This window comes from Lepidochelys kempii, chromosome 4 (genome assembly GCF_965140285.1).
Source record: "Lepidochelys kempii isolate rLepKem1 chromosome 4, rLepKem1.hap1, whole genome shotgun sequence".
Lineage (NCBI taxonomy): Eukaryota > Metazoa > Chordata > Testudines > Cheloniidae > Lepidochelys > Lepidochelys kempii.
Window position 1 is genome coordinate 68,705,354 of NC_136383.1, and position 1,153,433 is coordinate 69,858,786.

At 41.7% G+C, this 1,153,433-nt stretch overlaps 6 protein-coding genes and 3 long non-coding RNA genes across 58 annotated transcripts; 3 read left to right on the forward strand and 6 right to left on the reverse strand.

Moving 5' to 3' along the window:
* Positions 1–33,451: 33,451 nt before the first annotated feature.
* On the reverse strand, positions 33,452–194,329 carry SH3RF1 (SH3 domain containing ring finger 1). Of its 2 annotated transcripts, none has more exons than XM_073341607.2 (12): positions 193,907–194,327; positions 191,183–191,669; positions 110,032–110,307; positions 108,446–108,541; positions 95,842–96,144; positions 94,753–94,863; positions 78,860–79,014; positions 74,760–74,930; positions 74,314–74,573; positions 63,492–63,844; positions 60,192–60,532; positions 33,452–35,639 (listed from the first exon to the last, which is right to left on the reverse strand). In XM_073341607.2, exons 2-12 carry the CDS (start codon positions 191,567–191,569, stop codon positions 35,471–35,473), a joined length of 2,622 nt encoding a protein of 873 aa, XP_073197708.1. In that variant the 5' UTR covers positions 191,570–191,669; positions 193,907–194,327; the 3' UTR covers positions 33,452–35,470. The 2 variants fall into 2 exon arrangements, with proteins under 2 accessions (XP_073197708.1, XP_073197709.1); XM_073341608.2 differs by lacking the exon at positions 33,452–35,639 and adding an exon at positions 35,675–36,246 and having other exon boundaries at positions 193,907–194,329.
* Positions 136,979–139,837, reverse strand: LOC140910522 (uncharacterized). Its single transcript, XR_012158628.1, has 3 exons — positions 139,742–139,837; positions 137,105–137,190; positions 136,979–136,998 (listed from the first exon to the last, which is right to left on the reverse strand). It is a non-coding gene; the product is annotated as an uncharacterized LOC140910522 (long non-coding RNA).
* Positions 194,063–215,587, forward strand: LOC140910521 (uncharacterized). The gene is made up of 4 exons (XR_012158627.2): positions 194,063–194,342; positions 203,277–203,372; positions 210,205–212,190; positions 212,835–215,587. It is a non-coding gene; the product is annotated as an uncharacterized LOC140910521 (long non-coding RNA).
* Positions 215,588–221,718: 6,131 nt separating this feature from the next.
* NEK1 (NIMA related kinase 1) lies at positions 221,719–411,089 on the reverse strand. 24 transcript variants are annotated; one of them, XM_073341591.1, is made up of 36 exons: positions 411,013–411,089; positions 404,031–404,121; positions 364,756–364,904; positions 364,559–364,655; positions 360,076–360,173; positions 358,526–358,609; positions 357,000–357,067; positions 356,780–356,866; positions 355,372–355,426; positions 353,613–353,813; positions 351,620–351,680; positions 330,354–330,511; positions 327,854–327,913; positions 327,548–327,607; positions 327,382–327,417; positions 327,206–327,280; positions 310,598–310,776; positions 310,386–310,517; positions 295,503–295,605; positions 290,304–290,387; positions 287,653–287,736; positions 285,642–285,719; positions 284,068–284,163; positions 282,206–282,379; positions 277,752–277,817; positions 277,433–277,655; positions 271,401–271,553; positions 268,600–268,782; positions 267,990–268,116; positions 266,542–266,645; positions 263,406–263,623; positions 255,645–255,799; positions 245,068–245,279; positions 241,418–241,551; positions 241,016–241,148; positions 221,719–233,042 (listed from the first exon to the last, which is right to left on the reverse strand). In XM_073341591.1, the coding sequence occupies exons 3-36, from the start codon at positions 364,870–364,872 to the stop codon at positions 233,029–233,031; spliced, it is 3,909 nt and encodes a 1,302-aa protein (XP_073197692.1). In that variant the 5' UTR covers positions 364,873–364,904; positions 404,031–404,121; positions 411,013–411,089; the 3' UTR covers positions 221,719–233,028. The 24 variants fall into 24 exon arrangements, 20 of the variants coding, with proteins under 20 accessions (XP_073197692.1, XP_078708631.1, XP_073197693.1 ...); XM_078852505.1 differs by lacking the exons at positions 404,031–404,121; positions 411,013–411,089 and adding exons at positions 379,592–379,719; positions 380,976–381,214; XM_073341592.1 differs by lacking the exon at positions 404,031–404,121 and having other exon boundaries at positions 411,013–411,058.
* CLCN3 (chloride voltage-gated channel 3) lies at positions 381,569–515,553 on the forward strand. Of its 6 annotated transcripts, none has more exons than XR_012158626.2 (14): positions 381,569–381,715; positions 424,765–424,940; positions 472,906–473,063; positions 475,668–475,767; positions 478,621–478,808; positions 483,726–483,848; positions 485,264–485,470; positions 488,146–488,226; positions 490,341–490,886; positions 496,215–496,401; positions 500,175–500,573; positions 504,400–504,616; positions 508,074–508,176; positions 509,896–509,919. XR_012158626.2 is itself a non-coding variant. In XM_073341609.2 (14 exons), the coding sequence occupies exons 2-14, from the start codon at positions 424,781–424,783 to the stop codon at positions 510,052–510,054; spliced, it is 2,601 nt and encodes an 866-aa protein (XP_073197710.1). In that variant the 5' UTR covers positions 381,572–381,715; positions 424,765–424,780; the 3' UTR covers positions 510,055–515,553. The 6 variants fall into 6 exon arrangements, 5 of the variants coding, with proteins under 5 accessions (XP_073197714.1, XP_073197710.1, XP_073197715.1 ...); XM_073341609.2 differs by having other exon boundaries at positions 381,572–381,715; positions 508,101–508,176; positions 509,896–515,553; XM_073341613.2 differs by lacking the exon at positions 508,074–508,176 and having other exon boundaries at positions 381,571–381,715; positions 509,896–515,553.
* On the reverse strand, positions 513,880–535,278 carry HPF1 (histone PARylation factor 1). 3 transcript variants are annotated; one of them, XM_073341618.2, is made up of 9 exons: positions 535,182–535,278; positions 534,299–534,458; positions 533,242–533,428; positions 532,306–532,404; positions 528,500–528,650; positions 525,230–525,283; positions 523,188–523,275; positions 522,326–522,498; positions 513,880–518,692 (listed from the first exon to the last, which is right to left on the reverse strand). In XM_073341618.2, the coding sequence occupies exons 1-9, from the start codon at positions 535,221–535,223 to the stop codon at positions 518,561–518,563; spliced, it is 1,086 nt and encodes a 361-aa protein (XP_073197719.1). In that variant the 5' UTR covers positions 535,224–535,278; the 3' UTR covers positions 513,880–518,560. The 3 variants fall into 3 exon arrangements, with proteins under 3 accessions (XP_073197719.1, XP_073197721.1, XP_073197720.1); XM_073341620.2 differs by lacking the exon at positions 535,182–535,278 and adding an exon at positions 534,604–535,033; XM_073341619.2 differs by lacking the exon at positions 525,230–525,283 and having other exon boundaries at positions 535,182–535,277.
* Positions 534,657–590,436, forward strand: LOC144930498 (uncharacterized). Of its 2 annotated transcripts, none has more exons than XR_013635709.1 (5): positions 534,657–535,472; positions 546,243–546,374; positions 557,664–557,729; positions 588,627–588,698; positions 589,140–590,436. It is a non-coding gene; the product is annotated as an uncharacterized LOC144930498 (long non-coding RNA). The 2 variants fall into 2 exon arrangements; XR_013635710.1 differs by having other exon boundaries at positions 546,243–546,330.
* A 39,186-nt stretch (positions 590,437–629,622) lies between these two features.
* Positions 629,623–664,773, reverse strand: MFAP3L (microfibril associated protein 3 like). Of its 3 annotated transcripts, none has more exons than XM_073341615.2 (3): positions 664,231–664,773; positions 646,368–646,789; positions 629,623–633,878 (listed from the first exon to the last, which is right to left on the reverse strand). In XM_073341615.2, exons 2-3 carry the CDS (start codon positions 646,657–646,659, stop codon positions 633,016–633,018), a joined length of 1,155 nt encoding a protein of 384 aa, XP_073197716.1. In that variant the 5' UTR covers positions 646,660–646,789; positions 664,231–664,773; the 3' UTR covers positions 629,623–633,015. The 3 variants fall into 3 exon arrangements, with proteins under 3 accessions (XP_073197716.1, XP_073197718.1, XP_073197717.1); XM_073341617.2 differs by having other exon boundaries at positions 646,368–646,493; positions 664,231–664,287; XM_073341616.2 differs by lacking the exons at positions 646,368–646,789; positions 664,231–664,773 and adding an exon at positions 636,498–636,805.
* A 14,560-nt stretch (positions 664,774–679,333) lies between these two features.
* LOC140910523 (kynurenine/alpha-aminoadipate aminotransferase, mitochondrial) lies at positions 679,334–705,919 on the reverse strand. Of its 16 annotated transcripts, none has more exons than XM_073341624.2 (16): positions 705,518–705,919; positions 704,725–704,787; positions 701,920–702,021; positions 700,547–700,712; positions 699,360–699,492; positions 697,493–697,567; positions 695,294–695,503; positions 694,877–694,942; positions 693,787–693,869; positions 692,884–692,980; positions 692,082–692,143; positions 691,013–691,077; positions 685,625–685,731; positions 683,489–683,590; positions 682,775–682,857; positions 679,334–681,383 (listed from the first exon to the last, which is right to left on the reverse strand). In XM_073341624.2, the coding sequence occupies exons 3-15, from the start codon at positions 701,984–701,986 to the stop codon at positions 682,789–682,791; spliced, it is 1,302 nt and encodes a 433-aa protein (XP_073197725.1). In that variant the 5' UTR covers positions 701,987–702,021; positions 704,725–704,787; positions 705,518–705,919; the 3' UTR covers positions 679,334–681,383; positions 682,775–682,788. The 16 variants fall into 16 exon arrangements, 11 of the variants coding, with proteins under 11 accessions (XP_073197725.1, XP_073197724.1, XP_073197729.1 ...); XM_073341623.2 differs by lacking the exon at positions 705,518–705,919 and adding an exon at positions 704,907–704,955; XR_013635711.1 differs by lacking the exon at positions 705,518–705,919 and adding an exon at positions 683,177–683,198 and having other exon boundaries at positions 681,367–681,383; positions 704,725–704,891.
* Positions 705,920–1,153,433: the final 447,514 nt, after the last annotated feature.

Below are 1,153,433 nucleotides of genomic sequence, written 5' to 3' on the forward strand. Positions count from 1 at the left end.
TAGATGCTGCCTCACCTCAGCCGCTCTTCCCCACCAGACAACATGCCCCTTGCCCCAGCCACTGCCCCCGCTGCCATCCCACAATCCAGGCTTGGTCAGTTTTATCAGGTGGCGATAAAGCCCCGGTTCCTGGAGTCACAGCAGGTGGTTCTAGGGGGTTACACCTTGAATACGAGTCAATACTGTGATGCAGCTGTGAAAACAGCAGTTATTCTGGGCTCTCAATGGCCCCTCAAGCCCTACATTTCTACGATTATTGCGTGAGACTCTCTCTCATTTTAAACAAAAAGTAGTAATGCTAACCTCAAGCAATGTATCAGTCAGGCCCCTCAAAGGCATGAGTGATTTTTAAAAACAATTTTTGTTACTACTACATTTTAGGTGATTTTTATTTGTCTTCTGGTTACTGAGCCTTTTGGGTGCACTCATGTCATGTTCTCAGGCTTTTCTCTACAACTGTGAGGACCAGAAATTCATTTTTAAACAAAAGCTGAGTTTCTCCCCTAGTCCATTGCTTCCAGGAGCCAAGCCTCTAAGAAAAAACACCACATATCATGAAATGGTGAAATCACAACAGTTACCAACATTGAGTAAATTCTAGTCTTCACAGTTGCTAAAAACACACACGCAATAAATGAATCAATTTTTTAAAATTAATAATTTTTGAATGCTTTCCTTTGACAATGCTACAGGCACACCTTCCTGTCACCCCTGCATGCCCTGTCCCCAGACATGCAGCTATTACTTAGGTGCCATGCAGCATATACCTTTCTCTCATCCTCCACAACCAGACAATCTTGCTTTCTATCTTAGTTCATAGGTTTTAGGACTTTGAACTGAAATCTCAGTTTTACACATTGAAGCAGTAATTTACAATGAACCTATCAACTATTTTAACACTGCACTTTTTAACCTAACCCTGCTCCTGTCCCGAAGAATCTGTTGTCAGAAATGATTTGGAGTGTAAGTATACTGAGAACTTATCTTACATCACATCACCTTTACATTGAAAATGGCTGCACTCTATTTTCTTTTTAGCATACCCCTATTGTATACCTAAGAATCTTTTTTTGCCCTTTTCTCCTTTTTCTTCTTCATAGTATATTTCCCCTTTCTCCATGGATCTATCAGCTTGTGTCTACACTTACACTGTAACTATGCTGGCGTAATTAAAATGGTATTCTGTCCACCTCAGTGTACACAAGGATAAGGTATTTATACCAGTATAGCTGCATCTAGATGAGGGCTTTTACTAGCATAATTATATATATTAAAAAAAAACACACACCCCATATACTTCTGACATGTTATGCCAATAAGTGTAGAAGACCAGCCCTTTATCATACATGATATAATACTGAGTGGGACAACACAGCTCATCAGCCATTCAGTAGTCAGTTGGAGGATCTTTTGAGTGATTCCAGGTCTCCTTTCCTCTACAGAGAGAATGTCTACACTGCAGCTGCTACACAGGCACAGCTATGGTGCTGCAGCTGTGCCACTGTAGTACAGACGATTCCTGCATCAACAGAAGAGATCTCCGCCCGCAACCCCAATCAACGTAGTTAATCCTCTCCAAGAGGTGATAGATCAACAGAAGAATTCTTCCGGCAGCCTAGCCACATATACACCGAGGGTTAGGTCAACCTAACTATGATGTGTGCAGATGTGGTCTCCCCATCTCAAAAAAGAGATACTGGAATTGGAAAAGGTTCAGAAAAGGGAACCAAAAATGATTAGGGGTAAGGAATGGCTTCCATATGAGGAGAGATTAATAAGACTGGAAAAGAGCTTGGAAAAGAGATGGCTAAGAGGAGATATGATTGAGGTCTATAAAATCATGACTGGTGTAGAGAAAGTAGATAAGGAAGTGTATTATGAGAAGTAGTAAACAAGAACTAGGGGTCACCAAAAGAAATTAATAGGCTGCAGGTTTAAAACAAAAGGAAGCATTTCTTCACACAATGTGGAGTCAACCTGGGAACTCCTTGCCAGAGGATGTTGTGAAGGCCAAGACCATAACAGGGTTTAAAAAAGACTAGATAAATTCATGGAGGATAGGTCCATCATTGACTATTAGCCAAGATGGGTAGACATGGTGTACCTAGCCTCTGTTTGCCAGAAGCTGGGAATGAGCAACAGGGATGGATCGCTTGATGATTACCTGTTCTGTTCATTCCGTCTGGGGCACCTGGCACTAGCCCTTGTCAGAAGCCAGGATACTGGGCTAGATGGACCTTTGGTCTGACCCAGTAGGGTTATTCTTATGTTCTTATGATGCTCAGGGCATGAAATTTTTCACAGCCCTGAGTGACATAGCTAGGTCAAGCTAATTTATAAGTGTAGACCAGACCTGATTAATTTGGCAGTGATACATTGAAATTTGTGTACATAATAGACAAGGAATTAAACCAGAGTCTCCCCTATGATGGGGGAGAATGCAAGTGTGCCTGGATTTGATGGTTTTGTGACTATGTTACCATTGTAAGACTTTATTTGTTTAGCTCTACTTCAGGGGTGGGCAAACTACAGCCCAAGGGCCACATCCAGACATTCAGATGTTTTAATCTGGCCCTCGAGCTCCTGCCAGGGAGTGGGGCTGGGGCTTGCCCTGCTCCGGCACTCCAGCTGGGGGCTTGTCCCACTCCACATGTGCTGTGGCTCCGTGCGGCTCCCGGAAGCAGCAGCAGCATGTCCTTCCCTCCAGCTCCTACGCATAGGGTCAGCTATCAGGCTCCACAGCTCCCATTGGCCAGGAACCATGGCCAACAGGAGCTGCAGAGGCAGCGCCTGTGGACAAGGCAGCATGCTGAGTCACCTGGCTACACCTCCACAGAGGAGCTGGAGGGGGGACATGCCGCTGCTTCCGGGAGCTGCTTGAGGTAAGCGCCACCTGGAGCCTGCACTCCTGACCCCCTCCCACACCCCAACCCCCTGCCCTGATCCCCCTCCCAACCCCTTGATCCCAGCCCAGAGCACCCTCCTGCACTCCCAACCCCTCATCCCCAGCCCCACCCCAGAGCCTGTACCCCCAGCCAGAGTCCTCACACCCCCTCTGCACCCCTGCCCCAGACCAGAGTCCCCTCCTGCACCCTGAACTCCTAATTTCTGGCCCCACCCCAGAGTCCCCAACCCCCAATTTAATGAGCATTCATGGCCCGCCATACAATTTCCATACCCAGATGTGGCCCTCAAGCCAAAAAGTTTGCCCACCTTTGCTCTACTACATAGTTTTGTTTTCTTTTATGTTTTAGTCTCAAATTAAGGTTGCCAATTTTAGTTGGATTTTTCCTGGAGCTTCCATTGCATGAGAATCTTTAATTAAAGATTAATCTTTAATTCCTGGAGACTCCAAGACAATCTTGGAGGTTTGGCAACCCTATCCGAAATGTGGCTTAATTTAAAGTTTAGAGATTAGTATCAGTTTATGTGCAGGACACTTTTCATAATTGTTTGGGCTAATAAAAATTATTCAGAAGAGTTATCAGCTCAGGGGAAATGTGCTATGTGAGGTTCTGACCTTCTGCTGTAAATCTCAGTAATCAGGATTTCAGACGGTTTCTCAGAGCTCCAGGATTAGAGTTGAGAGTGAAGTTATCAATTTTAACATAAATAATTTTCAATGGGCCAATCTTTATATATGATAGGGAAAGATGTATTTGGGGTTCCAGACACACCATTAACCAGCTATAACTTATAACTAGAGAGTTGACATTTGGTCTCAAAATAGTCTTTAGCACAGACTCTCTTTTGTATTACAGAAGTGAGAGTTCACAAAGGGGAAAATGTGGACATTTTGTTCAGGTTAAATAGACAGCAGCAAAATGGCACTGGGGGTCGGGAGTGGGGGGAAGAGAATCAATCAATCATTCTCCAATGAAAAGGGATATAGCTAATTAGCTAAAGCTGGTGGACCAAAGACACAATAATTCCAGGTTCCATGACATGATATGGGTAGAGCAACAGACCAGAATTCATGTGACATAATAAACTAGGGCTTAATAATAGTCTGATGCTCCCTCATCAAGAAAGGCAGCATAACATAATGCTTTAAGAAAGTAATAAAAAGTTGGTCTTCCCTGTACACATTGGAACTCTGACACAAAAGTAGGAAATTCTCTGCATTTTTTAAACATTTTAAACTGCATCATGTAGTGAACAAAGTGACAATGCAAAACATTCTTTCCCATGGTTCAGACAAGATTGTGTTCAGCTCTTGTCTAGTAAATGCTTATTTAAAACTTAGATGTGTAATCAGAGATCACTTATTAGCCACAGAACCACCAGATGTTTGCAAAAGTTATGTTAACCTTTCTCTCAATGATTTATTTTTACATGTTTTAAGCACATGGCCAAAAGCATACACAAGCAATGAATCTGAGTGAGTTTACCCCTAGTTATTTCCTAATTTTGTAAAGGATGAGCTGACTGTGTTGAAGTGAAGAATCAGTTTAATATTTGATACAACTTCTCCCTGTGGGACTGTGTCCTACTCTGACTGATATATGAACTCGATCTAATAGATCTTTTCCATCCCTAATGGATAAAACTGTAGCAACTATTACAACATTGGCTGTTTCTATGTCTGGTTTACTAGGACTGCAGAATTACGAGCAAATTAATCACATATGGTTCTCTATATAATGGTGTATAGACACATTTGGGACTTGTTGACAATTTACAAGATAAAAGTAAAATTATCTAATTGTCTCTACTCAAACCTACTGCATACAGGCACTCCAAACAGTCTGTGCTAGAAACTGCAGTTTTTTTAACAATTTCAGCCCATTATATGAAAGAGTCATTGTTTTTGAGAAAAAGCTATTTAAGTTTATAGAAAAAATGATTAAGCATACTGCAACTCACCAAAGCAGTTGAAGGTATTTAATGTACTGAAAAGCATCAAATGCAAATCAGAACAAAGTAATATAACCTTTAAATCATTAGTTATGGGCCACTAGTATTGGAATACCTAAAGTCCCTCAGATCAGATACTTCAGATCTCCTGTGGTAGTCTAATGACTTAATTCTTCTTTTCTCACTTTGGGCAACTGTTGCTGTGAAGTATGTAATAATGATTTAAAAAAGTAGTAGTATTTTGCAATCTGGCTAACTTTCCTCAGCCACACTGATTCAGATACTTAGGTGACCAAACTACCATCCTATTGTTCTTCACTGGTCTATTGTGTTTCCCTTGGCTGTCCAAATCTGTATTACTTTCCATTGAATATGGTATTCACAATTATAAACACAACTATAACCATATAACTGTACACCAGTTTTTTTTCTACTTGTCACTCTACAATAAAATGTATTTTTAACAAGTGTGTAAATCAACACATTCATGATTTTATAGAACAGCTTCCAGGAGAGGCCTTTTACACCAAAGAAACAAAGCAAGTGGGGGCCTGTGTCAAATATAATAGGTTCCATCTACTTCTTTCCACACTACAACTGGCATTAACTCACAACCTCAGCAGAGTGGCCTAAACGTGACTGAGTATGGAGACCACACAAATTTGTCCACTCAGTGGGAGGTAAGGTGTACTGGTAAAGGTGAAATGAAGCTTGCACTGTTGCTGCCTCATCTGTGACAAATAAGAGGATTTCAGTTTCCAGTGCTTCACTTGGCAATTTCATGGACATTTTAAAACAATACCAAATTAGCCACAAAAAAAGCTTAAAGTTATATAAATTCCCCTAACTCCCACAAGTCAGGAAGTTCAGGTTCTATCTGAAACTCCAATTTTAATATGTATTTTGTTCTGCCTACTAATTATGGGAGTGGAACACAAGCAGTGAACAATCTCACATATTTTATCCTGTAGTATTCAGACATACAGAAAGGAGAATTAAGAATGTGTTTTCAGTCTTGGAATTTCTGTGCTTCCACTGATCTATCAAACCCTCTATTTGAGCACTATGCTGCTATACAAAGATGTGAGAGTTCAGCTGTGTGTTCATGCCTGAGCCAGCAGGGACTGAGAACACTGAGGATGCAGCACTATCAGCCTTTAGGGAGGCAACACCTTGTATTATTGAGGAGGACACCTCCCGATATACACATGAGCAGCCTCTATGAACAGCAGAAGGAGCCACATGCAGTCATCTGTCTCCAGGTCAACTACCAGGGAGATTTTGAAGAAGGGTAAAATGGACAGGACTCACCTTTCTCCTGGGACCCACTATATATTTTTCTTATTATTAATGCACAAGGCTATCATCTTAGGTGTGTAGAATATTTTGTAAGTGATAAGCATATCCCATAAATGTTTTGGTACCACTAAATTCTAGAACTCTACAGAAGCATTTTGCAGGTATGCCTTTTTAAAATATATGAATATTGCAACTAGGGAGACTTCTGCTTTCCAATTATGTAGTTTGTAAATTGGCTTTCAAATACCTTCCTCTTTTCAAGGCAGCTATAGCTACTAGAAAGCAAGGGGCAGATTGGAATACTGGAGACTTCAAGCTGTACCAGATGTACCTTGTTATTTTGGGGTATGCTCATTTATTAGGGTTACTCTTCTGGGGAGGGGAGTTCTGTAATTCTATTAATGTACTGCTTGTTTCAATTGTGTGTTCATATAGAGCTCTACTTCTCCCTTCTGCAAGTCCCTCCCAATGGAGCTATTCTGCAGGACCTAGGTTTCCCAGGGCTGGTTTCCTCCACTCCAGAACCAGATGAACATGCGCGCACTCACACAGCAAGTCTGAGTGGGCCAGGTCAATCAGCATTTTCAAGCTGACCCCCTTATGTGCCCCTGGTCTCAATAGGCTGGGCCAAGCAGCACTTTCAGCTGTCACACTTATATGCCACAGGTTCAGCATGTCCCTATCCTCACTTTCATATTACAATTATATTGGTAGTAACCCACTTGATGAGCAAACCCCACAGTATTTTTGGGCGCTACAGGGATCTTTAGCTTAGGTAAAAGAAGTGTTGCTGCAGAGTAAATGGGAAAGTTAAAAACACAAAAGAGTAAAGTTCAGGAGAGAGAGAGAGGTGCAACCAGCTTAACCATAAAAGTTATTTATTAAATAATCGCAATAACTACACAAGGACAGCTAAACAAACATAACAGTTACATTACTAAAGGTTAATACCTGAGATAGAAAAGAAAACAGAGAGAGATCTAACCCGCTCCATGGAGCTTGAACTGGTCAGGGTTCCCAGGTGATGGTGGTAGCTCAGGGTCCTGAGTGCTGGAGACAGGCAGAGCCCTCAGCACGATCAGTCAGGAGATGGACTCCCAGTGGGACTCATGCAGAGTTTGAGTCCATGCATCAGAACACTTACTTGGGCATAGGTAGAGAAAATACAATGGTTCAAGGGAGAACACTAGATTTGTTTATGGGTAAACTGATGACTCAAGGGTTTTCTTTAGGCTAGACAATAGGAGCTGATCTCTATGGGTGGTGGGTTCTTTCAGGGAGCTCACAATGCAACTAGGCTGAGTCAGTATTTTGGTTATCAATCAAGGATTTATTACTAGAATTGGTCTGATAACTGCTGAGCTGGGTGTGTGCAGGCGTAGGTTCATTAACATCTGGAGCAGAGATCCCCCATGATGCTGTGCTTCCCTGCTTTTCCGGTCCCAGAGTTGAGTGCGGTTCTCTGTTCTCCATTCTGTGTGCAAACAGACTCTCTGTCCCATCTTTCATGCAGATGAGGCTAGGGGAGTGGTCTCTGTCCTTCATTCTGTATGCTAATGGAGATGTCTTAATCTTGTCACGAGGGGTCTAGGTGTATCTCCCAACACCCTTCACTGCTCTCTGCAAGCCTTTTCTCTGATCAGTTTTGGTTCAAGCAGAGACGGGGGGTGTTTTTCATGAGTCAGACAGGCTGATACTCTGCCTTGGTTCCCAAGAACACAGAGCTGACTGGTATCAGAAGGCAGCTTTACAAAGGCTGAGGACTTTTTAAAAAACACTTGGTTATTTTTGCTCAGGTTATTAAAGATAAATCATGGCTTTAGTTATCAGAAGGTACTTTACTGCCATCACTAAGAGGACAGTTTGAGTAATCATGGAAGAACAGCTTATTATTATTCTCCTGGATGTGAACAGATACATTTTAAGATCTAGGATGTGCTCACAGTAGAGAAGATTACCAGCCTCAATAACACTCAGAAAATAGTCAGCTACCTATTCATCACATACCTAGAAAGAACTCATGTAGCCCAAAGATCTGCAGCATATTTGAACTACTAGATATTTATAAAATAATTCTGTCCACCTGGCTTTTACAGCTTCAGTTCATGTATCATTGCAATCCAAACTATAACTGAGGGGTCCAATCCTGCCATCTACACTCTCACACACAGTCCCACTGATTATACGTGAAGAAGTGTTGCAAGATCAGGCCTATAGAAAGTGACTCCAAGGATAATTTAGCCCATTGTATTTATGTTTGATACTATTAAGATAAAATCTAATACAGATTTTTTTTCAAATAGAGTTTCACAATACAGCAGAAAACTTTACAAGATTATATTGTTGCTTTGTGCTAAGCGTTAGTATAGAAAGTACAGTTCTCTTAGTATTTAGATATAGCCTAACATTAGTCCCATCTCCTTCCTTCCTGTTCTAAAGTGCTGACAGCAAGTGTCAGCAGACTACTAGCTTATTATGTCACTAATCTCAGTTTTAAACACCGGATCTTCACAGATGCTATAGACATCTCTAGAGAGTTGCTCTCTATATGCCCTATGACCCAGCCTACTGGAGATTTACACCTTCTAGTGCAAAACTGTATTTTTAATCAATCAGCCAAGTAGATTATTGAGACGAGAATTGGCATGGCTTAGCATACTCACTCACCACTTTGATGTGCAGCTGTTAACACCGCAACGCTTTTTACTTCAGTCAGGACTAGTTGTGACTTTATACACAAATGCTTTTTTAAAAAAACAAAAAAACAAACAAAAAAATACATACTAAACTATGGGCTATTGCCTGCTTAAAGCACATTAATTCAGCACAATTAATCATGTCTATCATAAGGAAAATAAAAATAATCTTGCCCTTAATTTGATGTTCTTTCCTGCAGTGGTCAGATTAGCAGAATTTAGTTTTATGAACTATGAATATATTCTTAATCTTAATATTCTTAATAAAAAGGAAAAATATATTACAGTAATGGCACAAAACGATACTAATTTTAACCTTTGACCTGAACTAGGAAGGATAATATCCAGTATTATGTCTAATTCGTTTTTCAATGCAAACCCTCCAGTGAAACATAGTAGGAGAATTTATGTTTAACAATATGCATGGGCCTGATCCTGCATCTCCTACTCATGTGAGCAGCCCTGTGGACTCATGTGAGCAAGGGCTGAGTCTCATAAATGTGGTGGTCAGCCCGCAGGAAATGCAGTAGATTTAAATTAAAGTATGTGGAAAAATAGTGTTGTATATTTATTTCCCTCTATTATTTAGTCTAAACATGGTTGGATATCAAATAAATGAACAAAGAAAAGAGCAAAGGAATTATTAAAACAGCTTAAGGGGAGGAAGAGAAATTATAAGGCCCTGATCCCACAAACTCATCCTACTTGTCTCATTGACTTCAGCAGAACTGCTCTTGTAAGGACTACTCAATTAAGTATTTGCAAGATTGGGCCCTAACTTGTATAGGGACCTGTTGAGCACTTTTTTACTCTGGCAAAATGTCAGTGGGTGATTTGCCTGAGTAATAAGAGCTGAATAGAGTCTACAGTAAAGAGTAACTGTGGCAGGGGTAATAGTGACATTCACACATCTCACAGACCACTCACCTCCCTTATCTTTACCAGTGCTATAGGAAATGTCAAAGGCAATTTTTTTTAAAGCAGCTGCTATCCATTTTGCAGTCTGAGTAGCGCACAATAACACTTGGACGACGTTCAGGAAACTCAATTTCCAAGATTCAGTTTTCTCTATCAGATTGTCTCAAACATATCTAGTTTTATATCTCGTCTCCTAACAGCAGCAGAAATACTTGGCTGTCATTTTCACTCTGCTGTTTATGTAACTGAGCAACTGAGGTCTTCATCTCTCTGTAAGAAACAGAAGCCTTTATTGTTGTTTTTCTCTTAATGATTGAGCAATAGTGCAGTAAATAATGATGATAGTGGTCTAAAAATATCCAGTCAACTGGCTTAAAGTAAGAAGTAGGTTGTTAAAAATGAGAAGTGACATTTGAAGAAGATTGCTTGGATTAGTTTTTAAATGCACCTACCAGTGAGTACTCTCCCTTCAGGGACTTATCAAAAGTGATAACACTTTCAGATTAACATCTTTGAAAATAATCTAGACAGTGCAATAGTTTAAGACATAATTGATTATATACAAACATCTTACATTGGTGGAAATTTCAACAATAGTCCAAATTAATTCCTGTTCTACACCCACTGTGGTCAAATGAATTGCATCATGCCTGAATATTAATATCCTAAATATTAAATTAATCTGATTTCTGGCAGAGTGGGGGTATTTTACTTTTTAAATGCTAACTACCACTTTACCAAGAAGTCAGATCTGTTTTTCTAGTTCCCATAAAAGGTTTTGAATTTCCCTGATACACAACTTGACTGATTTAAGTGACACCAAAGGAGTGAGACATGCTCCAAGTTTGGAAAAACAGGCATAAAACAGTTCCTCAGAGACAAAAGCCAAACTGATGCCTCAGCCAGGTGTCAACAAAATCAAAATGGACTACCTCCTGGCTAAAGGGCCATTCTTTGGCAGGAAGAAGGGTGCGAGTTAGAAATTTACATCTTGGCAAAGGGTCTCAACAGCTGGAGATGATTCTCAAAGAGGAGGAAAAATATAAAAATGAGGAATGGATCTCTCAAGTCATCTCTACTCACTAAGATTTGAAAGACAAAGGAACCATCCTTGAACTGGGGGAGTGGTCCTGGCTGAAGGAATCCAGCCAGACTGCTGTAAGCATATAGTGAGAGAAACCTTTTGCTTTAAATTCACTCAGCTTTTTAAATTAGGTATTAGTTTCCGTTTTACCTTCATTTCTTTTTCTGACTTTTTTGCATCATTACTTGTAATCACTTAAAAAATTATCTTTCTGTAGTTGTTAAAGTTGTTTTATATAGTTTTATCTAAGCCAGTATGATTTAAGAGTTTGGCAAACTCCATTTAAGACAATAGGATTTTTGCATATCATTTTCTACTAATGAGTTTGTATTTTCCAGAAGAAAAAAGATGGACACACATTTCCAGGGACAAGTCTGGGACTGGGAATTTGCTGGTGTACTCTGCAATACAACTTAGGAATGGTTGGCTAGAAGCATAACTCAGCTGAGAGTAATTTACATGCTAGAGGCGGTGTGAGAGCAAGGCCAAGAGTGGTAGGTCTCACAGCGAAGCAGTGTAATAGGCACCCCACATAGAGAACAGAGGGGACATAGCAGTTGAGAAATCCAGATTGTACCCTGGGTAATGTCAGTCACAGTCACATATACGTCCCTTTATTCATTTTATTTAAGTGAGATATTTAAACGTGCTCCCTCAAAAATGACAAGTTTAGAGCATCATACTGGCACATATGTGATGCCATGTACAGTACTAAAATCCCACCAGTTTCTTTGGTACTTTCATAGTCAATTGTGGTAAAGGGATAGCTGGAAAACAAGAATTCCATTTTGCAAACAAATTATTGAAACTAATATTTCTGCAAAAAGTTTTGACAAATCAATATTTTCCAACGAAAACATGTTTTGTAAAAAAAAAAAAAAATCTTACAGTTTTACTGAAAGTTAGATTTAAAGTCACATGACTCATCCAGTGTACATGCACTCCAGGAGAAGCAGCGTCCTATGGAACATCAAGTAGAACCAATAGACTGTTGCTCAGGGTGTTGCATGTCTGGCAGCACACTGCATCTTCCTGTTTTGAGGCTGCTTCCCCAAGGATACAGATATGAGTTAATATATGTACTGTAACATGCGGTTTCCTTTTTTATTCACCTGTCCGTGTAGAACACTAGTTGCTAAAGGCTTTACATCATTTGTATTCTACAATATTTTCTAATCATCATCATACTTTAGATTTTTCTGTTTTTGCTTTTCTTGTGAATTTTAGCACATATGCAAATGCCAGATGGAGAGCACTGGAGATTGACGCTCTTTATTAAGTCACAGCACAGGCATGGAATGAAAAGCAACAGTGCAAGATTTCCCCACCCTGCTCTGCCTTTGTGCCTCAACCCTGACCCAAAGGGGCCATCAATATGGATAAGAGGGTAGTTTAGTCTTCAGGGTCTCTTTCAGTGTTAGAACTGGTACCTGAGATTGCAAATTTACAAGTTACCATTTGTGGAGATACATGAAGGCCTGTCCATCAGGAACCAGAATGAGGCCACCAGATTCATTTCAGATAGGCCTCTGAAATGACATCAGATGGCAATGAATTCCTGCTCTCCACCATCCAGGCCTATGGTTGTACTGGCAAACTAAATCTACTTCTCGTCTCTTGAGCCAGCCATTGCCCTAGCTTTTTCTGTAACTCTGTTCACACACTGAAGGGCATCCCTGAACACCTGCAACCGCTTTCAGTGAGCACTACAGCATCACATACGCTATGCATACAGCTCCAGCCAACTCCTACAGGACTTGTTGACCATCTCCACTATGCCTATGGGATGTGCAGTGTTTATGTATACAAAACTCATTCTTGTTTGCTTGATCAAATCGGTATTCAGAGTTACAGGCACTCTTTCATAAAGAACTATTCTGCTCTAATGGAAACAAGCAATGCGTTTGCTTTATAGTCACCTGGACAAGGAGCTCCTACAGCGTGAGACAGCTGTCTGTCACAAACTTTAAAATGTTTTGAAAAAAAATATGGCATGCCATCTGGATCCCAAACTCTCATTAGATCTATCGAAACATACCAAGGGTTAATGGGCTAACAGCACTTCTCTATAAATAAATTTCATTTTTAAAAATATGAGGATACAGACAAGAGGAAATATTTAGTGCTTACAATTAGAATATTTTTATTAATAGCATTTCATTTCTACTGCCAAAAGTGCAGACAGAGAAAGACACAGGCCCTACTCCCAAGAGTTTACATTTTCTATGTGACATGAGTGAGGATGAGAAAGCAGTAGGCAGGAAACAGGAGGAGGAAGGTCAATGGTAGAGCACTAGAATATGAAGAGAACTAATTGATGGGTAGCCTTGTGGTTAAGACCAGGGACTAAGGAGGTCTGAGTTCAATCCCTATCTTTGCCAGAGATGTCCTGTGTAACTTGACAAGTCACAAACTCTCTGAACCTCAGTTTTCCATCTTTAATTGGGGATAATACTTCTTTTGTTTCTCTTGTCCACTGATCCCTCACTTCACTGTCTGTGTGGTTTCACTGCTATGACCCCATAGCACCCCACTGAAGTCATGGGGACTCTGTAAGGGTGCAGGAGTTCTCTCACATAATGGAAATTGCAGATCAGGCCCCTAAACAGTAAGAACTTTTGGGCATGAACTGTCTTTTACTATTAGAACTGGTCAAAAAGTACCAAAAATATTTTTCATGGGCTCTTCAGGGAAAATGGGGTTTTGCCATTTGTATTTAAGTTTCTTGTGGAAAGTTCCCCATCTCTGCCCCCAAACCAAACCAAAAAAACGCAAACAAACAAACAAAAAAACCCCAAACACTAAAACCAAAGATCATTCCATGTCCAAACAGGTTTTGGTAAAAATTTTAGGTTGTTTGTAATAATTTTCAGAAACCAAAACCAAATTTTTTAACCAAAACATGAATATTTTTACTAAAAAATTTCAGTTTCCATTTTTCATAGAAAAACAGAAAAGCTTGACAAAAATGAATGTTTTCTAAAATAATTTGCATTTAGGTAAAAAACAACACATTCTCAAAAAACATTTGACAAAAAAACATATCAACCAACTCTACTTACTGTGTGTCTGTACAGTAGTGCTACCCTAGTATAAATATTAAGAGTATGAATTGCAAGTATACAGAAACCAGGCCCCAAGAATAACATAGTACAGTAAATAAGTTAAAGCAAACAGATAAACGACCCAGGTTGGGGAAGAATCATATTAAAGTCCAAGTTCAGCTCCCATTAAGTCAATAGCAGGACTACCATTCTTACTAAGGTTCTGGGCATGGAGGAGTGAATATTCCCCTTTGTGATAATGATGGGGTGGGGGTGGGGGAGGGAGAGTTCTTTTACTAAACTAAACTAATCTTTTACTTACAAGAGTCCAGCCCCCATCTGTTTCCCTCAAACTGACTGTGTAGCTAACTTATTTAGATCCCATTTGCACTGTAATGCTTACATCCAGAAGCAGCATCCTCTAGAGTTCCGGCCAGTTAGGTTCTTTATGTTTGTTAGGGAGGGGAAGAAAAAAAAAAAAAGATGATGATGATGATGATCCTGCCTTTGACATAAATAAGGCACTAAATGCAGCTATTTAGGCATTCAAAGGAAGCCTTTCTATTCTAAGCCTTCAGTATCTGGAACATGCATATACAATGATTAAAAAAGACAAACCAGCCAATAAGGGGGGTTTGGAAACAAATATAAATGCAACAGTGCCCTCGTCTTTTGACATCTGGAACTTGGAATTCCAAAACAAGATCCTTATGAGTTTACAAATCTGTTACACTGACAAGAGGGTCATTCCATTTCTGATAAAAGAGACTACTCCCTGGAGGAAGAGAACCTGTGGACATGAAGTCATTGTGCACTGTCTGGTTCAAATAAACGTGCCAGCATAGAGACAAGTTATTGCTGGGTAATTGTTCTTAATGAACATCAGTTGCATTTAAAAGGCAGACATGTAAAGATTCATTTGATGATAAAAATCAATAAGTTATAAAGAGCAGGATGTAGTACATAGTTCACCAACTGGTAATTCAAAAAGAATCAAATCTAAACATTCTTCTGTAAAGGACAGAAACTATTGCTATGTATTGTACCAAACTGGCAAGTAAATTGATAATTCATCTGTTCTGTCAAAAGCAAACATCCAAGATAATTTTCTCTTTATTGGTCTTAACACTTTTGACACTGGTCCACAAGTCTGCTTAAGTGTGTAACTAAAGAATGTTATGATATCAAAGTTCAATTCCACTATTAGATTGAATAAAAAACATTCATAGTAATATTCCCACTTATGCTTGTCTTTATCCTTTACGGAGCTTTAATAAAGATAATTATGTTCCCTACAAATCTTTCATGATGATTTAGAAAATAAACAAATAGAACAGCAAACTGCATGACAAGGCAGCATCATGAAAAAACAAAGACAAGACAAGACACTCAGAAAACTAATACCTATAAACCTGGGCCACTTTCAGATATAGTTGTATTTTCTTTAATGCCACTATAACAGGGTGGCTTGTACCTAAGGGCTGGAAGGCCTGGGCTCAAACTCACTCAGCCTGTGGAGTCCTGGGGCTGAGGCCAGAGTCAGATGGAGGTGTGTAGACACCAAATGGTGGCTTGGGATCCAGCCTGAGTCTGAGCCCCTGGCTTACACTGCAGTGTAGCAATAACCTAAGGAGACACACCTGAGGGAAATAAGGTTACAAGAGCAACAGATCAAGTAGTTGTGGCAGAGGCCGAGGAAAAGCTCCCAAGACCTGAGGCTTTTCCCCAGTTAGGTAGGGAGTCTCCAGCCCTCTTAAGAGGAGAAAAACACCAAAAGGTAGTTTGGGGGCCAGATTGCATAGGGACTAAATAAAGCGGACCCCAGGAGGAGAATGTTTTAAATCACCTTTGGACCGGCAGCGTGCAGTTCTTAAGATGACCCGAGGATGGGGAAACACAGGCAGGACACATCAGAGGCAGCTGCCCTGTTACAGTAACCAATCAATTCAGCCCACAAGTTAGATGACCTAATGGAACAATCTATTGTAATAGAAGGCTGTTAGTACAAGGCAATGTCAGCTATACCAATGCAAGTAAACTGAAGGATAAAAATATTGGTATGTAAACAGAGTCAGGATGAGCTCCACTCTGACATCTGGTGGTGAGTTGTGACAAGTTGTGGAAAAGAACTTCAGGGACTGATCTCATTTGCATAGGCACACCCACCCCACCTACCATGAGCCCATAGCTGCCCAAATGGTCACTTTGGCTGCTGTGGGATCCCCAGTTTCTCTGTTATTGGGGCAGGAAGAATATGTTGTTAGTATCCTGATTATGTGAATCAAGGACAGTGGAACTGTACTTGGCCTTTCGTTATGATGGAGGGACTCGCCAACAACTAAGTAGCACTTGCTAAGGAAGGGACATGGGTTCCAAAACTCAGTGAATTGAGAGAGACTGAGGATAGGTATTAATACCTGGTGAGGGCCTTACATGCTAATTGCACTTCCTCCACTGTGGAATATCAGAGCTAATTTTGATTCCATTAGGAGTCTAGGCTGCTGAGCTGAATTCACTTTGGGCCGATGGTGCACCAGCACTGAGGCTCCCCTACTACAGGCTGAAATCACAAAAGAGCTAAACTTACTAAGAGCTGAAATCACTGAATGTTGTGTTTAGTGGGGGAGCCTGAAGATCTATTGTGGAGCAGTTTGCAGGACAGCTGGCAGAGCAGAGTGGCTCTTGGAGCAGAGCGGTTCGTGGGATGGCTGGAGCAGCTCATGGGGGCGGCTGGCAGAGCAGAGCAGAGCCCCATGGAGAGGTTGGGGCAATTAGCTTTGGACCACGTAAGGTGCCCCTTAACCCTCCCCACCCCCCTCACATATCCACCCAGGTTGGGAACTCTGCAGATAAACTTTCAAACTCTGGTGCTGTACTGACCAGGGACAAAGACTTTGGGTTGTTGGACTCAAGAACCAAAGGGAAAGGTCACGCCCCAATTTGCTTGGGGTAGGATTTTTTTGTTCATGGGTTGTATTATGAATCCTGTTGGTGGTGTTTCCCCAACGTAATGCCACATTGTTTCTCTCTGTTATTAAAAGGCTTTTGCTACACTCAGACTCTGTGCTTGCGACAGGGAAAGTATTGCCTCTTGGAGGCGCCCAGCGGGGGTGGTATATATTTGTCCCAGGTCACTGGGTGAAGGCTTGAGCCGGTTTTGCATTGTGTTATTGGAATGAAACCCCTAGATAGCGAACCCGGCCCTTGTTGCTGCCAACTCTGACGGGCAGAAGGGTTACAAGTATTTCATTGGAATGCAAACATTCTTTTGCCTCATAATTTTTGGCACAATCAAAAGCAATAGGAACTCCAGTCTGGAACACTTATCTGTATATTACAAGAAAACACATTCAATATGTTTTATTGAGGCAGAGATGGCTATGGATGGGCCTATCCCTGGAAAGAGAACAGTGCACGTGGACCCATGTGCTCTCACAGAGCCTTGTTGAAACAGATGACTCATGCCTTCCCATACTGAGTAGACACAATCTAAACGGGAGGACACATGACCACCCCATGTGTCTCCTTTGCTCAGCAACAACCCCCAGCCCAGGGCCACTGCACTCTTCTCTGCCCATGTTACCTGCAGGGCCAGGGGCTCTGTCCTTTACACACTGCACCTGTCCCCCAGCACACTCAGCTGCTCTCCCCGGCAGCAGGGCCCTGGCAGGGAGCAGGACAAAGCTGCTTAGCCCAGCTGAAGTGGCCATTTTGGGTACAGCAGCTGCCTGAGAAAGGCTGGCTGGAGAGGCGGTAGTGGCCTGCTTCCTGCCTGGGCTTGGCTGCTGATGACAGGGGCTGAGCATGCGGAGAGGGGTTCAGGCTCACCTGGCCCCTGTCCAGGGCAGGGCGTGGCCTGCCACCTCCCCAGCCAGGCTCTCTAAGGCAGCTGCAAGGAGCAGCGACCCAGCAGCCAGTGAGAGAAGTGTCTGGTCCTGACCCTTCCGCTCCCTGCCTGGCTCAACTTCCAGGAATGCGGGCCAAGCATGCTGGGGCCAGGAGCAGCAGGAGGATAGACATCCTCTCCCTTCCCCCCCACAGCAAGCGAATCTGAAGGCGGGGGGCACCTGACCCCTTGTGCCCCTCTTATGCATTGCCTCTGCTTATTGAAGTCAGTGGCTGCAGGGGTTTGTCCATATAGTTCTCTTTGCAGGATCAGGGCCTAAAATTCCATATGGTCTCAATTTTTGTTTATAGCCTTATTTCATAGGTTTTGGACATTAGCAAATCTAGTTTAGATTTAGGCCTTCTTCGTCATCACATCTCTAGCACTGTCCAAGAAACTCTGTTTTGTTTGACATTTTTGGAGTCCATGCAATTTCAGGGGAGACAGAGCCCACTGATGCACTTGTACTAGATAAGTAAATAAATATCTGACCAAGCAAATTCACTCAAATTATTTCCAGTTGTCTAATCTGATGATGATGATCTAGGACAGTGATACTTGGACCTCAGTGGTTAAGGAGCCAAATTAGCAATCAACATTACCCAAAAGAGCCACAGGGTGTGAATTCATATTATATTTAGTTATATAATTATTGTATTCTTACAGCAAAAAAGTTAACTTAGTGCGAGTTGGTAACTCAGTTAATAACATAGTAAAAGCATCCTGATTGGTTAATACTTAAAATCACACAGTGTTTTAATATGTGCTACAAGGAGCCACAACAGACACATTAAGGAGCAACTTGTGGCTCACGAGCCTCAATCTGAGTATCACTGATCTAGAACTTCATCAGCCCTGTATCTATTCCAATCTTAGGTTAGGCTGAGTGAGAAGAGTGCTGATGTACTCCTAGCTCTTTCATGCATGCAACCTCCCTCTGCAGTCCCATCCCCTCACAAAACCACTGTGAGCAGAGAGAGGAACATACACCCCTGACCACCCCAAATTCTGCCCCACTTCTTTCTGAGAAGGGAAGAGAAGAGGAGCAACTCTCCTGAAGGCCAACCACCCTTCTTTGTCCTCCAGCAGGAAAGGATGAAGAGGAATACACTCTTCAGTGCACCCACTCTGATCACTTTGGTAAGGGCAGAGAAACCACACGCATGTGCACATACATATCCCAGAGCACCACATGTATTCAGGAGCCCCAGGAGGGGAAGCAGGAAGATAGGAACATGTGGATCTGTGGTCCCCCACACCAGCCCCTTGGGAAAGATATTTACCAACTTATGTTCCCACATAGTTGCTTCCTTTGGCTGGCCTTCCTAAAACCCTTCTTGACAACAGCTATTCTACTCCAGTGCTTGGATGATTTACACTGGAGATCCATTATTTCAAATAGAAGTATATGAAAGCCTTCAGGTTTTGGCACTGTGGTCTAAATTTTATTTGTACCATATTCCTTTTGGGGACCTAGCTGTTTTTTCTGCAGACATGGCTTTCTTGATATGTACTTTGGAGGATGGCAACAAATTGTTATTTCAGCCCAGGGTACCTAAAATGATCAATTTATCCAACGTTGCCGGTACGGACATATGTGGGTCTGACAGCCTTAAGCTTAATTTAGGAAAGGAAATCACAGTCACAGAAAAACACCTTAAGGATTCCCTGAACCTGAACCCAAATCCTAATCCTCCCGCACAAACTCCTCTCAACACACTATGGCAAGTCCTAAGATATGGGTAAATCCCAGTCAATATAAATTTATACTTCATTTAGCCTGGAATAAGAGCCTTATGAATCTGAGACAGAGCTTTGCCCACCTCTCAAGCTAGGTAACTGGATGACAACAGTTCTATCAGTTCCCGTAGGAGTTCTCACCAGAAACCAACCCTATATGCCTATCCTACATATATCTGATAATCAGCCAAAATGAGACCTCTGGACTCTATTCTTCTGTTAAACTATATGTTGTGGTCCTTCATCCTCTCTCTGAGAGGCCTAGTGTGCTCACACATTATTAGGTCAGATTTGCTGTTGCAACATCCAGCTTACGCCCAATGCAGTATAGTTCCTTTCCCCACACTGCTAGCAGCTGCTGGGTTTTTCCTCAATTTTCACCATCCATGTCTATAAATTTCTCACCACAGTCTGTAGCAGATTTCCAGCCCTAGTGACATGAGCCTCCACATGATTAATGCCAGACAGGCATATGCTGATCAAAGTGTTGCCAGATTTCCTGGAACCGGTCACATTTAGTATTCATCTCACTGCCTATGCTGAGCTACCCAGCCATGCTACAGTAAACAAAAGGGTTTGGCTGAGTCAGACGTTCTGCTCTCACTGTTTGCATCAGCAAACAGTGTTTTAAAAGTCCTACAGAAGCCCCTATTTTTGCTCTCTCTCAGTCAGAGCACTTAGTACATCAGTGGAACTTAAACATGTATTAAAGCACTTGCTGGAGCCAGGCAATCATGGGGTTCTCTACTCACCACTGGGGTGCCTCCTTGCAGTTACATCTGGGGAAAAACTCTGCCCAGACTGACACCCACTTTGGTCTCTTCCTTGTGCTGCAGCCCCTCACATGCTGCGGCAGTTGCAGTGCTTTGTCTTTGTGAGTTGAGAGACTCCTTTTTCATTGCTTGGCTCTCTAGGGTTTCTCCCTTCCAGAGTTTCAAAGTCTCACCAGACTGACTGTCCAGGTAGCATTCCTAGAAGTCTTCTAAGGCAAAGCTATGCTACTTCCCTCTGGGGCTAGTAGGCGAACTCAGGCCCAACCACTACTCTGCGTTCCAGCCCAAAGACCCTACAATCAACAACCAAGCTCTGCTCCATCCCAAACCTTGCTGTTATTTCCCTGGACTGCTTCCTAATCCATCTTAATCTGGCTTCTTGGTAAACCATTCTTCTGGGCCAGGATCCCAGAACTTCTACTACCTTCCTAGGCTTCCTGCTTTCACCCAGCTAAGCCTAGAGTGTAACTGTAAGTTTCCACACTACAACCCCCTTTCTTCTTAACCTTACACTAAACTACACCAGCCCAACCCACTCCTGCTCAGCTGGTGCTGCAGCCTCCATTAGGGATTGCTTATGAAATCTAATTCTCCCTCAGCTGTGGCCTATCAGGTTAGTTTACCCTTTCTGGGCCACATTAACCTTTCCAGACTATTGTGAGGTGAACACCCCCTCACAAAGGGCCTCGATGATGAACATACATATTTTAATTTTGTTTAGGTGAGTTCAGTGAGCCACCACCATTAACACTAAAGCTAGAAAATGGAAAATATTTGCTGAGCTCCCCAATGCACGTCACCTCCTCTCACTTCCATAGCCAGATCACAGCCTCAGCTAAATAGATTTGAAACACCTCTTGCTATGTGTTAATAATATTTTGTTTGTATAGCACCTTTCATCCCCAAACTAGGGACAGCATCTGTTAAACAACCCACTGTCTGACAACCATTTACATGTTATCTCCAGAGTTTTTAGTACAATGTTGCTTGGCCTCTATTTAAAAATCACTTCTACAGGATGACTGATTTTTAAGGACCACTCAAGTTGTAACTTAAGACAGTTTTCACTGTACATACACACAGCTCTACTGATTTGGTATCCATCTCTGGGATTGAGAGTGGTAACCAATCAGCAGCACAACATTGAAATGGCACTGAATAGCAAAGGGGTACTGTTTTATAAATAGGGACAGAAATTTTAGTTCAGGGTTTGTTTGGCTTTTGAGTTCAGATTGAAAAGCTGGTGAAAACATGTAAACGCAACCCAGGGACATGGCATGTGAAATGTAAAACTTACTGTTTTTGTTTAATTAGAGAAAAAGTGGAATTAATTTTTGCATTTAATATACGTATACTGATTGCTGGAACTAGCTGATGCATATAAGTAGTTGCATTTTCAGTGCATGTTTCTTCATGTGGCTTTGTTCTAAGGACAGGTCCATTGACTTCAATAGGAATGAAGGCTCTGACTTAGCAAAGCACTTAAGCATATGCTTAGCTTTCTAAACATGTTTAAGTTCATCCCTATTCACTTAACACTTAAGAACATGTTCAAGGATTTTGCTGAATCGGAGCATAAGCACATTCAGTTTCTTGCAGTATCAAGGCCTAAAAGATTCACATTTGTGGGCAGAGAGAACTGATGACGTTTTATCAGACTCAGTCTGACACATGCTTCCACTAACATTCAAAGTAAAGCAACTGAATATTAAATACATTGGTTAGAGACTCCTTTTATTTATGGGCTCACTATGAAAGCATATATAGTTCACCTTTTCTTCCAGAAATATTCTATGGTATTATTAAATAAAATGAGAAAATTAGTACAGTGGCAGTTAAAGCTACAAGCTGTTGGAAGTCTTGTAAATGGTATAATGTAAAACACTTTTAGCCTGAGAGTCTTTGGGGGCAGGGGCTGTTTTTAAATTTGAGTCTTGTATAGCATATTGGTGGCACCAAATGGTGAATAAATAATAAAACAATTAGAGGTGCTTGGAAATTTTCCATTGGAAAATGTGGATTCATCAAAATGAAATGTTTCATGGGAACATATCAGTTTTGACAACATTTTGTTTTGAAACAAATGCAGTGGATTATTCTGATAAGGTCAAAACACACTCAAATAGCGATTTCCTCTCTCACATACAGAAGCAGATTTTCTATCTGCAAACCTCTGCCAGCATTAACTAATGATAACAAACAGTAGGTGTGCAAGATCAAGAGTGCAGGATTGGTCGAAGTGCTCTTTCAAGTGCCTCTTGTGCTTGGCACATCAAGATCTCAGAACCGTTTTAAAAGTAGGTTTGGCTCTTATTCAAGAAAAATTGAAGCTGTATCAATGATATACCAGTATATTTCAAACTGTTAATTGTAGGAGCATGCCATTCTGCATTCAAAAACTGAATCTGATGCAGTCTTTACTGGAAGAAGGGAAAGGTAGCCTGGAAAATTCCAACTTCATCAATGCTAGTCAGTAATACACTAGGACTCAGGAATAAGCCTGGAAGTTTGTCATGGAGGTCATAGCAGCCCCTGGGCCAGTCGCATGGCCACTGCTGGGGCAGTCTTGGGCCATCACACCACCCTTCCCCAGCAGGAACATGAGTTTGGGAGGGGGCAGGGCATTGGGGCACAGGACGGGGTGATGGCTCTGGGTGGTGCTTATTGTGAGGCGGCTCCCCAGAAGCAGCAACATCCCCCTACCTCAGCTCCTAGGCAGAGGTGTGGCCAGGCAACTCTGTGCACTGTCTCCGCCTGCAGGCACCCACTCCCACATCTCCCATTGGCTGTAGTCCCTGGCCAATGGGAGCTGTGGAGCCAAAGCTCTTGGCGGAGGCAGCCACAGATCTGCCTGGCCACACCTCTGCCTAGGTCCTAAGTGCTGAGAGAGGGAGATTTCACTGCTTCCGGAGAGATGCGGAGCCTGCCAGCCCCACCAACCCTCCCCTCCAGCACCAAACACAACACCCCCAGCCACCTCCCCTGAGCACCCGTGGCATCCCCGCCCCCCCCCCCCACAGTTTAGTAGGGAGAATATAGTATTAGTCATGGACAGGTCATGGGCCATGAATTTTTGATGGCCCATGACCTATCCATGACTTTTACTAAAATACCCGCCACTAAAACATAGCCTTACTCATGAACGCTTACTTAGTAGGTTCTTCTTTAGCCCCCTCACCAAAATATTTGGAGTGCTTCACTATCGCTAGTGAATTTATCCTCACATGACTCCTGTGAGGTACGGAACGGGAAGAGCTATTATCCCCATTTTACGGATGGGGTACTAAGGCCGGAGCTTGGGCTCTGAAGCCTGGGGGTGGGGAAAGTTTCATAGCCCAAGCTTCAGCCTGAGTAGGAATGTCTACACACCTATTTGAGAGGTGCGTGCTGTGTGCGAGCCTGTGTCTATAGACCCTGGCTCTGAGACTTGCTGCTTGTGGATTTTAGACATACCCTTAGGCACAAACACCATCCCCCAGTCTCTAGGGCACCAGGTGGTTAGCTAGGGTGTTCATGCCTCTCCTTTTTGTCAAGCTTTTAAATTATGTATCTTTTTGTGCATTGGAAAAAGGCTCTCACGAAGGGCTGGTCTCAAAATAGTCTGAAGAAAGACTTTACTTATATTGTCTCACTGAAGACGACTTACTTATGCCATCCTTATAAGGAAGTTACACTGCATGTTGCCTATGGGACTCTAGTGATTCATGAATTATTGAAGTCAGATGCTTTGAATGACCTATAGGGAGTAGAGGTTCTCTATGTTCCACAGTTTTAGAAACTAAAAACTGGATATAGCCACAAAGAACCACTTTTGATAAGGAGTAATAAATTGCCAGCTTTTCCTGATCCCATTATATTTAAGAGAGAGCAAGACTGCCTGGTACCAAATGGGGGAGTAGGGCAAAAACCTTTAAACTTTTATTTATATTTAAACATTTTAGAGTTCGAGTTCTTCAGTTTTTATGAAAATCTCATCCAGCTGGAATAAGAAATCTGACCTAGGGCATGTCCCTCATTGTGGAATACATAGAAGGTCACCACTTTAAAGTGATTCAGCTGCTGACTCATCTCCTCTCCCATGTGTCCACAGATATACCATGAGAAAATCGTGCAGTAACTAACCACAAGACAGCTGTGGGTTAGCAGCAGCTAGCAAACCAGATGCCACTCTGCAATTTTGGACTTGCACATACATGGTTTTGATTGAAACATGACCAAGTCTCCCATGTGTCACTGGGTACTGCTAAATGCCCTTACCTTTGATCTACAGCCTTCCCCATGCTAGTAGGAAAAATATGATCCTCAAGAAAAGGATAACACAGCCCTAACTAATGCTTTTATTTTTCCAATTATATGAAAAGTTATCAGGTCTTTTTTCAGATGTCTAGGAAATGTTTGTTGAACTATGGTTAAGCTTGGATGCTTATTACCTTAGCGATTCCTCTAGTTTAAGGATGACACACAGTAGTGGAATAGGGCAGGGAAGCCTGAACTGTCCCTGTGTATGCTGCCATTGCTCTACTTAAGTTAGAACAGCAGCTCATGCAGACCAATCAAACCCAGTTTAAACCATCTGAGGTGCATCCATGCTGAATCATAGTTCAACAGACTTTTCCTAGACATTTTTTTTTTTTTACAGTGGCTTAAAACTGACAGTGATCGTGTAAAGGAGGAGGTGCAGGCTGGTCATCTCACTCTCAATCCCAGTGAACAGTCAGGGCTCAGGGTTAACATTATTGCAACTTGTTAGCATAGTTTGATGACTTAATGATTCTGAAGGCTGGACCAAGACAAAACATTTTTAGAAAGTATTTATACAGCTCAAGGTGGCTAATGAGAATTTTTAAAATGTTTACTATGCTCCAGTCTCAGAAAGCATTTGTGGGCTTCTGAGCCACTCACGCTACTGAAGTCCATGGATGCTAATGCTGTAGCAAGAGAATGATGCTGAAGGAAGATCTTATATAAGTGGACTCCCAGACTCCTATGCCCTCATCTGTGAATTCCCACATGCAATGAATAGGCTGGGAAGAACCTTTGATTCTACTTCTCAGAGGTTGTTTTTAGAAATATATCCAATAAATAAAATAAAAGTAATAAAGAAGAGATGTGAGCAGATGGAGAGGTAGATTTGAGACTCATGAACAGAGAGGTACTAATGGACTATAAGAACAGATGAGGTCACCTGGTGAGGAAAGAGTGCTCTTATGTGATCTTGGAACACATTGGGTTGGGCAAAATATGGAACAGTGGCTCCTAGGTGGCTATGGAACCCTGCAGCAGATAGGGAAGAAAAGCTTTCTCGCTGTATGAGGAACAGCGGTGGGTGTTATTTACTGTAGGCTGAGCCCAAAGATAGACAGTCCATCATCCATAGTCCATGATTATGCCATAAATAACCACTATAATCGCTACAGTCACTTATTTTAAAATCCTCATGAAAGCTGACAGGAAATTAACCATAACAAAATCACATTCACAAGTAATGCTAAGGGTTTAATTAACCACAAAAACTGGAAAACTCAGTGCTGAGATTTTCATTCCATCTTCAATCTGACATGTTGTGTTTAAGTAGTACAGGAAGTTCTCCAAATAGCATGTGATCTTCTCTTAATCAAGTGCTGCATTGCCATGACTATGAAAGAAAACTAGAACAGCTACCTTATTTCTGACTTTCCTGACTTTAGGGAGATCATTGAATGTACATTAAATAAGAAAACTAAATTCATCTGTAAAACTTGGTCTGTTATACTAGGATAGTTATGTAAAGTTTCACCCTCTCCTGACATCCTTAAATGCCATCTACAAAGGAAATAATTTTAAGGCTTGTGTTTTTATTTGCACAAAAAATGAAGTTAGAGATTTATTAAGCACTAGTGAGCCAAATATGTTCCTAATTCAATATTACACAGCAAGGGCTTGCTTTTGCTTCAGCTTCAACAGAAAAGAAAAACTTAACATGTATTTTACATCCACTCTAAGGCCTAATTCCATATTCTTTGCCCTGGTCTACACTAGGAGTTGAGGTCGAATTTAGCAGCGTTAAATCGATTTAACCCTACACCCGTCCACACAACGAAGCTCTTTTTTTCGACTTAAAGGGCTCTTAAAATCAATTTCCTTACTCCACCCCTGACAAGGGGATTAGCGCTGAAATTGGCCTTGCTGGGTCGAATTTGGGGTACTGTGGACACAATTAGACGGTATTAGCCCCCGGGAGCTATCCCAGAGTGCTCCATTGTGACCGCTCTGGACAGCACTCTCATCTCAGATGCACTGGCCAGGTAGACAGGAAAAGGTCCGCGAACTTTTGAATTTCAATTTCCTGTTTGGCCAGCGGGGCAAGCTGCAGGTGACCATGCAGAGCTCATCAGCAGAGGTGACCATGATGGAGTCCCAGAATCGCAAAAGAGCTCCAGCATGGACTGAATGGGAGGTACGGGATCTGATCGCTGTATGGGGAGAGGAATCAGGGCTATCAGAACTACGTTCCAGTTTTCAAAATGCCAAAACATTTGTCAAACTCTCCCAGGGCATGAAGGACAGAGGCCATAACAGGGACCCAAAGCAGTGCCGTGTGAAACTTAAGGAACTGAGGCAAGCCTACCAGAAAACCAGAGGGGCAAACGGCCGCTCCGGGTCAGAGCCCTAAACATGCCGCTTCTATGATGAGCTGCATGCCATTTTAGGGGGTTCAGCCACGACTACCCTAGCCGTGTTGTTTGACTCCTTCAAGGGAGATGGAGGCAATACGGAAGCAGGTTTTGGGGACGAGGAAGATGATGATGATGAGGTTGTAGATAGCTCACAGCAAGCAAGCAGAGAAACCGGTTTTCCCGACAGCCAGGAACTGTTTCTCATCCTGGACCTGGAGCCAGTATCCCCTGAACCCACCCAAGGCTGCCTCCCAGACCCGGAGAAGGGACCTCTGGTGAGTGTATCTTTTAAAATACTATACATGGTTTAAAAGCAAGCATGTTTAATGATTAATTTGCCCTGGCATTCGCGGCTCTCCTGGATGTCCCAAAGCCTTTGCAAAAGGTTTCTCGGGAGGGCAGCCTTATTCCATCCACCATGGTAGGACACTTTACCACTCCAGGACAGTAGCACGTACTCGGGCATCACTGTAGAACAAAGTATTGAAGTGTATGTTTGCTGGCGTTCAAACAACATCCGTTCTTTATCTCTCTGTGTTATCCTCAGGAGAGCGATATCATTAACGGTCACCTGGTTGAAACAGGGTGCTTTTCTTAAGAGGACATTAAGAGGTGCCCGTTCCTGCTGGGCTGTTTGCCTGTGGCTGAACAGAAATGTTCCCCGCTGCTAGCCACGGGGAGGTTGGAGGGGCTAGCCACGTGCTGAGGGAGGCAAAATGCGACGTGGAACGAAAGCACATGTGCTATGTATGTAATGTTAACAGCAAGGTTTACCGTGAAAAAGTGTACCCATTGTTCTATAAAATGTGTCTTTTTAAATACCGTCCCTTTTTTTTCTCCACCAGCTGCATGTGTTTCAAGGACCACAGGATCTTCTCCTTCCCAGAGGCTAGTGAACATCAGAAGGCGAAAAAAACACACTCGCGATGAAATGTTCTCTGAGCTCATGCTGTCCTCCCACACTGACAGAGCACAGATGAATGCGTGGAGGCAGACAATGTCAGAGTGCAGGAAAGCACAAAATGACCGGGAGGAGAGGTGGCGGCCTGAAGAGAGGGCTGAAGCTGAAAGGTGGCGGCAGCGTGATGAGGGGAGGCAGGACTCAATGCTGAGGCTGCTGGAGGATCAAACTAATATGCTCCAGTGTATGGATGAGCTGCAGGAAAGGCTGCAGGAGCACAGACCGCCGCTACAGCCCCTGTGTAACCAACCGCCTTCCTCCCCAAGTTCCATAGCCTCCTCACCCAGATGCCCAAGAACACGGTGGGAGGGGCCTCCAGCCACCCAGCCACTCCACCCCACCCCAGAGGATTGCCCAAGCAACAGAAGGCTGGCATTCAATAAGTTTTAAAGTTTTAAACTTTTAAAGTGCTATGTGGCCTTGTCCTTCCCTCCTCCACCACCCCTCCTGGTGCTTCTCTCCTCTACCACCCCTCTTGGGCTACCTTGGTAGTTATCCCCCTAATTGTGTGATAAATTAATAAAAAATGCATGAATGTGAAGCAACAATGACTTTATTGCTTCTGCAAGCTGTGATCGAAGAGAGGAGGGGAGGGTGGGTAGCTTACAGGGAAGTAGAGTGAACCAAGGGGCGGGGGGGTTTCATCAAGGAGAAACAAACAGAACTTTCACACCGTAGCCTGGCCAGTCATGAAACTGGTTTTCAAAGCTTCTCTGATGCGCACCGTGCCCTCCTGTGCTCTTCTAACCGCCCTGGTGTCTGGCTGTGTGTAACCAGCAGCCAGGCGATTTGCCTCAACCTCCCACCCCACCATAAACGTCTCCCCCTTACTCTCACAGATATTGTGGAGCACACAGCAAGCAGTAATAACAGTGGGAATATTGGTTTCGCTGAGGTCTAAGCAAGTCAGTAAACTGCGCCAGCGTGCTTTTAAACGTCCAAATGCATATTCTACCACCATTCTGCACTTGCTCAGCCTGTAGCTGAACAGCTCCTGACTACTGTCCAGGATGCCTGTATATGGCTTCATAAGCCATGGCATTAAGGGGTAGGCTGGGTCCCCAAGGATAACTATAGGCATTTCAACATCCCCAACGGTTATTTTCTGGCCTGGGAATAAAATCCCTTCCTGCAGCTTTTGAAACAGACCAGAGTTCCTGAAGATGCCAGTATCATGTACCTTTCCCAGCCATCCCATGTTGATGCTGGTGAAACGTCCCTTGTGATCCACCAGTGCTTGCAGCACTATTGAAAAGTACCCCTTGCGGTTTATGTACTCGCCGGCTTGGTGCTCCGGTGCCAAGATAGGGATATGGGTTCCGTCTATAGCCCCACCACAGTTAGGGAATCCCACTGCAGCAAAGCCATCCACTATGACCTGCACATTTTCCAGGGTCACTACCCTTGATATCAGCAGATCTTTGATTGCGCTGGCTACTTGCATCACAGCAGCCCCCACAGTAGATTTGCCCACTCCAAATTGATTCCCGACTGACCGGTAGCTGTCTGGCGTTGCAAGCTTCCACAGGGCTATTGCCACTCGCTTCTCAACTGTGAGGGCTGCTCTCATCTTGGTATTATTGCGCCTCAGGGCAGAGGAAAGCAAGTCACAAAGTTCCATGAAAGTGCCCTTATGCATGCAAAAGTTTCGCAGCCACTGGGAATCATCCCAGACCTGCAACACTATGCAGTCCCACCAGTCTGTGCTTGTTTCCCGAGCCCAGAATCGGCGTTCCACCACATGAACCTGCCCCATTAGCACCATGATGCCCACATTGCCAGGGCCCATGCTTTGAGAGAAGTCTGTGTCCATGTCCTCATCACTCTCGTCACCGCGCTGATGTCGCCTACTTGCCCAGTTTCGCTTTGCCAGGTTCTAGTGTTGCATATACTGCTGGATAATGCACGTGGTGTTTAATGTGCTCCTAATTGCCAAAGTTATCTGAGTGGGCTCCATGCTTGCCGTGGTATGGCGTCTGCACAGAAAAAAGGCGCGGAACGACTGTCTGCCATTACCCTGATGGAAGGAGGGGCGACTGATGACATGGCTTACAGGGAATTAAAATCAACAAAGGGAGTGGCTTTGCGAGAAACTGAATGGCCCCCCTCAAGGACAGAACTCAAAACCTCAAGGATAGAACTCTAAACTGGGTTTAGCGGGCTGTTGATTTCACAGAGTGAGGGAGGAGAAAATGAATACAAAACAGATCTGGTCTATTTCTTGTTTTGAGCCACTTCATCTATCTTTATACATCTTGCTGGCAGCAGACTGTGCAGTACGACCGCTAGCCATCGTCATCTCCTGGGTGCTCGGCAGAAGATGGTGCAGTATGACTACTAGCCATCGTCTTCTGCTGACTGCTGATTAAAAGACAGTGCACTGCCGGTAGGACTCAATCGCCATGAGACGAAACTTAAAAGGGAAATGACCTGGCTGAGTCACTCCCATGTTTGCTCAGGCGCCCCTGATCTCATCGAGGTCGGTTAAAAGAGCACCCAGGACTACGTCGACGACGGCTACCAGTCATACTGCACTGTCTGCTGCCAAAAGGCAATAAACTGCTGCTGTGTAGCAATGCAGTACCGCGTCTGCCAGCATGCAGGAGACATACGGTGACAGTTAGCTAAGCGGGCTCCATGCTTGCCGTGGTATGGCGTCTGCACAGGTAACTCAAGAAAAAAGGTGCAAAACGATTGTCTGCCCTTGCTTTCATGGAAGGAGGGAGGGAAGGAGGGCCTGATGATATGTACCCAGAACCACCTGCGACAATGTTTTAGCCCCATCAGGCACTGGGATTTCTACCCAGAATTCAAATGGGCGGCGGAGACTGTAGGAACTGTGGGATAGCTACCGACTGTTGCCTCGGTACTGCGGACACACTCCGCCAACTACATGCACTTAGAGCATTTGTGTGGGGACACACAAAATTGACTGTATAAAAACGCTTTCTACAAAACCGACTTCTATAAATTCAACCTAATTTTGTAGTGTAGACATACCCTTTTTGGTGATATAAATTGAGGACTTTTTTCTTTATTAAAAAAATAGAGGCCATGGCTGGAGTTGATTACAACACACAAACCAAACACAAACCCTAGTCTGTGCCCACTTATTGCATGCCCCAATTTGTTTGGTTTATTTATCGTTTGAACTAATGTGGTATAATTTGCCTCTCATGTTCAAATTATGCAAATATGGTGGGGATCCACAGTAACTTATCAAACGCACCAGGGAGAAAGGAACTTGTTTTTCTAAGACTAATCAATATATAATAAAAAGAATAGACAATATCTCAATTTGGTTCCAATGCAAAGAAATCAAACAGAAAGACAGTACCCTATGTAGTACAGCTCCCATATGGATCATGGTACTTACATGGGAAGCAATATCCAAATATCTCAGAACAGCACTCTGAAACCCTCAAAGGTAAAAAGGAGCACTCATCATGAGTGAAGTCAAAGTGAACTGTTTGACATTAGGCAAGGCAATTTGGTCATCCTGAGACTACTCTGCATAAAAGAAAAGGAAAACAAAAAATGCTTATACAAAAGCATCAGACCATTGTAGATTATGATACAGTTATTGCTGCAGTCAAAGGTAGGGCAGGCATATTGTTATTCTGTGGCATCGAGAGAAGACATCTCAGTGTAAAGCTTCGTGCTACATCACAGCCAGACAGTGGGTTTGTATTGCACTTTGTTCAAGGAAATGCATACCATAAAATAGGATCTCCCCTTCCCTTTACCTTCTTGTCCTTCAAGCCATCCCTAAAACTGGGGTCCCCATCTCATGTTCTCTTCTAGCCCCTTCCCATTTGTGGCAAAACCATCCCATCTTGCCTCTCTTCCCTCTTCTCTACTCATTCCTTCTCTCCCTTTTCTCAACCAGTCTCTTGCCATTTTACATTAAAACATATTCCTTTCCTGTCTACCCTGAATATAAAACAATCCCTCTCCATCGGCCTAAAGTGTATATTACATTTTAAGAGTTGTATGGCTATTGAGTCATGTAAGCAGAATTAGCAGTAACTATTAAATATGGGTTGAAATTCCATCCCATGTTTGTAATTATCCGTACATTTTCAATGTCAAAAGGGCAGAACAGCATGCAAGGTAAACATTTGTCAAGTTGGGTGGGGGGATATTTACAGACAAAATTAGAAAGTGAGTGTATAAGGTCAGATTAAGACACTCAGAGCTGAATAGACTACTGGTGAAGAGTGTGCATTGATTTCACTGAGTTGCACCTATTTACACCAGTGATTAATATTGCCCTGACTGTAAACAACATTCACTTCTCTGTAATAACATTGTGGTGATAAATTCATAACAAAGCAGATAAATTACGTTATTTTGTCAGTATGATTTGGGTACATAATTTCTTCAAATGCTTCTAAAAATGGAGAGATATGCTGGTCTGACCTCCCTCATTCACACATACACAAAACAATGTTAACTTCCTCTTTTCTTGTGGTTTTAGACACTGAATTTTGCAATAAAGTCCAAAAGAATTCCTGCTGTTGTAATCTGAAAATAACTATCCAAATGTACCAGACACTTATCCTTCCAGGGAAACACTTTATTATTCATATGTACCTGATGATACTCTGCCAGTCCTAAACCGATGTAATTAGACATGTTCAGCTTGGCATGGAAATCTTTTTGTGGTAAGATTGCTCACAGAATCTTTGATATGGAAAAGATCAGTCAGGTCATCTAGTCCTCCCTGCTGCTACTACATTATATTTTTCTGACCTTCCCCTTGAAATGCATCTTATGGTATTTGAATATTTTTTTTCTTTATAAACACACACATCCTCCTGTGAATTCTGAAATTAAGTTTTGTTAGTTTTATTTGTAAACTTGTTATAAGTAATTTCTATTAATATTTGCATACGCTTTCTGCTTAAAGATGTTTGCTAAGAAAATATTTATTAGGAATAGGAGCTTAACACAATAAATCAATACTTAACATTTCCTGGACCACAAAGATAGACATAAAATATTTTACAAAAATTCTTTATGGAATTACATAAAACAAATGCACAGGGTTTGTCTGTTTTTACACTGACTTAATCCCAAAAAAACAAAAACCAACCCTACAAAGATCACAAGAAAGGCATGATAAACTGCATTTTAAATTGTTGTTGCACTGCTGTGTAACAAGCCCTTGTTACAAAACATTAATTTAGTGTCTTTAAAAAGTCAATAGAAAATGTATTTAATCTAACAGAACTATTAACAGCTGATATTTTAACTGACTTTACACCTTGAAACCTTATGAATAGAGGTACTTTAGTCACAAAGTATGGAGAGTAGAGAGCTAGAAAAAAATGTTTTTTTTAAACCTTTAGTAGTCTTTTTTTAAAATATAAAATGCACTAATTTCCCAAAATAAGAATATTTTGACACATTAGTGTCAATTTATGCTGATGAAAGCTGATGACAGCTTCTTTCTAACTAAAGTTCATTTCACAAAACCTTAATATATTACATGAATATTCAAGTAAATTATTTAAAAATATTTTAAAAGCAGAAGAACTGAATTGTACAGTGTTTCATACAGATGGTTAGCTTAGGAATGATGTCATTTCCAGCTATATATATTTATAGATATTTATTTTTAAGACCATCATGACACTACCTGATATTGCAAGAAATCCTTATGGTTAATGTTTATTATTCTTCTATTTGTAATTCTTAAAATTAAATTTTCAGTTGCATTTTAATCAGAAGTTATGCCAATGACTTAATTCATCACCAGCTAGTATATTCCTCTTTCTGTGTGTTGCACAACATTACAATCATACTACTGGCCCCATTTTGTGAGATGCTGAACATCCTCAACTTCCATTGACTTTTATGGGAATTGATGGTGCTTAGTACCTTGCAAGTGAAAGCAATGGAATCATTATAATTAAGCAACGTAAAAAAGACAAGCTCGGCTGGATGCTGTGGGTTCCCCAGCATCAAACCTCTCACAAAACCCGCAAAGAGTAAAAGTAGTGTTCTTCTTGCAGGATGTCTTCTTTACACCTATCACCTGGAGTGATTTAAAAATGTTTTATTACTGACTCAAACACTGGATACTTACTGTGTTGAGAGTGAGTCACTCACTAGTCTTGGTCAGTGGATTTTGGACTACAACAGAATTCTGGTTTACTTAATATCCCCTGCAATGGGCAAATTCCAGAGCAAAATAACCCACAACAGGAAATTGGAATGAAAAATACAAACCATGCACAGTTTACATTACTATGAGATTTCAGTAATACATGCAAGACAATGAAAAAGTCAGAATGTATCAAAGTAGCAACGGTTAAAAATTTAGCGAAGTTTTCACAGTGTCTCTTCACAACTTTTTACTTTAACACAAGTGCATCACTTACCATCACTATTGCTCAAACATTTTAAAACGTCTCCTGGCCATGCAAATCACTTTGAAAAGAAAACAAAGCAAATTAAATTTCTTAGGCATTTTTAGACATTGAATACAACTTGAATTTTACTCAAGTTTTCAACCCTAGGAAATAAGTTGCTGTTATCAAACTAGAAGTTTCAGAGTAGCAGCTGTGTTAGTCTGTATTCGCAAAAAGAAAAGGAGTACTTGTGGCACTTTAGAGACTAACAAATTTATTTGAGCATAAGCTTTCAATTTGTTCTACTGTTGTGCTTTAACATTCTTTTTATCTCAGTTATATCCTGAGAGTACTAAATGCTCAAAGAACTAGCCAAATATGCAAAGTTAAACTTTGTTCAGCTATCCAAATTCTTGAACAAACAGAAGCTACAGGGAATTTCTTATTGGCATCCTCTCAATTTCTTCTTTCCCATCCTTCAGACTATTGAGGTTTATTCAGTTGCACTGTTATGCCTTTGCCTTCCAGAAATGTTACACTGCTTGGGCAGTTATTAAGAAGCAGAATTAGACTCAAGAACAACTGATATATTCTGTCCTAAGGAAAAAAACCACACAATTCCATTTTTTCCCAGTTTGCAATTTCAGTTTGACATCACATCATCACCACAACTCAACATTAACCCATAAAACAAAGACTAATTCCACTGTCATACACAGTGGGGGAAAAAGTCAGGAGGAAAAATGGGAGGCTCTATGTTAGAGATAATCACTCACTCAAAAGGAGAGAATCCAGCTTCCCCTTAGCTAACATTTCATAAATTAATAATTTGTTAAAATCATAAATCACAAGAATTTAGCTATTACACAAAATTCAAGTTTTAAAGAAAGAATAAATTAGTTACAGCCTTGTAAACAATTGTTCATTTGTGTAACATCTTTGAAGGAAAAAGAGTTCCCCTGTATAATAAATGAGACAGTACAAGGCACGCATTACACTTAAGAATCCAATGTGATAAAAATAGCAGATGCCTTCATCATCTTTGTTTGCTTTCAATTGTGCTATAGAACACTGGAGAAATATATATTTTTTTATATTACTGTCATTTGAAAGACTTCCATGACTGCACTCTTTTTGCTAATATATTTGTGCTATTTTATAGTGTAGTGTGATTTGCATCTGTTGAAAAGGATCTTCTCAGATGTTTTCTACAAAGCTGCCAGGGAAAAGGCCAGTTTTTCCATTTCGTTGCAGTGTGCCTTTGAACCAACCATCCTCACGTTTTTTGTGTACAAAAACAATGTCCCCTTCCTTAAGTTCAAGTTCTGCTTCACTCTGAGGGGGATAGGAGACCACGACCCTGTATCTGTACAATAAAAAGGCATTTTAGTTCAGAATTTTTACAGAATGTTGTACTGTTTACAAAAAAGTTCCCATACATGTTATTAGAACGGGAAGCTCCCTGGAACTAGTTACAGAGCTCATAAGAACTGAAAAATAAATGTATCCTGGACAGAAAATAACAGAAGGAATGTTAATATAAGGAATCCAAGTCAAATGTATATAAAATACCTCTTATGGTCTTTCATTAAGATTCCTGTAAAAATATATGATGGTTATGGCACACAATGGGAAAGAAATGTAAACACATTTTTGGATATATATGTGCTGTCTTCTTCCAGCTACAGTGACTTAACAATAATCAGACTTCAAGATTGCACAGCAGTAACTGTACTTCATTTCCCAATTGCATGATTATATGGTGGCATATTTTAAAAGAGTAACTAACAAGACATGTACTTGCTTGCATGTTTATTATTTTTGTCTTTCTAGATTATAAGATCTTCAGAGTAAGAAGCGTGGTACCTTATTTGTTTAGACAGTGCCTAGCATGTTTTGGGGCTACTGTAACACAAATAATAAATAATTACTGTACATAACGTGTAGATCAGCATTTTCCTTTGGCATCTGGACTGTTGAAGAAAAAAAACATTTTCTTTAAATACCATAAGAAAAAGCTCTTTCCAGTTATCTCACTGTAATATAAAATTAATCCTCTTACACTCACAAGTTACATACCAAAATTAAACACAGTTCCTAAAACTCACTTTCTCCCAAATCTGTTTTAAGCACATATAGGTCCATTCAGTCATCTTGGGCTATGTCTATACTACGCATCACTGACAGCGGCATGCAGCATACGTAAGGTGACCATATTTCCTAAAATAAAAACGGGACACCCCCCCAAGTGTCACAATGTAACTGTCCCCCCCCCATGGGGATCCCTGGGTAAGCAGTTTAGCATTGTATGTTGCTAGCGCTTGTATATGTGGTAAAATGTATTGTGGGAAGGGTTGCAGGTGTGAGTGTGGAGTGAAAGGTTCCTTTGCAGGTTACAAGAGGCTGTAGAGGGAGGAAAGGAGAAGGGAATGGGTTAACTTGACGCTCCAGCTAGGTCCCAAGATAAGATGCTGACTCCAGCCCAAGGCCACAGCACACAACTGACTCTCGGCTGCCTGCCAAGAAAGACGGGGGCCTGGATTCCAACCCTGACCAGCCGTGAGAAAGGAGGATTCAGCTGAACAGAACTGCACGAGCTGCGAAAACTAGTGAGACAGTGAAGGCCAGCAAGGAGGAAAACCACAGTGTTGCGTCCCTGAAGCTGGTGTGTTTTGGGAAAGCTCAGGAAGCCACGGAAGGCTGGTTTAGACTGGTACAAAGAGTACAGGTGACAGAGATCCCTAAACGGAATGCCCCCAAAAGACTCCAGGACTTAAAACCCTCCTGAGAGCTGAAGCAAACTGGAGCTCAACAACAGACCCTGGACGGCCTGTGCACAGGACAGAACTCTCGTCCACCCTTCCCCCTATTCTTTTGATGTTACACCCAGGCTTGGCCAGTCTCAGGTAGGGCATGTGAGAGTATGAAAGTGGGTTAGGGCGCAGGCAATAACGCTTTCTTTCTTCCCCTGAGTGACATGGGGAGCCCCAGCACTCACCACTGTTATTTTATTAATAAAACTTAGTCACTTGGTGTGCTCCTTCATCTCTTCCCCTAACGATCCTGTGGCCTCAGCCTGATCACCTGACGCCCCAGGCAGATTGGTAACATAAATCTGTCACATTTTTGGTGGAGAATGGTGCGCGGTGGGGGCAGGAGCTATGGAGCTCACAAACTGGTCTGCCCTTGGTATTTCATGTTTGCTCTGGCCCGGCACGGTTGGTATTTCATGTTGAGGATTTTAGGATTAAAGGTGTGCCCCACCCTCAGTCATAGCATGACTGAGAAATGGAGGGCAGTTCAGCATTCCTCTCTCCACCCCGGTCAGCAGGGGAAGGGTGCAGGTGGGTCTACTACCCCTGGCCGTAGACATGCTGGGCAATAGGAGGGGGGTTTAGAGACCCTCGCTCGAAGAGCAAGGAAAAAACCTCGGTGCATACACCCTCAGTCGTAGCATGACTGAGCATAAGAGGAGAATTTAGGGTTTCTCGCTCTGCCCAAGAAGGGTTTTGGATTTGGTGTATGGGCCCTCGGCGGTAGAGGACCGAGTAATACGGAGGGAGGCTTAGCGTCTCTCCCTCCAGCCCAGGGGGGTGAACATTGTAAATCCCGGTGTTGGCGTGGGCAACGTGAAATTTCAAGTGACTAGAAAAACCTTAAGAGCTGTACTAACGGATTGTAACAAAAGAGTTACAAAGGTAAAAGAGATTCATAAAGAAATATGTTCTGGCAGTATTTTCTATATGAGACCCAACTCTGAAGGATATAGGAGTGTGGGCAAATAGTGGTAGCACCTGTGTACAAAATGTTTAAAAGGAAGCAATCCAAAGATGATACTTTGTTCAACAGATTACTCCTTTTAAACAGATCTTTCTCTGTTAAACCAAACTCGGAAGGATATAGGAGTTTGGGCTGTGTAGTATTTCTTGTGAGTGATATTGTGGTGATTTCACAATTTTGAAAGAAATGTTTAAGGAAAAGGACCAGGAGGGGTAGGAGCTAATTAAGGAGCCCACCCTCCTTGCTAAATTAGTAGTGGAACAAACCTTGTGCCCAAGGAAAGGGACGGCGCAGTGAGAAAAACAGGATCGGGCCCAGACAAGCAGGCAGGCAACAGATAAAAAAATTGGAAAACAGGTTGGAAGCCCTGAGGGCATAGTGAAAGGAGTAAGTGCAAACATGGGGAATTCAGATTCCTGAAACAGTACTTGGAATGGTGAAATCTGAGTTGATGGACATGTCATTTTGGGAGATAAGCAAGTGATTTAAGGAAAGAGAGTGAGAAGTTAACTCTGCAGAGGCTGGAGGGAATTAAGCAATTGAATGTTGTAACAGTGTTAAAAAGGAAAAGTGTTACAGAAAGAAAATTCTTGGTTTCTTTGCAACCACTCTGAAGGTAAAATGGGCCTCTTCCAAAGGAATGTCTGTAAATAATCCAGACAAAAAAATTGTCTAATTGAAATCATTTGACTATGGACAATTTAGTCAAATTTGCTAAAAGAATATAAGGGGGTTCTATTGGAACTTAACTGCCCCAAATGTATAAAGGGATTGTAATCTCCTTCCCCCCCTCCCAGGCTCCATGTCCCATGCTACCCGCGGCTGGGGCTGCCCACCCCCAAGCTCCACGCCACCTGTGGCTGGGGCTGAGCCCTATGCTGCCTGGGGCTGGAGCTCACTCCTGAGCCCTACTGCCACTTTGCATCACCGCCCCCCCACCCAACGTTCCTCTGTGCCCCTCCAGGGGGGCGTGCCCAACTTTCTTGGTAAACTGGGCATTTGTTTGTTTGTTCTTGTCAACTGATAGGTTGGGAAGAGCAAACGGGATGCCCATTTGTGTCAAAAAAGAGTCAGGATGGCCAGGACAGAGCTTAAAAATGGGACTGTCCCGGCCGAAATGGGACGTATGGCCACCCTAAGCATACTTGTAGCTACACGCTGCAGTGAAAGGCAGGGTACATCCATATTGCAGAGTGCAGCTACGTAAGTCAGTGAAAGGCTCTGGCAGAAAGCAGACAGCAGGGGAGGGCTCCCGCAGGGTGTGGGGGCAGGCAACAGGACACTACACTGCTAAAAACAGCAGTGTAGACAAGGAGGTATGGCTTGGGCAAGTAGAGAATCAATCATGTAGGGTATGTTATCAGTTACTTACCCATAACCTTCTTACTATACTTGCCTAAAAAATACCACAGGTTTATGCATTACCTTTCACTTCTGTCAACTTGGGTTCAAATCCTGGCTTATGACACTGTAACCCAGGAACCCTCTTGCTGCCAACTGGCAGAGAGCACAGGGAAGCGTAGAGTTTTACTGGCATCCCCTGGTTTGGATATATGCATAATAATTCACTAAAGGGTGGCATGTGAGGTCTTTACTGAGAGCCAGCAGCCTATTGGTCATGATAATAATTGCAAAATGTACGTAGAGATAATATTTAAGCAGTTGTGTCTATATTGAAAATTATGTTCTTAAGGCAGGTAATCAGATTATCTCCCTGTCTGGCCATTGTGTATTGTGTCCCCCAGTGCATACCCTACTTGCACTCTGAGACAAATGCTGACTAAGAAATTGCAAAATCTACAAGAAAGGAATATACCGGGGGAAAAAACAACCTACAGGGGGCGTCCAGCTTCTGAACAACAACAATGGATTGTTTGTAAATATATACGGTGCAAACAGGAACCCTGGATTAGGGCTGTCAGTTAACTCATGCGATTAACTAAAAAAAAATTAATCGCGATAAAAAATTAATTGCCATTACTCACAGTTTAAATTGCACTATTAAACAATAGAATACCAATTAAAATTTATTAAATATTTTGGATGTTTTTCTACATTATGTATTCTGTGTTGTAACTGAAATCAAAGTGTATATTATTCTTGATTACATATATTTGCATTGTAAAAGATAAACAAAACAAATAGTATTTTTCAATTCACCTCATACAAGTATTGTTGTGCAATCTTTGTGTGGTGAAAGTACAACTTACAAATGTAGATTTTTGTTGTTGTTACATTTACAGGAGATAATACTGCACTCTTCTTATTTACAATATCACCAGAAAGTGAGAACAGGCATTTGCATGGCACTTTTGTAGCCAGCATTGCAAGGTATTTACATGCCAGATACGCTAAACATTCGTATGCCCCTTCATGCTTCGGCCACCATTCCAGAGGACATGCTTCCATTCTGATGATGCTCGTTAAAAAAAAATAACGTGTTAATTAAATTTGTGACCGAACTCCTTGGGGGGAGAATTCTATGTCCCCTGCTCTGTTTTACCCACATTCTGTCATATATTTCCTGTTATAGCAGTCTCGGATGATGACCCAGCACATGTTGTTCATTTTAAGAACACTTTCACTGCAGATTTGACAAAACGCAAAGAAGGTACTAATCTGAGATAGCTACAGTACTTGACCGAAGGTTTAAGAATCTGGAGTGCCTTCCAAAATCTGAGAGTGATGAGGTGTGATGCTTGCTTTCAAAAATATTAAAAGAGCAACACTCCGATGAGGAAACTACAGAACCCAAACCACCAAAAAAGAAAATCAACCTTCTGCTGGTAGCATCTAACTGAGATGATGAAAATGCACATGCATCGATCTGCACTGCTTTGGACTGTTATCGAGCAGAACCCGTCATCAGCATGGATGCATGTCCCCTAGAATGGTGGTTGAAGCATGAAGGGATATAGGAATCTTTAGTGCATCTGGAACGTAATTATCTTGCGATGCTGCTACAATGGTGCCATGAGAATGCCTGTTCTCAATTTCAGGTGACATTGTAAACAAGAAGTGGGCAGCATTATCTCCTGCAAATGTAAACAAACTTGTTTGTCTGAGAGATTGGCTGAACAAGGAGGAGGACTGAGTGGACTTGCAGGCTCTAAAGCTTCACACTGTTTTATTTTTGAATGTAGTTATTTATTGTACATAATTCTACATTTGTAAGTTCAACTTTCATGATAAAGAGATTGCACTACAGTACTTGTATTAGGTGAATTGAAAAATACTATTTATTTTGTTTTTTTACAGTGTAAGTACTTGTAATAAAAAATAAAGTGAGCACTGTACACTTTGTATTCTGTGTTGTAATTGAAACGAATATATTTGAAAATGTAAAAAACATCCAAAAATATTTAAATAAATGGTATTCTATTATTAACAGTATGATTAATCACAATTAATTTTTTTAATCGCTTGACAGCCGTACCCTGGATCTTTCACCAAGAAGGCAAACTGAGAGTGTGACTTGTCCCATGAACAGAAGATCACAGCCAAGCCTGGCTGTAAAATGCTGGAAAGACTTTGGGTGTGCATTGCCCTGTAAGACAAGAAAGTATCTAGTTAAGTAACTCTAGGTTCTAGAATGTGTGTTATGATTCTATTTTACATGTAATCATTTTTTCCAATACATCTACGTGTTATCACTTGAATCTCTATATCTATAACTTTTATTTGTTTTCACCATGAACGTATCTAAGTGTTGTGAGTTAGACTGTGGTGTGAGGTGTAACTGGTATGCTGGGGTGCATTGCTTCTTGGAAGCAGCAAATCTGTAACTACTATAAGGCTTAGTCTACACTAGCAACTTATGTCAGTAGAACTATGTCGCTCAGAACTGTAGAAAATCCACATCCCTGAGCGACACAGTTATACCAACTTAACTCCTGGTGTAGACAGCGTTATGCTGATGGGAGGGCTTCTCCCATTGACATAGCTACCACCTCTTGGGGTCGTGGAATTTCTATGCCAACAGGAGAAGCCCTCCTGTTGGTGTATGTAGCGTTTACAGCTCTTTAAGTGTAGACAAGCCATGAGTGTCAACAGGGGCTGAACACTCTGGGGTGTCAAGACACTCAGAGGGCTCAGGGGTTGGAATGTTCCTAGTACTAATCTGTATAGAGACAGGGGGGCCTGTGTAGGCCTAGAGGGGTGGGCTTGTTGTCGTCTGTGGCCAGTGACACTAGGGAGCTGACCCTCACCAGGCAATCAAGGACACCTCATGCTAAGGGCAGGTGGTCGTGAGGTATTTCACAACCCTGGGTACTCTTAGGAAGCGTCACAGACATAACAAGAGAACATTTGTTTATGGACACATTTCAAATTAAATATTTAATTGCCTATGAAATACTTGTTATCTTTTAAGACTTCTTTATGTCCAACTACACTGTGTCAGCTGGTTCACCCCATCAGTTCATTGTCAATTCCTTGAAAAAATTAATTACATTTGTCAAGCATGATCACCCCTTTGGAAAAGTATGTCTAATTTAAAGTGTTTGAACCTTTCCAAGTGTTACCCTAATGCCTGTCCCTGTTCAGTAACTCTAAAATCTTTCCCAGTCTGAAAGCCAGAGTTACAGGTGTGGAAGTGGAAAAAGGGATAAAGGGATTTGGACGCAGACATCTTAGTTTTCTTAGGAAAAGAGCAAGAGTCAGGCTACTCTATCTCTAATAAAGCAAGACTTTAAGGCAGGGCCTGGGCAAGTGGGAAAAACTGTAAGAGATGCTGCTTTGACCTTGTGTTAGATAAGAAAGGAACACAGACTGTAGCAGGAACTGCTGAGAAAAGTAAGATATCAGGAAGGAACATGTATATTCAAGACGTGGCTGTTGATCATTATTGTATGCAACAAAAGGTATGAATGCTTGCCCTAATTATTTATCTGGCGAAGATCTGCCTAAAGATGGGGGACCCCCACTCCGACAGCAGTCTTCCCTTGCAATTGCTCGTAATAAAAGTGTCTCTGACTTGTTGCTGACAAATGCAGAGTGAGGACTTGCCTTCTTCCACACAGGTCTATGGTACCCTAGGTCTCCATTGATCCCTTTTTAAATTATGGCTGTTATATTAGTTTGCGTTCAGCCTGTGAGTATCTCTTCTGATGTGAATGAAGGGTCTGATGTGTTTTAGTTTGTTCTCTACTATCATTAGAATTTTGGAATATGAGCAATCTGGTCCTGGGACCTGACTTAATTTGCTCTTTAAACACTGTCCCCTGCTTCCCTTCCCAACCCATTTCTTTGTTAAATTTCCCTAAGCGGGTCGGGGAAAAAAAAAGGAAAGGAAATGTATCTGTTTCTGGAATGTCGTCTTCATTCTCTTAATTAGGCAATAATGAAAAATCTTTTAAACTTCCCAGAAATATGCAACCTGCAACACATTTCCCCTCAAAGTCCTTAAAAGGGCTTGTTCCATTTCACAGTCTTTATGGCACTTTGTATTTGTGAAATATTTTTGTGTCTTCAGTTTTTTCTATCCTCTTTTCATCTGCAATATTGACATTCCTGATCTTTTCTAAATCTCTAAGGCCAGCATCAAGAAAAATAGATATATTTCTTGTATCTTTTCTCTCTACCGCCCAATTTATTGCTATGTTTCATTAGCCATAAAACACGAGTCTACGTCCAAGATAACTGTACCAGATTTTTTGGCAATATTATCTGTACTCCTCTGTTTTCTGAATCAGTAATCTTATATCCAAATAGATAAAGGTCCCACCCTCTCACATGCAGGAAAACAGAAGGACAAAGATGATATTGCTATTAGAAGTTAACGTCATGCAAATTTATTAAGCTTTATTTTCAATTCCCACCAACTGAGGCCAAAATCTTGGTTCTGCTAATTATTTGACACCCCTTCATGGCTCACCCCTGCAGCACTGTCTCGAATAACTTTCTCCCAATCAGTCCTCAAATGGGGTTCTTGACTCCCTCTATGGATATCAATTCCCCTCAGGAGCTGACTAATTCCTCAACTGTTTTCTAAATTGTCAGACCTGCTCTTACATCCCCAGTGAAAACTGTTGCCAGCTAAGGTCACTTTGTATGTTCAGGAAGTTGATGTCACACCAGTCATTTTGCAGTACACTGATGCCAGCCATGACTGAAGAGGTCGAAGTCTGAGTGGCATGCTGCACTATGTTGGTACAAGCTGCCATGTATCCCAGAAGCTTCAGGCAGCTTCTTGCTATGGTGGTGGGAAACTGTCTGAGGCCTTGAATTAAACCTCACTTAACAGGCATGCCCTGGCCTGGGTCAAGTCCAATACTGCCCCTATAGACTCTATCCTCTGGATAGGGGGACAGAGTGGACTTTGCTTTGTTTAAAAGGAGACCCAGGTTGACGAAGGTGGCCGAGAGGCCGAACGGGAGGACTGTGAATTGGTAGTGGGTGTTGTTCACCATGAACCTGAGGTACTTCCTGAGGGGCTGAGTGATCACAATATGAAAGTATGCGTCCTACAAGTTGCGGGCGGCATACCAGTCTGCTGGATCCAATGAGGGAATGATGGAAGCCAGAGAGACCATGTGGAAGTCGAGTCTCTTAAAAAAACTTGTTGAGTTCCTGCAGGTCCAGGATGGGCCAGAAGCCGCCTTTGGCTTTCGGTATTAGGAAATACTGGGATTAAAAACCATCCCCCCTGTGCTCCTGAGGAACCTCCTCCACTGCCTCTAGAGAGAGGAGCGACTGCACCTCCTGCAAAAGGAGTTGCTAGTGAGAAGAATCCCTGAGAAGGGAAGGGGGAGAGGGATGGAAGGGCGGGAGGACACAGAATTGGATGGAGTATCCCCTCTCTACCCCGCGGAGCACCCATCAGTCTGAGGTAATAAGGAACCATGCACGGTAGAAAGGGGATAGTTGGGATGAGAAGGTAAGGTGGGGTGGATCCATTTCCAGTTGTGGTACACCGTCCTCAACTATGCCTTCAAAAGGCTGGCTTAGGTCCCAAAGATGGCTTCGGTTGTCCCGAGATCTGGCCAGAAGGTTGGCGTGGCTTTCTCCTGCCGCTTCTGTTCCACCTTCTGGAGCCATCTTGGCAGTTCTGCTGACCGAATCTCTGAGTGGGTTGCGGACGGAAGTGTTTCCGCTGAGTGGAAGGTGTGTAGAGTCCCAAGGACCTGAGGGTGGCTCTAGAGTTCTACAGGCTGTTTAGCTTTTTATCTGTCTTTTCCGAAAACAGTCTCACCTTTGTAAGGCAGTCATGTATGGTCTGTTTTACCTCAAAGGGGAGACCTGAGACCTGGAGCCACGATCCCCTTCTCATGGCTACACGCCTGGCCATGACTCTAGTGGAAGCGTCTGCCCCATCAAGCGCTGCTTGCAGAGATGCCCTGGAGATAAATCTCCCCTCCTCAACCAAAGCAGAGAGTTCATCCTAGGAATCTGAGGGAAGTAACTCCGTAAACTTAGCCATTGCTGAGCAGGTGTGGTAGGTGTACCTGCTGACAATGGCCTGTTGGTTGGAAAGAGACTACTCACCTTGTGCAGTAACTGAGGTTCTTAGAGATGTGTCCCCATGTGGGTGCTCTACTTTAGGTGTTTGTGTGCCCCTGCACTTGTAGTCGGAGACTTTTAGTAGCAGTGCCCGGTTGGGTCACACATGCGTGGTCCTTGCCTCGCACTGGTGCAGGCAGTTAACCGACACTGTGCGACCAACCCCCACTCAGTTCCTTCTCTATTGTAGAAACTAATAAGGAAAAAAATGGTTACTTACTTTCTTGTAACTGTTGTTTTTTGAGATGTGTTGTTCACGTCCATTCCGCATTAGGTGTGCGCGCGCTGCGTGCACGAGCGTTGGAAACTTTTTCCCTTAGTGGCTCCTGTCGGGCTGGCGGGCCCCCCCGAGTGGTGCCACTGCGCCCCGCATATATACCCCCGGTGGCCCGACCCCCTCTAGTTCCTTCTTGCCGGCAACTCCGACAGAGGGGTGAGAGTGGGGGGTGGAATGGACGTGAACAACACATCTCGAAGAAAACCAGTTATGAGAAAGTAAGTAACTGTTTTTTCTTCTTTGAGTGCTTGTTCATGTCCATTGCACATTAGGTGAATTACAAGCTTACTTCTGGAGGAGGGTAGGAGTCATGGAACAACTGCTCAGAGGACCGCTCTGCCAACTGCTGCGTCCTCTCTGGCCTGCTGCCTGACCGCATAGTGGGTCGTGAAGGTGTGCACCGAGGACCAGGTAGCTGCTCTGCAGATCTCCTGGATCGGGACCTGTACCAGGAACGCCATGAAAGTCGCCTGCACCCTGGTCGAGTGGGCTGTGACCGCTGGGGCCAGAACACCTGCAAGCTCATAGCACGCCCGGATGCAGCTTGTAATCCAAGACGAAATCTGCTGCGCTGACACTGGGAGGCCTTTTAACCTCTCGGCCATAGCCACAAACAGCTGTGCGGATTTGCGAAAGGGCCTGGGGCGCTCCAAATAGAATGACAGCGCTCGATGTGCACCCAGGGTGTGCAAGATGCGGTGACTTGGGTCCGTATGGGGTTTCGGGAAGAACACCGACCGACAAATGTCCTGGCCCAGATGGAATTGGGACACCACCTTAGGGAGGAACTTGGGGTGCGGCCGGAGCTGCACCTTGTCCTTGTGAAATACTGTGTATGGTGGCTCAGAGGTGAGGGCCCTCAGCTCGGACACCCTTCTGGCCTAGGTAATGGCAACCAGAAATGCCACCTTCCAGGAAAGGTGGAGGAGAGAACAGGTAGCGAGGGGCTCGAAAGGGGGTCCCATGAGTTTAGAAAGGACCAGGTTAAGGTTCCATGGAGGGACTGGAGGGCGGGAGTATGGGAACACCCTCTCCAACCCTTTAAGGAACCACCCCACCATTGGGTGGGAAAACACCGAGCCCCCCGAGAACCCCAGATGGAAGGTGGAGATGGCCGCCAGGTGCACTCTGAGTGAGGACGGGGCTAGCCCTTGCTGCTTGAGGTGCAGGAAGTACTCCAGAATGGCCTGCACTGGGGTCTGCCCGGCCGCACCTGTCAGGGTTCACACCAACACGAGAACCTTTTCCACTTGGCCATATAGGCCGCACTGGTAGAGGGCTTTCTACTGCCAAGCAGAATCTGCTGTACAGGCAGGAAGCACTGGCTCTCCAGGGTGATTAGCCACAGAGCCTCCACGCTGTCAGGTGCAGTGACTGCAGGTCGGGGTGGAGAAGCTGCCTACCGTCTTGTGTAATGAGGTCCTGGTGTAGGGGCAGGACTACTGGGGCATCCACCGACAGCTCTAGGAGTGATGTGTACCAGTGTTGGCGGGCTCAGGGTAGGGCGATGAGGATCACCACTGCCCTGTCCCTGCGCACCTTGAGCAGGACCTTGTGCACCAAGGGGAGCTTGGGGAAGGCATACATCAAGCCCCCTCTCCACAGGATCACAAACACGTCCGCGACAGAGCCCGGGCTGCGGCCCTGGAATGAGCAGAACCGCGGGCACTGGGCGTTGGCCCTGGTGGCAAACAGATCTACCCGGGGAAACCCCCACCTGTGGAAGAGCAAAAGCACAACGTCCGTCCTGAGTGTCCACTCGTGCATGCGGTACGACCTGCTGCGGGAGTCCGCCAGCTCGTTCCGCATCCCCGGGAGATAGGACGCCTCGAGGTGAATCTCATAGGCTATGCAAAGATCCCAGAGGATAGCCAGTATATTTTGTACCTCCTCTGAACCATGCTCTGAGATGGAGTTTCTGTGGATGCAGGACACGGTCTGAGTCCTGGGACAGCAGGTGAGACAGAAGTGGGAGTACGATTCATGGATGCATGGTCATGCTGAGGGGGTAAGGATACCATGGTTTGGTGAGACCATGATAGTAGAATTACTGTGGCCCACCCAGCTTGATCTTGTGGATGACTCGGTTCAAGAGAAGAATAGGAGGGAAGGCATAGAGAAAGGGAACATTCCACTAGAGGAGGAATGCATCGCCTAACGACTGCACACTGAGACCTGCACTGGAACAAAAATGAGGGTGTTTGGTATTTTGTACAGTTAATAAAAGGACTACTGTGGGGAACCCCCAGTGTTGAAATACATGCAGGAGTACTGTGTTGTCGAGCTCCTTTCGCAGTCCTGAGAAATTTGTCTGATGAGGCTACCTGCTGTGGTGGTGTGGATACTGTGTCTAATGCACCATCATCAGGGTTTTATGGCTTGCAGGCAGAGGTACTGTGAGTGTGCTCCCCCTTGTCTGTATATATAATACACACAAGCTAAGGCTTCAAATAGCCTTGTCTTTGATGAGTGGCAGGAATTGGAAGCAAGCGTTGAGGACAGCTTGAAGTTCCAATAGGTTTATATGTTGAAGGGATTCTGCAGGGGACCAGTGGTCCTATATAGAATGTGGGTGCAGATGTGCTCCACATCCCAGGAATAAGGCATTTGTTGTCTGAATGAAGGGTGCCCCCGTGCATACATTGGTCGGTTTTGCCCACCAGAGAAGGGAGTCCTTTATTTTTCCTGATATCGTGGGGTGCTTGTTAATGCTGTGCCTGTGAGGAACAAAGTTGATACGTAGCCTTCCTTGTAGGCAATGGATGTTTAATCTGGTGTGTCTGACGCAAATGTCGTGGCTGCCATGTGGTCAAGGAGTTGGGGGTAAATCCTGGCAGATACCTGTGGGCTATTTCATGCAGTGGGTATGAGGCTGGTGAGAGTGAGAGAACGTTGTCTCGGTAGCGAGGCTATAGCCTCGATCGAGTTGAGGTGGGCCCCAATGAAGTCCAGCTCTTGCACTGTTGTTAGAGTGGGCTGGTCGGTATTTATTAGGAAGCCCAGACATGTGAAGAGGGTTACCACCTCTTTGGTGCCCTGCAGTGATGTCTGCTGGGTTGACGCTTTTAGCAGGCAGTCGCTTATAGCATGTAGTGTGACCATCATGAATCGTTGTGTTTCTGATTAACTTGTTGAATTATCGGAGGTCGAGCATTGGTCTCCATCCACCGGAGTTCTGGTTAGGGGAAGTTGATGGTTGGCATGCAGCAACTTGAGAAGTAGATTGTTGTCCCCTCAGGGCCTGTGTCTGCGATCGTATGAGTCAAATCCTGTGAGTCAAAAAGTGCAAGCTGGTCTCCATACTGGAAGAGAAGATTGAAGGTCTGGAGCAACAGATAACGACCCTGCGTTGCATACGAGAAACGGAGGATTTTCTGGACAAAAGTCAGGATATGCTTCTACGGGCACAAAGCTCTAAAGATTTAGAGCAGGTTGCACAGCGGAGCCAAGAGGCCAGTGAAGAAGCTTGGCAACATGTGACCTCCAGAAGAAGGGGGAATGTCCGGGTTCCAGCAACGCGGACACAGGTAACTAACCGCTTTCATGTTCTCTCCACAGGTACCGTTGCGGAGAGTGGACCAGATGATATGTCTGGGGGGAGAAAACAGAAGGAAACTCCGCTGGTTGGAAGGCATGAGATGCGCTGTCCTGAGATGGGGGGTTCCACGACCACCACTCCCAAGAGAAGGAGGCGGGTGGTGGTGGTCGGGGACTCTCTACTCCGGGGGACTGAGTCATCTATCTGCCGCCCTGACCGGGAAAACTGAGAAGTCTGCTGCTTGCCGGGGGCTAAGATTCACGATGTGACAGAGAGACTGTCGAGACTCATCAAGCCCTCGGATCGCTACCCCTTCCTGCTTCTCCACGTGGGCACCAATGATACTGCCAAGAATGACCTTGAGCGGATCACTGCGGACTATGTGGCTCTGGGAAGAAGGATAAAGGAGTCTGAGGCGCAGGTGGTGTTCTCGTCCATCCTCCCCATGGAAGGAAAAGGCCTGGGTAGGGACCGTCGAATAATGGAAGTCAACGAATGGCTACGCAGGTGGTGTCGGAGAGAAGGCTTTGGATTCTTTGACCATGGGATGGTGTTCCATGAAGGAGGAGTGCTGGGCAGAGACGGGCTCCACCTTACAAAGAGAGGGAAGAGCATCTTTGCGAGCAGGCTGGCTAACCTAGTGAGGAGGGCTTTAAACTAGGTTCACCGGGGGAAGGAGACCAAAGCCCAGAGGTAAGTGGGAAAGCGGGATACCGGGAGGAAGCACAGGTAGGAATGTCTGTGAGGGTAGGGCTCCTGCCTCATACTGAGAATGAGGGGCGATCAGCAGGTTATCTCAAGTGCTTATATACGAATGCACAAAGCCTTGGAAACAAGCAGGGAGAACTGGAGGTCCTGGTGATGTCAAGGAATTATGACGTGATTGGAATAACAGAGACTTGGTGGGATAACTCACATGACTCAAGTACTGTCATGGATGGTTATAAACTGTTCAGGAAGGACAGGCAGGGCAGAAAAGGTGGGGGAGTAGCACTGTATGTAAGGGAGCAGTATGACTGCTCAGAGCTCCGGTACGATACTGCAGAAAAACCTGAGTGTCTCTGGATTAAGTTTAGAAGTGTGAGCAACAAGAGTGATGTAGTGGTGGGAGTCTGCTATAGACCACCGGACCAGGGGGATGAGGTGGATGAGGCTTTCTTCCGGCAGCTCGCGCAAGCTACTAGATCGCATGCCCTGGTTCTCATGGGTGACTTTAATTTTCCTGATATCTGCTGGGAGAGCAGTACAGCGGTGCATAGACAATCCAGGAAGTTTTTGGAAAGCGTAGGGGACAATTTCCTGGTGCAAGTGCTAGAGGAGCCAACTAGGGGGGGAGCTTTTCTTGACCTGCTGCTCACAAACCAGGAAGAATTAGTAGGGGAAGCAAAAGTGGATGGGAATCTGGGAGGCAGTGACCATGAGTTGGTTGAGTTCAGGATCCTGACACAGGGAAGAAAGGTAAGCAGCAGGATACGGACCCTGGACTTCAGGAAAGCAGACTTCGACTCCCTCAGGGAATGGATGGGTAGGATCCTGGGGGACTAACATGAAGGGGAAAGGAGTCCAGGAGAGCTGGCTGTATTTCAAGGAATCCCTGTTGAGGTTACAGGGACAGACCATCCCGATGTGTCGAAAGAATAGTAAGTATGGCAGGCAACCAGCTTGGCTCAACGGTGAAATCCTAGCAGATCTTAAGCATAAAAAAGAAGCTTACAAGGAGTGGAAGGTTGGACATATGACCAGGGAAGAGTATAAAAATATTGCTCGGGCATGTAGGAGAGAAATTAGGAGGGCCAAATCGCACCTGGAGCTGCAGCTAGCGAGAGATGTTAAGAGTAACAAGAAGGGTTTCTTCAGGTATGTTGGCAACAAGAAGAAAGCCAAGGAAAGTGTGGGCCCCTTAATGAATGAGGGAGGCAACCTAGTGACGGAGGATGTGGAAAAAGCTAATGTACTCAATGCTTTTTTTGCCTCTGTCTTCACAAACAAGGTCAGCTCCCAGACTGCTGTGCTGGGCATCACAACATAGGGAATAGATGGCCAGCCCTCTGTGGAGAAAGAGGTGGTTAGGGACTATTTAGAAAAACTGGACGTGCACAAGTCCATGGGGCCGGATGAGTTGCATCCGAGAGTGCTAAAGGAACTGGCGGCTGTGATTGCAGAGCCATTGGCCATTATCTTTGAAAACTCGTGGCGAACGGGGGAAGTCCCGGATGACTGGGAAAAGGCTAATGTAGTGCCAATCTTTAAAAAAGGGAAGAAGGAGGATCCTGGGAACTACAGGCCAGTAAGCCTCACTTCAGTCCCCGGAAAAATCATGGAGCAGGTCCTCAAAGAATCAATCCTGAAGCACTTACATGAGAGGAAAAGTGATCAGGAACAGTCAGCATGGATTCACCAAGGGAAGGTCATGCCTGACTAATCTAATCGCCTTCTATGATGAGATTACTGGTTCTGTGGATGAAGGGAAAGCAGTGGATGTATTGTATCTTGACTTTAGCAAAGCTTTTGACACAGTCTCCCACAGTATCCTTGTCAGCAAGTTAAGGAAGTATGGGCTGGATGAATGCACTATAAAGGTGGGTAGAAAGTTGGCTAGATTGTCGGGCTCAACGGGTAGTGATCAATGGCTCCATGTCTAGTTGGCAGCCGGTGTCAAGTGGAGTGCCCCAAGGGTCGGTCCTGGGGCCGGTTTTGTTCAATATCTTCATAAATGATCTGGAGGATGGTGTGGATTGCACTCTCAGCAAATTTGCGGATGATACTAAACTGGGAGGAGTGGTAGATATGCTGGAGGGCAGGGATAGGATACAGAAGGACCTAGACAAATTGGAGGATTGGGCCAAAAGAAATCTGATGAGGTTCAATAAGGATAAGTGCAGGGTCCTGCACTTAGGATGGAAGAACCCAATGCACAGCTACAGACTAGGGACCGAATGTCTAGGCAGCAGTTCTGCGGAAAAGGACCTAGGGGTGACAGTGGACGAGAGGCTGGATATGAGCCAGCAGTGTGCCCTTGTTGCCAAGAAGGCCAATGGCATTTTGGGATGTATAAGTAGGGGCATAGCGAGCAGATCGAGGGACCCACACTACAAGAAGGATGTGGATAAATTGGAGAGAGTCCAGCGAAGGGCAACAAGAATGATTAGGGGTCTGGAACACATGAGTTATGAGGAGAGACTGAGGGAACTGGGATTGTTTAGTCTGCAGAAGAGAAGAATGAGGGGGGATTTGATAGCTGCTTTCAACTACCTGAGAGGTAGTTCCAGAGAGGATGGTTCTAGACTATTCTCAGTGGTGGAAGAGGACAGGACAAGGAGTAATGGTCTCGAGTTGCAGTGGGGGAGATTTAGGTTGGATATTAGGAAAAACTTTTTCACTAGGAGGGTGGTGAAACACTGGAATGCGTTGCCTAGGGAGGTGGTGGAATCTCCTTCCTTAGAAGTTTTTAAGGTCAGGCTTGACAGAGCCCTGGCTGGGATGATTTAATTGGGGATGGGTCCTGCTTTTGAGCAGGGGGTTGGACTAGATGACCTCCTGAGGTCCCTTCCAACCCTGATATTCTATGATTCTATGATTCTAAATCACCACTATTGTTGTGAATACATTGGCTGGTGCTATCATTGGGATGTAAAGTAATTCCTCTGTTTCCTCTTCAGTTTGGGGTTTTAGGTTCCCAAGGATTGGAGAGTCGCTCATGCATCCGTCAGCGCGTGGAGTGAGTCATCTGTCTTTTTGGTGAATAATTTGGGCTGAAAAGTTTTCCATCATGAATTGCATCTCGTCGGGGAAGCCAGAGAGATAGAGCCATGAGGCCCTTCTCATTACAACCACCATCGACACAGATGTTGCAGCCCTGTCCTCAGGATCAAGTGCTGCGAATTGTTCTCCCTTGTCCTTGGCAATAAAATTAATCAATTTGGACATTTTTGTGTAGTTTGTATAGTTGTATTTTGTTAGTAATGTTGCATAGTTGGCTATGTGGAGGTGAAGGGTAGCCAAGGAGTAAGCCTTATTGCCAAAACTGATCAAGTCTTTTCCCAGTCCTTATCATGAGTTGTGTTTCAGGGCTGTTGTTGCATGGCCCATCGCTGGACTGCATCTATCACTAAGAAATTAGGCACTGGATGCAAAGTCCACGCCCTTTGTTGGTACACACCTCTTGTCAGACCTCCCGTTGGCTGGAGGGGCAGCCGCAGGGGTCCACAGAATGACCCTTACAGGGTCCATCAGTGCCTCATTCATGTGAAGGGCAATTTTTTTTTAAACGAAGTGGATTTATGCAAAAAGTCCACTAGCCCATGCTGTGTCATGGGGACCTCCTCAAGGGAGAGGTCCAGAGAGGACCACCCTCTCAAATAAGCCATGGAACAGTTTGAAATCATCCCCTATATTAGGGGGAGCAGTCATAAAGGTGTCCTCTGTGGATAATGATGGCGAGTGGGTAGGTGATGTCCCCTGCAGGGGTGGAGGTTCTTCCTCCTCTTCCCCTGGTACCACTGAGGGTGCAGATACAGAAGCTGTGGCGGGCAGTCCTCCCCTTGTGTGAGGCATATGACCCACGGAGTCCAGTCTGCCCATTGGAGTGGGAGCCACATCGGGGGTCCCCATACCACTGTAGTTACCTGGGGACAGCATAATATGCCCCAGGAGAGACTCCTGGGTTGACTAACTCCTGATGGATAGGAGCCAATGTGGGAATAGCTCCCTGTTCTTCCTTATCTTCCTCCGTCAAATAAGGAGCGAGACAGTGAGTGATGCTGGGAATGCAGGGAGACTTGGTGCCGAGGGTATCATTCTTGTAATGGTACCGCGAATAGGGGGATCGGGGCAGAGCTGAATACCAGAACCCTCTGTCTGAGGAACTGCTAATGTGCTGGTTTGATTGGTCCCTGGGGCTGCCTCCTTGTCAGTGCCAGGGCCGCGGAGGAGAAGGTGGTGCTGCTGGCTGCGCCTCTGTGCGTGTTGGGTGCGCCTTTGAAGAAGCCGCCTTTTGTAGTGGCACCACGCCACCGTTTGTAGATCGCAGTGTGGAGGCACAGGGTTTTGGTTTCCCCTTAGTGCCTGTGTTGGAGCCAGCTCTTGTAGAGTCTCTGGCTCTAGCAGTGCCAGGGGTGCTGGGATTTTCCACTACTTTGACTCCCGGTGCTGACAGCACAGCCGGTGCCGGTATTGGATGCCTGCCCGCGGAATGAACATACATTGCGGTGCAGAGGCACAGGGTTTTGATTTCCCCTCAGTACCTGCATCGGAGCCTGCTCCTGTAGAATCTCTGGCTCTAGCGGTGCCGTCGGTGCCACGGTTTTCCACCACCTCAGCTCCCGGTGCTGACAGCACAGCCGGTGCCGGTATTGGATGCCTGCCCACGGAGTGGCTGTAGATTGTGGCGTGGAGTCACGGGCTCCAACCTCCCTTCGGTGCCTGCGCCAGAGCTGTTCCCCAAAGTCTGTCTGCAGCAGTGCCGGAGCTTTCAGCCACCCGAGCCCCCGGCGCTGACAGCACAGCTGGTGCTATTATTATCCGTGGGACAGCTGTGTTTTTTTTTGTTTGTTTTTCGTTTATTCCTGCAGTGGGGACCCAGGTGCTTCCTCGAGTGATGCCCGGCGGGGCACTCCGATGTGGGGTTGGAGAAAGTACTCCTGTCCGAAGCTGTGACTGGCGAAGTGGTGGGCGAGGGGGGTCCCAAGCCTCATGCCCCGATGCAGGTCTGAGAGACCTCTCCACTCCCTGCCTTTCTGTGAGCCTGAGGCAATGCAGCACTTGGTTAGTGCCTGCATTGAAGGCACTAACACACAGGCAGCAAACACACTGACCGCGGCTGTCAGGGGCAGGCACTCCGAGCCTGGAGGCAAGGCACTGAGAGCCCGGTAAACTGGGCATTCCCGTTGCGGGGGGGCTTTCGCCCTCAAAAAGGCTGTTTTTCTGAAGTTCCTGGCTGTGAGGGTTTTTTTTTTTTTTTTTTTTTTTTAAAACGAAGGAGAAAAGAAAGGGGAAACAAACTAAGTAGCGGCTAACAAGGAAACTAAGTAATTGACTGTAACTAATTAACTACAGAGTAGCAACCTGCTGCTGATTTCTCAGACTCCATAGCCAAGAGAGGCAGAGAAGGAACTGAGTGGGTGTTGGTTGCACAGCACCAGTTAACTGCCTGCAGCCGCACGAGGCAGGGACCACGCATGTGCGACCCAAACTAGCACTGCTACTAGAAGTCTCCAACTGCGATCGCAGAAATGCACGAACACCTAAAGTGGAGCACCCACAGGGATAGCGCTTGAAGAAGAATGTGGAGTTGCAGTCCCCCCGGGGCGTATACCTTCCACCCAAATAGGTCCAGTGTTTTTGCTTCCCTATTCTTGGGGGAGGGGCCCTGGAAACGCTGCCTCTCTTGCTGGTTAGCAGAGTCCACCAACAGAGAGTCAGGTTGTGGGTGAGTGTATAGATGTTTGTAACCCTCGGAGTGCACAAAGTACCACTGTTCATTGTGCTTGGCAGCAGGCGGCAGAGAGGCGGAGGTCTGCCACAGGGTCTTGGTCATGTCTGTGACAGTTTTGATTAGTGGTAAGGCGATACCGGAAGGGCCTGAAGTGGCCACAATGTCCACCATAGGGTCTGCATCATCTACAGCTTCCTTCGCCTTAACACCCAGATCTGTGCGACCCAGCGCAGCAACTGCTGCAACACACTCGAGTCTTCCAGAGCTCGGACAATGGCAGTGCCTGCAAGCACCTCATCTGGGGAAGATAATGAGGAGGAGGCCACCAAAGGAGGTGGTTGCTCCCTTCCATCCCCGCCAGAGATATCACTTGAGATGGTGGGAACAGTGGTGGGATGGTCCGGTCTTGGTGCCGTGAAAGGTGCAGACACGGGCGTCAATGCCGGCCCCCATACCAGTGCCGGCGGCACTGTCTAATGGTGTGTCTGCACCGTGGTGGTAATCGACGTCAGTGCAGGCAGTGTCAATGATGGTGCCGGTGCCGTAGTTAGTTCCAAGGTGCGGCTGGCACCATAACCTGAGCCGCTGACACCTCCGGAGTGGACGACGTTATCAAAGACGGCGCCACAGTTGATGCAGTGGTTGCTGGCATTGACGCTGGAGGTAACTGCTCAGCTGCTGAACGTGGTGGGACAAAGGTTGCAGATGCGACTGAAGCAGCACTCGAGCGAGATCCTTGGCTCAGGATCCTTGGGCAGGAGTCCTTACTGGAAAACCTGGGAGGTGGGTGGGCATAAGCCCGCCCACTTCTAAAGGCCCCTCCCCCAGCCTAGCGGGAGGGACCACTGGACCAAGGAACCAAACGAATATGGGGGGGGACAACTAATGAAAAACAGGGATTGGAGTGATGGTCACAGGTTCAAAACAGGGGGCGGGTGCTGCCCCCTGAGTCTCGGAGCCGTGGCCTGACTGTGGTGCCACTGATGGCTGGTCTCTGGATCTAGGCAAAGGGGATCGGCCCCTTTTGATCCCCTTCTTCTTCTGCACTGGTGATTGGGACTGGTTCTGAAGGCTGGAGCGTCCCCAAGACACTCCATGACAGTGCCTAAAGTCCTTGGCTGCATCTTTCTTTGGTGCCTGGTCTCTCGAAGAGGGCACCGGCACCCTCAGCACCGAAGATGATGTGCTGGTGGTGGGATCCCTGGCACTGGGGTCTGACTGCAGTAAAAGAGCTGCCTCCAGGAGGAGGATTTTAAACCGCTGCTCTCTCTCTTTCAGGGTTCTTGGTTGGAATTCACAACAGATTTTACAGCGGTCTTTTTGGTGACCCTCACCCAGACACCATAAACAGGAGGTGTGTGTGGGGGGAGGGGCTGTCATTTTTTGGCATGTGCTTCGCGCTGCCCTTGCAGGTCTTGAAGCCCGGGGATTGCGGCATGCCCCGGTTGCAACAAATAAGGGGGGGGAACCCCCACAAATGAAACTTACAACTGACATCTGACTAACTATACTAAACTAGGTTTCAGAGTAACAGCCGTGTTAGTCTGTATTCGCAAAAAGAAAAAGAGTACTTGTGGCACCTTAGAGACTAACCAATTTATTTGAGCATAAGCTTTCGTGAGCTACAGCTCACTTCATCATAGCTCACGAAAGCTTATGCTCAAATAAATTGGTTAGTCTCTAAGGTGCCACAAGTACTCCTTTTCTTTGTACTAAACTACACCATCTGAATAAACAAAGTGAGTACAACAGGAATTGAACTGCTAAGTCACTTGCTAGAACAAGAGCAAGGGAAGTTCCAGCTACTGTCACTGGTGGTAAGAAGGAACTGAGGGGGTGGCGGGTCGGCAGGACTCTATATTGGGTGCCATGAAGGCGCGATTCCAGGTGGCACCCAGGCTGACCCTACGGTTGCTGCTAGGGGAAAAATCTTCTGGCTACTGTGCACATGCGCATTCACACACCTAATTGGAATCAATGTGAACAAACACTCGAAGAAGTAATCTCATTTCTGTCACTTCCTTCCCAGGGACAGCTAGGGATGCCAAAGCAAGAAGGGTTGTCTGCAAACCCTCACCATGTATGTTTGATTTGGTTTGATGCCAAGTGAGCTGATCCACTTACTCTTTATGAATACAATCTGTAATTTCTCTCTCTAATTGTACAGTTGGGTTTTTTTTTTTTAATTATTTCTTTCTGTAGGGTAGATGGGAAAAGTTTCCTGGCGTAATGAAAGTGTATAGTCTTAGTGTATGAGAAAGCTATGGGCGTACCTGGGAATTTATTACTGTGCCTTTAAGCAAAGCACGTCTATTGGGAAATCTGATTAAAACATAAATAGTAACATTTTCAAAAAGGAGTCTAAGTCCCATTTATCATAAGTGACTATGGCTATATCTACACTCGACATGTTACCACAGCACAACTACGTCACCGTAGACACTTGCTACGGCAATGGAAGGGGTTTGTCCAGCGGTGTAGTTAATCACCCCCTCAAGAGGCAGTAGTTAAATTGACAGAAACATTCTTCCATTGACCTAGAGGAGTCTACATTAGGCTTTGCAATGGCTTAACTATGTCTCTCGAGTGTGAATTTTTCATACCTCTGAGCTATGTAGATATGTTGACCTAAGTTTTAGGCATAGACCTGGTCTGAGGCACTTAGGAGCATAACTTCGTAATGCAAACCAGGCCTGAGTCTCACTGAAAGTCTTGGGCACTTCTGATAATTTTACCCCAAAGCCTGGGTCAGAGCAGGAAGAATTTTGTTTCTTTTTAAAACACCTTGGCACCTGGGACTGGAACTGTAAACCAGAAGGAAGTATGATCTTGCTGGATATTTCACTGGGTATTTTGGTTTTGTTTGTTTTATCTTCAAGAATACATTTTCTTCCTTCTTTGTGAAACATGTTATTGCTTCAACAATTTAGTTCTCTCCAGTCATCCAGTTCTCCTCACAAGACAGCAATTTACCTACTTCATGGAGGGTTTAGGAAGTTTAATTAAAGCTTGTCATATACTCTGAAGACTTCAAGTGCAATGTAAGTGATGAATTCTTATGAAATAGCGAACAAGTACCTGGCCTATAGCAATGGAAATATCTGACTAGAGCAGCCACAGAAAGGGAGGAATTAACCCTTCGAAAGAAGGGACAATGAGAAACCAGTGTAAAGGTTCGCAGAAAGAAAAGGAGTACTTGTGGCACCTTAGAGACTAACCAATTTATTTGAGGATAAGCTTTCGTGAGCTATAGCTCACTTCATCGGATGAAACTTCATTTAAAGTACATTTGATGAAAGATAAATGTATGATTGGTTGGGGCATGGGTTTGGGATAGCAGTTTAGTCTGGTACCAATTATAGAATGAGAGTACATAAGATTAGAAAGGATCTTTCTAAAATGCATTATTATGCCTGCATGTAGTGAATTACAGGATCAGGTCAAAGCTTAAAACTATACACAGACAGTGAAGCATCTACTAGCAAACATGAATTATTTCCCCCAATATTGGCTAATACCACTGGAGTTTGCATTAAGACAAGTGTTCATTTCTAGAACTATTAATCAAATAGTGCAAAGGAGAAGATACCCTATGTCACTGGTGCAATATTAGCACAAATAGTGTGGGGAAAATAAAAATGGACAGTATTCTAGCACTGGAATAGCCTCTACTCACTTCATAGCCATTGGGTAATATTGCGACCCCAGAAGTGTGAAGCTATGGGGGTACATTGTGGTAAAGTGGTGAGCATCAATTAAGAATGACAGGGATTCAGAGTAACTAGCAAGGATTTTCAGAATCTAGATAGTTTTGTGCATTTTTGGAGCTACTGCCCAGAGGAAGAGATTCAGAGTAGTAGGACATTAGGGCAATGTTGCAATACCTTGCAACAGCTTATTAACAAGTTTCCAGTTTAAGTCTATTCACAAGCAAGGACCTGAAACCGCAAAGACTTATACTGAACTTGATGCACTATTAATAATGGGACTATTCATGGTGATAAAGTTAACCATATACATAAGTTATCTGTCAAGGTTTTTATACTTTGCCCTCCACTATAGTATCTGAGTGCTTACAGGTCCCAGAATCTTTAAATAATGTAAAGGAAGTAAATATATATATAAGTATGAGAGCTGGTTGATAAACTGAGAAAAAAATATCAAGAATTTTTTTTTAAAAAACATCATTGGAATTTTTTAAAAAAATCAAAACATTATGAGTGGCTTTATAGTTCATTAAAAATCCAGAAAAAAAATCATGAAAACTGTCAAATCTTTTTGTTAAAAATTTTCAAAATGTAATCAAAATTTTGAATAATTTCTGCCAGCTCTAATAAATATTGTTGAATGATGCCGGTTTGTCTCAGTTTAGCCACATGCAATGATTTACCTTTCACAAACAACAGGCCTGGATTCATTCTGGACAGGGCCCAATGAGGAACATGGCTGCCGAGGGGGAGGTGCTATAGGAATACTGGAATCCAAAGAACTTGTTTTCCGATGCAGAGTCTCCTGTGCTGGTGCTGCTGCAGAGACTTCATTGTCCACAGGACAGGATCCAGCTCTGCCATGGCTGACAGCAGATGGAACCTCAGGCCCTACTGCGCCCTGCAGGGCCATCTCTGCAGCTGCTTGCTCAACCTCCAGAGTTGGTGATGATGGAGGTGACACTCGGGGCTTGCGTTTGGTAGATGCTCCAGAAAGCAACTTGAGCAAACCTTTTTTTTCTTTCTGTTAAGCAAAAATAAAGAGTGTAAATTAAAGTCATTTTAAAACAAGAGATATTTGGCAGACAATGAAGAGCTGAAATACATTTTTTTAAAATACATGGTCACTTTGATCTCAGAGGACTGCGTTAACAAGGACAGATACTTTGAGACCTCCACAAAGTAATCATTTTGATTAAGTCTAGCAAACTAAGTAGTGTTATAAATTATTTCCATTAAATAAATGCCCTTGGCTGCAAAAGTTACTAGAGAAAGAAATGTCTTTTTCTAATTTCTGCTGTAAGAATACAGAACTGTTTTTTTAGTAACCAAAAAAGAAAAACACTTCTGCTGCAAAGGAATGTATGCACCTTCCTTCACTCAAGCAGGACCACCAATGGGCTAAACTCCTTCACTTATCTGAGAAAATGAACCCAGCCAAGTGATTGCCTTAAACGCCAACCACTATGCTTCAAAAGAGAGTTTACAGGGTGGAGAAGTCAGCTGAGGGCTCTTTAAGAGATAGCCATTAGAGGCTGAGAGTTTTGGTCATAGGGGAGGATCCTGGGAAAGAGGAGACATTCCTCTGATACTGAGCAGGGAGGATAATCTGCACCACAGCCTGTGGTTTGGACGAGTGCCTCCAATTTTTCCTCCCTTATTCCCCACAAAGGAGATCTTGAATGGTTAGCAGAATTTTGCCAGGAGGGGAATTGTTTGTGTTTTGTGTCCTTGTTACAAGGGAGAATTGTAACCATTCTTTTTACCTGCTCAGACAGAAACCCCCGAAGACTACAGAATCATAGAAATGTAGGGCTAGAAAGGACCTCAAGAAGTCATCAAGTGCAGCTTCTTGCACTGAGGCAGGGCCAAATAAACCTAGACCATCCCTGACAGGTGTTTGTCCAATCGGTTCTTACAGAATCTCCAATTATGGGGAGTCCACAACCTCCCTTGGCAGTCTATTCTAGATCTTAACTACCCTTAGAGTTAGAAAGTTTTCCTAAAATCTAACCTAAATCTCTCTTGCTGTAGATTAAGACCATTACTTCAGGTCCTATGTTCAATGGACATGGAAAACAATTGATTACTATCCTCTTTATAACAACCCTTAATATATCTGAAGACTAACAGGTCCCCCCTCAGTCTTTTTTTTTAACAAAAATAAACATGTCCCTTTTTTTAAACTTTCTTGATTGGTCAGGTTTTCTAAACCTTTTCTCATATTGTTGCTCTCCTCTGGACTCTCTCCAATTTGTCCACATCTTTCCTAAGTGTGCCACTCAGAACTGGACACAGTACTCCAGCTGAGGTTTACCAGGGCCAAGCAAAGTGAGACAATTACCTCCCATGTCTTAAATACGACACTCCGGTTACTGGACCAACTTCTGTTGGTGAGAGAGACAAGTTTTTGAGCTTACACAGAGCTCTTCTTTAGGTCTGGGACACTAAGTCAAAATGTCATTGCTAAATATAAGGTTTGAACAGACTGTTTAGCATTTGTAATAAACACAACATGGCAACAACAACACTTTATACAGTACTCTTGTTAATACACACCAGAACGAAGTTAGCCATTTTTGCAACTACATGGCATTGTAGACTCGTTCAATTTGTGATCCACTATAACCCCCAGAGCCTTTTCAGCACTGATTTGTTCAAACCGCTTTTGCATTTCTTCCTTTTTTAAAGAGTCTGGCAGTGATCTTCTTACATAAACCCTTTGACTGAATAAGTTTAGGTATGTATGAGAGAACTCCCAAAACAGTAGATGCTCAATAAAACTTCAGTCTAAAAGACATTTCAGCCTAATCTCAGTTTGCTGCAAATGAAGTAATAACATGAATGCACAGTACCGGGTACCTCAATTTAAAGGTGAACAACAAAAATGATTAAGAGTAGCAGAGATTAGCCTGTAGGGAAATATTACAATAACTACTTATGTATAGCTTGACAAAGCAGTGACTGTGAGGGAAAAGTTACAAGACAAATGTCTACAAGTGTTTAACCTAGGAGTTAAAGAAAGTGGTCAAAAGGGGTATAAACTACAAATAATATACTACAGTTAAAAACCAAAGGAAAATGTAATATATTTTTCCTCAAATGCAGCCTAATAGCAAGATCAAATAAGCAGGAAGAACCACTCCATGGAGAAAGGTGAAAGCTTGAGTTTAAAATTGAAAGTGGTACTGGAGAACACTGCAAGGAGCAAATTGTGCACGGGGAAGAAAATGGATTAATTGAGACTCTACTAAACACAGAATCTGGAAGAGAGCCATGCTTCTACAACTGACATTTTAGTTCACGATCTTTTTCTTGTTCAACAGAAATATCCTGAAATTAAACTTTTCATAAATGTCAATTTTCTCATTTAAGGTATTAACATAATGAGGGAAATGATCTTTATTTTTTTTTGCCATAAAATATTAAACTCTTTCTGACTTATTTTTTTAAGGAAATTGTACACACTAAATACATATTGATTTTCATTAAATATTAACTTTATTTTATTAGACTAAATAATTTATGTTCTCATAAATTTGTGTTTACAGGCTCACCTATCAACTTACAGAGGCCCACTGATTAGAGCTGCTGACCATGCAAGAGTCCCCTGAAGCATCCAGGAATCAGGTTACAGCTCCAGAAAGAAACACATGAAATATAAAGAATTCCAACAACAGAGCAACTGATCCCTCTGACCTGCAGCAATTCTCTTTCCTAATCCTGCTGGACTCTGTATCCTACTCTTTATCCCATCATACCTCTGCTCCAATATGCACCCACCACCCTAAATTATTCTCACAAGTATGGACTTGCCCTAACATACAATTATTCAAATGAATGACCAACTTGCTCAATCTTCCATAAAAGCCCACTGTATGTTACTGTTAAATCATACGAAGACATGAATGTAAGTCTATTTAAAAAGTTCACGTGATAGAAGTGAGACACTGCCTGGGATGCAAATATAATGCCATGCCCACCTTGTTATCCTTGTCTGGTTTACTGACTGCAGTATTCCCACCAGCTGCTAAAGCATTTTCAGGAGAAGCAGGAGCCCCAAGGTGAACACTCACAGCTCTCCCACTCATGTCTCCATCTAAAGATGCAGAGGTGATGCTGGAAGAGTTTAAAGAAGCTGCTGCACAAGCTAGTGGAACATTTGATCGGCTGATATTCACAGGAGTGACGTAAGCAGCAGCATTTGAAAGCTGAGGCTGGAGCTGCTGGGAAGCAACAGAATGGTGGGGAATGATCACAGCTGCAGGAATGAGGCATGCTGAACTCTGAGCCTGTATCGGCATCACTGCTGCTGTAGGTCTTTCTTGGCTGTGTACTGCAACGAAGATACGGGGAGGAAATGTGAAAGGAAGTATCATTATCAAAGACATATACACACTGAGACATTAGTCACAGTGATATAACAACTTATTAAAAAAAAAGCTTCCCTCCCACCATCACCCCTCCAGTCATGAAAACTGTAATAGTATATGTGGGTGTTATGACACAGCATCTCAACATTAGATTTACCAAACCAGAAGAGAGAAAAAAAATTACCTGTACTGAGACTGTTGTTCTTAAAGACGTGGGTGCAGATATATATTCCACTCACGTGTGTATGGGCCCAGCATATCAAAGCCTGAGAGCTTTGCCTAGAAGTAATCGTCAGGGCAGCACACGTGCCTTCTGGTGCCTCTTGGCACCTCCCATCGCTATTTAAGGTCAGCGCCACCCTGACCTCCTCAGTTCCTTTGCACCAAAATCCCAGACACAAGATTCCAACACAGAAGGGAGAGAGAGTGGGTCATGGAATACGTTTGCACCCACATCTCAAAGAACAACAGTTATAGTACAGGTAAGTAAGTGCTTTTTCTTCTTCAAGTGGTTGATGATGTGTATTCCACTCAGGTGACTCTCAAGCAGAAACACCAGGAGGTTGGGTTTGGAGTATACTTAAAAATGACTGTAGAACTGCTTTTCCAAACCTTGTACCTGATCTAGACGCAGTTATAATAGCAGAGTGTGTGATGAAAGTATGAAGTGAAGACCAGGTGGCAGCCCTGAAAATGTCCAATACAGATGTGTCATTGAGAAATGCAACTGAAGTTGCTTTGGCCCTGCTCGAATGAGCCACAAGTCTCTGTGATGGTGTGGCCTGAGCTACCCCATAGGCCACTGTAAATGCAAGAAATAATCCACCTGGAGATCATCTGTGCAGAAATCACTTAACCTCTCATCCAATCCACACAGGACACAAAAAGATGAGGTGATGGACTGAATGGTTTAGTCCTCTACACATAGAACTCCAAGGATCATCTCACATCCAGCAAATGAAGATGCTGTTCATCTGCATTTGAATGAGGCTTAGGAAAAAAATATAGGTAAGTATATTTGCTTAAGGTAAAAGAGTGAAACCACTTTAGACAAAAATTTGGGTTGTGGTCTTAAGGCTAACTTGTCTTTGAAAAACTGTGTATAGGGCAGCCCTGCCGTTAGGGTCTGCAGTTCACTTACTCTCCTTGTGGATGTTATGGCAATAAGAAATCTGCCTTTTGACAAAGGAAGGAGAGAGAACAAGTTGCTAAAGGCTCAGATGGAGGTCCCATGAGCGAAGCCAGCACAGTGTTAAGCTCCCACAAAGGAACCATTTCTTTACAGGTGGGAAAAGATAGACAACTCCTTTTAGAAATCTAACTACCAGGGAAAGAGAAAAAATTGAATTCCCTTGGATTGGAGGGTGGAATGCAAAACCACCGCTAAGTGGACCTTCACTGAGCTGACAGACAGACTTGAGGACTTAAGATGTAACAAGTAATTCAAAATGAATGTGGGCTAGCATCGTCTGGACTCCTTGAGCTAGTGCTCAAACTGAAAATGCTTCCGCTTGGAAAACAGGTAGATCTAGTAGAGGGTTTTCTATTATTAAGTAGGACTCATTGAACTGGGTCTGAACATCTTCCTTCCTTCTCATCTAACCATATAGCATCCAAGAGGATGCATCAGTAAGTCAGAAAGAAGGGGAAGAGACCTGGGAGACTGAACGGATAGACTTTTAAGGTCAGAAAACCAACATTGTCTTGGCCAAGCTGGTGCAACAAGAATCAGGTTGGTATGATCTAGCTTCAGTCTGAGAATTACTTGAGAGATGAGAGGGACTGGGAGGGAAGCATACATCAGGGCTGATCTCCAATTCCAATCACAGATGTCAGTTAAAGATCTTGGATTGAGACTTGATCTGGAACAAAACTGATGGCACTTCTTGTTGTCCCTTGTAGCAAACAGATCAGGCAGACAGAAAGTCCCATTCTCTGAAGATGCAGCTCTTCAGAGACCACTTATGATTCTGGGAGAAATTCCTGCTGAGGGGATCAGCCAACTGATTCTGAGCCCCCAGTAAGTGTGTGGCTGGATAAGTGATGTCTTCTTTGATGCAAAAGAGTCAAAACTATATTGCTTCCTAACAGTGCTGGTTGAAGCAGGCTCCTCCCTGCTTGTTCACATAATACATTGTGGTGGTATTGTCCATAAGCAGGTGAACCACTGTGCCCTTGATCTGAGCTCGAAAGGTCCAGCATGCATTGTAAATTGCTCAAACTCCAGGATGTTTATATGAAGGGAGCTTCCTATTTTGTCCACAAACCCTAACCTTTCAAAGTCTCTCGATGTGCTCCCCAACCTATTGTGGAGCCATAAGTAACTATAGTCCTGGTCAGTGCAGGCTGGGCAAATGAAACACCTTCATATGCATTGCTGTGATGTGCTCACCACTCTAGGGACTCAACGAGCACCAGTGGCACTCAGACAGGCTTGTCCAACGACTGACAACATGGGAAACAGACCAACTTGAGCAAGTATTGAAGAGAATGAAGATGCAATCTCACATGTTGTACTACTGCAGCCATACGATCTAGTAACAACAGACAAACACGAACAGTAGTTGAAGCATGAGACCGGAGGGACAGACATAGGTGACAAATTGTCTGAAAACAATAGTTTGGTAGAAAAGTCCTTAAACTCAGAGTCCAGTAGGGTCCCAGTGATTATCGATTATTTCTGCTGGAATTAATACTGACTTCCTTTTGTTCAAAATCAACCCCAGTAAATCAAAGAGATGAAGTGTGAACTGGGCAGGAATGAGGACTAATGCAGTGTTCCAGGCTTCAGCTAAGCTATGCCTACTGTGAGGAGAGGCAGAGGCAAACCTTAAATTTTTAAACTTTACGAAGGAAAACCCAGAAATTCATTAAGAACATAAATAATATGAAGTAACATCAAATACTTACTTATGAGAATAATAAACTGTAAATTACCAACACAATAAAATAAATTTGTCAATACCATGCTGCATCCCCTGAGAAGGAATCGTCTACTTCTCTCCCTGGCTGCAAAGTCTGAATTCACCTCTCATGTCCCAACTTCACCTCTCTCCAGCCTGGCAATGCTTCTTCATTTGACACTACAAAGAGCCAGACCACTTTCCAACAGGCTTACCTGTGAATGAGAGTTCTTCACCTGGACCTACCCATTGACCTACTGCACCCAAACTGCATTCCCTCTGTTAGCGTCCCAGTGGTCAATCTCACTGTTCATACACCCTGGTCCCCTTGTCGCCCGGCTCCTTGGTCCTGGCCCTTCCAGGTCCTGCTTCCTCTAACACAGCTTCCTCTGGCAAATTCCCTTTTTACCCAGCGCTGCTCTCTTTTAGCCTCCTTCTTCTTTAATTGTCTTTCAGCTGCTTCTATGGCACTTCCTGAGCCTCCCCCCAGCTTGAGCTGCCATCTCATTGGCTGTCTCTCTTGCCAGAATAGAATTCTGTGCTGCTGCATCATAGCTGCAGGCCCTAATACTACCCATCTTGGTTGAAACTGGAGCAGGTGCTAGTGCTAGGGCCAGGGTTACTACACTTGCGCTTCAGACTTGTGCCTCAGTAACCAATCATCCAGGTGAGGAAAGACATGAATTCTCATCCTGCTGAGAGAGGCTGCCACTACTGTCATGCATTTGATGAACACACGTGGGGCTGATGATAGGCCAAAGGGAAGAACTGTGTATTGATAATATTGACATGCTACTACAAATCTCAGAAACTTCCTGTTGCTTGGGAAAACTGCCACAAGAAAGTAGGCATCCTAAAGACTGATGGCAGCAAACCAGTCATATGCTAATGGGGGGACAATTATAGCCAAGGTTTGAATCTGATATCTGATGTATGTGTTGAGGCCTTGAAGATCCAGAATGGGTCTCACCTCTCCCTTTGATTTAGGGATCTAGAAGTAATGAGAATAGAAGCCCTTTCCCTGATTCTGAAGGGGAACTTCCTCTATAGCTTGTGAAACAAAGAGTCTGGATCTGCAGGAGCAGTGACTTATGAGAGGGGTCTCTGAAAAAAAGATGGGGTAGGGTGGTGGGAGGTGGGGATAGACAAAAATTGGATGGCATAACCCAATCCAAAGTGTTTAAGACCCACTTGTACATGGTTATTGGTTCCCAAGCACTGTAGGAGTGGGAGAGCCTGCCCCCAAATGGAGGAAATATCATGGGGTAATCACAACAGGAATGCTGTCCTCAACAGGAGAGTCAAGTTGATTGCATGCCCAAAGCTGATGGAGAATGGGCAGGCAGATTGAAATTTGAATCAGAAGACCTTCTCGTTTGTGAGTTATTTCTCTTCCTAGAGAAGTCCTGCTGTCTAGCCAGATAAGCTGACTGCCAGAAATACTGCTGCTATTGTTGCTGATCTCCATACTGGCATGTCTGACACTGGGTATAAACTCCCATTGAACATAAAGTAGCCTGAGTGTCTCTGAAAGAATGTAATGTATGCAGGTTACTTACCTGTAACTGGAAGGTCTTTGAGATGTGTGGTCCTTATCTGTATTCCACATGTGGGTATGCATGTGTACCATATACCCAAATCCAAAAAATTCTAACAAGCAGTGTCCGTTGGCCTACAAATGCACAGTAGATTTCGTGTTCCCAACCAAGGGCACAAGAGGTAGTGTGAGCCATTGTCTCTCCAGTTCTTCTTATGACCATAAATCCAATGGGATCCGAAACAGAGGGGATAGAGGGAAGGTAATGGAACACAGACAGGGACCGTAAATCTCAAAGAAGTTCCAGCTACAGATAAATAACCTCCATTACTTCTTCGAGTGTTGGTGCCTATGTGTATTCCACACATGGGTGATTGACAAGCAATGCTCAGACTGAAGGGCCATGTGAGGAAGCTTGCAGTACTGCAGTTCCCACTGGTGCATCCTCAATATGCACATAATGTCTAGCAAATGTGTGGATGGCACTTCAAGTAGCTGGTCTGCATATATCTACTATGGTACATCCTGCAGGGATGCTATAGAGATGGCATGTGTCCTCCTGTGTTAGGAGAAGGTATATGGGCTCATCTGTATCACTTTATGATACACCCACTTAGAGATTCTCTGAGAGGATATTGCTTGACTTTGCAGCCTTTCTGCTACGGTGAGAAAGTCTTGATTTTCTGATAGGTTTGGTCGTTGGCAGATAGAAAACCAGGGCATATCTGAGGTTGAGGGAAGAAAGTATTTTCTCTTCAGCAGAAATGTGGGATTTTGGGAAAAGGACAGATTAATGGATACTTTGGTTAGCATGGAATTCAGAAATAACCTTGGGCAAGAATTTAGGACAGAGATGAAGCGATATCTTTTCCTTGTGGAAAAAGTGTGCCAGGAGGGTCTGCCATGAGGGTTCCCAAATCACTCACTCTCCTGGATGAAGTGATAGCAACTAAAAATGCAACTTTCATGGACAGCTGGGAGATGGAGCATGTCACCGATCGTTCACACAATGTTCTGGTGAGTGTTGACAGGATGAAATTGAAGTCCCACTGAGATGTAGGTTTGAACACTGGTGGAAAGGTCCTGAGTAGGCCCTTCATGAATCTTACTGTTTTTGGGGTGTGTCTGTGTGAAGACAGAACATCCATCCACTGGAGGGAGGAAGGCACTAATCGCTGTGAGATTGACCCACAGTGAGCTAATGGAAAAGCCTGAGTTTTTAAGAGACAGGAGATCATCTAAAATGACCAGAATATTTGCAATGCCTGGAGAAGGCTCATTACGCTGCATCTAGATAGAGAAACATCTCCATTAAGTTAGATAGTAGGTCCTAGTTGAACCTTTCCTACTTTGGGAAAGGATAGCTTGAATGGGTGTCAAACAAGAGCATTCTACTTCTGATGCACAACCAAACACCAGGCCATGAGATAGAGCGAATCCAGATTGGGGTGTCTGATTCTCCCTCAACCTCCCTGAGATTTGAGAAGGGGCAACTCCTGACTGGGGTGGTGGTGACATTTTCATGGAAATAGGTACCAGGGGTCCCTAGGGAAGTCACAGCTGGAGGGGTAGCATCCAGATCTCATTGACTTCCTGTTAGAGCTTGGTTCTCTCCAAGGAGATGGAGGAGTGGCCAGAAATTCTGACTCATCCAAGCCCGAAAACTGCTCCCCTTCCAATGGTGGGGCCATTGGCACCAGAGCATGCCTGCCCAATGGTTGGAGATGAGATAGTTCCTGAGACATCGAAGTAGTATTATCTTCTCATCTCGTAATGTCCCTTAGGAGGGCCGGGCTGGAAAGGATGGGAGACTGCACTGCACATAAGGCAGGAAGATATCCTTTGGTGTAGTATATGTCTCTGTATGTCCCAGTGTCTGGAGTGGGGTTGGGGGGTTCCGATGGTCAGAACCAATGGTTCCAGCATGTCTTGAGAGCTAGTGTGGTCCTTAGATGAGCGAGCCAGTACTGACAAGTCCAGACCTTCACTCTTAAACAGAACTGGCAAATGATGGTCCTTGTATTATGTAGCTGGCATCACCAACAGAATCAGAGTTTTCTTTTTGCATGCTGTACCCTCCAATTTAGAGGTTTTCAGCAGTGCTGGTCCCTTAGGAACCACACACAAAGGCTCACCTGACTTTGATGGGCTCATGAAGGGATTGTGTTTCTTGTGGACAGTACAGGACAGGGTTCTGTCCTTGTGACCATGAGAGTGTACTGTACTCTCATGGGAAGCCTTAGGTAAAGAGTCCTTGTGCTTAGGAGCTACAGACTCTGCTCCTAAGCTCATGCTTGGAGGGTACAGCATGTCTATTGGGTCCTATGTATGGGGTGGGTGGTTTTCCTTGCCCAGTTCAGAGTGGGGCCTCAGCCTTCTTCATAAGGTGTTTCCTTAGACAAAGCTCACAACCTTTGTGTGTTCTTGGTGGAAACAAGACACAAATACTGCACTTACTAGAGATATGCGTCTCATCCATGCCACAGAAGTAACATTGGTGATTGTTGCTCTCAGAGAAGAAGTGAGGGCAAGAGATACAATTCTTCAACCCCAGGACTCTGGGCATAGTCCAGTGGACACAGAGATTTTGACTCAGGACATCTGGCAGTAAGAAGGAACTGGCGAGGCATCGGACCGCATTGCCTCTTATGTCCTTGGTAGGGAGCATGAGGAGATCTACTGAATTTCTGGACGTGGGCGCATGGCACAGATGCGTATGTATATGTGGAATAAACACAGAGACCAGGGCTCTGAGAACTCATTGGTTTTCTCATAAAACAAAAAACTGATCTTCAAAGGGTAAGTCCTCTATGCTTTGTTGGACCTCAGGAACTTTGCCAAAGCTCTTCTCATTGTTGTAGCTGAGGCCATAATCCTAGAAGTGGCACACACCACATCCAGTGCTGACTGTAGTGACATCTTTGCCACTAGATGGCCTTCTGCAATGAAAGCTTTAAACAATTTCCTGGAGGATTTCTAGCAGCTTATCCATAATTTTGGATATAGCCTCCTAATTACAAAATTATATTTTGATAATAGCACTTGCTGATTAGAAATGTGCATTTGTAAAGACACGGTTGAATTAATTTTCCTTCCCATTAAATCTAACCTCTTTGTCTTTAGGCATGGACTTATACCTCCCCTGTCACAGCCTCTCACTTGATGCTGTAATGACAAGAGAGGTAGGGACTGAATGTGAGTGAAAGCACTTGAAACCCTGCAGAGGGACATAATACCTCTCATCAGTACACTTCGTTGTGGGCAGCAAGGGAGTTAGGGTATGCCAAAAAGTCTTTGTACGTTCCAAAAGTACTTCATTTACAGCGAGAGAGCTACCCTCCCTGTAACAGACAGCTGGAGAAGGTCCACCAACTTATGGATGTTCTCCTGAACAAACTCAGCCTGAATGCCCTAGGCTGTAACCATTCGCCTCAGGAGATCTTGAATGACTTAAAATCCTCTGGCACGGGAGAAGATGAATCCAGCATTGTGGAATCACTCTATGAGGCGAAAAAGGAAGAGAAGATAATCAGATCTCCGGCAGCAACACCTGCCCCTGTAAAATTGGTTCAGGCTGAACTAGTTCAGAGGGAGCAACCTCAGTCTCTCTGCAGAGTAGGCGGAGAGGGAGACTCAAGAAGGGAGACTACCAAAGGGACTGGTGACCTTATCCTGGACTTCGCAGATGATCAGGACTTCGCAGATTGAGGAACATCCCAAGGGTTCCAAAGAGGCTACTGAGGATAAGGATATGGCATTGGTGGCCAGTAGGAATTGAGCCAAGAGCCCCTTTCCCTACTGCTGGAATAGTGCCGATCTCAGTACCGATGGTGATCCCCAGGAAGTCTCAAAGCTTTTTGAGAATGGTACTTGGAAGGGAAAGGAGAGGTGGAAAATGTCTCCAAGCTCAATCTCGAAGAACCTTCCAAGTAGCCTGGTGGCAATGGAGGAGCCACTTCAGGCGGAGCAAGCAAACATCCAGCCTCTTCTGAAGCTCAATATGCAGGCCACATTGGTGCCAACATTAAGGTACCTGGCATCTTAGATACCGGTTGAGGCATTGCACTTATGCTTGGCAATGGAATGGACTTTGGTACTGAAGTTGAGGCTGGTACCAATACGTCAGGCGTGGTCTACACCGAAAACATAGTCAGTACTGAAGACAGTATCTGCCTCGATGAGCTCCTAGGTACCAAAGAAAAGGCTGAACTCAGCTCTGCATGCTGAGTTTTAAATGGTACTGAAACAGTGCTGGCACAGGGAATACTCTGCAACCAATCCAGCCAGTGCTGAGTGTACAAAAGAAACCACCACAGCTAAGTCCCCCTGAATTAATGGAGAGTCTGGAACAGAAAGGCAGAGTGAGTCTGATGCTGCCAGATATGCCAGTGGAACGGAAACAGTCAGTGCTGACATCACCAGATTCAATGGATGTCCCACAGACGATGCCGGAATCAACAATACAGTGTCCAGTCATCTTGGTACCAGAGAGCAGGTAGATAGCCCAACTCTGTCCTGTATTCTGAAGGAATCCCTGTGCCAGCCTCTACTCCTTTTAGTAGATGAGAAGGAATCTCTCCAAGCTCTGGAGTGGCTCTGATCTGTTTTGAGAGTCCTTCTACTCAGAGGACCAGAGAAAGAACAATTTCTCTTTCTCCTCAGAGAGGAATCAGAATCTGGCCATGGAACAACAACCTGTGCCGGTTCCAAAGTTCTCTGAGGGGCTGGACAATCAGTGGATGCACCCTGCTCCAAAACAGGCCTCATGCCTGGCTCCATAAGGTGTTGCTTAAGTGCAAGTCTCTAGCCTGCATTCTCTTTCTGAATGACTTACAAATGGGGCACTTTTCTTTAATGTGCCCTTCTGCAAGACACAAACACAGAGTGTGGGGTCACTATTAGGGGTAGCCACCCCACATAATGGGCAGTGTTTCAAACCTGGTAAGGGCATCAAACCAGGCTAAATCCTACTTAACTAAGGAACTGAGAGGAGTCAAGGTGGCACTGCCCTTAAATAGCCACGGGAGGGGCTACAAGGGGCCGGAAGGCATGCATGCTGCCCCTAAGGGTACTGCTAGGCAAAGTTCTCTGGCCTTGGCATGCTAGAGATTTGCACACCTGAGTGGAATACACATCTGCAACCACTTGAAGAAGAACTAATCCAAGCCTGGTACTTTGCCACTCGCATTGGCCAACATCTGAAACTTCATAGGAAGACTAATAACTCTGCACCTAGCAAAGCTCTACATGAAATAATCACATATAGATTGAACAAACCTAGCCACAGTGCAGTCCTCCTAGTGGAGCGTGGCTTCCTTCCCTCAGTGTTCTGGACCTTGATGTTCAGATGGACTTTTGAGGTTGGTTCACTTTCTCCTCAAATACCAATCTGCTCTAGTATTTCTGCTACTAGTGACATTTTTAGGTTGCTTATTGGGACCTCTTTGCAACACCATGGAACCACAGCCTCTAGTACTTGATTCCCCTGTTCCCCACTTCTCGCAATTTGGGCAGACTGAGTCAACACTGTAGAAATTCGCTCTTACCTGGCTAAGACAGACATGATTCACAAATCTGATACAGCTCTCCAAACACAGAAGAGCACCTAGGGTAGGAGCCAGATGTCTTTTCTCTCACTTAGGAAAGGAAGAGTCACTAAATTATATGTACACTTTAATAGACCATCTTTGCCTCCCTACCCCCCGATATCTACTGGAGTACCATGAAAGCTTCAACAAGGAAGTTTAGGAGAGACAGGGCCTGGCCTGGACTTTGCAGCATCAAAAATATTTTTATTACATTGGATAGCTTTTTCTGCCTTGCATTCAGATGAGAAAAATGAGTGACTCAGCAATTTCAGAAAGGTGTATTAGAGTTTAGGAAATTATCTGTCTCTTAAAAAAAAAATCAATACACATTATCTGACTGATCTCTTGCATCAATGAATTTCACAGACTGACTATGTTCGGTGTGAAGCACAAGTTCTTTTTACCTGTTCTAACAGCACTGCGAGCCTGGTTGACTGTCATTTGCCCCGACATGTGCATAAGAACCTTGGTTTGTGGACTAGTTTGGATATGTGCCGCAGAAACCACAGCGGTTGGGACCACATTGGAATGGACGGTCAGGCCATTCCCCTGAAGTTTCTGTGATGTTCCACCAGCAGTGGAAGGGCTGACCATGGTCATCACTCGTCCTGTCTGGCCAGCAGTAGACATGGGGACTTTTGCTTGCAAAGCACTTGTCACCGTCCTGCCAAAATTAAAAAGTCCTTTGATTCAGTTATTTTTTAAAAACCCAAAACATAAGTAGTTACTAAAAGGCAATGCTCTTCATATCATTAGCTGGTTTTAGGGCTAAGTATAACAAACAAATCAATGTGAACAACTAGAAAAAAAGTAAACTATTCAGATATTTGCTTAAAAGAAAAAATCATACCTTGTGACTGGTGCCACATAATTGCCAGGGAAAACACCAATCTTGCTTGTATACATGGAGGTTCCTTTGAACCAGCCATCTTGACAACGTTCAAACACTAAAAACATCTCCCCCTTTCGCAGTTCCAGTTCATCCTCTTTTCGAGGACTGTATGGATATATGGCAATATACCTAGAAGAAAGGAAAGCACATGAATCTGTTTATCTAATGTTTAAACTAAGGCTGTCAATTAATCAAAGTTAACTGAAGCAATTAACTTAAAACAAATTAACTCAATTAAAAAAATTAATTGTGATTAATTGCAGTTTTAATCGCACTGTTAAACAATAATAGAATATCGACTGAAATTTATTATAAATATTTTGGATGTTTTTCTACATTTTCAAAAATATTTATTTCAATTACAACCCAGAATATAAAGTGTACATTGCTCACTTTTTTTAAAATCAATATTTGCACTGTATAAAACAAAAGAAATAATATTTCTGTGCAACTTACAAATGTAGATTTTTGTTGTTACATAACCACATTCAAAAACAAAACAGTGTAAAACTTCAGAGCCTACAAGTCCACTCAGTCCTACTTCTTCAGCCAATCGCTTAGACAAACAAGTTTGTTTACCTTTATAGGAGATAATGCTGCCCGCTTCTTATTTACAATGTCACCTGAAAGTGAGAACGGGCATTCGTTCGCCTGGCACTTTTGTAGTTGGTGTTGCATGGTATTTACGGGCCAAATATGCTAAACATTCATATGCCCCTTCATGCTTCGGCCACCATTCCAGATTGTTGGGCCACACATAGAACTTAGTCTTGACATGCTTGTACATATGCCAAGTCCCATACCAGTCTATGGCTCATCCGGGCACATTAAAGTAGAACCAGAGGTCCTTGTTGCTAGGCTGGCTGAAGTACCCAAGGCTTATGGGCAGGATCTTACATTTGTGACTGAACTCCTTGTGGGAGAATTGTATGTGTATGTGGGGAGAATGTTCTGTGGTTGTATCTGCATTCTTCCATATATTTTGTGTTATGGCAGTCTCGGATGACGACCCAGCACATGTTCATTTTAAGAACACTTTCACTGCAGATTTGACATAACACAAGGAAAGAACCAATGTGAGATTTCTAAAGATAGCTATAGCACTTGACCCAAGATTTAAGAATTTGAAGTGCCTTCCAAAATCTGAGAGGGGCGAGGTATGGAAAATGCTTTCAGAAGTCTTAACAGAGCAATACTCCGATGCAGAAACTCCAGAATCCGAACCACCAAAAAAGAAAATCAACCTTCTGTTGGTGGCATCTGACCCAGATGACGAAAATGGATGTGCGTCAGTCCACACTGCTTTGGATCATTATCGAGCGGAACATGAAATATATGGCAGTATGTGGATAAAACAGAGCAGGACACATACAATTCTCCCCCCAAGGAGCTCAGTCACAAATTTAATTAATGCATTATTTTTTTAACAAGCATCATCAGCATGGAAGCACTTTGGAATGGTGGTCGAAGCATAAAGAGGGATACAAATGTTTAGCATATCTGAAATGTAAATACCTTGCAACACCAACTACAAAAGTGCCATGTGAATGCCAGTTTTCACTTTCAGGTGACACTGTAAACAAGAAGTGGGCAGCATTCTCACCCATAAATGTAAACAAACTTGTTTGTCTGAGCAATTGGCTGAAAAGTAGGACTGAGTGGACTTGTAGGCTCTAAAGTTTTACACTGTTTTGTTTTTCAATGCAATTATGTAACAACAAAAACATACATTTGTAAGTTGCATTTCCATGATAAAGAGATTGCACTACAGTACTTGTATGAGGTGAATTGAAAAATACTATTTCTTTTATCTTTTTTACAGCGCAAATATTTGTAATACAAATAATAATACAAAGTGAGCATTGTAGACTTTGTATTCTGTATTGTAATTGAAATAAATACATTGGAAAATGTAGAAAATACCCCAACATATTTAAATAAATGCTACTGTATTATTATTTAACAGTGTGATTAAAGCTGTGATTTCTATGTTTTTTTAATCTCACAATTAATGTTTTTAATTGTTTCACAGCCTTAGTTTAAACATAAAAAGGTACACAATCACTTTCTTCTACTTTCCTGACTGGGTAAGAGTTCAAAGTGAAGGGCAACAATTAAAGACTACAGCATGACAGGTGCTGGGATATCATAACCCCAAGAAGTGCTCAGGCCATCTAATGACACACCACCAGCATCTTGTAGCAACTATAAAAAACAGCGCTATTAAGGGAAAAATATTATGTTAAATTTTTAATCAGTTATTGTGTGTTCCTTGTTAGTGTATGTTATTAAAATTACTGTACATTAGAAATTAACTGAAAATACTAACTGTAAATTTTGTTATTTACTGTAGTTTCTTTTTCTGGGTTTCCCTAGCCATTAAATCCTTCTCCATGCCTTCCCCCACCACTTCTTTTCCTTTCCATGAGTATTTATACTTGGGAATGAAAGACCAGATTCAGAAATAAACAAAATACTTCTGATTCAACTTTTTCTTTTTAAATCAGAGAACTGGGTCCCTACAGTGCAACTGAAGTGCTGGAGGGAGATGTGCTATGTTGCTGGAAACTGATGCCTACAAACAGAGTAGCTGCTGTTTCACTTTTAAAACCCACTTGTTTTCCTCCTAAGAAGCTACAGCTTAATGTAGTAACTCTGGAATCATGACTGGGGGAAGAAGTAAGGAGGAGTATCAGTTTTGTCCTCTCCTGTTCTGTTTCTTTTTTAAAAGATATATTTAACAACTTCCAAACTTAGCTTTTCAAAAATAAAAATAAAACAGATACTTCTACAGTTCTGTACTAGATATTATTAGGGACATTTCCCAGTAGTGTAGGATTTCTAATTGCCACTTTAGAGTGGGAGAAACCGTCTGCTCACCACCTTTCTTCTACACTCTGCACCAGGATAAAATGAAGAGCAAGCTTTTTTGTTTTTGTTTTTTACTTTAAAATATATGTGTTTATATCAGACCCCTGGGAAATAACATCTACAAATAAGTTATAGCATTTTTCAAAAATACAAAAGCCCCCTTTTGAAAAAGGGCCCATCACTACATACACTGGCTGGGAAGTCAACAAATCTTTCCACTCTCATTCTCAGGGGTAGGAAAAAGAGGGGAAGGAGAAAAAGAGGCTTTACAAAATGTTGTCAGTGTGGGCAAAATTGGTCCTAGGTGCACTGATTAAAGGAAGCGGGTATTTTTGTCCCCTTCCCTCCTATATCAAACATTTACTGCTTCCACCTGTCCAGCAATTTGTGCAGTCCCCCACCTACATAATCTACTTTCCCAGATTGCTCATACAATGTAATTTTCAGGAAGAGAAATGCTGTCAGGACCACAGGTTATATATTAAATATTTTTCACCTGGCAATATTACTCCCATTTGCTTGTATTACAAGAGTGAGGACATAACACTAGCTAACAGCTTTCTGTCTTCATTCCAAACTGCCATCCACTAATTAACTTAACTGTAGAATCCTCAGTCGAACTGCACTTGCAACCTGCACAGGCAGCCTGACAATGAGATGCTAATATAACATGCCAAACAAGATACAACGCTTTCTGTGTCCTAGCATAAATTATTCTACATGGGGATGGTCTTTTGATTCCTTTTATAGTAGATGACACTGAAGGAACTCACTCAGGACATTGCCACTTGTTAATTAGATAGTCCTCATCCCTAACTCAAGGAAAAGAAAAGTACATTCCCTCTCTACATGATGAATATTCCATATATTTGTACTTTATTCACATAATATAATGCAGCAGCATGCTATTATATTTACCTATGCTATAAATAGGTTTCAGCATGAAGACTGTTAGGGGAGATCACGTATCAACTCCACTGTGTTGCTTTTGTTTTCTAATTATAAGCACTGCTTTCTGGGAATTTTAGCAGGACTCAGGCCAGCTGGTGAGTCATGAACATGTACCAATTTATATCTGACATGACCTGTCTTACTGTATTTTCTTCTCCTCTTTCCCCTTCCCTTCACACCTCCCTTCTGCCCACTTCCCAAACTGACAACTGGTAACACATTTCAATTTCACTTACACACTTGGTCGAGACTGTGGCCGTAAATGTGCTGTTTGGTCAGTTGATCCTGATGCAGGCCTTTGTATTACTCCTGGAGAAGGCAGCCCTGAAGATGTTGAAGCAATGATTGTGGCAGACAAAAGAGGTGGTGGCGGAAGGGGGGGATTCATATTCTAGTATTAAAAGAATAAAAAGAGCAAGAGAAAATACAGTGTGTTAAGATACTGAAAAAAAATCTTTAACAGTAAATTAGTTGAGCACAGCATTCTACCATCGGTTGATAAGACATAACTAGACAACTAGGTTTGTCTCTCTTTTTCCAGTTTAAGATTTTGAATTCACTAGAGCCAGTTTAGGAAACACACAAGTAATTTCCCAGCACAGGGGAAGCTGAAAGTGTTGTTTCTAATTATAACAAACAACATTTTCATGAGAATTCTTAACAAGAATCCAAAGAAGCCTTCCAAGAGGTAGGTTTTACATCCTACTGTTGAATAGACTTCAATCCCTGGTTGTTTTTGTAGCCTGAAGCTGAAACGCAATATACAATTCAGCTGCAGTGCACCCAAAACCACTCCTAGTAGAAAATTCCCTTTGATGTGTGGTCTACAAAAAGCAAGAACAATAGCAGACCACAGTCACTGTGCTATTGTTGCCATTTTCATTTATTCTTTTATTTAGAAGTGCCAGCTTTTGAAATTCAGTATTATCAAGACTGGTAATCTTTAACAAGCACACCAGTGAAAAGCTGCAGTTCCCTTACAGGCAGATCCTAACGGGGGTTCTGCCTACAGGATTCCATTCCTTTTGAAAATCAATAGAGTAATTGTTACCTTCTGATCTATAAAACCTCAGATAATTCTTTAGGAGCCTGTGTACTGACACTCCTGGGAAAACAGGCTCACAATGGGGGACTGCCCCCCCCCAAACCCTCTTTGAACCATCCCATGTAAGAACTGAATACAACCCCCCCAGTATGTGATACAGAAAGCATAAACTATTTTCACTTATCAACTCTACTGTAAAGCAATCCCTTAATTTCTAAACAAATTTCTGAACCATTTCATTGTTCATTCAGCTTTGAAGACCCCAAATTAAAAATATACACTGACAAAATGTATTGTATACCTGTCTGTTCCAATACATCAGCACATAAATATAAATTGCGACCATAACATTCAGAATTCAAATTACATTCAAGCAGATTTTTTGTCTGAACACTGATTTGTTAAGTTTTTTCTTTCACATGTTTCTAAGTAAATATTCATACAAGATGCTGTAGCAACACACACAGTGAGATTACCACCATACTGCATTCAATGTATTAATAAAAGACAGCTTCATAAAATGCAATCTTGCACTTTCAGTATTCAGTAATGAACTATATGTTCATGGTTTTCAAAACCTAGCAGAAATGGTCACACATCAACCAGCCTTATAAGCACAATATAATGAAAATGTATTCCTCAAAAATGCTTAATAATGGTGTGATCAATAAGGTAAGATGGGAAACAGCTATACCTTATTTTCATTTAAATCTTCTTCTGATTATAGATACAGCCTTGTGATTTCAAAATAAATCAACTGTACCCAATACAGAACGTACATGACCTCCCAGAAGAATGTAACGTGCTATGCTAGTAACAGCTATATACATTGGCCAGATAATATCCATTTAGGATTCTAGACCAGTGAAACAAAAAAAAACCCCCAAGGTTTTAAAAAATGTTTGGCATTGGATAACAACACTATCAAAACTACTTTATATTATTTTTGTTGACAACGTTATTTATAGTCCAATTATATAAAGGACAGGAGATCATTTGGAATTTACAAATTCAGTTACTTTCTTAACACTTGAACTGTAACATCCACAGATGTTACAATACCACTGTATGGAATTGTATGGTGAGATCTCTCTTGTACTTTATTGGTTCTGTTAATACACTTGATTGTACACCAGTAGCATAGTACAGGATCTCTGCTTTGTTTGTTTTTTTAAATAAAAACAGACCATGGAAAGTATTTTGCTGAAGAAGGTTAATGAAATTAAACTAATGGAGTTCAACACCTTAAGTAACTATCATTATGTTTGCCTACCAAAAATTTGACAACAGTTAGACTGCTGGCATATTGACACAACTGCCTATGATGCTGACCAATACTGTCTCAGACCTGATCTACACTACTAAGTTATGCTGACATAGCTACATCACAAGGATTGCAGGGGTGGGTGGCACAGGGAAATCACACCCTCCAGTCAACATTGCTATGCTGAAAAAGCCCAGGTGTAGACACAACTATGCTGAAAGAAGAGCGCTTCTGTCAGCATAGCTAATGTTATTTGGGGAGGTGGTATTACCATACTGATAGAAAAACTTCTGTCAGCAGACAAGTATCTACAATACAGGGTTACGCCGGCATAGGCTCTGGAGTGTGGATATGGCCTCATTGTTTCCTTGTACCCCCTTTGTCTCCATCTGCTGTTTCTTGCCTTATACAAGGGGTGGGCAAACTTTCTGGCCTGAGCGCCACATCGGGGTTGCGAAACTGTATGGAGGGCCGGGAAGGGAAGGCTGTGCCTCCCCAAACAGCCTGGCCCCCACCCCCTCCCACTTCCTGACTGCCCCCCTCAGAACCCCCAACCCATCCAACCCCCCTGCTCCTTGTCCCCTGACTGCCCCCTCCCAGGACCCCTGCCCCTAACCACCCCCTGGGACCCCACCCCCATCCAACCCCTCCTGCTCCCTGTCCCCTGATTGCCCCGACCCCATCAACACCCCCGCCCCCTGATAGGTCACCCGGGTCTCCACCCCCTACTCCCTGTCCCCTGGGACTCCACCCCCTACTCCCTGTCCCCTGGGACTCCACCCCCTATCCAAACCCCCCCCCCCCGTTCCCCATCCCCTGACCGCCCTGTCCAACTGTCCCCTGACTGCCCCCCGGAACCTCCTGCCCCTTATCCAACCCCTCCCCCCCCGCCCCCTGCCCCCTTACCATGCCGCTCAGAGCAGCAGGAGCTTGCAGCCATGCCGCCACTCTCCCTGGCAGGAGCTGTGGGCCACAGTGCTGGCGGTGCACGGAGCTGAGGCTGCGGGGGAGGGAGGACAGCAGGGGAGGGGCTGGGGGCTAGCTGTCCTGACTGGGAGCTCAAGGGCCAGGCAGAACAGTCCTGCGGGCCGGATGTAGCCAGCGGGCCGTAGTTTGCCCACTTCTGCCTTATACTGAAGGTAACTCTAGACTTATGATGGAGTGTAGAGTACAGACATTGCATGTCCACCTTGCATGGGTATAAATAACAGTATAGATGCTGGGGCATGGCTTAGAATAGATAAGTAGAGTGCCCTACATGTGTAAGGGGACTGTTGACCACTTACTAACATTCAGTGGGGGCGTTTTGGTTGGCTAGTTCCCAGTACTAAAAGGGGAAGGGTCTATGGGAAATCAGGACCCTGAGACTGATAGTCCCCAGGAACAATGGGGAGAGGCCAATGCTCCAGGTCAGCCTGAATGACACGACGGGCAGGCTAATCAGAGAGTCAGGAGGCCAGGGAGGTCCCATCCTCCAAGTGAGCTGGATTTGCCTGGGTCAGACAGAGTGGGGCCGAACTAAGGAGAAAGCAGGGGCCCAGGCTAAGCTGGGGAGCAGAGCTGTGCCAGATCCAGAGGGACCAGAAAAGCAGCCCAGAGAGAGCAGACCTTGTCCTGGGAGCAGAGCTGCAGCAACCAGAGCCAGAGGGGCCAGAAAAGCAGCCCAGGAAGCAGGTCAGTGCTAGGAGCAGACTCACAGAAGCAGCCTGCAGAGCAGACCTGTCCTGGGAGCAGAGCTGCAGCAACCAGAGCCAGAGGGGCCAGAGTGGTGGAGCTGGGGCTGGAGCAGTCCAGAGCTGGGTGCAGTGAGCAGCAGAGGAGAGCGAGGGGGACCCTGGGCAGTGGGCCCAGCACAGGCAGACGCCTCAGCCAAGAGGCTCTGCAGGCCAGGCTTGGATCGTAACCCTGACAGGGCGGGGGCGACACTGGGAAGAAGGGTCCTACCACTTAGAGCCTGAGAGAGTGTGGCCACCACCAGAGCAAGTGTCCAACCCACAGCATCCCTACAGCACAGCCAGGGCCTGAGAAGAAGGCCTGGGACTTACAAGGAACAGACTGTGAACTGCCCTGACATTCCAGAGACACTGTTTGTGATGTTCCCTGCCACAGAGCGGGTTGATGTGTTTCCTTTAACCTTTCCCATTTTTCCTTATTCTTTTTAAAATTAATTGTTGATTAAATAACTTGCATTTGCTTTAACTTGTATGGAATGGTCAGTGGGTCCGAGAAGTGACCAGTGCAGAGAGAGTACCCCGGAGTGGGGACACCCTAGCCCCTGTCCTAGGTGACCACAGCAGGGTTGGAGGTCGAGCTCCCAGGAATCCTGGGCCCAGCCTTGTTGGGGTTCTGAGGACTCTGCCAGACAGGAGAGTGGAAGGGGAGTCCTCCAGGGCAGGGAGGCCACTGGGTAAAGGAAGTGGGAGCGAGGACTCTGATCCTTTCGCTAGCCCACTTCACCGGGGTAGTGCAGAAGCCAGGAAAGTTCCCCACAAGAGCGAGACTATTCCCCCGCTTACACATGCTTGAACCTTAGGCAATATACCCTACACAGGTCTCTACAAGCCTAAGTAGTACCTCAAACATGTACACATATTTTTAGCAATGTAATCTCCCACCACCTCCCCACTGCCGGAGCCTTTCCCTGCCACTTTGAAAGGCTCTGGCAGCAAGGAAAGGCTCTGGCAGTGGGGAGGCAGTGGAGAAAGGCTCCTGCAGCAGGGAAAGGTTCTGGCAGCTCCTGTACTCTCTGCTACACTCTCTACTAGCAGCTTTCTACTACACTCTGCTGTAAACGTAGACAGCCTATGGGGCTATGCTCGCATTAGCTCTGGAGTGTATACATGGCCTCTTTGTTTCCTTGTACTCCCCCTTCTGTCTCCATTTGTTGTTTCTTGTCTTATACTGAGATGGCACGCCCTGTGGGGCAGGGACTAACTCTTTGTTCTGTGTTTATGCAGTGCCTAGCCAATGAAGTCCTGCTCCAGGACTGGGGCCCCTAAGTGCTATGGTAATACAAATATAATAATAATAGTAATAGTAACAGTAACAATACTAATAATGTAAACTACTATTCAAAACAACCAACAAAAGCACAGGATCCTCTTATGTCTATCCTTTATGAAAGAGGTCAATTAGAAGTCCTTGGAAACTAATTCTGACAATATGCAGCAAATATTTACACACAATATGCAGGCACCACCAGTTTACACTTTGATTATCTTCTAAAATGTGTATCCTTCTTGGAGATGTACTTTACTTTTATGAATACATGCCATAAAGAGAGTTCTTATTTTTTTTTTAAAGTCCAATCCCTCACAACATTCTATTCTATTCAGGTTCTTATGCTGTCCTCGCCATTGTCTAATCCTACCCTATAGGGATAAAACCTGCAGCGAGCTGCACCCCAATTAAACTTCAGAAGACTTGGCAAGTACTTAGAAATCTAAACAAAATACCTGATTGACTGTAGACAAAAAAATGCTCCACAAATTGCTCTGCTCCAACTTAATAAACTAGATCCAAATGCTTTAGCCAAATTTTCAGAAATTCTGGCATTCAGCCATCTCTTAGAAATACTGAGAGACAAATCTGCCTCTAGTTCAAGCCAAGTCTGACAGTTCCTATATTCAATATTTCACACAAAAAAAGCACAAATATAAGTGAGGGAGTAAAACCTTTTACGCTGGTTAAAAAGGAATTTTTTGCCTAATGAAATTCAAAGAGGAAAAAAATAGAGCTCACTGTGATTGCATAATCACTTTCCAGCCACAGAATGCACTTGACTGTAGAAAACAGCATTTTTCAAAAGTCTTCACCATAAATGGAAGGGTTTTGAATTTTAAAAAGTACCACACACTGCATTCTGTTGCAAAATAGCTAAAATGATGTGCTACTTTATTTACTTCAGGTTAAAATTCCATATAGGCATCCCTCCTATGTTCTAGGCACTCATAAATAATATCAAAAATCAGATGTAAAAAATCCGATTCTCTACCTCTATCAACTAAAGATCAATAGTCATCTTAAACATCAAAATATTACAAAAAAGACATAATAGCAAAGTAACAATAATATGTCCTATCATCCCTCTGATCATCACCTGCCAAAACGTCTGGAAAAACATGTGCCTTGCACCATGCCCAGAAGGTTAATTAATTCAGGTTCAGGTCTAACAAAATTCCTAAACTATGACCTGAACTACTTACAAAAGCCACACTGATATAATCCCTCATGACTTCTGGTTGTTTCCCCCAGCCTACCGAAATTATCTTCCTTTTATAAAGACTAACCATCAGACAGCTAGCCTCTTATTCATGCCCCCTCCTGCAGAGTTATTTGTACCATTGAATCGGATGGTTTGACATGAAGGAGATATAGAGCAAAGTGTCATTAGCACTCTAAAGCATGACAGTCCATGCCTCCTTATCAGACAGCTTCATATTCAATCACACACACACACAAATTGTGTGTGTGACCAGGACAGAATCCTGTAGTTCCCCCTTTAGGGTAACAAATAACCCCTAATTTCCCTCAGAGTCCTCCAAAGTAAAACAATGTGCTACTAGGTTTCAGAGTAGCAGCCGTGTTAGTCTGTATTCGCAAAAAGAAAAGGAGTACTTGTGGCACCTTAGCGACTAACAAATTTATTTGAGCATAAACTTATGCCACAAGTACTCCTTTTCTTCAATATGCTACTATTTACTGCAAACTTGTCAACACCACTTCATGTTCAGCAGTATCAAAAGGCAGCAGCATGGACACTGCTGGATAGGAGATCATTGCCCAAACCCAGCAATGTAGTTTCAGTTTCATACCAGAATCTAAAGGCAGAATGATCATGAGGCAATCAATATGATGGTGTCACGTTACATTTCTCTTCCTCTGCTACTTCTGAATGGAATTCTCTCACTCTACTAGGGCAAATTACCTCCTTTCTCCTCCTTCAAAACACCTGTTAACGATCTGCATTTTTCAGTGAAAACCATGGCAAGTATCTTTCTACTATTAGAAGTTATACCATACAAATTATACCTAAATTATTATTTTGTTGCTGTTAGTGTAGAGAGAACTCCTGCTGAATTATCATCCCAGGTACAACTTCTTTAGAACCATATTCTGAATTTCTTTCAGAAACAGTGAAATTATAGATCTTGTAAATATAAAATTAAATTTTGCCCATGCAGTACAAGTAGTTTACAATGCATGTAGCTATTACTCCAATTTGAAAATTGTCCCATTCCTAATGCTTATCTCTAAGGATTTTAGTCCAAAGTCATAAATTTCACATCTCATAGAACTTTTGGCTTTGGTCAAAACAGCATCCACAACTGTAGTATTCCAAAGGGAATAAGAATAGCAGTCTTGACATTCTTTGGACCATATATGTGTATCACTTTCAAGACAGGAGAGTGCAACCACTCAATCATAGCAGGGCCTTAAACATGAGCACAGCTACAAGACCCACAGAGTCCTTAGCTCCAGGAACTCTCTCAGATTTGTCCTGGAGCCATTTGCTCTCCAGTTCAACCTAGAGGGCTTGTCATACCCTCCCTAGAAAATAAGCGTGCCTCTTATCCTATAGGGGATGGAACAAGACAGTAACTTTTTCTCCATTAGGCCCCACAGATATATGATAGATACATTTTTTCAGAGATTATTTAAAGATGGACACTTGTTACTTAGAGGAGTTGGTTGGGACTTCCTGTTCTGACTCTTCAGTTCCTCCTCCTTTTTCTTCTCAGCTTAGTTTGTTGTAACATAAAAGGAGCTGTATTACGTGAACTAAACCTTGTGCCATCTTTGGGTTAGTCCATAGTTAAAACAATAGCCACCACCCTTAAGTAAAATATCACAGGTACAGAAACACGAGCCTGAAATTACTGGGTTGTTTATGGTCATCACATATAATAGCCAGAAACACTAATCAAAGTATAGCAAAAGTTTGGGGATTAAAGACTCCCTGTTGCATTCAGATTCCCAAGCAATTTCCACAGTATTCCAGAATCAAAGAGGAAAGTTAAAGGGAGAGCCTTAAAAATCAGTAACTAAAAATCCGTGAGCTAGTTCCCACTTCTAAATAAAAAAAAAAAAAGAAATTAAGCCAGCAATGGTTAACAGGTTATGAATGTCAAGAACCAACTGCACCTATCACTGATACTAATACTATCCAAGATACCAAGGAGGTATCAGTCTCAGAGTCCAGGGATGCATAAACATCATTTACAGATACAAAATCTACCTTACACAACTCCAAAACAGCCATCTGGAACTCTTAGGATCTGTCTAGCACACTATTACAAATAAGACAAGAGGTTATGAAACAGGAGAGAAAGGGGAATTTTAAAAGAACTATAGTGCATTCTGTGACCATAGGTTGCTTCATCTGAAGACGTGTCTAACATTATTTACAGTAGAAGAATACAAGGCCACAAGACTGCAGCTTGTATACATAGAAAGAATAAAGCTGCCAGCGCACAGTTTCTTCTTACTGAAAATAAGGTAATAAGAAAAAGAACATTAAGAGTCAACAGACTTCCGTACATAAAGCCCAGGACTTCAAGCAGACAGCAGAGAATAAATTCAGATTCCCCATAGGAATTACATGCCTTGCCTAATCAGAGGCCTAACACGGAACCTGGTCAAAAAGAAAGCACCACTAGAGGATGTGAACCAATGATGTCTCTCCCGCTCTGGGTTACACTTACTGCTGTGGTTTAACTCTTAAGGGTATTAATGCCACAGCCTTTGTCAGGCATTTTTGAAGAAACTCCAATGCAACTAAAGGAACCTGATAGTTTTAATGACTTTCACTAACAGCAAAATAAAGTGACTTGCATGTTTGGCAACAAACATGGAGCTACTGGATCTCATAGAATAAAGAAGAGTACTAGTTATGACAGAGGAAAAAACCTTAAGACAGAACTCTTACAAGTTTCTTGAAATCACGATGTTGAATCACACATGTCTTTTTGAGACCTGAGCCAGAAACAAGACCTACTAGTGGACATCTGCAACTTCTCATCTTGCATGGCACAGATGATTATGGTACTGACTTTGTCTGCCAGTTCTTACAGGTACCCTCATGAAGGCGAGACAGGGAAGAATAAAAAGGCCAAAAATTACAAAGGCATGTTCTGAAGTAGTTTACAGAGAGTGGCAGTAGGTGCAATAGTAGGGCAGCATGGAATTCAAAAAAGATACTATCATATCTAAGAAGAGGCACCTATATCTGGATCTGGATTTTTCTCCTGGGAGAACTGCTCTGCAGTACTGACTGCACAGTGACTTAAATTCTCTGTGAAATGTTTTGTCTCAGAAGATACATTTTTTTCAGTCAGTAAGAGAAAGCTGGATCCAAACCAGAAAACACACACTAAGTGCCCTTTATCTCAGCTAGGCAACTACTGTTGTGTTGTCTGTACTCACTAGCACTGTCTTCCATATCAAGATGTCTCTAACAGATGAAAGAACCTTCCTCAGAGTACAGGACATGGATTAGAGACAAAACTACTAATGTTAGACATATTTACATAGCAGGACAGGATAACTTGCATCCAAGAGTTCTAAAAGAGCTGGCCAATAAACTCTGTGGACTGTTATAGTTGATTTTTAATAAGTCTTGGAACACTGGGGAAGTTCCAGAGGACTGGAAGAAAGCTAATGTTGTATCAATATTTTAAAAAGATAATCAGGATGATCTCACTTAATTATAGACTTGTCAGCCTGACTTCAATTTCAGGGAAAACAATGAAACAGCTGATATGGAACTTGGTTAATAAAGAATTAAAGGATGGTAATATAACTCATGTCAACCAATGTATGTTTAAGGAAAATAAATCTCGTCAAATTAAATTTGATATAATTTTAGATTAGACTATTTACTTTGGTTGATAATGATAATAGTGTTGAAGTAGTGTACTTAAAACTTCTGTTAGGCATTTGATTTGGTAACACAATATTTTGATTAAGAAACTGGAATGATTCAAAATCAACAAGGCACATATGAAACAGATTTAAAAACTGGCTAACTGTTAGCTCTTAAAATGTATTTGTAAATGGGGAGTCAACACTGAGTTGGTGTGTTTCTAGTAGGGTCCCACAGGGATTAGTAATATCATCATCAATGACCTGTCTCAACCTGTGCAAGACAGAGCTTAATGCTTGTGGGCTGAGTGAAGAGTTCACAGCCACAGTGCAGTCTCCTTTGGTTGAGCCACAATCAAAAAATTCAGCGTGTAGCTCAGGAGTGCTCTTGGATTAAAGTGAACTAATTCTAAGATCTCACCTAATAGCATTTCTACCATATCCAGTTGGCTAGAAGACTTATTTCCATCCTGCCAAATGATGATGTGGCCTCAGTTATTCGCACCTTTGTTGCCTCTCAGCTGAACTAAAGCAATGGGGGTCTGGCATCTTCACAACTGAGGAAACTCCAACTGCTAGAGAATGCTGCAGTCTCCTCTCAGCAACACTAGCTACTGTGAACACATCAAATTTGTCCTCCACTCCTCACACTGGTTTCCCATAGAATAATTAAGCATGTTCAAAACCACAGTCCTTATCTTCAAGACACTTTATGGCGTGGTCACAGGGTGCCTAAAAGATCGACTAAAGCTCTAGGATGAAGATCATGGTTGACAACTACGCTCCTCTGGCAAAACTGAACTTTCAACTGTAATGTGTAAAGATTGTCTGTGAAGGAGACTGAGCTATTTTGGAGGCTGGCCCAAAACTATGGAATTAACCACCCCAGGAATGAAGGGCCATTACAAACTTCATCACTGTCCACATGTCTTTGACCTCGCCTTCTAAATTAATTTGATTTTAAAAAATGCGTTTAATCGGCGTTTTAATCACACTGTTAAACAATAATAGAATACCATTTATTTAAATATATTCTGACATTTTCTACTTTTTCAAATACATTGATTTCAATTACAACAGACTATAAAGTGTACAGTGCTCACTTTATATTATTTTTTATTATATTTTTACAGTGCAAATATTTGTAAACAAAAGAAATAGTCTTTTTCAACTCACTTCATACATGTACTGTAGTACAATCATGAAAATGCAACTTACAAATGTAGAATTATTATTATTATTTTACATAGTGTCTTCTGGAATGGTGGCTGAAACATGAAGGGGCATATGACTGTTTAGCATATCTGGCACCCGGCAACACCAGCTATGGCTAAAAATGCCATTCAAATGCTTGTTCTCAATTTTAGGTGGCATTGTAAATAAGAAGCTAGCAGCATTGTCTCAAACAAACTTGTTTGTCTTAGCAATTGGCTTCACAAGAAGTTTAACATTCTTTTGGTTTTTGTTTTGTTTTTGAGTGCAGTTATGTAACAAAAAAAATCTACATTTGTTAGGTGCATTCCATTTTCAATAAAGAAATTGCACTACAGTACTTGTATGAGATGAACTGAAAAATATCTTTTCTTTACATACAAAATGGGAAATGACTGCCTATGAAGGAGTACTGCGGAAAGGGATATGGAGGTCATAGTGGACCACAAGCTAAATATGAGTCAACAGTGTAACGCTGTTGCAAAAAAACCTGAACATTATTCTGGGGTGCATTAGCAGACATGTTGTAATCAAGGCACGAGAAGTAATTCTTCGACTCTACTCCGCGCTGATTAGGCCTCAATTTGAGTACTGTGTCCAGTTCTGGGTGCCACATTTCAGGAAAGATGTGGAGAAATTGGAGAGAGTCAAGAGAAGAGCAACAAAAATAATTAAAGGTCTAGAAAACATGATCTATGAGGGAAGATTGAAAAAATTGGATTTGTTTAGTCTGGAAAAGAAGAGACTGAGAGGGTACATAACAGTTTTCAAGTACGTAAAAAGTTGTTACAAAGAGGACGGAGAAAAATTGTTCTTAACCTCTGAGGATACGACAAGAAGCAATGGGCTTAAATTGCAGCAAGGGAGGTTTAGGCTGTACATTAGGAAAAACTGTTTAGTTGCTTCTGAAAATTTGTCAGAGATAAGCTGTAGGCCGCTTTCACTATGACTATGTCAGGGTGGTTAAGCACTGGAATAAATTGCCTAGGAAGGTAGTGGAACCTCCATCATTGGAGATTTTTAAGAGCAGGTTAGACAAACTCCTGTCAGGGATGGTCTAGATAATACTCAGTCCTGCCATGAGTGCAGGGGACTGGACTAGATGGCCTCTCGAGGTCCCTTCCAGTCCTATGATTCTATTATTTATCTTTTTTTACAGTGCAAATATTTGTAATACAAATAATATAAAGTGAGTACTGTACACATTGTATTCTGTGTTGTAATTGAAATCAATACATTTGAAAATGTAGAAAACATGAAAAATACTTAAATAAATGGTATTCTAATATTGTTTAACAGTGCGACTAAAACTGTGACTAATCGGGATTAATTTTTTTAATCCAGCTAATTTGTTTTGGGTTCATTGCTTGAGATAACTGTGACTGACAGCCCATATATCTATATCTATCTATCTATTATAATTTTATAATATTATAGAATATAAAAATATTCACAAAACAAAAACCCTTCTCCCTCCGGGGAGTAGATGAGAGAACAAAAGCATGACATATATTAATCAAGTAACTTTATGCACTACTGGAAAGTGCTCAGATATTACAGTGATGAGAGTGGTGTAAGAATCTTCATAGAATAGAACAGAAGAAATTAAAAGAATATCATTACTGATAAAATTTGCAAATGATAAAAAGATTGGGGACTGGTAAGTAATGAAGAGGACAGGAACTGTTCAACATGGTCTGGATCTCAACAATCAGCAATATGTGTTTCAATATGGCCAAATGTAAGATCTTACCTTTAGGAACAAAGAATGAAGACCATACTTACAGAATGGGGGATGTTATCATGGGAAGCAGTAACTTTAAAAGACTTGAGGATCATGGTGGATAATATTGAGGATCATGGTGGATAATAAACTGAACATGAGCTCTCAGTGCAACACTATGGCCAAAAGATCTAATGAGGTCTTTGGATGTACAAACAAAGAAATATCAGATAAGAATAGGGAGGTTATATTACCTCTGTATTTGGCACAGGTGCACCTACCATTGGAATACTGTGTCCAGTTCTGGTGTCCACAATTCAAGGATGTTGAAAAACTGGAGAGGATTCAGAGAAGAGCCATGAGAATAAGTAAAGGACTGGAAAACATACCTTTTAATGAGAGATGCAAGGAGCTGAATTTATTTAGCTTGTATGATGGAATATACCCTGTATTCACACCCATCATGCTACTGTAATAATCTTTGTACAAAGTATGCCTGTAGGTATCTTTTGAAAACTCAAAATCTGCTGGTCAGTATTGTCCTGGTAAAATATGTGTGGCAACACTGTACGTGAAGTTAAAAGATTCCAGTGTGTGGTGTTAACAATACGTGTGGTGTTAACAATACATGTTCCAAACCCCAGAGCCCTGCCCAAACAGAAGCTGGCAAACCGGTCTGTCCTAAACAAAGAAATGTGTGCTTGCCTTAATTTACATTTAAGCAGTAAACAGAGTCATCAAGCAGGAAGGGAAGACAAAGGAAGTTCAAACAGGTGAAAAAACCAGGAGGGAACGAGACTCCTGGATCTCAGGTGGAAATTTTTTCAAGAGGGGGACTGAAACTATAAAAAGGAGGCACAAACATTCCAATGCACCTCTTTTTCTCTCCCTGCCCATCGCATTCACTGTACCTGAGGAGACAAAGAAAGCAGCCACTGGACTCTGTGGGAGAGGTCCTGACCTAAAGACTTTGGTCAGTAAGACTGCTGAAAGCATGTGGTGAGAAAACTTTGCTTTGAATCTATATAGTTTCTTAAGTTAGGCACCAGTAAGTGTTTTATCTTTATTTTTCTTGTAACTATTTCTCACTTTTATGCCTCATTACTTACACTTAAAATCTCTCTCTTTTTAGTTAATAAACTTTTTTTATTGTTTTATCTAATCCAGTGTGCTCAAACTGAAGTACTGGGTAATGTCATTTGGAGTAACAAATTGTGAGCATATAATTCCCTTAAAGAAATAATGGACTTACTATATTTGTACGGTCCAGGAGCAGCGGGGCAGAACAGGACTATCATGGGGTGTATGTGCCACATGCTAGCCCAGCAACCAAATGGGTAATACAGGCACTGCTGGCCACAGCTGATCTGCATTTTCACAGCAGCTGGGAGAATAAAAGGGCTGGGAAGCAGAAGAGGGGGGAGGCTAACAGGAAAGTGAGCAGACTGGAAAAAGGAACGTCTGTGCTAGAGAGACGCCCGGGGACAAACACCCCAGAAAAGCAGCAAACAGGCCAACAGATTGAAGAGCCTACAAAGGCCTGAGGGAAGGTAGAAAGGAGCTCAGGGCACTGTCAGAATCGACGAATCCTTATTCTACTTGTCTAGCCTGAGGGCCCTGAACTGGTATCCAGAGGAGTGCGTTGGCCTAAGTTCCACTCACTGGCAGACCTGAGAACAAAGAGTTTCCAGATTCCTGGACACCAAGAATGGACTGACCACCCTGCTGAGCTGCGTGATCCAGAGCCACACCCGTCTGTTTGTCCAGGGGGGCACTGTTGCATGGACACTGCCTCACAAGGCCTTATGTTTCTGGGGAAAAATATGGGACTGGGATTGTGTTCGGATCACCCTGTAATAATTTTTAAGGCTAGTAAGAGCCAAGGTATGGCTGGCTGGCTGGCTGCACAACACTCACAGACATAGCTGGGAGTGACTTACATGCTGGAGGCTGTTTGTGAACAGTCTAGGTTGGGGGCCACAGCAGCAAAACATTGTAAAGGGCACCACAGGTTATAGGGCAGGGGTGACACAGCTACTCAGTCTGGATTGTACCCTGGTATGTCACAGCTTGTTCAAGAGAAGGTTAAGGGATAACTTAATCACAGTCTACAAGTGCCTACATAGGGAACAGAAATTTTAAAATAGAGGCCTCTTCAATCTGTCAGACAAAGGTATAAAAAAGCTCAATGGTTGGAAGTTGAAGATATACAAACTGAGACTAGAAATAATGTGCAAATTTTTAACAGAGAGGGTAATTAACCATTGGAGCAACTTACAGGGGCTGTTATGGATTCTCCACCACTGGAAATTTTAAAATCAAGATTGGATGTTCTTCTAACAGATATGCTCTAGTTCAACCACAGCTATTGGATTTGCAAAAGGAATTAATTCAGGAAAGGTCTATAGCCTGTTTTATGTGGAGGTCAGACTAAATTATAAGAATGGTCCCTTTTGGCCTTAAAAACTGAATCTATGAAAACAGAAGAGCTAACAGACTTTGCTGCAAATGCGACTATAGTATTTGATATTCAGAGAGATCAGACAGGATAATCAAAATAGGCTCATCTGATTTAGAAATGGAAGACCCAGGTACAGCAGATGATTCAGGGATTGTTCCATGATAGTTCTGGGTACTGAATGCAGGAGGGACAAAGATCCAGAAGTTGAGGATTCAAGCAAGTTGCTCTTCATAAGACATTTCTTTCCCCTTTTTTTTAATTTGCTTTCTGACTCATGTTGAGTAAAAGTGTTGTTCTCTTGGGAAGGGGCAAGAGTATGCTTCTCATACTTACTCCACAGCAAGGCAGAGCAAGACTGCGGAATGAAAGGCATAGGATGCTGTCCAGGATCTTTAGTGCAAAACTTTTGCCATAGTTCAATGTGTGCTACCACCTATCACAGATGTAATCACATCAAACAACACAAAAGTTTCTAACCAGTTTACCAGAACTGCAGAAAGGAGAATGACAATGGAGACAAAAGATGCACAAGGAGCCTCAGTTTTGTCAAATGCTACTTACGCCAAGAGCAGCTTGGTAGGTGACCTCAGATGGGAAGGTAAATGAAGGCCCAGTTGTAACCGGGCTGCTAGGGGGTGGGGTCACAATTAGTCCTGTGGTACTGATATGAACCTGTCAAAAAAAAAAAAAAAAGATTGATGTCAGTTTTAGGTAGTTCCTAAAACAATATCTTGTCATGGTAGATTGGTACGCTTTTTGATTAATGTACTACCAGCACTCTTCTGTGAATACCACCATCAGCAACTTTAGCTTGTTACTTTGACTTTCTGGTAGTAATTTACATAGAATATTTGTATTAGATGACACTGCTAATTTTTCAGGCTCTATATAAGACAGAAATGATCTTTCAGAAAAACTGGGAGATATACATGCAACTAACTGGGTGAAAAACACTATATGTTTATTTTTCTCTTAATAGCAGAGAGCAAATGAATTTAAATATAAAACATTTAATTAGTTTGTAAGCTTTATGTGAAATCCTCTTAGCATTTTATAGCTTTCTTTAATATATTCTCCCCACAACTGTCAACTTTACAAGTACTGTACTACAGAAGATTGTTCATCAAAGACAGTAACGTGTAATCAAGACATTAGAAGAACACTCAAGGTTTTTTAAAAATAGAATCAGATATAATCTAATACTCTCCCTTATCAGTATCAGAAATAACATCAGAGATTGTTCAAAGTCCAAGAGTGTCTGAAATCAAATTTATCTTTTACCATGTATGCTCTTTGTTAATTTTCAGTATTTTATTCAATTTGGACAAAATTCAACTGAGTAGTCCAGTTTCTTGTTCCCATATATTATAATAAATCTGCTGATGGTTTTCTTTTATTTACAGCACTTGAACAAAATGCTTAAACTGAAAAACCTTTCTATTCACATTACAATAGGCTTTGCACAAAAAAAAAAAAATCCCCCAAAACCCCTAAATTTGGAGCCTAAACTAGTAGAAAACATCCCTTTACATATAATTTATTACATATGTTTAGTTTGAAAAGGATTTGAAGCCTTTATTATGACAAAAATGCTTTAGAATATTCATTAAAATGTATTAAATGTTTTGTATTTAATTTCAGGTAGCTTACCTGAGAAGGAGCACTGCAGGAGAGGCCTGTCAGTTCACTTATTCGGGCAGCCGCTGTGGGGTTACTGGAGCTGATGAGGACAGGAGGACTTATTTCCATTGAGTGACGGTTTTGAGAAGACTGCGAGGACTTGTTGGACATGGTAAGGGAGGTAAAGGAATGCCGTTTTTTGGTGTTCTTCTTTGTATCAGTGTGCTTTTGGACTGAATTGTTGTGGGATGCCCCAGAGGTACCTTCTCCAGAGTCAACAACAGAACCTGAGGGCTTATCCAACTCTATCAGCTGCTTGGCTGCCGTATTAAACTGCAAAACAACCAACACATTAAGAAATGATTTTAGAAATCTTTAAGAAAATTAAAGAAATAGTTGACTAGACAGAGGAAACACTTCTAGACCTTACTTTTATTCATAAATAAGAATCAAACTGAAAACTATAGAATTCAGAACTCTTTATGATGTACTGACTCACTCTACATCTAGATGCCCTACAGGTACAAGTCTTTCACTATAACCTACTTAAGTGAAGTTTGACATGGTCATTCCACACTAAGTCTTTTGAGCTTTTCCAAAGAGATACAACACAAGCCTGAAGACCTAATGCTTTTGTGGTCACTTCTGTTAATGGATTTCACAACTCTTGCATGTTTGATTAGCAGAAGCAGTAATAAAAGCAACAGACTTTTGGTTTTAATTTATCCATTAATATCTTGTCCATTATGATAAATTACACTATATTAAGTAGGCAACTAAATCCTGTCTCTGTAATAAAGAAATAAAGGATCTTGGGCATTTTAATCTTCTGACCGTCAGAAGATTAACACTAGATAAAATAAAATAAAATTGAGAAGGGTAAGAGTTTATTCTTCATAAAACCATGTTATTAACTGCCAGGAATTTCTATGTATAGCTTAAAACTGTTGTAAGAAGCAGTATAGGGAGACACATTCATTCACGAACTAAAGCACATCAATACAAGTAGACTGCAAGTGTTTCTTAAAACATATTAATCCTCATTAAAAATAATGCCAATTTTTAGTGTGAATAACCTCTATTTGGAAAATTCGTTTGTATTTTGCCAGGGGGTGGGGGGCAGGGAGGCATATTTTTTCATGAAGAACCAAGTAAGAACAATCAAGAGGAAAGTATAGGATTATTTACTATGGAGTCACTGTTTTTTCACGTCAGCATAGTCTATTCTTTATTTACCTTAGCCATTTTCCTGGGAGCCACAAGACTTCTGCAATGTTCAGGGGAAGTTTAAAAAAATGCTTTATTTTACCAAAACCTCACTATATAATTATTGTATTATTTGTATTCTGGCAGCCCCCACACTGAGCTAGGTGCTGTCCACACAAAGGAAGCCAGCCTATGCCCTGAACAGCTTACAATCTAAGAAGGTAAGTACTATACAAAAGGTGGGAGATAGGGATAAAATATACTATCAAAATAGTGTGTGCTTGTACATGTGTGTACAAATATGCCCACATGCATACATATACAGACTTTATTAAAAATATTAACTATCCCCAACTGACTTCTACTTCAGCCAGTATTAGTTGGCAAATTTCATGTAGACTTCATAATACAAATGGGTCTTTAACTGGGATCTGAAGGATCTGTTCAGGGAAGAAATTCAATGCCAGTGGGAGTGTGTAGAAAAAAACACATGTGGGAGAAACAGATAAATGGGGGTAAAGGCTGGAATTGCCAGAGTAGTGGAGGATCAACATTAAAACAGACAAAAGCAGGTAAGTAGGAAAGGGCAGAGCTGTGGAATGCCTGGAAGGCAAGGACAAAAGGTTTGAACTTAGTGTCATGGAAAGGGGGAGTCAGTGGAGGCATTCAAAGGGTGGGATGACATGGTCAGAGCAATAATACTGAAGATGATCTTACTGTTTTGAATGGAGTAGAGAAGAGCAATAGGAATTTCACAGAAGACACAGGATTAAACAACATGGTGGTAAACATTTCCAAGACCTGTGTATACTATGACTTCCCCTGTTGCTACCATTGGTGGTGAATTATATCTTTCAAAGACTGTTAGTGCAGGCAAGGCCACAGATAACTTAGGGTAGTCCTGTTCCATTGTAGAAAGACCCTAACCATAATGATTATACACACAGCTCTGCCAATGAATTTGCAAAACCATGCTCCTTATTTAGTATTGAGATTCAACATTTTATAAAAAGACTAAAAACATGTTTTTAAGAAGCTTAGGGAAACATTTTATGCTAATTTATTACAGTGCTTTAAATTGATTAAATTCCAGATACGTGGGTTGGAGGACACAAAGCAAGAAAAAAAAATGTTAACAAGAAGCTGAAGAAAATTGCTCTGCCACTTGAATTTTCATGGTTCTATCCTGCAGACTGGATAAGTAGCTAGGCACTGTGAGGATTAGACATACTGCAGATTTTGTACTCATATCCATTTTATTCTTCCATCTCAGATTAAAATTCTTCATATCATTCACAAGAATATGCACATCCTAACTTCTAGCAAAACATGTTTTAAACAATGGCAATGACAGTTTAAATTCCCATCCATTTCTATTCTGTCTGCAATGTATGTAATGAAGATTTTGTTCCCAGATGACCCAGAATTACAGAAAGAAAACCAATACTTCATTTATAAAGCAAGAATCACCTATTGGGGAAGAGCAATTAAATGAGTGAAAGGGCTTACCCAAGGGTCTCAAAAACCACTGCTAAAAGCTTCCTCAGGTAACTGTTCCACTTAATTATGTTTGTTTGCTTTCTGAAACTAATAATGCCTGCAGGATCTGTTTCCTCTATTTAGAGGGAACCCCAAATTAGAGAAAGATTTTTGGCATGTTTATGGGATTAATCCAAGATTAGTCAAGCGTAAGGAATCTGCTGAACTCTCTTAGGCAGGGAAACAAACACAAAAGAGCAGCACATAGGCTAAACCTACGTGGAATGCACTGGCTATTGGCCTTTCCTTAAAATAATATGGAGACTGTAACAGTTACAGAGTATAGCTGCTTGCTTCTTCCTTGGGATAGGAAAGGGAGAGCTCATCCAGTCTGCTCTCGTGTGCCTGAGCTGCAGACACATCAGAGGATCAGTGAAGCATACATCCCCACCCCTAACTACAAAGCACAAGGAAATAAGCCACACCACATTTATGTTCCATTTATTAGTTCCCTCTTCTCAACCTCAACCACCTGTCATCTACCACCCACAGCCCACCTTCAACCTGAATACCAATGGGCACACTTGAACTCTGACTAGAATTTACTAATTATATATTCATGTGTTTTCATGATCAATATAGAATTGGTATGGCTTTCATAAGTTACATTGTAGGTAGTACTGTAAGGGATTTAGTATAGGTGTGCGTATATAAATAAATCTGGTGTCCAATTGCAAATGGTGAGTGCAAGACTGGTTTTCGATAGTGCTTAAGAAAGCTTGTATGAATTGGTTATATATGTTTTTAGTGATTGTTCTAAAGTTTGTGTTCATGATAATGTAGAAATTACAGAACTGAAGACCTTCACCATATAGGCTACAATGAATGTATTGCCCTTTAGCCTTTTCTGGTACGAACAGTTAGCTAAGTTTCATCTCAGCACTTTCATTCAGCATTAGGCTGGGGCTAAGTCTCTCTCAGTCAAGGATCCTTGATTGTGAAATTCCCAAACAGACTACTTTTTGGGCACACTTCGAGACCCATTTATTTCCTTTGGCTTATCTATTTTGAGGACCCTTTTCAATGTGAATGTAAAGGTTATTTACAATGAATACTTCTCTTTAAATAAATTTGACATGTACCAGAACATGATTTTTCCATTAAGAACATGAAGTACTCTTTTTGAAAGCAATGAAAAACATTGACTTTTGAATAATTTTTCCATTGTACATTCCAGGCTGACAAGACAAGTGAAGGCAAGTTTATATAAAACGTTTAATTCGACTGTTCTTGATTTAATATTACCAGAAGAGACTAATTTTTTCCCCAACACTATAATTAAGACTACTTTGTCTAATGGTGATCAACAGCGAGTCTAGCCTAATAAATGCAAGATTTTAAAAGTACTGAGTCAGGAATTCAACCTCCCTAAAAGGAATGGAGATAATTAAAAAATAAAACATGTTAAACTACTTTTTTGATGGGTTGGGGCTAGGGCAGGAAGAAGAGGGCTAGTAAGGAACACGACTAATTTGGTAGGTAAATCTTGAGTTCTCAGTGACTAAACTCACAAACTAAGGGATGGATGCATTAGACATTATACTATCTTCTTAAAATTCTACCAAAATGAACATTTCACTTGTATTGTTAATACTTGTATGTTTTGTGCATTTGGCATAGATTCACTTTTTTAAAGACTACAGGTGGATTATTGTAAGAGTGCCTCCCATTCATTCCACTGCAGTTTCAACAAGTTACTTCACATTTCAGAAATCTGAAAATAATATTTTCCTTTCTATATGCCCTATAACTGAAAAGCGTTTCCCAAAAAACTTTTTACTCCATTATATGTACCACTTTACTTTCTAGCTGTTACTGGAGACTTAAAAAATCTTTATATTTGGAGGAACGCCTATGTGGATTTCATTTCTTGTTGAAGAAAGAAAGAAGGATAAAATGTGGTGTTTATTTAAGAATGTACATTGTACTCAGCACTATAGACTATGCATACCGTGATACAGCATGGCCAGAAGGCAGCAGGAGAGTGATACAGGAAAGATATGTAAGTCCCATGATGAGGAGAAGCCTTATTCCATGTAGAGGGAAGAAAGGTTTCTATAGATTAATTAAAAGCACCTGAAGCCAATTAGAGCACCTAAAGCCAGTCACCTGATAAAACCCCCTGCTTCAATCAGCCAGGTGAAGGAGTTGGAGCAGAGTGGTTTGGAGTTGGAGCAGAGAGCAGTTTGAAGGAATTAAAGCAGAGGAGAATTTGGAGAAGAACAAGACCCTAGGTAAAGAGACACGTGGCTTGTGCAGAGAGAGGGCAGGAACCCACAAGCTGAAGAGCAGGAGAGGGAAGTAGCCCAGGGGAAGGAAGCACTAGTTCAAGTGGTTTGCCACTATCCCTAGGGCCTCTGGGCTGGGACCTGGAGTAGAGGGCGGGTTACTAGTGTGACAGTAGATACCCTAGTTCAGGGGCAGGAAACTGCGCCCTGAACACCCCCCCACACACAAGAAGAGGAAGTGCAGGACCCATCATAATTGTGCTAGCAATTTGCCACAATACTGATTGGTCTTGACTGGATAACTCTGGTACTCCTGGCGCTCAATATAGAGGCCTGTCGACCTGCCACCCCCTCAGTTCCCTCTTGCTGGCTACTCCGACAGTGGGGTAGGAGGGTGGGTATTGGAATGGACATGAACAACACATCTCAAAGAACAAGAGTTACGAGAAGGTCAGTAACTGTTTTTTTTCTTCTTTGCGTGCTTGTTCATCTCGATTCCAATCAGGTGACTCACAAGCCCAAGTTTAGGTGGTGGGATTGGAGTCGTCCACTGATTGGAGCACTGCTCGTCCAAAGCCTGCATCATCTCTGGTCTGCTGGATAATCATACAGTGCGTGGCGAGAGTATGGATGGAGACCATATTGCTGCTCTGTGGATTTCCTGAGTGGGAACCTGAGCCAGGAACGCTGTTGATGAAGCTGCGCACTGGTGGAGTGCACAGTGATCGGCGATGCAGGAACCCTGCCAGGTTGTAGCACTCATGAATACAGGACGCTATCCATGATGAGATGTGTTGTGACAATTCCGGCAGAACGTTCATTCTGTCCACCACTGCCATGAATAACTGGACTGATTTTTCTGAATGGTTTTGTTCTCTCGATGTAAAAGGCGAGCACCCTGTGGACATCCAGAGCATGTAGTCTCTGCTCCCTGCTGCTGGAATGAGGCTTAGGGTAGAACATCGGGAGAAAGATGTCCTGGTTGATATGAAACTGCGACACAACCTTCGGGAGGAAAGCAGGATGAGGTCTGAGCTGAACTCTGTCGTTATAGAACACGGTGTAGGGAGGCTCTGACGTTAGGGACCTGAGCTCAGACACCCTCCTGACCGAGGTTATTGCTACCAGGAACACCACCTTGTAAGAGAGGTAGAGCAGGGAGCATGTTGCCAACAGTTCGAAGGGTGGTCCCATGAGCCTAGAGAGGACCAGGCTGAGGTCCCAGGCTAGGACAGGCTGTCGGACATGAGGGTACAGTCTGTCAAGTCCTTTTAAAAATCAGCTGACCATAGGGTTCGCAAACACCGAGCGGCCCCCTGCACCCGGATGGAAGGCCGATATGGCAACTAAGGGCACTCTTATTGAAGACAACGAAAGCCCCTGCTGCTTCAGATGGAGGAGGTAGTCCAAAATGAGCAGCACTGAGGCTAGTATCAGGGGTGAATGGCACTGCGCCAACCAAATTGAAAATCTCTTCCACTTGGCAAGGTAGGTGGCTCTCGTAGAGGATTTCCTGCTGCCAAGGAGGACTTTTCTGACCTGGTCTGAACAGGAAAGCTCCATCGGGTTCAACCATGGAGCTTCCATACTGTAAGGTGAAGCAAGTCGAGGTTCGGATGTTGAAGACAACTGTGATATTGTGTCAGAAAGTCCGGGAAGAGTGGAAGGGTGACCGGGGCTTCCACAGACATGTCTAGGAGAGATGTGTACCAGTGCTGTCGGGGCCGGCCTGGTGTTATCAATATGACCTGAACCCCTTCTCTTCAGGTCTCGAGGAGTACCTTGTGAATGAGCAGTATGGATGGAAAGGCATAAAAGAGATGCCCTCCCCATGGAACGCTTTCGCTCTGGAGCCCAAGCCGTGATTCTGGAAGGAGCAGAACTGCTGACATTTCCTGTTGTATCACGTGGCAAATAGGTCTATCTGGGGAAAGCCCCATCTCTGGAAGATTGAGACCACGACGTTCAGGCAAAGGGACCATTGATAGGCATGAAACAACCTGCTGAGGTGGTCTGCCAGTTTGTTCTGTACCCTGGGGAGGTACAACACTTGCAGGGGTATTGAATGTTTCACACAGAAGTTCCACAGCATGACGGCTTCCTGGCACAGGGAAGAGGAGCGTGCACCCCCCATTTGTTGATATAAAACATTGTTGTTGTATTGTCCTTCATAACTGATACACAATTAAGTGTTCACAGAAGGTCTGGCATGCAAGATGCATTGCTCTCAGCTTTCTGACTTTGATGTGGAGAGCCAGGTCTGCTTGAGACCAAAGACCTTGGGTCCTGTGGTCTCCCAGATGAGCTCCCCAGCCCAAGTCTGATGCGTCCGTCACTTGCAACAGAGATGGCTGCGGAGTGGCGAAGGGAATCCCTGAGCACACCTCCTGAGGGTCGAGCTACCACAGGAGGGAGTCGATGACTGGGCGAGGCAAGATCACGATCCTGTCCAAGCTGTACCGGCCTGGGCAATACACTGACGTGAGCCACGACTGAAGAGGTCGAAGCCTATGTCTGGCATGCTCCACCACGTAGGTACAGACAGCCATGCGTCTGAGAAGCTTCAGGCAGTTTCTTGCTGTGGTGGTGGGAAACTGTCTGGTGCCTCGAATGATATCTATCAGGGCCTGAAACCTTGCTCGTGGCAGGTATGCCCTGACTTAGGTCAAGTCCAGTACTGCCCCTACAAACTCTATCCTCTGGATGGGGGACAGAGTTGATTTTGCTTCGTTCAGAAGGAGACCCAGGTTGTCGAAGGTGGCTCTGATGAATCTGACCTGAGCCTCCACTTGGGTCTTGGAGAGGCCCTTGATCAGACAGTTGTCAAGGTATGGAAACACCTGTACCTGGTGCTTGCGCAAGAATGCAGAGATGACTGCTATGCACTTGGTGAAAACTCGAGGTGCTGCTGACAGGCCAAATGGAAAGACTGTAAACTGGTAGTGGGTACCATTCACCACACACCTTAGGTACTTTCTGTGGGGCTAGGTGATTATGATATAGAAATATGCATCCTTTGAGTCAAGGGGAGCATACAAGTCTGCTGGATCCAGTCATGATTGAGGCCAAAGAGACCATGCAGAACTTGAGTTTCTTCATGAACTTGTTGAGTTCTCACAGGTCCAAGATGGGCCTGAGGCTGCCTTTGGTTTTCAGTATAAGGAAATACTGGGAATAAAACCCTCACCCCAAGTGCTCCTGAGGAATCTCCTCTAGTGCCCCTAGAGATAGGAGCAACCGCACTTCCTGGACAAGGAGCTGCTTGTGAGAAGGGTCCCTGAAGAGGGACAGGGAAGGGGGATGGAAGGGTGCGAGGGCACAGAATTGGATGGAATATCCCCTCTCTAATGTGTGGAGCACCCAACAGTCCGAGGTGATACGGGACCATGCACGGTTGAAAGGGGATAGTAGAGATGAGAAGGTAAGGCGGGGTGGATCCAGTTGGGGATCTGGTGCGCCGTTCTCGTCTGCACCTTCAAAAGGACTGTTTTGGCCCAGAGGGTGGTTTAGATTGGTCAGAGTTCTGACCTGAGGACGGGTGCAGTCGCCTTCTGCCGGTCCTGTTCCTCCTCCATGAGCCGTCCTGACGATTCTGCAGCTGGTAGAACCGTGGAGGAGGTTGTGGCCTAAAATGTTTACGCTGTCTAGCCAGAGAATGGAGGCCCAACGATTTGAGAGTGGCTCTTGAATCCTTCAGGCTCTGCAGCCTTTTATCCGTCTTTTCAGAAAATAGAGCCGGACCCTCGAAGGGGAGGTCCTGAATCATTTGTTGGAGCTCATATGGCAAGCCTGAGACTTGGAGCCCCTCCTCACAGCTATGCCTGTGGCCATTACAGGAGTAACTGCATCCGCTGCATCCAGTGCAGCTTGTAGCGAAGCCCTGGAAATGAGCTTCCTTTCCTCCACAGGAGCTGAAAATCGGCGCAGGAGTCCTACAGCAAAAGCTCCACAAAACTAGCCATTGCCCTGCATGTGTTGAAGCAGTACCTGCTGACAATGGCCTGCTGATTTGAAATGCGGAGCTGTAGGCCTCCAGTGGAGTAGACCTTTCTCCCATAAAGGTCAAGCCTTTTCGCCTCCTAATTCTTCGGGGAGGGTCCCTGGAAGCCCTGATGCTCACGTTGGTTGGCAGCTTTGACCACGAGAGAGTCAGGTGTGGGATGTGTGTATAAGTGCTCGTAACGCTTGGATGGCATAAAAAGTAGTGTCTTTCATTGTGGTTAGCTGTAGGGGGCAAAAAGGTCTGCCACAGAGGTTTTGTGGTGTCAGAGATCATAGAATCATAGAATAACAGAGTTGGAAGGGACCTCTGGAGGCCATCTAGTCCAACCCCCTGCCCAGAGCAGGACCAATCCCAACTAAATCATCCCAGCCAGGGCTTTGTCAAGCCTTACCGTAAAAACTTCTAAGGAAGGGGATTCCACCACCTCTCTAGGTAACGCATTTCAGTACTTCACCACCCTCCTAGTGAAAAAGTTTTTCCTAATATCCAACCTAAACCTCCCCCACTGCAACTTGAGACCATTACTCCTTGTCCTGTCATCTGCTATCACTGAGAATAGTCTAGATCCATCCTCTTTGGATCCACCTTTCAGGTAGTTAAAAGCAGCTATGAAATCCCCCCCCCCCCATTCTTCTCTTCCATAGACTAAACAATCCCAGTTCCCTCAGCCTCTCCTCATAACTCATGTGTTCCAGTCCCCTAATAATTTTTGTTGCCCTTCGCTGGAGGGCAATGCGAGCAGGTCTGGAGGGGGGGAGGTCGTCCATCATTGGATCTGCATCTCCACTACCTCCTCTGCCTGAATGCCCAGGCCCTGGGAAACCCTTCGCAACAATTGCTGCAGAACCCTGTTGTCCTCTAAGGCTGGGGCTGTCGCCGTGCCCGCCAATGCCTCATCTGGCGAGGACGAGGAAGAGACCCCCATGAGGGGTGACTGATCCCTTTCTTCTGCACCCAAGGGGTCCCGCAGCACCCGGGTTTCTTGGCCCAGTGCCAACACAGATGGTGTCGCACCCCTCAGTGTAGGGGCTGCATATATTGACACAGGCACCTGGGCCCAGTTGCACCAGAGGCATCAAAATGATAGTGCAGGGTAGTAATGGGCCTACCCACGACCCTGCCAGTGCTGGCGGTGCTGGCAGGGGTACAAATGAGGCTGAGGCCACTGACGTCTCCCTGGAATGAAACCCTTGGCTTTGATGAAAAGCCCAAGGAGTCCAAAAGGGCCATTGCGCTGAGGTCTGCCATTGGGGTGGGCCACGGTACCAGGACATGGACTGTCTGCCCCTATTCCTCCAGGACCAATAGGAGTCTGACTCAGACTCTGAGGTGTCTGAAAACAATGACTTTGGGGGAGCAGCACTTCTAGACACCAAGCTTTCGTGCTGAGGGCTCGGGGATCAGTATGGCTACTGAATGTGCTCTGGTGCCAGGAGTGGCACACCGGGGTCGGAGATTGGTGGTCCATCATAGCGGGCTTTCCCCTTGAAGGAGCCTGGGGAATGACTGGTGCTGATGACCTGTCCCATCTGGGAGGAGAGAGAATAGTGCTGAAAGGTGAAGCAGTTCTTGGGCAGCCTCAAACACCTCAGGTGTCGAAGGAAGGTGCAGCTCATGGCTCGGCGAGTGAGGAGGGTCCGGACTCAACCACCCTTCCACGTGGGCAGGACTTGGCGCGATCATCACTGGTGGAGCAGCACTAGTGTGGCCCGACACGATTCTCACAGCAGCAGGCTCCTTAGGCCTAGTAGGGAGAGAGCCACCCCGCTCCGGCCTCTTCTTTTGCAGCACCAACGATTGCGAACAGTGACTGCATGCGGCATGTGAGCCGTGAGTGGAGCCAGGATGGTGCCATGAGTCTTTATCCTTACCCAGCACCGGTGCTCATGCTGACGATGCTGAAGTGCTCTGCACTGAGGAGGAGGTACTCAGTGCAGGGTCCATCGACCCAGGGTCGGACATGGGGAAGAGTGCTGCCTCCATCAACAGGACCTTCAGGTGCTGCTCTCTATCTTTTAAAGTCCTGGGCCAAAAGGTCTTACAAATGGCACGACAATCCTTCTGATGGTCCTCTCCTAAACACTTTAGGCATGAGGTGAGGATTGCTTCTGGACATACACTTGCCGCAGGCTTTGAAGCCCAGAGACCCTGGCATGCCCCGGCGTCGGGAGAGCAGAGAAGCGGATCCCCCCCCACCCCCAAGGAAACTTATCTAACACTAACAAAATACTAAATACTATCTATTAACAAACAATGGAAAACTAATGGAGAACAGTGTAAGAAACTGCTAAATGCGCCTGTTGAGACAAGAGCACAGGGAAGTTCCAGCTGTCACTGGCTGTAAGAAGGAACTGATAGGTTGGCGGGTCAACAGGACTCTATATTGAGCACCATGAAGGCAAGAATCCAAGGGGCGCCCAGGCCAACCTGACAGATGCTGCTAGGGGAAAAATCTTCTGACTACTGTGCATGTGTGCACGCACACACCTGATTGGAATCAACATGAACAAGCACTCGAACAAGAACTAGGAGTGACATGGTGCTGCCACATTCTGTGTAACTTTATGCGAATTACTTAACCTATACCTCAGTTTCCCTGTCTGTAAAATGGAGATAATACTCACAGGGGTACTGAGAAGCTAAGTTCTTGAACGAATGTGCACTGCTCAGATACTACAGTGGTGAGTAACATAGAAAAGCTAATGTATAAATAAATGAAATTAAGCAGTGACCTGGGCCCAATTCCCAGCTGAGTCACAGACTTCCTCTGTGTACTTGGGCACAGCACTTAGCCTCTCTCATTTCTGCATCTGTAATATGGGGATAACACTTATTTTTGCCCATGCTCTGTCTTGTCTATGTAGACTGTAAGGTCTTCACAGCAAGGAGTATGTTTTACCATGTGTTTACACCGGCTTAGCACAATGGGACCTTAATGTCAGTTGAGATCTCCAAGCACTTCTACAATACAAACAATAATTATTACACCAGTGCTCCATAGCCTGTACTGGTTGCATTACGATTTTTGGATGGAATTTCAGGTGTTGACTTTCTCCTATGAAGTCCTAACTGATTTGGGCCTATATACCCAAGAAACCACCTCTCTTCCTGTTTAAACTTACCATATTTGCACTCTCCACTCCCAGGTCTAAAAGAGAGGTTTCAGGCTGTTTTACATAAAGGGTCCTCAACTTTGAAATTCACTCCCTTGTTTGGTCCACAATAGCCTAGATTTGCTGACCTTCAATGACGCTCATTTACTTTGGTGTGGTGGGCATTAGGGAGAAATGGAAGCGTATTGTATACCTGATTCATTCATTTTTTTCTATTTTGTGAGTAAGTGTTGGTTGGGAAGGACCAGGCGCCTCGCAGGACACACAAGAAGGCAAAGTCCCTGCCTCAAAGGGTTTACAATATAATATTAAATGTGATATAATGAACAAAGGCAACAAACAGTAAGGAGAGAAAAGGGTGAGGATGCACATTCACTGCATCAGCAAGTTTATGAGGTTACTCAGTTTACTCATGTACATATATTGGATTAATATTATATGTTTTAGAATTATAGTCAGCATTTATAGTTTTAGAAAGACATATTTCTATTTATTTAAAGTACTTTTCTCATACGACCAGTATACAATGGCACAACTTTACTCACCTCAACATACGAAATGGGAAATATCCCTATCTTGTCAGCCAGCATTCCTTCAGCCCAGTTTTCATCTACTCGGCGAATCACAGTCAGCACATCATCCTGTACAAACATGAAGTAATTATGTCTCCCAGCTCAAATTAAGCTATTCATTTAATTTCTCTCCAAAACACAAGCATCATCAGACAAAGGGGTACATGAAGAAGAATTCCATAGCAGGAGCTTCATTTTCACAATAGGAACCTGCAGTTTTTGGAATTAAAATGATTTCCAGTAGAGCTTCCTCATCTTGGTCAAGTCCTGCACAGCAGCCCAAGAACTAATCTCAGTCAGTTATTTGGGTTTCTCCTGAGCAACAGACTGCCTGCTGTGCCAACTGTAGTGTATCCCATCAATCCCTAATTGAGTCTCAAACTCTCCTTACTTATAAGCTAGCTTGTTCCCCTGTGTTCCCAGCTGTTGCTTTTCTCCTCATGTAAGAACATTAGCAAACTTAGAAAGCATAACTGATATCATCTCCTTTGAAATACAGAATTTTAGTTTTAAGCATGCTTGCAAAGAAGCTATTATTTGCTCAATAAATTTATTTTGCCCTAGAATCATCATTAACTTTTATTTCATTGAAAAACTCAGAAATGCTAAGAAACACTTGCACTGATATAAAATTGAAGATTACAAACAATGCATACATTGCACACACTACTTAAAAATCAAAGCTGCAATGCAATATAATAACTAGGCTGATTATCCTTAGGAGCACTAACATTTTGTTCAGTAAAAGTTATTTTCTGTTCACATGTAGTTGTACCGGTCTCGTAAGAGGGAGAACTGAATATTTAAGGCCTCCCTCTTGTATAATTTCAGGTGACCTTTCCATTTTTAATAGCTGAGGGCTGTAAAGACATCTAACTAGTTCACATGTCTGATCTTGTAACATTTTTTGTGCAGTCTGGAAAAATTAACGTACTATAAATTTGTAGGCAACTGAAAAAAAACAGCCCCAAGCTATGGTTAAGTATCTTTTAAGATTACTCTTCATAATCTTAGTACTCCTATTAAAACTTCACGTTGTTTCATGCCTTCTAAGACAGAAAAATAACTCAAATAGGAACAAAACAAAAGGAATTGACTCTTTTCCAAAAGGCAATTTTTATTCTTATATAGTGACACAAAGCTCACAGTTAGTATTAAAAATGCCCTGGATTAAATGAAAACTTGACAATTAGTATGAACTCTGACAACTAAAAATAAGTGAAAGTTCCCTCTGGACTGGGAATGCTTTAAATTCACAATTCAGACTCTCTCAAATTCAGAATGCATATAAAAGCAGTTAAAAAAACTGCACTCTCAATTTCAGTGGTGAAATCCTCAGAGGAGAACAGTGTCTGTGGTTTAAGGGAGGAAAAGAAGTGGTATATATTGAAGAAATGCCCTGTGAACTTACATATCCTTGGCTTCTTAACATATCAGAGCTAGGGAGAATGTATAGGCAAGACTTTTAGAACAGAAACAATGTAAAATATTCTAAGTCAATGAATAATTATTCAAAGAAAATCCTTTCTTTTTTAAAAGTCGTTTCTACATGTTTTTACCTTTGAAAATGGCAAACAGTCTTTGTCTGCTTCCTTGTCTTTCACTTCAAAGTCATAAAGTGCTTTGCACTGAGGCGGAGGTTGAGGTAAAGGTTTAATAATCTGAACGAAGTTGGTAGGAAAAAAGCCATGGACACCACTGACTTCTCCGTGGTACCAATTTTCATCCACTTGCCGACGTAAAATGATGATGTCACCCTTATTGAATTTAAGATCTCCAGGTTCTTTTCCCTCATAGGTATATAATGCTTTGGCACACGGTAACTGAGGTATAGCCTAAAAAAGAAAAATACTAAAATTAGTATTTTATCTGTAAATAGGTGTGATAATGCTGTCCAAACCTTTGAAAAGTGTTTTGAGATTGATAGATAAAAAGAATTATATAATAAAGCACAATTTATTATCTACAATAAAACCAGGGCCAATTTTTACACTACTGATTCTAACAGAATTTCAATATGCTAAGTTAAAGTGTTAAATGTTCTAGTATAATGAGTTTGAGGGAAAAATACAACATATCCCTCACCAAAAAGCGTAGTTAATACACAAATAATTTTTTTTGCAAGAATTCAGCACTAAAGCAGTTTGTAGTGAATCAGAGTCATTAACAGCCAGTACTCTGAAGATTAGAAATAATAATGAGGTTTCAAAGACTACAAGAAACATAATTTGGCCAGAATTTTACGAAAATAAATAAAGCAAGTATTTTTGTTTGCAGGCAACTAATGTGGATCTGTCCAGCACTAAAGCAGAACATTAGATTTTTTACCGTGCAGCTGGATTTTCTTCCTCTTCTCTTGGATGAACTCACACAGCAATTACGAGTTTGATATGTATTCATTCTATATATTAAGAGTTTTTAAAAGTATTATTTTGTAACAGGACACTTTTTTCAGGGCAAAATCCATTTGAACAGACAAAATCACAAATTCACCCACATGCATAGTATAATAAAGGATGATATTTCAGACTTTGCTGTATTTCAGCATAATTGGGTTAATGCAAAAAAATGTGGAAAGCCTGCATGCACTTATCTGAAAACTCTGTCACTAACCTGATGATAATCTTCCCCACTTAAGCCACTCCAAAATCTTTTTGAATTTAATAGAATCATAGAAATGAAGGGCTGCAAGGGGCCTTGAAAGGTCATCTAATTCTTTCCACTGCACTGAGGGAGGACCCCGCAGACCTAGACCTGACAGGTGTTTGTTAACCTGTTCTTAAAAACCTCCAATGATGGGGATACCACAACTTCCCTTGATAACCCAGGCCAGAGCTTAACTACTCTTCTAGTTAGAAATCTTTTTCTAATATCTAACCTATATCTCCCTTGCTGTAGACTAAGTCCATTACTTCTTGTTCTATCATCAGTGAACCTGATAACAATTAATCACCATCCTCTTTATAACAGCCCTTAACATACCTGAAGACTTATCAGGTTCCCACCCAGTCTTCTTTTCTCAAGACTAAACATGCCCAGTTTTTTTTACCTTTCCTCATAGGTCAGGTTTTTTCCAACTTTTCCATTGTTGTTGCTCTCCTCTGGACCCTCTCTGACCTGTCCACATCCTTCTTAAAGTATGGAGCCCAAAACTGAACACAGTACTTCAGCCGAGGCCTGACCAATGCTGAGTAGATGCAAGAATGACCTTCCCATGTCTTAGATATGGCACTTTAATACACTCCAGAATTATATTAGCCTTTTTCACATTGTTGACTCCTACTCAGTTTGTGATTCAGTATAATCCCCAAATCCGTTTTTAGAGCTTTGGACCTCTTCTCACTATAAGTATGTGAACTTGGGGGATGAAATTACATATTTAGCTTTTGTTTTCAGCTCTCTCCCATTTTTTTACATCAGTTTTCCCTCTCTTACTGAGAAACTCTTAAGACAGGTGACCACTCTGTCACTATTCGTTGGATGATTTATGTAACATTACCTCACCTATTACCTCAGCCATCCATTGATACACTGTGCACAGAAGAAATATTGTCACTTAACAGAGGCATTCCCTGATATAACATACAGCTTCATAACATCAATCAGAATTCGTAAGTTGCACATGGACAACTGCCCCAAATCATTATAACCACCATATTACAATTAAACAGAAACACAAAACCAAAAACACCACCACACCCACCGTGTCCAAAATACACCCCAAATAAATTCACTGAGATGCAATATTTAGAAACTCAGAAGAAAGCATTCTTGTATAGATCTTTCAAGAAATCTGTACATACCTAAACTGCAAAAAAAGTTAATTTATGATAAATTAATTTACTATATTAAGGTTAATGCATATTCTTTGTACTCAGGTGGTTTGATCCAAGTATTAGTTTTCTCACTACTAGTAATCACTGAAGAGTGTTTCTAAAATTCAAGTGGCAAATACTCCTCTCCTCCCCTATCTCTCCCCCCTCTGCCCTCCCACTCAACAGTGATTGTGATGAAATTGTGTCTTGGTAATTGCAACTGACTCATTAATTTAACATTATTTAATTGATTGCTCAGGATATTGGAACTACAAATCATATACTACAGAGTGTATCATAAAGGCTAATGCAAATTAATCTGCAATCAAACATCTGGCTGTGTTTTTGTATGATGTTCCTTTTCAATGAAACTCAAAGACTTAGTGTGCCAGTTTGTATGTCAAGTTTCTCAAAAGGAGATTTCCCACATTGGATAAAATGGATTCTACTCTATAATTTCAAAAAGAACAAAGTTCAATGAACTAAGTTCTTGTTCTCACTTAGACAGCCAATGATTAAGGATAAATGGTTAAACGACTCGGAAGAGTAATAAAGCAAATGCCTTTTCCTTCTGTTACATCTGAAGGATAAAGTCAGAACAATTGGTTTTGATTGCACAGCACTATTCCTTTGAGTGTAATATATCAACGGCCCACCAGGGCACTGTCTCCACATTCCTCTCATCTGGATGATCTGAGACCCAAGTCACGGCTGAAGCCTTTTTGGCCTTTGCCTTTAACAACCTTTACCAACTGCTGCCTTCCCTCTAAACTCTCAGAGGTTGTTCATCAAGCTACAGAGCTCTGAAGATCTGCTGAGCCAGAGTTTACATTTCACTCTGAGTCTTTCACTTGACTAAACATGAAAGGAGGGCTAAAGAAGAAAAATCTCTGCCATCTACCCGTATGTTTTCAGCTGCCATTTACTCCGACCAGCTACAACAATGAAAATAGTTTTAAATGCATTTTAATTTTTTTTTAAAAGATACTGTACCTAATACAGGTTTCTTACGGTTATTGCCTCAGGTTTTTTTTTTAAATAACAATATCTGAATTTCTATGCTATAGTTTATATTATACAAACTATTTTAATTATTTTAACCAAGACAGTAAAATGGACATTACATGTACCCAAGCCCTTAAAGCAAAGGAAAAAAAATGTAATTAAGGCAATACATAACAAATACAAACAGCAACTTTACAACATCATAAAAAGACTTCTATCATATGCTATTTGCATTTGTTATGTATTGTCAGAGAGAGAGAGAGATTTAAGTATAAAATCTTGAATAGTAAAACCTCTCTGGCAGAGGTTCCCTCTCCAACCTCATCTATTTTGTCTATAGAAACGACAGGTTCACAAATTTTCCACTTTTATATTTTTCCCCATCTTTCGTAAGTCACCTTATCTTTACCTTTATTCTTAGCTACCATTTTAAAATTGATAACTGGCAATTTTATGTTCCTTTCATAACCTTAAAGCAGGCTATACTCAAAACTTTGTCAATACAATAATGTCAATTAGAGGTGTGATTTTTATGGCATTTCTGTATGGGCAAAATCCCCAGTGTAGGTACAGTTATAACAATATAAAACTGGTTTTGCCAGTATAGATTGTTTCACTTGGGGAAGCTGAGTAAGCTGTACTGGCAAAAGCAGTATTTTTCTGGTATAAGCTATGTCTCCAGTAGGTTTTGCCAGTATTGCTATACCAGTAGAGCTATGCCAGCAAACCTTTTCTAGCATAGACCTGGCCTTAGTGACTCCTTCCTATCCACACTATCTTGCTCAGGTAAACCTGAAACTTTGCCTCTAGCTCCTTCAACCAAATGCCTGACAAACAGTAGTGCTTTTCTTGAGCATCCTTACTACATCAGTCTTCTTTATCTACTTCTGTTCTTGACTCAGATCTTCCACTTGCCTCCTCTTTCCATAACCTTGGACTGATAATTGACTTTAAAACTTTTTGCTTCCCCATTTCCTGTATGTGCAAGTGTGCCTATCACTATCTCAGCAACTTAATACATTATTAATCAACACCTCCGATAACTGACCGACGTAAGGTACCCTTCTCTGTGACTATTGTATATCCTTTCTCTCTGATCACCTCAAGTTCCCACAATTAATTCAGCAGCATATACAAAATATTGTTGTTTGCTTTTCACATATACAAAATTTGACCACTCCACCCACAACCTTAGACAACTGCACTGGTTTCCCATTTTATGATCTGGTTCAACATTTCCATCTTAATATTTAAGTCTCTCCATAAATTTCCTTTATCACCTCATTTCTCACTATATTCCTTGCACTTATCTGGCCTAGCCTCTGCCCTTTTCTAGACTGTTCACTCTGCATGAAGAGACTTCTCTTTTTTAGTTCTAGCCCTTTGGAACAGCTATCATGTATCTCTTTACCTCAGCTCTAGCATCTCATTTCCAATCTCAGCTTAAAACCGAGCTGATCTCCCAAATTTATAGCTCAGTTTCTCTGTCTCCATTATTGCTCTTTCTGTAACTGTATTTAGCTCAAGTATTTTGTGATTCAGAGATATGAAAACATTAGAAAAATAGGGACTTTTTAAAAGGAAGTTATCCACATTTATACATAGCATCACTGAGTTTAGGCTAGAAAGGACCATCAGGTTATCTAGTCTGACCTCCTGTATATCACAGGCCACCAATACCCACACACTGAAACCAACAACTAAAATGAGACTAAAATATTACAGCCCACAGGAGACTAGATTAGTATGTGCCACAGACAGAGAATAGGAGAGAGTGAGATGCACCAGTGCCCACGGTCCCCACAATGGCAGGGAAATGATTAAGGAAGATATGCCCTAAGGACCCTAGCAAGTGACCTGCACCCACACGACGCACACGAAGGCAAAAAAACAAACAAACAAACCCCCCACCCCCGCAAGGTCACTGACAATCTCATCTGGGGGAAATTTCTTCCTGACTCCAAATATGGCGATCACAGTTAGACCCTGAGCATGTTAGTAAGAACAAGCCAGGCAATCAACTGAGACACAATGCTCTGTACCACCTCAGCGTCCTGGCCCTCCCAGTTCAATGTCCCATCTGCAGCCATGGCTATCCCTAATGCTTCAAAGGAAATAGATTAAAAAATACGCAAATGTATTGCCCTTTCTGAAAGTGTCTTACTATTCTAAACAATACATACAGCACTGTCAGCTTGATGTATTGTATTCAAACTGTCTTACAGAACCCACAGAGCACAGAATCTGAATTCCTAAGGTCTCTGTGTGATACTTTCTCGAGGCTTCCAGAGCTATAAGTCACCTTGTTACTCTTCTGCCTCAGCAAGAGAGAGATTTGCTGCTACTAAACTATGTATCAGCTCCCCGACCTTCCAGTCTGTTAGGCAGCCCAACAAACTCATAGACTCATAGAATATCAGGGTTGGAAGGGACTTTAGGAGATCATCTCGCCCAACCCCCTGCTCAAAGCGGACCAATCCCCAGTTTTTGCCCCAGATCCCTAAATGGCCCCCTCAAAGATTGAACTCACAAGAAACTCCTCAGGACTCTGCTAGCCCTTCCTTTGCCTTGCAGGTAACTCTAGGTGGCCTGGTTCCTGAACCCCCAAGACGAGTTTTCCTCTGCAGTATTATGGCCCCCATCACTGCACACTAACAGACATGTTCAGTCTGCTGTCTCCAAAGAAACAAAATAGACACGGCCTGATGGCTCAGCTGGAGATGCACAGCTCACTTTAATATAACCGCACTGATATTAATTTATCATAAAACAAGAGTAAATTTATTAATAAAGAACAGAAACAATAGAAACACAAAATGGTTCCAAATAAAACAAAAGTATAATCATGCTTTCTAGTGACTTAACAAGCTACAATCCTTCTCTAAAGATAAGTTTCCTACCTAAAGCTAATTCTCAGTGTCACTAAGCCACATAGTAGGGAATCCACCTTCCACAGATCAAAGAGCACTGAACTCTTTGTTCCTTCAATATGGATAAAAAGATGCCCTTTTGCTTCTCCTTGTTTCCCCCAAAGTTCATTGTCTTTGTCTCAAGAGTTAGGATAACCCTTGGTGTTCAGACTGTTGGTATTCTCTGCTATGTTGCGCCATGCAGTTTCCTCATTCTCCTGACAACTGATGCAAATGAACTGCTCATTGCCTGTATCTATAATATATATTGAGCATGGGGATGCCAGAGACAAATAGGCAAATCAACAGTCCTTTGTCTAGGACAAACTTATCAAGTCTGCCCCTAAAACATAAACATATTTCCAGCACACATATATAACTCTTTACACACCACTTGTACATACATAACATAATGATATTAGTGACTGATGTGTCACCAGCTTTCATTTTGATACTACACATGACACTCTTCACACGTAAATACTATAACAGCAATGTGTTACTTGTTGTGGGTGTGTCAGGCTTGATAGGGTTACAGAACAGTGTGCCCTCTGTCAGGTGGCATTGAGGGTTCTTAGGATTACACTCCATTCCTTCCTCAGAATTCCAGGATGCAAATGATCCCAGAAACTCACTGATATGAAAGTTGGCTTTCTAAATTTAGCTTTCTTCATGTAGGAAATAATTCAAAGAAATATTGCTTAACTGGGGCAATATTTACTTCAGCTAGCACTCAATTCTTACCTAAATCAACTTTATGTATTTACCTGTAGTAACAGAACCTTTCTGGATGGCTGTGGAGGTAATTAGGAGCCCACAGAGAGGGAGTTTGAGTACAGATTTCTTGGTAAAGGGATAAAGAGGCATCTGTTATATAAAGATAAATGTATTTAGGGCTAGATCCTTATTGGTGTAACTTCCAGTAGCTCTACTGACTTCCATGAAGCACTGATGAATAACATTAGCTGAGAATGGGCCTTTACAAAGGTGGTATAGGAGATAAACTCTCTCATCAAAATTAAAATTATTTCTAGGGGTAAATGAGAAATGCTCACTGTCCTTGGTACAGCTGGTCACAACATTTCTGTCCAAAAAAAATTTGGCAAAGGGTGGGGGAAAGTCATGAAAGGTTTGTGAATATTTTCCCCATCATTTTAACCAGTTTTACAGAAATGTGTAGGAGTCTTAATGAATGCAAATTTCTTTGGACACTACTTTGATTACAGTTACTGTGTTTAACAGAAGTAACTCTATTAGCAAGTACAGAAAAAAAGGACTAGAAAATGGAGCCTACTTGCCTTAATGAAAAAATAACTGTAAATCAGGCTCGGTTTGAAACTAGGTTAATTTAGTCAAAACTCATATCTGTATGGCTATTTAAATTTTCAAATGGTGCACAGCAATCAGTCATTTCTGGGAAGCCTAGTTTAGAAAAAAGTAGGAGGCAGCATAAGAAATAAACAAATAAAAACCAACCCCATTGGCCAGTTTTTTAAAGGAGCTGAGCACCTGCAGCTCCAATCAATGAGAACTGTAGCTGACTGCTATCTTTGAAAATCAGGCAAAGTGTTTATTATTAGTCAGTTCAGATAAAGAAAAGTCTTAGTGAATGCTGTGTAGGGCTGATGGGCTTCTTAGTTCCACCTAACCTGATTCTTCAAGGTAAATTATAAAATTTCTCTATGCTTGTGTTTCTGTATATCACTGCATTTGACAATTTATACCACTAACTTTAAATGTAATGTGGATGTGACACACAGAAATGCTATTTCTTGGCCACCATCACCTGACATGGCACAGGGTTACAAAAGTTAATTTCTCTCATCACATGACAGGCGTCAGCATCCATGGATTCCTGTGGCTTGATGACATTACAGATCTGATTGCCACACACAGTATTATCAGTTAACTTCACTCCTGATAGCATCAGAGAAACTCCATGACATAGGACATCTAGGGGTTCCCTGAGTGTAACACAAGGATAGACTTTCTCTCTGCAGATAAAAGGAACTGATTTCACTGCGTCAGGGATGCACTTTAAGGGGGGAAATCATGGTCTGAAGTTGTGAGGTCAATTCTCCCTGTCCTGACTTACAGATGTGATATCTGCAGTGTAGCTAGGATATCCGTTTGCCAAAGCCTTGTGCTGTTCTGTTTGCCTCTGCTGCATCTGGTATGCATGGAAAAGTCTTGCTACCATTTCTCCCTCGCTGGACTCAGAAAAGGAATATTAGTTTACACTACTGACTTTGCCTGGTGTAGCAATGTCAGTTAGGGGGTGTGAAGAGGTATGATCCCATGCCAACGTAGCTTTGTTGGCAGAAGCAGTTATACCACCATTACTGAGTTTTTACTGTTTTTCTCATAGGAGGAGATTTAATATACTGGTACAAAGCATAGCTCTGCCAGAATAACTGTGCCACACTAGGAGTGTTTTGCTGATATAGCACACCGGTAATGTGCACCTGTAAACATAGCCAAAGTTTGCCAAATACAACTATGAAAAAACCTGTGGCCCAAAGGTGTTTTGGAAGTAAAAGGTTTCAGAGTAGCAGCCGTGTTAGTCTGTATCCGCAAAAAGAAAAGGAGGACTTGTGGCACCTTAGAGACTAACAAATTTATTTGAGCATAAGCTTTCGTGAGCTACAGCATCCAAATGCATCCGATGAAGTGAGCTGTAGCTCACGAAAGCTTATGCTCAAATAAATTTGTTAGGGCCTAAGGTGCCATAAGTCCTCCTTTTCTTTTTTTGGAAGTAAAAGTTAGGCATTAAGGATATGAAGGCATCTGAAGGCACTTCAGAATTTGCTACATGAAGGCTTAAGAATCAAACCTCCTTTTTCACTAGGAGGGTGGAAAAGCACTGGAATGGGTTACCTAAGGAGGTGGTGGAATCTCCATCCTTGGAGGTTTTTAAGGCCCGGCTTGACAAAGCCCTGGCTGGGATAATTTAGTTGGGGTTGGTCCTACTTTGAGCAGGAGGTTGGACTGGATGACCTCCTGAGGTCTCTTCCAACCCTAATCTTCTATGATTCTATGAAACTGAGGTTATGGCTACTCGTCAAGCTGGAGGGGTAATTTCCAGGTCAGGTAGATGTATGCACTCTAGCTTTGATTGAGATAGTGCATTAAAAATAAAAGTGTATCCGTGGTGGCGTAGGCAGCAGGACAGGCAACATGCCCCAAGTAAAATCCCACCAGGGAACCTAGCTACTTATTTGGGCAGCTAGCCTATCTCACTACCTTTGCCACCATGGCTATGCTTCTGTTTTTAGCATGCTACTTGAAGCAAAGTTATCATGTGTACATCTCCCGAGCTGGAAATTCCTGCTTGAAGTGTAGCTGTACCCTGAATGTCATGGCAGTTTAGATGAATGCTCATTTATAAAAAAGCCTTTTACACTGTGGCCAGCTCAACAGCTTTCCACACTATACCTACATTTTTGTTTATTTAAGAACAAATAAATGAGCTTCCACAGAAGGCCAGCCTCACTGATTAGCCCACCAGAGAGCCAGAATTCTCAACTATTTAAAGGATTCTGCAGTTTTGAGAAGCACAGAAAATTTTGGATACTTTCTACTAAAATGAGCCTCACAACCCACACCATACAAAGCAGAAAGATTGGGGAGAGGAAGTAGAAAGGAAGTAAGTTACATATCTCTTGTAATATTTTATTTCATTACTTTCACTTCTGCTAAATAAAATTACTATGGTCACTGTCTAGAAACTGGATTTGCCCTTTAAAAGAAGACCACCACTGGATCAAAAAAAAAACAAACACATTTTACACATAGTAAGGACTGAGCAGGAAATTTTCAAAGGCACAAAGGGGAGTTAGGTGCCTAACTCCCACTGATGTTTCAGTGGGGAAGCCAATAGGTTAGGATGCCTAACTCCAATTTGTTACTTTGAAAAACTCCCCAAATCACCACTTACTACAACATCCTTTTGCTTTGAAATACAATCCTTCACAAGAATATAAAAGCAACCCTAAAGCTTATTGTGAGTTGAGCTAAGGTCCTGATACACAGTAACTCTTTTCAACAGCAAAGTATATTTGCTTTGAAAGTCTGTGACAGTGAAAGTCATAACTTGAGCCTATCAGTGTCCAAAGATGGCCACTGCTGTTCTGTCCAGTTGTCACATGGGTAGGAGTAAAACTTGACCATAGCCTGATATACCGCCTCACCTGGAACACCTGAAAATGAAGATCTCTTCCTGTACTGCCTTGATATGAAAACTATCAGGGAACCTCCTGGGGAGCAGCCACTTCGGTCCTTTGTTCATTTGTACTGGCCCTGGTGTTTTCTCCAGTTGATACTTCTCTATGATCTGGGGGCACAGCCACCACACACAGCTTGATGACACCATGTTGAATTTAGTATCAAAAACGGCTGTCTGAACTATACACCAACCTCCGGTCTGTATGTGATAGCACACATGGCTCTGCCAGACCTTTGACAAGATGCCATTACTGTTACATCTGCTTGGACAGTGGCAACAGATGAAACCAACCTATTGCATCTACAGTTAATTGATGCCCCATTCTCAGACAGAAAACAAGCTGCCCCAACTCAAAGGGCTGCTCATATTCTGGGGAGGAATCTCACTCTTGTTGTTACACCACAACTGATCACTCAATACCCCTTTGCTATGGCAGTTAACTCATTCTTGGGCAAGAGTGCTACAGGCCCTTTACCATGCATGGATGATCAGTATCTGTCATGATCAGGATGTGGGCAGTCTGTCCTAGCAGTCGGAGCAGGGGTCTGGAGTCAGGTTGGATCAGATACCAGGGGGTCAGAGTCTGAGACAGGCCAGAGGGCAAACCAGGAGTCAGGTGTCAGGAGGCAGGCAGGGTCAGGTTACCAGGAGGTCAGCACCAGGCAGTAGGAGCAGTTATTGCAAGGGGATTCAGTCCTAAGCAGGAAGAACCCAGTTGCATGAACAAATTCCTGCTCATGTGCTGAGTTTAAATAAGAGATGTGGACCATTCAGGACACCCAGTGAGTGTTCCACCAATCAGCTCAAAGGACTGGCTCATCTGTCAGAATCCAGCTCCTACTGTGACAACAGTTAGTAGGTCATTGGGTGGCAGGTTGGAATGTACTAGCTTTGTGGACATTATTACATTGTCACTGGCCAGCTGTGTGACCTCTAGTATGTCACCTAACCTCTCTGGGTTGGTCTCTGCAGTGTTGGTCTAACTCTGCATCCAAAGGAATTAGTGGTAAAACTCCTACTGATGTCTGTTTTGAAAATCTCATCCTCTCTCACTTTCCCCATCTACAAAATGGGAATCCACATATAAAAAAAATTGAAATAATACAAACTTACATCTCCGGAGAGGTGTGAAAACTAAATCATTAATGTTAGCAAAGGGCTTTGAGTTGGATGGGTGCTTGGCAAAGCTATGAGAAAAAGCTATTGTGCTGCTTGCACAACCAGAAAGACAGGGCTTCACCTGTTTTTCATTTTGCCTGCCCAGTGTGATCTATCTTACAACCAAAAGGGCCAGAAACAATTTTTGAAAGAAGTAGATCCAAGGAAGATTTGAACGTGGAGATGGAAATGGTTGTATATAGAAGCACAAAAATTGTTGTTATATAAAATGAATACATCTAAATTAACAGTCTCTCAATGAACTGGAAGATCTAAAATTGACACGTACCAAGTGATTTGCCAATGTATCACTGGACTTGATTTATGTAACTACTGGATCATTCCAACACCCACGATATGACCAATGACCAGAGGCTCTTTTTCCATTTTGCACATACAAACATTTTCAAAGACATGCAGTCGCACTGCAATAACCCTGCAAGTGCTACTAACAACTGTTTCTTCCACCACAAAGCTTCGGCAGGGAGTTAAATGCATCATTACTAATTTCCTGAGGATGATAAATGCTACCGTACATGTATCTAAGCATCATTCAATTTTTCTGGACAATTTTTACCTCCATACTAGAACTGCAAACTTCAAAGAAACCTGACCACAGAAAGCGTACAAAGAATTTGAAATAATTAACAAAGACCTATAGGGAGGCCATATTAGATTGTTCTATTGTTTCCCGAAACCACTTCTTCCCTGTCCATTCCATAGCCTTCCTATTCATTTGTACATTTTTATTTTAGTTGCCACATGAACTAAAGATAATACATGCTCTATATTTGGTGCGAAGATCCCCTTCTACTACTGCCACAGCTCTCAGTTACTCTAATATGTATTTCTGGCACTCGGTCTCCCTGCCAAAACCATCCATGCTAGCTTACAAACAGCTAAACAACTACTGCATATATGGGATGCAAGCTACTCTCTCCCTAAAATCCAGATATGACTATATCTTGAATGTTAGTCTTCACAAAGAGACCTAAGAGTAATATTGCTGTGCCCCTTATACATTTCTTTGTGATAAACCCTTCTGCTCTTGTCAGCTTTAGAATGTCAACTCCTTGAGGTAGCGGCAGGGACCTCTGCTGAATGTAAAGCCCAATGTCAGTGATCAATAAATGAGTCAAATGTTCAGTGTATTCTATGACATAACTCTGCTAAGTGTGTAAGTTGTATTAGGAAGACTTAACATAATTTTTTTCCATTTAAAAAACAACAGAACAGCTTTACTGCCTGACACAAAGATTGGGTTTCAGACAGGCAGCTTTAAACGGGTCTTGGGAAAATGAAATGTCACTTTCTTAAACATGAACCCTTATTGCTGACTGCACCCACTAGTCAGTATAAGACCAGTGGGGGGCATCTGATGCTCTACGTTCACACTTGTTTCTTGCCACTGCTACAGTATGACACCTTGTCATGCACCATGCTGATTAGATCTCATTTATCATGGGACTGCTGCTGGAGTACAGAACCACGCTATAAGGGCTTTGCAAGCTCCCTTTTATTCCCGCCTTCTAATGTTAGCCTTTGTGGTATTTAAAAAAAAAAAGAAAAAAAGCAGAAGAATTAAAGAGAGAGAGGAAATAAAGGGGAATTTATCTGTCCTCTGTATGATGGCTCCTTGCTCTAGCAGTTGATGTGATCCAGCCACTACATATGTTGCAGAGATTCTCACCTGCTGTCACCTGAAATTGAAGTCTGTGATGCTGAGTATATGGATTACAGCAGTATGGTGTTTTGTGAATGTCCTGTTGAATGAATATTTTTTCTTCACTAGGACTTTGCTAAAGGTTATAATAAAGTCCATCTGTGCAGATGGTAACTATTGAGGCCACTGTTCAGTTCATAGGGCAGATGGGCTGATAATATCCATAAACAAAGCACAGATTTATTTAATTCTATCTATACTGGGAGGGTCAGTGGGATAGAGTGGTGTCTTGCCTATTTTGCCAAGGTACTCATTGGACCACGGGTTCTGTGGCTTAAAGAAGGATGGCTGATGAGAGAGAAGATGGTGTTTCTGCAGCATATTTTTCTTTGGCAGATTACCACTGATAAACTTCATAAAAATGCATTTTGTAAGAGGTGATTTGAAAGAGCTAGACTTTGCTCAATGCATGAAAGGAGACAGAGGAAGTTCCAGGTGTAAGGAAATGTATGGAAAAAGGGCCAAGATGAGAGTTGCAGAAGAACTCAGGAGAAGCAACAGCTGGGGAGCTGGAAGCCTAAGAGTGGGTGCCCTTGCTGGATCACTGAGGGAAAATACAGGTGCAGTTGCCCTTAGCTGTGACAGATATCACTCACAAGATCACTGATCTTGGGGGTAAGGGAGAATACGTAAATTCTTTGCCAGGCTGCCAGGTTAAGAGGGGATTAACTAGAAAAAAATAGAAGGAAAACTCCTGCCAATTCAAGTTTGGGATCCAGGAACATGTCTTTTTCTGGGACCCATGCCTGAGATTGGGAGTTACAGGACCTTGGTAGTGATAGTCAGGGAAGTCCCAGTCTTTCCAAACAAGACATTTGCATGGAGACATGGCTGTGGGGTGGGACTGTCTTCATTCCCTTGGAGTCCTCTTGGAACAAAGTTAACATTACAGTGATGTACAGAGCTAGAAAAACCCACTTGCCTATTGTGGAGAGGAAAAGTTGCAAATTTTGGCTCTCACTACTTTATACATAAATGTACATACTCTACGTGCACAGAATAAATGACACGCTCCATTTGATATTTATTATTTCTTGTTCTTTGAACTCCCTATGCTCCAAAGTGAGACACTGATTGAAATAAAATTTTGTTTGAACACATTTTATGGTATTCTACTTCAAGCAGCTGGTTGGCCTTTTGAAAAGGCAACTAATTCTAACTGAATTACATATTTTCCCTCAAATATACATTCCTGTGCACTCATCATAACAAAAGACTAGGTGAACACAGAAGACTGTTATATTGACATTTTTTCCTTGTAGAGAAAAGTTCAAATTTGCACCTTACATGAAGGTCAGCCAGGCTGTAAAACCATTACTCCATTTCCAGGCTAAGATAATCCTTCTGTGGGAAGCTGCTAAAGCAGACTCAGATCTGGTAATGTATACTGAAACAGTGTACTACATTCCAGTCATTGTAATAAATCTTTCTTGCGCTACTCAAAAGGGTATAATTGAGCCTGGGAATATTAGTGTGCGAGAACACAACTTAACTGTATGGGGCTAAAAGCATGTCATGGGCTCCTTATGTCTGTAATGATGATGTGATGACGACACAGCCATCACTACCCTGTAACACTTTCAAAACATACCTCAACTTGTAGTAACTTGCATCTGTTCACCATTCTCTCAGTAAAGTAATACTTCCTTTGAACCAGATTCTGCTCATCTTATGTTGATTAGTACCTTACTCCATGAACAGTTCCAGTGATTTCAACGTACCACTCAACCTCATTAAGGCTGGCAGAAGCTGGCTTTTATATTTTTCTTAAATATGTTGCCTATTTCTGGTCTGTCCAATAGTCTCAACTGGACCATGATGCTTATGTTTTACCATAACAGTTAGTTTAAATACTTCAGTCATGTCACTTAATTTTTCTCATCCTTGTAATGCTATAGCACAGGTCTGAGCAGGAGAGATGTCCCCAGTGGGTAGATAAAGCAATGGTAGGTACTGCAGAATACATCTGAACGATGGTGTTATTAAACTTTTCCTACTTCCTTTTAAATTTTACTCGTTTCCAAACAAGTTTTTCAGTGTCACATCTGAACAAGGGTAAAAAGTGATGTGAAAAAGGAAGCTTACATTCAAGAGAAAGGCTTGTTGTTTGTTCCTGCTATAGAAAAATTACAAAAGCTTAGTTCCAGAGACAGCCTGCTCAATTTGCACTGCTTACATAAATACTGATCCTACAGTTCATTTCAATTGCTGACATTTTTTGTAACTGGCTAATTACGTAAACAGAACAGATCCACACTGCCACCAAAACTAGAAGCTATTTTAACAACTTAAAAAAATAGTTATTCACCAGCTATGTTTGTAGTACTCCTGAAAGAAACTGAATTTTTAAAAAGAACAAACAATTAGTATGCAGTTCTAACACTGATTAAATTTCTCTGTTTAGAGATAATTTCATCTGGGATTTTCTTCTTTGGTCAGACAGCCTTATACTGCACTTAAATAGCCTCAAAATAGAAGGCATTAATTATAATATGGTATTTTAGTCTTTCAACATCATCTGGACAAGTGCTTCCTCCTTTACACAAATAAGTTCTCTCACTGCATAAGGCAGTTCTTGTCATCTCTAGCATTATGTCAGACAAGTTCTCCTAAAGGTTTTCCTTTTTTCCCCACCCTGTGCCAGCAAACAGTTTGGTGTTCTCTTCATAAAATAAATTAAATCTGAAATATAGGTCACTCTTGCATTCAGAAGCTCCAAAATTATATTTACCAATCTGTACACTCCGTTCAAGAAATATTTAATACATTTTTATTCTCAAACTGTACACAGGAATAAGGATGAAGGGGGCAACACTCCTCTTCTTGGCTGTGACCAAGGCACAAATGAGACATTGGGTCTCTAATATAGTTCAAATAAAAGCGTCATTTTTCCTGTTGCAATAGGCAGTTAAAAATATGATCCATCACGTTTAATTTGTATTAACTTGTTCACAAAGCCAGATGTACTGATATTTTTCTTGTACTTTTTCATACAACAGAAAAAAGTTTATAGCCCCAACAAATGACGCTTGAGTGCTATAGGTTCTGGTCAAGCACAGCATGATGAAATGGTTTAATCAACAGTCTGTTTTTTCTTGGAAAAGGTTATTACAGCTTGTGCGTAACTATGAAACAAAGAGAGAAACAGGTTACTCACCCTAATGGAGTCTTTTTACCATTTCAGAGGTGTTCCTTTAGCACTGAATGTCCTCTTAAGATGAAACATGATTGAACATACTTCGGGTACATACTCTGGTAGCCAGGATGGTTTGGTCAAACAAGAACTTGTAGTGCGATTTAGACGGACCCTCCTCAGCACTGGAGACTGATACATCTAGGAGAGATGTTGACTGAGGAGTCAGGAAGTACACTGTCAATTACAAGGGGGACATTCTGGAGCATTCAAATATTACTTATGATTGCCCAGATTTGTTTCTTTTGAATGGTGTGCATTTCTGTATATTGGTTACAGTATTTAACTTACTTATATTATTTGGTTCCAGTAATAGCAGAAGGCTCTTTGTGTGTGGTGGGATGTCAACCAAACAGCTCCTGGTGAATGCTGACTTTGAAGAATAGAAATTTAATTGGCTGTTTAAGTTTGGACAGAAGGTAGAGAGAGGTACTTCTCTCTCAGAATTGTGGGATTCAGTGTAGAGTGCGGATTGAAAGACTCACTAGCAGAGATGGCCTGGAGTCTATCTTGATGCCAATGGAATACGGCTTGTGGTTCAAACTGTACATCATTCCCTGGGTGGCTAGACAGCATCGCTATCTGGATAGTCTTTTGACATGGGCGTCTGCCAATCAGAACAGATTGTGGCTCACGATAAGGTGGAGCAGCTACAGTCACAATTTTCTGCAAAAACTCTTTCCCACCTTCATTTATTTACATTCTTGTTTTTTATTTATTAAAGTTATGGCCTTTGTGCCATAAGCTATTTCTAACTTGCGAGGATGTTGTTTGTTTTTCTGTTTGTTTTGAGGTTTTTTGGGCAGGGAATAGAATTCCCTGGGCCATATAAACAGATACCACTCCCTTCCCTCTGCTCCCAGTTTGCTTGCTGAAAGTCCTAAAAATGTTAATATTTCAGGACGCATAGAGCATACTCTATATGATTATGTTTATATGGCTCCATTATTAAACCTTTACTCATTGATGGCTTGAGATTAATCTCAAAATGTAGTGACAATATGACAATTTTAAGAAAAAATGGAACTGTGAAGTTTCAATATTACAAAGAACTTGTAACATCTAAAATGGTAAATTAAGCCCCTCATCTTTTCCATCCACATGGTGGCTAATTAAAATGTCTTGTAAAATGTCTGAAAAATGGAATACCCCAGGGCTCTCAACACTTTCTGTGAAGTAATAAAATGTTTCTCACTGCAGTAACTGAACTCTGAAACTTTAAGAAACGTTACCACCACTGTATTCAGACCGGTTCTAAAACCTGTTCTCACCAGATAATGAAATTGCTTGAATAAAATGACTTATGACTAGAATGGACTAAGTACTAGAAAATTTTCTGAAGGAAACAATCTGGCCCTGCACTGGAAGGAAGATGCCCGAACAGATTTTGTGCACCTTTAATTTTTCTAACTACTCTTCATAAGTGTCTATAAATTCTCATTGACAAATTCTAGCATTTGCACCTCTTGCCTTTGAATTTTCTAGGAAGCGGAGTATTATTTATCGTTCTAACATTAATAGGGAGTGGACAGAACAGCTAGACGCTGAGAATTTATTTGAGAAAACCACTTATTTGAAGTACTTATTTCTAATTTGAAAAAAGAGAGTATTTAATTCTACTCCCCAACTGTGATGCATGACAACGAAAGACTGAAGCTAAAACAAGTTAAGGACTAAAAGTTGAAGGCTCTTTATCCCTTTCTCTGAACTACTGATTCTACCAAAGTTGCTGGGATCTTCCTCAAAAATAGAACTGAGCTGTGTTACCTTAAACTCCTCTAACTTTAAGATTTACCCATGTGTTGTGCCAATTCCAGCATGGACATTAACTGTACCTCATGAGAGAGTACCCCTTGGTCCATGCCTGTGACCAGGACTCCTAAATAGGCTTAAGGCTCCACACCCTATTTTAGTACCTCTCTTCAGAGCAAGAAAGCTTATTTATTTCTGGGTTAGCTGTGTGAATTTCCTCAAAATTGTAAAAGATCAAAAGGATTTTAATTAAAACCAAGATTTATTAGAAAAAAGAAAATTATATTAAAATAAAAATAGATAAGATGAATTGGGTAACAGCTTTATCTAAAAACACAAATTTATAAAACAGTACTTTAATCAAGTATGCACTTACATCTAAGAATGCACATGGTAATCTAAGTCCCTAAGATGCTTTTGCTATCTCTCTTGAACACTGCAGCCTCTCAGAAGCCCAGCTCTATGGTCAACGGCTCACTTTTCCCTTTTGCAGTTTCTCCCCTCCTTGTTTTACTTTGAGCATATTTCAAGTCAAAGGTGTGACTTTGCCCATTAGCATTCCAGGGGTAAAAAATATCCTTTATAATTAGCATACTGACAAAGGTATTTACACAGGTATTTACACTATTTTGGAAGGGGATATAATCCACTTATCCATAACTATGGTCGGTTCTAATATTATTCAGTATTATATAAAAATTTTCTTGAGTGAATCAGATGTTGTCAATATCCTGTATACTTTATAGAGTTTAAGGCAAGGAAGGACCATTAGCTCATCTAATCTGTATAGGACAACCATTAAATTTCACACAGTTACCCCCCGTTCTGAATTCAGTAACTTGCATTTGGCTATAGAGTATCTTCCAGAAAGACATCCAGTCTTGATATGAAGACTCCACCACTTCCCTTTGCAGTTTGAGTCAATGATTAAAGAGCCTCACTGTTAAAAATGTGCTTTATTTCTGAATTGAATTTGTCTGGCTTTACTTTCCAGCTATTGGTTCTGGTCGCACATTTCTCTGCTAAAATGGAGAGACCGTTACAATCCAGTATTTACACTCAATGAAGGTACTAATTCATTGTAAGCGAGTCACCCCTCAGTCTTATTTTTGATAGGATTAACAAGTTGAGTTCTTTATATCTTCGACTGTAAGGCATTTTCTCCAGCTCTTAAAAATTTTTTGGGGCTCTTCTGTGCGCCCTCTCCAGTTTTTCAACATCCCTTTTAAAATGTGAACACCAGAACTAGATGCAGTATTCCAGCCTGTGTCTTACCAATGCCATGAACAGAGGTAATATTAACTCCCTGCTCCTACTCACAACTCCTCCATTTATACATCCAAGATCACATTAGCCCTTTTTGCCACAGCATCACAAGGAAAACTCATTTTCAGTTGTTTGTCCACTCTGACCCCTAAAATCCTTTTAAGAGTCTCTTCTCTCCAGAATACAGTCCCCCATTCTATAGATATAGCCTGTATTTCTTGTTCCTATATGCAAAACTTTGCATTTGGCTGTATTAAACCACTTTCTGTCTGAAAGAGCCCAGATTACCACGTGATCCAGATTACTCTGTAGACCTGCCCTGTCCTTACCATTATTTAACATTCTACCAGTCTGTGTCATTCGCAAATTTTATCACCAGTTATTTTATATTTTCTTCCAGGTCACTATGGAACATGTTGAATAGCATCAGACTTAACACCCATCCCTGCAGAACCCTACCAGAAACATCTCATGTGATGATTCCCTACTGATGACTATTTTCTTACTTTTTGAGATCCATTTATTGCGTGCTTTATTGATAGTGTACAGTGCTAATTATTAGTCATTGGGTACTAGGTCAAATATCTTACAAAAGTCTAAGTATATTACATCTATGCAGTTACCTTTATCAAACTTGTAAACTCATCAAAGAATGAAGTCAGGTTTGTTTGACAAGATCTATTTTCCATTAAATCATACTGTATGGCATTAATTATATTCTTATCCTTTAATTCATTATTAATTGAATACCATATCGACTTTTCCTTTATTTTGTCTGGGATCAATGTCAGGCTAACTGGTCTATAGTTACCCAAATCATCCTGCTTCCCCTTTTTGATTAGCAGCACCACATTAGCTTTCCTCCAATCTTCTGGAATTTCAACAGGATTGCAAGATTTATTAAAAATCAACATTGGTGAGCCAGAGAACTCCTCAGCCAGCTTCCTTAGAAATCTTGGGTGAAACTTATTTGGTCCTCCAGATTTAAAAATATTTATTCCTAAATATATGTTGTTTAGCATCCTCCTTGGTTACTACCAACTTGGAAAGTGCTTCATCATCCTCATATACTAAGTAAGTACATTCTTTTCAAATATACAACACTTCTGCATTCCAGCATTGTCATTATTAACAGTTTTACCATCTCCATTTAGTAAGAGGCCTAAACCATTGCTAAGATATCTTTGTTCCTAAATACATTCATATTATTGTCCTTAGCCCTGCTGGCCATGGATTTTCCCCGATGTCTTAAATTCACCTTATCAATTTTCTACCCCTCATAACTTCTAATTGATTTTGTTTACTATGTTTCCCCCTTTTTTCCCCAATTGTTATATATTCAATTATTTAACACATGTTCCAGAATCAGCATTTCACTTGTCTGTAAATTACAGCAAGAACTAAAGATTATACCTGCCTATGCAGGATGAGACTAAAATTATTTCTAAAGCAGGGGTAGGCAACCTATGGCGCACATGCCAAAGGCAGCATGCAAGCTGATTTTCAGTGGCATTCACACTGCCCGGGTCCTGGCCACTGGTCTGGGGGGCTCTGCATTTTAATTTAATTTTAAATGAAGCTTCTTAAACATTTTAAAAACTGTATTTACTTTACATACAACAATAGTTTAGTTATATATTCTAGACTTCTAGAAAGAGACCTTTTAAAAACGTTAAAATGTATTACTGGCACATGAAACCTTAAATTAGAGTGAATAAATGAAGACTCGGCACACCACTTCTGAAAGGTTGCCGACCCCTGATCTAAAGTATGCATCCACGTCACAGTTTCTTCAGGGACCTCAAAAATTATGAAGTTGCTATTGGTATATTATTAAGACACATTCTTGATATCCTATCTCAATACTGGTCAGGCACTAGTGTACTTATCTTGCCTTTATACTATAAATACAAATCTAAACTACAAAAATGCAGAGTATTACAATACAACAGTCTTCCTTCTCAAACCACCCATGCATACAATTCCATCCTTCTCATTAATCATCTACAAATTGCAGCTTTAATTGTACACATACATCAGATTACCTGAAAGAAATCACACACTGTCCGAAATTTAAAGTTTTAGACATTAATTTAACAAATTAAACTTACTTTAAATTTCCACAGATGATTATTAAATGACTAGCTTTGTGTAGAAGAAGCCAGACTTGACAAGATGATTTCTTCAATGCTCCTTGCATCTATATTTTTTTGTGTGCTTCAAGCTTTCATCTGGGATTATTAAGCACATGCTCTTTTCTTGCCTAGTTTTTTGGTGCCTGTGTCACTAAGGAAATAGTTTAACAACATATCACTTGTAGCTGACTTTTTCAATGGAATTATTTAGGCACACTGACATTTTAACAGCTCAGATACTGTAGTACAATGCGCCCCTCCTCCCAAAATGGAGAGAGAACATTGTGAGAACGCAATTAAGCTGTCTTGTGCTAGTAAAAATAACTTAGGTTTAAATTGCTTTTCTGAACAGAGCATTAACCATTTAGAATAAAAGCTTTTCCAGATGTGTATGATGAAGCATATTTTGGTTTTCATAATTCTGTTTACAGCCAATGCAAGCTTCAAGTGCCTCTGTATAAATGTTACTTGAACCCAACAATTCGAGACATTCTTCCAGATAATTCAATCTCCTTTTATAACAGTTATCTGCAATTAGTCAAATATGTGTACTAAAACCACCAGCACCTAATGCTGACAGACTACCAGTGTACCCAATCACATAAAACTCTTCCATTTCATAATGGAAAGACCAGACATGAATCTTAACTAAAACTACTGTACAGAACAAAAACATCCATCATAATAAAATACACTTATGAACCTAAACGCTCTACATTAGCTCAGAATTTCCTTGCTTTTGTCTTTTTAAATCAGAATATTAACTTTACTTTAACATAATAAAGTTATAATAATAATAAATTAAAAACGTTTAGAAAGTGATTCAAAAGTATCCAATTCTTTTAGTTTATAAGTATCATTATAAGAGTTCAAGCACACACTAATAGTTAACATTTCTGAATGGTCTGGATGATAACCCCCCTGTTCATCATGACTTTCAGAAAAAAAATCCCATTTTGGATGAAAGCTTCTAATCCTTGGTATTTGGTCAAAGGGAAATTTTTTTCTTTGCTGACTGAATTCTGCAAGAGAGAAGAAAACATTTTCCCCATTTAAAAAAAGTATGAATGTTTTACACACAGATCATTCAATAAACATCTCAGCTTTGTAATCAGATGTGTAACTACTCCTCATTGAAGAGTACAATTGATCTCAGAGCCTCCTCAGGTTGGAAGGCAGATCTAGATAGATCTTAGACCTGCAAGGTGCTGAGGGCCTGTCAACCAACATTTCTACTGCTCACTAAACCTGTAAATAAAAATAAGAATTAAAAAATGAGAGACCCTTAACTATAGTGGCAGATATGACTGCATAATTAATGGGTAACAATACATCTTCCAATATCTAATCCTTTGAAATCACACTAATAAAATGTACTTTAAAGAAAAAATAAGATTAAATGTAACATTTTACAACATCCTTATTGAGCTTGCAAGAACAAATCATCCCGATGTGTAGAAAGAATAGTAAATATGGTAGGCGACCAGTTTGGCTTAACAGTGAAAACCTTGCTGATCTTAAACACAAAAAAGAAGCTTACAAGACGTGGAAGATTGGACAAATGACCAGGAAGGAGTATAAAAATATTGTTCAGGCATGCAGGAGTAAAATAAGGAAGGCCAAATCACACTTGGAGTCGCAGCTAGCAAGGGATGTTAAGAGTAAAAAGAAGAGTTTCTTCAGGTATGTTAGGAACAAGAAGGTGGTCATGGAAAATGTGGGCCCCTTACTGTATGGGGGAGGCAATCTAGTGACAGAGGATGTGGAGAAAGCTAATGTACTCCATGCTTTTTTTGCCTCTGTCTTCACAAACAAAGTCAGCTCCCAGAAGACTGCACTAAGCAGCACAGTATGGGGAGGAGGTGATCAGCCCTCTGTGGAGAAAGAAGTGGTTCAGGACTATTTAGAAAAGCTGGACGAGCACAAGTCCATAGGGCTGGATGCGCTGCATCCCAGGGTGCTAAATGAGTTGGCGGATGTGTTTGCAGAACCATTGGCCATTATCTTTGAAAACTCATGGCTATCGCCGGAGGTCCCGGATGACTGGAAAAAGGCTAATGTAGTGCCCATCTTTAAAAAAGGGAAGGAGGAGGATCCGGGGAACTACAGGCCAGTCAGCCTCACCTCAGTCCATGGAAAAATCATGGAGCATGTCATCAAGGAATCAATTTTGAAGCACTTCGAGCAGAGGAAAGTGATCAGAACAGTCAGCATGGATTCACCAAGAGCAAGTCATGCCTGACTAACGTAACTGCCTTCTATGATGATATAACTGGCTCTGTGGATGAGGGGAAAGCAGTGGACTTGTTATTCCTTGACTTTAGCAAAGCTTTTGATATGGTCTCCCACAGTATTCTTGACAGCAAGTTGACGTATGGGCTGGATGAATGGACTATAAGGTGGATAGAAAGCTGGCTAGATCGTTGGGGTCAACGGGTAGTGATCAATGGCTCCATGTCTAGTTGGCAGCCAGTATCAAATGGAGTGCCCCAAGGGTCGGTCCTGGGGCCGGTTTTGTTCAATATCTTCATTAATGATCTGTAGGATTGCATGGATTGCACCCTGAGCAAGTTTGCAGATGACACTAAACTGGGAGGAGTGGTAGATATGCTGGAAGGTAGGGATAGGGTACAGAGGGACCTAGACAAATTAGAGGATTGGGCCAAAAGAAATCTGATGAGGCTCAACAAGGACAAGTGCAGAGTCCTGCACTTAGGATGGAAGAATCCCATGCACTACTATAGACTAGGGACCAAGTGGCTAGGCAGAAGTTCTGCAGAAAAGGACCTAGGAGTTACAGTGGATGAGAAGCTGGATATGAGTCAATAGTGTGCCCTTGTTGCCAAGAAGACTAACGGCATTTTGAGCTGTATAAGTAGGAGCATTGCCAGCAGATCGACAGACGAGATCATTCCCCTCTATTTGGCATTGGTGAGGCCCCATCTGGAGTACTGTGTCCAGGTTTGGGCCTCACACTACAACAGGGGTCAGCAACCTTTCAGAAGTGGTGTGCCGAGTCTTCATTTATTCACTCTAACTTAAGGTTTCGCATACCAGTAATACATTTTAATATTTTTAGAAGGTCTCTTTCTAGAAGTCTAGAATATATAACTGAACTATTGTTGCATATGAAGTAAATACAGTTTATAAAATGTTTAAGAAGCTTCATTTAAAATTAAATTAAAACGCAGAGCCCCCTGGACCAGTGGCCAGGACCCGGGCAGTGTGAGTGCCACTGAAAATCAGCTCGCGTGCCACCTTTGGCACACATTCCATAGGTTGCCTACCCCTGCACTACAAGAAGAATGCGGAAAAACTGGAAAGAGTCCAGCGGAGGGCAACAAAAATGTTTAGGGGGCTGGAGCACATGATTTATGAGGAGAGGCTGAGGGGACTGGGATTATTTAGTCTGTAGAAGAGAAAAATGAGGGGGGATTTGATAGCTGCTTTCAACTTCCTGAAAGGGGTTCCAAAAAGGATGGATCTAGGCTGTTCTCAGTGGTAGCAGATGACAGAACAAGGAGTAATGGTCTCAAGTTGCAGTGAGGGATGTTTAGGTTGGATATTAGGAAAAACTTTTTTACTAGAAGGGTGGTGAAGCCCTGGAATGGGTTATCTAGGGAGGTGGTGGAATCTCCTTCCTCAGAGTTTTTAAGGTCAGGCTTGACAAAGCCCTGGCTGGGATGATTTAGTTGGGGATTGGTCCTGCTTTGAGCAGGGGGTTGGACTAGATGACCTCCTGAGGTCCCTTCCAACCCTGATATTCTATGATTTTGACATAGGACTCTTATTTGGCTGTGAAAAAAAGACAGCAGAACTATTAAGTTTTATCCTCCCACAGCCAAAGTAAATCAACATGTTGCCTTTAATCTAATTTTCTACTTCTTATAATTTATTCATATGTATATAGTCACATAACTAGATCTACTTGCAAACTTCAACAAGGCAATTTAAAAACTGAACTTTGTCCTTTGAAGTGAAGGAAAAAAAATTCTTATCTCTGTGTCTTTTTAAAAAAAATATAAAGGTCTACAATGACATTATTTCAATAATAAGGATTTTACCTTCTGCAGATATTGGATATATGCTCAACTACAAGAAAATTGAACTACAATATAAATGTGTATTAGATCCTAATGAATAGAGACACAAATGAGTCAATATCTCTCATTTCTTTTCTATAAACAGTTATCTTTCATAGTCAAGATAACTACAGATTATACTAGTGGTTTCCAAGATCTTCATAACTCAGTTTCCTCTTAAATTACTGGCATAATTAGTATCAACATCCTTTAATAGCACTAACACCTTCTAATCTCTCTTTACACATCTTTCTGACTCAGTTTACAGATGGACAATAGAAAAAATACTTTAATTTCTAAAAATGCTAGTTTAATCCTCAAAAGCTGGCGTTTTCTGCACTGTCTACTAAACAGATGCTTCATGAAGATATGTATATGTTCAGTAGTTAATTCATTCCAACAAGAGGCAAAGATAATTCTGCACTGGTCTGTCTCATTACTGTCCCTTTACAAATATTATCTGGTATTTGTTCAAAATTATAGTTTATTTCACTCTCTGGAAATCACTTCTACATGACTAGGTAGATTTAATCTTCATTAAGGAAATTAAATTATCCTGAAAAGGCAAACATAACCACAACAAACAGTATTTCATGTCCAGTACATGAATTTCATTTAAAGTGAATGACAAATCAAATTTTTGGTGATTTCAACACAAAATTATCCTTATAAAACAACTGTTAGAAATCAATATGTTCAGTTTATAAATTGATTCCTTCCAAATGCTATCCAAAACCTGGTGTCTCTGTCCTAGTTTCTTGCTCTCAGAGACGATGGGGTAGGATGCTGCTGAGACACAGCAATCTGCCCTGTGGGTAGAGAGATATTTTGTGTCAATCAACAGCAACCCCTCAGGCTGATCAAAGTGCAGCACGGACAGAAAGGCCCACCAGAAAGTGAGCAGATAGCACCTGAGCAAACCAGGGAGGTGGAGGAGAATGTAATCAGGGAAATTTAAGAATCTGACAGGATTACTGAAGATCTGACTTGGGGGATGGAAAGAGGATAGAGGATATATATACACTCAGGAGAAGGGCTGGTGATAAGATGCATTGTAACAAAAAATATCAAAAGACATTCAGTTATCTTTAGTTCTCTGCAACCTGAGAAAAAGAGGCATTAGTAAGAGTTATCAAGCCAGTATACTAACCCAGATCAGAAATTTGACTGCAGAATCAAACATAGATCACATAGTAATTTGTTCTACTAACTGAAATGAGTTGGACTGACAAGTTTCCGGATCTGTTCTTTAGACTGGATAACCTTTTATACAAAGAAACAAAAAAAACCCAATAACCAAGAAATAAATCCTTAATGTAACTTCACATCACTCAGATACAACAGTTGACTAATAGCATGAGAAGCTCACTGTTTGGGGAGCAGAGAAAAAAGGTACTATAGTAGGGTTGGTTCTTCACCCTATTGGGGGTGTTATCGGATCTGAAGTGCAGAATTCTATAGGAAAGGAAGAAAAAAAATCAGAAAAGCTAGCCTGCAACTTAACTAGCAAGACAAATTTAAATCTAACAAAACAGGAAACAGTTTTTCACTCCTTTTTCATGTCCAGGTCTTTCCCTCAAGTAAGTTACATATCTCACTCACTCTCACATACACACTAAGATTGCAAAGTCAAGCACTTCAAATTAGGAAATGCCAGAATTAAGGTTGTCTGCAACCTTAATTCAGCCCCCTTGGCTATATGCTTTATGATACAGTTTTTAACTACATAATCACATACTATTTTTTCCAAAAGGCCCCTGAATCATTCAGTGCACAGAATGGACTCTCTCATTTAACAAGCAGTTATTTAATTCAAAAGGGTTAATGAGATCCTTGAATGTATAAACAAGGCAATACTGAGGAAAAGTAGGCAAGTTATACCTCTGTATTTGATACTAGTGTGACAGCTACTGGAATATTGTGTCCAGTTTTGAAGTCTACAATCAAGAATGTTGAAAAATTGGAGATGGTTCAGAGAAGAGCCACAAGAATAACTAAAGGACTGGGGAAAATGCCCTATCGTAAAAGACTCAAGCATCTCAATCTATTTCATTTAACAAAGAGAAAGTTGTGAGGTGACTTGACCACAGTTTATAAGTACCTATATGGAGAACAAGCCCCACCCCATAACAAAACATACAACACACAACACAACACAAAATAAAATGATGATGATGACGACAGTCTCTCTGCTCTCAGTTCCAGTGCCTGGATCTGGAGCGCAGGCAGTCCATAACAGCCCAGAGCTGCAATTACAGGCAAAGTCCTGCTCAACTCTGGGCTAGAGCCCAGAGACAGAATCTTTGGGGAATTTGGGGAATTTAGCTGATAAAATCTAAGAAAGTCTCTATTGAGCATATCAGAATTGCGGTTTTTAAAAAAATGTATAGCTTGGCCAAATCTGAGTGGATTTTCATTCCCTCATGGAAATGCTAATCCACTACAAAATTGCAAGTCCCTGCGACAAAGCATAGGGGACCCAGAGCAATTCAAAGAAAAGGTCACCAGATTTTTTTTAAATAGGCAAAACCACCTATTTTTTCTTAGCCCATTCTCGGGAATAACTCAGTTGTGTTGGCTGAAGTTTATGGCTAAAGCATGGACAATTAAAGGCAAGTGAAAGGGGTCTTATAATAGAAACCATGAGACAGCCTAAATAATACATTGTGCTACCAGTTCCACCTATTATAAAGGCTGACTGCTGCAAGGTATTATCATTCCAGCTTGCTTTTTGTAAGCTGTCATTCCTGTTTTGTAAGCTGTTGCTTCTTTAATATGTTTGCTTTTTCCAGAATGGCTGATGAAATGTTTTAGTTTACTACTAATGAGATCTACTTCATTAAGGAAAAGGAAGGGATATTTTGAAACAAACACACAAAATATAAAAATATGTTCATCATTATATTAGATATAACTTTAACCCTGAATTAAATGAAGGCCATAATTCTGAAGAGATTCTAACTCCATATTTTCAACACCTCAGTAAAAGTAATAAAAGGAAGTGCAGGTGTAAAGCCCTTTAAAAAAATCAGACCATTTTAATACAATTGCCTATATTAAAGGCTACCTGAAATTAAAGTTAAAAATTTCTCAAGAGAATAAGTGATTTAGGAGCCAAAGCCCCATTTTTAAATGTGACTTAGATACTTAGAACCTAAGTTTCATTTAAAGACAATGGTACATAAATGCTTAAGTCTCTTTTGAAAATGGGCCTTAAGTTCTTTTGGAAACTTTGGGCGGGGGAGGGAGGGAGGGAGGGAGGACATATATTAACATGAAACAATACTTGGGATCACAAGACACCGGCCTGTAGGAAGGGCACATTCGGCACTGCTGTCAGCTTCACCCATACACTTATGTTTGTAAATAGATAAGACTGAAAAATTCTGTTTTGCAAATTTATTTTCTTGTGTTGGATGCCCAACAGTGATCATGATAACAAGTATTAAAACATAATAAAAGGACATTGTCACACTAAATGGACCATAGAGATCCATTAGATCCAATATCTTCAAAATCTGACAGACTGTTTTGACTTCTGACTATTACCAAGGATTACAGTATTCCTGAAGTTGGCAACTTTAACTGGGACAGCTAATGCCGGTCAGCCTAGCTACTTTATGCATACTGTTTATATATTACATTTCAAAGGATTTATTAATTAGAAATCAAAATCACCACCAGATGTATAACTCACAGAAGCAACTGTGCCCATTATTTGAAAACTGTCAGATTTCTGCCACCAAATCTAAGAAAAACGGATAGGTGCTTTGATAAAACACTTAATGTGATAGTAAATGCATAACTTACGATCACTTGAAAACAACTATTTTAAATAGGGTTGCCAACTTTCTACTCACAGAAAGCCGAACACCCTTGCCCCGCCCCTCCTCCAAAGCCCTGCCCAGGCCCTGCCCCTTCTCCAAGGCTCCACCCCCCCACTCTCTCCATCCCCCCTCCCTCTGTCGCTCGCTCTCCCCACCCTCACTCACTCACTCATTTTCACCTGGAAGGCTCAGGGGGCTGGGGTGCAGGAGGAGGTGAGTGCTCCAGCTGGGGGTGAGGGCTCTGGAGTGAGGCCAGGGTCCACTACTAATGCTGGGAGGTGGGGTGGACGAAATAATCTGTTAAAGCCATATGGGAAGAATGGTAAAAAATGGGGTTAAGGTCGTGGCATATAGTACCTCTTTCCTTTGCCATGATCACCAGTACAAGAGCAGTTAAGAGGTTAATAAGAACATTTGCAAATATCAAGATTCGTATAGTATCTCAAACTGCAATCTTCATAATTTAAAAGTTATAAAAAGCATAACATGCGAACATATTGACTCTGAACTCTTTTAAGTGCATGTGCACTTAAGTATTTAAAAATGAACATTTGGCATCTCCCTACCTACCAAAAAAATAAAAAGAAATTCTTACGACAAAAGCATCAAAGCTGCACAAAATATATTATCAGCTAGACAATGCCGTCCAGATAGCTAGATTTTACATACTGTCACGAGAATATAAGCACAAGATTGGTCAACCAAACAAGATGGAATTTTAAAATCACTACAGGAAAAACTTGTTTCTTGAGGATATGGATCAGGAGCCATTAAAGGGACAGTCAAGAGTGCATTTGTTTTTGTGAAGCAGTGTCCCTTGAAGCAACAATATTTCCTCCCTCCTTCCTTTACTTAACCAGATACTTCCCCCAGTGTTTCATGGTAGCAAGTAAATTCTTTGTATTCCTTTTCCTCCTATTTCCCTGCCTACAAAAGCCTGTTATTTCATGTTTCACTGCTGAAAATTGTCAGCAAAAACATTAAATATTACTATTATCTTGTATGGGTTTTCTCACACACACTTATCTTATTCAGTGAAGTTATTTCCACACCCTTCAAAGCTCCATGTTGCGGAAAACTGGTGTCCTTCCTTTCGGACTCTTCAAAAATATTTTAAGAGCATATGGTAGGTTGACAGTTGTGTTTGTTTCTTCTTTATCCTTTTTCTTTTCCGCTTCCTTCAATCTTGTGTAATAGGCAAAGTACCAGTCACCGCAGGCTTTGACTACTCAACTAGTTCAGTCTCAAATAACCTTTCAAGTGGGTTCCTGCTGTTAAGAAACTAAGATAGTTTTCACCAGTGGATTTTCTGATCAGATCATAATGGTTTTTGGTTTTTTTTTAAAAATAAGGACAAAGATGAACTCAGGTAATCATTTAACATTTTGAAGAGTGGTATTTATCCTACTCATCTTTTCTGCAGCTGAAGTGTCTTCAATAGAGAAACTGCTGTTCTACATCCAAGTCTTCCTTCTGGAAAACTGTTGCAGCATTTTAGTACTATGATATTAAATGTAATCCACTCTCTTTGAAGCTATTATTCAGTTTCTGAGACTAACAGGCACATTAAAATATCTTTAAATTATAGTAATAAGTTTTACATTGTAAACTTTATATTAAAATTTCAAGTTTTACCATAGACACATATCTGTGAGCTAATCAAGCATAAACTGTGTGTGAGCTGCATCTCCCCTTGCAACTAACAGTAAAGTATTACTGGCTAGCCAGAATAAAGCTTAAATCCTTCAGGCATGAAGATCAAGAAAAAGTGCACTCCTTTTGAATAATATTACATTTCACAAACTCTGTTACCAATTATATGCTAAGGCTGTCTTCTGCCAGAAATGAATTATGTTTCACCTCCTCCTCCAGAAAATAATTTCTTTCCTCTGGTATTTATTTTTCACAAAATTAAAGGTGGAGAGGGACTGCACAATCCCAAGCAGCAACCCACTGTCTGTCATTCTAAAATTCAGAAATTCATACCAAACAAATAATTAGAAGTTATCACTAGTATTTGCCCTCACTACCTTCCCACTTACTTTATTAGATTACAAAATCTGCAAGCAATTAACGTCTGTTTTACCATCAATAAGCTATTCAAGGCAAGGACCGTGCCTACCATAATGATGTCTAACAATAGAGGGCGTTTGGGTACTACTGAAATACAAATGAAAAAACAAACAATACAACTAAAACACAGCATTTCTACATATGAAGAAATTGGGCTATGAAACTGACTTCAGTTTGCCTTATTCACGTACTGAAGTTGGTTTCTTTTTTGGAGAAAGACACTGTTCTGCTGGGCATATGAATAAATATAAATGTATTGTGTCATCCCAAACAATTCTACTATAGTTAAATGTTTAAAATTTGAATCTGGAAAAGATTAACTAACTTCAGTCATGCCTACTAATTGTTCCTGATAACGAGTGAACAAATTGAACAAGACAAGTAAGCAGGCGGGCTACAAGAAAGTGTTAGGAGGGCTATAAATTGCAAAATGTATATTTTATTATTTTTATGTTTTAAATCCTGCCCTTCACTCTTGATTTACTTTATGATTTTAACTGATAGGGAGTTCTTAATTTTCTGATCCTTGAAGTTCACTAAATTAAAAAAAAAACCACTGGTTTCAGATAGGATACAGTTTTTATATTTTGGGGAGGAGGTTTGTTTTGTTTTTTGTACCTCAGTTTGCAGGAAAGTTTAAATACAACTTGATTTTAAACAAAATCAGAGTTGCTAATTAGATGTTGACACTCACAGTTTACATTTTCTGTAGCAAATTTTGCCTGAATCAACTCAAAGCTTTGCTCTTTTCCCTATATATTCATAATTCCTAATAAGATTAATATGAGAAGATAACAATTAGACCTCATCAGATTACTCAAAGCTTTATAAATGTTAGCACTATCATATGATTAACAGCAGAGACAGGGGAGGACATTTCCTGTGTTTGGCTTTTTCTGACAGGCTTTGTGGACAGAACTCAGAATAGCATCTCAAAGCACCACATCTGAATAGCAAAACAAATGTCTAAGACAAAACATGCTAGACAATCAACCTGCTGTTCTTTCATAATGCAGTCACGGATTTGGAACCACTTTCAAGATCTGGTTTCCACAGCAACAAAATCAGAAAATTCTCACAACTACTGCTTTCTATCTCCAATCAAAAAAATGCAGCATTAAACTGTATGTTAAATAGACTGTTAACCAAAATTTTGTCCTGCTATAATTCAATTGTATAAGCATTTCCACATTTAACTCCACATTCTCTGTTGCTTTCACCTTTTGCCTGGCTTTCTTCTAGTCATGCTCTCAGCATAAAGGTTTCATTTTGTTAATTTGCTTTGATTTTTTGTGGGGTGTTGTGGGAGTTTTGTTTGTTTTTTGTCAGAGCAAACATACTTTGGCTGGCATTAAGTGTGGAAAAGAAATACTTTCCCTATTATAAAAATAAATCTTGGTTTATTATGTTGTAAAACACTCTTAGTATCTAAACAACTGGGGCCAAACATTGCAATAATCCTCACTGAAGGGAAGTGCATTTGAGTATTCTGAGGAATTGGGTTTGATTTGAGTCATGAGCCATTTAAACAAATCACACTCAGCACACACAGTATGTTTTGCAAGGAATTCTCACTAAGCTCATAAAATGCTCAGCTGAGAAAGGTCACACAGCTAATTTTAATAAATACTAACAAAAGGCAAACAGTCAATAAGGGAAGGGGATTGCCAGCTGTTCTTGCAAAGTAAAAATGCTAAGCTCTTGAAGTTTGCAGGCAAATTATTCTCTCCTGAAGACTTGGTGAAGTATATACGGGCTTCATCCTGCAGATTTTGAAAGTGCATGAGGCAGTTTTAAAGTGGTGCTCACCAAATATTTCCACGTTTGGATTTTTCCTATTTTTTTTTTATCTTAAACATACTGTGTAACTGAGGAAATGCCATCCCAAATTAAATGAAGAAAATGTTAAAATTGTATAGCTAAACACTGAAAAGTCAGAAAATGAAATTATGGCTGCGTACACAAACTTACCTGTCCCAAAATGTAATAGTATGTGATCACATTATTTTTCAAACAATAGTAGAAATGGCTACTTACTGTAACTGTGGTTCTTCAAAATGTGATGCAGACATGTATTCCACTTAGGTGCATGCGTGCTCAGTGCATCAGAGCTGAGCTGAAGAATTTTGTCTAGCAGTACCCATAGAGAGGTGCTGCTTGTGCCTCGCGGCCATAGCCCCATCCTTGGTTAAATGAGGATGGTCAACCCCAACCCCCCACCCCTCGGTTCCTGCGCACTAAACGCCCATAGACAAGACTCTGATGCAAACGGGACAGAGGGTGGGTAGTGGAATACACATCTGCATCACATCTTGAAGAACCATAGTTACAGTAAGTAACCATTTCTTCTTCTTGGAGTAGATGCAGCTGTTTATTCCACTTAGAAGACTCACAAGCAGTACCCATTGGAGGTGGGGTTGGGAATCTATTTAAACAAGCACTTCCTAAAAATCTGTGTCAGCGCTGGATGCTGCAGTAATGGTACAGTGGTTTGTAAAAGTATGTTTTGACAACCATGTGACAACCCTAGAAATATCCAATATTGAGATGTCACTTAAGAACGCTATTGAAGGAGCTTGTGCTATCATAGAATGAGCTCACACCAGCTGTTTTGCATACAGTCTGGATGCAGAAAGTTATCCACTTAGAGATCTTCTGAGAGAAGACTGCCAGTCCTTTCATATGGTCTGCATTAGACACAAACAGATGAACTGAAGCCCGAAAGGGTTTAATCCTGTCTAGATAAAAGGCCAGATATCATCTGACTTCTAATGTGTGAAGACACTGCTCCTCCAGAGATGAATGCGGCTTAGGGAAAAAACACAGGCAAATATACCACCTGGTTTAAATGAAACAGAGATGACTTTAGACACAGATTTCGGGTGTAGCCACAATGTCACTTTGTCTTTGGAGAATTACATGCATGGAGACTCTGTCATTAAAACCTGCAACTCTCATACTCTCCTCACAGACGCGATCACCACAAGGAATGCAGTTTTTTGACATGAGAGAGGCTCAAACAGAGGTCTCATCAGTGCCACTAACCATGTTAAGGTTCCACAAGGGAACCAGTTTTCACACCAGTGGATGGAGACGAAGGATTCCCTTTAAAAATCTCGCCTCCATGATACTCGAAAATACCAATTTTCCATGAATGGGTGGATAAAAACCTGAGATCACCACTAGATGCACCCTCAATGAGCTAAGCACAAGGCCTGACAACGGAAGATGCAGCAACTACTCCAAGATGTCTTGGATACTGGGGAGCTTAAGAGTGCGACCTCTGTGACCGAGGAACATCCCAAAGATTCCATGGAGACCACGAGGCATAAGGATAGGGCATTGGTGGCCAGTAGGCACTAGGCCAGGGGGCCCTGTCCCAACTGCAAAACGAGTGTCAATCCTGGTGCTCAGAGTACTCTTTAAATGGCCCCTGATGTGGGTCAGGAGATGGAGAGCAGGAGGAGGAAGATTCTGACCTCAGCACCATGGAGCCTTGGGTTTCCAGGGATAAAGGTAGAGCCAGTCCCTAGGGGGTGAGTAACTGGTTTGACTCATCCGTCACCCAAAATAAAGAAGGGACTGGTAGTGATGGTGGAAATGGTACCACCGCACCAAATACGCCTACATTGACCTTGAAAGTCAGCAAAGGCACCAAAGTAGCTGACAGTGCAGAAGTGGAGGGTGGTGAGAGACACCATGGTAACATCAATGGTGCTGAATGCAACAGTACTGAGGAGTTTCCTGGAGACAGAGATGGTCCCTTGGTCTGATCAGAGCAACAGCCCTGTTTCCACAGGCTGCAGAAGGGGAACACTGGGGTGCAGTCCCAATGGACCCAAAGGTTCAGCAGCCCATCCAGCCAACAGTACACTGATGTAGCCCTGGCAGTCTTGGATCAAGGGAGAGGTCGGGACAAAAAGGCAGAGACATAGCCAGCTGGTAAACCACTGGTGCGGAAACAGTCAGTGCAGGCATCTTCCTCATCGGAACCAGACTCAACGGATGCCGCGGGGCCAGAACCAGAGTTGCTGGTACTTCTGTTATTCACTCCCTTCCTTATAATTAGTCACTTAAGTTTTATGTTTTATAGCTAAACCCAATTTACTGATCTGTTGTTATACATATTTTAACAGTATAATTACCCTTGCTTCATATAAAAGTAGTTCACGTTAAAGACCTGTTTCCAGTACTTTATTCACTGTATTGATTTTCTGGTTAAACTTTCACCCTGTGAAGCACATTTCACAGTTAATAAGTGAAAGATAAGTGAATCTGGTAAGCCCTTTCTAGAATATTATATCCTTCATGGAATCTATTTTTCTTTACCTAAACCTAAATTCATCATTTATATTGCAGTGGCACTAGAGATGCCATCATAGAATCATATAAGTGTAGGACTGGAAAGGACCCCAATAGGTCATCTAGTCCAGTTCACTGCATTCAATGCAGTACTACGTAATAACTAGAGCATTCTTGATAGTTGTTTGCCTAACCTGTTCTTAAAAACCTCCGATGATGGAGATTGGACAAACTCTCTAGGCAATTTGTTCCAGTGCTTAACTACTCTGACAGTTAGGAAGTTTTTCTTAATGCCCAACCTAAACGTCCCTTGCTGCAATTTTAGCCCATTGCTTCTTGTCCTATCCTCAGACATTAAGGTAGCTGGCCTGCAGATCTCTTGGATTGTGGCATCTGTGCGAGGAAGGCCGCTGATGATGCCGTCAAGTGTGCCGTTACGCTCGCCGGTGGATGCACCTCCACCAGCTCATAGCAGTATCGGATGCAGGCCGTAATCCATGACAAAATCCTCTGAATAGACACTAGACGACCTTTCATCCTTTCTGCCACCGCAACAAACAACTGTGCTGACTTACAGAATGGCTTTGGTCTCTTCAAATAGAAGGCCAGCGCCCTCCTGATGTCCAGGGTGTGCAGTATGCATTCCTCATCCGATGCATGAGGCTTTGGAAAGAAGATGGGTAAGTATATGTCCTGACCAATATGAAACTGGGAAACGACCTTGGGCAGAAATGTCAGGTGCAGACGTAGCTGGACCTTGTCTTTGTAGAAGACTGTAGAGAGTGGCTCCGAAGTAAGCGCCCTGATCTCAGACACCCTGCAGGCCGACATTATCACAACCAGGAATGAAACCTTCCAGGAGAGAAGCAGTAGAGAGCATGAAGCCAGAGGCTCAAAGGGAGACACCATGAGCCTCGACAGCACAAGATTCAGGTCCCAGGAGGGACCAGATACCACACGTACGAATAGTGACACTCCAGACCTTTTAAAAACCATGACATGGGTGAAGATCAACCTGCCTCGGAACAGAGGCTGGAAAGCCAAAATGGCAGACAAGCGGACCTTGATCAATGAGAGGGACAAATCCTAGAGTTTAAGGTGCAACCATAGGATGTCCTGCAGCAGGGCCTGCTCGGCCCAAATATGCCATTCTGAGGCCCAGCATGAACCTTTTCCATTTGGCCAGGTAGGTTGCCCTAGTGGAGGGTTTCCTGCTGCCCAGCAAAACCTGCTGAACATGGGTTGAGCATGCCCGTTTGTCCACGCTAAGCCATCCAGTAGCTAAGCCATCAGGTGCAGTGCCACCAGGTTCAGCTGCGAAAAGCTGCCTTGGTTCTGGGACAGCAGATCTGTCTGAAGAGGCAATTGCAGTGAGGCGGCTTTCAAAAGGCTAGCAACATGCTGAACCAGTTCTGGTGAGGCCACGCGGGGACTATTAGGATAATCCTCGCCCTGTCTTGCTTGACCATCACAAGGACTCTGAGAGTCAACGGCACTGGCGAGAAGGTCCTGCTGAGGTGATCCGTCAAGACATTCTTGGTTCCTGGTAGGTGTGCGACTATCAGCTGAATGGCATGCCGCACACAAAAGTCCCAAAGTCGGATAGCTTCTTGACAAAGAATCGAGGACCTGGCACCACCCTGCCTGTTCATGTAATACATCGCAGGGGTATTGTCCATCAGGACCTGCACCACCTTTCCCTTTGAGTGAGAAAAGAAAGGCCAAGCAAACCACTCTGAGCTCCCTGACATTGATACGGAGGGCCAGATTGTCCCACAGCCAGTGGCCCTAGGTGCTCAGCTTGCCCAGGTGGGCTCCCCAGCCCAGGTCCCGAGGCGTCAGAGACCAGGGTCAGCAACCGGGACAGGGTCGCAAAGGGGACTCCCTTCAACACCAACCACAAGTTCAACCACCAATCCAGGGACGACATAACGCGGTCTGAAATTTGCCCTTGATGAACCAGTAGTTGAGATATGGGAACACCTAGACCCCTCAGCATTTCAGGTAGGCCACCACCAGTGCCATACATTTTGTGAACACCATTGGGGCCGATAAGAGGGCAAAGGGCAGTGCCATGAATTGAAAATGGCGTCCACCCGCTATGAAACAGAGGAAGCACCTGTGACCGGGAATATGGAAATAAGCATCTTAAGTCGAGGGCAGCATACCCGTCTCCCAGATCCAGGGAGGGGATGATGGAAGCCAGGGAGACCATGCAAACTTCAACTTCTTGAGAGACTTGTTGAGGTGATGCAAGTCCAAGATGGATCTGAGGCCCCCTTTTGCCTTTGGGATTAGGAAGTAACAGGAGTAGAACCCCTTTCCTTCCATGTCCTGAGAAACCTTTTTCTCTACCCCCAGGTGCAGGAGATTTTCAACCTCCTACACAAGGAGTTGCTTGTGAGAAGGGTCAATAAAGAGGGACGGGGAAGAAAGGGGGGTGGAGGGAGGGATGTCCGAAAACTGCAGGGAATAGCGCCAAGATACTATGTCCAGTACCCAGCGATTCAAGGTGACCCACGACCAGGCCGAATGGTAGGGCCGAAGATGGTCAAGGAAAGAATAAGGTGGATGTGGGGAATTGACTGGGGCATCGCTCTCGAGCACACCGTCAAAATGAGTGCTTCTGGCCCACGGGATGCTTTGCTGAGCCGGGCTGCATGGGAAAGTGGCAGGAGGAAGGGCGGAGATGACTAAAACTCGTGTCTCTGTCCCTCCTCCACGAAGACCTTTGATGTGGTTGCCAAGAACTTAGTGAGGGGGACGGCTGGAACTGCTTGCACACTGCCTGTGGCATATGCATGCCCAGCAAGCGAAGGTGGGTCCTGGTGTCCGTTAGCCCTTTTTGAGGTGGGAGAGAAGGAGGAAGGAGTTTGCCATAGGGTCTTGGCAATCTTGAGGACCCCATCATGCACTGCTAGTGCGACATGGGTTGGGGTAGAGGCTGACAGGATATTAAACAAAAAGTGTCCTCCTGCTCAGCCATCTCCTCCACCTCCAGGACCAAGTTCTTGGCAATCTGAAGAAGCATGGCCTGGTGATCCTTAAAATCGTCTGGCAGGATGGCCCTCATGGGTCCCTCGACTGTCCCGTCAGGGGATGAATACGAGGACTGTACCACTGGGGGAGGCCTTGGTCCTCTTCCCTCAAAGGGGGTGGCAGGCTGAGGAGTGGGCAAAGCCTCCTCCACCTCAGCCTCCGGGGGTGCCTCTCTCGAGCCCTGTGTTGCCAGCTGCTGCTCCGAGGCAGCGGCAGACGAATGGTGCGAAGGGGGCATCGCCATGACCCCACGCATTCCAATAAGGTCACTGCGCCAGCCCTTGGTCGGGCTGCCACTGCGCTGACAATGTTGATGCAGCCTCAGGTGCCCATTCCTGCTGATGGAGTCTAGGTGACGGGTCGAACTGTCCTTCTGCACAAAAGGAATCCCCTTCCAGTGACCATGGTGGGGCGATAGACACCTGTATGTGTTTGCTGGCTGTCACTGTCTGAGACAGTGCCTGATCGAGGGGACCGGTATCATGGAGACTGGTGTCGGTGCTAGGGGAACCGGAGACAGGATGGAAAGCACTCCCATAGGTTAGGCGACTGGGACCAGTGTCGAGAAGATGACCAGTGCGAGGACGAGCGGTGTTGGTAGTTTGGAGACTGGTGCCTCCTTTTAGGCTATCTGTGTTGAGATGGCGGGGACCGCGATCGTGGTGCTGGTGACCGAGGGCAACCCCCAGAGGATCTGCACGGCGACTCCGGTGACCTGCACCACGGAGGTGGAGAGCATGCCGTCATCTTCCAGGAGCAGCGGTGCTCCACTGCTCCCTGAGGAGTCTTGGTGGCTGGCTTGCCCTCTGGGGGAACCTTTGCCGAAAACTGCAGCACATGCTGTGTCGGCGGCGCGGACAGAAGCCTTTGCTCTCTCAACACCGGGGGAGCTTGCAAAGGTTTCAGTGCAGTCAGGGGTTTAGGTACTATGCCACTCCCAGGAGTTGAAGGAGGACCTTTAAAGGGGTTAACTGCCCCAACTGGAGAAGTGCAAATGCGTGGCTCCAGAGTGGCTGGGCGGCCTGACTCAGGTCCTTTGCCCGAAGACCCCTGGCTCTTCTTTCCAAGTGCCGGGGAGCTGTGCTTTCTCGCCTTCTTCTTGGGTGCCAGTGACAGGGACCGGTGTCAGGCGGGGCCTGAGGTGCACTGCACATGGGTGCCAAAGTACTCGGCGAATCCTGATGGGATGGCTTGGAAGTCAGACGGAGGGCGGACTCCATGAGGAGAGCCCATACACAAATATCCAGCTCTTTCTGCATGCAGGGCCAAAAGTTCTTACAAATATGGCACTTGTCTTTCATGTGCAACTCCCCCAAGCACTTGAGACAGATGCTATGGGGGTTACTTAAGTCATAGGCCTGTTACAGACAGTGCAGGGTTTAAACCCTGAAAACAGGGGCATGTCCCACCTGGGGCGAAGTCTCAGCTGGGACTAACTACTAGCTACACTTGACGAGAACTACTGAAAACAAACCATGAACAAGGTCCTAAGGCTTGAAGTCAGTAGAGATGAAAAACCGCTAGCCCTTGTTATGCAAGGAAAGGCACACCATGGGTGGTAAGAAGAAACTGAGCAGCCGCAGGGCCGGCAGCACCGGATATACCGACGCATGAGTGTGGCACTCAAGGGGGTGCCAAAGCCGGCCCTTGAGTGCCATGGATACCGCCAAGGCAAAAAATCTGATGACTGCGCATGCACACCTAGAATGGAATCAACATGAGCAAGCACTCAAAGAAGAATGTGGTGCCCAGAACTGGAGACAATACTCCCTGCTAAGGCCTCAGCTGGAGTAGCGCGGAAGAATTACTTCTCGTGTCTTGCTTACAATACCCATGCTAATACATCCCAGAATGATGTTAGCCTGTTTTGCAACAGTGTTACACTGTTGATTCATATTTAGCTTGTGATTCTCTATAACCCCAGATCCCTTTCCAGAGTACTCCTTCCTAGGCATTCATTTCCCATTTTGTGTGCGTGCCGCTAATTATTCCTTCCTAAGTGGAGTACTTTGCATTTGTCCCTATTGAATTTCATCCTGTTTACTTCAGGCCATTTCTCCAGTTTGTCCAGGTCATTGCCAAAGCACTGGCAACCCCTCCCAGCTTGGAATTGTCCGCAAACTTTATAAGTGTACTCTCTATGCCATTATCTAAATCATTGATAAAGATATTGAACAGAACTGGACCCAGGACCGATCCCTGTGGGACCCCACATGATATGCCTTTCTAGCTTGACTGTGAACCACTGATAACTACTCTTTGGGGACAGTTTTCCAACCAGCTTTGTACCTACTTTATAGTAGCTCCATCTAGGCTATAGATCCCCAATTTGTTTATGAGAAGATTATGTGAGACAGTATCAAAAGCCTTCCTAAAGTCAAGATATACCATATCTACCACTTCTCCCCTATCCACATACTACATGCTGTACATATGTATATTAAAAGAGAATCCCTGCCCCAAAGAGCTCACATTCAAAATAGACAAGATGGACAAGCGAGCATGGTAGCAAAAGGGGGAAGGAGGTATAATTCCTGTTTTACAGATGGGGAACTAAGACTCAGAAATTGAGTGATTTGCCTGAGGCCACATGGGGAGCCTGTGGCAGAGCTGGTAACTGAACCAGGATCCAAATCCTATTTATAACCACAAGACCTTTCTCTCAAATAAACTGAATTTAAGTAGATAGGAATAACATTTCTAAGCACATCCTATAGATACCAGAGGGTTGTTTTTTTTTTTTTTTTTTTAAGAAGTACACCTGTATCCCGATATAACGCAGTCCTCGGGAGACAAAAAAATCTCACAGCATTATAGGTGAGATCACATTATATCGAACCTGCTTTGGCCCCCTGTCATAAATATAAAGGGAAGGGTAAACCCCTTTGAAATCCCTCCTGGCCAGGGGAAAGCTCCTCTCACCTGTAAAGGGTTAAGAAGCTAAAGGTAACCTCGCTGGCACCTGACCAAAATGACCAATGAGGAGACAAGATACTTTCAAAAGCTGGGAGGAGGGAGAGAAACAAAGGGTCTGTGTGTCTGTCTATATGCTGGTTTTCTGCCGGGGATAGACCAGGAATGGAGTCTTAGAACTTTTAGTAAGTAATCTAGCTAGGTATGTGTTAGATTATGATTTCTTTAAATGGCTGAGAAAAGAATTGTGCTGAATAGAATAACTATTTCTGTCTGTGTATCTTTTTTGTAACTTAAGGTTTTGCCTAGAGGGGTTTTCTATGTTTTTGAATCTAATTACCCTGTAAGATATCTGCCATCCTGATTTTACAGGGGGGATTTCTTTATTTCTATTTACTTCTATTTTTATTAAAAGTCTTCTTGTAAGAAACTGAATGCTTTTTCATTGTTCTTAGACCCAAGGGTTTGGGTCTGTGGTCACCTATGCAAATTGGTGAGGCTTTTTATCCAACATTTCCCAGGAAAGGGGGGGGGTGCAAGTGTTGGGAGGATTGTTCATTGTTCTTAAGATCCAAGGGTCTGGGTCTGTAGTCACCTAGGCAAATTGGTGAGGCTTTTTACCAAACCTTGTCCAGGAAGTGGGGTGCAAGGTTTTGGGAAGTATTTTGGGGGGAAAGACGTGTCCAAACAGCTCTTCCCCAGTAACCAGTATTAGTTTGGTGGTGGTAGCGGCCAATCCAAGGACGACGGGTGGAATATTTTGTACCTTGGGGAAGTTTTGACCTAAGCTGGTAAAGATAAGCTTAGGAGGTTTTTCATGCAGGTCCCCACATCTGTACCCTAGAGTTCAGAGTGGGGGAGGAACCTTGACACCCCCCATTCCTTGTTCCCTGACCACCCCCTCCAGAGACCCCGTCCCTAATCACCCCCAGAACCTCACCCCCTACCCAACCCCCCTGTCCCGACTGTTCCGACCCCTATCCACATACCCCGCCCCCTGAGAGGGACTCACCAGCAGCAGCGGGAAGCAGAGCAACGCAGCCCCAGCCCGCTCCACTCCGCCACCTCCCAGCCTGGGCGCTCTGCTTCCCGCCGCTGGTGAGTACAGGGAGGTTGGGAAAAGGACGCCCTCCGTACTCACCTGTGGCGGGAAGCGGAGCGACGTGGCCCCAGCCTGCTCCACTTGCCTTACCCTGGCCCCAGCCGTGTCGCTGGTGGGGGGTGGGGGTTGGGGAAAGGTCCTGCACTCACCTGCAGCGGGAAGTGGAGTGCTGCAGCTGTGAGCTGGCGGAGTGGAGCGGGCTGGGGCCAGGCTGCTCTGCTTCCGCCACTGCCGGTGAGCACGGGGGGATCCCTTTCCCCAAGGCCCCTCCCCCAAGCGACATGGCTGGGGCCGGGGTGAGGGAAGCGGAGCAGGCTGCCCCTGGTCCCCACTAATCCCCCGGGCCACTCTGGGACTGCGGGGTCTCCAAAAGTGCCCCCCCACATCTCCTGCCTCCCAGACCCAAGGGGGGGAGCCCCGACCGCCCCCAAGACCTTCTGCCCCTTTTCCAACCGCCCGGCCCGGCACCCTTAACACGCTGCTCAGAGCAGCGTGTTGGAGCTTTACCACGTTGTATGCGAACCCACATTATATTGGGTCGCGTTATACTGGGGTAGAGGTGTATGTTTTGTTTTTACCTTATTTTCTCTAATGTTACGTAATTTTCTATTGTTTCTTTTCAGGATACAATGACTCAACAGTTTATCTAGAATACTCCATGTTGGCAGGCTAGGTACGATGTGTACAATCTAGGTTTGGGAGTGACCTTGAGCCTCCTCAAAGACCTTGAGCCAACTGAAATTGAACTGAGATTATGCTCTTAGATTCATCTTGAAGAGGGTTTCAGAGTAACAGCTATGTTAGTCTGTATTCGCAAAAAGAAAAGGAGTACTTGTGGCACCTTAGAGACTAACCAATTTATTTGAGCATAAGCTTTCGTGAGCTACAGCTCACTTCATCGGATGCGTACTGTGGAAAATGCATCCGATGAAGTGAGCTGTAGCTCACAAAAGCTTATGCTCAAATAAATTGGTTAGTCTCTAAAGTGCCACAAGTACTCCTTTTCATCTTGAAGAGGGGTTGCAAGATGAACTATTGTTAAACAGATCCTGTTAGATTTAATGACTTTCTCCAAGAAATATGTAATATGTTTGCTCATCCTTTCTCCCAAAAGACACTGTTCTATCGGCAATTATAAAAAATAAAAAAAAAGTGAGGGATGGCAAACAGTAAAAAAAGAATTTCAGGAGAGTGCCAGACTAGGAAACAAGATTTGATAGAAAACCAGAGATATTCTTAGTCCTAAATCAATTCTCTAAAATACAGTACCTCCACAAGACAGTTTGCAATAGCCAGCAGTTTGGCACTAATGCTGTTAAAGTGCTCTGAATACAGATTAATTTTGCTCAGTATTTCTCATTTTACCTGCCTTAAAAATTAAAACTGCAATCATTTTGATAAATGGTCTGAAACACTGTCTAATTTCACTGCAGCTTCTGAATTACCATATTTCTCTGATGACATGCTATTTTGTAAGTTATTACAGAAATAAACTCCATTTAATCAAATATATCTTTGGGCTTCCTTACAGCAACAGTATGTGGGGGTGAGGATTTATTCTTCGCCTCTCCTTGGTCAAGGAGTGAAAAAACATTAAAAAACAGAAGTATTCTCTGTCTCCACTGATACCAACAGACCCTGACCAGAATGTGTGGTGCTGGAAAGGGGGCCAGGCATACATAATCCAGGCATGGAAGAAAATTGCCTATTGTTAGGAAAAAATGGATTTGGGACAGATTTTTGTATAATCTATGCTTTCTATACTACAAGGTCTTTATATGTAAAAACATGTTATTGTACTAATACAGTACCTGCATGCACATTCATACACTTTAATGGAAGTAACTTTCCAATACAATTTAATATTTGTCTCAAAGGGAATAACAGATGTGAATCATTAATTGTGAAAACATGTTATTTTCAGTTTCAGTGTTACTGCTACTGATAGTAAGAACAAATACATGGGCAAGAAAGCCTTCACAGGAAGTCAGAGATCATCTTACAAGGTTTATGCAAAATAACTATTTTCATGTATTTGATTTAAGGCCACTCACTTGTGGTTCCATTCTATTTCACCACTTCAGAATTATGGACCTGATACAATGCCCATTGGGGTCAAGCCATATGTGGTAAATGAAAACTCATTAAAAAGTATAATTCTGCTTTTCAGAATTTTGGATTGTCCATTTTATGCAATTATTTCTGCATCATAATACAATCATCCCTGAGCGGCAAAAATTTGCTGTATTAAGGGAAATTCTGTGAAGAAGAAAAGTATAATGATTTAATGCAGATGAGTAGAGTAATCTAACAAAGAAAAATATGTAAGGGAATTTTATTGTGAAGGCAGCCAACAGAATTCATACACATGCTTAAAAAAAAATATCACTACCACCACTACTCTTCCAACAGGAATATCACTGTCAGCAAATGCGTTAGCATAGTAAGACAGAATTTATTTCTACTATTGTACAGACTATTGCAGAATACTGAATTCTCATTATTTGAGAACTCTCTAAAGATCTACATTATTTAACCAAACATTAAACCGAAATGGTCTTCAGGATGTTTAGCACAGGGGTCAGCAACCTTTGAGAAGTGGTGTGCCAAGTCTTCATTTATTTATTATAATTTAAGGTTTTGCGTGCCAGTAATACATTTTATATTTACAGTGGCCGGCGGATGGAACCCCAGACTAGCAGCAGGCTGAGCGGGGCCAGCAGCAGAGACCCCGGCTGGCAGGGGCTGGCGGATGGAACCCCAGACCGGGATGGACCCCGGCAGCGGGGGCAGCAGATGGAACCCCAGACCGGCAGCAGGCTGAGCGGCTCAGCCTGCTGCCAGTCTGGCGTTCCGTCTGCCGGCCCCTGCCAGGAGGTGTTCTGGCTGCCAACCTGCTCAGCCCGCTGCTGGCCCGTGGTTCCGTCCATCCAGGCTGGCAGCGGGCTGAGCGGGGCCGGCGGCCGGAACCCCAGACTGGCAGTGGGCTGAGCAGCTCAGCCCGCTGCTGGTCTGGGGTTCTGTCCGCCGGATCCTACCAGGCCGGGTCCCGGCCCTGCTCAGCCCTCTGCCGGCCCAGGGTTCCGTCCATTCAGGCATAGATGACTGCTTTTTTCCCATTGCACCCCTTTTATTTTAAATGTTATTTCTGTGAGAAAAGAGGACTCCATAATCTATTTTAAAGAATAAAATTAGAAATTATCTAGTGCTGAATTCAAGCAATGGATCTAGAAGATCCAGGTTATTTGCCCAGAAGAATATACTTGTTGTAGTAAAAAAGCAGCCATTCTTATCCACTCAGTCAGAATATTGGCACCCTAACTCCCTCCTTTGCTTCCCCAACCAGTTAACCAAATTTACTAGCTTTCATCTGTAAAATCTGCATTAATATATTAAATATCCTCATTCAAAAAGTGTAGTGATTAATTTGATAACTTGCTCTTTGAAATAATATGCTTATGAAAGACATTCAATGTGGTTTTAAAAGCAGAAAATGTCTTTACACACAACAAAAGAGGATTTAACCTCCTCATCACATAATTGGGCACATAAGTGGTTTGATGACTACAGAATTGCAATATAGTGCTCAATCTAAAGAAGGTCATGAAGAGTTAGTTCTAATTATGGGCTGTTTTCCTCTGTCCAAGATGACCTTACACTTGCTCTTTGACTACCTTAAATCCATCTTAACTGCACAGTATCTAGTATGATGCATGTCATCAGCCGGATAAATTTTTATATTCAGAGAGTTTGTGGTTAAAATACTTGTAACAAGTAAAAATCCATAATTGTGATAATGCCTTTAAAATTAACAACATTAATTAAAAACCATCCTCATGATGATCCAGAGAAAAGTTACGGAAAATTGGGCTGATCTCAACTAGTAATTTTGGTATTTACACACACTTGTACAGAATTACTTTCTTCTTCCTTCTAGTACCATGCAGATGCTATAAGTTTTTTGTTCTGGAAAGTAAACATCTACATTTAGTTCTCTCTCCCTCATCAAGAATTCCTGCACAAATCACAGGTAGGTGTTCAGTTTTTAAATTAACCAGTTTATTATTACACATACCCGCAAAGGTACTACTGTTTATTCATTAACAGTTCCTTCATCTTATCTCAGCAACATTTTAGATTACCCGACAGAATAAGATTACCACATTCTTTTGAAACAATACAACCTGATGATATTTACAAGTGGTATGGACTTTTGTTTTTGAATTAGTCTTATGTTATTGCATTTAGAAAAAGAGCCTAGTAAACTTTGGATACAGTTCTGTATTCAAAATGAAAGGTTCCTTGCATTACTACAAAAAGTCCTTGGAATTTCTCTGTATTTTCCTGAGCCCCATTCTGTGATGTATTGTTAGCTACATTTTACATACAAAATGCAGTAGGAAAGGCAATCCAATATTTTACATGTACCAACCCAATTAAAGCAAAATTACAGAATTGTGTTCTAAATAGTCAATCACAATGGATTTTTAACCTTTTTTTAGAAAAAGGATTTGGAATTTCTTTAAAAAAAAATTAAAAATTCAATAAGATAAAAGTTGACTTTGGCTATATTTTTGAATTTAGGGCATGTTTTAGGAATACAGTTGATGTACTTTTTTCCCCCCCATTATTGTCTTTGTTTCAGATTTTTTAAAAGACATCCTCTGAAATGCCTCTTAATTATTATGTCTTTCCTTTTGGTTGAATCAACCGCTATTCTTCCCAAGAAACAGAATGACAACCATTCTTTACAGACACTGTCTGGAACTGGAATTGTATTATGATGAAGCTTAGAGGCTAATGACAGTTGATTACAAAAATTGTATTTTTTTGTATTTTCACTGGGCATTGTGTGTGTATGTACATATACATGCACACACTGAGTTCAACAACAATTTAGCGTTAATTACAGTTCTTTGTAGTCTTTATACAGTTTCTGGATTTTTCATAACAACCAATTTTGTTTCTACATTTCCAATCTCCATCCCACTCTTGAGACATATCATTGAGACATATTATGGTCTCAAGTTGCAGTGGGGGAGGTTTAGATTGGATATTAGGAAAAACTTTTTCACTAAGAGGGTGGTGAAACACTGGAATGCATTACCTAGGGAGGTGGTAGAATCTCCTTCCTTAGAGGTTTTTAAGGTCAGGCTTGACAAAGCCCTGGCTGGGATGATTTAACTGGGAATTGGTCCTGCTTTGAGCAGGGGGTTGGACTAGATGACCTTCTGGGGTCCCTTCCAACCCTGATATTCTATGATTCTATGATTCTATGATTGTGCAGACAGCACAGTTAGGAGAACATCTTGATTGGTATATGGGCTGTCCTCTTACCGCTGCCCAGCTAATGTTTGCTTTTGATCAACACTATGGACAAGGCAAAAGAAGCCCCATGACTGAAAGCCACATTCTGTGTTCCATGGAACCACACACAGCAAGTTGATGCAGGTCTGAAAACTTGCTGCAGTTGCCTTATTACAAGATGAAGTCCTGACAGGGAATCTAAGCTGTTAGCTGTGAGGACAGGGGAAAGCATCCTAATGAGCAACTACACTAGGAAAAAATTAAATCAAAATAAATACATTAAAAAAGGCACCTACCCAAGGGTCTAGGTGCACGAGTACTTCATTAATACAATTAAACGTCCACAACATTAAATGATTAGTTCAACAGGAACTCAACCTGCCAGACACTTTCTACCCCTTCATCATCTGGAGGGACACCCTCAGCCTTTTCCAAAAACCCAGTCAAACAGATGACTTTCGCAGTGTGCCTGGAAGGACATAAAGGGCTAGTCTACACTGGCAACGCTAAAGCGCTGCTGCAGCAGCGCTTTAACATGGCTCGTGTAGTCGCAGCAGAGCCCTGGGAGAGAGCTCTGCCTGCGCTCTACAAAAACCACCTCCATGAGGGGCGTAGCTCCCGGTGCACTGTCTACGTTGGCACTTTACAGTGCTGAAACTTGCTGCGCTCAGGGGTGTGTTTTTACACCCCCGAGCAAGGAAGTTGTAGCGCTCTAAATTGCCTGTGTAGACAAGCCCAAAATGTTGGCTATTTCTGACCTGTATTGCAACTCCACCAGTACTAGCAATGGAGGGAGTATTATGATAGACCAGATGCCAATATTTTTTAACACGGTGTCATCTAGACCTGCTCTGATCAGTGTTGGGTAACACGGTGGTAAAAATGCCAGTGGCTAGCCTACAGCACTGCTCTGCTTCCACCATTGTTAGCCCGGCTATGACAATGGTGGGAGAATTATCAGAGTAAATAAAGCCTTGCTGGAAATTGCTGCAATAACCATACTAATTATTCTAGAGTAGATAACATCCTAGGGAGTTCAAGCCAACCCATCAGCCTTTTTTGTGTGTGCTCTACTTATTTACAATTCAAAAATCCAAACACTTAAATATGGCAATAAAATAGTTGCCAACCACAAAGCAAACTGCGAAAAAACCATGAGTTTAGAAACCACTGTGGCAAAGAATACACAAATATCATCCCCAGCTTTTTAGGAAGCAGAAGGTTTTACAAAAACAAGCAGCACACAAGGAGTCATTTGTAGAACAGTTACAGTTCAACAGAATCATAATTCTGACTTTTGACCTTGATTTTGAATTCTCAACACTAAAGCATTTGTGTAGCTTTAATTTTTAATTTTCTTGGGTGTTAGGGACTTTTTTTTTTTAAATAAACAAAAACTAGCATTTGACTGTGCACGGCCACTACATTTCAATGCAAGTTCTAGTCTCAAATTCAAACTGTTTGCCCTCTGCATGCATTGCAATCTAGAGGATTCAAAATTTAATATTCTATTTCTGGAATCCCAGCTGGAAGGATATACTTCACGTTGGGCTGCTTCAGGTGACATCTTTAAAGCAGGAAAAGTAGAAATCTGAGTTGGAGAAAATGGCGGAGTAGGAAAACGTTGTCAGGATGCAGGAAAGACCAAGAGATGAGTATGGCTACAGAGAGACACTTACACTACTCCTGTGCACGTAAGCACCTATAATCTGTGTGCTAATTATAATTGCTAATAAGAGGATAATATAGCCACCATATTAATTTTCGCTCATTCATCACTTTTTTAAATAAAACTTTTTTTTCAAACTTAGCAAAAGATCATGGGTTATAAACATGGCAAGCCTGAAGTTTTAAATCCAAAGTTACTGAGCTAAAAAAAAAAAAAATTTAATGGAAGTGCTTTAGCTAGTGAAAAGTCATCATTTATTCATGTGCTGATAAAAACAACTAAATGACTGGAATAATTTACCATGGGTCATACTGGAGTCTCCATCACTGACCAATCTTAAAATCAAGAATAGATGCTATACTCTATTTTTGGGGAGAAGTTCTCTGGCCAGTGTCATATAGGAAGTAAGACTAGATGATCACAATGGTCCCTTCTGGCTTTGGAATCTGAATTCTCTTCAAACTCCAACAAAAAAAAAATCCACCAGAAAATGTTCATCCCAAAAGATGGTTCATCCCAAAAGATGAATTCACCAAGGGAAGGTCATGCCTGACTAATCTAATCGCCTTTTATGATGAGATTACTGGTTCTGTGGATGAAGGGAAAGCAGTGGATGTATTGTTTCTTGACTTTAGCAAAGCTTTTGACACTGTCTCCCACAGTATTCTTGTCAGCAAGTTAAGGAAGTATGGGCTGGATGAATGCACTATAAGGTGGGTAGAAAGCTGGCTAGATTGTCGGGCTCAACGGGTAGTGATCAATGGCTCCATGTCTAGTTGGCAGCCGGTATCAAGTGGAGTGCCCCAAGGGTCGGTCCTGGGGCCGGTTTTGTTCAATATCTTCATAAATGATCTGGAGGATGGTGTGGATTGCACTCTCAGCAAATTTGCGGATGATACTAAACTGGGAGGAGTAGTAGATACGCTGGAGGGGAGGGATAGGATACAGAAGGACCTAGACAAATTGGAGGATTGGGCCAAAAGAAATCTGATGAGGTTCAATAAGGATAAGTGCAGGGTCCTGCACGTAGGACGGAAGAACCCAATGCACAGCTACAGACTAGGGACCGAATGGCTAGGCAGCAGTTCTGCGGAAAAGGACCTAGGGGTGACAGTGGACGAGAAGCTGGATATGAGTCAGCAGTGTGCCCTTGTTGCCAAGAAGGCCAATGACATTTTGGGATGTATAAGTAGGGGCATAGCGAGCAGATCGAGGGACGTGATTGTTCCCCTCTATTCGACATTGGTGAGGCCTCATCTGGAGTACTGTGTCCAGTTTTGGGCCCCACATTTCAAGAAGGATGTGGATAAATTGGAGAGAGTCCAACGAAGGGCAACAAAAATATTAGGGGACTGGAACACATGAGTTATGAGGAGAGGCTGAGGGAGCTGGGATTGTTTAGCCTGCAGAAGAGAAGAATGAGGGGGGATTTGATAGCTGCTTTCAACTACCTGAAAGGGGGTTCCAAAGAGGATGGCTCTAGACTGTTCTCAATGGTAGCAGATGACAGAACGAGGAGTAATGGTCTCAAGTTGCAGTGGGGGAGGTTTAGATTGGATATTAGGAAAAACTTTTTCACTAAGAGGGTGGTGAAACACTGGAATGCGTTACCTAGGGAGGTGGTAGAATCTCCTTCCTTAGAGGTTTTTAAGGTCAGGCTTGACAAAACCCTGGCTGGGATGATTTAACTGGGAATTGGTCCTGCTTTGAGCAGGGGGTTGGACTAGATGACCTTCTGGGGTCCCTTCCAACCCTGATATTCTATGATTCTATGATTCAAGAATACCAAATCACAAACTGAAATCTTTCCATTAAAAACTCCTTCACAAACATGACCCAAATTTCAAACATTTTAAGTATCCAGAACCACACATGTACAAATATTATTTTCTCATGCATTTCTTTTTAAGTAAAAAAAATTAGATATCTTCATTTACTAAGTATTCAATACTATGCTCACATTGGATGTGAACCTTTACCAAAAAAAAAAAAAAAAAAAAAGATCATGACACTGGCTTACAGAGATTTATTCGCGCACGCGCGCGCGCACACACCCCCCCCCCCTTCACATTTAGCCATCATTATCATCTCCATTTTCCTTGTTACGTTTATCACCAGGCTTGACGTTTCCACGTGTGTTCTCCAGAGTAGGTACTGTGACACACTACATCCCAAGTGACACCCTGTCATAAATATAAAGGGAAGGATAAACACCTTTAAAATCCCCCCTGGCCAGAGGAAAAATCCTTTCACCTGTAAAGGGTTAAGAAGCTAGGACGTAACATAACACCTTAATTAAACCAGTGCAACTTTCTCATGTAAACAAGCCCTCAAATATTTACTCCGATACAGGCATCCCATATTATAATCTTTATTGATAAACTGCAAAGTAATGTGCACATATCTATCTTGATTCTGGGGATCATTTCAAGTCAGTGGTCTGAGAGAGTTAGATGTTCAGGAAAAAGACACATGCTATAGACAATTTATGGCATACATGACGTAAAAGTTTCCTTGGCCTGGAATGAGGCATATGAAAAATACTCAGGAAAGAACGATATGATGTCCTTGGTGGGGTATGTGAATTGATGTGATTTGCTTAATTCATGCAATGTTATCTCATTATGATGGGATGTATAAACCCCACACTGGGCCCAAAGGGGTTAAAGGACAGTACTGGGCTCAGGTAGCTGTGTCCCTACAGACCATGTTCCAGTTGGATAGCAAGCTTAAAAGAGAGCAACTCAGCTTAGAAGAGGCTGTGGAGAAGACAGACCTACCTTGAGGGCTCCTGAACAAGGGTATTGAAGAAGCCTCCTTGTGAGGAGGAAGACTACCTTTTGAACTGACAATTGGCTGAAGGTTTAGTTGTCTTTTGTTTTTTTGTTGTCTTGTATTGGACTAGGAGCCATGATGAGAGATGGATAGTAGGAAGTGACCTGGGGAGTAACTCCAAGGGCACTATAGGGTGCTGGTCATTGTTGGCTCTCATTGGGCCCTGGGCTGAGCCCAGTGGAGTGGGAGGGCTCAGCTCCCCTTCCAACTGCCTTTGCTGCAGAGGGACATAAGCCCCATTCTCCCTCTAGTAGCAAACGGACAAGGACATAGAAAACCATGAGGTAAAACTAAGCCCCATACAAGGGTTAGGAACGGGACTGAACTGGGTGCATTACCCACTAGGTCATCTGGCCTCTGAGGACTCTGTTACATCATTCCATCCCCATAATATGTTTTATTAGACAGGCTGTATGCACTAGTTTATTGTAGTTCCTTACAAAGTTACTGCTACTAACCAGGGTTATTTTTCCTTTCCTCCCCATGATCCTGGTATATGTGCACTAGTTTTAACCCAAGGAAAAGTTATGGCTTCAAGTATGTTGATCCCAGTTATATATAAACATAGAAGAGCCTTCAGGGGTGGTACAGTGAAGGGGTCATATAATTTACAGTGGATTCTTGAATCCACAAAAATGTCTTGTGAAATACCAGACTGGGTAGGAAGACATCAGCTGTTGTTCTTAGTTTAGTAGAAAACTCTTCACAACTATCAGAAAGGTTGTACATAATCAACCAAGCTCATTTGTTATGGAGGTGTTTCCAGATTTTTAAAAATTAAATCAATGGGTACCAGCCTGGCACCCCAGAAATATGCCTCTTACACTGCTCAAGACCCCCTTGATGAGAGTAAGCTCATTAATTAGTTCATCGTTTCATCAGAGGAAATGATCAGGCCACAGCCTTTGTCAATCTGAGTAGAGATTTTCAAGATACTCCAACCAAAACACACTGTTATAGATAAAACATTAAAACAAGTTTAACAACTAGAGAAAGATAGATTTTAAGTGATTATAATTGATAAAGGCATAAAAGTCAGAATTTGGTTACAAAAGGGAAGAAAAATAAAATTGCAATCTACTTCCTGAATTTTTCCAGGACTAATAGTTCTAAAAGCAAAAGTGGTTGTCTCATCATAAGCTGTGATACTGTCTCCTTTCAGTCCAGGACCAGCCCTCCCATAGTTCAGTTCTCTTTATTTTCCAAACAGTCCTGCTTCCATGTGTCGAGATGGGGGAGGAGAGGTAATGGGGAAGCCATTGTCTCTTATTTTTGTACCTTCCCTCCTCTTCTTGAGGAATACCCTCTGCTGGGTGCAGACAATTAGTCTGTGGGAGGCGTGAGATTTGAGGGGTCTTTCAGGTGAATTGTAAATTTCTTGCTTGCAACGTTTGTGTATGTGACATTTGAAGCATCTTCAGGGATGACATTCAAGGCCTTTGTTTACAGTACTTTTGTTATCTTTAACGACCTAGTCTGTGAGTGTTCCCTGGACTCACAGCATGTCCCAATAACAAACATATAGTAAAATTTCATAACTCCATATACAATGATGATACACACATGTTAACAGGACACAAGGCATGCTTTGTACAAACGTATCATAACCATACAAAAAGTGGTGAACGTGGGGTACACGTGGGGAACGCGGATCAGGCTGCGTCAAGGTTCCTTCTCCACTCTGAACTCTAGGGTACAGATGTGGGGACGTGCATGAAAACCTCCTAAACTTACTTTTACCAGCTTAGGTTAAAACTTCCCCAAGGTACAAACTATTTTACCCTTTGCCCTTGGACTTCCACTGCCACCACCAAACGTTTGTCTGGGTTTATTTTTGTTAGGAAAGCGTTGTTTGGAAACGTCTTTCCCCCCAAAATCCTCCCAACCCTTGCACCCCACTTGCTGGGGAAGGTTTGGTAAAAATCCTCACCAATTTGCGTAGTTGACCACAGACCCAAACCCTTGGATCTTAAGAACAATGAAAAAGCATTCAGTTTCTGAAAAGAAGGATTTTAATAGAAGTAAAAAGTAAAAAAGAATCACCTCTGTAAAATCAGGGTGGTAAATACCTTACAGAGTAATTAGATTCAAAACATAGAGAATCCCTCTAGGCAAAACCTTAAGTTACAAAAAGACACACAGACAGGAATCGCAAAAAGAAAAGGAGTACTTGTGGCACCTTAGAGACTAACCAATTTATTTGAGCATAAGCTTTCGTGAGCTTCATCCGATGAAGTGAGCTGTAGCTCACGAAAGCTTATGCTCAAATAAATTGGTTAGTCTCTAAGGTGCCACAAGTACTCCTTTTCTTTTTGCGAATACAGACTAACACGGCTGTTACTCTGAAACAGACAGGAATATTCATTCTATTCAGCACAGCTTAATTTCTCAGCCATTTAAAGAAATAATAATCTAACGCATATCTAGCTAGATTACTTACTAAATTCTAAGACTCCATTCCTGTTCTGTCCCCGGCAAAAGCATCACACAGACAGACACAGACTCTTTGTTTTTCTCCCTCCTCCCAGCTTCTGAAAGTATCTTGTCTCCTCATTGGTCATTTTGATCAGGTGCCAGCGAGGTTATCCTAGCTTCAATTTAAATTCAACTAGAGCAACTCTCTCTTGTAGACAAAGCTGGATAGTTCTGTTCTAAGAACATAACTTAGTTTTGAGAGGATTGTATATTAAAATATTCACAGAATCACAGGACTGGAAGGGACCTTGAGAGGTCATCTAGTCCAGTCCCCTCCACTCATGGCAGGTCTAAGTATTACCTAGAAAATCCTTGACAGGTGTTTGTCTAACCTGCTCTTAAAAATTTCCAATGATGGAGATTTCACAACCTCCCTAGGCAATTCATTCCAGTGCTTAACCACCCTGACACTTAGGAAGTTTTTCCTAATGTCCAACCTAAACCTCCCTTGCTGCAATTTAAGCCCATTGTTTCTTGTCCTGTCCTAAGAAGTGAAGAAAAACAATTTTTCTTCCTCCCCTTGTAACAACCTTTTACGTACTTAAAAACTGTTATCATGTCCCCTCTCAGTCTTCTCTTTTCCAGACTAAACAAACCCAGTTTTTTTCAGTCTTCCCTCATAGGTCATGTTTTCTAGACCTTTAATCATTTTTGTTGCTCTTCTCTGGATTCTCTCCAATTTGTCCACATCCTTCCTGAAATGTGGCACACAGAACTGAACACAATAGTCCAGTTGAAGCCTAATCAGCGCAGAGTAGAGCAGAAGAATTACTTCTTGTGTCTTGCTTACAACACTCATGCTAATACAGCCCAAAATGAGAATCGATTTATTTGCAACAGCGTTACACTGTTGACTCATATTTAGCTTGTGGTACACGATGACCCCCAGATCCCTTTCTACAGTTCTCCTTCCTAGGCAGTCATTTCCCATTTTGTATGTGTGCAACTGATTGTTCCTTCCTAAGTGGAGTACTTTGCATTTGTCCTTATAGAATTTTATCCTATTTACTTCAGACCATTTCTCCAGTTCATCCAGATCATTTTGAATTTTAATCCTATCCTCCAAAGCACTTGCAACCCTGTCTTTCTGTAAAGAAAAAGTAATAAATACTAATTATTATTATTATTGCCATGAAGGATGTTTAAGAAAAGTAACTCATTTTAAAACCTGTACTAAATTATCAAGATATACGAAAGAGGCAAAGTCTACTGCTTGAATCAATTTGTACTAAATACAAGGAAACAGATGGCCAACAGGTATTTAAAATAAGATATGGAACCTCAAACATCTCTCTCACTCTTTATTAGCATCACTCTGACATCTTTTGAAAGCACTTAATTCAAAGAAAGGGGAAGGAAAAAAAAAAAAAGCATAGGTCTCAGTACAACCCAGAGTACTGCTGTCCCTTGGTGTGAGAAGTCACCCAATATTCAGGGCCTTGCCATGTTGTTTCCATTACAAGGAGGAATTATTTATATAGGTCAAGTATATTCTTTGGTGCAATCTTATTTACAGAGGATGTATACAAAGTCCTGTTTCCCTGAACACAAAAGGAACAAACAAGGAGGCGGCAATTTCCTTGCTCACAATTTCTAAGCCTGCCTTGCCAGCAAATCTTTGCCCAAAGGACCTCTGGTTTTGCTCCCTCTCAGGGCTATGCTCACAACTTCTTCTCCCACTGTCCGCTGTCCCTTTTCTTTCTCTTTTTCCTGCTGGTACATGGACACAGGTGCAACTAATCAATGCCCTGCATTTTCAGTGACTCACTAAGGGAAACCCCTCAGTTCACATAGCTTGGCTTAGCTTCTGCTCAGGTTCCTGCCATTTTTGCCATTGACTTGGGCAGTGGCTCCTATTGTTCCAACTATTGCTACAAAAAGGGACATTTAACTGTCCTTCCTTTACCCTAAATGAAGGGTGCTTAGTACACCCATAGACTTTAACAAGGTCTGTGATTGCTGGAAATCATTAACATCTCTAGCTTAACAGTATCATAACTTCCACAGTATACTTTGACAATGAATTGCAAAACTGCATTTCTACTTCTAATGCTTTAAGACCTTTATGAAGAAATATAAATGCAATTGGTATTATTTAAGACCCCCTTGGATGGATTGCTTCCAGTAAAATCTAACATAGAAAAATTAGTGAAATTATATTTTAAACAAAATTCAGTATACTTCAAATGCCAAGTTCATTCATTTAGTACTGCTACTGAAATATTCATATTCATTTACCTGTATAAAACTCAACTGTCATAGCTGAAAAGAAAACCATGACTTCGGCAGCAGTTGAACACACAACTTAAACAGCAGTGGTTGAGAGTGCACCTAAAACTACTGTATCACAATGCTACTGATGACACTTCCACTTGAACTCCTTGAACTTTGCAATTGCAGCTTGATGGTCTGTCATTCTTATGATACAATGCGTTTTTACTAAATGAGAAATATATATTTTACCAATAGTTTTATAACCTTGACTCTAGCATTTATCTATCTACACCTTTTTCACAAAATTAAAAATGGGGAAGGAACACTGAGCTAATATTTTTAAGCAAACCCATTTATGCTCAAAATGTTGGAAAATTAGTAGAGCCAGTTTGCTTTGAGCGGACAGTAGGAATCCAATAATAGGATCCAAATTTTCAGCAAATGGAGCCCAATATTATTTGTTCCCAACTGCACCCAGTAACATTTAAAGTAGATGATGTTTAAAGGGAAGAATCCATGGCATTTTTAAATGAGATTGCAGCAAATATGCAAGCCCAGGGGGCATAGTTAGCTGTTTAAGCATGAAACGGCTTTTTCAACACAGATTAGATACCTAACTGCTTCCCCAAACAGAATCAATACATTTGCTAAAACAATTCATTAGGATTTGTTTTAAAAGCATGATTTGTACTATTTGGTTCTCCATTTTCTATGGCTAAAATTGCCAAAGGCAGACTTATTACCAAATGTTCTTTTTAGCAAATGTTTTTCAAAGTTAAAGAAGGCCAGAAAATACTTCTATGTGGAAATATTTTAGAAGTATAAGGTATGCCTAACAGTTATAATATCCATATTAGTATTAGTAGGGCCCTACCAAGTTCACAGCCATGAAAAACACAAACCTTCGACTGTGAAACCAGGTCTTTTGTGTGCTTTTACCCTATACTACACAGATTTCACAGGTGAAACCAGTGTTTCTCAAATTGGGGGTCCCCCCCAAAAGGGTGTTGCAGGAGGGTCATAGGGTTATTTTAGGGGGGGGGTCACGGTATTGCCACCTTTACCTCAGCACTGCCTTCAGAGCTGGGTGGCTGGAGAGCGGCAGCTGTTGGCCAAGAGCTCAGCTCTGAACGCAGCACCACTCCAGCAGTAGCATAGAAATAAGGGTGGCAATACCATACCATGCCACCCTTACTTCTGCACTGTTGTTGGTAGCGGCTTTACCTTCAAAGCTGGGCTCCCAGCCAGCAGCCGCCACTCTCCAGCTGCCCAGTTCTGAAGGCAGCACCACCACCACCACCAGTGCAAAAGTAAGGCAGAGCCGCAACCCCCACCCCACAAACACACAACTCCTTTTTGAGTCAGGACCCCTACAATTGCAACGCCATGAAATTTCAGATTTAAATAGCTGATATGATGAAATCTAGGATTTTAAAATCCTATGACAGTGAAATTGACCAAAATGGACCGTGAATTTGGTGGCGTCCTAATTATTAGTCCTGCTTGAGCCACTAATATTTATTAATATAACCAAACTTAGGTTCCAGTTCTCCAAGCTGTTCCTACTGCACTTATGTGCAGTCACACTGAAATCAACAGTGCTCCATACAGATGCAGGGGTCAGATCTTCCTATGTAGATTAATTCACAGAATTGAGCCTTCGAGTGCCACAAATTCAAATTCTCTCTCCTAATGCAAGTGTAAAAATGGTGCTAAAATTATTTTTATTTCTTTTTTAATTATTATTATTAAGTGTTGCCTATCGCAGCTCCACCACCGTTAGCAACAGTAGTGTCCAAAGCCTGGATAAAAGAGGAGGGTTCTGAAGTTGGGTTTGCAACCCACTCAGATAAAACCTTACTGCAACAGACAGTACAGTTAAACCAAAACTTGAAGATAGTAGATGTAAATGGGGCTCCAAACCATATATGACAGTGAAAGCCAAAAGGAAGCTGAGGTCTCTAAACATTGAATCCTGAAGATCAAACCTGTAACAAGAATAGGCATGCGGAATGTAAATATTTATATGGTACAGGAAAGTTGGCACAGACTACATAAGAAATGAAAAAATTATTATCTAAATGTACTTGGTATCAGTGAGACAGATGAACAGGGAGTGGCAAGATGATGCTACAATCTTATAACCAGGAGGAACAATGCACAAAAGAGGTATAGGAATTATACTAGATAATATCACACAGCGAAGATTCTGTTGGCTTGGGAGCCAAAGAACAACAGAACATTATCACCCAGGATGCAAACAATACATGTCAAATGCTACAATAATCCAAGCATATGCACCACCAAATGCAACATGCAACAATGAAAAGCATACATTCTACAAGCAAGTGTAGCAAGTATTGGATGATGAGCCCAACCACAATATCAAGCTGATGATAGGTGAGTTCAATGCCATGTTACAACTTAAACTCAAAAAGATCATGATTATCAGACAAAAAGAGTGTTATAGCAATAGAGAAGTTGAAGAACAAAGAAAAGAAATGCAAATCAGACTGCTGATTGCACTTAGCAATCGTTCGAGTGTTTTATAGGACCAAGCTGATGAAAGTCTGGAAGAAAGATGGTCAATGTTAGTCGAGACAGCAGAGGAAAAAGTGGACCACTGAAGAGGGGAAAAGATTCATGGATTGCATCTGAAACATGGTCAGCAACTGATGAGTGGAAAGACAAAAAAGGAAGAGTGCAAGACAGGCACTTAGAGGCAGATGTAAGATACAAAGAAAAGGACAAAAATAAAAAATAGATGCAGGCAAGATAGAAATGTCTGGTTCAGTTGAAGGCTGCAAAGTTAGAAGCATCAACACAGAAGGGAAATTTGAAGCAGTTATAGTGAAAGACCTCACAGAAAGAAGAAGACACAGCTGATGCCCATCAGGAACTCTCATGGACAGATGCTGAAAATGCATGAAAAGCCAGATGATGGAAAGAACATTTCCATTCCATATTAAATTGTCTAGAGCCAATGATCATGTGCCGGTTCTAGAGAAATTCCAGTACTAAGTTAATTAAAGAAGACATCAAAAGTCTCAAACAGCAGAAATCTCCTGGGGTTGACAGAATTCAAGCAGACATACTAAAGGCTGTAGGTGAAATTCTGGTTGAGCAGCTAACAAATGTCTGCAGTAAAATATGGGTGAAAGAACAAATGCTATAGGACTGGAAAGGTGGCACTGCCAAAAAAGAGTGATCTCAGTGTTTGTCTTCACTACCGGGGTAAGTCAATCTAAATTACGCTACTCCAGCTACGTGAATAATGTAGCTGGAGTCGACGTAGCTTAGGTCGACTTACCCCCATAACTTCACTGCTCTGCGTCAACGGGAGACGCTCTCCGGTCGACTTACCTTACTCTTCTCAGAGAGGTGGAGTACTGGGGTCAACCGAAGAGCACTCTACCATCTATTTATCAGGTCTTCACTAGACCCACTAAATCGACACCCACTGCATCGATTGCAGCAGCATCGTTCTCCCCAGTAGTGAAGACAAGCCCTTAAGTGCCCTAACTGAAGAGGTATTGTACAGCTATCGATCCTGGATAAAGTACTGTCTACCATTATGCGGAACAGAACGAAGAAGGTGGTGGATGAAATATTACCAGAACAAGCCTGGATTCTATCCAGGTATATAACATTGTTTCCTATTTAAATACATAGGACATAATTATTTAATGTTTTAATAATTTAAATAAAAAATACTGGTTGTATAAGAAAAAATGTGCATGGTAACTCTGTTTTTTTCCCTAACCAGCTAAAATTAACTTGGGTCTAGTTTCCCCCCTTCCCTCTCTCTTTTTTGTTTTAGCTAGGGGTATGCATCATGATGCAATCACTGAGCTGTGATTTTTTTTCATTTTTGCCATAAAAACAACCAGCTTTAATCGTACGTTATGCATAAAAATGAGAGAGAAGGTTTATTTACCTCACTAAATAAAAAGATATTTACCATGAGCCATAATTAAAAATAAGTTTGCAACTAGGGCTCTTCTTTCTGAGTGTAGAGACAGCAGTATGGAAAAAGAAAAACATTGCTTAAAAACAGGTATGTATAATGGAAGTAAAGGACAGATAGCAGGAGCATGCGTGTTTCAAAACACAAAATGTTGATAAATGTGCAGTTTGTGTAACAGACCTCCCTGAACCTTTTGTAAGCTTTAATTTTCATGTAAAATTTTGAGCTATTTTGAAACCCATGCACAATCCTATGTTCAGTGAGATGTACAATTCTGCGTACAAATGCCAAAGACACTCTTCCAATTGTACTAGTCACTCGAGTGGTTCGTAGGAAAATATTGCCATTTATTTGTAAAGTGTATTAGGGATGGAAAATGTTAACCAGTAAGCATTTGGCCCCCAGACCCGCTGGCTGGCTGACCCACCCCAGCCCCTCTCCCTTTAATTGGTTAACCGTTTAAACGATTACAATTCTATCATTTAAACAAGTTTCAGAGTAGCAGCCATGTTAGTCTGTATTCGCAAAAAGAAAAGGAGTACTTGTGGCACCTTAGAGAACAAATTTATTTGAGCATAAGCTTTCGTGAGCTACAGCTCACTTCATCGGATGCCTTCAGTGGAAAATACAGTGGGGAGATTTATATACATAGGGAACATGAAACAATGTGTGTTACCATACACACTGTAATGAGAGTGATCACTTAAGGTGAGCTATTACCAGCAGGAGAGTGGAGGGGAAAAAACCTTTTGTAGGGATAACCAGGGTGGGCCATTTCCAACAGTTGACAAGAACTTCTGAGGAACAGTGGGGGGTGGGAGTGGGAATAAACATGGGGAAATAGTTTTACTTTGTGTAATGACCCATCCACTCCCAGTCTTTATTCAAGCCTAAGTTAATTGTATCCAGTTTGCAAAATTAATTCCAATTCAGCAGTCTCTCCTTGGAATCTGTTAAAGTTTTTTTGTTGAAGAATTGCAACTTTTAGGTCTGTAACTGAGTGACCAAAGAGATTGAAGTGTTCTCTGACTGGTTTTTGAGTGTTATAATTCTTGACGTCTGATTTGTGTCCATTTATTCTTTTACGTAGAGACTGTCCAGTTTGACCAATGTACATGGCAGAGGGCACATATTACATTGGTAGATGTGCAGGTGAATGAGCCTCTGATAGTGTGGCTGATGTGATTACGCCCTATGATGGTGGCCCCTGAATACATATGTGGACACAACCGGCAATGGGCTTTATTGCAAGGATAGGTTCCTGGGTTAGTGGTTCTGTTGTGTGGTTACTGGTGAGTATTTGCTTCAGGTTGGGGGGCTGTCTTGTAAACAAGGACTGTCTCCCAAGATCTGTGAGAGTGATGGGTCGTCCTTCAGGATAGGTTGTAGATCCTTGATGATGCGTTGGAGAGGTTTCAGTTGGGGGCTGAAGGTGATGGCTAATGGTGTTTTGTTATTATCTTTGTTGGGCCTGTCCTGTAGTAGGTGACTTCTGGGTACTCTTCTGGCTCTGTCAATCTGTTTCTTCACTTCAGCAGGTGGATACTGTAGTTTTAAGAATGCTTGATAGAAATCTTATAGGTGTTTGTCTCTGTCTGAGGGGTTGGACCAAATGTGGTTGTATCGTAGAGCTTGGCTGTAGACAATGGATAGTGTGATGTGGTCTGGATGAAAAATGGAGGCATGTAAGTAGGAACAGCGGTCAGTAAGTTTCCGGTACAGGGTGGCGTTTATGTGACCATCGCTTATTAGCACTGTAGTGTCCAGGAAGTGGATCTCTTGTGTGGACTGGTCCAGGCTGAGGTTGATGGTGGGATGGAAATTGTTGAAATCATGGTGGAATTCCTCAAGGGCTTCTTTTCCATGGGTCCACATGATGAAGATGTCATCAATGTAGCGCAAGTAGAGTAGGGGCATTAGGGGACGAGAGCTGAGGAAGTGTTGTTCTAAGTTAGCTATAAAAATGTTGGCATACTGTGGGGCCATGCGGGTACCCATAGCAGTGCTGCTGATTTGAAGGTATACATTGTCCCAAATGTGAAATAGTTATGGGTGAGGACAAAGTCACAAAGTTCAGCCACCAGGTTTGCTGTGACATTATCGGGGATACTGTTCCTGACGGCTTGTAGTCCATCTTTGTGTGGAATGTTGATGTAGAAGGCTTCTACATCCATAGTGGCCAGGATGGTGTTTTCAGGAAGATCACCGACGGATTGTAGTTTCCTCAGGAAGTCAGTGGTGTCTCAAAGACAACTGGGAGCACTGGTAGCGTGGGGCCTGAGAAGGGAGTCTACATAGCCAGACAATCCTGCTGTCAGGGTGCCAATGCCTGAGATTATGGGGCATCCAGGATTTCCAGGTTTATGGATCTTGGGTAGCAGACAGACTCATTACTCATTACACAAAGTAAAACCCCAGGTTGGAGTTCCAGGGGTGTGTCTGTGCGGATTTGTTCTTGTGCTTTTTCAGGGAGTTTCTTGAGCAAACGCTGTAGTTTCTTTTGGTAACCCTCAGTGGGACTAGAGGGTAATGGCTTGTAGAAAGTGGTGTTGGAGAGCTGCCTAGAAGCCTCTTGTTCATATTCCGACCTATTCATGATGACGACAGCACCTCCTTTGTCAGCGTTTTTGATTATGATGTCAGAGTTGTTTCTGAGGCTGTGGATGGCATTGTGGAAAAGCAGCATCACTTGCCCCATAACCTCAGCCGTGCAGAACACAATTTCAGCCCGTCCAAGTTGGCGGAAGCACTCTATGTAGAAGTCCAGTCTGTTGTTTCAACCTTCAGGAGGAGTCCACCCAGAATCCTTCTTTTTGTAGTCTTGGTAGGAAGGTCTCTGTGGTTTAGTATGTTGTTCAGAGGTGTGTTGGAAATATTCCTTGAGTCGGAGACGTCGAAAATAGGATTCTAGGTCATCACAGAACTGTATCATGTTCGTGGAGGTCGAGGAGCAGAAGGAGAGGCCACGAGATAGGACAGATTCTTCTGCTGAGCTGAGAGTATAGTTGGATAGATTAACAATATTGCTGGGTGGGTTAAGGGAACCACTGTTGTGGCCCCTTGTGGCATGTAGTAGTTTAGTGTCCTTTTTCTTTTGTAGAGAAGCAAAGTGTGTGTTGTAAATGGCTTGCCTAGTTTTTGTAAAGTCCAGCCATGAGGAAGTTTGTGTAGAAGGTTAGTTTTTTATGAGAATATCCAGTTTTGAGAGCTCATTCTTAATCTTTCCCTGTTTGCTGTAGAGGATGTTGATCAGGTGGTTCCGCAGTTTCTTTGAGAGCATGTGGCACAAGCTGTCAGCATACTCTGTGTGTTATGTAGAATCAAATGGATTTTTTACCTTCAGTCCTTTTGGTATGATGTCCATCTGTATGCATTTGGAAAGGAAGATGATGTCAGTATTTGTACGAGTTTTTTCATGAAGTTGATAGATTTCCACTCCATACGGCTAAATTCAGTGCCTTGCATAATGACAGGTTTCAGAGTAGCAGCCGTGTTAGTCTGTATTCGCAAAAAGAAAAGGAGTACTTGTGGCACCTTAGAGACTAACAAATTTATTTGAGCATAAGCTTTCGTGAGCTACAGCTCACTTCATCGGATGCATGCAGTGGAAAATACAGTGGGGAATTAATTTGCAAACTGGATACAATTAACTTAGGCTTGAATAAAGACTGGGAGTGGATGGGTCATTACACAAAGTAAAACTATTTCCCCATGTTTATTCCTCCACCCCTCCCCCACCCACCACTGTTCATCAGATATTCTTGTCAACTGCTGGAAATGGCCCACCTTGATTATCACTACAAAAGGTTTCCCCCCCCCCCCTGCTCTCCTGCTGGTAATAGCTCACCTTAAGTGACCACTCTCGTTACAGTGTGTATGGTAATACCCATTGTTTCATGTTCTCTATGTATATAAATCTCCCCACTGTATTTTCCACTGAATGCATCCGATAAAGTGAGCTGTAGCTCACGAAAGCTTATGCTCAAATACATTTGTTAGTCTCTAAGGTACCACAAGTACTCCTTATCATTTAAGCAGTTAACTTTTTAAACGATATTTACATCCCTAAAGTGTATGGAGTTGTACAAAACACATTCCTGGGAAATTTAATCCTTGAAAGACAGCTCCCCCACACAGTGTTTCATAGAAAGTTGAGCTGCAGTGAGCTAAACTGGAAATGCAGTGAAAATACTCCTGCAAGTATGCTTAGAGAACCTAGGCCACAACCTCCATTTTATTTTTATGTAGGACTAGATTCAAATGTACATTCTCTAAAGTTGTGACTCTCTCCAGTAAGCCATTAGGAATGTTTCCATCTTTGTATGGCCACTGCAGAGTGCAAAGTGACCTGAAAGAAAGAAAGACTGATTCAAGATAATGTGGAAGGATGCTAGAAAATGCTACAAAGCTAGGGTCATCATTCAATGCACGTTTTCCTCACTTCTTTGGGTATCCTTTTCATAATAATAAAATCCAAGTTAATGCAAGCAACACCAAGGTGCCTAGAAGTACATTGTATTGTGTCTTCAGTCTATACATTAAACAAAGTACATTTGAGCTGCTTTTTAGAGGAAATCTAACTAGAACATAGCCTATGGCTTCTGTAAGAGTTATAAAAATGTTTTTGAATAGTAGTTTACATTTTCGTAACACCTTTCAGCAAAGAATTTCAAAGCACTTTAGAGAATTAAATAAATTAATCCGTATACACCTGCATAAAGAAGTCTTCACCTTCCTCTGAAGTGAAATGCAGAGGTTTAAAAGTACACTGAATAGTATACAATATTTTAAAACAGGAAGAATACTGCACATAATTAAACATACAGGTGGAATCTAGCTAGTCATTTGAGTATAAATTAACTAGAGTTAACACATATTGTTGTAATCTACCATCCACCTAACTCTGCCCCTTCAGCCTTCCTATAAGATTTTGATTCCTGGCTCTCTTCTTCTTGCAGTCGCCTACACTAATCCTTGGTGACCTCACCTCCATGTTGATGATGCATCCAGCCCCTTAGCTGCCAGATTCCTTGCCCTCACCTCTTCACTTAACCTGCAGCCCTGGTTCAATACTTCCAATCACCACAAAGTTCATTTGACTTGATCTTCACCAAGCATTTCGCCCTCTTTCTCTCTGATTTCTCTGTTGCTGAGTTCTCCCTCTCCAACTGTAACCAGATCATTTTCAGCATTGCTCATCAGCCCCTCCACCTCCCCTGCAGTAACTCTACCTTTCCAAGACTGATAACCCACCAGCACTGATAACTTTGTTTGCTCTCAGCCCTCTCCTCCATTTCTTCCACCAATATGGTTGTTGATTCTCTTCATGCTTCACTCTTCTGAGCCCTTAACTCTTTTCTCTCCCATCACAAGGTCCATCCTACCAACACTTAGCCTTGGCTCACTCCCAACATAGGCTTCCTCCATTCCTGCTTTCACTCTGCAAGAGCATCTCTGGTGAAAATCCCCTGACCAGGCTGACTTCCTCCACTACAAATTAATTCTCTCATACTTCAGTTCTGCAGTATACCTACCTAAATAACTAACTCAACTGAATCCCATCCCCACAGTCCCACCACCTTTTAACTCCACTTTTCCACCACATCTTTACTCACTCCTCCAATGCTCCTCTGCCCTGCCTGCGCAGGATCCTACCAGTTTCTGCCAAGAGAAAATTGTCAAAATAAAACGTGACCTTCCCCCTCTACCTCCTACAACTCTCTCGTTCTCCTGTCTTGTCATAGATGCAGAAGTTTCTTGATTGCTCTCCTCTTCTAACCCCGCCAATTGCCCCAGTGATCCCATCCTATCCCCTGATCTCTCTCATGTGCACACTTATCCTTTTCCTTAACCTCTTACTTTCCTCTGATACTACACAAACATGTTTTCATCTCTTCCATATTAAAAATACCCATCCTTCACCGCACTTGCCTTTTCAACTACCACCCATCTCCTTTCTCCCTGTCATCTTTAAGCTCATTGAATGTGTTGTTTACAGTTGCTGTCTGCAGTTCTTCTCTAATTGCATCCTAGACCTTCTCCAATCCAGCTTCTGCTCCTTGCACTACCTTGAAACCATTTTCACCAAAGTCTTTAATGACCTATTCTAGCCAGATCTCTGAACCAGTTCTCCATCTTCTTCCTCCTTCACCAGTTGGCCACCTTTGACCCTGCCGAAGATGCTCTCTTCATGAAATCTTGTCCTTCCTTGGCTTCCATGACACTGTCTTCTGATTCTCCTCTTCCCTCTCTGTAACTGCTCCATTAGCATGCCATTTGGAGGACCCTCCTCAAACCCTGCCCCCAACTTTCTGTGGAGGTTCTACAGGGCTCTGTCCTTGGTCCCCTTCTCTCCCCCAACTACACATGATCTCTTGGTAATCTAATCCATAAATACAAATTCAACCATGTTTGACTGAAAATACCCACCCACAATTGGTCAATTCAGTCCATAGTCCAGGAGTAACCTTAGATTTCTTGCAGATGCTGACCTCCCACATAGCAATATGCACAAGTAACTCTTTTTACCAGCTCTGGTTGGCTAGGAGACTCCATTCCTTATTTTGAATAATGTTTTCACTATTAGGTTTTGCAAAATTTTATTTCTAAAGAACCTACATTTTGGACAAAATCTGATCTGAGTGTGCCCCTTTGGCGAGCACAATTGATCAGATCTGTAGCCATGCACATAAATATACATGTATATATATGCAAGGCTACAGATCTGACCAATTACGATCACTAAAGGGATAATTAGATTAGATTAGAGTAAGAAAAGTGATGTAAGTGACAAATAGCAGGCCAAAAGCAAGTATGATAGGTTGCTTAGCTTAACTAAGTCCTAGTTTGACATGAGTAGCTTGATATAAAGAACAGGTGAGTGACAGCAAGTCACAAGATTAATCCCATTCATAGGAAAGTTGATTGGTATGAAGGGTGAAACCACAAATAAAGATTACTGATATTTTAGGATAAATTTAGGGAATAAGTATAACCAAAATTATAGATATTAACCACACAAATACCAGGGCAATTATTTGATGTAAATGCTAATAAATTGGATGTAAATACTTAATTAACCTACAGACATTGGGGGAGCTCAACAAAAGCAGAGTGTGGAAGTTCAGATAAGGAGAAAGGGTCTGAAAGCCTCATTAATATGTATAAGATACAGGGGGCATCAGTGTAACACATTATAAAAGATGTTACCCAGCCTGTGTGCAGTGAGACACACCACAATGATGATCACCTACTAACATTTGAGACTTCATCAACCTCCTACTTCGGAGTTTCCCCAAGGGATGATCTGAGTAATCCAAGTACCGGACATTCTATATTCTCTCTCTCTCTCTCTCTCTGATTTGCTATATTGCAGTGTGCATGGTTGTGTTTGTCTTGTTAACAAAATGCTAAATTATAGTTAAAGTTAACTTATTAGTCTTGTAAATGAAACTGCTAATAAAAGCACTGAATTGTTTCTTGTGTGCTACTCAAGGTCCACATTTTAATGACAACCTTATATTGTAGCCGATCTGGGGCTGAACATTCTCAGATCACTGCATACTAAATAAAAGTTAACCTTAAAACTACAGATTAGGCTACAGATCCTCGGTTTCAGGTCTTTCATCTTTCTGTAGCACAATAATCCTTAACAACATGCTGAGTTAATGGTCAGGTACTAACCTTAACCCCTCATCTACACTAACCTTTTCATTAACATTTTCCCCTATTCCAGCACCATGAGAAGTAGCTCTGGTGGGAGCTGTAGTGTGGAAAAGGTACTAGTGACTGCCAGCATTTGTACCCATTGTGTCATCTAGACTTCCTCTGAAGAGGATTAAACACTACAGTGATACAAAACCACTGATACCTTGTCTATCCCACAACTTCCACCATTGCTATCACTGTTAAAATGATAAATTTTAAGAAAAATATCACCATAAGGACTTCCAGAAGGCAGTCTACAGAGTGAACATTTTTTCCTATAGCACAACATTGTAGCATGGCTAAAGGCTTGTTAACTTAATAAGGTTATGCATTTAAAACTTGCTTTAAGTTAAAAAGGGTTTTTTTAAATGGCTTAACTGTGCTAGTATGGATAGGGATTCACAGATTCCTCTAAAGACCTATCACCCGATTGTTTGTAAGTGGAAAGAAAAGAAAAAGAAGGGCATGCAATAGTATGAAGTTTTTATTTAAATGTTGAAAGAGAGAGAGAGAGGTGCCCACCAGATGAAATTGATTTTATTTTATTATTCGTAAATTCAAAGATCAAGCTACATCTACTTCAAAACCAAATTACCATATCCTAACTGTGTTTATTTAAAATAAGCTTCTAGAACAGATATGACCTACTTATGCCAAGTTAGATACTCATCTGATATTCTCTGAATACCTTTTATCCTTCAGCTGTATCTTTCACTCCATGCAACTGAAGAAGTGAGGTTTTACCCATGAAAGCTTATGCTCAAATAAATCTGTTAGTCTTTAAGGTGCCACTGGACTCCTTGTTGTTTTTGTGGATACAGACTAACACGGCTACCCCCTCACACTTTTATCCTTAGACTTCCTTGATTAAAAAAAAATCTAAAACTGTCAACTTTTCAGTTTTTCTACACCAGATATAAATAGGACAATGTATCTTATAATGTGCGTACTTAAACAATCAAGTTAGTATATTGGTGAGGAATAACTGGGAGCTGTTGTTTCAAATTATTCAATATTTATTTCTTACATCTATGCTCAAACAAGAAGACCAGTCTCCTTTCCTTTATTTAAACAATTTGGAAGTCTTGTAGTATTGAATAGGGTTTTTTTTGCCCGAAACAGAGAATTTCTGTGAATTTATGGTTCACAGAATCTGCAAAAAAATGCCTTTAATTATTGAAAAAGCTTTTAATGCACATTTTAAACTTCTTTTGGGGACTGTGAGAAATGGAATGTGAAGGGTGCAGCATCTATTTCCCTTTTATAAAAAGGAACAACATACCCAGAGCAAAGTGACCTCACCTGTAAGAAATGAGTCAGTGACATGGAACAAAGGTGGTTTATCTTACAAAAGAACACCATCTGTACAGAAAACTGCTCCATTGCTCTTGAATGCTTCAGGTATATGCAGTCCAGTGGAAATTTTTACTGTTTTAGGCTTGGTTTGTTTTTCTTTTTAGCAGCAGATTAAAAATGTAGGTGACTTCAAAGAGAGAAAGGCACACCTATTTAGTTCTACATATTCTTCAAATTATGATCTTTTATCAAAATGTATTTATGCATAACAAAAATTTCTGTATTGGAGATTATAAAACTGCACTTCGCATATCTACATGAGTAATGAATGTGGTATGTTGTATGAACTCTCTAAACTTTAGAGTCTAAAGAATCACGCACATTTATAAGGTGCAAAGGGCAGACAAACACACACCAAGTAAGAGCTCATATCAAAATAAACCCATTTTCATATTTTAAAGTCATATTCAACTTTTCAGCTGATTAGATATAGTCAGAGCACCCTTTCAAACATTAGCAATGTATCATGTGAAAGAAGTCTTATGGCCATTTTGGAAGCACTTGCAAAATGTATTCTGTTGCAATTTTCAGACTACACAAATGTCTGTTTTTTGCAGATATAAACAGTTGATCTAAAGCTAAGAACCTGTGACTTAAACAAGAATCGGTTTTCTTTAGTACTGCTAAAAGTATGAACATACATTTCCACAATAATTTAACTTCTGATAATAGAAAACTATGTGTGCTGCAGTCACAAGTTGCTTGAGGTAGATGGGTGAGTGGCCATTGTATTTTTCACACTCTACAATAATCAGATGTTCACCCTCTAGAGCTTAGTATATTCTGATAATTGGACTGGATAATTCCAAAGCTCCTAGAAACCTCCTAAGAAAAGTTAACCAATAACTATTTTGAGACATTCACATCTTGTCACACAGGATAGGTTTCCCCATGAAGAGTAAGTCAGGCATAAAAAAAAATGGCTTTGAACAGGATGAAGAAACAAAATATGCAATACAGACAAAAATATTAAATAACGTTAACTCTATACAGTGCTTTTCATCATACAACAGTTGACACCACCCTATAAATTTTACTGGGAGGCTCCCATATCCATCTACTGAAACTCCAAGAAACAAAAACATATTCTGCTTATTTTATTAATATTAATAATGTTTACTGTACTAGTGCATAAGGACCAAACAAAAATGGGTCCCCATTGTATTAGGATCTGTACAAACACAGATGAGCAAACAGTAACTTTCCAAAGAGCTTACAGTCTGAATAGACTGGAAACACAAGGTAGAAAAAAAGAACATATAACAGAATGAACAACATGATGGCAGCAACCTTCATGTTATTTCTATGATTTTTTAAATCTATTTATTTTGGTCGGTTTAGTTAGGAGGGGATAAAACTAAATGAAAAGTGAAGAGAGAGGGGACACTGAAAGGAAGGGGATGAAGGGGACAGGGCAGGGAAGAAAAGTGTAAGGGGGGCAAGTTAAGAATAAAACTAAAGTGAATACAATAAAGAGTTAATACAAACAGCCAATCAGCACAGGGCAGAGAAAGTTCAGTCAAAACTGTAGAAAGTTTTCTGAATGTCTGAAGTTCTCTGCTTTGGCTGCTTCTGCAGCTTCTCTTAAAGAGGTGGAGTTTCTGGATAGTTCCTCTCTGCAGTTTTTTTCCCAAGGCCACATGGGGGTAAGGGTTGAGGGACCACCCAGGACTCAGAGTGTGTTTGTTGGAGTTGGGGGTCTCTCTTGCACAACTCTGGGTGTGGTGGCATAGATGGCATTGGGTTGGCTCCGTTTTTCTCCCTCATCCCCAATGCAGCAGTCCCTGCTTTGGCTGCTTCTGCCACTGCTCCTACAGCTATACACATTTAGAAATAAGGGGTACCAAACAAAAGCTACACACCACACATAAAATAACTCACTCAATTACATGACTAACTGGTATTTTACCAGTCTCTTGTCAATCCAGGTATTTTAATTCTATGGTAATAAGCAAAAAAACAGTTTATTTTTTACAAATGTCTCTTTCATGGATATGTTTAAAGTATAACTTTTAAATCTTTTTGATAGTGACACTTTTTCTGAATAATCAAAACTTTTTGAACAGAGCAGTAACCACACTTGCCAATTTATTGCACCTGCTTTTACCAAAAATACTATTTCATGTCATGTCTATTTCCTGTTTCACAGAAGCTCTTGATAGAGTCTTGAGAGATAGAGAAATACTAAGACAATGAATAAGACAGTCAGTGAGATATGCTTGTTCAGGCAACAGTCTTTCCAATGATATCCAGAAAAACAATTTATCAACAACAAAGGAGATGTAATGTTTTTGAATATCACGTACATAGCATGTTATTTTCAAACAAAATAACCCACATTGTGAAGTTATGCTAAAAAATTACTTCAAAACTTAACTGTCTTCTAAATGATTGAGTAACACTAATTATTCTGTTTGAACAAGAAAGTACTAATTAAGACTAGCAGGCAGTTAAAGTTTGCTATCAAGAGTCAAAATATATGAATAAAACCTTTCTGTATTAGCAGTAGCATTCATAATATATATTTTTTCTTTATTCATTTACCAAAAAAAAAAAATCTATCACACTAGGTATTGCAGTCACACACAAATTTCTCAAGCCAAAAAATATAGTAGCTTTTAAAGATTAAAAAAAAAAATGTCTGCCTCTCCCTTGCTGAGCTATTTATCTAATTTAATATTAATTGTCCAAAACCAATGTGAAATCCCTCCAATGATTTAACACAAGCCACAGGACAATCCTTGGCACTGAAAATGTACTGTGAACATCTTTCTGAAGCAATCTGTAAATTACACTGAAATTTAATCTGAACACTGAAAGTGTGAACTGTGTTTACTAACCTAGTGCCTGGTGGCCCCAATCTGGAAAGTAAGACACAATCCCTGCCCCACATAGCAGACCAAGCTAAACAATGAGTCAGACAATAGAACCATTATCATTCCTATTTACAAATGAGAAAAAGAGACACAAAGAAACCTGAGTGCAAGGTTATAAAGGAAGTATGTGGCAGACCAAGGAATTTAATCTAGAAGTTCTGAATGCCAGTCCACTGGCATAGTTTAAAGAGCATTTCCTCCTTTGCTTAGTTATTTAGAAAACACACAGTGACAACACAAGAGACAGTTCATTTGCCTGCTACAGATACCATTGTCACTAAAGTATAATCAAATAAAACATGACAAAGAATTGCTACATAGAAACAGTTAAAATGTTACCTCGCTCAATTTCAGAATTCATAAATACCTAACAAGCAACCTTAAGAGAAATATACTGGTTTTACTCTTTGTAAGACCATGTGAGAAAGAAAAGTAAGCATACATTGGTCAACATAATCTTGTCAAATGTTGTGTATTTTTCATTTCTGAATGTTTATGTGCATCTGTCTAAGCCTCCTTTAAACTGTAAGTTGGGACACACTGCAACTTTGTCCCTAACCCCATCACACACCCCACACACTCTAACACACACACACTTTAAACACCCCAATTATTTAGGCTGAAAACTCACACACTCAAAAGTTAGGAAATACCAAATTTATGGTTGCCTGTGTAACCTAAACTCTGTCCCCTTGTGGGACCAAAATCTGTACTGAATGAGGCAAGTGTCCTGTGGAAAAATTGTATATGATCTTGCAATTGAAGATTATCATAATGCATGTGTGCTGGGGGGGGGGGGGAGGAGGGGCAAGGGGATTAATGTTGCATGAACGACCAAAAATCTGGCATTTCCTAAATTTCAAGCACTTTGCCACCTAAATAACATTCTTTTAATGTGATTTCCTAGGACATTCTGTTTAAAAGAAAAAGGCAAAAACAAATTATATTATTGTGATACAGCATGGCCAGAGGGCAGCAGGAGAGTGTTAGAAGGGAGCCTTATTCCCTGTAGAGGGAAGAAAGTTTGCTATAGTTTAATTAATTAAAGCACTGGAAGCCAGTCAACTGATAAAAAACCCCTGCTTCGATCAGACAAGAGGAGGAGTTGAAGCAGAGTGGATTGGTGTTGGAGCAGAGAGCAGTTTGGAGGGAAGCAGAGGAGAGTTTGGAGAAGTGCTGCGGTCAGCTAAGAAGACCAAGACCTTAGGTAAAGGGACACCTGGTTTGTGTAGAGGGAGAGCAGGAAGCCCCACAGGAGAGGGAGGAGAGGGAAGTAGCCCGGGAAAGGAACCACTAGTTCAAGTGATTTACCGCTATCCCTAGGGCCCCTGGGCTGGGACTTGGAGTAGAGGGTGGGCCTGGGTCCCTTCCTCTCCACTCCCCTCCTCTAGGACACTAGTGGGGCAGTTAATACCCCAGTTCAGGGGCAAGAAACGGTGCCCTGAACCCCCCCAAGAAGAGAGAGCGCGAGACCTATCATAGTAGTGCCAGCAATTTGCCACAATTATGTACAATGCAATCTCCCCTCCTCCCTGCAAACTTGTTTCATTATCAGAGTTTGACGCCTGGGAATTCAGAATAGACATCTACCACAGGACCAGGGTGGATAAAAATCAATGATTTTAAAAAAAAAATATTAAAAAAAAATCAGATTTTCTTTTGCTTGAAAAAATGCCTTTTGAGGAAAAAACCAATCTAAAGATAGTTTTAATTAAGATACATTATAGCTCAGATATCTCATCATGCAATAGGGATTATAAATTCTAATTCTACAGTATGAGACAATATATTCATGTAATGTTTAAGAAAAGTTTTGTAAATGAGTTCCAATAGTTCATGGACTACAGACCCAATCTTATGAGGTTCCAGGGGCTTCTGTATAGATTATTTAGGTTTATCTTTCTACCTACCCAGTGGGACTCAGTGCTCAGTATAGAAGATACCATCAGAGATGCTTAGTTTTGCAGTTCTCAGACTGTGGATTTGTGTCTCCAGAGATAACATTTTTGCTAAGCATGTTATTAAATAATTAAATAAATAATATACAGAGGTGAGAAATAACAGACCTCAACCCTATTGTCCTTTTACAAATTTGTGTACACAGAGTCAATCCCTTACCTCTCTCTAAAAGTGCAAAGTTTCAAAAAGTTCAATGAATAGAAGATTGCTGGGGGCTGAATAGATCTGGACAAGGAGAAGTAGTCTGGGATAAATGTGAGAGGAGAGGGACACACAGTAGAAACAAAGTGAAACTGTTTGAGCTGCATATTCCAGAAATCTTGAGGTCTTTCTGAGTGTAGCCTTCATTGATTTGAGATCTACCATACCATTCTCTCACTGGAATGGAAAACCTATAATGGCAGCAGGCCGTAAGAGAGACTCAGTTTGGGAATAAGCACCATTCAAGAAATATATGTTTGCTGGTGATGCTTTAAGAACGTCACACCAGTGAACTGGTAGAAGTCACTTAAGCACTTGGATTTAGAGACAGTTGAAGTGATAATCTCACTTTTAACAGCAGTAGCTTCTTCTGCCAGTGTAGAAAGAATATTTTTTTCCTTTGGACTAATTCATTCCAAATTGAGAAATCGTTTGGGACCTGAAAAAGCAGGGAAGATTGTTTTTCTTTTCCAGATTATGAACAAACAGAAAAATGAAGATCAAAATAACTAAGTAGGCTGCAGAAGCCAATATTTTTAAGTTTCTCATGTTGACCTGGCTGACACAGTCGATTTAATTTTGTTTTTGTTTTTTAATATTTCATTTAACTATTTTAGTTAAAAACAATTTTAACAAAAACAAACCTGATTCTAAAAAACTTGAATGTTTACCTAAATTCAAAAATTCATATGCTCATTTTATTAAAATATTGTGTTTGCTGTTGAAGAAAAAATCCAGAATACACAACGTTGTTGTTTTAATTTAAATTTAAATGTTTGTTTGGTGATGTTCTCCTCCTAATACAGCATGGAAAGAAAATCCTCCAAATATTAATGATTAACCTGTTGAATTGGAGATTGTTCACCTCCCAATGACATCATAAATATCCACTTCAATTACCTTTGGTAAATGAAATAACCAAACAATCATTCATTCTCTGATATAGCTGTAAAACTAATCTGAAAAGTTTTCAAAATAAATTACTTTAAAAATGTCTAGTCTCTACCTTCTAAAAATGAAACCTACATCTATCTCTGAGTTGTGAAGAATATGTATTAAGGTCATAACAACCACCAAGAATGCACTTTTATGTAGAAATTAATGATTAAATCAAGTCTTCCTGACTAGTGATTTAAATCAATTTGACTTAAATCAAATCCACCCTGCACAGGACTAATTATATTAGCTGGCGGAATAAGGAAGCTGTTATCCAGGAAGGAGGGGTGTTTGGTTTGATGGTGTCATATACTGCTTGCAACTAGCTGTCAGGGAAGCCCAGACTCGTCCACCCACCCTGAGACTTTCCTCCCGACCTCCCAGAAAGTGAAGGGCTCCCTCACTATGTGATGCCCCCAGAGGGTGAAATGGGGATGCGGGGTAGCGTGCCATTCCCAGAGAGTGTGGTTGGGAAGGAGATCCTTTCCGCACTCTCCTCCCTCCCTTGCAGCTCCAAGGCATTCTCAGTGTAGCATGTGCTGCTGCTGCTTTGACAACGGTCTGGGCCCAGCTCTTCAGAATGTTTGTGTTCATTATTATTTTAGCTTGCTACCAAAATTTTCCTGAAGAACACAAGAGAATGGAAATGATAGGGTTTAATACTTTATAGCTCAGCTAAATCTGAATGAAACTGAATGGGACAAACACAGGTACTTCTGCATCTAAGAGCTTTACTGCTGGTGAAATTCAAAGAGCTGCTGCAAATAACTGTGACGTCAGACATGTAAAAAAAAAAAATCCCTAAGAACAGAACACTACAGGCAACTAAATATAGGAGATCACTACCAGATCTCCAAACAGCAGCAACATTTTCATTTCCTACTAGTTTTCAGAATGTTCTGTGTCCCACAATACGGAGAATACAAAGACCAGTGTTTCCAGACTGCCATGCACATGCCCATCCATTTTCAAATAAACACTACCTTTTATGTTGGCTACAGGGTAAATGTTACTCACAGGCATGTGATATGATATAGCGGAAAAACAACAACAAACTTTAGCTAAGGCTATAGTCTCTACCAGGAAAATGGCAGAAATAGAAATACCTTGGAAAATGAAGAAAAAGGAGTGTGTATACATATGTATTATGCATACAAAAATTCAAGGAAGAATTTTAAAATTATACAAAGTGAAAAAATGTTTTTAAAGGGTTTATATTCCCTGAAACACCTCCAGTCCTTCCCAACTGCTGCTATAAAAGCCAGTTTCAGATTCTTGTAAATGAAAACTAACTTCAACTGCTGATAGACTTAACAATCTACACCTGTTCTCAAAATTATGTTCATATCCTGAATCTTGTAGAAGCTCAGTACATTTTTTTTGCATATTGCACAATGTGTCCATACACACAGAAAGAACGCAGTACACAGCACTGTGTAATAAAAGGGCTAGCAATTCCACAGCTACTGACACAGTTCAGGAATTAATGCAACAGTGCATGATGTATTAACCTTTTCTGAAAAATAAAACATCTTCCGAAAAGGGCATGTATTGGTTTAATATTTCCTTCAGGTGCAAGCAGAATATTTGACCCTCACCTACATTCACTTCATTTAATTTAAGAGCAACATTTGTTTATTAGTTCCCCTTTAGAAAAATTTAATAGCTCAACAAATCTACTGATTCTGCCACTCATCTTGAAAGTCTCTTCTACACCCAATTCCAGTAAAGAAGCCTTCTGATACATTTGTAGCGCAGCCACCCCTATTCTACAGTTCTTAACACAACTGTTGCATTCAGCTTAACACTGAAGCAACATAAATTACCATTTCCTATTTTTGTTGATAGATTTTCTGAGCTTTCTCACTCTACTTTTGTTCATTCTTTTGATAAAGAAGTTAGATAGCTGCTCCCTTCACAAAACAACCACCTGATTTTCATGTTTCTCCCCTCCACCAAAGAGTCTCAACAGGCCAGAATGGGTGAATGGTTGTGGGTCACCCTTCCCCACCCCCACGCCAAAGATAAAACAGAAATGTCTATATTATGTCAAGCAGGCAACCTTAGCTTCCTGGAAAAAGATGTGTACAGCATATTGTAAATGTTCAAGTCTGCTGTTAATGTTCATTCAATGTCAGTTAACTACATGAGGGAAGCACATGGCCACAATTCTAGTGGCACAAGGTATCACATAACTAATAAACTGATGCAACATTCCCTATGTTATCAGTTTCTGCTCTGCACAACATGGAAACACAAATGTTGCACATCAGGATACTGTAGGTTTCAGAGTAGCAGCCGTGTTAGTCTGTATTCGCAAAAAGAAAAGAAGTATTTGTGACAGCTTAGAGACTAACAAATTTATTTGAGTATAAGCTTTTGTGAGCTACAGCTCACTTCATCGGATGCATCCGATGAAGTGAACTGTAGCTCACAAAAGCTTATGCTCAAATAAATTTGTTAGTCTCTAAGGTGCCACAAGAACTCCTTTTCTTTTTTCAGGATACTGTAGTACATTTAAACCTAGAGAAGAATTCAAAAGGGAATTCCCATAAACCTGAGAAGTTACGGAGAGCACTTGAATAAGTTCACAGCATATTGATGAAATATAAATCTCTTACATTTTTAAAAAGGTAATAATTTTTATAAAGTATGTGTTTAGAAAGGTCTAAAGGGTAAGACGTACTGAAATTATTACTGGTATTTTGTATTTTTGCAATTGAATATTTTTGGTAGCTGCTGCTGTTAATGTGAAATTGCTTTGGGGTTCTGGGAGAGATTGAGGGCCTTTTTGTAACTGCTATTGTTTCTCCACAAAGTTCAGTTTTTAAACACAAAAATTGTTGTACCCTTTTGGATTCTTTACCCTATCAATATCTACACTTATTACTGACATACTCCATCCAAGTCATGAGACAATTTACAGAAAATAGCATGACAAATTACTTTTTTAAATTTCTAAAGAAAATCGTAAAGTGAATATTAGAATATAAAGGCCAAAATATAAAACCTGGTGGAAGAATCCATACATTTTATATTCTCAACACAGTTTGACGTACGTGAGGTACCTAAGTGGCATCTGAGAAATATAAGTAATTCAGGAAAGCAGTAATTATTTAAGTTATTCAGTGCAAGTCATTGATTCCTTAACCTCAAAAAACCCTAAATATATAGATGATTTACTTGAGGTAAAAAATAGCCCTCTAAAACTAATACTTACATCCCTTTCTTCAACTTCATCAGGCCATTTCTCAAAATACAATGCATTCTTCAAACAGGTAAAGCACTTAAATCATTAAGCCAATTTTAATTCATACCCAGAAGCTCTACATGTATAAGTTTCATTAAATGTGCAGCAAAACCTTTTAAAAGAAGCTAATCTGGTCTGTCATCAGATAAAACAAAGATGGGTCAAGTCAGCTCAGAAAATGATCTCAATTTCTGATTCTAGAAGAAATCATAATAAATCAAGCTACTGAAGTTTTGAGTACAAGGCATGAAAGATTCTACAAGTTGAATGAATCCCAAGAAGAAACAGAAGCAGAGGTACGAGCCAATAAGCTCAATTCTCAGTGCCTGGGTTTCATACATACAAAACGAGTTCAAATATCAACATCATACACAGATATTAAATACAATAATCAAGAGAATTTTCCATGTATTCATTGGTAATACAACACTTCCTAATAACTGAACTTTAGCTAATCTATCTACTTTATTGAAAACTAAACAGAAAACTTGCATGAATATATATGATCCTTATGCTACTAATCAAAAGTAAAAAAATGAAAGAAAAAAATCAAAAGGAATTAGCCAACCCATTATGTGATGGAACAATTTATGAAAGATGGTTATAAAATGTGCCCTTTTAAAAACAAAAAGTGAAAAAGTAGAGAGAAATTATCAAACACCACCAATTCTAGGGATCTTAAATAGAGGTGAAATTCTAGCTCCACTAAAGTCAATGGCAAAATCCCCATTGACTTCAATGAGGCAAGAATTTCCCCGAAAGTGCTTAACAACCATTATGGGAAATTTATGGAAATCTGATTGCAATACTTGTTCTTACAGAAAAATCAATAGAACATAGAACAACCTAGAATAAAATCAATTTCTAGTGTTAGAGTTAACAAGTGGCAAACAATTTAAAAAATATTCTTAGCAAGACTGAATAATTGTTCATTATACAACCAATCAATTCATACCAACTGTCTTGTTCAAGGTATTTAGCTTCCTCTTTAGTGTCAATGGGAACATTAAGGTCCTGTGCTGGTTTTCTTCCCCCGAACTATTTTAAATTCAACAATTAAAAGTTTTAAACAGAAAAATGCATCCTACCTTTTGGTTACAAACATTTCCCCCAGCAGTCAGTAACTACCAATACAAATACAGCCAAGGGTATATAATATAAGAAAGTGATAAATATTGACATTTTCCCTGGAAATGTTCTAGCAACAGTAGCTCAAAGCTTTTGTTATACAGAAAAATTGGTTTAAATCGTAACTGGGAATGAACAGATACTATTTTGCTTTTGCAAATGACACTTTTGATTGCCCTTCTTTAACCCCTGAAGCAACAAATGTTATTATTCAAATGTTCTGAAACAGTCTAGAAAGAGATGTAATTGCAATAACAACAAAACAAACTGCTACCTGTAGGTATGGCTTATCATTTATAGTGGATACTTACCCTAACAGGGGGACTCCGTGCTTGTACTCTTTGCTGCTGTCCACCTTGTGAGCTCTGTGGGTCTTTTGAACCACAGCTAGCGACAGTGCTGCTCTGGGCTCTTAATGCATTTGTGCAACTAGTCCCACCACCAGTCCCAGGTTTCCAGGGCCTTTGCTTGATGCCATCCAGTAGTCTAACCAGTAGAATATTGCTGGGAAGTTCATCAACACTGCAATCAACTAAAGTCCTACATTCTGGGCAACGAAGCTCATTTCGAGAACTCACAATGCCCAGCAAACAACGTTTGCAAAATGTATGTTGGCAAGGCAAGACTTTTGCAGAAGCATCAAGACGTTCTAAGCAAACAGGACACTCCAACAGATCCAACAAAGCCGATTCATCCATTTTTATTTAATTTACCAAAAAATAAACTTTCGCAAAATTCATATCTATTCTGAGTACGTAAAGGGACTCATGTTACATCCATGCCTCTTCAGACTTTGCTCTGAAATTGTTTAGAAAACAAAGAAAAAGAACAAACCATTAATAATCTGCAAAAAACAATTAGCTTTTTAAAAATGAGTCCACATAAGTATTTCCTCTGACAAGATTCCTTCACTAAGCAACATCAAAAATTAAAAGATCTCCAGTCTAATTTAAGACAAATCACTACAGATACTCATTTTGTAGATAAATGTTTAATAACAATTTAAAACATATAGCTAAAGGTTTTCTGTAAATATGAACAATTTATGAAAGGCAATAACAACAGAGAATTATCACTGGTCGTCCTAATGGCAATCTTATCTGCATTAGCGAGCTACTTAGCTCAAACATGCTGATCAAGAGTAACAATTAAGATTTTAAACTGCAGTTCTGTCTGCTTTTAACTGCTAACTATCTTCAATATTCTTAAACCATTTTAGAGTTTAATAAGTTTGTCCTTGTAGGATAGATCAATAAATGACTGTGGAAAACACAATTAATAGACAAATTGATATTTCTTACAATTTGTTTCATATTAGACAGGCCTGTCCTTTCCATAATTAAAACAAACAAGAGAGAATAAAAATAAGACCCTGAATTTGCAAGCTGTTCTATAGGACTAAAGGGTCCACTATCAGAGAGAGTCACTAGCAGGGTCAGATGTAAGTCCAGAATGAGCTAAAAAAAAATCTAATTTGTCAAGTTTTTGAGAAGAAAAAGACGAAGGTGTTTTTGTTTGTTTGTTTTAACACATCCGTTTTGAAAACAGACACACTAATTCACAAGCTTTTAAGTTTACTGAAGAAGTTGACAAAATGATAGATTGCAGTGCTGGTATTATATTTAAGTAGTACCACAAAACTATTACCAAAATCATTTTATAGTGTATTGAGTGCTGGAATACTGGTAGTAGAACATGAGTGCAATGTAGCCAGTAACAGGAAGCTGCTGGGAAGTCACATCAAGGACACTCAACAAGAAAAGCACTTATTTCACTCATAATCCTTCACCACTACATACATATACACACTCTCTCTCTCTCTCCCTCCCTTCCCCGCAGACGTTTTGAGTGGCTAGCTGGCCACAGAAAGCTTCCAGTACCTGATGCTAAGAAACACAGCTGTTTGGTGTAACACTACTAGACACATAATATAGATTTTTATTATGTACATGGGGCTTCTCTAGAGTTCACTGTGAGGCTAGAGGGAGAAAGAGACACAAAACGGACACACACAATCTGTCTCAGAAACAGAGTTAAAAATTACTTTCAAAATTTATTTCAGGCCTGGAGAACATTCACTTTTCATAAGACATATGGGTGTAGGATATATTACATACATCTGCACATACAACATTAATAACTTATTCTCTGGATTTTGTTATTAAACTTATAGTTACTGAGATATTTACAGAGATAAAACATATTTTATTACACAGATATATGTGGCACGAGCACTATATATTTGGCACATATTTGTGCATGTGTACTTCCGTTCCATATATGGGGGAGGACACACAGTGGGGAGCAGAGGTGACATACCCTGTGCGGGTGGTGGGGGGGGGGAGAGACACTCTTGGCAGGTGACATGCTTTCTGTGAAGGAAGGACACACTTGGGGGAACAATATATCGCTGCCTGCAGATGGGGGGTACACCGTCTCCTGTCTCTGAGGGCGTGGGGCTGTGGCGATGTATCACAGTTGTGGGGGGAGGTGATACCTTCTTTCAGGAGGAGTGATATTGTATCCATGTATGGGGGGGTGCATGAGTGGCACCATATCACTGTCTAGGGTATATGGGTGTGACAGGGCTGGTGGGGGACATAGTGTCCCTATGGGAGGGAAATGACACCATCTCTGGGGGAGGCACCGTATCCCTGTCTAGGAAGGAGGTGACACGGTCCTAGTGGGATGAAACTGTACTCACACCTGGAAAGGGGGGGGGCACACGGTCCCTAAGAGACAGTACTCCACCAGGGTCTGGGGAAGGGGGCGGTGTGACACGGACTCGGGGGGGACGCACCGCACCCTGTCTGGGGAGGGGGTGACACGGACTCTGGGGGGGGGGGGGTGACGGTCCCTGGGGCCGCTGTCACAGAGGGAGAGGCTGTCACACCACCTGGGGGCTCCGCAGGGCCTTCTCCGCCCCCTCTTGGGAGCCCTGCAGGGAGCTGGGCTCGGCTGCGCCGCCGCCAGCCGGGCCCCTCCGATCCGGACCCTCTTGCCGCGGCGAGCGGGACAGAGGCGCCGTCACTCACCATTTCGCTGCCGCGCTCCCCTCTTTGTTCCCGGAGGAGCCGCCGCCGCCGCCGCGCTCTCCCCGCTTGTCTCTCTCCCGACGCGGCACCAAGGAGCCTCCTCCTCACCCCCTCGCCGAGCGGGGCTGACGCGGGGGGCGGCACCGCAACGCCCCGCAGAGAAAGCCGGGCTCGGGCTGGAGGGGGCGGCCCTGGAGGTGGAGCCCGCCCCGCCCGGCGAGCTGGCGGAGCCGGCTCCGCCAGGCACCCCGGGGGAGGAGGAGTAAGAGCAACGAGAAGGGGAACGAGGCACCAGACCCCGGCCCCAAAGCCCCCTGCCCTTCACACCGGCGCAGCCCCGCTCCCGCCAAGCCAGGTGCCGCCTGGGGAAACCAACCGCCGCCTACAGCCAGCGTAGAGCCTGGGCAGCGAGCGCCCCCGGCCCTGCGCCCCGCAGGTAAAACTCCCGCCTCGCCCCGCCGCACAGCTCGGGCGGCCTCCCACCCCGGGAGCGAGCCTTGGGACGAGGGGAAGGTGGGAGAGGCTCGGTGCTACAACCGCGCTCCGTGCCGGAAGGGAGGCACTTTCCGCTCCAGTGACCAAGCGGGCGGCAGACACGGCCTCGGGGAATGAGCAATGAAAAGCCTTTTCCCGCTAACGTAGTGAAGAAAGCTGCCTAATCTTAGTAAAGGGGTGCAAAACAGAGACAATATTGGGGTGGGTACTAACTTGCCACTCAGGCAGAAAAGGACAATAGCAAAGGGACTCACGGTCCAAAACCCCAACCCATGAAAGAAGCCAGGCAGCATGTAGCAGCAGCCTGTTCGTGCGAGATGTTGGACACACTACCTAACCTAGGAGCACTGTGAAAGCTGGCCTGGGCAATTCCCTTAAGGACCCTGCTGTCTTCAGACTTTTACCTGTGATGAATTTATTACAGGTAGAACTGGTGTGATAGTTGGGACTCAGACTGAACTGCTGATAGGAATGGGAGGATTGGGGTGATACTTGAGAAACTAGGATGAGGTTACAGAGTAGCAGCTGTGTTAGTCTGTATCCACAAAAAAGCCAGGAGTCCTTGTGGCACCTTAGAGACTAACAAATTTATTAGAGCATAAGCTTTCGGGGGCTACAGCCCACTTCAGCAGATGGGAGGCGTTCGAGCCTGAGGGAAGGTTTATGGCACCAGCCTCTGAAACAAGATACTGTCTCCTCTTTACCGCTCTGCATCAATCTGGATAATAAAGACAAGTGTATTACAAAGAGTTAAACCGCTGTGTGTGTGTGTGTGTGTCTGGAAGAAAAAAGAAAAGGGAAGTTTTTAAATTAATGTTTTTCAGTTAAATAATCTGAGAAACCCTCTCCATTTTGTATATTTTCTCCAACACACAACTCACAATCAGGATGCTCAGTGGTTCTCTCACAGGAAGCTTGCCTGTAAAATATTTCTAAACAATTAACTATAACCAAAATAAAAAAGGAAAAAAAGTTTGAGGCTGGTGTAAAATCAGATATCACGTGAAAACAGAAAAGCACTGATATTTTTTAAACCAAAATGAGAACATGAAGATTGTGATATAAAGGAGGACATTCCTAGTTTTAAATTACTTTGATTGCTGTGGTGCAATAAGGAACCCACCCGCCAAAGAGGGACTTGTGTCTAGGTTTGGAAGATATAACTTTACATTTTTTGTTAGTTTTTATTGGCTTCTGGTGCAACCTTAGCATTATTTAAATGTATTTTTGCAAGTCAGTTTCATAGGGTCCCCCCCCCCCCACAAAAATCACATCCCACCATTCCTAGGACTTTTTAAATTGCCTTTTACACCATAAAATATTTAGTTATCCAATACTCAAATGACAGGAAACAATGATTACTGTATTATTTTTGAATACACACAATAATACTGAATAGCACACATTTAATTGTTATTATAAATGCTAAACACCATGTACACTATTAATTAGAAAACACCTATTCCATGTTATTGTGCTAACCTAGATCAAACAGTGGGGCCTGATCCATACCTGGGGCTCCTAGGCACAACTGTAATAAAAATAAAAAATAATAATATAGAAGAATAGAACAAACACCACATTTAAGAATATTCTCTCTCACCATTGTTTCTCCTCCTTTCCACGACCATAACAAAAAAGGAAGATCATCAGCAGATTAAAATATTGACTCCTATTATATCTGCTATAATGCAATCCACCCCACAATCAGACTTCTTTATCAACCATAACTTTCTCAAAAGATCCTCTTCAAGGTACAGTGTTGAATAGTACCATCTTACTGAGCTTTCTTAGCATTTAATAGTTTGTAGGCAACATAGCTGCAGCTTTGTTAACAGTTTGTTATTGCAGTAAGGACATTGATGTTCAGGAAGATATGCTAGTGAAGTGAGGTGGAAGTTCAGAGAAGCAGGAAGGAGGATCTCGTATTTATATTTTTGTATGAGGAATGTTGCTCCAATCACATTCTAAGTAAAGTATCTAAAATATTAACACATCTTGATATATTAGCTAAAATTATAAAGAGCCTCACACAGAAGAGCTGCCATACATAAAGACAATACAATAATTCATGAGCAGGAGTTATGCAAGAGATAATTTTCAAACAAATGTACGGAATAAACTGTCTAGTGTATGTACCACTGCCCTCTGTTGGACAAACTGCACAATTCAGACCTGCTTGTGTCAACAGAAGCACTCCAGGTTGATAACCAAGTATAGATGAAAGTGGCATTTGGCTCATTGTATTTATGCATTATACAGTCTGTATAATTCCCACCTTCTGTCCCAAGCAGTCAACCACTCTCCTTTCTTTCTGTCCTTTCTTCTCTGATAGATGAACAGGCTGCTTATTGTGTAACAACTCTGTTTTGGGAGCACTTGGGCATGTGAATGTGAGAAGTATTACAGAGATTGTAAGGGGACATTGTAAGTTATTAGTATTATTGCCTGTGTGAGTAGTAGCAGATTTTGGAGTATGGCAGGTCAATTTTACATTTGGAACAGAAATCAGTGACGAAGCATCAAGTATGTTAGTGTAATTTATGTATTGACAAAATGTACGCAAGTCTTGTTTCCTCAAACAGAGATGGGAATAAACTATACCCAGACATCTCCCCTTCACAGAAACCTCACATAAGGCACCACTACCCTGTTCCATGGAGAGCAGCCTCTGTCTCTCTCCAGAATTCTCAAACAAATCAAAACAAATCCAACTGCTTAAACACATTCTTTGTCCCTTTTCTTCGCTCAGCCGAGACAAGAGATTCTTGTCAGCAAGTTAAAGAAGTATAGGCTGGATGAATGCACTATAAGGTGGGTAGAAAGTTGGCTAGATTGTCGGGCTCAACGGGTAGTGATCAATGGCTCCATGTCTAGTTGGCAGCCCTTGTCAAGTGGAGTGCCCCAAGAGTCGGTCCTGGGGCCGGTTTTGTTCAATATCTTCATAAATGATCTGGAGGATGGTGTGGATTGCACTCTCAGCAAAATTTCGGATGATACTAAACTGGGAGGAGTGGTAGATACGCTGGAGGGCAGGGATAGGATACAGAGGGACCTAGACAAATTGGAGGATTGGGCCAAAAGAAATCTGATGAGGTTCAATAAGGATAAGTGCAGGGTCCTGCACTTAGGACGGAAGAACCCAATGCACAGCTACAGACTACGGACAGAATGGCTAGGCAGCAGTTCTGTGGAAAAGGACCTGGGGTGATAGTGGACGAGAAGCTGGATATGAGTCAGCAGTGTGCCCTGGTTGCCAAGAAGGCCAATGGCATTTTGGATGTATAAGTAGGGGCATAGCGAGCAGATCGAGGGACGTGATCGTCCCCCTCTATTCGACATTGGTGAGGCCTCATCTGGAGTACTGTGTCCAGTTTTGGGCCCCACACTACAGGAAGGATGTGGATAAATTGGAAAGAGTCCAGCGAAGGGCAACAAAAATGATTAGGGGTCTGGAACACGACTTATGAGGAGAGGCTGAGGGAACTGGGATTGTTTAGTCTGCAGAAGAGAAGAATGAGGGGGGATTTGATAGCTGCTTTCAACTACCTGAGAGGTGGTTCCAGAGAGGATGGTTCTAGACTATTCTCAGTGGGAGAAGAGGACAGGACAAGGAGTAATGGTCTCAAGTTGCAGTGGGGGAGGTTTAGGTTGGATATTAGGAAAAACTTTTTCACTAAGAGGGTGGTGAAACACTGGAATGCGTTACCTAGGGAGGTGGTAGAATCTCCTTCCTTAGAAGTTTTTAAGGTCAGGCTTGACAAAGCCCTGGCTGGGATGATTTAATTGGGGATTGGTCCTGCTTTGAGCAGGGGGTTGGACTAGATGACCTCCTGAGGTCCCTTTCCTACCCTGATATTCTATGATTCTATTCTTTCCCTCTGCTTCTAAGCTGTGGATATAGTTCCCACTGAGTACTGTTGTAATAATTGGGCCTACAAATTTACTGTAATTGTGACCTCAACAGTAAAAAGTAAGTGAAAGTTCCTAAGACCTATAACAACAAATATTGATGGTAAAGGGTATGAAAGGGAGACCGACTTAATTAGTCCAAACAAAAAGGCCTACTGATATAACTCAAGGACTGATAATGCCATGCATGGTAAACAAGAAAAGGGGAACCAGACATCAGTGAACCAAATTTCATGTATCAGAAATTATGCCTAATTGGTGGACAAAATAATGAAGGGATGGGCTATTCTGCCCACCATTCCCATTGTGAGTATTTAAAGGAAGACTTTGTGGGGGGGGGAATTGGGTTCTGGAGCGAGTTTCACCATCGTGGCTCCTACCCCATCATCTCCTGGGATCTTGTCATCCTTATCCTAAAAGATGTCCTGACCAGACAGGGCCAAAGAGAGTGACCCATATGACATCACCACCTATACCAGCTCCAGCTGAATCCCAGCCACCACCTGGCACAAAAGAGGATTGGACTTTAACAACACCACCTCTAGCCCATCTAAACTAGTTTCTTCTCTTTTCCCCAAAAGGACAGGTTTTGCCATCTTCCATACCATTTAAGAGACTGTCAAACAAAGGGGCGGGAAAGTTCCTTGTAAAAAGCTCTCTCCAGCTAAAAGGAAATGGAACAAGGGATGTTGTTAAAATGAAAGCCTTAGTTTACACTTTATATTGCAAATGTTAAGTTTTTCCCTCCTTTCTTTATCTTTACTAAAAGGTTAAAAAGATGTTTAACGGTGTTTGCCAGAATACTGAGCAGGTTGAGGTCTCTATTCCAAACCCCACACCTTATTTAACACTATTTAATCTTGGATAGTGACTGGGTTATATTAACACATTTGACCCATATATTCCATTAAGTCAATACATCAATGGAAAGGAAGCAAATTTTACTCCAAGTACACTTTCTGGTTGCCAAAAAGAAGGGTAGGTGGAGGCCAATTCTTGATCTCAGAATGCTGATTACCTTCATCATGGTGCAGAAATTCAAGATGGCAACATTCACAGATACTATTCTATTCCTGAATCTGGGACACTATTTTGAGACCTGTGACCTTCAAGAAGCATACTTACATGTCATGCTACATCTCTCACAAGAGATTCCTATGCTTTGTCATTGGTCAGGTGTTGGACCACTATCAGTATTAAATCCTCCTTTTTGACTCTCTACCACCCCTACAATGTTTACAAAAGTTATCATGGTAGTTGTTATACAGCTTTACTAATGGGGAGTGCTCATTTTCTCCTATCTCAACAATTGGCATTCCTAAGTCAAAGTTCCAACAGCAGTAAAGAATGCTATGTCTCTCTTTCACATGCTCAGCCTTCAGCTCAATGCTGCAAAGTCCTCCCTCTTACCTCTGCAATGGATAGAGTTTATAGGGGCCACTCTCTATGCCATGACATCCAGAGAAGACAGATTTCATCCTGTCTATGAGAGGACAGATTTCTCATTCGAACACAGTTAATCGCACAAGTTCATGTGAGCCCACAGGTCACTGCCAGATGGTGCCTTTACGACAGCATTTACCTTCACATTACATGCCCACTTTTACCCACACTGCTTCCAAGCCTGGCTCAGAACAGTTTATACTCCCAACAAAGACAGCCTGAAAAAGTTACTCTCTGCTCCCAGCCTCATGTTAGTCTCTCTTGACTGGTGGAAGAATCTGGACAAGGTGTGCTCAGGAATTCCCTTCAGCTATTCCATTTCAGACTCATCTCTCCTAGGATGGGGAGCATATTAACAGTACAGTGCTATCCAGGAGACATGGTCCACCAGGAGATACGCTTGCCACCATATCCGATCTTGTGAGGGAAAGTCAACCCACTTGCATAATGAGAGACAACAGGGCCAGTATGTACTGCATAAACTGACAAGGCTAAGCGAGAACCCCTTCCTCTGCCCAAATGCAATCAGGTTATAGAATTGGTGCATAGCCCATTGAATCCTTATTATTTGCCTGGGCTCTAAAATACTATAACTGATGACCTCAGCAGTCACTTCACTCAAGATCACAAGTGGATATTTGACAGATCCATTCTCAGGCAAATACTGCTTACTTGGTCTTTTCCAAACGTACACCTCACCAGCACTATAATCCAGAAATGTCCAAAATTCTTGTCAAGAGGATGTGTCTTGGTCACTGTTCCGGGGAGGAGGGGGGGGGAGGGTTGACTTTATCCTATCTTGATTAAGAAGTCTCCTAGATCCCTCCAACGCTGCTAATCCTCATGGTTCTAAACAAAATTAGACAGGACAAAGCCTTGGTAATCTTAATCACACCAATATGGCTAAAACAAGTGTAGTTGGCTTACCTACTTTACCTTTTTTTCCCAGCCAGCCATCAATCTCCTGCTGATTCCCAGTTTCTTCACTCAGGATTCGGGGAATGTTTGTGACCCCACCCAACCTGAACACACTATGACCCAGAGCTTGGATGGCTCTCAGGGTTATGACTCTCCTGTTCCAGAGAATTCAAGAAGTCCTGTTGAACAGGAAGAGAATCCACCAGGAAAACTTACCTTCAGAAATGGAAAAGATTTTACCACTGGTGTAGTCACCGTTCCTATTTCCTTTCAACTCTCCTACCTTGGACGTTCTAGAACAGCGGTTATCAACCTTTCCAGACTACTGTACTCCTTTGGAGGAGTCTGATTTGTCTTGTGTACCAACTTTCACCTCACTTAAAAACTACTTGCTTTCAAAATCAGACGAAAATACAAAAAAGTGTCATGGCACACCATTACTGAAAAATTGCTTACTTTCTCATTTTACCATATAATTATAAAATAAATCAATTGGAATATAAATATTGTATTTACATTTCAGTGAATAGTATATAAAGCAGCATAAACAGGTCACTGCCTGTATGAAATTTTAGTTTGTACAGACTTCGCTAGTACTTTTTCTGTAGTCTGTTATAAAACTGTTCAGATGGCAACACTTGTGTGACTTGTCCTGCCGGGCTGAGGACTGGAGCCCCGTCTCTCAGTAGGAAGGGTATGACCAGGGCGCCGCAAAGCCTGCTGACCGCACAGTATGTCCCAGCCCTGCCCTGGAGGGAGACCACCTCTGGCGGGGGAGAGGGGTCTAGATGAATTGATGTACCCCCTGGAAGACCTCTGCATACCCCTAAGGGTATGTGTACCCCTGGTTGAGAACCACTGTTCTAGAATATCTTTTCACTCTTAAGCAAGGAGTCTCTCTTTGATCTCCACTGAAGTTCACCCAGTAGCCTTCACAGCATTTCATTCTCCTGTAGAAAGTTTCTTGCTATTTGCTCACCCTACAACTTCTAGATTCATCAAATGGTCATTGAATCTCTTCCTGAATGTCAGAGAACCCACCGCAACTTGGGACTTGAACTTAGTTCTTAATTTCCGATGCACCCTCCCTTTGAGCACTAGCTACTTGTACCCTTTTAAACCTTTTAATGAAAACTCCCTTTTTAGTGGCAATTACCTCTGCTTAAAGAGTTGAGGGATGACCCCCCTTTCCATAGTCTTCAAGGATGAGGGATCCCTTGAATCACACCTTTGGTTCTTACGTAGAGTTGTCTTGGACTTTCATATTAATCGGACAATTTCATCTGATAGTTTTCCACCCTAAACTTCATCAAACTAGGGTGGATGCTGCCTTTCACAACCTAAATGTTACTAGAGTGCTAAAATATTATTGGGACAGAACTAAATTTAAAAAAAAAAAAAAAAGAACAGGAATACTTGTGGCCCCTTAGAGACTAACAAATTTATTTGAGCATAAGCTTTCGTGGCCTACAGCCCACTTCATCAGATGCATAGAATGGAACATATAATAAGAAGATATATATACACATACAGACAACATGAAAAGGTGGAAGTTGCCATACCAACTCTAAGAGGCTAATTAATTAATATGAGCTATTATCAGCAGGAAGAAAAAAACACTTTTGTAGCGATAATCAAGATGGCCCATTTCAGACAGTTGTCAAGGTGGTGTGAGGATACTTAACATGGGGAAATAGATTCAATTTGTGTAATGACCCAACCGCTCCCAGTCTCTATTCAAGCCCAAGTTAATGGTATCTAGTTTGCAAATTAATTCCAGTTCAGCAGTTTCTCGTTGGAGTCTGTTTTTGAAGCTTTTCTGTTACAAAATTGCCACCTTTAAGTCTGTTACTGAGTGACCAGAGAGGTTGAAGTGTTCTCGTACTGGTTTTTGAGTGTTATGATTCCTGATGTCAGATTTTTGTCCATTTATTCTTTTCTCCAAGGCTATTTGTGTCCATCGCAAGCAGGGTTAAAAGGATACCAATATCCACCCAGAGACTTTCTAAGTGGGTGTTTGGCTGCATCCTCTCCTGCTATGCAGCTGGTAAACTGCCATGCCCTTCTAGGATCATAGTCCATACTACCAGAGCTCAGTTGACCTCTGTTGCCATTTTGAAATCTGCAAAACTGCCACATGGGCTTCAGTTCACGCCTTCTTGAGCACTAGGCCTTAGTGCACATCTCTGGAGTTGACGTGACCTTTAGTTCTGCAAACACTTCTAGATCCATCTCCTTCAGAGCAAACTGCTCAGGGGTCACCACAAGCGGCGCACCCATAGGGACTCAAAGAAGAAGGGATTATTCACCTTGGCAGTAACTGGAGTTCTTTGAGATGTATCACCCTATGGGAGCTCCACTACCCACCCTCCTTCGGAGTCTCATCTCCATCAGACTGTGCCATAGAGAAGGAACTGCATCCATTGCAGCCCTATATACCTTCATTGCAAGGCATGAGGATAGCTAGAGCACATGCATGGGCCAAATGAGCTCTGCTACCGAAAACCTCTGATCAAAGGTGCATCTCAAAGAACTCCAGTTACTCCATGAGGTGAGTAAGCCCTCCTTCCTATTTATCATTGTTTACTTATGTGTTATGCAGTGAGCTATTTGGATGTATAGGGTGACACAGTCTATGCCCTGAAGACCTTGAAAATCTATGAAGACAGCGGGTAGCAGAATGGGATACAGAATACAAGTAAGTGGACAGGGTGGTGACTGTCATATTGGGCTAATTCTGCTTTAAAATATATATATCTCCCCAGCTGCCATTAATTCCTTTTTTGTTCTGTTAACTGCCACTATTTTTGTTAGTTTAAAAAGAATAGACTGTTCCCTTTACATTTTTAGTCATTTAAAAAAAATATTCCCTGTTTAAGCTTAAGTCAATCATTATTTCCTTAATAAAGAAGCTAGGAAATTCAGTTTCAAGATTTCAAAGGAACTCTTCAGTCAAGGAAAAAATGCACGTAGCTCACATCATTATGCCTCCTGTGGAAGGAGTTTTATTTTATTATTATGTCTGTTGGGACATATTTGTATATTTAATTTACTGTTGGACCAGATTGAAGAATCTATTAAGATAGTTACTGTGATAATTAAATTAGATAAGGGTCCCCAGAGCATGGAAAGGGCATGTAAATTTCACAAATGTAAAATAAAAAATAAGAGAATCCCACAATACTAGATGCTGCTCCAAACCAGTAGGAAAATAGTTAGAAACTGTGGCAGGTGCTAGCAAATAAAACAAATATTGTATTAATCGAAACACTCACTCAGTAATCAGCCATCCCAGCAATCACATGACAAAACAAGAGTAAACTTCCAGGCTATAATTTCCTTTTAGTACCTTAATTTCTTATTTTCACAAGAGATTTGAACAGGCAGACACCTGTTTTGACCATAGAGTTACACAGCATTGAACAAGGTAATTGTAGCCAGAACACCACGTCTTCTGGGACACTAAAAAAGGGACAGGCCATAACTTACTTTTGGTACTTTCATTTTTCATTTCCAAAAGGTTTTTGCTAGGCTATGAGGTGTTCTGAAAATGTATTAGAAATCCTTTGATATAGATCCATTTGTGCTGCTGCAATGACTGTCCAGAAGGGGCTTAGCATGTTATGGGTGCTGAGGGAGTCTTAACTCAAACTTTCCATGACTTTTGTGTGTTCAAGACAGAAACAATGCTATTTTAATGTAGTTTTGTGTATTTATTTGGCAAATGCCCATGTCAATTTAATAATATTTAAAAGCACAAAATGTGCTTCCCATGGGATGTGTCAAGAGGTGATATTTTTCTGAGCAAGGAAGGGAGAGGGGTTGAAACTGTGGCCTCCCCACATGCTGCTTTTAATGTTTTTCTTCATGTGACTACTGCTGAGCCAGTCACTGTTTCCCTAGCTTGCATTAGAAAGGGAGAGAATGAGAACGTGAAAGTGACACAGTAAGGGATGGGAGTCAGAGATGGAGAGTTGGCCTCCCTGCTGTTCCATTTAATGTTCCTTTTTTTCCCCTGGTTGACATTCTATGCCCAATAAATAGTAAAGCTTGAGTCACAGAAAGTGTGTTCATTAGAAAAATCTATTCTCCAACTAAAAAACTAAGGATCAAACATTTTCCTAGTACACCTGAAATCCCACATTCTTCTTATTAAAAAAAAATAATTTGCACTTCTGCAATGTTTTCTGTCCAAAGATCAGAAAGCACTTTACAAACATTGGTGTGCATAGCTTTCCAACAACACACTGAGCATTTCCCCCATTTTATAAAAGGGGAGGAGAGGCAACCAGAGTTTAATAGCCTAATATTCAAAGGTTCTGTGCACCTGAACCTTCCATTGACATCAGTGGGATTTATTTAAAAAATAAATAAATCTGACAGTAGGTGTCAGGGCTGATTCCCCACTCTGGCACTTCGAGTGCAGAAAGTGGGGGCCCGCAAGGATTCTAAAAATTAATGCTGACCACTCCAGGCTTGTATTAAACTCCCAAGGTTACAGCTTCTCTTTGACGTTGGATGGATAGATGCTGCCATCACCCAGGTGCAAAAAAACCCTTTTGGAACCCAGGAAGTTGTACTTGGGAATTCCTTCCTGTGGTGTACCCTCAAGCCCTTTCACACCCCCTCTGGGAAAGAGCTGAGAAAGAAAACAGGAAATTAGCTTTTGCCACCGGCTAATTAAACAACATATGCACAAACCTCTTAGGACACAAAAATCCAATCCTATTCTTAAAAAAGGTAAATTTTATTAAAAAAAGAAAATACATTTGGAATTTAGGCTTTTTGCTAGATTTAAAAAAAAAACAATTACAAGGATTAAGCATCAAGATAGCTCTCTTGAGGTCCATCTTAAAGGTGACAAACAAAACAAATGCACCTGGGCTTAGCACAGAGAACTCCACAAGCCATAAAGAAATAAAAGATAAAGCTAATTGCATCTTCCTAGACATTTCCTGATCTACTTACATAAATGGGGTTTCAAATGAGTAGTTTCTAGGTATGATCTGGTGATTTTCATACCTGGCCCACAGCTTTTTACAGCATACCTCCAGCCCTGTCTCTGCTCTGTCCTCTCTCTCCAGAGAACAGACAGACAGACAAAAGGAAAGTTTTTCCCCAATTTTAAAAGTTCTAGCCTTCCCATTGGCTCTTTTGGTCAGGTGCCCACTCCCTTCCTTTTACCTATGAACTTTTTAGCCCTTTATAGGAAAAGCAAGTAGAGAACAGCTATTAACAGTAGCTGGCTGGGTGTCCATAAAAGGGAGCTACCTCCCTCCCTACATTTATCACACGCCCCCCAAATCACAGACGGTGCTGGCCAGCCTAGTTCAGGTCAGGTCCACACCAGCTCGGATTTCTTCCTGGAGGTTTAGGAAACAGAGTTAATAATATACATGCACCTTTAATTTTACTACTAATTACAAGAAGAACTAAACAGTATTTTTCACATTTTAAGGACTACAATGACTTAGAATATAGGGACATTTTACCCAGCTGATTCTGGGAAACCCTCCCGGGAGAGTGCATCAGCCCCTTTGTTAGAGGCTTCTGAAATGTGTTGTATTTCAAAATAAAAGTCTTGAAGAGCTAAACTCCACCAAAGAAGTTTTTTGTTAGTCTCTTTGACTGTGTGAAACCACGACAGTGCAGCATGGTCAGTCTGCAGGTGGAACTGCCATCCCCAAATGTACGGGCTTAGCTTCTCCAGAGCATACACAATGGCGTAACATTCTTTTTCTGAGACTGACCAGTGGCTTTCCCTCTCAGAAAGCTTTTTGCTGAGAAACATGACAGGATGGAATAGTTGATCTGATCCTTCCTGTATTAAAACTGCTCCTACACCACGCTTGGACGCATCTGTGGTTATGACGAAAGGTTGGTTGTAGTCCGGGGCCCTTCGTACAGGGTCAGATGTAAGGGCCGCCTTAAACTGGTTAAAGGCTTTCTGACACTTCTCAACCACTGAACTGCATTTGGTTGTTATAGGTAAAGCAAGTGGAGAACAGCTACTAACTGGGATTTTTTAGCTAACTGGATGGCTAGGTGTCCATAAAAGGGAGCTCCCCCGCCCCGTTTATCACAGTTGGTGATTTGGCAGCGACCACACAGGAAGTCTGTGGAAATGACATCTCCTTTATCCCAGTACTGTGTCTTAACCACATGCCCAGCCTTCTAAACTTTATCTGAAAATGCCAGAGTTGGTCAGAATATCTAAAACACTCTTAATTAAAATGAGTGACTGTAGAAAGACTTAATTTTTTTCATATTCCAGGTAGCAATCAGTGTGAAATATCACCATTTGTAAAACACAGTAGTGATGATGACTGATGTAATTTTACTGGGATTTGTGTGTATTTAACTGCTTCTAAGCCAGAATACATTTGCCAACTGATGAAAGTTAGAATAAACTGCCACAGTGATTTTTTAAGAAAATACGTTAAGGCCCATTCTATGCTAGAGGAATTTACCACACTGACTGCTGTTTGACATATACCACAAAAACAGATGGTCACACTTTATTTGAATTATGCTTCCTTTGAGTAAAGCCATTGACTGTGTGGTTCTCCACTGTGCTAATTCTCCACCAGTGCACTGCCAATGTGGGTAAGTATCAGTGTCAATGGTAGAAACAGTCCTTCCCCTACCCTTCCACAGGGCACTGGTTAGCTGCTTGACAGAGGTCAAATTTGCCAGAAGCCACTTATCTGTACAAATAGGACTGCCCACATTGTAGATCTGTTGTGTGTCTTTTTGCCATCATCATCATAGTCTTCTCAAGCACCTTGAACATGAAGCCAGCTGGACAGAAATGTGCAGGCACTTGTGACCATCAGGAATGATGATGAAAACTAGCCACAGTAGAAACTAGCTTATTCAAAACACTTGTCCATGCCTGGGTGACAAGCAGGACATCACTAAGCTTGACAAAAGATTTAATTGGCAAAAAAACAAACAAAACCAACAACAAATCTTGTGATAGGCTAGGAATCAGACCACTGATGTGGAAACATTTTGTAAATTGAAGTATGTCGTTACTAACACCTCGTGGGTGTCTAAGTGTATGTGCTCTACTAATGTGCAGGCATTTGGAAGCCACTAATTACAAAGTTTCTTCCAAATGAGAAGGCAGAAAAGAATTTCTGTTCAGTGTAAATCCAAAAAACATACTTTATTGAAAAGCTCTAATTTCAAGACAATCTCTTTTCACCTGTTGATTTTATAGATTCTGAGGCCAGAAGGGACCATTGGGATCATCTGATCTGACTTCCTATATAACACAGGCCATAGCACTTCCCCAAAATAATTCCTAGAGCATAGCTTTTAGGGGAAAAAAAATCCAGTCTTGATTAAAAACTGGTCAGTGATGGAGAATCCACTACACTCCTTAGTAAATTGTTCCAATGATTAATTACTTTCACTATTCAAAATGTATGCCTTATTTCCAGTCTGAATTTGTCTAGCTTCAGTTTCCTCTCAAGCGAGCATGGTCAGGTGGGCAAGACTGTAAAACAATGCAGACTAATGGTCAGCCATTTTGGATTCAGTAGAATATATGATTCTTGTTGCAAGCTAGGGTGACCAGGTGTCCAGTTTTCGACCAGAATACCTGGTTGAAAAGGGACCCTGGTGGCTCCGGTTGGCGGTGCTAAAGCAGGCTAGTCTATCTGTCCTGGGGCACTGTGCTGCGCCCCAGAAGCGACCAGCAGGTCCGGCTCCTAGGCAGGGGGGCCACAGGGCTCCGCTTGCTGCCCTGCCCCGAGCACTGGCTCCGCATGGGAGCTGCAGGGGGGCAGTGCCTGCAGGCGAGAGCAGCATGCATGGAGCCTCTTGCACCGCCCCCGCCTACTAGTGCCAGACCTGCTGTCTGCTACCAGTGTGCACACAGCGCCAACACAGACAGGCAGCCTGCCTTAGCCCTCCCGCTGCGCCACTGACTGGGAGCCATCCGAGGTAAGCCCACACCCCAACCCCTGCCCCAGTCCCACCCTCCAGCCTAGAGCCCCGCTCCTGTACCCCAAACCCCTCAACCCCAGCCCCACCCCAGAGCCCGCATCCCCAGATGGAGCCCTCACCCCCTCCTGCACCCCAAGTCCAGTGAAAGTGAGTGAGGGTGGGGGAGAACGAGCCACCAAGGAAGGGGAATGTAATGGGTGGGGCTTTAGGAAGGGCGGGGCAGGCACCTCAGGGAAGGGGTGCAGGTGGGGTGTTCAGTTTTGTGCTATTAGAAAATTGGAACCCTATTGCAAACAGAGTCCCTTCCCCTCCTTTCTTTTTAAGAGTTGTTAATGGCTTCAGTAACATCAATTGAATGTTTACAAAACATAAAATGTTAGAAAGGAACTATGCTAATTGATCAAGCATGCTACAATAAAAGTAATACACCAAACAAACCACATGTCAGCTCTTACTGTCTTTGACATCTTTATCAGTAGTTGCTATGGCCCAAATATACGTACAGAACAGAGTTCACAGATATAACAAGACGACATGAGCTACTCTGATTTACCCAAATTGAGAATCTGGCTGTTTAGCAGAAGGCAAATTAATATGGATTCACATTAAAAAGAGGATACAGCTAGTTATTATGAGACTCTACAAATTTCTTCAACCTTCTCTGCTCTCCCATTTCAATCATTGCCTTTTCAATATCACTTGTTTCCAAGGCTGCTATTTATCCAAATATCAATTCCATATACTGTTAACACTTCCACTTAAATAAAACAGTACTAGCTATAACAAAAATCAAACTGCAATGTAACTACTTGCTTACTGATGAGAGATGTGGGGAAGGAATACCCTCCCTAAACAAAGCCAGCATGAGATTTCACATTACATTAAGATGGAGATAGAGTTGAAGACATTTTGTTTGAAATTTCAAACCAGGGATCAACTTCCATTATATACTCAAATGTGCCTCCTCTGTCCCTCCCACCCCCCAGAGAAAAGATTATGGCCTGGAATTTCTGCTGGATGCTGCAGAGACATAAGGGATCAGCTTACTGCACCCTTATTCTCAGAGCACATTTGCACCAGCTTGAGCCCCAGTGCAATTTAGAGCAGCATGGGAACCACGTTCATTTCCCCAAAATGGCTATAATCCCTAAGGGAGTATGTGTCATCTGAGCATAGGTGGAGCACATCATGTTCCAGCTGCACATCTGACACACTGCCTACTTTGGAGCTGAGTGGAGAATAGCTACACCTGCTCTGTGCCAGCGGATTGTTCCTCCACCCTGGTGGAACCCTCCGCTGGGCAATCTGGTAATGCAAGAAGGCCAGAATACAACCAAGCACCTGGCCTGTGAGTTTTAAACTGTCAAGTTGACTAGGTATTTGATGTAGTTAATGAATTAATCTAAAGTAACTGTTCCTCATTTTTCTTTAAAAGACCTTGGGAATAAAGTCTATACAAATTAACAAATTCAGCATCCACATTGTTGGCCTCAAGCACCTCTGGAAAAAATGGTTACCTACCTTTCATAACTGTTATTCTTTGAGATGTGTTGCTCATGTCCATTCCATTTTAGGTGTGCATGTGCCTGCGAGCACAGTTGTCAGAGATTTTTGCTCTCCTGACGTCCAGAGTGCACAATCTACGCTCCTCTTCAGATCTGAGGCTTTGGGAAGAACACTGGCAAGAATATGTCCTGGCTCACTTGAAACAACCTTGGGCAGGAAAGCTGGGTGCAGCCGCAGGTGGACTTTGTCCTTGAAAAACACTGTATAGAGTGGCTCCGAGGTAAGGACCCTAATCTCAGAGACCTTAAGGGCAGACGTTATCGCCACCAGGAATGACACCTTCCAGGAGAGAAGAAGAGAACAGGAAGCCAGTGGCTCGAATAGGGCACCCATGAGCTATGCCAGCACTAGATTCAGGTCCCAAGGAAGGATGGGGTCCTGGACATGGGGATAGAGTCACTTGAAACCCTTCAAGAAGCAGACCGTCATGTCGTGAGTGAAGACTGAGCTGCCCTGAACTGGAGGGTGAAAGGCTGATATAGTGGCCAAGTGGGTCTTAATTGATGAAAGGGACAAGCCCTGGAGCTTAAGATGTAGCAGGTAGTCCAGGATCGACTGCAGTGAAGCCTGCTCAGGCCTAATACCCTGGTCCAAGGCCCAGCACGTGAAACGTTTCCATTTGGCCAAGTAGGCTGCCCTGGTAGAGGGCTTCCTGCTGCCTGACAGTACCTGATAGACATGGGCCAAGCACTTCTGCTCTTCCACATTTAACCCTGCGGCAGCCAAGCCGTCGGATGCAGCACTGCCACGTTCAGGTGCAGAAGACTGCTGTGGTTCTGGGACAACAAATCTGGCCAGAGAAGCAGCTGCCATAGGGCCACCACCAAGAGATCCAGCAATGTGCTGGCAAGGCCAAGCCGGGACTATTAGGATTACCTTTTCCCTGTCCCATTTGATCTTCATGAGGACTCTGTGGATTATCGGCACCAGCGGGAAGGCGTACATCAGAGCCCCCGACCATAGGAATAAGAAGGCATCTGACAGGCCTCTGTTGATCCCCCAAATCAAGCAAAACGCGTGAGATTTCCTGTTCTGACAAATTGCAAACAAGTCCACCTGGGAAGTTCCCCACCTTTGGAAGATCACACTGACCACATCGGGATAGAGTGACCATTCATGGTGAGACGAGAAGGTCCTGCTGAGGTGATCTGCTAGTATGTTTCTGGTCACCGGGAGGTGCACGGCCACGAGATGAATGGCATGCTGCACACAGAAGTCCCAGAGTTAGAGAGCTTCCTGGCAAAAGGCTGTCAACCTGGCTCCACCCTGCTTGTTGATATAAAACATTGCGGTAGTGTTGTCCATCAGGACTTGTACCACTTTGCCCTTCAAGTGGGACCAGAAAGTGCGGCAGGCCAAACCAACTGCTCTGCGCTCCCTGACATTTATGTGGAGGGAGCGGTTGTCCCGCAACCAGCGACTTTGCATGCTGAGCTCAGCCAGGTGGACTCCTCTAGCCCAGGCCTGAGGCATCAGAAACCAGGGTCAACAATGGGGCCGTGGCCGTGAAGGGAACCCCCTCCAACAGCGATTCGGGGTCCAACTACCATTCCAGTGACAACTGGATGTGTTCCGGCATCCTGACTACCAGGTCTAGATCACTCCTGTTGGGTGTGTAGACCTGATGTCAACTACGCTTGCAGCGGCCAGAGATGGAGCCAGGCACGATGGACCACATAAGTACAAGCTGCCATGTGGTCTAACAACCTCAGGCAGGAGCGGGCGGTGGTGAGTGGGTGGCCCCTTATATGGGAGATCTAGTCCAACATGACTTGGAAATGGGCCTCCAGAAGGAAGGCTCTGGCCTGCGTGGATTTGAGGACTGCCCCTATGAACTCTATCCCTTGCACCAGTTTCTTTTAGTTTACTAATAGGCCCAGGTCGTGACAGGTAGAACACACCAGATTGAGACTTCTCTGCACTTAATCCTGTGATCTGCCCTTGATGAGCCAATCGTCGAGATAAGGATAGACCTCGACCCCTCAACATCCCAGGTAAGTGGCTACCAGGTCCATGTATTTTGCGGCCAACAAGAGACCAAAGGGCAGCGCCATAAATTGGAAATGATGCTAGCCCACCATAAAAGGGAGAAATGTCTGTGTCCTTGGAAGATGGAATTATGAAAACAAGTGTCTTTCAAGCCGAGAGCAGTATACCAGTCTCCCAGATCCGGGGAGGGAATGATGGAGACCATGCGGAACTTCAGCTTTTTGAAATATTTGTTGAGTTGCCACAGGTCCAGAATGGGTCGTAGGCCCTCTTTTGCTTTTGGGATTAGAAAATAGCAGGAGAAGAGCCTTTCCCCCTTATTTCCCAAGGGTCCTCCTCTACTCCCACAACTGCAGGAGGTTGTTGACCTCCTGAATGAGAATGGTCCCTGAAGAGGAACAGGGAGGGGGGATGGGGTTGGGGTGGGGGGTGGCCATGAATTGTAGAGTGTAGCCCAGAAATACAATTTCTAGCACGCAGGTCTGAGGTGACCCGTGACCAGGCCAAACGGTAGGGACGAAGATGGTTGAGAAAAGAATGAGGCGCTTCTGGCCCCTGTGATGTTTTGCTGGGCCGAGTTGTGTATGTTAGTGGGAGGAGGAAGGCCATTGCCAACTAAAATTAATGTCCCTATCCCTTCTCCTTGCAGACCCCTGTTGAGGTTGCCAAGGCCTTGGGGATGAGAGTGGCCAGAACTGCTTCCTTGTCGACTGAGGTGTATGGAAACCCAGCAAGTGGAAGGTGGCCTGTGTGTCCTTTAGCCCATACAGCCTCACATCTGTCCAACCCCATCGAACAGGAGGTCCTAGATTTAGGACTGCATCTCCCAGGACAGGCCCCCAACCAAGAACTGCACCTCATGACCACCGCTGAAGCGACCACCCTGGCCACCGAATCAGCTACGTCCCACACCATTTGGAGGGACCCACTGTAATACCACTGTATTACCCTCCTCAATAAGGGTAATAAGGGCCCTGAATTCTTGGGCTGAGTCTTGGGGTAGGGAGTCCCATAAGTTAAAGTTATATGTCCCCAAAAGAGCCTGGTGGTTTGTGACCCTGAACTGAACACTGGCCGAGGAATAAATTTTCCTTCAAAAAAATCCTCTTGGCCTCTTTGTTTTTGGGGGTACACTGGATTGCCCATCTGTCTTTCTCGTGGGCTGCAGAAATGACCAACGACCCCAGGGGAGAGTGGTTGTACAAGTATTCGAACCCATTGGCTGGGACAAAATACTTCTTTTCAGCCTTCTTGGAGGTGGGAGAGATTGCGGATGGGGTTTGCCAGAGGGCTTTGGCAATCTTTAGGATCCCATCATACACTGGAAACATGATGCGTGCGGGGGTTGATGCAGAAAGCACATTAAACAAGGTGTCCAATTGCTCCGCCGTCTTCTCCACCTCTAGGCCTACATTCGTGGCCACCTTTCAGAGGAGGGCTTGGTGCTTCTTAAAATAGTCTGGTGAGCTAGCGTGAGAGGGCCCCGCAACAGCCTCATCTAGAGAGGATTAGGACTTCTGGACCATTGGGGGAGAGCCCGGGGCTTCATACCCCATGGGGGATGAAGGTTTTGGGGTTGGCACTCACTCCTCCATCCGGCATCTGATTGCACTTCATGCACCAATCCCAGTGCTGTCTGTCGCTTTTCTGAAGCGGTTACCGACGATTGATACAAAGGAGTCATCGGCATAACTAGCACAGCCCAGGTCCTTCAGGATGGCCAATAGCCAGCTACTGGCTCTGCTGCCAGGACTGCATCGCACAGGTGGACACAGCCTCAGATGCCCAGTCGTGCTGGTGCTTCCTCGGTGAGGGGCTGAACTCCCTCTCCATGCCGAAGGAATCCCCTTCCAGTGACCACGGTCGGACCATTGACACCTGAGTCTGGTGGCTAAGTGTCACCATGGGTGAACAGTGCCTTGAATAAGCGGATCAGTGCCAGGAGTGGGAGGGATCGGTACCGCGTTAGGGAACATTCCCATGGTCCAGTTGTCAGCGACCTACATCGGGGAGACGGTTGGCGGGAGGATGACCTAAACCAGCCATACAGTAACCAGCATGTCTCTCTCTGGGTGAACCTCCTCAAGAGGGTGGTTTCTGGGAGCACAGTGCCAGTGATCTAAAGTGGTGAACTGGCTTGATGTGGAGATCTAGGGCGTGGTGATTGAGTGCACTGCCTTGGCTCTGGGGTCCAGCAGTGTTCACTCTCCCTCTAGGAGGATACTATGGCTGGCTTGCCCTCACAGGAAGCCTTTGCCAGAGCCATTGCAACATGCAATGCCAGCTGCGCTAGGAGTGTCCTTTGCTCTCTAGGCACCGGGAAGGCCTGGGAAAGCAGCAGCTCCGCCAAGAGTCTGGGACCCCTACCATACCCTGGAGACAGTGGCAGATCCCTTGGGGGGCTATAAGCCTCCAAATGGGGGACACTCTGATGTGGTTCCAGGGTGGTCAGGCAGCCCAAACAGGGTTCTTTACCCCATGCCCCTTGATTTTTCTTGCTCAGTGCCAGGTCACGCTTCTTCAATTTCTTCTCAGGCACCAGCGAAGGGGAGCTGTGCTGGGTAGAACCGGCTGCCGGGGGTGCACTACGCAGCGATGCCAAAGGGCTGGGAGTCTAATCTGGCCTTGTGCTCCTTCTGTGTTCTGTGACGAAAGTTCTTACAGATGCGACACTTTTTACATGTGATTCCCCCAAGCACTTCAGGCAGCTGCTGTGGGAGTCACTAACAGGCATAGGCCTGTTACAGTCAGTGCAGGGCTTAAAACCCTGCAACCAGGGGAAAGAACTGAGAGAGCATAGGGCTGCTGGCGCCTAATATACCAACACATGAGCAAGACACTCCAGAGGGTGCCACAGCTGACCCTACAGATACCGCTAAGGTGTACGCACATCTAGAATGGAATCCACATGAGCAAGAACTTGAAGAAGAATGTATATTATGAATAGACTATATGATGCTTGCAGTCCCTTCTAACCCTACGGTTCTATGATCACAAACAACTTTATATTATGTTTACTTAATGATAGATTCAACTGTTGATCAAATGTTTTTAAGGTTTAAAGATCCCCTTTCACAAGCCAGCTGTTTAAAGGGATGCTATTTGAATTGACAATCATCAGCTCAATTGAACTGCAAAACATATTTTGACTTACAGATGTGTTTGTAAAATGTGGCACTAGAAACAAATTTTAAATTACAGGAAGAATGTCTTTATAGCTCTTAAGAGTAATATTTACAATTCTGTAAGCTGCTCCATCTCAAAATACATGAAAAGTCGCAAAAGCAAGTACACAGTATAAATGATAGCTAACTTAATTACACTTTATGCTAAGCTTTTACCTATATAGAATATTTACTGTACAACACATTATTATACAATACTTTTGAAAGTCAATCATTGTTATATGAAAAAATTTTGTTCTGCAAAACAGATATAAAAATTCAAACATCAATAAAAGTTAGACAAATAAGGAGAGTTTTAAGCTAAGACTGAAAGAGTGGAAGGTATTTTGAGCAGGTTGAAGCAGGACAGATTTTAAGACATGATGGGATAGCATCCAGTGTAAATCAAAGTGTCTCATTGTATCTTACTAGCTAAGGGGAAATCTTGCTTGGTTAGGACCTTGATGAGAGACAGCTAAAAGGTACGTTTATACAGCCAAAAAAAACCCATGGCAGCAAATATCAGACCTGGTCAACTGACTCAGGCTCCCAAGGTTTGCACTACAGGACTAAAATAGCTGGAGCTTGGACTTTGAGACATTTCCCTCTTGCTGAGTTTCAGAACCCTGGCTCCAGCCTGAGCCCAAATGTCTACAGTGCTATTTTCAGCCCTACAGTGTGAGCTCAAAGACTCACCACCAAAGGTCTTTTGTTTTGTTTTTTTCTGTCTGTGTAGACATGCCCTAAATACTGGAGAAAGTCAAACTGGTAATTCAGTTCATGGCATGTATCTTTTTCTGAGTCATTGTTGAACTTAACAACTCACCATGTTGTTGGGGAGGACTGTTCTGGGAAAAGATGCCAAAGATACATATTGATGCCCTAGGTATTTGGGGTGAAATTAAATATTCCATGACACTTTTTCAAGGATATGGGTGGTGTTAGACATAGTATCCCACGTAAATTTAAAATTGAGTAATTACACTGAATCTGACTGAATATTCTTGTACAGTTGAGTAATGTATTCTTTCCTGGTCTTAAAACAGCTATGCCGTATCATTGGTGCAGTTACGGTTACAGCATTGCTCTCAAATAGTGACTGCATTTTGTTGGTTGATGAAGTGAAAGTTTTGCATATATGAGGTGTCTTTAGAATATGGTATCATGATAAAAATGTGTAAAATTATAGGTATTGCCATACTGGATCAGATCCAAGGGGCATCTAGTCCAGTATCTTGTCTCCAACGGTGGCTAGCACCAGGCACTTCATAGGAAAGTGCAAGAAACCTTTCAATAGGCAGATGTGGGATAATCTGTCCTCTAGTTAGTAGTCAGAGATTAGCATAAACCCTGAAACATGGGGGTTTATATCCCTTTCCAAAATGATAACATAACTATGTATATAAAATTGACATCACAGCAGCATAACATAACTGTAGCATGTTAGTATTTAACATTGACACAGTGTCATGGGGATGGATGGCACTGCTCATAGATAAACTAAATACCGCTGTGGAGTCCCTGCCCCAACAAGTTTACTATCGAAGAGTAATGTATTCTTGGTATTTCCTGTTATTGTGTTCCTCCAGTACAGTTTTCAAGTTTATGCTGCCACCCTGTGGCTGGACAAAGAAATTAACACTATTGTTAGTGAACTACTGACGTTGATATTACAAAATTCCAAGCACAGCAGTAGGGACAATAGCTGCTTTACTTTCTTCACTCACCAACTTCAGACACCACAATATATACAGGTAGTTTATGATTCTGATGTTTCCAAAACATGATCTGCAAGCCAAGTAACTGCTGGAGAGTGCAGGGAGGGAATACAGATGTAGCCAAGTCTGAGGAGAGCATAAGAACTGTCATATTTAGGGCCCCACCAAATTCACAAACATGGAAAACACATAACGGACCGTGAAATCTGGTCTCTTGTGTGCTTTTACCCTACACTATACAAATTTCACAGGGGAGACCAGCATTTCTCAAATTGGGGGTCCTGACTCAAAAAGGAGTTGCCAGGCATTGCAGGTTCTTTTAGGGGGGTCGCGGTATTGCCACCTTTACTTCTACACTGCCTTCGGAGCTGAGTGCCCAGAGAGCAGTGGCTGTTGGCCAGGCACCCAGCTCTGCAGGCAACAGCGCAGAAGTAAGGTGGCAATACCATACCATGCCATCCTTACTTCTGCATTGCTGCTGGCAGTGACTCTGCCTTCAGAGCTAGGCTTCTAGCCAGCAGCCACACTGCCCAGCTCTGAAGGCAGGGCTGCTGCCAGCAGCAGCGCAAAAGTAAGGGCAGCAGTACTGCAACCCCCACCTACAGTAACCTTGTGACCACCCCAAAACTCCTTTTTGGGCCTACAATTATAACTCCATGAAATTTCAGATTTAAATAGGTGAAATCATGAAATTTACCATTTTTAAATTCCTATGACAGTGAAATTGACCAAGCTGAAGAGTCCCCGTCTTTTTAATCCCTGTTCAATACCCCTAATCATTTTATTGCCTTTCTCTGCACCTTTTCCAATTCCAATATACCCTTCTAGAGATGGGGCAACCAGATATGCACGCAGTATTCAAGAGATGGGCGTATCATGGATTTATATAAAGGCATTATGATATTTTCTGTCTTGTTCTCTATCCCTTTCAGCAGCTGAATATAAACCAAAAAGATAGGATGCAGCATACCCAGAGACTTGAGAAGTAGGAAGGTAATTTTGAAACTAATTCAGAACAGGTGATTGTAGGATGTGTGTGTCATTTGAATATGGTTTACATTAGGAACACATGTTTACAGCATCTTATTCCTTGGAGGAAAAACAACAAACGTTTATAGCTTATCTTATGGTATTTATATTATCATATCTAAGTGCATCACAGTTGTCAGTGTATAGAAATAATATTCCATACTACACATGGAATGTATTATCCCCATTTACAGATGGGGAACTGAGACACAAAGATTAAGCCTCAGATTTTAAAGCTATTTAGGTGTTACTGTGTTTAGCATCACAAAATCCAACTGATTTAGAAGCCCAAATCTCATTTAGGAGTGGGGATTTTGGTACTTAGGATTCTAAATTCCATCATCAAAACAGTTGTTATACCATTATATAAATGGGTAAACATTATGGCAAAGAGGTTGATTGAGCAATGTAAGCTAGCATAACAATGAGTGAATGATAGAGCAAGAAATGGACCCATTATCCACAAATTGAACTATTTTCAGGTTTATTGTACAGGAGAAGGTTGTATGTGCTTGCAATGCTGTCTAAACAGGTTACCAGCTCTGTGACGCAGACAGACCAGCTCAAATCAGAGCAACAGGGCAATTCACTTATGTATGTATATCAAACAAAAGCTAAAAGGTCATAATAAGTTCAAGCCAATTCACTTGTTAGAATAGAACAAAGGGGGGGGTGTTATCGAATTACAATTTACTTGGCAGGTGCCTGGTAATTACATTTGCTTAAATGCATGAAAGCTAGTGAAATGGTAATGTTATTGTCTACACCAATCTGTTTCCTGTGATTGCTATCTTGTACTTAATTAGATTTAAATTGAAATATGTCTTAGTGTTTAGATGTAAATGTACTTGATGTGTAACACTGCATGAAAACTAATGAATTGTTTCTGGCTATCACATTGTGTCTACATTATGTTTATCCATACAAGATTGGAGAGTTGGAAATTTAAATGAAGAAGGCTGCTGACTTCAAAGCAAGAGCCATTGTTTTATTCAATGGGGTTCACAGCCCCAGGCTGCATTTCCTAATCTTCATCAGCAAAGGAAGCACCCATGTGGGTCAAGAGGCTTGTCAGCTTTCCTTATGTGAGGCTGATGTATAAATACTGATTCAATGGAATGATTCTGCATCTCTGGACTGATGAATTCTGACAGGGTGGAATTCGGAGTGGTTGGACCGAGATTGCTAGATCCATTCTAGGTAACCCTGAGAGACTATTGGAAACCAGCAAATTACTGCCCCTCTGCCATCATATTGGATCTACAAACTTTGATTCATCTGTAATGTATTTTACCTGCTTTAACTTTTAAATAACTCATTTCTTTTTCTTAACTAATAAATCTTTAGTTTAGTTTAATAAAGGAATTGGCTTCCGCATTGTCTTTGGGGAGATCTGAAGTATACCTTGACCTGGGGTAAGTGACTGGCTCTCTTGGGCTGGGAGTAACCAAATGTGTGATGATTTCTTGTTTTAATAACCTTTCATAATTAAGTCCAGTTTGCCTGAATGGTAATATAGGCTGACATGTCTGGGGACTGACTGTGGCTGCATGGTAAGCTAGTATAACGATCCAGGTGCACACAGTTGTTGCTGGTTTGATTAAATCTATTTATAGAACATACCTCCATTTTGGGGACATCTAGCCTGTTTTCTGACAGTCTGACCTGAGACTGTCTCAGCTGTGACCCGTTCTGGACACCGTGACAGTATTAAATAAGTTTTAAGTTGCATGCTATTTTTGCACACGTGGGTGGTGGGTTAGGTGCATATTTTTCTGATACAAAATGCATCTTTGCTTTCCTTTCAGTGCTCAGCCCATGGCCCATCTTTGTGTTGCTTAAACACATGGTAGCAGTGGAGGTGGAGACTGGCACTTTTCAATACAATAGCAGGGGTGTAAGGTGACAAGCAGGACTGCAAGTAAGCGACTGCTTTTCCCTCCTGACCTATGGTGTGGTTCAGAATTATATAAGGTTGTACCTGATCACACAGCAAGGGTCTGTATCCATTGATTCCATGGGTACTGTTCCATGGGAACTACAGCTACTGCTATTTAGTGGCACACGTGAACACTTCTGCTGGAGTGTTGAATACCGTAGGCAGGACTTTAACTTCCTTTTCTGTGACCCAGCTGTTTAACAGAGACAAGCAAGTTTTAGTTTTTGTTAGCATTTTATTCCCATGAATGATCAACTATGCTACTTCTAAGAATATACTGGAAATGAACAACTGGCCTTTGACTTGGATCCCAGCCATAAGGGCATAGCTAGTTTAGCAGGAAATGACATCAATTTAATAGTTGGATTCATTTTAAATGCCTTGGAGGCACATTATTTAGTATGAGAGATGAGGGTGTTTAAAAGTGTCTGAGGAACAACTAAGTAGGATGCTTTGTGTCCTCTCTAATCACTAAATACTTTAGACACTTCTGCTGCTCCCTCAAATGCAGAACATTCCTCTGTGTTAGTCTTGACCTCTGACACTAACTGTCTGCTAACCAAAGAGCATTTATGAAGAAAGCCTGTGGCAACTATCTATACTGGTCCCAGTGTTTCAATTCCATCCTTAAAAAGACAAGAAAATGCATTTCTAACATGACAGTGGGGAAGGATCTAAAAGCAAGAATGGCTGTCTTGTTAAACATTTTCATGAGACGTGATTTAAGCTAATGTTTTAAGCCACAAATCACCTACAATTAAATAATCTAGTTTATAAAAATTATAGTAATTTTATTAAGGCTATTTCATTTACTAGATGTGTTTTTTGATTCTTGGAAATCGTGACTTAAATTCAATTCAGCAATTATGATTTAGTGGTCTTACCCCCATCCTTGTATGAATATTTTAGGTTCTGCTTTAATGACTTCGACAGTTAAGAGTAGTAGTATTTCCCCCTACTTTCCTCTTCCCTTGTTCATACATATTTGCATGATCTCCATGCAGCATCCCATAGTTCCATGATATATGGGGGCAGAAGAGCATTCTGTTTATATATGCTGTCCCTATCTTAGAGTTGCCCAATTCGGAAGAACTGCATCAAATACAGGATTGTGTTTATTGGCACCCAGATGGTGTAAGAGAAGTTAAAATGCATACCAGTAAGCTAAGCATTGCATGTTTCTAGAAGCATGTTTAATATAAGTCAAACTGAATAATGTAGTGGCTTATAACAGGTTTCTTGGCCACTGCAAAATGTGTTTTCTCTTCTGTTTTACAGCCTTAATGGAGTATATTTTAAAAAATTACAATGAAGTGTACCAAAGTACAGTATATTGCATGCTTAATTTAAAGCAAGTATTAGGAATACTTTAATTACAAAACTAACCAATGGCAAAGGGTATCATCTGAGCACAGTGACAGGAGCTTTAACAGCTCAATTCCAGTTAAAGTTCCTCTAAAACAGTGGTTCTTAACATGGGGTACATGCACCCCCTGGGGGTGCGAGATACCCTTTCTGGGGGTGCAAAACGTGCCAGATTTTTTTTAGAAGGTAAATCATCAAAAACACAAATTAAGCACAGGCACATAAGTACAACTACTTTGTTTCATCAAACTTATGTATTTATTAACATTATACTTTAACGATTACTGTAATATACAAACAAAAATATATCTAGGTTTAAAGAACTGACCTACTTCAATGATTTTTGATAAGGGGTGCGAGAATATATTTTGAGAACCAAAGGGGTGCAGGCTGCAGTAAAAGTTAAGAAACACTGCTCTAGAAGATTTTTAATATAGTGGATCATTTCTCTTGCAAAGAAACATGGAAAACACCCTTGCCAGAAGTTTGACAATGATCACAAATTTCCATCACCAGTGTCCAAGGTTTGTTTCTAAATTTTAGAAGGAAGGCAGTTGAGAACATGCATAAAGAGCAAACATACAATATTCAGGTAGAGTAAGGAGCAAGCCAGCCAAAAGGGGCATGAGAAGCTAGAACATGAATTATTGACAAATGGTGTTATCCACAACAGGAATACAAAACCTTGTCAAGAATACTGTAAACTTGATGTGTGGATTTTGTTTTCATTAACGGACTTCTAATCATAAAAGCTCTGTAACTCTGACTGGCTACTTTGAATCTGATCAGATTATCTGACAACATGTATCACTTGTATGTACATATGCGTGTATATTATATAGAATCTTGCCTTTCAAAGTACATTTTAAATTTTAATTCTAAATTATTAGAATACCACCTAGAGGCTCCAAACAAGATCAGGGGTCCCAATGTGCTGTGCTTAGATATAGTAAGAGACAGTGTCAAGGTTCCTCCCCCACTCTGAACTCTAGGGTACAGATGTGGGGACCTGCATGAAAACCTCCTAAGCTTACTTTTACCAGCTTAGGTTAAAACTTCCCCAAGGTACAAATTAATTTTATCCTTTGCCCTTGGAATATCCACTGCCACCACCAAACTCTAACTGGGTTTGCTGGGAAACGTAGTTTGGACACGTCTTTCCCCCCAAAATCCTCCCAACCCTTGCACCCCACTTCCTGGGAAAGGTTTGGTAAAAATCCTCACCAATTTGCATAGGTGACCACAGACACAAACCCTTGGATCTGAGAACAATGAAAAAGCATTCAGTTTTCTTACAAGAAGACTTTTAATAGAAATAGAAGTAAATAGAAATAAAGGAATCACCTCTGTAAAATCAGGATGGTACATACCTTACAGGGTAATTAGATTCAAAACATAGAGAATCCCTCTAGGCAAAACCTTAAGTTACAAAAAAGACACACAGACAGGAATAGTCATTCTATTCAGCACAGTTCTTTTCTCAGCCATTTAAAGAAATCATAATCTAACACATACCTAGCTAGATTACTTACTAAAACTTCTACGACTCCATTCCTGTTCTATCCCCGGCCAAAGCAGCATACCGACAGACACAGACCCTTTGTTTCTCTCCCTCCTCCCAGCTTCTGAAAGTATCTTGTCTCCTCATTGGTCATTTTGGTCAGGTGCCAGCGAGGTTACCTTTAGCTTCTTAACCCTTTACAGGTGAGAGGATTTTTCCTCTGGCCAGGAGGGATTTTAAAGGGGTTTACCCTTCCCTTTATATTTATGACAGACAGTCTCCACAAACTGAGCAGGAATGGAAAGTTTCTTACCTGATAATTTTCTTTCTGCTAGCAACACCTCCCACAATTCTGATACATATGGGCTATTCCTTTCCTGTCCGCAGTTTCTGGAGGTGACTCAAAGTTGCAGCACAGCCTATGCTATCTATGACCCCTTCTGCTGCTTGCTGCCAGATGATGCATTCCAAAGCAGTGAAAAAAAGAAAACTTAGAAAATTATTAGCAACAATAATACTAACTACGTACAGTAGGCCACTGCCTATGTGATACAAATAAAATGCTGCCCCTTGGCTGTGAAGCCATTCAGGATGGGTACAATTGTGAGAGATGCTCCTAGCAGAAAGGAAATTAGCTGGTAAGAAATTTTTCATTCTGCAGCCCAGTGTCTCTCCCACAATTCTGGTGCATATGGGAAGTAGCGAGCAGTGAACAAGTGTAGGGAGGGATAAAAAAGTGAACATAAGATCTGGAAAAAATGAACAGTAAGGTGGCAAAATCTGTAGACAATACAAAATTACTCAAGATAGTTAAGTCAAAAACTGACTGTAAAGAGTCACGAAGGGATCTCACTAAACTGGGTGACTGGTTGACAAAATGGCAGAGGAAGATCAATGTTCGTAAGTATAAAGTAAAGCACATTGAAAAGAAGATTCCCAAATATACGTACAAAATGATGGGGTCTAAATTAGCTGTTATCACTCAAGATAGGGATCTTGGTGTCATCATGGATAGTTCTCTGAAAACATTTGCTCAATGTGTAATGGCAGTCAACAAAAACTAACGTTAGGAACCATTAGGAAAGGGATAGATAATAAGACAGAAAATATCTTTACACCACTATATAAATCCATGGTACACCCACACTTTGAATACTATGTTCAGTTTTGGTCACTATCTCGAAAATATTTATTAGAATTGGAAAAGGTACAGACAATGTCAACAAAAATTGGGGGTATGGAACACCTTCCATATGAAGAGAGATCGAAAATGAATAGTCCCATTCTTTTTAAAGAGAGTCAACTAAGGATGGGTATGATAGAGGTCTATAAAATCATGAATGGTATGGGAAAAGTATATAGGGAAATGTTATTTACCTCTTCACATAACACAAGAACTAGGGGCCACTTGATTAAGTTAACAGGCAGCAGATTTAAAACAAACATAAGGAAGTACTTCTTCACACCATGCACCGTCAACTTGTGGAACTCATTGCCAGGGGGTGTTGTGAAGGCCAAAAGTATAACTGGGGTCAAAAAATAATTAGATAAGTTCATGGAGGATAGGTCCATCAGTGGTTCTTAGCCAAGATGGTCAGGTATACAACCCCTTGTTCTAGATGTTCCTAAACCTCCACTTGCCAGAAGCTGGGAATGGACAACAGAGGATGGATCACTTGAAATTGTCCTGTCTTGTTCATTTCCTCTGACAAATCTGGCACTGGCCACTGTCAGAAGACAGGATACTAGATTAGATGGACCACTGGAATGTTCCCGTACAGCCGTTCTTATTTTCTTAAGATATCAGGAAGGCACAAACACCCCTTTTGAACTGCTGCAGTGGCAAAAAGTTATATTACCACCTGCAGCACCTTCCTAGCAAGGAGGCCTTGGTGGAAACAAGTCTTAAAAGGTATGACAGCAGTGTTAGCCAAATGACCATGCAGCTGCTCTGCAGATTTCTGCAGTGAAAGCGCACACTCTTTTGGCCCATGAGATTGCCAGGGATCATGCACCTTGATTCCTTCTTGAATAGGTGCACTGGATGGCTTGTATGCCTCAAAAGTGCATAGTCTGTTTCATCTAGAAAGGGATAGCTTGGACACTAAGCCCTTAGCACTTCAAGATGAAAAAAAATGAATAGGAAGCCCAATCTCTTTTTGAATTCTGTATGCTTGTTATAAGTTTTTAGTGCTCTTCTGACATCTAGAGTGTGCCACTGCTTCTTGGTTGGAAGCTCTGGTGCTGGACAGAATGAAGGCAGTCAGAAGCTCAAGGGGATGGTTGGTTAAGGCTTTCAACTCAGTAGTAGGTCCCACTTAGGGAAGATCTGTCCGACCGCTGGACTGGCAAGTCTGATTGCTCTGAGAAATCTGGATACCTGAGCATTCTGACAAGGATCCTGCAAATAGTACACTTCTGAGGGCGGATACTGGGCATGCTACAGTGCTGGGCTGAAGGCCCTTATCCGCACCTTCCTGAAGGAAGTCTGGAGTGGCCAGAATCCCAGGAGCCCTTGAATCTGTGATGCATGCTTTGCACAACAAACTGAACTTGGTCCCCATGGAGGAGTAGGTTTTTTGCATGGAAATTCTCCTGGATGAGAGCAGAGTCCTGATCACATTGAAAGATAGGCCACATGTAGCTAGTGCTTCCCTGTCAGTATCCAGGCTGTTACTTGAAGACTATCTGCATCTGACTGAGGAATAGGCCTTGGGAAAATGATGTCTGGTCTTGTCAGAAATTGCAATTGTGGTTCCAGATTCAGTTTTATCAGATCAGAAAACCATTCTCTCCTTGGTTGGTATGGAATTACCACGGTCACCCTTGCTTCTTCTCACATTATCTTTTGGACCATCTTTTCTAGGAAAGGGAAGGATGGGGATGCATAAAGCAGGACTTTTGGTTATCTGTGCAATAGAGCATCTGTCCTTATGGACTTGGGGTCTGCTTCCCAGATGAAGAATTTTGACTGTTTTTCATTCTTGTGATTGGCGAAGAGGTCGACTGAGGGGAGACCGAATGTCTGTAAGACCAGAATGAAGACTTCCTGGTTCAGGCATAATTTTGAATAGTTGACTTTGCATCTGCAGAGCCAGCCTGCCATTTGGATCAGCTCTCTTTTCACATGTATTGCTTTTAGGGAAGTGGGAGTCTTGTCTGCCCATTCCATTGTCTCCATCACTTCTGCATGCAGAGCTACCCTCCTTGTATCCACTTTTTGGTTGTTTAAGTATGCAATGAAGGGGCCATGCTGTCTGGCTGGACCAAGATGTAGTTGCCTTCTAGGGAGCTCTGGAATCTCAGTAGTGATAGTTTGATAATTGTGAGCTCCAAGAGCTTGATGCTGTGGTTCTTGCCCTGGAGCTCCAGCTACCTTACATCATTCCAAGTCCCAAGAAGGGCTCACCCTTCCTTCAGACTGTTGTCTGTTGTGAGAACTTGCAGGACTAGAAGTCATATCAGAAGACCCCTGCTGACATTCTCTGGGACCGTCCATCATCTTGGGGAATTCAGCACATAGTTGGGAACCAGTACCTGGTCTTGCATTTGCTCCAGGGAATGGTCCCATACTCTCAGAATAGAGGCCGAAGACACCTGATATGCAACCTCTCCCATGTGCATCCCTCCTGATTTCGCTAGGATCTTGCTGATGAGCAGAATCGGAGGGAATGCATACATCAAGCTTCCTGCCCACAATAGGAGGAAGGCATTGGAGAGGGAGCCCTTGCCCAGACCCTGTCTGGAGCAGAACCTGTGGCACTTCCTGTTCTGCATGGTGGCGAACAAATCCACTTGTGGAATTCCCTACCTCTGGAAGATCGTGACCGCCACCTCCGGGTGGCACGCCCACTCGTGGTGAGAGAAGTCCCTGCTTCGGTGATCTGCTAGCGTATTCCTGGCATCCAGAAGGTGACCCGCTTCTGGATGGATTCCGTGTCCGATGCAGAAGTCCCAGAGACAGAGTGCTTCTTGGCAGAGGGCCAAGGATCATGCTCTGCCTGTTGTGTTCAACATCCGATGAAGTGAGCTGTAGCTTACGAAAGCTTATGCTCAAATAAATTGGTTAGTCTCTAAGGTGCCACAAGTACTCCTTTTCTTTTTATAAAGGTATTTGTGACCCTTGAATGGCACAAAGTACTTGCACTCTGCCTTCTTGGAGACCAGAGGCAAGGAGGAGGGGGTTTTCCAGAGAAGGCACTTGTAATTTTTGCGACCCCCTCACATAGGGGCAAAGCTACCCTGGCCGGGGCTACGGGGCAGAGAACATCAAAGAGGGAGTCCGCCTGGAAGCCCAGCTTGGCGACAACCCTCTAACACTCCTGATGTGCCTTAGCATCATCCTGGGGAACCAGTGGAAGGACCCCCACTACACCCACATCTGGCAACAACGAGGAGAAAGCCAGTACCAAGAGGTTCTCCACAAGCAGAGGTGGTCCGGCGGCTTGCTCGCCCACTTCCTCCTGTGCCTGTAGGGTGCCTGCAGCCAAGGTCTCTTGAACTGGAAAGGGGGTGGGAGAGGGAGGTAGTCAGTCTCTCTGAAGCTCCGGATACCAAGCAGGAGGCCTGGGAGGGCTGAGTGAATCCCCATGGGTTCCATGGATACCACTGTGCCGGCCACGGAGCCTGAGACCATGGGGCCGGCTGCGGTGCCATCGACGTAGGTATTGGAGCTTGTCCTGCAGCTAGGGAACCTCACTCCGAACGTGAGCTAGATCCCGAGGGGTCGCTCCCCTACAACCAAGACCAAGCTGAGTGGTGGCTTTGCTCCGATCGGTACCAGCCGCTCCTCCCCAAGTTGGATCTGGCTGACCTCAACAAGCGCATGGATCAGGGTGTCGGTGACCAGCAGATCCACGACAGCTCCCAGCCGGTGATCTACGCCTCACACTTAACAAGCGATACCAGGATGTGGAGCAGGACTGGGAACCAGAGTGGGTTTGGCATCATGAAATTGCAGCCACATGCAGTGATGCCACCCTGGGGGATTGGCGACAGTCCAGGGAACAGTACCGTTGTCCCTCGACCTGTCCCTGGAGCAGTATCGGTGCTGCGGAGATTCTGGTGCCAACTCCAAAACTCCTGCTGGGGGGGGGCATGTGCCTCCAGAGGTCTGCACCTGGTTACTGGCAAGCTGCACCTCGAGACTCTCTGCCCTTGTCCGAGGTCCAGAGACTGGATGGGGATCTTTGCCATATATGTGGAGACTGTGGTGGTCCAAACGCAGGTTTACACCAGGACCCTGCAGGGGCCAGAGTGGGTGTCACCGGGAGGGACATAATCTCTTGCGCCGCTTTCAGGGCCTCCGGGGTGGACGGCACCCAGAGCTGACAAGGACCTCCGTCACTATCCAGGGTAGCCGGCGGTGAGTGGACTGGGCTACACTGCTCAACCTGAGCTGGGGCCCGAGATCCCGAAGGGGGTGAAGAGGGGCCCCAGACAGGGCCTTGGTCCACCTCAGACTTGTCTTTTCCCTTGCGGGAAACTGGAGACCTTCCTCACCCCGTCTTCCTAGGCTTCTTGGCTGGAGCCATGGAAGGGGACCAGTGCTGCGCAGACGGTATCAGTGGGGCGCTGCGCACAGAGGTCATGGTGCTCGGCGCCAAATCAGAGCGCCGCTCTGGCATCAGGGTAAGGACAGACTCCATAAGGAACGCTTTCAAGTGAATGTCATGCTCCTTCTTTGTCCTGGGCTTGAAGGACTTGCAGATTCTTCACTTATTCCTAATGTGACCTTTGCCCAAGCACTGTAAACAACTGTTATGTGGATCACTAATGGGCATGGGCCTTTTACAGCGATCACAGGGCTTAAAGCCTGGTGACCGGGGCATGCCCTATCCCAAGGTGAAGTCCCTAACTAACTAAGTCTCTAACAAATAGGGAAACTAAAACTAGGGGAACTATATACAATAATATACAAGAGGTAAATAGGTTTGAGTGAATGAGAAGCAACAGCGCTAGCTGAAGCAGCAACAGTTCCATGCACCGTCACTGGTAGCAAGAAGGAACTGAGGGCGGAGGAGGCCGGCGGCACCCTATATGCCGTGGCATATGTGCGCCACTCCATGGGGTGCCAGAGCCGGTCCCCTACATATACTGCTGAGGGGAAAACATCTGGCACCGGTGCATGTTGCGAGCACACACGCCACAGTTGAATGGACATGAGCTATCACTCAAAGAAGAACAATTGTGCCATACCTGTATGGAAAACAACATTTTTACTAAGAGGTTAAGTATAAATGTTCTATATCTACATCTCATTTCACTGTGTTAGCTACATACATGGTTCCTGAAGAGGTGATTGCATAGACAACTGGAGAACTTGCTTTGGATGGATCAGAATGAGGCAGAGATCATTCAAGGGAAACCACATAAAAATCTTCCATTCTGAATCCCCAGTCCAAGAACATAAGGATGCTTTTGCAGAGGGATAAAGGTCAAGTCTGTAGCTCTTAATATAAAAAAGGTATCAAAGGATAACCAGGTGGCAACTTCACAGATGTCTGAAATTTTCTTGAATTAAATCAGTTGGGATTAAGTCTAGTGTGGAGGTGGGGAGGAATCTCTCTCCAGCCTCTCTGGCTTGAATTTTACATTATCCAAAACCAATGGTTCCTTTTCCTTGATGGAGGAGTGAGAGCTTTGTAAGGGATTAAGATCTAGGCATGTTTGGTGGGGATTTTTTTTTTTTTTATTTTTTTACTTTTGTGGGGGTAGAGGGTTGGTCATTTGGGGAAAAAGTGTTGTCATACCCACTTTGGGTCATTAGCTATTATTGTCTAATATCTTTTGAATCTTAATCCATGTAAGGAGTCCTGAACCCTCATCAATTAAAACATAATTGGAGAGCAAGTGCAAGGGAATATCCCTAAGAGACCCACATCTTCCCCTCTGAAGAAAGGGAGGCAGAAAGACGCCAGATTTCTTCCTGACTGATTATTACACAACTGGGATGCGACCCTGGGGCTTTTTTCCCTTTCAAGGTGTGGGCAAGTTTTTTTTATTTACTCCTGAAATGCCTTTTTTGCAGAGGACAATCCGGTTTACTGAGTCCTGAGAGCTGATTCAAGAAGAGGACAAACCCATCCTGGTGGAGGCATCTCTGATGGAATCTGTTGATGTGGCAGGGACCAGAGGCTCTGACAATATGTCCTGAATCAGAACGCCTTTGCCTGGCAGATTGATTGTCCCCATGCTGGAAGCGGTCGTGGAGAAATATCTATCTTTTTGCAGCTCTTAAGTCTCTTTGCATACCAAGCACCTCCTAGTTTTCAGCTTGCTCAGTTTGGTCTGATGGGGGGAAGGAGTGAAGAAATCGAGAAAAGAAGCTCAAAACTCAATTTGCAGTAAACAGGAATTTCAAATGCACAGGGCTTAAGGATCAGACCCACAGTGGGCCAATTTTTAGTATTTAGTTTTTTTCTACAATAGAAAGTCATTGCAAAATTAGATTCTCAACAAGTGATCTCTTTCCTTAAATAATTTTAAGGCCCAGTTAGCTCTGAGCCTAAAGAGCATTTCTTTAAATAAACTGCCATAACTTACACTCAAGATACTACACACGTTATGGACAACCTCCTCTTATAATTGGCTGGGGTTTTGTGTTAATTCCCAACCAAGTATTTAAACAATTGACATAAAAAAATAATTCTCCTACATAGATTGAAATCTGCAAACATTTGTCTTGATCCTCTTATAGTGTACATTTAGACAGATTAATATTTTTTAAAATGTGGAGAGATTAATTTTTCCACACTCGAATAATATTCTTATTTACTATTTCATGCAGCCTTAAATTAGCTCGAGGGATTTAGGAGAACTCAGAATTGATTGGAAGGCCTTAAGATTATTCTCTTTTTTAAATGTGAAAAATATGCATGGATTCTGCATAAACAGTTAACTGGCAAAAGTACTCCCATCATCTTAAAAGCTTGTAGTCCACTCAGTATGGCCAAACTTACTTCCTACTCTTATAGGAAGCAAGCCGTGCCTAGCGTAGGTAATGTGTTAGAAGTAACGCACATTTAAGTGAAATCCTGGTCCCAATGAAGTCAATAGCAAAATTTCCATTGACATCACTGGGCTTGGATTTCATCTCAGGAATTTTGTGGAAGTTTAAGATTTTAGAACAAAAGCATCCAACACCTAGTTTGATGTATATTTGTGGTCTGAATGGCATATTCAGATCCTGCAGAATCTGGGATTTTTTTTTGTTTCTAAACAATTACAAAGATAACATTGAAAATATGAACTAAAACCAGTGTCAAAGGGTGCATCTGAGTCTGTAGACAGCTTGAAACAAAGAATTTTAAAAGGTGTGATCTCCCCATTCCCAATTAATTTTTTTGTATAGTTATCTCTATAGACACTTGAAATGTCAGGCTTAACTACTTTACTACTGATAATTTTAGTGGATAAAATGGGGAAAGAGGAAGAGAATAAAGCCTGGAGGGAAGAACAGAGTTGTTGCAGAAAATGAAATGCAGACATGTAGTAAAGACAAAGAGAAATAGAGAAAAGATGGGGAAAGAAGAGAAACACAAGATAGGAAGAGGATGGGTCGTAAAGGTGAAGTTAATTTTTCTACTGAATGAGACAATACTAAGGTACTCAATAAATAACAACTGAAAGTTTAGGTAATACATCATTGCCATTTACCTCTGATCTTTGTACAATCTCCCACTGACATCAGTGGGAATCTCACTGTGGATTCCTAAATTGATAATCCAGCCAAGAGAACAAAGGATTTTGACCCTCTTCCTCCAATTAATTTTACACTCTGGTTCTAAAACATGTAAAGAAAAACAATTCCACAGAAGCAAAAAGAATTTAACATTGTTTTGCCCCCCTGCAATGGGCAAGAGAGGAATTTTTAATAGTAATACCATAAAAATAAAGAGTTATACAAAAATCAAGTATTTATTTATGAAGATTAGAAATAATGTACATATTAACTTTCACTTAGTGCTAAAATAATTTAATTTTTAAATTTTTCCACCTGAGCTTGTTATTACTCAGGGGTTGGAAATCCATCTCTCTCCAATAGGGTAACTGAAAATTATAAGTTTCATTTGATCTGTAATACCTGACCTGTTATACACACAGACTAGTAACACTTTCTAGCCATTGTCTCTGGGGAAAAAAAACACACCGTATTTTGCCAATATGGTGCTCTCTCTGACAGTGGAGCAGAGTTCGGGGAAAATCTAGGTATATATTGTCCAGGGAGATCACACAACAAATCATCAGTGTCAAAATGACAATAATAACAGTACTTAAGGTTATTCCATTTTGTTTGCGTGTGTGTGGCAGGAGTGGGGGGGGGGGGAGAGCAGCCTTAACTTTTGCACAGTTTTATAGTTAGAGAAGATAGCAAAATTCAAAATATGAATGTGTCTGCTAGAAAGATTATGGTACAAACTCTCCAGTTACAAAGGAATTCCATTATCCCTTTGAAAAAAAATTAACTTTTTCAATGATGTGTTAAAGACCAGTTTGCCTTAATTTGCAAAAACTATTAAGATAGTTCAGGTGACACTGGTTAAAAAGTGACAAATGGAAACTTCAACATGCTACCAGTTTTATTCTAAAAATGTGAAATATTCAAACTTGGGCCACTGACACAATGTGATTATTTAAATACAGTCTAACTGGTCAACTGAAAATGAAATACAATCTTTAGTAGGGATAAATAGAATTATTTTTAGTGTGTAAGTGAAGAGCTAGAAGCAGGTATTTTCAAAACACGGTAATCCTTTTAACTGCTTACACCTAACAGCCAACAATTAATATGGCAAGGCCTCTAATACATGATAAATCTATCTTGATTTAAAAAAACAAAAACCATCTTCTGGGCCATCCTCCGTATACTTTGGTTGAAATTTTTAAGATAAAGTGTAATTTCTGCAGCAGGTAACTTTAAAAATGAGGAAACATAAAAGGAAATACATAAACATCTCATCTGAAATATAGGTATGTTTTTCCATCTTCATCATGCAATCAGCATGCTTTTCTTAGGTCTCCCACTTTCTTGCTCCTTATTCAGTTATTATTACATTTTCCACTGTAACTCGCAATTCTGCTGTACAGAATCCAGACACCTACATATCGCATTTCCTGAGGCAGGTTTATTCATCATTATCTGTAGAGAGGGGGAAAAAAGACAAATTTAGCAGATTCAGTAAAACTTAATAAGATAAATAGTTAAGTAAGCAACCATATATGATAAAAATTCTATTACAAAATAAGACTGAAATGAACAACTTTAAAAAAATTGTTAACAGACTTCAAAACAGCACTATGCATACAAGCCTGTAAAGCAAAGAATAGCATTACATCTTTACTGGACTAATAAACTTCTTAAGATTGCTGCACTCTATATGGCCTGCTCAACTTAAATCATATACAACAAAGCTGTTATCACAATGAAATCCTTTCACTACTAAGAAAGAGAGAGATTACTCGGCCTATGTAGTAACTGGAGTTTTTCAAAATGGATGTCCATATGGGTGTTGCACTTCAAATGCACGCATGCCCTTGTGCCTTTGATCGGAGATTTTTGGTAATAGTGCCCATTCAGCCAATACATGTGCCCCCACATGGAGGATATAAAGCATTGTGTGGGCAAACTGGTCTCAGTTCCTTCTCTATCGTAAAGCTCCACAAGGGGAAGGAGGAGGGGTAGTGGAGCACATTAGGTAGACATCTCGAAAAACTCTAGTTACTGCACGAGGTAAGTAATCGCTCCTTCTTTGATTACATCCTTAGGGGTGCTCCACTTCAGGTGACTCCAGTACAGTACCTCCCTAAGGAGGAGGGAGCTTTGGGGCAGAGTTCAGTACTGAAGAGACAACTGCATTGCCTCCTGCAACATCTGATCTAGCAGCATTAACCAAAACCATAATGGTTGGAGAAAGTAGGTGCACATGTCCAGGTTTCAACCCTGCAGATTTCAGCAACTTGAACATATTTGAGAAGCTACAGATGTAGACTGTCATCTTGTAGAATGAGCTATCACTCTCGGGGAAGGCTGATCAGCAGCCAACTCATTCCAGGCAATATAATATAACCAGAGATCCATCTTGAGAGTCTCTGCATAGAGACTGGGGATCACTGAAATCTGTTTGCAATTGACACAAAAAAGCCTAGAAGATTTTTCTAAAGGGTCTGGTTCTATCCAGGTAAAAGAATAACAGCCTCCTCACATTTACGGTATGGAAAGAAGTTTCTTATCTAGTCTGATGTGGCTTTGGGAAAGTAACTGGAAGGTGAATCGTCTGATTAATATGAAATTCAGAAAAAACCTTTGATAAAATGTGTTTGGATGGGGTCAAAGTAACACCTTTTTGTAGAGAACACTGAATAGAGGGTCTTCCATTAGAGCCCCCAGTTCCCTGACCCTAAGGGCAGAGATGATGGCCACCAAGAAGGCAGTCTTCACAGATAGATGTAAGAAGGAGCACATAGCTAGTAACTTGAAAGGATGTTTCATGAGGCAATTAAGAACAAGGATCTCTGGTTGGTGGGATGAGATTCACTCGACCTCTCAGAAATCTCACTATGATAGAATGGATGAAGATCAAAAAACCTTCTAATGGAGAGTGAAAAGCTGGAATTGCTTCTAAGTGAACCCTGACAAAACTCAAAAAAAATCCCAATCTTATCAATTCTAACAAGTAATCCAAGACTCTGGAAAGAGAAGAATGAGCAGGTGAAAGCTTTCACCTATTACACCAAAGATATGTCCATTTCTGGAGATAATTATGTCTTATAGATTCTTTTCTACTATTCATTAATACCTGTTGCACTTCTAAGGAACAGGAAATCTCTAACCTTGAGAACCACTGAGGAGCCATGCAAGGAGCCGCAGAACCTCCAGGTTGGGGTGAAGCGTCTGACCAGCATTCTGAGACAATAGATGGGTAAGAGGCAAATTGGATGAGATAAGGATACCAAACCTGTCTTAGCCAAGGTGGAGCAATCAAAATGATTACTGTGCGGTCTTGCTTGATCTTGTTGAGAACCTTTAGAAGCAATGGTGGGGGTGGATGTGCATAAAAAGAGGGCTCCCTGTTCATGAAATGAGACCAGCATCTCCTAGAGAGTAAGGCTCAAAACCTGTCCTGGAACAGAATTTGTTGCACTTCATATTGGCTGCTGGGGCAAAAAAATTGACCTCTGGGAATCCCCAAGCTAAGAATAGTCTGTTGAGGACTTAGGTGTTTAGCTCCTATTTGTAATTTATGGAGAAATGTCTGCGGAGGTTATCTGTCCTGGTGTTTTTACACCAGGCAGTTCAGCTGAGATGACGGTATTACTGGCTGTGCACCAATTCCAGAGTTTTATCATTTTGGTGCAGAGAGAGGGGAATGTGTCTCCCCCGACAACAGATATAATACACGCAGGCCATGCTGTCTGTCATTATCTTGTTTGAATTGGCTCAGATTAGAAGGAGAAAATGAAAATGAATATTTCTGACTGCTCTCAACTCCAGAAAGTTGATGCAGAAGAGCTGTGCTTGCAGTGACCATTTGCCCTGAATTGTGTGGGGTACCAGCTGTGTCCCCTATCTCAAGAATAATGCATCTGATGTTATCATGACAGTAGAGGGATTTTGGATAAATGTGGCTCTGGCACCGATATTCACAGGGTCTTCCATCAGTTGAGTGACTTCAGAACCCACTGGGGAACAGATATAAGCTTGTCCAGACTGTGCTTGTGTAGTCTGTAGCCCATCCGAAGCCATCACTGGAGACACCAAAGATGTAACCTGGCATGCTATGTGCCCCAGCAGTTGAAGACAGTTTCTCACTGCCAACTGGGGAATGCACTGAATTCTTGAGATGAAATTCTGGAAGGTGAGAAATCTGTTGGAAGGGATAGAAGCCCTGCCTGCCAGCACATCCAGAAAACCTTCTATACAATTTAGACGCTGAAGTGGTATCAAAATGGACTACTTGAGATTGAGCTGGAGGCCTAGGCTGCAGAATAGGGATTGTATCACCTGTACCGCTGATAATACTTTCTGATAAGGGCCGCCCTGAACAACTAATTGCCTAGATAAGAGAAGATGATTACACCTCCATGATGAAGGTGTGTGGCTAACTGCTATAACCTTTGAGAATATCCTTGTAGCCAAGGACAGGCCAAAAAGGAGCACCTGGTACTGGTAATGGTCCTAATTGAACAGGAATAGAAGAAACCTCTTGTAAGAAGGTTGGAATACCACATGAAAATGTGTTCTTGTAGGCTGAAAGTCAAACCAACCTCCAGAATCTAGAGAGGAAATTGTGCGTGCAAGGGTCACGATCCTGAATTATTTTGTTTCACATATGTGTTCAGATGTTTGAGGTCTATGATTGGCCTCCATCTTCTGTTTTTTGGAAACCAGAACATACTTTGAGTAGAATCCCTTTCCCTTGTGCTATACAGGAACTGGTTCTATGGCTCCTAAACACAGAAGAGAGGCAATCTCTTGTGTCAGCAATTGAGCATGAGACAGGTAGCTGAAAAGGGATGGGGTAGTGGACAAGGGATGGAATTGAAATGAAATGGTGTAACTAGATGTTATGGTTTCCAACATCTATTTGTCCGACGTTATGTTCTCTCATGCAGCTTGAAATTGAGAGAGAGATGGTATTCAAAAGGGGGATTGACCATAGGATGGTATAACAGTAAGATCTGTCAACTAAACGGTTGAGACTCCTGTCCAAGCCATCAAAACTGGTGCTTAGAAGATGTGAATGGTGGGACAAAGTAGCTGTGGCAGAAGCTGGCTTCTTTGAATATCTAGGTCTCTTGGTTGGTAACTCAGGTGGCCTATGGAAGTTAGAAAAACGGTGTAGAAGAGACTGCTGTGAAATCTTGAGACCTGCTAAACCTTCTTTTGTTCACAGGTGTATAGATCCCGAGGGATTTGAGCATGGTCCTTGAGTCCCTCAGAGGGTGATGAAAGTCAGTGGTAGACTTAGCAAATGGTTTGGTGGCTGTCAAAAGGAAGGTCAACAGTACTCTGAACCTCACTAGGGAAACCCAGCAGCTGCCGCCAACATTCTCGTCACATCACGCTCATGGTGGTTATGGACTGTGCTGCAGTGTAGGTTGCATTTAAAGGAGGCATGTCTGTAATGATATTTTTGCCAAAAGTTGACCTTTCTGATGCTCAGCTGGTAAGTTTTGAATAAGAGAATTAAACTTGTAGTTTAAATAACCATATTTTGACATAGGCACCTGGTGGTTCGCAACTTGAAACTGTAATGTGGCCGAGGAGTAGGACTTACAACCAAAGAGGTCAAGTCTCTTGTGATCTTTGGAGAAAAGGGCAGACTTAGAATTGCACTGCCTACCTTATCCATTGATGGCCTCCACTACTAAAGAGGTATAGGGTGAGAAAATAAAAGCTCAGAATCCTTGACTGGGACATAGTACGTTTTAGCTGCATATTTGCAAGTAGGTGCGGTGGTAACTGGAGTCTGACAGATAATCTTAGCAGGCTCCGGCAAAGTTCATTGACAGGGATGGCTACGCATACAGGCTGAGCTGTGCAAAACGTTCAGGAGTTTATGGTTAGAATTCTGGACCTCCTCCAATGGAGTTTGAAGCATACTGGCAATATGCTTCATCAGCTCCTGAAACATCCTGAAGTCATCCGCCACGGAAGGTAGTGAAGGCATGATGGCTTCATCAGGCAATGGCGACAACATATTAACAAACAGGTGTCACCTCTTTGTCAGCCCTTGCCTCCTGCTCCTCCAAAGTCTCCCCTCCTCTGTTTGGGAGGATGAGAGAGGAGGTTGAGAAGAATGACACTGTGTATGCTCCCTTTGGGAGTGAGTAGATACTGACCTAAACTGGAACAGGTAAATAGCCAGAGGATCCCAACAAGCCCACTGGGGGAGGGTCCAAAGGGCACAGGAAAGACATCAACCACTGGTCATACTCAGTGGGTGGGAGTTGAGGTCTTGTTTCTTCCATAGTGTCAGTACATGTGGGCAAATGATGCCTCCTAGAATATACAGGAGAACCCTTTACTAAAATTTGTGAGTCAGAGTCCTCTTCAACATATTCAGGGGGAGGTGAAAACAGGTGGGTGGGTGTGAGAGAATGGTTTGCCCTGGATGACTGAAGTTGGTGAGTAAAATGGCCTCAATGACAGATGTGGAGTTGGTGACCCAGCAGACTGCAAGATGACCGGTATGGTTTAGTAACAGAGATCCGGGCTTAGTGGAGACATGGTCTTTAGCATATCTAAACTCTTTTGGAACCATGGTATATAGGTGAGAATTAGATGATTTCCTGTGAAAGCCAGCTTCACTATCGATAGTACAGAACCCATATGCCTGATAGGAAGATCTGGGTCAAACTCCATTGGTACCAATGCAGAAGTACAGGATGATGGTATAGGTATCAAAGGGATAACAGAGTCTGAATACACAGATCTCTTTCAGGCAGAACCTCTAGTAACCTGGGTACGACTGTCCAAAATTTAAGATATCCTTGGTACCAAATCCTGTTTTAAGGTCTGGCTCTTACAATATGCTTTAGAAGACTTCACAATATTGGAGCCACTTGGAACCTCACAGGAACTCTCCCTTTTGGACCCAATGTCTCAGGGCCTTCTTGTGGAACAGTGTTCAAGATTTCATAGGAGAACTAGTGCGCCTACTCTTTTTATCAGTGGTCTGAGACTTAATGAATACCCCAGGCTTGGAAGACAGTCCTCAGCACACTGTTCTTAAGGAACCCATTCATGACACTGGGAGAACCTCTTGTTGAGGGGGACAGCCAACTGATTCTGGGAGCCCAGTAAATGAGCAGCAATGGGAGAAATATCTTCCTTGATAAAAAAAAAAAGTCCCAGAGATTCATAGCTTCCTGGCATAGCTGATCAGACTGTGCCCTGACCTGCCAGTTTAGTATCTTGTGGTTGCATTGTTGGTCTGTACCTAAACCAAGAAGCCTTTGATGTGAGGGGAAAAAGCATGGTAAAGCCTTGTAAATTGCTCAAAGTGCAAGGACACATGACAAGCAGCTTCTCACTCTACCTTTAATGTGTGGGTTCACAATACCCTTAGGTGCGAATCCCACCCTATGAGACAATCATTGGTAATGACTGTCTTGGTTGGGAGGGGGCAGGAAAAAGGTACACACACCCCCTATATTATATATTTTCCTATTTAACCACCGTTCTAGGGAATGTAGGACTGCAGGAGGAATCCACACCAATTTGTCTAGAGCAGTGGTGGACAACCTGCGGCCCATCAGGGTAATCTGATTGCAGGCCACGAGACATTTTGCTGACATTGACTATCCGCAGGCACGGCCTCCCACAGCTCCCAGTGGCCTCAGTTCGCCAATGGGAGCTGTGTCCAAGGTAGGGTCTCTTCTGAATCTTAAGTTCAAGGAAAACAGGACTGCTACTTTGCTTCCTTTGCTGTTGGTTCCCTCGTTTGCTATACTGAGTAGCCAAGAGGGTCACTCTGATTTGGAAGAGACTTTCGATTACAGAGGCTGGATGACAAGCAGTGTGTGTGATGGTTTTGTTTACTGTGAGTACTGTGTCCAGTTTTGGGCCCCACACTTCAAGAAGGATGTGGATAAATTGGAGAGAGTCCAGCGAAGGGCAACAAAAATGATTAGGGGACTGGAACACATGAGTTATGAGGAGAGGCTGAGGGAGCTGGGATTGTTTAGCCTGCAGAAGAGAAGAATGAGGGGGGATTTGATAGCTGCTTTCAACTACCTGAAAGGGGGTTCCAAAGAGGATGGCTCTAGACTGTTCTCAATGGTAGCAGATGACAGAACGAGGAGTAATGGTCTCAAGTTGCAGTGGGGGAGATTGGATATTAGGAAAAACTTTTTTTTTAGATTGGATATTAGGAAAAACTTTTTCACTAAGAGGGTGGTGAAACACTGGAATGCGTTACCTAGGGAGGTGGTAGAATCTCCTTCCTTAGAGGTTTTTAAGGTCAGGCTTGACAAAGCCCTGGCTGGGATGATTTAACTGGGAATTGGTCCTGCTTCGAGCAGGGGGTTGGACTAGATGACCTTCTGGGGTCCCTTCCAACCCTGATATTCTATGATTCTATGATTCAAACCTTGCATCCATCAGCAACAGCTTTAACTTCTCAACAGTTTGCTGTCTTGACCACGGGTGTCATGGAAGTAGGCGAGTGCAGTAGCACTGGCACGTTCTGCCTATGCTTGAGGATTTTCCTAGGGAATTTGTCTTCTTGTGTTCTCTCTCCCTATACCAATATCTATTCAGATTTGAAGTAGAAGTAGTACTTCAGTTAATTATCCTGAATGTTATAATTTCAGCCCAGTCCTAGAATTTGGCAATGCTTTTTTCATCAGAATCATGAATGTTGGCTTGGTTTCTGAAAAGGTGCAGCTAGTCCAAGTGTGCCAGTGTACTGCGATAGTAGGAGCATGATGGACAGCATTTTTTGACACTTTTTTGAGAAAGGGAAGAGTAACCTGTGCAGTAGTGAATAGGAGCTGCAGATAACCTGGTTCAGCTACCATTGCAACTCACTGAAGGAAAAGCACTAATGAATTTGTAACAATCACTGCTTTTCAGCAAAATCATTTTAGTTTTGAAAGCTTTACTATTTATTATATTCCTTCTTTATTGCCCTCATTCATATATGCTCCAGAGCTAAATAACCAACTTCACCTTTAGGAGCACATCTGTGATTAGCTACAGAAGGAATGTAAGGTAAGGCTTGACAAAGCCCTGGCTGGGAGGATTTAGTTGGGGATTGGTCCTGCTTTGAGCAGGGGGTTGGACTAGATGACCTCCTGAGGTCCCTTCCAACCCTGATATTCTATGATTCTATGAATGTGCACAGTACTAATAAAAAATGTTCAATGTGAGAAATTTGATAAATTTCCTTAACTACTATTTGCTGTAAGGATTATTTTTTTTCCAATATCCTTTGTGAATTTCTGATAGTTTTTAATCCAAGTAATTAATGTAATAATGAGTTTAAAACTGTTTGTTTTAGAAAAAATATTATTTATGTCAGAAACTATCGCAAATGAGATTATCTAGGGTAGGAGAATATAATACAGAAATAGTACGCAATTGCAATAAAGTATTAAGAACATTACCCTCCTGATAGGCTCCATCTGCCATCACTAAATGAAGAATCTTGGCATACAGATGTTTATATTCATTTCCCAGAATATTCTGAACTATTGTTGAACAAACATCAATATTCTCATCTTCATCTTCATGTATTGCCTATAAAAGAGTAGACAATGTAAGTGGTCCAATTTAAAATTTGAAATGAACATAAAGTAAAACAATTTACAAATTTATAAAAAGAATCATGGATTAATACAAACATTTATCTTTTAGGTCACACAATGAAATTTTCTGTATTAGCATTAGTATGCAGAACAGAATACGAAGTTACAGGAATGTTCATAAATTCTAGTCATATAACACTATGCAGCAATGAGCAACTCAAGGTAGATTGATCTATTTTTCACTTAGAGCACTCCACAAACCTTTATTTTATCATAAACTTCAATGAATTTATCAAAGCCTATTTCCCGCTCCAGATTATATCTCAATTCTTCCAAATGGCTGAAGACACTGTCATATGCTTCACATTCACTGGCAATATCCCCATCACTGTTGTCTAGGAAAGGAAAATACAACAGGAGAAACAATTCAAAAAGTTTAATCCCACTTCAGTTCTGAATATATTGCTTCCATGTCCCTGAACTTTTGAAGTCCACCCAGACCTGTGAACCAAATTGAAGGCAGTTCACCTCAAGAATGTGCCACATGCTACCACACATTCACAGCAGCACTGAGTCACTAATTAAAAGCAGTAACAGACCCTTTCTCCTTTGGATGATCTGAAGAAATTGTGAGGAAAGAAGGTGCGTGAATGTGGCTCTGTGGAACCAATACAGTCGGAGTGTCCCTGGTGCTGGAATGTTACGTAGCTGTCTTCTCCATACACCCCACTCTGTAGATTAACCAGCAGTAACAATTCACATAAAAGAATAAAACAGCTGTCCCAAAACAGACATCTGACTTAAGCTTCGCACTGAAACAGAATTGTCGGGTAAAGTTCCATGTAACCACTCCACAAGTCTCAAAAATGGGTCTAACACACCATGGCAGGTTGCAAAAGCCTACAAAATGAGTCCGTAATCTGGCATCTAATCTTCCATCTGCAGATAAAGATTTGAATATAAAGAATCATCTGTTTGGATTCCTTCTGTGCTAAGGTACATCCTTCTCCAACCACAATAAATCTAGGTGACTTCTGGGAAGACCCAGTCATAATTTAGGTTTCAGAGTATCATCCGTATTAGTCTGTATCCACAAAAAGAAAAGGAGGACTAAGGCGCCACAAGTCCTCCTTTTTTTTAAGTCATAATTTAGTTAACTCCCAAGTTCTCACTTCACATCCTGATTTGGTAGCAAAACTAGCCTATATGTGCCCTAGTGTGTAGGGAAGAAAAACAGCTGGACTTTGCACATAGTGAAGACAAGACATGTTTTTAAATTTGTTAGCTGGACATGGTCAACACATGTGGGAGCTTAGAGTGAACCATAACCAGCTAAAATATTTTTTATAAATTGTTATTTGCCTGGTCTGCACAAGATAGAAATTCTTATTTTAAACCCTGTTAGCCAACACTTTTTAAAAACACAATTTATTTTTTGAGTCGAGACATGATCTAAGAGAATTAGTGTAAGAGAGATGAGCTATTAAGGCTTGGAGCTCACTCGTATTTATTAAGGAATTTCTTTACATTAAGGACACCAAGATAATACCTCATCTACGGAAAACCACATGCTATCTGGTCAGAAACCAACAATTCAGAGACCTTTCAACGGGAGTAGGAAACAGGAACAGCAAATGTTTCTTCAGTTTCTCTATTGCTTTGTACATGTTAAGCAGCATTTTTATATACAGTAGAACCTCAGAGTTATGAACACCACAGGAATGAAGGTTGTTCGTAACTCTGAACAAAAATGTTATGGTTGTTTTCATAAGTTTACAGCTGAACATTGACTTAATACAGCTTTGAAACTTTACTATATAGAAGAAAAATGCTGCTTCCAATCATCTTAATTTAAATGAAACAAGCACAGAAACAGTTTCCTTCCCTTGTCAAATCTTTTTTAAACTTTCTTTTTTTAGTAGTTTATGTTTAACACAGTACTGTACTATATTTGCCTTTTTTTGGGGGGGAGAGAAGGGGGGGTGTGTCTCTGCTGCTGCCTGATTGCATACTTCCGGTTCCAAATGAGGTCTGTGGTTGACCAGTCAGTTCGTAACTCTGGCGTTCGTAACATTGAGGTACTACTCTAACAGCTTAATAAAATGCGCCCATCCACTAATTTAGGCAGAACATATACAATCTTTATCATTAAGGGATGATTTTCAAAGGTGAATACCTAACAGTCCTAAATCTCACCCTAAAACAATACGCATGCACACAACCCTTGGGTTCACTTCTGACAACAGCTCAGAGATCTGTATAACATGGTGCATGGACTTTGAGAGGAGATTTGCGTTTCCAATTTAACATAGGGAGCACATACCTATTACTGTGCATTTTTTTAAACTGCCAATAGAAACCCAGAAGTACTGTCATAAAGTTTACATTAACAAATTTTGCAAAGTAGGTAGCATTGTCTAGTAGTTAAACCCCAGAAATCTCAAATTCCAGTTCCAAATTCTAATAGCCGGTTCTACCACTAACGCTCTCCAAGACTGTGGCAAGTTACAGACTTGACCAAATTACAAGCTTAATCTAGTACTGCCAACCTAAAGTGTTAAAAAATCATAAGCTTATCTTTAAATCATGACATCTTTAAAGCACTATATTATAGGGGGAGAGGTTGCCCTCTGGATTTTGAGCCTGTAGGAGTTGTGTTTTCAAGCTTTACTCTGTACCATAAGGTCTAAAATACTTTATTAAAAATGAAAGCTAAGATTCTCATGAAATAATGCCCCAGCTCCTGGAGTCACGTTAAGACGACACCAATAGTGAGAGACTTCTGATAAAAATTCACAAGTGAACAACACTTTTAATTACCTGTAAAATGGGGACACCTACAGAGACAAGTGGGAATTAGGAGGAGAAAAGCAGTAGTAATTTATGAGGCTTGTTTAATTTCTATAAAAGTCTTTGAGATCTCTCATAAAAAAGTAAAGTATTATACTACAAGGACATCACATATCTTTGGTTTGTTGAGACGTACCCTACATCAATCCAAGAATGATAGGGATATCTATACAACCTTATTTCTTGAATATTGTTACACTTTTACACTTGCATAAATTATACTATATTCTCACACAACGTAGAACTCATTAAAATTCCTTCATTTATCCTGACCACTTCCTAAATTTTCACATTTGCCTTTTTTAAGCAGTACTAAAATATTCTACTTTTAACTAGAATTTTAGAACCTGAAATGTAAGATTAAGACTTTAGTACAGCATTTTATGCTGCTAACATCACATCCTAAAAGCAGCAAGGTAATGGGATTTTCTGAAACGAACTAAATCATATTTTCAGTTCCATCGCATTAATAGATATTTCTAGTTTCACAGTAACAGCCGTGTTAGTCTGTATTCGCAAAAAGAAAAGGAGTACTTGTGGCACCTTAGAGACTAAATAAATTTGTTAGTCTCTAAGGTGCCACAAGTACTCCTTTTCTTTTTTAGATATTTCTAGTAATGGCAAGGTTGAAAAACCTCGTGTCCTTTGTATGCTTTATCCTAATGCAGCTTCTCATTTACTCCAGTCACACCAGTTTATATTCCCTGTTCACATTTATGTGACACAATCATGCACTGTAGGTGGGAAAAGATGTGCAGCAGTGCATAGTCTTAGACTTTTCCTGAAGGTAACAGTTCCAGATAACAAAGTTACTTCATACTAATTTGTAATCTTTGTCCACTGAAGACTAAACATTTCCCTTCAACACTGGTTATATGTTATAACCCTAAATAAGATCTACTTATAATTTGACTTTTCCAAGTTTTGTAATAAAATGAAGCTTAATTCTGTATAATGTCTTTTATAGAGACTATGCTAAAACCCTTTATAGAACTGTTACTGAATTCTGTATTTATATCACTAACATCAGTAAGAGAAATTGCAAGTAACAAAGTTTATACCTGATTGCCATTCTTCATTAAGTACACTTTCACTGCTGGGGTTGTTGTCATCCTCATCATCCAACTCGGTACCATTTGTTATGCGTGCTGCAGTATCTGCCTTTAAGGTAGACAACTCCTCTTCACTAAATTCCTCACTAGGCTGCTCCCTAAGTAACTGTTCCATCGAGGCCTGAAGAGCCCGCAAGTCTGTATCTGCCTCACCAAACATACTTGGAGAAGAAAAATATACACAAATAACATAAAGGTAACACCATCCAGACAGTTCTAAAATTTCCTCTAAATCTGAACCAAAATGTTTAGGGATATTCTTGGAAAGAGGGTGATATTTCCCCTCCTTATCTTAGGTAGAAAGGTCATTCCAAACCTTATACTTGTGTGGCAGTTAAGACTATGACACTGGCAAATGATACATTACCATTTTTTCAGGTTTCAGAGTAGCAGCAGTGTTAGTCTGTATCCGCAAAAAGAAAAGGAGGACTTGTGGCACCTTAGAGACTAACAAATTTATTTGAGCATAAGCTTTCGTGAGCTACATGAAGTGAGCTGTAGCTCACGAAAGCTTATGCTCAAATAAATTTGTTAGTCTCTAAGGTGCCACAAGTCCTCCTTTTCTTATTACCATTTTTTGTTAAAGAAAACATCTTGCATTCGCTTAGACTGATGGCTCTTTCTCCTTTACAGCTTGAATACAATGAATGGCAACTGGGAGCAGTCATGGCAGAACTCTCATTCTGTGACACCTGAGAGGATCATCTTGCATTGCTAGGTCTGTCCCACCACAATGAAGTGTGTGGGAGAAGGGAAATAGCTCAGCATTAGTTTTGTCTCTGAATAAAGCCCTTAAGTTTTGGTCCGCTAAGCAAAAGGAGAGGGGGGGGGAAGGTTTCACTCGCTGCTTCCCCCAAATTAAGATAGCAGTGGATAAAGCAGGATTGCTGTACCCCTGCTCTCTTTGTTTTGCTGGAGTGAGAAACTGGGGTAAGGATGGAAGGTAAGCAAACAAGTCCTAGAGCCCTGTGGGGAAGTATGAATTGCCTCTGACATTTTCAGAAACAGAAGGGCAAACCAGCTATCTCTCACCGAGGAAGAAGCCAGGATACAGAGTTACACTTATCCTGAATGAATCTTCACTGTAATAGTGCAACTTAATTTGTGAAACATGATAAGCCATGATGGTAAGGTACTTGATAAGCAGTGACAGTACCACATCTGTTTTCTATACCTATATAATACAGTACAAAACACCCAGTCTTGCAAGAATACATTTACACTGTAAAATACACAAGTATTTAAATTTAGCAGCAGCTAATGACAGTAACTTACTGAACCATTTTTAAATTGTAAGACTTAGCAGAATATTTTCCACAAGTCTTCAGCCTCTGGTGGTATTTTATGCTTTGCCACATTCACTTCTGTTCAAACTGAAGTTTCATTGAAACAATTTGATACATTTGGTTTGCTTGAAGACAGTGTTCCCCACAGGTAAAAGGCCAGCACATTAGTTTCTCCAGCATTCCCCTGCTGTCCCCAATTAGAAATGTAGCTTGGTTATGTTTATTCTATTACTATTTGTACCTTAGTCACAGGACCCCACTGTGCTAGGCACTGTACACACAGAACAGAAAGATGGCCCCTGCCCACAAAGAATTTACACTCTCAGTATAAAACAAGTGTGACGCTCTGTACCTCGGGGCAACACCCTACACCCCCCATGTTCATCCTTGTAAAATGATTGTGGGGTATCCAATGAAAAGTTTGTCATGTCGAGTGTCTTTGGAAGGCTCATGATGCACTGAGCATTGTTGTTACAGTAATATTATAGGTTATAATTTCATGTATGTAATTATGAGGCTGAAAATGTATCCTCATGGCTTAAAGTAAGCCCAGGCAAAAACTCTCCAAGAGCAGAGAGGCAGTTCACACCTCATCAGGCCAGGTATGGGACAAACCGAGCCCAGCCTCACAGGAACAAAGGGCACTGGCCTAGGCAACAACAAAAGAATCGGTTAGATTCTTGAGGGAGTCACCCCCCCCTTCCTTTGGTCAGTCTGGAACTGTGATGAAGTAATCCTCACCTGACTCTGAAGGGGGGGGGGGGGGGCAAAGCCAAGAGGGAAGAAAGGACATGATAAAAGGAAGAGACATTTGCCATGCTCTCTCTCTTTCTTCCACCTACATCTGCAGACACCACACCAAGTGACTGAAGCGCTGATCAAAGGGGAGAGCCTGGCTAAAGAGCAACCAGTCAGCCTGTGGTGAGAAGCATCTAAGTTTGTAAGGGCACTGAAATTGTTAAGATCAGTTTAGAATGCGTTTTGCCTTTATTTCATTGATCAAATCTGACTTGTTATGCTTTGACTTACAAACACTTAAAATCTATCTTTATAGTTATTAAATCTGTTGTTTATTCTACCTGAAGCAGTTCGTTTGGTTTGAAGCATGATAAGAGACTCCCCTTGGGATAACAACCTGGTGCATATCAATTTCTTTGTTAAATTGACAAACTCAAATAAGCTTGCAGCGTCCAGTGGGCATAACTGGACACTGCAAGACAGAGGTTCCTAGGGCTGTGTCTGGGACCGGACATATTGGCTAGTCTCATTCGGTTGCACAATCCAAGGAGCAGCTTACATGCCAGAGGCTGTGTGTGAACATCCCGGGAGCAGGGGTTCTCACAGCAGAGCAGGGTAAGGCTGGCTCCCAGAGTCAAGGGTTGGACTGACCTAGCAGATCACCAGTCCAGATAACACCAGAGGGAACGTCACAGCAAGACGCAACAGATAGAGAGTACAAGGAAACAACACTGGTCATCATGATAGGCAGTGGTCTCAGCACACCAACATCCTAACTGTTAAGTTTTTTGTAGGAGTCACAGCAAAGCAGGATTCTGAGGTAACTTTGCAGATGTTTACATCCAAGCATGGAGAGGCTGCATGGGAGAAAGCACAAAGGTGCTTATTTGAAAATTTAACAAGTGGACCAATCGGAGGCAGGAGTCAACATCTTGATATTGAATGAAAAATGATAGGCAGAGTGGAAATATGCTGTGAAGGGCCTTGTAAGTGAAGACAAACCCTGTGTAACTGATCAGGTGGTTAGAGACAAAAAGGCATCCTTTAAAAATTGGAAGTCAAATGCTACTGAGAAAAATAGAAAGGAACAAACTCTGGCAAGTCAAATATAAAAGTATAATTAGACAAGCCAAAAAAAAGAATTTGAAGAGCACTAGCAAAGAAAAAAAAATTTGCTGTTAGTTTTTGTAAGTACATCAGAAGCAGGAAGAATACCAAACAATAAGTGGAGCCATTAAAGGAGCACACAAGGAAGACAAGGCCATTGTACAGAAGCTAAATTAATTCTTTGCATCAGTCTTCACTTCCAATATCTGAGCCATTCTTTTTAGGTGACTAATCTGAGCAACTGTTGCAGATTGAGTTGTTGATAGAGGTGGTTTTGGAACAAACTGATAAAATGAAACAGAAATAAGTCACCAGGACCATATGGTATTCACCTAAGAATTGTGAAGGAACTCAAATATGATATCGCAGAGCTACTTACTATGGTACGTAACCTACTACTTAACTCAGCCTCTGTACCAGATGTCTGAAAGATACTTAATGTCTACTTTTTAAGAAAGGCTCCAGATGTGACCCTGGCAATTACAGACCAGTAAGCCTAATTTCAGTATCAGGCAAATTGGTTTAAACTATCAAACAAATTATCAGACAAATGGCTGAACATGATTGTTGGTACTCCTGGAGAAATTCTGCACCACTGTGGTGCAGCAGAAAAATGCCCCCACCCCACAGATTCCCTTTGCTTCCTTGCAGAAAATGGTTTCTGTGGGGAAGCAAAGAGAAACTGCACCAGTACTCACTCACCCCTCCTCAGCAGCTCAGACTAGGGTTGCCAGGTGTCCGGTTTTCAACTGGAACACCCGGAAAAGGGACCCTGACAGCTCCTGTCAACACCGCTGACTGGGCCATTAAAAATCCAGTTGCAGTGCAGGGATGGTCCCTATCTGGCTCCATGCCACTCCCGGAAGTGGCAACATATCCCTCTGACTCCTAGACGCAGGGGAAGCCAGCGAGGCTCCACGCACTGCCCACACCCCACCCCGAGCACCGGCTCCGTAGCTCCCATTGGCTGAGAATGCGGCCAATGGGAGCCGCAGTGGCTGCGTCTGTGGCCAGAGGCAGTGCGCAGAGCCCTTTGGTCACCCCTGCACTTAGGAGCCGAAGGGACATGTCACCACTTCTAGGAGCTTCCTGAGGTGAGCACCACGGGGAGCCCAACCCCCCTGCCTAGACACCTCCTGCACCCAAGCTCTCTCCCAGATCCCACACCCCAACACGTTGCCCCACCCCAGAGCCCTCACCCCCTCCCACAACCCAACCCCCTGCCTAATGAGAAGGAGTGAGTGATCAAGGGTGGGAGAGAGCGAGCGAGGATGGAGTGAGCAATGGGCAGGGTGTCCAAGAGCGGGCGGGGCCTTGGGGAAGGGGCGGGGCCTCAGAGAAGGGGCATGGCTGGAATGTTCAGTTTTCTGCAAATAGAAAGTTGGCATCCCTAGCTCAGACATGTCTGTTTGGGCAGCCGGGGGGGGGAGCAGAGGTAAATCACGGGGGTGGGGGAGAGGGGTCTGGGGATGCCTGGGCTGTCCAGGGACATTACCAGTTTGGGGGCAGGAGGGGGAAGAAGAGAGAGATGGAAACTGACTTCCCCCCTCTCTCTCCCCCTTCCCTGCATGGAACAGATGGTGCTGGGTCAGATCATGCCCCAGAAACTTCCCCACCACGGGGGGAGGAAGAGGAGGAGGAGAAGGCGGTGGCTCAGCATAGGGATCTGAGTGCAGGGGCGGGGGGAGCAGCTCCCTGTACAGTGACTCCTCCCCCTCCTGTGCATCCAGAACCCCTCCCCTCAAGCCCCCTCCACATGTCAGAACCCCCTCAAGTCCCCTCTGCATCCGGAGCCCCCCGCACCCAGAATCCCCCTACCCGCTCCCCAAATCCTCACCCCACGAGCCTCAGCCCCTGCATCAGGAGCTCCCCATACCCAGACCCCACCACTGAGCCCCAACCGTGACCCCCCCACCCCGCTGAGCCCTAACCACCTTCACCTGGACTCCCCAGTAGAGTCCTATCCCCCCTCCACCCAGACCCCGCACCCAGATTGTGCAACACAGAACCCTGGTACTCTTGAGAGAATTCTGCATAAAAAAACCCAAACAATTTAAAATTCTGCATATTTTAATTGTCGAAATAACAAACGCAGCAATATAATCACATCATTTTCAATTATTTTGGTAATTTATTTCAAAATACTTCTCAGCAAATAATTGAAAATGGTGTGATTACATTGTGTTATTTTGACAGATAAAATATGCAGAATTTTAAAATATTTTTGTGGAAGAATTTTTAATATTTTGGTGCAGAATTCCCTCAGGAGTATTGTTGGGGAACAGTCAACATGGCTTTTGTAAAGGGAAATCATGCCTCATCAATCTGTTAGAATTCTTTGAGGAGGTCAACAAACATGTGGACAAGGGTAATTCAGTGGTTACAGAGTACCTGGACTTTCTGAAAGTCCTTGACATGGTCCTTCACCAAAGGCTCTTGAGCAAAGTAAGAAGTCATGGGATAAGAAAGAAGGTCATCTCATGGATCAGTAATTGGTTACAAGACAGGAAACAGTAGGAATAAATGGTCAGTTTTCATAGAGGAGAGAGGTAAACAGTGGGGTTCCCCTCAAGGATCTGGACTGGGACCAGTGCTGTTCAGCATATTCGGAAATGATCTGGAAAAAGGGGTAAACAGGTGGCAAAATTCGCAGATGTTACTAACTTACTTAAGATAGTTATGTCCAAAGCAGACTGTGAAGAATTACAAAGGGATCTCACAAAACTGGGTGACTGGGCAAGAAAATAGTAGATGTGCAAAGTAATGCACACTGGAAAACATAATCCCAGTTATACATACAAAGTGATGGGGTCTAAATTAGCTGTTACCACTCAAGAAAGATCTTGGGAGTCATTGTGGATAGTTCTCTGAAAACATCTGCTCAATGTGCAGCAGGAGTGAAAAAAGCTAACAATGTTAGGAACCATTAGGAAATGAATAGATACTAAAAGAGAAAATATGCCATAATCAATGGTATACCCACACCTTGACTACTGCATGCAGTTTTGGTCACCCCAACTCAAAAAAGATTATGGGTATGGAACAGCTTCCATATAGGGAGAAATAGAAGACTGGGACTGTTCAACTTGGAAAGGAGATGACTGGGGGGGGGGCGCTATTATAGAGATGTATAAAATCATGATATGATGTTGAGAAAGTAAATAAGGAAGTTTCAGAGTAGCAGCCGTGTTAGTCTCTATCTGTAAAAAGAAAAGGAGGACTTGTGTCACCTTAGAGACTAACAAATGTATTAGAGCATAAGCTTTCGTGAGCTACAGCTCACTTCATCAGATGCATACAGTGGAAAATATAGTGGGGAGATTTTATATACACAGAGAACATGAAACAATGGGTGCTACCATACAGACTCTAACAAGAGTGATCAGGTAAGGTGAGCTATTACCAGCAGGAGAGCAGGGCTGGGAGAGGAACCTTTCGTAGTGATAATCAAGGTGGGCCATTTCCAGCAAGTTCACAAGAACAGTAGGAGGGGAAATAAACAAGGGGAAATAGTTTTACTTTGTGTAATGACCCATCCACTCCCAATCTTTACTCAAGCCTAAGTTAATTGTATCCAGTTTGCAAATTAATTCCAATTCAGCAGTCTCTCGTTGGAGTCTGGTTTGGAAGTTTTTTTGTTGAAGAATTGCCACTTTTAGGTCTGTAATCAAGTGACCAAAGAGATTGAAGTGTTCTCCGACTGGTTTTTGAATGTTATAATTCTTGACGTCTGATTTGTGTCCATTTATTCTCTTACGTAGAGACTGTCCAGTTTGGCCAATGTACGTGGCAGAGGGGCATCGCTGGCACATGATGGCATGTATCACATTGGTAGATGTGCAGGTGAACGAGCCTCTGATAGTGTGGCTGATGTGATTAAGCCCTATGATGGTGTCCCCTGAATAGATATGTGGACACAGTTGTCAACGGGCTTTGTTGCAAGAATATGTTCCTGGGTTAGTGTTTTTGTTGTGTGGTTGCTGGTGAGTATTTGCTTCAGGTTGGGGGGCTGTCTGTAAGCAAGGACTGGCCTGTCTCCCAAGATCTGTGAGAGTGATGGGTCCTCCTTCAGGATAGGTTGTAGATCCTTGATGATGCATTGGAAAGATTTTAGTTGGGGGCTGAAGGTGATGGCGAGTGGCGTTCTGTTATTTTCTTTGTTGGGCCTGTCCTGTAGTAGGTAACTTCTGGTACTCTCAACCCCTCAGACAGAGGCAAACACCTACAAGATCTCGAGCAAGCGTTCTTACAACTACAGTACCCATCTGCTGAAGTGAAGGAACAGATTGACAGAACCAGAAGAGTACCCAGAAGTTACCTACTACAGGACAGGCGCAACCAAGAAAATAACAGAACGCCACTAGCCATAGTAAAACTATTTTCCCTTGTTTATTTCCCCTCCTACTGTTCTTGTCAACTGCTGGAAATGGCCCACCTTGATTATCACTACGAAAGGTTCCTCTCCCAGCCCCTGCTCTCCTGCTGGTAATAGCTCACCTTTCCTGATCACTGTTACAGTCTGTATGGTAACACCCACTGTTTCATGTTCTCTGTGTATATAAAATCTCCCCACTATATTTTCCATTGTATGCATCCAATGAAGTGAGCTGTAGCTCACGAAAGCTTATGCTCTAATAAATTTGTTAGTCTCTAAGGTGCCACAAGTACTCTTTCTTTTTATGAATAAGGAAGTGTTATTTATCCCTTCACATAAGACAAAAATCATGGTTTACTCAATGAAATTAATACGCAGCGAGTTTAAAAGAAAAAAAGGAATGACTTATTTACACAACACACAGTCAACCTGTGGAACTCGTTGCCAGGAGATGTTGTAAAAGTCGAAAGTATTACTGGGTTAAAAAAAGAATTAGATAATTTCATGGAAGATAAGTCCATCAATGGCTATTAGCCAAGATGGTCAGGGACAACTCCATGCTGTGTGTGTCCCTAAGCATCTGACTACCAGACACTGGGAGTGGCAACAGGATAGATCACTTGATTGCACTGTTCCACTCATTCCCTCTAAAGCATCTAGCATTGGGCTAGATGGACCATTAGTCTGATACAGTATGGCCGGTCTTATGCAACAGAGAAGCGGGAGAGACAAGGTAGCGACGCAAAGAGAAGGCATGACACAGTAGAAGCAATGAGGAAGGATAACAATCTTTGCAGCAGCATTCTGGATGCATATGAGTGGGGCAAGATTGCATTTGTCGAGACCACAGTAAACGATGTTGCAGTAATCAAAACATAAGATGAGGAGGAACCTAAATGAGATTTTTGGCTCTGTAGGCGGAGAAAAAAGGCTGTAGGTTATGCAGAAAGAATCAGCAAGATTTAGACGTAGTGTGAGAGGACCTATGTCAAGGCTCCTTCTCCACTCTGAACTCTAGGGTACAGATGTGGGGACCTGCATGAAAACCTCCTAAGCTTACTTTCACCAGCTTAGGTTAAAATTTCCCCAACGTACAAATTATTTTACCCTTTGCCCTTGGATTTCCATTGCCACCACCAAACTTTATCTGGGTTCCTGAAAAAATGGAGTTTGGACACATCTTTCCCTCCAAAATCCTCCCAACCCTTGCACCCCACTTCCTGGGAAAGGTTTCGTAAAAATCCTCACCAATTTGCATAGGTGACCACAGACCCAAACCCTTGGATCTGAGAACAATGAAAAAGCATTCAGTTTTCTTACAAGATGACTTTTAATAGAAATAGAAGTAAATAGAAGTAAAGGAATCACCTCTGTAAAATCAGGATGGTAGATATCTTACAAGGTAATTAGATTTAAAACATAGAGAATCCCTCTAGGAAAAACCTTAAGTTACAAAAAAGACACACAGACAGGAATAGTCATTCTATTCAGCACAGCTATTTTCTTAGCCATTTAAAGAAATCATAATCTAACACATACATAGCTAGATTACTTACTAAGTTCTAAGACTCCATTCCTGGTCTATCCCCGGCAAAGACCAGCATATAGACAGACACAGACCCTTTGTTTCTCTCCCTCCTCCCAGCTTTTGAAAGTATCTTGTCTCCTCACTGGTCATTTTGGTCAGGTGCCAGGAGGTTACCTTTAGCTTCTTAACCCTTTACGGGTGAGAGGTTTTTTCCTCTGGCCAGGAGGGATTTTAAAGGGGTTTACCCTTCCCTTTATATTTATGATAACCTACAAAGAGATCCACATCAAAGATGACACCTAGGTTATCGACCTGATTGATAGACAGGCAACTGGTGTTGTCCACAGTGATCAAGAAAGGAGGTCGCAGATAGAATTGCGGTGGGGGGTTGGGAGAAGAAGAGTAAAAACTTTGTTTCAGCCATGTTCTGTTTGAGCTGAAAACTAGACATCCACTAGGAGAGGTCAGAGAGACAGGCAAAGATTATAGTTTGGACAAAACTATAGAGTGGTAGATCTATGAATCTTCCACATAGAAATGGTAATTGAATTCGTGTTTGAAGATTACCCAGAGATAAGGTATAGAGGGAGAAGAGGAGACAACAAGGACAGAGCTGTATAGGAGATCCTTCAAAAGGACAAGCTAAAGGAGCAATTAGAGAGGTAGGGGAAGAACAAGGAGAGGACAGAGCCATGAAAAATCAATGGAGGACAAGATTTCAAGAAGAGCATGGTCAGTGATGGTGGCTGGCCAGGTCAAAGAGAACAAGGATGGAGTATTGGGTTTTGAACTTTAACTAGAAAAGAGTCATTAGTGTCAACAAGAGTTTGGTTTTAGTGGCATGCAAGGGGCTTGAAGAGCATCTAGGAATAAACTAGAGGAGATGAACTCCAGACAACAGTTGCTGACAACAGTGCATTCAATGAGCTTAGAGATGGAAGGAAGAAAGATAGAGTGGTAGCTGGAGAAGCGAGAGGTGTTAAGGTAGGGTTTTGATTTTTGTTTAAGATGGGAGAGAGTAAAACATACCTCTGTGTGGTATGCATTGTTGTTGTAGCCGTGTTAGTCCCAGGATATTTGAGATACAAGGTGTGTGAGGTTATATCTTTTATTGGACCAATTTCTGATAAGGTTTCAAGCTACACAGAGCTCTTCCTCACACTAGGAAGTCTAGGTAAGTTATTAAGCTGTGACACTCTGGGTTCAAGGCTGAACAGATAAAATATGTGCTAACTACTTATGCTAAACTATCTGTTCCACGTGGTACTTAGGCGTGACACTCTGAGTACCTTTTCCAGACCAAAGGAAGAGCTCTGTGTAGCTCGAAACCGTCTCTCTTTCACCAACAGAAGTTGGTCCAATAAAAGAGATAAAGTAGAAGTATACGTGGATGAGGTTAATAGTTATTTTCTAGTGTATTTCAGTTAAATTAAGAGGCCTTTATTATCTCTATTTTTTTTTTTGCAAGAGTTGATAAATAAATTATGCTTACATGTCTTCAGAATCAGAATGCCCTTCTTTGACATGCTCATCTTCCATATCCTCTATTTCAAGATTGTCTTGATGTTGTACATCTGCTACAATGGGAACGTCAACTAGTGTTCTGTACAACTTGGAAAGATCTGGGAGTGAACATGTTCTTAACATCTGAAAAGGTCACAAAAAACTTCAGATTAGGATATTCAGTAACAAACAAGAAACAGAACTGGAAATTAAAGATCAAATCAAAGTAGGAATACCTATTTAAAATATTATATAAAAAAATCTCTACACAATTAGCAAACTAAGTATGGAACACATGAGACTGCATGTTTTGCCTTTCCACTAAAATGGGAAAATGTTCCTTTTACTTTAAGTGTTGAGGGGGTCTGAGAAACTCAGAACACATGTAAACTGATTTATATTCTTTTTACATAAGAGACTGTTCATTCTCTTGCTAGTTATCTTTTTAAAAAATAAGAACTTTACGGAGATAAAAACGAATTACATCGGACAAATGATATATACATATATATTAGTTCAAGAACAGACATTTCCTAAAAGTCATCATCAGATCACTACCATCTTAAACCACCTCTACAAAACAAATCTCAATTAACTTATTAAAATCACCTTCTATAATTAAAATTGAAATAATTTTTTAAATGTCAGTTTATTTTGCACTATTTATAGTGTTTGTTTAAGCTGAGAGATGAAAAGGAAATGAACACAAGTCAATTCAGTTTTTTTCATAGTACATTTCAAGTCAGTTTCATTTACAAGTTCTCATCCACAGCAGTGTTCTGGAATGTTAGTGGTAAACAAAGAATATTTATTTGTTTTAAAAACAAAACAAAACACCCTCTGATTCTACCTCAACAGAAATTTTTAAAAAAATAGAACAAAGTAATTGTTTGCTCTGTGCTCAAACAAGGATACGGTTCTGATCATTAGGATTCTAGAAACCATACTGTACATTATACACATTCTTGGTGAAAAACAACACTAAGACCTGGCCTACACTTTGAAGTTTACCAGAAAAACAGCATCTCTGAGCTTTGAAATATATTAACACAATTTTGAATCCTCCTGACAAAACCCTGAACTTTTGCTGGTGAAGTTAAACCAGTTCCCCAAGGGACTTAAGTACTGTTCTATCAGCACAATGCCAGTGTGAATGCTGAAGTAGACAGCAGTACAGTACTCTAGCAACAAGCCCACAATTTAACTGTTTCCACAGAAGCAACCACTCTGATCAAAGAACTCTGCTGCCCTGGAGTCATAATGACCAGAAGCATATGCCCTTGTAGGCCTGAAAGCTGTTCAACACTTCCCACACCCCTTACCCACAATATTAAACCAGCCTTGGGTGAAACTTGGAGTTCACCACTACAATTGAAAAAAGGAATGTTCTGCAGCTAATAAAGCACCCTCCCCCCCACCTCAGGAATGTTCCTAACAAGAGTTATAACCACCGAGGCTGGGAAATTAGGGAGGATACAGAAAGACTCAACAAATGGTAAAATAAGCTCTGACCAGCGTTTTATGCTGACCATCTGGACAAATAGAGACGGTCACAACTAAGTTACAATTTGGGCATGAAAGATAAAATGTAAATAACTTGGGCAGGAAGGAGGACACATAGGTGCCAGGGCATAATTGGTGTAAAAAAAAAAAAAAAAAATACGTTATTGAGGAGCATGGGATAATGTGATAGGTTTAAGTAGCAGAGAGACCTGTGGCACCTTATAGACTAACAGACGTACTGGAGCAAAAGCTTTCGCAGGTGAATACCCGCTTCTTCAGCACAGGACTCTTTGCCGCTTTTTACAGATCCAGATTAACATGGCTACCCCTCTGATACGTGATAGGTTTAATAAATTTGAAGGAGGGAGCTAGTTTTACCTATATAATGTAAATGAAAAACAAAAGCTTTTTGGGAACCATTTCCCAATTGCAGTGCAACATCAAGCTGCTAGAACTCCGACCCCCTCTGCACGACTGTGCCGTGCAGAGGCATCGCCGGGAACCCCCAGATGAATGAATCTTGACTGGCCATCAGGTGAAATTTGTCTGTATATTGGGAGTGGTGAGCATAAGAGAATTGCTTGGTATATGTATTCTGTGTGTGTTGCTAATAAATAGATGTTTAGAGCACAACTGTGTAAGGCTCTTCCGCTGTGAAAAGGTTCCACGGACCCGTAGAGCCCTGAGCCCCGAGGGAAAGGGCAGGTGCTTAAATTGACCAGTTTTCTTCCTGAACGCTGTGGGTAAGGATAGGTGCCTTATACCCTGAGCCCTCAAAAATGAAAGGGTGGGGGTGCCTAAATTGATTGGGTCACGCCTTGAGCCCTCGGTATGATATAGGCAGGGTGCATTAAATTGAGCAGGTAACACCCTATCATTTAAAATTCCCATTGTATTTGGAAACACTTTTTCTGCTACCTCATCTTTGCAAGTATGTAAGCATGGCTCTGGTTAAACTCCAACTAAAGCGTGAGTGACTACCAGGTCCAGGAAAGAGGTCCTAGATTTCCTCAGTCTCTAGGGAGAAGCAGTTGTGCAGGCACAGCTGCAGAATTCCCACAGGAATAAAGAGGTACATGCTGATATTACAAAGGAGACACGGAAGCTAGGTGCAACAGGGACAAGTTTCAATGCCAGGAAAATGGGAAGGAGCTACAGCAGGCTTACCAGGACACAAAGGAGAGCAACAAAAAGTCTGGCATTGCTCCCAAGAGTTGCTGTTATTATGTGGAGCTCAATGCCATCCTATTATTGACAGACACTCATGAGCTCCAGAGGAAGGCACCTCAGAACTGCAGAATAAAAAGGAGCTCACTGAGGAGAGGGACATGGATGATGCAGGGGGGACATGGACAGTATGCAGCCAACGGAGAGCCAGACGCTCTGACACCCAGAGAGCAAACTAATCATGGAGTAAGAGGACTCAGGAAGGCAACATTTATTATTCCCATTTATGCGGCTCTTTAAAAACAAGCCATCCAACCAATGAACCACTTTCTCAAGACCACCATACATTTCACCACCCCCTCAAATGGTAGCTGACTGCATGCAGGCAGGTAACAAAGGAATTATATTTTAAAGTAACCAGTTTATTTTAAGAGCATGAACTGGCAGTACTGGGCAAAACCAACAGAATGAAAATGGGCGGGCGGGGGAGGAGAGAAACCAAAAAGCATTCCCAAATAAATACCTTTGCAAATAGCCCTGATGATCTTGAAATACATTCCTTCACAGGCAATGTAACCAAATAAAATTAAACACACTGCAAACAGGAGAAAAAAATTCCAGCAATTGTAAGCTACACACAAACCAATACCTGAGCATTCAAAGTACATATTGGGACAATGCCTACCTGCTTACAAATAAAATAGAATACATACAATTAAAACAGAAAATAGTACTTGCAAGCAAACCAATAATTGGGATTTCAGACTACATGATTTTGCAAAACATACATTGTAACTGACTGGTTTAAAAATCCAAAACACATGATTTGCACGCTGTGGAAAGAGACAAAAACAGTGTGTGGTTAGCTCAGAGGGGACTTGGTTTGGCCAACATACCCAGCAATCAAAACCCTCCACTACTTGCAAGGTTGTTGGTTTATTTTGGCCTGTGCAGCTTTTTGGTCCTCTTGGGCAATCTCACTGAAGATTTCAAGAAAGTTTTAATTGATCTTTTCCCCAGACATTTCTAGGCACAGCAGCCTTGTTTCTCCAGCCAAGGTAGAACACTTTCCCACTCTCCAAGGATCCCTGGAGGGAGAGAGGCCATCACTGTGAAGAAGCCAACAGCATACAGTCCAGGCAACTGTAAGACTTCTTGAATGGCTGCCTTTGCTGGACTTTTGGCAGCTTCATGAGCTATGTATCTGGCAGGATCACCACTGCCGGTGGAAAAAATGTCCCTGCTTCCAGTTTGTCATGAAGTACTGTTGTGATATTTTGGGGAACCTGTCTGTGTAATTTGTGGATTCTGGGTGAGATTATGAATTCTCTGTATGTTTCTTCATCAGGCTGCCAACTTCATTTGAATGTGCAGCTCTTTGCCTTTTCTGTTATCTTTTTAGCTCCATGTTGAGCTGACATTCTGAAGGATATGCATTGCAATTGTAGCCATGTTGGTCCCAGGATATTAGAGAGACAAGGTGGGTGAGGTAATATCTTTTATTGGACCAGTTTCTGTTGGTGAAAAAATTTTCAAGCCACAAAGTTCTTCTTCAGGTCTGGGAAAGGTACTCCAAGCGTCACAGCTAAATGCAAGGTGGAACAGATTGCTAACTACAGTACTTATGCTAAACACATATTCTAAGGGACCATTTGAGACAATGAACAACTCTCAAATATCCACCCCAAACACTTTGCCAAACTCATCCATTTCATCCCCAAAACAATTTTACATTCAAACAAACATTTTGTCCAAACCATAAAAATTGCCATGGGTGCTAGGATGGGTCCCCAATATGCCAATCTCTTTATGGACCACCTTGGAAAAGAATTTCTGAACAAACGAACCACAAAACCAATGACATACCAAAGACACGATATTTTCCTACTCTGGACAGACTGAGTAAATGCCTTCATAGAGTTCCACCACATCTTCAACAATCACCAGCTATCCATTAAACTCTCTCTGGAACACTCCCAAACTAGCACAAACTTCCTGGACAACACCATCAGCTTCAATAATGGAATCCTACAGACAACCATATGCAAGAAACCCACAGATCACCACATCTACCTTCACAGATCCAGTAACCACCCCATATCCTCCCAAGAAATCAGTTATCTACAGCCAGGCACTCAGATACCACAGAATATGCTCTGAGGAGAACCTCCGGGATATATACCTTAACTTACTCAAAACCACCTTCGCCAAACAAGAAGACTCCACCAGAAAAGTAGACTGCATCATGGAACAGGCCACCCAAATACCGCAAAAGAACCAGCTTCCATAAAGAAATAAAACCCTCTCCAATCACAGACCCCCTAGTTGACACCTACCACCCCACACTGGAACCCATATGGAGTACCAAACAAACAACTATAAGACATACTCAACTCCATCCTGAAATAAATGTTTCCTGAACCCCCACTACTGGCCTTCAAACAACTCCCCTGCCCCCAACCGAAGCAAGCTCCCCACAGACCAACTCAAAGATGCACCAGACCCTGACAGAAAAACAGACGCAAAACCTGCAGCCATATCTCCACTGCTACAATGACCAACACCCCCCGTAACACACCTTTCAAAATCCATGGATCCTACTCATGCCTATCACAACATGTGGTATACCTCATCCAGTGCCCTAAATGTCTCAACTATGTGGGTGAAACCAGACAATCACTAAGCTCTTGAATGAACTCACAGAAGAAAACGATAAAAGACAAAAGACACCCTATCACCTGTGGGCGAACACTTTCCACAAAGCAATCACTCTATATCTGGACCTATCAGTACTCCTCCTCAAAGGAAACTGGAACAACACTTTCAGAAGATGAGCCTGGGAGCTGAAATTCATAACTCTGCTAGACACCAAAAATCATTGACTGAACAGACACACTGGATTTAGGGTTTATTACAACAATCTGCAACCCACTAACCCCCTCTTTTTCCCTATGACCGCAGAGGTGTTAACAGGACACTCTACCTTGAATGGTCCCTTAGAATATGTGATAACTACTTATGCTAAACAATCTGTTCCACCTTGCATTTAGCTGTGATGCTCTAAATATCTTTCCCAGATCTGAAGAAGAGCTCTCTGTGGCTCAAAAGCTTGTCTCTCTCGCCAACAAAAGTTGGGTGGGTCTAATAAAAAAAATATTACCTCACCCATCTCGTCATTCCAAAGGGCAGTGATGTAGCGCTGACAATAGAGGATCATTAAATCAGGACCTCCTCAATTCAAATAAAAACATCCTAGACCACAGGCTGGCTCCCACCCACAACCACCATTTGTCAGTGAAGAGGTTACCCTGTAAGGGTTTGATCACCTGAGGAAGCTGATCAAGGAGTCACCTAACTGAGGGGACTGGAAGATATGAAAGAACAGGGGCTGTTCCACTTAGGGATCTTTGACCATTTTTCACCAGCTCAAGCTCAGGGAAACTGCTGCAGGAGCCTGATGAGGCAGGGGAGAACTCTACCTACCTGAACTCAGATGGCTCCCCCATAGAAAAGATAAGCTACAGTGAGGGACATATATTCAGGGTTTTTTTGTTTTCTAAATGATACGTATTTTCTTGTGCTTTCTCTCAATAAAAAGCAATGGTGTTTTAGAATCCTATATATGGATATGCGCACATGTGTGTGTTATGTGCTAAACCTACCTCAGGCCCCTGAAGAGTTAACCTATGAATCCAGGATGCCTATAAGGGTGAAATTCTGCAAAGGGGTGTCTAAAAAGGATGCAAAAAGTATGGGGAAGTCAGCACTGGGTCCAGGGGCTAGGTGTTTGGACCATGAAACCTCAGCTCTCAGGAGGGGTATGTGTGAAGGAACTGCTAAGACTGTTACCACCACCAGGAGTGGAACCTTTGGAGGGGTTGGTCAGAGTGACAGCTGGAGAGTGGATTTCAAGAGAGGGCAATCTGGGAATTGTAACAGGGCAGTCACAGGGAACTGGGAGTCAGAGGGCCAGACAGAAGGTCTGGCTAGATTTACCTGAGAAGTGGGCTAACTAAAGAGAAGTTAGACCTCTGAGGAGGGAACCTGAAGAGAGCTCAGCTTGGTGTCCCTATCCCCAGACACTTCCCACAAAGGCAGATCATGGTGGGCTTTGGAGGGGAGATACTCTTAAGAGAAGGTGAAGGATTCCTGAAGTCATCCCAGTAACTCAACAAGATTTGGTACTGAGAGGTGACATCAGACAAGTCATGGCACACTATGTATGTATATTTGTAAATAAATTAAAAGCTCAAGATAGACCTACACAGACAGGGTAAGATGAGCAGTTTGTGAATATAAAATTATTTTTAATGCTTCCAGTTCCATGTTATATTATTTGTTCTTACTTAATAAATAAAGATAATTTATTTTCACAAAATCTAAGGCTCAGCCTGATATGTTGTATTAATACGAAACTGATTTCTCACTATTAACAGCAATCTAAGGTTACAAGCTTCCAGAGAATGATTGCCACCTACTTCTCCACTGCCGGCGCAGCTCTTGTTTTGGTGCGTCTGCCCTGCAGGGCTGGGAGCTGTTTACCAAGTTCACCCAAGAACCTGGCCTTCCACAACCAAATGTTCTGCAGCCACTACTGGTCATCCCCAGTTTGCACCGTGATTCGATCCCACCACTCAGTGCTCGTTTCACAGGGCCACAACCACTGAACCACCATGTACACCTGGAAAGTAATACCTGCAGCTTCTGCGAGTGACATAGGTGAGAGACTGAAAATCCAGTGTGAAGAAGCAGATTTTGGGATGGACAAGAGGGCATTTGAACATTAACTCCCACAATTCCCTGAGAAAATTACACTGAAGAAATTTCCCAAAAGGTGGTGCACTGGCCAATGGTGTGGGGGACACTAGAATGCACTGTACTACAACCAGCTGATGTAACCTGGTGCTGTGAGGACAGACTGCACCAGCTATGGCAGCCAAATATGAATGCTCTCTTCTCAAATAGCTATGTCTGTAGCTATATACTGGCAAAACTTTTCCCAGTAAAACTTTCTAGTGTAGACAAGCTCTGGAAAAGATAAGATTGATTTTAATAAAAGGTAACATTACTGTGTACTCGCCTTTGGATTGTTTGCATCAAACAGGCCAGTAGAGAGCCCAATCAATAATGAACTTTTGCCTTTACTTTTTGCTGGTGATACAGAGCGTGAACGAGGTGGAAAAGGCTCTTCCAGTGAAGACTGAGCTGACAGAACTGGTGAGGCTGCTGGTACGGCTTGTGGCTGTGCCACCTTCTGGAAAAAGGGTTCAGGTTGCATAGAGTCACTGAGACAAGTGTCTGGGGTGGAGAGAGAAATGTTACAAATCCATGTAGACAAAAATTCCAAACCCCTAAGCAAATGGCAACAAAGGTTGAATTAGGATAGTCCAATTATATCATAAAGAGAGGCATATCAACTAATCTCTATAGATTCACTTGCTTTAATATATTGTTTTATTTGTTTTAATATAAATGGTCAAAAATGTTTATGCTAGGAAATTCAATTCAGGTTCCTCCCCTCCTTTATTTACCAAGGCCTCTAAAAAAATAGATGCAAAATATTACAAAGTTGCAGTATGAATATTTTTATTAATCAATATTCAGCTTTTGAAACTTGTGTGTAAGTTGTCAACTACTACTTTGTATATGGCCAACATATACTCTGCTGTCATATTTTTACTTGGTTTCACACTGTTTAACTGTATCTTACAAAACTAAGGTGGTTCATTTTCATTAGTGTAAGGTACATTTGTGCAGGGTATATTGCTTGTAGTTTATTACAGAGAAGCTCCCATAAGGAATTACTGCAAGAAAGTTTTGACTAGCCACATTTCATTTGTAAATTACTATATAAAATCTTGTACATTATGTTAAAAACCTATAGCACAAAAAGTCAAATATATATAGTCTGATGAAATTTAGAAATGTAATTAGTTGACAGAGTATTTTCTCACAATACAAATCTTAATATAGAAACAATCATGTAAAATACTGTACATGTTCTGAAGTATTCATTTTATGTCAGGGATACTGAATCATCCCTAAAATGTGTCGATCGTGGGAACATATTTGTTTAATAATATTAACTGTTGCAGCACAGTCCAGTCATTCTGATATAGTTTTATTTCTACTTTGTCCTGTTTTAGTCTTGCATGCAATATATTGTAGGACAAATACCCATTATGGGAAATTTGGAACTAGTATTAAAAATACAGTATTTTGTATGTATGTGCGCACCATATAAATTGGAGCCCTAAATTTCATAGGAGCAAAAAATTTCTTTAAAGCTTCCTCTATCCTGGATCTACAAAGGTTTTTTATTTATTATTAATTATTATTATTATTACTATTTATTATTTTATAGTGGTTTAAGTGTACTTGTGCTTCACAGAAGACACTAAAAAGACAGGCCAATTCCCTGAGCAGCTTACTAGATGAAGAAATACAAGCAAAATATTTCCAAATCTACTTGCTCTACCTCCACTAAAAAAGACCCTAAATACTTTTTGGGTTTGTTGTTTGTTTTTTTGAAAAATGCAACAGAAACCTCCACTTCCCCTAAGAGTTTACCAGTTTCTGCTGAAATAACCCAGGACAGAGGATTCTGCTTTCAGCAGAATGCTAAAGCACAGTGGAAGAAGATACATACACACCACCTTAACACTAGAAATCCAGATCTAGACAGTCATGCTCCAAGAATGGATGGCATTAGCCATGTAGGGGATGGCTTAAGAGCATCCAAGTGATGCACTGGATAGCCTCCAGTAATGTAACTTGTGAAGCCTTGTCTGCACATTCAACATGTTCTCCCTGATGGATGCCCTGGAGCAGGAAACTGATATAAGTATAGAGTGCCCAAAATCCCCCTGTAGTACTGCTGCCTCTGCACAGCTCCACCTCAGATCAGCATGGATGAACTGAGTGCACAAGGTCAAACTTCATTTGATGGAGGGAAAGAAACAAAGAAGCAACTCGGACATAAGGGAAGACAAATTAACTCTGTAATTCTCAAAAGGCCCAATCCTCAGTCTTAATCCTTGCTTATGCTAAACTCCCACTGAAGTCAATGGAAGTTGACTCCTAAATTTGTGAGATTTTTAACAGAGCATATTAGAAATAAGCCCATGGCTGTAAAGAAGCTCTATATCACTGCAGACCTCTGAATTGCATAATACCCTTTGTGTATCTTTCAGCCAAGGGATAGGTTTCTATGCATCAATCAGGCACTGCAGTTTCCCCTCAACATTTTTCAAAATGGGAACAACTGCTTCAGATAAAGGTCTTAAAGTGATCATCTTCTCTGTGGCTACTCTTTTGTTTGCTTATATGAAAAAATATTAGGAAAATTAAGAAGAGCAGGTATAAAAACCTGCTTTAATGCTACAGGCATAGCTGATTGTTAACATTCCCCTTTCACCCACCCATTTATTTCTTCCTCTTTGTTTGGATTTAGTCTTTACATTTCATGATACTGAATATCCCGTAGTTGTCTATACATCCCTCCTGCACCAATTTCTTTAAGTCACTATGCAGTTGAAGTCTTTTGTCCTGTTTATTTGCTACTCTTCCAATTTTGGTGTCATCCGCAAAATTGATTTACAGCAACACCACCACCTAACAAAAGACGACCTGCAGCAAATCCCAAGGAGAAAGAAAGGTGCTTGAGATTTTCAAACTAGTTGGACAAAGGCAATGCAAACCCCAAGAGAGTCCTGGACTGCATTACAGTTAACAGGGCTGTCATTCTCATAGACGGACAGCCACTTCAACATGAAAGAAAGTCCGTGGATCACCCGGAAGTACTCCATAGACCACCGGTGAACCCTTGTAGAAGAAATTCTTCTAGCAACTACAGAGAAGGAAGGTTATAATCAGCTAGCAATACTTGAAATTATTAGTAGTTATCCAAGCTAGAGAGAAATATATATTTCTAACTTCAGGTTAACAGTGCTTTTACTAATACCTAATGTACAGTGATCAAATCACTGAAAAGAAAAACGGCACTTTTTTGGGAAGAAAAAGTTTGATTGGGAAGTCCAAGATTTGGGTTTCTTAATCTATCAGCAAAATGCCTTTACGAACTTTCTAGAACTACAGAGTGAAAGTGGCAATAGGACAGAACAGATTTGCCTTTTGTAGTTAAAAGGTAATACCCATAAACTGTCTAACCAAGGCAACTATTTAAAAAAAAAAAAAAAAGGAGTCTGCTCACTGACCAGCAGAAACTTCATTACGCGGTTGCACATTCTGCGGCATTTCCTTCTCCAAAGCTGCTTCTTCACCACCACCATCTTTCTGACAGGCAGTATCTTCCAGGGGCCTGCAATTTAAAATCACTATTAATGCAATTCATCTACAGAGAATGTCAGCCAGCCATCAAGGGTAGGTCTACACAGGGCAGGGTGGATAAAAATCAATTTTTTTAATTTAAATTCGATTTTTTTGATAAAATGCTTTTTGAGGAAAAAACCAATCTAAAGATACTTTTAATGAAGATACATGATAGCTCAAAGATCTCTCATCATGGAATAGGGATTATAAATTCTAATTCTATAGTATGAGACAATATATTCATGTAATGTTTAAGAAGAGTTTTGTAAATGAGTTCCAATAGTTCATGGATTAGGGACCCAATCGTATGGTGTTCCAGGGGCTTCTGTATAGATTGTTTAGGTTAATCTTTCTATCTACCCAATGGGACTCAGTGCTCAGCCTAGAAGATACCATCAGAGATGCTTAGTTTTGCAGTTCTCGAACAGTCGAGTTGTGTCTCCAGAGATAACATGCTTGTTAACAGCAAAAACATTTTTAAACGAATAAATAAAATAAATAAATAGAGGTGAGAAATAGTTAAATAAAACAATTTAAATGTCTGTCTGGTGATGTTTTCCTCCTAATACAGCATGGAAAGAAAACTCTCCAAATATTAATGATTAACCTGTTGAACTGGAGATCCTTCACCTCCCAATGACTTCATAAATTGCTGCTTCAATTACCTTTGGTAAATGAAATAACCAAACAATCATTCATTGTCTGATATAGCTGTAAAACTAATCTGAAAAGTTTTCAAAATAAATCACTTAAAAAAAGTATATAGTGTGTGCCTTCTAAAAATGGAACCTATATCTATCTCTGAGTTGTGAAGAATATGTATTAAGGTTATAACCACCAACAAGAATGCACTTTTATGTAGAAATCCATGATTAAATTGATTCTTCCTGACTAGTGATTTAAATCACTGATTTAAATCCAATCCATTCTGACACAGGGACAAAAGCCCCATGACATGACAGCAGCTTAGCCAGATCAGCTGATTCGGGCTCACATGCTAAAAATTGCTTGTGAATGTTCGAGCTCCGGCTCTGGAACCCTCCACCCTCACAAGCTCCCAGAGCATAGACTCCAGCCCAAGCCCAAATGTCCACACAGCAATTTTTGAGCCCCAGAGCCAGAGTCAGCTGATCCAGGCCAGCGATGGGTTTTTTTATCCAAGAGTAGATATACCCCACGTTAACAAGACAATTAGAAGCATCAGAGCTAAAGCCAAGTAGAACATTTTAATTCAGTGACATATCTAAAGTACTAGTCTGTCAAAAGCTAGCTATTGTTTCGAATGGCTGTACAGACAGTGCCCAAGAAAAAAAAAGTGAAAATTGTTACTTACTCATTCTCCGTTATTGTTTCCCTTTCTTTAACCCACACATCATGAACAGTGATGAGAAGTTGGTCACTTTTGCACTTTTTATTTTTTTCAGTTTCTTCCAACATTTCTGCTTCCAAATCATCCAGCTCTAAAGTAAATAAAAGAAAGATCACAACTACAGAGTATCACAGTCAGATGCTCAAATGAAAAAAAAAAACACCTCACAAAAGTGTTTCTTGTCTGAAAAGGTTACATTTACATTCTTGGAGGTTCAGTGACTTTAGGACTTTAACAGAAGGCACTTTTGCAGACCCAAAAGGCACTGCTTTCTAGTAGGTTCCCAAAGCGCAGCAGTGCCAGGGTGCCCAACCCACAATTGGGAATATGGAGAGGCCACCTCCAAGGAAAACTCAGCATTTCCTTAATTCTATCCCCAGTATCTCAATGTAACATCGTCTACAAGTTTTTGGCATTTAATATACTAGAACTGTAATATGACATACTAACGTATTAGTATACATCAAAGTTCTGGCAATTTTTTATTTAAAAAAGTAACAAATCAATTACATTATTTTTAATTCCCTACTGATTAAGAAAATGTTTATTTTAGAATTAGTAATGAAAATCATACCATGTAGCACAACAGGCCTGGACAGCACTTGGGTGGCATCAAATGTTTGTGACTCCTCTGGTATTGTCCTTTCAGATTCTATGATACCAACAACTGGAGATGAAGATTTCTCTCCAATACAAGCAATTTCTACTTCACTGTTCTCTTTCACGGTTAAGGGCTGAGAACCTTCTTCAGGAAGATCTATAGTATCAAATAATACAAACTTATTCTACAATTTTAAAAAGTGAGCGTTATCTGTTTTGGTAATGATAAAGGGTAAACTGTAGAGTTGATAAGCCTTTTAAATATAAGCAACTACACATACTAAGAGTAAGGAAAACATGTTTACAAACTTTTAAAAAAAATCATGAAGAGGAAAAGTGAATCTACTATGCTTTAAAAATAGTAACAGGTTTATTTATTTATTATTATTTTCATAATTGCAGGGAAATAAAAAATAAAATAATAAAAATAACTGTCTTGCTCTTTTAAGTCTGTATGCTTCAGACTAATATAAAATATTCTTTTGCAGTATTACAAGTTTTACCAAAGGAATCTTTTTACCTAATCTATGAAAATGTAAGTGTACAAAGGTTGGAAACATACATGAGTTCACATATCCCTGAAAGGATGAAAAGAGATCACAAAAGACACAAAACTGACATTATTACAAATGACTTATGTAAGATGATATGATTTATGTGCCTTAACATTATGCTGAATGAATTTCCTGTTTACTTGATTAGGTGAGAATAACTATTGGTATTTAATGATCTACCCAGCACAACTGCAAAAGACAGACAGTTAATTATTGTCAAATCCTAATTCTTAAGATTTTTTTAAACTTTTACTACCTTAGTACACCAATGTACCATTCCAAAAAGTTAGACATACTCAGTTTGTTTTAGAGCATGGGATTATGTTTAAGAGTTGAAAATCCCAGTGCAATTACACTGGTTTGTCTCTCTCTGCCAGGACAGCATGGTCCACTGTCTCAGTGGAGAATCACAAGGAAAGAAACTAACATGAGATGTTGAAACACTAACAGCATCTGGCATTTAAACACCAGAAGCATGGGGCGGGGGGAGGAGGGGGAGGAAATAAAATAAAGAGAGGCCAAAGAACACAGGGGAAAGATATTAATCCTATCAGAGATAGCTGCTTTGAAAGTGCCAGGATTGATAGGTGAGGAGCTCAATATGTTTATCTAATATCAGACCACAAGTGTGCCAAGACACTGGTTTTAAAGAATGACTCCTATTTTTTTGTCCAAACGATTCCACTTTGCCAGATGTCTAATCCTGAATTAACACAGACAAGAAGATTATGGAGCTAAATAATAAATTTATTTGTCCAGTGGAAGCTATTCATTGAAACAAACAACAAAACCCACAGGTCCAGATATTCTAATATTATTTTGAAGCAACTTCAAATTTGCTTCAATAAAATTAAATTTCCTGCCTTTCACAGTCCTTTTTAGCATCCTGTTTCTTTATCAAGTTTAATTTTGTTTCTTTGTATTTATCACAATTGATATATGAGAGTGGGAATGAGGAAGAAGAGGAGGAAGGAACAAACAGGAACAGAATAAGTTCCTATTGCTAGGAAGGAGTCCTCAGCACAAAAGCAAGTGAGCAACAGCTGCTGAAAAGAATTCTGCTGAATAGCGGACTTACTGTCTTGTTAATTAAGATCCTACCTGAAAAATTAGTGACAGTTACTTACCTGTAACTGGAAGTTCTTAGATTTGTGTGTTCCTTGTCTGCATTCCACTGAGGGTTATGCATGCACACCATGCACCTGGAGTCAGAGAATTTGAAACTAGTGTCTGTTCATCCACATCTTATGGGGGTGCCAGAGATGGCAATGAATCATCAGTACCGCCTGGAACCACTGGATCTCATCGTTTATGGGTCTTTTTCTCGTGCCTGAGAGATTCAGAAAGTACTCCATCCCCTTGGGCTGAGCTAATGGATGGAGTGTCCATCTTCTTTGAGTTGGAGGAAGACTTAATCCCATGCTTCCTTATCTCCCAGCTAGGTCCCACCCTGAGGTCTCGGGGGTGGTTACACCAGCACTGGGGTCAGCCATAGTAGCCGGAAGCATGCTCCTTGCTGAATCAGACCAATGTATTGGGGGCGGGTTCCTCTGGCTTAGCTCTGAATGTGCTCTCATGGCGAGCTCCATGAGATGCTTCTGGAGGCTAAGTGCCCAGCCTTCTCAGGCACAACTGAGCAAGGACTAGCAAATACTGCACCTGGAGACGGATATGATCTTCTCCCAGGCAGTAGAGACAGCACTGGTGGTCACCGCTGACCAAGAAGGATCATGGACAGGAGGAATAGAATCTGAAGCCCAAAGTTTATCTAAAACAGTAACTAAAACTATTAACTCTTAAAACTACAAAGAAAACAAAACTGCTATATATATATATATATATAAAAAAAAAATCACTAAAACTATTGACAACCATCTTTTACAAGTATGTCAGAGACAAGCACACAAACTTTTGACCCAGACCATGCACTGCGGAGAAGGAACTGTAGATTAAGTCAATCTGCCCCACCCTTTATTGCCCTGGACAGAAGCACAAGGTGATCCAGGCATATGTGCAGATCAAGACACTTTTCAAATTCTCTGATTCCAGGTGCATGCGAACCCTCAGCGTAATACAGTAGGGACCATCACTTGAAGAACTAGCCAAATCATGATATTATATTGTGATAAGAAGTTCAACAGGAAAAAACATTACTCTCATAAGCTCTACGCAAGGTAATTTTCTAACCCTGCAGTTCAGACAACCCCCAATTCCTGCTTACCATTTGTGATAATTATTTCCTCCAGTAATTCAGTTTGAAGCTGTAGCTCTGCTTCCCCCAGTATCTTCAAAACTGAATCAGTAGGGCTTTTGCCCCAAACTTTTCTCTGGGGCTCACCAACATCTAGTTTAATTACCTCCCCCATGGTCTGCCCTGTTGGGAATCATGAAGAACAAATCTGTTTATCATCGTTGTTCACAATCCTATAAAATCAAGGAACGACTATGTCTATTGCTTTTTATTTTGAACACACAAGCCTGCAAAGATAGATCCCTGATTAAATCTAAAAAGTCAGAAAACTCTCTGGGCACCAGCTTCAGAAGTTTCCCCTGTAATTTCCACTTAATCATAACAGCAGCAGACCCACCAATATGTTTTAGTGAGAAGGAGGTGGTGCGTCTTTTTTGTTTGTTAGTTTTTAGTACCTGAGGCAATGTGGGTAAGCCACACAAAGAGGGGAATTTTCCCCAGCCTTTTCAACAGGCTTGTGCAGACCTGACTTCATACCAAGAACTTCACCTTTGCATCAAAGAACTTGTCTTTTGGGGAAGGAAGGGACAATAGCAACATTTCTTACCCTTATTTTGCTGACTGTGTCTGCCATTTCAGAAGGAAGGATTGGGAGGGAAAGGGCGGGCAAAGGAAGGTGCTGCCTCAGAAGCCCTCAAAACTCTCCAAAAATATATATATTTGAAAATAATTCTGAGAAATGCACCCAACAGAATAAAGAAAACTAGATAAACTCAGTTTAAATTTTTAAAAATTCCTTTGAAAGGTTCTGCTGCAAAGGGAGACTTTGAGCTTCCCATTTTATGCATGCTTAAAAGCAGAGGGTTTTGCAACATCCTTCCTGAACAGCAGTCCTGCATTTTAGTTTAGAGCCAAAAGATCAGTTGCTAGGGAGAAGGGGAACTCCCACTTTTTAAGACTATCAGACGTGGAGAAGACAAAATTTCAGAGTATTAAGCTTGAACAACAATATCAAGAATTCTATCAAGCTTAAACTGAGAAAGGGTCCAACATAAACTAAAATAAAAGTAATAAATCTAAATTGAAAAATCTCTTCCATTATATCTTCTAGTACTTTTGAGATGGCATACACCCATCAGAAGAAATAATGGTTACTAATCTTTCATAACTATTGTTCTTCAAGATGTGTTGCTCATGTCCATTCCATGCTAGGTATGTGTGTGCCGCGTGCACAGTTGCCAGAGATTTTCCCCTTAGTGGTATCCCTCAGACGGGCTCTAGCACCCCCTGAACCCGTGCACATATGCACCGGTATAAGGAGCACCGCCGGCTCTGCACCATCTCAGTTCCTTCTCCCTGATAACTCCAACAGAGCGATAGGAGGGTGGGTCATGGAATGGGTAAGAGCAACACATCTCGAAGAACAACAGTTACGAAAGATAAGTAACTGTTTCTTTTCCTTTGAGTGCTTGCTCATGTCCATTCCATGATAGGTGACTCAAGCAGTACTCCTTGGAGGTCGGCTCAGAGTTTATGGATGTGCTCACTGCAACACCACTCTTCCAAAACTGGCATCGTCAGGGGCCTGCTGGGTGATGGTGTAGTGGGATGCAAAGGTATGGACCGACGACCATATTGTAGCTCTGCAGACGTCATGGACTGGTACATGTGACAGGAATGCTGCTGATGAAGCCTAAGCTCTTGTGGAATGAGCAGTCACGATGGCTGGAGGAGGAGCCTTCGCCTGCTTGTAACAAGCCCAGATACAGGTGGATATCCAGGACAAGATTCTTTTGGATGACATCAGCAGCCCTCTCATCCTTTCTGCTACTGCTATAAAGAGTTGTGTAGATTTGCAGAAGGGCTTAGTCCTCTCGACATAGAAGACTAGGGCCTGCTAAATGTCTAGTGTATGGAACCAGCGCTCCTCGGTGGTCTTGTGAGGTTTCAGAAAGATGACCGGAAGAAAAATGTCCTGGTTGTTGTGGAATTGGACACCACCTTTGGTAGGAAGGCTGGATGGGGGAGCAGCTGGACCTTGTCCTTGAAGACCACCACATAAAGGGGTTCTGACAACAGGGCTTTGATTTCAGAGACCTTCTGGCTGAGGTGATCACCACAAGGAAGGCAACCTTCCAAGAGAGAAGCAGTATGGAACAAGATGCTAACAGCTCAAAGTGAGGTCCCGTGAGCTTTAACAGGACCAGGTTTAAGTCCCATTGTGGAAATCAGTTCATGAACCTGAGGGTATAGTCTTTCCAGGCCCTTGAGAAACCTGACTGTCATCTCATGGGAGAACACTGATCTGCCCTGCACTGGAGGGTGGAAGGCAGAAATGATTGCCAAGTGAACCTTACTACATGAGAGAGCCAGACCTTGATGTTTTAGGTGAAGCAGATAGTCCAAGACAGACTGCAGAGAAGACTGGGATGGAGAAAGATTCCATTTGGAGGCCCAACAAGTAGCCAAGTAGGTGGCCCTGGTGGCAGGCTTTCTGCTACCCAGCAAGACTCGTCATAACCCTGTTCCAAGCAGGCCTGCTCTTCAGGTTTCAGCCACGAAGGACCCATGCTGTCAGGTGCAGGGAGGTGAGGTTCGGGTGAAGCTGTTTCTTATGCTGCTTCTTTGGCACCACGGATGGAGAATGGTGCCAGGAGGAGCACGGAACCAATGGAGCGCTTCACACAGAAGCTGAACTGCTTGGCGCCGATTCGGAGCGGCTCAGCTCTGAGGCTGGTTTGAAGGCTGCCTCCATGAGGAAGGCCTTCAGACAAATGTTTCTATCTTTTTGAAAGCGTGTTTGAAGCACATGCATATCTGGCACTTCTCTTTAACATGAGTTTTCCTGAGGCACTTTAGACAGCTAGAGTGTGGGTCACTCACAGGCATGGGCTTGCTGGAGCCAGTACACAGCTTGAAGTCTGGGGACTGGGACATGCCCAGCCCTAGGGGCGAAAGTCCCTCAACGACAGGGACCACTATCCATACTAGCAGTAGTAAGAACTATCTACAATAACTATATAATATATGACAAAAGTCCAAACCACTGAGAAGGAAGCCTTGCCAGAGCAGGAAGGATCACTCCAAGCAACCATCATGGGCGGTAAAAAGGAACTGAGCGGGGGCAGAGCCCCTTATACTGGTGCATGTGCGTGCAGCTCCAAGGAGTGCTAGAGCCAGTCCTACAGATAGCACTAAGGGAAAAAATGTCCAGCAACTCTGCACGCAGTGCACACGCACACGCCTAGCATGGAATGGATATGAGAAAACACTCAAAGAAGAATGATAGTTTACTTCTGTGGAGACTGATACTCTTGGCTAGAATTTTAGCTGGTCCAAAGAGGTGGAACTAAAAAGGTAACAAAGAGGCCATAGTGATCAGTATATAAATGGTTTTATAAAAATGATCACAGATTAGAGTCAAATGATATAAACTAAAATCTATAATGAGGAAACATTGAGTAAAGTCGAAGCATGCTATAGAAACAGGGCCAATATGATATTAAAGTGAAAATAAGTGCCTGTACATGAGACCACCAGATGATCAGTTTTAATGGAATGAAATTGGGTTTTTTGGGTGTATTTGGTAGCTTATTTGAGAAGGAACAACGGGAGGAAATATACTTCACCATCATATACTGGGACCCAGGAATTTGCCATTACACTGTTCTCCTGATCCTGAAAGATATTCTAAACACACTGAAGAAGGAAGCCAGATGACATCACCAGCTTCACCGGGTTAAATACTAAACAACTGAACATCTGGGATACAAACTGAAGGTTTCTGCTAATATATGCCTCACCCCCCTCCAAAAACAAAAATGTGATCAAGGAGACAAATTAAAAATAATGCTTTAGCCAGATACGTAAAAAAGCAAGAGTTTTGCCTGAAAATTTTCCAGCAGCTGAAATGCAAGTGAAAAAGACAGTAACTGTATCTCTGTCGTATCTTTGATATTGTTTCTTTCCTTCTGTAATTTTTTTGTCTTGTCCTCAAAAGAAACCGGTTCAGATCTCAGCAACAAGTCATCCTATGACTGATTCTTTTTCCTAACAAAGGCTTTTAATACCATCTAAAATGGAAAGGGTACCATGGACATTTTAATGGTGAGGTTTTGTTTCACTTTTTAAATTTTAAATGCCTTAACTGCTTTACCTTCTTATGTGTGATTAATAAATGTGTAAAAAGATTCTTGTAGTGATAATCTGGAATGGGAGTTAGTCAGCATAACTTTATACAAACACTCAAGCTCAGTTAACTATTTGTTCTAGCAGTAGAACTTAACCCCTTTGAGGCCAGCTCAGTAAAACTAGTTAATCCCTTGACTCGTACATCAATTCTTAACCAAAATAGAACACAGTAGGGATGTTAATTGTGTGGGTTAACCACGATTAATCACTGTTAAACAATAGAATACTAATTGAAATTTATTAAATATTTTTGGATGTTTTTCTACATTTTCCAATATATTGATTTCTATTACAACCACAGAACACAAAAAGTGTACAGTGCTCACTTTATATTATTTTTAATTACTAATATTTGCACTGTAAAAATGATAAAGGAAATAGTATGAGGTGAATTGAAAAATACAAGTACTGTAGTGCAATCATAAAAGTGTAACTTACAAATGTAGATTTTTATTTTTTATTTTTTTAAACATAACTGCACTTATAAACAAAACAATGGAAAACTTTAAAGCCTACAAGTCCATGCAGTCCTACTTCTTATTCAGTCAATAGCTAAGACAAACAAATTTGTTTACATATATGGGAGATATTGCTGCCTGCTTCTTGTTTACAACATCACCAGAAAATGAGAACAGGTGCTCGCATGGCACTGTTGTAGCTGGCGTCGCAAGATATTTACCTGCCAGATGCACTAAAGATTCATATGCCTGTTCATGCTTCAGCCATTGTTCCAGAGGACATGCTTCCATGCTGATGACACTCATTTAAAAAAAAAATAATGCATTAATTAAATTTGTGAATGAACTCCTTGGGGGAGAATTGTATACATCTCCTGTTCTGTTTTACTCGCATTCTGCCATATATTTCATGTTATAGCAGTCTCAGATGATGACCCAGCGTATGTTATTTCTACACAGATTTAGACAAAATGCAAAGAAGGTACCAATCTGAGATGTCTAAAAATAGCTACAGCACTTGACCCAAAGTTTAAGAATCTGAAGTGCCATCCAAAATTTGAGAGGGACAAGGTGTGGAGCATGCTTTCGGAAGCCTTAAAAGAGCAACACTCTGATGCAGAAACTACAAAACCTGAACCACCAAAAAAGAAAATCAACCTTCTGCTGGAGGCATCTGACTCAGATGATGAAAATGAACATGCATTAGTCTGCTCTGGATTGTTAGCGAGCAGAACCCAGCATTTGGCACGTAAATATCTTGCAACACCAGCTACAACAGTGCCATGTGAATGCCTGTTCTCACTTTCAGGTGACATTGTAAACAAGAAGCAGGCAGCATTATCTCTTGCAAATCCTAACCCAACTTGTTTGTCTGAGCGATTGGTTGAGCAAGAAGTAGACTTGTAGGCTCTAAAGTTTTACATTGTTTTATTTTTGAAGGAACGTTTTTTGTACATAATTCTACATTTGTAAGTTCAACTTTAATGATAAAGAGATTGCACTACTGAACTTGTATTAGGTGAATTGAAAAATACTATTTATTCTCTTTTTTACAGTGCAAATGTTTGTAATCAAAAATAAATATAAAGCGAGCACTGTATACTTTATACTGTGTTGTAATTGAAATCAATATATTTTAAAAAGTAGAAAACATCCAAAAATATTTAAATAAATGGTATTCTATTGTTGTTTAACAGCACAATTAATTGCGCGATTTAAATCACTTGACAGCCCTAGAACATAGTCATCTTGAAGACTTTGAAGAACTTGGACAGAGGCAGAGTAACCATTTAGATAGTGAAAGGGTTAAGATTAGGAGAATTGATCTAGTGAATTGATACCATACACAACAGATTGGCACCTAGGTATCAATGATGGAAATGCTCAGGTAGGCAAAGCAGAAAGCTTGCTTACTCTCTGTCCCCAAAAATGATTCTTCCATAGTTAGCTGTACAAGAGGAACCACCAACTCAGCTGCTGCCACCTCCCATTTCTTGCGATCTACTAGAAGTGGATATTCTTCTTTACTCTCTTCAGCCATAGCTGCCTCACAGGTGTCTTTAGGCTCCTTTATTCCTTTTACATCGTCCTGTGTTTTAAGATTTTGATTCAATCTTCTTAGTATTTCTCTTTTATTCTGAAAAAGGACAAAAGTATACCGGTTAAATTATTCTAAATTCTGAAGAGAAAGGAACAGGAAAAATCAAATAAAACCAAATATAATTTGATTTACTTGCACAGCAAGATCTGCCTTCTTTGTTTCTTCTGTGGTTTCCTGGGTAGCAGTTGTATTTTCATCCTGTAGATCCAGGAAGCATGAAATTCAATGCAAGAATGCAAGCCAGAAAAATATCTTTAGAATATTTATAATCTGTACTAGGTGAAGGAAGAAGAAAATCTTTCTAAAAATCTCTCCATTGATAACTGTTCACTCTTTTCATTTTTGTACAATATTTTTATTATGTAGCTTCACTCAGAGAATTTCTAGGACCAATTTTGTCTTTGAAACATTCAGTACCTGGAAGTTAAAAGTTAAAAAGCTAAGAGTCTGCATAAGCAGACAGTAAAAAGAAGGATCAGAACATAAACCAGGGGAGATAAAGTAGGGCACTATGAACACTCACATTTATGCCTGAAGTTAAGACTGAGTAACTCTTGAAAGAACAGAAAATGGGCAAGGAAAGAGTTAAGATACGCCTACACAAAAAGGAAAAGGGAAGGGAAGACATAAAATCTTCATTACAAATAAAAATTGAGTGGCTAGAGTGGTTGGATTTAAGTAGGGAGAAGAATGAGAGAAACATCATCTTCTCAATATTTGAGCACAAAGTAATCAGTAGTATCAAAAGTAGTCATCCAGATCGAGGAGGAGGAGAAAAAATGGATCCACAATTTTTTCAAAAAAGTATAAATGCTATTATGTTGGCAACTATGTAACACCAGTTTATGGTGGCCCCTTATTTATGGCTACATTGAGATTTTTATCAAGTATTTTTGAACTTTTATGTCACACAGAAACATATAGGAGCTTAAACATTCGAAAGGTTTTGGCATTAGAAACATTACACACTAATTTCAATCTACGAAATCAAAATTTTTTAGAATAAACTGAAAGGCAAGTGATAACATCAAAGTTCAGCTTATGGCAACAAGGAAGAAGAAAATTACACAGCTTTCTAAAGGGGAAAAAAGAGTGGGTGGAAAAAGGCGACTGCTATTGGGTAGAATCAGCGGCCAATGAATGTTGAAGAGAGACGAATGAATGGTACTGTGTACCACTAAGGAGTATGGTTTGCTAGAATACAGAAAATCCTGGAATGTAAGTGAGATATGTGATAATAAGGTTCTATATAAACTCAGGAAGCTTATTTTTCAGAATTCAGAGTACTGATTTCACTAAATGATTGTTTCTTGCTATCGTAAATGTGACAACTATTCATTAATATTGCAAGTGAGTGATAAGCATTACCAAACATCACTGCATGAATTTATCTGACTTAACATGTTTAAAAGTTGAGAGACGTGGAAGGAAATAAGCAACTGAATGATGTAATGAAAACAGAATTCTTGTAAGGTAAAATGTAAGTCCTGCCAACAGTTACTAAGCAACAAGAGAAAAGATTTAGGGTTATCACAAAAAAATTGGATATTAAATTAGGGTGTTTTTTGGGAGGATATTTTTGAGGATCAAATGTGCCACTGAATAAAATTATCTATTGACGTGGAAGAGCAAATCATTGTCAAGTTTGATGAGACCGTTTTTTAAGCTACTACAATGACTGAAATATAGGCACAATAATAATTTAAATTAGGACTGTCAATTAATCGCATTTAACTCACACTATTAACAAAAAATGAACTGACATTAAAAAATTAATTGCGCACTGTTGAATAGAATACCAATTGAAATGTATTAAATATTTTTTATGTTTTTCTACATTTTCAAATATATCTATTTCAATTACAACACAGAATACGAAGTGTACAATGCTCACTTTATATTATTTTTTATCACAAATATTTGCACTGTAAAATGATAAAAGAAATAGTATTTTTCAATTCACCTCATATAAGTACTGTAGAGCAATCTCTTTATCATAAAAGTACAACTTACAAATGTAGGGATTTTGTTACATAACTGCACTCAAAAAACAAAACCAAGTAAAACTTTAGCGCCAAGTAAAACTTTAGCACCTACCAGTCCACGCAGTCCTACTTCTTGTTCAGCCAATCGCTAAGAGAAACAAGTTGGTTTACACTTACAGGAGATAATGCTGTGCACGTCTTAATTATGTCACCTGAAAGTGAAAACAGACATTTGCATGGCACTGTTGTAGCTGCCGTCGAAAGATATTTACATGCCAGATGCGCTAAAGATTCATATGCCTCTTCATTCTTCAACCATCGTTCCAGAGGACATGCTTCCATGCTGATGATGCTCATTAAAAAAAATAATGCGCTAATTAAATTTGTGACTGAAATCCTTGGGGGAGAATTGTATGTCTCTTACTCTGTTTTACCCGCATTCTGCCATGTATTTAATGTTATAGCAGTCTCAGATGATGACCCAGCACATGTTGTTCATTTTAAGAACACTTTCACTGCAAATTTGACAAAATGCAAAGAAGATATTAATGTGAAATCTCTAAAAACAGCTACACTACTCGACCCAGGATTTAAGAATCTGAAGTGCCTTCCAAAATCTGAGAGGGATGAGGTGTGGAACATGCTTTCAGAAGTCTTAGAACAGCCATACACTGATGTGGAAGCTACAGAACCCGAACCACCAAAAAAGAAAAATCAACCTTTTGATTTTGATGTTGGTGGCATCGGACTCAGATGATGAAAACGAATATGCGTTGGTCTGTGCTGCTTTGGATCATTATCTAGTGGAATCCGTCATCAGCATAGATGCATGTAATGGTGGTTGAAGCATGAAGGGACACATGAATCTTTAGCACATCTGGCATGTAAATATCTTGTGACACTGGCTACAACAGTGCCATGCAAACACCTGTTCTTACTTTCAGGTGACATTGTAAACAAGAAGCAGGCAGCAGTATCTCCTTTAAAATGATAAAAACTTGTTTCTCTTAGTGATTGGCTGAACAAAAGTACGACTGAGTGGACTTGTAGGCTCTGAAATTTTACACTGTTTTGTTTTTGAGTGCAGGCATTTAACAAAAAACCCCCCTGCATTTGTAAGTTGCACTTTCATGATAAAGAGATTGCACAACAGTACTTGTATGAGGTGAATTGAAAAATACTATTTCTTTTGTTTATCATTTTTACAGTGCAAATATTTGTAATAAAAATAAAAATAAAGTGAGCACTGTACTTTGTATTCTGTGTTGTAATTGAAATCAAAATATTTGAAAACGTAGAAAACATCCACAAATATTTAAATAAATGGCATTCTACTGCTTAGTGCAATTAATTTTTTTAATCTCACGATTAATCGCAATTAATATTTTTTAATCGCTTGTCAGCCCTAATTTAAATATTTCTTCCAGACCTTCCACCAGCAACTCAATCTGAGCTTCATTTTAGGAAGTATGTCTGTTCATCTTCAACACCTAAACATGGCAGAGATCCATATCACTGATCAGACTATAAAAACAACTGCAAGTCAGAGACTTGGAACTTGCTAAAAAAGTTACAGTTTTTAACGTAGCACAAAGTGAACAATTTAAAGAAATATAAACAACTGAGTTTAAATTTGTTTAGATGAGTAGACCCAAGAAAGCTCTATAACTAGATGTTTCAAGTGAAAAAAAGGAAAAAAAAAATCAAAGGAAGATTTAAAAGAATCAACAATGACATTAATGCAAGACGGATGGCTGAATATAGGAGGAGACATGATGAGAACTATCCATATTGAGGAAAAATGTATTCTTACATATTTCCATTGATTGTATGACTGAAAAAAAATCCTGTAAGATATTGTGTCCCAATCATTAAAGATACTATCCAAAGCCCCCATTCTACAAACACACACGTCCATAATTTTGCTCCTGCATTAGTCCACTGAAATTAAATGGGACGCTCGCAATAATAAAGTTAAACTCATATATAAGTGTTTGCAGGATCAAGGCCCCGAAATAAAGAAAAAAAAAGAAGAAACTCTTTGCTATTGTCTCAGACAACAAAAATAATAGTGACAACAGTTACAATCTTCTCAAACATCTCACATAGTAAGCTAATTTAAAACTCTGAGAAAGGAGTAACACAAAACAGTCATAAGTTCAAAAATTGTTTTGCAACTACCTTGTCTGTGGGCGGGAGGAGGGGGAAAGAACTGAAGCTCCAGCTTCCCAATGACCTCCCTGGAAGTTTCCAGACTGTGGGCAAAATCCTGGCCTCATTGGACTTCAATATGTATTAGATCAAGTGGTGATATTCTGGATTTTTAGTGTTTGCATTGATAGTAAATGAAGTTGACCAATCTAAATTATAAATTGATGATCTCTGTGGAGGTTAACTTGATAGATCTGTAATTTATACCAATACTAATTCCATCAATTTCTAAGGTATCCAGTTCTCATTAAAAACACATAGTGTTCTTAAACTAAGTTTATAAAATCTGAACAGTCTTGGATAAATATATCTTCTAAAATCTTGTGCCAGTTCAGCAGATTTTTTTTCATTTTTTATTTTTGTTCATTTTAGATTTTAGCAGATACCTACCACACCCACTTCCTTCAAAGCTGAAGTCATAGAGATAAGTGGTGTACTGGGCTTCAATGGAAGTTGTGGTTTGGCAGGAGGTCCTCCAGGTTCTTGTTGCCCAGGGACAGGATTAACCCCAGCTGCTGACACATTAAAAGGCACCATAGGATTCTTTACCCCTTTTGCTGTCAACTGTGTTTATAAAAAAAAAAAAGCTATTCTATTTTAACATGAACCAACAAAAATAGCACAAAGTTATCAATGTACCATGAATCTACTTAAATCTAAAGTGAGATTGCCAGTTTCACTTAATCCTATGACAGAAAAAGACTTTCTCCTTGAACTGTCAAGTGTTATTACATTTATTTCCTCAAAAACAAAATTAAGTGGTAAATATCTTCGCTCTGTAAAGACAGGTGTTAAATATTTTGTAGATTCTTAATTTATTATGAAAGACCAACACTTTACACTAAAGACTCAACTCATGTAAAATAAAGCAGCAATATAGTAGAGAGGCACTCTCTAAACTTAGCAAAACCCAAAAAGAAAGGGGTATTAGAATGGAGAAATAAAAAGGTTCTGCATGTAAGCGCTAACAGGGGGTAATAATTTAAAAAAAAAAAAGGTTAAACAATTAGAAATATGGGAAATTAGCCAGATTGATGTGAAGACAGCTAGATTTCAGCACCCAAAGAGTTACCATAGTAAAGGCATGATAAACTGCTGATCTAAAGTTTGATGGTAGAACCCCTTGAAGAGAAAGTAGTTTCAGAATATAGACATGCCTCAGTGACATCTGAAGTACTCACAGGTAGGTTTTTTTAAAATTACATGATTTAATTTGACAGGACATCTTTAAAAACAGTTTATGAGAACTATTTTTAGAAGACCCTGTATATGCCCATGAAATATTAAAAAGACTTGTTGTAGGGGGTGGGTGGGAAATCACGCCACAAGGCTGAAAGCTTCTCCACTTACTGCTGGGGAACAACAAGACAGTAAATATTATTTGTATTTTTCTTCCTTGAATTTTTGCCCAAAATAAATTTTTTTTTGCTTGAGTATTTTAAAAAGGAGTAGAGTTCGTGGGTGTTAGATTTTATGAAAACCTGTTTTTAGCATTTTCAGGTAAATTTCATTATTTAATTTAGTTTTAAATTCACAACAGCACTGCCACCAAGTGAAAGACTGAAAATAGCACTGTAGCCTGTCAAATGTTGAAAACAAGTATAAATTATAACATTAATTCTTGCCACTGTTGCAATTCATTGCATCAATAGAAACCAGTTAAAATTCATTATAAATCACCATTTGTTCATTCATTAAAGATTTTCTGAGTTGAGCACAGCTTATCAACAAGCTCCTATGTACTATGAAAAGGGACAAATAGTTCACACATCATTTCATGCTGCCTAAAAAGATCACCAACTGTACTCTTTCACTATTTCCTATTTACAAGCATCAAAACATTCTTCTTTTATGCTGCTATTTTACCAATCTGATTTTTCACTCCAAAGTTTTTATGACTAAAAGAACAGTTATGTGGATTTCAACAACACATGAACAATAGTAAATATTTCAACATGATCCTAATGATTTTTTTTTTTTTTTTTTTAAAGTTCAGTGTACTTTTCGAACTTAAGCCAAGATTTTCATACCTGGTGCCTGAAGTTAAGATCATAAATAAGAGTGCCCTCAGAGAGGGACACCTCAGTTTTAGCAGCCAAAACTACAGTTACAGAGATCTGAAAATCTTAACATTTTTTTCATATGACTAAAATATAAGGCCAACACTGTACTCTTTGGCTGAGAGACCAAGTCTGGGGAGTGGTCATGCCAAACAAAACCAACAGTGTGTAAGAAAGCTCTTTTTTTCTTACATGTTCTTCCCAAGCTTTCTTCTCCCTTTCATATGCCTCCTTCCTCTTTCGCTCTAGTTGCTCTTTCAGAACTGCAGCTCGCGCGTTTGCTTGAGCCTACAAATAAGAAAAAAAATAGGCTTCAATCCAATGTCATAAACAGTAGTTCTCCAACTTCTTCATTCTGCAGACCACTTCAGATGAAACATCCCAGATCCTCAGTTCTTCAATTGTCAACATGTGACACTTTGCATGTCAAATATGAGAACTAACGTCATACTCAGAAAACACCCAATAATACAAAATAGTTCCACACAGAATTTACTTAATGTAGTTCACTAACTTTTAAGTCTTTTCACAACAATCCATCCTGCCCCAAATAAATTTTTTAAAAGAAGATTCTAATGTCAAAATGTCCTTGTACACTTTTTATACAAACAAAATGGAAATAAAAACCTTGAACTAAAGCAGCATTAAGATGAAATTTTCAATACAGAAGTTCAAGGTCATGGTTTCTGTCATTAAATAAAACATTTTGCATTTCTGTATATAATACATATACAGAAAAGACCAAAATTAGTTACTTTAATCATAATATTACAGTCAAATTTGTTTTCACATTGCCCATTTTCCCCATCAACTTTAAAGGACACATACTTGGTATTAGTGTGATGTAGACAGTTATTGTTACAAGAGACCATGGAGCAGAATTCAGACTAAAAGCTCTGAACTCTGTAGACCTCCTGTGGAACAGAAAGCTAAAAACTTTGCTAGAGAAATATAATTTTGAAATTAAGCCATGAAGCTTTATTCACAACTGTATTTGTTTACACTATGGCCTGAAGACCAGGCCTGAACACAAAGCATGCAAGAGCATCTGGAAAGTCTTTTCTTGCCAGTGTTTAATTAACTCAACCCCTTCCTCCTCCCCCAAAAAACGACAGATTATTCATGGTGCACTCAGTCTTCCTCCAGCATTTCCATCATGCCCACACCAAACTGTCTTCAGAACCAAGCCTAACAGTGAGAAAAGCTTCACTCAAAATGTAGCTTGCTTTTTTTTTTAAAATGAACATGTCATAGTGTAAGTGACCAAAAATAAACTTTAGTATTGAAGTAACCTGTCAACTTAATAGTTTTGTTACTGCAATACAATTCAAAGTATTTATAATTCTATCTTTCAAAAAAGTGTAAACAAACCTATGTGTTGGAAGAAATAAGTTAAATTAGTTCAAACTCAGACTAAAAACTTACTTTTACATGTCCACCAGACTTCTCCACAGCAACCTGAAGCTAAATGAAGAATGGTGCACAGTGCATACTTCTAGAGAATGTATGTTTTGCTACAGAAAAATACAACTCCTCTTCATATATACAGAGGGTGTCATTAAAACACAGATTCACGCATTACAGTATTTAATGTTTACAATGAGAAATACCAAATATTTAGTAATGTAGTGTAGCTACTGCAAATAACAAATAAACAATTTTAAAACTGTACAACTGTATTCCTAGTCTACTGCCTGATTCAATGCAGATAGAAGAATATTAAGTGGATTTTAAAGAATTTACTCTAAACCTCTTTTTTCAATTACCTTTAGTGCTTCAATTTTTTTGCGTCTCAATTCTGCTTCTTCACTTGCTTCTTGTCCATCAGAACCATCAGCTTCATTCTACAAAGTAAAAGTTCTTAAAAGTGAGCAAGTCATAGTTAGCTCACAGTTTACAGATTTGAAGTCCAGAAGGGAACACAGATCAGCTTGTCTAATTCCCTGCATAACACAGGCCATAAAATTTCACTCAGTAATTCCTGCATCAAGGTCAGTAACCTGTGGTTTAACTGGAACACATCTTTTATGAACAAATCCAGTCTTTAAATTGAAAGTTTGAAATTTTTACAAACCAACAGAAAACAATTATTTTAAAAGTGTACCACATTTAAAATACCTTTAATCCAGTTAGTGTAAATACATACAAGAATGTGTTTCTATTAAGAGCAATAACCACATTAACACAATATTAAGGTTGCAAGGCTTAGCACTCACAAAATCAGAAAGTTAAGCATGAATGCAAAACTTTAACCCTGCCTGTATACATTACAAAGCCATCTCTAATTCTGCCATCACATATTATTAGACTGTATTTAACATAAAAGTATTTATGAAAAAGGCAGCAGATGGGGCAAGGTCTGAGATACTGTATGCCCTTTGCCTAAGTACAACAAGCACCAGAGTGCCCACTATTAAATGGCACACAAGCATTACAGGAGAGGCAGATATTAAACCTCAGGAATTTAGCTCCTAACATCGTAGCTAAAGTCTTGGTAACAGGGGTGGGCTCCAGGCCTACTAACTAGGAGAAAAACTCTATGCGCCACTGGGCGACTAAAAGACTAGCTAACTAATAGAGAACTAAATACTACTAGAGTGGCAGAAAAGTATGAATACACCATGAGAATTCTGTTTCAGTGATACAGAGAATAAGAAGGAACTGAGGCCTCCTTTGCCCTTTATGCCTTAGGAGGAAAAAGAGGCGTGAGGAAATCCAGGGTGCAGCTGTGGCCCCAAAACACTCCTGGTCAAAAGAATCAGATCTCATATGCGTGAGGCACAAGCACACCAGAAGTAGAAGCCATATGAACAATTACTTGAAGAAGCCATGTTAGCATAAGTGAAGACAGTATTCTAATGTATACACACAAGGGATCAGAGTTCAGATTGAGCATTCAATCTTAACTTTTAAATTTTTTGACTTGAGTGCTAAACTGTACAACCTTAACACAGCATTGGCAGGTTCTTTCACATCGCATTTCTAAGGAGTTTTAAAAGTTCCAAGTATTTTTAAAGGAAAGAGTCCCCAGTTCTAATAGGCAACAAGCAACAAATGTAAATAGTGCTTTATCAACATAATTGGTAAGCTTCATACTTGTAGCTTTAACATTCACTAGTTAGTAAAAGATTGATTAGAAAAATCAAACATTTTCATACCTACATAAATATACAACCTTAAGAGCAGTTTAAAAATTCTTAAGATGTAATCTGCCCCTCTTGGCCCTGGGGATTCCCCCAGGTTCCTTGGTTGTAACCCTGTATCATGGCAGTTTTTTGGCCATTTAAACTGATCCAAAGTCAATTTCCATTTTAAACCTGTTGATGGCATTTCAATGCCTTAGACTGGATTAAATAACAAAATACATAAATTAAGGATACAGCAAGAAGGCAAAGCCAGACTAGAATGAAAAGTAAGTACTAGTACTCAAAGAGCACCTCAGCTGTATTGTTTCAAACTTCAGCAGTTTTTTGTACAATCTTCTTTAAAAGATTATGGTTCCAGGGTTGTTTTTTCTTTCCATTTCTTTTCAAGAATAAAAAAGTTTCACATATTTACTCCACAAGGGCTATATGGAGCTGCTCATACTTAATGAAAAAAGATTCACCTTTAGATAAAGCCTCAACATGGAAAATGTCAGCCTAAAAGATGTACATTTAAAAAAAAAAGGGGGGGGGAGTGGGGAGAATTACATCTGCATAAAAAGATCTCATGAGCAATATTCTAGAGCCTTTCACTACTAGCTCCTCAAAGCCTTTAGAGTTATTTTCGTCCAACCTTTTCTCCACGAAGTTTAGCTTTAATCTGCTGGCGTTCATTGAAGTTTTGAAGTCGGATCTGTCTTAATCTTGCCAAATATTCCTATACGGAAAAGGAAGTAAAGTTTCAAATAAAAGGCAACAATGAGTTTTGCATTTTGTATCTAAATTCATATGGTTCCACAAAAAGGTCAAACAAAGGAAAAACTACTGCTAAATTAACATTTATTAATTTCTAAAAAAATTCAGCTGATTTCTTCTCTAATGAAATGAATGAAAACCATAACTAGTGTTCCACAATATTAAACTTGATAAGCTTACAGTTATTAAGATTGCTAAGATCTGGGGAACTAGGAGTAGTTGTATTTATTACAAAAAGAATAGAGGTGGCTTTGGGATTTTGTTTTTGTCTGGGGTGTGTGTGTTTATTTAAAAAGAAAAGAAATGATTTTTTTTTTGAAAGATGACTGAAGTAGACAGCTATTACTAAGAATATTGAGCAACAAACTCTAGGACTATATGCATTAATGTTTCCTGATGTGTAGAAAGAATAGTAAATATGGCAGGCGACCAGTTTGACTTAACAGTGAAATCCTTGCTGACCTTAAACACAAAAAAGAAGCTTACAAGAAGTGGAAGACTGGACAAATGACCAGGGAAGAGGATAAAAATATTGCTCGGGCATGCAGGAGTGAAATCAGGAAGGCCAAATCACACCTGGAATTGCAGCTAGCAAGAGATGTTAAGAGTAACAAGAAGGGTTTCTTCAGGTATGTTAGCAACAAGAAGAAAATCAAGGAAAGCGTGGGCCCCTTACTGAATGAGGGAGGCAACCTAGTGACAGAGGATGTGGAAAAAGCTAATGTACTCAATGTTTTTTTTGCCTCTGTCTTCACGAACAAGGTCAGCTTCCAGACTACTGCACTGGGCAGCACAGCATGGGGAGGAGGGGACCAGCGCTCTGTGGAGAAAAGTGGCTTGGGACTATTTAGAAAAGCTGGACGAGCACAAGTCCACGGGGCTGGATGCGCTGCATCCGAGAGTGCTAAAGGAGCTGGCGGATGCGATTGCAGAACTATTGGCCATTATCTTTGAAAACTCATGGCGATCAGGGGGAAGTCCCGGACGACTGGAAAAAGGCTAATGTAGTACCCATCTTTAAAAAAGGGAAGGAGGATGATCCTGGGAACTACAGGCCAGTCAGCCTCACCTCAGTCCATGGAAAAAATCATAGAGCAGGTCCTCAAGGAATCAATTCTGAAGCATTTAGACGAGAGGAAAATGATCAGGAACAGTCAGCATGGATTCACCGAGGGCAAGTCATGCCTGACTAACCTAATTGCCTTCTATGATGATATAACTGGCTCTGTGGATGAGGGGAAAGCAGTGGACTTGTTATTCCTTAACTTTAGCAAAGCTTTTGATACGGTCTCCCACAGCATTCTTCACAGCAAGTTAAAGAAGTATGGGCTAGATGAATGGACGAAAAGGTGGATAGAAAGCTGGCTAGATTGTCAGGCTCAACGGGTAGTGATCCATGACTCCATGTCTAGTTGGCAGCCAGCATCAAGTGGAGTGCCCCAACGGCCGGTCCTGGGGCCGGTTTTGTTCAGTATCTTCATAAATGATCTGGAGGATGGTGTGGATTGCACCCTCAGCAAGTTTGCGGATGACACTAAACTGGGAGGAGAGGTAGATACACTGGAGGGTAGGGATAGGATACAGAGGGACGTAGACAAATTAGAGAATTGGGCCAAAAGAAATCTGATGAGGTTCAACAAGGACAAGTGCAGAGTCCTGCACTTTGGACGGAAGAATCCCATGCACCGCTACAGACTAGGGACCGAATGGCTCGGCAGCAGTTCTGCAGAGAAGGACCTAGGGGTTACAGTGGACGAGAAGCTGGATATGAGTCAACAGTGTGCCCTTGTTGCCAAAAAGGCCAATGGCATTTTGGGATGTATATGTAGGGGCATTGCCAGCAGATCGAGGGATGTGATCGTTCCCCTCTATTCGACATTGGTGAGGCCTCATCTGGAGTACTGTGTCCAGTTTTGGGCCCCACACTACAAGAAGGATGTGGAAAAATTGGAAAGAGTCCAGCGGAGGGCAACAAAAATGATTAGGGGACTGGAACACATGACTTATGAGGAGAGGCTGAGGGAACTGGGATTGTTTAGTCTGCGGAAGAGAAGAAAGAGGGGGGATTTGATAGCTGCTTTCAACTACCTGAAAGGGGGTTCCAAAGAAGATGGTTCTAGACTGTTCTCAGTGGTAGCAGATGACAGAACAAGGAGTAATGGTCTCAAGTTGCAGTGGGGGAGGTTTAGGTTGGATATTAGGAAAAACTTTTTCACTAGGAGGGTAGTGAAACACTGGAATGCGTTACCTAGGGAGGTGGTGGAATCTCCTTCCTTAGATATTTTTAAGGTCAGGCTTGACAAAGCCCTGGCTGGGACGATTTAGTTGGGGATTGGTCCTGCTTTGAGCAGGGGGTTGGACTAGATGACCTCCTGAGGTCCCTTCCAACCCTGATATTCTATAATACTTTGGGATCTATGAAGTTCTTGTATTTATTATAAATTATAAACCATGCAGGAAAACAAGGCAGAGGCGAAGTCAAAGTGATGCTATTTTGTGATGAAGGTGGCAAACATGCGGGTAGCATACCTCTTCCTCCTTGTTTCTGGATTTCCTTCCTCTTGCAGAAATGGGCCTGCCTCCATAGATAGCTGCCAGGTTTTGCAGTGTACCCTGTTCACCATTTAATGTATCAAGTTTAAGAATGGCTAGGGCCAGAACATTATCTACCTTATCCAACAATAACTGTATTAAATTTCTTATGGGAAACAGATGATTTTCAGCTCTTATGAGTTTCCCTGACAAGTCTTATTTACAAGAAACATTTGATAGTAATAATCAAAAACACTGAGTAATCAAAGAGAAAGCCTCAGAGCAGTCTAATAAATTAGATTTTTATACATATTTAGCTCCCTCTTCTGATCTCCATATGTGTCTAGTTTTTTCTAGCTAAATCTTTTATACTATAAATTCTCTGGGGTATGGGCTTTCTTTTTACTTGTCTTTTGCACCATTCGCAGCACACAGCGGACAATAATAATGCATTCCTCAGCTAAGCCTAGTATATCTAATCATTTTTATTCTAGTTTTAAATGTAAAATATTAACAATAGCTCATGGAAATTTTATTCATATCCAAAGTTAGATTAGTGTATATATAAACAGTTTAAGTACTTATCACAGCATTTACTAGATTTAAAAATAAATAAATAGAGTTGTATTGTAAATTGGCGACTAGAAACATTTTGCTTTTCCCTGCACTTCCGAAGTGTTTTCATACCAGAAAAATAAATAAAAATAAGAAAGGTATTTCTGGTTAAAAAAACATCATTTCTAATCTAATTAAAATGTTTGGTTTCATGACATTTGTTAAACAAAACCAAAGAGCATAAATGAACACTGGTTTTTCCACCAATCCTACCAGTATCAATGCTGGTTACAGCAAACATGAAGTCCTATTTTAAATCAGAGAAGAGTCACAATTGTGAAAGAGAAAGTAAATGTTTTGAACTGTAAACATGACAAATACAGTAAAATTGCCAAGACTGCACAGATAAATCCAGGGAACATATTGCCTAACTGTTCCCATCAAAAGTTAAAAATGCCTTAATATAATTACCAGTTCTTATGGAACTGCAGCCCCAAACTAGTGACCTTTTATTGACACCACACCAAAATCAGACTACTTGTGCGAGAAAGGGTTTCATGATAGTAAATTTTGCAAACACACACACACACACACACACACACACCACAAAAACTAAGGAAGCCAATAATTAAAAACATAAGGGAGTTCGCAACATAATTAAGCTCAAAACAACTGCAAGAAAACTTTAAAAGTTCACATTTTTCAACAGTGAAGTGGCAGTCATTTCTACTTCTGCTTGAAATTTGAAAAAACCTGAATAATAATTCTAATTTGCACAGACAGCCAATTCACTCAAGACTGTCCCATTAGTCAAAACAAAAATTTAAAATAAAATGGAGGTGCATGTAATGAGATGCTCCTGGGCGGGTCATCAGCAAGGGGAATCTGGATCTAAAAGCACAAGTCTCTACAGCTTGAGCTAAAAAAATCCATATCTGTTAACTAAAAGTCAGTAACTGACTTGTAAATCTCTATGTGGTCCAGCCAATAGAAAGGAATATAGCACCACACTGGGTACAAGTTACATGCTCCCACTGGCTGAGGAAACTTTAGAGGTCCACCCAGCTCAAATTCCAATTGCGGTCACTACTTGTAATGTGATTTTGCAGGTAGGTTTTTGATGGGCGGGGAAGATCATATCTGAGACATTTGGATTCAAGTAGTTCGAAGACTGCAGCAGACTTATAAACGTCAGTGATCCAACTACTACAGGAGGACTGCACAGCACAAGAAGTAAGCCTGGGTTACATAAGATCTGGAGATCTGCCATGAGCAGATGAAATTCTGATCTCAATTTATGATTGATAGAGTCCCTCAAAATAGGATAGAAATGTTTCTAACTGTTAACCCTTTCAATCTACAATAGCTGAGCTGAATGGAGAGTTTTCCAAATATTATCACAATGGGGAAAGGGGAAGAGTGGAAGAGAGAAGGGATTTAAATTTCCAGCTCTTATAAAGCTGTGTAATACATGGTACCTATCAGCTTTACAAAAATGCTCACTGTCACCTCAATTTTCTTAAGTCTACTTTTTATGTTTATATTTAAATTAGCTTAAAATTATTTCTGGCAGCTTTGGAGCCATGGTATTTTAGAACAGAAGTTGTCTCTAAGTGAGAAAGAAATTGGAAGTAAAAGCTTTAAGAATTTAGGTATCTAGTTAGACACACTCAATAATACTTCATTCACTGTTTCATAGTTGAGTTCCTCTCAGAATATGAATATTAGAATCTTGTATTGCAAGGATTTGGATTTTATAATTCGAGACAGCAATGCAAATTCATTAATAGTTTAGGCCAGAAACACATTACTCACAGTAAGGATGGTTGAGGGGTCTGTCAATTCAGTTACTGAGCCTCGAGACTTCTAGCTAAAATGTAATCTAGGTCTACTACATTTATCTGAAGTCTGGTTTGGTATCTTATGTGAAGCCATTTGAGAGTCATAGTCCAACTCTTAAAAAGCCAGTGTTCGCATTTATGGCTGACTTAGTACAACACTTCCTCAGCTCTCGTCCCCTAACGCCCCTACTCTACTTCCTCCACATTGATGACATCTTCATCATCTGGACCCATGGAAAAGAAGCCCTTGAGGAATACCACCATGATTTCAACCATTTCCATCCCACCATCAACCTCAGCCTAGACCAGTCCACACAAGACGTCCGCTTCCTAGACACTACAGTGCTAATAAGCGATGATCACATAACCACCACCCTATACCGGAAACCTACTGACTGCTATACTTACCTATATGCCTCCAGTTTTCATCCAGACCACACCACACAATTCATTGTCTACAGCCAGGCTCTAAGATACAACCACATTTGCTCCAATCCCTCAGACAGAGACAAACATCTACAGGATCTCTGTCAAGCATTCTTAAAACTACAATACCCACCTGCTGAAGTGAAGAAACAGATTGACAGAGCCAGAAGGGTACCCAGAAGTCACCTACTACAAGACAGGCCCAACAAAGAAAGTAACAGAAAGCCACTAGCCGTCACCTACAGCCCCCAACTAAAACCTCTCCAGCGCATCATCAAGGATCTACAACCTATCCTGAAGTACGATCCCTCACTCTCACAGACCTTGGAAGACAGGCCAGTCCTCGCTGACAGACAGCCCCACAACCTAAAGCAAACACTCACCAGCAACAAAAACACCAACCCAGGAATCAAACCCTGCAACAAACCCCAGTGCCAACTCTGTCCACATATCTATTCAAGGGACACCATCATAGGAACTAACCACATCAGCCACACCATCAAGGGCTCATTCACCTGCACATCTACCAATGTGATATATGCCATCATGTGCCAGCAATGCCCCTCTGCCATGTACACTGGACAACTGGACAGTCTCTACGCTAAAGAATAAATGGACACAAATCTGACATCAGGAATGACAACATTCCAAAACCAGTAGGAGAACACTTCAATCTCCCTGGTCACTAAATAACAGACCTAAAAGTGGCAATTCTTCAAAAACAGACTCCAGTGTGAAACTGCAGAACTGAAATTAATTTGAAAACTGGACACCATCACATTAGGCCTGAATAAAGACTGGGAGTGGTTGGGTCATTACAAAACCTAAACCTCATTTCCCCCTACTGTTACTCACACCTTCTAGTCAACTTTTTGAAATGGGCCACTCATTTCCACTGCAAAAGTTATTTTTCCTCCCTTGGTATCCTACTGTTAATTGAATTGTCTCATTAGCACTGACCCCCCCCCCCCCACTTGGTAAGGCAAATCCCATCTTTTCATATTCTGTGTATTTATACCTCCCTACTGTATGTTCCACTCCAAGCATCTGATGAAGTGAGTTTTAGCCCACAAAAGCTCATGCCCAAACAAATGTGTTAGTCTCTAAGGTGCCACAAGGACTCCTCGTTGTTTTTACACATTAATTAGGCAATCTTAGTGATTTCTTCTCTATTATACTACATTAATTGCAACCAAGGCCAAGGACTGAATGGATATCAAACACTGAACTCATCCCTGAACAGTGAGCCTTTTCCTAAACTGATGTAGACCATGTGTGTCATGAAGGCCACTTGTTGATTTGAGTTATGGTTTTGAAAGGTGTAATCTGTCTTCATGCCACCTTAAGACAAAGACACTGACAGAAGCCTCTTAAGGATGCTTCACTACCTTACATATCAGCAAAGGGGAGTGCAGTAATCATCAAAATTGAAACAGAGAAAATATATAAGGAATTTGTCCACTGGCACCAAAATTAGCCCTGAAATGAAGAAGTGGCCGGTAAAACAGTACTCTAAGATTCAGTAATAACGGAGTAAGGGGACTCATTTACAACTTCGTTGTCCCTTTGACCCAACTGCAACAAGACCGCAACCAGCTCCACCTGGGTCTAAAGGACAACAATATTGTAACAGGATCCCTGACTTGGCTGTATTTGTGGTGTGGACTGGTGTTAGAAAACACAAATCTCTTTGCCTATTCAAAAAACAAACAAACATCGTTCAACTGAACAATGGAACTATTCTAAGCAAATAAGTTATTTAATGAAGCTGCAGTATTGTGAAAAACTTTCCAAAGTAGTATTACATTTATAATTGAAACAACTAGTTGGACACAAAAAGATAACTCATCTACATGTTATACCAATGTTCAAAAGTTTTAACCTCCATTAAAGGTTAAAACTATTTGTTGATTTTAACTTTGATGTTGAGTGTTTATAATATGTTTAAAGTAAAAATTATTTTAATGTACTTAATTTAAAAATAACTTAATATGCATATAGGTTATTGTAAATCAAGGGAATGTAGCTGAGACACAGCGGATAAACTACCGTAAACTGCAAGCTGCTGAACAATGCACAAAGTTCACATAATTAATTTTAAATGTACTTATCAATGTAAAAATTGTTTTCCAGTTCTTATCTACTTAAATTTATAATTTCAAAATAAAATTTTTAAAACTCCACCAATGCACTGTTACTAATAAGATAATCAGCAAAAGTTAAGTACATTTTTAAACATGTCAACTATTAATCATAAAACCAGAACGTAAAATGTTTGACAAAATGAAACACTATGTCTCACTTTTCAAAAGGATGTATATTCATAACTGACAATTATTAATAGTAATATAAATATGAAGACCAAATCCCATACCATATGTCCTTCAGCACGAGCTTTGTTTTGCATAGCTTCCCTCTTTCGTTGCCAGAATTCTTCAACTTGTTTTGCTCTTTCTGCTGCTACCCATCCTCTTTGCCTGAGTAATTGGAACATATGCCAATTAAAAGTTTCTGAATGCCACATTCAAAATGAATGTATTTACATACAATAACAGGAGAACAAAGAAGTCAGCATTCTGTGAAGGCACCATCTAATAGCACCTTTTACCAGCCAAAAACAAAACACAGACATTTCACAAAAGGAAGTTGACAGGAAGCTCACTTGGTTTGTCCCCACTTTTGAAAAAGCAGTTACAACCCCCAATGTTTTCCATCCACACAGTGGGGTCTTACAACTTGGCTAGTGAGGTTATTTTTACTAAAGCATGAAGTTATTCCAGAGGTTCTCAAATTGTGGTGTGTGAATCACTATCAGTCCATAGAACACTTGAAGATGGTCTGCAGACAGCTGGCTGATCACTTGGCACTGACTGTTCCTTATTTCCAGATGCTAAACTTCATTAAAAGACAGCCAAAGATACAATACTTTAATGTGTAAGCACAATTGCTGTAGTTGCCAAGGGGTGTTATGCAACTGCAAATGGGAGGTGGTGCATGCAAGTCCAACTGGGAAAGGAAAGGGTGTATGAGAATCTCGGGATTAAGATGTGGTCTATCCTGTGGTAAAGTTTGATAACTACTGTTCACTTCAGATTAACTGATTTGTGAGATAAAGAAATTCTGCCTCAATGCTATATCACTCAATCATGTCAGCTTATATTACAATTTTGCAGCACAGGTGTTTTCCCAAACAGGAAACTACTTTTCCAAAGACTAAAAATAAGACAACATGGTTGTGATGGCAAAGGCAGCAGCCAGAAACTAAGATATAGAAAATAACAAAATTTTTTAAAAGAAAAAAGTACAAATTTAGACAAAAATGACAAAATGTACAATGTGTACAGTATCAACCTGGTGATTTATCACACATTAGAAATGTTAAAAAGGTGAATGAAATAATGTTGTAATGCAAAGATATTTCGGTTTTATTCCTGAGGATTTTACAAGTGAATCAATTATGGTTGCACCATGTTTTCCAGTTGGGTTTCCATTTCTCCCTCATTCCTCTAAGCTATCTAAGGCTGTAATATCAAACTGCAAAATGTCAGGTTCCATCACCCCTCTGTAACACTGTTTTCTCTGTTGGCAGACCAGCTTGAAATTATGCCACTGGAAACAATAGTGTTAGTATAAGTCCCAAATTTCATTATTGTTTGATGCAAGACTAAGTAATTTCATGCCTAGAAAACTGTCAAGTAAACTGAATATAAATTCCATAATCAAAGTACATATCTAGTGTCCAATAGCACCGTGTACAGCCAAATAAGTGATCAACATACAATACCAGAGAAAAAAATAAACCTTGTTCCACTACAAAAGTAACCATCTTTAACTCCAAAAACCATGTGGTATAGTTCAGGCTTTTTGAAGTTTTAGTGCACATAAAGATTACTTAATGTATGCTGTAAGCATGATGAAAGAACTAACTAAAAATAAACGTCCTTTTTGTGAGGCTCTAGAACTACATGTAGCCAACCAGAAGAAGCTCTCAGAGTAGCACCCGTGTTAGTCTGTATCCGCAAAAAGAACAGAACAGGAGTACTTGTGGCACCTTAGAGATTAATAAATTTATTAGAGCATAAGCTTTCATGGGCTACAGTCCACTTCATCAGATGCACAGAATGGAACATATAGTAAGATGACTATATATATATATACACATATACATATACACATATACATATACACATATACATATACATATACATATATATATATATATATACACACACACACACACACCTACATATACACACATACACAGATAAGTTAGAAGTTTCCATACAAACTGTGAGAGGCTAACTAGTTAAGATGAGCTATTATCAGCAGGAGAAAAAAAAACTTTTGTAGTGATAATCAAGATGGCCCATTTAGACAGTTGACAAGAAGGTGTGAGGATACTTCACATGTGGAAGTAGATTCAATACGTGTAATGACCCAGCCACTCCCAGTCTCTATTCAAACCCAAGTGAATGGTATCTAGTTTGCATATTAATTCAAGCTCAGCAGTTTCTCCTTGGAGTCTGTTTTTGAAACTTTTCTGTTGCAGAATTGCCACCCTTAAATTTTTTACTGAGTGGCCAGAGAAGTTGAAGTGTTCTCCTACCGGTTTTTGAATGTTAGGATTCCTGATGTCAGATTTGTATCCATTTATTCTTTAGCGTACAGACTGTCCAGTTTGGCCAATGTACATGGCAGAGGGGCATTGCTGGCACACGATGGCATATATCACATGGGTAGATGTGCAGATGAATGACCCCCTGATGGCGTGGCTAATATGATTAGGTCCTATGATGGTGTCACTTGAATAAATATGTGGACAGAGGAGGCATTTGGGCTTTGTTGCAAGGATAGGTTCCTAGGTTAGTGTTTTTGTTGTGTGGTTGCTGGTGAGTATTTGCTTCAGGTTGGGGGGCTGTCTGTAGGCAAAGGACTGGCCTGTCTCCCAAGATTTGTGAGAGTGATGGGTCGTCCTTCAGGATAGGTTGTAGATCCTTGATGATGCGTTGGACAGGTTTTAGTTGGGGGCTGAAGGTGACAGCTAGTGGCATTCTGTTATTTTTTTTTGTTGGGCCTATCCTGTAGTAGGTGACTTTTGGGTACTCTTCTGGCTCTGTCAATCTGTTTCTGCACTTCAGCAGGTGGGTGTTGTAGTTTTAAGAATGCTTGATAGAGATCTTGTGTTTGTTTCTGTCTGAGGGATTGGAGCAAATGCGGCTGTATCGTAGAGCTTGGTTGTAGACAATGGATCGTGTGGTGTGTCCTGGATGGAGGCTGGAGGCATGTAGGTAAGTATAGCGGTCAGTACGTTTCCGGTACAGGGTGGTGTTTATGTGACCATCGCTTATTAGCACAGTAGTGTCCAGGAAATGGACTGCTTGTGTGTACTGGTCTAGGCTGAGGTTGATGGTGGGATGGATATTGTTGAAATCATGGTGGAATTCCTCAAGGGCTTCTTTTCCCATGGGTCCACATGATGAAGATGTCATCAATGTAGCGCAAGTAGAGTAGGGGCATTAGGGGACGAGAGCTAAGGAAGCTTTGTTATAAGTCCTCCATAAAAGTGTTAGCATACTGTGGGACCATGCGGGTACTCATAGCAGTGCCGCTGACTTGAAGGTATATATTGCCCCCAAATGTGAAATCGTTGTGGGTGAGGACAAAGCCGCAAAGGTCAGCCACCAGGTTTGCTGTGACATCATCGGGGATACTGCTCCTGATAGCTTGTAGTCCATCTTTGTGTGGAATGTTGGTGTAGAGGGCTTCTACATCCAGTGGCCAGGAGGGTGTTTTCTGGAAGATCACCGATGGATTGTAGTTTCCTCAGGAACTCAGTGGTGTCTTGAAGACAGCTGGGAGTGCTGGTAGCATAGGGCCTGAGGAGAGAATCCACATAGCCAGACAATCCTGCTGTCAGGGTGCCAATGCCTGAGATGATGGGGTGTCTAGGATTCCCAGGTTTATGGATCTTGGGAAGCAGAGAGAGTACCCCTGGTCGGGATTCTTGGCATGTGTCTGCATAGATCTGTTCCTGTGCCTTTTGAGGGAGTTTCTTGAGCAGTGGTATAGTTTCTTTTGGTAATCCTCATTGGGATCAGAGGATTATGGCCTGTAGAATGTGGAGTTAGAGAGCTGCCTAGCAGCCTCTTGTTCATATTCCAACTTATTCATGATGATGACAGCATCTCCTTTGTCAGCCTTTTTGATTATGATGTCAGAGTTGTTCCTGAGGCTGTTGATGGCGTTGTGTTCAGCACGGCTGGGATTATGGGGCAAGTGATGCTGCATCCAATGAAGTGAGCTGCAGCTCATGAAAGCTTATGCTCAAATAAATTGGTTAGTCTCTAAAGGTGCCACTAGTACTCCTTTTCTTTTTGCTTTTCCACAATTTCAGCCCGTGCATGTCAACGGAAGCAATCTATGTAGAAGTCCAGTCTGTTGTTTCGACCTTCAGGAGGAGTCCACACAGAATCCTTCTTTTTGTAGTGTTGATAGGAAGGATTCTGTGGGTTAGTATGTTGTTCAGAGGTGTGTTGGAAATATTCTTTGAGTCAGAGACATCGAAAGTAGGATTCTAGGTCACCACAGAACTGTATCATGTTCGTGGGCCTGGAGGGACAAAAGGAGAGGCCCTGAGATAGGACAGACTTTTCTGCCAGACTAAGAGTACAGCTGGAAAGATTAACAATATTGTTGGATGGGTTAAGGGAACCAATGTTGTGGCTCCTTGTGGCATGTAGTAGTTTAGTATCCTTTCTCCTTTGTAGAGAAGCAAAGTTTGTTATAAATGGCTTGTCTAGTTTTTGTAAAGTCCAGCCACAAGGAAGTTTGTGTGGAAGGTTGGTTTTTTATGAGAGTATCCAGTTTTGAGAGCTCATTCTTAATCTTTCCCTGTTTGCTGTAGAGGATGTTGATCAGGTGGTTCCGCAGTTTCTTTGAGAGCGTGTGGCACAATCTCTCAGCATAGTCTGTGTGATAAATAGATGTTAATGGATTTTTTACCTTTAGTCCTTTTCGTATGATGTCCATCTGTTTGGAAAGGAAGATGATGTCTGTCTGTATCTGTACGAGTTTTTTCATGAAGTTGATGGATTTCCGTTCCATACAGCTAAATTCAGCGCCTTTCATAATGACAGGTTTGAGAGTAGCAGCTGTGTTAGTCTGTATCCACAAAAAGAACAGGAGTACTTGTGGCACCTTAGAGACTAACCAATTTATTAGAGCATAAGCTTTTGTGGGCTACAGTCCACTTCATCGGATGCATAGAATGGAACATATAGTAAGCACGCGCACACACACGCGCACACACACACACAAAAGTTACCATACAAACTGTGAGAGGCTAATTAGTTGAGCTATTATCAGCAGGAGAAAAAAAACTTTTGTAGTCTGAAAGCCATGCAGACACTTGACAAAAAGGTGTGAGAATACTTAAGGAAATAGATTCAATTTGCAACAGAAAAGCTTCAAAAACAGACTCCAAGGAGAAACTGCTGAGCTTGAATTAATATGCAAACTAGATACCATTAACTTGGGTTTGAATAGAGACTGGGAGTGGCTAGGTCATTACACATATTGAATCTGTTTCCTTAAGTTAAGTATCCTCACACCTTCTTGTCAACTAAGTGGTTTCAGACGACAAAAGTTTTTTTCTCCTGCTGATAATAGCTCATCTTAACTAATTAGCCTCTCACAGTTTGTATGGTAACTTCCAACGTGTGTGTGTGTGTGTTCCATTCTATGTATCCAATGAAGTGGACTATAGCCCACGAAAGCTTATGCTCTAATAAACTTGTTAGTCTCTAAGGGGCCACAAGTACTCCTGTTCTTTTTGCAGAACAAGCTTGTTTATAATCATATATTGCATACAATATTTGACAAGCAGAAAGGTTCACTCAAATATCACTAGTAATATGAATTTGTAATCATTTACATCCACAGTGTGTGGTACAGGAATGGAATACATGATACAAAGACAACAGTTTTAAGATCTAGTGAAAGGCTCTGTTAAACTACATAAGGTTTTTCAGTCACTCTGATACGTGTATGAACTAATTTAAAAATAAATACAACTGAACTGTTTTTTTTAGCTAGTTTCTTGCTTTAACCAACCATCCTACTCTCATACCCTTGCAGTTCACCTTTAGTTGAAACCATCACACACAAGGGAACTATTACTAAGTTAATTAGTGTAATGCTTATAGGTAATACACTGAGTATTTCACACATTTCTGACGATAATATCATGGTTTAAGTCCAAAGATGATCCAATTTATAAATGAAAAACACTCTGAAAAGGTGAGATCTAGAAGAAATCATATTCAACCCTATTCTTTCCCCACCCTGGTTGGTCTTAATTTCTTTAAATCTTTATGGCTCAAACTAGACTTGAAAAATAGGTAATGTTTGAAATATTAGTTAACATGCGATGTTTAATGGATATGTTTTTAAGCACGAGTGTAGACAGGGTTTAAACCTTTAAAATATTTTGGCTGGTCATATTCACACTAGTGTTTAAAAATGCTGGTTAAAATATGTTAGCTAACATGTTTTAACCAGCATTTTTAAAAATACAATCCATTTTCCTAGCCTAGACATTGCCTGGGGAGAGGGAGGGAGGGAGGGAAATGGGGAGGGGGAATTCGAAGAAATTAAGTCCGAAGGTGGCAGATGTAGCTGACTAGATGCCCACTTATTGGGTGCAGCAGGAAAAACGTTAACTACATCACAAAGGCTCAAGTTACTGCATAGGAAACAGTAACCAAAACAGTGAATGTCATTACCATCATCATCATGGCAAATCCCAAAAGGAAATGGCCTCTTTCCAGATCAAGCACCACCCAGTTCAATCTCTGGCAAAAGTGCAGTAGGTGATCTTGGCAGTACATTGGAAAGCTTACTGTGACACCGAAACTCCTGATGCCCAACATGGTTGCTGGCCATGTAGTGGCACTCTGATACATATGCTTTGAAATTCAGCTGTGTTGCACTATCTAATAAAACGTCCATACAAGAAAGCTGCTGGAACCAAACCAGTGCTAGTGGAGGAAGTTGTTGGGTTCGGCTTTATTTTTGATCTTCTCCTGCCACTTGATACAAAGCAGCTGATGCAAACAAGAAGAACTGCAAACATCAATCTGGTGTTCTTCAGCCTTGCTCAATGCCCATGTTTCACTTCGATTCTAACACCTGAATACACTCTACATTAACTCTCCTTTGATCTAGAGTTATTTAATTAAATGTAGAAATAATTTAACAGCAAAAACTACATGATATAGGCAGATGAAAACAATATAATCAACGTCTCCTTTCATTTCTATTAACATACGAATGCATTAGTTTGAATGCACACTAACACTTAACACTTCTTTGATGTTCACATACACGTGAATTGTCCCGAGACTCTGACATGCGCTGGCACCTGGCCTGTCAGCCTCAAAGAAGGTTCCCTTGAGATGTGGACTGTGCCCTGGTGGAGTGGGCATGCAGCTTGTCAGGTGACTGCTAGTCCACTGGTTGGTAACATGATCTAATGCACTGGACAATCCAACTAAATATTCTCCACATAGAAATGGCTTGTCCTTTGACACTCCCCGTGTAAGAATGAACGAGCTTGGGTGACTTCCAGAAACATTTTGTTCTGTCCTGGTATAATAAAATGGCTCTACATACATCTAGAGTACACAATCTTTGCTCTGCTCTACCAGCATGACACCTGGGAAAGAATACAAGTAACTGGATGATTTCATTAGTGTGGAATTCAGACACCAACTTTGGGAAGAAATCTGGGATGTGGTCTCAGAGACTGTCATTATGAATGATAGTATAAGATTTATAGTATAAAATGGCTCTGCTATCTGGGTTTGCATTCTCCAACTTCTAGCAGACGTGACTGTCAATAGGAAGGCCAATTTCATAGAAAGAAAGGGTAAAGAGCATGTAACCACAGGCTGGAAGGGGACATCCACCAGCTTCAAAAGGAAAAAGTTAAGATCCCAAGTTGGGGCTGGATTTCTGACAAGTGAGAATAGCCTCAAGATGCTCTTCAGTAAACTGTTTGCCAGAGGATGAAAGAAAATTGGTCACAGGTGAGTAAATTGCAGAGATGGCCACCAAGTGAATCTGTAGCGAGCTTAGCAAGTGACCAGAGTTCAAGTGCAGGAAATAGTCCAGAATCTATTGTATTCCAGTATGCAGAGGGGAAGACTGATGCTGTAAAGCTCCATTTGTAAATCTGAAGAAGTACATGGACCTAGTGGAAGTTCTCCTGCTATTAATAGGGATTTTCTAAATGTCCTGTGAGCAGACCAACTCCACTAGTGTCAGCCAGCCAGCATCCATGCTACCAGGTGGAGAGCACTCATGTTTGGGTGCAAAAGGTCATTTGCCTCAGCCACAACGAGGCTATAAGGATTACCCTGGTTTTCTCTTGCTTGATCTTCTGCAGAACACTGGGAAGCAGGGGGATGGGAGGGAACGTATTTAGGCCCTCTATTCAAGAGAGGAGAAAGGCATCCAAAAAAAAGCTGGGACACTTGTTCTGGTTTCCCAAAGAGGTCCTTGTGGGGGAATCCCCCAGAAGGTTAAAAGTGTCCTGAAGGACCCTCGGGTGGCATCACTACTTGTGGTTGTCACAGAAATGCCTGCTCTGGCCATCTGCCCTCATGTTGTCCACTCCTGGGAGATGGCTGACAAAGTAATGTGTGACAAAAACCCAGAGTTAAATGACCTCTTGGCATAAGTAAGACAGCTGCCATGTTGTCAGACATCACCAATACAGATCGGCACCAAATGTCCAGAAAGAAGGCAGTGCATGCTGTGGGTATAGTCATGAGTTCTAGAACACCAATGTGCAGGGCCCTTTCTGTATGGACCACAGGCCCTGAGTTTTGAAGTTCCCCATTTGAGTCCCGCATCCAAGCAAGGAGGCAACAGTTATGATAGTCCTTGAGGGTGAAATGGTGCTGTAAAGAAAACTTTTGCAAATGTTGCACTAGTCCTTTCCCCAGTCCAGTGACTGAAGGACTGACAAGCGGAGATGCTGTGACAAATATCTTGAATAAACCTTGCTGAATTTAAGTATTTTAGGAATTCATTGTATTAAAAATGATAAGTGTTTATGTACTATTGAGGGACTGTACATATTTCCAGGGGGAGAGGGACTACAGCCCTCCAGGAACTAATAAAGGTGGGTGTGGTTAGGCAAATTCAATCGATTTTAATACCTCCAGAGGGCTACCACCATTTGTAGAGAGGGTCGCATATGCTAGTTTAAACTGGATTCTTCATGGGCCAGCAGACAATGAAAAGACTGTTGGTTCAATACCCTGAATTAAAACTGACCCAGGGTCTTCTTTCTGATCCAGCACATGGACAGGACCTCTGATCCAAGGGAGGCATCAATCAGGGAAGGGATAGATCTTTGGCCCATTTGGGTGCTTGTTTTGAGCTGAATCTGTGATGAACTTGTAGCTACAGAAAAAAAAAATATCTCAGTGAGGTTTGAAGGACTAACCACAAAACAAAGTCCTGGTTGTAGTTGGGGGAGGGGGGTGATTTCTGGTAAGCTTATTAGCATGCATGCAAGTTCTTTTATTGTTTTTAATACGTTTTCTCTGTAATTATTTTATCTTAAGAGGACAAGTGCTTGCATAGAAAGAACTGTGTGGTAACTTAACTGTTGGCATTACATAGTTTACCATCTCCGACAGAAGCAAATCAGGCCTACTTAGACAGTCTATCATTTGGAGAACAACAGCGTAGTCAGGGAACTGTTCAATCTGGAAATACCCCCGTCACAAAGGAGGAAGATGCAGGACTCTGCCCAACAGAGGTGATGGCTGGATGACCCGGGGGAATAGACTTTCAGTTGCTCTGAACTAGGATAACCTTGACTGGATGGCATCTTCTTGGCCAGAAAGCCAAGGATAGTCGTGCTGCAAGTGGCCAGAAGCAGAGTCCAGTGTATGGGATAACAAATACACATGCTGCCACTGGACCAAAAGCCTGAGGCTTTTGTGAGGGGGTGGGGACTGCAGGTGGGAGCAGATATAGTATTTTATATGAAATCTGTCATGTTGCAGGTTGGCAGTCACAAGACCTGTGTTGAATACAGTCCCAGTGAATTCTATTTATCAAGCAGGATTTAAATATAACCTTCATTTTGTTCCCAAAGAGGTCTAGACAAGTGAACAAGTGTAGGATGGACACGATGTATGTCCAAACTTGAGACTGCATGTGGCCCCTGACGAGCCACTCAACCAAGTATGGGAACATCTGAATGCCCACCCTTTTCAAGTGAGCTGCAACCACTGCAAGGCACTTCGTGAAAACACAAGGTGCTGTTAAAAGCATGAAGGGCAGATCCCAGTATTGGTAATGTTTGTTGTTCAACACATACCTTAGAAAACACTTATGTACTGGGGGAATCACGATGTCAAGAGAAACTACTTGCCCTTCTGGACCAGAAAGGGAATGATGGATCCAAGGGAGACCAACTTGAGCTTCATAAAAGTATTGAAAGCTCTGACATCTAGAGTCAGACAGAACACCCTGACTTCTTGGGAGTAAAGAAATACCTTGACTAGAACGCCCTTCCCCTGCAGTGAGGGGGAACTTCTATCACACCCAGACCCAGAAGGGACTGTGCTTCATGTTGAAGCAGAGTCCTGTGGGAGGGTTCCCTGAAGAGAGTCAGGAAGGAACTGGATAGCACAGCCTTTCTGGACCACATCCAAAACACAACCATCTGGAGGAGATGTTGGATCAGGCCTGTTGAAAGCAAGACAGACAGTTGCCAAAAGGAAGAGAGGGTAAAGAACATAGAATAACTGATATGCTGCCCCCAAGCACCAAGTCAAATATGCTACCTGGTCAGTGTCATTCTGGGAGTTTTAATAAAGAGGTTGCCCCCTCTCCCCCGCAGATTTCTTTCTCAAGGGCCGCTGTCTGCATCCCTGGGCTTTGAGTGTTGTGTACTGGAAGAAGGGCTCATGTCGACCGGTAGAGACTTTTCCATAGGGGTTGGCACCAATAGTCCTGGTATGAGGCTAGATCAGTACTGGGTTTTGGCAACAGCCATAGATTCACCAAGAAAAACAAGATCAGTTCAACTGATACTGCAGAGCCCCAACACCTGCCTGGAGAGGATTGGCAACTTCCCTGTAAATCAAAAGACAAGAGGGAACCACTTCTTGAAAAAGGGGGTGCTCCTCCCATAGTCATAGGGGGCACTTGGCCCAAAGATGGGGGCAACAAGGTTACTGAATCCAGGAACCTTAGTGGAATCAGAGGAGGGTACAGTTCTAAAAGGTATAGTGGTGCCAGACCTAGTAAAGTAGTCTTAGGTGAGGATACGCCTGGTTGGTACCAGAGTAGAGCTTCTGCCCAGTACCATGGTGGCCACTCCGATGCCTTGGTACCAAAGACACTAAAATGACCACGGACGCAGCTGCCAGAGCTTCTAGTATGTGTGGTTCTGTTCTGCTAGTACAAGCTCCAATGTTCAAGGAACATTTTTTAAGTTTTGAAACACATTTAATGACCAACAGGCTGGTGGTCTGAGGCCTTGCAGTCACATCTGGAGAGGGTAATTTTCACCTCTTCTCCTTAGAAGACATACAACTTGTCTCTATGCTTTCTGGATGAAGAAGGCATCAGCTTGGGAAAGTCTTAGGCAGATGCCAGGGCAGAAGTTGAAGCCCTCTGGACTTCAAAAGCCTGGACACTTGGAGTCCAGGGTCATCACTGCTCCATAATGAACACCCTCTGGTGTGCCTCTCTTGAGTACTGGGTCTGCTTTGAGAAGGACCTACAAATTTCACAGCGATCTGCAGCATGCCCCTCACCAAGGCAGAACAGAAACCTCACAGGATGAGCAGTTCTTAAATCCCAGGGATTTTCCATGGTCAGCCATAGTAGGCAACATCACCAGCGACCAAAGAAGAGGGCTCTTCTTCCTCTAAGGCATCCTGAAGAGGTAACTAACTACTGCAAAAATCGCTGTAGGAAAAAAATTGTTGGAGGGAGTAGTTCCAACAAATACCACCGGTGGTAGAGAATGAACTGCCTCTCACAGGAAAGTTCCACCCTTTACACCTTCACAAAGTGTACAAGGAAGGGAAGGGCACATGCATCATCCCATTAGATACAGCTGACTAGAAATTTCTTCTATGTGCTTGCACTGGATATACATTCAACTAATATGGATATGGACTAGCTCTCAAAGAAGAACCACATCTGGCTTTCAAGCACGCTCCAGCACCTGCAATGATGCTGCCCAAATATCTGACACTTGCTACATACTTGATGTCCTATCTGGGCAGGTTAATACAGAACTGGGTGTAAACTGGAGCTGGAGGCTGCTTGCTAGTGGGGAGGAGGAGCTGGAGGGTTCCCAGAAGCTGCAGTTCTCAGCATCCCCTGAAGGAAGGAGGCAGCGTGCAGGAAACTCCACAAAAGTCCAGGATGCAGCATCAGGCTGCTTCTCCCTCTGGATCCTTGGGCTTTGGAGGTTAGGGGGTGCGGGTGTCCGGCCTTGGGGAGGCCCCCTTGACTGGGCATTGGGTGGGGGGCATGGCTGGCCTTTGGTGGGGAGAGGATGCAAGGGTCTGGGCTGGGTGGGGGCCCACAGCTGAACTCTGGGGTATAAGGGGTGCATGTGAGTGTCTGGGCAGGGGAGATGACTCTGCAGCTGGGCTTTAGGGGGTAAGGGTATCTGGGCTGGAGGGAACCCACAGTTGGGCTCTGGAGAGGGAGGGATATGGTGTCAGGCCCCTCTGCTGGTCTGAGGCGGAGGGGGTGGGGCAGAGAAACTGGTTTCTTTACCTCTACTGCTGGGGAAAATTTTTTGTATCTGTATTGTTACAGACACAGTTGCTGAGAGGTATTTTGAAATAAATGACAAAAATAATTGAAACTGGCCTGATTATATAGTGTTATTTTGACAAAATAAAAAATGTGGAATTTTGAAGAATTTAAGAATACCGTGTCTAGAACTTTTAGTTTTTTGGCACGGAACTGCCCCAGGAGTATATCAGTCACTGCAGATATTAAACGATGGTGACAGAACGCAGGCTTGCCAGACTCCAGTGGAGATAAAAAACCATGCCACCTATCTGCTACTGACTCAAAGGCAGATTTCCATTCCCTTATAGGCTTCTTCCCTCAATGGCACGATCTTACAAGGGACACCAAGTCACCTCATCACATCCCACAAACTTGCTCAATGCAATGAATCAAAGGTCTGACTGAAGTCTATAAAAAGTGTTGCACAGAATTTATTAAATTCAACCATCTTCTCAAAGCACTGCATCAAAGTAAAGATCTGGTCAACAAAGGAACACCCAGATCTAAAGCTGCACTGAGTATCCCAGCACTTGCTATGAAGTGCATTGTTGATTTGAGACATTAAGACAGAAGTAAAGTTGGTCCCAGGGAAGGTAAACAGCATAATCTCTCTCTAGTTCAGTAGTTCTCAAACTGTTTACTGGTGACCCCTTTCACATAGCAAGCCTCTGAGTGCGACCCCCCCTTATAAATTAAAAACACATTTATATATATTTAACACCATTATAAATACTGGAGGCAAAGAGGGGTTTGGGGTGGAGGCTGAGAGCTCATGACACCCCACGTAATAGCCTTATGACCACCAAGGGGTCCCGACCCCCGTTTGAGAACACCTGCTGTAGTTGCTCTTTTCAGCCTTATTATTCTTTTTGAACAGATGCAGAATAGCACCCTTCTTCCAGTCATCAAGGATGAAGATAGTGTGCCAGATGGCCTGGAAGAACATATGCAGTCACGGTACAACAATAGTCTTGACTGTCTTCCACAATTCAGAGATAGTGATTATGTGCTAATACACAAAATGGTAAATGACTTCATTAAACAGAGATTTTATAATATGATATTAATGTTACAAATTTTAGGACTGAAAAGCCAGAAAGGCAAAGTTAAGACTGCATGTGCAAGCTTAACTTTGTCCCCTTAGACATATGGATGATGATAGTTTGAGTTAGGTAATCACATATTTTTCAATACAATACAGTAAAATTAGTTATCTAAAGATTGCGCTGGAGAACGAGTCAATCTTTGCCCTGGTATTCCTCCTATCCCCACCTGTTGCTACCCCTCAGTTTTATCTCTGGACGGGAATTAGGTTCTTTGGGACATATTTTTCAGCCCTTCCTCCCTGCAGCAGCTGTTTAGGTAAAGACGTGGGAGAGGATTTCGCCCTGTCTGCTTTGGCAAGGGAAACTAGGTTAATGAACTGTGCCTGAGCACTGTTCTTGTTAAAAAGACACTGTCACAACTGAGTGGTATAGACATAGCCTTTGAGGTCATACCACGCAGATCATACCTAGGAAAAAGAAGGGTAGCATAAAAGAAGCTCAACTTGGGAGTGGGCATTTGTTTTAAAAATGTTTACACTTATTGAAGAAACCCCCTCTTCCCCCCCACAATTTTAGTAGTAATGACAGCACTCTTCCACAGTTCAACGACATTGTTACCATACAATGACATACCCTCTTTTTAGCTATATTACCCGGTCTTCCCATTTCTGGTCAGCAGTGTTGGAAAGCTACTCTCATCCCCAGCCTGCTCCGCCAAAGTCTCCTCCTGAGCAACATGCTTTAAGCAGAGCAACTGGAAATACAGTAGTGGAAGCAGGCTAGTGGTGAGTTTTGTAAGACTTCCACACGAGAGAATCAAACAGGTCAGGTAACAGGAAGAGTTGGGAAAAGGAGGGAATGCCCCAGGACAGCTGGTAGAGAACTATGGACTATAAAAAAAAAAAAAAAAAAAAAAAAGAGGCTTATGGGTTAGTCCAGGCTGTCATTTCATTAGTAGTTTATATTTTGGGTCTTTAAACCAAAAGCACAGCACTCTTAAAGGCTGCTCGTAATTAGTTACCAGACTAATTTTTTAACAACCATTAACAACTTGAGTTTACCAGAACAAGTTGTCAGCATATATAGTAGCTAGATTTACTAATGATTTCATCCATAAGCACTGGAAGAAACGGTAGAATCGGCTGCAAGATAAGATACATAAACCCACTGGCCATCTTCAGTGGGAACTAAGGCACCAATGGTTCTAAAAGGGTTATACATTCTGTGAGAAACCAACACATGAACAGACAAAACAGCTTCAGTGAATAAAGATGGTTTTTAAAAATGTCTAGGATTAAGCTAAACACAACATAGGACAAAAATCTAACACGTAGGGATGCATTCACAGATTATCACAGTCCAACCTGTTTGCATTGGCTTGTTTAGACACCTCCTTCAATCTTTTGATTTTTTTCCTAATTGCATCAGCATCTGGTAAATGGTGATGACCATCAGGCCCATTAGGAAATCCTGGACGTACTCCAGGTGGAACTCCTCTGTAGATAAATATGTACAGTAACTTTCATTACTTTCATCAAAACAGAGCACATGCAACTCTAATGGAAGGTAGTCATACCTTTCAACAGCTTCCCGACTTCGTATTTCTGCTCTCCAGCTGGTTTCTCTCTCCTCACCTACTTTAATATTTTCCTTTTGCTGTTGCATCTGGTCAAAGATAGCATGGTAGTGTTCATACTGTCCTCTGGCAGGCAAAGGGGAAGGCCCAACACCTCCTCCACCGCCAAAAAACGGTGCCTGGGAATTAAAGAAATAACTCTCATACCCTTGTCCTAATAAACCCTGGCAATGTCCACTACTCTTAATAAAACAACAACAAATCAGTATTACTTCCTGAAGTTTAATATGCCCAAAATGTACCTGTTTTAACACAGAGTAGGAGGATTTAAACTTACACTCAAGTAACATTAATATTTTATTTATTATCCTCTGTCAGTAGTTAAATTATATGTGCTATATCTATCACATAACAGTACGGCTGACCCTCTGATATAAAAGGAAATCATCCCATTTCAAAATCGATAAACTACACCAAAGACTAAGTCATTTACCACAGTGAAGGAACTGAATCATCAAGGAAAGAGGGACAGTGCTATCATTATAAAAGTAAAAGAATGGTAAAAATTAGTGCCTCTCATATGTCTTTTTCTTAAAATAAACCCTGTTTTTCATTACAGTCTTCAGTTTTGGTTTAACCGTGTGCATATTCTGAAAGTTTGGTGTCTGTGACACGCAACAGTCATTTTATTGTGGATAAAGTAACTGGAATCACTGGAATCCCAGAATGACATGAATTCTTTCCTGCAGTTATTAGACAAAAAGGGTCCACTTATATTACAATTAATATGCCAGTTATAAAGACATCTTTGGAGTTCTTGCTACAAAGAATACACATGAGTAGCTTTAAAGTTGCAGGTCATGTGTGAAACTGGCAGCAGTTTTCAATATTTCTTGGCAATACATGGGGATATCTCCCTAATGAAAAACATCACACCAATAAAATTTCTACAGTGAATTTCTACTGACAGATCTATAAAACACTAGTATTTCACTGACGAAATTATCAGTTTCTAAATTATTTAAAAGATTTGTGCTCTAGAGCCAATGTAGAAAATTACTGCTGTCAGTGGCATGTGATACTATTACTACTAATCCTCGCTCCTCATAGCTTGCGTTGCTTTTCCCTCCTACAAATCTCACCTCCTTCTCCCATCACAGATGCCTAAGTTAATCATCCCATCTCCTTCATACCCCACATTTTTCCCAATCCTTACTCTCCTCCTTAACCTCCTATTCTCTTCTGGCTCTTCCCCCTCAAAATACAAGCATGCTTTAGTCTCTCCAATCCTAAAAAAGCCCACCCTTGACCCCACTTGCCTCTCCAAATACTGCTCCATCTTTCCTCTCCCTTTCATCTCTAAGATCACTGAACATGCTGCTTACAATCAGTCAGGAGTTCCTCTCCTCCAATTTCATCCTAGACACTTTCCAATATGGCTTCTGTCCCTTGCACTCCACTGAAACCGTTCTTGCCAAAGTCTCTAATGACCTCTACCTAGTTAAAGGCCAGAACCAGTACTCCATCCTCATCCTTGGCCTGTCAAGCCACTTCTGATAGTTGATTATACTCTTCTTAAAATCGTCTCCCTTGGCTTCTGTGACTGTCCTCTGCCGGTTCTCCTCTTACTTCTCCAACTGGTCCTTCAGTGTTTCTTTCTGATTATAACCCTCATCCGGTCACAACTTTTGGGGGGGGGGGTTTCAGGGGGGAAAGAGGAGGAAGAGGGGAGAAGGGGGGTGGTTCAACAAGGCTCTCTCCTCGGTTCCCTTTTCTCCTCCATTTACACCTTATCTCTTGGCAATCTCATCTGCGAACAAAAATTCCAACTATCCTCTCTATGGATCACTCTCTCTACTCTAGAACTGTCTCCTGGACAAATTAAAATCTAAATTAATCCAAAATCTTGTTAATGTCTAGCAATCAGCTCAAACTCAACATGACTTAAATAGAGCTGCTAATCTCCCCTCCCCCTCCAAGGCTTCCCCACTAACTCCTTTTTCAATCACTGCGGACACCACCACCACCACCTTCTTGCCGAGAGGTGGGGAAACTATGGATCATAGGCCACGGCAGGCCTGCGGGACCATCCTGCCCGGCCCCTGAGCTCCTGGCCCAGGAGGCTAGTCCACGGCCCCTCCCCCGCTGTTCCTCCTCCCCCACAGCCATGCGGCCGCGTAGACAACAGGGCTGCGAGCTCCTGCCACTCTGAGCGGCATGGTAAGGGGGCAGTGGCAGACTGCAGCAGTGAGAGGGGGTTGGGTGGCGAGGAGGTTCTGGGGCAGTCAGCTGAGTCCCAGTGGGACTGTTGGGGGCAGGGGTGTGGATAGGGGGTGGGATCCCGGGGCGGGGGTTCTGAGGAGGATAGTCGGGGGTGGGAAGTAGGAGGGGGTGAATAGGGGGCAGGGGCCAAGCTGTTTGGGGGGCACAGCCTTCCCTACCCAGCCCTCCATACAGTTTCGCACCCCGATCTGGCCCTCGGACAAAAAAAGTTTGCCCACCCCTGTTCTTGCCTATCACCTGTGCTGTATCTTTGACACAAAAAACTCTTTAGGTCCTCTCACCTAGGCTGTGTCTAAATCTTTCCGATTCTTTCTGCATTACATCTCTAAAATATAGCCTTTCCTATCCATCTTCACAACTAAAATGCTCATCCCACCTCTAATCTCATGTTTGGACTACAGCAACTACCTTTACTTTGTTTTTGACAAATGCAATCTTGCCCCTCTATATCCATTCAGAATATCATTCGAAAGACCATTTTCCTAGCCCATCATTTTGAACACATCACCTCTCTCTCTGTATCTCTCCACTGTCTCCCTCCAAGACCCTCAACCATCATATCAAATCTGATGCCGCTGTGTCTATCCTGATTGGAATATTACCAAAGAGCATGATGGAGCTGACAGTCTTCTTGGATATCCTAATATGTTCTTGCATTGGTCAGAAGAGCTCTGTTGATACAAATATAAGGAATATGCAGTGATCTTATATCTGGAGAAAGAAAGAGGAGGAAGAAATTGCTTCCTTTTAAAAGTGGGTGTATATCTCCATAGTGATCTGAATGAACATTGAGTCTTTCAATGAATAAAGAGACTCATCCATTTTAGCACTGAACAGATTTTGTCTATCAAATCGATAATCTTCAGTAACTGACTGAACTTCCTTAGGTAAGCAACTCTGATGCTGACAACCATGATGCACATCTCAGAACAATAGCTGTAGCCACTGAATGGACATTGGTATCAGCTGCATCCAGTGCAGCCTGAAAGGTTTCAACAATTAGTAAACCTTCACACATAGAATTTAGGGATAAGGCTAGATCAAAGGGCAGTTTTTTCCTAAAATTAGCAGACTGCCCCATTGAAGGGGGACAGACTTAACAACTTTTTCTTCCAAAGATATCTAGTCTCACTGGTTCTCTCTTTCTTCAGGAGTTCACTTTCCTATTTGTTTCAGTTTTTCTTTGGCAACACAGACAAGTGAAGATGGAGTCAGATGAGTGTAAAAATACTCAAAACCTATGGTGGGCAGTTGATTTCTACCAACAGCATGTTCTGAAGTAGTTGCAACCAAGCCAGCAGTACCCCAAAAGTCTTTGCCAAAATTCCTGCAAAAATCCCAAAATTCCTGCATCTGTAGGAAGAGCAACTCTACTGTTATATGCCAGTTGTAAAATATATATATAAAAAAACAGTTTATATGTCTTCTCCTGTACCATTTTCAATGGGATTCGCAGCATGTGTGGTATATGTTTCAATACTTTTTGAAAGGTTTTTAAATCGTCCATTGCCATAAGTACAGAAGATGAAACAGCATCAATCAGGTGAAGGAGGAGAAACATGTGGAACTCCAGATGAATCTTCTTGAAGAACCAGAGTTTTCTCACCACTAGAGTTTTGATGTTCTTCTGTTTCCATAACCAAATTATGAGAATTATGAGACACTTGGAGTAAGTGATTTAAAAATGATTCCCCACACACTAGGGGGAAAACTTGTCCTGAATACTGTGCATATTGAGGTCATGGTGGCCAAAACGGCCAAATCTGTAGACCAAATGGATAAGACATTCACTCATTTCAGAGGAAACCAAGAATAATGAGGTTCATTTATACTGTCTTGTCTGGTTTTATTTTATTTGTTTGCTGACCTGGTTTCTTCTTACGTGAAGGACTCCTGATGGACTCCAAGGAGGAGCTGGACTCAGAAGACAAAAGCCCCTCCATTGATCGGGTAACAATTGGAGATTTGAATATCTGGGTAAGGCTTCTGTTCTCATTCTCGCCGTCACATTGCTGGAGATAAACTTTCAGTACAGGTACCTGAGATCTTTCTCAAAGAGATTTTGGTGGCACAGAAATAGGAGAAGTCTCTTATAATGGAAACGCATACTCTGAGGTGATCTTAAGATCCAAAAAAGACGAACAATCCTTTCAGAGCTGTGAAACCCCTCTTTAAGGGTATCTGTGCTGAGGGATCTGGAGCCTCCTCTAATTGCTTTGAAAGTGCTACTGAAGATGAAACTGACAACGCCAAAAGCAAAGATTCCAAGCAAGATGGTGCTGGAACAGACAGTGATTGATGTACCACTGCCAACACAGCCAGTGATAGTAACTACCATGTCATAGGCTTAGCATAGTTATCTTTCCAGTCTCTTTGTAGATGTGGCACTCAAGCTCAGGCACTGAGTGCCGTCAGTTACGCCTTTAGAACATAAAAACATAACACCACAGTGGGTCAGACCAATGATCCATCCAGCCCAGTATCCTGTCTTTTGATAATGGCTGCTGCCAAATCTTTCAGAGGGAATGAACAGAACAGAACAACTTCACGTGATCCATCCACTGTCATCCCGTCCCAACTTCTGGCTTTTGGAGGTTTAGGGATATTTATAGCATGGCGTTGAATCCCTGACCATGTTGGCTAATAGCCATTGATGGGACCTATCCTCCATGAACTTATTGAATGCTTTTTTTAACCCCATTATAGTTTTGGCCTTCACAACATTCCCTGGCAATGAGTCCACAGACTGTGTGTAGTGTGAAGTCCTATTACCTTTTGTTTGTTTTAAACCTGCCACCTATTAATTTCATCAGGTGACCTCTAGTTCTTTTACTACGTTAAGAGTTAGATAACACTTTACTATTCACTTTTATACTATTCATAATTTTAGAGGCATCTATCACATCCAAGTTGAACAGTCCCTGTCTTTCTAATCTCTCTTCATATGGAAGCTGTTCCATACTTCTAATCATTCTTGTTGCCCTTCTCTGAGCCTTTTTCAAATTCGAATATATATTTTTGACACCAAGCATCCAGAACTGCATGCACTACTGCAGGTGTAATTGGATCATGGATTTGTATAATGGCATTATGATAATTTTCTCTTTTCCTATCTGCCCCTTTCTTAATGGCTCCTAAAATTGCTAGCTTTTTTGCCTGCTGCTGCACATTAAGCAGATGTTTTCAGTTAACTATCCATAGGGACTTCAAGATCTCCTGTTTGAGTGGAAAGAACTATTTCAGACCCCATCATTTTGGACATATAGTTTGGATTATGTTTTCCAGAGTACATTAATTTGCACTTCACAACATGGAATTTCATCTGCCATTTTGTCACCCAGTTTTGTGGGATCCCTTTGTAACTTTTCACAGTTAGCTTTGGACTTAACTATATTTAGTGATTTTGTATCATCTGCAAATTTTGCCACCTCACTGTTCACCCCTTTTTCCAGATGATTTATGAATATGTTGAAGAGCACTGGTCCCACCTCAGATCTTTGGTGGACTGTAGCAGGGCTAATACACCCATCCCCCTTTTGGGGGTAGGGGTGGGGTGCTTTACAGTCCGGCGGTTTCATCTGTAGGATTGCCCTCGGTCTGAGGGCTGTGTGGTCCTGTGGCCTTAGTCAGATGACCCTTGTGATCAGGGCAGTGCAGCCTAGCAGCCAGAGTCAATAATATGGCCCCTGCTCTCAGGGCAGTGCGGTCTAGTGGCCAGAGCCAGTAATACTGTTGAGCTAGGCCACCACCCTGGGGTGGGCGGTGGCCAGGATAGGGGGACCTAGGCCCGCCCTCTCCACAAGGTCCCAACCCAGGGCCCTGTTGGTGGCGGCGTTGCCCATCACCAGCTCGGCAAGGACCCTACTGAAACACACAGCCTGTCTATGGTTCTACAACAGCTTCCCCACAAAGTTTCCCTTGGTGGCTTCCTAACCGATTCTCTGTAGTTTGCGGTCTCTGGGCCTCCACTGTCTCTTCCCCTTTCTGCGACATCCCGAGAGTGTGTGGGGGGATCCGTCTCAGTCTGGCTGGCCTCTGCGTCCTGGAGTGTAGGCAGTCCTCCGCTGGAAGTCAGCAGCACACCTCCTTCCTCTCCAGCAGTCAGCCCAGACTGAGATGCTCTGCTGGCTTTTATATCCTGCTTCCAACTGGAGCATGGCCAGCAGAGCCAAGGGGGCGTGGCCTCCTTAGCTAAGAGAGAAGGGTTAACCCCTGCTGCACCAGTGCAGGGCTGATACACCCCATCACATCCCCTCTCACCTCTTAAGGTGGTGTCTGGGGACTGTCTTCCTTCCCCTTCTTCTCCTTCCGCCCAGGAGAAGTCGTCTGTGTTCGCATGGGCCGTCCCTGGCTGGTGCAGCACGTGGAAGGCATAAGGTTGGAGGGAGAGGTATCAGCACATGATTCATGCATTGGTATCCTTCATACTATGGATTCATCAGAGGATCAGTGACCAAGAGATAGGGGTTCCCTAAAATGTAACACCTTAAGGCATCGACAACCCACTGAACAGCAAGGGCCTCTCGTTCTATCATGGAGTAGCAGGTCTCTCAGGAGAACAACTTGCGGCTGAGGTAGAAGATTGCATGCTCCTCCCCCTCTGGTTCTTGTGACAGCACCACTCCCAGTCCTACCTCCAAAGCATCCACTTGGAGGAAGAAAGGTTTTGTGAAGGCCAGCGTAGAAAACACCGGCTCTCAGGTCAACTGTTCTCATAGGGTCTGGACAGTGACCTGACAGTCCTCTGACCGTTGGACTTTCCGAGGTTGGGAATTTTTTGTCAAGTCTGTCAGTGAGATGGCAAGCATGGAGAAGTTAGGTACAAAACAGAGGTAGTATGCAGCCAGCCCCAAGAATTGCCACACTTGTCTCTGTCATGGGAGTGGGGAGTCACACAAGGCCTGCACCTTGTCTATTAAGGGACGTAGCTTTCCCTTACCCACAGTGTAGCCCAGGCACATCACCTCCCGCTGTCATAAGTGACAATTGGCTGGGTTTGCGGCGAGGCCCACATCCCACAGGGCCCGCAGCACGCTGGTGAGGTGTTGGAGTTGTTCCTTCTAGCCTGCGCTAGAGACAACATTGTGAATGTATGCAGCACCGTATGAATTATGGGGGAAATCAGTATTTGGTTCATAAGCCATTGGTAGCTGGCTACACCCCCATGCAAGCCAAAAGGCATCTTGGTGAACTGATATAGGCCAAAAGGCATAGGAAAAGCCATCTTCTCTCGGGAGGCTGGTGTCAGAAGGATTTGACAGTATCCCTTGGTTAGGTCTAACAGAGATCAATTTTGCGTTGCCCAGCCACTTGAGCAGTTCATCCTCCCTTGGCATGGGGTATGTATCAAACCAAGAGACAGCATTCACCCTCCTGAAGTCAATGCAGAATCCGACCGCTCTGTCAGGCTTAGGGACCAGGACTATGGGGCTCCGCCGCTCACTTCTGGACTCCTCAACCACTCCTAGAGCTCGCATCATTTCTACTTCCTTCTGCACAACCCCCCACTTCTTCTTGCAGAGTGGACGGTGGTTCTCTCTCACCTTCTGGCCAGGGATAGTGGCAACGTGATTGCTCTTCACATTCGTCCTCCCTGGCCAGGCTGTCAGGACAATGGGGAAGGCTGATACTAGCCATTGTACCTGCTTCTACTGTTCGACATTGAGCTCCTGGCCAATTGCTACTGGCCTCAGTTCAGTTGGTTCATCAGCCAGTGGCCCCAGCTCAGGTTCCGGGGGGTACAGGGTAATCATCAGGCCTTCCCGTTCCTTCCAGGACTTGAGGAGATTCACATGGTAGGCCCGCATGTTTCTCCAGCGTCCCAGTAGCTGTATCTCGTAGTCGACAGGCCCTACCAGTCTGGTTACTTCAAAGGGGCCATGCCACTTAGCCAGAAGCTTAGATTCTGAGGAGAGTAGTAACTAACAACAGGACCCGGTCTCTGGGATCAAAGGTCCTCATCTTTGTCCCTCTGTTGTACTGGTTCTCCTGAGCATGTCGGGCTCGCAATAGATTCTCCTAAGCCAAAGTACCTAGATCCTTCCGCAACCGTAGTATGTACTGGACAGATCCTCTGACCTGGGTTTCCTGTTCCTCCCAGATCTCCCTCAGTAGATCCAGGATTCCCCGGGGCTGTCTTCCATAGAGAAGTTCAAAGGGGGAAAAACCAGTGGACACCTGTGGGACCTCTCGTACGGTAAAGAGTAGTGCTTGCAGCAACTTATCCCAGGGCCGCGGATAATCCTCCATGAACTTCCTCAGCATTGATTTCAGGGTCCCGTTAAATCGCTCCCCTAACCCACCCATCTGGGGGTGGCAGACTGAGGTTTTGAGGGCATAGATATTTAGCAGGCGGGGTAGCCATCAACCTTGATGTTACATTAGTTCCCCAGCCTGTTAGTATCTCATGTGGTAGCTCAACTCTGGTGAAGAACTGCATGAATTCGTTAGCAATAGCGGGAGCTGTGGTGCACCGCAAAGGGACAGCCTCGGGGTACCGCTTTGCGTAGTCACTACAACAAGAATATACCTGTGCTGCTCTTTTCCACAGACCCTACCAAGTCTAGGCCAATATGGTTGAAGGGATTCTGACCACAGGTAAGGGCACCATGGTGGCCCTCGGTACCTTTGGGCCAGCCTTTTGGCACTCAGGGCAGTAGTCCCGCACTTCTTGGTGTATACCAGGCCATAAAAATCTTCGGGCCACCCTCTGAAGCATTTTCTCCTTCCCCAGATGCCCAGCCCAAGGCACAGAATGGGCCAGGCGCAGCAAGTCTCGCTAGAACAACCGTGGGACCAGCAGTTGGCACAGGACTTCCTTTATCTGCAGGTCTTGGACCAGCCAGTAGAGAAGACTGTGGTGGATCTCAAACTGGGATCCTTGGGGAAAGCACTGGAGTTAGCCCTCCTCCTGGGTAGGGCCTGTCGCTTGTTCCCAGGACTGGTTGAGGGTTGGGTCTTCCCTTTGTTCTTCTAGGAGGTCCCTGTCAATGTCTAGCCACCCTTCCCCTTCCCTGTGTGGGGCTTCAGGTGGGGGGAGGTTGGTCTCTGGTGTCCCAAGGTTCCCCGAGGGTCCTTCTTTGGGGTTGTCCAGACCCAACAATGCCCCCCATGCGGGGCATGCCCCGCTAACTCCTGAAGGGTGTACCCTCCACCCATGCAGGAGCTCAGTGAAGCCCTGCCATTCACGCCTTAAGATCACCAGGTAGGCTAGCTTTGGGGCCACCCCAACCAAGCATAGGCCTTCCTGATGAACGGCCTCAAGTCACTCCCTGGGTGGTCGGGTATGGTCTCACATCTCTGTGGATGTCCTGAAGATGTATGGGTGCTCTGGCCGAGCCTGTGATCTTCACCAGGCTGGTCCGAATGAGCTTTTGGCTGCACCCTGAATCAACCAGGGCCGTTGTTAGCAACCCGTTCACCCGAACAAATCAAGATCTTACCTGGGTCCCTCTTCCAGGCACCATGACCGACTACCCATTCATGCTTTTAGTTACAATCCATGTAGGGCATTCTCTACAGAAATGCCCCCCTTGTCCACACTTGCAATATCGGACACGATTCCTCCCTGTAGGTAGAGTGGCCTGGGGTGTGCTCCGTCCACCTGGTGGGTCCTCTCTTCCCAGGCAGGGGTTGCCCCAATTGGGTCCCTTGTGCTGAGCATCCTTGTCGGCACCGGCGACCTGGAATAAAGGTGAGGATTCCCCGCTTCAGTCTTGCGGGGTCCCCAGCCTGCCGGTCAGTCTTGATCTCCTGGGCTCCCCCGTTTATGGGCCAATCACTCCGATCCCTCAGCAGCCATGTAGTCTTCTGCCAGCGAGGGTCGTCGGGTGACACTGTTGCACCCACTACTTCCACCCCCAGCAGGCAAGATCTGGATAAACTGTTCCGGGCCACAGCTTCGGCCACTTGGAGCCCAGTCCAATGTTCCGGTTCCAGCCACTGCCAACATGGAGTCGCTGTGCCACCACTCTGGGTCTGACCCGTGGTGGGTACCGCTCACAGCGGAGTCGCTGGTGGTATGTTTCGGCGTTGACGTCTGTTTGGTCCAGGATGGCTACCTTGACCCTTAAGTATTCTAATGCCTCCTGCAGCTTGAGGTTCCTGTATGCAGTCAGTGCTGGGCCAGTCAGGTAGGGGTCCAGTGCTTGGGTAGCCACTGGGTGGCAGTGTCATGAGGAACACTTCTGGATCGTCACTGGGCCCCATCTTTGTCTGGCATATCGGTATTTCCATCAGACCGCCCAGTCTGCTCCTGCCGCGCTAGGGAAAGGGTTTGGGGAGGTCCACAACAGCCATGCCATTCATGGGACTAGACGTTCCTGCTGCGCCTGTTGTTGGGTGGCTAACTCCCGCATGAGCTGGTGCTGCTGTTCCTGCGCCATCAGAAACTGTTGCTGGGAGGTGAGCTGCTGAAGCAGCTGTGTCTGCTGCTGCTGCGCAGCCTTCTGCTACTGGTTTTCTAATAGCCATTTCAGATGTTGCTTGGCTTCCATTGGTCTGGTTTGGGTCCTTGTAGCAGGTCCCGATCGCTGCTCGCATTCTCGACCAGTTGTCGCAGGGCTGATACACCCGTCACCCTACAGCCCCGCGGTTGCATCTGTAGGGTTCCCCTCAGTCTCGGGGCTGCGTGGCCTTAGTCAGATGACCCTCGCAATCAGGGCAGTGCAGCCTCATGGTTGGAGTCAATAACACAGCCCCTGGTCTCGGGAAAGTGCTTACTAGTGGCCCAAGTCAATAATACATCCCTTGCTCTTGGAGCAGTGTGGCCTAGCGCCAGAGTCAGTAACACTGGTGAGCTGGGCCATCACCCCGGGGTGCTCAGCCCAAACTGAGCTGCTCTGCTGGCTTTTATATCCTGCTTCCAGCTGGAGCATACCCAGCAGAGTCGATGGGGTGTGGTCTCCTCGGACAAGACAGAACAGTTAACACCTGCTGCACCAGTTCGGGGCTGATAGGGTCCCTGCCATAGGGACCTTGTTAGTTACCTCTTCCCATTGTGAAAACTGATCATTTATTCCTACCCTTTGTTTCTTAGCTTTCAACAAGTAACCGTTATCCTATGATTGCTTAGTTTGCTTAAGAGCCTTTGGTGAGGGACCTTGTCAAAGGCTTTCTAAAAATCCATGCACACTATATCCACTGGATCAACCTTGTCCAAATGCTTATTGACGTCCTCAAAGAATTCTAACAGATTAATAAGACGTAATTTCTGTTTACAAAAGTCATGCTGACTCTTTCCAAACATCACGTTTATCTATGTGCCTGAAAATTTTATTCTCTATTATAGCTTCAACAATTTGCTGGGTCCTAAAGTTAGGCTTACTAGCCTATAATTACCAGGATTGCCTCAGGAGCCTTTTTAATTTTTTTTCTCCTTTTGGGGGTAATTCTTCCATCAACCTAGTTGCATCTATTTTTGGGGGGGGTGGAAGGGGTAGGGAACGGACAGGTTAGCATAGCTTCAGCACTCAGAAGTGTGAATTTCATACCCCTGGGCATCATAGCTATGTCGACCTACTTTCCAGTACAGACCAGAATAAAGTAACCAAGTGACATTAGGGTTGTTTCAACTGTTCTACTTAAGGTGGTCTGAAGGAACTAAGTGGGTCACCATGTTCTTTATGTTGCAGAGGGGGGAGGGAGCACAAGAGCATGAAGAGCACATGTGCAACTTCTGCTGTACACTGCTAGTGAAAATATTCCAAATTGCAGTGCTGGGGTGTCCACAAATCATGAGTAGGATGTATATTTGCAGTACGCAAAAACCAAAAAGTGTTATTTGGATTTAATTACAAGTGGATGGAGAAAGACTTAAAATGAAGATTGGTCAGAGATTTGCAGTTTCTGCAATTTCACAGCATTATCACAGACTACTTAAACAACTGAAGTTGCAGAAAACCTCAGTGCTAGTAAAAGCCATACACAGTGGAAATCCTGCTCAACTGGCTGTTATCAGGGCTGGCCTTAGGGAAAATGGCACCCTGGGCAAACTTGCATTTTGGTGCCCCTGGTCCCTGTGAGGGTGACACCCCTGCCCCCATTGCCCGTGGCCCCCCCATGGGCTCCTCACCCTCCCTTCCCACCTAATCCCTGCACTGTGCCCCCTTCGCCCCAAATGCCTCCTCCACCTCTTCCATCCCTAATCCCTAGACCCCCTTCACTCCCAACCTCTGCCCCCTCCTGTGCATCCAACCCCTGCACTGTGCCCCCTTCACCCCAACCCCTGCACTCCTCTTGTGCCCCAATTCCTACCCTCCTACCCCCTGCACCTCCCTCCTAAGCCCCTAACCTGTGCACGCCTCCTCACCCCAACCCCTGCCCCTAAGCCCTGCACTGTGCATGCCCCCTTCACCTCACGCATCCCAACACCTGCCCCCCTCTTGTGCCCCTAACCCCTGCACTGTGCCCCCTTTGCCCCTAACCTTGCATCCTCCTCCTGCATCCACATGGGGAAACTGACCTGGATGCACAAAGCAGCTGGCATTGCTGCTCACTCCCCCATTGGACTGCTGCTCCTCTGCCCCACGGGGGCCTAGGGGGCTGTGAGGGGGAGGAGGAGCAAGGAGCAATGTCAGGGCTTCCTGCATCCAGGTCACTTTCCCTGCAGGCTGTGTAAGGGGAGGGCAGGAAAGCAGCAGCTCCTGATGCCTCAGCACAGCCCAAGTGGGGAAGTGACTTGGATGCAGGGAGCCCTGGTGTGTGTATTGGGGGGAAGGTGTTGAGGGGAATGTGTGTGTGCCTGTGTTGAGGGGAAGTGTGTATTTCAGGCTCCTGACCATGAGTGATTTCTTAAAGAGAAAGCGCACTCACTCACTCAGGCACACACGTTCAGACAACCATCTGCCAGCAGCTCCAGGCCTAGAGAGGCAGCAGCACACACAGATTCCCCCTGTCCTATCATCCCAATTTAGAGGAAATTGGGTACACGGGTGGGATGGAGGGGGAGACCCCGCCATCAGCCGCACCTCCCCCCGCAGAGCAGACAGGAGGACGCTCCCAGTCTGCAGTGGCCCGGGACAACTCCAGGGAGGAACACGGGGGTGGGAGGACAGGAACAGCAGCAGTTGCACACGTGGAGCAGGGCGGAGGAGGGGCACTGCTACTTCCGAGGAGTCACCTAGCTCTGACGGCTGGTCGTCCAACTGCGCCCTGCAGCTCGGGTCTCTTTCCCCCTCCCTCACACTGCTGCTTGCCTGCCTACCCTGCTGCCTCCGTCAGTCCAGCTGGCCTCTTGGCAGCAGGTCAGGTGGGAATCCAAACCCTGCGCACAGCACCCCCTTGGGCAGGCTGCCCTGGGCAGGGGCCCATACAGCCCACTCCAAAGGCCAGCCTTGGCTGTTATTAAAGAAAAGCTACTGTAACTTATGTGAACCTCAATGATATAAAGAGGGGATCATGTACTATTTGGCAGAGAATGGCTGAGATTTAGCTAGACTAGCAAAGCATAACATTCTTGCATGTTCAACCAACCAGACTCCAGCACAAATCAAAAATCAGCTGAACTTTTGGAGAAGGCAGCTGATATCCTTCAGGATGGTTTCAGAACTTTAAAACATAAGAAAACAAAAACAAAGCTTTTAAAAGGGAGTAATTTCTAAATTTTTCAAAGCACAGCCAGTACCTTTTGTGATACAGCCAAAAGTAGAAGCAGAACTACAGCACTTATAGCTCTCTAGAATTTTATCCAAGAGTAAGGAGTTAATGGAGCACCTCTGTAGTGCCAGTAATGAAGAAAAACAGGATAGTCGGTAGCTGTGATTACTTCAAACTACCCACACATTTGCATCCCTAGCTGGTGGTAAGACATTGCCCCAACCCTACCTACAACAAATGGAAACTGAAGACAGTGAAAGAAGCACCTCACAATTAGCACATGTAAAGGGATTACTTCAATTCACATTTTTGGTTTATCCAAATACTCAAGCAAGTGATACATGCGATGGCTCTGGATAATACTGTACCAGTTTACAACATACAACTGCAAATCTTCTCTTGGCTTCTAGAAAGGAAATGCATGCTACTACAAATCAGATACCAGCATTGTAGAATATCATCTGAGGTTTCATCTGGATTCATTAAACTCAATCTACAGAGAGAGGTTCTTAAGAAACAATGATCAAAAGCCAAATTGTGCACACCCAGATGCAAGGTTTTCATGTGGAAAAGTGTCTTATGAAGAGACTACTCAGATAATTCACTGAAACCCAGAGTGATTACATCACAGACTGTCTTATTGGATAGAAGTGCCACCAAACACGTCAACCAGCTTTCAGGATGTCCTACACCAGTGATGCTGATTGCAAGCACCAAGCCTACAATACAACTGTAGACCGTGACTTGTGATGCTACCAGTGAGGCTCATGTCCCTGTTTCTACTACAGGTGACAAAGCAGGAAGATGTTTCCGATTCAGTTACACCACCAAGTCCAGACACTGATATAATGTCCATGAGAGGTTGTAGACCACCTCTCAGACATATTTTGTAGCATGTCTGTATATTTAACAGTATTTTAAGGATATTTGATTTGTAACTTTATGTCCTTTTACATTTAAGGGGGGAGGAATATGTAGTGTAAAGGAAAACAGCAGTATTTCTTTAAATAGTTTGTAAGCCCTCTAGCGGTGCTCACCCTTTTTTAGGTTTTTTAGGTTGGAAAGAGATCAGCAATGAGAGTACCAGCATCTATATAGCTAGGCCTTGTATGTTTGCGTAGAGTGAGTAAACAGTCATGTGGGACACAGATGTGCCCGTGCAGTTTCCTCACATTCTTGTTCTGTAAAAAGCAAAAACACATAAAACCTGATCACTGTGATCCACATGTGTCTCATATCTAGTAGTGAAGCCTCCGTGTCCTGAACAAGCTATAACTAGTAGAAAATACATCCCTTCATTTGTTTAGCAATATAAGTTACCATGAACACCTCTCCACTACTTTGATCTATGCACTGAGACACACAGTCACAGTATGTGTCTGGCTTCCCACAACAATAATGTTCTCAGGTAACTATCACTCAGTAGGAGAGCCCACAAGCATTCAAAAACAGAACTTTCTCCAGATCTAGCCTACATAAGTCACTCTTGCAAGAGTGAAGAACTTTCCAAAAATTAATCAACTAAAATTAGTGCATCAAAAACTTACCCTAATTAATTGACAAAATAATGAGGAAATGAGCTATTCCACCATCACCTCTTTTTTAAAAAAGTAAAATAAATAAATAAATAAAATACCAGGTGCTAACGCAAGCATCATGGCTGCCTCCTCCATCATTTCCTAAAACCCCAAACCTTCATCCTACTCCAAAAAAGTGTCCTAAGCAAACCAGGCAAAAAAAATAAAAAAATCCCAACAACGTGGCCACTCTACCAGCTCCTAATCATCACCTAATGTCTGATTTTGTTTTATTTTAACCACAGCAACAACAGCAGCTCCAGTTCATCTCAACCAACTTCTTCTCTTTTATACCAAAAACCCCCAAACAAAACTTCTAAAACTCCAGTATCAAAAAATTAAAATAAAAGGCCTACTAAATACTTGACATTTCAAATGCTTTACTTTTTCTCTCTTTTCTATATCTTTAATAAAAAGTTAAAAGAATTTTTAATACTGTATTTGCCATAATAGGAAGCAAGCTACAGCCTCTGCATACCAAACCCCAAACTCTGTTCAATGTTAAACAGTAACTGAATTTATTTAGCATCTTTAATTCCTTATATTCCATCTAAATTAATACAACAGACCTTACCTCTTTCAGAATTAATGCAAAACTTCTCTTCAACCGCAACTTTCTCTCAGCAAGTTATTCACACAAACACTTGCTACTGATAAATTAGGCAAGCTATTTTTTCTATGGACTCGAAAAGCAGAAAGGAACAACTCAAAATCTCTCATAGGGGAGGAGCTCAGATGCTACATTGTTGGGGGCCATAAAAATACCTAGACAGAAAATTGTGAGGCATTTGAATGAGGAGAAGAAGGTTGTTCCACGCACAGGTTCAGTATAGAAAAAGGACAAGAGGGAGGAATGGGAGAAGGAAGGAAACAAATGTGGTGTATGAAGGATGAAATTATTGGCAGAATGAAGGAAGATGAAAAAATTTGATGGAACATGTTAGAAATCAGAGAAGTGTACTCAAACACCAAGAAGTTGGGTACATGAAGGGGGCCATTAATCAGTATCTCTAAGACGGTTCATAGATTAGTACTGGGGGTAGCTCCACATGTAGATAGGCATCTTTCTGTTCTGGAGAAAAGAACGTGCCATGGAAGATAAATAAAAGGGAGAAAAAAGATTGTGCTATATATTTCAGCATCTGCTGCCAACCTTAACTTCACCACTTCCACCTGAACTAAGCACATTTCTCCAGCCTTGTTCCCTGGCTCTGTTTATCCGTTCCATCTGGAGAAGACAAAAAATAAAAGGAAATAGAAGTTCAAGGATTCAATTTTCTATTAAAAATTCAATTTCAATGTTGAAAATAAAATTCAAACGTATTTTACCCTTTCCTTTTCCAGTCTTCTCATCTGCTCAGCCTTCTGAAAGTTTGAACAGTGGGAATATTAAACTATATATTCTGAGGTACTTTATGACGAACTACACAAGGGAAGATTTTATTACTTAAAGCATCATTGTAAATAGAAAAAAAAGCCAAAGTATTAGGTCTACCTGGTCTCTTTGTCGTTTTTCCTTCTCAAGTAATTCAAATCTTCTCTTTTTTGCAGCTTCCTGAAAAATAAGTATATATTTAGAATTTATTAATGAACACTACTTTTAGCAAATTTAGATCATGGTAGTTAGTACTCCAATGGCAGAGGCACGCCCAGAAAGGTAAAAATTAAGAAGTTAAAGGGTCTTTGGAGGAAAGAAATAAGGAGGAAAGGTTTGGAGGTTTTATTTTGCATTTTAAAAATCGTTTTATTCTGGTTTTGGTTTTGATGTAGCTTGAAAACAGGTAGATGGGTGTCTTTATACCTCAAACATTTTCCTCCTTTCTTCTCCTGGATTCATTTTCTTCATTGGAGTTGGATGGGCCTAGATAAAAGGTAAAACTACAAATTAGATAGCTCAGTGCATGGTACTTTCTAGATCCCAAAATAATAGGAAAGTGAAGTCAGGAAGTGAGAGAGCAGTAATTTAAAATGTAACACTATTTTACAACACAGCTTCATTTATTATTCAGAAGTCTGCCTGAAAAAAAAAAAAGATACTGTTAAGATCTAAGGCAAGTTCTGTTGTAATTCTTCATTTGCTCTTGACCATGGGTTCTATCTAGTCAAAACAAATGAGAAAATACTTTTGAAAGCTCAATTTTAATCTTTCCTATTAATTTCCCTTCTCTGAGAATATCAATGCACACTGATCCTCTATGCCCTTCTTAACAAGTTGAAGGTCCCTGGAGATGCCAATCACAGTGCTCACTGGGAAAACAAGTTGGCCTTGAAATTTCCAACTACAGAGTTTGTTCAAACTATAGTGAATACTTTATTCTTATGTAATAACACTGCTAACTGGTATTTACGTTCAGTAAAACCTCAGAGTGACAAACAACAGAGTTACAGACTGACCGGTCAACCACAAACTGCTTTGAAACCGGAAGTACACAATCAGGCAGAAGCAGAGACAAAAAAAAGCAAACACAAACACAGTACGGTACTGTGTTAAACTATTAAAAAATAAAGAGTTTTAAAAAAAGATTTGACAAGGTAAGGAAACTGTTTCTGTGCTTGTTTCATTTAAATTAAGATGGTTAAAAGCAGCATTCTTCTTCTGCATAGTACAGTTTCAAAGCTGTATGAAGTCAATGTTCAGTTGCAAACTTTTGAAAGAACAACCATAATGTTTTCTTCAGAGTTACAAACATTTCAGAATTACCAACAACCTCAATTCCTGAGATCTTCGTAACTCAGATTCTATTGTATTTAGAGACATGTACTCTTCTGTTTGTTGGAAAAGGGCCATAGTTTTGTGGTATAATCTTGTTCCCTTAGCTCCCTCTGTTCAGTCAGGCAGATATTTAAAACATATACTTTGCCTGTCACCTTATACAAGGTCACAGTCAATCACTGAAAGAAGCAGGGACAATATGGTAGAATTACACTTCCTGCAGGCACCACTGTTTTGAATTTCTTCACTTTTGTATACACAGTGTAGTGGTTTTATTTTAAAGTGAAACTTGAATAGATTGAGTCTTGGTATAAGGTTATTTAACAGCACTTATAAATGTCCACCTTCAAGGACAACGTGAAGACCAAACAGCATGGCTTTGTCAGATGTATCTGTACCAGTCTGGCCCCATTCCACATCCTATTGCCAGTTTTCTTCTCCAAACACATTTTCATGCTCCCTCTACTTTTAAAATCCATTATTAAGATCACAAATTCCATTAAAATTTTAAACACAGAATTTGGTTTTGTCCACCAGAGTCCAGTGGTACCTGCTTCGAAACACACGGAATCTTTTAAAGAATAATCCATTGAAAGGACAGCATAACTAGCTACCTAATTTTGTTTTGCCAGGATTTTGTTACACCCCTCCATAGAAATGCAGTTGCTTTAGAAGAGGATCTACTCATTTAGAGGTACCGTCCTCCTCAGTCTAGTTCAACTTCTGCTTTCTCTGAAGAGTCCAGTATATTATGGAGCATGTATTGCATATTAACAGACAATTCACTTAGATGTGCCATCTGTTTGCCAGAAGCTGGGAATGAGCGACAGGAAATGGCTCACTCGATGTTTTGTTCATTCCCTCTGGGGCACCTGGCATGGGCCACTGTCAGAAGACAGGATACTGGGCTAGATGGACCTTTGGTCTGACCCGGTATGGCCATCCTTATCTACTGATCACACTGTATATTTAAGTTTGAAGGTGCTGAATATGGAACAAGTACACTTACTAATAGAAAAAAATAGATCTGAACATCGAATAGATTAACAAAAAAAAATATCTAATACCACCAAGGTCTTATATAGTGCTTTTCCATCAATGGATCTCAAAAGGCCTTACAAAAGGAGATCAGTATCATTATCCCCATTTTACAGATGAAGAAATAGTCACAGAGAATACTCTGAATAGTGACTATTAAAAATAGTTCCAGGGGTTCTGCAAACTTCAGTTGTAAAATTACTGTATTCCTAAAACTGACTGCCACAAAATGAGGTTACTGAAGCCATTCAAGCTGCAGCCAACTTAAGTAGCATTCCAAACCAGACTGATAGTAGTCTCCCAGCTCAGCAATATCTTCTTACAAAATAAGAAAAACAAAACAAAACAAGGCATATAATTGGTTTACCTAAATGCAACTATTTCCTGTGTAGATGTATGTCAATACAACAGATGTAAATGAAAAGCAACAATAATAGGATATTAGTGGACTAGTATTTTAAGTAGTTTAAGTAAGGTAAATCAAATTAGTTAATGAAAACAAAACTTCTGGAAATATATACCTTCCTTATTACCACTCCTGTGCCCTCACCTGTCTAAACTTAGCTAATGGCTTCTTCTCATGAAATTTTTTAGATGCATCGCCAGATTTCTTGATCATTAAAGGCACTCCATATTTTGCAGCAGGTTTGGTAATTTTCTGAGCTGGCACAGCTGAAGCACAGATTTGTCCTTGAGCTGGTCGTTTTACTAAACAAGAAAGGAAGAAATATGAATGGTTTGTCTCATAGTTAAACTTACATAGCTAGTCTTCTTTGGATATTGTTGCATTGCTCTGTCTCAAGTTACCTGACCGGTTATCAAGACAAAAAAGTCTCAGACTAGATTCAGAGTATTCATTTGAGAAAGGGGCACAACTTCTCTCCAAGCCTTTCCCACTTTTATTAGACAACTATCAAAATGGCATCTTCTTCCCAGTTGAGATACTTCCCCTCCAAAAAGTGAAAATCATCTCCTCTCCCCACAGAAGCAGAGCAAGAGAAATTTCAAATACCCAAGACCCCCAGACTAGGACACAAATGTACTCCAGTAGTTTTCTGGAAGTCTTCCTCTCCTCATCCAGTAATTTAAGTTGTTTGAATAAACTAGATGCAACTGTATGAAGCCCATAGGATAATCACTTACACTGCTATCTACAGCAGTTGGGCTTGCATGCAGTACCAATACTAGAATATATTTTAGAACATGTACTATTTTGCCATCAGTCAAAATATGCTTTGGTTGAGATATAATTTCTTTCAACATTTATTGAAACACTGTATAAAAGTCATTAAAAAAAACAACAGAGTTGAGTCTGAAGAGGTCCACATATCTCTTTTTCCTGCCAAACACATAGTTTGAGAGGGCTGTGTTGGCTATGCGTTTGGCAGGAAAAAAAAAAAGAGATGATCTTCTCTAGATCTCTTCAGACTCAAAAGTGCCCCTTAAACTCTACCAAGTTTAGAAACTTTGACTACAGGACATTTCGAGCAGAAAGAATTTTTTTTCCTGCAGTTTCTCTCCACATTCATAACAAATGGGTAATGCTTCTCATCTATGGAATTCCTATCATTGTATTCCTGTCATTTATCAGATTATTAGGGTGGTCTAAAACAAGGAGAGAGACTACTAACAGAATGAAAATCATCAAGTACGAAAATTCTCATTCTGGTTTACAGCTTCTCCCCTCAAATTGTAACAAATGTCAAGTAGCAGATGTGATTCATAGAAGTTGGGAGGGAAGGAAAAAGCAAAATTGTAATTATTACATTAGAAAAATAAGGAGAGATAGAAGTTTTCCCATATAAAGCAAAAGTCTCATAATTTAAGGAATTAACTTAGGAACTCAGTAGCCTTACTACCAAGTGATAACTTGACAGAGAAGCAGACACCTACTTTGCAAGTCTTCCTTGGATGACTCTCTAGCCACAATACTATTAGAAGCACGTGGAAGGGCCTTAATTCCCTCTATGAATGGTCACCCAGCTACCTGATATGCCAACTAGTGCAGTATTTTAACATCTTGCCTACAGCAACTTTGAAAGCTTAAGCCACTGGTATTTTGGATGGAACAGCATGAACAGGATACAAATGGTGTGTGTTTACTTGAGATATCTTTAGAGCTGCAGGAATGACAATTGTGTAACCTTCCCAAAGGAGTAGGTAAGACTGGAACCAAATAATGGAAGAACTATTTCTCAAGAATTATGTAAAGAAAAACTTACCTTGTGCAGAAAGGTTTCTGGAGCTAGAAAAACAACAACCTTATCATCATGACAACTACAGTGTTAATACATAGATAAAGAAACTAATTCCAAACCGTCTTTTGGAGATAATGGTGACTAGATAAATCTACACCTGGCTTTCCTAATCTGGCTAGTCTGATGAATTTTGACATCTGATGATACTCAGATACAGAATCCAATGTACCTGTATAAAAAGCCACTGGGCTGGGTATTTGGTTTTTTAGGGTGATTGGATGTATGACTCTAATCAGCCATACTGGAGCAACTAGTGTAGCGAAGATCACCAGAACTTTAATTTTAATTAATTAGTAGAAGTAGTAATAATTACAGGCCAGGGCCACAGTGTTGAGCACTGTACAGACTTAACAGATAGTAAGCACTTTGGGGCATAGACTGTTTCCCTTCAAATGAAAAATAAAATTAGACTAGCTCAATGAATGAAATTTCCTGGTTGAGTTCTGTCTCATTACCAAAGTATATTAATGAGAACAGAGTCCCTGCTGAACTACACTTCACTTTTAAAGCCCAGGCTGTTAATCATAGGTGGTCCAGGTGCAAATGAAGGAGTCTCTGCTTCAAGAAGTAACTTATCTTTCTGCAGATGCAGCAGAGGTTCCTTGGCTGTCTATCAAGTACAAAAAGCTGGCCTTCTGTGCCTGTGAAGGATGATTTAACCTCTTCCTTTATGTGGACTGCCTTGAAAGGCAGCAGATTCTTCTTTGTCTGGCACATAATTTTCATTGCCTCAGAGGAACTCTGACCTCCACTTACTCACTGGTTTTGGGAGGGATACAAATATTCATAATTCAGAGCGTAAGCCAGCTTCTAACTAACAAGATGCAGAAACAAACTTCCACTGTGACACACTGCTCCATAATTGTCGCTAATGTGTTTCTTGCACCTTCCTCTGAAGCAGCTGGTAATATCAGTGACAACAGTGAATTCAGTGCACTACTGGTGTGATTCTGTGTGGCCATCCTTGTTTTCTTGCAGCACAGGACTGACAGAATTGTAAAAGTGAACTAAAAGGATGTGTATTTTGAGATTTTGGAAGATTGTGCTGCACAAAGTGTGAAGTTCAGAGATCTGGATGTTTTCCTTTTCCTAAGGTGAGGGACCATAACCCTTAGGTTATGCTGTGTTCCAAGTACAGTCCCATCCTGCAAGGCTTGCTTCTGAAAGAGAGCACGCAAGGTCTAGAGTAAAAGTTGACCTGGTTATCAACATATTGCTTGAACTAACCTGCCCACAACAGGACATTTAGATATGATCTGCAAATGACACCTAATATTGCATTGCATCCAATAAGCTGTTCCATGTACTCAGAAGTAATTTCTAGGAAGCATATAGTGTGACATTTAATTGCGGGAGGATACCAATGCAACACCAGCAAACTAGTTGCTGGAGACAACTGGCTCTAGATGACCACTACCAGGAAATGACTGACATGAAGACATTCTGGATCTATGCAAATCTTTACCATGGTGCAAAAATTATGGCCGAAGCTGTATTTTGACCTCTGGGTAAAGAATTTTCTGTGCTGAAATACTTTTGATTTTGAAAAACCTACAATTTTAAATCCTTTCCATCAGCTAGCAAGTTATGAGTAGATCTGTTTCTCTGGACAGGGCACAATTTGTGGTGATGTACATAAATGGGTATAAACAGAATTTAGGACCTGAACCTTGCTGTAATTGCTACTATGCATTTAAGACTCTGGGAGCAGAGCGTAGATTTAAAAAGTTTTATACAGCAACTGTAAACTCTCATACACAAGTGTTCATTTTGTCTGAGCATGCTCATTTTGAGGATTGTTAGTTGTGGGTGGGGAATCTATTTAGGTCTTCCTTGAGAGCTTCTGCTCCAGATTTTTTCTCTCTGCTAAGCAAACTGTCCTATCTTAAATACCCTAACTGTTGATAGTGAACAACAAATTTCTATGCTGGATTCAAAACTGAAGTTTAAACTTCTCTGCATCTCCAGCTTCTAATTTCTCTAACGTTTTCCCAAACAGCCTCACCCTGTAAATTTGGATGTGCAAGTTTTGCAATGATTGCTTCCCATTCATGGATGTAAACATATCTTTCTTGTACTCACTGATTTAGGAATCATTGCTCGTCACAAATCAGACTGAGATCCAGGAAAGACTGCCAAGAAAGCTTTTTTGCACACTGCACCAAGGATGGGACCAGAAAATGAATCCAAGACCTCTTTACTCCCGGGGAAATTCTGCACCACTGCATGCACACAGAAAACAATGTCCCCCTGCAGATTTCTTTGCTTCTCTGCAAAAAGTGACAGGGAAACAAAGGAAAGCTATGCTAGGGAGTCGGGGGCTGAGGACACCCATGGGCGTAGTTTGAGGGGGACATTACCCTCCAACCGGAGGAAAGGAGGGGCACATGGGGTCCTAGACCACTGCCCTCTCACCCCATATCTGTGAGCACAGAGCTGCCCCGCTAAAGGAGGGAACTGCTCAGCCCTGCTGACACTGCAGCTGGACACCGCCTCCTGGGACCTAGTGCTGTTTGTGCTCCCCTTGTGTGTGCTGAGAACCATCCTGTTTTCTGCACAACAGTGAGTGCCCATAGTGGGACAAGGTAATGGGGGCGGGGTGGGATGCGGGGCACGGGGCAGAGCCCAGGATGCAGCATCCCCTTGGCAGCAACTGCAGCTGGGACTCCCCCATTACACAGGACCATCAAACCTCCCCCCCACACACACCCCAAACCTCACTCCCTCAGCACCCGGACCCCCCACTGAGCCCCCCACACCCAGACTCCCCCTGCTGAGCCCCCCACACCCAGTCCGAGCCCCCCACCACTGAGCCCCAGCCACCTTGCCCCTAAACCCCACTCCCAAGTCCCTGTGCATCCAGATCCCCCACTGAGCCAACCTGCACCCAGAAAGTCCCAGAGAGAACCCTCTTACCCCACACCTGTATCCACACACACACACACACACACACACCCCTTTACACTTGGATCCTGCTGGGCTGAGCCTGCCAGCCCACACCTGATGTGCCTAGAACAGACGGGCAGGGCTCCAGGATGTTTCTGAGACAGGCCTGGCCCCTAGGCTGTGTCAGGATCAGGAGCAGCCCCACCGCCAAATCCCTGTCCCAGGGAATGGCTGCAGGGTGATCTCTCACCTCCATGCAGCCAGTGGCCTGTGCTTCCCCCATGCCATGCTGGAGCCTCCACATTTATTTCGGGGTGGATAAAAATCGGATTTTTTTGATAAAATGCTTTTTGAGAGGGAAAAAAAAATCTTATCTAAAGATAAAGGTATCTTTGAGCTCAAAGATCTCTCATCATGGAATAGGGATTATAAATTCTAATTCCATAGTATGGGACAATATATTCATGTATATTCATATTTAAGGAAAGTTTTGTAAATGAGTTCCAATTGTTCATGGATTAGGAACCCAATCATATAGATTATTTAAGTTAATCTTTCTAACTACCCAATAGGACTCAGTGCTCAGTATAGAAGATACCATCAGAGATACTCAGTTTTGCAGTTCTTAAACTGTGGATTTGTGTCTCCAGAGATAACATGCTTGTTAACAGCAAAAATGTTTTGAAATAAAATAAAATAAAAAATTAAATTAAATATATAGAGGTGAGAAATAACAGACCTCAACCCTATTGTCCCTCTGCAAATTTGTGTACACAGAGTCAATCCTTTACCTCTCTCTAAAAGTGCAAAGTTTCAAAAAGTTCAGTGCTGGGGGCGGAATAAATCTGGACAAGGAGAAGAAGTCTGGAGATAACTGTGAGACGGGGGGGACAGGCAGGAGAAACAAAAGTGAAACTGTTTAAGCAGCATATTCCAGAAGTCTTAAGTTCTTTCTGAGTGTAGCCTTTATTGATCTGAGATCTATCATACCATTCTCTCACCAGATGGGAAAACATATAGTGGCAGCAGGCTATAACAGAGACCCAGTTTGGGAATATTTTAATGAAATTCCTCTACCTGGGGGTAAGACAGGCATGCCTGCAAAATGCAAACAGTGCAACAAAGAAATGCAAAGCCTGGTTGCCTCAATGAAACAACATCATGAGATGCGTTCCTTCTCAGGAGGAAGCTGTGTTGAAGATGATGAAAAGAACATGTCTGAACATGCAGGATCAGGTTGATAAACTTTTTTATTTCATACTTCTTTCTTAAGGACTGCCTGTCTTCCTTCTGGACTATTCTTGAATTCTCATGTTTGAGCAAAAAAATATAGTTGTTACCCTATGGTACTAGCATTTTAGATGCAGTTGTGATAAAAAATAAATAGCTGAAAGAGGCAGATCTTCCTTTTATAATTTCACCTTTAAAGTAGTACTGAGTGTCCGTGAATGCAATGAGCAATACTAAATGAGCAGTATGGTAATAATAATTAAATAACTGCATTGACTTTTTGTTTAGGAGAATCCATCTTCAACATACAGGATTCTGAAGACTATCCACCTTCAAGATCACCATAATTTTTTATAGTTTCAGAGTTATCTACATAGTGTTTCAGTAACATCATGTATGTCACACATAGCCACAGTATATCACCTGTAGCAAAAAGAAAACAAAAAAATCTCCATCATCCAGAAACAACCATAGATAAATTTGTGATAAGAATCAGCAGATTACAAAAAGAGGTAATTGATGAAAAAATTGCCCCGTTTATGCAACAAACTTTCCTTTCCATATGATTGAGAAATCACACTTCATTACACAGTCCAGTCATTAAGACCAGGACACAGTCCACCCAACAGAGCAGATGTTGAAGGCAAATTGCTGGATAAAGTGTATGTGTCATAAATATAAAGGGAAGGGTAAACCCCTTTGAAATCCCTCCTGGCCAGGGGAAAGCTCCTCCCACCTGTAAAGGGTTAAGAAGCTAAAGGTAACCTCGCTGGCACCTGACCAAAATGACCAATGAGGAGACAAGATACTTTCAAAAGCTGGGAGGAGGGAGAGAAACAAAGGGTCTGTGTCTGTCTGTAGTCGTCTTGGCCGGGGATAGACCAGGAATGGAGTCTTAGAACTTTTAGTAAGTAATCTAGCTAGGTATGTGTTAGATTATGATTTCTTTAAATGGCTGAGAAAAGAATTGTGCTGAATAGAATAAATATTTCTGTCTGTGTATCTTTTTTGTAACTTAAGGTTTTGCCTAGAGGGGTTCTCTATGTTTTTGAATCTAATTACCCTGTAAGATATCTACCATCCTGATTTTACAGGGGGGATTTCTTCATTTCTATTTACTTCTATTTTTTATTAAAAGTCTTCTTGTAAAACACTGAATGCTTTTTCATTGTTCTCAGATCCAAGGGTTTGGGTCTGTGGTCACCTATGCAAATTGGTGAGGCTTTTTATCCAACATTTCCCAGGAAAGGGGGGGTGCAAGTGTTGGGAGGATTGTTCATTGTTCTTAAGATCCAAGGGTCTGGATCTGTAGTCACCTAAGCAAATTGGTGAGGCTTTTTACCAAACCTTGTCCAGGAAGTGGGGTGCAAGGTTTTGGGAAGTATTTTGGGGGGAAGGACGCGTCCAAACAGCTCTTCCCCAGTAACCAGTATTAGTTTGGTGGTGGTAGCGGCCAGTCCAAGGATAACGGGTGTAATATTTTGTACCTTGGGGAAGTTTTGACTTAAGCTGGTAAAGATAAGCTTAGGAGGTTTTTCATGCAGGTCCCCACATCTGTACCCTAGAGTTCAGAGTGGGGGAGGAACCTTGACAGTATGAAACAGAAATTGAGCAGTGTACAAAAAGTCTAGAAGGTAAAATTGTTAATCCAAGTCTTGATGGGTGGAGCAATGTCCACAATGATCCTCTTGTATGTGCTTGTGTGACAACAGAAGAACGGAATGTCTTCCGTACAGAAACAATTGATACAGCAAAATACTTACAAGAAGTAGCAGTAAAAAAGCTATAACAAACTGTGGGAAAAAACTCAAATGTCTAGTATACAGCTTGGTCATAGACAATACTGCAAATGTATCCAAGATGAGAAGAAATTATTTAGAAAACAAAAGAGTCCCAAGCTAACATACAGTTGCAGTGCTCATTTGATGCACCTTCTAGCCAAAAAGACTTCAGTGTTCCAGAACTAAAGGCTAATGTTGTTGAAATTGCAAAATAATTCCATAACAGCCACTTTGCAGCAGCGGCTCTGAAAGAAGTGGGAGGAACCAAGCTAACTCTCCCACAAGAGATGTGATGGAACGTAGTATTGGACTGTTTTGAGCACTGTATCAAGAACTGGCCTAACCTGAAGACAGTTTGTGAACAAAATCGTGAAAAAACAGATCGCATTGTCACAGACAGAGTTCTCAACGTTGGGCTTAAGAGAAATGTTGAACACATGCTGAGTACCCTGAAGCCTATTTCTGTAGCCTTGAACAAAATGCAGGGAAATAGCTGTTTTATTGCTAATGCTGTTGAAATTTGGAAGGCACTGAGTGAGATCTTAAAAAGAGAAATATGCAATGACAGAGTTAAATTACAAGCATTAAAAAAAAATGAATGGGACAAGCATTATCTCCAGCTCATTTTCTTGCAAATATTTGCAATACTTGGTACCAGGGTCAAACCTTAACTGTTGAAGAAGAGTTGTCTATGACATGGACATCCAGCAATCATCCCTCCATAATGCCAACTATAATAAACTTCAGAACTAAGGGTCAACCATTCAAGAACTATATGTTTGCTGATGATGTTTTAAAGAAAGTCACACCAGTGAACTGGTGGAAATCACTTAAGCACTTGGATTCAGAGACAGTTGAAGTGATAATCTCACTTTTAACAGCAGTAGCTTCTTCTGCTAGTGTAAAGAACATTTTCTTCCTTTAGACTAATTCATTCCAAACTGAGAAATTGTTTGGGACCAGAAAGAGCAGGAAAGCTTGATTTTCTTTTCCAGATTATGAACAAACAGGAAAATGAAGGTGAAGACTACTGAGTTAGCTGCAGAAGCCAATATTTTAAGTTTCTCATGTTGACCTGGCTGACATAGTCTATTTAATTTTTTTAAATATTTCATTTAACTATTTTAAACAATTTTGACAAAAACAAACCTGATTTTAAAAAACTTGGTTTACCTAAATTCAAAAATTCATATGCTTGTTTTGTTAAAATATTATGTTTGCTGTTGAAGAAAAAAATCCAGAATACATAACAGTGTTTTAGTTAAATAAAACAATTTAAATGTCTGTCTGGTGATGTTCTCCTCCTAATACAGCATGGCAAGAAAATCCTCCAAGTATTAATGATTAATCTGTTGAATTGGAGATCGTTCTCCCAGTGACTTCATAAATTGCTGCTTCAATTACCTTTGGTTAATGAAATAACCAAACAATCATTTATTTTCTGATATAGCTGTAAAACTATGATTTATTTTGAAAACTTTTCAGATTAAACAACGTATAGCATGTAGCTTCTAAAAATGAAACCTACATCTCTGAGTTGTGAAGAATATATATTCAGGTTATAATAAGAATGCACTTTTATGTAGAAATCCATGATTAAATAGAGTCTGACTAGTGATTTAAATCATGATTTAAAATCAATTTGATTTTAATCCAATCCACCCTGATTTATTTACTCTCAAAAATTTGTAGAATTTTAAAAATAATGTGCAGAATTTTTATTTTTTTGGCACAGAACTCCGTTAGGATTACCTCTTGCACTCAAAACAAGGATCATACCCCTAGACAATGAGCCATTTGCTTGCCACCAATTAGGTTTTCCTAAATAAGAACAGGGAACATTTTTGGTCTAAAAATAGCCAGAGTCAAGGTGTAGCAAGTTCTATGTAGTGTCTTCACTCTTATCTATGGGATCTTTTAGAAAGAAGTCTGAAGGTGTGACTTCTGAATGTTAGACTACATCAATGGTGGGTCTATTGCTGAATCAAACTTAGGATCCCAGAACTTGTTAAATTTCCTTATTTTATAGAACATTTTAGCTTAAGATTTAGTTTTAAACATAAATCCCCAGTCTGGTCTTAAGATATCCTCAAAGCAGGAGTATAGGAAACTCTGGCTCTATATTTGTTTGAAGACTTTTTTATTATTATTATTAATTATAATTATTGAGTTTTGTGAACCACTGGCTCCATGTCCTGGGAGACTCATGCATTTTGGATCTTCATCTGTGCTTTGTTTTTGGTGGTATGTGGTACTTCCCTTGGTTGTTTACAAGAGGGTGATAAGCATATTATTCATCCTGGTCTGTGGACCTCTTAAGTAAGATGGGGTACTGGGACAAATACCTTGATTGGGGAAACAGCCCATTAGATGGCCCAAGGAACATGAAAGGATGCCTGTCTTCTCCTCCAGGCTGGATAACCACAATTTAAGTACTTTAGGAGAGACCTAGTACCACTCAGGGCTTTATTTAGAAATCCCTTCTGATGTTCATAATGGCTTGTGATTTACTAACTTCCCCGTCATCCATGATGGAGCTACTATCTGAGGAATGGAGTGCTTATGTAACTCTATTTTGGGAACAGACTGCCTAAGGAGCTCCTGATGCTTTAATGTGGGACCAGTCTATTAAAAGGGAGGGACAAAAAGAAAGATCCCTTCTCACCTTTCAGACTCTGCCAGGGAAAGAGGCTTAGAGTGAGGTTCCCTGGTCTGAAAAACTAGACAGGCACAATTTCTATTACACTGCACTGGGAGGCAGTGACCATGAGTTGGTTGAGTTCAGGATCCTGACGCAGGGAAGAAAGGTAAGCAGCAGGATACGGACCCTGGACTTCAGGAAAGCAGACTTCGACTCCCTCAGGGAACGGATGGCCAGGATCCCCTGGGGGACTAACTTGAAGGGGAAAGGAGTCCAGGAGAGCTGGCTGTATTTCAAGGAATCCCTGTTGAGGTTACAGGGACAAACCATCCCGATGAGTCGAAAGAATAGTAAATATGGCAGGCGACCAGCTTGGCTTAAAGGTGAAATCCTAGCGGATCTTAAACATAAAAAAGAAGCTTACAAGAAGTGGAAGGTTGGACATATGACCAGGGAAGAGTATAAAAATATTGCTCGGGCATGTAGGAATGATATCAGGAGGGCCAAATCGCACCTGGAGCTGCAGCTAGCCAGAGATGTCAAGAGTAACAAGAAGGGTTTCTTCAGGTATGTTGGCAACAAGAAGAAAGCCAAGGAATGTGTGGGCCCCTTACTGAATGAGGGAGGCAACCTAGTGACAGAGGATGTGGAAAAAGCCAATGTACTCAACGCTTTTTTTGCCTCTGTTTTCACTAACAAGGTCAGCTCCCAGACTGCTGCGCTGGGCATCACAAAATGGGGAAGAGATGGCCATCCCTCTGTGGAGATAGAGGTGGTTAGGGACTATTTAGAAAAGCTGGATGTGCACAAGTCCATGGGGCCGGACGAGTTGCATCTGAGAGTGCTGAAGGAATTGGCGGCTGTGATTGCAGAGTCATTGGCCATTATCTTTGAAAACTCGTGGCGAACCGGGGAAGTCCCGGATGACTGGAAAAAGGCTAATGTAGTGCCAATCTTTAAAAAAGGGAAGAAGGAGGATCCTGGGAACTACAGGCCAGTCAGCCTCACCTCAGTCCCTGGAAAAATCATGGAGCAGGTCCTCAAAGAATCAATCCTGAAGCACTTGCATGAGAGGAAAGTGATCAGGAACAGCCAGCATGGATTCACCAAGGGAAGGTCATGCCTGACTAATCTAATCGCCTTTTATGATGAGATTACTGGTTCTGTGGATGAAGGGAAAGCAGTGGATGTATTGTTTCTTGACTTTAGCAAAGCTTTTGACACGGTCTCCCATAGTATTCTTGTCAGCAAGTTAAGGAAGTATGGGCTGGATGAATGCACTATAAGGTGGGTAGAAAGCTGGCTAGATTGTCGGGATCAACGGGTAGTGATCAATGGCTCCATGTCTAGTTGGCAGCCGGTATCAAGTGGAGTGCCCCAAGAGTCGGTCCTGGGGCCGGTTTTGTTCAATATCTTCATAAATGATCTGGAGGATGGTGTGGATTGCACTCTCAGCAAATTTGCAGATGATACTAAACTGGGAAGAGTGGTAGATACGCTGGAGGGGAGGGATAGGATACAGAAGGACCTAGACAAATTGGAGGATTGGGCCAAAAGGAATCTGATGAGGTTCAATAAGGATAAGTGCAGCGTCCTGCACTTAGGACGGAAGAACCCAATGCACAGCTACAGACTAGGGACCGAATGGCTAGGCAGCAGTTCTGCGGAAAAGGACCTAGGGGTGACAGTGGACGAGAAGCTGGATATGAGTCAGCAGTGTGCCCTTGTTGCCAAGAAGGCCAATGGCATTTTGGGATGTATAAGTAGGGGCATAGCAAGCAGATCGAGGCATGTGATCGTTCCCCTCTATTCGACATTGGTGAGGCCTCATCTGGAGTACTGTGTCCAGTTTTGGGCCCCGCACTTCAAGAAGGATGTGGATAAGTTGGAGAGAGTCCAGCGGAGGGCAACAAAAATGATTAGGGGACTGGAACACATGAGTTATGAGGAGAGGCTGGGGGAGCTGGGATTGTTTAGCCTGCAGAAGAGAAGAATGAGGGGGGATTTGATAGCTGCTTTCAACTACCTGAAAGGGGGTTCCAAAGAGGATGGCTCTAGACTGTTCTCAATGGTAGCAAATGACAGAACGAGGAGTAATGGTCTCAAGTTGCAGTGGGGGAGGTTTAGATTGGATATTAGGAAAAACTTTTTCACTAAGAGGGTGGTGAAACACTGGAATGCGTTACCTAGGGAGGTGGTAGAATCTCCTTCCTTAGGAGTTTTTAAGGTCAGGCTTGACAAAGCCCTGGCTGGGATGATTTAACTGGGAATTGGTCCTGCTTTGAGCAAGGGGTTGGACTAGATGACCTTCTGGGGTCCCTTCCAACCTTGATATTCTATGATTCTATGCTGCTTCAAATGGGGATTCACAGGAGTAATAGGATTCTCTTTATGCCCAGACATGCTACAGTGTGGGAGAGTGGCAGTGAGTCCAATACAGATCACCATAAGTGATCCCTTATACAGGAAAAGGGCCTCAGCAAACAAGCATTCTCTGAGGTGGGAAGGCAAAGGCAAAAATATTTAAATTTGAATTTTATATCACTTGCTCATCAACTATATGAATTACTTCCTGATGAAGGAGACACTCACTTCTGTCTATCTGGGAGCTGGAGCCTTAGAGTTTGCAAAACTTGCCCCCTAAGTAAGCTACAAGTGGTTCTCAGCTCCTTGGGAAGCCTCATGTTCCTCGTCAAGCCTTTCCACAGCACGATCATGACTGTGAATGGGGGAGATGAGATCCCAGCATGCTGATTTGACTTTAAATTCTCATGCCCTGGCAGATCAAGGGTTGGCTGTTTGCCGCAGCAAGGCATAGCTTGCCCTCCGAGTCTTCTGAAAAGCTGCCTATCGCATATCTTGGACGTGGCTTGATGCTTCCTGGTGCTTCTCTACCTCGTTAGAAGGGGGAGCAGAGGAGCCCACTCAAGTGGCGCTGTTGCGACAGTCCTGGAACTGACATGACCTGTAGCCATTTTGTGTATGGATTTAGCATAATCTGCAGCCATCTTGTATGCAGAGCCACCGTAAATTGGTAACAGAAACCATAGTTGGGGAAATTTAGCCTTGGCTTTAGCAGATAGAAGAAAATACTGCAGCATTGCTAACAGGGATAGATACAGTAAAATCACAGATTCATGGGAACAGAAGGAAATATGGACAAGCTAACCTTGTTTCGGCAAGTTTCTTTACTGGGTGTCTGATTTTTTTTGTTAAAAGTTGCTTTTGTCGATAAATAGAAATTATAAAGTTTTTGCTGTTCCGAGGGAAAGTGTTTTAGACCATTAGACAATATTTTAAGAAATTAGAGAGTGTATTGTGCAGGAGATGGGAGTCATGTTCTGCTGCTGATTAACCATTCCTACCCTGAGTGTGTATCCCACCTCCAAGTCATAAAAATAAGCAGACCTTGAGATGTTTTAACAAATTTTGAAAAAACACAAAAGCATGAGTAAGCAAGCACTAGACATGGGAACTCCCTATATAGTTATGTAAAATGAGTGGTTAGAATTATTATATAGTTGTGTTTTGAGTAAAATAATTGGTTATGGTATAGATAAGAAGAGGAGACTGTTACTCACCCTGTGCAGTAACTGAGGTTCTTCGAGATGGTTGTCCCTGTGAGTGTTCCACTTTAGGTAAATCTGCATCCCTGCGCCTGTGATCAGAGAATTCAGTAGTAGTGCCTGATTGAGTCATATATGCGCTGTCCCTATCTCGCGGCACCTCTGAATGTTACGTAGCACTGTGCGACAAACCTCCCTCAGTTCCTTCTCTATCACAGAGTCTCTACCATGAAACTCTGAAATTGACGGGAGGAAGGAATGTAGCGGAGCACCCACAGGGATAACCATCGGGAAGAACCTCAGTTACTGCACAGGGTGAGTAACCGTCTCTTCTCTAAGGAGCGACCCTGTAGGTGCTCCATTTTAGATGACTACAGAGCAGTGCTCCTCAGGGGAAGGAAGGGGCTTTGGAGGTGCAGTGGCAACAAATAAGGCTGTGAGTCCAAACAGAGCATCCAGTGACGAGTTTTGCCCTATTGCGTAGTGCTCTGTGAATGTATGGGATGATGCCCATGTTGCTATTTGCAGATGTTTATGATAGGTACATTGTTGAGGAAGGGTATTAATAAAGAATGCAATCTAGTGGAGTGTGTGCGGGTCCCTGGGGGCAGGGGGATGTTGTAGTTTTTGCTGGCAGTAGCAAAAAGGTCAATGCAGCCAGAGTTCCATGTCTCCGTGATGGGGAGAAATAACTTTGACAGGACTAAATCTTTCAGAAATTTGCAAATGTAAAATGCTAGCACCCTTCTGCCATCCCAGGTACGGAACATCGTTTCTTGTTTGTTCCCAAAAAGTTTTGGAAAGAACAATGGGAGATGGATGGGCTGGTTCAAGTGGAATGAGGCAACTATTTTACATAAAAGTTTTGGATGTGGTCTTAGAGTAACTTAATTTTAAAGAATATTGTGTATAGACGGTGTGCCATGAAAGCCCCAAGTTTTCCAACTCATCGTGTGGCTGTTATAGCAACAAGAGGTCACCTTCATTGAGAGCTGGAGAAGTGAATATTTTGCTAAGGGTTCAAATGCAGACCCAGTAAGGCATCGTAGCACTAGATTAAGGTCCTATGAGGATGTAGGGGCTCGTATTTCAGGGTAAAGGAGAAATCGTTTAGTGGTAGGGTGCGTGAAAACTGAGAACTTGTCAACTTTGTGGTGGAAAGCCATGATTGCCTCAAGGTGTACTCTGAGCGACCCAATTTCTTAAGTTCCAGTATGTAATCAAATATTGATAAAGGAGAGGTAGTCACCACTGTTTATCTATTCTGGTACCATATGTGGAATCTCTTCCATTTGTGTAGGCAAGTATATCGGGCAGTAGACTGTCTGCTGTTTAACAGTATGGCTCTTACTTCCTCTGAACAGGTAATTTCCGCTGCTTTGGAATCATGGAGTAGCCATGCTTTCAGGTGGAGTATTGCCAAGTTCAGGTGGTGGACCTTGCTCACATCCTGAGACAAGGTATGTGGAAGAAGGGAAAGAGTACACAGTGGGCACATGGCCATCTTCAGCAGGGAACCATGTCTGTCTGGACCACGTGGGGGCTATCAAGATAACTCTGGATTTGTCAGTCCTTCTTATGTATGACCCTGGATAGGATAGGGGTTAGGGGAAATGCACACAGTAGAGGTGCATCCCATTTGAGGAGAAAAGCAACACCCAGAGCAGCAGTTCTCAATCTTTTTCTTTCTGAGCCCCATCCCCTGCCCCAACATGCTATGAAAACTCCCCAGCCCAGCCACAACTGTTTTTCTGCATATAAAAGCTAGGGCCAGCATTAAGGGATAGCAAGTAGGACAACTGTCAGGGACCCCACACCACAGGGGGCCCCACAAAGCTAAGTTGCTCAGGCTTCGGCTTCACACCTGGGTGGTGGGGCTCAGGGCCCCAGGCTGCAGTCCTGCACGGTGGGGCTTCGGCTTTCTTCCCTGGTCCTTAGTGAGTAATGCCAACCATGCTTGGAGGACCACCTGAAACCTGCTCACGGCCCCAGATCCCTTGTTGAGATCCACTAGAGATCAGGGTTCCAATCCTGCTCTCAAGCAGAAATGTGGGCATTTGGCATTCTGGGTTGCTGCAAAGTGTATGGCTGGGAACCCCCAGCATTTGAATACCTGTTATAGTCCCCACTCACAGTCCTGGGAGAATTTTCTGCTCAACATGTCCGCAGTGGTGTTTTGGCATCCTGGTAGGTAGGAGGCTGAGATGTCAATGTTGTGGTGGATGCACCAGTTCCATAATTGTATCACTTTTGTGCATAGCAAGTGTAACCATGCCCCCCTTCTCGGTTTATATAAAACATAAAAGCAACATTGTCCATCAATACCTTTATGGTCTCGTTCCTGATCATGAGTAGGAAATGTGAGCATGCACTGTAGACTACTCGAAATTCCAATAGCTTTATGTGCAATGTTGATTCCAAGGGGGACCACCTGCCCTGGCTTGTGTGGTTGTACCAGTGCACCCCCACAACATAGCAGAGAAGCGTCCTTTGTGAATATTATTGATGGGTCTGTCAAAGGGAACTCCTACACAAACACTGTGTGGTCGAGTCCACCAGTGCAGAGAAGCCAGTCTTGAAAGTAGCACATGTAATCTGGCATGTTTCAGGATAAATATTGTTGCTGACATATGGCCTAATAGTTGGAGACAGGTTCTGGCTGATGTCTATGGGCTGGTTTGTGTTGTAGTAATCAGATGGACGAGAATGACAAATCTGTGTGGGGGCAGTTAGGCCATAGCTTCCAATGAACTAAGGTACACCCTGATTAACTCTAGTCTCTGCACAGGCATGAGCATTGATTTTCGCTAGTTATTTGTAAGCTTGGTTGTGAACAGACCCATTTTCTTTTGGGTAGCTCCTAGGGCCTTTTCTTGTGTGGAGGCTTTGAGTAAGCAATAGTTCAGCTAGGGGAATATTATGACCTCGTCTGCAGGGGGGAGCCACCACCAATGCCAGTACTTTCGAAAATCCGATGGAACCACAGACAGGCCAAAAGGGAGTACCTCGTAGTGGTAATGATCTTTTCCCAGAACAAATCTGAGAAACCTCCTGTGTGAAAGATGCATCGTTATGTGGAAATATGCATACCGGAAATCAAGAGTCGAGAACCAGTCCCCTTGTTCTAGTGCTGGAATTATCGTTGTGAGCATGACTACCCTGAACCGTTGGGTCTTCACAAATTTGTTGAGTTTCCTTAGGTCAAGAATGGGCCTACATCCGCTGTTTTTTTTCCTGGGTTAAGGAATGATAGGAGTAGAAACCATTCCCTCTGTACTTTGTTGGTATTAACTCTATGGCACCTAGGCGTAGGAGATGGTTTACTTCCTGTTGCAGTAGGTGTTCATGAGAAGGGTCCTTGAAAAGGAAGGAGGTAAACTGGATTCAAAGCCATTCTTGATAATTTCTAGTACCCATTTGTCTGATGTGATGGTCTTCCATGCTGGGTGGAATGGAATCAGACGGTCTCTGAAAGAATGGACAGCTGTGGATGGTTCCAGCACTTGAAAATGTGGGAGGTATCTCAGGTCTTTGACCAAACCCTCAAAACTGCTGTTTAGTGTGGAGTTTCTGGGATTTTCATAGTTGAGATGGGAGTGGTCTCCACCTGGTAGGGGTCTGCCTATGTTTTTGTGGGTCTTATTGCCTCTGTTTGTGTGTATGGCGCAGATCTTGCTCTTTGTGCCGAGTAACATTTCCCATTTTTTTCTTTGTGTAAGTGTGTTGATGCTTAAGGATCGAAGAGTTGCTCTGGAATCCTTTAGTGTGTGAAGTGACTCATCTGTTTTATCTGAGAATAGCTTTGGGCCCTTGAACGGGAGATCCTCGACAGTGGATTGTACCTCCCTGGGAAACCCAGAGAGGTAGAGGCATGAAGCTCGCCACATGACTACAGTCGTGGTGATGGAACGTGCCAGTGTCTGCCAAGTCCATTGAGGCTTGCATGACTGTTCAAGATAGGAGCTGGCCCTTAGAGATAACTGCTTTAAATTTCTTTTTCTTGCTCTCAGGGAGATAAATCAATAAAGTCAGCCATCTCTGAATAATTGGAGTGGTTGCATTTGGCCATTAACACCTCATAGTTTGTGATCCTGAACTGTAGGGTCACTGATGACTAGGCCTGACACTCAAAAAGATAATCATTCCCAGTCACTATGGTATGGATTGGATCTGGAATGTCGTCTGCCCCACACATTCATGGTTTCTATCACCAGATAATTTGGTGTAGGTTGTGAAAACAAAAATTCCATTCCCTTGGAAGAGATGTAATATTTTTTGTCCACTCTATTACAGGTAAGTGGAATTGCTGCTGGATTCTGTCAGATGGCCTTGGTCAGGTCAATGGATACCTCATTCATCCGGAGAGCAATCATGGATGAAGATGATGTCTGGAGGATGTCCAACAGCTTATGTTGTGACTCCACAACTTCTTCCACTGGTATCTCCAGAGAGTCTGCAATCCTCTTAAACAGCTCTTGTGACTGTTTGAAGTCTGGATGTAAGGCTACAATTTTGTCACAGAAACTGACTTCCAGAGACCTCTCTGACTTCAGCCACCGCGGGGATCCTGGAACTCTGAGCTGCCATGGGTAGTGGGGGACCCCAGAGCTCTGAGCCATCGGTGGCGCCCCCCTCTCCCCCGAGAGCTCCAAGCTGGGGCCCCTGCAGCTGCCTAGCCACGGCAAGCAGTGTGGGGACCCTGCAGCTGCCCCACTGCTGCAGACAGTAGGGGACCCCAGAAGCAATGCATGCTGGACCCTTCACCGTACCCATTTTGTCAGATATTTTTAGTAAAAGTCAAAGGCAGGTCACAGGCTTCCATGAATTTTTGATTATTGCCTGTGACCTGTCTTTACTTTTACTAAAAATATCTGTGACAAAAGTTTAGTCTTAATCATCCATTATGGGTACTGGGGGCACAACCGCTTTGTCCAGAGAGGAGAAGGAAAAATTAGCAGCTGGGGTGACCTCCTGATCCTAAGTCTCTTAGAGTCCCTCAGGTGTCTCTTCCAGGGATTTACAGGGTCCAGGCATTGAGGATAATAGGGAATGCCTTGACCTCTCTGTGTGTGCTGGGAGGCTTACAGTGTAGTGACAGTACACTGCCCATGGGTCCCAGTAGGACCACCGTGGTGGGGATGGCATTAATGGAGATATCCAGGGATGTCTGTACCACCCATGAGCTTTGGGTCCGGGGTGGTGTTGAGGTTGTTCTGGTGGACCTGGTCTGGCGGTTGTCCGGATAGGAGAGGAGTGACACGAAGAGAGGTTTTCCTGTTCTTCATCATCATTCTTGTCGCTGGAGAAAGGAGGAGCTGACCTGGATGGTGGTGTAAGCTGGTACAGTACTGACCATGATGGAGTAATATCAGTACCCAGGAGGAGAGATTCCAGTGCTGAAAATACTAAGAGGTTTTTTGTGCCGGAGAAATTGCTGCGGTACTAACAGCACTGGTACCGAGGAGGGTGTTGTCGGCAGTACCAATGCAATTACGCTGATTATCAATGTTGAGGATTGTACACTATGGAGGCAGAAGGTGGCACCACACACTACAGTGCTGCTGAGCTACTCGGTGTCACACGTTTGAGCGGTTCCAGCAGTACTGAGGAAGGGATGGTTAAGTTTCTCATTGCTGCTTCTCTCCTAGCCTGCCCACTTAGGGTCCTTGGCTTGCACGGTACCTGAAGTACCAGAGGGTCCTGCCACCTCAGAGGTAATCTGTCTCGGTGCAGTTGGTACCGATGGTGTCTGAGGAGTTGGGGATCACCTCTTTTTGGCAGATTTCCAGGAAGGGGAGGCTGTAGCTGGAGTGCTCTCTCTTTTGAGAGGGTACTGCAGAATGCCTGTCAGATGCCACCGCTCGAGACCAGTGCCCAGGAGAGGTCCATGATCCTGGATCGGATGCTGGGCACAGAGACTTCCCCATCAAGAGGGCTTTTAACTGAAGATTCCTCGCTTTCCTGGCTCGGGTCTTCAGATTACAGCAATGGGAACACTTTTGTGGTACGTGTGAATCACCGAGACCACAGACACACAGTGAGTGTCTGTCAGAGACCAGGACTGACAACTGGCAAGTGAAGCAGCACTTAAAACCTGGAAGCTGGGCATGCCCCTCAGAATATGGTATTTACACTATGCTAGAAGGTATAATAATTTAAAGAACAAAAAAACCCCACACTTTCTCATGAGGAAAAAAAAACAGGGAAGAAAAAGAGTAAATAAAGACTTAACTAGCTAAACTAGGTTCTAAAATTCCTAATCTAGACTAATTCTTAAGATAAAGGTAAACTCAGAGGCACTGCCATTGCTCCATCTCAAGCCAAGGGCAGTAGAGAAGGAACTGAGGGAGGGTTGGTCACACAGCCCTATGTAACAGCCAGAGAGAGTACAAGATGTGGACAACGCATGTGCGAACCAACTAGACACTGCTACTGAAATCCTCTGATTGGAGGGATGTAGATTCACCTGAAGTGGAGCACCCACAAGGACACTCCTCGAAGAAAAACTCCCATTTTAAACTATATAATGAGAGTCAAAAGAGAAGTTTGTTGGACCCTAACGCTGGGATGCAGCCTAAGATCAAAGCTGCTAGATCTCGGAGACCCTGCACGACCATACTGTGCAGAAGCTGGAACCCCAGACGATCCAATCCTGACTGGCCACTGGGAGAAGCCTGTTTTATGGGGAGCGATGAGCATCAGATCCTTTGCATGTGTACTCTGTTCATTAATTGCTAATAAATATAGCTTCAGGGTATTACTGTGTGAAGGCTCTTTCACTGGGAAAAGGTCCCGCTAACCGATGGAGGGCCACCGGACCCATAGAATGGGGGAGATGCCCTAAACTGTTGTGTTGTACCAGAGAAACTAGAAGGTAGACCCTCAAAGCTGCAGTGATTCCTCTCATCTCATCAATGCTGCAAGATGAAGTCAAGTTGCATAAAAACAAATAAAAATTGAAGTTGTAAGACAAAAAGCAGTCGGGAGAAATTGAACCAGCAATTTGTTCTGCTATCAGAGGCAGAAACTCTCGTGTCCTGAGTTGAAAGGCTCAGACGTGGAGCCTCCAGCAACAACACTGGACCACCACCAAAATTCAAAAATGAAAATTACAGTATTACCAATTTGCTATGAAGAGGAGAGAACCTGTGCAGCAGAAATACTGATTAATCCCTTGACTGATGTTCAGTATTAGCAATCTGCTTACTTTTGAAAATAATGTGGCAAGAGTAAAATGTAACTTTAAAAGTTAGAGGCTCATTTATAGTTTAAACGCGTAGGTTACACATACATGCTTTCCTAAAAATATCAATAAAATAATAAATAAATAATAAAATATTTATATTTATTCCCAGGTTGTTTTTTTTAATATCTGGTCAAAATAAATTCCGTATCTGAACACAATCTATCCTACTGCAACTGAAGGTAACTGCAGAGCACTCGTGTACATTTACCTGGTGCAACATGGGCGTCAAACTTGTGGAACACTTTGTGACTGAATTCGTCTGCAATAAGCTAAACAAAAGGCAAAGTTATTTTACTAGCTACAACTTTTATTCATGCACCTGCAAAAGACTCAAGTGTTTCAGAAGTCTTCACTTTCCTTACATAAAATTACGTGAAAGTAAAGCTTGTAATTCAACTTTATCTGCAAACTTTAGCCTTAACTCTGTTAAAACTTACATACATGCCTAACATTATACACTGTGAGATGGAATCAGGCAGCAGCAGAAAAAAAAGGAAAAAAAAGCAAATACAGTACAGTACTGTGTTAAACGTAAACTACTAAAAAAATAAAGGGCAAGTTTAAAAAAAGCTTTGACAAGTTAAGGAAACTGTTTCTGTGCTTGTTTAATTTAAATTAAGATGGTTAAAAGCAGCATTCTTCTCTGCATAGTAAAATTTCAAAAGCTGTATTAAGTCAATGTTCAGTTGTAAGCTTTCGAAAGAACAACCATAAAGTTTTGTTCAGAGTTGCGAACATTTCAGGATTACCAACTACCTCCATTCCTGAGGTGTTTGTAACTCTGAAGTTTCGCTGTACTTTTAAATGGAAGGAATTTTTTAATTCTTATTTCTTTAAAAACATTATGGGGATCTGTCTGCTTCCTTGTGGTTTATACAGGTCTTGTCTTTTCAAGAAGGAAAAAACCCGACTACACATGGGAAAACAGCAAAACTGATTACGCTAAGTGCTGTCAAATGCACAAATATACTTACAAACTGAGAAAATTTATGCATTCAGATCTTTAGATATTAATAGTTACTAGTGTTGGTACAAGTTTTTCAGATACTTTTTACTTTTTTTTTTTTTTTTTTTAAATTCGCCGTCCCTTCAATTGATTTGCTCAAGTCCCAGTGAAAAAGAGTCCCATCATCCAGTGCCCTCACTGGACCCAGAAGGAAATACTGCCTTTAGACTATGGTAAGTTACTGCTAATTAACTCATGGCTATTCAGACCCCATTGAAAATTCTAAACCTATGCTGGCCTCAGGAAGCAAAGTCAGATCACAGGAGCAAACAGGTTAACTCTTAGGACAGTGTTAACATTGGACAGCTAAGCCCCTAAACAGTTCTTTAAAAAAAAAACTAATTTACAATATTTGCTCCCACTGGGGATCTACTCCCTATTTTAGCTCTAAAAGAAATTCCAAGAGAATTTTCAACTCCTGTAAGAATGCAAGTTTAAAGTTCATTTGGAATTTCAATTCATATATGAATTAGATTTACACATCTCCAAAAATATATAAATAAATGAAATCAGTATTGTTTGCCCTCTGCTATTCTTGCTCACCTTTATATTGTCATTTTAATGTAATACTATCATCAGAACTGATCATGGAATTCCACATGGGCAGAAGCATGTTGAACAATTTCCTTAGACTTACTCCTATGTCCATTTAAACATTCCTGGTTGCTTTAAAAAAAAAACAAAAAAAAACACCCCACCCCCACTCTTAAATATTCCCAAAGCATTTGGAACTGTTTGCAAATTTAAGAAAAAGTACTAAGGAAATGGTACTAGTAGCTTACTGAATTCATTGTCAGTCCTATGTTATGGATAGCCACCTGTTCAGATATATCAAAGACTAACTAAACATTTAACTGTACAAGCACACAGGACATGATGCACTTAAATTAAATAACTGAATTACTGAAATTCAGGAATAGAAACAATATTTCAACAACCTGAAATGAAATTTGTTGGCAGTTCATTTTACTGGTATAATAAGTGTGACTGTTTCCTAAATATAGTAGTAACTATTTTTCCTCAAAATAGATACAAGTTCTTTACTTTCTATTGTAATATTTTTGGAAGTAATTTCTCATGAGTATCTTATATTCTAAATTTGCATCTTACTATAATAAAAAGTGCAGATGGTTGAACATAGCACAATAAATAAAAGAGGCAGAATTCTAAAGCTATTTTAAAATCATTTCCATACCTGTGGTGTAAGAAATTTTTCCACCCGTTTGGCTATAAAGATTTTCTCCAATATGGAGTTGACTGATGGTCTATCCCTAGGATTCCTTTTAAATAACTGTGAAAGCAGATTACGTAGATCGTAGGAATAATGCAGAGAAACAGGAGGAAAAGATCCAGAGATTATCTTCAGTACCAGGTTTTTCATGTTACCAGCTTCAAACTATAATTACCAGAAAGAGAGAAATTTGCATACATTAATATGTATACTGTAATGCTGGCACAGCCATAAAGAACCTAATTTACATAAACATACCAAAATAAAAAATAAAAAAATTACTTCTCTTTAAATATTTGAAGGGCCATTATCAAAAGATCTTTTAGATCTCAAATGTGCTCTGTATCTAGTAATCCGATACTAAATACTTTAATTTTATACAACTCTGCCACACTAAACAATAAGACTAATTTTTGGATTCTGAAAGTGTTTTGTGCTTTTTGTTAGCTCTGTATCTACAGTTAACCAATAAAAATTGTTCCCAAAGCTGGCCAACAGTCAATGGTAATGCAAAACAATGTTTTGGAGTAAAATGCATATAGGTTGCTAGCCTTCTTCCCTTTTAGTCCACCAGATTGTCAATCCTTTTATGAAAACGCCACCTCTAGAAACAAAAAGGATAGTAAAAGGTCTGTGTTCATTTAGGGCCAAATCCTGAGAAGTGTTGTTGAAATTTCAACATGAGCTGTAGGTACTCTGGCACCTCTCTGGAATTCACTCTAATCCTTTAATCAACAATACTGATTAGGCCCTGGGGTTGGAAGCAAACTATGATCAACAGCTAAAAAGGGACATCACTTGAAATCCAGTCTATTAAATTATATATAAATACTTTCCAGTACCACATCTGCCTCTGAAGCCCCTTTCCAAATTTTGTCATTTAACAATTATATTTTCCTATTTTTAAAAATGTTTTTCTCCCCACTGTTGCCATGTCAGTGACCCACCAAGCAGGGAAAACTGACTGACTAGACATGGGAAACAGTGATGGATTACACAAGATAACTGAAAAATATTTTTCCTCTAATCTTTCTGTTACAGTCATTTTAGATAAACAGTTTCAGACAAGTGTGATATTTTTTAATGACAATACATTTAAACAAAATCAAACACTAATTTCAATTTTATTTCTAAAATAAGGGGGTAAAATGGCATGGGAACGTAAGGAAGAGAGCAAAATATACTAATAGGAAAAGGATAGTCTCCAAAATGATACTCTTAAAGCCTCTAAAGAGCAGTAAGGTATATTTTAAAAAAAAAAAAAAAAACTAGAAAACAGAAGACATTTGCCATTTGTGCATGCTACAAAGGAAGCTCATTAGTGCTACTGCACCAAAGATACATTCAATTAGTTATTGGTGAATTCAGTCTGTAAAGTTCACAATATTGCTAGGAAAGGAATGCTACACTTTGCTTAATGCACTTTTGCTATCATACTTGCTACTTTTGTTGCTAAAACACAGTTTAGTGAAGGAGGCTTAAAAAAAAATGTGTTGCTAAATATACTGCACACATGTGCAGGATAGGCGGCAAACAAAAAAGTGAGGGGAAGAGATGGCTACAACAGTAAAGTTAATTTAAAAAACAAGCACATACCATGAAAAGCCCTGCATCAGCTCAGATATAATATATCAGTCTGAAATTTGACAATGGACAAAATAATGAAAGAGGTATGTTTGTAAAATAGAGTAATAATTCCAAAGTATTTTAAATTTTTACTTACTGCATGTTTAAGTGTGCACATTTCATAGAGAACACAACCAAGAGCCCATATGTCACTAAACAAAGAGAACAGACCTGAAAAATTAGTTTTTACTCCAAAAATACAGAATTATCTAAAACAGCGATCCTCAGACTGTGGTGCGTGAAAAACAAATGGCTCTCTAATGCATTTCCAGCAACTCTTTGTAGCACAATATATAAAAACATTGTGTGATTATTAACCAAATCAGAATATTTTTACTATGTTATTAACCAATCAAGTTATCAACTTGTACTAAGTTATTAACTTACTTGCCGTGAGAATACATACATACATTATATAAATAAAACTAAATATCAATAGTACTATAATAAGTGAAACAATGAATTCACGTTACTGTGGCTTTTCTGGGGGTAATGTTGATCCTGAATTTGGCTCCTGAACCACTGAGGTCTGAGTATCGCTGCTCTAGAAGCATGTTCTTGAAACCAAGTGATAGAAATTAAGCATTTGTGCATTTTGCAAGATGTACTAGCTTCCTATCTATTTAAAAAACAAACATATGCCTCTTCCGAACAAAGACAGCACCAGATATTTCGGCTCCAGACTCTTTTTATGTAGGAATCAATACCACACTTATCACCGTATCTGATTTAGATAAATTGGATAAGTGAATGGTGGAAGAAATCTCTTTTTAAGAGATGCAAGTACCCTGGATTTTATGTCCTACATGACTTGGAAATTTCTAAAGCATTTAAAAGTGTTGTGGGCTTTTTTTAAAAAAAATCAGTTATTTAGACAGTTTTATTACTGATTAACCCTGTACTCACTTCCTGTGGATGGCAGATTCTGGCTGGGACATGACTGATTATGTCTGAGGCTGGAGTGACGCTGCTGTACATAGTTCTGATCAGAACTAACTCCCAGTTGTAATGCTGGGAGTATTCTATGGGGGGATGTGGGGGAGAAACCCAGGCATACTGCTCCTCCCAAAAACCAATGAGGATTAATAGATAAATTCCTCCACCACCACACCTGCCTATGAAGCTTTGGATTGGCATTGATTCCAACTGAGAGAGAGTCTGGCTAATACACACAAGAGGAGGTTGGAGAAGATGGACCAGCTACTGCTTCTAACCGTCGTGGCATGAGAAAATGGCCTCTGTGGAATAAGATAGCACTACATGAGACTCAATCTGGTAACTAGCAGTGAGCTACGGCACAGACCCTCATATGTTTAATGAAGTCAGTTATTGTGCTTGCGCATTCACTCAATAGATTTATCCAACCCATGTAGTAAAGTGCACAGCACTGGAGATCAATAAAGACTGAACTCTTTATTATTGCATCAACAGAATAGCTCTAAATTTCTAAACGAAATAAATCAAAATGAAAAAAGACAACTCTTAAGTCAAATGTTTTACAGTACCTTTTATTGTTGTAAGGTTTGTTCCGACAGATTTCAGGTGACAAATAGTACGGTGTTCCTATGCAAGTGCGAGCCAGCTCTACAGTACTAGAATAAAAAAAAGAAAACTAAAAATGAATGTTAACGAACTTATATAAGTTACATAATCATGTAGCATCCATTTTTACTAGATTGATCTGCTCATATTAATGTATATAGAGCAGCGCTGAATGAGTGTTACCTGTTAAGAACTCTAGCTATTCCAAAGTCTCCCAGTTGTATTGTTCCATCTTTGGTTAAAAATATATTCTAAATACAGGAGGAGGAAAAAAAGTCAGTTACAACTCAAGTGCAAGAACAAAAATTATTTAACTGTACAAAAAAGCAACAAATGGAAACACAAACTTTACACTGTTCCAGTGGTTTGCAATCCATTAGGGTAGACTATAAATAATAAAAACAAACAAGAAAAACAACCCACCACTACACCATTGACATCTTTGTATAAATGCCTATTACTTGACTTGGGGGGTAGCTGGTTTGCAGTGTTGCCTAATATTAAGCATCTGCCTCACTGTATCACCAGAGAGAGTCAGGACATTTCAGTTCTATCGACTGTACTCTCTAAATACCACCAAGTCAGGGGATAAGCAAATGTCTTTTAGACCTTGTCTACAAAAACATGCTAAATCGGCGCCACTGCAATCAATGAAGAGGCGTCAGTTTAGCAGGTCTGGTGAAGAAGTGGTAGGTTGATGGCAGAGCGCTCTCTTGTTGACTTCAGCACTCCACCTCCCCAAGAGGCAGAAACTAAGTCAGTGGGAAAGCATAGCACAGACACTGCGGTGATTTTTTCCATATCCCTGAGCAATATAAATTACATTGACTTAAGTGGCAGTGTAGACCAGGCCTCAGTCTTTTCATGACCGATGTTTTCATCCTTGTGCTGCTTTCCTTTCTCTGCCTGCTCTGTTCCTGTAAGCAGGCAGGGCTAGAAATATACAGGTATCCTGCTCTGAAAGATTCAGAAAGCAGGAAACTGATAAAATTTTAGTATTTACCAGCATAAACTGGAAGGGAACAGGGAGAAAAAATAAAACATGCATGGATACTGTGTTGGTGGTGGTTTCGTAACCCACAGTACACTAGACTTTAAAGATGTTTCCTTCTTCATTTTGTAGAGCCTATGTACCTAACATTTATGAAACTATACTAAGGTCCTGTCTCTGCAAATAGAAGCCATGTAGTAACAGTGTCCCATTGCAGCTGCATTGGTAGAGCAGAAGAACCCAAACAACCCAAGCATGAAAAAGTCTTTCTTGATTGTAAAAAACAAGGTCATAAATAACTCAAAGCTAAAATCCAGTACAAAAATCTTCATTGAACGGGTGCTATTGGTTGTTATCTTAGTATTTAATGTAAAATTCCAAAATGAAACTCTTTTTTTTAAAAAGTTATGTAACCAGGGATTTAGCCAAACTACCACAGGAATGTTTTATATATTTATTTTTAAAAATAGATGGTACACAGGCAGCCTGTGTCCCATCTAGGTGGCATTCTGTTTGTGTTCACTTGTGCAGCACATCTTGGGCAGCAGACAGCAGGGTCTGATTCAAGGCCCACTGTAGTCAATGGGAGTTGGGTAGTTTTACCTAAGACCAGGTTATTTCCCTTCCCCAGTTGGGAGATAACAAATCAATCAAATCAAATAAAAATAAAGTATCATCACTCTACTGTAATTCAACTTGAAGATACCATCCAGCATACCTGTGACTTTATATCTCGATGCAAAATTTTTCTGTCATGTACATGTTTTAGTGCTAAACAAATTTGTACAAACCAATCCATTATCTAGAATGGAAAGAGAAAGATAGACTTAGTGTCCTATTTTTATTTATACATCCACACACAGTTTTAAAGTCTATTAAAAATAAAACAAGGATTAACCTTATTCAAGTTTTACTGATCTAGACAGTTTACTATCTTTAAAAGTTATGATAAAGCTGTATATGCACATATAATTGAGTTATAAACTTTTTAGAACGTGGCCTTGCATCCTTTAAATTCTACTTTTTTGGGGGAAATACCCCTCAGTTACAACAACACAGCATCTCAACGGCAGATCAAGACAAAGTGTCTTCTTATAGTCCATTAAGAAATTAAACATAAAAAAATGTTAAAGCTCTCCTACTAGCATCTATACTGTTATCAATTATGCTATTCTTCACACTTTTATTAAAAAAAATCTGATCTTAATTACAGAAGTGACAAAGTGGCATAAAATTAGGAGACTGATTCCGAGCAAGCCAAAATGAGTTTGCTAGTTCTCATTTCATGGCTTTTCCAAGTTTACAAAAAAAAAGTTTTTCCATCCTTAAAAAAAAAAATTAAAAGTACTGTAGTTAAGCTCTTCATCTTTTCAAATTACCAATATATATAGACTTCAGTATTGTACTTTAGTTCTACTATAACTTTCACCTCTACATTTAGCATCTCTCCTAGTAGTAGTTCCTAATTAACTGGTAACGATTTAGAAGAGAAGTATTTTTCTCACATGCAATTTTTTTCATCTCTGCCTCTCTCTATATACTGCCAGCAAAAGCCCAATGTATTCCCAACCCGTGCCAACCAAGAATATTGCCAGATTCTCCTCTCTGCATATTTTTAGCATGAAGACAAAATCCTCAGAGACTTCACAACTCCTCGACTAACGAACGTCCAAGCGTATGACTACATGAAGAAAAAGATCCCGTTTACACATTTCCAAGACTGAAATTTTTCATTTTGAAGAACTTTTGAGTTAATGGATTTAATACAATGTAAACCTTAAAGCCTGGTTTTGTATCCTTGATTTCATTAAAGTAACAAAATGCGTATCAGAAGCCCAACAAGTTACCTTAACATAATACCAGCCCAAAAAAAAAAAAAATCAAAATATGCAAGAAAAAAATCTTGAGCCATAAAATCCAACAGAATTAATGTTTGGTTCACCTAGAATGTCTCCTTTATTGTATGGTTTCAGAGGAAAACAACGAGGAATCCTTGTGGCACCTTAGAGACTAACAAATTTATTTGGGCGTAAGCTTCCGTGGGCTATAACCCACTTCGTCAGATGCATCTTTTATTGTAGTTCCATTAATAATTTTGGTCTATGTTCCAAGTAGTATGAAGTTCTTAGCACTCTATAGCTATACCAATCAGGCTTTCATCTAGATTAAAATAACCATATTCATCAATCTGATCCAAAGCTACTCAATTTAAGTGTTCTTGTGCTCAGAAACTGTATAATGTAAATTACAGCCCACAATTCCCACTACCTGATCCTCTGAGAACAAGATGCCTTTCTGAGCATTTATTCGTCTAAACAGGTCCCCTCCTTCACAGTAATCCATCACTATATAGAGAGAGCCATTTTCTGTAAAAACAAGAGATATTTCAATGTTTCATGACAAATATAGATGTAAAAGCTTTCTGAAAATCTTAACATATGAAATTTCTTTTTGTATATGCCACAGCAAAGACACAGTAAATGAAAAGACTAAATCTACAAGTGAAGAAATAAATAGTTATCAATTATTTATTTGCCAAGCTTCTGGCAAACTGCTTATATTGCAGTTTCCATATTTGGCATTGATGATTCAGGAGGAGGCATTCTTCCCTCCATATCACGTACACCAACACTTCAATATGTCAGGGGCCACTGGGCCATCCCAGTGTGTCATTCCATTTCAATGACGGGTAGAAGAACAAAAATTAAAAAAAAAATCATGTATGGAGATAATTCTTCAAGAAGCTTGAGACCTATGAAATGCAATGCTTTACATACATTCACACACTGTACAACTACAGAATTAAGACATACAATAAAATGTCATGATTCTGACCCTGATGCAGTATTTAAGTTACTGTACAATAAAAAAAGATTAAAGCAGCAGGAAGTTATTAGGCCAGAAATTACGAGCATATTCAAAAACTTTCTAATACTTCATGAGTACTTAGCGAAATGTGCTATTAAAGTTGTGTATTCAACTAACAACGATACCCACAAATTTGGCACAAAACATCAGAGTATTGCAAGCACATACACACAATCCAATACTGCTCAGGTCAAGCATTCTAGAATTTCCACTTTCCCTTTACAAAATCATGTTTCACCATACTTCTTCAAAAAAAGGTTAAACGAATATAGGTTAGCAATTATTTCCCTGTATAGATTACCAAATGGTTTTTAAAACATTCCAAGATGGAAGTAGTTTAAGCAATACTGGATTTCATTTAAATTTGTTTGAAGTTCATTTGAATTTAGGCACCTATCCCAAGCGGTAGGCTCAATATAAACTATTATAATCAATTAGGGTCTCATCCTGAAAAGAAATTGGAGTTACCACCACTGTGCAGAGTGGTCCCTTAAATAAACTGTTTGATTCCCTCAAATCATTTCAATATGTGTAATCAAGAGGTTTCAACTAGAAAGATGTAGCACAGTGTCTTGTTACTGTGGATTAAATAATTATTTCATGGATGACCAGTCTGTTTTCTTAGTACTGCTATAAAAGACCATAAAATAACATTTCTGCAAACAGAGTACCTCAAGTTATCTTCCTAAATGAGAGTCAATAAAGACAAGTGGAAAGTACTACGCTTAGGAAAGAAAAATCAAATGCACAACTACAAAATGGTAAATAACTCAGTAGGCAGTCGTACTGCAGGAAAGGATCTGGGGTTACAGAAAATCACAATTTGAGCCAACAATGTGATTGCAAAAAAGACTAATATTCTGGAGTGCAGTAACACAAAGTCCCCTTGGCAAAGGGTCCCCTGTTCTTTGCAAACAGCTCTCGCCTCAGACCTGATAACTCACTACAACACATGTGTTGCTTACAGGGTATCTGTCCATAAAGGGAAACACGTACGGTTTCTATTGAAAACTGGCAATAAAAACTGTTCATAATCATGGTGTGATGTGTATACAGGTAATATTTATGCACTTATGATCTTAACATTAAAAGGAGTCACCAGGGAGTTATATTATTTGGTGACAACCTATTCATGCAGGAGACAGTTGTCACTCCTCCTTGGTCAAGCTGGCGATGTAATGCAGTTTTCTACCACTGCCTCAAACACAACTGCAAAGAATTATAACAGACAGGGGATCACCCTGCCTATGAATAAAGACAGACTATTGCTTCAATATAACACAGGGTGGGAAAAGGCACTCAATCTATTCACATGAGGAGTCATCTTGTTGAGCAAAATGTTTGCATGAAAAGTTGGATTGTGGCTCCTATAAAGCCAGCCACCTCAGCAACAGACTGAAATTTGAAGGGGAAAACCTACTTTATTAAATAGGAAAGTTAACTATTAATAAATGTAGGCACTAGTTTACATTTTTTATGATTTTCCTTTGTATTGTAACCATCACTCTCTTGTTATTAGTGGAATATCTATTCTTTCTTCAATAAACCTGATTTTGTTCTACTGTAAATGTTCATAAGGCTATGTTTCAATCATGGGTATTTTTAGTAAAAAAAGTCATGGACAGGTCACAGGCAGTAAACAAAAATTCACAGCCTGTAACCTGTCCATGACTTGTACCAGATACCTCTGACTAAATCTTGCATGCTTTTATGGGAGTGGGCAGCCCAGTACCCCCACTATTGTTGGGGAATGTGCGGGGCTTGGCAGGGCTGGCAGGCTCCCTACCTGGCTCTGCACAGCTCCTTGGTAGCAGTGACATGTCCCTTGGCTCCTAGGCGGAGGCACGGCCAGGGGGCTCCATGCGATGCCACCACCCCGAGCACAGGCTCCGCAACTCCCACTGGCCAGGAACTGTGGCCAAAGGGAGTTGTGGGGGCGGCGCCTGTGGGCGAAGGCTGCGCACAGAGCTGCCCAGCCGCACCTCCGCCTAGGAACTGAGGGAGGGACATGTCACTGCTTCTGGGGAGCCCCCCGAGGTAAGTGCTGCCCAGAGCCCTCACCCCTCCCGCACCCCAACCCCCTGCCGAGCCTTGAGCACCCTCCCACACCCAAACTCCTGCTGCTGCTGGTGGGGTGGGAGGTTTGGTGGCTCAAGACTGCCCCAGCAGCAGCAGGTGTGGCTAGTCCAGGGGCTGCCCGAGCTACTTAGGTAAACTAGGTTACGCTGTTCCTCTGGGAGCAGGGGATCTGGGATTTCTGTGCATAGCCAGTGTTGAGCATGACATAACAGGGGAATGCTTCCAGCAGACTCAGGTGCTGTTCTTGTCAAGCTGCAGGGCAAAGAAAGGGCTGGTATAGCCAGGAGGACTGTGCTTGAGTAACTGACAGGATGGTTGTGTTAGCAGGCCAACACCACCCACCACAGGCAATACCCCCTCTTGCTAGGGTGTAACCTGGAGATCTCTCAAAGCTGTATTAAGAGGAGGGTCGTGCATAAGAAATGGGAGGTAATTGTCCCACTCTACTCGGCCCTGCTGAGGCCTTATCTGCAGTATTATATCTAGCTCCAGGCACTACACTTTAAGAAGGATGTGCACACACTGGAGCGTGTCCAGAGAAGAGCAATAAAAGTGACAAGAGGTTTAGAAAAACTGACCTGAGGAAGAGTTAAACTGGGCATGTTTAGTCTTGAGAAATTAAGACTGAGGAGAGGACCTGTTAATACAGTCTTCAAATATGACAAGGGCTGTTACAATGAAGACAGTGATCAATTGTTCTCCATGTCCACTGAAGGTAGGACAAGAAGCAATCACCTTAAATCTGCACAAAGGGAGATTTAGGTCAAATATTATGAAAAACATTGTAACTATAAGGACAGTTAAGCACTAGAATAGACTTCCAAGGGAGGTTGTGGAATTCCCATCACTGGAGGCTTTTAAGAACAGGTTAGAACATCTGCCGGGGATGGTGTAGGTATACTTGGCCCTGTCACAGCACAGGGGGCTGGACTAGATGACCTCTCAAGGTCCCTTCCAGCCCTACGTTTCAATGAAGTTATTGTTGCATGGAAATGTACTTTTACAGTTACAAAATAAATGAACATACAAAGCAAACAATCACAAGGAATGTCTGATTATTCTGTTTAAATCACGGGGAACCCCAGCTGTGCACATAGGTTATGTTCATATTCTCAGCTGCTTTCAAACACTGTTTCACAAATAGCATGTTTGGCTCCTTAACTGGTCTGCTTATTCCTGTGATACCCATTGTGGCAGTGCTCTAAAATAGCTAATCACCAACCCCTTCCATCTTTCCAAGCCAGCTGATATTCACGTCTTCCATGAGGATCCTTGGTTTTGAAAGTCGTTCCCAAATCAATCAAAATCCATCAGGGCAAGCTACATGCTTCATGCATCTTTCAAGCTTTGTGGTGATGGTATGGGGTAGCTTACTGTCCTATGCCTACAAGAAATCCATTCGCAGGTCAGTCAGCTGGGTCAGTCATATTTGACTTTAGTTTGAGTACAAGAATGTAGAGCTTAGGATAGACATATATATTGGAAGAAAAAAATCTGGTTGGACCTTCCGAGCAGGAACAAGAACTCATGAACTTTTCACTTACATTAAACCTTATCCAAAAAGGGGAAGGAGCTGAAACAAACGTGTGGTGGTGTTTTGGTTTGGTTATTTCTGTGAAGCGGTGGATTACAAAATTACAGACCAGAAGGAACTGAGATAAGGAGATGAGGGGAAAATATTGGGAAGATTTATTTTTCATATCATGTACAAGTTTTAAAAAAAAAATACATGGACCATCACTTGTATTTTAATATTACTGTACATCCACTAGTTCAGGTTCCATTATGTAGTTTTGAATCTTACCTTCAAATGATTCCCGATACAGGACAATATTTGGATGTTTCATGTTTGCCAATACAGCAACTTCTCTCCTTGATTCTTCTCTCTCTTTATTGGACATCTTAAAAAAGAAAAAGGAAAAAAGAATAGACACTGTTTTCGAGAGGAGGACTACAAAAAAAACAAAACAAAACACACAGTTACTTAATAAAACCACTCACCTTAGAAATGTTTATCTCCTTAACAACATACTGTCTGCTATTTTCTTTAGCTTTGACCAGAATTGCTTTTCCAAAGGATCCTTCGCCAATCTTCTGCACTTTAATATATTTCTCCATGGTTCTTTTTCTAAGGCATCCTTACACAAGGGCTGGGCAAAAAACAGAGCATACTCTGTTAACTGAATAATAAAGTTTAGTGTCTGCCAGATCAAATTATGCATTTCACTTTCGTTTCTAATTCATTTGTCTCTTCAATTCCATAAGAAACTTCATTTCTCCTCTGCAAGTCAGTGAATCCAAATCTCAATTTCTCACCGACACCGCTTGAATGGTATAAAAATAAGGGGGCTATATTGCCATACACAGTTCAGCTCTTTCATCTTGATGGAATGAATGCAGGTAGACAGTCAGAAAATACCAAATAAAGTGAGTGCATTCAGTCTCCAAGTAGAGTCAGTATTCAGTGCCATGTTTTCTGCTTCAGCTAGCAGGTGAGAATAACTTAGATCTAAAGCACTTAGCTTCCTTTTCCTCTCCCTTAATATGATTGGGGAAGACCACTTCAGGAAGAGAGTGGGAATACTTAAATACACTTTATTAAAAAGCACCAGAATGCCTATGCTGGAAATCAGGCAAAATTATATAGCTAAAAACTGACACCAGGGCTTGAAGTTTAGTCTGTCTTCACTTCCACCAAAACCTTCCAGAAGACTTGTGTGAAGTTATCCTCCTTAACCACTTATCCTCCTTAAAAAGACATGTGACATTTATATACTTTTCAAATCTTCACCACTTTGTTATAGGTTCATCTTATGGTCTCCTTGTGTAATATATGTTTGCACTGCATTGTCTATTTGGACAGTAAACTCCTTTGAGACCGTGACTGAATTTTCCTCCATCAACACTCAGACAAAAAAATGTTAAACATTTTTTTAATGTGTACTTTTGTACATGTGGAAAAGTGAAGCCCTCAAAGAAGTTTGGAAGTAGAAAAGTTAAGACTGTCTACAAATTCTCAACTCTGCTTCCTATGAATACATGCATTACAACATACTCTATTATTATATTGAAAAGAGAACTCTCCCTGGTATAAGCTGTGTGCCATTCAACATATGAAGCAACTGTTCAATATTATTTTCAGTGTTTGCAAAATGTAGCTCTGCTTCATTCACTAAACACTCCTATCTCACTACCCTTATTGTCCACTCTGTGGAGGACTCAACTGTGCACTTAGTAACATCACAGTAAACGCAAACTGATTTCAGCCAAAATTAAGGCACACATCCACAAGACCCAGGTCTAATTCACTATGTAGCCCTATCTTACTCACTGTGCAAATCAAACAGTCAATGACAAGTGTCTTCTATTATTACCAGTGTATTGAAAAAATTCTAAACACAAGTTTCTTATATATATTTATTGTTTCATCAATAAAATGTAGTAACGTTACATTTTTTTTATTTCAAGACTGAAGGTGAAATCCTGACTCCACTGACGTCAATGGTAGTTTTGTTTTTACTTCAGAGCAAGGACTTCACCAAAAACCTCCATTATGACTAAACCTTTGAGAAAAAAGAAATGTAAGTCCTACCCTAAGTCTTGTACAAGTTCTAGGTGACCTTGGTAAATTAACAATATTCAAGACAAAGAGTGAAACGTTGGTGTTAGAATCCATGTTTTTTTAAATCAAAATAGTACTTATCACTGTTCATCAGCAGATCTTAAAATGCTTTACAAAAAAATTTAATTAGATAACTTCTTGACAAATCTCTCCTCCCATCTTTAAAAAGGTAAATAACTAACCCAAGATCAAAAAGCAAGTTAGTATTGGAGCTAGGAACAGAACCCAGGCTACCTAGACTCCAAGTCCTATGCCCTACCTAACGGAACATACTACCTCACAAAAGTTAAGATCAAATATCAGAACAAGCAAATCTCACTTTTTTCTGTCACTCTTCAGAACTGCAGTACATTTTAAAAAAAAGGCTTAAGTTTATTGTCTCTTGGTAACTCCATATCAAATTTGCACAGTTCACACGTAAAGAAATAATCTACTAACTGCCAGGCCTGCACTCAAGTTTAGGCTGCAACAGTCAGTTCTTGTTTTCTCTCCCATATAATCACCAGTAATAAAGATTTTGCAGGCCAAATTACATATTTACAAAAACCTCCTGAGTGCTGTAAGCATGACTTGGCTTGTAGACTCTTCACTTACCATTATATATAAAGAGAAGGAGAACCCAGTTTGAAAGACTATCTTAGGCTGGAAATGGAGACGGAAAGAAGACAGATCGGGGTGGGCAAACTACGGCCTGTGGGCCAAATCCTGGAAGCTGCGACATGGCCCCGCTCCAGCTCCTACACGCTCTAATGGGAGCTGCAGGGGTGGTGCCTGCAGATGAGGCAGCGTGCAGAGATGCCTGGCCACGCCTCCACATAGGAGCCAGAGCAGGGACATGCCACTGCTTCCGGGAACCGCTTGAGGTAAGTGCTGCTCGGAGCCTGCACCCCCTGAGTCTCTCCCTATGCCCCAACCCCTGCCCCGCTCTCCAAACCCCTCAATCCCAGCCTGAAGCATCCTCCTGCACCCCAAACCTCTCATCCCCAGAGCCCACACCCCTAGCCGGAACCTGCACCCCTTCCTCAGCCATGGTCCCCCTCCTGCCCTCCAAACCCCCCAGCCCCACCCCAGAGGCCACACCCCAACCCCAATTTTGTGAGCATTCATGGCCCGCCATACAATTTCTATTCCCTGATATGGCCCTTCGGCCAAAAAGTTTGCCCACCCCTGAGATAGACTAAAATAACTCAGAAGGCTAGGAAGAACATTTGATCAACCTCAAGCAGTCAGACAAACTAGCCAGAGTTACCAAAGAGAGGTAACTGAGATCTACCAACTAAACGTTGTCAGATTAAGAGAAAGGAGACCCACCTAGGGCTGGGCAAGAGAAAAAAGTACAAAAGAACGAGGAACCAGTTCAAACTCAGAATTGTCTTCTTAGGTACTACTTGCAGCAAAGAGTCTTTCTACCAACCCAGCATAGTACAGAGGTGATCTTCAACTGCACTATGAAGTTTTCCATTTATTACTTTCTGTAGTTCATCATCTAAGTTTAATAAACTTTGTTTTTAGTCAAGCTAATTTGGAGCTTTTAGCTATACTTAGAGGTTATTGCTGGGAGCTATCCCAAGAGGAGGTAAACTACCCTTTAGCAACTAAAAAGCCTTTGGGAGGAGAAAAGCTGAGGCTAAGCACAGTCCAACCAAAGACAAGAACCACAGTTTGCTCCTAATTAGACGCTTAGTTTCTTGTAGACATCATGGTAAACGGGTGTCTTAAGAAGGGATCTGAAGAGGGGAGGGTGATGGCTTTGTCGATCTGTGCAGGAAAGACATTGAGGTGCACAAAAGGCATCACGGAAGCCAACGCTGAGGGACAAAGATATTTATGGGCGAGAGGGCGGCACCACGGCTAGGTGGAGGGCAAGTTGAGATGGAAACAGGCACATGAGTAGGGAGGGGCCAGGCTACGCCAAACAGCGCTGCTCCCCCAAGGGGCCCTCATAGGTCAGCGGCTGCAGGCCTAAGACCCAGGAGACAGACCCAGACTCCGGTGCCCGCGGGTTACACTTGTGCCCAGCAGCCCCACGGGCAGCCGATGGGAGGAGCCGGCCGCAGGGCGAGGGCAGCGGTGACCTGCGGACGAAGGGTCGCCACCCCCCAAAGGACAGGGAGCCGCAGAACCACCCCCTCCCCCAGGACTACGGATAAACCGCCCGCCCCGACCGGCTCCCGCGGTACCAGCCCAGCCTCACCCCCAGCCTCGATCGGCAGCGCCCACAGCTGCACCAGAGAGACCGGAGACCCCCAACGGCGGACAGGCGCTGCCCCGGCCAAGCCCCCGCGCCGCCTCCTTGGCGGGGAAGACGAGCTGCTCCCCAGCAGCCGGACCCAGCAACCGCCGCGCCGCGCCGCGCCCCCTCCCCAACGCCCCTGCCCCTGCCGCAGCAGCCACCGCTCAACCCACCTTCGCCACAGACCCAGCTCTCGCACCATAATGGGTGAGCGCGTCCCAACGCCGGCTCCCATTGGATGATGCGAGCCAAGCAAGTACGGCTGCGCCTCCCAGCTAGCGGGGCAGCGATTGTGGCTTCACCCTGGTAACGCGGCGCAAAGAAACACGTGACAGCAAAGAGCGGAGAGAGGCAAGTTCCACGCGCGCAGCGGCGGGGCGGGGCTCAGGGGTGATTGACGGAGGAGGGTATTTGCGAATTTGTGCTGCATCAATGTCTATGAATGAACGTGCGACTCCATCCATCTCTTTACGGTTGCCAACCCTCCAGGATTGGCCTGGAGTCTTTCGGAATCTGCATCGATCTCCCAGTGACTACTGAAAGCAATCTGGGAGATTTTAATAGGAGATTTTAAGAAATGACATTACTTCATGGACGAAAAAAAAAATCTTCCTGAATAGCTTCACAGTTCGCAACCCTACCTAGTGTATGCATACCTGTGCCTCAGAGTATGTGGGTGCATGGACACATCTCTGTGTGTATCTGTTCACATGTGTTCATGAATGAGCATGCGTCTGCATCCATTTCCATACACGCATGGACTTGAATGGACATCTGTGCATGGTGTCTGTCTACATGCATATAAGGGCATAAGGCTATCTGTCTCTGTGCATATAGCTATGCCTACGTGACCATATATATCCATGTCTCTTTCCATACTTGTTTCTGAGTGGCCAGCCATGTTTTTGTGCTTGTGCATAAATTTTCATGTGTGACATGGCTGTGCATGTGTGTCTGTAATTCTATTCATGTGAATCCCCAGGTGTTGGATGCCTTTAAGTATAGGGATTGGTGCATGTATATGTATGTTCCCGTATATGTATGCAGATCACTGCTTGCTGTGTTATATTATTGTCAGAATATAAACAGGTTTTTTGTATATGGGCATATGCATGTAAGTGTGTGTGTTCATGCATCTGAGTATAAATGGGGATGCATGATAAGTTGTACTTATGTGTGTGCGCATGAGCTTCTGAGCAGTACTGAATGTAGTATTAATAAGTTTTATCTTACACTAAGCTTATCCAGCGATCTAAAAGACAGAGCAAGATACACTGTGGATTTTACATGTGGATGTGTATCTGGTACTATAGGTATGAATGTTAACCCCAACATCAAAGAACATTTGTACCTATTGATAAAATAGATGAGGCAATAGCAAACTACGGCCTAATGGGAATAAAATAATTATTTATGTTTAAGGAAAAAGACAATCTTCAAAAACTGTCATTAAGAGTTTATATTTTACAAGACAAAAAGCCTGGCAGTTGATGTTATCTCAAGCTGCTGACAGGTCTCTTTCCAGACTCTGACAGACTAGCTCTTTTCCCTGTATAGCACTCACAATGGTCCAAATAAAGTCTCAGCAAAACTCCCACAGTTTCCCAACCTGGCCATAAAAACATTTGAGATGGAGCTCATTCTATTCCTTTGTGCCTGCTGGAGAGATGATTTAGGAGAAGGATGGGGTTTGGGTTACTTACATTTTTAATCTACTAACTAATCTACTAATTGTTAACATATAAAAGACAACTGCTTTAATATTATGTCCTTTTATTTTTCATGGAATCTTATTCTATTCTTTTAGTTGAATCTCCAGCTAACTTGTTCAGACCTCTACTTTTAAGGTACTTGTGTAGTGATATACTGACAGGTCTCATTATCCCTTTTTCCATCATTTAGAGTCACTCCCAATAAATCTACAAACTTATTTGCTCTCATCTGCTTTTGTATTTTTCCCTTTCTCCTTAAACTGCTCTTCAGCTTAATTGTCACCAGATGTCCCTTCCTCTCTGTCAGTCTTACTCTTCCCATTTCTTTAAATGAACTGCTTCAGGAATGGAGTGGAGTTTTCAAAGTTCAAGATGACAAGCCCTGACATGGTCACTGGGAGAAGGTATACAAACCCCACAGTAGCCAGGAAAAGGTTGAGTTACTGTGGGCTCAGTCAGCCCCACCCTGCTATACCTGCAGTAGATGTCAGGCTTGGGGGGACGGGGGGAGAAGGGTAGAGTGCAGGTCAATTGGGAGGTGGCTAGGGCGAAAAGAAGTTACTCACCTTGTGCAGTAATGATGGTTCTTCAAGATGTGTCCCCCTATGGGTGCTCCACTGTTGGTGTATATGCGACCCTGCGCTTCTGATCGGAGATCTTTGGTAGCAGTGTCTGTTCGGCCTGCACATGTGCTTTCCCCTCCTCATGCTCTGCCTCAAGGCTAATTAGTGCTGCACAGGCAAACTGCCTTCAGTGCATTCTCCACCTCAAAAAGAAAAGGAGTACTTGTGGCACCTTCGAGACTAACCAATTTATTTGAGCACAAGCTTTCGTGAGCTACAGCTCACTTCATCGGATGCATACTGTGGAAAATACAGAAGATGTTTTTATACACACAAACCATGAAAAAATGGGTGTTTATCACTACAAAAGGTTTTCTCTCCCCTCACCCTACTCTCCCGCTGGTAATAGCTTATCTAAAGTGATCACTCTCCTTACAATGTGTATGATAATCAAGGTGGGCCATTTCCAGCACAAATCCAGGGTTTAACAAGAACGTCTGAGAAACGGGGGGGGAGGGGGGATTAAACAATGGGAAATAGGTTACTTTTTATAATGACTCAACCCTTCCCAGTCTCTATTCAAGCCTAAGTTAATTGTATCCAATTTGCAAATTAATTCCAATTCAGCAGTCCTCGTTGGAGTCTGTTTTCAAAGTTTTTTTGTTGAAGGATAGTCACTTTGAGATCAGAAATCGAGTGACCAGAGAGATTGAAGTGTTCTCCGACTCGTTTTTGAATGTTATAATTCTTGACATCTGATTTGTGTCCATTTAGTCTTTTACGTAGAGACTGTCCAGTCTGCCCAATGTACATGGCAGAGGGGCATTGCTGGCACATGATGGCATATATCACATTGGTGGATGTGCAGGTGAACGAGCCTTTAATAGTGTGGCTGATGTTGTTAGGCCCTGTGATGGGGAGGGTGGGGGGAGAGAAAACCTTTTGTAGTGATAAACACCCATTATTTCAAAGTTTGTGTGTATAAAAACATCTTCTGTATTTTCCACAGTATGCATCCGATGAAGTGAGCTGTAGCTCACGAAAGCTTATGCGCAAATAAATTGGTTAGTCTCTAAGGTGCCACAAGTACTCCTTTTCTTTTTGTGAATACAGACTAACACGGCTGTTACTCTGAAACTTCTCTACCTCAGAGTCCCTATCAAGAACTCCTGTCACAACAGTCTCTCGTGAGAAGGGGCGCTGGAGGAGGACAAGGGGGAGGGAGAGAGGTGAAGTGGATCGAACACCCACTGAAGATAATCTCCAAAACCCATCTGTCAGATGTTATGAGTTTCCAGTTATGGCAGAACAAAGCAAGGCGGCATCCAAAGGAATGCAATGGGTTGGGAAGTGGCAGCTGATGTCAAAGGGAGTGGTCTCTCGGGGCCTCAACCAGGATGTCAAAACTGATGTTCTGAAGTGGCAGACTGTGATGATGAAAATTGAGGACCTAATGGTTTGTGGCTCTAGAATTTGGATTTCTTTCTCTGTGGCTCATAGTAGCATTGTGGTGGGAACTGTGGTGTATGCAGTCTGTGAGAAGATTAAGGACTAAATTTTCTTTTTTGTCTGGGTGTACAGATCCACAGTGACCAAAGTGTGGCTCTGGAGTCCTTAAATGTGTGGCGTGACATGTTGGTCTTCTCAGAAAACAATGCAGAGCCTTAGAAGGGGAGGTCTTTGAAAGTTAGTTGCACCTCCTTTGGGAAGCCTGAAAGATGCAACCACGAAGCTCACCATATCACAACCGCTGTTGAGATGGACCAAGCCACTATGTCATCTGGAGTACTGTTTTTGCCACCAATCGCCCTTCGTTGATAGTGGCTCAAAATTGTTCCCGTTGCGATCCCAGGAGATGGTCAATAAAGATGTTAAGTTTGGTATAGTTCATGTAATCATATTTTGCTTTTAAGGCCTGGTAGTTGGCAATTCTAAATTGCAGAGTAGCAGAAGAATAGGCCTTTTGTCCAGTAAGTCAAGGCACTTCCAATCCCTATCATAAGGGATGGACTTAGAATGATGTTGCTGGCCACAGGAGTTCACTGCATTTGTCACAGTGGAATTAGGCAGAGGGTGTGAAAAAAGAAATTCTATATCCCAAGGAGGTAAATATGATTTTTTATTGGCCCGTTTGCATGTTGGTGTGGCTGATGCTGGCAACTGCCATATAAGCTTAGCTATGTCCAAAAGTACCTCATTGATGGGGAGCACTATCCTGGAGGAGGAGGATGGACTACATATGGACTATCCTTGGACTATAAGGTGGATAGAAAGCTGGCTAGATTGTCGGGCTCAACGGGTAGTGATCAATGGCTCCATCTCTAGTTGGCAGCCGGTATCAAGTGTCGGTCCTGGGGCCGGGTTTGTTCAATATCTTCATAAATGATCTGGAGGATGGTGTGGATTGCACCCTCAGCAAGTTTGCAGATGACACTAAACTGGGAGGAGAGGTAGATACGCTGGAGGGTAGGGATAGGCTACAGAGGGCCCTAGACAAATTGGAGCATTGGGCCAAAAGAAATCTGATGAGGTTCAACAAGGACAAGTGCAGAGTCCTGCACTTAGGACGGAAGAATCCAATGCACCGCTACAGACTAGGGACCGAATGGCTCGGCAGCAGTTCTGCAGAAAAGGACCTAGGGGTTACAGTGGATGAGAAGCTGGATTATGAGTCAACAGTGTGTCCTTGTTGCCAAGAAGGCCAATGGCATTTTGGGATGTATATGTAGGGGCATTGCCAGCAGATCGAGGGACATGATCGTTCCCCTCTATTCGACACTGGTGAGGCCTCATCTGGAGTACTGTGTCCAGTTTTGGGCTCCACACTACAAGAAGGATGTGGAAAAATTGGAAAGAGTCCAGCGGAGGGCAACAAAAATGATTAAGGGACTGGAACACATGAGTTATGAGGAGAGGCTGGGGGAACTGGGGATGGTTAGTCTACGGAAGAAAAGAATGAGGGGGGATTTGATAGCTGCTTTCAACTACCTGAAAGGGGGTTCCAAAGAAGATGGCTCTAGAGTGTTCTCAGTGGTAGCAGATGACAGAACAAGGAGTAATGATCTCAAGTTGCAGTGGGGGAGATTTAGATTGGATATTAGGAAAAACTTTTTCACTAGGAGAGTGGTGAAACACTGGAATGAGTTATCTAGGGAGGTGGTGGAATCTCCTTCCTTTGAAGTTTTTAAGGTCAGGTTTGACAAAGCCCTGGCTGGGATGATTTAATTGGGGATCGGTCCTGCTTTGAGCAGGGGGTTGCACGAGATGACCTCCTGAGGTCCCTTCCAACCCTGATATTCTAAGATTCTGTGATTCTATGTGTGTAGAATATCCAACAGCTTATGGTGTCTTCTACCTCCTTGAGAGGTATTTGTAAGGTATGTGCCACCCTCTTAGTCAGGTCTTGGAAGAGTTTAAAATCGCCTGCCATAACGGTAGAGGGGGCATTACTGCCTCATCTAGAGAGGAGGAAGAGATGTTGGTATGTGGTGTAACCTCCTACTCTAGTCCAACCTTCTGCTCCTTCCAGGATCTCCTCAGGAGGTTCTGAGGCTCTAAAGACAGTGGCTGAGGGGGTATGCCTTGCAGTCTCTGGGTGCGTAATGCTAGACATCCAGCAGGCATGTGCCTATAAGCTGCCCATGGATCCCAATAGGGTCACTGGGGTGGTGCAAAAGCCCATAATTAGTCATACCACAGGAGTTGAGGTCCAGACCTATCGTGAAGGGATACCTGGGAAGGCCCGGGTTGGTAGCGGGAGGAAGCATAGTGAGATGGATGGGAGAAGACCTCCTGGTCACTATCCATCTCTCCACTGGGACATGGTGGAGCTGATGCAGAGATTGGAGGTGCATGGCTCAGTGCCAGTGCTGATCCGGTGCTCAAGATGTGCCTGGTACCAAATAGGGAGACTCCAGTACCTCAGATACCATGAGGTCTTTAGAGAATCTAAATTCCTGAGGTGCTGCAGTAATCAGTTCCATCAGTTGTTGCCAGTAATAAATCGGCAGTACAGAGAGAGCTGGCGATGTTGGCCGCACTGAGCAGTCTGATGATAGTTGCCTTGCAGTCATCAGTACCAAGGGCATCCATACCAATGTCGTCTTCCCAGAAGTGACACGGTCTCCACTCCTCTCCCTGTCTGATGGTACTGCTGCTTCAGTGTCTATGCCCATGGGGTCTTTAGGCAAGCCATCAGTATCTGTCACACCAGACCCATGAGATCTGTGGGTACCATGCTTGGGTGCCATCGATACCAAGGAGACCAAACATGCTGAGGATCTCCTCTGGCTGGTTCAGGGCTCACTGTGAGGGCTCAAAGCTCTCTTTTTGGAGGTATTACATGGGGAGTCCGAGGATTTCTTCCTCGATTCACTGGCCTTGGTGATGGAAATCCGTGGACAAGACTGATATTGCCTGGGAGACACTGGGCACGGGTCAGATGCAGGTGAAAAGCTCCATCCATGAGGAGCAATTTTAGTTTCAATTACTGTTTTTTTCAGGGTCTGGTCTTTAGCTACTAACAGAAGGTACACTTGTTCTGAATATGGCCCTCTCAGAGGCAACAGACACAGTGGGAATGTTCATCCATTACTGGAATGGACTCCTTGCAGGAGAGGCACTTGGGGGTAGAAGTCATTAGCTGAGGCTGTCCAGCTGATGGAGAATTATATGGTTGCCTTACGGGCATATAGTGAAAGACTGCTTGAAACAAAGGGGTCAACTTTGGCAGAGGAAAGCCCTGGGAAGTCAGGGCTGAGGGGCTGGCAGGTTCTGGTAGGGAAGCCTGGATAACGTAGGGCAGAATCTGGGAAGAAGAGCACGAGCCACCTGCTGTTCCTGAGAAAGGAAAACCAGGGTGCTGGTTCTGGCTTGTTTTATTGTTTAAGATCTGCCCAAGGGTCTGGGCCAGGTTCTGATCTTGCCCCCACCCAGGGCCAGTAGCCTGCTTTCATGAGGGTGTCCACGTAGCATGAGCTGAAGCTGCCCATACATGGAGTGCAGCTATGTGCAGGCAGGCAAGAAAGCTGGACAGGCAAACTAAGCCTGGCCAAGCTGACCATCCCCATCTATGTGGATGGGGCTGAGGTGACAGGTCTGTTTGACTTAGGGTGTGATCAAATCCTCTCCAGGACCACTTGGTAGAGGACACAGGGCCCCATGGGGAGACCATTTACCTACAAAATGTTCATAGCAGTGTTAAGCTATCCAGGTATGCAGGCCAAACGAACCATAAGGGAACGCACTGGGTCCCTACCAGTGGGTATGGTCTGTAAATCACTTATAGGAATTCTTGTAAATTTTAGATTGGAGAAAAAAATATGTCAGAAGTGATTTTTACCTACCTATATTAAAGAATTAGAAATTAAAATGTTTGTGCATGATAAATACCTTTATTTACCTCTTACACGCCTGCTCATCTTAATAATTCTACAAAAAAATCTGTTCTAATTGGCAGCTTTCACATCTCTTGGATGGTCCCTCACACAGACTTAAGCCACACCACATAGAGAATTGAACCGTTTCAAGACTGAAGTTTGCTGCTGAAATGGTTACATATATCCACACTGATCAGCCTATTTTCTTTAACTTAGCGCATTACTGCATTTATGCCAAAACTCCATTGTCCAGCCCTCTAGAGCATGTACACAGTAGGTACTGTAGTTTCCATTGTATCAGTGACAGCTGGTAGTGCCACCTATACTTATAGTTGCCTGACACTAGCTGTCACAAATGATAGATCCAAAATTAGTGGATACTTTTTTATTTTAATCTCTATGTCTCAGTTCTCCATCTGTAAAATGGGGATAATACTACCCCCTTTGTTTTCAGGAGCGTAGTGAAATGTAATGAACATTTGGAAAGCACTAAGATGCTATAGTAATGAATGCTATAGGAAAACCCTTGAGGAAATTAATTATTCTGCATTGAGAATGGAGTTTGAATATCTTGCAGGAAATAATGGGAAGGTGGGCATGTGTGACATTATTGACATAAATTGTGACTATATAGATCATTGTTGCAACCACTGTTGTATATTTGCAGCAAATATTGTACAAACGTTGTCATGTGAGGTGTCTATAAAAAGGTTATGATTTGCTGGTTATGATTATGCTATCTGTATGCATGTATCATTTTTGTAGTTGAAATTATGAATATTGGCTATGTACTTGTATCTCAATGTGTTTGATTCTAAATAGCCTCAATGAAGTATTTGGTCAGCTTCTTGAGAAGGGACTATTCTCAGTAAGTGCCCGATCAAGAAACACTTAATTGACAATGGACTTTGGGAGATGTGAATCTACATCTGAGCTTTCCTGGGAACGTTCAAACTAACATGTAAACAATGGCATCAGCCTGCAAACTGAGTCATGCATGGACATGTGACTTACCCATGTGACTCCAAGCTCCATCTTGCTGTTGTGATTTTCCATAGTAAGAACAAAGAGGGGGTCCTTCCATGGGAAGAGAATATAAAAGGCCCTGAAAACCCCTCCTTCTTGTCTTCAATCCTGCTTCTTACTTCTTGAGGAACCTTGCTACAAACTGAAGCTCTGAACTAAGGACTGAATGACCCATCCCAGTTATGGATGTACTCTGAGACTTGATTTGAACCTGCATTTTATTATATCATGGCTGCAAGCCTAAACCAAGAACTTTGCCAGTACTGTATGTAATTGATTCCATTTAACCAATTTTAGCTCTCATCTATATATTTTTTCCTTTTATGAATAAACCTTTATTTTAGATTCTAAAGGATTGGCAACAGCATGATTTGTGGGTAAGATCTGATTTATATATTGACCTGGGTCTGGGGCTTGGTCTTTTGGGATTGGGAGAACTTTTTTTCTTTTACTGGAGTATTGGTTTTCATAACCATTCATTCCCATAACTAGTGGCACTGGTGGGGAAACTGGAGTGTCTAAGGGAATTGCTTGTATGACTTGTGGTTAGCCACTGGGGTAAACCCAAAGTCCTCTCTGTCTGGCTGGTTTGGTGTGCCTAAAAAGTGGAGAAACCCCAGCCTTAAGCTGTAAGTACCCTGCTATAAGCAATTTGCCCTGAATTGATACTCTCAGAAGTGTCCCACCAAGGACAGCATCGTTACAGCATAGCACACATTAAACAACAAGGATAAAACATAATATTAACTAGCTACTTATTAAATAAGCATTGTTCATTCTCTGCAGTGAATGAGGAAGGGGTTCGGGGGGGGGGGGAGGGAATAGTTTATCATTGTGATACAGGTGTGCCAGAGAGCAGTGGGAGAGGGAAAATATATAAGCCATAGGCTAATTAAGGCATGGTTCCCTGTAGACTAGGGAGGGTAGCTACAGGTTAATTAGAGCACCTGCAGTCAATTAAGGCCCTGTCAGGAACCTAATAAAACCCCCTGCTTCAGGCAGAAGGAGAGAGGACTAGAGCTTGGAGGTATGCTGTGTGATTTGAAAGATGGGTGAACTGAAGTAAGGGAGACCGTCCCAGTGTCTAAGGTCTGCAGGTATCTTCCCACCCCCACCCCACCCCCAGGAGGAAAATGGTAAAAACCTGCAGGGGTTGAGAGGGGCTGGGGCCCAGAGTGAGGAGCAAACTCAGACACCTCTCCTGCTTCCCTCCTTTATCACCTTCCTGGGCCACAAGTGGGGCCCTTGGTACCCCAAGAGCAGGAGTAAGGTGTGGAATCTTAGCCCCCAGCCAAGAAAAGTGCAGGACCCACCATACTAACATTGGCTATCTTGTCACACCATGTAATGTAAAGACTACATGATACATACAGCAGGGGCTGAATTAAGGTTGTGCAGGCAACTTTAATTCAGATATTTTCCCAATATCTGAATGCTAGACTCTGCAGCCTTAATCTTGTTTTAATGCATTTTAAAAAAATCTAATTATATAGACACTGCCATGCTCAGGCTCGAAAGGCTGAGGACTATTTTACAGTCTCCCTCACTCCAGAGAGAAGAAAACATTTAATAGGGGATCTCACTGACTGATTCAAAGGGCTGAAAGGACCTTACAAAAGTGGTTCAGAACATTTGACTGGAGGTCCCCTTTCAGTGGATTGGCAGTTTGGCTGCTCCTGTGTTTCTCCTACTAGAGATGTAAGTCTATGGAGACCCCACCAAGCACTTGAGAGCTTAAACCTAACATTTGAAGTGCGTACAGTGCTTGTACCCTGACCTAATAACTGTAATATTTTAGTTAGTTTTCAACATTTTCTTTACAATGAGGAAAGCTAGATTCTAGGACTCAATTCTGTAGCAAGTTCTGTGGATTACATTTGGCCTTAGATTAATCTTACCTGAATTTACATATTGGTGCTTTATATTTGGTTAATAACAAGACTGGTTTTATGTCTATTTTCTATGTTAGAAGATATGGGAGATTTGTTTTGTGTTAATTCATTTTAGAAGGTGGAAGAACACTAATCTAGGAAACAGTCCCTAGACTCTCAACTGAATAAAAATAGTTCTTGTGTGGCTGTCACATAGCAAGTTTTAAAAACTGAAAAGATGCATGCGACAACTGAATTGTAGAAGAAAGAGACAAGTTGGAGAACATGAAAAAGGAAAATATCTAATCTGTGAAAGCATCATTATTTAATAATTCTGCACCATCTGTGGTACTCTACAAAACGAGCTCACAATTAACAGCATGCTGAGCTTGTGGTATTCATTGCAGGACTGGGGCCTAGGCTACAACCAACCTGTGTTGTCACACCCCCAGCTGGGAAGTGAAAATTACACAACTGTGTGGTCCTCAATCCAGTGCTGGTACCAGCTAGCAGGGATTTTCTTGTAGCTCAGACAGGAGGGTCTCATGCTTTCAGAGCAACTAAGTTAAAGGCAGAAAAATGCTAGGCATAAGCAGACTAAGCAATTGCTTGGGGGCCCCTATTAATTATTAGCCTATGGGGGAGAAGAGGATGATTCCTGCTGTGGGGGGCAATGGGCTAGCAGCAGTATTGGTTATAGCTAGGCCCTACCAAATTCTTGGCCACGGAAAAACACATCATGGACCCTGGAATCTGATCTTTTGTGTGATTTTTTTTTTTACCCTAGACAATACATATTTCACAGGGGAGATGAGTATTTCTCAAATGGGGGGGGTCCTGACCCAAAAGGGAGTTCCAAGGTTATTTTAGGGGAGGGGTCACAGTATTGTCACCCTTACTTCTGCAATGCCTTCAAAGCTGTGTGGCTGGAGCGTGACGGCTGTTGGCCAGGCGCCCAGCTTTGAAGGCAGTGCCCCATCATCATTAGCGCAGAAGTAAGGGTGGCAAAACCATATGATGCCACCCTTTCGTCTTCCTTCAGAGCTGGAGAGCCAGAGTAGTGGCTGCTGACTGAGGGACCAGCTCTGCAGGCAGTAGTGCAGAAGTAAGGCTGGCAATATTATACTATTCCATACACAGGTGCCAACAGCTGGAGCACTCATGGGGAAAAATTAGCAGGTGCTCTGCACCCACTGGCAGCCAAGCTCCCTCTGTTCCCACCTTGCCACCCCCACGGCCTCCTCCTCCCTGTCCCAAGTATGCTGCATCCCTGCTCTTCCCCCACCCTCCCTCCCAGTGCTTCCTGACCCCACTGCCTAACAGCTGTTTAGCAGTGCTTAGGATTTTCGAGGAGGGAGGGGGAGAAGTGGAGACAGCGCATTCAGGAAAGGCGGTGGGGCAGGGACTTGGGGCTAGGGTGGGAAGAGGCAGGCCAGGGAGAGGTTGAGCACCCCCAGGCGAAGGGGAAGTCAGCATCTATGATGCCATCCTTACTTCTGCACTGCTGCTGGCAGTGGCTCTGCCTTCAGAGCTGGGCTCCTGGCCAGCAGCTGCCACTCGCCAGCTGCCCATTTCTGAAGGCAGAAGGGCAGCAGTACTGCAATTTCTCTCTTCTTCCCCCTCCCCCAACAACAACCTTGCAACACCCCCCACAACTCCTTTGTGTACAATTACAGAACTGTGAAATTTCATAGTTAAATATCTGAAATCATGGAATTAATTATTTTTAAAACCCTATGACCATGAAATTGACTAAAATGGACCCTGAATTTAGTAGGGCCCTAATTTTAGTCCTGCTGTTGCTGTGAAGGCTCACCTTTCCGCATTAGCTGAGGTATAACTCCAGTCTTACCCCTCACCCAACTTCCATCCACGCCCAAATGTCTCCAGCTCGGGCCAGGTGGGGTTTTAAAGGTGAGCTAGCCAGGAGGCGGCGGGGGCTCTAGGGGCGATGCGGGAGCGAGGACGTAGCCCGGCTCACAGCTGCGGTGAGGACACCCCGCCGGGGCCAGCGCCAGGGCTCCGTGTAGCTGCGATGCTGTCACAGGGAGGGAGGGAGGGAGGGAGGGAGGTCGCCGCCGCACTACAGGCGGGGGAGTGGCCCCAGCGGGCGGGGCGGGGCAGGGCAGCGACTGTGCTGAGCCCCACCCAGCCCAGGAGCCGGGGCTTAGTCGCCCGGCGCTGCTGCCTGCCCCGGGGCCAAGCTTTGCGGGGCGCCCCCTTAGAGTGAGGGGCGCCGGCTTCCGCGCGGGAGCTGCCAGGAGCAGGGCCGGGCCCTGCGGGGAGAGACAGCGTGGGATACCCCAGCCGCGGACAGTACCGGAAGTGAGCCACGGCGTGGCGGAAGTGGCGTGGCTGCTGTGCGCATGGGCGGGAGGAAGCCCCGCCCACGCGCGGAGTGGGGTGGGGTGGGGTGGGGTGGGGCCGGCTGAGCGAGCGCCTGCGAGAGGAAGTGGGACCCCGCCCCGCGCAAGCGTCTGGGCCCTGCCCATGACTCGGAGCAGGAGGGTGCGCGAGCGCCTCCCTCGGGAGCAGCAGGCGGCGCTACGCGGCCAGGTACGGCGGAGGGACACCGGACGGGGCAGGCTCGCCCGGGCGCTACGTGACGGTAGCTGCCGCCCGGGCCCTGGGACTGCGAGGATGGGGAGCGTCTGGTCTGGAGTCAGCGCTGGGGGGGGGCGCGGTAGTTCTTGTGCTGGGGGGGGAGGGGTGTCAGTATCCCCCGAGCCTGGGGGCTGTGGCGCCTGTGGGCGCTGCCGGTGCCCGTAGTGGTGCTGTGCCTGTTTCCACGCTCTCCTGGCCTGCCAGGGGCTATGGGCTTCTCTGCGCCTGTCTCCTGGGGCGCTGTGCGGCGGCGAGCGGGTCATGTGCAGGTGTTACTCCCCGCCGAGCCCCTAGTGCGTGCCTGGGGCAAGTTGGCTGCGGTCTCTGTGCAGTGGGTTGAAGCTGGGGGTCCATGTTGCTCTGTAGTCCTGCCATGGTAATTGCCACGGTGACGGTTTCTGCCTGAGAGATTTCAGAGTAGCAGCCGTGTTAGTCTGTATTTGCAAAAAGAAAAGGCGTACTAGTGGCACCTGAGAGAGTGTTTATAAGGGAGATGGCATACACAGCATTGGTGGCTGCCTAAGAACATATGAGTAAGGTAGCTGAATTCCTGATTTTTTTTTTTTTTTGTTGCTTCTAAAGCTTTAACCTCAAGAAATGACAGTGCTGTTTGCTGGCATCTCTACAGGCATAGGACAAGGTCTTTCTCCTTAGAAACTCCCCATCTTGAATATTATTGTATAATCAGCTGCAATATTTATTCCTTTGATGCACATGCTCCCTGTTTTTAGCAATGAATAACTCCATCTGCTTTTGTTTCCTCACCTGACATCACCTTGGCTGGTAAAATGGCTCTAACACAAGGAAGATGGATTATGAGACACTCATGTTGGAGCATGCCAGTTTGCCCCTTAAATAGCTAGAGAAGATATTGGAAGAGATTAGTAACATGAATTGATGTAGAATTGTAGGACTGAGAGGTCGTCTAGTCCAGTCCCCTGCACTCAAGAAAGGACCAAGCCTTATCTAGAACATCCCTGACAGATGTTTGTCTAATCTACTCTTAAAAATCTCCAGTGATGGAGATTCCACAACCTCCCTAGGCAAGTTATTCCAATACTTAAACACCGTGACACAGTTTTTTCTAATGTCCAACCTAAACCGCCCTTGCTGCAATTTGAGACTGTTGCTTCTTGTCCTCTCCTCAGAGGTTAAGAACAGTTTTTCTCATTCCTCCTTTTATGTACTCAAAAACTGTTATGTCCCCTCTGTCTTCTCCAGACTAAACAAACCCAATTTTTTCATTATTTCCTCAGAGGTCATGTTTTCTAGACCTTTTATCGTTTTTGTTGGCCTCCTCTGGACTTTGTCCAATTTGTCCATATCTTTCCTGAAATGTGGCGCCCAGAACTGGACCCAATATTCCAGCTGAAGCCTGATCAGCATGGAGTAGAACGGAATAATTACTTACAGCACTCCTGCTAATACGTCCCAGAACGTTCTTTTTTTGCAACAGTGTTGTACTGTTCACTCATGTTTAGCTTGTGCTCCATTATGTCCCCCAGATCCCTTTCCTGCAGTACTCCTTCCTAGGCAGTCATTTCCCATTTTGTCTGTGTGCAACTGCTTGTTCCTTCCTAAGTGGAGTACTTTGCATTTGTCCTTATTGAATTTCATCCTATTTATTTCAGACCATTTCTCCAGTTTGTCCAGATCATTTTGAATTTTAATCCTGTCCTTCAAAGCACTTGCAGCCCCTATCAGCTTGATATTGTCTGCAGACTTTGTGTACTCTATGCTGTTGTCTAAATCACTGTTGAGGATATTGAACAGAACTGGACCCAGAACTGATCCTGTGGAACCCACTTGATATGCCCTTCCAGCTTGACTGTAAACAACTGATAACTATTCTCTGGGAACCATTTTCCAACCAGTTATGCACTCACTTTATAGTAGCTCCATCTAGGTTTTATATCCCTAGTTTGTTTATGAAAGTCATGTGAGACTGTACCAAAAGCCTTACTAAAGTCAAGATATACTACATCTACCGCTTTCCCCGCCATTCACAAGGCTTGTTACCTGTCAAAGAAAGCTGTTAAGTTGGTTTCGCACAGTTTGTTCTTGACAAATCCATGCTGATTGTTACTTATCACCTTATTATCTTTTAGATGTTTGCAAATTGATTGCTTAATAGTTTGCCCCTATTATCTATCTGGGTACTGAATTTAAGCTGACTGGTCTGTAATTCCCTGGGTTGTCCTTATTTCCCTTTTGGCACTATATTTGCCCTTTTCCAGTCCCCTGGAATCTCTCCCCTGACTTTTTGAAGAGAATTGCTAATGGCTCAGATATCTCCTCAGTCAGCTCCTTGAGTATTCTAGGATGAATTTCATCAGGCCCTGGTGACTTGTAAAACATCTAACTTGTCTAAAGCTATGTCTACACTACAGAGTTTTGTTGATGCAAATTATGCTGATGTATGCACCAGCCTCTGCCTCAGGATTGGTTGCTTCCGGCTGCTGACTGAACAAGTGTTCAGGCTGGTGAATGTTCTACTTAGAGACAGCATGCCAACATACTCTCCCCCAACACACACACTCCCTATCACACACTTTTCCCCCATACTTCTGTGGGCTTCTTGTGTTAGTGTTCAGCAATGTCAGTTTGGTCATATTTGAGTCTGAAAAGTTACACATTTTAAATCACTTTTGAAAATAGCACTCAAATATGACCAAACTGACATTGAACACTAACACAAGAAGCCCACAGAAGTGTGGAGGAAAGCGTGTGACAGGGAGTGTGTGTGTGTGTTGGGGGGAGAGTGAGTATGTTGGCATGCTGTCTCTTTAAGTATAGCATTCACCAGTCTGAACACTTGTTCGGGCAGCAGCTGGAAGCAACCAATCCTGAGGCAGAGGCTGGTGCATAAACAGCTGGTGTCCCCCTGTCCTCTCACCCCAACTCAGCGGAGACTGCTACACAGAAGAGAGGAGAGGGACACTCCGACATCAGCCTCCACCTCCCTCCCTGGCTCTGCACAGCCCATCAGGAGTCTTCCTTCCACCCCTCCCCAACAGCAGCCTACACTGCCTGCCACTGTGATCCTAGTGCTGGGGAAAGCAGGATTCTGTGATAGTGTTTTGATTCCATCTGAGTTCTCCCACAGACCAAGGGGATCCACTTCCTCCCCTGTAGTCCAGGGAGGAGTGTGTTTGCTGCCAGGAGCCGGCATGCTCAGCTGGGCAGTAGCTCTCCATGCTGAGCAATTTCAAAACTTCCTGGTGCTTTGAATTGGAATGGGCACGTGCCTGTGTAGCTGGATGTGGGGTAGCAGAGTTCAAAACGGTGAGCTGAGCAGTCACGGTGAGCATTGTGGCCTCCTAGAGGCCAATTATGGTGACATAATGAATGCAGTGTCTACACTGACTTTTTGTCGATTTAACTTTGCTGCAAAAAGCTCTACACCTTGTCAAGGTGGTTATATTTTGTCAGCAAAGCAGGAGAGTTTTGGTGGTGGGAGGAGCATTGTAACGTGTGCACCTCTGCTGCCTTTTGCCAACAAAACTGTGTAGTGTAGACAAGGCCTATGTAATTTTTAACTTGTTCTTTCCGTATTTTAGCCTTTTATCCTACCTCATTTTCATTGGCATTCACTGTTAGACATCCAATTACTACTAACCTTTTTGGTGAAAAGTGAAACAAAAAAGTCATTTAGCACTTCTGCATTTCCACATTTTCTGTTATTTTTCCCACCTCATTGAGTAACAGGCCTACCTTGTCCTTGGTCTCTCTCTTCCTTCTAATGTATGTATAGAATGTTTTCTTGTTACACTTTGTCTCTAGCTAGTTTAATCTCGTTTTGCGGCTTGGGCTTTCTAATTTTGTACCGGCATATTTGTGTTTGTTTTCTTCCTTTGTGATTTGACTTAGTTTCACTTTTTGTAGAACTCCTTTTTGAGTTTCAGATCATTGAAGATCTCCTGGTTAAGATGGGGTGATCTCGTTATACTTATCTTTTTGTACTCAGCGGGATTGTTTGCTTTTGTGCCCTTAATCATGTCTTTCTGAAAAACTGCCAACTCTCTTGAACTGTTTTTCCCCTTAGACTTGTTTCCCAGGAGATCTTACCTACCAACTCCCTGAGTTTGCTAAAGTCTGCCTTCTTGAAATCCATTATCTTTATTGTGCTGTTATCGCTTAGACAACTGTAGTACCGGTGGCAGGGAGAGTCTCTGGCACATTTCAAACCAAACACCCTGCTTCAGGTAGAATAAACAAATTTATTAACTACAAAAAATAGATTAAGTAACTATAAATCAAAGCACAAGAAGTCAGATTTGAGCAAATGAAATAAAAGCAAAACACATTCTAAGCTGATCTTAACACTTTCAGTACCCTTAAGAACTTAGATACTTCTCACCAGAGGCTGGCTGGTTGCCCTTCAGCCAGGCTCTCCCCTTTGATCAGTGCTTCAGCCACTTGGTGGTGGTTTCTGTAGAGGGAGGTGGAAGAGAGAGCATGGCTAATGTCTCTCCCTTTTATCATGTTTTCTTTCCTCTTGGCTGGGTTTGTCCTATACGTGCCCTGATGAGGTATGAACTGCCCCTCCGCTCCTGGAGAGTTTTGCCTGGGCTTGTTTTAAGCCACGAGGACACATTTTCAGCCTCATACCTATATACATGAAATTATAACCTATAACATTATTATAACAATGCTCAGTGCATCATGAGCTTTCTGAAGACACCCGACATGACAAACTTTGCATTGGATACCACACAATCAAGGTACAGAGCATCACAGTTTTCAATTGCATTGTGGTGCCCAACCTTACTACACAGGAGGGCCAATAACCCTAAACGCAACCTTGTGAGGGCCAAACAGGCTGTTTCTATGTACAGTATTGTTTATTTAAAAACAAAGTAAAGTAATCAGTGCATAAAACATATCAGAATTATAGAAAATGGGGAAAACATATGACACATAACTAATTAACATGATGACAAAATGCTAGTATATGGTGTTAACGAAGGCCACAGACCTCATGGTTGACCATATATGGCCTGCGGACCATAGGTTGGGCTCCTGTGCATTAGAGCTAATACTTCTCTCTCCTTTAGCAGATGTAACCTATGGCAACATGAAGGATTCAGTATAGACACTGATTTTAATGGAATGGTCAATTCATTTTAAGACTTGAAATTCAGAAATGGTATTGATATTGTATCTGTTTTCTAGGAATGTCACTGGTGTTATACCGTAAAGATTAAAAACTGCATTTTCATGTAATAGTGGGAATTATATCTAGAGTTTCAAATATAAAATTCCCAAATCTCCCTCTCCCCCAATTTTTTTTTAAACAAACTACAGCTATTAGTTAATTGAAAACATTTCTATATTACATAGAAATCTAAAAAATACTGGAGTTAAGGTTTGCAAACCACCTTAACTCTGATGCTTCATGTTTTAGATTGTAAGATCTTGGGACAAGAAGGTGCCCCTTTCTACGTCTGTGCAGCATCTAGCACAATGGAGCCCAATCTGGTTTACCAGTAGGCGTGACCACAATATAAAGATTAATATATTTCTATCTAATGGGGATTAGGCACACATCATGTGTATTGCAACAGCTTGAAACTTCATTTCATTTTCACTTGTAGTCAGTTACATGAACTTCTTATCTTGCCAGACCTTCCTGAATATTCCTATTCTCTGTCGCTGTTAACTGATCGGGATTGATGATATATTGTTATACCCAGCCCATAACCCTGGAGTCATCTTTAGCTATGTCTTCACTGCCAAAAACCAGGCATATATGTATAGTGAAATAACCGATTCAAGTCAGCTATCACTGTAAAAGCCTAGTGGAGGGATTTGAGTGCTCTTGTCTCCATTTGACCCCTTCAGTTTTTCCCATATCAAGTTCAAATTTATTGTCCGTGCTATTTAAGCCATTTAGAACTTTTGTTTCTCTGAACTCTTCCCTTGACCTGTTGTATTGCCCTCTGTTAGGGGGCTTATTCCTTCACCTGCTTACTTCCCTGGTCCTTCTCGCATGAACAGAGAGCAACAATACCTGAAGTCCAAAGGTGCAAACAATTCAATGGTTATTGGGGTGAACTTCCAGCAAGCATTATGCCAGTTTCCTTCCTTAGTGTCCCCCTTCCCAGCTCTGACACCACAGAGCCTTACCTGTGTCCTTGTTCCCATTACCCCCCCCCCCCTTAGGGAAACATGATTCCAATTTCCCCCCTGCTTCTTGATTGACTGCAGACTATGTAGTGAAACTTGAGTTCTGCTTAGCTATACCTTAACCAACCATTTTACTGAAATTTAACTAACCAATCCTAACATATTGTAACATGATTTAACCAATTATATCCCACCACCTTAGTTTACACCCAGCAAAATTAATTATATGGCAGACAGAAACAATCACAGAACCAGAAAACTATACAGACAAACAATAGGGAAATGGGGACTGCAATGATAGAACAACACAGAAATGAGGATTTCACATCCCAGCTATTGATAAGTGAGTTTTTGCCAGACAGGATGCTATCAAACTAAGTTTCCCTTTACATTTTCTAGGCACTTCCCTTTCTCTGGAGATGATAGGCACTATCAGTACAGAATTGTATTCCTAACAGCCCAATAGCACCTTTTCCATGTGACTAGTTTGGAATGTGAGGATGTGATTGTTTGCTTCCCAGCTTATGGCTGCCTCTGCTGCTTAGCCAAAGGCGTTAGCCTAAGAACAGGGCCTCAGACTGTCACAGTAAGAGAAGGCCCTGACACCAGCAGACAGTGATTTTTATTCTTTTTATATCTCTGTAACTAGCTAAGTGATAAGAATACACCTAAATTCTTAGCGTATAGGCCTTTACAGACAGGCCTGAATATCTATATCCTAACACCCTCAATCCCATCTATTCTTTCATTGGTTGCCTACATTTTTGACTTTCATCTACAATCATTTTGCACTTTAGCCTGTGCTGCTTTCTTTGCATAGAACGTTCTGCTTGAAACGTTGCCCTCAGTGCCTACAAGAGATTGGCCAATGGATAATCTATCGCATTGTTACCCGGGGTTCTTTCAACCCAAAGCTTTTGGTAACTTTTACTCTGTGCGAGGTGGTGTCAAGAAATAAATCAGGGGAGATATGGCCGTCGGACCGATAGATGGTTGGCACAAGCAGGACAGCACCAGAGTGCTTTCATTTAAAGCTAAACTTTACTTATTCTCAAGCACTTACACACGTCCACAACAGATTAGTAAAAACACCCCAACCCTCGATAATTACCAAAGCTGAGTGTGGCTCTCGAGTGGCACAGCAGCAGCCCGTCTGCTGATGGGGAACACAAGATGCATCCAGAGGGAGAGTCCCTGAAGAGCCCCTTCTGAGAAATCCAGCTACCTCAAACTCCCCCCACTTATTTATACATTAGTAATACAGTGATATATCCCTTAAAGAAAACTTGCAAAGCAAGCAGTTTTTAAAGGTCAAGCAAGAGGTTTCCTTATGATCATCAATTAACAGGTTCCTTTTTTTTCTCCAGTGTCCATGCCTTGCGACCCTGACAGACACATTCCTCAGGGTACATTATAGACAAGCTTCCTGTTTTTCTAAAATACATATATCGGCAATTTCAACATTCTTAGCAGGAAGGCCTGCCTTGGGGTCAAGCTGCCTTGTCTGTGGCACCCAAAACCCCCTCCCCTCCTGCCTTGGTTATGCTAAGGCTGCTGCATGACCAATCTACAGCCTGCTGACTTGACTAATTTTAGCAATAAGCAATAGTGGTGTCAGGCACTTTACTGGTTTGCCAAAGTCTCCCCGTACAGCATAATCAGTTGTAACTGATGTATATTCCTCTAACTAAAATCCAGTTTATATAATGTACATATTCTGATTGTAATTTTCTACCATGCTTCATGTATTGTCTTAGGCTCTGATCCTTCAAATATTTACTACTTTCTTTAAGCCTGTGGTTAGTCTCACTGGTGTGTTTGCAGGATTGGGGCCTTAGACTGTAAACTCACTAGAGCTGGGACTGGCTTCATGTGCATGTGTGTTGACAGTGCCGGGATGTTGTAGGCACTATCGTACTACAAATAATAAGGAATGCAAGTAATATGTTTAGATGATTTTGCAGATGTAATTGTACCAGCCAACTTCCATATAGTGAGTGGGTGCACGTGAAGCCTGTTCCTGTAGGCTAGGATCTTCTAAGCCTATGGCAATAGAGGCAATGTCAATTTAATCTTTATATAAAGTGGATGAATTAGATTTGGATTCTCTCTGTTGTAGTGGAATAATACAGGGGAGAGAGTAGTGTGTCTGGACTGCATATGGATAGGAGGTGAGGCTGTAATGTTTGTGTGAACTAGAGGAGAGCCTTCAGTTGATAAAAGGTGGTTCTTAATGGTTAAGGGAAGGTTTGGGAATAAAGAGATTTGTGGTGAATAGGGTGTGTGTTACAGGGTTGGGGTTAAATTTGTTTGTGGAACAAGCTTCCTATCTTTCAAACTTTCCATTTTCAAAACATTGTTATAGAGTTGTAAATTGACAACTCTTTTTAAGATATAAATATTTATTTAGACTGCTTTGGAACTTTCTCAAATATTTTAAAATATTGATGTGGGTACTTAATGTAAAGGAGTTTTTTCTTTCATGAGTTCTTTGAACTTGGCTTTGGTAATAGAGAATGTAAACTGACTGGTTGATCGAAAGGGTCGTAGGTAGTTGGCTGGGGTATATATTCTGGCACTAATAAGATTACGTTGTCAAGGTAATAGGAGGCGATGTTTGCACTTGGGCACTGACAGGTTGAGACCTCTTAAGGACTAAAAGAGGAAAGTGTGTTGGAGGATTGCAATTGTAATGTGGTTGGAGTCCCTAAGTGCAATCAGAGTCCCATTCTGCTATGCATGATACACACATAGTAAATATAGCCCTCTATTTTCTGTCTAGTATGTCATCTGACAGACACCTGGAAATGAATGGAAAGAAAGGAGGTGGAATTGTGAGTTGTACCATTCTGTTTTTCTCTAGATCTTAGATTGTTTGAAGATTACCACCCTTATCTGTCCTTCCAGTTATCTTTTTTCCCCTTGAATTTTCTAGTTGCTTGGCCTGCCTTTACTTCTCATTCAGCTTCCCCAAACCTTTGCAGCTTGTGAGCTCTTCCTTAGAGGAAATTGAGGCTTAGCTGATTGTAGGCTCTTCTGCCACCAGCTGCCATACATCCTTTCATACATGACTGAGAGAATTAAGATTGTCATAGGGCTTATGGCATTCATAGATTTCTTTATTTTCCTTTTTTAGACCTAGGACTTTATTTTTTTATTTAAATTCTGACAAATTAATTGTCATAGTCATGGGGGGATGCTGCATTGCAGATGTGTATTCTTCTGCCTAAGAAGCTTAGCTGATTTTACTTCTACTAACTAGAAAGTAATACTGACCCAGGGATTGACTGTTTTTCCTAGTGGAGCTGCTGAATTCAAGAGCAGAGGTAGAGAATAAAGACACATCACCAGTCCTTGCTAGTGGGAGGGATGTACATACCAAAATGTCCATGGCCAGTGCAGAAACTGGAGTGCTGTTAGATAGCAACTGTTCAAGGAAGTCAAGAGGAGAGAACACAGCTTTGGGATTAGGGTGGGATAGCAGAGGATCCTCCACCCCCTTACCTCCAAGGTTTTAATTAAACTTTCTAAATCTACTTAACCTTAAAACATTAGGTGGTGCAATGCTGTGTGTTGCAAAGCCTAAATCCCTTTGTCAGTCTAGCCCTTAGTGCTTGTGAAAGAGCTAAGACTGAAATCCATTCATCTGTAGATACAAATGGTATGTATCTATAGAAAAATGCGCCCTCATACGCAGCCATGCCAGTATGTCTCAATCCTGTATTGAAGAGTGCAAGAGGGTGGTATCCATGCCCATTCACTTATATTGAGTGTTGTGCATGGTAGGTTATACTACCTCTGTATTTGGCACTGGTGCAACTGCTTCTGGAACACTGTCCAAGTCTCCTGTCAATCCAAGAGGGAGCTTGAAAACTTGGGGAGAGTCAGAGCCACAAGAATGACTGAAGGATTGCAAAACATCCTATAATGAGACACACAAGGAGCTCAATCTATTTAATCAAGACCAAGCTATTTTTGAGAATATGGTATTCTGGGAAATGTTCTAACTCCTGTCTCTGAAGATAGTTTCAGATTAAACTAAATTTGTCACATTTTCTCTAGACAGAAGAGAATTTATATGAAACTTCAGATAGGAAGCAGCATATTTTTTTTAGCAAGTTAGGGGTCAAAAGGAAAGATCAAATGCAGAATTAAAATGAAAAGCTGTTTACTTAGGGTTGTAGGTATGAAATAATTTTCTTTGGGTTCATAGTGGTTCTGGGTACTGTATAATGTATTTAACTACTTTTTAAAAATGTGTCCACACTTGCCCATACTTTCACCTTTCAATGGCCTGAATAAAGTAGCAAGATTAAAAAAAAATTAATTCCACAGTTGTCTGAGACATTAGTCTACTTGTCCTGTTGGCCTTGGTACACAATCGTTCTCTAAGTGTTGTTGCTCGTGAAGAAAAGTGGTGTTTGTGTCCTAGCAGATTAATGCTGGCAGAGGATCACAGCAGTAAGAATTAAATGTTTTTTAAATGGTTTGTTTTTCCCTTAGGTCAGAGCTGGGAGCAATTGAGCAAGAGCCATTGAGGATTGATAAAGAGATTTGGATTGGGTCTGAGAGAATCAGATCAAAGTGATGACCCAAGAGGGTGGTGGAAAGTAGTTAAGGATTATATTGAGTTCTCCGGATCTTGTTTGCAAAAGGGTCCCAAACTCTAATTCCTCATTTAAACTAGTGTCAAATCCAGTGGATTGTATACTTCCTTCTGTCGTTTTTATTAAGATAGGGAGTTGTCTTTTTTTATTAAGCTTCCAGTCTAATACCCTATTAATGAAAAACTTCTTAATTGTTGTTAAATGGAATTAAGTCTTGGCTCTGGAGTGTACCAAAGAGCAAAACCTTTAGGAAGATAATTAAAGTATACTTACAGTATAAAATATATAAATCCTCTTGTGTCTCAATGTGAGATTTTAAAACTATATTTTAGCAATCTAGCTTTTAATTGTTTATGTAGTTTATTTATATGGACAATGAAACTAGACTGATCAGTTTCATTTTCTGATTTTCATGCACTCACAAAATGGTAATAGCGTGTTAGTTCATGGCCCTCCTAGGGAACCCTTAACTTTAAGCAAAATTAGTTTTAAAAAAAAAAATCACTGGAACTATTTTACTTTTGGGATTTGTTAAATTGGAACCTAAATGTTGGGCTTAATCCATGTGGACAGTGACTGCTCAATTATGTGATTCAGCTGAAATTATGTAAACTTTTGTATAGAATCTGTCTATTTTGAAGTTAAACTTCCTTGCCACACTCTATGGTTGTACACATGCATTGCAAGCCAACCTTTTGTAGTAGATTTAATGTTCTTGATTGCAAACCTTTTGTTTGTTACACATTCATTTGACTTCAATTATGTTACTTTCCTGAATATATATTAATTATGTAAATCACTGAAAAGATACTTGTACTGTATTTTAAATTATGTAACATCTTAACTTCATGAACTAAGCTATGAAACCCATGTATAAGGGCAATATTCTGACAAATCCTTTGAGATTTTCTTCTATAAATGTATCACAAATTTATGTACAAGCAAAATGTAGATTGAGAATTTTTTGTGTTGAACATTAATACTTGGTCTCAGTTTTTTATGAAAGATGACATTTTTAATTTGGTCTGACATTCTAGATTGGACAAGATGCATAGTAGTGCTTACAAGGAAAGATTAGTGGCATAATGTCTTTGACTTGATCACAAACTACTGAAGTGGGTACTTTCGTGTAGAAGATTTGAGAAGAAGGTGGGAATATGCTAGTGGGAAAAGCATTGTTGCCTTTAATTCTAGTGATAGTGTTGCCCAGCAATGTGGATTTTTCATACCCTGGAGTGATATAGCTGGTTTGATCTTATTTTAGTGTAGACCACTCCTTAGTGAATCAAACTTAATTTACAGTAAATAAATCTTGAACTGTAAGTGACTTGTAAAATATAACTGCTGGTTAGTTGTGTTATACATTCTGTTGTGACTAGTTGAGCTTTGTCACAAGACTGAAATAAATCAGCTGGTGGAAAAAGTTCCCTTTCCAAGAGTTATGTGGACATTTCTTTGTAGTTCCCCTTTGGTTTGATCCTGTAGTAAAGTTGTAATGCTGAATTTGTTGAAGTGCATTTCTGTGGTCTAATGTAGTAGTGTTAATGCCATTTATGACGAGTAATCTTTTTTTAAATAAAAGAAAACTAGCAAGTATGGCAAAAATGAATAAAAATGTGAAATATAAATGGTTTCATGCTTCAATGTTAGTTATGCATTACTGTCTACCTGATGTCTTGATATAATTTCTAAAATAGTTTAAAAATGTAAGTGATCTGTTGTAGTTTGAGATTTATATTTTAAAATGGGGGTAGTATAAATGTAAGCCGGGGAATGGTTCTGCTTTGTGGGGAACTTTCGCTAGCCCACTTCACCAGGATCGTGCAGAAGCCAGGAAAGGATCTGAGTCCTTGCTCCCACTTCCTTTTCCCAGAGGACTCCCCTTCCACTCTCCTGTCTGGCAGGGTCCTTGTAACCCCGACAAGGCTGGGTCCAGGATTCGTGGAGGGCTCAACCCCCCCAACCCTGCTGTGGTCACCTAGGACAGGGGCTAGGGTGTCCCCACTGTAGGGTACTCTCTCCGCACTGGGCACTTCCCTGACCATTACATACAATTTAAAACAAATACAAGTTGTTTAATCAACAATTTTTTTTTTTTAAATTAAGGAAAACATCATCCCGCTCTGTGGTGGGGAACATTACAAACAGTGTCTCTGGAATATCAGGGTAGTTCAGTCTGTTCCTTGTAGGTCTCTGGCCCTGGCTGTACTACAGGGATGCTGTGGGTTGGATACTTGCAGTGGTGGTGGCCACATACCTCTGTGCTTTGGGTGGTGGGACCCTTCTTCCCAGTGTCAGCCCCCATCAGGTTAAGATTCCCCTCCCAGTCTGGCCTGCAAGGACCCTTGTCTGGGGGTGTCTTTCTGTGCTGGACCCTTTGCCCAGGGTCCCCCCTTGGCTGGCCCCAGTTGCTCAGCACACCTGGCTCTGTGGCTGCAGCTCTGCTCCCAACTCTGACCTGCTTCCTAGGCTGCTTTTTGGGCACCTCTGGCTGGCCCAGCTCTGCTTTGGCCCCTACTTTCTCCTTAGCTCTGCCTCAGGCAATTCCAGCTCACATGGAGGACAGGACCCATACTGACTCCCCGATTAGCTTGCCTGCCCTGTCAATCAGGCTGACCTAGAGCGTTGGCCTCTCCCCATTGCCCCTGGGGACTGTCAGAGGGTCAATGGGAAATCAGGACCCTGAGACTCTTAGTACTGGGAGCTAGCCAACCAAAACATCCTCACTGAATGTTAGTAAGGGGGCAACATTCCCACTTGCTAAAATTCTGCCAGAGCCACAATATTCACACCAATACATCCTGGCCCCATCGTAACAACATATCCACGTCATATCAAAAATTCATTAACAATTATCAAAAGAATGTTTAACATTCCACATCCACTTCATACTATACATGACCATATTCATTAAAACACTACATAGAGATGATTATTGGTTCTAAGTCTAACAGGAAGTACATCCTTATGAGTCCTCTGGGACCTTCTTAAGATGGGTGGTTTGTTACCCACAGTTTCTATTTCCCTGTCCTCAGGTAATACTGGGTCAGTTTGAGGGATCTGGCTATTCTTGTTAGGGTTTGCCCCACTCTGTTCCCCTCTGTATTCGGTTTATGGGACTAGAACCATCCCCCAATTGGTTTCAGTCTCCTCAGGGCATACTGATCTACATCTTCTATGGTCCATGACTGGACTAAGAGTGCAATGTTTCAACTGGTCCCTATGTACTACACTCTCAGGACCTCCTCGTTCAGGCCGGATAGTGTAAACTGGTAGCTTGGGATTGTAGTGAGCAACTATAATGTGGGGATTTGACTCCCACTTGTCCTGTATTTTATTATGCCCTCGGTGTCTATGGTTACAAGCCAGTACATGGTCACCAGGCCTGATGAGAGCCCCACTGGACTTGTGATCCTAAGTCCTTTTCCTAGTTTTCAGTTGTAGTGAGAGCAACTTCACAGGCTATCTTCAGCCTGTCATGGTGACCTTTGACCCAGTCATCCAAATTGGTCACCTCATCCTCCTCAGGGCCCTCTGTCCAGAATATTCAATGGCACCCTGGGATCCCTCCTAAACATGAGATAAAAAGGAACGTAACCTGTCAACGAACAGACATGGCTGTTGTAGGCCAACACCAGCTCGGGGAGATGTTCCTGGCAGGCTCGCTTCTTTTCAGGTGGGAGTGTTCTTAGATGTCATGCATTGTCCGGTTAAATCTCTTGTACTGAGCGTTTCCTTGCAGGTGATAGGAGGGCGTTAGGCATTTGGCTATGCCATACAGTTTACACAATTCAGATATCACCTCTGATTCAAAATTCTCCCCTGATCTGAGTGTAACAATGCTGGACAACCATAGCACACAAACCAGTGTTTTATGAGGGTTACAGCCGTTGTCCTTGCTGTCTGGTTTCTAGTTGGAACTGCAACAGTGAATCATGAACACATCTGTGAGAACGAGTATGTTCTCATACCCCTCTGAAGACCTCTCTAGCCATGTGTAATCTCTAGGACCATCTCTAGGACCTCCATTGGGTCAGTCACATTAGTATAGGCAAAGCGGCCCAGTTGGGAGGAAACGCATCCTTGGCTAGGGTGCACAGATTGCACTGACTGATCCATGATTGCACGTCACTACCCACTGTGGGCCAGTAATAGTTTCTCTTCATCACCTCGAGTGCTCCTGTCTCCAAAATGCCCCCCATGAGCATGCCTGGCTTCATAAACTTGATGGTGTAGTGACACAGGCACCACTAACTACCACACTTCACTATCTTGGGGTGGATTGATTACACCGTGGAGTGCTGTTCTGGGTAACATAAGTCATTCCCACTGTCTGGCTAGCTTCTTAGACTGGGGGTATCTGGCCCCAATCTCCAGTCTGGCCTTGTTCGGCTCATGACTGCCACTAAGACAGGTCCAATGTCACCTTCTCATTGCAGAGTTTGAATCTCCTCCTATGAGTACCCTGAGATTATCGCACTCTCCCCTTTTACCAGATTTTGTACTGCATCCTTTACCGTCACTTCATCCTCGGGCTTTGGATTCTCTAGCCACAAACACGTCTGCACAACATCTGCAGGAATGACTCAGAAGTCTTTCTCCAGATCCTCGCCTTCTTCTGATGCCTCCTCCAGAGGCAATCTAGACAGGGTGTCAGTATTGATGTTCTACATTCCAGGTTTATACTGTACTTCAAGAGTGAACTCAGTGAGTTAGGCCACCCAGCGGTGTTGGCTAACTTTGGTGCAATTTGTTGCCAGGTATTGGAGTGGATTGTGGTCTGAGATTACTGAATTTAGAGTACACTAAATAATCCTTAAATTTTTCAGTGATAGCCCACTTCAAGTTTAAAAGCACTGTAGTTTTTGTCATTTCTTTCCGACCTTCTCAGCTTGTATGTGTGACCACATGCTCGGCTCCCTCTTGCTTCGGGCTGAGCACGGCACCTTGGCCATGCAGTAGAGACCATTTTAAGCCTCATTTAAATTATCCAACAAAGTATAGCACCTTTAAATAAATTACCTCAGTCTGATTGGCTGACTTTGGCTTCTTGTTCACAGCAGAGCCATATTTGAAAAAATTGCTTAATAATTTAAAATTTCTGGAAAGCTGTTTAACATGTGTTGACTTCCAAATTTCAGGTGGATGTGTAATAAAATGACAAACCTATGCTTATTTGAAAACTTACTTTTCTGTGGAAGAAATACTTGAAGAAATGAATACTACTTTAATCCATTTTTATGGTTGACACCTTAGTCACAAGTCAGGAAATTCATTTTGTATATGCAGCATCTGTAAAATGTTATTTCTTGGACAATAACAGGTTGAATGGGTAATGTCTAAAACTTACTTGTCCTTTAGTTGTTAATCTAAAAACCCCCAATATGCTACAGTAGCTGTCAAAATTGCATAATTTAAAGTCACTTCTCTATCTTAGTTTTGGACAGTTTCTGCCTCCTTAATAGTATGGAAAAGTACTAATCATATGGTGATTGCGGTGTTCAAATGTCTTGACATACCACCAGTTAAAATTTGTATTTCAAATACCCATTCTCCTTAAAAGATCCTATCATACCCAGGTTCTTTTCCTGTAAGTTCCTCTCAAAATCTTTATTCTCAGTGGATTTTTCTGTTGGTCTCGACATTAACTTCATTCATTCAATAAAAGATCTTCTCTTAGCACTCTTTATTTTTACTATAACACTTCTGAGGTTCTCTTTTATCAGCTGTCACTTTTGTAAATGTCAAATGACTTCCTTTTGTTTCCCACTAACTTTGCAGAACCAGTGAGTGAAAATGAATTAACAAATCTAGGTTCTTTCTAGAAGTCTCCATTTCTGATTTTTTTTTCCTGTCTTAAATTTATTTCTTCTGCTGCTGCTTTCTTTGCAGAAGGCCTCTTACCATTTTGGATATAAACTTTAAGAATGAGTAAATGTACTGAATTTTTACCATCAGAAAATCAAATTGAAATGAATAGAATATTTAATAATTTTTCCCCGCAGACTTTTCGGTTGAGTTGTCTTCCATAATGGGGAGTAGTTTGATGTACACTTTTCTCTGTCCTCAGACATAGCAAATTCTGGATATTATGTGAAACAATAACTTTGCAAAATTGTTATGGAAACTTGCCAATACATGGACAGTTTTTTTTCCCCCACCATGATTGATGACAATTAAAAACAATCTCAGTATTTTTTCTCTTACCAAAAAAAATGAACGTGTGTTCTACAGGCATGTGGGTAAGTTAAATTTTTCAATTGTTGTGTTAATACCAAGAGACCAAGAACTTGACAAACTAATTTTTTGTGCATATGTTTAAAGAATGCCTTCAGGGAAGTAGTCTCTCAAAAACCTTTTAATTGATCATTTCCAACAACATTCCATTGAATTCCATTCCATGATCTCTCTGGGCTGCTCTCATTCTGTCCCTTTAAAATATCCATTTTACCTCTTGGATAGCAACGCCTGAAGTTCTGCTCTTTAAAAGATGGTCATCCCCAGGCCTTCTGCCACATTCTCCCTTTCCATTTTTAGAGGTCCCCTATGTATCCACAAGATGTATGAAGACAATACTTGCCATCTACCTGATTCAGCCTTATATGGGGAAAGCAAAATGCCTCTTGAACAGGAAGTTGCCTCAGTCATAAGTCACGCATGTTTACAATTTCTGAATTCATACCTCTTTAACACTAAGGGTGAAAGGTCTGGGTTTAGTTTCCAATTTTTTTTTGAAAGCTGGCTGAATCACCTATTGTTGCTTTCAAAAATCACTAAACATTTATCATTACAAATGTGTCTAGCAGTTAACTTCCGTTTACATGAATTTAGCTGTTACTTTTTACGTCAGGATTTGTGGGTGGGGTGCTTGTTCTTTAATATAATTTTTTAAAAAGGCATGTTACATTGTATAATTATCTGGTGGGAATTCAATTACTTAAAAAAAGTTACATTTCACTATCAAAATATATATAGTTTCTAAATAGCCACTGTTAATTTCATTGCTGCATAGGCATCCAGCTGCCAAGAGGGAGTACAAATTAACCAATTAACCTTATTCTCAGATTTTTCACCATCATTAATGGTACTTGTGAAACTAAGAAAGTAAAAAGGATAAGTGCTGTTGGTTTATATGCCATTTCTTAAACAGAAATTGATCAATTAAAACATTGATCTGTCTGTTTCTTAAAGCTGACACTGAATAAAGATGTCCAGCTAGCTGATGCAGAGGGTTTTTTGAGTTTCTAGATGGGTCTTACACAGTATATTAAACTTACAAGGGTTTTTTCCCCCACTTGGTAGTACACCCTTTAAGATTCATTTCAAGCCATAGGGATTATGCCTTGTGTGTATCTCTAATCTGATTTAGCCAGAGGAACTGTTGCTTTGTGGATTTTACCCATATCCTACTGTTAAAGAGCATAAAACCTAAACACATTTGATTAGTGAGATTTCATGCATATTTATTTATTAAGGATTCAAAGGAACTTAAAAAATTAAGTTAGAGTTTTGTGGGGTTGTGAGGGAATCTTCTCTCCCCTCCCCCTTTACTGGATTTAAATAGCCAAGTAGGTGGAAACTTTGTTTACAAATTTCCAAGATGAGAATGTGTGTGCTGGAGTTTTAACCACATTTATTTTGACCCTGCAAAGCTACTGACTCCCATATCAGATAGGTAAGAGAAGGTAGAATTTCCAAAGGAGCCTATCGATTGGTGTAAACATATTTTTGTGTTGGTATTATCACTCATGTGAATGCAGTTATAATGGTATAGGTATCTTATACCAGTATGGCTAATTCCTCTTCCTGTACAGCAGGGGTTCCCAAATTTGGTTTGCAGCCTGTTCAGGGTAGGTGCTGCAGCTCCCATTGGCTGGGAACAGCGAACCACGGCCACTGGGAGCTGTGAGCGGCCGTACCTGTGGATGCTCAGGTAAACAAAGTGTCTCAGCTCACCAGGGGCTTACCCTGAACAAGCCACGAACCAAGTTTGGGAACCCCGGCTGTACAGGAATTCAGTATATAGGTATAAGCACTCTTACGCTGAGATGATTATCTGTGCTAATTGGGTCGTGCTCCTTAACTAAACTAATATAGTTAAAGTAGTACAATTTGTGTATGTAAACAAGACCAAGTTCTATTGACTTTCAGTGAGATTTACAATCCCAAATGCTGAAGTCAGTTTTGAAAGTGGGCCTTTGGCTCGTAAGTAACTTTAGCACTTCTGAAAATTTTCAAAGTGTAACTTCTCCTTAACTATAATGGCACTACAGTTCTACTAACTTTAGGAGTCATATGATTTGGAGCACAAGTAGGCTAGTGGCTTTTTCAGAATTTTAAATGCTGAGTGAGTGCATAAAAAGTACCCTCAGAGTATTTAGTGGTAACTGCTTTCAAGAGGACAAGAAAGTTCAATATAGAGGTAAAATTCCAATTCAATATTGGTATGTACCATTCAGTATTTTTCACTATTCTGTGCCCTTTAGCCTTTTTTAACTCAAGTTCAGTATGTTTCATGTCTGAGAGAAATGTAGTCTTAAGAGAATGCAATATGGAATCTATAATTTAGGTCTGTGTACTAGCTTCTGCTTAAAGTTATAACATGTGAAAAATACCAGATTGCATTTCATGTTTTGTGGATATTTAATTGTGTGCATTATACCACAAAGGTAAACTTTTTTCTTTTACTTATTTATTTCTGAACTTCCCTGTATAATTTTCCAATCTAGAGTATGTACTTAGATGCTGTCTTATTGCACATCCTTTTTTTCTGCAGGACGCTCTCATTTCTTTTAAGTAGAACTTAATGGATCTGTAATGATTTTTTTTAATTTACTTTTAAATTAACAGTATTTTGTCTCCTCTTCTATACTGAAAGTTGCCTGATATTTTCCATAATGTTACGTGTTGCTGTGTGTGTTTTAGAACAAGTCAGGTCAAATTATATGGGGAACACAGCTGTATTCCCCCTTTACTAAATGGTGTAAATGGTATGAAAAGTTGTCTTGATGTTTTTTGTCATCAAGTGCAAATGACAGGTGGCAATTTCCTGTTACTAGTGGCAGTCGTTAACAAGGTGGATAAACATTTTTTCAAAAAAAAGTGATTTAAATTGGACTTCATTTTGTTACTTAAATTCTAACATTTCTTTTAAAAATAAACCTGTTTTGTATTGATTTAGGTTTAATTTGATGTGTCAAGGCTTAAAATTATAATCTCTTAAAACATTTAAACAATAAATTTACTGTTGTGTTTAATTCAATATTGTTACAGCTATTGTCCTTTCCTTACTGGATGTTGTACATAAGTGATGTGTTTTCTTATGATGTTACACTATGTACCACTCATATCTACTTGATCTTTTGAGCAACTTGGCATAGGAGTTCTCAGTGGCTCATGTCTGGAGAAGGCTTTTCAGGATAACGTTTTTTCCCTCTTCGTCTGAGCTATAAAAAGTGTCCATGCACAAACTTAGTGCCCTACCAATTATTTAAAACTATAAAACAAAATACAAAATTTCAGTCAACTCACCCCTTGAAGAAACAGAAGCTGTGAATGCAAATAACTCCAACATACAAGGGAGTACGCTAGCCTCCCTTAACTCTTCTCAAATGTCAGGCAAAACACATGGGCTCTGCCATGTATCCTGAAAGTTGTGCTCCAAATCATATGACTCCTAACATTATAGTAGCACAGCATTACCACTGTATGCCAGATCATTTACTTGTTTTAATCAGACTGAGTCTGACATTCTTCATGTCTGACTCAGATAAATACAAATGCAATTCTGCCACCCTTTTTACATTTAGTAGAACCTAACTTTGCAATCAGTTCTGCTGAAATCGCTGATGCTGCTCAGCGTGAGTAAAGGAAGCAGAGTCAAGCCTTAAAGAGCATTTTCTTGGTATCTGGTAAGAGCTGGGGGAACAGTAAATGTTCCTGCGTCGCCTGACTGGAATAATGATGCAGCTGGCTGTGTTGGTAAGGGGAAAGGAGGATGCTTTGTTTACCTCCCATGTATGATGTTGACTACTCCACTTTTTCCCATTGACACTGACTATCTTGGGTGAGGTACTAAACTATTACAGCTCTTTATACGGTTCCCTTCTGTGTTTAATACAGTGGAAAGGATGTCTGTTTAATCCAGACAGCTCCTTGATTGGATAAGTAGAACTGGTTGGGAATTCTGTCTAGATGTTTTTTTATGGAAAATTGTTTGTTTACTGTTGCAAAGTTATGTCGTCAGATCCCAGGGTCATAACTGAAATTGCTTGACCACATCAATTAGTGCATTTGTTATCAAGCAAATATGGTGTTAAGAACATTCATTTTAACTGGTAAGAATCTTAACTTTTAAGATATGTCTGCACAGTTATGGGAGGTTTGACTGCATTCCAAGCTAACTAGATTAAAGCTAGTATGGGAATCAATAACAGCGAAGGCACCAAAGCATGGATTTCAGGGTGAAGAAAGAATGTGATTATATACGCAGGATCTTTATACAGCCCAGATTGAGGCCTATGCTGCCGTGGCTTCACTGCTATTGATACCTGAACTAAATAGATTAAAACTAGCTTTAATCTGTGTCTACATATGCTGCAGTTGCACCTCCAATTGCAGTGTAGACATTCCCTTAGAATCCTGGTATTTTCCAGATTTTCAGCAAATATCTATAATTCATCTTTTACTGAAGTGTGTGTACACAATTAAAATTAAAATGTTCATGTTTATATCGGAGATATTCTAAACATTGTCTGTTTTAGCCTTCTTTCATCTGAAAGTTTCAGAGGGAGGTCTCTTATAGGCTTTGGAGGGAATGTGCACTGCAATGAGGGGAAAGAGGTCTGCATCATAGCTGCCACTCTTAACTTTCAGTAGTTTTTAAGCTGTAATACTAAGTTTGTTGTATTCAGTTGTGCTGACTAGTTACTGCCTTTGCCAAGTTTTGCATTTTTGATGGCTTGGGGAATAAGCTGCCATTTTATTCAGCTGTGCTGAGCTCTATTATTAAAGTTTGTAGATAGGCTGCACAGAGGCAAAAACACAAAATACAGAGCTGAAATTGTCAAAGACCTGAGTGAATATTAATTTGAGCACTGCTGTGCAATTTGTGAACTTCTTGTTTTGTAAAAGATTTATTTTCCAAGAAAGGGCCAGTTTCCCTGTATCAGTTTGGCTTTCTTTCTGCTGTATACCCTTATATGGAGGACACAGGTATTGAGCAATCCTGGGAACCTTTGCTATGGAGTTCATAGGAATGGATGTTGGCATAAGCAGGACTCATTCTCCCGAGGCTGGTGTAGTCCACATCACTCTGTAGAGAGACCTATTAGCTAACTCAGATAATCAGTAAATCTTTGCTGCTGCCTGACCTCTCTTTTCTAAATTGTTGCCATTCTTATTCAAAACCTACAGATGAAAGATGCCTTTAGTCCTGTGCTTTACAGAAGTCAGCAATCGAAGACTTTCTAGTGGAAACTGAATGCATAACCTAGTTATCTCTAGGGAGACAAGGTGGGGTGAGGCAATACCTTTTATTGAATCAACTTCTGTTGTGAAAGAGCCAAGCTTCTGAGCTTACACAGAGCTCTTCTTCAGGTCTAGATATGCCTGATCTTCTCCCTGTAGGTACAAAACAAGTAAGGGCTGCGCTAATCAGTAACTAAACGTCCTTATGTGTGTTGTTTGTGGTCTCTTCTCCTGCCCCTCACCTCTCATTAGAATATTCAGGAAAAATTGGTGTAGCCTGAGTCCCTCATTCTTTTATTCTGATTTTGATAGTTTGTGTCAGAGGCTTATATCTTACCCTCCCGAGAATAGTGCTTCCTGGAATATCTACCCTTTAACTTCTGCCTTCTGCCTCCATTTTGGGGATCTACTGTTTCTGTGTGTATAGGTGGCTGAGTGAACTCTGCAAATCCTGTACAACATGTGCCTCAGGAAAAATGGCTGTGTAACTCTCTCAGCATGTGGAGGGAGGTGTCAAATATAAAGGGAAGGGTAAACACCTTTAAATCCCTCCTGGCCAGAGGAAAAACCCTTTCACCTGTAAAGGGTTAAGAAGCTAGGATAACCTCGCTGGCACCTGACCAAAATGACCAATGAGGAGACAAGATACTTTCAAAGCTGGAGGAGGGAGAAACAAAGGTGCTCTGACTGTGTGATGCTTTTGCCAGGGACAGAAAAGGAATGGAGTCTTAGAACTTAGTAAGTAATCTAGCTAGATATGTGTTAGATTCTGTTTTGTTTAAATGGCTGATAAAAAGCTGTGCTGAAGGGAATGTATATTCCTGTTTGTGTCTTTTTGTAACTTAAGGTTTTACCTAGAGGGATTCTCTATGTTTTGAATCTGATTACCCTGTAAGGTATTTACCATCCTGATTTTACAGAGGTGATTCTTTTACTTCTATTAAAATTCTTCTTTTAAGAACCTGATTGCTTTTTCACTGTTCTTAAGATCCAAGGATTTGGGTCTGTGTTCACCTATGCAAATTGGTGAGGATTTTTTTCAAGCCTTCCCCAGGAAAGGGGGTGTAGGGTTTGGGAGGAAAGAAGTTTCCAAGTGGGCTCTTTCCCGATTATGTATTTGTTAGATGCTTGGTGGTGGCAGCAGTAAAGTCCAAGGACAAAAAAGGTAAAATAGTTTTTACCTTGGGGAAGTTTTAACCTAAGCTGGTAAAAATAAGCTTAGGGTTTTTTTCATGCAGGTCCCCACATCTGTACCCTAGAGTTCAGTGTGGGGAAGGAACCTTGACAAGCAGAAACACAGTTAACTCTATAAACTTGTGCATGGTTCTGGAGGGGCATCCAACACTTCATTATTGGATGCCCAGTCCATCCAATAATGTTCTAGTGCTATGGCCTGGTCTGGTAGATGTAACACCACTTCTTCCCACTGTTCCTAGGGTCCTTCTGAGGTGGTCTCTTTCCTGATGAGATTGGTAAAACCATTCTGGGGTGAGCAACCTGTCTTTCATATATGGGGGGGGGGGAGCACATAGGTGCCTCCCTTATGCTTCTTAGAATCAAACTTGCTAGCCACATATTCATCAGCCTCCAATGGTCTCCTGGCAGCTTATCCATTAATCTTGTTTTAAGGTCATGTAAACACAAATTGTAAAACTTTCCCAACCAAACCATTTCATAGAACCTGTCTAAGGTAATTATTCTGACTTTTGGCCCTTTTGAGGAGGTAATCCCCCAGATGAGTCACCACTTTTGTATAAATCATCTCCTTATTCTGTATCTCCTGAAACCTTTTTCTATAAGAAGTGGAGAAAGGCCATGTGTAGCCCTTTTTTAAAAATAATTTCTGCCTTGAGTAATTTGTACACAAGAGTATTTTAAAAAAACCCTTTGCAGAGCAGCTTTGTCAACTATTGTTTATTTTAAACATCTTGAAACACTGAGGAAATTCCAGAAGAGTAGGAGGGAAAAAGTTAATTTTCCCAATATTTAAAAAGAGTAAATGGAATGACCTGGGTAACTATAGATCTTAGCTGACATCAGTTCTACATAAAGTAATGGGAAGGCTAATATGTGAATCAGTGGAAAAATTAAAGAATGGAAGCATAATTAATGCCATTCAGCATGGTTTAATGGATCATTAATAGACATCAAACTTGATGTAGCTTTTTGATCAGATCTCAAGGTTGGTTGTTAAATGTAACTGACATAATATACGTATTCCTGTATGGCATTAAAAAAAAGTGCTCTACAAAAATCAGTGAAGTCCATATTGAATGGATTAGAAACAGGTTATCTGATACAGCACAAGTAATAATTGTGAATTGTCATCTGATGGGAGTATTTTTAATGGGATCCTATGGCAATCTGTCTTGGCCCAATGCTGTTCAATATCTTTATCAATGATCTGGAAAAAATATAAAATCAGTGTTGGAAAAATTTGCAGATGATACAAATTGTTAGAGAAGTAAATAATGATGGGGGCAAGTTACTTGTACAGGCAATCTAGATCACTTGGTAAGGTGGGCTGATTTGAGCAACATGCATGATCTTGTATTTGGCTCTAATAAAAAACCCATGAGGGAACAAAGAATGTAGGTCACAGGGAGTATCCTAGAATGCACTGACACTGGAAAGGATTGAGTCACGGTAGCTAGCCAATTGAAAATGAGCTCCAGTGCAATGCAGTAGCTAAGAGGGTTAATATAATCCTTGGCTGTATAAGCAGGGGAATATTAACTAGGGTTAGGGTGGTGGTATTACCTTTCTATACAAGATCATTACTATATCTGGTTCTGGTGTCCATACATCAAAAAGAACGTAGAAAAATTTGAATGGGTTCAGAACAAATACAGAAGAATGAGGTCCGGAGAACATGCCATACAGTGAGACTTAAGAAGCTCAATCTGTTCAGTTCATCCAAGAGAATGTTAAGAGAACTTGATCATGGTGTCTGCGTACCTCTGTGGGGAGGAGATTTCTGAAAGTAGATGGTTCTTTATCTAACAGAGAAATAGGCATAATGAGTAATTGATGGTAGGGTCTTCTGTAACAGGCAAAGGTATGACAAGATCCATGGTTGGAAGTTGAAGTTAGACTTTCAGAGTGGAAATAAGGTAAACCTTTAACGGAAATAAAAGTTTAACTTTTTAATGGTGAGGGTAATTAACCAGTGGAACAATTTAACAAAGGCTGTGATAGGTTCTTTCACCAGGAATTTTTAAATCAAAATTGGATGCTTTTCAAGAGAGATGCTATAGTTGTAACAGGATTTATGTTTGGGAAGTTCTATGCCCTGTACTATATAGGAGATCAGAGTAAATGATTACAGTGATCCCTTCTCACAATGGAATCTATTAAGCTGAGAGTTGATAAACTCAGGACTAAAAATAAGGTACACATTTGAAACAAATATACCTAGAGGTGTGGTAGATTCTCCATCGCTTGCAGTACTTAGATCAAGACAGGATCTCTCAAAAATATGCAATAATTGGAAAAGAAATCAGGAGCTTGATGCAGAAGTTACAGGTAAGATTCACTAGGCTGTGCAAAGCAAAAGGTCAGGCTAACTGAGCCTAGTGACAGGGTGGATTTGATTCAAATTGATTTAAGTCACTAGTCAGACTTGGTTTAATCAGGAATTTTCTACATAAAAGTGCATTCTTGTTGGTTGTTATAACCTTAATACATATTCTTCACAACTCAGATGTAGGTTTCATTTTTAGAAGGTACACTATACATTTTCAAACAGCGATTTATTTTGAAAACTTTTCAGTTTTAAAGCTATATCAGAAAAATGATTGTTTGGTTATTTCATTGACCAAAGGTAATTGAAGCAGCTATTTATGAAGTCCTTGGGAGGTGAAAGATCTCCAGATCAAAGGTTAATCATTAATATTTGGAGGATTTTCTTTCCATGCTGTATTTGGAGAACATCACCAGACAGACATTTAAATGGTATTGTTTTAGTTAAATAAAACAATACCATTATGTATTCTGCATTTTTTTCCTTCAGTAGCAAATACATAATTTAACAAAACAAGCACATGTCCCTTTCTTCTCACATTTATCGCCAGGTTTCTTCTCCTTGTCCAGATCTATTCTGCCCCCAACAATCTTCTAGTCATTGAACTTTTTGAAACTTTACACTTTTAGAGAGGTAAAGGATTGACTGTGTACACAAATTTGCAGAGGGACAATAGAGTTGGTCTGTTATTTCTCACCTCTATATTTATAAACAATTTTGCTGTTAACAAGCATGTTACCTCTGGAACACAAGTCCACGGTTTGAGAACTGCAAACTAAGCATCTCTGATTGTATCTTCTAGACTGAGTCCCATTGGGTAGATGGAAAGATTAACCTAAATAATCTATACAGAAGCCCCTGGAACGCCGTAAGATTAGGTCCCTAATCCATGAACTATTGAAACTCATTTACAAAATGTTTCTTAAACATTACATGAATATATTGTCTCATACTATAGAATTAATAATCCCTATTCCATGATGAGATAGTTTTAATTAAGATACATTATAGCTCAAAGATATCTTTAGATTGGTTTTGTCCTCAAAAAGATTAAAAAACCTGATTTTAAATAAAGAGTTTAAAAAAAATCACTGATTTTTATCCACCCTGCATAGCAATCCCTTCTGATCTTAAAATCTGATTCACTGTGTGATAAAATAAGGTATCTGGCCTCTTATTTTCCCTCTCTGTAAAATGGGGATATTTAACCACTTTGAAATATGATGAAACGCGTTATATGCAAATTATTCATGTATGCTGCATATATGCATAATTTTTTATCCCCAAAATGACTGGACTGAAAAATTTCTCGACTGGTTTCTGTAAGGGATGAGAATTAGATAAAGTATTCTATTGTAGGAGTTACTCCTTTGGTCATTCTTATAATTGGAATAAATAGCCTCATTCTGTTGAAGTGACATTCATATCCTGAACTGAATTATCACATTAATCTTCCCTTACATTGTCTCCTGATACAGCAAGATCTGAGCCTCTGCAAAATGGAATTTTGCTTCATATCTTAGAGTGAAAAGAAAAGTGATTGTATATTAAGGGAAGAAAAACATAGCACTAGATTCTAGGAGGTGGTGAGCTTGGTTCACTTTGGTCTCCTGATTGCCAGGACTAAATTAGGAGTCAGTTTCCATCCTTTAGTATCCATACGTTTTGTTTAAATGTGACAAGTAGTCCTCTTCTCTTCCTTATCAATCCTGGTGTTGCATGGAGAGACTATGGGAACAGAGAGGCGCAGACCCATTTTTCCACATGAAGAAAGGGAGTACAGAGCTAACCTGAGCTGCTTGGCTCTTTCTGCTTCATCCTCTCCCCTCCCACCTTCTGCAGATAGTACTGGGTGCTCAGTTTTCTCTCACCTCCTCCCCACCCAAAAACTTTGGTCAATCCCTGAGGGGTAGTGGAGAGCTCTGCTTGTTTCCTGTAATAGCGGTGATTGGCTATACTTCAAGAAGAAACTTCTTCAGGAGCTAAGAGCTATCATATGCCTCACTGCCTTTGGCTCCAAGCTGCAGGCATGTTTCTATGACCTGGCTGTTACGTTTGTGTCAGAAGCATGTGTGTATGAATAGCTCCCCGTGTGGGGTGGGGACCCCAAACCACCACTGCACAGTGTAAGTAATTCTTCCCTGGGAGGAGGATGACTGAGGACTAACATCTGTCATAGATGGCTTATGTTGCTTAATGTAGTACTGGAAGAAAGTCATACCACAGTGAAGAGGGCAAAATAAGAACTTATATAGAATAGGCAAAAGTGGAGAAGCAGCCTTAAGAGGGTTTTTCACTTTGGTGAGTCTGAAATTGTGTAACACTAGAGCCATTTGTTTAAACCCCACACTGCCTGCCTCTGGGCCAAAATTGCCATAATAAATTCATGAGTTGGCAACACTAGAAATAAAAATTCATAATTAAAAGTAGTTCAAACACTAGCTGTTCCTCCATGGGTCTAAGGTAAATACACATTGTCCTCTATCATGAAAGTGGTGTTGAACTTTCCCAAAAACAAGTGTGCATGTCAATAAAAAGTTTGTGCATAACATGTGTTCTGAGTGAGATGACTAGAAACCCAAGAAATTCAAATGTATTGTAAAAGTATCTGCTGTATCTGAGAGGTAGAATGTTGAACTAGTCATTACAAAAGAGCTTCTGTTGGTTAACAGTTGAAGGAAATTTCCTGCCTGTTCTTGTGAATGGAGCTGAGGTGCCACATGCAGCTGCTATTGCAATGGATACAGGAAAAAGGCACTAGATGGAGACAGACTTCAGTCTTTTTTCCAGCTCAATATGTTAGGAAAGCCCTTCTTAAGGCAGATGGTCAAAGTCAATTGATAAACTGGGGCACAGAATAATGATGCAATAAATAAGTAATGCTCAACAGCTTATAAAGGTATGCAAGGGAAACACACTAGTACAGTCATAAAATCAGGGTTAGAAGGGACCTCAGGAGGTTATCTAGTCCAGCCCCCTGCTCAAAGCAGGGCCAATCCCCAACTAAATCATCCCAGCCAGGGCTTTGTCAAGCCTGACCTTGAGAACCTCTAAGGAAGGAGATTCCACCACCTGCCTAGGTAATCCATTCCAGGGCTTCACCACCCTCCTAGTGAAAGAGTTTTTCCTAATATCCAACCTAAATCTCCCCCACTGCAACTTGAGACCATTATTCCTTGTTCTGTCATCTGCTACCACTGAGAACAGTCTAGAGCCATCCTCTTTGGAACCCCCTTTCAGGTAGTTGAAAACAGCTATCAAATCCCCCCTCATTCTTCCCTTCCATAGACTAACCATCCCCAGTTCCCTCAGCCTCTCCTCATAACTCATGTGTTCCAGCCCCCTAATAGTTTTTGTTGCACTAGGGGAGGGTGGAATACAACAGCATTGGGGGCAGGTAGCAGCAAAAAAGGGGTTCAGACTAAAATGGAGAGAGGCACAAGCACATGAGAGGGAGCATGGGCACACTGAGCAAGGGCTAATCCCCACAGCTCTCCTACTTTTCTCTTTTTCATTCTTACCTGAGGGTTCCCTTATTGATAGCTTGAGGATGTCTTCATTACTCAGCCTTTCAACCACACTTCCTCTCCCTTAGCTCCTTTCAGTCTGAATGCAGTGAGCCCTTTTATAGTATCAGAAGGGCCTTAATTAGAGTCAGGTGTTCACATTAACTTAATGGCCTCACCTGACTCTTTGCAGGTTAATTGGCATCAGGTGTTCTCATTAGCCTGGAGCAGCCCCTGCCCTGGTCAGTCAGGGAACAGAAAACTACTAAGCCAGTGGCTAGTATAATTGCTACTCTGCTGTACCTAACTGGCCTAGAGGGAGACAGCTGCTCCCTTGGCTGGGCCAGACCGTCCCTGGCTACCTGGTTCCTGGCTAACTGTAGGACCCCCCTGGTTACTGCTACTCTAGCAACAGCCCCTTGGAGGGGCCTGTTGGCCCACTCCCCAGAGGAAGGGAGTGAGGGACCTCAGCCCTGGCAGTTGCTGCTGCGGACACCACCATCACCTGTGAGGGGTCATTTCTGCCTGCCTGGCCACCAGACTGCTACTGGAGCTGCTGCTGTGTTTGCTGATGAGGAGCTGCTGGAACCCAGAGGAGGAGGAGAAGAGAACCATCTGCTGCTGTGGGAGCGCATAGGGACTCTGCAGACCACTGTGGAGGGGGCCTTAAGACTGAGTAACTTTTGAACTGTGCTCTTGTGGTGGGGGTTTTAACTGTGTTTGTGGGGACACGGGGTGTGGTGTGGAGTCTGCCCCCAGTCCATCTGTGTGTCCCCCCCCTTACCTCCAACACCACCACCATCGCTGCCCCCTCCACCACCCCCAGTGGACACTTACCATCTGCTTTCAGCTCCTGCCTCTGGGACTCAGCTGCTCACCTGGCTTGCCATGCCCTTTCACCACCATTTGGGCCAGAAGCAGCAGTCAGCTGCTTTTGTGCAAGCGCACGTGGATGCATATGCCCTGCCCTTGGACTGACCCCCACACGCACAGCTTTGCCCCTTCCTAACTGCCCCATTTGCCCCTTGCAGCCTTTTGCCCCCCCTTTGCCCCAGCTCCCCCTTACTAGCTTCAGTTTGTTTGCCTGCCCTGCCCTTTCTCTCTTCAGCTTTTGTTTGTTTTCCCTGCCCCAGCCTCTGAAGCTACCTCCTTCCCTGAACTACCTCCAGCCTAGTTTTCCCCCCCGCCCCGTGGTCCCCCTGCCCTGGTTAGCCCCTTGCTCAGTGCAGCCATGCTCCCTCCCATGTGCTTGTGCCTCTCCCCATTTTAGTTTGAACCCCTTTTTTGCTGCACCCCCCCCATGCTGTTGTATTCCTCCCTCCCCTAGTGCAGCTAGAGGAGCCGGACTCCCACCCCGTGTCGGTGACTGACCCTTAGCCCTTGATTGCCCCCACCCCTTTTGGAACCCTCCTCCCCTGCCTGCAGCCTAGCAGGGAGGAGTGGTCAACCTGCTTCCTCTTCCCCTCCTCTCTCTGGTATTTTTCCCCCTCCCTTCCTGCTTCTTATGGCAGGAGACACGGTGAGTGGAGCCCCTTCGGCAGACCCCACTACCTCTCCCCCACCTGCTGCCCCATCACCCACCCACCCCCCCGAGCCTCTACCTCCACTGCCGCAGCCAAACCACTTGCTACTGCCACCGCTGTGGCACCGGCGGACACTGGGATGACCTCCGCTGCTGCCACGTCCCTTGCCCCCTCCGACTCTGGGGAAGCCCCCTCAGCCGGTGGGATGAGTCAGGGTAAAAAGAAGGGTAAGGGCCCCGCTAAAAAGACCAAGCCCTCCATGGCCGGGGCTGCCCCCACTGCCACAGCCCCACCACCGGCCACAGTGTCCCTCCCCGCTGTTCCCTCCACCAGCTCTGCAGGTGCCCCTCCATTGGCCCCCAGGACGTACACCCAGGTGGTGGCAGCTCCCCGCCTGTCACTACATCATTTCTCCCACCCATCGCCTCCGCTACCATCTATAGCGGCCGGGGCCCCTTCCCCACCTTGATCAGGAAGCATGGTGTCCTCCTAGTGCCTGCCTCGCCCCATGTGGAGACCTATGTGCGGGCGTTGATGAGGGTGGTGGGGCCCATGGCCATTGTGGTGACCTCCAAAATGTACGGAAAGGTTGTGTTCTTAGCATCAGAGGCTGCCGCCCAGGAAGGCGGTGTGTGTGGGGGGGTGTTCGTCGTCCCGCCGCCGCCCAGTAGGCACCGGAAGAAGGCTGGTGGGGGTGGAAGACCTGGGCGTCCGACTGGAAGACCTGGGCGTCCGACTGGTCCTGACCTCCGTCCCTTCCTTCCTTCCCAATGCCGCACTATTACCTGTCCTCTCTACCCTGGGGAAACCCATTTCTGTTGTGAGCCCTCTCCCACTTGGCTGCAAAGACCCCGATCCCTGTCATATTCTCTCGTTCTGCTGGCAAGTGCAGCTTCAATTGCCGCCGGCAGTGCATGATGGAGAGGTGCTCAAGGGGTCATTCTTGGTCCCCTACTGGGTGCATTATTCTATGAGGGAGGCCCGGTGCTACCTCTGCCGGGCAATGGAGCATGTCCAGAGGGACTGCCTCCTGGCCCAGCAAAGAGGGGCAGCTGGGACCCCAAAGCCCCGGCAGGGTGCCAGCCCCATCATTGCTGTCGCTCCCAGTGCCAGGAGCTGCCCTTCCTCCTTCCTGGCCCACCACCACTCCCGCTTGGGCCCACGGGGCACCTTCCCCCAGCATGCCCAGATGAGCGGGAGAGCCCCGCCTCCTCTGCTTGCAATCTGGCGGGGCCTGTGGAGGAGGGTGCGGTGGGGATATTGCCGGGCATAGGAGAGGGCCTGTCTCAGGGAGAATCTTCCCTCCCTTGTGCTGCCCCACCATTACCTCCCCTAGTCCCTGAGCCATCGCCCCTGCCCCCCGACCCGACCCCTGCTAGCCAGCCCCCAGATGATGCCAAGGAGGGCTGGGCACTAGTACAGGGGAAGCGGGGCAAGTGGAAGGCTCGAGCTCCGCTCTTCCCATCCGATGCGGAGGCTCCCCGGAAGAAAAGGAAGGGGGGCACTAATGCTGAGCCTTCCGCTTTGCCCACGGGTGCGTTCCATCCACTGGTTCTGGCTGGGGAAGATGTGGCAGCACCGGAGGGCAGTACCGACCTTCCACCGGAGTCCCTTCCCTCCAAGGCCCCTGATGGAGCCCCTCCTACCCCATTACCATCTGAAGCCTCTGTGAGCCCTGAGGTGACCGTCGCTTCGGGTGCTGGCGGGGAAAACCCCGGGGTGGTGGAAGACCATCTCCCCTCCATTTATGAGGAGATTGAGGCCCTGGGTCTGACTCCGGTCTCCCAGGGGGAGGATGACCCTCTGCCAGCGGGCCTCGATCTAAGTGATCTCACCCCAGCCCCCCTATCCCCGTGCTTCCTCCCCCTGACTGCTGCTTCTGCTCCCACCTCGGAGGGTCCCCTGGGCTCCTCCATCTGTTTGACCGCAGGTGGCACCTGGCTGTCGGCTGCTAAGCCTACTGAGGTGACGGCCAGTGCCATGCGGCCGGGACCCGAGCCTCATGGGGTATCCCTTGTAGGTGTGGAGCGACCGACCTCCTTCCCAGGTGGGGACCCCACTGAAGACTCTCCACCTCCCGATGCTGTGGCTACTACACCGGCCATAGAGCCTGAACCCGGCATCATTGGGGGTCCCCTTCCCACCTCCCCAGATCCCTGAGCCCGACCGAAAGGGGCCACCTCCCAGTCTCCTAGCTACTGGGACCTAGGCCCCGCTTCTGACCCCTGCCCTGCCCCTACTCTTGATCCCTGCCCTGCCCCTGATGCCAACCCCATCCTTATCCCCTCCACCTCCCGTGATGCCATTGCTGCCCCTGAAGCCGTCACCTCCTCAATCTCAGAGGATAGCCCCAGAGAGCGGCCTCTGTATTTCCCTGTCCCAACCCACCAGGGGCTGCTATTTTCCCTCCGCCGCCCCCAATTGAGCGGGGGTTTGAGGCGGGCCACGTGGCACCGGCCCATCGGGCACCACGTCGGGGGTCCACCCCTTGCCTGCCCATCTCGGTAGGCCGTAGGGCTGTGTCAGAGGCCCCTCCAGAGGATAGCCGGGGGCCAGTGAGCCCGGCCTCCCAGACGCTGCAAGAAGAGCTGCGGGAGTTCCTCGAAGACGTCCGTGTCTCCCGTAATAAGGTGCAGCTCACTCTTCAGCGATGGGGGGATTTCCATCAAATCATCTGGGCCGCGAGGGCCCTCAGGGGGGAGGGTAAAAGGACCGGGAAGCAGGCCGCCGCAGCCTACCAGCGGGTCTGCCTCTTCCGTGACTCCTTACTCACCTACGGGGTAGGTCACGGTTTGTTGCGTGGCCTGATGGGTGCCGCGAGCAACCCTGCCGGCGAGGATCCCACCCAGCCCCCCTCATGGCACCTATCATCATCGCAACACTGAACACCCAAGGCTGAAGGATGGGTCTCATCAGGTGCCAGGTGCTCTCCTTCCTTTTGGGGGGGGGGGTACTCTATGGTTTTCTTGCAGGAGACCCATATGGATCTGGCTGCCAAAGACAGCTGGCGGTTGGAATGGGGGGACAAGGTCTACTTTAGCCATCTCACAGTACGTATGGCTGGAGTGGTGACCCTGTTCTCCCCCGACCCAGGGCCTGAGGTGCTGGGGGTCGTCGAGGTTGTGCCAGGTCGCCTGCTGCACCTCCGGGCCCGCATGGAGGGGCTCATGGTTAATCTCATCAATGTCTATGCCCCGACATTGGGCCCGAAGCAGCTGCATTTCTATCAGCAGGCGTCCGCCTTCCTTGGCAGCTTGGATCCTTGCAAGTGCCTGGTCCTAGGCGGGGACCTTTAACAACACCCTTGAGGAGCGGGACCGCTCAGGGACCGAGCAGTGCCCGGCCACCGCGGACGTCCTCCAGGAGATAGCTGAACATCACTCCCTGCTGGACGTCTGGCGCAACCACCACCCGGACGACATCTCGATGTTCACCTTTGTCCGGGTGGAGGCCCATTGGTTGCGCCACTCCCGGTTGGACCGCATCTATTTATCACGTTTCCACCTTTCTCGGGCCCACTCCTCCAGCATCCGGCCGGCCCCGTTCTCTGATCATCATTTAGCCACCGTGACAGCCTCTCTCTGTGCAGAGAGGCCGGGGATGGCCTATTGGCATTTCAACAACAGCTTGTTGGAGAATGTGGGCTTCGTGGCGTCCTTCTGGGAGTTCTGGCTAGCTTGGCGAGGGCAGCGGCATGCCTTTCTCTTGGTGCGGCTGTGGTGGGACCTGGGGAAGGTGCGCGCCTGGCTCTTCTACCATGACTACACCCGGGGCGCCAGCCAATGGAGGGATGTGGCGATAGAGCAGTTGGAACGGGAGATCTTAGAGCTGGAGAGGCGTCTGGCCACCAGCCCCAAGGATCCATCCCTCTGCGGAGCATGCCGGGCAAAGCGGGAGGAGCTCCGGTCCCTCGAAGACCATCAGGCCTGGGGGGCCTTTGTTCGATCCCACATCCGTTCCCTTCAGGATTTGGATCACGGCTCCCGCTTCTTCTACGCCCTGGAGAAAAGGAGGGGGGTCAAGAAGCGCGTCACCTGCCTTCTGGCAGAGGATGGCACCCCCCTCATGGATCTGGCTGACATGTGCGGGAGAGCCAGGGCCTTCTACGCAAGTGTTTTCTCCCCGGATCCGACCGATCCTAACGCTTGCAGAGTGCTCTGGGACGAACTCCCTATGCTCGGGCGACCGAGACTGGCTAGAGCTGCCTTTCACTCTGGCTGAGTTCTCAGAAGCCCTCTGCCGCATGCCCACCAATAAATCTCCGGGCATGGATGGGCTGACTGTGGAGTTCTACAATGTGTTCTGGGATGTCTTCGGCCTAGACCTACTCACCGTCTGGGCCGAGTCTTTGCAGAGCGGGGTCCTCCTTCGGCAATAAGGCGGGCATGGCTCACCTGCATGAAAGAGGGAGGGGAACCTCCGTGATTTACAAAATTGGCGTCCCGTCTTTCTCCTCAGCGTGGACTACAAAGTCGAAGCGAAAGGCATCTCGCTACGGCTAGGGTCTGTGCTGGCGGAGGTGGTCCGACCAGACGTACACCATCCTGGGCTGCACCATCTTTGACAACCTGTATCTGGTCCGGGATCTCTTCAAACTTGGGTGTAGGGATGGTCTGCCGTTTGCCCTCCTGTCCCTGCATCAGGAGAAGGCGTTTGACAGGGTAGACCACAGGTATTTCCTGAGCACTCTGCGAGCATTTGGCTTCGGACCCCAGTTTGTGGGTTTTCTTCAGGTGCTGTATGCCTCCGCAGAGTATGTGGTCAGGCTCACCTGGACCCTGACTGAACTGGTCAGCTTCGGGCCAGGAGTACGGCAGGGGTGCCCCCTCTTGGGCCAGCTGAATGCTCTGGCGATCAAGCCCTTCCTCTGTCTCCTCCGTAGGAGGTTGACAGGGTTGGTGCTCCAAGAGCTGGAGCTGCGGCTGGTCCTGTTGGTGTACGCTGATGTGCTCCTCATGGTCCAGGACCCGGGCGACTTGGCGCAGGTGGAGGCTTGTCAGGCCATCTGTTCGGCAGCCTTCTCTGCCCTGGTCAGCTGGGTCAAGAGCTCTGACCTGGTGGTCGGGGATGGGTGGCAGGCGAGCTCCCTCCCACCCGCACTTCAGGCCATCCAGTGGAGCGCGGATCCGCTGCTCTATCTCGGTGTTTACCTTTCTGCCACGCATCCGTCTCCGCCGGAAAACTGGCACAATTTAGAGGGCGGGGGTGATAGAACGGGTCCGGAAATGGACAGGACTACTCCAGTGCCTCTCCCTTCGAGGGAGAACGCTGGTGCTTAATCAGCTAGTCCTGTCCATGCTCTGGTACCGGCTCAACACCAGCCCCAGGTTTCCTGGCCACCCTTGGGACATGGATTCTGGAGTTCTTTTGGTCAGGACTGCACTGGTCCCTGCAGGGGTTCTCCATCTACCCCTGGAGGAGGGAGGTCAGGGCCTGAAATGTCTGCACACTCAGGTCCATGTCTTCCGCCTCCAGGCCCTGCAGAGGCTCCTTTATGGTGCAGGTAGTCCAGCGTGGAGCATACTGGCGCACGCCTTCCTGTGCTGTTTCCAAGGGCTCCGACACGACCAGCAGCTCCTTTATCTCCATCCGAGAGGTCTTCCTCTTAGGACCCGATCTTCTACCAGGACCTTCTCTGGACCTGGAAGCTGTTCTCAGTGACCAGGTCTGTGGTGGCCACCATGGGGGCAGATCTTCTCGCGGAGCCCCTGCTACACAACCCCCAGCTCTGTGTTCAGGTGGTGGAGTCCCCCTTGGTGCGCCAGAGTTTGGTCCTGGCAGACGTCACCAGAGTCGGAGACCTCCTGGACTACGACCGGGAAGACTGGCTGGATCCCCTGATGCTCGCTCAGCGCATGGGGCTCTCCAGGCCTCGTACTCCCTGGCGCGTACTTCAGGAGGTGAGGGCCACTTTGCCACCCACCGCTCGGGTTTACCTCGACCAGGTCCTAAGAGAGGGTATGCCCCGCCTACCCTCCACCCCAGGCTCTCCAGACCTTTTCATCGGGCCCCTGCCCTGTGGACCTGACCGACCCCCGCGCCCCTTCACCGTGAACTGGCTGCACAATCTGCAGCCAGTCCGCTTCCAGACCGTGCCAAGGAAACATCTATACATGCTCGTGCTCCACACCCTTCACATCCTCACCCTCGTGTCCCGCCCCAACACAAAGTGGTGGGACCTTCTGCCACCTCTAGAGGGTGAGGAGTCCCGGTGGGCCAGCCTATACTCCACCTTGGTCCCGAGGCCCACCGGGGATATCAGTTGGCTGCTCCTTCATGGGGCTGTGAGCACGGGCATGTACTTGGCACGCTTCACCCCATCCCAGGCACCTGCCCCTTTTGCGGCATGAGGGAGACCCTGGCGCACATTTACCTGGGGTGCGCCAGGTTGTAGCCCTTATTCTAGCTCCTCACGAATATTTTGTTACGTTTTTGGTTGCGTTTTTCCCTTCACCTCCTTATCTATGCACTCTCGATCCGTGGCCTCATAAAGTCACAGGACCTCCTGGTCAACCTTCTCCTAGCCTTGGCTAAAGTGGCCATCTATAAAACCAGGGTGAGGTGGTTGGCCGATGGAATCTCCTGTGACTGTGGGGCCTATTTCCGATTCTCCGTCCATTCATGTATCTGGGCAGAGTTCCTCTGGGTGCTGTCCACTGACTCCCTTGATGCCTTCGAGGAGCAGTGGGCACTGTCCGGGGTTCTCTGTTCGGTGTCCCTGTCTGGTTCCCTTCTTTTGACGCTTTGACCGCACTCCTGTCGCTGTTATTTCATTAGTTGTCCCCCGTAATTATTTGGTTTCCAGGTCCTGTGGACCCCCCTCTTGGGGGGCTGGGGGGGGGGAATCTTTAGCAGTGGATCAGTAGGGCTACTCTGTTGTACCTAGTTGGCCTGGGTCTATCACTCACTCACACACACTCTCACACGCTGTTTCAGTTTCACCAGCTTTTAAAACCCAGTTCTCTTACACTGTGGCAGTGCCAACAAGCCATTAAGCAGATATATTTTTGTTGTTTATTTGCTATGATAGATTTGTATGCTGCATTAACCTTTGGCATACAAAAATATACATCCCTCCTTTTGAGCACAACCATTGAATATAAAGCATGTCAGAGTACAGTTACCATAGTAATCTCTGATGGTGAGCTATGCTGTGTGCTATGTGATCTAGTAAGATAGCTGGGACTAATGCAAATATGTATCCTCCTTCAAATGTTTCCACATGTCTATTCCAATGTAGGCGTGTGTGTGCTCTGAGCACAGTTGCCGGAATTGTTTCCCCTAGTGGTATCCGTTGGGTCGACTCCAGCACTCTCTGGTTCTCCCCACTCATACCACTGATATAAAGGGCGCTGCTGACCCGATCCCCTTCAGTTCCTTCTTACCATCCATGATGTCTGCTGGAATTCCTCATTGCTCAGGCAGTTTTCTCCTAGTGACTTTTCTACTACTTTAGTGTAAATAACAGGTTTCAGAGTAGCAGCCATGTTAGTCTGTATTCGCAAAAAGAAAAGGAGTACTTGTGGCACTTTAGAGACTAACCAATTTATTTGAGCATAAGCTTTCGTGAGCTACAGCTCACTTCATCTGTAGCTCACGAAAGCTTATGCTCAAATAAATTGGTTAGTCTCTAAGGTGCCACAAGTACTCCTTTTCTTTTTAGTGTAAATAGTTATTGTAGTTGGTAATCTTTGGTAGTTTTTGGGTGCCTTCACGCTTAGTTAGCAGGGTCATCCACATCCCAGGGCTGGGGCATGCCTCTGTTACCAGGCCCTGCGTTTCCTGTGGTAAGTCTATGCCTTTGAGTGACTCGCAGTCGATTTATCTGAAGTGCATGGGGGAATCTCATAGGAAAGACCATTGATAACGCTGCAGGGACTTCAAACCCTACACCAAAAAGGACCAAGCAGCAAAACTGAAGGTCCTCCTCATGGAGGCAATCTTAAGACCTGCCTTGGAGCCACACTTGGACTTGGCACTAAGCACTTCAGCCGTAGTGTGAAGTGCTCCTCCCACAGGTCAGGAATCCTAGCACCGATCTTCTTCTCCAGTGCCTAAGAAGAACCATAAACGCCAAGAGAAGAGCCAATCCCCGGTGCCAAAGGCAAGCAGACGGGGACCATGATAGAGCAAGGCTTGCGTTGGGCCAGCACTACAGCATCAGGTGTCATCAACTCTGGTGTGGCTGCAAGCCCTACTGACACCGGTACGGGCGCCACCTCCTGTGGGCGAACCGTGCACCAGCCAGTTTGCAGTGCAGTCTACTCTTATCCCAGGCCAAAGGTTATAGTTCATTGGTGTAGTTCTCGACTCCATGTGAGAGTTCTACTTCCAGGCGATAGCTTTTGTTTGATTACGTCCCTGATATGGTCCCTCCAGCCTCATCCGATCACAACTGTATGACAATCTAAGCCTTCTGTGCCACATGGCTTCATGGACCTACATAGTGAATCAAGCAAGGCTACATCTCAGACCTTTCCAAACCTGATTAGCCATGGTATACTTCTCCTCACATCATCACTTAGACTCAGTGCTCATGATGCCTGGTCAGGTCCTTGACTTACTGACGTGGTGGCTGACCCACCACACGGTATATGCAGGGGTACCCTTCTCAAGGCCTTAACTCCTGATGTCTCTAGTATCCAAAGCAACAGCCCTCGGCTGGGGAGCCCCCTAGAGTCCCTCAGGACCTCTGGTTTCAAGAAGAACTTTCCCTCCATATAAACATCAGGGAGCTCAGGGCAGTCTGCCTAGCCTGCCAAGTGTTTCTACCCCACATTCTGAACAGAACTGTATCGGTTCTCATAGATAATACAATGGCCATGTTCTACATAAACAGGGCAGTGCGCTTTCTTCCCCTCTGTGTCAAGAAGCAATCCGACTATTGGAGCTCATCAGTGTAGAAGTGTCCTACCTTCTGAAAACGCAGAACCAGCTAGCATATCACCTCAGGAGGTCTTTCTCCTCTCACCATGAGTAAGGCTACATTTGTCACAGGTATTTTTAGTAAAAGTCATGGACAGTTTCACAGGCCGTAAACAAAAATTCACGGCCCGTGACCTGTCCATGACTTTTACTAAAAATACCCACCCTGACTAAAATTTTGGCTGGGGCAGTGGGTACTCTGGAGGGGGGGGGGTCCTGGGGCACTGCGGGTGCTGGGGGATGTGGCCCGGGACCTCTGCTGGTACTGGGGGAGGAAGGTTGGCAGGGCTTCCTACCCGGCTCCTCATCCCTGTGGCTCCTAGGCGGCAGAGGCAGGGGCCATGGCGGGGACTCTGCCGCTCCCGCCACGAGCGCCAGCTGCCGCAGCTCTCATTGACCAGGAATCGCAGCCAATAGGAGCCAGGGGTGAGGGCTGTGGATGCGGGCAGTGTGTGGCTCAGAGACCCCCGCTGGCTCCTCCACCGCCTAGGAAGTGCAGGGGGGCCCCTCACCCTGAGGTAAGCCTCTCTCCGCACTCTCCAACTCCCTGCCCATAGCCCTGAGCTCCCTCCCACACACCCAAACTGCTGCTGCTGGTGGCCCAGGGGCTGTGCGGCTTGGGTAGCCCCTGAGCCAGCACCAGCTGTTGCAAAAGTCACAGAGGTCACAGAAAGTCACGGATTCCGTGACAGACTAGTATCCTTAACCACGGGACCGGATATCTTCTCTCCCCCCCCCCCCCCCCACCAGTGTGGGACTCCCCATATAGACCTGTTCACTACCCGCAACAACAGAAAATGCCATCAGTTCTCCTCTCTGTGAGGCCACAGCCCGGGTCACAGATATGTTCCTGTTATGGACAAAGTACCTGTATTATGCATTTTCTCCTACCCTGCTGATTCACAAGGTTCTGATGAAAATCAAGTGGGACCAAGCATAGGTCATTCTCATAGCCCCTGTGTGGCCCAGGCAACATTGGTTCAATACTCTCTTAAGGCTTTCAGTGGCAGCCCCACTATGGCTTCTGCTGCACCCGGACTTTATCTCCTGAGACGACAGTTGGCTGCTCCACCCATATCTCAGGTCTCTTCATCTGACGGCCTGGAAGCTCCATGAGGAGCAGTCTTGCTCAGAGGAGGTCAGTAGAAAGCCTTCCACCAGGGTCACCTACTTCGCCAAATGGGAGTGGTTCTCCATCTGGTGCTCCCAAGGGGGAATGCCATCTACACAGTCTCATCTTGGAGTACCTTCTGCTGCTGAAACAACAAGGGCTGGCCCTCTCTTCAGTCCGGGGTCACCTAGTGGCCATCTCAGTCTTTCATACCAAGGTTCACAATCAATCCATTTTTTCATTCGACCTGGGGATCCATTTTCTCAAAAGCCTGGAGAGGATGTAACCCCAGGTTAGAGATCCCATTCCTCCGTGGGATCTAAACCTTGTCTTGTCAAAGCTTACAGGTCCACTGTTTGAACTGCTAGGAGCATGCTTGTTACACCTCTCCTGGAAAGTCACCTTCTTAGTGGCCATTGCTTTGGCCAGAAGAGTCTCAGAGATCTGGGCCTTCACATCAGAAGCCCCAGATATGGTCATCTTCAAGAATAAAGTCCAGCTGTGCCCATACCTTTCATTCCTCTTAAAGGTGGTCTCACAATTTCACTACAGTGAAGCAATCTTCCCGCAGGTATTCTGCGCTAAACTACTATGGCCTTCGCCACTGCCTTCCCAGCACAAGTCCCTACCCAGGACATCTGCAGAGCAGCAACCTGGTCATCAGTGCACACATTCTCAATGCACTATGCCATCACTTAGCAGGCTAGAGACAATGCCAGCTTTGGCCGCACAGTCTTGCAGTCACCTTGCCTTTGAACTCTAAACCTACCTCCTGTACAACTCATTGTGAGCCACCTACATTGGAATGGTCATGTGCAAGTACTTGAAGAAGAAACAGTTACTAATGTTTCCATAACTTGTTCTTTGAGATGTGTTGTATATGTCCATTTCAAAACTCACTATCTGCCCCCTCTTATCCGAGGCGGTCAGTAAGAAGAAACTGAAGGGGAGCAGGGTCAGCAGGGCCCTTTTTACCAGCAGCATGAGCGCATGACACCAGAGGGCATTGGAGCCAACCCGACAGATACCACTAGGGGAAAGAATTCTGGCAACTGTGCTCAGGGTGCATACACACCTACATTGGAATGAACATGTGCAATACATCTCGAAGAACAACAGTTACAGAAAGGTTAGTAACCAAGCTTTTTTTTTGTTTTATTTTTGGGGGTTTTTTGAGTAAAGGCAGGGGAGACGGTCATCAAGATTCAGGGGCATTTTCCCCCCAGATAGGCCTATAGAAATGACTGGCTCAGATCTTGGCGAAGTCGAAAGTACAGACTAATTAGCCACTACCTGCATGAATATGAAGTAAACGCAAGCAAATCTTGTGTGTCCATCCCTCTTTTTCATAACCAATGTTACCATATTATATAGTGTGCAAAAAGGTGATCCACTGCAACTTGCAGACTCCTCCGTGTTAGCAAAGGGATACACTTTGCTACCCTATTTGATTATGAATGTGTGGTTAAAAAATGAAGTTCATGTTGATCGACTTATATTACAGTAAAACCAGTTCTTAGTGTGTCTTTTTGGTTTACAACCTCTTAATAAAAGTCTTTCAGTATTTTATGACTTATGTATGAATTTACTTAAATAGGGCTCACTCTTTTATGCACTACAATTAAGGTGACTTTTTTTAAAAATCTGTTTTAAAACTTCCTTTATACTCTAAGCTCTGACTCCAGTGGGATACTGGGATTACAGTAGACTATATAACATAGTTGGCCACACTGAGCTGACTTAATGGCTAAGGAAGCTTACTTTTTCATTTACCCCTCAACCCCGAGTATATTAACATTGAGTGTTGTTTATGCCATTGATCTTCCTTATGCTTGTTTAGAGATGAATATTGGCTAGGTATCTGTCCAAAGGGAGCCTATTTGGATTACTATCGTGTTTCGTCAGAGTGGAATAGTTACAGGAGAATTGAGATTGAAGTAGGAAGGGCCTGGGAAGGGGGATGAGGGAGAATTAGCCATAAATAAGACATTCTTCCTTGCATAAGAGGTCCTACATGGTAAGTATTGTTATACCAATATGTAACTAATAAAGAGTATTAAAATATAGTACTTGGATGTTCCACATAGTATGATCTGAAGTTTTATCCAACGAAGCTCAAGTGTATTTGCTTTATTTAATATTAATTATCAGTTTTCTCTTGTGTATCTTAAAAGCTGCTTCCTAACACAGCATTCTTCCCTCTCTTAGGTTATAAAGCAGCTAAATGGAGTCTGAGCAGCTGTTCCATAGAGGCTACTATCGAAATAGTTACAACAGTATAACTAGTGCAAGCAGCGATGAGGAACTTTTAGATGGAGCAGGTGTCATTATGGACTTTCAAACTTCTGAAGATGACAATTTGTTAGATGGTGATGCATCAATTGGTAAGTTAGTAATTCTTATTTATGGCTTTTTGGTTTAAAATCTCTTTCATTTAAGTCTAGAAGGGAATCGCTTTTGAAGCAGTAATTAATTTTCTCAATCTTGTCAGCAAAACAGTTCATGAAGAGATGGCTTTAGAAAAAGTTACTGAAAAATGTTTATTAGGGTCTATTAAGGTTTCTCTTGCTAAGCAGTTATATTAGACTTCCAGTGGAGCCTGACAGATAACTTTTCTGATCATCTTATGTCTTCTATCATTGCTTACAAAGCTGAAAAAAATCTTCTTGTCAAGTTTCTCTTCTCTTTGAGAAGAGAGTTCTAAAAGCCACCTCCTCTTTTCTTATCTGGCTCTTTGAGTGAGAAGGATGCAAAGTTAGCTCTCCTATCTGAACAGCAACTCCATGAGAATAGTTAGCTTATTATCCTTCATAGTAGAATTACACTGGGCGTAACTGTTTTTCCTACTGTTTACTGTAATCTGCTTTTTAGCACTATTCTCTTCCATATCAGAATAGAATGATGATTCTTCTGTAGCTGGTGACTGTACTTCCAAGAATCCCAGGAAAAGTACATTGTCCCTAAATGACTAAGTTAGAGCGACAAGGTGGGCGATGTAATACCTTTTATTGAACCAACTTCCGTTAGTGAAATAGACAAGCTTTCGAGCTACACAGAACTCTTGTTCAATTTAGAACAAATATGCACTCTGTGGTGTTCAATAGTAAACACTGCCAAGAGGAAGAGATCCATCAGCAACAGTGTCTAAAAAACGTGATTCAGGTCAGTTCAACTGTTGCCTGGCCCATTTGAGTAGCAGCTGTGAAACTCACCAGTGTCTTCTAAGCTTTATTGTACTTCTACCTTTTCTTGTGGGCAGAAATGAAGAATCTTGTGTCTGTATCTACCAGAGTATCTCCAGCAACATCAGCAGCTCTCTGCTTGTTTTCATATGTAAAATGGGGACAATAACATCTTTGTTGCTCGTAAGAGTCCCATCAACAGCAGAGTGAATTGTAAATGTGAACTTTGCAACTTCTGTTCAGACCACTTTGGAGCAGATGAGATTTTCATATTCCATTAGCTGCTACTCAAGAAAGTGATGAGCACAAGTAAAAGGGCACTGAAGTGATCCCACTCATCACTCTAGATGTGAGGTCTTCAGAAACATTAATGAATTCATCTTCACAACACTTACCTGAGGTAGGGACGTATTATTGTCCTCATTTTACAGATTCCTATTCCCCAACCCCTATTGCTTCCCTTTTTCCCCTTCACCCTGGCTTTGTCCCTGTCGTTCTCTTTTGTTTTGTGCCCAGCCCTTCCCTGTATTCTAGTATGATAACTTCCTTCACCACCACACTGCCTGGGCACTAGCAGGCAGAGTATTGAGAGCACCGTTATCCATTCCAGTTCATGGCACCACACTGGCCCTTGGCAGCCAGAGGAGCACTTGCAGGCCAAGTGCTGCTCCGCTTCTGCATCCTTGGGATGGAGTTTGCTCAGTACAAAAAAACCTTTTGAGAGTTTTGATGTCAAACACTTTTTCAAATGTCTTTACTGATCACCAACAGTGATTTTTCAGAGGCTCATAAGTTGGCCAAGTTGGAGCAGAATTTCATACGACAGAAAGGCAGCCCCTAGTCAGATTTCAAGTTCTCACTCTAGTCCATGGAGAGGCAATAGTTTCTCAGTGAAATTATTGTAAGAATTTTTTAATGTTTTCCCTAACATCATTCTTCAAAATGGTTGAACTGTTTTACAGGAAGTACTTGAAAGAAATTTAGCCTGATGCAGACACCCATTGTGGAAAATATCTGCTCAGATAGTTTGGAAAAGATCTAAGCAACTGAAAACAAAGGGCTTATAATGGAAAGTGTTAAATCATCTAGAGGTGTTTTTATAAGGTTGCGTATCTTATTAAAAGATTTGTGTATAGCTTGATATGGGTCTACTCATTTTTATGATTACTGCATCTTAGTGTGGAGCACTTAGTTGTGTTGGAGGTTGCACTTTATTTGCAGGGTTTGTGTGAGGATTCTAGTTTAAATGGGATCCTAATCACATACTTTAAATGTAATTTGTTGGTCGTATTCAACTGTTTAAGACAGAGAAGGATTTTATTTTCCCCCCACACGTTTTGGTCTGATTAGGAGGGTTTTCACTTAAGGCACGCTGGAATGGCATGACCAGTCATTAGTACAGCAGTGTTTGACTGGGCTAAAGAGCAGATGAGGATCTAATTTCACTAAGTGGTTCACAAGAATCACCCAGAATGGATCTGCGGGTTTATACACTCGAATGCATCTGATATTCTTCTTCCTGGCAATGAGCTTATTTTTATCAATGACATACCCAAACCTCACCTGCCAAAATCCTGGGCATCAGTATAATGGAACAATAATTTCTACCATAATCATATTTGATTAGAATTAGTAGTTTCTCAGGATATTTACATTTCTTATAACTAAAAGAATATTTTGTATAAACTACCAAAAAGTTGAAGTATAGCTACCTTATGGTTTATTCACTGTAAATTGCTTTCGTTGGCAGTCCTGGAGGATTTTTGATCAGAGTTGTAAAAACACGCTTATTAAACATTTAAGTACACAGCAAAATATTTTGTGAAACTAAAAATTTATTTATTTATTATTCTTTCTATCTCCTTGATGTGTGAATTTAAATCTTCATACTAATCTTGTTTCTCACAGGGCCAAAATCAAGCAGGTGCCTTCCTGCTGGATTTCATGGCTTCATTATTGTGGCTTGTTCTTTGATCTTCTTCTTTTTCGCTTTTGTTTTTGGCTACTGCTGCCTTTTTAGAAAGGCTTCTGGTATTTAAATTGGATTTTCCTTTACCTTCCCTCCATTATAATTTTTAAAAACGTTTTTGTGTTCATTGAATCCAGGCATGCAAGATGAATCCACCATACAAGATTAAATTACATAATTTATGGCTAATCATCCTAAAGCTACCCTGTATCTTTCCAAGTTGTTGTTCTGAATAAAAGAAAACAGTGAAGAAAAAATAAAATGAGGACAATTTTAATATTGTAGCCAGTCCTTTTTTTGTAAGAGTTAAAAAAAAAAAAAATGTGCCTGCAATGTTTAGTTTGCTTTTCCTCCATTTTACAAAATAAAATATATTGCAGAAAAAAAAAAGTGCCCTCTTTATTCAGGGGCCTGGTCCAAACCCCATAAAAGCCAATGGAAACTTTTCTGTTGCTTACCCACTAGGCCCCTGAGTCGGTAGAACCTTTAAGCATATGCTTCTCCTTAGTCACATGAGTAGTACCATTGAAATCAATACTCAATCCCTGAGTCAGCTAAGTACTTAAGAATAAGATGGGTAATATACATTCATTATTTGATAATTCTTTGTATTGGGTATTGAATGCATGCTAAAATAGAGAAGATACAGGGAACACTAAGGGACTCCTCCTGCTTATCTTACCCAACTACACCCATATTGTCTTCTCTGGCTCTGCTCAGGTGAGTAAGGCATGTAGGATTTGACCCCTATGTCTGTTAAGCATTTTGAATTCACAGGCTAGGATTTGTCTACAAATAGTTTTCATGAAGTCCTGGGTATCTTTTTTAATATTTAGATTAACTATATGTATAAGTGAGCTTTGTGTTAAAGGTTGATGTTTTTGATTTTCAGTTTATGGTTTGAACTGATTCCTGCAGTTCCTCGTGGATTTCTCCTTTTGTCTCTATACCTAATACTGTAGAATAGTTTTGTTTAGGTAATTCTGTCACTCCTTGCTGTCTGTATAATTAACAACTGAAAGCATCTATCACAGGAGTTCAGATACCATGGTGAAATATAAAATATGTGACCAGATATGCTGACATTTTCACTATTCTTAACTCTTACACATGTAAATTTATTTTACACTCTGATGCTGCGACCATTATGTTCACACAAATCTCATTGACTTCAGTGGTACAAATGAGGTCTGCAAGATTGTGGTGTTAGGGAGGACCAGTAAGTGTCACTAACCTGTGAATCCTTTCTGAGTGCCTGGAGACTGGTAGTGGACGGAAACCACTGGCAGTTCTTGGTAAACTCTCTCAGAAATCCTGTTATAACAGGGTAAGTAGTTAGGTTGCTGTATGTGTGTAGGTTTTGGATGCCTTGAATCACATTTTTTGCCTTGGAGCAACACTGGCTTGTCAACTGTGATTAAAAAATAACAACTGTTTTTGTTGCCTGTTAAAGCTTTATCTATGTGTAGAAATTACATTTACTATATTTTTTCTGTTTGCATTAATATGTGCTGAGAAGTAGGAGGTTATGATAGGCTAGAATATCAGAAGTACCTGCATCTTTAGCAATGGAAAAAACTTATAAATGCATTTTCTACAGAAGTACTTCTGCAGATATCAGCTTTATGCTGATGCATGAGGGATTTTCCCCATTTATTTATTTATTGCTTAAATTGAATTAATATATATTTGCTCTGAATTTGGCATATTTGCTGTTGGGGACCATCTGTATCATTTGCTGCTACAAAATATTATGCTGCCTGCGTCAGCATTTCAAAGCATGCAGGAGGATATCCATTCTCCTATTTATTAAAGGGACAATACCACTTAAAAGCCATATTTGATTTGTATTGCAAAATATATGTATACATGTTACTAAAATATGTTGTTATATTGCAAGAGTTTGCAAAATCTAGGGTTTTTTTGTTCACTAAAAACTAGTTTTCTGAATATAAGCTGGAATCTCCAGAATTGATAACTTGATGCAATGTGAAGATTATTCTGTTAAACACTCACGTAAGGAAATAGAAATATATATTAGAAGACAGAATGCATAGTATTCTCCTCCTTTGCCCAAAATATAAATTTTGGGAAGACAAGCATTCTCAAAACCAAAGATAAAGGCTCAGTTTACTCTGCAGCCAGCTGGACCTAAACTCTGTAGCAAAGTCTCTGGCACAGCAGCTGACTGAATCATCAGGCAAGTCTACACTACAGCACTATGTTGGCAGTGTCTACAGGGTGATAGAAACATAAATAAAATATTTATTGCAGCTGACAAAGTGGGTATTCACCCACAAACGCTTATGCTCTTATACATCTGTTAGTCTATAAGGTGCCACAGAACTCTTTGCCGCTTTTACAAATAAAATAGTTTACTATGTGACTTAAATGTGATCATTCTACTCCTCCAAATAATAAAATGTAATATAATAATTCTTCAGCTAGAGCTGTTATTATATAACTAAGAAAATCACATACAAATTAGGATAACTGATTATACAAGACTCAGACAGTGTGTATTAGGTTTTCTCTGCCACAGATATGGATGCATTCTCTCATGGACACTTAGCACTGGTCTACACTAGGACTTTAGGTCGAATTTAGCAGCGTTAAATCGATGTAAACCTGCACCCGTCCACATGATGAAGCCCTTTATTTCGACTTAAAGGGCTCTTAAAATCGATTTCCGTACTCCACCCCTGACAAGTGGATTAGCGCTTAAATCGGCCTTGCCAGGTCGAATTTGGGGTACTGTGGACACAATTCGACGGTATTGGCCTCCGGTACCTATCCCAGAGTGCTCCATTGTGACCGCTCTGGACAGCACTCTCAACTCAGATGCACTGGCCAGGTAGACAGGAAAAGAACCGCGAACTTTTGAATCTCATTTCCTGTTTGGCCAGCGTGGCAAGCTGCAGGTGACCATGCAGAGCTCATCAGCAGAGGTGACCATGATGGAGTCCCAGAATCGCAAAAGAGCTCCAGCATGGACCGAACGGGAGGTACGGGATCTGATCGCTGTATGGGGAGAGGAATCCGTGCTATCAGAACTCCGTTCCAGTTTTCGAAATGCCAAAACCTTTGTCAAAATCTTCCAGGGCATGAAGGACAGAGGCCATAACAGGGACCCGAAGCAGTGCCGTGTGAAACTGAAGGAGCTGAGGCAAGCCTACCAGAAAACCAGAGAGGCGAACGGCCGCTCCGGGTCAGAGCCCCAAACATGCTGCTTCTATGATGAGCTGCATGCCATTTTAGGGGGTTCAGCCACCACTACCCCAGCTGTGTTGTTTGACTCCTTCAATGGAGATGGAGGCAACACGGAAGCAGGTTTTGGGGACGAAGAAGAAGATAGCTCACAACAAGCAAGCGGAGAAACTGGTTTTCCCAACAGCCAGGAACTGTTTCTCACCCTGGACCTGGAGCCAGTACCCAAGGCTGCGTCCTGGACCCAGCAGTCGGAAAAGGGACCTCCGGTGAGTGTACCTTTTAAAATACTATACATGGCTTAAAAGCAAGCATGCGAAAGGATCAATTTGCCCTGGCATTCGCGGCTCTCCTGGATGTACTCCCAAAGCCTTTGCAAAGTAGAAGCCTCCTCCCACCCCACTCTCCTGCTGGTAATAGCTTATCTAAAGTGACCACTCTCCCTACAATGTGCATGATAATCAAGGTGGGCCATTTCCAGCACAAATCCAGGTTTTCTCACCCTCCGCCCCCCCCCCCCCCCCCAAATTCACTCTCCTGCTTGTAATAGCCCATCCAAAGTGACCACTCTCTTTACAATGTGCATGATAACCTGGATTTTTGCTGGAAAAGAGAGTGGTCACTTTGGATGGGCTATTACCAGCAGGAGAGTGAATTTGTGTGTGTGTGGGGGGGGGGAGAAAACCTGGATTTGTGCTGGAAATGGCCCACCTTGATTATCATGCACATTGTAGGGAGAGTGGTCACTTTAGATAAGCTATTACCAGCAGGAGAGTGGGGTGGGAGGAGGTATTGTTTCATGGTCTCTGTGTATATAATGTCTTCTGCAGTTTCCATAGTATGCATCCGATGAAGTGAGCTGTAGCTCACGAAAGCTTATGCTCAAATAAATTGGTTAGTCTCTACGGTGCCACAAGTACTCCTTTTCTTTTTGCGAATACAGACTAACACAGCTGTTACTCTGAAACCTGTGTTTTACTCTAGGGGCTTCTGATGGGACAGCTGTGTCTGTCAGAGATCACACCCCTGATTGACATAGCTGTTCTGTAGACATAGCCTCAGTTCCATTTTGTGTTGGTGTTCATGTAACACCAACAGACCCTGGTCATCAGTGGGCAGGATTGAACCTGTGACCTCTGTAGCTAACTGCATGAGCCAGGGGCTGCGAGTTGTATGGGCTCCTGGTGCCCGGACTCCAGCAATATTCAGGGCCCGGGGGCCCAGCTCCACCAATGTTTGGGGCTGAGTGTCTTCCCCTAGCCCTGCCTGCTGCCCCTGTGCACCTCCCCCGAGTGTCCCCCAGCCCCCACTTGCTGCCCTAGTGCACCTCCCTTGGGCCCTGGAGCAGATACATGCTGCCTCCCTGCATCAACTGCCGCCGCAGGATCCTAGTGCCTCCCATTCACTAGTGCCAGGACAGGCTGACCCTGAGCCTGCCCTTCCCCCTCAGACCCTTTCATTTTCCAGCAGGACCCTCCTCAAGCACAGGGGGCCCCCTGCCCATAGTCACTGCTCCTGCCCCATGCTGGGCAAGGGACAGCCCCATCCCCAGTGAGGCTACAGTGAGGGGCAGCACCAGGGGAGGAGGCACACACGTGATGGCAACCCCCCCATCCTCCTGCCCATGGCACCCACCACAGGGGAGGCGAGGGGGCTTCCTGTACCTGAGAGGAACTTTAGGAGCACATGCAGTGACGGTGGTGCAAGGTGAGTGTGGTGCAGGGGGGGCCCTCCCCCGGAGCTTGCTGCTGCCTGCAGGGAGAGGGCTGGGGGAAATCCTCCTTTTCTGGCCCTTGTCCTAGGGCAGCCTGTCTGCACCCCAAACCCCTCATCCACAGCCCTCACCCCTGCATCCCAGCCCTCTGCCTGAGCCCCCTCATACCGCCAACCCCCTCATCACCAGCCCCACCCTAGAAATATACTTTAAATACTGTATATTTTTTAAAATATAAATATAACGCCTCGCTTAACGTTGTAGTTCTATTCCTGAAAAATGCTGTTTTAAGTGAAATGGTGTTAAGCGAATCCAATTTCCCCATAAGAATTAATGTCGGGGGGGGGGGGTGAGTTAAGTTACAGGGAATTTTTTTTTGCCAGAGGAAAGACCACACACACACACACACAGAGTATAAGTTTTAAACAACCAATTTAATACTGTACACAGCAATGATGATTATGAAGCTTGGTTGAAGCAGTGTAGTCAGAGGGTGGGATATTTCTCAGGGAATGCCTTACTGCTAAATGATGAACTAGCACTCGGCTGAGCCCTCAAGGGTTAACACACTGTTGTTAATGCAGCCTCACACTCTATAAGGCAGCACGAATGGGAGGGTGGGGAGGGGAAGACAGCATGGCAGAGAGAGACAGAGACACACACACACACACCCTGTGTGTGTGTGTGTGTGTGAGAAAGAGACTTTAAGAGAGCAGTTGCTGCCAGCAAGCTCCCTCCATTCTGAGCCCTGTCGTGTCTTTGTGTGCTCTGTGGAGATGGGGGTGCAGGAATAGGGGAGGAGGACACCCTGACATCAACACCCCTCTTCCCCGTCCTCCTCTGCACAGCAAGCAGGAGGTCACGGGAGCAGCTCCAAGGCAGGGGGCAGGAGCAGCACATGGCAGTGGGGGGAAGGGACACCTGAACTGCCCAGCAGTTGATAGTCTGCTGGGCAGCAGCAGCACAGGGAACTTAGGGGGGCTGTCGGCCCACCCTGATTCCAAGCCCCCACTACTAGCTCCAATGGGCTGCTCTTTCTGCAGGGAGTGGACAAAGCAGGTGGCTGCCAAACAACACTATAAGGGAGCATAGCACAACTTTAAATGAGCATGTTCTCTAATTCAGGGGTTCTCAAACTGTGGTCCAGGAGCTCCATTCAGGTGGTCCACGCTCCTGGGCGGCCGCACATGGGAGAATGAAGGGCCACCCACCTAATTAGTGGAGTTGCGCAGGCGTGGCTCTACTAATTAGGTGCCTGGAGAAGATGCACATGTAAGGTGAGGTGGTGGCCTTGGGGGGAATAGGGGATAGGTGGGAGGGGGCAGTGGTGTGAGAAGAGGAGGTGGTGGGCATTTGGGACGTGCAGGGCTACAGCGGCCAGAGAAAGAGGCTCCAGGGCTCCGGCTGCTGGGGAGAGACCCCCTTCCTTCCCAGCTTCAGCTCTGTGGCTGCTGTGACAGGGGAGAAACCCCACTGCTTTCCAGCCCAAGCTCAGGGGCTGCTGCGGTGGGGGAGAGAGGGAGAGAACCCCACTTCTTCCTAGCCCCAGGTTGGGGGCTGCTGCGGTGGGGGAGAGGGCACATCCATCGCATTAGAAAGGTTAAGACTACTGATATTAAAATATGAGTTGTGTGGCACCCTGACAGCAGGATTGTCTGGCTATGTAGACTCCCTCCTCAGGCCCTATGCTACCAGCACTCCCAGCTACCTTCGAGACACCACTGACTTCCTGAGGAAACTTCAATCCATCGGTGATCTTCCTGATAACACCATCCTGGCCACTATGGATGTAGAAGCCCTCTACACCAACATTCCACACAAAGATGGACTACAAGCCGTCAAGAACACTATCCCCGATACTGTCACGGCTAACCTGGTAGCTGAACTTTGTGACTTTGTCCTTACCCATAACTACTTCACATTTGGGGACAATGTATACCTTCAGATCAGCGGCACTGCTATGGGTACCCGCATGGCCCCACAGTATGCCAACATTTTTATGGCTGATTTAGAACAATGCTTCCTCAGCTCTCGTCCCCTAAAGCCCCTACTCTACTTGCGCTATATTGATGACATCTTCATCATCTGGACCCATGGAAAAGAAGCCCTTGAGGAATTCCACCATGATTTCAACAATTTCCATCCCACCACCAACCTCAGCCTGGTCCAGTCCACACAAGAGATCCACTTCCTGGACACTACAGTGCTAATAAACAATGGTCACATAAACACCACCCTATACCGGAAACCTACTGACCGCTATTCCTACCTGCATGCCTCCAGCTTTCACCCTGACCACACCACACGATCCATCGTCTACAGCCAAGCTCTGCGATACAACCGCATTTGCTCCAACCCCTCAGACAGAGACAAACACCTACAAGATCTCTGTCAAGCTTTCTTACAACTACAATACCCACCTGCAGAAGTAAAGAAACAGATTGATAGAGCCAGAAGAGTTCCCAGAAGTTACCTACTATAGGACAGGCCTAACAAAGAAAATAACAGAACGCCGCTAGCCGTCACCTTCAGCCCCCAACTAAAACCCCTCCAACACATTATTAAGGATCTACAACCTATCCTAAAGGATGACCCAACACTCTCACAAATCTTGGGAGACAGGCCAGTCCTTGCCTACAGACAGCCCCGCAACCTGAAGCAAATACTCACCAACAACCACATACCACACAACAGAACCACTAACCCAGGAACTTATCCTTGCAACAAAGCCCGTTGCCAATTGTGCCCACATATCTATTCAGGGGACACCATCACAGGGCCTAATAACATCAGCCACACTATCAGAGGCTCGTTCACCTGCACATCCACCAATGTGATATATGCCATCATGTGCCAGCAATGCCCCTCTGCCATATACATTGGTCAAACTGGACAGTCTCTATGTAAAAGAATAAATGGACACAAATCAGATGTCAAGAATTATAACATTCATAAACCAGTCGGAGAACACTTCAATCTCTCTGGTCACGCAATCACAGACATGAAGGTCGCTATCTTAAAACAAAAAAACTTCAAATCCAGACTCCAGCGAGAAACTGCTGAATTGGAATTCATTTGCAAATTGGATACTATTAATTTAGGCTTAAATAGAGACTGGGAGTGGCTAAGTCATTATGCAAGGTAGCCTATTTCCTCTTGTTTTTTCCTACCCCCCCCCCCCAGATGTTCTGGTTTAACTTGGATTTAAACTTGGAGAGTGGTCAGTTTGGATGAGCTATTACCAGCAGGAGAGTGAATTTGTGTGTGTATGGGGGTGGGGGGATGTGAGAAAACCTGGATTTGTGCAGGAAATAGCCCAACTTGATTGTCATGCACATTGTGTAAAGAGTTGTCACTTTGGATGGGCTATCACCAGCAGGAGAGTGAATTTGTGTGGGGGGGTGGAGGGTGAGAAAACCTGGATTTGTGCTGGAAATGGCCCACCTGATGATCACTTTAGATAAGCTATTACCAGCAGGACAGTGGGGTGGGAGTAGGTATTGTTTCATATTCTCTGTGTATATATAAAGCCTGCTGCAGTTTCCACGATATGCATCTGAGGAAGTGAGCTGTAGCTCACGAAAGCTTATGCTCTAATAAATTGGTTAGTCTCTAAGGTGCCACAAGTACTCCTTTTCTTTTTGCGAATACAGACTAACACGGCTGTTACTCTGAAACCTGTCATTATTATTAAGGGGTTTTTTTATATAGCACTTTTATCCAAAGCACTTTACAATAGTTAGCTAACGGTACAAACAACATTTGGAAAGATCATTAAGTGGTTCGCCAAGACCCTCAGCAATTTTCAAGTGGTCCGCAGGGAAAAAAGAGTTTGAGAGGCACTGCTCTAATTGATCAGCAACACAACAACAAAACAATGTTAACCGGGATGACTTTAAGTGAGGAGTTACTGTATTGGCTTACAAGGCGGGGCGGGGGGGCGGGCACAGGCAGGACTTGGGCCTGTTCTGGGCACCACCAAAAATTATACAAACCAGCCGCCCCTGGCATTAGCCTCTACTGCATGAGTTAAAAGCTATGTGGCTCTTAACAAAGGTTATAGCAGACTCATCAATCTCTAGATGGTCTAGGTGCCACTAGAGGGGAATAGAGCACCACACCAAGCAGATATGGGTTACATCAACAGTTAAGAAATTCTAAAAAAAGAGTGTAGAGAGATAAGGTTGGTGAGGTAATAATACAACACTGCATACAAAAGAGACTGTAGATTGTTTAGGTTTGTTGGTTGAACTTAAATGAAAGTGGAAGTTGAGCAATCAGTTTCCTAGTGCAGTCATAAATTGCCTTTTCTTCTGCCCTCTGAACATAGAATCATAGAAGATTAGGGTTGGAAGAGACCTCAGGAGGTCTAGTCCAACCCCCTGCTCAAAGCAGGACCAACCCCAACTAAATCCGAGTGTGTACATTCCTGAATTGACTGCGTAGGATATGAACTCTGCAACCCTACACAGTCTCAACTGAAGTGTAACCAGAGCTTCAGAATTCTCAATTCTACATTACACTTTGCACAGATGTATTAATAAACAGTATGACGTATAGTTGTATGTTGCCATTTCAGTCTCAGGATATTAGAGAGACAAGGTGGGTGAGGTAGTATCTTCTATTGGACCTACTTCTGCTGATGAGAGAGACAAGCTTTCAAGATACACAGAGCTCTTCCTCAGGTCTGGGAAAGGTACTCAGAATGCCACAACTAAATACAAAGTGGATCAGACAGTTTAGCATAAACTACGCTACATTGATGACATCTTCATCATCTGGACCCATGGGAAGGAAACCCTGGAAGAATTCCACCATGATTTCAATAGCTTCCACCCCACCATCAACCTCAGCCTGGACCAATCTACACGGGAGGTCCGCTTCCTAGACACCACCGTGCAAATAAGTGACGGTCACGTTAACACCATGCTATGCCTACCTTCATGCCTCCAGCTTCCATCCTAGACACACCACACGATCCATTGTCTACAGCCAAGCGCTGAGGTACAACCGCATTTGCTCCAACCCCTCAGACACAGACCAGCACCTACAAGATCTTCACCAAGCATTCTCAAAAGTACAATACCCACACGAGGAAATAAGAAAATAGATCAACAGAGCCAGCCATGTACCCAGAAGCCTCCTGCTGCAAGACAAGCCCAAGAAAGAAATCAACAGAACTCCACTGGCCATCACATACAGTCCTCAGCTAAAACCTCTCCAACGCATCATCAGTGATCTACAACCCACCCTGGATAACGATCCCTCACTTTCACAGGCCTTGGGAGGCAGGCCAGTCCTCGCCCACAGACAACCTGCCAACCTGAAGTGTATTCTCACCAGCAACTACACACCGCACCATAGTAACTCTAACTTAGGAACCAATCCATGCAACAAACCTTGATGCCAATTCTGCCCACATATCTACACCAGCGACACCATCACAGGACCTAACCAGATCAGCCACACCATCACTGGTTCATTCACCTGCACGTGCATCAATGTAATCTACACCATCATGTGCTAGCAATGCCCCTCTGCTATGTACATCGGCCAAACTGGACAGTCCCTACGTAAAAGGATAAATGGACACAAATCAGGTATTAGGAATGGCAATATACAAAAACCAGTAGGACAACACTTCAACCTCCCTGGACACACAATAGCAGATTTAAAGGTAGCCATCCTGTAGCAAAAAAACTTCAGGACCAGACTTCAAAGAGAAACTGCTAAGCTTCAGTTCATTTGCAAATTTGACACCATCAGCTCAGGATAAAACAGACTGTGAATGGCTAGCCAACTACAAAAGCAGTTTCTCCTCCCTTGGTGTTCACACCTCAACTGCTAGAAGAGGGCCTCATCCTCCCTGATTGAACTAACCTCGTTATCCCTAGCCTGATTCTTGCTTGCATATTTATACCTGCCTCTGGAAATTTCCACTACCTGCATCCGACGAAGGGGGTATTCACCCACAAAAGCTTATGCTCCAATACGTCTGTTAGTCTATAAGATGCCACAGGACTCTTTGCCGCTTTTACAGATCCAGACTAACAGGGCTACCCCTCTGATACTTAGCGTTAAGTAAAAAGAAAAGGAGTACTTGTGGCACCTTAGAAACAAATTTATTAGAGCATAAGCTTTCGTGAGCTATGCTCACTTCAGCGGATGCGTACAGTGGAAAATATAGTGGGGAGATTTTATATATACAGAGAACATGAAACAATGGGTGTTACCATACAGACTGTAACAAGAGTGATCACTTAAGGTGAGCTATTACCGGGGGCGGGGGAGGTGGAGGGGGACCTTTTGTAGTGATAATCAAGGTGGGCCATTTCCAGCACTTTACAAGAACAGTAGGAGGGGAAATAAACAAGGGGAAATAGTTTTACTCTGTGTAATGACACATCCACTCCCTGTCTTTATTCAAGCCTAAATTAATTGTTTGCAGATTAATTCCAATTCAGCAGTCTCTCCTTGGAGTCTGTTTTTGAAGTTTTTTTGTTGAAGAATTGCCACTTTTAGGTCTTTAATCGAGTGACCAAAGAGATTTGAAGTGGATATTGGATTGAAAGTCAGCGGGGCGGGCTGTGGGTCCTGCTTCCAGGAAGTAGAGAAGTTAATAAACATTAGATGAGATTAAATATTGGAAACATCTGAAACCAAGTTTGGTATTTATTTCCAGTATGCTTCCTTACTTAACAATTTGCTGATTGCAAGTTCTTACTAAATTATATAGGCTGTTTGTGCCATCTTTTTGTGGGGGTCTGTGTATATAACATTGCTTAGCAGAATGGGAATCTGATTCCTGATTCTGGCTTCTAGATACTATTGGAATACAAACAATAAAATAACTTTAAGACTCTCTGTATTCTATAAATAGGTTATTTTTGTGTGTATAATACACCTTTCATTTCTGTACCATCTTCTGAAGATCTCAGACTTTTACAAACATTAATGAACTAAGCCTCACACCACTATTGTAAAGTAAAAAAACCCAAACTGAGTGTCAGAATTTACATCTGGGACCACTGTTTCCCCCTAAGCTTTTGCGTGTGTGCATCCACACAAATCCTAAACCCCGCGCACATGGCGAAACACCACGCGCACAAAAAATGAAATACTACATCGGAACCAAGCCGAAAAATCATTTAAAGGCGACTTTTGACATTGTTCACGTTTTACTCGCTTGGGTGCATTTGCCTCATTGTGCACAAATTTGAACTCTGCTTCAAAAATTTGCACAGAAGAAATTTTTTGTGCACCCGGCCTGTCAAAAATTAGAGGGAACATTGTCTGGGACTAGAACTAGAACTCCTAGGCCTATATTTGGAATACAGTACTAAAGTTGTCAGTAACTGACTATCATCCCCATTTATTTTCTAGTATCACATACTACAGTTTGAGCTATACACACTGTATGTGTACAGTATATGCATATGAGCACAGGATCTTCTGCAACATGACAGTACAGGAAAGTTTGTCCCCTTGTGATTGTTTTATTAGTAGTCAGGTAAAATTGTAGTGGGGTTTCTGTCTAGAGCATGAGCTACTGTGTACCAAATGTACATTAATAAAGTTAGTGGGCTGTGCTGCCTGCTCAGCAAAGTTGGAAGGCCTCTTTTTCTCTATTGCTGGACTTAAAAGTCCCATCAGAACATGTAATTTTGTTATGAATAGAAAATTAGGTGGAAAATACCTGCTTTGATTAAATTAATTGGGCATCAGTGACTTGCAGGTGTTTTAAATAGAAATTGCTTGTCGTCTTCTTCTGTTCATGGTTTCTAACTTTGTTCCTCATCATGAACCTCCCGTCCCCAGATAACCCATGAGCTTTTATGATATGAAACAAAAAATTATACTATTTGATTCATTTCAGAAACATTTATTTCTCAAACATAAAAAGGCACACATTGTCCAGAATGAAAAACTTGTTAGTCCGTAAATAGGATATATCTGCCTCCAGAGTCCACTACCTAGTTAGGCCTAGCACTCTTTTGTAGCTATATTTTTTGCTTTTTTCAGCAGGTGGCCCTTTACAGAGTTTCAACTAAACCAATAAATTTGATGAAAATACACTCAACTGTTTCTGAGCTAGCTGGATAGTAGTGCAGATCTTACTGAAAGTTGAAACAGTTCTGAATATAGGTCTCCAAAAGAAAATTCCATGAGGAGGAGGTAGTGACCTTTTGAAGACTTATTTTCATTTTTAAACCGCATAAAGAATATAGAACACACCAGTCGCTGTTTGTTTTGGTGTTTTGAAAAGTAAATCTTCCATTTGCCAGTAGAATGCCTCACAAATTTTTCCTGGAAATTGAATGTTTACTAGTGAAGGTTCCCTCCTCCGTCCAAATATACTATCTCGTAGCACATGATCTCTAACGTTGCAGAGACTAGTAGTGTGACATCTCTCTGGTTGTGGCAAACTTGCATCTTTAAACCTAGAACCACAGACAAAAGTCCAGGAAAAAAAATTACAGCTTTAGAAGGTCCAGTGTTTTACTTTTCTTCTCTTTGCAAGTGCTAGTCAGTTTTCTCCGGCAACTGGTTCGATGTAAAAATCAGTCTGCTGCTTCCGCTCCTGTCTGTTGTCTAAAGTGTATCTCCATAGACAACAGATCATGCAGTGTGGTGGAGGCACTTCTTATTGACAGGTAATACCATGTGGTGGATTCACAAGACATAAGCACTTTAGGGGGGCATGTTGTTTAAAGTAATAGTTTAAGATGAGCGAATGAAAGCAGAGAAAATTAATGGTTTGCACATAGATATATAAAAACAGACATGAGTTTAAAACAGTGAATAAAGCAGATCAAGGCAATGGTGACTAAATGGATTTTTCACCAAAGGTTTAACAGTTTTTCCTTGATCTGTTTCCCTTTGGTTTGTCCCACCTTACATCCATTGGAGAACTTTAACACAATTTTACTTAGATTAATTTGTAAAATGCATGAGGGCAGGACTACTGACAACAATTGTACAACTGAGTGCAGACCCATGACAGCTAATGAAGAAATTATTTATATAAAAGATTTTTCTCTGGAAGAATGTGAAAACTGGTTCAACTGGAAGTGGTTGGCATGGATTTGGCTAATAGATCCGTGTTGCAAGAGGATTGTGAAACTGTGCAATTCAGCCGAGTTTATTTACATGTCATCAGGGTGGGGCAGAGTAGCTATAGAGTAGTTTCATATAATCAGAGTTGCAGATAACAGGGAATTTTCAATGTACCAGATGTAAGCGAAACATGATTTTGTTTTGTCTAATAGGGAGTCTGAAGTTTGGATAATGGAAGCTGAGCTGTGTGTTTCTTTTTGTACAGGTAATTCTTAATAGATTCTGTGACTCCATTTCCTTTCACTGGTATGTGGCTCTATTGACAGGGCTTACATCACATGTTCTGCACTTTCTCAGAACCATCACCATCTCAATTTTTTGTGCCTTTGATGATTGAGTCTCACGCTGATGTTGACACATGAGGATTTAGCAAATGCTGTTGGTGAACACAAATATGCAAGGTCAGACCAATGCAAGAACCACAAACACAGTTCCAAGTGGGTTAGGCAAGATTGTCCATGACCATTGCATGCTGTTGTATCCTTGTTTTGCTTTTTTTTGCTTTTTTCACATCAGATGTTAATGTGCACCATGCTTCAGAGTGGTTAATGGTGACATGACAGATCTGCCACCACTTTGCTTCCCTGTTGTTGGGGTCAACCTGATATGCGTCCAAGTTTGACTTCACTGTGTCTTGATAGTTTGTGCATTGGCCACCATGAGAACAGGTGCCTTTTTTACTGTATTATTCATGTATTTATGTTTTAATTTGCATGCTCTGATTCATGTCTATCTGGTATCTTGTATTATTTACTTGGGAAATGGTAATGTCAAAAATTTGTTAAAATCACCATCTTGAATGGTGTCTAGTAGTTATTTGGCAGCCATGTTGGCTACCCTTCTGTTTGGAACTTTGGTGCCCTTTAATTTGAGTTTGGCGCTTTTTTGTGGAAAGGCGGGGAAGGGACTCATCAGGTGGTCACTAATATGCCAAGAGACCAGAGGATATAAAAGCCCCCCGTGCCCACAGGCTTTAGGGCGTTGTCCTCCCTAGCAGCAGCCCACATTTGCATCATCGGATCAAGAACTGCCAAAAGATCTCTGAAAGATACTGCCACAGCTACTTACCTGAGAAATGATCCTGATCCTAATCCTGGTCCAGCAGTCATCAAAGGTCCAAGTCCCTCTTGCGCCGCTTGTCATTCCCAAGCGCAGTGGTAGGTCCGGATCCAACATCTTGAGGCCGAGGCAGAAGGTTAGATGAACTTTGATCTGTAAAGTAGAAGTCCCTTTGTCTCTCATTTGTAGAAGGAGAGGGTTCTGGGCTTCATACCCATGCAAGCTACTGACATATTTGTCTATATATTTACCTTATGTTAAAGCACCTTTTTAGTTACCTTTTCTTGTCCCTTATCCTTATTTGTACTGAGATCAGTTAGGTGATAGATCCTAATTTAGGGACAGCTGTACCTGTGACTTCTTAGCAGGGGTCCATAACATCCTTAATTTCTCCCCCCACATTGATACATTGTAACACCTTGCTGTAGCGGACTATAAAATATGGCCTTGAGTATTCTTGAGTTGGCCATTTCAACAAGATTCCCAGACCAATGCAGCTGAGCTTTCAGACGTATGCTTTGAATGCCAGACATCAGGCAATGAAAAAGGATTTTGATAGTGTGAATCTTGTCCCACCACTTGACCCTGCAAACAGATTGAAGACAGTAGGAAACTGGTCCAGTTTTCTAATGTGGCGGCCATGTTGTCTCTCTCAGCTATATAGTGAAGGATTGTAAGCATAACTGCCTGATAGACATTCAGATTAGAGTGCTCATTTTGATGCCCCCATCATCCCATAGGTGATGTGACAGCATTCTAAAAGTTGATTTTACTACTGAGTTGGAGAATAAATAATCCCAGTAATTGAGAAAACATGATTTCCCTCCAAGGTGGCAGCACAGAATGCTACAGAGAAGCCTCTGAGTATTGATTTTCCAGCAAAAAGTTGTTAATCACACATCACTGACCAGTATATCCTATAATTCACATGGACAAAAGGCCACTCTTTCCCCAACTTCTCAGTAAATACACAATAAATTTCTGCAGTCGAGATCTTGTATTGCTAAGACTTTTTTTTAACAAAATATGCTCCAGAATAGTTACTAGTGCACTATACATTATCTACAACCACACAGTAAACTACTTCTTTGACATATGCTCATCAGGCTCCCAGAGCTATCAGCATAAAAGGTGTGCAAAAAACCTTGTAATCCCAGTGCATTGCTAATGCAAATACTAGGAAGAGGATAAGAAAAAGAGCTTATATTTTAAAGTCACAAGCGAGTGAAATGCAATATAAAACAAAATGGGTGATGATTTATACCCATTCCTTCCCAGAGTTCTCTGGCCAAAAATCTAAACCTTGATGCCCAAAAGCTGACTGAAGACATTTGGTGAACAAATGCATTATTAGGGAAGCTGTTTTAGATGCAAGAAGTGGCGTTGAAAGAATGCACAAAGTTAGATATAGGCAAAGGAGACAATTGGGATAATTTGACAGAAGCCTGGGCAGAAATGGGAAGACGTATAGTTGATGATTAAGGCAAGATATAGGAGGAAAGAAGATTTGTGTATAGTTTTTTGAAGTGAGGATTAGGAGCTTGCACTTGATGCAGAAAGTGTGTAGAAACCAGAGCAGAATTGGGATATAATCGGAACAGCAAAAGAGGAAGATTATATTGGCAGCAGAATTTTGGATAGACCTAGAGCAGGAAGAAGTGAAAGGTAGGAAGTCCAGGGAATAGGAGGTTGCAGCCAAAAAGATACTAAGGGTGTATCTACACTGCAATAAAATAGCCATGACTGGTCCTTGTCAGCTGACTAGAGGTCAAGTCTATATAATTGCAGTTTAGATGTCTGGGCTCAGGGATGGACCCCACAAGTGGGAGAAGGGTCCCAGCCTTCAGCTCAATCCCAGACATCTGCATTATCATTTTATAACCCCTCAGCCCGAGCCCTGTAAGTGCAAGTCAGCTGACAGGGCCAGCCATTGTTTTTTTAATTGCAGTGTAGACATACCCTAAATGGCCCAGTGAGACTCCCAAGCTCAGTATATTGTATGTAGAGACAAGAGTATTAACAGCACATCTACTTTATCTTAATGCCTAGGAGCTGCAGGGACATGCCGGCCACTTCTGGGTAGCTCCCTCCCCGAGGTAATCACCGCCCTGCATCCCAACCTTCTGCTCCAGCCTTGAGCCTCCTCCCACATCCAAACTACTGCTGCTGGGGTCAGGGAGCTGCGGTGGCCTGAGACTGCCCCAGCAGCGGCTGGTGCAGCTGTCCCAGAGGCTACCTGATCTGCTTGGGCAGCCTCACCAGCCTCTGGAAAAGTAACGGAGATCACAGAAAGTTACAGAATCTGTGACCTCCGTGACAGAGATAAAGCCTTAGTTATAAGGTCTGGGCCAAGCTGTAAAAGTAGGCCTCCCAGAAGCCTAATGGTCCTCCTTTCCTTGGCTTTCTCTTCTGTTCCACTTTGCTTCTCCCTTGTTAGTTTGTCTCTTCTTTCTCTCCCCCTACATTCAGGGTTCTAACAGGCAGTAGAGAAACATACCTCTTCCCCATAGACTAGGGAAATACAGGGAAGAAGAAACTATTGGGGTCTAAATATTAATTGTGTGTGAAACTCCAACATGCTCTTCTGTCCCACTCCCTTGTTAGTTAGGATCTGACTTCATTTTTCTTCCACAGCTCATCCGTGAGAGCAAGAGAGAGAGCGTTCCTGAGGAGTCTTACATTGTCACTACTATTCAGGCTATAAACAAATAGGAACTGATGGGGCAGAGGGGAAGCTGCCTATTGAGTGGTTCCTGGGTCAGGGCACCCTGGTCAGGCTGGATCTAAAACAAAGTTCTTGGTTATGCCACAGTGATCGTGCACAATAGTCATGTGATTAGTTGATGGGGACTAAATCAACATAAGAAATACAAACAAAGTAACAAAAATTTTACTATGACTCCAACTGCCAAAAAAAAAAAAGCCAAAATTTTGCATTAGCTTCTATAGTTTGTATAATAAATATCAGAACACAACTTTTGGCAGTGTGACATACTTTCATATCAAACACAGATTTGCCACTTTCAGTTGTGTTTTTAGTGCTACTGTGTTTATTGCGGCAGGGATGGTAGAACCACCTATTATTAATCTTGCCTGATGCTTCCCACTATAAGATCCTGTTCTCAGCAGGACCGGCTCTAGGCACCGGCAAAGCAAGCACGTGCTTGGGGCGGCACATTTCCAGGGGCAGTGTTCCGACCATCCTTTTTTTTCGGGGCAGTTGTGCTCTCGGAGCTGCTCCACTTAGATGAGGCGAGGGCGCTGCACCCCCGGCTGCAGTGGGAAGGGGAAGCCCCAGGCCTGGGATGCTGAGCTGCCAGGGCCCAGCCGCTACCTGGGGAGAAGAGGGCGAGTCTTGCCAGGGAGCCGGGGCTGCGCAACCTCCTCTGTGCACTGGCTGCTGCACTGCCTTATGCCACCCCTTATATCGGGGCTTCTCTGCGCGGCCGGGCGGAGTGGGGAGGAGTAAAGCCCCTGCAGGCGCTGGGAGAAGGTGACATCACTCCCTTCACTTCCAGCACCGCCTGCGAGGCCCAACCCCACCTGATCTTGGGGCAGCAAATTTTTTGCTTGGGGTGGCAAAAAACCTAGAGCCGGCCCTGCTTCTCAGTTGCTTATAACTTTGCCAAACTTTTAACCATTTGTGTTGAAAATTTCCATGCCAGGTGTCTGGTTCAGGATTTTTATTATTATTATTTCAGTTAGAATGGTTCAGCCATTTCTGACAAGGAGGTTACAGAAACATACATTGTTTTGCCCATGTTAAAAATTCTGGTGACCATCTCTTTGAGAAGCTCTAACACTTCGGCTTTGCAGCAGGGACTTAAAGTTTGGCAAGGGGCTGCTTTTATGTCAGGGATGTGCCTTTTCCTTTCCTGTGAAAATCCACCCAAATTGGGTTAGGTAGAAGCCCTTGAAAAATCACAGTTGGCATATACTCAGTAGAGGCTTGTTAGTTAACCATTTAAAGTTTCTGAAGATTGTCTCCCCTGATGATGCTCTAGTCTGTGGCTGCAGGAGGTTAAACAGGCCTTTCTCTTCAACTGCAGCTCCTGACAGCTCCAGGCTGTCTTAGGTCCGGGCAGGGCTGGATTAACTTTTTGTGGGCCCAGTGCCAACCCTATTTGTGGGCCCCCATTGGGGAAACAGGGCATGTGATGGACAGCGGTCCGCAGAGCAAGGGGCCAGTTGGGAGCAATGAGGCACAGCGGGAGTGGCCCCACTCAGCCCAGCACAAGGGCACTGTTTACAAACCCACAACTGCTAGACGCACACTGGCCAGCCCAGCCCTGCGGTGCCAGCGTGCCCCTTTCACACTGCCCCCCTGCCCAGTGCCCTGCCCTTAAGCCCATTGCCCCCTCGCCCAGAGACCTTCCACACAGATCCCCATGCCCAATGGTCCTGGACCCGCTATGTCCAGCACCCCCTACCCAGAGACCCCTCCCACTGACCTCCCACCACAACCGCACAGCACCCTGCACACCATACCCCCTGCCCAGCTCCCCCACCCACAGGTCCCCTACTGTCCAGCACCCCCTTCACAGTCCCATCTGTACAGCGCCCCATATTCCTGAGGGAATTCTGCATCAAATTCTGTGCATAATATTTTAAAATTCTGCGGGTGTTTTGGTTTTGTTTTGTTTTTTTACAGTAAATAAATGTGGAAACTCCACCATGGCAGTGGGGAGCACAGGCCACTGGCTGCATGGAGGTGGGAGAATACCCTGCAGCCTCTCCTGCTCCCTGGGACAGGGACTTGGCAGTGAGGCTGAACCTGACCCTTGCACAGCACAAGGAATATGACTGCCACATAAACACCCTGGGGTCCTTCCCTTTTGCGCCAGGCACACCAGATGTGGGCAAGGAGGCTCAGCCTGGCAGCAGGATCCAAGTGTAGAGGGACTTAGTGTGGGGGAAACCAGATGGGGGAGGGGGTTCTGTGTGGGGCAGTCTGGATGCACAGGGAGGTTCCAGGTGCGGGGGCAATGGGAGTCTGCAAGGGGGACCAAGTGAAAGTGGTTGGAGCTCATCGCGGGGTGTGGGGGTATGGGTACAGGGGAGGTGGGGTTCATTTGGGTGGGGGTCCAGGTATAGGTGGTTGAGGCTCAGTGAGGAGGGTGTCTGGGGGCAGCTCATCGACGTGGTACAGCTGCAGAGGAGGTGGGGCTTGTCAGGGTGAGGGTTTGTTGGGCCTGCTTAACAGGGGAGCCCCAGCTGCTGCCAAGGGGATCCGCATGCTGGGCCCCCGCTTTCCCTATCCCCTTCTCTTCCCCATCCCATGCCCCTTCCCCACCGCTCCATCTCCTCCCCATCCCACCCCCTTCCTTCCCCACTGTGTCTTTCCCTCTGCCCCTGGTTCCTCTATCCCCTTCTCTTCCCCATCCAATGCCCCTTCCCCACCGCTCCATCTCCTCCCCAGGCTTTGGGGGTAGGAGGTAACCATCCCCCAGCACAAGCCAGTGGAGCCTGACCCCACACTCATGGGGCAGCGGGAAGTGGAGAGACCCAGCCCCAGCCTACTCCGCTCTGCTCCCCTAGCTCCCAGCCTTAGGACTGGGTGGCTGGGGAGAACTGCCCCCAGCACTCACCAGCAGTGCAGAGCAGGCTGCGGCCAGGTCACTCCACTTCCCGCTGCCCGGTGAGTGCAGGGTGTGCCCGACCCCTGCTGCAGTCCCCCCGTTGCTCAGGGGAAAGGGTGGAGTGGGGGCGGGACTGGGGTAGAGCAGGGGTGGGGACAACTTTCATGGCCGGCTCAGCCAGCCGTGGGATCGAGCTTGCCGGGGCCCCATCTGACTCTGGGCCCAGTGCCATGGTGCCACTGGCGCCATGGTAAACCTGGTTCTGGGTCCAGGCACTGGAATGGAGAGCCAGGAATCTGTTTTTCCTGTGCTTTCAGTGACCCCTCTTCTGGGCCCAGTGTAGCGTAGGAAGCTGTCTGACTGGAATGCTGAGGAGTCAAGAGCTGGAAGCATAAAAGGAGGGGGAGTACATTGAGATAAGGAGTCTGGATGGGATGGGGACTGATAATGAAACATGGGGTGGGAAAGAAGAGGTGGGGAACTGGGCATTACAGGTGGGGGAGACTGCTCCAGCATCTCCCAGATGTTCCCAGTAGGGCGGGGTGGGGGAAGGGGGTGCTGGTGCTTGCTGCTTTGGTTCCAGTGGGTGGTCAGCCTAGAAATGTGAATGTTAAGCCAGGGGTGAGCAAACTTTTTGGGCCAAGGGCCACATCTAGGTGGGAAAATTGTATGTAGGGCCGGGAGGGGGGCTTGGGGTGCGGGAGTGAGTGTGAGGTGTGGTGCAGCGTGCAGGAACGGGCTCAGGACAAGGGATGGGGGCAGAGGAGGGGTGCGGGGTGTATGAGGGGGCTCAGGGAAGGGGGTTGGGGCACAGGAGGGATGCGGATTGCAGGAGGGGGTTCAGGGCAGGGATGCAAGAGGGGTGCAGACTGCGGGAGGGGGCTTAGGCAGGGAGTTGTGGGGCGGGGTGCCGGAGGGGTTCGGGCTCTGGCCCGGCACCGCTTACCTAAAGCAGCTCCGGAGTGGCAGTGGCACGCACCTGGGCCAGGGCAGGCTCCCTGCCTGCCTGCCCGCCCGCCCACCCTGGCCCCACGCCGTGCTACTCTGGGAAGAGGCCAGAACCACATCCCTGCTCGGCCCCTGGGGTCGTGGGCGCACAGGGCTCCGCGCAGGGATGTGGTTCTGGCCGCTTCCCGGAGCAGCATGGCATGGGGCCAGGGTGGGCAGGCAGGGCACAGGTACCTCCCCTGAAACTCCCATTGGCCGCGGTTCCCCGTTCCAAGCCAATGGGAGCTGCGCGGGGCAGTGTCTGGAGGCAAGGGCAACGCACAGAGCCCTCTACCCCTCCCCAGGACGTGGTGTCAGCCACTTCTGAGAGCAGCGCGGGGTCTGTGGCACCACGGGGGGCAATCCCGCTGGCCTGATCCAAAGCCCTGAGGGGCCAGATCTGGCCTGCAGGCTGTAGTTTGCCCACCCTTGTGTTAAGCTGTTGTTTAGGCATGAGCCAAAACATTCCTAAGGCTTGCAAACAAGGGAAGGGAATGATGATTTTTAGTCATTTATATCTTCAGCAAAATCTAAATAAGTTTAATTGGGCAAAGAAACTTCACTTCTGTACTTGAGAGCTGTCCCCCTGCCAAATATCAGAGGCTTGCTGCAACTTATGGAGGTGTGAGAGCATCTCAGAGAAAAGGTGGCAAGAATCTTTTTAGCATGGGAAGTGTTAGTCACTACCAGCTTCTGCTATACTATTCCCAGAAAAAAAAAGTGTTAAGATTGACAGTACATATAAAAAAATATTAGAGATGTTGTCGTTATTCCAAAACCAAGCAATGTAAATTTGGGAATTTAGAATTATAGTTAAACTTAAAAGAAATCTAAGTGTTTTTAAGGTATATAAATGAATAGTTAGGACACCAAAACACCTTAACTCTACCCTGTAGTGACACCAGGCAAAAAACATGTGATTTAAGGCATTTTAGTATTTATGTTCCTAAATTAGAGTAAACTGATTTTTAAAGACACATTAAATTTCCCCAACCCCCTGTGGCATCATTGCACAACAGAGATAGGTTCTTTGAATTCTTTAACTATGCGTTTCCATAACTTAATATGTTTAAATTTAACTTTAACTCTGGATTTCTTGGTTTTTTTACATCTAGTTGTGGGGTAATTGCGACATCTTTGTACTACCGTCTCATTTCCCCCTACTTCCTGTTTTCCAAGTTCATCCTGCCTCTTGCACCTTTATACATTCTTCTACATATACATCACAAATTCTGCTTCCTCCTGTCTTCCATATCCAGCTTTCTCCTCACTCCTGCACCTTCTACGTTCCCTTACACACAGTCTAGTTTTCCTCTCCTTCCTGCCCTCACTGTTGAGTAGTTCTGGTGAAACAGGTCAGTTCTGAAAAGAAATATATAGAATTGAGTCATTTCTTGTTATAATTTTTCATAGCTGAAAGAGGCTGTTTATAACATTCTGTGATGCAATCCAGACCAGTGAGTGACTGTCACCCCTGCACTGCAACCTTGGGTACCTCACTGTGCTTTGCTGTTGTAGCTTCCAACTTGGGTCAGTTGCAATCAGCCTGCCAGCACGCAGGTCACACCCTGAATGTCTGTGTGTAGCCACAGGCTTGATCCAGCAATGCCGACCCCAGCAGTCTGTCAGCATACTCCATTCACACTCTGGCTTCCATCTGTCTTGGTTACCACGTGCGGAATGACCCTACCTTACTCCCAGTTCTGGGTTTCCCCCCAAAATGTGTTCTGCCCTGCCCAGCCCCCTGCTGAACAGTCCAGCTGTTGGAGGTCTGTTGCCCCTGTAAGGGGTCAGTGTACAACAGTTTGCTGTTTTAAATGGAGTTACCTGCTCAGTTCAGTTTAAAGAAAACACTGGATTAGCTTTAATTAAAAAATAAAACAAGTTTATTTAACTACAGAGAGAGATCTTAAGTCAGTACAAGTATAAGGCATTAAAATCAGAAATGGTTACAAGAGAAATAAAGATAAAATGCTTCCTAGTACTAAAACTTAACAAACTAGAGTTGGATCAAGGTGAAATCTCTCACCGTGTGTTCCCAGTAACATGGCTGACCAAATTCTCAGGCCAGGATCTGCTCCCAAAGGCAGTTTCTTTTGTCTTCATGGGTGAAAAAGAGAGAGATGGCTAGGGAGAGATAAATTGGAGTGTGTTTGCCCCTCATTTTTTATAGTTCAGTCATCCTTTGAAAATGCATTTTCCTGAGGTTTGCCCCTATATAAAATTCATTCCTGCTGTGGGGACGGAGACAAAGAGTATGGTGGTGAAAGGGGTTCCATCCTGTTTGCTAAAATGCAGATCTGTTTGTTCCTGCCCCACTTCCTTGCCAAAGAATGGCCACTGGATAGGTGATTGCCTTTCAACTTTAATGACAGCTGGCTAGAGGTGTCACCTTGTCCTTTGTCTTTTACCTGGATTTGTCTGAAAAACACATTTCAAACCTAATTTCAGCTTATGTTTATAACTTTTCATCTAATGTTGCTACACACATTTCATCACATTATTGACCAGTGGGTTATTAGTTTTCAAGTGGTACCTCAGAAGGCATATTTTATACAAAGATTATTACAATAGTGTATGGGGTGTGAATACAGGGGTGCTTTCGGTCATACTAGTATATTAAATCTTCAGAGAAACTCATGAGGTTTGAGTTCTTTCAAAATGGTCACCGTGTTTCATTGTTGTCAATGACAATGAAGTGAAGCTGTTCACAGGATGGTGGCTGCCCCAATATGTCCGGAAGTGAATATACTCATGTCCATTCTCATTCCTGAAATGACCATCAGATGAGGACAGATGTAACTTCAGTCCTAATGACAACAATTGAGCTAGCAGTCATTTTGAAAAACTTCTGTTCTTTGTGGAATTCTGTGTAGAACAAGGAAGAGAAACTTTTCATTTTTGAAGAACAACAGGGAGGAGAATGACTGTTGAGCCTTTAGAAATAATTCTTCAAATGTAACCTATGCATAAGATTAAATGGTATATGTAGTGAGAGTTCCAAAACATGGAATTTAAGGGTCCAGTCCTGCAGTTTTATTCACCTGAAACCTGGTCAACACCTATGTTAACCTACCTACATTTCTCAGGACTGTGAAAAATTTCAGGTCCTGTGAGATGTAGTTAGGTCAACCTAACCTCAACTGTAGATGCTGCTAGATCTATGGAAGAATTCTTCCACCAACCTAACTAACCGCCTCTAGAGAGGGGAAGGGGCACTCTTTCCATCACTGTAGCAAGTGTCTACAGTACAGCAGCATTGCTGCAGTTGTGCCAATATACTGTAGACATACTCTGAGAAACGTTATAGAATTGAGCAGTCCCCTTGAGCACAATGGGACTACTCAGATTTGTAAAGTTATTCAGGTTTCCGGGACTGAGGTCTCAGTATGTAATAATGATGAAATTTCTTTGGGAACAAGTTACCCTTTGAGCCTGCTAGCCACTTGTGAGTTGTTTTTAAGCCATTTTTCATCAAAGTGCCAGATGTATGGATGCACAAATTACTACCTTAAAAAGAAGGCCTTAGTATATCCTATGAAATGAAGGAAATTCTAAAAATCGATTCTTCGCTTGTTAACTGTAACACAGGCAGTTCTTAATATTACATACTGACTTCAAAATTTCTGAAATAGCTAGGTAATTAACAATACAGATTCCTAATTCTGAATTTACCCCAAAATTGCATAGATACCTTAGAAATAATGTAAACACCCTTCTTGGAATGTGCCACCTGAATACCCTGAGAGAACCTGCTTCATTCTGGGAAAAACCCTTTTCTGAGGACACACCCCCAGTTGTCACCTACCAACCACACTGGAACCCATATGGGGCATCATTAAGGCTCTGTGACTTCTGAAGCAGCCAGTGTGGATGACTCCAGGACCAGCTGCTCAGGTGGGGCAGCCACACCAATCGCTGCTGGAGAGGCCCCGGGGACTGCCACACCAGCTGCTGCTCGGGTGGCCCCCGGCAGCGGTCTCAGGGTGGCCGGCCGGAACAGCCGCTGCTTGGGCTGTCCCCGGCGCCCTCTCCCAGCAGCGCCCCCCCTGTCACTCTCCCCCGTCTCTCCCCAGCGGTGCACCTCCCTCCCCCCCCCGCAAGATTTAGTCAGGGGTAAATACTATTATATTATAATTATATTATATATATATATATTATAATATTATAAGTCCTGGACAGGTCAGGGGCCATGAATTTTTGTTTATTGCCTGTGACCTGTCTATGATTTTTACTAAAAATATCCCTTAGGTATCATTAAACAATTACAATCGAAAATTGATGAGGATCACATCCTAAAATAAATCTTTCCTGCACCCACTCTTCTGACCTTGAAACACCCCCCGCCCACACACACACAATTCACCAAGCTCGTCATCAGAAGAAGCAAGCTACCCACAGATCAAAGTGGCACCACTACCTGCAATAACAGATGCAAAATCTACAGACTTATGTCCACTGTTATGATGATAAATACTTCCCACAAAACAACTTTCACGATCCATAGGTCCTACACATGCCTATCGCAACATGTGGTGCATTTCATCCTGTGCACATATACTCTTATGGGAAAAGAAAAAAAAAGTAATATGCCTGTCCATAGTTATGTTAGGTTGGCATGCATTGTATCTCACTCTTTAAAAAACACTTTCATCATGTTGGAGGGCAGGGAAGGGAATGTACAGAGCAATTATGAACAATGGGAATGCAAAAATCACTCATAATTGAGAAGAAAAATGAGCATACGGGTTTCAAAGGCTATTGAAAAAAAGGACTCTGTTTGGCAACCAATCTGTGAGCAGCCACTCAGGAAAAGCTGTCCAGGGTTTTACTGGCATAGTTGTGTTGGGTAGGGGTACAGGTTTTTCACATCTCTGACCACTGTAGCTATTCTGAGAAAACTTTGTCATTTAGACCTGGCCCCTGCAGACACTGACTTTCGCTTAAGTTTAACTTACGTCATTACCTGTTTAAATAAAACCATAATAATGGTGTCTACATCATGTTTTGCACAAATTTAACAATTTAAGTTACACTGGTGCAACTTTTTTGTGTAAACAAGCTCTAAGGGGCAAATGTGGATTAAGACTGAAAAGATCTTGCATCCGATGAAGTGAGCTGTAGCTCACGAAAGCTCATGCTCAAATAAATTGGTTAGTCTCTAAGGTGCCACAAGTACTCCTTTTCTTTTTGCGAATACAGACTAACACGGCTGTTACTCTGAAGACTGAAAAGATGATTCATTGGATCTTGGGACAGAACTGTTTCTCCATTTTCTACTAAGCTACACTGTTCTTCTGAACACTGAACTACACTGAAACAACTTGGCCAAAGAATTAAATTTGGGTGCCACAAAATAATAACAACAATAATAAATAATAAAATAGTGGAAGGCAGGACCTCAGTTTCTGTTTTCAACTACAATTTATTGATTTAGGCCCAGATCTTCAAGGGTTTTTAGGCACCTAACTCCCACTGAAATCAAAGGGAGTTAGGTGGCTAAAAACCTTTGAAGATCTAGGCTCCAGATCCTTGGTTTGTATCTCCTCTTAAATATTTTGTAAACGTCTGATTATTTAAACACCTTCCCTGGGATGTCAGTAGAAATGTGGATGAAACAAGTACAAAAACTGCAGGACAGTGTCTGTTTTGTCCTGTGTTTTATACTTCAAAATGTAAACTTGTCTTTGTGAGAAAAACTCACATTTTTTGAGTCTTAAAATTTGGAAGTGCCTTTGAGTTGTCATTCAGATATTCGTGCCATTATTACAGTTCATATCAGTGTTTATATTTAAATCCTAGTATTCAAAAGACACATTTGATGAACTAGGAGTGAAGTTGGATTTCTCTGTCACTGTGTATATCTTTCTTATAACTTAAATGAACTGTAAGCATTTCTTTATTCTAAGTAATTAGGGGCTATTGTTTGGATTTTACTGTATAAAGCAAGCACCAAAGCAAAATGGCTGCCTTTTCTGTAGCGTTGCAGTGTAACTTCAGTGTTAACTTACGTGGCCTAGTGCATTTTATATTCTTAAAACCAGTTCATTCTGTTTTACTTCAAGCTTAGTCACCTTCAGGCACAGCAGGCTGCGTTGATTAAGTCTGCTGTTCCGCCTTTAAGCACTGCTAGATTGTAGCCACTAGCAACCAGGCTGCAATAATTTCCCTTTGATGACATCATCGACTGTGGAAGAACCCAGTTGCTGCAAGAAGCCAGCACACAGTCCAAATCCTGATCAAATATGGCAGCTTCCCAGCCTGCTGCTGTTGTGTAAGAAATGGTTCGGTTGTTCTGAACTAACAAACACTCTTTTTGTTTGTTACGCTCATGGATGTATCTTCTGATCCTTATTTACCATACGATGGTGGAGGAGACAACATTCCACTAAGAGAATTGCATAAGAGAGGTATAATGAATTTACGTTATGATTCAATTTCTTGTGTGTTTGCGTGTCTGTGTGGTAGGTTGTTTTCAAATTTGAAGCAGAGCTTTTAATCGCTGCATCGCTTTGTTTAGCTTGTTTTTGTAGGAAAAGAATCTAGCCCTTACTGATCCTTGTATTGTCCTTGATTGTTTTCTCTGTGGGCGGATTAGTCCTGCTTCACATCACATTAGCTAGTGACTCCATTTTCAGTGTGCGATAGCCTTTTTAAACTTCTCCTCCGTTTCACCAAGAAAATAAACGTATGAATTTTTTGTAGCTTACCATGACCAAACTGGTGGAAATTTATAAAGGAAGCAATTTCTTTTAGATAACTTAAAGGGACTATCGATTACCTTGGGCTTGGAAGTTTCTGTACATGCTTTCAGAGTTAACTCCTTCCTGGCATGTCTGAGATGTAAAAGAAACAGTATCAAAGTACAATATATTAATTAAAACAACATCAGTGGGTTTTTTTAAGAGATACCTGGTTGTGCAGTTGATACTTTCAATATTTGCACTTCAAGTACATAAAAGGTTTTTATAAAGAGGATGGTGGTGAATTGTTCCTCTTATCCACTGAGGACAGGATAAGAAGTAAGGGGCTTAAATTGTAGAAGGGAGATTTAGGTTAGACACTAGGAAAAAATTCCTAACTATAAGAGTAGTTAAACACTGGAACAAATAACCTATGGGGGTTGTAGAATCTCTGTCATTGGAGGTTTTTAAGACTAGGTTAGACATACACCTGTCAGGGATGGGCTAGATAATTCTTAGTCCTGCCTCAGTGCAGGGGACTAGACTAAGTCTATTGAGGTCCCTTCTAGTCCTACATTTCTATGATTCTCTTGCTCACAGGATATTAGGATTTTAAAATTAATGTAATGTCATTCCCAGTGTTGATAAAAATCTCTTTTTATTTGCATGGGCACAGCTTTTTATTTCTTACAATACATTATAGGTGTTAAAGCAAAATATGTGTAAAGATTTGGTGTAGTATTGATGAGATAAGTAGATTCTATTACAGTGGAAATAGAATGAAATCAGACCTTCAAAGTCAGGAAAAAAGTCTCCTTTGATTGGTTCTCTCAGGTCTGTCAGGTTGAACTTTTCTGCTCAAAAAGGGATCTCTGCTAATTAAGTACTGTAGGCCTTTCTCAATTTAGTTTTTTCTTGAAGTTGGTTAATGTAAAATTGAAATGTTATCAATTTTGCTGTTGCTTTAGAAAACTATGTTTTGTGTTGGAATTTGAGAACAGATAGCTTGAGAATAATAGCTTGATTTACATAAAATGAATTGTTCTGGATGGTATGGAAATTCTAAGTTATTCTTTAATCTTTCCACTTAAGCTTTTATTTCTACAAAGAAGTAATTAGGCCGTGTGTTTGCTTATTCAGCATTTGCAGCTTGGATTTCAGTGCTTGTTATGAGTAGCTTTTGTGATTCCTTAGATAATGTGCAATAAGCTACATTAGAACTAGTTGCCTTTCCTCTTGTACAGCGTGTATCTGAAGAAATTAAAATGTGCTTGTCTTAACTATTACTTTTTGAACATGAACGTTCTCTGACCAGATTGCCTTTGTGCTGGATAATTTTGCAGGCTGGTTTATAGAAATCAATTGTGAAGATTTGCTGACAATATTTTGTTGTTCTACAGCAGATTGTTTGGCTTTTTTGATTGCCTGACATCACAGAATGTAGTTTTGCAATAATTCTGTCAAGAAGAAATAAAGATGAAATCTTCAAGACACTCCATATAATTTGTCATGTTTTACCTTTGTGCATTTTAATTAAGCATTTTAACAGAATAGGCTGTAGTTTTCTAGGCAATTATTACACATTTAGGGTGATGATATAGGTCATAAAGCCAAAGGCAGAGGAACTCGCAATGCCCATTGAGGGAAGTAATCCTGTAAAATGCTCTGTCTGGCGTGTCTTTATTGCTCTTACAAAACACAATTTACTCACCCTCTAAAGAAAACCATTCCGGGCTGTACTGAGTATTGATAAGATGGTGACATCACTTGCAGCCAACCAGAAAGCTCCAAGTGTGATTCAAGCCATTTTATAACTTTTGATCAATATTCATGATACTTCAGTTTGGAGTAACTTGAGATTGGAAAAAAAAAACCAGGAGTACTTGTGGCACCTTAGAGACTAATAAATTATGATAATGTCACTTGAATAAATATGTGGACAGAGTTGGCATCGGGCTTTGTTGCAAGGATAGGTTCCTGGGTTAGTGTTTTTCTTGTGTGGTTGCTGGAGAGTATTTGCGTCAGGTTGAGGAGCTGTCTGTAAGCGAGGACTGGTCTGTCTGTTTGCTACCCAAGATCCATAAACCTGGAAATCCTGGACGTCCCATCATCTCAGGCATTGGCACCCTGACCGCAGGATTGTCTGGCTATGTGGACTCTCTCCTCAGGCCCTACGCTACCAGCACTCCCAGCTATCTTCGAGACACCACTGACTTCCTGAGGAAACTACAATCCATCGGTGATCTTCCAGAAAACACCCTCCTGGCCATTATGGAAGCCCTCTACACCAACATTCCACACAAAGATGGACTACAAGCTATCAGAAACAGTATCCCTGATAATGTCACGGCAAACCTGGTGGCTAACCTTTGCGACTTTGTCTTCAACCACAACTGTTTCACATTTGGGGACAATATATACCTTCAAGTCAGCGGCACTGCTATGGGTACCCACATGGCCCCACAGTATGCCAACATTTTTATGATTGACTTAGGGGACGAGAGCTAAGGAAGCGTTGTTCTAACGTCCCTACTCTACTTGTGCTACATTGATGACATCTTCATCATCTGGACCCATGGAAAAGAAGCCCTTGAGGAATTCCACTATGATTTCAACAATTTCCATCCCACCATCAACCTCAGCCTAGACCAGTCCACGCAAGCGGTCCATTTCCTGGACACTACTGTGCTAATAAGCGGTGGTCACATAAACACCACTCTGTACCGGAAACCTACTGACCCCTATACTTACCTACATGCCTCCCAGCTTCCATCCAGGACACACCATATGATCCATTGTCTATAGTCAACCTCTAAGATACAATCGCATTTGCTCGAATCCCTCAGACAGAGACAGACATCTACAGGATCCTTGTCAAGCGTCCTTAAAACTACAGTACCCACCTTCTAAAGTGAAGAAACAGATTGACAGAGCCGGAAGAGTACCCAGAAGTCACCTACTACAGGACAGGCCCAGCAAAGAAAAAAAAAAATGCCACTAGCTGTCACCTTCAGCCCCCAACTAAAACCTCTCCAGCGCACCCAAATGTGCTTTATAGTACAGTAAATATAAATGTTAAAGTGAACATATGGTCTGAACTTCCTTTAATTTGGCTGTAGGCTGTACTCTTCTTATGCTCCCTGTTGTACTAATCTAAAATTAAAGAGACATTGTCAATTTGAAATCCAGCCAATGCCAAAAAAAGTGTTAAAAATACTGCACAGTCAGGAAAATGGGTTTTAGATGCTGAAATGGGACTGCTCCTGTGTGTGAAGTAAAGTGCATGTGTGTTCGATGGATCGTGGCCAACTGACTATGCAAAGTACTGTCAAGTGCATAAGTAAAAATCTTTCTTTTATCTAATCTTTCAATTTTAATAATCTTAGGTGTTACTTTCATCTGTAATATGTTTTTAAAAAAATTCAGACTATACAGTGTGTTCGTTTTATTTCTTAGGAAAACTATGCCTTTAAGTACTTGACTACTGTTAATTTTTCCCTTAGATGTCATGTGTAATTAATAATGGAAGGAGTTTTACTTGAAGTACTACAGTACTGAATTATAAGATGATACTGAGTCTGTCCAACATGAAGATTTTTATTGGTAATTTACATCACTTTTTTTCTCTTGAGCTCAATTTTGCACCATTTTTGACAGTCAGACTCTTTAGATATTTCTAAAGTATCAGGAGTTCTCTTGCCTGCCAGCTTGTCGCAGATACACTCACCAAGTTTGATGTTTCCTGGTTGTCCTGAAGGAGAGTGTGCATCTTTACCATTTACTCAGATTCCCAATTTTAAAAAACAAACACAATGCACGTAATGGGCCTGATGGCTGAAATCAGTGGAAAAACTCAGATTGACTTAAGTAAGCATTGGATCAGGCTGCACATAACACATGTGCAGCAACTTATTTAAAATGTGTTTTGAAGTTCTTAAACAAAACTATTTAAGAGATCTAGCATTTGACTTGTGTGACTTATTTACTAGCTTATGGTACTTACTTGAATACTGCGTATGATAAAAGTGTCCGTCTTACTGTAAGGTCTGAAATTTGATCTATGATGTCAGTGTTTTTATAAATCTAGGGAAATGTTTTTTCCAATGTGAGACAGCACAGTAACTGACAGCATTATTAATTACTATGGTCTATTTGAGGCACCCTTCACCATGGTACCTAAGTATATTTTACATGGCTTTAATTGCATTATCAGCATTCACATTAAGGGAGCAAAACCAACAAATTCCTCCTATTGCAGTGGTTCTCAAACTTTTGTACTGGTGGTCCCTTTCACATAGCAAGCCTCTGAGTGCGATGCCCCTTCTAAATTAAAAACACTTTTGTATCTATTTAACACCATTAAAAATGCTGGAGACAAAGCGGGTTTGGGGTGGAGGCTGACAGTTTGCACCCCCCCATGTAATAACCTTGTGACCCCCTGAGGGGTCCCGACCCCCAGTTTGAGAACCTCTGCTCTATTGCCTGTAGATATCAGATAGAGATATAATTATCTAAGAAGAACTTGAGTCACATTCTTCATACATACGTACAAAACCTCAGAACAGAATAATATCTACTTGTGTGTGCTAGTCTTTACCCTTGCATGGGGCTCTTGATTATAGACACATCTAATGTCTGGTGTGGGGTGGGTGGTCTGGAAGCTAGCTACCATAGAGCTTTAAGGCCACACTGTGACTTTCCATATTCATGTGTGTAGGAGATGTGTGCACGCACCCATCCAAAGCTAGAATTTGTTCCTGTGTGATTTTATCTATAATGGAAGAAGAGTCATAAAAAGAGTTGTTTAGGCTGAACATGGATGAGATGACAAATTCGGAGCCAGGATGAGTAGGGAGAGGCTGTGACTGAAGAGGTCTCCAGTGTAATTTACAGATCTTGGGGGACTTGTCTGGCTTAGATTTTGAATAGCCAGGTTTCTTGGGCTGCCCTCCGGACCCAAGAACTGTGTGTGCTATGGCCTTGGCCTCAGCCCCAACATGCCCCCTCCTTTGCCAGGGTACAAAATGGGTGTGAGGCTCTTATGCTATGAGTTCATCAAATTGACTTTGCCAATTGACAGAATCCATTAGCCAGAATTCTTTTAGTGTCTAGTTACGGTTTATCTGGATGCTTTGCCCTGTGTGATTGGTAATGTTTTATGTTTGGCAGTTTATAATAGGTATCCCCAGACTCAGAAGGTATATCTGGCCTGGATATGTAGCCAAATGTCATGACTGCCATAAGCTCACTTGTAGATCTCCTCTGTTGGATCCTGCCTTTGGCCCTGCAAGAAGGTTAATAAATAAGTACTGTGTAGTAGGCTATACGTATCTTGCATGTGATGCTTTGAAACTTGGTCATTGTTGGTTCCCCATCACTGACAATTTTTAAATTTATTGGATGTGTTTCTAAAAGATACGCTGTAGGAATTATTCTGGGGAAGTTCCATGGGTGGTGTTATATTGGCGGGAAGAGCAGATGATCACAGTGATCCTTTCTGGCCTTGGAATATATGTATCTGTGAAATCTTTACCATACTATTTACATCTTTCTTTGTTTTTCCCAATCCATAGTCTGCATGGTGTCTATTTAGACCATGAACCTTTCAGGTTGGTGACCCATATATGGCTTCTCATATGTGTGCGTGAGATGCTGAGCACAGTGTGAGAACTAGATGAACAGTATTAAGTTGTTATTTCCTTCCTAATCATGTATTTACCCTTCAGATAAACATTTCCCCCCATGTTTGAAAAATAAAACAAACAATTCTTTTCTAGTGCATCAAAATGGCAGAATAAGCGAGTGTTTTCCCTCACCTAAATATCAAACACTGAATAATCCTGATTTACATTTTTGTGCTCTACCATGTACAGCAGCTTTTTTGACTAACCTTTCCAGTATTGACTCCTTCTTTCCTCACCTCCTTATGTTCACCTACAGGTACCCCATAGAAGTAGGTTGTATGGACTCACTGGAAGTAAATGGAGGGCACAGCCTCTGGGTGTGTAGTTGCAGTCTTGTAGACAGAGGAAGTGATTTTCCAAAAGGCTTTTGGTTTGTTATGCTGCCATTCATCCCTCTTTTTAGTCCTACTACTCTTGAATTTTTTTTTTTTTTTTACTCTAGGTTTTTTGTTTTTGTTTTGTTCTGGTGGGTATGGGTGTTTGTCACACACTGCTGTGTACTTCTGGCTTTTCCTGTTCTCCAAGCCTTGTCCCAGGGAATCAGGCTTACTAGGTACTCTTTCTCAAGTAGAATGACAACCTATGTACACACCACAAAGATTTTGTTTTTAAGCGCTTCATTACTGCTATTTCTTTGACAGAAGACAGATAAAAATTTTAAATAAACTTTTGTCTGGTTTAATCAGAAGCTTAACACTATCTCGTTGGATTGGTATAGAAATACACATATATATGGGCACAAATGTATAGCTGTTTTTTGTGGACTTTGTTTCTACTTTAAATGACCCAGAACCATGTGCACTGCACTTCAGGAGACCCCCCCCCCCCTCTGTGTCCCTTGTCAGCAAGTGACAGAGGTGAAGTAAGGCCAGGGGTTAGTATACTGCCTCTGAAAAGCCCCTCTTCCTTCTGATTTTAGCACTCAGCAGGTTTTGATGATGATGTTAGGGAGGTAGGCTAATCCCCACCTCCAGTGTAGACTTACTAGCTTGATTTTCAATGACCGGCCAGTCACGCAGTTGAAATATTTTCCTTTTTCACTAGGAGAGGGCCAGCATTCTTGACCACCCAGTGCTAACAGCTGGAACAGTAGTAACTAGCCATTTTGCAGGACAGAGTACTCCCATTAGAGATTGTCCCTGGAAAATAGGGATGGCTGAGCAGTGATAACTGTAGTATGGTAGGTTTCAGAGTAGCAGCCGTGTTAGTCTGTATCTGCAAAAAGAAAAGGAGTACTTGTGGCACCTTAGAGACTAACAGATTTATTTGAACATAAGCTTTCATGAGCTCACTTCATCAGATGTAGTATGGTAGGCTCTTAAAGCATGTCCTTACTATAAGAGATAGCGTGCAGTAACTGGACTTTTGCTTAAGAGACCTGGGGTCTTTTCCTTGCTCTACCATTGACTCACTGTGTGACATTGTCCATCCTTTAGTTTCCCCATCTCTATGTGGATGCAACACATCCACTTCTTGAAAGTTCTTGAGATCTGTTAATGTATAAGTGCTAAACATTATTAGTATCATTCCTGTCTAACTGTGCCTGTGACAGGTATAGATATGTCCAAACTTTGTCCAGCTGAGGGATGTATTGACAGTTTGAGCGATACATCCAGTTTGCATAAGTTAAGAGTAGGTTGTGCCTTATTCTCAGACTGAGATGGAGCATGTCATTCTGGTATGTGTGATCATCAGAGGTTATACATAAGTTTTAAAAACGAGGTGACCTTGGGCTTCATTATTGAATTCCCTGGACCTTGTTTACTCCACAGGCCACACTTGCCTGAGGTTATGTCTACTCTAGAAACGCTGTGCTGCTGTAGCATAGACACTTACTACAGTGGCTTCTTCCACTGTGTGGTAAATCCATTGCTGTGGTAAATCCAGCTTTCCAAGAGACCGTAGCTAGAAGAAGAAGAAGAAGAATTCTTCTTCTTCAACAGAAGAATTCTTTAGTTGACCTAGTGCTGTCTGTGCTGGAGTTTGGGTTGGGTTATGTCTCGCAGGAGTATGAATTTTTCATACCCATGAGCGATGTTGCTGGGTCCACCTAACTTTCCTGTGTAGACCAGCCTTCAGTTTTGTCTGTAGTTTTTTTACTGATCCTCATTGGGTAATAAGAGGGCTATCTTTCAGTACCTGTAAGTGATGCACATAAGTGACATGTTTGGGTAGCTGTGCAGATGCAACAGTGATGGGTAATGTTACAAACACCTAGACAAATAGATACCTGTAGTTTCCATTGATTGATTATAAAGAGAATAGTGCATGTGTCCTAGGTGTTAGCCTCCTGCTGCCCACCATTGTTATCTGAGCCAAGAAAGAGTATGGCAAGCAAGGAGTGTTGCTGTGCTTGTGGTGTGGCGATTGGGAGTGGCAAGTATGTCATAAAAATACTTTTCTTCTGCTTGAAATAATATTTACTGAAATGTGTGCAAACCTTTCCCCCGCCTGCTCATACTTGTAAATCAATTTAAACAGAATGCATTGGTGCCTTCTGTGGGATTTCATGTCATGGAATGTGGGGGCAGGAACCTGCTGTGTCCTCTCCCCCCCTCCCTTCCCCCCCAACCCAAGACACTGGACAGCAGTTCCCCTGAAGCCTTCACACCCTGGCATTCATGGGCAGGAGCCCACCAGAACCACCTTGCTGTATACAGTGCTATAAAATCCCTCCTGGCCAGAGGCAAAATCCTTTACAGGTGAAAGGGTTAAGAAGCTAAGGTAACCCTGCTGGCACCCTGACCCAAAATGGCCAATGAGGGGACAAGATTCTTTCAAATCTGGAGCGGGGGGCAGAACAAAGGGGTTGGGCTGTCTGTGTGATGCTTTTGCCAGGAACAGATCAGGAATGCAAGCCTTCCAACTCCTGTAAAGTTAGTAAATAATCTAGCTAGAAAATGCATTTGATTTTCTTTTGTTTAAGTAAGCTGTGCTGGAGGGAATGTGTATTCCTGTTTTTGTGTCTTTTTGTAACTTAAGGTTTTGCCTAGAGGGATTCTCTATGTTTTGAATCTGATTACCCTGTAAGGTATTTACTATCCTGATTTTACAGAGGTGATTCTTTTACCTTTTCTTTTCTTTTTAAGAACCTGATTGATTTTTCATTGTTCTTAAGATCTAAGGGTTTGGGTCTGTGTTCACCTGTACCAATTGGTGAGGATTATTATCAAGCCTTACCCAGGAAAGGGAGTGTAGGGCTTGTAGAGGGAAGGGGGATATTTTGGGGGAAGACGTCTCCAAGTGGTCTCTTTCCCTGTTCTTTGTTTAAAACGCTTGGTGGTGTTCAAGGACAAGGAAAAGTTTGTACCTTGGGGAAGTTTTTAACCTAAGCTAGTAAGAATACGCTTAGGGGATCTTTCATGCAGGTCCCCACATCTGTACCCTAGAGTTCAGAGTGGGGAAGGAACCTTGGCATCTCCACTGAGGGCTTATCCCATAAGTGAAAACTTAATAGCTGACCTTTTTTTCTTTTTTTTTTTTTTTTAAATAACCTATTTCCATAATCTAGAAATGGGCCACGGATGCTTTCCAAACCTCCTGATAGCAATTTTTAACTGTACTGAGCTGTGAAAGGACAACAGAGGATGACAGTTGAGCTCCTGAGGAGGGAATGAAACAGCCCTGGGGAGATATTCAGGAGGAAGTGAGACAATAAGCATTAAAAACGTGTAATGGAAATACAATATAAGAAGGATTATAAAACAGGCTGCTGTGCAGAGCTCATCGTGGAGCTGCAAGGCCAGAAAACCTACATAAGAGCTCCCCTCAACAGGGTGAAGCATATGGCAATCACGGCCTAGGAGGTTGACACACCTGATTGCTACCAGTTTTGGTAGATCAATTGTCAGAGTTTTTGTCATGGAGGTTTATGCTTCTATCAAGAGGGTGCCGCTGCTCCTGATCATAAAGCTTGGTAATGGACAGGAGATTATTGAGGGATTTGTATTGTTGGGGTTCCCAAATTGTATTGGCACCATTGGTGGGACCCATGTGCATATCTTTGCCCCCTATACAAGGCCTCAGCGTTCATCAACAGAAAAGGGTATTTCTCCATAGTGCTGCAAGGCCTGGCTGGTCACCATGGCAGGTTCATTAATATTAATGTGGGGTGGTCTGGAAAAGACAGTGGTACTAGTATCTTTAGAAACTCAAACCTGTTTTCTGCAATGAGAAATAGAACTTTTGCTCTCAGGACCACTGTGGATATAAATTGTGTTGTGATTTCTATTGTCGTTCTGGAGACTCATCTTATCCTCTGCTTCTCTGATCTGTGAAGCCTTTTACTGACACTTGGTTAGAAAAAAGGACCTGTTTAACTAGCTGCAGAATGACAGTGGTGTGTACATTTGGAAGACTGAAGGGAAGGTAGGGGTAGCTCATGACTGGAGGCTGCTGAGGAATAGCTGCCTCATAAGATAAATGTGCAAAACACAGCAAGCACCTATGAGAGAAAGGGAGACAGCTTCATAGATGGGTGGGAGGCAAAGGTTGTGAGACTTTCTGAACAGCCAAATAGATTGCTAAAGGTTGCCATTGGTCACGGACACAAGGTCAAGGATGCATTGTGTTCCTACTTTAAGGTTAGGTTGATTTTGTTGTTCCTTGGGTAAGAATTTAATTATGCTTTGTGCAAGGATTTTATTACTCTTTCAACTGAGTTGTAAATAATAAAGAATTTCACTGATCATCATACAGTGTAAATTTAAAACCAATGGAATTGTGGCAAGACACGCAAGTGCTGAGTGCACACATGATTGTGCTGATGAGGTCACAAATGTGTAAGGTGGGGCTGAAACAGTTCTCCATGTCTTGGGATGTGGCATGGCAAGCAATATAGTTGCAGGAATTTCACTGTTCTTTGTCTTGGGATCTGCAGTAGTGAGGAAAGGTCAGTTCCTTGTAGCTGGGGAAAGGACGAAGTACTTCCAGTATATACAGTGTTTTCAAGGGGCTGCAGGACATGGCTAGGAAGGTGCCACAAGTCCTCCTTTTCTTTTTGGCCATGAACATAGTGTCACCATTTTCTCAAGCAGAGATGTCTGCCTGTTCATCATCCCCAGAATCTGTGAGAGCATCTTCTCTCTCTTCTTGGTATCATGTTGAAGGAAACCATCCCTCCACTCTTTTGTATTCTTCTCTCTTCTCCGGGATGCAGCCACAAGGCCACTAAACGTGCCCTCTTGTGTCCTCTTTCTCATCCCCAAAACACTTGTCAGGCATTCAGCCACGGATAATGGTCCTGTCCATGGGGATAGCGATGTATCAGGTGCCAGAGGGGCAAAGAAATAGCACAGTAGCTACTGTCCCAATTCTAGCCTCTGTGTTGCTTTTTCTTCAGGTTTGGAATTCTATTCTCATGGGTTTGCCCTGGCCTGCCATGAATAATTGTTCTGAACTCAAGGGATTAACAGTGCTGAGAGTGTGATTAAAAATAACCATGAATGTCTTACAATCCTATGTATTTTGAAATATGGCTGTTGCCCAATTTATCTCATAAAATGTAAAGGTAGCTAAAAGCTCACAGCATTTGTCAAATTGTGAATTCAAGTACTTCTCTTACTGTCTTTTCTTATTCTGTATCTGATGCTACAGTAAACATGCTTGCCATGCAATGTGTTTGATTCTTTTTAACCCACCCCCCACTGTGTGGCCATCTTGAGCAGGGACAAGGCAGTTGACCAGGAGTGAGAGGGAGCATTAAGCAGCACAGGAAGGTGGTGGTAGTGGGGCACATGTTTGGGGGATTTAATGTTTCAGAGAAATAAACACTTTGGAGCTTAAATTCTCTGGCGTGGATTCTATTTTGAGCACCCCGGGGGAGGGTGGGCAGATAAAAGCCAAGCAAGTGGAGAGAAGCTCCTAGCTCATATCTGCCCAACTTAGTGGCACCATGATGGTACCCAAAACACGGTGTTTAAAACACACAGTACTTAAAGGAAGAGGTCCCCTCCCAGGCATTGTCAAACTTGTTTTCTGTCTGGGTTTGGGGCTCTCCCTGGTCTTCAGTGCTGAGCCTGCCTCTGAGGTTTTTCAAGTTGAAGAGATCCTGGCTATCCATGGCAATCCCCACCTATTCACGATGCTTTTCAGGGCCTACTTGGGTTTATTTGTTGCTGTGCAGAATGTACCAGGATTCAGTGGTGGCCTCCCTTGCGAGAATCCAGTCTAGTTCCTAATAGGCGCATATCTCCCAAGGTTTTGTTATTGTGCTTGGCATTTTTATAACTGCTAGAGTGTCTTTCATTTGTTGCGGTACTGTACTGCACCTGGGAGTGCCCTCTCTCCTGCCTTTGATTGGATATCCTCTCGTACCTCTTGGCATGCTGGTGACTGCTCTTAGATGGGACTGGACCTGCTCCTCTTCCCAAAGGCCAAGAAAGTGCATATCTGTACATGGAGCATGGCTTCTATAATCGTGATTTTACTCTGGGTTTGTGAACTCACCATGAGCTAGAATCACAATGGGGTACATCTGGCTGTACTCCAGCGTTTAATCAGGGAGAAGACATCCAGTGAAGATTACCCTAGAGAATTAGAGCACAAGGGCATGTAAGTGAACAGACACTCCAGTCCAGGAGAGCAGCAGTGCCGTGTGGGATAGCAGTGGGAGGACTGCCAGAAGCAAAACAATTGGTTCAAAATGGGGATGCGGTCACACACAACTTATTGTGGGGTAACTCATTCCATATTTGAGTAAATCTGCTTCTAAAGTGGATTAATTACAGTAAAACCTTTGTTATCCGGCATGTTGGGGGGATTGGGGGTGCTGGTTAGTCAAAAATTCTGGTTAACTAAGAGTTATACTGACCAATGGAGGGAGGGAGTTTGGGTGTGGGAGGGGGCTCAGGGCTGGGGGTTGGGCCGCAGGAGGGGTTTTGGGATGCCAGCTCTGGGCAGTGCTCACCTTGGGCAGCTCCCCACAAGCAGCGACGTGTCCCTCAGCTCCTAGGGCCAGTGGGAGCTGCAGAGCCAGCGCTTGGGGTGGGGGCAGCACACCGAGCCCCCATGGCCGTTCCTCTGCCTAGGAGCAGCAGGGGCAACTGGACACCTGGCAGCCCTACTGAAGATTTGTATTGGGAGATATCAGAAATGCCGATTTCTAGAACTTTCCGGTTGGGAAAGTGGCAGATAATGCCGCGTTTACTGCAATATGAAATGAAATGACAGATAATTTGAGGAAAAAATCTCTTGTGTGGAGGCAAGGCAGTTTATCCCCCCAAAATTCAATCCAAAGTAACTTTCAAGTGCAGAGAAGCCCTCAATCTTTGACCAGCTCCTCCTTGCAGCTTCTTTCTCAAACGTCACATGACAATGGGGAAGAGTAACTCCATATAGATTCTAATGCCCCCAGAGGTGAGGTTTCCTTACATAGTTTTGGGTCTAGAGAGGGAGAGGAGAGGCGCTGGCTAGGCTAGTCTTGAACTGCTTTCTGCAGCTGTTCTGCTAGCTCTGGCTTGCGTTTTCTCTCACACAATCCATGTGATAGATTGCTGTAAGGCACTACTACAATATAAATATGCAATAAGAGATCACTGCCATTTGGGCCCATTTTCCCTTTTTTACTTCCTCTCAGGCAACAAGTACTGCAAAGCATAGTCATCGTCGGCTATCCCTCGATATGAGGATGATGTCTGTCGGGGGAAAAAGTCATTGGTGAGACTTAAAATGACTTGAGAAGTCCAAGTCATGCTTTCCAGGTTTTTCCACATATGTGACAGGCGGTTGCATAAAGAAAGCACAGCTGCTGGCCAGGATGCTGTACCCTTTCCTGCCTCCTCTGCCATTTCTCAGCCTCTTGAGCAAGGCGATTCTCTTCGAAATAGGCTGAGTCTTGATGTATGATGCAACACCATTGCAGTTTATTGCCAGCCAGCTCTTCCCAATTTGTGGAGTCAATGCCTCCCTTCTTAAGACAGACTTTCAGGGTGTCCTTGTAGTGTTTCCTATGTCCCCCACGAGTCCTCTTACCATGACTAAGTTGAGAAAATAGGACTTGTTTTGGAAGACAAGTATCAGCCTTCGGCACTCAGTGACGAGCCCAATGAAGTTGATGTTTCATAATCTTCGCCTCAACACTGGTGATGTTAGCAGCAGAGAGAACATTGGCACTGGTGCAATGGTATTCCCACCTGATATGGAGACTCTTCCTAAGGCATAGAGGTTGGTACCACTCCAGACACTTAAGATATCTTCAGTATGTCACCCAGGTCTCGCACCCACAAGGAAGAGTGGGGCTGACTACTGCATTGTAGACCAGGATCTTAGTTTCCATCTGCTGATCTCTAAAGACACAAACTTTTTTGCTTAGAACTCTGGAGTCCTGGGTTTCCAGTCCTGTTTTCATCAGAGCCCTCCCTTGTACTTTGCTTATGTGGAGAACAGGTCCTGAATGGGTGGTTGCTGATGTGTTATGCTTTTATGACTATTAACCTTGATTCCTGCTTCTTACCTTCATGATGAGTCACTCTGTCAGTTACCAGTGACCACTGGTGCCTCCTTCTGCTTCAGTGATATGCACTGTAATCAGCAGTGGAACCTGTCTTGATGTGACCTCTGGTCTCAGAGGTGCGAGAGTAACCCAAGTTCTGTTGTGACTGAGGCCATGTGCAATGGGGAGTTGAAGTTTTTGGGACCATGCTTCAAATGCCGATGTTGAGAAGAGGGGTAGGGAAAACAGTTACCAAATACCTGTTTGAAAACAAAGCCCTAAGTAATGTAACTTGACGGTTTTATGGTAGTTTCTGGTGAAGTCACAACAGTGCTGCGTGCTTAGCAAAATTAACAGTTCAGTCTCCAGAAATATCAAATGAAAATGTGCAAAGCATCCTTTGATCTCAATCAAATGAATCCATTTGTGTCAAGGGAGAGGAGCCATACTGGTGAATTATCTCAAGAGGACGTGTGATTTGTTAGAACAGAATCTGTAGTTGTCCCAAACCCATAGCTGTGACAGCTTATTGGCTTAGGCCGAGATTTTCAAAAGTGGCAGGCTAACATTAGGCTCCAAAATCCATATTTTGACACCTGTGTGATTTTTCAAAAGTACTAAGCATGCATCTCCTCCCAATGTAGTCAATGGGAACTGTGAAGTGCTCTTCATTATTAAAAGTCAATCATGTCCGTAAATATGGATTTTGGAGCCTAATTTTAGGTTCCTAGTTTTTGAAATCTCAACTTCAGTTAAGGCTAGAGGGTAAAATTTTCAAAAAAGCCAAAGTCCCATTTTCAAAAGAGACGTGGGCCCAGATTTTTTAAAAAGTATTTACGTGTTGCTCCTTTAAGGTATCCAGATGTTTCAACATCTGACTTGGGAGCCTAAGTCTCATTGGCTTTCCTTGGTGTTTAGAAGCCTAAGTGCCCATGTCACTTTTGAGTGTTAGCACTGTTAAAATGGGTATTTAGAGTTGTAAAAATGTGCTTAGTGTTTAGATATTATTGAATGCTTGTAAATTGCTACATGTATTAATCTCACTTACAATGTGTGTGTCCCATGTTGTAAGGTGGTAATATTAGTGTTTGCATGGTAAGGGCATGTCTTCACTAGCTTTGTGAAGTGGTTTGAGCATTGGCCTGCTAAACCCAGGGTTGTGAGTTCAGCCTTTGAGGGGGCCATTTAGGGATCTGGGGCAAAAATTGGGGATTGGTCCTGCTTTGAGCAGAGGGTTGGACTAGATGATTTCCTGAGGTCCCTTCCAACCCTGACATTCTATGATTCTGTGACACGACAGAGCAACTTTCCAAAGGATACACTGGCACAGTGGATCCTATGTTTAACCTCCACATTAAGATTGTGCAAATTATGCAAAGCATAATTCACAGGTCAAGAGCGAAAAAATAATTGCTGCTGTGATTGCTATTCCCTTATATAGTCAGTGTTATGTATTTGAGAAAAGGTTGATTTATTTTTTCCACGCTCCTCCTGTGCTCCTTCAATCTATTCATTGGAAGCATCTGTCTTGGGAGAATGCTGGTGCTGCCAAATGTGCCAGCTACAAAGGAGCAGAGTGAAGGAGTGGTATGAGACTGGCTCTTTAGACAGCACTCCCAGCCTCTGCCTGACTGGGGAGTAAGGACCAGGCATGGGGCACTCAAACTTGGATACACTGCTTTCTGGGTCCTGTGTTGCTATGTAGCTGCTAGGTCAGCTCTCTGTTTTAATCACTTTTATTGCTGCTTATGCTTGTTTTACAATAACCATCGGCTGTAAGACATTTGTAATCAAGGAACTAGGCAAGTAATAATGGTAATCTTAAAGGGACATCATCTACTTGAAATCTAGTTAGTTTCAACAATGAGTTTAAAGTAGTTTTAGACAACACACCTCACCTCTGCCAGTTTTTGTGATTTTTTGTTTTGTTTTTGTTTTTGTTTTTTACAGTCAAGTTTTCTTAAATTTAGTCCATTATGTGTAGTAAAACAATAATGAGAGCTGCTCATTTTTCACAGTATGCTACCGAACTTGCTCAAGAATCCACACAGAGAGTAATCAAGTAGCTTGCAGACTGTGTTGATGAATATTTAACCAATGGAAATACTAAGTCAGCACTGCTAAAATTCAGATTGCAGCTGAACACTAGAAATAAAATACTGACAGTAACAGCCATGGGCCTAAGCAAAGACAGTTGGAGGAGAAAATTCAGTAAATACTGAATATTCCAACAGCTGTCCTTTTTTACCTGCTTAAGATAATGATGTATAATGTGCACATTTAAAATAATAAACTTTTGTGGTCTTTTGGCTAAGGCCAACTATAGCGCTTTTGGCACAGACACTGTCTCATACTATGTGTTCATACTGTTCCTAGCACAGTGAGGCTTGATTTGGAGCTAGAGCCTTGGGTGCTGTTTCAGCACAAATAAATTGAAATGATAAACCAGCTGAATTCTTACTGGAGTTATTGGTTATTTTCTGTTTCCTTAGTCTTTTACACTAACACATTTGAACAAGCTACTAATTTGAAAAAATGTCTAGAAAGATGGTGGTGATTTGGAAAAAAAAAAATAACCTCCCCCTACAATCAAAAACCTTTAATATATAGAAATTTTCCAAATGGAGATTGTATATACATACATTTTTTGAAAATTAAAGCACTTACAGGGAAAGGTTTGTACAAACAATTATTCTATTGCAGAGTGTAATAATTTCTCATCTTTTCTCTGCCACAGGAACTCATTATACAATGACAAATGGAGGAAGCATTAATAGTTCAACACACTTACTGGACCTCTTGGATGAACCCATTCCTGGAGTTGGAACATACGATGACTTCCACACCATTGACTGGGTGCGAGAGAAGTGCAAAGACAGAGAAAGGCACAGACGGGTACTTGAGATCAATAACAATAATTAGAAATAACTTAATGTTGTGTATTTGGATTAAGGTCTGATCCAGCAACACATAACCATGTGCATAACTTTAAACATGTGAATAGTTCCATTGGCTTCAGTCACATGCTTAAATCTCACCCACGTGCTTACATGTATTGCTGGATTGGAGTCTCAGTCAATGAGAGAGCATTATAGTTTAGGAATGCAAACAGTAATTTAAGGCATTGAAAACAGAGGCCATGTCCACAACAACCCCTCCTTCAGCCGCCAAATGTGGATGCATTTGTACCAGTATACACTTTTGTACTAGTATAGCTCCTTCCCATTCACTAAGGGAAATAAACTATACTTGTATAAGGCACTGCTATACTGGTATACTTATTTTGTTTTAAAATAAAATCTCACACTGAACCAAAATAGTTATCAATACAAAAATTGCATAGACCAGGCCTTAGTTTAAATGGAAAGTCTCTCTCCCACATCCCACTCCCAAATCTGCCCCATCCCACAAACCTATCTTCTCTCTTTTCATACTGGGCTCTTCTGAAAATCTTAACCCTTCAGGCTCCTAATCAGGAAAGCACATAAGCACCTACATAGACCCTGGGACTTAAGTTTTTTGCTGCATACAGATGTTTTCATGAATTGGGATCTCAGTTTATTCTAAATAGGGCAAAACTATATCCTTTAAAAGAAAGTAAGCTGTTTTAAAGGTCATTGTCGTGCTTTTGAGAGACTCCCATTAATGTACCTGTAAAAGGAAGCATTTTGAAGATGTGAAATCTTTTTTTTTTTTTTTTAAATTGATCTAAAGAAATAGTTAAAAACTAAGGGTAACTAAATCGCAAACATCAGTCTGCTAACCTGTCTGCTTGGAGGAGTCAGGAAGAAATTCCTTCTGTGTTCAATACTGAACAGTCGGCTAGTCCTTTCTCTGAAGCACCACATATTTGTTGGTTTTGGAAACAAGATAGACTGTGTAGACTGAAATGATCCACTTCTGCAAATCCTACATTACTTTAAAAAACCCCAACCAAACCATAACTGTAGCATTTAGTGCCCCTCTCAGATAAACAGGTCTGTGTGCAATGGATCTGAGAACATGTGTGCAATCTAATCATGTGAGTTGCGTGGGGTTATCTGTTTCTGTGAAGCATTTTTGATTTTTAAATAATTCTTTGTTCCATAACTTAGTTGTAAATAAGTGATAGTTAACACAGCTTCATCTTTTTACTGAAGATGTACTGGTGAGTATGTGCCATTCGATGGAATGCCAGACCTGCTCAACTGCAGGCAAGATGATCACACAGTAGTAGTTGGTCTAGAGCAGCGGTGGGCTAACTTTTTGGGCCGAGGGCCACATCTGGGTGGGGAAATTGTATGTAGGGCGCGGGCAGGGCGTTGGGGTGCGAGAGGGGGTGCAGGAGGGAGTGCAGTGTGTGGGAGGGGGTTCGGTGTGCAGGAACGGGCTCAGAGAAAGATTGAGGCAGAGGAGGGGTCTGGGTGCGGAGTGCAGGAGGGGTGCGGACTGCGGGAGGGAGCTCAGGGCAGGGGGTTGGGGCGCAGGAGCAGTGTGGGGTGCAACAGGGGTCTCAAGGCAGGGAGCTGGGGTGCAGGAGGGGTGTGAGGTGGGGCAGGGGGTTAGGGTGCACGGGGGGGGCAGGGGGCTCAGGGCAGGGAGTTGGGGTGCAAGGTGCAGGGAGGGAGTTGTGGGGGGTGGGCTCCGGTCTGGCGCTGCTTACTTAAAGCAGCTCCGGGTTGGCCGCAGCACTCACCGGGGCCAGGGCAGACTCCCTGCCTGCCCTGGCCCCATGCCACGCCACTCCGGGAAGCGTCCGGCACCACGTCCCTGCGCGGCCGCTGTGGGGGCACACAGGGCTCCATGCACTGCCCTTGCTGCGCCTCCAGGTACCTCCCCCAAAGCTCCCATTGGCCACAGTTCCCCGTTTCTGGCCAATGGGAGCTGGGGGGCGGTGCCTGGAGGCAAGGGCAATGCACGGAGCCCTCTGCCCTGCCCTCCTCCCCCTTCCCCCCCCCCCCCCGGCTGCAAGGACGTGGTGCCGGCCACTTCTGAGAGCAGCACGGGGCCTGTGGCACTATGGGGGGCTGTCGTTTGCCATAGTTTGCCCACCCCAGTCTAGAGGATTGAAACTAATATTACTGATAACTAAAAGTTGTTTCTTTAGCTTCAGTGGTCGGGACTTGAGAAGCTAGAGCAGAGGGTACTGAGTTTATAGTCACTGAACAACTGTGGAATTCATATAGCTACTGTAAATTGTATAAGCCTTTGTAGCCACAGTGTTTAGAAGGGGAGTGGGGGGAAACTTGTGAAGACTAGTTTTATAGAGACATTTAAAGGACACTTTGAATGTCTATTATGAGAGTGCCAAAATGTATGCTGTTTCTTTTATTTTAAAGAAATCTTGTTAATTTGAAATCTGTTTAAAAATATAGCAATAATTTTACGGCTGTTACATTTTTGTGCTTTTACAATTATATTTTCTGTTTGTTACACAATTTTCTCACTCGTTTTGTAATGTGAAAATCCCACAAGAACAGGGGAAGAAAATGATACAGACCTGATGATTTCTATTTGCAGATTAACAGCAAGAAGAAAGAATCAGCCTGGGAGATGACAAAAAGTTTGTATGATGCATGGTCAGGATGGCTAGTAGTCACACTAACTGGTTTGGCATCAGGTAAAGACAATAGAATACAATTTCATAACTTTTCCAAACTTTTCTTGATCATTCATGAGTTTCCATAGTACATGTGTCTTATGTGTCCCTGTACTAACAATTACCGTTATATTGTTCTGATATCTGTCCAGAACCCCATTATTGTAAATGCATAAATGAGGTGAAAATATTTTCATATAACAGTTGAACAGGATCAGGCTAATAGTGTAATCTCATTTTAGTGGAGCAAGGTTAAAAATCAAGTAAGTAATATAAGTCTTGTGAAAAGTTCCAGAATGATAGGCTTTAAGAGATTTAGAGACCGTTTATGTCCACACAGCAGGTAATCCTGGGCGCAGTGAAGTGAGTGGGGGGGTTTTCTCATTGATTTCAGTGGGTTCAGGATTTCATCCAGGGTAAAAATTCTTCACAGTGAACTACATACCTCAGTCCTGGCCTGGAAGAGCCTTACTTTTTGAGGTGATGTGGTAGTTCATTATTCCTTTCCATTCAGTTCTAGCTCCCTTCCTTGAGATTCCCAACAAAGTGTCAGTATTCACAATGGGTTCACCTGTATAGCAAAAAACAAACAAAAAAAAAACGTGGCAATGAGCCTCATAGCCAAGTCAAGTGATGTGGGCGCATGGGGCTTGAACTGCATGGCTAAAAATAATAGTGTAGACATTCCCACTCTGGTTGCTCCAAGACCCTCACTGGGTTTCAGTCTCCAGCCCAAGCCTGAACAGCTACACTGCTATTTTTAGCCGCACAGCGTGAACCCTAGTCAGTTGACCTGGGCTCTGAGACTTGCTGCCACTGGGATTTAATTATTTTTTTGCTGTGTAGATGTACCCTATGATGGTGGGATTTCTGCTATGGATGCATGTCTCACTAGGAACTTGATTGACTCCATCAGCACATTTCAGATAGACCAATGAGTAGCCATTAGAACTTTCCAGTTTTGATAGATCCACTCTCATAGGCCATGAGCTGCATTCAGTTGTGACTAGTCTAACTAACATTTCTGATTGACATCCATGAATGAAATCTAAGTTCCTAATACAAGATATTAGCTGTAACAAGTAAACTCTGTTGTCCTTTGGCCTCAATTTCATCTTTTGTTTTTCATATATTTTTAGGATAAGACACAAAACTAAAGTCCTCCTGACCATGTGTGGTCACCTTCAGATGCTATGCGACTTATTAGGCTTTTATTAGCATAATTTGAAAAGGCTGCAGTACTTATGAATGTGAAGCCATGACCACCTTCATGCCCAATTATCCTAACAAGTTTTACATAAATACTAGAATAAATTCCAGGAGGAGAATAAATCCCAGGAGGGTTGAATTAGTGTGCAGAGTGTAGATGAGGTGGTCAGAGAGGCATGGCAAATGTAATGGTAATAATCACCGTGTATGTGTGCATAATCCACATGTAAATGAGTAATCTTCATAATATATAATGTGTGTGTATACGCATATGCATGTGTGTGTATAATTAGTATAAAGCATTTGGGATCTTTTGGGTCAAAAATGCCACAAAGTCTAAATTAAGTCATTATCTATACAAAAAACTTGACGGTGTGGTTAAAATTGCTGCACTGGATATCGCACCAACATAAATCCTAAAAAAGCAAGCAAATTAGAAGTTTAAGTATTTTCCACTCTGTCTATGCTCCTTGTCAGTTCCTTTTCTCAATCTCAGCTACCACCTACATCCCACAAATCTCCATCCTTATCCTGAACAACCAGTGTGCAGTTTTAATTCCAACCATGTTTACTGATTTTATGTTTGTATGTTTTGAATCTTCGTATAGGATGAAATCTGGCCCTGCTGGAGTCAGTGAAAGTTTTGCAGTTGACTTTATTAGGACCAGAGTGCTAGTAAATATTACTAGTATTTCCCTAAAACAGCTTTACCCATGTGGGTCTGTCTATGTCTCTCTAGAGACACTGGTTGAAGCTCTTTTCCACTTCAGATCAAAATTCACTACTTCCAGTTGTGAACTTTATGGATTTTTAAAAATAAAATAAAATAGTTTTGTTACGAGAGATTAGTGAGTGAACTGTTGGGTTCATCTGCAACTTCTAACTAAACTGCTAACGTGAGAAGCCATCCTTCTTTTGTAAAATTGCCTTTTTAACACTTTCTTTTAAGCAGTTTCCTGAAACTAGATAATGCCTGCTTTTCAAGAGCTTGTTTTGACTGGAATTTTCAACTTGCACTTGCAACAGATATTCCTGGCTCTAAAGGCTTGAGCTTGAGAGGTGCTGACCATCTATATCTCTCATTAACTTCAGTGGGAATTGTGGGTACTCAGCACTTCCCAAGATCATGCTATGTTTTTTCATGTTGATTATTTCAAGCAGTGTGTTTGAAATACTTCGCTTTATTTGGTGTATCATTTGTGTTTTAATGTATTTTTGGTAAGATAAGAATGAATTATGTTACCGCTGTTTATGGTTGCTGTTATGATTCAGTTGAGATACAAAATGCTTCAGTTTACAAGATAAAAATATTTATTTGATCATAAAAATACAGCAGTCCCATCTGTCTCTTTATATCCTTAACTTTTTGGACTGTTGAACTGTGCCTTAAATCATCAGAAATTATTTGTTTAATCTGAGTATTTGTAATTTATCTGATACTGGATTGTAGAGCAAAAGACCAAAGCTAGCTTATCCTCATTGGAAACTGGATCCGTACACAAACTCAGTTAACGGTATTTGATGACAACTTTTCTATATTTCCATTGTTCCTCATGTCTGTTACTTTAGGTTTGTCTGCTCTTTTAGGGTACATCAATGGATGTCACTGTTTTTGTTCAATTTTTTTAATTTCCAGAAGCTAATACATAGCTGTTTGTTCAACAGGGGCATTGGCAGGTTTGATAGACATTGCTGCTGATTGGATGACTGACTTAAAGGAAGGCATTTGCCTTAGTGCTTTGTGGTTTAACCATGAACAGTGTTGTTGGGGATCAAATGAGGCCACATTTGAAGAAAGAGACAAATGTCCACAGTGGAAGACATGGGCAGAACTAATAATTGGTCAAGCAGAAGTAAGTATAACCCTTTAGTGAAGGCATTGTTTAGTTGTTTTGGTGAGAATTAATAGACGGGGAGGAAGAATGGTCTTAAGGTAAGGCACTAAACTGGGAATCTTTTATTGGCTCTGTCACAATCTCCCTGTGTAAACTTGGGCAAATCACTTAGGCCAGATCTACACTGAAGTTTTTATGTGTTGGGTAGAGTTGTGATTTTTGTTTGCAGCATAGTGCTGACAAAAGCCCCAATGTAGTTATACTGGCATAAAAGTGCTTTTGCCAGTACAGAGTATTTTACTCACCAAACCAGAATAAGCTATATTGGCAAAATCACTTTTATGTCAGTATAACTGTATCTGCACTAGGTGACTTTTTTGCTGATCTAGCTGTACCAGCAAAATCTCTTTAGTCTAAGCAGGGCCATATGCCCTAATCCTGCAAGCTGCTGTATGCAAGGATTCTTCAGTGGGGCTGCACATGGGAGTAGGAGTCTTCTTGTGCAGAGCAGCTTACAGGATCGAGATCTCAACCTCCCTCTGTCTCATTTTGTTTATCAGTAAAATTGGGATAATACTTAATCAACTGACTGGGAAGTTATGATGCTTAATTAATACTTGTGAACGGCTTGGATGCTACAGTGATAAGCACAATAGAAATGCCTATTAATAAAGAAATAAAAGGCTCATCTAACTGAGAGCATGAGAATCTGTATTTCTGATTGTGGGTATATATAAAAGCTAAATTTTTAGCAGTATTTTCTTTTTATTGAAAATAAACAAAAATAAGACTTGTATTAAATAAAGCTAAAAACAAGTTGGTTTTATTAATCTTTTCTAGCAGCATACACCTTACAAAAATAGATTTTTATACACTGTATTCATTAGATTTTATCATCTGAGTTGCAAAATCCTCCTGTGCTATGACTTCTAGATTTATTTGTTGCACTCATAGTTTGATTTTGATATAGACTCTTATAACAGCGAAAACTTGTATAGCTCAGGCTTTACTACAGTTTGCTTAATGTAATGACTTCAGGGAGTTTCAAACAAAATTAATAATTTTCTTGCTGTAGTAACATTTTGCTTTTGTTACTGTGGGGATATATGTGTAAGAGTTTTTTTTGCAGCAAGAGTATCATAGAATCATAGAATATCAGGGTTGGAAGGGACCCCAGAAGGTCATCTAGTCCAACCCCTGCTCAAAGCAGGACCAATTCCCAGTTAAATCATCCCAGCCAGGGCTTTGTCAAGCCTGACCTTAAAAACCTCTAAGGAAGGAGATTCTACCACCTCCCTAGGTAACGCATTCCAGTGTTTCACCACCCTCTTAGTTAAAAAAGTTTTTCCTAATATCCAATCTAAACCTCCCCCACTGCAACTTGAGACCATTACTCCTCGTTCTGTCATCTGCTACCATTGAGAACAGTCTAGAGCCATCCTCTTTGGAACCCCCTTTCAGGTAGTTGAAAGCAGCTATCAAATCCCCCCTCATTCTTCCCTTCCATAGACTAACCATCCCCAGTTCCCTCAGCCTCTCCTCATAACTCATGTGTTCCAGTCCCCTAATCATTTTTGTTGCCCTTCGCTGGACTCTCTCCAATTTATCCACATCCTTCTTGAAGTGTGGGGCCCAAAACTGGACACAGTACTCCAGATGAGGCCTCACCAATGTCGAATAGAGGGGAACGATCACGTCCCTCGATCTGCTCGCTATGCCCCTACTTATACATCCCAAAATGCCATTGGCCTTCTTGGCAACAAGGGCACACTGCTGACTCATATCCAGCTTCTCGTCCACTGTCACCCCTAGGTCCTTTTCCGCAGAACTGCTGCCTAGCCATTCGGTCCCTAGTCTGTAGCTGTGCATTGGGTTCTTCCGTCCTAAGTGCAGGACCCTGCACTTATCCTTATTGAACCTCATCAGATTCCTTTTGGCCCAATCTTCCAATTGGTCTAGGTCCTTCTGTATCCTATCCCTCCCCTCCAGCGTATCTACCACTCCTCCCAGTTTAGTATCATCCGCAAATTTGCTGAGAGTGCAATCCACACCATCCTCCAGATCATTTATGAAGATATTGAATAAAACCGGCCCCAGGACCGACCCTTGGGGCACTCCACTTGATACCGGCTGCCAACTAGACATGGAGCCATTGATCACTACCCGTTGAGCCCGACAATCTAGCCAGCTTTCTACCCACCTTATAGTGCATTCATCCAGCCCATACTTCTTTAACTTGCTGACAAGAATACTATGGGAGACCGTGTCAAAAGCTTTGCTAAAGTCAAGAAACAATACATCCACTGCTTTCCCTTCATCCACAGAACCAGTAATCTCATCATAAAAGGCGATTAGATTAGTCAGGCATGACCTTCCCTTGGTGAATCCATGCTGGCTGTTCCTGATCACTTTCCTCTCATGCAAGTGCTTCAGGATTGATTCTTTGAGGACCTGCTCCATGATTTTTCCAGGGACTGAGGTGAGGCTGACTGGCCTGTATTTCCCAGGATCTTCCTTCTTCCCTTTTTTAAAGATTGGCACTACATTAGCCTTTTTCCAGTCATCCGGGACTTCCCCGGTTCGCCACGAGTTTTCAAAGATAATGGCCAGTGGCTCTGCAATCACAGCCGCCAATTCCTTCAGCACTCTCGGATGCAACTTGTCCGGCCCCATGGACTTGTGCACGTCCAGCTTTTCTAAATAGTCCCTAACCGCCTCTATCTCCACAGAGGGCTGGCCATCTCTTCCGCATTTTGTGATACCCAGCGCAGCAGTCTGGGAGCTGACCTTGTTAGTGAAAACAGAGGCAAAAAAAGCATTGAGTACATTAGCTTTTTCCACATCCTCTGTCACTAGGTTGCCTCCCTCATTCAGTAAGGGGCCCACACATTCCTTGGCTTTCTTCTTGTTGCCAGCATACCTGAAGAAACCCTTCTTGTTACTCTTGACATCTCTGGCTAGCTGCAGCTCCAGGTGCGATTTGGCCCTCCTGATATCATTCCTACATGCCCGAGCAATATTTTTATACTCTTCCCTGGTCATATGTCCAACCTTCCACTTCCTGTAAGCTTCTTTTTTATGTTTAAGATCCGCTAGGATTTCACCATTAAGCCAAGCTGGTCGCCTGCCATATTTACTATTCTTTCGACTCATCGGGATGGTTTGTCCCTGTAACCTCAACAGGGATTCCTTGAAATACAGCCAGCTCTCCTGGACTCCTTTCCCCTTCAAGTTAGTCCCCCAGGGGATCCTGGCCATCCGTTCCCTGAGGGAGTCGAAGTCTGCTTTCCTGAAGTCCAGGGTCCATATCCTGCTGCTTACCTTTCTTCCCTGCGTCAGGATCCTGAACTCAACCAACTCATGGTCACTGCCTCCCAGATTCCCATCCACTTTTGCTTCCCCCACTAATTCTACCCGGTTTGTGAGCAGCAGGTCAAGAAAAGCGCCCCCCCTAGTTGGCTCCTCTAGCACTTGCGCCAGGAAATTGTCCCCTACGCTTTCCAAAAACTTCCTGGATTGTCTATGCACCGCTGTATTGCTCTCCCAGCAGATATCAGGAAAATTAAAGTCACCCATGAGAATCAGGGCATGCGATCTAGTAGCTTCCGTGAGCTGCCGGAAGAAAGCCTCATCCACCTCATCCCCCTGGTCCGGTGGTCTATAGCAGACTCCCACCACTACATCACTCTTGTTGCACACACTTCTAAACTTAATCCAGAGACACTCAGGTTTTTCTGCAGTTTCGTACCGGAGCTCTGAGCAGTCATACTGCTCCCTTACATACAGTGCTACTCCCCCACCTTTTCTGCCCTGCCTGTCCTTCCTGAACAGTTTATAACCATCCATGACAGTACTCCAGTCATGTGAGTTATCCCACCAAGTCTCTGTTATTCCGATCACGTCATAGTTCCTTGACATCACCAGGACCTCCAGTTCTCCCTGCTTGTTTCCAAGGCTTTGTGCATTTGTATATAAGCACTTGAGATAACCTGTTGATCGCCCCTCATTCCCAGTATGAGGCAGGAGCCCTCCCCTCACAGACATTCCTGCCTGTGCTTCCTCCCGGTATCCCGCTTTCCCACTTACCTCAGGGCTTTGGTCTCCTTCCCCCGGTGAACCTAGTTTAAAGCCCTCCTCACTAGGTTAGCCAGCCTGCTGGCAAAGATGCTCTTCCCTCTCTTCGTAAGATGGAGCCCGTCTCTGCCCAGCACTCCTCCTTCATGGAACACCATCCCATGGTCAAAGAAACCAAAGCCTTCTCTCCGACACCACCTGCGTAGCCATTCGTTGACTTCCACGATTCGACGCTCCCTACCTAGGCCTTTTCCTTCCACAGGGAGGATGGACGAGAACACCACTTGCGCCTCCAACTCCTTTATCCTTCTTCCTAGAGCCACATAGTCCGCAGTGATCCGCTCAAGGTCATTCTTGGCAGTATCATTGGTGCCCACGTGGAGAAGCAGGAAGGGGTAGCGATCCGAGGGCTTGATGAGTCTCGGCAGTCTCTCCGTCACATCGCGAATCTTAGCCCCTGGCAAGCAGCAGACTTCTCGGTTTTCCCGGTCAGGGCGGCAGATAGATGACTCAGTCCCCCGGAGGAGAGAGTCCCCGACCACCACCACCCGCCTTCTCCTCTTGGGAGTGGTGGTCGTGGAACCCCCAACCTCAGGACAGCGCATCTCATGCCTTCCAACCAGCGGAGTCTCCTTCTGCTTTCTCGCCCCAGACATATCATCTGGTTCACTCTCCGCAACGATACCTGTGGAGAGAACATGAAAGCGGTTAGTTACCTGTGTCTGTGTTACTGGAACCCGGACATTCCGCTTACCTCTTCTGGAGTATTTCCAGATCGCTTTTGTTTAGAAATGTCTAATACATTTAGTTTATATATTAATCAAATTATATTGTGTTTTTTTTTTATTTGTTTACTTTTAGGGTCCAGGATCATACATTATGAACTACATCATGTACATTTTCTGGGCCTTGAGCTTTGCCTTCCTAGCAGTTTCTCTGGTGAAGGTGTTTGCTCCCTATGCCTGTGGCTCTGGGATTCCAGAGGTAGGGTCTGAAGACTTTGTATCATAATGGAAATTTAAGGCTAATATAAAAGGTCCTGTTGCCTTATAATCCTGGGCAAAAGGGAAGCCAAGAATGAATGTATGTATCTGTGATGGATTATGTTAATATAAGAATTAAAATTGAAATAATGTTGACATTATTAAGCACTACTGAAATAGATATTAAAAGGTTGCAGAACATTGCCTGAGTTCTCAGGTTCTGCCATCAGTTTCTGGTTGGCCTAGTTTTACAGGAAACCTTTGAAAACCTTTTGAAAACCTCCAAAGAGTGATTGTTTTTCCCATTTGTCAGTTTAGCAATGATAGAACAGTAACTAGTTGTAACAGTATGAGGTCCTTTGATGTAGTAGTTCATCTTTTGTTACATAAAAAGATGTAACATAAACTTCTTTAGTAACATAAACTGACACAGTCATTTCATAAGGTAAAATTGTTTGTTCAAAAATGGTTAAATCTTGTTCTTTTTACAGCTATTCTTTGCCATTCTAATTTCAGAATTATAAAAATTGGTCAGTAGCATGACTCTTCTAGTAATTCTAGGAGAATTTGTATGTTTTTGTTTCTAAGTATTCTGTATTTCCTCAAATATGTAGGGATCTGAGGTCCCAAAGCCAAATTCCAAATCAGTTTCTAAATTTACTCGACAAACTTTTTTACTTCATGTGCACAATTGACCAAAATTTTTTGCAGTGCTCAGTCGTAACTGTGATGAATAGATGGTATAGATTTTTTTTTTCCAGGTATGATGACAAAGCAATTATTAGGCAAAGTAATATATTAGAAAAATATAAAAAATATATAAAAATATAAACTCTTTTCTAGTGAAAAACAGCCAATCTTTCTCATCATTAGTATGTCAAGCCATTGCTCTTAGATATTGGGTGCAGTTATAATAAAACATAGGGGAGAATATAAGGAAGGGTGACATTGGCAAAAACAGTATATTATTGTAATTAAAACATCTGTAAATTAACTGGCATAGCCGAGTGTAGTTTTCACAGTGAGTTTGGTTGTGCTACAGGAATTTATGATCTTCATTTGTCAGGTTACATTGCAAAACTCTTTAATACAGTCTTGTAATTTACTGCAGGTTTATTTTCTGTTCAATATAATGAATAGAGTTGCCATATTTTGCTGATTTAGGTATAGATATATATCCTTAAAGTATAGTGTAACTGTACTATATTCAATGTGAATGTTATGCTTCTGGCAAACAAACTGAGTGCAAATAGCACTCAAAAAAGTGTTTTTATAGTTCTGCAGGTAAAAGTCTTCTTTCCAATCAAGTAATTTTTAAGTTGTGATTCTACAATTATAGATAATAGCTTATAAACATAAAAGTAGCATTTGTTCTAAGAAAAATTAAGTCTAACATGGAGTATTTTTTCCTTCTAGATTAAAACTATTTTGAGTGGCTTCATCATCCGAGGTTACTTGGGCAAATGGACCTTGATGATAAAAACCATCACTTTAGTCTTGGCTGTAGCATCAGGTTTGAGCTTAGGAAAGGAGGGTCCTCTGGTACATGTTGCCTGTTGCTGTGGGAATATTTTTTCCTACCTCTTTCCAAAGTACAGTACAAATGAAGCTAAAAAAAGGGAGGTAAGTTCCTCTTAAAACCTTTACCTATTGTATAAAAAAAGATACAGTTTTAGAATAAATTCCCATAATCAAAAGATTGGTAAACCATGCAAATACTTCGATTAAAACAAAGTCTAAAACATGTCATGTGTTCTTTTAGCTATTGTATAGGTTTGGATTATTAATCATTATATTCTCAGGTCAGGGATCACCGTACTCCACCAAAGGTTACCTACATTCTTGTCAGAGCCCTGAAAAATCCTTCCCTTCTCTCTCATCCACATTTTGTGTTGCTTTACACTCCATCTTCTAGACCCCACATTATAACAACTGTTCTTGACAATGCGGAGCACAATGGATTTATCTCTGAACTCGCTAACAAACTGCTGAGGCAGAGGAGTAGATGAAGTTTATGGCAACTCTATTCGACATTGGTGAGGCCTCATCTGGAGTACTGTGTCCAGTTTTGGGCCCCACACTTCAAGAAGGATGTGGATAAATTGGAGAGAGTCCAGCGAAGGGCAACAAAAATGATTAGGGGACTGGAACACATGAGTTATGAGGAGAGGCTGAGGGAGCTGGGATTGTTTAGCCTGCAGAAGAGAAGAATGAGGGGGGATTTGATAGCTGCTTTCAACTACCTGAAAGGGGGTTCCAAAGAGGATGGCTCTAGACTGTTCTCAGTGGTAGCAGATGACAGAATGAGGAGTAATGGTCTCAAGTTGCAGTAGGGGAGGTTTAGATTGGATATTAGGAAAAACTTTTTCACTAAGAGGGTGGTGAAACACTGGAATGCGTTACCTAGGGAGGTGGTAGAATCTCCTTCCTTAGAGGTTTTTAAGGTCAGGCTTGACAAAGCCCTGGCTGGGATGATTTAACTGGGAATTGGTCCTGCTTTGAGCAGGGGGTTGGACTAGATGACCTTCTGGGGTCCCTTCCAACCCTGATATTCTATGATTCTATGATTCTAAGTTACTCTAGACATGTGTCCCCTTTGCTCTGGTGACCACAGTCCTGTGCAGCCCTTCCAGTCCCTGCTGGCCATGGCACAAATGACAGAAAGCAGTTTGCATTGCATCTAATGCCATATTAACAGAAGCAAGTTCAGTGTCAGAAGGTAGCTAGATATCCTGATTTTTTGCAGCATAATCCTACTTTTCAATAGCATATCTCATATTTTTAACAGGAAAAAATTCTCTAAGTTCTGCCCACCCATGCTGCAGTTCTGTATGTTTAACTTCCATACTACTGGAGGAGGTTAGTCTTGTGGAGTAGGCACTGGTCTGGAACTCAGGAGATCTGGCTTCAATTCCCACCTCTAACCCAGAGTGCCTCTGTAACCCTGGGCAAGTCACTTAATCTCTCTGTGGCTCAATTCATTGGTAAAAATGGGCCTAATTTTCCTGCTCTTTGTCTAATTATATTTTAATTACTGCAGAACCTTTAAAGCAGACCTGGTAATGTACAAGAATTGGAAAAGGAGAAGTAGAATTAGGATTGGGAGTAGGGAAGGGGCAGAGATGTGGAGGGATAACAGGCTGGGTTGATTGACTTGAGTTTTGGGGGACACAATGAGGGAGATCTCAGTGAAGTGTGGGGGAGGGGAACCAGTTTGTCAGAGAGAGGGTTAGGTTGAGAGAATGGGCAATAGTGGGAAGAGTGGAAATAGGTTGGAGGAGATTATGGTGGGGCTGGAGAGGCAGGGGAAAGAAGATAGATGAAGTGAAACAGAGAAGAGAAACTGCATACGAAGAAAAAGGAGAGAAAACAGAAGTCAGGGAAAAAAGTAGACAGAAGAAAGAAAAATGAAGGAAATACACTGTATTTTATCAGCATGTTGTCTGGCAGATTGAAGGGGCAAAATATTCAGGCATCCAGAAGTGCAGGATTGATGGAAAAGGGCTAACTGGTCTGACCAAATTGAAAGAGAAGGGAGAGTATCTTGTAGGTTGCATTAATGTTTCAAATGTATCAGAGAACCTCCTCCCTCTCCAAAATCTCATCTAGATTTACTACCAGTAAATTCTGTTACTACTATTTATGTCTCTCTCCCTCCCACATTTTATTCTGAATTTATTTTAATGCTAGGGCTTTCTCATTGCTCCATTCCTGAACTTTGCTGCTGGAATCCAATGAGACCTGAGCAGTCAACTTCCTCCATCATGGGTGTTTGTTAATTTTGGTTAGCTCTTGACAGAATAATTGACTATTAATTAAAATAGTTGTACTTTCATAATCATGGCTATACCACTGGCTAGATTTCCTAGCTGTTCATTTATTGCATTCAGAACCTACCTACCTTTCACAGTTGCTTATATGATTGCAACTCTCTGTGGTTTCTTTCATCTCTGGTTCCAATCCCACAGGCAGTGCAGATAGGCAGTTAGGCAATACAAATAGCTGTGGTCACATGAGAAGATGGGAGGAAGTACAACTGTGAAGAAGAGAGAAGTAGCATATGGGCAGGAGAAGCTGAAATGGCAATGTGGGAATAAGTGGGCAGAGTAAGCATTTGGGTCCTTGAGAGGAAGATGGGAAAGAAGGTAATCAGTCCATATTTTAGACTTATTAGGTCTTTAGTGTCATATAAATCTGTTGACCATAGTTAGTGGTATATCATAAGAATACATTTCTATTTCTGTTTTTAAAATGCATCACAAACACAAAAATAAAACCACATTATTCTTCTTTTCTAGGTGTTATCAGCTGCTTCAGCAGCAGGAGTATCAGTAGCCTTTGGTGCCCCAATTGGTGGTGTCCTTTTTAGTTTGGAGGAGGTATGTAAAGAGACAGCATGGAAGGAAATATTTAAAAATGAATGTTTTAACACCTGTCGTCTCAAACTTTTTCTTTTGTGGCGTCTTTTGTAACAGAACCTCCTCTTGTGGGCCCTGATCCTGCAGTGAGCTTTTCATGAAGCCACTTTCTGAACACCTTAAGGAGAGCTTCTTGGCCCACAGTTTGATAAATAATTTTTTACACTATGGTGTGGTTACTAATCTGCATTGGTCATTCTAGAAATTTTTCTTCATCTAATGTATTGCCTCGATTAAGTCAATTCAGTATTATGAGTTCTGGCATGGGCAAACCCCTCAAAGCATTTTGTTTCAGGTGACTGTTGTAGGCCAACATTTCTTCGTTACTGTTTTTATTTTTTCTGGAGAAAGGCAGATTCCTTTATTGCAGTTTTATAGCTCACAAATTGATGGAGTTAAACTAAATGTTGTTGACAATTCATAAGTCAGGTTCCTCCTTCCCCCTCTCCCCCAGGAAGAAAGAAAAAGAAAATAAGTACCTATATGGACTTGAAATTGACTACATTTTTTGTGCAATTGCTTTCTTGCCTACTTCCCCCCCCCCCCTACAGTTTACATTTAAAAAATCTGCTGATGTGAGAGCCTTTTTGATTTAGTCTGTTGTAGATAGTGCAGATTAGCATCAATTATGCCTTTCCTGTTAACTTCTTTCTAATGTTCTTGTTTCCTGACACTAGCAACATATCATGTTTAATTTAAAAGAAAAAGGAGGGGGGAACAAAGGGTTGGTTCCTACTATTTATTTTGCTTACCTTGGGCCAACAGACCATTTAAAAACTCATTTGCCAGTTAAATTAAAACAAACTTTAAATGTTCAATTTGATTTAAAGCCTCCATACAGTGGAGTACATTATAATCACAAACCAAGTATGCTATAAAACTGACCGCCAAGCCAATGAAATCCTCTCAAGAATACAAACCATGAATACCAATCTAGAAATATGTATTTGGGAGATGCAGGAGCATTATTTAGATCATTATTATCTTTCTGATTATCTCCTTACATCTAATTTAAAGAACCTGTGGCCAGGTCTTCACTCAAAAGTTAGCTCAACTCAGCTACGTCACTCAGGCATGTGAAAAATCCATTCCCATAAGTGACATAGTTAAACCGACCTAACCCCTGGTGTAGACAGTGCTAGGATGGTGAAAGAATAGCTCAGGGAGGTGGATTAACTATGCCGACAAGCAAGCCCCCTCCCTGTCACTGTAGTGAGTATCTACACTAAAGTGCTACAGTAGCTCAGTTCACTGCAGCTGTGCCGCTGTAGCATTTCAAGTGAAGACATAGCCAGAGTCTGAATGCTGCTGTAGTATTTTACTGAAAGCTCTGAGAACCTTTGACCTGAAGAACAGAAGAAGCCAAGAGATCTTTCTGTCTTGTAGCTAAAAGATCCAAAGAACTTCTCTAGTCTTTAAAAAGAAAAAAATGTCAACTTGACAAGTTTTGGGTAATGAACGTTTTTGAAAATCAGGCTACTTATTTAAATGCCTAAATATGGGTTTACAAGTCAAAGGTTAGGTATCCATTTTTGAAAATCTTGGCCATAGTGCTCAAAATGTGAGTAGATACCTGAAGACCTCTCTACATTAGCGTTTCCACTCTTGCTACTTCCAGTGAGGCACCAGCGTTAGCAATAGCAGTACATTTTAGAGACGAAAGACGATGGACGCATAGTCTAGTATTCTGCATTCCCAAGACCAAAGCTGAGCGCATAGAGACCATTGTTCTGGTTGTTAAAATACTTTAAAACACAGCAACTTTAAAACTATTTTAATGTAACAGTTACTGGGAATTTTGCCCAACTCAGTCTTAAAATGCTGGTGGTTTCTGTGTTGCTTTCACAATGTTCGGTGTGGGTGACACAATAGGAGTATGAAATGTTTTAAAGCACTTTAATGTAAAGTGATGAACATAAATGCCATTATTACAATTGATTGATAACAGTGTGCACATATTTAGCATAAACACCTTGAGCAACAATGGAATATGCTAGTATTTTCAGTTCATTTTAGAATAGTTTGAAATGTTTTTAAAATGAATTGCCAGTAATTCTAACTTGTCCCCATTGCAGGTCAGTTATTATTTCCCACTGAAAACTTTATGGAGGTCCTTTTTTGCTGCTTTAGTGGCTGCATTCGTTTTGAGGTCCATCAATCCTTTTGGTAACAGCCGTCTTGTCCTTTTTTATGTGGAATACCATACCCCTTGGTACCTTTTTGAACTGTTTCCATTCATTCTTCTGGGGGTGTTTGGCGGGCTGTGGGGAGCATTTTTCATCCGTGCAAACATCGCCTGGTGTCGCCGACGCAAATCAACAAAATTTGGGAAATATCCTGTCCTGGAGGTCATCATTGTTGCAGCAATAACAGCTGTCATTGCCTTTCCTAATCCATACACAAGGCTCAACACCAGTGAGCTTATTAAAGAGCTCTTTACAGACTGTGGGCCATTAGAATCTTCCTCTCTTTGTGACTACAGAAATGACATGAATGCCAGTAAGATAGTAGATGATATTCCTGATCGTCCAGCAGGCACTGGAGTTTATTCAGCTATATGGCAGCTGTGTTTAGCACTTATATTTAAAATAATTATGACAGTCTTCACTTTTGGTATCAAGGTAAGTTTTAAAGTAATGGATTTCTATTACTGCTCTTCTGCCTCTCCGTCTTCCCCCCCAAAAAAACAATTTCTTTTATTTATAAATATACTATTTCAAAAGTAATGTTTTTTGTATTTCTCTTTAGTGAGGATTATTGAAACAGACCTCTTAAAACACTGCTTTAAACTACAATTTTGCTCATACAGCTGAGGGGTATGTTGACATGTACATCGAGTTTTATGTAGTGCAAAAACCAGAGATTGATCTTTGTGTGCGCCAAATCAGGCCCATACAAACTAAGGTGGTGTTCCCAAAGTACTGAGCTCTGCCTATTTCAGGAAAATGAAACTAATCATGTCCACCAACTACACTGTGATGCTAAAGATCTGCCTTTATGCACTCCTGCACCTAAGGTGACCAGACAGCAAGTGTGAAAAATCAGGACGGGGTGGGGCGTAATAGGCTTCTTAGAAAAAGAAGAAAAAGAAAAAGCCATAAATATCAGGACTGTCCCTATAAAATCGGGACTTCTGGTCACCCTGCCTGCATCTGCTCCCCCCGTTCCCTGCCTAGTCCTTCTAAATGAATCAAAAATCTTAGATTAGTTTACCAAATATGTGTAACAACTAGAAGCTGAAAAATTAAATCAGTAGGGAGCAGTCAGTGATTTTTCAAGCTGTTAGCTTTTCTGGCGTTTTCTATACTGAAATACAAATAGGAAGTGTACTGTGTGTGTAAAATGTTCCATCTATAATCACCAAAAAACATCTTTTTCAGCTTTTTTTCTAAATCAGTTTCCCATCTTCAGTGGCAAGACCCCAGGATTTCGGCAGCACACTGGTGCAGCAGACTGGAAATTCTGAGGCAGCTTCAAAGGATTTTCTTTATTATATTTGATTCTCAATTTTTTCAATATGCTGCCAGTTTTTAATAACAATCCATAGCTGTGTCTTGGAAAGAACTGTGTCAAGGGGGAAGCTAGAGGTTTTAACAGCTAGGCTGGGGACTCAGGACGGTGATGGGAGACAGTTTGCATTGTGGGACAAGCACTTTAACTGGATGTTGCTGCAAAAATGAAAAGAAGTGAATAGATAACAGCAGTTAAATCATTGCAGTAGGTTTCAAAGTTGACAATACTTTGAGATGAATGGAACAATAAACACCTCTAAAAGCTTTGGTTTCTGGCCATTTGCAGACTCAGACAGAGCTTGATGAATTGATTTGCCTTTGGTTTACATTTTCAAAAGTTATATTTGCAACTATAAATGTTGGAAATGTAAATAATAATGACAAATAATAATGAAAAAATAAATACATTTCTAAGGCACAGTTCTGTAGCAGGAATTAGGTTTCACAGCGAAGTTAATGGCTGTGCAATCGTATGATACACAGAGCTCTCAGAATGCCATGGTAAAAAATCAAGTGATACGTTTTGTTACATACGAGTCATGTTACTTATTTCTTTTAAACCTTGTATTGGACCAAAAATCACCTATCTGTTTTTGGAGTATGTCAGAATTGGGGGAAAAAACACATTGAATGCATTTTAAACTGACTTTGTCACCAGTGAACTCTAAAACTATGAACAAGTTAAAATTTTCCTAGATTCAGAAGCACACTACATAGTGCTTGTGTTGGGGTCTAACTGACCTTAGGTTTCTACAATGAAAATAGATAGAAACAGGGCAACAATAACAAAGTGAAAGGCACAGATGCAGCAAAGTGGCAGTAAATGGCCTACTACTTGGAACAAATGGAGGAAATAGGTGGTCTATGTTCTGAATGTACAAAGTGTTTAGACTTCACACTTTTTTTATGTGTTTTTCTCGTTCTGAGGAGTTCTACTTTCATAGGCTCCGGATCAATATCCGGCACACTAGATGCTGCTTCCCTACAGGCCTGAGGCAAGACTGCAGTGTTTCTTTCCTGCACTAGTGGTTTCACCATTTCTGTATCTAGATCACTGAGAAACATCCATCTCTTACTCAAAGATTTATTATGACATGGGGGATTCAACAAGCTCCAGATGCCTGCATTCAGACATGCAATGTGCTCGTGCAGTGCAACTTTCCAGGGAAGGGCAGTAGTGCCTTATGGGCAGTGTGGGAAGAGAGTCTCAGAGGCTGCTGCAAAAGGGGGTGTGGGTCAGCATGGCAATGCTGACTCATCCCCAGGGACCAGAAGGGATGGGGAGTTGAAAAGGGTCAAGCCTAGCAGGAGAAGCCTCTTTTCCTCAGACCAGGCGAAACAGGACCAACCCTCCCTCCCCTTGAGGTGGCAAATTGCCAGGTTTAGTCAGGACCCATTGTTGGCATCACACTAGTCTTTCCTTTCTATAGGGACTGAGAACGAATTTTTCCCTGCCCACCAGATTGGCCAAGGTAGAGTGGTTTTGCCCCCCCCCCCGCCTTCTTCTCAGAGGGGGCTTTGCTATGATGAATAGGGAAGGAAGTTAAGCTATGATGTCACAACTCATGATGTAAGCGTGGGGTGGATGTCCAGTGCAGGTACTCCATGGGGAAGGGATACAGTGACTAGATAAATGGCTTGGTGAAGGACTTAAAAAGGAGATGTTTGTTAAAGGAGTGGAATGGGGGTTGGGGAGGCTTGGGGCTCCTCGACTGGCATAGCAGCGAGCCAACCCCCCTTCCTTATAGTCCACCTTAACCCTTGCTAGAGAGGGGTGATGGTAAGATCCCAGCCCCTAGGTACATTTTGAATGAACATGGAGTTACCTGTGATGTACACTTCTATCTGTTGGCTAGTCCCACACATCTAATAATAAAGCTGTGGCCTGATTAAAACCATATGAAATATCTTCTCTCCTTTAGCCAGTCAATATCAGGTTGTTTGCATCATAATATGAGAATACTTAAAGAAAGAAGCAGTGGTGGTTTGCCCATCATGTTTTTTATTTAATTTTTTTGTACGTGTTTGGCGTCCAAGAGACCCTATCTTGGAAGAGAAGTACCTTTCATTTTCTTCATTGAGTAACATTGAGGGGTCTAACTGTGACCCCATTACCTTTTTAGTGACTCTTCTGCTACACAAAAACCACAACCAGTGGCATGATAAAACCACTGGGGAAAGATTGACCTCATCCTAGTTTGAACATAAGAACAGCCATACTGGGTCAGAACGAAGGTCTATCTACCTCAGTATCCTGTCTTCTGACAGTGGCCAATGCCAGGTGCCCCAGAGGGAATGAACAGAACATCAAGTGATCCATTCCTTGTCACCCATTTCCAGCTTCTGGCAAACAGAGGCTAGGAACACCATCCCTGTCCATCCTGGCTAATAGCCATTGATTGACCTACCCTCCATGAATTTATCTAGTTCTTTTTTGAACCTTGTTATAGTTTTGGCCTTCACAACGTCCTCTGGCAAGGAGTTCCACAGGTTGACTCTGCGTTGTGTGCAAAAATACTTCCTTTTGTTTGTTTTAAATCTGCTGCCTATTAATTTCATTTGGTGACCCCTAGTTCTTGTGCTATGAGAAGGAGTAAATAACACTTCTTATTTACTTTCTCCACACCATACATGATTTTATAGACTTCTATCATATCCCCCCTTAGTTGTCTCTTTTCCAAGCTGAAAAGTCCCATTTTATTAATCTCTCCTCATATGGCAGCCATTTCCTACTCTGAATCATTTTTGTTGCCCTTTTCTGAACCTTTTCCAATTCCAATACATCTTTTTTGAGATGGGGTGACCACATATACACGCAGTATTCAAGATGTGGGTGTACCATGGATTTATACAGAAGCAATATGATATTTTCTGTCTTATTATCTATCCCTTTTTTAATGATTCCCAATATTCTGTTTGCTTTTTTGACTGTCGTTGCACATTGAGTGGATGTTTTCAAAGAACTATCCACAATGACTCCAAGATCTTTCTTGAGTGGTAACAGCTAAATTAGACCCCATCATTTTATATGTATAGTTGGGATTGTTTTCCAATGTGTATTACTTTTCATTTATCAACATTTAATTTAATCTGCCATATTGTTGCCCAGTCACCAGTTTTGAGAGATCCTTTTGTAGCTCTTTGCAGTCTGCCTGAGACTTAACTGTCTTGAGTATCAACTCAACTTAACTATCTTTGAGACTACTTAATGTACAAAGAGGCACATTTGTACATAATGTACAGGTTTGGCACAAAAATTTGTAATTTACACTTTTGTGTGCTTTGGAGTCAGATAGACCCCAGCGCATTAGGAGGGTTCAATTAAATGAATATATTATATTTTAGCCAAGAAGGGAGGGATATATGTATAGTAAGATTTGTAGTTTAGCCAGTATGTGTAACATTTCCAGCATTGCTGACTGCCTTAAAGAGCAGTGGCAGTGCATTTCCAGAGTTTAATGAGACATTTAGACACAAGTATGTTTTTTCAGAGAGAACATTTGCTCCTCCGAGAGGAGAAAAGATGAACAGCAGCAGTTACACTGCTGAATCGTGACAGTTCTTAATGCTGCTGGCATAAGTAAGGTTTTTCTATGCTTCTTTTATGAATCACACAGTGCCAGATAAAGCTGCGTCTCTGGGTCCTGGTGACAAATAGGAAAATTGGAGCTTAAATGAAGAAAGTAACAAAAATCACAATAGGTTGTGACTGTAACTGTCAGTGTGGACATGGAGGTCCAGCCATGTATATGGCTTACCTGACCTGTTACTAATAAGGATGGCCTTCTTTGATTTTTTTGGTATTTAGTAAGAATTTGCCAAGGATTTTAAGGGGCGTTTGATCCCTGTATTAAAAAAAAAAACTATTTAAAAAAAGATACATGTTAAGCATCCACTGAATCGGGAAGGGAATTGGGGAGCTGGATGTTTCATGCATGAAGCCTGTTTGAGTTGTGGATATTGGCTCTTGGGAACTTGAGCTAATACAATGTATGAAAGTAATGGAGATCTCTCAGTATTGGTTAAACAGCTGTGATTTGGGCACATGTAGGGGATGGACTGTGATGTTTGCCTGGAGAACCAAGTTCATGGTTCTATCTTAATGACAGATTGAGCCTTAAATTAAAAATACATAAAATGTAAAGGAAAGATAAACATACCCAAATACTCATATAATTGAGGGGTCAGTATCTTTTTGTGTTAAATTCTACTAGCTTTACAATGGGAGTTCATGTATCAACTACCTCGTAGGTGGCAACTGGAGTGTTTCTGTCTGTTTCATTTTCAAACTTCTGGTCAACTTTACTTTTCTGAACATATATAAGTTCTTTTTCCATGTGCTTGCCTTGTGTGAAGTAGCTCTTCAATAATAAGACTTTAACAGGTCCCATGTATTTTAATTCTTTACCACTAGCAGTTCTTTTGTTTCTGTTGTAGGTTCCATCAGGTTTGTTCATACCTAGTATGGCAATTGGAGCAATAGCAGGAAGGATTGTGGGAATTGCAGTGGAGCAGTTGGCTTATTATCACCATGACTGGTTTATCTTCAAGGAGTGGTGTGAAGTTGGAGCTGACTGTATCACGCCAGGGCTATATGCCATGGTTGGTGCTGCTGCATGCTTAGGTAACTAAATTGTAACACAACAAATAAGAGCCTGATTTCTTTTCTGTTATTGAACTAGATAAGTTTAGGGGTGAAGGAAAAAAGTTGTACTTATTAAAGCCCAAGTACAATATTAGAGAAGCTTCTTACAGAGAACTGTTTTATATTAATAGGAAACTATGCATATATTTAAAGGAAATCATTATGAGCTGAATACTAAAAAAGAACATAAGAACAGCCATATTGGGTCAGACCAATGGTTCATCTAGCCCAGCATTGTGTCTTCCGACGGTGGCCAACGCCAAATGCTTCAAAGGAAATGAACAGAATAGGGCAATCATCAATCGATCCATCCTATGTCCTGCCCCAGCATCTGGTAGTCAGAAGCTTAGGGACACCCAGAGCATGGGTTGCATCCCTGACCATCTTGGCTAATAGCCATGGGTAGACCTATCCTCCATGAACTTCTCTAGTTCTTTTTTTGAGTGCTTGCTCATGCCTATTCCATGTTAGGTGTATGTGCTTGCCACATGCACTAGTGCTGGAAGTTTTTCCCTTAGTGGTATCCGTAGGGGACCAGCTCTGGCCCTCTCTGGAGTGGCACACATATAGGCTGGTATAAGGGGTGCTGCCAGCTTCCCCCTTCCCTCAGTTTCTTCTTACCACTGGTGATGGTGCTGGAACACCACCTTGCTTCGGCAAGCATTCTCTACCCAGTGTTTTGGGTTTTTTTCTTATTGCTCATTGTGTAAGTAATTCTTAGATTTCATTGTTCTCTTAATAGTTAGCTTAATAGTACTGTAGAAAAGTTAGATAGTCCCCTCAGGGATTTAGCCAGGGGTGGGGTATGCCCCGGTCCCTGGGCTTCAAGCCTTGTGATCACTGCAAAAAGCCTATACCTGTCAGCGACCCTCATCAAAGCTGTTGAAGTGTTTTAGGGAAACCTGCGTTAGCAATAAGTGTCACATCTGCAAAAGCTTCAAGCCACGAACTAAAAAGGAGAGGGATGTAAGACTCATGGAGTCGGCCCTCACGCCGCCCTCCGAGCCACTGAGATCAGACTCTGCACCCAGCACCATGGCATTGGTGCAAAGTGCACCACCAGCACTGGCCCCCGACACCTGTCCCTGTCCCCAGTATCTGCTAAAAAGCAGAGAAAGCACACCAGGAGAGGGTGCTCCCCAAATCATCAGGTTTCTTAAGGGCCTGGAAAGGGAAAGTCAGGGGAGGAGCATAGGCCCATGCGGGGCAGCACGTCTCCAGAGATCAGCTAGGCACCTGCATTGCTGGCTAGGCTATCCAGCAATCTTAGGGACCCACCAACCACCCGGGTAGTGACAGAGGTGCCCGGCATCTGGAGGCTCTACAGGGACAAGGAGGATCTCCTTGACCCAGTCTTCTCTGCAGTCCATTCTGGACTACCTGCTTCACTTAAAACATCAAGGCCTTGCCTTCTCCTCAATCAAGGTGCACCTGGCAGCCATTATGGCCTTCCATCCCTGCGTCCAGGGCAGGTCGGTATTCTCACATGAAATAACTATCAGGTTTCTTAAGGGTCTTGAAAGACTTTTTCCACCGGTCCAGGACCCAGTGCCCCAATGATACCTCAACTTAGTCCTCTCAAGGCCCACTGGACCTCCCTTTGAGCCTCTAGCCTCCTGTTCTCTTTTGCATCTGCTGTGGAAGGTTGCTTTCCTTGTGGCTATCACTTCAGCAAGGCAAGTCTCAGAGATTAAAGCCCTTACTGAACCTGAATCATGACCCCGTTGATTGATCATTGTGTGAAAAAGCATTTGCAGCTGCCTATTAATTTCATTGGGTGACCCCTGGTTCTTGTGTTGTTTGAAGGGGTAAATAACGCTCCGTATTCACTTTCTCTGCACCATTCATGATTTTACAGACCTCTGTCATATCTTCCCTTAGTCGTCTCTTTTCTGAACTGAACAGTCCCAGTTCTAGTAATCTCTATTCATATGGAAGCTGTTTCATACCCCTGTTTTTGTTGCCATTGTCTTTACCTTTTTCAATTCTAATATATCTTTTTTTGAAATGGAGTGACCATAATTGCAAGCAGTATTCAAGGTGTGGCCATACCGTGGATTTATATAGTGGCACTATAATATTTTCTATCTTATTATCAATCCCTAACATTCTGTTCACTTTTTTTGACTGCCTTTGCACACTGAGTGGATGTTTTCAGAGAACTATCCACAGTGACTCCAAGATCTCTTTCTTGAGTGGCAACAGCTTTCACTTCATCATGTTGTATGTATAATTGGAATTATGCTTTCCCACAGGCATTACTTGGCATTTATCGACATGGAATTTCATCTGGAATTTTGTTACTCAGTTTTGTGAGATCCCTTTGTAACTCTATGCAGTCTGATTTGGACTTAAATGCAAAGTTTAAATCGCTTTCAATATATAAATTATATGCTATGAAATATAAGACTTGAATTACTGCAATCCACTTTTTTGGGGGGGCATTGAGATGTTACTGAGCCCGTAGTCAGAATGGAAAGCTTCTTTGAAACATATGATATGTAATTTTCCCCATAGTTAAGGGTTTGTAAATTAAGAGGTGTTGGAATTATTTAGAAGTATTTGATTTGTACCTGCTGCTGTTTCCGTACGTGTTGCTAAAATGTTTTCTTAAGAATACATAATAATGTAGGCAAAGAGTTTCAAGAGGGTCTAGTGATTTGAAGGGTCCAACTTGAGATGCTATTAAGGAGCTCATTTTCAGAAAATGCTGATCAACCACCTTCTGAAAATAAGGCCCTTTGATGGTACCTCGAATTGGGCACCCAAAATAAGTACACACTTTGAACAAATTGGCTTTAATTAAACTTTTGAAAAGCCATTTGTACAGTTTCTTTTAAAAAAAACAAAAAAACAAACAAAAAAATACCAGTAAATAATGGGATGAGCAGGGTGGGACAAAACTGACAGGCTGACAACAACCTCATCATAATCTTATTTTAAAAAATCCAAAATTTAATTTGACCCTCTTTACTTGTATCTGTAGAAAGAATCTGATATAATTCCAGTTCTTTCTGAATATGTTCTATCAAATGAAGATATATTAGCTACCACAAGGTTGCGGAAGCAAAAATCTTATCAGTTAATTTTTAGGTGGAAGGGAATATTTCAGATGTTCTCATAAACTTATACACTGTTGATGCTGTTATCCAGCAGGACCCTCATGATTTACAAGAGAGGAAAAATAGGTATTTACTGCATCTTTTCCAGTTGTTCAGAGAGGAGGTAATTTTAGTCAGTTCAGGGCTCTCTCTAGAGTTTTCATTTGGAAAAAAAAAATTCAGTTAGTAATCCCTTTAAATGTGTAGCTCTTATATTGCTTCCCAGCGGTTGCCTTTACAAACAGTTTTAGTGTTTTTGCCAAATGTTGAACTTTGTGGGCTTCCTTAACCTTCTCCTTAATTATTTTCTTTAAAAATCTCAGTAAAGTGTCTTGGCAAAAATAAATCCACCATTATAAGGATTATTTTAAGGTATTGGATTATTAGTTAATTTATGTGACAAAATCAGGCATGTGTTTTCTCTCTTAGGACAATATATATTCAGTTTTTCAGGGGTCTCTCAAATGTCCTCAGTTACTTCTAGAGATTTAGCATGCATTGATCGCTATGCCTAGTGCTATTCACAGACTAATCATTTGTTGATGTCTTTATTGACAGGTTGGTACTTGGCAGTTGACAGGAGATCAGGAAATTCCTTAGCTGGGATATTCTCTCATACTAACATGCTGATAGGCTTATTTTTTCTTGCAGGTGGTGTGACAAGGATGACGGTCTCCCTAGTGGTCATTGTATTTGAGCTCACAGGTGGGCTGGAGTACATTGTACCTCTCATGGCTGCAGTAATGACCAGTAAGTGGGTGGGTGATGCCTTTGGTAGGGAAGGCATCTATGAAGCGCACATCCGGCTGAATGGCTATCCTTTCTTGGATGCTAAAGAAGAATTCACTCACACAACACTGGCTGCTGACGTTATGAGACCTCGAAGAAGTGATCCACCCTTAGCAGTGCTGACACAAGATAACATGACGGTGGAAGATATAGAAAACCTGATCAATGAAACCAGCTATAATGGTTTCCCTGTTATAATGTCAAAAGAGTCTCAGAGACTAGTGGGATTTGCTTTAAGGAGAGACTTAACCATTGCAATAGGTAATTATTTTACAATTCTGTATTTTACAAATCATATGTTCTCACTCAAGTGCATTAATACTTTAAAACAGAATTTAGTATGTATGTCTTAATTTTGTACCTGAATGTTTCATGTGTTTTATAGTCCAGATATGTAGCATAGGCTGTTTATTCCTCTCCCATCACCTTGATCAGGATGCTTAGAACTTATTTTTATAGTGGTGTCTTGCAATAATAGGTTCTGAAACATGGCACACTTCCATAAAAACCATGGGAGTTGCCACACTGGGACAGACCAGTAAATCATCTAGTACAATACTCTATCTTCAGCAGTGGCCAGTGCTGGATGCTTCAGAAGAAATTATGAAACAGGGGACCCAATTGTGCAATATAGTACCATGGATGGAAGAAAGATGTCATTCATTGCCAATCCCATAGTTTTTGTGGCTTTGTGCCAATACTGCCTCATCTGAGATGAAACTGTTATAACTTGTGTCTTCAGTACCCCTGTAACAGGGGCTTGGGTGGCTGGGGGACCTAGTGGTGAGATAGCCTGGCTCTCAGCCTTCTGCTGGCTGAATGGCCTCAGTCTTTAAGGCTGGGGTGTGGGGCAGGGAACCGCCACCCCAGGTCCCAGCCCAGGGAGGGCCCTGTGTATTTCAGCCCTTGAACAGCGGGGTTGGTGTCCCTCCTGGAAGGGAGTCAGAATCCTCTCCCCTGGGCTACTTTCTACAAGTCTGTTCAGTTTGGGGTGTGGCCTCTCTAGTCTGTCTACTGGGCGGCTTGCATCTCCCAGGATTCCCTCTGGGGTCCGGATGGTACCTTGCTGTGGTCCCAGGCTCCTTTGGTGGAGCAGCCGCAAGGTAGTGAGGGCGAGCCCCACAATTATCTCTGAGGTTCACTCAGTCGGTTACTTCCCGTACTGGGGATTCCTCTGCAGTCTCCCTTGGCCAGGAAACCAGTGCTCCATCCCTTCAGGCAGGGAGATAGCTAGCTCCTGCCACTTCACCAGTCAGCCCCCAACTGAGCCAGGCTTCTTTCTTTTATCCCCTCAGGCCTGGCATTGGCCGCAGGTATAGTGGGGCGGGGCTAACTGGGTCCAAGGCTTTCTTGAACCCTTGCTGTGCCGGCTGGCAGTTTCTCTGCTTCATCACGGCCTCATTATTATCACTTTCATACTGCAGAGTTCTCAGGGAAATATTGCCTGAGTCACCCCTCTGTGGCCACCTGAATCTGACTTCAAACTTTAATATAAAATGTTATACATTGCTATAAACCCTTGGGCTGTTTTATGAATTTTGAGTCAAAAGTTACAAAGGTTAGACCAGATTTGGCATTACAGCCATGTCAAACAGGTGGTTTTCTTACAATAAACTGTAAGAAACTGTGTACTGTTAGTAAATGTCTAATACTGTAATTGATTTTTCTAGTCCGTTTCATGTCAGAACACCACAGTCTGCTTGAACCCTCTTAAATACGGTGATTTAATGTGTTGTATTTTGGAATGTACATGCCATAAATTGGAACATAGCAAAATTATTCATTTAAAGAGACACAACACTTACGCCGGAAAATGTTGTACCTATTATTATTATTTTATTATAGTCAACGCCTAATATTCCCTATAACTGAAAGACTAGAGGAAAATAACTTATTTTAAACCATTTTTTCAACTTGTTCACTTTAAGTGAAATTCACCTGTGCAGGGGGCAGAATACAAATTCTATATATAATATACATGATTCTTATCAAGATGCTGGTAATCTAGGACTAGGTACCTCAAAATGTAAATGAAAGTCAAAATAGTTTAATTTCAAACTATGTTGTCTTTCATTTTCGTTTGGAGTACCTAATACTAGATTACAGGCAAAGAGGTTTATCTTTATAAGAATCTTTTTTTCAGGCAAGATTCATTTTACCACCTAAATTACACAGTGGAAATTAATCATCCTTAAATTTGTATATCAAAAGAACCACTCTGGGAAATGATGGGAGTAGGGAAGCTTATGTCCAAAAATGAGGGAAGACTGAAAATGGAAGATCTGGCACAAATAAGCAAATTACAGAGATTCATAGAAACAAATAGAGAACATTTGATCAGTTTTAACATGTGTAAATTTAGTGCCCTCGTTGCCAAGATGGAGTCTGCTCTGCAGGCAGCTCTGGCTAAGAGAAGGCACGTGCAGGAATGCAGGGAAAGTACCTTCCACCCTAGGGGCACCTGTTCCATACCCCCCAGAGTGAGCACACGTACACCGGAAGAGTACAATGAATACAGGAAAGGGAAATATTTATTTACAGAGGGATGAAAGGAGAAAAACAGGGGGAAATGTAAAGGGAGCCATAAAACAGGGTTGCATTCAACTCAAGGTCCCACAGGCCCAGTGGCACCACAGTCTGAAAGGGCAGACACCGAGTTCAGGAATCCTTGGCAAAGTTCCAGTCCCATGGTGAGTCTTGGGTGCTCCTGGTCGTCTTTGGCACCAGTAAACTTCCCCCAACAAACCCCTCCAGTGCCCTCTGCTGCCACTCTCTGAAAACCCACACAGCAACAACCTCCCTGCTTAACTAGCTAACAGCCTTCCTCCATTCCAAGTTCAAAGTCACAAGCCCCAGTATTCACAGCCCCATGCAGTTCTGGGCAGCAGTGATACTGGGTTCAGCCCCGATCAGCTGCTCTGTCCCTATCAGGCTTCGGAAGGTTCTTGGCTGCTTCCCTCTACGAGGGCCTGCTTGCTGCAGCCCTTCTGTCTGAAGCGCCAGACACACACACCCTGTTGCTCTGCCCCCACCTCCCACCAATAGCACTTCCTCCTTCTGGAACAATCAGCACTTCCTCTCTCTGGAAAAATATTTAAAGGGGACATGCTCTCTAAAGCCCCAAAGGGGTTACACCTGTTATACCCAACATTACTTGACAAACCTTGGCAGTGTTACCTCGAGTGCAGTTTCTTCAGTGCAGTGGTCAGATGTGCTTCTTCCACATCAGATCTTCTCCTCCTCCCTTTTATTTTAAATGAAAGTTATTTATTGTACTGAGGGAAATCCCAAACAATGTATACGGCAGCTACTATTTTAAAAAAAAAAAACACAAAAAAAATATTCCCATGGTATGGCACAAATATATCAGTGTAGTAAACAAGCAGTAGGAAATAACATAGTCATATTTGTGTACTTTTTTTTAATGGCACTTACTGTATATTAAGTCCCCTTAGGCTTCCAAAAGCTATCTCAGGGAGTGACAGGCAAGGAAGATGTTCTAAACTTTTGATGTGCCCTCGCTACTCCAGATTTGAAGCTCAGTTGATGTTGTTTTGTGACTTTCCATATGAATAGTTGGTTCCTTGAAATACTGAAATGAACTTTCCTCATGTGTCATATTCAATCTCCATGGCACCCTCATAGGAATGTGCTTTGGCTTCAGCAGCGGAAGGGTGTGGTAACAATAGGACAATCAATGTGAGTGCACCCTATTGAGACAGTGCTCCCACTCTTATGAAACCCATCTGTTTCTGTGCACTACACAGATAGTGGCTGTCTACTGCCTACAACATTATTAAATAGCATGTATATTGCCCAAATGGTGGTAAAGATTTGTTCCACTGCATGCCAGCATGCATATTTGAGATATTCACTATATTATTAAAGGCAGAGTATGATTGAAAGTTGTATAGTCTGATGTCTCTTCTGCTGGTCTCTGTGAAGTGCATGTATTGGAGAGAAAAGAGCTGATTGTGAAAACAAAACTTCAGAATAGTAAACAGGATGAAATCTAGTTGGAGTCTGCCTTTAAATCCAAGAATGATTTCTTTCTCCCTGATTTTTTTTTCCCCTCTTTTTATTATAGAAAGTGCAAGAAAGAAGCAGGAAGGTATTGTTGGCAGTTCCAGAGTCTGTTTTGCCCAGCATACTCCATCACTTCCAGCAGAAAGTCCTCGGCCTTTGAAACTTAGAAGCATTCTTGATATGAGCCCTTTCACCGTGACAGATCACACACCAATGGAGATAGTGGTGGATATTTTCCGCAAGCTGGGTCTGAGGCAATGCCTTGTAACACACAATGGGTGAGTACAGCAGCAGACACACTGTTCATTTGGTCAGATGTAATACTGGTGACTAGTGTAACACACTGACAACTTAAATTTAATTCCTATGTGATTCCGGACTATCACATTTAATGACCTCATTGCAGTCTGACCTCAACAGTGGACAGCCGGTAGCTGATCCAGAAGTTCAACTTTTCTGGTCAATTTCAGTTGCTGGTGAGAGACTGGAAATGCCAGTTAAAAAGCTGCACTTCTCTACAGCTGTTCCAACAGGAACAACTTTGAAACAAAAAATTCTATCAGAATGAAATAGTTTGACAAATAACCATTTAAAAACTAAAATTGCATGTAATACAAGGGGAAACCTCATTCCATCTCTCTTCCCTCCCCTTCCGTTCTCTGTACCCCTGTTCTGATATTGTCCACGTGCGGCCAGTCAAAATTGGGCTGTGGTGAGCAAAATCATAGTTTTAAAAAATAAAAAAATCGAACTGTTTTATTTTACCTTTATACAACCTTATTTTTCTATTTTGAAGTAACAGGTATAAAATGCATGATAATGGGATGTTTTCTTTTATTCCCACTGGTTTCCTCATGAGGCAGGGGGTGGGAATACCTAATTTACTACACTGAAAGCTTGTAATGAGCTACAGCATCTTCTTCTTTTTACTGTGAACCAATAAGTAAAAAGTAATTCTCCATTTCCATCCATGTAAAAATATCTATATTCTGTTCCATAAACACTATAAATCCAAATCCAGTGTGCTTTGTTTGAAAGAAAATACAAAATGGTTATAGGATATTTTTTCAGATTTTAAGGCGAAAAAGGAAGTATTATGATGATCTAGTCTGACTTCCTGCATAACACAGGCCTTGGAATATTTCCCAGGACCAGGGCTTCCGTGGGATTAGAACTGATCCCTCTTGCGCTGCAAATAAAGGCAACGCCCATAAGCCACCGAGGGTCTGAGCTCTGTCACCTTCATTACAGGTTTTTCTCCTCTCCACGCCCCAAGCCTATGTCTATGCTGCAATTAGACAGACCAGCTGACTCAGGATAAGGGGCTGTTTAATTGCAGTGTAGACATTCACGCTTGGGCTGCAACACAAGCTCTGGGACCCTCCCGTCTCGCAGGGTCCTGCACTCCATCCAGAGCCCCAGTGTCTACATTGCAATTAGATAGCCACTTAACCCAAGCCCCAGTCATCTGGCATGGGCCAGTCATGGATTTTTAATTACAGTGTTGACATACCAGGCATTAATAGACACATTTTTTAAATAGTCTCTCAGTCAGTGCCCCCAGTTCTGCACACGCAGTTAATTCAGTTGCAGTGCAAGAGGCAGAATTTGTCTAGAACAATTCAGTCTTCTGTGAGGCACAATAGGAGGCCCAGATTTTCAGTTTTGTATTTTTGTGTTCACACTGTGCTCAGTGCTTCAGCTGTCGATATGTCATCTGCAAATGCATGGAAAAAAGGGCTCTCAAACTCTTAAGAGAACATGTTTCAGCAGTGGAAATTAAAAGCCTGTGGTTTAAAATATCCTCAGAGTTTTGGTTCTGGCATATTAGGAGCCAGGTAGCTATTGCTTAGTTCTAAAAGTTCAAGCCAGAACCACTTTTGTTTTTTGATTTTCAAAACATACTTTAAAAATATAATTTTAAGAATGAGAGTGTATATATGAGTGGGACTATGAGGGCTTGTCATCCTATCATGATCTACCAGCTAAATAAATAATTAATAAACTCTGCCTTTTGCACTGTTTAAAGGCTTGTTATAATTGCCTACTTTCTAAAATAAACTTGCTCCTCTTTCTGAGGGACTGCTCATTTACTGAACACTTTGCTTTCACGTACCTTCTCTGTGAAATATATGAAATATAATTAAATGTAGCGATCTCATGCTTTCCCTTTAGTATACATTTACAAGATACCTAAGAAGTGGAGAGTATTCCTTAATAATTTCATGTTTAGCATGAATGACTATGGGAGGATAAACTAGAGAACTAAAATATTTGGATGGAGGGTTTGTTTATTTGTTTTGTTGTTGGCAAATGGACTGCTGCTATGAATTAAAGTATAACACATTTATTTTTAAATTGAGTTATTCAGATGATACCATCTTGGAAGCATGATTAAAATGCATTTGCTCCAAATTTGTTCTTTAACACATGCATGTACTGAAAGAATAGTGGGAACTTTTCTGAAACTTAAATAGCTTCCTAAAAGCCTTTCTACTTCAGGGCAAGGGACTCGTACACTATCAATTTTAAGTCCGTGTATGTGTCTAATTACATTCCTGAAACCCAATTTGGGGAAAGAAATCTGCAATACTAAAATTTATCTGAGGAATCTTTATGTTGCACTGTTCAGTACTATAAGTAGCTTCTACTGCAGCTTAGAGCTCAAATACAGGAACCTAATAATTGTTTTGGTATAGTTGTTAATTACAAAGAAAGGTTAACCACGCAAAATTAAAGTCAAACTCTATTATGAATTTTAAACAGTTACTTTCAGCATAAATTAGTGGAAAATATGGAATGCTTCATTAATCAGCTGCGTTGTAACAATAACCATTTTTGTTCTCCTGCTTCAGCTTGTAAACTTGTTACTTTGTGAGCTCAGTATTCACTACTGGTCAAATTTTAAACCTGGTTTGTGATGCCTCGGGTAATGGGAGTAGCAAACTGCCAGGTAGAAAGAAAGGGCTAATGTACTCTAAATTATGGCAAAACTGATAACAGAATCTGTAAATCAAATATGGTCTCAAAAGGCAACCTCCCATTTTATTAAAGCTAGTTTGTGCAACAATAACATGTTACAGTTTGGACTAGGAAGTTTGCATTAATTGATAGTTGTGATAGTAAATTAAGGCCTATTGGGAAGTACATAGAGAGTAGGTTTAACTCGTTGATTTACGCTAATGTATTGATTTAGTGGAGCTACTCCTGATTAAAGATTGATGTGAGTGGAGAATTAGGCACACTATGCCTGGGCTGCAGCTCAGAATTATTTTATTGTATTGGGTAGCTTAAACACACTCTTTCTTTGACTTTCTAAAATCCAGAGTTTGATTTTAGTCTTGGTCATCTACTGTGGCGGGCTAAAATTTTAGCTCCCAATGTTTATACAAGCTTAGAAGTAACTGCTGACAGAAGGAAGTTAAATTAAATTTCAGTTCCAATATTTTTTATAATTTTTAGATATATGGATATTCAGGCAGATGAATGTGATAATGGTAAACTTACATCCATCCATTTTCAATATTTGAATATATTACTCTAAGCTGAAAGATGCATTTTTGTGCCATGTAGAAAATGAGCTAACAATTTCTGTGAAAGGATACTGATTCTCAAATCACTCTTCATTTAACTACTTCATTATTAGCATTCTTACAGTCCATGTTTTTTTCATTTTACTCTACTCTAAACCTTTCTCATTATGATTGGAAGTTTTTTTTCATTTGATTCACACAGTTATTAGCATAACATGATCTGTTTCAGGATTGTCTTGGGGATCATCACAAAGAAGAACATATTAGAGCATCTCGAGCAACTAAAGCAGCACGTCGAACCCTTGGTGATTAGATATATCAGATCTCCTAATTAGACATGTTAGAAGTCAGGAAGCATGAAACTTGTGATCTGTTCAGTGTTCTCTTACAATGACATCAGCTGAACAACAAAAATCTTCCTGTGCAATAAATACAATAATTTGTATTAAGGAGATTTTAATGTAGAACATTTGTAAAAACTAAGCTGTTAATACAGACATACTGCTACACCAGCTAAAAATTTGATGTTAATCACAACATTAAAAGAAAGTTATAGAGATCAAATATCAGAAACTTTATTTGATGTTCTTGAAAGGATGGCAAGTGATTATATTATGCCAGATGGGAAAAGTCTGAGCTCAGAAACTCTTTCCTTTTCCTTTTTGTTAATGCATATTAAGATGCTTCTGTATTAAAAACTAAAATATTCCTTGGTCAGATCTTGGCAGCTTTAAATAGTTGATCAAGCCAAAAAAAATCTCAGTTTAGTTTTCTGACAACCAAACCAGAAAATAATTTGTACTTAGTGCAGCATTAGACCTTTCTTCTGCTATGCCCCATGTGTCTGCATGCTTCTAAAGAGCAGTCATTTATTTTTGTTATGCACTGTATGTCTTGCTGTTGTTATCTATAGCAATCAGTGTCTCTTCATAAGATGTCTAGTTATGTCCTAAGCCGCTGAATGGTGTTAACATTTTTACTAGTGGCTTCCTAACCTAAATATAGTATTACACTAAGATGTTGTGATCTAACGTTAGTTATAATTTAGAAATCTTAATTTGGATGTTAGTTGCTCTGCAGTTGTTGCATCTGTACTAAACCTGCCCTCCAAATGTAGCTGCTTATGTGCAAAACATGTTAATTGTTTTCACATTTTATTTTAATATTTCACAAGTATTTCATGCCTCCTTTAAAACAACAAAACAAAAAGTACTAACAGATTAACAAGATTAGCAGCTCATTCTTTCTGCTTTCTGCTTCTCCTGTGATATTATCCTTTAGGGAAGCCTCACTCTTTTTGAAATAACACACAGTTATATTTTTAATCGCTATTAAGAACTTTTCATAAGAGCACAACATTTAAATTTTAAAATTTGTACAGTTTTTTAAAATTAGTAGTTTCTTTGTTTACTTTTTAAGTTTTCTAAACTTGAAAACAGAACATCTATTGATTATTTTGCTTAAATTCTGCTCTCAACTGTTTGTGCTCTTATGAAGATACCAGACTAACCCAGTATGTTAACCTGGAAAGATCCTCTAAATTTAATTTTTGAAAAAAGTTTGATTTGGTGTCAAGGTTTTTGGCAATCAAGCAATTTGTGACTTTTGGTGGCTAGTTTGGAGCATATATTCCTTTTGAAATGGGATCAATATCACTTCCTATTCATACCTCTTTTGTTCTTTGTTCTTTGTTACTTTTTTGTTGGCATATGTTAATCAAAATTTCATTTTGTAGAAACAAACAAACAAAAATTAAATATAAATGGGCTTGGACTCTGCTTGCATTACTTGCATATCATGAAAAATGGATTACAGCTTAGTGACCATCCTATTTGGTGCTTCCACGCTGCTCTCTTTTAACAAAATGATGGTTACTTGATATTTTTATTCATAAAATGTTTTCATTTAAACAAGAAAATCAGGCTATTTGCTCTATTCCTGTCAACAAAAAGGACTTGGCTACAGATTTAGTTCATTTCTTTTCTCTTGTAGAGTAATAGCCATTTTCTATTTATCCTTTTCAGGCGCCTCCTTGGCATTATAACAAAAAAAGATATCCTCCGTCATATGGCCCAGACGGCAAACCAAGACCCCGCATCAATAATGTTCAACTGAAACCCATAGCTGAGGAGAGAGAGGAAACTGAAGAGGAGGTTCATTTGTTGACCAGTACAATGCTTTAGCCTGAAGGATTCTTCTGTGGTCGGGAATGAGAGCTGGATTTTTGCATAACAGTGCTGCTGGCATTCAAGAGTTGGTCTGGGGGAGCTTGGAGAGGAGGAAGAGTGATGTTCCTCACTGTAACATGGGGAGAGCGAACCTCTGCTATCCTGCACTGGATGCGTTCCATGATGACAGATCTGCCATGATAGTGCAGTACGAAAGCTGGGTCAGAAGACAGAATTCTCCAATCCCTAGCCTAGCATTGAAGAGATGCATTGTTAGTCCCTGTTTCCAGAGGGATCACTTGAATTGAGCCATCTTTTGAAGACTGCAAGGTCTTGCCCTTTTTACCATTGAAAACTGTTGTGTTAACTCATGAAATATATAGTTATTACACATCACCTTTCTACATTCCAGAAGAGCTTTTATTTCTCTCTCTCTCTCTCTCTCTCTCTCCCTCCTGAGCCGTAACAAAGCCTCTTTAAAATTGGTCTGCCCTTCTGAAGCAGTAGTTTCTCATATTGAGATGTACTGTGACTTACCAAGGTTTGATCACAAGAAGGGAGTTTTTGTGTGCCATTAAACGTGTAGTTTGTACATCATGAAATGCTTGGGGCAGTATGGATCTGCTTCAGCAAAAGCAGACTGAACAGGTAATACCTTGTATGAAGCATGTGTGAATTTTGCAGCTTTAAGTGCTGTGATTTCAGAAAAATTAAAAATAGATGAAACTTGAGTTTCAAGGAAAAGGTTTTGCTGCAGAATATATCAATAATGTGACCTGGTCTTATGCAATTTTTGTATTATTGAAAACACTGACATATACCAATGTTGTGCAGTATAAGGAAAAAGTACTGCTACGCTGATAACTAAGAACAGGAACAATTCTGTACCATGTGATGGTAATTGCATGCGGAAACACTGGACATATTTTTTACATTAAATTAGAATTAATCATCTCTAGTTTTCTTTTTCCATAAAAAGATGTTCTACTGCTGACACTGAGGAAAGAAATGTAATTCATAACTTGCACTAAATGTATATTTTTTCTTGAAATTTTACCATTCTTTATTTATATTTTTATGGATTAAAATATATTAAATACAAATCAGTTAATATCTTACATAACTAATTCTACCTTTCCATTGATTTTTATAGAGTAATTCAGAATCCTCTACACATAATGGAGGGTTGGGAAGAAGTTTACAACTTGATGAAGGGTTTAAAAAAAGTAATGATTTCTTTATAATCCAACATGCACATAATAGCATTTTCAAGCCTCACTTTCACTGCCATAACCTTGAGGTGTCCATTTGTTTATTATTACAAAACAGAATAAAACTACAAATACTCATTTTAAACCCTGCAGGGTTTTAGAAATAATAGAAATAATTAATTGTTAGACCTATTGTGACTGACTTTTGTTTTAAGAATCTTGAAATGTACTGGCTGAAACTTCGGGTGAAATGTAGCCTTTTAGAAAAGAAAACAAAAACTTACTTGAAATGTTGAATGGGTTTTAAACTCCAGCAGCAATGTACACTTTAGCAGGCTGACAGATTCAGAACATCTTTTTTTTTTTGTTGTTGTTTTCTTTTCAGAAAACTTATCTTCATTATTAGCTGAACATGTTCATCTATCAGGTTTAAAAAAAATACCACACACAAAGAAAAGGCAACATCCCAAGAAAGTATTGTCCCAAAAAGGAAAACTATAAAGTAGGGATGGGGCGGTTAAAATCTGGTGGGTAGATTAAATTCATGTCTTGGTATGTTCATTACACTTAGAACTTGAAATTAGAGACAATGACCTGCTAATGTTAATACAAGATATAACAGGTTAAAAAAATTTCTATCAATCTTAGCTACTTTTAGCACTTCTTGTCTTGAGGGCACTGATTCAGAAAAGCACTAAATAAGTGCTTAATTTTAGCACGAAGCCTATAGGACTAGTAACATGCTTAAAAGTAATGCATATGTTTACATGCTTCTCTGAATCAGGACTGAATATAAAGCTAATGAATGTTTAAATTCTGCTGTCTCTGACCTCTGGTCCCAGTAGAAAACAGAATACTTTTCTGCAGTGCTTATTGTGCTCATTATGGTCAGCCCCTTTTAAAAAGTTGGTTTGGAACCAAGCTACTATTAAAACTGCAGTTTTGCAACTAACTTACTTTAATTTTCTAATTGAAGCAAATATGTAATGGGGCCAATTATGCAGTATTGCAGCTGTCGAACCATTTACATGAGCCTGGGGCAGCGTACTAGTTTTCTCTGGCTAGTCCTGATATCAACTGATCTAAGTGCAGAATTTGGCTTCCCTGTGGGAGGCAGTTCAGAAGGTTGCCTGAGACACTGCCTTTCATCATCCAGCTAAAACTTGTTGGTCTTTCTTATAGCTGAAGGATATAAACATAACATGCTTTTATTAAAAAAACAAACCAAACCCCAAAGTTTTCTAATCACTTTGAAACTCCACTCCGACCCCTGCTGCTATCTTTACGATAAGATGCACTAGTGTGTGGCTTGTGTAAATTCAGACCTAGTTCTACTTTCACACTGCATGAACTGAAACAATACAATTCATGCCCCTGCTGTGTCTTTTTGTTTTAACTGTAGATCCAAGTGCAACATTTATATTGTGCTGATCTCGTGCACCTCTGTTCACTGTTCTTACCTGCTATGCTTTCTTCATTGATATTTGACATTCTTATCGAGTCATCCTCCATTAGAAATTCTGATATTGACTAAGTGTGCCTGTGCTGTTAAACAAAACGGTTTGTTTTCTAATGTAAAATTTCCAGCGCCTTATGACGGTTACTAATTTGAGCAGATGGGGTGAGGGTGTCAGCATCTTTTTGTTTTTAAACTGTTCAGTTACTGGGTCATGAAGAATGCATAGTTTGTTAATCTGTGATGTTGCTTAGAGCTGTATTTAATATTGATCTTAATGTTTTTATTTATAATAGTGTGGTAGAGTTACATATCATTACAGTAAAAACTGATTACTGTGATGATTCAATCATAAACATATTAAAAATTTATGTATGACCATTTTTTGTTTGACTTTTAATTCATGTGCTATCAAATATTATTCACGTTGCTTTTCCCCTCTGAAATTCACGGGCCCATGTAGGGAGTCTACCTGTGCACCAAAGGAAAATTAGCAGCAAGCAATTTTACCTGTAGACAAGCATCAACTAATTTGTAAACAAAAAGGCCACAAAAATAAGATTTCAGCAGCACAGTTCATCTGAGCTTGTTGCAGCTTTGCAATTGCTTATGATTCAGCGAGCAAACAATTCAATACGAATGGATTTTCTTTGAAAATTTCCATTTTTAAAAAGTAATTTTTGCTTTTAAGTTGTGGAATGTTTTGGTTCCTGATTGTTGCTTTACAATGCAACCATCTAATTTTAACTGATAGCTTAAAGCCACAATTCTGTATTTAAATAACTGCAGTTTCAATACTTCACTTTTAAACCACATTAGTTACAGTATTCATCATGTGGCGGAAACTGGGGCATCTGCTATTCAGCCATGCTAACCAACTATTACTTTTCTTCAAATTTTAATTTATCAGTTCAACTTTATAGATGTTTCTTATTCCTCTTGAGAGCAAAGCTTTTGTCAATATACTTTATTGTAGAGCAAACATTTAGGGCTATTAATGAATTTTACCATAAAGAAAACAGGAAAATGTATATTAAGGCCCACTCCTGCAAAGACTTAAGCACATGCTTAATTTTACACACTGTGTAGTCCCAGTGAACAGCATGTAAAGTTAAGCATCTGAGTAAATCTCTTTCAGAATTGGAGCCTGAAATGTAGCTTTCTGAAAAGTCAGTCAAAGTCTTCCTGTCTTACATCTACTGTGTGTGCACAAAATGAACAATTCTGACCCCTTGCAGAAGCCCTGAACATTTGCATACACATGAATATTTAAAATATATATTTATATGTTGACAAGTGACCATAAAAAATTGATGATCCATGTTCACTCTTAATGATTTATAAGAATTTATATAAAATTCTTTCACTTTTAGGAAGGAAGCAGTTTACATTTCCTAGTGCAGAAAACTCATCTTGCAATCTGAAAGTTGAGATGCTTTTGCTGGCTTGCACATTATCATGGTAATAAGTAATTTTCTAATTACAGATTCTATCAATGATGTGCTCTAGGATCCTGCTCACTCCCTCATAGCTGCATTGGCTTGACACAGGTAAGAAGAGTACAAACTTATTTTAGTCACAAGTTGTTGTATGACACTGACTTTGTATGGAGAGTAGGTCCGTTGAGTAAGAAGGTGCTGTTAGTTTGTTTTAACTAATTTAACAGTATAATAGTTAGTGCACCCCTAAAGTGAATGCAAAACAGCAGACAGGTTAGCTGCACAACATCATATTTGTGGCCAAGTACATAAGTACGCTGATATCTTGTAATGTCCCTGAGTGATTTTAGTGCTATTCCACCTTGCCCAGAAGAAAGATATGCTACACCTTCCTACTAAAGCAAAATTAAAAGCTATTGAAATTTGATGATCACTCTTTCCTGTGTGTATGACTTTTTCAAAGGAGAGAAATCCAGTGGGACACATGCAGTACAGTTCAAGTGAAATGTCAATTAGTTACCATGAGAGAGAGGAGGAGGACTTGTGGCACCTTAAAGACTAACACATTTATTTGAGCATAAGCTTTCGTGAGCTACAGCTCACTTCATCGGATGCATGCAGTGGAAAATACAGTGGGGAGATTTTATATACACAGAGAACATGAAACAATGGGTGTTACCATACACACTGTAACAAGAGCGATCAGGTAAGGTGAGCTGTTACTAGCAGGAGAGAAGAAAAAACAAACAAACCAACCCTTTTGTAGTGATAATAAAGGTGGGCCATTTCCAGCAGTTGACAAGAACATGTGAGGACCAGTGTGGGGAGGGGGGAATCAACATGGGGAAATGACACATCCACTCCCAGTCTTTATTCAAGCCTAATCTAATGGTGTCCAGTTTTCAAATTAATTCCAATTCAGCAGTTTCTCATTGGAGTCTGTTTTTGAAGTTTTTTTGTTGAAGAATTGTCACTTTTAAAGAGGAGACTATACCTTACATAAATTACATTAGGGCTATCTGAACATGCAGACAGTAAGCTGGTGGCAGCTGAGCAGAGCATAATGAATTAATGCCTTAAATAATGTTTCTAAAAGAGGAAACAAAATGATGTAAAAACAAAAGATTTTTTTTTTTTTCAGAAGAGTTGTCAGTCTTTGTTTAATTCATTAAGGTAGCACTGTCCGAGCCTTCATTCACCCTGTGATGGCACAGAGTTCAGAATAGACTTGTAGAAATACCATTTGCTTGTGAGATTTTAAACTGGGGGAAAATATATAAACTGGAGAAAGATTCCAAGTATCCATTGCAATAGTCTGAAATGTGACTGATCTTTTGTCAAAGCTTATTTGAAAATGACAAGGTAGTTAAGTTAATTCTCTAACTTAACTAAGTAGAGTATTATAATAGGTTTTGGAAAACTGGGTCTACTTCTTTACTAAAGTTGTAATGTTGCTTCAGCATTGACCCCAGCAGTGTGTTTGAAATAGAGTTTACTGGTAAACTAGTGCTTTCTCTGGTGCAATGGCCAAATACTGTAGATTCAAACAAATAATTATTCTTGTACTTGTGTTTGTTTTTAAAAGGTTTCAGCTTATTCACAGTAGTGGAACGCTACCATATAAGCATCAGTTTAGAAGATTCTAATCACATTTGTGCACATGCAGAGTCAATTAAGTGAGGATCCACAGAAGTGGCTCTACTTGCTAGATTGGTACTAGTGGTGAGCTAGAGCCGGTTCGCATGAACCAGTTGTTAAATTTTGAAGCGGGTTTAGAACCGGTTGTTAAAGGGATGGCTGTTCCCGCTAAGCTCCCATCCTGCATGAGCTCTTGGCTGGGGAGGCTCCCCTGAAGAATTTTTACTAACCCAGCGTGTCTTCGGCGGCACGTCTTTCAGTGCCCCTGAAGACCCAGAGTGAGTGAAGGACGTGCTGCCAAAGGCACGGAGCAACTAAAGGAACGGGTTCTTCAGCTTCTGGCAGCTCATCACTGATTGGTACCTGTCTCTCTCTAGGGTTACCCAGTCCAATTACTGGGAAAAGAAGACCACCTTGCATTTGTACTGTAGTAACCATACTGTACATGTGCTGTTAGCAGATCACAGGGTTTTGGAAGAAATGAGTGGGTGGAACTATATATTTCACAGAAGAAAGGGCTGGACATTTGCCTTGGATATTTCAAAGGAAAAGAAATATTACTGATAAATACAATTCCTTAGAATTGTAAAAAGCAGGGGTTCTCACAATAAAATTTTTGGTGGCTTCAGAGTGCAGCCACCCACTCTTTTTCCACTGACACTTTTTCCTAAAGTTAAAAGTAATATGCACATATATACATACAAATCATTGTAATTTATGTATGTGAGGGGTGGTTTTTTTTGCAGACTCAATAAAAATCATGCACAGTTACCTCTGTTCTTGACTGGACCTAACAGCATAGAAACACAAATAAGGTGCTTTGCATGTTCTTGTCTTCATTTTTTATTTTGCTTTTTTTGGTAAAAAGGGTTGTCTGTATAACAGTTCTGAAGTAAATTTAAAAATGCTTTGACATAATAGAAGTTCAGATAATAATGAAAAACATTGGGGTAGCTTAGGTCTATGGAAGGGAGGCCTGTGGCTCCTCTGGATTGAGGAGGGTGGGGGGGGCAGCACTCTGGGGTTCAGCCAGCCTGGGGCTCCTCTGGGCAGGGGTGTGTGTGGGGCTTCTCTGAGCAGAGGATCTCAGGGGGGGAATGGAGGTGGGGGCTAGCCTCCCCAAAGAGGGGCTCTGCCCATGTGCCTGCCACTCACCTCCTTGCTTGTCTCCTGGGTCCCTCTACAGTCCTCCACCTGCTGCTCATTTGTCTCCTCACTCCCCTGCCATAGATCTCATGGCAGGCACCAGGGTAACCCCTGCTTGCTGGTTGCTCACCACCTCACTCCCCTGCTTGCAGCCAGACCCCCAACCCCCCCCACTGCCTGCTGCCTTACTCTTCGGCCAGGGACCCTCCCCTGCCCACCTCCTTACTCCACTGCCAGGGCTCCCCCACCACTCTCCTCCTTGCTCACAGCCAGCCCCTCTCCTGCAGGCTCACCTCCTTGCTCCTTAAGTGTTGTGTCCCACCTGCGTCTCCAGAGAGGTGGTGCATGCAGGAACAACAGGGAGGAAGGGAGGGGATGACACTCCTCCTCCTCCCCCCCCCCCCACACACACAGTGCAGGGAAACCCCTTGGTGGCTGTATTTGAGAAATGGCGTTCTAAACCCTCACTAACAGAATTTCTGTTGAAATAGATGGTTCAGCACTAGATACTGGATGAATGTCTGACTTTATGCAGGAGTAGAAAAGGTGCAAAATAAAATAGCACTAAGTCTTGCTACTAAAATGAGTTTCACAAGGTGGGGTTAGAGTGAGTTCAGCACCTTCCCTGCTGAGCGTCACCAGGGCAGAGTCACCAGCAGGCACAGCTCTACAAAGGGAAACAACTCCTCCCTCATGCTGTAGCAAGTCCATCAGAAAGCAAGCTTTCTTAACTGAGTGCCAGCTAACCTACCCCTTTAGTGAGACACAGTGTTAAAGTTTCCCTAACTTTAGAGCAGTAAAAGTGCTGTGTTCAGAAGAGGCAATAACAGCCAGCACAGTGCCATGGCAAATCTCCAATAGGTCTCCCTTGAGTCTTGTTTCCTAAAACCACCCTCAGGTGAAGGAGGAGCGAAGCAGATGAAACCAGGGATCAATGACAGCATAGGGGAACATTCAGACAAAGGTGGGAAAGGGGCTGGATCTTTGAAGAAGAGTATACTGTTTTCTGGGCTGTGCAGTAACTAGGGCAACTATCCATTCATACGGGAATTTTGCACAGACTGAAGAATCAAATAGCTTCTGTCCACAAACTTACAGCAGTAGCCCCTTCTTGGATAGCATGACACTACTACTGAGTGGACAAACCCACCTCCCTTGCTGATGGTGGTAATAAATGAATACTAAAGTATAGTAAAAAAAAAAAATGTGTTACAAGCTGTGGATAGTGTTCTTAGACCATCACAAAACATTCAACATGGTTTTGAAAGAAACAATTAAAACATTTGTTACATGATGGAAAACAGCCCCCTATTATGAGACGTAGATTATACCACCATCTAATGGGCAAGTTAGGTTGGACACAGGTACCTTTTTTGCTCCCCATAGCATAGCGCAAGCTTGAGTGAAGTTTAGGAACTGCTGTTCTAGCTCTGGCATAGAAAACAACAGCATTTCTAACTTTGGATACATAAAGAAAGCTAGCTTAGTTTATTTTAAAAAAAGTTTTATTTACCCCACACAAACATTATTTATATTACTATTGAAAAACCCTACATCAGTTTAATGCCAAAACAAATTTAACATCACTAATACTTGAAATATTGTTATACTTAAGCCCTCTTCTCTTTAGATCATGCTGCTAGTTGGTCCACATTCTCTTCACTTCTGTTAGCTAAATGTGATTCAACAATCTCAGCAAAGAGGTTCCTCCTCAACAGGTTGTATGCAAGAGGTAACAGCTGACCAACAACCTTGTGAAAATACTGCAAAATGATGGGGGGAAAGTGAGTGAGTGAGTAGTTTGGCAGACCGAACAATCATCATCACCACCTCCTCTGACTATGAACACAGCCCCTAATTTATCATCTTCAAGATCATCATACACAATGAGAGCCATCTACCTTTCCTCTGGATCTGGCAGGATTTAATAGAAGCTAAGGAACTATGGATAAGGTTGCTCCTGTTTACCCCCACCCCTGTTCAAAGTGACATTTGAAGTACATGAGGATAATTGAAGTGGCAAAATCCAAACTATGGCTTTTCACACTATTGTATACAAGCATTGTTATTTCTGGCCATCCAGTTGTAACTTCACTCTAGTAAAGGGGGTATCTGAGTTTTTACTTAGCAGCACTTGTTTTGTCACATCTATATTAAGAACAGATATTTTCCATTAGCAAGGACAAAGCAAATTCAACACAGTTTACTCCTTGGGGCATTCTGCCCTAAAAATTCTACACACACACACACACACACACACACACACTCTATATATAATCATGCCAGTTTCAATTATTTTGGTAATTCATTTCAAAATCCCTGTCAGCAAATAAGTCTGTAACAATATAGAGAGACAAAAATTCCCATGACAACCCAGTTCCTGTTTCTCTGTCCCCTTTCTCGCCTCACCAGCCCAGCCAGGGGGCCAGACACACACAACCCCTCCCCCCCCAAGAGGCCTCCAGCCTCGATACCTGCACGCCCTTTCTCCCAGAGCCCAGCTGTGGGGGCCCCCTCCTTTCCCAGACAAAAACATCCCAGGGATCCAGAGGGAGAAACAGCCTGATCCTCAGTCCCAGGGTTGCACAGTTTCCTGTACCCGGTCCTCTTTCCTCAGGGCATGCTGGGAACTGCAGTTGCCAGGATCCCTCTAGCTCCTTTCCCCTCCCCCCAGCCATGTCTTTATGTGCAAGCTGGGCTCTACTGGGTCCAGTGGACCCTAGTGGCAGCTAGCAGCACTGCAGCCTATTTCTATGCGGGGAAGGAAATTCTGCACATGAAATGTCAATTTCTGCAAAATTGTGCAGTGGTGCAGAATTCCTGCAGGAGTAACAGTTGCCCTGGCAAACTATAGTTTTGTTAAGTGAATATGTGTATGGCATTTAACAGACAGACAAATAATGTGAAGCCCTGTCTCTGCAAGGATGTGCAAGTTAAATTATGGAAAGACTGAAAAACTGTTCACTATTTTAAAAGCACTTTAGATATTCTCTAGCAATGTTTATGCTAGAACACGGTCAGTACCTGTGTAAGTATATGCAGAATCTGAAAGTCAAGCTAATATAATTCTGTAGCAGAACAGCACTAGTCTTTCAAGACATGTTAACTAGTATATTAGACTGGAAGGTGTTTTTTTGGTTAGTTTCTTTCCTTCCCTTACCTCCAAGAGATATTGCAAGTTATGAAATACTTACAAATCACAAAGATCTAACTAAAGTAGCAATTTATTACTCAGTGTATGTAAGTAATGTGCAAGTGCTACACTACCTGACTAAAACACAGTTGCCCACCTTGTACCAGCAAAATTGTTGCCATTGCATATAGCTGAAGACAAAATTGCTGAGTCCAGTAAAGGCTGCAGCAACAGCAATTAGCTATTTTACAATTAAACAATGAAGGTACTGTACTAAAATGTGTATGTAAACATGTACTGGTTACAAAGATACCTGACTTTTTCTTAGTAGTAATGAAAATATATTTTCAAGAAAACAATGTTCGTTAGCCCTGGATGGAGAGTTTAGTGTTGGTGCTTGTCCTGTCTCTTGATGCAATAGTGACAGCTACTAGAAACTAGGGACATAATATTTGAATAACTGGGTACAGAGTAAGTGAAAAAGTTTACAACCATGTAGAGACATTCAATAGATCAATAGTTAAAGCCAAGTTCTCATATAATCACTGAGGTTTGAACTGGAAAGTGTCCTTTACTTAGAAGGGGGTTGGGGGGGTATGCTTTCATTCAAATTTCTATGCCCACTCCTAACAAATTTGTTTTACAAGTGAGAGAATGAGGTTCTGCAATATCAGTCCTTATAAAATAGTAGAAAGTGGATTTTTCTCTCAATACTAAATCAGTTTAACATTTCAGAGTCTGGGAAATGAATATGTACTTTGAATGGCTCTAGTGCTTTCGGTGTCTTATCAGATACCAAGTAGTGCATGGGTTTTTATTTTGCACGCTAGCTTGGTTGAGGCGACTGGCACCCTATTGCTCCTTCCAGATATTGTAAAAAAAACCCAACTCCTGCTGTGGCTGTACTGCTTCACCTGGACTGGCTTAAATGAACTGCAGATTAAAAGGATGAACACACCCAGGGTTCACAGATGCTACATTGTCAAGTTACTTTGGTAAATGTAGGTGTCAAAAAGTGTCAGAATGCTATTTGATTTAATATTAATGTTTAATACTTTGTTTTCCCCCTACAATTTAACTGCTGCATCTCTCTGGACAAAGCACAGACTAGTAACTTTCACTTCTTTCAAATCAATTAGCACAGTACCATCAGTATTTGGATGCAAAAAATCCCACTGCAGCAGATGGTTTTTTAAAAAAATCTAATAGGAAGCTTTTAAACTGGACAACTTCTGAGCTTAGTTTGTAGCATTTTATTTTACAAAGCTTGTATCTTGGAAGTAAAATGGAACTGGGTAGTGTCCCTTAAACTGTAGCTTTCTGCATTTTATTAAGGAAAATTCTATCTGGTAGGCAAAATAGGTTATGTGGTTAATAAAACCAGGTGTGTCATGCATCACCCTTTCATGCTTATACCTAAGCTGAAGCTTCTTTCTTCTGAAGTTTAATTTTTGACTTATTACTAATTCTCAGTGCCCGTCTATGAAATAAACGGCAGCAGATTATGCAGAACAAAGAAACTACTTTTTTTTTTTTTAAATAAGAGTCTAGCCCTTAGGGCAGTGGTCCCCAAACTGTGGGGCAGGAAGGAATGTTTGGGGGGGTTGAAGGGGGGGAGGAAGCAGGAGAGAAAAAGGTGCACAGCAGGGCCAGCCTCCATGGGGGCAGGGAGGGAGTTCTCCCCAACCCAGCTCTGGCCCCAGCGCAACTCTACCCTCATTCCTTCTCCATCCCCAGGCCAGCTCTGCCTCTTGCCCCAGCTCCTACCCCACCCCAATTCCATTACTGGTAAGGGGGTGTGACACACACACACACACACACAAATGTGGGCACCACTGCCTTAGGGCTAGAAAAAAGTCAAATAATTTAGAAGAGATACTAATTTTGATGTTAATAATGGGCTAGATTTACAAAGGTATTCAGGTGCCTAAAGATATAGGTGCTTTTGTAAATCCCACCTATCTGCATCTTTAGGTGCCTAACTGGCCAATAACTTTATATATAGCCAAGTCGTGTGTACTATATTTGCTAAGTTAGTAATATTGGACAGCAAGAACACTCTTTCAAGCAACTTTAAACACCAGATGGCCTCATTGAATATGAATAAGCCATTAGGCAACTACAAACTGAGGGCCTATTGTATCTTTGTTCTGTAACATAGCAACCAATGTCAACTTGAGGGTTTTTGGCAAGAATAAAGCCCCCCAAATTAATTCCTGTTCTACTCCTAAACACAACTTTAAGTGTATGTTTTAGTACTTACATGTGACCCATAGCAAAAGAGGTCCATTCCCAGTTCATACCCCATTCCATAATCACATTCATCATTAGCAAACTGAACAAAAGTGATCATTTCCTGAATGGGCGCAAAGGCTTTCAGCCTCTGGTCATCGCTAGGAGCATCCACAATGGCCTTACAAATTCTTTTAAGATTAGCTGTATTAAGAAAGAACGAAAGAAAAAAAGGTAAATTACACACTGATGTTATTTAAAATGTAAACTCATTCACTGCATCTGAATTAAGTATGTACCAACTTCGGCCATAGGAAGCAAAATGATCTTTTTCACTCAAGCAGCATAAAGAACCCTAGAATATGGGGTTACAGGAAAAGTGTCTGTGGTTTTGAAGTTGTAGGTGGAACCAGCTGAGAACTCACTGACTCTTGAACAGGGTTACTTCAGTTATTCTCAGAAGTTAGAGCAATACCGCAAGGTGCTGCCTCCTGAAGATTCAGTATACATGTTGAGTGAAGTCTTATGGCACTTAAATCTGCTCTTGTTTATTATAAGATGAAAAGTAAATTGTTTCCTCAGCAATATGTTTATAATGCAATCAGCTTCAATTGCTTTTTTCAGGATAGTTTTCAGAATTTCACTGGACTGTGGTTTTCACCCAATTAAAACAAAATGTTGATGCAAACCAAAACTACCTATTCAAGTGTTATGACAATAAAAGATGAGCTGTTTTGTTCCGCACAATATTGTTAATACTCTTACCTTGTATAAATGCAGTCTAGATTTTGCATCAGCCAGCAAAAGTATTTGAGTGCAACTTGACTAAAACAGAAGAAGGATCTGAACAAGGATCCTTTTTAAAACATATATATAACTAAAAAACAGTTTACCATTTGTTTCAGGGAGCTCTCTGTATCCAACATCATTTTTATCTACAGGCACAACCAGACCTGCTCCATGAAATGTCTTAGTCACTACCTGAATAAAGGAAAGAAAAATGGTATATCACGGGATGAACACAGTAACATCAGCTACATAAGATACCACCTTGCTCCCGCTATACCATTGGCACATCACCCCCAATGGTCAACCAGAATATAACAAACTGTAACTTTGGGTCCTGGAGCCTGAATTTCCAGGTACTAAGTCATACAGTGTTCACTCTTGCCTCCAAATTTAATAAATTACAACACCTGCAGCATTTTACATCTACCCAACTAACTGTAAACCCCACAGTGATGGGGCATTCTAATTGTTGGACTAGGGTGGGGGGAGCAGAGAGGGATTCTTACAATCACTGATGGAAGGCAATGCTAATCTAAATGCATGCTACAACAATTTGTTCCTTTTGACAGACTATACAACAAGCCACACTGCTACTGGCTCTTATCCCCTTATAGGCATTTTCAGTTTTGTTACAAGAAAAATGACCACCAGGTCTATGTATGGTGCTATATCATATTTAAGTTTTTTCCAGTATCTCAATTTACTTTTAATATCAGTAGTCTTACCTTTCTAATGTGATGGATGTGCCCTCTCTCCCCCGCCGCAGCAGCCCCCGAGCTCTTAAACCTTTATTAGGTGAGGAGGGGTGTTTCAGTAGAAAGACTGAGCAGTACTGACTTTATGAAGCCTATCATTTGGAAGATAAAAAACCTTAATACTTGAATCTCTATAGACAGTGGTATTCTTGTTCACTTCTATGCTCTAAAGCAGAGGTTCTCAAACTGAGCTCCATTCAGGTGGTTCACGGATAGTTCCCTCTAAGGTGCGCACCTGGGATAGCTCCCTCTAAGGTGCGCACCTGGATGGCCCGCACATGCAACAATGAAGGGCCATCCACCTAATTAGTGCAGCCATGCAGGCGTGGCTCCACTACGTAGGTGCCTGGACCCTGGAGAAAAGACACACATGTAAGGTGAGGTGGTAAACTGGGGGGAAAAATAAGGGGTAGGTTGGAGGGGGCAGTGGGGTGAGAAGAGGGTGGGTGAGAGGGGGCAGGAATTTGGGACAAGCAGGGCTGCGGTGGCCAGAGAAACAGGTGACTTTCCCCAGCTCCAGGGCTGCAGCTGCTGGGGAGAGACGGCTCTCCTTCCCAGCTCCAGCTTGGGGGCTGCTGTGGCCAGGGAGAGACCCCCACCCCTTTCCCAGCTCCAGCTCAGGGGCTGCTGTGGCAGAGGAGAGAGAGCACATCCATCGCATTAGAAAGGTAAGACTACCGATATTAAAATATGAGTTGTGTGCTTTTATTTGTAGAACAAAAAAATGATTATTAAGAGTTTTTTTTTAATATAGTGCTTTTATCCAAAGCACTTTACAACAGTTAGCTAGTGGTACAAACAACATTTGGAAAGATCATTAAGTGGTCCACCAAGACCCTCAGCAATTTGCAAGTGGTCCATGAAAAAAAAAGTTTGAGAACCACTGCTTTAACGGATTAATATCTGACCCTGGGTAAAGAGAGACCAGTACTTCATGCTATTCCAGAAGGCTTAGCTAGTTCTTTAGGTAATACCACTTGTTTTGTATGTTCTCTCCTAAGTACAACGTATTCAATTTGCCCCTTTTTTCTGCAGCTATGGGTGAATATCAGTTACCCCATCACCATGTACAAACATCCCGACTCCCTCGCCTTTTCTTTTCAGTGTGCTCTTTAGCTCAATTTAGAACTTGTCTCCATTAGACTACAGCAAGAAACCAGGCTGTTTTACATCATTCCACATTTGCATTGCCATACCGTGCTGACTTAGTCTAAATAATAAAAATCCACGTGCATTGTTTCTCATTTGGTCTGCCTCCACTTGTCATGTCTTTTGCAAACTTGAAATCTCACTTGCAGTATCCTCAAATTACTACCATCTCCTTGGTCCAAAAACTGAACCATCAAGTATGCTAATTTTAGCTTGTTTCCAGCTTGGTCAGTCAGCCTCACCTCAGTTCCTGGAAAAATCATGGAGCAGGTCCTCAAGGAATCAATTCTGAAGCACTTAGAGAAGAGGAAAGTGATCAGGAACAGTCAGCAGGAATTCACCAAGGGCAAGTCATGCCTGACTAATCTAATTGCCTTCTATGACGAGATAACTGGCTCTGTTGATGACGGGAAAGCAGTGGACGTGTTATTCCATGACTTTAGCAAAGCTTTTGATACTGTCTCCCACAGCATTCTTGCAGGCAAGTTAAAGTAGTATGGGCTGGATGAATGGATTATAAGGTGGACAGAAAGCTGGCTAGATCGTCGGCTTCAAAGGGTAGTGATCAATGGCTCCATGTCTAGTTGGCAGCTGGTATCACGTGGAGTGCCCAAGGGTCAGTCCTGGGGCTGGTTTTATTCAATATCTTCATTAATGATCTGGAGGATGGCGTGGACTGCACCCTCAGCAAGTTTGCAGATGACACTAAACTGGGAGATACACTGGAGGGTAGGGATAGGATACAGAGGGACCTAGACAAATTAGAGGATTGGGCCAAAAGAAATCTGTTGATGAGGTTCAACAAGGACAAGTGCAGAGTCCTGCACTTAGGATGGAAGAATCCCATGCACTGCTACAGACTAGGGACCAAAGTGGCTAGGCAGCAGTTCTGCAGAAAAGAACCTAGGGGCTACAGTGGACGAGAAGCTGGATATGAGTCAACAGTGTGCCCTTGTTGCCAAGAAGGCTAACAGCATTTTGGGCTGTATAAGTAGGGGCATTGCCAGCAGATCGAGGGACGTGATCGTTGCCCTTTATTCGACATTGGTGAGGCCTCATCTGGAGTACTGTGTCCAGTTTTGGGCCCCACACTACAAGAAGGATATGGAAAAATTGGAAAGCGTCCAGCAGAGGGTAACAAAAATGATTAGGGGGCTGGAGCACATGACTTACGAGGAGAGGCTGAGGGAACTGGGATTGTTTAGTCTGCAGAAGAGAAGAATGAGGGGGGATTTGATAGCTGCTTTCAACTACCTGAAAGGGGGTTCCAAAGAGGATGGATCTAGACTGTTCTCAGTGGTAGCAGATGACAGAACAAGGAGTAATGGTCTCAAGTTGCAGTGGGGGAGGTTTAGGTTGGATATTAGGAAAAACTTTTTCACTAGGAGGGTGGTGAAGCACTGGAATGCATAACCTAAGGAGGTGGTGGAATCTCCTTCCTTTGAAGTTTTTAAGGTCAGGCTTGACAAAGCCCTGGCTGGGATGATTTAGTTGGGGATTGGTCCTGCTTTGAGCAGGGGACTGGACGAGATGACCTCCTTAGGTCCCTTCCAACCCTGATATTCTATGATTCTATTAAGAGTTTTTAATCTATATTTAATTTCTGCCCCTAACCACCCTTAGTCAAACTGACTTTTCCAAGAATTCTCAGAGCATGTGCCTTAAGGTACTTTGCCTCAAAATAAAGAGAGGTCTAAGAGTTTCCTTGTTAAATAATGGAAGTTGATTTGACTTTGTCTAAAAGCTGAGGGAGTGCTCACCAGTGGCTTTATAGTGTTCACCTATTTTCTTTTTTTCAGTTAAGACACTGGTGGATATACTTTTATTTCAAGTTTACACATGTAACAGACATAGTTTTATATTACTTAATCTGTAGTACTTGGAAAATTGATCAAATTTGAGATTATCCCTTCCCCCATAGCAGGTATCCAGCTAGAAGTTCTCTGATCATGTTAGTAGCTTTTCTTCATTGGCCTACTGAAGATATACACATTAAAATTTGCTATGTTGTACTTCAGTAATTCTACAATTTATTTCCTTTGTGCAACCTTCAGTAAATGCCCATTAAAAGTTAATGTTTGCTTTTAAAAATGGTAAATTTAATTGTAATATGATCCTCCCTTCACTGACAGAGGAGCTACACATGGCTGTTTAAGCAGCAGGTACTCTCTCAAAAGGAAAAAGCATTATTTCCCAACACTGGAAGTTTATATAGCTCTTAAAGAACAAAAAAAAGGTGGACAGCTGGCTGGCTTACTTAGATGGGTCAGATCCTGCCATCCAGTAGCCATCAGATGAAGAATGACCTCAGCACTACTCCTCCTTGAGCTAGTGGAAGATTGCACAGGGCATTTGGGTTTCGTTTTTTGGTAGTGTGGAGGTTGGAATATGTAACAGGCTGGCTTGCCTTTGGGCTGGAGAGCCTGGGGTTAAACCAGTGCTGATTACAACACGAGTAGAGCCCTGCGCGGATACAAAATTTGTATCTGCATCCAAACCACAAACATGGTCCCCAGAGATAAAGTGATATTCGCAGATTTGCTGGGCTCTAAAGATGAGACTCATCTGAGAGGAATCGGATGATGTTCAACTTAAAATGCAGCAGGAAGTATGTGCGTGAGAGAAGTAGCTGAGACTGCTGGAGCCAACAGGCATGACAGTGAGCTGGGGGATGCTCAGAAGACAGAAGCCTGAAAAAGCCTGTAGCTGGCTGAAGGAGCTGCAGAGAGCAAGACTGGCTCCTGCAGAGAACTGTGAGCCAGCTCTAGGAAACAGGGCTGGGAACCCCCTTAACTAAGGGGAGAGAGACACTGAACTGGAGTTGCGGCCTGAAGGGCCAGTGTGTACTGGAGGACTGAATAAAACATTCCCCAGTTGGGATCCAGTTTAATCTTTGGACTGTGTAGAGTTTAAGGCACACTGTGAAGGAGAAAACTGGGGTGGGGGCTGCAGTAGCACACTTGGCCAGGATGGGGTGCTTAGGAGGCAGTAAGCAGCCACCATGATACAGAGAGGTTTCCTGTAACACTACATGGCATAACATTTCATAGGAACGGTTGCCATCTATGATTAATAAATTGCTGAGTTAAGACTCAGTGACCAAACCAGCCATACAGGCACGCTAGAGCTCTCCTCCAAAATAAGTGTATACCAAACAACCATTTTAGAATAATGGTGACATCATATAATGTCCACAAGAGGACATTTACATGCTGTTTTGGCAATCTGGTAGCAGTGAGCCACTATATGTAGTATTAGAAGTGGATTGAGTGGATTTCCTGTACAGATGAAAACTGCAGCCAACAGACTCCACCTTTCAGGCACAGGAAGGAACTAGGGGAGCAACTCTTCAGACTTTTTAGACAATGTCACCCCTTAGTCAATGCTCAGAAGATTGCTTCATCTAAGTTTCTTAGCTGAATAGGACAGAAAAAGTTAAAGTGCATTAGTTTAGGGAGAGCAACTTTTCTATCTAGTTGGTCAGGGAAAAAAAAAAAAAAAAAAACCCGTACTTTCTTATCTCTTTGTTTCATCTTCATGGTTTTCTGTTCCAGCGAATAACCCAATTCTTTTGCTGTTCTTGTAAGGTTTTCATCTATGTCTTTCAAAATACCACTTTTCTTTTTATCTGTCACTTCCTTAAGCTTTTTTGACAAAAACAATCTGAAACACAAAGGAAGACTCATTACACAACAGGTAACCTTTCTCAGGATCTAGAAAGTTTTGGGTTTTTTTAAATTTATATATATAATATATATTTTAGTCCCCTAATCTCTTAACCAAAAAATTGGCTAATCAAAGATTGTGAATGTGTATGACCATTTCATACAAAAGATAGCATGTTCAAGCTATTAGGTTACAGTCAAGCACTCAAAAATTAGGAAATGCTAGAATTAAGGTTGCCTGTATTGTCTTGAGCACATGTATTATGATGCAGTCTTCAAGTTATATGCTCATACTATTTCTACAGGACCTGTTCCTATAAGGTGCATAGGGACCAGAGAGTGCATATCAACTGAAACAGCTGTGATTTTTTTTAATTGTAATCATTCAATGAGCGGCTTCATGCCTTATTTGCTACACATCATCCAAACCCTGACTTGAATACAAAGTTATTAATTTTCTTCTGGTCTTTTCTACGATGCTTATCACTGCTGGCTCAGAGTGCCTCACAAACATTAACTTTTTTTCCTTCTCTCCCAGAGGTGTTGACAGCCCTTTCAGTTGTGAGTGCTCCTGAAAATGAGGCCCTAAGTGTCTCAGGCTGATTATCCAGAAAAATTAAGAACACACAACTGGTGTGTGACAAAATTTTTATTTAAGTGACTTGCTCATCATATGAAGTTGATGGCAGATGCAAGGCCAGAATTGAATTTTCTTATACTGCATTCACCTGCCTTAGCCACTGGAGAGTGGCAGCTTTTGTTGCTTCTGGAGGCTGAGCACATCATACAACCCAGAGGCTCCTTCCGTTCCTCCAACTCCCATCTCCCTCCTCCCTGAACCCCCTCATCCTTTCCCACATGCCAGCAGTTCTGTTCCCCGTTCTCCTCCTCCCGTCATACCAGGGTCCTTCCCCATTCCCCTCTCTGCCACATGCTAGGGGCTGTGTCCCCTTTCTCCCTCCATGCCAGAGGTTCTGGCTGCACCATCCATTCCCCTCCCACCGCCATTATTATTCTTTGTCCGACAGACAAGTCATTCAAGGTGTCACTATTTTATAACTGCATTGGCAGGAAAGGCAAGCTGAGATAGGGTATTCTTATGCTGGAAGGTGTTAATGGATGCCACCAACTGGTTTGTTTTATCTATAGACACAGAGGTGGTTGAAGCTGCTGGGTCTGATAACCAGATGTCAGGGCACCACATGTCCCCCATTTTCCCTTTCAGCTTCCCACTTTAGTAGGGTTCTGCTCATCAATACATAAAACATTCAATTCTGAAATTTCAGAATTGATCAGATGTGGCATTCAAAAAGTTAACACACTGCAACCAAAGCCACCGAGCTCTCATTTTGCTCATCCAACAAAACTATCCTGTCTCTTCCTGCAGTCCTCTGCCTCATCCTCTGTACTTGTTCTAACTTCTAGAGTAAATAAGGCAGGAGACAGACAGACAGCCTCATTCAGTACATAACCAAGATTCAGTCCCTGAGCTCCAGTTATCCTGCGCACTTAGTAAGGCAGAATGTGTGTGGGGGGAAAATATAGATAATACATGATCCTGTAGAGACAGTATCATGATGCTCACAAAGGGGCCAAATTAAGGTTGTGAATGCAACCTTCATTTTGGCATTATCTCTCCTGAGTGCTTGATTGTGCAACCTAAAAGAATTTTTTTTTTAAATGTAGTTTTTGAATGTAGCTTCCTTTAAAAGGAAATGAAATGCAAATTCTGTCATGCACAACTGTAAAAATTCTGCCATTATGCATTGCCACTAAGGTTTGAACCGTGGATGTTCAGCACTGCAGCACAGACTTCTACAACTTGAGCTATGGGACTTTATTAGCTGAAAGCAGGAGAAGGCTATTTTCAATGAACCTGCCATTACATAAGGTAGAGATAGACACTCTTGGTTTAGTAAAATGTTCTGCATATGAATTCCTTTCACTATTGTGTTTCATCCCCCTTCGAAAGTTCACTTCAAAATGCAACCTTCAGTCATTCTGACAAGCAATTTTTATTTTTTTTAAATCATAGCTTCTGTTAATGCCTCTATCATCATTTTCTACTGAAATGCTCTGTTCCTAGAGAAACAACACACTGGATGAGAGGAAAGTGATCAGGAACAGCCAGCATGGATTCACCAAGGGAAGGTCATGCCTGACTAATCTAATCGCCTTTTATGATGAGATTACTGGTTCTGTGGATGAAGGGAAAGCAGTGGATGTATTGTTTCTTGACTTTAGCAAAGCTTTTGACACGGTCTCCCACAGTATTCTTGTCAGCAAGTTAAGGAAGTATTGGCTGGATGAATGCACTATAAGGTGGGTAGAAAGCTGGCTAGATTGTCGGGCTCAACGGGTAGTGATCAATGGCTCCATGTCTAGTTGGCAGCCGGTGTCAAGTGGAGTGCCCCAGGGGTCGGTCCTGGGGCCGGTTTTGTTCAATATCTTCATAAATGATCTGGAGGATGGTGTGGATTGCACTCTCAGCAAATTTGCGGATGATACTAAACTGGGAGGAGTGGTAGATACGCTGGAGGGGAGGGATAGGATACAGAAGGACCTAGACAAATTGGAGGATTGGGCCTAAAGAAATCTGATGAGGTTCAATAAGGATAAGTGCAGGGTCCTGCACTTAGGACGGAAGAACCCAATGCACAGCTACAGACTAGGGACCGAATGGCTAGGCAGCAGTTCTGCAGAAAAGGACCTAGGGGTGACAGTGGACGAGAAGCTGGATATGAGTTAGCAGTGTGCCCTTGTTGCCAAGAAGGCCAATGGCATTTTGGGATGTATAAGTAGGGGCATAGCGAGCAGATCGAGGGACGTGATCGTTCCCCTCTATTCGACATTGGTGAGGCCTCATCTGGAGTACTGTGTCCAGTTTTGGGCCCCACATTTCAAGAAGGATGTGGATAAATTGGAGAGAGTCCAGCGAAGGGCAACAAAAATGATTAGGGGACTGGAACACATGAGTTATGAGGAGAGGCTGAGGGAGCTGGGATTGTTTAGCCTGCAGAAGAGAAGAATGAGGGGGGATTTGATAGCTGCTTTCAACTACCTGAAAGGGGGTTCCAAAGAGGATGGCTCTAGACTGTTCTCAATGGTAGCAGATGACAGAACGAGGAGTAATGGTCTCAAGTTGCAGTGGGGGAGGTTTAGATTGGATATTAGGAAAAACTTTTTCACTAAGAGGGTGGTGAAATACTGGAATGCGTTACCTAGGGAGGTGGTAGAATCTCCTTCCTTAGAGGTTTTTAAGGTCAGGCTTGACAAAGCCCTGGCTGGGATGATTTAACTGGGAATTGGTCCTGCTTCGAGCAGGGGGTTGGACTAGATGACCTTCTGGGGTCCCTTCCAACCCTGATATTCTATGATTTTATAAAGAAAAGCAACCCCAGCTATTTTAGTACAACCACAAAGTTCCAGGCTGATCAGCCAATGTACTCTGCGTCTAGTAATCTTATGAAAGATACCCATCTTTGTAGATGTTTCTTTAGTATTATTTTCAAAGTCAAAAACCTACAGAGGTGGGTGGGTGTGTGTGAGACACACAGAAGAACAGAAGTAAAGGTATTTCACATTAGTACTTTTTCGTAGCTTAGAGGAAAACTAATTGAATTTAGTTATGAAACAGAAGTTGTAAACCTTACTTGACTGCAGCAAATACATTGTCACCAATTTGAGAAATTACACAGCTTTTCTTTGCTTCATTTGCACCAACCCACGCTGGAAGTTCGTCTGGCACATCCCTATAAAACAAAATGTATACAGACACTAGGGTTTCTCTCTTTAAAGTGAAGTTAGCATACACAAGAGATGCTGAATGGAGTACTGGAGCCTGAAGTCTTACGTTTATCACCGGACAGTTAAAAGCACAGGCAACAACAATGTGAACCTCCCCTTACTTCCATGCGCCTTTGTGTCTGGTGGGGGTGGGGGGGAGGCTACACACACACTGCAGTCTCCAATCTTTGCCTCTCAGAGAATGCCACTTAGAATAACGATTAATTAGTCACTGCATACAGCAGAGACCACCAAGAGCGTAAATTCAGTATTGAATCACACTAGATTCACATGCACAACTTTAAGTATTTGAATACAGAATAATTATACCAGAGCCACTTCTTTAGCTGGAGCAGCAGAGAGATCTTGACAAGAAGTGGCTCTGTGCAGAAGAAATAAGGCAGAAGCATATATTTCCAGTGTTGCCGGGTACACTCAAGTATAGAAAAGGAAAAACAAAAACACACAGTTCTCTTCCCCGTTATCCTACCCCAGCAGCAGATAACCATTTGCTCCAGAACATCATGGCAATAATTAAAAACATCATTACAATTAAAACAGGGTTTGTTTGGGTTTTAGATAGTCTTTTAACACACATCACCAGTCCTTTCAATACATTTTGCCCTATAATGTTAACTACTAAAAATGACAACTAAAGTGTCATCTATCTGATGGAAGGGGGTAAGAAGTAGAGGTTCTATCATTTGACAACAGCGCAGAGTTCTTACACCACACACATCAATGGAAATGGAGAAAAAGATACACACATTTATTATAGGAGGACCACATATAAAATGTAATACCTGAAATATCCCATGTGATACTGAGTTTTGCTATCCCCAGCAATTATAGTCTGAAATTCAGGAGGATCATAAAAAAACCTCCAGTGAAGGTTGAAGTTCAGATCTGCTGATTTTGTTTTTTTGTGTTTTCCAGCAAGAATATCATATGGTCCAACTAGCTGAAGGCCAATACTTGATATGAGTGCTTCTGAAAAACAAAATGATCAACTGTCTGACATTTTCTTGTGCATGCAGAAAGCAAGATCTCAGCCATAAGGCATTTCCATTTCTAAATGGAAAGTTGACATGAACAAAACTGAAGCTGTGCTTATTATAGCACATTTCAAATTCACATTGCTTAGGTATAACACAGCAAGTCTAAAAGCCAAACAATCAGACCTCAAACTCATGTTCATTCTCCCTCATACACGGTACTCTAACCTGTGCATTTAAAGCTTTTAGTACTCCGATTCAGACAGCTTTCCTTCCACAAAGATATATTGCCCTACTACTTTTTTTTTTTCCAAAAAATAACCTGTTTTTATCCGCCTCTAGCAATCTCTGCTGATTTATTTTCAGCTGTTGTTTCTAGACCAAAATATCTAGAAACAGTCTGTTTTAGGAGACAAATTTTTCCCTATGCCCCAAACATCCCCTAGCTGACCTGAAAAAATATTTATGAAAAAGCGGCATGTCTGAAAGCTAACAAGTAAATCCTAAACATTAAAAATAAATTTACTCATTATTTTCAAGGTCAGATTCTTAAGAGTGTTCCTGAATGAATCTTAACTTCTTCACTCTCAAACAGGTCCATTACTTAACTATCCGCAAACTGAAGCGGACAAACGCATGCACACACACCTTTGAACAGAGATGTATTTTGTAGTCTATGATACACTTTTTTGTCCAGCCTAAAGTTATACCAAAGTTAGGGAAACACTAGCCTGTCTCTAAACTGGAAAAATCATTCTAAAAGCTTCCCACTTGCCTTTGCCACTAAAAACTGCCTTCAGATTGCTTTTGAAAACTCAAGTTAAGCCACACAGCATGCAGAAGTCCTCTTTTTTTTAGAACCCACCACTTGGCTTGTCAGGCTTCAGCTCCTCACAGAACTTCCAGAACTGATAAAAGTCTTCAGGCATCCTGAGCTGATAGCAACTTTCTACTTCTTGACGCAGCTGATCAGAAACATCTGCCTGGTTGGACCGTCTCTTCTTGACTTCTTTAGTTTTCTCACACTGCAAGTAAACAGCAACGAAATGCACATTTTCATGTTAATTCAGGGGAAGACCCTCTGTTGTACTGGAACAAAGGGCTTAGGTCCTACGAATCTGGAGCGCAGGAGAGGGCGCTCTTTGGGGATTAAAAAGGAGTTTTACGCACTGGCACGGAAGGTCACATGCTGCATGTGACAGGTTTTAGGTTGGGTGCACGTTTCCAGGCACATACAGAGGGGGTCAAGGCCGCGCTGACGGTAACGGCTGCAGAGGACCTGCAGGAATAGGTCTAATGGACTCCGGGAACTTCTCGTCGCGCCTCTGTAACCTCGTCACAGCCCCTGGCAGGGCGCCTGCCCCCGAGGGGCGCGGGAGACACCGGGAACACCGGCCAGCCCGTGGCGAAGAGGCCAGCAGGCGGGGACCCCCCCGCCTGGCCCAGCCTGGAGCGGAGGCCTGGCCGGTTCGCCAGCCCCGCCGCCGCCGCCGCCGCCGCCCCTTTTCCCCGCCCCGCCGGCGGCAGCGCGGCCCGTGACAAGGCGCCGGCGGGGCGCGTCACCGAGACCTGCTCTGAGCAGCGACCGCGCCAGGGCGAGGACCCAGGAGCCCGGTCTGTGGCCGGCCAGTGACCGCCGCCGCCTCACAGCGCGGCGCCCGCGGGCCGGGCTGTCCCCGCGCGGAGCAGGCCCGGCTCCCAGCCGCCCCGGGGCAGGGCTGCCGCAGCTCGCCGCCCTCGGCCGGTACCTGCTCCCCGGCGCGGGGTCTCCGCTTCCCGCCTCCTGTCATGTTTCTGCCGGCAGCATCCCGCCCCGCCCCCGCCGCGCACTTCCGAGGTCATGGCCGGGTGACGTCACCGCGTCGGAGCGCCAGGGCACCGCCCCCTGCCTTGCCGAGTCCGGGGAAGCCCGGCCCTGCCTTTGGTCTCCGCCAGGCGGCGCTGCGGGGTTCGGGGCAGAGGCTGGGCTGGACTGTCGCTCGCGCTCCCTTCCCCCTCTGCAGCTTTAGGGGTCTGGGAGTCCCACACCCCAAGTACAGGTTTGGAAACATTATTTCTTTGCCCGTTTTGATTTTTCACCTATCATTTAATTCAGCTGCGCCTCCCCCCTCCCCATGTTACAAGTCAGGGACCCATGTGCCAGTCACGGGCTGTACTTTTGTCATGTCCCCTCTTATTCCACTTTCAAAGGGAAAGAGTGGGATTATTTACATTAGCACGTGCTCACTGCACTTCTCTGAACCACCGCCAATTCTGCATGGCTAGTTTTAGGAAAACGTGGCCATCTTTGCACCTTCCTGAGAGTTGTGCCATGGATAGCTTAGGCACGGCCCACAAGCGGTCCAATACATTATAATAGGGTAGGAAAATACATTTTAGAAAGCTGAGAGATTTTAGTTCCACAGATATCAGAAAATTCAAAGTTTTGGTCTTCACAAAAGCCCTCTTTGGTTAGCTATTGCCTCTGTTTTTGTTCGGGTAGTTAAAAAAGCACTTGGGCCTTAAGTCTTGTGTATTTGCATATATAAGATATATATGTGCCATATAAGTGTTAAGGCTCAAAATGCTTTCCATAGGGTCATTGTCCCCATCGTCTAAGTGGGGAAATGAAGTGAATTGCTCAAGGAGATGTAGTAGAACCAGAACTTCATTAGCTCTTGGGTGGATTTACCCAAAGTGTTCAGTGGCTGAGCCAGGAATAGAATCCCCATCTCCTGCCTCCAAGGCCAGGCCTATGTCCACTGTAGCACACTACCTCATTATAAAGAAAAAAAAAAAGTGGAGGAGTACAATTCCTATGCATTACATTTTCCAATCAGTGTATGACAACAGGAGGAGAGTGTGAGACAAAGACCAGCCTTCCCTCTGAAGCACCTGGTATTGGCCACTGTCGGAAGACAGGATACTAGGCGAGATGGACCTTTGGTCTGACCCAGTATGGCCGTTCTTATGTTCTTAAAGTCTGGTCTAGAACTTGGGAGATTCAGGTTCATTTCCCTGCTTTGCTAAAGGCCTCTTGTATGACTAGTCACTTTAGGTGAGTCACCTAGGGTCTCTGTGCCTCAGCTTCCCATCTGTCAACTAGAGATGGTACTTCCCCTACCTCACAGGACTGAGGCCAGGATAAAGACATTGTGAGAGGTATTAAGTACCAAAAGTATCTAAAATAGATTGAATGGGCTGTACTGAATGATCATTCAGCACCATCTCTGGAAAGCAGCTTGTTTTTGGGGCAGCCAGTCAACAACAACTGTTAGTGCCATCTATATCAATCAAAATGCTCTCATCTCTAGAATCCCAGATTCAAAGAAGAATATCAATTTTATATGGATAGAATCTGGGGAGGAGTAACAATGCGATTATGGCTTTGACTCACTGAGGCTGAGGAGAGATTATTAAAGATGAATCGGTTGTAAAGTTTAATTATTATATCTTGTTCATGAGGATAAGTCACAAAAACATTTTAAATGCAAGTACAGTTAAAGAATATTCACAATCTAAGAAAATGCCATTCATAATAATCTGATGATGTAGTGCAAGATTTAAGGGAATGAAATTTGTATTTTTTTATTTATACTGATTCAGAAATGATTATTGGCAAGATAATTGATCTTATAGCAATACTGAAAACCTTTGTACTGAATCCTACTCTGCCTGGCCAGTCTGGAGCTTTTACTATTAAGTATCAGTACAGTAACATATTCCAGTGAGGGAAAATTCACATTCACAGGAGATGTGAAGATACTGAAACCAAAAGGAGGAGTTTCTATTAGAAACTACTACATTGTTCAAAATAGCCTTTAGGAAGTCATTCTTATTAAAAACATTTCACTAGGAATCTGTTTCTTTTCACTGTATCATCTTGGCCGAGATCAGTGATATGTGCCAAGAAGGGGGAAAGAAAAAAAAAAAAGAGAATTTGCATAGTATACAGCATTGGGATTTGATAACTTTGAATGCGAGTTAACACAATTCTATGCTACAATTGTGTCTTTCCCTAAAGATCATTACAGCAGGTTCTCTGGAAAAACCTTTCAAGAGTTGAGAAGGGCCTGAATCAAACCTCTGCCTATGACTGTTACTGAATTTGGTAGAGCTGGGGTCGTAATCCAAACTCTGATCTGAATTGTGTATCTGCATGCTATTTCATTAGTTGTCCCCCATACTTATTTGGTTTCCAGATCCTGTAGATCCCCTCTCTTAGGCTGGAGGGGGCGGGAGGGAGGGGAAGAGAATCCTTTAGCACTTCCCGGATCCCAATAGGATCTTTGACTTGGTGAAAGAAATCTGAGGTGGTGGATGATCCAAGTTTCCTCTTAACATTTCTGCCATGATGTTTGAGTTTGTGCAACCTTGGAAGAAGGACCAAATCGCATGGCTCCCTGACATAGCAACTCAATTGTAGTTAGGAAGTTCTGTACTGGTGGCTGTCCCAGGGACACACATTTAAGAGGGGGCTCCCAATGTGGAGAGGGCTCTGTAAGATGTAGTAAAACCAGAGCTTCATTAGCTCTTGGGTGGATTTACCAAAAGTGTTTGGATTTTGTTATATGTATCCTCTATACCTCTTCCTCCCACCATGCAGGCCTCCAGACTTACTGAGGACCATGGGGGACAGGGACATGGAGGAGTATAACCTTCCCACATTCCATGTGAGGAGTGACAGAACCAAACAGGGAACTTCCCTCTACACATGGGTTTAGGGAGTGTGACTAGTCCCTCTGCCATTGCCAAACCCAAACCCCTTGAATCTTGGAGGAGGGGTGGGGGTCAAGTGTCTGATTCAAATCTGGATCAGATTTTTATGGCTACAGAATGCATCTGTTCAAAGAAATATCTGCTGCTTTTCTTTTGCCATAAGAGGGAGCCATTTCAATTCTTGTAAGGGATTAGCAAATCAAAAAAGTTTAAAGACCTGAATACAAAAAGATATTTTGACAGGTGTTTAAGACAGGCAGATGGGTTTCCATCTGACACATTCAGAAGGTTTCCTATTGCCTTTAAACAAAAATAGGCAATTTAATCTAATTTCATAGTCATATGCTTAGATTTTAAGAAGTGCCACTAGAAGAACTAAAGCTATTAAAAAAAAAAAAAAAACAAATCACCAACCTCAGTTTGTTTAGTTAGCTTTCATTGTACTGCCAGAATATGTATTTACAAACATGCAAAATGAAATAAGATGTCTTGAAAGATAATACGCTTTTTTAATGAAGACCTGCCTGGTAATCAAAAACTGTACAAAGTAGGCAAATTCTGCTACTAGGATTGTTATTTAGCAAAAGAATTATCATCTTTGCAGGGTAATTTCACATTTTCAGTTTCAGTGGAGTTCTTCCTCTCCCTTCCACTGCCCTGGTCTGATATCAGTATAAGAATAAGGGAGGGACTGGGAGATAGTCATTGTCAGAGACTAGACTGGTCTCCAGGAAGATTGTGAGTGAACAGCTCTGCTCCAAAGGAACAGTGCTTCTGCTGAGTCACCACATCACTGCTCCTCACACTGACCTATCATTTTGGAACTCTGCCCATCCTCCTCTGCAGCAAACTGTATAATTCCATCTGAATAAAGAAAGCAAGCACAGAGGAGGAGGAAAAAAAAATAAAAAATGATGTCATCCCGAAAGAAGACTCATCAGGATACTGTAAGACATCTGCCCATGGAAAAATTTAAGATTGAAGCTGACATTTCAGATTGCCTTTTTTTAAATATTTAAATAGAAGAACTCAAATAGAGATGAGAGGAAATATGTTTATCTTTCATTGTGAAGGTTTGCATGTTCGTATGCACACTTTGTTCTGAGTTACGTATACTGGTTGGTATAAGTTTAGCATCCACTTTGGCGACACCTGTAATTACTAGTCTGCATCAAGCGTATTACTCAAGAGCAGTTAACTCACAGCTCAGAATTACTTGTATATTTCCTATAGGCGCAGCATTCTGATCCAAAAGATCTACACTGTCATTTAAATCAAGGACCTGGAGCAAAGCCAAATCATATGGGAAAGTGTGGTCTGAAGTCTTATTATTTTAGGATTTTGAAGGGAGAAAGTCATATTTAGGAATAAGTCCACTCCCAAACCAAAGTCTTGCCTCTGCTCTGATCCAAATAAATAGAGAAACATATTTTGATCACACAAAAAAAAATGAGTCTCGGAATAGCCTACTCCTACAGCTACTTTGTTCTTATAAATTCATGAATCTGTTTAAAAGGATCTTTGACTCCTGATGCTTGGAGAATTGCCATTAAGTGAAGCCATTTACCAGTTGCTACTAGGGGAGATAGTTACAAATGCTGATACACAGCACAACACCATGCATATGACTAACGTTACTAGAAAGCAGGCGTGTATACAATACACTAAAGGCAATAGTCAAAACCAGTTCAGCCATGTGTCTAGGGCCATATCTACACTTACCGGGGATCAGCTGCTGCGATCGATGTGCTTGGGGTTGATTTAGCAGATCTAGTGAAGACCCACTAAATTGACTGCAGAGCGCTCTCTGGTCAACTCCAGTATTCCACCGGAATGAGAGGAGTAAGGTAAGTCAACGGGAGAGCGTCTGTTGACGCAGTGCTGTGTAGATACTGCAGTAAGTCGACCTAAGCTATGTCAATGTCAGCTACGTTCACCTAGCTGGAGTAGTTTAACTTAGGTCAACTTACTCTCATAGTTTAGACAAGACCTAAATCTCCCATGAAGGATCTCAAGGTCTGTGTGTAAGATTCTGCGCCTAAGAGACAGTTTTCTGTAGCCAGTTTTTTTGGCATGGAAGCAGAGGCTGCATTCTCCTCCCCTTGAGAAAAGTAACACTTGAAAAATTACATGCAAGTCTCACCCATCTTTATTTCTAATGAGATAATTAGAAATTTCTGTGCCTGGCAATTTGGCACAGGATGCATTTTTCATTCATGAACGGTTCTTTGCTCCTTTGTGTGCGTTGTACCTCTTTCTTCATCCTTAGCTTCTTCCCAACCTACACTCTTCTCTTCATGCAAGACAATCAAGTACTTATATAGGGTGATACAAATGCATTAACTAGAAATGTGTGATGTTATTGACATGAACTGTGATCGTATAGATCATTGTTGCAGCCAAAATCCTATAGTTCCACCAAATCTCCTACAAAGGAGATCAAGTAAGGGGTCTATGGAAAGGTTGTAATTTGCTGGTTATGATTATGCTGTCTGTATGTGTGTATCATTTTTGTATTTGAAGTTACGAATATTGGCTATGTACTTGTATTTCAAGGTGTTTGATTCTAAGTAGCATCAGTGAAGCATTTGGTCAGCTTCTTGAGAAAGGACTATTCTGAGTAAGTGCCCAATCAAGAAACACTTAACTAACAATGGACTTTGGGAGACGCTAATCCACATCTGAGCTTTCCTGGGTATGTTCAAACTAACATGTAAACAATGGCATCGGCCTGCAAAAAGCTGAATCATTCAGTGACATGTGACTTGCCCAGGAGGCTACAAACTCCATCTTATTGCTGTGATTTTGCACAGACGAATAGAGGGGTTTCCGCCCACAAGGGAGAGAAAATAGAAGGCCCTGGAAGCCTCTCCATTTTGTCTTCAGCCCGCTCAAGAGATGCCTGAAAGAAACTGAAACCAAGGACTGACGCTATGGGGGTGTGAGTGATTGCTGAACCCAGGCCATAAGCCACAATGTTGGTCTGAAAAAGATTGGACCCAGACTAGGAAGAAGTCTAGTTTGTGAAAGAAGCTTATTGGGACATCTCTAAGGGTGAGATTTACCTGTATTCAGTTTCCTACTGTATTAAGCTTTGACTTGCGTGTTTTGTTTTATTTTGCTTGGTAACTTACTTTGTTCTGTCTATTATTACTTGGAACCACTTAAATCCTACTTTTTATACTTAATACAATCATTTTGTTTAATAAGTTATTAATACCTGGGGGAGCAAAACAGCTGTACATCTCTCTTTCAGTGTTCTAGAGGGCAGACAATTTGAGTTTACCTTGTATAAGCTTTACACAGAGTAAAACTGATTTATTAGGGGGTTAGGCTCCCAGGAAGACTGAATACTGGGTGCTGGGAAAGTCACTGTTAACAGAAAAATGCCTGAACTAAGTAAATATTAGTTTCTGTGCACTGCAGGGGGCGTGGCCCAACCTCTTGGTCTGTGCTGTAGCTGACTGGACTGTTTAACTCAGCAAGACAGGAGTGCAGAGAAGCCTTCTCTGGCCCGGGTGTTTGTTCTCAGTGGTATCCCAGCACATCTAGTGACAGTCTTGAGGGAGTTTGTTACCAAACCCATCACAAAATGATGGATTGAAATTACTCTTCTTTTCATCAAAGTAGTAAAGTGACCTAACAGTGAGATTTTAGATTGTTGAGTAGTTTCTCCAATTAAAGCGGTGGGCACTCCATCATGACAGCTTTTTAAAGCGAGATTGGGCAAAGCACTTTATATATGCACAAACTGAAATGTAGCCTTTGTGGTTCCATGCATAAACCAGAACTCAGGCATAGGTGCAAACCATGAAAGCAAGTGACAAAACCAAGATATTGAACCTATATCTTACACAGAAGTTCGTCTGACTAGAGCATTTTTACCATTAATGGTTTGTTCTCGTAATTTCATGGATTGTCAGGTAGCATGTTTCAGACACTTGATAGTACTTTCACCTCAAAAACCAGCACAATTGGTGCCAGATTAACAGCTTTAGAGTCTGAAATCCTCTGCATAAAACAGGTGTAGTATGGGCAGGAACAATGCATGCTTCCTCTCATTTTCATACCCCCAGCTCAACCCTGTTCTGGAAGGACCACCTGTAGAGTGAGCGGATAATTCAGTTTCTGTGCATGGTAGATCATTGGACTCTCTGCTGGCACATCCCGTTAGGGTGAAAGTTCATGCCCATTGCAAGAGAGACACCTATCCACTAGGAACTAAATTGAGAATGCCGATTTGTTTCACACAGATGAGATCACCCAACACTCATTGAAGGGCTATGACTGTCATTTCCAACCTGGGCTGGATTGAACCAGTGACCTAATGGTCAAAGATTACATGCATCTATTTCCACTAATTTTGTTCAGTCAAGTAATTCAGCTGTAGTCCATGGGTCTAGCCAACTGATTAAATTCAGCTGTAGTCCATGGGTCTAGCCAACTGATTAAATGAAGCAGGAATTGGTTTGAACCCCATTACCAATCCCCTGAGCCATCCACTGCTCCAGAGATTTTCTGTCACCTTGTACTCATTTAAGAGCTTCTTTAAATACACACATGAATTTACTGAACTTTGAGATTCAGCAAGTTTACAATTTTAGTTAAACCACTCGCAGTAATAATTGTTGATGTACTTATTGTCTGAAAGGCTCCCTAAATTCCAACACATTTACTATCTAGTTTAGTGTAAGCAATCCAAATACTTTTAGCAGCTTCCATAAGAATCACATTCCTTCCAAGATTTCTTACCTGCCCCCATGAGTGAAAAGTGAATTGAAAGTAACAAGGAAAAGAAATGGTAAGCTGGATTTTGAATAAGTCTCATCAGCAGCACTAAAGTGTAATCTTATCTTTACACATGAACAGAAATGCAAAGTGATGACGGAAACAATGCTTTCAAAATTCCACCCTAAATTGTTTCCAACAGAGTAACAAATACACCCACGTTGACTTATCTCTGGACCCACTGAAGTCAGTGAACATTTTTGAAAGTCACACCCTTAGAAGCTGGAAGTAAGGACATGTCTGCTAGACTTCCAAGGCCAAATTTATCCCTGGTATAACTCCCCTAATCCACCATTTTCTACATGCAGAGATCTAAAAAATAGAAGTTTTAAAACACACATAGATTACTTACACTCTTCTACATTTGTTTTAAAAATGTTACAGATTTCAAAACAAATGTTTCCTTCTCTTACTAGTATTACTTCTTCGAGACAATGAAGGACTCCAGATTTCACCAGCATGGTCTTATTAAGTACACTTTGCTGTCTGTGCCAATATCACCTGTTTTTTTTAGAAGTGCCGAGAATGCACAGCTCTTACTGGAGTCAGTGGGATTTGTAAGTGCTCAGTAATTGTTCCGCAGCAACTACCAGCAGGGGTAGCAGCTTTGTAAGTGCTAACGTAGACAAGGCACAGATTCTGAGCAGGTTTGCATGACCTGATGGTAAAACAAGACACAAGCTTTTCCAGATCGTTGTGGGTGTCAGCACCTGTGCTTATGCACCGGTGCTAGCAGTTTTTGAAATACCAATGATAATAATAAATCATCAACATTTATATTGCAGTAGCACATGAAGGCAAGGTTGGGCCCTATTTTGCTAGGTATTGTACAAACACAACCTTGCCCCAGAGAGATTACAATCTGCTAATATAGATGCACACTATGGGTTTGTCTACACTAGAACACAGTGGAAGCTGTAGTTTAGACAGCGTTTAGGTGTTATCAGTTTGTCACTAACTACTCTGAACAAAGATAGGCAATCATGTGGGGATAAAAACACCTGAACTGTACCAATGGAGAATTAGAGGGCAGAATTTTTCAGTGTGGACACGGAAGAGTCAGAGCTCAAAACAAGATATTCTTACGAGAGATGGACCAAAGCTAGAACCCATTTATCAGAAACTTTTATGCTTTGTCTGGTTGGGTAACACTGAGACATAGATCCAGACTGCCTCTGGTTTTGGTTATGTAAACCAGACCCATTTTCCTCCTAGTTTTGCCTGTTCTGGTCCTCACCTCCCTTTATTCCCCAAATATTAGTTCTCTCTCAGACAGGAATGATAACTAGGAAGTTCATCAAATGTTCAGGCCCCAACATTTGACCTGAAAATAACCAAAACATCATCTCCTTCTGTGGCTTTTTAGATACTGCTTTCCCAGAAACAGGAAAATAAAGTTCTCTATATTAATTCCTGTCACAAGAGTGAATTTCACTTTTTGTGCAAGTAGCGCCACTCCCCACAAACAGAGCCCAAGAAGGTTCATCCCCTTTCTAGGCATAAACTCTAAATGAAACATCCCCATCTCCTGGATACAAACCAACTCCACCTTAAAGATCTCACCATTCTTCTGCTTAAAAAGTCCTCCTTGTCTAGCAGTCTCAGAAGAACAACAACATCTTTCCCCCATCAGAGATGGAGCTAAATGCAACTTAGCCTCATGTTTTCCCTATGTTATGGGTGTCAGATGCAGCTGGGAGCTTAATGAGTCCCAGCTGCATCTGCTCCCTTGTAATCTAACCCTCTCATGTCACGTTCACAACACCAGCAGATGTGATGGGGAAAAATGAGATTTGGGAACTTGGATCCACTTGAGAGGCCACTTCCCACAGACTTCCCAGGACCCAGATAGACAGTATACCCCACCACGGCCACTTTTTTCCTTCTCCAACTTTCACCTCTTTCCCTTACTCTCTCCTTTTCTCTCTCACTTTCTTGTTCTCTTTCATGTTGTCTGTAAGTAAGGAGAGAAAGGTAATTTAACTGCTTCTGCAGAGATTTCTTCAATTATGGATAGGTTCCTTCCCAGACTAGAGGGCTAGTGTAACAATAATAGTCATAGAAAATCTATTGTGGCTGGAGAGCTAGAAAGTCTTTACTTTCTGACTAAAAAGAGGCAACGCTGGCCTAACAGAGGTTGGACACACTGCTCGTATTGATTCTGTGATTCTGGCTGAGGTGATTCCAGCTAGCTCTGCAGAATGAATTGAGGAAAATAAAGTGAAGGAAGCATTGAGCACAACAAACATAGGATGTGGCTAGGATGTAGGAGTCATAGAAACTCTGTTATTGAATGACATATGCTAAGTGCTTATGAACTAATATACCTGGATTTCACTGTTTAAATAGATAATATGAAAAGTATGAAAGCCTTATGAAAGTAATCTGATATATTTCAAATGTATTCTAAAATTTTCTATTTTTATTTGGAATCCCTAAGCACTAAGGGCTCAATTCTGCAAAATGCAGAACACTTCTTCCAAGATGCATATATTTCAGCTTGTAATACATTTTGAGCCTGATACTGTAAGGTGTGGAGAGCTCTTAAAACAAATTACTTCATTAGGAATTCCAAGTACCCGGTACCTTTCAGGATCAGGCTCTTTGTGAACAAACTGGTACCCTTACGGGACCTCCAGCACTTTTTTATAGTACCAACAATCTTCTGTATGTGAAGTACATTGAAAATAAAACTAAACACTCCACACACAGCAAAATACACACAAAAATACTGTGTGTACTTGGAAAGTGTAATACTTGCCCATGCTCATATCTTTTTACTATTTTATCGAGTATAGCACTCACAGAAGTTAAATTTGGCCAGAACACTCTTCTTCTCGCAAAAAATGCGATGAACCACAGATAGTCTGAAGCTTGGGCTTGGTTCTCCTCTTACTATCTTCAGTGGAAGTTCTCATTTGCTTCAATGAGATCAGGACTGAGCACATTACGATCTGTCTATTCTGCACACTAAGCCTGGGTCTCTGGGACCTGGACTTGTGGACCTCGTGTTTCCAAGCCTGTGCTTGAGCATCCACACTGTAAACCTTACAATTACTGGACCTGTTACCAGAAAACTTAGGACAGGAGATATCTTTATAAAGGACCCCCTCCCAGACAGGCCCGTTTATCCTGAATTAGTATCCGTCACTTATGGTCATACCAAGAATTACATTAGTCATTTTAAGGAATAAAACAGAGGTTTATTAACAAAATAGCTCAATGGTTTGATACATACAAATAGGCACTCAGCCCAGATCCCAACCAAAGATAGGTGGGTTTCAGATATCGTAACATTTTCTACATTACTCAATCTGTTGCAGGAGACAACCAAAGACCAGACAAGGTCAGCGAACCCAGGAACCTTTCAGGAACGAGTAGCCTCAGGAGAACACACCACCACTGGATCAGGTAACAGTGGGATTGGTTCTGGAACCTCTCGATGACAGGAACAGGTAGATGTCTTCTTCCAATGTTACTGTAAATAAGCACTGGCTGCCTCTTGGGCAGACAGCAACAAGTATATTGTGCTGAACCCATATATAATCTACTGTTGCTGGGCAGATTTTCTTTCATGGTCAGATGACCTTTCCTGTCTTTCCCAAGTTTTCCAGCCTCTGTCTCTGTTACTAGGCAGAACTCTTTTAAGCGTACTCAATCAAAAATAAGGAATGAAGAAAGAGTGCCAAACCAAGCAACAAGAAGGTGAGACGATATGGAGGATGGCAAACAAAAATGGCTGATAATTCCTAACAGACCTGGGACTTTCAGATGTGCTAACATGTCCATAATGCACTACGCAGACTTTCTGACTAGGATCTGCAGCTTGACGTGCATTCACACTACAAAATAACAGGGCTTAGCCCCAAGTCACAGTGGGACTCAGGCTCTGACCCATCCCCCTGGTGGGTCCTAGGACCTGAGTCCTGAGCGCTTCCTGACCTGAGTCAGGCTGATTTTCATGTGACTGGAAGGGGGGTTGGGGCTCAACCTGAGTCAGAACCTGGTGTGCAGTGTAGACAGAACTTTAGTTTTATGATTCATCCCCAAAATAGCCCATCCAGCAGCCCAGTGCTCCCTACCACCATTCTAGACATTGGTTCCATCATGAAGTAAAGAGAAAAGTGCCTTCTACTGACTCGCCACTTCCTGCAGGATGTAGAATAGGTTTTCCTGCGAGGTCTTCCATACAAATGCTGCCCTGGCCTGACCTACTTATGCTTTGAGGGCTGACAAATATCGCACAAAGCAGTATGTAGAAGTACTGTAGAAGTGCCTACAACAGTCTTAACTGTCATCTCTTCTGGGGTGTGGTCAGTTCTTGCATGCCGTATTTCTGTGGGAGTAACACATAGTGAAAGACACCAATAAACGGCAATGGCTCATCTGTATAGTTCTTGTTGCAGAAAAAATGACCCTGCAGATTTGGAAGTCTATCCTATTGCCTCGAATGGAATCATAAGCCATTGGGATGAGTGTACTGGCTGCCTCAGAAAGAACTGCTTCTAGTAGATCTCACAGATTAGTCCTTCTAATGTTATAAGGACTTTTGACTATGGTGTATTTGACTCATACTTACTTTTTATAAGGGCCCAAATTCTGACACAAACACCAAGGGGGCACAGAGCCAAACAGTCCGGGGAGGGTGAAGAGTTATTAAAGGTAAAGGACAACATTGGCACAAGAACAAATAGGGATAAACTGGCTGTGAACAAATTCAGGCTGGAAATTAGAAGGAGGTTTCTGACCATCAGGGGAGAGGTGCTAGAACAACCTCCCAATGGGAGTTGTGAGGGCAAACAATTAGTTTTAGGAGAGAACTGGACAAATTTATGAGTGCCACTGTATGACAGGGTTGCTTATGATTGTAGGGGGCAGGGCTCAGCAGCCCTGGGAGGCCCTTCCAGTTTATGTCTTATGTTTCTAAAAACTCATGCTTCAGGGCTTCAACCAGTGAAGAAGGAATCTCCCCCCTCCAAGTTTTTTTTTTTATCTTCTTCCTCTAACGCATCAGTGATGACCAAATTTATAGTCGGGATCCTGGATGGGGTGGGCCAGTACTCTGCGGTGGCACCCAGCTTTCATTCTCTGAGGTTCTTAGCTGGCTGGTTCTTGTTCACATGCTCAATGTCTGATTCCCACATGTGGGGTGCAGAAAGAATTTACCCCAGGTCAGATTGGCAGTAACCTTGGGAGTTTTTTGCCTTCCTCTGCAGCATCGAGTATGGGTCGCATGCTAGGATCATCAATTCTCTCCCTATTGAATATAAGAGTTTAGTCTCCTGTGAGCTGCAATGCTTTGCTCCAGTTTTGGTTGTTGGGTTTAGCATGTGGGTGCTGGATGGCATTGGTGGCCAGCAACAGACAGGAGGTCAGACTAGATGATCTGGTTGTCCCTTCTGGCCTTAAACTCTCTGATTGTAAGACCATGGAGCAAGTGGGGAGTCACTTTGTGTTGTGCCAGACTCCTCCCATCCCTCACTCAACCAGGTCAGTATGGCGTTTACTTTGTGGAAATAAGAGGCATTTGCACAAGCCTATTAGTTTTTTGTGTTATGCCATTGATTAAATAATAAATTCCCTGTCTGGGATTGACCATTAACTTGTTTTTCCCTTGTTGCTTGACTATTGCTCCTTTCTTTCCCTTTTTATTGCATTACTTTACAGTGACTCAGTAAATATTTAGTCTATATAAAATAGCTGTCCCGGGTGGCATAATTTTTCTAAAAATGTGCATGATCTGAGCTGACTGACTGAGCCACATTTCAACATGATGCATTTTTAAATGGCCAAGACATTATACCCTCTAATATCAAGACCTGTAGATACATATTAAAAGCAATACTTAGTATAGTTCATAGTAAGGTCACGTGTTGCCCTCAATCAGTGACAGAACTCACATTCATCTTACTGGGATTGTGTATTAAAATCAAGGACACTGTAAGATTGGAGAGTTTCTTTTAGTGCAGAGACATAACCCCTAAGTATCATGATGGTCCTTATGGCTTATAGACTATGAGTCTCTGGGACTATCTACACTTACAGGGCAGTAGTGGCACAGCTGCACTGGTGCAGCTTAATGAAGACACTACCTATGCTGATGGGAGAGCTTCTCCCATCAGTGTAGGTACTCCACCTCCCCGAGAGGTGGTAGCTATGTTGACAGGAGAATCCCTCCTGTCGACATAACTGTCTACACTGGGAGTTAGGTAAGTATAACTGCACCACACATAGCCCTGAATGAGGTAGTTATACTGACATAAGTTTGTAGTGTAGACAAGGGCTGTGGCTGGAGGGGTGTTAACGGGCCACTTCACCTTGACTGGTCCCTTGAAATATATGTTATTTTCTTTTGCTAAACAATCTGTTCCACCTTGTATTTAGCTGTGACATGCTGAATAAGTTTCCCAGACCTGAAGAAGAGTTGTATGTAAGCTTCAAAGCTTGTCTCTCTCTCCAACAGAAGTTGGTCCAATAAAAGATATTCTTCTTTGAGTGCTTGCTCATGTCCAATCAACTCAGGTGTGTGTGCTTGCCACATGCAGCGGTGCCAGAAGTTTTTCCCCTCAGCAGTATACGGAGGGGACCGGCTCTGGCACCTCCTGGAGCAGTGCGCACAAGCCACAGTAAATAAGGTGCCACCAGCTCCCCCCATCCTCAGTTCCTTCTTGCTGCCAGTGATGGTGCTGGAACTACTGTTGCTTCAGCTAGCGCTGTTGCTTTCTTGTTCATATGAACTCATTGATTCTTTGTATTATAGTGTATATAGTTTTCTTGTTAGTGTTAGTATCCCTTAGCTAATAGTTAGAGACTTTGTAGGTCCCTTATGGGACTTTGTCTCGGGACAGGGCATGCCCCGGTCCCCAGGCTTTAAGCCCTGTGATCACTGCAAAAGGCCCATGCCCATTAGCGATCCACACAGCAGCTGTCTACATTGCTTGGGAGAAGGGCACATTAATAAGTGCAAAATTTGCAAGCCCTTCAAGCCCAGGACTAAGAAGGCATGTGAGATTCGCTTAAGGGCGCTCCTTATGGAGTCTGACCTTACCCTGGCATTGGAGCAATGCTCTGACTTGGTGCTGAGCACTGTGATCTCAGTGTGCAGTGCCCCACCGGGACCATCCACTGGCCGGCACTGGTCCCCTACCAAGAAGCCCAAGAAGACGGTCTGAGGACGGTCTCCAACCTCCCACAAGGGAAAGGATAAGACTAGGGCGAGCAAGGTCCCATGACGGGCAGCTCTTCACCTCCATTGGGAACTCAGGCCCCAGCTCCGGTTGAGCGGTGTAGCCCAGCCCGCTCCCTGATGGCCACCCAGACAGTGGCAGAGGACTATGACAGCTCTGGGTACCGTCCACGCTGGAGGCCCTGCAGCTGGCGCAGGTAAACCTCAGTGGCACTGTTCCCTGTCTCAGGGGACGTCCTGCTAGCGCTCGTCCTTCCGGACTTTGGGCAGAGGCAGAGAAGGTCGAGGCGCAGCTTGGCAGTGACTGGGCGCAGACCTCTGGAGGCACATGCCCCCTGGCAGAAGTACTGGTCTCAGCACCCGGTATCTCTGAGACCCCGGTACTGCTCCAGAGACCAGTCAAGGGATCAATGCTACCATTCCTCGGACCATCACAGATCCCCTAGAAGGGCATCACCACGTGTGGGTGCACCTTCCTGGCACTGTGCCCGCTCTGATTCCCGGTCCCGCTCCACATCTTGGTACTGTTCGTCAAGCACGAGACATAGATCGATGGCTCCAGGCCGTCGCAAATCTGCCGAGTGCCACTGGTTCCCCCGGCCCCATTCCAGATCAGACCCCAGGTGGAGTGACCAGCACCGGTCAGGACAGAGCCACTGCTCCACCCTGTCTTGGTCACCTGGGAGCGGCCATTCAGGCTCCAGCTCTGGTTTGGAGCAAGGTTACCTGACAGCAGGGCAAGCTTTGGTACCAGCAGTGCCAGCTACATCGTCAGCATTGAAACCAGCCCCGTGGCCTCAGACTCATGGCTGGTGCCAGGGTACCCATGGAACCCATGGGGGTTCTCCCATGTCACCCGCTTGGTGTCTGGAGCCTCAGAGAGACCCGCTGACTCTCTCTCTCCTGCCCTCCTCTGGTGTGTGAAGTCTTGGCGGCAAGGACCCTGCAGGTCCAGGAGGGAGTAGGGGAGCAAGGCACTGGGCCACCAGTGGTTGTGGAGGACCCTACAGCACTGGCATCTTCCTCATCATCACCAGATGAGGTTATAAGGGGGCACCCTCCCCCGGTTCCTCAGGATGACACTAGGGTGCACGAGGAATTACTGAAGATGGTCACTGCCAACCTGGGCCTTCAGGTGGAGGAGTTAGAGGAGCCCTCAAACTCTCTCTTCAATATTCTCTGCTCCTCAGCACCAACCAGGGTGGCTCTGCCTTTCATGAAGGGGTCTTAAAGATCACCAGTGCCCTGTGGCAAACTCCTTTCTCCTTGCCCACGATCTCCAAGAGGCCTGAGCGCAAGTACTTTGTCCCATCCAAGGGCAACGAGTACCAGTACACCCACTCTGCCCCCAATTCCCTGTTGGTAGAGGCGTTTAACCAAAGGGAGTAACAGAGTCAACCCAGAGCTACCCCTAAGAATAAAGATTCCAAGAGACTAGACTTGTTTGGGCATAAAGTTTGTTTGTCCTCTAGTCTCCAGTTGAGGGTGGCCAACCATCAGGCCCTCCTGGGATGCTATGACTTTAACATTTGGCAAGCCATGGCCAAGTTTGAGGGCTCCCTTCCTGAGGCTTCTAGGAAGGAGTTCTAGGAGATCATAGAGGAGGGCAAGACTGCGGCCAGGGTGACCTCCCAGGCGGTGTCGGATGCGGCGGACACTGCCACCCGAACCATGGCCTCGGCTGACGCTATGCATCGGGTATCCTGGCTGCTCCTCTCTGGTTTGTCCATGGATCTCAGCAGTCAATGCAACATCTCCCCTTTGATTGGCAAGCCCTGTTCATAGAACAGACAGACAATAAGCTCCATGGCCTCAAAGACGCCTGCACGACCCTGAAAACGTTGGGCGTGTATGTTCCCGGCCCTGCCCATGAGCAGTTCAAACCACAGCAGCCTCAGGACCAGGGGAGCCACCCTTGCCAGGAGCCTCTCCATAAGAAATCCAGAGGCTACAAGTGGCATCCTAGCTACCAGCCTCATCAGGCTTCTCAGTCTAGCTCAACCCATAATAAGCAGGCGGGCAAGAGCTCATTTTGAGAGTACACCCGAGGGCGACCTACCAGACTCTTCCCAAGATCCTTCCTCCCCTATTTTTGCGAACCACCTTTCTCCCTTCCTCCCAGGAACACTATATGGTGGCACTGGGTTACACCCTTCAGTTGCTTTCTACCCCTCCTTCCTACTCCCTTTCCCCATCTCTCTTCAGAGACCCTTCTTACGAAAGTATCCTCATGCAGGAGGTAAAGGAGTTACTGCAGGTAGGTGTAGTGGAGGTCATTCCTCTGGAGTGCAGGAACAAGAGTTTCTATTTCCATTACTTTTTAATCCCAAAGGCCAAGGGCAGTCTGCGACCTATCCTGGACCTGAGAGACTTGAACCGCTTCCTAGCAAAGCTGAAGTTCCGTATGGTCTCCCTGGCCTACATCATCCCTTCCCTGGATCTGGGAGACTGGTACACCACCCTCAGTCTGAAAGATGCATACTTTCACATCGCCATATTCGAGGGACACAGATGCTTCCTCTGGTTTACGATAGGTCCCAACCACTATCAGTTTGCGGTCCTCCATTTGGTGTAGCAACAGCACCGCAGGTATTTACCAAGTGCTTGTCAGTGGTGGCTGCTTACCTCAAATGTAGGGGTGTCCAGATCTATCCGTACCTCGATGACTGACTAGTCAAAGGCAGCTCTAGGTCTCGGGTCCAAAGGGATGTCGTGGTGCTGTTAGCCACATGCTGTTGCTTCAGCCTATTGGTAAATGACAAAAAATCTACGTTAATTCTGGTACAGAGGATAGAGTTAATCGGAGTGGTGCTTGACTCGACCAGCACTAGGGAGTATCTGTCGCTGGAGAGATTCAGGGCATTGGCGGACCTCATTGCGGAAGTCTCCACGTTTCCCCTGACCACGGCCAGGGTTTGCCTGCACGTCCTAGGTCACATGGCAGCGTCTACATAAGTGGTGCACAGTGCCAGGCTCCGGATACGACACCAGCAGCAATGGGTGGTGACGGTCTACTCCCAGTCCAGGAACCACCTGGAAAAGGTCATTACCTTCCCCTGATGATATTTACCTCACTGTGATGGTGGACCGACCCCTGGAAGGAGTCCTCTTCGACAGCACTCCTCATTCAGTTGAGTTGGTTTCGGATGCCTCGGACCTCGGCTGGAGGTCGCACCTCGGCAATATTCAGACAAGTTTCTGGCAAGAAGGAACTGAGTGTGGGGGGAGCCGGAAGCGCCCTATATACTATGGCATGTGCACACCACTCCAGGGGGCACCAGAGCCGGTCCCCCATGGATACTGCTGAGGGAAAAAATGTCCGGCTCTGGTGCATGTGGAGAGCACACACACCTAAGTTGAATGGACATAAGCAACACATCTCGAAGAACACCAGTTACAGAAAAAGGTAACTGTCTTTTACCTCAGGTTTCAGAGTAGCAGCCGTGTTAGTCTGTATTCGCAAAAAGAAAAGGAGTACTTGTGGCATCTTAGAGACTAACCAATTTATTTGAGCATAAGCTTTCGTGAGCTACAGCTCACTTCATCGGTTGCATTCAGTGGAAATCCACTGCATGCATCCGATGAAGTGAGCTGTAGCTCACGAAAGCTTATGCTCAAATAAATTGATTAGTCTCTGAGGTGCCACAAGTACTCCTTTTCTTTTTGTCTTTTACCTCATCCACCTTGTCTTTATATGAGTATATAAGTCACATGAAATGGAGAGTTTTGCATGTGAGATCAAATAACTCAGAGATGAAGTGGTTAAAGAGTGGATTTTTTTTTCAGCATGGAACACAGGGATTTAACCATATGACTCCTATTAATGTTAATAGGAGCTAAGCAGCAAAGTCTTTGTGGTATTAACCCCTGAGTATGAACTGAGTATTAACCCCTTATATTCTGATCTTGTCTTCTTGGGGAGCAGAACAGTCAAGGCTGTTAGTGCACTATCTGGCAATGTTTTGGATTAAATAAACTGGTCTAGAAAAGTTTGGTAAATGAATATCTAACAGTGATTTCTCCATCAGTCAATTACCCTGGGATTAATTGGTTTCCTCCACAGAAGTGCTTTATTCTTTGGTAATACTATTTGCAGTTTTTAGCTTATTGTTAACGCCATGTATTTCTCAGAAATTATTCTCTGAAATCACTTTTGATGCCGTATGGATCAATAACAGAGCCTAGCACACAGACCAATGTTGTCTCATTGTTTCCTTGTAGCCCCCATCTGTCTGTCTCTATCCATCTGTTGTTTCTTGCCTTAGAATAGATTGTTTGGGGGGGCAGTGATCATCTTTCTGTTCTCTGTACAGTGCCTAGCATAAAGGGGTCCTGGTCCATGACTAGGGCTCCTGGGCACAATGGCAATATTACTAACAATAATAGGTTTCCAATGGGATGTAATTTAGCTGATTGTGTGTGTGGCATTGGTATCTGGTACTTGTTATAGAGAGAGTCAATTAATTAAATTTTATTTCTGCAAATAAAATTTATTTTTTGCTGTCATTTATTAGTCCATAGCTTTTTGAACATAGAATTGCCTTTCATTTTGTTGCTCTACGTGTGAAAGGAAAATTAGTTAGAATTTCTTAACATCTTAACTCACTGCGGGCTACTACATGTGGAAAGAAGTTTGGGTCCCTCTTCAGTGGAATCAACAGTCAGAGTAGTTAGGAAATGTAGAATGTGTACTGAAAGATACACAAACCTAGTTTTGAAATTGGGCTGTAATGTATCCCATCACTTTAAATGGCCTGCTCTACTTGGGGTCTATCCTGAGCAAAGGAAGTTGTCATGGAAACCTCAGCTGGATAATTAGTATCCAATCTGAGTAACAATACCTAGGGGATTGTGCAATCAGGTGGCCATTTAGGCTTAGCCTAGGAGGACTTGGTTTTCTTTGTGGTGAAAAAAGTGAAGAATCACTTGATTAAAGAAAGGCTGCTCTAGGGGGATATTATAATGAGCTATAATTTTTTTTTTCTTGCAGTCAGAGGGAATTGGCAGTTTAATACACTGGATTATTCCTTTGTGAAAATTGCAGCTCTGTTCTAAAGCTTTTTAGAGGAGCTCTATTATAAAAGTTAGAGAAAGCTTTGTTCTGTATTGTATTCTTGCTATAAGTTCTCCCTCTCTATTATATAATTTCCATTCCATTATCTGACATCACAGTAATTTAGACATCAAGTTGTATGTAGGTTGTATGATAAGTGACCCTGCTTAATTTGAGTATTTCACAGTTCAAGTACAAAGTGCTGAAATAACCAAGTGACTGTGGCTAAAAATGTTTAATATGTTATATCAATGCTTTCTGTGTTGTTTTGAGATTTTGTATGGTCCTCTGAGTCAAAGATTATTTTGGTTATGCAAAGATGTTAAAACTTGATGTAAATTTTAAAGCAGTTGGCTAATTTCTGCATGTTTCCATGTTGTTCTCTCAGCAGACACCAGATGGTGATAAAGAAGAAATGAATGTTGATGATCTTTGCTAACTGGACATTACGGGGGTCTGATTCTCCACAGCTTCACACCTTGTGTAGTTCTTCACACCTGTGCAAAGTAAATCACTAACTATGTAGAATTCTCCACTCATTTACACTGCTGGTTATGTTTTACACCCACATTGCACAGACATAAATGACTACACAAGGTGCAAGATACTGGTGAATCAGACACTAGATTGGATCACTAGGGTTGGTAAATGGCAAGTTACCCTATCTCCTGGTGAGCTTCAAAATCGCTGGCTGTTGCTTTGGAAGTTCAAACCAATCCATTTTCATGTTATTTTCCATTTATGACACAGTTCACAGGTTTTTGGAGATGTAACACTGAAAAAATGCAAGTGTAGCTTTATAGAGAGTCAGATTTTCAAATGGACAGCTTACCTTTTGTATCTGCCTAGTAAGTACCTACTACTCAACTGGGGGGATATATTAGGATACTTGAACCTCTTACTATCTGTCGGGAGCAGGAATTCAGTAACTGGAAGTGAAATACTCTGACTTGTGCCTGCCTTTCATTTATGCAGGTGTAAATTTTGTGGAAGGGTGGAGCTCAGCATCCCCCAACACAAGCATTTGAGCAGAGTGAAGAAGGGAACTATTTTAACCTTCCTAGGGAATCATGCAGGAGTGGCATAGGGGCTGTAACTGACCTGTGAAGCTCCCAGCATGGATGCTGGTCAAAGGTGGGGATGCTACCACAAAGTCAGCTGTCCCTCCTTTCTTTTGAGGAAAGTGTGATCTCTATGTGGACAAATTCTTCTGTGTGCAGACCACAGGGGTATAACTGTACCTGTCTATGGTGGAGCCACCTAAAGTAAATTTATCTGTAAGATCCCTGTGTAGCTATGGAATCTGATGGAAGTATTTCCCTTGACTTCACCAGGAGCTGGATTGGGCATCTGTCTCTTTTGTCCTTAAATTATAAGGAAGAGGAAGTTCCTATTCTGTCTGATGCTACATGGTTTCTTGCTTCACCAAAGACAGTGGGTGACCATCAACCACATTAAGATGCTATCTGGCAAATGAGTGGACAAATGGAGAATCAAGGATTTGTACAAATGGATGTATAAATGGAGAATCAAGGATTTGCCAGAGTGTAAATGTGGAGACCGCCAAATGGTTGAACATATGGTGAACAAATGCCCTATATTTCATTTCCAGGAGGTATAACAAAGGTGTCCTCTGTCTCCCGAGAAGCCCATGGATGGATCCCAGATCTTTCTGTTAATTTGTAAATGTTGTTGTTTCCACACAAAAGAAAAAGAATGCATACTCAGAAGTAAGCAAAGCGGTTGCCAGACTTTGTGATAGTAGCTTATTGCTCCTCTAGTCACTAAAATATAATTCTATCAATTTCAGCTTTTCTTTTGAATACAAAGGAGTGGCATTTGAGAATGAAAGCTTTTGTTAAATAATTAGATTAATAAAACTATTTAACAGATTGCAGTGCTATTCAAATGAGGACAAAATATATATCTGTGTTATATAAACTGGGCTAAGGGCTGGGGTGGGTGCAGATATTTCCAGTAAACAGATGCAGTTAGTGGATGACTGTACAACAGCAGCATTTAGTAATTGGACTATGACTGTTCAAGCTCTACAGTTGTTGTTGTTGTTAACCTGTTCAAAGAATTACCAGGGATGTGTTGGATATTTCAATTTGCCTCTCAGTAACCACCATACAAAAAGATGAGCGAGATATAATTTCACATCAATTAGCAGACTGGACTAGAATGACTTCTAAACCTTGTTACTGACAAGAAGAAAGTCTCTACATTGACAGCACTTATTAGATTTTAACCTTGTGACATTCCTGGATAAACTATGTATCAGAACACCTTGAGGGGAGGGTTAAAAAAAATCCCAAAATGTCCTTTATGTCATTATTCAGGAAAATTGAATCTCTTTTTGACTGCGGATTCATTTTTATCAGTTTGTAAAGTGTCATGTATGTCAGTGGTGCCATAAGAGTATTAATAGTATTTCAATAGATCTAAACACTATTATAGTTAAAATAATTGTTAATGTCTTCATTTTTTAATTCTTTTTTTAAGGTTTGGAACGTGTTTCCTTCTGGACTGACAGTCCTAGAGAAAGATGTCTCCTGTTGATCCACAAAGGTAAGTACAACAAAGATAGCAGTAGCTTAGGCTTCCCTGCACTGCATTGCCAATGTTCTGCAAGTTCATCCTGGAGGGACCACTTTTCAAGGAATGAGAGAGCATAGCTTACTTTCTATGTCCATTTAAGTCCTTAGCTTTTTTATAAATAGTGACGCTAATTAGGGCCAACTGATGTCAATTTTTGTGATGACTTTCTGCTAGTTGTTACTAATCGGCATTTGTGCTACTGGTCTGGATTTGAGTCAATGGCCTACAGGCAAAAGGCACAGTATTCCTTCACCAACTCCTTGAACAATGCATTGATAAAATCTTAAAATTATGAGTTACACTATTAACTTTAAGGTAAGCCTGGAAATAGACATTTGTAATGGAAATGCTAACAGACTTTTAACTAGCAAGTGAAGGTATACTATTCTGAGACAGGACATCAATATTCTGGGGAACAGCTGAGATCAAAAGCCTTAAAGAAGGCCCATTAATTGTTGACCTAAATTGTTCCCCAAAGGCAAAATGACAGAAGTAAATATGTCCCTCTATTCTGTTTTCTACTACTCTGCATTAATTCTTCACTATTCCAAATTGTACAAATAACTGGTCAGCTCCTGTCCCCATGAAATGGTCTTGCCTGACCTCTGTCTCATACTCCAGCAGTCAAATTCTCTTCTCAATGGGAACTTATTGCTCTTACTGTGAACCCGTTGCATTTTTCATCTGGGAAATGAATGTGATGGGAAGCTATATGGTTATAATGACAATAATAGGTAAAGTCACCTTTTCTGGCTTAAGCAATATTTGCATCTGGCTGTAGGATTGAGTGATTTGTTAGCTTGATAGGAATTAGGACTCGTGTTCTTCCTCTGTCCTCTTCTTCCCTTTCAAACCCTAGCTCACCTGTGTATCCTTTCAATATCAGCCATGGTACAAATAGATTTTTCATAAACGCTCCCTGTTCTCAATATAGAAAGATATAGCTGTAGCTTGTTATTGCATGATATGGCTAGTGTCCAGTACCTCTGTGTTTATACAGTTCAAGTGCTCAATTTAGATTCCCAACATACACTTTCATTACCAACTGCCAGAGCAGGCTATAAGCCATGTTCATCATGAAAAACACCCTTTCTAGACCTTCACCTTATTGCTGTATCTACTTAAAGCACAGCTCCACTCTGAAAAGTGACACCTTTCTCACCAGACCTGCTCTCAATGTGCATTCCATCATGTCTGTTTAGTTCTGTGACAAAAATGTTTGCATTCCTTGTTACTGCTCTTAGCCTCGCAGAGCCAACATAGCAATGAGAAAATTCTCTAAATTTACTTCCTTCTTGTTAGATCAGCAACATAATGTAGTTTTTAGCAATTCCTATCACTGTGCACTCTCGCTAATTAGTGAATGGGATTCTTGTATCACTCAGAGAGAGTTGTCATTTTAATGATACTTCCCAGCAAGGATCCAAGAATCATTTTCTTTAAAATAAAGCAAAGAAGTGTTTTTGTTGTCCCCCCAGTATAGAAATTCTCCCCAGGTTAGGTGGGTCTAAGGCCCAGGATAGACATTAAATCCTTGACAAGTGACAGGTTTAGGGTCGAATCTCTCATGACCCCTAAGGGCTAGAAATGAAAGATTTATACCACTGGAATGAGGATATTTCCAGCTTTCCAATGGGATTACATAACAATTGCTTCTAGACCTGGAATGTTCTGAGATAAGACCTTAAAATTGCAACATAATGAATGGAAAAGAGATTTTAGGTCTTTTTTTAGATGTTTCTCTCTCCCTCTAAGGTCTGGACACATGGACTCATAGTACCAAGGCAGCAATATACCAAAAATAGCACCAATATAGCTGGTGTGTAATTAGACCAAACCAGTCTCATATCTATAAAAACATTATGCTCTGTGTGTGAGTGTAACATAACTATACACACACACACACACACACACACACACACACACACTTTCTCACATAACTGAAATGGTTATATCTGTTTGACCTTCTTTTGTAACAATGTTACAGCAGGTTGGCAAATGGTTCTGTTTGGGAAATTGACTCTGAGTAATTCTATCCTCTTTTTCCTTCTTACTAGTTAGGATTTTGAAAATAGCCATATGTTACTGTTTGTAAAGATTGAAAAAGATGTGGTGGCCAAATAATTAATAGCTAGAGTGATCTTGTGGAGTGGCTTTGCACAACCATTTGCACAGATGCTGAAAAAACCCCAATGACAAGTCCTTTCTGTAACAGCTGCATATGTTTTACTGAAAATAAAGCAAAAAGAAGTGAAGGTTTCCTTTTTAGCTCTCCTAACCCTCACTACCTGTGAGCCTGACTGTGGTCTTCAGCCTCTGGACTGCTGCCCCATTGAGGAGATTCATAGGCTCTGCAGTGCCAAATTAGCAGAATATTTAGGGAGGAGTCACCTTTCCCCCTTCTTTCCTCCTCTAGCTCATCTGGATCCATGAAGGAAATATAGGGAGTGAAGTACCCTTCTTGTGATGGGGTGTACAAACCACACACTGGGCCCGAAGACGAAAGGACAATATCAGGCCCAGGTAGCTCTGTCCTTCCAGACCTACAGAGCATGTTCTAACTGGAGAGGAAGCTTAAAAGCTTATATTGGACTTGGAGCTGTGGGGAGCGACGGATGGTAGGAAGTGACTCTGGTAGGAAGGGAGGATAACGCCAAGGGCATCCAGTATGCGGGACTCTGATTGGCTCTCATAGGGCCCTGGGCTGTAGCCCAGGAATATGGGAGGGCCCAGGCTCCCTACCAATTATCCTTGCTACAGGAGGGGCATAAGCCTCATTCCCAACCCACTCCCCCGGTGGAAAGGAGAGGGCAAGGACATTGAAAACATGAGGTGGAGCTAAGCCCATACATGGATAAGGAATTGGACTGAAAAGCCATTCCGCTGGGGTGCAAGTAAAGATACTGGGTGTGCTAGTGTAGTTGGTTGGTAGTCATCCCTCCCCATCAGAATTGGAGGGAGGTCACTCTGTCTCGCTACAGTACAGCGATCAAAAGTCAGTTAGCTGGGGAATTAGCAGCTCCTAGCTACAATCGCCAGTCTATAGTCCTGGACCTTTGTGTGGGCCCAAGCAACAATCAGTTTTTAGCCTAATCTCCTGGCTAGGGCAGACAGCAAACACAGGCCATGTCTACACTACAGAATTAAGTCGACTTAAGTTACGTCGACTATCATAAAGCTGTAATTACATTGCTTGTACATGTTCACACAATGCTCCTTGTGTCAGCGAAGCACATCCACAGTTGGTGATCTAGCACTGACAGAGAGAGCAGTGTACTGTGGGTTGCTATCCTACTGTGCAAATTGCCACCTTCTGCAACTAGGAGTTCTGGGAACGGATCACAGTGCATCACAGGGGTGGGCTCACCCTTCCATGAAGCAGTTTTCTCTGTCCCATCATTCCATGGGCTTCCAACTACGTTTCGCACAGTTTTCCAACTGCCCCTGTAAACTGTGCACCCGCCATCTCTGCCTGAAAGCATGGATCCTGCACTGCTCTCCAATCTTGTGATGAGCATTATGAACACAACACAGCTGACCCTGCAGTATTTAATGAGCTGCGAATCTGAAAATGAATCTGTGGTGCCTGCCTTGCTGTGTGCCATGAAAAAGACAATTCAAGATTGTTGCTGGCATTCACACAGCAGCTACATACGGTGGACCATTGCTATTGGGCTTGGAAAACAAGCACTGAGTGGTGGGATTGGATCGTCATGCAGGTATAGGAGGATGAGCAGTGGTTGCAGAACTTTTGGATGTGGAAAACTACTTTCCTGGAGCTGTGCACGGAGCTCACTCCTGCTCTGCAGCACAAGGACAGCAAAATGAGAGCTGCCCTCACAGTGGAAAAGCAAGTGGCAATTGCTTTGTGGAAGCTGGCAAATCCAGACTACTACCAGTCAGTCGCAAATCATTTTGAAGTTGGGAAGTCAACCGTGAGGGTTGCAGTGATGCAAGTGTGCAGGGCCATCAATCGCCTCCTAGTACAAAGGACTGTGATTGTGGGCAATGTGCGGGAAATAGTGGATGGCTTTGCAGCAATGGGATTCCCTAACTGCAGGAGGGAGATAGATGGCATGCATATCCCAATTTTGATCCCAGATCATTTTGTGAGTACATCAACAAAAAGGGCTACTTCTCTATGGTATTGCAAGTGCCGGTGGATCACCAAGGTGGTTTCATTGACACGAACATGGGGTAGTCAGGGAAGGTGCATGAGGTGAGCATCTTCAGGAATACTGGCCTGTATAGAAAGCTGCAAGCGGGGACTTTCTTTCCAGACCAGAAGATTCCAATAGAAGATGTGGAAATGCTCAAAGTGATCCTAGGAGACCCAGCCTACCCCTTATTCCTGTGGCTCATGCAGCCATATACCAGAAATCTTGACAGGAGCACTTCAACAAAAGGCTCAGAAGGGGCAGAATGACTGCTGAATGTGTGTTTGACAGATTAAAGGGTCATTGCCATTGCTGTTTTGGCAGGTTAGACTTCAATGAGGAAAATATTCCCAGGGTCATAGCAACCTGCTGTGTGCTGCATAATATTTGTGAAGCTAAGGGGTGGCAATTTTGCGAAAGAAAAGCTTCAAAAACAGACTCCAAGGAGAAACTGCTGAGCTTGAATTAATATGCAAACTAGATACCATTAACTTGGGTTTGAATAGAGACTGGGAGTGGCTGGGTCATTACACATATTGAATCTATTTCCTTAAATTAAGTATCCTCACACCTTCTTGTCAACTGTCTAAATGGGCCATCTTGATTATCACCACAAAAGTTTTTTTTTCCCTCCTGCTGATAATAGCTCATCTTAACTAATTAGCCTCTCACAGTTTGTATGGTAACTTCCAACTTATCTGCATGTGTGTATATATATATATATATCTTACTATATGTTCCATTCTATGCATCCGATGAAGTGAGCTGTAGCTCACGAAAGCTTATGCTCTAATAAATTTGTTAGTCTCTAAGGTGCCACAAGTACTCCTGTTTTTTTTAAGGGGGAAAAGTTTCTCCAGGGGTGGAGTGTTGAGGTGGATCACCTGGCAGCTGATTTTTGAGCAGCCAGATACCATCCAGGGTTATTGGAGGGGCTCAACGCGGGGGCTAGTTGAATCAGGGAGGCTTTGAAGCAGCATTTTGACAATGAGCTCCAGTAATGTGTTTCTGTAATGCATTCAGGCAGGCTTTGTTTACATGCCACCTTGAATTACCCTTGTAATGATTGCTGCCTAAGCATTAATTGTAGTCTGCAAATGTGCCGACTGCCACGGTGAATGAATTTTTGCAGCAACCACTCCGTGTAGGTTGTACAAATAAAGAATCGTATTTCTAAGAGTAAATTTTTATTAAACAGCAGTACACAGATTTCCATTTCTTATAAGGGACATGACACTGAGGAGCATGCTCTCAAATGAGGCTCTCATAGCTGTGTGTAAGTCCAGCTGTCATTATGGAACATGTCACTAGGGGTGGAGTGCAAGGGGTACTGCGATGGGCCAGGAACATGAGAGGAATGTGTGTGGGGAATTTGGGGAAGGCATGGAATGTAATTCTGTGTGGACTGCAGCAGAGAGAGTCGAGCATGGATGTGTTCTGACTGTAGCACAACCAGGGACCTCAGCATCTCCGTTTGGTCCTTGTGGTGGTGTATGCACCCCTTTGGAGTGCATGTGTGGTGTGGTGACACCATGGTTACAGTCTACCAGACTGTTTCCTGGGACTCAAGACAGTGCCAGAATCAAAGTGGCTGCCCTCGAGTGCAGGGCTGCGTGGCCAAGCAGCCAGAGTCCATTCAGTGGCCCTTGAGTGCAGGGCTTCAGTATGCCTGCTTCAGCTCCTTGATCTTAGTATGGCTCTGTTGCATGTCCCTTCCATACCCCTTCTCCTCCATGCCGCGAGCAGTCTGCTCATAGATATCAAGGTTCCTATGGCTGGATCGGAGCTGCGACTGCACAGCCTCCTCTCCCCACAGACCCAACAATTCTGCTGTACTCCAGGCAGGAGCAATTTGCTGTGGAAAGCCGGCATGGTCAGCTGGGAAGATGCTATATGAATTCTCCCTGTCGAGCAAACAGGAAGTGGAATGGCAAAAATTCCTGGAGCTTTAAAGGGGGAGGGGCACATGCCTGTGTACCTGGCTGCAGGGCAGTGGAGTTGAAATTGCTGACCAGAGCGGTCATGATGGGCATTGTGGGACAACTTCTGGAGGCCACTTAGGGCCACATAAGCAAACAGTGTCTACACTGACACTGTGTTGCTCTAAGTTTGTCGCAAAAAAGCTCTATGCCTCTCATTGAGGTGGTTTTATTATGCTGGCATAGCAGGAGAGTTAAATCGGTGTGAGGAACACTGCAGTATGTACGCCTCCATTGTTTGGCGATGAAAGCTGACTTTTGTCGACAAAAGTGTGTAGTGTAGACAAGACCACAGTCTAGTGCTCTAACCCCCTGGGCAGGGCAGAGCAAGGAGCAGATAGCCTGCTGGCTAGGGCAGATAGCAAATAGAGTCAGGTGCTCTGGCCCTCCGGGCAGGGCAGAACAAGGAGCAGCTTTTAGCCCAAACCTCTTGGCTAAGGCAGACTGCTCACAATACAATCTAGGGCCCATAGCCACAGGTAAGGAGCAGGTCTTCCTGTCTATGGTGAGTAGGCTGCCATCCCAGGGATGGAGTTCACAGCGGGGGGACCCGGGCCCACCCTATTTCACCACGTCCCGGCCAGGGCCCTGACAGTGGTGGATAGTCCCGCCACTGGGTCAGCAGGGATCCTACCGAAACATGGTGACTCATCCGTCAGCAACATAAATGGACTAATGTCTAGTTTCCCTGGGCTACTTCCTACCACCTTTCCTTAGCATGGCTCTGTAGTCTCAGTCTCATTGGGGTAAACAGCAGATGGCAGTCCGAGCAACTCTTCACTGCAGTCAGTCTCTGCTGGGGGCAAGGTGCTGCACAGCTTGGTCCCTGGTCCAGAGTTCCTCAGTGAGGCAGAGATATCTGACTTCTGGTGTGGGGGGTGAGCAGGCATGGCTCCACCCATGTAGGGCCATGAGGTGGTTCCTTCCAATTAGGCTTGGAGTGAGGCCGCTCTGCTTCACTATAGCTATCTATTAGACTACCTGGTCCTCAGAGGACTTTATTACACCTGCCCTCCCCAGCAGCCTTCTGCTCCTCCCTGGCCTGGCCTATCCTGTCCTGTAAACACAAATAGCCTTTAAGAACCAATGAGACAGCAACATTACTGTTCCGGAGGCTAATATTTTTGAAATGAGACTTGAATTGATGCAAGTTTTATCCTGGGTACTAGACTCAGCTAGGTTTGTCCACTAAGTGCATGCGCTTTTTCTCTCTCTCCTTTCCATTTGTATGCTACAAAGTGGTAAAAAAGCTAGATATTTTGTGACTTTGGTGAATGCCTCTATTTTTATGATGCACAATTCATTAATTCCTTCATTTGATTTACTTCAAATTACAGGGCTGGAAAAATTCTTCCTCAACTCTAGACCTCACCTACCAATTTCAAGGCCAATGGAACTTTAATGTGCATTTTAGAGAGGTGTTGGGAAGTAGTGGAAGGAAAGGGTGCAGAATAATTGAGTTTATAATGGAATCTGAATTGCAACCATATGGTATAAAGCTACTATCATGAAGCCATAATTCTGTATACCTCAACACAACTTCTTAAAAAAGATCTCCAATTTCCATTATTTATTATTTAAGCAACTTCTGTGTGTAACCCTTCTGCCAGGCAAAGCCAGCAGCAACCAGGGGCAGGTTCAATATCTAGGGGTTCCTTTCCATTAATACAACACAGAACCAGCTTGAGCCCCCAGCCAGTAACCTGGGGAAATTATACACAACTCCTGGGTGCCTCTGAGAGGCAATACTTCCCCACTCGCAAGCACAAAGTGAATACAAGGAGGGAAGTAACTCGGTGTTAATTTGGGAAAATACTGCAAACAGGATTCATAAACACAAACCATGAGCAAAAGACCCACCACCCAGGTAAGTTGGGCAGTGTCCTTTTCCCTTCAGGTTCTAAAGTGCATCAACTCAAAAGTCCCTTTAACGTGCTCATCCTTTCTCTGCACCCCACTCACAGTTGCTGTCCTTGGTCAGTGCAGACCCAGAGTTCAGAGGTGCATCTCCCACCCTGGGTGGAGATAAGGAGTCACCTTACTCGCTCCGCAGCCTCTCTCCGCCAGCCGCCCCGCCGACTGCTCACTCTGTCTCTCTGCCAGCTGCTTGCTCGCTGTGCCGCCTGGCTGCCTCGCCAGTCGCTCATCCTGCTCACCACCTCACCAGCGCTTATTTGCCAACCGACTGTCAATCACCTGCTGCAGCCATCTGCCTCTCTGCTGTGACCTCTGCACATCAGTCTCTTAGTGATTTTTAGCTCTTTGCAGACTGGGCAGAAACACTTCCCCATCTCAAGTGATTTCAGCTCTCAGTGATTGTCTGCTCTGGGCAGAACACAGTCCCACACAGAACTGATTTTTAGCTCTGATTGAGCATTTAAAATAACAAAGGAGAAGTTCCTAATGAAGCCCATTTAGCTCTTTCTTTAAACAATGGGGAGGAACTGGTTAAACCAGTCCAGGGAGGACCCTTGGTGAGGGTGTACGGCCTCCTAGCTGGGACACCTGTCCCCATCCCTCTTACTTTCACAGGGCCCTGGCTTAATGAGGTCCTTTCAGCTGAAGATGAGCCCCCTCCTTTGGGACAGGTTAAGCACAGTCGAATTACAACATTTTAGTAACAGCATTTCACTACCCTTGCATTCAGTACTAAAGTGATTTGTACCCAACACCAGCCAAAATTGATTACTTTGATGCTGCTTTATGTGCGGAATATCTAAGCAGAGCAGGAGAAAACTGTATTTACATAAACATACCCAAAGTCTCTCCCCCTCCTAGTTAGTGGTCAGGGAAGCCTTCATTCAGACCTTATTTACATCCTCTCCCGAGCCGAGAATTTGTCGACCCAGCAAATCACGCTCCAGATTATACCAACTACATGAGTTCTCCTCAAAGTGTCTGAGGAAACCCACTCTGGCTGCCACAAGCCTGTGAGCTAAGTGTATCACTTCCTCACTAACCACTCCAGGTGCATCATCGGTTAGCCTGTTTACTGGCCTTATAACCCTGTCACACCTATTGAGAGTGGGCAGTGAGGACGACTTCTGGGGCTGGGGGTGGTGACAGTTCCCTTGAGAGTACCCCCTCTATTGGCACAGGCCCCTGCATCTCTGGCTCTGGTACTGGGATGTCCAGGGCGGCAGAGACACCTTCCACTTCTATGTCCCCTCTGTCCAACAACCTAGATATGTCAGCACAGGCCTGTTTTTCTTCCAGGAGTTTTGGGAATGTTGGTGGGACAAGTTCATTATCCCAGGCTGGTCTCATTGTTGACTGGGGCTTGCCAGTAACAGGCCTAAATGCTTCAGCCATGGGGTTTAGAGCTGAAGAAGTGGAGCTCTCCCCAAGCTCAGCTGATGGAGTCTGGAATCTGCTCTCCATTCTAGGATACTCCATAGTAGTGTCCTCCTCTTCAGATTCACTCTCAGATGTGCCAAATAAGGGAGGATTAGCCCCACTGGGCCCACTGCACGTGCTGGGTTGTGGATTTGGTCCAGCACCAGCCAAAATTGATTACTTTGACACTGATCTATATGCTCAATATCTAAGCAAAGCAGGAACAAACTATTTACATAAACACACCCAAAGTCTCTCCCCCTCCCAACTAATTGTCAGGGAAGCCTTCATCCAGACCCTACTTACATGGGCATGAACCTAGAATATGTTCATGGTTTCAACACCTGAAATAAATGTCTTCACATCCAGGAACAAGAACCCATATAGCTCTGTGGACAGAGATGACCAACCTATTCACTCTTTGGACACATACCTCACTCTGTTAAATAGTCTGGGTCCTATGTATAAACTATATCCTGACACTAGAAAGATTCTTTTGTACTTGAACAATGGACATAGTATTAATTTCCAGAGAAGAGAATGCAAGTCAGTTTTCCATTTATCCTGAATGGAAAATATGAATTATTCAGTTCACATTTTAAAGGTAATCGATTTTGAAACAGCTTTATTATTAGCAATGCCATGGAAAGAATTTCACAGCATTATCCAAAGAGCTGATCAACTCAAGCAACCATAAAACTCTGCCTTCAGTACGGCAGTTAATGAACTAATCTCTATCCTATTGCTTTCCTTTATCTTTCTTAATCTCCTCTTCTCAAAAATCTTCACCACCCCTCTCTCTCTCTTCTATTCTTCGCTATTCTTCACTCATTTTCCATCTCCCATCTTTCTCCTCTGATTGTTCATCTACTTCTGTGCTTCCTTCTTTTTATTATACTTCAGAATCTCCTTCCCATCTGCTAAGTATTTTTATTTCCCTACATTTCTAAGAAAGTGGGAAAGAAATTCTGTTGCTGAATTTACATGAGCAATGCTGTAATCTAGTCATCCTGCTGTACTGTTGCTGTTGGGAAGATATTTTTGGACTTAGTTTCACTTGAAATTGGATTAATATTAGTAAATGCAACAGTAAGTCAGTCTTTCAGCAGAAGGCTATAAACCAGGGGTGGGCAAACTTTTTGGCCCGAGGGCCACATTGGGGTTGCGAAACTGTATGGAGGGTCGGGTAGGGAAGGCTGTGCCTCCCCAAAGAGCCTGTCCCCATGCCCCCTATCCGCCCCCTCCCACCTCCTATCCAAACCCCCCTGCTCCCCATCTCCTGACTGTCCCCCGGAGCCCCCTGCCCCTTATCCAGCCCCCCGCACTCACCATGCTGCTCAGAGCGGCAGGAGCTTGCAGCCACGCCGCTGCGCGCTGCCCAGCAGGAGCGGAGGTCCAGGCAGCTGGCGGCATGGCAAGCTGAGGCTGCCGGGGGTCGGGGAGGGGCCGGGGGCTAGCATCCCTGGCCAGGAGCTCAGGGGCCGGACAGGACCGTCCCATGGGCTGTAGTTTGCCCACCTCTGCTATAAACAGTATCGCAGAAGATTCAGATCAGAAACACCACTTCCATTTGTTCAGCCAGAAACAACAAACTTCCCTCCTCTAATACCATGCTGAAGTTTAATGCAGCTACCTGGTATGTGATTTGTTTAAAGAAACTATATTCTTAGATTGAAAATACATGGTGCACTATGTTACGTTAAAATGTCTTCGTTTCTCCACTCCAGTTCCAGATCCCAGACACCAGGTTGTTATCTCCCACGGCTAGTGACTCAGGATATGAGCCCACACTGCTCTGAGTCATCAGAGCCTTTGTTCTGGCTGGGTCTTAAATTTCTAATCAGATTGTATTTTTCTTTTTCTTGTGCTGCACCAAAGAGAATGCATGAGCATCCCTCCAGCAGGAACATTGCTAGTCCTCTCATACACAGCTGCACACCATAGCAATATCTTGCAGCTGGCAAGGCTTCATAAGGCATTCCAGGAATCATACCAGTGCTCCTTATTCTCTTTGGAAGATCTGTTTGGTGGTGATGCAAGGTTCATCTTCATGGGCGGCAGGTATAATAGGCCAGGGGCTAAGCCTTCCCTGGCACAGCTGCCGCCGCCGCGCCACCAGACACCTGGGACGCTGTGGCCCTGCCCCTTCTCCGAAGCCCCCACCGTCTGCTGTTGTCTGCCTGCTGCGTCTAGCTGCGTCCCTCCTCCTCAGGGGCAGGGGAGTGAGGAGGGAATGTGGTGAACCAGCAGTGGGCGGAAAGATCTGGTGTGGGAATGAGGCCTGGTGGGTCGCTTGGCCATGTGTTGGGGCTGGCCAGGTGTGCGGGGAGGCTGGCTGGGCACACCTGACCGGTAGCTCGGCCCAGCCTAGTGTGGCTTGGCCCAGCGCTCAGGGGGAGGGACGAGGTGGGCAGCGGCTTGGCCTGGCCTTATTGGAAATGTCTGGGAGGTGACTTGGCTTGGCGTGGCCAGCGACTTGGCCCAGCGACTTGGCCCAGCTCAGCCCGTCTGGGGGCAGCTCGGCCAGGCGCTCAACCTGTCTGGGGGCAGACAGGGCTGGCCTTACCATGAGGCGAACTGAGGCGGCCGCTTCAGATGCCAGACTGTGAGGGGACGCCACTAGGACCCAGAGTGCAGAAAATTGTGTCTGCTGCTGGTCCATACGTATTCTCTCTGCTCTAGATGCACAGAGATGGTGGAGTGCTGAGCTGGAGGAAGGAGGGCACAAGAGACATAACAGGCAGGGAGGAGAAAAGGTGAGAGGGAATAACAGAAAGCAGCAGGAGCTGCAGGGAGAACGAGGAGGAGGAGCCTCTTATGTACCTCTCTAGCACCTCCAGAAGCCTGGACTGATTAACACCAGCTTCTCAGGGAACTTCCTGTTTCCTGCTGCTTCCCTGAACCCACTTGAGGAGAACAGGCAGTCAACTGAAGTAGTAGGAACCAGTTAGGCCCTTTAAGACGCTGATATCTTCCCTCACTCAGGCCCTGCTACCAGCCTGCTTATTTGTCCCCTTCAATTGAAAGTGTTGAGAGCCACTATAACTGGCACAGAACAGCAGTCATGAGTGAGAGAAGAAAACGCCCCTCTGGGGCAGCATTCAGAAAAAGAAAGAAAGCAAAGGAAGCTTTTCTATGTAAGTAGGAAGGAGCTCTCCTGAGATACATAGACACAAATGTTCACGATGAGCCTTCCAGCCCCAGTGAGGAAGTGAGTGGTGAGGAGATGCCTGATCTTCCAGTTAGAGTGCAGGTGACCTGGCAGCTACTGCAGCATCCATATCTCCATGTCAAATGGATGTAATTATGCACATTCCTGAAGAAAAGTGTAGATCAGTGAAGAGTGTGGTGGAGGCGGAAGAAACAGCTGCTGCTGAGTTCAGTTCCTTAAGTCTAGATGATTCAGGACTGTGGACCCACTTGAGCAGTAGCCTGAGGGACTTCCTTGTACTGCATGGGCCACAGCAAGTGAAAAACTTCATATTCCCCAAAGACAATGAAAATAGACGTTTCCATCCAACACATTACTGGCATGAAATCCCCAATGGTGACAAAGTGGATAGGCCATGGCTTATGTACTCAAAAACCCAGAATGCTGCATACTGTTTTTGGTGCAAACTCTTCCAGTCTAATGTTCCAGCCACACTGGGTTCTACAGGAACAAAGGACTGGAAAAATCTGGCTAGAAATCTGGCATGCCATGAGAAGGCAGCAAATCACCGGAGAGCATTCCATAGGTGGAAAGAGCTTGAGATGAGACTAAGGTTAAAGGCCACCATAGATGATCAGCATAAGAGAAGATTGCAACTGAGTCTCTTTACTGGCAAAATGTTCTGAAAAGGGTCATTGCCATTGTGACAATGCTTGCTACCCAAAACCTAGCACTGTGTGGCACTTCAGATCAGTTGTATGTGCCAAACAATGGAAACTTCCTTAAAATTGTGGAGCTGATGGCTGAGTTTGATGCTGTTCTCCAGGAGCATCTAAGAAGAGTCACCATCCAGGAAATGTACACACACCACTACCTTGGAAAAACCATTCAAAATGAGATCATACAGTTACTGGCAACAAAAGTCAAACAGAAGATTGTGGCAGATCTGAAGTCAGCAAGATATTACTCTGTTATTCTGGATGGCACACCTGACATCAGCCATACAATAATAGAACACAGAATAGAATACGGAACAAATGACTTTAATGGTGCATTTTGTACCGACAACAGAACCTAATGAAAATGTCCCTGCAATGGTGACTGTCAGAGAACATTTTCTAGAATGTATTGACATTGATGATACTACAGGAGCTGGTATGACAAATGTGCTTCTTAAAAAGCTGGAAGATATGGGAATTGCGATAGCTGATATGAGAGGTCAGGGCTACGATAATGGTGCCAACATGAGAGGAAAGAACATAGGAGTGCAGATACGGATCCGAGACTTCAACCATCGAGCTTTTTTTGTCCCATGCAGTTCTCATTCATTGAGCGTGGTGGTCAGTGATGCAGCATCAGCTTCTAGTGAAGCTGCTGAATTTTTTAAATGTAATTCAAAGCATCTATGTATTTTTCTCTTCATCAACTCATCGATAGCAAATTTTGAAGCAACATCTGGGAACATCCTCTCTGACACTGAAACCACTGAGTGCCATACGATGGAAAAATCGAGTGGAGGCCATAAAGCCTATCAAACACCAAATTGGGAAGACAGATGATGCCATAGTTGCCATTATGGAGGATAATGCTATGACAGGAACTGTTCATGGGAGAACAGTGGCAGAGGGAAATGGAATCACCAGAAACATACATAACTTCAAATTTCTGTGTGGCTTAGTGTTGTGGCATGACATACTGTTTGAAATAAATGTTGTAAGCAAGAGACTCCAAGGCGTTGACCTTGATATATCTGGAGCAATGGAACAACTGGGCAAAGCAAAGTCATACCTACAGTCTTACCAGTCAGATGAGGGATTTCAAAATGTTCTGAAGAGTGCACAGAAGTTGGCAGAGGAACTTCACATTGAGGCTATTTTCCCACCCATTCAAGAATACAAGAGTCACTGAAGAAGAAGACATTTTGATTACGAGGCATGGGATAATCCCATCAGAGACTCCAAACAACAATTCAAAATTGAATTATTTAACTAGGTGCTAGACTGTGCAATACAGTCAGTTGAAGAACGTTTCATGCAGCTCAAGGAACACAGCAGTGTATTTGGGATGTTTTATGATATTCCCAAACTCCTTCACTATACCTGAAGAAGACCTACACCAGCAACGCAGGGCACTAGAGACAGTGTTGACACATGATGACATGCGCAATATTGATGCGAGAGATTTAGGTGATGAACTGAAAGCCCTTTCAAGATACATTTCAGCAGGATCAACTCCAAAGGCTCTTTTGTAATATATGTGCACAAATAAGATGACCACCCTCTTTCCAAATGCTTTTGTTGCTCTGCGCATACTTCTAACACTTCCTGTAACAGTTGCCAGTGGAGAACACAGTTTCTCCAAGCTGAAGTTAATAAAAACTCATCTACACTCCACAATGACACAGGAGAGGTTGATAGGCCTTGCAGCCATCTCAGTAGAGTATGAGCTGGCCCAGTCTGTGGACCTTCAGGAATCAGTTCAAATCTTTGCAGCCAAGAAGGCATGGAAAGTACCACTTTGATTATTCAAGCAGATAAAAATGCCAGTGTTTACTATGCAGACAAGAAAAGTTACATTTGCTGTTCAAGCATTTGAAAGTTAAGTGTTACTTAAAATTTTTGAACAAGGCATTTTAAGTCGTTAGTTCTCCTTTATTGGGGTAGGTAGCAGAGCAGTACCATGAGAGGAGTAGAACAGGAAGAAGGCAGAACTGAGGCCTTTCAAAGTTTTGGCAGCGAAGGGGCATGGGGGCATCATTTGAGCTCCCTGCCTCAGGTGCCAAAATGTTGTGGGCCAGCCCTGGGGACAGGTTGACCTGGCATGACTGGTTTGGGGGGGGCTGGCTTGGCTCTGCATGGCTGGTACTCTGGAGGGGGGTGCCCTTAGGGCTCCTCCTGTTACGGGGGCAGGGTTGGGGCTCCAGCATGCAGGGGTGGGCGGTGGCTCAGGCGGAATGGATGCAGCCAGTGGGCTAGCCTTCCCAAAGCAGGGGTTCACTTATTGCCCATGTTCATCTTCCCTTTGCATCTGAGGCATAGGCTATACTTGAAAGTTTTCCTGCTATAGCTATACTGGAAAAGCCTCCCTGTGTAAATGCAAAGTGCTTTTGCCAGGATAATTTATTCTGGTTCCCTAAGGGAAATAAACTCTGTTGGCAAAACCACTTTTATGCTGGTATAACCATCTACACTAGGGCATTTGCCAGCAACGAAATGTTACAAAAAAGCAAGAAATCACACCCCTAATAGATACTGGCAAAAGTTTCCAGGGTAGTTTTCGCTTGAGAAAATCATTGCCATACTGATCTGCAGTTCCTATTAGAGCAGAAAGCCAAGCTTGCAAAAAGCATCACAAACTGCAAATATTATTAAAGTTTATCCAAAGGCTGTGTCAGCCTGTGTTAAATCCCTTCTGCACACCCCACTGCATCAGACTATGGCCTTATCTACACTAGGAAGGGTTTGCTGGTGTAGCTATACTGGCAATCCCTCCTAATGGAGACAGCATATGCTGGCAGAAGGAGTTCTTCTGGCAACATAGTAACATACCACCGCCCCAAAAGTTATTAGCTAAGATGACAGAAGCACTTTTCAGTGAGCATAGTTGTGGCTATGTAGTAGAATGGGGGACGGGGGGGTTGGGAGACAGCTATATCAGTTAAGAGGGTTGATTTTTTTCACACTTCTCATAGCTATACCAGCAAAACTTTGTAGTGTAGACTAAACCTAAATCTTTCCCTGTTGCTGTCCAGTTGCCCAGTGTATGGCTTCATGAGCCAATGAAGCAGAGGCTAGATGAGGTCTCTGAGAATCATCCCCATCTATGTGACTGTGCAGGTCTGGGGAAAATTTCCCTGCTTGCATCTTTTCAAAGAGTCCAGTATTCCTAAAGATGCAAGCGTCATGCACCTTCTCTTACCACCCTACATTAACATCCCCAGTGATTCACAAGTTCCTGAATAACTAGTGCTCTGAGGAGCCCCACCTGGGTCCTTCCTCACCAGAATTTTTGAGATCCAGGGAGATCATGGACAACTTGGATCAAAGAACAGGAGCAGCTTGGCTGGGTCCCTGGTTGATAATCCTCCGACTCACCCTGGTCTCAAAAAGGGGCAGCCCTGGGGTCAGGAACAAGGAGGACCCATGGAGAAGGGTCTATCCAGAGGTTGAGGGGAGGTTCCAATACCAACAACCAGGTGCAGGATGTTTTCTTTTTATGTGCCCATTTGTGGAATGCAGTTATGGGCAAGTCTGGATTGCCAATGCTCGAGCATGATGGCCTGGAGCAATTAAACTAACCACTCTAGTCAAAGTAAATGGGATAGAAGTAATGGGCCTTGTGGACTCAAGGTGTAGCCAAACCCATGTAAGAGACTCCATGGTGCCAACTCCAGGACCACCCTAGGGCACCATCTACTTAAAGTGTGGGCAAAGGGATGTAAAGCCATATTCTCACACCCAAATTCAGCTCACTGTGGGGGAACATACGAGACCCCTTATGGTCAGCCTGGCTGCATCTCTTGCCTACCGAGTCATCATTGGCTGAGACTAGGAATATTTTGGGGACCTTCTGAGAGAGTTCTTGTGATTCTCCTAGAACATGAAGCCCCACCACCTCGGTTCTCTCAGCTGACTGCTTGGGAAGTTTCAAGTGTAGGAGACATCGCCAAGCTGGAAGAATGGAGTTCTAAGCAGCTAGATGCATCTTTAGAACCCCAGTCCCATCCATTGTTGAGGATCACCCCCATGCCCTAATTGAAAATCTTAGCTAGGTTCTCCAATTGAAGAGGAAAAGAAAGATGAGACCTTGAGCTGGGCCTGTGCATTGTTGTTAATGGGGAGAGAGTGGACAGCCATCAAGCTGAGGTACTCCCCTATTTTGAAATTCAGGGCAAGTGGTGGTACTATTTAGAGAAAGACTGCCAAACAGGGGAGGTCCAAACCCAACTCCTGGTTCCCTGACCTTACCATAGAGAAATATTGTGTTTGGCCCATGCCATTCCATTTGCTGGGTACCTGGGCAAGAAACAAAACCCTAGCTTGGATTCTGACCATTTTTTCTGGATGTGGTTGAAGGAGGTTTTGAACTTCTGTGCCTCTTGGAGCCTCAACTAACAGCACCCTGAAGAGTGTTGAAGGCACCACTGGTTCATCTCCCATGGGGTGACATACCACTTGAGGGTTGGAATGGATGTGGTCAGGCCACTCAAGAAGTGTATAGCCAGGTATTGATATATCTTGGTAATCGTGGATTACACTACCAGAAATCCCGAGGCTGTATCATTATGTTCCATGAAAGCCAAAGCTACTCAACTGAGCTATGAGAACTGTGTTGACTACTGAGATTACGTCCCTCTGAATCTCTGTCTACCATCCCCAAGCTGAACAGGTTGGTAGAACATTTCGATCGGACTCTAAAAGTCTTGTTAAAAACAATAGTTGTCACACATACCTGTCACTGGGACCCACTACTTCCCATCTTCAGTGCAGGAGGTGCTGAAGTTATCTACAAGCTTCTCCCTGAAGTGCTGTATGGGAGACAACAATGGAGGATTCTGGTCTTAATACAAAAAATATGGAGGAACTGACAGAGTGGTGCAGTACATCCTTCAGGAGAGAAGAGGCTTTAGGCACCGTTGACAGGTAGAACCTCCTAAATGCACAGAACACCTAAGAAATGATGTATAATAAAGGGGCCCGCCTTAAGTGTTTCAAGTCTGGAATTAAGTATTCTTGTTGCTTCCTAGCTCATAGTCAAAATCATTGGGCCACTGGCAGAGTCCTTATGAGATTATCTGCCAGGTGGCGCCAGTGAATCATGAAATCAGGCAGCCAGACAAAAGGAAAGACAAACAAGTTTACCATGTCAATTTTTAAAAGCTGTGGTAGGGGTTGGAGGGTCTATTTATTGCTCTCTGGCCTTTGGAACTGGAGTTAGGGCCACAGATGTCCAACATCTTAGTCCCCAGGAGGGTCTGTGTTGGGGACAATTTCAAGCCAGAGCAGAGGTTCCAAGACCAACAGCTGATTGTTGCCTTCTAAACACTATTTTCTACCCAACCTGGGTAGCCATCTTACTTCCCACAATATCCAGACTGAGCCTGGACTCTGGGAAAACCAGTGGGTACTCCCCTGAAGATGACGAAGGCTATGAAGCAAGAATTACAATCTATGCTGGACACTGTGGTAATTGAGGAATCTTACAGTGACTGGTGAGGTCCAATTGTGTTGGTCCCTAAACTGGATAAGACCACCTGATTTTGCATCTGCTTCAGAAAAGTCAATGCCTTATCAAAATTTGACGTGCATTCCAGGCTGCACATTGACGAGCTACTGGATCAGCTGGGCATGGCCAAATATATTACCACCATAGATTTTAACAAAGGGTACAGGCAAATTCCACTCATGCCGGAGTCTAGAGAAAAAATAGCCTTTGCCACCTGTTTCATCCTCTATCAGTTATTTGGATTACACAGGGCACCAGCAACATTTCAAGCTCTAACGGACCAATAGTAGTTATGCCTCCACTTATAGCATGTCATGTCAAGATCTATAGCCAGAGGTGGGAGGACCAGCTGAAGCAGGGAGCTGCTATACTTTGGTTGCTTGAAGAGGCCAAACTAACAACAAACCTCACCAAATGCTGCATAAGCAAAGATGAGATGACCTACCTGGGGTATACCTTGGGGAAGAGCCAGGTGCAACCTCTAGTGGACAAAGTCCAGGCTTGAAGGACCTGCCCCACTGCCACTTCACAGAAGCAGATGTGGAGGTTTCTGGGACTGGTGGGATACTACATTTGTTTGTACTGGGATACTCATCTATTGCAGTCCCTCTCACTGATCTGCTCAAAGACAGTAGCCCAAAATGATTCACTGGACGGAAGCCTGTGAGAAAACCTTTCAGATTCTGAAGGCTCTCATTAGCAGAGAGCCTGATTTCTCCAAGAAATGTCTCCTGCAGACTGATGCCTCTGATATGGGAGTAGGGACCAGCTTGTTCCAGATGATCAATGGCGAGGAACATGCTGTCCTCTACCTCAGTCAAAAATTGTTCCCAAGTGAAAAGGACTGTTCTGTGATTGAAAGAAAAAAAAGGACTTAGCCAGTATAATGGGCCATGGAGGAATTCCGATGTTACTTCCTTGGTAATAAATTAACCCTGGTTACAGATCATGCCCCACATTGATGGTGCTATGCTATGAAGGATGCCAAGCCCCAAATCATGAGGTGGTACCTGACTCTCCTGTCCTTCTCATTCTGTGTCCAGCACAGGGCTGGAAGTGTTCCCAAAACTGCAGATTATTTTTTCTCAGGGTGGAGGGGAAGTGAGGCCCTACACTGGCAACAAGAGGGTTAAGGAAAGCCTGTCTACCCCAGTGATCCCCCTCCCTGCTACACCTGCAGCCAATGTCAGGTGTGGGGAGGAGAGCTAAAAGGAGAAGAACTAGCTCAGTTTGAGGTTGACCAGGAAGAAAGGTAGAGCACTGCTTCTCTTGATGGCAGAGAGGCCTGGTTGCAGCCTGGAGATGGAACTAGATTGGCAGCTGGATCTGCCCTCCCAAAAGGGATGACCAGACCTTGGGAGGGGAGTCAGCAAAAGCCCAGACTGTTTGGGAGACAAGCCCTTAATAGATGGGTGGGGCTCCACTGCAAGTCCAGTTTTTTTGTTTTTGGTGATCCTTTCGCAGTTTTAGCATCAGAGTAATTGGCAGAGCATAGTGATCTTCTGCACCAGTAACTCTATAGTTTGCAATGGAAGTAGATTTTTCTTATTTTAGAATATGAAGATACCAAGTGAATGAGCCCCTAGGCCCACTATCCAAATATGATAGTTGCACCTTCAGAACTGTCTGGCTAATGCACCCTTAGGGTATGTTTACACTGCAATTAGACACCCATGGCTGGCCCATGCCTGCTGGCTCAGGCTCAGTCATGGGGCTTGGGCCAAAGGGCTGTTTAATTGCAGTGTAGACATTCAGGCTGGGGCTGCAGCCCGAGCTCACAGGCTCCTAGAGCCAGGGTTCCAGCCAGAGCCTGAATGTCTACATTGCAATTAAATAGCCCCTTAGCATGAGTGTCTACTTGCTGTGTAGACATACCTTCTGGAGCTGCAGCTGTGCTGGCCAATGTAGGAAAGCTGCCTGTGCATAGCAGAGGAGTGGTGTGCTGGTTGGCAGGTGTGAGGGAGAAGGAAAGGAATGCTGGTGGGAGGAGCTGCAGAACCAGACTGGGGAGCTGCTTCTGTGGAAAGAATGAATTACAGAAATAATTTGAGCATAGCAGCCTTTGACCTTAAGGAACATGTTGGGAGTAAAGTACAAGTCAATACATTTGTAATTGAAATCAACAGGATTTAGGCATGGGTTTAAGTTAAGCAGTTTGCCGAATCAAGCCTATATTCCAAAGGGTGTAAAATAATTGAAATAAACCACTTTTCAGATCTGGACTTCTCTGTTGGTATTTTAAATTCAACATGTGTGACTTTAGGGCAGCAAGAGACCTAATCTGCATCATTTCAGGTAGTGCTATAATCCAGTGTGAGGAGTTTACACAGAAACACCAAGATTTAGACAAAGAGGCTTTACGCTGCCCAGCAGAAGGATTTTGGCCTTAACTCCTTTTTCAGGTATTGGCACATCCACTCTAGTTTATTCCTTGAGGCTGTGCTCCACACAGGGAATAATACTAGGATTCTGGTGATTGAGCAAATCCTTAACATGCTCACACATAACCCTGAAAGTTAACAGCGTCAAACAGTAGGGGGACATGCAAACCTCCACCTGTACAGAGCACCAAGCTCAAACCAGAGAATGGAGAGAGATTTTTAAGATGCTCTGAAGAGATCAACTAATTAGCCCAATCAAATCACACACACTAACCTGTTGTATAGACATGCCGAACACAAGCACTTTCTCCTTATTTATTATTGTGGTAACCTCTGGAGGTCCTAGTTGGGAATGAAGGCCACATTGTGCTAGGCACTGTACACACAACAAAAGGACACTCCCTACCACAAAGAGGTTAGACACAGGTTATGTCTACATTGCGAATGAAGGTGAGATTGTAGCATGGTTAGGTATATCTGTGCTAGTGTTAATCTAGCTGGCACAGATAACAGTGGTAGTGGGGACATAGCAGCATGGCTTAGCTGCCCCAGTACAAGCCCACAGGTGACTCTGCATACAGACTTGGGGTCTGTGTTGCTGCGCCTTCACTGCCATAGTTACCCATGTTATGCCTACCTGTACTTCAATCACACTATCATTTGTAGTGTAGATGTACCCATAGAAACAGCATCTTCACTGGACACAGACATAAAACCATGTATTAACTCAGCATTGTACCAAGGCCTGCTTTAGGGCCTATGGGAAGCCAAGCAAGGGCAGGACTCCAACCTGTTGCCGGGTGTAAGCATGGAATTGGGTCATGTGTTTCCTCTCCTCTGAATCTCTAATGCTAGGGCAGTGGGTGGGACTAGCAAGAAATCTGGTGGTGAATTTTGTTGGCAGGGAAGTTGTACAGATTAAAAACAACCAACCTGGCAGGACACACATCCTGACATCCTCTTCTCTTAATTAGCGATGGTTATGGGAACAATTCAAAGGAGCAGGACAGACTCGTTTACTCTTTCAGGGAGGAGGCTAAAAAGATGCTTTGAAAATGCATTGTAGAGTGCAGTGGTTCTGCCTGTTGCATGGTTAAATTGAAAGATGCATATTCACAGCATTCCTTCATACTCCCCACATTTACAGCCCTGTCCATCCTGCTCCTTTGAAAACATCAGCAGCACCATAGCACAACTGATTCCTGCCATTCGCTCTATTTTCCTGTAATTTTTAAAAGAGTTATATATATTCCCATTTTAGGCCAGGTGAATCAACTGTAGCTGATGCTCTTGGCTATTCAGATGTTTCCTTCTGACCAGTAAGATGTTCTCACTCTGGCACAATGCTTTTCTCTATGTACTTCTCTCTGTCTCTACCTCTCCCCACGCTTTTTTTTTTAACCCCTCTCCCTTCTGCCTCCATTCTGTTTTCTTCATCTTTCTCCCCACTCTACTCCTCCTGCTTCCCCAGTCTCTCTCTTTTCCCCACTTCATGTGTGCCCTGTTACTGTCAGTTCTCTTACTACAGTGCACCTTTTACTTTCCCCTGCCCTCCCTCTTCCCTCTGTGTTTCTGTTCCCATCCCATTTTCTGTCCCTTTGATCCCTGTTGACTTTCCTAGTCAGTCACTGTTTCCTCTTGTCCTCCATAATCTCCCAGCAAACACTTTTACTGTCTCTTTCTGTGTCCCTCCTGCTCTCCATACTTCCCTTGCCTTCCCCACCACAGTAGGTTCACCCATTTTTCCTATCTCAACTGCTCCTTTTGCTCTCTCCTGCACTGTTTTTCCTTACTCTTTACGTCTGTTCTGTTCTCCTTTCTTCACCTGTCTCATCCCTGGCTCCTCATTCTCAATCTTTTCCATTAGCTATGCTGTGGCTATCCTTTGGTATAGTGATAGCAGTAAGAATGTTACATGAGTGTTTCCCTGTTTCCCCCTCTCCATTCTGATTGTTTTATACTCACATGCTACATCTCTTCTTAGACTGTAAGCTCTTCAGGGACTGTCTCTAACTTGTGTTTGTACAGCACTTAGCACAATGGGGACCTAATCCTGTGCAGGTCCTCTAAGGCTCTTTCTTAATATAAATAATGTACAGCATTGTTACTTTGAGCAGTCACCAGCTAGCACCATAAATATGAAGCTAATGCAATGCAGGGATATAGACCATCTCTTTGTTTTGTGTCTAGCACTGTCAAATATGGTCCTGGTCTATGACTAGGGCTCCTAGGGACTACACTAACACAAATATAATTATTTACATGCTCTGGTTTACCGCTGTATTATGAGAATAGGACTGCTTTGTCCAAGACTCTGCACATACTAGGAAGGGATCCTCAGAACAAGTAATTAAATGGGAAAAGAGCTGTATATAAAACTTTTGTAATGGAACATGTTGGTATGTCTGAGCTGAGTTTCAATTTACCTTGTGTCATGCTTTGGGTAAGTTTCAGGTGCTGGTGAGAGATTTATAGACTTGAAGTTTTTCATAATTTTGATGAGTTTGGCAGAGGCCTTTGGAATGGAAAATACTCTGTTTTGCACAACTGAGTTTGTGGTCTTTTAAGACCACAACTGAAAGAAGTTAATGTTTAATAGATTATAGGTCTGTTTGTACTAGCTAAAAATATCACACCCTTTTAGACTCTCTCTTGATTCCTGCAAGTGTCATGCACCTTCTCTTACCACCCTATGTTAACATCCCCAGTGATTCACAAGGGCCTGAATAACCATTGAAAAGTAGTTATTGGAAAATAGGTTCACGCTGACTAAAGATCACCAAGCCCTTGCATATCAAGGAACCAACCCAAAGAAGTGGGTTTTAAAATATAAGCTCTTTGGGGCAGGAGCTGTCTCATATGTCTTGCATAATGCTCAGCACATTGGTGGTACTTAAATCATAAATAGTAACGCTTAAGGACAATTAACATTCAGTGTTATGTTTTTACAAAAAACCCACAAAATTACTACCATCCATATTAATTGATGTACTACTGGCCTGAGACTCCATAACACCATGTAAGCCTTAGACTCAAATTTTCAAAGTGAACTACATGCCTAAAATAAGCGCATGGGTGACCAGCCTCACCATTTAGGGATAATTTAATGATACCTGGTGTGCAGCTTGTGGTAGTTTGCTCACTCGGGCTAATAGTTTATTTTTTAAAAAGCATTCAAGATAATTCTGTATGATAAAAATATGGCAGTGAGCTGAGCCATAATACACTGACTCCTTAGCCTGGCAGGGTGCCAATGTAGCTGTGATATTATGGCAGGCTATATGCTGTTGTCACAGAAGAGCAGAAAGTGGCTGGCAGAACTTCAGTGGAGCTGGAATGAAAATAGTAAAAACTAGCTTAAAATTAGTTATGTAATTAATCTTTTTGTTGTTTGGGCATTCAGCACATATGTTTAGCTCATCTAAAGGAGAATGTATTTGACATTCTATTTTTAAAATGGCCAAACTGATAATTTAAAAGCAAATTGAAAATAATCCCCATGGCTGGAGCTTGCACACCAATTTGCTTCTAAGAGCAGATTTTATAGTGCAAGTTACAAACTCCCTGAAGATAGGAGTTGCTGACTATACACTAACAGCTCAAACTGGTAGTTGAATCAATTGCTATTAACTAAATGTTATTAGCTACGTTTTGGAATTAAAAGAATTGATTTTCTTCTCATACTGGTGTAAATCAAGAGTAACTCCGCTGAAGTAAATGTTGCTGGAGAATGGAGAATCAGGTCCATCATCTTTGAAAGGAGCTTTTTGGGGGTGGGGGGCTGAGGGGGGGGGCTTAAAAGCCTGCTGATTTTCTAAAGCCATTTATGCTTGATTCACTCAAAGAGAAATTAAATGGTTCAGATTTGCAAGCACAATTGCACAAACAGCAATGAGAGAAGGTAGGCATTAACAGACTAATAAAACAGAACGCTGGGCAAATCTGAAGATTTGATAGCTGAATATTTGTGTAACTAATCTTCTCCTTTTGCTTAGTTTTCTGGTGGGAAATTGACCCAGATCCTCAAAGGTACTTAGGCTCCTAACTTCCATGGAAATAAATGGAATTTCAGGGCCTAAATACCTTTGAGGATCTGGGCCATTGTTTCTAGTCTCATGATCCAGTTCTTATAAATAATCACCAACACCAAATAATGTTACATGGATATACAAAACCCACCAAATCTAGTACAATGGGAACAACAAAAGAGAACCTACAGATGTGGAAAAAGAATGTAGAGCTGATTTCTTAGCTGATTCACAGTTTTAGTCTCTTGTTTTGGGCCTTGGTGACAAGGGCTGGTCCTCCAGATCTAAAGATCATCAACTTCTTACATCCCCATTTATTTACATAAACAGTGCAAAGGGATTCAGAGATTGGTGGCCTCATCTATTCCTATGAATTTGCAAGAGAAAGATTTTTAAGACCAAAGGGGACCATTAGATCATCTAGTCTGATCTTCTGACTATGACAGGCTATTAAATTTCAGCTGGTTACCTTTTTAATGAGCCCAATTTGTCTGACAAAAATATATCATCCAGAAGGGCATCCAGTCTTGATTTGGAGACATCAGATATGAAAAAAAATATCCTCTCATTCCCATGGTAGTTTGTTCCAGTGGTTAATCATTTTCACTGTTAAAAATGTGTGCTTTATTTCTAGTTTGAATTTGTCTGGTTTCAGCTTCCAGGCATTGATTTTTGTTAAGCCTGTCTCCGCTAGCTAAGATCCTGTTTGTATCCAGTATTTTCTGCGCGTGAAGGTACTTATAGTGCACGTTTCTTTTACACGGTAAAGGCAAAGCAGTGGGACAAGAAACAGTTCTGGACCTAAGTTGTTTCTGAGTTTGCTTCACAAGCTGTAACCGAAATAGCTCAATAGTAGTCTTGAAGGGTCTGTAAATAAGAGTTTTCCCTCTTACCAAGAACTGTTTATTTGTTAAGAGGAGACAATCCTCAGGCTAGTCTTATCTCTTTAGTTAAAGTGATTGCTGGGTTCAATTTAGGACAGCAGATAACGAGTGCTTATTTTGTTCCAATGCTTGCGAGGGCTGAGCCCCAGAACCTCTAGGCTTGGCAGTTCATAGCCCTGGCACCTCTGGGCATGGCATGTCAGTTATGAAATTTTAAAAATTGCTTAAACCCCAGCACCTCTTTCATTACAAATTAAGCTCTGCAGATAACCTCTATGATCAACAGTTCATGGTCAGACAAGAGACAGTTCTTCATGATTCGTCTCAGCAATCAGTAAAGTATATTGGTCACCAGCATCCACCACTCAAAACAGTCAGTTATGGGTTTTATACAAGGGGCACTGTCAACTTGAAATCTTGTCAGTTTAGAAAAGAAAAGTAGTTTCAGATAGTGCCTCTCTCTTCCTCCCAATTTTTTGTTTTACAATCACATTTGTCTGCTTTAAAAAAAAAAAATTGTTAACTCCACCGCTGGTTTGAAACATCACTTTCTCATGAAATACTCCTCTGATCTAAGGCTACATTATTTTCTTTGATGAAGTCAATGGAGTCACACTGATTTACAATGGCTATTCAATCTGACCCTATTCTTTTTTATATTGTGGTAGTACCCAAAAGCACCAATCAGAATCAGGGCCCCATGGCACTAGGTGCTGTACATAGAAATATACATTCCCTGCCCCAAGAATCTTTAACAAATGGTATAGTTTCTTTTGGTACTCCTCAGCGGGATTGGAGGATAGTGGCCTGTAGAATGTGGTGTTGGAGAGTTGCCTGGCAGCCTCCTGTTCATAATCTGACCTGTTCATCATGACCATCTGCTCAAGAAACAACCTGCTATATCACAGGAACAAATCTACACAGACACACCTTTAGAGCCTCAACCAGGGGTATTCTATCTGCTACCCAAGATCCATAAAACTGGAAATCCTGGATGCCCCATCATCTCAGGCATTGGCACTCGTACAGCAGGATTATCATAGAATATCAGGGTTGGACCTCAGGAGGTCATCTAGTCCAACCCCCTGCTCAAAGGAGGACCATTCCCCCATTTTTGCCCAAGATCCCTAAATGACCCCCTCAAGGATTGAACTCACAACCTTGGGTTTAGCAGGCCAATGCTCAAACCACTGAGCTATCCCTCCTCCCCTGGCTATTTGGACTCTCTCCTCAGACCCTATGCTACCAGCACTCCGAGCTATCTTTGAGACACCACCAACTTCCTGAGGAAACTACAATGCATTGGTGATCTTCCTGGAAACACCATCCTGGCCACCATGGATGTAGAAGCTCTTTACACCAAGATGCCACACGAGGAGACTACAAGCCATCAGGAACAGTATCCCTGATGAGGCCACGGCACACCGGGTGGCTGAGCTTTGTGACTTTGTCCTCACCCACAACCATTTCAGATTTGAGGATAACTTATACTTTCAAGTCAGCAACACTGCTATGGGTACCCGCATGGCCCCACAGTATGCCAACATTTTTATGGCTGACTTAGAACAATGCTTCCTCAGCTCTGATCCCCTAGTGCCCCTCCTCTACTTACGCTACATTGATGACATCTTCAATATGAACCCACGGGAAGGAGGCCCTTGAGGAATTCCACCATGATTTCAACAATTTCCACCCCATCAACCTCAGCCTGGACCAGTCCACACAAGTGATCCACTTCCTGGACACTACAGTGCAAATAAGTGATGGTCACATAAACACCACCCTATACCACAAACCTACCGACCACTATACTTATCTACATGCCTCCAGCTTCCATCTAGGACACATCACACGATCCATTATCTTCAGCCAAGGCCTAAGATACAACCAAATTTACTCCAATCCCTCAGACAAACACCTACAAGATCTTTATCAAGCATTCCTAAAACTACAAAACCCACCGGGGGAAGTGAGGAAACAGATTGACAGAATGAGACAGGTACCCAGAAGTCACCTACTACAGGACAGGCCCAACAAGGAAAACAACAGAACACCACTGGCCATCATGTACAGCCCCCAGCTAAAACCTCTCCAGCACATCATCAACGATTTACAGCCTATCCTGGAAAACGATCCCCTCACTCTCACAGACCTTGGGAGGCAGGCCAGTCCTCGCTTAAAGACAGCCCCCCCCAACCTGAAGAAAGTACTCACCAGCAACTACATGCCAGATCACAGAAACACTAACCCTGGAACCCATCCCTGTAACAAACCCCGTTGCCTACTCTGTCCCCATATCTACTTTAGTAACACCATCAGAGGACCCAACCACATGAGCCACACCATCAGGGGCTCATTCACCTGCACATCTACTAATGTGATATATGCCATAATGTGCCAGCAATGCCCCTCTGCCAGGTGCATTGGCCAAACCGGACAGTCTCTACATAAAAGAATAAATGGACACAAATCAGACATCAGGAATGGTAACATACAAAAGCCAGTAGGAGAACACTTCAATCTCCCTGGACATTCAATAACAGGTTTAAAAGTAGCCATCCTTCAACAAAAATACTTCAAAAACAGACTTCAAAGAGAAACTGCAGAGCTAGAATTCATTTGCAAATGTAACACCATTAATTTGGGTTTGAAGAGGGACTGGGAATGGCTGGCTCACTACAAAAGCAATTTTCCCTGTCTTGGTATTGACACCTCCTCATCAATTATTGGGAGTGAACCATATCCACCTGACTGAATTGGTCTTGTTAACACTGGTTCTCCACCTGTAGGAAACTCCCTTCTCTTCATGTGTCAGTATATTTATGCCTGCATCTGTAATTTTCACTCCATGCATCTGAAGAATTGGGATTTTTTACCCACAAAAGCTTATGCCCAAATCTGTTAGTCTTTAAGGTGCCACCAGATTTCTTTTTGTTTTTGTGGATACAAACTAACACAACTACCCCTCTGATATAAATGTTCAATTGCTCTTTGAATCTTGATAAGTTTTTGGCCTCAATGACATCTTGTGGTAATGAGTTCCCCAGTCTAATTACACATCATGTGAAAGTAATTCCTTTCATCACTTTTGACTTTGTCATCTTTTAACTTCATTGAATATACACTTTTGTATTATGAGATATGGAACTTCTATGTTCCTTATATAGCTTCTCTAGACCATCCATTTATTTTCTTTTTTATAGATATAAAAATTATGATGTCTCCTCGTCTTCATCTACTGATGAAAAGTGCTATGTAGGAATTAGGTATTATTATTACTTGGAGGTAAACAATTCCAATCTTTTCAATTTCTCTTCACATGGGTTTTGTAGGCCCTTGATCATCATTGCCCTTCTCCAAACCACCTTTAATTCTGCAATATCCTTTTTAAGATGGGGTCACTTGTACTGCACATGATATTTCAGATGAGGCTGCACTATTGATTTATAAAGGCATAACATTCTCTGTATTATTCTCCAGACAATTCCTTATGTAACTTAACATAGTTTTCTGTTTTTGATTGCAATGTATTGACCTGCCTACAATATCATGGTTAATTTAGAACTCTGTGAAGTGTATGATTGGTTTACAGCAGTGGTTCCCAAACTTGTTCCGCTGCTTGTGCAGGGAAAGCCCCTGGTGGGCCGGGCCGGTTTGTTTACCTGCCATGTCCGCAGGTTCGGCTAATTGCGCTCCCAGTGGCCGCGGTTCACTGCTCCAGGCCAATGGGAGCTGCTGGAAGAGGCGGCCAGTACGTCCCTCGGCATGCCCCACTTCCAGAGGCTCCCATTGGCCTGGAGCAGTGAACCGTGCCATTGGGAGCCGCGATTGGTCGAACCTGCGGATGCAGCAGGTAAACAAACCGGCCCGGCTCACCGGGGGCTTTCCCTGCACAAGCGGCAGAACAAGTTTGGGAACCACTGGTTTACAGTTTTCCCTCCAGTGTGCATTACTTTGCATTTATCAATATAGAACTTCATTTGGCATTTTTTTTGCCTATTTACCTAGCTAGTTTAGGTCTTTTCTGAAGCTCCCCACAGTGTACTCTGATCCTGACTAACCTAAATAATTGTGTCATCTGCAGATTTTGGCATTTCACTCACATGCCTTTCCACATAATTAATATGTTAAACATGAGATGTAGTACAGAATCTTGATGCACCCTGCTGTTAATATTTTGCCATTTTGAAAACTGACCACTTAATTCTTTGTTTTTTGTCTCGTCAGTTTTTGATTGGTGACACTACTTTCTCTTTTCACCCCCTGACTGCTTAGCTTCTTCAGTAGCCTCTTGTGTGGGAACTTGTCAAAGGCCTTTTGGAACACCTAATAAGTTAGGTCAGCCAGTTTTCCTTTAGCCACTATTTTATTGAATTAAATACATGGTCAGCCATGTTTAAAGAATTCTAAGAGATCAGTGACACACAGATTTCTTTTGCAGAAACTGAAAAACTTTTGTATTATGATCTTCTTGGTGTTTTGTTTATTTTGTTCTTAATTATTCTTTCAACCAGTTTGCCAGGTGTGGATGTAAGGCTACAGTCTTTGTTAAATATAGATACAGCATTTGCTACCTTCCCATCATCTGGAACAGTGACTGTTTTTAATGAGAAATTGTATATTTTTGTTAGAAGCCAGCTTCTTCTTACTTAAGCTCCTTCAGAATTTTGAATGTACCGTCTGGGCCTGTTGACTTATGGTTTTTTAAATGATTAATTTGTTTCAGCACCTCTTCTGACACCCCAGTCTCAGAATATCTCATCTATGTTACCAGAAAAATCACTGAATCAGCACAAAGGTATTTGGCACCTGGATGATTCTTATAATTAAGATACATTGGAGTAAATCAGTGGACCCAGGACTCACACTTAAACCCATGTAGTGTATTGGTGCTGTGTTAGCTCACTAGGCTGACATACAACATGAAGGAATACAATTTGCATCAGGCACTGCTGCTGGATTTTTTGATAATATCTGTGCCTCTGTTTATATAGGTGTTGCCCTTTGCTTTTGAACATATAAAATGAAGCATATTTAAATAGAAGTAGTCAAACAGGTTTTTCAAGGAAATTTTTGATTTGAGGGAGCCTCCCAAACTTAATTTAGCAAAATTGCCAACAGGAAAGAAATGATTCCACAAAGGGGATGAGCAGGACTAGATAAAATGGTGGTAAACTGTGCCCCTCTCCCCCAAACAATGGATAGTCTATATTAATGAACCCACCATTTCTATCTCCAGAAGTCATGCAACAAGGAGAGATTTCCTGAAAGTCACAGATGTAAACAAGGCCGTAAAGATCACCCACTCCTAAGAAATTCATCTGATCACCACATTGCTTCTCACTGTCAAATGGAGAAAAATCTTGAATGTGATTCTAAAAGCCCTTAAGGTTGGAAATTATGTTTTGAAATGGATTTTTTTTTTAAAGTTTGGGGTATGTGTTTAGTTTGAGCCTCTGTTATGGTGTTTTTAAAAACGTTTCCATGCAGCTTGCAGGCTTTTCACGTTGTGACTGTTCCTTTTAATTTCCATTTAACTAGCTTCCTCATTTTTGAGTAGTTTCCATTTTTGAAGTTAAACAATACAGTGGTGGGTCTCTTTGGTATTTCACCCCTCCCCACAATCCGGCTGCTAAATTTAATTACATTTTGGTCACTATTATGAAGTGCTTAGCTATATTCAACTCTTGGACCAGATCCTGTACTTCACTTAGGACTAAATCAAGAATTGCCTCTTCCCTTTTGGGTTCTAGGACTAGCTACTCCAAGAAGTAGTCATTAATGGGAGTCCAGAAATTTTACCTCTGCATCCCATCTTGAGGTAGTATGTTCCCAGTCAATATGGGGATATTTGAAATCGCCATTATTGAGCTCTGTTTTTGTAGCCTCTGTACTCTCACGGAGCATTTCACAGTCACCATCAACATCCTGGTCACGTGGTCCATAGCATGTTCCTAGTGCTATACGCTTATTGTTCAAGCATGGAATTTCTATTCATAGAGATTATGGTACAGTTTGATTCATTTAAGACTTTTACTATATTTGACTATGCTTTCTTTTACTTGTAGCACACTGCCACACCAGCACAACCCACTGTTACTCCTGTATATTTTGTACCCTGGTATTATCATGTCCCATTGATTATCATTGTTCCACCAAGTTTCTGTCATATTTATTATATCAATATCCTCATTTAGCACGAGGCATCCAAGTTCACCCATCTTAGTATTTAAGCTAACAACATTTGTGTATAAACACTTGTGCATGCTGTCGATATGCGGTTGTGTGCCTTCATGTGATGTAATTGAATAGGACTCTTTCATTAGATTGTTTCTCTTCAGTTCCTACCTGTACTTTATCAACTTCTGTCCTCTTCACTTCACGAGGATATTGAGACTCCCCTTTAATAAATCTTCCCATAAGGGATGTTTCTGTCTGAATGGTATGCTCCTCTGCACTGGTCAGCTTTCCCCCAGTCCTTAGTTTAAAGGCTCCTCTATCACCTTTTTCATTTTACATGCCAGCCATCTGGTTCCATTTTGGTTTAGATGGAGCCATCCTTCCTGCATGGACTGCTCCTTTCCCAAAAGGTTCCCCAGTTGCTAAAAAACCTCAGCCCCTCCTACAAACACCATTGTCTCATTCATGCACTGAGCCCCAGCAGTTCTGCCAGTCTAACAGGCCCTGCTCATAGAAATGGAAGTCTTTCAGAGAACACTACCAAAATAGCATATACTTACACCAGCTTTGCTCAGCTTCTCATCATGAAGAGTGCACTATATTCACAAATATTACAATATAGCATACTATAGGACACTATATCAGTATGATTCTCCTTAAACCTGTAAAGGATTGGGGCCTATCTTATAACACCCTCTTAAGGTTGCCAATTTTCTACTCGCACAAAAAGAACACCCATGCCCTGCCCCTCCTCCGAGGCCCCGCCCCCTGCTCACTCCACCCCCTTCCCTTTGTTGCGCACTCTCTCTACCCTCACTCACTCATTTTCACTGGGCTGGCTTAGGGGGTTGGGGTGCGGGAGGGGGTGAGGGCTCCAGCTGGGGGTTCAGGCTCCAGGATGGGGCTGGGGGGGATTGGGATGCAGGAGGGGGCTCTGGGCTGGAGGGGTGGAGCCAAGGGGTTCAGGAGGGGGCTCTGGGCTGGGGCAGGGTGTTGGGGGATCCGGCTGTGGGTGCAGGCTCTGGGGTGGGGCTGGAGGGTGGTAGTGGGATCAGGACTTGGGCAGGGGGTTGGGACACAGGAGGGGGTCAGGGGTGCAGGCTCTGGGCAGTGCTTACCTCAGGTAGCTCCTGGAAGCAGTGGCATGTCCCCACTCCAGCTCCTACGTGGAGGCACAGCCAGGCAGCTCTGCGTGCTCCCCTGTCTGCAGGTGCTGCCCCTGCAGCTCCCATTGGCTGTGGTTCCCAGGCAACGGGAGCTGCAGAGCTGACGCTTGTGGTGGGGGCAGCGCATAGAGCCCCCTGCTGCCCCTATGAGTATGAGCCGGACAGGGGACATGCTGCTGCTTCCAGGAGCTGCGTGGAGCCACAGCAGGCAGGGAGCCTGCCTTAGCCCTGCTGCGCTGCCAACTGGACTTTAAACGGCCCGGTCAGCAGTGCTGGCCGAAGCTGCCAGGGTCCCTTTTCAACCTGGCATTTTGGTCAAAAACTGGACACCTGGCAACTCTACACCCTCTTCCAGCTAGGCCTGGGCTTCTGACCATTGAGCCGGCTCCCTCCCCGGGGAAATTCTGCCTGGAGCCCTCACAGAATCCAAGGTAGTTTCTAGCCATACTAATTGCTGTAGGTTTTATTTCAAACCTTCTTAATGAAATCAGGACCAAAGCTTCATAGCTTCTCCCCTCAAAGTTTGTCCAGGTTACATTCCTTTCCCTGAGTCTGTCCCTTACCCCACAAGTTCATCAACCCAAAAGTTCCTGCCTTCCCTCTTAGCCTTTGTGATAACATGACTTTCCCCCCAGTCTCCCTTCTAGCCATCTGTTTTTTGAAGTCACTCCTCCCATCAGTTGCTCAAGCCACTGGTAGGTATTGCTATCCCCTTCTATTTCCTGCTTCTCCTTTTATGAGGATAAGCCAATTAAGTTTGCAGGTCTTTTCCCAGGAGCAGCAGGTGGGGCTAAATAGCCAGCCAGCCAGCTAGCTGCAGGCCTCTGACCCGAGGAATGGAACCCCTTATGCCTTCACAAAAGCCCATGTGGTTATTGGCAAATGTGATGCTAAGGCATAAAGACAGCTGCATTTTGTGAGATGGAAAGATGGGAATGGCAAGTGTTTGTTCACTCATAAACAAGTTAGGGATAATTCTCAAAGACGTGCATGGATGGTAATACCCACAAATCATGTTATTATTAATGTGATGTTCTGAATGCAACTCCTCTTGTACCACTTTTGAAATATACTCTGTAAGGTGTATCTAACAATGAACCAAGCAATGGCTGGTTTACTGCATCCAATGGCTCTGATAGGATCTCTACTCACAGCATGCAGATCAGGTGATGAGAGAGATTCCTTTTCATGAGGGAAGTTGCGGCACTTGAGATAATATAAGAAAAAAAGTAGAAAATAATGAAAAAACAGGATCTTCGCTATTTTAAAAGCTGGGCATTTTTCCTTCCCCCTTTGAATAACATCTTTCATTTTCTCTTCTAGACTCTATGAGAATGTCTACACTGCAATGTAAGGCTGGGCTCAGAGTCAGGCTTGAGCCTAACTCCCCCTTCTGTCTACACATAAATCTCTCAGGCTCAGACTTAGGGTCCTAGGACCCTGCAGGTGTGGAGGGTTCAAACTTGATTCAAGCTGGGACCCAGGGTTGGAGCCCTATAGCTTTGCAGTATAGTTGCAGCCTCCCTGGCTCAGGTACAGGGGGTCTGCCAAAAGTATCTCATGGGCCAACTTCCTGTGTCCTCTTTCCCAAGAATTGCAACCAACTTCAGGGAAATGGAAGCAACACCCTTTGGTGTAGTGCAGCAGCTCAGTGAGTCACTGTGACCGCTTCCATTGCCTTCTGACTGCCAAGCTGCAAACGTACCACCAGAGAGCCTTCTGTGTTTACAATTGAGACTGACCAGAAGAAGTCTTTTGCAAAGCATGTCGGTTCATGGTTGCAGGAGCACCCAGATTATGGTAAATTTCTGGTACGAAGCCAACAAAACAGTAGATTTTAGTAAGAGCACCAGGAATGATCATGCATACCAGTAAATAGTGACTAAGTGAATAGTGACTGAGTTGAAACTGGTGACCAGTGCAGGGAGCAGTTTAAGCAGCTTCAGGGATCAGAACCGCACCCCAGGCAACTCGCTGATATCATATCTGTTTTAGGAGGAGTTTAACCTGGTGCTGGGTACTATGCTGAGCATGGAGCCAACAGTGGTGCATGGTGACCTGGTCAGCTGGGGTGGCAACCTGCAGTCTATGTAGGGGGAATCCATAGCTGTACCAAGTGTCATAAGCAGAGTCAGCCATGTCTGTGTCCTCCTGCTCCTCTTCCTCCACTGCCTCCTCCTCCTCCTCTAGCATAAGCTCAGTTAGGTGCCTTTAATGGTTAAAAAATGCCACTGAAATGTCCACCAGCGTCACACAGAAGCTCTGCCCATTGACTGACACAGGAGTGAAAGTGAAAACAAGAGAAGTTCTTCAAAAGGTGTCTCCTCCGTGTTGCTGGTTCAGTAGCTGGGAGTACGCAAACCAAAATGACAGCTTGGCTGTCTATGTTGGTGAGCTGTTCAAACTTCCTGTAACGTGCAGGGTGGACAGTCAGATTTTCCCACAGTGTACCATGGTCAAAGGACTAGAGCAGCAGCATTCAGGAAGGTGCTAGGGAGCCTGAGATATGATTGGCTTGACTCAGGTCTGTGTACTGCAATGTGGATGCGGGTTTGAGCCTGGGTTAGAAAGTTTTAACAGTCAGTGCAGATGCTCAGGTCCTGTGTTCTCTAACCCAGGGTCAGCTGACTTGAGTCCCACTAACCATGTGTAGTGGGAGATATATAGAATTGTATATGTACACTGTATATGTCCTAGATATAAATACAGTCTGTTTTATTATGATCTATTTTTATGCAGTAAAGTCCTGCTTCTGTTGGTCGACCGCAAATCCCAGAAAGCTCCTGACAAGAAAACTTAGCTACTGTAAGAGAAAATGTACATCTGGAGGACTATTCACTATTATACAAAAGCTCTTGGAAGTACTAAACTTTATTTTCTTTTTGCATTGTATTGCTGTTGTTGTACCTGTACTAATTTGCATATGAAATACCAGAGACTGGGCCTGCTATCAAAAGTACAAAGCCAGTAGATTAATGATTATCTGGGAGTACAGAAAATGTTGAAGGAGGTGTGGGGGCAATCAGAAAATAGGAAAGGCATTGCTGGCCAGAGCAGTGCATCACAAACCTGTATGGCTTTAACCTGTATGGCTTGTTGAAACTTCAGTCATTTTACAGCCGTTTTCTGTTGTCCTTTGGCAAACATCCCTCAGGCTTTATATGCAGTAAAAAGTTGGTTTTTAAAATGCTTTGCCATTTTAAAATATGTGTTACTTGCTTGCAGTTGCTCACAAAAGCAGTGCAGTATGTACACATTCTTCTGCTAGGGATGGGCCTGAATGAAAACCCCGGATTCTGCTGAATTCTGGGGACGTTCAGGTCTAGGTTTGGATCAAGATCTGAACTTTGCTGAGAGCCGTCTCTACTTCTGCCTTGAAGTGAGTGAGCTCCTGAAAGGCACCAGCCTGCAGAAACTAAATACTGAAGCTTTGTAAAAATAGCACTTTGCCCACTCTCCCTTGTTATGTCCCTTGTGCCTTCTTGTGCTTAAATTATGCCCCTTAGGAGAAATCCAAAGCTGTGTGAAGGATTCTGTTTTTTATAGAGAGCAGAGTTAAAGTTTACTTGTACACACAATAGAAACACAGGGAAACAATCATTGCTACATTTTGAGAGGCTTTTAAAAAATGTGAATGCAGAAATTTCCATTCCCATTTGGGATTATGTAGGTTATTCATTGTTATTGTTCCCCCTCCCCCTATCTTTCTGTGATTTCAGTGATAGGCATAGGTAAGTGACTGTTTAATGAAATGGCAAAGGTGCTGACTGGTTACCAAAAATATCTAGACACTTAATAAATTGTAACCTGCCCTCAGCAATGCTGAGCAGTAAAGGAGAAAAGAAGGGCACAACATAAACAGGGAACAATGTACAGCATTTACAAAAGCCTACCTAGGAAGAATGGTCCATGCAGACTCTCATTTAAGAGAAAGATTACTAGTTTTATTTAGTTGAGGGAGTTGGAGGCTGCTTGGGCCTTAAGAGAAAGCCCTGTCTGAGATGTGTTGACAAGAACTGATTATTTTCACAGCTAATTAAAATTACCATGTTTGAAGGTGAAGGGAAAAGGATATACAAAGGCAAGGGGGAATCCTGAATGTTCTGAAATCTTTATATCCCTAATCACACCTATGGAGAGGAACTCCAGGGGGAAAATGGTGGAAAAACAGATGTAATCCAGAAACAGTTGTAACTGTAACAGACCAGGCAATACAGGAAAGGATTCTCCATGTGGGGGTGCAGTCCTATGTACCTCTATGATATGCTGTATTGCAGGGGTTCTCAAACTTCATTGCACTGCAACCTCCTTCTGGCAACAAAGTTAGTACATGACCCTGGAGGGGAGGAGGGGACAGAGCCCCAGATGGGGGGAGAAGGGGCCAGAGCCTGAACCCCACCACCCTGGGTAGGAGGAGAGGGTGCCGGACCCTGAGCTCCACCACCCTGGGTGGGGGTGGAGCTCGGGCTTCAGCTTCAGCCCCAGGTCCCAGCAAGTCTAATGCTGGCCATGGCGACCCCATTAAAATTGGGTCACAAACCACTTTGGGGTCCTGATGCAGTTTGAGACCCACTGCTGAATTGTATATCAGAAAGATGAAGGTATAGAATACCCTATAATCCTAGTCACCACATAGCAGCATCTCCCGTACCCAAATGGCTATATCCACTCTACTGTCTAGCAATCCACTGGCAGACCCAAGAGCCACTCTCCAAAAGCTATTTTCCTGTTAGTGAACTCTGAGCATGCTGACTTGAGTCCATCTTTTGTTACTAGGTGTGAGTACCTTCTGTATATTGTCACGGAGTAGTGTGGTCTCATGCTTTGTGGTACTTTGGGGAATTGTTGGTAAGGTTCTGACACTAAGCACAGTGGGAAGAGTCTGAAAAATGTGCAGTCCAAAAGCCCTGACTGCCTTTTATAGTTGATGCGTCTTGGCTGTTTCCGGGCCGACAGACACCTAATTGAACAGTTCTGACTCCATTCAGTAGAGGGTAGTGGTGCATGCATACACACTGGTCAATTCATTTTGTGTGTCACGAGCCACGTGGACCAGGAGTCTTTAGTCAGGTAAATATTCATGTGGGTTAGAATTGGATTAATTGCGATTCTCAACCTGTTTTACAAAAATAGTATCAGTTTGCGCCAGTGCTGGGCTTTCTAAAACGAAGAAGAGAAGCAGCAAGTAAGAGCACAACTGTCATGTATGTGAATGGAGGCTTCAGGCAGATTGTCAATAAATAATGAGAACATGAGAGGCAGCAGTATGAAGCCCTGAGGAAGGGCCAGTTTTTGGAGATAAAGAAACATACCAGATAAAACACCAGTCATGACAACAAAGCTAGAGTAGACTTTGGCTTGGTCACACAGCAGTCTGACAGTGTCATAGTGCCAAGTAAATTTGTTCATACTAGCCTGCCCATCATGGCATTACTATATGAATAAAAATAACACAAGTAATATCGAATGCTATTCCTTAAGTACATGTGTGGATGCTAAAGCTCTCCCCACCACTAATATCTAGGGGCTTTCACTTTCATCAAGTGTCCCATTCTCCTTCAGAAAGAATCAAAGCCAGAGTAAGAAGGAAATGTCATGAGAACTCCATCTCCGCCATTATTTGCTTTTGGCGCTCACCAACTTGGCAAGAATAAGGCTTGTTTAAGGGCCTGATCCAGCTTCCATGGAAAATTTCCATTCCTTCAGTGAGAGTTGGGCTTGGCCTTTAATGTTTCTCTGATTGTTTTATGCTAGGCTGCCCAATGTTCAGGCTTAGTGTAATTTGTTCAATAGCACAGCTGATGTGTTACTAGTACATGCTACAGAAAGTAAACATACTGTTCCTTCTCTAATGTATATCAGCTGCTGTTTCTCTACCAAGCAGATTTAAAGTGTTATAGCTTTTGAACTGGCCATTTTTGGGACTTTAACATCAACTGAGGTCCTGAATGAGTCTCATAATTAAAGATCCCATGCTACTGTTTGCCACATATATGTGCATATTTTGCATGGGTGTACATCTAACACAGAGCCTGATTCTGATCTCATTCACACTGGTTTAAATCAGGGGTAACACCATTTAAATTAATGGATGTAGATAGGTGTAAAACTAGTGAGAACATAATCAGACCTACATACGATACATACACAGATACACAGGTGGAGTAAGATTATTGGACTACATTTGCTGTGTAACATCTTTGTGTGATCCTTCAACCACTCTTCCTCTCTTGGCAAGCACAAAACGAGATACCTGCATACCAGATACATGTGGGGTGCTGTCATTGATCCAGACTAGGAGCCAGCTGCAGTACATGGCAGCAGCTTCACATAAGGGAAGTTGGGGAAGGTAATCAATAATATTACAAAGAATGGTCACAAACAAAAAAATATTTCTCTCCTTCCTTTAATCTCCTCTTCTCGTTTCTTTTTTTCCTCAAGTGGTAGTGGTGCTGAATACTAATAAGGTAGTACTTGGTGCAACTCCAGCTGCCATTTGGAGTTCATTCAGGTTCTGAATAGCCTAAGTGAATTTGTGCCAATAAAGTGGAAGTTTTTCTAACCCACTACAACTGGTTAATTTCTTGATACCATCAGGACAAGGAGTTGAAACAGGAGTGTAGGATATTCTAAATAAGCACAGAACATGTGGTAAGAAATGAGCATATTTTTTGTCAGGATAATCTGTTTGCAATATAATGCAATTTATCTTCACATACTAAAAGGAAAAGAAGACAATCACAGAACATTAACACTATAAATAAGGAAACAAGAAACTATGGTTTGGTGACAGCAAGTTGGGTTGCTATTGCAAATGTCATTGTCAAGCATTGAAATAGTGTCTCAAAGATTAGTGTGGAGCAGAGGGAGGGACATTTTAATTGGCACTGCTACAGGAGTATTTCAGAATCTGGATCAAATTAGGCTCTCATTTATCTCCAGGCAATCTCCATGGAGTCAATAGACTGAATTTTGGAAAGGACAGAATTTCCCCATCTTACAGTACCTGTGTGACCTGCTAGATCAGCCTCATTCACTACCAAAATAAAATGCTACATGGTACCAACTTTAATGCTGTGCCATGCCATTATACAGAAGGTGCTTAGGGATCAGAGATTTATATTAACAAATGGGAAATAAAAAGTTACCCATAGGCAGCAAAATGAGAATGACTTTGTTTTTTCAGTTCAATATTATAAATCAACTAACATGGCAAGAGCAATGGAAAGGTCATTTCATGTTGACTTCTGATATTGAAAATCTCTGTGGGAGGCTGTAGAATGCAAATTACATCTACATCATGGGCCAATTCCTGTCCTCCTTTCTCAGGGAAATTCCCACTGAAACGAATGGGAGTTATGCTTGAGTATGGCATGGAGGACTGGGCCCTAACTGATCCATTCTAAAGATCTAGACACTTAATAAATAATCTAGACAGTTAATAAATTGTAACCTGCCCTCAGCAATGCTGAGCAGTAAAGGAGAAAAGAAGGGCACAACATAAACAGCCAGATCTAGTAACAGCCAGTGTTTCTTTACAGCTTTATTAATAAAGTGGAGTCAATTGGCCAACTTCTGCTCTGTTATACCGCTGTATATCTGGAGTCACTCTGCAGGGTGACGGGAAATATAATTTACACCTTGCTCCTTACTGCAGACATGCAGCATAATCACTGCTTCATGATTGCAAACTACGAAAAAAAATACATTCAGTGTTGCCTATTCATAACCTTTTATCATGAGTCTCATAATATTTGGTGTTAAAGTCTTAGCTACTGGAATCAGGTTACTACCTCAGATCCCAGCTTTTTTTAAAAAAACTCATTTCTAGCTCTCATGGCTGTGGAGAGCAGCTTGAAAACATGAACCCTAAATAAGCCAGCACTAGAAGGCAAATGAAAAGAACCCCAATTTTTTAAATACCATGTTTTTTTGGAGTCTGACTCATAAGTTTTGAACACTAGGGGCTGGCAATACTGTTTGTTTACTTTAATTTTGATTAGAAACAGTTTTTTATTTTTATTTAAGGGTGTCATTACATCTCTATCAAAGATTATGCCTGCCATAAGTGGAAGCAATTCAGGCATCATGTGTGGCCATCTGGTCAGGAAATACCTGGACTAAGACACTCTGGATAAGTCTTTCAGACCCAAGACCTCCCTTTTTGTCTCCATGCCACAGAGAGCCTGTGGCACGTTAACTCCATGGCCAAATGAATCCTTCCTGTAATTCCATTAACTTCACTGGAGCTACACTACTGATGAAAATGCCTCCTACTTATTTGGGGTGAGCCCCAAATAGGGCATAAATGTTTTCCTTTGCATGAGCTGCCTCTTATCCTGCATACATGGAAGAAGTGTCCTGAATTTGGCCCTAAAACCTTTTGTTGATCTACAAGCCATGTTTCCCACTAGTTTCAAGTGATAGTCTTGATCATTATAGGCTTATGCTGATCCAAACATAATTGCATTACAACAGCTGGTGGAAACATTGCATGTGGTCTGGACCCACAGTTCTAGGGACTACCCTTGTTCTGTTTTGGGGGCTGCTTTAAAATGGTCAGTTTACTGCCACCTTTGCTTGAAGCAGTTGCCCTCTTGAAAGCTACTACAGGTTTTATCCAACAGAGTGTTCAGCTGAATATTAAAAGCTCTCCCGCATTGTTGTCTCACATCAGTTCAATAGTGTAGCTATTCTCCTACTAATCTAGCTACTAGATTAAAAAAGACAATTTATATGCTGTGCTACCGTTTAGGGAGCAGTTCTATTATTCTGAAATTATCTATACCCCATGTTTCCAAATTCATCACTTCCTTCATAATAAGGACATCTTGATACAGAGAAAACTATGAACTCTTTTTTGCATTGTTATAGGATTGTAAAATTTTGTTGTAATGTTCAAAGGTTGTTTGTATATAAATCCACACCCTATTTTTCCTATTTGTGACTGTAAAATATAATGTTGCATATATATAAGCCCAGATATTAAAAAAAAAATAGTGAAACTGAGTGGTTATAAAAGTGAAAGAGTCATAGGGATTAACACACAGTTCAGCTGATGCACCTCATTCATTTTTAGTGCTTATGCTTACAGGGGGCTAAATTCAGCAGCGATGAGGTGCAAGTTAAGCATACACTATATGTTACTCAGAAAATGCATGTGAGCACCAGTGTTAAATCAGGAAACTTGCACTGATTTGCTGTTTATTAAAAGTGCAAGATGGTTAACTTACATACTGAAGTCAAGGGATGTACAAAACTGGAAAAGCAATGAGCAAAAAGGTACATTTTAAGAAGAGGGCCTACTTTGCACACCCACCCAATGCCAAATTATTGGCAGTTACACAACTTATATCTATGTTATGGCCACTGCTGAATTTGGCCCACGTGATGACTGGTGTGTGAGCTTGTTGCCTTCCTGCTTATTGCTTCCTGTTCCTGTTTGTTTCCTGCTCCCTGAACTCAGTGTTCCAGTTCCTGGTGGTGCGTGTGCACGTTTTGTTTTTTGAGATTATTGTTCTGGGGTGCACCTGAGTGTAACACCCACAAACATCCATGGGAGTTTGCTTGTTTCTCTCTCTTGATTTGGCCCAGAGTATAATTATACTTAAATTGTAAGCTCTTTGCAGGCAGGGACTGTCTTTTTGTTCTGTCTTTGTACAGCACCTAGCACAATTCATCCTGGTCCATGATTGAGGCTTCCAAGCACTTCCACAATATAAATAATAATAGCGGAGTCCCTCAAACATCTGAGACTATCACTTAAGGCTTCACTAGCAACTCCCCTGATTGCAGAAGCATTTAAACCCATTTCTAGAAAAAAACTTTGCTTCTGCCAAATTGCATTGTGGTTTTGTTGTTTGTAAAACATCCATTAGGAGCTTTGGGTTGAGTCCACTTGAATAATTTAAGGTGGAGCAAAATCCAAACTTCAACTCAAAATACAGACAAATGGAAGAGGTGTAGTGCAGTGAAGTGAAAAAAAATGCTCAGTTTGTGAAAATCAATGTAAGTTCCAGGTAAATTAGTAATTTTTTTTAGGTTTTGTGATTAATTCATAGCCTCTACTCAGATGTTTGCTGCAACCTATTACTCACTTCTAAATGTGATTTAAAAGCATCTTGAGTAAATGACTAAGCTCTAAATGGGGACAGAGATGCTGAGTGAATTTGTCAACTGTTGAAGAATATTCTTTATTTCTGAGCGCCGCTGTCCTGAGGCACAGTCTAGTTCAACCACTGCTTTGAGAGAATTATTGAAATTCAGTGAATCTCCACCATTAACTTCACTCAGAGGAATCAGTTCTTGCAGAGATTCTTGGTATTCTTCCCCCCCCCCCTTTTTTTTTAATTAATTAGTATGCCTGAATACCAATGGAAATTCAGAAAGCATGGCTAATACTGATGATGTAATAAACTCTCTACTAGCCCTGCAAGCAAAGATTCTCCACACCGTACAAGGGATTCATGACTTCTTCAGCAGGAAAAAGAAATTTTTGGTTGAAAGCAGCTCAGCCCTGGGCTTCAAGCTGAGCATCAGTTTGAAACTGCCCCTGTGTTTCTCATGGTGGCAGGGATAACACCACAGTCAATTTGGATTCCATGCAGGAGATGGTTTCTGGGTCCTGTGGGAGCTGCTTGCTAAAACTGTGCCATCAAATTGATTGAGGGTTGATTGCTTTACCTCTACGGGAGTTAAATCAATCTCTGACTATTGCCAAATTAACCTGACAGGGACTGATTTATCTATGCAATAAGATCCCTAAAACACAAGTTTTTTTGCTTCTGGAATGAAAAATAAAATCAACAGGCAAGTGTTGCCAAAAATGTATAAAGTGAGGATAGTGCCCCCACTACTTTTTCAAATCACAGAAGCCAAACACTGTGTTTATACTATAAATGGGCCAGATTGCCCCTTCCCATGGGAAATCTGAGAGATTGCCTTTGCAGAGATTCTCCCACATCATTTCTTTGAGAGAGGGGATGGCTGTCCCTCTGCAGAAAGAGCAAGTCATGGTTTTCCCAAGGGATCAGTGAAAGTTCAGAGGCCTTGTATTACCACAGCAGCTCTGGACCCAGCCATCCACACCCCAGCTGAATGTCGAATGAAGCCCTGCTAACAAGGATTTCCCTTAGCTTTAGGTAACCCCCTTAAAGAGCTCCTCACACCTGAGGGGGTTATATGGAAAAAATTATGCTATCCCAGATGTAATTCCACACATTTGGGAGGAGTCCCCAGCTAGAGGGGAGACAGAAGAACAAGAGCACAAACTGAGGTAAGCATTCCTTTATCTGAACACCCACTCATTTCCTTGTATCTGGCTGTTACACCTAGCTGACACAGGAAAGCCCCAGTCTAAGGTAATTTGCATCTTCTTCCCCTCAGCCATAAGTCCCTGAGGTTCTGAGAGGTAGGATGTGTCATTTTTAACAAACACAGTGTTGAAACTTACCTCAAAATAAGGTTGCCTACTTTTCCCACTGACATCTATAGAGAGTGAGTTTTGACCCTGTGATGCAGCATCTGCCCTACACAGGACTGAAAGGGGTTAAGGTGGCCAGGCAGGCCAATTATTTCCACTGGGTGCACCTAGAGGAGCAGCGGGGAGCATGCCACTAATTAGGAGTAGGTTCAGCTGTGCAGGAACAGGTGGGACCAATATAAAGCCCAGGAGCGGCACTAATGGAAAAGTGGGCTTCAATAATTCTCTGAGTAGAGATGCTGGTAATGGGGGAGAATCAGATGAGAAGGAAGAAGCCCAGGCAACAGCAGTAAAGGAGTCAGGCCATGTAGAGACTTTGGCTGCTTGTTATAGAGTCCCTAGGTTGGATCCCAGTGTGGAGTATGGGCCTGGGTTCCCCTACTAGCCACTGGGAAATGGCAAGGTGTCATAAATATAAAGGGAAGGGTAAACCCCTTTGAAATCCCTCCTGGCCAGGGGAAAGCTCCTCTCACCTGTAAAGGGTTAAGAAGCTAAAGGTAACCTCGCTGGCACCTGACCAAAATGACCAATGAGGAGACAAGATACTTTCAAAAGCTGGGAGGAGAGAGAGAAACAAAGGGTCTGTGTGTCTGTCTATATGCTGGTTTCTGCTAGGGATAGACCAGGAATGGAGTCTTAGAACTTTTAGTAAGTAATCTAGCTAGGTATGTGTTAGATTATGATTTCTTTAAATGGCTGAGAAAAGAATTGTGCTGAATAGAATAACTATTTCTGTCTGTGTATCTTTTTTGTAACTTAAGGTTTTGCCTAGAGGGGTTCTCTATGTTTTTGAATCTAATTACCCCGCAAGATATCTACCATCCTGATTTTACAGGGGGGATTTCTTTATTTCTATTTACTTCTATTTTTATTAAAAGTCTTCTTGTAAGAAAACTGAATGCTTTTTCATTGTTCTCAGATCCAAGGGTCTGGGTCTGTAGTCACCTAGGCAAATTGGTGAGGCTTTTTACCAAACCTTGTCCAGGAAGTGAGGTGTAAGGTTTTGGGAAGTATTTTTTGGGGGGGAAAGGCGCGTCCAAACAGCTCTTCCCCCAGTAACCAGTATTAGTTTGGTGGTGGTAGCTGCCAATCCAAGGCAAAGGGTGGAATATTTTGTACCTTGGGGAAGTTTTGACCTAAGCTGGTAAAGATAAGCTTAGGAGGTTTTTCATGCAGGTCCCCACATCTGTACCCTAGAGTTCAGAGTGGGGGAGGAACCTTGACACAAGGGTGTTAAAAATACCAGCTAGGTAGCAGGTCTAGAAGGATTTTGAGTTCCCCTGAAAGGCTAGAGGACTGAGTCATGAAGAGGAGACTTAAGATCTGAGAGTGAGTGTGGTTGCAGAGTGAGACTGGATGGGGGAAAATACCACTGGAGGCAGAGCACAAGCCTGGTGGAGTGAATTTCCAGGATAGCCATCAGGAGGCACTGCTAGCAGCGAGCGTAGCCTGTGACAGACCCATCCTAGCCTAGTTGCTCTTACTTCCTGGCAATGATAGCCTCCACAGGGTTAGGTTAGAACCATCCACAATTGAACAAATGCTGAAATTGCCACATACATTCCTTCAATAGTACTGATTATATTTCTAACTATATTACATATCTAAAGATGGATTTTTGTTGGTTTGGAACGCTAACTATAAAACTGATAAACATTTAGTTTTCTGGCAGTAGCTAACAGAAGCTTAGTTTAATGCTGTTGGCTGTAATTAATATTGTATGTGTTGGACTGGACTCTTGTCTGAATCAAGCCTTTCCTAACTATATATTTAGGATGGTGCACAAGTGGATAATAGAAGTGAACGTTAATCCCACAGACAGAATATATATTAACACCTGGGATGTCTTGCACATAATGGCATGGCACACATTTGTGATTGCTGATTCTATCCACCATTGTTGAACAAGACTATCTAGCAGGAAGCTAGTCCTAAATGTATACAAAATTGCTTCAGGCCATAAAGTTATTTAGCTATTATATTTTGGTCTGAGGTTTTACTAGCAGCACTGTAGTAAAGTTGAGGAGGCACTATTGATGTTCTACACCTTTATTTTTTGGTATTCAATATTTCAGAAATTTGCCCTTTGAGCAGAATTTTCTCATTCAGAACTGAAAGATGACTTTTTGGGGAGCTGGCCATGTTGCTGTTTGACATCTTGGGCTATGTGAGCATGGAATAAAAGTAAATCCTTAAAGCCCATTAACACAACAATAGCTTAACTAAATCTTTAGATTTCAGACTTTTCATGATGGAGGTGTGACACTTTCTCATGGCTTCCAGGACTGTGAGAGACCTTGTTTCTCTTTCGCTGAGGCAGGAGGGTAACTTTCTGGTGCTAAACTGGGTGTCGGATCCCTGTCACTGAAGTCTATTAGCCACCCAAACAATCTCCTCTGGAGCTCTGCCAGCCTTTACTCCGCTTTGCGGGTAACACTTGGTGTACCTCAATTCCTAAGCACCTCCCTGTAGTGTCCAGTCCCTGTCACTGGACATTCAGCTGACTTGATAATCACTGTATTTCTAAAGACCCAGTGTACACACTTGCTTGATTCAATTGAGGATGCACACTTACTTAATATAAAGGCACTGGGATAAATTCATAATAAAGAGTAAATTTATTAACAAAGAACAGAGATTCAAAGATGTAGTGAGCAAGGATAATGAGAAGCAAAAGATAACATCTTTCTACAAAACTAGGTCTTAACGCTAGCAAGTTATTCTTATCTAAAGTAGTTTCTCATTTGAAACCTTTTATGTGGTGCTTGCAGGTTTTCGCTCATACCATGATCCAGATTTTTCATGATTCCCCACACACCATTGCAAGGGGATTTCTCAGAAATGGATAACAAAGGGTTTCTTTTCCCCTTCTTATAGGCCAGTAAACCTTTGAAATCTATTCTTTTGACGTGTACTCCTGGATAAGACCCTCCTCCCCCCCCCCCATGCTGCCTTCACGTTTTCCCCTCCCCTGGTTAATTTGTTCTTCCTGTTTTACGTCACTTGCAGATGTAACTCCTATTCTATTTGGCTCACAATACTTAATTTACATTAGAGACAGGGATAGCTGAATAGAGGTGCTTTTGTCTGCCATAAGACCTGTTTGTCCACTCTGCCTTGTTATAGACTTGAAAGCATAATATAGGTATACATAATTCCTCATATAGTATTAATACCTATATTTCACAGTGATATAATGACCAGTCTATCACTTGCTTTCTTTTGATTTGATATCTTCACATATAAATACTATGACAGCAATGCGTTAGGTGTAATGAGTTTATCAGTCCTGATGAGTTGCTGGTGCAGAGTAGTGAACCACCATTGGGCCTCGTGTCACAGGAGGGCATGTGCCTTTGATATATTGGGGGAAATTTAACTTAGAAATAATATCAGTACTGCACTGCAAAGAGTTCAGGCAGTAATTCAGAGCCTTTGATTCCTAATGCCCAACCCATCAGACCCAGAGGGACCTGCCTAGGGCACCAATCTCAATTACTTCCTCTCCCATATGGGGAACAGCAACAGCTGGAAGGGGCTTTCATAGTTTGCTGACAACATCCCCCACTCAATTTAAGATTTACTCTGGATTCCCCACACCTTACCTTTAGTTTCTGTATTGCCATCGGTTATTAGTCTCCCTTCACCTCACCCCTTTTCAGCCATTGCAAACCCTCAGCTTCTTTCTTCCTGATCATTATTCTGCTTGCCTCCTTCCTCTATCCATTTCTCTTTGCCCAGTGCCTTTTCTTACTCCAGCAATCCCTTGGTGGTTCAACCCAAGTGCCTTTGAAAACCAAGTTTTCTGTAATATGAATAAAACAAATATATCAACCACCCCAAAGCAAACCAAACAATAGAGCCAGCATGCCATGTGCTTGCCATCACCCACATCAGTCTTCCTGAAAGCTGTATGTGTTCCCACTACCCTTCATCTATTTTGTCTTTTTAAGGTCATTGGTGCAGGGATTACATTTTCCTAAGTGTTTGTATAAGTGCTTACGATAATGGGGCCCTGAGCCTCATTGGGACCTTTGGGCTCTACCACAGTAAATATAAAGGATTATTATGCCTTTGAAGAGACACACACCCAAAGCCTGAAGAAATCATTATGTGGAATATTATGTTTGTGAAGTTACACACACTTACATGTACAGAACTCCAGCCAATGTTTCACACCCCAAAGGTAACTTGGTAAAATGTCACCTGCAAACTGAGCATTTGGATCCAAACTTTGTGGTTTAGAATTATCTTTAGCTATTACTAGTATTTCAAAGCACTAATATTAATAATACCTAGCTCTTATGTAGTGTTTCTCATCAGTACATCACAAAGCGCTTTACAAAGGATGGATAAATATATTTATCCCCATTGTACAGATGGAGGAAAGTGAGTCACAGAGAGATGAGGTCATCCCACAGGGCAGTGGCAGAGTCATAAATAGAATTCAGGTCTCCTGAGTCATAGCCCAGTGTTGTAGCCATGATACCTCCTCTCTGACAAGGATGAGATTTTATTTCAGTGTTTACATGTGTTCAACAAACACTAGAAATCCCTGGGTCAGGAATTAAGATGTATTGAGGAATCTCATGGTGGATGGAAATCTGTAGCCTTCCTCCCGAGTAAGTTAGTGTATATCAAATGTAAAACTGAAATTGTAATTGCAGGTGAGCTAACTAACAGAGAGGATATTTATAAAACACTACATTTCTCTAGAAATCAATACTAAAGCCTCAGAGCATTGAACATACAGGCAAGGCTGGCAAAACCTTGTCTGCAAGGTATCAGAGTAACAGCCGTGTTAGTCTGTATTCGCAAAAAGAAAAGGAGTACTAGTGGCACCTTAGAGACTAACCAATTTATTTGAGCATAAGCTTTCGTGAACTACAGCTCAGCTCAAATAAATTGGTTAGTCTCTAAGGTGCCACAAGTACTCCTTTTCTTTCTGCAAGGTATGACTCAAGTAAACAGCTTGCTTTCTCAGATGGTGCATTGCTAGCAGGCTCTAGCCCCAGACATGCCAAAACTACTTGATAGTCCTTGTACAGAAGAATCTTCAAATAGCACAATTCCATTGTTTGCAGTGGAGCTATGCATGCACCTAAAATTTGCAGTAAGGAGACAACTCCTTTCATTTTAAGCACAATACGACATAGTGTAGGATCACCTCTGTAAAATGAGGATAATAATACTTCCTTTCCCCGATCCATTCTCTTGCTGTGCCAATTTAGATTGTAAACTCTTTGGAGCAGGGACCACTTATTATTATTTGCTACATTTGTACTGTACACTGCTGGCCCTGATCTAGGTTGGACTCTCTACATGCTAATATGATATAAATAATTGCTTTTGACTAATTGCTAAAGATTAAGTACAAAAACTAAAAGAGTTATAGCCACACCTGAAAATTGTTTAGTGGCTTAGAACAGCAGTGACTAACACACTTGCTGTAGCTGCTCTTGGAACTGGGAGAGATTTTTTTATGAGACAACACAATTTTTTTTTATTACCCCTGGGAGCTGGTAATTAGTGTTAGTTTTTTGCTTCAAGATAAATATGGGATTCTGATCTTGTATGAATATTTTGACTTTATTAGATTAAGCTTTAGTTTGCAGGACCAATTAGGCTGACCCTGTTCAATTAGCTGCTTTGAGACTACACTCAGTAAAGGCACATCATGTTTGTGTGATTTCTCTCATAAAAGTTTAACGTAGTGTATAATTAGAGGAGATTAAGTGCTTCCTTTCTTGCAACAAGGTCTTCCCACCCACAGATTCTGACAGGCCTAACACGTTGCCAACAAAATCAATCTATACCCAATTAAACATGAACACAGAGATTTAAACCATCTCTCCTCTGAACCCCTCTTATCTTCTTCCCTTCCCCCAAAACATACACACAGAAGGGGAGGCAGAGAAAACAAGGAATTTCAGAAGGGTCACCTAGCTGTTGTCCCTTCAGGGTTTGGGGGGAGATGAAGCAGGCAGGGAGAACAGTAAATGCTGTGGATCCTGGATCTATGGTTAACAGAATCCCCTTATGTGCAAAAAGAAACTGAGTACTTGTGGCACCTTAGAGACTAACCAATTTATTTGAGCATGAGCTTTCATGAGCTACAGCTCACTTCATTGGATGTGCAGAAGCAGAAAGGTGGCCCCCTAGAATGGCTGCATCTCTGGGCTTCTGCTGCAAAGCCTTCTTCCTCTAATAGCATAGCTTGCACAGGAGCCACGGGGCTAGTGGGTGACTCCCCTATGGCTGCACAATGGAAGCAGTGGAGAGGACTCTACAACACTTAATGCTGCTTGAAGTATCATTAATTCCCAAAGAGAGGTCAGCAGGACCAGAGGGGGACAATGCTGTGGAGACCAGCAGGCCCCTACTGATCTGCCCTGAACTCCCATGAAGCCCAACCCCTACTGTGCACCTGTAATTGGCAAGGGGGATGCGGAAGGTAATATGCATAATTCTATGAAACTCCCCTTTTTTTTTCTGCACCTCAGTTTACCTTTCTGCTGAAGCACAGGCCAGAGTTCTGTCTTTTCAGGACTTTTCAGAAAAGTATTATTATTAGTTAAGCTCTGGAATAGGTTTCCAAAGGAGGTTGTGGAATCACTATCACTGGAGGTTTTTAAGAACAGAACTATATACACTCTGCTCCTGATTAATTTAAAACAGTAGAACTTTTATGAAAAGGCAGCTACATAATACTGGCATCCTCTTATCCAGAAGATCTGCTTTATGGGAGTATTTAAAGTCCTATCTATTTACTTAAATGGAAACATCTGTCAGGGATGGTCTAGGTTTACTTGGTCTTGTCTCAGCACAGAGAGCTGCACTTGATGACCTCTCAAAGTCCCTTCTAGCCATACAATTCTGTGATTCTACACAGAGGTAAACCTTCAAGCTATTGTATAAAAAACTCTGAATGCAGGTGTTAATTAACAGCTGCCAGTCAGCCTCAAAGAGAGAGTATCATATAATTGCCTAGTGAACAAAGTTTAAATAAATGCACAAATATTTGCAAACAGTATTGGGAGTATCATCTTAAACAATACTAGTAGGCAGTAAATCTGTTGATATTCCTTATACAGGCATCCCCACTTATTGCTATTACATATATTTCAGTGCAAGGTTTCAGCAGAATATATGCATTTTATACTTTAATACACACACACACATCCCCTCTGAATTTCCCACAGATACGATTTCTCAGTCTCTATAGTGTGGCCTCATAATGTACGTGTATGTGTCATGGCATGCCTCTTCCTGGTCACACACCTTCTTCAACACTGCTCTGGGTTACTAGTATAGCCTTTTTAACATTGAATCTTCCTCTTAGGACACCTGCCTTTAAATATTGTGGGATCCTGGCTGCTTTTCTTAACTCTATTTTGAGGTCCTTGAAGATCTCTTCAAAACCCACTGATTGACTATGCCTCTGACATGAGGTTTTTCAGTTGCCCTCTAAACACTTCAGAATCTCCTCAGCAAAACAACAATCCAAAGATTCTTGTGTTCAGGCACTGGAATTGTGGCTGAATTAATAGATGACTGTCTCCTTGATTTCTAGTAAGATACGGATATTGTAGCTATATCCGAAGTGGTACAGGCATTGGGATGCAGCATTCACAAGAGATACATCTCTTGGTCCTGCATTTTTCAGTCTGTGTGCCTGTTTCCAACCCCTGTATTTATAATCTTTTTGTCTTAGGTTCTGATTGACTCAGTTCTTAGGGGTTGAATGTGTGGAACCTGCAACACTGCATGCCCTTAATGGAAACTTTCAGTACAGCTACAGAAACAGCAACTTATCATGTCTTCTAGTAACTACCACACCACTCCTTCAGATGGCTCTTGGACCTTCCAATTAAGCTGCCCTGCCCTGCTGTCCGCATGTGTGCAGAAGCACACAGGGTCTGACTAAAATCCATATATCCTCCCCACTGCTTCTCTTCTTTGCTTTTGATATAAAAACATCAAACACTGCAGTTATAAGCATGGGGGTCACACACTTATACAGATCTTCTGCAAGGTCACGAAAGTGAGGGGACAATGGTGCAGAGCCAACACTGTCCTGGAAGAAATAGTTATTAGATGAAGGAGTTAGTTCCTAAAGCTAGCAATAGATACAACAGAAGCAACTGTCCTTTGGGCTAAAATTATTTTGATTGTATCTATCTATTCAATCTATATAATTACTATGACCTGAACCCTCAAAGGGACTTCGGGGTTGCCAACCCCGAGTGTCATGATGCCTAACTTTTAGTCGTCTAGAAAATCACCAGAACAACACTGCGATACACAAAGCCTGAATTAGGTTCCTAGGCTCCCTATTCAGTGAAAGAGGAGAAAAAGGCACCTTAGAATGCAATCCACAAAAGCCAGCATGCTTTGCAGGGAATTGCTTAAGCTTGCGATTGGAGCCAGGGGACTGTATCTGGGTCTCCCATGTGAGTGCCCTAGCCACCAGGCTACAGAGTCATTCCTGCTCTTTTGCTTTGCCTCAGTGACTGCTCCACTGTGGATAAAGACACCCGGATACCTAGAGTGAGGCATATGCTCAGAGGCAGAAACTTAAGGGTTGGGGTAATGTGCTGTACAGGGTGTGATTTCTAAAGCACAGTAATGTGTGCACATTAATCGGTCCATGTAGACCCTGCGGGTGCACACTAACAGTTCTCTAGTGTGTTTTAATGTAATAATGTTTCAGACAGCACCGTGTTAAAGCACACGAGCAGATCTTTGCTATGTGAGCTAAAGGATTAATTACAATATCTGGCAGCAGGAGTAGGCTATTATTCTGTATGGACTTCCAATAGAGCATATACAATAGAGCATATACAGCAGACTTGACCTATTTTACAGACAGCATAACCAATTACACAGATTTGGGAAGTTCTTGTTGAGAGACAGTGTGGCTAAATGGATGAGCCTTGTGGGATCCTGGTTGAGCCTTGTGGGATACCATAGTAGAGATCTGGATTATGATATCAGCTGGTGTAACCTGTTAGTAGGCCTTACTTAGCTGATGTTAATAACCCATATTACTAATAAAAGTGTAACCTACAACTCATGGACCTTGTCCCTTGCAAAACTGAAATAGGTGCAGAAACATTATGTCAGTGCTGCACTAAATTGCAATGTGCTATCCAGATTCTATGTTGGCAGCACCACACAAAAGGCCCTAAAAATGCCATATCCAGTCACAGGAGGGTCTCCTCAGCATACAGAGATTCTTCAGTGCAGGAGAGCCAAACTGGCAGCCATCCAACGCTATCTCTCTGCTGCCAGTGTAGGAAGTGTGGCTAGGGCTTTCTTATGACCTAGTGCTCCCCAGCTGCCATTTTGTTCTCATGGGGCAGCAGAAGTGAATGAAAGCAGGGTCTAGTTGCTCTGTTATGCCATGGACTAGCCCAGCACGCAGCTGGCCAGAATTACAAGTGTGCAAAGGACATGTCTGAATAAGCACTCCAGAGCTGTTGTATGTTCTCCTTGGCCATAGCTGAGAATAAGGGCCAGTATTCCTAAATATTGTGGTGCTGAATGTAGAATATAAACTCTGCAGGGGCCTGATGACCATACTGTTACCAGTAAATGTATGTTCAGCTATCTTCTCTGATTGCTAAAGGGTTTGTATTATTTAATCAGTGATGGCATGTGTTCTGGTTCTCACTTCCTGTAGTGGGTCTACATGCTAGAGCATAGTGGTGTGCTGCAGAACAAAGAGATCCTGAGGTTGGGATTTTGCACAGTGAATTTTGTGACCAGGGCTACTGGGCTTTGACACACTGGGTTAGTATAAACCATTTTTTATCTTAAATGTTATTTGGTTGGTTTTTTAATTGTGAAATTTGAGGAGTGAGGGGCTAAGAGAACAAAACTCTCAAACTTGATCACAACATTGTCTCCCAGCAGCAATTAAAAAGAAAATATGTACTTTTTTATTTGCTGTTTGCAAAAAAACTAACACCTTTGAAAATCAATGTTTGGTCCATTACAGTAAAGCTTGTCTCCAGAGACTGGTGTAAATTGTTGTGATCCCTGTCAATTAACATTGTTGATAAGTGCCATTGATCAGCTAAATAGCTTTGTTTGAACGACAAATATTTCCACTTTGTGGAAGAAACCTGTTATCTTGATATTGATGTACCCTACTGTAGTAAATTGCAAAAAGTTAATTTTGGGGGTGCAGAATAACCTTACTTAATGCCAGTTTCATGAAAGACTATCGCAGGATTAAAAGTTTGCTGTACAATGTAATACTTAATAAAGTATTTTTCTAGATTTGGTGATTTACTTTTAGCTTCAGAGCCACACAAGAACCGTAGACTGACGTGCAACGACAATTTAATTCTGAGTTAGTGATATAAGTAAATAAAATTTCCAACCCACTATAGTTTGGACCTGCTCCTATATGCATATGGATGCTCACATACACATACTGAAATTCCATCCCCTGTGTTGTACAGGAAGTCAGACTAGCTGATCCTTTCTGACTGTAGAGATTGAGTCTATGAAGAAAAGGGTACAAAAATACATATGATCACCTTTGAAATGTTTTGACCCTTTCATATATTTATAAATGAAATGATAGAACACAAGATGGGGTAAATATAAAGTTTTTATCAACTTGGGTTTGGAATAGTTGTATCTCTGTTTCATTACAGATAGATCATATATCATTCTAGTGGTTTCTGATATATTGTCAGGACCTTAGACTGCATTCTGGTCACATGCATGGCTATCAGAACTTCTATACACATAGTGAATATTAAACAGAGCACCGGCCGTTCATCTTCTCTATGTACAGCAACGCCTCTAAATTACTTAAGGTCCTTAGCCTTGATCTTGCATTGAGATTTGGGTAAATGCAGTAAGTCAATGAGCTCCTTATGGGGACAGGGGTCTTCCTCTACCCAGGTGGTTCTCATTTCAGGGTTGGGGCAAACTTCTTTTTTGCTTGGGTGGGTTTTTGTTTTTTGTGAGTCCAAAAAGAAATTATTTTGTAGGAAGGAAGCTTAAAAACCATGCCCTGTGAGCTATTAAATAAATAAGACATAGGATTCATTCTAGCTGCAATATTAAGTAGTTTCTGTTCAAATGGAGGAAAAGAAAACAAGAATTTTTTTTTATTTCGTTTCTTTGAAAAAGTATAGAATGCTTTTTTTCAGTGGAATACTGCAGCCATAGCAACAGAGACAGATGCCAACAACATCTTTGCCCACTTCAGCCTGGATCATCACTGCTGCACTGGATTGTTGAGCATTCCGAGAGTCACGAGACAGTAAAGTACATGTTCTCAAGAGACTGAAAGGAAAATGCTCCACAAATGCCAAGCTGGATCTTGGCACTGTGGTTGCTCTTCAAATGAATGGTACTGTATGTAATAAACAAGCAAAGTGAGGGAGCTTAAAAATCTAAATACTCTCTTGAGAGGAGATAGCTTTTGTTCACTATTCCCAGGAACTGCTATCAGAAAACTAAGATAATTGATTTTTATCATGAATGGCTTACAATTATGGATGTGTGGTTAGAATAGGAATGTAGGTTCTGCAGTACAAAGCACTGCATTCTCTAATGCTTCTTGTGAGGTTTTATTTACACTCATTTAAAGAAGCATCCTGGTATATTAGACAGTGTCACATTTATTAAACTAGTTGGTATCAATCTCTTTTAAAACATATTAATAGAATAGTCTTTCTGTTTCATTATATCCTTAGATAACGCTCATGTAGCAGTGACTGATATATGCCATTTCTGCTTCTGTGTGTTTGAAAGAGGAAAATTCATACATAAAAAAGCTATGGATTTTCTACTTGAAATGGATCATAAAGAGATTTTCTTCCTCTTTCCAGCCCCTGGTTGTTATATGAGAAAACATTAAAAATAAACAAATACGTTGTGCAGTGTTCAGTCTACCAACTGGCAGCCTGACAATAGAGCAAACTAAACAAGGTAGCAGGGTCTCCCATCCTGTGGATGAACTTTGCTGTGTTCTACTTCCTGCATTTTATCATAATTCAGAGACACCATCACCATCAATAAGCTTCAGCTCTCTACTGCTGGGTAGTCAGGTTATTTGGATATCTGTAACCAGGCCTTGTGGCCTTGATGTCTTTTGACAGTCCCTGTGTACAAAGTGACCAGCCAGCTTTCTAGCAGCACCATTTTGGGAGGGGATCCCTGTCCCACTTCCTCCTGATCCAAGCATTCACAATATTATTTCACTCCATAGTTAGGACTCCTTTCCTCTGAGATCAGAGTTTAGTTTATTTTTCTATCTCAGCAGTGGCCAAAAAGAAGCTAACCCAGCTTTAGTCATCGCATCCAATTCCATTTTTTTAAAGTAAAAGCAAAGGTTATTAGCAGAAGACAGAAAATAAGGTGGAAATCACCAAATAAACAACTTTTAATCCTTACATAAAGCTCACGAAAGCTTATGCTCAAATAAATTGGTTAGTCTCTAAGGTGCCACAAGTACTCCTTTTCTTTTTGCGAATACAGACTAACACGGCTGCTACTCTGAAACCAATCCTTACAGTGTTAGTACTAGCCATAAGCAATGCAAGGTGGGCAAAAACTCTAACTTACAACACATGACATGGAAATATTACATAAAGCCTACTTGAACAAAGTGTCTCTTCCAGCCTGAATGCTCTAGGTTCCTTCCCAACTCTAGTGCTAATGACTTTGTGATACTGGGGCCTGAAAAATCCCCTGCCCCCAAAGAACTCTGAGAAAAAGTTTTGTCTTTTTTCCCTTTTCTTACCTTTACTTTCCACTTGAGAGAGATCAGGCTGGATGGATAGGCCCTGATAACAAAGCAGTTAAACAAAGAATTTAAGTTTAAATATGTGAGTAATCCCATTTTGCTATACTGCATATGCTTTCCCAGTGTTTACCATTTTTCTTATTTCCTCTGTTTCTTTGTTCCCCCATTACCTTTCTCCATCCTTTAGTTTAAAGAATATAACAGCTTCTGCCTTTATGTCTTCCAAAAATTGTGGTATGTGAATTCAAAATGTGGGACAGGCTATTTATACAATGATCCCTTGCCATCAGAGAATTAAGATTATTAGAGGCCTGGTACATAATATGTTACCCTGTAAAGAATTACGTGCACCTAAGTTCTCTGGACTGCTTTGATTCCCAACCAAATAACATATCAAAATATTATACATTGGGCACCTGTAACAGAGTGCTGAACAGTAGCACTTGAGCCAAAACTCTGGTGACTTTTAGTACTAATTAGGTTTCCCAGAGAAGGCCTCATTGGACACTGTGGTACCTGATTACCAGGCCAGCTTGGGGCTAGTGAGTCAGTGAGTCAAATTAGCTCATTAACAGGGAAGCTGTATAAAAGGGCACAGGAAGGGAGGGACTGGCTAGAGAGTGTGACAAAGGGAGGCCTCTGAGTAAACACAATTTATCTCTTTCCCCCCCACTCCCACAACCTCTTTTTTTTTTCTTTTTTTTGAAGAAGGGGTTAGAAAGTTGAGATACAGTGTAAAGGTGTGGAGACCCTGATATGTGTTGGTGGAGGAACTGTAAATAAAAGTCAGTGTGGCTTTTACAAGCAAGAAATGGTCTCTGAGTGGTCTGTGGTCATGGAAGAAGTGAGGATGTGACATGCTGCCCCCATCATAGTACCCTTCTATCAGTCAGCTTGCAGTCTTGGATTCTTAAAAATACCATGTTAGCTCATACTGGGTCAGACCTATGGTTCATCTAGCCCAGTATTCTGTCATCTGAGAGTGGCCAATGTCAGCTGCTTCAGAGGGAATGAACAGAACAAGGCAATTTTGTATGCTCCATCCCCTGTCATCCAGTTCCAGCTTCTGGCAGCATAGGTTTAGAGACACTATTTTACTTGTCACCCAGGTGAGAAAAGCACCCCTAGGTAGAGCTTGTTTCTTCTTTTTAAAAAAAAAAAAGTTTTGTGAAAATCTTTTTTTTTTCCTGTTTGAAATTTCAAAATGTTCAACAATTTTTAAAAAAAATTTAATAAATTTCAACCAAAAATGGAAATTTTAATCCATTCAAAGATGAGCTATCTGGAGATTCCATGATGGTGGTCTTGGCCGACTGAAATGGGAATCGATTATCTACCAAAGCATTTAAAAGAATTTAGAAAATCCATTTAGAAGAGAATCCTTTGTTAAAACAACACAAATCAATACTCCATAAGATGCCCTGGATGCTATTCTGTTGAAGATGTTCAGCATCTCTCAGGAGGCACTGAGCCCCATAATGGATCAGACTTTAGTTTAGTGTCAGCTTTGCTCATTATTAGCATTCTGCAATTGTTTAGTTTAAGTGTTTTCTTGCTGTTGCCTGGAAACATTTAGTAGGATGTCAGCACTGCAGCCTGGTCTGGTTTAAGATTGGTTTAATTTTGTGCATATTTAGAATTTTAAAAAATTTGATTGATTATTTGAGATTTCTTACTTTGTTTTCAGCAACTCATAACTAATTTTACCAGGACATCAACATTTAATAAGCTTTTTTAGTAGGATCAACCTTTTGTCCTTGCTCCTGTATGCCTTGCTTATGCAAAATTCCCCACTGAAATCAATGGCCTGAGTAAACAATGCAGAATTAACTCTGTTGCTTGCCTTACATGGTATTAGTTAGCTAAAGATTTTCTCAGTAGCTGTCTAGGCTCTTGCAAAATTTCATTGCTTTTAGTGTTATTGGTATTTCATGGAAAGCTGTGTTTTGTCAACAGATCTACTAAATGCATCCCTGAGAAAACAATAGTTGACACATATCTTGACATGGCATATCTCCAGTTATGCATTCCAAGATTCTAGAACAGTGGTTTTCAATCTTTTTCCATTTGCAGACCCCTAAAAATTTTCAAATGATGGTGTGGACCCCTTTTTAAATCTCAGACATAATCTGAGGACTTCCAGGGGTCTGCGGACCACAGGTTGAAAACCACTGTTCTAGAAGATACTGCAACATGTCCTCGACTAGAAGGTGCATTGTATCTCCCCATTAAAGTCTAAGGATATTAATGGTGTGCAGTACTTCCCAAAGGGGTGTCAGTGCTGTGTAGTAATTGGGCCCTAAGATCCACCAGCCTTCTGGTCATTCCTGAGAGCTACGGGTTATTCACATCACATGTGAAGATGCACTTTTTTAAAAAGGGGCATGACTAAGTGAGAAAATGGACACATTACTCCCTTAAAGAAAAGAATCTCAGCTGTATTTCAGACACACACACGGATTAATACTATCTTATTTATGCACATGAGTGCTTCTAAATGTGATTTGTGTGGCTCCATAGCTGGGAATGTCAGTCAGAGATTCATAAGCCTAAAATAGTACTACAGTACTAAAAATCATTTGACTATATCAAATTCTCTGATGGATTTCTGCTCCTGGGTATCTGCCAATTACTATTTTACACCTGGGACAGATATAAACATGCCCGCGTCTCTCATCCAAATACTGTACAACGTCATTCATGGATGAAGGAATGACAGTAACCTGTGCAATGGAGAAGGTTCAGCCAGCAATAGGTTACATACCACTCAACAGAGTTACAGCATCATATTCCAACATCACACGAGACAAATATTTTCTACCAAATGTGAGAGTTTCTGTGCTATACTGTGACATATGGCTGACCTACCAGTGAAGTGATGGGTCTGTCTCAAGCAAGCTAATCCTCAGATTGTGTTAACACATTGAACAACAGTCCAGACTGTCACAGAACGTGTAAACTCCACTGTCTGCACCAGATGCACTGCAGTGGCACAGTTGTATTGGTACAGCTACACCGCTGAACGCGTAGACATAGTCTCAGTGCTGGCAGGGTTGGGAGCTTTATGTTGACCTGCTCTCTCAGAAGTCTTTACCAGCAATAAGGGCAGGAATGACAAAAAGAACAAGAAAAGTCATTATCAGTTTCTTAAATTATGAGTGAAATAGACAAGGTTGTGGCTGATTATTTTTAGTAATATTTCTTTGCCTGTAGTGTTTGTAGTCCTTTTAGGAAAGAGTTTGGTGCAGACAAAACTTAATAGCTTAAAGACTTCTATTTCCAAGGTGGAGAAATGTTACGGAATGGCACATTGATTTGACAAACGTGCTTAATCTTGAAAGGATAAATTTCTATTAGAATGATGATCAAGTGTTTAAAGAGATACCGTCCAATTTATAAGGGATGACTAATGAGTTTGAGTATTTTCCTTTTCTGTGGTCAGAAGAAGTAATTTTTTTCTATTTATTCAGTTTGCATGTACTAAATTTGATATTAAATTTTATTGTCATACATTTTGTTTTGGTAAATGGTAAATTAACTGGTAATTTGGTAAATTAACTTCATTTTTTTTTAAAGATTGATTAAAGTCTAATGACAATCATAGAATTATAGAATATCAGGGTTGGAAGGGACCTCAGGAGGTCATATAGTCCAAGCCCCTGCTCAAAGCAGGACCAATCCCCAACTAAATCATCCCAGCCAGGGCTTTGTTAAGCCTGACCTTAAAAATATCTAAGGAAGGAGATTCCACCACCTCACTAGGAAACGCATTCCAGTGCTTCACCACCCACCTAGTGAAAAAGTTTTTCCTAATATCCAACCTAAACCTCCCCCACTGCAACTTGAGACCATTACTCCTTGTTCTGTCATCAGCTACCACTGAGAACAGTCTAGATCCATCCTCTTTGGAACCCCCTTTCAGGTAGTTGAAAGCAGCTATCAAATCCCCCCTCATTCTTCTCTTCTGCAGACTAAACAATCCCAGTTCCATCAGCCTCTCCTCATAACTCATGTGTTCCAGTCCCCTAATCATTTTTGTTGTCCTCCGCTGGACTCTTTCCAATTTTTCCACATCCTTCTTGTAGTGTGGGGCCCAAAACTGGACACAGTACTCCAGATGAGGCCTCACCAATGTCGAATAGAGGGGAACGATCACATCCCTCAAACTGCTGGCAATGCCCCTACATATACATCCCAAAATGCCATTGGCCTTCTTGGCAACAAGGGCACACTGTTGACTCATATCCAGCTTCTCGTCCAGTGTAACTCCTAGGTCCTTTCCTGCAGAACTGCTGCCGAGCCATTCGGTCCCTAGTCTGTAGCGGTGCATTGGATTCTTCCGCCCGAAGTGCAGGACTCTGCACTTGTCCTTGTTGAACCTCATCAGATTTCTTTTGGACCAATTCTCTAATTTGTCTAGGTCCCTCTGTATCCTATCCCTACCCTTTTAGCGTATCTACCTCTCCTCCCAGTTTAGTGTCATCTGCAAACTTGCTGAGGGTGCAATCCACACCATCCTCCAGATCATTAATGAAGATATTGAACAAAACCGGCCCGAGGACCGACCCTTGGGGCACTCCACTTCATACCAGCTGCCAACTAGACATGGAGCCATTGATCACTACCCGTTGAGCCCGACAATCTAGCCAACTTTCTATCCACCTTATAGTCCATTCACCCAGTCCATACTTCTTTAACTTGCTGGCAAGAATACTGTGGGAGACCGTGTCAAAAGCTTTGCTAAAGTCAAGGAACAACACGTCCACCGTTTTCCCCTCATCCACAGAGCCAGTTATCTCATCATAGAAAGCAATTAGATTAGTCAGGCATGACTTGCTCTTGGTGACTCCATGCTGACTGTTCCTGATCACTTTCCTCTCCTCGAAGTGCTTCAGAATTGATTCCTTGAGGACCTGCTCCATGATTTTTCCAGGGACTGAGGTGAGGCTGACTGGCCTGTAGTTCCCAGGATCCTCCTTCTTCCCTTTTTTAAAGATGGGCACTACATTAGCCTTTTTCCAGTTGTCCAAAACTTCCCCTGATCGCCATGAGTTTTCAAAGATAATGGCCAATGACTCTCCAATCACATCTGCCAACTCCTTTAGCACTCTCGGATGCAGCCGTGTTAGTCTGTATTCGCAAAAAGAAAAGGAGTACATGTGGCACCTTAGAGACTAACCAATTTATTTGAGCATGAGCTTTCGTGAGCTACAGCTCACTTCATCGGATGCATCCAATGAAGTGAGCTGTAGCTCACGAAAGCTCATGCTCAAATAAATTGGTTAGTCTCTAAGGTGCCACAAGTACTCCTTTTCTATCTGCCATTTTGTTGCCCAGTCACCCAGTTTTGTGAGATTCCTTTGTAACTCTTCAGTCAGTTTTTGGACTTTACTACCCTGAACAATTTTGTATCATCTGCAAACTTTGCAACTTCATTTTTCACTCCCTTTTCCAGATAATTTATGAATATATGGTACAGCACAGGTCCCAGTATTATCCTTGTAGGACTTTGTTGTTTACCTCTCTCCATTGTGAAAACTGACCATTTATTCCTACCCTTAGTTTTAAGCAATTACTGATCTATATGCTTGGTGAGGAATGACTTATCTTTATAAAAGCTGTGCTGATTCTTCCCCAACAAATTGTGTTCATCTATGTGTCTGATAATTCTGTTCTTTACTATAGTTTCTATCAATTTTCCTAGTACTGAAGTAAGGCTCACTGGCCTCTAATTGCCAGGGTCACCTCTAGAACACTCTTAAAAATTGGCGTTACATTAACCACCTTCCAGTCATCTGGCAGAGAGGCTTGTTTCAGCAGTAGGTTACATACTACAGTTCTTCATTTTCATATTTGTGTTCCTTCAGAACTCGTGTGAAACCATCTGGTCTGGGTAACGTATTACTGTTTAATTTATCCATTTGCTCTAGATCCTCTTCTAGGATATATCAGCGTGGGACAATAGTTCAGTTTTGTCACACTGGAAGGATAGTTCTGATATGGGTATCTCCTTCACATCATCTGCAGAGAAGACTGATTCAAAGAATTCACTTAGCTTCTCTGGGATGGCCTTACCTTCCTTGAGCGCTCCTTTAACACTTTGGTCATCTAGTGGCTCTACTGCCTGTTTGGCAGGCTTCCTGCGTCTAATGTCTTTAACAAAATTCTTACTGTTAGTTTTTGTGTCTTTAGCTGTTTGTTTTGCATCATTATCAATGAGGGAGAATGGGGAAGCTCAAGAGCAGCACCACCTTATATGTTTGGTTCTGCCACTTCCCCCTGGGAACACTGCCTCTTCAATAGCAGCTTTAGGGTTAGGTCTATCTTCTAAACTCCTTTTTGAGTCCTGCAGAGGAATGTTATGGAGTGAAGCAGTCCTTTCTTATTTCCTAGCCTAGGCATGCATCTGAGGAATGAAGAAAAAGGATTACTGTCTGTCCTCCAGCTTCTGTTTCTCCCTGGCTGTCTACAGAGGTCTTAGGGAAAGGAAGCCTTCCATGGAAACGGCATCAGCTTTCTTGCAGAACCTTGGGGATAGCTTGCACAGGAGAGCTCCATGGTAAACAAAAGCTGAGACAGGGAGTGAATCTGACTGTACACAAAGTGCTGTCAAACGCTCAGTGAAGAAATGAAATAAAACCCCCTAGAATGCTTAACTTTAGAGTTGGACTATTGCTAGTCAAAGTTTTGAATATCTACAACACATTCCATTGCCCAGGAATTAACGTATCACAAAATTTTTGTACATTTTGCCTGTTTCAATCAGCAATACTTACTTGCTTTTCATCAAAGTATACCCCAAACTTTATAAATTCAGTGGAAAGGGCAAGGCAATTATGTTTAAAGGTATGGATATTGGGAATAGTGTCTCAGCCTATTTACTGTAATTCAATTAGTATGTACTACAATGCAACTGGGAATTTAAAACAGGATTTTCACATTTTGATTTGTTATGTAGTTAGTTATTTATGGGTATATCCATAGTCATGGAGCCCCAACTTCAAGAGCACTACTCATGAAGAAAGGTCAGCTTGGAAAAATCAGGCCCATAAGCAACAGTGCAAATATCAAGTAAAGATAAATGTTCAGAAAGTTAGCTACACTGATGTATGCTTCTACTTCACATGCAGACAACAGAAGGCCTTATTGAGAGAATGTACCACTCCCTTCCATTTGGGGAATCAGCCTGTGATGCTGGCAAAGCAGGTGCCAGCTCTTGCCAAGAATGCAGGCATTAGCTAAGAACTAACAAACTCATAGTTGGAGACCAGACCAGTTCACCTGTATGTTAGTTTTGCTCAAAATAGGTAATAGGCATATAAGAATGTATTTAGTGTTTATACTCTATGAAATGCTTGTAAGTGGCTACATGCATTAATCTCACTTGTATTCCGTGCTAAAAGAAAATATGTACGTTTGGTTTATAATTTTGAAAATGTTTGCTCTGAACTTGTGAACCCAGGCACGGGAATTCCCTCCTCCCGCCGCTCATCCAGAAGGACTATCAAAATTAGGTGGGCTGAGAAGAAACTTTGCAATACAAAGGATGTTGAATTGCCCTATTGCACCTTCGAAGTGCTACATGCAAGGAAGCTAGTCCTGTGGACCTGGAAGCTGAATGAAGGAAATAAAACAAAGTCACGGGAAAATTTTCCATCTCTTCATTGTTGGAACTCTGCCTAGGCTAAAGCAAGAGATTCCAAGGGGCTTCCTCCAGGGTCTGCTCTGAAAGACACTTTGAATTGACTGATCACTACAACTCTATCACTCTTAGGATTTAGACGTGTGTATGTTTGCTTGCTTAAACCTGTAAATAAGTCTAGTTTCTTTTCCCAAGTGAATAAGCCTTTAGATAGTTTATTATAGGGTTGGCTATAGTTATTGCTTTTGGTTTAACATCTATGGTACCAATTGATCTGGGGTAAGTAACTGGTTTCTTGAGTCTGGAAGCAACCTGAATGTGGTGTGATTTTTGGTATAAGCAACCATTTATCACTAAGTCTAGTTTGTCCATGTGATACACTGGAGAGTCTATGGGGACTTTCTGTGACTTCATGGGAAGACTGTTATAGTGATCCAGGAGTTCATATTTATTACTGGTGAAACCTAATTACAGAATACACTGCCAGTTGGTGGTGTCTGCCCTGTGTTAGAGTCTGGTCTGAGGTAGGCACTCATGGTCATGTGCCACTACAAACAGAGTGACACTGCCTAATAAGGTAATTTACAAATTATTTTGCAAATCTTGCTCATAGCTATTTTGTGTCATGCAGGCTGTAAAAAAAAATGATGTGCTTCCTCTTTGGTTAATACAAGCCTTACAAATATTTCAGTGACACAGATCTCATCAAGGCACTACTTGAAGATAGTTTTTAAAAAACACTCAGCATTGGCTCAACTCTGCTTATGCTGACATCAATTAGAGTTTAACTGTTGGCTTCAGTAGGAGGTGCAGTTAGGCCAGTACTGGGTGCTTTTGCAAATTGCACCCTGAAGTTTTATTAAGGAAAAACCAACTTTTTCTTCTCTTCAGATGAACAGCTGGTCTACAATACCTACTATCCCAGTTTATGGGTTTCAGACGTTTCTTGAGTGTTAGCAGGTGTAAGGTTAAAGATACAGGTCTGTAATGCATCAGAAAGGTAGCCGTGTTAGTCTGGATCTGTAAAAGCAGCAAAGAGTCTTGTGGCACCTTATGGACTAACAGACGTATTGGAGCATAAGCTTTGTGGGTGAATACCCCCTTCGTCGGATGCAGGTAGTGGAAATTTCCAGAGGCAGGTATAAATATGCAAGCAAGAATCAGGCTAGAGATAACGAGGTTAGTTCAATCAGGGAGGATGAAGCCCTCTTGAGGTGTGAATATCAAGGGAGGAGAAACTGCTTTTGTAGTTGGCTAGTCATTCACAGTCTTTGTTTTATCCTGAGCTGATGGTGTCAAATTTGCAAATGAACTAAAGTTCAGCAGTTTCTCTTTGAAGTCTGGACCTGAAGCTTTTTTTTGCTGCAGGATGGCTACCTTTAAACCCTGCTATTGTGTGTCCAGCGAGGTTGAAGTGTTGTCCTACAGGTTTCTGTATATTGCCATTCCTAATATCTGATTTGTGTCAATTTATCCTTTTATGTAGGGACTGTCCAGTTTGGCCTATGTACATAGCAGAGGGGCATTGCTGGCACATGATGGCGTAGATTACATTGGTGGACGTGCAGGTGAATGAACCGGTGATGGTGTGGCTGATCTGGTTAGGTCCTGTGATGGTGTTGCTGGTGTAGATATGTGGGCAGAGTTGGCATCATGGTGTGGTGTGTAGTTGCTGGTGAGAATATGCTTCAGGTTGGCGGGTTGTCTGTGGGCGAGGACTGGCCTGCCTCCCAAGGCCTGTGAAAGTGCGGGATTGTTGTCCAGGATGGTTGTAGATCACTGATGATGCATTGGCGAGGTTTTAGCTGAGGACTGTATGGGATGGCCAGTGGAGTTCTGTTGGTTTCTTTCTTGGGCTTGTCTTGCAGCAGGAAGCTTCTGGGTCCATGTCTGGCTCTGTTGATCTGTTTCCTTATTTCCTCATGTGAGTATTGTAGTTGTGGGAAGGCTTGGTGAAGATCTTGTAGGTGTTGGTCTCTGTCTGAGGACCCATGGGAAGGAAACTCTGGAAGAATTCCACCACGATTTCAATAGCTTCCAACCCACCATCAGCCTCAGCCTGGACCAATCTACACGGGATGTCCAATTCCTAGACACCACGGTGCAAATAAGTGACGGTCACGTTAACACCACCCTAAACCAAAAACCCACCAACCGCTATGCCTACCTTCGTGCCTCCAGCTTCCATCCTGGACACACCACATGATCCATTGTCTACAGCCAAGCTCGGAGGTACAACCGCATTTGCTCCGACCTCTCAGACAGAGACCGACGCCTACAAGATCTTCACCAAGCCTTCTTAAAACTACAATAGCAGGGTTTAAAGGTAGCCATCCTGCAGCAAAAGAACTTCAGATCCAGACTTCAAAGAGAAATTGCTGAGCTTCAGTTCATTTGCAAATTTGATACCATCAGCTCAGGATTAAACAAAGACTGTGAATGGTTAGCCAACTACAAAAGCAGTTTCTCCTCCCTTGGTGTTCACACCTCAACAGCTAGAAGAGGGCCTCATCCTCCCTGATTTGAACTAACCTCGTTATCCCTAGCCTGACTCTTGCTTGCATATTTATACCTGCGTCTGGAAATTTCCACTACATGCATCCGATGAAGTGGGTATTCACCCACAAAAGCTTTATGCTCCAATACGTCTGTTAGTCTATAAGGTGCCACAGGACTCTTTGCCGCTTTTACAGGTCTGTAATGGTAAGTCCGCACCTCAAGATTGCCCCTTGTGGTAGGGTGCAATGTTGTAGGGGTTTTCATCTCGAGCTGGCCTTCTGTCTCTACTCACCACTCAGCTCTCCATCTGAGAAGCAACTAGCACCAAACCCCTTCCAGGATAACAAAATATCCAAGTACTGTATCGTCCAAAGTCCCAAAGAATCGGCCTATCTTCTGAGTCCTGGGCTTAACCCTTTCTTGGGGTTCCACTGATGTGCCCAGCTCTGGTATCAAACACTTTTTCCGACCCAACCTAAGTCTTTCTGAAGTTTCTAGACCTTGACAGCTTCTGAAGCTATGGACCTGCACAGGAGTCAAGTCAAGTCTAGTCCAGCTCAGCACTTCTCCCCCAGACTGAACTCTTTTGGCCAATTTATAAGGTCCAGGTTTCTGCTATCACCTGATCCTTCTTTAGTCTTGCCTCTTTGGCTGAGAAGAAACTATCAAATTGTGGCTCAGGCCAGGTGGAGTGAATGTGCCTAATAGGTCTTGAACTCTTTCTTGCCTATGATGGGGGTTCACCCCATAACAGCGTCACTTCAAACTTCAGATACTGCTGTTTTGTAACAGTACCATAATTTTTCTGAGTAATCACTGCTATTTTCAAATCAGGAAACACACTCAATATACTCTGTGAAAATTCTTTATTGAAACAATGATCAATTTACAAGCTAGATCACATTTTTTTGCCACTTTAGCATGAACTGGTTTCTCTTTGTGATTTACGACTGCGAAAATCTTAGAATTGACAGTTCTTAAAAGCAAAATACAGTAACTATGCTTCTGATCAGCAGAACACATTCATAGGTCTTTTACATTTGTTGTAACATTAAAAAAAGAAAACTTCCAGAATTACTGAAATATAACTTGTAATTTAGAGCAAGCATTTTCTTTGCATCTATGAAAGTTTCAGCAGTCCCACAAAGTATGATCGATACCAAGGAGACCAACACTTTAAATAGTGATTTGCCAGTATATTCTTGGTAACAACTTCCAACTCTCTCTGAATTCACCACTGGGTATTACTGCTTTTTTTAAAAACGAGTTATTCTAAATCAGTATGTAGGTAACTTACTTTTGCAAAGCTGGTCAGGAAACCCTGATTATATGTTACAATACTTTCAGTTCTTGACACATAGGGATGACCATGAAGGGTGTAGCTGCATTAAGAATTTCATTCTAAAATTGGATTACTCTGCATGATATGTTTAGAACATAATTTTGTCTGAACAGGGACTTTCCGCATTTTGAGTGTTGTATGGTACTAAACACACGGATGCTTAACAAATAATAATAGTGTAAAAAGGTGTGCCTAGGCCAAATTATAGGTAATGTATCACTCCTATTCCCCTTAAGTGCCTAAGGTGTGTGATGAAACCTATCCTGGATATAAATTAAAGTTATGTAAATACTAGAAATATAATTATGGTTCCATCAAAACATTTATACTAGCTATTCCCAAATGTTATTCTTTCATCATATTATGAAACACAGTTTATTTGAGATAGATTATGATTAAACAGGAGGAAGAGGTAGAATGAGATCTTCAGACCTTGTTTGGCACATCACTACTGCAAAATGAGTGCTTAAAAGCATTTACTAAACATTTATGCTTATAGGTGTAATGCAATAGATCCAAAAAGATACTGAAGATTACTCCACCTATATGAAAATAGAGAGAAAATATTTAAAACAGAACTATTACAAACCTACATTTTTTCCCACATAAAACTATTTTTTCATTCAACCAAGTAACGCATTAACTATGACCAAACTATTAAATGCCCCAAAAAGTTATATTTACCTTTTAAACATTTTTATGCATAGGTAAAGAGAGCCTTCAGATTACATTGATTGAACCAGCATCATCTCAGAACTTTAAGGTTTAATTAGGTGAAATCCTAGCTCCAATGTCAAAACTCCTATTGATGTAAATGGGCCAGAAATTCACTTATTATGCCTGTCTTAGCATCAGATCCAAGCAATTTAGATAAGAATTGGTTCACTGTGCACTTTAAAGGCTGTGCTTCATTATTCACTTTGCATGGTCCAGCCCTTTGAAAAAAATATAAATTTCCTCGAAGTATAGATTTTATTTTGAAATTTTGCTGGAAACCATGGGGTTATTTGGCCTCATACTATTATAATTTAGTAATAATTATTATTGAACAGATTGCAGGAGAGAATAGGGGCCTTAATCAGGATCAGAGCTCCACTGTGCTAGACACTGTGGCCTGGATCCTCAAGGGACTTAGGTATCACAATGCCTAACATTAAGGTGCCTAAAAAATCACTGGAATCCACAAAGCAGGAGTCAGGGCCTTGGCTCCCTATATAATGCATGGGGGATATAGGTGCTTGAGAATGGGATCCACAAAAGCCAGCATGCTAGGTGTGAGCTGCCTAAGATAGCCAATGGGAGATACACCCCTCTAATGGGTGTCTTAAATGTTGAACTTCATGAGTTGGGCATAGCTTAAGCCTGTACTGGAGAGAGGCGCCTATCTCAGCTAACAATCCACAACTGGGAACCTCTCTTAGAGGAAGGTGGCTTAGGTGCCTAAACTGTTTCTTTCAAGAATGTGTGCTTAGCTCCAAACAAAACAACTGGGGGTGGGGAGAGGAAGAGGTGGCCTCCACCATAACCGTTAGGCCAGCAGTGGTTAGGGTAAGATGTGGGAGACCAGGGTCAATTCCCACTGCTCTCTGAGAAGGAAAAGGGATTTGAATAGGGGTCTCCTACCTCTGTCATGAATGCCCTGATAACTGGGCTACAGAGTCATTTCCTCCCCCGGTGGCCTAATTAATATTTAATACAAAGTGGAACAGCTTCAACAAGAGATTGAGACTCACATTGGAATATCCCATAAGTCCACTGAGATGGGAAACCCCTGTTCAAACCCCCCTCCCTCATCAGACACAGGGGGGAATTGAAATGGAATAGGCATTGCTCTGCCCATCGCCACCTGGTTTGAGGATTGCACTGGGGCTTAGGAGTGAGATGGGTGTCTGGATGCCTGCCAGAGCAGCAGTGCACATGCCCAGAGGCAGAAATTTAGGCCTGGTCTACACTGCTGCTGAAGTCAAAGTAAGTTACATTGCGCTTCTCGGGGAGGGTAGAGTATTGAAGTCAGCAGGAGAGCGCTCTGCCAGCAACTCATCGCATCTTCACCAGACCCACTAAATTGATGCCGCTGCATTGATCACAGCAGTGCCGATTTACCATGCAGTATACACAAGCCCTCAGGCTCTTAAGGAACTTTTACATTAGGACTTTAGGTGTCTACGGGCAAGGTGGATTGATTTAAATCAAAGTGATTTATAGCACCAATTTTAATCATGGTTTAAATCACCAAGCAGAAAACCTTGATTTAAATAATTAATGTAAATCGTGTTTTGCATTTGTACTTTTTAATTATTTTCCTAAAGAAAGGGTGATTCTTGTTAGTTAGTACTATTAAAACATGTTATTTGTAACTAAATATAATCTTTGCTTCTTTTTACTAACCAGTAGGATGTAATATATCTATACATATTTATTTAAACAAGTATATAGTTTAGTTTACATTTATTCAGATTCTTAATTTTTAAATATTTTATCATGTTAGAAAATGGTGAAAGATGCATCTCTTATTTACCAGATTAATTTTTTTTTTACTTGTGATGTGTATCAAGCTCTCTTTGGATGGAAATTGAAATTTAACTAAAAATGCACTAAAACAGCATTTTAACTTTTTTATTAAATAAAACTACCTTAAGAGTGCTGAATATACAAGAAAAAAGTTTATCAAAACATGTTTTGCATTTAAAACTGATTTATTAAAGAAAGGAAATATGATCTGTAGTTAATGAACTGAACTGATTGTTTCTAGTCACCATGCCCTTTGAAATTTTAGAACTAGTAGATCTCATTCTCTCACACCTAGTTTTTATTCTTCTAGTCGGAGAGGGTAAACAAGCCTTCCAGTTTTTTCAACTCCCAATTGGTTTCTTAACTTTGAATGAACTAGTCATTGAATTTAACTAGCTGAATAAACTGAAATGAGGAAAATATTCTCTCTGCAACTGCCGAAGAGGCTACTGCTGTCAGAAGCTGGTTTAGTATTTCAACAAACTCTGGTTGCAGGGGCTTTTACTCACAAACTGGTGAAAGTTACTGGCTATGCTTTTCTTGAAAACTTGGCAGCAAACATGTAATGCTTAATATTTTTATATTTAAATGGTTTTAATAGCTTATACTAATTTTAGCCCTCAACATAGGTTGTCACTTTCAAATTTATTTTTAAATAGGTTTAGTTTAAAAAAAATCAGCATTTAATTTAAATAAGTTTGATTTTTTTGGTTTCAAAATATTGATTTTTTTTTTAATCTCTTTGCCTCCAGGGTTAGGTGGCAGCTGAGAGGGGATTTTGTAGATGGCAGTCGTGCTTAAAACTGGGGGCTTAGGAACCTAAGCCGCTTTGTGGGGCCCGTATGAACTCAAGAGATGACATACTTGCAGTCCAGAGTTGCTCACAAACTCGAGGAGTAATCTCTTCCTAAATTTATAGCATTCTGCTTTGAAGAACAGTGTGGCTCTTCATGAGAAAATTACTTTCACTGAGCAACAGGCAAGTCACTTTATAGTATGAAACCATTTTTTGCTAAACATTAAACAATTAGGAATATCAATATGTCTCTTTAGTATAAATAATTAAGACAAATTAAAAGAACTCAGTGCACACTTCCAGCCTTGCTTTATGTAAAATCTCCTTTTTGTTAACCAAGAGCAAATAAGTGATTTAAAGCAAAAGGGATAAGAACATAAAACAAAAATGTACTTCAGACTGAACAGCTTACAGTGTGTTTCAGTTGGTGAGCACTTTCACTCTCACAGGTCATGATAAACATCTTTCTAACACGCTCCTGTCTCCTCTTCTGCACAGTGTGGTCTAGATTTGTTTCACGTAACTGCAACTACTTATACATTTGGGGCCAAATTTTAAAGAGGCCTTACCCGGCATATTTCTGTTTGTGAAAGTGCACATTTAGATGTCAAATTTCCTGACTACTGGGTGCAATCAAGTAGCTAGGCATCTAAATGTCTATAACTTACACATACAGATGATTGCACCCGAAAAAAAATTAGTGCAATTGGGCCTCTCTTTTTTTGTTTCATACTCATTGGCCGTAGAAACGTAAGGAAAGGGACATTTTCCAGGTGGGGGTGGGTGCATATCTTAGCTAGCTCAGTGTACCTCAGTCGATTTGTAACTGAACTGGGTCCTGAGGAAACTCCACACTCCATTCAGGGCACCACCACCATTGTTATCCATTTCTGATGGCTGCAGTTTCAGTGACCTTGTTTGCCCCCAACTATTTATGCAATGAACATATCTGATCTTCTCCAAGCCAAACATCAGCACTGCTCAAAGTTGTACTAGCTGTGACAGCTGTTGAGAAATGTCTGGGTGGCCTGTGCTCACCAGTTTCTCAGCAGTCTAAATGAATTCTCTCTCCACAACACTCTGGATTAAGAGACTCCAGGTTATTTCTAACACTTGATCTAATGCATGGTAGCCCTTCTCCAAAGTGAAAAGACCATGGTCTGCTCAGCAGTTCCAAGTGAAATGTGTATCAGATGATTAAATAACCTACTGTTCATCATTCACAAATTCCCTCTTGTAAGTGATCTCTTTCCATGCTCATCCAGTAGTGCATAATATTACAGTACTTCTGAAATAGACACTATCCCCCTTCCCTCCCCCACCTTTGCAGTTCATTAATATCCTAGCATAACTCCATGACCCTAATATTATAGAATCGTAGGACTGGAAGAAACCTCAAGAGGTCTACTAGTCCAGTCCTCAGCACTAAGGAAGGACTAAGTCTTATCTAGACCATCCTGGACAGGTGTTTGGCTAACCTGCTCTTGAAAATCTCCAATGACAGACATATGCCCCACTTGCCATGATTATGATAGCTATATAAAGATGGAGTAATATTTGCTAAGATCAGTTAACCCCCTCACCCTAGAAGATCTCAATTTCATGAGGATTTTTTAAAATAGCAAATCAATTGTCCAATCGTAATATAGTTTGTGATCACTGTCCATTTTTATGCATTGAGGCGACCATTATGACTTAATAGCAAGTATTTGACTAATTTTTTGACTCAGAGCCAGATTAAAAAGATTATGATTATGGATGCACTTGTGTTTGTTCATCAGGAAACTATATTGCTAAAAAGGAAATCCTGATAAACAAGGATCTTTTACCACTTCAGCCTCACCTGCAACAAAATACTGGAGGTTACAACACTTTTACTGAATCTACACTCCTGACAGGTTATATAAAATCATCTGGTTACATTTACTTCTACAATGTAAGAAAAACAAGACAATACATTCTGGACACCCACAGTCCTTCTCAATATAAACTTCTGGTAAAATCAACAGATGTTTAAATATATGAAAAAAATCTACTCAGTATTTGTACTGTAGCCTGCTGACAAATAAAGTGCTTTCTCTTCTGTAGAAACAAATACACTGTATATCATCTGTGTGAAAGAACACTTATTGGCTTCTTCAGCCTAAGGGGTAGGGGAACCTATTTCCCCACTGTCTAAACATAAATAAAATGCTCTCAAATGGAAAAGACACATTTAACCTTCTTTAATTCACAATGCAGCTTGGCAAAGATGCTTGGTAAATGGGATCTAACTAGGATTTTATTTGGCAACTGAAATCCTGCCTCCTGGGCAATGTCTCAAATTCTTGGGAACAGTTTCACAAAAATGCAGCAGATGGAAGGGAGGAAGCAGAAGGAGAAAAATGAAGAACAGCTTTATGTTTAGTAAGTCTAAGTGTCTTTAGCACTACAAATGACTTCCAGGAGGTCACTGAAGATGACAACAACCTAGAAATTGCTGAGGTAAATGTTTCTGAAAAAAAAAATCCTAAACCAAAAAGAGCAATTAGTATTAATATAATAGTAATTACTCTGTCATACATCATAGTAAAATTAACTCAGAGAAGAAAATATCAAATAATCCACATGCATGCTTTTTCTATGATAGTCTCCAGGTAAGGCTTAACGGCAAGTACAATATCTATTTTTAAAGGAGCTCCACCTGATTCTTCTTACTATGCATAGATTAACAGAGTAATTATCATACATGGCTTTCATAAATAAAACACGTATTTTTGTCAGTTGCCAATGCTATATCATTGGAGTTTAGTTCAGTAGAAGGCTCAGGAATTGGATCAGTAGGAGATGCTGGTGTTTGAGGAATCTCTTCTTCCTTAATTTCTGATTGCACACAATCTTGTGACTGGTCATCTATACAGTCCTTTTTGGACAGCTGATGAACTGACACTTTTATCGCAATCTGCTGTGGTTGTTCATGCAGTGATGATGCCTCAGAGTCAGCTGTGAGAGAGTCGCTGCGCTTTAGTGCATTAGGGATCATAAACATATCCCCTCCATCAGTAGACTCCTGGCCTTCTGCTGCTTGCTGTACAAAGTTCTGTCCCTGTTCTTCCAAGCCAACCACCTCCATGATTTCTTCCATTATAGTCCTGCAGTTCATGATGAGAGGTGGCAGAGGAACACTTCGGGCAAGTTCCTCAATGTAGCGAGCAAATTCCATGGTCTTGAACTGGGTTACTTTGGCAAGCTCAAGCGTTTTGGCTGAGGTGATGATTGGGATACGCTTAGCAATCTCAAAGGCTTTTTGTAGTTTCTCTGCTCCTTCTGTTCTGAAAAACTCATTGATTGCTTTCTCAGTTTTCTTCAGATGGCTGCTCATCATACACAGCCTGGTAATGTTCAAGATCATAACAATGGTAAAAGCTACGAGGCAGACAATCATGTAATAGATCCCCATATCTCCGGAGGTAAAGACGACCCTCAGAGTCACAGTATTATTCACAGTGCCATAGATGTTAGAAGCAACACATGTGTATTTACCTCTGTCGTCAAAAGACACGCTGGTAATGTTCAGTAGCCCATTGTCAAGAAACCACCATTTTCCTGCAGGAAAGATATAGAAGAATTCAGTCCAAAACATTTGTTTACATGGTCAGTATAACGTTTTAATCATCATTTTTGTCATACTGGCTCCAGAATTTAGAAAAATGGCAATAACGTAGACTATACTAGAGTGAATCATTTGTCGTCACAAAAACATGCCTGCTTTTAGGATCCCACCAGAATACAATTTCAGGCACTGTGAAGATCACTGATTATACTCAGGTCGCATTTTAAAAATGTCTCACTATCCATAATAAACTGTATTTTATATCTATCATAGTCAAACAAGTTAAAAACCTAATTACCTACTGCAGACAGCATCCTAAACACATGCTATACTTCATAAAATGCTGAATTTGAATGAATAATAGAAGTTTGAGATAGAATCTGATGAGGTTCAACAAGGACAAGTGCAGAGTCCTGCACTTAGGACGGAAGACTCCCATGCACCGCTACAGACTAGAGATTGAATGGCTAGGCAGCAGTTCTGCAGAAAAGGACCTAGGGGTTACAGTGGACGAGAAGCTGGATATGAGTCAACAGTGTGCCCTTGTTGCCAAGAAGGCCAATGGCATTTTGGACTGTATAAGTAGGGGCATTGCCAGCAGATCGAGGAACATGATCATTCCCCTCTATTCGACATTGGTGAGGCCTCATCTGGAGTAGTGTGTCCAGTTTTGGGCCCCACACTACAAAAAGGATGTGGAAAAATGTGGAAAATGTCCAGTGGAGGGCAACAAAAATGATTAGGGGTCTGGAACACATGACTTATGAGGAGAGGCTAAGGGAACTGGGATTGTTTAGTCTGCGGAAGAGAAGAATGAGGGGGGATTTGATAGCTGCTTTCAACTACCTGAAAGGGGGTTCCAAAGAGGATGGATCTAGACTGTTCTCAGTGGTAGCACATGACAGAACGAGGAGTAATGGTCTCAAGTTGCAGTGGGGGAGGTTTAGGTTGGATATTAGGAAAAACTTTTTCACTAGGAGGGTGGTGAAGCACTGGAATGTGTTACCTAAGGAGGTGGTGGAATCTCCTTCCTTAGAGGTTTTTAAGGTCAGGCTTGACAAAGCCCTGGCTGGGATGATTTAGTTGGGGATTGGTCCTGCTTTGAGCAGGGGGTTGGACTAGATGACCTCCTGAGGTCTCTTCCAACCCTGATATTCTATGAGACTCAAAGAGCTTGGCTTGTTTAGCCTAACCAAGAGAAGGTTGAGGGGAGATATGATTGCTATGTATAAATATATCAGAGGGATAAATACCATGGAGGAAGAAGAATTATTTAAGCTCAGTACTAACGTGGACACAAGAGCAAATGGATATAAACTGGCTGTCAGGAAGTTTAGACTTGAAATTAGGCGAAGGTTTCTAACCACCAGAGAAGTGAAGTTCTGGAACAGCCTTCCAAGGGAAGCAGTGGGGGCAAAAGACATACGTGGCTTCAAGACTAAGCCTGATAAGTTTATGGAGGAGATGATATGATGGGATAGCCTAATTTTGGCAATTAATTGATCTTCGACTATTAGCGTAGATATAACCAATGGCCTGTGATGGGATGTTAGGTGGGGTGGAATCTGAGTTACTACAGAGAATTCTTTCCTGAGTGTCTGGCTGGTGAGTCTTGCCCACATGCTCAGGGTTTAGCTGATTGCCATATTTGGGGTCAGGAAGCAATTTTCTTCCAGGGCAGATTGGCAGAGGCCTTGGTGGTTTTTCGCCTTCCTCTGCAGTGTGGGGCACGGGTCACTTGCTGGAGGATTCTCTGCACCTTGAAGTCTTTAAACCATGATTTGAGGACTTCAATAGCTCAGACATAAGTTAGCGGTTTGTTACAGGAGTGGGTGGGTGAGATTCTGTGGCCTGAGTTGTGCAGGAGATCAGACTAGATGATCTTAACGGTCCCTTCTGACCTTAAAGTTTATGATTCTATGAAGACCTGATAAGTCACCAAGTCCATTGCTGTTCCAGTGAAGATTGTAAATTTTCTGGTGTTTTGTTATAGCATCTTCTATCATCTTGTTACTGTTAACTTTACAACACACCCAAAAGTATGCTAGGGATCTTACAGTGCAGAAAAAATATGCAAGGAGCTTACAATCTAATTTTAAATATGACTTGACAAAGGGGAGTGACAAGATAGCAGGGGTATAACGACAGAGCAAAGAGAAGGGCCGCACCAATAAGATCATGCAGTTGCTCAGTAAAATCTTGTGCACATGTTGGTGGGTATTTCTTTTTATCTGAAGAGGCTTATTGGGAGCAATCTTTACTGATTTATGCAAAGTTATTGATACATTTGATCATTACATTCTACTACGAGAGTTAGAAGTGCAAATTTTTCATCCTTTGACCCTAGCATGGCTGACTGATTATCAATCATATTGAGCTCAAATAACTTAGTTTAAATATCTGAATCTGCTCCCATTTCCGCCCATCCTTATGTTATAAGGATATTGGTTTAGCTCCTCTTTTCTCCCCCGCCCCCCAATTAAATAGCTAGGTTCTATCTTTAAGTGACAAACACCACTATTTAGACACTAGGGAGACATTTATGCCCTATTCAGTCGATTTGTAGTGTGGGTTTGCTAAATTGCAAGACTGGCTTAAAAGATGATGTTCACCATGGCTGTGGAGGGCTGGTTTAAGGTCCTGCATCACTTAAATTCTGCAGTAAATTCCAGATGGACAGAGAGTAGAGCACACATGGACAGTGTAGCTTTACAAATACTGGGTGTTTCTGTGTTTCTCTGAATACCACACAGTGGATCTCCATGCTGATCCTCTGTACAACAGCAGGTGGTTAAAGGCAGGGGCACAGGATCTGCAATTACAGAGATAAAGTGGCACAGACACAACAGCAGTGGAAACGCCTACACTGGCAACCTCACCTCTTGATGTGGGTTGTGTGTGTCTGTGTGTGTATTTAATTCTCTCCCCCTCCGATTTCATCTTCTCTCTCCATGGAGATTTGTTGGTTTGTTTAAAAGCTTTTAGTTCTTGGATTCTTAGTCTTATGCTTTGGAAGCATTTTATGTGCCATTTGAAATTAATCAGACAAGCCAGCTTCACTTTGGAATAATTAGTGGCTTTCCTCTTTTCAAAAATTATTCTAACTCAAAATATGGCTCATCCTAAAGGTTTCATAATTAGTTTGCACATTCATCCTCAGCGAAAATCTATGCATAAGCCTACTTAACCTTTTTGGAGTTCCTAATTATTTTTTCACCAACATTATTAGTTCTGCACTCTTATTCTTATGGAGTTTTCAATGTCTGAAAACTCCCAATACTAATCAAAGTGTCTAATGATGAGCAGGTGAGTACATCTTTTTGCATTATCAGGACCTCACCCTCCAAACATTGTAAGCTAGTCAGAATTTTCCATGTCTGCAGGTGTTACTTTGTACATAACATTATGAAATGAAGAAGTTCTGTAGTGACTGTTCTAGACATGCTGTGTACTAAGCCACAGTATAAATAATAAAATACACTATGGCAGATTAACATTTTTGTTTTGTTTCCCTATTATTTTAAAGTACAGTTATGTTCATAGCGAATGTATATATAAATTCTCTAGTACATTAGATAGTTAGTTATCAGTAATAAGAAGTGTGGAACTTTGTCGTTAATGTACTTTTTAGATTAATTTAGTATTCTAACAATATTATAATGCGTATTTCGTTAAATAATCTTAACTATGGTCTGATTCTGCCACCTTTATTTACATTGAGTACCTTACTATGTAAATAGCCCAGTTGATTACAAGGAGACAACTTACAGAGTAAGGCACTACTCAACATGAGTAAGGGTGTCAGAACTGAGCCCTAAAGTTTTCTTGTCTAACCACACAGAATATTTTAGGCTGGGGTGTGGAATTCTCCATACTATTATATCCAAAAACACTACATTAAAAGAATGCTAAGATTGTGAAGTCAAGCAAGAATAGATGGTATTATTATCCCATTTTGAAGCTTGGGAACTGAGGTCCTGTTGGAAAAAAAGCAGCATGTGGCCATGTAATTAAAGACTGTATCATAATGCATACACATTACACATTAAGTTTGCACAGGCAATTTTAATTCTGGCATTTCCTAACTCTTGAGTGTCTGGCTTTGCAACCTTAATATTCTTTGAACTCAGAGGTTGTTTTTTTGTTTTTTTGCATGTGTCTCATTTCTAAAACAGAAATTCCATCGTGTGGCATTATACTGACCCCCATTTATACTGACCCATTATACTGCTTGGTCATTATCAGGGTTGAAACCTGTAGATTCGCCGCACAGACCTCTGCCTCTTGAACTAACGGAGCAACTGGTAGCAGTTGTAGGTTTTCAGTCTCTATATGCGCTAGCACGAAAGGGAGATGGGACACAAACTCTGCCAGTGGATTTTTGCTGACAGCAAAGGAAAGATCAGATACGGGAATTGCGAGATGATGAGGAATGGTGACTTGTTCTGGAGGGCAGTGTGTACTAGTGGTCACAGACCCATCAACCCATTCCCCCTAAGCTTGACTCCTTCTGTCCTGTCTCTAACCTGTCCATGTTTCAGTCCTGTCTCTTCCCTACCCTGGGATCCTTATCCCAGTCCCATCGTCTTACCCTACCAGTCCCAGTCTCTGCTCTTCAGGCTTCTAATCCCAAATCTGTCTCCTTACCCAGCCACTTCCAGTTCTTCCCCTGCATCCTGGCTCCTCAACACATCTGTTTCCCTCCACCCACAGCCCAACTCCCCCAGCTCATTCCCAGTCACAGTCTACTTGCCCAGCTGGTCCCCATCTACCCTCTATTCCTGATGTAATCTCAGTTTCCTCCTCCCTGGCTCCCAAGCTTCTTGGCTCCAGTCTCCTTGGCACCCAATCTCCTTGCCTATCCCAACTCCCATTTTCTTTTTTCTTCCAGCCCCTCCCCTTATCAGCTTCTAAGCACTTTCCCCAAACACTCTCCAAGCTCCTTGTCACAATCTATTTCCACCACCACCCCACCCCACCCCACCCCTGTGGTGTTTAGATGCTGTAATTATTAGAACTGGGAGCACTGGCTGTTGGGAGTCTGAAAGGATGGGAAACAGGAAGAGGTGGGGGGGGGAGTTGAGGAGGCTGAGTGAGAGCTACCGAGGGTGCAACAGCAGCTTGGTAAAGAGGTTTCCACTTTAAAAATAAAGTCCTGTTGAAGTTTGTTAGTACCTTGCCTGGGTGTTACAACATTTTGGCGACGAGGAGGGATCTTCTGCCTCTGAACCCACCTGCACCCTTTCTGCAAAGCCCAGGTGAGCTTCTGTCATAAATATAAAGGGAAGGGTAAACACCTTTTAAAATCCCTCTTGGCCAGAGGAAAAACCCTTTCACCTATAAAGGGTTAAGAAGCTAGGATAACCTCGCTGGCACCTGACCAAAATGACCAATGAGGAGACAAGATACTTTCAAAGCTGGAGGGGGGGGAGAAACAAAGGCTCTCTCTGTCTGTGTGATGCTTTTGCCGGGAACAGAGGAGGAATGGAGTCTTAGAACTTAGTAAGTAATCTAGCTAGATATGTGTTAGATTATGTTTTGTTTAATTCCTGTTTTTGTGTCTTTTTGTAACTTAAGGTTTTGCCTAGAGGGATTCTCTATGTTTTGAATCTGATTACCCTGTAAGGTATTTACCATCCTGATTTTACAGAGGTGATTCTTTTACTTTTATTAAAATTCTTCTTTTAAGAACCTGATTGCTTTTTTCATTGTTCTTAAGATCCAAGGTTTGGGTCTGTGTTCACCTATGCAAATTGGTGAGGATTTTTATCAAGCCTTCCCCAGGACAGGGGGTGTAGGGTTTGGGGAGGATTTTTGGGTGAAAGACGTTTCCAAGCGGGCTCTTTCCCGATTATATATTTGTTAGACGCTTGGTGGTGGCAGCAAAAAAGTCCAAGGGCAAAAGGTAAAATAGTTTGTACCTCGGGGAAGTTTTAACCTAAGCTGGTAAACATAAGTTTAGGGGCTTTTCATGCAGGTCCCCACATCTGTACCCTAGAGTTCAGAGTGGGGAGGGAAACTTGGCAGCCTTCAATTGCTTTTATGTGTTTGAGAGCCTCCATATGTTTGAGACTTATCTGCTTGCAATCAGTGCTACAGAGATTTCTGAAGTAAGAAAGTGTGCTCTGCTAATCCACTGCCTTGGAGCAGAAGGGCAGCATATATTTTACACTTTTTTCCCTTGCAGATGATAAATATGAGACTGCATTCACTGCATTAAAGAACTTTTTTGTGTCAAAAGTGAATGTAGTAGCTAATCGCTACAGATTTCACCAGCGTGAGCAGAAAACAGGGGAGACTATAATGCAGTATATTGCTTACCTGAGGAGTCTGATTGTAACTTGTAACTTTGGGAATATGGCAGATGAGATGATTAGAGAGGAGCTCATTGAGAAAACAACCATGCTTTGTGTAAAAACGCTTACTTCTAGAACCACAACTTACACTAGAAAAAGCAACAACCATTGCTACTCAGACTGAGTCAGCTACAGTTGAAGCCAAAATAATGAGCATGGATACAGGAGGCACAATCCAGGCTGTGACTCCTTTGCAGAAAAGTTCATTATTGCTGCAGACAAATGATTACAAGAGGAAAACTAATGGAAAACCACCGAATCAGCAAATTCAAAATACAGTAAAAGCATGCTTTCGCTGTTAATCCCCACAACACCTTGCAAGCTACACAGGATGTCCAGTAAAAGTAGCTCAGTGCAATCATTGCAAAAAGATTGGGCATTTTGCTAAAGTGTGTCACAGCAGCCAGTTCAATCAACAGGTGCATGCAGTTACAATAACAGATATTACTGTGCTGAGCGTGGACAAAATCACTACTGCGCATATTCCAGAACAAATAAAGTGCATGGTAAAGGTTTCCGCCATACCCTCAGGTAAATTACACTCTATTCAGCTAATGTTGGACACTGGCTCAGCAGTGTCTATACTACCTGATTCTATCTATTTGCATTACTTTAAAGATGTGCCTCTTACTGAACCCAAGCTTCACTTGGTGTGCTATTTGAAAAACCATCAGTACATGGCTTCTTGCTAGCAATAGTTACTTTTGGTGATTGCTGTGTAACTGCAGAGTTCTACATTGTACACAAAGGCACTCCTATCCTTGGCAGAGATTTATTGGCTGCTTTAAATCTCAGGATAGTTAATGGACTAATTGATCTTCATCAGCAAAGCACTCTTGCGGTACACACAGGTTTCAGCTGGGACTCAACACCAGGTTGAGGAGAAACCTGGCTGTGCTTATGGGTTTCTGCATAAAGTTAAAATGCAGAATAATGTGATGCCTGTACAACAGAAGTTACGGCACCTACCATTTTCAGTCAGGGAAGCTGTTTCAGAGGAACTTAGAAAACTTGTTCAAAAGGACATTATTGAAGAGATTAACTCCTCGGAATGGGTTTCACCTAGAGTAGTGACGCAGAAGAAGAGTGGAGGCATTCACCTTTGTGTGGACTTAAGGGAGCCAAATAAAGCTATTGTGATTGACAGCCATCCTCTTCCTCACATAGAAGAAGTATTTGCAGAACTCCGTGGAGCAAAGATGTTTTCTACTCTTGATCTGCAGAGTGCATACTACCAGGTTATGTTGCATGAAGATAGCAGAGACCTCACAGCATTTATAACACATGAGGGACTATTTCGTTTTAAATGTGTTCCATATGGTCTTGTATCTGCCCCAGGTGCCTTCCAAAAAATGATGTAATTGATTCTGAAGAACATGGAGTTCAGTGCTATCTGGATGATATTATCGTGTTTGGAAATACTTCTGAAGAACATGACCGTAACCTGCAGTCTGTACTAAACCTCATCAGCAAAGCAGGCCTCAAGCTCAATAGGTCCAAATGCAAATTTAGACAAACTGAACTCTCCTTTCTGGGGCATACAATTTCACAGGCTGGACTAAAACCTGATTCAGATCATATCCTGGCAATTTCAAATGCTCTTCCTCAAAAAGATTTGCAAACCTTACGTTCCTTCTTGGGTCTTATCTCCTGATATGCAAAATTCATTCCCAATTATGCTTCTGTCATTGAACTGTTACGAGAATTACTATGGAGAAGTTCAACCTTAGTGTGGACAACGGATGCAAAAGCTAGTTTTGAAACGGTGAAAGACTTGATTGTACATAGCCCAGTACTTGCACTATTCAGTCCTGCATTGCCCACAATTGTAACTACTGATGCTTCTGATTATGGACTTGGGGTTGTTCTCACACAACTTCATGAGGACATCACAGAGAGGACTGTTGCATTTGCTTCAAGGACACTAAGTAATGCTGAGAGGAAATATTCTACAGTCGAAAAAGAAGCACTTGCTTGTGTCTGGGATACTGAAAAATGGAAAACTTACCTGTGGGGCCGCACGTTCACGTTGTGCACAGACCACAGCCCTTTGATGACGTTGCTCACCACAAAAGGACTGGGAAGAGCACGATATCGTATTGCTAGATGATCTGCAAGACTATTCTCTTTCAATTATTAACTGGAATATAAACCTGGAAACCAATATGTTGTAGCTGATTGCTTTTCTTGTCTGCCTTTGCCTTCACCAGATGGTCCACCGGAGGATGAGGATGTAGTAGTTGCGCTTATTACAAGCACTCTTACTGCCGTTACAAGAGAACAATTTCAAGCCGCTTGTTCAGTGTGTCCAATTCAACAAAAACTATGGAAATTTCTGCCAAAGAGATGGCCCAGTAACCCTAAAAACCTTGACCCAGTTTTGCTGCCTTATTTTAGCATTCGGGATGAACTTTCTTTGCTTGATGGCTGTGTGCTACGAGGTACACACCGGCTATTTGTGCCAGAAGAATTACAGTCAAAACTCATAAACCTGGCACACGATACTCATCAAGGAATTGTCAGAACCAAACAATGACTACGGGATCTGTATTAGTGGCCAGGGATGGACTCTCAAACTGAAGCCCTCATAAAATCCTAAGGAGTACTTGTGGCACCTTAGAGACTAACAAATTTATTTGAGCATAAGCTTTTGTGAGCTACAGCTCACTTCATCGGATACTCACAAAAGCTTTATGCTCAAATAAATTCATTAGTCTCTAAGGTGCCACAAGTACTCCTTTTCTTTTTGTGGATACAGACTAACATGGCTGCTACTCTGAAACCTGTCATAAAATCCTGTGTCACTTGCCAAATGCATGATAAGACAGCAGTGACATGTACCCCTCCATTACAGCCTGTTCCTCTTCCAATCCCCTTATCCAACTCTTGTCCCCTGTACATTTGAATCATGCAACTTCCTTCTCCTGGACATCACAAGAATCACTGAGAGCCTAGGAGAGACCGTCTCACTTGCAATTCCGATGCCTGGTCCTGGTCCTACCCATAGCAACCCAGAGCTACAATTGTAGGGAAAGTGTGGCTCAATTGTGAGCTAGAGCATGCCCAATGAGAACACAATCTTTGGGGGAATTTATCTCCGAAGTGCTAGCAAGTCTCTACCTAGCATGTGTGAACTGCAATGTTTTTTCCAATAGCTTAGAATGAGGCCAAATTTAACACGGACAAGACAACATATCTTTCTTTAACATCATCCTTGGAAACAGCTAAACTGGTTTTGCTGTTTGTTTTTTTTGTTTGTTTGTTTTTTTTGTTTGTTTGTTTGTTTGTTTGTTTGTTTGTTTGTTTGTTTGTTTGTTTGTTTGTTTGTTTTAAAGAAAATTTCAGTCTGAGGCAGACACCCAGCTTGGAAAATTTCAGCCCAAATGGTAATAGTTTGGCAAAGTTATAAGCAACTAAAAATAGGGTCTTTATAAAAGGAAATGTCAGGCAACCTTTATAATAGGCAGCATGACCAGCCCCATTTATAATATAGTGTAATGCATTGGTATTGCAAAACCTCTTCTTAATCGGTAGGATCTTTTATTCATTGTAAAAATCACAAAATGGCTTGCTGATGTATTCCTGCTGCAGCTGCTACAAATGACATATGACATTTAGACTGTGACTCAGTGTATGGTTTTGTGCCAAAAGATTCTGGCAGAAAGCACAAACCTGCTGAGAAACAAAGACTATTCTGGGTGTAGAGACGGTACTAGTGTTGGCTCACAGGTTTTTGCTGCCGTCGACAAACTGGAAAATTACGCAACCTTCAAAGTTCTCAGTTGGGCACACAGACTGACAGTGCAGAGAGCCTACCCTTGGCCCTATGTACCACTTAAGTCTCATATTTAAAGGCTTAAATGGGTCTGAAGTGGTGCATAGGGTCCTGCATGAATTCTCTGCATTGGCTGAGTTACACCCACAGTGAACATTCATTTTGCTCCCTTCGGCAACCACTTGTTTTAACCTTGGGAAGTACTAATGGCAGTTGAGCCAAATCATGTGGATTCCAAGCACAAATTGTCCATAATACAGTATTTTTCAATTTTTTATCATTGTCCACACTGTTGTGTAGAGCTTTTCCTGTTGCATGAGAACAATTCAGCACTACATTTTAAATATAGTAATACACACACACTAGGGAAAAAGCTTGTGCTAGGAAACATCCACTATAGGAGGAGATGGTAAGTTTCCTCCTGGACAAACAACTTGTAATGCTGGAAATCTAAGCTGAAGTGATATAATGCCTTAATATTACCCCTGTACTATACCTTGCTTTGTTCAGTACTATTGCTGAGAGAGCTCCAGTAAAAGCTCTCCAAAGCACTAATTACAATACGCTGCCTTATCTCCTACACGCTATGCTTGAAGCTCAGTCAGTTCCTTTCTGTACCTGTATGGATAAATATTTTAGTACAAGACACAGTACAGAAAGCTGTTACAGAAACATTATGCTGTGGTGCACACAGCTGGGTCAATCATTGCATCATATCAGGGTTTTCTCTCAGGTCAGCTATTAATAAGACAAGACATCCTGCATTTAATGTGAATAACTCAAAACCTAATTTCATTATGCTGTGTTTAAAGTGGTCAGCATGAAACTATTACATGGACAATATGGCTGCTTCATAAAACTACAATAACCTTACTTGTAGCTTAAAGGAATAATGTACACGTACATTTTTCCCCAGATTTAAATTTTATAAAAATAAGTTTATATAATACTAAGGTCCCAGGCTGGCAAAGGACGTAAGCATGTACTGATCATTAAGGCTATGTTTTAGTCATGGATATTTTTAGTAAAGGTCATGGACAGGTAATGGGTAGTAAACAAAAATCACAGCCCATGACCTGTCCATGACTTTTACTATATACCCCAGACTAAAACTTAGGGGAGGCGAGGGTGGCTCGGGGGGTCACACGGGGAGGCGGGCACCGTGGATGCTTGGGGTGGGGTGTGTGGCCTGAGGGGGGCATGGTTGTGAGGGAGGGATGGCAGGGCTAGGGCAGACTCCCTATCTGACTCCTGGGAAGTGGCGTCCTCCGGCACTTAGCTCCGTGTGCTGCTTCCGCTCCACCCCAAGCCCCGTTTCTGTGCTCCCATTGGCTGGGAACTGCAGCCAATGGGAGCTGCGGGGGTGGTGCCTGCGGGCGGAGGCAGCACATGGAGCTGAGGGAGGGGAGTTCCTGTCGCCCTTCTGGGGAGTCCCCCCCCCCCCCCGGTAAACACCATTCCACACCCCAGCCCTGAGTCGTCCCCCCCGCTGCCACACCCAAACTCCTGCTGCTGGCGGGGGCCCTGAAACTGCCCCAGCAGTGGCTGGTGTAACTGGCCCAGGAGCTGTCTGAGCTGCTCAGGAGGCTCCTGTGCCATCTGCATGGACTGCTGCAGAAGTCATGGAGATCATGGAATCCGTGACCTCCGTGACAAACACAGAGCCTTACTTATCATTAAGCATATGAGAAGTCCTATTGCAACTTGCACTGATTGGAAAGACCCACCCCTCCCTATGTCCCCCAAGGCTTTTCTGTTGTCCCAGGATCACTGGAATGATGTGTGCTCTGGCCATACCTTCTCCTGTCCCCTGATACTCCCACTGTGGCAGGAGTGAGGTCAGGCAAAGGTGGCAGAGAGGTGGCTATGTTTCTGTACTTTCATGCCACACAGGGATTCCCATATGGAAAGGGAATCCCTACATAGCTCTTAGGCCAATTTTGTATCCTCTCTTTGCCACCAGAGCAGAGCAAAGGGAACAGGGTAGTGACTGGGGTCCAAACCCAAATTTGCTGATGAAAAGAAGCCTTTCCTTTTTGTTTCTATATTATCTCTTCAGCATTTTTGTCCTCTCCTGCTGTGTGTGGCCACAAAAAATATTAAAATCTTTAATTGTTTTCTCACAGAGTGTATACAAATGAATTTACAGCTGCCATGACCCCGGGAGACAGCCATTTTTCCGTACCTCCTCACAGGTAAGCATAACACAATAAGATTGTTATGTGTTTACACACACACACACACACACACACACACACAATATATATATAATACAGTCCATTATAAACAAAGTGTGGATGCCAAGATCCTTGTTAGATTGTAAGAAATTAATCAGAGCATAAAAGCCTTACCACTGTTCTCTTCTTCCTTCAGCAAACAACCATTGGAATTGTACCATTTGTACCGTGGAGCAGGATTTCCTTGGACATTGCAGTCAATCAAGGCACTCTTCCCTTCCTTGACTGTAATATGATCAACTATGGAGATAATCACAGGTACAGATCCCAAGTTCATGTCAGTGTAATTTAAAATGCTACTAGTCACATCCTCAGCAGCTGTCAAAGCTGCTAACAAGATGAAAAGGTAGGGAAAAAGTGTGGTAGGCAAGAAGTTCAAAAAGTAGTGGTTGTTCAGCATGTTCATCTTTCTTCAGTAGGCTGCTCAGAAGACAGCTGGGATAGGGAATTGTCTGTTGAATGCAGCCTTCTAAGCTGAGCAAATCACAGGAAAGTTTTACCTTGATCCACGAAGATTTACATTTAAGAAAAAAATCCTATAAAATAAATACATTTTAAAAAATAAGACATAAATATTCCATTACAAAAGTTTTTTAAAATAATGAGATACCCATGAATGCATGTGACACACATCATTTTAGTGTCTTGCCTAAATGCTAATGTTATCACCATCCCCATTCTTACTGGAAAAATATGCATACATGTTAAAAATGGCAAGTGTAGGAGGAGGATTTATCACCTGGACATGTAGCAGCAATTTAGCTGTAGCTGCAGTTGCAGTTTTAGTCTGAAGATTCTACATACAAACTAATCCTAAGCAATCATCTAAACTGGAAAAGCAAAAGGCATGTCACATTAATGTTGCCATTATTGGTTCTATCATAAAAACACAAGAACAACCATACTGGGTCAGACCAATGATCTATCTAGTTCAGTATCCTATCTTCCGACACAACCTAATGCCAGATACTTCAGGGGAAATGAATACAACAGGACAATTATCAAGTGATCCATCCCCTGTTGTCCAGCCCCAGCTTCTGGAAGTCAGAGGTTTAGGGACACCTGGAGCATGGGGTTGTGTCCCTGACCATCTTAGCTAATAGCCAATAGTTCCATAGGTGCTGGAATTAAGGGCACAGGGGGTGCTGCTGCACCGCCTGGCTTGAAGTGGTTTCCATTCTACATAGGGTTTACAGTTTGGTTAAATGGCTCTCAGAATCCCCAGTTTAAAAATGGTTCCAGCACCCCCCCGTATCCTTACCTAATTCTTTTTTGAACCGTGTTATACTTTTGGCCTCCACAACATACCCTGGCAACAAGTTTCACAAGCTGATTGTGTGTTGTGTGAAAAAGCATTGCCTTATGTTTGTTTTAAATCTGCTGCTTATTTTCATTAGGTGACCCCAAGTTCTTGGGGTAAATAACACTTTCTTATTTGCTTTATTCACAACATTCGTGAGTTTATAGACCTCTATTATAACCCTTCTTAGTTGTCTGTTTTCTGAGCTGAACAGTCCCAGTCTTTTTAATCTCTCCTCACATGGAAGCTGTTCCATATCCCAATCATTTTTGTTTCCTTCTCTGTACCTTTTCCAATTCTAATATATCTTTTTTGAGATGGAGTGATCAGATCTGCATACAGTATTCAAGGCGTAGGTGTACCACAGATTTATATAGTGACATGAAGATATTTTCTGACTTATTATGTATCCCTTTTCTAATGGCTCTTAACATTATGTTTGCTTTTTTGACTGTCACTGCACAATCAGCAGATGTTTTTGGAGAACTATCCACGATGACTCCAAGAAAGTGGCCCCATTGTTTTGTATGTATAGTAAGGGATTATGTTTTCCAGTGTGCATTACTTTGCATTTATCAACACTGAATTCCATCTACCATTTTGTTGCCCAGTCACCCAGTCTTGTAAGATCCTGTAGTAACTCTTCGCAGACAGCTTCTCAGTTTAGCTTTGGGCTAAACTATCTGGAGTAATTCTGTATCATCTGCAAATGTTGACACTGCACTGTTCGCCCAGTTTTCCAGATCCTTTATGAATATGCTGAACAGCTGGACTGGTCCCAATCCACATCCTTGGGAGACCCCACTGTTTATCTCTCTTCATTGTGAAAACTGACAAGTTATTCCTACCCTTTGTTTCCTATCTTTTAACCAGTTATTGATCCATGAGAGAACCTTCCCTTCTATCACGACTGCTTAGTTTGCTTAAGAGCCTTTGGTGAGGGATCTTGTCAAAACCTTTTTGAAAGTCCAAGTACCCTATATTGACTGGATCACCCTTGTTCATGTTTGTTGACAACCTTAAAGAATTCTAAAAGATTAATGAGGTATGACTTCCATTTATAAAAGCCATGTTCACTCTTTCCCAACATATTGTATTTATCTCTGTGTGTGATAATTTTGTTCTTTACTATAGTTTCAATCAATTTGCCTGGTACTGAAGTTAGACTTACTGGCCTGTAATTGCCAGCATTGCCTCTGCAGCCTTTTAAAAAACGTGGTGTTACATTAGCTATCCTCCATTCACCTGGTACAGAGGCTGATTTAACCAATAGGTTACATAACACAGTTACTAGTTCTGCAATTTTATATCTGAGTTCCTTCAGAACTCTTGGGTGAATACCACCTGGTCCTGGTGACTTATTACTGTTTAATTTATCAACTTGTTCCAAAACTGTCTCTATTGCACCTCAATCTGGGACAGTTCCTCACATATGTCACCTAAAAAAATGGTTCAGGTATGGAGATCTTCCCCCTATCCTTTGCAGTGAAAACCAATGTAAAGAACTCATTTCGACTCTCTGCACCTGTCTTGTCCTTCTTGAGTGCTCATTTAGCACCTTGATTGTCCAGTGGCCCCACTGATTGTTTAGCAGATTTCCTGCTTCTGATGTACTTAAAAATATTTTTCCTGCTAGTATGTGTCCTTAGCTCTTCAAATTCTTTCTTGGCCTGCCTTATTATACTTTGACTTCCCAGAGTTTATGCTCCTCTCTATTTTGCTCACTAGTATCTGACTTTCAATTTTTAAAGGATGCCTTTTTGCCTCTAACTGCCTGTTTTACTCTGCTGTTTAGCCATGGTGGCATTTTTTTGGTCCTGTTTTTTTTAATTTGGGGTTTACATTTAGTTTGAGCCTCTAGGTGGCTCAAACTAAATGTAAACCCCAAATTTAAAAAAAAAACCCGACAAAGCCCTGGCTGGGATGATTTAATTGGGGATTGGTCCTGCTTTGAGCAGGGGGTTGGACTAGATGACCTCCTGAGGTCCCTTCCAACCCTGATATTCTATGATTCTATTATGGTGTTTATATGTTTACTATGGTGTTTCCATGCAGTTTGCAGGCATGTCGCTCTTGTGACTGTTCCATTTAATATCCGTTTAATTATCTTCCTCATTTTTGTGTAGTCCCCCTTGTAGTTAAGTGCTGCTCTAGTGGGTTTCTTTGGCATTTTCCCCCCTACAAGGATGTTAAATTTAATTAATTATGGTTGCTATTACCAAGCAGTTCTGCTATATTCACCTCTTGGACGAGATTCTGTGCTCCACTTAGGACTAAATCAAGAATTGTGTTTCTCTTTGTGGGTTCCAGGACAAGCTGTGCTCCAAAAAGCAGGCATTCATGGTGTCTAGAAATTCTCTCTCTGCATCCCTTCCTGAGGTGATGATATACCAAGTCAATATGAGCATAGCTGAAATCCCCTGTTACTATTGTGTTTTCTGCCTTTGCAGCTTTTCTAATCTCCCTGAGTATTTCACAATCACTATCACCATCCTGGTCAGATGGTTGGTAGTGTACTCCTACTGCTATGCTCGTATTGTTCAAGCATGGAATTTCTATCCATAGAGATTCTATAGTACAGTTTGATTCAGTTAAGATTTTTACTTTATTTGACACTGTGCTTTCATTTCATATATAGTGCCACTCCCTCACCAGTGCAACCTACTCTGTCCTTCCTGCGTATTTTGTACCCTCGAGTTACCATGTCCCATTGATAATGCTCATTCCACCAAATTTCCATCATGCCTATTATATCAACAGCCTCATTTAAGTCCAGGTACTCCAATTCACCCATCTTAGTATTTAGACTTCTAGCATTTGTATACAAGCACTTGTACATTTCATCAATATTCACTTGCTTGCCTTTGTGTTTATATTTAAATGGGACTCTTTCAAGTTTGATGGTTCCTCACTAGCTCATACCTGTACTTTACCAACTTCTTTCCTATCCTCTTTACTAGGATATAGACTTTCTTCTTTAATAAATGCATCGTTGAGGGATGTTTCTGTCTGAACCGTATTCTCCCCCGTACCTGTCTGCTTTTCCCCAGCACTTAGTTTAAAAATCCTCTACAACTTTTTAAATTTTACATGCCAGCAGTCTGGTTCCATTTTGGTATAGGTAGAACCATCCTTCCTATATTGGTGCCTCTTTTCCCAAAAGATTCCAGTTTCTAACAAACCTAAACCCCTCCTCCCTACATCATTGTCTCATCACACATATAGATCCTGGAGTTCTGCATGTCTTTCTGGTCCTGCATGTGAAATTGGAAGCATTTCAGAGAATGCTACCATTGAGGTACTTGACTTTAATCTCTTACCTAGGAGGCTAAATTTGGCCTCCAGCACCTCTCTCCAACCTTTCCCTATGTCACTGGTACCTACATTTACCAGGAACACCGAATCCTCTCCAGCAGAACATATAAGTCTGTCTAGATGTCTCCTGAGATCCGCCACCTTTGCATATGTGAGGCAATTTACCATGTGGCTCTCCCAGTCATCACAAACTCTGCTATCCAATCCTGCTCTACTGTCACCTGGTTCTTCCTAGTACCTGTGGTTTCCCTCTCCAGGAGGGGTATTTTCAGTGAGAGAGGATACCTTCAACTGCACTTGCATAAACAGTCCTTTTTAAGTCAACAGCTTAAGTAAGGACTACTTACATAAGGGTTGTAGGATCTGGTTTTTATTTCTTTAACACATGCAATTGTGCCTACAGACCATAGCACACATGGTAAAGCATCTTGGATTATTCAGTTTGCTGAGGCTACTGCCATACCTTAAATTTTGCATGAATGGTGGAGTTTATCCAAGCTGGAGGAATATACTTAAAATATAATATTTCAGAAACATATTTAACTTAATTTTTATTAAGTTAAATTTAAAAAGGGAAAAATATCCACTGGAGATGTAATTCTGGCTATGGCTTCTTTGGGCTAGAAATGGAACTGGGGCACTTGTTTTGGTCATGTACCATTAAGTGTTTGGAATAGAAAGTTTTGCTGACATTCTCATTACACTACCATCCCTTGACCAGCCCTCAAGTACTGTCCTATAAAGTGACTGCAGTTTGTGCAGGTAAGGTGGGGTTTTCAAAAGGACTCAGAAGTGGCCTAACTGTGCTCCCAGTGAAGTGAGTGGGGGTTTTACCATGGACTGATAGGTTTCATAAGATTAGCCATTCAAATTCAGCAAAACTTAGATTGTTAGCAGAAATAAACTATTCTAACTGAGATCTAAATATAGAGAACGGCAAACATCTAATTAATTTCTAAGTCACCATTTTCCCTTGCAAAGCAGTTTGATTTTATTTAAGGATTTTGGTTAACAATGGAAATCACTGTGACAACTAAGCAAGGAAAAAGATGACTGCTGGCAACACTAGGTCAGTTCCATATATTAAGGGAGCAATAAAAGTAAAAAAGGCCTCTTTTTCTCTATTCTAAACTGAATGAATACACATTATTGTCCTTCCCTGGCAATACTCATCTGAGTTTTTTTCCTGTCTCTACAACACAGAACAATTAACTTGGTTACACACAAATTGGCATTATTGTTGTTAGAGTAGAGAAACATTTCCCTCTATTTACCAGGATGGATCATCACTCAAGATTCCAAACTACACTTTTCTGATAGGCTGCATGTACGGTGTAAATATATTGTCAGAACTCAAACTCAGTCAATGAGCTTTTTCCATGTTTTGTCCATAGTCAAATGTATGGTACATAACTTTTTAAAATTAAATAATTTTACCTCTAGTGGTAAGAGCAAGGTCTAGGCGTCAGCCTTATTTTTCATTTTGCAACTGACTTGCTGTGTGACCTTGCATAAGTCATTTAGACCCTCAGTCGCTCATGGGATTTCTGGATTGTACAATGTTAAAACAGTTGAAAGTACCCTTAGAGATGCATTTCAGTTTGAAGTAGATAGAATTAATTCAACCATCTATCAAAAGCTTATCAGGTGATATTCTCAGACCAGACTGGACGAAGACAACAGTCATCTCTGTCTGCTTCTATCTGCAGAGTGCGGAAGATTTCCTGAGGAGTGCTAAATACTTTCCAGGGTGCAAGGGTCAGGCATTTCTGAAAAATCCTAAACAGTGTTTTGGATATGGGGCTTGGGCAACAAATGTTTTCAGACACTACAAAAGACACCAAGGTAACTAAACATTGTAGGAAATCCTCTTCTGTCTGTGCCAAAGTGCTATTAGAGAGGAACAAAGAATGGAAACACAAAATAGGTTCTGATTAAGACCCCCACAGCTGCAGATTGAATCTGATCCTCCTGTTGTCACTCAGTTCCAAGTTTCCATTGAGTTCATTAGGCCCAAACCCAGCATCCTGAAATGTTTTCCGACCTCTCCTCAAATCCCAACAGCTGAAGCAGTACACTTTAAGTACACAAATTAATCCCATCCTTTTTATGAGACCCAATAACTGTGATGTGAGCATTTTTGTCACTGAATGGGGAAAAATTATAAATGATTAATTTTTGTCACTGTAAATGTATTTATTTCTGTCTTTGGCATATGAACAGACACATCTGTATAAGCCAATTATTAAATTAATCAGACTTCAAGTCTAAAGAAGTTTATAAAAAAAGTCTACTTGTATGGCCAAATTATCTCCTTCCTGTGGAAAGGGGAAAGAACTCCTTTAGCTGTGCTGTGTTACCTCCTTGGAAGTATTAGTCGGGACAGAGAGAAGATATGATCACCTACTAGCATGGAATCTGAAGATCCATGAGGAATCTCAGCATTCACTCCAGGGCTCTTGGCACACACATGTGCAGCATCTGCCCCTCCACATGCTGTTCTGGGCAACCTTTCTCATAGCAACATGTCTGCCATTGGTCTCCAGTCTGAACTTGTATTCCCCTCAACCCCCCGCCCAAAAGCAGATAGAAACTGAACAGCTAAAAGTAATACTGCAAGAACCAGCATTTAACTTCCTTAGAGAATTCCACTGGAAATTGTGTCATCTGAGAAGAGCATGGCATACATCTCTTCCAGGTGACATGACCACAAACTCTGTTTGGCTGTGAACTGTATACTGTTTATGTGGGGGAGTTTCCCAGAGCATGCTGCACTGCCAGTGTTCCCCAGTCATATATGGCCAATATTTATATGCATTTCCTCTTATCTGCACAATACAGCAGAGAGGAACTATAAGGCTTGTAAATTTTCCTGCTCAGGAATAAACATTGGTCCAAGCTGAGAAGTCTTTCTCTTGTTATTTCAGAGACCGTTGGGGATATCAATTGCATGCAGCTATGTTCTGACATCATACCCAAAGTGCACAGCTGGTATTTTACCCCTGAAAAAACAAATAAACTGATAGGGGATGAAGAGACTGCACTCAGAAGTACTGAATTTGTGTTCCATCAACTGGTCATTCTGAACAGAGGCACATAAAAGAGGGACATTGATGCATACCTTGTTTTGGTTTACTATGTCTACATTAATTTGTTCTTCTTCTAATAATATGTATCCCTATATCTAGTGCTATGAGGTTATTCAATTCAACAGCAAACAAAAAGAAATCAACTCATTGTATAATGGATAAATGGTGTCCCTTTAGTTTAAGGAACACTAACAGTCCAGAGTTAGTTTGCTTGGTCTGTAAATATGAAGAAAAAGGAAAGAGAACTTTGGTTTCATCCTTGTTCCCATTTGTCCACAGCACAAAAACCACCACCTGACTGGCAGTAATGAGAACAATATTACAAACTCATGGTTAAAGTTAACCCCTGATATTTAAATACTACTTACTGTTTTTTCTCTTCACACCTATTCCTTTTTCTGGTCTTAGAGGCAATATGTTTATACAGGTTTCAGAGTAGCAGCCGTGTTAGTCTGTATTCGCAAAAAGGAGTACTTGTGGCACCTTAGAGACTAACAAATTTATTTGAGCGTAAGCTTTTGTGAGCTACAGCTCACTTCATTGGCATCCGATGAAGTGAGCTGTAGCTCACGAAAGCTTACGCTCAAATAAATTTGTTAGTCTCTAAGGTGCCACAAGTACTCCTTTTCTTTTTATGTTTATACAGTGGACAACTGTCAAAAGCTACTAGGTTTTACTGGAGCAGAAATGCAGACACTGGGACTTATTTATGTCGTTCAGAAAGGTCAAAAGATCACTGGGAGTTCAGAGGCTCATGACTGTGAACTACCCAATAAAAGATTAAACTGTTAGGGCCTAGGCAGGAAGATGTGAATGAACTGTGTTACTATTCAACTGGTAGCAAGTTGTCTGACTTTTGTCATCCTCTTGTTAATAAAGCTATAATCCTAAAAGCAGTGGCCCTAAAAGGGACATGACAGAATCTTCTCAGTCTCTCTGGGATATTTCTTTGCTTGTACCCTCATGACTTTTCTCCTGTTTCCTTCTTTACCGTCTCTAGCTAGTAAGTGTCAGGATGGCAATTGTTGCATGACTAAACTGTTTCCTTAGAGCTTCGGGCACCTTATACCATGACTGGTTTAATGGCTTCCAGCTTGATGCATGTTTCTCTGTCTCTAGAGCTGATTTCAGTTGCCTTTAGAATATTTCAGAACCTTCTCCTCGGGTCCCTGTGAGAACACACATCCTACCATTCTGCCTCTTATATTGTCTCAAGAGAAGTGTTGTATATACTAGGGATGTTCACAGGCAGGTTAGGGCTTTAGGTGCGCTAACAGAGCTGCATGGCTAGCCAAGTGTCTTTAGCCCTGTCATACTCAACCTGTGAGAGGCATAAATTTGAGAATTGCCTTAGGGACACCAAAAACAGAGTAGCAAGGGACATGTGAAGTTGTCATAAATATAAAGGGAAGGGTAAACACCTTTAAATCCCTCCTGGCCAGAGGAAAAACCCTTTCACCTGTAAAGGGTTAAGAAGCTGATAGCCTTGCTGGCACCTGACCAAAATGACCGATGAGGAAACAAGATACTTTCAAAACTGGGGGGTGGGTGGGAACAAAGGGTTCTCTCTGTCTGTGTGATGCTTTTGCCAGGACCAGAGCAGAAATGCAGGTCAGAACTCCTGTAAAAAGTCAGTAAGCAATCTAGGTAGATATGCATTAGATTCTGTTTTGTTTAAATGGCTGATAAAATAAATTGTGCTGAATGGAATGTATATTCCTGTTTTTGTATCTTTTTGTAAGCCTAGAGGGATTCTCTATGTTTTGAATCTGATTACCCTGTAAGGTATTTACCATCCTGATTTTACAGAGGTGATTCTTTTACTTTTTCTTTAATTAAAATTCTTCTTTTAAGAACCTGATTGATTTTCATTGTTCTTAAGATCTAAGGGTTTGGGTCTGTGTTCACCTATGCAAATTGGTGAGGATTTTTATCAAGCCTTCCCCAGGAAAGGGGGTGTAGTGCTTGGGGGGGAGACGTTTCCAAGTGGGCACTTCTCTGTTCTTTGTGTAACACTTTGGTGGTGGCAGCGTTTAACCTAAGCTGGTAAGAATAAGCTTAGGGGGTCTTTCATGCAGGTCCCCACATCTGTACCCTAGAGTTCAGAGTGGGGAAGGAACTTTGACAGAAGTAATGAGGGTTTTGTGTCTAAGCCTTAAGAGCTTCTAGAAATGATACTTGGAGTCAGCATGGCAACTCCTCCCTAGCATTCCTTTATAATTTTGGGTAGTGGTATTCTAGAATGAGGAGACCAATTAATGAGACGGATAAACTGTAAGAGTTTAGTTAGATTGGCTATGGCCTCATCTTGTAAGTTTAAAGAAGGAGAAAGGAGTGAAAGCACCGTTGAGAAGACCTGTTGGAAGACTGGGTAACTGTGGGAATTGCCAGATCTCTAAGTACACAAGGGGTATGTCTACATTAGCAGAGTTTTTGCACTGTACATTTCACCAGTGATAGAGAACCAGTGAAAGTAAAGTGCTGGTTTGTGAGGTTTTTGCACTGTAAGTGTCACCGGGGAACCGGTGAAAGTAAAGCGCTTAATTCCTGAGGCGTCAGAGAGTGTTTACATTAGCAGCACTTCCATTGCAGATGAGAGCAGCGCTCTAGGACAGCTATCCAACAGTGTAGTTCTCTCCGGTTTGACAATGGGCCTTGTGGGAAGGGTGTGTGTGTGTGTGTGTGAGTGTGATCGTGGGGCATCCTGGGTCCCTGCACAGCTGCCTCTCCCCAAACACTGATCAGCTCCAGTAGCTCAGCATTGCTCCAAGCAGCGGATCGTTTGCTCTGTGGAGCAGGCATTGTCACCTGGCCAGATAAGTGAGCGCTTGCCAAGAAAACAGGAAGGGGAGTTTCAAAGTTCCCGGGGCTTTACAGGGGGAGGGGTGGATGTCTATTTACCTGGCAGCAGAGCTGCTGGCCAGAGTGGTCACCTAGGCATTGTGGGATACCCTCCAGAGGCTAAAAGCTGTGTAAACAGGAAGAATGTGTCTTCATTTGCACATCACTGCAAAAGCATCACTGGTAAGAGCTATATGCCTCTCATGGAGGTGGTTTTCTTTTTGCGGTGAAACTTCTGAGTTTCACTGCAAAAAGACATTAGCAAGTGTAGACATTTCCATGGTTTTTGCACACAAAAGGGACTTTTTCTGCTTTAAATGGCAAGTGTAGACACGCCCAAGAAGCTATGTGTAAGTGCTGGAATAATAAAAAGAATTTCTCTTTTGTATGTGGTTAGTAGGAATCTAAAGTTGTGCTTTTATCTCATATTGTTTTGGTTTCTCATGTTCAGAAACTCTTCAATTCAATTTAATCTACAAAAGGATAAAGCAGAACTAGTCTAAGAACAAGATTAGAAGACTATATAGTGCAGAGAGGAGATGAGTAAGAGGGAATGTGATTAAAGTATACAAAATATTGAATAGTATAGAGAAAATAGATCAGGCACTCCTATTTACCTTTTCTCATAATGCCAGAACAAGGAAGCGTACATTCAATGAAACTGAAGGCAGCAAATTTAAAACAGATAAAAGGAAATAATGTTTTACACAACACACAATTGGCATGTGCAACTCATTGCCACAAGATAACATTTAAGCCAAGAGCGAAACAAGAGTCAAAACAGACAGGGCATTTATACAGAAAATGACAGTATCTAGTTAAAGCCAGTTGTAATAAGGATTAAAAAAAGAAAGCTTGCCAAAAAAGTATGGAAGGGATACAAAACTTCATACTTCAATGTACATAACTCTCTACTATGGTGACTTTTTGCACCTTCCTCTGAAGCATGTGGTATTGACCACTGACAGAGATGGATTACTAGGTGGGATAGGCTTCAGTAGGGCAATTCAGTATTTGCAAACTAATCTGTTTTTGTTAACTAGGAATGCTGTTTACAAGTAAAGGTATAAAGGAGTCTATAGCTTAAAGACATTAATAAGCTACTTCAGGCAGGAACATGTCCTTTTGTTTGTAAAGTGACAAACAACAATAAATAATGAAAGCAGGCAAAATGGAGAATTCAGAGACGTACACTGGCTCTGAGGAGATAACAAAACTATGTTACAGAGAAGAGTCATATTAATAAAGAAACCTTCCAAGCTACTTGTTACAGAGAACACTAACACTACAGGAGGTTTTGAGACAAGTTTCTTTTCTTTACCCTTTGTAAAGCTTTCCGTAATCTTTATTTAAAAATTGAGATTCACACTAATAAGTTACAGTTATAAAATGCCAAGCAATAAGATATACAATGTGATGGACATAATTGTCACTCTAAAATGAGTGACATACTTTATGATGAAGTCCTTTGGTTTAAGGAGCACTAGCTGCATATCATATTTTAACACTGAATCAACTAGGAGGAAATTCACAGCCAATAAAGAAAATTCTGCTTTACAGTTAAGCTTATAATATACCTACACAGTTGCAAAGCTGATCAGCAGAATCCCACTCAACAATTGTTCTTCCTATTTGAGGTCCTAATCCTGAAAAGCAATTAAGAATGTGAATAGTCCCATGGACTTCAAGACCCAAGCCAATGGGACCTCTTGTACTTAAAGGAACACAGGTGCTTAAGTGCTTTACTGGATCGGGACCTAAATTTCACCCCACTCCAAACCATCCTCAAGGCCCACAATCCATTCAGCCTAAAATGACTAGATGAAGCTTGCTACTCTGTAATTATCTGTAAGGCTTATTAAGTCCCTCAAGAGTCTCCCCTAGTCCTTGATGACCTAAGGAATTGAGTGTGGATCTCTTGTGCGGCAGTGTAGATGACCTCTGCCAAACATCTGAGCAAAACCCTTGATACACTTCAGTGTAAGTGAAATTGTATCACCAGCATCTATTCCATGTAAAATGGACACCTAGCCAGAAACATTTAGAGAACAAGTTAACTAGAAGGCTTCCTGTCTGCAATTTGTAAGAATATATTTTTTTCACATGGACAGAGCAACTTAATAAACTCCCGGGTTACCAATTAAGGACTCAATAAAAACAGAACGATTTTTTTTTTTTCAGTAGAGAAGCTTACTTCTGCTGAGGGAAAATGACAGCATTTTGATGGACATGTTCCATTAGTGAGTTGTGGGTTATACAGAAAGATCTGCTGTAGAATCAGTAGTGAAGAGGTCTCTTAAGCCCAGAATTTTATGTCCAGTCAATTTGTTAGATGATTAGGTGTATATACTCTTTTTCAAGGTTTCTACTAAAGAGCTCTGATGAATAAATCATCAGGATGTATTTAGCAGTTGTATTTGTTTAGGAGGTCAGGCAGGCTGTGCTTCATGGTTTGGTACACCTATTTAATGGGATCAAGATTACAATATAGGTTTTGTTTAAATAAAATAGTAAAGGCTTTTCAAGACTAATGATATTTCATATAAACATCTTTAAAGTTTTATCATGTCTTCTGAACAACTGAATAGTTTCAGTCTTTCCTATTTTCAGTGCAGTGTATGTAGTTTTCATTAAGAAACAGTATTTTAACTTAAGGCTCCTCTTTCAGTAACAGGAGAATAATGAATTTGTATATAATAACTCCCACCAGCCTTCAGAGGGCCACAGTGATTATATAAAAATATGTAATCTGTGATATGCATGTAATACCACATTTTAATGACTTGCTTTTTACTTATTGACCTCCAGGATAAAGTACAAAGAGGTTAGCACTAACACTGTGATTATGACCACTTCAGAACTGTCAGGGTAGGCTTGCAAGGAATAATTAATGGTAGTTAGGTGTGTTAATGATTGTGATTTAAAAGGAGAATGTCAAGTTAAAAATTATTGGATTTCTTTACCGATTAATTAACAGCATCTTAATCCCTGATCCCAGAGTGGGACCCATGAGGACAGAACTTAATGCTTGTGTGGAGCTAAACTGAAGTCAATGGGGTGTGGTATGGGCACAAGGCTCCAGTTGCATGGCTCTGTGTGCAGGACCTAAGATTATTTAAATTTGAAAGACTTAAATATCTGGTTTACTTTTCACTCATTATGCTCTTTTGTACTCTTTTTATATATTGCATTCAACTCAGCTTGGATAATGAGAACAGAATGATCTGGGCACTTTTGTATATAATCAGTTTCACTTTCTTCTTCCCAAGCGCCAACCATAAGGCTGTCTGCTTTGGGTTGCAAATGTTTAAATCAAAAGTAAAAATATTTTAATTTTTTTAAATAAAGACTTTTCATGAAAAGAAAAACAGTTTGTTAGATCTTGTCTAAACACACAGTTTTTATATCACTTCAACTATATTGGGTTGAAACTGGCATAATTAAAGCAGTACAATCCCCAATCCCCCATTGGTAAAGCTTATCCCAGTAAATTTAAGGAAATAAGATATACTGGGAAAAGGCACCATTTATACCAATATAGCAGTGTCCTCACTAATTGCTGAAATGATTTAATAAATTAATTTCTTTTTAAATTACATCCCTAACCAAAATAGTTAAACTGTACAAAAACTGTGTTTGGACTACAATCCCTTAATTACTTTAGCTACTGTTATTTTGAATTTACACACACGACATTTTACCGAAAAAACTAAAATTGTTTTAATTCACACCTTTTGTTATTTCGATGCAAGTCTGTGTGTAGACCAGCTCTAAGAGAAAATGACGGACTCCTTTTTGCCGGCTTGCAGTAGGGAAAGACGTTTCATTTGTATCCTCCCTGTTCAGCCTTCCCATTCGATATGCATTGTGATGCTCTGCACTTGGCCATGAGTGATTTAATTAAATTATGGTAATTGGTGGGAAGTAATAGTATCCCTATTGTTTGGCAGTGGCATTTCTAAGACATGCCTGTACATGGATAGGAAATCACTGTACAAACGAAATGCAGGAATTTTCAGTTTAAAGCACTAAATAATGCAATTAGGATTGCACTCAATGACAAGACATATACTTAGTCACACACTGGCCCTAAGCTGGAACCTGTTTTGCCCTGGCAAAAAAGGATCCAATGGGAGGTATTTAGGGCCAGGTCTACGTTACAAACTTTTGCTGGTATAGCTATGTCAGTTAAGGGTGTGATCTCTGACAGACACCACCAATGTACACAGAGTTAAATCAGCAAAACTGGTATAGTTTATTTCGCTTGGGTGCGGGGGAACTGGAATAAGCTATACTGGGAAAAGTGAAGTTTTGCTGGCATTAGCTGTGTCCACACTAGGAGTGCTTTGCAGGCATACTACACTGGTCTGGCTATGGTGGCAAAGTACTTCTACTATAGATCTGGCCTGAGTCTTCACATTCTAAACTGTATGGCCTAGGTAGTTACAGAAATGGAGAAGAGCTTCTACATTGTAATGATGAGAGAGTTTGGAAAGAGGGTATAACATGGTACCCCTTGAAAGCAGATAAAAATCATTTTTGTCTTGAATTGTAAATAGCACCAACTATGGTTTGAGTTTCTTTTCCTGAACTGTGCTACAGTGTTGGCTGTTAGCAGGACTGCAGCACAACTAGGGAACATGGTAAAAACAGTTTGGTTCCATCTGCTAACTAAGACTGAATCATATTTCAGTTTTGTGGGACAACTAACACATTTTAACTCTGTCCCCAAACTCTGCAGTTGTTATAGTACAGAATGGGCCTTTCTCAGATTGTTAAAGTGGGAAATTGTGCAATATGGGGTTTTGCAGGGTTTCACAGGCATGCAATGAATAGCTACTGTCTTTTCCCACTGGTATTTTATTTCATTGAATTGTGTTTTAATTCTATTCAACTCAAACTGCAAGCTCTTCAGTGATTCCATGCACATCTATAAGTATACAACTAAAAGCAGAAGAAAGATTAAGCACCTGTCCCCATTTCCCCCCTGGTGGATGGTTTGCTCTTTGGAAGACCTTTATTTATATTTGTTTTATTGTGAGCTGTTTAAACTTATGAATATTTTACGGCATTGTGGTGGTTATAAAATGGTGGAAGAAAAGCTGCAGCTTTTCTTCCACCAATAAATCAGTATTGATATATAGTACTTTAAGCTAAAATGCTTATATATATTATCCCTTGCACAAACACAAACAAACATGCTTTTGCTGTCTGAACACAACAAACCAAACAAAAGATGCAAACCCTTCAAACATGATTTCTATTTAAACGAGTCAAAATACAGCAGACCTCTAGTCTACCCTGTTGCAATGAGCAGGATGACTGTTCTAAAATGTATAGTTTTAGAAAACTAAAAACGTATACTAGATTTTTTTTATTTTAAAAAACATTTCAGTTCAAAAATACTTTCCCACTGTGAACTAACATTTCAGTTTTTCCACAAAATGTATCATAAAAGAGGTGTCCCTTGGTCTAGAAGGACCATTTGGAAATGAAAACAATGTCAAGTAAATTGCTATCAGAGAGACCTATTTGAAAAGCTGCAACTTAGTGACTGAAAGAGGCATCAATGTTGTCAGATTGTTAGAAACTTTTATTCCTTTGTACAAAAGTCTGATCTGTGCAAATGAACTAAAAATATGACTGCTCAGTGATTCTTTGTTATTTACAATTGACTGTCCTGTTATACTGCTTATATTGTACTGCTAAAGTAACATCGTATGATGGCATTTTCAGACTGCTCCAAAGTTGAAGACTGTAAGAATGTTGTCTCTCTAAGGCACTCATGGAATTCAGACAGGTATCACATGAGACTATAGTACTGATCAAAACTTTTAATTAATGCAAAAGACAATCATGCTGCCTTTACTTTAGATTAAAATAGCCCAATAAAAAAAACTTCCTTAAAAGGTCTATTTTATTTAAAGGTGCTACTTGCTGAATTAATACCCCCCTTCCTCCTCTCCAGAGGAGTATAATAATGTGTCACAAATCTACTGTCCAACCTCATACTCCCCAAAATAAAAAATTCCAAGTTAAACAGGGAACACTGGAGTTCAAGGTTCCAGAGAGAAAAGGAGTACACATTCTTAGAAGCACCAAAAGTAGATACTATGATGATGGGTGCATTAAGAATGCCTAATATTTGATTGATCTCTTGGGTTTCCCTACTGCATAAAGCAGTGCTTTAAGAACTGGCATTCATTATGGTTAGGATTATTTAGTAATCTTTCCAACTGGATTATTGCACCTTCCTCTGAAGCATCTGGCACTGACTACCCTCAGAGACAGGATCCTGGATTTGATTGACTGCTGGTCTGATATGACAATTTGTATGTTACTATGGGTGACAATGAGGTCTGGGTTAAAGCAATCCAATTCTTAGGCACACTCCCACGCAGTGCCCTGGCAGCCCCCATCCTTTTGGGAGTCATGATTTTTGAATAATTGGGATCAGCAATACTGCAAATCAAAAACAGCAACAGGCAGGACTGCTGCAGATCCCAGTCAGAGTAATGAACTCAGGGAACAGAGCACCACAGTGAAATGTTCAAAACTAAGGCTGAATCTCACCAAATACAGAATCAGTGACCACAAACTGGAGATGGAAATTGGGAGGAACAAAGCACAGTCTAAACCTAGAAAAAGGCATTGCTCAAAAGGCAACTGTGCAGTCAATGTTGCAGAGTACAGCTTGAGACAGATAGAGATTTTCTGTTCCAGGGGCCCAAATACAAGGAAGTGAGACAAATATTTCCTCCAATAATCTGAAATCATAACAGACATCTCATCCAAAAGTGATGAGGAAAAGGTGCCTGATCCTGGCAGAGAGAGATGACAGAGATGGCATTGTACTATGTATCTATTTACCATAGGATCAGCAATGGTTAGCAATGGCAAATGGACAAAGGCAATCAACCCCCAAACACAGTGTATAACCCCCTCCTGGGTAGGCTGTACCTGAGGAATCCTTTACCTATACTCTGGCAGCACTTGTAGAGCTTGTCATGCAAATAAACCCTGAAGACAATAGAATTGTAAGATTCTTCCCCTGGCAGGGAGGTCTTTTGGGGGTGGTATCAGTGGAATCCCCTCCCCCCTCAAACCCTCTACAGATGTGGTCGCTCAGGGACCACAACTATTTCTGATCTTCAAGCTGGTGGGACTCCTGAAGAGATGGCTCAGATTCCGCCTTCCAGCACAGAGGGCCCCCCTTGCCCCAACCTGCCCAGAGTATCAGCAGCAGCAGGTGGGAGCTTCCTACCCAACCTATGAGGAAAATCAACAGCAGGTCATGGTCACACTTCCCTGACTGGCAGTCTGTTCCACCGCTGCTCCCTACAGCTGGGGTCCAGCGGCTAATCCGACCCTGACGCCAAAACAGCCCACCAATGCGCTGCAGGAAGCTACAAGTTATAAGAATAAATCCAACCTCCAGCACGATGCCTATCTCCCAGGTGAGCCAACCCTCCTCTTCGCCACTTAGCCTTTCAGTGCGATCGCCCGGGCCCGAGATCTCTGCTCCCCACGATGCTCTCCTACTTCAGTGCTGCGCCTCGGGTTGCCACGGAGCCTTTTGCCTTCACCGCGCTGGAACACAGAGAAGAAACCGAACCGAAGCCCGATAGAAATGCTCACAGCGGTGGCTCCGCCGCTGCGGCTGTAACCCGTGCTCCCTACGTCGCGTGCTGCAAGCAACCCGGGCTGCGCTCGATGGAGCGACACGGCGGCGGCGTTCGGACGTTCGGTTGTGGAACGCTGGGGTGCCGCAACATTCCAAGCGCGACCCCAGAAGACAGCAGCACCGCCGGCTCCTTCTGACTCTGCGGAACGGCAGCCAGCGCTCTCCAGACTTCGGCCCGCAAAAGTAGGTCAGCGCTGCACTGAGCATGCTCGAGCTAGAGCCAGGCTGCTGTGAAAATTCATTGAGCTGCCCAAGGTTGATGCAGCTTCTTTTCCTTCCCTTCTCCACGCTGAAGGTCACCAGACGGAGTGGAATGGAGCCTCCAGAGATTAAGGGATCCCACCTAGCTGGGAACTGGGGAAATACAGTTTGACAGGTTCTCCTCTGGCAACAGGCGATGACAGCGGATTCTGCACATCATTAGTTGATTTAAGAGAATCAAAATAATAAACACTTAATACTAATGATTTTACGAATGATCGAAGATTTTTTAGTTATATTGAAACCTTTGCACCTTCAAACCCCGGCCCCGTACATCCTAGATATTTTGCTGACGTCTAAAACGTTGATTAAAATAATTTTTATTCTGACTATCCCTGAGCCAAAAAGTGCCCTCAGTGGAATTTGAAGCACTAGAGAAGATTTAGCATTATAGGACTTCTTGTGTCTACCTTTAACATCCATCTTGAGCAAATAAGTGCTTTTCTTAATCAAGATCGTTTGTTATCTGGAATAAATTCTTCTATTTTGTAACTCTGCTACAGAACAATACAGATTGATGTAAATTGCATTTATGGCACTACATCTCTTTTCAATTATCTTGTCAGACTAAAAGAACTGAAGTAAAGATAATTTCATTTAATAGTGTAGGGCAAAATGGTGTGGTTTAGAAATGGAAAAGTTCAGAACATTGCTTTTAGTTGCATATCAGTTCTCTGCTAGCTGTATATATTACTCAGTAGCAATCCTTTTCCTAGCACTGATCATATTGTCTGCTGCAAACTAAGACTAGCATTTGATATTAGTCTAGCATTTTATATTTACTGTAGTGAGTATACTTTACTTCTCCAGCAGTGCTTGTTTAATCACAAGAAGCCTTTTCATTAGTGTAAGCAGAGAACTTTGGTATTACCATTAGTTATATTTAGGCACTGTAATCACGGCAAGCCCTAGACCAAATGGTGCCACAGGCGTGGAGCGTCTTTGGTACTTCCAACCTCCATTTGTTAAACTTTTGAATACCTTACAGCACTCTGAGTCCAGCGCCCCCCAAGCCTGGCACCCAGGCAGTTGTATGGGTTGTCTGCCTCTAAATCCGGCCTGATCGTGGCAGTTTTGTAATAATCTTTTTAGAAAATAAAGATAAAATTGTATTTTTCACCTAATTATAGTCTCTGCAATCACTAGGTGGAGTGGACCACAGGTGCAGCAAAGTATTACTGTACTTACAAACATTACACTATAGCTGTGGTTTTCAACCTCTGGTCTACGGATCTCTGGGGGTACGCAGACTTTAACAGTCTGCAAAAGGTTGTCATTAGAACAGTGGTTTTCAACCTGTTGTCCGTGAACCCCTGGGGGTCCACTGACTATGTCTAAGATTTCCAAAGGGATCTTGGAAAATAAAAAAAAGGTTGAAAACCACTGCACTGTAGGCTGACAACAAAGACCAGGAAGAAAACAATAGATTTTTTTCAAACACTATTTAGTACAATAGCCATGTTTGAAAGTTTAGTGATCAAAACAAATGCATGGGACAATAGATTGATACATTTAAAGTAAAATGACAGGAAGTGTTTGATCATGAAAAATACCTTTTTAGAGAGAGAGAGATTATACTGTACTTAAGTATCTTAACTTTTTAAAGATTCTCTATTCCCATCGAAGAACATTTAAAGATATATACTATTGCACATGAGTGACAAAGAGAAAACAATTGACTTCCTTTCTTATAATATGTGCATTAAGCTTCATTAGAATATATATGGGCCCAATCCTGTTTCTATTGATGTCAATAGGAGTTTTACCATTGTCTTAAATGGATTGGGCCCTACGTGTATAAACAAAGTTATTTTTTTATTATCTGAAACCTAAAACAAATACTATATAATTCAGTTATTCTGTCATCATATGGGAATATTGTGACTGCCATATCAAATCAGATGATTGGTCCATGTATCTTTGAACCTGTGCATGATTATCAGCTCTGGATAATTTAATATGGAATAGAAATGTTCTTTCCAATGTCTGGCTTGTTCTTCACACATTTTCAACATCTAGAAGAAGGACCAACAACACCCGACAACATTAAGGCAGGTTTCAAAAGCCTCAAAGAGGGGAAAGCTCCTGATGGTGACAGAATTCAATGAGAAGTACTAAAAATGGGAAGCAAAATTCTGACTGATCAGCTAACAAAACTCTAATGAAATATGGGTGAAAGAACCAGTGCCACAAGACTGGAAAGATGGTATCATTGTGGCATTGCCAAAAAAAGATGATTTTATTCAGTACACAAACTGGAGTGGTATTGTACTGCTGTCAATCCTGGGCAAAGTATTGGCTACTGTTATGCTGAATAGAATGAAGAAGGCAGTGGATGCAATATTACAAGAACTGGCTGTGTTCATGTTATGAACAGATGTTCACTCATTTGACAGATCATTGAAAAAGCTACGGCTTGGCTAAAACCAATCTTAATTAACTTTATCGACTTTAAGAAAGAGTTCAATAGTGTCCACAGCGAGACCCTGTAGAATATTGCTAGAAGTATGGATACCAGACAAAGTGATCCATGTAATAAGGAATTTATATGCTGGAAGTAGATGCGCAATATGATTGGATACAGGCCTGGGTAAGTGGTCCAATATTATGCCTGGAATTAGACAAGGGTGTGTATTATCACTAATCCTCTGTGCATTAGCAAGAGACTGGCTGATGAAACAGGCAACAGAAGGCATTGTGGATGGTGTAAAATGTGTTAGCCGAGATGAGTTACACAATCTTGACTTTGCTGACGACATAGCTCTCCTAAGTATGACATGGAATGGAATGTTTCAGAGGAACAGCCGTGTTAGTCTGTATTCGCAAAAAGAAAAGGAGTACTTGTGGCACCTTAGAGACTAACCAATTTATTTGAGCATGAGCTTTCGTGAGCTACAGCTCACTTCATCAGATGTTTACCGTGGAAACTGCAGCAGACTTTATATACACACAGAAATCATGAAACAATACCTCCTCCCACCCCACTGTCCTGCTGGTAATAGCTTATCTAAAGTGATCAACAGGTGGGCCATTTCCAGCACAAATCCAGGTTTTCTCACCCTCCACCCCCCCACACAAATTCACTCTCCTGCTGGTGCTAGCCCATCCAAAGTGACAACTCTTTACATAATCAAGTCGGGCTATTTCCTGCATAGATCAAGGTTTTCTCACATCCCCCCCACCCCCATACACACACAAACTCACTCTCCTGCTGGTAATAGCTCATCTAAACTGACCATTCTCCAGGTTTAAATCCAAGTTAAACTAGAACATCTGGGGGGGGGGGTAGGAAAAAACAAGAGGAAACAGGCTACCTTGCATAATGACTTAGCCACTCCCAGTCTCTATTTAAGCCTAAATTAATAGTATCCAATTTGCAAATGAATTCCAATTCAGCAGTTTCTCGCTGGAGTCTGGATTTGAAGTTTTTTTGTTTTAAGATAGCGACCTTCATGTCTGTGATTGCGTGACCAGAGAGATTGAAGTGTTCTCCGACTGGTTTATGAATGTTATAATTCTTGACATCTGATTTGTGTCCATTTATTCTTTTACGTAGAGACTGTCCAGTTTGACCAATGTACATGGCAGAGGGGCATTGCTGGCACATGATGGCATAGATCACATTGGTGGATGTGCAGGTGAACGAGCCTCTGATAGTGTGGCTGATGTTATTAGGCCCTGTGATGGTGTCCCCTGAATAGATATGTGGGCACAATTGGCAACGGGCTTTGTTGCAAGGATAAGTTCCTGGGTTAGTGGTTCTGTTGTGTGGTATGTGGTTGTTGGTGAGTATTTGCTTCAGGTTGCGGGGCTGTCTGTAGGCAAGGACTGGCCTGTCTCCCAAGACTTGTGAGAGTGTTGGGTCATCCTTTAGGATAGGTTGTAGATCCTTAATAATGCGTTGGAGGGGTTTTAGTTGGGGGCTGAAGGTGACGGCTAGTGGCGTTCTGTTATTTTCTTTGTTAGGCCTGTCCTGTAGTAGGTAACTTCTGGGAACTCTTCTGGCTCTATCAATCTGTTTCTTTACTTCTGCAGGTGGGTATTGTAGTTGTAAGAAAGCTTGACAGAGATCTTGTAGGTGTTTGTCTCTGTCTGAGGGGTTGGAGCAAATGCGGTTGTATCGCAGAGCTTGGCTGTAGACGATGGATCGTGTGGTGTGGTCAGGGTGAAAGCTGGAGGCATGCAGGTAGGAATAGCGGTCAGTAGGTTTACGGTATAGGGTGGTGTTTATGTGGCCATTGTTTATTAGCACTGTAGTGTCCAGGAAGTGGATCTCTTGTGTGGACTGGACCAGGCTGAGGTTGGTGGTGGGATGGAAATTGTTGAAATCATGGTGGAATTCCTCAAGGGCTTCTTTTCCATGGGTCCAGATGATGAAGATGTCATCAATATAGCGCAAGTAGAGTAGGGGCTTTAGGGGACGAGAGCTGAGGAAGCGTTGTTCTAAATCAGCCATAAAAATGTTGGCATACTGTGGGGCCATGCGGGTACCCATAGCAGTGCCGCTGATCTGAAGGTATACATTGTCCCCAAATGTGAAATAGTTATGGGTAAGGACAAAGTCACAAAGTTCAGCCACCAGGTTAGCCGTGACATTATCGGGGATAGTGTTCTTGACGGCTTGTAGTCCATCTTTGTGTGGAATGTTGGTGTAGAGGGCTTCTACATCCATAGTAGCCAGGATGGTGTTATCAGGAAGATCACCGATGGATTGAAGTTTCCTCAGGAAGTCAGTGGTGTCTCGAAGGTAGCTGGGAGTGCTGGTAGCGTAGGGCCTGAGGAGGGAGTCTACATAGCCAGACAATCCTGCTGTCAGGGTGCCAATGCCTGAGATGATGGGGCGCCCAGGATTTCCAGGTTTATGGATCTTGGGTAGTAGATAGAATATCCCAGGTCGGGGTTCCAGGGGTGTGTCTGTGCGGATTTGATCTTGTGCTTTTTCAGGAAGTTTCTTGAGCAAATGCTGTAGTTGCTTTTGGTAACTCTCAGTGGGATCATAGGGTAATGGCTTGTAGAAACTCGTGTTGGAGAGCTGCCGAGCAGCCTCTTGTTCATATTCCGACCTATTCATGATGACAACAGCACCTCCTTTGTCAGCCTTTTTGATTATGATGTCAGAGTTGTTTCTGAGGCTGTGGATGGCATTGCGTTCCGCATGGCTGAGGTTATGGGGCAAGTGATGCTGCTTTTCCACAATTTCAGCCCGTGCACGTCGGCGGAAGCACTCTATGTAGAAGTCCAGTCTGCTGTTTCGACCTTCAGGAGGAGTCCATCTAGAATCCCTCTTTCTGTAGTGTTGGCAGGGAGACCTCTGTGGATTAGTATGTTGTTCAGAGGTATTTTGGAAATATTCCTTGAGACGGAGACGTCGAAAATAGGATTCTAGGTCACCACAGAACTGTATCATGTTCGTGGGGGTGGAGGGGCAGAAGGAGAGGCCCCGAGATAGAACAGCTGCTTCTGCTGGGCTGAGAGTATAGTTGGATAGGTTAACAATATTGCTAGGTGGGGTGAGGGAACCATTGCTGTGGCCCCTTGTAGCATGTAGTAGTTTAGAAAGTTTAGTGTTTTTTTTCTTTTGTAGAGAAGCAAAGTGTGCGTTGTAAATGGCTTGTCTAGTTTTAGTAAAATCCAGCCACGAGGAAGTTTGTGTGGAAGGTTGGTTCTTTATGAGAGTATCCATTTTTGAGAGCTCATTCTTAATCTTTCCCTGTTTGATTGTCCTTACCTCAGAAGTAGAACAGGAAACAGCAAAAAATTGGATTGAAAGTAAATGTAAAGAAAACCAAGATTATGAAGATAGGAAGCTGGAGAACAGGTGAAAAGGTGTACGTGGATGGGAAAAATTAAACAGGTAGAAGTGTTCTGCTATCTGGGGAGTAGGATGACATTTGAAGGTGGGTGTGATAAAAATTTTCATATGAGATTAGGCAAAGCAAACACCACTTTTGGAAGGAAGAACAACTTGTGGTCGAATGGAGGTTTCCAAACCAAACTAAAGATCAGATTATTCCATGTGATTGTACTGAGTATGCTATTGTATGGAGCGGAGATATGGCTGATGACAGTGACTAACACAACGAGATTGGAAGCTGCCCATCACAAATAGCTGAGGAACATACTTCACATTTCATAGAATCATAGAAATGTTGGGTTGGAAAGGACTCCTCAAGAAGCCATTAAGAAATTGAGAATTTCATGGAAAGACAAAATAACAAATGTGAAAGTAAGGGAGCTGACAGAGCAGGACGTGTTAGAAAATATCATCAAAGAAAGAAGGCTCAGGTGATCAGGACATGTACACCATATGGAGATAGGAGACATGCTAAGCAAGCATTGATTTAGGTAGCTGAGAGAGGAAAGAGAAACAGAGGAAGGTCAAGGAAGAACTGGTACAAGACAGTGACAGAGGACATTGAATGCTCTGGCATTCAATAGGGAAGAAGTACTACAACTAGTGAGTGACCATAATCAGGGGAGAGTCTGGATTGCCTCATGTGTCAGTGGCATAAGCAGAACTCAGATCTAAGATAAGGGTCCGTATATCCCGTTGAGTAGTATCCTGCTTTCATATTAAGGTGAGGACTTTTGATACAGCGTGTAGGCTCTAGAGCAGAAATTGACTAAGTGTCCCATTGTTCCCATTGAGGAAAATGGGAATCTGCTCAGGTGCAGATACCTATCTATGCACAGAACAAAAGAAGTATCATACTGGAGAAGACAAGTCCATCTAGTCCAGAATACTGGTTATTACAGTGTCCAGTACCACATGCTTCTGTGGTATGTGCATCACCCCCAGAAGATAATTGGAATAACCTGCCATAAGGAGAAATTACTTGCTCTGTCAAATAGCGGTAGGCTCATGCCCTGAAGCATGAGGACTACATTTTTTTTAACCTTTCTAAAATAACTGTGGATATTATTATTCATTTAAACATGTAAACCTTTTTTGAATCCTATTAAGCTCCGGCCTCAACGATATCTTGGGCAATGACCACTATAGCATTATGTGATATGTAATTAAAAACAATTTCCTTTTGTCAGCTTTAAATTTGTTGCCTTTTAATTTCTCTGAATGTTCCCATCTTCTTGTATTATGCAAAACCATGCATTAAGAGCTCCCAGTTTATCTTTATATACCATTCATTATTTTGTATACCTCTATCATCGCCTTTCAAAAGCAAATAGTTCATTTTTTTCAGTCCCTCTTTGTATGGAAGGCTTTTCACGCTGTAATCCATTCTCATCACCCATCTCTGTGGAGAAAATTCCTTTCTGATCCTCATACCTTAAGTGATCAGTAAGTGAAGCAAGAGATTTGATTATGCTTATTATACCCTTAGCGTACCTAACTACAAATATTATTAATAACAAAATTATCCAATTGCTTTTAAAATCCAATATTATTTGTCTTGCTTATTTCTTTTGGAACAGTGAATTCCACAGGTTGACTAAAAACTGTGTAAAGTTAAGGATATTTATTTTTTCGTTTAAAATGTTTTTGTACTATATGACACAATGAAAAGGCCCATCTTCAAAGATGTTATCTAGTGGTGCCAAACCTTGTAAGGCAGGAGGAAACAAAATATCTTTGTGGGGAGGAACATACATTTTGAAGGAAAAAACAAAAATCCAACCTTGAACTGGATTTCAAACTTGTTTCCACTGTCCCAGGTTTGGTGTAGCTTAATGCAATGCCTGCCACTAGTTTAGCACTTGCCACTTGAAAGCCAGGCTGGACAAAACTCCAAATAAAACATCAAAAGAGGGCCTGTGGTTAACAAGGGGATTGAGACTTCCTGGACTACACGGATGTGTGAAGAAAGGATCTGGAAGGCACAACAAGGCTGCTGTGAGGACCACACCCCACAAATGATTATAAAGTGTTTATTGTGCTCAACTTGACCCCTTTCCTGTAACTTGGGGCCTCTTTTGAGCATTTTTTTTAGTGTTATACTAGATATGTATTTTTCTGTTTATATTTCATTTTATGATTTTTTCTGTATTTTTTTCTGTGACTCCCATAAACTTTGCTCTTCTGTTATGTACCTGGGATTGGAGTTGCAGATTGCCTATTCGGTACCTTGGAGTAAAGGAACCTGTAGTCTGATCTGATAGGCAGCAGAGCCAGGAATAGAGGACTGCAGTACCTGGTCAAGGCCTAACTGAGCCTCCATTGTCTTCCCCATGAAATACCAGATAGTAACTAGAACGGACTAATGTGAGCCTGGGGTGAGCCCAAAGAGTCACTGTGTTTGGCTGACGTTGCCATTCAGCCAAACACAGGGAAACCCTTTAAGTCTTTTCCTTTCCAGGGCAAATAATCCTATTTTTTTCAATCATCTTTGTATGAAACACTGGCTATTCTTCTAACCATTTTTCCTGCCCTTCTCTGGCCTCTTATTTCACCAGCTGAGTAAGCTGATATCCTGCCATAAAAATAAATCCATGTAGATAATTAGCTTTTGAAACAGTGATGTTTACCAATCACTGCATGAACTAAATATCAGACATTATACCACCATGGAAACAACCTGCTATTGTATGTCATGAATGTAAAATAATATGAGGCACAGAGTACAGAACTGCACATGAATGAGAGAGACACAGGGCACGCTGCATGACCTACAACAGGATTCAGTATTTGTGTAATCAGGGAGAATTGGCCAAATTATTCATGAGTCTCAGGGAGGCAGAGATGAAATATGTGGTCTATGGCCAAATAAAATAATATTTTTCTTGTGGAAAAGTCAAGATTATGATTATCATGTTATTTTAAACTTTATTCATACAGTGATCATTTTAGGAACATCACATAATTTGTGGTCTTGCAATTTATTTGTAAAAGGATTTATTTATTTGTAAAATTTATTTATAAAAAAATTATTTGTAAAAACTGGCTTTTTGATCTTGCAAAACAACAGTTATTATGATTTCTATCCCGGGCTTTTTATAAAGAGGAGTGCTTTTTAAAAATAATTTAAACTGATAGATAATTTGTCAATAAGATGGTTAAAGCAGGAGGAAAACTTCCAAAGGAATAAAACTAGTCACATTTTAATAATAAAGATTTACTCTTGAGGAAGTTGCATGATTTGTGTGAGTCTAATATTAGAAAGCTAATCCAAAGCTATATTCTCTAGTGTCATACCACACTTGTCAGGAAGCTGATATATTATTTGGATTCATATTAGCAGCTGTAAATAGGAAACAGAGCCTAGGACTTGACCTTTAAGTCAGTGGTATCTCTAGGGATAAAGAGCCTGTTTTATACCTAATCAACAACTGGATGTCACCAGTGCATGGCCATAACACAGTGGGTGCAGAATTTATCCTGAAGCAAAAAATGTGATTGCCTAGGTCTTGTTAATTGTTTCAGAAGTCCAGTTTAACGTGGTTGTGTGTATTTCTCAAGAGAGTTACATGGAAGAGGGAAAACACCCTCTGTTAAAAAAAAACCCACAAAAAACAGAGTACTGTATTGCAATTAACTCCTTCTGTGCCGTAATATATAGGGCTTAGTCCTGCAAGGTGGTTGCAACTGCAACCCCAGTTGAGCCAAGCACTTAAGCACATGAGTAGCAGGAACATTAAGTACGTGAGTAGGTCCACTGATGTTTAGCACATGCTGGCCTGGGCAGAATCAGGGTCAGAGTGCTGAGCAACTTGCAGGATCAGAGTTTTATAGCTTTAGATGTATGTTGTATGCCAGGCTTTCCTGTTAAATAGACTTAAAATATGTACTTATAATTTCTTCCTGCATGTATGTAGTTATGTCTGAATACAACTGTAAAAATGTATGGTTGAATTCACTGGTGATCTTACAACTGGCAAATTCCTAGCTGTTCAGTAGCATCTCACCCACAGAAAGCTGTGTTTTAGTGATGGAGAAGTTCTGAATATTACCTTTTAGCTTCATAACAGTGATCTCCTATGAGGTATAGAGCACTTTCCAGCTGTTCTCTTTCCAGAACTGATCATATCAATCGCTGTTATGTGTCTATACAAAACAGAATACTATATACAATAGACAAGGACTTTGAGGGGAAAAACTCTCAAAAAAGGTTTGTATGGTTATTTGTCTTACAGACTGTATGGGATCAATTTACAGCAGTGTCTAAATATCAGTAATTTTTGCAGGAGTTGGGTCACGTTTCCAACAGAATTTGTCTGAACTTGTGCAATATGCTGCAGAGATAAATGAGTAAACTGAATTCTTCTTTTTTTTCCCTGTAAATGAGAGGGCGGGATTTATAAAGGAAGCTGAACACTTAGGAAGACTTGGTACAGGTTTCATTCCTCAGCACCAAAGCATAACCTGCTGATTTGTAAATATATGACTTACTGCTACAAATAAAACGTTTATAATCAGAGAAAATTTGACATGACACATATTGTAATTATGTCTTTCTTGTGGATGGCATTTTGATTTTGAAAATCTGTGGATAATTCAGCAGATATTTCCTCAAAAGGCTCAGATACTTACCCCAGGTGGGCTTTAGCAGCAAGGAATTCTGGCTTTCATAGATTATACTTTTGTAGTCAAATTGATATTAGGAAAGGGTTAGTTTATTTGGTAACAGAGCAATTATCTGTTTTTATATAACTTTTTTTCAAGCACTAAGTCTTTAGTACAAAAAATAATCAAAAATATTTACTCTTTTACAGGTTGTTATTTCTAATAAATACTCTGAGAATATTTCTTAGATAGAAGAAGTTTGTGTCAGTTGTATCTGCATGACATTATCCAGAAAAAAATGAAATAAAATTGGATCTTCCCTTCCATAATGTGCGTAACTAGGTCTGCAGCATTCTGTATTCTGGGGTTTCTAGCCCAGATTAATTTTAAGATAGTCCTTTGGGCCCAGATCCACAAAGGTACTTAGGCTCCTAAATCCCATTTTTAGGCACCACTGTTATCCACACTCCCCCTGCTCAGCTGCCACCTAACCCTGTAGGTGCCTAAACTCATTCCGCATCTGTTTATTTCAGTAAAAGCTCACTGGGTGCCTATATTTCTGCCTCTGGGCATGTGCACTTCTGCCTCACTTTAGGTGTCTGTACTCCTGTCTCCCACCTAAGTCCCAGTGTGATCTGCAAAGCAGGAGAATACAGGCATTCCTGTTGCCTGCACGGCCCAGTCTGGTAGGTGTGCTCAGAGGCTACTGAGCTCCACACAAAACAGCTGGGAGGGTGGGGGGAAGGAGGAATCTACTTCATAAACTTTTAGCCCAGAGGTTAGGGCAATCAGCTGGGATTCAGGAGACTCCCAGTTCAGTTTCCAGTCTGCCTGACAAGACAGGAACAGGACTTGAGCAGGGCACTGCCACCTGCTGGATGTGTGTCCCAGTCACTGGACTATGGGACATTCTGGTGTGAGTCTTTCTCCATTTCTCCTACTACAGTTGTGTCACTTGAATTAACTAATGGAATAATTAAATATTATTTGGGCCAGTGAAAGTGTGAAGATCCCTCTGTAGTCCAGTATGTAGGGCCCTCCCCTGAGAGGTAACAGATCCCCACCCAAGTCCCTTCTTCTCCTGAGGCAGATGGGAGTCTTGAACAAGGGGGGTCTTCCACATCCCAGGTGAGTATCCTAACTGTGGGGCTAAAAATTAGAGGTGCCGTCCATCCTGCTGGTCTTCTTGTGCGACACAAATGCCTAACCTCATTTTCCCAAATCAATACCTAGATACAGGGATCAATTGTAAACATGTTGTTGTAATTCATTATGTTTTCGTAATGATATTTTGAATTGTTTGTACATCAGTCTTTGTGCTCCGTGGGGGAGGGCGATTAAATATATTTCTCATCTATCAGCCTATAACAGACAGTTGTGTGAAAAACGAGCAGACTTTTTGTGGTTTATTTTCAATGACGTGACCTTCCTTACACAAGGAACTATATTCTCCAATGGAAGTGTTCTGCTGAAATGCATTTCCTGATTAGTTTAATAAGTATGTTGAATAATTTACTTCTGACAGGGAGGGACATAGATTTGTGATGATGTTAAACATAATTTTATCCTCAACTTTTCTTAGAAAATAATTTGTAAATGATCAGGATAAAGTTATAAGGCTCCATCCAGCCAGGTGCTGAGTGCCTCCTGCAGAAAGGGCAGTATCTTGCAGAACCTGGCTCATAGTATTAGCAAAAATCTATACAGTAGAAAGATGCATTACTCATGATCAATACACTTATTTAAGCATTTTGCTGCAGAAGACTACTTTGGTGATGGAATTTAGCATGTTTCTTAATCTGAAAGAGAATTAGCCGCAATGAATTAGCATAAATTATACTTCTATAATTTTGTATTACTCATTGCAAAGAATACTTTTCATTATAATCCTCACCAAATTGTGTGTGTGTGTAAATTAGATCTTTGTACCTCTCCTTTGCTTTCTTCTCTTTTATTCTATGTTTAGACTAGGAGCTGCGGTGTGGTTCCCAGTTCGCATACACATATTCATGCTAGCTCTGACTGTACTAGTGTAGCTGTGGTGGCATGGCTAAACCACACTGCTGCTGTCCATGCTACCCCGGCTACTTAACTCACACTCGCAGTAGCTCTCATCGAGCTAGCATGAGGATGTGTAGTGAGCTGGGAATCACAACTCTAGCACATAGTGTAGACGTAGCCTTAAAGAGAGCATTTTCTGCTGAAAACTCAAGATTTTAACAGGGTTTAGTTTTCATGGCAGACTAAAATATAATTACTTTTGGCCTATAGGAGCCACCTAGGGTTTCACTTTGGCCCCATGTATAGTTTGTAGAAAACTCAAATTAAAAACTCTGCACCCAACACAAATAGAAAAAGAAAATTACAGTAGAATATATTATGATTATTTTGTAATAGGTTGAAAAGAAAGGCCCCTGGATTTAATGTGCCGTGTTCCATCTAGTCAGTCATGTAATATAAATGACTAGTTAAATGAACCTCCCTGTATAATCTTCTTCTGCATTTTTTTTTTTAAAAACCCCTGTGCTTCATTTCTTTTTTTCATTGGGCAGTAATCTGAAGAGCATCCATTTTATGCTGTATTGAGATTCAGTATCTCCTAAAAGGAGATTAAAATCAAGTGGTATCTGCATTTTACATTTTTGTTGTTAAGTTAGCTCAGTTCAGCTAGAATGCATGTGCCCTTCTTAGATGATACAGCACTCCGCATGTACAAACATTAACATTTAAACTATAATTGGAGAATTTGGTTCAGTAGTCCTTTTTGCTGAAGACCTATTTTTGTCATGAAATAAGCCTGCCACCTGCTGGAGGTGCTTCTGTAATGAATGTTGTCTCATTGGAAGGATTGTGTCCGCAGGTCTGTGCAGATGATCTTCCCTTCTCCAACTTGGCAGAGTGGTGTCCATCCACTGGACCCTGCCAGGCAACTTTCCTGCTGCTCTGGGGATCTGCATAAGTGAAAGGCGTGGGAGGCAGCAGGCTGGAGAAGGGATCAAGACAGTGCTGAAAGGCTGCACATTGTCCTCTCTCCTTCTAGCCCAGCAGAGGCGATTTTTTGTATGGCCTACCTCTGTTATATCCTCGCTTCCAGGGAGCACATGTGCACATAGTTGGGGACAGATAGCTAGTGTGGAGATACAGAGCTCCATGTAAATGGCCTTTGTTTCTCATTGATACTTCAAGCTGCACAGGGTGTAGGGCTGAGTCCCATGACTCTTTTAGTGGTGGGGGTGGAGTAGGGAAGGGAGGGGAGGGAAGGGGGCAGCCTTCTTGACAGGACAACATGAGAAATCTGTGCTAGGGGAACCTCATGCTTGTCCACTTACAGAGTGCACAGAGTGCAGGTTTGGTCATGGAAAGAGGAGATCTGACCCCCTGAGGCAGCATAGAGTTAGACCCCAATGTGGAGGCTTACCAGGGGATGATTTGGCCTCAGGCATTAATTAGATTGCTTTGTGCAGTGAAGGGGCTGTTCTAGCAGTTGGGAATAGCCAGAGGACACAGACAATGCCCACTGTCCCCCTATATCTGTGTAGTGGGAGTGGCATAAAGAGACTGTATTGTATCAAAATCAGGCACATAGAGTTATGTCAGCGTAACTGGGAACTTCTTGCACTGAAGACAGGTTTATTGAACATATCTGGGTGTGCAAACAGAAAAAAGTTGAAACCATTAAAATATATACTTAGTGTTTTAAAAGGGCCAATTTCACAAAGCTGAAAACAATTATGAGCCAAATTAGTAGTGAGAGAGCATTAAAACAGACAAATGTGAATGGCAATTGGGAATTGTTTAATAATATTTTACTAGATGAGCAGAAAGCCACAATCCCATAATCAAAAAAGAAGGCCACAATGGTTAAAAAAATTACCTGGGCTTAGAGGGGAAGTAAATGCAGCTATAAAATAATAATAAAAATAATAATAATTAAGAATAATAAATTAATAAATATATAAAACAAATGGAAGAAAGGGGAAGTTGATAGTAACGCATATTACTATTAGATGTAAAATGCATTCTTTTGTTTCATTTCTGAAGTCTGGACTCTGTAGGATAATTTAATCATCCCTTAAGAAGTCTGATTTATTATCTTCTGAGACAGGTGGAAAAACACTCAACAGTTCACAATGTCTCTCTGTATACGTTTAATATGGATTTCATCAAGTAGAATACAATTTAAAGATGAATACATTATAAAATGATATGACAATATGTACATGTTTTAATAAATGAATTTAACATAGGAAATCACCAGGGTCTAAGAGATCATATAACAGTAAACTAGTCTTATCAGAAAGCGGCAGCTTCTCTAATTCTATTCTATATTATTCTATTTTGGACAGGTGTTCTTGGTGCCAGTATAGAACCTTCAATACAGATCCATATTAAATGCCATTTAAGCTTGATACCAATCAAGAGGTCAATCAAAAAACATTCTAAAATTAAAAAAATAGAATTTAAATGATTACTTTACAGTTGCTTTATTCTTACAAAGACTAGGCACTTCTTAAGACTAGCCAAAAGACAGTTCGCACTCCCTCTCTTGTGTATGTATATATTTATATATTATACTAAAACATACAACTCCTCTGCCTAAGCCCCCCAAAACAAACCAACCTACATTAAAACACATCATTAAGGTTGCAAAGTCAAGCATTCAGAGTTAGGCAATGCCAGAACTAAGGTTGTCTGTGTAGGCACCTGGCATGGAAAATTTCAGGCTAAACAGTTAAAGTTTGGCAACGTTACAAGCAACTGAAAACAGGGTCCTATAGTGGGAAGTGTCAGGCCTTCCTATAGTAAAGAGAGACTGTGCCAGTGGGTATTCTCTCAAGATGGGGAGAATAAAGGCTGTTTTATGTTGGCTTAGCCAGTACAAAGTGACCACAATGCACTTATGCATGATGCCCTACATTTCTACTTTACACTCAGATACGCAAAGAAAAGATTACGGAGGATGTATGTGGATGGATACTACATTAGCAACATATACATATAAAATCCTTAGATACATTAGTATTGTCTGTTTTGGAGTTGTGGTTTATAGAAGGAAGTGCTCTTTGCTGTTTGCTGTGATTGAGTTTCTATTGTGTGCTGTAATTTTAAGAGGTCACATTGGAACAGGTTGGTGCATTTCACTTTTTACAAAGAAAACATCAATCACACAAGATTCTTAAAATTTGTTTCCAGTTAAAAAAGAACCACTGGTTTATTTGCTTGCTGAAATTAAGCTTTCAAGCAGGCTAATAATTTCCTTCTCTTCTGAGAATGCCTTCCATTGCCTGAGGGGCTTCCCACTCCTGCCAAGGTGCTTCTGTTCAGAGCTGCTTCTGTCTCATCAGGACAAGAAATAGTGAGTTAGATCCTCAGCTGATGTAAACCGGCATAGCTCTATTGAAATCAGTTGAAGCAAAACACATTGTGGTGTACTGAAATGTGGCTATGACTTCTCACTTCATAGACTTATCACTTCTGGATTTAATTTTAAACTACTTAGGGACTAGCCTAGTCAGAGACCCTACACTGCAAGACACACTAGTTCACATAGGGTAAAGTTCTCCTGAGGTTTGGAGATCTAGCATGAGACCCTCAGCACCACAGTGCTTAGCTGCTACACAGAGATTGTATGGGAGTTTTCCTGAGTGGCTAGAGGAGGTGCCTATACCCGTCTCTTTGTACGTACAGTGTCTGGGAAGAAAGGAAGCGATGGTCTAGTGGTCAGATCCTGGGGGTGGATGTGGCTGTCAGGAGCTCTTGATTTCTAACTTGAATACTGACCTATGTGTGTTCTTGAGCAAGTCTGTTAAACTCTATGCCTCATTTTCATGCCTCAGTAATATGGGGATAACAGTTACTTCCCCAATTCACAGAAATCAGAATTAAATGGTTAATATTTGTACAGTGCTTTGAAAATGTAATGTTCTACTATATGTCTCTGTGCTAATTATTGTCAGGTATCATGGTACTTGATGGCATCATGGCAAATTTGCCCAGTAAGAATAAAATTAAAAGTTATGTGCAATTACAGAAAGTAGGAATAAAATCACTCCTTTAGACTTGTCAGTGAAATTAGACACACAATTTCTAAATGTCAATGAACATAGGTTTCTAAAAATGCCAGTTTGTTCTGATCCTTTCAGACAGTTTCTTTTATAAGCTCAGCCAGCTTCTGGAAAGCCTGCAATGAAAAAATAAAAAGAGAAAAAGTTTGAATTGACATAATACTGATAGCAGTAACTAACACAGTGACCACTGATATCAAACTGTTAATAATCACTCTAGTCTACAGCTTTTCCATGTACTTTTTTGTTCAGAACACTATGTCTGCAAGGCATTTCAGCAATATTTCACAAAGTATGTATGTATGTGTACACACACACACACACAGCACCCTTTCCTCCCCAGTGCACACTGATTTGAGAATTTGACCTTCAAGGCATAACTGGATTTGACCAGTTTGCAATGGCTTGATGAGCTGGTACTTTTGCCTCATGGTTGCTGTCTTATACTTCAGAGTTTAAGCATTAAGGCAATTGTCAGTATCAGAAAATATGTTTTCATAGTGTGTCAAGCATCTGCTTAGTGATAATATGGTGACATTGTTCTGCAGTAAACAAAGGACCAACCAGTGAAGAGAGAGAGAGAGAGAGAGAGGGAGGAATATGCCACTACTCTGGCAGACTGGGTCAGTCTCAAACTAGTCTAGTTGTCAGGGAGATCATATTTGCAATTCTTGTGTCTTGGGTAGCACAATAAATGTGTTAGAAAGCAAAATAAGATTCCCTTCTTGAGAAATACATGTGGAAGTACTGAAGTATGTAAAAAAAGTTGAGGGTTGATTTTGCTTTCTTTACCCTAAAATTGAATTAGCAGCCACTAATTTTGCTCAGTCTTCTAAAACTGTGAAAACATGGTGCAGATTCTCTCTATGCTGCTTTTCTAAATCACATTTTGTATCTATTACAGCAAGGTACCCAGAGAGTGCTTTATAATACACAATGCATAAATAACCCATGGAACTCACAGCCACTAGGCATTAGTGATCACAAACTTAAGAGGCTTTAAAAAAAGGATTGGACATTTCTTTGGTTAATAAGAACCATCATAGTTATAGTCGATAACAAAAAACATAGATGGGATATTAACTCTCCCATGTCAGGGCATGAGCCAACCTCTAAATAATCGTAGCTGGGAACAAACTTCCCCTGTGGGCTGACTATTTTGTAATTTTCCATCATAGGGGCTCTTGCATTGTCTTTTGAATCATCGAAACTGGTCACTATTGGAGACAAATAGAAGGAAGGATTCAGGTGCTAGTCTGGGATTTGGGAGAATTGGGTTCATTTTCCTGCTGCATCACAAACATCCTGTGTGACCTTGGGCAAGTCGCTTAGTCTCTCTGTGCTTCAGCTCCCCTACTTTAAAATGGAGAAAATGTCCACCTAACAAGGTATTGTGAGGAAAAATATGTTATAGATTGTGAAATGCTTTGGCATGACAATAATGGGGGACATATTAGTATTTAGACAGGATTCTAACTAATCATCAAGCAATGACATACATACTCACTCATCTACTGGCTGTTAACCGTTCAGTAAATTACTTTGTACTTTAAGGTATCCTTGTTGCCTGCCTTTCTTCCCATCATCTCTCTTCAATTTTGCATGATTTATTCCACCATTCAAAATAAACAGAGTTGATTATGTTGCATAATTTGGAGAGAATTTTAAATGTGATTATGGGGTAAACAACACTGGATATTATAATGTTAGGCAGTGGTTCACAGTGGGCAGGAAAAGGGGGACAAGAGTATTGAACTTGCTACTCATCTGTACATCCACCAGAATGCATTGTAAATTTCAAAGCTTAGATGAGACAGACTCAGTGTCAGAAAACAAATAACCATCTTAACAGAGGAAAAAGAAAATCAATTTTTTGCAGCAGTTAGGAAGAAGACTGATTTATACTCACCTACAACTGTGTGTGTATGGATCTGTGGTGGATACATGAATGGGAATTTTATGCACACACATCAAGAGGACAACTTACACTTAAATTAGAATCTTGGTCCCAGTGGGTCTAGTAAATAATCAAACTTTTAAAATGAAACTTGAGCTAATGACTTTCCATGAAATAAATGCTAGTTTTACTTTGGTAGAAATGCAAGAAAAAGGGTCTTCAAGTCCAATAGTAGTCTGCATGCAAACAACAAATTCACATGAATAATAGAATCTAGTCCTGTAAGTCGCCCCTGTGATGCACAACACCACCAGTCACACTCACCTGATCCATCTGGTCTGGAGAAGCAAAAGAATAGGAAGCTCTGAAATAGGGAGTAGGAGCTGAGCTATCAAAGCTAAATGATTGTCCAGGAACCAAAGACACCTAAGAAAGATATTACTGACTTCAATGTTTTGAATGTAAGGAAGTTCAAGAGGATGGCATGTAAAATGGGATCATTACACTATCCCATATCATAAACTGTTTATAGTTATACCAAGTTTATCCCATTTTAGACATAGCTAATAGGCAGAAAAGACCCACAACTAGTATCAAACTGGGGAATTCTTTGCTTCAGTGTGTAGTAGAATCTAAGGGCCATATTCAGCCTGCACTGAACAAATATAGCTCCCCTGGGGTAATAAGGTGTAAATTACGTGTCAGGTGCGAGTTAGTCAAAAAACGGATATAAGTGGTGAACGTCAAGCTGTGCTAAACTTGGATTTGTAGTAATTGGGTATTCAGCAAGTGCGCAGCAAACTGAATAACATACATGTCTAGGATCAAGAAAGCAGGGGGTTGGGGGTGGGAGTAACAGGCAGAGCAAATACAGCAACGTGTGAGAAAAATCAGATCAGCCACGAAATTCAGCTATGTCCACAACATTCCCAAAGTTCCTGTAGTCAAATTTAGCTTAGATGTAACCAGTTATAACTCATTGACTTCAATGTGCCAGAAGTTCAACTTGGCCCCTACAGAATTTGAAATTAGAAATATCACCCATTTTTGACTAGCTTCTGACATGAGATCATTTACAACAGTATAGCACCATTTACAAAACTGGTGAATTTGGTCGGTGTTTTAAGGAGGTGGCATTTGTGGTCTGTTAGGGGGAGGAAGTGGGGATAGTAGGGGTCTGCATAAAATGGAGGGCTATGTAGAGTGACCAGATGTTCCGATTTTATAGGGACAGTCCCGATATTTGGGGTTTTTTTTTTAATATGGGCTCCTATTAGCCCCCCACCCCGTCCCGATTTTTCACACTTGCTGTCTGGTCACCCTAGGGCTATGTGACAATATAATAGCAGAGCAGAATGGATGCTGGCCTTTAAAAAGCCTGTAAGTTTCATCCTTGTGATTGTAAAGTGATCTATATTGATCATGAGTAGGACAGTGTACAGTTTTGCATTGGAAGAAAATTAAGACAACAGCTTGATTACAGGAATGATGGGCTCCTGTACAAAACTATAACCTAGTCAGATAGCGAAGTGTAGTTGCAGCTAAGCTTTCTGGACTTCAGAGCATTTTTTCACATTTTACAGTTTTTTTGTGAGTTTTCTCTGCAGAATTTCTGCAACCCATTTCAAATTATCTGATGTTTAAAAAGGGAAAAAGCATTTATCAGTGTGTTCTGTTTTGTTTTCTAATTATCAATAGAGTCAAATGATTATCCGTTTCTTGTAACTTGGTATTTATACTCTCTATACACATACATTTAAAGTGAAATCCTGGCTTCTTTGAAGTTGAATAGCAAGATTCCCATTGACTTCAATGGGGACAGGATTTAATCTCTGGTGTTCAGATCACTATGAAAATTATGCAAGTAAAGTAAGTGGAAATGGCCACAGTGTTTCTAGGTGCTGCATTGCTGTTACTTTCATCATGATGGCATATATAACATACTGTACATCTTATATGTGGAATTTTAATGTAACAATTGTAATATGGCTAAAGATTAAAATCCCAATTCTACCCTGAGAACAAGGCATTTAGACCCCAATGCTTGTGCAGAGCTGCACTGAAGTAATTGGGAATCACATGGGTGTGGGTAGTGCTCGCTGCAGGACTAGGGCCTAATGCATTTTTCTGTGCATATTTTAGTTTGAAGTGTGACTATTCTTTGTGGCCAGTCTCTGTTCTCACATCATGTAGTGCCATTTTATTGAATTAGAAACAACTTTCCAAAGGAAAGTAAAATGTTAGTATTATGAACAACAGGTCAAATCCAGCTCCCATTTGTTATAATGTGATCCCATCACTTCAGCTACTAAAATTTTATTCTTTAATGACCTGTTAAGAAAACATCACCCGAGTCACAACTAATTCAGTAATAAATAGTCAGAATAACAGACATGGTTCCATTCCAAATAAAGTTTACATTATTTTAAAGCTGTTTCCTATCATTAGGTCTTTCCCTACCCCTCTCTCCAAAGCATTTTCCATGATCATCTGGTATGTATCAGAAATTCCCTTAATCTTAATCCATAAAAATATTCCAGCAGTAGGGACGTACCACTCTGCCAAACCTGTAAATAAAATATGGACATTGAATAAAAGTACATCTTGCATCTGTAATGAAAACACCAAAATGGGAATATTGCCATTGTTATCAATAGGGACAGGATTTCACCCATAGTATTATATAGAGTTTACTCCATCAGCTTTTTTGCGGCACTGATTTGCATGAAGACCTCGACCTTCTTGGCCCTTTACACAGGTATCCAAGCAGTTACCTGTTCCATGCCTTTCCTTGGGGTCAAAACTATATTTTTCTAATCAGTAAATGCTCCAGATAAGTCAGATACTCAGTTCAGTTTACCTTAACTAAAGTAAGATCTATTGGCAACTTAACAGTAATAGAAAACCATAAAATAAAGCAAAGGTTCGTTAAACACAAACATATGACGAATACAATGCAGTGTGTCAGCCGATTGCTGTGTTTTGTAACCATTAGTGCCAAAGTTATCTGGACTTACAGCATAGTAGTAGTTTGCATAGTCTCTCACACTGAAAGTGCTGTCTCTAGCATTACATGCCCCTCCAGAAGAAACAGTCCTCACAGAGCGTGTGTTTGTATGTAACCTCCCACCTTTTGACAATAGGTCTCCCCAGCTTCGTTTGTTGACGTTTGCTTTCCTCAGTGTAGTTAATTTAATGGTAGGCTGTAAACTCATTAACAATGAGGCAAAGAACATTCCGTTTCTGATATCATCTTATGTTAGGTAAGGTCTTCCTGTTACCAGCATACATAGAATCATAGAAATGTAGGACTGGAACAGACCTCAGTAAGTCAGCTCATCCAGACCCCTGCACTGAGGCAGGATTACGTATTATGTGGACCATCCCTTTCAGGTATTTGTCTAACCTGTTTTTAAAAACCTTCAGTGACAGAGATTCCACAGCCTCCCGAGGTTATCTGTCCTGGCGCTTTTTTTCCCCCCTTAAACTGGCTTCCAATACAGTCTTACCTACTAATTCTCTGAGTTGGCTAATGTCTGCCTTTTTTGAAGTCCGTTGTGTTTATTCTGCTGTTTTTCCTTCTGACCGTTCCTTAGAATCATAAACTCCGTCATTTCATGATCACTTTCGCCCAAGCTGTCGTCCACCTTCAAATTCTCAACCAGTTCCTCCTTATTTGTCAGAATCAAATCTAGAGCAGCTTTACCCCAGTCACTTTCTCCACCTTTTGTAATGAAAAGTTGTCTCCAATGCGTTCCAAGAATGTGTTGGATAATCTGTGCCCTGCTGTATTGTTTCCTCAACACGCCTGGGTAGTTGAAATCCCCCATCACCACCAAGTCCTGTGCTTTGGATGATTTTGTTAGTTGTTTATAAAAAGCCCTATTCACCTTTTATGCCTGGTTAGGTGGTCTCGAGTAGACTCCCTACTAGGACATCCTCCTCGGCCACTTGGATAATAATATAATTATCCCCTGAAAGATTTACTGCTTGGCAGTTCCTGCGTTCTTGTTCATTACCTGCTTCTCTGCATTGTTAAAGAACCTAAACAACATCTTCAGGTAGACCTAGGTTGCCCGGCCATTTGTGTGGCAGCTTACTTCCAAACACAGACAGTAAAACACAAAACAACCCTCCCTGCCCCCTGTGTAATAATACAGTTTTCACCTGTCTCTCAAGAAAATAGATGAGAATTAATTTAATGTTGTGAATGCAATCCTAAACATACGGATTATTGGAGACAATCAAACATCTTGTTAACTAGTTTCCTTTTACTGTAGCTCTGAAAATTGATGTTACAGATAGGTGGCTGGGTACTTGAGATGTGTCCCAGGGAGCTTATTTACCCAAAGGAAAGTGAATGACAATGTCTGTAGCTTGATCAGGAGTGGTTATTACGGGTTTAAATCCTGTACTGTACAATAAGTCACTGACTAGAAAATCATGCGTCGAAGGGAAAGAAACATACACAATACACCTGACATAACAGAAGATTCAGATATATACAGGTGAGTAGGAACATGTGGGTTTAGTTGTGGGAGGCTAACCTCATCAGCCTTCTGCATGGGATGCTGGATCCACTGAGTGGTGCAATTGTGACAGTACAGTGATCAGTCAAATCCACTGTGCTTTGTATAGCGAGTGAGCAACCACAGCCGTAAGTCATATGTGCACAAGCCCCCAGCCTGAAAATCTACATTGCAGTACTTCAGCCCAAGGACACTAGTTTCTAGCAGCACCTTGGTTCAGATGCTTCTACAACCATGTAAGTCACACATGCCAAATGCCGGCAGGCAGGATGCTGGTATCCTCCTGTTTCATGGCTTGATAGCTATAAGGGGCACTGAGTTTATGCTCCCATTGGGGAAATGGTTCTTTGCTGGTCTAAACTATATAAAGTGCACCCAGATACTACTGTGATGGTGCCTTGTATGTACATTTAACAATTGTTTTTATGCTAATTTGACTTTTCCAGAATTTAAAATATAATCTTTTCCATGCTATGCGTTTGTGGAATTAATTGCTGATTATGTTATTCAAAAACAACAACCCAGGCAGTTACCATATTCACCTCTTTCCACCATTCTTCTTGATTATATGGTCAATGTCTACAACAGACTAGTTTTTATTCTGTTTTAATTTTAGCTCTTCTCAGTTACAGTTTAGCTTCCTTTTTAAACTCTTGCTGGAGCTCAGGTAATAAACAAACAGGCATGACAACCTAATGATATTGAGATTACTAGACCATAAACATTACCTAACTTTTACCTTATGTAGCCTTTCTGGTTATTTTCCCAGAAGGAAGTCTAGAATATGCTCTGATCTTACAGCATAAGCGGAAATGTCTGGAAATCCAGGGTAATGGAGCTGCTAGTACCAGAGCATTATGGGGAATGGTTCTCTATCCCATGAATTTTCACAGTTTCAGAAAAATTTCCCCTTCCACTTTGAGACTAAACTGAGAAAGAGTGAATATAAAAGCCACTATGAAGTATAAGATCTGAAAATTGTTTTACTTCACATAGCAGGTACAGGAAAAACTATTATGCCAAGTGGTCCTTTTTATTATAGGTGGAAGTGGTAGTGACCCCTATAGTTAAGGCTTCTATTTAAGGCTGGCCTTATAGGTGGGTGACATGGCGACCGCCCAGAGCGCCATGGTAAGCGGGGCACTGTGGTCAAGAGGCAAGGAACAGGGTGGGCCTGGGGTGTGAGACCATGGAAAGGAGCTCGGGGCAATGCAGGGAAGAGGCAGCGGTGAGGGGAGTGGGGAGCCTGGGGAGTCAGTGGGGGCCACGGGGGATGAGTGGGGAGCCTGGGGAGGCAGAAGGGGCCAGGGGTGATGGGAGGCCAGGGAGACAGCGGGGGCCAGGGATGCCAAAATACAAGTTTGCCCAGGGTGCCATTTTCCCTGCGGCTGGACCTGCTTCTATTATAAGCCTGAGGGCTCCTTTTACTCACATGCTGGCTGCAGTGGTCCCCAAGGAACTGTCTGACACTCCAGAATAGCCAGAAGCCTCCTAGCCACATCCCCAACCTGCCCCTTTTCTCCCAAGGTGCACATGCTGCTGTGCTGCAGAGTGTGTGTGTGTGTGTGTGTGCGCGCGCGCCAGCCATTTCACTGGCCATCAATCACCAGGGAATTCCCTTTCCACTGGGGATATGCCTTGGTTGGGAGATCCAGATGGTTTCTGGTCCACTGATTTCTTCAGAGTGGAGTAAAGGTGCCAGGATTCAGTCCAGAGCTGGGACTATAAATTGTGCCCCAACCTTTGCTGTGGAAATTGTTTGCAGGATCAGAAAGACGGCCCTCAGTCAGTTTAAACCCAGCTATTTTATGTCAAAAAAACTTTCTTTGTCTATTGTTTCTGGAACCAGTTTGAACCAGTACATGCAAACCTCCACAGGGGGTAGTACCTCTCTGGAGCTATTTACACCTGAGTGATTCACCTTACTCACTCCTGTGAAGGGGCATGTCCTCACACTGACAAAGAGGAGACTAACGAGCTCCTCTGGGCCTGTTCAACGGCAATGAGGTGCATCTACAAGGTTTGTTCTGGAGTTGGGGGAAGTTAAAGGGGAAAACTGGCCAGAGGCAGGGGTGGTGAATAGGGAGAAGGCTGCTCTATCTCAGACAGCCAAGACAGTCTTGCTGTATCTTTGTGGAGTGGCCATCCCCCTGAACTTGGAGTCTGTACCCAGTTTCTTCTCTATTCCCCGCCATGTTGAGTGATTTCAGAGTAACAGCCGTGTTAGTCTGTATTCGCAAAAAGAAAAGGAGTACTTGTGGCACCTTAGAGACTAACCAATTTATTTGAGCATGAGCTTTCGTGAGCTACAGCTCACTTCATCGGATGCATACCGTGGAAACTGCAGCAGACTTTATATACACACAGAGAATATGAAACAATACGTCCTCCCACCCCACTGTCCTGCTGGTAATAGCTTATCTAAAGTGATCATCAGGTTGGGCCATTTCCAGCACAAATCCAGGTTTTCTCACCCTCCACCCCCCCACACAAATTCACTCTCCTGCTGGTGATAGCCCATCCAAAGTGACAACTCTGAGTAGGGGGTGGGAGGGGTAGAGGGTGAGAAAACCTGGATTTGTGCTGGAAATGGCCCAACTTGATGATCACTTTAGATAAGCTATTACCAGAAGGACAGTGGGGTGGGAGGACGTATTGTTTCATATTCTCTGTGTGTATATAAAGTCTGCTGCAGTTTCCACGGTATGCATCCGATGAAGTGAGCTGTAGCTCACGAAAGCTCATGCTCAAATAAATTGGTTAGTCTCTAAGGTGCCACAAGTACTCCTCTTCATGTTGAGTGAAGCATTCCTCAGAAACGTCATTAAAGCAACCTTGCCAAATTCCTGAGCTTTCCCATAAGAGTCTACATTATGGCCTTTAAGTAGTGCAGGTGATAAATAGGAGTTGGAATCGGAACTGAAAGGTGAGTCAATGAATAGCAGAACCTAGAGGCTAGGTAATACTAATCAATATGTGCACCTTTTACTCTGCTCTATATTTTCTTTTTTATAAACCAACTGCTTTCTGTCATCCCCACTGTTGTTTAGTGGGAGGTAACTTATCTGATGTAAACCAGATTTCAAACCAATGTAAAGTGTGCACACGCAAAGTTGCTTGGCTTAACTAAATAAATGCAACATTGCACCTCTAGTTAAAATGGTGAAACTTCGGCATGTTCACAAGCTCTGAGTTAAACATTATCCTGGTCTTTGAGTTTCTGCCCTACCATCTATCAATCTGTGGTGTTCCATGGCTATCTGTGTGTACATTAACACAACTAAATTGGTGTTCATGAGTGTGTGTTGCATTCACTGACCTTTTAACCACTTGTCTGCTGCTGCAAGCATTGCATCTCTCTGGGTCCTGTAGAATTCCATTACCCTGGAAGCAAATAAATAAGTTATTTTAAAGAACGGTGGGGACATGAGTCAGTCATACAATTATTAAATACTACCTTGTATGTAACTCAGCAACAGTTTCATTGGAAATCAGTGCTACTCTGGATCACTGTCCTTATCAATATGGTTTTCTACATGCATTTCAATTTTGTATGTAAGTAAGTAAATAAAATAACCTTACAAAGACAACTCAGGAAGAAGGACTTGTAAAGCCTGACTCTGAACCCTCTCAACCATCATGGGTTTGAAAGTTGGACTCGGATATTATTTGTTACCCATTATACTTAGGAAAGACCATGAAAACAAGGAACAGATAGTAAAAACCCAGTGGAGAAATACTGGTGAACAATGGAGCAGTGAGCAGGTAATGAGAAAAATAGAGACATTCTGAATAGTGGATTTTCTAAAATGGAAAAAATAACTATGGCAGATACATTGTACAACCTGTAGCACCATAACTTTGGGGTAAGGAACAGCCTTCTGTGTCCAATCTAGGGCCTTATCCAATGTGCACTGAAGACAATGTGGTTTTTTCCATTGACTTTAGTAGGCCCTGGAACAGACCTATATAACATAGGATTATTTTTAGCTAGAAAAAAAATTTTTTTTTTGCGAAAGTCTCATGAAAGGTTCAATATATCAGAAAATGGTACAAAGGGTTAGTGGATGGTTGCCTTCAACAAATACAGCTCAGAATTTCCTTCTTTTTGTGGATTCATGACTTGATCATAAATGGAGATTTAATGTGGTTGGGGGGAGGTTTAATATAGACTTTATTAATAGCAATAATAATACATAGCACTTATGTAACATTTTTTTTAATACAAGGATCTCAGGCAACTTTTAAAGAGTAGGAATAATATCCCCATTTATAGATGAGGAAACTCAGGTACAGAATGTTTAAGTGACTTCCCCGAGCAGCAGTAGAGCTGGGAATAGAACCCAGGTATGAAATAAAAACAATCACAAACTAGAGTACTATAGTACCTGTCTGCATGCTCCAGCAAACCCTTCTGCCCCCATTTGTGAAGAAGTTCTGATATTAGGATCTATAGGAGAGAGAGAGAGGAAAACATCCAAGTTAATGTCATAACCTAAATGCCATAGAGCCAGTTCTGCAAAGCCCATTGACTTCAGTGAGAGTCCCTGTAAGTGAGAGTTCCACAGGTGTACTGGGCTTATAGCCATTCACTTTTCAAAATTGTCCTCTTTTCCACTACTACTCCCGGAATGACATGACCGTGTTAAATTCTGCTCTCAGTGGCGTCCATTGTACGGGTGTACTGGAGTGCAGAATTTAATCCATGGTGTCTAACACCAGTCGCATGGTGAGCAGGTCCTGTGTCTAAAGCAGAGGGCTGAAGGTGAGGTGATCTGGGTTCTAATCTCACCTGTACCACATGTCTTACGCGACCTTGGTCAAGTTACTAAAGCTTTTCTGTGCCTTAATTTACAATCTTTAGAATACAGCTAGTAGTACTAATGTTGCAGAGGCTGAATGCATTACTCTCTGTAAAAAGATCCTCTGTTGGAAAGCGCTTAGTGTGGCACTCACCTCTTCATGTGCCTACATACCGCTGGGCAATATAACTCCTGACTCCAAGCACAGCAGGATGCACACATCATTGATGAATGCATCCCTGAGAAGCATGTGGTGTAGACTCACCTGCATACATATGGGTGCTTTTCTGCTATTTCTCCTGCTGTGCTGTATGCAGAGCAGGATCAAGCACTTAGTTTTTAAAAACAGTCCGGTCAAATAATTGTGTAACTGTGCAATGGCACTTGCCTGCGAGAAAGTGCTGGTGTGCATCGTTGAAGTCTGCATATGCAGAATCACTCTGTCAATAAGAGGTTTGGGGCCTGTTAAAAACCCTAATCTCAACCTAGGGGAGAAAAAAGCATTAATACAAAGATGTACAGTCCACTAATGTTACATGGGTTCAGCATTATCCCTTTGTTAGTATCTGATTGATAGATCACTAAATTTGTGATGAGTGAATCTTGATCAAATCCAATTGTTCAGTTCTATTATGCATCGTGTAAAGCAGCTCTGCCTCGGTTTGATATATTTATAAAGAGCACAACACAAAATAAAATAAAATAAATAACAAAAGAAATTAGCACATACATAGGGATAGAATTTAAGGCTCTGTTGACAGGCTGAGGGACAATGCCTCATGGGAGCGCACAGGGTTAAATGATAAAAAGCAGCTGATTGAGAGCAGAGGATTCCCAAAACAACAGACTTATTTGCGGTGTTAAAGCAATGACAGGGTGCTTGGTGCTGGCCATTCAAAACTCAGCCAAGAAAGGACAGCTCCCAATATCCTAAGGAATTTAGAGAGGGGAAAAAGTGTCAAAAGCAGCTTTGATGTTTAGGAAAATGGAGAAGACACGACACCCTAAAGAGTGCTTCACAGGGTTTGGCACTGCAAAGAAAAAAACCCAGGGGGGCAGTAGGGCCCACACAGCAATTCTTTGTGCATAAGGGCACTCATGCTCATCCTCAGCTGAGCTTTATGGTATAGCCAAAGTTTGTTTTACAGCATGTGACATTCTAGTTTCAAAATATTTTTGCAGCAATAAAAGTAAAAGCCGTGAGACTCTTTCTAATCAGAGCTATGTAGAGGGAACGATAATGTTTTGGTAGAACGGCACATATCACACAGCATTTTGAAATTGGACTTACCCAGCAGAGATAATTTTAGAAAAAGTGTCACATCTGATCACTCGACCATCAACATCCATTGACAGAAATGTTGGTGCCTTAGTCTTTAAATATAAAAAAGTAGCTTATTATGGCCCTTATTTTATTGGGAGGTAATGATTTGGGATACTGGAATATGACTCACTCTTGTCAACAACAAAACAAAATACTCTGGACTATGTTGTGACTGGCTTTGAGGCAACAAGCACAGCAAGCAACTTCTTTTTCCTTGTGCCCATCCCTGTGCAGGGGCCGGTACAAAGTGATAAGGGCGGGCACTGTACTAAGCTAGTGCAAGCGGCGGCATAAAGTCTCCCCAAAGGGCTAGAGAGCAGCGGGATAAGAGCAGCACCTGGGATGAATCTATGTTAACCATTCTCCTCCACAGTTGTGGCTGGGTCCAGTGGTGGGTGGAGTGGTGCATTTTGTACCTTGTTGAAGTGTGGGCTTGCTCCCACGGTAGGGTGTGCTCCTCTGGAGTGAGTGCTACGGTCTGAACCTTTCTTAACCATAGACTTGGTATGGCACCATGAGATAGCACTGTACCCATCTGTATGTACACACACACATTTACACCCATTCTGTACAGGTGCAAACACCCATGTACACACTTAAGCAGTTCTAACGCCTACATGTGTGCAGTGTTGGTTTTTTGCACCCATATAAGGACAAGTGGGTTTCACATTCTAACATTAGCAAGCACTTGGGTGTTAGACTATTTCAAATGTGTATCCATGCATTTGCCCCAACTTTCCTGTCATGCTAATGAAAGTTTAAGATGAGTCATATTTTGGGCCTCTAACCTTTGACAGTGCATATTTTAATAAATGTCTTTAACTACTGAACAACTAATCTGCAACTCTTTCTGTGTAGGAAAGCATGATAGTAGTCCAGTTGAAACCTCAGATTCTCTGTCTGCCAAAACATATGTAAAATGCAAGATGTTTGATTGTTGGGTACAGTAGTCACCTAAACATTTTTATTTAAACTTGGACAGCTGAAAATGTATTTCTCCTTGTCAAAGTGACAGCGTGTGTGACAGGAATACAAATAAGCACAAGTGAATATTTACCTTTTCAAACTGAAGAAAATAATATGGATCATCTTCTATTATAAGGAAATTATAACATCTTGCAAGCTAAAGAGAGGCCAAATTAAAAAAAAAGAGGAACAGGTCTTGAAACTGTCAATTATTTTCTGCAATTATTATGTGATATTTTAATATACAGAAGAAGACAGTGGTGTGGTCGCTGACTACAGGGTAAACGACTGAGTGGCTCGCTGGGGCTATCGTTATATATGTCACCAGGTGTAGGCCATGTAGGATGACAAGGAACAGAAATAGATATATTTGCAGTTGGGGTCTTCTATAATTTCAACATGTTATCATGGGGAAAACATTCTAGTTCTGTATTATAAATTGGTTAATAGCAAAGAAAATGTTCTCTCTTTATGAAAACCCTGATGATGTCAGGTTCCTACTGAATACCTGGTATATCTTCTTTTTGCAGTCAGCAGTCAGTGAGGTTCCAGCTGGATTACTACCATTTGGAACAGTGTAGAGGAACTTGGGGAGATTGTTGTTCTGCTTTTTTGCGTCTTCTGGTCTCCACCTGGAAAGAATTTCTTTCAGAGCTTCTGGAATAATACCGTGCTTGTCGGCAGGGACTTTGATAATGTTACAGCCCAGTGGTTTCAGCTGTTAATAGAAAGAAGACAGACATGACACACAATCTGGTAGCCCAATGAGCAGTTCAGAAATAGTCAGTGAGGCCATAGAACTTCTGTGCATGCTTCATCAAAATAATTAAAAATTCTTTACCTTAAATTTGATCTGAAATGGAAAATTGTGGAACTTAGATTGACTGACTCAAACAATCTTAAATGCACATTACAAAACCACTGATGTGGTTACTCATAAGTAATGTGGAAATCTCAAGTTTATGTCCCAAAATCTTTCTCATCACATAGTCCATATTTTATTTGTAGTCCCAATTAATGGTCCCACACTCAGCTACATATGTAAAAACAATGTATTTGATTGCTTAATAGAACCAACTCTTTCCGCATAAAAAAGATATTACACAGATATCCCATGCAACAAACTCTGAATGCAACAATTAAGGTAAAGAATTGACATGCATAAGTCTGAAAAATTCCAAAAGTGAGGTTCCTACTATAAGTTATTTGCATTACTTGTGTATATACATACATGTACATATAGATAATATGACAACACACGCATGTAATGCAAGTAAGTTACAGTAGGAACCTGATTTTTGCATTTGGTTAGGTTTTTTTGCATGGGATATCTTACTTGGGTAAAAAGTTGCTGGTTCTGTTGAGATGTCAAATAAATGTATATTTTATGTAGGAGCATTAGCTGGGTAGCTGTTTCCAGGGCTCTCTAGAAGGATTACCGAACTCCTCAATACACTCGTCACAGCGTTTTGTTATGCACTAGGCATTCAAGGCACTAGGATCCCTAGCTATCATATAATGAAGAGTGCCTTGCAGTGTGGTGGCATTCTTTGCCTCAGTGCAGCCTGAGGCATCCCTACATTTCATGGAAAACTTTTCAAGGCTCAGATAGTCATATACAAGAACACCGGAGATAGCAAAGTCATTTTCCAAAGGCCAAGCTTCACTTGTGCATTCATCATGCTTTTGCAGGTGCACATATGTATGTGTCCACACTTGGTAGCTGGAAACACCTGTGTCCACACTTTCAGTCAGGGCAGATAAAATGATTTTTTTGGGAAAACTTTGTTATTTAAATTGGAATTTTTGATGTTGCTGTTTTTAAAATTGTTTTTCTCTTTTAAAATAAACATGTTTAAAATGAAATCTGAATTTAATACAAAATATGTTGAGGCTTGAACTTGTTATAATTTATCTGTAAATGTGAAACATGTTTTGAGAAGTTTATGTACCCAGAATGTAAAGGTGGTTTTGTTTAATAAACCTAAATGTTATAGGCTGTTTTGTGTGTTTTAATTAAATCCCAGTTACTATCCTAATGCAGCTTGACATAAATCATGAGCAGAAGTTAATTATCTGGTAAATAAGCATATAAGTCACCGTTTTCTAACATACTTAAAATGTAGAGTTAAGAATCTGAAAATATAAAGCTATATAATTGCTTAAGTAAATGTGTGTACTTACCATGTACAAAAATATGTACCAAATCTAGTGTAAAGGATCTACTTAGTTGTAAATCAACATGTTTTAATGGTTATATCAACCCCTGAGAATTAACCTTTCTTTAGGAAATAACTGAATTTCAAAGTTGATTAAAGTCAGTTATTTAAACGGAGGCTTTCCATTGGGTGATATAAATCAATCCACCCTGCTTTCAATAGTCAAAAACCTGTTTACATGTGTTAAAATTACACATTCAAAATCCATTGGGCATGAAAGCCAAGTGAACGCACATATTGCATATTGCCTTGTTTTGTATGTGCACAGGTGGAGGCTGAGAGAGATACTATTCAAAATGTACCCAAGACTACTGAAATAAACAGATCTGTCTCTGGTGCAATGTATAGCTCTCCAGATAGCCATAGATGTGTCCCACATGTGATGCATACTTAAATCAGTGAGAGAAATCACATACTGCAAACTTTCCCTCTTGATCTTGACTTTAGGACGAACTTTGCACTGCTTTGCAGACATAACCAATACTCACTGCTGACAGAGTCCCGGAGTAGCAGGGATCTTCTAAAAGGACATTATCTCCAGGATTGACAAGCATATCAAACACCTGCCCAATAAGAATAATTTCTTTTACAACAGTCTGACTTTTCCTCCTAAATATTATACACATTGCTATATACTCTGGTTGGATTATTTGTATTGAGTGTTGGATCATATTAAAGAAGTTCTGTGTTAAAATCACAAATGAGTTTGATGCCCCATAGTTTAAATTCCAGGGTATTACTAATTAAGAGGTCTCTTGGTTTTTGGTACTGTTTCTCTCCCTCTATGTGTGAAACTTGGAAGCTGCTAATTGTGTTAGTACATTCTAAGACAGAGTCTGTTCTCAAAGCAATTCTTTGTAAAACAACTACTCACACAAAGAGAGACTTAAAGCAATACACTGTAACAACAGAAACAGCACCCAGAGACTCCCCTCCCTTTTGTTGTATTCATCTTGCTTTCTTAACAATTGTGATTAAAATAGAGATAGAGGATGTATGTGGATGGATGCTTGGTGTGGATAATAACTGAATGATCAGGGATGTGCCAGCCTAAGAATCCAGTGTCCATCGGCTGAAGAAGGCGTCAAGTGGAAATAACCAGAGGACCCCCGGAGGGCAGACTGGAATCCACCCAACAGCCTCAAGAATGGGAGAACCAAAGAACAAGATAACATCTGGCAGCACGGAGCCATCAGGAATGTGCCATCTGCTGATTGATTCAGCAATAGCATGATGAAGCAATTCCCATAGACTGGCATAGGAAGAAATTCCTATAAAAATGGACTCTAGAAAGTGAGAACTTTGGGGTCTGATTCTGCAAACCAACTTCCAGGAGCATCAGATGAGCATCTGACAAAGCCCTGCTCCCTCCTCATGTCCCGGCCAACTGGCCAGTGGCTTGGCATGAACAACTCTAAGGCTGGTAACTATGATGACAACCTTGCAGAATCTGTGTGTGTGTGTATATATGAATGAATGTGTGAATAAATATGAAATTGAATGGAATGTTATAGCTCTAACTAACTGCTTACTATGATTCTTTCTGTATTCACAATAAATGTGGCATTATGCCTTTTCCCCTTTAATAAGATCCTGCTGGTTTTTATTTTATTGGTATAACATGATTAAATCAACGGCTCTCAACCTTTCCAGACTACTGTACCCCTTTCAGGAGTCTGATTTGTCCTGCATACCCCCAAGTTTCACCTCACTTAAAAATGACTTGTTTTCAAAATCAGACATAAAAATACAAAAGTGTCACAGCACACTATCACTGAAAAATTGCTTACTTTCTCTTTTTTACCATATAATTATAAAATAAGTCAATTGGAATATAAATAGAAACCAAGGCCTGCTTACCTTATTCATGCATATAACCTTCACTCGCACAAGTTATCCTATGATTTTAATCAGGCTACTGCTTTGAATAAGGCAAGTGCAAACAGAATCTGAGCATGAAATCCTAGCCCCATGGAAGCCAATGGAAATTTTGCAACTGACTTCAACAGGGCCAGGATTTCACCCATGCTGGATAATTTTTCCTTTGTATAAAAGATGTATAATAAACTAGCACTTTTTTCAATTCAAAATTAGTTGCTTAAGTGAAAACATGTTGAAAGCTTTTGTGCCATTGAACAAAATATCTAATAAATTAAACACACTTCTTCATACAAGTAGCAGATCTGTGTTTATTAATATTTCAGTGTTAGGGGAAGGTTATATTACTTGAAATGGAGTGAAGGGAATCAACCAAGGGCTGTGTTCCCTGTGAACTAAACTTTGAAGGTATAATTAATAAACTATATAGTTTATGTAGCATTGCCATGCAAGTACTGATTCTCTTTTCCATCTTACTTTAGACAAGCCGTCCTGGCTGCCAGTGGTGATACATATCTCCATTTGGCCCTGATCAGGACTGTACTTGGCAGTGGGAGGATTGTGGAGACTCATCTGTAAATCCTTTAGCCAGGACAACAACTCTGGAATTCTGAAACAAAAGTTTTATTCCTTTATTCTTCATTTGTATCCATAACACTTCATAAACTACAGAAACATTTACTCAGTAGTGTCCCTTTGCAGCCATGATGCAACATGATTTCTGAAAAATCTGTGTGTAGCTGTTGTTAAATATAAAGGATTATGGATCAAATCCTGAAGTGCTTACTTTAGAGACTGATCCTGCACATCCTTAGTATCATTATTAGTTCTTACTCTTATAAGTAGTTCCATCATTGACTTAAATGAGACTGTGTATCAGTTAGAGACTACAGGATCAGTTCTCAGTTTTCACTAAGGCAAACAGTCATGGATTGAAATTAACCTGTTTCATATGACAGTTTGCAGTTGGTGAACTGGTTAGGGTACCTGAGATAAGTGTTCAGAAATGAAAACCAAAGTAGGATGAAATTTGGAATGAAACATTTTCCTATTGAAAGAGGGGGTTGTTGAAATTTTCCACAGGAAAAGAAAACTTCCTTAAGAATTATCTGTCAGCAAAATTGAAATGAAGTATTTTGTCTCAGGTCAGGTGAATGTTAATTTCTGTTTGCCTATGTCACCATGGTACCTGATGGGAGCTGTATTTTCATGCCCCTATTTTCCCTAATAGGACAGGCTTCCTTGCCAGACTCCATCTTTCAGGTTTCATCACAATCTCGCCCTGTGGCTGAATCCAAACAGAAAAAATTCAGAATGTTTCATTCTGTGAAAAGGTTAAATATTTTGACTTTTGTGCCCAATTTGTAATGAAAACATTGAAATATCAGAATTCCCCATGGAGCAGAAATTCTGTATTTTGATTGGCTCAGTCCTTACAATAAAAAAAACAGGCTGCTGGATAACGAATGATTGAATAATGAATTATTGAAAAATGATTTGAAAAATGAACAGTGAACCAGTTTACATTGAAGATTAAAATTCAATCACTTAAATTCATTCTCTTCAAGTAAATGGGTATTGTATTAAAAAGATCAGCTCTTTTTATTAATCTTCGACCTGATACCAAATTGATTAAGAAATGTCATGTCGCTTTTGAAAACTACCCTTGTGTGGTGGAATACTGGAGGGCTCTCTTCATCAATGCCTCCCCAATTTCAATAGTGGTTCCATCTTCAATAGTGAAACTTGCTGTTTTAAATGGGAAATAGTTAGGATTTGGCATGCCTCCAGAGATCATGATTACTGAGGGTTTCTTCTCTGTCAATCTACCTGTAGTGAACATAACAAAGAAATCATCCATTGGAGATTGCACACTGCAAGAAATAGAGAGTGCACTCTTACAGGGTGTTCAACTGTTTTTAATAAATTATAGTCAAATGTTAAAGTAAATATGTGATGTTCTTGATTCATGGTTTTCCTGTGAGAACAATACTTCTCATTTGTTCTCTCTTGCTCAGTATTTATCTTCTAAAGGTTTTTGCTTGCTGCAAGTAAATAAAAATGTCATGTTTTTGTGAAGAGTTGTAGAAAAGCCAATACCATCATAGTTTTTGACGAATTGCCAGCTATGATTTGGACATACATGAAATATTAGCTATAAAGTATTAGAGATGGACTGAGTTGCTAAATTTGGATGTAGGTTTGAACTTCTCTGAAATCTGGAAGCATCTCATGTCTGGGGTTTGGTTTAGTCCCTTCTCTACTAATTTCTAGGCGGATGATCTTACTCTTTTAAAGTTACAAAGGACAACTCTGTGTAAAGGCTGACTTGGGGATGGAACATTTTCATTTACTAACTGCTGTCAGAAGCTACTGTAGTTGAAGCTACTGTCGGTCCAGGTAGTTTAGCACAAACTTTTTGAAATAAACTGTAGGCATCTCTTTGGATTACATGCTTCATGATATTCTCCAGGTTTTAAGCATGGAAAATGAAGGATCTAATACACCACAACAATTTTGTTAAGTTAGTGTCACTTTAGTAATGAGACTTTCTGTGTGAATACTGTAAAAGAGTTTAACATTATTACCTTTCAGTACTTTTCCAATAAAAAATAAATTGCTTCCTATTAGTTCAGTCTATTTGGTGCTCCAAAATCAGCCAAATTCTGCCAAATTTAAAGCGCTCTTCACCCACAAAAATCCAATTCCAGAGGTAACTGTGGATGTCTCTTACGATTAATGTATAGTCCTAGAACTATAGAATGAATGAATGCTTCAGTTTCTCTGCTTTGAGTCACACTGACTTCTATTGGGTGGAATGAGAACTGATTTAAAGCTTGAGATGAAAATTTCACTTGCCTGATAACAGCACCCTACAAAGACTATAAAATACCCCAAGTAGCATCCTAGTCACTACCCTCAAATCTTTTGGATGTAGCTCCCAATCTTCAGCTGAGTTATCCCGGTTGATCACAGAAAAGAAGCCAATAGTACATGGAAGATACCAGTCAGGTAAGGGGAAATATTTTGTACTCACTTGTAAGTCTTATAAGATTTTCCTTTCTCGCTGCACTTACTGCTGAGAGAAATTGGGAGTAATCCATGCTGGTGATACAAGCAGCAACCTAGTTCTCTGGGTCTATCAGGCAATCGGTATGGAAAAGGGAACAGAAGGAAAGCATTTTACTCTTCAGCGTGTGTCTGATTTGTTTTCTAAATGCAATGAATAATCATGCACTGTTTAGTTTCTGCCTTCTTGGTTATTCCACCTGTTTATGTTAGCTTTGAAAACAAAAGAAAAAATCCCCTGGCAGAATACTTTTACAGAGGGGTCATGAGCTTCAGGGGCTACATACAAATGTTAAACAAAGAAATGACTGGATCCTTTAGCCTCATGACCCAGCTTTTTACAGACATCATGTTTCTTTGGCAGGTTTATTACTTCATGAAGAGGTTTGGGGAAGATTTTAGACTGGATCTTGGGTTTCCCCTAAACGGGGATTCGGCCCCTTATATCTGGGACTGATTCCCTACAGCTGGAGGCAGCGGGATGTGTCCGTGCTGTTTGTGCCTTTTTGAGTGCCACTAAGGAGGTTTAGGCACCTGAGGAAGTGGGGTTTTTACCCACGGAAGCTTATGCCCAAATAAATCTGTTAGTCTTTAAGGTGCCACCGGACTCCTTTTTGTTTTTGTGGATACAGACTAACCCGGCTACCCCCTGATAAGGAGGTTTAGGTTCCATAATTTTAGGGGCAGGGTAAGAAAGGGACCTTGCTGGATTTAGAATGCCTAGTGAGAGTCTATTGTTCAGAAGCTGGGGTTACTGTTTGTGGTTGTGTTACAGTTGGCCCATTAGAGTGTGTTTAATGTTTGTGTGCATGTCTGGGAAAATGTGGAGGCACTTCTGACATGGTACCATTTAAGGCAGCTTGTACTTCCTAAGGGAGACGAGAAGTGCATTTGTCTTTCACCACCTTGTCTTACCAAGGACCACAACCACCAGTTTCCCACCAGAACTTCAAAAGGAGCTCATTTTTGCTTTGTTCTAGATGGCAAAAGAAAATTGGAACCATCTTCCAAGGCCTGAGCCTCTCTCTGCTCCCCAGCCTGCCTTTCCTATTGTCTAATATTTGTATTTTATTTTATTGAATGGTCATTTTGGAGAGAAATGAGATGTCCTAAGACAGCTTTCTATCTATGCCCAGAAGGAAGTAACATAGTTATTTTTCACTTCACTTTTTACTTTTATGAAACATTTCAGGACTTATCTGAACATTTAATTCAGTGCCAGCAAAGGGCAACAAAAATGATTAGGGGTCTGGAACACATGACTTCTGAGGAGAGGCTGAGGGAACGGGGATTGTTTAGTCTACGGAAGAGAAGAATGAGGGGGGATTTGATAGCTGCTTTTAACTACCTGAAAGGTGGATCCAAAGAGATGGATCTAGACTATTTTCAGGGATAGCAGAGGACAGGACAAGGAGTAATGGTCTCAAGTTGCAGTGGGGGAGATTTAGGTTGGATATTAGGAAAAACTTTTTCACTAGGAGGGTGGTGAAACACTGGAATGCGTTACCTAGGGAGGTGGTGGAATCCCCTTCCTTAGAAGTTTTTAAGGTCAGGCTTGACAAAGCCCTGGCTGGGATGATTTAGTTGGGATTGGTCCTGCTCTGGGCAGGGGGTTGGACTAGATGGCCTCCAGAGGTCCCTTCCAACTCTGTTATTCAATGATTTCATGATATGTTCTATAAATCAAAACATGTTTTCTACCTGTTACTACTACCATGAACATTGCAATAGCAGTCGCATCGCTAAGTGTTATGGTCCATGCGCTAGTGTTACGCCCAATCAGGGAGAGGGGGCACAGAGCAGATTAGAACAGCCCTAACCTGGGCCCCAGCTGCAGTGATCCCTATGAGCTATTGTCACTGCAAAATAACTAGTTATAGTAATGTCCTGGCCATGGCCGGCCCTAGACCAAATGGCACCCCAGGCAAGAAGCATCTTCGGTGCCTCCCCTCTATTTGTTAAACTTTTGCATACCTTACAACACCCCAAGCCTGGGTCGCCTGCCCCAGAATTGGGCCCCGATGCTGGCCATGCCCTCAGCATGCCTTGGAATGTCCCAATCACACCTCTGCTGTTCTGTTGGGGCTCCTGCAGGAGCTGGCATAGAGTTTATTGGGGAGGCCTTCTATACAAGATAATCCCTGGGAGGCTTTGCAATACTTTTGTCACCTTCTTCTGGTGTAGAAGACACATAGTGCAAACTAGAATTCCCCTTATAGGCTTGTTCCTGCAAGCCATACATAGACACTGAAGCACCTCCCTTATAATACCTCTGTGGAAAAGAAGAACCTGCTAAAGAGCTGTTCTGGAAAAATTCAGTCACTGAGACAGGAAGGTAGTAAAAATGATTGGAAAATAGTTTGTGGCAAGATAGACAGACCTAAATAGTAAGTTGGGAATAGACTGGAGAAATAGAGGTAGAAGTGAAGGAAACACTAAGGAACACATCCTCGGTGAAAATTTCACCAGCTGAGGATCTGCCAGTAGAAGCTGAGGAAAATCACAGTGAAGTCTGTAGCCAGTACACAGTATGCTGTTTTTAAATGAGAAGCAACTTCCAGACAACATTACTAATGGAGATTTTCCCCAAAGGGTCAATTTTATCAAGTGGGCTATCTTGGGAATTTGTTAAGTCTTGATTTAAAAAAAACAAACAAACCTGGGCACTACTTATTTTAGGTAACTACAACACTTAAAAATGTGACATGTAACAAAAATGAAAGAAATTACAATTTTAAAAACAAAGTTTTAATGATTTAGAAATAAAACTTACCAAAAGGGATGTGGAGTAGGAAAAAAGACCAGAGAATCAGTAGGGTCTTCAGAAGAGGCATCCCTTCAGCAGCCAAACACAAAGAAGCAATAATTAATTTATTATAATAATAACCCAATGAGATTTACTCCTAATATGGTTACAAGAAAATATACAATAATCTCATAGTTCCTCATACTCACACTCTCTTTCACATCATCAGTGTGCTTCAGACTTTACCTAAATAGTTATTTTGAAATTACTGTAAATTATTTATCAAGGAAAATCACCTTTGTCCGGCTTGTCCTCATACATCCCTGCATTACCTCTGTAACCCTTCTGCCCGTCAGAGTTGGCAGCAACAAGGGCCAGGTTCAATATCTAGGGGTTCCATTCCAATAACACAATGCAAACTGGCTCGAGCCCCCACCCAGTGACCTGGGACAAATATATACCACCCCCGCTGGGCGCCTCCAAGAGGCAATACTTCCCCTCTCGCAAGCACATAGTCTGAGTGTAGCAAAAGCCTTTTAATAACAGAGAGAAACAATGTGGCATTATGTTGGGGAAACACCACCAACAGGATTCATAACACAACCCATGAGCAAAAAAAACCCACCCCAGGCAAATTGGGGCATGCCCTTTTCCCTTTGGTTCTTGAGTCCAGCAACCCCAAATCACCCAAAGTCCCAAAAGTCCAATGCCCCAAAAGTCTCTGTCCCTGGTCAGGGCAGCCCCAGAGTTCGAAAGTTTATCTGCAGAGCTTTACCTCCCAACCTGGGTGGAAATGGGACGGGGGTAAGAGGCACCTTACATGATCTGAAGCTGACCACCCCATAGCTCCATAGTGGCGCTCCGCTCCGCCAGCCGCCCCACGAACTCCTTCACTCAGCTGCGCTCCGCTCCGCTCCGCCAGCCGCCCCACGAACTCCTTCACTCAGCTGCGCTCCGCTCCGCCAGCCGCCCCACAAACTCCTTCGCTCAGCTGCGCTCCGCCAGCCGCCCCACGAACTCCTTCGCTCAGCTCCACGGCCCACAAGCAGCTCCTGCCATCCACACACTGCTCCGCGTCGAACTGCTTCACCAGCCGTCCCGCAAACTGCTCCACAATATATCTTCAAGCTCCCCCACTACTTAACACAACACTCAGCGATTTCAGCTCTTAGGTGAATTCAGCTTGTAGTAGGGGAGCCCCAGTGCTGGTGCACTGTCAGCCCAAAGTGAGCTCAGCAGCCTATAACTAGACTTCTAATGAAATCAAAATTAGCTCTGATATTCCACAGTGGAGAGAGGAGGAAGTGCAATTAGCATGTAAGGCCCTCACCAAGGGGCCCATGCCACCAAGTATTACTACTTGTCCCCAGCCACTCTCCATTCACACAGTTTTGGAACCCATGACCCTTGCCTAGCGAGTGCTACTTAGTTGATGGTGAATCCCTCCATCATAACAAAAGGCCACGTACAGTTCCAAGCACAGTTCCCATAATCAGGGTAATAACAATTTATTCTTCCTGCCCCAATAACAGAGACACTGGGGATCCCACAGCAGCCAAAGTGACCATTTGGGCAGCTATGGTCTCATTCTAGGCGTGGTGGGTGTGCCTATGCAAATGAGATCGGCCCCTGAAGTTCTTTTCCACAACTTGCCACACCTCACCACCAGATGTCAGGGTGGAGCTCATCCTGACACTGCTTACACCTCCTACAGCTCTTTGTAGAAAGGTTCCATTTCTTCATCTTCCACTTGCTGCATGGGAGCATACACTTGAATAATTTTAATCGTTCTCCTTTGTTTTGTCTGAAGTGTGAGAACTGCTATCAAGAGTGATATGATGTCACAGCTGACTATCCTTGGAACAGTTTCTTTCCTGACAATGAATCCAATGCCTCCAGTCCTTGCTCTATTGTCGAATGATCTTCCAAGGAAAGTAATCCTGAAAATAAGCTCTTCTCAGAAAAAGGAGCCCTGACTTTGAAACTCCCAATATAACCAAAAGCATTTTTAAACATAGGTTTACAATCAAATGAGTAGGTAAAGAAAATGTAATGGGATGAAAAAGGATATTGATCTGTATTCATAATACAGTTATGTTGAAGTGGGATTGTTCATCTGTTGTAAACATAAACATATAAACAAATATATAAAAGAGAATATAAAATTAATAAAGTACAAAGTGATTCCTTAGTTTATATTGTACCAAGATCTACAGGCATGTGTGATGACTTCAGTTAAAAAAAAAAAAAGTGAGAAGAATGAGCATTTTTTCTATGTTGTAGATATACATTTCTGGGGCTTCTATTAAGCGGATTGTGCACAGCAGGTGTTACAGTGTATCAAGGCTATCAATAGCACAAAGAAGAGTCACCCCAGCTGTTGATCCATAGAAACTGAACAGGCTTCCTGGTTATACAACCATGAAACCAGCTCCCCATTTCAGGAGGTAATTTCCTTTCAATAGCAACAGCAGAATACAGATTTTAGGTCAAGATTTTCATAAATGGGTTTCTAAATTGAGACTACCAAGTGGCCTGATTTCCCTAAAGCACTGTTCCCAATGAAATTATTTAGCTGAAGGGTTAAACAGACATGTGGCAAGGCCTTTTTAGTGATGGTCACTGACTTTAGAATGCACCCATGCCAGTGTGACAGAGCCTGTTATTTACTGTGTTTTTTTAAACCATCCAGGCATGATCTAAAGTCTCTCGGTTTTCCTTGGCTTCTCCTGGAGGGTTGGGCTCGGGGTCTAGGTGGGAAGAGTGGATTCAGAGCCTTTTTCTGAATTTTCAGCCAGTATAGTTTTCCTGTGTTTTGTACAGATGTACAGGCACCTCCAGTTCGTGCTTTCAGTTAAGTCTGCAAAATAAATAAATGTAACCTGAACCTCACACCGTTCTTTACAGTTACATAACAGCAGGAGAAACACAAGTATAACCAGAAACAAGATCCTTGATATGAAAAACATCCGCACCATCGTAATGAGCTCCAGGTACAAACTCCATAGGGTTACTAAGTGCTGAAAAAATAAGGTTTTAGAAATAGCAAAATTATTAACCATCTGAGGTCTTATAAATGTTTAGTTCATTTAATGTGTTTGTAAGAGTATAATCCAAGAGCGAGTTTAGAATTAACACAATTAAATACCATTACTGTAAAAGTAGTTTGAGATAAACTCTTGTAAGAGCTAAGAACTGTGGAAACACAGGATGTGTAGTAATTTTTTATAAGTAAAGAAAAATGGACACTCTCTTCAAATGATGCTTGTTTTCTGAAAACCCCATTAGTTCACTGAAGGCTTTTCTTTGTCTCTTCATGCAGCTTCTTTTATAAGCTGAGCCAGCCTCTGAAAAGCCTAAAATAAAACAACAAAGACCAGTAACATTATTTTAAGAAAAAACAATAATTTCTTTAGAAAAGAGAGGCTAGTACTAATTTTATCCCACTGAATCTAATCCTTCAGGATATGCTGAGGGAACTCAGCACTGGCAGGTTGAGGTCCAGTGTTAGCAAGAAATTCAAAGTGATAAATATGAAGTCTGATGACTCATACTCATATATGTGCATAATAATCCCACCTGACTAAAAACAGAACCTTTTTATCCATGCTTAAGTGCTTTGTTGAATAGGAATGGATTTAATCATGGTCTTAAGTGCTTTGTTATATTGGAGCCTGAGTCCTTTCATTAAGGGCCCAGGTAAACTGAGCAGCATGTCAGCCGATGGATTGAATAAGGATGGCAGGACCCAGACCTCACTGAAATAAGAATATTCACTTGACAAGCTGCTTTAATTTAATTGATTTATTATTTGAGAATAATAATAATTTGAATATTATTATTTGAGAATAAAAACTGTAATGCTAAACTTTGTGATAATGCAGCATACTCTATTGTGCATTCCAGTGTTCTGTAGCAAAAGGAAATATGCAAGATTTGTAGACAGCGTGATGAAGTTGGAACTTAGAAAAATGGGGCCAAGTGACTAATTGATTTGGTTTTACATTTTGGCCATGCCTCGCTGATGGTGTTTAAGTGCCTTGCTGTCAACAGAGAATATAGTCTAGATGGTCCCTGCCCTGCTCTTAATATTTAACTTTTCTTAGTAACGGATTTATTCTTCTCTCACAATAATGACTGCAGCCTGTCTTCATCAAATTTAATACTTTGTTCAGACATCCTAATGTGAAAAACTGTACACACGATACTGTTGCAGATACACTGGATTGCCCAGTAGCTCTCTGCTCAGTATTTAAAGACATTGTAGAACATTTTTCATAAATCATTTGATTTAATTTCTTGTTTGCCTGCTTATCTTTACTTCTATCCACCTAATTTTTTTCCTGCTTCACCCTACTGTGCAAACTAGATAGCTGCTTAATCCTTGGGTTGGCTGTGGTCTGAGTAAGTAGTTTTAGAGAGCACTTTCCTTGTACATGTTGAACCCAAGGGCATCTTGAAAAGCAGTCTAACCACAAATGGTGCTGTTAGATGTTACAATGTGATACTTGCCATTGCTGAGGGAGTAAACGGCGTGGAAGATGGGAATCCAAGAATTGCTACTGATTTGTAAAGTCACCAGATACATACTGTGAATTAACCTACCCAGATGAGATTTGGTCGGACACAAATCATCCGGAGGTCAATCAAGTAAAAGTGAAACTGTGCAGCAGTTTCTGTCAACGTGTACATGTAACTTCTGTTAATACAAAGGGGAATGACATGCACATCCCAAAAATCAACTCTAACTTGTAACTGTTGCACCAATGGACTTGTTTAACATTGAGATTTTAATGAGAAAAAATACATCAGGCATAATGCTGTGCAATAGATAGTTGCAAATTTTAGCTTGGCAGAAAAAAAATGAGAGAAAAAGAGGGCTGCAAGCCAGAATGCTGTCTGAATGTGAATACCTTCATATGAACAACAAATCGATGAATTTGTTCACCTTGGGGCTGCTAAGCAGGGTAAACTGCAATTGCCTGATCTGTCTGCTCTTGAGAAGGGAAAGAAGCTCTCACACAGAAACTGGGATCTGAGCTACTGGTATTATATACTTGCTCAGAGAACAGCAGCATCTAAGAAAAAAGATAATACTGGTATTTTGAAGGGTCACAACAAGTTTAACACAACTCTTCTTTCTCATGATTTCAGTCTTTTTGGTTCCATGTTTTGAGCCTATTGCTCATGCTAATATTCCAACTCAATTTAAAACCATAGTTCACCCAAATCGAATGTGGGTCTATGCTCCTACACTGCTCTCCCTCTTTTAGCCAGTTGATGCACATTGCCACAGTTGAGAGAATTTTTAAAAAAAATCACTGCAGGTCACCTTGAATTATACCAACACTGAAGCAATCTACATCTTTGGAAGCTCATCTGGAATCTACTAATTCTGGGCTAGCTGACTAGGAGGCATTAGATCTCTAGAGCCAAACTTTAAAAACTCAGGCCTCTCTCTCTCTCTCAAAAGTGAGTGGACATGCAGACTAGTATTTGTATTCATGAAACAACCATTTGCATTTTCAAATTGGGTAAATATTCATACGCATAGATATTTGTGCACACAAACACACGCTTTTCATATGCAATATCTTTTGCACATGTCTGTTTTGGAGCTCAGGTTTTGAAAGTTTTTCCCTAAGAAGGGCTAAAAGGCTCTCTTGGTTTATCTTTTACAGCTGGAGAAAGGTTTGACCTAAAGTGATAGAAATAAAACACAGTTAATTGGGTACCAGGTGCCGTAAATAATTGTCTGCATACGAAACTCCTTCATCTGGCCTTAGCTATGGTCCAATAATTTGCAATGACATCACTTGTTTGTTAAAGGGTATAAAAAAGTAAACTCTTAAAGGGTCATTGCTTATACCTGCCTGAACCATTTGGAGTTGGGGTCTAAGTACCTTTGGCTTTAGCCCATTTGTAAGTATCTTGATCAAATGCTTACAAAAGTTTTGTTTTGTAGTAAACTGCTTAATTATTTAGGCTTTTCTGTCATGTTTAGAGCAATTGTATAAATACCATTTGGCCTTTGGATTTAACAAAGAATTTATGGTTAAATTACTGTCCTGGTAATATCCTGCATAATAAATAATAATAATTCCAACAAGAGGCAATTCAGAATATTAGTACTTTTTTTGTTTCTTTTGAGGTATAACTTTGATCACTCAATCCTTCTCTGGGATACCTACGTATGGACCATGAAGGTGATAGCACATTAACCACAGAACTCTGCTTGAGCTGCCCATAGAAATCAGGAAGATGCTTTTTAAAAACAAAACAAAACTTTATTATCTGGTTTGGCCCTACATGTTAAAGAGTATAAAACAATTAAATAAAAAACCATTGAAAAGAGCACTGTGTTAATAACAAACAAAATGGCACTTATTGTATCAGAATGCTTCATAGTATGGCTCTGTGATCTAGAAACTGGTTACTGCTACATCAAGGCTGAGCTGGCAAAAGTGGGATACTATAGTCATTTAAAGATAGTTAAAAAAGTATCACACCATCAAATGATTTTTAACTAGCTTTATTGCAAATTAAAAAATATTTTGATTCAAATGATGCAGTCTGGACCTTTTGAAATATTCAAAACAATAAAAGTGATTTTTGCTTTTATTACCCATGACTAGACTGTTTTTTTGTCTAATATAACAGGACAAACTCAGCAACCTCTCCTTGAGGCCCCACTGACAACCACTCCCAAAGATACCCTAAATGCTACTTTACATAACCACCACCTTCTGATAAGCTTAGCGGACACTGTCCGGCTTCCTTCATGTATAATTTTTAAAGTAAATTTTAAATTTACCAATTTTTATCTAAAATAAATACATTTTCTCATTTTAGCACCTTAAATTTTCCCTGTACTACTTTTTGCTTCATGATAAGAAATATCTTGACAGACAGTGAGGTAATCTAACTACAAATCTTTAGTTATCTAAAGCTGAGGTGGTATGTGGCCCAACTGCTGGTTGTGTGCAGCTCAAACTTGAAAGGTGCTGAACACTCTGGGCCAATACAGCAGAGCACTTCAATTATTTCACTGAAAATCAGTGGTCTAAGTCAAGTCATAATGCTGCTGGCTCTCTTCCAGCTGCTAAGAGACAATTAGCAATACATGAAATACCTTTGCAATATTACTTTTTCATGTAAGCAATATATGAAGCTGCTGTAGAGATTTGATGTAATAGCAAATGGGAGGGAAGACAGGCTGAACAATTGTGTAGATGGTGTGAAGGCCAAGAGACAATCTTTCTGTTAAAAAGGCCAGCCACACTGCAAAAAAGTTTGAGATCCCCTGATTTAAAGGGACTGTGTGAATCACAGAATATTGATATAAAGAAAAGTTACATTGGCATAACTACAACTCTCAGGGATGTGAAAAATCCACACCGTTGACAGACATAGTTAAGCCATCCTACCCTCCAATGTAGACAGCTCTAGTCAATGGAGGAATTCTTCCGTCGACCCAGCTACCGCCTCTCTGAGTTAGCCCTGTCCCCTCGTCAAGGGATTCTAAAGGGATTAGGGCTCAAAGGATGGCAGGCTACAGCCTTGTTAGGAAGCTCTCAGCCTTGCATAGCAGGCCGCTGTGCTTAGCACACAGCCCCCCAAACAGACCAGACAATAAACTTCCATCAGGAATCCAGCCCAGTTTCATCTCTGAGACCAGAAACCCTAAGATCTCCCTGGTATAGTAACCACCTCCTAACCTTTGAAATCAGCCAGTTCCCATCTGACATCCATTTGGAAATTAGTTAGTTTCCAGAGAGTTAAAGCACCACAACAGGGTCTCTTAATTGCCAGGATATCTGTTCTCCAGTGTGTATTGACCTAGTGCTAATAAGATTTACTTGCACCAATGGAGAGGAGAATATACAGAACCCCACAGCAGGTACAGCTTTGCATGCTACAGTGTTCCTTATACAGCATTCTTAAGCTGACCTTACCCAGGAGAGAGTATTAGACATGGACTCGCCCATCAACATCCAGTGAAAGAAATGTTGGTGCCAATGGCTTAAAAAGTAAAGAGTAACTTAGCAATGTGCCAATTTGGTACCAAAAAACCATCACTAGTCTACTTTCATCAGCTGAGGAAACAACAGATACTACATGACAATGATCACTTCTACAGAACGCCAAAAGCCTGTCACTGGAAGGGATCTTCCAAAGGAAAGTGAGTGGCAAGCCAATATCAATGATTTTTAATTCGATATTGGCTGAAAAATAAGCCAGATAATTGTTTATCAGTGGTTGATAGATTAGCAAATTTAACATTATACACCAAGAATGTCAATACGCTACGAAGAGAGAGCTCTATAGCTCTGCATCCTATGTCAGCTTTTAAAATGTCTAATCTTTAGATAAAAGATGCTACGTGACCGTCAGTCTTTAGCATAGTTATTATTCAGTTGTCAAAGCACTCCATTTTTACCCCTTGTGCTTCAAACTGAGCAGAAACAAAACACTTTCTGATTTGCACCTGTAAAGAATTTCTTTCAGGGCTTCTGGAATAATAAATACCTCACTGGTCCCAGAGGACACTGAGGATGTTACCGCACAAAAGTCTTAGCTGCTGAAGAAAGAAAACATGCAAGATACAAAACTCAGTCAGACATAGTGAATGATTCTATCAGACCTGATCATTTAGACATGTGCTGTAATGCTGGACTGATTTCAAATTTAGGGCCATTGTGACGGGTTTGGTCACAGAGATCCCCTTGGGACTGTCACCTAACATGCTGAAATTACCTCTGAGCCCATTTTCCCTGCCAGCTTGGGACTCCAGAACCCTGTCTCGTTGACCCAGACAGGCTAGCCTGCTGCAACACAGACCCAGGGTCTGGGCCATGCCCCCAAAGCTGCAGACTTTAACCAAAAACAGCTCAGCAGGTTACCTCTCCAGCACTCAGACACCCAGTTCCCAGTGGGATCCAAACCCCAAATAAATCTGTTTTACTCTGTATAAAACTTATACAGGGTAAATTCGTAAATTGTTCACCCTCTATACCACCGATAGAGAAATATGTACAGCTGTTTGCTCCCCCAGATATTAATCACTTACTCTGGGCTTGTTAATAAACGAAAGTGATTTTATTATGTATAAGAAGTTGGATTTCTGTGGTTTCAAGTAATAACAGACAGAACAAAGGGTTAACAAGCCCATAGATAAAAGGAAAGGAGTGGACACCTGACAAAAAGAGCCAATGGAAGGGCTAGAACTTTCTAAAATTGGGAAAAGACTTCCCTTTGTCTGTGTGTGTGTTGTTCTCCTGGAAAGAGGGGAACAGGGAGCAGTCATGCTGTGAGAAGCTAAAGGCCAGATATGAAAATCATCAGATCATGTCTAGAACTACTTATTTAAACCCAGATATGTAAGTAGATCAGAAATGTCTAGAAAGACGTGATTAGGTTTATTTCTTTTATTTTGTAAGGCTTGTGGACTGCTCTGTGCTAAGCCCAAATGCTTTTGTTTGCTTGTAACCTTTAAACTGGACCTCAAGGAGGTTATTCTTGATGTTTAATTTTTGTAGGTAGGTTTTTTAAATCTAGCAAAAGCCTAGTTTCTTTTTTCTTTCTTTTTTGTTTTTAATAAAATTTACCTTTTTTAAGAACAGGATTGGATTTTTGGTGTTCTAAGAGGTTTGTGCACATGTTGTTTAATTAGCTGGTGGCTACAACTGATTTCCTTTGTTTTCTCTCTCAGCTCTTCCCTGGACGGGGGGTAAAAGGGCTTAAGGGTATCCCAAGTGCTACTTCCTGGGTCCAAAAGGGTTTTCTGCACTTAAGTGGTGGCAGTATCTACCCATCCAAGGTTAGAGAGAAGCTGTAACCTCGGGAGTTTAATACAAGCCTGGAGTGGCCAGTATAAATTTTAAAATCCTTGCAGGCCCCTACCTTCTGCACTTGAAGTGCCAGAGTGGGGAATCAGCCTTGACACAGCCCCTGCCCCAAAGAGCTTACAGTCTAAAGCCATGTCTACACTACCACTTATGTTGGCAAAAACATTACTCAGGTGGTTCAGATCAAATTAAACTGTCCCATGGCAAAAAGTGCAAACTAATTTCCTTTTATTTGTAACCAGAGTCTAATTGCATTTGCTCAGGTTTAAGTTTTCAAAAGTGCCTAAGTCAATTTACTCTGACCAAACATTAGTTAAGTTTCATACTTTGATCTTCACACTTTTATAGCCAGAATCCACATAGAGAGACAAAAGGAAGTGCAAAAAATTAAAACATAATTTGCTAGTGCAATGTGATTTTAGGGTTTAGGAAGGGTTGGGTGAAGAGGGTTCTGAGCAATTTCAGTGAAACACTTTCTGATCAATACAGTTTTCCCAGTTTGAAATGTGCACCTAAAAATAGCATATGTATGGTATATGGTTATGTGCGCAATAGCAATAGTGTAGTTGAAGTAAGAAGATAATTTACTGTACCAAGTATACCATTTTTAAAACTTAACTACTTTAATTCAAAGTCCTTTCCCAGCTAAATTTAGCAAGGATGGCATATGTCACTCATGTCTCATGCCAAGTCAAAAGTTCTGTAGTTCATCCCTGAGTTATTTCAAAAGTTGCCTTTATTTGCTAAGTAGAAAAGGTATTCCCTCTGCCAATAATTCAAAATGACTGAATAGATTTTGTTCAAACCTTCTTTTAAAATTCACTTTTGGAAAAGATCTGGTGTGAGAAGATTCAGCACAATTTTGAGGAAGTTATAGGAAAATGAAAAGTGATTTATAATGGAATTATCTTCTTACTTCAACTACATTATTGCTATTATGCACATAAGCATATACTATCGCTGCATTATAATTTGGAATAATAGTCTTTTTATACGATATTGCCTGTCATAAAAAGGAGTTAATAGGTTGAATGAGATCATTTCTAATTAAACTATAATTTTCTGCACTCCCTATCAAAAGGCAGGTTCTGAGGTCTTTTGGTGATCTTCTATCCATGCTTGCTCCTTAAATGTCATTATAAAATCTTCTTTTAATAAAGGTGCAGATTTTTTGAAGGAGACTTTTAATTCGCTGGATGGTTTTCATTTGCTCTCTTCATACAGCTTCTTTTATAAGCTCAGCCAGCCTCTGAAAAGCCTACAATGAAAGCAAGATGGTTAATGTTCACATCGCAGCATTAGATAAGCAGGCAATATGCTAAATTTTAAGTAGAATTTCTGAAACTGTTTTAACCACAGGTGAACCCAGCTGTGTAAAGTTTTAGTACTTTATTGTAAAGCTTCAGATTCCCTATTCAGTTTGATATTAATAGTGTGTTAAATGTTCAAGAAAGTGGGGAGAGCTTCCACTTAAATAATCTGGCATGTTCTTTCAACATAAAAAATTAGAAGAAAAGATGGAGTTTTTTTGAAACAGGACAAATATATTAATCGACAAGAGTACTGTTATGTCACAACACGGCATCTATAATCTAGTGGGCATTAATGGACCCTAGCAGAAGGATTCTCATAACTGCAACAGTAATACAGAGGGGTACAATCTCATACAGGAGAGAGAAAAGGAGGAAGAGAGGTGTGTTAAATCAAAGTCATGTGCAATGCCAGCAAGACGCAATTTGACTAGAGACAATATGATTGTGAAATTCTTTAGGTAATGATGAAAGGGGTGACCAACAAAGGAGAAGCATAACTAGACATCAGCTACACACCTTAATGACTGAAATAAAGTAAGACCAAAGACATAGGAAAATTCTCAAGGCATTGAAACAATGGAATGCTATACTCTGGGCAGCTAATTGCTCCCCGCTCCCTCTATACAATGATGTGTGCTCAATCACAAATACAACCATTATATCCAAGATGTTCTTAAATAACATAGATTAGTTCCGAAATCATGAAGTATAGAGAGACTGTACTGGAGGAGAGACCACCTCCAATGTGCAACTGACTACTCAGGAGAAACTGAATGTGAGAATAATGGGGAGGCCTGATACTGGTCATCCTGAGCTTGTTTAATAATAAGGAATCAGTACACAGAAAACAGTGGAGTAAAGCGAATTAGATTTGAGGATGGAAAACTTTGGGAAATAAGACAGGTGGTTGCTCCTGCTCACACTAAATGAGTTGCTACCCTTGCACTGACTTTAGTGACTGCTGGATCAGCGAGTGAGATCTGATGGGAATAAATGAAATTGAAGAAGGTAGGTGCATCTTAAGAGACACTAAAGATTCAGCACACTACTATTCTTCTAGATAAGAATATGTGCAAGGAACAGGTAAGGGAGTTTCAGAAGTACTGCTCAAACAGTACTTACCCAAACAAAAGCCTACTGGAAATGGAAGAGAGGGAGATAACTATACAATCCAGAGAGCTGGTTAACACTTGTAGGGAAAAAGTAAGGGAACAAAAAAAAAATTACTACATGAGGAGTAGTCTTTTCAGGAATGTACAGCAAATCGTACTGCACTCACCTGATCCATTTGGGCTGGAGAAGACAGAGAGAAAGAAGCTCTGACATAAGAACTAGGAACGGAGCCATCAATGTTAAATGCTCCCCCAGGAACCAGTAACACCTAAAAGAAATAATTAGCCATTTAGTTACAAATTTCTTCTTAATTTAAAAATAAAAATTAAATAGCTCATTGATGAATAATGGTCTCACAAAGAGGCTTATTCCATTCCTTCCTTCCAAAAAAGGAAGGCAGACTACAAATACTGGAATCAGATATTTCACAACAAAAAGACAGAACCTAGTTATTTGTAATTTAAGGCAGGTTCTATCTTATCATTCTCATGTTTTATAAGTATCAGAGAAGTAAATCTCTAGGTTCCTTTCTGACTGATAGCTGATGTCTTTGCGTAACACTTGTCTGTACAAATTGTTGAATAAACCACAATCAATTTTCTCTTATTAAAATGGAAACAATGGATAGTTAGGCTAGCTCTCTCTGTATTTGTTTTGGGGCAGAATTAAACAAACATATTAAAGATGTAGATTAACCATGCAGATATTTCATTAGTAAGGAGAGTTATCTGAATATGTTACTATATGCCTGTTCAAAATCTGCAGTCCTAATGAAGGCACAGTTGGAGTTGCACTCAAATAGTAGTTTATTTAACCCTTCCCTCCCACTACATTTTAAGATCAGCAGACATTTTTCATACTTCTTTCTGCAAAGCTTTTTCCATGATCAGCTGTTGTGTGTCAGAAACTCCCTTAATTTTAATCCATAGAAACATGCCAGCAGCAGGAGCATGCCAGTCTGCCAGACCTGGAGAGAGAAAACAGAAAACTTAAAGATACGCTCTGTCCTTTCTGCAATAGGTACACCAAAGACACAAAGATAGGGTGAAATCCTGCCACCAATGAAGTCAGTGGGAGTTTTGCCATTGACGTCAATGGAGCCAAGATTTCACCTGCAGAATTTAAGGTACTGCCTGACAAAATCAATACAGATGTAATTCAGTAATGTTGACACCACTTTGTTTTATGGTATTTTTGAAAATGGATGCTCTGGGTTCTCTCACAGTTGGATTACAGACAGCCCAACAGGTGCACTACAGGTACAATGGTAGGCCAATTTCTGAAAAAGCAGCTAAACACATTGTGCTGTAATAAAACATCCTTTTTAAATGCCAGCTCCTTTAGTACCATAATTACCATAAATGCAATCTTAATGTGTTGCATAATATAGACATGGTTAGAGAAAGAATATTTGTTTCATTTTTATTTAAAATGTTATGTTTTTCTACATAAGAAAAGAAGGGATCGAAGGCTAGGAAGAGCACAGAAAGGAATCTTACTGCTTTAGTAGGCAGTGTTACTGTACGCGTTCCCTTGTACCTCGAGGCAATCATTGATCAGTTTTTGGCTGGACAATAATCCAAACACTCCTGTTTTTTTTGGCTCCAGCTTTATAATGTGTACATTGTATGAATATACTGAGTTGTTTGTTTCACTTGCCATTTGCCCCTGTTCCTATTAGGTACATTTGATCATTACCAGCAACTTAATTATAAACTACTCTATAGAATAAAGACCTCTCACAGAATACTCCAAAGCCTCAACTTGCTAGTTATGTCAATCTTCATAAAATAAGAAGCCAGTTACTTCAGCCAGAGGAAGATTTTCATGGCTTTAGCCTTTTCTGCTAAATGGCTTTACCAGATTTATTTTTCTTCTTTAGTTTGGCTGGATAGGTGAAGGTCTTTTTCCATTAGACACTCCAACAGCCCTCATCACCATGTATCAGAGCAGCTCCCAAAATTAACAATGAAAACTAACAAAATTCTCTTTCCTTTCCACGTACAGTAGCAACTTGAAAGGTAGCAGAATTGCAAAAGGTTTTTTTGTTTTGTTTTCTCCTTTTCTCTTGCCCTCGCTTCCCTCTATGACTAAACTGTGAGAAGAGTTGGTCAAATAAAAGGGGTTTGCATTTGGTTCCGAGTGCAGTGAGGCCCATTGTCACTCTTCGCTCCTGGGGGAGTGAGTTCCATGGGCCGAGAAGAGGGATGTTCCAGTACTCAGGGTGTTAGCTTGGGACTTGGCTGGGAGACCCATGTCTACGCTAGAGACCTTACAGAGGCACAGCTCTCCTGATGCAGCTGTGTTGCTGTAAGATCTCTCGTGTAGCTGCTCTATGCCAACAGGAGAGAGCTCTCCCATCGACATCATTAAACCACCCCCAATGAGCAGTGGTAGCTGTGCACACTACCACTTATGCTGGTGAAACTTCCGTCACTCAAGGGGGTGTTTGTTTTCACACCCCTGAGCGACATGAATTTTGCCAACGTAAGTGGTAATGTAGACATGGCCTAAAACAGGCTTCCTGTGTTCCCTTGGGCAAGTCACCTAGGTTACGTCTACACTGCAGTAAAAGATGTATTCTTAACTTGCTTAAAGCAGCAAGGAAGACACATCAATTTGGCTTTTAACTCAGGTTAGTAGTTTTTTTTTCAATCCCAGGCTTCCCTATAGGCTTTAGCTTGATCTGTTAATCTGAGCTAAAAGCCAAATTGCTGTGTTTTCATGGGTATTTTAAGTCAAGTTAAGAACCTATTATTTATTTATTGCAGTGTAAACTCTCCCAAGTCTCTCTGAGCCTCAGTTCCCCATCCTGTAAAAGGGGGATAATAATGCTTCCTTACCTCACAGGGGAGGGTAAAGATGGGTGAAGCTCTCAGATACTATAATAATAGGGGCCATATAAATACCACAGATAGATGGGTTAGGTCCAGCTCCTGTGAAAGTTTCAGCTCCTGTTCTCAAAAGTCCCTACTGGCTGATAGGTTCATGATTCCAGTGGAACAAAGCTGCTGCTGCTGGAGATCTTGGTTGTGAAGGGAGAATCAATCTCTTAGATAGCTATGGCCAATGCCATGCTGGGCTCTGAATATCAGGACTGAGGTACTGATATTGACTGTGTTATTGTATCTCTCTCTAAATACATCAGAGGGATAAATACCAGGGAGGGATAGGAGTTAAGTTCAGTGCCAGTGTGGACACAAGAACAAATGGCTATAAAGTGGCCACTAACAAGGTTAGGTTTTTTGCCCTCACTGCTCCCCTTGGAAGGCTGTTCCAAAACTTCACTCCTCTGATGGTTAGAAACTTTTGTCTAATTTCAAGCCTAACTGGCTTCAAGACCGAGCCTGATAGATGGAGGGAGTGACTGCAAGTAGCAAAAATCCACAACTGCTGAAGATGGGACACTAGATGGGGAGGGCTCTGAGTTACCACAGAGAATTCTTTCCCAGGTATCTTCCTGGTGGGTCTTTCCCACATGCTCAGGGTCTAACTGATCACCATATTTGGAGTTGGGAAGGAATTTTCCCCCAGGTCAGATTGGCTGAGACCCTGGAGTTTTTTTGCCTTCCTCTGCAGCCTGGGGCACAGATCACTTGCAGGTTTAAACTAGAGTAAATGGTGGATTCTCTGTAACTTGAAGTCTTTAAACCATGATTTGAGGACTTCAGTAACTTGGTCATGGGTCTATCTGAGGAGCGTATGGGTGAGGTTCTGTGGCCTACAATGCGTAGGAGGTCTAGATGATCACCGTTCTGACCTTAAAGTCTATGAGAATCATGTTACTCCTTTGCACTGTGATTAACTATCACAATCTGTTACAACCCTGAGAGCTCATCATGTACTATTTGTACAAATTTTTTAAAAATGTTTGTCACTAAGGTACAGCTTTTTACATAGAAAGAGGTACTGTAAATAAAAGCGTACTGAACATACTGCACTGACATATGTGTTGTTTGCACAGCTACTTGCCACAGCAGCCTGGGGAGGCTTTCCTCTGAGCACTCTCTCATTTCAAATAGTTTAGAAAATAGGAGAATCAGATAATCTTAGGTTTGGATATTCAATGTTCAAACAAAAGGGGAAAAAAACACCAAGAACACTTTTGAATTGTCCATGTTGCCTATTTATCACTTAATACTGCAGATATACCTTAGTGATTGTTCTTGAAAATGGAGTTGATTAACAGAAGTCAGAAAAAACAGCTTGAAAATATAAACTGTGTTTGCATTCACTAACCTTTTAACCACTTGTCTGCTGCAGCAAGCATTGCATCTTGCTGGGTCTTGTAGAACTCCACTACCCTGGAGACCAACAATTCAAAATTTTGTATAGATATAGAGAAAGATCACCCTACCTCCCATCTGAGCTAAATACACAAATGGTTAGGTATAAATAACTTTATATAACTGTCATATGCCTATTACAGAACTGTGCAGATTATGTTATGCTGCCCAGTGCTGTGAGACCTTCAGGTAACAGAGCCTAATATTGTTCCAGTTCCCTGTGATGCTGGTAAACCAGGTGCCAGCTCTTGCCAAGTTTGTAGGTGTCAGCTGAGCACCGACAAACTCATAGCTGGAAACCAAACCCTTTTACCTGTTTGCTAGTTTTGTTCAAAATAGGTATTAGTCTTATAAGAATGTATTTAGTGTTTAGACTCTATGAAATGCCTGTAAGTGGCTGCATGCATTAATCTCAGTTGTAATGTTCATATCCTATGCTATAAGGAAATAGGTAAATTTGCTTTATAATTTTGAAAATGTTTGCTCTGAACTTGTGAACCTATGCATGGGAATCATCCCCACCATACCCATTCAGGAGGCCTGTGAAGATTAAACTGGCCATTAAGGAACATCACAATACAAAGGATTTGGGGGTGGCTCTATCACACCTTGGAACTGCTACATGCAAAGGAGCTATCTCATGGGCTGGAAGGCTAAGTGTAAAAGATAAAAGAGGGTCACAAGAAAATTTTTCATTCTTTGCTGTTTGAACACACAGGGCCAGGGACATTAAACTCAGGCAGAGATCCCTTGGGGCTATCCCTGGGTCTGCCCTGAAAAACATTTTGAATTGACAGATTAGTACAGCTCTGTGATCTTGAGGAACCATAGATGGCAACTCATTTGTGTATATGTTTGCTTGCTTTAACCTGTAAATAACTCTTATTTTTTTCCCCTAGTTAATGAACCTTTAGGATTGGCTATAGGTAAGGCAACCATTATGTCATGCAGGTTGCAGAAGTCACAGAATCTGTGACTTCTGGAGACCTCGGTGTCATTGGGGCACCACAGCAGCCCAGCCACGATAGTAGCAGTCGATCCTCTAGCAGCAGCCCATCTGCCCTGGGTGGAAGGGTGCCCCCGGAACTGACCAGCTGCCACTGGCGGGGCCCCCCAAGCTCCCCAATTGCTGCGGGCAGTGGAGGGACTCCGGCAGCTCTCAGCTGCCACAGGTGGTGGGATGCCCCCAGCTCCCAGCCTTGCAGGGCAGTGGGGGGACCCTGGAACTCCCCAGCTGCCGTGGGCCCTGCCCCGCCCCCACCCCCAGCTCTGTGGGCGGACCCTGGCAGCAGCTTAGCCGCTGATGTCAGCAGGCTCCCTCTTAGCCCTGCAGGGTGGTGGGGGATCTCCCCCCAGCTCCCAGCCACTGGGCAGGGGGCCGCAGCTCCCAGCCGCTGCATGCAGCAGGGCAATGTGCTGGAACCTCATTTTGTTAGGGATGTTTTTAGTAAAAGTCAAGTACAGGTCACAGTTTCTGTGAATTTTTGTTTACTGCCCTGACCTGTCCATGACAAAATTGTAGCCTTAGCTATAGGCATTGTTTTTGGTGTGAGATCTAAGGTACAAATTGATCTGAGGTAAGGGACTGGGAGCAACCTGAATATTTTGTGTGTTTGTGTGTGTGTCAGTGACCATTTAACACTACGTCCAGCTTGTTTGGGTGGCAAGATAGATTAGAGAGCCCGAAGGGACTGTCTGTGACCCCATGTTATAGTGATCCAGTTCACATTTGTTACTGGGTTGGTGAAATCTAATTATAGAACATACCACTAGTTTGGGGTGTCTGTGCTGTTTTTGACAGTCTGCTCTAAGGCAGGCACTCACGATTGTGAGTCCCTCCAGACAACGTGACATTCTCTTAAACATTATACTCAGAGACATGACAGTAATTAAAAGAGAACCAAACCCCCACAATATAGTATATAGAATATAAGTGCATTACCTGTCTACATGTTCCAGGAAACCCTTTTCTCCCCACTGCTGAAGAAGCTGTGCAATCATAAGCTACAGAAATAAAACCTACACAGTAAATCCCATTCTTTAAACAGGATAGTCAACCACCAAACAAAAGCTTTTAAAAAATTATATTGATATTAAACATCCTGCAAGGGCAGAGGTCACATCCTTGGACTCCTGGAGCCATCTCTTCCTTCACCTTCAAACCTCTTGATAATACAAAAAGTCCACCAGGAAACAGGCAAAGGGCCATTAGGAAGCTACAGCAGTCCCATGGGGAAATGGAAATATTAGGGAGTCTGAAGGAAAGAGGAATGGATAGGGGAAGACAAATATGGGAATTTGGGAAGGAAAGGGTGGGAAACATATACAGCTTTGAATTAAATACATGTTTATTTCCTTTATTAGTCTCCCCACTTTTATTCTATCTCCATGGTGAAATGGAGGAGCTGAATAGAGGGTTGGGAGTGCTAATTTAAGCTCTGGACAGAACTTCAGAGCTGACTGTGATAGCGGGGAGGGCAGGGCTCAGGAATGGGTCAATGATGATCTAGTAGGTGGGGGAGGGAGGAGGATATATTTCATTCTACCCTAACTCACCCTTTGAGCACTGTCTGGAAGGGAAGGGGAAGTAGATAGCAGGCTACTTACACAGCACCAGCAGGTTTCACCAGCTCGCCACACTGCCCTACAAACACTGCACCAAATAAAAATTCCAAATCCTCTCCATTTATTCTGCTGCTCTTCAGGGTGGGATTTTCAAAGGAGCCTGAGGCCATAGAGCACACAACTCCCGTTGATCCGTAACTCTGTTAAGCCTCAATAACCTATTACATAAAAGTAAAGGTGTCCTGTATATGGAGCCAGGCTGTTTCATATCTAATAGAACACCCTCCAGACAAACCTTGGTCTTCCTCCTTGCGTTGTTCTTTCTTCCCTTGGAAAAATTTGTAATATAAATTTTCCTGAAAAGCATGCTGAAAAAAATGGCTAGGAATTATAAAAGCCCTTTTGCCCCTCCTCCCAGTTACCATGTTTGAGAAACCATTTTATTTTTATAAACAATTCCGGCAACACCTTCCCAATTCTCAGAGATGGCACTTGCCTGCGTGAAAGTGCTGGTGTGCATTGTTGAGACCTGTATATGCAGAATCACTCGGTCAATAAGAGGTTTGGGGCCTGTTAAAAAGCCTATTCTCAACCTAGGGGAAAAGAAGAAGAACATTACTGCAGAAATATACAGTCTGCAAATCCTTGAATATGGCTATCGTCCAAACATCAACTATGGAAAACTGGAACCTTAATGGATCTGCTCCCTGTGTGTATTCAGAGTCACATCTGCTAATTCGAGTTGAACGGGAAGAGACTGGCTTAATAATCATGAGATTATTTTTTAAAAATGTTCTTTGGTTATTTCAATTTGCCTTGTAGTTTCTGCGCTTTTAGGGCATACATGGGTCATATTTTTAAATTTTTTTCTGCAATCGTAATGGCTAGGGAAAAAAAACAAGCCGAGATTCTCACATCACCACAAGTTTACAAGAGCGAGTCTATCAAATACCAAATCGCGTGAAGTTTGCAACACAGTGTTTACTATATTTACTTCCATTTAGTACTGCTAGTAAATAAAGAGAAGAGAATGAACAGGATTGTTTTTGTGTTCATGCACTAAAAGAAGCTTTATTCATATTGTCAAAAACTAAATGACTCCCTGCTTGACTCTGATTCCAGGTCGAATTTGCAGTTAGAGGAAAATAAATGGAGTAAGTTTACACATGTCTCTGAATGACAAAGATGGAGCTACATGATATCATTTTTTGTAGGGTCATTTTTCAAAGTGAAACCATATTTCCATCATATTACCTTCTTTCTTTATTTCACTAGATTCTCACGGAGAGCTCACAACTCACTAACTGCGAGGCGAGGATTCATGCTGCTTGCTAAGATTCATTAAAAGTAATGTACACTAGAGCCAGAAAATCAGGACGTGGAGAGCAGACTTGCAAGTCCTCAGCAAAAGATGGTGGCTGAAGGAAAGGTGTAAAGCTAGAAGAGAAGGTGCCCAGGGAAAGAGCCCTGTTATTCCTTGTGGACTGTAGGAGAGAGGCCGACAACATGCCAAAAAAGTTCTGAAGGAATGGTCAGGTAGGGAGAGAAGCCAGTGTTATGAAAGCCAAGGGAGGCGAGAACATCAAGAACCAGAGAGGAGGAGTCTAATGCCCCCATCATGGCCCTCTAGTTTGGGAAAACTGAGGGCAGGCTGTGTGTAAGGACAGGCTGTCACAGGAGACAGAGGCTGCAGTGGCCATCAGAAGGGGAGTAGGCTCCGGTGACCATGTATTAATGACTCTGTATTTGTACAGTGCCTAGCAGAGCAGGGTTCCACTCTCAGTTGGGCCCTAGGCCCTACCGCAATAAACATGATTAATAGGTGACTGCCAGGACATGGAGGGAGTGGGAAATGAGCAGGTTGTGAACAGTTGAAGATCTCAGTGCACTTTGCAACAGTGGGCAGCTCACTATTCGCATATTATAGATGGGAAAACCAAGGCACAGAGAGGCTGAGTAACTTGCCTAAAGTCACAAAGTGAAGGTGCAAACTCAGGACTAGAATCCCATGTCTCTTGACTCAGCAGCCTGTGCTAACCAGCAGGCAACAGCCTGAAACAGACCTTACCCAGAGGAGAGAATTTTAGAGAAAGAGTCAGTCCTGATAACTCGACCATCGACATCCATGGAGAGGAAGGTTGGAGCCCAAGGCTTGAAAGAAAAGAATGAGAGTTTAAAGTTCAAGTAGCTAATAAGGCTTACACAAAGATACACTTTACTTATTACTAACACAGACTTCAGTATTTCTTGACCCAAGGGCTGATGTATCATATGATAAAATCCTGGTTTTGGAGATGCACAACAAGTATCAAAGTCCAGTACCTGAGTGACAAATGATTCTGTTTAGAGTAGCACCCTATTGTGGTGCGATGATAGTGTCACCTGAATGTCAGGAAAGAGTCAATCAGAAATTCCTTTACCTCTAACCCCATGTCTCTGCACACAAATGGTAGGTGCTGGAGTTTCTACCTGGAACTATGATAGGAGGTCAGAGCCAAATACCTAGCTCTCTGTAAAAATACTTTTACTGAGTGGAGGGGAAAATGTTCTTTAATGTTTTTCCTCAGAGGTGCTCCTCAGCTTGCAGTTTTCCTTTAGGAGAAACTGGAGGACATCCCTCAGAATTGGGGATTTGGTAATACCACCCTCCTGAGTTCAGCACATATTCTAATTCCCAGAGCAGAAGTTCGGCTACTATATTGACAATTTCTTCATGCTCACATGCTTATAAGAGTTCCACGCAGGCATTCAGTTCTGCTAGCCCAAGTAAACCAGACTTCTCCTCACCCCCGAAAAGGAAGGGGAGAACCTTGTTGCAGAAAGAAAAATATTAAGCTGTACTCATTCCATTGACGTACTCAGCAGCCATTAGCTACTAAGGGAGGGGTGTTACTCCCTGTAAAAGCTGATCTTAATCCGGAAGTTATGAACTTAAGTGAGGGCCAAGTCACTGCCCCCACCCAGATCCATGTATGGAGGAGACTCTGCAAGTGTGGATCTGAGCACCCTCTCCCTCCCACTGGTGTGTAAGGGAGGGTGTCAGTTGCCTCTGTGGCACTGTTCTCCCTATTCCTGAGACCAATCTCCATGGGTTGAGATCTGCACAAGGAGAAGGGGTGGGCTGCATTGGATGAAGGCAAAGATTAGAAAGAAAAGGCAATACAGCCTGTATTACTTCTCCCATGCCTTGCATTCCACTCCCTCTGCAATGGAATGCCCTTTTAAGGGGTATAGTGTCAGTTCCTGAGGCAGCCCTGGCTCGGAGGCGTCCCTGCAAGCACAGCCCCAATGGAATCAATGGGAATTTTCCTCACGTAAAAACTGACGAATTTGACGCACTGGAATTGACAAGGACTGATGCAACATGATGGCTGAAGAGGCATGTAATTAAAAATGTCACGACTGAGTGTTTACTAGTAATGCTTTAATTTAATCGGACAGTCTACTAAGTACGAGTAGCATGTAGTTTGAGCCACAATTGTCCAAGCATTCATTCTCTTCTGAACCCAAAGGAATATTGATACCAATTAGTACAAATGACAACTTACTTTACCAAACTGAAGAAAATAATAAGGATCATCTTCTATTACGAGGAAATTATATTGTCTTGCAAGCTAAAAAAGAAATTAAAACCAAAAATGTAAAGGTTTATTGAAATGTAATAAAAATAGTCCCTATATAATCCCAGTTATTTATATTCATTGCCCTGTATGCTGCATATTCCGCTGATTCAACACACAAACATCACATCAAGAGTCAACTTCAAATGCTAAATTTAGCAAGTCATGTAACTGTAAAAGTACGTCAACTGGTAAAATAGCAGCTGTAATTGGGCCAAATTTTGAAAAACTGAGGCCTAGGTTCCATGTGCAATAATGTGCCTATATTTGTGAGCATGGTTTGGACTGCTGCATATAGAAAAAGTATGTGTTTCTCACTTACCAGTTTAAATGGCAATTTTGGACACATTTGTATGCATGGACCTGAGATCTCATGCTTTTAATAAATGGCATTTTGAATATTTTCTCCAGCCAGGTGGTTACTTAGCATGTTAGCTTAACTGATTTCTATGTAATTTTCTTTAAAAAATAAATAAATAAATAAATGCACTGAGTGCAAGGTTTATATCATACATTTTATTTCCTTGTTATAGAGAACTGCACTTCCAAAATGGGGAGTAGTAAAAATTGCCCTGCATCCCTATGGACACATGATCCTGACAGCTACCTTCATTGTGTTGTCAATGAGCACATCTGCCTCCTGTGTCCCTTGCAGTTCTAAGGGGTGGCTTCTACTTCTATCTCATTAGATAGAGTTGGTTTTTATCCTTGCCAGAACTTCTCTTTAGGCTTGTACCAGGGCCCAGTGAGTAAACACAACACACAAGTCAGCACAATGGTTGGTATAGCTACAAAGGACTATAATTTATTATACCTTACTCACTAGATCACCAAATCATGCAGGAAAACCAAGAAGGGAGGACCTGGGAGAAGTGGCAGGGCAGACAAGAGGTTGATATAATAATGGAGAATGAGATTTTTAGCAACATTTGCTATTCAGTTGCTTACAAGATGTGCTGGTTTTGCAGTGGAATTCCTCAAACTGAAAACCCCACATTTGTCCGTTCCTAAATGAAAGCTGTTATGCCAGGCTCTCACTGCATACCTGATATATCTCCTTTTTGCGGTCAGTAGTCAATGAGGTTCCAGTGGGATTGCTACCATTTGGAATGGTGTACAGGAATTTGGGGATGTTGTTGTGCTTTCTGACATCTTCTGGGCTCCATCTGGAAAGAATTTCTTTCAGGGCTTTTGGAATAATACCATGTTTGTCACTGGGAACATTGATTATGTTGCAACCCAAAGGTCTTAGCTATTTATTTTGGGGGGGGGGGGGGGGGAAGGGAGAAACAAACAAAATAGGAGACAAATCTCAGTCACTGAGTTTATAATTCTGAAATTATGATTATGTCTCTGACGTTACAGAACTTCAGCAGTGCAGTATCTTCCCTTAAATCTAGATTGAACTAGATAGTTATAAACGAGTTGCATTGATTTCAGACTTGCTTAGCTCATGATTCAAGGGAAAGTGTCTCTGAACACGTTGTATAACCCTCAGAACGTAATTTGACCCAATCACCTTGTGCTCCCAATATTTAAAACCAGTTATATAAACTCTGATAAGGAACAAGATTGGTCCAAGATAAACTATTACTACATGCCTGCCTATCAGGCACATAGCATCACATCTGTGGAGCCCAGGAGTTCGTTGTGGATTGTATTACAGTGGGATCCCTCATATTTCAACACTCCAATGCAAAAATACAGATAAGCTTCAGGTCTCTCAACAGTGCAATTTCATTTTTTAATTCATAATCAGAAATGCAGGTTTAGTTGAACTGACAGAACTATAACTTGCTCTCCCCTGACAAAGGGAGGAAGAATAACTGCTCTGAACGGGTATTATATTCAGCAATGGGACTGAGATTTCAGTAATGTTAATGAGTGACATGGGACAATAGCCATGTGTGAAGTAATAGCAAAAATTAACAAAAGTCCCTGTAGTTTTATTTCTGTGGAATTTCTATCTTTGTACTACTTAGCCCTGTATTTATTATGTTATAAACAAACTGCTGCTGAAACGACAATACCCTCAATATATGGTCCCATTGCATAATCAAAAGGTATGTCAAAAATATAGTGTACCAAAAAAATATTACCCAGGTGTCAGCCAAATATTGAGTAAGATAGGATTTATTCCAGCATTTCTCCCAATCTGTAACTATTAAGCATTAAAGGGCTGTATTTAATTGCACAGGGTGCATATTACTGCACAAAAACTAGTGTCATTTAAGAGTTATCTCTCTGACTTGCTCTCACTGTCTCATATCCTGGGAGCTCACCTGCATACATCTTCTAGGCCCGTCCCCATTTTATCCTATTATAAGCACAGAATACTAAATCGGGTCATTAAATCATTAAGAGACAGGCACACCCAGAACCTAAAATAGGAGGAATCTCACTGATCATGCACTTGCATTTAGACTGACTTTATCAGAAAGATCTCATCTCTACTGTGATTCTATATAGAAACCTAGGGTTAGGGTGAACTAGGCTCCAGAACAAAACATTGTGTACTGGGACAAACATTTGCAGAGTGTCTAAATTAGCATTTACAACTGTATTAGTTCACCAATGCCAACCAATTTAAGTCAGAAGAGGCTCAAAAACTCTAGTCTGGATGAGATCTTAGATGCATTTAGCAATAGTGAGGCAGCTCATATGTCTTAAGAATGTAGATTTGTGTCCCAAAGTGATGATCATTGTAACTTTCACAACTTTTCATACCAAAACACTACTCACAGCTGCTAGAGTCCCAGGATAGGTGGGTGCATCCAAAAGGATGTTGTCTCCAGGGTTAATAAGCATCTCAAACACCTACAAAATGGGAATCATTTACTTGACAAGACTGTATAATTTTACTGTACATTCTGCATACTGCTGCCTGCTCTAATGGAACTACACATCCTAATTACACATCAGTGTTTCCATCATCATTTAATTAAATGAAAACTCTGCTACGTAAACAGTGAATGGATTTAAGTTCCACTTTGGAAGCCAAACAGAGAGATACAAGTCAGAGGAGAAGAATGCCAGTTTCACACAGGACAACTCTGTCTTCTGGGAAAAAAAAAAATACTGAAATTTAACACAATATTCTAACACAATACAAAAGTTTTTCAGTTATAGAAAGGGTCAACTGTGTGTGTGTGTGTGTGTGTGAGTGTGAGTGAGTGAGAGAGAGATCAGCCAATTGAAAACCAACTTACGCGGAACAATATCTAACAAAAACATCTTATTGCACAATAAAAACTACAGTACAGCAACCGACTCTGATTTGATTGCACCACTACATTCCACTACAGGATTCTTAAAAGCATTTGCTATAGAATTATGAAAGTAAATGGAATAAAATGTCTTATGATATTCTCTCTCTTCGATAATAAAGATCCTAGACATTTGTGTCACCACGGAAGACCACTGGAGTCTGACAAAGTTTTGTCCCAACTTCCATTTACTTTCTCAGATATGGCACTTAATATATCATTTCATTTACAAGCCACCCTTACTAACTGTAATCAAAGAGTAGGCATGCCTTTCCTATGCAAGGAAATAAAATTCAAGTGATTGAAAGCAAACATCTATTTAAAGCAACAAGTAATTACATTTTACAGAAGCCACAATGTATTCTGCTTTTAGTCTTACTTTGCACAACCCTTCCTGGCTGCCAGTGGTCACACATATCTCCATTTGGCCCTGATCAGGACTGTACTTGGCAGTGGGAGGATTGTGGAGACTCTTCTGTAAATCCTTTAGCCAGGACAACAACTCAGGAATTCTGAAACACAGATTTTATTTCTCATCATTATTATCCTAATATTCTGTACTGCTCCTTTAAATCCCCCTCAAATCTATTGCCACCCAAATTGTCTGTTTCTCTTTCTCTGTTATTTAGCAATACAGGTAGGTTTAGGCACTAGTTTAAAATATTTTCTCTCAGAAAATGAAATGAGAGAAACATAATACTGCGTGTAGGTGTGTATTTAAGATAAAAAGTCCTTAGGGACCAGTGTCTATAATACAATAAACAGTTGACAGCCTCTGCAGAGAGATTATCAACAAAGGACTGAATGGGCACGGAGGCTGAATTTCTCTCTCATGCATCAAAGTGATCCTTTCAGATCCAGGTATGGCAGGTGTGACTTGTATGGCCTCTTTCTGTAGCTAGAGGTGTGTGAATAAATGACTTTTTTTGTTTTAGTTTGCTGGATGAACCAAAAAAGTTGAAAAAAAAATTTGTTTTGGCTCAAACAAATTTTCATTTTGTTTGAGTTTTTTTAATCCTTTCAAACTAAAACTGAAGCAACATTTGAAACAAAAAGTTGTTTCAAATCAAAACGTTTCATTTAAAAAATGTCAGTGAAACATTTTGACTTTTTTCAGAATTTTTTGTTTTGGACTGAAACACTTAAGCAAATTCATAAGATGTTTTAGTTAACCTGAATCTATGCTTTAGGGGAAAAAAAAAAGTTTTGTTTGAAAATCTTTGCCCAGGTCTACCTGTAGCATACTTTATGCAAACTAAGGGCCAGATTTCTAAAGGCATTTAGGTGCCTAGTGGGATTTTTAAAAGCACCTAGATGCCTAATTCTCAGGGGGGCACCTAGGTAGTTTTGAAAATCCCACCAGGCACCTCTATATATCTTACAGCACCTAAATACCTTTAAAAATGTGGCACTAACTCCCTATTGCATTCAATCAGGGCCGATACATAAATACAAAACTGGAGGGGCAGGGAGGAACAACACAAGTGGAAAAATAGCTTGGCATCTGAAAATAAATCAAAACAGTTAATGGATTTCAAGTTTCTATAAAAAGCTGCTTTGCTGCTCAGCACAGCAATGTTCTGAAGAGGAACTTGCAAATCTTGTGATGGTAGATACCATTTCAGCAAAGTGACATCACACAGCAGCACAGGGACCCCAATATAAAGGACGGTACATGAGTTTTCATTCTGCTCTGAAAAAGGACTTCAATATTAGGCAAAATTAAAAAATCTAGTATTTCTAGAGCAGAACAATCTCATGACAGCAAAAACAGCTAAACAATATTCTTGAGCCAGGTGTAAAATTTCTTATTATGCTGTACCCATAACTCTTAGTATCACAACTAGTCCCTTTTCAACAAGACAACTATCTCTTCAGTGGTAGTCTCACAAATACTAGCTTTCTGTTTCACACTTTATACAGGGGGCACTGTCAATAGACCACTGTCATTGCAGAGCAGTGCATATTACATTACATAAATAAAGAACCAATACTGTTATTTTAACACCCCTACAGTGCATGCCACTAAAACAAGCCACGTTTTCTGCATGATGACATTTGAGTTTACTGTGATATCTGCAGTATTTCCTGTACTAACAGTGGCAAATATCAGAGTTAATTTAACTACTCCAGACAGTAAGTGGTGTTTTTTCAATGGTATAAACATGAGCCAAAGAAACCAGGATTCGGGGGGATATAAAGAAAATGCTTTGCAAGCTGTTTACTTTGGGCATGGCTACACTTACAGATGTACAGCGCTTTGAGTTAAACCAGCCTTCGTACAGTGCAGTAGGGAAAGCACTGCAGTCTGTCCACACTGACAGCTTCAAGTGCACTGGTGTGGCCACATTTGCGGCACTTGCAGCGGCATTGGGAGCGGTGCATTATGGGCAGCTATCCCAGCATGCAAGTGGCTGCAACGTACTTTTCAAATGGGGGTGGGGTGGGGTGGAGTGTGACAGGAAGTGTGTTGTGTGTATGTGGGGGGGAGAGAGTGGGTTTTTGGGGGGCTGAGAGCATGTCAGCATGCTGTCCTGTAAGTTCAGACAGCAGCAGACCCCCCTCGCCTCCCCGTCTCTCTCTCTCTCTCTCTCTCACACAGCATTCCACACTAATGGTTGCTTTGTCTTGAAGCAGATAAGCAGGTGGCTGTCAGAAACGGAGCTTTCAAAAGGCATTTCCACATTCCTACAGATGATTCCAAACAATGACAAGAGTGGCCACTTGACTTAAAGGGATTATGGGATGTTTCCGGAGGCTGATCAGAGCGCAGTAAAGCAACATCTCGTTCACACTGGTGCTGCGGCGCTCCAAAGAGGGTGCAGCAAACGTTATTCCACTTGCCGAGGTGGAGTACCAGCAGTGCTGTAGCTGTGGAGTCAGAGCGCTCTACGTGCCTTGCCAGTGTGGATGAGTAGTGAGCCCGGGGCTCCTTTATTGTGCTGTAACTCGCAAGTGTAGCCAAGCCCTTTGATATGCTGAATACCGTGCTGCAACACACTGGACACTCTCAGCCCTGGTCTACACTAGGACTTTAGGTCGAATTTAGCAGCGTTAAATCGATGTAAACCTGCACCTGTCCACACAATGAAGCCCTTTATTTCGACTTAAAGGGCTCTTAAAATCAATTTCCTTACTCCACCCCTGACAAGTGGATTAGCGCTTAAATCGACCTTGCCGGCTCGAATTTGGGGTACTGTGGACACAATTCGATGGTATTGGCCTCCGGGAGCTATCCCAGAGTGCTCCATTGTGACCGCTCTGGACAGCACTCTCAACTCAGATGCACTGGCCAGGTAGACAGGAAAAGAACCGCGAACTTTTGAATCTCATTTCCTGTTTGGCCAGCGTGGCAAGCTGCAGGTGACCATGCAGAGCTCATCAGCACAGGTGACCATGATGGAGTCCCAGAATTGCAAAAGAGCTCCAGCATGGACCGAACGGGAGGTACGGGATCTGATCGCTGTTTGGGGAGAGGAATCCGTGCTATCAGAACTCCGTTCCAGTTTTCGAAATGCCAAAACCTTTGTCAAAATCTCCCAGGGCATGAAGGACAGAGGCCACAACAGGGACCCGAAGCAGTGCCGCCTGAAACTGAAGGAGCTGAGGCAAGCCTACCAGAAAACCAGAGAGGCGAACGGCCGCTCCGGGTCAGAGCCCCAAATATGCCGCTTCTATGATGAGCAGCATGCCATTTTAGGGGGTTCAGCCACCACTACCCCAGCCGTGTTGTTTGACTCCTTCAATGGAGATGGAGGCAATACGGAAGCAGGGTTTGGGGACGAAGAAGATGATGATGATGATGATGAGGTTGTAGATAGCTCACAGCAAGCAAGCGGAGAAACCGGTTTTCCCGACAGCCAGGAACTGTTTCTCACCCTGGACCTGGAGCCAGTACCCCCCGAACCCACCCAAGGCTGCCTCCTGGACCCAGCAGGCGGAGAAGGGACCTCTGGTGAGTGTACCTTTTAAAATACTATACATGGTTTAAAAGCAAGCATGTGAAAGGATTACTTTGCCCTGGCATTCGTGGTCCTCCTAAATGTACTCCTAAAGCCTTTGCAAAAGGTTTCTGGGGAGGGCAGCCTTATTGCGTCCTTCACGGTAGGACACTTTACCACTCCAGGCCAGTAACATGTACTCAGGAATCATTGTAGAACAAAGCATTGCAGTGTATGTTTGCTGGCATTCAAACAACATCCGTTCTTTATCTCTCTGTGTTATCCTCAGGAGAGTGAGATATAATTCATGGTCACCTGGTTGAAATAGAGTACTTTTCTTCAGGGGACACTCAGAGGAGCCCATTCCTGCTGGGCTGTTTGCCTGTGGCTAAACAGAAATGTTCCCCGCTGTTAGCCACAGGGAGGGGGGAAGGTTGAGGGGCTAGCCACGCGGTGGGGGGAGGCAAAATGCAACCTTGTAACGAAAGCACATGTGCTATGTATGTAATGTTAACAGCAAGGATTACCCTGAAAGAGTGTAGCCACTGTTTTATAAAATGTGTCTTTTTAAATACCGCTGTCCCTTTTTTTTCCTCCACCAGCTGCATGTGTTTCAATGATCACAGGATCTTCTCCTTCCCAGAGGCTAGTGAAGCTTAGAAAGAAAAAAAACCGCACTCGCGATGAAATGTTCTCCGAGCTCATGCTGTCCTCCCACACTGACAGAGCACAGACGAATGCGTGGAGGCAAATAATGTCAGAGTGCAGGAAAGCACAAAATGACCGGGAGGAGAGGTGGCGGGCTGAAGAGAGTAAGTGGCGGGCTGAAGAGAGGGCTGAAGCTCAAATGTGGCGGCAGCGTGATGAGAGGAGGCAGGATTCAATGCTGAGGCTGCTGGAGGACCAAACCAGTATGCTCCAGTGTATGGCTGAGCTGCAGGAAAGGCAGCTGGAGCACAGACTGCCACTGCAGCTCCTCTGTAACCAACCGCCCTCTTCCCCAAGTTCCATAGCCTCCACACCCAGACGCCCAAGAACGCAGTGGGGGGGCCTCCGGCCAACCAGCCACTCCACCACAGAGGATTGCCCAAAAAAAAAGAAGGCTGGCATTCAATAAATTTTAAAGTTGTAAACTTTTAAAGTGCTGTGTGGCATTTTCCTTCCCTCCTCCACCACCCCTCCTGGGCTACCTTGGTAGTCATCCCCCTATTTGTGTGATGAATGAATAAAGAATGCATGAATGTGAAGCAACAATGACTTTATTGCCTCTGCAAGCGGTGATTGAAGGGAGGAGGGGCAGGTGGTTAGCTTACAGGGAAGTAGAGTGAACCAAGGGGCGGGGGGTTTCATCAAGGAGAAACAAACAGAACTTTCACACCGTAGCCTGGCCAGTCATGAAACTGGTTTTCAAAGCTTCTCTGATGCGTACCACGCCCTCCTGTGCTCTTCTAACCGCCCTGGTGTCTGGCTGCGCGTAACCAGCAGCCAGGTGATTTGCCTCAACCTCCCACCCCGCCATAAACGTCTCCCCCTTACTCTCACAGATATGGTGGAGCACACAGCAAGCAGTAATAACAGTGGGAATATTGGTTTCGCTGAGGTCTAAGCGAGTCAGTAAACGGCGCCAGCGCGCCTTTAAACGTCCAAATGCACATTCTACCACCATTCTGCACTTGCTCAGCCTGTAGTTGAACAGCTCCTGACTACTGTCCAGGCTGCCTGTGTACGGCTTCATGAGCCATGGCATTAAGGGGTAGGCTGGGTCCCCAAGGATACATATAGGCATTTCAACATCCCCAACAGTTATTTTCTGGTCTGGAAATAAAGTCCCTTCCTGCAGCTTTTGAAACAGACCAGAGTTCCTGAAGATGCGAGTGTCATGTACCTTTCCCGGCCATCCCACATTGATGTTGGTGAAACGTCCCTTGTGATCCACCAGAGCTTGCAGCACTATCGAAAAGTACCCCTTGCGGTTTATGTACTCGCCAGCTTGGTGCTCCGGTGCCAAGATAGGGATATGGGTTCCGTCTATTGTCCCACCACAGTTAGGGAATCCCATTGCAGCAAAGCCATCCACTATGACCTGCACATTTCCCAGGGTCACTACCGTTGATATCAGCAGATCTTTGATTGCGTGGGCTACTTGCATCACAGCAGCACCCACAGTAGATTTGCCCACTCCAAATTGATTCCCAACTGCCCGGTAGCTGTCTGGCGTTGCAAGCTTCCACAGGGCTATCGCCACTCGCTTCTCAACTGTGAGGGCTGCTCTCATCTTGGTATTCATGTGCCTCAGGGCAGGGGAAAGCAAGTCACAAAGTTCCATGAAAGTGCCCTTACGCATGCGAAAGTTTTGCAGCCACTGGGAATCGTCCCAGACCTGCAACACTATGCGGTCCCACCAGTCTGTGCTTGTTTCCCGAGCCCAGAATCGGTGTTCCACAGCATGAACCTGCCCCATTAGCACCATGATGCATGCATTGGCAGGGCCCATGCTTTCAGAGAAATCTGTGTCCATGTCCTGATCACTCACGTGACCGCGCTGACGTCGCCTCCTCGCCCGGTATCACTTTGCCAGGTTCCGGTGCTGCATATACTGCTGGATAATGCGTGTGGTGTTTAATGTGCTCCTAATTGCCAAAGTGAGCTGAGCGGCCTCCATGCTTGCCTTGTATGGCGTCCGCACAGAAAAAAGGCGCGGAACGATTGTCTGCCGTTGCTCTGACGGAGGGAGGGGCGACTGACGACACGGCTTACAAGGTTGGCTTCAGGGAGCTAAAATCAACAAAGGGGGTGTCTTTACATCAAGGAGTATTTCAGGCAGGACTTCACGGAGGGTTCCAATAAGAAATGGTGCACCTAAGTTATTGTTCTTATTGGAACAAGGAGGTTAGCCTGGCCTCTGATTGATACATGGCTAGATTTACCTCGCTACACCTTCTCTGTGAGTGACTGCAGTGTGACCTAGAGGAATGAGTCCCCTAGACAGGGGAGGAGGCAAATGAGTACAAAACAAATCTGGTCTATTTCTTGTTTTGATCCACTCCATCTATCTTTTACATCTTTGGCTGGCAGCAGACGGTGCAGAAGGACTGCATGCCATCCACATCTCATGGCTGCTCGGCAGAAGATGGTACAATACGACTGCTAGCAATCCGTATCGCCTGCCTGCTCACCGTAAGAAGGTTCAATAGGACTGACTGCAGGACTAAAGAGAATGACCTGGTCAAGTCACTCCAAATTTAGTCCCTGCGCCCATGTCTGCCCAGGCGCTCCCAGCCGACGTGGCCAGGAGCACCTCAGACATGACGATGACGGCTACCAGTCGTATTGCACCGTCTGCTGCCACAAGGCAAGGGGTTGCTGCTACTGTGTAGCAAAGCCGTACCGCGTCTGCCAGCACCCAGGAGACATAGGGTGACGGTTACCTGAGCGGGCTCCATGCTTGCCGTGGTATGGCGTCTGCACAGGTAACTCAGGAAAAAAGGCACGAAACGATTGTCTGCCCTTGCTTTCACGGAGGGAGGGAGGGAACGGGGGCCTCACGATATGTACCCAGAACCACCCGCGACAATGTTTTAGCCCCATCAGGCATTGGGATCTCAACCCAGAATTCCAAAGGGCAGTGGAGACTGCGGGAACTGTGGGATAGCTACCCACAGTGCAACGCTCCGGAAGTCGACTCTAGCCTCGGTACTGTGGAAGCGCTCCGCTGAGTTAATGCACTTAATGCACTTAGAGCATTTTCTGTGGGGACACACACACTTGAATATATAAAACCGATTTCTAAAAACACAACTTCTATAAATTCGACCTTATTCCGTAGTGTAGACATACCCTCACAGTTACTGACCCTGGACTCTGGCCTCTCCAATATTATTTGATGTTAATCAATAAACATCGGTACTTGTCAATGCATTCCTCCACTCACAAATCATTAGTCACTTACCACTTTTAAAAAAACATATACAGATGGGGAAAATTAAAAGCAATTAATAAAACATGTTTGTAAAGATCAACTATTAAAGCAGCAACTGTTATTTATTGTTATTCTTGTAAAGTGTCTTGATAAGTACCCTGCTGAGGGAGAGTACTGGAGGGCTCTCTTCATCAAATCCTCCCCAATATCCACAGCTGTTCCATCTCTCGTGGTAATAGTGGCCATCTTAAATGGGAAAGTGTTGGGGTTCGGTACTCCTCCAGCCAAGGAGATTAGTGAAGGGGGAGACTTCTGCATCATTTCAGCTACAGTGAAAGATGAGGAAGAAAACCTCCATTACACATTAGCCTATTCAAGATATAACATTTCCCCTTCCCCCATCCATCCCTTCATTTCCTATATAATATTTAAAGGGGACCTGCAGAGGAAAAGTTAATGCAGATTTGTGCCTGTTTGTACCCTTTGTTGGATAATGCAGTCTTTTTAGATATCAGGCATGCCAACATTTATCATTTATTTTCTTGGCTGACTCAAAAATACATTGTGAGCTTTCTTGGCATTAACTGAACAGGAATGGATGGTGAATCTTTAACAAAGATAGCTTTCCTTCCAGCTGTTTGAATTACATAGGTGTAAAATGAAAAGTTTTAAATAGTCTGAGTAAAAATCACTTCCGCCTCCTATTAATTCTTTGATATCTGTGATATCTCAATCCTGCTTATTCTCTAGTTTTCAGTAGTGTAATCCAGCAGCACGGGGTATGCAAGACCAGAATTTTTACTGGAAAAATTGCAGGGAAAGCCACCTCCTCTTAAAATAAATAAATAAATAAATAGTTTTTTTACTCCAGTCTGGATTGCTTTTCTAGTCATTAGAACAAGCTGTTTTTGTAACTATAATTAGTTTTTAAACTTTGAACACTGTCAAGGTTCCTTCCCCACTCTGAACTCTAGCGTACAGATATGGGGACCTGTATGAAAACCTCCTAAGCTTACTTTTACCAGCTTAGGTTAAAACTTCACCAAGGTACAAACTATTTTACCCTTGGACTTCCACTGCCACCACCAAACTTTATCTGGGTTCCTGAAAAAACGTAGTTTGGAAACGTAGTTTGGAAACAAAATCCTCCCAACCCTTGCACCCCACTTCCTGGGGAAGGTTTGGTAAAAATCCTCACCAATTTGCATAGGTGACCAGAGACCCAAACCCTTGGATCTTAGAACAATGAAAAAGCATTCAGTTTCCTTACAAGAAGATTTTTAATAGAAGTAAAAAGGAATCACCTCTGTAAAATCAGGATGGTAGATACCTTACAGGGTAATTAGATTCAAAACATAGAGAATCCCTCTAGGCAAAACCTTAAGTTACAAAAAAGACACACAGACAGGAATATTCATTCTATTCAGCACAGCTATTTTCTCAGCCATTTAAAGAAATCATAATCCAACACATACCTATCTAGATTACTTACTAAGTTCTAAGACTCCATTCCGGCAAAAGCATCACACAGTCACACAATCAGACACAGACCCTTTGTTTTTCTCCCTCCTCCCAGCTTTTGAAAGTCTCTTGTCTCCTCATTGGTCATTTTGGTCAGGTGCCAGCCAGGTTACCTTTAGCTTCTTAACCCTTTACAGGTGAGAGGATTTTTCCTCTCTCCAGGAGGGATTTTAAAGGGGTTTACCCTTCCCTTTATATTTATGACAAACACCTAATATCTTAATGCTCTACTTTGTGGGGGAAAAAGTTGACAACTCTTATTTTTGAAAGCAACACATTTAGTTTGTTTGTTTAATGTTTTCAAGACATACCACATAATGCTTCTGTTTATAAATTCAGAAGTTACCAAAATACCACTTGAAGCAGGTTTCTAAAGAGCAGCTAGAAAAACAAAGAAGATCTAAATTTTACCCAAGTTCATGCACGTAATGCCCACTGAAGTGAAATGGCAACTGCCAGCCTACACCCCAGGGAAGAATTTGGCCCACAGTGAGGAGGTGATGGGACGTAGGCTAAAAGCAGTTACAAAAGGTATATGTTTTTAGGCCCTTATTTTGCAACTGGCTCCATGTAGGCCTCAGCTGGAGGTACAGAAGCATTTTTTCCTGCCATATGGAACAATCAGCTATCAACAATAGCATGTATAGCAGTGGTTCTCAACCTTTCCAGACTACTGTACCTCTTTAAGAACATAAAAATGGCCATACTGGGTCAGACCAAAGGTCCACCCAGCCCAGCATCCTGTCTACCGACAGTGGCCAACGCCAGGTTTCCCCAAGGGAGTGAACCTAACAGGTAATGATCAAGTGATCTCTCTCCTGCCATCCATCTCCACCCTCTGACAAACAGAGGCTAGGGACACCAGTCCTTACCCATCCCAGCTAATAGCCATTAATGGACTTAACCTCCATGAATTTATCCAGTCCTCTTTTAAATCCTGTTATAGTCCTAGCCTTCACAGCCTCTTCAGGCAAGGAGTTCCACAGGTTGACTGTGGGCTGTGTGAAGAAGAACTTCCTTTTACTTGTTTTAAACCTGCTGCCCATTAATTTCATTTGGGGGCCCCTACTTATATTACGGGAACAAGTAAATAACTTTTCCTTATTCACTTTCTCCACATCACTCATGATTTTATATACCTCTATCCTATCCCCCCTTAGTCTCCTCTTTTCCAAGCTGAAAAGCCCTAGCCTCTTTAATCTCTCCTCATATGGGACCCGTTCCAAACTCCTAATCATTTTAGTTCCCTTTTCTGAACCTTTTCTAATGCCAGTGTATCTTTTTTGAGATGAGGGGACCACATCTGTACACAGTACTCAAGATGTGGGCATACCATGGATTTATATAAGGTCAATAAGATATTCTCCGTCTTATTCTCTATCCCTGTTTTAATGATTCCTAACATCCAGTTTGCCTTTTTTAACTGCTGCTGCACACTGTGTGGATGTCTTTAGAGAACTCTCCACGATGACTCCAAGATCTTTTTCCTGATTAGTTGTAGCTAAAGTAGCCGCCATCATATTGTATGAATAGCTGGGGTTATTTTTTTCAATATGCATTACTTTACATTTATTCACATTAAATTTCATTTGCCATTTTGTTGCCCAATCACTTAGTTTTGTGAGATCTTTTTGAAATTTCTTCACAGTATGCTTTGGTCTTAACTATCTTGAGCAGTTTAGTATCATCTGCAAACTTTGCCACCTCACTGTTTACCCCTTTCTCCAGATCATTTATAAATAAGTTGAATAGAATTGGTCCTAGGACTGACCCTTGGGGAACACCACTAGTTACTCCTCTCCATTTTGAAAGTACCATTTACTCCTACCCTTTGTTCCCTGTCTTTTAACCAGTTCTCAGTCCATGAAAGGATCTTCCCTCTTATCCCATGACAACTTAATTTACGTAAGAGCCTTTGGTGAGGGACCTTGTCAAAGTCTTTCTGGAAATCTAAGAACATTATGTCCACTGGATCCCCCTTGTCCACAAGTTTGTTGACCCTTCAAAGAACTCTAATAGATTAGTAAGACATGATTTCCCTTTACAGAAACTATGTTGACTTTTGCCCAACAATTTATGTTCTTCTACGCATCTGACAATTTTATTCTTTACTATTGTTTCAACTAATTTGCCCGGTACTGACGTTAGACTTACTGGTCTGTAATTGCCAGGATCACCTCTAGAGCCCTTTTAAAATATTGGCGTTACATTAGCTATCTTCCAGTCATTGGGTACAGAAGCGGATTTAAAGGACAGGTTACAAACCATAGTTAATAGTTCTGCAATTTCACATTTGAGTTCTTTCAGAACTCTTGGGTGAATGCCATCTGGTCGTGGTGACTTGTTACTGTTAAGTTTCTCAATTAATTCCAAAACCTCCTCTAGTGACACTTCAATCTGTGATAATTCAGGAGTCAGATTTGTCTTGCGTACCCCCAATCTCACCTCACTTAAAAACTACTTGCTTACAAAAATAGACATAAAAATACAAAAGTGTCACAGCACATTATTACTGAAAAATTTCTTACTTTCTCATTTTGTCTGTATGAAATTTTAGTCATAGAATCATAGGAGATTAGGGTTGGAAGAGACCTCAAGAGGTCATCTAGTCCAACCCGTGCTCAAAGCAGGACCAACACCAACTAAATCATCCCAGCCAGGGCTTTGTCATGCCAGGCCTTAAAAACCTCTGAGGATGGAGGTTCCACCACCTCCCTAGGTAACCCATTTCAGTGCTTCACCACCCTCCTAAAGAAATAGTGTTTCCTAAAATCCAACCTAGACTTCCCACACTGCAGCTTGAGACCACTGCTCCTTGTTCTGTCATCTGCCACCACTGAGGACAGATGAGCTTCATCCTCTTTGGAACCCCGCTTCAGGTAGTTGAAGGCTGCTGTCAAATCCCCCTGTCCCCCACTCTTCTTTTCTGCAGACTAAACAAGCCCAGTTCCCTCAGCCTCGTCCGTGCTGAATAGAGGGGAATAATCACTTCCCTCAATCTGCTGGCAATGCTCCTACTAATGCAGCCCAATATGCCGTTAGCCTTCTTGGCAACAAGGGCACACTGTTGACTCATATTCAGCTTCTCATCCACTGTAATCCCCAGGTCCTTTTCTGCAGAACAGCTGCTTAGCCAGTCAGTCCCCAGCCTGTAGCAGTGCATGGGATTCTTCTGTCCTAAGTGCAGGACTCTGAACTTGTCCTTTTTGAACCTCATCAAATTTCTTTTGGCCCAATCCTTCAGTTTGTCTAGGTCACTCTGGACCTTATCCCTACCCTCCAGCATATTTCCCTCTCCCCCCTGTTTAGTCATCTGCAAAGTTGCTGAGGGTGCAATCCATCCTGTTACCCAGATCATTAATAAATATGTTGAACAAAACCAACCCCTGGGGCACGCCACTTGATACCGGCTGCCAACTGGACATCGAGCCGTTGATCACTTGTTGAGCTCGACAATCTAGCCAGCTTTCTATCCACCTTATATCCATTCATCCAATCCATACTTTTTTAACTTGCTGGCAAGAATACTGTGGGAGACTGTATCAAAAGCTTTGCTAAAGTCAAGATATATCACATCCACTGCTTTCCCTATATCCACAGAGCCAGTTATCTCATCACAGAAGGCAATCAGGTTGGTCAGGCATGACTTGCCCTTGGTGAATCTATGTTGACTGTTCCTGATGACCTTCCTTTCCTCCAAGTGCTTCAAAATGGTTTCCTTGAGGACCTGCTCCATGATTTTTCCAGGGGACTGAGGTGAGGCTGACTGGTCTGTAGTTCCCTGGGTTCTCCTTCTTTCCTTTTTAAAAGATGGGCACTGTATTTGCCTTTTTCCAGTTGTCCTGGACCTCCCCAATTGCCATGAGTTTTCAAAGATAATGGCCAATGGCTCTGCAATCACATCAGCCAATTCCCTCAGCACCCTTGGATGCATTAGATCTGGACCCATGGACTTGTGCACGTCCAGCTTTTCTAAATAGTTCTTAACCTGTTCTTTCACCCCTGAGGCCTGCTCACCTCCTCCCCATACTGTGTTGCCCAGGACAGCAATGTGGGAACTGACCTTGTCTGTGAAAACAGAGGCAAAAAAAGCATTGAGTACTTCAGCTTTTTCCACATCATCTGTCACTAGGTTGCCTCCCCCATTCATTAAGGGACCCACACTTTCCATGACCTTTTTCTTGTTGCTAACATACCTGTAGAAACCCTTCTTGTTACCCTTCACACCCCTTGCTAGCTGCAACTCCAGTTGTGTTTTGGCCTTTCTGATTACACCCTTGCATGCTCAAGTCTGTATTGACTTCACTAGTGCTTTTTATGTAGCCTGTTATAAAACTAGGCAAATATCTAGATGAGTTGATGTACCCTCTGGAAACCTCTGTGTACCCTCAGGGGTTCGCATACCCCTGGTTGAGAACCATTGGTGTACAGTATGAATCTAGAGCTAGCTGTACAGAGTGGGGCAAGTAAGAAGCAGTGATGGAGTGAAACAGCCAAGGAAGTTGATAGGTACAGGAGCTACTCAGCATATCAATATGGCTGGTAAGGTCAAGAGTAATATACTAGAGTGAACGGTGGATTCTTTGCAACTTGAAGCCTTTACATCATGAGTAGTATACGGCTCAACAGTATTCATCACCATTTATTTTTTGACAGGTTTCCACGCTCCCTCTGGGGTTTATGTCCCGCCCTCCAACCCTGTTTCTGTTGGCGCCGAAGTTTGGTGCTGTTGGCCATTTTGAAAAAAAAAATTCGTGTGTCGTGTGTGTTTGTGCTTGGATACATTTAGAGAAAAAGGTTGAAAGAATAGAGTGAGAGAGTTTAAAGATGAAAAAAGAAAGTTTGGGTAAGGTTTAGAGGAAAAAAAGGAAAGAAAAGTTATCTGGGGAGGCAGAGAGAGAATTGTAAAGGTCTAGTTTGGCATGTTATTCAAGAATAGAAAAATGTGAAATAAATATAAAAGGTTATTAACTATCACGGTAGGTTAAGAAAAGAGCTAAATAATATTAAAGCTAGGTTTAAAAAGGAAATTTACTAAGTCAGAGCCTGTTTAGTAAGTACCTGGCCAAAAACTATAAAGGGGGGGCTAAGAAAAAAGCATTTAAACTACTCACTCTCAGGTTAGGTTAAGAAAAGAGCCTTTAAAACATTAAATTAAAAACTAGGTTTAAAAAGGGAATTTACTAATTCCCTGTTTAGTAAGCACATGGTAAAAAAGTGAATAGAAAAACATTTAAATTCAAGGGTAGGTTAAGAAAAAACATTTAAACTATTCAATATCAGGGTAGGTTAAGAAAAGAGCTTTTAAAAACATTAAATAATATTAAAAGCTAGGTTTAAGAAAAACACACATAGCAAAAAAAGAGGGAATTTACTAAGGCAGATCCCGTTTAGTAAGCACATGGTAAAAAAGTTAATAGAAAAGCATTCAAACAATTAAATACAAGGGTAGGTTAAGAAAAAAGCATTTAAAAAGAGTTAAATAAAAGAAACATATAAAGAGAGGTTAAAAGAGAGAACAGGACAAGAAAAGGGAAAAGAAAGCCCCTTTGCAAAGGGCAAAGATAGACAGCACGTGGTTGAATCAGAGAGAGAGAGAGAGAGAGCGCGCGCTTTTACCCTTCCAGTCTTTCTGCCGAATGAACCAACTTCCCAGATTTACTGCCCCTCAGACCTGTTATCACCGCCTTTGGATTGGACCAATCAGATGTTGTTCTACAGCAGTGTCATAGAATTCGAATGAATTAATCCTATAGTCCCAAGATTTTAAACAAGAGCCAACTCCCTTCTCTCCTCCCCCGCCCCCCTTTAACTGCCTTATTCTTATCTAAAAATACAAATCCCCAAGCATTTTTCCTGCAATGTAGACCTTTTACATAGAGGCTTTAATAAAAGTTAAAACCATAATCTTTTAGTAACAAACAATTTTTAGAAGTTTTTCCCTAGGTGTTAGACTAACATGGGCTATTTTTTAGTAAGCACAACTTGAAGCTGCAGCAAAGCTCCCGTCAGCAAAAACAGCGACTGTGAGTCAGTGGATCAGAGATAAGAAGTCTGCTTCTTTCCCAAACTTTTTAACAAATGCAAGTAAAAGTTACATAAGCTATTTTTTTCTTGTGTTTTTTGTATAAATCCAAACTTTAAAAAGGAATCTTGTTTTTTGATTAAAACACATATGTAAACTCCCCTCCATTGCCAGTTTTCATATTCTTACCCAGTTGTTTTGGTACTTTAAAAACACTATTTTTAAAAGGACAGCTAGTATCTTAAGCCTTTTTAGTTCACTAAACTTCTACAAAATATCCCTAAAAGGGGTCTTGATTTGTTACAGCTCAGTCAATACTGCTTTTTCATAATAAACTTTAAAAAAACCATAATGCTTCAAATAGGCCTCACTGCATACAGAATATCCTTTAAAAAGGTCATGTTATTTTACATCTCAGTCAATTCTGTATTTTCATGTTAAATGTTAAAAATATTTATATAATGAAACACTGCATGTTTAGCAAGTGTTAAAGGTATGGGGGAAAAGTCAAGGGGTGAGGGTATTCTTCAGATAGGCTATCTCTAAGCTTCGCGCAGTCACAAAGCAGTGTTTTTTGTCTTTTACAATCAGTAAATGGAATAAAATACTTCTTATAACTTTCATAAAGTATCTTTCAATGCAATCTCACCATTTTTTAAAACTTTAACAGCATTTAAAAAGTTAGGAAAGAAGTCTGTGTAAAAAATAACCAAGCAAACTGAAGGAGTGACCCTCTAGAACCTTGCTAAGGCAGACTATAGTGCATGGAGCACTGGCTAGCCTAATTAGTCTTATCTGCTTTTAAAATTTAGAGAAAGCTCCAGCCTGTGTTGTATTATTTTAATAAAATCTATGGACCCAAAACGAACACAGGAGCTTGTACCTGTGTCTCAGCACACGGGCTGCAAACATTTAAAAACAAAGACATTCTGATAATGCAACAGAAAAATTCATACTTAAATCTAAAAGCCCTAGGAAAATAAAAGCTTATTATAACTTTCACATGGATTTGTTAAAAAGTGGGGAGGAAAATAAACTTCTCTCTGATCCACTGGATTACAGAACAAGTGGAATATAAACTAGCTGTTACTAAGGATCTGTGGTTTTCACTCTGGGATGTTTTCTGCATGCTCATTTTTTTTTAATTGAAACACACATGTAAAAATGTTAAATAAAGGGCTCTGTCTTCATATAGGCTTGTCTTTTAAAGTATTTATTCCTTTACAAAACTTAATATAACTTTCACTTGTATTTGTTAAAAAGCAGGCAAAGAAGCAGCCTTCTTATCTCTGATCTACTGGCTGGCTGTTTTTGCTGACAGCTACTTTTCTGCAAAAGCCTGCTGTTTCGAACTGTCCTTACTAAAAAAAATGACTAGTGCTAGCCTAAAACCTAGGGGAAAACTTTTTTATCACTATACAGTACTTTTATAAACTGGTTTTCTGTGTTTTTTAACCCTGAACTGTTTCTGCACTCACATATTATTGAAACACTTATGCTTAAGGGGCTAAACGAAGGCATGTGTGTCTTCGTATAGGCTTGTCTTTTCAAGTGTTTATACCCTTCCAAGACTTTCACCTCTCTTTTTTAAAAAGTGGGGAAAGAAACAAACTTCTTCTCTCTGATCCAGAGGTTGACAAAATAAGGGGAATATAAACTGTCTGTTATTAAGAACCTGGGGTTTTAAACCTGGGATGCTTCTGCATGCTCTTTATTATTGAAACACTCCTGTAAATAAAAGGTTGTTTCTTCAGATAGGTTTGTCTTTTCAAGTAAATATAAAAGCAGAGCTTTATTCCTTTACAAAACTTAATGTAACTTTAACTTGTGTTTGTTAAAAAGCAGGTGAAGAAGCAACCTTCTTCTCTCTGATCACAGAGGCTGTTTTTGCTAACAATGGCTTTGCTGCAAAAGCCTGTTGTTTCATATTGTGCTTACTAAAAAATAACCCATGTTAGTCTAAAACCTAGGGAAAACGTTTTTATCACTATAATTTACTTTTATAAACAGGTTCTCTGTGTTTTTAACCCTGGAATGTTTCTACATGCTCACTTTTTATTGAAACATATGCAAAAGTGCTAAATGAAGGGATGTGTCTTCATAAAGGCTTGTCTTTTCAAGTGTTTATTCCTTTACAAGACTTAATATAACTTTCACCTCTATTTGTTAAAAAGTGGGGGAAGAAACAAACTTCTTCTCTCTAATCCACTGGTTTACAAAATAAGGGGAATATAACCTGGTTGTTACTAAGGACCTGTGGTTTTCAACCTGGGGTGTTTCTGCATGCTCTGTGATATGCAGGAGATCAGACTAGATGATCATGATGGTCACTTCTGGCCTTAAGCCTTAGTCTTCTTCAAGTGACACGCAAGGGCAATCAGAAGTGCGAGGAAAGATGAGACTGACCTTCAGGAGGACTTCCTCTTCGATTCAATAATAGTTAATTATTGAATCGAAGAGGAAGTCCTCCTGAAGGTCAGTCTCATCTTTCCTAATAGTCAAATGGTCCTGTACAACTATAAAAATTCGGCAACAAAAGTCACAGTTTAATGGCCACAACTCCAGAAGCAGGGGTATTACCAGAAATATTTTTTGGCATGAATTTAAAAGAATTAAACAGTGTTACTATTTTCATTTCTTTTCTCTGTGTGGGGTGGTTTCCATTGGGTACAAATTCATTTTATGGAACAAAGGCAAACTATCTCAGCTACCTCTGCCTTTACCCATTGAAAGCAAATAAGACAAACAGCATATTTGTTAGCTATATATGTATTAGGTTATAATTGCCCACAGTTTTCTTGTAAGACTGCTCCGCTATTTATCTGCAGCGTCATGGCTGAGTTCAGAAGACAGGGCAATATGGTTTAGGAGCTGTTAGTGAGGGGTGACCAGTGTGTACTCACTCAGAACTCTTATTGGAGATGCCTTTCTTGCTGCACTTACTGCAGTGATGAAATGAGAGTAATTCATGTCTATAAGACGAGCAGCAATTCAGTTCATTAGTTAAACGGGACACAACGGGCTAGAAAAAGGAAGGAAAAAGGAAACATCACTTTTCAACATGGTTCATGACATTGGATTGTAAACACATTAAAAATATCCATCAGTAAAAAACTTTTCCAACATATAATCTGTTTAACTTGGCCATTTAGTAAGAATTAAAATGGAGGAATACACATTGTTAAGCTCACAATTTAATCTAATTAAAATGAATTCCCTTCATATTGATTCAAAATAGCTTTTTAAAAATGTTCTTAATGAATGTTTAGATGACACTTATTTTGGGGAGCCCATTCACAAAACAATGTATAGTGGTTTTGTGCTCTCTCTCTCTCGCTCTCACTCTTTTTGTTTCTGCTGTAGTAGTTAACCAGCACTGTTTTGAGAGTCATATACATTTTTGGGGAACATCAACAATTCTGATGCACACACACATAAAAAAGGAAATAAGTAGCAGCTCTATATTGGGTTCATTTAAAAGACAAGGAGGGGAAGGGAAAAATAAAATTGTCAAATGAAAATGGACAAAAAACAAACTTCACAGTAGAGAATGAAATGCTGTATTTCTAAGATAGCATACCAAACAATGAAGAAAAGAATTTATAAAGCATTTCAGGTTATTACATTAAATAATTATAGTATATACATTCCAGTTGTTCTGGGATTTATTCCTCTGTGGTCCAGTCCAACACCCAATAATGTCATCAGAAGGACTCTCATTGATTTCAGTTAGATTTGGATCAAGTTCTTGGATTTTAAGATTAGTATAAATAGCCATGCCACATTTATCAGGAGAATTTGGAGGTGTATGAAGGAATGAGATGAACTGAATGCTTCACTTATGTCACTTGTCCCAAAAAGCAAAAGTTACTGTAAATTAAAGACAAATTATGAGTGTAGAAGAGTGACAGATCTGAACCAACCATCAGCTCTTTCTAATGAGAATCCAGCTTTGTTTTGTTAGCTGAATTAAGTATAGCATTTAAGTTCTCTAACTTATGCAAGCCGTCACAATATAGCACAACACTTGTCTGACTAGGAGACAGAGATGTGGTTTAAATAATGCATAATTATGAATGTCTTCCAAAATGTTTCAAACTGATTTTTCCTTTGCCTCCAAAAGGACCTTACTACAGTAAACAATTTCCATCAGATGTAAAAAGCTGGAAGGAGACAGGGAGGGAGAGAGAGAGAGAGAGACACCCACCCATTCAGAATAGCCAATAGCCCAGTGATTAGGAAGCTCTTTCTCCCACTCTCCCTAGTTGTGAACAATTTGAAAAGGTTTTAGTTTTGTTCCAATGCAGAAAGAAAACAAATTTCAAAACCTAAACATTTTTTATGGTTAGGAAATACTTATCAGTTCACAGAGAACAAGAGTAACTAAAGTCAATTAGTAATGATGGTGAAGAAAAAATTCACCTACTGGGCAAAAAATATGAAAATTATTTCAAAGTTTGGAGCAATCAAGTGCACATGACTATATTTATGTTTTATAGATTACTAACACATAGCAATCAATGTTGCTTTAGTGAATGTATTCCTGTTTGCAATGTTATTTCTGTTATTTGTATTTATATGAACAACCCAATTAAAATATCCTTTCATTCTCAAACTGCAGGGTCTCCTACTGCAGTAGAAGAAAACCTCCTGTATGTGCCCTGTACTTCTGCATACCAAAGCTCCCCAATGTAGCAATAGGCAGACTGAACTGTCTAGAACTTAAGGAAAATATTATTATGGATGGGCCCAGTCTTACAACTTGCTGGGTCCTAATCTGGATAGGGGGTTGGGTCCGGGGGTGGTGGTGGTTAGGGGTGGGGGGTTCCAGGAGGGGGCGATCAGGAGACAAGGAACATGGGGGGTTGGATGGGTCAGGAGTTCTGAGGGGGGCAGATAGGGTGCAGGGGCCAGGCTGTTTGCAGAGGCACACAGCCTTCCCTACCCAGCCCTCCACACCATTTCGCAACCCGGATGTGGCCCTCAGGCCAAAAAGTTTGCCCACCCCTGTGCTAGACCATCACAGGTCCAGAATGACTGTTGGCAGAGGGCTTCTGGAAAGGAAAGCGATGCAATCCATCTTCAACAGGTTGACGTTTTTGTTTTTTGAAAGCTGCTAGGACAATTGACATTCTTTTAGGATTCACTGAAAAAATCCACCTCCAAACTTGATATCAAAAGCATGGACCTAATTCTGCTCTCACTTCCACCAGTTTTCCAATAGGGTCATTTGTATTGTTTTCAGTGAGACTATTCCTAGTTACACAAGTGTGAGACCAGAATCAGTTGCTGTATGTTCTAGAAAATATTTCAAATAGAAATGTATGTGGCTAGGGAAATACTCTTCCTGCAGGACCTAGAATTCATCTTTTCCCCAGGACAAAAACATCACTTTTGAAATACTAGTCCAAATGTATCTGTTGACTATTCACTGTTGCACCAGAAAAGAATACAGCTCACTGTACACAAGGAAGCAAGGTAGAACTCAGAAGTGACGTTAATGTTACTTGTTACTATCTAACTGCAGGCAACTGCAGAAGCAAATGTAAGTAATACCCTGTTACTGACACACCTCATAAGTCAACAGGTAGGTGAATTTGGATGGTGACGGTCCCATCAAATGCATGTTCTGAAGTTACTATAAACTGTTCAAATTTCCTTCTTTTGGATTAAAATTTGATCAATATCCTGGACTGATCCTAGTTCCACTCCCCTTCTCTGCAATGCATTTTGGGATTCAAGGATGATGGGGGCATCTTTTTAAAGGAAAGAGATACTGTTCCTTAAAATTATGGGCATATTACACATTTCTGAGCTTGTGGCACCTTAGAGACTAATAGATAAGCTATTACCAGCAGGACAGTGGGGTGGGAGGAGATATTGTTTCATATTCTCTGTGTATATATAAAGTCTGCTGCAGTTTCCACGGTATGCATCCGATGAAGTGAGCTGTAGCTCACGAAAGCTCATGCTCAAATAAATTGGTTCGTCTCTAAGGTGCCACAAGTCCTCCTTTTCTTTTTGCGAATACAGACTAACACGGCTGTTACTCTGAAACCTGTCATTTCTGAGCTTGTAGCTGATTTTCTATGGTGCAATGCAAGGCAGACGTTTTCGCTCTGAAACTGAGCAGCAAGGAGCCGCTAACTCTTTACATTTCTCTCTGCGGGGACTAAGCCCTGCCTGCAAAGGATTTCAGTGCTCTGGAAGCCGGTTGTAACAAGCGGGGGGGGGGGGGGGGGAGGTGGGGAGCAAAGCAGGCAGGGCCGGCTCCCTTCCCGCCGCGGCGGCAATTTGGGGAGGCAAAATGGGTGGAGCCGCCCTGAAAGCAGGCGATGCTTACTGGGCGGGAGACTTCGCCCCGGCGCGCCCCCGGAGCAGGCCGTGGCGGGTCGGGCTGGGGGCTCGCTCAGTGGCTGGTTCGGAGAAGAACCTCCCCGGCCCTGCTGCGTACGGAGGCTCCCGCCGCGCTCACCCTCGGCCTGCTGCCCGCGTCTGGCCCGCCAGCAGCGCGAGCCTTTGCCCCGGCAGGACTAAGCGTCTGCTGCGGCCGCAGGCCGGCGTGGAACGTTGCAGCGGGACGCGGAGGGCAGCAGCCACTGCCCCGTCCCCACTAGCCCCGCGGCAGACAGGCGCACGCTGACCTTCCTCCCAACGCCAGCCAGAGGCAGGAGCCACCCGCTGTCCCGGGCAGCTGGGATCCCCGCTCCGCGCCGGGGCTCGGACCTGGATACGGTCGGTGCAAGGCCGGCTTCAGCCGTGCTCGTGTGCAACCTGTAACGCGCCCTGCTGGGCATGTGCTGCCGGCGGCACGTGAGCGCTAGGAAAGTGAAGCCCCGCTGAAGTCACTGCCCCCTGCTAAACGCCCACAAAGCTGTTGGCTGCCGGGACTGGGAACGGGGTGGGAGGGAGCAGGGAGGTAGCCGCGAAAGAGCAAAGGGAGAGGTCAGAATTCCGGCCACGATTAACTAATAAAAGACTAAAATTAGGTCCCTAGCTATTTAGGCACCCTACTAAGAGGCCAGCTCTTCCCCCCTCAAAACTCCAGAGGCTCCAGTATCTCCTGTTGAGGGGTGCTCAGCACTTTGACAAACAGCTCACTTATTTAGTTGCCTAATTACGGGCATCAAATAAATAAGTCAGCACCTAAGTCTCAGTTTTGGACACTGGGGTCTCTAAGTCACTTGAAACAGGGACTTAGGCTAAGTTAATTTTTAGGTGCTCTTGAAAACTTCACCCACAGCAATAAGGAGTCAGGTGGCAACTTAAAGCCTAAGATTTATTTGGGCATAAGCTTTAGTGGGTAAAAAACCACTTTTTCAGATGCATGGAGTGAAAATTACAGATGGCAGCATTACATACTAACACATGAAGAGAAGGGAGTTACCTTACAAGTGGAGAAACAGTGTTGCCAGGGCAAGTTTGATCAGGGTGGATGTAGTCCACTCCCAATAATTGATGAGGAGGTGTCAATTCCAGGAGAGGCAAAGCTGCTTTTTTTAGTGAGCCAGCCACTCCCAGACCCTATTCAAGCCCAAATTAATGGTGTTAAATTTGCAAATGAATTTTAGTTCTGCATTTTCTCTTTGAAGTCTGTTTCTGCAGTGTGTGGGTTTTTTTTTTTTCCTTTGGTTCAAGTATGGCTACTTTTAAATGTGTTAGAGAATATCCAGGAAGATTGAAGTGTTCTCCTACTGGCTTTTGTATGTTACCATTCCTGATGTCTGATTTGTGTCCATTTATTCTTTTATGTAGAGACTGTCCGGTTTGGCCAATGTACATGGCAGAGGGGCATTGCTGGAACACAATCGCGTATATAACATTAGTAGACATGCAGGTGAATGAGCCCCTGATGGTGTGGCTCATGTGGTTGGGTTCTCTGATGGTGTCGCTAGAGTAGATATGGGGACAGAGTGGGCAACGGGGTTTGCTACAGGGATTGGTTCCTGGGTTAGTTTTTCTGTGGTGTGGTGTGCAGTTCCTGGTGAGTATTTGCTTCAGGTTGGGGAGCTGTCTGTAAGCAAGGACTGGCCTGCCTCCCAATGTCTGTGAGAGAGGGACTGTTTTCCAGGATAGATTGTAGATCGCTGATGTGCTGGAGAGGTTTTAGCTGGGGGCTGTATGTGATGGCCTTTGGTGTTTTGCTATTTTCTTTGTTGGACCTGTCCTGTAGCAGGTGACTTCTGGGTACCCATCTTGCTCTGTCAATCTGTTTCCTCATTTCCCCAGGTGGGTACTGTAGTTTTAAGAATGCTTGATAAAGATCTTGTAGGTGTTTGTCTCTGTCTGAGGGATTGGAGCAAATTTGGTTGTATCTTAGGGGTTGGCTGTAGACAATGGATCGTGTGATGTGTCCTGGAAGAAACTCCCATAGTGTAACTTTAGTTGCCTGTTTTTGAAAATCTTGGGTCTGAGTTTGGGTTTATGGAGGTGCTGAGAGGGGAAGAGAGATCTTCTTGGAAAAGAGAGTGGGGAAGTGTGCTACCTGAGCAGTGATGGGTAGAAGAGACCACACCCACACTGAGGTGGGGAAAGAGAGACAGAAGCTGTATTGTGTAGCAGGTCCAGCCTTGTTGTGCTTCTGCTCGGCATTCTAGATTCAGTCTGGGACCTACATCATTCAGCATTTAAAACTGATGTGATAGAAAGTAATTGCCTTGAATTTATTCTTAAAATATTTATTTTCATTTCATTCTTTAGATATTGGCAGACACAGGGATAAAGCAAGGGCCCTGAGCTGAAGCACTTACATTATAATTTACACGTAATACCATAGTAAATATATCCCCTCATACAGGAGGTGGGAAGAAGAGAGCATTGGGGGGGAAGGTTAAAGTGCTTAAAATTCGTTTGTCCTGCAGGGTAAAATGATTTGAGTTGTGTTATTAAATCCTACACAGGTTTTTAGTAATGTGGAACTGTGAACGGGTTCCCCCTTCAGCTCCTGGGAGGACTGGCTGGCTCTCTCTGTAAATTAAGCAATACACACAGTCCACCAAGGTACCTCCAAGTGCCTTTGTTCCAGTGTGATGTACTGGGAGCATAAGTAGTAACAGTAGTTCCATGGAGCCCCCTTCCTGTTCCCTAACTCAGCCTTTCATGCTGCTTGCTTTCTTCTCAGCTACCCAGCTGTTGAACTAAATTACCTCATCCCTTCTACCCTTCCAAATCACAACTACGCGAATTGCATCCAGTGCCCTGGGTGAGCTAAGTGACCAGGATGCTGGCTTTTAAAGGGCTCATTTTATAGCTGCCAACAGCACTCTGTCACAAGGGCAAAGGAGTGCAGAACGCTACTGTAGTACTAACTGGAATAGGTTGCCTGTTAGGAAGGATATGATGAAAGAAAAGGTTGCAATGCACATGTTTAGGTGCTTTGCTCAATCTGGGCCCAAGTGTACAGGGGGAGGTAGTATAGAGCACAGCACTGAAAAAGGTGTAGCATCAAAGTGTGAGTGGATGTATGGGGCATGTAGTTGAGTGGAATGCAGGGTACATTATACAGAAAATGGATAGAGTAGAAATGATAAAAGGGGGGCTGAGCTGTGGTGGAGCCACCTGAGTCATGGCCCTACTACTACTAAGCACAGGCGGGGTGGCTAGAACTAGAGGGGACTCGGCTACCTCAAATCTGAGCCACTCTGCCACCTGTGTACACAGCCCAGGTGAAGCCCCATTCTGGTGGTACCAGGGCTTGCTTGGCACTGGGCCACCTGGCTGCCCAGCAGCAGGAGGAGCAGAGAGAGTCCCCAGAGCCCAGCAGTGGCAATGAGGCAAGTCTGTGGGGCCCCAGCATGGTGCTGCAGGCAGAATCTGTCCCACGTGCGTCGAGTGACTCAACCCTGGTACAGCAGTGGTGAGTCCATTCCTGGTACAGCAGTGGTGAGAGGGAAGGGGAGGGGGAATGGATGGCAGGGGGTGGGGTTGGAGAAAACTACAGGCACTGCCGCACACAGCTCCCCTTGCTCCCAGCCCTCCAACCCATCCCTCCCACCGCTCCTATAAGCCTCTCTTCACTGCCCCTCACACAGCCCTCACCCCTCCTTGCAGTGACCCTTTTCCAAGCAGCACCATCCTCTCCTGACCCTTTCATTACACATCCCCTTCTTATCTAGGTTACACAACTATAGCACTTCACAGCCATTCTGGAATTCTTTGAATTGACACTCTAGCCCTGGCAGCGAGTGAACTCCCAGGGGCTCCCTCCACGGATTGAACCTGACCACTTGAACAAGTGTTAAAGGCTGTCAAGGTTCTTCCCCCACTCTGAACTCTAGGGTACAGATGTGGGGACCTGCATGAAAAACCTCCAAAGCTTCTCTTTACCAGCTTAGGTCAAAACTTCCCCAAGATACAAAATATTCCACCCTTTGTCCTTGGATTGGCCGCTACCACCACCAAACTAATACTGGTTACTGGGGAAGAGCTGTTTGGACGCGTCGTTCCCCCCAAAATACTTCCCAAAACCTTGCACCCCACTTCCTGGACAAGGTTTGGTAAAAAGCCTCACCAACTTGCCTAGGTGACTACAGACCCAGACCCTTGGATCTTAAGAACAATGAACAATCCTCCCAACACTTGCACCCCCCCTTTCCTGGGAAATGTTGGATAAAAAGCCTCACCAATTTGCATAGGTGACCACAGACCCAAACCCTTGGATCTGAGAACAATGAAAAAGCATTCAGTTTTCTTACAAGAAGACTTTTAATAAAAATAGAAGTAAATAGAAATAAAGAAATCACCCCTGTAAAATCAGGATGGTAGATACCTTACAGGGTAATTAGATTCAAAACACAGAGAACCCCTCTAGGCAAAACCTTAAGTTACAAAAAAGATACACAGACAGAAATAGTTATTCTATTCAGCATAGTTCTTTTCTCAGCCATTTAAAGAAATCATAATCTAACACATACCTAGCTAGATTACTTACTAAAAGTTCTAAGACTCCATTCCTGGGCTATCCCCGGCAAAGACAGAATATAGACAGACACACAGACCCTTTGTTTCTCTCCCTCCTCCCAGCTTTTGAAAGTATCTTGTCTCCTCATTGGTCATTTTGGTCAGGTGCCAGCGAGGTTACCTTTAGCTTCTTAACCCTTTACAGGTGAGAGGAGCTTTCCCCTGGCCAGGAGGGATTTCAAAGAGGTTTACCCTTCCCTTTATATTTATGAAAGGCACATCGCCTTGTCTACATTAGGCAGTTAACATGTTACCTAGACCAGGATTTGGAAGGTATTGAGGCCTGAGGGTGAAGATCAGAGTTCAGCAAAGATCAGCAAACCAGGGGAGATTATTACCAGGATGCCTTTTTGGCAGTTGCTTTTTTAGGGGACTTCATCATGAACAGCTATTGTACAGTTATAGCTTCATGTCTGCCAAGTATTTCTGTGAAATTAATGCATGCAAAATGGAAAAAGTTTTTCCCAGACCTTTTTAATGTAGGTTGGAGCAGAAAGAGTTGTTAGTTTGATGTGACTGTTAGCAACGTTGTAATAAAAATCAAAATTTACCATTGACTTTAATGGGGCCAGGATTTCACCTGAAGTATGTTTAGGGAAATAATGGCTAAAAAGTGATGATGCTGAGACATGAGAGATTGTGGAGTCCCAAATCAGAATTGGTCTAGAGGTGTATAGAATTTATGGAACTCTAGACTCATGTACATATTCAGGCCTCAACGGATGTGGGTTGGATTTCAAAATAGTAGTTAAATCTGTCATCCTGTGTATAATCTTATTTCCAAACCTTTTGTGGTGTTGTCCAAGGCACAATCTGAAACCCAATGAAGTCAGTGGAAAGACTCCCTCCGATGGGATTTACAACCCCCACACTGAGGCAGGGAAAGGCTGGAGCAGTACTGGGCCAGCTCTGTTCCTCTGTGATAGGGTTCCCGGGTTGCAACCTGCACTGTGAGACCGCTGAGCCCTCTGTCCCACCAGCCTGGGGTATCCCTCTCACACTGTGGTGTGGTTGCTAAGTCACAAACCTCTGGCAGGTACTGCACTTTCACAGACCTCCACAGGCAGGGACACACCCAACTGTGTTACATGCTTTGCCAACCACTCATGAGCCAACAAAAGAGAGGCTCCAGCCAATTCCCTACAGCTCCCCATTTTATACCAATAAAATAAAAACCAGCAGGATCTTATTAAAGGGGAAAAGGCATAATGCCACATTTATTGTGAATACAGAAAGAATCATAGTAAGCAGTTAGTTAGAGCTATAACATTCCATTCAATCTCATATTTATTCACACACACACACACAGAGGTTCTGCAAGGTTGTTATTATAGTTACCAGGCTTAGAGTTGTTCATGCCAAGCCACTGGCCAGGTGGCCGGGACATGAGGAGGGAGCAGGGCCTTATCAGATGCTCATCTGATGCTCCTGGAAGTTGGTTTGCAGGATCAGACCCCAAAGCTGTCACTTTCTAGAGTCCATTTTTATAGGAATTTCTTCCTATGCCAGTCTATGGGAATTGCTTCATCCTGCTGTTGCTGAATCAATCAGCAGGTAGCACATTCCTGACAGCTCCGTGCTGCCAGATGTTATCTTGTTCTTTGGTTCTCCCATTCTTGAGGCTGTTGGGTGGATTCCAGTCTGCCCTCCGGGGGTCCTCTGGTTATTTCCACTTGACACCTTCTTCAGCCGATGGGCACTGGATTCTTAGGCTGGCCCTTCCCTGATCATTCAGTTATTATCCACACCAAGCATCCATCCACATACATCCTCTATCTCTATTTTAATCACAATTGTTAACAAAGCGAGATGAATACAACAAAAGGGCGGGGAGTCTCTGTGTGCTGTTTCTGTTGTTACAGAGTATTGCTTTGAGTCTCTCTCTGTGTGAGTAGTTGTTGTTACAAAGAATTACTTTGAGAACAGACTCTGTCTTAGAATATGCTAAAACAATTAGCAGCTTGCAAGTTTCACACAGAGAGGGAGAGAAACAGTACCAAAAACCAAGAGACCTCTAAATTAGTAATACCCTGGAATTTAACCTATGGGGAATCAAACTCATTTGTGATTTTAATACAGAACTTCTTTAATATGATCCAACACCCAGTGCTGCACCCCAGAACTGTATGGTCACACTGGTCAGGCTTCTGACCAGGACAAAAGTTCATTACCCAGTCTACCCCTCCCTCAATGTGGAAGGGGCACACACACATGCATCCGATGAAGTGAGCTGTAGTTCACGAAAGCTTATGCTCAAATAAATTGGTTAGTCTCTAAGGTGCCACAAGTACTCCTTTTCTTTTTGCGAATACAGAATTCTTTTCTGCTACTCTGACACTTGCCTTTGTACACTGAGCTGAGATTTCCCAAGCACTTCAACTAAAACACACTGTTTTAGGTAAATACAAAACAGATATCATAACTACAGAAAGATAGGTTTTTAAGTGATTATAAGCAGCAGGTGCACAGATCAAAGTTGGTTACCTAAGAAATAAAATAAATTCACAGTCTGAGTTCTACAAACTGAACAGGATTTGAATCAAGCAATGTCTCGCTCTGACAGATGGTACAAGCAGGTTACAGATCTTCAATACACAGGCTTGGGCTCTTTTCCAGCGTGGGACCACCATCCTCAGTTCAAAGTATTTGTCCTCCAGATGTTTCTTTGAGGTGTTGAATTTGGGGGGAAGACAGGAGAGGCCCAGTGATAGTTTCTTCTAGCTGGCTGGAAAGATCTATGCTTGTGATGTGGGGTCTGCCCACATCAAACAGTATCCATTGTCTAGGTGCTCTCTGAGAACTCTTCTTGGATGGCTTCTGGGAAAGTGGATTCCCTTTAATGGGCCATCAGCATATCTGGCTACTCCATATTTCAGTAACACACGCATAGCATAACTTCACATACAATGATAGCACATATGAGCCAACAGGATGATAATGTTCAACAGATCAAAACTTTTAAAATGATACCTCATAACGCATACTTTGGACAAAGCCGATCATAATTATGACAGTGGTGAATATGGGGGTTCCAGGATGCTGCTTAGTAGTACAGAGTGCCATACCCTCAGGTGCTGCTGAGCATGCTCCTGGGAAAAGGAACATTCTAAAAAGAGCTCCAGCAGCCCTGGCAGGGGGAGGAGAGAAGCAATTTCCAGAACGAGTGCTTCCCTGCGACAGGAGCAGAAGTGGCTCTTACTGCGGTGATCCAGCTGTCAGTCTTTCTCCCTCCCCACAACCTCAAGAGAGGGAGAACCATGGGGACATGAGAGGGTTGTCTACATCAGCCCTGAGACTCTGGGGGCTTGGTGAAAAGGACTAAATACCTTGTGAGGCATCAAACATTGGCCATTCCCCAAGCTGAAACATTGTGTGGGGTGGAAAGTGTCCCAGGGCAAGCTGAACAGGAGATGGGCCAAGAACAGGCCAACTTTCAGGGTCCTGGGCTGGGACCTGGTGGAGTGGGAGGGCCCAGAAGCCTCTGTCCAGCCCAGATTCCTCTTTGCCTAGCCCTGGGATGGGCAGGACTAGGGTTTTACCAATTCACAAGCTGACTGAGTAGAATCCCCTCTCTATGGGGTCCTGGACACATTGGGTGAAAAGTGAGACCAGGGCAACAGGCCCTGAGCACTACGCCTGCTCACCAAAGTGGCAACCCTGCTGCACTGATTTCAGCGGGCTGTATTGGGGTCCTTAGTAGATTTCAGTGCAGTATTATTAGAAACAAACTAAAAGAAATTGGAGAATATAGCTTATTTGATGCTTATTCAAACTGCATTCATATGTTGAACCTTGGATCTTTTAGCAGTTCACTCATCACCAGTTGCATACTGTCAAAGTCAGATTCAGGACTCACATAATTTTTCAGACCACTCTGTTTATTAGCAAAGTGCTTTGCCAGTGCACCTAGATATGTGAGCCCCATGCAAAAACTCAAGCTAACTTATTTATACAGATAAGCCAAAGCCAATTTAACATAAGAGACAAAACGAAGCAGAAACTGACAAATATACATACATATCTTATTTGCATACTAACGTTTACCAATCTCCTAGCTCAGTAGGAGCTCTAAGTTAATTAGTTTGAGGACCCATTGTCTCACACTCCTTAATGTTTCTCTTCCTGACAACTATATTTCAACAAACCCTTCAAGTAGCATTTCTTTAATGAATTATAATTTCAATACTTTCACAATACCCTATAAACCACAAATCAAAATGAATGTCCTGTTTACACATTATGTAAGACTAGTCACTTCTCAGCTTTTCTGGTGTTTTTTTGTGTTGCTATATAAGGTGTATGCTATTTACAGTAAGACTTGTGAAATTCATTAAGAAATTTTGCTCTGAATGTGTAATATTCACATAATTTTAAGGAGCAGTATCTCTTTCCTTTAAAAACATTCCCCCATCATCCTTGAATCTCGAAACAGATGGACTATGTTACAGGTCCAGTCTCATTTTTTTCTTTTTAAATTCAAACAATCCTATATTAAGAGTGCAAAGAGGCTAGAAAGCCGTGCACTTCAGGGTGTCGTCCTCCCCACCCCTTTGGATTTAAAGATTGGTTTGGTATTTTTTCCTTCAAAAAAGAAGCTGCCCTTGCTATGAGACTGTGCCAAGATTCAATCCACAATATTTTTGTGATTATTTAAGGTTGTTACAACACTTTTGTAATGTGACCTGAACCATTGTCATTTCTATATCTTAAGGCACATAAATAGATCCTAAGAAAGAGTTGTCAATGGGCAGATTGAGGACACTGAATGTCCTCCAAACTAAATGCCATTCCATAGGCAATATTAGACCATCATTAAAGGACCTAGTCTAGCATGCACTGTGGTGTGCCACAGGAAGTGTTAAAATTCACTGGAATTATTTGATGGTATGTGCGCTAAGCAGTATAGATGTTGCCTGTAGAAAAGAGGCAAGATTAGGGACATCTGTGTACTAATGTTAACTGTTTGACCACTAGATGGCAGCTGTGCACTTCATTTAGTTCAATTTCATGATCACTAAATGAAAAATTCCTGCTAAAATCAAGTCTGCTTATTCCGTTAGATTGTAATTGCTTTACTACAGGCAGTTTATGAAACTAGAAGTGAGGTGGCAAAGTTTGCAGATGATACTAAATTGCTCAAGATAGTTAAGACCAAAGCAGACTGTGAAGAACTTCCAAAAAGATCTCACAAAACTAAGTGATTGGGCAACAAAATGGCAAATGAAATTTAATGTGGATAAATGTAAAGTAATGCACATTGGAAAAAATAACCCCAACTATACATACAATATGACGGGGCTAATTTAGCTACAGTTAATCAGGAAAAAGGTCTTGGACTCATCGTGGAGAGTTCTCTGAAGACATCCACACAGTGTGCAGCGGCAGTCAAAAAAGCAAATGGGATGTTAGCATTCATTAAAAAATGGATAGAGAATAAGACGGAGAATATCTTATTACCCTTATGTAAATCCATGGTACACCCACATCTTGAATACTGTGTACAGATGAGGTCCCCCATCTCAAAAAAGATATACTGGCATTAGAAAAGGTTCAGAAAAGGGCAACTAAAATGATTAGGGGTTTGGAACGGGTCCCATATGAGGAGAGATTAAAGAGGCTAGGACTTTTCAGCTTGGAAAAGAGGAGACTAAGGGGGGATAGGATAGAGGTATATAATCATGAGTGGTGTGGAGAAAGTGAGTAAGGAAAAGTTATTTACTTGTTCCCGTAATATAAGAAGTAGGGACCCCCAAATGAAATTAATGGGCAGCAGGTTTAAAACAAGTAAAAGGAAGTTCTTCTTCACACAGCCCACAGTCAACCCGTGGAACTCCTTGCCTGAGGAGGTTGTGAAGGCTAGGACTATAACAGGATTTAAAAGAGAACTGGATAAATTCATGGAGGTTAAGTCCATTAATGGCTATTAGCTGGGATGGGTAAGGACTGGTGTCCCTAGCCTCTGTTTGTCAAAGGGTGGAGATGGATGGCAGGAGAGTGATCATTTGATCATTACCTGTTAGGTTCACTCCCTCGGGGAAACCTGGCATTGGCCACTGTCGGTAGACAGGATAGTGGGCTAGATGGACCTTTGGTCTGACCCAGTATAGCCATTCTTATGTCCTGCCTGGGCTATTCTTCTGCTTGCATTTTTATCTTAAGGATTAATTCCAGTTGTGCCAGTGCTTAGCAGCTGGAACAACTAGAAGTTTAAAAGGTGATGGTATCAGAGCAGCGATACAGATGAAAGTGGAAGTATGACACAGACTTGATCAGATCTTAAGAAATGGACAGGAATAAAATCAGCCATGTTAAACATCTCACAGCCTTCCTTCCATCCTGACTTCATGCTGCCCTCTATCTGCATGGAAGGTCCTAAATTAGGCAAACTATCAAATGTGCAGCAGCAAAATAGATCTAGCAGACTCTGAAGAACATAAGCTCTACCTAGCAATTCTGAGTGGGGTTTGGTCCAGTGCAGGGATGGGGTCTCATAGATCTGCTGGCTAACTCTGGCCAATTCTACCAAGAGTCTAAAGCCACTAGAGTTCTGACTGCATTCGTAGTGAGTCCGTGGGTGACACACGACAGTTGAATCCGTCACATTTGTTTTCTCTGCTTGTAAGTTATATGTGTTGTCTCTTAAGAATGTAAGCTTTTCAGGGAAGGAATCACCTCTCTCTTTGTACAGTACCTATACACTGAGGCCCTTAAGTTGGTTAGAACCAATAGATGCTACCATAATAAAAACAATAATAGTTCAAGTCAAATATAATGAGAATTACTGAAAATCTTGTTCATCATATTAAAAAGTTCTACCAATCCCAAAGGATTGGACACATTGTCCACCCGGTCAATGAATATTTCAGACTTTTCCCAAATATATGCTTACAGCCAATTCTTATGAACTAAACTAAGATTTATTTAAAAATAAGAGTATTGGTTAAAAGATCATCATACATACAGATATGAGTAGAGTTCTTAGATCACTTTCATAGTAGAGCTCTTTCAGAATTAGTTCCATAGGTTATAGTCCAATGTCCAATATCAGGGAACTGGAGACTTCAGTCTTGTGACTCAAACTTCCCCCTTCAAAGTTTAAGCAGATCTGAGATAACAGGATCAGGGTCCAAGAGTTTTTATAGTTCTCTGGCAGCTTCTTGACAGCAGGCATTCCTTGGGTGAAGCATTGTGGCTTTGAAGCAGAACCTCCTATTTCCTATGTACCATTTATAGGTAGTTTCAGGAGTGCCAAGTACGGCAGTACACTCCATACCTGCAAGAGATTTCTAGCTGGTACAGGGTACCAGAAAGACTTTGGGCCCTTGGACGGCCCCATGCTGGCAGCTGTACCCCCTGCCCCCACACAGCTGCGTAGCCCTGCCGGAGGACACGGCTGCGGGGGGGCAGGACCGCGCTCTGCTCCTTTTCCTGCTGCTGCATTCATTCTTAACACCACAATACATATGCTAACAACTTTAAACAAAGGTTTTGTTTAAGGTTATTATCATAAGTTTGTTTTACGTTGGTCAGGACCATGTCAAAGGTACAGGAGTTGGTCATTAGTGTCCTCCACTCCTGAACAGTGCTAAGAAGAAGCTGACTGAAATCAGTACGGGTAAAGAACTAAAGGACCTAAGTGGCCTGGTTGACTGGATAAATGAAAGATACACTTTTGGGCAGCAGCTCTTGCAGTTTTGCAGGCTGGGCAGACTCTGTCCCTCCAGATCTGGCTACATGCCCTGGGGGTTTATTGTTTTCTATTCCACATGTGACACCTCTGCAGCTATGGTTTCCGGATGTGACCTTCATGTTCTGGAATAATGCGTGATGATGAACCTGGCATTACAAGAGGAATCTAATACCAAACAATAAAACAGGGAAAAAATGTAGGTCTCTGTCTAGAATAACATTCAAGGGAGTTCAATCTAATTATGCAACAAGAAAACTCAGCTAACCAGTAGTGAAAGAAATAAATTTCCCCTTGTAACGCTGGGAGCTATGTTAGGCCAAATATAGGACTGAAGCACCGGGGGAATTATCATTGTATATAAGCCAGTGTCTAGGAACAATGCAGTATACCTGGCTGAAAGAGAACTCAAAGATCAAGGAAGATTCTCCTATAAATCTTTTCTCTTTACATTTCCTCTCCTGTTCTCCATTCATATCTTCCTTCCTTTTTCAGTATCTTTGTGTGCAGTAGATGTGATGGTTTTAGGTTTTGTGTGTATTGTATCTTTCAATTTCTAGGAATTTTTCACCTCTGCAGAGCTCATTGCCTGTTTTGTTCCCAGTGTTGCTTGGTGCCCATAAACCAGGAGACATACAGACTTTGTTCTCTCATGAAGATTTTCTTTTTGTTTTCCTTTGTCAAAAATAACTCATTTGAGGTTGACAAAATGTATGCTTTATTCTTTGTATATGGAAGCATAATATCTCCTTTTATAGTGGAAACAGAGTGAGATTTGAACAAAGATCCAACAGATGAAAAATCAGTTGCCTCTGTGTTTAAGTATTAACCTGAATGTGTGCCAGTATGCCCTCACTGACTAGACTCAAAGGTGCAGACACACCTGAACAGGAAAAAATTAACCTTGCTCTTTTAGGCTAAACCAAGTCATGTCACTGGCTCCATCTCTGTTGTTACATAACAGATGATAAAACTCCAGTGGGGCATGGTGTTAGCACAAAGGGTCTTAGGAATGTGGTGCGATTTTTCAGAATCTCTTTTGGGAATAGTCATGTATGTGACTTATACTTATGGTACTTATGCTGTTTCTATGCATGTATCATCTTGGTATCTCAAGTTATGAATATTAACTATGTTTAGTAATTTTATTAAGATAATGAAGTAAAAAGAAAACGGTACAGAGTTTAAGCATAGAAGTTTCTGGTTATCCGGGAATAAGGTACAGATTGTCAAGGGGTGCAAAATTTGGTTTAGGAACGGGTGGCATACGGAATACATAATCTGCAATCTCCCTGATTGGGAGTAAAAGGTTAACGGGTCAAAGTATAGACATTGAGATATGGGGGTATGTTGTTCATATAATGGCTATGTTCAGGTGTGGAGTATAATGAGTGGATAGGATGATGAGGATGGATTTACCCTCATTTGGTGAGATTTAATGTTCAGTTTGTTTGTTTCCGGTTCATATGGTCCAATGAAAAAAGTCTGTTGGTCCCTTTCTCATAGTTGATGCATGATGTCGTTCTGGCTCACACCTCCTTTGGTAATGCCCACAAGGTATTTAGCCAGCACATGAAGGGACAAGTCAAGTTGAATGGCCCATTAAGGAACACTTAGCTCACAATGGATCCTGGAAAACGCCTGTCTCCACTTAATGGACTCTTCCTGTGAACTTTCTAACTAAAGCATGGGTGGTGGTGATGGGCATGTAACTTGCCCATGTGACTGAAAACACCATCTTTCACAGTGAGAACAGTTTTCTCTTCACTTGGCAGAAGGCGGGGGCCCAGGGGTGAGGCAGTGAGGAGTCCCATGGAGGGTCAGGTGGGGAGGTCAATGTCCCTTCTGGAAAGAACCAAGAATAGAACCTAGAAATCCTGAATGCCAGAACTAGATTTTTTTCTCAAAATATAATCTTATTCCAAACTGTACGGATTCCAAAGTTGCCAGTACAACTAAATATTGTGTATAGACTTTTTTTTTCATAAACTCTGGTTAGCAGAATTGCTCTGAGAGAAAGACGGAACAGACACTTCTCAAATCACATTTTTGTCTAGGCTGCTGAAGCCAAAATTGGACGGAGCAAGGATCAATAATATATCCAGTTAGTACCCTAAATATAATCCTAATATAAATGAAATCTCCTGACGATCTTTAGATAAATGCTGTTCCACAGAACCTAAGCCCTGTCATTTGGTTGCATATTGTAGGAGAACAAGAGATGCCATGCAAACTCTAATCTGTAAATCTTCTGGGATATGGGTGCTCACTAATTTGATTTCAACAGGTGCCAATCCCAGGGCTCAGCCCTTGCAGAGTTAATTCTGGTTGGGTACACCAATATTTCTTTCCCACTAGCTGTTCTTATTCCCATGCTGTTCTTAATTTCTGTTTCCAGAGGGTTCATATAGATGTGTTAAGGTCTGAACCACACAAGTGCTAAGAGAAGTGCCTTGGGGTAGGAGTGGTCAGAGCCTGATTGAGACCCAAGTGTAGGTAGGAGCACTTAAAAGTAAATACACTACTTGTCAGTTCATAATGGTCAATGCCCTGAGAAAAGGCATGTTCAGGCATGAATTTGAGAACAGACATGCTGTTATATTCCTTCACTTACTCTTAAGCTTGCCTATTCCAGACACCATCAGACACTTTGCCTCAGCATGTATGTACCCTCATGCACTTTGCAGATTGGAGAAAAGAAAATTCTTTAAAGTTTACCTTTTTGGTTTATCATTCAGCCTCTCACCATGACAAAAATTTACCTTGACTTTAGCATCAGCTTTCTTTCATATACCTGAAATTATTTTAAATTTTTTCAGCACATGCCAGTGTGAACTGTAAGATTAATGCAGATGTCTAATTTGGGGACAACATTCTTCTGTTGCTGGCACAGAGTGCCCAAGGCGAGCAACAACAGGGTTCGTTCCTTGGTATGCATTGCCCAATAATCACAACGAGATGGAGAAGCGGAAAAGTTTATTTGAAGCTTCAAATGGTACAGGGAGACATCAATCTCAAATTCTGCACACAGAGCAGGAAGTTACACAGACTTTTATACATCCTTTTTTTCAGCATACTTATCCAATAGCAAGCTGCCCTAAGTATCCATATAGCCAGCCAATCCAGTATACCAGCTAATTCCTTTTTCTATGTACCATCTGTTAAACTATATATGGAGTTGCTTTGTTCAGCATTGTTTTGCCATATCTGCCCTGTCTGGCCTTGTTCTGTTTCAGACAGTCTGCGCTTGCAACATATTGTTGCAGAATCCTCAGCATGACTGCTGCGAGTGCCTCTAGGTGGGGGGGCCAAGGTCACTTGGGCCTAGTGCGAGGGGGCTTCATCGACACTCGTGGTCTTCCATCCCCTCGTGTTACCTAGTGGCCATGCCCATTGTCCCCAACACTTCCTTTCTGTATAATCTAATCTGCTGCAAATTGAACTTTCAATTTGACAGTTTCAGTGTTGAACTGATGTTATACATCGGTCGTATTTTACCTTGTCCTCTGATCTTTTAAACTTCTTAATGCTGAGAGCTGGATTTCCTTAGCACACATCCCATGTCCATCTGAGGTGGAAAGGAATTGATTGTGGCTTTCTGGGAGCAAATTTCTGTATGCAACATGAATCTGTTATCAACACATTATAAACCCCATACTTTCAGTCCTTGGCATGGACATGCTCTCCAATTATTTCATATTATGCCCTGAGGAAAATAAGATAAGTTGTGATTCCAGATATCTACTGCAACTTCTCTGGAGCTTCATTTCTCATCTGCCAAATTTGTACCTATTAGATAAAAGATCATTTGAAAACCTTCATCTTCAGGGACATTTTAGTGGTCTTCTGCATATAACCTGGATCCCTCTACCTATTCTACCTCTCAAGAAGAATCTCAAAGGCTTCTATTGAAAACACCCGATATTACCTTTGAAACCCCCTTACGGTAGGTCATCAATTATTTGTTGATAACCTATAGTCCACAAAAGAGCCTGACAACAATAATTGTATTCAGAGCACTTATTAATAGTCAACAGTCCTAGCTTAGTACCACATTTATATTGTTCAAGGACCTGAAGCACAAGAAAAATCTTTGGAGGGCCATAAAGAAAAAGATCCCTTTTCAAAAGGCTGCATGTTTCAACAAGGAAAGACTATCTTAAGTTGTTGGCCTCAGCATTAAGAATATAGTATTGGAAGGGACCTCCTGAGTCACTAAGTCCATTTTCTTGCCTCTTGTACTCCTGTTGGAAGGCACTGGAGGAGACTGTTTCCACTCACATCCTAGAGTAAAGCCATTCCACTTAAAAATTCAGAGTTAAGTTTGAAGCTGAATATTGACATTCTGGTGCAGAATTGAAGTGACTTCACTGGCTAGTCTCCTGCATATTGACATACATGGACACTGTATGAGAGAGTGTTCTTTTCATTTCTCTGTCAGGATTCCTTTACTTCTGCTTCAAGTCCTTAAATATTCCAGGTGTGTCATAAGATGTTATGTAGGTTTCAGAGTGATAAATAATTATGTAAATTTATCCTTCAGTGTCTAGCAGAGTAATGACTAAGGATATAGGATTTTAAGGGTGAATTTTGCTCAAAAATATGTAAACACAATGAAGCATATTACACTTTCTGAATATATTACCAGTAGCACAGGTGCTGACTTTCCCGCTGTGGGTGCTCCATCCTCGCTGTGCTCCACCCCACCATGTGCTTGCTCCTCTCCTCCTCGACCCAAACGCGTCCTGCCAGCTGCTCGTTGCTCCACTGGCCAGCCCTCGGGGCTCTGGAACCAATGTGGATGGTGCGTGCTGAGTACCTGCTATTTTTTGTGGGTGCTTGAGCCCTGGAGCACCCACAGTGTCAGCGCCTATGACCAGTAGGATTGTTAGACTTCTGTATGCTAATTAGTGTGTACCTGAAATTTAGGAACCCGGTTAATGTAGTAATGTATATGCAGATCTGTAAGGGAACCTTAAACTCTGGAGTCAGAAGAGCGTCTGTAAGAGACAAGACTCCTCAAAGAAATTTTCAAAGCCTTGGGGTCAGAATCTGAGAAAAGAGAGATGTACTTGCTGTACCAGCCTTTGCATCTGTTGCTGTCTTTCGGGTTCAAGATAAAATATACTACCTTTTAGAACCTATATCATGGTTACTGAAGCCAAGATAATAGTAACTTAAGAGGCCAAAGATTGTGACGCTGAAAAGAGGAGTAAAAATCTAGCTAGGCTGTGAAATCAAAAGATAAGTATCACTGGGTGAGCTGGTCCTTTCAGGTGTCTGAGGTTCAGCACGTTTCTTCAGGTGAAGGCAGTTAATACAGGGGGTTGCACATGAGGGCAGTTTGAGTTCAGTCAGAGGAGTCACAAAGGAATGTAGACCTGGGAGTGAAAGTACTGTTAAAGAATGGAATGATCTGTGAGGAGGTCTAGACTGAATAACTTTCAGAGGTCCTAGGCAGAAGACTTAGGAGAAATACCTGTGGAGAGCAGGGACCTCCTAGAAGGAATGCCTCAGCAGGGAGAGCTGAGAACACTGTACAAAAGGTGGTGAGCTAGCTAGGAAGACTGGGTAGGAGATTTGTACATATCTTGAAGGTTAGTTATCAAGCTTCCCAAAAGGTGAGTTGACACTGCAAGGTTTTCCCCACAATAGCATTGACTCTCTGGAGAAGAGAAACCAAGGCAATGGCAGAGCGTGATGCTGTATTTGGTAAGATCCTGCTACAGTAATCATTAAGCTACTGAAGAATCTAAATCCTAGCTGGTGGGTAACTTCAGGTAGCCTAAAAAGAAGGTTGACTTTTTGAGAAAGTGGGGCTTTGAAGTGAAAAAGCCATAGTAGGTGAAACTGCACATGAAGTAGGAAAGAGAAATGGAGCTGGTATCATGGTAACACAAATCAGGAGCCTAAACGATGCAAGTAAAAAGCTTTTCGACAAAGTCGCTATCAACTCAAGAAATTCCATGGAACCACTGTGATGGTCCAGTTGGTGTTCAGGGCTGCAGTCCGACCAGTGAGAGGTTGTGTCACCACTTGCTTTGTAACCCAGGGTGCCTTAATGCTTTGCTGCTGGAGCTCCTAGCCTGGGCTGCTCACAACCAGCCTGCAAGCATGCATGTCACACTCTGAGTGTCTGCCTGGACCAGGGGTTCTCAAGCTGGGGTTGGGACCCCTCAGGGGGTCATGAGGTTATTGGGGGGGGGGTTCACGAGCTGTCAGCCTCCACCCCAAACCCTGCTTTGCCTCCAGCATTTATAATGGTGTTATGCATTAAAAACACTTTTTAATATATTTAAGGGGGGGAAGGGTTGCATTCAGAGGCTTGCTATGTGAAAGGGGTCACCAGAACAAAAGTTTGAGAACCACTGGCCTAGACAGCCCTGGTCCCAAATTTCTCCCAAACTGTGTGCTCTGCAATGCCCAGCCCTCTGCTGGACAGTTCAGAGAAATATTAATTAGTTTAGTCCTCTAAAAAGACACACACGACCAGTTATTAACTCAACTGGAGTAAAAATACCCTTACTATAAACCAACTCAGCACTGTGTTTAAATGGAAGAATAAAACCAATATACTAACAATATGACATAGGTGAAGTGATGCCATGTAAAATAAAGTTAGCAAGAGTTACAAGTGAAAACCTACGTCTACAAGTCTCTTTAAAACTTAATCTAGCAAGTACTCCTCTTTACCTCTGTCTAGAGCTCTGTATTCTTCTTGCCGCTTGCTTGTCTCTTCACATCTTAGCATTCATGAGTTTTTGCTTTACAGTTTTTCTCTTTTCCACTGCTGGCCAAATAGTATCACCAATCCATTCTTCCCTTTTAGGTTTTGGTGATAGAACTGTCTCTTCACTTTCTAGACAGTATGCTCCAATTTCCCACAGAGTATCAACCTCTTGGTTTTCTTCAGTTAATGCTATTAGAACACTGAACTTATTCTTTACTCCAGGCTGAAAAGCATTTTTTGTGTTTGTCTTTTAATTGTGCACTGGTGATGTTCAGTTGTCTTTTCATCTTCAACTTGATCTTCAATTTAGTGATACGAAAGTTACGGTCGCTGCTCATATCTGCTCTTCTATATGTACATACATTGGATGTTCTTGGATTACTTCTGCATTTCATCTGGTTCTTTGTAGTACCATTTGGGGAGTTCCGTGTCACTTCATATCCTTCTGAGGGAATATTGTTCCACCTATCATGAGGCTGTTCACACTGTAAATTTCTACTAATAGTTAACCATTTTGGTCCATGTCCAAACTCTGCTGCACTTGCCCATAACTTTATCCCCTCATTGTTATTTCCAACCTCCTGTGTTCAAAATTACCCATAGTCTCGATCATATTTTGGGACCTTGCTTAATACATCCTGTAACAAATCATAAAGCATCGTTTTCCTCATCTGTCTTTTCATTGGTTGGTATGTATCATTGTATGATTGCTTGCTTTCAGACTAGTCTTCAAACTAACAAGCTCTAATAATTATTTCTTTGAGTGTTTCCTACTCAATCAGTGCCTGCTCTGTTTCATTTGACATTGGAATTTCGGAGCCAGCCTCATGTCTACCATCCACATTCCTGGAGAAGAAGCTGCTCTTATTTGTTTCTCTAACATAGTTGGAATCTGTCGATCTACATTTATTGGATTGAAAGGATATCAATATAATATCTATCCATTTCTTTAATTGTTTTAGTAGCTTTGTACATTGCTCTCACATTGCAAAATCTGTGGGGGGGGGGGGTTTAATTCTTGATCTGACCTTGAGCAAGGGACTTTTCAGGACATGGGTTTCCTTACACATTTGACCAATTGCCTCTCATGTTCTTCACATGAAACTGCTCTCTTGTTAGCTTGTTGCATACCAATAGGGCTCCTGGTGTCCATTTCTGTAATAAGCTTGTCTTTATGTGGTGGGAGTACCAGCTCTGTGCACAATCTTAGGTCCATGGCTCCTTATTAATTGTTCAGAACTGTTCATATGTGGACATTTCCCCCCATCCATTAGTTGGTGGACATGCTTGGTAGCTACAATTGCCCCAAGGATGTTACCTAATTGCTGTTGTGGATATATCCCAAGTCAGCCTGATCCAGCAAGGTGTTGAGCATCTTCCACTCACCCACTGTAATCTCCAGGAGTAATGGGTGCCCTGGAGACCTTGAATCTAGCATCTCCCTTCTTCAAGTACATCCAGATACAGGTGTCTCCACCTTAGTATGGTAACCCTTCCCTCCCCCTCCCCCCCCAAGGCCTATGAGTTTCCTGTCACTCTGTATAGCTTCTTCTCCATTTCAGTTGAATTGTGATTTCCGGTATCCTTATGTGTTGTATTGCGTTTTTCAGGACTGGTGTCTGAGACAACTTCCACATCTGTTTCCCTTCTGCCTTGTCTGGGACAGGATTCAAAATTCTCAGACACCGCATCAACCAAGTTCATTTGTATGATCGGGTGGTTTACAAAAACATTAGCTTTCTGCATTTTTTCATACCTCACTAAATTTAGAACACGATAAACAGTTCTGCAAGCAGCAATAATCTATGAACTTGTACCATTCTGTCAACACATTCAGAGGAAGCAATCACACTTTCACTAAGAATGATGAAGTTGACTGTATCATATAGTCTATGAACAGCACTCTAATGATAGCTTAGCATTCTTCAAATGCTCTGTGCTCTGCAGTTGCTATTGTTTCTCTCCCTGTTTGTTTACATTCATGTTAAAAGGTAATAAATTTAAAATGAATGAAAAGGAAGGGCTTTTTAAAGCTCAGTGGTTAACCTATGGAACTTCAGTGATATATAATTAGGAAGGTTAAAAAGGCAGATATTGATACAAATAAGACTTCAGTTGCATAAGTGTATGCAGAAATTAAAATGGTTCTCAGGGCAGGATAACTAGATGGCACAGTGAAGCATCTTACCTTCCTGTATTGCATTGTGTGGGTTTTTTCCAGCTTCTTTGGAGCCTTGGGTATAAGCCACTCCTGAAGGCAGAACACCAGATGAGGTGAGCCACTGACATGTTGTGGTCTGACGCTTTTTGTGTGTTGAATATCTACACAGAGGGGTAGTGTACAGATAAAAAGTATAAATCTATAAACACACGAACAGTAGAATACAGAGGAGGATGGAAGGAGAGAAAGAGGTGCAACAAATGCCTAAAGACCAAGTTACCTTTTAAACTTTATTAGTAATACCTTACACTACCCTTTGCACAAAACAGAAAGGAAAGAAAAATACAGAACTCCCAAGAGCATTAATACAGCTTGTTATAGAATGTTTCCATTTCACTGACACTTCTTAAACACTAGAACGTAGTGAAGTGTTTAATGTGTCCCTCGTAATAATTTTTAATTGTGGGCCAAACTGACTTCAAAGGGCCTACTCATGGTATAAGGGATGTGACAGGGCAAGGCCAGATGGCTATAGAAAAGTAGTGGGAGATCGATATATTAGCTCCAGGCTAAACAAATCCCTGGTACCAGGTTAAGTGAAATGGAAGCTGCTCCAGGTCAATTAAGACACCTGGGGCCAATTAAGAACTTTCCAGAAGGCAGGGAGAATGCTAGGTTGATTGGGACACCTGAAGCCAATCAGGGGCTGGCTGAAACTAGTTAAAAGCCTCTCAGTCAGTCAGGTGGGTGTGCATGTCAGGAGCTGTGGGAGGAAGTTGCGCTGTTGGAGAGGCTGAGTAGTACACACCATATCAGGCACAAGGAAGGAGGCCCTGAGGTAAGGGTGAAGTGGAGCTTGAGGAAGTGAGGGCTGCTGTGGGGGAAGTAGCCCAGGGATTTGTACATGTCATGTTTCTAAAAGGTCAGCTACCATAGCTGATACTATTAGGGTCCCTGGGCAGGAGCCCGGAGTAGAGGGTGAGCCTGGGCTCTCCCTCCCCCCCCACCTTTGGCCCCTGATTAATCACTGGGACTGGGAGACAACAGAGATTGTGCAAGGAAGGATAACTTCTTCTCACCTCCCTTGCTGGCTTAGGATGAAAATGGCTCAGTAGACTGTGACCCTTGTCTCTCGAGAAAGAAGGGTTATGTGGAGGGTCACAGTGAGCCTCTGAGGCTAGCGAAATCCACCAGGAAACGTGGGACCCACGGAGGCAGGGACAGAGCTTTGTCACAGGGGTTAAGGCCAGACTGATACTCTTACATGGGATATGTTTGGGTTTTTTATTTATCCTATCTCCCCCTGCCCCCTCCCCCGGACATGTATGCGTTTTTCCCTCTCTTCCACAACATACTGAAAAGTCTTTTTTGTTTGTTGAGAACCTATAATGGTGCAGTGTCGAAATACAAGGCAAAACAAAAATGCTTTCTAAGAGCTAGATTGTGACCCCCCTACTCCCACTTGTGAGCAGTTATGTACACTAACAACCATATTAATTAGTGAACTTTAGAACAACTCTTCAGTTAAGATTCCTCATCTGCTACAATAGGGAATTGGAAACTTCTCCTTTAAGTGTTTCTTCCCTCATATTCCTAAGGAAATGGCAAGGGCTGAATCCCATGTTTTAAATTTGTTACCTTTGACATTCTCTCACTTTCGGGGAGTGTGTGTTCGTTTTAACACTTGAAGACTTTATTTACATTTTAATGGTGGGAATTATACCTGTGTTTAATGGGGGAATTTGCTAGAGAAGCTGTGTAAAACTGACAGGATTCATTCTCCTATCTTAAAAGAACTTCATGTGGCCTCACAATTATTTGCTGATACACCTGACTAGTAAATAACTAACTTAGTGGATGCTTAAGAAATTAAGGGTGAAGTCCTGGCCCTATTGAAGTCAATGGGAGTTTTGCATTGACTTGATTGGGGCTGGGTTTTCACCTCAGGTTTTCAAAGACTTTCTTTTGGGAGAGAAAGCTAGAGGAATATCCTAGCAGTCCTCTATCATTAAGTATCATATATATTTTGCATTATCAATAAAATCAAGAGACTGACTTAAGAATGGATATAGTAACAAGATTCTCCAGTTCAGCACATCAGCAGACCAAGCCGAAGATCAAGGGTGTCCATACCTAAAGCAATGAGGTTTTGGTTCAGTGAGCACTACCTCTATTAACTCATGTAGCATTCCCTACTGACCATTAGACAGAATGGGACAAATATAAACAGTCAAGTATAGCAAACTATTACAGAACAAGCCTTGGGTTCAAGGGTGGAATCTATGATTCTTGATTTCTGTTTCCACTTCTTCTAACAGACCTACAATGTATCCTTGGGTAAGGCACGGATGGGTAGAATTTTCAAAAGTGCCTAAGTCCCATTTTTCCTAAGTGACTTTGGCATTTAGGAGCCCTTTCAATGGGACCTCAGCTCCTGACTTAAGCACTTTTGAAAATGGGATGTTTGCACTTCAGTTGTCCCTCCTGTAAAGTGAGTATATTTCTACCTACCAAAGGTAAACAATGTTCTACCAGATGCCACAGAGTCTGAACTGTCCACACTGCTTTTCTCAGGAACAGTGATTAACACGTTGAGTAGAGTGACTGTAGAGTAAATGTGCATGTCATAGGGGAAAGGGGGCTATCCACACTTGAGCCATAATTAACTGCTTGCCAGCCAAAGGGGGAAAGGGCTAATGGGAACAGGTGTCAGCATGGTGGGCATCAGGGCCTTGGAATAAAAAGTCATTGGAAGATGTGATAAGAACCACCGAGAACAGTTTAGGCTCCCATGTTACCCCAAAATATGGTCTATGGCACCCCTATAATGGCCTGCCTATACCAGTAAACCAACTGTCTTTTTTTTTTGTCTGCTTTAGTAGGTAACAGGAGGTGGCCAGCCCTAGAGGAATTGCCAGGGTTTTATTAGAGAGTTTCCCTCCAACTTGTGGAAAACTCCCCAGAACAGACTAACTCTTAACCCTTGGGAGGACACGGATACAGCCTTCTGCTCAAAGGATTGACCCTCAGGCAGTAATTCTTCAAAAACAAATAACCTTGTATTTAGCACAATATTTCTGAATACAATAAATCTAAAACACATTAAAATATTATGAAAACACAGCAGCTTTACAACATATATTAAAAAATTAAACCACACATTTTCTTAGGCATGAAATTCTATTTGCGTAGACGTACGTTCAAGTACCCAAAATTGCAATATCCTACAATTACAAAATAGCTTTAAGTGGTTTCATTCTGTAAGCAGTGGCCAGTCACAAACCGGATGCTTACAGCAAGTTCTTAAACATTAAAGACTGTGCCGATAATAACAAACACACACATACACAATCATCCAGCTTTATGATCCCATGCAGACACAATCACTCATTCTAGCTTAGGGTTTTTCTTGAAATCACCATGCTTGCTTTTCCTGTAGTCTTTATATTCTGTTGCCAGCTGTTTGGTTGCCTTCTTCGGTGATTTCATTCTGCTCTTTTTGTTGGCTTCTTCTTGATCATCTTTGTCCTCTCTCACACCAGTACTTTCCACTGGCACTCACTGATGAACTAACTAAAGCATGTCAGCTCTTCACCTTGTATGCAGATTTTGATCTCATCTGATTGGTTGTTTCTTCAAGCCCTATCATCAGTTAATCAGCTTCAAGCCCTCTATCTGTCAATCAAAGCTGGATGTGATTGAAAACCCGTTTAGAAGCCGGACCTGTTTGAAGGCCTATGTTCTGTCTAAGTGACCCCTCCCTTCAGGTTTTGGAGTGACCTTTATTTCATCCCAACCTGCCTGCTTGCCATTGGCCAGATCATTCTAAAGCCTCCATTTTGTTTTTCCAGCTATGATTTCTTGCAACCATCATCTTGTTTTCCCTAGCCTTAACTGCTTAAAACCATCTTTATTAACTATTTAAATCCTTATAATTACCAATGAATTATACTTATATGTTCCTTAACATTGTGCTTCACTGTCAGCACTCCAATGTAACTGATTCAAGCAAGCCCAAATATTCATGTTTCCCTGTTTCAGCTAATGGTGACATATCACCACTCTTCATGCTGAACGGCACGTTCAGTACTTTTTAATGCTGGACAGTGTTTCTGGTGCTGTTTCCACACAGAGTGGCTGAAAAATCTCTTGCATCACCCATGGGAGCCTCTGAAGGAGGGAGGTCCCTGGGAGAAGCTGCCAATGTCCCCTGGGAGGGGAGACAGTGGGAACCTGCTAGGGAAAAGCACCTCTGGGGAGAAGGAATTGAGAAGGAGCAAAGTAGTCTGCAGTACCTAGGAGTAGATGCAGAGAGCAGGGAACTTCAGCCAATAAATGGTAGACTGACAGGGACTCCAGGAAAGCAGCTTGGCAGTTGGCACTCTAAGAAAGAGCAGAGAAAGAGCCTAAGGTAGCTCAGAAGGGGCTGGGAACTGGCTCCAGAAGGTGGGCTGAACTTTAAGTATGACCTGAGCAGAGGGGACCACTGCAGAACCAGATTAGTAGACAAAAGGGGTGCTGGAGAGGAAAACCCTAGCAACACCACAATCTGAAACTAGGGGGTGCTATGGTAGTTAGTGGGACTGCTTACAGCACATGTCAATTTTGATAGCTATGTTTGAATGCCTTTATTTTTTTAAATTGAAGATATCAGCGTTAAGGTCGGTTTAAATGCTCTTTTGAGACTAGAAGAGGAAACTGTTAGCTTACCATTTAAGATCAATATTTAGCAAGTTGAATTCTAGAAAATTCTCTCTAAATATGGAAAGCATTATCCACAGAATTACATTTGACACTATTTATTTTGCTTATTTCTGGAATCTGTATGTTATTATAGAAGTGATATTTTCATTAATGGCTTTTGGCATGTTACATGGTGACAAGCTTGTAAGGAAGAAATTGTTGCTGATCTCTAAGAGATGAGGGACAGTGCATGGTTTAAATGCTTTAGTAGCCATCTTTAGTTACTTAATTTGTCAGGATTACCAGGCCATGTGTTTTACTCTAACATGGTTGTGTTATTCCTGCTATTTTCTGTTGTGTGGCTGGGGTGGCAGAATGGAACACTGTATGTTTAACACTTATAAAGCGTCCCATGCTGTGACCTTGACTGTCACACAGTAGTTGCATTCATAAGGCTGTGGGCTTCCAGTGGCCGAAATCAAATCTGCTCTTTGCATGTACATGATCTTTGCAGTTTTGTTTCTATTAATAGTAATTCTTGTAGCAATAGAGGTTTTAGGACCAACTTAAATGATTATTAATGTTTAATTAAAGTCCCTTCAAGGTTGTTTTTTCACCTTATTGTTTGATCAAAGAAAGCCAGTTTGTGTTTTTATCTGTTATTTATTTAAGAGCATAAACTACTATGACTAAATAATTAAACTTGACTAAAATCCTAAACAATATGAAAATGAGATTGAGGTTATAATGTGAATCAAATTAATAAATCCACGGAGTTGATAAATCTTCCTTTTTTCCTTAACCAAACTTTAATTTGTACTTAAAATTGATTGACTGTGCTCATGTAATGATTTAATCAAATCACAAAACAAATATAATATCAACAACTGCATGGCTCACTCAGTCTTTCTATTTCTATATAGTTTACTTTTTAGTTTATACTTGTGGAGATAATGGATTATGGTTAGAATCTTTACATACCTAGGCTGAACTCTAGTAATCCATGGTCCAATTTGCTTTGAACCTAGTGACTTGATAAGCCGTGGTAATTTGTACCATGTGCTTATAGGCACATGCCATTATAGGATATCCTGTTTTTCCTGACAGGCCTTCCTGCACAGTTATTCTTTTAGGGGAAACAAATTAGTTACTCAGTAAAAGAAAAAGGATCTGGTCTGTGGCTTGCTTGGTCTCTGGAGTTTCAAAGTTAATCAGGAACTGCAGTTTGGGGAACCAATCAATGTCTTTTGGCTCAGGTACTATGTCATTAGAGGGTGGGGTTCTTCAGTCAACTGGTTGATCTGTGATGTCTGTCTCCACTTTCCTTGGGAAGACTGGGAGAGTAAGTGCCAACTGTCTGGAGGGTGTGGTCACCCAGGAAGAGCACACTTCCCTCCTCTGCCCGCCAATATAGCTGACCTGTTAAGGTTGAAATTCAAGTTGGTAACATCCCGCAGGACCTTCCTGGATATCTTCTGAGCGAATCCTAGGTTTTGCATCCCAACTGCATTGTCCAATCCTGGTCAAGTTGGGTCAATCTGGTGCACTTTTGTGTACTCTGGGGGGCCCTTCTTTCTTTCTTACATCAAGAACGCCATGTGTTTTTTATTTTGTCCCCTGCAGCAAGAAATAATAGGGAAATAACAGAAGATGACTCCACCAAAACTGTTTCAAACACCCTCCCCTCCACCCATGCTTATTTGCATCAAAAATCAGGGCCCATGAATGGCTTTTTTTACTGTTTGGGCTTGCCACTTTCCTGGCCATAACTTAGGACCCATTGTCCTTTGACTTGGGAAAGTTGTTTCTTACTCACTGACACAGGGCCTTGTAAACACTTCTGTGCCTCTTTTTTTTTTTTTTTTTTTTTAGCACAGAACTGCCAACCTGTTTGGGAAAGTTGTGTAAAAGGTAACTTTTTTTTTGTCTATCAAAACTCAAAAGCTACTTGTTAAATATCATTGACATAATAAATGTATTAAAATACAGTGAATTAAAGTTTAGGTCCATAGTAATGTAGATATTAAGTATAAATGTTTTGCCACCTGTTCTTGCAACTTGGGAAATTTTGTTTTTTAACCCTGTGACTATTTCATGAACACATCCTGTGATACAGGGGGTGACCATAAAACTTTCATAATTTTTTAATGGATTTTCTCATTTTAAAGTTAATATCTCCAGAACTGGCAGAATCTTTCTAACTTGGGGAGAGTGTCTAAGTTCACCCACTTTACCACAAGCTATGTAATAGATCACAGTAACTAGGCTGCGGCATGTCTAATTTATGTATGCTTCTCTCTGGCATCCCCTAAGATGCCATGTTGGATCTCTGTTGGTGGATCTTCAGTGCTCAGGCTTGTAATATTTCACTTCCTTTGACAAGAGAACATCAGTCATAGACCAGGATATTTGCCCCTCACCAAGGCTGAAAAGACCTCATTTTCCATCTGTGCAGCCTTTCCCAAACAGTCTCAGAGTATATCAGAACCATCTGAAGCCTTTCCTAATGGAATACTCAAGGAGCTGAGCTGTTAATGATTATCTTTGAAAAGTCATGGAAGACTGAGAACATTCCAGAGGACTGGAAAGGGGGCAAATATAGTACCCATCTATAAAAAGGAATAAGGACAACCCAGAGAATTACAGTCCAGTCTAACTTCAGTACCTGGAAAAATAATGGAATGAATAATTAAGCAATCTATTTGCAGACACATAGAAGATAAGGTGATAAGTGACAGTCAGCATGGATTTGTCAAGAACAAATCATGCCAAACCAACCTAATAGCTTTCTTTGACCAGGTAACAAGCCTTATGGATGAGGGCAAGTGGTAGGTGTGGCATATCTTGACTTTAGGAAGGGTGTTGATAAGATCTTGCATGACATTTTCATAAACCCATCCATGGAAATACAACCTACATGGAGTCACTGTAAGGTGGGTGCATAACTTCTCTCTGAGAATGGTTTTCCAGCCACTTAACAGAGGTTCATAGTCAAGCTGGAAGTAAGTGGGGTCCCATAAGGATAGGGTCTGGGTTCTGTTAAATATCTTCATCAATGATTTAGACAATGGCATAGAGAGTACACTTAGAAAGTTTGTGGACAGTATCAAGTTGGGAGGGGGGTTGCAAGTGCTTCAGAGGATAGGATTAAAATTCAAAATGATCTGGACAAACTGGAGAAGTGGTCTGAAGTAAATAGAATTAAATTCAATAAGGACAAATGCAAAGTACTCCACTTACGAAGGAACAATTAGTTGCACACAGACAAAATGGGAAATGACTGCCTAGGAAGGAGTACTGCAGAAAGGGATCTGGGGATCATAGTGGATCACAAGCTAAATATTAGTCAACAATGTATGTGACGTTCCCCTGGTGTTATCGGGACCAGTGATCTACTAGGTCACTCCAATCCTTGACTCTGGGAGCCAGCCTTACCCTGCTCTGCTGTGAGAACCCCCGCTCCCGGGCTGTTCATGCACAGCCTCTAGCATATAAGCTGCTCCCAGATACGTGAGTGAGCACTTTTGGCCAGCTGCTGCTTGGATTATGCAACCGAATGACACTAGCCAATGTCTCCAGTCCCAGACACAACCCTAGGAACCTCAGTTTTGCAGTGTCCACTTATGTCTGCTGGACACTGCAAGCTTGTATGAGTTTGTCAGTTTAACAAAGAAATGGATATGTACCAGGCTTGTTATCCCAAGGGGAGTCTCTGACACACTTCAAACCAAATGCATTTAGTCAGAGTGAACAAACACATTTTATTAACTATAAAGATTTTAAGTGATTATAAGTCAAAACACCACAAGTCAGATTTGGTTAAATGAAATAAAAGCAAAACTCATTCTAAGCTGATCTTAATACTTTCAGTGCCCTTACAAACTTAGATGCTTCTCACCACAGGCTGGCTGGTTGCCCTTCAGCCAGGCTCTCCCCTTTGATCAGCACTTCAGTTGGTTGGTGGTGGTGTCTGTAGATGGAGGTGGAAGAGAGAGAGAGTGAGAGCATGTCAAACATCTCTCCCTTTTATCATGTCTTTTCTTCCCTCTTGGCTTCCCACCCCCCTTCAGAGTCAGGTGAGCATTACCTCATTGTAGTCCCAAAACTGACCAAGGGAAGGGGGTGGGGGTGACTCACTTGAGGGTCCAACAGATCCTTTGTTGCTGCCTAAGCCAGTGTCCTTTGTTCCTGTGAGGCTGGGCTGGGTTGGTCATACATGCCCTGATGAGGTGTGAACTGCCCCTCTGCTCCTGCAGAATTTTGCTTGGGCTTGTTTTAAGCCATGAAGACACATTTTCAGCCTCAAACTTTATACATGAAATTACAACCTATAATATTACTATAACAACAATGCTCAGGGCATCATGAGCCTTCCGAAGACACCCGGCCTGACAAACTTTGCATTTGATACACACAATCACATTAGAAGGATGAACATGAGGGTGCAGGGTGTTCCCCCCAAGGTACAGAGTGTCAGTTTATCACGGTTGCAAAAAAAGCAAACCTCATTCTGGGATGTATAAGCAGGAGTGTTGTAAGCAAAACACCGGAAGTTATTCTCCTGCTCTACTCTGAGCTAATTAGGCCTCAGCTGGAGTATTGTGTTCAGTTTTGGGTGCCATATTTCAGGAAAGATGTGAATAAGCTGGAGAAAATCCAGAGAAGAGCAACCAAAAATGATTAAAGATCTAGAAAACATGACCTATGAGGGAAGATTGGTTTGTTTAGTCTGGAAAAGAGAAGACTGAGAGGGGGACATGAGAACAGTTTTCAAGTATATAAAAGGTTGTTACAAGGAAGAGGGAGAAAAATAGTTCTTAACTTCTCAGGATAGGAGAAGAAGCAATGGGCTTAAATTTCAGCCAGGACAGTTTAGGTAGGAAGTTTTTTTCCTAATGTCCAAACTGTCAGGATGGTTAAGCACTGGAATAAATTGCTGAGGGAAGTTGTGCAGTCTCCATCATTTAGAGTAGAAGACCTCTTGAGGTCCCTTCCAGTCCTACAAATCTATGATTCTAATGCAGCAGTGCTGTGGTCTTTCCACACTGTCAGCCTCCTTGACACGTCGGAGTTCTCTGAATACTTTTGTGAGGCTTGGCAGCTTGATGCGAGAGTGCTCAAAGGTTCAGAAAAGCTCTGGATCTGAGATGGCTTTGGAGTTGAGCACCACTCTAAAGAGGTGCCATGAATATGGATCAGGGTACTCCTGATGGCTAAGATTTAGCGAGAAGAAATGAGACATCCCATCCAAACAGTCATCAGGATCTCATTTGGAACCAGAGTCATGGACAGCAGGAATCCAATGGGCACAAGTGCAAGCTGAGGGGGATGCCTTGATGGTGAGCGTGAGAGCAATAGCATATATGGGAATACAATTTTTCTTTCTTAAATAGGCTTCATCTTGATTACTTACCTCTATCAAAATGAAAATTTCTAAAGATAAGCTGTTTGACTTGTAGCCCAGTTCCAAATTAGAAAGAGGACTGTAAATTGTTTTGTTGGTGAGAGGGATAACAGTGAAAAAAAGTGAGTTTAGACATCTTAAGACTGATGGATGAATGTCAAGTAACAGGTTGTAAGGTCTTTTAGGATTGTTGTGTCAAACTTGCCATAAATTGGTGACCTCCTGTCATGTGAAGACCTTTGCACCTGAATAAAACAATGTCAGCGTCCTTAATGGTCACATGTTCTGTCTGTAATTTTTGTGGGGTGGGGGAGGTGTCACAGAGTTACTCAGTGTTTTGCATATGAAAGCCTATTTGAGAAATTTTTAAAGTGAGGCTTACCCTAAAAGTGATACTAGTTAAGGATGACCTAACTCAAACCTGAGTGGACCAAGTGGCATCACTCCCAGGTAGGCCTTGTGGCTGATATTGTCTGAAGACTTTGGAGGGAGGCACAACAAGGTAGAATAAGCAAAGTTAGCAAACAATAATAAAAATAAAGTGTATAACTGAGAAACCTTCACTTTTCAGGTCAATAAGTCACCTGAGAGAAGAGCATTGTTCCAGAGTCTGTAAAGTCCAGCCACCTTGGGGAGAGTAAGTCAAGATATAGGCTAAGCAAGCATTTGACCAGTCTCCCTGCACCTAAAGGAGGCCTGATAATGAGACACACTGTGCCAGAAGAACGTCACCTTTTGGCTCCTTGTCTGAGGTTCCAGCTCTTGCACTATGAGAGTCCAGAAGGCTGACAGCTGAAGAGTTCACAAACACCTTACCTTTATTTTTCCTCTTTCTATTTTTGTCTTGTTAGCTGGGAGACATCCCAGTTTTTATCTCTTCACACCCTAAACTTTGTGTGGCTGTGTATGGACATCCATAAAGTTCAGAAACAAAAGTTCCCTCCACTTAAATAGGCCTGAATATCTCTGAGATGCTGATTAGAGTGTGCTCTGTTTTTAAGTACTAAGAAACGTAAACTTGGGTACATAGAGGTTGTCAAGTTTCTGCATATCCAAGTAAATTGTTAATCTGTATTCTATCACCTCTGCAGAGTAGGGAAAAAGGAAACAGTTGGCCACCACACAAGAATTTAATTCTAAGGAGGTTGGCTCTGAGGTTGTGGTTAAGGCAGCTTGGCTTCAGTAGCAAAACATTTAGCCAACTCCTAACGCTAGATCTGATTAACTTTGGTAAAATTCTTTAGTTTGGGACAACCACCAAATGGATAGCCATCTCTTTTGATCCCTTCTTGGAATTCAGAAGGGGTTGTAATCATTTAATTTATTGAGCTAACTGATCATTCAATTCCAGTCCAATCTTGAGACTGATTTTGCTTCACATATTAATTTAATATTCACAATAGCTTGATTGTGTTTAAATAGTCTTAATAAAACTTATAAAACACACTGATACATACTTCTTTCCATATGTAATATTGGTCCAGAACCTTTGAGGATGTGGGTAGATATCAGGTGGTCAACCAAAAAAGTCTTACCAGCTTTCTGTAACTTAGCTTTTGGCTCTCACATGAGTGTCTTGAATCCTGTTCAGTCCTAGACTTGCATTTGAAGAGAATCTTTCCCATTCAAGGAAATACAGTGGAAAACCACAAAATCCACAGAAGAGCATTCAAAAGAGCATCCCTTTAGACTCTGATTATAGAAAAACCCAAAACTATGGGCTCTGAGACTTAATTCCAGAGTTTTCAAAATCTGTAACTGTACCGATCAAAAGCAGTGCCTAGCTCAGCCTTATCATCCTTAGCTCTGGAAAGCAGGTGCTCTGTCCAGCTTCCTAACTCCTGAAAGGGTCCGTCCCTGTTAGAAACTCACAACACTTGGTTATAGTTTACTCTGATTGTGGAGGTGTCAAGTGCTAATTTTACATGCTTGGTAGAATGCCACTTGTTCAATGCAGTTACCATTTTATCTTTCAATTTATAGAAATTCTCTATGGATCTTTTGGCATCCTGCACTACACATTCTTTAAACTTCCCTTTACATATTTGGTCACTTCAAAGGCCTTTCCTAAACTTCAAAGGATCCCTTTTTGAAGTCTTATAAGTTGTGAGCCAGCTAATAGGATTTTCTCCCCCCTCCTTCAGTGAATTTAAATAAATAACCTTTGTTGAAAATCCATTCCTCTAGTATTCTAATAACTCTTCCCTTGGGGAATTTTCCTGTTTAGAAAGCTGCAAGTTTCTTCAGAAAGTGCACTATAACAATGTGGAGAACAGTATGGTGGTGTGAGTTCAGAGGCCAAGTTTCCCGTGTAACAAATATAATTTGTGCTCACAAAATCTGCAGTTACAAATCTGAGGAGCTGAGCCTCTAATGACCCACATTACACAGGAAAACCGGTGGTAGGAGGTGCAAATTCTGAGATTTGAATTTGTAACTGAACTTTGTGTGGGAAAACTTTTGCTGTCACAAAAATAAGAGGCTGACCTTTTCAAAACTTCTTCCTCCAGCTCTGAAAGAATGTATGCTTGTGTCTTGACCCTACCCCTCTAAAAGCTAAACAGGAAGGATATATGCAGGATGTTTCTTAATTTATAAATTTAAGATAAATGGATATGTCTGTTGTAAATTGATTGCTTCCATGTAGGAGTTGGCACTGGTTTAATCAGTTTAAAAACTGATTTTATTAAACTTCCTGCACAGACAAGGCTTTCATCATAACTGTGGCAATGATGGGTTTATTGTTGTCCTCCCCCCAAACCCGCCTCCGCTTCCTATTTTGATAGAAGTGGGGCAGATGCAACCTGCTAGAGATGGTCAGCAGGCTCTGTGGTACTGTTACATCAAATATCTGGCAGAGAGAGTAATCTGCCAGCTATAGTATCTCAGTGTAGCCCAATCACATCTTGTGAGCAGGTTGACCAGATCTGGTAAAGCACGTAATAACCTTGCAGTCCACTAGGGGCACATCTACACTGGAATAAATGACCATGGCACAAGAGCTGCTGGCTCAGAGCTGCTGACTCAGGCACGGCTGCAGGTCTGTAAAACTTCTGTGTAGTTGTTCTGGCTTGGGTTGGAGCCTGGGCTTGAATTTTTTCTCCCCCTTGTGAGATCCCAGATTTTGGACTCCAGCCCAGGTCTGAACAGCTGCACTGCAATTTTACAGTCCTGCAAGCCAAGTCAGTTGACCAGGTCAGTTGCAGGTGTTTAACTGCTATGTAGATGTCTAGGTTAACTGTTGCTACTTTCTAAAGCTGTGCAGAGGATGGAAATGGTGTTTCACAGAGGATTTCAAAATGTGGATTAGAATTGGAACAAAACCTGAAACCTTAGAAATTCTCTGAAGGAAAGTTTAAATCTTTTTGGGGGGGTTCATTTTGAAAAGTTGAAATGACATAGTTAGACTTCAACTTTAAAAAAATTATAATATACAAAATAAATGACTTCATTTCAAAGCAAAACTTAAAACATCCTACAGTGTTAAGACATTTTGATGTTTGTTGTTGGAATTCCTTACTTTTTACATCTGGAATAAAATGTCACCAAAATCAACATGATTTCACAATGCATTTGGACTTCAATACTTTTTTTTTTCCAGTGGAAAATGGCTTCCCCAAACTCCCCCCCCCCTTTTTTTTTTTTTGACCAGCTCTCATCTCTGCTCTCACCAGGATATCCTTAAGTCTGGAAACTTTCCTAGTAAATTCCTAAGGAGTTATGTGAAAATTCACCCAAGAAGCTATTACTTTGACAGAGGTTTTAAGTTTTCCATGAACAACTTGCCCCCTTCTGTTCTTTTGCTATTAACATCACTGTAGCTGGTAGTGGCCATCTTAGTTGTCTTTATTTTTTTTTATGGTCTAAGCAAGATGAGAGAGGTTGGGTTTGGTTTCTTCAGTTCTCTAGACTGGACTACTGTACTCTCATTAACACTTTCTCACATGATTGTTGGCTGCACTCTGTTCAGATTTGCCAGCCCCAGACTAGTGTATACAACCTCTATGGTCCTCTCAATAAATATGACATTGACCTGTAACTCATGAAAAGGTAAACTGGATAAAATTCCTTAACTTTTTGGGGTTTTCAAAACTCTTCTGGGCTACTCTGAGAGTTTAAGCCTTGTGCTGGCCCTCTGCCTAGGAGTGAATTTGACAAGGTACAGATTAGGGTAGTGTCTGTATTTATAGTTAGGCTACAAATGCAAAGAACTACCACTACACATTCTTTATAGTTGAAGTGATTTCAATTTGGGGTGAGGAATAAATTCTCTACTCCTTCCCTTGTATATTTTATGCTGGCTCTCAAGTATCAAGCATTGATAACTGTTGATCACAGGATGCTGGATCTGATGGATACTGGCTTGTCCTGATAGGTCAGTCTCTATTGTATGCCACTCTACCTAGCTCTGTCAGGCCTCTCTTCTGCAAGCCTCAGAATTTAACAGGCTCAAATGGAATTATTTAATCCAAGATTATCAATCAGATTAATACATCACTATACAGAAAGAATAGATGTATTACCACCCGCAGTGTCTGGTAAGGAGCTGGCCTTTGGCTATATCTATACTACAATTAGATACCCGCAGCTGGCCTAGTGGCTACTTGGGCTGCAGAGGGGTTTAACTGCAGTGTGGACTACTGGGCTTAGTCTGGTCTGGAGCCTGGGCTCTAGGATCCTACAAGGTGGGAAGGTCCCAAGGCTGAGGCTGCAGCCTGAGCCCAACTGTCTGCACTGCATTTAAACAGCCCTGTAATTGGAGAAGCCTAGGGTTGCCAACTTTCTGAGTGCAGAAAACTGAACACCCTTGCCCTGCCCCCACTCACTGCACATCCCCCCCACCCTAGCTCTCTCACTCATTTTCACCAGGTTGGGGTGAAGGAGGGGGTGAGAACTCTGGGGGTGAGGGGTTTGGGGTGCAGGAGGGGTTGCAGGATCTGGGAGGGAGTTGGGGTGCAGGGGGGGCTCAGGGTTGGGGCAGGAGATGGGGGTGTAGGAGGGGATTTGGGGTGCACACTCCAGGTGGCGCTTCTCAGGTTCCCGGCCAATGGGTGCTATGGAGCTGACACTCGGGGTGGCACCTGTGGCGCAGGCAGGGGCAGTGTGTGGAGCCACCCCCCTGGCTGCCCCTGCACCTAGAGCCAAAGGGATATGCTAGCTGCTGCCAGGAGTTACGTGGAGGTGGCTGCTGTGGCCAACTGGACTTTTCGTGGCCTGGTCAGCTGTGCTGACCAGGGCTGCAAAGGTCCCTTTTTGACTGGGCATTCTGGCGGAAAACCAGCCGCCTGGCTATCTTAGGTAAACCATGGTATCTAACTGCAGTGTAGACATAGACAGCAGGATGCTGGCACTCTGCATTCCTCACCCTGACTTCTGAGACTTCTCTTTTATAGGGGGTAACACATGCATTTTTATGTGAAAAATGGGGAAAAGAGATTTCCCCATCTAAGTTTGTGTTCTGTTTTCCTAAGTCATAATTTTTTATGACCCTCCGTTTACCTGATTGAGCAAAAAGGAATCTCTAATTCCATTCTTATTACTAAAAGTTGTGATAACCAACACGTTATGATTTAAACACCTTTCAATGGCTCATTATTTCATCCATTACAGAACCCACCTGCATTAACAAGTGTTTCTTATCAATCACCTAGTTCTGTTTATAACATGCTTCTGCAGAGACATCATTTATTTGTTTGAGGGGGTCTTTTCCCTGGATTCCCTCAGACCTGAGATGCTGAGGATAATTAGCTATATCTCAACACTCAACCACATTAAATTCCTGAATACAGGTCACTCGCAGGTTAAGAACCAATGCTCTGGGCCTTAGAACTCAGACATGTTCATTGTTAATATTGTAAAAAATTCTGAAAGAGTAGTTAATGAGAATGATTTTAATATTCAGTAAAAGACTAAAAAGGTTAATATTTACTATCTGGTACTAACACCTCCGTCTTTCTTCTTCAAGGCCTCTTGTACCATATGCAATTAATATAATAGGCCTGAGATGCAAAGCTTGGATCCTACATTGGATTCAGGGATTTGGCATGGGCCCATCTCTATAGAGAGAGTTCAGTTCTTACACCTATGAAATGATTTCTGGTTGATTTCTCCCATCCCTAATTCATGTGTAGCAGCATAGATTCAGTGGCCAGAAGGAAGCTGAAATAGTCTCGTGGGCCAGTCTTTTCAACAGTTGTCATTGCTAACCAGCCAGTCCTGTATTATCAAGTTTCAAGTCTTAGTGGTGGGACTGTAGACTAGGAAATTTTGTCAACAGATTTCCTTCCTCTGCTGGATGCTTTTGTTTTGAGCCATATTGTTAACTAGCTAGGTTCCAGCTACATGTGAATCTTCTCTCCCACATCTCTTTCCTCTACCCAGCTGTGTAAAAGTAGTATTTAAGAGTTAAAATGAAACTTCTCAAGCTTGGGAAGCCAGTCAGACATGGTGAATGGGGGCTGAAGCATCATTTTTATGGGGATGCTTTATAGCCAGCTCACATACCTTTTAATGTAATCTCAAGACACCGCTGTTATTTCGAGGAGTTCATGTTGCCCACAATTGACATGTCCTTTGTTTTCCAAATATGCTTCCCCAGCTTGTCTATAAAAGCTTTGCAAACAATGGCTTGTTTAGATTGAGGGAAAGTCTTAATAAGTTGAAGGAAATTGGATTCATTGGCAAAAAATTCTAAACTGTTCCTGGTTCAGACCATTCCATGTGGCTTACTTTCCTACCTCCTGACAAAGGGTTTTAAACCCCAGTTCCCTAAACCGGAGCTTCAGAGCCTTAAATGAATGACCCATTATAATTATAGAATATTTATAATGTCTGAGCATATAATGTATCAAACCTATAAATTCATTTTCTGTACTGATCATAGATTATAACTGCTTACAATATGAGGCAAACCTAATCTGGTCTCCATTGCATTAACTGCATTATTCCACTTTGTTTCAGAAATATGCAGCCCAGAGTTTCTAGCCTTCCTGTCTTACTTAGCAACAAAACTGTTTTAATTCCCTCTGATATTACTGAATATTTATAATGCAAGAGAGATCATGAGGCTCATTGTTGATTGGCATCTTTTGTGGTGGTGTTTTGGCATTTCTAAGAACTTTTTTGAAGTTTAATTTTAATTGACTTATTCAGTCAATGTCTCACTTGCTGGCAATGAAACACGAATGGGGAGATTTATTTCCCCCAAAAGTCAAAGGATTGATACTTTCATCTTATTCCCATTCTTGTGCAATCTACAGTGCACCAACTGCTTGTCATCCTAATCCTTAGAGGTATCAGCAAGTCTTTGTTGATGTGACATATATTGTCGTAAAGCAGTGTGATTTTACAACAGGGTTGGCAACAGTCCTATGCCCTGTTTGTCTAACATGTAGGTGCGGATGATACCCCCATTTTCTTATTGCACCCAGGGAAGAGGAGTACATGTGTAGAGTATCTCTGTCTGTGTGACATTTTTGCTGGGACCAGAGCAGGAATGCAGGTCAGAACTCCTGCAAAACGTCAGTAAGCAATTTAGTTAGATATGTGTTAGATTCTGTTTTGTTTAAATGGCTGATAAAATAAGCTGTGCTGAATGGAATGGATATTCCTGTTTTTGTGTCTTTTTGTAACTTAAGGTTTTGCCTAGAGGGATCCTCTGTTTTGAATCTGATTACCCTGTAAAGTATTTAGCATCCTGATTTTACAGAGGTGATTCTTTTACCTTTTTCTTTAATTAAAATTCTCTTTTAAGAACTTGGTTGTTTTTTCATTGTTCTTAAGATCCAAGGGTTTGGGACTGTGTTCACCTGTGCAAATTGGTGAGGATTTTTATCAAGCCTTCCCCAGGAAAGGGGGTATAGTGCCTGGGGGGATATTTTGCGGGGGAGACATTTCCAAGTGGGCACTTCCCCTGTTCTTTGTGTAACACTTTGGTGGTGGCAGCTTTTAACCTAAGTTAGTAAGAATAAGCTTAGGGGTCTTTCATGCAAGTCCGCACATCTGTACCCTAGAGTTCAAAGTGGGGAAGGAACCTTGACAGGGAGTTTGCCATTGACTTCAGGGGAGTCAGGATTTCAACTCATGTCTCTTTATACAGCACCCACCACAATTTAGAGCACTGAAAAATAATCATGTAGTCAGGGATGATCAGCAGATTGTTTTGCATGACTCTGTAAATACATTTCACAACTTTTTTCCACTCTTTCAACAGCATGATCAGAATCCCAGTATTTTAAATTGGCAAATGAGCAACTTTCCCTAACTTGTCATATACAATAGAAGAAATTCATGCACTCCTACATCCAAGCTGTGTTAGAAGGCAAACTACAAATATTGCAGGAAAAATATTTTCTTATGAACAGGAAATGTTATTTAGGCATGACACATGAAATGCATTTGGGAGTGAAAATCCCCTCCCTTTAGAGAGTGCTTTCCATAAAATAGTCTGAATTTAGTCAGGCCCATAACCCCATTTCCTAGGGTGGCAATTATCTGGACTCCTTGGTGTAACATGTCTACCCTGAGATTAAGGAAGGAATGAGGAACTGCAGTAAAAAACATAACCAACACAGAGAGGGACATTTAGCAATTTATTCAGAACTCATCATTGTACAAATTAGGATCCATCAAATTTTGCTACTGTCTTTAATTTAATGAGTCTAGCAGCTGCTCTGCCACTTCTTATAAGCGTAATAATATCTTAACACTACACAGTGGGGCTTTGTTTATTTTCTCCAGCACAGACAGAAGACAGGAAATTCAGCAGTTGTTGTTTTTGGGAAAAAAAACGGCATGCATTATGAACCTCTTCAGTTATTCCCCTGGCTTTCTCTAACTTCCTCCCCCATCTCTCCCCAAGTCCTCGTTATTCAAAAACTCATTTACCAGTAACTTATAAGAAAATAGTTTCCTCAGATAATGGAAGTAAAGTGAAGCCAGGGATAAGTCAATAAACCATTATGAGGATCACAAACAAATAATAATTTTCACAAAAATGACGTATGGCCTGCTCTCATCCACAAACTCATTGCTACGGTTTACAAGGAGACTAGTGATTTAGCATGTATTCTGCAGGACTAATAAAACTTGTCATTTCAACGTTAGTGCTAGTTTCTGTTGCCATCTCCAATACTAAATGACAGAGGATCTTCAACTTCTTAAAAATTACAGACACAGAGGTATTGTATAGGGTGCTGGACAGGGACTCAAGAATACCTGAGTTCTATTACTATTTATTCCATTGACAGTCTGTGTGATCCACTTTCATCTCACCCTCCATTCAATCTATTTTCTTTACATAAATGATTGATTCTAAGGTCATTTCTACTAACTTTTTAATGTACTTGAACAGAAAAATAGGTTGGAGCAAGACCCTTGCAATTAAGCTTCCTAGAATTAAAAATGAAAGTTTTTGGCATTTGAGCTCTTTACTAATCTTGTCTTCCTCCAGAACTTCTGCTTTCACTCCAAAACAGAAGCTGCCTTGCATACTTTTTAGGAAGTATTGTAGAGTGTAAAATCAGCACAATATAAATTTGGAAACTGTATGCTGCCTTTATGAAATATAAACCAACTCCATCCATAAACACCATGGAGGACAGAATGGAGAGCAACTTCTTCTGGAAGAGTTGGCTTTGCAAGCACAGCTTAATAAACCTAGGCAGTCTCTTCCAGTGGCTACATTATCAAGCAGATGCACATCTAAAATAAATAGCAATTGCTAATGTAACTGTGCATGAAATTACATTTGCCATGCATTTTAGCACCTTCTATAGGTAGTATTCAAAGACTTGTAATAGGCTGGCAATATTTGCCTGACTCACTCCATCCTGTTTAAAATGTGGTGTTCCCACTGGGAATGGATTTAGTGGATTCTGCCCACTCTCTAATGCAAGTAGCTCACTATATCCTGTTGGAATAAAGGTGCTGAGTGGCTGTCTGGAGTTGAGTATCTGCAGAGTAGGCTAAGCAGTCTGGATGGAGGAACCCCAGGAGCAGGCAAGCCTGGAGAGAGGGCTTGAGCTGAGACTTGGTATCCTTTGATTGTCAGATTCCTTGAAGAAGTGAATATATGACTCCAAAGGGTGTGGACTCTGTTTTAGAGCAGGCTCTGAAAAGCTCTTCTCACCAGGTTTAGGGTCTATTAAGTGCATAAATGAGAGTACAGAAATAAGTAAATGCTAGGTCTGAGGGCATGGACATCTAATTGTATGATAATGCACATTCAACATAATTAGGTCCCTAAACCATGGACCTATGCTAAGCAATGTGTGATACATTTTCAAATGATAAACTCTAAACATGCAACTGAGTAAGACAAATATTGTTGTATGTCTTTCAGAAAAGAGCCTGATTCATCATGCTGCAAAAAAATGGATGCCTAATTGAACATTACCTAATAATAAGACCAGTATTGGAAAAGGTCATGGAAAAGCTTTTGTGCTTGCAGCTGTATGTTGCTCATCCATACGCGTGCCCCCTCCTAAATGCGTCTTCAGTTCCATTATGTGTGTGGATGAGCAACATAATGGTCCCTTCTGGTATCAAAACCTGTTACCATTAGCATCATTCGGTCTGGCCCCATGCATAAGTCATAAAACACTTGTAGAGCTGAGACTTGAGTCTCAAGTTTTATCCCAGGGCCATAACCACAAGGTTACACTTGGATTCAAACAATGGCTTTTGTAGCTAATCAGAAAAAAATGACTTAACAGGAAAGCATCTTCTTAGTGCCGCTTAGATCAAAATTTTAAGACTGAACAATTTCTCCCCTCTAAATCCTCTTTTCACACAAATAATAAATTATGGTTTGTCAGACCTATGTGTGTGGTCCTTGAAAATAGCTAAAGTTTTACCTGTGTACTGTGGCTTTTTAGGTAGTATGTAGTCAGCTAGATAATACTTAGTCCTGCCTTGAGTGCAGGGGACTGGACTAGATGATCTCTTGAGGTCCCTTCCAGTTCTGATTCTTTGTACATGTCCTAAACAGTCTCATTGAACTTCTATGCATATTTTGCATATATAAGGATTGCAGGATAGGTTGAGGCTTATATGACCAAGGCAACGTCATTCATTTTTTCCATTACAAACATAACATAATGAAAAACTCTTCTTAGATTTTATGGTCCAATGCAGTATAAATTTTAAGTATGTAAGTAATCCCATGCAGCTCAGTGAGTCTACTCATGCTTAAAGTTATACACATACTTAATTGCTTTGTTGGATCAGGGACTTAATGGCTAGATTTTTTCAGCCTTTTGTGTATTGACATGGTTTATCTGATAATTCTGAATTCTTCAAAAGGTAATATTAAGTATTTGTAAGATGTTTGGCCTGACTTATTATTTACTACCTTACACACATTAATTTATTACATATAAAATCCTATTCAGAGCAGACTGTAGTAGGCACTCTTAAGACAGCTATGAATAGAAGACTCCTGCCCTGAAGAGCTTACAATCCAAGCCACTGATTCTGCATTGCGATCCCTGGAGTCAGACTGCTGTCTGTATATGAGGAAGTCCTATTGATTTCAGCAGGGCTTTGTGCAGATTCAGCAGTCCTCCCATGCTGATTACAGTGTAAGACTGGGATCCAAATAGACCAATGAGGAAAAGATGTAATGGATATCAGTGCTATTTAATGACAATGACAGTGGTAAGCACACAGCTTATGTTTATGTTTGTGCACATCTTTTTTCAGTAACCTGAAGAGATGGCTGACTAGGGTTTATAGCCCTCCATGAAGAACTACAGCTGAAGGACTGAATGGTTCAGAGGCTAGTAGTGGGGGACAGCTTTTTGCTTTGTCATCAGTGGTCTTGCACCATTCCTGGCAGACAGTTGTCCATATTAATGATAGGTAAACTTTGAAAAGAGACGTTGCTGAAAATAAATGCTACTCTAAAAATGGGTATGAAGTTACACAGTAACACAGAGGGACAGATTTTTAAAGGTACTTAGGCATACAACTCCCATTGATTTCCATGGGAGAAAGGTGCCTTGGCATTTTGAAAATCCTATCAGCATCTGAAGGCCTGAATACCTTTAAAAAATCTGGCCCTGAGCCTATGTCTAAGAAAACTTAGATATAGAGTCACTATATACCAATGAGCACCTTAGTAGGCAACCCTCTGTATCAAGCAACCACTTTAAGGTATCTGTAAAACTTCAGTATGATTTTTGATCAATCTTTAGTTAGAGAATCGCTCATTTAAGCAACTGACAGCTGTTGGTCTCTTAAGTGGTCATTTAAGAATGATTACACTGCATGCTTAAAGGACCAGAAATCTATTTTTGTGTTTTGAGTGGTAAAGGATTTCACAGAAATGTTTAGGCAGTTTGATTTTAGATCTTAGCATTAAGCAGTTGTAAAAATTAAGAGGCTACATCTGTTGTTGAATCTGTCACAGATGCAAGAGCTGACACTACAATGGATAGAAGTGTTGGAATGGGTCAAGCAATCTTCGCTCACCAAGAGGTAAGGTGAGCTGATAAATAGGTTTCTTGCTATTTGGTACAGTAGCCTATGCTTTCTTTACCCTGGACTTTCTAGCTATTTTTTTAGTGTCCTGGAAGGATGTGAACAATAGGTTTTTGCAGAATATTTTAAAATTTGTACTGATTTTTACATTATAAAATGTAAAAAATCAACATAGTAAAGAATGAAGAAATTTTAATTAAAGAAGCAGTATGAAACCCATCTGACCTAAAATAATTCTGCACTATTAGTCAGTGAGTTTACTTATTCATGCAGGTAGTTCCACTGAACTTGTGTGAGGAAATGATACTCACTGTAAGGGTTGCAGAACTGAGACCTTAAGGAGGAAACTAGTTCATTTGTTGGTGATAGTCATAAGAATTTTAGTGGTGATCGGGATGACGCTAGTAAATAATTGGGCATTGTCTGGTTACTGTGTTAACATACACATTGTTGTATGCATCTCTGGGTCAGATTGAAGGAGACTGTGACATTTGTTGTGGGAGTGAAGGAATATAATCTAGATTTATAGCCTGTATTTACGGCCTTGGATGTGCTGTCATTGACGGAAAGGACTCAAAATGTTTAGCAGGTGTGGTGAAAAGTGTAACCTTGAAAAACTGGATTCAGGCTGGTATAACACAGCATGGTTAATTATACCTGATAAGGGATTATATGTGAGCCTTAATAGGTCTTTAGAAATGAGATGTTCAAGATATAGTGTAAAGTTTCTTTTTTATATTTCAATAAACTTCCTGGCCTGGTGCTCTCCAAAGTAATTAGATTTGCGAGAAGGCACCACTGTTATTGCTCATCTTCTATTTCCTATGTCTGAACAAATTGTACACTGGGTGAATAACCCCAGTCATACAAAACAAAAGATACTGAGATCTGCTTTGCTCTCTACTATCTCTTCCACCCTGGGCAAGTCAGATGCTGATAATGCTCACAATGACTTTTTTCCCCATGATTTTCTTTTTCTACGCCTCTGGGCAAGTTGCATGAAGACAACATACCAAGAGTACGCAAATTCAAACGTGGGCACACCCCCTTGATCACAACCTTTCTTCCAATGCAACCTTCTCTGTCCCCTAGCCCTCTTACTCTTTTTAGAAAAGTGACATCATGAAAACATCTTGTTTCCTTTCACACTCCACATTCTCACTAGAGTGAGCCGGAAAGGAGGACGTATTGGCTCTCTTGAGTCACTCTCGATAAAACAAAATCAACAGCCACGATGGAAGAGCCCAGTGGTCACTGTACTCCAATAGCTTAGTGACAATAGCTTACACTAAAGCTTCAGAGGAGGGCATATTGCCAACCCCAAGTAATTCACTTAACTGTTCAATACTTACCCTGGTGGAGGTGCAGGCAGTAGTGGGTGGAACATTTTATTTTTTTCTGGTTCAGGATGATGGTCAATATATGCCCTAAACCACTAAAACATCAGGCTTAATAGTTTGTATAATTTAATTGTATCCTGTATAGTTAGATGGTATTGTTCTTGGTCCAAATCCTGATGTCCCTACTCATGCAAATCCCAGTTTTTGTTTTCTGTAAGAGTAGAAACTGAGATGAAGACCTCAGGTTTTAGCCATTTAATTCATATACCTGTCTTATGCTTTTCTTGAATTTTATTAAATTATTTGCTTCACTGATGTCCTACAGCAGTGAGTTCCACAAAGTAATTACGCTGTATAAAAGTGGTTCCCTTTTGCATATACTGCTATTTAACTTTACCACATGGATTGATACCTAATCTCTCTTGCTCCAGAGCAAGCCCATTACATCTTATTCTGCCTTCAAAGGCCGTGCAGAATTGATCACAGTCCTCTTTATAACAGCCCCTTAACATATTGGAACACTATTAACAGACCCCTTGAGTAGAACAGACTTACAGTAAAATACTGTCACTATGGCTGAGAAACTTATTTTTTTTCACTAAATAAAGTACATGCACATTCTTCAAGGGAGATATTATTGCCAGTCATTTCAATGTCAAAACATCACTTTGGAAAGATGTCACAAGTCCATAGAACTCAGCAGATTGTCACGATCTAAACTGTTTTTAAATATCCTGGACATATAACTTGAAGAGGCTTGCATCACTAAATATGCAGAAGAGGGCTTGCATGGATCAGGTACTGGAATATTGTTTACCCAAAGATGTTTCACATTTCTTCTGAACAAAATTAGAACTCCATGTCTTTTTTGCAGACTTTTTCATATGCAAAATGTAATCCCTTGTCTAGCTTCCTGTAGGCAGGAACTTTAGATGACAAAAATATAGTAAAACAATTTGGAAGAAAGGTTTGGTGATAACCTGTAAAATTGTTTCAGATAATATTGTTTCATTAAAAGAAGTCTTTACAGAAAAAACATTTTATTTGTATTTATTTATATACTTTATCTATATCAAATCATTCTTCTGTAAAGGGTGTACGTGTGTGTGTTTTATATATATGAATGAGAGGGAGGGGGAGGCACACAAGCGAGCTGGAATACAGTTAAACAGAAATCAATGCAGTTTTTTAACTAAGAGAACAGACCTCATTAGGAGAAGAGCAGCACACTCCCATGTCAGTGTCTTTTCAGGCCATGTCAGATGTAAAATGCTGCTTTTTTTTTTTTTTTTTTTTTACAGAACTTATTTCTTTTTTGTTTTGGATTTGTATTTTGAATCTCCCTCTCCCTGCCCTCTTGTGTTTTTGTAAGCCTCAGGGTCGTTTCTTTTTGACCTTGACAACACACCAGTTTATATTCTTTATGATTATATAGATTCATAGATACTAAGGTCAGAAGGGACCATTAGGATCATCTAGTCCGACCTCCTGCACAATGCAGGCCACAGAATCTCACCAACCCACTCCTGCGAAAAACCTCTCACCTATGTCTGAGCTATTGAAGTTCTCAAATCGTGGTTTAAAGACTTCAAGGAGCAGAGAATCCTCCAGGAAGTGACCCGTGCCCCATGCTACAGAGGAAGGCGAAAAACCTCCAGGGCCTCTTCCAATCTGCCCTGGAGGAAAATTCCTTCCTGATCCCAAATATGGCGATCAGCATAAACCCTGAGCATATGGACAAGATTCACCAGCCAGATACTACAGAAAATTCTTTCCTGGGTAACTCAGATCCCACCCCATCTAACATCCCATCACAGGCCATTAGGCCTATTTACCATGAATATTTAAAGATCAATTAATTACCAAAATCATGTTATCCCGTCATACTATCTCCTTCACATCCCTTTTTAACACCATTAAGACCACCTCATGGATCATATAAGAAAAGATCCTATCCTAATGCAATGTCTGTTCTGTTAGTCAGATTTTTCTACTGTTCCCGCTGACATGGGAATAATGGAGGAGCAAGAAAATGACACTGCAAGGCTTAACCCTTACTCTTGATTTAGGAAGTTTCAATCTAGGAAAGGTGAGACAGTTGCATACTGACAATCAGTTCACTAGATTTGTCATATTCTATTCAACAGAGCATACACACGTGCAAACATGTTTGCATTGAAACTTTGGACCTTCTCTTAAGTGTTTAAGAAGCGAAGACAATTAGTGGAACAGAACTGTGGCAGCAGTAATTGTTTTACCTCTTAGATTACTCAGACTACTCCAGTCTTTCCCATTTGACTACTTATTTAAGGTAACTTTATGGTATGTTTTAAAGAGAACAATGTTTATATGTAAATTAGGGAAGGAATGGGACCTAATAATCTAAATTAGATTTTAGTAAACTTCAAGTTTGATTAAGGAAACCACTCTGGAAATGTCCTATTAAAAACCATAGAAGCTATAACTGTGAATAAAATATTTTACTTTGGGAAACATAGCAGATGTATCTTGCTACTTAGTGTAGAGTACTAGATCATTATTTATCTGTTAATTGACAGCAATTGCTGAGGGTTATTCAGGCCGAAATTACAAAAGTTCCTTCCTTGAAAAGCTTACGTAGTTTAAAATAAGCTACATGTCCCTGGCTAGTTTTGGAAATTTGTCTGTTTGACCTATGGTACTGGCATTATGACTGCATCAGATACTGTGTCCACAAAAAGAAATACAGTTTGGGGCAAAGCTATTGGCCTAAACTTTTGTAATCTCAGAAAAATCCTTCTAGATATGATACTTCTGAGAACAATGAAAAATCATGATGGTCAGAATTGGTATGGAAGATTTGTGGCTCTGTGTAAATGCCTGGCTGGGTTGGATACCACCTACTATCCCCACTTGGGCCATCTTAATGGGTCTCAAGCACATCACTAATCAACATTTTACAGCTAAAGGAGTGGTGCAAGTTTTGCTATTCCTTCAGAGCTAAACTCAAGTGGCAGTACACCCACGAACTGTAGGACCACTAAGACTAAGGGTACGTCTACAGTACAAAATTATTTTGAAATTATTCTATTCGAATTTTCGGAAGCTATTTTATACATTCGGTCTTCTGTGTCCCCACTAAAGCATGTGAATTCAGCGGATTGCGTCCACAGGACCAAGGCTAGCATTGAATGTCGGAGCGGTGCACCGTGGGTAGCTATCCCACAGTTCCTGCAGTCCCCGCCTCCCATTGGAATTCTGGGTTAAGCTCCCAGTGCATGATGGAGTACAAACATTCTTGCTGGTGTTTCTGGGTCTGTGTCGTCAGAAAGCTTCGGCAGACAATCGTTTCGCACCTTTTTGGTGTGCAGACGCCATACTGCTTTCAGCAGACGGTGCACCGCTGCTCTCCTGCTACTATGAATCCACCTCTCATTTTCCTATGTAATCTCTACTATCTACTCTTTCTCTTCCTCATCGAATGCTTCCACTGCCAACTCTGCTCGGCCATTGTGAACCGAGCAGCACAGCTTCTGCCGTCAACTCTGCTCTCCCACTATTGCCACGCTTCCGAGCTGTTGTCTGTCCTGGGCACCCACCTCCGTGAAAGCCACAGAAGACAACCATTTTCCGCCTCTGTTCGGGTACTGTGAACCAAACAGCACAGCTTTTGCTGCCATTCTGCTCTCCTATGTTTCGCGCCCTTTTTACAGGATTACCCGTGCAGGTGCCATAGCCATGGAGCCTGCTCAGATCTCTGCTGCAGTTTTGACCATTGTAAATACCTTGCGCATTATCCAGCAGTATGTGCAGTACCTGTAAAACCAGGCAAGGAAGCGACGACAGCGTGATTACTATACTGATGAGGACATGAACACGGATGGCACGGCATGTGGCAATTGGGAGATCATGGTGCTGTTGGGCCAGGTTTATGCTGTGGAACGCTGATTCTGGGCCCGGGAAACAATCACAGACTGGTGGGACCACATAGTGTTGCACATATGGGATGATTCCCAGTGGCTGAGAAACTTTTGTATGCGTAGGGCCACTTTCATGGAACTTTGTGACTTGCTGTCCCCTGTCCTGAAGCGCAAAGACACCAGAATGAGAGCAGCCCTCACAGTTGAGAAGCTAGTGGCCATAGCCCTGTGGAAGCTTGCAACGCCCAACAGCTACTGGTCAGTCGGGAATCTGTTTGGATTGGGGAAATCTACTGTGGGGACTGCTGTGCTGCAAGTAGCCAACACAATCATTGACCAGCTTCTATCAAGGGTAGTGACTCTGGGAAATGTGCAGACCATTGTGGATGGCTTTAATGTGCTAGGGTTCCCTAACTGCTGCAGGGCGATAGACAGAACGCATATCCCTATCTTGGCTCCGGAACACTGGGGCGGCCAGTACATAAACCGCAAGGGGTACTCTTCCATGGTGCTGCAAGCACTGGTGGATCACAAAGGACGTTTCACCGACATCAACATGGGATGGCCGGGAAAGGTGCATGATGCTTGCATCTTCAGGAATTCTGGTGTCCACGGACAGGGGTGGGGTAGTGGTAGGGACCCCCCCCAGAATTGCATGCAGCTCATCACAGAAGCAGCATGTCTGGGGCTCTGACCTGGAGTGGCCGTTCGCTTCTTTGGTTTTTTTGTAGGCTTGCCTGAGCTCCTTAATTTTCACACGGCACTGCTGTGGGTCCCTGTTGTAGCCTCTGTCCACCATGCCCTTGGAGATTTTTACAAATATTTTGGCATTTCGTCTTTTGGAACTGAGTTCTGATAGCACAGATTCGTCTTCACATACAGCAATCAGATCCAATACCTCCTGTTCGGTCCATGCTGGAGCTCTTTTGCGATTCTGGGACTGCATGGACACCTGTGCTGATGAGCTCGCCACACTGGCCAAACAGGAAATGAAATGCAAAAGTTCCTGGGGCTTTTCCTGTGTACCAGGCTAGTGCATCTGAGTTGAAAGGGCTGTCCAGAGTGGTCATAATGGAGCACTCTGGGATAGCTCCCAGAAGCCAATGCCGTCAAATTGCGTCCACACTAACCCAAATTCGACCTGGTGATGTCGATTTCAGCGCTAATCCCCCGCTGGGGAGGAGTACAGAAATCGATATTAAGAGCCCTTTAAGTTGACAGAAATGGCTTCGTCGTGTGAACGGGTGCAGGATTAAACTGATTGAACACTGCTAAATTCAACCTAAACTCATAGTGTAGACCAGGGCTTAGTGATTTATTGTGAGTCAGAGGACCTAAAGATTGAAAAGACCAATTAGGTCAGCTAGTCCATCTTCCTGCCAATGTAGAATTGTTCCCCACTGTACATTTACGAAAGTTTTATCCTCCTTAGTTTGAAATGTGCTGAGTGAGGCTGTTTTCAGGATAAAATTATTCCACAGGCCAGTAGATCTCAGTCAGGAAGCTTCTCAGCCTACATTTTGCCATTCTGGATTTCAATTAATTACTTCTAATTGTACCCTTGTGTGCCACACTAAATAAACCCTCTCTCCTTAGTGTTTACACCTTTCAAATATTCATAGATTCGCATCCCCTCCCCACTCGGTAGCTGTCATTTAGTCAAGATTCACTTATTGATCTCTTTTAATCTCTCTCCTCGTAAATCAGTCTCTCCAGCTCTTCTGAACTCCCAAAAGTTTCACAGCATATTTGTGGTAATGAAGGGCCCAGAAAGAACACAATGTTCCAAGAGCCTTGAAGGGAGGGACTGTTCGCTCCCTGTAGTGTGAGTAACTTCATGTCTCTTGGTGTGCTTCTCAATACTAGACTAGCTGTCAGTGTTACTCTATCACTGCCTTCCAGGTTTCTTCCTGTCAACATTTTGTCATTGGTTTCTTCTTTCATTATAGCTTCAAATGAACCTTTTTATATGTCAGATGGGGAAAATCCCCTCATCACATAGAGCTTTCTGATTCTATCTGCTCCAAGGTATGAAGAGGCAGGGCTGCACAGAGATTGTTGGGAGGAAATCTGAATAGATGCTGGTCTCCTCAGAAATGGGCAGATGTCCACAGAAGCTAATGTTACTCAGCTGGGTTAATATTCACTCCATACCCCACCAACTTCAAATAAGCAGATATACAGAGGAACCAATAGCAGTAGAATCCCTAAGGCAGCCATGCTGATAGGCTAAAGGAGGCCAGGCAGGACCCTCATACAGAGGGCCCAAAATGGTGTTGGAGGATCTGAGGCGCTTGAATGCTGCACTTCTTGCCTTTTCTTTGGACTCCAAATTCTTTTCTGAGTTGCCATTTGTCAAGCACTCCAGTTTCTTGAGACCTCCTTCCTTTAATGTACTGGCTTTGTGTGAGTGAATGATGCTGCTCTCTAGTTGCTAGGTCAAAAAGTGGATGTTAGATGCTATTGTTTTCAGCGAAGAGTTTTCCTTTAAGTATGTTGAGGTCTGTGGATAAAAAGTGTGATATTACATGTAGGTACTTATTAATTAACTAATCCAGACTTGGTGATTTTGGACCTGAAAGACCAAGCATCCAGTTCCATCTCCCCAGGGGTACATGTGTGATTTGTGTCTGTTTGCAGTATATATACAATTCATACTTCTCCCCCCTAAAATTCCACCACTGGAAAGTACCAAATGATGTGTAGGGTAATTCTGCCGTTGATGTGTCCGTTCTCATCAATAGATGTTCCGTGTACATGGCCCTTATAATTAACATAGGGTTCTTTTTAACCATAATTTCTTATAAATGTGCTAGCTACTTTATTGTACACTGTAATTTTGCATCCTAGCTATGCTCAGCCCTGTTCTTTCAGTCTATGAATAAGACTGTAGTTATACAACATGACTTTGTGCTTGTACAGCAGCACTCTATAGCAGGACCTTCTCTAGAGGGCAGATATAAATCTTAGTAGTAGTTATTCTTGGTTAAGTAACATTTCAGTAAAAGTGAAAAAAAAAAAGTATTTTAAAATGCATTGTTTCCCCACTATAGGTTTGCTGCTGGTCACTTGTGCTTTTAACCTTGATATTCTAACTGATTTGAAGGACTTCAGGCCAGATTTATAGAGGCTTTACCAGTCTGGAAAAAAGTCAGTTAAAATATTTTCTGTCCCTTTCCACAGACAGTTTTTCAACTGGCTGTATTAATTGCAAAGTGAGACTGGGCCACTGGCATTCATACTTTAATTGATGACAAAATTCCTCTCCACCATTTTGAAGTTTGACAGATGTCCCTTGGCAGCACTTTGTGAATTTCATAAATTCCTGTTGATTGTAAACTTTTACCCTTGTGGGGAATATTTCCCTCCCCTAGTTATCTACCTTTTAAAGTGTGGGGTTTTTTTTAGGGGACAAAGTGGGTAAAATATTCTTGGGGAAGTGGTGAATGTTTGGGAGTGCTACTGCCTGGATCCTGACCAGACAGAGCTGAGGAATGCCAGCTCTGCACATGTTCCACAGCTCATGAAAAGAAGGGAACAAAGGGTGCTTGATGAAGGAGAAAGGTGTGGGTTCCAGCAAAATCTACATTTTGTTCATTCAGATCCTGCCCTCCCGATACCTACCTTGTTCCAGCTCTGAGCTTTAAGTTATGTGGATCCTAGCAAAGATGGGATGCTATTGGGAAAGACAGTTTCTCTGAGAATTCTGCTGCATCATTAGTAACCCAGTGTTTTCTGAGCGATCTGACCATGTACAACTGGTAAGAGCAGGAAAGGGACCTGTAGCTAAATAAAGTGTTTGATGTATTACTGTGTGTTGGTAATAACTGGAGAGGACTCCATGTTTCTAAAATTAAACTGGCTCTTTATTAAAAACTATTTATAGAGACTGCAAGGGCAGCTAGTATTCCAGTCATATGCAGACAGACTGACTACAGGTGCCTTCCTCAGACTCTTCCTTCCTGCAACCTGTGCTCCTCCCTCCAAGTTTCATGTAGGCTGCTACTGAAGTGATAGGTGAAGTTTGCAACTCTGCCTCTAGTAGTCTGAGTGGAATGGCCTGGGACTGGCATATCTGAACAATTTTCTCTTCCTGTGTCATACTGTGGTCAGCAGGGGCTCCCAAACTGAATGCCTCTCATTATTATTATTTTTTTTAAAAGGGCAGCTGGTTTCCGAGAGAGCTGTAAGATTCTGGAACTTGCTCCCCTTCTTGATCCAAAATACCCTGAATTTGATGGCTATCTAGACACATTACCAGATACATCAGTTTGAAAGGGTTTTTGGAGTGTTCCTCCCACAATGACAAAGGGGTAGGAAGGAGGCTTTGCAGGTGTCTGGCTGGCTGAGTTCCTGATGACAGGGTCACCGTTTTTTGTTTGTATGTATTCTGTGAAACAGAAATTAAATAAAAACATCAAATACTCTTGCTGGAAGGTAGCAATGCAACACTAGTATATTTCTTTGACAGGTTTCAGAGTAACAGCCATGTTAGTCTGTATTCGCAAAAAGAAAAGGAGTACTTGTGGCACCTTAGAGACTAACCAATTTATTTGAGCATGAGCTTTCGTGAGCTACAGCTCACTTCATCGGATGCATACCGTGGAAACTGCAGCAGACTTTATATATACACAGAGAATATGAAACAATACCTCCTCCCACCCCACTGTCCTGCTGGTAATAGCTTATCTAAAGTGATCATCAGGTGGGCCATTTCCAGCACAAATCCAGGTTTTCTCACCTTCCACCCCCCCCCCACAAATTCTAATTCTAATTTGTGTGGGGGGGTGGAGGGTGAGAAAACCTGGATTTGTGCTGGAAATGGCCCACCTGATGATCACTTTAGATAAGCTATTACCAGCAGGACAGTGGGGTGGGAGGAGGTATTGTTTCATATTCTCTGTGTATATATAAAGTCTGCTGCAGTTTCCACGGTATGCATCCGATGAAGTGAGCTGTAGCTCACGAAAGCTCATGCTCAAATAAATTGGTTAGTCTCTAAGGTGCCACAAGTACTCCTTTTCATATTTCTTTGAGTTTGTGTATTATTCTAAATTCTATCAGACAAAGTGGGCTGCTCCTTAAAACAGAGGTACAACTCACCCACCTTACTCTAGGCTTCTTGCTACAAACTGACTGATTGAATGCTTCTCTACAGTGCCCGGTGCCTGCAAAACCCCCCCATAGAATTAAAGTGATCAATTTTTAAGTTTTCAAAACACCACAATTAAAGTCATGTTGCTGGAATATTATTGTATAAATGGTGAGTCAGGGCATGTAGTACCTTCAGAGGCTCTTCTGTTACTTTAAATCTAAACTTGAGTAACTTCTGGATTTTTAATAATCAAACTGTAAAAAGCCCCAAAAGCCTATCACACAGCATCATACTGACGCACACATGGGTAGAGAGAGCAGGGTTAGAATCTGTAGATCTATCTCAGACCTCTGTCATTTGATCTACACCTATCAGTTAGTAGGTTTATAATCCTCTCTGTGAACCAGCACTCATGACCTATGTGGGAGATGCACACTGCTAGGGTATGTGACATGTCTGTTGACAGGAGAGGAAGGGTGAGACTCCAGAATCTTGAGATCTAGTCCAGGCTTTGGAGGAGAGTGTTCTCTGGTGGGAAAAGACACTGCAGCCCATTTTCCTCCCAAATTTGACCCTTTCTGCCCTGTTCCTGCCACTCCCAGTCCTTCCTTCACTCCTCACAGCTAGTCCCCCTGCACTCTGGCTGCTCATTGATTGTTCAATCTGTGTCATGCCCCCCCAGCCTCCTCCCTATGTTTGGGACTGGGAACCATTGGGGTAGTTTCTCTCTGGGTTCCTCATCCAATCATCTTCCCCCCTACCCCTTTCCGCCCCACCTGCTCTGCAACTCCGTCTCTTTGCCCAGCCAGTCTCAGTTCTCCCCCTGCAGCTTGGCTCCTCATCAGATTGGTTTCCCCTCACTTCCTCCCTCTGCCCCACTGGTCCCCAGTCTCCTTCTGAGATCAGACTAGATGTGATCTAATGGTTCCTTGATCTAACAAATCCTCCATGTCCCTCTGGCTCCCAGACTCTCTCCTCCCCCACCTCCATCTGGCTCCCAGTCTTCTTGTTCAGTCATTCTTTGTCACCCACCATGGCTCCCAATTTGCTTCTTTCATAGAATCCTAGAATATCAGGGTTGGAAGGGACCTCAGGAGGTCATCTAGTCCAACCCCCTACTCAAAGCAGGACCAATCCCCAGTTAAATCATCCCAGCCAGAGCTTTGTCAAGCCTGACCTTAAAAACTTCTAAGGAAGGAGATTCTACCACCTCCCTAGGTAACGCATTCCAGTGTTTCACCACCCTTCTAGTGAAAAAGTTTTTCCTAATATCCAACCTAAACCTCCCTCACTGCAACTTGAGACCATTACTCCTTGTCCTGTCCTCTTCTACCACTGAGAATAGTCTAGAACCATCCTCTCTGGAACCACCTCTCAGGTAGTTGAAAGCAGCTATCAAATCCCCCCTATTCTTCTCTTCTGCAGACTAAACAATCCCAGTTCCCTCAGCCTCTCCTCATAAGTCATGTGTTCCAGACCCCTAATCAATTTTGTTGCCCTTCGCTGGATTCTCTCCAATTTTTCCACATCCTTTTTGTAGTGTGGGGCCCAAAACTGGACACAGTACTCCAGATGAGGCCTCACCAATGTCGAATAGAGGGTAACGATCACGTCCCTCGATCTGCTGGCTATGCCCCTACTTATACATCCCAAAATGCCATTGGCCTTCTTGGCAACAAGGGCACACTGTTGACTCATATCCAGCTTCTCGTCCACTGTCACCCCTATGTCCTTTTCCGCAGAACTGCTGCCTAGCCATTCGGTCCCTAGTCTGTAGCGGTGCATTGGATTCTTCCATCCTAAGTGCAGGACCCTGCACTTATCCTTGTTGAACCTCATCAGATTTCTTTTGGCCCAATCCTCCAATTTTCCCTCCCCTCTACCAGTCCCAGTCATGTCATCCCGCCAGCCACACTGGGTTCCTTGTTCTAATATACTATGCCTGCTCCTCAGCAGGTCTAGTTCTTGTTCCCTCTTATTCAAATCAGGTGGCTTTCTCTTGCAAGTTAAGCCAATGGAGGAGAGCATCCAGACACAGGAAATACAGCCCCTCTGTTCAGTTCTGGTGCCTAGCCCAGCCCCCAGCAGCCTAGAGCTGCAACCACATGGTGAATCCTTTTTAACCCAAGACTGGAGCATGGTCAGTCTGTACAGAATTTTTGGAGGTCTGTACAAGGTGAATGATTTTGCCAAATGTGGGTGGATATTTTTGGAGATGGCAAAAGGCATATCCCTGACACAAAGGCTACCCCTGGCCAAATAGCAAGTCCTTGTTCCAAGGAGTGGGTGGGGTGCTAAACATTTCAAAGAAAAGGTAACCAGAATATTTACTGTGGGCATAAGGTGTTTTCTCTAGCCTTATTCTCAGAAATAGCAGAACCCTTTTGGCTGAAATCTCTCTCCCCCCACCCCAATTCAGCCAGAGGTAGACACAGGATGGAAAATTTCACTTGATACACTTAAAGTTTAGCAAAGTTCTAAGCAACTGAAAGCAGACTCTTATAATGGAAAATGTTGGACAACTTTAATAGACTAACAGTGCTGCCTATAATAATACATATAGTTATAGTCTGCATAAATACTACTTGTATATGCCAACAGTTCAGAATGTAGGTGTAATTTTTATGCCTGGATATTGGTTTCCACTATTTAGGGTCCTTCATTTTCGGTTTGTACTTTATTTAATTTTTCCTGGGAGTTTCAGTGTTCGTTACTACTACAACAAAAACAGAGGAAAATCGGTGGAAAAAACTATTCATTTTTCTGGATAAATGTCGGGGTTTAGTTTGGTGGATGGGAAAAAATATTCAGTAGATTTATGCTTTGAATGGAATTCAATGTGATTTGCTGGAGAACTAAAACAGAACTCCAAACACCATGCCACCTCTGAGTTTAAGAAAACAATATATTTCTAATTCCCAAATAAAGCTTTTCATTTGAATAAACCGTTTACTCTTGTAGACTTAGAACTATTAGCCTATTAATATTTACATTAATAATTGGGCCACACCTTTTGCAGCACATACACTCAACTTCATCATTTTCTCCTGTTTTCTTGTTTTTAAACTTCCAGCTACTTCCTTGTGTTCTGAAACATATTCTGATTTTTGTTTTCTTTCCATTTTAGTACATCAGATGTTTAAACCATTATCTGCTAACAGCTTGAAATGTATATGGGGTGGGCGTGAGATTCATCAGTACCTCCAGATGTGCATGCACTTCAGAGATTGCGTGGGTGCCTGTTTGTATGCATCTCATAGCCTTACTTCAACAGGCAGCTTTACATATACACAGAGACTAATGTATTATTGTAATACATATATCTCATGCAGTGTATTGTATTTTCATAATAAAATAAGTTATGTTTATATATTTGATACAAAAATGGGGGAAAATTAGAAAAATCAAATAATACGTTTTGTAAAACCTGGGATTTTTTTGGTAAAAATAGTTGAAAACGAAGATGAAAGGGTTTACTGATATTTTATAACTGTGGCTGTTTACTAGGGTACTACCTGGTCCTTGATGAGCAAAGGGCTAACCTTAGCTGAGCTTGTTCCTTTCCTTGCACAGGTACTTGGGAAAAGGCTGATAAGAGGGGCTGCTGGGGAGATAAAGTGGAAAGGATGAATTCAGGAATTTCAGGCTCTACACCCAACATCCTAGAACTGGGTCAAACCTGAAGTTTTTCTATTTTACTTACTTTATCTTGTTTATAAACATAACCTTTGAAGGCAATATCTTGCTGATTGTAATTATATTTTGTGCTTAATTATTCTACTGGCTGTGAAAGTCACTACTTTCAAAATAGCACTTTCTGTAAATCGTTAAGTGTTGTCTAAAATTGTCCGTTATATTGGTGGTTCTGTAGGAAAATGTTGACTCTTCAGTGGCATGTGGTAAAGATAAGTAAGAATTTATTTGGGTGTCAAAATGCAGAAGAAAACACAGTGGCCTGCTCATTCTTCCCAATTTAGGCTCCGCATAAAAAGAAATTTGCTGTACATGGTGAAGCCTGCTGATGTCAGAATAAAGAAAAAAAAGTGGGCCCAGATGGTATGATACTAAATAGAGCCGAGCACAAAATGTTCATGTAAAAAGAGATTAGTCTATTTTGACATCTTTTGGCCGGTCTTATGTAAGTGAAGAGAAAAAATAACTCTTCACTTGTGAACTCTTTTTGACTAAGAAACTATGTCACAGCCCATAGGAAACCTGCAGGGCAAAGGGCAAAATCTCTCAACTTCTCATGATTATTGAGAAGCTTGGTAGGGAGGTGGTGTCTGGTTGACCTCCTAGCAATGGAGAAAGGCCTGTGGACAATGGATGCGCTAATTTTTTTAGATTTGGCAGAAGCCTTTGTGACTACTGGCCATAAGGTGGTGGGACTGAGACATCATTCATTGTTCTCTCACTATTTTATTCCTTCTTCATCTTCATCTTTCCCCCTTTTCTATATATTCTTCCCTGTTATCTAGTCATCTTCCTCTTCATTTCTTCTGATCTACTTCTCCTTTTCTAGACCACTCTTCTTTCCCTTGACCCTGTCTCTTATCCCTCTGTTCTCTTCTTTCTCCTCTTCACAGGGGCTTACACAATACCTGTAGGTTGAAGCCTACGGCATCAGCCATGTGAGACACTTTCATGTAGATTTGAGCATGTCTGATAGTGACATTATAATCAGTAGTGGGAAGTGTTTGGAAAGTCAGACAACCCAACCAAATTTGGTATTATGTTGTAGAAATATTTGTTAGTCGGGTTGCTACTTGTATTTTGTTATAATAAAAGTTGATGTCTGTCTGTAAAGAGAAATCGCAAAGGTAATCCTAGCCCTAAAAGACCTACCGTCTGGAGCCTACCCTATCAAGAGAAGTCCTATCTTTGGGAACTCTAAGCCTAGGATTAAAGAAGGCAGGACTTCCCAGCCTAACACTAACTCAGAGAGCTCTACCTTCTGGAACCCTAACCCAAGCCTAGGAAGCCCTGCCTTTTGGAACTCTAACAATATCCTGAGAAGTCCTACCATTTGGAAACCTAACCCTAGTTCTAAGAGTCTTATCCCTGGGAAGACCTCCCCTTTGTAACCCTAAGCCTAGCTGTGAGAGCCCTCCCATTTGCAACACCAACCCTAGTTCTGAGAGACCTCCAGTTTGGAACTTTAAGTGGGTCTGACCTTCCCTTTAGAACTTCCCTAAACTTAGCTGCAAGAGCTCTACAGTTTGGAAACCTAACCCTAGCTCAGAGACTTTTCACTGGAAGCCTATCCCTGAGACATGTCCTCTTTGGATCCCTAACTCTAGCTCTGAGAGCCCTTCCCTTTGGAAACCTAACCTGAGAGCTGGGATTGCTCCCATTTGGAATCCTAACTCAGCTCTAAGAGCCCACCCTTTTGAACTCTAATCCTAGCTCCTAGAGCCATACTCTTGGAAACTCTACCCCTTGCTCAGAGACGCCCTCTTGGAGCCCTCACATAAGGGAACAAGAGACTTCCCCTTTGGAATCCAAACCCTAACCCAGGGAGTGCTCCCCTCTGCAACCCCAACTTGAACCTGTGAAGACCTTACCTTTGGAACTCTAACCCTAGATGAGACCTTCCCCTTTGGAAAATGAACCCAAACCCAGGGGAGATGTCCATTGTGCAACTCTAACCCATAAAAATCCATTTTTATCAAACCAAAATGCTCTGCGTAGGGTCAGGTTTTGACCTCACTTGCACCACTGACTTGCACTCTTTATACTGATGTATGTGAGATTAGAGTCTGACTTGCTGCCTTCTGTAAGAAACAAAAAAGAGGAAAAAAATTGCATCCACATCCTTGTCCTGGTTAGTCATATAGCTCTCATTTTGTAGGCATTCACACACACACTATTTCTATGCATGAGTATCTTAGTCCTTTTGGCATGAGTTTATCAACTGTTTCATGTTTAGAAAAACCCATGCATAGGAAACCCTACAAATGATGATGTAGTGTTTAATTTGGATAGGACAGTCAGTCCTCAATCCAATGCTATATTACTCTATCTTCTTAAAATATTTAATGCAGTGATTATCAAACTTTCGTATTTGTGACCCCTTTCACACAGCAAGTCTCTGACTGCAAGCCCCCTTATAAATTAAAAACATGCTGCTAAAGGATGAACTACGAAACAAAGGAAATGTTTAATATTCTATAGTAGGGGAAAAATAGGTTTTATATTTTGACCTTTAAGCTGAGCTCTTTCTTTCTGAACAATGTTGCTTTGCAAAGAACAAAGGAAAGCAGAACCAGCCCGTGACCTTTTGTTATAATGCAACTTTGAGAAATGGCAAAAGTCATTATGACACACTAATTTTTTTTTAACCAAACAACAAAAAAAGTAGTTTTATTAAAGGAAGGTTAATTTCCCCCCCAAAAAATTCAGAATCTGTCTTGTGTCAGAAACAATAAAATAACATTAAAATATTTTTAATATTATAATTAATATATTAAAAATGGTGAAAACTTACTAATTGGAGGCAGTCAGATCCACAAAATAAGGGTAATGGTAATCTATCTTGCTCTTATCACCATATAGCACCAGAGATGTTCACAGTCCTTAATGGATTTTACCTTTACAACAGCCCTGTCATGGTGGGAAGTATTATCCCCATTTTACAGATGGGAAAACTAAGGCAAAGGATTAATTAAGTGAATTATCCAAGATTTCACTGGAAGTTGGTGAACCTAGAACTAAGCCTGTTTCCATCCCAAAACAGTGCTTTATCCACTAGACCATGCTTCCAGCCTGCCTAATGGGAAGGAACACAATGTACACAGAAACCAGTAGTAAAAGCAGTTTTCTTTAAACGCTAGTTTTAGTTTCAGTAGATTTCAAGTTGTGTTTTTGGTAAACAGTTGTGTTTTTAAATCAGCTTGTGTGTCTGCTTGGTAGCAGAGATAGGCCCCACACAGCCCCCTGAACTTTAGGACAGTACAGTGAGAGTATTGCAGTCTGTCTGTCTATATTATGAGCTAAACTAAACCCCTGCCCAAGCATCTTCTAAGCATTGGGAGGATGGGATATTTTGATCTGGATCCAATTTACAGCTTGGGCCCATTACTCCATTATTGGCAGATGGGATTTGGGAGTTGTAGGTGATGAAGATAAATAATCTTCATCGAGCCTGTCCTTGACAACTGATGCTGCTCTGATTTTCTGCTTCACTTCCCTGCATTTTTCATACCAGTCCTCCTCCTTCCCTATTTCCTTGGCTTGCCCTGGTCTCTTGAAGTAATGAATCACTGAAAATCCTTGGGCCAATACCTAGGTCTGGCTTAGTTGTGTGTGGTGCAGCACTCAGAGGGTGGAGGGGGAAGATGGCTCTGAGACTTTTCAGCTTTCCTGATCTGGAGCTAGCTGGGAGCTAAAAGGGCCCTGGTGTAATTTACAATAGCCTAAGAGCTGCTCTTAATTATACCAGCTAGTGCAGTGGTTCTCAAACTGTGGGTCAGGACTCCAAAGTGGGTCGCAACCTGTTTTAATGGGGTCACCAGGGCTGGCATTAGACTTGCTGGGGCCCAGGGCTGAAGCCTGGGCCCAGGGCTGAAGCCTGAGCCCAAGGGCTTGAACCCAGAGTGTGGGGCTCAGGCTTCGGCTTCAGTCCTGGGTGGTGAAGCTCAGTTTACAGCCCTCCCCCCTTGGGGGCTGAAGCACTTGTGCTTCCCACCCCCCCCCACCCCCCCCCGGCGGTGGGTTTGGGGTGGGCTCAGGCTTCGGTCCTCCCTTCTGGTGTCGTGTAGTAATTTTTGTTTTCAGAAGGGGGTTGCAGTGCAATGAAGTTTGAGAACAGCTGAGCTAGTGTGTTCTACCATTTGGGAATTACAGGAGATCATCACACTCTGGCTCTCCCTACCCTGAAATTCCTGAGGAGGTGAGAATGGGTGGTATAGAGCTGGCTATCTAGGGATTCCCCTGTTACCCATTTAAAGCAATTCTCCATTGCCTTTGTGCTGTGTAGGAGTGAAGATGAGAGTCTGATCACCAGCTGTGGAGCGGCAGAGTATCAGCTGGGGACATTTAGGGGGTAACATGGGGGTTGTAAGATGAGGGAGCATTGCTGAAGGGAGTATGTTGGAGAGGGAAGACATGGGATTATCAACTGGTGAACTGCTTAGATTGCTGGATGAGGGTAGATCGTACAGCTGTCAAAGACAATAACTTGTTAGTATGTTGGATCCATACTGACACAAAAGCAAATGAAAGAAAAGGAGTACTTGTGGCACCTTAGAGACTAACCAATTTATTTGAGCATGAGCTTTCGTGAGCTACAGCTCACTTCATCAGATGTTTACCGTGGAAACTGCAGCAGACTTTATATACACACAGAAATCATGAAACAATACCTCCTCCCACCCCACTGTCCTGCTGGTAATAGCTTATCTAAAGTGATCAACAGGTGGGCCATTTCCAGCACAAATCCAGGTTTTCTCACCCTCCACCCCCCCACACAAATTCACTCTCCTGCTGGTGCTAGCCCATCCAAAGTGACAACTCTTTACATAATCAAGTCGGGCTATTTCCTGCATAGATCAAGGTTTTCTCACATCCCCCCCACCCCCATACACACACAAACTCACTCTCCTGCTGGTAATAGCTCATCTAAACTGACCATTCTCCAGGTTTAAATCCAAGTTAAACCAGAACATCTGGGGGGGGGGGGGGTAGGAAAAAACAAGAGGAAACAGGCTACCTTGCATAATGACTTAGCCACTCCCAGTCTCTATTTAAGCCTAAATTAATAGTATCCAATTTGCAAATGAATTCCAATTCAGCAGTTTCTCGCTGGAGTCTGGATTTGAAGTTTTTTTGTTTTAAGATAGCGACCTTCATGTCTGTGATTGCGTGACCAGAGAGATTGAAGTGTTCTCCGACTGGTTTATGAATGTTATAATTCTTGACATCTGATTTGTGTCCATTTATTCTTTTACGTAGAGACTGTCCAGTTTGACCAATGTACATGGCAGAGGGGCATTGCTGGCACATGATGGCATAGATCACATTGGTGGATGTGCAGGTGAACGAGCCTCTGATAGTGTGGCTGATGTGATTAGGCCCTGTGATGGTGTCCCCTGAATAGATATGTGGGCACAATTGGCAACGGGCTTTGTTGCAAGGATAAGTTCCTGGGTTAGTGGTTCTGTTGTGTGGTATGTGGTTGTTGGTGAGTATTTGCTTCAGGTTGCGGGGCTGTCTGTAGGCAAGGACTGGCCTGTCTCCCAAGACTTGTGAGAGTGTTGGGTCATCCTTTAGGATAGGTTGTAGATCCTTAATAATGCGTTGGAGGGGTTTTAGTTGGGGGCTGAAGGTGACGGCTAGTGGCGTTCTGTTATTTTCTTTGTTAGGCCTGTCCTGTAGTAGGTAACTTCTGGGAACTCTTCTGGCTCTATCAATCTGTTTCTTTACTTCTGCAGGTGGGTATTGTAGTTGTAAGAAAGCTTGACAGAGATCTTGTAGGTGTTTGTCTCTGTCTGAGGGGTTGGAGCAAATGCGGTTGTATCGCAGAGCTTGGCTGTAGACGATGGATCGTGTGGTGTGGTCAGGGTGAAAGCTGGAGGCATGCAGGTAGGAATAGCGGTCAGTAGGTTTCCGGTATAGGGTGGTGTTTATGTGGCCATTGTTTATTAGCACTGTAGTGTCCAGGAAGTGGATCTCTTGTGTGGACTGGACCAGGCTGAGGTTGGTGGTGGGATGGAAATTGTTGAAATCATGGTGGAATTCCTCAAGGGCTTCTTTTCCATGGGTCCAGATGATGAAGATGTCATCAATATAGCGCAAGTAGAGTAGGGGCTTTAGGGGACGAGAGCTGAGGAAGCGTTGTTCTAAATCAGCCATAAAAATGTTGGCATACTGTGGGGCCATGCGGGTACCCATAGCAGTGCCGCTGATCTGAAGGTATACATTGTCCCCAAATGTGAAATAGTTATGGGTAAGGACAAAGTCACAAAGTTCAGCCACCAGGTTAGCCGTGACATTATCGGGGATAGTGTTCTTGACGGCTTGTAGTCCATCTTTGTGTGGAATGTTGGTGTAGAGGGCTTCTACATCCATAGTAGCCAGGATGGTGTTATCAGGAAGATCACCGATGGATTGAAGTTTCCTCAGGAAGTCAGTGGTGTCTCGAAGGTAGCTGGGAGTGCTGGTAGCGTAGGGCCTGAGGAGGGAGTCTACATAGCCAGACAATCCTGCTGTCAGGGTGCCAATGCCTGAGATGATGGGGCGCCCAGGATTTCCAGGTTTATGGATCTTGGGTAGTAGATAGAATATCCCAGGTCGGGGTTCCAGGGGTGTGTCTGTGCGGATTTGATCTTGTGCTTTTTCAGGAAGTTTCTTGAGCAAATGCTGTAGTTGCTTTTGGTAACTCTCAGTGGGATCATAGGGTAATGGCTTGTAGAAACTCGTGTTGGAGAGCTGCCGAGCAGCCTCTTGTTCATATTCCGACCTATTCATGATGACAACAGCACCTCCTTTGTCAGCCTTTTTGATTATGATGTCAGAGTTGTTTCTGAGGCTGTGGATGGCATTGCGTTCCGCATGGCTGAGGTTATGGGGCAAGTGATGCTGCTTTTCCACAATTTCAGCCCGTGCACGTCGGCGGAAGCACTCTATGTAGAAGTCCAGTCTGCTGTTTCGACCTTCAGGAGGAGTCCATCTAGAATCCCTGTTCCTCTGAAACCTGTCATTATGCAAGGCACTGCATTTAGCCGTATGGAGTGGAAATCTATCAACTGCATGAAGAAACTTGTACAGATACAGACAGACATCATCTTCCTTTCCAAATGCAAACAGATGGACATCATACCAAAAGGACTGAAGGTCAAAAATCCATTACAATCTACATACCACACAGGCTATGCTGACAGCTTGTGCCTCACGCTCTCAAAGAAACTGCGGAATCACCTGATCAAGATCCTCTACAGCAAACAGGGAAAGATTAAGAATGAGCTCTCAAAAATGGATACTCTCATAAAGAACCAACCTTCCACACAAACTTCCTCGTGGCTGGATTTTACTAAAACTAGACAAGCCATTTACAACGCACACTTTGCTTCTCTACAAAAGAAAAAAGACACTAAACTTTCTAAACTACTACATGCTACAAGGGGCCACAGCAATGGTTCCCTCACCCCACCTAGCAATATTGTTAACCTATCCAACTATACTCTCAGCCCAGCAGAAGCAGCTGTTCTATCTCGGGGCCTCTCCTTCTGCCCCTCCACCCCCACGAACATGATACAGTTCTGTGGTGACCTAGAATCCTATTTTCGATGTCTCCGTCTCAAGGAATATTTCCAAAATACCTCTGAACAACATACTAATCCACAGAGGTCTCCCTGCCAACACTACAGAAAGAGGGATTCAAGATGGACTCCTCCTGAAGGTCGAAACAGCAGACTGGACTTCTACATAGAGTGCTTCCGCCGACGTGCACGGGCTGAAATTGTGGAAAAGCAGCATCACTTGCCCCATAACCTCAGCCATGCGGAACGCAATGCCATCCACAGCCTCAGAAACAACTCTGACATCATAATCAAAAAGGCTGACAAAGGAGGTGCTGTTGTCATCATGAATAGGTCGGAATATGAACAAGAGGCTGCTCGGCAGCTCTCCAACACGAGTTTCTACAAGCCATTACCCTATGATCCCACTGAGAGTTACCAAAAGCAACTACAGCATTTGCTCAAGAAACTTCCTGAAAAAGCACAAGATCAAATCCGCACAGACACACCCCTGGAACCCCGACCTGGGATATTCTATCTACTACCCAAGATCCATAAACCTGGAAATCCTGGGCGCCCCATCATCTCAGGCATTGGCACCCTGACAGCAGGATTGTCTGGCTATGTAGACTCCCTCCTCAGGCCCTACGCTACCAGCACTCCCAGCTACCTTCGAGACACCACTGACTTCCTGAGGAAACTTCAATCCATCGGTGATCTTCCTGATAACACCATCCTGGCTACTATGGATGTAGAAGCCCTCTACACCAACATTCCACACAAAGATGGACTACAAGCCGTCAAGAACACTATCCCCGATAATGTCACGGCTAACCTGGTGGCTGAACTTTGTGACTTTGTCCTTACCCATAACTATTTCACATTTGGGGACAATGTATACCTTCAGATCAGCGGCACTGCTATGGGTACCCGCATGGCCCCACAGTATGCCAACATTTTTATGGCTGATTTAGAACAACGCTTCCTCAGCTCTCGTCCCCTAAAGCCCCTACTCTACTTGCGCTATATTGATGACATCTTCATCATCTGGACCCATGGAAAAGAAGCCCTTGAGGAATTCCACCATGATTTCAACAATTTCCATCCCACCACCAACCTCAGCCTGGTCCAGTCCACACAAGAGATCCACTTCCTGGACACTACAGTGCTAATAAACAATGGCCACATAAACACCACCCTATACCGGAAACCTACTGACCGCTATTCCTACCTGCATGCCTCCAGCTTTCACCCTGACCACACCACACGATCCATCGTCTACAGCCAAGCTCTGCGATACAACCGCATTTGCTCCAACCCCTCAGACAGAGACAAACACCTACAAGATCTCTGTCAAGCTTTCTTACAACTACAATACCCACCTGCAGAAGTAAAGAAACAGATTGATAGAGCCAGAAGAGTTCCCAGAAGTTACCTACTACAGGACAGGCCTAACAAAGAAAATAACAGAACGCCACTAGCCGTCACCTTCAGCCCCCAACTAAAACCCCTCCAACGCATTATTAAGGATCTACAACCTATCCTAAAGGATGACCCAACACTCTCACAAGTCTTGGGAGACAGGCCAGTCCTTGCCTACAGACAGCCCCGCAACCTGAAGCAAATACTCACCAACAACCACATACCACACAACAGAACCACTAACCCAGGAACTTATCCTTGCAACAAAGCCCGTTGCCAATTGTGCCCACATATCTATTCAGGGGACACCATCACAGGGCCTAATCACATCAGCCACACTATCAGAGGCTCGTTCACCTGCACATCCACCAATGTGATCTATGCCATCATGTGCCAGCAATGCCCCTCTGCCATGTACATTGGTCAAACTGGACAGTCTCTACGTAAAAGAATAAATGGACACAAATCAGATGTCAAGAATTATAACATTCATAAACCAGTCGGAGAACACTTCAATCTCTCTGGTCACGCAATCACAGACATGAAGGTCGCTATCTTAAAACAAAAAAACTTCAAATCCAGACTCCAGCGAGAAACTGCTGAATTGGAATTCATTTGCAAATTGGATACTATTAATTTAGGCTTAAATAGAGACTGGGAGTGGCTAAGTCATTATGCAAGGTAGCCTGTTTCCTCTTGTTTTTTCCTACCCCCCCCCCCCAGATGTTCTGGTTTAACTTGGATTTAAACCTGGAGAATGGTCAGTTTAGATGAGCTATTACCAGCAGGAGAGTGAGTTTGTGTGTGTATGGGGGTGGGGGGGATGTGAGAAAACCTTGATCTATGCAGGAAATAGCCCGACTTGATTATGTAAAGAGTTGTCACTTTGGATGGGCTAGCACCAGCAGGAGAGTGAATTTGTGTGGGGGGGTGGAGGGTGAGAAAACCTGGATTTGTGCTGGAAATGGCCCACCTGTTGATCACTTTAGATAAGCTATTACCAGCAGGACAGTGGGGTGGGAGGAGGTATTGTTTCATGATTTCTGTGTGTATATAAAGTCTGCTGCAGTTTCCACGGTAAACATCTGATGAAGTGAGCTGTAGCTCACGAAAGCTCATGCTCAAATAAATTGGTTAGTCTCTAAGGTGCCACAAGTACTCCTTTTCTTTTTGCGAATACAGACTAACACGGCTGTTCCTCTGAAACCTGTCAAAAGCAAATGAGTCTCAAATCAATTGAACCTTTAGCCCTACAAGGTATTGAGGTAACTTCAGTCGACTGTGGTCTTCCTTTCATTCGACTGCAGCACCATTGCATGTGTCCACAAAGTACATTTCAGCTGGCAGAGGGACCTTACAATTAATTGATCTTTCTAATGTTAAGAGAAAGACTAAATTTTACTGCCTTACACATCACTTCTGAACTTGGCCTGGAGAGATTAAATGAGTTGTTCACTGCCTCAAAACATGTGGAAGGTTGGAAGAAATGTTCTTTCAATGTTTCATTTTTTCTTTTCTTCTTTGCTTTACTGATTCCTCACTCTTGATAATAGCAGTAGGTTAGGAAGATTCTGAAGTGTTATTTGAATTTGCCTTTTTTAGATCACATTTGTTTCCAATTCTACATACTTGAGGGATGTTTGCAACAGAGTATGCTGCACCTAGAGAGCATGCGATATTTGAAATAGCAAGGACCAAGGCTGAGTAAAGGGGTCCCCCTTATTGTACATGTCAAAATATTTTTTGAACTTTTGAACAGACTTAATTCACCAAATCTCTGTAAAATTGTTACGCCACTCTTTTCTCCCCATGTGACTGCACGCACATCACCTGCAAAAGTAAGGAAATGCAAAGATCAACATAATAATGAAAAGACAAGTTAGTGATACAAAGCCATCTGGAGTGCTTGGTAAGCTGGGCAAAACAAACAATATGCATTTGAATGTGTCTGAATGTAAAGCCATACATCTAGGAACAAAGAATGTACTTACAGGATGGGAGACTGTACCCTGAGAAAATGTGACTCTGAAAAAGATTTGGGGTTAGTTATCATAGTGAATAATGAGCTGAATATGAGCTCCCAGCACAATGCTGTGGACAAAAGGGATATTATCCTTGGATACATAAACAGGGGAATCTTGAGTAGGAGTAGAGAGGTTATGCGACCTCTGTATTTGGCACTGATGCAATTGCTGCTGGAATAGTGTGTCCAGATCTAATGTCAACATTTCAAGAAGAATGTTGATAAATGGGAGAGTTCAGAGAGGAGCTATATGAATTATTAAAGGTCTGGAAAACATACCTTGTAGTGAGAGACTTGAGGAGTCTTAATCTATTTAGCTTAACAAGGAGAAGGTTAAGGAGTGACTTCATTATAGTTTATAAGAGGCCTAGGTGGGTATCAAATATTTGATGATGGGCTCTTAACTCTAGAAGACAAAGGTATAACATGGTCCAATGGGTGGAAGTTGAAGTTAGACAAATTGAGACTGCGAATAATATTGCAAAATTTTAATAGGGAGGTTAATTAACTATTGGAACAATTTACCAAAGGTTGGAGAGTGGTCAGTGATGGACAATCTGAAATCAAGATTGGATGTTTTCCCCAAAGATATTCTAGTTTAAACAGGAGTTATTTGTCAAAAGTTCCATGGCCTGGGTTATACAGGAGGTGAGACTAGATGGTCACAGATATCCCTTCTGGCCTTGGAACGTATGAACCTATAAAAACAGGAGCAGAGGCAGGAGCTGCTGCAGGAACATTCCTACACTAAAGAACCCCCGTCAGAATATTATTGTTCTTTATTATTTGTATTATGATAGACTCCCCCCCTTATTACTCTTTTCCCTGAGTAATAAGGTCTGTGTCTCTAATTGGATTTTCGTCCATAATTCTGAATTTCCTTGCTTTTGTGGTTTTAAATTCTACCGTTAGAGGTACCATATATTCTCATCTTGATGCATGGATAGTTATGTACATAAATCCCTTTGTAGTGACAGCAGAATATTAACTATAATGATGCCGCAGCAAGTATTTTTTTTGTAGCTGAAGTGTAACCCTCATAACTGTGGCTTATCACATAGTTAATGTCTTATTTAATAATATTGTTTTCATTTTGTATGACATTTAAGAACAAATTAACAATCATCTGATCAGTTGACGAGACCGGAGACATTTTAAACATTCACTCTACAAACTGAAAGTGGATATTGGATACACAAAAGTGTCACTCATTAGCTTCCTAGTGGTTAATTTTAAAGAGTTTTGTAAGTCTAAATCTGTTATGGATATTTTATACAGCAAGATTTGTTCCATGCTGTAGTCTAAGCTTGACTGCTACTAGCTTTTGGCTGCCACATTGAAATATTAACTATTCAGTTGCTATTTCTGCCTTCATTCATTTTTTTCATTCACTTTCTTTTTTCCTTTGCTCTTCAAGATATGGTATGTAATGAGACAGTAAGGCCATTTTAAGTCTATCCAAATATCTGTCAATGACAGACAAATATTCAGATGGAAAGACCAGCATAAACCAAATTCCCTTTCAGGTTTCTTCTTCAAGAAAGACCATTCTAAGGAGCAATCCACATATTTGCTGCTGTGAATTGTACTTAGAATTTATGGTCCAAATGGCAGCATTGGAAATCACTCTGAAATCTTTTGAGGCATGTTCTCTTGAACACTCATGCTGTGTGTGCAGACTATTTTTCTAAAGAGTAATGTTGTTGTATGTTTCTGTGTTACTGTTTCCAAAGTCAGTAATTAGCTGAAACAGTTAACTAGTTTTATCAGATTGTGTGTCCAGTCAATGACCATGGGGTCCTTTTCTGTTTCTGTTTGCTCATGGGACTTCTCCTGTTATACTGAAGCTGCCCATACACCATATCATCCTGTCTGGAGCTCAAGTCCAAAAGTTAGTAGTTCATCTCCTTGGCATTTTCCCCATGTCAGCTGGTGGGTGCAAACCAAGGTAACATCACTTTTCAAAATGCTGATTTTGGTGGCAAGGGGATGAATTGTAGAGTCCTTACTCAGGCAAAAAGCCCCATTGCTTTTAGTGGGCTATTTGCCAAGTAATGAATGCAGGATCAGGCCCTTTTATTTCAGTTAAGGTTGCAAAACTGTTTTCATTATAACTCCCTGTTTTTGCGTGCTCGTAACCATCCATATGGTGAGTTAAGATGAAATATTTCATGCTTAGTCTGATTTTAATCTCACCATTGACTACATTGGTGCTCCTCCTGATCTACACTGGTATAAATTAAGACAAAAATTAGGACTTTGATTTCTAGGACAGGAAAAACCTTGTCGGTATGGGCTAAAATATTTTTTAGCATCTATTTTATAATTTTTGCTGCAGACTTCTATATTCTGCAAATTCTAAACTTTCACTGATTAAAAGATGTTAATATTTCTCTTTTTTTGAATGTAAAGCCATCACAAGGTAAAAGTCATTTGAAAAAATACTGCTTCTATACCTCATTCACTGCAATGGAGTGTTAACGTCAGAATCGATTTAGGACCATTTAAGTTCTAGCATTATTAAACATTAACAATTTCTTATTTTTCTTTTAGTCTATTTTAAAAAATAGGGAAATTAAATGCAAAAAATGCTAATGTATTGAGGCTGCGCAGTTAAAATTACAATGGTCAGGAAATTAAATAGTTTCAATAGAAACAGTAACTATGCCATGTCGGTATATGTAGTAATTTGTATTCCTTTCTCTCTGGTTAAGCGTGTATCTTTAATATTATGAAATGTACTCTATAGGTGGGATTTTCAAAACCACTCAACTTTGCCCTGACAACTTTTACAATTGACTTTATTGGGGACAGTTAGCATTGACTTAAGTGTGCTTTGAAAAATTTGATTTATAAACCACGTAGCATGTGCAACACAGCAAAGTAAATGGTGAAATTAGAATCTTAACTTTGGCATTTCCAGAATTTTTGGCATTTTAATCATGGAAAATTAACAATGCTTTAACATATTTATATTAAAATGTTATAGTCAAAGTAAGGTAACTTTTTAACAATATTAAAACTTAAGAAACCAGTGTCTACCATGTACTTTATTGCAGTGCACAAATTAAAGCCATTTCCTAATTGGCCTCATGACAGGGCAATTTTCTGCAATATCCTGGACAAACTCTATTGAATTAAGTTTAAGTATTTTAGGAGTTCATTGTATTAAAAATGCAAATGTTTATGCAATACAGTGGGATTGCATGTAATGTCACTAAGTGGGTGGCATGACTAATGTAAACCCTGGGAAATGTTGTGAGCTTCAGAGGACTCTTATTTTTATTTATTTATTTATTTTTTAAACGTGCCAGACATGAATTAACTTTTAAAGTGAAGTGGGTTTCCCAGGAAATTTCTATGGGGAGGGGTATGCAAATATACCCCCTCCAGTTATGTGAGAACTCAGCTTTTTGACGCTTCATCATGAGGAGGGGACCTTTGTAGACTGATCATGTGTTACATGAGGACAAGGTCAGAGGCCCAAACTGTATAAAGGAGAGTGTCTCACAGATTAATGGGTGTGCTTGTTCTGAGCTAACAGCTGTTAGGAACTAGTGACCACAGAAAACCCCTTGGTGGAGTTTGAAGGATTGATCATCTGTCAGAGCCCTGCTTGGAGTTGGGGTGATCTCTGGTAAACTTATTAGCATTCATGTAGTATTTTTCATGTGTTTTTTTCAAATAAATTTTCTCAATAATGCTTTCACCTTAAGAATAAATATGCTTACTTAGGAAAAGCTGCACAACACCTTATTACTGTAGGCAATTATGCTGTTTATAGACTCTGAAGTTAAGGCAGTCTGACTTGCTGGGGAATTCAGTATAGGTAGGAAGCTAGAAAAACCCTGGTCATGTGAGAGACAGACATGAGTCTCTACCTAAGAGACGTGATGGCTGAGGAGCTGGGACCCTAAATGTGGGTGTGCTTGCTGGACCATGGAGTGGGAATACAGATGTAATTGCTCTGAACTCTGACAGTAGGGTTAGTGCTTTTTACTGAGGTGAAGTAAGAGAATATTCTGTCTCTTCTTTCTGTCATTACCTGCACTGAAATTAAAACAGAGCAGTCGGCAAAAAGCATCAAAACCTAGTGCTTCAGAACTGTCTAATCAATGTAGCTGTTCATCTTGAATAAATTAACATGAACCAATGTCAATCTACTGGTGCCCAGGAATGCACATCTGATACCAGAGTAATTAACTTTGGCTACAAGAGGAAATGATGTTAAGGTTTATTTTGGGAAGAGGTTTTCAACCTAACAGATGTCCTCATGAAAAACTCATGACTGGGATTTTGACGGCAAAAACTATACTGCATATCCCTTAAAAAAGTGAAAAGCATTTCTTTTAAAAGTACATGGAGCAGACTAGGTTCAGATCATCAGAAACAGTAGTTCAAGAAAAGGCTAAACACATGAATTCTTAAGTGGATATACAATAGAATTTGGCCTTTACTTAGCACCTTCCAAAAATGTCCAAAGACGTATGTATATAAAGCTAATGATTAACTGTAGAAAGAGGCCTAATAATGCATTTAGTGGCTCATAAGCACCTCTGAATATTATAACCTGTTTTGGTGAAAGAGTGGCTTCTGGCCAGGATTTTGGGACAATCCTTTTAGTTCTGAAAAGTCCCAGGTGAATTATAACTTCTACCCAAAAAGGCAGCCACTAGAGGATGATAGAATGGACCCTAGGTTAATGTGCCTTTAGTGTCAGTGTATGTGGGTTATGAAAATATCTGGTACCTGGATCCATCTGATTGCTAAACCTGGTCTCATTTCAAGAAGTACTTAAATATATATGTGGCTTTAACCAGGGGTAGTCACTTAAACACATGCATAACACTAATCATGTATCTTCCTGAATCAGGGCTATGGCAGAGTGTAGTGTTGTGGGTCAGTCTCAAACCATTGAGGTTCAGAGCAGTATTTGTGGGTAAGTGGAGTGCCCATTCAGCAGCAGAGTCCATCCCCAGGAGCAGACTCCTCTTCACAGCAGCAGTGTAACTCCATAAGTGCTCTGATGGCCGTTGTAGTCTACTTTTCAAACCCTGGACTGATGTCTACATTGCAATTAGACAGCTATGGCTGGCCTGTGCCAGCTGACTCAGGCTTGTGGGACACGGGCTCTGGGGCTGTTTAGCTAGCAATGTAGACTTTTGGGCTCGGGCACAGCCCAGGCTCTGGGACCCTCCCATCTCGCAGGGTCTTAGAGCCTAAGCTCCAGCCCAAACCCGGGTGTCTACACCAGAATTAAACAGCTACTTAGCGGAAGCTCCATGAGCCTGAGTCACTGGCACAAGCCAGCCGCAAGCTTTAAACTGTAGAGTAGACATACCCTTAGGGACAATTGCATTGCAGAAGCTGCCATGTCTAAGTGCTACCTGGCTAATGCCACAACATAAATGGACTGGACTTGAAAAAAAATCCCAGCTACATACAGACAAAACCGAAATAAACCAAAATTGGTTAAGTGATTTTGAAAAGTGTTCTAAAAGGTATTGAACAGTTGAAAGTGTTGTGTTATGGAAAATATAAAACTGCAAAAAAAGGAAGCTATACAGACTGGTATCATGTTACAAGTAGAAGTGATTATGTAGAAGTGATTATGCTAAAGCGTCATTCCTCTGAACTAGCTATATCCACATGCTTGAGCAGTCTCAGTGTAAACTTATGCAGTTTATAAAAGTTCTGTTTCTTCCCTCTCAACAAACTTGTGTTCTGAATATTTCTAAAACTTTACACAGGGATGATTTTTCCACCTTAGTTTTCAGGTGGATTACTGCAATTTTTCCTGAAATATTAACATTTTTAAAAAAAATCCCTCTTTGCATGGCTGATACCAAACGATAGCAATCGCTCTTGTATATTCAATTATTCCTATAATTTCAGAGTGCAAAAGGCACAAGTAATTGTAAAAAGAAATGTGGAAAATACAAATGGGCATCAAAAATATACAGCATGTAAAATAAATTAATAAAATTTGAACATTAAGGGCAGATAGAGAAACCAGCAAGATCCAACAGGTCCCTGCGGATTTTTAAAAGAATTTTTTATTTGAGTTTTAGCTACAGATTAACTTCCTTTGCTCAATATTTATTCTTGTTTCATCAACCTTGAAATGGGAACTGCAATTGCTTTGACAAATGGATTGTTTAGTTTCAGTCTACGTTCTGTAAGCACCCATGTGTCCTCTGCTCAAATGCTATTTTGTAACTTCAGAAATGCTTCTTAATAATCACAAGCTATATTCCTTTGACTCCCATTACAACAGTGTATTGGGTGGCTATTTTTCCTCTTCCTCCATTAGACCATTGCCTTCAAAGTCTTGGCTAAGTTGAGCTTTTTCCTTGTTACACTCGGGCAAAGCCTGAACCTGACTCCACAGCTATAGAGGATCCTTTGGCAAAGAAACCAAGGTAGCTTCAGTATGCAAAGGACAGGAAGTAGGGTGACCACTCTGGGATAATGCACTTCCTGCATGACACAGAGACCGGTCCCCGGGGGCTCCTTGAGTGGCAGTACACAGGGAGTATGGATGGAACTGGGGAAGAGAGAAATGGGGGTATAGAATCTGCTGCTATGTGGATCCTCCAGTTCCCCAGCAGGGGTGCTCTGTAAGTGACGATATAGGCTACTCAAACAAATTAAACTGCAGTAGCCCCTGTGGAGGAACTCTGCAGCTTCTTGCAATCTGGGGGGAAGGATTTCTCCTCACACCAATGTACCTGCACTGTGCCCACTCCTCTGATAGGTTGCCAGGTTTAGTGTTCACCCTCTACAGTGCAGACCCAACAGTAGGTTGGGAATTCCGATGGGCTAAATTTACTTTCTTTTGATATTTTTCTCTAATTAAAGCTACAGCTTCTTTAGGGTTGTAGAACTAAGTAGTGTTCAATCAGACTAGTTTGTGCAGGGACCTCATTCTGTAGGAATTAAAATGTGGCTCAAAGCAGTCAGTACAGACATAAGTGACATTGCCTACTTTTTATTTTCTTTCTCCTAGAGTATCAAACCCCCAGACTGTAGCAATAGACTGCACTGAACTCACGCACTGGATTTCCACAACAAAAACAGTGTCAATTAAATTTGTTTTAAACTCTCTAGAACATGCAGCATTATCTACTGTTCTCCCAGATTTTATAACTCATTTAATCACGAGTGCTCATTGAGAACATTTTTGTCAATTATCCAGCTCACTTTGAGTAGTCAAACCTACAGCTTTAGTACCTGACATTTAAAGGCTGATCTAACTCTTACTGAATGGTTGCTCTGTGTAGGGAATGTTAGGGAATCTAGTGCTTTGGTTTAATAATGTTTAATTTACCCATTGTTTTGCAAAGCTCACTTACACAGGCTTTGTGCGGGGAACTTCATGGAGAAAGTGAAATTCCCCCCCGTGCTCCAATCTGTGGCTAGATCATATGGCTGGTAGTGAAGCTCCACTAGGATTGCAGTTTGTCTCTGAGCTGGAATAATGTCCGTTACCCTTTGGGGTCCCCTACACTTGGATGGAAAGTAAATGAATCTGTTAAAAAAAAAATTAGTATCCAGCTCTTCTTCTGAAACCTGTTTCCATCCTAAACTCTGTGTTGGCCTATCTGGAGCTGATGCAGTATCTATCTTTTGGTGTGAGTATAGAGTGCTGTGGCTTCTCTGCATGTCTTTCTCCTGTGTCCTTCCCCTCCCTGCCCCCATCACCACAAAGGGTCACTGCATGAAAAAGGGCCTCCCATAGGTCTTCTACAGGGGTGTATTTCACCCTTAGGCCATGTCCTGCAAACACTTACACCTGTACTTAATTTTATGCACATTGACTTCAGTGTGAATACTCACTTGCATAAAGGTAAGCATGTTTTTTAGGGCTTGCGAGATTGGGGCCCTAGTGTTCAATCTTCTTTAAGGTCTCATTGGAAATGAGATATTGATTCCTATATGAGTTTACGCTGATATGGGTATTGTTCCAATAAAACATGTTTGACAGTGAGTAAAAGAACAATGTTTATGCAGGAATATATGGCCAGATAGGGCCTGTTCCTACTTTCATTGAGCCAATAGGAACACTCCCACTTACTTCAATGTGAGGGACTGAGGCCTTGGTAACTGAGGCTAATGGTGTCTTGACTCTGTTTTAGAAAGTCTATGGTTTTTATTGAGAGACCAAAGCTTCCAAAAAATTTGATCCTAAACAAGTTAAAGAATTTAGAAAAGATCTGTGAAATACATAGATCCATTCAGCTTCATAACTTTCTTACGTTTGAGATACCAAATGCTATACACAAATGCTTATACATAGCCCCAGTCTTGCCTTTGAGACTTTCATGCATGTTTAACTTTATGCATGTTGAGTGGTCCCACTGAAGACCTAAATTAAGCATAGGCATAAATCATCAGGATTGAGGCCTTTATTTTGACAGTAAAATAAATAGAACGTGAAATGTCATGCACAGTTGCTGTGTTCATTTGCTTTTTGCCTTCTTTTCCTTTGGCCCCTCCTCTACTTGTTCTGTTTTTCTACCCACAGCTATAAAAACTGTTTTGAAGATCTCTCAGCCAAAATACTTACAGTAGTTTGTTGTCAACTTGTCTTTTTTTTTTTTTTTTTTAAAGGGTACATCTCAACAGCAAAAAATCCCCAAACCAAAACCCCAGTGGCAGCTCAGGTCAGCTGACTGAGGCTCGTGGGGTCTGCGCTGCAGGGCTAAAAATAGTTGTGTAGATATTTGGGCTCAAGCTGGAGCCCATGCTCCGAGACCTCTCCCCAGCTTTCAGAGCCTGGACTCCAGCCTGATCTCAAACATCTACACTGCTATTTTCAGCCCTGAAGCATGAGCCCTGCAAGACTGAGTCAGTTGACCCGAGCTCTTGAGGGTAGGTTTACACTGTAATTAAAAACCCACGGCTGGCTTGTGCCAGCTAATTCAGGCTTGCGGGGCTGTGGCTGCAGGGCTGTATAAATGCGGTGTAGATCTCCAGACTCAGCCTGGAGTCTGGGCTCTAGAACAGCGTGAGGGTCACAGCGCTTGGGCTGCAGCCCAACCTGGAATGTTTATACCGCAATTAAACTGCCCCTGAGCCTGAGCCCGAGCCCCATGAGCCCAAGTCAGCTGGTACAGGCCAGCTGCAGGTGTTTAATTACATATTTACATGTCTAATTAGTGTAGACATACCCTAAGCATCCCTGCTGAGTTTTTTTTTTGGCTGTATAAATGTACTGTGACACACACATTTATGGTACAACCCTTAACATTTTTGCATCATATTTAAGAACATAAGAACGGCCATACTGGGTCAGACCAATGGTCCATCTATCCCGGTATCCTGTCTTCCAACAGTGGCGAATTCCAGGTGCCCCAGAGGGAATGGATAGAACAGGTAATCATCACGTGATCCATCCCCTGTTGCCCATTCCCAGTTTTTGGCAAACAGAGGCTAGGGATACTTCAGAGCATGGTTTTGCATCCCTGCCCTCGCTAATAGCCATGGATGGACTATCCTCTAAGAACTTATCTAGTTCTTTTTTGAACCATGTTACAGTCTTGGGCTTCACAGCATCCTCTGGCAAGGAGTTCCACAGGTTGACTGTGTGTTGTGTGAAGAAATACTTCCTTTTGTCTGTTTTAAACCTGCTGCCTATTAATTTCATTTGGTGACCCCTAGTTCTTGTGTTATGTGAAGGAGTAAATAACAATTCCTTATTTACTTTCTCCACACCAGTCATGATTGTATAGACCTCTGTCATATTCTCCTCCCTTAGTAGTCTCTTTTCTAAGCTGAAAAGTCCCAGTCTTATTAATCTCTCCTCATATGGAAGCTGTTCCGTACCCCTAATCATTTTTGTTGCCCTTTTCTGTACCTTCTCCAATTCCATTATATCTTTTCTGAGATGGAGTGACCTGATCTGCATGCAGTATTCAATGTTGGTGTACCATGGATTTATATACAGGCAATACGATATTTTCGGTTTTATAATCTATCCCTTTCGTAATGATTCCCAACATAGTTAGCTTTTCTGACTGCCACTGCACATTGAGTGGATGATTTCAGTGAACTATCCACGATGACTCCTCAAGATCTCTTTCTTGAGTGGTAACAGCTAATTTAGACCCCATCATTTTATATTTATGTTTTCCAATGGATTATGTTTTCCAATGTGCATTACTTTGCAATTATCAACATTAAATTTCATCTGCCGTTTTATTGCCCAGTCACCCCGTTGTGTGAGATCCTTTTGTAGCTCTTTGCAGTCTGCTTTGGACTTAACTATCTTGAATAGTTTTGTATCATCTGCAAATTTGGTCACCTCATTGTTTACCCCTTTTTCCAGATCATTTATGATTATGTTGAACAGTATTGGACCCAGTACAGACCCTTGGGGGACGCACTATTTACCTCTCTCCATTCTGAAAACTGACCATTTATTCCTACCCTTTGTTCCCTATCTTTTTAGCCAGTTGCTGATCCATGGGAGAACCTTCCCTCTTATCCCATGACAGCTTACTTTGCTTAAGAGCATTTGATGAAGGACCTTGTCAAAGGCTTTCTGAAAATCTAAGTACACTATAGCCACTGGATCCCCCTTGTCCACATGCTTTTTGACCCCCTCAAAGAATTCTAGTAGATTGGTGAGGCATGATTTCCATTTACAAAACCTGAATTGACTCTTCCCCAAAAAATCATGTTAATCTATGTGTCTGATAATTCAGTCCTTTACTATAATTTCAACCAGTTTTCCCAGAACTGAAGTTAGGTTTACTGGCTTGTCATTGCCAGGATTGCCTCTGGAGCCTTTTTTATAAATTGGCGTCACATTAGCTATCCTCGAGTCATCTGGTACAGAAGCTGATTTAAATGATAGGTTACAGACTACAATTAGCAGTTCTGCAATTTCACATTTGAGTTCCTTCAGAACTCTTGGGTGAATACCATCTGGACCTGGTGGCTTATTACTGTTTAATTTTTCAGTTTGTTCCAAAACCACCTCTAATGACACCTCAGTCTGGGACAGTTCCTCAGATTTGTCACTAAAAAGAATGGCTCAGGTTTGGGAATTAAATTTCTTAAATTTTGGGGACCAAATTTGCTATTGGCCATAAATGGCTATAGCTATATTTATGTTGCTGGACTGGCCCCTGTTTAGACCAGTGAGGAATTTTGCTCAATAGTTTTTCTCTAAATTGGTAGCGATAAATTATAAAGGAAATTATGGCTCCCATGACAATGCTAAATATGCTCAGCAGCTAAAAACCAGTAACATTTTATAAATGAGCCCAAGACATAAACCTCAAAATATTCCTTAAGTGGACCTTAAAATGCTACCTTCACCATAAAGACAGATTGTCACTGTAATAAATTAAAAGTCCTTTACTGCAGCTCTTCTGGCCAATGTTCTATTACATGGCCATATTAATATTTTATTCCCTTTAATATTATTACATGATGCAGGCTTTATTTAAATGGATTTGACGGGCCTCTTGGTTGGCTTGACAACTAGAGGGAAAAATTAATGTTCTGCATTTAATCGCAGCTCAAGGCGCTAAATTATTTTGGAGGTCGAAGCCGTCATGCATATCATGCTAAATTATTGAATGTAATAACTATTAGCCAGCTGTCTATTTATAGATATTTTAAATTGTTGTTTACTTCATGCATCTTGAGCTAATTTTTCACTGAATGCCTCTAAGTTTTCCTCACCCAGTACAGTACTACTGTATCTAGTATCTTGTGCAACTGGAGCACTGGAGGTCATGTTGTACGAAAGAGTATGATGGGTTCAGCAGTCTTCAAAGCTATAAACAAATAGCCTTCATGCTGAGAAACTCCAAAGTGTACACAGCCTGGATGAGATGTACAAGTTTGCTCATTTGTTTCATATATATATATATATATATATAGTAATGTAAAAAGTTTACAATGAAAAGTGAATTATTTTCTTGCTTTTTATTGTATGGTAGGGATGCTGGGCCAAGGGGAGAATCAACCACCAAATACATAGTTTGGTGGGAAGATAATAAAAATCAATTTAAAGAACTAGTATAGTAGATTTTTACCTTTAAAAATAGAATATACTTTAGTAAAAAAAAAGTACTGAAAGATAGACTGAACTATAAAATGTTGTTAGCAGCTGTTTAAAGAATGTTACAACGGGAATGATCACAATAAAGCTTGAGATAATATATTTATCCTTACTATTGAGGGTATATGTATTCATAACCCTGTGTCTCCCTTAATCTGCAATGCTGAATTATGTCAGTAGGAATGTGTAATGTGTGTGTATATACTATAAAATACAGTGTCAGCTTTCAGGCCTGTTTTGCAGTGAGGGCGCTGAAGGAAACTCTTTAAGCATGTAAATATGTATCATGCTTTTGTGTTTTGGATTGAATTGAACATGCTTTTGTGTTTTGGATTAGCTGAATTAGTCTCTACTCTTTCTTCTTCCTGTTCTTTTTAGCATGAAAATAAGAAGCACTTTATTTGCATCCTCTTAGGAAGTAACTTTTTGTGATGCCTTGAGGTTAAACTGCTTAACTGTTTTCCTTAAAGCAACATCAGTCATGACCAATGGGCCATAATGAAGGAAAAGCTGTACACTGAAAGACTATTTGTCTTTTTCGTAATGACTAGAGATAGGACAAAAATATTCTTGTGCTTTCCAGCCCATGAACCCTAAACTGCATTTACTACATCCTGAGAGTTTTCACCTCTACAATGTTTTTGTATTATAGTAGCACCTGAGACTTTTGAGCCACACTGTGGTAGGTACTATACAGATACATAGCAAGAGACAGTTCCTGCCCTGAATAGCTTATGCTGTAAAGAGACAAACAGTGAATGAGGAAACAGGCACATAGAGGTGTAGTGATCTAGTACAAGGTCACCCAGTGAGTCCATAGCAGAGCTGGGAATATACTCCAGCTCCCCTGACTCCTAGTCACCTGCCCCATCCACTGGACTGCACTGCATCTAGTACCAGGTACACATTGCCTACTCATCTCTACCCCCCACCCCACGCCTACACCCACACACCAGATCCTCCTTCCTAAATCCTAATCTCTCACCTACCCTCATGAGAGGGAAGCCCCACCTGACTCAATTGAACCTCATGTAATCATTGAGGTTGCGAAGTCAGGGAGGTTGTTACTGACCCAAAACAGGCTGAAAGGGAGGCCATATCTAGTAACCCTAATCCCACGGGAATCTCACCCCAGCAAAAAAAGCATTGAGAGAGGGGAGGAAGGATTCCCTTTACCCACATACCTCAATGAGATTGTTAACTTAATTGGAACGCAGGAACTGCCTGACTGGATCAGACCTGTGCTCCATCTAGCCCAGTATCCTGTCTTTGATAGTAGCCAGTACCAGATGCTTCAGAGGAAGGCACAAGAGACCTGCAGCAGGTAGTTATAGGGTGGCTTCATCCTGTACAGTTAGTAACACAAAATGAAGTTCTTATCTCTGTTCATCTCCTATTTCCGAAAGGTGTGTCATTCCTCAGATGCTGCTCCTGGTGGTTCTATGGGACTGTTAAGATGTTGTATGATAAAATCTCTGTCATGAGGGGTTTTTTGTGTGTGCATGTTATGTTTGGTGTAGCAAACATTCACCCCACAGTATTCGGAGTTCAGGTTATCGGCTTTCACCAAAAGTAGTGCGTCATTCATGAGGCAGAGCGACTATTTTGATACGGGACCTTCTCTCCTGCTGAGGGTTTTACTATTCCTTGGTCACCTGTGATAGCTACATTCTGCCTGTTGTGTATTTCATAAATGGTTGTGAAATGTTGATTAAAAGTGTATGTTAAAGGAGCAGCTTGGAATAATTTTGAAGCAGTGTTTCTGTCACTCCATCTCCTTCAACTTATTGCTATGACATGTCACTCGACTTAACAGTTAGGGTATGTCTTCACAGGTATATAGGTATGTTTTTTAGTCAGATTAGCTGAATTAAATTAGCTAAATATAATTTAATAGGCTCCTCACTAGGCTACAACATGATTGGCTGACATGGTTTTAGACATGCAAATCTGCTTCTTAACTTAACTTCTTAACTGCTTCTGCTTTTAAATTATGTTAAACTCACTCAGTTGAGCTAAGGTGATTGAAAAACACAATCCTTTTTGCCCATCAAGACTGGGGGGTCTAGAAAAAGTAAAGTGATGGAGGGAAATTGTTTGAGAACAGGGACATTTAGCTCGACCATGTTCCCATTGAAGTCAGTGGTAGTTTTGCTATAAACTTCCATGAGAACAGGATCCAAAATCATAGTATAGAACATGAGTTCTCAAGCTATTCCTCTAACTAAAAAATTATTTTGGATTTATGTGGATTAAAGCAAAGTTGTAGCAGTTTTTCACATTCCCGTCCTAATAAACTCAGTTGTCAAAGAGCTGATACATGAACTGAGCTGCAGCTGCTCATAAATCTGAGTCTGCTTAAAATCAACAAAAAATATTACTAATAACTGTAGTACATGAATGCCTATCTGGCAACTGCAGAATTTCCCTGACCTTAATGTAAAGCACTTAATAAAAGTGCCAGAGTCAATATGTGTTAGTCATAATTTGCTTCAAGACCAAAAAAACCCCCCCAAAACCCCCCCAGACCCTGGCTGCATCTTGATTTCTTTATATTTTGGCAGGTTCTGTAGTTTAAGTCCTTTTGTAGGCTGCCAGTTTTCATTGTCCCTGGTGATTTTAAATTTGTTATACCTAAATAGAAGTGTTAAGTTTGCTCAGAGTTTAATTGTTCCCCGTCCCCTGTTCTCTCTGGCCTCACAAGGAATAAGCTCACAGTTGACTAGAAAGTACATCAAGCTTTCCAGAATCACTGTTACAGGAAGTATTGTCCCTGCACCGCTCCAACACTGTGAAAATCTGAGCAATTTTATTCAGCGCTACATAGACAAAGGTTTTAAAATGAAAAATTTTAATGACCCATTTTTAACTTGAGCTGTGTTGAAGTTTACACTTGAACTGGGAGAAAGGTCTTTACAGATCATTAATTTATATTGTCACACCACTGCTGAATAGTCCTGGCTAGCTCTTTGGTAGATTTTAGGAAAGAATTCTCTTTTCTTCAGTGTTCATATTTTTTTAAAAGTTAAGGCAAACACAACCTGTCAACTACACAAGCAAGCTAGTAAATCTATAATATTAAAATGTCCTGGATCCAAGTCTACTTCAAGAACACCCTCAAAAGGGTTAGGCAGAATGCCAGCATTCATTGACTATGGGCCCTTAAATGGAAGATGATGATGATGATAGGAGATTTTCCATTTACTTTAATGGAAAACTCTGGATTGAGCGCTCCAGTTTAGAGCTTAATTTAATTTTTGGAAATAAAAAATTCCAAGCATCATAATGCAAACTGTCTTCATTGTTATTTATTATAGTAGGACCAATAGGGCCCCTGCTAGGCTTGGGTTTTTTGGTTTTTTTTACATACACACTTAAGTTATGTTTGTGTCGGTGCCCCCCATAAGGCTTCATGGAAATATGGTTATGAATATATACCTGACATAACTAGAATATGTTTTATGGAAATATGGTTATGAATATATATCTGATATAACTAGAATATGTTTTATGCTACATATGCCACATAACATATATCTGTAAAGGTTATGTTCTACTGAATCTATTAATCCTATTTGTATGCATGTATCATTTTTGTACTTGAAGTTATGAATATTGGCTATGTACGTGCTTGATTTCTAAGTAGTCTTAGTAGAGCATTTGGTCAGCTTCTTGAGAAAGGAATGTGCAAATTAAGTGCCCAATCAAGAAACACTTAAAGGACTTCTGATGAAGTGAGCTGTAGCTCACGAAAGCTCATGCTCAAATAAATTGGTTAGTCTCTAAGGTGCCACAAGTACTCCTTTTCTTTTTGCGAATACAGACTAACACGGCTGTTCCTCTGAAACCTGTCATTAAAGGACAATGAATCTTGTAAGGCTCCAATCCACATAAGAAGTCTACCTGAGGACGTTCAAGGTAGCATGTAAGCAATGGCTGCTGCCTGTAAAAACTGAGTCATGCATGGACATGTGACTTGCCCATGTGACTCCAAAACTCCATCTTGGAGCTGGATTTTGCATAGGAGAGAGGAGGGGGGTCTCCACCCACAAGAGAGAGTCTATTTAAGCCCGTGGGAGACCCCTTCATTAGGTCTTCAGCTTGCTGAAAAGATAGTCCCTCCACCCTCAAGGATACCTGAAAGAAACTGGAACAAAGGTCAGTAACTACGGGGGGTGTGAGTGATTGCTGGACCAAGACTAGAAGGAGACTAGTCTGTAAAAGGAAGCTTACTGGGTGAGGTTTTTATCTCTATTCAGTTTTCTTAGACGTAGACTTGTGTGTTCTATTTTATTTTGCTTGGTAATTCACTTTGTTCTGTCTGCTATTACTTGGAACCACTTAAATCCTACTTTCTGTGTTTATTAAAATAACTTTTTACTTATTAATTAACCCAGAGTAAGTATTAATACCTGGGGGGGGGGCGCAAACAGCTGTGTATACCTTTCTATCAGTGTTATAGAGGGTGAACAATTTATGAGTTTACCCTGTATAAGCTTTACACAGTGTAAAACAGATTTATTTGGAGTTTGGACCCCTTTGGTAGTTGGGCATCTGAGTTTTAAAGATAGGAACACTTCTTAAGTTGCTTTCGGTTAAATCTGCAACTTTGGGGCATGTGGTTCAAATCCTGGGTCTGTGCTGGAGCAGATGGGCATGTTTGGCTCAGCAGGACAGGGTGCTGGAGTCCCAAGCTGGCAGGGAAAGCAGGGGCAGAAGTAGTCTTGGCACACCAGTTGGCAGCCCCAAGGGGGTTTGTGTGATCCAACCTGTCACAATGTTTTCACTGGAACTGGAGGTGTAATTGCAGCCTGGGGAGACATACATGTGCTAGCATGGCTAAAAGTAGCAGAGTAGATGCAGTGACACAGGCTTCAGCATGAGTATGTACTTATGGTTTCCAGCATGCTTGTACTCCTGAAGACATTACTGCTGCACCCACTGCTCTCTTTAGCTATGCTTTGTGGGTACATCTCCCTGTGTTGCAATCAGACCTTGGATTGCAGTGTAGACATATGCTTAGTAAGAGACAGTCCTTGCTCTGAAGAGGTCCCAGTTTAATTAGATAAACTGAGTGGGAATAAGGAAATACTAGTATTTCCTTTTCCCAGATGGGAAATTAAGGCACAGAGAGACTCGTTCAAGGTTACATAAGTTTGTGACAGAGCAAGGATTTAAACCCACAATCTGATACCTTAACCATATGATCATTCCTCTCAAGTAAGCATCTTAACCATGATGCTGTAGTTCTTCAGTGCAGCCACTGTGCCTCAGCAGAATGTGAGTGCATTCATTCATGTGCCAAATATGCGAGAGAAAAGGTGGGTGAGGTAATATCTTTTATTGGGCCAACTTCTGTTGGTGTGAAGGACAAGCTTTCAAGCCACACAATTGATCAGAAGAAGAGCTCTGTATGGCTTGAAAGCTTCTCTCTCATATCAACAGAAGTTATTACCTCACCCACCTTGTCTCTAATACCCTGGAACTGACACAGCTGTAACTGCTATGTGCCAAATATTGGTATTTTAATATCCTTGTCCGTGGTACACATTGTACTTTAAATATACTAGATATAAGGTACTTTTTTACCCCCTATATAACTGGTTTGTTAGGGAACGTACTGAAGGATCTGGCTAGATGCAATCATTGCTAACAAAAGTTTAGAATTCTTAGTCTATAAAGGTCACTTGTTGATATGAATCAACAGACAAGATAATGTTCCACTCTTTCCATGCTCCACTGTTGAAAAAGTTTAAATAACTATTCTCTCTTCTCACATTATCTTTTTTTCTGGTGATATTCATTAGGTTACGTTTATACATGTATAACATGCCCCTGCCTTCTATGATCCAAATAAATCTAAATGAAGTCCTGGAGATTCCCACAGCTTGAGCTGTGATTCTGATACCTTTTAATCACACTGAACAGTACTTTACTCCACAGTTATTCCATTGAAGTTAATTAATGGGACTAATCATGGAGTAAAGTGCTGCTTATCCAAATCTGGCCCTTAATTATGGGGGAGTGGAGTGAAGATAGCAAATGAAAAATACTCATCTCCTGTGTAGGTGACATCCACTAGAATGCCATAGACCCAAATAAATTTAGTTTTATCATTTAAGTAATTTAAGACTCCGTGGTCAATATTTCTGGCTTTCATGTGGCACTGTTTTGTTTATTCATGGCATTTAAATTCTACTTTTTTGAGTTGCTGATCATTACTTGTGCCCTTGCTGAACAATATGTTACTTCAGTGACTGAAAGAATAGATTTCAGCCACATTCACAGTAAAATCCTGGCCCCACAGAAGATAATGTAGTTTTGCCATTGACTTAAGTGGGGCCAGGATTTCACTCTCAGTGTTGAAGAAAATCCTGAAGAAGCCCATCTGGTCAAATAATTGATCTCTCATCCAGTAACACGTTTTGTAAGTAGTAATCTTATAGAATGAAAGAAAAACAAAAAATAACCATGTTCCCCTCACCAATTGTCTGGTGTAAAGAGCAAAACAACATTGAAATCAACACCAACAGAGAATTTGGGCCTAAGTTAAGACAATGTTAAGGTTGCACAATGAAGCACACAAAAGCCAAGAAATGGCAAATCCTGATACCTTATGCATATATATTACGTCAGTCTCTAATTATATTATTACATGCTATTTCTCAAATAATATTTATTTAAATTGCTAATTTTATTTATTTAGCACCTATCTTTACATCATTTAGAGCACACAGTTAGTGTTTTAAAATTTCAATACACTAAGCCATTTATTGAAATAATTAAGCATGCAATTCCTCATTTCAAAGGAAAAAAGAGATATCAAACCCCTGAGCTCCAATTATACTCTCCTTTAAGTTACAGCCCCTCTGCTTATGTGCCTGCATCTTTCCGAAAGGCTATATAATGATGATGCTACATGTGTACTCTAGATTTTAGGACCAATCTTTTTCCTTCATAAATGTTTAAAAAAGGACCATATGATTAAAGACAGAGGTTGATATTTATCTAGAATAGTTTGTCTTCAGAGCTGCTTTGTTGTCCTTTTATGATCCCCAGCATCATAAAAAGGGAAAAGCAAACTTAACTACTCCCACAGGCAAAAGAGTGGAATTACTCTGTACCAAACTTCTGTTGTGTGAAATCTAACCTTCCCTAAGCCCAAGTAAAAGAGTACCTAAGTTATGAAGTAATGCACCTGTTGATCATCGTTATATTATGTCAAGTGGTACAGGGGTTGAGAAAGAGGGCATTGTAGGAGTTGCGGAGTTCAGTGGGGGGGGGGAAGGGATAGAATGGCAACTGATTCTGCTGCATGCTACCTTCACTCCAGTCTTTTGTGTGGAAATTTTGAAAGATGTGCACTCTCTATATTAGGGAGGAGAAAATAAAATAAAATGAGTTTTTGTTTTGTAGTTTTGCTACTGCTTTTGAGGTGATCATTAATCCATGATGATTTGTGACTTGCAGTCTTAGTTCTTTTTGTCTAAATCTGATTCAGAACTCTTCAGATTTTCCTACTCCTAGTAATTTACAGATGATTTTTTTAAAATGCATCTTAGCTGTGAAGCTGCAGATACATTATTTTAATGAAATAGTATGCTGCTACTTTAGGTATGGTCATGTCTGTGATTAAAAGCTCTTCACATCCATCTCTTTAGCTGTTCTGCTGCTTCATTTGAAAATAACAGCGGCTATCAAAGTAACAAAAGACTAGGTTGTACTCCTAAGGGAAGTAATTATAGCAAAGCAGATAGCTTACAAATGATAATTTTACCTTCTATTTCACTATTCTGTACCCAATATTTATCACAGTAGTACTGAAAGAGCCATAAACTTAATGTAGATTATGGAATGTAATAATAAATGAACATAAGGCAATGGAAAGCTGGAGTTTCACTAGACTTGAAATAAATATATTCTTACAATAGTTCAGCCACAGTAGAGAAAATTTCCAAGGTTAAGTAGGATGCTTTTTTTACTTTACATGAATAAATGGTACATTGGTTCACGGATGCACATACCGAACTTCAATTGGTTATTTTTAAAGCTGGGCGTTTGTTGTTAGGACTCTGTGTATCTGAATGGGAAAAGCTGCATAAACCAGAAATATGTGCAATTATTTGCACACAGTAGAATATCTAGGGCATCCATCAGATCAAACCCTCCAAATCTGGCGTCTTTTTATATGAAAGGCTTTCCACATCCATATTAATTTGGGACATGGTCTGGATTGTGGTAATAACTAGGCCAAAAATAGTTTGCATGTCTGCATTTTTCTAGCTGAGCACAGATCTACTTATGGCCTTCAAGATACAGCTCTATGATTTGTAATTGCTAAATTACATGTCCATTGCTCTCTCCTCTCCTTTCTGGATTGCCCCTCACACACAGAGACATAGCAGTATCAATTAATCAGTTTTCTGAAAACATCAATCACATAGTTTTTGTCATGCAAATGGAAAATCACATATGCCTAGTGTTACACAATGCACTTGTATTGATTTAACAGGTGTTAAGAATTCACATCTCGTGATTTTCTTCATCGCTTCTGTGAACTCATGAAACCACATTACAATTATGAAAGGCACAAAGCATCAGTCAGACCACATTTATTATGCAGACAGGTCTGAAGGATTGTTCCCTAATAGGCCTTAGTTTTTGCAGACTTTCTCCTGCTCCTATTGAAGTCAATGGGCTAGATTCACCAATATGATCTCAGCCTTAGCACTGTGATGCATAGGGACCATACATAAATGGCATAAATTACAGTAGTCCCTAGGCTTGTTTAACTAATTCCAGGGCTACCATAGATCCTCTTTCAGAATCAGAGCTGTAATCATCTCCCTGAAAGCTCTCCCCACTTCCCTACATTGAGTGGAATTTGGACACTGGGAAGAATCTGGTCTATTAGAAGTTTTGCCATATACTTCAAAGGGAGAAGGATTAGACCTAATTGTTTAGCTTTAAAGATAGTAATTTTAGAGAGGAGAGTTCTTGATAGTCTTTGTGAATGGAAAGGTTTCCCTAGGTTAGGTGCCTGATGGAAGGGAGTACAAGCGAGAAGTGTTTAGGTAACCCTTCATATTACACAAGACTGTTTCTGGTGATCACTGTGGTGAGCACAGACCTATAGTACTAGTCACAACGAGTATTTCCAGTTAAGCGATGGGAAGTCAGGGTATATGGCATTTCCTATTCTGTAGACATGCTGATGCTGACTGTCCTGATCAATATTAATTTCTGCTCCTGTTCCATGTTCCTCAGTCTCATATAGTGCACTGGTGGTTTGCTTTGTTCTGACTTCAGCCCTTGTAAGCCCCTTCTGCTGCCACAAATATACACTGAATGCTGGCTGGAAAAGATGCTGGTTTTGAAGCATGTTACCTAAAACCCAGATTTTGGTGCAGAGACTCTTTTGAAGACTCCAATCTGTATACCAATGAGTGCTCCAGATCATATGATTGGAACATATGTCTCTTGGAGTTCATAAAAAAGAAAAGAGCATATGCTGTTTGGAAAAAATAGCATCATGATTCATATGCTAATGTTAATTGATACTTTAATACATATTTGCCAGATCACTTTAGTAAATAGTCGTACTGGCTATTCATTTTAATTGTCTTATTCACTGATTAAAATAGTGTTCCATTTAATTTTGCTGCAGATGAGTAACACTTCACAACATAAAATATGAGCAACTTCAGTGACTGATGTGTTTATTACATTTGGTGGCCAATAATGATAAATATATGTATCATAAAATAACTCAGAAAAGATGCATTATGTAATGTACCCATCACACGTCATTTTTGTGTTCTAGGTAAATACAGTGGCATATATGCCTGTCTGCACATTTCATAATTATATATTCCAGCTTTGTGTCGGAAAAGCTCTTTGCTGAAAGACATGTATGTGTACATAGCATTCATGTCTGTTCAAACTGAAAAATATTTCCAAACTGTAATGCAACTTACATTAAAAGTCTGTTAAAAGTCTATTAACATTGCACTTAAGCAATGTGTGTTGTACAAGAATAATTGTCTTTCAGATCTCAAGGTTCTAAACGCTTTTGTATATAGTTTGACTCAAAAGCTATTTGATATTCATTAAGTGTGTTTGCACAGTGATATTATAGCAGAAGATAGCATTTCTGAAGGTTTAAAAAATATATTAGTGGGCTCCACAGAATCAGACTTGTTAGATCTGAGGTTTAAATACTGTAAACAGCAAAGGATCCGAGGTGTGTGTTTCCAGAGGGGGGCAGCATTGTATCAAAAACAAAAGACAAATAGGCAGTGTGCCTGAGTTCTAGGCTTGTAATTAAAGTGTTCACTATGAGGGAAGCAGATAGTGGCTCAAATCAGACTAATAAATCTGTGGGTTAATAACGTGTTAGTCAGATCAGCGTGCCCCATAATCACTGGTGTTGATCCATTTGTCTCTTTTTACATAGTATCTTGATTTTAACCAATAATTCATCAAAGAATAAAGTTTCATAAAACTCTGCTTGATATTTTATCCCAATGACTATGCAGCTATTAATAAGTTTCCCAACAAAATTAACTACTGGTGTTATAATTTAAAATATTCTTGAAAGGTCACCTTTTGTGTTTCCATGGCATTTCTTATTACTGGCTACCTAATGAATTGCAAGAACAAGGCTCTGCTACTGAGGTTGCAGGTGACTGAAACTGCTGACAAATGGCTGCAAAGCTCAGTCTTCTGGGGCTTGTGTCTGTCTTTGCTTTCTTCTCTCTGTTACAGGAATTCTTTTTTTTTTCTTCAGTCAGGCAGGTATTTATATGCACTTGCTTACCTACCTTGCCTCAGAGGGCCATTACAGCTGATGGAGAATCATCTTTATTAATTCTGCAGAACACGGAATATGCAGTATGGCAGATTCTGATACCCAGGTTTTTTTTAAAGAGGCAGGCAATTATAGTGTGTATAAAATGAATTGGTTCTGATATTTACATGGCAAGGATTTGTAAACTTGTTAAAACTTCCTAAATATTTTTTTAAAAATCTACTATAGATTAGGAGTGTCTCATTAAATAAATTGTAGAGCAATTTCAAATGCTGGCACTCACTTTCTGTTGAACTATACCATGGTTTATTTTTCTCCAGTTCATAAAAATTCACCATATTGTCAATATTTTCAGACTATTAAAAATGAGATGGATGCAGAAAGTGTTTTTAAGAGCAACTGATGAAGCCTCTGGGGTTTCTTTCCTTGTTTCTTTGTGACTAGTGCCAGGGATGCTGTAAGGGGAAACAGCCCACTGTTACTTCTACAGAATTACTAGGCTAAAATTTCCAGACCTACTGGTTGGATTGATTTGTTAATTAGAACAATCCAGTCTGAAAGGGGAGGTGTGGCAGTCAGATCAGAAGATTTTCATCTTCAGGCTTGTACTGCAAGGAAGGATGATCAAAGCCACTGTGAGAATAAATTTGTGACACTATTGCTACAATAAGCCTCTGCTTTCAAATGGCTTAGACCTCAGCTATCAAGTTCTACTTGGACAAGAAATCAAATATATGGGGCCACATCTGCACAACTTCTAACATCATATGCACTTGTATGAAATGTAAAATGAGTTTGTGCCAGCATAGATATGCCACTGTGTACACATGTAGACATATGCAGCCATGGAAAATATGCCTCGTTGGTGCATGCACAACTGCAATGAGCCCATGTCTATAGCATGCTATTTTTGCACGGGAGAACAATTTGTACAGTGTGAGTGGAGTTGTGATTATAGTCAGTCCATTGGCAGGATTTATCATAATTGGACAAATTTGGAGAAATAATGACAAGTGTGGGTGAATAAAACTTGTGGAAATGTGTATTCGTGTGAAGAGTCACACCCAATATGCTCATGCCAATGCTTTGGAAGTCTGTCATGGAATACCATGTGACCAATCACACCTCAGATATTGCAGCACAAATATCAAATGCCAACGGAATACTCATATTGAACATTACTTAAGCAACTCATATGCTGCAATTTATTTTCCCAAAACATTAATTGAGCAGACTTGAATGGTTGAGGATCAAGGTTTAGGTAAAGCAATACGAGAGAACATTTTCAAATCTGTGTAAGATTTAGAAAATCTGATACCCAGGACCCTGAACAGCAGTGGGGAAAATTACATCATGTGCAGCCTTTGTGTGACAGGCTCGGTGAAAACAGTAATTTACCATTGCTATTATAAGGAGAATGAGTCAATACACTTGTTTTCTACAGTTACATAAACATAGAGGCAATTCATGCATGAAGTGTATTATAATCCTCGCTAATTTTATATCAAATTTAAGAGAGCGAGAGAGCCAACTGTATGGTGTGGGAAAGGGAAAAAAGCTACAGAAATGCCACAGAAAGAGAGACTGGTATGAACTGCATGAAAGGGAAAGGTGGTGCTTCCCGCAATTTAACTTCTTTGCAGTCAGTGCATGAGCCCACCTACTTTAGAAGTGAGGGGAAAAACAACTCTATATGGAATGTGTATTGTTCAGACACCATTGGGCCTGACTCTGTTGCTCAGTTCTCTGGGCAGGGATGAAGGGGGCGGAAGGTAGCTTTAAGCAATCTTTGTTTTTCTCATATTCTGAGGCCATGCTCGGGGGGTAAGGGGGAATACAGAGGCTAATGGCTTCTATTTAATGAAAATGAAACTAAACCTGAGAGAATTGGATGCATTCTAATGTTCTTTGAAAATCACAAGATAGGTATTGGGCCTGTGCTTTGTCACTGAAATCTACGAGTATCTTGGATGCACAGACAATGCATGACTAGGCTTGTGACTATGCAATTTACATGTGATTGCTACCAAAAATGTGTGCTAATGCATCCTCTCATTCTGCTTATTTTTGAAATAAATAACTTTTTCTCACTTGCAAATACATGCACTGGTTGGACAGACCTCAGTTAAAGGACTGGTCCATAATTTTTTGTTGATTTTTGTCCACATAAAGATTCAGCCAACAATTCTTGAAGAAAACCTGTTTGGTCCCTTGTTTCAGATTTTCACTACTGAAAACAGCCAATCTGGATGTTTTAAAATATTTTTGTGTTTCTGCCCAGGATCTTTAAAAATCTATTGTATAGAAGACCAATAAACACTAATGGGAGTGAGAACAGTAGTTCCTTTGCCCTTTTTAAAAAATAGTAAAAAGAAAAGAAGTACTTGTGGCACCTTAGAGACTAACCAATTTATTTGAGCATAAGCTTTTGTGAGCTACAGCTCACCGATGAAGTGAAATAAATTGGTTAGTCTCTAAGGTGCCACAAGTACTCCTTTTCTTTTTGTGAATACAGACTAACACGGCTGTTACTCTGAAACCTTAAAAAATAGTGGATTTCTGTTTATAACAAGTAAGCTGTTGAACATGTATGGTGGTTTTAATTACTCAAAATGTTCCTGAAGGTTTATGTATTCCGGTTCACTGCTAATATCTGACTAATTTATTTCTCAATGAATTTCAGTCCATGAACTAAAATATTTGTCTACTTGGACTTATTTTTCTAGATGGTAGACTAGAGCAGACGCCGTGCTACTGCATTTTAATCCATGCATTGAATTACTGTTTGCAGAACAAAGGTGCTGCGTCAGATTCATCCCTGGTGTAACTCCATTGACATGAGCCATATCTGACTCTGTTAAAGTCAATGAGGTTACATTGAAGGTGAATTTGATTCAATGGGCCTGATTCTTTAGTACACCCACTTACACCTGAGACTAACATTAGTGTTCTAAAGTCACATTGCCCTAGTAGCACAGGTGTTGATGACTGGCTGTGGAAAATTAGGCTCAAAAACTAGTGTCTACAAAAAAGGAAATTTGCACAAAGTCACACTTTTAGACTGACAGAAAATCATGAATGCAAAGGAGATTCAGAATGAAATATATATTACAACCTTCAGTAGCTAAGCACAACAAGCCATCCAATTAACCAGTTTCTTGAAGTGCTCTTGTAACAGGATCGGAAATGTTAAGTAAGTTCTGCTCATTCACTAAGGCCTCCTAGATATATGAAAAGAGGGAATGTCTCCCTAGGAAGAGGATCAAAGGTGTGGATTGAGCACACTGGATGAGGGAACTTAGCAGCAACTATGTGTGAGGAAGAAAGTTTAAGATGAACTTTTTTTTTCCATTAATTTCTGTGCTAAGGAACAAAACTCCAGTTTGGAGGTGTTTGGATTCTGCAGAGTGTGGACTGTTTTTTAGAGCAGAATGAGAAAGCATGAGCTCACTGACCTATTGTGCTTAAGCATTCAAAGATAGATGGCATATTTCTCAGTTAAAAGCAGATACCTGGTATTCTTTTGCAGCCATAAGAGTTTCTTCAGCTCCTGTGAGACTTTTATACGTAAAATCCTATTGTGGAAAAATAATAAAGCTATGACAATTAAGGAAACCCACAAAAGAAGGAGATTCAGCGCACAACTCACATCCTTCATTCAGCTTGTGTTTAACCATGGTGGCCCGAACACACCTTGATCAGGGAGTTTCAGAACATATCCTAATATTTATAGTACTCAAACACAATGGGTTTAGGTGAGAATGGCATCTTAACCTCTTAATATCTTTGCTTTTCTCAGTTTCAGTGCAAGGTGGAACCTTTACATTTTTAATGTGTTTTTACAGATACCATTAGATTTTCTATTTTCTTTGTGTAACAAGAAGCAGAAGTGGTACTGGACACTTCCCTTGACATCATATTCATACTGAGAAAATAGACTTAAATGTCAATGGAATATGGCATGGATACATCAGATGACATTTTGAAAGCTATTAGAAAGTAGAACTTGTTGAGCAATTTTCAACAAACTGTTGTCATTTTCAGACAAGAAAATCATCAAAACCAAAACTTTCCCAAGGAATACACCAATTTCAACAAAACTCTTATCAGGAAAAGTTTCTCATGTACAGAATTGAATTTTTGGTTTCCAAAATCCCAGATGCGTGCACTAACCATTGGGCTATTGGCTATTCAATACCAGGGCTCTTGCTTTTCATGATACTTAGTGGAAAAGTTTGAAAAGTCTTGATTTTTTTTATACTGACACAGAACAAATTTTGAAACCTCAGAATTGTTTTTCATCTAGCCCTAATCACAAGCTCATTGTGATCATCTTCAAGACTCTATACAGCATTGCCCCTTCCTGCTTAGCTGCCTTGTTTCTGACAATATTTTTCTCTACCTCCTTTACTCCAGGAACGATGCCAGCCTCAATGCCCTGTTAGTCTGATTACTCTACAACTCCCTCTCCAGGCTTTTTTTTACCTGTGTGGAACAGTCGTCATGAGCTGGACTGGAAAAGCCACCATCTGTTATGTCCTGCTGCCACTGATATACTACGATTACAATAAGTGTGTAGTTCTCAGAATCTGGCAAGCTGCTTCCATGTCTTCTAGCTGGCAAGCCCTAAAAATCTTTTCCCCCAAATGGTTTGTGCCCTAGGACATGATTATAACAGTGCTAGTCAGCTAAACAAATTTAAACCAAAAATGTATTAAAAATCGAGTCCTCTGCTGACTCCTTATACTCACTGTTGTAAATCTGCTGGGTTTTTATGGCTGTTATAAACCCCTAACAAGTGAGGCTGAAACTTGAGCGGTGTGAATATATCAGAAAAACTAAAACCGTGCAAAACTCAATTAGTTTCCGGTTTTGTTATCAAACCAAAACTCAGCTCGGGTTTCAGCCAGATTTGGTGAGGTTCACAAACCTTTCAGTAATGCTGGGTAGAGGTTACATTAAACTGGGATAAGCTTTTTCACCTGGCCATTCCAGGCTATTAATTATTTCCCTAAGTGATCTCATTACAACAGTAGACACAGGACACTTGTCTGGACTTGCTGCTGAGCTATTTCTCACCTTATTGCTAAGACCTGATGTGTGGGTAAATTTAAAATGCACTTACTTATACTGACAACATGACTGCAATATACACAATTACACTGATACTCTTCCTCCTCACCTTATCTGACTGGTGAATCTTGCCCATATGCTCAAAAAACTGATCGCCATATTTGGGGTCGGGAAGGAATTTTCCTCCAGGGCAGATTGGAAGAGGCCCTGGAGGTTTTTTGCCTTCCTCTGTAGCATGGGGCACGGGTCACTTGCTGGAGGATTCTCTGCTCCTTGAAGTCTTTACACCACGATTTGAGGACTTCAATAGCTCAGACATAGGTGAGAGGTTTTTCGCAGGAGTGGGTGGGTGGGATTCCGTGGCCTGCGTTGTGCAGGAGGTCGGACTGGATGATCATGGTGGCCCCTTCTGACCTTGGTATCTATGAATCTATGAACTAACACAGCTTGTCCTCTCAATACTAAATATTTGCTCACTAGCTAAGAAAATTAATTTGAAAGACTGGAACACTACCGCCTGGTGAAACTTTGTATAACAATAGTAATTAAATGTTTTTATTTTATTATACATTTTTCTATAAATCTGTAAAAACTAAAATGTGCTGGTTTTGATATCTGACATTCTCTTGACTCTATCTTGACTGACCCTCCCTCATGGCAATGTATTTACCTGCAGAAATTTTTAAAAGACTAACAGAGACCTAAATTGTGGCACTCCTTGTACCATATTCACTAGGTGGTTCTGAGGCCTAACTTAGTTGATTCTAACTTAATAAAAATGCTGAAAAAGTTTTTAAAAATAGATTAATAGTCACCTTGTTCTAAAAATATAAAGTGGATCAGAAAATGCACATATAACAAATGTAATGTGCAGGAATGAGAAATAAATGATTAGCTAGCTAAAAGCAGCTGTTCTAAACTGCAGGATACTGGATTCCTAAACTGATATCTTAGCAGGAGTGTCTTATGTAAAGGCCATCAAAAGTTTATTTTCTTATTGTTTCATTTATATTGGTGTAGATTAAGAAAAAGATGAACACTCCACTACAAAAGACTGTATTGAGTTTATTGCAAGAAGTGCAACTCTCTGTCTGAAAAGATGTAATTTCTACCTGGGAGTTTGTTAAACTACTTTAAATACGAAATGCAGGGGAAATTGAAGACTCTTTTCATATTTATCTAAGAGCATCCTGCCCACTATGCTGAAGTATCATTTGAGGAAGGGAGTTTTTTTTAATAGAAATGATGTTGTAATGTCCATATTTCTTACTGTCATTTTAACACTATTTCTCAGGGTACATCCGGGAATGGACAGGAGTATGAGAAGTGACATGACACCAATGCAAGTAAGCAAAGTAGATTTGGTGGGACTCTGTAGAGGTAGGGTGCCCGTAACACATTCATTTAAGTGTACTTAGTGCTGGATTGGTAATCATGGAGACTGGGACAGATCCTCAGCTGGTGGAAGTTCAGGTCTTCTCCTGAAGTCTTATGCTTTTCCAAAAATAGGTACAATCACAAGCAGTGGCAGTGTAAGGTTCCTCACACTGTCCAACCTTACCAAGCACTTTATCTCCTGACATAAAGGCACCTCCTTTTGGGGTAGAAGAAATATAGTCTCCATGCCCTCTGTAGTCCTCGGCCAATGAGACTGCCAAAAAGGATGATTTCAAGCACTTTCATCCTTCAGAATGAAGCTTTATGTTGCAGTAATTTCCATACATGGTATACAAGTCAGACTAATAATCCGCATTTCCAAAATATGTTTGGCACATCTGTTAATCTTAGAATGCTAAGTGAATCGATTGTATAGTTGTAGCTCTAGAATTTCTGGTCTCTCTCTTCAGTTTGCATAAGAAGAACCAAACATTAATAGGGGTTTAAATTGCCTGAATAAAAATAAAGACTGCAGAATCAGGCCCCAAGTTGATTAAACAGTTTCATAACCAAAAAGAAAAAAAAATCAAAATAAAAGGAAGAGAAACAGAAGAAGTAATTACAAGGATGATAAAAGGCATAAATAATGCAGCGTCTCCTTTTGATTTTTCTCCCCTTTCTGAATGAAAGGGTGAAATAATACAATAAACTACAATAGCCATTAACAATGATTAGTTATGACATGGTAGAATTAATTTAATTATTTTTATTTTTTAATAAATATCTGTATTTTCCTCTGGGAATTAGTTGTCTAGAGGCTTTTGAAATCCCTTTTGGCAGCTATTTGCATCTTTAGGCACCCTTTAAAATTTTGGCCTTAAGTTCTTTCATCTGGTTTCAGCAATAGCAAGGAAGAGAATGAATAGGCAAGGTACAAGTACATACCCTTCCTTTGTAACTCACCTCAACTGAAAGGAAACAGAGGACACCTTCTGATCCTGTCAGATTTATTGTAATAATCTAAGGCCATGGTCCAGCAAATAGTTGAAGCCAATGGGATTACTCATATGTTTGGAGTTAAGCATGTTCATGAAGCGCTTTGCTGGATCCTGGCTTTCATATTTTTCAGTTTTGTTTCCTGAGCAGCTGTCACCTGCCTTAATACCCTTTTTAGATCTATGAAAACCACATGCAGCGGTTGGTGGTGTTCCGGTGTCTTTTTCTGGAGCGCTTGGACACTGGACAAGATGTCAGTGGTACTATTTCCTGCCCCAAAACCACAATGGCTCTTGAGTAAAACAAACTGATTCTGTGTTGCTATTTCTGATAAGTTCATTGTGAGTATCATGATATTTGATATTTGTTTTAAGGCCCAGCTCATTGGGGGCAAGTTCATACGTGAGAATCTCAGCTTTCATTTTTTTTAAAAAGGCAAGGTTCTAACCTTCATGGCTGCAGAAAACTGCCTGAAAACACAAACTGAGTACACCCTAAGGGCTCTGAAGACAAATAAAAATACCTCAACATTGATTATTTTTTAAATCTCGTGATTTCCACTTATGATCTTATAGGGCTTGAGTCATGATTTTTGAATACTTGGAGATGGCAATACTGACTATCATCTGCTTGGATCTCAAGCAATCTGTGTGCTTAGGGGCAGATCACATTGCCCTGTGCACAGGGTGGGGACAAACTACATGTTGGTGATGGAAGATTTTCAAGGAAACTCCCTGAGTTGATACCGAAAGAGCTACCAATCCTCGCACTGTATAGAAGTTTGACCTACAGTTATTTACCCCCCTTTTCAAAATGTGTTTAAACTCTTGATCCACATAAACTGGAAAAGTTTTTCCTCAGATACATGTGAGCATTGTATTACTCATGTGTAACTCAATATATGTCACCAGTGTACATAGCGTTTACATAGTTTTAAATGTCACATTTCATGCAGTGTTGGGCACAGTGCTCTGTCTTCTATCCTTTTTTATGATACTGACAAACAAGAAGAGCCTTAATCCTTCACTGTCTCCCATTTCTTTGTTCTTTAAGGATGTGGTTAAGAAGACAGCACCTGTTTCTTCAAACAGGCTTGAGTGTTTGAGTGGTGCTCTACTTCATGCCTCAGCTGCTGTACTTTCATTTCCATCTTGCTGACTGGTATATCTTCTATGAAGGTGCAAATTATTTCTCCCTGGTGGATAACACTCTTGATGTATTTTAAGCAGCACTTAGAAGCATTAGGCTGTGTTCTGTTATTTTGTGAGTGTCACGTCTCATGTGTCCTTTCCCTTTCCTCTCCAAAGTGCAGGAACATGGTCTAGTGATTCGAGTATATTACGGGTATTGTCAGTGCAGATGAAAGTCATCTTGCTAACAATGTGTACAAGAACTAGCAGAGAGAAAATGATCAGCACAAAGATAGGCTCTGTGCATGTTATTTTTTTAAGTCTAATTGCTGCATTTCACATCCACCAGATGTTTCATCTAACCCCCATGCCAGTGTCACATTTCTTGCCTACTACAGATATTAATGAAGGGGAAAGAGTTACTAAGCAAATTGCTTATTGGATTCATTATTTACAACAAACTTCATAATGCCATATATTGTTGTATAGAAGTGGAGTAAACTAGCTTTACAAGACATATACTGAAGTGCACCCCGGTGTCTGAGAGCAAGAGCAGATCCATAGGATGCAATTTTCAAAATGAGTTGTTAAAATTTTGTTAGTTTTGTGTGCAGAAATCCAAGCTTTGCATTCTCACATTGGAATATTGGATAACCTACTTCCCCATTAGATGTTGATAGTAGTATATGGCTCGATAGTATTCATCACCATATAGTTTTTGACGGGTTTCCGTGCCCCGTTTTGGTTTTATGTCCCACTCTCCATCCCTGTTTCTGTTGTGTACAGGTTTGGTGCCATCGGCCATTTTGAGAAAAATATTTTTGGATGGGGGAATGTTGTGTGACTGTTGTGTGACTGGTTTCTACATTGTAGGACCAAATTTATTTTTTCGATGCTATCATGAATGGTATATCATGAGAGAGCATGTTCCACAAGTGACAATAATGAATTGCTGATAAAGTGACATCCCAATAATCATTGAATTTTAAAGGCTTGGCCAATTGTACTGTTAAATTGGAGCAAGTGTTTTGAGGAAAAGCCCTCTTGGAGGCATTGCTAGGTAAGGTAATGTAAAAACCTGGTTAATAATTTCCCACCTTATTACAGGTCTTGAATTTGAGACGCTTTAATCCAACTGTTAGATTTTTCAGGCCACTCTTTCCATTTCACCAGAAAATACTCATTTCTCCCCCCGACCTTTGTTCACTAGAATCTTTTCTACCCTGTAAACGCAGTCCTGGGGTTTACTTTTTGTAATTCTTTTTGGGGTAAAAAGACCCTGAGACTTTCTCTTCTCCATAATCTTTTAATATGTATACAGGTTGCTGTCCTCGTGATAACAATCCAGATGTGATAAATATTTAATTGGTAAAGGTTTGCTGATATCCGTTTTCAAAAGTAACCTTCATTTTAGTCACTTATGTGATCCCCTTTCTTAAAAACCACTCATGGTACCTTTATTTTAGAACTATCCCCATAGATGGTTTTCCACATGCTCAATGCTTTAGCATGTGTCACGACGATTGGGCATCCTCTGATAGTACTGTGATAACTTCTGTTACCATCTGTGAAGGCCTGGAGCATGTTGATGTATCAAAAGGTGCTACGGGTGGTAAAATACCTCCACATCTTTGATTTTAAAGTTCTGTTAAACCTCTTTATGACCCCCACCTTGACTTCGTTATTGGTATCAAAATGGCATATCCCTTGTTGCTGAAACAAAGTATTTAAAGCTTTGTTTAAAAACCTCTTTTCCTTGATTTGTCTGTAATTTTTGAGGCACGCGGCCTTGTCTAAAAATGGCTTTAAATGCCTTTGCCACCTCTTCCTCAGTCTTATTCTTTAGGGGTACTGCCCAGGCGTATTTAGACAAAATATCTATCACCATTAAAATATATTTATGACCATTGTTGTGGTTAGAATGGGGGACATATCGACCAAATCCGCCTGCCATTGCATGTTCACATCAGACACAACTGTTTTATTTCTTTCAAATTTAATTCTTGCTGGTTTATGTAAAGTGTAAGCACCTTGATCCGTAAGCCAAGCTGCAATCTGCTTTCTGCTCAGTTTTACCGTGTTTTTTAGCAGCCTGAAATAAGGGTGTTACACCCCTAAAGCTCCCAACTTCTTCGAGAGAGTAATTTTCTTTAGCAACCCCGACATTTCTGAGCTTTCTTACTTTAAAACAAAGGTGTGTATATATAGATAGATATAAGCAAAACACAAGCTTGGTGGGTCTTTTGTTTTTTTTATTTAATACAGAAGCAAAGTAATATAGGAAGTGGCTAAGCAGGTCTTTTTTATTTTTTGATTAAGATGCAATGTAAAATAAACTAATTCAGGCTTTTTTTTTTACCCTGTAGGGTAATGAACTGGCATGTAAAAAGTAGCATAATTCATTTTACAAACCATACTATGCACCAATCAGCCAATATTTGATGACACCTTCTTTGAAAGGTTTACCAGCAATACCAATGGGTCTGGTGTCTCTGTTACCCCACTAATCATTTTGACGACACCGATTACAGTTTCAGTGGTCTTGTTAAGCTGCTTCAGTATGTAGGCTTCAGCCATAATTATGTTTAGGACCTGGACCACATTCAGATGAGAAGAAATATATCTCATCTGGTGAAATATTTCTGAATGAGCCCAAGACAAACAAGCGTGGCAGAGTTGATTGGGAGTGTCTGTTGCATAGGCTGCACGGTTTTTAAAAAGCTCTCTTTTCAAACAGCGGTAAATATTTTTTTTTTACTACAATGGTCCTAATAATGTAAGTCATAATGTCATCTTCGCAGCTCTATTGATCAACCTCCTTACTTCTTTACAGTTTTTTCTTCTTTTTTTTAAATCATGTTTCATGCAAAACCAGCAGATGTATATCACAGGTTATTCCTCTCAAAGTACATTTCTCTTTATCCTCTTCAGCCTCTGAAGATGTCTGTCAAAAGCAGAGGAAAAAGAAGCAGGTTTTAAAATCTTTGTTGCAATCATTTAAAAATAAAAAAGGCAAACAATTGACTCATGCTACCTCAATCATACCTTCGTCTGTTTCTGAATCATCATCATCATCATCAATCATCCCTGGCAGTTGTGCCGTCGGGAACCGCATCAGTGCACTGTTATTAAACACAAACATATTGCTGCATTTAACCCCACCATTTATATAGATAGTGCATAATTGTAATGATTTGTTCATGACTGGTAAAACTTTCCGTTGCTTTTACCATAACAATGTCTCCGTCTTTCCATGAATCAGGGTCTATCGGTTGGATCTCAACATCACAATCCTCCGACAGTCCCTCAGCTACCATGTCCTCGTATACAGATTCTTCTTCCATTCCCTACCTATAAAAACAAATATATTTAACCATAAATATTTATAAAATGTTTATAATTCTTCAACAATTTGTTATAAAGGCCGCCTTACCTTTACCTTAGAGTCTGCTTCCTCCTAAGTTGGGAACAACTTTTTCCCAATGCTATCCTTTTCCTCTTTTACAACTGAGCACGACCCCATAAAGTCTTCCTGGTTCTGTGGTTCAATTTCAGGCTGAAATGCAGGGTTCAGCATCGGGACTGTCTCTTCAGCAAAATGAGTGTAAGCAGGTCTTCTCTTCTGAACACAAGTAGGGCCACCCAAAAGCAATTTGGGCTTCTTTACGTCTGTAGGCATCTTGTAAAAGGACATGGCCGTTATGTCTAGGCTTCCAATTTTAAAATTACAGCTCACAAAAATACACTATTTTATACACATGATCAAACGCTCATTGGCTAGAGTTTTTTTTCCAAATAATCCACTGTGCATTAGCTCATTTCTGAAAGGAGGTGGTAGCTCTTGTTTTAAAATCTTGGTATGATAGGATTGGTTCAAAAAGAATGCATTCTATGATGCAGCTGTAGAACAGCTTCTGATTGGTCCAACTGAGAGGCAGGGATTGCTCCCAAGGCTCGCAGCCCCCATAATAGTTATTTCCGTATGGTCAACCACAGGGGTACGCTTGCTACCTCACTCTTTGCCCTGTGTTACTGAACACAGGTTCTCTAGCTTTTCTCAACTCGATACTTTATTTCAAACTTTTTTCTCTAAAACCTTCTCTCCATAATAAACCTCACTAAAAATCTTTCTTTCTTTAAAAATCTTTAAGTCCTCTCTTTCTATTCTTTCATAGTTTTCTCTAAAAAACAGCCAAACGTGTCAAAACACCGCCACACAACATTTCCCCCATCCAATAATAATAATATATATTTTTAAATGGCTGATGGTGCCAAACCTGTACACAACTGGAAACTGGGATGGAGGGTGGGACATAAACCCAACATGGGGTGTGGAAACCTGTCAAAAAGTATATGGTGATGAATACTAACGAGCTGTATACTACTTTCGATTTTAATGCGAAAACAGATTTTCTGAATATACATTATGCACAAAATTGTGGGAACAGTTTTAGAACTGGGAAGCCAAATGGTGGAAGCCATTTGAAAATTTGAAAATGTGGCCCCTAATGTGCAAGCACAGTAGAGGCAGTGCACATTCTACCAGATCAGTAGACCCTAAACAAAGGGAAAAATACTGAATTCAGCACCAATTCCATAATATCATGTAAACAATCCAGATATAGGGAATTCCACAGTTGTCCTTATTGTAAACTGCAATACGCTGTTACTGCCATTACTTTGATTTATTATTTGTATTACAATAGTGCCTAGGAGTCCCACTTTTGGACCAGGGCCCTATTGTTCTAGGTGCTGTACAAGCACAGAACAAAAAAAGTCCCCCCTCCCACAAAGAGCTGGCAATACAAGTATAAGACAAGGGCCAAGAGATACAGAGACAGGAATACAAGGAAACAGTGAGAAGACAGACACGGGGTGCAGGAAGAAGATATCACACAAGATTAAACTCATCATGTTACTTCTGTGACTACTTTAGGGGAGAGTGGGTTTACTTAGGAAGGGAATAAGGAAAATGGAAAGGGAAGAGGGTGATGGGGACAGATTGGGAAGAAGAGGATAAGAGGTTCAGGTGTGGAGTACAACTGAGGTGAAGAGACTGTGAGGGGGGAAGAGGGTAAGTGGCTATTTGGAGCAAACAGCCAGTGCAGAGACAGAGAACATTTTTCAGTTTTGATTGGAATGTCCAGAGGACCCTGCTTTGGTTGCTTCTGCACCTTCCAGCTGGAGTTTATGGTTGGATCCTCTGCAGATTTTCCCCAAGCCTGGTGGTGATGGGGACTTGCTTGATATTTCTCAAGGGCTCCAAAGCTCCATTACAATCTATTGGTTAAAAAGAAATGTGTTTTGTAAGATTCCACTAAAACTTTTAAAACAAAAATAAAACTGGCTTGTTTTATATCTTATGCAGCACTGGAAATTTTGCATGTAATTGATTTCATTACCAAAAAAGAAAACAAAAAAACAAGTGCTGCGACACCATTCAGCTAGTGCTTCTTATGTAATCTTTGTATTAGTAAATTAGACTGTGTTAGAAGACCCTTCTCTGATTACTTATTAGTGGAGGACTAGAAGCCAGAATATTGTAAAGAGAATATTGAAGCCAAGAGCAGCTAGGAAAGCAATTGCCAGTTGTTAGTTAAAAGAATTGCAGTAATGATATTATCTACAACCACTGACTCTGCCTAATTATTCATAACATTACTCTCCATATAAAGAGGAAAAAATGAAAGTGGAGGTGAAGGATGTTCTAGTTATTAAAGCAAAGACTGGATTTTTCCTGTTTTTAGCTCTGTCATAGACTTAATGTATAGCCATGGGTAAGTCATGTAACCATTCTATGTCATAGTTTCTCTCTTAGTAAACTAAGAATAATACTTATACGTTGGCTGAGGGAGCTGTAAAGCTTAATTCATGAATGTTTTTAAAACACATTCTGATTTTAAGGAAGAGAGAAGTCTTATTTGTTTCTTGCTTATTAGTTTATAATTTGTGGTCAATAAAGTAGTTATGGATTCAGTTAAATAATATAAACAATACAAGATTCAGTAGATCTCCATATAACACCCTTCCGCCCCCTTCCCGCCCCCAGCCCAAACAATAAGAGGAGAACTCAGTTATGGCAGGCACTCCATTCGGAAAGCATTCTCTTATGCCTGAGCTTTGCAAGGCTCTGAGACCAGTGTGTAATATTGCATACTATGTGCTGAAATATTCTAGGATTTAGGGTTGATACAAAGGTTGTATGTCAGATGTAATTATCATAAGATGTTCCTTGTTTTTGACACTTTGTATCACATTTAACTGTTCCTTAACTCTCCTTTTGTCTGTTAGAATCATAGACTTTAAGATCAGAAGGGACCGTTATGATCATCTAGTCTGACCTCCTGCACAATGCAGGCCACAGAATCTCACCCACGCACTCCTGTAACAAACCCCTAACCTATGTCTGAGTTATTGAAGTCCTCAAATCGTGGTTTAAAGACTTCAAGGTGCAGAGAATCCTCCAGCTAGTGACCCGTGCCACACGCTGCAGAGGAAGGCGAAAACCCCCAGGGCCTCTGCCATCTTCCCTGGAAGAAAATTCCTTCCTGACCCCAAATATGGCAATCAGCTAAACCCTGAGCATGTGGGTAAGACTCACCAGCCAGACACCCAGGAAAGAATTCTCTGTAGTAACTCAGATTCCACCCCATCTAACATCCCATCACAGGCCATTGAACATATAGACGGCTAATAGTCAAAGATCAATTAATTGCCAAAATTACGCTAGCCCATCATACCATCTCCTCCATAAACTTATCAAGCTTAGTCTTGAAGCCAGATATGTCTTTTGCCCCCACTGCTCCCCTTGGAAGGCTGTTCCAGAACTTCACTCCGCTGATGGTTAGAAACCTTCGTAAAATTTCAAGTCTAAACTTCCTGGTGGCCAGTTTATATCCATTTGTTCTTATGTCCACGTTGGTACTGAGCTTAAATAATTCCTCTCCCTCCCTGGTATTTATCCCTCTGATATATTTATAGAGCGCAATCATATCTCCCCTTAGCCTTCTTTTGGTTAGGCTAAACAAGCGAAGCTCTTTGAGTCTCCTTTCATAAGACAGGTTTTCCATTCCTCGGATCATCCTAGTAGCCGTTCTCTGTATCTGTTCCAGTTTGAATTCATCCTTCTTAAACATGGGAGTCTATTAATGTACACACAGTAATGCACTGAACTGTACATTGAGTCATGCACACGAGATCTAGTGCAAGTCTTGTGTTTCCTATCTATGCTTTTAGCAGAGTAATATCCCCATTATTTTTTGCCTGCAGGGGTCGAGTGAAAACATTTTAGAAGCTGGGTAAGCTTTCATACTCTTGAAATGTCATTTGTAACCCATTTGCTTTCAAATGTGATCCCACAGTCCTAAAGTGATTTAATTTAACAAATCAAATTAGCAATATATTTATCAGCAGCAACTATCTGTGGCCTGCCACCAGCAGGACTGCTGGGATGAGAGGTGCTCACTGGTGATGAAACATTAAGGTTGCCCCTTGTATCTGGCTATTGCCCTTTGACATGCATGCTGCCTCTGAAGACCTCTCTCCATTTTGCCAATATACTATAGGAGCAATATTACTGCAGCTGCCCCTTTTCATTGTCTGCAGATGGCTCAGTCACAGAGAACAGAGCATAGAGGTAAATTGCCCTTAGGACACAGTATATTAAATATGATGGTCAGGAGAAATTTGAAATATGAAACCAGTGGGAATGTAATAAACTTTCAGATCAAAGGTAGAGGGTCACTGCACATATGACAAGGAAAGTACACTAAGGTGGTGTGCTGTTTATTAACAGTGTGACTGAAAAAAAATAACGGCCAGATATCAAAAGTTAAGCATTCATCACTGTGTGCATATATTTTTGTGTGCCTAAATTATGCACACAAATACCCACTGTGCTTGCACAAATCAGGTATTTTACTTGTACCTGGCCACTCAGGTGTTAACATGCCTTACTACTGGAAAGACCAGGAGGATGAGGTGGTATTTGTATTGGACCAACTTCTGTTGTTGAGAGAGACAAGCTTTTAAGCTTACACAAAGCTCTTCTTCAGGTCTAGGAAACTTAGGGCAGGTCTACACTACAAACTTGCATCAGTGCCTCATCTGGTGAAGATGCTATAAACCGATGGAAGAGAGCTCTCCTGTTGGCTTGATAACTATGCCTCTGAGAGATGGTAGCTATGTCAGCGGGACAAGCTCTCCTGCCGACATAGCGCTATCTACATGGGGGGTTAAGGTCAGTATAACTACATTGCTCAGGGATGTGGATTTTTCATACTCCCAAGTGATATAGTTATACCGAAGTAAGAGTGTAGTGTAGACCTGGCCTTACTCAGAGTGTCACAGCTAAATACAAGGTGGGGCAGATTGTTTAGTATAAGTAATTAACGCACATGTCAAGGGACCATTCAAGGTGAAGTGGCCTGTTAAAACCTCTCCAGTCATAGGAAGGAAAGGAACTGGGGGAAGCAACTTGGGGAGGGTTGTTAGTGGATTATATATACAAAGCTGCAAGTTTGTAGTATAGACTTGCCCTGAGTAAGTTTCCCAGACCTGAAGAACTCAAAAGTTTGTCTCTGTCACCAACAGAAGTTGATCCAATAAAAGATACCTCACCCACCTTGTCTCTCTAACATCCTGGGATCGATACGGCCATATATCTGCTTACTACTGGAAAGGCATTCATCCTTATGGCCAATGTTTACACCTGTGTGGAGTCTCAATGAAGGATTGAGTCCTATTTTTTAAGTAAAAAAATTGAATTTTCATGCACACAAATTAGGCATATGCAAATTTACATACATAATTGTATAGGCTTCACTTTGAAAAATTGGTATAAACTGTGCAGCAAATTAATGTCAATGTCAGTAAAATTCAGTCAACTAATTATCACACAGGGCTTTTGAGTAAGGGAAGGTGAGTCAAGAATGTCCAGTCAAATTCCTGATTTGCCAGAACGGATACAACAAAGTAATGGCCTAAGTAGATGTTTGAGTGAAGACCTGTAATAATGCCTAGGAAAGGACAGACACAACCTGTATACGATGTCAGTGTGATGAAAAAGAAATATAAATTGTGAAGTAAATCAATTTCCTACTAGTATTTCAACCAAAGGAAATGTATTTACTATATCTTAGAACAAAGCTTAACTGTATCCAGTTCTTGAGGGAAACATGATCTAAATGGCCTCTGCTAGCCCTCCTAACCATATAAAATAAGTTCATAGGCTCATAATCAAGGAATCAAAATCAATTCTGTTCTAACTTAGAACCTAGACACTCAGCTTGAAATTAGGAAAAAAATAATACAAAAACTTTGCAACCAAAGTTTTGCACGCATGTCTGGAGTGAAAAAATTGTTTACATGAACTTTCAAATTTTGTGAAATTTAATAAATCTGATAGACTTCTATGAACATTCTGTGAACTCAATAGCAGGCTAATTTTGATGAAAACATTTTTGGTGCTACTAAAACTCAGTAAAATATTTGCAGGTATCTCCATGAGGACCGGTGTACTCGTACACCAATGAGTAGGACTGGTGTTTTGACATTCTTCTTTGTTCATCTCACATGTGCTATTTTTGTTTCATGGGGACAGTGTTCCCAGAACCACTAGGGCAATGTATTCAAAGAGACTTTTATCACAGTGCTACATATACTGAAATATTATTGTCTTCAGTGATAGGATAGGGAGGAAGTGTAGCAAACATTTGACTTTTCAGTCAAAGCTGGGAGTAGTGTACTGCATGAAAACATCTGAATCACTCTGTTGCAGAACAATCTGATCCTTTTTTTCCTGTCACTTTCGTGTAGCTTGTTTTTTCTCAGGGAAATACCAGTTTTTAATTAAAAGATTTGATTTTTAGCATCTCATATTTCAGTGAGATAGTTTGAAAACAAATGGAATGTAAAACTAATATTAAAAACTACTTCAGGAAGACAAAGGAACAAGTAGTTTAGAAGTGTATTAAAATAACTGCAGCTATTTCTATGCTAGCTTTTTTGTTGTTGCAAACTTTATCCTTCTGCCTTGCCCCTGCAGTTAGTGGGCAAAGACAAGTTTGGTAGACTCTATTGAGAGTTCTCCTTGTTTAGACTAAAAGGTGACAAATGAGTATTGTACTTCTCCTGTGGATATTTTATTTAGGCTCCAGCTCAAGCAAGTGTTAGCAGATTGTATCCCTGTTCAGGAAAGCCCTTATGCACATGTTTAATGTCAATCATGTGCTTAAATACCATTGATTTAAGTGTGTACTTAATTTTAAGCATGTGTCATTCAGTTCAGTGGGACTTAGGCACATGCTTAAAATTAAGAGTACTCTTAATTAGGATTAACCTCAGGATTAAGCACATACTTCCTGAATAGAGATGCTTTCCTGAAATAGGGCCTTACTCTGTATTCCTTCTCTTTTTGAAATGTGTTAAGTATCACTTATAAGTAATACAACAGTACATATTTGCTCAATGTTTTTTTCAATGGGGGGATAAAATTTGTTATAATACAAGTCTCTCTTTTATATAGTGCCTTTTATCCCAAATGATCCCAAAGTAGTTAACAAACATCAGGGCTTAATTCTGCTATGTGTTGTGTACTGTCAACTCTCATTGGTTTCAGAAGGAGTTGAGTGCTCTGTGCATTATAGAACATGTTCAGTTCCACAGGATTGAGTCATTGAGATGCAGGATTCACTTAACGTGTTATGTTACCACATGCAAAGACCAAACCATGGACTTTCAGTCTTAAAAGCATTATGAACTCAAACCAATTATTTTAGCTCAAAGACATGTTTCCCCTAAGAAACCAAATGGAAGGAGAAACTCAGTGAATTATTAACCTATCCAAAACAAGTCTTGGTTTCATAGTTAAAGTGGGTTTACTTGAAAATTTTCTGCAAATTTGAGTGTGAGCACTGGTTCCAGTGGTATTTTCCATTTTAAGTATGGAAAATATTTCTCTAGTAAAATGTTTCAAAATGGAAGAGACTTTAAGTTCAACCACTGTACTTATACCACATTACCTTCAGCTGAAGTACAGCCTCCTTTGATAGTGAACACAACAGCTGTTTAACAATGGTAACAAAACACAACATTTTAGGATAGGAAATGAAGAAAAATGCCATAACCATCTGAAATTAAAGAGGGAATTTAGGAAGGAAGACCAAAATTGGATATAGCTGGGATATTGGTGTTAATATCACTGCCTCTATGAAAAGCACCATGGGATATTTAATATCCACAAATAGTCGGGAGTTCTATTTTATGTCTCAGGAAAAAGCCAGCACCTTCAACAGTATTGTGCCTGTCATCATTATGCTGAGGTATTAATTTAGTACCAATGCAATACGAATAGTACCATCTACTCTACCATCTTAGATAGTGCAATCCGATCTAAGTATTGCCCAGGTCTAAACATGCTTATCACAGTCCATGAGGATTGACTGAGTAGCTATTTTTATGTTCTGTTTTTCACTGATTGATTTATGAACAATTGGAGTACAAGTGTATTGTGACCTGTTGAGGATTTCACTGAAATTGAACTTAAGAGTAGTTTCTGCTCAATCTACAGAAACATTAGTTTTGGTTGCCAATGGAAAAAATCCACCAAAATGTATGAAAAGGAGAATCAGCCAACACATAAGAACACCTCAAATAAAAATGATAGGTTCTTGGGGTATTAGTAACAGTCCAAGCAGTTTTAAACCTGTGAGACCTGACTATCTACGGTGTGAATTTGTAGGGGTATTGCCTCAGTAAGTGCCAGTCCAACATCCTCAAAAGTCACTGTCAAAGTCAAATCCTATTGATTTCATTGGCCCTTGGATCAGGCCCTAATACAGTCTCAGGCTGTGTTAAATTTTTGGCAAATTTCCCCATACATATTACAAGCCCAAATTGTTACCCACACGAATGGCCATCTACAGGTTAACTGGACCTTGTCCCAGTAAAGAAGTCATTATCACACAGTAAATATTCTTACACATGTACATGTATTTATTAGAAATTAACCATCAATCAACAGAATACACACACCGAGCATCTAATGTTCACCACTCCCAATAAAGGAGATGGCCAGTCAGGATCCGATCTTGTCTGGGGCTCTGGCTTTCATACAGTATGGTTGTTCAGGGGTTAAAAATCCTAGCAGCTTTGGTCTTGAGCTGTATCCCAGAGCTAAGTTCCAGCAAGCTTGTTTCCTGATCCTCATTATATAATTAAAGTGAGGATTTCGCTTCTCTATACCCTAAAATATTTTGCTCAAAGCATAGTTATTCAAAAACACTAACCAATCATTTTCACTATACAAAGATTCACATGCCTCAGACTACCTACTCATTAGCTTTTGTGTTTCTCAAAGTTAGTAAAAATGTCTCATGGTCAACGGATCTTTATGCTTCGTTAGTGGAATACATTTGCAACAGCAAAACCTTATATTTTTTATTATCAGGAATAAGCTGCAGAAACTCAAGGCTAGCTTGTCCATTTTCTTCCCATTCTCATGACTCTGTGAATCTATCTATCTATCCCTGTTAGTAATGCTGTCTGCCTACGTCAAGGCCGCATTCTCCTGACTCTAGTTTTTGTTTTCAGCGTATGGTTATGGTGGCTGAACATAGAAGATGACTCTGGGTTATGCTAAGTCCATACACAAGAAGGTTGTGAATCATGTCAAGTCAAGGCCTCTAATTACAAAATGATATCAGGTGTTCTTTAGATTGAGGGTCATTACATTTTTGTATTAAGGACGACTTGTAGATCTAAAACAGAGCCACAGTAAATCCCCTTTCTCTTCAAATATTCCCATTAACATTACCCTTTTTGTTTTTTACACTCCCTCTCTCTCTTTCTGTCACAGATGACATGATCTAAAAGTTAATTTCCCTTAGGCTAAGGAAAGGTTCCTTAACGCTAATTAATTTGGTGTTTATAATATTTTTGTGATTTACGGCTATTTATAACACTAGTATAAAAACAAATGTCTGCTATGAAGTACCATCTTCCTCCTCTCCAGCTCATTGCTGAGCCTTGCCATCCATGAATAAAATGAAATAGACACAACCAATTAATGCAAAAATGGAAACTTCTTTCATTGTGAATATACCCCATTCATTGATAGAAAGTTCCAGTCTGCCTTAGAAAAATAGCTGGAAACTCAACATATTGTGTTAGAGGACATTAAATTTGAGTACCTCCAAAGATGAAAAGTGTTAATCAACCACATTTAAACATATCCTTCACATAACCTTTGTATCCAGCAACAGGCTAGACAGTTTAATTATTTAGCAGGTATCTGTGTGGTTTAAATCTTCTAAGGTGATGTCTACACTACAGCTAATGTCAGCATAACTTATGTTGCTCAGGGGTGTGTGTGACTAAATTACTCCTCCCCCCACTCCCGAGTGACATAAGTTACACCAACATAAGTGCTGGTGTGGACAGCGCTATGTCGGTGGAGAGCTTCTCCCTCTGACATATCTGCTGCTGCTCGTAGAGGCTGGAGTTAGTTAAGCTGACAGGAGAACTCTCCCCTGTTGGCGTAGAGTGGCCTTACATAAGAGAGTTTGCAGGGGCACAGTGTAGCCATGGCCTAAGAAAGTGTTTTGTTGAGGGATGTTTAGGATGCTGTAGAGCAGTGAGACACTTCTATTAAATAGCGTGTTCTGTTTGCTTATCTGCTAGCCTGTGGTCCTGCAAGGTGCTGAGCACCCTCAACATCTGGTGAAGTTACTCAGAGCTGAGGGCACTCAGCACCTCATAGCAGGGGCAAATAAATTGTTTGTTGTTGATGAGATGTCCAGGTGAGCTGCTAATCCAAATTTAGTTTATGAAACTGTCAAGCAGTGACAAGAAAATGTAAAAGAAATGAGGATATATGATGTATGAATTTTTTTTTCAACACTGCACTGTGGTATGTTCCTATGACATATCATTTATGGAGGAAAGTCGTTTGAAAATACCAACATTTTATCTAATCCATTATTTTGCCAGACAACCATCTGAGCTGAATGAATAACTACTGCTGGTAATGAGCAAGACATGACAAAAAAAGGAGACTATCTTAAATTTAAAGAAAATATATTTTGTGTGGCAAACTCAAATGTGAAAGAATTCATTATAAGCGAAGAACTCATGTGCCATGCTACTTAGCTTATGCTAAAAATCAAAGACATGGTACTAAACGAGAATATAATAAATAAATACAGGGTACTGCCATGATTTATGTGTGCACAAAGTACATGTAGTTTGGTGAAACAAAGGCAAATGGATTAAAAAAAGGTCCCCTTTTATCTAAAGTTAGGTATGTCTCAGGTACATAACCTTTGTTTTTAAACGTCGCCATCATTATGTCCACAGTGACTATAATTTTAATCTGATACAAATTGGTTTTTACTTTGGTGTGCATGTTCTAATTCTGAACTGCTTTCCTTTAAAGGGGCACTGTTAAGGCTAATACGCCCAAAAGGTATCCCCCTTCCTTATAAATGACATCTTTGGTTTAAGATACTTTCAAACCCACCATCAGGGATATTGGAAGGTGCATGTTTACTATCAGTTTAGCATATGAATGAGGAAGATGAAGGAAATACCATCATAACAAAATTGCAATTGGACCAAATCCTAAGGTCTGCACAGGTGCCTATGGCCATAGCCATGAATTCTGCAACAGCCTGCTCAATCCTGAGGACAGTGTGGTGGGCATAGTAGAGTGTGCAGAGTGATTATTCAGCCATTACATGTTTGGAACATACAGAGATCCAGATGGAGACTAGGAACTCATGCAGGCTTAATTATGAATCTAGCAGAATCCAGAGGTTTCATAATACTTTGAAAAAAGAGGCAGATGTCCTCAATGGAAGATCAATATCTTGGTTAGCTTCTTAAAACATATCTTATTTTGCTCCAACATCACTTCATTCTTTCCCAGGTTCCGTCTGATCCAGGTGTTTTTATGCTAGCTGATCTCATGAAGGCATCTGGTGAGTATAGTCACATTTGCTGAAATGGAGATATAAACTGTTGTCAGGATATCATCTCACACCTTTGCCAAGAAATGGGGAAAGGGGGCAGAATAGAATCCTGAGGAACACTACATTTGAGGGCTTATGGGAAGAGGAGTGGCTGGCAGTCAACACATTCTGGTTCCTGTCTGAGAGGAATGAATGAACCTATTGTAGTTCAATACCATAGATTTGTGCTAAGGATCTGTCAACATTTCCATTATAAATGCTTTATATTCCAGGGTTTATAATATAATTCAGTCATTGCAATTTGTTCTTGGTTGAAATGTATTTGAAACCAGTTCTTTGTCTGAGACAATGTTATTTTTCATACAATATACTTCAAGTGAATTTAAAAAAAAAGTTCCAGAACTGAAATAATTTGTACTTTTTTTCAACTTCAGTGTTTAAAAAACTCCAAACAGACTATAACACCTGATAGAGCTGTCTGTGATAATCCATTGTAACAGGAACACTTTAAAAAGTCCTCATAATAATTTGTTTAAGAAGCTTTGCTACTGATTTACACAATACACAGCAACTGGTGTGATTCCTTTAGAAACTGTCTTAAAGAAATACTAAATATTAGGTCTAAAAATTGACTGATCTACATTAAAAATCAGTTGAGTATCAGTTTAATGTCCAATTTGGGCCCAGTGTCATAGTTTGGGAACACTGCTTTGCTTTGTAAGCATCACCAGAAGTAAGACACAGTTTAATGAGCCCCCATTTGTATCAGTAAGTGTAATAGAAACACCTTAGTAATGCTTAAGTCGTGGACAGAATTCAGTTATAAGTGTGGAATCATCATGTCTGTGCATACTGGGAAGCATGAGCTGGATTATTCTTCCTGAGATTTATTCTTGAGAAAGAGGGGCTAAGGGTCCTATTCCTCTATGTCAAGGGACCTGATGGACTTTTTAAAACTAGTACAGAACTATGTTGACGGGCACCATAGAATATATTATCAGTGAAAGAAAGAAAAAAATCAAATACGGTGTGTCTGCCTTGAAATACCATGAATGGGGCTCCGGAAATGTGGAAGCAAAATTCAGAACACATGTGGATTTTCTTCACATTTCTACCTAAATTATGCTTTTATAGTTTAAAAAAAGTGGGAAAGGCTGCTTTCCGTGGCTGATATTTGAGGATGAAAAGCATATTTCTGTGTAATATACTGTTATAACTGATGAAGAACAGTTCATCCTACTGAATCTATACAGCCTATATTAATGGCTATCTCAGTTTTTAGCATTCAAAAAACAAATCATAAAAGGGCAAATATGAAATTAGTCATCCACATGTACTAATTTGAGCCTGAGTCTGCAACTTGTGTGTGACTAGATCCTGACACCCACACAAAGCCCCATTGAAGTCAATAGTGCTTGGCATGTGCAAAGGAGTCTGCCTATACACAACACACTGCAGGTTTGGGGACCTTAGATTCTAAGTGAATAGAAGGCAAATGAATAGGTACATGATAGAGTCCAATACAGAAGAGCAAAGGGTCAGATTCCACTCTCCCTCTACTTACATTGAGTGGTATCACAACTAGTTCCACTGATTTCAATAAGACTAGTTTACACTATGTCTACACTACTCTGGGATCAACGCTGCTGCAATTGATGCACCGGGGGGTGGGTGGGTCAATTTAGCAGGGCTAATGAAGACCTGCTAAATTGACAGCAGAGCACTCCCCGGTCGACTCTAGTACTCCACCAGGAACAAGAGGAGTAAAGTAAGTTGATGGGAGAATGTCTCCCGCCAACCCAGCACAGTGTAGACACTGCAGTAAGTCTATGTTATTCACCTAGCTGGAGTAATGTAATTTAGGTCGACTTACCATGGTAGTGTAGACATAGCTATAGAGCCATTTGATGGGAGTAAGTGGGATGGTATATGGCCCAAAACTCATGGAAAAATACCCACAGTCAAACTATGATTGGCCCACCAACGGTGGGAAGAAGAGGATGCAGGAACTGTTTCCCCACATTGTAGCCAGACAGCAGGCAGCCATTATTTGTTTGGCTATGTTGAGGAGTGTGGGGGTTGGAGGCTAATGTTGCCTGAAGCCCTTGAGGTGGATTCTCTGAGTTGCAGTAGGAGGATAAGGTGATGGACCAGATCCCTGAAGGCCATTCAGTGCTGAGGGGGGAGAGTTGGTATGAGGAGGGGGATGTATATTAATCCTTTTTCAAAGGTGTAAAAATACTTGTTTTCAGTGTGGCCCTGGAAGCACAGGGTATGATTCTCTTCTTGCTTATCCCTGCTTTATAGCACTGTGACTCCATTGACTTCAGTGAAGTTCCTGCTGATTTACACTAGGGTAAGAGAGGAGAGAATCAGGTTTACTATCTTTCACACAAGATATTTACAATATCTTTATAATGTGCCTTGGCACCAAGAACATTTCTTGGCATGTTCTTCAGATAATAGTGGTGGGAACAATATCAATATATAGAGACATGAACAGTGCATCTCCTCCCCACATTCCTGTTGAGCCCTGTCTCTTAAAGGCATACTTTACTCCTCAGTTTGCATGATTCAAAATTACAGAACTTTGCAAACTTGTAGCATCTTGCTTTTTCATTGTGGTTTTTTTGTTCAGTATTTATCAGTTGTATAATCTAGACCAATCCTTTGGATTTTTTCTAAATCACACTTCTAGCTTTTCAGAAAAGGCTTTATTTTTTTTTCATCTAGAAATCAATATTCTCTCCTTAGACTGATTTCACTTGCTTGTCCTCATCTGTTTTCTTTTTTAGCTAGTTCTATTGGAGCAACCTGTTGTGTGCAAAGAAACCTGTGCTGGCTGAAGAATATCAATTTTATATAATCTACATGAGAGAAGCAAATTTCATCTGAAATGGCGTGTTAACTATCTACACAGATACAGGAGACTTTGAGTAAGTAGAGGAAGTGCTGTAAAAAAATAATAGTTGGCCAATCATTTAAAAACTGACTGCTGAACATTGGGAAGAAATTACCTATATACCACAGCAGCAGCAAATTCCCTGCATTCCAGAGTGCTGAAGAACTGTCATTCACTCATAGGGACTCTGTGACAGGTTCCCCGGGGGGCAACCTGGAACTGGGGTACCATTGGTTACCTGAGAAGTAAAATAAATTCACAGTCTGAGTTCTACAAACTGAACAGGATCTGAATCAAGCAGTGTCTCACTCTAACAGATGGTACAAGCAGGCTACAGATCTTCAATACACAGGCTGGGGCTCTTTTCCAGCCTGGGACCACCATCTCCAGTTCAGTCTTTCTTTGTCCTCCAGATGTTTCTTTCAGGTGTTGAGATTTTTTTTTGAAGGGGGGAGGTGCCAAGTGATAGTTTCTTCCAGCTGGCTGGAAAGATGGATCCCTGTGATGTGCAGTCTGCCTGCATTGGTCAAGCAGTCTTCATTCTTTAGGTGCTCTCTTTGAGAAGTTTTCTGGTAAAGTGGATTCCCTTTAATGGGCCATCAGCATATCTGGCTACTCCATTGTTGTACCTGAAAGGCTGGTTGTGGGTGCTCCCAACCTCACAACATATTTCAGTAATACACCCATAGCAAAACTTCATAACTTCACATACAATGACAGCACATACAATCCAACGGGATATTCATTTTCAACAGATAAAGACTTTTAAAACGATACCTCACAAGGCATATTTTGTACAAGACATATCATAATTATATGACAGTGGTGAATATGGGGGTTCTAAGGTACTGCTTTGAAGCAGAGCATGCCACAGGCTTACAGTCAAGTAGCATACGCAGATGTAACACAAAACAGCATAGAACATGTTGCTTTACAGTTGAACAATATTTCAGTATCGTAACATTTTTAAAAGTTAGTATTTATCTGGAATGTTAGTCTTTCACAATATAAGAATGATATAAAAATCCTATTAAAGTACAATTTGTTATCTATTCTTCAATAAATGCTTAGGGCTACATTATGCCATAAGGCGAAGAGCAAAGAGTGCTGTGTAAACTGCACCAGCTCAGGAGTAGATGCTCCAGAGGCATTGTGCTTCTGGCATTCCTCTGGGACACAGTCCTTGTCTCCTTCCCCCTTACTCTGAGGGAAAGGGAGTAATGATTTGCTGCTGGCATATAGCAGCTACAAATTATGACATCCCCACACACCAGCTCAGGTCCTCCGGCTGGAGTATTAGTGGGGAGAAGCCAAGACTGGACTCACTCCCCAGTCGGCCCCACCCAACTATTCTAATGAGTGTGGGAGTAGTGAGCACATGGCACCTGATTGCTCCTATGTGACTGGACCTAAGATCCAGATAGCCTGTGCAGAGATGTAAGAGGCATTCTTACTCCCATGTATGCCTGTGTGGCCATGTAGTCCAAATCAGTCATGCCCTGGATCTGGATCCATTTCATGCTGAGTAGCACTTACTCAGGGACTACTTGTGAGACAGGTTTTCAGAACCAGGACGTTAATAGTTATTTTGTTAGGAGTACCGATATTCATAAGGTGAAAGATGAATGGGAGAGTGAGTGGAGAATGCCACTGCGTGTAGCATGACAAGATAAATGTTTGCTAACATTTTCAGGGTTGGCTGAAGAAGCTGTAGGCCCAGTTATAGTGTGTGGGAGGGGGAGGGGAAAGGACACTTAACTCAAGCACTGTATGTGTCTCTTCCCTGGTGAGATGGAATTCATGTCTTTATGAATTTTAATGAACATTTGAGTGTCCAAACAGTGAATTATAGGATTTCAGGAGAGGAAGAGTATAAATATATAAAACGTTGTAGAATTAATCATGAACAAGTAGGCAGAAAACTAGCTGCACTAGAGGGAATTCATCACTTTTTTGGACCTTGAAGCCTTCCAAATTGGCTCTGATATTTACTACTATTATTTCATCACAGAGAAATGTTTTGTTTAAGTTTTGGAGGAGAAAAATATCATATAAATCTTTCAGTCTTAGCAAAATTACAGCCCTGAGCCACTGGATGCCTTTCCCTCTCAGACTGCCCCTAGCTGTCGGAAAAGCAGGAGTGCTGAGGCACACATTTGTGGTTTGCCATGATGCTATCTCTTAGCTGTCACACCTATGATGCCTCGGTGTTTCAGTAATTGAGGTTATTAATATGTTTTTATAAGAAAAGTTCAATGTAATCAGATTAATTGCACCCCCCCCGCAACTTATTTTCCCCCTGTATGCTGGTTTTGTGTCTAATTAAAACAGTAACTTTAACCGCAGGAAGTTTGTCCTTATAATGAGTTCCCTGGTGACATGAAAGCCCCATCTTTCGGTTAAGACTAAAATCAACTCGTTTTCAGTACTGAGATGGTGTAACGATTGGACCAAGTCCTTGGTAACATCAAGGTAAATTAAATAGTCCCAGTAGTACACATTAATACAAGACTGATAGTACCACATAGACAATGTTCCTCAATTGCTGTAAAATTAAAATGCAATTCTTAGCTTGTTTGTACATTTAGAGGGCTCAATTCTGTAGGTTTCTGAGCACTACTAAGAAGTGCTGTGTGACCTCCGCTCCCACTGAAATCAGTGGAGGATGCTTAATGCTTCACCAGGAATGCTGAGAGTCTTGCAGGATCTGCGATGACATACCTGAGCTTACTCGGTTGGGGATGTTTTGCTACTGTTCAGAATTTAGCAGTGTGTTGGGATCCTATGCTTTTTTATGATGGCTAAACATCAAACTTTAAGACCTTTAATACTCTGCCATTTTCCAGAGTGCCTGGTGTTGTGTGGCCTCAATGCCTATTAGAGTCAATGGGCATTGGGGCCACTCATACCTTGCAGGAGTGAGCCTTGGCTAGCTGGTGGGTTGTGTGCATATGTTTATGTCTGCACTAACTATATATGTGTATACATCCGAGCTCGTCAGAGGGTCAGCCTTTCCGAGATTGCTGTAGCAGCAAGGAGAATATTTGCCTCCCCCCCCGTTTGGCTGTTGCAGTTGTTTTGAAGGAAGTATTATAGCAAATTGTTACTATTATTCTTAATAATTATTATTGATGTGAGTGGATAATTTTGAGGGGTTTTTATAGCACCAAGAGCCTTACCTAATATATTTACTTGGTGAAGTTCATCAACGGGTGGTACCACGGCCGTCCCTACCAATTATGGTGCCCTACGCAGCCTGAGCACCTGCTCCCCTGTACCCCCGCAGAGGGTCTGGGCTGCGTTCAAGGCCTGCAGAGCTGTGGGGGGCGCTTTGGGGGGCCCCACGGGCCCAGAGTGGCCCAAGGAATTAGCGGGGTGTAAGGGGGCCTGGTGCCGGCAGCAGGAAGCGAAATAACCCAGCCCCAGCCTGCTCCGCTCCCCCCATCCCAGCCGTGTTGCTCAGGGAGGGGGCTCAGATGAAGGAGTCTGCGGCCCCCCACCACACTCACTGGCTGCAGGAAGTGGAGCAATACAGCAGGGAGCCAGCAGAGTGGAATGCGGGAAGCCAGTAGAGTGGGATAGGGCTGAGTTGCTCTGCTTCCTACCACTGCCGGTGAGTATGGGGGTAGGTCTGACCCCTGCTTCGACCGCCGATTATTCCCTGGGTCGTGTCCATCCCTGTGGGAGGGGGCTTGGGAGAAGTGGTGGAAAATGGGTGGGGGCGGGAAGAGGTGGGGCAGGGGTGGAGGGAGTTGTCCGGGCCCCACACCCCCCTAGGAATGCACAGGGGGGGTAGCTGGCGGATGGGGCTGGCCGCTGGCACTGCCAATTATGAATCAGATAGCTGCGTAGGGCACCACGAAATTTGAGGCAATTTGGTGCCCCAAATTTTGTGGTGCCCTATGCAGCTGCATATTTTGTTATGCCTAAGGACAGCCCTGGGTGGTGCATTGCTCTGCTCTTGCTATTCTCCAGTTAATGACGTACTGAAAATGCACATGTTGTTTTCCTCCTCCTCCTCATCATTGAAAAAGGTTTTAAAACCAAAATCTTGAGGGGTTTACCAAAAATAAAGCATCCAATGCATTTATTACTAGCATGCACAAGACTTTTGTGTATATGTTCTATATAGTAATTAAAAGGAAGTTATCCTGGATCATGGTTCTATATAAAGTGTGTATTCCCCACGAGAACACTTTCAAGGGATGCTTAACTGTAAAATGGAATGACTAATTTCACTGAGGAACTGTGTGACAGTTCAGTGACTTGTCATAAATAGTACAGTGGGACTAAGTAAAATGGGTTTAATGATTAGTTTTATAAGGCTGTTTGTTTCTCGTTCTTCCTGGGCTTCTTCCTGAAGCCAGATAATCTATTTATTGAAACCTTGCATTCCTGCTACAAGGTATTCCAAGTCTTTAGGCACTTCAGGATGCAAAAATAAAGCAAGAAAGCAAGGGTTAAATCATCCTCTCCCAAGAACCCTCCCCCCAGAATATGTAAAGAATAATATAGACACAAATATACTTTCACTATGGGAAACTGCATGGGGTTCCTGACTCATCTTTCTCTTAGGGAGCAGAAGTTTACAGGACTGCAGTAGGGAGGGATATAGTCATGGAACCACAGGGATGAGTTGAGATCCGTAGGGAAATCTTGTAGTATTCCTGGTATCTACACTCATATCCTGTTCTTCAAGAATCCCTGGCAGCACAGGGCTTTCAGAATTCATATTGTCCTTGACTTCCCACCCATCCATGCCGTCTACTAGTCTCTGAGGGAAGGTGGCTGTAGAACTTAGTATCATCCTTTGGCAAACAGTTCCAGCATAAACTCCCATTCTATACCTAAGAATAGTGTCTGTCCTTTCTACATAGTCCCTCTAACTGATCCTTGTCTCAGACAAGCCAGTCCCCAGCCCTGCAGTATTTGCACTGAGAAGCACTTGTGCACTTGGAAAAGTGGGTTTGAGGCCATTTTGTCTCCATTCCTCTTTTCATCCTCTAAGAGCCAAAAGGCAAGGGGCAGAATGGCTTCAAAGACCTTTTTAAAGATGGCTTTTTACGAATAAGCTTAAACCAAAACCACCAGAATCCAGAAGCCACATCTCTAACAGGATGTCATATTAAGAAGATTGATTCTGTCTTTTTGTACTCCATCACTGGCCATAATGTAATCTAATGGGCACACAGAATGATGTGTTCAGAACAAATCAGGTCTCATTTGGTGGTACCATAGTCTCCAAAAGAGATTGGCATGTTCTTCCATAATTTCGTCTTTAGGATGTTATATACAATAGAGCAGTGGTTCTCCATTGCATTCTATAGACCGCTGAAGGTCTGTGGAGAGCTGGTTAGTTACATTTTACTAGATTTCCTCACTTCCAACTGCTAAACTGCATTACATACTTTTCTGTTATTACTGTGCTATGCACAGTTGCTGCAGACTGCCAGTTTCAGGTTTGCATTTTATAAGCTTGACCCACATGCTGTAAATGAATGTGGCCAAAAAAATCCTTGTTTGCCAAGAGGGGACAATTCAGGATACAGCATGCTATCTGTAAAAATGCATAGAGTTCACAGCTCTACAATCAGCAATAGATTTAGACTGAAATGTCAGTGTTATGCCAGCGTACCCCAAGAGGAAACTGGAATAAAGTAGATACTGCAAGAGATTAAATGTTCTTTAAACATTGAAATAAACATTTAAAACAACATAGTCTAGTTTCAGTGTAACCTTTATCTTCAGTGAAATGTATATTTTCACCTTTCATGTTGACTAATCTCTTTCTATCAACTAACATAACAGCTCCAAACTGCTCAGTACTGCAGTGTTTGAGAGAAGCTTGACAATAAGGTGTTGTTCAGTTTATTGTTGGAGGTTCATGTTTTTAACAAAATAAATCCTCTGACAGATTTCTAATCTTTGTGTATTGTAGTAGTCTCCCACAATCCCTCTCCTCCAAAAAATTAATGAATATATTACATGAGGCTTAAGTAAAGAAAATATGGTTTATCTGACAGGCAAATAACATCTTCATATGACAAACGCGGTTAATAAAAAAACAGAAAGTGACATAGGCATTCAAAGCACTTTATTTATTTTGTGCACACATTGTTAAACAACAGTCTCTAGGGATGTTAAACCTGTGTCTGTTCCTCACTTCTGTGACACATTGACTAGCAACCTATGGAATGAATCTGAAGAGTCTTTAAGAATTTATACTGATTTGTGGACATATTGCGGGACTCACACATCTCTTGGCTACAGGGAACCTGTTTACTACCCTCCTGAAACTCATTCACAGCAGTCTGAAATAAAGTGCTCACAAAGTAATTGAAAAACAGAAGCAGAAGGTTTACATATTATTTGCATGAAAAGTGTCTCCAGTTTGTGAAGAAGCCAGAAAGGACTAGCAAAGTAATCAATTGGAATGTAATTTGGTGAACTGTTTGTTTTACAAGAACATATATATATACAGAATCATAGACTTATAGAATATCAGGGTTGGAAGGGACCTCAGGAGGTCACCTAGTCCAACCCCCTGCTCAAAGCAGGACCAATCCCCAAGTAAATCATCCCAGCCAGGGCTCTGTCAAGCCTGACCTTAAACATGTCAAAGTTGGAGATTCCACCACCGCCCTAGGTAACGCATTCCAGTGCTTCACCGCCCTCCTAGTGAAAAAGTTTTTCCTAATATCCAATCTAAACTTCCCCCACTGCAACTTGAGACCATTACTCCTCATTCTGTCATCTGGTACCACTGAGAACAGTCTAGATCCATCCTCTTTGGAATCCCCTTTCAGGTAGTTGAAAGCAGCTATCAAATCTCCCCTCATTCTTCTCTTCTGCAGACTAAGCAATCTCAGTTCCCTCAGCCTCTCCTCATAAGTCATGTGCTCCAGTCCCCTAATCATTTTTGTTGCCCTCCGCTGGACTCTTTCCAATTTTTCCACATCCTTCTTGTAGTGTGGGGCCCAAAACTGGACACAGTACTCCAGATGAAGCCTCACCAATGTTGAATAGAGGGAATGATCACGTCCCTCGATTTGCTGGCAATGCCCTACTTATACAGCCAAAAATACTGTTAGCCTTCTTGACAACAAGGGCACACTGTTGACTCATATCCAGCTTCTTGTCCACTGTAACCTGTAGGTCCTTTTCCTGCAGAACTGCTGTCTAGCCATTTGGTCCCTAGTCTGTAGCAGTGCATGGGAGTCTTCCGTTCTAAGTGCAGCCAATACTACATATATGTATATATTATATAAAGAATACACAGTAGAACATCACACTTTTGCACTAATAATGGAGAGACTTTTGAATTACTGAATGTTACAAATCAGTGCGTAAGTGTGTAGTCCTGACTTTTAGACCAGCCCTGCATTGGGGCCGTGTACAGCAGCAGTACCTTCAGAAATTTTAGGGATGCATTGAATCTTTGGGCATGTCTATACTGCAGTATACGCCCAGGGTCTGTGGTACTAGAGCCTACAGGCTCAGTGTTTGTAAAACCAGGCTTGGGTCTCACATTTGTGCTCAGGAATCTACACTGCACTATGCAGTGTAGAGTCAAACCAGCCTATCCCAGGCTTCCTCATGTGCTTCCTAGCTGTAGCTGCTCTAGCCATAGGTTTGTGATGCACTGTAGGAAAACCTGACTGCCCATCCTACAGCACTTTACAGGAAGTTTTCACAGCTCACCAACACAGCCTGCTCATCTGCCTTTTGGGTCTACACACTCCCTGTAGCTGGAGCCTGCAACAGGGAAGAGTCACCATTTCAATAACTTGTCTTGCATAGGCGTTCACTCCTGTTTCAGGAAACGGGCAGAGCATCCATGAAATGCTGGTGGATGTTTTGGTGTTGTTTTCTGACCTACTGAAGGCACCTGTCAGAGGAGGATGAGGATGACCTAGACATGTCAGACTCAAGCTGGCTACTGTACATGATTCTTTGTGTAGCAGCTGATATATTCTGGATAGACTGGAGCAGGGCCACAGGCACAGCCTGGTGGGATCACATCATCAAGCACACCTGGGATGACCAGCAGCGCTCCAGGGCTTTCACTTGAAGAAAGTTACACTTCTGGAGCTTTGTGCGCAGCTTCCCTGACCCTCGGGTGTCACAACACACGCATGAGTGTGGCCATGCAAGTCCACTGGTGGGTTGCTATAATCATCTGGGAACTGGCTACCTCAGACTTCTACAGGTCCGTTACTAACCAGATTGGTTTTGGAAAGTCAACTGTGGGTAAAGTGGCAGTGGAGGTTTGTGGGGCAATCAGGTGTGTGATTTACTCAAAGGTGCTGGGCATAAATAATATTCTTGAAATAATTGCTGGTCTTGAGAGAATGGGGTTTCCAAAATGAGCTGGGGCCATTGACTCATGTGCCCAAGATTTCCCCCCTGTACATGAGTACACAAACTGCAAAGGATACTATTCCATTGTTATGCAGGCCATTGTGGACCACAGAGATCAATTTATGGATGCCAACATGGGCTGCACTGGCAAAGTTCATGATGCCAGGGTTTTCTATTGATCAGCAATCTACCTTCATGAACCAACCAGGACACTATTCCCACCAAATGACCTTGACATAAATGGAGTAACTGTCCCCACTGTTCTAGGGGAGCTTGCATGTACTCCCTTTTGCCTTGGCTTATGAAACCTTATCCATCTCTCAGAGGCCCTGGCAAAAGAAGGTTTAATTTGACTCTCAGTAGGTGTAGAATAGTAGTTGAATGTGAGTTTCGCAGATTGAAATCCTGCTGGCTGTTTACAGAACTATTTGGATTGCAATGTCCCCAGTGCTGTCCATATTACTGTGACTTGCTGTGCTCTTCACCATCTTAGTGACTCCAAAGGTGACCCTTCTCCCTCTGAATAGAGCTATGACCATATTGGATTGCTGAACCAGTGCACTCAGCCAGAAAGTGCACCTGCCACAGCTGGAGCAGAATGCGCTTAGGCAACATAAACCAGGGATGCTTTGTGCTCCCGCCTTATGGAATTGCATGGACCAATGGAAGAAGGCATATAGTATGTTTATGGATGTATTTGTACAGCACTTTTTACAGTAAATGAAGGACTCTCACTGTATGCTATGAATGGATGGTGTGATTTGTCATGAATTTTTAATTGTGGATGAGATGACTGCTTATACAATGCAACAGTGGTTTCAGTGACATGAATTGGGAATTTTCATTAGGAATTGATCAGAATAGCTGTACTGAGAAATTGTTAGGGCTCAACTGGGAAGTTGTATCCAATCACATCTTTGTTTTTATTCTTCAAAATGTACATCATATGATTGTGATGGAATGTTTATCCCATACTAGCCTTGAAGGGGTCAAGATAGTCAGAAGGCGCCAATTAACCTTCACAATTGCACTTGACAGGAGGCCCTTGGATTTATAAACACTAATTGCTGATAAAGCCCAGCTGGGGAAGAAGCTGGGAAAGGAATATAAAGAAAGTTTGTAAAAGCAGGGGGCTGCAAGGAGAGAGTCTGCGGTCACTGTCTGGGATCAGAGAGGTGGGGAGGAGGAAAACCCAAGGAACAGAATGAGCCCTGGGATCTTAGACTTGAAAGCAGGGTCAACCCCAGAGGAGTTGTGGGGAAAGACAGCCTGAGGAAGCAGGGTAGGGAGAAGGCCAGAGAAAAAGGAGCAAGGAGGGGGACTGTGTAAATTTTGTTTATAGGGTTCCTGGGATGGAACTTGGTGTAATGTTTGTTGCCAGCTTTGGCCTTTTACAAGTGACCATATCAGATGGTACACAACATGGCGTACAACTGTACTTTGCTTGCACACTGTTTTCTTGAGTGTGTATGTTCTGTTGCTGTCTCTAAAAAGGTGTATAACCAATCATAAGTCAGGAAAAGAGAGAGTGCCAACAAGCAGGGGTTTGTGTCACTGTCAACCAATCTTAGTGGGGTCAGTTTGTGAGTCCCTTGTGATTTTAACTCTCCTTGAAAGGTGTTTTTAAATCTATATAACCTATATGTTATATGTGGGGCTGGTAGCATTGCCTATAATTAAGGTTGCCTGAGACTTCCCATTATAAGACCTTCATTTCAGTTACCTATAACTTTGCCAAACTTTAACCATTTTGCCTGAAATTGTCCATGCTAGGCATCTGCCTTGTGCTTAATTATTTTGAAAAATTTCAGCCAAAATGTCTCAGCCACTTCCAAAAAATGAGGCTAGAGAAAAATGTTGTTTTGCCTCTGTTAACAAATTATGATATCCTTTTCTCTAAGAAGATCTAGCATCCCCATCCTTGTGATTAGGCCCTGGAAATTTGGCAGGGGGTGGCCTTTGTATTAGGGCTGGGCCTTTTACTATTCCTATGGAAATCTGCCCAAATTTGGCCAAACTGTAAGCATTTGAAAAAAATTGCAGTTCACACACACTCAGTAGGGTCTTGCTGGCACTTCACAGATAAACATCCCTGAAGATTCTGTGTGCATTGGGCATGCTCCAAGATAGGACTGAACAAGACTTCCTCTAGAATTATAGTTCTGGACTGCTGCAGGCTGGCAAGGGTCCTGGCACTAGAACTGAAAGCAGGGAGCCTGTCTCACCTGTGCTCTCAGTGGCCTACTGCTGGGCTCAGGAAGTGTGGTGGAGGAAGCTGCCTGATTCAAATGCAGAAGGAGATGAGTCAGATTTAGTAGGGGAGTAGGCTGGGACAAAGGGGTGTTGGGGACAGACTGGACACTCATTGTGGGGAGAGGAAAACTGGTTCTGGGAGTTACGATGGGGGATACTGGAACTATGTATGCCAGGAGACTAGGATGGAAAGCTGGGGGTGGAGGCTGGGACTGGCTGGGCAAGGAGACTGGAACTGAAAACCAGTGGGGCAGGTAGAAGGAGGTGGTGGGGCAGGGAAGACATATCTGACAAGGAACCAGGGTGCTTGGGGAGAGCTGGGGTTGGCCAAGCCAAGAGACTGGGACAAAGAGCAAGGGGGGGGTACTGAGGTTGAACAAGGAGCCCAGGGAGGGAGACTGGGACTGCAAGTCAGTTGGGATGGGTAATGTGGTGGCATGTCACTGGAGGCCAGAGTGGAGAGAGAGAAAGATGCAATGAGGAACTGGAATGTGGGGAATTGGGACTGGTTGGTCAAGGAGATTAGAAGAAAAGGAACCGGGAGGCACGGCTGTGGAATTGGGATGAGTTGGCAAAGGAGACTGGGACTAGAAGTGGGGAGTGGAGCTGGGAGCAAGAAGGAGAGGACAGGGTAGAAGGAGTCAATTTTGGGGGGATTCGACAAAGTCTGTGCCCACTAGAGCACATTCCTCTCCAGAGGCTGGAATGGAGCCCAAGATACTGGAGTATCACCGTTCCTCTGTTGTCAACAAATACTTGTGAAAACCACTGGCAAAGTGTCCCATCCCTGTCTAGTGTTGGTCCACATAGAAGATGATAAATTTTAACAGTAGCAGTAGTAGATTATCTCATGATGCATATACACAAGGGGTCTGAATTAAGATGGCAAAGGCAGCCTTAATTCTGACATTTCCTAACTTTTAAGTGTTTGACTTTGCAACCTTAATATTCTTTTAACGTCATTTTTGTGATGTATAGCTCTGCAATCAGGTACACAATGTGTATGCAGTAGTCTAAAGGTTTTATAAGTATGACTTTAGGGTATCATGAGGTAAGGGCAAAGCCATGAGAGTGTTTTACAGATCAAGCCAAACAAGTCTTAAAACTTTAGGAATGCATCATGTATTTTGTGTATGCCACATGTTACAGAAATTAGTAGTGTTACAGAGATCCTTCCTCTGAAAAGCCACTGGTATAAGATTGAATTCTGGCCATCCTGGGCCTCAGGCCAGGCAATCATTTGCAGGGAAATTCTCAGTTTGTGGAGGGAGTAAACATTTTTCTAACCATTTTTTGGTGTCTGTTTGAAACTACCCGGTGGTTTGAAATGTGAAACCAGTAATGGCAGTGGAGATGGAAGGAGGGATTTTCCAAAGTATTCAACATTTGTCCAGCTCTGCTCCCATTGAAGTTAATGGGAGTTTTACCTGTGAGGTCAATTGGAGCAGAATAAGGCCAATACTGAGCACTTCTGAAAATCTGCTGGAGAGAACAGGTGAGACAGCTAATGGTATGTAACAGATGACTCACTTTACTATCTACACAGATCTCACCATTTTCTACTGTATGGTTATACATATATATTTGTGTATGTGTATATATGTATATAGTTTATAGTTATAACTATATATTAGATATGCAAATATGTATCAGAAGATGCTCTGCAATCAATTGCTTTTTCAGGTTCAAAAATGTTTAAATAATGTTCTCTTACTTTATATTTTGCACACTCGATGCTTCTTTTTTCATTTAGTACTGGAAGCAACAATGCTAAAATACCATACTAAAGAGTATTCTTATAGCATTTCCAATTTGCTCCAAATCAAGGTGTGCTGGCAGTGCTTCCATTCTCTCACTATGTATACCCAGTTGTAATCTGGAATGAGTTTTGAGCCTGGAGACAAGATTTATATTTGAAAAGCTGATAGCCCCTGAACAAGAGACACTGATTGGCAAAATACATTTTATATTTCTTGTGAAAATCCCTCTGTTTTTCTGGTTAACACAAGGTCTACACTTGGAGCTGGGGGTGTGATTCCCAGCTTGCGTAGTCATACTTGTGCTAGCTCTCATCAAGCTAGTGCGCTAAAAATAATATTGTAGCCACAGCGGCAAGCAGTGGCACAGGCTATCTGCTCCATGTGTGTACCCACAGGATCCAGATGGGTTTTTACTCAGGACAGCTAGCCAGGCATACTGGTCACTGCTGCTCATGCTACTGCGGTTACACTACAGATTTGAGTGCACTAACTTGAATGACGCCCAGCGTGAGCATGTGTATGCTAGCTGAGAATCCAACCCCTAGCTCTGAGTGTAGATGTAGCCTAAGTTGCTCTGAACTTTATCAGATTGTGTTCCTTAGGTCAGTGATGTTATTGTGTGGTGATTGTTTTTTTTTTCTGAAGTGCATCTCTATTGATATACTAAGAGCTGCTTACACTCACCTATTTATTGGGTTCTATCTTCAAGAAGGATCTTATTAACATTATTAGCAGACTAATGCTAACCTGGGATTTATTAAAGGCCATTAAAAACACGTCACATGTCTGCTGTCCAAAAGCTAAATATTATTCTTAGCTTCATCATTGCGAAAAGTGCAGACACTCGTGGATGCTCAGAAGATGTATTTTTCTCATGTGGGCCATGAATTGCTGTGGACATATAATTTTTTTAATTTATGCTTGTAGGGACATCTTCTTGCTGGCTCCACATTGTGCTGTATTCAGTAGGACACTTACACTTCCATGTAATATATCTTATTAGAAAGATTTCCACCATTTAATTTTTTTTAAAATCAGGCTCGATTCTCAATTACGAGGGCCATTTTACACTACTTTGTGTAATTTACATCCACTTTGAGGCTCCTTTGCCAAAGTGGTGTAAAGAGGGATTAGTGTCCGTGAGAATCAGACCTCTCATCTTGCTCTTTTCTAATCAAAGCCTATGTGTGAGGTAGGTTGTATCCAATAGCATCTCATATGCAGAAAATGGAGCCAAATGTTCCTAAAAACTGTTTTGACAGATCAGAACTATAGTAGAAATAGCCATTATCTAAATCCCTGAAACATCACCTACCAGACAGTCAGGGGCACCAAAATGTATGTAAATACATATTTGTCAGATATATAAATAAGCTCAGACCTCATTCATAGTGCCTGAAATTCTAGCTCTACCTTTCCCCTTGGTGTGGAATTGAGCAGAGTTCCTATTCAGATTTTGAGGGGAACATCTTCATCAGTTCCACAGTTACACAATGCAGCCCCAGGGCAGAGTCACACTCTGTGATACCCTCATCAAGTCAGAGGATTGGTCGTGTGCTACCTGGAGAGGCATCAGCAGATTAGTGGGAGTGATACCTTTTCTCTGGCTGACTGGGAGTCAGGAAGGAAAGAATTATCAGTTTTTGTGGGGCACAAACTGAGCTCCCAGACATCTCATAAAGAGTTTTCCTTTAGCTTACGTGTCTTGCTTTGGGGTTCAGTCCCTGCTGATGACCATGTTGCCTATAGATATGCAACCACAATATGTTACAAAATGGCACTCTAGAGGGGACTATGTGATAACTATTTTAGTGTGTCTCCTGTGACTTTAACAGGTTGCTGCTGTCTACACTACAGCTTATGTCATCATAACTGATGTCATTCGGGGTGAATAAATCACTCCCCTGAGCGACATATTACACTGACAGAGGTGCTGGTGTGGGCAGCACTGTCTGCAGGAGGGGATCTCCCGCTGACATAGCTTCTGCTGCTCACGGGAGCTGGAATAGTTATGCTGACAGGAGAGCTCTCTCCTGTCGGCTTAGAGTAGCTACATTAGAGAGCTAGAGAGGTGCATCTGCACTGCTGTAAACTCTCTACTGTAGCCGTGCCCTAAAGGAGCCTTCTGATCTAGTGGTAGAGCCTTGTGGTTTTGGGAGAAGAGCGTGTCTAGTATAATTGCTATCAATGCCTACGATGTTGGTGTATGTATGCACCCAAGATTTGCTGCAGTTCCACAAATAAAACATCCTTTGGAATCAACATTCTGAGGAAGATCAACAATTCTTCCATTTCTAATTATTACCAAGTTCATCTATCTTGTATTTTGTTTTCCTTGAGCAGGGAATTAATCATGTCATTGAGCCTGCACAAGTGTTTTGGAGTTCCACAGGGGTGAAAGTAACTTAAGGGACATACCGGTATGCAGGGCCGGGGTCTGTAGCAGGCGCGGGGGAGGTCCCCTTGGGCAGTAGGGGCGGGCCCCCAGGTGGAAGGGGCAGGGCCTTTAAATCCCCAGGCCCTTTAAATCGCTGCTGCTACCCTGTGGCTCCAGCGGCAATTTAAAGGTCCCATGGCTCTGGCGTCGGTAGCTGTGGCCGGGAGCCCCGGGCCCTTTAAATCACCGCTGGAGCCCCAAGGTAGTGGTACCTGCTGCGGTGGCTGGGAGCCATGGGCTCTGACAGCAATTTAAAGGGCCCAGGGCTCCCAGCCACCACCGCTACCCCAGGGCTTCGGCAGCGGGGCTCTTGCAGCGATATAAAGGGCCAGGGGCTCCAGCCACTGCCGGGAGCCCAGGGCCCTTTTAAATTGCCCGCCTGGGGAAGCTGCCCCCTACTGGCCCGTACTGGCTTACTTTTCACCTCTGGAGTTCCACAAACTTTTCTTCAGCCCCTGTAACTGTTGAGGAAAAGATTCAGTCTTTAGAAGAAGAGCAGAGCTAGAGTCCTATAAATAATCTAATGTTATGAAAAGTATATGTAGAAAACAGTGTTTTTAAGGCCAAGTATCGCTGTCTCCTAGTTGGGAGGACTCATGGCACCATAGATTCAACTGTAGCTAAAGTATCTTAGGGAATTGCTAAAGTATCTTGTTGAATTGAGGCCATAGCTATTCTGTTTTTATAAATGTACAAAATGATCTTTTAGGAGCTGTACAATTTTAAAAAACAGCTGGAAGTTCAGTTGTCAGTTGTAAAGACAGAATATTTAATATTGTTAAAATTTTCTTTCTTGACTTGCTAGCCACATTAATTATATCTCTCTTCCTGAACTATCTAAAGAGATCCTGTTGAAATAAAAAATCATATCATTTATATCTGTATTATCATAAAACCTTATCTCCTAACAGTTGGAAAAGCTCATGCCCTACTTTTGCTCCTCTTGTGGCACACTCTTGTTAAGATTGTATTACAGAGTTCAGTTTTAACAGGAGCTTTAAACCTTTGTTTTGTAAAAACAAGTTGAAAGGGCAAAAACTAAAACATAGACTGTAAACCTTCAGTATTGTTGGAGAGTTGTAATGGTGATTTGCTGAAAAATGAATTGGTACAGAAAACATAAAAGTAAGAGCTATGCAAATAAGGGATTTTTTTTCAGTTCACTCTCAATTAAAAGAAAAACACACAAAAATATTTTTGGTTGATCCAAAAATTTTAAATTGTTTTGATCGGAAACAAAACATTTTGATTTGATGTTGAGTATTTTAAAAATATTCTGATGGGGGAAAAAAATAAAACTACAGAACTTTTGAGACAAAAAGTTGTTTTGAACCAAAAAATCAAAACATTTGATGAGAAAATGCAAAACCAAAGTGTTTAATTTTCTTTTTTTCACTGAAACAATCCAGCAAAGTTGATGTAAATTTGTTAAATGTTTTGATGTTGCTGAACCTGTATTTTTGCAAAAAGAAAAGGAGTACTTGTGGCACCTTAGAGACTAACCAATTTATTTGAGCATGAGCTTTAAATTTCCCTAAGCTCTAATAAGAATTTTAAGATCATCCCTTTTTGTGTTTTTTTTTAAATTAGATTGCCTGAGTTTTCTTGGTCCTCCTTTTGCAAGAAAACTAAAAAACTCTGGTACCTATCCTTTGGCCTCATGTGCTGATTCCTAGAAAATCAGTAATGTTTGTCTAGAGAGCATCACTTTTTAAAATTGTTATGGAAAATATGTACACAAAGTAGAACCTGCCAAATTTCTATGTGGTGGTAAATTAGGTGTGATGCAAATGCTATTACTTGTTTCTAATGGAAACCAAACACTACAAGAGCCTCACTACATATCACCTTTAGCTTTCCCTGAGCTGGGACCAGAGAGAGGTGATGGTGCAAGGATCTGTGGGTCTGGAAACTGGGTCTGCTGCTCCGTGGGCAACTGCCGCATCCATACAGCCACCCAACAGCTGGGCAGAACACTGATTGATGGGCTGTGAGCCACATGGGCCCAAACACCACAGGATGTGCTGCCCACAGAGGGGCTGACTGGCAGTGCTCTCAGGTCCAGGAAGTTGTCTGTGCAACTACATGGATCCCCAGTGGGCTGCTATCACAGGCTCTGCTCCTTCACCTTTCCTTGGTTCCTGGCTTCTGACTCCAGCTCTGACCCTGGCTTTTGTCCCTGGCTTCTTACTCTGCACCTACTAGGCATGACTGCACACACCCCAGCCATAACAAGTGGTAAGGCAGAATAACTTTCCAAAATAATAGGATGAGTGACATGGATGTGCTGATCTGTGCCTATCATTGATATAAAAACATCTGAAGTCACTGTTAAGACTTTTGTTATAGTACAATTTTGATGAAGTTGGGGTATGTATTGGTATCTGCTGAAAATGTAAGTGAAACCCTTATGAAACATTGGTATTCTTTATTGACAATGTGAAAGTGGAAAGAAATGCAAAAATCTTTCTCCGTAGCTTCTTATTTCCATACTTTTAAGGTTTTGGGTGCATGGGGAGAATCTCACTGCAACCTTAATTATCTCGAAGCATAGGGTATTTTTTTCCCCTCATACAAACCTGGTTCGTAAATACCAAAGACGATTGTTGATACTACTTCAGTGGTTTTTTAAAATGTACATTTCTATTATATTTTTAATGGTTTTGTAAAACTGAAACAAAAAACCCCTCAGAGTCGGGGCCCAAATAACTTCCCAATGCCTCTCTAAGCAAATTTCTAAACCTTGTTTAAATGCCTCGGTTGCATGTTGCAATTCCATTATTTTAATGTACAGTACCACCCCTATGGCTGTCAACATTAACACCTTACCAATTTCCTTAGAGGAGGCAATAGCCTTCTCTTAGTATCTGCAGTACGCTGGGTATTCCCTATGGCAAACACAGGGAAGGATTGGAAATACTGCAACTACTGAAGTAACCGTATCTATTTATTGAAGACAAAACAGGCAAGCTTTTAAGGCAGACCACTGCAGGCAAAGGTGTGCTCTCTGGATAATCTTGTCAGATCTGCTCCCCTGAGTTTGTCAGCAATCTATCATACAGAATGTTTCAATTCATCAGCACTGGCAATAAATATTATTTTCTTGGTAGTAGCAGGGAGGAGATTAAATGTATTGGCAATAACTAAGGAAAATGACCCCTTTTGTTCCTGATGTGCAGCTCAGTTCTGCACTGTCAGACCTGCCAGTATGCAAGATTTTATTACAAAGTTGTTTGTGTCTATTCTCTTTAGGTTCAGCACGTGATTCTTTCTAGCATTATCACTGCACAGTGTGGTGCCGCTTTATACTGAAAAGAAAGCATCATCATCATCGCAATTGTAATTCAATATCACATTGGTGAATAGCTGTATTTGCATTTTAAGTCCTTTACCCTTCCTTTCTTTTTATAAAGAGGTCTTGAATAGCAGCAAGCTGGAGCTGTTTAAAAAAAAATCACACTAAATATTGTTACCAACTAGCTCACGGGATTTTTTTTGTATGTTCTGCATGGTACTTAATAAGAGAGAGAGATCTGCTGTTCAACTGAAGAAACAATAGTTAGGATACCCATTTATTGATTAAACTTGGGCCACTGAACTCTGAACCATATGAAAGAAAGCTACAGTATAACTGCAATGCTTTCCATTGGTTCCTCACTGGAGCCTTGAGACCTCAGTGTAAATATGAGACATACAGTAGCAACACTTCTGCACATAGAAATGTCGGTGAAATGAAGAACAAAGTATTAAGAATAAACACAGTGGCTGTTAAAAAGAAAGGTAGAAACATTAGGGATCAAATTTTCAAATTTGCTACTTCAATCATGCCCTAAAAGTATGCACACACAACCATCGTTTAGCACATGCATTTGTGCACAAGAGTCTTTTTCATATGCTATTTACTCAGTTGCTACTGGCTATTTCTTCTCTGTTACTCCAGTGAAAGGTGGGGTTAATCCACTAATTTCAATGGAGTTACCTCAGACTTAATCTGATTTAACTAAGAGCTAAATTTGGCCCAGGGTTTGGGCAAATTAGCCTTGTGTCCAAAACCATAAATTTAGCATAGTTACTTAGTATTAGAAAACCCAAATAAACATTTAATGCTATAAACTTATCATGTGAATCACATTTTATATGCTAGGAATTGTTGACCTGATCAAAACTTTTAAACCACAGAGTAATACAGAACTGTGTTTATTCTGAACATTTGCATATACAGACACCCATCACAGGTCCCAATTCAGCACAGAACTCAAGCAAGAGCACATGATTAATCTCATGCCTGTTTAACACAGCTCCTAAGCATGTGCTTAACTTTAAGCACCTGGTTGAGTGCTGTGTTGAACTGGGCAATGATGGAAAACTGTTCATATTAATTTATTTTCTTAAATCTCTTGTGGGTATGAGTAGTACAAGTGGAAGCTTCCCTATGCAAACTGATAACGTGTGTATGTGAAATCTACTGTGGAAGAACCACTTCTGTGTGTATTACATGACATCTAGGGTTTGATTGTCCTTACACCAAAGTAATTCAGATGTAAATTTGGAGTTAATCTAACGAAGTCAATGGAGTTACATTAGTCTAAAGCCTGGTTAAGTGAGAAGAGAATCAGGCACCTATTATATCACTTTTCCACACTTTTTTTCTAGATTTGATATAGAGCATATAGTGAACAACAACCACACAAAATAACAAGAAATACAACAAAAGGAAAACATGTAACGGGAAATTGTTGGAAAATAATTAGATCTATTCTTGCAAAGTATTGGTGAGAATGTTCGAAAGAAACAGTTCAGGCCATCGGATATAATAGCTGTAGCTGGAATTATCAGTAGTTATTTCTATATTTGTTCTGTTTTCTTGCATTTTTATCCAGGCCTCCATTTCGCTAGATTTCTTCTGTGCATGCTATTTCATTTGGATCCTGCCCCATTGTATTCTGTATTTAATTCTGTTCTCTTCCTTTTTCCATTCTTCCCTTATATTTCTTTGTTTGTATTTTTTTAGCTTTTCCTCTGCAATTTTCTGACTCCCCATCATTTTCTCCATCTCCTCTAGTGTGTTGCCATTATCTTTCTAGTGCTTGTTTTCATTTCTTTCTGCATCTCCTCCCCTTTATTTCTCTCTCATTCTATGCCAGTTTCTGACTTTAAACACTTTTCTCTCTTGTATTTTTAATTAATTTGGCTAGAGTTTCTCTTTAACGTTTTTTTTCAATATGTTCCCATTGTAATTCATTACAAATAAATAAGCTTTGGAAATAAACTTCACTATTTCTAGTACACAACACTGCAAATACCATGGGAATGGCATATTTTTTTAATAGGCTGACTGTCCATTTTCAGTTAAACCTGGAAGATCTGGAATAAGGTGTATTGAGAAGAGGGAAAAGGGAGGAGATGCATTCACTCTTTGCCTACATCTAGGGCTGAATCCTACAAGGATTGTTTAGAGCAGCGGTTCTCAAACTGTGGGTTGGGACCCCAAAGTGGGTTGCAATCCCATTTTAATGGGGTTGCCAGGGCTGGCGTTAAACTTGCTGGGGCCTGAGGTTTTGGCTTTGGGCCTTCCCGCCTGGGGCAGTGGGGCTGGGGGTTTGGCTCTCCCACCCGGGGTGGCAGGGGTGGGGCAGGCTCAGGCTTCAGTCCCCCCATTCTGGGGTCATGTAGTAATTTTTGTTGTCAGAAGGGGGTCACAGTTCAATTTAAGTTTGAGAACTGCTGGTTTAGAGCTTCCTGTGAAGTATTGATTGCCATCATGTTTCCTTGCCGGGCAGGCATAGCAGAGAGGTTGAGAAGTGGTCACTGAAATACTTACTACATCGTGCGAAATAGCCACTGATCTAGTGGGTAGTTGTTTGCTCAATCAAAATGTGGTGCAACTGAACTTCACCTGGGAACAGACAGTGTGTAGCTATACATATCTGAGTACCAGATTAGGCCTCATTATAAATCAACAGGGAAAATTCACTACATTCAAGAGATAGAATGACTGCAATTGTATCTCAAGGCAGGGGTGTAATGCTGATTTTACGTATGTGAAGCATAAGTGTCTCTCCCCAATCTTTTTCAAAGGAAACATTATAGGTGTTAGTAATGGGAGATTCAATCATTAGAAATATAGATAGCTGGGTTTGTGATGACCAGGAGAACAGTATGTTGACTTGCCTGACTGGTGCGAAGGTTGTGGATCTCTCGAGGCATCTAGATAGATTTATGTGTAGTGCTGGGGAGGAGCCGGTGGTCGTGGTACATGTAGGTACCAATGACATAGGGAAGGGTAGGAGAGACGTCCTGGAGGCCAAATTTAGGCTGCTAGGAAAGAGACTGAAATCCAGGACCCCTATGGTGGCATTCTCAGAAATGCTTCCAGTTCCATGTGCAGGGCCAGGTAGGCAGGCAGAGCTTCAGAGTCTCAATGCATGGGTGAGATGATGGTGTAGAGAGGAGGGGTTTAGATTTATTCAGAACTGGGGAAACTTTTGGCATAGGGGGAGCCTATACAGGAAAGATGGGCTCCACCTAAACCAAAGTGGATCCAGGCTGCTGGCACTTAACATTAAAAGAGTTGCAGAGCAGTTTTTAAACTAAGAGATGGGGGAAAGCCGCTTGCTACAGAAGCACACATGGATCGGACAGAAACTTCTCTTAGAGGAGAGTCTATTGATAGAGATTCTCTAGGTTTTAGTCAGGAGGAGAGGATGGAAGAGGATAAAGTATGGGCCAGATCAGATGAGAAACATTCACATAAAGAATCTGACACATCAGTAAGGGGCAGACATATAAACAGTGACAAGTTTTTAAAGTGCTTGTACACAAATGCTAGAAGTCTAAATAATAAGATGGGTGAACTAGAGTGCCTTGTGTTAAAGGAGGATATTGATATAATAGGCATCATCACAGAAACCTGGTGGAGTGAGGACAATCAATGGGACATGATCATTCTGGGGTACAAAATATATCGGAAGGACAGAACAGGTCGTTGGGGGAGAGTGGGACTATATGTGAAAGAAAATGTAGAATCAAATGAAATAAAAATCTTCAATGAATCCACATGTTCCATAGAATCTCTATGGATAGTAATTCCATGCTCTAATAAGAATATAACAGTAGGGATCTATTATTGACCACCTGACCAGGACAGTGATAGTGATGATGAAATGCTAAGGGAGATTAGAGAGGCTATCAAAATAAAAAACTCAATAATAGAGGGGGATTTCAATTATCCCCATATCGACTGGGTGCATGTCACCTCAGGATGAAATGCAGAGACAAAATTTCTTGATACTTTAAATGACTGCTTTTTGGAGCAGCTGGTACAGGAACCCACAAGGGGAGAGGAAACTCTCGATCTAGTCCTGCGTGGAGCACAGGATGTGGTCCAAGAGGTAATTATAACAGGACTGCTTGGAAATAGTGACCATAATATAAGAACATTCAACAGTCCTGTGGTGGGAAGAACACCTCAACAGCCCAACACTGTGGCATTTAATTTCAGAAAGGGGAACTATGAAAAAATGAGGAGGTTAGTTAAACAGAAATTAAAAGGTACAGTGACTAGAGTGAAATCCCCGCAAGCTACATGGACACTTTTCAAAGACACCATAATAGAGGCTCAACTTAAATGTATACCCCAAATTAAAAAACATTTTTTAGTAAAAGAACTAAAAAAGAGCCACTGTGGCTTAACAACCATGTAAAAGAAGCAGTGAGAGATAAAAAGGCATCTTTTTAAAAAGTGGAAGTCAAATCCTAGTGAGGTAAATAGAAAGGAGCATAAACACTGCCAAATTAAATGTAAACATGTAATAAGAAAAGTCAAAAAGGAGTTTGAAGAACAACTAGCCAAAAACTCAAAAGGTAATAACAAAATGTTTTTTGAGTACATCAGAAGCAGGAAGCCTGCTAAACAACCAGTGAGGCCCCTGGACGATCGAGATACCAAAGGAGCACTTAAAGACGATAAAGTCATCGCAGAGAAACTAAATGAATTCTTTGCTTCAGTCTTCACAGCTGAGGATGTTAGGGAGATTCCCAAACCTGAGCCGTCTTTTGTAGGTGACAAATCTGAGGAATTGTCACAGATTGAAGTGTCACTAGAGGAGGTTTTGGAATTAATTGAGAAACTTAACAGTAACAAGTCACCGGGACCAGAACAAGAGTTCTGAAAGAACTCAAATGTGAAATTGCGGAACTATTAACTATGGTTTGTAACCTGTCCTTTAAATCAGCTACTGTACCAAGTAACTGTAGATAGCTAATGTAATGCCAATATTTAAGAAGGGCTCTAGAGGTGATCCTGGCAATTAGAGACTGGTAAGTCTAACGTCAGTACCGGGCAAATTAGTTGAAACAATAGTAAAGAATAAAATTGTCAGACATGTAGAAGAACATTAATTGTTATGCAAAAGTCAACATGGTTTCTGTAAAGGGAGATCATGTCGTACTAATCTATTAGAGTTCTTTGAGGGGGTCAACAAATATGTGGACAAGGGGATCCAGTGGCCATAGTATACTTAGATTTCCAGAAAGCCTTTGACAAGGTCCCTCACCAAAGGCTCTTACGTAAATTAAGTTATCATGGGATAAGAGGGAAGATCCTTTCATGGATTGAGAACTGGTTAAAAGACAGGGAACAAAGGGTAGGAATAAATGGTAAATTTTCAGAATGGAGAGGAGTAACCAGTGGTGTTCCCCAAGGGTCATCAGTCGTAGGACCAATCCTATTCAACTTATTCATAAATGATCTGGAGAAAGGGGTAAACAGTGAGGTGGCAAAGTTTGCAGATGATACTAAACTGCTCAAGATAGTTAAGACCAAAGCAGACTGTGAAGACCTTCAGAAAGATCTCACAAAACTAAGTGATTGGGCAACAAAATGGCAAATGAAATTTAATGTGAATAAATGTAAAGTAATGCACATTGGAAAAAATAACCCAAACTATACATACAATATGATGGGGGCTAATTTAGCTACAACTAATTAGGAAAAAGATCTTGGAGTCATCGTGGATAGTTCTCTGAAGACGTCCATGCAGTGTGCAGCGGCAGTCAAAAAAGCAAATGGGATGTTAGGAATCATTAAAAAAGGGATAGAGAATAAGATGGAGAATATTTTATTGCCCTTATATAAATCCATGGTATGCCCACAGCTTGAATACTGCATACAGATGTGGTCCCTTCATCTCAAAAAAGATATACTGGCATTAGAAAAGGTTCAGAAAAGGGCAACTAAAATGATTAGGGGTTTGGAACGGGTCCCATATGAGGAGAGATTAAAAAGGCTAGGACTTTTCAGCTTGGAAAAGAGGAGACTAAGGGGGGGATAGGATAGAGGTATATAAAATCATAAGTGATGTGGAGAAAGTGAATAAGGAAAAGTTATTTACTTGTTCCCATAATATAAGAACGAGGAGCCACCAAATGAAATTAATGGGTAGCAGGTTTAAAACAAATAAAAGGAAGTTCTTCTTCACTCAGCGCACAGTCAACCGGTGGAATTCCTTGCTAGGGAAGGCTAGGACAGAAACAGGGTTTAAGAGAGAACTGGATAAATTCATGGAGGTTAAGTCCATTAATGGCTATTAGCCAGGATGGGTAAGGAATGGTGTCCCTAGCCTCTGTTTGTCAGAGGGTGGAGATGGATGGCAGGAGAGAGATCACTTGATCATTACCTGTTAGGTTCACTCCCTCGGGGAAACCTGGCATTGGCCACTGTTGGTAGACAGGATACTGGTCTGGATGGACCTTTGGTCTGACCCAGTATGGCCATTCTTATGTTCTTATGTTCTTAAACACTCCAGAATGGGGAAATTTGCAAAAGAAGCCAAAAAAGTGAAGTAGGGTTATAGCACATGGGAGGTAAGATTCTGGTTATCTGTAACTATCCTTGATAACACATTACAGACATTTTCATCAAGAAGGGAAGACCATTTACACTGGTGAAGATTGTCTATATCAGGTCTGTATATTTTGTTTAAAGATTTGATAAGTAACCTTAGCATATAGTCTCTTCCTGGTTAAGGAACTGGATTGGGACTCAGGGATTGGGGTTCAAGTCCTGGTTCTGCCTCAGACTTCCTGTGTGAACTTGGGAAAGTCATTTAACTTCTTTGCACCTCAGATTTGTAAAATGTAGATAATACTTCTTTCCCTTATCCTTTGACTGTCTAATCTATTGAGACTGTAAACTCTGTCTTTTACTGTGTGCTCATACAGTGCCTAGCACAATGGAGCCCCAATCTCAGTTGGGGCCTCTAGCTCCTATCATAATTCAAATTGGTGGAGGTAAGCATGCGTAACTTCCAGCAATTTTACTCAGAGTTCTGTAAGCTTTCAAACCTTCTCTCTCTCTCTCCCTGTGTATATATGTATGTGTATAAAAAAAAATTCCAGCCAACTTTTACCTGAGCCTATTTTTTCCCTTCCCAAGAATGAACGTGGCCTGTGCACTACCCTTTTCCATCATTAGTATTCTGTATAGAATCTCTTTGGATATAAAACTTCTATCTTTTTCCTGTGAGTATCTTCAGAATTCTAGGTACTGAAAATGAAGGAAGAGGATATAATAAGACTCACAGGAGCCCCAGCCTTAGCCTCAGGATGATTTCCTTCTTTTTCAGTTATTCTAAGAATTCTGTACAGTACCTGTGTTATGTGACCAGCATTTATTTTAGAGAAAGTCAAGTTATATTACGTTCTTGGAATCCATTTTAATTATATTATCTGAAATGTTTTGGCATAATCCACAGTAGCATTTCAAAGTGCCCCTAGTCACCACGGTTAAATTTTATTGTCTTCACCCTGTTCTAGTCTTTTTCCGACAGTTACACAAGATTAGGTCTCTATTTCACTGCCCTTAAAGCACTACATCTGCAGCTCATTCTTCTCACCTTGAGGTATCAGATGCATCTGTATAGAATTTCACCACTTAAGCATGCATGCAAGGGTCTGGAAAGTTCAAGGCAGGATTTATTCCAGAACACACTTATGTTCGTCCACTACAGCACAGAGGTACATTGTCACCATCATTACTTATACCATTACTAGTTGATGTATTTACCATCCTAAATTCATATTAGAATTGCATATGGGCTTTGAAATTCAGATCCCAATAAAGCTTTCCAAAGCCTGCACTGCTTTGAAAGAGCTAGTTCAGATGCAATGCTTAAAAGTAGATGGAGTCAGAGGCCATTTAGGACACACAATTCAGGAAATTGTCTTTGAGCAACTGATTGTCTGAATGTAATTGATGTAAATGTGGATGTTTACTATGTTTGTCTTTTTTTGGCTGTTAAAGATAACATTCAAAATGACATTTTCATATGTTACTTGTTAACTGATTTCCCCCACTGTTTCTGAAGGATTTACAGAGAGAAAAGAGTCATTTTTAATAGCACCCTCTGATGAGAACACAGCACTCTGTTTTATAATTTAGATTCTTTGCAAAGAATTCTTAACTCAGTTCTAAAATGCCAACTTGAGATTTAGTGTCAGCAATCAGGGAAATGAATCAGTGTAAATCAACACCATTGATATTTATCTTGGCATAATTCAACATTATAGATTCCAAAGCAGACGGAAGGGAGTTTTAGGATACGGGGAGTCTAGGGCATGAAAGAAATTATAGAAAAGGGGCTAGACATAAAGAAGCTAAGGCACTAAGTGTGAACATTTTATAAATAATAAAAGTAACATTTCTTTATTGTGAGAGACAAATAGGTGCACATGAAAAGCATGACATGAATAACAGGATTTTGAAATAAATGGGAGGTTTGTGTATCTTCTACCACTTTTGACCGAACACTGTCTTTTCTGCTGCCCCTTACCGTTGGGATAATCTCTGGTCCTGCTTCTTGTCTGCCAGGTATTTTTCCTTTCTTCCTTTAAATCCTTCCATAAAATCTAGCTCTCCTCTGAATCCTTCATGTATTAGTTTCCTACCAATGATCTCTCCTCATCTTCCTGAAGGAATTGGCGGCTGTGATTGCAGAGCCATTGGCCATTATCTTTGAAAACTCGTGGCGAACCGGGGAAGTCCTGGATGACTGGAAAAAGGCTAATGTAGTGCCAATCTTTAAAAAAGGGAAGAAGGAGGATCCTGGGAACTACAGGCCAGTCAGCCTCACCTCAGTCCCTGGAAAAATCATGGAGCAGGTCCTCAAAGAATCAATCCTGAAGCACTTGCATGAGAGGAAAGTGATCAGGAACAGCCAGCATGGATTCACCAAGGGAAGGTCATGCCTGACTAATCTAATCGCCTTTTATGATGAGATTACTGGTTCTGTGGATGAAGGGAAAGCAGTGGATGTATTGTTTCTTGACTTTAGCAAAGCTTTTGACACGGTCTCCCACAGTATTCTTGTCAGCAAGTTAAGGAAGTATGGGCTGGATGAATGCACTATAAGGTGGGTAGAAAGCTGGCTAGATTGTTGGGCTCAACGGGTAGTGATCAATGGCTCCATGTCTAGTTGGCAGCCGGTATCAAGTGGAGTGCCCCAAGGGTCGGTCCTGGGGCCGGTTTTATTCAATATCTTCATAAATGATCTGGAGGATGGTGTGGATTGCACTCTCAGCAAATTTGCGGATGATACTAAACTGGGAGGAGTGGTAGATACGCTGGAGGGGAGGGATAGGATACAGAAGGACCTAGACAAATTGGAGGATTGGGCCAAAAGGAATCTGATGAGGTTCAATAAGGATAAGTGCAGGGTCCTGCACTTAGGACGGAAGAACCCAATGCACAGCTACAGACTAGGGACCGAATGGCTAGGCAGCAGTTCTGCGGAAAAGGACCTAGGGGTGACAGTGGACGAGAAGCTGGATATGAGTCAGCAGTGTGCCCTTGTTGCCAAGAAGGCCAATGGCATTTTGGGATGTATAAGTAGGGGCATAGCGAGCAGATCGAGGGATGTGATCGTTCCCCTCTATTCGACATTGGTGAGGCCTCATCTGGAGTACTGTGTCCAGTTTTGGGCCCCACACTTCAAGAAGGATGTGGATAAATTGGAGAGAGTCCAGCGAAGGGCAACAAAAATGATTAGGGGACTGGAACACATGAGTTATGAGGAGAGGCTGAGGGAGCTGGGATTGTTTAGCCTGCAGAAGAGAAGAATGAGGGGGGATTTGATAGCTGCTTTCAACTACCTGAAAGGGGGTTCCAAAGAGGATGGCTCTAGACTGTTCTCAATGGTAGCAGATGACAGAACGAGGAGTAATGGTCTCAAGTTGCAGTGGGGGAGGTTTAGATTGGATATTAGGAAAAACTTTTTCACTAAGAGGGTGGTGAAACACTGGAATGCGTTACCTAGGGAGGTGGTAGAATCTCCTTCCTTAGAGGTTTTTAAGGTCAGGCTTGACAAAGCCGTGGCTGGGATGATTTAACTGGGAATTGGTCCTGCTTGGAGCAGGGGGTTGGACTAGATGACCTTCTGGGGTCCCTTCCAACCCTGATATTCTATGATTCTATGATTCTATGATTCCTTTACATGTTTATCCTTCATAAACTGTTGCTCCATGTTAATTCTTTTCGGTGCTGCACTGTAAACTCATCAGGGCAAAGACTCTCTCATTCTGTATTATGTCAATCCCCACAGACATTTATGATGCTATATAAATACTTAATAAAAAGTCTCCCCCAGAGAAAGTGTTGACACTATCACTCAGAGAACTGTAATGATCAGTTCATTGTATTTTGTCATTTACATAACATTTAATGGAATAAAAGCATGGGTAATATACTATCATTGTGATATCTTTCTGTTAAAGGTAAGAGAAAAAGAATAGCTGAGCTATATAAAATGAAAACTGCAATGACAAATTCTAATCCCCTAGGAGACTTCTAATCCCCTAAGCTTGTCCACACTTACATTTTATAGTTCTCTAACTTGCTGGCTCAGGGGGGTGATTTTTCACCCCCCTGAGCACAGCAAGTCTGAGCGCTTTAAAGCGCTAGTGTAGACAGGCTCGGAGCGCTGGGAGCTACGCTTGGAGCTAATCCCCTTGTGGAGGTGGATTACCAGGAGCGCTGGGAGAGCTCTTTCCCCACACTTGTGCGCGTTCCCACGACAGCACTTTGAAGTTTCCAGTGTAGCCAGACCCTTTCCTCCACTCCTTGTGCAGTCAAACCTTTTACTGAAGTCAGTGGGCATTTTGTCCATATAAGGCTAAATCCTGCAAGGTGCTGATCACTCTGGCCATCATTCAGCAAAGATTTAAGCCTGTGCTTAACTATAACTACCTGACTGGTCCCACGGAAGTCAATGGGAATGTTAAGCATGTGATTTGCTACAGTGGCTCCTGTTGCTAAATAGCTTGCAGGGTCAAGTCCTCAGTGGTAAAAACACAAAGACATATTATTTAAAAACTTAACAATATAATTACAGACAACTACATTAAAAGAACATGAGGATTGCAAAGTCAAGTGCTCAAAAGTTAGTTCCATACATTCTAATATTTGGGTTTTAACTTTTTTTTAAGTGAAGTTTTATGTTTTGAGTTGGGAAAGGAAATGCTTCATGGGAAAGGAAGGAAATTTCCACATTGGTGAAGCTTATCAAATACCAGAAATTGCTTTGTCAAATAAATTATGAAATAAAAACAGCATAATCTGTAGATTTGATGAATAATATATGCCCATCCCTACACATTTGTTAGAATAATGGAACTTGGAACAACCGTAAAACTCTTCAGACTTTCTCATACATTCTAATGCTTATAACCTCTGTTTCTTTAGTGATTTATATTCCATTTAACAAAAACTGTTTTAAGGCATTAGTTATTTACACATTTTTATAGCTGATGAAGTGTTCATGACATTTACTAAAGGGGAGATTTAAAAAATGAGAATTAGGCACTTTTTTTACCTTGAAAATCTCTGTCTAAATTGCTCTTTCTATAAAGCCAGTGTGTTGTCCAGTCTTTCATTGCTTTTACTGCCTGCCTGTATTGAAGCCCACTGTTAACTCAGAAAATTTTAAAGAAAACCCTATTTAAAGATGAAAATATACGTGCACTACCAACAGGACTGTGTTCCTGTAACCTAACACTTTCCCAAAGCCTAATTTTGGTGAGAAAGCTCTTACTTAGCTTCTGACTCTTAATTTAGCATCTAATATTAAAAAATATTACTATGTTATTTGCCACTTCTCCTTTGCATCAGTGGCATTTTTACAGAACCATGTCAAGGTTGTATGTCCAATGTTAATATGTCAATTACTCTGTGTTGGATAATAGCATGTGGTTGAAATTATATCAAATTGGGAATATGGTTCTCATTATGATTGATACTGCTATAATGGTAGTATCTTAAACTACACAAGGAGAAGAGGAGACCTCTGAATAGTTTAAACAGAAATGATGTTTAGAAGTGTGTTTTCTGACAGATCCTGTGACTTATGATGCAATATTGAGAGATAGCAACAAAGAAATGGATAATTCACCAGCTTTCCAGTGCGAGATGATGAAACATACTTCTGCTCTCCTCACTTTAACACTTTGATTTTTCATAGCTGGCCTGGCATCTGGCTCTGAGAACAAAGAGAGGTTTGCATGGGAATGTTTGCATCTGGACCAAATTCATTTCTACCATGTATTTTGCAAGTGAGAATAATGAAAAGCGTTCTCTTTTTTTCAGTGTTCAGAACTCTTTTTGATTGTGGGGTTGACTTTAACTACATCAGATCACACTATTGCTAGACCAGACTGAAAACCACTAATAAAACAAAGCAGTTATCTATAGTTGCACACTGTGGGCCACATTCTCAGCTGATGTAAATTAGCATAGCTTCTCTGATTTTATCTGATATTCACCAGCTGAGGGGCTGGACCTATTTTTAAAGTTGTTGGCCCAAATCTGCCATTGAATGAATGCTTCTGGCTCCTGGTATGTGACAGATTTCAGTTACCAGTCTGCCTGAGGCAACAGGTGATCAGGTGGAGGCCGCAAGATCGTTTGGGAAGGGAATGAAGAAGCACACCAAGGATCTAAGTTTTAAAGCTTTATTAATAAAATAATGAAATAACAGCGGAGAGTGATGGGTGCTCCCCACGTCACTCAGAGGAAGGAAGAAAGCATTAGTGCCCCTAGCCCTAACCCACTTTTATGCTTGCATACACCCTACCTGAGGCTGGCCAGGCCTGGGTGTAATGTCAGAAGAAGAGGGGGAAGGGTGGACGGGAGTTTTGTCCTGTGTGTACCAGGTCATCCAGGGTCCGCTGTTGATCTCCAACTTCTTGTGGCTTTTGGGAGGGTTTTTAAGTCCTGGGTTCTTTTGGGGGTGTTTTTGTTTGGTGGCTTTGGTTCCTGGTGCTTTTTGTACCAGTCTAAACTGGCTTGCTGTGGCCTCCTCGGCTTTCATAAAACACACCGGCTCCAGAGACTTTGTTTTCCCACCCATTGGCCTTTGCCATTTTATTTGCTTTTACTGTAATTTTTGCAGCCCTGCTCCGCTTAGTTCTTTTTTTTTTTTTTTTTTTTTTTATGGCTGGCAGGGCGGTTGGGTAAAATGTGAATGCAGCTGCCGACTTCTTGTTCAGCCCCTGATCTTGGACCGGGGCCAGCATCTTATTTTCAGACAGAGCTAGCTGAGGTGCTGAGTTAACCCGTTCTTTGCTTTTTTTTTTTTTTTTTAGCCTGTTGCAACCTGCAAAGGAATTTTTTACTTCACACTCACACTTTTGACCCTTCCCCAACATGCTTTGTAATGCTTGCAACAGTGTTAGCAACATACAGTGCTGATTTGCCTCCCCAGGGGACCCCGTAAGGGAGAGGCCCTTGGATTGTGACACGTATTGCCAATGGGAATAAATTGTGTAAAGTCAGAAGGCAAACTTTGGCCCTGTGTGTTCTGGTACAAACCGTGGAAGACTTGATATACTCATTTGCATGGCTTTCATCAAGATGCTTTTGTAGCTTGCAGTTATTTCAGGAGTGCTGGTATCATAGTTTTTCAAAACAAATCAAAAGGTTTGAAAGCACATTTTGTGTGCATTTTGGGGCCTTAAATCTCAAACTTGTGTCTAATATTAGCTACATGGTCTAGATCCAGTAATGCAACTAGGCACATGCTTAAATTTTGTTACGCTGGATTGGAGCCTACGTGGCCTGATATCCAGCATTGCTGAGTATCTGTTGGGGAACTGCAGGCTCTCAGTACTTCTGAAAATCAGACTACATAGTTAGGTGCTGAGATTGCTTCTCCTCAACATCAGAGAGACCATCAGGGAAAGAAAAACATGGGGCCCTTTTAAGAATTGCCCCTCTTCTCCTCCCATAGACAAATAGCTTTCTTGTGGGCTGGGAGAAGAGCAAAGGAAGGGTTTTCTAGGCAACTGGTTGGTTTGAAGGATGCAGTTGAAACCCATTAGCTCCCATGCACTAATGCACTGAGTCCTTTCCCATTCCTAGAGCCCCATTCTGTGTCTGTGCCTGGGAGCAACAGTTCCCAGCCATCCCCTCCCTCTCCTTGGGATTAGAGGTTTCTGAGCAATGCCAACCTCAAAAGTAAAAAAAAAAAAAATAAATAAAAATAAAGTGTATTGTATTTTTTGGCCTCTTTTGATTTGTGAACTCTCCCTCTGCACGCCCAGTATGTGGGCAAATGCTCCTATAGTCTCTTTGAGTTATAGGAATCTTAGCCATTGTCTTCACAGAAACTTTGTACCAGGTTAACTAAAGTGTGTTTTTAGATTAATTTAAGGCTTGTCTACACCAGGAAATTTACCAGCATAACTGTACCAGTATAATTATTCTGCTACCAGTATGTCTCCCCAAGTGGAAACTCTTATTCTGCAATAGGAAGTTAGTTAAACCAGCAAAACACTGTGAATACTCTTCAATCAGTTTTCAAAAGGCTCACATCCAGTTAGCTGAATTTGGTAAGAAATTAATTTAAGCAAAATTACTAAAAGCCAGGTGTATATCATTTTCAGAATATCCCTAGAGGGCTTTTGCCTCTGTTTAACTAAACTGGGTTTTTTTCACCAGGTTTAGCTAAACTTGCACAACGTGTGTTGACAAGGCCTTAGGTGTTTATTGGAAACAGTAGGAGATGGAAGAGTAATTTTTCTTCAGTCTGAGTGTCTCATTTCAGAAGTGCTGAGGAAATAGATGGCCAAATTCTTCTTTGGTTTCAAGGTTCTGGACGGGGTCTTAGTGTGGTTTGTTTAGTGCTAGTTGTTATATTTGCATGAAGATATTGAGTGTCAAGAAACATGATGTATGAAAAACATGAAACCTGGTCATTTAGAGTATGGTTGTGTATTTAATAGTGTCTCTTTCTTCTATTGAATACACTGGTCTTGTTCTGCTTTACTCTTTCTTACCTGAAGTGTAAGTTGATGTGAGAGAAAATCAGGCCCAAATAATTCAGTCACCTCCATAAGCATGGTATTAAACTATTGCTCTGGTATTTAATCAATAAAATTAATCTGTGGTGTAGGGTTTTACAATTACCTAAATGAGTTATGTGCCTAAGTCTTGTTGGAAGATAATAGGACATAGGTTCCTAACTCGCTTTTTGAAAATCCTGTGGCAAGTTAAGCATGTTGGTAGACTATCACTAGGATCTTCTCAGCAAAAGGAAAGCACATAAGCTGTTTTCTTTCCCAGACCTGAACAAGAGCTCTGTGTAGCTTGAAAGCTTGTACCTTCCACCCACAGAAGTTGGTCTAATAAAAGCTATTATCTCACCTACCTTGTCTTTCTTATAAGCCCTCTGACAGTCAGTTAAAAATTTAAGGCCAGATTTTCAAAGGTGTTGAGCACTCCCAAGTGGGGCCAAATTTTGAGAAGAGCTTCTAAATGAAGAAGTCAGATTTTCAGAAGTGCTCAGCCAAAGCATCTGTTAATAGCCATTTCTGGGACCTGAGAGCTTTTGAAAATACTGCCACTTAATTTAGGAGTGAGGGCTTAAAAATTATGCTGGCATAGCTATGTTGACCCTCTAACTGATACAGCAGTGCCAATAAAAGGCTAAATGTAGACACAGCTATACTAGCAAAAAAGTCCTTTAGCCATATAGGTTATTCCATTCGGGGAACCGGTTTAAGCTGTATGGGCAAAATAACTTTTACTGGTATAAGCCATGTTTCCACTAGAGAAGATTGATGGTATAGCTCTATCGGTGTAGTTGCAAACCCTTTTAAGTGTAGAGAAGGCTATAGATCTTTTGACAATATGGCCAGTTATTTAGGTGTCTAAATGTCAGCTGCTGAGTAATTTTGGAAATCTGGCCCTTAGACTCGTGAATAAGCATTTTTCAATTGTTTGATGATATGTAGAGAGAGAATATTTTTGGAAACTGCCCATTTCTACCTAAATTTCCAAAAATATCATGAAATATAATACTTCATGGCTACATGTAGTTCAAGGATAAATAGAGGAGTAATATGCCATTTGTACCAAATTAAATCAGACTTTCAGTTCAATTAAAACAGCTTGCAGCTGGATGTCATAATCTGATTTCCTGACACTCTGAGAAAAATTGAAGCCCTCCAAAAGGCCCCTGCTGATCTTCAGCATGAAGTAGAGTTCACTAGCAATTTCTCCCAGTCTCTGAATGCTTTCAAATTTAGTATTAAAAGAGAGCGAGAGAGAGATAAAACACAAGGTTAGCTGGAAGCAGCTCTCAAATAGTATTTTATTACTACTTAATGAAACCTATAGTACAATGCAAAGCAATGATCATGCTGGTATTTTTTTTAAAAGAAGCTATTTTACTGAATAATACATTAGGTGAATTTGTATTTTAGAGACCAAGGAGTGTTGTTTTGACACTGATTGAATGTTGAAAAAAATCTAACAAAAGAATCTAGAAAATTTATTCCAATATATTAGGCAAACTATTTGTAGCTTTCTTGGGAATGTGACTGATAGTGTATATTCATAGTCATGTGTATGAAAATGCTGGAGCTTGAGATTTGCTTTCTTGAGCATTATTTTAAACTGGAACGTGCTGCTCTCCATTAACACGAGTGTTTCTTTTATTTTACAAGTCTGACCATAATTCTTTAACCTGTGATTGCCTTCTTTCCACCTATCCTCACGATTGCCAAGATTCATTACTTCTTATCTAAAATGTGGGCCACTAATCCAGGTGCCAGATCTGCACAGGCAGAGGTGTCCACCTACACCAATTAAATTTCAGTATCAGGACCTTAGGAGGTCATACATTCTTCACTACATTAGCCATGATAGTAGAGTCTGCCTGTAAAGCTCCGAGCACAAAGTGGGGTTTTGTATAATCCACACATAATAGTAAAAAGTAAAAATGACCAAAGAAATTTGCAGATAACAGGTGTCTTGAATAGGGAGGTAAATGAAGTAATTATAGACAAAGGGATCCAAGATGAGTAATGATAACACTTAGCTTTTATAGGACCCGATACAGAGCTCAGTGATATCAATGGACGTCTTTTTATGGAATTCAGTGGACTTTGGATCAACCCCATAGGCACTTTACACCTACAACATGTTTTAAAAGCATTAATTAACTCTCATTGTACTCTATGAGGTAGGTAACAAATAGATCTGTCTATAGTTGCATTAAAACCATGTTACCTGTAATGGATTTAGATAGTAAACTATCTTGAACAGATTTTTCAACATGACTTGATTCCTGTCTGGTGAGCTAAATCATGTCAAAACCCTTTTAGTTAGAAGGGTTAGGACACTGTTAAAACTACTTGAGGTATCATGATCTTAAAGAGATATTGTCAACTTAAATCATACTTCTCCTGATTTTTTTTTAAACCACAGTTCAAAGTAATAAGATTTCTAAAATAGTAAGAGCGTAGCGGGGGAAAATCCTAGCTTTTGGGTGTGTTTATGTATTCGACTGCCCAGGCATCCAGTCTAGTCAGTATCCCTATTTTACCTGAAATTACTTTTTCTTCTTTTGTAGATTTCACACAGCAACGTTTTGAAAATAGGATTGTAAAACACAAAAATTAACAGACTCATGGAGGGGTAGGTGGCCATTACATGAAACTGTTTAACTTACTTTTAAAAACTGACTAGATTTCAAGTTGGTGTACTTTTAATACAAACATAGATAGAGTCTCTCCTGGCATGTACAGCAAGCAACTGTGTTTGAAGTTAATTCCTTACTCTGTTTATTTGAACAGGACATATTTCTCATCATCACTCCCATAGCACATTTCAGAAGAGAGAAGGAACACTTCTGCTCTGCTACACTGGAGTAAACCAGAATAACTCTGCTGACTTTGATGGAATTACTCTGGATTTGCCAAGGTGTAAATAAGAACAAAATTGGAGTTACTCTTGCTAAAGAATAATGCTATAAGGTTGCAAGCCACAACGCATGGGCATTTAGGGAACTAAAATGTCTCTAATTCATAGATTTAAAGCCAGAATTGACCATTATGTTTATCTAGTCTAACCTTGTGCATAACACAATCCAAAGACCATGTTATTGTTCATTGTGAACTTTTGTATCCTACAGAAACAGTTAAAATAATAACACCAGAGACATTGAATAAAAGGTCGTTCATGTCCATGCCAAAAGGTCAGAAAGTAGGAAAATATACTTTCAGTGTAAATTGATTAAAAGGAATATAACTATATAATGTATCTAAAACCTGAGCTCTGTATAGCAAATAATTCAGACAGGTGCAAAGCAGTTTCAAACAAGACTGTACTATAGAAGCAGCAGGACACAACATTTATGAAAATATATACAAAAAACTAAGAAAGGATAAAATTGCTAATCAGCAGTCAGCAGTTTCAGCTGGCATAAATTCCAAGGATCTGTTAATGAATTATTAAACTGAAATGTGTCCCTGGAAATAGATGAAAAGGATTGGGTAAATGACATCTCTTGAATGATCTGAAACAAATGTGACAATCAACGAAATTGAAAACACTGTGAGGATGTTAGGGAGCTGCTATCAGATTACACATTTCTACATCAATTACACATTTTAAAATAAACTTAAAGAGGTTCTTGTGCAGCTGTCAGTGTACTTTTTATCTTTATTTAGTACTATGCTTTTGGCCTAAGATAGAACATCATGATTACAGATACTGAGGGAAAGAGTGAAGGAATTAATCAGATATGTACAGCAGCACTTGAAGGCAATTTAGTTATTTGGTAGATAGGGCTGTCATGTGAATTGTGAGTAGAATTGGGCAAAATATTCCTAATGAAAGGGTGAGGTTTTTTTTTTCTTTTTGGTCAAAACTTTGAGTTTGAGAAATGTTTGCAATTTTGGAGTCATTTTATTAAACTGTGAAACTATTCAAAGAAATTTTGCTTAAATTTGTCTTTTAGTTAGGAAGACTAAAATTTTTGATGAGCCCCTTTTGGCTCAAAATTCGTAGCTTTGCCAAAACAGAGCAAAAGTACAATGAAAAATCATCTGTACATTGCTAGGTGGTTGAGTTGAAGACTTTGTCTGTGCAAAAGTAGGACTGACAACTTTCCTTATATTGATGGGAAATGTCTCATGTCCACATACATTGTCTCCGATCCATATATCTTTAATGTGAGATATCAGTTTATTCAGTTGAATTGTCAGTTTAATTAGGTTGATAAAAGCTATACTGGTGCAATTTTTGTGCATAGACAAGCGCCCCCCCAACCTCCTCCCACTAAAGATAGGATAAAAGTGAAATTTCCCTAAAGCGTAGAATGTTCAAGGGGGAAACAGAATGACTCAGAAAACAGATCTAGAAGAAACAGTCTTCATATTGTGGACACTAGAGAGGGTTTGGAAGGTACAGATGCCATGATTTCAAAAAATGTTTCCAGACCTTATCAAGTTAGATGCACAGCTCCTTGCACCTTATGGAGAGAGTACAAAATCAGCTATAAAAGTGGAAGGGAATGACAAGTTGAGCACTATAATAATACAACTATTGATATCTAATAATAAATTCATGAATTATGAATGCAGATTGAAATCTTGAGATTTCAGTGTATTTCACCTTTCCCGGTTTTCTGTCCTTTTTTTAAGGCCCACCAAAAAGAGAAACATCTAATGGGCTGAAGCAAATTCTCAAGGGAATTGACATTAGGTAAAAGTCCTGTTATCTTTACCATGGATTTGGCTGGTTAGACCAGCTTCTTCAAGACTCCATCTGAAGAATGGCAAGCATTCAAGAAACATACACCTGAAATGGCTAAAAGCAAATGAATATCTAATTGAATTAAACCCTGCAAAACAGTTTTCTTCACTTACAGCTTATAGAAGCTAAGTAGAAGTTGATTACATTTTTTGAGTTTAAAATAATCTAAAAATGGTCTCCTAGTGAAATCAGCATTCCAATTTATTCTAAATGTCTCATTTTTCAATGCAATTTTAAAAGGAAAAGAATTCAGTATAATTTTTCAAAGTTAAAAAATACTTTCCTTTTGGGGTTGGAAAAATCCTACCTGCTCTCACTTAAATAAACAACCACCTTTTTTTCCAATGGAATAATTTTTCTATTGGGGAAAATGGCTTTTCACTCTCTTTAAAAAACTTTTCCCTCCTTTTTTTTCCAGGGGAAAAAGTATTACAGTAATAGAGAGGTTTTTTCCACTGATTTTCAATTCCACTCTTGAATTCCCGCCCCAAAAGCTTTTTAATGAAAAGGAAAAAAAATGGAAATTTGCCATGAATATACTTACTATTTTGGACCAGCTCTATTGCTAAGCATACAAAAACTTTATATTTATTTGTTTAACTTTCATTATGTTCCTGATAACAGCTTGTAATACAACTAAGTCCTCATGAGGCAATAAGTACCCAACTATGTGAAACTCTACAGGATTGGAACTTAAGTCTCCAAAGTTGTCTAACAATCAGTTCTAGAATGTTTTTCCAACTTTTCCATTCTGAAATGTGTGCAGATACTGTTTTTGTGTACACTGATAGCTACAAATGTTCACAACTGATTAAGTGGTTATTTAAAATGGCCCAGTTGCTTGTCCCCAGCACTAGGCAGGGGGCAGCTTGGGATTTTATTCCTGCCTCTTGCCCTCCCTAAATGTGTCCTACCAGCATGGTGATGCTGTGCAAACTGGTAAAAAATTGCTTCCCAGTGAGTGTCTATCTTCTGTGTAACATGACCCCTGATGCAGGCAAAAGGGCATGGTTTCTGTCACTCAAATATTTTGCTGCTCAGTTGCAAGGTATCCAGATGTTGTTCTTAGGAACACAAGAATGGCCATATTGGATCAGACCAATGGTCCATCTAGCCCAGTATCCTCTTTTCTGACTGTGGCCAGTGACAGATGCTTCAGCGTATGTCTACACTGCAATTAAACTGACAGTACAATATTATTGTGTTATATGATTGACCTTAGTGGCAGTGAGTGAGTTTTTTGTGGGTCTTTGTGTATTTTTTTGTGTTGTGTAGTTTTTTCTTCAGTTTGTAGAGGCTGGTAGGGGGCAGTGTGCTATGAGAGAGGCAGAGCCTTGATTAGGGGGCAGGGCTGCCCTGATTAGGGAGCCTATAAAGGCAGCCAAATAGTCAGCCAGCGGCACTGGAACAGCAAACAACTATAAACAGGGAAGTTTGTAAGGGGAACTTGGGGTGGGGGTGCAGTGTTCTGGTTGTGTTTTGGTGTTTAGGTCTTTGTCATTTGGATTGTTTGGTTTGTTTTGTTTTGTATTTTTCCCCTCTTGACAGAAATTTATGTGGGAAGGCTATGACAGGTACAGAGGAAGCAATGGTAGTGACCTAAGTCATAGATGAGACAATGAAGATGACTGGATGTGGAAGTTGTGGGATGTATGTGATCCTAGACTGGGTACCTGAAAGGAGCTTCATCTGTATGAAGTGCCTCTTGATAGAGTGGATGGAAGAGAAGATCTGAGGCTTGGAGATGCAGGTGGAAACTATGGTTGAGTTTTGAAGGGTGTTTGAGCAGATGATGGAGCAAAGGCAAGAGGAGGCTGAATGGAAAAGTCAAGACTTGCTGATGCAAACTGGACTGAGGAGAGACTGCTGGGCAAGGAAAGTGTGTTAGTGGAAGCATGTGAATACAAGAACCAGTCAGAGGAAAAGACTGGCCAGTGAAGGAGAAATAGAGCTCAGGAAGAGGTTTGCTGAGTTGGAAAATGAGGGGGCACAGCAGGCTGTAACTGAAGGAGGGAAGGCAAGGAAGAAGAGAAGAGCCAATGGAGATTCCTCCTGGGGCTCTGAAATCTGGGTTACAGGATGACTTGCAGAAGGGAGAATAAAAGACAAGAGATCTTGCATCCAGAAAGAACAGGAGGAAGGTTGGAGAATCACACGATCACCGGGATAAGGCAGGTCTACGTGATTCGGGACTCCCTACTATGAAGAACAAATAGGCCTGACACCAGAGCTAATCCAGAGAACAGAAGCATATGCTGTCTGCTGGGAGCTAAAATATGGGATGTGGACTTGAGGCTGAAGAGGCTGCTAATGGGAGCAGGAAAGAATCCAGTGATTGTCCTTCCTGTGGGAAAACATGACGCAGCTAGATAATCACTAGAACATATCAAGAGAGACTATGCCAATCTGGGGAAGATGCTTAAGGAAATGAAGGCTCAGGTGATCTTCAGAGGGATTTTCCTGTCCCTAGAGGAGGAGAACAAAGGTGAGAGAAGATTATGATGATCAACAGATGGTACAGGAAGTAGTGCTATAAGGATGGCTTTGGGAGGCATTCATGGAGAGAGGACAATTTTCATGGGCTGGACTCCACCTGAGTAGGGAGGGAAATAGACTTCTGGGATGGAGCTCATTAAAAAAGCTTTAAACTAGGAAATCAGTTTATTACTGACCTTGACGCAAAAAGTGATTGTCTGCTAATAAGATTTGTGGATGACACAAAGTTGGGAGGTATAGCCAATACGGAGGAGGACCAGAATATTATACAAGAAGATCTGGATGACCTTGTAAACTGGAGTAATAGCAATGGGGTGAAATTTAATCATGCAAAGTATTTAGGGACTAACAAGATGGGGACTTATCAGTTGGAAACAACAAAGGAGGAGAAAGCCCTGGGTATATTGGTTGATCATAGGATGACTATGAGCTGTCAGTGTGATGCGGCCATGAAAAAGGTTAATGCAGTCCTAGGATGCATCAGGTGAGGTATTTCCAGTAGTAACAGGGAAGTGTTAGTACCATTATACAAAGCACTGGTGAGACCATATCTGGAATACTGTGTGCAGTTCTAGTCTCCCATGTTTAAGAAAGATGAATTGAAACTGGAACAGGTGCAGAGAAGGGTTACTAAGATGATCTGAGGAATGGAATACCTACCTTATGAAAGGTTTCAGAGTAGCAGCCGTGTTAGTCTGTATCCGCAAAAAGAAAAGGAGTACTTGTGGCACCTTAGAGACCAACAAATTTATTTGAGCATAAGCTTTCATGAGCTACAGCTCACTTCATCGGATGCATACAGTGGAAAATACAGTGGGGAGATTTTATATACACAGAGAACATGAAACAATGGGTGTTACCATACACACTGTAACAAGAGAGGAGACTCAGAGTTTGGCTTGTTTTGCCTAACCAAAAGAAGATGACTGCCAGTAGCAAAAATCCACAGCTGCTGAAGACAGAACACTCGATGGGCAGGGCTCTGAGTTACCTGGGAAAGAATTCTCTGTGGTATCTGCCTGGCAGATCTTGCCCTCATGCTCAGGGTCAAACTGATCACCATCTTTTGGGTCAGGAAGGAAATTTTTCCCTGGGTCAGACTGGCCGAGACTTTGGGGTTTTTCACCTTCCTCTGCAGCATGGGGCATGGGTTGCTTGCAGGTTTTAAATGGTGAATTCTCTGTAACTTGAAATCTTTAAAGCATGATTTGAGGACTTAAGTAACTCAGCCAGAGGTTAGGGGTCTATTTCAGGAGTGGGTGAGGTTCTGTGATCTGAAATACACAGGAGATCAGACTAGGTGATCATGGTGGTCCTTTCTGGCCTTAAAGTCTGAGTAATATCAGCATAACAGCAGTGTCAATATTTCTGAATGGTTCAAGAGGGAAAGAAGAAATAACCAGACAATCACCCACTCGCACACAAAAGGATCCAAAGTGCTGTGAGAATATTGTCATCTAGGGTACAGTCAGTACTGCCTTGTGTTGTATGGCACTCAGTTATCCTGGTGACGAGAAACCTAGGACAAGAGAAGGGGCACTGAAAAGTTATTTTATTAACTCATTGCTAAATTTCTTAGATTGTACGAAACAGGGAAATTAACTCTTGGAATATACTAAAGCTCTATACTCACACAATGTCATATAGACCTCTATATGCATAATGCTTATTGGATTTCAGAAATAATGTGTCCCTCAGAGGTACATTTTTTAAAGCGATGCACGAAATCTTGGCTGCGTAGCTCCCATTGACTTTAATGGGAGTCAAATGGCTAAAACCCTATATGCAATATTTGAGAATGCATTCTTTAGTATTTAATATCCTTTGGTTAGAGAGTTTGGGAATAGATATTACTGAATTATCTAATTGCACTGATAAAACTCTCGAGTGGGCAGTTTCCTTCCTGATTCAAGAACAGTGACATATCATGCAAGTTCTCTTTTCTGTTTTTCTTTCTTCATTATTTTGAATTGGCCCATGTGGAATCCCTTCAGATGTATAAAATGTAGGTTGTTAGTTCAACATGTTCAGTTAGTTTGGCATTTCATTCCCCTTATCACTTATTTCTCTTTTAAAAGAATGAAAATAGATGTTCTTACATCCACTGTACATGCCATCCTAGATTGTATTGCCTTTTTGAGCTTAAGTTTATTTTTGCAGACTTTTTTTCTTTTATGATATTATAAATGACACAGAGGGGATTGTAGAGTGACTCATAGAAGATAAGGGTTGGAAGAGATCTCAGGCGGTCATCTAGTCCAACCCCCGCTCAAAGCAATCCCTACTAAATCATCCCAGACAGGGCTTTATCAAGCCAGCCCTTAAAAACCTCTAAGGATGGAGATTCCACCACCTCCCTAGGTAACCCATTCCAGTGTATCACCACCCTCCTAGTGAAATATTGTTTCCTAATAGCCAACCTAGACCTCCCACACTGCATCTTGAGACCATTGCTCCTTGTTCTGTCATCTGCCATCCAGGGCTGGCCCACAACATTTTGGCACCTGAGGCTGGGAGCTCAAATGACACCCCCATACACCCTCGCTTGTGTCAAAACTTTGAAAGGTCTCAATTCTGCCTTCTTCCTGTTCTACTCCCCTCATGGTACTGCTCTGCTACCTAACCCAATAAAGGAGAACTAACAAGTTAAAATGCCTCATTCAAAAATTTTAAGTAACACTTAACTTTCAAATTCCTGAACAGCAAATGTAACTTTTCTTGTCTGCGTAGTAAACACTGGTGTTTTTATCTGTTCGAATAATCAAAGTGGTGCTTTCTGTGCCTTCTTGGCTGCAAAGATTTGAACGGCTTTCTGAAGGTCCACAGTCTGGGCCAGCTTATGGTCTGTTGAGATGGTTGCAAGGCTGACCAGCCTCTCCTGTGTCATTGTGGAATGTAGATGTGTTTTTATTAACTTCAGCTTGGAGAAGTTGCGTTGTCCACTGGCAACTGTTACAGGAAGTGTTAGAGTTATGCGCAGAGCAACAAAAGCATTTGGAAAGAGGGTGGTCATCTTATTTGTGCACACATATTCCAGAACAGCCTTTGGAGTTGATTTGCAGTAGCTGTTTCTTTTGCCTCCACCACACTCTGAGCTACACTTTTCTTCAGGAATGTGCATGGTTAGATCCATTTGACATGGAGATATGGATGTTGCAGTAGCTGCCAGGTCACTTGCACTCTAACTGGAAGATCAGGCATCTCCTCACCACTCACATCCTCACTGGGGCTGGAACGCTCACTGTGAACATGTATCTCAGGAGAGCTCCTTCCTGCTTAGATAGAAAAATCTTCCTTTGCTTTCTTTCTTTCTTCTGAATGCTGCCCCAGAGGGGCATTTTCTTCTTTCACTCATGACTGCTGTTCTGTGCCAGCTATAGTGGCTCTCAACACTCAATTGAAGGGGACAAATAAGCAGGCTGGTAGCAGGGCCTGAGTGAGGGAAGATATCAGTGTCTTAAGGGCCTAACTGGCTCCTACTACTTCAGTTGACTGCCAGTTCTCCTCAAGTGGGTTCAGGGAAGCAGCAGGAAACAGGAAGCTCTCTGAGAAGCTGTTAATGAGTCCAGGCTCCTGGGGGGCTCTCAAAATGCTTACCCTAATCCCAACAAGTTACGTCCTGGATAAGAAGCTCTTCCTCTTCTCTCTCCCTGCAGCTGCTGCTGCTGCTTTCTGATATTTCCTCTCACCTTTTTTCCTGTCTGCCTGTTGTCTCTTGTGCCCTCGTTCCTCCAGCACAGCACTCCACCATCTCTGTTCTCTCTACTCTAGATGCACACATATGCACCAGCAGCAGACACAATTTTCTACACTATGGGTCCTAGGGCCCCCACCCCAGTTCGCCTCAGTTCGCCTCATGGTAAGGCCAGACCTGCTGCCACCACTGAGAACAGCCTAGCTCCATCCTCTTTGGAACCCCCCCTTCAGGTAGTTGAAGGCTGCTATCAAATCCCCCCTCACTCTTCTTTTCTGCAGATTAAATAAGACCAGTTCCCTCAGCCTCTCCTCATAAATCATGTGCCTCAGCCCCCTAATGATTTTCATTGCTCTCCTCTGGACTCTTTCCAGTTTGTCCACATCCTCTCTATAATGGGAGGGGCCCCCAAAATGGGACACAATACTCCAGATGTGGCCTCACAAGTGCCGACTAGACGGGAATAATCACTTCTCTTGATCTGCTGGCAATGCTTCTACTAATGCAGCCCAATATGCCATTAGCCTTCTTGGCAAAAAGGGCACACTGCTGACTCATATCCATCTATGTGTTTACATGCTCAGTTTTCCACAAAGTCTTATTCCTCTCCACCCCTTCCTAGGGAGCCTGGGAACAAATAGGTTTAATTACACTGGAAGTGGAGGGTTAATCACTCTGCTGCCAGTTTAACAGCAGCCAAACTAGTGAAATAAACAGACCTTGTAGGTGAATACTGAGTTGGCAAAGGTATTGGTAAATTAAGCAGAGAATAGAGGAAACAACACAAGAAACGGCATCTTCTAGAAATCTTAAAATACAATCTTTGACTTTGTTAGGAAGTTATTACAGAATATAATCTGGATTACAAATATGAAATTCATAATTATGGTTTGGATGATGCAATCCCTATGTTATAAACACGGACAAACACACCAGCATCCCTGATATTTCCTTCTAGAGTTTGTTTGCAATGGGAGAGGGTCCTTCAAGCACTGGTGATATGGATCCATGCTGCTCCAGACAGGTAAATGGCAGAAGGAAGTGCCTGGGGCTGTTTTAATGGGTTTTTAATGACTTCACTAGGAATGACAATTTGCTGGTGACACTTAAACTCATTATGGTCTGGTCTTTTATCAGGGAATTATCACCTGAGAATGGCTACCTTTCCAATTACCTCACATAATGTCTAATTTTCACTTTTGGGGAAAGTTAATGAGATGGTGGTAGCAGGGCAATTCCAGCAGCAGCAGCAGCGGTAGACTCGCTGGTTGATAGTCTCCTCAAGGGCGACTATCCTCCTCAAGTCTTCCAGGGCGTAACTTGTTGGGATTAGGGTAAGCATTTTGAGAGCTCTCAGTTCTGGCATTCTGGTGGTAATACATTAGGACCCACCCAAGTATCGCCACTCTCTGGACATAGCTGAAGCTATCTAGGAACCTTTAGCAGTTATCTTTGAGAACACATGGAGGACAGGTGAAATTCCCGAAAGGCTGGAGAAGAGCAGACATAGTACCTTCCTTTAAAAAGAGAACAAAGATGACCTGGGAAATCATAGACCAGTTAGTGTAACTTCCGGACCTAGAAAGATACTAGAACAAATTATTAAGCTATCAATTTGTAAGCACCTAGAGAATAATAGAGTTATAAGGAATAGCCAGCATGGATTTTTCAAGAACAAGTCAAGCAAAATCAAATTAATTTCTTCCTTTGACAGGATTACTGGATTGAGGAGAAACAGTAGATGTGATATATCATGATTTTCAGTAAGGTTTCTGACACAGTCCCACATGCCATGCTCATAAGCAAACTAGGAAAATGTGGTCTAGATGAAATTAATATAAAATGGATGCAAAACTGGTTGAAAGACCGTACTCAAAGAGTAGTTATCAATAGTTTGCTCTCAAACTAGAAGGGTGTGTCTAGTGAGATCCGCCAAGGTCAGTCCTGGGTCCAATATTTTGTCAACTGTTATTTCATCATCAGCTAATAAATATTTTAATTAATAACATGGACAATGGAAAGAATAGCATGCTTATACAGTGTGTGGATGACCCCAAGCAAGGAGGGTTTGCGAACACCTTCAGAGGACAGTCGTAGAATTGAAAATGACCTTGACAAATTTAGAATTAGTCTGAAATCAACAAGATGAAATTCAATAAAGACAAGCGCAAAGTATTTCCTTTAGTAAGGAAAAAAAAATCAAATGCACAGTTACAAAAAGGGGCATAACTGGCTAAGTGATAGTACTGCTGAAAAGGATCTGGATGTTATAGTAGATCACAAATTGAATACAAGTCAGTGATGTGATGCAGTTATGAAAAATGCTAATACTGTTCTGGGGTGTATAAACAGGAGTGTCATATGTAAAAAACAGAGGGTAATCAGAGAATCATAGAACTGGAAGGGACCTCGAGAGGTCATCTTGTCCAGCCCCCTACACTCAAGGCAGGACTAATTATCTAGACTGTTCCTGACAAGTGTTTGTCCAACCTGCTCTTAAAAATCCCTGGTGATGAAGATTCCACAACCTCCCTAGGTAATTTATTCCAGTGCTTAACCACTCTGACAGTTAGGAATTTTTTCCTAATGTCCAACCTAAACTGCCCTTGCTGAAATTTAAGTCCATTGCTTCTTGTCTTATCCTCAGAGGCTAAGAAGAATTTTTCTCCCTCCTCCTTGTCACAACCTTTTATGTGCTTGAAAACTGTAATTGTCACACTCTGTTTGGCACTTGTGAAGCTTCAGTTCTGGGCACCACACTTTAGGAAAGATGTGGGTAAACTGGAAAGAAACAAAATTGAAAAAAGGTTTAGAAAACCTGACCAATGAGGAAAGTTTAAAAAGACCTGGGCAGGGTTAGTCTTGAGAAGATTGAGGAGGAGTCTTGATAATAGTCTTCAAATATGTTAAGGGCTGTTATAAAGGGTACATCTACACTGCCACATTCCCTACATTCCTGTCAGTGACTCTTAGAACCCAGGTGAACTGACTCAGGGTTGTGGGGCTTGTGCTGTGGTGCTAAAAATAACAGCATAGATGCTCCCACTCAAGGTGGAGCCCAGACTCTGAAACTTGGTGAGGAGGGAGGTCTCAGAGAGGGGGCTCCAACCTTTGTAAGAACCTGAACACTGCAATTCTTAGCCCCATAGCACTAACTCCATGAGCCTGAGTCAGTTGACAACAACAAAAAAACACCCCCCACACACCATGGTAGCAAGTCTCAGAGCCTGGGTCAGCATAGTGGATCCTTGTTATAGGGCACCTGCTCTAGTGCTTAATTATAATTGAGACACTCCTTTTGTCATTCTTTTCCTTATTTCCCTGATGCTTGATGTTGGTATCTGTCAAGGTTCCTCCCCCACTCTGAACTCTAGGGTACAGATGTGGGGACCTGCATGAAAACCTCCTAAGCTTACTTTTACCAGCTTAGGTTAAAACTTCCCCAAGGTACAAATTAATTTTATCCTTTGTCCTTGGAATAACCACTGCCACCACCAAACTCTAACTGGGTTTACTGGGAAACGTAGTTTGGACACGTCTTTCCCCCCAAAAATCCTCCCAACCCTTGCACCCCACTTCCTGGGAAAGGTTTGGTAAAAATCCTCACCCATTTGCATAGGTGACCACAGACGCAAACCCTTGGATCTGAGAACAATGAAAAAGCATTCAGTTTTCTTACAAGAAGACTTTTAATAGAAATAGAAGTAAATAGGAGTAAAGGAATCACCCCTGTAAAATCAGGATGGTAGGTACCTTACAGGGTAATTAGATTCAAAACATAGAGAACCCCTCTAGGCAAAACCTTAAGTTACAAAAAAGACACACAGACAGAAATAGTCATTCTATTCAGCACAATTCTTTTCTCAGCCATTTAAAGAAATCATAATCTAACACATACCTAGCTAGATTACTTACTAAAAGTTCTAAGACTCCATTCCTGTTCTGTCCCTGGCAAAGCAGCATACCGATAGAGAGACACAGACCCTTTGTTTCTCTCCCTCCTCCCAGCTTTTGAAAGTATCTTGTCTCCTCATTGGTCATTTTGGTCAGGTGCCAGCGAGGTTACCTTTAGCTTCTTAACCCTTTACAGGTGAGAGGATTTTTCCTCTGGCCAGGAGGGATTTTAAAGGGGTTTACCCTTCCTTTTATATTTATGACAGTATCCCATTAGCAAATGGTTTCTTTGGGTTTGACCTTGCAGACTCTTAAGCCCGTGACTAATTTACTCATGTGATTAGTTCCATTGAAGTCAATGGGATTACTCATGTGCTTAAATGTTTACAGGATCTGTGACATAGTGATCTGTTGTGATCTCTTCTGCTCTCAAGAATAAGGCTGCTCAGTGATAAATTACTGTAATTATATTTTAACTTAAATTTCCAGTTTTTCCTCCATAGCAAACTTCTATTCACTTCCATTTTTCACAAATCCGCCTTCCAAGCTTACCCTTGGCCCTCATCATTTTTCATTTATTGGCTTTCCAGTTTCTCCTTGATTAGTCGTCTTCTATTTTTTATATAGGCTGAAGGACTGCAGCCAAAATGCCACTTTTAATCTCATTTTCTGTTTCCAGTCTGCATTTTGCTAATCCCCTTTTCTTATACTGTTTGCAATTAATGTATCCCAAAAGTGTCACAGACTATCAATGTTTCATTTGCTCAAAGGATTACTGTTGAAAAATGTATTAGTATTAATATATAGTAAATGAGAGAAGGATCCCATTTATTCCTTTGACATCAATACCTTCAGTGGAAACCAGGACAAACGGATTACCTGGACTTCTAAATAAAATGGGTAAAATGTATATCTAAAAGTTTTTTAGAATGTTTTTTCCAAATATGTTGAGAATCATGCACCCATTAAAACTTGCTTCCAAAGTTAAGCACAAGAGGAAACCTTGTTTTCAGTCAACCTACTGAGAATTCTTCCATCACAAAATCATTATGATGCCATGTGGTTTTAGTCTTTGCAATGTAGGGTGAATTTCTAGCTACAGAAATTGACATGTTGGGCCAAATGGTCTGTTCCTCTCATTCTGAACTGAATGCAGGACCACAGTGGACTACAAAGATGGCTTTATGCTACCTTTTGACTCTCCTTATTTCTGGCTGGGTTCTGGTACAACTTAGAACAGTCCTAGGACTGTCTTGTACCAGCTATCTTTTGGTGCTCTCACTGGTAAAGAATAGCTAAAGTGCCTTGTACTCCAGGCATGCCCATTCTTGGCACTGATATGTCCATACACCAGGTGTTGCAAACTATTAGTTTATGATTGTGGAGAGCTTCACTGCAGTAGTGGGAGGGTCACTCCTCTCTCCTGTAATGTGTGTTATAAATACATATGCTAGTTGGGCTAGATCTCTAATTTGTCCTTAGCACTAAGATGCATTGTGGGAGGAGAGAAACAAAAAATCCAAACCAAACATTTGATCTGAAACCTCTGCTCAGAGTTTGTCCTACTTATAGCAAGTAAGACACAAAAAATGCTATTAAATGCCAGTGGGTGAAGCTAAGGTATCAATCTCCTACTGTAGAGTTGGTCAAAAAAAAATTCCACTATTTCTTTTTAGTAAAAAAATGGCCCTTTTTTTCAAAGAAGGTTACAAACTACAGTTAGTTTCATATCATTTAAATCAGCTTCTGTACCAAATGACTGGAGGATAGCTAATGTGATGCCAATTTTTGAAAAGGACCCCAGAGGTGATTGTGGCAATTACAGGCTAGTAAGCCTGACTTCAGTACCGACAAACTGGTTGAAACTATAGTAAAGAAGAAAATTGTCAGACACAAAGATGAACATAATTTGTTGGGGAAGAGTCAACATGGTTTTTGTAAAGAGAAATCATGCCTCACCAATTTACTAAAATTCTTTGAGGGGATCAACAAGCATGTGGACAGAGGGATCCAGTGGATATAGTGTGCTTAGATTTTCAGAAAGCCTTTGACAAGGTCCCTCACCAAAGGCTCTTAAGCAAAGTAAGCTGTCATGAAATTAGAAAGAAGATTCTTTCATGGATCGGTAACTGGTTAAAAAGATAGGGAACAAAGGGTAGGAATAAATGGAGAGAATGGAGAGAAGTAAATAGTGGTGTCCCCCAGGGGTCTGCACTGGGACAAGTACTATTCAAAATATTCATAAATAATCTGGAAAAAGGGATAAACCAGTGAGATGGCAAAATTTGCAGATGATACAAAACAACTCAAGATAGTTAAGTCCAAAGCAGACTGCAAAGAGCTACAAAGGGATCTCACAAAACTGGGTGACTGAGCAACAAAATGGCAGATGAAATTCAGTGTTGATAAGTGCAAAGTAATGCACATTGGAAAACAATCCCAACTATACATATAAAATGATGGGGTCTAAATTAGCTGTTACCACTCAAGAAAGTGATCTTGAGGAGTCATTGTGGCTAGTTCTCTGAAAAGATCTACTCACTGTGCAGTGGCAGTCAAAAAAGCTAACAATGTCGGGAAAGGGATAGATAATAATGAAGAAAGGGATAGATCAGAGGTGGGCAAACTACGGGCCACATGTGGCCCGTGGGACCCTCCTGCCCTGCCCCTGAGCTCCTGGTCTGGGAGGCTCGCCCCTGGTCCCACCCTTGCTGTCCCCGCCTCCCCTACAGCCTCAGCTCACTGCGTCACCGGTGTAATTATCTGGGTGGCGGGGCTGCGAGCATTTGCTGGGCAGTGCAGCGGCAGAGTCGCGGCCTGACCTGGTGCTCTGTGCTGTGAGGTGGCATGGCTGGCTCCAGCCGGGCAGTATGTCTTCCTGTCCTGGTGCTCTGGGCGGCGCGGTAAGGGGGCAGGGAATGGGGGGGGGTTGGATAGAGGGCAGGGGGGGTTCGGGTTGGTGGTCAGGGGGGTGGGGGGGTGGATAGGAGTTCGGGCGGTCAGAGGGCGGGAAACGGAGGTTGAATGGGGGCAGGGGTCCCGGAGGGATAGTCAGGAAGGAGAGGGGGGGTTGGACGGGGAGGCAGGGGGCAGTCAGGGGCAGGGGTTCTGGGGGTGGTCAGGGAGAAGGGGTGTTGGATGGGGCAGGGGTTCCGGGGGTCAGTCAGGAATGAGAGGAGGGGTTGGATGGGGCAGCGGGGAACAGGAGCGGGAGTTTCGGGGGCAGTCAGGGGACAGGGAAGGGTGGATGGGGTGGGGGTCCCACGGGGGGGCATCAGGGAACTGGGGTGGTTGGATGGGGCAGGAGTCCTGGGTGGGCCGTCAGAGGGCAAGAAGCAGGGGGTGAGATAGGGGGTCGGGGGCGGGCCACGCCTGGCTGTTTGGGGAGGTACAGCCTCCCCTAACTGGCCCTCCATACAATTTCGGAAACCCGATGTGGCCCTCAGGCCAAATAGTTTGCCCACTTCTGGGATAGATAATAAGACAGAAAATAAATATCATATTGCCTCTATATAAATCCATGATATGCTCACCCCTGCATTTGGATCTGGTCACCTCATCTCAAAAAAGATATATTGGAATTGGAAAAGGTTCAGAAACAGGCAACAAAAATTATAATGGCTATGGGACAGTTTCCATATGAGGAGAGATTAATAAGATTGGGACTTTTCAGCTTGGAAAAGAGACAACTAAGGGGGAAATATGGTAGAAGTCTATAAAATCATGATTGGTGTGAAGAAAGTAAATAAGGAAATGCTATTTACTCCTTCTCATAACAAAAGAACTAGGAGTCATCAAATGAAATGAATAGGCAGCATGTTTAAAACAAACAAAAGAAAGTATTTCTTCACACAACACACAGTCAACCTGTGGAACTCCTTGCCAGAGGATGTTGTTAAGGCCAAGACTATAACAGGGTTCAAAAAAGAATTAGGTAAGTTCATGGAGTATTGGTCCATCAATGGCTGTTAGCCAGGATGGGCAGGGATGGTGTGCCTAGCCTCTGTTTGCCAGAAGCTGGGAATGGGCAACAGGGGATGCATCACATGATGATTACCTGTTCTTTTCATTCCCTCTCAGGCACCTGGCATTGGTCACTATCAGAAGATGAGATACTGGGCTAGATGGACCTTTGGTCTGACCCAGTATGGCAGTCCTTATGTTCATGAAAAATTGTCAAAATTACCAACATCTTCTATTTTTGTGAAATTTTTCCTTACCAACATTTTTACTAATTTTTTTGAATATAATGAACAATTTTGTTTATCAGAATAAGGTTTTCTTACTTTAAGCTTGGTTTTCAATTTAAAAATCCCAAAGGATTTCATAAATCATGATAAAATATTCATTTAAAATTTGGTTTAATATATTATAGGAAAATTTGTGAAAAATGGAAAACGGGTTTATTTTGAACTTTACAAAATGAAAACATACAATTTTGACTTTTTGCAAAATTGTCCTGTTTTTGACTAGCTCTACTTTGTTAGTGGTTGTATTATCTGGACAGCAGTAAAGTGTCAATATGTTCAAGTGTTCAAGAGCATTTTGTCATGTTTTTGTAGACCTGTTTTTCACTAGTGTTTTACAGAAATGCTAATGCTGGTTAAAGAGGGGAGAAAAAAGACTCTGAGATAAGTAAATATTGGAATATCTGTAATGTTAAACTAGGCAAAAGGCCTTTAAGATATAGGGCCTGAGTCCTTTATCTACTGTCAATTCAAGCCAAACACCTACAGTGAAATTTGGGCTACCTTGTAGTCAACGGGAACTTTGTCAATGAATTTAAAGTAGCCAGGATTTCACCCCAAATATCTTATCTAAAATAACTAATGTGTCATTTAATGCAGTTAGGATTCCCGCTCCCCATGATATTCTATACTAGGGTGAATATTTATAATATTCATAAAATGTCTTGCCACTGACTCCAATGGGCTTTAGATCAGGCCCTTATTCTGGCTATTGTTGGGCATGTGGGAGGTAGAAACCCTTCCCTGCCTTACCCCCCAAGAACAAATTGCTTACCCTTTCTTAAAGCCGACTTTAAAGGGACCATTCACAATTTTCAGTTTGTTGAATGGGCAGAAGAGAGATTGCACTCTCAGTCTTCAGGGGGACAAATCACTCCAACAGGAGGCAGAGACGAGATGGAGACATCACTCCTCTTCCCACTGCTGTCGTGGCCCACGGAGCTGACACAATAGTGACCACAATTTGCCTTGGTCTACGTTGAGTGGTCAGTTATGACCAACATTATGTCTGCTGATGGACTCTTTGCAATCATGTGTGAACACCATGAGATTTAGTTTTGTGGAGAAACCCCAACAGAGTTGTACCAAGACCCCGAGCAGGGTCATGAAAAGAATGAAAGGCTTCTCGAGCCTTCTCCCTATCTGACATACACATTCAAGTCTGGGCACAAAGTCGTCCTCAGTGAACTGGATGCTGTTTGTTTACCTATAGTATAGTAGTCTATTTACTAGTTGTATTAAAAAGAACAATTCAGTCTTTGGTTATTAGTTCTCTTCATTACCATTGTCAATTCTCATTTCAGATTAATTCCAGGAAAACATCTCCCCACATTTCTAAATTCATTTTTGACTTGGTAGTTCAGTCAACACCAGAAGGGAGGAAATGTAGTTCTTCTCTTTAATAACATTTATCACTCCTTGGCACTGGTGCCTATCTACCCAGCAGAGCAAACCTCCCAACTTTCAAACCTCCCCTGATTTTTGTGAATGTTTAGATTTTTAATATAGCTCCACAACTCATTATGAGGAGAGGGGTGGGGCTAGGAGGAGACAGAAGACAGTCAATCAGGCTTGCATTTAAAGTTTAAAATTAGTTATGAAACTTTCATTTGATAATTGAGAAGTAGATTTTGGCATTCATTAATCGCTGCATAGTAAGACAAATGGATGTGAGTCTGGAAAGTTTTTCTGGATCTCAGTCTACACCTCATACTTCTTTCAGCTATATTGCTATGTTTTGCAAACTAGCTTGAGCAGAGCTACTGTATGTCTGTGTACTTGAGGTGGGAAGCATGTTCCCAGCTGCAGCATAGATGTCGTCTAAGCTGCTGCAGCATAGATGTCGTCTAAGCTGCTGCATCTATCCATTAACTGATCAAGGATGTCACAGCCAAATAGTTTAACACTTTATCTTCCCCACCTCATAAGCCACACACACTAAGTTTATTGTGAGTTTTGTCTTCCATGATTGATGGAATATTTAAATATTGGGGCCCAATACTCAGCACATTTATACCTGTGTGGCTTCATGGACTTCACCTGAACTATGCCAGTTTACACAAACTGTTAGAATCTGGTCTCTTGTTAATATTCCACACAATATTCAAGTAATTTCCAAGCCCTTCCTCCCACAGCTTGCAGAGCTGGCTTGGGTATGCAAATATAATATCAGGATTCTCTTCAGAACCATGAGATCACATGTGTTGCTGGAATGCGGAAAACATTTTAAGAATATGTGGTCAACCTCTTTGCAGATGAGACTTTCAATTAAGCTTATGTTCATCTCTTGTCTAGTGGAGTGACCAACTACATGAATAATCCTTTGTCACTTTAAAATTAATGGGAAATATTTTAAGTCAAGTTTAATATGGAGCTTATTATAGAGTTTATAATTACCATTAATTATCTGATACAAAGATGGTGCTGAATTTATGACTATTGAATTAAGCTGTTAACTGAGTGTTAAGAGGATGTAATTTCATATAGCTCAATTAGTGGTTTATTTTAATTAGAAAATAACTGAAACAATTTGGAGGTTATTTTAATGGTCATTTGTGGTGCCTATTGTGACAATTGACAATTTTAAAAAATCTATTATTTTTTTTTCTCTTTTTTCCTTTGTTTATTTTTGGGTTTACAGCTGTAAATAGTAAAAACTTTAAAGGGTTAATGTAAAGGCTTTGAGTTGTTGATGGTTAAGTTGATAAAACAAACTTTTAATAAAATAACATCATGGGTAATTACTCTTTTTTACAGAATGCCAGCTTATTTTGGCTGCTGCTGCATTTACTGTGAATTGAATTTCAAAGCACCAGAACCGAGGGGCTGTTGCAGCACCAAACTTTTGTGATTGTGTTGGTTTTTTTCCTTTTTAAAAAAGTTCTTTCCTGTTTTGTTTTTGATATAAGTGATTTTTGTTGTTGTTTTTGTTCATGTAAGGTTAAATTCAAAGGATGGGCTAAGTTGCCCCATGGCTACGTTATCTTCACAAATGGTGGTGGTGCAACAGGTGGACAGGGTCTGTTATAGACTAAAAATGCCTGCAAACTTTTACTCTCCTTTGGGTGTTGTAAATGGCTCATCAATGCAAAAGCAATGCCAAAAGAACATAATGGTTTTGCTTATTTTTAAAGGAGGCAACACACATGGATAAATATGATTACAGGGCTAAAGTTTTTCCTCCAGGCAAGCCAGTGACTAGAAACAGACAACTAAAGGCAATGGCCTAAATATTCTGATGCTGGAGTTTGCCAGGTATCGAAGTGGCTGATAAGACTGTGTGCTGTGCCCATGTTTTTCCAGCAGCAATGTTGAAAGTGAGAGGCAACACTGAGGTGGAAGCACATTTTCTCTCTTTGCTGTTCTTTTCTCTTCCCTTGTGTGCTTATCTAGTTTTGACTCTAGGAAACAGGATCAGACTTTAACAATAACTTTAACATCTCAACTAACTTCTCTTTCCCCCCCAAAAGGACAGTTATCGGTAATGCCATCTAAAAGGCTGTCAAACAAGGGATTTTTTCCCCTTCTAAAACAGGAGTCGGCAACCTTTGGCACGTGGCCCATCAGAGTAATCTGATTGTGGGACACAAGACACTTTGTTTATGTTGACCATCCACAGGCACAGCCCTCCACAGCTCCCAGTGGCTGTGGTTCGCCGTTCCCGGCCAATGGGAGCTGTGGGAAGCGGCAGCCAGGACATCCCTGCAGCCCGCGGCTTCCCGCAGCTCCCATTGGCTGGGAACGGTGAACTGCAGCCACTGGGAGCTGTGGGGGGCTGTGCCTGTGGACAGTCAACATAAACAAAATATCTTGCGTCCCACAATCAGATTACTCTGATGGGCCATGTGCCGAAGGTTGCCGACCCCTGTTCTAAAATCTCTCTTACTCTAAAAGGAAAGGGAACAGTGGGTTTGCTACAATAAAAGTCTTATTTAATATTTTGCATTGCAAATGCGTTAACTGTTTTTCCTTCTTTTCTGTATCTTTAAAAAAAAATTATTGGTCTGTTTGCCACGGTACTAATCAGGCTGAGGTCTCTGTATACCAAACCCTGAAGCTTGTTTAGTACTGTTTAACGTTGGATAGTGACATTGTCTTGTTAATACCTCTGACTTTTTGGGCCCATATAGTCCATCTATATTTATACAACATGACTCACTTAAGCATAGTTCCTCAGACGTAATTTCACATCATGCCTAAAGTACAATTTCCTTAATTGTACAATACAATTGTACAATACAATTTCCTTAAATCACCATGATTGTTCCTGTTACCATTATTGTCGAATTAACCTTTGACTTGCCATTTTTCTTCAGTTGCTTTAACAGCACCAGTTCTCAGTGAGGTTTTTTTATGACCATTCTCATTTTAAGTTTTTGTCTTTCATGCTTGTTGGTCTACCTTCTCTTTGAACTAAGTTTTACAATCTCTGCATTTTATTGTAAATTTAAGCCGTATGTAAACCATGTCCTCCTATAGCATTAAAGATGTGCAGAAAACTAAGGGCCCCTTCCTACATTTTTTGTACATCCAAACTTCTCATGATGTCATCAGCCTGTTACATGCACATCCTGGTCTAATCTCTTTGCTTGCAATGCCCAACTTGTACCTGAACACTGAAGAGTTAAACATAGTAGGACACAACTCCTCTTCTGGGAAAACCCGCAGAAAGGGCTAAGATGTTGAACATCTCTTGGAGATTCTTTTCACAGAGTTTCCTCCAAACTGTTCTGTGGGAAATGGCAGATGGAGCACCCCCACTCTGCATAGCAACAAGCTACAAACCCCAGAGGTTCTACAGGAATCCAGAGCCATCCATGTACCTCAATGCTAACTCTGAGTCCTCAGTGACATCCCTCATCCCTTCCCTGGCAGTAAATCTCTAGTGTTGACAGGCTTCTCTAGTAAGGGGACCTCCCATTTAAAGAAGGATCTCTACTATAAGAGTAGCATTGGCTGCAACAATCCAAATACTTCCTTGGGCTGTACTGCATTTTTTAGGGTCTCTCTACTGGGCTGGTGGAAAGACAATGTGCATTACACTGGACCACCTCCTCCCCATCCTACTTTTCCACTGCCCATGTTTGATCCTGAAGAACAGCCTGATGGGCCCAGGGGAAAGAACAGATAGGGAATGGTGCCTTGTGACTTCTTTCAGGGGGTCTAGATGTTCCTAAGAGGTATATAATATGAGCATCTCTCTCTCTCTCTCTCTCTCTCTCTCTCTCCCCTTCTTTGGATTAAGACCAGGAACTAAAGAACATCTAGCAAGTGGGACTCCTATTAAGTTTTGTCAGTCATGTAATGAGGAAATAGACTAAAGAGTTAATGGCATTACTAAATTATCTGTTGCATGAAGATAATGGTTTGTGTTATCTACTACCTTGGTCATAGGAAAAGAAAAACAGGTTTATCATTTTATATGTACTTTAAGATTAGAAATCCCTGATTCTCTTTCTTATCCAGGTTGCTGGGCAGATTTTGAGTCTTAGCTATGCAGTATCTGGTGGTTGAAACTTCTCTTATAAACTTTCCTTTTCTTGTCAAAATTAATTATAATTATGTATTACTACAATAGTATGTAGGGGTTCCAATGAAGATCAGGGTCCCTGGGTGCTACTTACTGTACATACACAAAGGAAGAGATAGTCCCTGCCCTTAAGAGTTTAATCTAAATAGACAAGCCAAATTTAGAGGAAAGAAGTATTATTATCATCCCCTATTTTAAGGCACAGAGAGATTAAGCACCTTGACCAAGATCACACAGAGAATATGTGACAGAGCTGGGATTTGAACCCAAATCACCTTAGGCTCACATGAGTACCTTAACCTCAAGACTGTATTTCCTCTCCTGATTCAATAAATCCAAATATCTCGTGTCAGTAAGACTTCCTCAAATTAGTTCCAGAAAATTGGCAAATACAAGGAGTAACTATATTGGTCTTTGAAAGCTAGAAAATTAAAATGCAAAGCAATTAAACAATTTCTTCACATCGTTTCTTTAAGTGATGAGCCAAACTGGAACTGATGTAAATAGTAACATATATGCCAGATTGTGTACCTTATACCCTGTTATATAAGGAGTTAGATTGACCAATATCTGTTTCATAATTGTTATGGGAAAATTACATACCCACTGAATTTGGTAGTTACTGTTGATTACAAAAACACTCTATGCAGTTTTGTGTACACAATACCCTAATTTTGAGTTGTGAGAGTGACGGGTTGTAGGAGATAAATGACATTTTGCATTCATGGTTAAAAAAAATTCTACAGATATTGGTGAGAGCTGGTTTTGAATCTTTAGTGGAAAGGATCATGTTCTGCTGCTGATTGTAGATAAAAGGCTTATGTGGTTTATCTGCAAAGTGTGTTAGAAATTTACTCAGAAAATCTGCCCTGCCTTTCTTTAATATTCCACTATATGTATTTTACATTTTTAAAAAGGTGAGCATAAATAGAAAAAGACCAGTGCCTGAAATCTTTCAAGACAAATCTGCATTATCTATAAAATGAAAATGTGCCCATTTAATTTAAGGCTGGTGTTAAGTTATTTTGTGCCCAAAGAAACCAACCGGCAACACATTAAAATGCTTATAGCATGTATTATATAGTGCTTATAGGCTGTGTTGATGTATTAATTAAATTCATGCAAAAGTTAAGGACTATTAACACAAACACATAAAAAAATATTCTCAAAACTCCATACCTAATTGGTGGAATATGTCAATAATAACACATGGCATGCGCACGCCCACCGGAGTGTGAGACAGAATGATTTCAGTCCCCAGAGACGTTAACTCAGATATCTATGCTGAGTGTGATTATAAATGCTTGGATAGCTGGAGAATTAGAAGTTCAAATGTTGTTGTGTAACACAGTTGGTAAGGCATGCTGTTGCTTTGCTACAGATATAGATATAGATATAGATATAGACATATATGAGAGCACTATGGGAATCCCTCCCTGTATAATTTTACTTAATACCCAGATGTCTTAAAAGCCTCCTTTTCCTGGCTGATTATTCTTTAATCCAGCCCATTTTATCAATATCTTAACCAATCGGAACAGACCAGCTCAGAGAGGGACAGACCCAGGTAATATCACCACCTCCTGCTGAATACCCAAATACTGAAAAGTAGAACTTTGGTTTCAGTCACCCTGTCCTCTTGTGTGCTTTTTTTCCTTCTCTACCTTATTTCTTCTCTATACTATCCCTCTCCTTTCACTTTCCGTTTAATAAGAGACTAGCTTAGCTGGCTAAAACTGCCTATTTTGCAACACTGTTGAAGTCTGTGACTAGAGAGCCAGCTAAAAGCAATGCCCTAAACAGCCCCATGCTGATAAAAGTTTGCCAGGTCTCAGGCCTGGTCTACACTACGAGGTTAGGTCAAATTTAGCAACGGTATGTCAGTTTTATAATGAATGCGTCTATACAACCAACCCCATTCGGCCGACCTAAAGGGCTCTGAAAATCGACTTCTGTACTCTTCCATGGCAAGGGGAGTCACACTAAAATTGACCTTCCTAGTTCGAATTTGGGGTCGTGTAGGTGTAGCTCTGTGCAATTCAATGGTATTGGCCTCCGGGAGCTATCCCAGAGTGCTGCAATGTGACCACTCTGAACAGCACTTTCAACTCTGATGCACTAGCCAGGTACACAGGAAAAGCACTGGGAACTTTTGAATTTCATTTTCCATTTGGTCAGTGTGGCGAGCTCAGCAGAACAGGAGACCATGCAGTCCCAGAATCGCAAAAGAGCTCCAGCATGGAGCGAACGGGAGACACTGGATCTGATGGCTGTATGGGGGGAAGAATCTGTGCAGGCAGAACTCCGATCCAGCAGAAGAAATACTAATATATATGCCAAAATTGCACAGGGCATGGTGGAGAGAGGTTACACACCAGGGATACACAGCAGTGCCATGTGAAAATTAAGGAGCTCAGGCAAGCCTACCAAAAGACAAAGGCGGCAAATGGTTGCTCCAAGACAGAGCCCCAGAAATGCTGCTTCTATGATCAGATGCATGCCATTCTAGGGGGGGACCCTACCAGTACCCCAACACTCTCCATGGACACCTGCAAGGTAGCAGCCTCAGGCAACACAGATGAGGATTTTGTGGATGAGGAAGAGGAAAAGGAGGAGGAGGAGGAGAATGCGCAGGGAATCCATTCTCCCCAGCAGCCAGGACCTTTTCCTCACCCTGGAGCCAATACCTTCCCAGGGCCTATGGTTCCCGGACCCTGATGGTGCAGAAGGGACCTCTGGTGAGTGCACATTTGTAACGAGACTACAGGGGTTAAAAGCAATTGTGTTTGATTTTCCCTGAACAATTGGGATGCTTTCGCGGCCAGTACAGCTACTGGAAAAGTCTGTTTATGTGTCTGGGGATGGAGTGGAAATCCTCCAGGGACATCTCCATGAAGCTCTCCTGGAGGTACTCCGAAAGCCTTTGCAGAAAGTTTCTGGGAGGACTACCTTATTTCGTCCTCCACGGTAGGACACGTTACCACGCCAAGCCAGTAGCAAGCGATCTGGAATCATTGCAGCACAAAGCATGGCAGCGAATGGTCCTGGGTTTTGGTCACATTCATGCAACATTCGGTCTTTATCTTTCTGTGTCAGCCTCAGGAGAGTGTTATCATTCATGGTCACCTGGTTGAAATAGGAGAAGTTTTGTAAGGGAACACTAATTCCCTCTGTTTGGTGACCCCCGACACATTCGACCCCGGGCATGTTGGGCTGTTTGCGCTTCGCTAAAAGGGACCATCCCAGAGAATAATCATGCTGGGGTGTGTGTGTGCGTGCTGCACATCCACCCCAGAACTGCAGCCCCTCCTTTTAAATGGCAAACACAACCGGCATTGGTTGCTATGGGAAAGGACAGTGCTGCAGTTTGAAACCATTCCCACATGTTATGAACGCGGAAGAAGCCAATCTCTCGTACCCTTTTGCTTACCATGGCTGCCTGGAAACCAAATTCTGTTACCCAGCCATGTGTGATGAGTCACCATACCACAAGGCACTCAATATAAAAGGCAAAATGCAACCTTGTGCCTAAAACACATGTGCTGTGTGCTGTGAATTGCTTGATTCTATGCAAAAGAGTCTCCCTTTTGTCCTCAGAAATGTATCTTCTGTAAAGTCTACTCTCCCTTTTTCCCCCTGCAGCTGCAAATGTTTCTATGCTCCCCCCATCAACTCTGTCCCTGAGGTTATCGCAGATTAGAAGATGAAAAAAACGCACTTGCGATGACATGTTTTCAGAGCTCATGCAGTCCTCTCGCACGGGTAGGGCACAGCTGAATCCATGGAGGCATTCAGTGGGAGAGGCCAGGAAAGCATACAGTGAGTGTGATCGTAACACGCAGGAGGAGATGCTGAGGCTAATGGGGGAGCCCCAAACGGACATGATGAGGTATCTGGTGGAGCTGCAGGAAGGCAACTAGACTACAGACCCCCGCTGCAGCCATTGTGTAACTGCCTGCCCTCCTCGCCAAGTTCCATATCCTCCTCACCCAGACGCCCAAGAAGGGGGGTTCCGGGCACCCTGCCACTCAACTCCAGGGGATGGGCTATGCAACAGAAGGCTATCATTCAAACAGCTTTGATTTGTAGTGCGGCTACAATAAGCAATCTGGCCTTGTCCTTCCCTCCTCCCACACCCCACCCCGTTATCAAACCCTTTGTACCCCTGGGCTTCCTTTTAGTAGTCAGCGTTGCCAGTGATCTCAAGTTTTTTTTTAATAAATAAAGAATGAATGGATTCAGAACAATAGGGACTTTATTTCCTGTGCCAGGTGTGGCGAAGGGGGGGAGGGGGATTGGCTTTCGGGGAAGTACATTCACCAAAGGGGGCGTCTTTGCATCAAGGACAAACACACACAACTGTCACACCGTAGCCTGGTCAGTCATGAAACTGTTTTTCAAAGCCTCGCCGATGCACAGTGTGCCTCAGTGTGCTCTTCTAATTGCCCTGGTGTCTGGCTATTCAAAATTGGCTGCCAGGTGATCTGCCTCAACCTCCCACCCCTCCATAAACATCTCCCCCTTACTCTCACAGATATTATGGAGCACACAGCAAGCACCAATAACAATGGGAATGTTGGTTGCGCTGAGGTCTAACTTACTCAGCAAACAGCGCCAGCGAGCTTTTAAACATCCAAAGGCACGTTCTACTACCATTCTGCACTTGCTCAGCCTATAGTTGAACTGCTCCTTATTGCTATCCAGGCTGCCTGTGTATGGCTTCATGAGCCATGGGAGCAAGGGATAGGCTGGGTCCCCAAGGATAACTACTGGCATTTCAACATCCCCAACAGTAATTTTCCGGTCTGAGAAGAGAGTCCCTTCTTGCAGCTTTCTGAACAGCCCGGAGTTCTGAAAGATGCAAGCGTCATGCACCTTTCCCGACCATCCCACATTCATGTCTGTGAAACAACCCTTGTGATCCACCAGTGCTTGCAACACCATTGAGAAGTACCCCTTGCGGTTTATGTACTCTTTGGCAAGGTGGTCCGGTCCCAAGATAGGGATATGTGTTCCATCTATCGCCCCGCCACAGTTAGGGAACCCCATTGCAACAAAGCCATCCACTATGCCCTGCACATTTCCCAGAGTCACTAACCTTCTTAGCAGAAGGGTATTGATTGCCCTGGCTACTTGGATCACAGCAGCCCCCACAGTAGATTTGCCCACTCTGAATTGATTCCCAACTGACCTGTAGCAGTCAGGTGTTGCAAGCTTCCACAGGGCTATCGTCACTCACTTCTCAACTGTCAGGGCAAGTCTCATTTTGGTATTCATAGAATCATAGAATCATAGAATATCAGGGTTGGAAGGGACCTCAGGAGGTCATCTAGTCCAACCCCCTGCTCAAAAGCAGGACCCCTACCCAATTAAATCATCCCAGCCAGGGCTTTGTCAAGCCTGACCTTAAAAACTTCTAAGGAAGGAGATTCCACCACCTCCCTAGGCAACGCATTCCAGTGTTTCACCACCCTCCTAGTGAAGAAGTTTTTCTAATATCCAACCTAAACCTCCCCCACTGCAACTTGAGACCATTACTCCTTGTCCTGTCCTCTTCCACCACTGAGAATAGTCTAGAACCATCCTCTCTGGAACCACCTCTCAGGTAGTTGAAAGCAGCTATCAAATCCCCCCTCATTCTTCTCTTCTGCAGACTAAACAATCCCAATTCCCTCAGCCTCCCCTCATAACTCATGTGTTCCAGACCCCTAATAATTTTTGTTGCCCTTCGCTGGACTCTCTCCAATTTATCCACATCCTTCTTGTAGTGTGGGGCCCAAAACTGGACACAGTACTCCAGATGAGGCCTCACCAATGTCGAATAGAGGGGGACGATCACGTCCCTCGATCTGCTCGCTATGCCCCTACTTATACATCCCAAAATGCCATTGGCCTTCTTGGCAACAAGGGCACACTGCTGACTCATATCCAGCTTCTCGTCCACTGTCACCCCTAGGTCCTTTTCCGCAGAACTGCTGCCTAGCCATTCGGTCCCTAGTCTGTAGCTGTGCATTGGGTTCTTCCGTCCTAAGTGCAGGACCCTGCACTTATCCTTATTGAACCTCATCAGATTTCTTTTGGCCCAATCCTCCAATTTGTCTAGGTCCCTCTGTATCCTATCCCTGCCCTCCAGCATATCTACCACTCCTCCCAGTTTAGTATCATCCGCAAATTTGTTGAGAGTGCAATCCACACCATCCTCCAGATCATTTATGAAGATATTGAACAAAACTGGCCACAGGACCGACCCCTGGGGCACTCCACTTCCTGCACTTCAGGGCGGAGGAAAGCAACTCACAAAGTTCCATGAAAGTGGCCTTATGCATGCAAAAGTTTTGCAGCCACTGGGAATCATCCCATACCTGCAACACTATGTGGTCCCACCATTCTGTGCTTGTTTGCCGGGCCCAGAATCAGCGTTCCACTGTATCAACATGCCCCAATGCCGCCATGATGTCCCAAATGCCACCTCCTGTGCTTTAAGGAATGTCTGTGTCCATGTCCTCCTCACAATCGTCCTCGTGCTGGTGGCTCCTAGATAGGCTCTGCACATTCTTCAGGATAATGCACTAGGTATTTGCAATGCTCACAAAAGCAGTGTACAGCTGAGTGGGCTCCATGCTTGCTGTGCTATGGCGTCTGCACGGATAAGCCAGGAAAAAAGGTGCAAAATGATAGTTTGCTTTCAAGGAGGGAGGGAGAAGGGGAGACTGACGACATGTACCCAGTACCACCCACGACAATGTTTTTGCCCCAATCAGGCATTGGGAGCTTAACCCAGAATTCCAATGGGCAGCGGGGACTGTGGGATAGCTACCCACAGTGCACCACTCCATGAGTCGATGCTAGCCACGGTATTGAGGATGCACTCCGCCGACCTAATGCAATTAGTGGGGATATGCATGATCAACTGTATAAAATTAGTTGCTAAAGATCGACTTCTATAAAGTCCATCTAATTTCGTAGTATAGACATGCCCTCAGAGTAGAGAATAAGTCCCTGTGCTGTACCTATGTTTGTTCAGCAGTGAGATTATAAGCAAGAGTGAACACCAAAGACAGAAAGCATTTTCTATCTTTGCTGTTCTTTTCTCTCCCTTTTTGTGTGTATTCGTCTTGTTTTGGTTTTTAGGGTACTGAATTGAACTTCAGCAACAGCAGCAGTCTATAGCAATTAACTTCTCTTTTCCCCAGAAAGAATACTGTAGTTATTACCACCTTCAGTACCATATAAGAGACGGTCAGACTGTTTTTTTCCCTTCTAAAAACTCTCTGCAGCTAAAGGGAGTAAGGGATATTACTGGCTCCATGTCTAGTTGGCAGCTGGTATCAAGTGGAGTGCCCCAGGGGTTGGTCCTGGGGCCGTTTTTGTTCAATATCTTCATAAATGATCTGGAGGACGGTGTGGATTGCACCCTCAGCAAGTTTGCAGATGACACTAAACTGGGTCATGCACTAAACTGCAGGTATGTTGGCAACAAGAAGAAAGCCAAGGAAAGTGTGGGCCCCTTACTGAATGAGGGAGGCAACCTAGTGACAGAGGATGTGGAAAAAGCTAATGTACTCAATGCTTTTTTTGCCTCTGTTTTCACTAACAAGGTCAGCTCCCAGACTGCTGCGCTGGGCATCACAAAATGGGGAAGAGATGGCCAGCCCTCTGTGGAGATAGAGGTGGTTAGGGACTATTTAGAAAAGCTGGACGTGCACAAGTCCATGGGGCCGGACGAGTTGCATCCGAGAGTGCTGAAGGAATTGGCGGCTCTGATTGCAGAGCCATTGGCCATTATCTTTGAAAACTCGTGGCGAACCGGGGAAGTCCCGGATGACTGGAAAAAGGCTAATGTAGTGCCAATCTTTAAAAAAGGGAAGAAGGAGGATCCTGGGAACTACAGGCCAGTCAGCCTCACCTCAGTCCCTGGAAAAATCATGGAGCAGGTCTTCATAGAATCAATCCTGAAGCACTAGCATGAGAGGAAAGTGATCAGGAACAGCCAGCATGGATTCACCAAGGGAAGGTCATGCCTGACTAATCTAATCGCCTTTTATGATGAGATTACTGGTTCTGTGGATGAAGGGAAAGCAGTGGATGTATTGTTTCTTGACTTTAGCAAAGCTTTTGACACAGTCTCCCACAGTATTCTTGTCAGCAAGTTAAGGAAGTATGGGCTGGATGAATGCACTATAAGGTGGGTAGAAAGCTGGCTAGATTGTCAGGCTCAATGGGTAGTGATCAATGGCTCCATGTCTAGTTGGCAGCCTGTATCAAGTGGAGTGCCCCAAGGGTCGGTCCTGGGGCCGGTTTTGTTCAATATCTTCATAAATGATCTGGAGGATGGTGTGGATTGCACTCTCAGCAAATTTGCGGATGATACTAAACTGGGAGGAGTGGTAGATACGCTGGAGGGGAGGGATAGGATACAGAAGGACCTAGACAAATTGGAGGATTGGGCCTAAAGAAATCTGATGAGGTTCAATAAGGATAAGTGCAGAGTCCTGCACTTAGGACGGAAGAACCCAATGCACAGCTACAGACTAGGGACCGAATGGCTAGGCAGCAGTTCTGCAGAAAAGGACCTAGGGGTGACAGTGGACGAGAAGCTGGATATGAGTCAGCAGTGTGCCCTTGTTGCCAAGAAGGCCAACGGCATTTTGGGATGTATAAGTAGGGGCATAGCGAGCAGATCGAGGGACGTGATCGTTCCCCTCTATTCGACATTGGTGAGGCCTCATCTGGAGTACTGTGTCCAGTTTTGGGCCCCACACTACAAGAAGGATGTGGATAAATTGGAGAGAGTCCAGCGAAGGGCAACAAAAATGATTAGGGGTCTGGAACACATGAGTTATGAGGAGAGGCTGAGGGAGCTGGTATTGTTTAGCCTGCAGAAGAGAAGAATGAGGGGGGATTTGATAGCTGCCTGAAAGGGGGTTCCAAAGAGGATGGCTCTAGACTGTTCTCAATGGTAGCAGATGACAGAACGAGGAGTAATGGTCTCAAGTTGCAGTGGGGGAGGTTTAGATTGGATATTAGGACAAACTTTTTCACTAAGAGGGTGGTGAAACACTGGAATGCGTTACCTAGGGAGGTGGTAGAATCTCCTTCCTTAGAGGTTTTTAAGGTCAGGCTTGACAAAGCCCTGGCTGGGATGATTTAACTGGGAATTGGTCCTGCTTCGAGCAGGGGGTTGGACTAGATGATCTTCTGGGGTCCCTTCAAACCCTGATATTCTGTGATTCTATGATTCTATGGGAGGAGTGGTAGATACGCTGGAGGGTAGGGATAGGATACAGAGGGAGCTAGACAAATTGGAGGATTGGGCCAAAAGAAATCTGATGAGGTTCAACAAGGACAAGTGCAGAGTCCTGCACTTCGGACGGAAGAATCCAATGTATCGCTACAGACTAGGGACCAAATGGCTTGGCAGCAGTTCTGCAGAAAAGGACCTAGGGGTTACAGTGGACGAGAAGTTGGAGATGAGTCAACAGTGTGCCCTTGTTGCCAAGAAGGCCAATGGCATTTTGGGATGTATAAGTAGGGGCATAGCGAGCAGATCGAGGGACGTGATCGTTCCCCTCTATTCGACATTGGTGAGGCCTCATCTGGAGTACTGTGTCCAGTTTTGGGCCCCACACTACAAGAAGGATGTGGAAAAATTGGAAAGAGTCCAGCGGAGGGCAACAAAAATGATTAGGGGACTGGAACACATGACTTATGAGGAGAGGCTGAGGGAACTGGGGATGTTTAGTCTTCAGAAGAGAAGAATGAGGGGGAATTTGATAGCTGCTTTCAACTACCTGAAAGGGGGTTCCAAAGAGGATGGATCTAGACTGTTCTCAGTGGTAGCAGATGACAGAATAAGGAGTAATGGTCTCAAGTTGCAGTGGGGGAGATTTAGGTTGGATATTAGGAAAAACTTTTTCACTATGAGGGTGGTGAAACATTGGAATGCGTTACCTAGGGAGGTGGTGGAATCTCCTTCTCTAGAAGTTTTTAAGGTCAGGCTTGACAAAGCCCTGGCTGGGATGATTTAGTTGGGGATTGGTCCTGCTTTGAGCAGGGGGTTGGTCTAGTTGACCTCCTGAGGTCCCTTCCAACCCTGATATTCTATGATTCTATATTGTTTAAATACAAGCCTCACTTAATATTTTACATTTCATTTACATTACTTAATATTGTACATTTTACATTTCATATTACATTTTTACATGCCTTAACTGTTTTTCCTTTTTCTGTATCTTTAAAGGGTTAAAAGGATTTTTAATAGTATTACCATGGTACTAAGCAGGTAGAGGTCTCTGCACTCAAAACTCAAACCATGTTACACCTTTGACTCTCTGGCCTCATTCATTGCATCAGAATTAATACAACATATCTTAAGTCCTATAGCAATGGATGAGCAAAACCTGTCATTTTGGGGATAGTAAAGTTTGCTCAATATATCCCTTTCCCACTTCTACCTCCTCCTCCCTTGGTAGGGAGTGTGTAATATGCTGCCTCCTAAATTAACCTAAATTAACTTTGCACTCTTAAACAACTAAAGCAGTTTCTACTAAGAATAATGTTACAATGACTCTGATTGAACTGCAGTTGTAAGACCAGAGTAAGAGCTCCTGTAGTGGGCCCAATAGCTGCATCCTTCTCCTCTTCAAGAAAATAAACTCATGATCACTTCCCAAAATACTCCTGGTTTCCATTAATGCAAGTTCTTGCGGTCAAATCAAAGCCTGGGTCTCACACATTTCACCAATATAATGCATATTTAATCAAGTATTAGTGTTCACATGTCAGATGTTTGTAAGCTATAAAGAAGTGAGGCAGAAAACAAAGAGGGTAGGCAAAAAACCTTCACAAAGTCACTCCGCTTAAAAGAAAAGATAGGCCAACCTTGCAGTTCACTGGCAGCAACAAAAAAAGAAGTTTCATATCTGTATCTAGCAATAAAAATGCTATTTTTCAAATATCAAAGTAAAGCTGGAGGCCAAAAGACCTCATGGCTTTTTCCAATTTACCTCCATATACCTTCATGACTCTGACAATAAGAAACACTGTATTCTTCCATCCCTGTGGCTCTCTTGTAATTTATTTACCCAGGGAAGATCTGCTCAGATGCAGCATCTGGTTTTCAGTGACTTTCTGCTTTTTAGCCAGCTGGATTGACTGAGCCAGAAGGAGGTCAAGTTTGTTGCCTGAGGTTGCACAATGAGTGAGTAGTTGAGCCTAGATTTAAAGATAGACCTTGACTACTCCTTCATGATTCCTAGACACTTACAATAAATGCTAGTTTAAAATATCAGGTATATTTGGGGAAAATCAATTTGTATTATAAGAAAGCAGCGAATTATAATGAGTAACTCGATACTTACCCAGAGTGTGCACAAAGGCTAGAAAACATCTGCAAGGACTATCAAAGCATCTTGTATACAGTCATTTGAAGAAAAGGACATGGAGATTTTTATAGTATAAAATTTAAATATATGTCTAAGCAATATGAGAGGATGTTAATTTGAGAATGAGGAAAGAAGGATGGTGTAATGAGTTAATAAGTCCTTTTTATAGTTAGCAGACAAAATAAAAATGTGTTTCCAGTCAAGTTCTCATTTGTAAATAATACCTAATGGACCCCTGTTGGACTTCTGGGTATGTATGAGCTCTAGTATGAGGCCCAAGAACGGTATTTTGCTGATTTTGTATAATTCCACGATATTTTGGATTATAAGAAGAGTCAGTTGTGTTACATGCTTTTGGGAGAGATTTGTTGTTTAAGTAATTATATAGGAAACTTTTACTTATTTGATTAAAGGGCTGGAGGATTAGTCCTAATACTAAGGATTCACTAAAATGGAAATATTACTGTAGATAAAAATGTAATTTATGCTGGGATAACCCAAATATTCCACTAGGTGTCTAATGATTAGCAATTGGTCCATGAGGGGTACGAGTACCTCTAGTCCAGGATATTCCTGTGATCTACCTCACAGTTGAATCTTTAGAGTATTTACAGAACATGTAATTATCTATGGCCCAACCAATGTTCCCAAAATCTATTATGCAGGTCTGACTCCTTCTGCAAGGAGTGGAGAGAGTCAGTGGTTCTGCAGGAGCATTCCTAGTATATACACCAAAAAATCCCCCCAAACAAATCCCTATAAACTAATCAAACTATTTTTCCTACTGATTGGGAAGGAAGGAAGAGTGTGCATGAGAGAGATTTTTATTATTTAACTACTTGAGAGCTGATCAGATCTGATTTGATGAGGGTCCGTGACAAGGTAAAAGCGTGGATATTAGGAAAACTTTTTCACTAGGAGGGTGGTGAAGCACTGGAATGGGTTCCCTAGGGAGGTGGCGTAATCTCCTTCCTTAGAGATTTTTAAGGTCAGGCTTGACAAAGCCCTGGTGGGGATGGTTTAGTTGGGGATTGGTCCTGCTTTGAGCAGGGGGTTGGACTAGATGACCTCCTGAGGTCCCTTCCAACCCTCATATTCTATGATTCATTGCAGATAGTAAAGGGTTAACAGGCCTTTCACACAGCTGCTTGAGGAAGATTGTAAAAGAAAGGGGAAGCTAAATCAAAAGGGAATGGATGTATCCTCTCCTCTCCAACTAAAACCTCTGTGGAAATTATTATTGTTCAGTGATTTCCAGTTGATTTGCTTTTATTTTGTGATTGTTTTGTGGATAGTGAAACAAACCCTGAAGAAAGGGTCTTAAAAGGATGAATATTTGGAATTTTATTTCCATTCTCTGACTGGATACAAAGAAGGGGGTGGAAAATGGCGGGTCTGGAAATCAGTGGTGCATTGAATGGGTCATGGGCTTTGCTGGGAAGACACACATCACATCCCAGACATTTGTGGGGAAAGCTAATATAGTTTGGGGATTAATAACTTTTTCCAATGAGATTATTCCTTGCTGGGGAACTGCCCCCTTAAAGTGTTTCCGAAGAGCATTTGCAGCCAGGGAGCAGGGAAAGAGAACCGAAGGGGCCCAAAGCTGGTGCACAGACACAGGGCCTCCCACTTTGGATCTGAGGGTATCTCTGTGACTTTGATTAGAATTCAGGCCTGAAAATTGGTGGGCAAATTTAGACACCCCTATCCTAGTCTGAAACAGTGTTGGGGCATCTCTGAGGAGAGCTGCACTGAGATTTTTTCCCCCCTTCCCTTAGGGTTGCCAGGGTGGTGGAAAGGAGGAATCTCTGGCCCTATATTATTCTTATGTAAAATGCTCCCAAAATTATCTCTTTTGTCTGTAGGATGGAAAAATGTGTACTCTAGACTCCACACTATAGGATTAAATAGAGCAGTACCATTCTATAGGATTGCTTTAATTAAAAAAAAAAATCTGTAAAAAGGATTCATTCTCTATAGCACCCTACTGGTTACATAGCACTGCATTTTATACATCAGAAACAGTCTAGCTGGAAATGATAGACAGTTGCTGGTCTACTCAAAAACATACTGTATGGTAAATAAAATGGAACTTCACTGATGCATGCTTTCTGATCAGAATACCTTGTTAGTCATTCACACACAGCCCCGCCTCAAATCTCAGGACAGATTCAATAGCAGTGTGTGGTAGTGAAGCCTCATACTACAAAGGCTTCATTATTTTTACAAAACATACTGTCGTACATTAGTGCCTACATTATAGATGATCATAAATAAAGCTGAACTGCAAATATCAAAGTAAATGAGCAATGTGCATGTGGTGATGGATAGTCGTTGCTTTTTAAACTGTAGGCCAGATTGTCTCCTTTGACGTGGCCCGTTTATGCTACTCATGACATACAGGGACCATGAACTGACCAGATCTTATGCATTAAGGATTTCCCCAGAATGTGGGGAATAATATAAACCTTACAATCAGCATTGCCATCTGATTGTTGTGTTTAGTTATTTTTAGAAGTAAAGAATCTACAGAATCTACATTCTTTTGAAGATGCAGAAATGTTCAGTTAACTTTTATCCCTGGTATTTGTCACTGCATGAACGTCTGCCTTACTTCTGATTTGTGACTATAAACAAATACAGGCTGAACCACAAAAACCTGATTCTTATTGCCCCCAAATTTATGGGTGTTTGGATCAGAAGTTTTGGTTCAGCCCCGCATAGGGATTGTTCCCTGCTAGCACTTCCTAGAAATAGGTAAGGAAGGAGGTATAGTTATGGCCCCATCCCCACCACTGCAGGGGCCAGTTTGCTGGCTGGCAGATCACATGCTGACCCCTTTTAAGTGGTAGCCCAGTGAGCAGGCTGTTGAGGAGCTCTAGGAGACATTATTCCTCCCACAACTGCCTCTGTGATAGGGCCTTCTACCCAGGTCTACACCATAAGGGTACAATCTGGCCCTCAATAGCGAGTCTCATCTTCACTGAAACTCATGTTGGGATATTTACCCCCAGGTGTAAACAGTTCTAGACACATCTAATTATAATTGGTCTGTTTTAGAGTTAGAGAGCTTGTTCTTTGCTGCAGTGCTATCTGATATCTGTGATATCTTTCCATCAGTTTGTTATTAAACTGACAGGAACGGTAGATACACATGAGTAGTTATAAAATGCATTGTTGTGAATAAGGACATTAGATTATGAGAGTGCACTAGGTTTTGTTTCCCGCCCTTCCCCCCCCCCCCCCCCGATTTGATGGCCCTGCATAGAATTGCTACACAAAGAGATTACCTGATTTCATCTTATTTGCTTCTAAATTTCATTCCTCCAAAGCCTCAGCATCTTCTGCTATGGAACACGTGTATTGTGTATATAATATATCCGTAAATCTGCTAGCTCTGATGAAATTGTGCATATTATTTCCCATCACTTCCAAGCCCTTGCTTCTCAGCACAGGATACTAAGTAGTCTGCATTGTCCGGAGCAGTTCTCTGCAGGCATTTTTGAAAAATATATAATAAGGATATATTTTGAAGAGCTACTAGTTGTTGTTTCTTTAAAGCTGTTGGCTTTCTAACATCATACCTCAAGATTTCTATGCAAAGTTTGTATAAAATAAGTTTTATCAAGAGAAGAAAAACACTTTATGAAATAGCTGCCTTTGCATCATTTACTATTATTAATATTTATAGGCTCCAGACAAGTACTAACTGCTATAGGAAAAAAAACCCACAAAGCCGCCCCTGCTCCAGTGAGCTCACAGTTAAGATAACTGCTATTTCCCTGACTTTTATGCATAGGTACAAGTTCTGGTTTGTCCTATAATTCTACTAATGCTTTGCATTCTCTCTCTTCCCCCACCCCCAAAAAAATTAGACCATAATTCTGAAATCAAAGCTTTGATAAGCATTCTATGCTAATTCATGGGGGGCGGGAGAAGAATTGTACTGTAATTTTTTTTAGTTTCTTGAAATCTTTTACTTCATTTAAACCTCCATCAATTCAAAATTTACTCTGTCCCTTGAGCACATTTCTTCTGTAATTTTTTGCTCAAAGTACTATTAATACTTTCTGATTATGCAGCAGAAAACTAAAAATGTCTCTTGAGCCACTAAACCTGATTTAATTGGTTTCAGAATATGGCAAGCTAAATTCAGATCTTCATTTATCAAACCCTGAGTTTCTCTTCTCCTTATAAACTGAAAAGTGCACAGGTAAAAATGTGTCACTACAGCGAACTCACCATTTGGGGCTGTCTCCATATAAAGATTCTGTATCATTCACAAGGTCACAGCAATGTAAGAGCTAAGGGAACAAGAGGCTGTTTGCATTCACCACCCTCTCTGACTTCAGTGCTTCTCTTTGGACAGAGAGTACCAGGAATATTAGCACAGCCAGCTTTCTGTGAATTGATCTGAAGTCATATTTTTACTTTGTTCACTGGTCCTCCCTTTCTTCTCACCCCTCCCTCACCAGGCAAACAAAAAGCGATAAAAACACAAGAATATAAAATATTTTTTTCTTGTGTATAAAAGACAAGCAGCATATTCACAAGGTCAGAGTTCCGATCTTTTTTTTCCTAAAGGATTTCAATTCTGAGGCCCCTTGAGCTGTGTGAAGCTGAGTAAGAATCAACTCAAAAGATATTATTTTCTTTTGAAATTTCAAATTATTTCCCACAGTGAGTCTGCTTCAGTAAGCTGTGCTTACTGTTTACCATAGGCTTGTCAAATGCTAGGAAAGTGCATGAAACCAGACACACACAAATATTGATATGTTCAATTATATTTTTAAAGAAGTATGGGGGAGGGGTTTCTGTGCTTTTAAAATTACTTAAATGTTAAGAAAAGTCTGTAAAGTAAATTGGTGGTGTGCATGTGTATTGCTATCCTGCTCTTGACTGAATCAGAACTGCACAACAGTTCCCAGTTTCCCACAATCTGTGATTACTTAGGGCTGGACTTTGGTCTTCTGAATGCTCCCACATGTTGCAGCATAAGAGGGGAAGAAGAAGGATCATAGACTCCCTGAAGGACACCAACTGTCAGAGCCAGGTCATGTGTGGCTGGTGTGCCCTAGTCAGTTGCTAAGTTGAGATTGTGAGACAAGTGCCAGGGTCAGGAGCAAGCTGGGTCAGAATGCCAGGAAGTCAGGCTCAGCCTTATTGGGATCCAGGAAGTGGGTGGGCAAAGCATAAGAGGGGGGTCCACAGGACCTGGAAAACCAAATAATCACGAGGGGCAACTAATGAAATAACAGGGACAGGAGTGCGGTCAAAGGGTCAAACGAAGGGAACCAGACGAGGACACTGAGCAGAGAACTCCGGACAGAAGTCAGGCTCAGCACCAGGCAGATAGCAGGGACAGAATCAAGTCCGGTCAGGGTACCCGGAAGTCAGCATTAGGCCCCCAGGTTACAGACAGCAATCAAATAGTGAAGTGGAGAGTAAGCCAAGGTCAGAAGCCATAGGCTAGGATCTATTGCAAGCAAGGTCTGGAGTACAGAGAGGAAGACAGTCTGTTATTGTTCAGACAGCTCCCCTTCATGGCTTCCTGATTTATATCTGGTATTGGGCAATCAGTGGGCTGAGAGGTGCTGCTGCTCAGACCCTGTGGGGCAGCACTTCCTGCCAAGCCTAGCTTCACAGCACCCTCTCATTGTGGCCCTTCCCCAGACTAAGCCTCTAGTTGCAATCCAGAGGCATCAGTAGCCCAGAAACCCCATAGTCTAGGCCTAAAGCTTCTTATACCAACTAGATCCAAAGGGCTCTCAGAAGGGTCTTGTGTTCAGATATTTGTTATTTTCCAATAGATGTATATATCACTTGTGCTTCAACTATGAGTAAAGTGTGACTGGGTTAGAAATTCCTTTTCAAAGTCAACATGTTCCTCGCTTTAAGTCACATTGTCCTTGTAGAGTTAAACTGTAAATCATGCTACTGACAAGGGTGAAGCTCTGCAGCAAGTGAGCTACTGGGGAGACTTGGAGGGATGGCACTGGTCTTGGCACCGAGGGCAGCTGGGCTGTGGGGACTGACAACTCAAGAATGGGTAACAACATTGGAGTCTGTTCCCTGAGAGTGTACCTTAAAGACCAGGCATGGAGCCAGTGTCTGGACACTGCTCAGACTCATTAAGCTTACAGGCACATGGGATCCAAATTTGGGGTGTAATACAGAAGCCTGAGGGAACGCAGCCAGGGCTGTAAAGGCTGGAAAAGACAAGTGGTCAATAGGCTTTGGGGACTGGGCAGTGAACTATAATGTCACTATTGCCTGCATTTTTTCCTGTTTCTTAACTTGTATTAGAAAGTATAAAGCATTGCACATGTGGTGGCTGTGTCGAGGAATTAGAAGGTTTGGGGAGGAAATTAAAATGCCAGCATTCTAGAGATCCACTGACCTGCTTATTTAATGCTTCAGTAAAGATTCTACATTATAAATAGAATGACAAATATAATTTTTTTTATTAGCAGCTAGACTTTGTGTTGCACATTATTGGAAAAATGTGACCCCCTCCTATGGAACTGTGGTTTAGTAAAATATGCACTGTACTTGTAATGGAAACTCTTTCCCACCAACTATGTACACAAGAGAAGGACCAAAAAGAGAATAGGTATTTAGAAATTTGGTCACTTTACTCAGAGAAGGAGGACCCCCCGGCCAGCAAGCCAGAATCTTTACTCTTTGAATACTAACATGATCCAATCAGCCAATTAGGTGGCAATTTAGGAAAATTAAGCCTGGGAGGAAAGCCCTAATTAGAAGCAGCTCACCTGTGCGGGTTTATATAAAATCAAGAAAGCAGACTTGGAAGTGGCTGTAGTGAGGTAGTCTGTAAACACTCCCTGGAAGGTGTATATGGGGACTATAGAGACAAATAGCTCATAGTTACTCCTTGGGGAAGAGGGAGTTGAGAGGCTGGTAAACCAGGGGCCGGAGAGGAGGAAAGGAAGAGACTCAGGAAAAGGCAGCAGGGAACCATGCTTTGGCTGCTGTTCAGAGGATCCTGGAACTGGAACCTGGAATAGAGGGTGGGTTTGGGTTTGGGTTTGGGTTCTTCTGCTAGCCACTGAGGGAGTGGCACCTGTGGCAGTGAATGGGAGGACTGCCTGAGACTGTGGTGAGCAGGGAATTTGATACATATCCCTAGAAGGGGAAACCACACAGTGACCTGGCTGGAGGGCTGAGTCATGAAGTAGATGCTGCAGTTTGTAGAGCAAGAGAGGGTTCGGAGAGGAAGAAAAAGACTGAGTGCAATCACTGGCAGAGGAGTTTGCCTGGCAGAGCTAATCCCCAGAATGGCCAGGAGGAGGTGCTATCTTGGGATGAGTAGAGCATGCCGTGACACACATACGCACCATACAAACTTACAACAAAGTTAAAATATACTGTACTGTGTTTAATAGCAGTTGAGCTGTTAATCTTTAGAGCTGGTGCCTCCCTTTTAGTAATGATTAAAGGACATTGAGTGCAAACAAAAATGTAAATGCTGTTAGTTGCTGGCATTTAACTGTGAAGTCTAGAAAACTGTTTTCTAATAATTTCTGAACATGTATTCCTGCAGCAAAGACTTCTGCTATGACCCCTCTGAATGCTAGTCACTTGTATTACTATTTGGGTCACCAGTGAAATTGGGCATTTTGCTAGAGTGCTGAGCAACAGCAGCCGAGCCAGAACTGTGATCACCACAACTGTAATTGGTTGTTCCTAGTGCATCTCTGACCAGGAACTGAACCAATTATAGATGCAGGGGCTGGAGGGACTAATTAACTCACTAGCCCAGATGGTACAAAAGGCCCAAGAAGAAAGTGTGAAGATGAGGAAGGCTCTACTGTGCTGCAGAAGGAGAGGGGTGTATGTTGCTGCTGGTATGAGGCTGCGAAGTCTGTAAAGGTTATTTGGAAAAAACACTGCAATAAACTGCACAAGGTCTTTTATCAGAAGAAGGTCTCTGAGCTGTTTGTGGCCTAAAAGTAGACAGGAGTGAATCTGCTCTGCTACAGTCACAATACCAAAAAGCTGATGCAAGGCTAATTTTGCACCTCTTGTTAAGAAGGAGAACGGCAATAAAGCTACACACATTGTAGTTTCTTGTGAGACAAAGTCAGTTATTAGGGCAATCGAACAAGTGCAGCACAGATTCTCCAGAAACAAATCTTGTCAAGCAATCTGAATTTTTAGATGAAATAACTAATTTAATATATGAAGGTATGTAACTTATGTTGGTGTTTGGTGTGCGTGTGTGTTTTTGTTAAAGCAACATGTTGGATAAAATATTCTACTGGAAGCTAGTGAAGCATGTAAAAATACTGGCATCAGACTAGTGCTATAGACTACTAACAGCTCTGTGTACAGAGGGTAGTAATAAATGGGAAATGATCTTCCTGGCAAAAGCTCGTGAGTAGGTTTTCCCAGGGTTCAGCTCTGGGAATATTTCTGTTGAACATGTATAGTACGTGAGTTATTTAGAAATAGGCCTGAGATTCATGGTGTTGCAATTTTGAAGATTTCAGTCTAGGCATTGTGTATATACAGTGAAGGGTATCACCAGGCCTCAAGGGACTGGGGGCGTGGAGAGGTGTCAGGGGGAGAAACAGATAAAAGACTGGGGAATCTTCGTGGGGATTCAAACTTAGTCAAAAATCATGTTAGGTTTTTCCTCTCACTTTATCTGCCTTAATGATAGAGATGAGGGAACTGTAAAGGAAAGAGTAATGCAGTATCTGTCTTTATGATCATTGTATCTGTGATAATGTGAAGGTAGGAAGCCTGTGTGCAGCAGCTGCAAAGGGCTAACAAGGTCTTGGAGCGACTAGGTAAAGGATTAGTGCTAAATCAAGAGATCATGGTAACACATTCTTTTTATGGCCATCCAGGAAAATTGGTCCAAATTCATTCTTAGTATAACTAGCTGTTTCATAAGAACTGCACTGAGGATGAATCTGGCCTATTACGTCTAGTATAGGGCATAGAAATCTGAATATCCTTTTCTAGAAGGATGGGGGTGGGGAGACAGGCAGAAAAGCTGAGTTGATCGATGGATTATGATGTTTCAAGAACTTCTGTGTAGTTCAACAGATTCATCCTTGGTGTCACTCCACTGGCTTTGGTCACTCGATTACAGACCTAAAAGTGGCAATTCTTCAACAAAAAAACTTCAAAAACAGACTCTGAGAGACTGCTGAATTAGAATTAATTTGCAAACTGGACACAATTAACTTAGGCTTGAATAAAGACTGGGAGTGGATGTGTCACTACACAAAGTAAAACTATTTCCCCATGTTTATTTCCCCCCTCTACTGTTCCTCACACGTTCTTGTCAACTGCTGGAAATGGCCCACCTTGATTATCATGATCAAAGGTTTTTTTCTCTCCTGCTGGTAATACCTTACCTGTTCACCCTTGTTACCGTGTGTATGGTAACACCCATTGTTTCATGTTCTCTGAGTATATAAAATCTCCCCACTGTATTTTCTACTGCATGCATCCGATGAAGTGAGCTGTAGCTCACAAAAGCTTATGTTTAAATAAATTTTAGTCTCTAAGTGCCACAAGTACTCCTTTTCCATTGGCTTAAATGATGTTGCACGAGGGTCCTTGAATTGCAGAAACATCTGTGATTGACCTAGACGGATGATGGGATCAACTTAGGGGACAGTTGAATGTTGTAGGTGGTCACAGAAGAGAACCTGCGGGGAGAAAAAAGTGACGGCTGCTCTGGTAGCAGGAGAAGGGGGCGGGGGGAAGAAACCATTGTGGGCCCAAGTCTAGATATCCCTCCTTCCACAGTACTTGCAGGTAGCTGCATCAATGATCCCAGCAGTGTGCCACTATATGGATGGAGACACCTCCATCACATTTTTAGCATACAAAAGGTGTTCACTATTATTGACCAAGTGGTTTTGTGCATATGATAAGGAATTTTGGCTAGCATTAGGGGGGTAGCTGGCACCATGATTTGAACCAGGCTGAGAGGAGGTATCCTCCGTTTCCTGTGTGCCCAGAGGTCATTCAAGAGACTTTGCTGTGCTAAGCAAAATTTCAGTGTGCTGCACCCTCCTCATAGGCCTAGGGTGACAGCTTTGTCCTGGTTGCCCTCTGTCCTGACCAGTATCAATGAGTGGTGGTGTGACCGGGCACACTGGGTCTCAATGCCACTCAAATTTGGCATGGTCACTCCTCTGTCATAATGGACTGAGTCTACTGTCCCCCTAAGTAGCTGCTTAGTTTGCCTATAACTAGAGTGACCTTTGTGTGTTGGGCACATGTGAAGCACAGGGAAATAACACATGGCATTATACATAGGCAGTGGGCTCGGAATCTGGATGGCTGTGGCAGCCATTTGCCCAGCTGGGAGTCGGCGGGGGCCGGGGGGGAGGTATCACAAGCATTAGCTGTGGTGAGGTGATAAGGATGCAGAGAGTGGGGGGAATCTTACTTAGCAGCTAGTCCACTTTGACGCACCTTGCAAGTTTTGATATTGTCAAGTTCTGGCAGGATTCAGGGAACTTGGCCACTACACCAAAGCACCAGTGTAGGGCATCGTAGTCAGTCTTCAAGTTTAGAGTGCATGTCCTTTGGCTATTGATATAAACATGTGCATCTGTGCTTGGCTTCATATGGTGACACATAGAATGTACAGGTCTGAGTACAGATGGGAAGTATCCAAGCCTATAAAACTCATGCATGTTCCTCAGTTGTATGTGTCTATCCAATGGGAAACAAATGTAGTCTGCAGTGTCTCTCATCAGGAACTGCAGTCCATAGGAGATAATCTGGCCTATGACTGTTTGGAATGATCCCATTGCAAGATACTCTGGGTGATGGCCATCCTGATGGGCGTGAAGAGTGAATGTCTCCCCTGGGTGATTTCTGGGTACAAGCACTAGGTCCTATGGCCATTTGATGTGGGGTAGTGACAGCACTTAAGATGTTTAAGTGTGGTGGGAATATTGGTGCCATGGGAGATCTAAACACATATGGGGTTAGATGGCAGCTTAAGCGTAGCTCTGAATGGTAGTGATGCTTAAATGGTGGAATTAGGTGCTTAAGTATCTTTAAAATTCTGGCTCTTCATGTCCAATGGCAATACTGTGTATTGCTGCCAGGTGACAGGGGTCTAGTCTGGGTAAACAGAAGATTTTTCTCCATCCTTATGTATCTGGTAGGGAAAACGGTCTTGAATCCTTTAAAGTGGTCAACAGAGACTCAGGGGAAAAAAATCAGTGAAATCAGACCTTAAGTCATCAGGTTATTACTTACCATTTGTAATTCCTAGGATACTGAAAGAACAACTTTAGATCAATGAATAGACTTCCCTAAATTCACATTAGCAAAGCAAGTTTAATTAACTGGCTTTTTATGTCATCTGGAAATATCATATGAACCTACTCAGTTGTGCATCTGTTTTGTCTGTGCCAAGGGAATCCCCGGGGTTCAGTTTATATCTATCGCGGCATCACTGCAGTGCTGTTATACAATAATAATCTGTTTTAATTAAAAATGACAATCATTACAGATTTGTTTCATCTTAAATTCTTCAGTTTTCAGGCTGCAATGTGCTAGTTTGCTAAATCTAGTGTCTGGGCACCTTTTGAAAGTCCTGCAACTTCTGTTTAGTTTGTGTCCACACCTGGGCTAAGCAGGAGAGAGTGAGTGAGAGTATCTAGTCAGTAGAGAGTGGGAATGGAATTCAGGATTCCTCTGTCACTCACTTCCTGGTTTAGGACCAGACTTTCAAAGAGGCTTCAGTCCAGTTCCAGATGTGAACCTGTGAGAAATATCTTACACACACATATAGTCCTCAACTACCTAAGGCTTGATGTTGACTTTTAAATGCACTCCTGAGCAAGTAGTGATTTTAAAAAATAAAAGTACTACCTTGGAGTATTCCTAGGAAGCACTGAGATTCAGGGACACATCTGTCAGAATTCTTCTTGTGCTTCTTCCTGGCCCCTGTGGCCAGTAACTTACTAGAGACCTACATCAGCAGTAAATTATCACCCTTCTCTGCACTGGCGCAGCTTCTCTGGCAACCTGGCTTCACCTGCTCCTTGCCCTCATTCCCCATACTTATGTTTTGGACTGTACAAACTCTGGCTTGATTAACCGAGAACATCCAATTCTGACTGAGCATTTCTTTGTTATGGATTATTAATGATTTCAGCAATACAAATGAATTAATTATATTTGAAAATCAATCCTCTTCCTTGTGTGTGCTGACAAAGCAGCTTTGGGGAGGGAGGTTCTTTCATCTGCAGCTGGGGACCTGCAAGTCTTTTCATGCTCAATTTGATGTGACAAATGGCAAGGTTTCCCCTCCCTGCACGTCTCCCTTTGGTGACGGAAACAAATGTAAATGAGCTCGATCATACATCAGTGAAATCCACTCTCTAATAGTTCTCCATGCAGTCCAAGCTATCAAATTAATCTAGTTTTAGGAATGGAATAAAATTGCTTTTGGCTGAGGGAAATGCAAAACACCAGCATAATTGGCTTCCTCTTCTCTACGGTATCAAACATAAGCTACTTGTGTTTACTTGCAAGGTCGCTTGTGGCATATCCCCATCCTACCTGTCATCTTTCATTCACTATTGAAATATTCACTCCCACCTCTGATTGGCCCACTTTGTCAGCCTCCATTGTCTTCTTGTGAAATTTCCAGACCAGCACCTTTGTGCTTTCTCCCATGCTATCTCTTATAGGGAGAAGCTCTCCACAAACATCTGAAAAGCGAACTCATTCTCCTCCTCCAAAACCTTGCTTAAAAATCTTCTTTGCTATGAAGCTTACAGAAATCTGTTTTCTTGTTGATCAAAGAATCAGTTGATGGCACCCTTCCCCCCCTGCCCATCTTAGCTCTGCCTATTTTTTTTGTCTCAGTAAATTAATTTTGTCTCAGTAAAATTTAAAATGTTGACACACCAAATGACTTGTGTCCCAGAAAAAGGAATAAGAATGGTGGTGGAGAGAAGAGGCACACATTGCCGCTGGCATGGGGTGGGAGAATGAGAGGTCCTCGTATGTGGAAGTGGGAATGAATGGTCATGCAGAGCTCCTGGCATGGCCAGTGGAGAATGGGGAGGGGGAGAGAAATACAGCCTTGGTAATGTCATGGGGTGGTGTGTACACACCCCCTGGCCCAAAGCAGTTGGGGAGAGTTGAAGGAAGTCACTGAAATAGAGGAGGATGAGAGAATGGAACAATGCAAGCCTGGCCTACAGAAGCTCTGAAGTATGTGACATACTAATATAAAATATAAGAGGGATAAAGTAAATTCATTCTTGTAACCTTTTTTTCCCCTTTCCAGTGGAAAAAGGAGAAAAAAGTAAAATGTTAGAAGATGTGTGTGTCTTGAGGGGGTAAAGAGTCATGCTCTAAATTTTTAGTAAAATGAAAATTTCATGAACAAATTCATTTTGATCAAAACCCACATTTTTAAACTTTTTTAATCCAAATTTGTCTAGTAGCTCTAATGGTGAAAATTTTTAACTTCTGCACAATTGACTGCAAGTGGGGTCTCATTTTGTAATATACAGAGATGTTGCTTAGTTTGTGGGTGGATCTTGAAAAATAACCCATCCATTTCCCCTCTGCCACCCCTCCCAGTGAAACCTCTGGCAGTTGCTATACTGGACCCAACCTTTGTAAAACCAGAGAAACCACTGTTAATGCATTACACAAATTTTAAAAGCGGTTTAAAGGACAAAGAAACCTCATCCCAGAGGAATTAAATCAGGAACTCTTGATGAGAGCTTTGGTCCTTAGTGTTACTGTAGTGATATTGCTGAGCTCCTGTTGTCTCTGTCAGCTTCCCAGGAAACCCAAGATTTAACTTGAGGTATTTGTGAAATAGGTGTCTCTGTTTATATCCACTCCCCCTTCCCCCATGGGGGCAGGGGGAATCCCCAAATGTCCAAGTCATGGGGTGAGGGTTTTTTTTAAGAGTCCTAGCCTCTGACTACTGTGTCAGACATGCAGCCTTAGTGATGACCTGTCCAGTTACTATGGACATGGTGTGCATATAGACTAGTATCTAGGGCTCTGTAATACACCTCTACCCCGATATAACATAATCTGATATAACATGAATTCAGATATAATGTGGTAAAGCAAAAATGGTTTTCTGTCTCGTCTACAACATTGGTTCTCAAACTGGGGGTTGAGCCCCGACCCCTGCACCGGGCTTGATGTGAAGGACTACATCAGATGCGCCCTCTCTAAGACAGCACCAAGAATCAAACTTCTTTTGTCAAATACTGTATTAATAATGGAAATACTCAAGGCCAAAGCAAGTTTGATATAACATGGTTTCACCTATAATGCAGTGTTTTGTGTGGGTTTTTTTTTTTTGGGCTCCTGAGGACTGCATTCTATCAAGGTAGAGGTGTATTACAGTCCCACTTGCTTTTTCTTGGTAATTTTTCAGATTGCACATGAGAATTTAGATGAATATAATTTCTTAGTAACTCAAATGTAAGACTGTACATGGATTTATTCAGTAATCTTACAGTTCACTAAATATGCCCAGATTTCCTAGTGACCTGGGCAACACAATGCTTTTCTTCTGTAATAAGGCAGTGAATGTTTTCCTTGAAGTCTTATTTGAGAAGGTACAGCATGTTCATCCTTGATACGTAAGCAAGTACCCATTTCAGAGTGATTAATGGCATTCAGCCTTTTCACCCACTTCTAATTTTTCAGGGTACATAATTGGATGCAAATTGGCCAGTGTTAATCATTAGATATTACTAATTAAAAACAGAACCTGTAGGTAATGGTAAGATTATTGGTTAAAATAAATGAAGCAGATCAGGTAATACTTTTCTTCTGGGACTCGTGACTTGTGCTTGAGCCTCATTAAATTCTAACATGTGAAGGTGCCCTGCTGCTACAGACTGCAGGAGAGATGTATTTAGTAGTAACTTAAAAGTAATGTATGAGGTCAGTGTTCTGAGGGTGAGAGGGGGGAAGAATGCTGCAATTTAATAAATAACAAAATGCTGGTCAAAAGGGAAGCTTTATTCTGAAGTGCACCAAGGCACCATTTCCTGAAAATTTTAATAGTCTTTTTTTAATCCCAACCTTATTTCTTGCAGTGTGTGTGTGTGTGTGTGTATATATATATATATATTTAAAAAGTGACAGGTTTTTTTTTTTTAGTGCCTCAGTTTTGGGGTGCTCAACTTTAGATATTTTAATAGAGACTGAGTTTCAGTGAATGGGTGATCAGCACTCTGTGAAAATCAGGCTCCCTTCAGGAACCTAAACTTGGACATCCAAAATTGTTAATCACTTCTGAAAAATTGTGTTCAACTTAAGGTTGCCCAATTAGACCCTGTTTTCAAGTGTTTATAACTTTGCCAAATTTTATCCATTAGGTTTGAAATTGGGAGTTGAGGGCTTATGAACTGGAAAAAAAATGGGATCATGCAGTTAGAATGCATCCTACCGCATATACAAATTAATGTTGCACAGCCAATCTTAATTCTGGCATTTTCTAACTTTCAAGTGCTTGACTTTGCAATTCTACAGCTCTTCTGTTTTGTGCATTATATATACAGTCTGTATATGATTGCGTTATTTACAGATCCATACTACACTGTCTTCTGATTTTAATTTTAAAAAAACCAAACTTCAACAGCCCAGGAGATTTATCAACTAAATGTCCCCCTCTACTTCCCACAGGGTTTTGTTTTTTTTTTTAACCAGGGTTAAAAGTTAATAGTAATCCGTTATGGACAGCAATGATTTCTTCAGTGTGACCTACTACGAAAACCTTTATTTGATATTCAGACTTAGGATAGTGTTAAACACCTAAGGGCCTCTTACCAATCAGTTCATTATTCAACATACATTTTGGGGGGATAAAGTTGTGCGGTGCCACACTCTGAAAAATATTTTGGGTTGTAGGACAGTGGTAAGTACCAAAATCTGAACAAATATGTTGGGTTTAGTACCCACAGCTGCAGAAAACGTGTATTTTTTTTATCACTAGTTTGAACATATTGTATAAGTAGGTCTTGTACTGTCTTACCCCATTGGGTTCACAAAACAAAGTATATTGCTGGACAAGAAAGTTGTCACTGTTCTTTGCTGCATATTTTTACCTATGCTCTGCAAAATGGCATGAAATGTTCATAGGGAAATCCAAACCCAGAAAAACTTGATAGTGTGTATGGTTGTGTTATAATCCACTAAATCTGTCTGGGTTCACTGGTGGCTGAGAAAGTGGATGGCTATACCACTTTAGGTAAAATTATTATGCAAAATTTGGTGGCTTTGTATACTTTTTTGTTCACTTTTTTTAACCTGAAACCAGGCAAAATTTCACTTTCAGGTTTTCTTTATTTGTACCTAAGATATAAAAGGAAACATGATGCATTCAAGCCTACGTGAACAAAAATTGAAAAAAAAGATTAACATGAACTAAGTCACACAGATGCTTTTGTGTGCCCGTACTGCTGCTTCCTTCAGATCAGGCCATGGGGCGTATGATGGAGAAAGACTGGCCCAGGTTGCAAACTTCACATCCAGATTCAAACTCCAAATTTCATGCATGTTCAGATACAGGATTTGGTTATGAGCTTTCTCAATATAAGGCACAGCTTTCCGTCCATGTAGTTGGAAGAAAACATTTCATGTTAATCATGTAGCCCCAGGAAAAAAAAATTGAAGTGGGTGTGTGTGTGTGAGAGAGCGTCTTCCAGTGGTGCATTTCATGCTAAAATGTCACATGATAAATACTCTCCATTTAAATAGCACCTTCTATCTGAGGCTCTCCGAGCACTTTGTAATTCCCATTTTTTGCAGATGGAGAAACTGAAACACTGAGAGGTGAAATGACTGGTCCCAAGATTACACAGTAAGCCAGTGGCAGTGTCATGAAGAGAGCTCTGGTCCACTGACTCTTTCTGACTGCTTTAACTACAAAAACAATGAGGAGTCTGGTGGCACCTTAAAGACTAACAGATTTATTTGGGCATAAGCTTTCCTGAGTAAAAAACCCACTTCTTCAGGTGCCCTCTGCCCCTCTGATGCCTTAACTAGAAGACACATTTTAGTCCTTATATAGAATGTGTGTACTGGAAATATAGGTATAAAAATCATTTGCAATATCAAAGAATACTTAAACACCCTTGATGTATAAGTTGCAGGAAGCTGATTCTAATTTATTTGTACTTTTGTCCTATCACTTTGTCTCATCACAGTAACATTATTGTGTCAGCATTGCAAAAGAGTCCTTTTGAATGGAGTTATAAAAGCATAGCTGTATATTCACTAACCAATCTAAAGTAAACGTTTTGCCTTAGACTTGTGGCTTTTAAGAGCTTTTACAGAAGCTATGTTCCTGCCGAGATTGTAGATTTAGAAAGCGGAGAAGTTTATTCCACTTATCTTTTCCTTTGCTCTCTTTTCTGTTAAGGATCCTTTTTTCTGGCTCTATAGCTAATGTTGCAATATCCAGCCTATTATCAAGTCTGGTTTTGATAGAGTTCTAAACAGAACAAAAGTCTTTTAGCCTGAATTTTTGTGCTTAGTCCTTTCTTTTGCCAGTGGAAGTGGATTTTTAGAATGCTTTTTAAATGGTGTGAATGTAGCCCTCTTGGAAAAGGTGATATCTCTGGAGACTGAATAAGAGTAATTCATTTACAGAACTGTAGAGCACCTACAGCAACTGTGTTACCGACACCGCAGTGCCCCATCATTGTGTCTGATTGACATCAAGGGACAACCTCTAGTCCCTATTCCCATTTAATCCTTGTCCTCTCTATGGCTGACAGGGATGCCAGTTATTGCTATTGTTTGTATTCCATGCACACTTGTCCACTGGCAACTGAACTTAGACCACCAAACATTGGTGACACAAAACCTCAAATGGTAACCCCTTCTTTTCACTTTCACCTTGGGCTGGATTTCAGTTGGTGATGGAGAGGTAAAATGTTCTAAATCCTATTACCAGTCCTCTGAGGCATATGAGCCCCAGTTTGGAAACTCTAAGGAAAGGCAGTGGAACGTTTGAATTACTTGCGTATGAAAATGTAATGACTTCTGAAGAGTTTATCTAGCAGTTTGCATGGGTTTGAAGACTATTTAAGAGAAGCCTATAGTTCATAGAATCATAGAAGCATAGAATATCAGGGTTGGAAGGGACCCCAGAAGGTCATCTAGTCCAACCCCCTGCTCAAAGCAGGACCAATTCCCAGTTAAATCATCCCAGCCAGGGCTTTGTCAAGCCTGACCTTAAAAACCTCTAAGGAAGGAGATTCTACCACCTCCCTAGGTAACGCATTCCAGTGTTTCACCACCCTCTTAGTGAAAAAAAATTTTGACTCATGACTAGTTGTCACACTAGTCATGAGATCTGGTGGTGGTTTGTTTTTTCACATATAAAGTGGGCAGAACAAGATATTTTTATACATAAAAAAATCCATTAGCTTTTGCTATTAACAGGATTTATTTCCTGTCTTCTTTGACTTTTGAACCTGATATCACAAAATAATGGCTGAAATATAACAGTATTTACATTCCAAAAGATAAATATTGATTATATTATTCTCTATGGATAATCCAGGCATATTATGTAACTTTCAAAAGTGACTAGTAAAACTGGGTGCCTCTGGCCAGTTCACAAGTGTCTCAGGTTGAGCACTCAAAATGGAAACACCTGAAATTGCTAGTCAGTTTAGAGAATTTTGGGCTATAAATAAGTCTGCCTCAAAATTCTAGAGAAGCAGATGAGATCTCAGCCTCTAAAACCTGAAGGAGATTTTCCTTGGTTGACTGTCAGATTTTGAATGAACATAGATTATGTTGAAGTTGAATTCTACGGTGACAGGCAAAGAAAGGCCTTGAGGTGGGTGCAACATGTGATGGGAAGGCTGACTTGTCCAAACAGCAAGTAAAGATGTGAAATTTAACTCCATCCATCTGTATAATGATAAAAATAATTTGGCTTTTTGTACACATAGTCTTCCCCACACCTGTCTTCCAGTCTTTTCCTAAAGTATTTATTCCTTTGTAAATCCTCTCCCAGAACTGGGAGTTTCTCTGATTATTTGATTCTGTATTTAGTGTCCCCATAGTAACTTCTGCACTGGACTCTAATTCAGTTAAATTTACAAGTGTCAACAATGACATTGTAAAGATAAACATTCCTCTGATTTCTAACACAACACATTTGAAGTGACATTGATATCGCTATTTCATTGAATGATTTGAACATGTGCTTTACTACCTTGTTCAGCAATGTCCCTGGGTGGCAGTTTTTGCTATCACATTGAAGTACAGACACCATGCTTTCATTAAGTAATCTGGTAGCAGAAAAATCTCCCCTTATCCAATTGCAAACTTTCTTTGTTCGGAAAACAAGTTTGGCATCAACAGTATTAAGAAATTTGTAAGACTTTACGGGATTATGAAAGTGTTGTGTCCTACTAGGTTTGTGGTGGCAGACTGTCACCTGTTCTAGTCTAGATATCGTGCTGTAGAAAAAATCATCTACCTGAAGAAATGAGGAAATGGCTTCAAATTCTGAAGGGAATGAACGCTTGAGGGCTAGATTATGGCTTTGACACAAACACTGCATATGGAGCATTGTGTGGCTGTCCTACTTTAGAAGGAGTAAGGAAATAATGGTACCTCTAAGAAACACAATTTCCTCCTTGCTCCAGGGTGGGAGGGCTTAGACCACCAGAAATGGTTCCCCAATATTGGTTTCTTCATTGAGCAGATCCAAGACTTCACTTGCTACCTGCCCACTTATTCTGGTGTGGTTTGGTAAATAGGCATAGTGCACAGCCTTTCTTATTTCTGCGCATATTAACCCAAGTTCCAGGTGTCCTGTGCAGGGTTTAATGTGGGCCAACCTAGCTCTGTGAAACTGGTACAGATAGCTGTAAAAAGTTTAAGGCTCTATTTTAATAACTATTAAAACACCCCAGGGATCATTAGGAAATATTTAGTTTGTTTATTTTAAATAGGGCTAGAATTTTTCTGCTGCTTAGAGCAGGGGCTTGGACATCACGATTCCTGAGTTGTATTTCCTCTCCTGCCACCGAGGCTCTGTGTAACCTTAGACAAGTCACTTACCCTTATTGTGACTCAGGTTCCCTATTGTAAGTTGGGGATAACAACATTTAACCACCTCACGTGAATGGTGAGATGCACTTTGAAATCCTTGGATAAAAGGCACGCTGTAACTGGAAGTACCGGTGGTAGAAGTGCTACTTGGATGGGGTGAAGTTGAAACCAAAGAAGAGTTCTGAGCAGCAGAAAAAGGGGAATCTGGGCTCTTAATCTTGCTCTTTTGAAAAAAGAAATCTTTTGTGAGCTCTCACAGCTTTAGTCAAGCCCTGCATTTTAAAGGTTTGGGTCACTATAGCTTCCTTACCCTTTCAAGATTATTCTTCAGTTATTAAAGTCTTCAGATCCTGCTTAAATCTGATCATCTTTAAACTCTTTCAATAGGTCAGCCAATTTCAAGACTTAACAACAAAGCAGATTAAAATGTTAAAATACGTGCAAAGGAAAGAGATAGCATGGTCTAATGTATACAGCTGGAGCAGTCTGTTCCCAGCTCTATTTCGGAATCCTTTTGTGACCTTGGACAAGTCACTGTACTGTCTGTTTTGCCATCTGAAAAATGGGGTTGTTAATATCCATTATTTTAAAGCCCTTTCAGTTGCTTATGGGCAGTGCCCCTGTCCCCACAGCTTCTTGAATGTGGCAGGTTGCTGTACCTCTATTGAACCTTACTGAATTCTTAATCAGAGCCAATATTAGCGCAATGTACATAATTAGTTGGACGCTAGCTTTGCTGGGGAAAGCTTGCAATACAATACTATTTGTTAGGGGCTTATTGCACCTTTGGACTTTGGGTATTGTTGCTTCTCGCATGAACAGAGAAGTAAGCGGGTGAAGGAATAAGCCCCTAACACTGTTACTTGCAGTTTTTGACTATCCTTCATTTAACCTGTTTCTTTTGAGTACTGAAACACAGATGTGGAGGCTGGAGAAAGAAAATAGTGAGAACTGGAGTGTGACATGTCTCCGTATAAAAAATTAAGACCACCTGGAAAATGTTATCCAAGATTTAAAAAATAAAATCCCCACAGTATGTAAGAGAGTTATTCTTAACAGTGGTCTAATTGTGGGAGAAGTGGCTAGCAATCATAGCCAAACACATAATGAAACTACAGGGCTTGTTCAAGAAAAGTGCTCTTTTTCTCTGAAGAAGCTGCAACTGCAGTAGCAAACGTAATCAAAATAAGTGATTGTAGAGTTGCATACAACAGAACTTAGTCTGACCAGTTCTCAGGAGGCTTCTCCCAGTCTCGCATCTATCAATTTAAACCTATGGGGCACCATTGAATCCAATTGGAGTTGAGGACATTTAAGTACCTCACAATAGATATTTATGCCTTACAGACTGAGGCCACAAAAAGCAGCAATATTGCAAGGTTACCATGTTTGAAGGTCCTCTAATGGCTTGTCTTCACAACTGGGTTAGGTATAGCTCAAGTGTTGCTCCTAACCTGACTCCCATCTACACATATACATCTCTAGGTCTAGTGCTTTAAACTCAAGCTAGCTGGCCCATCAGGGAGCATGGGTGAAAGCTCTAGAGCTGCTGACACTTGAGTTAGTAATGCTGTGGGAATGCAGCTGCAGTCTACTGAAGTGCTGGGAGTCCCCCAATGCATTCCCAAAATTTCCTCAGGAGTATTTGTCTCTAAAACTACATTTATCAGTAAACCCATAGCAGAACTCCACTGCTTGACATTAAAATGGTACTATTAATATTGTGGTATACTAAGAATTTCCAGTACATTGTGCTGTATCATTGTAGCCTCATGAAGACCAAATAAGTAAATGAACATAACCCGGCCTCCTTCAGATTGGAAGAAAAATGAACTGGAAAGCTTGTGTGCACAAAATTGAAAACCCTTCATATAGGAAGGACACTTTCTCCTAATCAAATCTGGGTTAGATGCTAAACAAATTGGAGGGTATGAGAAAACAATACTATTTTGTTCTTATGTAGCCTCTTTCCACCAAGAAACTATTTTAACTTCAACTAAATCTCACAACAGCCCCATGAGATTGGTGTTGGTTAAGGTGGAAAGGGCCACTGTAGTTAAGGTGGACCCTCCTAAATTCTCTAAAAATCAACATGCTTAGTCAACTTCCTCTGAAATTGGGTGTGCTACTCCCTGCACCACCCTGTCCTTTAATAGTGAAATCCTGTGGGTGGATTGTGTGTGATTTAAAAAAAAAAAAAAAAAAAAAAAGCTTGTATGTTTCAGCAACTCTGGGGTTGACAGAGTACAAGTACGTATGTAAATTGGGCATATTGGGACATTGTTGACAGAGGCAGAGAAGCTTGCATGGACAATCTTAACTGTCCATTTTCTTCTTTTCAGAAGTCTGAATGTTTGCTCAACTCGTCATTCTGCAAGAGGACAAAATACTACCAGGCAACCTTAACTGTTTGTTAATGAAATAGCAAAAAAGCCCAAGTTATTACAGATAGTAAACTGAAGTTTGTTGCAGTTGGGTGTCCTTTGCAAAGGACATCCAGAATGTGAGGAGTAAAACCCTGGAGTCCTGACGCCCCGTCTAATATACTAACAGCTAAAAATATTGCTTGCAAATGTATTTAAAAATCATCTTCCATTCATGGGAAGCTAGTTCTAACATAAATTTGTGGGGCTTTGTTTACTGAAAGAATAGTAAGTTAAACATTCAGTAGTTCTTCACTGAACCCCTCTGCCTTCCGTGTGAAACAGTGATGCTGGTTTAATTAACATTTAATCATTTTTCTTTTTATGTCAGCACTACCAGTGTAAAACCATCACATAGGTCATTGCCATGGATTGAAGCAAGGGACTCTAGAGCAAAAACATAGCTTCTATGATCTGAACTAGAAGATTAAGGGTCCAATCCAGCACTGGTTGAACTTAATGGAAAGACTCTCATTGAGCTCACTGAGCACTGGAGGCTCTAAACCCCTTAGCTAGCAGTTGTAGCAGACTTGTAAAACTCTGTGCATAAGGCACAGAGGGGAAGGTTCATCTCACTGAACAGTGGGTTAGACTAGCAGTCTCCATGGAACCTCTGGGTGAGGAAGGGTGGGGCCCTGTCCTCCTGCAAATTGGACAGCTCCAAGAAGAGTGTGCAGCACACACTTCAAAATTACAGTACCCCTAGAGGCCTTGTCCCTTACAACTAGTTCTTCCAGTCCCTACAACTTTCTGAGAGTCATAATTTAGCTCTTAATGTCAGAGTAACTAAATAAAAACTAAATAAATCGCTACTGTGCAATTTAGTTTTTTTTTTTTTGACACAACAATCTTAACACATTGACACCAGTGGTACCAACTACCTGCTCTTTTGTAAAAATGAGGGGAAATACTTTCCATTTATTCCTGTTTATTTCTGGCCTCTGCTTGTATGCCACATGTTACTAGCCAAATAATAAGCATTTTTATGACTGTGCGAATACTTGTGTTTATGATTTCCTCTGCAGTGATAAAAGCCATTCTACCTTTTTAGGTTATTGACTATAATTTGTAGAGCAACAACTATATTTTTACCCTTAGATGGTTAAGCCAGATACCTGTGTCAGGAGTAATGGAATGCAGCTCTGTGACGCCTCCTTCATATTTGTGAATCGGGCATTGTCGTTATGTTCCATGGTCTGTTCTGGGTGACCAGTCATACACTGGAGAGTCTTTAATTTTCCATTTGTGCAGCATTTATCTGCATCTGCCATGATTTGTGTGGATGCAGGTTAGGGTTGCTCATGAGCTTCATGGGAGACCAAAGCCAGGGATCTTCTGCACTGGGTCTTTGACAAGGCGTATGTTTGTGATTTCTTTTGAACTCCATTCAGCTTTCCAAGCTTCATCAGAGTTTAACTCCAGTTAACTTGCAGGTTCAGTTTTTATAACTGATGCCCTTGTTCATTTTAGCAATATGCCTGTTGTGATAGTAGGGCAATAGCCTCTGCTGTTCTCGCGTTCGGCTGCTTTGCATTTTCTTCGAAGCTCAGCCTCTGAGGTGCTCTTTGGAGAAGTGTAGTGGCATGAAGTACTTAACCCCATTCTACTGTGACATCCAAATTTACACACCTTGTCATTCCTTCCCATGGCAGCCGAAAACATAAGATGGATGTGTTAAATGCTGAGCTATCACAAAGGACATACCTCATTTATCTTGTTATGACCGAGAAACGGATGCATGTCACTCAACAGTAGAGCTGATTGAATTACTCAGTGAAGATAATATATGTTGTGAATTTAGCTCTGTTCTATTCATGAATTGTTAGTGAAAAGCCTTTGAGCTTTGCAAATAAATTCACTGCTTTTAATTACTCAAACAGCTTATGTGAACAAATTGTAAATCTCACCAACTCTTCCTCAGCAAGTAGGGCTTGGGGAGATAAACAGGAGCTACCAGGGCAAAGCAAGCCTTGGCAGTCAGAAGCAGCACTAGGGCAAGAGGCCCCTTCACAGCAACCTGAACACATGTAACTTCCTAAGTTGCAACTCTGGACTTTTATTTTCTGTTTACCAATTGGATGTTTTCTCTGACCTCCCACACTGGTCTTTTGCATCTAGCCTCTCTCTCATATCCTTGCTCCTTGCTAGACTTTTTTCCCTCCTCCTCTCTTTTTTCAATCTCCTGTGGGTGCTCAGGGCTAGCAAAGGATACTAACATGGCTGAAGTGAATAGCTCTCCTGATGTGTTGCCATGGCTGAGGTGAAGGGATATATAGGAGTATATCGGAGCTTGTGGGGAGAATTCCAGTTTGCAAAGGCCCGGAATCTGTGGGGAGTATGAACCCCCCACAATCCTGCCCTTCAGTGTGGTGGGTTTTTTTGTTGTTGATTGTGCCCCTCTTAGTCTATATCTTGGCCAAGAGAATAGGTGAGGTAGAGAATGCAAAGAGGATAAGAGAATGAGTCTTTTGCTATTTAGTCATGCTCTGAATACACGAGAGAATGCCAATATAAACATATTGATGAAATAACCTGGAAAGTCAATAGAAAAGGAAAAAGGGAGAACTCAAAACACAGTATTAAGAAAATAAGCCCAGCATGTCAATATTATAAATCTTCAGTGCAATTTGAATTGAATCAAAATAAAAGATTACAGATCAAGACAAAATTACATTAAATGTAGAGGTATCTTTTTGATATGTTTTCCTAAAATGATATGCTTTATAATCCTTTCTAACTTTTGCAAAAAATGCCTGGCTTTTGAAGTGCAAATAGTGGTGGTTTGCTTTGCTCCATCCATAGTAATTAAAAAAGGGCTTCTTTGCCCTGCTATATGTACATCCTCAATTTTATCTTGCAGCAAATCTTTTACTGGAATAAGCTTGTAATTGGGAATCTGTGCTTATCTACTGTAGTCTTCTTCCTTTCTTTGAAGATTGGAATGTTTAATGTGAGAGCTGTTTTTGAGTATATAAAGTATGACATGGTGGGTTAAATGAATCAAAACTTTCTAGCTTTTTTAACTACCTGCCTTTTTTTTAACTTCAGTGAACATTAGTAATATTTACATAATTAGTAAATACTTAATATCTGCAATATTGTAAACAAAAAAGTGGAGGTATAATACATGGCCTGTTCTGTTTCCTAGTAAACTAGTGTTTTTTAGCTTCTGTAGACTGCATCTTTCAAGAGGCAGATGTGATAGTAAGTGTAATTTCTTGAGATTTGAGGGATTTATTTTTAAACAAAGCTAGCTTCTCTCAGATGTCAGTAAAATTAAGTTATACTCTTACTTCTAGCTTCAGACCTAAGCCAGCATGGCCTATTTTCCATACAAATTTAATGATATCGTGTGCATTATCCAATGACTCCGAACAGCATAACACAAAATCCATCAAAGGTTTCCATTATGAATACAATTACTAGATAAGATAAGTATTCAAGACCGATGACAGCAGAAATTAAAATATTCTAATGGAGCTTGTTATCAATTGAGAATTTAATTGTATAAGCTGCTACAACTCATCTAGCCTTCATAAATATATTTATTACATGTTTCCACAACTTGGGGAGAACAGTCATATGCATTGGGTTGTTTAAAGGAATATTATGAGCCAGATTCTAATCTACAATGTTTGGTGCACATTACTGCATAATGACAGGTTTCAGAGTAGCAGCCGTGTTAGTCTGTATTCGCAAAAAGAAAAGGAGTACTTGTGGCACCTTAGAGACTAACCAATTTATTTGAGCATGAGCTTTCGTGAGCTACAGCTCACTTCATCGGATGCATACCGTGGAAACTGCAGCAGACTTTATATATACACAGAGAATATGAAACAATACCTTCTCCCACCCCACTGTCCTGCTGGTAATAGCTTATCTAAAGTGATTATCAGGTGGGCCATTTCCAGCACAAATCCAGGATTTAAACTTGGAGAGTGGTCAGTTTGGATGAGCTATTACCAGCAGGAGAGTGAGTTTGTGTGTGTATGGGGTCGGGGGGGATGTGAGAAAACCTGGATTTGTGCAGGAAATAGCCCAACTTGATTGTCATGCACATTGTGTAAAGAGTTGTCACTTTGGATGGGCTATCACCAGCAGGAGAGTGAATTTGTGTGGGGGGGTGGAGGGTGAGAAAACCTGGATTTGTGCTGGAAATGGCCCACCTGATAATCACTTTAGATAAGCTATTACCAGCAGGACAGTGGGGTGGGAGGAGGTATTGTTTCATATTCTCTGTGTATATATAAAGTCTGCTGCAGTTTCCACGGTATGCATCCGATGAAGTGAGCTGTAGCTCACGAAAGCTCATGCTCAAATAAATTTATTACTGCATAGTAATTTATGTACTCTACTATTGGAAGAATGGACAGATAGAAGAGAGAGGCGGCTTATCCTATCAGCCCCCTTATGTCACTTGTTGGAATGTGACCCAGTTCAGTACTAATCAAAGGTTATTGGTATTCTGTGTGAAATGCATTGGTAAGTTCCGTTTGAAAATTAACTGAAATGGAATGGAAAACTTGTCTTATGAAAGGAGACTCAAGGAACTTGGCTTGTTTAGCCAAACTAAAAGAAGGTTGAGGGGAGATATGATTGCTCCCTCTAAATATATCAGAGGGATAAATACCAGAGAGGGAGAGGAATTATTTAAGCTCAGTACCAATGTGGACACAAGAACAAATGGATATAAACAAATGGATATAAACCAGGAAATTTAGACTAGAAATTAGACGAAGGTTTCTAACCATCAGAGGAATGAAGTTTTGGAATAGCCTTCCAAGGGAAGCAGTGGGGACAAAAGATCTCTGGCTTTAAGATTAAACTTGATAAGTTTATGGAGGAGATGGTATGATGGGATAATATGGTTTTGGTAATTAAATATTCATGGTAAATAGGCCCAATGGCCTGTGATGGGATATTAGATGGGGTGGGATCCAGGAAAGAATTTTCTGTAGTATCTGGCTGCTGAATCTTGCCCATATGCTCAGGGTTTAGCTGATTGCCATATCTGGGGTCGGGAAGGAATTTTCCTCCAGGGCAGATTGGAAGAGTCCCAGGAGGTTTTTCGCCTTCCTCTGTAGCATGGAGCATTGGTCACTTGCTGGAGGATTCTCTGCTCCTTGAAGTCTTTAAACTACATTTTGAGGACTTCAATAGCACAGATATAGGTGTGAGTTTTTTTTTTTGTAGGAGTGGTGGGTGAAATTCTGTGGCCTGCGTTGTGCAGGAGGTCAGACTAGATGATCATAATGGTCTCTTCTGACCTAAATATCTATGAATCTATGAAATAAGTGACCATGGTCCACCATAAAGTTTGTATGTCTCCCATTCTCCACTTCCTTCCTCTCACAAGGATGTAGCATCTGCTAGTGGTCTTGCCTCCACCTAGTCCTCCCAACCTATTAGCCATAGCAGCAGTGCTGGGCTCCTGCTCTTGAGTATATGTCTGGGGATGATAAAGAAAACATAATTTTAAAGTGTATAATTGTGCTCATGGCTTAGCTAGGCAAGGAAGGTTTATACAGCCAGGATATAAAAGAGGCAGTGAGAAATAGCTCTTCTCATCCTAGCTCTTAGCAGGGGGAATGAACAGGGTAACTGAGCATCTTGCTTACACAGCAAAATTAAAAAAAAAAAGTAGATCCTACATTTTTACTCCTTTCATTTTGTTTTGAAGGGGTAAAAGGGACCATGCTGGGGAAAAACCCTGACTTCCATTTCAGAGAAATGCCTTGAGGTTAGTGTGCCTTATAGTGGCAGGATGCAATAATTTGGTTGGTGTTTTTTCAGGATTTTTTTCTTCACCCATTTTTTTTTCCATTTCCTGTAGCTATGGTCTGGGCCTCGTGTGTAGCGAATAATGAGAGAACCTTTATAAATATAAATGGATTTGCTGCTTGTTGCAGGCTTTGCCACTGCAGTTCCATGGCTGAGCCAGAGAGGGGCGGGAGGGGGGATCAGGTAGAAGTCATGGGCAAAGCATGAGGGGGGGCAGGTTGGGGAAACAGGAGACTGGAAGGGATATGTGCTGGACTTAGGAAACTGGGGACCATGGGGATATGCTTCTCAGTCGTGAAATAGAGAGGGCCTTCTTGAAGAGACAGGAGAAGGGGCACATAGAGCAGAGTACAGGGGATGAGCTGAGGCACAGAAAGGGACAGAAAAAGGCAGAGTCTCGTATCTATTTTTCTTAGAGGCTCCAACTGAGATCAAGAGCCACTGTATACAAGTACTTGCCCTGAGGCGCTTACAGTCTAAACGCAGACAAAGTGGGAGAATTTTGCAGACAAGGAACTGAGGCATAGAGAGATTAAATAACCGAACCCAGATCTCTTGAGTACCAGTCAGTGCCTTAACCACAAGATCATCCTTCCCCTCTTTTTCTAGACATAAGACTTTATTCCCTTAAAGTTTTCAATAGGGATAAAAGCCTTCCTGTCTCAGTCGACTCCCCTCTTTTTCCCACCCAGGTGTGCATAAGCCAGAAATGTCCAAGCAGAAGGCACTCACTATAGCAGACATTGGAACTGTTATCCGATGGAGGGAAATCAAACAGTGAATGCTGAAGGAGTAAATTGAGAAACATGACTATTGCAGCTGCAGGTAACACAGGAGGTCTGAATTCCTGGACTCGCTCATATTCTAGTGTTTTTGCTTAATTATCTTCAGGAAATTAAAGTATCTTTTCATACTAAGAAATTAAAGTATCTTTTCATACTAAGAAAAGAGATTTCTAAATTCTTCTAGCAGGCAGGGAGAGCTTGTCCTGAAGGCATGAATGAGTATCTTGTAACTTGCCCTGAGATTAATGCAGTTTGGCTGTGGTCCTTCTCAGCAGGAATGTCTGATCAGCAACTCTGCATAATTTATCATTGACTTTTTGCATATTGACTTTAAGATATGGGACAATATTTTAAAGTGACAAAACATACTTCCCCCTTTGCCCCTTCATATTTCACAAACATTCTATTTTTTTTTTCAAACTCAATAAATACAACCAAAACCAGATTTGTCACAGTACACATGTAAGTAAAGAGGGCTAGGATAAAGGGAGGGCAAACGACACATTTATCTTCAGGGTCTCCATTAATCATAAACCTCTAAAAAGGCAGCCCATATTGCTTTGAATTTTTTGGGCATAGCACTTATCAGCTGTGAGGTCAGCCACATCACTTCAACGGACTTCCCCCGCTCATTTTTGCTGAATTAATTTTTTAGCAACCAAACTTGTGCATTGGAACCACACCATCTTCTTACCAGGCAACCTCCAGGTATCAGGAATATGTCCAAGAACAAAATGTAAATGGGAGGGCTCCAACTTAGCATTCAATATCAAGCTGGTTCTTTGACCCACTTTGTAGCCTGAATTCTTGATATAGGGCCACTCCCCGAACATATGAGCTGGTGTAGCACCAAGGGAGTTGCATTTCAAAGAGTGGTCAGCATTTTGAGGCCCATTAGCATTAGCCTATATGGGGACCAGTATATTTGAAAGTGCCTTTTGGTGAACAAACCATAGTCCCAAGTCTATAATTGCTTTTTAAACATTAGATCCTATTGTGTTCCCTTGTGTTGTAAAGTTGTGTATCCAAATCGTTCCTAAGCAACCGTCAAATTATCAATCTTTAACAGACTTTTTTGGGTCCAAAAATCATAAATGGATACCGCTGGCTCTGTAAAAATCGGAAGTTTTCCTCCAAAAAGTGTCTGGAACTTTGGATGCATCTGGTCCAAAAACACTTTAAACTAAATTCTTGAATAGCAGAAATTTCCATGCTCTGGACCAGGGTAGGCCAAATGGTTGCTGAAGATCTACAAATGGTTTAAATTTTCATTGTTAGTTGTGACAGTCATCCCTCCACAGCAAGGTTTTGCCACTGATTTTTTAAGGAGAGGATTGCTCCACGGACCACCTCTATATGGAAGCAGAACTTGCTAGCCAGGTTTGACCAGACTGCCCTCACAGGTGGTGGTGTGAGAGCTCTAGAGCCATCAAATCTATAATAATTTAATCCTACAGTTCCTGAAAGTGGGACAGGGTTTACAGATTCTCTGATCTGTGTGTGTAATGTGAGGAATTTTGACCAATCACATAGCAAGAGCTTTAGCTAAAATCTTAGCATTACAATTGATTAAAGAAATTGGTCTGTAATTACTACTTAGTCCAAGCTCTCTCCCAGGTTGAGGAATAACTGAAATTGCAGCTTCTTTTAGAATAAGCAGGAGAGTTTATTCATTCTTGGTCTCCTTGAAGATAGTCAGTAATCTAGGTGTTAAAATTTCAGAGAAGTGCCTTTTCCTACCCGCGTGTGCCCCCACCCCCAAATCAGTTGGGAACCTGTCTACATCAGGAGTTTCTGACCTTAATTTCTTTTATAGCCTGAGTCAGTTTGGTGATTCTCTCCCCCCTCCCTTTTTCCTAGAGGGGCATCTAAAATTTCCTTCTGAGAGTCAGAGTTGCGGCAGGGATGATCCATTAAAAATTACCTAGGGCATCTTGACTGATTCCCTCTTCATCAAAATATAGTTTTGAGTAAAACCAATGAAATTGTTGGTTAATAACCTGATTGTGTTGTATACTATGTATTGCTGCTATTGTCAATAGTAGCAATAAGTAGCAAACAATCTTATTTGCTAGCTCTTCCCTTAAGTCTATAGGCCAACAGCTTGCCCGCTCTCTCAACAGTTTTGCTTCAAACAGAATATAGCAAACTCAACCTTTTGGGACAGAAGTGTGTTGATCTCCTATCTTAGAGTGATGAGGGTTCTGAGTTTCTCTGCAAAGCGGCAGAAACGTATATATCCAAGGTTTTAATCTCCTTCACAAGGATACCAGTTCTGTGTTCTCTCCATTGCTTTTTAAAGTGATTATGTGACCTCTGAAGATGTTAAAGGCTTCCCAAAGTGTGGCAACAGTAGGGGCATTTGTTTCTCTTTTTTAATTCTAACTCCCTGCTGGATAGAGTTAACAAATCATGCATCAAACAGCAGAGAGGCATTCCAGCTGGGGATGTATATCCTGGGGGACCTAAAAGATGCATATATACGAACATGGTCCAATATAGAAATAGTACCAATGCCAAGGTCAGTGACTGAATTTGTCAAGTCATGTGACACTAAAAGTGTCTTGAATATGTTGAATGAGCTGCAGAAAAAAAATCCTTTTGTCTTTAGCCGTAGGATTTCCCAATTTTTCCGCACATTTTGTAAGCCTAAATCAGCCATGTGTGTATGAAGTGCCTCACACACAGCAAGGCTGATACTTATCAAGGACTGGATATAGACTTTTGTTAAAGGACCCACCTATAATAAAAAAAAGTGTGGAAAATATTGGGATGTAAAGATTGGAAAGATGATTACAGAAATGCCAATTTCAGCTTTGAAGTCAGTAAATATCCCCTCTGTCAGATCTTGTGCTCAAAATATTAACACAACTTTTTATGTATTAGTATAGCGATGCCTCTTGCTTTTTGAATTAAAGCAACTATAAATTGAGAGGACTAGCCAATCACTATACAGTTCACAAGCTTCAAGCTCTGTCAAATGTATCTCCTGGAGCATGTCCATGTCAACATTCTCTGTTTTTAAGAATTGAGAATATATTTTCTTTTAATAGGGTTAATAACCCTTTATATTCCAGGAGACCCATTTAATTATTGGAGCCATTGTTGTTCAAATAAGTTAACATTCTTTAGTGATATGAACAGCTTGAATCAGGACAAAATAAAACTAAATCAAAACAAGTTTGTCTCCTGCCGCCACTTCAGAAACTATTTGTGTACAGCAGAAACTGCATATCAGTACTAAATAGGATTCACTTTATTCATACACAAATCTGTAAGTGGGTTATTCATAGATATTGAATATTTCTCTAGTGTTTGTGCTATTGTGTTCTCCTATGGTAAGAAGTGTTGGCAACTAGGACAAAATGTCATGTTTTAGTCTGTATCTGGTTCAGTGACATACTATAAATGCTCCCTCCCTTCACAAGGTTTAGTTGGATTGTCAACTGTCAGGCTGACTGCCCTGTGTTGGTTTTTACAGACCACAAGCCTGATCTGTATTTTACTTATGCTGGTTTGTATTGGGACTATTTTTATTGACACCACAGTAATTACACCTGTGTAAAATAGGGATAAGTAATCAGGATAAGGGCTCTTTTTCAATCTCCCAGTTCTTTTCAACAAAGGAAATGTTCAGAAGTGATATTTCTATCACTGGGTGCATTACTAAAATCCATATAAATATGGATATTAGTGACGTGTTTGCTTCACATTGAGGATTCCTTTTGCGATAAGTTTTTGAAATGTCTAAATTCAAACACTGAATCATATGGGATAGAGTAAAAGCATTTCAGATTATTTTTGACCTAGGAACAATGTATTTTTGTCTATCACTCAACTCGGACAGATGAAGGGATTTTTCTCAAATGTAAGAGTCACCTTCAGGAGGAAAAAGAAAACTAGTTTAGATACTCCATAACCAGCATAAGATTTTTTTTTTTGGGGGGGGGGTGCTTAGTTGTACATGGCATGGTACTAAGGAATTTAGCATTCCCTGAAATGTGTTCTTTATTGCCGCTTCACTTAACTTTAAAACGAGACACTGAAAAGAAAGTACAAGAGCTTAGCTGTACTCAGGGTAATGCAGAGTTATCTAGGCTTATTATCAAAACTGAGAGTACTATCCAGGGAGTGTCTTGGCTAGAGTAATCTACAAGTCTGTGCATGAATGAACCCAGGAGTCCAAGGAATTAAAATAGTGAAGCAGGTGCATTAACTGTATGAAAGTCCTTAAAGAGCAACACATTATAAAGTGTCAGTTACAGGCTATTGGAATATGTTGCTGGAAGTTAAGGTTGCAGGGCAGTTTGGACTCATGCTGTGAAATATGTATGAAGTCATAAATAAGTCTCTCCTGCCTATGGTTGACGTCTAATATGTCACAGAGTTGATCAGCTGCCCCAGAGAAGTGTGACTGGGGAGCTTGCAGAGCTATGTGAGGGCTTTCTTTATCATTGGTGCAGCATATCATTAGAAGCTCAATGTGGTACATAGTCCGTGGCATACTGCAGCACTTTGCATTCATCCCTTCCATCAAGAGAGATGACTGATAATTCTGACAGGGGGAAAAAGACTCAAGTGTGTGTGTGTGTGTGTGTTTTTAGCATAAAATTATCTCATTTTATGTTTCTGGGGCAATAAAACCCCATGTGGATTAAGCTAGAACAATATGAAGCAATGCTAATACGACCATGTCTAAGGGTATGTCTAGATCAGTATTTCTCTATTTACTACCTGACTGCAGAATAGTTCATATTCATTCATTCATGCTGATAAGTAAAAAATTACTCAGCATTTTTCCTTTCTGGGTGTGGAACAAATTGTGATGATTCTGAGGTTCCTTAGCCCAATGAGAGAGAGCCTTCTAATTTGATTTTTGTATTAATAAAAGTTGGCTACCTATTATGTATTGTATGCAATCTGCAGAATGACCTTCAATATGCAAGAAGCAATACTTTTTTAGCTAATAACCTTTCACAATTAGATTAGTCCCAAATTAGAATTCCGACAAAACATTTTCAGATTCTAAATGCATAGAATGACTAATATATATCACAGCATTTAATGATTTAACTTAATAAGCATATTCCCAAGGAATAGTCTGGTGGAATGACATGTTGAAGACACCAGTATAAACTTTTTAAAATCTTCAGTGATTTGATTTAACAAACATATGATATTTGCATATACCGATTGTAGTTGTAATTAACTTCCCAAATCATGTATTTTGCAGCCTTCTAATTCCCTCTACATCCTTCTCCTCATTGACAAATTCAGTCACATTTGACAGCCCCAATCTGGCATTTAAATGTGACAAAAATAGACACAATGGTTATTCTTTAAATAATGTATATTGAGTGACATACAAGAAATTTTTTTAACTCCGTGCCAACAGTCGGTTTTGCCTGTGACACTTGTAGATCAGACATCTGAACACTCCACTTTATTACACTAATAGCACCTGCTGTCTCGATTCTTTTTTATCTAGAACTAGAATCACTAAACTGACTGAGCCTCTAAAACATACAATAGCCAGTAAACACTACAGACAATAGGCAGTTTGTTTTAATTGTTAGTCTTAATACTAAACATGCAAAATCAATGATGGTTTGAAAAATTATTTTAAATGTTAGAACACTGAGGATGTGTAAACCCCCTCTTTTGTATCCTCAATCCCTCTCATGCCCCCTCAATCAAATGCTTCCATCCTAGCTACTGCTCTTTCCTTCTGTTTCCTCAGAAGTTGCCCGTCCCTCTACTTAACATCACAACCACTCTCTCAGTGAAATGAGAGACTCATACCTAGTTAGGTTTCAGCCCAGCTCACCTTGAAGTCAGTAGCAGCTGGATTGGACCTTTTTATAGCATTCCCAGCTCTGCCTCTGTGCTTCCTTGAACTAGATAAATTCATGGAGGATATTAGTTATTAGCCAGGGATACGGCCCTGCACCTGGAGTGACCCTAAACCTCTGTCTGCCAGGAGGGGAAGTGGGGGTGGATCACTGCAACTGCCCTGTTCTATACACTCCCCCTGAAGCTCTGGTACTGGCCACTATCAAAGACAAGATACTGGGCTAGATGGACCGTTGGTCTGACCCAGTATGCCCATTTTTTTAGGGTCTACCTGCCATCTCCATCATTTCTTAATCACTTCATGATGTGATCTGCTGTCTGTTCTATGCCTAGAAACCAACCGTAATGTCAGGAGGTTTGTATAAGGGGAGGAGAGAAGAGGGGCTCCCTAGAAGAGGATGATGGGTGGCACCTCTTCCTCCTTATTGTGGTTCCCATTCACCTCCCAGGGCTGGGCCCTAAATTACCCAAATAAATAAGTTAGGGTTGACAGTAACATTTCCTCTCACCAGAATGGCTTCATGGCTACATAAATTTCAGATAAATTCCTGAAATTCTGAACTGCATTTGGAGATTTACCTTCTTATTAAAGTCTTACAGGAGAGCTGGTTAGATGTGGATCTTTATCTTGTGGCCTCTGACACATCATAAAAGATTAATATCCAAAGGGTAATACTCCTGTCACATTCTGAAATGAACTACAAATAAAATACCAACCAAAAAACCCACAAGTGAATGCAGTGAATTCATAAATATAATTGCATATATATCTAATAGGGAAGACTGTATATTAGACATTTATCAAAAGCTGTCATCTCTGAACTTCAGTGGCTTTTTGTTGCAATTCTTATTCTCAAAACAGTTCCTTATGCAGTGGCCTTTTGGACTGTTGAGGTGGATTCATCAGCTGGAGCCTCTTATTGCTCTCGGTATGTGCTGACAGAATTCACACAACCACTGACAACACAGTCACAGTCAGTAGTATTATGGGTGCCTGAGAGCTATTGTCCTTCTAATTTTATTTAGATGTGTCCTGTTCATCCTGTGGAACCAAGCCTCAGAGGAGGTTGACATCTTGTTGCAGGTGGTATTTTGGCATATTGCCAGCTACTTTTTTTTTTTTGGATTACATCACAGTTTTGTATTGTCGTATTTCTTCTATACTAGCTGCTGTTATGATCTAGCTTCAGGGCTACTTGTCTCTGGCTCAAGTAGCCTGTTGGATAATCAGCACTGGCGATCCTAATAAAGTATTGTAGGATGTTGCGATACAATTGAAAGTATGGTTCCCTTGAATCCACCATGACACTTAAAAAAATGTTATTTTGTTTGCACTGACTAAGGAAAAAAGTCTATATAAGCATACTAGCTATAGCGCAATCTTCAAAAATGTGCCTTAGTGGGGGGGAAAATACTTACTCAGTTGTTAAAAGTCCTTTAGCTTCACCAATCTACCCATAAATCTTGTGCAGTGATGTTGCAATCTCATGAGACTTAAATCTAATCTGTGACATCTTTTATTCAGATATTTATTATTTGAAACACTCATCTTGGCAGAATCTTGATGGGTTCTATCATTTTTATGTATAATGTTGCTGTAAGGAACTGCATTTATTGACTGTTGGGTGAAAATGTGATATTTATGCAAACTGATTTTGTGAAGCAACATCTGCTGTTTGCTTTTCAGGGCCATATTCCCATAAAAGACTCTGCATAGCTATAAAAGGATATTAATTTAAGATTAAACTCATCCCTTTTAACACAGCCTCAAGTAAATAGTTAAAAGGAAAGAGAATCTTTGTATTTCCATAAAATAGGGCTGAGCACTACAATCTGAGCTGCTGCAGATTAAGCTGTTTGGTGAATACTAAGAAAGGGTCAAGTAACTTGGTCAGGTTAGCCAAATACTGACCTCGGTGTTTTCCCCCAAAACTCAACACGAGCATCAATGTTTTGTGGCGGGGAGGAGGGTTCACATTTTTCTTTAAAGCCCCCTAAAAAATAGAGCAATACAGTGTGGTCCAGCGATAGGCTGAATGTCCAGCACTGAAGACAAGAATTCTATTCTCAACTGTGCTACAGACTTATTACGGGACTTTGGGCAGATCACTCAAGTGATCTATGCTTTCCCTGTTTCCTCATCTGTGAAATGGGAACAATAATCCTCACCTTTTTAAAGTACTTAGAACTTCAGAGACTTATTATCTTTACTTGTACAATAAGCATAGCATTAATAAAGGGAATTTATATGTAATATATTTAAAGCTTTGTTCCCCCTGTACATTTTGAACACCAATCTTTTATAATCAGTTCAATGAGCATTATGGATATTAGTCTGTTAATACAATTATTTGTATTATAATGGTATGCTCAATATTTAGGTGCTGGCCACTCATCAAAGACAGTTCCTGCCCTGAACAGTTTATGATATGAGAATACCAGGAAGAAAGGAAGGATTAGAGAGAGGACCAAAACCTACATTTCTGGATCCACCCCCTTTCCAATACAAGATATCTAGGTCAGATTCTCAGCTGGTGTAAGTTACTATAGCTCCATTGATTTCAATGATGCTATGCTAATTACACTAAACTTGAAATTCTGAATCCTAGAAGGGAAAAAGTGGGGTGTCTAGGATTATTGGGTGATGGTGTTACACTGGTGAGAAATCTGATAAACCTTGAAGAGGACTTGGATAGCTATCAGCACGGGGTTTGCATAAACCTTAGACTTGAAGGTTTGCAATGAAGGTTAATACAATCCTATTTTATGCTATTGAAACAACTGCATGAACAAAAGAATGTCTGTCATTTCTTTTTCACCTACACCATGTCTACACTGCAGCAGTTTCACAGAGCCATGTTTGTAGTTAGTGTACCCTCTTGCATACTTGGCTGCTTGCGTCAGTTGCCAAGAAGGCTAAGGCATTTTGGGCTGTACAAGTGGGAGCACTGGCAACAGATCAAGGGATGTGATCATTCCCCATCTATTCTGCATTGATGAGGCCTCATTGGAGTCCTGTGTCCAGTTTTGGGCGTCATGCTATAAGAAGGATGTGAAAAAATTGGAAAACCACCAGTGGAGGGCGACAAAAATGATTAGGGGACTGGAACACCTGACTTATGAGGAGAGGCTGAGGGAACTGGCGTTGTTTAGTCTGCGGAAGAAAAGAATGAGGGGCGATTAGATAGCAGCTTTCAGCTACCTGAAAGGGGGTTCCAAAGAGGCTGGATCTAGACTGTTCTCAGTGGTAGCAGATGACAGAACAAGGAGTAATGGTCTTAAGCTGCAGTGGGGGAGGTTTAGGTTGGATATTAGGAAACTTTTTCACTAGGAGGGTGGTGAAGCACTAGAATGGATTACCTAGGGAGGTGGTGGAATCTCCTTCCTTAGAGGTGTTCAAAGTCAGGCTTGACAAAGCCCTGGCTGGGATGATTTAGTTGGGGATTGGTCCTGCTTTTGAGCAGGGGGTTGGACTAAATGACCTCCTGAGGTCCCTTCCAACCCTGATGATCTAAGATGATGCCATGTGGAATGTTGGGTCTGTGTATGAGAACTCCATTGACTACAAAGGGAGGCAAGCCTGTTACTGGTGGACCTGCTGGTCACCAAGAATTTGTAGCAGCTGTGTCTGCCTGAAAAGACCCATTAGGTCCATATGCATCTTCCTCTCCTTTTTCCTGGGCCTTTCTTCTTCTTTCTATGATACAGTACTATTTTCCACAACCAGTGGTGGTTTTACCTGATATCTCACACCTGAGGGTAACCAAAGCACAGAGCATAACTGCTACTGGCATCCCAAAGCCACATAGGCCTGTATGCTGCTTGCTTGTTCTCTGCCATGGTGCCTGCTGAAGCTGACATGGAGTGGCATGGGAAAGGAAAATATGATTTATTTAAATATTTTTGGATGTCTCCTAAATTTTCAAATATATTGATTTCAATTATAACACAGAATACAGCGTAGAGTGCTCACTTTATATTTTTGATTACAAATATTTGCACAGTAAAAATAAAAAATAGTATTTTTCAATTCACCAAATACAAGTACTGTAGTGCAATCTCTTTATCATAAAAGTTGAACTTTAAAATTCAAAATAGGATTGCATACCAAAAAAACTTTTATTTTTGAATGCAATGTAAAACTTTAGAGCCTATAAATCCACTCAGTCCTATTTCTTGTTCAGCCAATCACTAAGACAAACAAGTTTATTTACATTTGCAGGAGATAATGCTGTCCCTTCTTGTTCACAAGGACACCTGAAAGTGAGAACAGATGTTCCCATGGCACTGTTGTAGCCGGCATTGCAAGATATTTACATGCCAGATGCGCTAAAGATTCATATGTCCCTTCATGCTTCAACCACCATTCCAGAGGACATGCGTCCAGGCTGATGATGGGTTCTGCTCTATAACAATCCAAAGCAGTGCAAACTGATGCATGTTCATTTTCATCTGAAGCAGATGCCACCAGCAGAAGGTTGATTTTCTCTTTTGATGGTTTTTGTGTTCTGTAGTTTCCACATTGGAGTGTTGCTCTTTTAAGACTTCTGAAAGCATGCTCCACACCTCATCACTCTCAGATTTTGGAAGGCACTTAAGATTCTTAAATCTTGGGTTGAGTGCTATCTTAAGAAATCTCACATTGGTACTTTCTTTGCACTTTGTCAAATCTGCAATGAAAGTGTTCTTAAAATGAACATGTGCTGAATAATCATCTGAGACTACTATAACATGAAATATATGGCAGAATGTGGGTAAAACACCAAGCCAGAGACATACAATTATCCCCCAAGGAGTTCAGTCACAAATTTAATTGCATTTTTTTTTACGAGCATCATCAGCTTGGAAGAATGATCAGCATAGAAGAACCATCAGCAATTGGCTGAATGAGAAGTAGGACTAGAGCCTACAAGTCCACTCAAGTTTTTTGCATTGTTTTGCGTGCAGTTATGTAACAAATTCTACATTTGTAAGTTGCACTTGCATGATAGATTCCACTAGGGTACTTGTATGAGGTGAATTGAAAAATACTGTTTTTTACAGTGCAAATATTTGTAATAAAAAATAGCAAGCAGTGTACACTTTGTGTTGTAATTGAAATCAATATATTTGAAAATGTAGACACATCCAAAAATTTAACAAATTTCAATTGGTGTTCTATTGTTTAACAGTGCAATTAAAACTGATTGATCATGATTAATTTTTTGAGTTAATCACATGAGTTAACTGCAATTAATTGACAACCCTAATCTTCACATTTAAACATTGTAAGGGACAATGCATATCGATCCTTCCCCTGGATTGGGCTCCTCTGTGCTTGGCTGGCTAGGCTGTGGTGGAATCTCAAAAGATCTTGGCTCACAGAATAGCTGTAAACACCTGGTGGTGGTACCCTTCCTAAAGATTACAAATCCATCAAAGAGCGCTGGAAGGCATACTACTAAAAGCTTCTAAATCAAGAATCAGCTGTGACCAATGACACCATTGACTCCATCCCTTAGAATTCAATCTGGGAAACTCTTGCCAACCCACCAACACCTGAGGAGGTCTGCAAAGCAATTAAAGAAATGAAGAACAATAAAGAACCTGGTCCAGATGGCATACCAGATAAAGTACTGAAAGTGTGGAGAAACAGACTGACAAACTTCATTTGTTGCTCCTCAAATTCTGGTGCACCAAAGAAATCCCTGCTGACTTATATAATGCTAACATCGTCCCCGTTCTCAAAAAGAGAGACAGGGCCAACTGTAGCAACTACGAAGGCATTGCCCTCCTCTCCATCGCTGGGAAGATTCTTGCTGCTTCTCTTGAATTGACTGCTCCCTCTTGCAGAGGAAGTACTACCAGAGTCCCAGTGCATCTTCAGACCCTCAACGCACAACTGACATGATTTTCGCAGCCAGACAGATCCAGGAAAAATGTCAAGACCACCACCAGGAGCTGTATATGGCCTTTATCAATCTGACCCAAGCCTTCAACTCTGTCAACCATGAGGCTCTGTGGAAAATCCATGTCAAAGTTTGACTGCCTAAGCAAATTTATCACCATTTGCAAGGCTCCTCCATGACCAGATGACTGCCTCCATCCTGTGCAGTGGCTTTACCGCTGAGCCTTTTGTCATCCAAACTAGCATAAAAAGCATGGTTGTGTATTGGCACCCACCATTTTCTCCATTTTCTAAGCAGCTATGAAAACACTAACCCAAGACTGTCTACCATAAGGCATTGGCATCCAATATCAGACTGACTGCAACTTCCTCAATCTTGTCTCCATTGCCAGAACTAAAGTAATATCGGCAACAATAACTGAACTCCAGTACACAGATTGTGTGCTGTAATTGCGCACGCGTGCACAGAGGAGGCTCTTCAAACAGCCCTTACTTGTTTCTCTGAAGATTACAAAAGCCTAGGGCTAACTCTGAACATGGGCAAAACAAAAGTTCTCCTCCAACCAGTCCCTGCTCAATCATCAGACCCAGCAAGGAAGATCTATGACAAGATCTGGAAAATGTAGAACACTTTGCCTATCTTGGCGGCCATCTCTCACAGAGAGCAGACAGAGATGTTGAGATTCAGCACAATTTGTTGTGCCAGCCTTGCCTTAGGCAGACTGTCTCACCGGGTGTTCAACAATGACATAAGAACACATACTGAACTTTTAGTTTATAAAGTGGTGTAATCCCTACCCTCCTCTATGGTTGTGAGACTTGGGTGACCTATAGAAAACACTGGGGAAGTCAGCACCAACACTTTCTTTGCAAGATCCTCATGTAGAGTGGGAGGATCATCGCACTAATGTCAGTGTCCTCACAGAGGCTGACATCTACAGTGTTGAGGCCTTGATTATCCAGCACCAGCTGAGGTGGGGTGGGCACTGTGTGCACATGCCTGATATGTGTGTTTAACAAAACAACTGCTGTGTGCCCAACTCACTAAAGGGGAAAGGAGGCCAAAAACACTAAAGACGCCCTCAAGATAAACATCAAGAGATGTGACATTGACACCGTACGCTAGGAGACAGCAGCCCAGGAGATGGATAACTGGCAAATACTTGTCAACAAGGGAATGTCCACTTTTGAGGAAAATCGTACTTCTGTACTCTAATTATGGCATGTAGCTCATAGTAAAAGCAGTACGTCTGTGACTTGGCACCAGACTGACTTATAGCCTCCCTGGCCTTGGTCTGACACAGTTCCTTCACTTTCACACAGCACTGCTGCTGATCCCCATCGTATTCCTTCACCTGCACCCCCCCATGAAATCTGCTTGTAGATTGCCACACATCTATGACTGCTTTTGTAGCTGTGCTTGCAGTCTCTTCTTCCAGAAGGTGCAGCAGATCCAATAAGGCTATTTAATTTGGGAAGCCAGAATGTGTAGCCAGCATGGTCAATGGAGCAGGTTCCCACAACAATGGAGAGCTGTAAAGCGTGTTCACCAAGGAAGACAATCAGAAATTGTTTTTAAAATACCTGAGGGTTTTGAAGAGTTGTGTGGCTTGAATAGGGGAGTTCACAACTGTAACCGGAGCAGTCACTGTTGGGCATTGTGAGACAGATGCTGTAGGACTTGCACTGCAATGTCCGTGGCTCAATGCCATTGGGGAGGATGTGTTACTGCGTTGCTGTAAAGGGGTGTTTTAATCAATGGGAGACATTTGAACATGGACACATGCACAGCTAGGCCGACACAAGGTAACTTAGGTCAACCTAACTTTGTAACACAGCCTTTAGTAAGATTAAAAGAGCCACAAAGATGCAGTTGAAGCCTACACAAGCACAGGACAATGGAATAATATTGTCACCCTGACCATTTTCCCACTTCATCAGGCCATGAAGAGCTTCTTACCTGTTTACACAAAGGAAAGTAACCCATTAAAGTCAACAGGAGTCTTGCTGTTGACTCCAAAGGTAATTTGATCAGGCCCCATATTAAAAAAAAAAAATTTACAAGAGTAAATTGGGATGGATGTATTACTGCAATGTTCATAACTTCTTCACCCTCATTTTGACCAGTTTTGTGGCTTCTGAACATTCGCACAGAGAACTAGACCACTGGTGTGGTGAGCTTCCATACCCTTGTCTGTCTGTCCTATATCCCACAAATTTTGCATGTGTAAAACTAGCATCCTGAAAAATGTAGCACCTTATGTAAGTCAGCTATATGAGAATAACACTGATGCGTAGCTATATGAAAATAGTCTTGTTAACATGTGGTGGTGTTCCTGTGATTTAGATTTAGATCAGTTGTATCTTTTTAGCAGTTATGAACCAGATACTGTATATTTAATGCCCTATAATTTTACTATTTAAAAAAAATAAGGTCTCGAATTCAAAACCCTAGAAACCCCTGATTTGCAAGTCGGAGGCTGGCGATTTTGTTCTGCTTAACCACTCTGCAGAAATTCAGTGTGGGGAAATCCCTGGAGCACTTTACCTCCACCACTCTTTGACAGTCTTTCACTGAGCTCCTACTGATTAATTGTTAGACTGAATATGCTTAAATTAGTCATTAATTTTTGTCTAAAAAGGGAATAATTCTGGAACACTTTCTGTAGCAAGATAGTGCTTGCATTGTTAATTACTTTCTCTAATGGCTGTTTCCACCCCCATCCCCAGCATACTCAAAGATCACTTTTTTTCTTTCTACAGTCCAGAGACTTAGTGAAGAAGTCAGAATTTTTTTAAGACACCCTGCTGTGTGAAAATAAAAAACCCCCACAAACAACAAATCAGTGAAGATGAACTGCATTACATGCTGAGTGTTTGGATTCTCTTTCAACTACATGTGCAGTACTTTATCCATTATTTAACCAGTGGTTTCCCTGTTAGAAACAGATGGAGTTTGGGTGGTTTATTGTGCATGTTTGTGTGCCATTACAGATGGCAAATAAGCAAGCCACCCTTCATTTAATCACTTCTCCATCTTACAAGCTCATTTTACCAACTATAGGTTATAGGTTCATGCTATGGAACTTATAAGTGACCACACACTTTTGGCAAAGTGAAGGTTCATTTTCATTCATAATCTAAAGCACCATGTAAACAAAGGCCTGAATCTGTAGCCTGGTCTACATGCAAAATTACACCAGTTTAACTTAAGATGTGTTTTTTTTAAACGATCTATGATTTGTAAACTCATGTAATTAAATTGGTACAATTTGTATGTGCAATCACTCAAATTAACTGAAATCTGTATTTGAATTTATAGGGCCAAACTAAACCAAAATAACCAGTTTTAAACTGATATCAGAGTTACATGATACATGGGATTTGCACTAGTTTAAACGAGCCCATTTAATTAAACTGGTGCAAGTTTGTTCGCAGACAAGCCTTCTGTTGCTCTTCACCCACTGATATTCATTGAGTTAGTGCCTCTAAAAATCTTCCTCTTAGGCCTGATGCGTATGCTTAAGTGATTTGATTCATTTTTATTTTAAACACTGGAGTGTCCCCATCTCTATTCAATGAAGTGCTTAAAGCCCACTGAAGTCAATGGGACTTAAGCACAAATATTAGTGTTTTGCTGAATTCGGGTCTCATACCACTGTAAAATGCTATGAAGTTAAAATGCTAGTGTTTTACTAACACAGAGTGAGTGTATCGATCATTTAGACAAGGTACAGAACAATGCAGAATCTAGCTTAAAATGTTCTGATTCATTACTAAAAGTGCTCACTAGCAATTAGTGGCTTTACTTGGTTAATTGATTGAGCAATTTAAAGTCTAAACTCAGTGACACCATTCTTAACCCAGAGTACCACCACTAACTCCATTGAAATCACTGTGGATTGTCATCAGTATAACTGAAATAAGAATCTCTCTCCCACAGTCATTAAATGTGCCTATTTGAAGTGAAACCTTAGCAACAGTTAAGATAAGATAAAATTAGACCAAGAAAATAGCAAAGTCTGTCAAGAGCCAGTATGCCCTTCATTATTACAAACTCTATCTTCAGGGAACCTACAGTAACTTTTAAAAGTGTATGCTCTGGGCTGAACCATAGTTGCTTGTGGGCCAAGAACCTAGTATATGTGCACTCATTTTGAGGAGAGTAAAACTGAGATGGTATTGGATTCATGTATGTGGTCGTCTCTTCTATCCAAAATAATTTTTTTTCCTGAGGATAAACTAGGCTGGATCATAGCTTATAACCTGACATTTTATATTTTCACATCTCATGCTATGGTTTTATAGGTAGCTAACATGCACCTTCTTTAACTCACTCACAAATTGAGTAATCTAATTCAAGGGCTTTTAACTCCATTTGAATCAATGGAGATGCCATTTCTGTCCAGTTCATGAGGACTTCTGTTGCAATAAAACAGGATAAATTTAATTTTAGTGGAGGACTCATCTCCCATCAGGCTTTGATTATTTTGTATGACTCTGACGTCTATTGATGTCAGTCATAATTGAAAAGCATTATTATATCTGATTCTCTTGAGACAGAATGGGGGTTGCACACCTTTGACGGAAGGCATATTCTGGACTTCAGAATTCTCATTTCTGATAAATGAATAGAAAAGAATTAATCTTAATTTTTTTATTCTAGAGTGCTGGCAGTGAGAAATACTTCCCATTTTTGTACAGTAATTGCAAATGAAGCACAATAGCTAGGAAAATTTATCTAGGAACAATGAACATGAAACCTCATGAGAACAATTTTACAGAATCACTTTCTGGAGTAGAATCACACCTTAAAACATGTCAGTCAATCAGAGCAGAAACAATATCATATGATTCATATAACTGCTTAGCTATTCATGTTGATATAAATCGTTAGAGCAGCCACTATCCTGAAAGCTGTTCATTTTGACTATTTGGGGAATACTTGAAATTGGGATGAGTTCACAAATGATTCACTGACAGAAAAAAAGAGCTAAATTCTTCAGATTATTCAGAATGACTAATTTATCCACCTCTATTTTTAAGTAGGGCTTTATTTGAATAATTTTAAACAATAGCTAGTTAGCAGGGAACTGTTCACAAGGCAGATTTATTTACAAGGCCTGCTGGGGTATGTGAACATCTATATCTCTGTAAAATCATACACAGTAGCATTTTTTAAACTACAAACTTAATGGCTTAGAGTGACTTAGGAGAAATATTGAAGCTGAATTCAGAACATGTCATTCGGTAGTTAAAGCGGAACCTCTCCGCTTTCAGAATTTCCATAATACATCATCTTTCTTGGGGGGGCAGGGGGAGGCATTTAGTGGTGGGAGGCTCATAACTTGAGCAATTAGATGACTGTTCTGGACTATCCCTGAAAATCGCCTCTTCAGTTTTCCATTGGTGACAGCTCATGGTTTACAATCTCTTGTCACAAAGGTGAGATGACTGAATTCTCCTTAGTTTGTCCTCTTCCATTGTACCCTGCAGGAAAAGGGCTTCATTATTTAACTGAGATCAATGAAGGCAAATGGTTTATTCGCAGTTAGTTATCTTCACTGCTCCAAGTACTTTACCTCTATTTGGAAAAGAATAAAAGAGAAAATACCGTATCCTGAAACTTCTTGCATTCACTTTTTCCCATATTTTTCCTAAATCTGGTCTAATAACATGCCTGCTAAAGGAAATTCCAATTTGTGTTTGAGAAAATGTAGGACTTAAGGAGCAAAGTTTTATAAAGTGCAGGTAGTCTTGTGATTGTGGGGGCAAACATATTTGAAAATGCAAGTACCTATTTGCCTCTGCAATTACCTAACTTGTGCAAGTATGAATGCATGCACCTTCATATTTTTTTTTTCCTGTGGGTGCATGGGTTCAAAGATGGCTTTCTTTGAGCATAAATCAATCTCAGGCTTTCTCTCTAAATAGCATGTGCTTTTGTAAACCCTAGATCTATTTAAATTTATAGCAAGATGCCAGACAGGAGGGGCTGAGTAGAGCTGGGCAGGACATTTTTACCGTCAAAATATTTTCAAGAGTTCATTCTCTCCTCTCCCCCTCCCCCTGCAACTTGAATAGGGTGTGCAGAAGGGCAGCTCACTGCTGCCATGCCTTCTCCTAGCTGGGTGTGGTGCAGCAGGGTCATCTTTTCAGGCTCCATGCTTCCAGCTGCTCAGGCCCATGACTTGGATCTTGGGCCAGGTCACATAGTCTCACCTCTTCCAGGGAAATAGAAATAAGTACAATAGTCCGATGGCTTCACACAAGATCTTCAGTCTGAATTCAGGCTTTATTGGCTTTCCAGCCTTTTTCTCCAGGGGTGATTGTACTGCCATCTTTGGTAGGACCCCAAGTTCACTCTTTACTCTAGATTCTAGCCCAGGAATCCAGTAGTAAGTAGCAGCTAAGGTCTGATTCAGAACTGCTGCTTCCTTCCTGGGTTACTTCCATCCTTGGCCTGTCTCTAGGGCTCGCACGCAGCCCCTTCTCCAGATCACTCCCCACTAGAGCCCTTAAAGGAAAATACATTTGTTATGGGAAACAAAGCAAATGTAAAGGTTGCATGCAAGACTACCTGCCCCAGGGGGCTCTGGCATCTAGCAGACTCTAGGTTTCTGCTGCCTCAATCCAGCTTCCTGCAGACAGTCAGTAGGTAGGCCTTAGCCCCAGCCTGGACTTCCTTCAAGGGGCTAGCATAAGAGGTCCACACCTTCTCCCAGTGAGCCACTACTGAGTTGGGCTTTTCTTTTAACTCACTCAATGTCTAACACCGCTCACAGGTACAACAGGGCAGGGCTGACTGAGCCCACAGGCTGCCATTAACCCCTTCCCAGCCACTGTAAGGCCTATATTTTCCATCACAGGACAAAGTGAAAATCTAAAATATGTAAACTATTTTTTTTTCAGTTTGGGTCAGTTGAAACATTTTGTTTCAATTATTTTGACCTTTTTTAAAACAAACAAACAAACAAAAAAACAACCCTGTAGTCTAATTAGCTTAAAGTTTGAAGCAAGAAGTAGTTTTGAATTGGAAAACTGGAATTTTTCATTTAGAAAACTTCAAAACAAAATGTTTTGAAAATTTCAAATCTTAAACATTTTTGAGCGAGGAGATTCGTCAGAGCTGAACCTGTTGCATGAACAGTTTGTCTCAATGAATTGGCATTTTTTCAATGGGGGCAGGGAAATGTTTTGTTGAAAATCTACTGAACAGCTCTAAGGCTGAGGAACATTCTAGACCAAAGCTCTACTATGAAGCAGAGAGTCAGAAAAGTTTTAGGGATAGTACTGCTTTGTTTGCTCTAACAAAGGTTCAGCAGTTGTTCTGTGCTAGAAGAAAGTTTGTGACATTCTTTACCATTGTCAGAGGACTACTGGGGTAAAATTAGGAATATGCTCACCGTTTTTTTTTCTTTTTCAGGAAAATATTGCTCTTTTCCTTGTCTCATGCTCTCCTTGTGATAGGAAATATGGCTTTAGCTCTGAAAGATGTTTAACTAGCCACCCAACACACATGAGTAGCAATGAACAGTACATGGTATACCACAGAAATCAAACCATTTTTTCATCTTTTGTGTCTGTGGCCAAACCGGAAAATGGCAGAATCTTGTAAGCAAATATAATTCTACATGAGATTATTTTTTGAGCAGGTTTCTTTGCAGCATGATTGTAGATGGTGAGGGTTTGATAACTTGTTGAAGTGTTGGACAATTTCTTTTTGAAAGCTAAATTAGTCCAGGGATTAAAATCTGCTTTGAATGATCTCCTATGCAACCTTCTGACATCAGTGTTCTCTTTGGTTTTACCCTCTTCGAAAATCAGAGTCTGACCCCCTGATTCCAATGCCCTATGTACTGTAACAGCATGCTGTACTGTATGAAATATTGACTGCTTTTATAGCAGTCACAATGTATAGTTCTCTACTATTCCACACAGCTGCTTCTATCAATTTTTTCAAGAGCTGGCCATTTATAGTTTTCTGCACAGTGTCACTCACTCTTATCCGATCTGGACAGCTCATTCCTTCCAAGGCATAACACAAGGACTTTCTTTCCCTGGTTCCCTCAGATCTTTTAAAGGGCATTATTACTATCTGTACCTACTCATTTATCTTTTCAAACATTCTGCAACTTGCAGATTGTCTTGTTGTGGGGAGATAATATAAGCATTGTACTTTCCTTAGGTGTGTCATTCCACTAAAAAAGCAAGGGATCATTTGAAAAATAAAGTTTTACATTCCTCAAGTATCCCATAACATGCTTTAAAATAATTAAAATCCAAACATTACTTAGAGTACATCTTAAAATGGGCTGGGATCATATTATTGTAGCACCTAACAGCCCCGGTCATGGACCAGGACCCCACTGTGTAAGGTGCTGTACAAACACACAAAAAAAAGATGGTCCAAGCCACAAAGAGCTGACAATCTATAAGTTCACTGTGGGTAGCAGCTTACACAACAAGGCTTCAATGGCACACGGTACAGTTCATTATGGCAAGGGTATCGGATTCTGGCTCTAAATTAGGATACCTATACAATTTTTTTCATTTGAAGTTTTTTCTCCAAGATTAGAAAGAGGTTTTCTTTTCAACTCTTGGTGAAGATAACACACCCATATGACATTTAAATAAGTGATATTCACATAGGTCAGTGGTTCCCAAACTTGTTCTGCCGCTTGTGCAGGGAAAGCCCCGGGCTGGCCAGGCTGGGCCAGTTTGTTTACCTGTGGCATCCACAGGTTCGGCTGAGCGCAGCTCCCAGTGGCTGTGGTTCGCTGCTCCAGGCCAATGGGAGCCACTGGAAGCAGTAACCCGTACGTCCTGTGGCCCGCGCTCCTCTGTGGTCAATGGAGCTACAGCAATTTACATTAGTTAAGGATTTGGTCCAATGACTCTAGGGCATGTTTGCTAACCTTCAATATTTCAAGGTGGCTCGTCTTATCTCTTTGCACAGATATTGTAATTTACCACCAGAGTAATATTTTGGAACTATTCTTGCTATTCACGTGGGTGTTTCATAAGGTTGTACTATTCATATCAGCAAGTACCAAATGTAGGTTAAATTTCTGTCTTAAGATGAGAGTATATGTGATCCATTGGATACATGTATGTAGCTTCTGTTGAAGTCAAAGGTAGAATTAAGTCTTCATGGACCAAACTGTTGCACTTTGGCTGAATTGTGACCATACAAAACATGCATTTGTTCATGCAAAGTCCCATTGTGTGTGGCTGCATATCTAACTACCCTGTTTGTACATGAAAAGGCTCCCTTGCATATTTTCAACAATCTGAAGGCCTTGAAAGTTTGACGCTATGTCTTTGAAGCCCTTGATAATTTGCCTAAAATTCTAAAACAGAAGAAAAAATAAACTGCAAGAAAAAATGTGAACGGTGGGGTGGGGGAGAATAACTCCAACCAAAAGAACTCTCAGAAAGCAGAAAAAAACAATCAGATGCAGACAAGGAAATAAGTAATGGGAAGAAAAAGTCCAGCTGTCAGAAAGCCAGTCCAGCAGAGAAAAATCTTTGCATAAACCAGCAGGTTGACAATACTATGGCACTGGTTGCAAACTGTTTATAGTGTTGGCATGAAATTCAAAATTTCTTTTGTGCCCATGATTGTCTCACTGGACTGAATCAATCAATCACAGTTGTGCAAAGTAGGGTTTCCTGTTCCAAGCTGTTCACTCTGCTAGAAGCTGCCAAGCCATGGTCAGAAAAATATTTTAAAATAGAGAGAAAGTTGCATTCACTGCTCTCCCAGGATAACGGCATTTCGCACCCTATGCCACCTGCTACAGGACAGTGGCTTACACACACACACTGTTCCTAGATTTTCTGGGCTTGATCCTCAGTTGGCATGTATTGGCAAAGATCCATTGACTGTATTACGCAAGCTGATCAATTTTTTTTTCCTGAGGTTAGCTGTATCTACCTTCCACTTGAACCTCTACAAACTTTCTCCTCTCCAATATTGTATTCATTTTCTTCTGTTGCTGAGGCAGTGGTATTGACCTGGCTCTAGGGTTGCCAAACACCCTTGCCCTGTCCCCTGCCCTGCTCCTTCCCCAAGGCCCTGCCCCCCGCTAATTCCATCCCCCACTCCCTCCATCACTCGCTCATTTTTCACTGGGCTGGGGATGAGGGGCTTGGGGTGCAGGCTCTGGGGTGGGGCTGGGGATGAGGGGTTTGGGGTGCTGGAGGTGGCTTCAGGCTGGGGCAGAGGGGTTTGGAGTGTGGGAGGGGGCTCCAGGCTGGGGTTGGGGTGCAAGGGGAGGGCTTTGGTTGGGAGTGTAGGTTCTGGGGTGGGGCTGAGGGGTTTGGAGTACAGGAGAGGGTGCATGTGCAGGCTCCAGGAGGGAGTTTGGGTGTGGGAGGGGGCTCAGGGCTGAAACCTAGCATAAAAATTGTCAACTTGGATGTAGATTTCCCCTCCCTGCTTGTGGCAGTGAAATTTGCTTTCTCAAATGTTCACAAGAAGTGAAACCAAAAGAGGCACAAGTAGGGCTCCAGTTAAATCATTTACAAAGTCAAGTGTCTATTCACAACCATTATGGCCACATTGTTAGTCTCTAAGGTTCCACAAGTACTCCTTTTCTTATTGCTTGGACTGTCTCTCATACAATCAGATCACTTCATCATTCTGGCCTTCACACACTTCATTTAGAGCTGTCTCTATCTGGCAAATTGAGATGTTACAGCAAGAGGTCACTACGCAATCAACATAGTGAACTGACTGTCTAACTTAAGTAATTACTGTAGTCCCCACAGGTAATAATTTTTTGCTTCTAGTGACAGATCTGCACAGCTGTATGGTAATCAAGGTCCTCTAAACAATTTAGCTTGTGGTTTAATATTGCAGGATGGGATTGAAAAACTTGTTGTATGAAGCTGATTCTAGTTAATGTTCTTGAAGATCATTTTCTTCTGTAAAATTCTAGAGTTCAATTGATTCCTTGTCAAAATTCAAATCCCACTTTAATGCATTTATTTAACTTCTACTAACAACATGTGCTTGCTAATATTTGTTTAACCGATTTTGAGAACAGATTAGGAATTCTACTAGCTAAAAACCTCTAATAATGTTATGGGAAATAATGCAATACCATAGTGTGAACAATAAACTTTCCCTCCTGTTCTATGGGCCATTATTTGCAGCATTATTTTTATAAGTGTATTAGTGAATTTATAGGACAAGACCTTGCCATTATATTCTGATATTGGATCACTCATCAAGCCAAATAGAACAGCCTCCCAACTCCAGTTCCATTTGAGTCCAGATCATGTTATCCATGTTCTCAAAAGCTCCTGCCCTTATGAAAAATTCCTACAAAATTTACTGGTGTTCAAACCAATACACTGCAATACAAATGTAATCGGTTTCTTTAGACATTGCTTTGAAAGACTGTAGAATTTAATACGGAATGATTTCTTTTTCTATTAGTGCTGATTAGGAAAATGTTCCTTATTTTTTCATAACTTTCTAGAATTGTTTTCCTTTTTAAAATCCCAAAATTTTAAGATTAATCAAAAAGCTTAATTTTGTCTTTCCTAAAATGTCAAAACTCAATAATTCGTGTGTGAATATATATTTACAAAGAAATCCATTGCATTGCATTCTAGAACATTATTAAATTTACAGGATACATCAAAAATGTATAAACAGTTTTCTATTAAGTTCTGGATCACTTATCTTTAAGGGTGATCCTGTTTATTTTCCCTGCTTGCCTTTAAAAATCTTAATACACCCCTGAAAGCTTTGGGTTGCTTGCTTCTTTGATGGCAACTATTAAAAGATCCTGTTGGGTTTTATTTTATTGGTATAACATTTTGGTGGAGAATTGCAAAAGGGGGAATATTGACATGTGTCCCAAATACTGTGAATAGAAATAGAAGAATTGGTGTGCACACTGCCAGCTTTAGCGAGCTTGGCATTTTTTTTTCTTTTGTTTTTTTTAACTTTACCTTGGTTAACCAAACCTGCTGGCCTCCAGAAAGGTAGTAGGGAAATAAGGAGCTCATAATATAATATCAAGCTACAATTACTGAATCCAAGTCCTATTGTTCACTGAAATATCAGGGGTAACAAGAAGGCCTAAGGGCCAGGCAGTGCTACTCGCTGAAATCGGGGGTAGCAGGATCAGGGAATCTAGGCTGTGTCACTCACTGAGTAATACCAGGAGTAACGAGGAAATTAAAACAAACTTGCCAGAATGTTTAAATGAAGACAAGGCTAGCCAGTACCAGAGGAAGGAATGGAGTCGGACGGAGCTCCAACCTTGCCTTTTGTTAAAGAAATAACACCTTTCATACAAGTCCTTCAGAGGTACAGACACAATCCTTGGACTGAGCAGGCCATTGCAGATGTCTGCACCATTTTGGATTTAGGGGATAGATTGGCACAATACATCCTCACGTGTAAACCTTCTAGTGTTGCAAAACTAGATGCAGCGGCAATTTCTCTGTTATGAGAGGCGTGTAATGACAGCTACCTCCGCTTAGCTACCTGCAAAGAAAAGAAAACCTCTCTGCAGGAAACGCTAACCTAATTAGAAAGGAGTAGAAAACTGGAAAGTTATGGCAACAAACTCCCAAAATCAAATGGAAATGATAAAAGCAGCATTACAGGAATGCAAAGGTAGAGAAAGATTCCTGACAAATCAGGTTACAGCATTTAAAGAATTAGAGAATGACAACCAAGCTGTAATTAAGGAAAATCAGGTTTTACAGGGCATGGTTAAGAAATTAATGTTGGAGCAAGGCAGAGTCCCGGCAAGCCATAATCGCTGTAAATCCATTCTTAAGCAGCTAAAGATAAAATTGGGTTTTGCCACTCTTCAAGTGGTGGCTATCAGTTCAGGAGAATGGAACCCTGCCAATCTCAAATGTGCCCGATTGGGGCATAGATTATTCAACAAGTTATTGGAACTGGAGACAACTTTTTATTACATAGGTGGAGAAAGTGACTACGGGAGAGGCTGTTCTAGATTTGATTCAAACAAATAGGAGAAACTGATTGAAAAATTGAAGGTGGAAGGCAGCTTGTGGGAAAGTGATCAAGAAAGGATAGAGTTAATGATCCTAAGGAAAGGTGGTAGTGAAAACAGCAGAATAAAGACAATGGGTTTCAAGAAGCCAGACTTCAGCCAATTCAGAGAATTGGTAGGTAAGATCCCTTAAGAAGCAAGTCTAAGGGGGGAAAAAAGAGTTCAGGAGAGTTGGCAGTTTTTTAAAGAGATGCTATTAAGGGTGCAATAGCAAACTATTCCAGTGCATAGGAAAGATAAGAAATATAGTCAGAAACCAGGCTGGTTTAACCAGGAGATCTTCAATGACCTGAAAGTCAAAGAGTCCTACAAAAAGAAACTAAGTAAAATTATGAAGTGTGTGTGTGTGTGTAAAACAACACAAGCATGTAGAGTCAAAATTAAAAAGATCAAGGCACTAAATTAAATTATCTAGGGACATAAAAATAACAGGAAAACATTTTACAAATACATTAGAAGCAAGAGGAAGACCAAGGATCTGGTTGGCTCATTACTCAATTAGGAGAGAAAGATAACAGAAAAAGCAGCAATGGCTAAAGTGTTAAATGTCTTTTTTGTTTTAGTATTCATTCAAAAGTTTAGCAGTCATCAGACAACTAACATAGTGAACATCAGTATGAATGGGGTAGGATCTGAGGCTAAAATAGGGAAAAGAACAAGTTAAGAATTACTTAGGCAAATTAGATGTCTTCAAGTCAGCAGACCCTGATGAAGTACACTGTAGAATATATTATTTAAGGAACTGGCTGAAGAGATCTCTGGGCCATTAGCAATTCTCTTTGAGACTTGTGGAGGACAGGAAAGATCCCACAGGACTGGAAAAGGGCAAATATAGTACCTATGTATGAAAGGTGAAATAAGGACAAGCCAGGAAATTATGGACCAGTCCGCTTAACTTGGATACCCAGAAAGATAATCGAGAAAACAATCAATCAGTTTGTAAGCACTTAGAAGATAATAAGGTGATATATAACAGTCACCATGGATTTGTTTAAAAACCATGTCCAACAAATCTGATATCCTTCTCCGACAGGTAACAAGCCTTGGGGAGGGAGGGAAGCAGTAGATGTGATATATCTCCAATATAGTAGGGCTTTTGATATTGTCTCATAGGACCTTCTTATAAACAAACTGGAAATATAGCCTAGATGAACCTACGAGATGGATGAACAACTGGTTGGAAAACTGTACTCGGAGGATGGTTATCAATGGTTCACAGTCAGACTGGAAGGGCATATCTGGGTCTGGTTTTGTTCAATATCTTCATCAGTTAATTAGATAATGGCATAGAGAGTACGCTTAGAAAGTTTGCAGATGATATCAAGCTGGGAGAGGTTACAAGAGCTTTGGAGGATAGGATTAGAATTCAAAATGATCTTGACAAACTGGAGAAATGGTCTGAAATAAATAGGATTAAATTCAGTAAGGACAAATGCAAGTATCACATTTAGGAAGGAATAATCATTTGCCCAAATACAAAATGGGAAATGACTGCCTAGGAAGGAGTGCTTCAGAAAAGGATCTGGGGCTTGTAGTAGATCATAAACTAAACAAGAGTCAACAGTGTAATACAGTTGGAAAACAAGTGAATATAATTCTGAGACATATTAAGCAGAAGTGTTGTAAGCAAGACACAAGAAGTTATTCTTCCACTCTACTAGCACTGATTAAGTTTCAGCTGGAGTACTGTGTCCAGTTCTGGGCACCACAGTTTGGGAAAGATGTAGATAAACTGGAGAAAATCCAGAGGAGAGCAACAAAAATTATGAAAGGTCTAGAAAAGAAGACCTACAAGGACAGGATTGAAAAAACCTCCTGGATTTGTTTAATCTGGAGAAGAGAAGACTGAGGGGGGACATTATAACATTCTTCAAGTACATAAAAGGTAGTTATAAAGAAGAGGGTGATAATTTTTTTTTCTCCTTAACCACTGAGGACAGGACAAAAAGTAAGGGGCTTAAATTGCAGCAAGGGAGATTTAAGTTAGATATCAGGAAAAACTTCCTAATTGTCAGGGTAATTAAGCACTGGAACAAATTACCTAGGGAGACTGTGGAACCTCCATCACTGTAGGTTTTTAAGAACAGGTTAGACAAACTCCTGTGAGGGATGGTTTAGATAACACTTAGTCCTTCCTCACTGCAGGGGACTGGACTAGATGACCGATAGTGGTCCCTTCCAGTCCTACATTTCTATGATTCTGTGAAGCTTCAAACAGGTAACAATATGCAAAAATGTTTTGCAGACACAGCTGCATAAGTGTGTAAACAGCTGCATATTTTGTGCATGCCATTGTCTTTTTTGCCTGCGTTCACAGAGAACTAGATTGTCAGAGCTCCAATAACACAGGGGACTAAGGCTCCCTTATCCCACTGCTTGGCCCTGCACAGGCTGTGACTCTAGCATAGAGAATAGTCCAAGTTACTCCCCTGATTCTCTGGCTGTGAACAAATGGAGAAGGGAGCAGAAAGAGCCAGAGAATGGGAGGTTCTCTAACTGTATGTTCTCCAATAGCTGGCCAGAGTACCTGGCAGGGCACATAGCAGGAGTAAATTGCTCCATAACAAAGGGTGAAGTAGTTTATTCCCCTCCAGAGCTAGAGGGGAGCAGGGCAAGGAATTGTGACTCTGACTCAAAATTCATTCTTTGACCTCCCTCTGGGGCAATGCAGCTACATACCACCTTTGATTTAGGGCAGACTGTAAAGTTAAAGTATAGCCAGTATATTGTAGGCAAAGCATGAGTGCCTATTTCTGAGAAATAGTATGTGTATGTCAACTAGTAGTAACTATTGTTTTATTGTTATAGGGCTATATAATCAATCACTTGTATTGTAGCCTCAAATGGGTGGCTCGCTGGCATGCCCCGGCTGAATTCTGATTACTTTAAAACTATTTAAAGTTATTACACATTTACAAAAATTCCTTTTCTTTCAAACCCTCCCAAGCTTCTTGTGCAATCATTCACATTCATATATGAAAGATATCTATTTTATTACCGTAGTGGTCTTATTGTATTACTTTAATCAGCGTGCTTGTCAGGTGCTAATTTAAAAAAAAAAACCACATGGATTCCTACACAGTTACATTTCTTTCAGCTGTGAGCTGCCAGGAGAGATCTAATTTGTTTTACTGCTTTCCCTTCTGCTTTTGTTCATTAGAGGAACTTAAGCCCCCTTTTTACTCATGGTGTGATTTTCATTTCCTGCATATTTGTTAACAGTAGTCCTCTCCGAGAACTGAATTGATTTAATGTCAACTTTTAATGTGGTCTGTGAATATGCCAAAGCATTGTGTGGGTTGTATGAAGTTTGTACATGACACTTTTATTTTTGCTGAACCTGTCATTGTTAGAAGAGCAGTTTATTGGTACATATACCATATAGGGAGAACATCTCTTTGTATTGATCTTTTTGTTGCTGTCAAGAGTACTTAGTCTTGCGATACTACTTTTCTTGCTGTTAAAGTCTTTTTGAAATTATATCAAACGCCCTACAACTCAAAAATAGTATTTCAGTCTTATTGTTGAGTAATATCACTCAACTTAAGTTTCAAGCACCTTAATACATTTTCCTAGAAAAGCCAGAGGCATGAGAGGCTTATCACTTCACTGTACCTTTTTCATTTAGCATTCAGTGGGCACTTTAGGAATATGAATCAGCATAATAAACTGAAGCAAAACCAGTTGTGACTCCATAAACAACCTGCTTAATCATTTGTTTATTGCTTTAAATTATTCTAAACAGATTATAAACTCATTGGGCAGATTTAAGTGATGTAAATCAGATCTGATCAGGTGTCTGTCTATAGCTAGCTGCATGTCCAAAATAGTCAGGCTAACCTTTTCAAGCCTGGGTGCCGAATGTTATACACAGCTAAATAACTGGCCTGATTTTTACAAAGGTGCTGAACAACTAGAGCACCCACTGAAAAAATCTTCCTGAAAATCAGCTGGTTATTTAGGAGTGGATTTAGGTCCCTATATTTAAGTACTGACTTTTGAAAATACTGCCTTTAGTATCCATAAGGAAGGAATTTTAATAAAAGCTATGCCTCTCTGCGTATAAGGTGTGTTTGCCACTTTGACTCTTGCATTCTTTAATATCCATTTTGAGACTAGCTGTTTGACCAGCTGATTTTTTTTCTCTGGATAAATATAACTGTCTTTACCATTTGAGATTTGTGCTTGCCACAAGGGTGAACATGAAATGTTATTCACTATTTCAACTTACCTTGCTATGTCCACTTTCTATATTGGTTATTTCCATAGTCCTGTGTTGTTGTTTTTTTAAATACTTTGGCTCTGTTTTGAGGGAAAAGACCAATAGCCACATTTTACTGCTGATGTAAACAGGAACAACTATATTAATAATTTGATCAACAGTGAATTTTGCTTGGATCTTAGCTTTGTGACCTAATTCTTCAGTCACAGTTATCTGAAAAAAATTATTTTTTCTCTCCCTCAATAAGCTATTGGTGTACATGTATTTCGTCTTGATTTCTCTTATTTGGTTTCTGTCTAATTTGATCAATTATCAAGGTACAGTGAATAATCTATGATGATTTTCTTATGTTTTGTGAGTTATCTCAGTTTTCTTCATTATAGTTCTTGGCTTTCATCCATTCTCTCCTCTCAAGATACATATCTCACGTATAATCTACAAGTCTTATCTAAAGGTTAGAAGCATCTCAAATCCTTTTCTTTTCAACCTCAGTTTCTAGATGATAATGTAAACTTCTATGAGGAGGTTTTTGCCTAGTTTGAAACAATACAGAAGTTACTTACATACAACATATATACATGATTTACAAAGCCTGATTATTGGTTTTCAGAGTTCTGTTCACTAACTGTATTCATTGCTATGTAGCTAGATGGCTATACTATCATTTTGTTTAATTATTCTACTAAAACTAAATTGTGCTACATACTTCACAGAACAAATATAGTTCTTACTCCAAAGATCAATCTACTTTTAGACGTGGCTGCGTAGACAGCCAGATTTTTGGCTAACAGATACCAGCCTGGGCCCCAGAACACTTTAGAACAGTCATTTGGGACCAGATTTTTAAAGGAATAGGAGTTAGGTGCCCAGGTGCATTTGAAAATTGTACTAGGCATGACTATCTGCACTTTAGGTGCCTAAATACCTTTACAATCTAGCCCTTGGTTGTTCTAAAGTAAAGCAGTTGGAATGGTCTCCAAAAGGCTGTCTGCCAGCAAGGGATTGCTGAAGCACCATGCCTTCTAACCATGTCACCTCTTTGCACTCAGCACACTTCCTACACTGAGACCTGCAGGAGGAGGTGGCATCAGCTTTACACCAGCTGGAAACTCTCTCATGCCAGGGAAATGCCCAGGTAAGAAGAGACAGCTCATTTGCAGCCTCTGTGCATCACTACAGCTGTGCCGTTGGGCCTGATTGCAGTTCAGGGCATGGCTCAATGAGTAAGAGCAACAAACAGTAGAGGACAGAAAAGGGCAAAAGGATACAACAATACTGTGCACTTACTTAGCTTCAATATGTGCATGTCTTGATGTTACAACTTATTTTTTGCAAACATAAAGTAAATATATTACTAACTTCCTCATAATTATGCTTACAACATTTTGCTTTACTCAGGCTAATTTGGTCACTTATACCAAATTAAATCTAAAGAAGGTTTGCCTGCATTCTTATAAATATTTTGATCACTCTGTATTTCACATGTACATTTCTTGCATTTTTCATATATTTTTATGACCAATAATTACTTTTAATTTACTGGAAGCTTATACTCCATCCAATATTCATATGGTGAAAAGCAAGAAATGAAGTCTAAAGGGTCAGACAAACTGGGAGTTCTGATACAATTCTGCCACCAAATTACTATTTGATTTTGGGCAAATCATTTCACTGCTCTGAGTCCCTTTCTCCCTTTATAAAAGAGAATAATAATACTTAATCCAGAGGGTTGTTGCATGGTTGACTTAATGTTGATGAATTACTCTGAAATCCCAAGAGACTAACCAATTTTATTTGGGCATAAGCTTTCGTGAGCTAGAACCCACTTCATCAGATGCATGGAGTGGAAAATACAGTAGCAAGTGTGTTTATTTATACACACATACATAGTACATGAAAAGATGGGAGTTGCCTTACCAAGTAGGGGGTCAGTCAAACGAGACAATTCAATTAACAGTAAAATACCAAGGGAGGAAAAATCACTTCCTTCCTTGGTATTTTACTGTTAATTGAATGTACTATGTATATATATATATACATAGTACATTCATACATGTATATACATGTACATGATGGGTGTGTGTGTATACATTTACTATGTGTGTGTATATATATATACCTGCTACTGTATTTTCAACTCCATGCATCTGATGAAGTGGGTTCTAGCCCACGAAAGCTTATGCCCAGATAAATTTTAGTCTCCTAAGGTGCCACAAGGACTCCTCGTTGTTTTTGCTGATACAGACTAACATGGCTACCACTCTGAAATCTGAAATCCCAGGATAACAAATAGCAAATTTGATCAATTCATTTTGCTATCAGTACGTGAATATTGCCCAACTTCTATGAAACATGTTCATATCTCTTAACATAGCTAAGAAACCACAATAGAGTCCATTGACACTCTTAGTTCTGTTATGACATATAATTTTTTATTAATAGCCTGCTGTTGCTTCTTAGATACATTTATGAAAGATTTTGCAAAGAGGAAGTTCACTTCTGTTACAGCTGGTTTTGAAGACTTTATGATATCTATTTCTGTTTGGCAGATTACTGCTTGGAAAAATGATTCTGGGGGGAATACACTTTCCACCAGATCTCAGGGGGTGGAGCTCCCGATATGTAATCTCACATAATTAGTTGAAATGGTGTTTTCTTTTTTGCTATATGTTGATGGAAAATTATATTGACTTTTTTGTTAGTGGTTGGTTGTTCACAAGAAGGCAGCTGAGTGAGGAAAATTCTTTATATAAAGTCTGCTTATTCCTTTCATAGGTTAGACTTCAGTATTGCTGTGAACTGAATGTGTAATGTAGCTTAGAGATGAAAACCTTGTCTGTGTCTCTTGGACCATGAAGTGAAAAAAATTATCTAAGTTATATCTCTCTAGACTGTAAATAAGAACATAAAAAGATTAAACAAAATCTTTCATTCCTCTGTTCTATTTTACCAAAATATAATGTACTTGGAGCTCTCTTGAATTCTTTACATGACTGCTGAGAATTCTTTTACCCAATGCTGTGTTATCTTTGTCCTTCATTGCAATGCCATTTTCTATGGATATTTTCCTTATCAACTTCATTATTGTTCATTGACAGGCACCTGTTTTAGTCTTATGCCCAGTGTAATCATCATCCTTAAGAGGTTTTACATGGTTCTGACAATTTTTAACATCTTGTTCACATTGCTGTTTCTTGTAATCTTTTCTATCACATTTTACTTATTTTTTTTCTTGCCCAATATCATTTACTCGTCACACTGAAGTTACAGTGGTACATGTAAAAGTAGAAATATCAGGAAAAGGCTATTTTAATTTGAAATTAGGACTAGTGATATAATGTAGAAAAAGAATGGGACAGCCTTATAGCTGAGCAAAATCAAAATGTAGAATCTTTGCATGAAGCAGGAAACTTGCTAGTAAATTGAGTGAGATAATACTGACATGAAATAGGAAATACTACAAAGTAAGTTACTGAGTTCAGCGGGCAGGTATATCATTAATAAACTTGAAGGGGAAAATGAACAATAAGTTACACTGAGTTCACCTGACAGATAAACCATTCATAAAACTGAAATGGAAAATGGAACTGTGCTCTGATGATATCTAAGGAAAATCATAGTGCTTCTGAAAAGAAAATAGATAATTCAAGAAGACTGCAATAGAACAGAACAAAGGCAAAAGAAGCAATATTATGATCAAGAAGAATGGAAAAAATGTTAAGACAAATGCAAGGTTTTATACGTGGCAAAAGGAAAGGGAGGGGGAAATCAGGAAGTAGAGCTGGGTGAATTTTTCTTTTTTGATTCAGCCAGGACACCAAAAATTCCAAAAGAATATTCAGTTCAATTCCAAAAATGTTTGGAAGTTGTAGAACACTTGGCCCAGAGGCTGGTTCCTTGGAGTACTGTTCTCAACCCCTTTCTGGGCTCTGTTCCTTGGGTTCTTCCCTGCTCCAATGCAGAGCCAAGCCAAGCCAAGGCGAGCCCTGCTCCACGCTGCCTTGTCCTGTGCTGCCTTGTGCCTCCAATATAGTGCCCCTCCCCCCCACCCCTGGAGTATTCTGCCTGCTTGAGCACTCTCAGCCCTTTTATGAAGCCAAGTGTCCATTAAGCTGTCACCTGACCTCCTTCGATTCCTTTAGGCTGAGAAGCAGCTCTTTCTCATGGCACAGGTGGGGCTGGCCCCATCTCCCCTTAAAGGGCAGTCACCCGTTGACAGAACAACACAAATCTCTATCTTGTTTTCTTTCAGGGTTTGGAGAAATTCTTGACACTAACCTCAGTAACTGTCCAGTTCAGAGTGAAATACAAAATCAGAGTCTGAAAACATGAGCCATTGCGTATACAATTCAGTTCATTCAGGTTAGTTACATTAATATTTTCTACTGTAGTACAGAATCACTTCTTCATCTCAAGACATATTCTTCATTTTACCGTTCAGGTCTCTCAGTGTTCCATTTCTCATTTTCCCCCTTACATCAGTTATTCAGAACCTTTATGTATCTATGATTAGCAACTGTTATCACATTGTGTTCTTTTTATCCTCAGCTCAGTCTTACTCCAAAATGGTCTGATGTTTTTTTCACTGAGCACTGAAGTCCCTCATGATTGTCTAAAGCAATTGTCTGAAGCAGATTCTTTCATTCTCTAGCAGCTTATATAGGCCTTAATGTAGATATTACCTTTTTAAACCATTTACTTAATCTCTCCCTTCCTTTGTACAATGCACAGACCCAGCTCATTCAGTTTGTACCTCCTGTTGATTTATACAGAAGTTGTCTATTATGTTTGATACATTTTCAAAATCAGCCACTAACTTCTTTAGGGTGATGATAGCCTTTTCCTTGGTAATATAAAGTTCCTTACCTTGATATGATTCTTTTCCCTTTCTCCTCACAGCTTTGCCTTTGTTTCCTGTTTTTCCAATTAATTGACTGCTAGTAGAATTCATGAGATTGCTTGTCTAATCAAAATTATTTTTTATCACTTTCTCCTCCTTCACATTCATCAGCACTAACATGTGGCAGAGGAAAATTAACTTCCCTCAGATGTAAGTACGTATTACTTTAATAGTGAAAAACTTTGACATTAGCATTTTAAAAAAGTTGCCTAGAAATTTTAGAGTACAATTTAAAACCTGTAGTTGTGAGTGTTATACATATGAATATCAAAGTCAAATATGCAGGTTCACAATAGCTAATTAGTTTACAATGATGGGAATGTTTTTCTCTTCAGTAGAATAAACTTGGAGAACTGTAGTGCTATTAAAAGAAATGTACGTAGAGTGCTGCGTAAATTCAGGCAAATAGACTGGATACTATCATAGAATCATAGAATATCAGGGTTGGAAGGGACCCCAGAAGGTCATCTAGTCCAACCCCCTGCTCCAAGCAGGACCAATTCCCAGTTAAATCATCCCAGCCAGGGCTTTGTCAAGCCTGACCTTAAAAACCTCTAAGGAAGGAGATTCTACCACCTCCCTAGGTAACGCATTCCAGTGTTTCACCACCCTCTTAGTGAAAAAGTTTTTCCTAATATCCAATCTAAACCTCCCCCACTGCAACTTGAGACCATTACTCCTCGTTCTGTCATTTGCTACCATTGAGAACAGTCTAGAGCCATCCTCTTTGGAACCCCCTTTCAGGTAGTTGAAAGCAGCTATCAAATCCCCCCTCATTCTTCTCTTCTGCAGGCTAAACAATCCCAGCTCCCTCAGCCTCTCCTCATAACTCATGTGTTCCAGACCCCTAATCATTTTTGTTGCCCTTCGCTGGACTCTCTCCAATTTATCCACATCCTTCTTGAAGTGTGGGGCCCAAAACTGGACACAGTACTCCAGATGAGGCCTCACCAATGTCGAATAGAGGGGAACGATCACGTCCCTCGATCTGCTCGCTATGCCCCTACTTATACATCCCAAAATGCCATTGGCCTTCTTGGCAACAAGGGCACACTGCTGACTCTCATCCAGCTTCTCGTCCACTGTCACCCCTAGGTCCTTTTCCGCAGAACTGCTGCCTAGCCATTCAGTCCCTAGTCTGTAGCTGTGCATTGGGTTCTTCCGTCCTAAGTGCAGGACCCTGCACTTATCCTTATTGAACCTCATCAGATTTCTTTTGGCCCAATCCTCCAATTTGTCTAGGTCTTTCTGTATCCTATCCCTCCCCTCCAGCATATCTACCACTCCTCCCAGTTTAGTATCATCCGCAAATTTGCTGAGAGTGCAATCCACACCATCCTCCAGATCATTTATGAAGATATTGAACAAAACTGGCCCCAGGACCGACCCTTGGGGTACTCCACTTGATACCGGCTGCCAACTAGATATGGAGCCATTGATCACTACCCATTGAGCCCGACAATCTAGCCAGCTTTCTACCCACCTTGTAGTGCATTCATCCAGCCCATACTTCCTTAACTTGCTGACAAGAATACTGTGGGAGACCGTGTCAAAAGCTTTGCTAAAGTCAAGAAACAATACATCCACTGCTTTCCCTTCATCCACAGAACCAGTAATCTCATCATAAAAGGCGATTAGATTAGTCAGGCATGACCTTCCCTTGGTGAATCCATGCTGGCTGTTCCTGATCACTTTCCTCTCATGCAAGTGCTTCAGGATTGATTCTTTGAGGACCTGCTCCATGATTTTTCCAAGGACTGAAGTGAGGCTGACTGGCCTGTAGTTCCCAGGATCCTCCTTCTTCCCTTTTTTAAAGATTGGCACTACATTAGCCTTTTTCCAGTCGTCCGGGACTTCCCCGGTTCGCCACGAGTTTTCAAAGATAATGGCCAATGGCTCTGCAATCACAGCTGCCAATTTCTTCAGCACTCTCGGATGCAACTCGTCCGGCCCCATGGACTTGTGCACGTCCAGCTTTTCTAAATAGTCCCTAACCACCTCTATCTCCACAGAGGGCTGGCCATCTCTTCCCCATTTTGTGATGCCCAGCGCAGCAGTCTGGGAGCTGACTTTGTTAGTGAAAACAGAGGCAAAAAAAGCATTGAGTACATTAGCTTTTTCCACATCCTCTGTCACTAGGTTGCCTCCCTCATTCAGTAAGGGGCCCACACATTCCTTGGCTTTCTTCTTGTTGCCAACATACCTGAAGAAACCCTTCTTGTTACTCTTGACATCTCTGGCTAGCTGCAGTTCCAGGTGCGATTTGGCCCTCCTGATAACATTCCTACATGCCCGAGCAATATTTTTATACTCTTCCCTGGTCATATGTCCAACCTTCCACTTCTTGTAAGCTTCTTTTTTATGTTTAAGATCCGCTAGGATTTCACCATTAAGCCAAGCTGGTCGCCTGCCATATTTACTATTCTTTCGACTCATTGGGATGGTTTGTCCCTGTAACCTCAATAGGGATTCCTTGAAATACAGCCAGCTGTCCTGGACTCCTTTCCCCTTCAAGTTAGTCCCCCAGGGGATCCTGGCCATCCGTTCCCTGAGGGAGTCGAAGTCTGCTTTCCTGAAGTCCAGGGTCCGTATCCTGCTGCTTACCTTTCTTCCCTGCGTCAGGATCCTGAACTCAACCAACTCATGGTCACTGCCTCCCAGATTCCCATCCACTTTTGCTTTCCCCACTAATTCTACCCGGTTTGTGAGCAGCAGGTCAAGAAAAGCGCCCCTCCTAGTTGGCTCCTCTAGCACTTGCGCCAGGAAATTGTCCCCTACGCTTTCCAAAAACTTCCTGTAAGACTAGACCTGTAAGAAAAAACTCTATTGGTTCAACCCTGCTGTTCCTGGAGCAGACCCACTCCCTCTCGCACAGGTTTTCTGATTTGAACAAATGTGCACTATGGATTCTTCTAAGACTACTGTAATGGTTCTTGAGGTACCCAGGACTTTGTGTCACCTTGTTACCCGCTACCTCCAGTGAGGAGTCTCTCCTGTGGTAGCTGGGTATCAACGACCTAAAACCACCAGCCATTTAGCCACTCAAGCACTCTCCTTTGAGCTATTCCAGCCCTAATTTTTGCCTTGCAGGTTAACAATAGGTGCACCCCCATCCATGAGTCTCTTTAAAGTGTTCCCCTGTGATATCCACCCTAACACTGGCTATTCCCAGAAATTCCATATCCTCTGCACCCAGAGGTGCAGTGTAGCCCTGTTTACCAGTTTTACCTTAAACTACTGCTCCTGTAATCCATACAGCACTTGTGAGCACTTATGATTAAACAGATTAAACAGGCTTATTTAAGAAAGAATAAGGATTTAACTAGCAAGAGTGGTGGAAACTAATGGTTGTAACAACAAACTCATAAAACACGAACCTCTGTCTACACTTATCAATAATTGACTTTTCTATCTAATGAAATAGATTCCACAACCCTCCCCGAGTTCAGTCTGTCAGAGAGCTGGCTGGCTTCTCAAGATCCAAGTAGTCCCACTCCACAGGGGTTTTCCTCAGTGAATGGATACAGTGTGCTTCTCCCACCTCTGTAATATACTGAAAACAGCCTTTTGTTTCTGTTCTCAAGTAGGGCATACTGTGCCCTGATTTCAAGTTACTTTTTTTACTTTTAAGAGGTTTAGATTGTTTGCAGCTGCTTCTGATGGTTATAAGCCTTAATATTGTGCAAGGCTAAACAATGAGACTTCCATTGCATCACTGGCAAAGCAGAGTGGCATTACAATTCCCCCTTGCCTGAATGGGCCATTGCCGGGACAAATTATCCCCTGGTGACTGATTTCTACTCCAAGTCCATAAAGCATACGTTCAATATAAATACACTATTCCCTAAGTATTACCCATACATACATGTCAATATGCATAATCATTGAGATAAGTTTTGAGCTTTCTGTAGGTACATTACATGCTACTCTTTATGGATAAATATCCTTTAAGGCATGTGTTTGTAATGAGTTTGTCATGTCTGAGGTAAGAGTTGTTTGAAAAGAACAAGGGATCCTTTGCCAAGGGTTCTATGTGTTGTAAGTACCAAATTCATTATATTGGGATTTGAGCCAAATTTGAATTACTATATATCCTTTCATCCATGTATCACAGCCACTCTATGCCTGTTCCTTGCAAGACTTTGAAGAAGCCATTGTCCCAAATAGAGAGGAGGGGAGGAGAGAGCTAGATTTGTCCCACCTATGGAAAGAGGTGCAGCGCCCAGGCTCCAAACCTGCTTGATACCTAGAGAGTCTCTCTGGCCATTGCCGTGGCAACCAACACTTCAGAGGCAGTAAGTGGAAAAAGCAATACAGGCTGTGGAGAGCCCCCTACTCTGCCTACTCCTTTTCCTGGCCTGCCCAGTCTCTGACCACTGCTGCAGCAATGACCTTGGACTTCACAAAGAGTGGTCCACTGTGTCTGAGCTGGGAGACTGCTATGGAGACAGCTGATCCATCCTTCCATGTACAAGCTGAAGGATTTGCATGTGTAGAGCCTCTCGGTGTATGGACTTAAGGGGAAAATATCTGGTCTAATCTATTTGCTTGCACTTAATTCATCTAAATGGGTCCTGAGGAGGAATTTAAAGAAGTAGTAGTAACTTTCTGGATACATTCAGGAAAGGTATTCCATGCATAGTGGAAGGTGCAAATGTGTTCAGGGCTCTGAAATAGCATGCACATGCCTATAAGCCAGGCCAATAGGCCTATAAACCTTCCATCCTACCCTGCCCAGTTTTCTCCTGTCAGCACCAATGTCCAAACAGAGATAGTGGCATGAAAATTCAAAACTTCAGCCACATGAAACTGAGTATAAGAGCCTCAGGACTGGCTAGCTGCTTTGTTGCACTTTGGTAGCAGGTGCCACCTACAGAGGGAGCCTTGTGACAGTTGCTATAGCAGAAGCTGAGGGCATAGCCGGAGTCCGTCCCTTCTTCAGTGGGAGGGCAGCAACAGTCAGAAGGGTAGGAACTGGAGAAGGATGTTCTGGAGAAAGAGGTCCAAAGAAATGTGTGTGTAGCAGTAGAGGACTGTCTGATATCTGCATGTAGCAGCTCAGGAACATTTCCTGGAGACTGCAAGAATAGTAGCAGCTATCCAGGGGGAGAAGTAGCCAGGAAGAAGAGAGTGCACCCATATGAGGGATGTGAGTCACCAGGGCATTGAACTGAGGAGTCTGAGGGATGATGATATTACAAAGGTCTAAATGAAATACTATGAGTGATGTACGTTTTCCACATTTGGCATCATTCTTTAAAATTCTGTCTTGGTGCTGCCTGGTGTGAAAAGATGATGAATGGGCAGAAAAGGCTGGCATCATATTGACAAATTCGGACTGGACATAAAGCATATATTGTCAACAGTGAGGGCAATTAACCATTGGAACCATTTATCAAAGGTCATGGTGGATTCTCCATCACCAGCAATGTTTCAATCAAGATGGGATATTTTTCTTAAAAACTCTGCTCTAGGAATTATTTTGGGGAAGTTCTCTGTTAAGTTGGCCTGTGTTTGTACTCGAGGTTAGACTAGATGATCACAGTAGTCTCTTCTGGCCTTGGAATCTATGAATCATTGACAGAGGATGCAAAAGGGTTAGGAATTCACTACAGATGTAATTACACTTCAGTTAAGTATTTAAAACAGGGCAGGATTTTGTGGATGACTAGCAGTGGTGGTAGAAAACCATTTTTTTTGTCAAGACCTTTTCTTTCAGAGTTAAAAAAAACAAACTGGACATTTAATCTTAAAGTAATCTCATGCTCCTGGGCAATTTTAGAATTTTCTTTTGAATCCAAAATGTCAAATCTGAAATGGTAAAGTCATTTCTGGGGGAAAAAAATCCAAGCTTCCAATAGGAAATCTATGGAAAATCATTCTGTTTTTCTATTTCTGTTCAATTTTACTAATGTAAATGTATGGCTTTTTTATACTATATCATAAAGACTAATTACATTAGCAAATTCATTTATGGGCCAGATTTTAACATCAGTCTTTTTCACAGAACTCCCATTGATGTAAATGGTTTGCTGAAAAATGATTGTAAGAGAAATAAGTTCATGCTATAGGTATGATACCAGTATAATACAAAATAAATCAAATAGCTGTGTAAATGAGTCCTGATCAATATTTCTACTTTGGTTAATTATTTTTACCCAATTATATGCCAGTTTATACAAGAAGGATTCATATACAATAGAAGCTCATTACTAGAAACACATCTGTGCTCTTTTGCTACGTTGTTCTAAACAGCTATTGCTGTTACGGGGAGTGTTGACTATTCACAGCAGGGAAAGTGTTCCCAGGGAAGTGTTGCTTGTAAGCAGCGGTTGCTCTTAAAAGGTGTTGCTGCAAACAAGTGTCTACTGTATAAATTAAAACGAAAAATCTCTCCAGTCACAGATATATTATGAAACTAAAAAGCCCTTTAGTGGTATGAAGTTTAAAAGCACAGCTTCTATACCAAAGTCTTAATCCACAGTGTTGCAATGATGAGCATTGCAGAATCAAACTTTTAAGTGCCTAGCCACCCAGTGGAATCCACAAACCCTGAGCTAGGTGCCTGGGCTCCCCATACAATGCATGGGGAAAGATAGGTGCCTAAGAACGGGTTCTACAAAAGCTAACACACTTTGAGGGGAGGGAGTCACCTAAAATAGCTAGTGCTGAGAAGAAGAGGGTGTCCTAAGCCCCTCTCCTTTTAGAAAATTAGGTGTCTAAATCTGGGCTGGAGGAAGGCACCTATCTCTACTTGGGATCCACAGCAGCAAACTCTTTCTTTCCCTTAGAGTCAGGCGCCTAAACTCTTTCTTGCAAGAACAGCGGCATGCATCTAATTCCACACAGAGGTCAGGGAAAAAGGCAGTTGCCTTTGTAACCTTTAGCCTAGTGGTAGAGCACTCACCCAGAATGTGGAAGACCCTGGTTATATTCCACCTTCTGCCTTATGAGAAGGGATTTGAACTTGGGTTTCCCATCTCTGAGGTGGGTGCCTTAATGACGGGACTATGGGATATTCTGATGTAGATCTTTCTCAATCTCCCCTGTTGAAGCTGCTCCACAGTATATGAATAATTAACTATGCATTGGGCTATTCAAAATGACTGTCATCCAGTGGTTAGGGCACTCACCTGAGAGCTGTGGGAGACCCATATTCAAATTCTTTCTCCACATCCGGCAGACTCTGGGTCTCCTACATCCTAGGGCAGTGGTTTTCAAATTGCGGGTCACGACCCAGTACTGGGTCACGGAATGGAAGGCACTTGGTTGTGGCAGCTCTGGTCAGCACCACCGTGTCCCGTCAGCAGTGCTGCCCGGCTAAGGCAGGCTAGTCCCTACCTGTTCTGACACTGCACTTCGCCCTGCAAGCGGCCAGCTGGAGGTCCGGCTCCTAGGTGGGATGGCCACGGGACTCTGCGTGCTGCCCCTGCCCTGAGCACTGGCCAATGGGAGCTGGGGGGTGGTGCCTGCAGGCGAGAGCTGCGCTGAGCCAAACCTGCTGCTGGCTACTTCCGGGGCGCAGTGTGGTCCGTGGTGCCAGGACAGGCACAGAGCGTGCCTTAGCACCCCTGCTGCGCTGCTGACTGGGAGCCGCCCGAGGTAATCCCACACCCCCATCTCCAGACCTGAGCCCCCTTCAAGCCCAGAGCCCCCTCCTGCACCCCAAATTCCTCATTGCCTACACCCCATGCCCCAACTCCCTGCCTCAACCCAGAGCCCCCTCCCACACCCTGAACCCCTCAGCCCCGCATCCTCTGCCCCAGCCCTAAGGCCCTCCCAAACCCCTCATCCCCAGCTCTGTTGGGTCGCAGGCATCAACAGTTTTTTTTCAACAGGGTTGCCAGAAAAAAGTTTGAGAACCACTGCCCTAGAGATTACCCTAACCACTTGGCTAACAGTTAGAAGGGAGTCCTCAGCCTGCTTCTTCTAAGCCATTTGTGTAGGGAGATAGGTGTGCTCTGAGCATACCTACCAGATTTGGTCCTGCTGGTGACAGAGGCAGGCCAATATCTACTTTCACCTGGTTTGGGGATCTCCCTGGGGCTTAGGTGGGAGATAGGCACTGGCCATCGGAACTGAGGCAGCAGTGTGCATGCCCAGAGGCAGAAACGTAGATACCTAGGGCATTTTATTGGTGGAAATTTAGGTTCCAAGGGAATTTTGATGCCTCCAGGATTAAGCAGCAATTCAGCAGGGGTTTGGGGGATCTCAGTGATGCCTAAACTTTGGATTTAGTTGTGTAAAGTGGGACTTAAGTGTGTAAAATAGATCCCTAAGTCATTTTGTGGATCTGGGACCAAATACCAATGTTCTACAAAAGATACAGTAGTTTGCTTGAAAATCTACTATATTACAGCCAAATATAAAAGGCACCAATTTTCTTGCTATTACAAATTTAGACATCTCAAGCAGGTAATATTTACAATAATTTTCTAAAAGAAATTCTGTAAGCAGTCTTTAAGATGCTTGTGACTCTGTGTTCTAACTTTCACAGAAATACATTGAACCCATAAAAATAAGTTTTCTCAATTATGCCTAAATACTAATATCACATTTTTATTCAAAATATATAAACTTTTTTCCTTTCAATTAGCGTTATCTTCACCAAGCGAAAAAAAGTGGTAGCAGTTTTACATTAAACTGTTCTACTGAGATAAAGTACCAAAATTAGATACCCATTCATCATGACAGTGATTTTTCATCTTTATAAGATTTCTCTTCATCTAAATGATGCATTGGCTGGCATACATTAACCACTACATACAGTATTAGTTAAAAGAGAAAAAGCAAACTACAAAACAGTCTTGTGAGATTCTTCAAATAGCCAGAGGAGATCATTCAATAGGTTTAGCAGAGCACCTAGATTCGGCAGAACTACTGGTTCAAATTTTGACAGAGTTGACTTAACCCTTCATTCTCCTGCAGTAAGTGCTTTTCAACGCTCTGTTTTGCATGAATTTAACTAAATCTATAGGAAAAAAATTAGATAAATTGGTGTAACCTCCTATGTGGATACAGTTATACTAATAGGGTGTTAATATTGGTATAGCTGGTTTTATAAAGCTCTTTCATGTTCACTGAGAACAGAGGATTTATCTATGCTGGCCCACAAATATTTGGGTAGTGTCCACACTAGCCTTTGCAAACGTGTTCAGTAACTTGGGTTAACTGACAATCAATCATTCAAGGTAACAAAGTCTAATATAGACAAACCCATGCCATTTTTGTAAGAAAGTGTTGTTTGCCTCAATATATGGCAAAATGTCCCCTCCCTTCACTACCATATATCTGTGCAATAATTGGCTGCTGCTTTCTACCCCAAGATAGGGTATATTTGAATAGGTGCAGTATTGTATGTAGTTTCTGAAGTGTTTGGGAATTCTTCAGGAAGAAAGTTGCTGTACTAATTGTTTGTGGTTGTGATATTCTTAAAAAATGGATTTTCCTTGGGTTTTAAGAATATACCACTTTGTTTACAGGAAGGCAATAAAGACAAGTTATGATTCTACCATTGGATGTTTACCTTGCCCTTTGAAATGACAGGTGAATCAGATCCTGTAATCAGACAGTTGACTGGTCCTGTCCCAGTTATAAGTAGTAAACACCTTTAAGACCATGCACTGGCTAAACTGTATTCTGTTCCACAGATACAATACTCCTTCCCAGGAGAACTAGGGAATTTTTAAAAATAATTTGGATGCATAGAAATGCTGACGAGCTTTGTTTGAAACACCTCTATACAAGCAGGGACACTTTGTCTTTCAAGACTGTTGATCTGAAATCGTTGGACAGTCATAAACTGGCTGAGACCTCTCAGGCCTCATTCTCCACTAATTTATACCAATGTAAATTGTGAGTAACTGAAGTCAGTGGGAGTTTTTTCATGGATGTCAATGAGATTTTGATTGGTCCATTAAGGAGAACAAGTCATTGTTGTCTAAATATTGCCTGTAGATGTATGCACAAGCCCCATTCACCTAGGTTAACCTGAATTTGATGTTACATTTCCCCCCCCCCCCCCTTTGATGTACAGGCACAATAGCAAGAAATACATAATAATAATGATGTCAGTATTATACCTTTCCATTTTGGAAATCATAAACTGGATCCGCTTATGTGACTAGTTCAACCTAAAATTATAAATCCTGTCAAGTTGTGAAAACAATGTTATTCATTAGAAATGAAGAGAAGATGTAATTTAAAATGCCAGGCAGAATTACTATTATCATTCTAAATAAACTGTATTATTTAGAAGCAGTTTGAAAGCAAACTAAAAATGAAAATTTTACATGTCAATAATATACTATAAATTACTATCTGAATTATTTTTATGCATACATATTGATAGCTATTTTATAACAAAACTAGTTATTTACTTGACATATATAATTCCATACCATGATTATACATTGCAAAAGAATGGCTAATAAATTCTGTTTAAGTACTATCCAGCAAATAGCTGATAGACGACCAGTGCATGCTACAGTTCTGTTCAACTACAGTTGAAGTCAATGGGGAGTTTTACCTGACAGAGGATGGCAATATCAGTCCTAGAATCTAATGTTAAAATGGCATATTAATCATCTGTGAAATTAACTCACACACACCCAATGAATGGGAAATAAGCACATAATTATTAGCATTACTACACCTGCTAATATACACAGGCACAAGAAGATTTTACAGTTTTAGTGCCTGTCAGTTTTGAAATTACAGTAAAATTATTTGGGGATGCACAATGTGTACATGTTATACTATAGTTGTACATCAAAGCGTTATCGCCAATCCTGTAATAAAATTCACATAGGTGGACCCTTACAGCTGTTTAGCTTTAGCAAAAAGAAGGCTCAGAATGGATATAATTGCTCTTAATAAACACATCAAGGGGCAAAAGTCAGAGGGAGAAGAGCTACTTAAGCTAAAGGACAAAGGGATATAAACTGGCCATGAATACATTTAGGATGGAAATAGAAGGTTTCTATCGTATCAAAGGCATAGGTGTTTGGGGAGGCTGGGCACAAGCTTTGGAAGCTTCCTAGAAGTATGGGAAGGTCACTGGCGCCTGGACTATGGCCCCATTTCCCACTCCTCCCACCCCTGCCTTGCCTTCTCCCCCTGATGCCCCACCACGCTCCACCTCTTCCCCTGAGGCCCCTCCCCCATTCTGCTTTTCCGCCCCCTCCCTCAGAGAGGCATAAGCAGTGGGTGGGAAGGGCCTCCGGGGAAGAGGTGTAGCACAGGCTGGGTCATGGGGGAAGAGGCTGGGTGGGGGCAGGGCCATGGTGGGCACCGGTGATGCCCCCACTGTTTAGGAGCTTCCAGTTGCAGCTCTCCAAAGGCAATATACACCACATCCAGCATTTCTTGCCCTGTCTGGGTAGGCTTAGCCTTCCTAAGCATTTTATACTGCTGCCCATGATCAAAAAATGAGGTTCTAGAACAGCCTCCCAGTAGGAGTAGTGGGGGCAAACAATCCAACTAGTTTTCAAGTGGAGCTTGATAAGATGCTGAACAGTATTATATGATGGGGTTGCTTGTAGTAGCAGGAGACTGGACTCAATGATCCAGGAGGTGTTCTTTCCAGTCCTCTGTCCTATGATCCGAACTACATGGAGACCTGTTGACGTCAATGGAGCTCTGCCTAGGGGCAATAATCTGCCTGTACTATTCAGTTGCAGGATCAGAGCCTAATTTTGCATCTCCAGTGTATCCAAATTAAATAGTGTTTTCTGTTACATTTACAAATGCAAAAATCAAATTTTCTTTATCATGTGAACTTGGATATTAATATATATAAGATGTTAATCCAATATTAATACAGCTAGGAGTCTGGTGGCACCTTAAAGACAGAGGGTATGTCTATGTTACCGCCAGATCAGTGGGCAGCGATCAATCCAGCGGGGGTCGATTTATCGCATCTGTCTAGATGTGACAGATCAACCCCCGAGAGCTCTCTCGTTGACTCCTGTACTCCACCGGAGCGAGAGGTGCAAGTGGAGTCTACGGGGACGCGTCAGCCATTGACTCACCGCAGTGAAGACACCGCGGTGAGTAGATCTAAGTATGTCGACTGCAGCTACGTTATTCATGTAGCTGAAGTTGTGTAACTTAGATCGATTTCCTGCCCCCCAATGTAGACCAGACCTAACAGATTTATGCCTGTATCTGTAATTTTCACTCCATGCATCTGAAAAAGTGGGTTTTTTACCCACAAAAGCTTATGCCCAAATAAATCTGTAGTTTTTAAGGTGCTATCGGACTCCTCATTGTTTTTTTGGATACAGACTAACATGGCTAACCCTCTGATATTTAATCCAATATTAATATTAATCTAGGGTGACCATCCGTCCTCTTTTTAATGGGACAGTACCATATTTATGCCCTCTTGCAGGTGTTCCGTATTTTCCACTCCCCTGCTGGTTGGTCAGTGCAGCCCCAGCTGCGTCTTGTTTGTGGCTGGCAGGTGAGTGCGGGTAGGTGGTGGCCTGTCAGTGAGAGCACGTGGTGCCCTCAGGCTGGGTGGAGAGGCAGGAAGAGGCAACATCAGGTAGGAGGAGAGGCAGCCCTGTGTGTATTACCCCTCCCCATGTGAAACCTAAAGCAGGGGATCTCAAGGGGAAGTCCGCTAGCCCGTTTGGGGGGCCACTAGGCACCAATGCTGAAACCCAGAGCTTCAGCCCCAGTGTCGCCCGCAAGGCTAAAAACCTGATCCCCAGCACCCTCTGTGGGGCTGAAAGCGTTGATCCCTGGTACACCCTCACCCCTTGCCGCAGGGCTGAAGGTCTGATCACCGGCACCCACCCACTGGGCTGAAGCCCCCATCCACAGCGCCCCTCCCCCACACGGGGCTGAAATCCTGATCCCTGGGCCGGACCTCCGATCCCTGGCGTCCCGCTTCCCGCTCCACCCGCTGAAGCCAGGAGCTGCAGGGCTGAATCCCTGATGCTCCCCATGGGGCAGAAGCCCCCCGAGCCCATAGGCAGAGTTGTGGGACATCAGAGATGTTGCCCCCCTAAACTGCAGTGAAAGTGCAGGGCAGTCCAGGGGGCAGCTCCACCCCACCCCACCCATCTCCTTTTCTTCCTGCCCCCTGGCCAGTTCGGAGGTGGGAAGCTGGAGCCGGACAGTGCGGAGCTGGTGCCATAGAGCAGGCAGCTGTGGGTTTCCTCCTCTCCTGCTGGAGTGGGGGGTTGAAGCTACTTCTACACTCCCAGCCCCCTTTTTTTCATGCAGCCAATAAGAGCCGCAACAGTGAGGGACTGGCTCCATGGCTGGCAGAGCCCTCAGGGAACAGGGACTGTAGGGGAGCCCTCCTGGCACAGTCTCTAGCTACCCCCTCCCTGCACTCTGAGTTAGCCCCCTGCCTGCACACAGCCCCTGGCTATCCCTTCCCTGCACCCTGAGCTACACCCCCTCACTGCACACAGCCCCTGGCTATCCCTTCCCTGCACCATGAGCTACCCTCCTGCCCCCACACAGCTCCGAGCTACCCCTCTTTCTGCACCCTCAGCTGTTTTCAAACTTTTTGAGCTGAACCCCTCACCTTTTGAGTTATAATTTTCAGTTGTGCTGCCCCCCGCCCTCCCAACTAAGACAGGCTGGGTGGCCTCCTAAGGTGAATCGGGGGTGGAGGTGGCACTCTCTCCCTGGACCCACCATATGGAGCTGGCTTGAGCCCCGCTGGCCCCTGCCCCCAAAATAGAAGTCATACTATGCCTATGAGCGAGTGCCCCCCTTCCCCTGCTGGGCCGTGGAGTTTTTATAGCATGTTGGAGTTGGGGCAGGGGGGAGGGCTACTGCATAGTTCTGATTGATTGCCATTGAACTCGCTTGAATTTGAACAATTTTACCAGGTGTCCCATATTCAACATAGGGAAATATGGTCCCCCATATTAATCTGATGTCCTATTGTGTGATTATATTCATGTGCAACAAAGGGGCTAATAATATTTCAATTTTTTTGTCATGTGTAAACCTCAGTCCCCTTTCACTTCCTTGACCTCTAATCTTCTTGGCTAGCACATGAAAAGTGTAGAATAATAAATATAGTGCAGAATGTTACAAGGCCTGATAAAAAGGCAGTAGATATGAAATGGCTGTCACTCATTCCTTTCACTATTTCGAAAATAATTATTGCTGCTTAATGGTTAACAAGCTGAAATCAGTTTTTACAGTCTAAACGTTAAGAGCTGATGATGACAGGAATGAATGTCTGCCAACAATAGGGAAGGGATAGCTAAGGATTTCTAATGCCTTAAAAAAAACTGTGTGTTTGGAGTAATAAAAACACCCAAGTTCATAAAGTAACTGACTTTAAAGGATTTGTCTGGTCAGAAATGCTGGAATTTCAGCACTTCTTTAACCTTATGGAGGAGTATTTCTATATTTTTATATGTTCTAATATTCCTTTTGTTACAGAAAAATCAAGTGAGAGATATGAAGAAGGGCTACTCTGAGTTTCTTTATATCTTCAGATACTCATGATACAAGCAGGCAATCTGATAATCGTATTCAGAACTCGGTAGTGAAAATATTTCCGCTATTATTCTGATTAGGCAAGAGAGAAATTATTCAGCTTTGGGTTATAGCTCTAGTTCTTGTTGTTGTCAGCAAATAAGTTTATAGTATTAGAATATATTTAAGCTTAAAATATTATTGCTTTAGGGTGTTTTTCTTTGGCTTCTATGGCATTTTCAGGTTTAGCACTGGAGACGGGCTGGAATGTCAGAATTTCCAATTAATCCTTAGGTAATACACATTTTTTTGTATTATTAAAAAAAACGGGGTGGGGGGTAGCAACATATTAGAAGCGTGGCTGATGTTTTGCTCAGCTTCGTGCTGATACTTTGTTGATAAGGCTGCTATCTTTAGAGAGCTCACAAGAGGCTATATAGTTAAGGTTGCGCTGAGACTTTTACTGAAAGCAGGATTAAAATCCTTCTGAATTTAGAATCCAAGCATAATTTAATCAACTCTTGTAGGGACAACTGGGGTTTCAACAATATTTTTGGGATCAAGAGAGATGCATATTTCAAAGAAAGCCCTTTGGAAAATTCCTCTGATTATCATTTTGTAAATTTCTTCTCATTCATGAACCATAGTCCCTGCAAACTTCACACAAGTGTACGCTCCCTATGAGAGCTCAGACTCTGGTCTTTAAAAAAAAAAATAACCTTCAACCTGAAAAGTTATTCTTCTGATTAACAATAACCTAATTGATCTCCACAATGACAAGACACCGTCCAGTCCATCATTTATTTCTGTGCTCTAGTCCTGGCAACCTGCCACCCTGATTTACCAGCTCTACTCAGCGCAGAGCCCTGGGCAGATGAGGCATGTTGGGGCAGCAGAAACATATGGAGTGAAGAGGGATATGGAATGGGAGCAGAGGGCTGTATAGGGGTTAGGGAGAGAAGCAGGGCTTAAATAGGAGTATGGGGGCCAAGTGAATCTGTGAGAAGAGTCTGGCATGGAAGGGAGTCCAATGTATTTGTGTCAAGGTATTGGAGCTTGTAGGGTCTCTATTGTGTTGATTCTTGGTACACTAGAGAAACTGAGGCAGCAGTGCCATGGGAAGACCGTCAAGTGCTGATGTATTGGTGCAGAGGTGCTTTGTTCTCCCAGCAACTCAGGCTGTGGTGCCATGCGGAACATAGTCTTTCTGCACTGAGTCACTGGTGCTTGTCAGTATTCAGAGGATAATTATTTGATATTATAAAGCACCTTGAGAATTTAAAATGCTCTGTAAGTTCTAAGTATTATTATATGTTTTATTTTACAGAGGAAGGATTGGCTGATATTTAGGGCACTAACCTAGGACTTGTGAGACCTGGTGACTTCAGATCCCTGCTCCATCACAGACTTCCTGTGTGACATTGGGCTTGTGTCTCAGTTCCCCATCTGTAAATTGGGGATAATATCACCTCACTTTCTCATAAATACATGAAAGATTTTCGGGCACCACAGATACTACAGTAATGTGAGCCATACTGAATATGTCTACACTGCAGCTGGCAGCTTGCCTCCCAGTCCAGGTAGATTGCCTTGCTGTACCTCTGCAAACAAACATGCTAAAAATAGCAGCATGGTGTGACAGTACACGGCCTGAATCCAAGCCCACCCAACCTGCAGAGTCTGAGCCTGTGTGGCTAACTCAAGCTGCTGCTCATGTTGCAACATCCCCACTGCTATTTTTGACATGTTACTTGAGACGTTTCCATAAGTACCTAAGATAAGTTTTAAAATCTACCATATTTTCCAAGTCTCTTCCATTCACCTTAGTGCTGGTCAGGGAAGACCACAATCTCTGGTTTTCTCCTATGAGAGCTGCCTTGAAGATAGTATTCAATACTAACTACCAAACCTAAAAAAGTAGGCTAACTAGATACTTTATGAGTAACTGTACTGTTAATATTCAACACAACCAGTTACTTCACTGTTGAGTGCAGGGGATTTTGTGAGTACCTGCATGTATGTAGGGTGGGTATTTTAGTATTGACTCATAAGGAGGCAAAGGTAACAACAACCATTGCTTGAGCCTAATGCTGTTGGGTGACGTCAGGCAGATGGTCGAAACTATCTGACCAATAAGAAGCTGGTAGCTGATGTGTGAGTTGTAAAATATTATTTTCTCAACAAGTCACTGGGGGGTCTTTTGTAGACATTAAATGTCATGAAATAAGTACAGTAGAAAACAGACAAAAACACTTCCTTTAATATTGCATTTGAAATGAGAGTTGGATTAAAAAACTAGGAATTTAAACAAGCACATTTCAGTTCGGAAAGGAAGGGGAGATGTTTTTATAAGTCTTTGTTAATTGAGCTAACTAAATAATTGATTAAACTATAATGGTGAGCAATAATGGGATCTCCTCCTCAAAAGTCCAGACTTTTCAGAATGGTGCCAGCATAGCACAATTACATCAAAGCCATGCTGGTATTTCATGAGCTTGAGTAGTTTGAAGACAAACAGCAAATACAGAGCAACAATTACACGGGGACATCATAATAGTCTATAAATATTTGATGGGTGTTAACAATGAAAAGCGAGAGGAATTATTTAGAATGGTACCCAGCAGTACAATTAGAATTAATGGGATGAAATTAAGAAAGGAAAAATTTAGGTGGAATATCACAAGTTCTATTAGGATGCAAAATAATTTCTTAAGGAAGGTTCTGGACTTTTCTCATAACATTTAATACTAGATTGGTCAATGTACAAGTAGATGCATAGGGAACAATTGTGCATTGGCAGAGGGGAAGACTATATGAATATTATATAGTGCCAAATATATGGCAGGTGCTAGACCTTTCTTCTCTCCAGATTCTATGATCAGTAAGACAGAGCAACACAATGAGCACCTCAGATATATAGGAGAAAACAAATATGACAGTCTCTTTAAGCAGTACTTATATGCCTTGTTATTCCACAGATATTGCTGTTTTCTTTTTAGTAAGCACTAGGTGTGCTTTAGCTTTTCAGACCCCCAGGAGGCTTTTTTTTTACTCCACTATATTCATATTAGCTCTTTCTTTCCCCAGCTGTACATGGTATTAGTACAGCAGTATTCTTCTAACAGCACTGCTCAGAAAGCTGCTACCACGTGGCAGCTTTCATCTGGGTAAATCCAACCCTGTCTGTCCTGGAAGCAACTGATTAGTAACTGAGTTTTAAAATAAAATATTTGTCCAAAATAGATCTTTCCTAAAACCTTTCATAGCTAGCAAGCGTTTTTATTTTTATTTTGTTTTTGTTTTCCCACAAATTAAGAGACCTATTTTGCTGGAGCTATAATCTTTTCCCCTCCAAAAATTAGTATCTGCTAAGCTCTTCCAGCAGTACCAGAGGCTTTTATAAAGCATCAAAGGTGAGTATGCTGCATCCCAAATAAAGATTAATTATCTTTCTTTTTCACCAATAATTTATTTTAATGACCATTGAAAATTGAAGATTAAGAAAATGCAGAAAAACCCATAGACTTTGAGAAAATGTTCTAACTGTATTTCCTTGTCTTTTTTGTGAAATCATTTGGCTCTGTTCTGCAAACTCCCACTCCTGGAATTAATTCTTACTCACAGAAAGAGCCCCATTGAGCTCAGGGGCCTTAGTATTGCAATGAGCTCCACATGATGGACCCTCCCCACCTGTGTGGAGCCCCACTGCACCCTGGATGCATGTGGGGATCCACTAGTGCAGAGCTCATTGCAGGATCAAGGAAACTAGGTCCATTCAGACAAGTAAAGGCTTGCAAGTTCAGCCCTTTAAAAATGCCACACAGAAATTTAATGTACCTTGTAATAACCTGGAACAAAATATAAATGATCAAATAAATCTCCAGTAACTGTAGTAGTTCTGTTGCTTATATCATATCTTCTGGACATGTCACTATAGGGAGACATGATCACAAATACTTGAGAAGACCGGGCACTCCATCTCTGAATTCGTAGTTACGCATATACTAGCCAATTCATTACATTGTGCACTGAAGCTTCTTTTCAAAATTTAATCATCTGATCATTTCAGTTTTTTAGTTTAAAACTGGTAAAATACACACTATAAACAAAATCCCAACAACACGTAAACTATTTTCTTTTTTAAATCTTCTTTTAACAATCCAATGGATTCAATTGTGTTATTCCCCCCAGTCCCACTTGATTTAACTTAAAAAAAAAAAGAGAAAATTATTAAAATAAAACCTTTTAAAGTATAAAATGCTTTGTATCTTGTACATCAGCTAATGTATCTGAGCTGAGAATAAATACTGCTTGTAATGTTGAAGTTTCTTCCAGATGCAACATTAGAAATCTCAGTGAAGTACTAAACCTTGCTTTAGGAAAGTTTGTAATAGAAATTCCAAAGTCTCCTAAATATGAATAATGCTGCCATGCAAAGTTATATCAGTAATACATCATGCCTGTTGCTAGGTCTGCTATAATTTATATTTACTCTTCAGGCAATTCCTCATATGCAAAATCACAAAAATTCATTAGTGTGAAACAAAATCCATGAATTCTGAATGAGGATTTAAGTTTTCTTGTAGATGTTGACGTATTTTTCAGAATCCACGCTGCCACTACAAAATGAAGTTTCCAGCACTTATTCTTGCAGACATAGTTTCACAAAGTAAACTGATGCACCATTCAGTAGCCTTGAATCTTTGTTGATTTCACTGGTGCTACGCTGATTTACACCAGTTATGGCTCTGGAACCAGCATTTTCAGCTCTGACAGTCAGAAGTATAGATGCCTGTCATGAAGATTGTAGTAGCATACATCATACTGTAGAATTTTTTAAAAATGTAAATGTTACTTCAATAGCTTCTCTAGGTGAAATAAAACAATTCAGTTTAATATGCTAATGCTTTTACACATACTGAGAGCAGGAACTGTTCTTTAGCCTTCTGGAAAGCAAGAAAGATTTTGTGTTTAATGTGCTGGTCTGGGAAAAAGGAGGTCTGTGTTCAGTTCTGCCTTTGCCACAGATTTTCTATGTGATCTTGAGGAAAACACTTAGGCCCACATTCTTAAAGGTATTTGGATGCCTAAATACTTTTGAAGATCTGGGTCTTAGGCCCCAATCCTGTGCCTGTGTGTAGCCCTGTTGACTTCAATAGGTCTCTGTGTGGCTTATGGTGGGATCCTTCTGCCTGGGTCTCATTACAGAGCCAATATCTTAATTTCTGTTCCTCGGTTCTGTAAAATGGGAGTAGATTGAACTTCATTTTGCATACTGTCTTGTGCTTAGGCTATAAGGTCTTTGGGCCAGGGACTATGAACAGAGCCTTATGGTCAGGACCTTTAAGTGCTGCTGTAATACAAATAATAAGTAATATTTTTGTGTCTTATGCTGCACTGAACACATCAGTGCTCAACAAATATTGATTAATTTAATATTTAGAATGAAAATATACATTTAGGCCTCAGAAGAATAGACAGTAAAGAAAAGCCAAATATTCGATATAACATCTTCTCCACAGATTGATGTAGATTTTGAAGAGAAATCTTCTGGAATATAGATATTGCCAAATTTCCCTTTAGGTTTGTTTTCTGTTGTAATAATCTGGAGGTAATAGTCAATTCCTTTTGGTTTCTGTATCCTAGGGTTCCAGTAATGAAGACAAATGTCAGATTGCTCATAAATCATCACATATTTTCTGTATTCAAACTTAACTAAATTACTGCACGTACTACAGCAGATTTTGTCATGTTTTAACTGTTTGTCACAGACAGTGGAGAAAGCTCAAATAATGGAATGAGTTTTTGATGAGGGTGGGGAAGAAACTGAAGAAGACTGGACTATTTTTATTTTTAAAATTGAGCTATATTTTAAAAATGAAATTCCTGATGGTTCATATTTCAAATCATTTTGTAATTATCACTGTGACAGTTTGTTCAGAGTCATAGAGGATGAGGTTAATACTTTAGTTTTGAATAGAAATATATTCCTCCTGCCTCTTAAACTGCTTAGGCTGAACCTGCATTAACCTAGATGGGAAGGGAAGATGGGGACTTTGGGCCCATAGCAGTTATGCTAGGAGTTGGATTTGACAGAGGCATACTGTTCAAATCTATCACAGCATGCACATTTCTTCCTTGTCCCTTTGGCTTTTCAAGATCTACCATGGTGCATAAGTGTAAAAAGGAAGGGTCATGTGGTAGGGAAGCATGTGTGGCTGAGGGCGGGTCTCCTGTGTAAGATTTCAAACTCAGCTGTACAGCAGCCATTTTGTTAGAATATATGTGGTCACATTCAGTAGTACTCTCTCTGTAGATGTGTGCCTGATGGAGCAGAGGTTGAGCTGGACAGCAAATGAGGCTGAGATTTGCTCTTACTCACAAAAACATCTCCCACCATTTCAGGTCAAAGTAGAATCCGGCCGTTAATTTGCATCAAGTTTTTCTGCTGGAATAAGTAGAGCTCATTGGCCAACACATTAATTTATCTAAATTTGAATGAGTTTAATGAGAACTGCTCAGTGTTTTATGCTGAAAAGTGCTAACAAATATATTGACAGACCCAGCTACTCACACCTGCCTTTCTGTGCATATTGTCAAAAGCTGAAAATTCCCATCTACATAGGGCTATGTAAAATTGCATATTTTTGTGAATTTGGGCCTATTTTTTGCACTCCTGAAATTTTACAATAAATGAAAAAAACTAAAAGGAATGTCTGTGGAAACATGTGAATTTGAATTTTTTTTTTTTCGTGACAGTCATGTGGGAACAGGACCAATTTAACATTTGCAGTGACACCTGATTATACCAAAGTGTGACACATTTTAAACTTAATCATGAATAGTATGTTTCACGTAGCTCTGAATTCAACCTGTTGCCTTCAATGGGAGCAGAATTAGGCCAATGCTGAGTGTTTTGAAAATGCAACCCTAGGTGCCTGACTCCCATTGATTTTTTCAATGGGAGTTGAGCACCTGCCTTTGTAGGGGCTTTTTGAAAATTGACCTCCTTAGAGGTATACTTAGGCATGTTAAAATACTTTTTGACTTTCCATGGTGTTACAATCAACATCTCTGAATATCAAACTACTTGTTTCAATGCTTAGATAGAGATTTAGGTGTTTAACTTTAGCCACCTTGGCTTGTTTTATTTTAGATTTACTCCAGAGAGTATAATCACTAAAAACTAGTAGAGTTCAGGATGTGGGTGACCAGGAGGGCTTGATCCTACAATAGAGAAAAGGATTTATTTTCCAAAACTACTATTTTAAAAGGTTTTTACATCAGGGAGAGGATTGCTGCTTGAATTGTTCCACCTTTTGTGGCTTAGGAGGGGTTGAGAGCGAGAAGAGGGAAGATAATAAAGAGGAAGGCACAGCAAGCCTCCCATGCCAGTATTGTCAATTTTCTCTCCTGGCTTTGCACTTTATACCTGCACCATCTGTGGCAAGGACTGCTGCTTGAGAACTGGAGTTTTTACCCACTTGCGATGCTGCAGCATGAGACATACTAACTGAACTACCTTGACACTTACACTGTCATCTCTTGAGAAAGACATCTGCATTCTAAATACTTTTTGCATCTTTCTGAAAACTGTATTTAAACTTGCATATAGACTGCCTGTTAATGTTCGCCATTGTTTTCCTAATACCATTAGCTATATTAATCCATTTGGTAATCCTTTATAAAAAATGTCATTCCTAATTCTAAAGTAGCCTTTTTTTTTTGTAATTTTAAATCAGAGAACTGTAATCTTTGTCAGTCTATTTAAAAATCTTCTCTGTAAAATGTACACACAGAAGCAGCTGCAACTCCAAATGTTACACGTGGGGGAAACTATGGTACTTCAAATCAAGAAATGATGTGTGAATGGGAAAACGGACAATAAATGCATAATATTTTCCCCTACACATTAAAAATTGAGGACCATTGGCTCAATGAGCTTGCAAAGGGAAATCTTTCAGAAACTGGTGTAGCCTAGAGCTTGTGAAAAATAGGGACAGATTTTTTTGAGCCAAATTGTTGCAAAAACAGTTTACCTTTTTACAATTAAAAATATTTACAATTTAGAACTTTTTTTAAACAAGTTTTTGTGCATCAGCCTTTGGTTAAAGAAGAATACTAACAGTGTGGCCAGCTCTCAAGATTTTATTGCCAGTTTTATCATATTTGGTGTTTGTCTTAAAGCTCCCACAGCAGGATTCAAAAGATTGACTGAGACTCTGTTTTCATGAAATAGTAAATTTCTAGACTTTCTGGTTATGGGGAAAAGCTGGAAAAGGTGATCTGATTGCACCCAAAGCAGACTGCATATACAAAGAAACCAACATTTGTCATTCCTCCTCCTTCCCAAAAACATAAGAACATAAGAAAAAAACCCTTGTGATTTTTAAGCCAATCTCATGATTTTTGTGGGGGTCTGACTCATGATTTTTAAGCACTTGGGTTTGGCGATAGTGGAATAATGCAGGATGACCAACACACAACCTTTTCTGTGGACTAATGCCCTTGCTCAAATGTGAATACTGCTACAAGGTTGAATTGAACAGCCATTGAGTAGAGCTGGCAGGATATTTTCTGACGTTTTTTGCCTAGAAAATGCTGACTCATAAAAATGTTCTGTGGGAACATATTGATTTTGATGAAATTCTTATGGAAACCTAACAGATTTTTCATGGAAAACCACCTGGTTTCTTACCACCTCACCCACTGGACTCCTTGCCAGCACATGTGGCAGGCGGATGGATAGCCTGGAAGCTCTGGCTCCCAAGCTCCCAGTCTCATGGCTCATTGGCAGCTCAAGCTCCCAGGGTTTCTAAGGTCCCCAGTGCCAGGGAAGCATACTAGGCACGTCTCCAGCCCCTCCAGTTCCCAGGCTGCTCAGCAGCTCCTATTGATAGGCTTTATGGATCCTCCCAGCTCCTGGTAGCTGAGACCTCCAACTCCCAGGGACTCTTGGAACCCCCAGAAAATCAGAGAGCTGATTCCCTACCTGGCTGGCTCCCTGGGCTGCCCTACTGGAGAGTGGGTTAGGTAGTCATTCTGCAAAAAATATCGGGGTTTTTTTCATTCTACTAATGAATGATTTTTTTTAAATCTCATAAGATGGTTTTATTAAAAGTGCTTCACTGAAGTGAAGGAAGGAAGTCAAGAAATCTTTGTAAGTCATAAATAAGTAAGATTACTATTGGAAGGGGAGCTGGGATACAGCAATTCTTTGCAGATCTTTTTGTTTCTTTGCTTTTGGTAGCATACATCCCACTTCTAACATGAGATTTCCAACTTCATGCTTTCTGACTGGCTTTCTTCACAGGAATTCCCTCCCCATTGTCTTCTGCCACCATTAGCATCTCTCTGAGAATCCAGGACCAATATGCAGAGTGTCATCAACTTTGAATTTACAGTTTAGTTACATCTACTTGATGGGGAGAGGGTGAAAGAGACACGTCCTTACTGATGTATCACTCAAGCCAGCTTCAGGGTTCGTGTATTCTCATTTCTGGATCTCCAAATGCAATTTTTTCATGTTATTGCAGCTGAATCATGTAGCTTCATAAAAAGACTCTATTTTCGCTGTTGAGATTACCTTCATTGAGATTGCTACAGCCTGATCTAATAAGTTCTGGTATAACACTGATCATATAGCACAGTGGACAGCTGGGATTGATGGTATAATCAATCACAAACTGACCCAAAGAAGAAAAGAAAAAGATTGAGATTCCAAATCTGGCAGCGTGCAGGTAAGACAAGAGTATTCATTTTGAATCACTTTTGATTTCCCTCCATTTACTTGGAAAATAGGTTGTTGGAACAATTAAATCACCAGTCACTAAAATCTCAGTATGTAGGTTCATCATGAGCCATTACTAGAGTTATTTTGTGTTAAGACATATATTTGTAGGACAATCTTGACTTTCACTTTATTTACAAACTTCAGCGTTAAGTATCTTACCTATGTGTATATTTAAATATAATGTGTTGTAATGGACTGCAGATATTTGCAGAAAATGAATATGTAGGTAAGGTGCTGATATATCACTACAGGGTGATATTGTCACTGTCTGATTATCTTCTGAGCCACACAGTGATCAGGATATAATCAGATTAGTTTATACTGCTGAGAGTCTGGTGTTTGCATTCTGGCACTAATGAGTGGGCCAAGAATTAAATCAGAATGGCTGGATGAGTGAATTTCTAGCTTCCATTTTACTGTAAATAGTGCAGAGTGTCCAGTCTCACCATTTCAGCTGAGGGAGGCTGAATTTCCACCTATGGGTTTCTGGGATGTTTCTTCCTCCTGTGATAAGTATGATATGTCATGACATTACCATTGGCCAAACAAACCCTACACGAGAAAAAATTGCTTTCTGTTTCTCTGCTACAACAACCAACATTTGTTTTAAGTGTCCAGGTCAGAATATAAGCAATGAAAGAAGATTAGAGACTGGGTAGAAAGTGCAACACTGACGGTTTAAAGCAATTAATGGAAAACTTCCAGCTAGATTGTTTCTGAAATAATAAATATGATATGAAATTATAAAGTGGGAGAATCCTTTCAAAGGTCACTGAAGAAAATAAATAACTCTCCTGGATACTGACACTGGTTTTGCCCTTAATTAGATGTGTTCCTGATTGGTGATGTCCTCTGAGCCATCTGAAATGAGTTCTTGATGTCACAAAGGGAAATTGTATTTTTGTGTCTCTTGATTTTTGATACTAGATATTAGCATTCATCCTGTATGGTGTGTGGGGGAAATGTTTGGCCATTTTTGTATTACATTTTGTGTACATATATTTTGTCATGTTTTTCTCTTTCTGCCTTTACATTAGGCTTCTTAATATAGGCACTCTGTATAGTGCTTTCAGAATTCCTACAGCCTGCTGCCTGTCAATACATATTCTTACAGTAAGTCTCTTTCCGTTCTGTTGTGGTCTCTCCCTGAAACTAGTCACCTTCAGGATAACAGTGTGTATACGATCAGTTAAAATGTTCATGATTAAGAATCTCACTGCATTGGTGGGGAGTTAGAAACCTAACCTCAGCCATATATACTGTCTTATGTATCAAAAAAGATTATTGGAAATAAACATGAGACAAAGCATTAAGGAAATTCATAATTAAAACTGATTCCACACCATTTGCCCATCCACGCCAAAAAGTTGTTACATTTTTTAACCCTTTTTGGATCAAATACCCACCGGAGCTTTTTAATGAAAACTTAAAATTGCTAACAGTTCTGAGATTGCTTCAGCTACTTATGTATTCTAGGATGAATATAAAAGAATTTGGCTATTTTTACTCAAAATGGGACAACTTTTGCTTGATATTTCCAAATTCCATATTACCATGACAACTTTGTGCATTTTCCATCTTTAATTGTAATGTTATGAGCCTTATACCACTACAGTGCTGTTCATATGTGCCACCTCTTCAACTTGAGAGGATCTTCCATTTCACCTTTGTTTAGCAAGACAGCATTACCAATAACTGGACTCTTGGGGAGATGTGGGGATGGCCATTTTCATGTCTTGCAGTTAAGGCACAGGGCAGAGAGGCAGGGAACTGTTTTATTTTTCAGGCTCTGCTACAAACATCTTGTGTGGATCTTAGGCAAATCACAAGCAGGGGAATTTTCAAAGGGCCTCTGCAGAGGATTTAGCTGGCTAGAGCGGGGCACTCAGGAAAGCAGGAATTTTCAAAGGCTAGGAGCAGCCAAGCTCAGTGAGGAGGCTTGTGCAGAGGTTACTGTTGTGTTACTATTTACCTACCTCATAGGAGCATTGTGAGGCTAAATTCCTTAATCTTTGTGAGATACTCAGATACTGTAGTGACAAGCACCACAGAATAACCCTAAAAATAAAAGCTTACATGATCAGTATTAATATGTGTCAAGGTTCCTTCCCCACTCTGAACTCTAGGGTACAGATGTGGGGCCCTGCATGAAAACCTCCTAAGCTTATTCTTACCAGCTTAGGTTAAAGCTTCCTCAAGGTACAAACTATTTTACCTTTTGCCCTTGGACTTATCGCTGCCACCACCAAATGTCTAACAGGGATATAATTTGGAAAGAGTCCGTTTGGAAACGTCTTTCCCCCCCAAATCCTCCCAAAGGTTACACTGCCTTTCCTAGGGGAAGGTTTGATAAAAATCCTCACCAATTTGCATAGGTGACCACAGACCCAAACCCTTGGATCTTAAGAACAATGAAAAAGCATTCAGTTTCTTAAAAAGAATTTTAATAGAAGAAAAAGTAAAAAGAATCACCTCTGTAAAATCAGGATGGTAAATACTTTACAGGGTAATTAGATCCAAAACGTAGAGAATCCCTCTAGGCAAAACCTTAAGTTACAAAGAGACCCAAGACCAGGAATATCCATTCCATTCAGCAGAGCTTATTTTATCAGCCATTTAAAGAAATCAGAATCTAACGCATATCTAGCTAGATTACTTACTAAGTTCTAAGACTCCGTTCCTGTTCTGTCCCTGGTAAAAGCATCACACAGACAGAGAGAGAGGCTTTTTTTCTCTCTCCCCCCAGCTTTTGAAAGTATCTTGTCTCCTCATTGGTCATTTTGGTCAGGTGCCAGCGACCTAGCTTCTTAACCCTTTATAGGTGATAGGGTTTTTCCTCTGGCCAGGAGGGATTTTAAAGGTGTTTACCCTTCCCTTTATATTTATGACACGCCCCCCCCCCCCAAATCACAGATAGGGTGAAACGCTGGCTGGGATTTCTTCCTGGAGCTCTAGGAAAAAACAGTTAATAAGACACATGCACCTTAAATATACTTCCAAGTATATAAAGACTAACAATATTTTCCACATCTCAAGGACGATTTTAACCAGTTGATTCTGGGAAACTTTCACGGGAGAGTGCATCAGCCACTTGTTAGAAGCTCCTGAGATGTGTTGGATGTCAAAATCAAAATCTTGGAGAGCTAAACTTCACTGAAGAAGTTTTTTGTTATTTCCCATGGTGGTATGAAGCCACTGTAGCGCAGCATGGTCGGTTTGCAGGTGGAAACGCCATCCCCAAACATATGGGCATAGCTTTTCCAGAGCGTAGACAATGGCGTAACATTCTTTTTCACTGACTGACCAGTTGCTTTCCCTCTCAAACAGCTTCTTGCTGAGAAACACTACAGGGTGGAATTCTTGATCCGGTCATTCCTGTATGAAAACTGCTCCCACGCCACACTTGGACGCATCTGTGGTTACTAGGAATGGTTTGTCAAAGTCTGGGGCCCTTAGTACAGGGTCAGACATGAGTGTTGCTTTAAGCTGGTTAAAGGCCTTCTGACACTCTTCAGTCCACTGAACGGCATTTGGCTGTTTCTTTTTGGTTAGGTCTGTCAATGGGGTGGTGATTTGGCTGTATTGCGGTACAAATCATCTGTAATAACCAGCCAAGCATAAGAAGTTTCTTTGACTCTGGAACAGGCCACTTTTGGATCACATCCACTTTGGCCTGTAGGAGGTTGATAGTTCCGTGACCCACCTGGTGGAGGAGTTGACCTGGACAGTGGGTTCATGAAAATGGCCAAACTGAGGGCTACCATGAAGCTCCAAGTCGAGCAAATCCGCCAATAAGCACAAGACCCACCAAGGTAGAGGAGGAACTTTGTCACAGTTCCAAGTCCTAATAATAGAAGTTTCATTTCTTATGAAACGTGAAAATAGCATTGGCATATAAATAACAATGGAGTGTAGTTCCTGGACTCAGCTAAAGGTTTTAATTTAATTTCACCTGTAGATTTAAATCAGGACAGAGGTTTGGGTTTTTTGAAATAACAAAACTTGACATGACATTTTTCTTAAAGGAATAATCATGGAAGAAGGATTGTTCTGCCTGTCTCATTTCTTTTATTGCAGTTTCTTGTTCTCAAAATCATAACCACCCTAGGAACTTGTTAAAGAAAATAGAGGTGGGAAGATGTGGAAGGGTGCCAAAACTAACACCTTCAGATGTGAGCATTTTTGTACCATTTTGTTCAAGAAATAGTATGAATGTGTGAATGATTTTATTATTTTTGCTGTTGCTTGTCCTCCTTATATTTTGCTAAAATACTTTGAAATTGTGCAATTTGCATGATAAAAAATTTCTAAAGCAAGAACTCCAGTATGGCTGAGCCCCAAAGCGATTAATGAGGTAATCCAGACAATTAAAGATATGCTCAAATGATTGTTTCAAATAGTGATATGTGATGTGTTGTGTTTACTGAGGGGCTCAACCATTAATATTTGGATCAGATTCCAAACTTCCCCAGCACGGTAGTGTAGACTAGCCCTATATCTTTAATTGTCAAGTAATACATGGATGGGAGCTATAAACATCTATCGATATAAAAAAATTCCTAAGAATTAGTGATCTTATCTAAAGCCCATTGATGTCAATGGAAAGACTCCCCATTGACATCAGTGAGTTTTGAATCTGACTCAAAAGGCTTAAAAGAATCACCATTACCAAAGCACCTTCTTTCTCAATGTAGACTGCAGAGATGCCAGAGTAGCATAGCAAAGCAGTTTAGGGACGAAGGGGACTTATTTTAGAGAATAATAAGAAACTGGGGATAGGACGGGAGGGAAAGGCTGGAGCGGGAAGCAGGGAAGGTATATATGTGATTACATGCATAAACTCATCAGAGCTTTAAAATGCAGGAGCAAATACTTTGTATGCCAATTTCACTGATTTTTAAAAATAATAATTTTCTATATGTAAATACAATTAATAACTTTTCTCAGACAATGAATGCTATAAACCCCTTAAAATAAAATTTAGCAAGACAAACCATTTTGATAGCATTGCATAGGGGACTGAATGTGTAGAAGTATAGATGACTGTGCTGTTCTATGCCATACAGACAATATGTGTTACACTTGTTCTGTACTGCACTTTGAATATTGTTTGTACAATACTAGGTGTGTTGCATATAAGTATGTGATATTCCCCTTCTTTTGGAATGTTTTTGTGTAATGTGTTGCTGAAGGCTGTTATATTCTTTTACTTTCTATTCAACTTTAATAACATTTTCTTTCTTTCTGTCTCAGACGTTCTGTCTTTCCAAGACCCTTAGATCTCAAGAATACAGGTCACGTTTCAATAAGATCATGGGAAATTATTGATTGGTCCCAACAGTGTGCATCCCCAGGGCTTATTGTTGCCTAAATTAAACTACAGATTCTGTATCATTGGAACATTAAGTACAGAATACTCTACTCAGCTTCATTTATTTTTGACTGCTGTGAAGAACTGAGTCCAAATCCAGCAGTCATTTTGCAGTCAAAACTCATTTAAATCAATAGGAGTTTTGACTGAGTAAGGACTGCAGGACTTAACCCATAAAAACAATAATGTGATCAGGTTCAAATTCACATTTAGATCTTAATTCTGAGGTAAGCCCTTTTTTCCCCCTTAAAGGATTAGGATGGGATTTTCTAAATGTCTCAGCACTGGCATAACCTTATTGCTGTTAAAATCAATGGGAGTTTTATCAACAGAATTAAGCCACTGATGAGACCTTTCAAAAATCCCATCCTTAGGTTTAAGTTAGAGCTTACTAATCACTTTTACAAGAAGACAGATAGTAGCCAAGACCATGCTAAATTTACGTGTAGTTAATGAAGAGGAAGCTGCCAAAATAAAAGATAGAGGTTGGAGTAGGGTTTTTTAAGGTAAACAGAGTTACTTTTTGAATAATGACAAAGTTTACTGGGATCAGAGAATGCAATTCTACAATATTATTTTCAATGTCTGTGATGTATGTGGATAGGTGTTTTCTAACCATCAGTCAGGAAAGTAGCAGTGTACAAGGCATATTCCCCTGAAGCATCAGAGTAGGTCAATGGCTGGAGATGAATCCTTGATTCCCTCATAATGTTTCTTTAGCTGGGATGGAGACACATTTGTTATCCTCCAACTATTTTGTGATGTTAGGGTTATATACTGCCCTGGATGCAAGTGCAGAACCTCCACGAATATAAAATCAAAATCTGTTATTTAGTCCACTTGATACATGGCTTGTCTGAAGCAAGGTGAAGTCTGGATTTGTATGTAATCATCTCAATGGATGAGTCCCATAATTCTCCCTTTTGCTTCAAACCACAGGTAACAGGCTTGCGTGTCACACTAGGGTAAGGAAAACCTTCACAATGAGATTTATCATGAAATATTAGGGAAACAAATATCAGGACCAGTTCATTATAATAAATCTGAATATCAACAGTTCTTGCCCAGCCTAAAATCTCTAAGATGCTTCAGCCTGGTAAGCTGATTGGGTCAAGTTTGATGATCAGGTTTGTTTCATCTTCTCCCAAAATCCTCAGCATCCTTTGCCCAGAGTGAAAAATATCTTACCCCCTATTGTGGGGTGGCTGCCCCATTCCTATCCTAGATGAGGCTTCAGCAGGCAGTGCAGGTGGGCGGCCAATCAGAGAAGGCCTGCTAGGGAGGCAATCAGTGGCTGTCTCTAACTCAGCCTATCAGAGCCAGACTCAGCCATATATAAAGGCTGCCCCAGGAAGGGAGTGGGCAGTCTCTCCTTGGGGGTCAAGGGAGGAGGACTGACTCCTGAGCTGGAAGGTAGCACCTTGGACAGAGCAGTGCTGGGGAAGGGCAGAATGAGCTGGGGATCTCTGGCCAAGGAAAACCCCAGGCTGCCTGCCTAGGACAGGCAGGTGCATAGGGCTGAAGGGGAAGTGGCCCAGGGACAATAGCAGGGCAAGGGGAGAGAAGGAGGGCAGAGAGTCTGCTGCTAGAGGTCCCTGGGTCATGACCCAGAGTCGTGGGTGGGCCTGGGTCCCCCCCTTCCCCTTGTACTACACCTGGCTGAAGAGGAGTGTGGCCTGATCCAGGCTGTGGCTGGTCCCTGTGATAAGGGGCTAGACTTAAAGGCTGCAGCTGGCCACTACAACAGGTGCAGATTGTGGACTGCTGATAACACCAAACCCCCGAAGGGGATGAGACCAGAGCAGTGGGCACTGCCAGAGGGCAGTGTCCTGAAGAGGACACTGCCGAGCGGGGAACAACGAGGGTCCCCGAAGCAGCAGAGCAGGTGAAGGGCAAGGCACCACGCGCAAAAGGTGCTCCATGACTGGACAGAGCTAATTACCGGAGCAACCAGCGGGAGGCACCAGCGGTGGTGAGTCCTAACCCTGTCATGTCCCCCAAAAAGAAAAATTAGTGTGGGCACAGTAAAGTTAGTCAGATGACACAATTCATTTAGTTGAGGGAAGGGAGTTACTCTAATTGAGGTAGAACAGAACACTCAATACACCTGTGGATACTTTGGAGTTTCTTAAGATAGGAGTGTTTGTTTTTTTTCCAGGTTTCATTCTGGTATCGAAGCTTTCGGGAAGGGACTTGTTATAGACCCCTTGTTTCTCAGCTTGTAGGCCCTATTAACAATCTTCTCAAGTTAATGGAAAGACTCTGGCTTCAATGGGCTTTTAGTCAGGCCTATAAAACTTCCATTGCAGCAGTGTCCAGTCTGACTAGCACACCTGCCTGGGACAGATTTCTTACATTGTAACTAACCTCAGCCAGATTGTATGTTGTTTTTTCAGTATAGCTGGGATTGTCTTTCTGCACAGAGCTACTAAATAACACTAAGAATTAGAATCTAATTTTCTTTCCCAACACCTTAATAATATTTCTAAATGCTGCTTATAAGTCTTTTCTTTAGTTTCTTTAAAAAAACAAAACCCTTTTTTGGGGGGTTAAATATAGAAGTTCTATCTTCAGGCTCCCTGCCTTGCTAAATCAATACTTTTCAAAGCAGTGTCTTCTGTCTGTCATACCATAGTGTCTGCTTCTGGGAATGCTAGTTTATTACCTCAGTAAGCAGACAGACAAATGGCCACAGTAGGAAGGAGTCCTGAACTGAAATTTTTGAAAGAACTACTTTGGGGGGAAAAAAATGTAGGACAGTCAAATATCTCTTGCAAGTAGTGCCTGTTCAGCTAGTAGTATTCCATAGTTGCCCAATTCCTAAAAACAGATCTAGGGAGAGAAGTATGGTAAAGAAACATTAGAATGGACTCTGGGAGGACTCACAATGTGATGCATTCAAATGGATTTTAAGAAGGGTTAGAAGAATACCTGTATGGAAATGGATACATATATATTAAAGTTCCCTAGAATAAATTTAATTTTTTGATGATTCATTTTTCAACGATGCTGCCTTTGTAGTATACATAAAAATACTAAAATAATTACTATGCTCTTTTCATGTTGGAGAAGTGTGCAATTGATAACAATATTGATTTTATTTTCTGCAGCCTATAGTGCCTTCCACATAAACTCAACAGCTTTTACAGTATATTAAAAAACCCCAGTCCTTTGCCAGGATCAGGGAAATATGCTCATGTTTCTTTGTGCATATAAATACGTGTTACAGGAGCAGGGCTAAACCATGCTTTCTGTATTTAAGCAGTAAATCTGATTAAATGACCCACATTTTATTGGAGGGAATAGATATTGAGCCATCACAGAAATATTCTCCCCTTCTGAATCTGTTGGAGCCCCTTGATGTGTCTGGAGCAGTGGTTCTCAACCTGTGGCCCACAGGCCGCTTGCAGCCCAATCAGCACAGAGCTGCAGCCCATGTGACATCCTCAGGACCATAAAGGTAGCATTGGATGTGGCCCAGATAATACATTGCGGGCTTCATACGTAGCCCACAATGGTGAATAGGTTGAGAACCACCAGTCCGGAGCTTCTGATTTTTGGGGAGAATACAGCTGTTGGATATTAGTAAGCAAGGCTGACTGTTACAGGTTTCATCCTGCCAGGTGCTGCACAGTCTGGCTCAAACCAGCAAAGCACTTAAGCACATGATTACTTTTAAGCATCTGAGTAGTCCCACTGGCATTAAGGTGTTCAGCACCCCCATGGTGTTAAGGGACTCAGGGTGATGGGTTCAGGTGACAGTGCAATGGCATGTACCCAATGAATGGAGTGATCTTGGCTCTAGTGGATCATGGGGGCAGAGGAGGGTCTATGAATTTAGGGGGTAAACTCTTGGCTTTTTCTATGGTAGGGAAGTGGGAGGAGAAACCTTGGATCCCGTGGAAGAATGAGGAGAAAATTTAGGATGAGACTCATAAAATCAGATTGTTGACTGGTGTAAATCATGTTAGCTTTGTTGAAGTCAATAGCACTATGCCAGTTTACACCAGTTGAAGATCTAGCTGGTAGAGATTCCACTCTTCTGTTTGGGAATAACCAGATTTCTGTAGTGGAGCATGAGACCCCAGTTTAGCCCCTGACACTAATCTGCTTTAGTGTTTGCCTCATTTTCTGGCATACCTGGGTGTGATCTTGCAGTCCTTAGTCTGGTGAAATTCTCATTGATCCTAGTGGAGGTTTTGCCTGAATAAACTCTGCAAAATTGGGTAGCCTTTTGGCAGAACATTTACTAATTTAAAAAGAGAAATTGAAAGCTGTAGGGAAAGAATGAAAATAAAGTCATTACAAATCTCCTACTTTAATTTACTGCAAATGGAAGTATAATACCACAATATTGACTGCTTTGCAAGCACTACAGTTAACAAATATTGATAAGTTTCCAGATCATGACAGGTTTTTATACCATGAACGATGATGAAGTAGGAAATAAAACATAAATCTTATAATTATAACACCCATTGTTTCATGTTCTCTGTGTATATAAAATCTCTCCACTGTATTTTCCACTGTATGCATCCGATGAAGTGAGCTGTAGCTCATGAAAGCTTATGCTCAAATAAATTTGTTAGTCTCTAAGGTGCCACAAGTACTCCTTTTCTTTTTATTATAAATCTTGTGCTTAAATCTTTGATCAAATGGATTAATAAATAAAAATGATTTGTGTAAATATATGAATACAAGTGAATCGGATTAATAAATAAAAATGATGTGTAAATATATGAATACAAGTGAATTAGTCATTTCTAATTTAAAAAAAAAAGTCCCAATAAGAAGACACATAATTTCCTATAAGCAAGGAGATCCTTATTTGCTACATTATTTAGTGAAGCAATAATCTGTGAAAGAGTATAAGCAGCAGTTAATGGTTGATTAGTTGTTTGACAACTGAATAGTATTTTACATTTAAATGTACCAGTTTTGGGCCAACAGAAATTTTTCCTAAAGATTCAAATGGTAGTCAGCATTGTAACAAGGGTTGTTATGCAGAAAGGAAGCTTCTAATAAATGAACTAGGCCAGGTTTTGTGCTGAAGTGTGAATTATGGAAATGGTCTAATGATATTTGTGGTCAACAGTAAATTAGTTCTTTTTTTTAAAAAATTATTATCGGATTATAGCCAGTATGATTCCTCCCATGGAAATAAAACTACAGAGGAAAGGTAATCAGAGGACTTGCTTCAGTACGACTTTTGACTAGGTTCCCTGGTATGTTCTCTTCAGACAAAAAGGCTTTGGCAGAAAGATCCCCTTGAAGGAGCAGTTCCTAAGAACCCTGCAAAGCCTAACCTTGATCCATCTGCCTGGATGATCAACCTCTGTGCACTTATTCAGTGACCATCCATACCCCTAAGAGCATAGTGTCCTTTGGAAACCCTCAGCTGCTGGTTCTCATTCTGGCAGCTACATTTTCCTTTTCTGTCCAAAAATACAAATACGAAACTGAAAGGATGGAGGCCAGTTTACTCTGGTTCCACCAGCTGCTGGAAATCCACCTGGTGCAGTGAGGAGCATACTGCAGGGAGGGAGTATTGGTCCTCAGCTTCTCCCTCCTCCAGCCCACTCACCTCAACATTGCACAGCCAAGGACAAGCAGAGGTCTTGCACCAAGGCATGTGCACAGCTTGGAAATACTGCTCCTCCTTCCTCTTGTGTGGGTTTTTTTTCTGGCTTATCTTCTCCCATTGCACTGTGAAGCAGAAAGGAGCATATGACCCCATATGGTTTTCAAAAGAGCAAAAAGGTTTGCTTCCTATTAAAGATTTGCATCCACCTCTCTAACGTGATCTTTTTATATTAGGATAAAACATTCTTTGTTTAAAACTTGAGTCAGGGGAAGCACAGCAGCACTGGAAAACTACAACCATTAAATATTTACTGCTATTCCACCCGCAAAGATTTAATGTGTTCAATTTCTTAGGTCCCAGCTGGTTTCTCATGAGGCTCACCAAACGCTTGGCTCGCTGTTCTTTCACAATCAAAGCTTTCCTTGGACTTGAGAGTAGAGAGAACTTGCATATCAAATTACAGACCAGATTGTAAAACCACTGGAAGGGCAGCAGTAGGCCCAAGATACTCTCTATCACTTTCACCTTGAAGAGTTTGCTTTGAATAGAGTATTTGGAGGTGGTGGTGAATGGGGGCTGAGAAAAGAAGCAGACAAAAACTGACTCCTTTTCTTCTTAGGGAGAACAGTGCTTTCATTTTGCCAGTGTGAAAAGCTGATCAAAATGGGATTGGGAACTAATTAAAAGCAGTTTTATTACTAATTAAAATGTGAGCAATGCAGCATTTTGAAAAGCTCATGTAACTCAACAGCAAGAGGAGTAAAGAATGAAAATCTTTTCAAATGACCCTTTCCACACTTTTTCCTTGACTGCAGACAGAGATCCAAATCCTCACCTAGTGTAAATTGGCATAGCTGCATGCAGAAGAGCTATGTGGATTTACACCAACAGAAAATCTGATTTGACAGAGTCCCTTTTATGTGTCATCTAGCTATTTTTCCTTGTAACCCTCAGACCAGCAGCAGTTCCAGCAACTGGCTCTCTAAGAGGGTGAAAATCACTCCTTTGGAAAGGACATGTCCTTGATGACACTGAACATCAGTTAAAGCATCAGGTTAATTGCTTATGTGGTACTGTTGCTGGCACAGAGTGCCCGAGGCAAGCAACAGTTGGGTTTGTTGCCCGGTGTGCGTAGTGCCAATGACCACAACGGGGTGGAGAAGCAGAGTTTTATTTGAAGCTTCAGATATGGCGCAGGGAGACCGAGCTGTCTCAAATCCTGCAGCCCCGCATGCAGATTCCAGTATACATTTTATACCTTTGCCTGTTTCACTATACAAGCTTATACAACCAAGCTAATACAACTTATTGTTGCCCCATACAATACCGTAGCCAATCAGCTAAAGCAGCCAGTTTTGTTTTTCCTCAGTAGCATTGCCCGAGCCTTGCCTTATTTGGTTCTGTTTGTTACTGGTTTTTGCTAAACATTTCTGCCTTATCTATACATTTCCCAGGCTGAAGCTGGCGTTGGCTAGTGAGCCATGTGCAAACCTGTCTGTTTGTATGCTAGCTTCCTCATAGTTTTGCAGGGTCACAAAGTTCAAGGAGCGGAGGGGCTTCAGTTTGCCTGGGCCTAGAGCAAGAGGGCTTCATCGACACTCGTGGTCTTCCACCCTCCTGAGTTACCTAGAGTAGTGCCCAGTGTCACCAGCAGTACCATATTTTCATAGCAGGCATATCCTTCTTACAATATTAATCCACTGTTTCTTTTTTTTATCCCTCCCCATTATTTGGTTGTAACAATTAATATCTAAAGACTACAGATGGTCAACAATTTGAAAAGTTTTGGAAAAATGTCCACCAAAAAGTTTGGTTTTTTTGACCAACTTATAGAGAAGTTGGCATTTTTTTAATATTTGAAATGTAATAAATATTTTCCTGTATTTTTTTCAACCAGCTTTAATTACTAATTAAACTTGAGGCCTTGCTGTTCTCCATTCATAGTCCCTGATTTGGGACTCAGTTCAGGAAAACACCAAAGTATGTACTTAAGATCATCTCTATTCAGGAGATCACTTAACACATGATTAACTTTAAGTGCTTTTCAGAATAGGGATGCATTCCTGAATCTGGGCCTTTCACACATTGACTGCAGTTCATTTGCAAGGATGTAACTGGGGGCAGAATTTTTGCCTTTAGTATGTCTTCCCTTCTGTGAGAGAAACCAAAGATCTTGGGTAGTTTCACAAAACTTGGGGGCACAGAGCAGAAAAGAAAAGGTCTATAATAAAGGGACATGCACCAGAGAGTTATGGCTAATGGACTGGGTATCACTGTTTCCTTCCTCAGAATTCAAACTGATGGCTAGGTAGAAGGGCTTCTTTAGTGTAGAGTAGTGGGTTGGCTCTGTTGATGATGAAATCCACCAGATGGGCAAGAGCGAATAGCCAGATCTACCACCTACTGAAGGAGTGGAAGGATTTGGAGAGGCTATTGGTCATACCATTTTGTCCAGAACCTAAATTAGACCCTCAAGTGACTAACTACAGGGCCAGAGGAGCTACGCATCTGGCTAAATCTATGGGTGGAACGTTAACACGAAGTCCAAGAACTCATCCAGACCTTTGACGGTTTTCTGAAAACGATGCCTAATCATACACCTGTTATGTCCCATCACATAGAAACTGACCAGGGGAAAAAGGTAAGAACAACTTCAGACAATTACTGAGACACACATGGTAGGTAAAGAAATACAAACAATGCTAGACTTGGGGGTGGTGGAAGAGGCCCACAGTGACTAGTGGAGCCAGACCATCCTACTGCTAAAATACAGATGGAAGAAGGTTTTGCATTGACTTCCAGAGGGTGGATGCTGTGTCCAACTTGATGCAAACCCAGTGCTGAGAGTAGACACATTGGAGCAGAGACCTGGGACTGGTGAGTACATCACCACCCTTGGTTTGACTATGGGATATTGGCAGATCTCTCTTCCCCTCCCCCCCCCAATTGCTGAATCGTGAGAAAAGACCACCTTCAATATGCCCTTTAGATTGTACCAATTTAATGTGATGTCCTTTGGCCTGTTTGGAGCGGCAACCACCTCCCAGAGGCTGATCAACAAAATATTAAGACCCCATGACTGATATGCAGCAGCGTACATTGATTATATCGTTATGTACAGCAAGACATGGGATGACCATCTAACACACTCGCAGCAGTCTTACAGGACCTCAAAAATGCAGGGCTGAGAGTGAACCATCTAACCTCTGGTAGAGAAGGTGCAGGCTCTGCAAGACTGCCCCACTTCAAAGAAACAATTATGATGCTTCCTGGGACTGCCTGGATATTATAGGAGGTTTATCCTCAAAATTGCTGCGATTGCTGACTCCGTGAAAGACACAGTACTGTGAAACTTCCACTGGACTTGAGGAGAGGGATAAGGCTTTAGAACATGAAAGGAACATTGATGAAAGAGCCCATCCTCTTCCACCAGACTTTTCAAAACATTTATGTTGCAGACGCCTCAGATGTCAGCCTGGGGCAGCCCTATTGCAAGAAAGAGGGGATGGGAGCCACGCAATTTTATACCTCAACCAGAAGCTATTTCTCCAGGAAGTTGCTTGTTCAGTGATAGAGAAAGTGGCCTTAGCCACAAAGTGGCCCTTTGAATCATTAAAGAACTATTTATCGTTAATTTGGTGATGTACCCCTCCATTGGCTACTTGCCATGAAAGAGTTTAACCCACAAATAATGAGGTGGTGTTTTAGCGCTTCAGCTGTACTGCTTTGAAGTACTACACTGAGCTAGTAAATACCATAAAATGTGGACTTCTTCTCAAGAAATGGTGGGGACTTGCTTGCATGAGGCAACCCACAGAGCCAGATATGATGGGGAGGGGGTGTGATGGGGTTTACAAACTTGCACTAAGGGTGAGGCATGGGAAAGGCCAGAGCAGCACTGAGCCAGGAAAGCTCTGCCCCTCAGGCACTACAGAGCAAAAAGAAGCAGCCTAAAGTGAGCTCCAGCAGCCCAGGCTGAGGAAGGTGTGAAGCCATTTCCAGGGAGTACTGCCCTGACCCAACAGGAGAAGCAACTCTTGTCAAGGAGGTCTGGATGTGAGTCTTCTCCCCGCACACCCCAGCCCCATCCCGCTCCCTTGAGACATCACCCCAGATGTAGGGAGAATCATGTGCCAGGCCACCAGAGGTTCACATGCATTGGCCCTGAGACTCTAGGGATTTGGAGCAAAGAACTATAATAAATCAGCAATCATGGCCCGGACTGCAGCATCAGGGGACAGGGGGAATAGGAAGTGCCACCTAGGGAAGGTGAGCAGGAGATAGCCCATCCTGCACTGTCCCACTTTCAGAGCTCCGAGCTGGGACGTGGTGGAGTGGGAGGATCCTGGTCCACTTCCCCACCCCAGATTTCCCTACATCTAGTTCTGGGATGGGCAAAACATGGGGTTTACCGACAAGAAACTGACCCAGCTGAACCCCATTCAGGGGTTCTGGACACGCTGAATGAAGAGAGAGACTAGAGAAGCAGGCCCTAACCACTAAGCATGCTGACCATAGTGACAACCCCACTACATACAGCGGCTTAGTGAAAACCTCCTTTCTTATACCACCACTGGCTTGTTCTGTTTGTTTTACAATTATCTTATTTACTTCAAGGAGAAATATTAATGTTGATTCTTTTGTCATTGCTCTGATTTATTTAAATGTACAATAAAGTATAAAATAAGGAGAAAATATTTAAGTAATTCCTGTTTGATACTGGACATTAGGGTGACCAGACAGCAAGTGTGAAAAATCAGGACAGGGGGTGAGGGGTAATAGGTGCCCATATAAGATAAAGTCCCAAAGGTTGGGACTGTCCCTATAAAATTGGGACATCTGGTCACCCTACTGGACAGTCTTATGTTTGTCTCCATTTCCAAATATGTTTCAATATAATATTAGTTTAAAGACTTAGGCTGTGATTTTCAAGAGAAAGTCAATGTAATTTGGACTCTTGACTCATTTAGACCCTTGGCATAGCCTAGCCTTGGTTCTGTGTCTAAATACCCATGCGTTGGAAACTTTTCCATTTGCTTTTATTCTAGAAAATAGGTTAAACTTTGTAAAGAAATATAATATTAATTCTAAAAGTTCAGCGAACTCATATTATATCCACATTAATATCAAATGCTATCTATAATCATACATTATAGTTCATAAGTATTGCTTAATATGGTTAGCCATTTATTACAATATCCTGCCTGAAAATTTTTCTATTAATCACGACTTAATTTTCTAGAAGAGGTTCTTGTTGTTGTTTCTATTTTATATATTTGGATAGCTTTAACTTCTGTATGTGTTGGTTGATTTCCCCACCATTTTCCATACAGATGATCTTTAAGTCCACATCAGAAATTCTGCAGCATTTAAGCTACTGCACAGCAGGCATTTAGTTTCATAGTACTATGAACAGTATTGTTTTCATGTATACAGAATGCTGGGAGTCTAAACATTCCTATCAGTGCGACGACTGGGCCAATGCCAGTTTTTAAATTCAGATGTTCCTTTCTCTCATTATCTCACCCCAGCTATTTTAGTACAAGGAGACTAGAAATGCCAACTCTTTTAGGCACTGTTATAGGAAGTTATTTGCTCGAAAAGAACAGACATTAACTTTGCTCTGAGCATACATGGTCAAATTCTGCAGTGCTTATTCATGATGTACTTAGGTACACGATATGTACAACAACAATTGTTCATCCGGAGTGAAAATGGAAAAAAGAGTAAAATCACCAGCAAAGCTCAAGAACAGGTTCCATAGCTCCACTTTCAGAATTCCAATAACATAGAGCTTGAAGTCTATGTCCCCAAATCAAGAAAACCGCAATCCTAATCCACTCTTCCCCATTACATAGCTTTATGTTCTAAATGTTGAGCGTGGTTTGGCCATACTGGACCAAATTCGGTGATGAATCTTGGTCCCTTGCCACCTGAGGCATGTTACATATATGCTAAGAAGATTAGTTATTTATTTTATGCTTTGTATTCCTTGTCTCCCTGCTCTAAGCACTGTGACAATATGATTTACCTTCAAGCAACTGGCCCCATGTTGTCATATTGTTTGTGGAGCAGGCTGCGGGGGGAGGCGGGGGGCTTGGTTGCAATTCTGAGTCACAATCTCTTTCTTGGAATCCCCAACAATCCCTTGGTCCTGGAAGGGAATAAACTGTGCCAAATCTATACTCAATGCAGTGTATGTTCTCTGGTGTGCAGCACGGTCACGCCACTGAGTTGTTTTGTTAGTGTTTTTATTTTTCCGTTGGACCAAACATCTATTTACAGAGGGCACAATATGATTAGTTTGTTAACATAGCTTTCCTGTTTCCTTCTCACCCTTCTAGAAGTCTAACTTTGGTTCAAATTCACCTTCTTTCTGCAAAAATTTCTCAAATAAGGTTAATACGTACAATATGGAATGTACAATTGCCGTCACAGCTCTGGAAGACTGGCTATTTGGTAATAACTTCTGTGCATATTTAGAGGCTTCTGGCTATATTTTGTATATGGAAATGCCTTAAGGCTGTAAAAGACCCAGGAGCTGCCACCACTATTCACCATTTTTGCTAAGCATCTTATGTTTGTAAGAGAATACAAATAGTATTACTATTCTGGGCTCATATATCTCTGAGCCCAGAATATTAATACTATGTGTGTGTATACACACACTGTGTGTTGGACCCAACCACCTTCGTTTTGTTGCATTTGGGTATTTTACATCCGTGAGAACTTTAACAAGTATATTAAATGTAATTAAAACACTAATCACAATAGATGTGATTATATTTGGATAAGCCTCCTGAAGTTTGTACTCTGAATAGAAACGGTCCAGTAGTTTAAGCTCAAAATTTAGTGTTTTTGGGAAGTTTCACATTTTCAGAAAATCTAATAATAAAAATCTCATGATTAAAAAAGCTAGTGCATAATACTGATCGCTTATACTGTGTGTGCTTTGCTGTTGAAAGATCTGTAAAACATTGACTAAATTGCTAATCAAATATATTTTAAATAAACTGTAAACTTACCTTTCAGAATTCAGAACCTAAGCATCATTATGCTTCTGAATAAGAATCAGGAGAAAATGACAATTTATTATTATTATTACTTTATTATGTATTTATTATTTATATTGCGGTAGCATCTAGGAGCTGTGGTAATGGGGCCAGAATCCTGTTGTGCTAGGCGCTGTGAAAAGACAGAACAAAATGATAGGCTGTGCCCCAATGAGCTTAGAATCTAAATACAAGACAAGGAGCAACAAGTGGATACAAGCATATCGGGGGAACAGAGCTACAAGACAATATTAGGGTGATAAGCAATAGTCTGAGCACATCAGTTGCTCAACCATGTTAAGCTTTTTGTAGGCATCACAGCAAGGAGAGTTTTAAGACTGGATTTGAAGGAAGATAATTAGGTAGTTTTGCAATTGTTTAAGAACGTCAGGATTCTCAATGAAAGGTCACACCAGGAATCTGTTGACTGAGACTAGAACTCGCATCTCCTGACACCCAGTCCTTGCTTCTACTGCAAGAATATCATTCTTTTCTCCAAGCTGAATGCAATATCAAAATCAACATTGAAAAGTAACCTTGGTTTTTATTTCCATTTGATGGTCTTGCAAGCAAACACTTGAACAAAGTTATGCATGTGTTTACAGGGGAGCCCTTTCTGAAATGATTAAGCAATGTAGTGGCTATATCAGTTGCCCTCACATCATGAAAAGTGTACATGGAGGAAAAATGTCTCTTGCAGAGTCTGGAACTACTGCACAGAATGAGTCACTTGGCCTTAAGGGACATTTAGAAACAGACTTGTAGTTTTCCAGGTTTGCTTGCTTGGCTATCAGTGTTTTCCTGACTTTTTCTTTTCTTTTTTTTTAAAGTTGAGACTTGGCGGGGGGGTGGAGTCCTGACTTTCTCAAAATTTCTCTTGAGGAGAAATTAGCTGTTTTGTGACAGCACTTTTGTATTCTTCATATTAAAGTACAATAGACAGCTGGTTGAATATGTTCTGCTTCTTTAAGCACCTCACCAATGACACAAACAACTTATATAACAGTGTCTGGTATTTAAAATGTATACAGCTACCAACAGCATGTTTCAGGTTTGGCCAGCATAGCTTTTGTAAATCAGAGGAGTTGGAGAGTAATAATTTTTCTGCTTTATTTGCTTGTATATTTTCACATATTGTTTGAATGACGCTAACTTTTGTCTGTTGTGCTCCTTGGGCTGGATTGTAATCTATCTGTGTAAATTGCAGCACATAGACACGCTTCCCCCTAAGCAGAGCAGGAACCAGATTGGTGAGGCAGTGTCGCTTTATCTGTTCCTGCGTTCTGCAGAGGCTAGTGATCTGCTAGATTGTGAAGCAAAGTACTGGCCAGGTGCTGAATGGTTCATGTTTTTGGTGTAGGGGTAGCCTATGCAGATCTTCTACTTTGAGACCTAAATGGAGAAGTTAGGGAGATCACCAGTGGGGAGAGGGAAAGAGCAATGCATGGGTGACAGAGAACCTGGGTAGGGAGGGACTACTAGGAAGGGCAGATGGTGTTAGGAATGATGTCTGTTTATGTGTAATTAGATAATAGATGGTGCCAGTAGATGGTGCTCAAGAACGTACAGCAGTGTTTCAGGGCTTTGTATAGGATCAATAAAACGCACAGCAAGTGGTGCAGCTCTATACGTTGGCTCTCAACACGGGGAAAATGAGGAGGAAAAAACAATAGGCTCTGAAGTGAGAACTGGGGATAGGATAGATAACCCAGAGAGAAAAGGGGACAGATTTCAGAGCAGGAGGGATAGCTGATGGGAGACAAACATTCTGAAAGCCTCTAGAGGAACAAAAAAGTAATTGGTGATATTACAAACTTTGAGCATGTTTATAATTAATAAAGTGAATTTAATTTCTTTCTTTAAGCCAAAGTGCTCTGATGTTGTTTGCTTTAGCAGATGTATAGAAATCAATATCTGAAGTTTAATTATCGCAAGGCAGTACATTTAAATAGGATTTATGATTTTGTGACAAACCAAAATGTACCCTTGTATTTTAAGTTTATCTTAATAAATCCAGACATAGACAGAAATTCTGTATCATAGGTATAACTGACACCATCTAAAAACCTCTAGAAATTGTATATTAGTCTGGACTCTAGTTCAAATTAAAATAATCCAGCTGGTACAAGACCAATTGTTTTGACAGCGCTTTTTATTGTACTAATCTTGATTCTGTGAACAATGAGCTGAATAGCAGTGTTTCCCTCACACGCTTGCTTGCTCACTCTCTCTTGTAGTAAACATGAGGTGCAATCACTTTCCCAGTGCACTAACAGAAGTAAAACTATATTAGGCATGGTTATGGTCTTGAACATCATTACTTTAAATTCCTTCAATAGCTACAAATAAGAGCTACAATACAAATGTAACATGCCTGTATGCTTATTATATGTGTTGTACATAGCTGTCTGTAATGTAACTACTGGAATATTATTTTTTATAGCTATAGTAATTGCAACATCTCAGTGGCTTAACCACGGAGAGCACAAAAACATTTAAAATATGTGATTAACCCTCATCATTTATTTTGGAAATGAATAAAAGTGATTAACTAGGATCCCAATCCCTCCAAGACAACATAATCATAAGTAGCATAATTTTTAAAAAAAATTAATTTGTCTCCTCCTTTTTTCATTAGTTTCATTCCTTGCTTTCTCTCTTTTTCTACCATCTATTTCTAAGTCTTGTTTATTTCTTTCCATCTCTGTTCTTCTAACTTTTTGTAAAGACTTCTCCTGTGATTGTTTTGTTTTCAATGTCTTATTTATGTCTGTTCTTCTTTTCCTCCCATTCTCTTGTTCCATTTTAGTATTTTTACTTTAGCTTTTAAAATTTTATTTCTTGACCTGTTAAGTTACATTCTTTCATCACATCATATCCCTTATTTTCCCTCTGTACTGGTTATTCTTTTCATAGGTGCTCTCAGTCTCTCCCTCTTCCCCTTCTGCAGTTATTTATACTCTGGGTTCAGCATGGCCCTGTTCCTGTGTCCTGACCAGAATAGAGGAATTTGGTGGGGAAGGTTCCAGGATTGATAGGAATTATAATGGAATATTAGGAAGGAAATCTGCATAAAAGCTGTACCCATTCCCTTTTGAGACAGACACTAGGGAAAAAGAAAGCCCCCTGGTGGGTCTTCCTTTTGAGAGAGCCTGGGAAGGACTAGCTGTGGTAGAATCCAGGAGAAAGCTTGGGAATGCTAGGTCGTGGGGCTGCTCATGCTGGAGCTTTTGTTTCTTTTTGAATTTTTGATACCTCAGAAGGGGTGGAGGTTTTAGTTTTGATGGAGGATTGAACCATAGGAAGAAAGTGAGGCATATCTGCCTTCACATGATAGAAAGGTAACCAACTGCTACACACAACTCTTCAGATTTGCACCAGGGGGCCAGATATGGCTCCCAAAATGCCTTAGTTTTATCCTCTCCAGCTTTGTCTAAGGTTCCCACTACCTCCGATTTTGCCTTGATTCACTCCCAGCCTCTTGTTGTTTTGCATTATGGTAATGCCTTGCAAGAAGAAGTGTGGAAAGGGTAAGAACAGAACTTATTTCTTGGGAAAAATATTTTGTATAGCAAGAACTTCTTCTGCTAAATAGTGACTCCCCTGAATGCACAAAAATTCATTCCAAGTAACTGTTCTTGACCTTCACAAGAACTGTGTTTCAGCATAGTTCCTCCAAATACAATTCCAGCGTAACCCCTAAAGATGAAATTGAAATGAAGTGGAAAACTCTGGACAACTAACTAGTACATGATACAAGTGTTGCCAAGCCAATAAAGCACAATGTGCATTCCTCCTGTAAATTCAGTTTTATATATAATTCATGTTTTATATTTTGTCTGAAGAAAACAAAGATCCAGATAAATAGTAATATATTTTGTTTAAGATTCTGAAGAAAGACTGTGGGTTTTATAGGCTTGCCACTGGGAGTTATCAAAGTTCCATTGTGAAAGGTCAGTGGACTGTGGCACCATTATAGTTAAATTTTGTGCCTATAAGGAGAAAACATTAAATGTGGAGTTTAACCTTATAGTACATATGGTCTGGCATAAAATGATGTGTGATAGTTTGGGTGGTTTTTACGTTGCCTGCTGCCACTGTTAGTGCTTTAGAATTTATTGAGAAATTTATAGGTGCTTGAGTTTCACATAAGTTAAGATGATAAATAACCTATAGAGTGCTCTTCAAGACTAAATACTTTAAACCCCTTCTAAAATCACTTTTACACCTTTAGCTTTCATAAGTAAAATTAAGAGTACATAGGAAGAAACCCAATCAAACCATGCAGATGCATTAAAAAAATGCCAATGACTGTCTTAGACATGAAAATAACAAAGGCTGGGATCCTCACATATTTGTGGCATATAAATGCAATACATACTTCACAGTAATATGTGATGTTTTAAGGCTTGTGTCAGGGTTCCCTCCCCACTCTGAACTCTAGGGTACAGATGTGGGGACCGCATGAAAGAACCCCTAAACTTATTTCTACCAGCTTAGGTTAAAACTTCCCCAAGGCACAAATTCTTTGCCCTTGGATGGTACGCTACCACCACCAAGTGATTTAACAAATAATCAGAGAAAGGACCACTTGGAGTTCCTATTCCCCCAAGCCCTTAAACCCACTTTCCTGGGGAGGCTTGAGAATAATATCCTAACCAATTGGTTACAAAGTGATCACAGACCCAAACCCTTGGGTCTTCGGACAATAGAGAAATCAGTCAGGTTCTTCAAAGAAGGATGTTATTTTAAAAAAATGTAAAAATCATCTCTGTAAAATCAGGATGGAAAATAACTTTACAGGGTAACAAAAGATTCAAAAACACAGCAAAACTTCCTCTAGACTTTGTTTCAAAGTTACAAAAAACAGGAATAAACCTCCCTCCAGCACAGGAAAAATTCAAAGGCAGAACAAAAGATAATCTAACACGCCTTGCCTGGCTTTTACTTACAATTTGTAATATGAGAGACTTTTAGGCTGGTTTATAGGAGTTTCTCTTCTGCTTCTCTGCTTCCCAAGAGAACACACCAAAACAAAGCCTCCCCGCTCCCCCGCCCCCGATTTGAAAGTATCTTCTTTCCCCATTGGTCCTTTTGGTCAGGTGCCAACCAGGTTATTTGAGCTTTTTAACCCCTTACAGGTAAGGAGGAATTCTAGGCTACCCTTACCTGTATGGTTATGACAGCTTGTGTGTTTAGAAAGGTGGGTGATAGGCAGGAAGTTATAGGGTGATGGTTCTCACAGATATTAGGGAAAACTTTTTCACTAGGAGGGTGGTGAAGCACTGGAATGGGTTATCTAGGGAGGTGGTAGAATCTCCTTCCTTAGAGGTTTTCAAGGTCAGGCTTGACATCCCTGCCTGGGATGATTTAGTTGGGGATTGGTCCTGCTTTGAGCAGGGGGTTGGACTAGATGACCTCCTGAGGTCCCTCCCAACCCTGATATTCTGTTGTTCTATGAAATGAGGCACATCATAAAATGGATTTAGTAATGTATGGCCCAATCATGTATACTCTTACTAGTGTAGAAGAACTTGCAGTTAAAAGCAATACATTAACAAGTGAGTGTTCTCAGGCTGAGGCCTATAATTAATAACTTAGTAGCTTTAAATGAGAATATTTTGCAGTCTGCATTTAGTCTAATCATGTCTTGTACTAATAAAAGGCTACTTGTACTATTAGATCTTATTTATTAAATGAAAATGATGCCATATCAGTTCTTCCCTGGATGAAACCTACACATCATGTACACTTAACTAGGGCTGATTGGACATTTCCATCAATATTTTTCAGTGGAAAAATGCAGCTTCTGAAAAATTGAAATTTTCTTCAGGAAAATGTGTTTTGCTGAAAATTTTCAATTTTCCACCAGAAAACTGAAATAAAATATATTGTCTGGTGTTGAGTTTACTCTAATTTAATTTGGTGTGCCAAACTGAATCAACAAATTTAATTTCAGGTCACTTTGGCATTAATTTGTTTTGACTTGGTTGCGATAGTGTCTCATGGGAGTTGTAGTCTAGGTGGCTCATGTGCTCATTCCCTTCTATGAGGCTGTTTTCCCAGCTGGACTACATATCCCATGATGCACGGTAGTTTCCTCATTGTTGAACCAATGTGGTATATCAAGGGAGTCGTGACCATGGCACGTTCTGGGTCATGTAGTCCATCTGGATAGACTGCCTGCCCTATAGAGGAAAATGGGGTCATGATTGATCCAGACTACAACTCCCATGAGTCACTACAGCAATTCACGGCAGCACTGAATGGAAGTGAACTGCAACATTTCAACATTTCAGATATGAAATTTTTTGCAACTTTCAGTTCCGCAAAAAAAAAATTGATGATTTGACCTTTTGTGCTGATTAGAGTTGAAAATGTCTGTCAAAATATTAGAATTTCCTGTAAAACAGGAATTCTTATGTTAAAACCGTTCTAGTGCCTTCTATAATATTCTGTTTTTGTACCATGCCTAGCACAATAGGATCCTGGTATATCATTGGGGTTCTTAATTAGTTAATAACAACAACATAGCATTGATGTGAATGTACATGAAAATGTCTGGTTTTGTTTGTTCGTGAATCTTATTCTATTATAATTTTGGTAAGCATACAGCCCTTTAGAGAAGAGCCAGTGAGTGTACAGACCTTTTGGAGGAGAGCCAGCAACCCACCTATAAAAATGAGAGCAAAAAAAAAAATTACTTTTGCCAAGTTTTAATATAAAAATAGCCAAATCAAATTTCTGTTCTGAAAATTAAAACTTAAAGTTGTTAAATTTAAGCTATTTTTCTTGCACTCCAGATAATCCAAATAGCTTCATTAAAAAGTTTGAAAGTATTAACTAATCTATGCCTATTAATTGTTTATTATCAGAAAAATTTTAAACAGACAAATATTTATCACTGAAAAGGACTTGCTGAGCATGCATTGTTCTTTGTCATACTTTCAGAACATTTAAAGCAGCATTGTCAATAAACAGTTTGGATCTCCAAATATCCCGTGGACATGCAGTCACAGGCATTTTGGTCTGAATATTCTTCATCTGATCATATTTTAAAATCATGAGAAAACATTTTCAGATCACGTGAAGAGTGGGAGGAATTGCTAATAGGGTTACAGGAATAAATGGAGACTTTTGTTCACTTTTCTCATTATTTTGAGAAGGAGAAAAAAAGACTGGGACTGTTCCTCTTAGGAAAGAGACGACTAAGAGGGGATATGATAGAGATGTGTATAACCATGCATGGGGGGGAACAAGCGAATAGTGAAGTGTTGTTGTTTTACCCCGTCACATAATACAAGAACTAGGGGTCACCAGATGAAATAAATAGTCAGCAGGCTTAAAACAAAAGAAAGTTCTTAGTCACACAATGCACAGTCAACCTATGGAACTTGTTGCCGTGGGATGGTGTAAAGGCCAAACTGGGTTAAAAAAAGAATTAAATAAATTCATGGAGGAGAGATCCATCAATGGCTAGCAGCTAAGATGGTCAGGGATGCAACCCCATTCTCTGGGTATCCCTAAATCTCCAACTTCCAGAAGCTGAGATTGGATGACAGGATGGATCACTTGAAATTGCCCTGTTCTGTTCATTCCCTCTGAAGCATTTGGTACTGGCCACTGTCAGAGACAGGATACTGGGCTAGAAGGACCATTGGTCTGACCTAGTGTGGCTGTTCTTACATTCTCAGGAGACTTTTCTAAATATGCTATGACACACTGATACATATTCTACAGACTATAGAAATATTATTTATGATGAGCACTAGCACTGTTCAGTTGCCTTCTCCAGTGATATTAATGCTCCTTTTGATATGTATTGCTGCAGTTTGTAACACTGCAGAAGAGCAACCTGAAAGAAACGCATTAAAAATTTATCCTAGAATAATCTATTTTGTAAGTTAGAGTGATTTACAAGAGGGAATGGTATTTCCTTGTAGTGGCTGGCAGCTTGAAAGAGGATTTCAGTGTTAATAGTGACAGCTAGTGGAGCTTCTTCTTTATTAGTATTAATGATAAAGGAGAAGCCATTAAAAAGTCAATATGCATTGAACAGTACTACACACAATGAGTTGTCTTTTGCACCATTATTCAGGTTGGGTGAAATTCATCCTGTGTGATTGCCTTCACCTAAGGGTTATTTAAGACCTCAAAATCTGGAGTTAGTTGTACCTACGCCATGTGCTTAGTCTAGGCACTGGCATGACTTTTCCCCATAGGCAGTATTGTCAGACTCAACTATTCAGTAATCACGGATCAGGCCCCAAAAATCATTTGACCAGCTTAAAATCATGAGATTTTAGAAAATAGTGATTTCAGGGTTCTTCAAACTTGCCTTCTGGATTTTGAACCTTTAAGATAGATGTGGGTCACTTTTTTCATGTTTTAATCTGCAGCCATTAGTTCTATAAACTCTTATTTTAAAGGAAAGATGAGATTCTCACATAATCACAAGATTCTGGAAGTTGGGGCTCTCAGAAAAAAATCCAAATATCAGAAGATTTGAGATAAAATCATGTGTTGGTAATGTAGAGTAGTGTCTTACTTCACAAGTAGGCCCAATAAAATCAATGGAAGTGCTCAGGGAGTAAGATCCTGCGAAAGCGTAGCAGAATCTAGCCAGTTTTGAAAATGATAGTCTAGCAATGGACCATTGGGTCTTGTGTCTGATATCAAGGAATTTAGAGATGTTGTGGCATTACATGTGTTATTTTCCTCATATATACTTTATAGATCTTAGAGTAAGAATGAAAGTGAATGGGGAGAGGAGGAAATTCAGTGGCCTGAAATGAATAATATGCAGATTAATATGTTAGTGAGGTTCCCATTTTTGTGTAATTAATGTATTTATGAAAGGGAGGTATTGAGGTAGTTGCCCTGACTAACAAAGCAAATTACATTAAAAATGCAGTCTTGTTCAGTTTGAGCTTTGCAATTGGAAATAAGTTGTTCACCTTCATAAAGGAACAAAATCTGATTTCAGAGACAGGCAATCTGTTGGATTACATCCAGTAATTTGTTCTGGAAGCTTTTGAAATGCTATTGGCATTGAAATGATGAAGAGCGCTATTGTCCTTAACTATAATTATAATGGGCTTGATTGTATAATTCTCCTCCTTCTAGTAACAGCATTTGCAGAAGTAGATATTGGCCTTCAGAAAATTTAAAGTTGCTTGGAGTTTACGATTACACTATTAAACTCCTAGTGTAAATTGTAAAGGAACTAGATTTGCAGTGCTTCTTTATAAGCACAGTTTGTGTTGTCCTGAAAATGTGAGATGTACAATTTTGTTAAAAAGTGATGAAAAGAAGATGGTATGACATAAACATCACACGTTCCAGTGACCGCTTTGCTTGTGTGTATTTTAAGAGGTTAAAAAAAAAAACTTTCATATAGGAATGTTGACTTCTTGTTCACAAAATGTTATGATTAAACTGCAGTCAAACGTTTCCCCTCTTCTATGTTCCACTTCCTCTTGATCGCTGTCAAAGCCTGTGAAATCCACTCAGCCTGAATAAATCATGAGTATTCAGGCTTTCAGGGGCAGATTAGGTTTGAGGTGGATTTTGCTTCCTCAAGTCAGGGCCAGGACTGTGTGCTCCAACCCTGCAGCTTCTATTCCATGGGGGCACTATGGTCTAATATAGAAAGTACTGGATTAGGATTCAGGAGACATGGGTTTGATTTCTGGCACTCCTATTGGTTTGCTTGGTGACACTGGGCATTTCACTTAACTTCCTTGTGCCTCCATTTACCTATGTGTAACCCTTCTGCCTGTCAGAGTTGGCAGCAACAAGGGCCGGGTTCAATAACTAGGGGTTCCATTCCAATAACACAATGCAAACCGGCTCGAGCCCCCACCCAGTGACCTGGGACCAATATATACCACCCCCGCTGGGCGCCTCCAAGAGGCAATACTTCCCCTCTCGCAAGCACATAGTCTGAGTGTAGCAAAAGTCTTTTAATAACAGAGAGAAACAATGTGGCATTGTGTTGGGGAAACACCACCAACAGGATTCATAACACAACCCATGAGCAAAAACAACCCCACCCCAGGCAAATTGGGGCATGCCCTTTTCCCTTTGGTTCTTGAGTCCAGCAACCCCAAATCACCCAAAGTCCCAAAAGTCCAATGCCCCAAAAGTCTCTGTCCCTGGTCAGGGCAGCCTCAGAGTTCGAAAGTTTATCGGCGGAGCTTTACCTCCCAATCTGGGTGGAAATGGGACAGGGGTAAGAGGCACCTTACGTGATCTGAAGCTGACCGCCCCATAGCTCCATAGCGGCGCTCCGCTCCGCCAGCCGCCCCACGAACTCCTTCGCTCAGCTGCGCTCCGCTCCGCCAGCCGCCCCACGAACTCCTTCACTCAGCTGCACTCCGCTCCGCCAGCCGCCCCACGAACTCCTTCACTCAGCTCCACGGCCCACAAGCAGCTCCTGCCATCCACACACTGCTCCGCGTCGAACTGCTTCACCAGCCGTCCCGCAAATTGCTCCACAATATATCTGCAGGCTCCCCCACTACTTAACACAACACTCAGTGATTTCAGCTCTTAGGTGAATTCAGCTTATAGTAGGGGAGCCCCAGTGCTGGTGCACTGTCAGCCCAAAGTGAGCTCAGCAGCCTATAACTAGACTTCTAATGAAATCAAAATTAGCTCTGATATTCCACAGTGGAGAGAGGAGGAAGTGCAATCAGCATGTAAGGCCCTCACCAAGGGGCCCATGCCACCAAGTATTAATACTTGTCCCCAGCCTCTCTCCATTCACACAGTTTTGGAACCCATGACCCTTGCCTAGCGAGTGCTACTTAGTTGATGGTGAATCCCTCCATCATAACAAAAGGCCACGTACAGTTCCAAGCACAGTTCCCATAATCAGGGTAATAGCAATTTATTCTTCCTGCCCCAATAACAGAGACACTGGGGATCCCACAGCAGCCAAAGTGACCATTTGGGCAGCTATGGTCTCATTCTAGGCGTGGTGGGTGTGCCTATGCAAATGAGATCGGCCCCTGAAGTTCTTTTCCACAACTTGCCACACCTCACCACCAGATGTCAGGGTGGAGCTCATCCTGACACTGCTTACATCCTCCCCCCAGCCGAGACTTTGTCGTCCCGACAAATCACACTCCCTTTATACCAACTCATTGGTTTCCTCCAAAGGGCCTCAGGAAGCCCACTTTAGCTTCCACAAGCCTGTGTGCTAAATGTATTGGCTCCTCACTAGTCACCCCAGGTGCATCATAAGTTAACCGTTTCACTGGTCTTATCACCCTGTCTCGTCTATTGAGAATCTCTGTTGCCGAAGTAAGGGGAACATCCTCTTGAGTGACGGATGGAGAGGCTTCCCTGGAGGGTCCCTCGGCTACTGGCGTAGGCCCCTGCACTCCTAGTTCTAACGCTGGAGGGTCCAAGGTGCCCAGGACATCCTCTACCTGTCTGTCCCCATTGTCCAATAACCTGTGTTTGTCATCACAGGGGGGTCTCATCAGCAGCACCGGGGTATCAGAAAGGGGCCTAAATAGTTCCGCCAATGGGTTTAGGGCGGAAAAGGGAGAACTCTCGTTTGGTTCAGCTGATCGAGACTGAAATCTTGTCTCCATCCCAGGATACACCAGGGTTGTGTCTTCCTCCTCAGACTCACTCTCAGATGTGCAGAATAGGGGTAAGTTAGCTGCAGGGGGCCCACTGTCTGTGTTGGATGGCGGCTTTGGTCTAGCACCTCTGTTCTGCCCGGCGGCCCTGCCGTGGCCCATCTCACAAGGGGTGCTTACCAATTCCCCCACAGGGAGCAAAAGGTTTCTATGCACCGTCTTTATTTGCCCTGGACCGTCTTCAGGTTTGATCTTGTAGACCGGCAGATCTCCCAGCTTTTCCATCACCAGGTAAGGTATTGCCTTCCATCTGTCAGCTATCTTGTGTTTGCCAGCAATACCCAAATTTCGCAGCAGGACTCTGTCCCCCGGCTGGAGCTCCTGCGAACGCACTCTAGCATCATATCGATGTTTGTTGCGGTCTGCGTTCTTCCGAGCCGCAGCGGTAGCTAAGCGATAAGCATCCCGCAGCTTTTCTCTTAGTCGGGATACATATTGCTGATGAGTTTCATAGCTATCTCCATCCTCTGATACACCAAAGCACAAGTCTATGGGTAATCTTGGTTCTCGCCCAAACATCAAGAGATATGGGGTGACTCCCGTAGCATCGTTCTTTGTGGCATTGTAGGCATGCACCAGAAATGCGACATGCTGGCTCCAGGTTGCCTTCTGCTCTGGTCGCAAAGTTCCCAACATATCTAATAGGGTTCGATTGAACCTCTCTGGCTGAGGATCACCTTGGGGGTGATAAGGCGTTGTCCTAGACTTTTTAATTCCTGCTATCTTCAGCACCTCCTTCAGAAGGTGACTCTCAAAATCCCGCCCCTGATCAGAGTGTATCCGAGCCGGGAATCCATAGACTGAGAAATATTTGTCCCACAATACTCGAGCAACGGTGGTGGCCCTCTGATCACGTGTGGGATATGCTTGTGCATACCGTGTAAAATGGTCAGTCACTACTAGAATGTTTCCAACATTCCTCTTGTCTACCTCTACAGACAAGAAATCAATGCATACCAACTCCAAAGGTTTGTTGCTGGTGATGTTCTTGAGATATGCAGCCCTCGTGGGCAGAGTTTTCCTTTGAACACATCGAGCGCAAGTCTCACATTTCCTGCGAACATCTTCAGCCATTCGGGGCCAATAGAACCTACTACGAATAAGTTCCAGGGTCCTCTCCATCCCTAAATGCCCAAAGTCATCATGCAGGGCCCTCATGGCCAGGGCTCTGTACTTTTTTGGCAGTACTAGTTGTGCTCGTTGTTTTTGTAAAGGGTCAGTGGTCATTCGGTGTAGCACTCCCTGAATCAGTTTTAGTTTGGTCCATTCTCTCAATAGTAGTTTACCCTCCGGGTTAGGTGGGACAACCGCAGTTGGGCTTCGCCCCTCCCTTTTGGCAAGTAGTGTATCACGAATGTCAATATCTTGCCGCTGGGCTTCTTGCCAGTCAGCCGCATTGAGCATGGGCAAAGGAGATTGGTCTAATGCAATATAGTTCACCGAAGCAGAAGGCATGCATTCAGGGGGCAGGCCCAAAGCTTCTGCAACACATCCCTGAAAGTCTTCACGGGCCTCTGGCTCTCGGCGACTCACACTGCAAATAGCTCTCACTCCATCTGTGGGTATCACAGCAACTTCTGGAGCCTGCGGACGCCTGGACAATGCATCTGCATCTACATTGCTTCTCCCTGATCGGTACTGAATGCTGAACTCATAGCTAGCCAAGGCGGCCACCCATCTCTGCCCTGTAGCATCCAGCTTAGCACTTGTTAACACATAAGTCAGTGGATTGTTATCTGTCCACACCTGGAACTGAGCACCATACAAGTAGTCTCGAAATTTCTCAGTGATGGCCCATTTCAAGGCCAAAAACTCCAGCTTGTGGGTGGGATAGCGAGTTTCACTATCAGACAATCCTCGGCTGGCAAAGGCTACAGGTTTACATTTGCCTTCCACTTCCTGGTACAGGACTGCTCCCAGACCCTCCAAACTGGCATCAGTATGCAGGATAAATGGTTTGCTTGGGTCAGCAAAAACTAGGACTGGAGCATGAGTTAGGCAAGTAATGATTTCTTGAAAAGCCCTTTCACATCTCTCATCCCACCGTGGCCCAAATGGTGCAAAGGGGCCATTGTGTCTCTGCACAGGAGGCTTTGGGGACCTCCCCTTATTCTTGGACTTAGATTTGTTCTTGCTGAACTGATGTCCCCTGGTAAGATCATTCAGAGGCTTTACAATCGTAGCATAGTTTTTCACAAATCTGCGGTAGTAGCCACTAAATCCAAGGAAGGTCTTGAGTTCTCTGTAGTTACTTGGACGTGGCCATGTAGTGAGTGCTTCTATTTTATCAGGATCAGTACTCACACCTTCTTGGGACACAATGTGACCCACATACTTCACTGAGGTTCTGCAGAACTGGCATTTGTCAATTGAAAGCTTCAGACCATAATCCTCCAACCTATCAAGCACTTTAAGAAGTCTTTCTTCATGCTCCTCTAAGGTTCTTCCAAACACAATCAGGTCATCCAAATAAACTAACACTTGCAGTAAATTCATGTCTCCCACAACTTTCTCCATGAGACGTTGAAAGGTGGCAGGTGCTCCAGAAATCCCTTGGGGCATGCGTTCAAACTCATAAAACCCTAATGGGCAGATGAAGGCTGTCTTCTCCTTATCTTCTTCTCCCAGAGGGATCTGGTAGTATCCACTTCGAAGATCCAACACAGAGAACCACTGGCTTCCCAGCAAACAGTCTAAGGCGTCTTGCACTCGAGGCATAGTGTACTGGTCGACCACAGTACGGCTGTTTAGGGTGCGGTAGTCAATACACATCCGGATTTTCCCATTCTTTTTGCGGACTACCACAATGGGTGAGGCGTATGGGCTGCGGGACTCTGTAATGATGCCATTCGCAGCCAGCTCCTGAAGATGATGTCGCACATCTTCCATCTCAGAGAGAGCAATCTTCCTAGATCTCTCCCTGAAAGGTCGAGAGTCATGTAGTCTGATATTGTGCTCTACTCCTTTTGCACATCCCACATCCCACTCATGCAGTGAGAACACCTTGGATCTTTCACAAAGTTTCTTCCTCAGGCGATCTTTCCAGTCCTCGGACACTGGTGAATCTCCAAAGTCAAACTTTGCTGGGTCTATTGCCGAAACTGGAGTTTCATACTGGGGTTTTACAATCGACTCAGGCTCAAAGAGGTCTGCTATCTTTTGTCCTTGCTTCACAAAAATATCACGACTCGTTTCATTAGCAATCAATATAGTCACCCTTTCCTGGGCTTCAGCAGGTAGGGTTATGACTCCACTGGGGACCAGCACTCCTTCAGGGAGCTCTCCTCCCATCGGCTGCTCTATCATTGCTAACGTCCCTTTACTGCCTTTCAGACAGGTACTCATGACAAGCACTTCTTGCTCCGTCCTTGCAGGCACTACTAAGGGGGTTGTGCCCGCGTACTTCAGTGCCCCAAGCGGTAGCTCAGATGTGTCCCTTTTAGCGCTCTCAATTTTCCTATAGGCTTCAGCACAAAGCGTATGGATCATCAGGGTATTCAGGTACTGGTCCCCAGCCTGCCTTCTGCAGTAATCCGCGAGTACCTTGAAGAGACTGGAGTTGGTCCCTATCAGCACAGACACATCAGAAGTCCCTTTAGGGTCAGGGCATATTAAGGCAGCTGTGTCTACCTCTTCTCTTACCCCAGCAACCTCCTCTGGGAATTCCAGGTGCACTATGACATACCCTTGATAGGGGTATTCATCCATGCTGAGGCCACATAGGCCAAGGCCAGTCAGTGGCTGTATAGGCAGGTGCCTAAGCATCTGTTGGTAGAATGACTGAAATATAATAGTCACTTGAGATCCAGTGTCAAGCACTGCTTTACACTCCACCCCTTCGATCCTCACCATGACCTCTGCTCGAGGCCCTATCAGTCCTGCAGGGATCCCAGCTGGACAGTCTTTTCTGGGGGAATCTTCAAATCCTGCAGACCTGGGGGGTCCCCGTCCCCAGACCCTCTGGCAGCTACCGGATCTCTCCCAACTGATCCTCAGCTTTCCATACACTAATGAGGGGTTTTCTTCATTACGGCACTTGGCAGCACTGTGTCCATCCTGACCACATCGGTAGCAGAAGAATTGACCTTTCCCCCTTCGCCTGGGGGGGATGGTGGCTCTAAGTGCGGGCTTCTCAATCGCCACAGTTTGAGGCTTCTTATTCCTAGAAGTCTTAACTCGGTCAACGGTACTTTGCAGCTCAGCTATCCGTTCCGTCAGGACCTGCATTTGTTGGGCAAGTTCCTCTCTGGTGCTCACCATCAGTACACTGGCCATTTGCAGTGGTGTTGTGCTGGCTGGCTCCGATGTTTGGGCTTCCCAAAACTCACTGGCAGCCTGCCTTTCTTCCTCCTCTCGGACCTCTTTTATCAGCTGGGAGTAACTTGGGGGATGTTCCCGTCGTTCTCTTAGCCGGAGATGAAGTAGAATCGGGTTCTGATACTGAGTTCCTCTTACAATTTGAGCCAGTCTGGTCTGATCCATCTGCTCAGCAGTCACTGCTCCCCCCATGACAGCTCTCTGAAGCAGTCTCTCCAGTCTCTGTATGTAGGCTGAAGCCTTCTCGCCCTTTTGTTGTCGGGAATTAAGGAACTTACAGTAGCTGTCTTCAGGGCCCTCTACGCTCCCAAAGTTGTGTTCAAGGGCCTCTAGGCAGTCCTTCACACTGACCCCAGGGTCAATGAGCTTCAGGGTGCGAATCACATCTAATGCTGGGCCGCCAAGGCTCTCTATAAGGCATCTTCGCTTTTCTGCATCTGGTACGGCCCACTCTTGCAGCATTTCAGTGGTATGCTCTAACCAGGGTTCAAACTCCTCCTCCCCAGCAAATAATCTTAACTTACGACAAGAGTCTGACTCAGCATGGGGCAGCACAACCTTTTCCAATATTTGCCCCAGAGCTTTTGTCCAATCATCAGCCGAGGCTGCAGCCTCCGAGCTAGAAGCTGCTGAGCCAGGGCCCAACAAACCTGACATATTAGCCATTATACAAACAGTAATTTCCTCAAAATATAAGCACAAACAAAAAAAAATATAAATTGTTTCCCAATGTAGTGGATCACTCAACAGGTGCTTGCGAGGGGTACTGACCCAGGCGATCCCGGACGAGCCCCCAAAAATGTAACCCTTCTGCCTGTCAGAGTTGGCAGCAACAAGGGCCGGGTTCAATAACTAGGGGTTCCATTCCAATAACACAATGCAAACCGGCTCGAGCCCCCACCCAGTGACCTGGGACCAATATATACCACCCCCGCTGGGCGCCTCCAAGAGGCAATACTTCCCCTCTCGCAAGCACATAGTCTGAGTGTAGCAAAAGTCTTTTAATAACAGAGAGAAACAATGTGGCATTGTGTTGGGGAAACACCACCAACAGGATTCATAACACAACCCATGAGCAAAAACAACCCCACCCCAGGCAAATTGGGGCATGCCCTTTTCCCTTTGGTTCTTGAGTCCAGCAACCCCAAATCACCCAAAGTCCCAAAAGTCCAATGCCCCAAAAGTCTCTGTCCCTGGTCAGGGCAGCCTCAGAGTTCGAAAGTTTATCGGCGGAGCTTTACCTCCCAATCTGGGTGGAAATGGGACAGGGGTAAGAGGCACCTTACGTGATCTGAAGCTGACCGCCCCATAGCTCCATAGCGGCGCTCCGCTCCGCCAGCCGCCCCACGAACTCCTTCGCTCAGCTGCGCTCCGCTCCGCCAGCCGCCCCACGAACTCCTTCACTCAGCTGCACTCCGCTCCGCCAGCCGCCCCACGAACTCCTTCACTCAGCTCCACGGCCCACAAGCAGCTCCTGCCATCCACACACTGCTCCGCGTCGAACTGCTTCACCAGCCGTCCCGCAAATTGCTCCACAATATATCTGCAGGCTCCCCCACTACTTAACACAACACTCAGTGATTTCAGCTCTTAGGTGAATTCAGCTTATAGTAGGGGAGCCCCAGTGCTGGTGCACTGTCAGCCCAAAGTGAGCTCAGCAGCCTATAACTAGACTTCTAATGAAATCAAAATTAGCTCTGATATTCCACAGTGGAGAGAGGAGGAAGTGCAATCAGCATGTAAGGCCCTCACCAAGGGGCCCATGCCACCAAGTATTAATACTTGTCCCCAGCCTCTCTCCATTCACACAGTTTTGGAACCCATGACCCTTGCCTAGCGAGTGCTACTTAGTTGATGGTGAATCCCTCCATCATAACAAAAGGCCACGTACAGTTCCAAGCACAGTTCCCATAATCAGGGTAATAGCAATTTATTCTTCCTGCCCCAATAACAGAGACACTGGGGATCCCACAGCAGCCAAAGTGACCATTTGGGCAGCTATGGTCTCATTCTAGGCGTGGTGGGTGTGCCTATGCAAATGAGATCGGCCCCTGAAGTTCTTTTCCACAACTTGCCACACCTCACCACCAGATGTCAGGGTGGAGCTCATCCTGACACTGCTTACATCTGTATGAAATGGGGATTATAATACTTTGAGATGTGTGGATGAAAAGTGCGGACTGGAATAACAGCTGCAGCCAATTTTGTGGGATATTGGGGCGTTTTATCCATATAAATAAGGATCAAAGCCCCTGCTCTGGCTCATGCTCAGCTCACCTCCAATATATCTTTTTGCACTGGCCTATGCGTGGTCAGCATGGACTCCTCTTTTCCCAGCACATAATGGGCACACAGGCACACTGGTATGGCTGCTCAGCTAACAGACTATGATGCAGGGCTTAAGTGATGCAAAAGGCCCTGTATTAGCCCTACAACCTGAAGAATTTCATCCCTTCAGATTAGATACAACGTTCTGTGACTATCTGTTGCTACTATTTAAAAAAATCCATACTACAAGCTGCTTTTTTATTTGTACAGATGCATATAATGTTTTTGTTAAAGTGTTTAGTGGTGTGTGTTCTGTTCAAACAAATCTGTAAATATACATATTATACCATTTTTCTGGGGATGGAGTAGTGAGGATATGCCTTTGTAACCCTAGTGTGTACTATTTCTTTACCATAGCAGCTTATGCTTTTAGTGAAATAGATTTGATGGAAGACTTGTTGACTTCTGACTGTGTCATTGTTACATTTCACTGCCTTTCTCAGCTTTACTATATATAGATGTATACATATAAAACTATATCAATGACCAACCAATACTGGGTCTACCAATATTTGTTGTATTTTGTAGTTGTGATCCACATTGATCTGATCTCTGCATTGCTCTGATGCTCTTTAAATGATCATGCTTTATTTGAGCTTCCCTAGTTAACTCTAGTACCCTCTGTAAGCTATTTTATTATGATGCACCAGACTTGACTAGAATATTTATTTTTGGCCCCTCCAGCCCCTCCTGTACTTATGCTGTTGCGTCTTAAGATAGATAGCTGGATCTTTCACTACTTTCTAAAAGCACTTTGGGGCAATTCCTATCCCGTTTTATAAGATTCATAATTCTCCTCTCTAACCCTCATTCCTTTCTTAGTCTAAGATGTTTGCTCTGGCTTTTAGTATACTAAGGCTTATAACAGGGGTGGGCAAAGTTTTTGGCCTGAGGGCCACAACTGGGTATGGAAATTGTATAGTGGGCCATGAATTCTCACAAAATTGGGAGTTGGGGTGCAGGCTCTGGCTGGGAGTGTGGGCTCTGGGGTGGGGCCAGAAATGAGGAGATCAGGGTGCAAGAGGGGGCTCTGGGCTGGAGGTTGAGGTGCAGGGGTGGGGTGAGTCTCCAACTGGGGGTGTGGGCTCATGGTGCAGGAGGGTGCTCCGGGCTGTGACCGAGGGGTGCAGGAGGGGGATCAGGGCTGGGTCAGGGGGTTGGGGCATAAGGGGTGAGTGAGGGCCCTGGCTGGAGCAGGGAATTGTGGCACAGTGGGGGAGTGAGGGATTGGGGGTGCAGGAAGGCGCTCCGGGTTTGGGCTAAGGGGTTCATGGGTGGGAGGGGGGATCAGAGCTGGGACAGGGGGTTGGGGTGTGGGAGCGGATCAAGGGTGCAGGCTCTGGGCAGCGCTTACCTCAAGCAGCTCCCGGAAGCTGCAGCATGTTCCCCCTCTGGCTACTAAGTGGCTGCTCTGCCAGGTGGCTCTGCGCGCTGCCACATGTGCAGGTGCCACAGTTCCTGGCCCATGGGAGCTGTGGGGGCCGCACTTGGCGTGGGAGTAGTGCGTGGAGCCCTCTGGCTGCCTCTATGTGTAGGAGCCGGAGGGGGGACATGCCACTGCTTCCGGGAGCCATGCGGAGCCATGGCACAGTTGGAGCAGGGCAAACCCCCAACCCCAAGGGCCAGATTAAAACACCTGAAGGGCCAGATGTGGCCCCCGGGCCATAGTTTGCCCACCCCTGGCTTATAACAATGCTTGAACCATTTCCAAACATGGTTATGTTAAAATATGTCATTGTTTCAGGGTAACTGCACCTTTCCCTGAACTCCCATGGTCTGCTGAAGAGATGCCCTCCCGTCTCTAGTCTTCAGCTTTCTTTGGGCAGGGATTTGAAAGGGGTCAAATTTAAATTCCTGCACATGCCCCAGCGTTGTTCTCATCCCCGCAGATCTGATTCCGAGTCCAGCTTCTCTGCTTTGCTTTCTCACCAAGGGCTGTGGGCAGCATATGACAGTGGTTATGAATAATCAAATAGCTCTTTCAAACCAGAGTATATTTAATGTGATTATAAAGGTAATGGTAGAAATACTATCTAGGAAATAAGTGTGTGGGCTTCCTTAGGATGCCAGCTGCGCACCCTAGTTGTATCCACTCTTTTATGGGGGAAACATGACAGTTCTAACTAGAACTGGTTCATAAAAGAAAAAAATGGTTTTAAAAAGGTTTTACAATGTCAGTGATATTTTCAAAATTGGATTTTTTCTTTATTTTGTGAAATATTTTTTGAAAAAAAAAGAAATTTTTGTTTGTTCTCCCTGCCTTTTTTCTTTCTTTCCTGAATGAATGAGTGATGTCCATGTTTTCAGCTTGTGAAGCTGAGGAAGTTGTTAAAGGAAAGATTGTCAAAAGGAAAAATGTAAAGAGAAAAATTGGAAAGTGAAAGAAAGTAAGAGAAACAAACGCTAGACATAATTTGTTCTGTTGTACTCAGTGGGGAACAGAGGGGAACCCTCCTGCCCAGAAGTCTCAAAACCAAAATGTCAAAATATTGAAAAACATAGAAAATTTTGAAAAATTGAGGCGTAGGTGGAGGGAGCCAGTTATCGTAAAAAGAAATTTGGAATGAAAAAGTCCAATCAGTTCTAGTTGCAATAGTTGTAAACCATGATCCTGGTCCTGCAAGTACTTCACTTCCAGGACTCTCATTGAATGAACTGGGAATTCTGTATGTTGAGCACTTGCAAGAAATTTTGTTCAGATACTCTACTGGAACCTGATAAGTGGTAGTCTGTAGTCATGTTTCTGCAGCATTGGCTGTTTTAGGCATTGTATTAAAAAAATGTTGTTTTAAAAAATAATGCAGTTCATATAATTCTGAGTATCAAAAAAGCCTTTCTCACTCTTTCCTTTTCCTCTGATGTTTTCTTCCTCAGATTCTTTGATAATTTGGATATGTTTCCCCAGTTTTCCCTTTGAACTTTCCATTATGTTTTGGACAATGCATTCTTATTCCTACAGTACTTCAAAAAAACGTACTCTCCAAAAATCCAGGAGTGACACCATGGTATAAACAAATGTACATGGTCCAGTCTGAGTATGGAAATTAGTAAAGGGCTACAAAATATGTAACGGGGGAGGGGGAGTGGGGGGAACCATTACCAGAACCATCACTCTCTACAAAGATATCTGACAGAACTTGGCACTGGCAGTGATTAGCCACGCTTTTTTTTTTTTTTCTGAAAAGGACACACGTACATTGTAGTGAATTACTTTTCCAACGATATTGACTTGCTTATATTTACACAGACTTTGTTGACACAAATCCTCCAGAAACTTAAGTCAATGTTTGCAAGACATGGAGTTCCTGAAGTCCTCATATCTGATAAGGCCTCAATTTACCTATAAAAATTCCTAGTATTTGCACAAAATTGTAATTTTAAACATTGTACTAGTACCGTGGACTAGTACTACCCCCAAAGCAATGGGAAGATAGAGAAAAGCACTGCAGACTTTAGAAAGGCTTCTTCAAAAATCAGTGGGCCCATATAAAGCACACCTGATCAACACCATTTGCATCTGGACTATCTCCAGCAAAACTTGGGAAAGATGGGGAGATTGACTAAGGATGCCTTTACCTGTGGCACTGATACAATTTAACCTTAAGTGGCCTGATTTGAAGAAATTTCAAAAATGGGATGCCAAAACAAAAATTTGGCAGCAAAACTTCAATGTTCAGGACCGAACAAAATCAATACCTGAACTGAGACCAGAGAACACAGTTTGGCTCAAAAGCTTCCACACATTTGGAGCTGTTCAGAACTTGGCAGAAACTCCCAGAATCTATCTAGTGGGGAATCCAAAAGGACCTCTCCATAGGAATTTGGTTAATCTTCAATATTTACCAACATGATGATGAGTATCTGCAGGTCCCAGATACTCTCAGGAAATGAGACCCTTCCACAGAGAACTCCATGCACAAACTCAGTGGAAGAGAGAAGACAGTCTGGAAGACTGATCAGACCCCATCAAACACATGATCTTTAGAATATTGCTCAGAACTATTTCAATCCAGTTGATAAAGGGACATAGTGTAAATAGTTTTAAGGAATTTGAAGTTTATTTTGAACTGTTGCTTATGCATATACATTGATTTATACTTTAAGTTTTAATCTTTCATTACATAGAAAGGTTATAGGCGTTCCTGGTCCTCCACAGTTACCAGGGAGGACGAATATGTGTTGCAGTGGGGTTCTTAATTCCCTGGTATGGGGGTTCTCTAGCAGCTGCTTAAAGCATGGCTCTGTGTTTATGTCCTCACACTATGCTTTCTCTTGGTTTCCTGTTGCTGTGTCTGTCTATATTTTTCTATGGTTCACATAACTGGGCCATCTAATCACTGACAGTATCTAGTACTTTCAGGGTACTCGTGCTTTAGTACCAAATGTGCTCTCTCCTGCTACTCACATTCTCCTATTTCCACAGTCGTAACTAGACCGACTTCGTGTGTTAGGAGGGTGAAGACAAGACCAGACTTTGTGTTTTTTGGCTCCTTTACATTTTTGTTCACAGAGAAACCAGCAGCTGCTGTTGCAAACTTTTCAATACAAGAGCCCCACTGACACCTTGCAATTATTGACCATGGCAGAACGAACAAGTGCCACGGAAATCCTTAACTTCAATTTTCTTTCCTTGACGGAAAACCTATTTAAAGAAAACCTCTTGCATGGCTCATCATGATATGCAAACCTGAGGCATGTTACATTGTCACATTTCCTGGACCAGCTCTCAGAAGGGGGAAAAAAACAATTTACATTAATCCACAAAGTCCATTTCAGACTCTCATCTTTTTTGGACCAAAAATACTTCCAAAATCATCTTAACTGGAGTTTCTGGCTGTATGAGATAAGCAACAGTGCTGAGACAATCTTGTTTCTTCCTTTCAACCTAAACATCTATACTTAAGAGCAAGTCCTCTGCCTGGCAATATGAAATTTAGAATAGCTTGTTTATATTGCATATTTTCTTGAACAGTTCAGTTGAACTGGAGAAGGGGGGAGGGGAGTGAAGAGCAATACATAGACATTTACTACAGTGTATAATATACTCTGGAAGATGAATGGCAATAATTGTTTTAATAAAACAATGAAAACTTTTGTGTCAAAATTTAACAGTAAAAAACCATGAAGTGAAAACTCTCTCTCACCACCCCATACTCTTAGTGTTTTTACTCTCTACCTCTTTTGCCTAATTCTGAGTATTTATAGTTTAGTCTAACTTGGGTCCTTAAAATTAGTGTGAGTTATTTTAAAGGAAATCTAGTGCTATTGAGAGTCAGCAGACTGAAGTCCTTTGGCCACAAACCAGGTACAGCATACAAGAACGGTCAATGCAAGTTTTCTCACTAATAGACTTCAATTCTGTTGTGTAGGGAGAACTTCTATTAGATTTAATCTCCATGCTTTTGGCCTTTCTGATGGTAGATGTTGAAGGTGGTTTATGAGATCATGTGATATGGAAACCACCAATTCAATTCATAGAGGCCACCTACCTGTCTTTTCCCAGCCTTTTCCACAGAAGAGTGTTACTATTACAGACAGCATATGTAAAGTTTTTTTTACACTGTTTCAATGAGATTGAAGCAAGAGGAAATTGCTTCAATGCTTTTAATAATGTAAATGCATAGTGGTGGTATGAATAATTGGGGATATATTCTCTCCTTTAACACGCTTCTCAAACATTACAACGAGAGAGCTCCTTGATGCTCAAGGAGACAGTCTACCCTAATAGACTTTTTAGCCGCAGAAAGATGTTCAACAGCAGAGTTAAGAATAAAGGCCCATATCATCTCCTCCCTGGCAGAAACCCATTCAAGGAGCTTTGAGGAGAACATTTTTGTGAGGCTTTCCTTCTGGATACCTGCAGTGGGGCAGTTGCCCCACACCAGGAGGAGGAAGGGGTAAAGCGGGCCAGAGGGAGCCTGTGCAGAACCCTCCAATTAGAGGATGGCTCACTAAGCAAGCCAATTAGGAGGTGGCTTATTGCAGGGGGCCAATCAGAGCCAGCATGGGTCATATATAAAGAGCTGCTCAACACAGCAGGGGTAGTGTCTCTCTGGCCTGCTAGGGAGAAGGACTGGCTGACAAGGAGCACCATGGCTAGAAGAGTGCTGGGCAGGGTAGCAGAGCAGAAGGAGCTTCTGGCTGACTGCTGCCAGACTGAGGCCCTGGAGGAAGGGCAGATAAGGTGCTAGTGCCAGAAGAGGATGCCATGGTCTGGGGAGCGACACGGGTCACAGAGTGGTGGAGATGGCAAAGTGGGAGTAACGGCGAGCGAGACCTCACCGGAGGAGGGTGCCCTATGGAAAGACTTAAGCTAATTCCAGAATGGCCAGCAGGAGGTACCATGGTGGTAAGTCTTGCACAGCTACAAGACCCCTTTACATTCCCCTATGGAAAGGGGGAGGAAAGTTGAGCCAGGCTTTAACCTCCATGAATGAGGTCAAAGGTCCCTCCCCCAAGCCATCTCCCCAGCATTGTCTCCCTCCCTTTGTCTATCATAGTCCTGAGTACAGGGACTGTATGGGAAGACATGGTGAATTCATTAGTTAAAATGTGAAAATATATGAACCACCGCTCATTTCTCAAACAGAATCTCCCTGAGGTTTGAAAGGTTTGCATAACCCCTTTTCCATTTTTATGCCAGTTCAAACTATGCTGTCAAACATGAGCCTTCAGAGAGCACTGTGGGTATGTCCATGCTGCAATGTAAGCCTGAGCTAGAACCCAGGCTCAAGCCAAACCCACCTTGCACCTACTGCAATTGCGCTCCAGGGCTTGGACCCTAGGCCTCTGCAGGGCTGGAGGGGCTGAGCTTGAATTAAGCCAGGGCCCAAGCCCTATTGCTTTGCAGTGTAGACACAGCCTTCCATGACTCAGGTCCCAGGGGTCAACCAGAAGTATCCCACAATTCCATGGGACAGCTATCTTAGTCCTCTCTACAATTTGCAACCAATTCTATTGAAAACAGAAGCCACGCCCTGCTTTGCAAACAGCAGCAGCTAATGCCAGCATTAACCAATTCTCTTCTGATCACTGGTCTGCAAGTATGCTATCAGAGAGCCTCCTGGGTTTGCAATGGAGAACTGATTCCTGGTAATCTGAAGGGCAGGCAGTAAAGTTTTCACACCATGCACCATGGTTCTATGATTAGAGCGGCCACATTTTGGCATGAGGGCAAGGGACTCTGGCATATGATTACTTTGACTTGGGTCTGCACACAGCAATATAGATGACAAAGGTCAAAGTCTTAATGTAGAGAGTTAAAATACAATGTATATGCTCAAGCCCAGGGTTCTCTAACACAGGTCAGCTGACTTGAGTCCCACCATCCCTGGGCTTACACTGCAGTGTAGACATATCCCATGGGAGGGTATGAACTGCTACTGTGATCTCCACTGATTGTGTTTTGTGTCACACACTGGAGTACAAGATGTCTTGTGCTGGCATAGTAATAATTTGAGCTGTCTCAGGAATCACACAGTGCCTTTGACCCTGGCATGGGTACTTCAAAGTAGCCTCTTCCTTTTGTTTAACAAGAAGTCCCCCTGCCCATCTACTGCCCCCAGCCTCTCTCCACAAACGCCATTTTTGTCTTCTCTCCCATAGCCAGTTATTACGACAGTCCACTGGACTCACCTGTATGTGCTCTTTCACAATACAATATCCTTTTCCCCTTTCTCTATTGAAGCCAACAATAACCTCCAAAAAATCACAATGAAATGTAGTAACCAGAGAGAGCTTGATTTTTGAGGCTGGGGTAATATATACTCCCTCCTCCCCCCCGCTCTCGAAATCTGTTTTCAGTTTCACTTCATCCTGGTGCAGAAGTTGTGTGCACCCACATCCCCTGGGGGTTTATGCCAATCTTGTGAATTTCAGACAGATTTTAATAATTTGTTGAACCTATACCTGTGAGAGACTTTAAAAAACCTAATCTGTTGACTATGGCTGCTATAAAAAGGGTGAATGTGGTTTCTGGTTTTTTCATCCCTCTAGATAAGATGAAAGCATATGAAATTGTTGTAATTTACAGAGGCAGATATGGGAGCCTGTTCATATTTACTTGGTCTGCAAGATATTTTGCACATTTGAGTCTCAGTCACACTTTCACACTCTTCTCTCAGAATAAGAATTTGTTTTCATTCTGGGTATTTTAATCAAGTATTTTGAATTATGGTTCAAATATGATTTTAATTTCTCTCTCTCTCTCCCTCCTTCTCCCCACTCTTCTCCTTTTTTGTTTTGGTTACCATTACTAGCAGTGGAGTTTTTAAATGTCAAATTTTTTTCAATACAAAGGAAATTGATAGACAATTGTTTTGCAGAGTAATTTCAGAATCAAATTACTTTGCTCTCTCAAGCATCTACAAATTCCAAGTCATCTACCAAGTGTCTGGTCAAAGTAACTCTGCTGACTGGGTAAGGGGGAACTCTGGAGAGAGAAGTGACAACGGGTAAGAATTATCTCAATACTAAGGGATGAAGTATCTTCCTGATCCTTTAGTTTTCCACAAAGAATGGGAATAGGTCTGGATGACTGGGCATAAAGGGACACAGTCTAGTCCCATATGTGTTTTTGAAAGGTGTTATCATGACAGTCATGGGGACCAAGACCATCTATGTATCCATTTAACAGAAAGAGCTTGGGCGGTTATAATGCACATTTTCCACCATTTCTCATCAGTGTGCCTCAAACCCAGACCTGGAGGAGCCCTTTGTAACTTTGTAAGGAACTATTTCTGGCAGCAGCTTCTCTTGTGAGTACCAACAGGGTGCCAAATGAGATGGTGTTTTTGTGCAGCTATTTACCTACTAAGAACTTGACTGAAAACACTAACTCCTTTCAAATAAGCCATTGAACAGCCATCTCTAGTGGTTACATCTTTTAGTTGATACAAAGCTAGAGGTGAAAGGTCCCATATTCTCTTAGCCATCCAGTCCTCTTTCATACAGTGTGAGTAGATGAAATAGATGTCCTTGGAAAATAAGGACCTGATCCTGAAAAGAGCAAAGCTCTTAAGCAAGTGCTTAACTTTAATTATGTGAGTAGGAATCAACATCCTGAAGCACCTGCAGTCATCTTGTAAAATATCAAGAGATAATATTTGATTTGATTTTTTTCTATGAATTTAGAAACCAAACAAAGCTCATAGAAATTATATTTGTTGGATGCGATATGGGGGAACACAAATACTTTAATCAATTACAACACAATGCTCAAATTTCAATTTTTCTTTTGCAATACTTGTACTCAACAGCTGTTATACTATGGATGGCATTTTGGCCAAAGATAGTTTACTAACAATCTACATTCTTATGGTCACCACTTTTACAAAATTATGATATATCTTGTACAAAGTATGATTTGTGGGGTATCATTGGAAAAGTCATAGTCTGCTGAATATTATTGCCCAGTGTAATGGTCACTCGCTGTTGAGTGGTGAGGGAGGCCACTGCATCTCTTACAGGCAGCCACTAAGAAATTGGCTATGGGAGAAGCTTTGTCTGCTTTTGGGTGGGGCAGAGCACAAACAGCCCTTCTGGCTGGGACAGGCAGCAGTTAAGTCTATAGGTGCAGGCCTCTTGGCCTAAAATGAGTTTTCAGCCACCCCAAGTGTGGGATGGCGGGAGGGGGGTAGGAGGATCAGGCCCCACCCTACTTCACCTGGTTCCAGCCCAGGGCCCTATCAGTGGTGGGCAGTCCTGCCACTGGGTTAGCGGGGAAACCCCTGAACCACGCTGCCTTGCTTCTTGTCAGCTTAACCAGATCAAAGTCTATCTCCCCTGCACTGCTTCCTACCCCACTTAGTCACTGGTGCTCTATTGAACTGGGGCTCTGTGTCTTCTCCTCACAGTCAGGCGGTGGTCACTTCAGTCCTCTGCAGGGTCTCCCGTCTCCTCTGGCAGCAGGGGGCTGCTCCCCTCGGGGGCTGGTCTGGGATCCTGTGGAGGACTCTGCTGCCTGGAAGAGATGTCTGCTCCCCCTACTGACCCAGTCCCAAATGAACTCCACGGCTCTCCTTTTATACTACTTCCCCTGCCCTGAGTCTTCCAGTCTTGGGGGTGAGTGGAGTTGACTCCGCCCACCACGGTGAGTGTAGTGGTCCCCACTCTCCAGTTCCGAGGGAGGCCACTCCATCTCACTACACCTTGTTAAAATGTGTGCATCAAGATTGTAGATTAGGTTATGAGAGTTTGTTATATGTTTGTTACTGAAACATGTTGTGAGTCTGGGAGATGTCCACAGACCAGCTCCCTAGAAATAACACAGGTGCTGTAAACACAAACCTCACATGTCAAGCTGCACGTATACAGGAGGTGCAAGCAGGAATTTGCAATTCACATGAGACTGAGTGCAGAGCACATAGGCTATGGAACTACCTTACCCCATGATACAGCAAGGACTTTTCCAGTAAAAAGGGCCAAAATATAAAAAGGGGAAACAAAGGCCCCTGGCCATCTGTCCTCCCCCATCTATACTGAAGGCAGCAATATTATTTGGAAGACAAAGAAACAACATTGAACTTGGGGGAGTGGTTCTAACTGGGAAAACTTTCCTGTTACCACACACTGCTGTAGGCTTTTGGGTAAGAGAAATCTTATTGCTTCAAATTTGCCTTAGCTTGATAAAGTGTAGGAATTAAACTGCAATTCTGTCTTTTATTTCTTTTTGTAGCCAATTCTGATCTTCTTTGCCTATCCCACTCATAATAACTTAAAATCTCTCTCTGTAGTTAATAAACATATGTTAGTTTTATCTAAGCCAGGGTGGTTTTAGTTGAAGTTTGGGGAATCTACTCAGATTATAAGGGCTGGTGCATATTCATACCATTTTATGGAATGATGAACTAATTAATGAGCCTACTCTGATCAAGGGGGTCCTGAGCAATGTAAGATGCACGTTTCTGGGGTACAAGGCTGGGGCTGGGTAAATTTTCAGGTGTCTCCCTGTAAACAGGTTTCAGAGTAACAGCCGTGTTAGTCTGTATTCGCAAAAAGAAAAGGAGTACATGAGTGGCTGTGGGAGCCTTTGTTTAACTTTGGGTGTGCCTTCCCACGACTGCTTGTCACTAGCAGAGTAGTGTGAGAGGTAATCTGAGCTAGAGAGTTAAGGGGCACAGCAATTCCACAGTCCAGATTGTACCTGGGGCATGTCACACAGGGAGATCAACTAGATCATCTAATACACATTTTTCTATCGGCAACCATGAGGCTTTATTCTGATTTGGTTTTGCTTTCTGCAGAAATGCAAGAAGAGTTTATCATTTAAGAGGTGAAGCTAGACATTATTATTGCTGGCTTTAAAATGAGGTTATTCTGATTTTAACTAAACACACGTCAGTGAGAAAATTCAGACCTCCGATAGGATCAAACCTGAAGGGAATTGATCAGCACATTATTGTAATTAGGATCTTGCTTTCTATTTTCTAATGAAAATGCTGCCTTTAATCCTGCTGGAAATAATTTATCATTTTTCACCCCAACAGGTGGACTTGCCTACAACATGCTGTATATGCCAGATCTGAGTTTGCCTAAGAGCCTGATATATTGAATGGCTCAAATTAATCTAGAGTTGTAATCCTGTTTTGCATGTATAAATCTTAGTGTGTTGAATGCATTTATTTAATCAATTGGTGAGCAGACACTAGGTTCTGTTCACCTCTTTTACTCTGGTGTGAACCCAAGCTGAAGTCAAAGCCAAAATTGTTTGAGATCTCAGATGAGTATTTATACAAAGACTCTTTATTAGGTAGACTACTATTAAATAAATGTTTCTTTAGTGGAAATAAAAACAATTTACTAATAGGACACTTTCTCCTTTTATTCATTAGGATTTCCAAGTCACAATAATGAAGTTTACTACTCAACATAAATGTTGAGTGTTTTAGTTTGTTTTGGACAGTTGAACCAGTGTAATAAATGTCAATACATGACAGGGCCATCATGAAGAAGCTATCCAGAGTGCATTCTTATTTCTGTCTCAGCGTCTGATGCAACACTTTTTGAAAATGAACTTTGCTGTGGAGGCCTATTTCAGAGACAGTGATTTCAAAAGCAGCATGCAGATTGCTACAGTTTATTGCTGTGAACAGAATTCCTGCAGCATAATATGTCAGATGTTAGCTGGCTGCTACTATAAATCTTTTTATTTTTCATGATCAGTCCCTTTAACAGCAACACAGGAACCTGGAATATGCACCTATGCTTCCCTCCTCACAAATATTTTAAAGTATGCTTTCTTCTTGGTTAACTAGAATATATGTTTGGAAGTATCCTCAATGTGTTTTGAACAGGCTTTTACATAATAAAAGGGGGGGAAAAAGGAAAAATCTCCCCAATTTCCTCCCCTCCCACCCGAATTCTCTGGATAAGGCCAAATGTGCACAAACATTTCTTATGAAATGCAAGGTAAAGTGAGTTGCCTTGAGGGGAGAAAAAAACAACAACAACTTTTAAATAATTCTGTAGAGAAACATTCAAGAAGACATAGAGGTTTGAAGACTGCAGATGCAGGGACTGTGATATAATTTGTTAGTCTTTTTATTATTTTATAGAATCATAGAATGTCAGGGTTGGAAGGGACCTCAGGAGGTCATCTAGTCCAACCCCCTGCTCAAAGCAGGACCAATCCCCAATTAAATCATACCAGCCAGGGCTTTGTCAAGCCTGACCTTAAAAACTTCTAAGGAAGGAGATTCTACCACCTCCCTAGGTAATGCATTCCAGGGTTTCACCACCCTCCTAGTGAAAAAGTTTTTCCTAATATCAAACCTAAACCTCCCCCACTGCAACTTGAGACCATTACTCCTTGTCCTGTTCTCTTCTACCACTGAGAATAGTCTAGAACCATCCTCTCTGGAACCACCTCTCAGGTAGTTGAAAGCAGCTATCAAATCCCCCTCATTCTTCTCTTCTGCAGACTAAACAATCCCAGTTCCCTCAGCCTCTCCTCATAAGTCATGTGTTCCAGTCCCCTAATCATTTTTGTTGCCCTTCGCTGGACTCTCTCCAATTTATCCACATCCTTCTTGTAGTGTGGGGCCCAAAACTGGACACAGTACTCCAGATGAGGCCTCACCAACGTCGAATAGAGGGGGACGATCACGTCCCTCAATCTGCTCGCTATGCCCCTACTTATACATCCCAAAATGCCATTGGCATTCTTGGCAACAAGGGCACACTGCTGACTCCTATCCAGCTTCTCGTCCACTGTCACCCCTCGGTCCTTTTCTGCAGAACTGCTGCCTAGCCATTCGGTCCCTAGTCTGTAGCTGTGCATTGGATTCTTCCGTCCTAAGTGCAGGACCCTGCACTTATCCTTATTGAACCTCATCAGATTTCTTTTGGCCCAATCCTCCAATTTGTCTAGGTCCCTCTGTATCCTATCCCTGCCCTCCAGCGTATCTACCACTCCTCCCAGTTTAGTATCATCTGCAAATTTGCTGAGAGTGCAATCCACACCATCCTCCAGATCATTTATGAAGATAAATTTATTTATTAATGTGACTAAACAGTGAGACATATCAGATGGCAGATTTTCTTAATAGAGTGCATGAATTACAAAAATTCTTTGGGAGGGTGAGTATCCAGGTGGACAGGCTGGCCAGTATGAAAGAAAGGATTATCAAGAAGCAAACTTGAACAGTCACGTAAGAGATGAGGGAAGTAACTTATACTAGACTCAGGGTGATGTGCAAGATAACAAGGACCTATGTCGTGTGTGTGTGTGTGTGTGTATATTGGCATTCATACAGCTCAACTTGCTTTCAAATATTAAATGAAAGTCATGAATATTAATGTTATTAAAATCTACATGAATTCCCCAAAGATAGTTGAATAAAATGCCTTCCCTCTTTTACTTGTTAATATGTGTAGGATATGAACTAAATTCATTGGAATGAGTATTCCTTTAGATTTTTGAACTTTGCTAACCCTGAGATACCCATTAATGCATAATAACAAAAAGAAGCAATTTTCTCTTGTCAAGTATGCTAGACAAAAAGCAAACCCAATAATGTGAAACAAAAATTACACGTAAGGAACATCTATGCTGGTGACAGTACATGTGCTTGGTTGTGCCATAACCCCACTAATTGTCCACACCTAAACCTCAGAAGCACATGCCTGAAGGTGAATAGAGGGTGAGTAAGTATATGCCTTAGGCTGTGTCATGGCCCTGTACCTGTGCCACTGTGCAGTGTGGACCGGGGTAAGGAGCATGTAACACCTCTTGAATTTTAATAGTCCTCCGCTCCCATCCCCACAATGCACTGAACCCTCTCCTTTCTGACCCTTACACAATCTATAAAGGTCCTTGTTCCTCCATTTTCACTGCGCCTGACCATATTAGAACAGCCTTCTATTAAATACTTTACAGATCAGTACAGGTGACAATGGATCTTATTCCAAGAACAACTCCCTGCCAGCCATACCTGTGTGTTGATCAATGTATGACTGGAGTACACTGTCCTTCATGACTCCAGCCCAGTGCCAGGAATGCATCAAACATATCATAGCCATAGTTCTGTGCTTACTTTATTCTTAAATTTATTTATATTTCTTTGTTTTATGAAATGGAAATTTTGTAAGAAATATTAGTTACTACTATTACCATCATGTAATAGGTTCTCCAATACCATAGTGACAGATACAGGATAAGACTCTCAATAGAAGTATGTTTCTCCTTAAATATAACTTAAAGGGGTTTTTTTTAGCACCAAGAGCAGATAAATAATGTATCAGAGTGTAGGATTTTATTCTTATGTAAAGTAGATTTTTTTTCTTTCAGTTTTTTATTCCAAATAACATTTCATAGTCAAAATTCTTATAATTTCTACTGGCTTTCTATTATTTTTTGATAAAACAAAATATTTTCTCTGCCCATATTTTTATTATTTCACAAAGATCCCCATTCAAATACATGAGTTTTATGATCAAGAAAAAATGCTTATATGATATTTCACAAGATTATGACTTATTACAACAACCTTTCTTGGTTTTTATCAATAATTGCATGTGTTATGAAAGATTATATTATGGTATACAATCTTCTAGAAGGCTAACTTACTATGCTCATTATGTGTATTTTTATACTTTGACTTGCTATGTCCATTTTTTAAAAAGTTTTCTCATTGTGTGAGCAAGATTTTGCTGTCCATTGTTACACTGCTGAAGCACAGCACCATTACAATACTCATTTCCACAGTCTATCAAAAGTCTCATGATGGATGGATGGAGTTAAAACCTTTTAACAGGGAGAGGAACTCGTGCCAAACTTAGCTCACAGACTTTATACTGCCCTATAAAATAATGTTTCCATATAATGATCCTTCATTTGGTTACAGAACTAACTAGCAGGACCATGCTGAAACTGGTATTAATAATGATTTCAGTGGAGTTCTCTGATTTGCACAGTGCTCTGATAAGTTAGAGGCTTTTAAACAGAAAATCAGAAAAATACTGGAACTACCTCAGACATCAAAATTCAGCAGCAGTATGAATAAGCTTGCTGATAAGCGCATTCAAGAGCTGGTTGGAGTGACACATTCTATAGTGAAGGACATTCTTGACTGAAGTTGAACAGCCCACAGTTACATAAGGGACTGTAATATTACTCATGGCATTGATTTGCAGGCTGTTATGGGCCTTGCATGCTTCTTATTAAAGCCATTTGCAACTTGTGTAGAGACTAGCATCTGATCCAGCCTTATCCCATAAATCCATTTTTTGTGTGTCAAAATCCTTGGAGTGAGAGTGTAGAGGGAGGCAATTATTCAGGAGACATCAGCTGATCTTGCCAAAGACATGGGAGGCAAACTCAAGGATGATACACTTGTTAACTGCTTGCTCCCACTGAGCAAAAACGTACTGCTGGATCTACAGTTTAATACAGTCACACTGGGCCAAGTTCTACTCGTATGTGCTGGCACAAATGCTGAACAGTTCTGTTAATGTCAAAGTACTTCATATTTACACAACTGTAATGGAAACATAATCTATTTTTCTTGACTATTGTTGCATATAGGATGTAGCACTCTCTGAGGAATCCTTTATCTAGCCACAGTGGAATGAATTTGTAAAGCTGGGCCTAATCTGGCAAAATATTCCTATAAAGTGCAGAATGTTCTAATCTGCCACTGACTTTAATAGGAGTTAAGGGCACTTAGAAGAAGGAACTCAGCACCTTACAGGATGTCTTTACCTTATTTTTGATTCACTTGATTGGTAGGTTTTACTCGGAGCTTCAATATTTGCTTAAGTTACAGTGCTTGATTCTCCACGACGCCTGAGGTCTGCTCAGGCAGAATGGATAAAGAGGCTTTCATCAGCCTTCTACATCCCTGACATGCCCCCTCTCTTCTTATGCCACTTTACGTTTACTTTGTGCCATGTAAGAGGCACAAAGTGACCTTGGTGAACAAGAGAATTTGCCCCATTGTATATAGGGGAGGTGTATCGGTTTATGTTCCATCTATAGTTACTAATTTACATGTGTAGTCTGTTATGATTAGCATATTGTCTAACGTAAGTATTTCTAAAGCATCTATCGCCATATATCCAAGGTCTGTGATAATTAAAGGGCCCAGTCTTTCAGTCCGATTAAGCATGATAGAAAGTATTTGCAGGACTGGGGAAAAGGCAGTACTGATGCAAAGTAGAAATGAAATTACAAATTAACCAAATATATCCATAAAATAACCTCCTGCTGATGCATTACTCTATTGTTCCTCTCTGTCCGCCTTTACTTGGATTAGCATGTGTCCAGGGAGGACTATGGGATTTTTATATGACCACAGTTTCCTTATTGGAGGGTTAGCACAAATAGCCAACAGCACCGGAATAACAAGTTCAGTAAACAACAGAACCACATGTATTTATCACTGAGGGAGGATACAGAGGCAGCTCCACTCCTTGTGTTTTTAGCATGACTATTACAAATGACTCCTGCTTTATCCCAGAAGCAGGAAGCACAGATACACCCTGTGAACTTCCTCTCAGGCTTACTTTCTGAGACACGGTTTCTTTCCATCTGGGAGGAGGCTGATGTCTTAGAGGCTGTATGTGGGTGGGTCAGTTACTCATATCCACTCTGCACAGTAACTCTGTTACAGTATGATTGAAGTCACTTACTATACATATGGAAAAGCCTTCAGTAGTATTTTTCTTTTAAAAATGGACAACTGAAAGGTATTCTAAAATAGTGCTCCAGGGTTGAATCCCAAGGACAGCTTGCTAGGTGGCTAGTTATGCTGTACTGCCTTTTTGGATACCTGTTTAAACATTTCTTTATGAACTCACCTTTCATTATGAAGAATTCTATCTTGCATTAAGCTACTGTCATTTTATGGGAGTCGAAGTACAGTATCATTTTTGTGATGAGTAGTAGCAATTCCATATATCTCTGAATATATTGTCAGAGAAAAGGGCATTCTGGAGTCAAAATAGCTTTTTTTCATCCAACATAATAGGGTTTTTTTTTTTTAAATTCCTTTTCTAAGGAGTAGAGGATCCAAAAAACTCCTTTTTACTTAGGGGGAAAAAAATCTCACGTTTAGCATAAATATAAGAAAATAACTTCTAATTCACATCCAAGTGTAGGTGGCTGGTGTATTTTAAAAAGACCATATGCACAAGAAAGGTCAAGTTTACTACTGAGGACACATCAGGTATGTCTGGAAAATATACCTATGCATCTATTGCAAATACACAAACCACGCACATGCAAATTGGGCAGCTGTGTGTGTGTGACTGGGTACTTAGGGATGGACATACCCAACATGCCATGTATTTGGTATGAATATACTTATTGCATCTTTTGAAAAGATGGTTTTAGCATTTGCTAGTTAATAATCTTGCTGTTTGTAGAAAATTATTTCAAAGATGGTTAAAGTTTATTTCCTTATTTAAATGTGTGTTGGATGGCATAAGAGTGACATAAGAATTTATAGAAAAAGCAGTTTCAACTCTCTCGGGTTCTGACATTGGGCAAGGCTGACTATTCTCAGGCCCTGGCTCCGGGAGGAGAGACTCATGCTCCCACTCCTCCTGGCTACAGAACAGAAGGGGTTCCTGTTCCTAGGCAACATGTGCCAGCCTGAAAGCAGGAAGATAAGTGGCTTTTGAGAAACTGCTTTGGGACTGTGGCAAATTCATGTCAGTTTTGCTGAATGTTCATTTATCCCCCATCCAAAAAAAATTCTGAAAAATTGAAATTTTTTTTAACAGTTTTTAAAGGAAACATTGCAATTTTTTAGTTTGAAATGAATTTTTGTTTCAAAATTTCCTTAGTTTAACATTTAAAAATTCAGAAAAGTTTAATGGTCAAAATCAAAGGGAACATATGGTTTGACCAAAAAAAAATCCATCATTTGCCCAGCCCTTTGTAAGATACATATGGAGAAGAATGAAAAGATTACATTATATGATGATGTAATGGAGTCACTGGGCTAATTTAGTATCACTCAGACTTACCTCTGAACTAGCCATCTGTTTCCATCAACTGATATGAAATAAACAGCTTACTCAAAAATACTTAAACTAATTTTTTTAACTGAATAGGACACGTGAGCTCCAGGCAAAATAAAATCGCTTATTTCAATAGCTCTTCTGCTTCCTCTTTTTTTAGAGAAGAGTGGAAGACTCCAGAGAGCTGAATATGCATTTTAGGCTCGCTTGCTCAGTTCACTTGTCAAAAGCATATGCTAAGGTGCAATATGTCTCCAGTTGGGACCTTTGACTATTTATTCATCTCTCCATTTCCTGCATTAGATTCAGTTTTTTGCTTTCTGCATTCATTAACAAGTACATCACAGCTTTCACCTTATGGCTGAGAAGGCTGGTAATTTCTTCCAGTACCACAATACCACTCTTTAGCGAGCCACCAGAGGATATTGGAGACACAATCTGCAATCTATTCCCCCAGCCTAAGATTGTAAACCATTGCTCTTCTATGATCCTCATAGGATCTGACAGTAAAAATTGTTCCAGAATCTACATCTTCCTTGTGACAGCATGGCAAGCAACCAAACACAGGACTCAGTCCTACAACCCTTATTTATATGAGTATTCCTTACTTCCAAAAGATGTCTCATTCACTTCAGTTACATTGCTCATGTGAGGGCTGTGGGATTGGGCTGTAGGGCTAGTTTTTTTTTCTTCTTGGTTCTTTAGATATTCATGTAGTACAGAAACTGACATGTTCCTCATTAAAAAGCAAAATAAATCCATGAAATGCTGACACAACAAAATCATTATTGCTATAGCCAGTGAACAGAAAGGATATTAGATCTTTAATACGTATGCTTTTGAATTTAAAATACTCCATAATTTATGAATGACTATTATAACCTTCACTACAGACAGCACTCTCTGAAATTCACAGAAGCTATCACACCAAAATAGAATATAATTTTAACCTTTCTCTAACCCTCAATCTACACTTTTATAGGTTTAAAGCTAACCGTTAACTTTCTGAATCAAAATTGTAAGTATGAATTTTAATCCTAAAGCGATTTTTACAACTTCTTCAGAGCAACAGATTTATAGATAGATTTCTATCATGCTATGACATCAATTAACACTCTGCTACTTGGCGTTGTCAGGCTTCTTACATCTGGGATGGAAATCTTTTACTGCTCTGAATGACTACTTGCACCATCTATGCATACTCACAACAGCAGACTGGGTAAGATTATTCGCTGAACTTTGTCTTCTTTGAAACTAATGTTAGTCATCTGAAATGCAGATGAGACATCACATAATGAGCATCGTTCCCCTCTATTCGACATTGGTGAGGCCTCATCTGGAGTACTATGGCCAGTTTTGGGCCTCACACTACAAGAAGAATGTGGAAAATTGGAAAACGTCCAGCGGAGGACAAAAAAAATGATTAGGGGACTGGAACACGACTTATGAGGATAGGCTGAGGGAACTGGGATTGTTTAGTCTACGGAAGAGAAGAATGAGGGGGGATTTGATAGCTGCTTTCAACTACCTGAAAGGGGGTTCCAAAGAGGATGGATCTAGACTGTTCTCAGTGGTAGCTGATGACAGAACGAGGAGTAATGGTCTCAAGTTGCAGTGGGGGAGGTTTAGGTTTGATATTAGGAAAAACTTTTTCACTATGAGGGTGGTGAAACACGGGAATGCGTTACCTAGGGAGGTGGTGGAATCTCCTTCCTTAGATATTTTTAAGGTCAGGCTTGACAAAGCCCTGGCTGGGATGATTTAGTTGGGGATTGGTCCTGCTTTGAGCAGGGGGTTGGACTAGATGACCTCCTGAGGTCCCTTCCAACCCTGATATTCTATAAGTCATGTGTTCCAGTTCCCTAATCATTTTTGTTGCCCTCCGCTGGACGTTTTCCAATTTTCCACATCCTTCTTGTAGTGTGAGGCCCAAAACTGGACATAGTACTCCAGATGAGGCCTCACCAATGTCGAATAGAGGGGAACGATCACGTCCCTCGATCTGCTGGCAATGGCCCTACTTATACAGCCCAAAATGCCATTGGCCTTCTTGGCAACAAGGGCACACTCTTGACTCCTATCCAGCTTCTCGTCCACTGTAACCCCTAGGTCCTTTTCTGCAGAACTGCTGCCTAGCCATTCAGTCCCTAGTCTGTATCGGTGCATGGGATTCTTCCATCCTAAGTGCAGGACTCTGCACTTGTCCTTGTTGAACCTCATCAACAGATTTCTTCTGGACCAATCCTCTAATTTGTCTAGGATCCTCTGTATCCTATCCCTACCCTCCATCGTATCCAGCTCTCCTCCCAGTTTAGTGTCAAGTTGCTGAGGGTGCAATCCACACCATCCTCCAGATCATTTAATGAAGATATTGAACAAAACCGGCCCCAGGACCAACCCTTGGGGCACTTCACTTGATACTGGCTGCCAACTAGACATGGAGCCATTGATCACTACCTGTTGAGCCCGACAATCTAGCCAGCTTTCTATCCACCTTTATCATCCATTCATCCAGGCCATACTTTAACTTACTGGCAAGAATACTGTGGGAGACAGTGTCAAAAGCTTTGCTAAATTCAAGGAACAACATGTCCACTGCTTTCCCCTCCATCCACAGAGCCAGTTATCTCATCATAGAAGGCAATTAGATTAGTCAGGCATGACTTGCCCTTGGTGAATCCATGCTGACTGTTCGTGATCACTTTCCTCTCCTCTAAATGCTTCAGAATTGATTCCTTGAGGACCTGCTCCATGATTTTTCCATGAACTGAGGTGAGGCTAACTGGCCTGTAGTTCCCAGGATCCTCCTTCTTCCCTTTTTTAAAGATGGGCACTACATTAGCCTTTTTCCAGGCGTCCAGGACCTCCCTCGATCGCCATGAGTTTTCAAAGATAATGGCTTGGCAATCACATCCGCCAACTCCTTTAGCTCTCTCGGATGTAGTGCATCCGGCCCCATGGATTTGTGCTTGTCCAGCTTTTCTAAATAGTCCCGAACCACTTCTTTCTTCACAGAGGGCTGATCACCCCCTCCCCATGCTGTGCTGCCCAGTGCAGTATTCTGGGAGCTGACCTTGTTCGTGAAGACAGGCAAAAAAAAGCATTGAGTGTATTAGCTTTTTCCACATCCTCTGACACTAGGTTGCCTCCCTCATTCAGTAAGGGGCCCACACTTTCCTTGACTTTCTTCTTATTGCTAACATACCTGAAGAAACCCTTCTTGTTACTCTTGACATCTCTTGCTAGCTGCACCTCTAGGTGTGATTTGGCCTTCCTGATTTCACTCCTGCATGCCCGAGCAATATTTTTATACTCTTCCCTGGTCATTTGTCCAATCTTCCACTTCTTGTAAGCTTCTTTTTTGTGTTTTAAGATCAGCAAGGATTTCACTGTTAAGCCAAGCTGGTAGCCTGCCATATTAACTCTTCTTTCTACACATTGGGATGGTTTGTCCCTGTAACCTCAATAAGGATTCTTTAAAATATAGCCAGCTCTCCCGGACTCCTTTCCCACTCATGTTATTCTCCCAGGGGATGTTGCCCATCAGTTCCCTGAGGGAGTCAAAGTCTGCTTTTCTGAAGTCCAGGGTCTGTATTCTGCTGCTCTCCTTTCTTCCTTGTGTTAGGATCCTGAACTCAACTATTTCATGGTTACTGCCTCCCAGGTTCCCATCCACTTTTGCTTCCCCTACTAATTCTTCCTGGTTTGTGAGCAGCAGGTCAAGAACAGCTCTGCCCCTAGTTGGTTCCTAGGCAAGGAAATTGCACCAGGAAATTGTTCCCTACGCTTTCCAAAAACTTCCTTGGGTGTTGGAAGAGGGAAGGTGCAGGAGGCACTGCATGAGCTAGGGAATGGCCAGTAGGGCTCAGGGAAGTCATTGACCTCTGCAAACTTGGGGAATGGTGTACGAGCTCTGTTGCTCTGGCCTGGGGCCTCTCTCACACTTGAATTAGCAGCTCACACTGGCTACTGAGATGCCACCACAAAGATACCACTGCAGAGGAATGGTTCCTCCCCAGCATGGTGGGTGGCTTTTTTCTTCTTTGCATAGCAGCTCAAGGACCTGGTGGGATAGGTCAGAAGGAAAGGTTCCTGTTGTTGCAGCTTAATAGGTAGATGTCCAGTGTATGTGGAGTTGAGGGTTCCATAAGGGTTGAGTTTCTTAATAAATGGGAGATGGAAGTGGACTTAGGGGAAGGCATCACCTAAAGAACCTGAGGAATGGGGTTTGGGCACCTAATGTAGATACAGAGAGGAGACAATCCCCTTTCCCCAGCTCCTTGCCCCTCATATGAGGGGAGGGAAGGGGAAGAGTGGACTGGACCCATCTGTGGAGGGGTTAGGGCCTGATGGCTGTGATCCACTGGGGGGAATTGATGATTAAGGAAGGAACCATGGCCTGCACTGTACAAATATTTCTGGATAGCTCACAGATGAGTTACTTTAATACAGACTAACACGGCTGTTACTCTGAAACCTTTAATAAAGTTGTGGCCTAGTTAGAGCCAACATGCAAGGGATGGGTTTGTTCCTGTATATCCAGGACAACAGTCAAACCATTAGAACACTAGCAGACATTTGCTATAGTAGGGGGTAATTCAGCCTTCCCATTGATGGCAATTTGTTTTTTGAAGGCTATTTAGAAAAAAGTGTAATAAAAAAACCCAGGATAATCTCAGTAATATGCCTGAATGACTTAATGCAGCTTTACAAATGTAAATGCTAATTGAACACAGCATCAAACCTATATTTAATTTGAAAAATAAATAAGGGATAGAGGGACAAGAATAAAGAGTCTCTGAAATCTTGTCTCTTTTATTATGTTAAGATACAGTAGCCTGGATGTTAACCATGAACCTACTGTACAAAACCTATTTAAAAAAAAAAAATCACCAGACTAACTCTCCCAGATGTGAGGATGGGCTGCTGAGGCCAGGTGCTGGGTCTTGATGGGGTTTGGAAAAGCACAGCCCCCCTTCTCTTCTCTCACCTACAGCTACTCCAGTAGCTCCCAGGCATTCCCAGTGCAGTGGCTGCTGCAGTTGCTGCTACTTTGGCATCAGCATAGGAGTGGCCATAGAATTTTAATGTTAATGTGCTGCTGAAATTTTCCTGAGCAAAACAAATGGGAGAAAGGAAATGATATGCAGAAGTTTATCTCTGTCAAACCTGAAAGGAGTTTTATGGGACAAAGAAAAGGCATATGCTGGTTTCTCTGAAGAACAGTATAGCTTACTGGAGAGAGCACTAGACTGGATTCAGATGACTCAGTCTATTTCTGATGCTGTCCTGCTGGGTGACCTCAAACAAGTCACATCAGCTCTTTTTTGCCTCAGTTTTCCCATCTGTAAAACACATAATGAAACTTACTTCCTTTGTAAAGCACTTTTAGATCTACGGGCAAAAATGGCTATGTAAGAGCTAAGAATTATCCTTTACACTGCCAAATTTCAAAGGGCTGCTGAAAACAATAGAAGCATTAGAGATTCTCTTAAAAAAAAGAAAACAAAAAACAAAAAAAACCCCACAAGAATCTTTTATAATGGAAAGCATTAGGCAGCCTAATTATACCAGCTACCCCTATATTGATGTTCTGTATAATAGGGATGCATGTGCATGCATTTAATCAACTGTTGCATTTGAAGATCATTAAGTTCATGTCACCAATGTCACTATCTCTACCACAGAATATCAATATTTTCAAAGATAGTGAAGATACAGAATCATTTTCAATACAGTGTATTTATTTTTAAATGAATTGGAGTAAAACAGCTATATATGCATCAGCCTTTCTTGTACCAGCTTCTCACCTCTGATAGGGTCAGAAAGCAAAAAGCTACTATTTTATCATTTATACAAATACTATTGTAAATATTTTAAAATTTGCTGTGTCATCTTATTTTTGCTGCATGGGTATTCAATGATTATCATGTTTTTGGGGTTTTTCTATTTTGATGTATTTATTGTATCTTTAATCAATGCTCAAACAGCTAGAGTATAGGATAGATGCCTTCTGTTGTTTTACAATTCTAAATAAATAAGATTAGATTTATCTTAAAGTACAATCTCTTTCCTCACCTCCTAGAAAAGTAAAGGGATATATCTAATTGCAGAAGCATGTAACACAAATCTATAATGGATACCTCTGACACCATAATTAATTAGTCTGAAACTGAAATGGAAAAGGGCTTCAGATGTTACATTTGCTAGCACTGTGAGGTAGACTTTCTAGCTGAATATTGAGGAATTTAGGATTAGTTCAGCTCAAAATAAGGCATTGACTATAACAGGAAACCATTCTTCTTTCCTATCCCAGGCTCCTTGGGGAATTTGATCCAAAGTGTGATTAAATGGGTAGGGCATGGGGATAAAGCCCCTGTGCTCAACACCTTCAGATATGCTGGAGAGGAAACACAGGTGAGTATTACTTTATTTGAACTGCCAGGGGCAAGAAAACTGCAGTGAAGGTGAACAGGTTACAGAAAAGCCCCCAAACCCTGTGGACAAGACTGAATTGCCCCCCAATGTTTTTTTTAGGAAAAGAGGCACAGCCAAAATATCTTAGATTATCAGATTGAGGAAGGAGTTGGGTGTCTGGAATGTATTCTGGTCATGCCAGCACAGGTTTGATAACTGTACCTTTCAACTTGAAGTAAATGCATATTATGTAAATTTGCTTTAGTTTCCTTAAAGGTAAATTTAAAATCTATATGCTGTGATGCTCCTTTTAAAGCTACCCAGGGTAGATCCCAGAGCCATTATCAGGATACTCCAAGATTTCTGTTTGCAAAATGCAGCTCTATCTGATGTTCCACAGCAGTCCTTTTTAAAAACTTCTGAAGCCTGATTGTTACTGCAGAGCTATCAAAAATACAACTACATTGTAGTTACAGGGAAGTGTGACTGGATTACATTCTTATTTAACTACCTTGCTGTTAGAACAACTTGCACTCCTACTGGTTTTATTCTTCTGCTTTACAAATGGTACTGTGAATGCATAGAACTCTTTGGACGTTTACTTCCAGCTCTCTTTTCCTAGGTTAAGCAAAATGGATAAAGTCAAGCAATAGTTAACAAACAGTGTGCATTCTAATGGATAAGAATGATAAATATTACAGGTAAAAATAGAAGTGTGTGGGGGGGAACCTTTTTAAGTGGAAGACATCTCATTTCACAGTCAACGGTCTATCAAGCTTTGCAGTGCAAGCACAAATGTTCCCAAAATAATAACTCTGCTCATGTCATTGCACCATAAGTCTTCTACACACACTAGATTTAGATTGCTTTGATATTTGCCCAACAAGTCTTCCAATTTCTCTTCAATGATGTATGAATTATTTAAGGCCTTATTTCTTCCCCCCACCCCTTTTTACTTGGAGAATGAGAGCAAGCCTTCAGAAATGGCTTGACAGCATGACCCTGACTATTAACATATAAATAATATATAGCTGGTCTATATTTCAAGAGGTATGATTGGACCCGTAAAGGTATTTGAACAAATCTGTTTGTTTGATTATTTTTGTGTGGATGAGGATTAAACTAGCATCAGCCTTGAAAGGTAAACTAATAAATCTTGGGAAGAACTCTGGACACCTTCAATATTGCTTTGAGAAAGTAGTGAATAAAGGATATATATTGGTGGACAAAATATTGATTGATAAACCTATCTTTTCTAAATACTGAGCTAGTGTGGCTGTTAGTCTTTATTGATGATGACACAATGGTCATTTTTATTTTGGCAACAAATCATAGTATGACAAATACAAACATATTAGGTGATATATCATCCAGGAAGAAGAAACAAATCACTTTCACAAAATATCTAGTTCGCAGAATAATATTTCCATGTCATTTACATATTAAACCAGGGAAACACATTCTGTAGAATTCTTTTGAAGCTGAATTGATTTGTCTTAAATACACACCCCTTTCTCAAGTAACGGGCGAGGAGACTGGGCTTTAAACCAAAACATATTTCAGTAACCTAATTTTGGGGAAAGAGAGATGCCTTGTATTTGTGCCATTTCTACATAACAAAAATGTAGTCTGTATCCTTGTTTCTGGAATAAATTATTCCAAATACTGAAACAACTACAAATGTTTTAAGGTACATTTACTGAAAAGTAGTGTGGTGCAGTGAATAAGGCATTGTATTATGAGTTAGGTGATCTGGCTTCTATTCCCAACTCTACTAGTGATCTGCTTTGTGACCTTGGGCAAGTCATTTCACCTTGCTTCGCTTGTTTTCTTCCTACCCCTTTGCCTCTCATCTTTATTTGCTTTGTGAGCTCATTAGAGCAGGGACTGTCTCTTACTCTTATTTAGACTGCATAGCACAAGGGGGCCTTGATTTCTGTTGAGGCCTTTAGGCACAAATGTAATACAAATAATAACTGCAGAGAGTTGCCTTATAGATGTTTCATGAAGTACAATTTACTTTTAAAGTAGTGAAGCCATTTAATTCTACATGGAATTCTTGTAATGGGAGGTGGAGGGACAGGGTGGATGGACACCTGTGGAGCAGGTGTGAGCAGGTTTACATGAACCCCCTACCCCTATTGAAGCTTTATAGATCCACACTGCAGAATGGCTGAGGTACCAGTTTGCACACATTCAGGTGATGACTTGACAGCTAAGCCAGTGTGGATGTAAGACAAGGGTTTGGGTTCGGCTCCTGCATTCCCCTTTCTCCTACATTACAGGGGTCGTGATTTGCCAAATCAAATTCTGAGCTTTGGGAATACCAATAATATAGTGCTATATTGTAGTTGACTGAATGGAACCAGGATTTCACTGTACTGTTGAACACACCTAAAAAATTCTCCTCATCTGCAGTAATGAATAATCATGGTTTTCCTGTCTATTCAGACCAACAATTCTACTACCAGTAGAACCATAGTGTTTTTTTCTAGCCTTCACTCTGTTTCCATTCTTTTCTTCTCAAAGCAATTCCCAGCAAGTCAGAGGAGAAACACAACAATCCACAAATCTACAACAAATAATGGGCTAAATTCCATCTTTGAGAGCTAGAGGGACACTGAGAGCTGTGCTGGGGAGGAGTAGCATCTGATCATTAGTGACTGGGTACAGTGTATCTGCATAAGACATAGAGAGGAAGACTGGTTTGGGAAAACGCATTCAGCTGTAACTATGTCTTAAAAAGTGGTGTGTGCCCTTTCCTTAAATCCATTTCTGTGAACTAACAGATGCATAAATATTGATGGACTAGCATGGGGCATGGCTAGAATCTATTTGTCATTCCCTTCATTTTGGTGAGCACCACTGGCAATACTAGCCATCCTCTACTCTGGCTCAGGAAGTGTGAGCAGACCCCTTCTGTCTTCCTACATGTGTAAATGTATAGAGGGAGAAGAGGTGCACTGGAGGGGGAAGGGGTTTTGCTGTGCATTCTCCTCACTCTATACACCCATCTGTGTATGTCTTGCAACTCCTGCTATCCATAGACATCAAAAAGGGGTAAGAATTCCTCACCAAAGCTTACAGCCCATCTCTAAACACTGATGTGGCTTGACCCATACATAACAGTGGTTCTCACAATGGTTAATTGCAGTTCCAGTTGACTCCTCATAATCTCTCTTCCCTTCAGCCAAAAAAGATAAATAGAATTTAAAGTTTCTTTAACAAATAAAGATATGCTATTGGGTTCTGTGATGCACAAACCCCACACTGGGTCAGAAACTCAGGCAGCCCTACCACCCACCCCCCTGCAGTAGGTATCAAGCCTGGAGAGAGAAATTATTAGGGCTGAACCCAGTCCAGCTGTGGTGGGAGGTGACTGGGAAGGAAAGCAGATTTGAGAGAAGGCTGGCTGGCTGGCTGAAGTCAGGGAACTGAGCTAGTCTCTTCTGCCTTGAAGGAGGATAGGTCTGCAACAGAGTGTACAAGACAGTGGAAAAGGAACTCCACCTAGGTTTCTCTACACTGAAAGAGAGGCCTGCAGGGTCAGGGACTGGCCTGCAAGGGGAATGGAGAAAATCGTCCTGCAGTGGAACCAGCTGGGTGACAGAAAGTGCTAAGAAGGTCTGCATTGAGCCTAGGAAAGAGGCTTAGAGAGAGAGAGAGGCAGTGGCAAAAGTCAAAGACAGTTGAGGTAGGAAGTGACCCAGGGAGGCAGCAAGGGGTCTGCCTTGCCAGCTCTTGCCTGGACTGGTACCCAGTGGAGGGCGTTGCCCTGGGTTCCCCAACTAACCCACTGAAAAAGGTGGGGTATAGATTATGGACACTCCTTGATACTAGGGATAAATCCAGAGCTGGACTGAAGATTGATGGACTATTGATTATTAGATTACTGGGTTAGTCTTGCACATCCAGGGTATATGATCTCATTGGCAGGCTGAGTCACAAGCAGTTTGCTGGAGCAGTTTGCTGGAGCAGCTGTCGACAGGGTACACCAGATCAGGAGCACGCACTATGCTATGCCATGCCCAATTATAAGGTCGCACATGGGCTGGTGAGTCACACTCTTATAGTTTCATTGCATGTTCCTATTTAAATAATGGTCTGTTCTCAATTAAAACTATGTCTCTTTAAAACTCATATTTTCCACCTGATATTCATGATAAGGAGCCTCAAAGAGCCTCAAGCTGGCTGCATCTTTGGCTAACCAATCCCAGCAGGTAGTTGGCCTGGTATACAAGGGAAATCCTGAAGAAACCCAAATCCACTCTGCAGAAGACTCCCTACCTTTCTTTCAACAGCCTTGTATTAAGCCCAGTCCTATCTCATTCAAGGCTGAGCCCGTGCGAGTTAATGAAGCTACACTTCTGAGCTGCCATATGGGAGATCCCTCTTCAAACCACACTTCTCATCCAATATCTGTCTGGCTGTAAATTTAAGGAGGAGTCTGGCCTCATTTGGGACCTTGGAAAGGCACTAATCATAGACATGAAGGACTGGAAGTGACCTCAAGAGGTCATCTAGTCTAACCCGTTGTCCTGAAGGAGGACCAAGTAAACTTAAACCATCTTAGTCTAACCTTTTCTTAAAAACCTCCAATGATGGGGATTCCAAAACCTCCCGTAGAAACCTATTCCAGTGCTCACCTGTCATAATATCTAACTAAATCTCCCTTGCCACAGATTAAGCCCATTATTCCTTGTCCTAATTTCAATGGACATGGAGAACAATTGATGATTGACCTCTTTATAACAGCCTTTACCATGTTGGATGACTATCAGGGCCCCCATGGTCATTTTTTTCTCATGACTCTACATGCCCAGTTATTTTAACATTTTTGAAAAGGTTAGGATTTCTAAACCTTTTATTATTTTTGTTGCTGTCCTCTGGACCCCCTCCAATTTGTCCATCTCTTTTCTGAAATGTGGTGTCCAGAACTCCGCTCAGTACTCCATCTGAGGCCTCATCAGTGCTAAGTACAGTGGACAATTGCCTCCTGTGTCTAACTTATGACAATCCTGTTAATACACTCCAGAATGATAGCCTTTTTAGTAACTGCATCATATTGTTGACTCGTTTGATTTGTGGTCCACTATAATCCCCAGATTTCTTCAGCAATACTGATACCCAAATGCTGTTCCCCATTTAATTGTTTTTCCTTCCTGGGTGTAGTACTTTGCACTTGTCTTTATTAAATTTCATCTAATTGAATTCTCAAACTCATGCTCTGTTCTGAATTCCAAGGTCCTAACCATAGAGTTTAAGGCAAGAAGGGACTACCAGATTATCTAGATTGACCTCCTGTATAGCATAGGTCACCAATACCACCCAGCACCCACACATTAAACCCAACTACTGAAATGAGACCAAAATATTACAGCCCCCAGGAGACTAGACTATTAAGTGCCAGAGACAGAGGAGAGGTGGGACTGAGGTGTATGAGGCCCTTGCAGTGGTAGGAAAATGATTGAGAGATATACCCACTCACTAGACTCATCAGGATTTTATCATTGTGAGAATACTCACTCACTAGACTTATCAGTTTTTCTTTTGCAATGGAAGAGTTGGTGGGCCATTTAATGCTACACAGTCACCTCTGTGAGGTTCTACCCGCAATATTTGCACTAGCCTCCATGTCTACAGAGACTCCACCAACACAGAGACATTCAAAAGGGTCCATGCCGTGATATCTTGGGCCTAGGATTTGATCTTAGAAAGAGGGTGTTTCATTAAACTACCGGCAGGCTATGAAATACAAATGGAAGGGGAAACTATGTCACCTATCAGACTTCACTGTTCAGAGCATTTACGATGTGATCCTGCAAGGAATTGAGCACCTCACAGGAGGTGCTGAGCAACCCCAATTACCGCTGGCCTCAGGTACCATTTGTACTCATAGTTAAACCCTTAATGAGACAAAGACATTTTTGTCCCTTAATGTATTTGTTAGTTCATTTAAAAAAACCCAACAACAACTACCTCTGAAATGTGTTAAACCTCTAATTTGCAGTGCATATTTTATGTATCATATTTTGGAGCAGACAAGAATTGCTGTAAACAAGAGGACATTGTGGCTTGTGAGAGCACATGCTTTTATTATAATGTCAGAAATTTGCTGATATTTGTAAAGGTTGAAGGAAGTCTTTTGGAGGTGTCTGCTATGTGAAACAAATATATCAATCCTTGGGACTACAGCAGTTACTTGCATTAATTAAATAACGGAATCTTCTCCTAAACTGAGGAGTAGATGAGACAAGCGCACACACACACGAGTAGTCATATAACTTATTTTGTTTTATACATATCGAATTGGAAATTAAATGAAAGTACTAGACCTCTTGGAGTCTGAATGGGGTCTTCTGATTTTTACCTGTAACCCTGAGTTCCTATATAGTCACAGCAAGAAGTCACTGTTATTGTAAGTTCTACATTTATTTCACCTCCATGTGCATAGTTTGACTTTTATCCTTTAAAAAAAAATATTGTAAACCGTGGATATTTCCCCTCATCCATCCTTATACTCTACCCTTCCCAACTCACCTGATATTTTAAATTTGTTTTAGGTATTAGATATTTTTAAATATACTGGATGAATTTATGAAGATAATTGTCTAACAATGTATGGTATGTGGGGAATGCCCATGCCAAAATAAATTTGTCTTTGATTCTTAAACACTTCCTTTTTAAGTGCATGTCACTGAGTGATTGTCCCCTGTGATTAAAATAGGTCCTAGTGCCACAGCAGGTGCTCCTCGTTGAGCAAATTAAGGGGGAGGGTGGCTGCACCGTGGTTATAAAGGTTCAGTGAGGGTAGAGCTAGAAGGGGAATTGAAGAGAGAGATGATCCTCCGCAGTGTCCTCCAGACACAGACAGCAGTAAAGAACAGCACCTCAGAGGACAGGCTGCACCTAGTATAAAGCTGAGTGGAAGATTTGTTTTTGTCTTTTGGAATTTTGTGGTAATAAAGAAACCAGATCCCAAGAAGGGCTGTGATTAGATGAAGAGATAGTATTAAGTTTGTTCAAGGAGCGCTGAAGAACAGGAAAATGGAGGCAGGACATTGTAGAGCGCTCTTTGGCCAAGAGTGGATGCTCGAGTGGTGGCCACCAGGTTACAGTGCAATTTTTCATTTTCCCTGCTTCCCTTTATAGCCCATTGATTGACATCTAATAACAATATCATGGCATATCTCCAGAGCACTGGAGATTTCCAACTAATAATAAAGCGTGAGCTTTTGAAAATGAGTGCTCCAGGTTACTTGCAGGATAACAGCTAATTTCATAGTGATATTGGTTTTTAATCACACAGGACTATGTAGTTCTTAGAAAACTGGTTTGGGGGTTGAACAAAAAGCAGTAGGAAGACCTTGAACAGTAACTAAACAATCTCTAGTATCCATGACAGGATTTCTAGTGTACATTCAAATTTGACTTCGCATCTCTACAAGCAACTATGAAGCAATATTATATAGATTCAATTATACATAAACATAACTGAACACTATATTTTTAATTTCTTTATATAGGCCATCTATGCCCCAATATCATTAATAAAGGTTAGCAATACAAACTTATCCTCCTTTTAAGTCCAGTAAGTTATTAGCAACATGAAAAACCTGTGGGTAAAAAGAGATATTAATGTTTTGATATTGCTTCAGATATGTTTTCATGCTTTCTAAATTAGAACTGACACAATCAAATAAATATATTTACCACTTTTGAAAAAAGATGAATTCAGTTTTATAGTTGACAGTCACCTGTGCAGAGTTGTCAGAATTTTTGTTATTGTTTTTGCCATAACCATTGCTTACTAATCAATCGTGACTATTTATAGAAGAAAAAAAGGCTGACACTGACAACTATACATCTGAGAAAAGAAGCATTTTTGTATGTTTTTGCAAGCTAGGAATATATTTTCACTTAGAAAAAATATTCTTGCACAACAGCACAGGGATATTTTCATGACTTTGCCTTCATGTCCCAGTTTCAGGACTACCGCTGGGTAAGCTATGCACAAAGAATAATATATTTTTAAGTGTAAAGATGAATGGATGCATATATTCTTTCACTTAGGGAAATTAACATGTTTGGTTATCTCTTGTGCAAAATATTTAAAATGACTAGTTATAAATGAAATTAGAGATTCTTGTATGAATGTAAACAAGAGACTTTCAGAACACAGTATATGTTCAGATGAAAACTGGTAAGACAGAGTTAGGGTTGAGAGTACATGTCAATAATTTAGGATGAAACGCATAACAGGGAAGTTGTAATAATCCTAAATGCAAGTAGTATAACCCCACAAAATTCAGTTAGTTCAACTTAAAAGACATTCAAATGTTAAGGAACAGAAATACACAGTTAAAGAACCCAAACCCCGTAACTCTTCGTCATAGAGATACCATGAGGCAAAAAAAATCATGAGTGTAATGTGGCATTAGAATCATATTGAGTTAAATAGGTGGAATTTTTAAAATATATGTTTAGGATTAATGGTCATTTTTTGTTAGTTATCCTTCATACCGGAAAGTTTCTCATTAAGAAGAGGCTGGTATATAAAATCTCCTTCAAACAATTTCATGGAGACTTGTCCTCTTGCAAAATGGTTACCATCACCATTGCTTCAATAGGGCATAGGCTGCCCTTAGCAAATATGGCTACTGCCTCCAATCATTCGGAATGGGAATGAAGACAAGCTGCTCTGAGGGAAGACAGTGGCCCTCCCTGCTGTAAGGAGTCAGAAATGAGCACTGAGAGAAGCGGGATAGCAGAGCCTGTAGCAATGGCTGTTATGGACAGATGATGGCATTATTCCCATTGAGAACAATAGAAGATTGCAACCATTCTTTGTGAGTTTTTCTGAAAAACGTTAAGCAGAGGCTGAAGAATAATGAGAAATTTTCATTTATTAAAGATAATACGAAAACGACACTAATCCTGAAGTTATTTTCAAAAATTACACATTGTATCAGACCTTCTCAAGAACCACTTCTTTGCCAATTTTTGTGTAGATAGACAATACTCTTTTTAGAGGTGCTAAATTAACAAACCCAGTTTTTAAAATTAATTTTATCTCAGACTTATGGATTTACTTGTAAATTCTCAGAAAAGTCATTCTGTTCTCAGACTAAATACTGTAATTCTGGGGAGGATGTTTATACCTAAAGAAACCGAACTCCTCCCTGAAGTGCAATATTAAACTTAGTCTGAATTTATAGAGCTGGGACTGGTTCCTCCATAATGAAAACACTGCTCAGACCACAGTCACATACTTCACCAGTGGTGGCAGAGTCAGATGTACAGCGCCTAGAGTGCCATTCAATTGGGAGCACAATGGAAAAAACAAAATGGTGAAAAACTAGAAGAAACAAGTTGAGTGCTTAGGGCTGTTTACCTCTTTTGTGAATCTCATGCTTTCTTGGGGTTTTACTTAGACACTGACAATCTATAAAAGTATTAGTGGAATAGATAGAGGAGGCACACTTTATTCTGATTATGCCTGCCATGCAATATTGTGCTTTGTGCTAAAAACGAAGAAGCAACCCGTGAGGGTGCTGTATTTTTTTTTTTTTTTTTTTCCTTTGTGAGCAGGGAAAAGGTGTCAGCATCAGATCTTGTTTGTTCTGAATGAATATGGGATTATGCTTCACATTATTTTTTGATTTGAGCAAGTTATCCTTGATTACTTCTCCAGTTACTGCTGCAGGAGTGAGCAGTTTGTATAAATATCTGCAGTGCCATTTTCACTGAAACAACTTTCAAGTGAAAACCTGACATATATGGTACTGCACAATGAAGCCAGGGAAAACAGCAACAATAAGTTGTCTTGGGGAGTTTGCTGGTGAGGTGGACAGACTTGCGTGGCAGGTTGCTGACTCACAGTCTAATCTCCAGTAAAGCTTGCTGTTGTTAAGGCAGAGAGGTAACACAGTAGTTTACAGTTCTGGATGTCCTGAGCAAAAAGTCGGTCAGTTTTTCCTATGGGCTGCATTATGATTTATTGTACTTTTTTTTTTTTTTTTTTTAGTGTGTGTCTGCTCTCTGAAAAGGGTGTGTCTGAGTCCAGTTCACCTAGCTGAAATCATACAGGGCATTTCCCTATTAACACTGTTGCACGCACAGAAGTTGGCATTGTCCTTTGTTGCTCTCCTGTCCCCACCGCCTGAACCTGATATGTTTTCAGACTCAAGGAGAGAGTCAAGATGTCATCGCTGCTGTTTGATGTGCCCTCCCCCTCTTGTACAAGTCTGGCTGAATCTTTCTGAGACCTTCATTTGCTCTTGCATGAACTGCTAAAATGGTTCAATTTGCCCCATTCCCTGAAATGCTGTACCTGTGTGTACTGGCCTTGAAGGGTGCTATCATACACTGCAGTGAAGACTTTCAATCTCCTTGCATACTGAATTACGTAGTGCTACTGGATTTTTCGTTTGTGGTAAGTGCACAAGTTCCACCGTGTTTCATTAGCATAGAAGCAAGAGTGAATGCAAGTTGAACATGTAGAACTTGTACCTTGTGGTCCTGTAAGGCACTTCTCCTTTATCCACTCCCACACCAAATGGATCTTACTGTGGGCTTGGAACCCAGCTTGGAACCCAGCTTGGAACCCAGCTGTCCCTCACTGGCCTCTCACAGCATGTTGTTCTGGGGGTGTTGTGCCACTTAGGGCTTTCATCCTTTCTCCTGAGGTGTCTGCTGTGTGCCCTGTATTTAAGCATCTGTCTAATGTGAAACTGTTTTCCTGGAGCAGTTGCTCCTGCAGGAGGTGATCCCAATTGCTGCTGTCTATTCTGTCCCCAGTTAGGGAGCCTGTGAAGTCCCCAAAAATTGCATGTTGCAGCCAGCGTTCATCAGGCTGTAACCAAGGGTCTAGCACTTTGGATTGGTCTCTAGTGGAAAAACTTGTGTCGCTCCACAGTTTCATTGCGCTTTGGGGAACAATACTTCCCCGGGCTCCTAGGACTGTGAGGGCTTGAGCCAGTGCTGAGCTTCAGAGTGCTACAGCTCCTTCTGCCTTGTTCCCCAATGAGGTAAAGTAACAGTTTTGCTTTCTTGCTGTTGTCGTCGTCCTCCTGCATGGTCAGGTCAGTGTACAGCTTGAACTCCTTCTACCACTGGGTCCATCCCTGGGCTAGCTTTGTGTCTGCAAAATCCAGGGCTCTGTGGGGCTTCAGAAAGAGTTCCATGACTCATGCTGCCAGCTACTGCAGGGAACTTGCAGCTCAGATGCTGCCACACCATTTTCCATGATCGCAAACTGAAGCTGAATGCGCGTTTAGTTGAACAACTTTGTTAAACCCTGTGCATTGCTCCGTCTGTGGGCCTGCGCTGCTTCCATCCTAACTCCTCGAGTTCCCTGTTCCACTGGTGTCCCATCAATAAGTCTCTTCAGGGAACCTGCCACTTCTGACTCCAGTTACACTGATTGTGCTACACTCCTGATGGACAATTCTTCCCCACTTGCATGCGCTGAGCCCAGTGGTTACAACAACAACAACAAAACTGATGGACGTTACGGGGAAAGGAAGATAATTGCTGGTGCCAAATCAATTCTGTTAACAAATAATATGATGTAAGACTCCCACTCACCAGGGGGCTCTATTACCTAATCCTGCTGGAGTGATTTCAGCTTTAATTCCTGTTTAAGCTCGTCTGCACCAGAATCCCTTGTGTTAGGCCGCTGCTCTCTGGGTATGTCTATAATGCAATTAAACATCCGTGACTGGCCCATGCCAGCTGACTTGGGCTCTCTGTGCTTTGGCTAAGGGGATGTTTAATTGGGGTGTTTGGGTTGCCAACTTCCTAATCACACACAACCAAACACCCTAGCCCCCACCCCTTCCCTGAGGCCCCGTCCCTTGCTCACTACATTTCCCCCTCCCTTGGTGGCTCGCTCTCCTCCACCCTCACTCACTTTCACTGGGCTGGGGCAGGTGGAAGGGGTGAGGGCTCTAACTGGGGGGGGTGGGCTCTGGGTTGGGGACAGAAATGAGGGGTTGAAGGTGTGGGAGGGGGCTCTGGGCTGGGGCAGGGAGTTATGGTGTAGGAAGGGGTGTGGGCTCTGGGGTGGGGCTGGGGATGAGGGGTTTGGGGTGCAGGACGGAGCTCCAGGCTGGGGGTTGGGGCCAAAGGATTCAGAGTTCGGGAGGGGGCTGTAGGTTGAGGCAGGGCGTTGGGGTATGGGCTCTGGGCTGGGGGTGTGGGCTCTGTGGTGGGGCTGATGATGAGGGGTTTCGGGTGCAGGAAGGGGATCCAGGTTTGTGGGGTGGGGGGGTCAGGCCCGGGGCAGGAGGTTGGGGGATGGGCTTCTCTTGGGTGGCTTCTGGTCAGCAGGGCTGTGGTCTAAGGCAGGCTCCCTGCCTGTCCTTGCTCCGCACTGCGCCCCGGAAGTGGCTAGCAGCAGGTCCAGCTCCTAGGTGGGGGCAGGGGGAGAGGGAGGAGGCTCCGCCCACTGCTCTCACTCACAGGCACCACCCCCCCAGCTCCCATTGGCTGCGGTTCTGGCCTATGGACGTATAGAGCCGATTCTTGGGGCAGGGGCAGTGCATGGAGCCCCATGCCCCCCCGCCCCCGCCCAGGTGCTGGACCTGCTGGCTGCTTCCGGGGTGCGGTGTGGTCCCAGGATAGGTAGGGACTAGACTGTCTTAGACCAGCAGCACTTGCCTACCGGACTTTTAACAGCTGAGTCAGCGGTGCTGACCGGAGCTGCCAGGGTCCCTTTTTGACCAGGCGTTCCAGTCCAAAACTGGACACTGGTCACCCTGTGTGGTGTAGAGGTTCGGGGTGGGGCTGCAGCCCGAGCACTGGGACCCTCCCACCTCACAGGGTTCTAGAGTTCAGCCTCCAGCCTGAGTCCCACAGTGTGGTGGAATGTCTGCACCACAATTAAACAGCCTCTTAGTGCGAGTCCTGCAAGCCTGAGTCAGCTGGCACAGGCCAGCCATGGGTTTTTAATTACAGTGTAGATGTACCCTGTGGTTTCAGCCCAATCTACCTAGCTCTGCCGCCACTCTGCGCCGTCCATCCCCTCAGAGGTGCTGCTGCCGATCTGAGCCATCCATTGCCTTGGAGAAGCTGCAGCTGATGCCAGTCTTTACTGTCTGTCACATTGGAGCTGCTGCCACTGCCATCAGTCGCCACCAAGCTGACACTCCTGCTTTGAATCTGCCATCACTCTGCCCTATCCACCGTTCAGCAGTCTCAGCTCAGCTGTTGGGGGAATCAGTGGTATCTAGGGCCCTTGACTGAGTCCTCGCCAGCGGCGAGGCATGCCCAGCAGGAGCTATTTTCCCCCTCTCTCTCACTCTTAGCTCTTCCCAGGCTTCCGTACCCAACTGCACCTGACAGCAGTCCGGTGAGTGTGACCCGAGGCACATTCTAGGTTGATGTCATGTCCTTGTATTTCCCAACAAGGTCAACTGCATTTTATTGCCCTCAAACTCAAAACTTAACTGAGTTTCAACCAAAATGCAGCCAACTGCCTCAAAACTGAAATGTAAGTGAGGCCTGGACTACTTAACTCCCTTTTCTCTCCAGTAGATGCTGGCAGAAAGCTCCCTCACCAGGGGAGCCCTTGGCCATCTGCAATTCTTAAACAGCTCTGGGCCACTCTTCTGCCACTTCTTCAACAGCTGATGATAAAGGCTTCTCCCTGAGGCTATGTTTATGCTATGAGCTAGACGAGTGATTCCCCAGCTTATGTATGTGTACTCAGGATAGCTCTAATCAAGCTAACGTGAATATGAATAGCAGTGTCACCATGGTAGCATGAGGAGTAGCAGCGAGAGGCATGGCTTAGCCAGGCCAAGTACAAACCTGCCTGAAATCCATGGGTATCAACTTGCTACCACAGCCATATTCATACTTTATACTTGCACTAACTTGATGAGAGCTAGCATGACTATGTGTACATGAGTAGGGGAATCACACCTCTAGCTTCTTGTGTTGATATAGCCGTAGGCTGCATGTCCCAGGGGTTATGCTATGTATCTCAGAGTTTTGTAGTAGCACGTATCAGAGTATCTGACCAGACTTCATATTTTCACTTGTATACACACGCTCTGAATTAGGCACAAACTGTCTCTTATGAACAATCATGGTCCCAATTCTGGCAGAAGAGGACTCATAAATCCGGAGCAAAAGAACACAAAGACGGCCTTGAACTGCTTTTACATCCCACTGATCCAGGGATTCTCTGGGTACTTGTCTCGACTCTGGCATATATGAGAGCTGCCTGAAGTGACAGTTGAAGGTTATGTGGGTGCAAGGGTGCCTCACCCTCACCCCCTTATTTTCTCGCTATGTCTCTGCACCATACAATTAGGGAGTCCTCCTATACAGGAGGTTTTGTCTAATAGCCACTTAGGATGGGTTAAGGGCTGCTTTGAGTCCAGGGCATTATAACAAAGCCCTAAAGGACATGTTTTGTTTTTTTTTAAAGCTACCAGTATCTCTTTCTCTCTCTCTCTCGACGGTTATAACTGCAAGGAAAAGTACATCTACTTTAACTTCCATTTCTCCCAGTATTTCTCTTAGAGAATCTCAGGTTAATACTGCGGTATACAATTTTATCTTGTATTTCTGACAGTTATTTTTGGGGCAAGGGACATGAGAGATGTAGAGAGATGCAATGAACATGTGATGTGAGGGACATGCTTGCTTATTTAAAACTATAATTAACTGTTTTATCAAGTCTCTAATGTTACCTAGACAACAAGCAAGGGGGAGAAGTTCCTCTTGCAGATGCTTCAGAACCACAGTTGTAATTCATTGTCCTTCTCCAGCACTAATTCTTGTTTTAGGAGTGAAATTCATTGTCCTCATCATTAACATGTTAAGATTTAGAGTGCTGTCCTTAGCCACACCTATTAAGAGTCTGTATTAGCAATAGAGATGTGTGAATAGTACATTATTCTATTCATTTATTATTCCTGATGACTAGTAAATTACTTTAGTGACATTGACTATTCTATTCATGTATTATTTGAGAATGATTGTAAGTGAATAGCTGTCAAGAAGGCTCTGCAGCTGCAAAATTACTTTTATACTATATTGTGTTTACTTTTCAATGTAATTTAATTTCTCTCTTCCCTTCTTCACTCAGTCACCTGTCATTCAGACACCTCTATACCCACCTGCTTAGTATTGCCTTGCAAGTGTCTAGGACATTTCTTACTTGCAGCACACTCACTCTTTATTCACCTCCAATTAAAAACTATTCTTCCATTGTCCATATCTGTCTAACAGAGTCACTTGTAACGTATAGGTCAGGGTCCTGAAACACCTTAATCTAAGATGAGTCTTGTGCAATCCCAATTCAAATATAACCATCTACAATCAAAACATGTCTAATATTTTATATGATTCGGTGTCAACATTTTTGAGACTTATGTTGGAGAAGACTTAAATCCCATATGCAGCTTATTTATCCTGTAATGAGTAATTTTGTCATCTGTATGATTGTTTACTGTAAAAATGCTATTTTTTGCATCGATGTCTCTAAATATATTGGTTAAAGTAAATAATGCATTAATAAAGTCACTGAATAAGGTGTATAGTTTTCATTTGTCCCTGTGACATCTGATTTTTTTTCCATACACTTCTGTGATGTTTAGAAAAGTGTCCACACATTGTTCATGCTCAGAATAGAATTTATGCTGTTCTGAACATTCCCCTGCAGTGGCTAACTGTTTTATAGAGAGATACTTGGCCACAGGCAGAACCACTGTGAAAATGGGGGTGGGAATTGAATTGACCGTTTCCCTCTATATCTTAGTGCACTACAGAGGGAGTGAAATACTACCAGTCTGAGTTTGTAGCATTTTATACCCACTTTGCACTACTTCTCACTGGTATAAACTACTACACAAGAGGGAAGGCAATGGTGAATTGGGTCCAGAGTCTACAAGGATGGGGAAAATGTTATGGTTCATTGCATGCAAACAGAAGTTAGATAAAAATACAAAATACTCTTGCAGGAAGGCTGCAATGTAACACTACTGTATTTCTTAGTATTCACAATAACAACACACAAGAACTCAAAAAGAGATAAAGCAGGCTGCTCCCTGAAACAGAGGTACAGCTCACCCTACCTTACTCTAGATTGGCTGTCTGCTGCTAGATCTAGATTGCATGCTGCCGTATAGAACTCCCGAGCCAACAAGCAGGAGCAGGAAAAACATAGAGCATTAAACACATTTTTCAATGCATCATAAAAATGAAGGGGCAATGATGGGAGATTCTTTGAGTGTTTCTCAGACATATATTCAGGCTGTTTTAGGAAAATTCTGTATTTTTTCCTTTAATAACACAACAAATAGCTTCATCTGATTGATATTATCCTCTTGCATTTCTAATGGTTGTCTCACATACTACAATACTGCAGCTAGCTCCTGAATGAACATCAGTCTAAAGAGTTTGTAATAAAACACTATTTGAAACATCTTTCCCATTATTTCCCATCATGAAAATATCTGTTAATTACCTAAACAAACTGGTAAGGTCTGATTTAGGTAGCATACGTTTTTCTGTCACAACTACCTCTTCTGTATGAGGTAGGTGTTTTCTACCACCTCTATTAGTCTTTTAATAGTTGTATCAGTCATCTACTTTTCTTTGACGACCAGTCGCCTCAGTATTGTTATACCATGATAAGTGAATATTAATTGGCATATGTCTTAATGGCAAATTTCTGATTTTCTTTGAGATAATTACAATATTTTACAAATCTCGTTTATGGCCATTAGTTGCTAAGATCCTTATCCAGAAGCTTGAATTAACAAATAATAAAAGTACATCTTAAAGGTTACTCCAGTTCTTCATTTATTACAGTGCTTTTTCTTTCTTTTTTTAAAGAAATAACTCCCACCGCCCTTGATTCGTTTTCAGGTTAGGAACTTCACTAAAGTCACTATTTGTTTAGAATCAGTAGCTTTTAAATCATATGGTCTTAATTGTCACCAAACATGTAAGTGAATTACTAAGGTTGACATCCAATTAACAGTCTTTACAGGTTTAATGAACAGTGATAAATTTAAATCCTTTCTTTTGCACTTTTAAAGTAAGTATAATTACATCTCGAATGAACTCGAGAGATTGTTGTTCAATTGATTCATAATAAATTCTATAACTTATTTGTGTTGAGACAGGAGGCATCTTTGCAGTGAAGGCCATAGGTTATTTAAATAATTCTATCTGCAATAATGTGCAATAAAACATTAATTTCTAAGGTATGTAGGATAATGAAAGGGTAAGATGAGACATGCTGTTTCATTACGCGTTCTTATTTTTAGACATTCAATTAGTATCCTCTGTAACACTAAAATTTGTTGCTTTTCTTGATTTCCTTTGACATTAGTTTATTGTTAGTTGTGAGAAAAACATTGCTTGTTGTCTAGGTAACATTAGAGACTTGATAAAACATTTAATTATAGTTTTAATTAGCAAGCATGGCCTTCACATCACATGTTCATTGTATCTCTCTGCTCCTCAAAAGTAGGAAGAGTAGCTTTTTGTTAAGCAAAAGTCCTTGGGAAATGATTAATATTTCTGTCCAGGCCTGAGCTCACCAGTTGTATTCTTTATTAAAATAGAGGGACCGATTCTCCTCTCACACCAGTTTTACACTTGTGTAACTCCACTTATTTCCATGGAGCTATTCCTGGTTCATATCAGTGCCAGAGCTGACTCAGGCCCATTAAATATAAATATGCAAAGAAAATTTAAAGAGATAGTGTCTGATTAATACCAGTATGACTTAGATTGTAAACCCTTTTGTGTAGGGACTATCCTTTTTGTTCTGTTTGTATGGTGCCTAGCACAATGAGGTCCTAGTCCATCACTAGGGCTCCTTGACTCTATTACGTTACAATAATATTTAATAAAAATAATCTTTAAAACAATGCCTCTGCTCACTCATTCTAACTCAATAGTTGTGCTAACAAATGTAGTAAGACTTGCCGTTTGGCAAAGATGAGCCAGATGCTGACCTCACTTACACCTTTATACTAGTAACTCTACGGAGTTCAGAAGAAGTATTCCTCATATGCATTGGTTTGAAGTTCGTCAGATCCAAAGGATTCAATTATAGGTTCTCTAGGTTACACTTCCCTCGCTAGATATAAACAGATGAATAATTATGGGAAAGGTTTTTAAACTTCTTAGTATGGACCACATTTCAGTAGAGAGATTCTCATGAATAGTCTCTCTCGCACATAGAATCATGTAACTAACATCCCTTCTTTCTATTGTATAATATGATAATGGCAACTACACAGTTGATATGTGAGTTACTCATTAATGAGTGTGTGTGAGCCTGGAGAGAGTCTAATTTGGAGTAACTTTCTCTTAGATAGTGTCAAAAGAAATTATAAATTACAGGTTTAGATCCCCACAGGACACACCTAGATTCACCTCTGAATTTGGCCTACTCAGTGTTATTGATCCTTTTCTGTGAGTGGTGGTCTGCACACAAACTGGAACCAAAATAACTAAGCCAGTTGTAATTCACACCTTTAGTTATTTTGGTGCTACTCTATGTAGGAACACCCCTATTTCAAATTAAATTTAACTTTTTTCTGCCATAAATTAAATCAAACTAGAACATTCTTAATACAAAATAACTAAAGGTGTGAGTTACATAGATTTAGTTATTTTGGTTCCAATTTGTGTGTAAAAAGCCCTTAGTGGCTGGCATCTGATAACATTTCTCTGTTTGCTGAGCTTTATAGAAAATAACTGTATACAAAAATATTTTTCTTCTCTTTGCTCACATATAATGATGCGTTCTAAATTAGTTATTAGCACCAAAAAATTATTTTCCAGTCAATGTGCAGCGGTGGTCAAAAAGGCTCATGGTATGTTAGGAACTATCAGAAAAGAGGGAGACAGAAAATATGATAAGGCCGTTTGTAAATCCATGATATGCCCACACCTTGAATACCGTGTCCAGTTCTGACTGCCTCATCTCAAAATAAAAATAGCAAACTGGAAGAGATTCAGAAAAGGGCAACAAAGATAATCAAGGGTATGGAATGGCTTCCATATGAGGAGAGACTAAAATGATTAGGGTAGTTCATCTTAGCAAAGAGATAACTAACAATCATGAAGGGTGTACAAAAAGTGAATAGAAAAGTATTATTTTCACTTTCACATAACAAAAACCAGGGGTCACCCTATGAAATTAATAGGTAGCAGTTTTAATGCAAACAATCTCACAACTAAGCTCTGGAATTCATTACCATGGGATGCTGTGATGGTCAAAAATATAACTGGGTTCAAAAAAGGATCAGTGCAGCAGTCTGGGAGCTGAACTTGTCTGTGAAGACCCAGGCAAAAAAAAGCATTGAGTAGTTCATCGAGGATAGGTCCTTCAATGGCTGTTAGCCAAGTTGGTCAGGGATGCAACCTTTGACTATCTGAAGCTCTGGTATTGGCCACTGTCAGAGACAGGATACTGGGCAAGATGGACCATGGACTGACCCACTATGGCAGCTCTTGTGGTGTTATGATTCTCTTGTGTATTCTCTGGGGGACTTTATTAAAGGCTTGATTCTCTTCTCACTTCTTAGCTGCAAGTGAAAATTGAAATCCCTAGTGTACGTAAGTGAGAGGAAGTGCCAGCGCATGTGGGAGAAATTCATCCCTGAGGTAACTCCACTCCAAGTGAATTGACCTGATTTAAAATCTCCTTTAAGGTGTTTTTCACACTGGTGTATCAACTGCAGTTTTAATCCAGATATGCATTGGTATGTGAGATCAGAGTCAAGCCTACAATGGAGTTACTAGGGATTAATTTAGTGTACTATGTTAAAGTGTTTCATTCACAGAACATCTTCTGTAACAGCAAACAGGACAGAGGGAGTTTGCCTGGGAACTGTCCGAGAGGAGCTACGGCTTCTGTGAGCAGTAAATACAACACCTGAAGAGGCTCTTAGAAGGAAGACATTGTGGATAGTGAGCAAGCAGCGGTTGTGACCTTCACAGGATGTGCCATGTTTGTCTTTCTCCCAAAGGATAGAAGCGACTTTGTCTGTATGTAGTGCAAGCTGTTCTCCATATTGGAAGGGAAGGTTAAAGGACTAGAGACCCAAGTATTAACCCTGCGTTGCATCAGAGAAAATGAAGGCTTACTGGATGGAACCCAGTGTTTGGTACTGCAGGCACAGCATACTGAAGAATCAGAGAGGGCAGAACGGGGAAAAAATTGGCAGCATGTGACCTCCAGAAGAAGAAAGAGGAGAATCCAGTGACCTCCAGGAGAAAAAAGAGGAGAACCCATGCATCCCCAATGCAGCTAGGGGTAAGAGACTGTTTTCAGGCTCTTTGGACAGGTACTATGGCAGATAATGGTTTGGAAGTGTTATCTGTGGGAAGGGATGAAAAGGAGGACCCATCAACCGGAAGGCATGAAATGCATTGCCCTAGGGATGGGGGGTTCCATGACCACCACTCCCAAGAAGAAGAGACAGGTGGTCATGGTTGGGGACTCCCTCCTAAGGGAAAAGGAGTCCTCCATCTGCTGTCCAGCCCGGGAGACTCGAGAAGTGTGCTGCTTGCCTGGGCTAGAATACAGGATGTGACAGAGTGTCTGTTGAGACTTATCAAGTCCTTGGACCGCTACCCCTTCCTACTTCTCCACGTGGGCACCAATGATACTGCAAAGAATGACCTTGAGTGGGTCACTGCAGACTATGTGGCTCTGAGAAGAAGGCTAAAGGAGTTTGACTTGTAAGTAGTGCTGTCATCCGTCCTCCCTGTTGAAGGAAAAAGCCCAGGTAGGGACCATCAAATTGTGGAGGTAAATGCATGGTTATGCAGGTGGTGTTGGAGAGAGGTCTTTGGATTCTTTGACCATGGGATGTTGTTCCACGAAGAAAGATTGCTAGGAAGAGATGGGATTCACCTAACAAAGAGAGGGAAGAGCATCATTGTAGGCAGGCTTGCTAACCTAGTGAGGAGGGCTTTAAACTAGGTTCACGGGGGACAGTGGCCTAAGCTGAGAGGTAAGTCAGGAAGTGGGATACCGGGAGGAAACACAAGGAGGAGGGTGCAACAGGGGAGGCCTCCTGATTCATACTGAGAAAGTAGGGCAATCGTCTAGTTATCTGAGGTGCCTGTACATGAATGCAAGAAGCCTGGGAAACAAGCAGGAAGAATTGGAAGTCCTGGCACAGTCAAGGAACTATGATGTGATTGGAATAACAAAGTTTTGCTGGGGTAATTCACATGACTGGAGCACTGTCATGGATGGGTATAAACTGTTCAGGAAGGACAGGTGGGGGAGAAAAGGTGGAGGAGTTGCACTGTATGTAAGTGGAAACAGGGAAGAATTGGTAGGGGAAGTTGAAGTGGGTGGCAACCTGGGCAGTAGTTACCATGAGATGGTTGAGTTCAGGATCCTGACAAAAGGAAGAAAGGAGAGCAGAAGAATATGGACCCTAGACTTCAGAAAAGCAGACTTTGACTCCCTCAGGAAACTGATGGGCAGGATCCCCTATAAGACTAATATGAGGGGGAAAGGAGTCCAGGACAGCTGGCTGGATTTTAAAGAAGTCTTATTGAGGGTGTAGGAACAAACCATCCCGATGTGCAGAAAAACTAGCAAATATGGCAGGTGACCAGCTTGGCTTAACAGAGGAATCTTCGGTGAGCTTAAACACAAAAGGAAGCTTACAAGAAATGGAAACTTGGCTAGGGACTAGGGAGGAGTATTAAAATATTGCTCGAGCATGCAGGGGTGTAATCAGGAAGGCCAAAGAATAATTGGAGTTGCAGCAGGCAAGGGATGTGAAGGGTAACAAGAAGGGTTTCTACAGTTATGTTAGCAACAAGACGGTGGTCAGGGAAAGCATGGGACCCTTACTAAATGGGGGAGGCAACCCAGTGACAGATGATGTGGAAAAAGCTGAAGTACTCAATGCTTTTTTTGCCTCTGTCTTCACAGACAAGGTCAGCTCGCAGACTGCTGCACTGGGCAGCACAGTATGGGGAGGAGGTGAGCAGCCCTGAGGGATGAAAGAACAGGTTAAGAACTATTTAGAAAAGCTGGACATGTACCAGTCCATGGCTCCGGGCCAAATGTATCCGAGGGTGCTGAGGGAGTTGGCTGATGTGACTGCAGAGCCATTATCTTTGAAAACTCATGGCAACTGGGGGAGGTCCAGGACAATTGGAAAAAGGCAAATATAGTACCCAACTTTAAAAAAAGGGAAAGACAATCTGGGGAACTACAGACCCGTCAGTCTCACCTCAGTCCCTGGAAAAATCATGGAGCAGGTCCTCAAAGAATCCATTTTGAAGCACTTGGAGGAAAGGAAGGTCATCAGGAACAGTCAACATGGATTCACCAAGGGCAAGTCATGCCTGACGAAACCTGATTGCCTTCTGTGATGAGATAACTGGCTCTGTGGACATGGAGAAAGTGGTGGATGTGATATATCTTGACTTTGGCAAAGCTTTGATACAGTCTCCCACAGTATTCTTGTCAGCAAGTTAAAGAAGTATGGATTGGATGAATGGACTGTAAAGTGGATAGAAAGCTTGCTAGATTATTGGGCTCAATGGGTAGTGATCAATGGTTCAATGTTTTGTTGGCAGCTGATATCAAGAGTAGTGCCCCAGGGGTCAGTCTTGGGGTTGGTTTTGTTCAACATCTTCATTAATGATCTGGATCATGCACCTTCAGCAAGTTTGCAGATGTCACTAAGCTGTGGGGAGAGGTAGATATGCTGGAGGGTAGGGATAAGGTCCAGAGTGATGTAGACAAATTGGAGGATTGGGCCAAAAGAAATCTGATGAGGTTCAACAAAGACAAGTGCTTTGGATGGAAGAATCCCATTCACCGCTACAGGCTGGGGACCTAGGGATTACAGCGGATGAGAAGAAGAAGGCTAACGGCATTTTGGGCTGCATTAGTAGAAGCATTGCCAGCAGATCGAGAGAAGTGATTATTCCCCTCTATTTGGCACTGGTGAGTGTCCAGTTTTGGGCCCCCCACTTCAGGATATGAATTTTTACCCATAGCAGAGCACAATGTGGACTATCACCTAAGAGGAACTAGTTGACAACAATCAAACAAAATTGATAACAGATAAACATCAGTTCTACCATGTTTGCATTCAGAATAAATTCAGCTACCAATACGAACAATACAACCCACACATCAAGCAGAAGATTTTTTCTCTAATTGTGCAAGGTTTGTGAATGTATCTTTTCCCCAACATTCCTTATTACAAAACTGCTCTTACCTGGAGTTATATTGTATCAGGTATAACTAATTTGGGGTTTAGAAACTGAGAGAGAAGAAAAAATGTTTCTGAGGAGTTAACTGCCCTTCCCCTAAAAAACAAACAAAAACTATTAAACCAGTTCCACTAACATTAAATGTCCTCTTGCACATCTGTTTCTCAAAATGACACTGCACATTGTCACCCCTAGTATTCTGATATTGAGTATCAGAAATCAGAAATATCCATCATTCTGTGATACCAATAATTTTCTAACACTCTGATTCAGCAACCAGCCTAAACTTGCTGCTCATGTCTGCTATCATTTTTATTTTTGTAGGAAAATATTTAATATGCAAAACTAAATGATTATCTATGAAAATTTGGATCAAAGTTTCAGATCAAATCCGTAGTTTACAGAGGTCCTCAGGAACCTACCTATGTACCTGTTTATTTTATAATCTACTTTATTTTAGTTCTTTAGGGCCCACATGATCATAGTATCTGGTATTAACCAACTGAAATTTTGACAGTATAGTGACTATTATTTTGTGATTTTATTATTTATATTACCATAGCACCTAGGAACCCTAATCATGGACTAGGACCCCATTGTACTGGTGCTTTACAAATACAAAATCTAGATAGTCTCTGCCTGAAGGTGTTTACAATCTAAGTAAAATAGCTCCTCAGTGTCCATACTATAACTAGGTATGTCAGAAGACTGGAGACAGGAGGCATAAGCTTAGATGCATAAATAGGAACCTATTATATTTTAATAACTCAATAAATATATTTTTCAGTGGTGCTATACACCCAGTGCTCCCCTTGATTTCAGTTCAAATTGTGTATACTCAGCAACTCTTAAAAATATTTAGGTATCAACGTTTGAAAAATTTGGCCAGAATATTTAAAGCTGTTTTTTTGGAATTTATAAGAGCTAGCCAAAAATGTCCCAGTGGAACAATTTTCTGTTGGAAATGCAGTTTTATTGAAATCCAAATATTTCATGGGAGCAATTATAACACAATTTTTGATGGGGGGAAAATCTAAACAAAACATTTAACTTTTTTTTTTTAGTTTTAATGTCAAAACATTTCATTTTTGACTTTTTTCTTTTGATTCCTGTCATTTTGACTGTTAGATTGTTAGATTGTATTAAAATATCAATTTAACATTGTCTTATATTAATATTTACTATTCTATGTATGTATATTTAATGTTTCGTGTTCTAATACTTTAACATTATCAAAACCAAATGATTCAGATGGTCCCAAATTGACATTTTTTGAATTTTCATTACATGGGAATTTTTGTCTTTGTTATGGTTTTGGAGTGATAAAAGTTTCAAGATGTCAGAATTCCCCACATAGTAGAAATTCCAATTTCTAATTCTATTTCTATGAATTATGGAAAGTAAGAGTTCATACAGTGGATCTGATTCTTCATTGGCTTTACAGTTATTTAACTCTATTTACTTCAGGAAGAAGAATCAGTACCAACTTTTTATACTGCAGTGAAGAAACATTTATTTAATGCTCGATTTCAATACAGTACATAAACCTGCTTTGTTCAAGGATTAGAGATCCTCTGTAGATCTTTCTAGTCAGCAAGGAGTTATGTTCATCCAGAGAGATTGTCAAAAACACAAAGGCTAGTTAAGTGCCCAATTACCTTTGAAAGTAAATGGGATGTGAGCCATTTGTGCATTTGAAAATCTCCCTGTAAATTAACTTTGTACTTAGACAATCAATTTTAAAGGCATACTATTAGCATAATTTCATGATTACCTAGGAACAGATTATGGCGTGAATATCTGTCATTCTGTGATTTCATTCCCAGAAGTGTTGTTATTTTAGAAAGGTGATAATTTGGGAACTAATGTTAGAGATAGGGAACCTCACGAGCACCTACACTGTGCTAACATCATCTTGTTAGTTTTAACTTCCCAAAGACCTATTTATGACATAGAAAAATCATTAGCGAGACAAGGTGGGTGAGGAAATATCTTTTATTGGACCAACTTCTGTTGATGAGAAGGACAAGCTTTCAAGTTTTTTTTTAGCATATATGCCTATACACATGACTAAAGCTGCACTCACCAAAAAAGGAAGAATAATAAAATAATTTTAATGACATTGTAATATAAATTGTGTCCTGGTTAGCCATTTCAAACATACAATGAGTTAGTTTTTCTCATCTGATCTTAGATTCTACAATCTTGAAAAAATCTAGTTTAAATCATAATCTGGTTAAATGTGAGCAAAGTGGTTGTAAGGCACGGTAGAATGAGAGAAATGTAGCAGTGTTGCCCAATTATCTAAATAGCCAAAAGACAGAAAAGAAAGGAGCCAAAACAGGATCTTGAAAAACTAGATTATTACATTGTCCTTAATCTAAATCATGGCTCTATGGGATGAGTGAGGCAGTTTCATGCATTACTCTGAAGGAAGACCCATTTGTCATTTGCGGTGAAGTAGTGTGGAATGAAAAAGTTCTTTTCCTGCAAAAAAGATTTTCACATCAAAACCATATTATTTTCTTGGAATAGTTTTTAAAATCTCATATTTTTTTAAAAGTCAGTTTAGCAGGGATTTGTATCCTTTTACATCTGGGCTGAATGGAGTTCATTATGCCCATGACTATTGGAAAATATAACTTATGAGCTTGGGTAATCATGGAATACTAACATTGGCATACTGGCTTTCAAAGGTAATTAGCAGTTTGGCATACCCATAAAGATCTGGTGGTCTAATTTTCAGATATAACTGAAGTCAGGGAGAGCTATCGGTACTTAGCACCAGTAAAAATCAGGCCATGGGAGACCAAATTCAGATTGATTGCAAGCAGGTCTAACTCTGACGACGGTGCTTCTGTTTATACCATAAGTGATTTGACCACATTCTCTGTGGATTTCTTTTTTCACACTTACAGTGAAATTCAGTAGTTCCCAACTGTAACAGGAGTCAGAGGTTGTGGACTAGGGTCTGGATTCTGTGTAAGTGTTTAAGCGAGGAGTAGGGTTTTTATTCTCATCTGCATTTACTTTAATCAAGGGAAATGTTTGTGTTTTAGTATCTCTGATATAGTTTTAGTTTCATGGGTTTCATATGTACCAAACTTTCCTTGATTAGATTAGAGCAGAGGTTCTCAAACTTCACTGCACTGCGACCCCCTTCTGACAACAAAAATTACTACATGACCTGGGGAGGGTAGGAGAGGGGTAGAGCTGAAGCCTGAGCCCCACTGCTCTGGGTAGGGGGGCCAAAGCTGAAGTCCAAGGGTTTCAGCCCCAGGAGGGGGACTTGTAACCTGAGCCCCTGGGTGGTGGGGCTCGGGCTTTGGCCCCGGACCCCCTCAAGCCTAACTGCAGTGCTGGCAACCCCGTTAAAATGGGGTCATGCCCCTCTTTGGGGTCCTGACCCACAGTTTCAGAATGGTTGGCTTAGATAATTTTGCTTGGTTTTATACACTCCACTTTGTTTGGAAATCATTGATACTGTGCACAAATAATTTTCATTTTGATTCTAGGATTTTGCTAAGAGTCCTTATCCACCTCAATGGAATATTATGAATTGTAAATAATTAAAGCTTGAAAAACACTTGGAGGTCATCAAAGGTTGAAGGTATGATGAGCGTAATAGAGATTCAAATTATTAATGACCGTGTCCATCCTTGAATCATGCTAGGTTTAAACAAATACATTAGAGGGATCACTCTGGTCTTCTTGGCTATAAAAAGTAATAACCAAAACAGAGTGATGGTGTTAATCATTATAAAAGCCTTCTGGAGAAACTCCTTATGATGGATGAATTCTCCACCTGTGGAAGATATCCGGGACAATTGAATGAAATATTGTGAAGACTCTGCATTGAATATACATTCATAAATAACGTGCGCTTGTTTTAAGGAAAATGCTTGGAAAGAGGGACTGAACATAGATACTGTAAAATAATTGTTTCCCCTCCCACGGTCTATTAACTCTCTGTTAAGTTATTTTCCATTCTAGTCAATACAACAGATGATGATAGCAGCAAGCAGAATTGGTCACCAATAAAGGTTTTCTTTACCTATAATAAAAACTATCAGGCTATTTCTAGATGACAGAATGTGGAATTGCATTCACTATTTTCTATATTATTCTTATTTTAAACAGATTTAGATTTTTAATTTTCATTAAAGGCATTCTGTACACTGTCGCAATTATCCTTCTTACTGCATTTCCTTAGCAACTTTCTTAGTATGTAGGTCACTAAGACAAACTAAAATAAAGTACTGGTATATGTTTTCCAGAGCAAATTACTCTAAACTTTCACAACCACGTCTGAGACAATTGATTCAATATTGTTTTCTTTTTTCACAAAGACCCTGAGTTAACTGTAATTTTGTGTTAAATGTATCAAGAATTAAACAGTCTTAGCTATTAAACGTTGCATGAGTAGGGTTGAATAAGGTGAATTTAGGCTTTTCAGTTTCCTCATTTACTGTTGGTTTTAGCTGCAGCTTGCTGGATTAATGAAAGTGCTAGACCTTTCATTTTGTATTTATTTCCTTGATATTTACTGAAGAGAGAGACTATGTAAAATCCCTTCCTTTTTCTAATTAAAAACAAAATAGTGATATTTTTAAAGAGTTTGGGGATTTGTTCTTCTTTCCCTTTAGATTTAACTAGCTTTCTCCTCTGGAAGATTTTCATAGTTTAAATTTCCTCCAATGGACTTTGGCAACAGGCCCCTGTCTTCTGCTGACACTTGGGTGTCATTTTACAGATTCCTTCAATCTTATGACTGTGTTTTCTTGCCAAATTTCTGTTTCTCTACTCCATTTTTCAGTTTTCCTTGTGAAAGGAGTCATCTCATTTCCTAAGGTAGAAGCTTAACTCTTAACTCTCTTAACTCCGTGAGAGAGGAGAAGACTGCATTGTTATTAATGAGGCCAATTCTGAATTTTCTTCTCATGGACATAAAGTACCATCAGTTTAGGCTAAAGTCCACATTTAAGTTAATGTCACTAATGTAACTGGAACTTGATCCATGGATGACTTTAAAGTTGCAGATTAAGGTTTTGAACTGACAGTGGGAGCCAGAAGGAGGGATCAGTGCATAGGAATGATGTGCTCATGGCAGCCTGGCTTGTTGGAGCACTGGGCAGCTGCATTATGTACAACCAGATGGATTCTCTGAAGTGCTTCCACAGTTCAATCCCAGATACAGTGAGCTACAGTAATAAAATCTGGATATAACTGTCTGGATCATTATGGTTGGATCCTCATTTGGGAAGAAGGGGATAGAGTTTCTTATCAAGCTGTTGGGGAAGAGGGTCTTATCAAGATTGGATACTACCCAGATGTGTAGGTTTAGTGAGGAGCTGCACAGAACACTGATTTTAAGGCGGGGTGGGACGGAAAGGACAACATCCCATCTTGTTCTTCAACAAATTCCTTCCCCTACAACTACCCCATTGATATATATTGCCCTATTCTTGGCTGGCTTCAGTTGTAGTCAGCTATTCTTCATCTAGGAGCTGGTCTCTTGTAGACATTTTGCCATTCTTGTGAGGAAGTTATCTGCATCTCAGAATAAGATATGTACCTTGGTGTCACTGGCATATTGTTAGCAATGGAGCCTGTGGCATCTCACAGGTTGAAGGCGGCTGAGTGCCTAATTGTTAGGTATTGCAATGCACAATTTAAGGCTATGTCTACATGGCTCTGCAGTTTGGATTATGAGGTTGTGAACTGCAGTGTGCGCCAACATGCTGCCCTATAACTCCCCTGTGTGGATACTGTGGGTGCGAACAAAAAGTACCCAGTTTAACTGAATTTTCTTTCAACAGAACTAAATTACCATGAAGTAGGTACCTTTTAGGGATCGTTGGAGCATCCACAGGGGGAGTTACAATGCAGCATGCTAGAGCATGCTGCAGTTCACACATCTATAGTCTGAACTGCAGGGCCACATAGACTAAGTCCCCTTTGTGGACGTAGCCCCATGTTTTTAAAATGAAAGAAGTGGCTGAAAAATAACTGGAAATAGCTGTCTTTGTCTAATAAAGTTTTGACATATTTTTCTAGAAAAATTTACTTTCAGTACAGTTTTTTTTGTTACAATGAATATAATTTTGAAACACAGACAATTTTATCTTAATGAAGACAGATTAAACCAAGCATAGTTTCACAATAGACCAATAATTCTATAATCTTGGGTTGTCAGATGATAATACACATTGTATTTAATAGACATATTCCATACAAAAATTTAACAGGATATTAAATTATCACTATATAGACCATAGCAATTCACTGCAAATACAAATGTATGATACATATAAAGTAGCAAATTAGCATTAAAACTTTTCTAGGTTCAAAATAAAGGTTATTGCAAAGGCATTAAAGTGAATTGAAGTGATACGCTGTCATATTTTAGCAGTTTTACAAAAGAAATCTTCAGTTATGACTCCTCAGGCAAAATACAGATCTTTGAGATCTGCACAACAAATAGTGTTCCATAATGTAGCATAGAATATCAGAGTTGGAAGGGACGTCAGGAGGTCATATAGTCCAACCCCTTGCTCAAAGCAGGACCTAATCCCCAACTAAATCATCCCAGCTAGGGCTTTGTCAAACCTGACCTTAAAAATATCTAAGGAAGGAGATTCCACCACCTCCCTAAGTAACCCATTCCAGGGCTTCACAACCCTCCTATGAAATTTTTTTCCCTAATATCCAACCTAAACCTCCCCCACTGCAACTTGAGATCATTACTCCTTGTTCTATCATCTGTTACCACTGAAAACAGTCTAGATCCATCCTCTTTGGAATCCCCTTTCAGGTAGTTGAAAGCAGCTATCTAATCCCCCCTCATTCTTCTCTTCCACAGAATAAATAATCCCAGTTCCCTCAGCCTCTCCTCATAAGTCACGTGTTCCAGCCCCCTAATCATTTTTGTTGCCCTCCACTGGACTCTTTCCAATTTTTCCACATTCTTCTTGTAGTGTGGGGCCCAAAACTGGACACAGTAGTCCAATGAGGCCTCACCAAAGCAGAATAGAAGGGGAATGATCACGTCCCTCGATCTGCTGGCAATGCTCCCATTTATACAGCCCAAAATGCTTTTAGCCTTCTTGGCAACTGGGGCACATTGTTGACTCATATCTAGCTTATCGTCCACCATAACCCCAGTTTCTGCAGAACTGCTGCCTAGCCACTCGGTCCCTAGTCTGTAGCAGTACATGGGATTCTTCCGTCCTAAGTGCAGGACTCTGCACTTGTCCTTGTTGAACCTCATCAACAGATTTGTTTTGGACCAATCCTCTAATTTGTCTAGGGCCCCCTGTATCCTATCCCTACCCTCCAGTGTATCTATCACTCCTCCCAGTTTAGTGTCATCTGCAAAATTGCTGAGGGTGCAATCCACACCATCCTCCAGATCATTAATGAAGATATTGAACAAAACCGGCCCCAGGACCAACGCTTGGGGCACTCTGCTTGATACTGGCTGCCAACTAGACATGGAGCCATTGATCACTACCTGTTGAGCCAGAGGATCTAGCCAGCTTTCTATCCACCTTATAGTCCATTCATCCAGGCCATACTTCTTTAACTTGCTGGCAAGAATACTGTGGGAGACCGTAAAAAAGCTTTGCTAAAGTCAAGGAATAACAGGTCTGCTGCTTTCCCCTCATCCACAGAGCCAGATATCTCATCATAGAAGGCAATTAGGTTAGTCAGGCATGACTTCCCCTTGATGAATCTATGCTGACTATTCCTGACCACTTTCCGTGCCTCGAACTGCTTCAGAATTGATTCCTTGAGGACCTGCTCCATGATTTTTCCAGGCACTGAGGTGAGGCTGACTGGCCTGTAGTTTCCCGGATCCTCCTTCTTCCCTTTTTTAAAGATGGGCACTACATTAGCCTTTTTCCAGTCATCTGGGACCTCAGCCGATCGCCATGAGTTTTCAAAGATCATGGCCAATGGTGCTGCAGTCACATCCGCCAACTCCTTTAGCACCCTCGGATGCAGCGCATCCAGCCCCAGGGACTTGTGCTCATCCAGCTTTTCTAAGTAGTCCTGAACCACTTCTTTCTCCACAGAGGGCTGATCACCTCCTCCCCATGCTGTGCTGCCCAGTGCAGTATTCTGGGAGCTGACCTTGTTCGTGAAGACAGAGGCAAAAAAAGCATTGAGTACATTAGCTTTTTCCACATCCTCTGTCACTAGGTTGCCTCCCCCATTCAGTAAGGGGACCACACTTTCCCTGACTACCTTCTTGTTCCTAACATACCTGTAGAAACCCTTCTTGTTACTCTTAACATCCCTTGCTAGCTGCAACTCCAAGTGTGATTTGGCCTTCCTGATTTCAGTCCTGCATGCCTGAGCAATATTTTTATACTTCTCCCTGGTCATTTGTCCAATCTTCCACTTCTTGTAAGCTTTTTTTGTGTGTTTTAAGATCAGAAAGGATTTCACTGTTAAGCCAAGCTGGTCGCCTGCCATATTTACTATTCTTTTTACACATTGGGTTGGTTTTTCCTGCAACCTCAACAAGGATTCTTTAAAATACATTCTACCTTGCAAGTTTTGAATTTTAATTAGACTCTTTGGATATGTCTACACTGCATTTGAGAGTGAGCCTCCCAGCCAGGCTCCGTAAACTTGTATTTGCAAGGCTAATGCCACAAATAGCTTTGTGGATGTTGCTTTGACATTGTCGTTCAGGCTACTGCTTGGGGTCTCAAGACCCCATTTCCCCCCAGGGTTGAGATGCCAAATTCCAGCCCACGCTGCAACATCTGTATTACCATTTTATGCAGGCTAGTGCAAGCCCTGTCAGGGACCTGGGTGGGGAGGCTCACTCCCAGATGCAGTGTAGACCTACATTTTATGGACTAAATATTGCAGGCTATTACCAGGCAATGTCCCAGTTGATTTTAATAGGAGTGTTGCCTGAGTAAGGACCGAAAAATCTGGCCCAATATTTTATTCCACTGAAATGAAAAATTACTTCAAAGGGGTTGTGCTAATTCGGTAGGTTCAAAGGATCAGAAGAAGAGAAGACCTGATTCTCCATTGGCCTGCACTTCGTATAGTTACTTATGCCAGTGCAAAGCAAGTGAGAAGTGAATGTTAAATGCCATACTCGCATTGTTGCACATGTGTAAATGAAGGCACAGATCAATGGAGAATCGGGCCAAGGAATCCTCAATCCTGATTGCAGTTTGCTTCTCATTCTAAAGCGTGGGTTACCGCTATTTACTAAATTGAGTGATACCCTGCTTCATGAATAGTTCCATTGCAAATCAATAGGATTGCTCAATGAGTAAGCTACTACTCAGCATCAGTAATGGAGGCAGTATCTGGTCCTTTGTGATCTTGGATAAGTCACTTATTCAAAGCTCTGGAGATAGAATAACCAACATTAGATCTCCAGAGTTTTTAGCTCTCGATCAGATAGATCAGTTAATTAGAACATGTTTACTCTTATTTTAAGGTATATGCCTAAAGATTATATTACATTAAAGTTCAGATAAAGAATATACTGTTATACCTATAAAGAGAAATAAGCTGCATGAGCAGTGTATGCATGTTGCAGAGGAGAAGGAGCAAGGAGAGTGCTCACAAAGGAGGAAAAATCAGAGGACAAAGCAAGGGAAGGGACAGCATAAGCTGTTGGGACAGCAGAATCCTTCAGCAAAATGTTAAGGTTTTCTTTTTGGAGTTTTAGTGTAGAACTTTCAAAAGCACTCGGTATTGTGTTAGCTCTGCTGCCATTGAAATAAATGTTAACACTTGTCTTCAATGGAGCACAGTTCAGTTAATGCTGATGTAAGCAGGGTCTGAATGAGCTCTCTCCTGACATCTACTTATGAGCTATGGAAGAGTTTCAGGAGTTGATCTCATTTGCATGGGCACACCCACCCTGCCTAGGGGCTCAGTATGATGGGATTGTGTGCCCAAATGATTACTTTTGGCTTACTGTTGGATTGCCTGTTTCCTTGTCATTGGGGCAGGTAAAGGGTTGTTATCCTTGTGTGCATCAAGGCAATTTGGCATACCCTGATTGAGGGACTCGCTCTCAACTAAACGGCACTCGCTAGGCAGGGGACATAGGTTCCAAAGCCCAGTGAGTTGAGAGAGGGTGGGGACATGTACTTGTACCTAGTGGTGGGGGCCCTTCTTAAGGGTTTTAGGCACTATTTGACCCTTCCTCTCTCCACTGTGTAATAAAAGAGCTAATTTAGACTTAATTGAGAGTCTTGTTACACATCACAAAATTGAAATCACTGGTACTTAGGTCTAAGCATTAGACCTACTTTGGGCCAGTATCTCTGATGCAAGAGACTGCCCAGTGTGCACCAGCAGTGAGGCTTTCCCATTAACAGCTGAAATCATTGAGAGCTGTATTAAATGGTGGGACCTAAAGACATCTCGTCAGATTGATAATTGGCTGGCAGCGTGGCCAGCGGAAAGGTGTGTCAATAGGCTGGCAAGGTGGCCGCTGGAGGGGACCGGAGTGGAGCCCAACAGAAAGGCGTGGTGATTGGCCAGGAGGGCAGCTAGCAGAGAGGAGCGGAGCCTGGCAGAGGCATGGCAATCGGACAGCAGGGCAGCTGGCGGAGTGGAGCAGCAAACGAGTGCTGGGCAGCGGAGCAAGTAAGGTGCCTTCTTACTCCTCTCTCCACCTAGAGTGGGAGGTGAACTCTGCAAATACACCTCTGAACTCTGGGTCTGCACTGAACAAGGACAGAACTGTGAGTGGGGTGCAGAGAAGGAATGGGCATGTTAAAGGGACTTTTGGTTACTGGACTTAAGAACCTGAGGGAAAAGGACACTGCCCAGCTTACTTGGGGTGGGCCTTTTGCTCATGGTTTAAGTTTATGAACCCTGTTTGCGGCGTTTTCCCAAATTAATGCTGAGTTACTTCCCTCCTTTTTATTTAAAGTTTCTTAGCTACACTCAGACTCTGTACTTGCGAGAGGGGAAGTATCGCCTCTTAGAGGCACCCAGGGGGTGGTGTGCAATTGTCCCAGGTCACTGTGTGGGCACTCAAGCCGATTTTGTGTTGAATTGTTGAAAAGGAACTCCTACATATTGAACCCAGCTCTTGTTGCTGCCAACTCTGATTGGCAGAAGGGTTACACAGAGCACTTTTGAAAATCTGGCCCTTCGTGTGCAGTAGTTACAGCGAGAGAGAACCCCTCCCCACAAAATTTCATAACAAGGAAACATGGAGGACAAAACCCAGTTAGAGGTATGAGCCAACTTCATAACAGCTGGACACAGGTTTCTGTTTTCTCGCCACTTCGGTAGTTTCTTTGGGTTCCCTTATTCCCTCTGTGACTTTGATCAAGGCCTTCACTCCTTTCTTTGTTACTCTGCACTGTAAACACATGAAACCTGAGCAGAATCCATCAACTTCAACAAAAAACTTGCACAGATACAGACACAGATCATCTTCCTTTCCAAGTGCAAACAGATGGACATCATACCAAATGGACTGAAGGTAAAAAATCCATTGCAATTGACATACTACATTGACTATGGGGAGAGACTGTGCCACACACTCTCAAAGAAACTGAAGAACCACCTGGTCAGCATCCTGTACAGCAGACAGGAGAAGATCAAGAATGAGCTCTCAAAACTGGAGACTCTCATACAGAACCAATCTTCCACACGAACTTCCACGTGGCTGGACTTTACAAAAACGAGACAAGCCATTTCAAGCACACTTCACTTCTCTACAGAGGAAAGAGGATAGTAAACTATCTAAACTCCTACATGCCACAGGGGGCTACAACAGTGGTACCCTCAACTCATCTAACAATATTGTTAATCTATCCAACCACAACTTAGGCTGGCGGAAGAGTCTGTCCTATCTCGGGGACTCTTCCTGCCCCACCACCCCCACGAACATGATACAGTTCTGCGGTGATCTGGAAACCTACTTTCGTCGTCTCCGACTCAAGGAATATTTTCAATACACCACTGAACAGTGCACTGACCCACAGGAACCCTCCTACCAACACCACAAGAAGAAGAATTCTGATTGGACTCCTCCTGATGGTCGAAATGACAGACTGGACTTCTACATAGAGTGCTTCTACAGACACACACAGGCTGAAATTGTGAACAAACAGCATCACTTGCCCCATAACCTCAGCTGTACAAAATGCAATGCCATCCACAGCCTCAGAAACAACTCTGACATTATAATCAAAGGGGCTGACAAAGGAGGTGCTGTAGTCATGATGAACAGGTCAGATTATGAACAGGAGGCTGCCAGGCAACTTTCCAACACCACATTCTACAGGCCACTATCCTCTGATCCCACTGAGGAGTACCAAAAGAAACTACACCAGCTGCTCAAGAAACTCCCTGCTACAGCATGGAAACAAATCCACAAGGACACACCCTCAGAGCCCTAGCCAGGGGTATTCTATCTGCTACCCAAGATCCATAAACCTGTAAACCCTGAACTCCCCATCATCTCAGGCATCGGCACTCTTACAACAGGATTATCTGGCTATTTGGACTCTCTCCTCACACCCTACACTACCAGCACTCCTAGCTATCTTTGAGACACCATCGACTTCCTGAGGAAACTATAATGCATTGGTGATCTTCCTGGAAACACCATCCTGGATGTAGAAGCTCTTTACACCAATATTCTACATGAGGGTGGACTACAAGGTGTCAAGAACAGTATCCCTGATGAGGCCATGGCACACCTGGTGGCTGAGATTTTTGACTTTGTCCTCACCCACAACCATTTCAGATTTGGGGACAATGTATATCTTCAAGTCAGTGGCACTGCTATGGGTACCCACATGGCCCCACAGTATGCCAACATTTTTATGGCTGACTTAGAACAACACTTCCTCAGCTCTCGTCTCCTAGCGCCGCTCCTCTACTCGCGCTACATTGATGACATCTTCATCATATGGACCCACGGGAAGGAGGCCCTTGAAGAATCGGGTTTCAACAACTTCCACCCCACCATCAACCTCAGCCTGGACCAGTCTACACAAGAGATCCACTTCCTGGACACTACAGTCCAAATAAGTGATGGTCACATAAACACCACCCTATACCAGAAACCTACTGACTGCTATACTTATCTACATGCCTCCAGCTTCCATCCAGGACACATCACACGATCCATTGACTACAGCCAACCCCTAAGATACAACCAAATTTGCTCCAATCCCTCTGACAGAGATAAACACCTACAAGATCTTTATCAAGCATTGTTAAAACTACAATACCCACCTGGGGAAGTGAGGAAACAGATTGACAGAGCAAGACAGGTACCTAGAAATCACCTACTACAGGACAGGCCCAACAAGGAAAATAACAGAACACCACTGGCCATCATGTACAGCCCCCAGCTAAAACCTCTCCAGCACATCATCAACGATCTACAACCTATCCTGGAAAATGATCCCTCACTCACAGACCTTGGGAGGCAGGCCAGTCCTCGCTTACAGACAGCCCTCCAACCTGAAGCAAATACTCACCAGCAACTACACACCACACCACAGAAACACTAACCTAGGAACCAATCCCTGTAGCAAACCTCATTGCCTACTCTGTCCCTATATCTGCTCTAGCTACACCATCAGAGAACCCAACCACATCAGCCACACCATGAGAGGCTTATTCACCTGCACGTCTACTAATGTGATATACGCCATCATGTGCCAACAATGCCCCTCTGCCATGTACATTGGCCAAACCGGACAGTCTCTACATAAAAGAATAAATGGACACAAATCAGACATCAGGAATGGTAACATACAAAAGCCAGTAGGAGAACACTTCAATCTTCCTGGATATTCTCTAACACATTTAAAAGTAGCTATACTTGAACAAAAAAACTTCAGAAACAGACTTCAAAGAGAAAATGCAGAACTAAAATTCATTTGCAAATTTAACACCATTAATTTGGGCCTGCATAAGGACTGGGAGTGGCTGGCTCATTACAAAAGCAGCTTTGCCTCTCCTGGAATTGACACCTCCTCATCTATTATTGGGAGTGGACTACATACACCCTGATCGAATTGGCCCTGTCAACACTGATTCTCCACTTGTGAGGTAACTCCCTTCTCTTCATGTGTCAGTATAATAATGCCTGCATCTGTAATTTTCACTCCAGGCATCCAGTGAAGTGGGTTCTAGCCCACGAAAGCTTATGCCCAAATAAATCTGTTAGTCTTTAAGGTGCCACCGGACCCCTTGTTGTTTTTGTGGATACAGACTAACACGGCTACCCCCAGATACTGAGGCGAATGTTGCTGCAAATCAAGTAGAGGCTCAGTACTCTGCCACAGAGAGGTTCAGAAAGGAAAAGAGTCAGAAAACAGAAAGCATGAGAGAGGGGAACAGAAGCAGGGAATAGACACAGGACAGAAAAGAGGGTACAAAGAGAGGAGCTGAGAAGAAAGAAAGGGGGAAGGAATGAAGAAGGAAAGAAAAGCGAGAAATACCTTGTTTCAAAAGTCTCTTTCCCCTGTTTTATGGTATGTATTTCTCCACGTTGTGTTGTGAGGCTCGGGTTTGTCCATAAGTATAAGGCAATATTCAATGGGTCAGATTCACTGGTTCCATCTGCTGGTATGCGTCACCAGATAGGTAGTTGGAAGGCATTGGTGAATCCGCCAGCCACTTTGAACCTGTATATATTTTACCAGTTTTTGCTTTTAAAATCATATTTCTGTTTTGAGATTTCTGGGCATTTGTTGTTAGAAAATATTTGTTTGTTCTAATTCATCTAATGAAGGTGACTTGGTTGAACTGTCATCTTAAAACCACCTCCCTGAGTTTTATTTAGACTCATTGAGGTCTACCCTAATTTCTCCTACTAAGGTACAATGGGTATGTTTTAATTGTGTATATGTAAGCGCAGAAAGATGCCAGCAGTCAGATATGACTCCTTTTTTTTCTTTTTGACTAGAACTGTCTGTTCTGTCAACTGCAGAGGGAGATCAGAATGCTTTTCAGTTGTTCAGAATACCCAGAGCCTAATTGTCTCCACGGAGTGATTCTCAAATAGAAGCAAGTTGATCTGCATCATAACATGGGACAAAAAAACATCCTTTGAAGTTTGTGGATGAGAAAAGATCCTTGCAAAGTAAGACCATTTGGGCTTTGCTTTTTAAAATGACACATTTTCTGAAATATAGAAGGGAAAACTTATTTTAGTTTAATCCTGTTTCTCTTGAGCCTACTGATTTTCAGTGGGATCTAATGGGGCTGCCTAATTTCAAAACTTTTAAACAGCTAATTCTGAAACTTTTAAAAGTCAACAGATACCAACAGTCGGTCCTTGGGTTTTCTTTTTGTAGTTGTTCAATGCCTCCCTGAACAAAAAGCTCTGACTCTGCTAGGGCTGATCCTAGCCTATGCTGCTCGTCCCCTGCAGGGTACTGCTGAGGACCCTTCACATTCATTAAGTTGGATGGCAGGTGGAGATACTTAGCATCATTAATGTAGTCTTCCACGTATAGAAATAGAAACAATATTTTCTAGGTCTTTTTAGCCAGATGGTGCACTGGTAATTTCTCCTTCTTGTAGTTTTACTCATTTACAGTATGTGCTTAGATGAATATAAAAATCTTACCATATAAAATTATCTAATTTAGTTTCCACAGAAGTAATAGGAAACTACACCTCTTCTTTACCAAGTGAACATCTAGTTTATTTATGTGGACCCTCATTCAGCAAGGTACCTATGCACCTGCTTAATTTAAAGCATCTGAGTAATGTTACTGGAATCAACTGGACTATTCATATGCTTAATGTTTGGCACCTGTGGAAAGAAGAGACTTGCATGCTGTTGCATTAATTTTGGTGGCGTAAATGGGCCCAGAGAGTCAAAGGTGTTAACATAACCTTGTAACTGGACAACATTAGGAGTTAAGAGTTAAACAAGGTTAAGAGTATAGATACTTTGGTCTGCCTACTATTATGGCAAATATACTAGAAAATGCATGATAACGGTTGGAAATATATTCTGTGAGGTAGCCAAAAGGAAGAGTAAAAACAAGGCAAAAAGCATTGAAACTGAAATTGGGTGGTCATCCAAAACAAACTCAGTTAAATCTATCAAAATCCCCTTTTCAGAGAAAGAGGTCATTGATTAGAGTTTCTTATTATATCAAGCAATCCTTCTTGGTGGAGAAGAAAGCGTGAGTTCTGTTGTTTGATTTTGAATACAGAATGATAGTCACTTTCCTGCTTTTAAAAAAAACAGACACAAGGGGGAGAAGAGAGAGGATTCAAAAAAAGTGAGGGAAGTATGGTATTTTGTTGATGCTTTGTGCTGGTGGGATGGCCATGACAGCTCTTTTTCTGTTCCCCAGATCACCTCTCCATTCAGGGATAGCATCTGGTTAATCAGGTAAGATCCCTCTCCTTCACTGGTCCTTCTGAGGGTGAGTAGAGCTGGATAGGCCATCTTGTCTTGTTGTGCTGTTGTCATGCAGTGCAGTTCATTTCAGGGTCAGGTGAAATGCTGAGAGAAAGAGGTAGGGCAGGAGGAAGACAGTGGGGTCTGAAAGGGACGCATGAGGGAGGGGAAGTCAGAGCAAGATCTCACATATATCAGGCTGGGATCCTCGCTGGTGCATTGGTGATGGTCAGGCATCCCCACTGATGTGCCATGGTCTGGGTATCACATGAAAAATCCTTTAGTAGATGCTGTAGTAGTGGTACTAGTAGTTTTTCTCTCCCCATCCAGAGTCTCTTTTTAAGGGGACCGAAAAGGAGGGAGGGTGGAATAGTCCATCCTCTTGTTATTTTTATCACCAGTTAAGCCTAAATTCGCCAATTTTGGTTCATTGATTTCCAATTCCACACTCCAGTTGTTTACCATGCATGCTTTTAACAAAGTCCTTGAATTATATCAGTACTTTTTTTTAATTAATTCAGTCTCTGGACCAATTATAACAATGCCCTTCAGAATTTGGCCCTGTATATGCACCATTGATTTTTCAATCAATAGCCATATACTACAAGTTATTATAATGTTTATTTTATTTACCGCCTATTATCTCCATTTATATTTTCTGATTAACTCAAGATTACCTAACAAGAGGGATATTCTATTAGTTATTTTTATGTGATTAAGTACGTGGCACTATTTATTGTGGTGGACAAAATGTATAAACTGAAACAGAGATGAAAAAGTGGAAAATCTATGAAAACCTATGAAAAGGAGATGTGGATGTTTCAGGATTGGAATATTATGAGCATACATCATCCTTGCTACTTGTACAAAATGTGATGATATAAACTCCTGACAAAATTATAAAATTCAGCTTTGTCTTCATGTACTGTAAATGGTAAGCATCAGATTGTTTGAATTTAACTTTTCTTGTTGAATTTCATCTCATTTTGAACACTGGGAAATATAACAAAAGCTAAATGCATAGAGATCATATGTCAGGTCCTCCATCATCTTGCAGAGTAAAAGAACTTTAAATGACCTTCTGAAGAACACATGAGAAAATTGCCTATTGTAGATAACACATAAGTATAACCAAGGACACAAAGGACATATAATTCTTTCTCGTAAACTTTTTATTGGCTAGTGGCAATCTATTACTGACAGATTGAGGCTAAATGAATATCAGACAGTTTTACAGAAAACTCTATCTTTCACATCTAAGGAAAGCCATGCACCTTTTGATTAGTGCTGCATCAAGCTGTTCACCAGAGATTCCAACTCTTTCAAACAACATTTTGAGATAAGGAAGAGTAAACTGGCCTTTTGGACAGTTCAGTTCCACATACAGTTTGATTAATTCATTTCATTTTAAGAGGGCCCAGCTTTGTGGGGTTTTATTTTTTTTAAAGAAAGAGGATTTCCAGTCCATGCCCCTGTCACCTACTATCAAGCCCTTACATCTCAGCTAGCTTGGTTAGTGTTCTACCTCCTACTGAAAAGTTGATCATTTTACTCCAGTGCTGGTGAGCTGTGTTATTTATTGTGTATCTCACAGGCTAGGGTGCACATATACTTGCAGTAAGACTTTTTATTAAACAACATAAAGTATAAACAAAAAACTACAGGTGATATGACCATTGTGAAACCGTATAAAGAGAACTTTCAATTCAATGGGCGCTTCAGCATAGCTGAATGAAATGGGTCAAAATTGTCACTGCTTTATGTGGTGTGTAGCTGTGTGTGTACATATACGTAATACATATACTGAACTTCACATTCAACTGAAAATTCTGTTTGTTGGTTTCATGTGGGTCATGTTACCTGTGGCTTTGTGACAGGGTGGACTAGGTCCACAGGCCCCATGCTGGAGGCCTTCCAGCCCTGCCTCACCCTGCTCCAGAAAAGAGCAGAAGAGAAGTCCTCCAGGCAGCCTAGAGTTAGTTGCAGAGAAGCAACTTAGAGCAGTGCAGAGAAGCAACCAATCAGAGGGGCCACTAGAGTGACCAATCAAGGGCCAGAAGGGCCATATAAAAGGCAGCAGCAGAGGCAGGTCCATCAGTTGCCGCTTGGAGTTTGAAGAAGGAGGACTGGGTGCCTGGCTGGCTGGCTGGCTGGCTGGCTGGCAGGCAGGCAGGCAGGCAGATCAGCAGGACCATGGACAGGTTCCTGCAGGCAGGACTGAGCCCAGGGAAGGCTGCCAAAGACAGAGTGCCTGGCTGGCTGGAAGAGCAACAGGAGCATGGATAGGTCAGAGCTAGGTTGAGCCCAGGGGACTGAGCCCAAACACAGTTAGACTGGGTGAAGGTACAGTGATCGGCCCTTGTGGTCTGGTTGAAGACTAAGCCCTGATGAGGTCTGCCAAAAGGACACCAACTGAGGGTACCAAGATGGGCCCCAGTTTGGCTGTTACTGAAGGCAGTGCCTCTGGGGAGGAAGCTTAGGACGACGAGTAAGAACTAGAGACTGTATATCCCAGAAGAGCAGACAGTGTGTGTGACTCAGCAGGAGGGCTGAGTCACTGAAGACCTGCCGAAAGAACCATCAGCCGGGGAGAGAAAGGGGCACTCATGAGAAGCAGATGCCACCACATTGTAAGAACAGAAAAAACAGCAGGCTCACACCCGACCAGAAGGGGGTACTCGTGAGACATGGGTGCCACCCCATGGGAAAAAAAGAGTGACTACAAGCATGTATTGGCCAGAGTGGGGGCTGCTTGGGAGAAGCAGGTGCTGATGCTATTACAGGCTTGTTTATTTTCTTATCCTTTTTCTTTAAAAATATTACTAGAAGTATGTGAGCTTTATGTGCTTACACAGAGATGTATGTGGTGTATGTGTAGGAAGACCTTATATTTTCTGGTGTTCTATTTGCTGTACCTTTTTAACATAAGGCATCTCAATGCCTGCCTCATGGCAGGCAATGCTGAGAGTCAATTCAAAATGGCTGTTACAGATTGAGTAACACATTATGCTCTCACAGAACTACCAGGCATTTAGGTTTTGTCTCCAACTCTGCCACTTACAGCTTTCAGTCTCAAGCAGCTGCAGCTTGCCGTTTTGAGTGAACCACTTTTGTAAGAAGAACAACTCATTTCACTGTGCCACCATCTTTGTGATGGGGTGGGGGATTGGTTCTCCTCAGTGAGTCTGAGACCTGGTGTGCAGGAGTCAGAAGGCATTGAGGGAGCCTCAGCAGCTCTCCCACTGTTTGCATGGATTCTCAAACCCCTGTATCCCCAACATAAGAGCCTTAGAAATAAGACCAGCCAATGTTGTCTTGTTCTAATAATTCTCAACAATATCTTATGAAATATTTTATTACCATGAACAAGGAGATAAGCCTTTATATACAGGTAACTCAGAATATAGAAATATACATTAGTAGAACCTCATGATTCCCTGCAGACATTGGATTTATTATAATGGGAATTAAGTACTCATTATTTATGGATAGTCTGTATTATCTCTGATTTGCTATTGATTGACATTCATATTCCTGGTGGCAGTTCAGTTAAGAAATGGTCTTTCAGGTTGGAATACATTCTCCCACTACTCTGCTGGTAGAGAAGTAGGCTGCAAGCTCCTAAGGCGGGGTGGAAAGTCTGTATGGAAAATTGGAGCGGTGTGGGTATTTCAGCAGTGCGACTCGTGATCCACTGGGAGGTTTGCATCCAGCTACCACAGATTCCACAGTGAATAGCACTGCTAGGAAATGTGGCATTCCAAGAGTACCCACATTGATTCAGGCAGTCTTTGCTAGTGGTGCTTCTAGGAAACTCTTGACTGTACTTTTCAGCCACTGTCTTTCAGTTTAAACAGGACTGCTATCTCCTTCGAGCAACTGGGACAGGAACAGAGGTTGTAAACTGTTCAGTCCCCATGCCAGCAGGTCTATTTGTGTATTTATTGGGCACTATTGGAAAAAAGAGGTTCTCAAATGTTTTCATAGGGTGGACTCCATGTTAATTGAGAATTCTTATGAACCAGGTTCCCCCTCATTTGCAATCATACAACATCCTCATGGCAACTACAGCAATTGTTTGCAAGAAAAAATAGGACTAGGAAATATTTAATACAACTAGCTTTTTGTAGCAGCTGGAAACGAGGAGAGCTAGCACCAAGTGCTAGATTCCATCCACAGAGGTGCTCTGTGAATCACCCATGGTCCATGATCTACAGCTTAATTGCTGGGATGTAGGACATTAAATTCAGTTTCCTAAATTCACTTGCATCCTGCAAACTACTTTTTAAATGTATTTGCATCTGAGATGAGGACTGACACAAGACACAATGGTTCCCAGCCCATCAACTCTGAGAAGCTGTCATCCTAATTTACCTCCTCTTTAATTAATATTGACATGAATTTATAACCCAGCTCCTGCCACCCAAGTATGTCATGTATTTATTTTTACTTTATATAGTTATTTTTTAAATCCTACATGTAACTAGAGAAAGGTGTTCACATTTGAAAATGCACAATCTACATTTTCTATTGAACTTCAAAAGTGCAGAATTAGCACTAACTGTTTACTAGCTACTGTGTTTAGTCTTCAGGATAAAAGCTTTTACTTTCAACAGTATTTGAACTTTGATAATTTATGTGAATAAACTACATTGTTGTTAATGAATCATATCTCAAATTCTCGTTCTGCTCCAGCACTTCAAAGAAACTAAACTAACTGGATTTTTTTGCTATAAACACACTTCTGACAAGAAACAATAGCGATATGAAACTCGAAGGGTTTTGATTTGATTTGTACCTCTTACTATTCTAACTAGCCAAAGTGTGACACAATATGGGGATCATATTCAAAAAGTGTGATCCCACCCATTTAATACACACAAAATGAATCCCTATTTCATCAAATATGCCAATACAGGCTCAATATACTAATGGAATAGTTTTTAAACTTGCATGTTCTTCAGGTTTTTTTTTCTTTTCTTTCATATCTTTTTCCTCCACATTTTTTTCCTCCCTCCACATTTTCCTGGTGTGACAATCAGGGTTCAGAAGGAGAATAGGGGGTCTGAAACCCAAATGGTAAGCAATTGAATCAGCTGATTGTATACTATATTACTGTATTATAAAAGTGTATCAAGTAAGACCTTTTATGAAAGCCCAGGACACAATAATGATTAATATCCTAGTTAAATCTTTGCCTGAATACTAAACACGTTTTCTCCCAGACAAGAGGGAAGGTAAATATCTACCTATCTCCAATATAAATTAAGCATGATAGAAACAATGGAAGCCCCATTTACATATTATTCTTCAGGAGGATGTGAAATCATAGGAGTCTGCAAAAATTAACATGGCATCAGCTTTCTGGTGGACAAAGCAAGCTAAGCTCCCAAGAGGGCTTGCTACCTTAGAAAACAAAGATAAAACTTTGAGGATATAAGGAGAGAGAAAAAGTCATAATGAGGCAGAGATGACTGCAGAAGCCTCATTAATAATAAATATCACTATATTCAAACCCTTTTTGAACGATGTAGGAAGGTCATCATTTTGTATGGCTTAGAAGAAGGTGCCATAGAATGCTTTAGATTTTATATCTATTTAATTCTATGGGACTTTTTCATAAGGGAGTTTAAAGACCAAGTAGATTTTCCCATTCCACCTCTAATCTTGTTCAGTATGTTAAAACTATACCAACTCCTGAATCCATTGCAGAAATAAAATACAAATTAAAGAGACTCTTGATAAATTTGATGTAATACTCAGATGTGCTATAGCATTCGGCTAGACATATGCTCTAGTGCCTATAGATATCAATGACGGTGTTCAGCAGAAGCTGGATCAGTCCCTTGGGAAACCTCCAGTCCCCTTTGGGTTTCCAACAACTTAATCTCTCTTCTGGTAGGAACAATGGCAAAACTCCCATTGACTTCATTGGTACTAAGTTTCACTCAATGTGTTGTAAGAGACTTAGGGGAGAAATATAGATAGACAAATACTAGGGTAAGTTTGTTTCCAGTGACAAGAGATTTGCCAACACCTCTGGGATGAGGCCTCTTAACCCATTGAGGTACCAGACACTTGAAAGAGAAGCAACTGGATAGAGGGTGTTTGGGATAGACATCAATGAGTGAAGTTAGGCACGTGTGGAAAATGGGCCCGGGTGGATATAAGAGCTAGTGGATAGGAGAACAGGCAAAAGCAGTGGATTCACTGCAAATTAAAGTTCTGAATACAGGAAATGGGGAAAGAACTGGTAATGGGTAAGGGTGGAGCAATGAGGAAGTATGTTGAATTTATGTTAATTGATTAAATTATACAATACAAGTTAAAAGTAGAAAGCCACATAAGGTTTAAGGGCTGGTTAGGATTATAATAGAAGGAAATGGGCAAGAAATGAAAAAAGTGACATGTTTTTTTCTCAATCTCCTGCCTGTTTATCTAGTTAACTCCTTAGGGAAGATACCTGTTTTACTATGTGTCTAGAAATGCCTTACATACTCAGGTATATTATGCAAATATTCATAAAAATAATATAGAGCCAAAAGCTGACTATATATTTTATATCTGTTTTATTCAATATTGTATCTACATATACTCTCAAAGAGAGAGTTCATGAAGAGAAAGTATGCAGTATAGAAAACATAAACTGACAATCTAATAGTCACATCAAATGTGTTTTTCCTCTTTTTGATGAACAGCTCAGATTGAAGTTCTGAGTCTATGGCTGATTGTGCCTCCTGAGAACTCTGATTCACCCCTCAGTGTGGATCTGTTCTTCAGTATCCTTGCTAGCTTCACTAATCCTTTGATTCATAAAGACAGAAGTTCCTCTGAGATTAAAATGACACATGATTGACTACCATATCCCACATGATGCCCAGCAGGGTACAATACAGCACAAGATAGTCCAATAGACAGTAATTGCTGTTTTACAACAGGAGAAGCTTTTCTTCTCCTTAGTAGAACAATAGTATAATCAATGAGAGAAGTGATACTGGAATCCTGATATTTAATATCACATAGGGTTCCTGCAGTTTTCAAGCTCATATTCATAATTGTAACATTTCCTGAAATGTTCTCTTTGCAGTTTTTCTTACTGAGATAAGCGGAGGTTCATTTAACAAAATGCTTCTGTAAAGATCTACAATCCAATTTGCCAAAACCCAATATCCTCCACCTTTGGGGTACCAACTATTCATAAATAGAGACTGGGAGTGGCTAAGTCATTATGCAAGGTAACTTATTTCCCCTTGTTTTTTCCTACCCCCCCTCCCCCCCTCCCTCCCCCCGTTCCTCAGGTGTTCTTGTTAAACCCTGGATTTGTGCTGGAAGTGGCCCACCTTGGCTATCGTGCACATTGTAAGGAGAGTGATCGCTTTGGATAAGCTATTACCAACAGGAGAGTGGGTTTGTGTGTGTGGGGGGGGGAAGAGAAAACCTGGATTTGTGCTGGAAATGGCCCACCTTGATTATCATACACATTGTAAGGAGAGTGATCACTTTAGATAAGCTGTTGCCAACAGGAGAGTGGGTTTTGGCGGGAGAAAACCTGGATTTGTGCTGGAAATGGCCCACCTTGATTATCATACACATTGTAAGGAGAGTGATCACTTTAGGTAAGCTATTACCAGCAGGAGAGTGGGGTGGGGGGAGAGAAAACCTTTTGTAGTGATAAACACCCATTTTTTCATGGTTTGTGTGTATAAAAACATCTTCTGTATTTTCCACAGTATGCATCTGATGAAGTGAGCTGTAGCTCACGAAAGCTTATGCTCAAATAAATTGGTTAGTCTCTAAGGTGCCACAAGTACTCCTTTTCTTTTTGTGAATACAGACTAACACGGCTGTTACTCTGAAACCTGTAACTATTCAGAAGTTAGACTCCTTTGCTTTTATTCCATCGTCCTGTAGTTTTTGATTAGCTTCAAAAACTAGTGTCTAGTGCCCATAGCTGTGTCCTCCATTCTAGCCACATTCTGTTGAACTTCCCGCATCTGACCAGGAGGAGATTCCATTATGGGCTCCATCTCCCCTGGATGGTGGAATAAATGTGATGTATTATTTGTTACTGCAGCACATGAGGTTCCATTTGCAGGAGTTTGAAATGAAAAAAACAGATTCCTCCTGAAAATGTTGAGGCCATTTCTGCACCCTCTTTTCTAGCAAAGCTATGTACTTGTACATTTGTAACTGGATAACTCTACTCAATACTGAGAGAATACGTTTTGTCTTTAGCCATGTGAAGGGCACTGCTATTTTAATTACAATAATTTAATTTAACGGTGTAGGGAACACTAACAGAACAGGCATAATTAAAAGGTATTTAATGTTTAATTACTTTGAGTTCTTTTTATAAACATATATAGAGAACTGGTTGTATTTGAATTATATGTTTGCTGGAGCCTTTGTTACATTTCTCTAATCCATTTTCTGGAAAACCTTTTGGTTCTTCTTTCAGCATCCTATAAAATGTCCTTACAACTCATGGCATGGCACTGAAGCAGTTAATCATGCAAGATGGTCAGGGATTTTTGATCTTTGCAGCTAGGACCAAATGACAGTGTAATCACTAAGTGTTTAGATATTAGGGCTCAAACTAAGTTGGTATGTCATCCTAGCACCTCTCTTAGAATATCTGTCTATTGTCCAGAGTCATTGGGCCACAAATGCACAAGAATGACTCTGTATTCTGGTGGCTAAAACATCCGCCCCGGGATGTGGCAGAGCCAAGATCCAGTCCCCCTGCTTCAATAATTCTTTAATTATTTATCCATAGTGGAACAGCTTCAACAGGAGAGATTCCCACATAGAGCATCCCCCAGCCCACTGGTTTGAGCACTCTCTTAAGAGTCGTGGGAAATCCCTGTTCAGGCAGTGGGGGTAATTGATTTAACCACAACCCAAGTGAGTGATCTAGCTGCTGGATTAATAGTTCGAAAGTTGCTACCACCACTACCTCCTACACCAGGCAGATTTTGAATGGGACCTGATCTGATTGGCAGCTTCTGAGCACACTTAATGGATTGGGCCCCACAGGACATATAAGTGATCTTTCACCTCTCTTCCCCGACTTGTGGATCCCTCTGGGGCCTAAAGAGGTGGTAGGTGTCCAGGATGAGGCAACAGTGCACAGGCCAAGAGTAAAAAAACTTAGGTGAATAGGGAATGTCTACTGTGAAGATTTAGGTGCCAAGCAAGTTCAAGAGCCTACAGAGTTTGGGGGCAGACATGCAGGGTTTTTGTGGATTGAAATGGATCTTAAAACAGGGACTTAAACACCTAAGTATGGATTTTGGCATCTTTGCACATCTGGGCCTAAGTGTCTAGTTATTATCGATGAGAAGAAAGCCTTGAAAATGTGAATGGAGTGTGAATGACTGGGATTTAGGACACATGGATTTTTATTTCTGGACCTGCCACTGATCTGGTCTTTTGAGCTTGGGCAAGACACTTCTCTTCTATGTGCCTCTGTTTCCCCTCTCACCTTGCTTCTCTTGTCTATTTAGAATAAATGTCTCAGGCAGGGGCCATCTTTTACTGTGTATGTATAGTATCTAGCACAGTGGGGCCTGGATCTAGTCCGGAGACTATAGACACTACTGTAATACAAATAATAAGTAATCATCAGGATATTATGAAGACAGATCTGAGTGACAGATCACTCTGGTATCATGAGTGGGTGGGATTCAGAAAGTACCACCCCTTATTATTTTTCCCCAATCACAAAGGAGCCAAGACCAAGTAGTGCAGCAGAGGATCTGAACCCCACTGAGGGAAGCCAAACCTAAACCCCAACAAGATGGAACCAAACAGAAGTAGCCCAGAATGTATGAGCATATTTTGCATATCAGCACAACATACTGGCATTTTCCTCAATTTGACACCTGTTCAATACCACAATGGTGGACATAATCTAAAGCACTGAATAATATGGAGAGTTATTGGGACTCTCTTATTTGTAAAAGGTGTTGGATCATATTAAAGTAGTTCTGTATTAAAATCACAAATGAGTTTGATTCCCCACAGTTTAAATTCCAGGGTATTACTAATTAAGAGGTCTCTTGGTTTTTGGTACTGTTTCTCTCCCTCTCTGTGTGAAACTTGCAAGCTGCTAATTGTGTTAGTAGATTCTAAGACAGAGTCTGTTCTCAAAGCAATTCTTTGTAACAACAACTACTCACACAGAGAGAGACTCAAAGCAATACTCTGTAACAACAAAAACAGCACCCAGAGACTCCCCGCCCTTTTGTTGTATTCATCTCGCTTTGTTAACAATTGTGATTAAAATAGAGATAGAGGATGTATATGGATGGATGCTTGGTGTGGATAATAACTGAATGATCAGGGAGGTGCCAGCCTAAGAATCCAGTGTCCATCAGCTGAAGGCATCAAGGGGAAATAACCAGAGGACCCCTAGAGGGCAGACTGGAATCCACCCAACAGCCTCAAGGATGGGAGAACCAAAGAACAAGATAACATCTGGCAGCACGGAGCCATCAGGAATGTGCTATCTGCTGATTGATTCAGCAACAACATGATGAAGCCATTCCCATAGACTGGCATAGGAAGAGATTCCTATAAAAATGGACTCTAGAAAGTGAGAACTTTGGAGTCTGGTTCTATGACCACCCTCCAGGAGCATCGGATGCGCATCTGACAACGACTCGGCTCCACTCTCGAATCCAGGCCACCTGGCCAGTGACTTGACACGAGCAACATCTAGGCTGGTAACTATAACGACCTTTATGTAGAACCTGTGTGTGAATGTCTGTGTGCGTGACTGGATCCATATAGGAATATTTTGTTGTATTTACAATAAATGTGGCAGTTTGCCTTGTCCCTCTTACAAGATCCTGTTGGGATCATTTTTATTAGTGTAACAAAGGTACATCTATCCAGTCGCAGATGAGGGGGGAAAACAGCCCATGTGACTTAGGTGACATATAACTCAAATATAGAACTGTGAATATTGAATACTCAGTAGAACACTCATAATGAACCATTCACAACTAATCCAGTGGCTGAAACTAATGGAATAAATTTTCTATGAATTATTCATCCTGTTCCCCTGTTCACCCAACATTAATTTTCACTCACTTCTTGTGGTGGATCCACATTGCTTGACACAAACTATACACTAAGGGTTTTTGAGTGAATTGGAATGTGCAAAGAATGTGAATGGCTACAATACTGTATTCTCAGTCCCAAAAAACCCAATCCCTTTGCTCTGCTTTGGGGTGTCTTTCCCCTTGTTTTCTATGCATGTGGTTAATCAAGCACTTTTGTACTCTTAGCACTTAAGTGACAGAAGTGTCACAACGTCTGTGTTCAAAATATTGAATGGAATCACTGAATGTATTTCCAAAGCTGATGATGAACATTCTGGGCTTCCTTTGTATTCTTTTTTTACAGGGGTCTTCTTTTCCTCACTGATTTCATCTTTCACTTCCTCTCACAGGTCCTAGATTTATGTCCGCATTAGTGTGTTTTGTGTTTTTGCTATCCAGGAATATGGTACCATTAATTATTGTTTACTATTTTAAAGAGCCCAAATGTATGCTAGGCACCTCAAAGTACAAATAAGAAGAAATTTTTTTGCCCAGAAGAGTTTACAATCTAATTTTAGAATGACACAGTGAATGGGCATGATAAAAAGTAGGGAGAAGTAGAGGACGCAGTGTTTAGCACTGGCTAAAATGGTAGCATTAAATACTGACTTGCACTGTTTCAAGATGCAAAAAGCATTAGAATTCCTCCCTGTCTGAGACTCCTAATCGCCAATGCCCATTTTCCTGCATTTTATCATTTCCATCAGTGCAAAGTGGATATAAAATGCTACCTTTTTGATTTGATAGCAGTTTACACTCGCTGTACACTAAATATGCTGAGAAATAATTACACAAGGTGCAGGGCAATGGTAAATTGGGCTCTTTGTAAGCCGATTAGCCTTCCTCTTCATAGGGATTGCCAGGAAGAAGAGCAGGAGCAAACTGGAATCTGTAGTCATATCAGCTCCAGAAACATAATCTGATCACCAGTCAGGCAAATGCAGTGACATTTATTTTGTCTAGATTGCTATCTGGTGTCTATTGGAAGAAGAAAATGTAATGACAATTATGGCTAGTTATTGGTTTCTAAGAATCACATCAAGTTAATTTGCAGAACAACTTCATGGGATTGGAACTGCCTTTGGGGGAAAGAAATGGATGTAATACTTACACATAGAATTTACTTAAACACAATTAATGTTAACTGACACAGAGAGAAAAGGAGGACTTGTGGCACCTTAGAGACTAACAAATTTATTTGAGCATAAGCTTTCGTGATCTACAGCTCAGTTCATCAAATGCATGTAGTGGAAAATACATGCACTACATGCATCCGATGAAGTGAGCTGTAGCTCACGAAAGCTTGTGCTCAAATAAATTTGTTAGTCTCTAATGTGCCACAAGTCCTCCTTTTCTTCTGTGGATACCGACTAACACAGCTGCTACTCTGAAACCTGACACAGAGAGCTGTCAATAACTCAGCAATCTTCTTCGGTTCTTAAACATACTCTTAGAATAACTGTGAGAGCCAAAAAAAATCTATAAATGGATTAAAACAAAACAAAACGCTCTTGGTGAACAATTTTAATTTAAGAGCACTTGAAAAATATATAAAATATTTGTGCAAAGTCATTATAAATGTCTTTACAAATTTACAAATATAAATGTATTTGTGCAACAGTCATTATATTGTGTTACAATAGAACCTCAGAGAAACGAACACGGCAGGAATGGAGGTTGTTCATAACTCTGAAATGTTCTTAATTCTGAACAAATAATATGGTTGTTCTTTCAAAAGTTTACAACTGAACATTGACTTATACAGCTTTGAAACTTTACTATGAAGAAAAATATTGCTTTCCCTTCATTTTGTTAGTAAATTACAAGTAATACAGTACTGTATTTGCGTGCGTGTGTGTGTGTGTGTGTGTGTGTGTGTATGTATGCTTGTATGTGTGTCTGCTGCTGCATGATTGTGTACTTCCGGTTCCAAAAGAGGTGTGTGGTTGACTGCTCAGTTGGTAACTCTGGTGTTCGTAACTCTAAGGTTCTACTGTATGTCAAATTCCTCTCTGATGTAACTCTACAGAAGTCACTGGAATTACACAAAGGATGATTTTAGCCTGGCATTTAGAGGTTGAAAGAAACCAGCAATGTGCTATTTTTCTGTTACTTGCAATAGAGACTTGGTCTATGTAACATTTTTGTTAGTCAATTAAACTTTGAAACATTTTGAGAGAGATTGCATCACAAGTGTAGGCACCATACTGCATCTTAGCCTAAATTTCAGTGGACTACAGTTTATGTCTACACTAACACTTGTGTCAGTCAGGGGTGTGGGAAAAAAGTTTCACTGACAGAAGCACCAGTGTGGACAGCGCTATGTCAGCAGGAGACACTCTCCCGTCAACATAGCTACTGCCACTTGGTGGGGGTGGTTTAATTATGCCAACAGGAGACCTCTCTCCCATCAGCATAGAGCAGCTAAATAGGAAACCTTACAGCAGGACAGCTACAGTGGCACAGCTGTAGTGTTGACACAGTAAATGCAAGAAACTGTCAGAAGAGATATATCTGTTAGGTTCACTCCATCAAATCCAGGACTTTAAATTTTCAAGATTAGCAGTCTTCGCTTCTGAAGGACAGCACAGTTTTTCAGTTTTCATTTCCAGTTTGTGACAGCATCAATGGATTTGTCACACTCAGTTCCAGGTTCTTCCTGCAACATCTCAGCGGAATTGGGCGGCAATTTTGCTATTTCACTATAACGTTAAAACAAAGCAAAAAACCCAACAACTTGTTGTTCTTCATTATATTCCAAAGGTGGGTGAATGTGTTGGGAACAAAATTCAAGGTCATTTAAGCATTTTGTGTTTGAATACTAAAACAAAAACAAAAATCTCAACCTGAACCTTATGGGATAGATTCTGGAGGCCACAATCCCAGACCTGAACATTATAGGCCAACTTCAGGTTTCAAGTATACACTACAAAGTTGGGATAATGAGATTGAATACTCCAGCAGACTTCTAGACGGCAAGGAGAATAGGGAATCACGCTAGGCTAAAGATTCCCTTTTGGAATTATTTCAATAAAAATTTCCAAATAAAATCCAATTTACAATTATATATAATAATCATTGTTATAGTCATAATATAGTCATCTGACAAACAACAAAAGTTATTTTCTTCAGTTTCTGAGGGATTGCTACTTTCAGTTGCTTATTTTTGCCCTGTGAACCTTGTTTGAATAAAAAGAAAAGGAGTACCTGTGGCACCTTAGAGACTAACCAATTTATTTGAGCATAAGCTTTCGTGAGCTACAGCTCACTTCATCGGATGCATACTGTGAGCTGTAGCTCACGAAAGCTTATGCTCAAATAAATTGGTACCACAAGTACTCCTTTTCTTTTTGCGAATACAGACTAACACGGCTGTTACTCTGAAACCTGTTTGAATAAAGAGTCTGAGAAAATGAGGGCCTCTATGAATGGAAATGAGGACTTTTGTGAATGGACTTTACTTTGTATTGGCTCTCTAAAATAAATAAATAACGAGCCATCTTCCCCCAAAAGAGTTATGTTTTAAAAAAAAACATTTCTGTCGTGTGTGGGAAACTGTTAGAATTGGGCTTGGTTGCAAATGCCTTTATTCGAAAACAAAAAACAAACAAAACTTACAGTCATTGGCATAAGATAAGGAGAGTTATTGTATTAAACAAAAGCTCCTGTATTATATATAGCGGAAAGTGAGAAAAATGTGCTGCTCCAAATTTATTCATTATTTTAGTTTATTAGCATAAATATATTATTTTAGGTTAATGTTACATAGTAGCAAGAAATTCTTGTTCTGCACATCAGCTGATACTGCTTATGCTTTTTCGTTGGCAAGTGTATTTATAACTTATGAAAGCTGCTGGCTTTGACAGATATGTAAATGAGGGGGATAGGGGGCATTGGTGAGCAACAACGTAACACTGGATCAAAAATGCCATTGTTTTTCAACAGAACTTGTGCTGCTAAGTCACACAGGCATTTTTGAAAACCTCATCCTTTATCTATGGGACTGTTATGACAGAAGGAATGGCAGTTCAAGCTTCCCCACATTGTCCTACCAACGAGCTTCAACCCTGTTCTGGATGGACCACTACAGCACTGTGTGCATTTTAGGTGGCAACACATTTTAAACTGTGTGAGTTCAAGGAATAATTTTGCTTTATAACATTAGTTTCCTCAAACCACAGGGCAGTTTTGAAAACACTTCATGGAAATGCCTTTACATGTCATTGGCCTAACCCCTAAATAGAAGGATTTGTATATTATGAAGAATTCATTAAAATCAGAGCAAATGTAGCATACGTAATTGCATAAAGTGCTCATTATCTTGAAATCCTGCTGAGAGGCTGTGAAGGAGAGGAAGAGAATAAGGAAAGTGGATATTTTGAATCTCACACATAAATATACATAGCTGGAGGGGTAGCTGTTGAAATGATTGGGTTTATTGCAGCTGGAACAGAATATCTTCTGTTTTGCTTTTTTTTTTTTAATGAAGATTGTAGAAAGACAAGGTGTGTGAAGTAATATCTTTTGTTGGATCAACTTCTGTTGGTGAGAGAGACGAGCTTTTGAGCTTACACAGAGCTCTTGTCTCAGAGCTTACCCACCTTGTCTCTTTAATATTCTGGGACCGACATAACTACAAAAAACACTGGTTACAACTTATCAAGAGTGTAACATTCATGATTACATAGGACTGAATTCCAGACTGAAGTCAGGATTTGGCTCCTAAACACGTTCTTTGGCCATAGTTACTGTGCATCTAGAGGGCCTGATTCTGCTTCCATTCAAGTAAATGGTTTACGTTTTCATCAGCTGTTTTCAGTGGCAGCAAGTTTAGAGCAGTGTTAACACATAAGGGAATATTTTGTTGAAGGACTAGTCTTGAAAACAGGGACACAGTTAAGCTATTTGAAATTAGTATACATAGTGCCAGTCAATTGTCCCCACACCCCAAATCTTCTACCATGTTACTGTACAAAACACAATGTAATCAGTAACACAGGGGAGAACTTAGATATAGCTATTTGATACTGCGTTAATAAAAGGCCTGATGCTGAAGAACAGGAAACCCTGTCAGTTCACTATAAGAAACAAATCCACAGGAAATTTTAAACTATATACCTTTCTATACCTATGTTTGGAAAAGGCTAATTTTTCTCTGCATTTAATCCAAATCCTTAAAATACTCCCGAGGAATTTTTCCTAAACTAGCATCCAGGGATAAATAAACTATATAACCAGAGCACCAAAGGATAATTACAATTATTACATTAACTGTCAGGAACAATGACTTCAAAGAAAACATCTGTACAATAAAAAAACTGGAGCTCTGTGAAAGGAAATTTGTTTAGTAGAATAAACCAGAAATGAATTTTATTTCTATGCATATAATATTCACTAGTATAAACAAAACTCTAAAAATATTTTATCAGCTGATTAGGGACAGACATTTGGTTCTCAGGCAGATTGGTTTCTGTTGCTTCACATCTGGTGAGTGATCTAAAAAGGGGGAGTGTCTGTATGAAATTTATTGTTACGTAAGTAGCATGAGGGTCTTCTTCCTAGAAGAGAGTACTAATCACAGCTAGTCAGAACCACACTAGGTGACCAATGCCCATCCAGTCTCTTAAGTAAACTCAAGTGTTCTAGTGCAGTAGGATTAAATTATAATTTCTTGCTTGGATACTTCATTGTGGGCCATATGATGAAAGGTGACATTGTAACCCATGCCTGCTTCGTGGGAAACTCTGTCCCCCTCTAGTGGCAGGTAGACCAGCTAGAGATCAATGAGCCTGCCACAGCCTTGGCTAAAAGACAGATTTTTTTTTTTAGCTTATGCATTAAGCTCCAGAGGTCCCACATTTGATCCCATCTGACAATGCCCAGGGTCTGTTGGCATTACATTGTGCCCCTACTGAGAGGCATTTAATGAGTGAGTTGAGAGTTCTGTACATTGCTGTTGAGGTAATCAGTTGTCTGTAACAACTAATAAAAATACTCTATTCAACCTTAGGAATTTTACTGATATATCTGAAATAAGGTTTTATATGCCCAAAGTTGTATAAGAAATGGTGAAAATTGTTAGAAAGAACACCTTAGCTCAGTGCAGGCCAATATATTCAGAAGTGGCCACTGGTTCTCTATAACTCAAATATTTTAATGCGCAACTTGAGACATGTTTTAGAATGGACACCAAAAAATTACTGGCACTGAAAATTAATGGACAGTTTTGAAAACGTGGCACATGCTTCACTGCTTTGCTAAATCAAAGCCTATAGCAATTAGTGGGGGAAATTTGTCAGGTTTCCCATATAACTTCTATTTATCTAGCAGAAAATATTGTCCTGAATGAAAAGAAAAATCACTGCTTTCTGATAAGTAACCTGTCAGGGTTCCCTCCCCATTCTGAATTCTAGGGTACAGATGTGGGGACCCGCATGAAAGACCTCCTAAGCTTATTTCTACCAGCTTCGGTTAAAAACTTCCCCAAGGCACACATCTCTATTTGTCCTTGGACTGAGGTATGCTGCCACCACTAAGTGATTTAGACAAAGAATCAGGGAAAGGACCACTTGGAGTTCCTATTTCCAAAAAATATCCCCCCAAGCCTATACACCCTTTCCTGGGGAGGCTTGAAAAATAAACAAGGTGAGCACAAACCAGACCCTTGGGTTTGTAGGACCCTAAAAACCCAATCAGATTCTTAAAAAATAGAACTTTATTGTAAAGAAAAAAAAATAAAAGAAGCACCTCTGTAAAATGAGGATGGAAGGTAATATTACAGGACACTCAGATTCAAAACACAGAAGATTTCCCTCTAGGCCAAACTTTAAAGTTACAAAAAGAAAACCAGGAATACACCTTCCTCTCAGCACAGAGAAAATCACAAGCCAAAACAAAAATAAGCTAACACATTCCCTTGCTAGTACTTACTGATTCTAATAGGGTTGGATTGCTTGCTTCCTTGATCTGTGTCCGGAAAGCACTCAGACAGACCAAAACCTCCCCCCACAGGTTTGAAAGTATCTTGTCCCTTATTGGTCCTTTTGGTCAGGTGCCAGCCAGGTTACCTGAGCTTCTTAACCCTTTAGAGGTAAAAGGATTTTGTGCCTCTGGCCAGGAGGGATTTTAGTATTGTATACAAGAAGGTTGTTACCCTTCCCTTTATATTTATGACATAACCTGTTGTTGTTTTATGCATCCTGCTCTTCCTCTGCAAACATTTAGGTGAACTGTTTGATGCACAAATAAATATCTCACCATGACAGGTTCAAATTAGAACACAAATTAGTTTATCAGCATTCTACACTATTGCCAGAGGACTGAGGGGAGAATGAAACAGAAGTAAAAGAAGAGCTAAAATTAGAGAATTAAAAAGGGGTGAGAGGGAGAAACTATGGTATGAACTACTTCCATATATCCAATTTTCTTTGGTATGTGCTTCAGGTGGATTACAACCTGCTGTGTGAATCAGGAACAAACATGTTTGTTTTGTATTTGCCAGCTAGCAGTAAGGTAATTTGTTTTTATTTTAGGAGCACAATTTCCAGTTGTTGTGCAGAGGGGCTGTGACACATGGCAAGAAAGGGTTAAGAATCCCACAGGATAAATGACCCAAATTCAACCTTTAGGGACATAGTGGTAGATAATGTTTGTGTTTGTGTGTGTTAACCTCTAATAATATATATGTAAACAGTGTAATCCAACAGTTCCTGTCTATGCTGTATTCTGTTAATTCAGAGATCAAAAGGAGATCTCTGTTTAATGTTTAAATGACCTGTAAATATAGTAAATGTTTAAATGATATATAGTAAATGTTTAAATGAAATCACCTGTAAAGCATGCTGTAGCTCACGAAAGCTTATGCTCAAATAAATTCGTTAGTCTCTAAGGTGCCACAAGTACTCCTTTTCTTTTTGTGAATACAGACTAACACGGCTGCTACTCTGAAACCTGTAAATATAGTGATATCACTGTATTCATTTCTCTTTCCTTTGCAAATCACCTGAAAATGGTGGAAAGCAGGCAATTGACTTATGTTAATCCCTTTAGCTAATCACCAGTTATACTTAGGAAATAGGTCTACTTCAGAGTCTGGATGATTGTCTATTGTTTGCCTAAGGACTCTGTCAAGAGAAGGCCTGGAACTGTATAAAAAATCCCTTGAATCCTGATCCTTTTCATCTCAGATATGTTTGATGCTTTATGCAGGGGAAACTTGAGTCATAAGACTGAGATCTCTAGTCCCACCTGGATCACCCTGGATATAAACATTGGACTATAACCTACGGATTAAATTCTGAAAGAACTCTTTGCAAGTACAAAGCTCACCATCTCTACTATGAAAATGATCTCAAAACTATGCTCATATCTGTATGTATACTGATCTTTTAACCAATACGCTCTCTTTTCTTTTTAAATACATTTTAGTTTAGTTAATAAGGATTGGCTGTAAGCATGTATTTCAATAAGATCTGAAATATTCATTAATTTGGGAGGTGATCCTTTGGGACTGGTAGAACTTTCATATTTGACTTGGGTGTCTGGGTGGAAGCCCAAGGCTGGGTTGCTATAAGGGGACTGTCTATTGGCTTCTGTGCTTAATGTTGCCGGGACCTTAAGATCACTTGAAGATGAACTGGTTTATAACAGATTTTTAAATTCAATTTTGATACAGTTTGGTCCACATATGCCACCTAAACCATGTCATTAAACCAGTCTGGCATCACCAGTTTTAAAATGTTTTTTTTTTAACTTAGCTAGTAAGCTACAATAGAAGTATTAACTTTTCCCCACTTGTAAAACGGAACTAATATTATTTAACCTATCTCAGGCGGTTTTGAGCACTATTTAGTTAATTTTTGTGACATGCTCTTAGGATTACAGCACTATTTAAGTGTAAATATATTTATTATTAATTATAATTATTAACACTAATAAACGAATATAGGACAACATTTCAACCGCTCAATTTCCTAGCATAAGGTACCCAATATACATTTCGGCACCTACACAAAAGTGATGCTGAGCACCAACAGCTGCTTTTGACTTCCTTCAGAGTAGTGGGTGTTTAGCACCTTTATTTAGGTGCTTAATCATAGGCACCAGTCTTGTCTGAAAATTTTGGCTATAATCTCTCTCTCTGCATGTATGTATGTGTTTATGTGTGTAGGGTCAGATCCTCAGGTTAGGTAAGTTAGCATGCCTCCTTTTGTACCTGCTGAGGATCTGATTGTTAGATAGAAATGATTTTTCTCCCCACTGTAATCAATAAATTCTTATGATGTCCTTGAAACACAACATCTGGTTAAAATGAACAGTCACCTCCAGTTATGTAACTTCTTTGTTTATGATATAAAATAAACCCCCAGCATTGGTTCATCAAGGGTTTTCTTTTGTGAGGTGAATCACTTCATTTCACAGCCATTAAATATGATTATTTTTTCCCAGTTTTTAATCAGTACCCCATCCCTATCTCTCCTCAGAGCTGTTTTGATATTTTTTTTTATTACTGTATTGCACTCGTCTTTCTGCAATAGCTGATGTAAAAGGTTTTGGGTCATAAAGTCAAATCCCATAAAGTCAACAGTCCTTATAGTTGACAGATATAAGGATGACATGTTGATCATCAAAAGCTGACAGGCAGGTAAGTGTTGGCAGGTCCTGGAAAAAGAGAGATGAATTAACATCCCTTTTGCTTACTGGTAGGTTTCTAAGTGGAAGAGTCTCTTACTTCTTAAAGGATTAGATCCATGTTTTGTTTTCAAAATCTGGTTTATTTTTCCAAATTGGAGTTAAATCTTTGTGCAGTATAATCTATCACAGCTGCACTGTGATAAATATAGACTTGGGTTTACCTGTTATTATACCATCTCTAAATGCTCTTTCTTGGAACTGCTTTTTTTCAAATGAAATTAAAGTAATGGTTATTTTAACCCAGTTTCTGAAATACCAGACATCCTATTTTAATAATAATAAATTTTATTTTTAAAATTTAAAATATTAATGAATTAAGCAGTAGTAAGAATCAGAGGTTAGAATGGATGGGGTCTTTACATCTATTTCTGAACAAAACAGGAGCTGAAATATGGTATAGTTATTTGGCTGTGAAATGTGCAACACTCGATGGTCAATTGTACTTGAACCACCTCACAGGGTCATGCTCCTCACTAGGTTGCATTATGAAATTCTAATTTTGTATATTTTAAAAGAGGACCCAGTGTTCCAAGCTAACTGAAAGTGCACTGTATCTGTCTCTGCCAGCAAAGTCAGGATCAGCAGTTTGATATGACACTAATTTATTTGTAAAGTGATCTATAAAGATTTATAAATAGCAGAACGATATGATTAGATATTACTTTTGCTGATTCAATTACAACTGATGTTTGACCAATGCTAAGAAAAATTCAGATAGCTCAGGCAGGAATTAAGCTTTCTTAATTAAATGCATGGAAGAAAATCAGTAATGATAAAATTCAGGCACAGAATTTCCACACAGATCAGGCTGAGAAAATATGTTTCTAAGTTGTGACGTATCATATGCAAAAGACAGTATTCCAAAGCACATATCACTCCTTGTTCCTGGATCCACATTACATAAATACTTTTGGTGAAATTTATTTAAACTATTTATTTTGATTTCCACTGAATTTTCCTTAAAACTGTATGAAACACCTCTTCTATAGTGTGGACTACTGGATCACTCCCCTCCACTACCCTATTGTCTCCAAAAAGGATGGAATCAAGCAACAGAGAACTATTTTTAACTGAAACCAGTAACATCTGTATTTGTGGAGGAGATTTGTTTTCTTGCCTATCTGACTGTAGCAGTGGCTGTATTTTGCTCCTGAATTACACAGTCCCAGACATGTTGGAAGAAAAACAAGATGAAAGAGATGTGGTTTAATTAGATTACAAATTTATTCGATTAATTTATCTGCGAATTCAGCAATAACTTGCACTGTACAGGTTATGAATCCTTCCCTAACAATTTCCACCTGATAGAGGGCTGCCATTAGTCCCTGATGCCTCCACACCTGGCCTGTTACTTGGACCTCATTGTCCTTTCCTCATATGAGGATTAAGGGGCTGGGAAAAGGTTATTTCCTCATAGTACCAGACGTTAGGATTCCTGACCCCTTTCCTTAGCTTCTTTAGGGGATGCCTTCCTCTATATCCACTTCCAATTCCAGTTTTTCATGGAACTGGGTCACTTGGGATGAGCACCTGCAGTGTGCTTTGCTCCTGAATTATATTCTCATGTCAAGGGCTATGGGGTGTAAGCATTATCAGTTTGGGAAGAGAATGGCTTTAGAGTGTTTATAGTACTTTGATCTCAGGGAATCCTCAGGAGGCTAAAAAAAGACTGACCTGCTGACTGACTGGCATGCATATAGTTTTGTTTGTTTTAATGTATAGATTTATTTGATATTTATCACTGCAGTGTCTGAATGTCTAGTGAAATGCAAAACACACGTATCAGTGGACAAAACAGAAAACCTCCTCCATTGACCCCACTCTCCTGGCCACATTCTAGACATAGTCAAAAGGTCAGGGGATTATTATTGTCCAGGATGGTTTGGTCATCCCTAGTAATAAACCATTTTAAGACACGTCAAGTTAAGCTAAATACTGAATTTTTGTCACAACATGTTTGATGTTTTGAGAACTCTAATGCATAATGCTGACCATTCCCTGATGCATGGTTTGAGTGCTTTGAAGCTGAATAAGGCAAAAGTTTCAGACTTGAAAATTGTCCGGTGTAGTGGTCTATTTGTACAGTTACTTATTCAACCATAGGGTGATGATGTGACTAGGAGGTGCCTCTGGTTGGCAGATTCATGTGAGAGGCTGGGATATTTCATTGCAGCTAGTGGTACTTATTTGTTTAAAATTAAGCCCGTGGCTTTTCAGGGTCTTACTACAAAAATTACTCCTTTTTTTTCCTGCACTGTGTTACCTAAATAAGTGAAATAAGATTCATCAGTTTTACCTTAAATGAACATGTGTAAATGACCTGTCATAATACAAATCTTACTAGATTGTTAATTCTAGTGCAGTGTTGGGTTCTTATTTTGCAAGGTCTTTTGAATATCTTCATAGAAATTCTGAGTGGTGTATTGATCTCATAATTTCTGTATCTGTGTTTATTTCTGATGTGCACTCTTTGTGCTACTTAGTTGTATTATTACAATTTAACAATGTTTTCAAAACCTAACACTGATTCGTACTGTAAAAAAGATTATTGTAAATAAACCCACAAAAGCAAGGAAATTCTAAAGCTCCCACCTAATGTTCAAGATCATTTCATAGACAAACACAGAGGTGTCCACGTCTGGTGAAAAATTGAATGGGCTAATGGTGACTGAGTGGCTACTAGAACTCTGACTATCATTGCTTTTATAGATTAAGTTTAGAGACAGGAGCCCTGCCAACATTAATGGCTTGTCTTCAGTACCAGGAAATCGACGCTGCTGCAATTGATGCAGCAGGTATTGATTAGGCAGATCTAGTGAAGACCCACTAAATCAATGGCATCGGTCAACTCCGTCCGGTACTCTAACTCTCCGAGAAGAGTAAGATAAGTTGACCGGAGAGCATCTCCCATCGACGCAGTGTAGCGAAGACACCATGGTAAATTGATCTAAGCTATGTCGACTCCAGCTATGTAAATAACATAGCTGGAATAGCATAACTTAGGTCAGTTTACCCCAGTAGCGTAGACAAGGTCTAAGATATTTCTTTTAAATCCCTAACATCCATGGGTTGAGCAATGACAATAGTTCTTAGAGCTCCTGGGACCACCAGGATTTTTAGCACCCTTTCATGTAGATCCGCTCTAAGCAAGTGTGATGAGGGAGATAACTCTGCCATAAGCCAAGAAGGGGTTAAAGAACTCTTGGGGTTAAAATCAGCTGCAACCTGCCATACCAGTGCAGTTTGTCAGGCTTGGGTGCAGGCCTTTAAAAGAGAGGTACTCAGGTCAACTGGGCCTGAAACAAGCAGAGCTAGAGTTCCCAGACTAGGGCATTGGTTTCTGTGCTGAAGAAAGGCTTGAGGACACTGCTTGCTTGAGCCATGTGAGAAATGGAGACAGGCTGTCCATTTATTTTTGTGTTGAAACCTCCCGGGCTAAATCTTGACCCTTAGACATGAAGGAGCTAAGACTTCCTGTGGAATTTGAAACATTGCTTCCACACCTTTGTGCAAGGGAGGGGACCTGGATCCTCATTGGCTATGGAGCTATTTTTTTTAGACTACCTTATACTTTCCCACCCCTGGAAGGGGGTTGGCTCACTAAGAGGTTCATCTGGAGGGATATATCCCAGGACTGCTGTTCTGCTGTGGCCAGGAAATGCTGTATGAGGTAAACAAGGGCAGCTGACTTTACTCTAAGGGCGACCTCAAGACCTAATCTTTGATGGTAAAGCTAAACAATGAAGTTCTTGAAATGTCAGCAGCCACCTGGAGTTCTGTCTACCCAGGTGCTCCTGCTGTTTGTACTAGCAGTACAGTTGTGCCAACTTTATCAGCCGTGGGACATCTGTCATAAAATTTCTGAGTATAGATACAGCCTTTATTGCACTGTTTTGTATTACAAATATAATGATCTGCCATGGGGAGTCATTATAGGTGTTTGTACCTGAGCCCTTCAGTACTTAAAGCATGCCCTTTTACTGCTTGAGCTAAAGGAGTAACTGGTGACTGTGGCAGACTCATCTGTTCTTATGTGGATAAGATGCGAGAGGGGACAAAGATCAACATTCTTGTGTTGCTTATATACTTCCCTCACGTGCAGAAGTTCATCCCAAGTGTCTAAGGTCTACTGGAGTTCAGACCCCCTCATACAGTGTGTTAATTTTGTAATGACTGCACTGGGGTATTAGTAGGGTTTGAACCTAGGATCTAAGTACTAAAGGAATAACTCTGTTAGCTGCCAGTTTGTAGTAGCTTTGTTGCCTGTTATGTGAAACAGTTTCTAGAGGGGAATGGAGACTTAAACCCACCTAGAATAGGTTACAAACATTTTCATGTGCCTAGTCCTAAAGTTTGTCTTCAGTTACATTCAGGTGGGAAGCAAAGACATCAGAACTGGGTTCTGTAATGTCCTGGTTAGTAATGTTACTAACCAAGATTTAGACAACTGAAGTAGAGACTTCATGCAAATAATTCTTCACAGGTTTCATACTGCGTGATTGGTGATAGTACCTTGAGAACACAGTTGATTCTGTGCACAAATGATCAACAAAGTTCATAGTTCTGTACCTCACTATTGAGTTTGTGTGCCATGATTTAAAAAACTCCACAGGAAGCTGGAACATATTAAGCTCTATAGTTGTAAATACAATTGTTCTTCACCACAGCAAATTTTGGCTTCTTCTTGTTTGCTCTTTGGAAACAGAAGAAAGGTTGAGAGGGAACTTCATAAGTATGATTTTTGGTGCTTTGACAGAGCAGTAACTGTCTGAGACTTGTAAATTTGCATAACATTAGATTTAGCTCTTTGCATAAGAAAGCAAACCTCAAAGACACAGCAATATCAAA

Bases quoted from the DNA above. Each gene is read 5' to 3' on its own strand.
- SH3RF1 (XM_073341607.2), bottom strand. From the start codon at position 191,569: ATGGATGAATCGGCTTTGTTGGATCTGTTGGAGTGTCCTGTTTGCTTA. The intron at 108,542-110,031 runs GTAAAAACATGT...ATGTTTGTACAG, and splicing joins ACTGTTTGCCATTTTCAAAG to GATGATGTGCTGACTGTGAT. The intron at 94,864-95,841 runs GTAAGCTACCTG...TTTTTTTGACAG, and splicing joins CCTGCAGTGCTCCTTCTCAG to GTTCATATCAGTACCACAGG.
- NEK1 (XM_073341591.1), bottom strand. From the start codon at position 364,872: ATGGAGAAATATATTAAAGTGCAGAAGATTGGCGAAGGATCCTTTGGA. The intron at 330,512-351,619 runs GTAAATGTACAC...TTTCTTGTTTAG, and splicing joins TGACGCCCATGTTGCACCAG to TAAAACGACCAGCTCAAGGA. The intron at 245,280-255,644 runs GTAAGCATAATT...TTCTTCTCCAAG, and splicing joins CATTCTGATTCTGAAGACAT to TATGTTTGGTGAGGCAGATA.
- CLCN3 (XM_073341609.2), top strand. From the start codon at position 424,781: ATGGAGTCTGAGCAGCTGTTCCATAGAGGCTACTATCGAAATAGTTAC. The intron at 490,887-496,214 runs GTAAGTTTTAAA...TTTCTGTTGTAG, and splicing joins TCTTCACTTTTGGTATCAAG to GTTCCATCAGGTTTGTTCAT. The intron at 500,574-504,399 runs GTAATTATTTTA...TTTTTATTATAG, and splicing joins AGACTTAACCATTGCAATAG to AAAGTGCAAGAAAGAAGCAG.
- HPF1 (XM_073341618.2), bottom strand. From the start codon at position 535,223: ATGACAGGAGGCGGGAAGCGGAGACCCCGCGCCGGGGAGCAG. The intron at 528,651-532,305 runs GTAAGGTTTACA...TTTGTGTTTCAG, and splicing joins AATGTATTTGCTGCAGTCAA to ATTGTTTTTGTCAAAAAAGC. The intron at 518,693-522,325 runs GTAAGTACTAAA...ATCATTTTGCAG, and splicing joins TCTTTTGCTATGGGTCACAT to TATTTTCACAAGGTTGTTGG.
- MFAP3L (XM_073341615.2), bottom strand. From the start codon at position 646,659: ATGAACATGCTGAACAACCACTACTTTTTGAACTTCTTGCCTACCACA. The intron at 633,879-646,367 runs GTAAGGCTTTTA...TCTTTCCTGCAG, and splicing joins GAAGGAAGAAGAGAACAGTG to GAAAATGGTGGTTTCTTGAC.
- LOC140910523 (XM_073341624.2), bottom strand. From the start codon at position 701,986: ATGGATTACTCCCAATTTCTCTCAGCAGTAAGTGCAGCGAGAAAGGAA. The intron at 700,713-701,919 runs GTGAGTACAAAA...TGTTCACTACAG, and splicing joins AAATCTTATAAGACTTACAA to GTAGATTGACAGAGAAGAAA. The intron at 685,732-691,012 runs GTCAGTGAATGC...TTTTATTTACAG, and splicing joins AGCAGACAAGTGGTTAAAAG to GTTTGGCAGAGTGGTACGTC.